Here is a 1,151,783-nt window from a genome sequence, read left to right as displayed (position 1 = left end):
GTTCATAGGGAAGAAGATAAACTAATCTACTTAGAATTGAAGATATGTTTTGGGATCTTTTAGGTTTAAATTTCTTAGGAGAAAACATTTAAATACTGTTAACATTAGGCCAGTGTTACATCTGATACGCTGGCAAATGGAGATATATACAAGGACTTCATTGTTTTCATCTCCTGTGTTCTGAATGGTCAAAACCAGTGGTTGTTTTTCCTCCCACCTTTAGCAGGTGGTTAGGGATGCATCTATAAAATACCCTTCTAAATAAATGGGGCGAAGGGGATGCGAGGAAAGAATATAAAAAGGTACGTCCTTAAAATTTATTTCAAACAGTATGCATGGTGGTTAAGAAACAAGCTTGGGAGAACAAGACTACCTGAGTTCAACTTTTGGCTCTACCACCTAGAACTCTGCTATCTTGGGTAAACCACTTGCCCATTCAGTGCCGCAGTTGGACGAATTGAGATTCACTCATTCATTAAATACTTACTGAATGCTTATTTTATATCAGGCATTGTTTTAGGAGCCCACCGAACAACTCTGAATACAGCAGACAAAAATGTCTGCTTCTACAGAACTTGTTTCTAGCAGGAAGGAGACAAAGTATAGTACGTTAAGAGGAACTAATGGTTACAGAAAGAAAAGAAAGCAAAGGATATGGGCAGGGTTGCCAGATTCAGCGAATAAAAATGTAGAATACCCAGTTGAATTTGAATTTTAGATAAATGACAATTTTTTTTAGCATAAGCATGTCTCATGTATTGCATGGGACATAGTTATGTTAAAAACTGACCATCCTGGGTTTAAACATCTTGCAACTCTAAATGTGGGGAATGTGGTGGTGGTGGCGGTGATAGAATTTCAAATGGGAGGGCTTGTGTGATGGGGCTCACTGAGGACTTGAGGCAAACGAGCTAGCAGCCACACAGGTATCAGAGGGGAAGAGCTCCAGGTCTGGAAGTGTGCCAGGAGTATTTGAGGAGTGGCAAGAAGGCCACATGGCTAGGTCCCAGTGAGTCAGAAATAAAGACAGATAATGAGGGTAGTGTCTTGTAGATAATTTTAAGACCATTTTGGCTTTTGCTCCCAGTGAAAGGGGAAGCCCCAGGATGATTTGGAGCAGAATTTGATAGAACATTAAAAAGGATCACTTTGACTTCTTGTTTGGAAGCTGTTGTTGTATTTTGAGTGAAAGATGGTGGGGATTTGGACTAGGGAGACAGCAGTAGAGGTGATGTGAAGTGAATGGAATCTGAATATATTTTAAAAGTAGAGCCCACTGGATATCCTGATTTATTGGATGTGGAGGAAGAAAGGAAGAGGGAGGTCACAATGACTTAATATTGGTCCTCTACTGATAGGATGGAGGATTGTCCTGAATTGGAAGAGACTGTTGTAGGAACAGAGGACTTTGGGGATGGGGGGTGGGGAGAATGGGGAACTGAGGAAAGACTGTTGGGAGTTTGGTCTGGGGCCTGTTAAGTTTGAAATGTTTAGTATGCATTTGTTCTGGTTTGGTAATAAGCAACTCCAAACAACCATTTTATTATCCTGAGGGATTCTGTGGGTCAGCAATCTGGGCAGGGCACAGCTGGATGGCTTCTCTATTTTATTATATTTGGGGCCTCAGCTGGGAAAATTCTAGTGGCTGGAGGCTGAAATCATCTCATCTAGCACCTGAACTGAATGACTTGAAGGCCCGGCCCAGCTGACCCAGGTGCTTCAGTGGAAGAACCTACTATGGCCTCTTCATATGGCTTAGGCTCATCCATGTGTGGTGACTGGGTCTCTAGTGGGAAGTCTTGGAGAAGAGTATACCAAGAGGCTGTAGAAAATGCATGATTTTTCTTCAATCCTCACCCAAGGACATGCTTATTGATTTTAGAGAGAGGGGAAGGAAGAAAGAGAGGGAGAGAAACATTGCTAGGTTGCCTCTTGTATGCGCCCTGACCAGGACTGAACCAGCAACCTACATATGTGCCCTGACTGGGAATTGAACCCTCAGCCTTTTGGTTTATAGGACGATGCCCCTACCAACTGACCCGCACTGTGCAGGGTGCATGAATCTTTTTTTTTTTTTTTTTTCAACCTGGCTTCAGACTCATGTAGTGTCACTTCTGCCACATGCTGTTGATTACAAGTGAGTCACAAGTGAAGTGGCAAGTGTTCATTGCCAAAGTTCATGTGGGATTTAGGAGATGTTGTTGCAGCTACCTTTGGAAAAACAAGCCTGACACAGCATTCAGAGGAGATGTCAATTTAGCAATTGCATACACATGATTTTGGAGTTTAAAGCAGAAATCTACCTCAAACAGGTAACTTACAAGTCATTGCCATACAGTTGTCACGTACAGTCCTGAAACTGGTTGAGATGATGGGAGTTAGTGTAGACTGAGAAAAGGTCCAAGGGCAGAGTTCTGGGGTAACTGGAACAATGTTCAAAGGTCAGAGAAGAAAACCAGTAAGACAGACATCAATGGCCAGTGATGGGGGAAAAAAGGTGTGATGTCCTGGGATCAGAGTAAAAAGGTGTCAGGTTGAGGGGTCAAAAAAGATTGTGACTGAAAATGGGTCATTGGGTTGAGCAATATGGAGGTCACTGGTACCCTGGTCAAGAGTAGTTTCAGTGAGTTTGACAGTGAACACTGGTCTCAAGGAGGTTTAAAGTGCCCGGAGGGGAGGAATTAGAAACAAGGAGTATAACCAATTCTTTCAAGGAATATTGCTGTAAAGAGGAATAGAGAAATGGGGTGAGAGCTGGAGGGGAAAGTATGGATGTCTTTCTGTTTTGTAAAATAAGAGATGATCCAGGGGGAAAGGGAACCATTGATGGGGGTAAGGGAGTGGTGAGTTGCTGCAGCAGTGCCCTTGTGTAGATGAAAGTAAGAGATCAGGTGCCCCAGTATGTGTTTTGAGTTGGCCATCCAAGAAGGAAGGCAGAGTATGAGCACAGATGCTGTAGGAGGGTAGATGTTTTGGTGGGATTTTGAAGTTCTCTTGATTACTTCAATTTTCCCATTGACATGAAGGGTTTAGTAATAGGAAGGGGGACCCCCAAAATGGGATTTATTTATAAAAAATTGTGTATTCTTACATGTTTAAACTTAAGTAACCTTCAAAGTACTCTCCATTTGATGCATTACACCTGTCAAGACATTTTTTTCCACTGCTCAAAACAATTTTTGAGCTCATAGATTTTGACACCTTTTAGTGCTTCTGCCATTTTTGTTTCACCTCTTCCACACTGGCAAAACATTTCCCTGTGAGGACTTTTTTAATTTGGGGAAACAAAACTAAGTCTTAGGGCGAGAGCCGGTGAATAAGGAGGGTGTGGCACAGGGGTTATGCCATTTTTGGTCAAAAACTGCTGAACACTCAGTTCGATGCGGGCAGGTGTGCTCATAAATTACCCATCATGAAATGGGCAAATACATTGAGAGAGTCTTTAAAAAGTTCACTAAGGTTGAACGCAGCCTCTCACACCACCACCAGCTGGTACACTGATACAGATGGGTTCCTAGACACCTAGCAGAAGAAGCCTGTACTACAAGGTGCATGCCCTCCAGAAGATAATTCTGGTTTTTTTGGGAGGTCTCCCCCCTCGTGGTATCTATTACATTGCATGTCTTTGAGAATTAAATGAGTTTTTTTCTTCTAAAGCACTTAAAATAGTTGCTGGCATATACAGTTAATATTTAGTCTGAAGTTAAGCCCCTACTCCTTCTAAATTGGGATTTTTAAGATAATCTTTTATTAAGGAATAGCATATATAAATTTGCAAATAAGCCTATATCTCAATGAATTATCAGAAAGTGAACACACCTATGTACCATACCCAGGTCAAGAAATAGAACGTTTGTGACATCTAATTGGTGTTTGATTTGTTTTGCTTTTTTCTTTCTTAAATGTCTTCAGCTCAAAAAAAAAAAAAAAAAAAAAAAAAAGAAAGAAAGCTAGTCATCCTTGTGTTGGGACCAAAGATATTTTTGAAAAATTTCCTGGCCTGTGAAATCTAAAAGCCTGGGACTCCAATAAACCTTACTGGGCCATCCTTGAGGAAATAAAAAAAAAAAAAATTAATTCCCAAATGAACTGTTAAGTTTCCAGAGTCCTGAGAAAATTTCTGAACTATGACATGAGACCAATTCCTTGAGCATTCTTCAGATCATTTGCCTAGATGTGTGACTTTACTCTTATGTTATGAACACCAATATTTTTAAAGACTTAGATTTCTGAAGATAAAATGCCTCTTGCCCTCTGTAATTAACCACATATTTACTGAGATTAGCCATTTATCCCTTTTAGTTTTTACTTTTTTACTTTGTCCCAAAGAAAGCAGGTTCTGTTTTCCCTTACAATGTCTCTCCAGTCCAGTTTCCTATGATATTAGAAAGGTGATGGTATGATCACTTCTTAAGACAATGTGTTGGTCATCTTGCCTGTGTTGATAATAATTGTCTAAATTGTTCATTTCTCTTACTAGGATTTAATCCACAAAACAAAATTGAAGTAAGCTAGTGTACTTGCCTAATTATTTTGTATGGTTTCTGTACACAACCTCTACTGCACAACACACACACCCCCTGTAATTATGGTAATTGTTTATTTGTTGAAAATTGGCGTTTCGAAAGCCTGCCTCTTTTTAAATTGAGTGCACTTTTATCTGCAACCAGCACTCAGTCTGTACATTTTACTTGTGATCTTACTCATTTTAATGTTTAGTTTTCTGGGCAGTCTACCTAGTTTGATTTTATTTTATTGTTTGGAGCAGCCATTTTGCAGTGTTGAGAGAAGGCTCTTTACCCTCTCTAGCAGTGCTTGCTCTGCCTTTCTTGTGCTGTTTAATGATTGGTAGTTAAAGAGATCTGCCAGAGCACCAGTTCCCCACCCCTAGGGAAACCTATGACTCCTGTTCTCATTTATAAGCAAACCAGGAAGAAAATACTTAGATGTTTTTAGAACTTTATTTTATGAAGATAGTATACAAAATACATTCATAGTGACTAGAGATGTAGGACCAAATTATGTCTTACTTATATCTGCAGCATACATTCTTGGTTTGTATAAAAGTAACTTTAAAATTCCAGTTTTCTTAAATAGTTCTGCACAAAACATACACACACATATACATACATACAGTTCCTACCATGTCAGTCAAAGATGCATTTCTCCTTTAATCAACCAAAAGGGGCTGGCAAATGTCGGTTTTATATTTGACATTCTTATGGGCTGGGAAACAAGGCACAGCTCGAAGACCTAAGTGACATTTTTCAGGATTTGGACAAATGTGTTGCATGCGCTCAAACTAATGTCTTGAGCGTCATGCTTAGACTGACTAGATCTACATTCCCATGTGGTTTGTCCCCTTCCACCTGTGCTGTCACACACATGTTATTTCACGAATCCTGAAAGAAGTGCTGCTGCTTTCCTGTCAGTGCCAACCATTTTTGTCATAAGTGACAAATGACTTTCATAACACCGCCAGTTAAGTGTTTTAATTTCCAGTGCTGTTTTACTGAACTGGTCTGTGGTGAGCCACTTGCAGCTACATACAGTCCTCATTGCTGCAAGCTGCCATTCTCCTTCCTTTGTCAAGACTCCAGATGGGAACCATTTTTGACGGGTGGACTCATAGACTACAAACCTGAGTCTTTCAAGAAACTGAATTAACATAGTTCTGATAAATTGTTTTGGTAAGATGGTACTACTATGGTTTCAATGATTAAAAATGAGATTATTGAAATCAGGACCTTATATATAGCTAAGGTTTTTCATGGTTTTCACTAATTGCTGGATCCTTATCTGATCTGATAAAACTAGTGTACTGATTGAGGTCTTCTTTTATTTTCCCTGTGTTTAACCTCTTGGTTTCCTGGTTTGCTCCATCACAAATTGTCACAGGTGCTGTTGTGCAGGTGAAGAAGAGGAAGACCAAAGCTTCCCCTCTCTGGCTCTAGCCTGATGTTGTTTGCACTTGGCTCTAGGTGGAGAGGCCTGACTCACTGCTCTGCTGGCCGGAGGCTCCTCCAGCAGAGCTACCTTGGAGCAGCCACCATCTTACTGGGGATGTGACGAATCCCCATCTCTTCCTACAAAGAACCTTGAAATAAAGACGACACAGGGAAGGACTCTTCCGTTACTTATATTTCGGGATCAAGGGAACCATTTCTTCTCTACTGGAAGCAGCAATTCACTGTTGCCTGTCCAGCTCTGACTGGCTCCAAACATCCTAAATGCTGAGCATCAAACAACCAACCGGGAGACCCAGGGCCCTCAGTCCCTCGAAGAGCAGGCACCTTGTGTACCCTGTGCCCTATTTCCATCGTCCTCAGACCAAGGCAAGGTACAAAGCAGATGAAAAGAGGCTTTTCTCCTATTAATGGCTGATTAATATCCTGAGTCCCAATTGTAGAAATATATATCACCTCTTTTCTCAAGGAGCATAAAGTGCTTAATAAACCTTAGTTAATGCTCTAACACACCTTCCCAGGAGACGAACTGGACAGTGACGTCCCTGTTAAATTTAAAAAACAAAACCATGATGGACTCCTATCCTTTGGGTCCCAACCGCTCCAGTGAGATGGTTTGGTTGCTATAAAGGGCTTTCACTCTGTCTTATCTTTTTTATTCTTTCTACCCTACTTTTGATACAGAGAAAGCCTACAAGACTGCATTTTCATTCTCCTCAGTTTCCTTTTATACTAACTGTACAACACAGGTTAATACAAAACACTGAGGTAAGTGTCTTGACTATTAACACTTGAAGTAGAATCTGATGATATTCTTTAAAATGGGGCCTTACACTCAACAGATAGCCCTAAGAGACCAGAGTCATTCCAGTTAGGTTACTATGAGCATTATGCTATATGCCCTGAACTAACCGTCCAACTTAGCTCGGTGAGTTTTCAGTGTATCTTGCTAGAGGAGCCAGCAGTATGGGCTCGGCTTGAGCACCACCCTCAGTGCTAGAAATAAAAAATGGGCCATATATAGGAATGGATAAAGGACCAGTTCTCTAGCTAATGTTATCAAATTTGCTTTGTTGTTCCAAAAAATGTTTGTCCTTTCCTTGCCTCACAGGATCAGAAAAGGCCGCCTCATCGTTCTATTCTGTCGGCTTCTCAAATGGAGATCAGGTCAGGGTTTGGGAAGCCACCGGGGTGGCCTTGTGGGAAGTCCTCTCCGACTGTATGGTCCAGCTCAGTCTCCTTTCTCATGGCCTATCCTCTTTTTCTTCTTCATTTCTCCCTTTGTTCTCCTTGCATGTCATGTCTGCTGGGGGACCCTGAGGCATTGCTGCAGCCAGCCTGGTCCCGGGGCTGTGGCAGCCTCCTCCTGGGGCCAGTGTCCCCTGAATCACCCATTCCCTGAGGCCCGGGGTGAAGGAGCAGAATGTCTATGGGCTTGAACGGTTTTCTCTAACACACTGAGGAATGTGAGGATTTAGCAGTAGTGACCTTCACTGCTCTATTCACCTGGGGTTACATTCTTGTTAGTCAATAGAAAAGAGCACTATTAAAAATCACAAAAAGCATGTGGCCCTGTGGAAAGGCAGAGGTGTAAATGTAATATATATAATACTGGCAAAAGCTCATTTTCTCAGGGTATAAATACACATGCGGTTGTAGAAATCAGGCTGTGTGTCACACTTTAGACAGGTGGGGTGGAGTATAAGACCACCGAGTTGTAGTCTGGGGGAGGAGAGCAGCATGAGACGTCGTCCAGCTGGGAGTCGTCAGAGGTAAATCTATGTGAGCCTCTGTTGATGTGCCCCCAGCCCTCTTGGCAGAAAGTAGGCCTGGTGAGGTCAGAAAGCCCCGACTCCTTACTGGTTGCTCTCAAGCTAAAGAGAAAAGAAAAACATCAAATGTACACATTTAGTTTCTTGAAATCACACAAAAGTCTACTCTTACTGTGTCATTTGCTCAGACTGTCCTAGAGTTGATGGCTGTTGAATCCCATCTTGGACTCGGGTCAGACTGTTGTTCTGCAGGGGCACACTGCCCCATTACCACCAGCTGCGTGTCACCAGGCAGAAGGATACGTTCCACTGCTTAGGGGTGGTTCTGTGTGGTGAGATAATATAAATCTATAATTCCAGGAGGAAAGTAACTCCCAAGAGTTGGGGATAGCTTTCCTCCACTCTTGGTTCAATTAGCTACTGTGGTAGACTGGAAAATACTCCTCAAAGTATTAATGCCAAATCCCTGGGATCAGTGAATAGCACCTTAAATGGTAAGAGAAGTGATTAAGCTGAGGATCTTCAGAGGAGGAGCTTATCCTGAATTATCCAGGCTGGTCCTAAATACAATCACCTGTATCCCTATAAAAGAGGAAGAGGGAGATTTACTACCAGAGACGGGAGGACGTGATTGGAAGGTGGAGCAGAGAAACGTGGCCACAAGCCAAGGAATGCCTGGGGGCCACCAGAAGCTGGGAGAGTCAAGGAATGAATTCTCCCTCGGGGCCCCGAACGCTTTGATCTGCAAGAGAATAAATTTCTCATCTTAAACCACCAGGTTTGTGGTAATTTGTTGCAGTGGTCTCAAGAAACTAATAGAGCTTCCTACAAAAAGGTTAGTACAGTTGTCTCCCCATCAGGTTTGCATTCTAGAAGAGAAAACTGTAAATTATGGGACCGTATCACTGACAAGGCTCGAAGGTGAAAAACTCGCTTCTGGGTTCTACACATTACGCCCAGCCCAAGCAGACACACAGGAAGAAAAGCTTTGCTTTCTTTTGGTATTTGTTTAACTGTTTTGTTTAATGGCTGCAATGAAGGTGAAAGGACCTGTGCATCACCACCTCTTGGCTGGGTGGGTTCTGCACTAGCATGTCAGTGTTCGCCTGGTGTTCTGTGTTTTTAGTCTTAGAGTAGAGGGCATTCCTTCCTTTACAAAGATCTAGATAAATGTGGCCACACATTTTCTAGTGTTCCAAAGTAGAAAACAACAGACCATAGTATCCTAAACACACACCCACTTCTCATTGGTGTCCTCCAGTTTGCTGTGATCTGAGTACACTGAGGGTACTCAACTCTGGTACCATTACTGTGCTCATGGGAAAAGCAAACAGATGTGCTGACATGTGCCTGGGCCTCTTCCTCTCCAGCGAAGTTACTGTGGTTGATGAACTCTTAACTATGTCACCTAGAGGCATTAGGTGCCCTCCTTTGATTTAGATCAGGGCCAGCAAACAGCCTGTGGGCTGGTCACCTGTTTGTTTTTGCTTTTGTTTTAAATGGCAGCTTTGTTGAGAAAGGACTGACATACTCTACAATTCACCTAAATAAAGTGTACAGTGTTTTTTAATATATTCACAGATGGCAGAACCATAACCACACTCAATTTTAAAGATTTTCATCAGCACCCCCAAACCCATACATACCCATTAGTATAACCTGCCAGTCCTCTTCCCCACACCTCCCACCCCAGCCTAGACAACCTCTGATCTACTTTCCATCTCTATAGCTTTGCCTGTCCTAGGCACTTCATATAAATGGACTCATACAATATGTGGTATTCTATGACTGGTTTCTTTTAACAGTGTTTTCGGGGTTCATCCATGTTGTAGCATGTATCAGTACTCCATACTTTTTTATTGTTTGCACTATCACAGTTGTCTCAATTTTTCCTCCTTGTTCCCCTTCACTCAACCCCGCCCCCAAGTACTTCATACTTTTTATTGTCAAATAATATTCCGTTGTATGGATATGCTGCATTTTATTTATCCATTCATCAATTGGTGGACATCTGGGTTGTTTCTACTTCTGTTTATTATGAATAGTATTGCTATGAACATTTGTGTACAAGTTTTTGTGTGAACACAGTTTTCATTTCTGTTGGGTATATATTAAGGAATGAAATGTCTGGGTTACAGACTGACTCTTAATTAACATTTTGAGGAACTGCTCAACTTTCCACATGGCTGCACCATTTTACACTCCCACCAGCAGTGTTCAAGGGTTCTAATTTCTCCACATCCTCCCCAAGAGACTTTTTGATTCTAGCCATACTAGTGGTGCAAAGTGGTATCTCATTGTGGTTTTGATTTGCATGTCCCTGATGACTAATGATGCTAAGCATCTTTTCATGTGCTCATTGGCCAAGGCTACCTGTTTTTGAAGTTTATTGGAACACAGCCACACCTTGCTTATATACTGTGGGGCTGCTTTCATACTGCAGTGGCAGAGTGGGGTGTTTGTTTACTCTCTGGCCCTTGAGAAAGATGAAAGAGGAACAGGTTCGCCTGTGGGTAAGATCGGCAGGCACTAGAATCAGAAAGTGAAGGAATGCCTAAGAGGCCCAGCCTTTCCCTGCCAAGTGTTCCCAGGTAGAGACTAGCACGGAGAAGCTGAAGTGACCCAGGGCCAGTGGAGTACAAAGCAAGGGTTGAAGCAATTCTGACAATAGTTGTCTCTGGCCACTGTATCTAAGGAGGAGTGCCAGGATCAAACAGGAAGCAAGCCCTCCTTTGAAGAGTTTGGGTTCTCAGGATGGCTTGTCTTAGGACTGGGAAACAGCAGTGACCCTTCTTGTACAGATACCTCCAGCCCCAGGTTTAATTATGGGTGTGACTTCTCTCCTGCCCCACAGCTTGTCTGATGTTTGCTCTGTTCACACTTGGGCAGATCAGGCTCCTTTTACCTGAGCTGTATTTCATGTGTTTGGACTGCCTGTCTTTGCTGGAATTTTCTGCATATTTTCTCTTCTTAAGTCCCAGTTTTTCCTTCCAGAGCTTAGTGCTCTTATCTCTGATTTTATGTCCTCCTTGCTCTTCTGAGAGAGAAGAAATGTTCTGTAATGCCTGAACACTATAGTGCAGATGAGCAAGTAGCTCTCGAATATCCCCATTTAACCATCTTCTCAGCCTTTCTTCATCTCCCCATCAACTGATCATAGGAAAGGTACCCAGCTTCCTTACTCAGTCTTCAGTGAGGCCTTGGGTTTGCTCTCAGTCCAGGTGAAGCGCTTCAGCAAAGGGGGAGCCAGCAGAGTGCTACTGTCCACCTGGTAATCCTGGCAGGAAGAGGGACAGAGGTTACACTTCTTGTTTGGCTCAGGAGATCCACACCAAATCTGGGGGAGCATAGGAAAATGCACATCTAAAGTCACTCCAGCCTGTGTTCTCATCTTCCATAATCCCTGCCCATTAAAATAAAACATTCTCTCTATATTGGTAAGTCTAAACTTTGTCAGTTGCAAGAAATGCCTGTTCCGAGTGGCTTTGAGGCCCTTCTTCCTAAAGGTGGAGAAAATAAAAGGGGAAACTGCAGGTAACAGAAGAGCATGTTTTCATAGTAAACTTCTAAGCATATTATCACATAAATATATGAGGTCTGTCCGGAAGAAGTCCAACCATTGTTGTTATAACAAGAATGGTTTGCACCGCATTGATGTAACCTGGCAGCCAAGGAGAGTGGACTGGAATATGCATGCGTGAACAATGACGACTTTACTGTACTAGTCAGTGAGGGCCGTAGATACCATTTAGTAGGCATGTGTACTGTATGGCCATCACATTCAAATTGACTAAGCCAAGAGAGCAACGAATCTGCATCTAATTTTGTGTAAGCTTGAACATTTCTCCACAGAAACTATTCAGATGATTCAGAAGGCCACAGCTATGGGCAACTGGTAATTGGCAGTTTCATCATGACAACATGCCCACTCATGCATCACGTCTCGTGCAGTTTTTTAGCAAAACATCAAATCACCCAAGTGACTTAAAGGCTCCCCCACAGCTCAGATGTGGCACCTTGCAACTTCTGGCTTTCACCCAAACTAAACTCACCTTTGAAAGGGAAGAGATTTCAGATGGTCAGTGAGATTCAGGAAAACACAACGGGGCATCTGATAGCGATTGGGAGAACTGTGTGAGGTCCCAAGGTGCCTACTTTGAAGGGGGCTGAGGTGTCACTGTCTTATGTACAATGTTTCTTATATCTTGTATCTTGTTCAATGTGTGTGTGTGTTTAATAGTGCATGGCTGGGTACTTTCTGGACAGACCCATATTAAAACTAATTCTGGCAGATGACTATTGGCTATGAGAATGCTGTTATTTGGTGGCCATGATATACAAAAATTCTTAGAAATTATAAGGACATGACTTATTTGTTTTCTTGAAGATTCTGTGGAACTTTCAGGCCTTTCTTAGTTTCCAACAGTTATATTTTCTTGTTCGTTCATCTTTAGCATAGAGTTTGTACAGACTTCTCATTTCTCTGTTAATACACCATTTCCAGTCAGTAGATTCTATACTTTTTCCTGCCACCCTTTGAACCTGTTGCCGGGCTGTGTTCATGTCCTTAATTATTAGTTATAGGCCTGAGCCAGCACAGAAGCTGCTGTAGTTCTCCACTGGATGAGGGCAGGAAGAGTAGGACTGAGACAAATCTCCCATGTTTGCTCAGTATCATTTCCCTGGACCTAAAGCCTATGTACTAAGAAGCAAAACAAGATTTCCAGCTACTTTACCTTTGTATTCTGGGCTTATTTGTAATGTTTTTAAATGTTTAAGTCATCTTTTCCTCTTTACCTGGTTTGTCTGGAGAGGTTTTGCTGGGCTTTTGCTTGCTTGTTTTTTTTTTTTATAGTGACTGCTGTGTCTCAAGGCCACACTGTTTGTGGTCATTACCTGCCCACTATGGGACATGGTCATCACCAGCACTTCTCGAACTTTAATGTGCATATGAGTCCCCTGGGGACCTTGTGACAGTGCAGAGGCTGACTCAGTAAGTGTGGCTGGTCCTGACAGCCAGCATTTGTAGCCCACTTAGAGGCAGCAGTGTGTTCCTAGAGATCACACTGTGCGTGTAAGGGTCTGTGATGCCACAGGGGCTTGCTTGCCCAGCACTCGCCCTCTTCCCCTACTTTCTCAACCCCAGGACCCAGAGCTTTAGAGACAAGTTGGTTGAGCCATCCTGTGTGGCAGGTGGCATGGATTGCTCCTCCCAGTGTGTCTGGTTAGGAACATGGCTGTTCAGCCTCTGGAACCTTAGTGGGAAGGAGCATAGGCCCAGAGAGACTTCTTCCAGGGTCTCAGGCTACTCTCAGAGTTCTGTGTCACATCACAAAGGCCAAGCCACTCCCTGTTTTGAGTGCCTCTGTTCCCTGAAAGTAGGGTTCTGTCACTGGTAGCCAAGAAGCTTACAAACACACAATGAAGTTTCCCAAGGGACTAAATTATGACCAGGCAAGGACTTGGATCCTGGAGTGAATTCTGGGTCATCTTCAAACTATGGAGTTACCTGCTTTCAAATGAGTTCTGTATAACTAACTGTGTGGTTGTCAGTCCCCCTGGAACTGCCGTTTCAGCCACCACTCATTACTGGGCCGCACTGACTGAGAGCCACCAGACAGACTATTGGAGTTGGTGTTTGGATGGAGTCTGACTAGGTTAATTCTATTACTTACATCAAGCATAGAGATGACATTTGGTGAAAGTTCTTCAAAGGTTTTGATTCTTTCCATGCTTATGAAATTGAAAGCATTTACGTATCTAATGAAGAAACAGAACAATTAAGACAGGAAAATGCATGCAGCTTTGATTAGTCAGGAGACCATGGGTACCATATCGCAGCAGAGATTAACCAAAATACCAGAGGGAATCACCTTACTCCTTAAACCGAAGTTCCCCTAGAGGTCCTGAAAGTGCTGCTACTTTCTCCCAGTAGTGGGTGGGCCTCTGGCCCCTTGTAGAATCAGAAAATGGGAGCCCTAAAAGAGACCTGAGTCATCATCTAGTATAAACACCCCACATTACAAAGGAGAGAAAATAATGCCCACAGAAGTGATGTGACTTTTATCATATAGCTGCCTACTTCTAAAAGAACGTGAGCAAATAAATGAAATGACCTGCTAAGGTCACACAGCTGATTTAATGGCACAATTGAATACTAGAGCTAGTCTTGTATATTCTATGTTACAGATTGGGACAAATGGGTAATATTTGTGTGATTTGCCCATAACTACCTCCTGACCTTCTGTTGGTGATTCATTAGGAAGGGCCGTCAGCTATCCACCATATGGTTATCCATAAGACAAGTTTCAGTCTGATACCCTGTCACCATCTGCAAAGCCCAGTTTCTTAAGACAAGCTCTCTAGTGGGCCTAAGGCCAAGCAACATACTGGAAGGGCCCAAATAACATTGACACTCCCCTCCCCCATCTCTGACCCAATCAGACCCTGCCAATTTATTTAATCCAAGCTAGTTATCTCATCTTCAGAAAACAGATGACTCGTCTGTCTCAGCTTCTTGGGCTGGTTGTGAAATACGAGCAGTGCCATTTACCCATTATCACAAATCTGGGCTGGCCTCTGGGCTTCTAGGCTGTCAGTCTTTTCAGACTGTGCAGCTCTTCCCAGCACCCTCCCTGGCCCCCTGCCAAGTTTGAACTGAGGGCAGAGTCTCAGGGTTTTGTCTATTGCAGAGAAAGATGCTAGAAAGATGCAAAATAGTCAAAGTCCTAAAAGTCCTGACTGCATGGAAACAGGGAGGGAATGTCAGAACACCTGGATTAGAAACTCTCCTGGCCCTTCTAGGCACACAATTTTGGCAAGTTATTCTCCATGGAGCCTTAATGTCCCCAAGTGTATAACATGTGAATAAGAATATTTCCTTCACAGGATTATTTTGAGCATTAAAGGAGTTGATATATGCAAAAAGCCCAGTGTCGTTCCACACATAGCATGTGTCTGTGTGACCATTAGTACTAACTGTGCAGGATACACATGTACCCATTAAAATGGAGGTGTCATACATGTGTAATCAGTACTAATGTGTGATACATGTATAACAGTAACATGTATGACATTTGTAACTATTAGTATGGAACATGTGTGATACACATGAAAAAAGTCAATGTCATTGAAAAAAGATAAAAGAATTATTCTAGAATAAGAGACTAAAGAAACTGAAGAAAATAAAAGATTTTAAAGACATTTGGGGAAATCTGAATATTTAACAATATTGAAGTATTATCGATTTCTTTGGTGTGATAATTTTAGTGTGGTTACACAGGAGAATATCCTTCTTATAAGATGCATACCAAACTATTTAGGGGGAAAGTGTCACAATGGCTTAAGCTTTCTTTCAAATGCTTCAGCAAAAAGAAAAATACAGAGTCTGTGTATAGAGATATATCGATATAGATATAGAGAAAATAGGGCTGTTAACTATGGTTGAATTTAGGAGGTACAATTTTTGTATGTTTGAAAATATTATAAAGTTGGGGGGGATCTTACCTGACATTATCAGAACTTCCTGAATTGAACCTTGGAGCTGAAATATCCTCCTTGAAGAAGTCCTCAGGGAAGGCAGGAGTTGAGTATGAGAACCCACTATTTCCGGTCAGTATGGCATTTAGTGGGATATAGTCTTTACCATCCTAAAGTACCAAAGATCAGGCTCTTAAGTACAGAAATTTCTACTTCAACCTATTTCTGTGAAACATTGTGTCAGCTTCAACTATGTCATTTCCACAATCTTAGTTGTGTTTTGGAAAGATAATTCTGTGAAAGATAATTGTGTGTGTGTGTTCATGCACACATACACACACTTTTTTTTTTTCTTTTACTGCTGATCTCAGCTATTAAAACACCGCCTTGACTTACACTCAAATATACCTGGCTTCTGATAGTCTAGATAAATTTAGTTTTACCTGCTGTACATTTGCTTGAAGCAGATCACCAAGTTTTTCCACAAGTTCTGCAAACCTTGGCCTTTCTCTGGGGTCTCTGTGCCAGCAGTCCAGCATGATCTGATAGCTGCGAGGTGGGAACACAACAGAAATGACTGGAACGCAGAGTAATTACATAGATCACCATCCATGTCATGTAAGCAAAGTGATGGGTGTTGTCATGCATATAAAGATTATGTTTGTTGCATGGTATCTGCCTGTATGCAGCCCCAAAAGTGGCTGTCTGGGTCTGGTCCTACTGGTAGTGGAAAATATGTCTACAAGGGCAGACTAATGAACCACCCTCCAGAGCTATTTGGAAAGGAAAAATCATTGTTCACTTGCAGTTAGATCTGAAGTGTACTTCTCCCCTCACGGCCAAAAGCAAGACAGTGTCCTTAAAGGTAAAAAGTTAACATAGACACAAGTATCAGTGGGTGCATGGTTTGCAGTACTCAGTACATTCTTGGGCTATAACAGAGGTTGGCATTTGGCATTTCCAAGTCCTTACAGTTCCACTACAGAGCTCAACTGTGGAGATTAATGGCTAAGCTCTATGTACAGGACTCACATAACCTTGAGTGTGAGCATTTCCCTGAGCTATGTTCAAGGTCCTTCCATGTAGCTGATTCCCCCCTACCCCCAGCATTTCAAAGCTGCCATTACAAACTGGCTTCCTACCACTTAAGGCAAAACGTATGTGCTGGGCTTCTGGACATGAAAATGTCTAAATATTACAGAAGCTGAGTCTTGTCCTGGGATTTCAATGTCAACAGGTTGCTCTGTGATTCTTTACTCCCTTGGTTGTCTGCAGGGAGTATAGGTGTCTACCTGCACCTCTCAGCAAAACACATGCCAGCAGTTTGCAAACACACTGGCTTAAGAATTTATCCTCTTTGGGCTCTTTGCTCTGCTCATGAGATGCTTATTGTAAGTCATCTCTTCTCTCAGAAGATCCTCTGGACTAGAGAGGACTCTGAGTAGGATCAAAAGCTGAATGGGGAGACTTCTGGTCAAGATGGAGGCACAGGGAAACATAGCTCACCTCCTTGCACAACCACAGCAAAAATTACAACTAGACTACAAAGCAAATATCACCAAAAATCATCAGAAAATTGAATTGTATGGCAGTCCCACAAGCAAGGAATTAAAGAAGTCACCTTCATCTAGAAGGGTGGAGAGGTGGAGACCTGGAGATGCTCGGAGAAGTGTGGAAATGCAGAGATGCAGAATAGGTGGTCCCACACCCCATGTGGTGGATAAAAATCAGGAGGGATACTTCAGGAGTGAGAGACCCCAGCCCCACACCAGACTACCAAGACCCAGGTTCCAGTGTCAGGAAGATAAGCCCCCATAACTTCCAGCTGTAAAAATCAGTGGGGGTTGAGACAGAACTTTAGAGGCCAGGCAGCAGTACTGTCACCTTTCTGAGCTGTCGCTCACACAGAGCCACAGAGCAGCAACACCATATCAGAGACTCCATCAACCTGGTCACACGGGTTGCCTTGCTCTGGTGATTACTTAAGGCTCTGCTCCATCCAACTTAATGAGTGTGCTTTTCTACCACAGACCACGCTACTAAGATGGGGAGTCAAAGCAACTCTGCCTAATACACAGAAACAAACCCAGGGAGGCTGCCAGAATGAGGAGACAGAGAAGTGTGGCCCAAATAAAAGAACAGAACAAAACTCCAGAAAAAAGACTAAGCAAAATGGAGATAAGCAGTCTGTCAGATGCAGAGTTCAAAACACTGGTTATTAGGATGCTCTAGAAACTCACTGGGTACTTTAACAGCATAAAAAAGACCCAGGCAGAAATGAAGTTTACACTAAGTGAAATAAAGAAAAATGTACAGGGAACCAACAGTGGAGTGGATGAAGCTGAAAATCAAATCAATGGTCTGGAACATAAAAAGAAATTCACTCAAAACAGCAAGAAGAAAAAATTTCAAAAAACAACAACAAGGATAGGCTAAGGAATTTCTGGGAGAACTTCAAACCTACCAACATTCAAATCATAGGGTGCTGGAAGGAGAAGAGAAAGAACAAGAAATTGAAAACTTATATGAAAAAATAATGAAAGAAAACATCCATAATTTGGTGAAGGAAATAGACATATAAGTCCAGGAAGCACAGAGAGTCCCTAACAAGATGGACCCTAAGAGGACCACACCAAGACACATCATAATGAAAATGTCAAAGGTTAAAAATAAAGAGAGAATCTTAAAAGCAGCAAAGGAAAAGCAGAGAGTTACCTACAAAGGAGTTCCCATAAGACTGTCAGCCGATTTCTCAAAAGAAACTTTGCAGGTAAGAAAAGATTAGCAAGAAGTGTTCTAGGTGATGAAAAGCAAGGACCTACAACCAAGATTATCCATCAAAGCTATCATTTAGAATGGAAGGGCAGATAAAGGGCAGACAAGGTAAAGCTAAAGGAGTTCATCATCACCAAGTCATTACTATATGAAATGTTAAAGGACTTATTTAAGAAAAAAAAGATGATCAAAACTATGGACATTAAAATCATAATAAGTTCACAACTAGTAACAATTCTAAAAAAACAAAGTAAGCAAACAAGCAGAACAGAAACAGAATCATAGATATGGAGATCATATGGAGGGTTATCAATTGGGAAGAGGATGGGGGAGAAATGGGAAAAGGTGCAGGGATTAAGAAGCATAAATTGGTAGATACAGAATGGATAGGGGGTATTAAGAACCATATAGGAGATGGAGAAGCCAAAAAATTTATATGTATGACCCATGGACATGAATGAACTAAGGTGGGGGATTGCCAGAGGGAAGGGGGGTACTGGGTGGAGGAGAGCAAAGAGGGAAAAATTGGGAGAACTATAGCAGCATAATCAATAAAATATATTTTTTAAAAATATGAATGGGCTCAGAGTTTGGAACTTCATGGCCAGCACAGGGCCTGGCACATAAGCTGAAGGAGGTCAGACTGTTCTCGGGGAGGGGAGGGCACCTGAGGAACCCAGTGCCCTCTGGCCTCTGCCATTTCCCTGCTGCATGCTTTCAGGGTGTCTCCTAAGGATAATACCCCTATTTGTTTTCAAAGCACATGAAGTGGTTGGTAAAGACAGTAATAGTATAGGAAGATTTAAAAAACAGAAAAGGAGAGTATCAGGAGGAAGGTAAAATAGAGATTAAAAGGGTGGAACTACAAAGTTAATATGCAAAGTTTATATCACGATCCCCTGGCAGCTGGCAAAAAGAGGGCACAATCAGTTACATGACACACATGAGCCAGAAGTTCAAAACAAATCAGCTACTTGGAAGAAGCATGGCCATTCCTAGAATTGAAATCTGAAAGGAGGTCCTCTTACATGCCTCTCAACATCATTACTACCTAGGTAGTAATGATTTCGGGGGACTGTCTCATACATTGTCTTTTAATGTTGCCCAAAACCTTCACAGCAAAAAATACCATTTAGTAAAAACAATTCTGAGAAGCAAAACAGTGAGGTTCTGGTGATATATCCTAAGGTTCTGAATTAACCCAGGGATACACTGCTAGGTGCCTAGGGGAGTGGGGCACCATGTGGCCTTGAGACATCCTCCCTGGGCACTAGTCTTTAAAAGCCAGCTTTCCTTAGAGTTTGGTATTGAGGTTCTGCTTTCTGACAAGTACCCAGTAAGCAGATGTCTAAAGCCTCTGGGTGAGAACAGGAGCTCATGAAAATCACTCATCTGAATCACAAATTCTCCTGCATTTGTCTAAACCGTATGGGTCAAGAATTTTCTCAGAAGGTGACTGTGGTTTCCTCCCACCCCTGTGTTTCACACTGTACCTATTCTGCTTAATTCCAAGGGGGTGTGGAGTGGGTACACTGGTTCCGAGAGCTGTGAGGGCCCTTTGGGGAGTGTGATGTGGGGGCCAGTGTTGGGACCACTGCACTGGGACTCAATTGAGGAGACTGGGAATGAGGACGGGAACTCTAACTCTGGGCCATTGTCTATTTCTCTGGGAAACTCAGGACAGGGCTGCAGTGCCCAAGGTCCCTAACTGTCCCTGACCTGCAATGCCTCAGTGTGAGGGCTTCAGGCACTCATTCAGATCACCTGAGTCAGCCTGCTGTGACCAAAGGTCTGAACTGCCATTAAGACAGGCAGTGTACACAATTCTATGTGAATCTCATTTTAAGGTAAATTTACACATTTACCAATTTAAGATAAGTGCAAAAAGGTATATACCACAGAGGCAGGTGGTCACTGGAGAAAAGTCAGCTCCCTCACCTCAAGGTGCATGGGCTGTAGCAGAGGCGGGCCTGCTCCCACCTGGCCACATTCAAGCCTAATTGTTCAAGCATCCCATATCTCTAGCAGGAAGCAGGTTCTTAGAGGCCATTGGAAGAATATTAAACATAGACCTAGCCAACCTATAAAAGGAAGTCAAAGCAAGAAAGATTTGAGCTGGGAAGACAAAAAGGGGCCCTGAGGCAGGAGCACTGGTAAGAGGTCCCAGCTTATCTCAAGCCTGCATCATTTCACACTGAACAAGCCCCTGTGGGGATGCTGTGGGGATGCGGCTGTGGGTGGGGCTCTTCTGGCTTCTGGGTGCTGAAACTAGCAAAAGAGACCACCTACAACCATTGGTGTTCTGTATTTTGATTCTTGGTTTCTGATTTCTAGTTTCTACTTCTCTTGCCTAAAATTCAATGAAAATTATCTCAGCAAACACCAAAGGAAAAGGAAAAAACATTAACTGCTTATTACCATATTGAAAGACATCTGATTAAACAGGTTCTGGGCAGAAAACCAACAACTGAGTGTTCAACAGTTTCACATCGCTAAGTAAACAGTAAAAGGACACCAGCTGTACCCAACCCCACAGTCCTCCTTGCAACAAGCCAGGGTCGAGGGGCCTATAGGAAGAGCTTCCTGTTTGACCTGTCACCCAAGCTCCCAAGTGTATGCCACTTTAGGCCAAGTTCAAGTCACAGAATTCCAGTTCTCTGAGCTGTACTTCATCCTCACCCCAGCAGCTTTCAAATGCTTGAGAATGGCTTAAGGTTTGAATTCTGGCCTTTGAACCAACATTCTATGAAGCTGCTTCTTACTTTTTAGCATTTCTGAAACAAACCCCTAAATTAAGAAACAATCCTTCCTAATGACTGCATGGTGTACCAGGGCTACCTTGGAGAGGTTTATGTGAAGATGTGGTTTGGTAAGGTCCAAGGGAGCTTTTAGTCCAAAGTTGATATGACTTTGTAGCTCTGTAGTAATTTTGGACCAGGAGCTGGGTAAGAATTGGAAATATACCTTGCAGGTATGTAGCATAGTGTTGTGGACTTTGGACTCAGACTGGGTTTGCTTAATTACTAGCAATGTGGCAAATCACTTAGATGTTCTATGCCTTGGTTTTCTCATCTGTAAAAGGATACAATAATAGCACCTACTTTGTAAGGTTGTTATGAGCATTAGGAAAATTAATATATGTTAAAAGTGCTAAAAACAGTGCCTGGCACTTTATAAGCACTAAATAACTATTAAACATTGTTTAATAATAACTACAATTATTGCTATTACTGTTAGTAATAAAGAACTCACTCTTGTGATTTTCACATTATGTGTAAAGTGGAAGGAACTATTTAATTCAGAGCATGAGTGAACATATTAGAGAAACATTTCTTCTCAGGCATGTGGGATGTACTCCTAATTTAATAGTCCTGGGATCTAGGGAGACCAGCCCAAGGGACTAGCTTCTAAATTTGTCTCCTCTACTACTTAGCTGATGGCAGACAAATCACTTCACTTCTCAGAGGCTTAGTTTCATTACTTATCAAAGCCAGATTATATATCTGCCTGCCTGCTCCTCAAGCTTGCTGGGAACTTCAAATGAGACGGTATTGGGGGAAACACTTAGAAAACCTAAGTGTAAAGTAATCTCATTTTAAACCAGATCTCTCAGTGTTTGCATCTCTCTACCAAGTAAAAGGAAGCAAGTACCATAATTAAAAACTCTGTTCCTTCAACACTACAACCTCAATGCTGTTCAAGGGCCAATTTATCTGTCCCCAAGCTCTCAGAAAGGGGCCCTTCCTCAAGCTCCTTGAATGTTCCTGCTGAGGACACCATCATGTAAAGCCAACCAGAACAGGTCTCCTCTGTCCCCTCTTTCCTCTCTGCACTAGGGCTGCTCCCTAATTCTGCCTTCAGGGCCTGAATCCCCTGTCCTCGTCCTGCATCTGACCTGGCCTTCTCTCCAGACATGAAAAAAAGACAGCAACCTTGCACTCTGGCCAAGCCCACACTTCTTTCGTGCTCTCTAACTCCTTCTCAAAGGCCAGTCCAGGGCTTCTGACAGGACCCCATTGTGTGGGTGGGATGGGGAGGGCCGCCTGTCAGTTCAGGAAAGGTGGTGCCGCCTGGGGAGCCCATGTCCTTGTCAGCAGCTCTACAAAACTGCAAGTGTCATCACATTCCTGCTCAGGACTCAAAGTACAAAACATCCAGAGAGCTTCAGGAAAAAAAAAAAAAAAAAAAGAGTATCCCAGAGAGGCAAGCAAGCACTGAACAATGGAGAAACCTTCACGAAGAGCCTGACATCTTCCTGGAGTCACAGGGCTGCACAGCAGGAAGCCACCTCAAGAAGAAGCTCCAGACAGCTGCCCAGCTGATTCCTAAACTGAGTCTAAAGCAGTCTTATTGCCCAAGTAGCGTCTCTGGAGTATAATTACTAATCCCATTAGGAAATCCCCCTCTTCCTCTCCTGCATTTCTTCTGCTGCATTCTAAACCAAACCCCGTCACTAGTCTTTAGTGAGCATAAAGGATGGGTTGTAGTGGCTTCTAGCCTTTCATACTTGCAGCTGCTTAGCACATTTGGTTTCCACTTTGTGCATGAGGATGAGTTCTTAATTCAGTTCCTGAGTGGTCTGTTAGTTTTGTCTGGATTCGTACCTAGTGTTGAGTTTCTGACTTCGGTTCCCAGCCAGAGGTCTTGAAAAGCCATGCCAGTGATCAAGAGAGGAAACAGGTAAGGATGGAGCAAGGATAATGTGCCTCATTTCTGGAAAATACTCCTAGACTAGCTGGACCTGATTTGAGGCTAAAGCTCAACAGAACATCCCCTTTCTGAGGTTCCTGCTGGGACAAGAGCTGTCAGCTGGGGAATGGATTTCACCTGGGGCTCACATTTCAGGAGTTGTGTATTCAGGAGCCCTCATCCTCATGCCTTCCTTCAGGCGACTGCAGAAGTCCTCATCCATTTGCACTCCTGGATATGGGGACCCACCTGCACCAGACAATGGGGAAAGCACAGGGCATGTTATGGCTTCAGGGTACAAAAGACCATGAGGGGTAACTCAGTGTCTGTTTCCTCCCTTTAAAGTGATGGTTTAGTAATAAATTCCCAGTGATTGGAATGAATCTCCACATACAGTACAACATAACACTGAAACTCAGCAAATCCTTGCTAGTGACACATGTGTGGTTGGTTGGTCCTGCGGTGCTGAGTGTCTGATGACCCCTGGTCATTCCTGTGGTCAGGAAAGAGGGTGTCATTTGAAGGGTTTCTTCCTTTTCCCCATGAAGAACTCTAAAGAAATCTTATCAGTGAAGAGGTGAGGGATTTAAGAAGTACAGATCAGTAGTTACAGAATAGCCAAGGGGAATGTAAAGTACAGCATAGGAAACGGAGTAGCCAAAGAACCTACCCATGGACCCATGGACATGAACAATGAGGAAGTGGGGTGGGGGGCAGTGCTGGGTGAGGGAGGCAAAGGGGGAAAAATCAGGACACTGAAATAGCATAATCAATAAAATATAATTTAAAAACAACCCCATCATGAGAGACTCATTCCCTGGGTTAATGACCTTTTTAAAAGACCGAGGAACTTGGAATAGGTCACTTGTGGATTATGCAAACCTCAGTGAGAAAAATTTCACTTCAGTACTTTCTTGTAAACTTGGGATCTAGGGAGCTTAGTTGCTATGATAGGCCTGAGGGAACAGGGGCTTTGAGCTCTAGGAGTAGGCTGAATATAGGGGTTGCCTGTGGACAGGGGTTTATAGACCAGAGGGTCCCAAAGGGCCCAGACTTTGCATTTTGCTAGTTTTACTGTTCAGCATGCCTGCATAACCTTTCCTTTTAGGGGTATTCTTGGCTGGGGTAGTGACGAACCAGGCCTCCTCCTAGTCTGCTCTGTTCCAGACCGTGAACCTCATCTATCTCAGCATTTGTTTGTCTGCACTTTCTAGTGATTACTGCTGGTAGGAAGCAGCTGGGAGGCGTGCTGTGCTGGCACTGTATCACTGCGGGGCCATTGTGGCCGCCAAACTGCTTTCAAAGACTGGAAGCAACAGGTGCCTGTCATCGAAAGCAGGGGAATGATTTTCACACATTACAGGAAACCAGGGATGTTACTGGGTGACTTTTATTTGCTCTGAAAGGCAAATTTTTGGCAAAGTCCAAAAGACTCTTGGCTAGACACCACATCTGGGAGGCCTCAGAGCATCACTGTGTGTCTGCAAGCAGATGTGGGCTCTGTGCACATCTCTGCTCGGGGCCTTGAACATGGTTTCTAGCCACCCGCAGTGGATGTTACTGGAAGCAGAATCAATACAATCAGTGTTCCCATTTTTTCATCCTGCAGAAACCAGTGTCCAGGACTAGCTGTGTTAATATTAGCGGCACTAGAAAGGCCTCCTCTTCCTAACACTGTTTGGCCTATGCTTGTTGGAGCCTTTCCTAGAAAATTCTAAGAGGCATGATGCAGAGAGGGAGGAAGGAAGGACATCAGAAATCAGGGTGTTTGAAGGATTAGGAGAAGTGGGCAAAGGACAGAAAAAGGAGTAGCCAGATTGGCTGAATGTACACCTGCTTCAGATTTTATACTGTCTGATCTTGTTTGTGCTTGTATAAAGCACTTTACTGCTCAGGGTACATATTCATGCACCATTCTCATCTAAGGCTCTGCATGAACGCATGCCTCTGAGGGATTTCAGTTCTTTCACATGTTGACCTAAAGGTTGTATCTATCCAAAGGACACTCAGCAGACATTTGGTTTGGGTCTATTTGATCTCTTCCTTCCCTGAAATTTACCTAAGGAGAAGATTTCCCACAGCAGTACTCCGTAAGACCACACGTCACTCTTGGTGCTGTAGATTTTGTCAAAGATAGATTCAGGAGCCATCCATTTTAGAGGAAGTCGAGTCTAGAAAAGGGCAAGGAAACCTTGAGCAGAAGTACATGCAAACAAAGCACATTCAGCCCAAATGCCTGTAGGGTCACCTCCCCCATAACACTTGGCCCAGAAATCATTTCCTAGAGCAGTTATGGTTTTCTAACACGGAGAAAGCTCTTATAACATGCAGTGTTATATGAAAAGAGAGAGCTGTGTGCTTTACTGATTTCTACAAAGATATTAAATGTGTAGTAAGTCCCTCCTACATGTCCACTATGTCCTAACTCTATGACTGTAAAAATCATTCTTCCCCCAAAATTTGCACTCCACAGCAACCTGGAAAAGAGTGATCTGAATTAGAGGACATCCTGAAAATCCATAAATTCCAGGAGTTTTTCTTAAGAAGGAGGATTCTGAAAGGCATTCTTATGCAAAAATACAGAATTTTAAAAGTCATTGAATGTGGGGAGTGGACAAAGGCATTGGAAAGAAAGAAGGTGATAGACAGCATTTAGGAGATGGTGTGGCTGGCTGTCAAGTATGCAAATTTTTGTTCTCTTCTAGGTAGCAGGATCCCAGTGAGTTAGGCCTTTAGATGGATGGGAATTGACCGGAAGTATGAAACAATGAAAGCACCAAAAGAAAAATGCAAGGGGGAGAGGCTGAAAGAGATATAGATGAACAGAAGAGAAGGACAGACAGACACGTAGATGCCATCTCTGTGAATCAGGGCTCCCCAGGAAAGTCTGTTAATTTTTTTTTTTAATAAAAAGAGACTGCAGACCAGTGGTTCTCAAAGTAGAGTCCTGGGACCAGCTGCGTCAAGAGCATTTAAAAATTTTTTAGAAAGGCAGATTCTCAGGCCCCACCCAAGACCTTACTAAATCAGAATTTCTGGGGGTGGGGCCCAGCAAACTAGTTTAATAAGCCCTTCAGGTGACTTGTATGCTTACTAAAGTCCGAGAACCACTACTATCGAGTAATCAGCAGAATCCAGACACAAGCTTAAGCTCTCACGGTACAGGCGGGAGGAGAGAGGACACAAGAGGTCACCTATAAAAGTAAAACATAACACTATGTCCACAAACAAGCAGGGAAGAGAAGTCAGTGTGAGCCAGCAGGGGGATGCTAGGCATGGAAGGTGGAGAGGGGGGTGGGGGTGGGGGTGGGGTCAGGCAGCTTCCTCAATAGCAAGATAATACCAGTACCCTCCCCCACCCTTTCCTGAGATGTATACACCTGCTGAATCAATCATCCGGGTTTATCTGAGGGAAAGAGTCCAGGCTGTTCCTTCCAGTGGTTCTGAAAACTCCCACAGGAGTCAAAGGGAGGTGCCCAGGGCCCTGCTAAACACTTCTCAGGTTAGCAAGCCCAGAGGACAGGGACCAAGCCAGAAGTGAGGGACAACAGAATCGGAGATGGTGGTCTCTCTGGAACACAGCCCAACTGGACTGCCTGTCTCCCCAGAAAACACGATAGTTTTCAGGGACCACTGTTGAGGAAGTGTAAATATTTACCAAGGGTTTGGGTCTGTGGTTTAAAAATGATAGGGTATAAAGGAGTCAAACAACAAACTGACTTACATCTCCTTTTCTCACATAATCGGGGTTCTTATAAATATCACGGGCAAGGCCAAAATCACAAATCTTCACCACGTTGTTCTCAGATAAAAGAATATTTCGTGCTGCTAGGTCCCGATGAATGCACTATAATAAAACATTTGCATAATCAATGCATTTCCTCAGTCTAACTGACTAATTTCCTGCAGCTTCTCAGTGTCCTTATTATTCTTATTTCGAGGACCTGTTACATGATGGAAGCAACCCCCGGTGCACAGGGAGATACCATAAAACGTGGAGTGCCTCTTTACAAACAGAGGCCCCTGGAGAACCCAAAGTCAAGGCAGGGCCTGAATCTGCTTTGCTACTGTTTAGCATCACTGCAGTCTGGTCAATGAAGTTGCAACCGAATTCTCCCAGTGAGCAAAATATTCCCCCAACCTTTGATTCTAAGCTGCAGAAATCAGATAGTGATCAAGTGGCAGTGCCAGACGGACTCACAGAGCCCTCCTGGGAAGTAGTGTACGCCGAACCTCTGGCAGGTGTTGCAAACACACTGGAAGGCAATGTGGAGAACGGGGCCAGTGTTATCGGGTGTGAGTTTCCCCTTGAATTAAGTTCTTCCCCCTGGTATTGAAGACTCAGTGTTCTCAAAATTCCTCACTCCTATCAGGACAAACTCAGGCATTTGTCATGATGTTTACTTTACATTTAAGGACATAAGCATAAGCAAGTACTAAGAAAAGTGGATTTATAGCCAATGTGTGTTCATCTGTGTGTGTCCACATACCCAGGCCTGGCAAAGAACAACAGTGAAGAGCAAGGCTGACCTTTCTTGAAGACAAAAACTCCATGCCTCTGGCCACTTGAAAACTGTAAGAAATCAGGTCTTCCATAGTTATGGGCTGCTTGTAGAAATCATCAGAATCTGGAAAGCATTAAAATCATGGCTGTCTATAATGGCGCTTATTAGAACAATGTTAGTAAAACATAAAACAAACCAATAAGTGCATCAGAGTTCATTTTCAAGAGCATTTGAGTTTCAGTACAAATATCAGAGATTTTTCCAGGCCTCCAGCCCATTTTACCCAAGCACAGGGGTCCATTAAGACAGAAAGGCTTGAGAGGAGACAACTGTACAGAGTTCCCTGTCAAAATTAGTAACTCTGTAAATAACCTTAATTCAAATCTTATCTCCTCAGGACGTTACCCTTCAAGTCTCCCACGGATGTTTATTAGGGTGATAAATAAGAAAAAATTTTCAGAGATGCACGGTAGGTTGTAAAAATACCTCAGACTGTAGGACAGGAAGGAATTAATACCTACCATCCTCTTCCTCAGCATCACTTAGACTTTTATCTTCCTGAAACCCGGAGCTTGCGAAGCTCTCGCTGCTGGTGACACTATCTAGTCTTTGTTTCTTGCCTTGCTCCAAGTCTGGCTCCAATTTTTCTTTTTTAGGTTCCACATGTAATGCTGAGTCCTTTGAACAGAACAAGAAGGACACAGATGAAAGGGAGATCCAGACTGAAATAGGGAAGATAGTTTCTCAAGTTGGCTACTGCCTGAGTTGGGAGAATTGTCATTCCACAAAGCAGAGAGTAAGTAAGCAGCAAGGGCCCTATGGTGACCAGGCACCTGCCTACTCCTGGGGCTGTGGAGTCTGTGCTGCTCTTGATTGGGCTTCTAGACAGCTTCTTAGGTAGGATAAAGGAGTATTAACATCAGCTGGAATTCACTGAGAGGTTGGTCTGTGTGATCCAGAATATTAAGAATTTTAGGTGCACTTTCTCATTTAATCTTTCCAACAATTCTGTGAAATAGTTTTTGTTTGTACATGAAAAAATGGGTTCAGAGAAGTCAAGTAATCAAAGTCATATTCAGCTAGTAAGTGGCAAAGCCTGACCTCAGGTTTACCCACCTTTAGTCTGTACTTTTAACCCTGTTCCATACTACGCACCATCCTGTGAAAGATGATACGGATGATAGAAAAGGATCCCCAGTGAATCTGGGGCTTCAGTTGTAATCCCTATGAGGAGTAATAGGAGAAGGCTGTAGTTATCAATTTCTCTGGTTTCCCTAGGATGAGGGAACATGAACTTTTTTTTCCCTCCAAGGAAAACAAAGACATGGTTTGATCCCAGCAGGGGTAGAAAAGACTTTTCATCCTGGACTAAGCATCCAAGCCCTGGTGTGTAACCTTGCTCTTCCATTAAATATGTGATCTTGGGCAAATCACCTTACTTTTCTGGGTTTCATTTTCCTCATTTGAAATGCTCTATCATCCTATTATGTTCTGACTCATAGAAAAGGAATTGTTCACGTGGAACCAGAAAAGATTTTTATCACAGTTAGTAATTCATCTAACAACTGTGACAGCAGAAAGTTAGCACTCCCAGTGGCGGGACCATGTACCTAGGCTCAATTCTGCTAGATGGCAAAACTGAAGTAGGGGCCTAGAGGGACTGGGGTTCAATAGTGTCCCTTGATCCACCAGCATGGTGTGGCCATGCTAGGATTAACCAGAGTTCCCATCCTTCCTTGACGTTTCCTCGAAATATTACAAAGTAGGAGTGATGCCCCCACTAGAGGGCACAGTGGGAGCAAGCAGAGGACAGAGGAGGGAGCTTCAGGAGGGACAATCGGACAAACTCTGAAAGTGTGGAGGGGTACCAGCCTCCTGCCCCCTGAAAAGAACCTTCCTGTGCTGCAGAAGGGAAGGCAGGCCTTGAGTGAACACCCACTGTGGCCCCAGGTGACCCACCTGAGAGCTGATAAAGAATATAACCCTTTGATATTGTCATCTCCCTGAGGCAATTAGATTTGATTCTGCTCAGTTGCGGACTGGAATTTTATTTTATTTTATTTTAATTTTTTAATTTATTTTTTAAAACAAGTTTACTTTATTTTATTTTATTTATCTGTTTTTAGAGAGAGGGGAAAGGAGAAAGAGAGGGAGAGAAACATCACTGTGCAGTTGCCTCTCATGCACCCCCAACTGGGGACCTGGCGTGCAACCTAGTCATGTGCCCTGACTGGGAATCGAACCAGCGACACTTGGTTCGCAGGCTGATGCTCAATCCACTGAGCCACAGCAGCCAGGGCCTTGGAATTATATTTTTTACAAGACCTCCTCCAGGACAGAAAGCAACAGAGGAAGAGTGCGGGCAAGGGTGTGGGGGACGAAAGTGCTCGACAGGCCCACTCATGGCTCAGGTCTGTGACAAAGCTCTCTGGGCAGCCTTCTTCCTCACTTTCCCAGAAGTCTCAGCCTGGGGCATGTCTCCAAGGACCATATAACTTAAGCTCCCTCACCCTCTTCCTGACTCTCAGTCAACGGTATATTCAGTTTTGCTTATTGGTAACCATTTATGTTAAAAAAGGTTAATTTATTGAAATTTTGGTACTCTGTCAGAATACAGTGATTTATTTGGAAAATAAAATATCCCATTCTATTTTGCCTTTTGGTTTTTCCTTCACTTTCTCTTCCTATTCCTTTAGGTTCCAAATATGAAATACAGCCATGTGTTTTCCATGAAAACACTCGGCTCCACCAACAGGGTGGTGAAACATTAAATATAGCCAGAGAAGGAAGCAAACTCTTCAAAACAAAGGACGCACGAACCTAAAAGTTCCATCCTGCCCTGACCCCTGGGGTATTCTGCTGGCTTAGTTCTTCTGGAAGTCAGTCCAGGATTTCAGGACTGAAGGAGTTTGCACTGCTCTCAGCCAAGGGAACCACTATCCACTTCTTCTTCTGTTTTCCCTCCTTATCCAGTGTAATGCACAGAAAAAGCATTGGAAGGGGAGAAAAGAGAGCTGGGTCCTTTCTCCCTGACTTCATCTCTTGTGTGTTCTTAAGTCAATCAGTTGACTTTTCTGAGCACATCTATAATGTAAGAGTGTGAACTAGCTAATCACAAAGATCACTTTCAGCTTTAAAATTCTAATTATGAGGGGGCATCGTTTAAGATTGGGGAAAATGTGTTCTTGCATATATGCTATCAGTCAAATAGAACACCTGTATCTTTGGCTGAATCAAAGTTTACTAGATGAGAGACTGGGCTAGCTGTCAAGTGGTTATTATTTTTGTGCCACATGATGCCTCTTGCCCATGTGACAGGGATGGGCATCATTCATGGATGTTGGACACTTAATCTATAATACAGACCATATAGCGGTGGAAAGTTGGACTCACCCAATCTTTCCATTTCATGGGTCAATAATGATGATGATGAGAGTTAACATTCACTGAGTGCTTAGCTGTATTTAATTCTCTCAACAATCCCACGACTTGGGTTCTGTCATTACTTCCATTTAATAAGTGAGAAACTGAAACTTAGACTGAGTAACTTGCTCAAGGTCCCAGACCTCATGAATGGTAGAAACAGGATTTAAATACAGGCAGTCTGATTCTAGAGTCTGAGTGCTTAACCACCACACTATGTGAATTCATCACCTATATTGCTAATTATCAGTTAATAATGTTGAATCATTGTCTTCCAAACTTCTCCAGACCAGAGAAGGACATAACATTGGTGGAATGGGTTGCACTGGCAAAGTTTCATTAAACTCTCTTTTCTGCTCCACTCAATAATCTCTTTTAAATTTGGTTTGCCTTTAGGACTTGGATCCATGTGTTCCTTTTATTACATAGCTTTGTTTTAGTGGATAAGGCTGGTTCAGCGTGTGTGTAGGTATGACAGGGGTGGTGAGGGTGCGAGGAAGTGTGAGAAAGGGGAGGAAGAAGGAAAGAACATAAGTTTTCTCAGGGCTCATCATTGGTCTATTGTAGACTGTAAGGTCACTAAGCTGACTGAATCCTTAATTTCTTTAATATAATAAATGAAGACAATTACACTTGCTATCATGCTTTAAAAAACAAGTGACTGATTTGTGTGTGTCTGTATATCTGGGGAGAGAAAGGAATAGGGAGAAGAAGAGAGAGAGAGAAAGTTATCAAGATGATTTTATAGGTATTTAGATAGATAGTGAGTAAATTTTAACCCCCATTTATTACTGCATACACTGGGATCAAATATTCTCTGTGCTGTCCACAAAAAGTGTGATGTATTAGCATGGAAGGAATATTTTTTAAAGGAGGGAAAACAGACATTGAATTTTAAGCTTAGTCATTAATGGAAAAATATAATTTTCTCTTGCTTTATGCTCTTATGCCTAAATGGAAAGTCATTGCTGACTTAACGTCCAACCCCTAAATTCCTTACCTTGTTGAGGAAGAATAAGTCTCGTTTGCTCTTGAGGTAGTTGGATAGATTTCCATATTTGCAATATTCAACAATCACCATCAGAGGCCCTGCAGCCAAAACAACATATGCTCAGCCACAGCAAGCCAGTCAGCCATTTGCCAGTCTTCAGTGGGCCTGAGAAATCTCAAACCAGCTTGCCTTTATATTAGTGGGGTCTAGTGATGCAACTTAGAGTGGGAAATTATTTTCAATTAAAAAATACAAAAGCAATAGGAGACAATTGGGGGTTAGGGTGGGGAGAAGCAGAAATTAAAAAAAAAAAAGATAAAAGAACTTTGAGGAGGGGAGGATCCAAAACCAGGGTTCTGCCGGTAACTGCCAGTCACCTTGTATGCTTGTTTGCCAGACCCTAGTGAGTAGAAGGGCTTCGGGATATTGTCACACCAACCCCAGGATAGCCAAGCAGCTCCTCCCTTCCACTGCTGAAAACAGACTGGTTCTGCCTGGCCTGTCTCTCCCAGTTGCATGGCCCCCATGGTATCTGCACAGCGCTCTCCTTGGGCCTTGCAAGAAGAGGTGAAGCAAAGGGCTGGCAAATGTTTTTGTAAAGGACCAAACAGTAAATATTTTAGGCTTTGTAGGCCATAGAGTGACTTGATTATGCCTTTGTAGTGTAAAACTTGATGAGCACATAAATCTAAGCTTCATATAACTCTCACATCACAAAATATTCTTTTGAGTTTTTCCTTCAACCATGTAAAACGGTCAAATTAAGCTCACAGGCTGGATCCATGGTTTGCCGACTCCTGGTTAAAAGGAAGCAAGACAGCTGGCAAGGAGAAAACCCGAGCTGCAATGTGGGTCCCAAGTATGCGGTGCCCTGAGGGCTGCTTCTGCCTCATCTGGCCCAGCATTTCCCAGTACACCCACCACAGGCCCCTGGCAAGGCACAAAACCTGCGGCAAGCACAACTTCCGGTTCCGGTCAAAGCTGGCGGAATCCCGGAGCTGCTCCGGCGGATGCCTGCCTTAGGGCATGCTGGGAGCAGCGGCTGCCTGGACTCCTTGAGCCTAAGAGCGCAGGCTCCCTAGTGCTTCCGGGTACACAGAGGGCAGGCCCTACTCCGGAGCATGGGTGTTCCGTTTCATCAGGACTTTGCTGTTTTAAAAGTGTACCTGAGAAATCCTGACAGCACCTCCTCTTCCCTCCCGTTACAGAAGAGGAAGTTGCTTCCACAGGTTGTATGTCTCCCCACCAGCTGGGAGAATTCCCCGCATCTCAGCTACCTGGCTGGGGTCCAGCAATCCTTGCCCTCTGGAGGGGCTTCAATCCTGAAGCCAGCTCCACAAAGCTCAGAGACACAGATGGAGGTGGGTTCTCTGATTCGCTCTGCTCAGTTTTGATGGTGACTCGGAAGGAGTGTGACCAGAGCCAGGGTAAGTGCGTAGAAAGAGCTATAACTTGTCAATACTCAAGGATGACAGAGAAGCAAGTGCATTGTGCTTGCTTCCCTAGGACTCTAGTTCTGGCCTCCCCGCCCTCCGCTTCTTTCTCTGCCCGCTTCCACTTCTAGCAGGTCGGTCTTTCCCAGCTATCCTTCATCTCTGCTACCTTTGCTGAGCTTGGAAAACATTTATATGCACAGGTACCTTACACCTTTCCTTCTGGCTCAAGCAGTGATGACGCAGCTCCAGCCAAGCACTAACCTTACCATAGGGGAAGACAGAAAGGTGTTCAAGAACATTCATTCCTTTAGGTGAAGCTTCAAGGAATGCGCAACCATCTATGTATTTACCTTAGCTGTGGTCACACTCCTTCAGAGTCACCATCAAATTAGAAGTGCCCTCCACTTGACCTAGAGCCTGTGGAAGGAGATCTACACGACAGTCCTTCTCTTCAGAACTTTTAAAGTAACTGTAAAGGGAAGGCATTTCTAGGATGGGAGTCCCCTTTTATAAATGGACAAAATTTTTCCCCTGGACCTATTGAAAGGCCATTTTTCAGGAGGTGAGGAGGAATGGGTGGGTAGGAAGAGCTGCATGTTGGAGAACTCTGCTCTTAGTGTGTGAACCAGGAGATGAAGCATTTACCTCCTTGCTTGGTACAGGCTCCCAGCAGGTTGACTACATTCAGGTGGTGGCCGATATGAGTCAATATCTTGAGCTCAGTCATCAGAGCTTTGTACTCGCTGGCTGTGGCCCCCTCTGTGTGGGAAGCAAGGAAGAATCAAGGCAACAGGACAATGGGATGCTTTCCGCCAGAGGCAGCATTCCTGCCCTCCCTGTTTGTCAGTGCTCAGACTGTTGCTTCATTAACTTCCTCACATTCTGCAGAAAAGCCAAGTCCCCAGACTGTTTTCATTACTCCCACCCTCCTGAGCCAACATCCTTTTGATTGCAGTAAGACCCAGTGTGATGGTGGGGTTAGTCACTGCACATTTCCTCTTTGTGGACCCAGTCCGGTTCAGCAACGCACTGACTCAGAGCAGGGTACCTTGTGAAAGCCTCTTCCAGGCTTCTGTCCATCAGAACCTTTCAGGAAGGGATGTGGCCACAGCTCACCGCTTTTTCTCAGTTTTCCCCTCTTTGAGGAATTATAAAGAAAAAGCGAAGAATCTGCAAGAGTGGAATGGCCATTTCTGTAAACATCTTTTCAATGTGTTATTTTCTCCCTATAACCTTTTACTCTCTGGAGTCCACAGGGTTATCTCAAGTTGTGAGAACCCGTAAGCATCTGACTTTCATTTCATTCTCAGAGAGAAACAGCATCAGTCTAAGAATCAGTGGAGTCTAAAGCCTAAATTAAGTTTGTTCTGTCTGTTTTTATTGGTTAATTTTGAAGGCATTTAAGTATTTTAAGTTATTTTTAGAAATGAAAAAGTCATATAATCTTGCTGTAAACTATTTCAACAGTATGGTGTATAATAGAGTAAAAAGTGAAAGCCACTCCAGCACACTTAACTTTTTAGAAGTTAATCTATTAGAATTTCAGAACTTTTGTGTGCTTTTATAAATATATATATATACCCAATCAAAGGTCTTTTTTTTAATTTACATAAATGGGATGATATATATGTATTTAAAATTTGCCTTTCCTCCTTCTTAATATGTCAGAAGCGCTCTCCATTCTTTTAAATTGGTTTATGGCATTCCTAACATTTAGACTATCTACAGTTTTCTGTTTGTTTGTTTTTATTTTTGCCATTACAAATAATGCTGTAATAGACAGCCTGTGTGTAATCTTTGTACGCATGTGCAAGTATTTTGGTAAAGTGGTCCTGGAATGGGTCAAAGGGTATGCATTTAACATTGTGGTAGATACTTACATGGTATTTCATAAACACAGATCATTTTTTAATAATAGTTAGATAAACCTTGGAAGCCTCCCAGTGAAGTTAGGATTGGCTCACAGAAAAAACTCAACAAATATTTGTTAGATAAATAAACAACATGATTACTCTTCTCATTTCAGACATGGGCATAATGCCCCAAAAGGCCAAAGGTTTTGCTCAAGGGCACTTTGAAAGAGCTTCTGACTCATGGCCTTTGTTTGACATTCTGCCTCTTCAGTTTCTCTTAGAAACAGATGGCCAACCAATTTAAAAACAAGAAAGCTGAATGAAAATAGTTTTTAGAAATTTTGTATAGTGGGTGATTTGGCAATCTTTTTCAACCAAAGCTGATGGCTTAAGAAAGATAAGCATTTATAAAGATATTACACATACTATTTCTGTGTTATATAGAGTAGATTCTCTGGGGCTTTAAAAAGATCTCAAGTCAGAATTTCCCTCCTCAAAGTCATTGGTCCCTCCATGCACTTATTTATACCCCTTTAGCACAGCCGACTTGCCTTCCTCAGAGACAGAGTGTGGTAGTAAGCAGAGAAATGGGACCAGCTGAGGAAGCAGATGCTTCCAGATTTAGTTTCAGTGTATTTCAGGGTTGGATAAACTCGATTGCCTCCAGAACTCAGGCCAGGATCATTTTCAGGGTTTTGGAGCGATGGGCATTTCCAGGAAGCACTGCCCTCAAACTAAAAGACTTGCACTCAAACCCTTACTTTTACACTGGGGAGCTGTGTGGCCTTGCAGAGGCTATTTAGCCTGCTTGGGCCATATTTCTTCATCTGCAAACTGGGGTAATAATATCTACCTCACAAGGCTGTAGAGAGAAAAACAAGAAAAATGGCCATTTCAAGTGGTTCAGCCTAATATACTGACGTACCTAGTCTGGTGCTTTCTCACATAGAAGACATGTTGATGCCTCTTCAATCTCGGGTGGGGGTGTACAGGGAAGAGTTCTATAATGCAGGTATTCTCACAGAAATCCTCCTATCGTCTGGGTTGTCCACCTCAAACAAAAGTCCTGACTTGTGGATGCAAAACTCCTTTCCTGGCTACTTTTAGAGTAGAACTGTCAGGTTCTTTGTAGAGTTTTATCAAAGCTTTCCTTTGAAAAGGATAGCCTTTCGAGGTGGAAAATATCATTACATGATATTTTGGTGGTGCTGGTGTCAGGGCAGGAAGAAGATGGAGAGTTTTGAAGTCTCCCTAAGCAAATGGCCCTTTTTCTCCTGGAGTCTTTGCTAGGTACCAGCTCAGCTGGGTGCATAGCTTCCAGTGCCTCAGAATCCCTTGGCAGTATCTTGGAGACTTTGGAAAGCTGAAAACTGCCCTTTGGGTTTTCAGTCCTGTTTCTTTTGGTTTGGGGACCTTAAAATGCATTGACGTAACATGGAAATTCCTTTATAAATGAGGAAATGAACTCTTTTCTAAACTTTAAAGGACTCATGAGTCTGATTTGTTTGGTTTACATAATTTTCAGTTTTGCTGTCTTATGGTGGTGGTCATATATATCCCTATGTGATTTGGCTCCACCTCCCAGCACTTCACAGAGTGGTAGTATCTCTCAACACTAGAAAGATAATTTGTTGTTGTTGTTGTTAATTTCTAAAGAGAAGATGTTTTATGGTTGGGACTTGACAGTATAAAATAATTTAGGGTTTTGATCATTTCAGTTGTTTTAGTTTCATAGTTTTACTTTATAGTTAGGCCAAGCCCCAGCTAAGCCTTTGGGGTTTATGGTGTACAGTTAAGTTTTCATTATAATGTCATAGTGGATCACTTCAAAAGTTTGAACCTGTTGTTACCATGGGCTTAAGTCCCTGATAGTCTAGAGTCTGAGATGTGTTAGAAGAACTGTCATTGAGGTGACAGAAATCATTTTCCCATGGATGATACTGATTGTTACATTAACAAGGTTTATTCTGAACACTTGCTGGCCTAATCTTAAACACCTGAAGTAATGGGGTGCCCAGTAGTAGAAGAAAGTTCTGTGCCCAGAGCAGAAATAGCTTGAATCTGTTCCTAGGCCACATCCAACTTATATCAACATGTAGGGAATGTAATGGGTCAGTTGAAAGCCAAACTACAGGTTCCATACCTTTCAGCATTTTTACAGCCACAGTCCGGCATGTGGGTGATTTCTTAATGCCAAATGCGGATGCTTGCACCACTTTTCCAAAAGCCCCTCTTCCAAGTGATTTGCCTACAATGGAAAGAATACACTGATTTGTTTGCCAAGCCAGTAGGGTGAGTTTAAGTCTTTTTCAGGAAGAAAGTGCCGTTTTTCCTATGTGTGTATGTGAGGCATGTAGCTTTGAATGGGATCTCCAATGAACTGACCCCAAAAGAGTCAAAGTAAGGGACACATTTTCTGGAGTATCTTCTTTCCAACTCATTATTGTGCATCTATGGTGCCCTCATTCTTCACAGACTTGCTGGACCCCGAGAAGGCCTATGGTGCAAGTGGATGGCCAGTTTTCTTTTTAGAAAATCTTCTTGGAAGGGGGAGATCACAAAATTCTGGGTAGTCTCTTCTGTTGCTTAATAACATTATTAACAAGAATATTTCCCTGTGTTTAATGTAGGCCCATTTTATTGCCACTTAAGGTAATTTCTTTTGATCTGTCTTCAGCAGAGTGAGAATTTGAGAATGGTAGTTATTGCTATTGGTTATAATAATGCTTCATAGATTAAAAAAATAAAAATAACCACTAAGTCATTTCTCTTCCTTGTCAGGCAAAATAGTCCCAGTATTTCTACATGTCTTCCCATGATTATTATAAATCTCCATGGTTCAGCACACGAGTCTGTGAACCACTGGTAGTAACTTGTTTCAGCAACAGAAAGGTGAGAGCGAAATGCAATAACAAGGCAAGATATCTTTCATGGTCCCTGTAATGTAATGCTACAACAACTATTCACATGTTTCTCTCCTCACCCTTTCATGAGACAACTTGACTGAGAGGAGCAATGACCATATCTGAATCTTCCTAGAACCTAGCCCAGTACCTGGTACATAGAAGGGCCCATGTGATAGAGACCTTGAGAGTGATGCTCTGTGAGGAGGGCATCCCCTGGAAAATCTTAGCTACCTTTTACAAGGAAATCCCCTGGGACTTCCTTTTGGATCATCAGGAAATAGGGAGCTAAGCAGAACTTAGAGAAATAGTTCACCTCAAGCATGATATGGCAAAAGGAGTGAGCCAAAAAAGTCACTCTTTTTTGTTCTTCTGCGGGGAAAAAGCCAACAAAATGCCTCTAATCAAAAGTTAAGTCCCAGTAGTTGTGAGAGTTGATTTAACACAATGCCTGCTCTCTCATCCAAGTCCTCTTTCTCAAACTGTCCTGATAACACAGGGGAACAATTTTTTTAAAAAATATTTTATTTATTTATTTTTAGAAAGAGGGGAAGGGAGAGAGAAAGAGAGAGAGAGAGAGAAACATGAATATGTGGTTGCCTCTCACACACCCCCAATGGGGAACTAGGCCTGCAACCGAGGCATGTGCCCTGACTGGGAATTGAACCAGTGACACTTTGATTTGCAGGCCGGTACTCAATCCACTGAGCAACACCAGCCAGGACTAGGGGAACAATTTTTAACATAATTCCTGTTGAGTTTGATTTTTCAACTGTTTTGGACTTAAATAGGCATGCTGATTTCAAAACTGCAGTTAGTTTTCCTCTATCATATCAAGGTTTCCCTTACAGCTTATCTTAATACAACCACTCTAGGCTGGATCGAGCCTGGATGGAGGGAAGCACTAGTGCTCTCCTATTGGCTGAGACCAAACCTTCCTCAAGTAGGGGATGACCTTGGAGACTAGCAACAGGTTTATACTTGTCTAGGCTACTCAGTTACACATGAGACAGTGTGGTGAGAGGTTGTGTGCTCTATATAGTGAATTGTATTCCAAAGTGTAGTCCGAGTTCTTGTCTGTATACAAGGAGTTAGCAGAATTTATTTTTTTAATTTACATACGTACTTATTTCCTTTCCTTTAGATCATGTGTGCCTCTGCTGTTTCTCGTTGTAAGTGCCTAAACAACCCTGATTTGTTTTGTTATATCTGTGTTGGTTTCACCATTCCCAGAGGACAAACATCAGCACATTTGTCAGGCAAGCCTATTTTGCCTATTTTAAAGTAAAACTTGTTGATCAAGGTAAGTCTTGGGCCCCTCACAAAGTGTGCAACCAGTGTGTCGAGAGTTTACGGATGTGGATGAAGGGAACACGTGATAAATTGCCATTTGGTATACCTATGGTTTGGTGAGAGCCCAGAGATCATTCAAGGGACTGTTACTTTTGTATAGTGAAAACGTCAGGGTGTAACAAGAAAAATAAATGTAAAATAGAGTATCCTAATCTACCATCAGTTATATGCCCAGTGCCTCGTTCAGCTGAAATCCCAGGGCCAGTTTTCAATGAACTACCCTTTTTCAAAAAACAGGAGTATGGTGAAGAACTAAGTGACAGCCAATGATGAAGATTTTGAAATTGAAGATGACTCAGTTCATAAGGAATTTGATGATCATGAGTTGAATGATTTGGCATGAGATCTGGGACTATCCAAAAAGGCTTCGGAACTCCTAGCATCATGACTGCATGAGAAAAACTTGCTTGAAAAAGGAGTGAAGGTATCCTACTTTTGATCAAGAGAAAGTGCATTTCTGTGATGGTGGCTTTGTGTATTGCCATAACATATATTGTTTAATGAAGGAATTGGGAATTCCAATCCAGAATGCAACTGAATGGTGACTGTTCATCAATAGCTCAAAGCAGAGCTTGAAATGTGTCCTCCTCCACAATGGCAATTTATCTGGTGCAGTCCTAATTGGCCATTCAGTTTGTTTTTGTGAAGAATATGAAGACATAAAGAGAGTCATTGATCTGTTGCAATAACACAAACACAATTGAATCATCTGTGTTGACCTTAAAATGGTCTGCTTCCTTCTTGGTCAGCAACGCAGATATACCAGGTACCCCTGTTTTATGTGTATGTGGGACAGCAGAGCTCGTGAGAAGCATTGGGTGGAGTCGAATTGGCCTCCAAGATCTGACCTCAAACCTGGTGATCCAAACATTCTGCATGAGCCACTTGTTGACAGAAGGAACATTATATTCCCACCTCTGCACATAAAACTGGGTCTCATGAAGAAATTTGTTAAAGCTTTGCCAACTGAAGGAGATTGTTTCAAGTATCTCATTTTGGCATTTCCTAGCCTGTCGTTTGAAAAGATAAAATACCCTAATATGTATATTTGGTAGCAGAACTTTACTACTTGTACACAATTTGACTTACCATAACAATATATAGCCTTTATATGAATAAAATAACTCTAAGTCAGCGGTTCTCAACCTATGGGTCGCGACCCCTTTGGGGGTCAAACGACTCTTTCACAGGGGTTGCCTAAGGCCATTGGAAAACACATATATAATTACATATTGTTTTTGTGATTAATCACTATGCTTTAATTATGTTCAGTTTGTAACAATGAAAATACATCCTGCAAATTAGATATTTACATTACGATTCATAACAGTAGCAAAATTACAGTTATGAAGTAGCAACGAAAATACTTTTATGGTTGGGGGTCACCACAACATGAGGAACTGTATTAAAGGGTCACGGCATTAGGAAGGTTGAGAACCACAGCTCTAAGTAAATAGTATATTCAGGTAATTTTTTCTTTATTTTCCTTTGTATGTACATTTTGTATGATTTTGGGGACAAAGGGTGGGTAACTTATACCTTAAAAAGCTGATGTGATAGAGAAAAACTGGGGTCATTTTTGGATTCAGATGCCAAAAGTTAGTCAAAAACAAGTGTCAGATCTAACTCAACAAAAATTGTATTCCCCAGTATAATAAGCCCTCAGTTATTAGCCAACCTCCCTCCCCTCCTTCTTTCCTTTCCTTCCTTCCTCCTTCTTTCCCTCCTTCCCTCCCTCCCTCTTGCTTCAATGCCTTTCCCCAAAGAACATAGTGTTTTGTTTGTTCGTTTTTTAAGATTTCTGTAAAGTTTTTAATGAAGCTTTTCTGCTTCATCATATTAGAATCTTTATACTTTTGTTGCACAATTACTCAATCACAAAGATGTCTTCACCCAGCCTCTGCTTAGTATCTTCCATTACCAACTAGCATAGGCATCCAGATAGACATGGCAAGAGTTCAGTTACCAAGGTAATCATACAAGCCTCTTCATAGCAGTCTCTGCATCTACCTTATAGGGACGCACTCTGCCTTAGGAAGGGAACACTGGTGAGATCACATGCACCTGTAGTGACCAACAAAGATTGTTCATCCTGAGCACATGCCATGGGCTGGGATGTAGTCAATACTTCCTTCTTCAGATAAAATTATCCAAGATATAGACCAACATGGGGACCGTTAGTTTCAATAGAAGAGCCTCTAGAGGAGGAGATCATGTATGGGAAGCGCACTGGCAGATTCCTTCTCCAGGCCTGTAAAAATTGCTGCAAGGCTTCTTCCTTGCTCTTTTAGGGTAAAAGAACAACATTTTTCTTTTGAAGTGCTTTCCTTCTACCATCTAATATGAAAAGTGTCCTGAGTCCGAGAAATAATAAGACAATCTCTGTCTCAGGACACCTCCCCACACATTGCAAAGACTCTTGCTTGTTTGGGGCGGACAGAATCCTTTTCTTTCCACACTTCAGTCCCCATACATTCCCTTTGTAGCCATCACAACACTCTTTGTTTTAACCAATATTTGGGGACTTTGTTTTTATAAGTGAGAATTAATTCATTTTCACTTGGCTTCCTTCAGTCTTTCCCTTTATTCTCTTGGAAGCTGATTGCTGCCTCACAGAACAGCATGAAGCTATTATGGGCTCCTGAACCATCTGATGCACTGGAATCCTTCGGCAGACCCACAGTTCCAGTTTCAATGGAGCCCAGTCACAATGGACATGACTTTGCCGGGTCCTCTTTTTCACTTAGTCTTCACTGGTGTTACCCAAATACCACTAACTAGCTTAGAAAAGTGCTACGTCATTTTAATACAACAAAGGGATATTGGAATTTCTTCCAAGAATAACTGGCCAGTGTCCCTGGGATGCTCTGCAGACAGGGCATGGCAGCATGGGCTGAGCTCCTTTCTGGCATTCAGGGCTGGTCTTACGAGAGGCAGCATGGGCCCAGGCACCATCCACCTTCCAGATTCAACAATCCCTGTGTTGTTTCCCATATTTGCTAATTGTGACTTTATTTTCCACTAAAAAGGTGCAGTGTCAGACATTTATAAATATATAGAAATGGAATTCTCTCTGAGGTTTAGTGAGGAATCACTAACAAAATAGATTTCTTTTGTTACTAGACATCAGGAATTTCAATGGTAGCAACACCTTTTACCCAAACTCCAACTCTATCTATCAGGTACTATAAATTCCAACTTCTCTCACCAGGGCTGATAGTAGCCAGAGTGCAGACAGCTGAGATCAGAAGCAGCTTGGTTCGTGCATTTCTCTACATTTATAACCCCATTGTACTCTGTCCATCGAACCTGTCTTTTCTCCCCATCCTTCCAAAAATAATCTTGGTTACTTTCACTTGCCAGATACTGCTTCAGATTTGTCATTTACTTGTATTAAAAAAACAAACAAATCTTGGGCCTCTTTGCTCTTTAGTTAGAAGAGCGTTTCTCTGGCCCTTGCAGCCACACTCTGCATTGAAAGACTGTTAGCTGACTTGCTACACTTTCTCTCGCCCATCAAAGACACTCACATGTACATTAGCCAAATCATAGCATCTGACAACTCTGGGAAGGAAAAGGACCATGAGAAAGCTCTTCAACAAGAAGAATCTCCTAAAATGGGATTATCTAAACCCACAGAGCCCCAGGGGAATTCTGGTAGAAAGATTAGCAATCTCCCTGGATGTGTTGTGGATCATAATGACACTAGGCCAAAGAATGAAGAAATGGGACAGAAAGCTCATCATGTGTCCTGTACTGGAAGGAGTATATTTGATTGTGACTAATAACTCTGGAAAGCAACGTGGCCTGAGAATGGCTTATGGTTGTGGGAAAATTATCCCATGTTCTGTGCCAAGGTCACTGGAGGGGCTTGGCTAGCTGCCATACAATTTAGACTTGGAGAAGGAGCTCATTTAGTGTGCCACCTGTCCTTAACTACTCTAAATTTGGTTGATTTTTTTCCCCTGGCGCAATCATTAATGGCTTTTGCCTGTCTCTCCAGCTTTTTACTGATTTCTAATTTTCTTCTCCAAGCCAAACAGAACAGTACTTGGGGCCAAGTGCTCTTTCTCATGTAGGAAGAAACGTAAGTGGAATCATTTCAAGGCCCAAGAGAACGAGAAAAGCCACTTCTTCTTCTCTGTCACCTCACACCTCCGTCTCCATATAGTCCACATGTGGGAGGAGGGGAGGAAGAGGAGGCCGTTACACCAAGTGACAAGCTCTGGGAACACTAGATTCATGATCTCTTTTCTTAGATCCAGATACTAATGACTCTGGCATGCACAGGAGTGAGTGGGAAACTTTCAGAAGCCACAATCCAAATATTTTAAGTGGGAGTAATTGAAGCTCCCGTTGTTTCATAGCAACTGGGCTGGAGATTAATTTGCACTGTGATGTCCAAGATGGAGGAACTTAGGGGTAAGTTGAGGGAAAGCACATTTGCCTAGTGTTTACAGCATCTGTGTTACCTGGTAAACAACATTCCTTGCTCTTCAAAAGTGAAACTTAGTTCTGGCCTGGTGGCTCAGTGGGTTGGAGTGTTGTCCCATACACCAAAAGGTTGCAGTTTTGATTCCCAGTCAGTGCACGTACCTAGATGGTAGGTTCATTCCCTGGTTGGGGCGCATGGGGGAGGCAACTTATCGATGTTTCTCTCTCACATTGCTGTTTCTCTTTCTCTCACTTCCTCTCTCTCTCAAATCACTAAACATATCCTTGGATGAGAATTAAAAAAAAGAAAAAGTGGCCTCAATACATACTCAAATTGGGGGCCAAGGAGGGTGTTTTTTGTTTGTTTGTTTTTGTTTTTTAAAAGACACTTTAATGACCACCTAGGACTTTTAAAGTATGTAACTTGTGGCTTTGTGGCAGAGCAGTTTTTGATCCACAGCCTTGAAGAGTATTAACTCTTTCACCAAATGTTTGATTTTATTGTTCCTCGTCATCCTGAATTGTGTTCCAGGCCTTAAGTTTATAACTCCTCAAAAAGGTCATTATTTAAGAGTGCCTGTACTTGTAAGGCTCCTGATGGAACTAACCTCTCCTCCTTTCCTTTCACTTACCTATTTTTATAGTGATCTCCTTTGAAAGAAGAGTCTCAAACACCTTTGTGTCTGCTGCTCAGAGAAGGGGCTTGGTAACTGTTGAAAGAACTCACATGTGCTCTTGGTCCCCTGAACTGTTCTCTGAGCATTCTCATAGAATCACATGCCTCTGTGTCCATCTCCCTTGCTAGGTTGTGAACAGCCAAGGGGACAATCCTGAGTCTAGTCTACTTTTGCATCCCTCAACACAGTCTTTTGCATGTAGTAGGTGCTCAGTATGGTTTTAGGAATCTGTTGAACAAATACATTACCCAGCTTAAGTCTCTCCCGGGCAAACTCCCACTTGCTGGCATCATATGGGAGCCGCTCACACTGCTCATCCAGGGGAACTTCATCTGGGTCCATTATAATTGACAAGTAGTCAGTCTTTATTTCAGAAGAAGACTGAGAAATGAAAATATCTCAAGGTCATCAACAAGGAGACAACTTAAAAAAAACTCTGATATCCAATTTAAAATAATACTTGGCAATATTTGCTGCTATTTTGGTTCATTTAGTTAAAACCATATGGTCAGGTACAGAAAGTACCCCTCAGCATACATGTATCCACATCACACCTGAGCATATGATGTCTATTAAACAATCCTTACTGTTCCTACCCTGCATTTCTGTAGTACTAGCTCAAATAAAATGCACTCAGCTTCTCCAGCAACCTTATTGCTTGTTCTTAAACAATTACCATATGATAGCCCTCTAAAAAATGCAAAGCATTTTTATAAGCTCATTCCAAACAATGACTTAAAATGACTTTCCATGGCATTCTGTGTAAGCAGGAATATACAGTACAGCTGGGCTGACAGTGGTGTTCATGACTGTGGCTTTTCTACATTTGTAAGAAAGGCTGAAGGTGGCAAAGTAAGCCCAGGGTCCCTCCCTGGGACAGTCTAGAGGCACATTTCATATTAAGTATTTAAATATACTCAGAAGGCCTGGCCACTTAAGTTACTGCAGCTGCCTATAAAGACTATCAGCTCCATTGGTAAAATTAGAAAAAGATTTACCTATAGTAAGAAGTTGATTATTTCAAATACAAGGAGTCAGACTTACCCACAGCAACATTTGTTCCAAGTTCCTTTGACTATTGGTAGGACGTTGAGTGAGTAAGGCAGACGGACACCTGACTTCAGGTGCTTGTTTTGTCTTGGTAATGCAAATCAAACCCAGAAAATACCCTTTGTTTCAGATCATAAATAACTGGATTTACAGTTAGTATCTTATATTCATATCCATGGGTGTGTATTTCCTTTTAGTTAATTGTAGAATTGACTGCATTTCTGTGGGCAGTACAGAAAGGAAGTATGCTTACCCGTATAAAGTGGGTTTTGATAACTCTTTCCAGAGTTATGTAAACGTCATTTAAAGGAGCTTTAGGGCCCTTCCTTTCAGGGCCTCTCCCTCAACCAGCTCAGAGTTCAGTGGAGAAGACAACCTCTCCACACACACCATTTCCCACCCACCCGCCCACATTCTTCAGCCCTCACCCTGTTCTGGGCTGTCACAGCTCACCTCATCCATCACTTGCAATCAGTCTCTTTCTCACAGAAATTATCACTAAAATGTGTGACAAGTAACTCAAGGCAGAAAGATTTACCTGGCCTCCACAGAGAAAGGATAACAGAGAAAGATCTGGAGCACGTTTGTCACAAACTGCATTTGCCACTGGGGTTCGACTGCACGGGCTCAGCCTGTCGAACCCAGTAAGCGTCTGTAAGACTGTAGAGGGTATAAATCCCTATGCCAGGGTGCAGGTGTTCCTTAGACAAGCTGCGGGAGTAGGGTTAGGACTGAACTTTTCAATGTCCAATATAGCCAAGGCTATGAGAGGCAATCTCCAGGCTTCAGAGAGCAGAGGATTGCTGAGCCTGGCAGGGACACCTTGGGTTCTACAGGACACTAGGGGAGGTTGGCAGTAGTGTTTAGAGAGGCCAGAGAGCAGGCGATGGAAGACAATCTCCCCGTGTGGCACCTATGGAATTCTATGGTTTATCTCAAGGCAGATGAGAGGAAACGACCCCTCCCCCCCCAAAAAAAACACTTAGGGTTTTGAGGAGAGTGTGATAGTAGAATCTTAGTTGACACATATTTACTCTTTTAATTGACATTAACACTGAGCAGCCACTAGGTGCTCGGCATGAAAATTGCACAGCCCAGCTCATTAGAGCCCAGGCCTTGAGGCTGATTGCCTGGATTTGAATCACAGCTCAGTTTCTGATCAGCACATAACAATAGGCAAATTGCTTAACCTTTCTAAGCCTAGTTTCCTTATCTGTAAAATAGTGATAATGATGGTGTTTACAAGGTTGTTGTGAATATCAAATGAAATAATTCATGTAAAGCTGTTGAGCATCAATAAATGTTGGCTATAATTCTAACACTGGCTTATGCAGGGTAGGGATAAAAAGATAAAGTAGTCTTTATCAGTGAGGAATTTACATTGTGGTTAGAGAAACCACATGGAGATAGTTTTTGAGGCCTTTTTCCTCTTTGCCTCCCACACCAATCACTTGTCAGATTTTATATGCATTCTGTTACTTGCTCTCATCCTTTCTTATTGATATCAAAATTGCATAGATTTTTAGAAATATAAGAGACCCACTTAATTTTGTCCCAGTTTGCCTTTCCAGTTTTATTTCCACTCTGCTCCTATAGGCAAAGTAACCAGACTCTCTCCCTAATCTGGGGAGGGGGAAGAAGAAGGGAACTGTGTTTTTCTGCTACTTTCTTTCCAGCCATAACCTTCAAAGTCTGTCTCTAAACTTTGCTTTCTCTGAAGTTTTTTCTCCCACTCTCGTCCTTTGAACTCCTATAGTCTCTGTATCTCCCCTACAGATTTGGCAAGTTTTTCTTTTGTTAGATCTCTTTCCCTATATGATGCATCTCCCATTTCAAATGCTATTGTTTGACCTGTTTCCTTCTAAAGTAGTGGCCTGAATTACCCCTGTCTCAAAACCAGTCACTCCACATAGCAAAAGCCTAACATTATGTATTCCACGTAGAGGAAGGCTGCTAGCCCTGCTTCTCAAACTAACACTATGAAGTACACAGTACTGTATTGGTTTTGAATATCCAGTCTGAGGTCAAACAACTTGGCTTCAAAACTCAGCTCCAACTCTAATTAGCGGTGTGACTTTGGACAAGTTACTTTAATCCCCTGAGCCTTGGTTTCCCTCTCTATAAAGTGGTAATAATAATAAATCTACCTCTGCATTTTTTGAATGATTAACTGAGATACTACATAAAGAGCTTCCCAGAGGCTTATACATTAATACGGGCTGACAAATTTCTAGACATCTAGTAGGCCTCTTTCACACTTCAAATTTTCTTGACTTTACCTCCTAAATATCACCGAACTCTAATCATTTAGATTAACCTGCCATCATTTCTTGCATGGACTACTGTAAAGTCTTCCACTCGGTGCCTCTCCAGTCACTCTCACCCATCTGGTCCATTATCCTCACAGCAGCCAGAACTATCATTGTAGACACACATTTCTCACACTTATAATCCCCTACCTTTCCCTCACAGCCCCCCTCCCAGCTCAAAGGCTTCCTATTACTTCTAGAATATAGATTAAATTCTTTACTATAGCCTGAAGCCCTGCCTGGTTAGGCATTGCAGCCTTTACTCTCTCTCCTGCTGCACACACTTAATGCCTTGTTTCCACCACTGTCACCACTGTGACCACACTGGCCTTCTGTCAGCCACTCATTGTCATGGTGTCCCTCGGCCCTGCCCCTGCCTCATACATGCTCTTCTCTGCCTGCAACACTTTCCCTCCTTTTGTGCCTGACAACTTCCACCCATGCATCTTCTAGTCACTCCCTCCATTACACTGTGCATTTGTCTGTGTACTTGATTAAAACCCCAGACTACACACTGTAGCATTTGCTCTCCACTGTCACCAGAGAGCCTCACGGGGCCTGGCACTCTGCATAGAGCAGGCACACAGTTCATATCTGAGGCGTAAATGAATGAACTAGGGTTGGCTCTTTCTCCACTGAACTTCTGAGGAGCAAGTGATGCTATAGGCCAAATTACAGAAATCTGATGTCCTGAATTCCAACCTGAGGAACTCTATAAAGAACTGGATTTTATCATAGCAGTGCATGTCTTTGTGTTTCTGTATTATGAGAGACAAGTCAGAAGTGGGTCTTTGTTTTTCTTTTTTCTTTTTGTTTGTTAGTAGAGAATAAGGTTAAGAAAATTAAGGCTTCATAGGTCTCATGCTGAATTTAATTTAAATTCTTTATTACATATTTTTATATCAGAAATAACCGTTCTGTCTCTGAGAAATATTCACCTGTTCATTACTCTAACTTTTTCTTTTGAATACTCCATTTTATGGTTGAAAGACATTTTAATGATTCGTTTTCCAGTGTTCACCAGGTCGGAGGTAAAGAGAAAAAAAGGGTCTAACATTTATTCAGTGCCTGTCCCAGGCATCAGGTGAGCATTTTAGAATACTATGTAAAGAAGAGCACAGAACTTATCTGAAATGCCTTACCCTTTTCAGTTTTCGGATAAAGAGAGTTAATAGGAGCCAGAAGAGGGTTGCAGCCACACAAGTGCATGTCAGAGTGATGAGCTCCAGATTTGACTTGTCTGAGGTTCCTGAAAAGACAAAAACACCAAGATGGTGCTAAACAGCAACTCTCAAGCTCAGGGTCTTTGTGATTTTATATAAGAGGTCTAGTGCCCCTAAAAGTTTGTCATGGTGAACGCAGTCTACTGGCACAAGAATTAGTGTTTGGGATAGGTCTTCTCTTTCCTTCTGGTTCAGGCAGGGTCCACAATGTTATCATAATAAACTCACAAATCAATTAAAAGTCTTTCCAGAAATTTTACTCTTGAGTTTGTAAACCTCATAATCCCAGAAATAGCTAATTAAAAATCGGAGGAGAAATTAAAAATGGGGACAAATTATGGCAGGAACAAAAGCCTATTAAAGTGCTAAATCTGGAATATGTTAAATCTCCCTAATGAGTTTTAGAGGAAATTCTAAAGAAAAAGAAAAAGAAAAATATTACATAAAAGGGCTCCTTTGGGACTCACAAAACTCTTCAAAGAAGATTTAAAAATAAAAATAAAACTCAAGGCCTGTCACAGTTGCCTGCTTACTCATTTTGGAACAGCTAGGCCAACTCACTCACCTCACCCTCACTCTGCACGGCCCACTGGCGGGCTCTGTTTCTGACCTTTTCAGCAGCCGGCCTGCAGGGGCTGAGGTGAGAGGAGGTAACTGCCTGAGTGGGATTCTTCCCAATCACCTCATTTCCCAGAATCAAAGAGATCAAAATCTGAGCACTGTTCTCCCATGATGACAAAAGAAAAGACCCAAAGTATTCACCAGAAGTCTCCAGAGAGGAAATTCTTGGATTTGCAAAGGAAGGCCTGGGGGGCCAAAATAGTGGTTCCCTACTTACTGCCTCCAGTGGACACTTGCCCAGGAAGTTCTAAAGTTAATACCTGTATCCTTCAACTTCATTAACAGGAGACAGAGGCTTAGTATTAAGTTAGGACAAGAATACGCAAAACTTAGTCTTTTTAGAAATGATGGTGTAGATGATAGCATATATTGAGTACTTATGTGCCAACCTCCATAACCACCCTATGAAGCAGGTGGCAATAATATCCCCATTTCCTAGATGAGTATGTCATTTTATTGGCTCTTTGTTTCAATTCAACAAGGTTCCAAGACTTCCAGCCAAGATGGAGGCATAGACAGACACACTGCATCTCCCTCCACAACTAAGAAGGAATACAGCTACCTCAAAACTAGAAACAACCAGAAGTTCTAGAAAATCAAACTGCATGAAAATTCAGCAAAGATATAAAGAAGAAATACTCATCCAGACAGGTAGGAGGGGCGGAGCCAGGACGGAGAGGATGTGGTGTGGTGGTGACAGTGGCAGGCTGGCAGGAAGCGTAGTCACACGTTTTAAAAAGTCGGGAGGGACACATGGGGAGCGTTCCCAGATCCTCACCAGACCTCACAGCTCACAGTCCCAGCACCGGGGACAATCAAGCCTCATTGCTCCTAACTGTGCAGACCAGTAGGGGTTGAGGCGAAGGCAGAAACTGCTGGTCTCTCAGCAGAGTCCACTTGTTTAAAGGGCCCCCATGGTCCTAGAACGTCTGCAGACCCACCCACTCTGGGAACGACAACCATGGCAGCAGTTAGAGGGGCACCAGTCTGGTGCAGAAGTGGGAGAGCTGCCTGGAAAAGAGGCGAGTGCTTGGCAGGCGGCATTGTTCCCTCTCGGACCCCTCCCCCACATACAGCGCCACAACATGGTGAAACAGGTCGCCCTGTACTGACAAATCCCTAAGACTCCACCCCCTACAACGTAAAAGGAGTGACAGCTCTACCTGGGATGTGGAAGCAAACAAACACAGGAGCCTGTCAGAATGAGGAGACAGAGAAGTATGACCCAAAAGAGTGAATGGATCAGGGTTCCAGTGGGAGAACTAAGCGACGAGGAGATAACCAACCTCACAGATGAGGAAGTAGACAACCTAACAGACACAGAATTCAAAACACTGGTGATAAGATATATACTCACAGGCTTGAAAGATATGCTTGAGTACAGCAAATGCATAAGAGAAGAAGTGAAGGCTATGCTAAGTGAAATGAAGGGAAATCCACACAAAACCAATAGTGAAGGGAAGGAAACTAGGGTTCAAATCAATGATTGGGAACATAAGGAAGAAAAAAACAGTCAACCTGTGCAAAATGAGGAAGCAAGAATTGAAAAAAAATGAGCAAAACTTCCCAAATTTTGTGAAGGAGATGGACATACAGGTCCGGGAAGCACAGAGGGTCTCGGACGAGCTGGACCCAGAGGGGACCACACCAGGACGCATCATGATTGAGATGCCAAAGGTGAAAGAAAGAGAGAGTCCTGGGGGCAGCAAGAGAGAGGCAGAGAATTGCCTATAGGGTGGCGCCTATAGGGCTATCAGCTGGTTTCTCAGAGGACACTTTGTAGGCAGGAAGGGACTGGCAAGCAGTATTCAATGTGATGAAAAGCAACCTGCAACCAGGACTATTCTGTCCAGCAAGACTATCATTTGGAATGGAAGGGTAGATGAAGTGCTTCTCAGACAAGGTAAAGCTAAAGGAGTTCATCATCACCATGCTGTTATTATATGAAATGTCAAAAAGATTTACTTAAGAAAAAGAAGATCAAAACTATGAACACTAAAATGACAACAAACTCACAACTATCAACTGAATATAAAAAAATAGGAGCAAAATTCAATTAAGCAAACCAGAATAGGAACAGAATCATAGGTATGGGGATCATTTGGAGGGTTATCAGCTGGCAGGGAGGAAGGGGAGAAATGGGGAGATGGTGCAGGGATTAAGAAGCATAATCGGTTGGTACAAAATAGACAGGCGGAAGTTAAGAATAATATAGGAAAGGGTGAAGCCAAAGAACTTATATGCACAACCCATGGACATGAACTAAGGGGGCTGGGATTGCTGGAGGGAAGGGGGGCACTGGGCAGAGGGGAGCAAAGGGGAAAAAATTGGAACTACTGTAACAGCATAATCAATAAAATATACTTAAAAAACAAACAAACAAACAAAAAACCAAGGTTCCAGACTGGAGGAGACAGGAAGATGAAGGGAAATCTGTCCCTCTCAAGTTACTCTCTCACAAACTGAACCCAGAGACTTAAGGGAAATGCATAGGAATTAAAGGGTATCTGAGGTTGAAGGAATCTGACACTGCTTGATAGAGGTGACATTTGAAATGGACTTGACCTAAGGAGATGAAGACAGGACGGGGCATTATAAGGCAGAAAGAACAGTATGAGTTAGGACCCAGAATTGGGAAATGATAGGGGATTGATGGCAGTGTAATGTAAGACCTAGGACAGGAGCAGACCACAGATAATCTGGGCATCTGTGTGAAGGTTCTCTGCCTTGAATAATTTGAAGACACAAGCTAGAAACCTGAGCGTCTTCTTTCTTCTCTCTTATACATTCAGCCACCAAAATATCTGCTTCCTGTAGGCCATAGTCCCTGCAGTGTATCTTTTAGGCTACAGGGGAAACTGATATTTTCTCTCCATCCAGCCCATCACAGGGTTCTAAGCGCATTCTACTTCCATTGCTCATGAAGTCATCACCCCCTGTACTCCCTCACAATCAGTGCCTAAATCGAGGCCTCAGTGGCTCTCACTTAGACACTTGCATTAGCTTCCTAACAAGCCTTGAGTCCTCCCAGTCTTTCCTCCACTCCTTAGCCAGAGAAATCTTCCCAAATCACAGTTTAATCCTATTATTTCTCTGCCTAAATTCCATCTTTGCAATTCCATCTATCCCCTGTCACTGTCAGGATAAAAAAAGTCTTTCAATCCTCTATGCCCAACCTATCACTTCAGCTTCATCTGCTATCCTCCCATTTGCTCCAGTCACATCAAAATACTTGTAGCCTTTAAAATATGCCAGCCCTTCTGCACCTCTATGTTTTGGCCTCTGCTGTTTCTGAATGAGAACGTAAGCTTCCCAGAGGCTGAGGCCATATCTTATTCATCTTTACATCCCTGCTCATCAGATTGGGTGAACTAGTGGACATATGTTTTTGCTTTGTCTCCAAAGAGTTTCATGAAGCTTTCAAAGCATTCAGAATAAAATTCCTGTTCATGTCTATTAATCCGGTAAACAAAGGAAAGCGACCTATATCCCTGGTTCTGTTCTGGGTGCTGGTATTCAGTGGTAAATGAAAGGGCATGGTCTGGAGCTCACAGTCTGGTATTTAAATCTGAACCAATGACTATGTTCAGAGCTTAGGGTGAAGCAGCAGACTGTAGGACTGCGGTTCTCTAATTCACTGCTACCTCCCTGTGTTAAGGAGAGTACCTGGCACATAGTAGGCATCCCGCAAATATCGGTTGAGTGAATAATGAATTTGGCTCCATTTGCTGCTTAGTCAGCTTGGGGTTAAGTTTCCCTGCACCTCATGAAATTGATTGAGAACAACCTCCTTGAAGAAATTTCAAAGTATGATCACCTTTTTTTCTCAGTATGCATCCTCTCCATGGGAATATAGTAAGCTCAAGTTTATAATGTAAGTCTAGATTTCAGCCTCAACAGTGAGAGGTCTGATGCTGCCTTGCTGTACACACACACATACACACACATGCAGACAAACACACACACATACTTCTTTGCTTATGATGCAAATAAGTTTTGTGGAATCTGATTGGGACCTGCTGAGGGCACAGTGGTCTTTGGCTATTGGAGATGTGTTGGAGATGCTGATAACATCTCGAGCCTGGCATGTCTGCATAAAACCTCTGCAGATGCCTCCTGCATGGAGTGCTCTGGGAGAGGCTCCCTCCTGTTGTGGGAACATTCCTGCTGCATTCCACGGAGCAGGAAGTTGACCCCCAAAGTAATTCCATAGTTCTTACTCAGGCAAAATTCCTTATGTGTTTTTGTGCACTTGTGCATTAAAGAATCAACTAATTAAAAACATCTCCAAGATGAACATTTATTAGAAGGGAAAGATCTATTTAATCTATTCCTGCTTAGTGAATACAAAAATAAGAATTTTATAAGAGGTAATGTAGTATATATGCTCTTTCTTATTTGATAGCTCGATCTCTGTCTTTATTTGGAAAGTAACCATTAGGGTGACCTTAGGCTGGGTAGACTGACTAAATCAGCAATATCTCTTCCAATACAGCTCTTGGATGTTTGCTTAGAGGTCAAACATCCACACACTAGCCTGACTAGAAGAGTACCTGGCACTCTACTTGCTGGTGACAGCTGATGAGTTCAGTGCATGAAATAGCCCAGCTACACATGGTAGGGGGATGGGGCCAGTGGAAACGTGGGTGGAATTTAACAGTGACTAGAGTTAGCACAGGGTCTCAGGGATGTAACTCCCATATGGTGTGTGGTTCCAAATTGGTGTAATTTTTCTAAGGCTTATTGGAATATTAAAACTGGTCTTCACGCAAAACCAGAAATAACCAGACGTTCCAGAAAATAAAGTTACATGGAAGTCCAACATATGAAGTTATAAATAAGTGGTGCTCGTCTGGACCGGTAGGAGTGGCGAAGCCAGGTTGGAGAGGTCAAGCTGTGCTGGCAGTGGCAGCAGTGGCGATGGCGGCGGGATGGCGGTAAGCACAGACACCCATATTTAAGGGGAGGTGAGAAGCGCCTGGAGAGCACCACAGGCTGCAGACCAGACCCATCAGTTTGCAATTCCAACACTGGGGAAGGCAGACCCTCATTGCCTTGGACTGTGAGGCCCGGAGGGGGTGGGGACAGAAGAGGAGGCTCCCGGTCTCTCAGCAGAGAGTGAATGGCAGAAATCCATCTTGGATCCCCACCCCACAGAAAACGCCACAGTGTGGTGAGAAGGGTCACCCGGTTGTGACGAGTGCACAGGGCTCCGCCCCCTATAGCGTAGGAGGTGTGACAGCCCCACCCAGGAAGCAAAGGTAAACACAAAACTGTCAGGATGGCACAGATCATGATAGAGATCCTGGTGACGCAGCTGACCAGAGAGCAAATATCTAATCTAAGGAAGCAGCAGATAAGGAATCTTTCTGAGCCACAGTTCAGAGCTTTGGTTATACGAATGGTTACAGACCTGGCAGCAGATCTTAAACAAGATGGGGAAGAAATGAAGGTTAGTCCTGCTGAAATGAACAAAAACACATACGAAACTAGTGGTGAGGGAAAGAAAACCAGGGGTCAAATCAACAAATCGGAACATAGGGAAGAACAGTCAACCAGCGTAGAAAGAGGAAACAAAAAGTGAGGAAAATGAGGAGAGGCTCAAAAATCTATGGGACAGCTATAAGCGGGCCAACATCTGAATCATAGGGTTGCCAGAAGGTGAAGAAGAAGAACTAGAAATTGAAAAATTATGTGAAAAAATAATGAAGCAGAACTTCCTGAACCTGGGGAAGGAAACAGACTTAAGGTCCAGGAAGCACAGAGAGTTCCAAAAAAACTGGACCCAGGGAGAACACCAAGACACATTATAATCAGAATGTCAAAAACTAAGGATAAAGAGAGAATCTTAAAAGCAGCGAGAGAGAAGAAGAGAATTACATACAAAGGGGTCCCAATAAGACTATCAGCTGACTTCTCAAAAGAAACTCTGCAGGCAAGGGACTGGCAAGAAATATTCAAAGGAATGAAAAGCAAAAACCTACAACCACGATTACTCTATCCAGTGAAGCTGTCATTCAGAATAGAAGGGCAGAGAAAGTGCTTCCAGGACAAAGTAAAACTGAAGGAGTTCATCAGATCCAAACCACTGTTATATGAAATGTTAAAGGGACTCGTGTAGGAGAAAGAGGATCAAAACTATGAACATTAAAGTGAAAACTGTATCACAACAACCAACAACAGAAGCTAGGGAATCTAAACAAAGGCCAACTAAGTAGGCAACGAGAATGGGAAAAGAATTATAGGTATCAGGAACATTTTGGGGGGAGGTCAGCGGGAAGGGGGAAGGTGGAAAGAGAGGGAGGTGGTACAGGAATGAAGAAGCATAGTAGGAGGGAGTGGAGTAGATAGGAAGATGTTGAGAAGAACTATATTCACAACCAATGAGCATGGACTATGGGGGAGGGCAACTGGAGGGAGGGGTGTCAGTGGATGGAGGGGAACAAAGGGAAAAGAAATTGGGACAACTGCAACAGCATAATCAATAAAGCATATTAAAAAAATTGGCCTTCATACTATTTTTGAAGCTTTATAGGAATCTATGTACACGAATTTGGAACCCTGCTTAAGGAGAGTGCTATATGGAGATAATGTATTAAGATTAAATTTGAAGTATATTTTCAGGAGTAATTTTTGGTAAAGATATTTAAAATTGCTCTTATGTGCCATCAGTTCTATAACACTTTTATTGCAGCAAGTCAAATAGGAATTTTGTGATTTGGAACACCATTTTGGTAACTTACTGGTTAAGTCTAGGAAAACTATAAGATAGGTTTTATTGAAGTGGGATTTGGCTTATCATATTAACTAATAATGATGTTAACTAATATTTCAAAAGTTTCTATTATATGCTAGGTGCTGTTTTAAATGTGCTAATCCTTAACACAGCCCTGTAAGGTTGGACTGCCATTATTAGCATCCGTTTTGTAGATGAGCAAACTGAAGTACCAGGAAGGTAAGTAATTTGCCCAAGGTTACACCCCTTGCTTTAGAGTGGGTCTGCTTCCCCATGAGGCTCTGCTGCCTTAGAGCTGAGAGGCCATAGCACAGAGTGGTTAAACATGGATCCAGTTCTCAGCTCTGCCACTTCCTAGCTTAGTAACTCCGGACAAAATTCTAAACCCCTCTGAGCCTCAGATTCTCACTTGCAAATAGGAAAAAAATCCTCATTGGATTATTGCAAAAGTTAAAAGAGGTTAATGTACATCATGTGCTTTAAAAAGTGCACTGCATGTACCATAAGCATAAGGTATTATAGCTGAAATAATTCCATGACCATTTTTTGAATTCTTGTTCAAGGCCAGCTCTATGTCATTGTAGATTAGCAATCCAAAGGCAGCTATATCCTGTCCCCTGACCCCCTTTTGTAAAATTAGTGGGCAGCCAATTCAGCTCTCTGTTTTGAGCACTATTCTCTCATTGGGAAACCCTTTTTAATTGCCAATACCCACGAGAGGAGTAATGTCAGTCACCAACATCATCATGTGAATTAGTTTATCACACCCTTCCTAGTGCCAAGAGAGCCATGGGAGTGAATTGGGGGGCAGGATTCATGAAGAGAGGAGCTAAAGTGGAGGGCAGTCAGGCATCAGAGGAGAAATGAAAACTGAAAGCTGGCCAACGGTGAGATAAAGGAGTGGCTGCATATCTAAGACAGTATTGCTTTGATCTTTTCCCATTTTTAACTCTTGCTCTTTTATTGAAGAACATAGTGTGTATTTGCTGCTGTATGAGTCCTTTTCTGAAATGTGTTAATGTGCAGTTGTGGCACAAAATTTATAAATCACACCTTTACTGCCATTTCTAGTGAGACCTGCAGGACCCTGACACAGTCCTTCTGTGCTTGCCATGACTTTTGTGTCCATCAGTCATCCTCAAAAAAAATGTTTAAAATGGTAGTTATTCTTCAAGTTGTTTTTTCCTGTGTAATTATAAATGCTATTTCAATAACATTTCAATAGGAAGGCCTAAATCTGTTATAGGAATGTATTTATACATATTGTGATTATTACTTCCCATAATAATTATAAAATATAGTTTTATCTTAAGTCCTTGCATGAAAATGAGCCACGCTTTCATTGTAACAGTCCACTGAATTCCACAGGGTATTGAATGCTGTGTTAGTTTCAGAAATTATTTTGGTTACTAACAGTTTTGTTGTTGTTGTTTTAATATTAGAACTTCCTCCGTGACAGCTCCACATGTGCTGTGAGCGGTGTGCCGTCCAAACCAAACAAGACCCAAGGTTATTTAAAGAAGCTACTTTGACTCTACAGTCCACTCATCCTTTTCAAATACAAAAATAACACATTGTTTTATCTATGAATATAAGAATCATTTTTCAAAGGAAATAAAAAGAGCAGACAGTTTCCTTCCTGGCTAATTCATGAACATCTTTAAATCTGTTAAACATAGCCACAGACAACATATTCACCCGGTTTCATTTCCTAAATTCAACCTGACAAGATAGGTCAGTGGGAAGGGTCAATTTGCATATATTAGGAAACCAGTCTAAAGCCCAGGAACATTTCACAGCCACTGGAGTGGGAAGAATAGTGCTTTAGACTCTAGGGCAGGAATCTAATTTCAGTGATAAAATTAGTAAGCAAGTACTGTATCCTACTGTTCTGAACAGCATCCAAGGATCAAATTTTTATTCAGTGAACCCAAAGTACTTTCATCCAAGACTGCATCTAACTCATAAGATTCACATAATGTCAACTTTCAAAAAGTTTTCCTACTGAAAATGATAGATATCCTTAAATGAAGCTGAAACCTGACTCCTTGACACTTCACCACCATCTCCCTTCCTTGGTTCTCTCCTTCTCTGTGTCAAAAAATGAATTAAATGTCTCCTCAGTCTGAAAGCCCCTTAAATATTTGAAGAAAACTATCATACCAGCCCAAGTTGTCTCTTTTTTAGACAAAATATCCTCATTTCCTTGTACTGTTTTGTCATTACCCTATTAGGGCTACGGTACCGCCTATTTATGCTTCTCTTATAGATGAATGTAATGTTTCAGGTGTGGTTTGATGATTGCTGATCAGGTAATCTGTTTTCTCAGCTAACCACAATTGTTAAACAGAAGTTTGCATATAGCCATCACTCTCAAAGCAGAAAAAAATTACAAGAGAGAAGGCAGAAACACTATGTAAAGCAGATACAAGACCTAAAGAGCATGGAAGCTGGGGCAGTAACCAGTAAAAAGAAGGGTATATATAGTTTGCATACTGCAAACTATAGCATTTCTCTAAGTGACAGTAAAAATTATGCCACATAAGGGAAAAGAGATCATGAAGCAAAAATACAGATTCCTCATAAAATTCAATGGACTAGACAATAGGAAATATTTAGAATTACTTAGGGTGTGTTATTACCAAAGAAGTTATTATTGTAGAAGGTCCAAAGTTGCTTCATAACTTGCTGTCTTCTTCCTGCTTCATTCACGTTGCCAATCCAACATCCTACAAGGCCTCCTTCAGAGATCAAGTCACCATATCCTTTTTTGCCTCTATGAACTTCTTGAGCCCTTATTAGCAGTGTTGTGTAGTCTTGTTTTATACAAACTGGTATTTCTACTTTACCCTTAGGAGGCACTCAAAATGTTTATTGACTTGGTTCTAATTGTTTCATGTACACCTTACTCTCCTTCCAACTAGGTCTTCAAAGCCCATTGAAGTTAGTTGATCATGGCTTACACTTCCATATCCTGCATAATCCTGAGCAAATAAGTAACTTGTTGAGTTAACAACAAACTGAATCTGGCGTATTTCTATTGCCCTAAACAATACATCAGTGTATTTCTTTTTTCAGATATTCAGTGGTGGTTTTCTAAATAGAGAAATCCAACAAACATTTATCAAATGCTCTGGGATAGAAAAGTGAATAATAGGCAATGATAAGCATTGCGTTATAGGTACATGTCAAATGCTATGGGAGCACAGAAGGGCAAATGATGGTGGGACAGGTAATCAGGTGTAGAGAAAGTGAATTTTAAAGATGAGTGGGATTGTCTAGTTGGAAGAACAAGATGGAAAGGAAGCCTGTTCAGACAAAAAACAAATGATGGGTAAAGACAGAAGACCAGGAGGAGCACAGTGTGTGCACTGAATCCCAAGTAGTGCAGTGCTGGGCGCGGGAAGGATATGGGATGAGGGTGGAGAGAAGCCTATGGAGGACCTGTGTGCCTGGGTGAGGGGAACAGGTGATCAGGAACCTTGCCAGTTTTGAAGCAGGAAAGTAACATGTTATAAATTATTCATTTAAAAGATCTCTCTAGATTTGGGAGTGCATTGGAGGGTGAGAGGAGTAGTTAGGCTGTTTGGGAGGCTAAGAGATGATGTCAAGAGATGAGAGGGATCAGAACATCAGCAATGGCAGCTGATATTGGCAATGCAGGTGACAGTTATTTGCCCTTTCCTCATGAGCAAATGATACAGGCTGATAGAAACTTTCAGAACTTATCAGTGACAGCAGTATTCCTTTCTGACTTTTCAGGAAAGAATAACATTAGTGGGAAAAGGAATCAGTGTAGGAAATCTAAAAGCAGCTAGAGAGAAAACCAAGTAATAGGCTAAGTGAGTCTAAAAGCTCAATTTTATGCTCAGGCCTTGCAGACAAGTTCCCAAGTCACCTCAGGAATGAGAAGAATGGAGGAAGGATAGAAATAAGAGTTTCCAAAGGCATGGGCTCAGGTTTCAGCCTCACTACCTATTCTTTGTGTGGCTTTGGACAAGTAATTTAACCTTTTTGAGTTTCTACCTTCCTATCTGTAGGCTGAAGATAATACCATAATACTGTACTTCTTTGGGCTAAATAAATATTAGTCTCTTGCTACGTGCCGGGTATGGGATACAAAGATATGTCAGACAGTTTATGATTCAGTAGGGAAGAAATGCCCATCAATGACTAAATGATAACAAAATGCAGAATAAAAGAGTCTGACAAGAGCCCTAGGAACCGTGGTGTGAAGTCGAGCAGAGAAGAGAATGAGAAGAGAACATCAGACTCTGCTGTTTATCCTGGAGGACATCACTGGGTAGAATGCATCTAAACTGGCCTGGAGGGTAAGGAAGATTTTGATGAAACAGGGAGGGGCCTGGACAAAAGAACTCCCAGGCTGCGTTCACAGCCATTTTTGACCCACATTCAGACAGAGGAGGGTACAGACACCTTGCAAGGGAGGGCAGCTATGTGGTGGGTTGGAGTAAGTTACGACCAATCTGCCATTTTCTGGCTATAGGATTAGGTTAGTCATTTCATTCCGCTTTGGGTTTTATAAGAATTGCTCTATATATCTTGCAGGGTTGTTGTGAGGTTAGAGGGAAAAATGCCTTCTGGACTGAGCATTAGGAGTCTCCCTTGCTCTCTGGCCTGATGCAGCTCCTCCCTGAGAGTCACATGTGGGGTCCTTGTTAAGAGATAAATTTACAGTCCTTTGAAGAAGGCAGCGTTAAAGAGACAGTCGCACTTAATAAATTATTTTCTCCCTGTGTAAGCATAAAAGTTGAAACTACTTAAAACAAGGATTATTAGGGAGACAAATGGGACCATTACTAAAAGTACTTGGGAATGCTACATTAGCTTTTTCTGAAAGCATAAATTTGTGGGAGAGTACTTTCAGATTTTTCAGGTGACTCTCTAAAATCATTTCCTTGTAAAAGTGTAGGGATGCTATTCTCTTTTAAAGGAGTCTGGATGATCAGTTACAATCTTTAAGCAATTCAAGTTTCTAGGGCAGAAAACGGGTGTATACTGCCTTCTTACATATTCTGAAGTCAACTGAGGGGCATTTGGAAATAGGCTACTTATCGAATTCCATCTTTTCATGTAAAACCTCAGTGTTTACATTTAAGAAGTGCAGATTTGATATTTTATGATGCTGTAACTGTTATGTTTTGGGTGATTCTTGGCACTGGAGAATTGAAATTGACATCTAAACTATCTTCTAAATGGAAGCCACATGACCATAACCCAGGTGGGATGAGGCCTTTTGGATTTTGCTACTAAACAAATTATCTGAAGCCCATAAAGAAGAAGCACTTGGAATATTTTTCTGAAACATAGTCTGTTTGCTGTGTTGTTTCTCTCTGATAATATATTGCCGCCTACTTCATGTTAAAAACCAGCTTATGAAAAATTTGGAAGATAGGTCTAACTCGTGGGAATTAGAAATGGAAAAAAAAAAATGAACAATTTCCAGTGTGTGTTTTTTCTTTCCCCAGTGTGTGTTTTTTCCTTCCCCATGTACACTGTCCTCCTTGGATTTCTTTCTCACAGGTGTGGCCACTCAGTCATTCTCTGTGGGTCATTGTCATCACACTGGCAGCAGCTGGCTCTCTTCCAGGAACTGCTCCCCCAACAGAAACTGTGTTCAGATGGGGGCTCTCAAAGGTGGCCAGCCAGTGTCTTCACCTTCTGCCTTGCCAAGTGGAACCAGACAGGCTCTTCCCAGAGGGGCAGAGGGAAGGGGCAAGAGGTCAGGGAAAGGCACAGACAGGAGGGGCAGCAGGAGACTGGGAGGTGAAAAGTTAAACAAACAGGGAAATAGATGTCTGAACAGTTTCTGGTTGCTTTCTGAAGCAGCTGTTTACCTTGAACAGTGAGGTATGCTGAACTTTCCACCGACCCCCTCTGGTTGGTGGCTTTGCAGTGATAAACGCCTTCATCCTCTTCTGTGACTCTTTCAATAAACAGCGTGCTACTTCCTGGTCCCAAAATAATTCCTGAGGAGTGAGAGATGTTTAGATTAGTGGACCTGGGTGACAAACATAAACAGCTCCTTTTGTAACACAACCTCCTTCCTATCATTATGCATTCAGACAAGAAAATCTGAGCTTGGGCTAACCTAGGGCAGGGCTGCTTACTTGTTTTCTCTGGTCCAGGCTTTTTAACAGCACCTTCACCACCCCAGCAGCACTCTGATCCCCAACTTTGGGGATGTGTCTGACCAAGGCCATTCACTGTGTGAAAGAAATGAGCTGGGTTGCCATTCCCAGCTTTGAAGAGCAAATATCAAGGGGGTAGCGTATCTCATAATGATAACTACCATTCACTCAGTGCCTGCTATGTGCTGGGCATTATGCGAGACACTATCTTGGGTTTAGAACCATCTGTGAGGTACAATCTCCATTTTATTAACGTGGAAACTGAGTTTTGGTGAGTTAAGCAACTTGATTAAGAGCATGAAGCTGCACTGAAAGCACATTTGTGGCACTTGGGTCGAAGGAAATCAGGTTTCATTTGTCCTAGTGATAGAGAGCTTGGGCTCTGTTTAATCTAGGCCTTACTGCTTCAAGCTTTGTCACTTCTGGCAAGTTACTTAACCTTTCTAGATTTCAGTTTCCTCAGTCTTAAGATGAGTATAAAAGCAGTTCCTCCTTGATAAATGGAAAAATGAAGGCAAGTGCATGAAACACAGTGTGTAGTAAATATAAGCGTAAGTATCACTACAGAGCATGGCGTCATGAAAAGAGTACCAGGAATCTTCAGACCCAGCTTGAGACCCAGTAGCTTCAACACCAAGTGCCATCACCAAGTATTTATTTATTTATTTATTTAAAAAAAGATTTTAGTTATATTTAGAGAGAGGGGAAAGGAGGGAGAAAGAGAGGGAGAGAAACATCAGTATGTGAGAAATACATTGGGTGCCTCTTGCACCCCCAGCTAGGGACCTGGCCCACAACCCAGGCATGTGCCCTGACTAGGAATCGAACTAGTGACCTTTCAGTTCACAGGCTGGCACTCAATCCACTGAGCCACACCAGCCAGCATAGCCAAGCATTTATTGAGTGCTTACTCCGCCATCAGTTCATGCTAGAGACTGGAGGTCGGAGGCGGGAGGGGAAGAGAGGCAGGCTAAGACAGTACCTGCTGAGGAAGGAAAATTAACTCATACCAAACACACATATATACATTCTCATTCTCTCTCTCTCTCTCTCTCTCTCTCTCTCTCTCTCTCTCTCTCTCTCTCTCTCTGACAGATACCTATACCAGCAAACAAAAGATGTTTAATGAATGAGAATGAATAAATGTAGTATAGGATACACAACTAAATGCAAAGTGTGGGGAGGAGGGGAGATTGGTAAGGATAGGAATACTCAGGGAAGGTGGCATGGAGAAATGGAGGAGGTGGACCTTGAACTGAGATTGGAAAGGTTGGCAGAGGTAAAAGGAGAAAGAAAGGCTGGAGATAAGGCATGACACTTTTATATTTTTTAAATTTTAAGCGGACTTAAAAAAAAAAAACAGTTTGTCTATTCATATAAGAAACATTTTTGAGCTCCTACCATTACTAGACACTATTCTAGATGCCGATGATACAATAATAAGCAAGGCAAGTAAGTCCTTGCCTACAAAGGGCTTACATTATCGTTTAGAGAATTATAAATAGCTAAAAAGTCTGAGAAGAAAATAAACCTGGTTAAGGGGATTGTGGGTGAAGGAGGGTGAGGAAACTATTTTATATGGGGTGTTTCAGGAAGGCTCTCGGAGGAAGTGACGTTTGAGCAGATACCTGAAACATGGGAAAGAGTAAGCCATTTAAAGATCTGGAAAAGGGCATTTTAGGTATAAAGTCCCTGGGGTAAGAATGAATTTAAGGAAAAATGAAAAGGCCATTGTGCCTAGAGTAGAGTGAGCACCAGGAGAATATGAGAAGGAAAGAGAGGGTCACAAAGATTTTTGAGAAGGGAAATAACATATGAAAGGAATATTTAAGGACGTTTAATCTAGAAAGAGAATGCAGGAGGGACAGAAATGAGGAAACCGTGGCACGGGGAAGGCCAGCTCACCAATTGTAATTCAGGCAGGGGATGGTGAGGATCCAAACCTGGAGGGTGGGAAAGGAAGTGGAGAAGAGAAAAGGAAGCACTTTGTAGGAACAATCTTCAGGAATTAGCGCTTCACTGGATATAAGAACAGACTGAAATGAGTCTTGCAGGGTTTCAGTTCCCTAAACCCAGATGACAAGGAGAAAGCAAGAGTTAAATGCTAACCCAGTTAATCTCTTTGAGGCTGTTTCCCCATCTACAAAGTGAGAATGATACCTGCTTTGCCTATTTCATGGTATTGTTATGAGGTCAGTTAAGATCATTTAAGTGAAACTTAGAAGCTTTGAAAAGATTAAAATATGATATAAGTGGCAATCACAGAAAGTAAAAGTATGGCTGGATGGTAGGTAGTCAGGGGCAATGAGTGTTTATAGTAGCAGCTATCTTGTTACACATAATCATCTCTTGCAGCAGACCTGAGTCTCAACCAGTTTTTTATCACTCAAATCCCAATTTAAGGCCAACACCATGAACAAATACAGCCAAAGGATTCGGATTTCAGCCAAGGAGGCAGATGTGTGATTGCAAAGGTGAGAAGATGGTGCCAAGGATGCTGATAAGCTAATATCACCTGGCAGTTTCCTCTTTCCATCACGTGGAGGAGAGGAGATGGGGTGAGGGCGTGTCCAAAATCAACAAGCAAAGCTCTTCTTTCTGACTTGCTCTTGCATTGCACCGTATCAAATGGCACAGACATTGATGGCCACCATCAGATACACCACTCAAAATCTCATTCTCTACTCTTGTTATTTATTTCCCGTCCCACAAAAATAGGCCAGTTACTGCCCTTATTTTTCTCATAATACAAATTTTTCCATATTTATTCATAGTTGTCTCCTTTTTTAATGCCTTAACCTATTGCTACTCGCTTTCTATTATTACCCAATTCCTGTGATACAGCTCTGTTCTGCTGAGGAACTCACCTTTTAAAAAGGGCTCTCTTTTTAGTTCAATTTTTTTCATTGTGATTAATTTTAAACATTTAAAAATTACAAAAAAATATGACCCGTGTACCCCCTTTAAGATAATCAGATGTCAACATTTTTGCCATATTTGCTCTAGACACCCATCTCTCTTTCATATGCATAAAATGTACTTCTTATCCTTCATGCTCCCTCTTTTTCCAGAGGCACCACTATACTGAAGTTGGTGTGTGTCATTCTCATGAATGTTCTTGTGCCTTTTCTACATAGGTATGTATCTCTATAGACTATATAAATGATGTTTTGTGGGTTTAAAAATTCTAAATAAGTAACATTACACAGCATATGTAATTTTTCAACTTGTTTTTGTTTATTCAACGTTTTAATATCTATCCTTGTTGACACATATAGATGGAGTTCATTTTTAATTGTGTTATATTCCATTGTATAAAAAAGCTACGTATTTTTTAAAATCCACTTACTATAGGATAGATAGATAGTTTTGACTGCGTTTGCTACCACAAAGAAGGCGACAGTGAACATCTGACACAGCTCTGTGTACATAGCTATGCACATCTCTTTTTGCTGGGTTATAAGGTAATCCCAATTTCAACTCTACTAAGTATTGCAAAATTGTTTTCCAAAAGATACCAGTTTACACTTTAGCAATGAGTAAGAGCTCCGTTTCCCCACGTACTTACCAATACTTGACATGATAAAATTAAAAAAACACAAATATTTACATGAATAACATATTTTCATAACTGTACAGGATATCTGTAAATAAATTATAATTAATTTCTTTTTAATTAACAATATATCTTGAGTTATTTCTTATATGTTTATTTTTTATTTATTTTAATTTTATATTTCAGTTACAGTTGACATTCAATATTGTTCTCCATTAGTTTCAGGTGTATAGCATAGTGGTTAGACAATGATATAATTTACGAAGAGATACTGCCAATAATTCTAATACATACCTGCACCATACATAGTTATTATATTATTGACTATATTCTCTGTGCTGTACTTTACATCTCCGTGACTATTTTGTAACTACCAATCTGTACTTCTTAATCCCTTTACCTTTTTCACGCATTCCCCTAACCATTCCCATCTGGCAATCCTCAGTTTGTTCTCTGTATCTATGAGTTTGTTTCTGTTTTGTTTGTTCATTTACTTTGTTCTTTAGATTTCACATATAAGTGCAATCATATGATATTTGTTTTTCTCTGCCTGACTTAATTCACTTAGCATAATATCCTCTAGGTCCATCCTTGTTGCTACAAATGATAAGATTTTATTATTTTTGAATAGACTGTCATTATCCTATTATAGATTCTTGCCTCCTTTGTCATATGTAATTGATAATATAGATATTGATTTATTTCTGGGCTCTCTATTCTGTTCCATTGATCTGTGTGTCTGATTTGTGCCAATACAATGCTGTTTTGATTACCATGGCCTTATATTATAGGTTGAGATCAGGTAGTGTGATATGTCCAACTTTGTTGTTCTTCCTCGAGATTGCTGTGGGTATTCAAGGTCTTTTTAGTTCCATGTAAACTTTATTGTTATTTGTTCTAGCTCTATGAAAACACCATTGGTATTTTGATAAGATATTTCATTGGATCTATAGATTGCTTAGGATAGTATGGACATTTTAATGATGTTAATTCTTCCTATCCATGAGCTCAGTATATGCTTCCACTTATTTGTATTTTGTTCAGTGTCTTATAATTTTCCAAATACAGATCTTTTACCTCCTTTGTTACATTTTTCCTAGGTATTTTTCTGATACAATTGTAAATGAAATTGTTTTTTTAATTTTTCTTCCTGATAGTTCAGTATTGGTATGTGAAAATGCCACCAATTTATGAATATTAATTTTGTATCCCACTACTTTACATTTATCAGTTCTAGTAGTTTTTGGATGGAATTTTTAGGATTCTCTGTTACAGTATCATGTCATCTGCGAAAAATGACAGTTTTACCTCTTCATTTCCAATTTGGATGCCTTTTATTTTTTTCTTGTCTAATTGCTGTAGCTAAGACTTCTAATACTTGTTGAATAAAAGTGGTGAAAGTGGATAATCTTGTCTTATTTCCTATCTTAAGGAAAACACTTTTAGCTTCTTCCCATTAAGTATGATGTTAGTGTGGATTTGTCACATGTAGCTTTAATTATGTTGAGGTATGTTTCCTCTGTTCCCACTTTGCTGAGAATTTTTATCATAAATAGATGTTAGGTTTTGTCAAATGCTTTTCCTGAACCTTTGATGCAATATGATTTTTATTCTTCATTTTATTTATGTGATGTATCATGTTAAGTGATTTGCAGACATTGAACCAACCTTGCATCCCAGGAATAAATCCCACATAATGGTGGCCTTGTCAAATGAGCTTGGGAGGCTTAACTCCTTTTGAATTTTTTAGAATAGTTAGAGAAGAATAGGCATTAATTCTGCTTTAAATGTTTGGTAAAATTCTGCAAAGCCATTTGGTCCCGGGTATTTTTGTTTGAAGGTTTTTTTTTCCCCCCACAGGTGTATAAACTATTTATTAACAGACGAGGCCTACAGATTTATTTCTTCTTGGACACACCCACAGTGCGACCGAGGCAGCCAGTGGTCTTGGTGTGCTGGCCTTGGACACAAAGACCCCAGAAGTGGCACAGCCCTCTGTGGGCCCAAATTTTCTTCAGCCACTCCAGGTCTTCACGAAGCTTGTTATCCAGAACATTGGCCAGAACCTGGCTGTATTTTCCATCCTTCACATCCTTCTGTCTGTTCAAGAACCAGTCTGGAATCTTGTACTGGCGTGGGTTCTGCATAATGGTAATCACACATTCCACCTCATCCTCTGTGAGCTCTCCTGCCCTCTTGGTGAGGTCGATGTCTGCTTTCCTCAACACCACATGAGCGTATCTTCACCCCACACCCTTAATTGCAGTGATGGCAAAGGCTATTTTCCATCGCCCATCAATATTGGTGTTGAGTACTCACAATATGTGCTGGAACTTCTCAGGAATCACTAGAGACATGGCTGCAGCAGTGTGTACTGATTTTATTTTGTTTGTAGTCATCCATATAGATTTCCTGTTTCTTCTTGAGTCAGTCTTAGAAGACTGTATGTCTTTAGAAATTTATCCATTTCTTCAAGGTTGTCTAATTTACTGGCATACAATTATTTGTAGCATTTTAAAACAAACCTTTGAAAAACTAGAGATGGCAGCGGAGTAGGCAGCAGTGTTGTCTGCTTGCTCCTATTGTGTGGAAGGACTTGGGGTACAAACATGGAGTAGAGTGAGTGAGTGCAGATTTCAGATAGGGTGAACAGGGAAGGGAGTGTGGGAACAGCATGAAAAAGGGCAGAAAGCTCAGCCAGAGCTCTCCAAATGGAGTTGCTGGGCTTCCCAGCCCGGCACCTCTGCTGCACTGCACCTAAAAGGGGCAGCTGCTGACAAGCTCATTAGCTGGGATCTGCTTGGAAACTTACCCCTGTCATAGGCACCCCAATCAGCAAAGTCCCAGAGGGAGTCAGAGAGAAGGTTTGGTTGATACAGCCAGAGGTGTGGGAAGACAGTAAACAGCCCGGACTGTGAGAAGCTGTATGAACTGAGTCTAGGTGGGGACTCCCTTGGCTGGCAACCTGTGCCCCGGATGCTCACACCAAGACTTCACCAAACAAAAAAGCAGAACTGAGCAAGGGAGAGGGGCCCATACAGGAAAGCTGCAGTGGAACCACAGACTCAGTAGGGACTCTAGGCAGGCAAGTGGCACATGCAGGCATACAGCAAGGATCCACCAGACCAGTGCTGCAGCTTGGAGGCAACACAGAGACTTTTTTCGAGGAGGTGCAGAGACAGAACTTGAAGCTAGGCAGGGACTATTGGCACGCACACTGGCCCTCCAGCAGAACAGCGTTGCTAGACAAGCCTGAGGAGGGCTGGAGGGCGCCACAGGACCAGGGGAGAGGGGACTCAACTAAGTGCGGCTCACAGTAGAAAGCTGCGGCAGGCCCATAAGTGAGAGAACAGCAGCCTCAGAATCCAGCTAGACCTCCTCACAGCCAGAGAGAAAAGATTTGAAATCCATGGAATTTTGACCAGGGGAGGATCCAGAAAAAGAAGACAGCCCCCAAAGGTTGTACTGGGGAAAAGCTCTTTCTTTAATCTGTTTCCTACCTTCTCTCCCTCCTATTCTTCTTTGATTTTTGTTTGTTTGTCTGTTTTCTTTATCCTCCCTCTCACACTAAATATATAGCACATAACTGCTATATAAACCTAATAGTACACATTTCCACTTTCTCACTTCATTCTGCATTCTTCCCTCCCTTTTTCAACATACAATGTAAACATTACTTACTGCCTCACATAGCCTTGACCCTACTTGCTACTATTATTATTCTACCAGCTTCCCTCTCAAAAATCATCTTTATTTCATTTAAAATAACTCTTATCTGTTTTTCCTATAGTATAAAAGTCTTAACCTCTTTGCATTTATATTAATACTGGCTCATTTGGTGCTGATAGTGGGATTGTGGGTGGGGGATATTTTGGAGGGTGTGGGTTTCTTGCCTGGGTTGTGTCTTTATGTCTTAACAGCGTCTCCACAAAACAACTCAAGACAAGGTGGGCAGAGTGACTCTCAATCAACTGGCAAGAGGGAAGTATCCATCAAAGAGTAACTGAAATACAACCAGACAGCTTAAACAAACATCATAAAGGGCATCCCAAGAGCATCAAGCTAGGAGATCAAAGAGACTGCACCATTGAATACCCCAGGTCTCCTATACAGAATCTCACACCACGAAGGTGGGAAATCAAAGCAGACAAATTTAAGAAACAAAAATAAACAAGAAGAATCCAAGATGGGGAGACACTGAAACAACCTCCCAATGAAAGGAAAAGGGGAATCCCCAGAAAGAGAGCTAGACAAAACAGAGGCAAGCAAACTATCAGAAATGGAATTCAAAAGAGTGGTTATAAGGAAGCTCAATGAACTTGACAAACTCAGAGAAAACTACAACGAACTCCAAGGGAATTACAAAGAACTTCAGAGAAACTACGAAGAACTCCAGGGAAGCTACAAGGAACATATGGAGAACTACACCAGCATAAAAAAGGACATAGAAACTATCAATAAGAACCAGGAAGAAATGAAGAATACAAGGTCTGAACTGAAGAACACAGTACAAGCAATCAAAAGCAGGCTAAATGAAGCAGAGGATTGGATCAGTGAATTAGAAGACAATGCAGAAAAAAAACCCAGACAATACAACAAAACGAAAAAAGACTGAAAAAAGAATGAAGAGGGTGTAAGAGAAATGCTGGGCAACATGAAACAAAAAAAAAATATTTGTATCATAGTGATATAAGAAGAAGAGGAGCATGGGTTAGAAAACCTGATTGAAAAAGTAATGACAGAAAAATTTCCTAACTTGATGAAAGAAAAAGTTATGCAAGTCCAGAAAGCACAGATGAACCACAAAAAGCCCAGTCCAAGGCACATCATAATTAAAATGGCAAAATTCAAAGACAAAGAGGGAATCCTAAAAGCAGCATGAGAAAAAAAGCAAGTAACATACAAGGGAGCTCCGATAAGGCTATCAACTGATTTCTCAACAGAAACACTACAAGCCAGAAGGGAATGGCAAAAAATATCTCAAGCAATGAAAAACAAAGGCCTACAACCAAAGGCCACTCTACCCAGCAAGGCTCTCAATCAAAATGAAAGATGAAATAAGGACTTTCCCAGACAAAAGAAGGCTAAGAGAATACATCTCCAACAAACCAGCATTGCAAGAGATGCTAAAGGGTCTGCTTTCAGAAGAAGAAGAAACAGAGAGAGAGACAGAGAGGAACACAGGTACAAAGGGAAATGAATAAATACCTGTCAATAATAACCTTAAATGTAAATGGATTAAATGCTCCAATCAAAAGACATAGGGTAACGGAGTGGATACAAAAACATTATCCACATATATGCTGTCTACAAGAGACACACCTCAAAACAAAAGGTATACACAGACTCAAAGTGAAGGGATGGAAAAAAACATTTAAAGCAAATGGACATGAAAAAATGCTGGGATAGCAATACTTATATCAGACAAAATTTCACAGCAAAGGCCATAAAAAAAAACAAAGAAGGGCATTTCATAATACTTAAGGGAACAATCCATCAAGAAGGTATAACCCTTGTAAACATATATGCACCCAACATAGGAGCACCCAAATATATAAGGAAAATTCTAGAAGACTACAAGAAGGATATCAACAGCAACATACTCATAGTAGGGGACTTTAACACCCCATTATCAACAACAGACAGATCTTTGAAGCAAAGAAGCACCAAGGATATCGAGGCATTGAAGAACACACTATATCAAATAGACTTAATTGATATATATAGGACTTTTCACCCCAAAGAAGCAAAATATACATTCTTTTCAAATGCACATGGGATATTTTCAAAGATAGACCACATGGTAGGACACAAAACAAGCCTCAACAAATTCAAGAAAATTGAAATCATATCAAGCATCTTCTCAGACCATAATGCCTTGAACCTAAAAATAAGCCTCAAGGAAAAAACTCAAAGACATTCAAACTCATGGAGAATGAATAACATGCTGTTAAATAATAAACAGGTTAACAATGACATCAAGGAAGAAATCAAGAAGTTTCTGGAAACTAATGATAATGAGCACACAACAGCCAAAAACCTATGGGAAACAGCAAAAGCAGTCTTGAGAGGAAAGTTTATAGCAATACAGGCCTACCTGAAAAGGATAGAAGAATCTCAAATAAAAAAATCTAACCCTATAGCTACTAGAACAACAACAACAAACAAAGCCCAGGGTGAGTAGAAGGAAGGAAATCATCAAGATCAGAGCAGAATTAAATGACATAGAGACTAAACGAACAACTCAAAAGATCAATATAACCAGGAGCTGGTTGTTTGAAAAGATAAACAAAATTGACAATCCTTTAGCCACGCTCATCAAGAAAAAAAAAGAGAAAGGACCCAAACAAACAAAATCAAAAATGGAAGAGGAGAAATCACTACTGATAATGAAGAAATACAAAGGATTGTAAGAAATCACCACAAATAACTGTATGGCAAGAAACTTGACAACCTAGATGAAATGGAGAAATTTCTAGAAACATATAACCTTCCAAAATTGAATGAAGAAGAAGTAGAAAGCCTAAACAGACTGATAACAAAGAGTGAAATTAAAACTGCAATCAAAAAGCTCCTGGCACACAAAAGCCCTGGACTGGATGGCTTCACAGGCAAATTTTACAAAACATTTAGGGAAGAACTAATTCCTATCCTTCTCAAACTATTCCAAAAAATCCAAGAAGAGGGAAGACTCCCAAACTCTTTCTGTGAAGCCAGTATTACCCCAAATTCAAAACCAGGTCAAGACTAAACAAAGAAAGAAAACTACAGGCCAATATCGCTGATGAATATAGATGCTAAAATCCTCAACAAAATATTGGCAAACAGGATCCAGCAACATATTAAAAAGGTCATACACCACGATCAAGTGGAATTCATCCCAGGGATGCAAGGATGGTTTAATATTTGAAAATCAATAAATGTAATACACTACATAAACAAAATGAAAGACAAAAATCACATGATCATATGAATAGATGAAGAAAAAGCATGTGATAAAGTACAACACCCATTTATGATGAAAACACTCAGCAAAATGGGAATAGAGGGAGCATACGTCAACATAATAAAGGCTATATTTGAGAAACCTGAAACCAACATCATACTCAATGGACAGAAACTGAAAGTATTCCCTATTAGATAAGGAACAAGACAAGGATGTCCACTCTCTCCACTCCTATTCTACATAGTGTTGGAGGTTCTAGCCACAGCAATCAGACAAGAAAAAGAAATAAAAGGTATCCAAATTGAGAAAGAGGAAGTAAAACTGTCATTATTTGCAGATGACATAATAGTATACATAGAAAACCCTATAGACTCCACTAAAAAACTACTCAATATTCAGAAAGCAAAGGCATTTCTGTACACTAACAATAAAATATCAGAGATAGAAATGAGAGAAAAAAAATCCCATTTACTAGATCAACAAGAAAAATAAAGTACCTAGGAATAAACTTAACCAAAGAGATAAAAGACCTATACTCAGAAAACTATATAACATTGAAGAAAGAAATTAAGGAAGATAAAAATAAATGGAAGCAAATACCATGTTTATGGATGGGAAGAATCAACATCATTAAAATGTCCATACTACCCAAAGCAATTTATATATTCAACACAATCCCTATTAAAATACCAGTGACTTATTTCACAGACCTAGAAAAAATACTTCAAAAATTTATATGGAACCAAAAAATACCCCAAATAACCAAAGCAATCTTGATGCAGAAGAACACAGCAGGAGGAATCACAATAGAAGACATCAAACTATACTACAAAGCCACTGTGATCAAGACAGTCTGGTACTGGCATAAGAACAGACATAGATCAATGGAACAGAATAGAGAGCCCAGAAATAAACCCAGGTCTATATGGTCAACTAATATTTGACAAAGGGGGAAGGAACATAAAATGGAGTGAAAAGAGCCTCTTCAACAAATGGTGTTGGGAGAACTGGACAGGGACATGCAAAAAAAAAATGAAACTAGACCACCAATTTACACCACACCCCAGAATGAACTCAAGATGGATCAAAGGCTTAACTGTAAGCTGCGACACCATAAAAGTCCTAGAGGAAAACACAGGCAGGAAAATTTCAGCTATTCCACGTAGCAATATTTTCACTGATACATCTCCTAAGGCAGGGGAAATAAAGGAAAGAATAAACAAATGGGACTACATCAACCTAAAGAGTTTCTGCTCAGCAAAACATCAGCAAGATGAAAAGGGAACCAACCATGTAGGAAAACATATTTTCCAATAATACCTCAGACAAGGGATTAATCTCCAAAATATATAAAGAACTTACACATCTCAACACCATGAAGACAGACAGACATCCCAATTGAAAAATGGGCAAAGGACCTGAACAAACAATTCTTCAAGGAGGATACACGAGGGTCCATAGACACATGAAAGAATGCTCAACATCACTAGCCATCAGAGAGATGCAAATAAAAACCACAATGAGATACCACTTCACACCAGTCAGAATGGCCATCATCAACAAATCAACAAACAAGAAGTGCTGGTGAGGATGTGGAGAAATGGGAACCCTAGTACACTGTGGGTGGGAATGCAGACTGGTGCCGCCACTATGGAAAACAGTATGGAAGTACCTCAAAAAACTAAAAATGGAACTGCCTTTTGAACCAGTGATTCCACTGCTAGGGTTATACCCAAAGAATCCTAAAACCCTAATTAAAAAGAACTTATGCACCCCTATGTAGCGCTGTTTACAATATCCAAGTGCTAGAAACAGCCTAAGTGCCCATCTGTAGATGAGTGCATCAAAAAACTGTGGTACATTTACACAATGGAGTACTGTGCAGCAGAAAGAAAGAAGGAACTACTGCCATTTGCAACAATATGGATGGAACTAGAGAGAATTATGGTTAGCGAAATAAGACAGGCAATGAAAGAAAAATACCATATGATATCACCTGATACAGGAGACTAATGAACAACACAAACAAATGAACAAAATTGAACAAGGAACAGAATAACAGTTATCAGGGGGGAGGGGGGAGGAAGAGAAGGGGGGTAAGTAGGGGAAGAGTCTAATCAAAGAACATGTATAAATGACACATGGACATGGACAACAGGGTGGGGAATGACTGTGGGAGAAGGGATGGGCTGGGTTGGGGGAGCAATGGGGGAAAAATGGGACAACCTTAATAGAAAAACAAGAAAATGATCCTTTGTATTTCTGTGGTTTCATTTGTTACTTATCTTTCATTTCTGATTTTATTCACTTGGGCCCTCTCTCTCTCTCTCTCTCTCTCTCTCTCTCTCTCTCTCTCTCTCTCTCTCTCTCTCTCTTATTTTTTCTTGATGAGTCTGTTAAAGGTGTACAATCTTGTTTATCTTTTCAAAGAACCAGCTTTTGACCCTGGCCAGTGTGGCTCAGTTGGTTGGAGAATCATCCTGTAAATCAGAAGCTATGGGTTTGAATCCTGGTCAGGGCACAAGTCTAGGTTGTGGGTTCCATCCCAGTCAGGGTATGTACAAGAAGCAACCATTTGATGTCTCTCTCTCTCTCTCTCTCTCTCTCTCTCTCTCTCTCTCTCCCCCTCCCTCCCTCCCTCCCTTCCCCTCTCTCTTAAATCAAAAAGCATGTCCTCAGGTGAGAATTAAAAATATAAAACCAGCTCTTGGTTTTATTAATCTTTTGTATTTTTTTAGACTCTGTTTTGTTTATTTCTGCTCTGATCTTTATTATTTCCTTCTTTCTCCTTTGGGTTTTGTTTTTCTTTTTCTAGTTTCTTTAGGTGTATGGTTAGATTGTTTACTTGAGACTTTTCTTGTTTCTTGAGGTAGGCTTGTATTACTATGAATTTTCCTCTTTGGACTGATTTTGCTGTGTCCCATAGATTTTAGGCCATTGTGTTTTCATTTGCATTTGATTTCTTCCTTGATTTCACTGTTTGTGTGTTTTTCAGTTTTTTTTTCCCTTGTAATTGATCTTTTAGTTTTATATCATTGTGGTAGGAGAATATGCTTGAGATGAGTTCAATATTCTTAAACTCACTGAGACTTGTTTTGTGGAATAACATGTGATCTATCTCAGAAAATGTTCCATGTGCACTTGAAAAGAATGTATATTCTAATGCTTTGGGGCGAAATGCTCTGAAAATATTAATTAAATCCAACTGGTTTAATGTGTCATCGAAGGTCACTGTTTCTTTGTTGATTTTCTGTTTGTAAGATCAATCCATTGATGTCAATGGGGTGTTAAGAGTCCCCTACTGTGATTATGTAACTATTGATCTTTCCTTTTATGTCCATCAAGATTTGCTTTATATACATAGGAGTATGCTGGGTGCATAAATATTTACAAATGTTATATCCTCTTGTTCGATTGATCCCTTTACTATTATGTAATGTCCTTCTTTTTACCCTGGCTGGTTTGGCTCAGTGGATTGAGCGTCGGCCTGCGAGCTAAGTGTCGCTGGTTCGATCTTCCAGTCAGGGCACATCAGAGAAGGAAAACTCTGATTCCAAAAAACCTCCGCTGCCTTGCGGCATACCTCTTCAGGGGAAAGGCTAAGGGAGTAAACCCCGACAGAAAATCCGGAGCCGGAGTCCCTAAGGCGGTTTGACATTGTAGTCAACACCGGCAATGTCAAACCTGCGGCGCACCTGAAGCCAAGCTGTATTGACTCCGTCTTTCCCTTGGATCCTTCAGCTGCGAAGAGAGGGGGGGTCTGCTGCATGGGCAACAGCAGACCCTCCATATCACCCTGCCCAGGCTCTGTAGCTTCATCGCAAGATGTCGATTCAACACGGGAGGAGACAGATACCGTGTCACTCCTGAGTCGGACTGCACAGCCATTCTCAGCGGTGCAGATAGACTCTTAAGAAGCTACACCATCGTCTCTCGAGACGGACGGCTGCTGACGAATGTCCTTCTTTATCTTTGTTTTAAAGTTTATTTTTGTCTGTTGTATAAGTATTGCTACCTCAGCTTATTTTTCATTTCCATTTTAATGAAATATGTTTTTCCATCCCTTTACTTTTAGTCTGCATGAGTCTTTTAATCTGAAGTGGGTCTCTTGTAGACAGCATATGTATGGGTTTTGTTTTCTTATCATTCAGATACCCTGAGAGGAGCATTTAATTCATTCACATATTGATAGGTATGTAGTTATTGCCATTTTATTATTCATATTTATGTTCCTTTTTCCTTCCTCTTAAAGAAGTCCCTTTAACATTCCTTGTAATACTAGTTTGGTGATGATGAATTCCTTCATCATCCTTTTTGCTGGCTGGGAAGCTTTTTAGCTCTCCTTCGATTTTAAATGAATAACATTGGTGCATGGAATAGTCTTGGTTTTAGGTGCTTGCTTGTCATCACTTTGAGTATTTTGTGCCAGTCCCTTCTGACCTGCAAAGTTTCTGTTGAGAAATTAGCTGATAGTCTTATGGGAGCTCCTTTGTAGGAACTTTTTCCTTGCTACTTTTAAGATTCTCTCTTTGTCTTTCACCTTTGTGATTTTAATTGTGATGTGTCTTTGTGTGGGTATCTTTGGGTTTATCTTTTTTGGGACTCTGTGCTTCTTGGACTTGTATGTCTTTATCCTTTTCTAGGTTAAGGAAGTTTTTGGTCATTATTTCTTAAAATAACTTCTTAATCCCTTGCTGTCTGTCGTCTCCTTCTGGTATCCATATGGTGCCAATGTTGTTACACTTGATGATGTCCCAGAGGTCCCTTACACTGACCTTATTTAAGAAAATTCTTTTTTCTTTTGGCTATTCTGATTGGGTGTTTTCTGCTACCTTGTCTTACAAATCACTGATTTGATCCTCTGCTTCATCTAATGTGCTGTTGATTCCTTCTAGTGTAGTCCTCATTTCAGTTATTTTATTCTTCATTTCTGACTCATTTTTTTCTTATGGTATACCCTTTTGATGCTTACTATCTCTTTTTTGAAGTTCTCACTGAGTTTATTTTTCTTCTAAGTTCCTTGAGCATCTTTTTAACCAGTGCTTCAAACCCTGTGCCTGGTTGATTACTTGCTTCTATGTCATTTAATTTTTTTCCTGGAAAATTTTCCTGGTCTTTTATATTGGACATGTTTCTTTATTTCTCCATTTTATCTGCCTCCCTGTGTTTGTTTCTATATATTAGGTAGACCCACTATATCTCCTAGTCTTGGCAGGGTGGTCTTATATAATAGGTGTCCTGTGGGGCCCAGTGGGACAGTCTCTGTGAGCCTAAACTGGGTGTTCCAGGAGGTTTCTTGTGTGGGTTGTGTGTGTCCTCCTGTTGTAGTTGAGCCTGATCTCTGTTGGCACATCAGTGGGTGAAACTGACCCTCAGGCTGGCTGGTTGTGAGGATCGGCCATTACAATAGTGTACGAGCTGCTCTCTTAGGTTGAATCCACCAAGAGGGATTCACCCCAGCAAGGCCTGGTGCCTGCTGAGACCCCCCTTTGGGTGTGCTGCTTGCTCTATTTTGGCCTAAAGTTGGCAACTGCGTATGTTGGATCTAGGGTCTCTTGTATGGGACTTTGGGGCAGATCCATGTCAGATGCTACCTGTGACAGGCCTAGGGCTATCTGTTAGGAGCTACAAACTGGTCCAGAGTTGACAGCTACCTGTGCTGGGCCTGGAAGTGTGTGGGAAAGGCCATGCTGTGATTTGACACTGGCTGCCACCGGAACTGGGCCTGGGGCAGGTCAACAAAAGATCCAAGTCAAACTGAGACCTGTCACTGCCTGCTGACTGTCCAGAAGGCTCTGTTGCTGAAAAAGCCTCAGGCTAGTTGAGGCAGGGTCTTGGAATCCCCAAGGTGGGGTGAATGGCACTTACCAATAACCAGGTTCAGATTTGGCACTAGTGCTGGGCCAGCAAAAGTCTCAGGGAACATCAAGACAAGCTGCCACTGCCTAGGGCCTGCAGATCTTTGTAGCAGGATTGGGGTCTCAGGGAGTCGTCAGGGTAAAGATAGTGGAGATTACTAGGCAAATGCAGATTCAGATTTGGTCAGCTGGAGGGAGGGATCAACACAGGGACAATGGCAGCCATCCCTCCAGCCATTGCCCCAATGCCACACAATTTAGTTTTTCTCTGTTTCTAGCACCCTTCAAGCTGCTGTCCCTCTGCCAGAGCTTGTGTGCTGGCTTTTTAAAAGGATGCCTGGGTTTCCAGCAGTCTTTTGTCTCAATCCCCACTGATTTTCACAGCCAAATGTTAGGTGGGCTCCTCTTCCCAACACTGGTGTTTCAGCTAGGAGGCTTGGCATGGGGCTGTGACCCTCACTCCTCAGAGGGAATCTCTGCAGCTGAGATATCCCTTAGGATTCTAAACACATGGGTGTGGGGTCAGCTCATTTTGCATCTCCTCCGCTCTTTCTGTTCTCGACATTTCTTCTCCTTTATATCTTTAATTATAAGACTTCTGTTCAGCTAGTCTTCAGATGGTTGTCCAGGTTGATTGTTCTATAATTTAGTTGTAATTTTGATGATGTGGTCATGGGAGGAGGTAAGTGCAGTGCCCATCTACTCCATTTTGACCAGAGATGCTTTGATTGATGGCAAAATTATGGGTGTGAAATGGCATCTTGCTGTGGGTTTAATCTATGTTTCTCTGATTACTCATTAGGTAGAATATCTTTTTCTATTTTTGTTGGCCATTCAGACTTCTTTTCCTGTGATTTGCTTATTCATGTCTGTTGCCCATTTTTCTATTAGCCTATTTGTCTTTTTCTCAATTATTTTAGTTTTTTAAAAATATGCTTTGGATACTTATGTTTATTGATTAAATATGTTACAAGTCTTCCCCCATTCCATGAATAGTTTTAAACTTTGTTTATGCTGATTTTTTTAAAGACAAAAGCCTTTAAAATTATAATGTAGTCAAATTTATCAATATTTTCCATTATCTTTTGTGCTTTTTGTTATTTTTTTTTTTAAATGCTCCTGCCCTAGCCAGTATGGCTCAGTTGGTTGGAGTACTGTCCTGTGACCAAAGGGTTATGGGTTTGATTCTCAGTCAGGGCACATACCTATGTTGTGGGTTTGATCCCTGGTCCAGGTGTGTGTGATCCCCTGTCCTGGAATGTATGGGGGTCAACCAATCAATGTTTCTATCTCGCATAGAAGTTTCTCCCTCTCCCTTCCTTTCTCTCTAAAAGTGATGAAAAAATGTCCTTGGGTAAGGATAAAATAAAAAACAAAACAACTTTTCCTACTTTGATATAAAATATTCCCCTTATATACTATCTTCTAAAAAAAACTGTTCAAAATATTTATTGAAATTTTTGTTTTTTCTCATTTAGGTCTTTAATTCATCTGGATTTGGGGGGGGGATGGTCTGATGTATGAATCTGATTTTTATGATATAAATAGCCAATTATCCCAGCACCATTTACTCAATAATCTATTCTGTTCCCACCGAGTTGTGGTGTCAGTTCTGTCAGATGGTACGTTTCCATATATTTGTGTGGTTCTGATTTTAGATTCTCTGTTTGTTCACAACAACCTATTTACTTATCCAACACAAGGTATGATTGCTTGATAATACATTTTGATATTTCTCTTGGACCTTTATAACTCCAATATGAATTTCAGGTTTGGCTTGTTTAATTCTATAAAAACACTGTTCAGATGTTGATGGGAATTTCATGGAACTTATGTAAAAATTGGGGGAAACTTTCATATTTATCTTTAGGTTGGAACAAATGGAATTGCCAATATTTTGACCTAAAAATGGGTCAACTTAAATAATTATTCCCATTCAAGAATATCAAATACTGTTGAGTTGTTTAAGTTTTCATTTATATCATTAAAAGTTTCATGATTTTCTCTTTAAATATTGTGCTTTTCAGTTATACAGTATTCCCTCACTTATCATGCTTATTACATTCTAGACCCTTCTCCCCCGCGATAGGTGAAAATCCATGAAATAGGGACCTTACATTTATTTTAGTATTTATATATATTTTAAGGCTTTATAAACCCTTCCTACACACTTATAAACCATTCCCAGTCCCTTATTAACCTCTCCCACTCCCTTATTAACTTTTCCCACACTTTTATAAATACTACTTATGTTCTTACACATATTCTACACTCTTAAAACTATGTGACTTTAACAACATACATACACAGTACCGCAAAATCCTGCGATATAGTGAAAAATCCGCGATAAATAATTAAATATAATAATTTTTAAAATCCTGCAATACAGTGAGGCTATGATATAGAGATGGACTACTGTATTTATTCCTAAACATGTTGTAATTTTTGTTGTTATACAAAATGGTATTGAGTTCTTTAAAGTGTTACTCTATCTGGATTTTCTTTTTCCCCTTTGGGTATTAGTCATCAGATCTAACAAGTAGAATTCACTTAGAAACAAGATGCTCTGCTTTATGTGGCTGACATAATTTAATTGTAAGCCTGCTTGCTTCTAGAGGGATTCCTTAAGTAATTTCCAACCACTAAAAACATAACAATTCCCATAGAAACTTACAATTAATTTCCTTTTGCTATGAGAAGCTGTATCAGATTGTATTAACAGGACAAAGAGCAGGATCTGTACATGTGGATGTCTTCAGGGGCCAGTCACATAGCATCAAAGAGTAGAGGATGAGAGCATGGGAGAGGCACCATGTCTATGGAGCATAGAAGGCCTATCTCCCATCTAAAGGCAGAAGCATTAGCTCTAATCAATTGGAATTTAGAAAGTTGAGTCCAGAATTATCTTCTGAGTTTTAAAGAAAAGACAGAAATCTGGATTTTTTTACATTAAAGCTCATGATTTTTAAATGTTGGCAACCAAATTAACTTACTTCAATTTGCTCTGAGGACCAATACAACTTGTATGCTGGGTAGATTAGACACAACTTTCACCTAGAGGATGTATATAGAAATACACTGTTATATTTTTATTAAACAAAGACCTCTATGATCAGGCTGTCTGCCTAGCTTTCCAGTTTCTGTCCCTGCTATATCCCTAAATGTATCCCTGGTGTGAACCATACTGATCTAGTGACAGTTCCTGATAAACTGCAGCAACTTTGCACATATTATTTTCTTAATCTGGCCACTTGATTGGCATTTGCTTGTTATTAACATTTAGTTTAACGATTAGCTGCTCCGGAAAGCACCTTCTGATGCTCTTGAACGTCTTCTCTATTACTCTTGTACTACCTTGTGCATGACTCTGCTCTGGCACTTTCCATTTTGTAGTGAATTTGCCGATTTTCTTACTTGCTCCTAAAGAGCAGTAACTCTCCCTTACCCATCATTACTAAGTCCTCAGTGTCTACAGCTGTGCCAACGGACAGGACACTCAGTAATTAAGCAAATGTCCAAATGTCCAAATAAACCAAGAAAATGGTAAAGGGAATTTAGGGGTGAGGAAAGGAGTGAACTTTGCAATGTTTGTGAATTTATGAAGCTAAGGTGGCAGACAATGCTGACTCCCTTTGTAGTATTGACTTATGACTTACAGAATGCCCAGCTCTCCTCAGTCTATAAAATTGTATGTCAGTTAATATTTTTATCTTATGATTGATACAAAGAGCTCCAGTCTCCAGAGCTTAGAAATGCAAACTCAGGTAGTTTCATAGTTTTGCTAGAACATTAGCCCTAAAGGGTCAACTAAAACTTCACACTGAGTTATTTTTTGCAGGAATTTGCAATGTGCTCCAAGAAATTAGACGATGAAACTCAGTGTCAGGACTTGCTTTATCTCTTGTGTTGGTTGCTGATGGGGTTGTGGAGCAGTTTGTGATGATGTTGGTCTATATATTTATTCATGGCATACAGCCTAAATTTTTTTAAACAATTTATTTATTTGTTTGTTTATTTATTTATTTTTAGAGAGAGGGGAAAGGAGAAAGAAAGGGAGAGAAACATCACTGTGTGGTTGCCTCTCACTCACGCCCCCAACTGGGGACCTGATGTGTAACCTAGTCACGTGCCCTGACTGGGAATCAAACCAGCGACACTTGGCTCGCAGGCCGATGCTCAATCCACTGAGCCACAGCAGGCAGGGCTCTAGTCTAAATTTTATACACATGTCCAACTCCTTCAGTTTTTAGTATTTTCAAGGGATCTGCAATGTTGCCATTTATATAGAAGCAACATACTGTCCAGGGAAGAGCATGGAATAGAACTTTAATCCACTTCACCATTCAGTAAATAAAACTGTAGCTTTTGGATTCACCCTTTTGATGAAATAAAGGCACACCATTTGTTTGCTTTCTGTTTCTTACACAAAAATCTGACTTGCTGCTTTCCGAAATTGGCTACTAGACTGACCAGTGGCTTCTGTTTTGTTGTTCTGTTGAGTGCCTGTACTTCTGACTTAAAGAACATTATGTTCATCCAATGTGGCCGAATTGCCATCATCAAAACTCTCTTCATCTGTCAAAGTCCAATTCAAATGACATCTACTTCATGAAGCCTACCCTGAACAATTCAATCAGAGGTGCTAATTTATATTTAGTAGCATTCATACCATTCAAGTTGCATATTTATGAATCACCTTTGTACTTATCATGTGTACATTTTTCAAAGGTAAGGACTAAGTTCTGCTCATTTTCTCTAGAATATGACAAACTGTCTGGTTCATGGTAGGTAATTAATTTATGTTTGTTGTTTTAATGAAGTAAAAAAGTAAAGTTTGTTTTGTTATTGTTATGACAGTCTTGGCTCTCCAACTAAATGATGAATTCTCTGAAGTTCTCACATGATATATTTTCAATAAATAGAAGCTATCACGATGATGATGTATACAGTTCCAGGTACATAGTAAATAATCGTACCTTTAGATTGATAGCTCTTTTTTATATATGATTGGTTTAATTTTTTTTCCGCAGGAGAAAAAAGAATAAAGCTACAAGATTCTTTTAATATTTTTACAGCGTTAAAATTAAAACTGAGCTCTAGGCTATGTGTGTAAACAAGTAAATCTAGAACACAAAAGGGTTAAATAAGTTTTTCTCTTTTAAAGATACAAAAAATTTAAGCTTTCCTTACATTACTAAACTTCACAGAACAGATACTGCAGGGAACAAGTCTCCCCCCCACCCCAAGCTCTACCTCAGGAAGTAAGCATGGGCAGCAGCCCTTTATACAGGGCTCCCCATGGAGCCTGCTTCCCATTGTTGCCTCCAAGCAGCAGCTGGCTGGTAGCTCTTAAAGGCATTGATTAGCTAAGAGCTGTATTTGAACTAAAAACCAAAGAAACAAAAACAGATTCAGGATGGCTAAAGGTAACCCAAGAAAATTAGAGACAGGATGTCTGATTGACTTCCCACAAAGAATACAAAGGCGATTTCACATATCCAGTCAAACTTTGGAGGTTTGGAAAACTATGTCTGGGGAAGAGAAATTCAAGCTTAGTAAACTATATAGGCTGACAACATTGGGAAATGAGGAGTGATGGACTCATTAAATGACCCTAAAGAGATAAATGACTCCAGTGTTTTCAAATGGCTACTGTGTGGATTCTTCCTTCTCTACGAAGAATTTTACTCTAAGATCAAGCTTCATGGCAAAGCCTTTATAGATACAAGAAAAAAATAGTGAAAGGTGAACTAATCTGAGACATAGTGAAAGGCAGCCTTACGATAATGTTAAGTAGGAAGAGAATTATGAGATGTTAAAAACATATGGTCGAAAGGAAATCTGATGGGCAATGTGATCACTGATGAGACAACTTTTTAGCCACAGAAAAAAAACAGGGAAAAAGAGGAGCTCTTAGATAAGAATGAGATTGATGACAGTGATGAGAAAAGCTATATTTAATATTCTTCTTCATGTAATAAAGAAAAAGTCATAAACCACAGTGCTTTCATTTAGGATCATGTCTAGGTCTTTGCTAGTTTAACTTAGAAAATTAGGTTATGATAAAAGAAAACTTTCCAAAAAGCTTTCAAGAAATTATAAACTGGTTGACTTGAAGGGGTTATGGTTGAAGTGAACACCTTGAAATTGTGCCAAAAACACACGTATTTTTAACATTTAAAATTGAAAAGCACTTTTGTGCCTATTCACTGTGAACTTGGCTGTTGTTCTAATGAAGTATCTCAAAATGATTCAGGCACGTCAAATGGTCTTGAAAATGTGTCAAGTGGTGCTAACTCTATGGTTATTAGCTATAAAGCCTTAGTTATCAACCATGCATACCTACAAATTGTGAAACGCACAGACGCACTCATCCCTGCCCCAATAAGTTCTTGTGGTATGTTCAGATTTGCCACAGCTCCTCCATGAGATTGGATGCATTTATACTGCAGGATTTAGCCATTCGCCTAAAGGCCTTTCTGTGTGTAGTGAAGTGGTGTTTTTATGACTGGTTTAAAACAGGGAAATAGTGTTGCATTGCATAAGAGGCTAAAGTTAAGGATGTATTTTTCCATCAGTAGAAGAATAGCTAAATAAATTATGGGAATATATAGTATATTATAGTGTATGGCTGCTAAAGTGAATGAGCTATAATAATATGTCCTGACATAGAAAGACTTCCAAGATATATTGTGATAAAAGCCAGTCATAAAACAAAACAGCATGATCTCAGCTCTAATTTATCTTACAGATGCTGGCTTTCCTATATAACCTCAATGCTGTCACTCACTGTAATCCATTATCTTGTTCTGTTCATCATAGCAGTTATTACTATCTCATTGTATGCTATATGCTTATAGTTTTGTTTGTTTACAAAACTTATTACCTATAATTTTCCATTAGAATGTAAATTCAAGTTTCCTGTCTTGTCCCCAGCACCTAGTGTATTTCTGGTACAGAGTTGGCTCTCAGTGAAGAGCTGTTGAAGGAATGAATGACTTAATCCCATTCATTATTTGCCCCATTCTTGCCTCACATTTGTATATATATGCACATATATAGGTAAAAAACAAAAATCATTGACAAAATAACATTACAAAGTTACCATGTATTAATTCTCCATAAGGGAAATTTTAGTAATTTTTTTTCTATTTCAGTACTATGTAATCTTTTACCATGAAAATGTATTCATGTATTGCCTATTTAATTAAAATAAATAATGGCAGTTTTAAAAATGAAATCATAGGCATCTTTATCAAGCAAAGAGCCATTGAATTAAAGTTTAAAAGCTATATAGATCCAAATACTTAAACATTTGTGAAACTTTATAATACTGACTATACAGAGAATGATGGAATATTTTTGAAGCAAGAAAAATAGATTTATACTTCACAACAATTTACAACTTTGGATTAAAGCAATAAAAGGACAAATCAAAACCCATTCCATCAACTGGCCCCCTATAAAGTGTGTAAGGGGGGACATGACATATGTATGTTTTCTGTTTTATTTCTTAGTAATGTTCAGTTTAATTATGACCGAGTGAAATGAGATGGGTACATAAGCTAATATACAAATTTATTGTTTAGGACTCCTTAGTAGTTTCAGTTGCGATTCAGAGTAATGTGAGTGATGGGCTGAGTTCATTGAATACATTATCTGAGAATATATTTGTGTGCATAGTTTCCTTAATTGAATCGAGCATTGTGGTGACTCCCAGCTACCTTGCTGTGTGTCACTTTCAGTTCTGGTTAAACTGTTTCAAGTTTGTATTTGAGTAGAGGAGGGGCTTCCATGAAAATTCTAGACATATGAAGTAGAAAACCTCATCTAATTCTTTTGCTAAGAGATAGAGAACACTTATCTAAAGTACTGTGTGAAGTTTCTTTCTTTAGTCACCCAGTCTTCAGTACAGAGTGTGCATTGAGACCCCTTCTACTCTAAGAGCCCAAATAGACTTTAGTTTGGGGGTTAGGGACTTTGGATGGGGTACAGTCCCTGAAATCTCTGAGTTGACTGCTGGGTGTCTACTCTTCCTTGTCCCTCATCATATTTCTATATTTCTTCATTTCTCTCCTTTTTGTTTTCTTCATTCCCCATTTCTTTTTCTCTGCTACTGGTCACTCATGCATTGACTGTTCTGACAAAACAAGTTGCTGATCCTGGCCTTGTCAAACTACAGTTCCATATGTTGTATAAGAGGTCACAGAAAGAATTAAAAGAGGAGGCTAATTCACAGTCCAAAGGAAGAAGCTTTAATGGGTATGATGTTCCCGTTTGAGGTGATGAAAAAGTCCTGAAACTAAATAGTGATGATGGTGCACAACATTGTAGATACATTTACTGTCACTGAATTGTATGCTTCCAAGTGGTTAGAACGGTAAAACTTACGTTATGTGTATTTTGCCACAACAAAAGAAAGGAAGTGGTTTTTCCCAAAGTGATGGCCACATTTGTAAGTTCTCTCCCATTTCTCATATCCTAAATTTTTCATTTGAAAACTCCAGGACTTTAAAAAAGGCACACAAGCACTTAAAACAGCTGGCAGGGGTTCCTGCTATGGATGTGAATGGATTTGTGCCACCTGATGTGTGATCCCTCTAGTGGGTCTTGCTGTGAGGTGTTTTTGGGCTGAATGGGGATGAGGATGCTATGCTAGAAAATGCATCTGAAAAATCTGGTGTGGGGGGGCAAAGCATTATGCTATGATATGATGCTGTGTATGTATGTGCGAGACCTAAATAAGATGGAACTTTATTAAGAGGTATATTGGGGGACAGGGTCAAGATAGATTCTCCATAAATAACTTCTGATTTCCAATACAAAATGGGACTTTCCTCATGGGTTACTTTACTAGATATAAATCACTGAACTCTACAGCTGTTCCTGTCAGTCTCCCTGAATTAGCCAGACATTAACAAGTCATTGCAGAATTTCTAGAAGTGAATAAAGTAATAGTCTCAATTTTTTACCATGTTAGGGCTGTGATTCAAGTTAGGATTCCTTTTTTCCCCCTTTCTTGTAGCCAACCAACTGAATGTCTTCCCTGCTATTACTCCACTCCACTCTTTAATTTCACTGCTTTCTCTTCACCTTCTAAATGGAGGTTTATCCTTAGGAAAGAACTAAGCCTTGGTTCTGCAACATGTTCAGAATGTCTCTCACGCTTATGTTTTTGTCAGAGGTACAATTAAACTTTAAGAACTTGTTTGAAGATTCTGGCAGGGGAGAAGAGCTACTGGTGTATCTCCTAGAAAAGCTGGGCCCTTCGTGGTCTGGGTACACAACCCACTGAAGAGAAAGGAGTGGTGAGAACAGCTGCTTAGCCAAGCACATCAACAGCCCGGCTGGCTCAGTGGGAGGTGATGAACGGAGCAGCCAGCTCCCCTTCGGATGCACTGCCCTACGAGTACCTGGGAATCTTGTACACGTTTCTTTTCTGCAATATTTCTTAATTCACTGTGCTCTATAAGAGTGGATTTCATGAGTAAGGAAAGGGCAATTATGACTTAAGTTTTGCAAAAGATGATAGACATTTCTGAATTTTATTTTTACTAAGAAATTAAGCAAAGCTGCTAATTCTAATAGCTTGAGGGCGACCGTTGGTTATCCCCAGGCATTAATATTCTTGTTCACCTCTTTCTTCTCCTTTTCCTTAAGACCTCTCCTAGATCTATGAAAACCACTTTAAACTTCAGATATAATTCTGTTTCCCCAGATACTAGGACAGTAGGTCTCCATGATCTGAATATGTATTTACAGGTGCAGATATTTGGTGTCATTGATATAGTGGTGACAGGAAAGATGCCCCTTGTAAGTCACTAGATAAATAGTCCCAGTGACCAAGGTTCCTAGGTCACTAATTAATAATGAATATCCTTAATCAGTGGGTTAGAGTGACTCTCTCCTCTTCCAGCTTCAGTCTACTTAAGACAGAACTTATTCTTTCTAAACTCTTTCTTGTTCTAATCTTACTGCTTGAAACCTTAAAGTATTCTGAAAATATTTTGCTGTCACAGAAATTTAGTTTAAGTAATAATTTGATGATTTTGGGGGGTTCAGGCAGGCTTGACTAAAATATGTCAAGTCAATATTACCTTCTTTTCTCTTAAATATTTTCAGAGAAGGAGAGTCTGTTACTTTGTTCAGCATTTTAATGACTTTTTCAGAAACCCCAATTTTCTCTGCACAGTTGTTCATGCGATGATTCATTCCTGGGTCAGTGTACAACCAGGCTAGATAGGCCTTTTGCCATATCTGCTTTGCAATTATATCTTGACTCCTCACAGTGCCACCTCTAAAGGAAGTTGCTAACCCCCACCCCCACCCCCCCTTGTTCACACAATATGTCCTTTAAACATATTTAGGGCCTCTTTGGAGAACTGTGAAATGTGAGGTAGAAACGTGGCTGCTGATCATTTCGAAGAGCTGCTGGACCCTTGGGTATGTGGCTGGAGAAGTAATGAAGACACTCAGGGGAGTCATATATTTTCCAAAGTGACCTCATTCCATTATGCCAAGTCTGGGTGCAAACCTTTTACATTTTTAGTCCAACAGAAATGAATGTTTCATAAAAGAGCTTTGATGTCTCTCTATCTCTAAGAATTGAAGTGTACTCAAAACAGCCACTGTCACACAGAGTTTGTCTCCAATTAGAACTCTTGCATGGTGTTTTTGGTATGGGTCCTTTCACCTTATGTTTTTCTTGTATATCCAGTCCATTCTCTGTTCACTTGCCTCTTCAAAGTAAATGTGTATCAAATTACCTCCCTCTTTCAACTCTTTGCACCCTATCAATCCCTCCTAAGAGTTACCAGTTGCTTCTTTACTCAGTTCTAATTTGGAGGTTCTTCTACCTTTATTACATCTCACATATTTTCTCTTACTTGTTCTTGATCTCTTATCCATTCTCTGTATTTTAATCCTGTGATTGAGACCTAATATTTTCTACTTGTCCCATTTATTAATTCAACTTATTCCATTTTTAAAATTTATTTATTTGTTTATTTATTTATTTGTAGAGAGAGGGGAAAGGAGAAAGAGAGGGAAAGAAACATCACTGTGTGGTTGCCTCTCACTTGTGCCCTCAACTGGGGACCTGGCGTGCAACCTAGTCATGTGCCCTGACTGGGAATTGAACCAGCAACACTTGGCTCGCAGGCCGACGCTCAATCCACTGAGCCACAGCAGCCAGAGGCCAAGTTATTCCATTTTTAAACTCATTATATCTGGTTCCTAATAAACATGATGATAGTGAATAAGTTAGGACACATGGTCGCTGCTTGAAGGAGCTGTATTCATATAAACACATGAATTAATTACTTTAGATATTTGGTTATTCCAATTTTGGTTTTCTTGTTTACTACTGTATTCGCCAAGCCAAGAATAGCACCAAACACAAAGTTGTGTCTTAGTAATGTTTGTTGAGTGAGTAAGAGTATTGGGCTGATATGCAGTGCATTCTAGACCTTTAAAAACAGAAAAGTAACTTGATTTGACTTCAAAATGATTTTTATCTTTATATATGGCATGTCTACTCCTTAAAAGTGATTTAAGTGATTATATTATGCTTTAAATTTTTTAATGAATAAGTTAAAAATAAACTGTAGTCTTTAGGAGGCTTACTCTTTAAGGGTTAGAAACGACAAAATATTCATTGTTTAAATACATGCTTGTTAATGGCCATGAGGTCATTTAAAACTAGTAACTCTTTGTTCTTTTGTGAGTGACACGAACTAATGCACAGGCCCACCACCACAGGTGCAGAGCACAAGCCACACAGTCGCTTCCGGTCTGAACCTTGGTCACCTCCCCACTAATTCTATGACTTGGACCCAGTTATAGCTCCTCTCTGCCTCCACTTCCTCATCCTTTGGTCTGTAAACCAGGCATAACAGTTTAGCAAACTTCATAGACTTGTTTTGAGGGGCAAAGAAGTTAATGTTAATAAAGTGCTTAGAACAGTACCAGGTACCCAACAAGTGCTTGTTAAAAGAGACTGTGAAATGCATCTAACAGTATTACCTACCTCAGAGTACAGCTGGGAAAAGTAAAGGAGATATTTGTACTCCTAACACAGTGCCTTGGTACTTGGAGAATGCTCAATCAATCTTTATTACTTTTTAATAAAGAAGACATATTAAGATTTTATCTATTACAAAGGTTTTAAAAATAAGCATGCTGGGAGTGCTGGGAGTGAGTCATGATTAGTAGTGTGGGCTGTGCAATGGAGACCCTGGAAAGCCTGAACTTGTGCTGGAGTTGGTATCATTTACTAAATAAGTTGTGACTACATGCCAACTGAGTTATATTAACTCATTTAAACCTCACCACATGCCTGTGTACTCATTATGATCCCAATTTTATAAATAAGGAAATTGAGGCTCAGAGAGTAAGGGTTGAGTTGCCCAGGAGGGCAATGCTAGGACTCAAACCCTCCCTAGCACCTCCTAATCTTTTTCCATTTGTAGTAACTACCTTGGGACATTCTTTTGCCTGTGTATCCTCTAGTCCCAAAATGCTTTTGAGCTTTTAAAATTGGTTCAATTCTAATTCTTTAACCTACATCCAAAGTATTAAAACTGAACTTAAGCCAACTTTACTTTTTCAAAGAAGCACCCAACATCTTACATTAACGTTTCATAAAAAGTATTTTGTGACCAAGAAAGTTGAGGGAATACAGAACTTGCAATCATAGTTTGCCTGATTTCTTTAGTACAGGACTTCTTTGGGTGCTTAATATACTGGTGTGAACTCTGAACCTCTAAGCAGAGGACATTATACTCATAGGTATGGTTTCACAAGCTGTATATTCATCCTTTTATTTTGGTAGAATACCTCAAGTGATTAATTTTCAATGAAACTACATGTCTTTTTTAGAAATATATTTTTATTTTTTTATTGTATTTCTATTACAGTTGTCCCATTTTTTTCCCCCATTGCTCACCCCTGCCCAGTCCACCTCCCCCCTCTCCCACAGTCGATGCCCACCATGTTGTCCACATCCATGGGTCATTTATACTACTTCTTTGACTAGACAATTCCCCTTCTTACCCCTCTTCCCTCCCTGCCTCCTCCCCTCTGGTCACTGTCAGTCTGTTCCTTCTATATATGCCTCTGGTTCTATTTTGCTTGTTTGTTTGTTTTGTTCATTAGTTTCCTGTATTAGGTGAGATCATATGGTATTTGTCTTTCGCCGCCTGACTTATTTCACCAAGCTTAATACTCTTCAGTTCCATCCATGCTGCCACAAAAGGTAGAAGATCCTTCATTCTTTGTGCTGCATAATATTTCATTGTGTAAATGTACCACAGTTTTTTGATCCACTCATCTACAGATGGGCACTTAGGCTGTTTCCAGCACTTCGATATTGTAAACAGTGCTGCTATGAACATAGGGGGGGCATAGGTTCTTTTGAATTGGTGTTTCAGGATTCTTGGGGTATAATCCTAGCAGTGGAATTGCTGGATCAAAAGGCAGTTCCATTTTTAGTTTTCTGAGGAAATTCCACAGTGGTTTCCATAGTGGCTGCACCAGTCTGCGTTCCCACCAACAGTGCACCAGGGTTCCCTTTTCTTCACATCCTCGCCAGCACTTGTTGTTTGTTGATTTGTTGATGATGGCCATTCTGACTGGTGTCAGGTGGTATCTCATTGTGCTTTTAATCTGCATCTCTCTGATGGCTAGTGAGGTTGAGCATTCTTTCACATGCCTATGGGCCCTCTGTATGTCCTCCTTGGAGAAGTGTCTGTTCAGGTCCTTTGCCCATTCTTTAATTGGATTGTCTGTCTTCTTGATGTTGAGTCATATAAGTTCTTTATATGTTTTGGAGCTCAAACTCTTGTCTGAGGTATCATTGACAAATATGGTTTCTCGTACAGTTGGTTCCCTTTTCATCTTGCTGATGTTTTCTTTAACTGAGCAGAAAATTTTTACTGTGATATAGTCCCATTTGTTTATTCTTTCCTTTATTTCCCTTGCCCTAGGAGATATATTGGCAAAAATATTGCTATGTGGGATATCTGAAATTTTACTGCCTGTGTTTTCCTCTATGACTTTTATGGTGTCATGGCTTACATTAAAGTAATTTATCAATCTTGAGTTTATTCTGGTGTATGGTGTAAGCTGGTGTTCTAGTTTCATTTTTTTGCATGTCCCTGTCCAGTTCTCCCAACACCATTTGTTGAAGAGGTTATTTTCACTCCATTTATGCTCCTTCCCCCTTTGTCAAATATTAGTTGACCATAGAGATCTGGGTTGATTTCTGGGCTCTCTATTCTGTTCCATTGATCTATATGTCTGGTCCTATGGCAATACCAGACTGTTTTGAGTACAGTAGCCTTGTAATATAGCTTGAAATCAGGTATTGTGATTCCTCCTACTTTGTTGTTCTTTCTCAAGATTACTGAGGCTATTCAGGGTCTTTTTTTTTTTTTTTTTTTTTGGTTCCATATAAGTTTTTGAAGTATTTGTTCTCAGCCTGTGAAATATATCACTGGTATTTTAATAGGGATTGCACAAATCTATAAATTGCTTTTGGTAACACGGACATTTTAATGATGTTGATTCTTCCAATCCATGAACATAGTATATGCTTCCATTTATTTGTATCTTCATTAATTTCCTTCTTCAGGGTTCTTTAGTTTCCCAGGTACAGGTCTTTTACCTCCTTGGTTATGTTTATTCCAAAGTACTTTATTCTTCTTGTTGCTATAGTAAATGGGATTTTTTTTTCTAGTTTCTATCTGATATTTCATTGTTGGTATACAGAAATGCCTTCAATTGCTGCATATTGACTTTGCACCCTGCTACTTTGCCAAATTCACTTATTAGGTTGAGTAGTTTTTTGGTGGAGTCTTTGGGGTTTTCTAAGTACACTGTCATATCATCTGCAGATAATGACAGTTTTACTTCCTCCTTTCCAATTTGGATGCTTTTTATTTCTTTTTTTTGTCTGATTGCTGTGGCTAGAACTTCCAAAATTATGTGAATAGACGTGGAGAGAGTAGACATCCTTGTCTTGTCCCTAATTTCAGGGGGAAAGATTTTAATTTTTGCCCATTGAGTATGATGTTGGCTGCAGGTTTCTCATATATGGCCTTTATTATGTTGAGGTATGCTCCCTCTATTCCCACTTTGCTGGTGTTTTTATCATAAATGGGTGTTGTACTTTATCAAATGCTTTTCGGCATCCATAAATATGATCATGTGATTTTTGTCTTTCATTTTATTTATGTGTTGTATTATGTTTATTAATTTGCAAAAATTAAACCATCCTTGCATCCCTGGGATGAATCCCACTTGATCTTTTTAATGTGTTGCTGGATCCAGTTTGCCAAAATCTTGTTGAGGATTTTAGTATCTATGTTCATCAGCAATATTGGCCTGTGGTTCTCTTTCTTTGTTGTGTCTTGACATGGTTTTAGAATTAGGATAATACTGGGCCTCATAGAAAGGGTCTGGGAGTCTTCCCTCTTCTTGGAGTTTTGGAATAGTTTGAGAAGGATAGGAATTAGATCTTCCCTAAATGTTTGGTAAAATTCTCCTGTGAAGCCCTCCAGTCCAGGGCTTTTGTGTGCCAGGAGTTTTTTGATTACTGCTTCAATTACTGGTTGTTATTTGTCTATTCAGGATTTCTGCTTCTTTTTTTTCAGTTTTGGAGAATTATACATTTCCAGAAATTTGTCCATTTCACTCAGGTTGTCAAATTTATTGTCATACAGTTATTCATAGTAATTTCTTATAAGCTGTTGTATTTCTGTGGTATCAGTTGTGATATTTCCTCTTTTGTTTCTTAATTTATTTATTTGGGTCCTCTCTTTTTCTTGATGTGTCTTGTTAAAGGCTTGTCAATTTTATTTATTTATTTATTCAAAGAACCAATTCCTGGTTTTATTGATCCTTTAAATTGTTCATTTAGTCTCTATGTCATTTAATTCTGCTCTGATCTCAATTATTTTCTTTTTTCTACTCGCTCTGGTCTTTGTTGTTGTTCCTCTAGTTCTTGTAGCTGAAGATTTAGATGGTTTATTTGAGATCCTTATATCCTTTTTTAGGTAGGCCTGTATTGTTATTTACTTCCTTCTCAGGACTGCCTTCACTGTGTCCCATAGATTTTGGGCTGTTGTGTACTCATTATCATTTGTTTCCAGAAACTTCTTGATTTCTTTCACTGTTAACCCATTCATTATTTAATAGAATGTTATTCATTCTCTATGAATTTGAACGTGTTTGAGTTTTTTCCTTGAGGTTGGTTTCCAGTTTTAAGTCATTGTGATCTGAGAAGATGCTTGATATAATTTCAATTTTGTTGAATTTGTTGAGGCTTGTTTTGTGCCTTACCATGTGGTCTATCTTTGAAAATGTCCCATGCGCATTTGAAAAGAATGTATATTTTGTTTTTTTGGGTTGAAAGGTTCTGTGTATATCAATTAAATCCATTTGATCTAGAGTGTTGTTCAATGCCTCAATATCCTTGGTGATTCTTTGCTTGGAAGATCTGTCCATTGTTGATAATGGGGTGTTAAAGTCCCCTACTATGAGTGTGTTGCTGTCTACATCCTTCCTGAAGTCTTTCAAAATTTTTGTTACATATTTGGGTGCTCCTATGTTGGGTGCATCTATGTTTACAAGGGTTATATCTTCTTGATGGATTGATTGTTCCCTTAAGTATTATGAAATGCCCTTCTTTGTCTTTTTTTATGGCCTTTGTTGTGAAAGTTTTTTTTATGATATAAGTATTGCTATCCCAGCTTTTTTTCATGTCCATTTGCTTGATATGATTTTTTCCATCCCTTCACTTTCAGTCTGTTTAGATCTTTTGTTCTGACGTGTGTCTTTTGTAGACAGCATATATGTGGGTCATGTTTTCTTATCCATTCTGTTACCCTATTTCTTTTGATTGGAGCATTTAATCTATCTACATTAAGGTTATTATTGATAGGTATTTATTCATTGTGGCTTTTCCCCTTTGTACCTGTGTTCCTCTCTGTCTCTCTCTGTTTCTTCTTCTTCTGAAAGCAGACCCCTTAGCATCTCTTGCAATGCTGGTTTGGTGGAGGTGTATTCTCTTAACCTTCTTTTGTCTGGGAAACTCCTTATTTCACCTTTCATTTTGATTGAGAGTCTTACTGGGTAGAGTGGTCTTTGGTTGTAGGCCTTAGTTTTTCATTGCTTGAGATATTTTTTGCCGTTCCTTTCTGGCTTGTAGTGTTTCTGTTGAGAAATCAGCTGGTAGCCATATCGGAGCTCTCTTGTATTATTAGCTGTTTGTCTCTTGCTGTTTTTAGGATTCTCTCTTTGTCTTTGAATTTTGCCATTTTAATTATGATGTGTCTTGGACTGGGCCTCTTTGGGTTCATTTTCACTGGGACCCTCTGTGCTTCCTGTACTTGCATAACTTTTTCTCTCATCGAGTTAGAAAAGTTTTCTGTCATTACTTTTTCAAACAGGTTTTCTATCCCTTGCTCCTCTTCTTCTGGTATCCCTATGATACATATATTTATACATTTCATGTTGTCCTGCAGCTCTCTTAAAACCTCTTCATTCTTTTTCAGTCTTTTTTCATTTTGTTGCACTGTCTGAGAATTTTTTTCTACATTGTCCTCCAGTTCACTGTTCCAACCCTCTGCTTCATGTAGCCTGCTTTTGACTCCTTCTACTGTGTTCTTCAGTTCAGACCTTGTATTCTTCATTTCTTCCTGGTTCTTATTGATAGTTTCTATGTCCTTTTTAATGCTGGTGTAGTTCTCAGTAAGTTCCTTGTAGCTTCCCTGGAGTTCTTCATAGTTTCCCTGGAGTTCCTTGTAGTTTTCTTTGAGCTCACTGAGTTTATTAAGCTTCCTTATAACCATTGTTTTGAATTCCATGTCTGATAGTTTGCTTGCCTCTATTTCATTTAGCCCTATTTCTGGGGATTCCTCATTTCCTTTCAATGGGGGGTTGTTTCTTTGGGCCCCCCATTTTAGGTGACTCTTCTTGTTTGTTTCTGCTTCTTGGATTGATCTGCTTTGACTCCCTGTGTTTGTGGTGTGACCTTCTGTGGTAGGAGACCTGTGGGATTCAGTGTTGCAGCCTCCTTGATTTCCTGATGTTGATGCTCTTGGGATGTCCTTTATGCCATTTATATGGGCTGTCTGTTTGTACTTGGGTTTTAATTGTCATTGTGTTGTTCTTTGGTGGGTCCTTCCCTCAGGCTAGCTGACTGAGTGTCATTCTGCTCTACATCTTGTATACTGCGTAGAGGTGCACTTTCTTTACTTCCGGGATCTGCCCCTGGTGACATCAGATGATGTCCCATTCTGGGCCTAGGCAGCCTGTTCGAGACTACCAGGGACCCACTGTCTTTGTCTGTCTAATTCAGTTGTTGATCTATTCAACCTGTCATCAGCCATCTGGTTTAACCACCAAGGGTGGGGCAGATTAATTCCTGTGGGTGGGGCTATTGCTTCCCCTCAGGCTGACATCACTTGGAGGGGAGGTCTGCCTGCAGTATGGGGGATGAGTCAGCACTGGGATTCCGTCTGCTGCTCCCTCAGTTCGCTCCTCAAAGCCACTGCCCAAAACTCTCTGAAGCATCTCTAGTCCACTCTGCCATCCCTTCGCTGAGGCCCAGGGTAAGTGGGTGCCAATGTATTTTCGTGAGTGGTCCCTTTAAGTATCTGGGGCTGGCAAAAAACCCCAAGGCTTTTCACTTCTCAGGAGTGGATGCTGTTTTACTCTCGGCTCTGTTGCTGTAGCCTGGGAAGCCAGCTGGGGGTTTACACCCAAGCCTCTCAGGGGGAACCCCCTGCTGCTGAGATGTTTCTCCATCCCTTCGGCTGCCACCTGTGGGAGCCCAACCAGCCCACTTGCATTTCCACACTTCATACCAGTCATATTGTGATGAAGCAGCCTGTCCTGTTTCTACATGTCTTAATTATGTGTCATCTTGAGCAAGTTACATCATTTTTTTGGACCTAAATTGGGGCTAAAGATTTTCCAAAGGTCCCTTTAACTTTAGAAGTTCTCTGATATACGCTCCTTCCCCCACCAAGTTTAAGCTTTTGTGCTACCAAGTGAACTTGCTAAGGCTAGAATAAGATTTTCATTCATTCCTTCATAAAATCTTTATTGATTGCCAAGCACTATGCCAGGTTCTGAGGATAAAAAGACAAATAAAATGCAAATATGACAATGTTCCACTGTCTGCCCTCAGGGTATGGGCATGATAGGATGATGCACAGATAGTAAGAGAGGATGTACATGAAAGATGGTACCACATAGTAAGAGGGCAATATGAACTGATGATATTAAAACTCAGGAAGAGAGAATAGAAACATTCATACATAATAAAGACTCATGGAGGACCCACTTCCTCTTTGGAGGAGTTCAGTAAGGCTCTCTTTGGGTTAAACCCCCAATCTGGGTCTTAAGAAATGGGTAGGTTTTAGGTGAAGGGAAGGTAGGTACTCCAGGTAGAAGGGCCATGGAAACAGAAAAAGCAGAGGGGATGGAAGCAGCATAACATGTGTATAGTGTGCAGTGGTCTCTGAGAGTTTGGCAATAGCTAGAATACAAAGTGTAAGGGGGAGTACAGAGTTACAGAACTAGGCAAGGCCAGTTGTTGAGGGCCTGCTTGTCAGATGCTTGAAGTTGGTCCTGTGATGAAGAGTCAATGGAACACTTGAAACAGGGAAGTGACATGCTCCCAGTTACATTTTATATAGCTGTGTGGAAAATAGGTATAAAGAGAGAGAAGAGAGCTAGGGAGACCAGGTAGGACACTACTACAAATGTTCAGGGGACAGATAATGGGCACCTGAACCAAGAGAGTAACAGTAGGAGAGCAGAAGAAAGAATAGATTTGAGGAATATTTAGTATTTAGTAGGTTTAACCTGCTCAGCCTATGATTAATTAGGGGAATGGGGTGAAGGAGAGATCATTATACCACAACCCTTTCTGTGCATTAAATTCAAATGGAGACTTTGAGTAGAGGACACACATTTAGAGACCACTTCACATTGCCAGTTATTTGATTTGGATTGTTGGGATATTGCAAGTAAATGGCAATTTTATTTTAATATAAATGTAATTATTAATCAAAATTATAAACACGTTTATTTTAAACTTATTTAACTATAGAATTACAAGACAAGCAATAGATAATGTTTATACTTATGATTTAAATCTAGTTGTTTTTAATTATACTTTTTTGTTGAAGGAAAATAAACACATGATCATTAGTTTAGATTTTATTTACCAGTATATAAAATGTCAATTAAAATATTCTTTTTACCACACCATTAAAATTGGTATAGATGAATTTAAAAGTTTATAAATCTACTCTGAACTTCATCTATGCCAAGTGTTCAAAGCTCTGCTATCCCTCAAGCCAAGGAATTAATCCTGGCAGCTCTCTCCTTGCTGTCAAGGTGAACCGAAACCTTTTCTGAGTGGTTCTTGCCATTTCTTTCTGAATGCACTGTTTAAAGCAGATGCTGCAGGGTTAGAAACATGGTCTGTGTAAGACCTGGCTGAAATACTCTTCATTTGAAGTTGATGTATGAACCAGAGCCCAACTTTTTGCAGCTCTGTCAGCAAGTGGTTCTAGATGTACTGGCTGGAGGTGGTAGGAATGTTAAGGGAAGAAGGGGACAATGAAGAAGAGTAAACACAAAGAAAACATCTCTTACCGGGTTCTTGTTGTATTTTGCGGTTGTTTTTAAACCAGGTGATCTGAGGCTCAGGGACACCGTCGGCATGACAGTCCAGAGTAGTGGAGCTGCTGACAGGCACTGTGTGATCACTGAGGTTTCGCAGGAGGTGTGGTGCTTCCTGATCTAATGAATGAAGAGAGAGAATTGTTATCACTTGTCAGTTTCCTTTTTGTATATGCATCTTGACATTCAAAATATTAAGAGCAAAACTCAACTGTAAGGTTTCATTTGTATTTTGTTCCCTAAATTTCTCTATTATTAACCTACTCCTTCCTCTTTATTAAGTTGGTACAGTACACTGAAACTCATTTGAACACAGAGTATAATCAAGAACTAAATTCTTTATTTTTAGATTTCAATATCAAGATTTTTTGCCTGGCCAACTACTCTTCTTTTCTTTTTCTTTCTTTCTTTCTTTTTCTTTTTTTGAGAGAAGCTTTTCTACAACCTAAGGATTTTGCATCATATTTTAGGAACAAGAAAGGAAAAACATAATTTTGAATATAGGTTTGTAATGACTTTTTACATAAGTATATATAGCATGGTGGTGATGAGCTGATATAATTTGTATGCACTTGTATTGCTGTGTTTGTGAGGGGATGTCTGTGTTACTCAGCTGTCAGTAACCTGAGTTGCAAGGCAGCAGACCAAACAGCAGAATTTCTTGAACTTTGAAAGCTTTATTGATTATTTTTTTCCTCCATTCCCTTCCCAAATGCAAGCCACCAAAGGATTCATTCAAGAGGCAGAGGCACAGATTTGTGGTTTTTGCACTATATAATAGTACAATATTGTATTTTATATTATTTTCTCTTAAAACATACAAATATGATACAATACAATTTATTTTAATAAAATGCCGACCAATATAATACAACAAAATGAACTTAATACATTAGGATGCTATACATTACAACATTAAAATCCCACATAGGAACAGCAGTACCCCCAAAGGCCCCAATGAGTACAGTATCTATTTAATGAAGTAGTCAGTCAGTCCTGCTGATGTGTATACATTATAGTTAGGCGGATGCTCAAGCTTCCACAGTAAAAGGATAAAGACAACTCCTGATATCTTCCCCACCCTCCCAAATCATCCATTTCCCCTTTGTAGCAAATTCTGGAACAGAAATCAAAAATTTTGGCATAACTTACACATTCTGCGTCACTGGTTTCAATTACACAGTATGAGCTTTCTCTGACCATTTCTGATTTTCCCATCTTATTGTACTAAACTGTGAAAGCAGCTTAGGAGGGACTGCAATGCTATGAGAGATGACACATTGCCATGGCTTTGGTTCCATGTCCCTGTGGTTCTGCCGAGGCCCCAAACCTTTCTCTTATTCCTGCAGGGAAACTCTCAGGATTAGCATTCATTGAAGCAGTTTAGAAATCTCATGTTAAAAAGTGTATTAGCATATAACTTTTAAACATGTTGACATAGTAGAACATGGCAGGGTTACTATATTAGAAGAAACAGATTTCCAATTAAATTTTGATTTCCATAGCTTATATTAGCCTTTTCTCATTTTATACAAGATGAAATTTGAAGGCAAATAAGAATGCTGAAGGAAATGTTCTGATTTATAAATGCTTCCCACAATCCTTTTGCCTGTTTCTGTGTGTCTTTCCTCGTTATCTTGCCCCCAAGCAGAACCATTTGAATATTTCTGTGTCTGCGGTCTGTGCAATCTGTCCAACAGCTTTTACTAAGTGAAAATGCAGCCATCTATCAAAATCTATAGTTTCGGTAACTCTTACATTCTTATCACAACTAATTTGACAGTTTTACATGAGAAAGACCCCAGACATGCCAGTGAAAATGGAAAATAATAAAGAACAGTGTCATTTACTATTTAGTGTCTTTTATAGTGAAGCTAACTTTGATGTATTTCATTAAAACTCAGACCCAGTTCACTAAGTCATACTTTTAACAGCTTCTCTGAGCACATTTGCTCTTTCCCATGTACTAAAAATGTTAAGATAGTCTATTACTGCCCATAGGCCTTATTATAAAGAGAAAGTCTGAACACAGGGCCTATAGCACCCAGATAATTTTCATAGCTACAAACTGTAACATCATCAACACAGACAGGATTTGGTTTTCCTGGCAGGTGTACTGGAAAGCAATGCTTATGTAGACAAGAACATTTGCTTTTAACAAAAATGTCATGAAGAAATCCCAAAGGCCATATCTGCCCTACATAAACCTCAGGGGAGAAACAGAAGAGAGGCTACAGAATAAACAAAGGACTTTCGATTAAATACAAAGGTTACATAAACATGTCTGAAACTTACAGTATTATGATTTTTTTCTCTGTACCCATTCTGAAAAAAAATTCTCCTATGAGAACATTCTCATTTTGGGCTAGTTTCTAATTGACCAATCAATCAAGAAATCGTTTTACCAATTCTCACCTTATACTTTATAGTTATCCTCTTTTTTACATTTTGAATAAGAAAAATACGTCAAACCCATATGTTTAAACCTAAGTTATTAGATGGAAATATGCAGCTGCTTTCCAAAAGTTAACAAAATGGAGCTGATCCCTTCAAATTGAGAAAATCAGAAGTAACAGAATATTTCTGCTGGTTATCAATAGCCAAAGAGAGCTCCCACCAGCCCTTCTCTTATGTTCCAGTGTTACTGCCTCAGAGATCCACTAGGCCCCATGACTACAGAGTGTCCATTTGGCACTGGATGGGGACTGAGGAGCCAGCCTCTCGCCCTCCATTCCATCTCTCTCATTTTCCACACTGGGTCTTTTTTTCTTTCTTTTTTTCTCTTACCCTCTGCTTACTCCATACTCAAAAGAGTAACTAATTAAAAAAATAGTTTTTCTTTTTAAAACTCTCTGGAAGGATTAATTACACAGTGAACAATTAATTACAGAATTCTTAAAATCATCTCTTGGAAGTACTTAAAATCTCCTGTGTATACAAAGAACCCTTCCCTTCCCCACAAAAAATTGCAATTGCAATTTTAAGGGAAGGAAGTGATAGATTCTGCATGTCCAATTCACCAGGCTTTCAAAAACACTCCCCCCACCATTCCATTTGCTGTAAAAATCAGCCTCACAAGCTCTGTGGGCCTAAGACATTGTTTCCTGAAGAAACACACTGGCTTATAATGAACAAAGAGGCCAGGCACAAGAGCCACAGGTAAAATTTCAAGATACAATTGATTATTCTTTGCTTTGGGCTGACAACTTCCAGGTTACTAATTGTTTTCAGAGCATGCGGGGCTCCATAAAACTGGCATTCTGGGGAAATAGTATTGTTTACTTTTTCACACTTGACAAAAGCAATTCCCATGTGAAAGACAAGTTTAGCCGTGGGACAGAGTCTATTACCTAAAGTAGGAAACACTCCAGAGAGTTCCCAAGCCTGAAAAGTTGTCATATTGTCAGCTCTTGTTGGACTGCCCAGCCACTGTGTTCTCAGCCCTGGCTATTTTGGTCATTATGGTTCATTTTCCAGTAGTGCATGCATGTCACATATAATGATCAATCATAAGTGAAAACATCGGAACAGTTGCATACTAAACTAGTGAAAAAAGTCACTTCCCCCTCAAATGCAAGCTTAAAACAAGACATTATTATCTCTCTTGATTTAAAAATAATGTGTATTTTTCAATAACTGATTTCTGCTTCTGTAGTTTTGCCATTTCTTAATCCCCATAAAAATACCTATAAACATAGGTATAGGGTAAGTAGACTTCTTTTAGTAGACAAATTTTAGATTTACATTTAGAAGAATACATTAAACCTCTGGTCACAATGGCCTTTATTTGCCTAATAATTGATTGTGGTACACCTTTGAATGCCATCAATTAAACAGGACAAGGTTCTTTAAAAGAATAACGAGGGGACAAAATATTTAAAACGAAGGTGTGATTCCACTTTCCTTCAGGTGTTGTCAGTAGCTGTCAGTCTGATCAGAAGCAGTAAGGAGACACTGGCCACTGGGCTGGTTTATCAGCTACTCAGAATTGCACAAGACAGGAGTAGCCTTGATTTGGGTGAATTTTCCTGAATCCTGCTGTGATAAACCTTCAATACATCTGAATTATACCAACACTTGCACCCATGGGACCCATTTTAGAAGCTCCAGTTTAAGATTAATGTGCTTAATATATATATATATATAAAACAGCATTTTCAAATAAATAAGCATTATAACTTGCTATGTAGGTTCTATTTACAAATGAAGAACAGATGAAATAATACAAAATAAAACCAGGCAGAGGTCCGACGGAATCTCAATTCAACTGTACTCATTCACAGCCAGAAAATTAACTTAGTTGTCCATCTTTGGCAGAAACCAGCATTTCAGTTTGCGCAGCTTTGAAACTTAAAAATGAAAAAAGGCTGGCATCGAAGTGGAAGGAAAGGATCAGCTCCCAGTTGTTGTTTATCAGGCAGGAGAAAACAGCAAAGAGCAAAAACACAAAGTGTGCCTGCAGGGATCCTCCAAATCCAAACGCGCACCAGGTCACTGGGTTGGCCCCAGGGAGACCCTCAGCCTGATGGGGAGCCCAGTGCATGCCTGGGGGCTCATTATTACTCCCATCATCTCCAAACTCATTTTGGGAGGAGCATCTCCTCTGAGCCAGAAAGTTAGCAACAGTGACAATAAATCAAGATGATAAGAGACAACTGTTACTTTTGAATGAGTCCTTTAATGTTTTACATTACTTTGTGTGGTACAATCATTCCTTGTGCTTTTAAATTTGGAGATCTGAGAGAAAACAGCCTTTTTGTTGCAGTGCTCACCTCTAATTATAACTTCTTTCTTCTGAAGGATGTCTTCCCCTGTGTATATGTTCCTGGCTCTGCAGGCATAGGTGCCTGAATCTTCCAGGGAAACATTCTTGATGACAAGGTGAAGCGTGATGGAGTGCTCCTTAGTGATGCTTGTTTTTTGCCTGCTAATACTGTGGTGCATGGTTCGGTTATTTGCTGTCCGCAGCAGAATCCAAGTAATGTCTCTGTATAAGAACTTGCTAACTGTGCAAGACAGTTTCAGGTCTTCTCCTTCAGTAGGCATTTTTTCCAAGTTAACATGGAATCCATTCGGCACATCTATAAAATAAGAATAAATAACTTTTGGTTCAAGAAAAACCAATGTGTCATACAGAGGCAGTACCTCATCAGGAGATATTCAAAGATCTGAAGAATTGTTCCTACGGATTCTCTCAGCATCAGCATTAAAAGGATGACTATTTTGGAGATCCACGCAGTTTGCAAGGAGGTAGAAGGAGGAGAAGAGAACTCTACACGTTCGCAGGGATAGAAGAAAGATCCATGCAGCTTTGAAAGAGCAGAGAGAGAACCATGCGTGATCCAGTGCAACACGGCACATGTTTTCCTGGACTGTTATACGGAGGCTGGTGACATCGTAACCCCAGATTCGGAAGGAGAGGGCTGACAGATAAGGGGTGGAGAACTTCTGTTTCTGACTTCTAGCCTTTGGGGGAGCAAGGGAAGTGCTGGGTCCCGTGGGAGAACAGTGCTCTGAGCTGAAGTGCTCACTGCCTTTCCCAGGTCGGAATATTGTAAATAAAGGCCTGTTTTCCTCAAAAACAAACAAATAAACAAATAAATAAAAGGATGACTATTTCTCTGTTTCTTTTAGAGGAACTGATCAAACATAGCAGATGGGAGCCAACTCGGTTCATTCCATCAGAACCAGGAAATGCCTAACAGGACAATTAGTATGATGGGACATTTTCCTTATTTGCCCAAAAATGCTTTTCAAAGTGGAATTTTTTTTTTCACCACTTGGTATGATAACCACGTTTCCCATTTCTCTGTCACAGTCAGAACTACTGGTAAATGGACAAAACAGTAAAGTAATAATAGCAATTTGTACTAAAAACCAAAGGTGCTTTTTTAGTCAAACTTATCCAGAATAAGTTGTGAAAAGTGAGGCTAGAGTTCCAGGTACATGGTAGAAGAAAGACCCAGTCATGCCAGTCAACACCACTTCAATCCTCAACGTTAAGACCCGTTTCCTGTGAGTGGGTCACTGACACCCTGCCCTCTGCTGTCCACCACTCTGCCTGCTCTTTGCTGGCGCAGTGGGCACCGTGGGGGGAGAAGAGCCCACTTACCTGCTCTGGTCTCTAACAGTGATCGTTCCCCTCAGACATAAAAGAGCAAAGATTTCTTCTGAAAATGTAGGCAACTTATCTGGAAGAGTTGCCGGATAATTCTGAAAATCAAATTTACTCTCAACAGCTTATTAAACATTTTCCGAAAGCGACTGTGTCATTAAAAACCATTTTCTCCCATGCCCATTCCTAGCTAAGTTTCACCTCCATCTTCTAATTGCCTCTGGCGATACCTCACGAGCTCTCCTCCTCAGCTTTCTGAGCCTGGGCCATCATTAACTTTTGCACTGAGAGTTCTCCAGTCTCATTTTGGACCATTTCACTCTAGGATTTTAAAAAAACATTGGCTACAGGCCCTGAACTGATCTGCTCTCAAAATCCTTGCATTGCTTGTTACTAGTGGCATATCTGTATTTGAGCAAAGAATTTGGGCCAACATTTTACAAAGTACTTTGAAGATGAAAAGCTCTATGTTATGCTATTATTATTATTATCCTTTGCACACAAAGCTATAAAGAAACCTTTAAACCTTAAAGAGACAATAGTCCAAAATTAGATATCATATCAACTCTTTCCTAAATCTCACTTTGCTTGTTTTTGGTTTTTCTGGGCTTTGGCTTTATTATCAAGTGTCACGTCTGAAGAAATGCCAAAGTATTCATCTGAAATCTGGAAATGGGAGTAACAGTGGCTTATGAGGCTGTCAGTGGTTGGAGAGAGAGGAGACCAGGGGAGGTTTTCCTGCTTTGAAAATGAAAATCTAAGAATGTGCCAGAAGATGCAGAAGCAGCTGACAATAATTTCTAACACAATAATAAGATGTCCGAAATTGCCCCTGTAATTCAGCATCTTTTTATATTTGGAACATTTCCCAAGCATAAGAATCAAAACACCAGCCATCAACTTTTACACATATACTAGAACAGAAGTCTTGTACACTGGTTACAGTCAAATCATTTCTCTAAAGACCACAGACTCCATTTCTGAGGTTTCATCTAGTACTAGAACCTAAGTGAGCCCAAGTAACACCACTGAGATCAAGTAGAGAGTTTCTATTTACTTCAGTGATTTGAAACTTCCTGTGGAAACTAGCTCACAGGTTTCCTGATGGAAGATTTTGTTTATCTTTGCCAAGCACCACCAGGAATCTCAAAATAAAATGCATTTAGTGACATTGGGAAACCAGGGAGATAAGGCAGTGCTGTTCCTGTTTCACACCCAGTCATTGCTAACACACCCACAGTCATGCTGAGTGCCAGCAAACCGGCAAGCACACACACTCACAGGAAAAGAAAAGACCCCGTCAGGTTCTGAAGTCCATTTTTCACATGGGGGACACTCACTGAAGCTGATTTAGTGTACGTTATCAGACAGCCTCTTAGAAATGATTATCTAGGTCACAGTATCACCCCTTTGGTATTCTCTTTTGATCCATGGAAGATGATAAATAAAATGTCCTAAAACTAGTTAATGAATGCAGAGGGATTTTTTCTCCTGAATTCACGTAGTTATTTTTCTTTTTGCCTAAGTACAAAAACGGGCCCAAGAAAGAATTGCCTTCTAACTCTCAGAGTGAAAACAAGAAATCTTCCCACACTTAAGTATCTGTTGAAGATTCAGCACAAGCATCATCAGCACCCACTATCACTCATCTAGCTAACATGCATCACACCCATGGCAGGTTATGAGGTGTCAAGAAGAATCAACACTTGTTCAGGAGAGACATTCAGCCTAGGGTTAGGTGAAAGAGCCATCTATGCACAAAGGTGGTAGACATTTTGGCCTGATTGGTCAAACATGTGAATTGAGTTCATGAAAGAGATAATTAAAAGGATGAAAGAAATTAAAAGGATGGAAGGTGTCTCATCTGTCAGGTGGGAATAAAGAAGGCTTCTCTTCTACTGAAGAATAGAAATAACATTCTCTAAAAAGAAAGTGAGTGGTTACTAGAAAGTTTAGCTTTTTCAAGTAGCTGCTACATACACGCCAGTTTGGAGTCAAACCAGTGGAGGGTTCTAATGGCCGCAGGTGATCACTTTTCATTGGCCTGGGAGGCAACTTTAAGTTACCATATTGTAAAGAAGGAACAATGTGACTGAAATGAGGCTCAGTAAAGCTCCAAGTCCAGATCTATATTTAAAGCAGTGAAATTTTAGACAGATTTTTGAAAGCATTATCTGTACTAGATCCAAGCATTAACACACAAAATAAACATGGAAGGTGCAATATTCCTAAGAGTATTCAGTGTCCTCTCTAGTGAGAGTAAGTCCCATGACAAAGATTTGAGTAAGAAAAAGAAAATAATTAGTTTGATGAGTGTAAGTAAATGACTCAATTAGCACCAATCAAAACTATAACTTTTCAGGACTGGTAGAAAAGAGTTCAGAAAAATTATATTTCAGGCAATAAGGGCTTGACTGGCTGAATTTGCGTTCGTTTTAAGATTAAGGTTCTTGAATTTCTAGAGGAAAAATGGTGAGAGCTTCAAGTAGGTATGTTTGAATTGAATTCTCATTGCTCTTTTTTGTGGACAAGGCTTGGAATTAGGAAAGGTCTCAACCACTCCACGGTTATTAATTGTATAAAATGGTGGGAGGTGAGAGGGAATTTCTTTCTGAATAAAGCTGATCATCTTGATCAGCTTCACCAGCTGGGGCCCTATCAGCAATAATACCATATGTGAATTTATGATGCAGCAAGGAAGAACTCAGTGGGATGGAAGGCGAGGTGTAGATGCTGCAATTCCTGCTGGGTATCAGTGGACTTTTCCTGGGGATGCTGAACAATAAGGAAATGAGCATGTCATTCCCCTCCACTCTGTGTACGTCCTCTTCCAACACTGCTTCAGACTCAGGCAAGTGGGGGGCCCTGTCCTGGACCTTTGGGTGGCTCTGTCTGGCTGTCCCTCTTCACAATTTAAAGAGTCGGTGGGCAAAGTGGGCATGCCCACTCAGAGCCTGTGCTACCCCCACTTCTAGATCTTTCTTGGGAGGGGGGCTGGTCCCTGGAATCCCAGAATTCCCTGTAAAGATGATCTCAAGTCTGTTTCCAGACTGTCTCAGGTCTCTTTCCTCTTTACTAGGTCTGTACTCCTGAGTTCAGACTGCTTATCACTGAGCACACTTCAAGGTCCCGGGGAAGACTGTTCATCAGGGGTATGGACAGAGTTTGCATCTGTGGGCTGGGGAGCCCGTACTCATGAGTGCATGGCCCCTCGCCATGTGGGACAGAGGCAGGAGTGGAAAGAGAAGACAGGTGATCCAGGAGCAGCTCCCTCCTGCACCTCCAGGCACTGCCACATCTGCTTTTGAACTCTGAGTGGTCCCAGAATTCAAAATTTGGATCTGATCTTTCAGGTCATCATGATGGCATGTTCATCCCCAGAGGCTGAAACATATTTAATAGCTGTTTGCTTGATTTATAACTTGTATATGGTTAGATGTATTGTTTGTGGTAGTCCTGCCTTGACTCTGAAAATGCCGGGCAGGCCTGTCCTCTTCTTTCTACATATTCGGATTCTAATTCCCCCAGTACCACCTCAAATCCAGAACTCTCTCAAGTCCTGACCCCTTCTATGAGGCTTAAAGTTACAGTGTACCATACAGAACCCGTGAGCCATGTGTGGCTATTGAGCATTTACAATGTGACCAGTGTGACTAAAGAACTGAGTTTTATTCTTTGTTTCAATTAATTTAAAATTTAAAAACTGAAGTAGTGTATATTTTTAAAAACATCAAGGACAGGTTGATAATATTTTGGGTATATTGGGTTAAATAAAATTCATTTTTTTTCTTTTTACTGTTTACATATCTGGATGCTAGGAAATTTTAAATTACACATGTGGCTTATAATTCTGTTGGACAGAGTTGGCTTAACATTGGTAAATTCATCTGTCACATTACTTCTGCAAATACCTTTTGATACTAGGATATATATAATTCAACATTTCTTCTTTGCTTCCTTGGTGTTAAAGCTGTCTTCCTGGAAACACAGGGTGTCACTGGTATCTCTTCAAGTGCTCAGTGTAAGTTGAACTGTACTAGCTAATAGCCCGTGCTATCAACTTATACAAACTTGCTGACTGTTCTAAACAGAACAGGAGTTGCTTACTCTTTTGTACTCTAAATCACACGTATAGTGGCTATAGATTTTGATGGTAACTTGTTTCCAACCAAATACATGGGACAATATAAATCTTTGTACTTAATTAGCCCAAATCATCTGAGATTGGATCTGTGTGAAATTGCTATCTGAATCCTTCTTGAAATAAAGGATTTTTCTACTTGGAATGGATGCAAAGATGATTATCTTTCCACTTCTCAAATCTGAGAGGGCAGGGACCAGTCCAGTCTAGAGCGGCTCTGCTGTGTGCCTCCTCCCACTTCCAGGCCCCATTTCTGCAGGCCCCGCACTTGGGGCCCGAAGGTCTCCTCCAGCTCTGACACTCTGTGGCAACCTGCTCAGGGTGTCTCCAAGGGCAGCTTCTCGGAGTGTGGGCTTCCTGGTCAGAAGGCTCCCTATGATCTGACGCATATGTGTCAGAAAACTGGACCTACCTCTTTCTTTCTGGAGAACTCTAGGCAACTCTGCAGCCTGCCTCACACAGTGTGAAGTTTCCAAAGAGTTGGCAAACTGCCCAGGTTTCCTCAGAAATTGGGGGAGCATGGAGCCAGGCAATTGTTTTTATACTTTGAGCTACTTCTTCCTTCCTGTACCCAAGGAGGGACACAGGGAGTGCCAGTTGTGTACCTTGGAAGTTTTAAGATGTGTAGAGACAGTCTTATTTAAGGCCAAAAATTCTTAAATGCTACCAAAAAATAGTACGCTAATTATTGTCACGAAGCTCAGTTTTAGATTTCTTTCTATAGAAGAACCTCATTTCTCAAAACATTGAAATTAAGTTGTGAAACAATTAGCTTTTTGGTTAAAAAAAAAAAGTCACCCCATGTATTATAACTAGTTTCCTTGATTATTCCTGAACAATTGTTGTGTGCCAGACCCTGTGCTAGGTACTGAAAAGAGTTAACGAATCAACAGGACAAGATCCCAAATTCACAGTCCAGCCTGGGAGCCAGACATACATAAATAGCTCTAAAAGAGAATTCAGGGAAATTACTCTTTAGAAGATTCAATGATGTTGTAGAATACTATTCCTAAGAGCAAGGATGAAGGTACTCAAACTTCAACAATTCTATGGAATGTTTTCTTTAAATAAAAATCACTGAATCTGGGAGTGCATTAAAAGCAAACAAAATCTGAAGAACAACTGAGGTCACCAGGCTTTCTTTTGAGTATAGAATGCGGGGCTCACCTGTGATATAAAAGGTTATGTTTCTCTCCACAGTCCCTGCTTTATTAAAAGCCATGCAGCTGTAGATTCCAGAAATTCTAGAGTCAGCCACAACCAGGGTGCTAGCAGTCTGCAAAAGAAAAGGAAATTTTAGCTTCTTATAGGACAAAGAACCATTTGAGCATCTGTCAGCTACTTCTGAGGGTTGAAATGATTTCAGTTATTTCATTCATTCAACGAAGACAGTAATTGCATGAGCGGTGGTTACCAGAAGGCTCTCCCCTTTCCGAGCCCCAGCAAGAATGGAAAAATAACAGGAAAGCAAGTCCTCAGTAGACCGGAGCCTATGACGTCTGAAGCGTATGAGGGTTTCAGGGTTATTTATCTCATGCTGCTGGTGCAACAATTACAGACCTAAAGCTGAGATGCGGGACTGCACGTCCTATTCTCTGAGGTGGTCAGTTACACATCAATGAGAGCAACAGGTGAGCCCAAGGTCTTCTTTCATTCGGGAACAGGAACCTTAGCGTGTTAAGTGAGCAGGGACAAAGGAGAAAGGTTGGTTGAACCATTTCCTTTATGTGCTCAAAGACTGTGGCAGTGTAGCCCAACGGTGCTGGAGGAGAGGCAGGAGAGCTCGTTGAGATTATCGCATGTGTTTGTAAATTACTCAATTTCTTGGTCTGTCAATTCCTAATCTAGAAAATATAAGTTATGAATTAATGCAATATTGTTTCATTTGACTTTAGTGTTGCTTTTTGACAGATTAGTTCCTAAAAAAGGACTAGGAGTCAAATTTGTATAAACTTGAGAGCACTTTAGAAAATGTATTTCTCAAAAAGTACTGAAGCACAAATTTATACAGTTTAAAGACTTGCATTGCTATCTTCTTTTAAAGATAAAAATCAGTAACATGGAAAAATTGTTGAGTTTTAAAATCCAACCCAATCTTGCAAAAAAGTAAAGCTTATATATGAAAAAAATGAAAAAGCAAATCTTTCATATTTAAAATTATTTTTAAAATGTTGATCCAGTTACTTATAAATTGTTGCAGCCTCTCTCCTAGGACACACATAACTGGCTTTGAAATTGTATAGACTGTGCTGATGCTTCCAGAATAATGAAGTATCCTAGCTGAAGAATAATGGTTGAGTGGTTTACAGGCTAAAGTAATACATAGGCTGAAAGGTGACCATGGACTTTCTAAAGTGGTGAACACAAATTCTATAAGAAGTCTTACATCTTTCTAAGTTGCCAAGTAATGTGCTAGGCACTTTACATGTTCTCATATCCCACTCTGTCTTTATTCTACAGATCAGAAAGACTAAAAACATACTCTTATTTTTAGTCAGGTTCATTGCTCCAAATTCCCTGTAATTTTCACTGTGGTAGAGTGAGTATTACATGATGGTTCCTCTTCTCTTTATTTATTTATTTAATTACATATACCCATATATCCTTTGTGTATCATTGAAATTATTGGAACCAAAAGTGTCTACAATATGTGGCATTTTTGATTCAAGTTAGCAAACACTTACTGAGCATTTGCTGGGTGTTGCCCAGATGTTTTAAGGGAGACAGAGATAATATGACACAATCCCTATTCTTCATCTTGAAGGATTATTTTAAGGTTATAAAGAAGAATGTCCCCATTTCAAGATCAAATATATATTACTCTCTTTTGCAGAGGAACCCTCACACGAAGACAGGTAAGCAGGGAAGAGTACTGAAGAGAGCTCAGGTGTCTCCCTTTGGATTATTACTCTTTAAGAGGTGGAAAATTAAAAAAAAAATTCTGGATAGCCATTTCCTTGGAATGATTGCAACCACCACTTAAGAGACATGGAAGAAAATGAAAGTAGTTAGGAAAGAGGGTTGCAGGTGACAATATGAAATTAAGTGTTAGCTGGTGGCAGCTGGAAGGACAAAGTAAAACTCTGACTCCTTTATTTTGCCTCAGGAAACCCGGACTCAGATGCTGGAAGCGGTGTGCACAGGTGCAGACGCAAGGAGCGCCGATGGTGCCGGCCTCACGGCCCCTCCCTCAGTGCTTGCCCTCAGCTGGACACTGCTTTCTTATGAAATTAGCTCTCCAGTGTTTTTCCTAATGGGCCTCAGCAGGACCTTTATGTAGAGTATCAGATTTATTATTTCTCAATAAATAGGTGAAAAACTCATTTCTATTTGGCTTGAAAATATCTGATATTATGGACAGCAATGACCTGAATCTGAAAGTTATATTTGGGTTTCTATTAAAATTATTATGATTTCACTGAACTCAGAGCAACTAAGAATAAGAACTAGGTTCCACAGCAAGGGAAAATCACCAGATATACAAATTTGCCATATTTAAGACCTGTGCAGGCACTCTGGGGATGGTTATGGCTGTTTTATAAGACTCCAACACACAGTCAGATAGCTCAGAAGTTTTGTATAATCAATGAAATTGAGATACCTAGAAGTGAAATGAATCCAGGTCTCATGATGAACCATGGAGATACAAATGCATCTGAGTCTCTCTTATTTTGCCTGAAGGACCCCTTCTAAAACAGACATCTTCCTCATAGTGAAGCCTGCCACAGAACTAAACTAAACTAAGTGCTACTATGTTCAGAAATACTAGTTTCTTTCTTCGTATTTTACATAAGCTACAAGCTATTTTTCAATGGATATGGTGTCACATGGTTTGACAATATGATTGATGAATGAAAAAGTTATAATTCAAGAAGAAAATTTAAAAATAAGATGAAACGTGTATTCTATGATCAACTGATTAAAAACTATCTGATTTTTAGAGTAATTCTCTTTTTTCAGATAATACAAATTATAAATTAAAACATTTTCATGAAAAACTAAATCTTTTTGACAACTGAAGTGTAAACATTATAGGGTCAGGAAAAAAAAGCTCAAGTGTGAATTGTAAGTGAGTATCAATTGTCTGGACAGAAGGCAGATGCAGGAGTCTTCTGTGTTAAAGGGACAAATTCATTCCTTGGTGCTCATAACCAAATGCTATTGTTTCAAGGGGAAAAGTTAAAAATAGTGTAATGGTTGGAACCCAGATACCAACTCAGTACTTTAAAAGAGAAAGTACTGAGAATCTGAGTTTAACATGTGTTTGAAATAGTAATAATTTATTCTACAAGGCACACCAAAAGAAATTCCCCAAGATTTATGCTTGTATTATTACTATAATTAGTTTTCTTTTGCCACAATATATTTTAGCTCTAAACCCTTATTTGGGGGTGCCTCTACTTGCTCTGCCAGGGCCTCAAAAATTTAAATATTAGAAACAGATCCTTCAAGGCCATTCTCTGGTTCCTTTGTATGACTCAGGAACACTGATGAAAACTGTCGTCAGGTACTGTAAGTCTGGAAGTTATTCATACTTCCTCCTTCCCTTTCACTAAGTATTAGTAATTCACCACTACAATATGGGTTGAACCTCATGGAATAGAATGGATGGGATGATGTGTAATTCAGCCTAATCTCCAGCATTATTTAAAAACAAAACAAAACTCTGTATATGAAACAGTGATTTTAATCTCGGGATGTTCCTAATATAGTTTCCTTTTAAGTGTCTCAGGGAGACATAAAAGTAGACAGGGAGAAAGGTCATGGAAGAATCTAAAATTAACCCAGGCTGGCACATTTGAGCCAAGTGATGGAAGAATAGAGCATGAAATTAGAAAAATCGGGGAGTGTGTGGGAGACACAACATAAGCTGTGATTCTGCGATTAGGCACTGACGCTCCCTTCTGTCATGGATTGTCTCATGTCATGCACTTCTCATTCTCACCTCAAACCACTTTCAGTGGAAATGGCTCTAAAACCTAAATGTTGTCACAATTCTCCATCCTCACAGAATTAATGCTGATACATATTTCCGGTGTGTTTTTTCTACCACAGGGCTTTCTACTTCCTACTCAATATCTACAGACCTCGTAGTCTGGCTGCCCCATTTAAACAATACAAAAACTCCACATTTGCTATTAGCAACTCCATTGATGACTCACTTTTCACAAATCTAGGCCAAAACTTGCCAGTAAGGAACTGAATTTTATTGTCCCCTGCACCCTTACTTGAATTACATGAGAAAAGCAAAACAAAACAGAAAAAAAATGCAAGTCCCTGAAATCCAACAGGTGCCCCAGGGGGCCCCTGTCCCCTGATCTGTGGGGGCGGGGTTGCTGGGCATGCCAGCACTATGCTACAGGGAGGAGGACAATTATAGTCCAAGTTGGGACTTTACTTTCTTAAAATGTACAGTAAATAAAAGCAGCTTTAATTGTAAAGGAATGACCAAAACAGATAATTCTGAAATAGCAAAACTTCCATTTGTTATCATATGAAAAATAATTTTTCATACAAAAAGATATATTAATAGTAAAAGTAAGAAAATCTTTAAAATTTAGAACATGAAATTAATAACTTATTTAAAGTCTAATTGTTATAATTACAGCTACTAATAGGATATTAGAGAGATATATACATATATATCAACTTTGTTTAGAAAGAGGACTAAGTATTATTTTCATTGCAAAATATTGTCTAACAAATAGTCTTCATTATATATGTTCCCAATCAGTTTGGGAATTGCATTAAGGTCTATTTGACAATTGCCTTTAAAAAAAAAAAAAAAACTTCCCTGGAGGACAAGCTTATTGATTTTTAGAGAAAGGGGAAGAGAGGGAGAGAAAGTGGGAGAGCAACATCAATGTAAGAGAAACATTGATCAGCTGCCTCCTGTACGCACCCTAACTGAGTACCGAACCTGCAACCCTTTGGACTATGGGACAATGCTCCAACCAACTGAGCCAAACTGGCCAGGGATATGACAATCAGCTTTAGAACAAAAGGCAAATTAGGTAGGGCAGATATTACTAGTTCCATTTTTGGAGGCGAGAACTCAGGTTCAGAGATTTGCACATGGTAATACAAGACAGAAAGTGGCAAGAGACTGACTGCACGTGGGAAAGCACAGGTGCCCGCTGGGTCGGGAGATCTATGTTTAGAGCCACTGCATCACTACAAAATTACACGCAAATCACGGAAGTTCCTTTTTCTAACGCTCACTGCTTTTTACTCCATGCTCACCGTTTCTCAAAGGTACAGTATTCCCTCACTTATCGCGGGTATTACGTCTAGACCCCCCCATGATAGGTGAAAATCCGCGAAGTAGGAATCTTACATTTATTTTGTATTTATATATATATTAAGGCTTTATAAACCCTTCCCACACACTTATAAACTGTTCCCAGTCCCTTATTAACCTTCCCCACTCCCTTATTAACTATTTCCACACTTTTATAAACACTAACTTATGTTTTTAAACATATTCTACACTCTTAAACCTACATAACTTTAACAACATATGTATACAGTACCACGAAATCCTGTGATATAGCAAAAAGTCCGTGATAAATAATTAAATATAGTATTTTTAAAAATCCCGCAACACAGTAAGGCCGCGATAAGTGAACCATGATATAGTGAGGGACTACTGTATTCTCTATGGAGGCAAGTAGCCACTTCGTGGTTCAGGCTACTCAGAAACTTCACCTACCTTTCTCATTTTCCATTTTATTTTCTATTGCAGATTTTTGTGGATAGGGTACCAAAATAGAGCTAGAAGTTACCACAGAAATTAAGTTCCTAAGTTCCTGTTTTAATATCCAGCAGTTAAGAGTACATCCACCTGATATGGTCAGGAAAAGGCAAAGTGAATTGGCACAATCAATGGCATCTTGAAATTTTCTGGTAGCTTTGTGACAACTAACACGAGTTCTTCCCTGAGGCAATTTCTTTCTTCCTTACTTCTTTCCTTCCTTCCTTCCTTCCTTCCTTCTTTCTTTAATGTAGTGTCACACAAATTTAACTTTCAAGTTTATAGAATTTCCTCTTCTTTACTAAGTATTTCATTAAACTGCTCTCTCATCAACAGCTACATGTCATGGAGTGTTTTAAACTACTCTTCATTTGTATCAGAGAGAAAAACTGTAAACCATCTACAACTACTGCTAGTTACAAAAAGGTTTCCTAAATCTTCGACAAGTGATTGCTGATAGTATCATGCCAATCATCACCATTTTAACTAATTTCTATAATAGCTTAAGTTGGCAGAACACTGGGTTTTAGAACAGGAAAACTTTGGTTTGAGCTTTTCATTTGCCACTTTTAAGCTGCATGGCTTTGAGGTAATTATCTTATCACCCCAGTTTTGACATTAGCATATGTCAAAAAAGTTTCACACAGTGAAGAATTCAGATGTTATTTGTTGTTACTGTTATTGTTAAATCCTACACAGTCAATGATGCCATCTATTTTGTCACCTTCAAATGCAAAGAATATAGCTAAATAAATAGGCAATGTAGGCATTATCACACTCAAGCACATGGCACCCAGATTAACAGATATCTGACTCCACATCAAGACACGTAAGCAAAAACAGACATTTCAGCAAGGGATTATTTGATATATATTTTTCCTTTTTAAAGCATCACTACCCCATGCCTTTAATAGCAGATTTTTATGTGTACTTTTCACTAATTCAACAGAAAAAAAAAAAAAAAAAGCCATCAGGACTGCGATCCACTGAGATTTGCCTGGTTCACAAGGTGTCAGCTTTGCTGAGGCTCAGTGGTGGTTAGGGGAGTCCACAATGAATAGCACAGGAGTGGCAGAAAAAAATGCCTGCTAGACCCCGATGAGGTCGCAGATTTTTTTAGGGGGAGGGGGAGAAGTCCCTCTCTTTTTAAATGAGATTTAATTAACATATAACACCATATTAGTTTCAGATGCACAGTATAATGATTTGATATTTGTATATATTGCAAAACAATCACCATAATAACCATAGTTAACATCTGTTATCATATGTAGTTACAATTTTTTTCTTGTGATGAGAACTTTTAAGATTTATTCTCTTAGCAACTTTAGAAAAAAGATTTTATTTATTTATTCCTAGAGAGAGGGGAAGGGAGGCAAAAAGAGAGGGAGAGAAACATCAATGTGTGAGAGAAAAATCGATTGGTTGCCTCTCACACACCCACTAGCTGGGGACTGGGTCCACAACCCAGGCGTGTGCCCTGACAGGGAATCAAACTGGTAACCTTTTGCTTTGTGGGTCAATGTGCAACCAACTGAGCCATACCACCAGGGCTCTTAGCAACTTTAAAATATGCAATATAGTATTACTGCTATAGTTACCATGCTATACATTACCTTCTCATGACTTACTTATTTTTAACTGGAAGTTTGTAGCTTTCGACCCCCTTTATCCATTTTGCCCGCCCCACCCTCTGCCACTAATCTGTTCTCTGTATCTATGAGCTTGTTTGTTTGTTTTATTTTGGATTCCACATAAAATGAGGTATTTGTTCTTCTCTGTCTTATTTTGCTTAGCATAAAGTCCTCAAGGTCCATCCATGTTGTCACAAATGGCAAGATTTCATTCTTTATTACAGCTGAATAATATCCTGTTGTGTTTTCTTTATTCACTCACCCATTGATGAACACCTAGGTTGTTATTGTATCTTGGCTATTTTGAGTAATGCTGTAATGAACATGGAGGTGCATATATCTCATTGAATTAGTATTTTCATTTTCTTCAGTTATATACCTATAACTGGGATTGCTGGATCATATGATAGTTCCTTTCTTTCTTTCTTTCTTTTTTTTTTTTTTTAGGAAATACCATACTGTTTTCCACAGTGGCTGCACCAATTTACATTTCCACCAACAGTACACAAGGGATCCCTTTTCTCCCTCCACATCCTGGCCAACACTTGTTATTTCTTGTCTTTTTGATGATGGCCATTCTAATAGGTATGATATAGTATCACATTGTGGTTTTGATTTGCATATCTTAAGTCAGAGCACCTTGATACTGTGTGTTTGTATAACTTAATGTAGCTAGGCTTTGCCCTTGCAAAGACAAAGGGAAGAACAAGATATTTTGTGAAATGGGAGCATTACATTTTAGCTTTTGCTTATCACCACCCCACTTTATGTATGGCAGCGATTCTCAGTCCTGGTTACATTCTAGAATCTCCTGGGAGCTTTTATGAACCCTGGGCTCCACTCCAGAGATTCAAATGTAATAATTGGGAGAGTATTCTAATATGCCCCCAGGAGTGAGAAGCACAGTTGTGGACAAGTCTGATGCTGAAGAGGCAGTTGCACCTCTTCTGTTAGGACTGAGTACTCACTGCTTTGGACCTGGCGGTGAGCGGGAGGTCACCGCTGTGTGAGCAGTCTCATCACATCTCTTATGAAGACATAGCTTAATCCTTTCTTCTTTCTGCATTTTTGTTGAACATTTTAATTACTTCTGGACCTAATAAACCCAGAACTGGGAACTGAGTGTATGTTTTTAGAATAAACATCCCAATGCTTATTTTTACAAAAAATACCTTATTCTTTCCTTCTACTACTGCCGTGCGCTGAGTGATGCTTTCGATTCTGTTTCCTATGTTGCTGTCAGGATCCAGGATAAAGGACTCTTCGTTACTGGAGCAAAAGTCATACCTATTTTTTAAAAAAGTAAGTTGTTACTAAGTTGCTTTGCAGCATGGTCAAGCCCAAGGCTTTAGGTGAAGTGAAAATTATTGGGTAACAACAAAAATTAATAAACAAACAAACAAACAAACAAATAAATAAATAAATAAAATCATTGGATAAATGCCTGAATTAAAAAAACAAAACACTTCTTTTCCTTAGATTTCTACCAATATCCATCCTCAAAACTAAAAAATAGCAAATATAGTTTGCCTGCACTGAAAAACCCACACCAATACATCTCCATACATCCTTCTTGTTCTAAATGTTAATTCCAAAATAAAAATGCATAAATTAGAAAATTTTAATATCTAGATTTTAATTAGTTCCTAGTGGAGGAAACATGCAAACATAGGGAAAAAAAATGCAGTTATGTTAATGAATGGAAATCTCAGATAACAGCATTTCACATCTATAAAAGGTTGGCTTTTAATCAGAATATTCCATTATGCAATTTTTTCCAGGGCTAATTAGGTGTATATGAAAACACATTATGGAGTAGTTATTAAGTTCAGTGTATTTCTCTTCAAGTTTGGGGGTTTCATGACAAGCTTTTCAGCTTCTCAGGCCTCAAGTGTTTAATTATAAAATAAGGATGTTGAAGTTGTTTAGCTTCAAGATCTTTTTTGATTCTGAAAGTCCATGAAATCTCTCTTATTATCTCAAACTACAGTAGTTATTGTATCTGGAAGTTAACATGTTCTATGAGACACATTATTATCAATAAGCTTCTGTTTTCATATGGTTTACTATGAAAATGACATGACAAGTTTTCTCTTCTAAAAAATAAGAATAAAAATATACCTGCCTTCCTAATCTCACAGGGTTATATAAGCATCAAATGACTTAATTTACCTGCAGAGGTTTTGTAAATTAAAGACGCCATAGAAAAGTAAGGAATTATTTTTACTGTATCACGGGTGCTCCATATGCACTCTGACCCCTCCACCTTCACTCACGCAGCTACCTGGACACCCTCACCTCCCACAGCCTGATCCTGTCTAACAGCTTATTCTGACCACTGTGACTCCTCGCTGCTCTCATGACTGGAACCACTCACTGAACCTCTTGCAAGTTCACCTTAAAAAATTCCTTGAGATTTAAATATGGATTTATTTGAGACACAATACAAATAGAGATATTTCCGGCACCTCAAAACTGTATCTGCGGGCTCCCAAGGTTTGCATTTCTTGCCAGCCTGGGCAGGGAAGGAGAGACAGGTGCTCGCGGGAGCCTGGGTCGAGTACCTGCAGTTGCCCCCAGCCATGTCCTTGGCTTCCCCATTAATATAAGTGTTGATTTTTCTGTTTTCTTGTACTGTGACCATCTCATCGAAGCATTTTGTATCACTATGTTTTAGACTAGAATTTGTGATGAGCAGAAAGTTTGCTGGACTTTACATGCCTTGGGCAGAGTTTAGAGATTTTCAAACCAGGGGGAACTTTTGGAGCTCAATTTCCAGAAAGAATTGAGTGGATGATCTTAAGAAGCCAAGGGCAGCTGTGACTTATGTGAGATGAAGGTGAGAGGATAAAATAAGTGAGAAAAAGGGGAGACAGAAGGGATGGCAATGACTAGTAGAAAGGCCTGTGATATTCCTCTCTGGTCCTGGAGCTGAGGAAGGCTCTAGGATGTGAAGCTATCCAGTCTTCCAGCGGGTCTCCCCTCCTGGGCATGCTGCCCTGTGAGGTCCTGCCCCAGAGGACCCACACTTCCTAAGTTTCCCTTTAATGCTTCCCAGAATCCACCTGGCCAACAGCTACAGGAGGACAGGGGCCATATCTACTTCTTCACTCTGTCCTCATTGTTAAGCAAGGGACTAGCAGGTAACTGGCATTCCACAAACACATGTAAACATACAAACAGGCATGAGGTACTGATATGTTGTTTCTAGTAAGACTTTTCATTCGATTTAGTTGTTTATTATTTTCAAACATACTGAAGTAGACATAGTGTAATAGATCTTCATATATCCAGCACCCAACTGTAACAACTAAGATTTTACTACACTTGTTTCATCTATCCTTTATTAGTTTTTATTTTCTACAGGTATTTTAAAGTAAATCCCAGACATCATGTCACTTTTCCCTAGTTTTCATTATTAGTATTCTTCACTTTTTAGACTATAACATCCATACTTTGAACTGGTATTTGACCTCACATCTTTCACAGATGCTCAGTACATATATCAATATATATAATGCATATGTACATTACAGGTATATGGAGCTTATGACGTGTACATCTCTTTAAATACATGTACACCTATATTAGACATGTATGTATACACTGGGTATTACAACATCAAACCACTGAAGTTCTATTGTATCTGGAAGAGAAGAATTTAATTTCATTCTTTTCCCCCCAAAGAAGTGAAAAAGATAAGGGAGGCCTTAGACAAAGATCCTAGTTTCATACTCTTGGTCTTCAGGAAATACAAAGAAATATGTGAGAGTAAAGCATGTCTGGGCCCTTCCGGAGGGAAATGCAGTCTGCTGTCGGAATTCACTAGGGGCTGCCAACCTCTGACTCCCCCAGGGCAGCTACTGATGGCACAAGCCCCAGCATGGAAACTATAGGCGAGACTACTGCAAGGCCCTCCAAACAAAAAGGACAGATTTTGTGGCTGTTTTCTAATTTGGGGGCTATTATTTTTCCCTCTTTGTAATTGGAACCATAAAAATAGAATGTCATTTGGGGCCTGGCTATATAACAGCACTTGAAAAGAGATTTAGGGGGAGGGGAGTTTGCCTAAGCCTTAAGAATACATCAAGCTCTTAAGGAAGTAGATTGTGCCATGTTTGAAGATGCAAAGATAATCACTGTGCTGGGAACCGTCTTGAGGGGGGAGGAAGCCGAACAACAAGAGGAAAGCAGCGCTCACTCCTGATTTCGCACAGGAAGCCCACAGCACCTCCTGCCAAGGGGAGATAAGAAAGCTCCCAGGCACTATTCTGGACAAGGCCACTGTTATCAGCGTCAGCTCCATGCTGTCCTCTCTCTGCTCCAAGCCTCTGTCCCTTTCCTAATGAGCTTTAGGACTCTGACCTCCATTTGCATGCAGCATGCCAAGTACAATAGCATGGAGGTATTTATAACCATCGAGAGGGAAAAAAAAATTTCCGGGGTAAGAGTGTAGTCCATGTCATCTACTGCCCCAGAGCTGAAACAAATTAGTTTCAGACTAGAGATTGATATGAATAAGTTTTAAAAAGCAGTCAATTTCGTATCCAACACACGGAGCTGGGACCCTACAGGTGACGTGTCAGTCTGCTTAACCCTGAGCAGGAGCCATCCGTGGGGCTCTCCCATCTGGTGTAGGTTACCAGTCTTCTCTTGACACATATTAGGGAAACACCACCCTCCCGAGATGTAGATGACATTACTGATCTACACATTCTGGGTTGATTTCCCTGTAGTGGTGAGGAATTTGCCCTGTTCCCTTCATACTCGTAAGCATTTGGCTCCTCTGTGACCACAGACAGATAAAGGCAGCTTGGGGCCACAAATAAAGGCAAAGCCAACACTGGTCCCAACAGACAAGTTAACTAGCCATAGGTTAGAATAATTATAATATATACCACGCATATTACTCTCTACTACAATAAGGATTATATTTTCTATGCACTTGGTGATTCATATACACTATCTCACTAACTTGTACAATATCCTAAAAAGTAGGTACTCTCATCTCCCATTTAATGGATAAGAAAATTGAGGATTAGAGAGGTTAAGTAATTACACAATGTTAAACAACTAGTAAATGGCAGAGGCAGAATTTATAATCAGTTCTGGCTCGTTCCAGAATCTGTGCACGTAACCGTTAATCCATATGTAATATACTATCCATGGACAATCATCACGTAACAAGAAGGTGCTGTACCTCAGTGCCTCTTTGTATATAGGAAGACAAGGCTTGTCAAATATTCACTGCACAAATACCATTAACACAGTAGGGACTTAATTCTTGTTTAGCCCTTTTTGTACAACATGGTCAGCTTTTTTCCAAAGTTTGGCAAACAATTCTCATCATACACAACCAAAATACGTTGACTGTCCAAAGTGCATGCAGTCTACAATTAGTTTATAGTAGAGCTCACTTTGCCATCCCACAGTTCTGAACTTAATTACTAGTCACCTTTGCAAATCCAGCACAGGAAGTACAATGCACAGTGTGCACCCAGAGGGGCCCTTTTGTGTTCCCCTGTGCTTTTCCTTAGGTGCTGGCTTTGAACAGTTTCGACTTGCAAACTTCCTTCATTCTTTCTGCCTCTCACTCTCCTCCCCCTACTTAAGTGCAGAGCTGGTGCTTTTCTTTCTTTAGAGGATAGATTGTTGCATCTGGTGGAATCAGAAGGGACAGTCCAGCTGGCTGAGTTTTAGCCACTGATGGTTAGTATCTGCATTTTCTTTGAAGTGACTCTTCTCCTGTGAGAAAATGATGGACGCTGAAGAATGAGGTGAGATGGTTCAGCCCTTCATTTCCCCTTTCTACAGACTGCCCGTCTGTTTAGTGCCCGTTGCGTTAACCAAGACTCTAGTCGTTACAAATTCTCATTTCATAAATGATTTCTAGCAAGTTTCATTCTAGAAAGTGTACTCTTTCTTTCTTTCTTTCGGCAGCCGTCCGTCTCGAGAGACAATGGTGTAGCTTCTTAAGAGTCTATCTGCACCGCCAAGAATGGCTGTGCAGTCCGACTCGGGAGTGACACGGTATCTGTCTCCTCCCGTGTTGAATCGACATCTTGCGATGACGCTGGAGTGTCCTCTCCAGTGAAGCTGAAGCTACAGAGCCTGGGCAGGGTGATATGGAGGGTCTGCTGTTGCCCATGCAGCAGACCCCCCCTCTCTTCGCAGCTGAAGGGTCCAAGGGAAAGACGGAGTCAATACAGCTTGGGTTCAGGTGCGCCGCAGGAGTTGCCGGTGTTGACTACAACGTCAAACCGCCTTAGGGACTCCGGCTCCGGATTTTCTGTCGGGGTTTACTCCCTTAGCCTTTCCCCTGAAGAGGTATGCCGCAAGGCAGCGGAGGTTTTTTGGAGTCAGAGTTTTCCTTCTCTGATGTGCCCTGACTGGAAGATCGAACCAACGACACTTAGCTCGCAGGCCGACGCTCAATCCACTGAGCCAAACCAGCCAGGGTACTCTACAGCCTGAATATTAAGATAAAGAGGGTTATTTATTTATTATTTTGTAGGATCTCCTTTCTCCCTATTATAAATGATATGAAGCTAACCTTTCTTTCAAAATCTGTTTTCCTGAATTCTGACTCTTGGTTGGCTAAAGTGAAACTAATACCAGGCCCAGGCTAGGAGCTATATATACATATTTAAGATCAACAAATTCTCATTCACCCGGTGAAACAGGTATTATGATCCCCATTTCACAAATCCTTTCACCAGAAAGGAAACTGAGACTTCGAAAAATCGAATGCCTTGCTCAGATTCACAGAGAAAGTCGCAGCCCCAACATTAGAACCCAGATCTTCCTAACTCTTTCTATCATGCCAGTACTCAATCCATCACACAGGATGAATTCTGTTCCCAAGTAACCTCCTCAACTTTTACCACCACACACTGCAGGTGAATCTGGCTCAGAATTATTTGCTGGAGGGAAAGCTCAGCGGATCCTCTGAGTCCCACTGGTACAAAGTCAGGCACCAAGAGAAATGAAGTATTAGCTTTCCAAACGGAGGAGAGGCACCCAGTCCTCTGGTGTAGGGGGCAGGTGGGGAGGAATACTTTATTATTACACTTGGACACAAATTTAGGTTAGTTTTGGTCACAAAAATGTTTTGAGGTTAAAATTATAGAAACCCTTGGCTTTCTACCAGCTGATAAATTTTATCTTTTACATTTTTTTGCAACAAAATATAAAATCTAACTTTTATAACAATCTTTTTCTTTCCCTGTTAACTTACTTGGTCTGCATGATTCCTGAACATGTTCTGAGATAAAGCTAGCCTTTTTTATTATGAACTCTAATACATTTATAGCAGGCAGCTGGCTTCAAAGAGGGCCTCTGGGGTGGGAGTGGGGGTGTGCAGTGGTGAGCTGAGCACCCCAATACCCAACGGCTGCCTATTTGAGCCTGAACCATTGCCTAGGAGTGACTGTATACATTAATTTAAAGTATAGCACATTTATTGGGGGTGGAAAGAGGCTCTAGAAATCTCTACAGAGTCCAGAAGAATGATTTCCCTCTTTCTTTTATGGATAAGGAAATCTGGGGACTCTTTGTGTGGACTCTGCTTATCTGCTTAATGAGATTGGACTGCACGTGCTAACTGTGATTAGAATCTACTTGTAAAGAATATTGAATCACGTCAAGTTAGGGAACAAAGGGGAAGAGCAGCAATAAAGAACAAATCAAAGCTGTAAAATGTCTCTCAAAAAATAGAAAGGAAAGAAAAGACCACCTGGCAGTCTGCCAGAGGGCGCGCCAGGGCCGGTTCCCCACGCGGCAGCCCCCCTGCCGAGGGCCTGATGTAAACTTTCTCTGCCACTGAGGGTGTTGTGTCAAAACATTAGCGATAGTGTGTCTGAGCCATCAGATTAATAGGAGCTGCAAACACTATCTTTTCCCCTCCTCTCACATTCTCTTAAAACAAATAAAACAATATAGGGGAAAGGATGCTGGTAGAAAAAGGCATAGAGTTGGAAAGAGTGTTTAGACAGAATGGTTCCTGCTCCTCCAGCTCCAGGAAAAGGGCCTGGGCCTTCGGGGTGGCCTCAGGGTCAGGCTGCGGGGATTCTGGGGGAGTGGCTTTCTTGTGCAGTGAGAGACCTTGTGACGCCTCGGCGCCCATACTGAAAATTACCTCTTGTCTGAATGGAGAGGGGAGAATGGAGAAGACTTTGCAGGGATTGAAGGCTTTGGGTCAGCTTCTCGGACAATGGTGGAGGTGATCCAGCGTCCTGGCCACCTCTGTTTAGATAAGAGCTTTTCCGTGAGTGTCTTGGCCTGCACTACTTCCTGCTCTCAAGGGCCCCATGATCCATTCACACTCAGGACAAGGCCCGTCTTCCCAGTCTCTGCTCTCCTTCCTCTTCTCTCCTGTTTGCTTCCACCAAGAGCTCCAGCAATCCCCGAGCTCCGCCTCTGAGTCTCTCTTACAGAATCTGGGCCAGGACCACCGCAGCATTTCAGTCCTATACCACAGTGACTGGGAGGCTAAAAAGGTGGATACTTACTTGGTTACACCCAGATATGGGCCTCAAAGAGCACACCTATTCTGTTCATTCATTTTTCTTCTCAGTGAAAGACTGTGATCAGCTAAGGAATAGTGACTTGATAAAAAAGAAACCTTTAGGGAAATGTTAGGAGTGGCTACAAATATCTTTTATTCTGACGCATGCAAGGAGTCTTAAATTAACTCCACTCACTCAGGGAAGAATATTTAAATATTTTAATATTGTTAACAGTTTGTTCTCATGAAAAGGAATAGAACAATTGACTGTTTAATAGCAGTCAATGCTGAAACGTTCAGAAAGTGTCGAGGTGGAGTGAGATTGGAAAATCACAATTTACCCTAAGGACCACAGATTCTAGAGCTAGCCAGACCTGAATTCAAATAATGATTTTATAACTTTCTAGTTATGTAACCCTGGCTAGCAAAAGCCCGACTCTGAAAATCAGAGTCATAGAAACCTGCTCACAAATTTCAATCTTCGATAGTTATAAAATTGTTGGATCCTATCAACCCACAAAATCACTTTGAATAAGTTCTGCTTTGGTGTTATGCACTGGTCACCACGGAGGGGCATTATCTTTCCTAGTCCTGCAACAGTCCCTCTGGTAGAAACATGGTTGAGGAGTTCGGCAGATACACCCCACACAGCAGGAGATAGGAAATCATTTTTCTCAGCTCTCAGTTCCCTGAAAGGTTGTATTTCTCTTGGTTTGTTTTTCACTCATGGGCCTCTTAATCTTGTAAATGTCTATTTCATTTCTCTTTTTCTCTGGCCAACTAGAAAGTAAAGCTTCTGGGCCATATCTCCATACTAATCTTAACCCCATTTTCTCCTTTCATCCAGGTTTGCTCAATTATTTATCGTACCTTTTTGTGAATCATCTCAAATCCTTTGGGAATGGATGTGCTCTTAACATGGTGAACTCAAAAGAAGCTAACCCATGTTACCTTGTCTTACTAGTTTTATTATGAAGTTAAAAAACAAACACAAGGACCCTGTTGGGTGTGGCTCAGTAGATTGAGCACCAGCCTGCGAACCAAAGGGTTGCTGGTTTGATTCCCAGTCAGGGCACATGCCTGGGTTGCAGGCCAGGTCCACAGTTGAGGGTGCTCAAGAGACAAGCACACATTGACATTTCTCTCCCTCTCTTTTGCCCTCCCTTCCCCTCTCTCTGAAAGTAAATAAATAAAATCTTAAAAAAAATAAAAAACAGAAGGGAACTAACTTAAAGAAGACCCTTTTGCATCAGCACACATTAGAGTGATACTAAATGAGTTAATTTTTGTAACATGCTTAGCACAGTGCCTGGTACACAGCAGACAGGTCATTAACAGTAGCTGTGGTTTTATTGTCTGACCAGAGAAGAGCTACTGAAGAGCAGGGGTAATGTCTTGCTCATCTTTATGACCTCAGGGCCCAGCCAACCAACGGTGAGCAGTACAAGAGCACACATCTCTTGCTCAGGTGACTGCCTGAGAAGGGTAAATCTTGAAAATGGCCTGACTAGATGTGAACTCAACTTCACGTCAGGTGTCATTCCTGCCAGCCATCACTTACCTCAAATGTGCTGGAAAAAAGGGCACTACTGGCCCTCAAATGATGTCATATATACCCCACAAACTAAGCATGATGTCATCCCTATCAGTTCCTTCCCATCACAATGAGGAGTATTAATGAAGGCAGGGGATCTGACTGGGACTGGATAAGCTTGTCACAGTAGTATCAACATCCAACATTACAGCTTAGGCAGTGATGCTGACACATGGAGAAGCATCTTCTGGCCTAACAGAACATTAACAAGCAATGGTCGTCTCCTTTCAGCAAGAATATTGGCTCGTAATGACTACACCATGTTAGTCAAATACTTTATTCATATATATTCCATTTAAGAAGTAAAATCATGTCCTCTAAGAGAAGTACAAGATTTATTGACAGTTCCTTCTGTTATAAGGAAACATATACATTTATTGAAGAGACAAGTCAAATATATGGAAAAAGTATCAGAATACAATTGAGCACAAACAAGTGAGCATCTAGAGCCCACAAGCTGGACAAGACTTGGGTCAATGAGCATTTGGAGAGCTGAGGTAGAATTCACAAATGTGAGTTGGTCCAGGATACTGTAACTGTTCTAACTTCTTAAATAACCTGAAAATTTTACCATTGCTGGTCCCATCTTAATTTCTTTGGAGTAAATCACCACAGTCAGAAGACCAGTCCAGGAATGGAAGCCTGTTTCTTGGGCAAACATTAACCTAACAGCATGGCTCATTTGGTCAGATCATCATCAGATTTCACAGGATACTTAGTGCGTGTGATACCACCTTAGAGGGAAGTAGCTTTTTAGTGGGCAGCTCCAGAACAACCTAAAAACACTGAACAACTTACAGCAAACAAACTTAGCACTTGCAATGCACCAGCCACTAGGCTAAGGACTTCATATAATATCTCATTTAATTCCCCCAACCAATCTTACAATGTCAACGTCACTGTTATCGCTGTTATTCAGATCAGAAAACTCAGACCCCGAATCACACAGCTGGTAGATGGTAGTAGGTGCCAGAGCCAGAATTCAGGCCCTGGAACCCATGTTATTGAACTCTAGACTCTATTGCCTTCCTTCATCCTAACACTTTTAAAATTGGCTCTTGATGTCATAACATAGACATCTCAAAACATATTTGCCTCCTGGATCATGAGCTTTTGACCAAAAATTACTCATTTTAATGTCTTAAGTAGTTGTTATAGAACCAATCCTACTAACAAGGAATGAAGTGCCTGGCTGATGATATGCTAGAAGGCCACTCACAGTCTCCAGGAACTCTCTGTTCCTCACCTACAAGATGGTAATAATCATAGTATCTGCCTCACAGAAGCCCTGTGTTAATTCAGAGAGATAATCCATACAAAGCACATATTCGTTGGCAGCCGTTCGTCTCGAGAGACGATGGTGTAGCTTCTTAAGAGTCTATCTGCACCGCCGAGAATGGCTGTGCAGTCCGACTCGGGAGTGACACGGTATCTGTCTCCTCCCGTGTTGAATCGACATCTTGCGATGACGCTGGAGTGTCCTCTCCCGTGAAGCTGAAGCTACAGAGCCTGGGCAGGGTAATACGGAGGGTCTGCTGTTGCCCATGCAGCAGACCCCCCCTCTCTTCGCAGCTGAAGGGTCCAAGGGAAAGACGGAGTCAATACAGCTTGGGTTCAGGTGCGCCGCAGGAGTTGCCGGTGTTGACTACAACGTCAAACCGCCTTAGGGACTCCGGCTCCGGATTTTCTGTCGGGGTTTACTCCCTTAGCCTTTCCCCTGAAGAGGTATGCCGCAAGGCAGCGGAGGTTTTTTGGTGTCAGAGTTTTCCTTCTCTGATGTGCCCTGACTGGAAGATCGAACCAGCGACACTTAGCTCGCAGGCCGACGCTCCATCCACTGAGCTAAACCAGCCAGGGCAAAAAGCACATATTAAGCACTTAAGATCCTGCAAGTAAGTGCTTAATAACTTTCAACTATAAAGAAAATAAAAATAGAAATCCTAAGACAGATAGTCTCCTTTGAGCCACAATCTTCCATTTGGCTCTATGCTGTCTCTAAGTACACATTTTTGTCTTCCTCACCTTACTTATCCGAAGACTTTTTCACACACAAGAGGATTTCTCAAGAGGGTGGCAATGAGCGATTATCTTACATAATTTTCAATGATGAGGACAAGGCAGATGGAACATTAAAGGCCAGGGAAAGTGGAAAAATATGCACCCACATAACTTTTTTTAAAAGATTGAGTGAGAATTCAAGTTCTTGGATTCCAAGGTCTTGATCTCCAGGCGTGAAAGGCAGAGGTTCAGGGATACAATACACATCACATGCTGACGATGTTCCTATGGAACAAGACCACCACCGAGTCTGTAAAAGCGCATCACCCTCTGAGGATGACCGGGCGGGCCTGCGGTAAATAGGCATCAGCCGGGGAAGACGGCCTGAGGAGAATGACTGACGGCTCTACTATTTAGCCCCCGATTCAAGAAATCCACGTCAGGTCCAAACTAACATTTCCAATTTTTTTTCTCTCAACCCAAATCCAAGGAGCCAGCCAAATTCTTCTCCAAGCAACGTCTTCTTCAAGTCCTCAACCCATTCCTAGCCCCGTGCCACTCTGTCACATGTGTTTCCCTCCCCCTTTCCACTTAACACTTCAGTGTGCACCCACCATTTTTGGACCCAGATCTTACTTCCTCCATGGTGCTTCCTCTGAATGGCAGCACTCACCACCCACCACCCACTGAAACCAGGCTATCAGCACCTCCCATGGAGAGTCAGTACAGAGTTATTGTGGAAATAAGAAGAAAGAAGAAAAAACAGGGAATTAGAAACTTGGGTCTAGTCCTCGGCTTGCTCTTAACTAGGTGAGAGGTGAGGGGTAATTGTTTATATTTGAGCCCCAGTTTCTCATCTATAAAACAAACTTTTTTCCAAAAAATCTTGAAAATTCATTAATTCTGAGTGGAGTAGTCATCTAAGTGACTAGACAAGGCACACCGGGGCTGAAATCTGCAGACGCCTCACCGTACACTCGCTAACTGGAAACCCTATGTTTCCTTCTTCATTTTCTTTTACTTTTCCGTCTTCATCTTCTTTAATTATCTCCCACATCTCTTGCCTAAACATCCACTGACAGCTGAGTGCTTGCTGAATGTTGATCCCCAAAATTAATCCTGAACAACAGATGGGGAAATGGAACTTCACTGCAAAAGATCAAATACCCCCACATGGTGAGGTCACAAAGAGGGAGAGTACTGTAAGGTGAAAGTGCCACAGTAAAAGTGCCAGATTAACTGTTTCACTTGCTACCCTCCCGAGGTTGGCCTTTTTCAGACCTGCTCATTCCACTGGGGTTTATACCCGCTCAAAAGGGTCTACTCCCACCTGCAGGCTTGGTGCTCGAACCAGCTGCCGGTCATTAGTGGTTTCCAAAGAAATTGAGAAATTTGAGTCAAATTCTCTCAATTGCTGCAAGCTTTTCTCCTTTCCTCTCCCACCCTCAGTTCAGCTTTAACTCAACAGATGGATTCTGTGGTATCACTGGTGACAAGACTAAATCCAATAGTTTAGGCCAGTGCTCCCCCAAACCTGTGCCCTCAAGGATTTCTGCTCCTTCTTGTGGCAACTCCCAGGGATTATATTTGAAGGGTCCTATGGAATACCAATGAAAAGTAATCTAAAATGCCAACCTACTTAGTTTCTTTTATTCTATGATCTGAAAACAACTGAGAAATAATTTTCTGACCTTCAGTTTCCTTATGGGGAAATTATGTCCATTATGTAAAACTGCTGTACAGATTAGGGATAAATGTATGTAAAAGGACAAACACTGCTTTGACATTAATAAAGGCTCATTGATTAAATTTATTACAGCTACTATCATTAAACAGACACTTGCATTTAAGGTAGTAAAACATCTTATGAGGTTTTTAGAGAAAGTATGAAGAAACAGGGTCTAGTGATTTGAATCTCATTTAAAAGGCACTACATGGGCCATAGTCTAAATCCACAACATCCCTTCCACCTTCTCAATCCACCAGATTCTGGCTAAAAGGGCAGTGAAGTTCCATGAAAACTACAGACTACAAACAGTCTACCAAGTTAATGGAGTTAGACCAAAATGTAGATATCCAAGAATAAGTGCATGTTTTATAAGTGATTTGTCCTCTTTTATCTACTACCTAAGGATCTCATTATCAGGATGTTAGTTTCTAGATTCAGTAATGAAAGTGCTTATTCAATCTGTAAATATGACCAAAGAAAATTCAAGACATTCTGCCAGTCTTCTTAAGGAATCTTCCCAAATTGTGTGTCACTACCTTCTGGTACTCCTAATCCTGGGAATTTACACTGAATTTTGCTCGCAACTTCCTTATAAAAACGACCCAGTGCAGCCTTCCTATGACTCAGCCTTTTGGTTTAATTTAAACACATAATGAAATGTTTGATAGCAATTATGGGAGACAGATAATTCATAAGAAACAATTACTCATCAGACTCACTGTATAGCTGTGAAGAGTGGGAAAAATGAAAATCTGAAGAAGCATAGAAAAGTGGTAGAGGCATTTGGCAAATGAACTGCTGCTCAGTTCTCATGACTTTGTATGAAATAGTAATAAGGGCTGTTGTCTGAACGCTCACACTGGGCAGCAGGCACCTCCTCAACCAGTAATTATATAACAGAAATCAAGAATTTCCTCATTAGTAAGTGAACATTCACTTTTTGCTTGTAATGAAAGCCTCTGTACAAGATGGCCAGATTTATTTGGTTCTTTGTTCAAGCTCGAAGTCCTGCCAAAGTGGCCTTTGGTCAAGTGGTCTTTAAAGTCTCCATTCTGATTCAAGGTTGTGTGTGTGGCAGATTAAAATGATCTGTAGCACACCTGGTTTGAGCCTGCCTGCCCATATACATGGAGCGCAGAATATATGTCAAGAGACACCTGGATACCGATTGTGTGTATAGTTAATAGGAGTGTAATAAAGATTAAACCATGGCATATGTAACTGTATTTCCAAAAGAAGAGGTCTTCTCAAATTACAGCTTCCCTCAGATATCTGACCCACAATTAGTCCCCAGGAAATGTTGACTTTCTCATGTTTAAATGGTTAAAACTTATATTTTGTAGATGAAAAATAGAATATGGGACATAAAACTGTTTCAGCATAAAAATAATAGCCATTCATGCTGGCAGTCAATTAAATTTGGGTCCTTAAGTACACTTCTAATTAACTACCACAAACAACTGTTTTGTTTTCATCCTGTTAATTTTACATCCCCCACTGATGCACAATACTGTGCTGCTCCCAAATGATCTACCCCAACACATCCCTAATGATTCAGGCCTTCCTTTCTTTGCCAATTTGTAAACAATAGAGAAATGCAATTAGGGAAGCCCATCTCATAGCTTCTAGATGCCTCTGCCTTCCCTTATTTTGTAGGCCACCCTTGACCCCTACCCAACCCCCCAAAACTCCAGCAAACCACACTTAGTCCTGGAGTGGTCAGCTTTCTCTAGACTCCCCCACAGGGCTCTACTGCTGGGGCAGATGAAGAGCATTTCAGAAATGAGACATCAAATTGTGTGGCAGGGAATATTATGTTGTTAGACTTGTAAAGTATGCAATTATTTGAGACTCTAGGTATGGCCTACATTAGAGTTTTGGAAGCAGTTCCTTGAGATTCCATGGGTGTCTGCTAGATTTTCCTAAAAAAATCCATCATTTTAGATAAGAAAGTCAAGAAAGAATACTCTATCCCTTCACCACATCCCTTGAATTGAGAATGCAATGACATTTTTCACATTCAGAAGGGGTTCTTTGACAAAAGACCAAATAAAGCAAGCAAGGTCTGGGGGCTAACTGGGAAAAGAATGGTGATGTCTTCATCCATGTGGCAAAGGTAGGCCAGGTTGGCCCTGAAGAAAATATGGGTTGACGTTAATGGTTCAGGAGTGGCTGCATTTTTTTCTCAATGGGTAATTATTGACATTATAATTACAGAGTCAATTCTGTACCCCAGAATACAGACTTCCATGTAAGACTCATAACCACTCTATGAGGGGGAACCCCAAAAAACCCAGAATTATCTTCTGGAGGATGGGCCCCTTGTAGTATAGGCTTCTCCCTCTAGGTGAGTGTTCTAGGAACCCATCTGTATCAGTATACCAGTTGTCATTGTTATGAGAGGCTGTATTTGGCTTCAGTGAATTTTGTTTTAACTCTTCAACATGTTTGCCCATTTCATGATGGGTGATTTACAAGCATACCTGCCCACACTGTACTGAGTGTTCAGCAGTTTTTGGCCAAAAATGGCACAACCCCTGTGCCCCATCCTCCCTATTCACCCAATCTCACCCTGACTGACATTTTTTTGTTTTCCCTATGAAAAAAGTCCTCAAAGGGAAACATTTTGCAGATGTGGAAGAGGTGAAGCAAAAAGACAGCAGAAGCACTGGAAGCCATCAAAATCAATGAGTTCAAAACTGTTAATTCTACAACCCAGATCTACTAAATTTCTATTTCTAAAGCACAACAAAATTACACTTTACATTCCGCAGTCTGTGTTCAATTTTCAGAAATGTTAGGTAAAAATTCTCACTGTGAGAATTTTTGTGAAATTAGCCCTAAAATTCTTTCAAAGTTTCTTAAAAGTTTTGTGGCCTTAATTAATTCCAATGTTAGCAGTAATTACAACCTTACATTTCTTTGACCCTCTCTACCTTTCCCAAATACATTATTTCATTTGACACGCATATTCTCCCTATGAAGTGTGCATAATTATCTTTATTTTACATGAACAGAAGCTGTAAACTACATACATGTGAAAGGTACTACAGGCTTTCTGCATGCCACCGAGGTTCATGTGCACACTGACATGAAACAAGATTAGGGATATCTGTTTGGAAGTCTCTGCTGGTGGCTGAAGGTGAAAAAACCCAAAACCCACCACATTCAGTGTTAGTAACACCTATTCATGTTATTAAAAACTCAAAAGAAATAATCTAGTTCTACTACTTTACCACTCAAATATGCAGAAAAGTAAAAGGGGAAAGATTCTGCTCTATTTCTTCTCAGCTCATTAGGTGTACGAGTTTAAGAAAGAACAACCCTTTCCTCCTTTCTTAATTTCTAATGTTTTATAAGAACATATTCTAGGTGAATCCCTAAACAAAATGTTAGTCAGTTAAAGCACAGCTCAGCAGTTTGGCAATTTTTTTTAAAGGAGTACATTTCTATTAGATTTACTTATAGTTCTTAGTATCCATGAAGATGGACTAGTTGAGCAGTAGTTTGCATAATTTAAAAATATATTTATATGTTTATTGGACTTCAGAAAACTATATAATTTGAATTAAGTCTGAACTTCTTTAACTTAGGCGCATTAAGCAGTTGGCCAGATTAGATACATAAACCAGATGGTCATATTAACTTAGATACATTACCTAATTATAATTTTGAACTACTTAAACACATTCTAACCTGAAAACTAATGTGTTAGTTGTATTTGTATATAGACATGTCCTATAACTAGAGCCTAAAATTTAAGTACCAAGAATCAGTCTACATATTCAAGAGTAATGTGTATACAGTATGTCTTTACTTAATGTTGGTAGGTTCTTGGAAACTGTGACTTGAAGTGAAACAACATATAAAGAAACCAGTTTCACCCTAGGCTGATGGTTATAAACAAGAGTTTAGTTCCTACAGCATATGTCTGGTCACAAAAAAAAAAAAAAGAAAAAAAAAGAAAATCACCAAACTTCTAAATAAAGACCCCAAATACTTCTAGTATTAAACATTGAAATCAGTGTGAGCTCTACATAAATTTAAGAAAAATTAAGAGAAACAAGTAAGATAATGATTTTCTAACCCACTGATTCCACTCCCGGCAGCTCGGGGTACTAGGCAGGACCCACCTGGGACAGGACTCCTTTCTGTCCCTGGGCCACATGCCCACACCCACACTCACTCTGACTTGCACTTACTCAGACTGGGGCAGTGGAGACGTGGCAATTCACCACCCGTGCACATCTCTGGGAGGTGGGAGGCAGCTGGAGGACCTAGAGAAAATCCCCCAGGTGTGGGGAGAACGGCCAACGGCACACAGACAGTGGCCTTGGCTGGGACAGAATTTTTTTTCCTCATCACTGTTATGATGAAATGACATTGAATAAAAAAACAATTGGAGGGCCTGCTGTACATGAACCACCAAAATCGCTTTTGATGATCACCCACAGATTCCACTATGCAAATATGTTACTATGTAACTCAAAATAAATAATATTTTTAAAAATTATACAATAAAATATTCCTTTATCCAAATGTTACTAACTAAAATTGTTGTCTACAACAGAATCTAAGTGTTAATATAAGTATATAAAATGTGTTTATGTAAAGACATATTTTAAAACTTTTAATAATTAAAGAAGGCTTCATTGATCTGTCAATTTTAGCTTTTCTCTCTCTGACAGGTTGAAATAGAGTTATTCTATTATATATTTGCTTTCTAGTGCACGAATGTCCCATATATCTTTCTGAAATGCTTCTGAGTTCAATGCACTACTTAGCCATCACATTGGAGCCTGAGACAGATAAGCTACTCAATCAGTCTACTGACTAAAAGAAAACTTTGTATGAATGTGCACATTTTCAACAGATAAATTCAAGCAACAACATATTCTTTTAAATGAAGCATCAGTGAAACAGTTATTTCTGATATGTCTTGTGATTGGTTAAAAAAAAAAAAAGGATGCCTTTAACAAAGGATAAATTAAATGGTTAACAAACATTGAAGATTTAAGGCACTGCTCTGAGCCTTGAGAGAATTCCAAGAGGAATAAGACACCTTTTGGGGCCTTGGCAACATTACTCATAACATGGGAGAAGGATCCCATATATCAAAAAGAAATTGGAAAAGAGACTAATGTTTCCAAAGTTTCATTTTACTGGACCTCATTCCCCAAACTATATTTTATAGCATTATTCAAACCTAACTTTGTATTATTATGTTCTATCACCAATAATTGTTATTTTCTAACATAATTATTAGTTCTAGTCCTAAATAGAACAGAATTTTTAGATTTTCTATTACCAAAACAAAACTTAAAAATATCTGTAGAAGGCTAAGTTATTCCATAAAAATTCAACTCTAAATTTTAATCCAAATTTAATAGCTTAAATTATTTAGTTATTTTCATTTACATTTTAGGTTAGCACAGGTATCTAGGCTTTAAAGAGATGAGTCCATCAATATGGATGACCACCCCCAAATTAGCAAAATAATACAAAATCTGAGTACATCTCACTTTCTTTTGAGTTAAATATCTGGTACACTAGATATTCAAGATTTGTAAGTTCTCCATATTTCAGTGAGAAATCAGACATGTATGAAAACAGCTACTTCTCAGGAATTCCATAACTCATCAGTAACTTTCAATGTCAAAACAATATGCTTTAAACAAGAGATTAAAACACAAAATAAGGAAAAGCTGAAATTGCAGGAAGAATCTAGAAAACCAAGCAGCCACTTCTATCTGTTTATACTTTTTATCAAGCTGAAATTTTTAATAGCAATTCTCCTAGACACTCTGCAAGTGGAGTTAAAAGCAATAAAGCAAATATTTGGCATAATGACAATTCTTGGGCAACTCAATAATACCTTATTGTTTTACCTACCAATTCTATTTGTATTTGTCAAATTAGCTTCCATGAACTATAATTTGTACCATTTCCTTAAACTAAACAAAAAGCAAACAAGACTTAGTCATCAACAGGATACAAGGAAACACTGCACAGTTAGCAGAGCGTCGGGATGTATTCACTCTGCAAATATACAGTGAGCATCTGCTGTGTGCCAGACACCATGCTGGACCCTAAAGACAGAAGTGCTTTCCCTCAGCTCAGAGCTGGAGAGCAGACACATGTATATGCACCTGGTGCCGTAACAATGGAGTACAGAGAGTGCTGTTCATACTGGGGAGGGAGAGGAGTCAGAGAAGAGGCAGGCAGGAGGCCCTAGAGAAGGTGACAGAAGAGCTGAGTCTTGGAGGATAAAGAACTTCTCAGGAAATAGAAAGTAGGTAGAAGCACCTTTCTGACAGACTGAAGAGTATGAACAAAGCCCCTGAAAGGTAGTGATCATCTGTGCTGGGAAGATCTCATGTCATATCTTATGTTTAAAAAGATGAGAAAGGGGGGACTTTCAGCCAAGATGGCGGCCTAGACAGACATGCTGTGTCTTCCTCCACAACTAAAAAGGAATACAGATACCTCAAAACTAGAGACAACCAGAAGTTCCAGAAAATAGAGCTGCATGGAAGCCCAACAAAGATACAAAGGAGAAAATTCATCCAGACAGGTAGGAGGGGCAGAGCCAGGGCAGGGAGGAAGCAGTGTGGCAGCAGTGGCAGTGGCAGGCTGACAGAAAGCACAGTAACACATTTAAAAAAGCAGGAAGGGACACCTGGGGAGTGCTCCCAGCACCAGACCAGACTGCACAGCTCATGGTTCCAGCGCTGGGGAAAATAAAGCCTCATTGCTTTTGACAATGCAAACCAGTGGGGGTTGAGGCAGAGGAAGAAACTGCTGGTTTCTCAGCAGAGTCTACTTGTTTAAAGAACTCCCACGGTCCTAGAACATCCATAGACCTACCCACTCTGGGAACGACGGCCAGGGAAACAGCTAGAGAGGTGCCAGTCCCATATAGAAGCGGGAGAAGTGCCTGGAAAGGGGGCGAGTGTGTTCCCTCTCAGGCCCCTCCCCCACATACAGTGCCACAATGTGGTGAAATGGGTTGCCTGTACTGCCAAATACTTAAGGCTCCACCCCTTGCTATGTAACAGGTATGACAGTTCTACCTAAGACACAGAGGCAAACAAACATAGGAGCCTGTCAAGATGAGGAGACAGAGAAGTATGGCCCAAAAAAGAGAACAGCTCAAGGTTCCAGTGGGAGAACTAAGTGACAAGGAGATAGCCAACCTAACAAATGAGGAGATAGCCAACCTAACAGACACAGAGTTCAAAACACTGGTGATTAAGATGCTCACAGGCTTGACAGATATGCTTAAGTATGGCAAACACAGAAGAGAAGAAGCGAAGGCTACGCTAAATGAAATCAAGAAAAATCCACACAAAACCAATGGTGAAGGGAAGGAAACCATGGTTCATATCAATAATTTGGAACATAAGGAAGAAAAAAACGTCAACCAGTACAGAATGAGGACACAAGAACTGAAAAACATGATGAGGCATAGGAACTTCTGGGACAGCTTTAAACATGCCAACATCAAAATCATAGGGGTGCCAGAAGGAAAAGAGGAAGAGCAAGAACTTGAAAGCTTATGTGAAAAAAATAGTGAAGGAATACTTCCCAAATTTCGTGAAGGAAATAGACATACAAGTCCAGGAAGCACAGGGAGTCCAAAACAAGCTAGATTCAAAGAGGACCACACCAAGACACATTATAATTAAAATGCCAAAGGTGAAAAATAGAAAGGGAATCTTAAAAGCAGCAAGAGAAAAGAAGAGAGTTACCTACAAAAGAGTGCCTATAAGACTCTCAGCTGATTTCTCAAAAGAAACTTTGCAGGCAAGAAGGGACTGGCAAGAAGTATTCAATGTGATGAAAAGCAAGGAACTACAACCAAGATTACTCTATCCAGCAAAGCTATCATTTAGAATGGAAAGGCAGATAAAGTGCTTCCCAGACAAAGTAAAGCTAAAGGAGTTCATCATCACCCAACCCTTATTATATGAAATGTTAAAGGGACTTATTTAAGAAAAAGAAAATCAAAACTATGAACATTAAAATGACAACAAACTCACAACTATCAACAACTGAATCTAAAAAATAAAAATAAAATGCAATTAAGCAAACCAGAATAGGACCAGAATCATAGGTATAGGGATCATTTTGAGGGATATCAGCTGTGAGGGGGAAGGGGTAGAAATGGGGAAATGGTGCAGGGACTAAGAAGCATAATTAGTTGGTACAAAATAGACAGGGGGAAGTTAAGAGTAATATAGGAAAGGGTGAAGCCAAAGAATTTACATGCACGACACATGGACATGAACTAAGGGGGCTGGGATTGCTGGAGGGAAGAGGGGTACTGGGAAGAGGGAGCAAATGGGGAAAAATGGGATTACTGTAACAACATAATCAATAAAATATACTTAAAAAAGAAAAGATGAGAAAGGAGGTCAATGGTAGAGCCAAAGTCTGGGGGTGCTCAACTGGAAAATAAAGAGACTGGTGTTCAGACTGAGTTCTAAATAATGGCTCACAGGGTGACCTTATTTCTGTTCCTGTGCTCTTAAAACTTTCAGCTTGAGAGGAAAATTAGAAATGGGTAAGGAAGAAGAACAGATATTGCCTACTTTTTTTTCCCAAGGCAGGCAAAGTCTTTGACCCCAACACTGTACAGCCCATCTGCAAACTCCCATCACTGTTCAGTAAAGAATCTTGAGTCCAGGTGACAAAAGTTAGTCAAGAAACTAACATGTCCCTACCTTGCTTTTGAATGATTATCGTTACAGGGATGCCAGAACCACTTGATTGTAGGTTGAGGGATACCGTAAATGGTACAAGTCAGGATTTGTCTGCTGCCCAGTGGGTAGAGAATTGGTTCTGGAAATGATGACACAGCCTTCTCGTAAATCTGGGGTTTCACTGGAAAGAAGATGAAGAACAGGACAGAAGTCAAGAGCTGTTCTAATGACTTGCTCCTGGGCCACAACAGTAAGTACCACATCATCACTGGTTTTGATGTTAGGGAAACAAGCACATGAACAAAAATACAAATAAACCCTCACACCTGTCATTACAACAATTTTTTAAAAAGCAGAAGTGTCTTGAGAACAGTAAAAAATTGATCCCATAATAGGTATGATTATAATGATAAAAAGCCATATTACTTATAGAAGATAACAAGCAGACATGAAATAGCATAAGTAGTTTTTAAAATAATTATTTACAAATTTGTTTGCTTTGATACTGTTATACTGATTTTGATGTACACATTTTCATTATTTTGACCCATACCGGAATCAGGAGAAAGTCTGAACAGTAAACCTACCGTTTACAAGCAGAGTGGCCGTGAGGTTTTTAACCACATTTGACTGCTTTATGCTCAGCAAGATTGTGTAATTCCCTGCATCTTCAGCAGCTACATCTTTAATAATTAACGAATAGCCATGAAACAAATAGCGAGCAGACTTCTCCGTCACAGGAAACCCGTCTTTTAGCCTGTGGTTAAATGCATGATCAGTAAGTCATTTCACAATGCCTCTCAGATATCACTTTAACACTGTCATTTACATTGGTGAACTCAAATGTATGCGTTTCAAGTCTTTGATCCTCAGCATTCATTAAAAACACTTAGACACTAACTTTTTAGTAAAGCCAAGTGTGATGGTCAGACTGGGGTATGCTTTATATTTCTTGGCAAAGAGGAAGAAGTAAGCTGGAGGAAGACAGAGAGGTGATGGTCCAATGTACCCTTATGGGTTCTGGTCGCCACTGTGACTTAAGCAGTAACCCAGAAGCACTGGCTGATTCCCACCGAGATGTTTTCCAGAGTTTTCCATGAGGCTCCACCAGCAATACAAGTGCCATTGTAAGTCAGATCAACTAGATCACTTCTCCAGATAAAAATAAAAATAGACTCTCCTATTGTGACCTCATGTGGAGTTCTTATTAGCTATATAAATGGCCACAGCAGTTGTCCCTTTCAAAAACTAGAGTGAAATCAAGATTATCAAGATTTTTCCCCTGAGGAGGAACAGTTAAGGCACAAACCTCACAAACAAAGGGTATAAACTTAAAAAACATGTTAAACTTTAAATGTAGAAGTGATGCCCAGATATCATGCAGCTGCTTACAGTACTGAGAATCAGGAGGCCGCGCGCTGGGCCTGCCACAGCCACTGCACGCTGCACACCTGACTTGTCCATGTGAGCCTCGGCTTCTCCAAGTTTTCTACAGTTTCTCAAAGACCTCTTCTAACCTTAAAATTGTATAATTTCATTAAACTGCACAGTTCTTGAATGAGCAATTTCTACTCTGTTAGGAGTTTACTGTGTTCTATATAAACATATATAACATCGAAAGTGGTATTACTTCCTATCCATGCATGTATTACACAGTCCTGCAAACAAATTCCCGTTACTGATGTGTCTCAGTTCCAAAGCATTAAATGACAAGTCAGTATTTTTGAGAATGGATTTGTTTTTGTTTTGTTTTAGTAACTGGAGAAATTAGCACTGTTTAATGGATGGGAATACTCTCAGACTTGGAAAGAAGGAATGTACCTCCTGGAGAGATTAAATTCCTATTAATGAATAGTGTACACTAAGAGGAAATTCACTATTAAACTTCCTAGATATCATGAAATCCCCTGAAAATCTCTCTTCTACTGCAACAGCATGAAGGGGCATAGCGCAAATTAAAATTTCTCTTTAATTACCTATTAACTATTTGAGGAAACTGAAAGCAAACACAATGCCCATATGACAATGAAAGCAAAGTAAGCTCTGGTTGAGGAGATTCTAAAATGGCACCACTACTATATTGTATGGGTTGTTTTCCTAAGCAGCTTTGTAGTAAACTCTTCGTTGAAAACATAATAGTTAGAACCAAAGATACTGGCATTCAAAAGTGCTTTAAAAATGACTGCAGATTATAAACGGATTACATTGTTTCACATCAGGTGTTGTGCAAGCATAAAAAAACTGCTTAAGGAGTTTCTGAACATGTAAACTTTGAGCCAAAGAAAACATAATTAGTTCAAGTAGGTGCATTTGTCCACCTCTGCACCTGAATTAAGTCTTGTCTCTATTAATGTTTGTTTAATTTTAAAACAAGATTGGAACTTTCATCCCAGCTATATATAAAAGAATTACTTTCAGATAATAAAAGAATTATTATCCTCGTTACAAGGGCCACTTCTTCAGGGTTAATAGAGCATGTTATTTATTCAAGAGGTTTCCTAGTCATTGCCCAACATGTTCCATTCAGAGGATGTTGACATCATAGGAAGGTTTAGAGATGCAGAAATTTAGTCAGAGTGAATGACCGACAAAACTGCAATGAGCGCTCAAAAAACCCTACAGCTGACACAGTGTTGCGTCTCCCTGCAGCCCTTCCTGCTTCCTCCATTCCCAGCCCAGACTCAAAACCGTTCTTGGCTCTCCACTGTTATTTGATTATTTTTAGAAATCCAAGCCAGTGAGCTCCTGCATCTTTAGACTTACAAAGCTTATCGTGAACTGATAGGAAAATAATTTTGATCCTACCATGCCACTTCCGGTGAGGGAAATGCCTTCACTTTCATCGACAGCCGGTAAGACTTCTTGCCAGCTACAGTTTCAAGCACCTGCTGTTTTCGATGACTCACAGTGATGAATGCTTCATCTTTGAAAGGAGAAGTGATCAATATATTAAAACAAAAACAAAAAACCCAACTCACTCTAACATTAAAGGAGAGTGCAACCAATGAAAAAATAAACAGCTGAATTATCAATGAGCCCAAATAGTGATGAATGAGTAAAATAATTTAAAAGTATCCTAACTGGTGAAAAACTTTCAAATCAAATGGTTGCAAGTCCCAGAGGCATAAAAGCAGTGTTGAGCCAACAGAAAGTGGAACACCTTAAGTGTCTATATCACAATAACAAAAAAGTAGAAAGATACTTTTAACAACCGCCCCCCAAGGCCAAATGAGTATGATGAGAGAAAATTGCTCCAGGCACCCTAAAACAACTAATCTGATATAAAAATCAACTGGAGAATGTCAAAAGAGTATCAAAGACATTGACAGAATTGTTCCCTGGTTTTTGCTCCTCACCCTGTTTTCTTTTTCAATAGTGAGAAGGAGTAAGTAAGGTTTTTAAGGGTTCTAAAGAGGGTTAAGTATTTTCTTAACAGAATTTGCCTTTTGGAATTAAGCAACAATACTAGGATTTCATGAGAGTAAGAGCAGTGATAAAAGAGCATCAGTTCTAAATAATGTATCACAGCATATTTTTATTTCTCTAAATCATAGTAATACCTTAGCAAGTTTCCCTTGAAAATAAGGGTAAAAATAATCCTATTTTTCCATTTTGTTTTATAAGGAACACTAAATAAAGGATTTCATATAGATTTTAATATGACCTGAGTTATTATTAACCACAATAAATTTGTAAGGAAGAGATTCTCTATTCGGTTCAGAAGTATTAAATTTAAAGAGCACTTAATGTGATTTGCTTTTTGGCAGGGGGTGGAAGGGGACAACATCGCCTTCATTTGTAACAGTGTTCCCCTTGGCCAGAAGAAAATATACTTGTTTTTGAATCCCCCGAAGACAATAATGACTAGAAAACAGAGCTTGAGTTGCTTACCATATACACGCACTGAGGTGTTAACAGATTTGAAGGCTGGGCCACTCTTCACATGACAGGTGTAAAGGCCTTTGTCTTTGCTCTGCACTTTGTTAATAATAAGAACACTGTAGAATATATTGGCATGGGAATTGCCTTGGTCAAATCGTTGCCTTATAGAGGCACTCTTATTTTTCTAGAAAAAAAATGTATAATAAATGTAGAAGTAGTCATTGTTCACACTTAAAGTGATAACATTTCTTGGATTATTACTGAGATCAACATTTGATGCGAGAAGCAAACCCATCTGGAGCAAGAGGTTTAGAAATTACGTCCCTGTCTGGATATTTCAAATGTGCGCTGCGGTGGCATTTTTTGAACACTTCCTCTTTTTCAGATGGACTTTCACATATATTTTCTCAATCATTTCTCACCACTACCCAGTCAGATTGGCAGGATTTTTGTTCTTTTACAGATAGACACTGAAGTGTCAGACACTGGCCAAAGTAGGCAAGAACTAGTCTTTGGAGTAGACATCTAGAGTCCTTCCTCCAGCACACACACTTCTCTAAACAGTAACATGTTCTCTAGGCACAGACCTCACGCACAAATGCAGGCAGCAATAATCTTTAGCATCTGGCTTAATGATGGTATTTCTCTTAATAAATCAGCATGTGAGTTTTCTTCTGCTTCCTTACTTGAATTGAAGGAAAAAGTAAGTCCTGGCCACACCTGCTAAGGTATAACACTCCCAGCTTCATTATTTCCCCATTTGAGCCATGCTTGCTAATTTCTGCTAAATCACACTAACAGGATCTGGGGCCATGCAAAGCCATTGCCAAGGTTAGCTACCACTTGGGGGGTGCTGCCTTATGTTCGTGTCAGAGAAGACCTGGAGCAGGCCTCGTGTCTGCCCTGTAAGCTGGCCACAGTGACCGCTCCTGATTTTGAGACGGTGAGGTCGCATTGCTTTTTCCTTTCATTGTTCCTCCTCCTTCTTCTCCTTCTTCTTCTTCTTCTCCTTCTTTTTTTCGGCATTACCTTTTATAGCACATAACATGTTATTTCCTTCTCTCAATTCTTCCTCATGCAGGGGCATGGAAAAAGACTTTGGAAATTGTCCAGAACTGATCTTTGGGTCTTAAACATTTCTCCACTACACCCCGTTTAATAACTTCTACTCATCTGTCCTATTATTGCCTTGTTGGAACAGATACACATTTTGGCCACTTTCTTCCTTTGCAGCAGTAACCAGGGAGGAAATGTCAATCTCCACCATCAAAAATCAGACACTCAGTCCCATAAAATAACAGAGTGAGGGACTTTCTGCAACTTCAGCTAGAGAGGTATTACTCCCCCTTCTCCCTTTGAGAATGCTTTCCTTTCCAAGTTTGAGTAACACTGATATCATTTCTGCCTTGGAGAACAACTGATCCTGTGTTTTAGAACTGAGTTGTCCAGTGCTGTCGCCACCAGGCACATGTGGCTATTTAAGTTAAAAGTAAACAAAGTTAAAAATTCACTTCCTCAGTCACACTAGCCACATTCCAGTGCTCATTAGCTGAATGTGGCTAGTGGTTACTGTATTGATGGCAGCAATCTAGACTATCTCCATCACAGAAAGTTCTATTGGACAGTGCCCTGTTAGAAGGTTATTGGTTTTCAGTAGATGTATTACCATACTCTTACTGAGAGTAGCAACACTAACAGGATGAAAGTTTCTTCCCTCTCGGCATTTATTGAGTATATTTAATTGACTGAGAATATTTGATTTCTATCAAAACCCAGAAAATATTGCCACAAGTTGTAGTATTTCTATCTAAATGAAACAATACCACTTTCTAGAAAATACTTTGACTAATGAGTCCTTAATGTGTCCCTACAGGGCACTCGTTACACCTTTTCATTGCCAAGTTATTCAATTTTAATGGCAAGAAATGCTGATGAAAAACAATAGCTTGGGGCTGATGCATTAAACTTTTGTACATAATTTAATTGTAAGTGAACTTGGTGATTGGGCAATTTGAACAACAGAACAGATGACCATACTTGGGATGTGCCACATAAATCATACTGACACACAAGAAATGGGGCTGGAGCTACTGTCAAACATTTCCGAACAGTTTATCACAGGTCCCCCATCTATGCATTTTTAAAATAATTATTGTTTGCAAGGATGTTTAATTTGTATAAGGGAACCCAGTTCAGTCCTCATTCTTATTTTTTCTGAAGGACAGAACTGCTCCTTTGTCACTTAATAAATGACACACTGGATGTCTGGGTTGTATTATCTTTTGCAAACATGCACCAGTCAGGTGTCCAACTGTCTGCCAGTATCTCAAATTAATGTGCTGACAACAACTTTTTGTTGTTGCTGTTACAAAAGGTAGTCCCTGCCGGGATTAGTGATAAATTTCTCTCTTCTAAATCCTAGAGAATGGTTTACAAGGATGAAACAATCCCCTTTTCCACCCAGAATAATTCAATAGAAATACTAGTCTATACACTTCAAAATGAAACCTCTGGACATCAAAAGACCATATCTATGCATATCAGACTCATGAAATGCTAAGCAAGGAAAGCATCCAAACCAAACCGTAAGCTTCTTTACTCACTCAAACTGCCAAAGAAGTCAGAACATTCTGATTTTTCCCACTGCAACAACACAGTGGCACTTCACTACTAAATACAAATACTATCTTATAGAAGAAATAGAAAACTTGGTCACTCACTTTACCAGGGTAACTCCAGGTCATTTGAACTCTTGTATTCAAGGCAGTGGTGGCAGTACAGTTGAGGGTAAGAGCGTGGCCTCTAAGTAACTTGACGGGGCTTGGTGTGCTCATTTGGACATCAAAGATTACATTGGCTACAAGCATAAGAAATAGTTTTTTTTTTTTTAAATCAAGATTTCATTAAGCAGATTAAATCCTTGAGCATTTTGTTTTATGTTCACACCTTTGGAATATCACTTACTTCGTCGATATGTGAGATAGTTTGTCTTGTACAAATGTCCGCTGACTGTTGTTTCACAGGTCAGAAGCCCTATTTCTTTGTATGTTGCATTTGAAATTATAAAGCCCTTTCTACTGTCCCAGATTATTCTCTTTCCATCAGGGATCAGAGTATCAAATGGAAACTGAAAAGCAAGAAACATACTTTAACAAAATTATATTAACACTGTGGCAATTAGTTTCACTAGTAGTTTGTGAAAACATAATTTTCATCTAGAATAAAAATAGCACAGGGAAAAAAATCTAATTTGTTATGAGTGGCTCTTTAGTTTCCTTTGCATGTAGCAAGGTACACATTATGATAAATCAGAGTAATTATGATAACGGATTATCAGCCTTAACAACAATCTGCCCCCACCTAGGATGGACCTAGTCATCACATGAGGCTTTTAGTGGGACCCTGTGTCTTTTTGGCCTCTGGAAACCTTTATAATAAACTGGTCTGATGGCCTGATACTAAATAGAGAAATCAATTAGTATTTTTTCCCAAGGGGCTGCCAGGTTATCCTCATGAATGTCTTTATCTGGAGCTGTTAATGCACTGTTACTTGTCCTCCTATTTTGCATGATTCACACACAAAAAGATGACAGTCTTAAAAGAATTAGAAATCATTCCAGATCCTCCAAGAGTCAGAGTATTCTCTGGGTTGATTCTGAGAAGGCTGAGGACACCAACCACCTCTGGAGGGGAAACCCCCTCACTGAAGCTGAGGCTGCCAACAGTGAAGACAACTGCCAACAGATGCGGAGGCCAGAGGCGTTGGAATGGATGGAGTGCTGCTCTCCAACTCTCCGAAGTATTGCCAAGCACAAGTGAGTCCAAACAGAAGAAGAGAATCCAGGATCTGACTCTCCCCTTATGTCTTCTTCTAGACCCCAAGGACTTCATTTTTGATGACTACAATATAAACTGGCCACCCTGAGAATGGACATTATAAAGGGTCATTGCTGCACAGAGCAGCCCAGCCAAATACCCCAGATGCCAGCTTGCCAGCCCAGTTCAGAGGCAGTACCTACCCACTGACTGCCACTAGTGTTTGTTCCAGCTTGGAAGAGTAAAAAAAGAATCAGATTACCTTACCAGCAGAGATCACAAAGGAAAGGTCAAGCCACATGACGAAGTTTAAAATCTTTTCTATCTTTTTTAAAAAGGTACACCTTACATCACTTTATCCATTTATCATTTGTTTATACTGCTTGTTGAAGAAGCTAATTTGGCTGGCATTTGTGGTCCTGGGGCCAAATTTCTATTCCAAAAGTCACCAGTGCCTCTCTGCCAGTGACTATGTGTAAATGGATATGTGACTGTGTTATCTAAGTATTACCCAAGTTGGAATGAATTATATCCTGTTTACGTAAAACTGAAAGAGCCTGAAGGGTGTACTTCATGTTTTAGAAAATCAGGATTCTACCTGAAAAGTTAGGAATGCTTTGCATTCAGTGGGGAAAAATAACTTTCTCTGCTAACTTAGTGCAACCTATTAAGGGGAAAACCTCAGAAAAATTTAAGTCAGGGATTGAAATCACAGTGCTTTAAAAATATGTGAGAACAAGCATGTGCTGAACCTGAAGGACAGGTGTGCTGACAGACTTCCTCAGCACAGCTTAGAAACAGTAAGATTTCCTCCAGAGTGTTTTTATCTTATTCTAATCTATCCATTACTGTTCTGAGTAGGATTTCATTGACAAGTAGCTTTATTTCTGGCTGACAGGAGCTCAGACAGTGAAAGGCTACATAGCTCGCCAGCTGGGGCAGTGGCCGCCTGCGCCACAAACAGGTGGGTGGTGGGCACCTTGGAAGAAGTGCCAACAGGGAGGGCCTGTCTTGCAGCTGACAATGGCTCCAGAGCAGCAGGCATTGGAAAAGAAGAGGGACAGGCTGGCAAATGGGAAGACAAGGCTCAATAATAGAAATGGAAGGGACAGGCCTTTTATTAATATCAAATCAACATACATATGTAATAGGTTAGAGAATTTTCAATATATATTGCGCCACGCCAGAATCCCTGTTACAACTTGGTGCTCTCACATTCTTTCTCTCTCTGTTATAGATTTAAAAAATTTTTTTTACATGTGGGAATTTGGGAATGTTCCTTGCAACAGATCCGCATTAGGGGCAAAAAAGCAAGGGGTGTGTCTAAAACAGAGAGGTTTCATATCCCCATGGTTTGTTTCATATCAATCATATAGCAATTCACATATTAGACTAAGAGAAGCAACGCCATGTTATTGAATACATGACTTGATAATAACCAAGTGTGAGTATTAAACTGCTAGATTAAGTAATAAAAGCACTGACCCTTGATTAGGGCTTACTTTGCACCAGGCACTGTTCTAAGTGCTCTCCACAGGCCACCTCGCTCAGCCTTCCTAACAACCGTGGGAGCTGGGCACTGCTGCAATTGCTCCCATCTCCAAAACGAGGAAAAGGACGGAACTTGTCAGTTGGTCCAGCAGGTAAGTGCCGGGTGGTGAGAAGCCACGCAGGGAGGCCTGGGCCTCTGCCCGCAACCACACTGGGCTTCCTCCGGTGCAAACTGGGCAATTACAGGAGGGTGGTGGGAGCACCGCAGGAGCAGTCAGGATAGGGGCCCTTCCTCCCCGAGCCTCAGGTTTTTCTTCCACTAGTGGAGTTAGACTTCTCTGCTGTTTCCACTCTGACATACAAGGGTTTTCTATTTCCTGGCAATGCACACAGATGGAATAGAAGCCCAAACCTGTCTCGAATGGACTGTATGCAGGGCTTAAGTTAACATCGTAAGAGAGTGAATGCAAAGGAAGAAGACAGGGAGACACCCCCATCACAGTTCAGTATTTAGGGTCCATAGGTGTTACTGAAAGTCATGGTAAACTTCTCCTACTGACCACCACCACCGAGGCTGCCACGCCGCCGCCGCCGCCGCCACTGCCACCGCTGTCATACATGTCCCATCCCGAGTAGCTGCTGTGTGGTGGGACAGCCTTCACTTTGCCTCTGAAAGCTCTAAGCTCTCAGAATTCAGCAGTTTTTCACTTTAGGAGCTTTTATCCAATTCTTAGTCTCAGGGTACTCCTAAACTCCAACTGCTGATGAATTAGTGGGACTGTCACAGTTTAGCTTTTGCTTTTACTAAATTCTACCCTAAAGCTTTTCCTTCTCCTCATGCACCATTTACAACATAATAGGAAGAAAAACTTCATTTATAATATTCTTTCCCCCTTTTCCCCCATAAAAGGCTAAGTTTGGATGCCCAGCAGGAGATAAACATTTTGTTACCAGGAACTTTCCGACACCACCAAAGGTGGGAGCTCTGAAGAATCATCGGCCTGACAGTTCTGTCTTTAGCAGAAATCTGATTAAGCACTCTGCCAGGTAATTAATTTGGGTAAACAACAGAATTGCTTTTTCTCACACCTGCAGATACTTGGATATGTGGCAAATACAAAAATTTTCATTATTTTAGTTCTTCTATTATTCACATAGATTTATGCTTAAGACATTATCATTTAATTCATTTAAATACATACACGGGTATAACTTCTAGCAGTTATGCTTTATAATAAAGGATGTTATTAAAAGCCCACTGAGGAGCCCAAATGTAAGAAAATTATTCCACAGATATAAAATATCAAAAAATTCATTATGCTGATTTGCAGTAAAAATATTCTGAGAATAGCATCATTCAACTTTACCTTTTTTAAAGTAACAGTGATGTTAGGTGATGTAACCCGGCAGGGAATGACGAGCTCCCTTCCTTCAGTCATATATATCATTTTAGGTATTTCACTGTGCGTCTCTAAGAAAGGTCTACCTGTATCTGAATGAGAAGAAAATGGAGAAATATATGCATATGTAAGTGATTATTCTGCAAACATCTAGAGCCTGTAGCTGGTGAGGCAATATGGGCACTGCCATGGTACATCATCCCCCTAATGTAACCTGTAAATTCACATCTTTGTCCCTGAAGCTGGCACTCTGTGGTTCTGCCCAGAAAAAAAAAAATCCTTCTCTAATAAACCAAATTGCTTATTCAGGTCTTGGCCTTAGAGTGCCCTGACAGTCTAGTATGCAATTGCGATATGAGGAGAAAGGAGGTTGTTTAGATCACTATGAGGAAAAGCCATAAAAATGCAAGTGAGAGAAAAAGGACACTATTCTGCATAAACTTCTCACCACAACTATGTTAAGTGCCTCAGGAAGCCCCTCCAGGGCCTTTGTAAGAAGTCAAAGGAAGGCGCAATGATCAGAAGTCTTTGGAGCACAGATGACACAGATAGAGGTAACGGGAAGGTGTCAAGTTGAAAAGGGGATTAGCATTTGAATGACCAAAGCATGACTTAAAGGTTTTCTAAACCTTTCCCTGCAAACTAATAATGAATTTGCAGGTCTGAGTTACTTAGGGGGTGGGGAGAGGCTGGTAAGCAGTGGGGAATACTGCATTTATTCCATATATGTAGTAGGTCTTTTTCTTTCGTAAACATCACTTCTCTACTAACAGAAAATATGAGCAAGTGTATGCAAAGATGTCAGGAAAAGCCTTTAAATGGTCACCAAGATACCATCCTTTAAAGGATGCATTTGGCCGGCTTCAGAGGCCATTAGGAGCCAAGCCACCTGTTTAGCTTCCTTGTAGTTCCTCTGGGGGACAAGGATGAGCATCAGATCCTATCAGAAACATTGTCGCATATACCATGACCTTGCCCTTGGTAATCCATTGACAGCGCTCTCTCAGGTGTTACTGTGTTACCATCTTCTCCCTTTGGTTTCAGCCTGAGATACCCAGATGGAAAGAAGTCCTATGTTAACTCTCTCCATCTGGACCTGAAAGAACCAATTAGACCCTCACTTGCTAGCTGGAGTGGAAGAATGAACATTCTGGATGCTGAGTGGAGAATGAATTGGAGAAACAAGAACCGTGAGTAGACAATGGCTGCCTACACTCAGCGGTAGCTCAAGAGATTGTTATCGGTTGACCTGCATGCGTTGCCTCTCAAAATGATATGTTCAAGTCCTAACCCCCAGGATATGACCTCTTTTTGGGACAAATAGGGTTATTGCCAATGTAATGATTTCAGTTAGGTAACGTGGGCCCCTGGTCCAATATGACTGGTGCCCTAATAAGAAGTTTGCTGTTTGAAGACAGACATGCAGGGGAGAATGCCATGTGGAGCTTGAGGTCCAGAGACACCAAGTACAGCCAGAACCCACCAGAAGTTCTGAAGAGGCAGGAAGGATGCTCTCCTTCATGTTGCAGGGGAACATGGCCCTGCTGGCACCTTATTTTCAGATCTCTAGTTCCTAGAATGTGAAACAATGAATTCCTGTAGTTTTAAGCCAAAAAGAAAAAAAAAAGTGCCATTGTTGACACTGTTGTAGCCTGCCGAGGGTAGGATGGTTCGAAACACACTAGAGAAGGCCCTCGAGAGACCCTTTCACCAGCCCATCTCGTCTGCCCCTAGATGCCTAAATCACTCCTACTTGTCCTCTGGGAAACCTCGCAGGCCAGCCCCTTCCTTATATTCTCTCTGCCCCAGCCCCACTTGGGGGCTATCATGACATCCCCAGCATTTCCCCATCACAACACACTGGCACAACTGGCAGTTAGTTCACTTCTGTGGCTACACATTGGATAATGAATTCCTAGAGCTGAGGAAATGGAGAAAAAAACTGCCCAATGTGTATTAAATGAATGAATGAATCAGCCAATAAATTAATGAAGGGCTGTCCAAAGCCATGGCTTTACAGATGAGAAAACAGAGGTGTAAACAGATGAAATGAGGTGTGAGCAGAGCCAGACCTAGAGGCCAGTTTCTCCTTCAGCAGGAATCTCCAGACTTCTCTTGAGGGAGGGCTCCCTCGCAGGAAGGGCTACAGGTGGTGACTGTTTTTCAGAGATGGGGCTGACTTTCACACGTTCAGGGGAAAGTATATGGCATGTCCTACTATCTAGAGCTCAAGGAATTCCGAGAAGAGGACGATCACCAGGAGGCAGGGCTGGACTGCAGCTTTGGGACAGGGCCATTCAGAGGCAGGCAGTCAGAGGGAGGCAACAGACACACACTTTACAACCTGGCGTGAACCCTGGCTCAGCCCCGTACTAGTTGTGAGACCTCAGCAAATCATTCCACCCTCTGTGCCTCGCTCATAAAATCTTCTTCAAAGGGTTATAATGAGGCTTACGTGAGTTAATATATGCAAAGTGCTTAGCATGGTGCCTGGCAGATAATTAGTGCTATATATGTGTTACCTGTTTCTTTTTTTCTTACTATTATGAGAAATTTGAACTATGGACAGAGGGGGTTAGAATATATGAAAATCACAAATTATACTCATGATCTTAACTATTAAAAGTATAAATATATATTCATATAATGGCACAAAAAAACAAAATGTATACACTAAAATGTTAATGATTATCTTTGGCTTCCTGGGTTATTTTCTCACTTATCTTCTTCTCTATTTGTCGTATTTTTTAGAAATTGTGTATTATTTTATAAAGCATTTTTAATTATTAAATTTAAGTTTCAAATTATAAAGCACCATCCATTTTTACATGAGGAACATTATAAAATTTGTATTTGATTTACTTTAGTTTTGTCATAATAGAATGAGACATTCAAGTGTCAGGGTTAACAGATACATGCCTGTTAGGAAAGCTTAATGTGTGTAGTAGCATATGCAGAGAGGAAAAGTTAATTATACAGGAACAAAGATTCATTATCAACACAAAATTCCTCCCCTAAATAAAGTTGCTTCGCTAGACATTTGGGCAGACACTATTGGGATTTGATCATTCCTTTTCTTCCTCCTGGGAGTCTGTATTTTTGTCTCCTTTGTTAGTCTCAAGGTAAACACAAACATTAGGAAATGCCTTAATTCATGTTACGAAACTGTAAATCATTCCCATTTAATTTACTGCCTCCTTAAGCAACCAGTTTTCAACGAGGACACTGGCAAGAAATAGTAAACATCAGTGTAGTCATTTCTAGGCTAATGAATGCCAATCCCATTGTGACTTGGGATTTCCTCTTTCCCTTCACCACTTTGGATCCCCCAAACTCTTCAATTTTATTACAGCTCTTGGCCTTTAAGAACCAATACCAGTTTCAGCACTGGGCCCACTGCAATTCTGTTCAAAGATGTCAGAACTCCAACAAGCTGTGTACATCCTAACATAATTCAAAGCACAGCATTCGTATCACACTTAAAATGGCATTATAAATTGTTTGCGAATGAACTCATGTCTATAGACACACATATATACACAATCATAAACAATATTCTCTGGGCTTATTAATAGTGTATTTCCTCTGCAGTTTGCTTCAAGGAAGGGCTAAGAATGAACTTGCCTGACGTATTAGAATACAAACATTTTTTGTTTTGCAGGGCCATAGAAACAGAAGGGGTCACAGTTCCATTAATATCAACAGAAAAACGACTTTTTACATCCATAGGACACATTTGTCTTTGTCACAAAATTAAAAATGACTACCAAACCCAGCCACTACTGCAGAGTGGTTTCTGACAGCAGATTGGCTAGTTGTTGAAAGAGTGAAGAACAGCTTCCCCAAAGACTGCCATTGCCCCAGCGGTGCAGACACCCTGTCACCAGGAACTCATGCCAATACGGAGCTAGGTAGAGGCCATGCCGCCCTCCCCTCTCTGAACTCTTGGAGCTTAAATCAGGGACAGGACGCTGGCACAGAATATGAGGTTTTCTCATTCAACAGGAGCATCTGGGCCTCAAAACAAGTAAAAAGATCCAACAGGGACCCTCGCTCAGAATGACACTACATCTATTTTGGGGGGGGTGTTTTTCTTTCTTCTTTTTGAAATCTATAATCACTGTGGCACACCAGGGCATACAGACAGAGCCCCAATGTGCCATCCTCACTTTACTCAGTTTTCCACTGGCATCACCTGGCAGTTTTTAACTGGGCTCAGAGCAAGTGATAATCCAAAGAACTCAGGGACCTTTTCTGACCTGAGGGGTTCAAGAGTAAATATCGTTTCCTAGCACTTGTTTATTCCTATGATTTTTATTAACATTTCCTGATTTCCCTTTAATTTCATTTTCCTTACCTTTAAGTTATTGTCATGAAGACTCCTAGTTATTTTAAAAGAGGATGCGATTTAAACTTATTGAGGATGAAGTGAAGAAGACAAGGAACTAATTCAACCCCATGAACAGGGTTCTATCTAGACACAGAGTTTTCACATCACGGAGGTCCTTGTGTTGTGGACCACACCCAGTGTCCAAGGAGAGTGTGTTGACTGGTGAAGTATTTCATTTGAAATATGAGCCAAAAAGGAGGAAAAGAGGCAATTTCTTCACTGACTTACCCTGTCCATCAAAACCTTTGAGAACTCAAAACAGAGCTTTGGAGCACACACAAGAAAGCTGAAGTAGGTATATTAATATTAGATAAGGTAAACTTTAAAAGTAGAAATGTTACTAGATGTAAAGAGGGACATTTAATAATAATAATAGGATCAATCTACCAGGAAGATATAATTATAAACATATATGCAGCTAACAACAGAGCACCAAAATACATGAAACAAAACTGACAGAAATAAGGAAAGAAATAGACAGTTTAACAATAATAGAAGATTTGAGTATCTTACTTTCAAAAATGTATAGGACAACTATACAGAAGACCAAAATGGAAGTAGAGGACTTGAACAACACTAATAACCACCTAGACCTAACTGACATCTATAGAATGCTCCACCCATCACAGCAGGATATACAGTCTTCAAATGTGCACACGGAACATTCTCTAGGATAAACTATATGCTAGGCTGTTAACAAACCTCAATAAATATAAAGGGATAGAAATAGTACAAAATATGTTCTCCAACTACAGTGAAATAAAATTAGAAATCAATAACAGAAAGAAACTTGGGAAACCACAATATGTGGAAATTAAACAACATATTCCTAAATAACTAATGAATCAAAAAAGAAATCAAAAGGGAAATTAAAATACTTTGAGATGAATGAAAATGAAGACAGAACACTCCAAAACTTATGGGATAGAGCTAAAACAATGCTTAGAGGGGAACTTATAGCTGTATACCTAGATTGATAGATGAGAAAGATCTCAATCAGTATCCTAATCTTTCACCCTAGAACTCTATGTAAAGCCCTGGCTGGTGTGGCTCAGTGGGTTGGGTGTCATCCACAAACTGAAGGGTTGCCAGTTTGATTCCTGGTCAGGGCACATGCCTGGGTTGCTGGCCAGGTTCCTGGTTGCGGGTGTGCGAGAAGCAACCGATCAATGTCTCTTTTGCACATCGATGTTTTTCTTGCTCTCTTCCTCCCCTACCCTCTCTCTAAAAATAAATAAATAAATAATTTTAAAAATTCTATGTAAAGAACAACAAATTAAAACTAAAAAAAACAGAAGGGAGAAAATAAAAGGTAAGAGTGAAAATTAACGAAATAGAGAACAGAAAAACAATAGAGAAAAATCCATGAAACCAAAAGCTAGTTCTTTAAAAAGACAGACACAATTGACAAACCTGTAGCCAGGCAACACAAGGTAAAAAGAAATGAAACAGACATCGCTACTAACATTATCAAAATAAAAAATAATATAAAGGAGTATTCTAATTGTATACCTTCAGATTAGATAACAAGTGAAACAGGCACGTTTATAGAGAGACATAACATTAACTCAACAAGAAACAGACAACCCAACTAGACCTGTAAGTAAAAAGACTGAATTAGTAATTAAACAGCCCACCAAGAAAAGCCCAGGCTTACATGCAAGTGAATTCTATCAAACAAACTAATACCAATTCTTCACAAACTTTTCTAAAAAATAGAAAGGAAGGGAAAACTTCCCAATTCTTTCTGAGGTCATTATTACCCTGAGACCCAAAGGAAACTATAGATCAATATCTTTTATGAATGTGGATGCAAAAAACTCAACAAAATACTAGCAACCTGAATATATAAAAATAAGGATATGCCACAACCAAGTGGAATTTGTTCCAGGAATGCAACAATTGGTTTATCACCCCAAAATTAACCAATGTCACTAATATGCCATGTCAACAGAATAAAAACAAAACACCACATGATTATTTTATTGGATGCAGAAGTGTTTGATAACATTAAAACACCTTTCATGATTAAAAACAAAAAACCACTCAACAAACCAGGAGTAAAAGAGAACATCCTCAATCTGATAAAGGGCATCTACAGTTAACATCATACCTAATGGTAAAATACTAGATACTTTCCCCTAAAATTAGGAACAAGATAAGATTGTCCACTCTTGCCACTTCTATTCAACATTGTACTAGAGGTTCAATAACTATTATAAATGACATTGTGATAAATATTTTAGCAGTGCAGTTAAGCAAGAAAAAGAAATAAAAGGAATCCAGATTTGAAATAATAAATAAAATTTTCTCTATTTTCAGATGACACAATCTTGCATATAGAAAATCCTAAGGAATCCACTAAGAAACTATTAGAACTACTAACTTAGTTCAGCAAAATTGCAGGATCCAAGATCAATGTACAAAATTGAATTCTATTTCTATATATTTGTAATGAATAATCTGAAAATAAAATTAAGAGAACAATTCCATTTACAACAGCATCAAAAAGGATAAAATATTTAGGAATACACTTAACAAAAGAAGTGTAAAAATTATAATTTGAAAACTAAAAAAAAAAAGCTGTATAAAGAAACTAAAGATATAAATAAATGAAAAAAAAAAAGTTCACAGATTGAAAGACTTTCTGATGTTAAGATGATCTATAAATTCCATGCAACTTGATCTATAAATTTTATGCCATTCTTACCAGAATCCCAGCTGACTTTTTTGTAGAAACTGACAAGCTGATTCTAAAATTCGGAATTGCAAGGAGCCAGAATAGCTAAAACAATCTTGAAATAGGAAAACATAGTCGGAGGGCTTACATTTCTCAATGTCAAAAGTTACTACTAAAACCAGAAACAACAATGATTAATTAAGACAGTGTGGTATTGGCATAAGGACAGACATAATCAAACTATGAGTTCAGAAATAAGCCCATGAGTCTATGGTCAACTGACTTTCAATAAGGGTGCCAAGACCATTCAATGGGGAAAGAATAGTCTTTTCAAGAAATTGTGTTGGAGCAACACCACAAAACAATGGAGTTGGACTTCTGCATCACACACCAGTATTAACTCAAAACAGATCAAAGACTTCTAAGTGCTAAAACTGTAAAACTCTTAAAAGACACCAAAAAAGTAAATCTTCAGTTCTCAGATTTGGCATTAGATTCTTGTATATGATACAAGCAAAAGAAAAAAATAGGTCAGTTAGACTTCATCAACATTTAAAACTTTTGTTCTTTGAAAAATGTTAAGAAAATGAAAACTCACAGAATGGAAGAAAATGTTTGCAAATTATATATCTGGTAAGGGACTTGTATCTAGAATATACAAAATATATTTATATATAGAATATATTTAAAGATATACACATTGTATGTGTATATAGTGTATCTATAATATATATTGCATATACCAATATATTTATAATACGATTATATGAAATTTATTAATATTTAATAGATGATACTGCTTCACACTCATCAGGATGGCTAGAACAAAAAAAGACACAATAACAAGTGTTGATGAGAATGTGCAGGAATCAGAACCGTCATACATTGCTGGTTTGTATAAAATGGTGCAGCCACTTTTGAAAGAGTCTGGTAGTTCTCCAAATGTATAAGCAGATGACCTAGCAATTCGTTTCCTAGGTATTTACCCAAGAGGATGAAAACTTATGGCATGATCATCCATAATAGTCAAAAGTTGGAAACTACTTGAATGTTCATGTACTGATAAATAGATAGCTGAACTGTAGATCCACAATGGAATATTATTCAGCCATAAAAAATGAACTACTCATCATGTATAACATAGATGAATCTCAAAACATTATGCTGAATGAAAGAAGCTAACACATATTTATATATCTTATTATTTTATTGACATGAAAAAATCCAGAACAGGCCAATCTATAAGGACAGAAAGTAGATTGGTGGTGGCTTTGGCTGGGAGCTATGCAGTGGGTGAGGGTACAGGTGATAGCTAAAGGGTAAGGGCACTTGGAGATAATGAAATGTTCTAAGACTGACTGTGGTGATGGTTGCATATGTATGTCAATATGCTACAAACAATTATACTGTACACTTCAAGTAAATTGTATGGTTTGTGAATTATATCTCAGAAATCTTATATTGAAGAAAACAGAACTTTAGGCTCTTTCTTAGAAGTGGTGACCCACTGTTTTCTGAGCTGCAGTATTTCCTGGAGACCATCAGTGCAGACTCCTTACCGTATAGGTCTTTGCAACCTTCCTCTCCCACTCCCCTCTGCATCTGGGTGGGCCACTCATAAAAAATGGAATCTTCCTCTGTGACTAAGTCATCCTTATTGCAAATATGTCCTTCAGTTCCCCTTGGCAGCCCCAGGTCAGCAGAGAATATAATGAAGTATCTGTCTTCATTTAAATGGGAAGTTACTTGACTGATGTGTCTGAGTATTACAGTCCACACCGAGTATACAATTAAGTATTTCCTAGTGAGTTATCATGATTATACAAATGAATATCATAACACTTCAGCTGTAATTTATCACTAACCCTAAAAATGCAGGCACTGTCCCCATGAGTAGTGAATTACTATCATGATTCAAAAATGAATAATCATATTACAGCTGATGGCTTCTGCCCTCTGGACAGATAGCTTACACAATATTTCTATTAGAGCAAGGTAAACAGAGAAAGCTCATTATGTTTCAAACTCAAGATGCCATCCTAAACTTAAAAAAGATTTTTTTTAAATGTATTATTTGTGTGGTCTAAAATAAGGAATTCCTCCTTCTAAAAAAGTTGTTTCCTGCCTACCTACCTATCTTCAAAAGAAAAACATGTAGTTTTACCTCATCTCACTTGAAGGCCCATTGGGATACTTATAACAGCAGATGGGATAGCAAGGGAAAAGGACCAGAGTTAGAAAGGAGAGAAGAGAACAGAGACAATGGGCCACCCTCTCCCTTTCTTCTGGTGTCTTCCACTCCTTGAAATGTGTGTGGCTAGCAGCAGGTGACCAGGTGATCAATCATTTCAACCCAGTGTCCAGGGTAGGCTGGATACATGGCATATAGTCAACTGATGTTTACGGAAGAAGATATCAGATGAGGCAAAAAAAATTAAAAAGGTGAAATTAAGACATATCATGCACCCAGCACTGAGCCTAAAGCACAGTCCACTAACTCAAAGTCCTTACAGTCTAGCCGCGTGGCTAACACACGTACCTCCCACACATGTTGACAAGAGGAAGAAGTAATGCCCTGGCTGGTGTGGCTGAGTGGATTGAGTGCCTGCCTGCAAATCGAAAGGTTGTGGGTTTGATTCCCAGTTGGGGCACATGCCTGGGTTGTGGGCCAGGTCCTCAGTTGGGGTGTATGCGAGAGGCAATCAATTTTTTTCCCTTCCTCTTTCTCCCTTTTTTCCCCTCTCTCTAAAAATAAATGAAGTCTTTTAAAAATAAAGAAGTACTAAGTTCTGCCTTGAAGGAGAAGAGGGACAGCATTCTTACAAACTTACAGCTAAGCTCTGAAGAAGTTAGTTGAAGATCTAAATGACAGTAGAGTGCTGGGTAGACAGTAAGCTTGACTAGGCTAGAAGATCAGGGGAGGCAAAGAAGGTCTCAGATTTTCCATGCTTCCTAGAACTTTTTTCCATGGGTATTCACATAAATCTGCTCCCTGGATTTCTGTGTTCACCAAGTGAATGACCTCAATTATATCCATCTTGATTAAGTAAAGCATCTTAAAGGAAAAAGAAAAAGAAAAAGACAGGAAGGATGGTAGGAAGAAGGAGAGGGAGGAAGAGATGGATGGAAGGAAGGAAGGAAGGAAAGAAAGGAGGGAAGGCGGATGGAAATGAAAGAGAAAGGAAAGGAAAAAGCAAGGAACTCTGGTGATAAACTACTATAACTTTGTCCTTCTACTGCCAAGGTTTTTGGCCATGTCCCAAGTCCTATTATTCCCAGTTCTACCTCTGAATCATGAAATTGTTAAGGGATTTTAAGATACGTAACACTGCAGTACACTATTGCAGAAGAGGAAACTGAGGCCCAGAGAGGCGGAGAGACCTTTCTATAAGCACAGGAATGATTTTAATGGCTCAGCCAAAACTGAATTCTGGTTCCCTGATCCTAGACCATTTCTCTCTCCACCGCACCAAAATCCGGTCTAATCCCCCTTAGATTTGTGAGTGACAACTTCATCTTCAAATATCCACACCAAAGGGAGAACTCGCAGCACAAAGACATGGTGAATATGGGCTCTTCTGACAGAACTTAGAAATATGAAACAATAGACCGATAAGTAATTCTCATTATTAAAATCAAGCTTGAGTCACTGGGCCCTCTGCTTAGGTCTCTAGCTATAAGGTGCTGGGGACTCCTGGGGAGGGGGGTGTCTCTGAAAACAGTTGAGAACCAAGAGCACTCAAACCAGAGAAATGCCCATTTTATGGGTACTAGAGATAAAATGACTTCCAAGAGTGTGGGGGCTTGGTCAGACTCCTCTCCAGCCAGGACACAGGTTCTCTTTGAAAGCAGCCTCCACGCTTTTCATCAGGAGAACATTTTCTCCCAAGTGTGCAGTGGGGAGGTGGAGCCAGGGTTCTGCTGAGGTCAGGATGTGTGGCACTGATGCCCTGTGCCACCATGGGACTCTGACTGGGGCTCAACCTTCCTGTCTAGAACATGCTACGGGAACTTTCCTACTTTTGAACATTCACTAAAATGTTCACATGGGTGTAGCACAATGCCATTCCTCTGGAGGCCCAGCAAGGAAGGCAAACAAGTGGAGCAGAGGACGCCAGGCAGTAAGAGTGGTGGCCATTGAGAATGTGGGGGCCGTGACAAAGGGGCAATCCCTGCATGCTGCAGCCAGTTGTTGCCAAGTGGGAATTTGGGCCAATGTGACTAGAGTTTCCAGACGTTAAGACAATTGTTAAATACTGGCAGCCAGAAGCACTATGCCTGCCAACCAAAACGTATATTAGCTGAATCTGGCCCAAACACTTTCAGTTTGTAGCCATGCACCGTGCCCCACCTCCCCCAACTCTATTTTATTCTGCACACAAAGCTCAGATGGAGTTGCGCTGGAAGTCCAGGCAAGGCTATGTTGGAAAGAACAAAAGCTTTGGAGTCAACCTGGGTTCAAAGTTTGACTTGCTAATTTACAAGCACACAACCTCGAACACAGTATGGAATTTTTCCAACTTTTCTGTAAAAGAAGACTGATAATAGAATTCATCCCATTGGGTTGTTGGAATAAAATTAGATGATATATGTAATGAACCTGAGCCAGGCATTAATAAATGATAGTGACACACACAGGCTCACATCGAATCTCAACAGTGGAAGGGCCTGACCTTGCCCAATCGCACCAAGTGTGCACCTGTCCTGCGCTGGCCTACCTACACACAAGGAACTCGCCATCTCCCAGGACAGTTCATTCCACTGTTGGGCAGCTTTACACATTAGAAAGCGTTTCCTATGTCAAGCTGAAATCTGCCTGTCTTGACTTCTTTCATTCTTAGATAGTAGGTCTGCCATCTGAGACTACAAAGATGGGGCTTAACCTCTTTCTCACCTAAGAAAAATTTGAAGACCATCACAGTCGTGTTTCCTATTTTCCCACTCAATTCTTTCCTATTTTAGATTCAACATTTCATTTTCTTCCATTCTTCCTTGCCAATGAAAATAATAAATCATCAAATTATTTTATGATCACAAGCCCTTGAGGCAGGTACCCATTTTACAGATGATGAAAATGAAGTTGAGAGGGGTTAATTTGCTTGGAACTCCTGTTTCCAGTGCCCCTCTTGAAGTGTGAGTTGTACAGTGAGACTGGCACCCCCCCCTCACAGAACACTATATATAATGCAGTCCAAGACTGTATTCACTGTCTTGGTAAATGTATAGTCTACTAAAACCTGAAACTGTCCTTATAAGGGCGGTCTCAGCCACAGCTTCCCCATTACAGTGACAGTAAACATTAACACACTGCATACTGCAGGCCAAACACTGAAACTAAGGGTTTTACATATAAAACTCCTGACTATGAGAGGAAGCTAAGGCAAGTACTTCATTGCCTTCTCTACCATGTACTAGTTATATGACCTATATGTACTAGTTATATGACTAGTTCTACAGGCAAGTTACTTAGCTGTTGCGCAAAAAGGAGATGAAAATGATAATATTACTTCAAAGAGTTGTTGTGAAAATGAAACCATTAACAAATGCAAAGTGCTTAGAACAATGTCCAGCCCAGAGCAAGATCTGGGTGTTAACCGTTATTCTTAGGAAGAAATTTGCACCAACACCTCACACATTTCAGAACAGGGATTTGAACTCAATTTGAACCCCAGATCACGTTGTTTTGAGTATAGCTTATTAATTGATATTTGATGAAGGAAGGAAGGGAGGAGTGTTTCTGCCTTAGTCGTCACTGATTTTGAATAGCACAATGAGTGTGCCAAGAGGACTGCCAAGGCAACCCAGCAAAAGTGCATCAGACGGCAAAACAACGAACATTTTAAATAGTAAAGGAAAACATATGAGTATCTGAACTGTAAGGACCATGAGGACGGAAACAAACCACCTGCTCCTCTACCCACAGGCCAGGCACTTGTTTATCATTGTTAAAGAAAGTTATAAAATGTCGGAAACAGAAAGCCTTTTCAGCTCAAGGGGATTTTTCCTGAAAAAGTCCCTTGTTCATTTAAAAAGATTACTTGAAGATTTTAAAAATTCCTTTAAGACATAACATTTTGATATATTATTTTTCACACTTTTTGCTTGCAGGGGATATGAGAGGATATGATCAATTTTATTGCCTTTAGACTTCACTGCCATCTTGAGATTTTGTAATTCTATTGCAATCATTAACTTTTCAAAGTCTAAGGTTTTATCCAAATGGCTCATTCAAGACTATGCTCATTCTGATTATTTTTGAGTATTTGTGTAGTTGTACTCAATGCCTGGTTATATACAATTGGATTTTTGCTAGCAAAACTTAGAATGTGGATGCAGGGAAATGGCATGCCAAAATTCTCCGGGATGGAGCCTAGCAAGTGTCAGGAAATGCTCTCTCTTGGAGGAATGGCCTGGATGTTTGGCAGGTACCTTCAAGTGCTAAGGATGAAATTCCTAGGAACATGCTAGGTGAACACAAGATCAGGGACAGGGGCTAAGGAAAGAAGATGCAACATTCCCAACTGCCAACAAAGCCACCAACACAAGTGGCTTCTGTCCCAATCACCTGTGAGTGTTTTCTATAGTCAAAGTCCCTGGTGTCTAATGACAAAAATGTTTCTAGAAGGGAAATGTGAAGTGGCAGGGTTTAAAGATATCAAGAATGTCTTCCATCAAACTTTCATGTGTCTGGAAAGGAGAATGGATAAGAGTTAAGTTACTTTTGTCTAAACTCTAGCCATGTGGTCCTAATCAGCTGTCCTCCAGTGATGGATAGAATGGATAATCTCCTTCATGCTTCAGCTCTAGAGGGAACACAGAGCCAGGTTGTACAGCCGTCTGCGATCCCAGTCAACAGTGCTGTCAGTGTATATTCTAAATCCTAGAAATATTTGTTTCCCCTTTTACACAACTGCATCAAAATAAAAGACATTCCAACAAAACCTGACCTTGCGCTAGATTTTTGATGAAGCTGTAGGCAAAGACAGGCCAGAAAATTCCTAGGAATTCTTACAAAGATCATCTTAAGTAGAATTCTGCAAACACAAGTCAGCCTTGGACTGCTGCCATTTTAGGAAACCCACCTGGATTTCAGACGTGTCTCAGTCCAGAGGCTGAGTCCAAACTTCCCACCTTTGTGCACCCCAATGTGTTCATCTGCTTCCTGAGCAAATAATCAGGCAATGATGTGAGAAGAAAAACATGATCACCCAGCCTATCTGCATTCACTGTTTCCGGTGGTGCAAGGTGACTGCTAAGTTTTCTCCTCAACAGCTATGGGCTCAGGTGGTTACTAGGGTAGGAATCTTAGACAATCCCTGAGACCAGAACTTTGGAAACCCATTCTTACTGAAAGATTCATGCCAGATTAAACACAAGTTATAAAAAATCAGTGGAAGGAGTCAGGCATTAGAGACAGCGGTGATGTGAGTAAGGAAGGTGTGGGGAGCTCTGTGGACGGGCAGAGAAAGGGTAAATGAGCACATTGTGAAAACTGACCTTTAAATCTGGAGAAGGGAGGGTGAGGGGAAGTAGGAGAGGGTAAAGGGGGATAAATAGTGATGAAAGGAGACTTGATTTGGGGTGGTGAACACACAATGCAATGCACAGGTGATGTATTATAGAATTATACAACTGAGACCTATATAGTTTTATTAACCAATGTCACTCCAAAAAATTCAACTAAAAAAAAGAGTAAGTTTAAAAATAAAAAATAAGTAAATAAAATAAACAAGCAATAGTAGATTATGTCATACATTTGCTAAGAAATCCAGGCCAAAAGAACTCAGTCAATTTTGATGAGTAGAACCAATACTTTCTTTTTAAAGTTTCCCTCACAAAAGTATGACTGTGATTCCACTGAAGTGTTTTCAGAGGCTTGGCAAGTACATTCAGCCTTGCAATGCTGTCTGTGCCGACCCCAGATCTGACCTACCCAGTGATGCAGTGTGTGACAGTCGGAAGCAGCAAGACCTGGCAGTTCAGGTGGGAGGGCTGACATCCTTTGTGCAGCCTCACCTCACAAATGCAGTTTCTACCCCAGGGAAACCAGTGGCAGTTGAGAGGCTCTGTGAGTAAAGCCACAGGTTGCAACTCTTCACCCACGTCCCCGCTTGTTCTAGTGGTGGTGCTGGTGGGACTTGCCACACCAATGTGGCACATCGGTCAACACACACCAGCTGCCAGCCAGTCCTCAGCTAAGCAACGTTGACCAAGCACGACATGTGTGCCCCCAGCGCATCAGATCTGGTGGGAACCTAGGAGAAGGCCGTGTTGGAACAGAACATCTGGGCACATGGAACGCCGATGGGGACCTCATTCAGGACTACTGGAGTCCTCCTCCCTCCTGGGAAAGACCCACTTTTGAACAATAGTTATTCTTTACAAAGTTAAACTTATGCCTTTAAAAAAATCTATTATAAGTCATGGTCCTAGAAATTGACCAGGGGACTCCAAAATGATAAGATCCTGTATCTTTGCTCTTGTGCCTCCCACAGGACAAACATCAGGGCCTTGTGTGTAGCAGGTGTGCAATCCACACCAAAGGCAGACTCCATTGCTGATGCACCTCCTGGGTCAGACCCAGCAGTGGGAAAGTCTGGTTCAGGAACGGGACAAGTATACGCATAGAACCACACCTGGTGGAGAGGGGGCACTTCCACAGCCTGCTCTCTCCAGCCTTTGTTCCAGCAGTGGTGTGCAAAAAACACCATGCTACTTACCACTGGTACTGTTTGTCCAAATAGAAACGAATAGAGATGACCTACCCTGTCTAAGCCTGTTAAAATTTTAATGTTTACCTGTTTAAGCTTTTAAAAAGTGGAAAACTTTAAAACTTATTATACCAAGTTCAACAATAAAAAATAACATTTTACATCAAACTCATGAAACACACACATTCATATGTATTTTACATATATGTGGGTATAATGTATAGGTGTGAAAGTATGTGTATAAAATGGAAACAAGTTTTATATAAAAAAGAATTTTCACTAAACAATACTTACTTTTACCTTTTACAATATACCTCGATCTTTTCTATTCTATTCTGCCTTTTTTGAAAAATGCTGATCACAACCTACTATTTGGATTTCACAGCTCATTTAATGGGGTGGGAGGCACGTTTTTTTAAAGCCCTGTCAACTGTCTTGGCCAGTGTGGCTCTGTTGGCTGGAGCATTGTCCTGCAGACTGAAAGGTTGCGGGTTCAATTCCTGGTCAGGGTTAGGGGTGTGTAAGAGAAGGCAACCAGTCGATGTTTCTCTCTCACACTGATGTCTCTCTCTCTCTCTCTCTCTGCCTTCCTCTCTCTCTAAAAGCAATGAGAAAATGCCCTCCGGTGAGGATAAATTAATAAATAAATAAAGCCCTGCTCAACTTAGTAAAACAGCTTGGTGCCTCTTGCTTATTCTGTGTGAGCTACAATGCAGCAGTGACACTGTGTGTGTACAGACAGCACCAGAACAAGCTCTGTCCCCATGAGGAGACAATACAAAGCGTTTTGGGATCAGGATTTGTTTCTTTAAGGTCTATCATTCAGAAAAATACTCTGAAACTAGCTTAATGTATTCTTCAAAAGATAAAAATTGAATTTTAAATTTTAAAAAACTTTATTATATCATTAATAATGATATAATCTATATTCTTAAAGATTAAAAAACAACTAGTTCCTAGTTTGAAGTCAACGGCAGAAACTCCACAGTGTTCTGGAAACAGCCCTGACCCAGGGACCTGACCACTTTATTAGCTCTCCCTATCACGTGCAGGGCACCGAGGCTGTTTTCTCATATATAAAATGGAAGAAATAATTTAGTTTACCTCAGAGATAATTATAGGAAAGCTCTCGGAAAAATCTGAGGTACCGTACAAACAAGTACATTGAATTCTCAGAACATCTGTGCTGTTATTATTTTTACTTATTTGAGGCCCCATGGCCAGGTAGGACATTTTCCTAACAAGTTTATTTATGTGAAAGCATAATGACTATTCTCTCCCAGAATATCTAGGTGGTTAGAACTTCCGCTACTTTTCAATTACGTACCCAGTGCATCTGATAATTTTCCAATTAGGCTGCTATGCAAATCTCATCAGTTTTATACATGTGGGTGAACCAATGGAGGAAAAATCTGTTATGATAATGCTCCAACCTATTTGCTTAAATAGACTCAGAGAGAAAAACAATCAAGTGAAGAGAAGCAGAAGAAAAGAGATGAGTTTCATTAACAGGGAAGAAGTAGAATATATCCACTCAACTACAGCATTCACACCCCATTTTTTCCCTTTCCAATTATAATTTTCAAAAGAAGATATTACATTTAAATAGCCTTGAAAGGCTGACTTATGGTGTGGGAAACTCAACACGCCAAATTCAAGGACTTGGGAACACTGACGAAGTATTAAAAACTTTGGAGATGCCACTAAAAACTTTTCTGGTCAGTTTTCTTACTTTATAGTCAAAACTCGTACGGTACAATAATAATTTCAATGAAATCTTCTAACATTTAGAAAAGACTGGGCTGGAGCCAATTTCTCGTGTATACCACAGGGGCAGAGAAGAAGTGCAAAAATGGTCCTTTTTCTCAACAAAGGGGATGAATTTTAGTTTTGTAATTAGCAAAGCACTAAGAAGTGCTTTACAACTTATTTTTCTTTATGACTCAGACTTTTGTAGCTATAGCTCCTGGGGGATTCCATTTATTTTTTAGCTATTCTCACTCAAGAGCCATTTGTGGAGCCCATGCCAAGGGTGTATCAGCAGAGGAGGATGGTTGTCTTTGCATTATGTAATTTAGTGAAACAAAGCTCTGCCTGGCTAGGGGACCTACAGAAGTTGCCCAGTTGCCCCCCATCAGAATTTGGAGTGTCACTCTGACTCCTCCCTCTCCTCACCCACCCTGTCTCACCCTCTCACCAAGGTTGATGGAATCCCTCCAGTCTATCACCTCTCCTTCATCACAGTTACTGTGGTGACCTTGGCCCATTTGCTCTTCTGCCTCACTTACAGGAGCCCCTACCTGGTCTGCCTGCCTCAGTCTTGGCCCCTCCAATCTTCTCTCACCACTGAGACTCTGAAGAGAAGACCCTGACCGCTCACTCTGCAGCTAACACTCTCCTGTTACTCACGTAGCCTGGACGTGAAGAGTGGATCTTAGGTTCTTCACATGTAAGATGAAGAGAAGACAGCTTCATGGATTACTGTGTGATTTAACTAGCACAATGTAAATAAAACTATTTGTTTAAATGAAAAGAAACTACAAATGTAAGAAGTTATTACAGGAAATTTTAACTTATCAGACAATTCATTAATTAAGTAGTCAAATATAATTACTTGAGTAATTAAATTAATGAATTATGTCAGAGGTTTTGTAGGTTTATACAAATTGTAAAGGTAAAGTGGTGATATTGACTTTTCTGTACACTACATAGCAAAGGTTATGTTCAAATTAGTGCTCAGATGGGAAATGTGCCTATTACACAGCAGGCAATCACTAATATCTAAGTAATGGTGCGTTTATCATCTACACACTGAATTTGGCTTTTTGTAGACAAAGCTATGCAGTCCTGATTTCTTTTTTCTTGGAACCCTATCAGACTACAAATCTATGCCTTTTCAAAAGATGTATCTAATAAGAGTTTTTCATCTTTAGAGAAAACTAAAATGAAATGCTAACACATCTGCAGGTGCTTATCAGGGGCAGAAATCCCCCAAGCAGAAAAATGTGTTCTAAGTAAGGACTTGACAATAATGAATAAGTGATAATGAGTTCATAATTAGTGAGTAATCACAGCTGTGTATTAGAAATTGGTTGGAGTTTTATTAATCCCAGAGACAATCCTGAGTCATCAGAGGTGAGTTATATGCTTCTAAATGAAATGAAACCTGCAATGTAGTAAGGATTCAATAGAAAAAGAAGCCTAGGACCAAATTTTCTCAGAAAGAAAATTAATAAAACAATGAAAATATGAAATGCATAAAATATTAGGATATTTGGAAGAGTTACTACTGCTTAATGCATTATATCACAGCTGCATCAGACTTCAGTAAAGTGTGATTATGAGACCAGGAAAAAGATAGTACGGTCAATGTTATGATTCACATTTAGTACAATAACAGACACGTAGCAAGTGTTACCTAAATATCTGCTGATTAAATTAATTAACAAAGAAGATTTTGGTGCTATTCTATGGCTACTATTATTAATTTGAAATCTTTTTGTATAGTGCTATTACAAATAACCAGTCTCATAATTTTTTCCCAATGAACTCATATAATAGTCAGAGTACTTATACATGTTCCATAGTAATGTCCATGGTACACAATAAATGCATTTCACAATCCTTCCTTCTCCAAGAACATGGTCTTTGACAAAGACCATTTCCTAGTGTCTAACCAGACTGTGCAGGAGTTTTGAGACACCTGGACCTGTAACTTTATGCTAATGTTTGTGGACTACTACAAGCAAGCAGACCTGATAAATACATGATCCAATGGTCACTATTCTCCCTCCCAATCTCACAACAGACATCAATAATTAGTTATGGCACTTTCTCCTTACCCTGCAATTTATCCTCAATTTCAATTTCAATAGAGTGTTATACACAGCCCTGTTAATCCCTTCCTCTATTTGTTTAATGAATATTACTGAATTCTTACTATATGCCAGGCACTGTACCAGGGAGGCACATTGCAGATTAAAGTAATTTAAACAGACATGGGCCTGGCCTCCACTGGGCTTAGGCTAACAATTGATTTGACACCCAGAGTAGTGGTTGCTTTGTTGTATAGCTGAAATGGAAATAATTCTAAGTAGCTAAGTTTCTCCTCTATTATCAAAGGGGATTGAAGATGGTTGCTACCCAACCTGCCTCCTTGCTCCAGAAACCCATGTAGTCTGCTGAACAATATAGTAGTTAAAGACCAAAAGAGCTGAATGTTATTTTTGAGAGAGACAGAGACAGAGAGAGAAAAGATGGCCTTCTTTTATTTATTTAAGTATTTGACTGCAAGCCAGATTCTGATACACCCATAGGAGATAATTTTATGAAAATTTTAGCATGAAGGAATTTTACACACTCCTCTAGAAAGACAGGGATTAAGTGTTTTGTCCTCCACAAGTGCCAGAAAGAGCATAAGGACTGTGGAACTAGAGAAAGAGAACAGATAACTTTTACCACCACTTTGTGTCTGCTTTCTCCTGGAGCTATAAAAGTAAATCTCTGAAAGTCTCTCCTTTATTCTGCACCTTCTCCACCCTGCCTGGCTGCCTGGCTGCCTAGATGCCTAGCTTCCCACTCTCCTGCCTGCCACCTGCCCCTCCCTCCTGTAGAAGTGGGCTCACTTCCCTCAGCAAAGATCCCTGGCCTACTTCTTCCTGTTTTTAAGTGGGATGATTGCATTCCTATCTACATTGACAAACTACTAGGAAGATGGTGTCTCCTCCAGTTACCTATGCCCCTGGAAATTGCAAAATGTTAAAATAGGAGTTTGGAGGAGCAGGGACAGAATAGTGGCTCGGTCTAAATCAGGCTGATAAGAGGTAAAAGGATATTACTGTTCATATCACACAACTGTTCCATTGCCTCCTAAGGCTAATCCTGAACCTGTTAATTACATATTATGTTCCATTAAAAATTATCTAGTTGCCTTATTTCAAAAAGTCAAAAGATTTCCACCAAAACGCAATTCTATGGTACTGTCTCCAATGCAAGGATCCAGTTCTTTAGCTCACCTGGATGTATACACAATGTGTATTTAGGCGACTGATAGGTATGTTTGATTGTTTTGTTTTGTTTTGTTTTATAATTCGCTTTTGTGTCTAAGGTGCCTACTAATTTTGCTTTATGTTCTCCAGAACCTCAATTTAAAAAAAATCCCTTCCAAGAAAGAGTGAAATAACAGGCCTTCTTCCTTATTCTTCTTCAGGGATCCATTTCTGTTGTCAATTTACATTTAAGAATTTTGCACTTCTTCCCTCTAAATATTAATTTATTTTTCATTCTCTAAGAAAAAATAGTATCATAAAAATTATAACCAAAAAATGATTCATTTGTACATTTTTCTCTTTTTCCTATATAAAGGCACATGCCAGCTCTTATATCATTATAAAACTTGCTTAAGGAACATGAAATCATACAACGTCACCAACTGAAACCAATTTTGTAGCATTCAAGAAAAATTAGGAATGTTACATTTATGAACTTAGTAGAAAGAACAATATTTTACAACTCTAATGTATGAAAGAATGCAGTTGTGTTAAAGGACAAAAAAATCTTGTACTCTGTTTTGAGCTTCTCAGTAATTAAGAGATAGAACTAAATTCTTTCCATTTATTTATTCTATGTGCCAGACACGATTCTATTTTCTGAACAAATTAGACAAGAATCTCTTCTTTCAGGGAGCATACAATTGACCAACTGGCCCATGAAAATTCTAGTTGAAATGGACACTCAAGAAATGCATTAAAAATGCATTCTAAAAATTTCTACAACTAGGCTAAAACCTCTTCCCTGGCCCCTTTCATTCCCATTCTCTGGGATAGCCCCCTTTCCAAGGGATCAGGGTAAGTTTATGACCCTCTAAGAAGCTATAAAAAAACAGAATGTAGAAAATATAAGTCTTACCATTAATAAATATATAGATTTTAGATTCTGTTTGCTTGTTCTTTGAAGCAGGTATAGATAGGTATTTGCAGCTATAGAAGCCAGTGTGGTTTGCCTGGGCCGTGGTCAGGGTCAAAGTGCTGCAGAACTGTTTGCCGTTCCTTCCACAGGCAGATTTCGTTATGCTCAGCCTTTTGCTATCCTTACTCACTGTTTCAGGCAAAGACCACGAATGGTCTGCTTTTCCCCTGCAATCACAGGAAAGAAAACAAAACACAGTTAGGGATGGCGCCAGCTCCTAGGCACTCATCTCATTGGGAAGCACTGTTCTGAGGTCCTTTCTGAAGCCTAGTCAGTCATTTTCTTTACAGAAAAGCAATGCTAAATTTACAACAGCTTTTAAACAGCTCAGAATAAAGGTGCAAAAATGTTCAGGGCTTCCTTCCCCTGTTTACCCTCGAGTGAGTGAGTCTCTTCAGGAGGTGAATTACCTCCACGTAAAGCAAGACACATGTAGTTTGCACTGTATGAATCACAAGAGACCACTGAAATCTCTACCTTTCCCCTGTGAGAGGTGACCTTTCTACTCCACCTTAGGAAGGGCAGCAGATCATCGCCAAGCTAACAGTCACTTACCTGCATTTGATGTACAGTGTCTTGCCTGCTTGCATGACGTGCTGGATGCCTTTCAAACTCAGTTCAGGGCCTTTAAATTTTGAACCTGAACTAGATCCTGGAAAATAAATTTTTGAAATGTATTATTTACAAATTGCCCTCTCATGTGTTTTTTAAAGTTATATCTTTCCATAAAGGTGACTTTTCATCTTTAACTTACTTTCATATGCAGAAAGGTTCAGCTAAAACAAATTTTTCTCAATTCACTATTTTTTTTCTAGTCCAAGTCTTACCCATGAATATTATATATCCTTTTATGCTAAATATAAATAATATCCAAAGCCCATTAATTTAGAACATTAATAGATTCATACATGGTTCAATATGCAACTACATTAAAACTACGGAGTGTGGATGAAAAAGGGGGTCACATACTAACCCCGACAAGTTCAGGGAGGGGCTTGCATAGTGGCCTTACAAACTCAGACACTGAAAGTGACCACATAGATGGTCTGAACATCATAATTCCTAACTAAAAGTGGGTCATGGCAGGTAGTCACGTCCCAGGTTGGTATCTTCCTTGACAAACATCATTCTTAACTGTAAGTGAGCCCGTCTATTGTCTTTTTGCAATTAACATCGCATACCTTTGAAAGGTCAGAGTAGTCTCCCATTCCAAACCCCTCAGGGCACTAACCACACTAAAGCAGAAACCACTGAACCCCCACCCCCTTATCTTATTCACCACATACCATCTCTCTGTGCTGTAAATGTTAACTATTAACCTTCCTGCACCCACCAATGTGAAAGAGGTATGTGTCTGTTTTACTTTTCATCCAATCCCAGAGAATTCCCCGTTTTGCTTTCTCCTACCCCTTAATCTACCACCAATGGATTTCATGTAATCCCTTTTACATCTCTTCCTTTGATTCTAATGTATAAATACACCAAAAAAACCTGCCATTCTCTGGAGCATTTTCTCATTCCATTGAGGTTTTGCTTCATGGAAGTTGTTGTCAGTTTGGCTCAAATAAACTCATAAAAATTCTCTGTAGGTCTGGATGTTTCTTATATTGACAGTAGTAACTTATTAAAAACTCTCAGGATAAAATGTCAGTGTCACCCAAAATATAGTTCTGACACCAGTGTAGGTCATCTGTATAAACAGCATGTGTGATTTTTTTTCTGAATACAAAACAGAAATTTTCCTGGGTTCTAGACATAGCTCAGTCATTAGTTAAACCATAATATTTTGGGCAAGTCATTTTCTTTCTGAACTAGTATCCTCATTTGGAAAACTAATTCTAGAACCAAAATCAGTTTTGGAAGCCATTTGGTTTGTCTTACATAATCTCCAAGTTCCTTCTGTCGTTGAACAGAAAAATGGGAACTGCCCGCACTTATGTGATATTTGACAAGCATATTTCATGACTGGTTTAAGACAATAAAATAAGCTCTGCAAAAGTGCCTTAAAATCTACCCATCTCTATACTACACAGTAATAACACCCATCCTATTGACTGGCTGTGTAAGCCTAGACAACTCACTCCTGTCTCCACTGCTCAGTTCTCTTCTCCGGAAAATCAGACACTGGACTGGATAACCTTGGATCTCTGACTTTCCATTACCAGTCCCAGTTTCACAGCTATTTGAGCCACTGGTACGACAGAGGTTGATTCTTCCCTGAAGCTCACTGACTAACCAGGATGGATCTCAATAAAGACCTCTCCACCTCCTTCTTCTCTGCTTTCCCACACCCTCCTCCTCTTATGTTCCTCCTCCTCTTCCAGCTGAGGCAGCTGCAAGGCTGAGTAAAAGCCCCAAGATTGGCAAGGATAATGGTTGGGGGAGGGAGGAAAGATATTCTGGGAGGGAGGAAACTTAAGGATTTAGAGCCAATCTTAGGGAACATTTTTTACTTAAAAATTGGTTTATGCATGGATTTCAAAGTGGGAGATTGAGCTGGACAGTCCTCCAGGTTTTACAGTAATATTGGATCAGACTTGAGAGATGAAATACACATGTCTATTTCCACAGTTAAGTCTAGCAGTGCTCTCTAGTGTTTCTCTTGCATCCTAATATCTAAATAAATAAATAAAAACTAGACTCAGTTAAAGATCTGCACTTGAAGCTTAGTTTCTCCATTTACTCACAGTGTGGCTTTTGGCATTATTTATTTGTAAAACTGGGAAACCCACAATCTCTCTCACAGGTACTGTGTGTGGATTCAGTGCTGTGTCATCTAGGTGGTGGTCATGCTGCCTGGAATGTAGCAGACACCCACTGTCACTGACATCTAGAGGAATTTCTCCCCTCCCACGTCTGTCTGAGAATATTTTGTGTGGCATGTAATTGCAAAGATATTAAATGAACATTTTCTGCTTTTCTAGTGTTGTTGGTGATATAAATTAATATTTTAAAAGTGACTTTTTTATATAATAGGTCCTGGTACCAAATTACTACTAGAAAAAATGATTCAATATGAACTAATTTAAATCAAAATCACTGTTTCATATGGATACAACTGTTCTACTGCATAACCTCATAGAACAGGTCAACCCATTCAGGCACCTAGGAAGGCCTTTTATACTTCTCTCATATTTTTGGCTTCCCTGAGGCAACATCAGGCTCCAAACCAGTGACCCATGGGAACACTAGGTTTCTCTAAAGCCACAGCCAGCAATTGATAACACTTGCCCTGAGCAATGTCCAGGCCAAATGATTTCTGCCCTTCTTTATGGCACAGAACTTTGGGGATTTAGCTGAACAATTGTTCGTGTTTGGAAAAGATCCAGCACAGCTTCCTGAGGAAAATTCTAGCATTACTGGCAGGTAATCTGTGGGTTTTTGTGAAGACTTTCTCATCTAGGAGCGGCCGTGGGGAAGAGGCCTCCCTTTCTATGGCATGGGTCATTCCCACTGCCTGCTGCTTTGGTTTCCCAGTCATATGAATCTTTCTTTATCAGCAGTCTAGAACACCAGTAATCCTAACCCTAATGAGAGAGAAATTTTGACCTTAAAGGACCACCCAAATGCCAGTAGAGAGAAGATCCCTTGAAGAATATGCCATCTGCACCTTCCTTTCTTCACTCCCGTTCCAGCCTCCGACCAAGGGAAGATGACACAGCTGAGTGACTAAATAAGACACCGAGACAAAAATAGGGTAGTTGGAAAGTTTAGGGGGGAAAGGCTACGAAAAATTTTTTGCTATGTAATTTATCTCCACTGACATCAATTAATTTTGCACTTGGAATAAGGAAGCTAGATAAAAGTAATTGATTAAAACCAAGAAAAGGAGAAGCAGGAGGAAACTGCATTTCCAAGAAACTGGACCCTGAGTACATCACCATTCCTCAGTTAATAGGAAACTAGTGTCTCGTAAAGATTAATGGAGGTGGCAAGACACAGTTTAACAGGAAAACTAATAAGGAAGAAGGAAAGTGAAATATTTATTCTTCAAATGCTTTGAAATGACATTAGGCCTTAAAACATTTATTTGAGGCATTTTAATGTCCACAAACCTGCTTCAGTAATGAAGACTTAACATGTTTTGAGTACCTACAGCATGTCAGATACGTTCTCCGTCTCAGGAGTGATATACTCGTATATAAAGACATAATTATGTACATGTCCATGTACGCATTCACCTTCACACCACATATAACTCAGTTTGCGCTTCTCAGTAAGTAGCTTGGAGTCACACTGCCCATTCAGAAACAAATCCACAGACTACCTCATTTCCAAGGGTGGAGTGCTACAATTTTACAATGACTCCCCTATTGTGAAGCTCAGATAGAAATCAAAACTGTCCTGTTTGCCATGGTAGCCTAGAAGTCTGATTTAAAAGAATTGTTGTCCTCTCAGTGAACTAGGTGGTCTGTGAACTATTGTTTTCATCCAAGTCAACTACAATATAATTTTTAGGGGCAAAGAGATTTCCTTATATCGGGATATTGAGGCTCATTCTTCAAAGTTATTGTGCAGGTTCCGAAAAGAGTGAACTCCCCCTATAGGTCATGAGGAACCACACACAGCTCACCATTTTAAGGCTGAGAGAAGACTCTTATGTAAAGTCTGACTGAAAGTACACAAAGAGCCCTGATTGGTGTGGCTCAGTTGGTTGGGCATCACCTCGCAAAGCGAAAGGTTGCCACTTTGATTCCTTGTTAGGGCACATGGGGCGCACAGGGAGGCAACCAATCATTGTTGCCCTCTTACATCAATGTTTTTAGTTGAATGCCACTTCAAGACACGTACCTTAGTTCCACTTCATCCAGATGCTACCCCTTTGTCTCTACTGCATTGACAGAGGCCTTATTCAAATACAAATCAAGAAAAGTCCGTGTTTCCATTTTTTATTTAGTCATTAACCTCCCCAGCTCTGCTGCTAACTAGCTCTGTTGTGACCATGGACACATCATTTTAAGCCTAAGATTCTTCATCTGTCAACAGTGGGGGATGGACTTAGATTCTTACAATCCCTTCCAGCCTAAAAATTCTGATTCTGAAATCACAGGAATTGATACCAAATGTACAAGTTAGAAATCACATTCTAAAGGTACTTATGATCGATAAAAAGACAAATAACTCAATTTCAAAAATGGGCAAAGGATCTCAATAGACATTTTCCCAATGAAGATATATAAATGGCCAATAAGCACATGCTTATTGTAGTCATCGGGAAGATGCAAATCAAAACCACAGTGAGATACTACTTCACTCCCACTAAGACAGCTTAAATAAAAGAGACAGACAATAACAAGTGTTAGTGAGGATGTGGAGAAGTCAGAGCCCTCATACATTACTGGTGGGATTATAAAATAGTGCAATCACTTTGGAAAACAGTACAGCAGTTCCTCAGATGGTAAAACGTAGGTTAAACGTGTGACCCAGGAACTCTGCTCCTAAGCATCTACCGAAGAGAACTAAATACATATGTCTGCATAGAAACCTGTCCATCACAACGTCACTCATAATAGCCAAAGAGGGGAAACAACCCAAATGTCCACTGATGAGAAATGGATAAACAAAAGGTAGAACAGTCACACAATGGAACACTGTTTGGCAGTAAAGGGAATGTAGTGCTGACACATGCTACAGCCTGGATGGCTGCTGAAAACGTTCTTCTAGTGCACTCGGAAGAAAGGCCACAGGAGGGCACAGTGAGAAGGCAGCCATCCACAAGCCGAAGAGAGAGGGACCCAGAGAAATCACACTTCCTTACACCTTGGATGTCCAGTTTCTGGCACTGTGAGAAAATAAATCTTTCTTGCTGGAAAAAGGAAAACATTATGCTAAGTAAAAGAAGCCAGTCACAAAAGGATACTGATTTTATGCTTCCATTATATTAAATGTTCGGAATAGGCAAATCTGCAGGGACAGAAAGCAGACTGGTGCTGGGGAAAGAGGGAACTGAATGGAAAGTGACTAATAGTAGGCATGGGGTTTCTTTTCAAGGTGATGAAAATGTTTTAAATCAGACACTGGTGAGGGATGCATAAGTCAGTGAATATATTAAAAACCACCAAATTATACTATTTAAAACAGTGAGTTTTATGGTATGTAAGTTTTATCTCAAAAAAGCCATTAATAAAAACAAAACAGAAAACCTCATGACTTAAAGGAATCACAGAGTTAAAGTGAAGGCTTAGACTATCAAGCTGTTTTGAAGTTTGTTGTCACATATGACTCCATCAGGGTTAGATTTCATGCTAGTTGTTTTTCCAGCTCAAAGCTTTACAAGGCTGATTTTAGAGAAATAATTTTTCCTTCATGATCAATAACATTACTATTTACGTATTATGGACTTTACAAACATACTGCAAAAAACTCACTGTTCCCCCACGAATCACAATGTTTTTATAAATTTAGTTTAGTGTTAATTTTAAATCACTTCTAATTGTATATTTTGAATTTTAACAGAGTCACATTGAAAATTATGTTGTGAGAGCTCTCTGAAGAAACTGCCTGTGTTCCTTTTATATTAAAATAACTGATTTCTAATTTATTTGTTTTTAACACAAAGCTTTGTGTATTAAATTTATTTCTAATGAGATGCATCTGTCTTTGATTTAACATACCATGTTTCCAATAGTGCATAATCCTATGTGATAAATGACCTCTTTATCTAAACATAAATTCCCAAGTATCATGTTTCTAAAATTTGATTTTAAGATCATGAGCCTCTACCAAGGTTGTGTGAGGTTAATTAGATGTAATTCATAATAAAAGATATTCTTTCCCCAAGATGTAGCTTATTAAAAGGTTAAGTCTCAGACTAAATCTCGTATAATTTTTTTGGTTGGTGACAAGGGGGGAAGAAAGGTTAAGAATGCAATTGCAGGTAAACCAAATATCCAGAAACTATCAAAATTTTTGTTTGAGATGCTGATTCCAGTAGGCCTCCAGCACTTAATAAAAAGTTACATCTTGGCCTTAATCTCTGTATTGCACCTCTATTGAAGTATTTATCAGATATTATGAAATATACATGATAACTGAATGCACTAATGAACAACAGGGCCGTAAGTAAAGGAGGACTTTATATGTGTGTTTTTCTTTCACTAATGGGATGATGGAGAAAGACCGCAGGGCTCATTATTCCATATACCAACAGACTAAATCAAAGATGGGACAGGCATGGGAACCTGCACAGCAGCATCACAGCTTGAATGCCACAATTAACCATGACATCAGTTTACAAAATGTTATTTTTTCCCCCTAATCATATGGCCTGAAATCAAGGAAGCACCTAGAGAAAGGAAAGAATGTTTACACAGATACATGCACACATATGTACCTACCTAACAATATGCACACTTTTCTCTTTGTGAAAACATCAAGTTTGTTTTGGGTGTAGTGAGGAGGTGGGTGTAGAAATGAAAGAGGTTTTTTGGGTGTGTGTGTGTGTGTGTGTGTGTGTGTGTGTGTATTAATCATATTCTTTCTTCTTTTAGGCCTAGAAAAAGCGTATAGGCTGGGATTTAGAAGTGGACTTTTATTGGACAATAGCAGAAAGCTCGGACTTACTGCCGAGTGATCCCTTATGTCGGTAAGATTATTTTTTACTTTTAAATGAACAAATAAGACATTTTAGGTGAGAGAAACTGTGTTACTGATCTTCAGGGCCGCCGGAGCACTGAGTGTCCAGGTGGCTGCTGCCCAGCAACAACACAGGGTGGGGCAAAAGTCTGTTTACAGTTGTTCGTATAAAAAAATAATATAATAATAAATAATAATACAAGAGTAAACTATTTGCGTACTCAGAAGTGTAAACCTAGTTTTGCCCCACCCTGTACATTTTATTTGTAGAAAGTTGCTAATGCCAGGGATTTGCTATTTTCCTTGACATCTTTACATTATGTTAAACTCACTATTTTACCACATGGACCCACACAAAAGAATTCACTGGCTTCTTGCTTTAGAGTTGTTGCTATTTTAGGTGATCCCACAAATCTTCAGATTTGAAAGGTGAAGTGTCTTGTCTCCATGCCTTAGTAGAAAATCTAAAGTAATCATGTATATAACATTTATTTCTTAAATTCAAGTGTAAAAAAAATAAAAGTTAAAAATTATTTTAAATGTTTAATTTCAGCAGTTAGCATTGCTACCACTCTATAGATATGTTCATTTAAATAATTCTGCTGCAGTTTGTTCTAAAGCTGTTTTACAACTCATGTTTTAATCGTTGGGCACAAAATCCACGAATAGCTTTTGCCACACATGGCACAAAGGACATGGCACAATGAGCTTCTAAAATGAGCAACGTCTAAAATAATCAGAATTTGGACAGTATTCATTCCATCCAGGCATGGGTTATTGACTTTACTCATTTTTCCTTAAACTTTATAAAAGTTATTTAAAAGAAAAAAATCTGTGTGGTTTGAGATGTTTACCAAGAAAAAAATACTCTAATAACATCGACATTCCTACTGTCACTGTTTACAAGGAGGCTCATCTTCAGTATACCTCTCTGAGCTTTTTACTTGACACTGGCTTCTCAGAGGGTCATGGTTTAAAAGAGCACATTCATTTATCATTAGGCCTGTCACCAGGCTACCATCAGGAACCTACCCTCCCAATGACCTGTACCCATGCACAGCTCCTTTTCATGTGACATCAGAGTTAATTAAGGTCAGTCAGTGAGAAATCTCCTGCCAGCCAAGGAGTTACCTTTTCCCTGAAAATGCTCTCCTCCTACACTATGCTCTCCTATTGAATAGGTTCAAAAACCACCTCTGCAGAGCTGTCTAACAACATGTCACTTCAGTTTACCAGACGACCTCATGGACATTATCTGAGCTGCCTGGAGCAAGGGTCAAGATCTGGTTGACGGTGCATGAGACATAGCTTGGAAAGTATTTCAGGAGAGAAGTCTGGTAGACCTTCATTTAGTTACGCAAAGGGAGATGAACAGAACAAACGGTCTTTGTACCCTAAGAATGCTGGGAGGATGGTTTTGTCTGTTAGGCAGGGCTTAGACACAACTTCATTTCTCTATCAATAGCAGGAAATGCATTACACTTCAAGCATACTCCCCACTGGCCTGCTTTCTTATCCAATGTCACCATTCAGAGGACTATGGGGAGGCTGGGCCTGATGTCATCTCATATTGAATGGATCGTATTCACCAGTAGTATTATGCTACTTATTATTCATATTGATTTCAGGCCAGTATATATTAACTTTCAGGTTATGAACACCAGAAAAAGAGGTTGTTCAGTAGAGGTGCCATTTCAATAAACACATGCAATACATGCACAACTAAATATATAACACTTGGCTCAATGGAAGTAACTGGTGTTTTTGTTGTTGTTAGTCTTTCTTCAATTGGTACATTCTCTTTAGAATCATAGCACTATAAAACAATTCAGCATCAAGTCAGTGACAAAGTGCTTATCGCTGAAACAGCATTCAGAGAGAGGTGCATTAGGAACAGTAGTAATATTAACAAAATGCTTGAACTTAAACAATTACTCATTTGGAGGCATCATACTGTATGCATGGAGGCAAGAATTTGAAATTGAAAGTTTTCCTTATTTTACATGACACTGGGATTACAGTTTGGTCTATTACCCAATATTTTACCAATTATTCTGTGTCCATTACTGTTCAATGCCAAAGTTTCAGGCATCTGTGGAGACAATGACAGCAGGCTTTTGAATTTCATGGACATGTTACTTGCAAGGATGGGCCTTGGTGGGTTCCCTAGGAAGGAAAGCATCAGAGAAGATTGGGGAAATATTTTATCAACTCAATGTAGGAGCTTGTCGTATAATGGTTAAAGCATATGAACTAGAATTGGAACTTCTACATTTTAGTTTAGCTACTGCCTATAACCTGTTGTGTAACACAGATAACCTTCAGATTCACATAATTCCTTCCAGGAGGTGGGGGGGAATGTATATATATATCATGGAGCTGTATGTTGTGATGCTATTAACCAGAAAAAAATGCATCATGCTAAAGTTTTCATTTTGAACCTAAAATAATGCCTTCAAAATTGTATATAATAATTTTTTTATCTTTTCTTCTTCTTCTTCTTCTTCTTAAAGAAGACCCTTTAGCATTTTATGTAATACTGGTTTAATGGTGATAAACTCATTTAATTTTTTCTTCTTTAAGAAGACATAAAAAACATGAAGAATAAAGTGGCAATAAATATATTTCTATAAAAATTGAATCTTTTAGATTAAAAACAAAATAAACAAATAAGCAGAACAGAAGTAGACATATAGATACATAGAACATTTTGACAATCGCCAAATGGGAGGGGGATTAAAGGGATAGATGAAAAAGGTGAAGGGATTAAGAGGTACAATACAAATTGGTTGTTACAGAACAGTCATGGGGCTGTAAAACACAGCCCAAGGAATATAGTCAATAATATTCTAATAACTGTGAGCGGTGTCAGATGGGTGCAACATTTATCAGGATGATCATTTAGTAAGTTACATAATGTCTAATTGCTAGAGTGTACACTTGAAACTAATATAATAATGTATTTCAACTGTAATTGAAAATAAAAATGATTTTTAAAAGTTTGTATAATAAAACAAAGAAGAAAGGCTAGCATGCAGGCAGGCAGGCTACTTATTTACGCAAGAAAAAGCAGAAAACATTATTATAGCTAACCCAATGATTGGTCTAGTTTTCATATAGTCTTTACCTTTATAATCTATTACAAATAATGAGAGACTACCAATTGTTTTGCACATAAAAATAGAGGAGAATAAAAAGGAAATTGGAAGGCCGAGTGTGATAAAGTTCTGACATTAATTTTAAGCTTATTAGAACAGTTTATAAAGTACTAATATATAGAAAACATTTTTCTGGAGTACTTTAGACTGTCTATAAAGAAGGTGCTTTATAAATTCACTCACTAAAAGGAAAGTTGAGATATCTCTGTCTTTATAACCAATAATATACACAGAACCCTTTCACCCTTGAGATTTAAATGGCCAACAGTGTGCAATAAAGTGATCCATCACAGGAGGATTGAATTTTTGAAAGCAATATTAGCATACTTTCTAAGGCTCATTAAACACTCTCCTTGACCATTGTGTTTCTATTGTCAAAATTTGAAATATAATTGCTTTTCACTGGGCACATTTTGGAGACTAATTCTGCTTATACATGGGGGTGGACATGTTGACTTAACTATTCTTTTTTAAAGTTCTGGGTTCCTTTAATTTTCATGTTTTCTTACTCCTTACTAAATTTACATAGCAAATATTTGTAATAGCTGTGCCTTTTTAAGATTTTACAAACTTAAAAAAAAATCTCATCTCTGATGGAATTAGTAAAAGCAGTATGCTTCCACCAGCTGTATCTCAACAACAACAAAAATAATTAAATTTTTTTCACTCGTTTCAGTATGGTATGAAGGCCCTCCTGACAAATATCCATAGGACACTTTAAAGTCATTTGTACCCGAAACCTGGAGAATATTGTTTTTAATTCTTGGGACACTTTTATGTTTTCATTAATCTATATAGTACTTTGTGTCTAGAATTGGTCTTTATTTTTTTATATATCATCCAAGATATCACATCTCTGCTAAAAAGCAAAACAAAACACCAATTTCTGTTACCAGTTGGCCATCAACCTTACAGGCTTTAAAATAACTTATGCATCAGCTCATTCTGGAGGACAAGACCAGAACCAGTAAGTAGAAGTTACATAAAGCCAGAAGGAAGAACTCTGTGAAGAGGTACTAAGGTCCCTAATACCAGCACTGTTCCCACAAACTTAAACCACCCAACCCCCAGAAAGAGACCCATGATTCTAGGAATCATGGAACACCTCCCTCATTTGTCTATTACATTCCCATATGACCCCTCCTCTCACCCCCTCCCCTTGTTGATTTCTCCAATCTTTAGCCTCAGTATTTATTCTTCCATTTACTATTTTAAGCATATACTAAGAGAAGGATATAATAATAAGACAAGGTTGCTTTTTTAAGTTTCCAACTTAGGCTGGATAACATATAAATATACAAGTAAATACAGATGTATGTAATTTCATATTTATAAACTCCCTTTTATATGAATATAAAATTACATTATATTTGTATGTTATCACAGGGAACTACCAGCTGTGGAGGTAGCTAACCCAGCCCAGGGAGTGAGAAACTTCTCTCAGAAGAATGATACTGAAGGTAATGCCTGAAGATTTGAGTCTGTGCATGTTTACTAAAGGAAACATCAGTGAGTCTTTCTCCTTCAAAAACGTCCCAATTTTCAAACCCTCTAAGCTCATCTTAACTTTTTAAGCAGTTGTTACCAACTGCCTTTCAAAGTCTCTGGCTTCTACAACTCTGCTTTCCTTGCCTCTCTGCTGAGAGAAGAAAGGCCTATTGTCTTCTTTATAGATAGATAGACAGACGGACAAGACAGTCTAGGTCTACCTGATTTTACTTGCCACTAGAAAAAAAGCCAAAGTTAACATTTGCTAGAATATATAGAACATATGCCCAGGTCACATTGTACTTTTTGAAATCATGAAAGAGGTCTGGGATGGAGATGCAGCAGTAAGGTCATGAAAGAAAAACGACGAGATGTGATATATTAGCCAGGACTTAACTTGTCCCGCCTTTTCACTCCTCTTCCTAGTTTATACCAAAGCTGGTCCAGTGCCAAGAGGAACTAGTTTTTCACCCCAATGTTCTTATGCAAGATAGAAAAACAATGGCAACAACAGTAACATTATCTAGTATATTTAGGCTGTGTTGGTATACCTAGAAATTAAAGTTCCCCATGCTGTTTGGAAACCTTGCTCAGCTAAGAGCATCCCAGCAGAAGGATTCATGAAAGGAAGTATCTCCTGGGAACCATTTCTCCAGTGTCTGGGCGGCTTAGCTCCTCACTCTAAATCCTAAGTCTAGATTCAATTCAGGAGAACGTGGCAAGCTCGGCCAAGGACAAGAAAGGGGTCACTGGAACCAGCTGGTGGTCCAAACAGAAGACACAGAATGTTTCAGATATGTGGGGGGAATTATCATCAGCCCTTGGACAAATGTCTGCCAACCCCTTCCACCTGCATGTACACTCACACACAGATTCTTAGACGGAGAACTAACGTGGAACTATGACTCCTCCAAAGGCCTCTAAGACCCAGTAGAATGGTTAAGGTACAGTTTCAGTCAGTTCACCCAGTGTTTATTGGGTGGCTACTATGTACCTGGTACTATAGTAGATACATAGCTGGAGGATGAATCAGAAACAAGCCCTTCTTCTTGAAGGACTTTCAGCCCTGATCAGTATCTTAGTACATAAGTAACCTAGACATAGATTAGATGAATTCTAAGAAATGTAGAAGACTAAGTCAACAAATAGAGATTACCTCAAAGCTATGTATGCTGTTTTTGAGAATCAGGAGTCACAACTTCTTTGCTAACCTAAAAGACTCATTTTGGTAAAGTTCAAGTTAATATTGCACAATAGGACAATGGTAAACATAGTACAAGAAATACAACCACGTTTATATCTTGAAATAAAATATAATGTGTTAATTGATGATTGCTTAAGTACCTTTTAAGTGAATGTTAAAATATTCTAAAATAAGTCTTCTATCCCTACCTGAACTCACACTGGAAGTTAGACATAAACCTAGAATGATGACTGCTTATGAGATTGGCATCAGGACAATCATAGTTGATACAATCCACAATTTTCCTCATGAAATCATACAAGAAAATATAGCACTCTAAAACATTGTAAGAAAATATATTTCTTGTAAGACATACCCCCCCAGGTCTGTACTTCACATTCTTCCACAACAGTGAATGAATTATCCCAGGGAAGCAATCCCACGCCCATCTACACATTTAAAATAAAAACAACAACTCTATTTCTACATTTTAGAATTTTACTGCTTCTAAAAAGAGATGTATCTGGATATAAAATCACTAAGTTTAATGTCCAGTCTAAAAAGGCTAAAGTGAAATAGAAATTCTTGAAAATTAGCATTCATGTTAATTTCCTGAATGCTAAATGACTTTGTGTGGCAAAACTTGTATACGGTATTTTTCATTTATGAGTGTTCAGGGCAGGAAATGGGAGTGAGTGGCAGAAACACTTTTCATCCATGCATCAACAATGTGTGTCAAATATCCCTTAAGACTCAAGAAGTTATAGGTACACAAAGTTAATTTTAGGGCAATAAGAAGGAATAATAATAAATTCATAATAAATAGGGAATTACTTAATCCCCATGGGTTTTCTCCCTCTAGTTTTAGCAGAATTCTCTATGGAGAAGATTTCAAAGCTATAAACATTTTCAAATAACAACAGAGAACAAAAGTCCAACCCAGCAATAGACATTAAGTGGAAAAGAGAGCTAAACAGTATTTTCCAAAAAGAAAACAATACCATTAATCATAGTCGAAATGCTGTAACAAGGGTTTACATAGCCTTTTAACATTGTTTGTTTGCAATCCCCTCTAATAGATCCCTGCCTTTCCATCTGTTTACATATATTTTTGGTTTCTCTAATGCCAACTTAGAAAAAGAAAACAAACATTAAAGTCAAACAGTATATATCTCACTCTTTTATAATTTTCATCCAAAGCATATTATCTATTTGATCACTCTTCCACTGTTCCCTTAGAACAAAAGAAGAAAACAAAAAGAAAAACTCCTTAATAGGTGGCAGGATAGGATTTTTTGCAGATTGGATAAACATGGCCATATTCTGGTATCAAAAAATGTCCTTCTCCAAGTAATAGATCAAGAAAGAAACAAAACGCTTTTTTCTCTTGACTTCTTACAGGTTTGAATACCTGAAAGGAATAATCTGAGGGACAGTAAGAAACCCAAGGAGAAACAGCAGGGCTGGAAGAATTGTTTCTATTTCTGACAATAGTACAAAGGCTGCCAATCAAAAGGAGAGATCGGGCCTGTGGCTGTGAACATCCCAGACAGACAGGAACACCTCCAGGCAAGTGCTGGGACAGTTTGTTGTCTTTTTCTCAGACACAACAGCTTGTTATTCTAAACTCTGAAAACCAAAGTGATTTTCTTTAATTTATAGATTTTAACATTCAAGGTATGTTGGGATAAATGTTGGTGGAAAGGGCATTGATTTTAAAATCAGAAAGATCTAGGTTTGAATCCTAGTCTGGTCACTCCATGAGATTGTGACCACCCACAAATCACCGATATTCCCTAGCTTCCAGGTTTCAGTGTTGGGAAAGCAAAGTTAAAAGTGCACATGCTCATGCCCTGGGTGGTGGGACTCGGTTGGACCATCATCCTGTAAACCAAAAGGTCAAAGGTTAGATTCCAGTCAAGGCACATGCCTGGGTTGCAGGTTCAGTTCCCAGTCAGGGCCCATGCAATGTTACTCTCTCACATGATGCTTCTCTCCTTCTCTCCCCCTTCTCCTCTCTCTAATATAAATGAGCATGTCCTCAGGTGAGGATTAAAGAAAAAGTGCTCATGCCCAGGAGATGTTTGTTCAGTTCATTCCTCCACCTTCCCCTGGAGTCATGTTTAGTCTGCCCCTGCCCCAATCCAGGTGGTGACTGCCTTTAGGGGCAAATGCACATTAGGGTCCTTCTCTGTACTCTAGTCCATTGAGGAAAAGCTCCAAGTCTTTGAGGTTTCTGGGACCTGAAAGGTGCAGTAGACACTAGATTCCTGGAAGCAGTCTGGCAGCAGGCAGCCCAGCTTTTTCAGAGGAACTGCATGATGAGACCTTTTTCAGAATCAAAGTGCTGGCTAGTAGCCTGTCCCTCTGCTTGAGTTTAAAGTCACTTATAGGAGAGCAGTCTGGAAGGCCATACCAAATTACGTTCTTAATGCCTTTGGAGATCCATTTTGACTTGAGTTTATGGGGTGGTCCTTGAATGCCCCTGATAAGAAAACCTGCATGGTGGTGTCTGCCACATGCAGTAGTGGAATCTCCCAAGGCTACTGACTTCAGCTTCAGTTTCTTCATATTGAAGAGTACTGTGTTTCCTCTTGGGATTGAGTAAAACAACAAATGTAAATCAAAGTACCTGACAATCCATAGAGGTTGGTTTCCTCCTTTTTCTCTCTCCCAAAGCATGCAGCCTCACCACATTCTCCAGGAGAAGGTGCTCAACCAGAGGTGCTATGATATAAACCCAAGAAGCTGCAGAGCTGTCTACACTCAGAATCTGAGGGTCAGCTGTCCTCCCCTGCTGATGTCATGGTATTAATAAGAGGTTAGCAGCTCCAACCTGGCATACACCATAATCAAAAGATCTCTGAATAGGAAGCTTTTCCAAAAGACCAGTTGTCTCCCTCACAGGTTCTGTGTAGAGTGGCCAAGGTATTATTCACTATTAATATCTTGACCAAACTTCAACCTAATATCTAGACTGCAAAGAAAAGCCGGAAGAGAGACTTCCAGCCAAGATGGAGGCCTAGACAGACACACTGGGTCTCCTTCCACAACTAAGAAGGAATACAACTACCTCAAAACTAGAGACAACCCAAAGTTCCAGAAAATCAAGCTGCATGGAAGTCCAACAAACAAAGATATAAAGAAGAAATACTCATCCAGACAGGTGGGAGGGATGGAGCTGGGTAGAGAAGACGCAGTGTGGATGCAGCGGCGGTGGCGGCAGGCCAGTAGAAAGCGCAGGCACACATTTTAAACAGTAGGAAGGGACACCTGAGGAGCGTTCCCAGCTCCTGACCAGACCACACAGCTCATGGTCCCAGCCCCAGGGGAAAATCAAGCCTCATTGCTTCTGAATGTGCAAACCAATGGGGGTTGGGGCAGAGGAAGAAACTGCTGGTCTCTCAGCAGAGTCCGCTTATTTAAAGGGCCCCCACAGACCTAGAACATCCGCAGACCCACCCACTCTGGGAACAATGGCCAGGGCAGCAGCTAGAGAGGTGCCAGTCCCATAAAAAAGTGGGAGAAGTGTCTGGAAAAGGGGCAAGTGCTGAGCAAGCGGCATTGTTCCCTCCTGGACCCCTCCCCCACACACACAGTGCCACAACGTTGTGAAACGGGTTGCCCTGTATTGAAGAATCCCTAAGGCTCCGCCCGTTACAACATAACAGGAGTGACAGCTCTGCCTAAGAAAAAGAGGCAAACAAACACAGGAGGAGAAGGAGAAAGAGAAATATGGCCCAAAAGGGGGAACGGATCAAGGTTCCAGTGGGAAAACTAAGCGACGAGGGGATAACCAACCTAACAGATGAGGAGATAGCCAACCGAACAGATGCAGAATTCAAAAACACTGGTGATAAAGATGCTCACAGGCTTGACAGATGTGCTTGAGTACAGCAGATGCATAAGGGAAGAAGTGAAGGCTAGGCTAAGTGAAACGAAGGAAAATCCACACAAAACCAAAGCTGAAGAGAAGGAAACCATGGTTCAAATCAATGATGGAACATAAGGAAGAAAAAAAGTCAACCAATACAGAATGAGGAAACAAGAATTGAAAAAAATGAGGAGAGGCTTAGGAACCTCTGGGACAACTTTAAACGTGCCAACATCCAAATCATAGGGGTGCCAGAAGAAGAGTAAGAGTAAGAAATTGAAAGCCTATGTGAAAAAATAATGAAGGAAAACTTCCCAAATTTGGCGAAGGAAATAGACATACAAGCCCAGGAAGCACAGAGTCCCAAACAAGCTAGACCTAAGGAAGACCACAGCAAGACACATCATAATTAAAATGCCAAAAGTGAAAAATAAAGAGAGAATCTTAAAAGCAGCAAGAGAAAAGCAGAGAGTTACCTACAAAGGGGTGCCTATAAGACTATCAGCTGATTTCTCAAAAGAAACTTTGCAGGCAAGAAGGGACTGGCAAGAAGCATTCAAGGTGATGAAAAGCAAGGACCTACAACCAAGATTACTCTATTCAGCAAAGCTATCATTTAGAATGGAAGGGCAGGTAAAGTGCTTCTCAGACAAGGTAGAGCTAAAAGAGTTCATTATCACCAAGTCACTATATGAAATGTTAAAGGGACTTATTTAAGAAAAATAAAATAAAAACTATGAACACTAAAATGACAACAAACTCACAACTATAAACAACTGAATCTAAAAAATAAAAACAAAATCCAACTAAGCAAACCAGAATAGAAACAGAATCATAGGTATGGGGATCATTTGGAGGGTTATCAGCTGTGAGAGGGAAGGGGGAGAAATGGGGAAATGGTGCAGGGACCAAGAAGCATAATTGCTAGATGCAAAATGGACAGGGGGAAGTTAAGAATAATATAGGAAAGGGTGAAGCCAAAGAACCTATATGCATGAGATATGGACATGAACTAAGGGGCGTGGGGTTGCTGGAGGGAGGGGGGTACTGGGCTGAAGGGAGCACATGGGGTAAAAATGGGACTACTGTAACAACATAATCAACAAAATACACTTAAAAAAATAAAGAAAAGAAAAGAAAAGCCTAAGTACTAAACAGTAGTGTACTAAACATGGCCACAATATTGTCAGCTCCTCCCTTCAAGAGAGGAGTCTGTTTCCCCAATCCTTAACTCCGGGTTGGGACCAATCAAATGTGGCAGGAGGGGTGTGGCAGTAGTTCCAAAGGCCAGGTCTCAAGAGGCCATGCAGCTTCCACCATCGCCCTCTTGGACTGTCCCTGCCTCCACGTAGGCAAAAGACTGCAGGCAGAGGGTGGTCCAGTGACAGCACACATCAAGGTCCCAGTTGAAATGCCAGGTGACCACAGCTGCATGAGTGACTTAGGTGAGACTGGAAGAAAAACCACCTAGCTGAGCCCAGCCCAAAATTTCTAACCCACGGACTCATTAGACAGCGTAAATTCTTCTTTTAGGCTCCCGAGTTTGGGGACAGCCTGTTGGGTAGCAATAGATGACAGATACAAATGCTGCCCTGACTGAGCCCTGCAGAAACATTGACTCAGTAGTGCATAATGCATATGTCTTTTCTATATCTGAAAATATAAGTGTCCACATGGAGCTCACACAATATGAGGCCTTCAATATCCTACAGTTTCCCCAGATGCTCTGAGGGAAGGAGAAGCAGCTTGAAGACTCCATGATTCACAAATTGTCCCAGCACCATGGTTCTGCACAGTGGGAGGCTAGCTCTGTCTCCAGACAGTGACTTTTCTCACCAATGGGGACAGACCTCAGGTAGAATTCAGTCACCCAAGTTGAGGGACACATCCCAGCAAAGGAAATATGGATACAGAGGCTCAGTTAGAGAGGCAAAGCCCCATGAGGCTTCAGACAGCACTCTGCTGTGGAGGGCGACAGGGCTGGACAAAGGCATGTGGGTGCCTGGGACAGGTCAATATATGGCACCTTTCAAACAATTTTATAGATGTTTTCCAATATTTATAAAGAGGGAAGGCTGAAAGCTCTGTGGTGTAAAAGCAGAGGAGGACTATTTTCTAGACCAGCAATTTGGTTCTGATTCCTAACTCACAAATCCCACTGGGCAATACAGACCCACTTTCCTCGGAAGGCAATTCTACCACATCTATTGATGGCATGCCCCAAGCACTTTACCCTCGTATCCCTTATGTACACCACTAACACATACTCTTCCTGGCAGGAATTCCTATAAATACAGTTTCCTCCACCTTGTTATATACTAGCAGCCATTCAGTGCACTTAACAGATTGGCATAGGGCAGGCAACTCCCAGGTGGCCAGGCCCCTCAAAGCAGCCCCAGGGGAGGGGATTTTAAAATGTGGTCTCTGGAGCAGGTGCATCGGTGCATAAGCATTACTTGGGAAGTTGTTAGAAAGGCTAATCCTTGGCCCTACCCCAGACCTACTGAATCAGAAATTCTGTAGTTGGGGTCCAGCACTCCAGTGTAGCAAAGTAATCAGATGTTTGAAAAATAGGAGTTTCTTAATTTCAGTCATCCACTGAAATCACCTGGGAGCTTTAAAATTACTGATGTTTGTGTCCCACTTGACCAGTTGTGATTAAATTGGTCAGGAGTGCAGTAGGACAAGAAGAGCTTTAAAAAAAACCTCTTCAGATGGCCGTAACATAGGGCCAGGCTGGAGACATGGACCTAGATGAGAAGCAAAGGGTTTCATAGAACCTAATGGGCAGACTAGTTACTAATCACGATTTTGTTAAAGGTGGCCTTGAGTATAAGTGGTTTCATATTTTTATATAGTGAAAGCCAAGGTTTTTCATTTATACAAGATTCACTTCAGGCCTCTTTTAAAAAAAGAATCTGATCATTATTATAGCTTGGCTTGTGTAAATCACATGATGGGTGGTTTGAAAGGAAATCTACGTACCCTTTACCCGTTAAATAGAAATATTGAAGACTAAGCTGAGAAAAATACCTGTGAGCACTGTGATAATCTGTGAAAAGACAAAAGCATTTCCCAAGATTTGTAATAATGAGACAAGGAAGAATGCAAGTGAAAAACTCATTAAATTTCGAGCCAGTAAGAAGCACGAAAAATTTGTTATCAACTATAGCCTAACAGTGAGATAGAGATGCCTCCTTGACAACAAAGATTCTGGAGGAGACACCTTGGCTGGTTTTCACTACCAAGTAATTTTGTTTTGGAAGCAAATGTCTTATAAAACTTTTATTTATGGTTAAAACTTATCTATTTAATTCCATTTTTACTTTTTCCCACCAAGTCCATATTTTCTAAAACCTTAATCTGGCACCCAGGATTTGGTTAACCATGGTATCTTCAAGACCACACCTTTCTGCTTTGATGACGGGTCCAAGCTAAGTCTTGGTTTTGTAAAAAGAGTCCAGAAGTAGGACACAGGTGCCCTAGCAGAAGACAGGGCACAAGAACAACGTGGGAGCTAGAAGAGGTTCCTGGCTGACCCAGGTCTAGTCCCTTGGTCACATGGGTCGAAGGTCATCAAGGGGTATTGGTGAAGGGGATTTAGACCCTGACATCTGAGCTAAGACTTCCTTAGTGCTTCTCAATTATAAAAAATATATTAAATTTTTTGTGGTGACATCCATTAGTAAAATTACATCGGTTTCAAGTGTACAATTTTATAATAATTATCTCTATATTGCATTGTGTGTTCACCACAAAAGCCAAGTCTCTTTCTGTTACCATATATTTGACCCCCCTTTTACCTTTTTCTATCCCCCTCCCCTCTTCCTCTCTGATAACCACCATACTGTTGTCTGTGTCTATGAGTTTTTGTTTGTTTTTCTTGTTTGTTCATTTGTTGCTTTCTGTTTTATATCCTACACACATGAGGGAAGTCATATGGTTGGCAATACTTCATCTTTTCTTAAGGCTGAGTAGTATTCCATTGTGTATATGGACCATATCTTCTTTATCCAATCATCTGTCAAAGGTCACTAAGGTTGTCCTCATGTCTTGACCAAGTGCTTCTCAATTTTTAAACATCTGGGACTTTATTAAAATATAGGCTCTGATTCAACTTCTCAGTGGGTGCTGGACCATAGACCACACTTTGAGAAGCATGTTTTAGAGTCGTCGTCGTCGGCAGCCGTCCGTCTCGAGAGACGATGGCGTAGCTTCTTGAGAGTCTATCTGCACCGCCGAGAATGACTGTGCAGTCCGATTCGGGAGTGACAATCCCTGCCACACATGTTACAGGTGAAGGCAGATGGCTGTTGTTGCTGCTGCTGACGCTGCTTCCGCCTCGATCTTTTCTGGACCGCCTCCTCGTTGCGCGCAGCCTCCGCGCGTGACGTACCTTGCCTGACCGCGAGCCTCCAGGCTAGGCGGTCGTCTGCTTGTACTTCCCATGTGTTGAGATTGATGGAGCATTGTGTCATGTCCTTTTTGCAGATGTCTTTGAACCGCAGTTTTGGGCGCCCTGTCATCCTCTTGCCTTCTGCTAGCTCGCCGTAGAGGAGGTCTTTGGGGATACGGCCTGCATCCATTCTTTTGACATGGCCGAGCCACCTGAGGCGTCTCTCGCTAAGAACTGCATGCAAACTGCACATATTGGCTCGCTTCAGCACCTCGGTGTTGGGGACCTTATCCTGCCAGGCGACATGCAGGACGCGTCGCAGGCACCTCATGTGGAAGCTGTTGAGTTTCCTTTCGTGCCTTGCGTAGGTGGTCCACGTCTCGCTGCCATAGAGGAGAGTGCTGAGTACGCAGGCTTGGTAGATGCGCAGTCTGGTTTTCTCAGTGAGGCTGGAATTGTTCCACGCTCGCCGGTTCAGTCTGGCCATAACTGTGGCTGCCCTGGCGATTCTCCGGTTGACCTCCAAGTCGACTGACAGAGAGCTCGAGATGGTGGACCCGAGGTAAGTGAAGTCGTTGACAACCTCCAGGGTGTATCCGTCGATGGTGATGCATGGGGGAGTCCCCGTGCCTTGAGCCATAAATGTTTTAGAGTATGTTGTGGACATATGCCAAGAGTGGGGCTTGGGGTGGGAGAGGGGGACGGGAGGCACTGATCTGAGCCCCAGCCATGGAATTCAGATTTTTCAGATCCATGTTTCACACCTACCTAGTAGGATGATCCTTTCCATCCTAAAGAAAGAGAAAATCAGGCAGACTAGCCTGGTCTAGTGACTTGAAATCAAAGGTTTCTATTAAAGCAGAACATTGATGCTAAGTGTGGACAGGTCTCTGTTCTTCAGGTTTGCATCATAGCCTAGCACCCAAGAACTCAGGGTTGAGTCTATCATAGGATGAGTAAGTCAAAGGATAAAATCTAAGAGCACTGTTATCTCTAAAAATTGGGTAAGACACTGCAGAGTGAAACTGAGTGCTTGGCATCTCACCAAAAGAGGCTAAGACAGAACTTCTGCACAGACTGAAACCCAGCTTTGGGGGCTCAAGAGGTCCCAGTGAAGCATCATGACAAAAAAGAAGGGATTATAGAAGATAAATATCTCAAAGAGTTGAAGTTCATAGCTGATTTCCTACATCTTAGTCACTCACTGTGGAGGATAAACTTTGTCTATTAAGAACAGTCTCTCTAAAGGATCCACTGTACCTGAGGCCAAATGGACAGGCAGGAGCACATTCATATGCTGAAATAAATTCATATCTGGCCCTGAGAAATTTCTTCTTTGACATGATAGTATGGCTACATCATTCATTCACTCATTCATTCATTCATTCATTCCAACACTTCCTGAGAACCTCTATGCCAGGCATCACACTAGGTGCCTGGGATATAAGGACAGTTAAGACAGGGGCTCTCCTCCTCAAAGGGTGAGGGCACAGACACATAACTAGAATACTAACAATGCCAGTTGAGAACTGAAAGAGGGGCACACAGAGGAGCTACATATAGGATGATACATATAGAAGCAGGAGAAACCATTCATTCTGACTGGGGTTATAATGAGGTGCCCATGAGCTGGATTTTGAAGGCAGGGGGAGGAGGAGATGTACAGGGAGTAAAGGGGTCTAGCAGGCCAACAGCATGAACATGGAGCAATGAGTGTGCAAGGTCCATCTGCAAAAGGATGATTCCTTTGACTGGGGTAGAGTTTGTGTAGCACTGCCCACAAGGAAAGTTCATCTTCAGACCGCATTTCTCAGTGTACTATTGAGCGGCCATAATTCAGACACTCTTAATTCAAACCTCTAAGGACTTTAAAAAAAATAGATGAAAATTTCATATTAAAAAAAACAATACCAGGGTTTAAAAAGAAATTTTAGTGCTGTAATAATTTCACTCAATAAATGTTTGAATACCTCTACTCTGCCTGGGGTAGAGAAAATATAAAAATGAAGCAGAAATGTTATCTGTAGTATGAACATTGGGTTCTGTTCCTGCATCTGCCATTAGCCAGCTGTTGACCTTGTTTAACGCTGTAATAATTTCATTCAACAAATATTTGAATACCTCTACTCTGCCTGGCGTAGAGGAAAAACAAAAACGAAGAAGAAATGTTATCTGTAGTATGAACATTGGGTTCTGTTCCTGCATATGCCATTAGCCAGCTGTTGAAAAAAAATCACTTAACTGCTCTGGGTGGATTTTATTATCTCTGAAGTGAGTAGATTCCATCTATGAGGTTCTATCTATCTTACTCTCCCAATGTATATGTTTATGAACCAAGATCAAATCTCTCAAAAACATCAAGGAGAGGAGCAATAGTTAGAAATGGCTTCACCAAGACTGATGGGAAATCCCCAGGAATTCGTGACATCCCCCCATATCCGCCCCAGCAGCAATGCAGGAAATCTAGTCCACTATCTCCAGCAGACTCAATGGAACCATTTCCTTAATGAAACCCCCCTGCAGTCCCAGATGCTAAGCCAGAGACTTTCCTTTCAAGTCCTCCCTCGATTACCCCATTCCTCCCATTTCCTTCCCCTCCCTCAATCGGGTATAAAAACCAGTAATTTAATCAGCAGCATGCGCTTTCCAAGCACCCAAGTGTGTGAGGAACCACCGGTAATCCTGAAAAGCATGTGGCAGGATGTCTCTCCGAACCAGCTCACCATTATGCTAGGGCCAATGGAACAGAATGGATTCTTCTGTTCTAGTAAATTGGTTAAACCCAATGCAACAGATGCTTCTAATACTTGGGACCATTCCTAATATATTTTACTTAAAAAATATATATATATATATATGAGGCATAGTGTTATTTCAAATGTCCTTTCTCCCCTAACCACAGTGACAAATACTCTGAAAAATTATGGTATGTAGTTAATAGCTAAGGAATTCCTGACCCAACTGAACCAAGAACCTGACTAACACCAGCAAGCTTTGCATTTCATACCCAAATGCCAAGAGAGCTTCCCTCACTTTCTCTCCATTCTTGTGCCCATTCACATTCACATCTCAGTTTAAAAGCACTACAGAAGCCCCTGCTCCGTTATTTGTCTTTGCTTTGCAGCACTTTCCAAGGCAGAGTAAATACCAGCCATAATTTTGCAATAGGCTGAATAACCTTCCTCAAAGACATGCCATTTTTTTTTTCGTCTATAGAAACCCCCCCCCCCATGTACCATTTTCAGCTTATATAGTCTATATATTCAAAGTAGGTTTAAAATGTCTCAGTGGTTTTTGGTAAGGAGAACAAAGTGATTACTTGGTTTGTTCTAAAAAGTCATATAAAATAGACTTAGTATCTTCATTGAACTCTAAATTTCTTTTAGAATAAAGTGAGCATTAACAGTAATAATAAAAAGAAATTCATATGGGTTTAAAACGACTAGTTTACTCTCTAGAGTTAAACACTCTGCTAGGGAAAAGAAAAAAAGCCCAAGATAACGACTACTACTGACTTGGGCATATTCTAACAGTTTAGCTCTTGCAACCCACTAACAACGAAGGTGACTGGTTGATCAGGTGCATTCTACTAGTGAAAAAGAAAATATAGTGTGATTATCGATAGCAGGGAAAACCCTATTCATCCTTCCAGCCTCGGCTCTTGCATCATAGGGTTTACTATCCATCTTGTATGCAAATGTAGGTAAGGGAAGGAGAAAAAGACAAACTGTGTTCAGCTTATTTCTTGGAATCATTCATTGGATTTTAGAGTTGAGAAAGGGTATTAGAAATAATAATCTATTCTAACTTCCAAATTTTACATATGAAAACAAAACAAAACAACAACAACAAAAAGCTACAGGTTTCAGTACAAAAGAAACGGGATATTCTTTTATAGACTTTTCAACAGGGAAAGAAAAACTTCAAATAATAAGAAACAAATAAGGTAAAAATATTGAAGAACTAAGGTGGGTGACTATCTACAGTTCAACTGCAACATGATCCATCAGTTGGGAAAGTAAGTGAATTGCCAAAGGTGCTATAAATAATTAACGTTTTCAATATGCAATTCAGAAAAACACAACCAGAAAGGTGTGGCTGCATAAACCCTGGAGAAAACAACAAAATTGTTATGTAAAATTAGCTTTATTATGAGATTTATTTAATTTGGAAATGGGTATTATTTTCATGTACCTTTTGATTTTTTACTTTATGTTATTAATTTACACTTCCCTCACAAAATTCACAAGTGGAGAATGTCCAGTTAGTTACAGCAGATTGTAAATGTTAGCTGCTCAAAAACTCAAGAAAAATGGGGCCAGAAAAAAAGGGTCTGTGGCTTTAGTCAGGGTGTGGTGACTTAAAAGTAGAAAAATGAGACTTTGAGTAGAGTAAAAGAGGACTGGTATTCTTTTTAAGAAAAAGACATTGCAATGCCGAGGACTTGAAAATATCTGAATTACTGGCATCTTTTCATTTCCCAGGGTATTTGAAAGAAGGTAAATGCACACTTTGGGAGGAAACGCATTCTCTTTTTGTATCATTGAACCTCTGGTTATTTTATCCCTCAAGGCGAATGTGCCCGTCGCCCACCAACAGTAATAATAACTGTTGAAAATACAAAGGATCTAGAGCACTTGAAGGTGAGCGGACCAGGCCCATGATGGGTGCAAGCGAACTCCTGATCAATCCACCGGCAAAAGCTTGGTCCCTTTCACCACTCTCTACCCAGAGCTGCAGCCCCTTGGTTCAGTTTTGAAAGTCCTGATTTGGTTTAGAAAGCATGTAGCCACTGTTTTGCTGTGAGATGTCTGTCTGTTAACCGGAGAGAGAAGCCTGTGGTCTAGGAAGACAGGCTTCACAATTACAAATCCCAAAGGCTGATAGAACATTTCTTCAACCAGCAGGTAAAAGGGGGTCTCACCTCTTTACATATGTAAATTTTTTACAAAATCACAAAGGACTTCCAAGATTCTTGCCTCATTTAAGTAAAATAAAACCTAAGAGAAATCACAAGAGGATCTCACAGGTTTCTAAAAACCTTTCACCGATTAAGTGGCCCCTAATCAGGAGGAGAACTATACTTCACTAGTCAACCACAGTTTTGAAACAAAAGTAAAGATACATCTGTGCGAAGCAGAAAATCCAACACAGCATACATTGTTCCCTCCATTATTTGGACTAAAACTAATTTACCTAGATTTACCTTTACATAATAGATGGATTTCGGCAAGTTATTTAGATGCTCTAAACAATTGTTTCAAAATAAATGATTTTCAAAACTAAAAAAAATTATTTTTGAATTACAACAGCAATATTTCATTTCATATAGTTATTTTAGCAACGTTTTCCAACTTACAGCGCCGTTCTCAGACATGAAGACTGCGCCTTGTCTCTCGGGTCACTGGTTTCACCAATCTAATTGGAACTATTTCTTGTTAGTTAAAAACTGACGGTCTAATTAGTCTTCCGACTGAGAAAGAATATTTAACTGTTATAGCCTTTGGGGGTTAACAAGCATTTTTTTAAAATAAGCGCAACTCTTCTGACTTTACCTGAATCTTTGCAAATGACTTATTTTATGTGACTGTCTTTTGCCTGGAGGGACTGGACCAAGGGCTTGGCTACTCAGCCCCGCTGGGCAGAGACGCAATCCAAGCCCCTAAATCCACCCCGAGATTTGACGCCTGGCTGGGGCGGCCTCCACCCTAACCGCGGTGCGACCTCCTGGCCCCAACAGTTCGGCCACCTGTTACCCTAACACCCAGCAAAGGGGTGGATCTCATCGACTGCTCAAATTGCATCTTTTGGTCAAAATCATCAGACCTTTCTTCTCTCGGAATTTAAAAGCTAGGCTTATAATTCCGAAACTTAACGGTATTTGGGTTCTGGACTGCTCTCATAGGTCAGGTTCACACAGGTCGGCGACCTGAGCTGACCTGGGCTCGACTGGTGGAAGGGGCCCCACCCGGGTGGCCGCCCTCAGCACGCTCCAGCCCTGCCGGCCGGCAACCGGCTGGAGGAGTGGAGGCTCGTAAAATGTTCGTGCTCCGGGGTACCAAGTGGGTTAAAGGATACAAGCTCTTGCCATCTCCGGGGATCTGTCTGCTCCCGGCAAGCACACTACCCCCTCCTTCCCTGTCGAGGTGCGACGCTGTAGCAAGTGCCCAACATCACCACCTCCGGGCTTCAGCTCAGCTCCCGGGTGGCCTCGAGGGCGCTCTGGGAGCCTCGGCGCCGGGCTCCGGAGGGTCCTGCGGATCGGCTGCCTGGGAGGTCTGGGTGCGCGGCGCTCCCAGAGCCCGGAACCAGGCAGAGAGGATGAGCCACTCCAGCGGCCAAAGGGCAGCCCCAGTGCCATCCAGGGCGGCCATACCCTCGGGCCCCGCCAGTTGCTTTCTGAGGCTCGCGCCCTGACCCTCCCGAAGAGATGAAAGGCACGACGACCCCAGGCGTGCACAGTGAGGCTCAGGTCCCAGGTTCCCAGAGAAGCTCGCCTCCCCGCGTGCTCCCGGCCCCCAGGGTGCCCCACCTGCCTCCCTATCGCGGCAGCAGCTGCGCCTCACCTGTGAGAAGCAGACCGCCGAGCAGCGCGCACAGCAGGACCCCGGTGTCCCAGCAGTTGACCATGGTGAGCGCGACGCGGCCTGCTTGCCTGGTGCCCGCGCTCCTGGCGGGCGACCGACCCAGCCACCCGAGCTTGTCTTCTAGCGCGTCGCCGCCGCCGCCGCCGCCGACCCCGCACTCCGGCACCGCGTCTCGAGCGCCCCTCTCCGCGGCTCCAGCCAGCGAGACAGCCACTTGTCGGGTAATCCTCGCAGCCCGGCGTCCTTGGCCGCTGCGCTCCAGTCCCGGAGCCCGCTCCTAGACGCTGCCGCCGCTGCTGCCGCCGGGGAAGAGTCGCGAGAAGTGCCTGTCCGGCGCGCTCCAAGCCTCTAGCGGACCTCAAAGAAGAGGAGCGGAGGGCGAGGGCCATTTATAACCTTTCCCCAGCCCACTTCCTACCCCGGCACCTCCTTCCAGTGACGTCAGGGGGTCCCCCACCCCTCATCCGCCTCCCCACCTACCCTCTTCCTCCGGGGCCTGATTCCCTACGGCTGCCGAGGGAGGCGGGGGCCGCCGGGGGTGGAGGAATGGGGCCGAGGCGCGCGCACCGGGAGGCGCTGATGGCTTGGCGCAAGAGCACAGCCGGGGCAGGTCCTGGGTCCTCGTTCCTGGCCCCCTAGTCAGCGTGCCCTATTAACTTGAGCGCTCTCAGGAAATTTTGGCAGGCTCCTTCCTCCCGGCTTACTCAGCCCTGGGGGCCGCCAGAAGCCTGTAAGGGCACAGGACTGGAGCTCCACCGCCCACTCCCAGGGCGGGAAGTCCGACGCGGGGGAAGCTGGCCGCGGTGTCCTTGGCACCAAGGAGTGAGGAGCAGTCCGGCGCCCTCCCCTTCCTTGCTCTTCCAGCCTCGTCCAGCTGCACCCCGACCCCGGAGTCCCCTGACTGTCCCCAGACGTCGGAAGGTGCCGGAAACCTTCGGCACCAGGGACTGGACCGGGAGAACCCGAGAGCACCGGGCGCTTGCCTGGCACCCGTCGGGAAGACAGTGGACCCGCTCCGGTCCCTAGAGAGTGCAGTGCGTCTGTGTCTTTTTTGACCGCAGATGCACCCGCCAAAGTCAAGTCCTAAACCTTTCGTTTCCTAGAAGCAAAACAAGAAGTAGTATCAGATACCTTTTCCAAAGCTGAAGAATGAAACTGCTCCTGCGGCTTGTAAGGGCCGGGCACGTGAACTTTATTTCCTGAATGCTGGGGGGGGGGGGGGGGGGGGCGGGGCGGGGGTCCTTCTGATGGCAGTGACTCTACTGCTCTTCGAACAAAACCCGGTGAAATTAACTGGAGGCTCTAGGTCATTTGCGATGGCCCTAATTCCACGTTGTTGCTCAATTTTGTCTCCATTGCCTCAAAGGCTGGAAACGTCTTAGGCTGAATGGAGCAGTGCAGCCTTGTCCCTTAAATACCGCCGCTCTGGAAAATAGTTCTTTTGGAACCTGCTAGATGGCCCTGATAGAAGGAACCGGGAAGGCTCCTGAACGGGGCCAGCGACACCTCCTAAAGGACCGGACTGCCGCCCCGCCTGGGAAAGTTGGGCAACCCGAACTTGCCACACCTCTGGGCGATGGATCAAGGGCAGATCTCCGCCACCAACCGATCGACGCAGGAAACGCGTGTCGGAGCACCTGGCGCCCGGGCTTCTGAGCCACAGTCATTCTTGGTTCAAAAGGATGCAAGACAAGGCGCTATTGCTCGTCCGCCGGCTTCGCCATCCTTTTCCGTTTTCCCAGTGCTCCTCACCACACTCGCCCAAGCCTGATTCCTCCCAAAACCACAAGCTCATTCAGTGAACAGTTAGTAAACACGGATCACTGGGCTGGAAGCTGACAGCAGATCCTTCTCGCAGCTGGTCCCCCAGCCCAGGTCGCAGTCTGGAACACACCTGGAGAACCGAACTTTAGAGCTGTTTGTCACTTTCTGCTTTCTCCCAAGGACAGGCCATCAGCATTGCCCTTTTGCCACTTCACAGGGACCAGGCATTGTGTTAGAGCCAAAAAGGCTGTGATGGGACGATCACAGGACCGGGACGACACAGTGCGAAGATCGAAGGGCTGGGCTGGCTTGGGTTATCTTGGACACAGAGAAAAGGTGGTCTGTCCCGAGGACTCGGGAGAGACACTTAGCTGACTCTGGGGAACAGTAGTCCATAGTACGACCCACCAAAGTTTAATACACCCTTTCAAATGCGATTGATTTTTTTAAAAACACAAGAAGACAACGCTCCAAATACCTGCTGTCAGAAATGAATCTGCATGGACTTTCTTTTTAAAGCCAGAGCAGCTGAAACAGTCTTCCTAATCTAAGATGTCAGTGGGTCAGCAATGCTCAATTATTTAGGGTTAAGAGTCATGGTTGAATCTCACTTAATTTACACATAAATCATTCTGCATTGAGTGGTCCTCCACAAATTCCCCAACTAGTCTGTGGAAAAGTTGCAGGTTTTTAATAATAGCCAGCAATTTCTTTACTATTTCTTCTTTTGTTAGTCACATTAGCTTCCTCACAAAGAATTCAAGATGCTGCAAGTTGTCACAAGGCTTTGTTCATGATTCCTTTTTAGCTTAGATAAATTTCAGCATTGAGATAAATAAATAACTAAGCTAAAATGATGAGAAATAAAGGTATGGCTCTCAGCTCCTCTCCCCAAAAGAGATAATATTTGAATGAGAATGGGCTACAGAGCTCCCCAACTAAATCTCTAAGGAAGAGGTTTTATAGATAATAGTGATGGAAAAGATCAATTTCAACATGCCTGGTGGGTATAAAAAGCTATTGAAGTGGACTATCTGCTTACTTCCTGCACACATACAAAAGAACATTTCATCTCCTGCAAAACCAGACACTCTCTCTTGTTATCAGGTATAAACATTCTCTTGAGGATTCATTCTAGTGCCTATTCAAAGGCACACCAACAGCTTTAATGTCTAGGACTGAAAAATAGTGTGAAAGTATCGGGGTGGGAGACAGGAGGAAACCCAGGCCCTCATCTTCCTGCAGCCCACCAAGGGTGGAGTGGGCTCAGCTTGCAGTTGCTGAGGGACTCAATAAGGAATCTCATCCCCACATGGGCTAGGTAGCTTCAGACTAAAGAAAAAATACGCTCTATGGCTATACACTACATAACATAAATATGTATAGTTGGGCACAGGAACCAAATGATCTTATAAAACCCTGCCTTGTTATGAAAAAACACCTTCACAGTACATATTCACTTGACAGTTCAGGTTCCTTGGTCTAAGAAGCACATACTCACAAACCTCAGGTTGCTAGTTCTACTGACAGAGTTCCTTATGGGCCATCTCCTTTCCCCTCCACAAGCCCAACTCTGTTTCTGACTACCTGCTCTTCACACAGATTAGTGCTGCTGTTACTTATCTCATTTTGATTTATGCAGGGTTTCAGCTTCTTTTAGAGGCTGTGTGTCCCAGCGCTGGACTCATAGTTATCCCTGTATCTCCTGCTACTCCCCAGGGGCTCTGACATAGATATAATACTTCTGTTACTGCAACCTAAGCTCCAAGGTGCCTTTTCTGTCGGCTACTTCATTCCCTGCACTCTTAAGAGAACTTACTCTGGGTTAACACCCCAGAGGCTTTTTCACAAGGGCTGCGATCTGGCTATGCTTGCACAGCCCTAGCTTTGACAACTCAAACTGCAGACCCTATACATACTCTTATTAAACTCGTTTGACTTAGTCCATCTTGCTGGCCTGTTGGATTATTTCTGCTCTCCAATTCTGCCATTCAGTGCATTTCCTGTATCTCCTGCTTCAAATCATCCACAAATAGGATAAGTTGAGCCTCCGGATCATCACCAAAATCCTTAATGAGGACAGAGCTGAATGAATGGAGGAAGGCATGAACTTGAAGAGGTTGAGTAAACCAAAGTATTTGTGTCATTATCTCTAGATGTATGTTCATCAAGGGAGGCTGCATGTTAACTCGTTAACATTTCCCACGTCATTATTAAGGAATAATTGATGATCGGAGCAAGAGGTAATAAGACAGATAAGTTTTATTCAAGTTGTCCTAAGAAAGTTTTTTAAAAGTCCACAATTAAATCATTAGAGAAGATTGGGGCACGTGAAAAGCAAAACAGAGAGGGTACTAGTACCCAAAGGAAAAGTAGTCAGCTAAGGAAATATGTATATGGGTCACTTAATCATTAAAATTAATATTTTTGACAAAAGTTAATTTTATCTTAACATATAACTATTAGCTATTGACTTTTTAGCTTATTAAAAATATTATATTATTTTTAATATACTCTTTTAGTTAGAAAATATTTAGACAGATGAAAAGGTAGGGACATGGCTGGAGGGTGAGTCATAATTGGATCATTCTGATATAATCACCATGATCATTTTGGTACGTTTCATGCTAGTCTTTTTTACACAGAGTGCTCTTATTTTTCTATGCTTCTACATAGCCTCCATAATTATTATATTTAATAGCTGCAAAATATTAACCTACTGCTGAACATTTCAATTTTATTATTATAAATAATTCCAAAATAAATTTAATTTGATGCTCGAATGTTTTTTAGTCACTTAGGTACACACACTGTACCCATACCTCTCCCTCCTCCAAGCCCCTTTCATCCATACACACATGTACACACGTATACACACACACACACGCACACACGCACATACACACACACACAATGTTCTTGCTTCACTTGAAACTTGCACCTTTTTTGTCAAACAGTAACCTGGCTAAACAATCAGAAGGAAAAGGGTTCTGTATAATGGTATTACTAAGAAGCTTATTAAAAGTTGTGAATTCAATTTCCATGTCTGAGTGAGTAGGAGTGCCCAGTGAGTTCTTCATCTTCAGCCTTTCTTCAGAATTTCCCCTGACTGTAGACACAGCCCCAGGGCAGGTCTCCTGGCAGTATCAGTGGAAGACCATCCCTTTCCTTCCTGCAGCTCTTCCAGGCTCCTCCCAGATGTACTTTTCAAGTGTATCAGCAGCAGCAGAAATTGAAGAAGGCCAGCCACTGCTTGTCCCCAACTGAGGGCCTGTCTCAATCAGAGTGCAGATGTGTGGGCCTGGAGATTTCTAAGCCATCATCAGATGCAGAATCTGACAAATCTGGCATTTGTAAGAAAGTTAGGTCCCCAAGCTCACCTCACCTTATCATGGATGGAAGAACTGAGTAGCAGTGGCCTTAGGTTTATTCTGTTGAAAAAATAATCCATAAAATCAAGTTCTAGCTAAACTGAGAACATTGCTTACAATTATGACTTGAAAGGCACAACATCATAAGCTGCTTTCTCCTCATTTTTAGACTACTAAGTCATTTTGTTCTTATAATTTTATAATTAAAATTTTCATCAGAACACCTGTGTAAAAAATCAGAATCACTATTTCAGTATTTTGGAGTACAACAGTTAGTCCACATTAAAGAAAACAAGGTAATGTCAAGATATGATAAATAAATCTTATTTTTAGACATAAAACATGTCAATGTGTGAAGCACCAAGTCAAACATTACTGTGGTTTTTCTTGCTAAAATTTAAAATCCAGTCAAATAATAGTTTATTATTTTAATAAAATTCCGTTCACATCCTGAAGGAATCACAGATGAAGTGATAAAATGCCTGAGATTTGCTTCAAAATTATTCAAAAGGAGTAAAGTTGAAACAAGATAGGGTCATATGTTGACATGTTGTAAATATATGTATATAATTCTTCTTATGTATATGCTTAAAATGTTTCCTTACTAAAACACATTTTTCTTTCCTAATCTGAAATTAGAAATGTAAAACTATCAGTCCAAAGTAAATTTAGGAACTGAGCCTAGGAAAAAAGTAAATCTAGAGAGAAAAGGGGGACAGTGATTATACCTGGTGACCACACTTGGTGACCACCCCTTTGGCTCCAATGATGGTCATGAGGACACATGTCCTTCCCACAAGTTTTCAGCAAATCCACAGTGTATTGATGAAGAAGTATGAATAGGCATTAAAGCAACTGCACAAGGAAGCAACTTATAGTTTGAAAATCCCACTTCATTTTACAAGTACCTCCATGTTAAGATGTAACACATCTTAGCAGAGATAAGATCAGGAGAAAAAAGAAGAAAGAAAATAGGAAAGTTAAAAGGAGAATCAAGAAAAACACTATCTTTGTGGAGAGGAGGGAAGTGTACAAGCTTTGAAAGTCATTTTTCTTCTCCATCATATTTATTTAAAAATTGTGGGTGGTGATCATTAAGTAAAGAAAATAAAACAGGTAAAAGAATAGAAACCTATGCTTAATTATCTAATGATATGATTTTACAAGGACTTTAAAAACTATATTCGTAAAAAAAACAAAAACAAAAACAAAAAAACAAACAAACAACAACAACAAAAATACCACCAAGATTTGTTGGCAAGCATCCTAGGCAATTTTAAGAACAGGAAGAGGATATTGCAAGACAATTGGCCATTTTTTCCTACAACTCATGAAGAAAAGTCCAAATGGTTGGAAAAAGAAAGATTCCAGAAGACTGGTGAACATAAAACATAAAACCATAAAATATGAATTACAAATGAACCTCATAGAAAATCTAGTCTGGCCACCTGATCTTACTGTAAGGAAACAGGCAGAGAGATGATGTGTTCTGCCAGCAGTGAATCTATATCTAAATGGCCTCATTGGTGGTATAGCTTGGACTCTGCTGGGTAGTCCCCCAGGCCTTTGGGTCTCTTAATACTAAGCCTATTAGCTTGTTCCTAAAGACCCATTGCTTCCTTCATTGAATCAGTGGGGGATGATTGATAAGTCTGTAGAAGGAAGGAATGATGTGCATACAAATCAGGTCAGATCTCATTCAGGTCAAGATCACTGCCTTTGGGCAGAGTCACCCGCACCCTGAAACCAGCATAAAACAAAGCAGAGAACAAAGAACTTCTGCTAGTAAGCTGGGTAGTGCACAGCTTCTAGGATCAGCCTGCCAGGGGTTTTCAGTGTCTTGCTAGTAATCAATGTTACCCTAATAAGTTTAGTTTAAAAAATTTTTTAAGTGGTGTTGAAGGAGCAAAAAGTAGGACCCTATGATTTCAGTGTCTAGAAAGAGCAGCAATTATGAAAAACCATAGAATTTCAGTTTAGAAAAGCCCCACTGACTCATCCCTTATAAATGAAGAAAATGAAGTTCCCAAATATTAAATGGTGTATTATTAAACCAGGGCCACAAATTTAGTGCCAATTCAGCTGATCTTACAAAACTGGATCTGCCTTAACTTGGTGCAAATTATTTAACCTTTCTGAGCTTCAGTCTACTGCTCTGTAAAATGGGGATAATCACAGTATACTATATTACCTCCGTGTGAGAATTATATGTGGCTATCTGCAAAGTGAGTAGCACAATCAGTGACACTTGGTAAGTACTCAATAAATGTTAACTATTATTATGACCACCGTCTTCATTGTTGATCTTATTGTTTTAATTGTAGCATGTGATTCATGTTCTTCCCCAAGGAACTCCATAAAGATCTTGAGCTCCACCATCTCTACATACCTGAGACCACCTGGTTAAAGGGTTCAGCTCCCTGGAGAAAGAGGCTCTGGACTCCTTGGGAGAGTTACTCCTGAATTATGAATTTTTAAGATAAGCTGGGGTAATGGCTGTTAGTTATTGTGGTGGATAATTAATTTGAATATTTGAGGTCAAGATCTAAAAAAATAAAAATTTTGCAGTAGTATTCCTTTGGGTATAATAGCCTTAATAAAATATTTTCTAACTACATGAATCTAGAGAACAAAGGTAGTGTTTTTCAACACAGGCTCTTTTGCATATTACATGGAACTTTTTTTTGTAAGATATTTATCATTCTTAAATGGCAAGATTGTGTTTTATTTAAAATGTTCCATTGTTCTTTAATAATGAAAGAAATAAAGTGGTGTCATTTCAGTGCTCTTGAGCTAAGGCTCCAGGGACATCCTGAGTGATGGGGTGCATGTGTCCAGCCATCAGAGGGCAGAAGAAAGCAATCAGATCAAGCTTTAAAGACAATGTACAAAGACAGGAGCTTGATATGAAGAGACTCCTTTACTCGTTTAAGAAGTCAGTCTTTACTAAGTGAAAGAAGTCAACCTGAAAAGGTTGTACTATGCTGTATAGTTCCAACTATATGCCATTCTGGAAAAGGTGAAACTATGGAGACAGTAAGAAGGTCAGTGGTTATTAGGAATTCTTAGGAGAGGGAGGAATGAATGCCAGAGCACAGAGGATTTTCAGGGCAGTGAAAATACTCTGTTTGACACTCGTCGTCGGCAGCCGTCCGTCTCGAGAGACGATGGTGTAGCTTCTTAAGAGTCTATCTGCACCGCCGAGAATGGCTGTGCAGTCCGACTCGGGAGTGACATGGTATCTGTCTCCTCCCGTGTTGAATCGACATCTTGCGATGACGCTGGGGTGTCCTCTCCAGTGAAGCTGAAGCTACAGAGCCTGGGCAGGGTGATATGGAGGGTCTGCTGCTGCCCATGCAGCAGACCCCCCCTCTCTTCGCAGCTGAAGGGTCCAAGGGAAAGACAGAGTCAATACAGCTTGGCTTCAGGTGCGCCGCAGGAGTTGCCGGTGTTGACTACAACGTCAAACCGCCTTAGGGACTCCGGCTCCAGATTTTCTGTCGGGGTTTACTCCCTTAGCCTTTCCCCTGAAGAGGTATGCCGCAAGGCAGCGGAGGTTTTTTGGAGTCAGAGTTTTCCTTCTCTGATGTGCCCTGACTGGAAGATCGAACCAGCGACACTTAGCTCGCAGGCCGACGCTCAATCCACTGAGCCAAACCAGCCAGGGTATCTGTTTGACACTATAATGATAGATACATATAATTCTATAGTTGTCCAAACCATAGAATGTACAACACCAATAGTAAACCCTAATGTAAACTATGGACTTTGGGTGATTAAGATATGTAAGTTCACTGAGTAACAAGTGTGCCACTCTCGTAGGGGATATTGATAGTGTGTGTGTGTGTGTGTGTGTTAGGGGAGGGTAAATGGGAACTCTATAATTTCTGCTCAATTTGGCTGTGAACATTAAACTGACCTAAAATAAAAAGTGTATTTAAAAATTTTTAAACCTATTAAAAAAGAGTGAAACTTCAGTTTCTTGACTGACTACTGTGTAAGTATTGCAAGCTTGTCTCTTCACTATTTTTAGCATTCACAGAAATGTAAGGCCTAATTTTGTTTAATATTTCCCAGTGTTTGCCAAAGAGGAACAACTAAATATTACTGCTATAAAATGAAGTTTCAAAATGTCACTACGTGTAAAAATAGGAAAATTAGAGGGCATATATGGGAAATCACAGAAGTGAAAAGAGGAAGACATTAACCTAAAAGAGGTGAGTAATCTCGCAATTAAAGGAAAATAACTACTCCATAGTTAAGTGTCACTATTTCTGGACTACACTTACTGTAACATTGAAGTAATCCTGATTCACAATCTTTTCATACCAACTCCATTGTGTTAGCAACAGTTACTCATTTCATTCATCCTAAGGATTTTCTCTGCTGAGCTTACTTTATTTCCTAAGCTTGCCTTCATGTTTTCATCAATAAACTAGGAGAAGGTAAAAGAATATTTAGTTCCTCAGACACAGAGTAGGTCTCAGATACCCCACAATAGCTCTGAAGGGCTCTTAGAACCAATGGGAAACCCAAACAATTTGGTCAGCCTAAGAAACTGGCAGAGAACTAGGGTGGTAGGGATTTGGATCTCAGGGGATCCAAGAGAAGCTGAACCCTTGGTTTCAGACAGGGTGGCTTGGAACTTCCCTCCCTTGCCCATCAGGAAATAAGGACACTCTGAACTGATCAGCAAGTGGCCTAACTGCTCTGAGCCTCAGTGTTCTCATTTGTGAGACAGGGAGAAAACCAGCGCACACCTCGTGAGGCTACATGAAGGAAGAGGCACTGCACACCCTCAGCCCACTGTAAGTACTCAGTAAGCTTCCCCATTAATGTGACTCATTTGTCAATTTCTTCATGATTTACATTTTCAAGAGCTTGAGTCTTGTTGGCTCAGTCAAGCCTGTGGATTGGTTTGTCCTAGAGGAGGGTGGTGACAGGTGTGTGTTCATATGTGTGCCTGTGTGTGGGTGCATATGTGTGTGTGCATGCACACGAGTGGAGAGGTATGCCAGCATATCTGATGCCCCAACATGAACTCTATGGCAAAGGGCCTAGTTAGGAAAGGTGGTCAAATGTAAAATCTTCTGGTGAGAAAAACAACCTTGGTGCTCCTGTTGCTGGCCACAGTGTCACTGTTCCTTTCATTCAGGCCAGTGGGAGGGAAACAGACGGCAAGAGAGGCAGGGGAGGCATTTTTATTTTTAAAAAAAGCTCCATATACATTGGTGAGAGACAGCCTTCCTGTTAGTATGAACCCAGAGTTAAAACAGGAAAGAGGCTTGTGGGAGTGGTGGATATAGGGCCAAAAGGGCTGAGATGCATTAAATAGAGGTGTTGTCAACTCAAACACATACATTGGACCAGAGACTGAACAGAGCTGAAGATGGGTAATGAAGTCACTGAATTTTATTTATAACCATCTTTTATCCATACATTTCATTTAATTAAATCATGCTTTAAGTAATAAAATAAGTTTAAATTTATGTACTTATCCTAAAGTATTTAGAATCATTTAGAAATTAAATCTTAATATGTTATAAGCCATTGCCAATAGAGATTCAACATATTATTCTTTAATATTCATGTTTAAGATTTTTGAAGAATGCTTCCTATACCAATAGTCTCTGAAATGAAGGCTTCTTCTTTTTATGTGTGCAATTTGTTAAAGCCATGCTATACTCTAGGACTCAGTGATTCTCACTTGTGGAAGAATCCAGCCGTTTGCAAATCTGAGGCACCACTGCTCACTAGGTAGCAGCTTATTCAAAATGTGAGCAAAAATACCCAGAAGGAAATACAGAGACTTGGAGTTTACCTAGCCTTGCTGACCAAAACCCACAAGGTGATTACAAACCTCACTGGGCATTTCAAATCTTGTTGTGAGTCACATGTTTATTTTTTTGCAGATGCCACAACTATGTCTCTCTGTTGATTAAAAAAAAAAAAAAAAAGAACCTGCCTCTTTTCAGAAAGGTTTTGAGCAGTCATTGGACATAGCTGGGGGGAATGATCAGGCAATAAGCTGAAGCAGAAGAAGAGTAAGGCCCTTGAAAGGAGAGGAACAGAGTCTGGGGGAGTTGACCTTGCTGAGGATGTTCATGTCTACAGATTATAATAATCTTTAGTCCAAGTCCAGGATGTTAATCAGCAATATGGAAAGAAGCCTAAGATGAAGCAAAGTGATACCTGAAAATGTAGACAGAGCATGACAGTAAGAAATCAGGGTGGACATATTTCCTAGGAAGGTAGTAGGCAAGGGGTGTATGAGAGGGCTCTCGTGTAGGCCCCAGCCTCAGGACCAGAGTTCTGAAGAAGAGACCTGGCCACAGTCCTAGAAGGAGAAGATGAGACAGGTGATAAGGGTAGGAACTTAGGAGGGCGGGAAGGATGAGATCAGAAGCCCAGGAATAGAGCAGGGAATGGAGGGCAGAGGGTGGTTATGACTGAAGTAGTAAGAAAGGGCTTGTTGTTAAGTCCCTGAACTCATTTCTTTCCTATAGACTTCTACTTAATGGAGTCAAGAAACAACTGAACTGATACGTTTTGGCAATCCATGGAGAACATAAAAGATTCATTTGTAGTAACCTATGAAAATGAAGCCAACGTGAATATAGTCCACGAAAGGCAGGCTAAAATGCAACCATTCTGCATCTGCTGGCCCTGACATCATGCTAGCTGAAGGTCATCCAAGAAGCTACGTAATTCAATAAGCCCTTGACTTGTTCAGCTTAAATTTGGGCTAATCTTTTTGAGAGAAGACGGGGAACAAGCTCCCTCTCTGCTATCAGCAATAAAGTCAGGTGGACACACAGAGCCTTAGGAATCTGGAGCTGCGGCTATAGACAACTACTTTTATGGAAGAGGACAGAGCATTAAAACCTTCCATCATTTTTCCCTAGTCCTGAGCATTTTTAGGAAAAGTTTTCTTTTCCTTCTAGTTCATAGAGTATAGAGCATATTCAGAAAGTTTTTTTAAAGGGTTAATAATGGGGAAAGTTCAATTTTGAATATCTTTTCTATTAATAGGCTTGGGATAACAATCTGCCCTTGCCTGTTGTTGTCATTCTTCTGAGATGAAGGTTTGCAAAATTGTCCTGAGCAGCAGGACTTCAATTATAAAATCTCTAATAGAAGAACCTTCTCCAAGGATCCCTTGACACACATCCATAATGCTATTGGAAAACTGCCACTGGAGGGCATTGGCAGCATTTAATGTGCTAAGTGATGACTTTTGACTCCTGCATTCATTTCACATAGGTCATCCATTATCATCATCAGATATTTATTTATCTATTTCTAGTTGTAGGAAACAGTGAGAGGTCTGAAGATTCAAGATGATTCTCAAAGGGACTCACACATATGTAAACAAATAAATAACTACAGTAGGTTCGAATCAGAGTTGCACATTCTAGAAAGACCATTGCAAGAAGGCTCTCAGTAAGTATTTTGCAAAAGCAACAAAGACCCTCCTAATAAGTAAACCTCACAGTACCTTAGGGTTTTGCACACTTTGCTGCCACAAGTTTCCCTCATCTTTTCTTTTAAATTCTCACCTGAGGATATGTTTATTGATCTGAGGTGTGGAGGAAGCAATGAACCATGAAGCCAGGGCAAGTCTCACCTCTTCTTGCTATGAACCATAGCAGCGAGCCAACTTTTTCATTGCTGAAAAAGTATTTGTTGAGCAATTAGGATGCACCCAATATATACCACTAGGGACTATGTCACCTCTTTCACCTCAAATTTATTCCTACAGACCACAAGCTATGATCTGTTTTGTAAGATTATAAGTAAAATATCATGTAAACAAAAATAGAATATAATTGATCATTCATTCATTCAAGACTATTAAGCAGCCTTGGCTCTTACCCTTGGTTCCACTCAACTCAGTTGGGCAGATAGTCTTAAAGACGGGAGTAACTGGGACCAAAGCAATTAGGGGATTATTTTCACATTACAAAGAGTCCCAAAGCTTTCCTTTTAGCATTTCCCTAGAGGGTTTAAATATTTGAGTGTTTTTTTACAGACCATTAACTCTTGCAACTGGAGGAGAAGGAAGGGGTGGATGTGGGTAGTCAGAAAAAGCAGATTTCAACTTAAAGTGTTAGAAGCCAGAGCCAACAATATATTAATAATTCTAATAATCCTCATTTGTATCCTACTCATAAAGGGTAGAAAGCCCTCAAAGCACTATCTCAACATTCTCTATTTTGATCTTAACATTAATTAGGCATAATGATAAACTCAAAAATTGAGGGCTTAGAGGAATGAATTGATGAGTCAGAGGATTTTTAGGGCTCCTACTCTGTATGATACTATAACGATGGATGTGTTGGTGGCAGCAAATATGACACCGGGTGTTAGATCAGTGGAGTTAGGCTGGTGCAGTAATACCAGACTTCCATTCAGCAACCCTGGTACTTGAGTTCTGGCTGAGAAAGAATAAAGAACCAAGACTCAAACTATAAGAGAAAGTTTGTTTAGAAAGTCACAGAGGTAAAAGAAGTGAACTGTAGAAAAAAATAGACTCAGGAAAAAAGTTACAGAGGCAAAAGAAGGGCCCTTGGAGCTTAGAAGAGAGAGAGAGGGGCAGGAAAATATGGCTGGGGGAGTGAGTGAGGGTAGGTGTGGGTGTGCTCCAGACAAAGTGGCACTCAGTCTTCTGTCTTGAGTATATTTCTCTGGAGGTCTCAGGAGAGGATTCCAATAAAATATTCATTAGCTTTCCAGGTGTGTCCTTTCAGGGTCATGGTCTTCACCAAGTGGTCAGCACCAGGGTAGGGGTATGTGAGCCAATGCAGCTGGTCCTGATGTCAGCCATAGCATTGCTTGTCTGGTTTTGCTGCTTTTCTGCACCTGGAGCTGAAACACAACTGAAGCATACATGTATTTGATGCGGGTCAGAACCTCATTGTCCTGGGGGCTTAAGGTCAAGGGCTATTGTCCAGCCCCATGTTGCTTAGGGGATCTAACATGCATGACCAGCCACATGCCAGGGGAAGGTCTGAATCATATGACCAGCAATATGAAAAGTCATGGCTTCTAAACCATATGACCAGCAATATGCTAAGGGAGGAAATGTTACCCTTGGGTTGAAGACCTTGTTTTTCAGTTTTACCTGTTGCTGGGCACCCAGGGCTCTCTGCCCTGGTGATCTTCTATACCTAGTCCATCATCCTTGTTCTGCTCATGCCTGTCTAACTGCTTACCATATTCCCTTCTCAAGAATTCTTGTCTCTGGATTCTTTAAGGGAAAAGGGGCTCAGTGTCTCTTCTGTAGTTGCTTCTTGCTGAAGAGTGATGATGTTTTCCTTGAGAGCCAAGAGATCCTTGCTCTCTGTCAGAGGGATGATGAGGCTTGGCATGGAAGGTGGTTGTGATGGTGTGTAGGGGTGGTATTCCCTGAGTATGAGCATGGCTTGTAACCTGGTGGAGGCAAATTGTGTTAGAAATCTCAGTATTATTGGGGCAAAAGCTAGAATCACAAGAAATATGACAAATAGTAAGATGGAAGGGAAAAAGTTTTAGTTCTCAATATCTTCAAGTCAAAGGATGGGAGAAAAATGAAACATTAGTTTAGAGGGTTGTAGCCCAATATTTAAGAAAACTAGAAAAATTCAGTATCTGGCTCAGTTTATAGGCAGATAATAAAACTTTGAAGACAATTTAACTAGAGTCTAATATCCACAATGGTGTAATATAGAGCCTATTGAAACACATTTCTTCCCTAAAAATCATTCTCATTTTACCATAGAGCCAAATTAAGACCGACTTATTTACTTCATTAAGTCCAATTTCAACTTGGCGTATTTGCATAAACACAACAAGAAAAGCAATTACTCATATAGGCTCTCTTAAATCTGCTTTGCTAAAATCATATAAGGAATCTCCTGACTGAGCTTAAGACAAAGAAGCCAAGCCACACATTTGCCATCAGGCCTTGCCTGCAACACCTATAGGTTTGAGTGAATTGTTCAAGTTCTTAAGGTCCCCAAAATGTCCTGAGGTTCTTTTTTGACATCTCCCAGGAAAGTAACCTTCATTCCTGATCTGGAAAGACTGCCATAAACCATGTGAATAAACAAAGTACGAGGCCATTTCTCCAAGGGGCTTTTATCAGCTTTCAAAGTCAATCTTTATTCCTTAAAACTTTCTGGTGACATCCAGACTCCAGGCATGTCTCTCTCAAACATGACATTCCAGTTGAGGTCCTGATTAATAAAACTACAATTGGAAACTGATTTCATGTATTCTATTATAAAGAAATCAGATTCTTATTGGATTCATACAAACAAACATATTGCCATGAAAATAATAATACTCACTTAGGGATCAGATAGTGAGAAAAATATATATAATTTACCAAATTGCTTTAAAAAATACATCTCCTTATATTTGGAAAGTAAGAGGAAAATCTTTCTGTTTGTTTTGTTTTGTTGTTTTGTATTTTTTTTGTTTTTGTTTTTACAGAATGGAAAAGAACCAAACTCCAACTCTGTACTAGCTTACTTTTGATATTTAAATACATTTACTTAATTAAATTTATTATTCAGTTTTCACAAACCTTCTACAACTTTCCTAGTCTCTTTTAGTTTACCTCTTCCTAACTCATTCAGAAATAACCAACTTTAGAACAACTCACTTTCTTCCTTTTCTTTCAGAAAGTATTTCTACACCTTATATCATTTATTACCAAAACCATGTAGTTTATTTCCAACTTAATTAGAATTCTTTTTCTGGTTTTAAAAGTATATATAATCTTTGTAGAAAGTTTGGAAAATTAAGTATATAAAATTTAAAATCACCCATACTCCTACCCCAATAAATACTTGTTAATATTTTGGTGTAATTTTTTCCAGTCTACTTATTTTTACATAGTAAAAATTACTATGCATAACATTTTGTGTTCTCCTTTTTTCACTAAATATTGTATCATATGTCATTAGTTATAAGACACTTCATAAATATAATTTTAAATGTCTTTTTCCTTTTTAAGTATTTTATTGTTTATTCTATTATAGTTGTCCCAATTTTTCTCTCTTTGCCCCTCTCCACCCAGCCTGCTCCCTATTCCCACAGTCAGTTCCCACACCAATGTCCATGTCCATGGGTCATATATATATGTTCTTTGACTTACCCATTCACCTTCTTTCAACCAGTTCTCACCTTGTCCCTCTTCTAAGTATGACACTTTGCTATAGACTGAATGTTTGTGTGTCCCCCCCCCCAAATTTATATTTTAAAGTCCTAACTCCTAATGTGATGGTATATGGAGGAGGGATATTTGGGAGGTGATTAGGTCATGATAGTGCGACCTAAATAAATGGGATTAGCTCCTTTAAAAAAGAGATCCCACAAATCTCCCCTAACTGCTTCCACCATGGGAAAATACAAGAAGTCTATGAGTTGCCTGATCTATGCCTGATTTTGGGCTTTCAGCCTCTAATACTGTAAGAAATAAATTTCTATATAGGTTATTTAAGAAAATTAACTCGTAGAAACCTTAAGTTTTAGTGACAACTAAAAAGTAAGCAGTTAGAATTCTTTAGATTGGCAAATACATTTTATAACTTCTAGAAACATAGACTCCTCCAATGGCAAATATACTCACACTTTTAAGAGACATCATCTAATAAAGTATAAGACACCTTAACAGCTCCAAATGTATTTTCTAGCTTTTCTGTAATAAAAAGCCAAAAGTATGTGAACTTAAGACATGTCTAGAAATAAATGTATTTCATGTTATTTTGAAATATCTAGATTAATACTTTCTATCAAAACATTAATTTAGAAAAGAACAGCTGAAATAAGTTAAATTGATCTGCTCAGATGGCTAAAGTTTTTTGTTTTTTTTTCTTTGAATTAAAATACCTTCCAGAAACTTGCATTTTAAAAGATGGTCTAGATGGGAGTTCTTGAAAAAGACCAGGTATTTGCATCTCAAAAGTGCAGGGGAAAAAATGTAAGTTACTCTTAGAAAGACTTGGTTTTCTTTAAGTCAGCTATTTATGACTTTTGAGACGAATAGTGAAGGTGTGGGGAAGGTAGTAGGAATTGGTGGGCATTAAGTTGTTTCTGAAGCCACACCTCTGGCCCAATAAAGACTTATTTGTAAAACAAGGACAGTTGTTTTTAATACCTCAAGAACTGTGTTGCCACTCAAATGTTGGCAAAGTACTGACAAATTCATTCACCATTTGAAATTTTTTTTCCATCTGCGTATATTTTTTTCTTTCAGACTCTGTAGCAATTACAGAGCAGCTAGTTTAAAGGTAGTACATAGCTTAAGGTCATCTTTGAGAATCATAAAGGCTTGGATATGTGGAACCTCCATTATTATCCTGGGACTGGAATAAAAGGTCTAGATGCAGGATAGTACTGAAATTAATGGTGCTACTAAGTGGCCAAACCTCTCCATTGCACACTTTGTATTGGGGCCAGATTATGTTGCAAATGAAGATTTGCCTTTTTCTTGAGGGACTCAGGGTCAAATCTCTCCCAGTTGGCAAGTATGTACCCCCAAAGAAGTATCTTGAGGCATTGTGGACTGGTTCCACATCACAGAGAGACAGATAAGTGCTGAGCTGAGAGTTAGAGGCATCCCTGCTAGTCTAGTCTCTGGGCTGATTTGGGCTATCTTACAGTCTAAGAGCCACAGTGGAGGAGGCACCCTGTCCGCTCCACTCAGGATGAGGAGTGCATACCCTATGCCCTGAGGGTAGACTTACCACAATCACTGTGATAGCCAGCCACAGGAAAAATGGACTTACTCCACTCAGGTAGGTGGACTCCACTCCACAGGGATACCCTGGCATTTGGGTGCCACATGGAGTGTAGAATGCTACCCTGTGCTCTGAGGGCAGACTTACCAGTGGTCACAGTGATGACTGGGCACTGCTTAGCTGAACTTATTTCACTTCGACAGGTGGACTCAACTCTACATGAAACCCATCCCAAGCAAGGTGTGCCTGCTTGCTGGGCTCCAGCCTTAGCTAGCCTTACTGGAGGTCCCTCCATCATGCCTGTTTGTAAAAGCATTGTTTAATATCTCCATCATTTTGGATGAAAAACTCTGGTCTCTGGTCATTGAGCTAGAGACTTGTTGCCCTGCCCTTCATGTCCCAAGAGCCCTGGCCCTTTAGGAGGCCTAGGAGAGAGAGCACTCACTCCTCAAAAGGAAGGGAGAATCCCTGTTAGGCTATCCCTGAGGAAGTTAATAATGAAGAAAAGATGGTTAGCAAATGTTTAGTCGGTTTTAAGATTAGTTTCCTCTGGTTCATTTAGTTTAAATACATTCCACACGGGGTTGGGGCGGAGGAAGAAACTGCCAGTCTCCCAGTAGAGTCTGTTTATTTAGGGGGCCCCGCCATAGTCCTAAAACATACACAAACCCACCTGCTATGGGAACCACCACCAGGGCAGCAGCTAGAGGGGCACAGGTTGCATATGGGAAGTGAGTGAAGTAATAGGATAAGGGGTGAGTGCTGAGCAAGCAGCATTATTCCCTCTCTGACCCCTCCCGCACATACAGAGCCACAAAGTGGTGAAAGGGGTTGCCGGCACTGACAAATACCTAAGGCTCCGGCCCTTATAACATAACAGGTCTGCCAAGATAGGGAGTCAGAGCAACTCTACCCAATACACATAAACAAACACAGAAAGGCTGCCAAATTGAGGAGACAAGGATATGGCCCAAACAAAAGAACAGATTAAAACTCCAGAAAAAGCACTAAGCAAAATGGAGAGAGCCGATTTATCAGATGAAGAATTCAAAACACTGGTTATCAGGATGCTCAGAGAACTCATTGAGTATGGCAAATGCATAGGGAGGAGAAGAAGGCTACACCAAGTGACAAAGAAAAATCCACAGGGAACCAACAGTGAAGAGAAGGAAGCCATGGTTCAAGTCAATGAATTGGAACATAAGGAAGAAATAAATAGTCAACCAGTACAGAATGAAGAGACAAGAATTCAAAAACATGAGAAGAGTTTAAGAAGACTCTGGGACATCTCCGAAAGTGCCAACATCCGAATAATAAGGGTGCCAGAAGGAGAAGAGGAAGAGCAAGAAATTGAAAACTTATTTGAAAAAATAACGAAAGAAAACTTCCATAATTTGGCAAAGGAAATATACAAGTCCAGGAAGCACAGAGAATCCCAAATAAGCTAGACTCAAAGAGGACCACACCAAGACACATCATAATTAAAATGCCAAAAGTGAAAGATAAAGAGAGAATCTTAAAAACAGCAGGAGAAAAGAAGAGTTACCTACAAAGGGGCTCCTATAAGACTATCAGCTGATTTCCCAAAAGAAACTTTGCAGGCAAGAAGGGACTGGCAAGAAGTATTTAAAGTGACGGAAAACAAGGACCTACAACCAAGATTACTCTATCCAGCGAAGCTGTCATTTAGAATGGAAGGGCAGGTAAGGTGCTTCCTGGACAAGGTAAAGCTAAAGGAGTTCTTCATCACCATGCCCTTATTATACAAAATGTTTAAGGGACTTATTTAAGAAAAAGAAGATCAAAACTATGAACAGTAAAATGACAATGAACTCACAACTATCAACAACTGAATCTAAAAAACAAACAAACTAAGCAAATAACTAGAACAGGATCAGGATCATAGATATGAAGATTATATGGAGGGTTATCAGCTTAGAGTGGTAAGAGGGATAATGGGAGGAAGGTGCAGGGATTAAGAGGCATAATTGGTGGGTACAAAATGGACAGGAAGATGCTAAGAATAGGAAAGGAAATGGAGAGGCCAAAGAACTTATATGCACGACCCACGGACATGAACTAAGGTGGGGGATTGCTGGACCTTGAACATGAACCACAGTGACATCGTTTCCCACCCTGTTTCCAAATGCCTTTTGGAAAATGTAAGGAATCGATGTTAACATTAGTATGTGTAAGTTTAATTTTGGATATATATATATATATATATATATATATATATATATATATATATATACAAGTTTAAAAAAACCTGAAACTCAGTGAATGAGAAATAATACAAAAAAGCTTTAAAGTTAACTAATGTTACCGTTTTTGATTAACACTTCCACATAGCGATTAGTTTCTCCTCTCTGTTCCTGTATTCGGTAGGTCTCTATTTTAGCACCTGTCAATAACAGTAGCAGCAGGAGCAAAGGTAACAGCTAACATTGTATAAATGCACTTACAATGTATAAAGCATTAGGCTAAGTACTTTCTCTCACTTAACCATAACAATATTCCTATGATGGAGCTGGTATTATCATCCTGTTCATTTTAGAAATAGGACATTGAATTTCTCTAAGTTAGTATAAAGTCTATCATGTTTCTCTCTTCTTCTCCTTCCTCTCGTCCCCCCATAACACGAGCTCTTCACAGGAGAGATCTCGACTTATTTGTCTTGGTATCTCAGACATATAGCATGTAGCAAGGACCCATTAGTAGGAAGCTTTACTCTGAGGAAGAAGACAACTTAGTTGGGTGTGGCTAAGAACAGATAGAGTAGCTTCAGTATCTGTAAGAGCCTTTGTGACTTCTGCTGTTATGATGATCTCAGTAGCTCCTGAACTATTAATGAAGAGTAAAGGAAATGCACCCTCGGAGCAACCCTATGCTTGTTTCTGTTTCTTTTCTCCTTCTGAATTCCATTCTGGTGTTCTACAACCCTCCTTAAGATGACCTGGCTTTATACAATAAAAACAGATTCCTCTACAGGAGTTTTCCAGCAGACCCTATTTAGTAATTTCGATATTTTGCTCTGAGAAACCAGTAGGTATGTTAATTGGAATAGGTCAGAATAGCCAGGATAACCTGTTCTAACAGTTAAATTAATTTTTCTGTGTGTGTGAACCCAGCAACGTTCTGGAGAAAGTCAGGGAAATCTTTATGTAGATTCTGGAATTCTGTTTTAGTCCAAGAAATGTATACAATCGCTGTTTCCCCTGTGCCTGAGACAGCTTTACTTTTTTCTATTCCCAGTGTAATTTACCTGTGCTCCTCCTAGGAGCTTCTAATTTCCAATCAAGATAAGCTTCCCATTCATTCAGTTTAATTTTAGAGCCCGCTTTTTCTAATTTTGCATGCAAAAATTGATTTAGGCATCAAAAGAGCTACATTTTGACCATGTTAAGTTACTATCGCTCCTATTTCATTCTTCCCATTTCTGTAAGGACTTGCAAATAAAGACTTCCTATTAATTGTATATCTGCAGGAGCATTAATAGGAATTGGGGTTTGGGAGTTTCCAGCCTTAGAGTCATGATTTCCCATGTTAATTTTAGTTTTATTTTGAGATCTGTAGTCTGAACAATTTCTAGGGACATTGTGTAGTGGGTTGAAGTATGCTGCTTGCTTGTGAGTTGAGCTTCAAGGGGCTGTCACTTCTTGAGTCATCGCAAACTCTCTTACGCGTCTTGATTTCTTGCCCCAGCTGTCTAACACAGCTGTGAGGACTTGAAGCTCTACATAACCAGCCTTTGTGTGCATGCCTGCAGAAGAGTCAGTTATGTAATTACAGTTGAGTTTGAATTCCCTATTGGGTTCCTGCATGTCGTGAGAGATACCTCTGACATCTCCACAGAGATTCTTAGTCACTTATAAATACCTGAGATTCAAACTGGAGGGAGGAAGTACCCCTTATCTTTGGAACTGAATGAGTTCAGACTCTCATTTACTTAGCAAAAGGTTTTGTTCAGATCCTCAGAAAGCAATTCCAACTGAAACGCCAAAGTTAAAAACCAGTCACCCATTTTTTTTCCTCCACTTGTCCTGAATTATCTCAATCCTTAATCTTTAGCTCCATCTCAAGGACTAAAAAAACAAGCAAAAAAAACCAAACCCCACCTCAAAGAAAGTCAGGGCCCCTTACCTTAAAACGGGGAAATCCAGAATTCCAAAGAAAATGCACCCAAGTCCACCCAATGCAAAGAGAGGAGCTAGTGGGGCAGAATTGGCCCTCGTTGGTACCTAGCATGGGTCCAAGTCTGCAGGGTGGTCCCGGGTGGGCTTCTCCCAATATCTGCCACACTATGCCACAATAAGACCATCCGAGTCACAGCACCGTATGTTGGCAGTGGCAAAAATGGCACCAGGCATTTGACCAGCGGAGTCAGACTGGACCTTAGTTCAGCAGCCCTGGTACTGGAGTTCTGGCTAAGAAAGAATTCAGGGCAAAAACTCAAACTATAAGAGAAAGTTTATTTAGAAAGTCACAGAGGAAGAAGTGAGTCATAGACGAAATGAGCTCAGAAAAAAGGTTACAGAGGCAAAAGAAGGGCCCTTGGAGCTTAGGAAAGAGAGCGACAAAGAAAACATGCCTGGGCGAGGGAGGGTAGGCACAAGCGAACTCGGGAGAGAAAGCCACACTGGTCCTCTGTCTTGAGAGTACTTAGCTAGACATCTCAGGGGGAGGATCTCAATGAATATTCACCGGCATTCCAGGTGTGTCCTTTCAGGGTTGTGGTCTCGACTGATTGGTCAGCACCAGGGCAGGGGATCATTAGTCAGTGCTGCTGGTCCTGCTGTCAGCCATGGCATGTTTGTCTGGTTTTGCTGCTTTTGGAGGCCTATAGCTGAAAGATGTTATCCCTAGGGGTTAATGCTTGAGGGAGTGGTCATGCAGGGCCTGCATGGGAGTCACCTGAGGCCACTCTTTGGCTCCTTGGTCCCGTGTTCCTCCTCCAAGGGGGTCTACCACAGTACTAGCAACGTGCCAGGGAAGGAATGGCCAGAGAGTGTCTGAACTGCATGAGCAGTGTTATGAAAGGTCAGGAGGTTTAAACTGCATGATCTGTGATATGCTAGGAGAGGAATGAGGTCCTGGGGGTGAGGTCCTTGTTTTCCCAGTTTTGCCTGTTGCTAGGCACCTGGGGCTTTCCACCCTGGTGACCTTCTGTACCTGGCCCATCATCCTTGCTCTGCTCATGTCTGTCCAACTGCCTACCACAGATGCATGTCATATGCATTTATCCAACACATAGAATGTACAATACTATCAGTGAACCCTAATGTAAACTATGGATTTTGGGTAATTAAGATGAATCAATTATACCAAATGTACCACTCTGGGGAGGGTTTTGATAAATGGAAGAGGTTACGCATGTGTGGGGGTTGGGGGTATATGGGAAATCTCTGTACCTTCCACTTAGTTTAGCTGTGAACCTCAAACTGTTCTAAAATAATAAGGTCTATAAAAAATTGAGAGTTTAAAATTTCACAGGAAGTGACATTTTCAAAAATTAAATTTACATAAAATGTTTGAACAGCAGGTTGCAAAAGAAAGTTCATGAAGAGAGGTACACCTATAATAGATTCAAAATGGAGTTTCCACTTTTTTCTCTCCAGATGGTCATCACCGGCAGGAAATGAGAGCGGGATGGTAATGGTATTGCAGCTACCAAACACATATTGTAGAAACGTGTGTGAGTGTGAGTACACATGTGCAATGTATAGAAAAGAGGATGTATATTATATACACATATAAAGTCTATGGGTAGGGTCAGTAGTCAGCTGTTTGTATTCCTAGCCCACAAATGCGAACAACAGGAGATGGTGGTAGGGGTAGCTAGGAGAGGCTCACATATCTATATATTTAATGAACATTTGTAGTGATGAATGCAGAGAAGACCCTTCCCTGACTCCAGGATTTTGCAATCCAGTGCTATTTCAAAAGACAGGCCACACTACATAGTTAGGGCCAAATAAGATGAGTACCCCAGTAGAAGTACTCAGTGGAAAAGGGTAATGTGAACTAGTAATTTGTGAACCTAAGAATTGTTTCAAATTCTGAAATTCTAAGTTTTGGGACTACCTAAGCACCTGTCCCATTGCCTAAGCTTGGTCATCTTGGAGCAGACCGCTGGTACCTCTAGAGGTGGGGGTCCCTTGGCAGTGGGGAGCCCCTTCTGCCAAGTTCCCCTTCCAACTAGGGCTGACAGCAGGAGGGCTCTGAGGCTTGGCACCCGCAGTGTGACAGCCCCAGTGGGAGGGTCACTGCTGAGACACCAGGTCATCTCATTGTTTAGCACTGTGAGTTTCCTCCTTTGGCAGGAGGGAGCCGGAGCCGAGCGGGAAGGGGATGGCCAGGACAGGACGCTGGGATGTCTATTGCGGCTGCTCCTTCCCCTCTCTGGGAGCTTGGGTTTCCCGGGGTGTGTGCTGATGCTTAATAAAAGGGAAAAGCACGATCCAAGTTAATTTTCCAGCACCGAGAGGAAATGCTGTTTCCTGCATCGTACAAAACTGGTGCCAACAAGACCGACACAGGAGCCCATTGTCCTGCTAACAATGTGGTGATGGGGAACGGGCGGACGCCTGAGAAAACAGATCTCAGGCAGTCGAGAGCTTTTGATCTTCCTCATAAGTGTGAGTGTGTGTGCGCGCGCGTGTGTGCCTGAGGTATAAGCTAGTCAGGCTGGCAGAGACGGGGCACCGCCCCTTTCCGTCCTGCGCCAGGCGCGCCCCTAAGGGTGACTTGAGAGACCTCACCCTCTGAAACTTCCAATGGCAAAAAAAAAAAGGAAGGACAGAAAAAAAGGATAGAAAGGTAAAGAAAGAAAAGGAGAGGAAAAGGGGGAAAAAAAAAAAAAGACTTACCCCGAAGTCACCCAATGGGCTAATTTCAAGTCCCTCACTGCCAGGGTCATGCTCAGAATGGAAAGCCTTCCGCGCTCCTGTGCACCCCGTGCCAGACCCGCTCCCCGATGAACCCGAGCGAGGGTGACTCCAGGCGATTCCAATGCGCTGGTCTCTGGCTGGACTCGTGGGAGCGAACCCCGCGTGTCGGGTCGAAGGCCGACGGCCGACGGCCAGCCACTCGGGTAGGGTCTCCTGCGGGTGACTGGGCACAACGAGCGCTATGCGCCGGTCCGCGCCTGACCTTGTTGGCGTCGGGCCGGGGTGGGTCCTGTGGGGGGCACTATGACTCGGGGTCACCCCCTCCCCTCTGCCGGGAAGATCGTGGGAGCTGGTGGCTCTTGAAGGTGACTTCCCGGAGCAGGCTAATGTCACCTGGGCGCTCCGGGTCAGAGCCTCTGCCTGAGAACACGCCGCCCAGGCTCCAGGGGACTCGAGTTCATCCCAGCGCCAGAGTGACCTCCCGCCCCTCGCTCGCTCACGTAGTTGGTTTTCGGAACGTGAAGTGCCGGCAAGGAGGCTGCTCCGGCCACTGCGGGTGCTGGGTGATAAACAATCTCACAGGATACACAACACCCAGAGCTGTCTCACAAGTCCCTCGCAGGAAAAGATAAATAACATGCGAGGAGCCGCGGCGCAGCTTGCCCGGCTGAACAAAAACTCGGGAGGGGTAAGTAAACAACAGAACCCCAAGGCACTCACGCAGCCCCTGCCACAGGGCAAGTCAGAGGCAGTGCTTTCTCTCACTGGTAGGGGGTGGGGGACGACCTTCTAGGGGAAATGAGAAATTTAAAAAAAAGTCACACACGCTGTTCAAACTTTGTCCTTTACACCGGATTGGCAACTGTCACATTCTGGGTAAGAAGCCTGCTTCCGGGGCAATGCAGGAAACCTTTCTGGAGCAGGGGTTGAGATGAGGGGTTTTCTGGAAGAGGAGGCTGAGAAAGAATTTCCTGAGGAAACAACTCTTTTCCAAAGGTTTGCTCCTTGGGATCCTATCTGTCAGCAACCCAACCCTCCTTCTCTTCTGTCGCTACATCCTAATTTCCTAACATAAAGGAGTTAAAACCTTCACTACCACCTATGTGAACACTTTGCCAGATCAGAGGGGAACAACATTCCAAGCAGTGAACTACAAGTGCTGTGGATACAATAAAGCACCTGTTAAGAACGCACACCTAAGGGCTGTGCCTTTCTCCTACCTGGACTTTGAGACCGCAAGCAGTCTTTTGCCTTCCGTGAGGGAGCTAGGCCCAGGAGTCAGTGCTGAGGACCGATCTAGGCCTCTTCTCCTCTCCCTCTGCAAAACTCGGCTGACACCTGCACTGCCAGTCTCCACAGCTTAAGAGGACCTTGTAAAGTTCAGCTGCAGGCCTGTATTTCCAGCAGCCTCTTAAGACACTGTCCAAAGTGCACTGCACGAGATTTATTACTTTGGAATAAGTCTTAGACCCTAAAATACTATTTCCCTCATAAGGTGTTCATTCATTACTTATGCACTTATTATTTACCTGTTCATATTAGCTAGGCCACTCCAAGAGCTCATTATCAACATCATTCTATTTGATCTTTTCAGTCATCTTTACATCCATGCAAATAAGTTCATGTAATATTTTGAGATTAGGGAACATGGGACAAGGACAGTGGGGATATGGTCAGAGTGTGGGCTGGCCACTTACTAATGTCCTTATTCCTCTCAATCCTCTGACACCTAGCTCAGCAGTGATGAAGGTGTAGCATATATATAGATTTATAGATGTTCTTCAAGCTTTCTCATGCAAGCCATGTGAGCAAAATGGAGACATCCTGGTTGGAAGCTGGTGCAGGTAGATGGGTTAGTGACAGGTTAGACGATAGAACTCAAAGGGTTCTGATGTCTATGCTGATGGAATTCTGTGGGAAGCTTTCGTTGGAGTAAACCACAGTAAACCACTGTAGACAGTGAGTTCCTCTAGGGACTGGCCTCATCTGATTAATCTTTGTATTATTCCCAGCTCCTGATCAAGTGCATAGAACATAGAACATTGCTGAACAAAGATATTGTAGACCTGTTTATCAGTTTTGATGGTGATGCAAAGTTGAGATAGTAAACATAATTGATTATAAAATCAGAGTCAGCCAAAGTCCTAGCAAATAGGAGCAGCAGTTAAATCTGTATAGAATATTTAAGGTCTTTCTCTTGAGTCACCCAACATGTGATTCTGCAAATACAGATTGGGGAAGATATGACTAAGTAGCCAGCCTCACAGGTCATAGCTGATGGTAAATTGAGTGTGAGGCACCAGAGACCTCTGCCCAAAAATGAATGTGACCTTAGAGTGCATTAAAAAAAGTAGAGGCCCTGGATGAGAATCTGTTCCAGGTCTGGACTCAGCCCTGAGGTCTCCATTTTGGGGATATTAGATATAGTCATATCCTTTGAGAGGAGAGGGGAAGGCTGGAGAAGAACCTGTCAATCATATTTAAGAATGATCAAAAGAACTGGAGATGTTTGGTCTGGAAGAGAGAAGATACTTTACAAGACATGAGAGCTGTTTTCAAATATCTGAAGAGATGTCAGATAAAAAGAGCGTTCGGAATCATGCCAGCTTCCATAACCAAAGTGAAAACCAATGAGCCGGAGAAGCCTGAGGCGAGTGACTGTCCACAGCTGACATAATTTCTGGTGACTGGATCATTTGGTAACAGACAGACTCCTGATTAACAAAGTGCCCCAGGAGGAAGTGAGATTCCCCAATGGAGGTCTGATTGCAGCAGAACCTGGATGACCTCTTGCCAGAATCAGAGTAAGACAGGATTCAAGTATCTCATCATGGGGAGGGGGTGGAGAGAAGGCCTTTAAACATCCCTTCTGACACTGAACATGTACTATCTTGTTATATGTCTACTCCCATTTGTCAAAGGGCTAACTCTGTCTTACCATAATTCCTTGGACCCAATGAGATCATGAAGGCACTTTTATATGACTATTTTATAAAGAAAAGTATGCACTGTGGAAAGAACCAGGCAGTGCATATTTCTGAGCCCCAGCTTATAGAGTAGGAAATTTAAAGATGTGGCCACACATTGCTGAAAGTGTAACAATCATGATTATTGCAGGTTTGAAATAATTAAGATGCTGCTGTTTGCAAAAAGCGTTGGCTGGCAAGGATATCTAACAGAATACCCGGGATTTTCATATATGACTGGTAGGAATGTAAAGGGTACAGCCATTTTAGAAGGCAGTTGGACTGTTTCTTATTAACATAAACACACTTTCTAGATGACTCAACAATCCCCCTCCTAAGTATTAATCCAGGAGAAGTGAAAACATATCCACACAAAGACCCATATGCAAATGTTTGTAACAGCTTTATGCATAATGCTGAAAATTGGAAACAACCCAAATATTGATCAATTGATAAGTAAATTGTAGTATATCTACACAATGGGATACTAGTCAGTAATAAAAAGGAATAGATTACTGATATATGCGATGATGTGGCTGAATCTCCAAAGCCAGACAAAAAAGCTACATTCTGTATGACTTCATTTATTTGACATTTGGCAAAAGCAGAACGATTGGGACAGAAATCAGATTAGTGGTTGCTGGGGGGATGGGGGAGAGCTTGACTACAAAGGGACACAAGAGAACTTTTGGGGGTGATAGAAATAGTCTATATCTTGATTGTGATGGTGGTCATAGGATATACATTTGTCAACATCATAGAACTGCACACTTAAAAGGGTGAATTTTATTGTGTATAAGTTATACCTTAATAAAATGGACTTAGAAAAAGCTCTGTCCCAGTTTTAACGATTATGTTCTGTTGACTTCCATAAAAAGCTAGTATTCAGTAAGTATTTGTTGAGTGAATGAAGACATCTGTACGGAAGTTTTGCTTTTCAATGTCATCAAATCAGACAGACATGAAACTGGGAAAAAGTAAGCACTCTGGTCCACTGGGGTGTGCTCTGGCTCTCCATCTGAGGAACTGCCCCTCCATGAGCCCTCATTCCAGAGGTGGCTCATCGGTAGGAGAAAGCCATGCTCCCGGGACATCTAGAGTCAGATTTTCTGAGGAAGTCTTTTTCATCTGGAAGTGGGAACTTTATTCAGGAAACATCCTCTCACCAACTCAATATTGAAACAAGCAAACATTGTCTAGAGGGTCTGCATGGCAAGGCCTGCTAGGACCACCACACGAAGGAGAAATGACCCTCTCAGGACAGCAGAGGATTCTGGAAATGAAAGTGCCACCCCAAAGGATCAATATTTTTGTCTAAGTTTCTAGTCTAGCATTTGTCTTTTAAAATGTATTATAAAACAAATAGATCTTAAAATGAAACTCCCCAATTTAAATAATATACTACTACTAGTTAATATAACAGTATATCTGGCTTTAGGAAAATAAGCCAGTTTGTGTCTTTATAGACCAGCTACTTTTATTCATAGGATTTTTAAATAATTTAAACCATTTTAAGTGTACAGTTCAACAGTGTTAAATACATTCACATTGTTATACAACCAATCTCCAGAACTCTATTCATTTTTCAAAACTGAAACTTTGTCTCCATTAAGCAACTCCCTATTCTTCTCTGCCCCCAGTTCCTGGTAACTGTGACTCTACCTTCTATTTCTATGAATTTGACTACTCTACTGTAAATATCACATATACATGAAATGATACAATATTTGTCGTTTAGTGGCTGGCTTGTTTCACTGAGCATAATGTCCTCAAGATTCATGCACATGAGCTATCTAGAATAGTCAGATTCATAGGAACAGAAAGTAGAAATGTCCTCGAGGTTTATCCATGTTCTGTACATCAGAAACTAATATAATATTGTGTGTCAACTGTAATTAAAAAATAAAAATAAATAGATAAATTAATTTCAAAAAGATTCATCCATGTCATAATGTGTCAGAACTCCTTTCCCCTTTAAGGCTTAATAATAATTAATTCTATGTTTATATCACATTTTCTTTATCCACCCATCCTTTGATGGACACTTGAGTTTTTTACACCCTTAGATTATTGTGAAGAATGCTGCTATGAATGTGGATGTACAAATATTACTCTGAGATCCTGTTTCCAATTCTATTGAAGATATCTATCTTATCTCATCTTATCTTATCTTACCTATCTATCCATCCATTCATAAGTGGAATTACTGGGTCATATGGTAATACTATTACTAATTTTTTTAGGAAACATCTGGTTTTCCACAGTGGCTGCACCATTTTACAATGCTACCAACAGTTCATAAGGGGTTTCAATTTCTACATCCTTGCCAATATATTATTTTTTGTTTGTTTGTTTTTTATATTAGCCATCATAATGAGTGTGAGTTGGTATCTTATTGTGGTTTTGATTTGCATTTCCCTAATGATTAGTGATGTTGAGCATCTTTTCATGTGCTTATTGGCCATTTGTATATCTCCTTTGGAGAAATGTCTATTCAAGTCCTTTGTTCATTTAAAAATCAGGTTCTTTTACATTATGATGTATCTTGGTGTCGGGTTCTGGGTTCATCTGGGTTGATACTCTCTGCACTTCCTGGACTTGCATGTTTATTTCCTTCACCAGGTTAGGGAAATTTTTTGTCATTTTTTCAAATAGGTTTCTAATTTCTTGCTCTCCTTTTTCCTTCTGGTACCCCCATGATGCAAATATTAGTATGCTTGAAGTTGTCACAGAGGCTCCTTACACTATTCTCATTTTTCTTCTTCTTGCTGTTGTCATTGGCTCTTTTTTGCTTTCTTATATTCTAAATCACTGCTTTTATTCTCAGCTTTATTGATTCTACTGTTGATTCTCTATAAATTGTTCTTTTTTTTTTTCAGATTTAATGTGTTTTATTGATTAAAATATTACATTTGTGCCAATTTTCCTTCCCTCAGCTCCCCTCCACCCGGTGGCCCCCGTCCCTCCAGTTGTCCCCCCCTTTTAGATTATGTCCATTAGTTGTGCATACCGTTCCTCCCAACCTCTCTCCGTCTATTCCATTCCCTCCTACCATGATCCCCAATTCCTATATCATCTCCCTCCCTCTCCCCACTCCCCCTCCCTGTTGACCTCCCCCCAATATGCTTCCCGTACCCACAGTTCCTTTTCCACTCTCGTTGCCTGTTTAGTTTGCCTTTGTTTCATCTCCCTAGCTTCTGTTTTTTAAACCAGTCCCTTTAACATCTCATATAACAGTGGTTTGGATCTAATGAACTCTTTCAGTTTTATTTTGTCCTGGAAACACTTTCTCTGTCCTTCTATTCTGAATGACAATTTCGCTGGATAGAGTATTCGTGGTTGTAGGTTTTGGATTTTCATTACTTTGAATATTTCTTGCCAGTCCCTTCTTGCCTGCAGGGTCTCCCTTGAGAAGTCAGCTGATAGTCTAATTGGGACCCCTTTGTACATAATTCTTTTCTTCTCTCTTGCTGCTTTTAAGATTCTCTCTTTATCTTTAATTTTTGACATTTTGATTATAATGTGTCTTGGAGTGGTTCTCCCTGGGTCCAGTCTCTTGGGAACTCTCCTTGCTTCCTGGACCTGCAAGTCTATTCCCTTCCCCAAGTCTGGGAAGTTCTCCTTTATTATATTTTCACTCAATTTTTCAAGTTCTAGTTCATCTTCCTCACTCTCTGGCAAACCAATGATTCTTATGTTGGGCCTTTTATAGCTGTCCCAGAGGTTTCTGATCCTCTGATTGTTGCTTCCCATTTCCTCTCTCTGCATTGGTTGACTGCTTGTTCCTTCTCCATATTCCAGTTTGTTGAAATGAACTCTGAATTTTTTTTCCTCACCATCTGTCTCGTATGCGGTTTTGTTCCTTTCATTATGAATGTTTTTCGCTTCTTTCTTATCTTTTTCCTGCTCTTTTGTGAATTCTGTAAGCCACCTGATAACAATGGCCCAGAACTGAGCCTCTGACAGGTTTCTTATCTGTTCATCTGTCAGGTTCTCTATCTGTTGCCTGGTGAGCTGTGCCACCGGGACTTCTATAGTTGTCTGCCTCATTTTGACAGATGCGTTTTGTTTTCTTGGGCCGGCTGTCGGGGGCAGTGCCTGTGTACGCGTCACAAGTCAGCGACCGGCGCCTGTCTGCGACCTATTTCGCAGCCCTGTGGTGCTTTCTTTGGGGGCGGGGGTCCAAGATGGATTCACACAGTTATTCAGCTAGGAGACCGGGATCCGTCCTCCCGCCCCCCTGGGCCTCACTGTTCAAGGCGATGCGGTGGCTGCCCTCCCCAGCGCCGGGGTCGCGCACCGCCAGGGGCTTGACTGCCGCCGGGATTTTTCGCCGCCCTGCCGCTGTCCCAGGTGCGACCGCAAACAGCGCTGCCCTCTTTAACTCTTACCTGCCCAAATGGCACTGCTGGTTTATAACTTCATATGTTGGGCTTCCGTGTAGTTTTATTTTCTGGAATTTCTAGTTATCCTTTGTTTTGAAGTAGTTGTATTCCTCTCTAGTTGTAGAGGGAGACCTAGCGTGTCCGTCTAAGCCTCCATCTTGGCCGGAAGTATATAAATTGTTCTTTATTTCTATTAGTATATCATTTGCTTCTGACTGGATTTTTTAAATGCTATTGAGTTCCTCACTAAGTTCCTTGCACATTCTTATAACCAGTGTTTTGAACTCTGTATCTAGTAGACTACTTATCTCCATTTTGTTTACTTCTTTTTCTGAAGTTCTGTTCTTTCATTTGGGCCATCATAATTAAAACACCAAAGGTTAAAGACAAAGAGAGAATCTTAAAAGTAGCAAGAGAAAATTAGTTAGTTAACTACAAGGGAGCTCCCAAAAAATTGTCAGCTTATTTCTCAACAGAAACTTTGCAGGCCGCAAAGGTTTGGCATGAAATATTCAAAGAGATGAAAAGCAAGAACCTCCAACCCAGCAAAACTGTAATTTAGAATTGAAAGATAGATAAAGACCTTCCCAGACAAGAAAAAGCTAAGGAAGTTCATCACCACCAAATAAGTACTATATAAGATGTTAAAAGGTCTTCTTTAAGAAGAAGAAGATAAAAAATATGAACCAATAAAATGGCAATAAATACATATCTATCAACAATTGGATATAAAAAAAATAAACAAGCAGAACAGAAACAGAATCACAGATACAGAGAATGTTTTAATTGTTGCCAAATGAGAGAGATGTCAGGAGGATGGGCAAAAAAGGTGGATAGATTAAAAAGCACTAATTGGTTGTTACAGAATAGTCATGGGGATATAAAGTACAGCATAGGGAATAGAGTAACCAAAGAACATATATACATGACCCATGGACATGGAAAATGGTGTGGGATTGCCTGAGGAAGTGGGGGGCTAGGTAGAAGGAGGCAAAGAGGAAAAAACTGGGACAACTGTAATAGCATAAACAATAAATGTAATTCAACAGATAACATAAAAATCAGGTTCTTTAGGGGTTTTGGTGTTGTTTTTGAGTTGTGGAAGTTCTTTATATATTCTGGACATTAAACCCTTATCTGAATATGTTTTATAAATATTTTATCTCAATCTGTAGACTGCATTGTAGGATTCTTCTAAGCAACAGTATCCTCTGTGTGAAAGCAGCCACAGTACATCAACAACATGGCCAAATTTTACCTGGTTCTTCCTCCTCCAAAGTTGTTCTCCTTGTCCTATCCTTGCACTTGCCAAAGCCAGAAACCTGGCAGTCAGTCTCTCCTTTAACCCCAACATTCACTCAGTCATTTAACTCTGTTAATGTTCTTTGTTTAATAGCTATCAGATTAAGTGATACTTTTTTCATTCTGGTTTGACCCAGTCTTAGTTTAGCAAGTCATATTGCAAGAAGCTTAAGCTCCCTGCTGCACACATGTGCACACTCTCACACACTTTTAAACACAATGAAATGTGTGTATAGGGTGCTACACAACCTTGTGAATAAGCTGGGAGCTTCCTCTCTGGATTGGCTGAAGACACCATGGAATAGTGAAATGGCTGGGGAGGGGAGGACAATTTTGTGTCCTAGGAGATATTTGGCAATGTCTAGAGATGGGGGTGGGGGTGCACCATTGGCATCCAATAGGTGAGACCAGGGATTCTGGTAAGCATTCTACAATGCACAAGATGGCCCCCACAACAAAGAATTATCCAGCTTCAAATGTGAATGGTGTCAAGGCTGAGAAATCCTGCCCTAAGATGATCCTGAGATTTTGGCTTCCCACCCAGATCCCTTTTCCCTAGAGGATGCATCAGACTGTAGAGACAAGAGCTACCTCATGTCTGTGAGGTTATCTGTACAACGACCACCAAGGTGCCCTCAGCTAAGGACCAACTGATAGAGAGAAACAAAAGCCCAGAGTCTGTGCTTTAAAGAGGGTCAGCTCTGTTGTGCCATTCATGTTCCAGATGTCACGTTCAGGCTGAGGTTAGACTTTAGCAGAAATCTCATCGTTTCTTAGCTGCTCCCCTCTTCTTCCCTGATTCCCTCACCTCCCTCTAGATTCCTTCTCTTAGCCTTCACCCACTTGTACAAGTGTCCCCATCTCAGCTCTGCCTCTGGGAATCCTGATATAAAACACAGGGCATGACTAATATTTGTCAGTAGAAGAAGGGAAAACATGAGCAGACCAGCCAAATACCATGAAAGCCCTGGCAGCTGAAGGACCTGGGTGGACTCCATAGAGTTTCTCTGCCAATTATCGTTGGCCCCAGTGTGCTCAGCCCAGCACTGGCTAATGAAAGTCACCTCTCAAGGAGTTGATGAATACATAACAAATACTAACCAGACAGTAAATTTAAGATATTTGTTTACTTACATTAAAGAAAGATGATTTACTGACTGTCTAATCTGACCATATTCCTCCACCAGACCCTCTGCTTACTGGGCTTCTCTTAGGAGGCATTATTTGAGATAAGTCCTGAAAGGCGAGATGAAACTAGCAGAAAGTGGGAAGGTAAGTGCCCCTGGAAGGAGGGGAGAGCTTGTGCAAAGGCTAAGAGGCAAACAACAACAACAACAACAACAACCCTTCCCACCTCCCCAACTGGAAAAGTAGAGAGCCTCTCAGGAACCCAGAGGAAGCCAGTGTACCTGGTGCTGTGGAGCCAGAGAAACAGGAGGGCTGGCTAAGTTTGAGAGAAAAGTAAAGCCCAGCTATGCAGGGCCTTGTAGAAAAGGCATGTGGATCTTATCTGAGATGTGATGGGAAGGCTTTAGGCAGCGTGATAAAACAAATTGTATGTTTTAAAAAGATTATATGACTCTGGAGTCTTTCATGTTATTAGGGAAACTTCTGTAAGTTGTTCAAAAGAAAAATTATTGACAGTTTCAAGGGTAAGATAATTACTTTTCTATGCATCCTTGAAACTGTTAAAAGCCACTTCAATTTCTAGGGTAGTACAGAAAGGGTTTAGGATTAAGAATTTGTTTTAAAAAGTAAATTGACAAAATAAAGAGGCTTCTGGCCAAGATGGAGGTGCAGGTGGACACACTTTGCCTCCTCGTACAAACATAAGGATTACAACGACCTCAAAACAAAGAAAACAACAAGAACTGCCAGAAAATCGAACTGTATGGAAGTCCAACAACCAAAGATTTAAAGGGGAAGTGTTCATCTAAATGGGTAGGAAGGGTGGAGGTGGGGAGCTAGGGTAGAGAGAGTGCAGTGTTGTGGTTGTGGGGGTGGTGGTGGCAGAGGCAAGGCAAGGCAGTTCTGTGGCCGGCTGGCAGAACAAGAGGTCCCACATTATAAAAGCCAGGAGGGACAGCTGGGGAGAAATCCCAGTTCCAGGCTAGACCATGCAGCTCATGGTTCTAGCACCAGGAAAATAAAGCTTCATTGTTTCTGGCTATGAAAACCAGTGGGGGTTGGGGTGGTCGAAGAAACTGCCCATTTCTCAGGAGAGTCCTTTTAGAGGGTCTCCATGGTCCTAGAACTTATGTAAAACTACCCACTCTGGGAACCATCACCAGGGCAACGGCTAGAGGTGCAGCAGTGACTTATGGGAAGCCAGTGAAGTGACTGGAAATAGGACCCCTCCCCACATACAACACCACAAAGGGTGCTGGGACTAGAGAGTGGCAACAGAAGTGATGAGAAACAGGTTGCCCTGTACAGACAAATACCTAAGACTCCGCCCTTTACAATGTAACATGTTCAACAGCTCTACCTAATACACAGAGGCAAACACAGGGAGGCTGTCAAGTTGAGGAGACTGGAAAGTATGGCCCAAATGAAAGAACAGATTAAAACTCCAGAAAAATAACTGAATGGAAAGGAGATAGCCAACCTATCAGATGTAGAGTTCAAAACACTGGTAATAAGGATGCTCAGAGAAATGCTTGAGTACAGCCACAAAATAAAGAAGTGAAGGTTATACAAAGTGAAATAAAAGAAATATATACAGTATTCCCTCACTTATCATGGGTATTACATTCTAGACCACCACACCCCCCCCTGCACGAAGTAGGAACCCTACATTTATTCTACACTCTTAAACCTACGTAACTTAACAACATGCATATACAGTACCACAAAATCCTGTGATATAGGGAAAACTTCACGATAAATAATTAAATATAATATTTCAAAAAATCCTGCAATACAGTGAGGCCGCGATAAGTGAACCGAAATATAGAGAGGAACTACTGGGTACCAACAGTGAGGGGAAGGAAGCTGGGATTCAGATCAACCATTTAGAACAAAGGGAAGAAATAAACATTCAACCAGAACAAAATGAAGAAAGAAGAATTCAAAAAAATGAGGAGAGCTTAAGAAGACTCTGGGATATCTCCAAAAGTGCCTACATCCAAATCATAGGGGGGCCAGGAGAAGATGAAGAGCAAGAACTTGAAAACTTATTCGAAAAAGTAATGAAAGAAAACTCCATAATTTGGCAAAGGAAATGGACATACAAGTCCAGGAAACACAGAGAGTCCCTAGCAAGTTGGATTCAAAGAAGACCACACCAACACATATCATAATTAAAATGCCAAAGGCTAAAGATAAAGAGACAATCTTAAAAGCAGCAAGAGTAAAGAAGAGAGTTACTTACAAAGGAGTTCCCATAAAATTATCAGCTGGTTTCTCAAAAGAAACTTACAGGTAAAAGGGACTGGCAAGAAGTACTTAAAGTAATGAAAAGCAGGGACCTACAACCAGGATTACTCTATCCAGCAAAGCTATCATTTAGGATGGAAGGGCAGATAAAGTGCTTCCCAGACAAGGTAAAGCTAAAGGAGTTCATCATCACCATGCCCTTATTATACAAAATGTTAAAGGGACTTACTTAAGAAAAAGAAGATCGAAACTATGAACATTAAAATGACAACAAACTCACAACTATCAACAATTGAATCTAAAAAACAAAAATAAACTAAGCAAACAACTAGAACAGGATCAGAATCATAGATGTGGAGATCATATGGAGGGTTATCACATGGGAGGGGGAAGAGTGATAATAGGGGGAAAGGTACAGAAATCACGAAGCATAATTGGTGGGTACAAAATAGACAGGGGGATGCTAAGAATAGTAAAGGAAATGGAGAAGCCAAAGAACTTATATGCACAACCATAAACATGAACTAAGGTGGGGATTGTTGGAGGGAAGGGGCGAACCGGGTGGAGAGGGGCAAAGAGGGGAAGAATTGGGACAACTGAAATAGCATAATCAATAAAATATACCTAAAAGAAAAAAAATGAATTGACAAAGTCCATAGGTATATGAAACCTTCATAATATTTTAATTTTCTATACCATAGCAAAGGATGAACATTAGTTGAGTAATTTCTATTTGCTTAAATCATTCCAGGAAGCTCTTATAGTCAGAAGTTTTATTTTGATAGCATATATGCAAAAGCTTTGGTGACCATTTGTGAGGATATTGTTAAGCCTTGAATTTTAAAATTCTGCTTTTAAAATGAAAGCTACTATTTCAAAACCTAAATTAAAGTAACGGAAGTAATTTCTTTAAAGTAAAGGGGAAAATTATGCCTATGCAAATTCTGTCAATCTAAAAGATGAATAATTTCTATTCAACTGATTCATCAAAAGATGAATAATTTCCATCATACTAATTTCCATCATATTTTTCTGTTATACTTTATCTCTTGAAAGCTTATATAAATGCATTAATTTTTATGCAATTAAAATATTAATGGTAGTTTATTTCATACATGTTCTTGTAATTGGACATTTTAATAATGAAGTAATTATTTTTCTGTGTATCCTTAAAGTTAAAAGCCATTTTAATGTCCTAGATTTTTTTCTTAAATGTTGAGTTTGGCTCTTTGATAGAGTATATGCTAAGCCGGGGCAGCAGTGGAAATGAGACAGTCCATAAGGAGGTCACTGGGAGAGCACATGCATGAGGTGAGGGTGGCTTTGAAGATAGTTTGGTACTAGCCTGGAGGCTGGGGCATTGAGATATGTGTGTATGCTGGAGGTATAAATGATAGGCCTTGGAAGTGGGGGTTAAAGATGAGGAGGAATCCTGGATGGTGGCCACATTTTCAGCTTAAGCAAATGGCTGAACCAGTTTCTGAGATGGGGAAACTGGGAAGAGGAACTGGTTTTCTGGGTGATGAAAAAAATCAAGAGTTCCACATAGGACATGTTACTGTGAAAGCAAAGCATGCCTCCAAGTGAGTTGTCAGCTAAGCAGTTAGATGGAGAACTGGGAGACTAGAGAGGTTGGAGATGCCTTTTTGGAATCCTTAGCATGTAAAGTTCTGAGATGAGATGAGGTCACCTGGGGAGGAAGTATGGAGAAACCTAGGACTGCACCCCAGGAAGACAATGTTTAGACGTTGTGTGTGTGTGTGTGTGTGCGTGTGTGTGTGTGTGTGTGTGGGAGGGAGGCAGAGAGAAACCTGCAATAACTCCTTAAAAAGAATAGAAAGAGAAGCAGGAGAAACACTAGGGAAAGTGTAGTATCTGAGGAATTAGGAGAAGAATGTTTTAAGAATGAGAAGTGGGTAAGTTGAATGCAAAGGTCAGGTAAGATAAAAACAGAAATGGTGTTAATGGGATTTGCAATATGGACATGTTAAGTGGCTTTGACAAGGATATAAGCTAGATTGGAATGGGTCTAAGGAGTAAATGGGTCTGAGGAAGTCCACAATGCGGACTGCTCTTGAGAAGTTTTGCTTGAACAGGGGCAAAGGTAGGAGAAATCACAGGGAAACGCACCTTAGCCGCAGGAGGATAGTGAATAAGACAGTGATATGCTAGTAAATGTCTACTAGCCTCCCTTTGGGAAACCAAGGCCTTCCTTTCTAGTGGTATACATTCTCCAAGTGTGACCAATTTCAAGTTACCAATGTCATGTCATATAGCTTGTAAAATACCTGAAAATTTTACAATTGGCCCTTAGGAGCCAGTGTGACCAGCTCTAGCATGTCACTGCATCAGGGAAAAGTTCTTTCTCAGAAGGGTAGATACTAAGACATGTTGGTAAGCTGTTGGAACAGTCCCAAAGAGAAAGAGAGAGAAGGTTTTAGGAGAGCAAAGGCATAAACAAGGGAGGTGACACCGGAGGGAACAGGTGCAAGGTGCTATAGGTTTGCCAGTATGGGGGTGGGAAGAGAAGGGAGGCCCTTTCCCAGACTTCTATTCTCTCAATGAAGTAGGAGACAAGGCCATCAGCAGAGAATAAATGGCGAGGGGACCATGGTGCTGGCGGAGTTGAAGATTGTGTGGAGGAAGTATTTGAACAGGAGTAGAAGGATAGGAAGGTGTGTGTGGTGGGCGAGAGAGATGTCGGGATTAGAGACGGCATAATATGATGATCTAAGCCAGGGTGCAACCTGCTTGTGAGTGACTGGTCTAGAGACTACTTAATCGCCAAGGGCCTCAGAGGTCAGTGTGGTGGATATATCATCTCCATGTACATTGAAGTGGCCAAAAATGCTGTAGGAATTGGGTTGGAAAGGATGAGAGGCAGCCAGGAGCTAAAGTTTCCGGTGTATGAGGGATGTGTGTGGGGTTGGGGTGGGGGACGTTCTGGGAGACCATGCACGACAGCTATCAAGAGTAAGAGGCATGTGAGTGGAGTGTCTCAAAAAGCAGGGGTTTGTGCAGGGAGACGAAAAGACATGGTCTGGATGTGGCAATGGTGACCTCAGGATAACATGACTTGCCTCGAGTCCTGAGATCCAAGGCATGAATGAGAGAGAAACAGCCCTAACTGCTCCCATCTCAGTGGAACTGAGGAGCCAGGTGCTCCTGCAGAAATGAAGGGGGAGCTGGAGAGGTTTGCTGATTGCAAAGTGCAGGTTCTTTAGCGGGCAGTAGAAGGTTGAAGAGGAGGTTGGGCTGGGGGTTGTATCTGGTAGGAGATGAATGAAGCAGTATGAGATGAGCAGAGAGGGTTGGATTTCTGGCAGTGACTGTGATCAGAATGGGTTTGAGCATGTAACCTTGTTTGGATACAACACACTCCACACCGATATGCCTCCAAAATTATCAACAAGATGCCAAACTTAAGATCCTATGAGATGTTACCTGAAATTCTATCAAGCATCATTTGCTATCCTGCTATCCCTGAGCCCTTCCTGCCTTCAATTAGTACCTCCTGGGTTCTCACTCAGATTTCTGGCCTTCTATTTAGATTGCAGGCCTATGACATTTCTGCCTTGGAGAATTTCTCTCTACAAAATATAATTACAATATCTTTTGTGCCCTCTTTTGTTTTCTTCTCCTAAAACTGGTAATTTGTGATCTATAAAACTGTTTCTTTAATAGGATTTGGTTTCTCTTAGTTGTTACATTAACTCAAAACAAATACTTCTGAGGGCGTGTTCTGTGATTATTCAAACTTCTCTCCTGAACAAAAGGGAGGTTAAAAAGCATTGAGCATAGACCAATCTAACCTCCTTGACTCATGTATTGATAGCAGTGTTAGTAGGAGTAGTGCTTCCCTCTGTAGTTTTGTTCCAGAGGGAATACAATGACCAAAAGTATTTTTCCGCAGAACTCTAGAAGATTCTTAACCATCGGCCAAATATGATAGTGCAGTCTGTTTGTTGCATTATACTGGCAATATAAAAGCTGCTCAATCCTGTTTCAGAAAAAAATAAAACAAAACAAAACAAAAAACTCACACCACAGTATACAGAAGACAGGATTTCAAATGCTTAACTTTATAACTTGGAATTTTCCATCTTTAGAACTTAACCTCTGCAAACAAGAGAAATGCTGTCTTGGGTTTCTGTTTTTCAGGATGGTGGCTTTCAGTGTAGTAATAGCAGAAATGAGAAATTCAGCAAGGTTACAGGAAATGCTGATAGAAAATATGAGTCACAGTCAATTTGGTGTGGGTGTCATTAGCATTAACTTTTAGTTCTATATTCCTTAAACAAAGCCAGTCTCTGATGACATTCTGCATGTGCTTTATAATTATTATTTTTTTAAATCAGGCCCCCAGTCATTTAATAATCATTTAAATAAGGTGTCCATGGACATGGCTGCTGCCTGACCCCCCTTACTATATTCAGAGTAGTGAACAAAGATTCCCACATTTTGATACTGTTTGAGGTCCTCAATCTAAGCTTGTTTTGATGATCCATCTTTCTACCACATATATGAGTATCTCCTACAAGCAAGGCACCATCAAGCTTTTAAGGGAAGTGTTAATCCACATAAATAAATAGTTATAATGCAAAGCACATGTTATAAGAGATATAAGAAGCCCCAACCACTCTGGGAGCTTAAAAAAAAGAATTATTTCTTGCCAGGGAATGGGAGGAGGAACCTCTGAGGAAGTGGGGTTTGAGTAGTGTGTCCAAAGAATAGTAAGTTTGGGACAGAAGGAAGAAGTAATGAGAACAGCAGCCAAGGCAGGGGAGTTAGTGAGAGCAAAGTAGGGTTGTATGTTTGGGAAATGACAGTAGACTGATTTGGGGAGAACACAGGATGCAAAAAGAATAGAAAATTAGTCTACAGGCAGACTTATATGGATACTAAGCTAAGAAATATGGTCTCTGTGGAAAAGGCTATTGAAGTTGAGATCACATACTCTGGGAAGTTAAACCTCTTGCACATGTAGAATGGTTTGGAGAAGGAGCCATTACACATGTCCCATTTTCAAGATCCTTTAATGTTATCAGTTCATTATCATCATTATTATTACTACCTTTCATAACTACTTATTAGATGACTACCACATGCCAGCCACTAGTTGAGCCTTGAGGATACACAAGTGGTTAAGACAGAATGTAATGGAGGGTATATTTTCAGAGTGGTGAGATAATAAGCAAGAATAATGAGGAAATTTTAACTTATTGGCATTTGATAGAACTACACATCACAAATATTACACTATTTTCTTAACTTAGCCTTTCCAATTTGTGAATACATAAAAGGATTTAAAAAATAAAAGCCAAACCCTGGCTAGAACATCTGCTGATATACAGTGGACATATGGTAAATGAGAAATAAACTTTTGTTTCTGAAAAAATAAAAATAAATAAGTAATCAATTTTTAAAAACCTGGCTCTTAAATAATAGTTCAAATGCTTGGCACTTGTCAGATATTTTACATTTACTAAGTTTTATCAAAAAAAAAAAAAAAAAAAACCTGCAGGGAAATATCATCATGCCTCAGTGAGAAGGTGGGCTCCATGTGATCCTGGCAGAGCACTCTACCCTCCTCACAGCACCCTCAGCATCCTCTGTTAAAACTGGGTTAAGGTCTGTGTACTCCTGAGCTGTGAGCTCTTTGAGTTCAGGAGCCACATCAGACTCATTCACATCTGCATATGGAGAGCCAAACAAGAAGGTATTTATCAGGCATTCAATAAACATTGATTGAGTAAAAGAAATAATGAAAAGAGAAATGAAAAAAAAGGAAACTGGAACAACATTTGTAAATACATAAATGTGATATACCACATAAACAAGATGGACAAAAACCATATGATCATATCAAAAGATGGCAAAAAGGCATTTGATAAAATCTAACATCCATTTATGATAAAAACTCTCAGCAAAGTAGGAACAGAAGGAACATACCTAAACATAATAAAGGCCATATATGACAAACCCACTGCCAGCATCATACTCAACAGACAAAAATTACAGGCGTTCCTCTTAAGATCAGGAATAGGACAAGGATATCCACATTTACCTCTCTTATTCAACATAGTACTGGAAGTCCTAGCCACAGCAATAGAATAAGAAGAAGAAATAAAAGGCATTCAAACTGGAAAAGAAGTAGAACTGTCTTTATTTGCAGATGACATGATACTGTACATAGAGAACCCCAAGATTCCACTAAGAAACTACTAGAACCAATAAATGGATTAGCAAAGTAGCAAGATACAAAATTAATATCCAGAAATCAGTTGCATTTTTATATACCAATAATGAACCATCAGAGAAGGAAATTAAGAAAACAATCCCATTCACATTGCTTCAAAAAGAATAACTACCTAGGAATAAATCTAACCAAGGATGTAAAAGCCCTGTACTGGGAAAATTATAAGACACTGAAAAAAGAAACTGAGGAAGATACAAATAAGGGGAAAGCAGATACCATGTTCATGGATAGAAAGAATTAACATCATTAAAGTGTCCATGCTACCCAAAGCTATCTATAGATTCAATGCAATTCTTATCAAGATTCCAATGACATATTTCACAGAACTAGTACAAATATTCCAAAAACTTATATAGAACCACAAAAGGCCCTGCATAGCCACAGTGATCCTGAGAAAGAAGAACAAAGCTGGAAAACCCTGCTACTTAATATTAGACTAGATTATAAAGCCATAGTAATCAAAACAGCATGATACCAGCATAAAAACAGACACATAGATCAATGGAACAGAATAGAGAGCCCAGAATTAAACCCAAACCTTATAGCCAATTAATATTCAACAGAGGAAGCAAGCACAAGATAAATGGTGTTGGGAAAATTGGACAGATACATGGAGAAAAAATGAAACTAGGCCACCTTCTTTCACCACACAGAAGAATAAATTCAAAATGGATTAAAGACTTAAATATTAAACCTGAAACCATAAAAATCCTAGAGAAAACACAGGCAGTAAAATCTCAGACAGTGCTAGTAGCAATATTTTTTCTGATATATCTCCTCAGGCAAGGGAAACAGAAGAAAAAAATAAGCAAATGGGAGTACATCAAACTAAAAAGTTTTTGTACAGTGAAGGAATCATCGACAAAATAAAAGGCAACTCACAGGACAGGAGAGCATATTTGTCAATACATCTGATAAGGGGTTAATGTTGAAAACTTATAATGAACTTATAAAACTCAACACCAAAACAAAAAACAAACAAACAAACAAACAAACAAAAAAGCCCAAAAAACAATCCAGTTAAAAACTGGGCAAAAGACCTGAATAGACACTTCTCTAAAGAGGACATACAGATAACTATAGACATATGAAAAAATGCTCAATGTCACTAATCAAAGAAATGTGAATAAAACCCACAGTGAGCTATTAACCTCATACCAGTAAGAAAGGTTACCATCAATAAATCGACAAACAACAAGTATTAGCAAGGATGTGGAGAAAGGGGAACTCTTTTGCACTGTTGGTGGGAATGCAGGTTGGTGCAGTCTCTGTGGAAAGCAGTATAGAGATACCACAAAAAATTAAAAATGGATCTGACTTTTGACCCTGTGATCCCACTTCTGGGAATTATTCCAAAGAAATCCAAAACACCCCTGTGTTCATTGCAGCATTATTTATAATCACCGAGATATGGAAGCAGCCCAAGTGTCTGTCAGTAGATGAGTGGGTAAAACAACTATGGGACATTTACACAGTGGAATACTACTCAGCCACAAAAAAGAAGAAAATCTTACCATTGGCTACAGCATGGATGGACCTGGAGAACATGAAATAAGCCAGTCAGAGAAAGACAAAAACCATATGAATTCACTCATATGTGGAATCTAATGAACAAGCTGAACTAATAAGCAGAACAGAGACAAACGCATAGACAGAGAGCAGGTTGACAGGTATGGGGGATTGGTTAGGGGGTGGAGAGAATGAGCAAAAAGGAAAAAGCACTCATGGACATGGACAACAGGGTGGTGATTGCAGTAGGGAGGGAGATAAATAGTAATGGAAAAAATACAATAAAGAAAAGGAAATTGAGTCAAAGGAAACAAGTTTGTTTGGGGCATAAATAGTTTGGTAAAGTCCTTATTTGGGGAAAAACATCCTGGCTTGATCCCTACTATTCTTAAATTAGCAAATTCAGGAAGTTGTAAATGGTTGATAATGGAGGCAAATCTAAAATTCAGTAAGAGCGGCAGGTTACACTAACTCACAAGTTCATAGAACAAAATTTGCTTTGAGATAGAAACCCTCCTGGAGGCCACCTTCTTTGTCTTCCAGTTCCAGGCACTTTGGGTGCAGACAGGCCTAAGATCAAGAACCACATCATGCCAAAAATGGCACAGAAACAGCATCAAGAAGTCCCTTTGATCACAAAGACACAAATCTCTTAAGAAGTGGATCCTACATTCCTAAGGGACATGTCCTTGCCAAGAAGCAGAGCAAGGGCTGGAAAAAGACACAGGCTAGCAATGCCAAGGTTGTGAGTGCATGTGCGAGGCTATCAAGGCCTCATAAAACCCGAGGAGGTGAAGCCCAAGATCCCACAGGCCATCAGCTACGAGGTCAATAGACTTGCACGCATTGCCCACCCCGAGCTTGGGAACAGGCTCATGCCCACATCCTCACAGGTCTCAGGTTCTGCTGGCAAATTCTATAACCACAGCTCAAAACAAGTCTGACTTCAGGTCTAGCTCCAGTTCAGGCTATTTTCTTTTAGCCAAACAGCCAATTTTGCCTCTGGCATTGAAAGGGATCACCATGTCTTCAATGACACCAGAAGTAGTTGCCTTGTGTCTGGGGCTCATAATGTAGAATCATGCACAAGAAAGACGCTTTCATCTTTAGATGCCCACAGCAAATGAGAACCAACAGTGCCTGGTCTTTGTCTCTTACTCATCCCAGAGGGGTCACTCTTTAAAGGCAAAAGCACCAGGACTCCATGTATTCTCTCTCCATCTCTTAAGGGCCAGTCACTGTGTTGGGCCCAGAGGACACAAAGAAAAGGCACTGTCCTCACCCTTGAAGAGTCCACAGCCTAGTGAGGTTCACAGTCATGAACCAAAAATTACGTGACAACAAGATAAAATGTAAAGAGAGACATCAAAATGGTATGGGAACATGGAGGCGGCCCCGACTGGCTGAGCGGGAGTGGGAAGGTGGTCCTGAAGAGATGACGGTTCACTAGAGGACAAGGAAAGCTTAGAGGGAGGCCTGAAGGGCACAGCATGTCCCAGGAACTGCAAGAGGCTGCAGGGTGGGGTGTTGAGGAAGCAAGGCAGAAGATAAAGTGGAAAATAAGTTGGAGCAAAACTTTACTTTGTTCATCATTTTCTGTGAGAAAAATAGTGCAAGACTTAAACAGTTCACTCCACTTTTGTACACCAGATAAGGAAATAGTCTAGTCTCCTGTACTCTGTCTACACAGGAGGCTCCTATGAGGAAAAGGAAAAGACCCAATTAAAAGTGATTTTCCCAAATCTGTATCATCTTAAAGTCACCTCTGGGTAGTTACCTGGCCAGCCAAAGCCAGTCCCATGGTATTCCCATCCCTTTGCCTGGTCAATTCTCCTTTTTGGTGTTCTTGTTTGGGGATAAGAAACACAGCAGTGGTCTCGATCTTTGAAAACTCAGGAAGCCTTTCTTTCTATTCCTTCTACCTTAGCTGGACACACTTAACACACAGACCCCAGCAGCTGTGCCCATGAAGGGTGAGAATCTCATGATCAATACAGTTCAAGATGTGGAAACTTGATCTGTGCTAATATGTGAGTTCCAACCAGTAGTGACTTGGCCAGATCCCAGGAGGAAAGAAATGTGTATTCTAAGTTAAGGTTAATTGTTCCCTTATTATTTTGCACTTCCTACTACATGAGCAGTGAGCCTGCTGGAGGCAAGATACAGTATGAATTAAAGTGAGTGTTAAAACAAAGCAGGCTTATTCCACTTATAAGATGAAAATCAACCATTGACAGAGAGAAAGGAGAAATAAGCCATGCAACTACTCTCCAATCCTAAGAATGTTACAGAAACTCTTGGTAAGACCATTACCTGCAAAATTAACACTTCTGTCTTCTTAATACTCACAGCGAAGCCTTATGAAAAGTCAATTGACCCAAATAAGTTTCTTTTAGAGGCAAATCTGTAAATTCCCAGGAAAAATATTTGAGAGTGTTAAATCTTTGAGAAATAGACAGAAAGAGTAAGGGAAGAGTGAGCCAAACCACCCTCCTTCCCAATAGTTTTTAAACAAGATTCAGAAAGCAGTTTTGAAGTTAAGTGTTCAGAACATCTGGTTCTAATTTTAAATATAATTAGAAATGTATCTTAAAATATAAGGAATTTTAAAAGCTGAGAGGAAGTACATTTCTGGGTGACCACATGTTTTGGATGATGTCACAGTCATGGCATGGAGAGGAATACCAAAGAGCCTTCAGCAATATTTTGAGAGATTTTTCTCCTTAAGTTGTGTTATTGTTTTTATGAAAAGTTACTTAGACATAAAATAAGAGGGGAGAGAATGAGACTTTGTCAAACATAATTAGGAATCAAGGGGTTTTTAAACCTAAATGGTGTAAAGAGAAAATGTGGTTGATGAAATATAGTTTCAAATGCTTATCAGTGATAAAACAAAGGTTTTGCTACTTTTTCTTTCCATTCTCTGCCCTTTTCAACTCCTATTTGTTTTCACTTAGTTCATTTTACACTCTGGGAATAATAATAATAATAAAAGAAACATGTACTCGATTGTTGTTACATGCCGTTGACTCCTGGTGACTATGAATAAGTGACAACCATCATGCCCTGTTCACAGCACTGCTCAGCTCCTGTAGATTCATGGCTATGCTTTCTTTTATGGAGTCAGTTCATCTCTTGTTTGGTCTTTTTCTTTTCCCTCTGCCTCCTATTTTTCCCGGCATTGTTGTCTTTTCCAAAGAACCAGGCCTTTTCATGATGTGTTCAAAGTAGGATAACTTTGGTTTTGTCTTTTTTGCCTCCAGTGACTTCTCAGGCTTCATTTGCTCTAGAACCCACTGGTTCCTCTTTCTGGTGGCCCAGGGTATCCGTAGAGCTGTCCTCCAATGCATGTTTCCAATGTCTTTGATTAGATAACCAGAAGAAGAAGTAAATGACCACTATCTGTCTCCTTGTCACAGCTCACTCACCTGCCTCTCCTTGACCAACTTTTAAAGTTCTGACATCCAGACCTATTGCATTAGAGTCCCCAGGAGTCAGACATCAGGCATCAGTTTGTTTTGTTTGCTTTTTATAAACTCCCCAGGTAATGTTAATGTGCAGTCAAGGCTGAGAAAACTCATCTTCAACTGTATGACTTTGTAAGTGAAAAACTCCCTGGAGACATTCAGGCCAACAACTAAGTGCTTTCCAGGCTCTTGAATTCACAGATCAGGAACATTTCTAAAAGCACTTGTGAGAGCAAAGTATACATCGGTTTGCAAAGATAGTAAAGACAACAATTACCATTTACAACCATGACCATTGCAAGAAATAAAGGACATTTTAATATCAAAACAGAAGAAAGTATATCATCTTCAAATATTAAAAATCTGATTACATATGTATATACATATATCTATATATGTGTACATTTACATGCTTATATACATATACACATGTATTTAATCATACTTATTTTTCCCTTTTACTAAGAAAAATTCTTGGACTGCCTGGCTTTGTGAATGACTTGGATCCTATCTGCAATGATCCTTCCAAGAAACTGATACTAATTGAGACTTTACTATATGCCAAACACTTATCTAACTGGTTTACAAATATTAAATCATTTAATTCTCTAAACCTAAAAACTAGGTACTGCTATTCTCTATATTTTTCAGGTAAAGAATGACATCATAGGAAAGCTAAGCAATTTGTTCCAGGCCACACAGTAAGTGATGGAGCTTGACTCTGAACCCAGATTATCTGATTTCAGAACCTCACATTCTTATCACTTTATTGTACACATATCTGTGTAGTCATGCATTATGTTAGTCAGCAAACATTTATTAAGCTACTACTATTTGCTGGGCATTGTGATAAACCCCAGGGATACAGAGATAAAGGGAGGCCATTGGTACACATTTATTTCTCACTCTTCATGTTTCCACAGAAGAGAGGACTTCCCATTCCACTTCCTAGGAAGGAAATAAAGGAAGAGCCTGTCCAGCTTCTCTCTGTTCTCTACTCACTTCTGGGAGCACCTTGCAAAATTCATCAGATGATCAGTGATTTGGAAGAAGAAACCTGGTAGGCCAAGCAAGGAGCATCTTGGGACAGGTTATTTTCCTGGGGAGGCAGTTGTTGGCAGGAGTCAAAGATTGCCAGGGGACCATGGGAGAAGTCTGTCTAATTCACTGCTGTCCTAGAAACCCTGTTGGTCACTCAGCTACCAAGGAGGCCAGACAAAAGCCCAATACCTACCACAGCTGAGTTTGTCAGTGGCAGCAACACCTGGTACTGAGAAAGGATTTGTCTGTCTTTGAAAAATGGTCATTAAGTAAAAGTTAGTTTGTACTGTGGGTACCTGCACTAAAAAAAAAAACATGGCTTTGGAAAAGCTGGGCATCTGTGCTAACATTCTAACAACTACAAAGGTTGCTTAAATGTGTATGATTGGCAAGCACCCATAGAGGTAAACCGTGAGGTTCAGGAGCCCAGAGCAGGAGTTCCCAACCCAGATCGGGGCTGGGGATATAGGAACAAAGTCCTGGAGGATCATAGGCATTTTAGCCTCCGGAGAGAGGGGTGGGAGTGGTAAGAGATGTCAGGCAGGGGTGAAAGCAAAGGTAGAGGCAGGAGAAGATATGGCATGCTGTTGAGAATGACTGCAGGACACAGTCTATAGACTGCTATTGCAGAGGGATAAGAAGTGAGGCTGGAGGGACAGGCAGGGATGGAGTCATGCAGAACCTGAATGCCATGCCAAAGCTTTGCATTTTACCCTGAAGGACACAGGTAGTTCCTAAAAGGGATTTAAGCAAAGAATGACATGACCACTTTTACATCTCAGCAAGCTTTCTTCAGCAATCTTGTGGAAAATTGGGTTGGGCGGGGTGGGGAAGACAAGAGGACCTGCTGGGAGGAGGCTGGGATAGGGGTTATGTTACCTAACAAAGGGGGGCTCATTCACATGACACATTGGTGTAAGACCCAACAACTAGTGTTGAGAAAAACAGGTCTTTATTTACAATATTCCATCCCGGGAGAGGCTGGGAGCACTCCTGCTCAGACCCCTGTTCTCCTGTGACACCCAGCACTTCCCTTGCTCCCCAAAAGACTATAAACCAAGACTAAACCCAATAGTCCGCCATTCTTTATCTGCCAGCTCTCTCCTTCAGGATCTGGCATACGCTGTCATCCTGTATAATAGTCCAGGAAAGTGTGTGCTGTGCTGCAATGGATCATGGTAAAGTCCAGGAAAGGCACAAGTCCTAATAGAGTGTCCTCTCCATATGTCCCGAGTTCCAAGAATCCAGACAGAGTCCTTGGTGGCTTCAAAGGCAGCTGGAGCAGGCACGGTCAAAGCAGCAGCATGTCTGCTTTCGTACTAGCCTAGGCCGCATGGCCAAATCATCCCTATGAACTGCATAGCTGGTTGTTGCTTCTTCCTTCTCACCATGGACCAGCTTTACTACGAACTACATAGCTGCTACATCATGGCTCTCTCTTTTACACACTAGACCTTATGGCGGATGGGAGCCCTTCTTCCCATCGGACTTCGTGGAGGACTGGTGGGGTCCCTCTTCAGTCTTTTAAACTTCGTGGCCCAGCGCGCCAAATGGCTGCTGCTTTTTGTTTAAATCCTAACCTCGTCCTCTGACACAGTGGGTAGGGTGGCCAGTTGTGACCACCCACAGAAATCTCACGCAGGCTCTGTGAGCTCTCCGTCATCACTCTATGGTCAAAGTTCTTCCTGTCTCCCTGAGCCAGGCAGTGGCCACAACTATCTGCATAAATAATAAAGTAGCTACCAGCCATAGATATGCAAAGTACCTTAAAAGCTGTATTATCTCCTTGCCCCATCCCCAAAACCATGGACTCTGGGGACTTTGGGGATTCCTTCCCTACCCTGTTACAGTTAGGCCAAGTGGGAGGAGGTCTTGAAATAAGGAAATGGCTGTGGGGATGAAGAGAAGAGAGATTAAAGAGACATCAATAGGCTGACCAGCTTTGGAGCCCCGGGAAAACAAGTATTATTTCTGACTTAGTACTGCATATATGTTGGTGATATTCCCAAAGTGGGAAATATAAGGAGATCAGGGGGACAATGATAGTTCAACTGTGGTTAGGTGCATTTTGAAGTGCCCATGCTGGGAGCTCTTGTCATGCTTTATTGAAGTGGACACCAATTGTGCCAGCATACCAGGAGATTCTCCTAGAGTGGCCAGCGACACCCATGAGAGTGCAGTGGCCATCTTGCATTAAGGTCCAAAATCTATTTTGTTTCTCTTGCTCTGGTCACTGTCCAAGTATCAGCTGAGGCTCTAAGGCCTGGCTCTGATTCCCTTCCCCTGGGAGCCACCGGGCCCCTCATGCACACTCATTTTCCTTCTCATGCAGCACTGCACAGAAACTGGTTCTGCCAGTTTTCTTCGCATTCTTCTTCCTCCACTCCAGCTGAAATCATCCTTGATCAAATCACACAGCCTCCAGGCAAACACATTCTTCTCCTTCCTCTCCTTGAGCAAAGCCCCTCATTCTAGCCAAGAAGCTACCATCTTCCTGTCTTAAATCATGCTCCCAGCTGGTTTATCTGCCTCATGTGGGTCAGTTCTGCCTGGAGCTGGCAGATTTAAATTAAAGGTCTCAGTGGACCTGTTCTATTCTGAGGTCTGTCCCAGCAGAAGGCACACTCTGGTCTTTTTAAGGAATCTAAGGCTATGAAGGCTATCTTGAGGTGAGCAGAGATCTTGGGGTTACATGAGCACAAGCTCAGAGCTAAAGCAACTCTAAGCCTCTCCCCTTGGGTCGCCCTGGCTCAAACTCAAGTTTGACCACGAGAGACTTTTCTGTATTGTCCATCTCCCCTCTCTACCCTCTGAGACTGGACCAGGCTTGTGAGAAAATGGCTGGATTCTGGGCCAGTCTGAAGCTCACAGAAGCAGCTAATTTTAACACAATCAGAGAAGCTAAGTTTTGGACCAATTAGATCTCCAATTTTCTTCTGGACCCTGCATGTAAGAAGACTTACGTACCACACATGGTTGATTGGGGTTGTCTGGGGCCAGCATGAAGGAGGTTGGCAGCTCCAGAATTGTCTTCTGAGAGTCTGGCTACCCATCTCATCCAGCTTTAACATCATACATTCCCATCCAAGAGGCTTCATTGTTTTGTTTTGTTTTTTGATCCTCACCTCATGATATGTTTTTATTGATTTTAAAGAGAGAGAAAGAAAAACATTGATGTGAGAGAGAAACATTGATTAGTTACCTCCCGTACATGCCCTAACTGAGGATTGAACCTGCTACCTAGGTATATGCCCTGACTGGGAGTAAAACCAGCAACATTTTGGTGTACAAGATGATGCTCCAACCAACTGAGCCACCCAGCCAGAGCTAAGAGGTTTCATTTTGATATGAATTGGAGTTCAAACATGGTTCAGTTACAGACTGAGCTCTGTTCATAAAATGGCCTACACGAAGACTGTCATCACAAAGAACCCAGACAAATCCAAGTGGTGCTACTGCCAAAATACAAAAATATCACTCCATCGAACTGCTTCTCTGATGCAACAGGGCAGCTCAGCCAAGAGAACATCCCCAGTATAACAACTTTTGACTCCAACTCATCTTTCCTTCTGCTCCTCTCCAGTTTTGTAATGTCGTGGAAAGAGTTCTGGATTGGGAGCCAGTAAACCTGGGGACTTGTTGTCATTCTGCCCTTTAGCAGGACAACTTCTTTGGGCTTCAGTTTCCTCCTCTAAAAATATCAGATTAAAAAAGAGATTAAGGAAGAAAACATATATGGAAACTCTTACATTCAATATAAAGCAGTAAAATTTGAATTTTCTGTAAAAGTTTCTTCAAAGCACTGCTGATCATTCATATACTAATTAAAATTTTTGTTTGTCTGTTGTTGTTCCTTTTGTTTTTGATTAGTATTCACTATATATTTATTCAGCAAGCAATTATCAACACCATGATAGTGAGGAGGTGTCATCTTAAATGGGTTTGTCTGTATTTTTCTCTCTCTGGTATTTTCTGTGGGCACCAATCCAACTAGACAACAGTAAGAGGCTCTTTTCACTGCCTTCAGGGTCAAGAGGTTAGAGCAGAAATACGTGATTCAGTCTTTGGATTTCAAAATAGACCTTGAGTCTCATAGCAAAGATAAGATAGAAATAGTGTTTGAATTTCATGAAACAAGGTCTTAAAAGACTTAGGGCATAGAATTTGTGCTATAAGTGATGTAGTTAGGAGAATAAATGATCAGATGAGAATGAGTTTTGCATTCCAAAAAAGTCATCCAGACAAGAGTCAACCAAAAGAAGACATCAGGAGAGGCAGGAAATGAAAGAGCCCTGAGGTAAGTCAGGGGATTGTAGAGGCAAGCTCTGATTCTATCTCAGGGAAGCCTGGTTTGGTGGGAAGGCTTTCTCATCCTGGTGGGACAGAGTATCAGTAAGGTAAAAATAGCAGCAAGGTCAATCTAAGAACATTTAAGACAACTCTACCAAGTTTCCTCTGTCCCCAGTGTGAAGCTCCCCCAAGTTAGCATTCTGTCTTTCCTGGAGAGAGACAGGGATATAACAAGAGAGAGTCAGTACAGTGGCAGAAGAGGGCTAGCTTGTCTGGTCTGGACACCCCACCAGAGACCAGAAGAAATGCAATCATTTCAACCAATGCCCATATTGGGAGAAGACGACAAATAGGGACCTGGTGGAAGAGGAAGCATCTTGGCAGTCGCCACCATGGGTAGATAATGATAACAGTAATCTGATCCCTTGAAGGTATGGCACTATGTTAGCTCCTAGAACTTAGACCTACCCCCAGGTACATACATGGACAGGGCAGGAAAACTCTGAATCAATCTAGAAAGTCCTGACTGGGTTTACTCTGAAAGGACTGTTTTTACCACTAACAGAATGGCTCAAGAAATAAAATTAATTCAGTTTATTTTTTAAATGTTGTACAGTTTTTGCTTCTCTGGGCTTTGTGGATTGAGATTTTAGGACCACAGAAACACATTGTTTTATCAGGGATTGATGGTTGAAAGCACTTTCACACATCATTTAGTTCAGACCTGATACCTCCTTGGAACACACAGGGAGAGCCACAGCAGGATTGGTTCTGGATGGTTGATGATTTTACCATTCTGATAATTAAATATTTTGAAGTCTCCCTGAAATTGAAAGCCTCCTAATGTGCATGGCTATTGTGTGCTTCAATTAGACTATAAATATCTTCATTTATTTATTCATTCAATAAATATTTAAATTCCTTCCACATGCCAGGAGCTATGTTAGCAAATTTATAGAGAAAGAAAAGAAAAAACAGTTTCTGCTATCATGGGCCTTACAACCTAATGGGAGAAACAGACAGAATTTAATAATCACAAAAACAAATGTTAAATTACAACTGTTACGTCTGATACCTGAGAGAGGTACCTGGTGCTATAACCATAGCCAGGGAGGTCACTTAAGGAGGTTAAGAATGGGCTGAGACTGAAGAAAGACAAGGTGTTACCTAGGTAAGATGGAGGGAGAGCAGGGCATTTCAGGAAACACACACACACACACACACACACACACACACACACACACACACATTCAAAAGTACCAGGGTCTGAAGCAGCCTGGTACATTTGAAGGACTAAAAGGGGCCAGAGTGGCTGTCATGCTGCGAGTAATGGGGAGTGTGGCACAAGATGAGGCTGAAGCTGGTAGGTCACGATAGGGATTAGAATTATATCCTTCTAGCAAAAAAGATTTTAAGCAGGATAGTAGGTTACAAGGGGACTATGCTACCCCTGGAATTGATTTTTAGCATATGCCTACAAATCATTCTGGGAAGCTTTATGGCTTTGGAATAGAATAGACTTGAAGTTTCTTCTGAATTCTGTCTCTAATTACTTTCATCACTTTCACCCCCATCCTCGCCTTTTTTCCTTTTGCTTCACATGGAAAGTTGTGGGTTCATAATGGGTCATCTATCTCTACAATGTGGATATTTAGCCAGTGACTACATCAAGTTCTTTACTTTGGTAGGAATTTCCAGGTGTCTGCTACATGCAAGTAAAGCTAGTTATGGGTACATATTGGGTCAGGGGACATCTCTTGCTTTGCCTGCCCATCACCCAACTTCACCTTCTGATAACAGCTTCATGGTTGTCCTTTAGGGGACCACATTTTAGCATTCTCATCCCACCTAAGAATGGATGAGGTCCATTCTATCTCCCCTGTGCTGCCTCCTGCCCACAACCCCAAGGCTGAGTACGATCACTCAGCCTAATGAACATATTCCGTCCCATCATGATTGGCTCAAGGGTAGCACCAGAGTCAACCTGGTCTACTGAGTCTCATTCCTAGAGCATCTCCTGAAACAACAGGGAAGAGAAGCCCTTTCCCTGGGATTGACCTGCTGAAGAATGTGGTCCTGAGGCGGCCCCAGGCCACTGTGCAGAGAGGGCTAGGCTGAGAGTGAAGCAATGCATAAAGAACTTGTGCCGAGAGAGAGAGAGAGAGAGAGAGACAGACAGACAGACAGACAGACAGACAGACAGATTAGAGGGCCAAGGTCCAACAGCAGTGCTTGGAGTCTAAAGCTTGCTCTCAGGAGCCAGCTACTTAGCTGCTTCAGCAAATGCAAGCTGGCCCAGAGCATGCATGGCAGCCTAACTCAGGCCTTGCTCACAAGAGTCATCCTCTTACTGTCACCACTGTGTCTTCTCCATCTGGCGGTTGAGTCTTGGCTGACACTCTCCCCAGGTTGTACCTTGCTGTTATGCCAAGTCCAAACTAGAACCTTATCTCAGATCTGCCCACACTAAGGAAGCAAAGTCCTCTCTGTTTTGTTCCCTGGTTTGGCTTGACCCTCACTCCTTGGTGCCCTCAACTCACATTCTCTCTTTTTCCAGACACCAAGTTATGAGACATGTCAGAACCACTCAGCCTTGGTCTTCTTATCACGTTCTCAAGCCACAGTCTTTATTGCATGTGGTTCTTTCCCCTTCTCATGTTTGGTTTCTGGCCAGCTCTCACAGGCTGATGTTTTCCCCTCTGTGTTCCTCATTTGCCCTCTTCTCCATCTGCTTCTCCTCTTCACCGATGATTATCTTAAATTCCTCCACATTCTGAGTTCCATCTTTTTCCATATTTTAGGTGCTGAATCTCTCTTGCTATCTTTAATATTTCTCTCAAGTATTGTCGTTGTCTTTAAAATCATGGCTCCCAAACGGTACATGCCCTCACCTCTGGCTGATAGCAGAACAAACTGTCTGTGCCATGGAAAAAAAGATAAGCATTTTGAGAGCTGGCAGGGAAGACAGACAGAATGAATGTATTTTACCCTCTCACACAGTAGGCAAAAAAATTGGAGACCAGAGAGGTTGATATTTGTCCAAAATACACAATAGTTTCTTGACAATTGATTAATTTTGCAGAAAGATGAAAGAGTGTTAGCTACTCATGTTGTTTGGCATTTGTGAAATATTGAAACCCATGGTCCTGCTTGTGAAACAGTAACACAAAAGAGAAGGGCTTGCCCCCATCACTTAACTCTGCTCTTCCAAGTTAATTTAAGGAAATGCAGTGACTTGTTTAAATTTGGAAAAGGGAAACCTTGGAGCAGTGGAAACCTTTAGTACCTGAGATTAAGTTGAGAGAGTAATATAGAGGAACAGAAGCCTTCTTTATTGCTGAATGCATCTTAGAGATGCATGTCTGCTATGTGTGCACGTACAACTTCTTTGATCTAATTGAAACCCCATTCAATGGCCACTTGATGTCCCCAAGATGACCAATGACCTTAAGAGAACAAAAGCTTAAATGAGCCCTATGGCTGATGGCAACACAGCCACTGAGACGACTGAACCAGCAGGTCCCACCACCAAGTCACAAAGCCAGAATTTAGGTCCATCTTTCCAAAGCATCCCTGTTCCCCAGGTCCCAACCCCAGCCCCACACACATAATTTCAACTTCCTTATTATAAATCCAGATAAAAGATCTGAATAGAAAAAGGAGATTCAGATGAGACGGGGGAAAGTATAGAATATGAGAAGAGAGAGGATGGAGGGCTACAGATAGAAACAGGAAGAGAAAGAAAACAGAGGGATGCCATTTAAGCTCTACATAGATACTGCTGCCAATGATTTTAATTCAGCTTTGACCTTTTACTAAGCAGAGGTCATTCTCCTCTTGGTGAAAAAGGATGAAAATATAAAGTAATATAAATGGTGGTTGTCTTGATGAATAACTGCCCTGCACTGTGTGAGTATATACATATGTAGAGAATGAAAAGAATGTAGATGATGTATGAACTATAAAGTTCGATGATTATGAAGTAAAGATTTTTAATGTCTTAAGAGACAATATCAGCAAAAAAAAATTCTCCATGGGATAAAGTGGTATTTTCTCATAGGTGTGTGTGTATAGCACACACAAAATGAGCATCATGTTAAATTGTGTATTAAAGTGACTTACCCATTTGGATAATTTGAAAGTAAATTGTGGTAACATGCAAGATCTGAGTTGAGGATGAGGGGAAATCTGGAACCATTTTTCTTTAGCTATTTAGCACAGCCTCTGGCACAGTATAATTCTTTGCTGTCTAAAGATAGTAACAGTAATGAGATATTTTCCTCCATGGGGGCTGCTCCTCTTTGTTAGCTACCTGCACGTCCCCTGTCTTCATTCCCCAATTGGGTCACACGTGCCTTTTCCTTACCTTTGCACAACTTGCAGGCTCTATTCCAGGATCTTGGGTAGAGGAAAGGCTCGATAAATACTGCTTGGTTCATTGATTGCTCTCTGGGCCAAGCATTTTCCTTCAGAACCAAGAGGGTGACTTGACTCAGCAGCTTCTACCTTGAGACTAAAAGACAAGCCAAGGATTGATTTAAAGTATGGGTCTGGCTGTCTGAGCAGCCAAGGGGTGGGTAATGTGCTGAGCCTGGCCCCAGACAGTCCAATCCTGTGATGGTCAGACAGCCTCAGGGGCCTCTTCCCCCCTCATCATGCAGGCCTGGCTTCCCCTCCTTTGAAAAGAGAGCAAAGCGCCCCCCTGAGGGTCTGAGATTCGGACAGGGTTTAAAAATTGGATTAGTGACCTCAGAGTCCCATACTATTTGCTTCTCTCTCTGTGGCTCATGTTCTTGGTGTCTCTTTTTGTCCTCACCTCTGTCTTATCTCTCTCCTTCAAAGACATTGAGCTTGTTTAGGGCATGTAATAGGATAGAAAAAATACGGGTGTTCCTATACAATAGCCCTCACGTGAGCAGTTACTCTCCTCCGAAGAGGAAAAATTCTTGCTTTTTAAGCAGGGTCATTTCCACCTGAAGTGTCTCTTCTCCCCACCCCCAGCATATATCTCTCTGGCATTCCTTAATTCTGTGTCCCAGCCCTTTATCCTCTATTAAAATATAAATACACTTTATTCAGAGAGCTCATTCAAAAAATGGAAGCAGCTGTTCAGACTTTAGTGTGAGTGAGTTTATCAGCTACTCTGCCATTCCTGGATTTCACTGGAAAAGAAGTGAACAAAAAGCACGGGCCCTCGGAAATGGGAGGATGGAGAGAGATGTGTCATTAGGGAGGAGAGTTGGGGAAAAAATAAAGCAAAATATGAACCTGAAGATACCAAAAATAAAATTTCCTTTTTGTTATTTTTCCCAATGTGTCCTCCCTGCTCATCTCTCTCTCTCTCTCTCTCTCTCTCTCTCTCTCTCTCTCTCTCTCTCTCTCTCTCTCTCTCTCTCTTTCTCCCTCCCTCCCTCCCTCCCTCTCTCTCTCTCTCTCTCTCTCTCTCTCTCTCTCTCTCTCTCTCTCTCTCTGATATTACTTCATTTCTTTGTGTGAGCAGATAGGGTATTCCTAAGTATACCCCTAGGCATTTTGAAATCACTTTAACATTTGGCATTGAAACCATGGATAACCTACTATTCTTTCAGTCACAGATCTTCCATTCCTTAATTCAGTGAATATGATTTAATACTGCATTCGGCATTGGGGATATAAATATGAACAACATAGATAATTGTTTTTATCTGTATAGTGAGAATATTTGTGCCATTGTCTAATTAAACAGTGTTTTGGAAGAAAAAAGAAACATACCTGTTTTGCTTAGATTAGTGGGGAGGGTAAGCCCTGGCTGGTTTGGCTCAGTGGATTGAGCGTCGGCATGCGAGCTAAGTGTCGCCGGTTCGATCTTCCAGTCAGGGCACATCAGAGAAGGAAAACTCTGACTCCAAAAAACCTCCACTGCCTTGTGGCATACCTCTTCAGGGGAAAGGCTAAGGGAGTAAACCCCGACAGAAAATCCGGAGCCAGAGTCCCTAAGGCGGTTTGACGTTGTAGTCAACACTGGCAACTCCTGCGGCGCACCTGAAGCCAAGCTGTATTGACTCCGTCTTTCCCTTGGACCCTTCAGCTGCAAAGAGAGGGGGGGTCTGCTGCATGGGCAGCAGCAGACCCTCCATATCACCCTGCCCAGGCTCTGTAGCTTCAGCTTCACTGGAGAGGACACTCCAGCGTCATCGCAAGATGTCGATTCAACACGGGAGGAGACAGATACCGTGTCACTCCCGAGTTGGACTGCACAGCCATTCCCGGCGGTGCAGATAGACTCTTAAGAAGCTACACCATCGTCTCTCGAGACGAATGGCTGCCGCCGCCGAGTGGGGAGGGGTGTGTGTGTGTGTGTGTTTGCAGTGTAAGACATTGAAGGTATGAGGAAATCAGTAAGTCTCTGGAAATTTTTCCATATTTATTGTTAATTATTTTGAAAATTTAACTTACCTTGAATGAATGCCTTAATTGCTCACGCTGCAATTCAAGCCATTATATCCTCATTTCCTATGGTCATAAAGTTATAAATAGAGAATAAAGTCCTGGAAAGCCATTTTATACCATAAAGCCACCCAAATTTAATAACAAAAAGCAAGGAAAATAGAGCACAAATATGTGATTTTATATTTATTTATTAAGTATATAAAACCAAACACTTAAAAGCAACCTTATTAGTATTTCTTTGGAGGTTTTTCTGCAAAGGATGTGCTTACTGAGAATTCTTTAAAATGGACATGTTTAAATCTAGGCTAAAGATGGCCATCTAGGCTAAAGATGCCGGAAGGCCCTTGACATGGTATGAAACTTCACAGGCATCTTTCTCAAGCATCTTTTTCCTGATTGAAGGTATATGGGCACCTTTGAAATTGCTTTAACACTAACAGCTGAGGAACAGATCTTTCCTTGCTCACTAGATAGCTGGGAAGTTACTCTATCATGAGTCGAGGGCTGTTTGTTCCAGCATGTGCAGACAGAATCCTCAATGCCCCCACCCAGGATGGATACATTATTTGTGGGACCTGGTGCCAAACGAAAACAACAAGCTTCTTGCTAAAAATTATTAAGAATTTCAAGAAGGTGACAGCAGAGCATTAAACCAAGTGCAGACCCTTCTGAGTGCAGGGCTCTGGGAAGGGGTCGTGTGCTATCCTGTGAAGCCGGCCCTGTGCCCAACTGGATAGACAAACAGCTTCGCAAGACATTGGTGTCATTCTCTTCCTCATTTTGCCCGGAGACCTCCAGAACTTCTCCTCTTCTCCTGCGCTCTGCTTCAATTGTCCCTAGTTTCCTTTCTCCCTTTCTGCATTTTGACTCTTCTAGATATGGCCTATTGAATCTCCGAATGCAAATCCAAGGTCTGTTCTAAGATTAGTTCTAGTCCCAGATGTATATGGGCCTTTCAACATGTCCTCGCTCTCTCCAGGTCCTACTCTTTTTGGTGATGAAATGTATTTAATTGCAAGTCCTAACTGTCCTGCAAGTGTGAAGAAGTGAGCACACGAGAGGTAAGATGCAAAGGGATAATCAGGGCCTTCTCAGAGGGCCAAGAAAGAGTCAAAGAATGGAATGATGCTCTCAACCATCACCTCCACTTCACCTCTTTGTTACTGTCCTTTTTGATATTTTGTTGTCATTGCATTCCTCAATTCTCTACATGTCTAGCCTCAGGTCATTTCTACTGGTCTTATTGTTCTAATCTGCTTGGAGCAGGACCCAATGCTGCCTGAAGACGTTGCTAAGGGGACCTTGGACCCACAACAACATAGGAAAGCCAAAAATGAAGATGCAACAACGGGCCCAGGAGCAAATGTTCAACCACAGTGTCGTGTATTCCAGGGCCATGAACTTCCTCTAATGCAAGCTCCAAAGGAAGAGGAAATGTTTGACAAGTCTCTCAGATTGCCTATGTGGAAGCTGCTTTTAGATGTCTCTTGTCCAGAACATAACAAGGTGACTCATAAAAGTCTTTATTCATTGACCCTTTCTTTAGAGGCCTCAATGAAATGACTCACACATCTATTTACTAGATTTTATTGGCAATGTTTGATGAAATCCTTTCCTTTGGGAACAGGAAATACTTGGTGTTACTTAGATGAACTGCCATTGATGAACTGACTTTCTCTATCAGGATGCTCAGCAGGGGCTGGTTCAGTGACATTTGTGGAGGTGTACATATCAGTTTTTTAAAAACATACTGGTTATCAGTACTGTTTTAATAATCCAAATTCACGAAATGTAAGGCTGGACAAAATGTTTTCTGCAAGACTGACTGTGAGTAAGAGGTATTTTGGGGAGCATTAACAAAAAGTTCAGTAACTCAGTCTTGCAAATGGCAGTCATTGAGTTTTCCTAGGGAGGTTACTAAGATACCTGCAGTCAATGGGACGTAAGACAGGTAGAATTACTGGGGACACCGCTAGAATCACTGACTTCCCACAGCAAAAGGGCAGACAGTAAATTCGCTGGTGCCACTTCAGACTCAGGGGTAAACAAGGCAGGCAACAACCAGGCCAACGAGGGACTTTACACCAAAGGCCAGTGGACATAGAGTGTACACCCTACTATCTACGGAAGTTCAGGGGGCCTGTTTTTCCCTGCTACCAAAGGACAAATAAGCCACATATTCCTCCCCCAAACATCACGTACTATCTTGGAGAAAGGAGCAAGGGGAGACTAGCAAAAGGCTGAGAAATTATACAAGAGAAAGAAAACATCACCTGAAGAAAGAATTTAAATTATTAGATGGACTAAGGTTTAACTCAGATCAGACATTTCATTAAAATTTTCCCAATAGCCATTCGATGGGGGGATGATAAATGATAAGGTTATTTATAAATCAAAGTCATTATATTTTTTATGCATTAAATTGTGCCTGCATAACATGAGTTAGCAACTCTGCTACATGGTTGATTATTTAACACCTATTATATGCCAGACACTATACTTGGATGGAGAGACAAACTATAGTTCAATTAGTCTACAGTACTTTTGGTAAGCTCCATGAGGAATACCTCAGCGACATAGGGGTCCAGAAGAGAGGCATTTCATTCAGAATAAGGACGCAGAGAAGGCTGCTGAGGCATTGAGACTTGAGTTGAATTTGAAAAACAAGCAGGTGTTAACTAGAATTTAGGTCTAGAAAGGAAAACTCTTGCCTGTTACTAAGATCCCTCACTCTGCTATCCTGCACATGCTGGAGGGCCATGGTTCTGTGAGGTTACAGGCGGTCCAATGTCCTAAGCCAGCAAGGAGGGGAGCAGGGGGAGCCAGAGCTCTTTCCCCAAAGGTGCAGCGAGCAGGATGGGGCAACCCGGCCTCTCCCTCGCAGTCCCTGTCCACGTGGCACAGCGTGGTTGGATGTGTGTGCATGATTATCATCTGTGATCCTCAGGCCTGTGTCAGCACTTGTCGTGCCATAAAATTAATCCCTCATTTTATGTATGATTACTCAGCAAAAGGCATTTTGTTTACTAGGTTTTTATGTGGCCTCAAGTCAGTGTCTATTTTTGTTTTGATAGTTTCAGTCTCAAGAAGCAAGCAAATTGGAGAAAGGTCAAGAGGCCACTTGTTAAAGAGCAGAGATAAGCAGCAGGATATGCAGAAGGAGAGGCCCCTGGGGCTGGGAAGTAGAGGGAAGGTAGGGAAGGTGCTAGCCCTGTGGGGAGGGACCAGCTGGGGCTGACAAACAGCCCCCAAGCAGAGACATTTGCGTTGACAATGAAAAGAAAGTGTTAGACATGAGAGCAGAGGATGTAACACCCCCAAGAACGTTTGAAGTCCTGTCTCTTTCCTGAGCTGAAATACGTCAGAGTTTCCCCAGCAGCCCACAGGGATGGGCAGATGAGGAGTATGAAACACCACAGGCAGGGCTGCACTTAGAGCTTAAAATGAAGAGGCTGATGCAGCCCTTTGAAGACCCACATAGCAGACTTCATGTCCAAGTGACCCTGGGTAATGGTTTCATATCTCTGAGAACAAATATCTTTGTCCAAACACCTCACCTCATTGTTAGGACAAGGGCATGAAGTGACGCAGAAGGGTCTGCAGGGGAATAAGGACTCGTGAGTATCAGCTCCTTGATCTTTCCTCTTCTTCACACTGTTGAGTAACATCGATTCAAGTTCTTCTCTATTTCTAGGTCTGAGTGCAGCTGGGACCATCAGATATCTAGAAAACACAGCGTTTCCTTGCACTGCAGCTGTCATGACAGCTACCTGACAGCCTCTGAATCTAAACAGTCAGAAATGTTTACATGTATGCTTCTCCCCCAGTGTCCTGAGATGTCCTGCTCTTGCTTAATCACATGCTTTCCTTCAGTGGTGCGGATATTCTCTCAATGTTTGTTTGCAAATTTCCACCAGGGACAGGTAGATGTGAAGCCATCATAGCCTGACACAGCCTGGGAGGCCCACCTGGAGGAGAAGACATTCACCAGGGCAGAGCTGGCAAGAGCTGTGGCTTTCTCCAAGATCTAGCCCTCATGAAATTGTAAAATTCTCTGAGAAATCCAGGGCACCTCCAGGCCTCACACACTTACCTGGGAACAGAAGGCAAGTCTGAGGAAGGCTTCATAAGCTGACGTGGCCCAGGGGTTGCCAGTGTGCATGCACAGGACACGACGGGGCCCGGCACTGCGGGTTGGCAAACATGGCCTCAGGGTCCAGCGGTGGGGGCGAGTCCTGTCCTGCCACTGGGCCACACAGCGCAGGCACACTGAAGAAACCAAATTACTGATGAGAATTGGTAAAAGGACTAGACATGTAAATAAACAGATACGACACCATGGCAGTGCTCTAAAAACAGTGCCTTTTTCTGAGTCTTCTCATAGTCACGGGTAACTTGATTTAGTGAAGAAAACATGGCCTCAGGAGGTCAGACAAGCTGGGTAAGTCCTAGCTCTGACTTGTAACAACGGGTAACTTAGACCTCAAAGTCCTCATCTGTAAATGGGGGAGGGGAGTAAGTGGAGAGGAGGATTTACTTAGAATTCATGTGTGCCTGGTAACTATTAAATGTTCGATAAATGGTCATTGTTATGATTATTATGACTGAGAGTCGAGCCTCCTCACTCTGAATCACATCACCAGCCAGTCCTTCCTCCCCGTGTCCTTCCCTGTCAGGTCCTTCTCTGTGGCCTTACTACTGGAGTCTGGCCATGGTGGCTGTGGGCCTCCTCATCTTTCCCATCCCTGTCTGCATGGATAACATGCCCCCTTGTTTGCAGAGCTGGCCCTCCTCACACCAGCCGATGGGGCCTGTCCCACCCCTGAGCCCCCGCCCCATGTCCTTTACACATTTCTTGTGACACTTGCCACATTCTGCCTGGTGCTGGGGTGTCCGAACACCTATCTTTGACTCACATGGAGCCAGGTGCCCTGAGTGCAGAATCCAGGCCATTTCCACTGGTTCAGGTTCAGCACCTGGCAGATCACCCCGTGTATCTAAGTGTTCATTATGGATTGACTGTAACTACAAAAAACAGTCAAACACCTATTGAATGAAAGTACATTTCCCTTCAGTTCCTTCTGCTAACTTACCAAGAGGCCAGTGAAAAGGTTATTTAAGCCAACTTCCCAAGGGCCGTACCCTTAAACAGCATATATTTAGTACCTGAGTGCATGTGTCACTCAAAGCAGCACACCAAAACCACGTACTGTTCTGGAATTTACAATATAAAATGGAAGCTGATGCCACATTTCAGGGCCATTAAAAGTCAAATCCCAATACTACAAACTCTGAAAGATCATAAAATAGACCATAACAAAAGTTACTCCCAATAAGAGAGTCTGTCAGGCTTGTCAGGTTTTGTCAAGGAGACACTCTGTTATAATCTAATTTTGCTTGTGGTGTTACCAGCAAACTTTGTATATATTAAGGATGTTGTTGGCAGGGAAGATGGACAGAATCTTTGAAAATGCTGTAAGATGAAAAACATACCACAGATTAAGAAAAAATGTACAAAGGAAATGAGGAAAGGATGGGCAAAATGGGGACTTGGAAGAATTTTTGGCGGAACGGAACTTTATTCTGTTCATGAGATCCTTCTTCCTCTCACTGTCTTTCTTTACCCAGGCTGTGACAGACCCTAAAGATGGCAGAGTAACCTGAGAAATCTGGGAAGCGAGCAGGTGGCTCAGGGAGACATTGGTGACCTGCCCCTTTATGAGGTTATTTCTAGTCTAACAAACTTGAAAAAGGTAAGGTCTGCTTATTCGAAGGAGTAACATCAGAAAACGGTTTGCCTTTCCTGCCAGTTTCTATGAATTTCAATCTCTATTAAACTCATTCCTCCAATTCTCAAGTAATGATAGAAACTTACTAGTTTCATAACAAAATACTTTTGAACTGATGAAAATCATGTATCATTGCTTGTAGCTTTGGTTCCACATTAAGTTGTATTTTATACAGTTAAGAGTAAGTTTTGTTTTACTTTCAATATTGTTATGTGCTGTGACATGAGGGTTGGCTCTGTGGGTCTGAATGGCTTTATGTTGGAGGACTTCCAGCAGTTCATGTGTGTCTCTTCCAGGAATCCTGCTAGATATCTGCTAAAGAGAAATACGAGCCCACAGAACATTGCTCATTTTACCTTAAGGAAAAAAAAAAAAGCCACCATGCTGCAGGACACAAGTGACAGATGATAAAATAGCAAATGTCTGTGAGCTGTTGGGATTGGGGTTTTGCCAGGGCACAGATGGAAACACATTTACACCTAATAAACAGGAGCTGATGGACTAGATTCTGCAAAGAATGCAAAGAAAGGGAGGGAATGGAATAGGAATAGTGAAAATATCTGCTTTTTAAATAACAAATGATTAAAGAAAAGTAGATTAGTTACAAGGTCTAGCTTTCTGAAGCTCTGTTAAAGCTTTGTGGGTACACACACACACACACACACATACACGTCCTACAACAAGCCTCAACGAGTTGGATGCATAACCGAATAGTGAGGGAGGGGGATTGATGTAGGAATATTGGGCACATATTAAACTCCAGCCTCTGTGTAAACACATGCTCTTATTAAAAGGTTCTTATCAAGTACTTATGTCACTCCATGTTGATGATGTCCCTTGACTATTCTTGTTACCTAGTTTATGACGGGAACCCAATTCAGCACAGGGGCTGCCCTTGAGGTGTTTTCATACTGCTGGAAATGCCACAGCCACTGCACTGGGTTTCACATGGCTGGGGGTCACCGGGTTTTCTGACCACAGGAAAGCCTCTGCTGAGCACCTGGTGATTCCTGGGAATGTTGCAGGGAACAAACGCAAATTAGAAACTGACCCAGGCAAATAGTCACTGCTGGGCCTGTAGCTGTTTATGTTTGCACATTCCTCCTGCCCACCACCTTATAACTCATCTTTGTCCCCCTCCTCTGACACTTTTGACACAAAGCAGAACAAGCAGAAAAGAATAGAAGGTTACAAGTGAAATGACCCAAGAGAGGTGGGAAGTACCAGCGAGGAGGGAAGGTCAGAGGTGGGGTGGCTGAGAGGGGCAGAATAACAGTTCCCAAAACAGGCAGAGTGAGTGTTGTCCACATGCATGGGACTGAGAGAGGCAGGTTTACCTTCTCAGAGGAGTTATATTAGGGGAAAGAAAGGCTCACCAAGCTTCCTGAAGTCTCTGACAGAAGATGGGCAGTGGGCTCTGGTCATGATGCTACACTGAGAGGCAGCCTCACCTGGGAGAGAACACTGCTGTGTATTTATTTGAAAAGCACTCTATCAAAAATGATCATTTGAAGATGAAAGGTAATATGACATACTCCCCTCCCTCCTTATTCACATACACTCTCTTTCATACATACTCTCTCTCTTTCATACACACACCCTCACAATATACACACACTCTTACACACACATACACTCTTTCACACAATCTCATATACACACACTCTCTCTTTCACATGCACACATACTCTCATACACACACACACACACACACACACACACACACACACACACACTGAGTATTCCTCACTGGGAACCTCTCTCCACAGGTCTGGCCACTATGGTACACTGGCCTTCTGAGAGAACAGAGAAAGACTGCTTTACGGAAAAGGTTAAATAAAATGGTTTAATATTAAACAAATTTCTAATGCCTGTTATTTCACCATTTTAGCTTCATTCCTTTGGATCTTTAAAGTTCCTATTTGAAATGTAAACACCCTTTGGGTTAGAGATAGAGTATACTCCATGAGCTCATCAGTAAGTAAACAGTAATCAGTTGTCCTAGAAGTTGTCCTGGGAATCTTTAGTTCTGAATTATTTTGACATCTATGGACACTCTGGCCAGGACTCATGTTGTCCAGGGTCCCAAGCCTGCTGTGCTGGGCCTGAGATTTCACTGAGGTGAACCTTCTCTTCTGGGTTGCTTAGATGCCAGGACATGAGGTCCAAAAACAAAATTAAAAGGCAAACATCTTATTGGGAAAATATGTGCCATTAACCCTTGTCATAAAGATTAATTGCCTCAATATAAAGAGTTTTGCAAATCAATAAAAGCTGAGTACTACAACAGAAAATCAGCAACAATGACAACAAACAAAAATATGCAACAAAAAATAAAGACACAATTCAAAAGGAAAGAAATACAACATGATTTGAAAGCAAATAAAAACAATTTAGGGAGGGGAGAGGGAGAGAAGGGGGATAAGTAAGGGAAGGGCTTAATTAAAGAGCCTGTATAAAAGACTCATGGACATAGACAACGGGGAGGGATATGATTGCGGGAGAGGGGGTGGGCTGGGTGGGGGAGAGAAATTGGGGGAAAAGGGGATAACTGTAATTGAAAAACCAAAATTAAAAAAAAAAAAAATTGTAAGTCCAAGAAAGTTAAAAAAAAAAAAAAAAAAAACAATTTAAACTCACAATTAATTAAAGAAAAGTAAAATAAAGCGATGATGAGATACCATTTCACATACTAAATCTAAGCAAATATTTTGTTTTATTTTATTAATGATAAAATTCAATAATGGCAGAAGTTATGGAAAATCCATCTCTTTTATACTGTTATTAAGAGTGTAAATTGGTACAGCCTTTCTGGAGGGACATTTGGGATATTTATCAGTGGCCCTTTAACCTAGTATTCCTCAGTATGTGCATCACAGGGAACTGGTTAAATATACTATGGCACATCCACATGTCACTATTAAAAATTATGTTGTAGAAGAAACATTCTGTGTTAGTGATTAAAAAGTAGATTACAGAATAACCTGTTAAATACAAATATGTTTCGATTAAAAAATATAAAGGCCCGAAGAACCAGATTCATTGTGATATAAAATTACTAAATTTGAAATTTATTTTGTGTCCATAAACATGGCTACTTAAAAAAAATCTAACATAAAGAATTTTCCACCCTGGCTGGTGTGTTTCAGGGGATTGAGCTATGGTCTGTGAACCAAAGGTCTCTGATTCAATTCCCAGTCAGGGCGCATGCCTATGTTGCAGGCCAGGTCCCCAGATGGGGTCATCTGAAAAGCAACTGATTGATGTTTCTCTCCCTTTCTTTCTCTCTCCTTTCCCCTCTCTCTAAAAATAAATAAAATTTTTTAAAAACAGAATTTTCCTAGTAGTAATTTAGTTTATTCTATGTATGTGTATTGGGTTGGCCAAAAATCCATATTTTTTTTTCTGAAAAGTAAAAGACACATTTTTCATTTTCACCAATAACTTTATTGATTTGGATAGTTTGAGTATGTCACCTATCTCCTGCGAAGTATAATGTTGATTGTTCTCAACTAATGTCTCATTTGATTGTTATCAACTTCAACTAGTCTACCCAATTATGGAGCATCATCCAGTGAGAAATCTCCAGCACAAAACTTTGCACACCACTTTTGACATGTTCAGTCAGTCACAGTACCTTCTCCATGCACTGCTCAGAACTCTTTTTATTTTTTTGCATTTTTACCTTTCTTGAAATAATGAAACATAATATGCCAAAAATATTGTGCATTTTCTTTCATCCTCAGTATTAAAATGGCTGCAGAAAAATTCACCAGTTTTGATAAGTTTTTCTTTTAATGCATGCTGATATGACAGCTGTCACAATACAATCTAACAAAATCGTTTTAAATAAAGTTAAAGACAACGCTACTAGAGCCATTTACGGAAAAAACTAAACAAACTTTTTGGCCAACCCAATATTAAACTCCTCTTATGAGCCAAGCATTATTCTAGGTGAGAATACAGAGTGTCTAAGACAAATTGTATTCTTTACGTCCTTTTTGGTAAGGAACCTAGACAGCAAATCAATAAAACTTACATAAATAAGAAAGTGATAATTTCATAAAGAAAATAAAATCAGTTACAGTGATAGAGACTGCCAACAAGTCAGAGAACAACACAAGATGTGATGACTGATCTGATAAAATTGTATTTGAGTTGAGACCAGAATGTGTGGAAGGATGGAGCCACATGAGAAGCATTCCAGGCAGGAGGAAGAGTAAGTGCAAAGTCCCTGAGGTGAGAACAGTACTGGAATGCATAAGAAACAGAAATAAGCTCAGTGTGATGAGAATCTGTCTATGAAAGAAAGCAAGAAGGAGGTAGGAAACAAGGTCAGAAAACTAGGCAGGGGCCAAATTACATAGACTCTTGTGCCAGGTAAGAAGGTTGAAGTCCTCCAGCCATTGGAGAACTTTACTGATAATTTGATAAAGTAGATTTTTTTTAAGGATAAAAACATAAAATCTAAACTTTTAACAATATGTGATTAATAATTTAACCTCACTTATGTGATTTTATTTAATAAAACAATTCTTCGGAGTAGGTTTTATTGATTCTCATCATAGATCTACTACAGATGCTCAGAGAAGCTGAGTGACTTGACCACTGTCATCCAGCTGGTGGGTGGCATGAATGAGACAAGAACCTGAGGCTTCAGTGTCCCAGATAAATTACTAGGAATAAAAAATTAAAAATAATCTACAATGCTGAATGTTGGTTAGTGGGTACAGTGGCTAAAACTGGTATACTGCCATTACCCTCTGAGTCAACTGAATGAAGATATGAACTTTCCTGTCATCACTTCCCCCTAACACAGACTTTTAAGGAAGTAACTAAGGATCTCGGTCTATGCCAACTCCATGTGATTGCACCAGGATTGGAAAATCTGAGATTTTGGTTGCAACTCTTGGCACCTTCACTTCAGATGATCTTTTGAAAGATTGGCCTAAGTGTGCTGCAGATGCAGCTTCTCTTTTGAAAGGGCCACCCAGCCCACCTCCTTGGGCACACCACTGTAGGAGGACTGCATACTCATTTCCAAACAAGAATGGCTGCCTCAAGTCCAGCATTTGGACCCCAGCAACATCCTTCTTCACGGCAGCATTGGCGGAAACGTTTGTTTTGGACTCCATCTGCTCTTTCACCATTCAGTCTTTGCTTAGTTAAGCTGAGTCCTCTCAGCTGAGCCTTTTCCAGCTGCTGCTGAAGCCACCTTGCACCTCTCTGCTTCCTAACAAGGTCACAAGCTGGTGCTTGTCTCTGCGTGGGGCACCGGAACCTTATTTCTCTCCAAGTCCATTCTCGGCTTTCCCTGGCTCAATCCTTGGACAGCTGCAAGCTGGGGAAGCAGCTCGTTCACTCAGTGGTCCCCAAATGCAGCTTTTGGGTGGCTGGACTTTCCCTTGCCAGCCTGCACTTGCATATTCTTCATGCAGTCGGATAGTTTTCTGTAGGGTCTTTCATACACATAGCTCTCAGGGATCTGAGTTCAGCCTCCTTAAATAAGTAGGAAACTGAGATGAGGTCCCTAGAGAGTCAAATTCATAGAGCTAGAGAGTAGAATGGTGACTCTGGGGGCTGGGAGGAGGGGAAAGCAGAATTGCTTTTTAATGGGGACATAGTTTTGCTTTTGCAAGATAAAAATTCTTGAGGTCTGTTGCACAACAATGTGACTATACTTAGCACTGCTGAACTGTATGTTTAAAAATATCTAAGATAGTAACTTTTATACTGTGTGTTTTTACCACAATTTAAAAGAAATAAGCAGAGCCCTGGTCAGTGTGGCTCAGTGCATTGAGAACCGGCCTGCGAACCAAAAGGTTGTCGGTTTGATTCCCAGTCAGGACACACGCCTGTGCTGTGGGCCAGGTCCCCAGATGGGGGTGTGCAAGAGGCAACTACACATTGATGTTTCTCTCCCTTTCTTTCTCCATCCCTTCCCCTCTCTCTAAAAATAAATTTTAAAAATCTTTTAAAAAATAAGCAGATAAGTGGTGAGCCTGATTTGCCCACAGTCTGCCACTCACTTCTCCTCCAGGCTACCCACTCAAACACAGAGCTCTGCTTCTGGTGCGGAGTCCAGCTTTTGGTAATGAGACTCGTTGTCCTCTCCTTTGGTGTCATGGGCAAACTGAGAACCCACTACTCTGCAGTCTTTGCAAGGACGCAGGCCATCTCCTCAACTCATTCCATTGATGCCCCCACCCCCACTAACTCTGAGCAACCCTTCTTGTCAAAGTTCCAAGACTTCCACTTTGCCAAATCTAAGGGTCACGTTTTTGTCTTTCTCTCCCTCAACCTCTCTCTTTGACATAATTGACCTTTTACTTAAAATACACTCTTACTTGACTTGGGGTGGTGGACACACAATACAGTATACAAATGATGTGTTGTAGAATTGTATAATTATGTTAATGAGTGTCACCCCAATAAATTTAATAAAAAATACACTCTTCACTTGGTTCCAAGATCACCTTAATATCCTGGTTTCCTCCTAATTCACCGAACAGTTAGATCCTTTTGTTTGGCTATGCGTCTTCTAAATGGTTAACTGTCAGTGTACCCATTGGCTACCCTTGGTTTTCGCTTTTCTCAGCATTTTCTCCCTAGATTATCTCACCTATCTCTTAGATTTACACACAGGTCTATCGGGATAACTCTACAATTTGTACCTTTAGCCAGGACCTTCCACTAAACTCTAATATTATGCCTCCGACTGCCTCCTCAACCTCTCCACTTGGATATCTACTATGAGTTTATTGAGACTTTTCAATTTATTAGAGGTATGTAAACATGAAATCATTTCATTGTTTCCTATGGCTGCCCAGTTATGCTGTCTGGATAGTAAAGAATCTTGGGATACTTTAGTCCAACTGCACAATGTTCAGATAATTAAAACAGTCTCATTCTAGATTTCAAAGTCTTAGTACTGTTTGTATTTAAATATTATCTCAATGGCCAATTCTCTGTCTGGGGCAGGAAATGTGTAAGATAGGTCTAAAGCTTCTTAAAATCCCAGAAAATGAGGAATTAAAGACTGAGAGCCATGCCAAAAGAATTCAGGAGCCAATTTAAAGAATCTTCCTCTGTCTAAGCATAGAAACATATGAACGGCAGTAAAAAATAATAACTTCAGTGGAATAAACATCAAAATCATTAAATCTATAGGTTCAAATGAGACAAAAAAATCTCCACTCATTTTTTGAGGATGCTAGGGAAACAACACATTATTTTGACAACTTGTAAATAAATAATAATTTTTCCATGTTTAAAATGAGCCTCAGGGTAACAAGTAGTTGATGAAAAGAAATTTCTCTTCATAGATGTATTCTAGCTAATAAATGAAGGACTAAACTGAAATATTGGAACCTCTGATGAAATAACCATTGTTGGCAATGAGCACCAATGCTGACTAGAATAGAGACACCTACAGAAGAAAAGATAGGAGAAAAGTTTCATGACATTGCATTTGGAAGGCATTTTTTTGGATAAAACAAAATGCATAGGTAGCAAAGGTAAAAATATACAAATTGGATTATATCAAAATAAAATACTTCTGTGCATCAAAGGAAAATAAACTCAGTGAAAAGACAACCTATGGAATAGGAGAAAATATTTGCAAATGATACATCTGATAAGGTTTGAAATAGTATGTCTGATAAGACATTGAAAGATGACACATGAATGAGCAGTAAGCACATGAAAATGTGTTCAACAATATTCACCATCAGGGAAATGCAAATCAAAACCACAGTGGGATAACTGTTATAAAAAACAAAAATATGCCCTGGCTGGTGTGGCACAGTGGATTGAGAGCCAGCCTGTAAACCAAAAGGTCACTGCTTCGATTCCCAGTCAGGGCACATGCCTGGGTTGTGGGCCAGGTCCCCAGTTGGGGGCTTGTGAGAGGCAATCAATTGATGTTTTTCTCACACATCAATGCTTCTCTCTTTCTCTTTCTCCCTTCCTTCCCCTCTCTCTAATAATAAAAAAATAAAATCTTAAAAAAAAAATCACCAGAAAATAACAAGTATTGGCAAGGATGTGGAGAGATTGGAACCCTGTATACTGTTGGTGGGAATATAAAATAGTGCAGACACTATGAAAAGAAGTATGGCAGTTCTCTAAAAAAAATAAAAATATAATTCCCATATGATACAATAATTCCACTTGTAGATATTTTTTTGTTGTTGGCAGCCGTCCGTCTCGAGAGACGATGGTGTAGCTTCTTAAGAGTCTATCTGCACCGCCGAGAATGGCTGTGCAGTCCGACTCGGGAGTGACACGGTATCTGTCTCCTCCCGTGTTGAATCGACATCTTGCGATGACGCTGGAGTGTCCTCTCCAGTGAAGCTGAAGCTACAGAGCCTGGGCGGGGTGATATGGAGGGTCTGCTGTTGCCCATGCAGCAGACCCCCCCTCTCTTCGCAGCTGAAGGATCCAAGGGAAAGACGGAGTCAATACAGCTTGGCTTCAGGTGCGCCGCAGGAGTTGCCAGTGTTGACTACAACGTCAAACCGCCTTAGGGACTCCGGCTCCGGATTTTCTGTCGGGGTTTACTCCCTTAGCCTTTCCCCTGAAGAGGTATGCCGCAAGGCAGCGGAGGTTTTTTGGAGTCAGAGTTTTCCTTCTCTGACTTGTAGATATATAGTTAAAATAACTAAAAGCAAGGTCTCAAAATGATATTTGTATACCCATGTTTTTATAATAGCGTTATTTAAAAGTTGGAAGTAACCATTGACCAATGAATAGATAAAATGTGGTATGTACATGCAATGGAATATTAGTTAGCCTAGAAAATGAAGAAAATTCTGACACACGTTACAATATGGATGAACCTTGAAGACATTATGCTAAATGAAATAATGCAGTCACAAAAAGACAAATAGTATATAATCTCACTTATATCATGGACCTAGAGGAGTCAAATTCATAGAGACAGATAGTAGAATGGTGATTGTGAGGGCCGGAGGGGAGGGGAAATGGGGAATTGCTGTTTAACGGTCACAGAATTTCAAGATGAAAAAGTTTTGGAGATTGTTTACACAATGCTGTTATTGTATCTAACAATGCTAAGCTGTACACGTAAAAATAGTTAAAAAGAGAGAGAGGGAAGAGAATTCATTTTGAAGCGTAACATGCCGTCACCAATAAAATAGTTTTGCTAATTTAAATTAAACCAATTTAAATCTGATCAAGCCTCTGGATCAAAATACCAATTTAGAGAAAATGCAGGACAGAGGAACATGTTAAACAATATCACATGGAAGCAATCAGCAAAATCCAAACTGTGGGAAACTCTACAGGAAAAGCAACCAAGTTTCTTCAACAAATAAATTATAAGAAAAAGAGGTAGTTGTAGGAGGAAACCGTAGATTAAAAGTCTTGATAGACATAAAACCCAATAACAATGTAAGGAATTATTTGGGTCCTGATTTATATAAACTATTAAAAAAACCATGACACAATCAGGGGATATTTGATATTACTCAGGAGTCTAATGATTATTTTTTTAAGCCTTTATCTTCTGGATATATATACTAAAATATTTATGGGTGAAATAGTGTAACATCTGACACTTGCTTCAAAATAATTTGAGATGGGAAAGTTGGAGCGTGTAGGTGAAATGAGCAAGATTGACTGTGAGCCCATAATTATTGAAGCCACTGCACTGTTCTTTCTACTTTTATGCTAGACATTTTCCACAATGAAAAGTTTTCTTTTTAAAACATGAACCTTATATTCTACTCAAAGCCATTGTCTTCTTCCCCAAGCAATTTAGCGTAGAGTATGGGGCATGGTCTGCAAACTTTCACTCTCCCTCTTCTGCGCCTGGCCTCCTAAGTCGGTGCAGGACCAGAAGCAGGGCAGGGAACACATCCTTGCTGAGATGCCCTGGGGGAGAGGCAATTTCCTCTTTCTGGATTACTGTAGCCTCTTCATACAATCTGACCATTTCTGTCAGGACCTACATGCCAAACACATCCGTGGGTTGTACAGATGAGACTTCAGATGCACTTCCCAGGCACGGAGGTCAGTCACCACCACAGCTCCTAGAGTTGCCCCTGCCTGGAAGACAACAACTTGGGTAGAGGACCTGAAGATAGCTTAAGTGTATCCACCTACTGTGTTGTCTACAAACCCACAGGAAATTCATGTGTCCTTTCCATGTCAAATAGAAGAATCATAGGCTATCCTAGTGTCACGTCCTCTCTTGGCTGCCTCTCACACCCTTTTGTCCACATCAGGGCAGCATCAGACTAAGTCTGGGCAACTTATAGGTGAAAGATAGAACTGGGGCTGGGGTCAGAGATGGATTGAGCACATCCACTGTTTACAGTTGACTTTCTTGGAGTCTCTCTCTTTCATTTATTGAGTGAATGAATGAATGAATGAATGACAAAAAAGGTCCATATAAAATATGGCCATGCCAAGCCTGCATTAAGTTATATGAGCCCAAGTACACCAAATAGGAAATCTGGATTTCATATGATATATAGAATTGGCAACTGGAGTAAGCTTGTTTGCTTATTTTTTTAATGATTCTGTGTTTCATGAAAGACTGTAAAAATTAAATATCTCAACTTCTACTGGGTTTATTTCACAGACAGAAAGAGCTGTGATCATGCCTAGGAGCACAAATTTAATGTTAGACCATCAGTGCAACACCTGAATAAATTTTTCACTCTGAAAGTGTTTTCCTTAGCAGAAAAGAAACACATAGCATGGAAAAGTCAAGAAACACATATAGCATAGTCTAATTAAGAAGATAATGGCAGATACCACTGACTGCTACAGGTGTAATGCTAAGTACTTAATATTTGGTACCTCATATAATCCCCACAGTAATCCCATGTGGCATGCATTATTATCTCCATTGAGAGATGAGACAACCAAAGCTCAGAGACACTACTTTAGTAAATGACGGAGCGAGGATTCTACACCAGCTCCATTTGACTCCAAAAGTTGAGTTCTTAATCTCCATGTGCTACCTATTATATAATACTAAAAATATTTACCTGGTTAGGAGATAATAATATAATATAGATAGATATAGATTATATATTTAATATTTAAGTTAAAATTTATTGATCTTCTAACACATAGGATTGTTGAAACTTTAGTCTTTATAGTTATTAACTTCTTAAATATATAACACTGCTTCTAATTAATCATAGGAACTGCTTTCCAAAAAATGTTAATCCCAGCTGGATTGAAGATAATTTAGAAAGTGTGGCAGTGTTGTTTATGTAAGTATTATAATATTATAAATCTATGGAAGAGTGAGTGGGGTTCACCTTTGTGGAATGCGGAATAAGAGAATGCACCAAAAGCTATAGAGTAAGCATAGATTAAAAAAGAAAGAAAGAAAGAAAGAAAGGAAAAAGGAAGAAAGAAAGAAAGAAAGAAAGAAAGAAAGAAAGAAAGAAAGAAAGAAAGAAAGAAAGAAAAGAAAAGAAAATTCAGCAAGTATTATAAATGGCAATAAACTTTTGGCATCCATTTCAGCTTCTTAACATCCATCAGAAGAAGCACCAGGAAAACCTGGTATATTCCCTAAGACAGTAAAAATAAATCCATTCCCGCCCTAAGAGTAGCTGGTGAGTTATTTATTTCATATTTAAGCAGATGTCACTGAAATAAAATGAAACTCATGATAGCATCTAAGAAGAAAGGAAAAAGAAAAATAAGAACTAAAGAAAGAGGAGAATGTCAGGGCTGAAGAGGAATACAGGCACAAACACTGAGAGCACCTGTGAAACAAAAAGGTCCAAGACCAACCTGATGGCTCTGAAGTAGAAATTGCTGAACCCCAGAAGCCATTCTCAAAGAAAAAGAAAACAAAAACGGGAAAGAGTTGCAGTATCCAGCTTACCTAAAGTCAGAATGGGGAAAGAGGAAGAGAAATAGCTCAGAAGATGAAGCATGCCTAGTTTTCGACCAAAAGTAAATGGTTCAGAAAAACAACACCTGAAAAGAGCTTCTGAAGTTTCCAAAGTAAACAAAGATATGACTACTTTAAGGTTAGGATTAAATAAATAAGATTACATCTCCTTTGTTATATAGCTACAAATGCTTAACTGGATTTAAATTTTTTTTTAATTTATTGATTTTAGGAAGAGAGGAATGAGGAAGAAAGGCAGGGAGGGAGAGAGAGACATTAATTCATTGTTCCACTTATTCATGCATTCATTGGTTGACTCTTGTATGTGCCTTGACTGGGATTGAACCCACAACCTTGTCATATTAGGATGATGCTTTAACCAACTGAGCTTTCTGACCAGGGTCTTAACTAGATTTTTAAGTTTTTCAGATTTAGAAGTCTCTACTAAAGAGGAAATAGGATACTGGAGATATAAAAGGTGGATTCCTCTTAAAAGCAAAAGGTATCATAAGAAAAACCACAAAAAAAGACAAAATGGGAGAAGAAGTTATAGCATTAGGAGGACTATCAAAGTAAGTCTATGGTACAAACTCTACTGTTGGCAATTGAAATACACTCCAAGTTAGGCTGTATTTTAATACAATAGCTATGACAGTACTTGAAGGGAAGGGTTAAGGTGAATTACAACTTATTGTAGGTAAAGAAGATTAAACTACATGATTTCAGATATTTGAAAGCCTGACATTATAAAAAGTGGAGAATGGAGATTGAAGAAAAGCAGCCCAGCCCATATTGCCTAAATCTTGAATGACTCGATCCTGTTTACTGAAAGCACGTCATGTACCAAGCAGGAAAGTAGAATTTAGGGGAATCCCCAAGGGAATCTCCACAAGCAATTTTTAGATCTAGAAGTTGTTTGAAGAAAATTTAGAAATCCCCATAGAGATGCAGTTCAGCCAAATTCCTTAGCTTCCTATATTTTAAAAATATTTTAAACTATATCTCTTTCACATAAAATCCAAAGTAAAGAATTGTTATTTTCATTTGTTAGAGGGAACTATACATCTCATAATGCTATATATTTTTGGCACAATATGTAACATTTGGTGACATTTATTCTTAATTTTAAATATTCTTTATACAAAAGACAAATTATATTTCACCTTTAGGGAAAATATTTAGATTTGATATCTAAGACAAATAAATTTAATTTTTCTATATAATCAAAATATGATGGAGATTAATTCAGACCTTTTATCTCTTTCCTATATAAAGCTAATTGTATTAGGTACTTGTATTAGTTACCTATTGCTACATTACAAATTATCCTAAAGCTTAATGGCTTAAAGCAACAATAGCATTTATTATCTCAAACTTACCATGGTCAGGAATTTAGGAATGGCTCAGGATCTCTCGTAAAGTCACAGTCAAGGTCTTGGTAGGGGCTGAAGTCGCACTTTCAGTCTTGAGTGGGGGCTGGAGGATCTGCCTCTTAGGTGACCACACATGTGACTGGCAAGACAGTATTGGCTATTGATAGGAAGCCTCAATTCCTACTCATGTGGACCTCTTTCTATGGCTTATTGAGTGTTCTCACAACACAGTAGCCTCACGCTCAGTTGATAATAAAAAGACCTTTCATTGTGGTCATAACAGAATCTTTCCTAAAGCCCTTTCCACACACCTGTACATCACCTGGGTTCACTGTTGTGGGGTGCAAAAGGATTTTACAAGCCCAACAATGTGCAGAGAAAGGGACCCTTTCAAGGTTTCTTAGTCCACACACAGTAGCCTATTATCTTTCCCCAAGCAATCTATTCTTACCACCATATAAAATACAATTGGGTCCCAAATTTGTTCCTATGATCCATGTGGTTTTTCCTCTTTGAAAACACTACATAGAACCATTTTGGCAGGGGGGTGGGGAGAAAAGGATGTCTACACACATTAGATAGACATTTAATTGTCTGTAAATTGAAATGTGCATAGACACTCCAATGCATTTCTATCTTTCTTGTACCTAAATGATACTACTCACCTATCATCAGTAGGGTATATATATATATATATATATATATATATATATATATATATATATATATATATAATTAATTTTCTAGCAGGAGAGATGGATTTTCACCACCATCCTTCCTCCTTTGTGATCCACATATGCATTTTTTAAATTCAATATTATTTTTTAAAATTAAATGTATGGGGGTGACAAGGGTTAATAAGATTTCTGTAAGTGTACAGTTCTATAATACATGATCTGTATATTGCATTGTGTGCCCACTACCCAAAGTCAAATTATTTTCCATCACAATTTTTCTCCCTTTTACCCTTTACTATCCCCCCATCCCCTTCCTTCTGGTAACCACCATACTGCTGTCTATGTCCGTGAGTCTCAGTTTTATTTTCCACAAATGAGTGAAATGATGTGGCTCTTGGCTTTTTCTGACTGAATGATTTTGCTTAGCATAAAATTTTCAAGGTCCATCCATGTCATCGCAAATGGCAGCATTTCACCTTTCCTTATGGCTGAGTAGTGTTCCATTGTATGCATGACATCTTCTATATCCAAGGATAAAGGACACTTAATCAAAGGACACTTTGGTTGCTTCAACATAGGCATTTAAATAAAGCTCTGAGGCCCTTCTATTATAAACAACTATAGTGAATAAATAACACCAGCCATGCATGCTGAGGGAGGCCACAAGGAACACAGACATTCAGACAGACATTGATTTGCATATTGGTTCCAGAACCAGTGCTTTGACTTTAGGTAAACTACTTAGTTTCTCTGAACCTCCGGAAAATGAAGACAGTAATACTTTCTTTATTGGATTCAAGTGAGAATCCCTAAGATGCCATGTATAGAGTACCAAACACAGGGCAGGTCACATGAGAAAGGGTCTTTATAAATGCTGGTTCACTCAGCTTTCCTTCCCCTTCTTTTACTTCACATATGTGTTATGGGAGCTAAAGGCATCACTTGAGTTCTGATGTTTCCTGGGCCTATAGACCCCAAGCCAAATATCTTTGCTCTGAAAGCAGAACAGCTATTTTGTGTAGCTATAATCAAGGGTAAAAAGGTCTCTTCTCCGAGTTTGCAGTGGAAGCGGGAACTCACTGATTCAGACTAACAGCCTCAACTGGGCAAACCAACCTGAGACAAATAACAAATGTGTTCATTAATGAAATGAATGAAAAAATGGTGCAAGAGTTTTTGGTGTGGTTATATGAATGGCAAGTCCAGACAATATGGGTTTTGGTGGTGGGTGAGTGGGGCATGATTTTAAAATTATTTGAATATTGGTAAGAAGGGGTTTTGAGCTGGGCATGAAAGGGTGTTTTAGGTACAGGGTGTGGCCCAAGAGAGAGTTCAAAAAACAGACAGTGAGGATGTTGCTGGAGAGGAGAGGAGACACCCAACCACAGCCAACATTATTGAAAGGGAGTAAATCTCTGACCTACAAAGACAGATGGGACCAGTGGGTGAGGCTTCTAGAAAGTTGATGGCAAAGTGAATCTTTCAGAAATGCTCACATTCCCTGGCCAGTGTGGCTTAGTTTGTTGGAGCATCATCCCATGGACCAAAAGGTCATGGGTTTGATTCCCATCAGGGCACATAGGCAGGTTGCGGGCTCAATCCTTGGTTGGGGCATGTACAAGAAGGCAACCAATCCATGTTTCTCTCTCACATCAATGTTTCTCTCTCTTTCTCCTTACCTTCCTCTCTCTCTAAAAAGTGATGAAAAAAATGTCCTTAGGGGAGGATAAAAAAAAAGAAAAGAAAAGAAATGCACACAAATATTTCTTCTAACATGAGTATTAGTTTAATTTAGCACACAAAGTAAGAGAGAGGTACAGGGGACTTGAAACCATTCCAAAGGGAAGTAGCTATTGCCACTCCCTGAAGAAAAGCCAGAAGCATTAGGACTAGTCAGCTTGGACAGCAAATTGTTGGGAGGAGACTTCAAGAGTCTTCATTTTCTCAGAATGCTTTGGGAGCAGCATGGCCACCTCTCCTGTATTCCCATTTAATGGCAAGTAGAACGTAGTAAGGAAAATAAGGGATTCACATGGTTATGAGACAAAAGAAGAGTTTGATCAGAGGGCTATAAGATTTAATTCCCAGGAGTTCTTTCTGAAGGGGTGAAACCTCCTTTGTCTTCATGCTACATTTGTTCATGATCCCTCAACTTATGACATTTGCTAGATCCAAATTCATAATGAAGAATAGAATCTTAGCATAACTTACCCAAGGATTTAGCATTATGCAGGTTTCAGAACCCCCTTTCCTCAGGATTCAGAAAATCCATTCACTCTCCCTTGATTGGTGTGTCCTCCAGCATTTCCCATGGACTTTGCAGCACTTCTACTCCTCTCCTGCACTCAGACAGAACTCCACCTTTTTTCAAACCAACAACTCCCTTCCACATTGGCTCACAAATGGAGAACAAGTTACTGGAGAGGAGAAGTGTCCCCTATCATAGAATGTAGAGCAAGATGGTTGGAAGTGGAGGGTTCTGTGCAGGAGTTAGAAGTACACTCACACATGTAGGCACACACTTACGCACACACTTTCAGGCACATTTCTTAAAACAGATGCTATGGCAGAGGCTGCTGTGAGTTCACCAAATTCTGTCTCCTTTTCCTCCCAGCAAAAGTATGTCTAATTTCTGTTTGTTTTGCAGCCATTTAGGCTGTGACCAAGTTTAGGGGAATGAACAGTGAGCAGGAGTGATGTGTGTCACTTTCAGGCCTGGCCCTTAAAATTTCCAACATGCTCCTTGCTCTTCTCTCTCTTGCAGAGATTTGGGAAAGGATTAAGATGCCCCAATGGGCCCAGAGCCACTGGATAGAAAGAGCCTGGGTCCTGAGTGACTGTGTGCAATGCCCCCTCTCCCCATCACCTCACGTTGGACTGTATGAGAGAGAGAGGAGGAAACCTTTACTGTATTGGGACACTGGGATTTGGAGGTTGTTTGTTACAGTATGTAGTCTATCTTGACTAATACAGCTAGGCATCAGAGAGGGCTCCTCTCTGGGTTACAGACATGCTGGTGTGTATGTTAAGATGGGTCACCTGTGGAAGGGCTCTGCCATGGAGCCTAAGTTGTTGGGCCAGAATCAATGTAAGAAAACAGACAGATGTTTTAAAAAATTTGGGTAGCATCAAGTAAAATTTGTAAGATAATATCTAAAAATCTATTGTACACCAAGACAATTTAATTCAGAAAGAATACTCTTTTCAACAAATGGTGCTAAGGCATCTGGATATCCACATGCAGAAGAATGAAGCTGGACTCCTTCCACATACCACACACAAAATTAACTCCAAATATATCAAAGATCTCAACGTAAAAGCAAAACCTATAAAACTCAGAAGAAAACATACAAGTAAGTCTTCATGGACTTGGGTTAGACAAAGCTTTCTTATATATGGCATCAAAAGCAAAGCAATAAAAGGAAAAATAAGTAATTGAACTTCATCAAGTTTTTAAAACTTTTGTGATTCACAGGACACACCATCAAGAAAGTGAAAAGACAACTGACACAATGGGAGAAAATGTTTGCAAATCTTGTATCTCTTATGGGACTTGTACCCAGAAATCTTACAACTCAATAACAAAAAGACAACTCAATTTAAACAAGCAAAGGATCTGAATAGAAATGTCCCCCAAAAGATATACAAATGGCCAATAAGCCACAAAAATATGTTAAAAAACACTCATCATTAAGGAAATGCAAACCAAAACCACAACAAGATACCATTTTACATCAACTAGAATGACTTAAAAAAAAGACAGACAGTAATACATTAGCAAGTATGTGGAGAGATTGGAATCTCAGACACTGCTGGTGGGAATGTAACATGGTGCCACTACGTTGGAAAATAGTTTGGCACTTCCTCAAATTGTTAAGGACAGAGTTAGCATATGACCCATCAATTCCAGGTATGCATACTCCCAGAAATAAAAAAGTTACATCCACACAAAGTCCTGTCCATGAATGCTCATAGTAGTATTATTTATGATAGCCAAAACATGGAAACAACCCAAATATCTATCAACTAATGAAAGAATAAATAAATGTGGTACAGCCACACAATGGAATGTTACTCAGTAATAAAGAGGAATGAGGTGCTGATACATGGCACAACAAAGCTAAACTTTGAAAACATTATGTTATGTGGAAGTGGTCAGTCACAAAAGGCCACCTATTGGATGGTGCCATTTATATGAAATGTCCAGTTAGACAAATCCATAGAGACAGAAAGTAAATTAGAGGTTGCCTGGGGCTTGAAGGGGAAAGAGAAGATTGGGGTAAAATGGAGAATGACTTCTAATGGGTACAGGGTTTCTTTTTGGGGTGATGACCATGTTTTAAAATTGATTGTTGTGATGGTTGCAAATATACTAAGTATCATTGAATGGTACAGTTTAAATGGGTGAATTGTATGGCTTGTGAATTATATCACAATCAACTTATTAAAAATCTATCCTGAATTATATTCTATATGATGATATAATTATATTTCCAACTACCAAGTGATATTATGCCCAGCACAGAACAATTGGGCTGCAGGAGATAGACTCAGTGTTATGGTTTGCAAACATTACTCGGGATACCTGTCCTATCCTCAGAGATCACTGAGTTAGGTGATCCATAGTACCCCAAGACCTACAGAAACTTAAATCTATTCCTAAGAAATTTCAGAGGGTCCCTTGCAACTGGGTGCTAGTAAATGTTTAATAACTGACACTCTGGTGGGGAAAAAAAAGCTCTGATTTGTAGCACTTGCTACTTTTCCTGGTATAAATATGCCCACAATGGATAATTTCAAGTTATCATGGTATCTCTGAACAAGGAGTTGAAGAAGAGACAGGTAATACTATATCATGATATAGTATTTCCACCATACACATATAATAGATGTAAATAACCACAAAAACATAAATAGCAAAATGTAATTAAATTAGAAAGTTATGAGTTTTGAACATTTAACACCTTTGTTTTTAATATAACCTAGTTAACTATAAGTTTGTATAGTTAATTTTTAATAATTGATGTGTTTATTGGCCTATTTACAAAATTACTGAAAATTTAACAATTGGCCCCGGAGAACTGATATAAGCTGGCTCCAGCAACCACTAGTCCCTTAATTTATGTCAGGCTGTGGCTGGTTAGAGGAAGAGAAGAGATAAATGAACAAAGTTTTTACCACTGCCATCCCCACCCTGCCCCTGCAATAACTAATAGAGCACCCTGCCTTCCTAATCCAGAATCAGGCATTCCTGGAAAACTGTAAAGCAATTAGGCATTTTCTTTTTCTTCCTATTTCAATAATTTGCCTGGCTTTCTGATTCTAGTCACCATATTCACCTACATCCCCTAATATCTGCCTAATCCCCAGCCAATACCCAAGAGGAAGGAACAAGGGAAGAGGAAGGGGTTGGGCTGGGATGGCAGCGGGGTTAATACCTTCTCCACACTCTTCAGGAAGGTGATAGGTCCCTTCAGCTCACAATGAGTGAATTGGGAAAAAATTTGGCTTGAGTTTACCAGCCACTTTGGAGACAAGGGAAACATATCAAAGAGTGGAATTCACACAGAGCAAGTCTACAGACATTTTCAGGATGTTAGCTCTGACAGCCTGAGGTACTATAATTAGAACAGAATCCAGGCTTGTTTGGTTTGTCTCTTTTGTGTGTTTGTTAAAACAAATAGAATCCCTTTAAAAATGGAGTGTGTGCTACTCTTGGGCCTTCCAGGAAGGCAGGGGTGAGAGTGTTCTGTTCCCTTCTTCTCCTAATGAGCTGGTGCTCCCCCTGGACTCCAGCAGGACTAATGAGGCCCTCCCCCAAGCTTCCACAGTTCTTTGTGTATTTTTCTAGTGCTGTACCCAATTAGCAAATCTTTATGGAGCACCCAGTATGTGCTAGGCAACTGGAGAGACAGTCACGAGATGACCACCTCAGTCTCTGCCCTGGGGCCTTGGAAGTCTCCTGGGAGAACTCATCTCCTTGTATGACAGCTCCACACACTCACGTCTGTCTGCTGCCCCAGGAGCCCACAGCTCACCAAGTCAGGTTTTCAGACACTGTAGATGCTTAATGAAGTTTGTCAAGTGAATGAAACCAGTCTGTAGAGGCAGAGTATTCCTTGGACCCAGGTCTCTGAAAGCTCGTAATGAAAAGCTACCATAAAGAAACTTGAAAATCTCTACCTCTCAGAACAGGGACACAACTTTTCCAGCTTCTGTCTTCACCATGACTTCCTGGTGTACCCTTCAGCCATGGCTTGACTTCCCAGCCACACATGGGTGTACAAATGCCTAAGTCAATAGCTTAAGAGCAAGTTAAATTTCTGGGTCAGAGATGCCCTGAAGAGGAAGCAATATAGTTGCTCAAAAGATGCTCTCAGATTCCTGGAAGTTGTAGTTGTATGACTGTTGTGAGGGAGTCTATTTTTAACCAGCCATTGTCTAAAAATGTAAGATATATATATTTTTTAATTGAAGATAAAAGGAGAACCAAGGAGCAGATGAGAATTTTCCAAACCCTGCCAGCCACGTCTGTATATCATCTGTAGCATCATAAATACACAGGACACACAAACAAATACCACAAAGAGATGCATAGATGTTTTGTGCACATTCGTGTGCTCACATGTATGCACTGCCACCAACAAACTGGAGAATAACTGGTGTCTTTTGATTTTAGCAAGTGAGCTCTTGAAAAGAGAAAAGCACTGCCTCAGTTACACAAAATAGTAATTCTATAGGCATTAGTGTAAACCCACCAGGCTTTTCTTAATTAGGTGTACTCTCCTGTAATATTTAAAATGATCTCCCAGATGTCTAATTTTACATAAATCAAAGGGACATAGTTTATTTAAGGTAGCGAATGCCTCCTTTCATCTATAGAGAAATAATGTGGAAAAGTCAACTGTTTATGTTCTTTCCCATTTGGGAAACAGGAAAAACAATTAGAAAACATACATAAAATTCCTTTTGCATAACTCACAGCACAATTCAATGAACTGCGTCTACCACCAGCCAGTCTACGACAGGAACTGCTTCACCTAAGAAGTGTAATCTCTGTGATCACTCAAAGACCACAGCTTTAGATGCTGCAGCCTGGGGTCCACAGGACCACAGAATGAGCCGGAAGGGTTCTAACAGATCTCTCTCATTTTATAGGCAGGGAAACTGAGGCCTGCAAAGGTTGTAACACTAATATGAGGTCCAACAACACCTTTTATTAGATTAAACAGTTGGTTTGCCTTTCCAGATCTACTTTCCATCTGTTCTCCTCTCTTTGTTCTAGGGGGCTGGCCTTTATGGGCTACCTCTCAAAATGTGGTCTCTAGACCAGCAGCATTGGCATCCCCTGGGAACTTGTTATAAGTAAAAATTCTCAGATCTACCTTGACCTACTAAATCAGAAAGGTTAGGGTAGCATCTAGCACTCTGTGTTTTACTAAGCCTCCTGGTAATACTGGTGTTTGTTCAAGTTAGAGATGCAGGGTAATGTCAGACGGGTCCCCAAGCCAATGGGAAATGCTGCAGGGGATCCCAGACAGTGATTTGAGGGTATTTTTTTTCTTAGATTCACATGGGATTGCCTAAGACCAGCTGCATCTATGCACCAAAAGTCACCATGCCTCTCAAGGCAGCCACTGGGTCACATAATTCATTCTTTCCTGAGCCAGTAATTGATCCTGCCCCTTACCCTACAGGCCTAGGGATGGTAACAGTCCCTTTTACTGGCTCCAAAATACTTCTCTATCCCTTAGGCTTCTCCTATACTCTAACCAAATCTTTGTGAAGGGTCCCTTTATTCAGTCATCCTCTAATTAGCCTAATTTAGATGTGCTTCCTGGGATACTCACTTGATTCACATCCACATGTACACCTGCTTGTCCGGATGATGGGGTAAGGAGCACAACATGGATCTATGGGACTTTCTAACATGAGATAAGAAGCTATCTGCTCTCCAACTGCGTTAGCAGGAATGACTCTGAGATAGTTGCAAATACCCTACTTGTAGCAAATGAGCATAAACTTTATTTATGCCAAACACAATCATGAAGTTTATTGTGTAATTTTCAAAACAAAATTTACTTTTCCCTATAGATTTCCTAGTTTGAATTTCTTCTTTTCATTTTCTCCCCTCTCATTGTCATATAGCAAATTGCTATATTGTCATAGAGCTAAAGATTTGGCTTGGGCTGACTCAGAACTGATCTGTAGTTATTGGCTAATGCATCTCCCGAGCTCTTTGCTCACAGACCCTTATCTTCAAACAACCCTGCCTCTTCTTGTTTTTGTGGTAAAACACTCATAATATGAAACTGACCATCTTATAACCTTTTAAGTATACAGTTCAGTGGCATTAAGTACATTCACACTGTTGTGCAACCATCACCCCCATCTACCCACAGAATTCTTTTTATCTTGCAAAACTGAAATTATTTCCTCACTAAACACTAACTCTCCATCCCTGTCCACTAGTCCCTGGCAATTACTATTACAGTAGTCCTCCTCTATATCGCGGTTCACTTATCACGGCCTCCCTATATCGTGGGATTTTTTAAAATATTATATTTAATTATTTATCACAGATTTTTTGCTATATTGTGAGATTTTGCGGTACTGTATATGTATGTTGTTAAAGTTATGTAGGTTTAAGAGTGTAGAATATGTTTAAGAACATAAGTGGTGTTTATAAAAGTATGGAAAAGGTTAATAAGGGAGTGGGAAAGGTTAATAAAGGCCCAGGAACAATTTATAAGTGCACGGGAAGGGTTTATAAAGCCTTAAATATATATATATATATGCATATATATATATATATATATATATATATATAAATACTAAAATAAATGTAAGGTTCCTACTTTGTGGATTTTCACCTATCACGGGGGGTCTAGAACGTAATACCCGCGATAAGTGAGGGAATACTGTATATTTTATGTATCTATGAATCTGCCTACGCTAATTATCTCATATAACTAAAATCATACAGTATTTGTCTTCTTCTGACTGACATATTGTACTCAAGGTTCATCCATGTTGTAGCATGTGTCATCATTTCCTTCCTTTTTTAGGCTAAATAAAATTCCATTGTATGGATAGATCATATTTTGTTTATCCGTTCATCAGTGGACACTTGGGATGCTGCTACCTTTTAACTATTGGTAATAATGATACTGTAAACAAGGATGTGCAAATATCTGTTTGAGTCCCTGTTTTCAGTTTTTGGGGGTATATATCCAGAAGTGGAATTGCTGGATCACATGGTAGTTATATATTTTTAATTTTTTGAGGAATCTGCATACTGTTTTCCACAGTGGCTGCACCAGCCTGCATTACACAAAGACTCCAATTTCTTCACATCCTCACCAAATACTGGCTATTTTCTGTTTTTTTGTTTGTTTGTTTTTAACCATAGTAACCACCCTGATGGGTATGAGGTGGTATCTCATTGTGCTTTTTATGCCATTTTCTCCTCTAGAATGCCCTCCCTATATGCCTATGAAATATCTTGCTCAGTTGAAATTAATTTCCTCTTCCTTGGTAGTCTGTTAACACTCTGTACTTTTATTTCAGCATATATCATCCCATCATCCCCCTGCTTATGTTCTTGGAGGTTTTATCTGCCTGTCTCCTCCATTTAGATGAAAGTTGCTTGAGAGCCAATGCCTTGGATTTTTCATCTTTGTGTCTCCCATTGTTTTTAGCTTAAGACATTGCATTATAGGCTCTAAAATCTTGAATGACTTGAAATGCTAGAGGTCATCCAGTTAGTGGCAAAACCAAAACCAGACCCAGGTTTCCTAACTCTTTCTGCTGCTGAGGGACACTGGAACCCTTAAAACATACGCACACAACGAAAAACATTGTGTTACGTTTAGAAATGAGATCTGGTTTCTTGACATTAACTACTGCCTCTCAATTTCTTACTTAACATATTCACAATAGAAAATCAACATTGTGCTTTCAGAGTTCACACTGTGGTTCATAAAAACCAGTGAGAGGATTTCTGGGAATGAACTTGAGCATCCCCAAAAGGAGTCACTCACACACATTTGTGTCTTTCCACAATGCCAGGTTTATTAGGTGAGCACTCCCCAATAACCCAATAAAGACATACACAGGATACAAGCAGAGTAGGGAGCTGACATGATAGAAGTATGCAGAATTGAGTGTCCAGGGCAAAGTCCCAGTCATTGGTGACATCTGTAGGTGGAGAGGCCAGTGTTGGTCATGGCCAGGTGGCTCCAATTTCTCACATGTCTGGTGGAGTGGAAGTCTGGCAGGGCTCCAAGCATGACACATGGTACAGCCAGGCTTGTGTGTTGGGTGGTCAGAGCTCTGAATGCTTATAGCCCCCAATGGGTGGCAGTCATAGTCATATCAGTGTCCAGATGGAGTCCTTATTCATGTCCAGACTTGTGATTTTGGACATTCTGGGCCCCTCCTAAGGGTGTTCCCATTATACCCCATTACCTCAGTCTTGACAAAGCAATTGACATAACTGTCATGGCTGACAGTGACTCCATATTGCATTGTCAAAGGTGTCCGGACATCTACTCTGTTCTTCTCTATACAGAGGTCTAATTGTGGTGCCATGTGCTGCTGTAACTGCTCTGCCTTTAGACCAGTTATGGGCAGTCTTGTCAGTTCCGCATTCTAGCTCATCCTGATGTGTTCTGTTTTCACCCTGATTTGCTTCTATGGGGAATCCCTCTTTCCTGTGAAGATGTCAGTGTTCTCACAGAAAACCCAAAAAGTGAGTTAAATGGCAGTAACAATATCTAATCTGGTGTGCAAATCTTTCATGATGCTGTAAGGGACTGACCTGAGCATCTCTCATGCTTCTGCTCATCATCCCCCAAACTGAGGGATGGGTTCATCAATTGTTTTGCCCTCGTGTCACCTTTTCACAGTTAGCCACAGGAGTCTCCTAGGGATTATGACTTAGGCCCCTGATCAATCAGCCAAAGCTCTACTGAAAAGACTGTCCTAAGTTTCAATGACCACTGAGATCTTCAAGAAAGTGACCATTCTTACCAACTTCAGGAAAGAGGTTTCCCCTCAGGTACTAAAGCACCAAGTGCAATGTAATGAGATCACAGGATAAAGTCCACATCCTGCCTTATGTCTTTGATTTCTTCCTTAGAAAAGCTCAAGAAGGAAGTAGATAGAGATAGGAAAGCCCACATCACTCCTTTAAAGGTCTTCTTATTTCCGGACAGGAGCCTGGCCCTGAGCAGATCTGCCTAGGGCCAGCTGTACTGTTTGCGTTCTTGACTTTGTGTAAGGAAGATTTCACAACCTAGTTCAGGTGACTATGAGGACATATTTATTAAAGCTGGGGACAGTGAAACGAGGAAGGGCTTAGCATAGAAGAAGCAACAGGAGAGCTTAGGCTGGGCTGTATTAGATCACTGGAAAGTCAGAGAAATGTGAGCTTTGAGGACAGGTCAAGGGATTAGCCTGGGACAAGCTGCCAGTGAACCATTGCCTTAGAGTTTAGGAGATGTTCGCCTGTGAAGAAAAAAGTAGGGGGATGAAGAAGGGAATGGGAATGGGGAGGGCTGCTCCCCAGAGGGAGAAGACATGCTCCCTGGGTCCTTGTCTTGAGGCTTTTATTGTTCTCTTGCAGGCAAGAATTTTAGGGGGTCTTTAGTCATTGCAAAGGTTCTGGCCATGTCTGCTTTTCTGGGCCTGGAGCTGAAATACAGCTGAGGCCTAGAAGTTATCTCCAGGGAGGAAAAACCAGAGGAGAAGAGGTTACCCTGGGGGTGAACTTATATTCCCAGTTTTGCCTCTTGTCAGGCACTCAGGACCCTTCCCTCTGGTGACCATCTACACCTGGATATAAATTGTTCAGCGTTGTGTTCAACTATCTGTCTCAGTTTCCCTATTCCACTTGCCAAGGAATTTTCCTAGCTTCTCACTATCCTGTCTCATTCTCAAGGAACTTGCCACTCTGAGCAGAGTTTGAGTTAGTCATTATAAGAAGTTCCATATACACTTTGAATAGCATTATGCTTGTGTTAAAGGTCATGTAGAGCAATCTAATGAACTTCCACTTGACCATTTCCTTCCTAATTAACACTGTAGGACTTGGGCAGTGACCCCATATGTTTGCAGCCAAAACATCTCCACTGTGTGCTTTACATTGTAAGTGAATGAATCATCAGCTGTTGTTTTGGGAGGCATATCTTGATCCCTATGGTGGGTGCTGCTGTCTTCCCTATCACCAGAATTCCTGTCAGTACTTGTCCCAGTGGGAGCCCCACACATCTCGTCTGTGTTTTGGTGAGATAGAGCATGACAAGGTTTTTCCAGGACTGTTCTGCCATTTTTCATGAAAAACTCTACGTGTTCCCTTCTTAGGCACAACTTCCTTTCATCACCAGACTTCCTCTTAGTGTGGCATAGTGTCCTCAGTCAATTTCAAGCCTCAAGTTCATGTATTCCTTGTCAAAGACTTCTCACTGTAGTTGATTCTAGCGCTCATTTCTGTAGTCTTGACACCAAATCCAGAAGAAAAACACAGAGTTCTTGCTGTCATTTGATTTCAAAATATACTGATCTAGGGTCAAATCTAACTCAAATCCCTTCATTCAGTTGCAAGCCTATACCACAATAACAAGGTCATTCCACCATGAGAACGTAGAACCTTGGACAGAAAGGCTTTTACAGACAAGATTTAAGAGCAAAATCTTCAGAATCCTACTGCTTGGGTTGACCACTTGTCTCTACCACTAATCGTGTGATCTTGGGTAAGTTACTTGACCTCTCAGAATGTCAGTTTGCTCATTTGTAAAGATACTATCACATTCCTCAACCATCGTGGCAAGCTAAGTCATGTAAAACATTTGATGCAGTGTCAAACATGGAGAACAAACAATAAGAAGAGGATATTGAATTTATCTGGTATGAAGTCACTGGTGACTTAAAGGGTGCAACTTTAATAATGTGATATGGTTAAGAGACATCATTTCCAGAGCCCTCCCCATCATCAGCTATAGTTATTGGAGCATCAAGCAGGATCCCTCAGATTTATTCTCAGTCCCTCAACCCTTTGCTCTTTCGTTGTATTTACCCAGTTCATATATTTTCCAGACCTGCCCTTGGACAAGGGCTCAGTGTCTTCCTTCCTGTCTATCCCCTTCAGGACCTGATGGGTCAAACTAGATAAATGGTGAAGCTGTTCCAAGATGTAAGTTCATTCAGTACCTTTAAAGCATGTGCCATCCCCAGTGCTAAAAACTGGGTAACATGGTCTTGAGCTAGGTAGACAAGATCTCTAAACTCATGGAGCTTCCAGCTTGGATTAGAGGGTGGCAGAGTCACTTTGCTCTAGCCATAGCAGCTGATTCTTCAATGTCCTGAATATGTCAAGCACATTCTTGCCTTAGGGCCTTTGCACTGACAGTTTCTGCCACTTAGAATATGATGTCCCTGGATGTCTTTATGCCTCATTCCTCCAATTCCTTTGAGCAGGTGATAAAATATTCCCATTATCAGGATGCTTCTCCAGACCACTTTATAAACCTAACGTATCCTCCATACTCTTATTCTTCTCCATCTGCCTTCCCTGTTTCATTTTTATTTATAGCACTTATGAATGTACATTATACAGCCGTGTCTCTATTTGTCAATTGCTCATGTCTTTCCTTGAAATGTAAGCTCCAGATGACAAGGGATTTTGCCTAATTTTTTTCACCTCTGTGTCCCCAGTACCTATAGCAATGCCAAAGGCCTCATGAATGTTCAATATTGATGAGTAAATGAAAACAAATATTTAACCACTTGATTACCAGCTAATGAGCTCAGCATGAAATTGGATATTATAGGAAACCCGTGAAAGGTGCTTACCTCAGATGTGAGGTCAAAGCAGAACCAGGAAGGAAGACAGAAGAAACCTATGTGCAAAGACCTGGTGCGAAAGAGTACAGTGCACTCAAGAATCTGAGAGATCTTCAGGTTGGCTGGGACATATTACAAAGGGACAGGAGATGAAGCCAGGGGGACCAGCTCATGCAGAGATAATGGGGCAAGCTTCCTAGTACTCGGGTCTTCCCTTCTCTCTTGGGTAAGTCAAGTAGTGACCTGAAGTGCTAGGATTAGAGTAGAAGTCACGGACTTCCGGCCAAGATGGAGGTGTAGACAGACACACTGCACCTCCCTCCACAACTAAGAGGGAATACAACTACCTCAAAATTAGAAACAACCAGAAGTTCCAGAAAATCAAACTGCATGGAAGTCCAGCAAACAAAGATATAAAGAAGACATACTCATCCAGACAGGTAGGAGAGGTGGAGCCAGGGAAGAGAGGGCAAGGTGTGGTGGCAGCAGCAGCAACGGCAGCAGTGGCAGTCCAGCAGAAAGTGCAGTCACACATTTTAAAAAGTTAGGGGGACACCTGGGGAGCATTCCCAGATCCTCACCAGACCTTGTAGCACTGGGGAAAATCAAGCCTCATTGCTTCTGACTCTGCAGACCAGTGGGGGTTGGGGCGGAGGCAGAAACTGCTGGTCTCAGCAGAGTCCACTTGTTTAAAGGGACCCCATGGTCCTAGAACATACTCAGACCTACCCACTCTGGGAATGATGGCCAGGGCAGCAGCTAGAGGGGCACCAGTCTGGTCTGGAAGTGGGAGAGGTGCATGGAAAAGGGGCGAGTGCTGGGCAGGTGGCATTGCTCCCTGTTGGACCCCTCCCCCACATACAGTGCCACAATGTGGTGAAACATGTTGCCCTGTACTGACGAATCCCTAAGGCTCTGCTTCTACAACATAACAGGAGTGACAGCTCCACCTGGGACGTGAAGGCAAACAAACACTAGCGCCTGTCAGAATGAGGAGACAGAGAAGTATGGCCCTAAAGGGGGAATGGATCAAGTTTCCAGTGGGAGAACTAAGCAACGAGGAGATAGCCAACCTAACAGATGAGGAGATAGACAACCTAACAGATGCAGAATTCAAAACACTGGTGATAAAGATGCTCACAGGCTTGACAGATATGCTTGAGTACGGCAAACGCAGAAGAGAAGAATTGAAGGCTATGCTAAGTGAAATGAAGGAAAATCCACACAAAACCAACAGTGAAGGAAAGGAAACCGGGGTTCGAATCAATGATTTGGAACATAAGGAAGAAAAAAATAGTCAACCAGTGCAGAATGAGGAAGCAAGAATTGAAAAAAAATGAGGAAAACTTCTCAAATTTTGTGAAGGAGATGGACATACAGGTCCAAGAAGCACAGAGGGTTTGGGGCGAGCTGAACCCAGAGACGACCACACCAGGACGCATCATAATTGAGATGCCAAAGGTGAAAGATAAAGACAGAGTCCTGGGGACAGCAAGAGAGAGGTAGAAAGTTGTCTACAGGAGGGTGCGTATCAGCTAATTTCTCAGTGGACACTTTGCAGGCAGGAAGGGACTGGCAAACAGTATTCAATGTGATGAAAAGCAACCTACATCCAAGATTATTCTATCCAACAAAGCTATCATTTAGAATGGAAGGGCAGATGAAGTGCTTTCCAGACAAGGTGAAGCTAAGGGAGCTCATCATCACGAAGCCATTATTATATGAAATGTTAAAGGGACTTACTTAAGAAAAAGAAGATCAAAACTATGAACACTAAAACAACAACAAACTCACAACTATCAACAACTGAATCTAAAAAATAAAAAAAAAATCCAACTAAGCAAACCAGACTAGAAACAGAATCATAGGTATGGGGATCATTTGGAGGGTTATCAGCTGGGACAGGGGAGGGGGAGAAATGGGGAAATGGTGCAGAGACTGAGAAGCATAATTGGTTGGTACAAAATAGACAGCGGGATGTTAAGAATAATATAGGAAAGGGTGAAGCCAAAGAACTTATATGCAAGACCCATGGACATGAACTAAGGGGAGTGGGATTGCTGGAGGGAAGGAGGTACTGGGCAGAGGGGAGCAAAGGAAGAAAAGTTGGAACTATTGTAACAACATAATCAATAAAATATACTTAAAAAAATAGAGTAGAAGTCACGGGTTGAGGCTAGAGTGGAGTGAAACAGGAAAAGACAAGAAAATAATTAGTAGTTTAATCTTGTGTTAAACTAAGTTAAGAAATTCCATTTCTTTCTTTCTTATTTAATATTTTTTAATTTGTTATTTTAATCTAGCAGATATGTACCAGCGACCTACTATGTGCTAGGCACTATGTAGTCACAGGGTGATTAACCCTGGAAGTAAGTAAGAATCAAAATGGAGGGTACTTACCTGCAGCAAAATGGCATGAGTCCTGTGAGAAGCTGACTTAGTCAAAGATGACAGGGTATACCTTCCAAAAAAACAGAATTATCTTCTGGAGGATGGACCTATTGCAGTACAGGCTTCCCTCACTAGGTGAGTGTTCTAGGAACCCATCTGTATCAGTGTACCAGCTGGTGCTGTCATGAGAGGCTATATTCAGCTTTGGTGAATTTTTTTTGAAGATTCAACGTGTTTTCCCATTTCATGATGGGTGATTTACAAGAGCACCTGCCCACACTATGCTGAGTGTTCAGCAGTTTTTGACCAAAAATGGCATGACCCCTGTGCCCTACCCTCCCTATTCACCTGATTTTGCTGGAGTGACTATTTTTTTGCTTCCCTGGATGAAGAAAGTCCTCAAAGGGAAATGTTTTGCCAATGTGGAAGAAGCAAAACAAAAAAGGGCAGAAGCACTAAAAGGCATCAAAATCAACGAGTTCAAATACTGTTCTGAGCAGTGGAAAGAAACGCCTAAATAGGTGTATTGCATCAAATGGAGAGTACATTGAAGGTGACTGAAGTTTAAACATGTAAGAATAAATACACAATTTTTATGAATAAATTTGATTTTGGAGGGGTCCCCCCTCTTATAGTGAGGGTTATTGAAGGGCCATGAAAATAGTTAAGGTTGTGCTTCCTAACTTCATTCCTCCTGCTGACGACACTTACCTAGAAATCGTTCAGTGATGACCTGACCAGAGATTCCTCCCTGTTGTGTTATTTTGGGGACATCCACTTTATTCTAAAACCTCTCCTTTCTCACTAATCACTGCCCATTTCTCCTTCCTAGAGCTTTCCCCCTGTCTCCAGGCCCTGCGCTTCACAGTTCTGGGTTGCCTTACCTGTCCCAACCTACTTTTCAATGTCACCTCTCTGTTCCTTCTCCTTCAGTTCACTTAGACAGTAGGTATAAATATCTTCATAGATTGTGCCATACAAGATAGAGGATCCTTGAAAATGAAAGGGCTCCCCTCCTGCTGAAGTCAGATACATGCATCCAGTTAGCACATGTTGTCTGAGGGTCTACCACCGCTGACACAGCTCCAAACTCATCCTACAGTTCCCGTGGGCCTCACTATCCATTCTGGAGATCTCTGTCAGGGGCCCCCAAGTAAATAGTCCCCTCATTGGCCTGGTGAAGGCACCTCTGAGGCTGTATCTGTATCTGGAATGTGCTTCCTCCCCCACATAGCACAAATGTCTCTCCTGCCAGGGAAGTAACCCTTAAACTCTTTCCTTCCTAGGAATCTCTGCTGTAAGAGAGGTTCTTTCCTTCCCACTCCGCTCTGTCTAAGTACGTTCCTCCCATGACCTGTTTCCACCCGTTCATCCACCTGGTGGCTGACATAGAGCAAGTCGTTTGCTGTTTGCCCTTGTGTTCCTCTATATACCTGTGGGCAGATTTATCATAAGCTTCCAGATCTCAAGAATTATCTGTTTATTTGCACAGTTATTGTTACAAGGTTAATCTGTGACTAAAGCATTCGAGAAGACACATATCAACACACCCAGCACAGCACCTGCTCCAGAGAAGAGACAGTAGAAAGTAGTGATGAGTACTGAAGAATAGGTGTTTTAAACTCTGCATTTACTACTTTGGAGCAGTACTACTTGTCCAAAGGGCATAGGGCAAATCCTGTCCCCCAGCCACAGGCAGTCATTGTGGCTTGGGCTGTGTTTATCTTCCACAGGGTTGGTTGAGAGCTTGGTAAGTGAGGCTTTCACTCTGGAGAACAAATTACTATAATCTGACGTCAGAGTTATATGTGAACAGACTGTCTTTCCTTCACTCCAGAGTTCAGCCAATCGATGTCATCAATCAACATCCCCATTGGCTAATTCCAATCTGAAAGAGAAAATGATTCCACATAACAAAAAGGGTTTGAATGAATGGACAATGTTATAAGGAACCATACTTGGCCTGGAGGAGGAGGCAGGGCCCTTCTGCTGCCATGCTCTGAGCTTGAAACCAACTTCTCTATAACACAATTGTTCACTATAATTGCTCACTAATGAAAAAGCCTACAACATTATATTATTTGACATGATGATTATATATTTTAGAGCATGTTTATTGAAAAATAAGTACATCAATGCTAGTATACCAGCAGAGATTTATATATATATAAAGGTGGTGGGACTACTCATGAATTTTCTTTCTTTTTTTTATTTTCTAAATATTCTTTAATGTGCTTTCATTATAAAAATATATATGTAACAATTTTAAAAACATGATTTACAATTTACAGTGCTTCATTTGATTAAAACTTATTAATCTAGCATTCACTCCACATGCATATTTAAATATTCATTATACTGCATTAAAATAAGAAAGGTAATAAACTCTTCCATGACTACAAATACACTGAAAGAATGAAATCTACTCCACTGGCTATATGTTTATTTCTTGAGAGAACACAAAGTGTCACATAAAGTGATGATCCTCTGCCTTGCCTGAATGTTGGGATCACGTGGGGATCTTTAGAAACATACTGATACTTAGGTCCTGACCACCCAGATTCTGATGGAGTAGTTGGGCTGAGGTATGGCCTGGTTTGGGATTTCTACAAGCTTTCCAAATAATCCAAATGTGTATCCAAGGTTGAAAATCACCAATTTTCAACAGGAATGTACCCCATTGAGCATTTATCAAAATAAAGACAGTGTCTTTATAAACTACAACCAATCTTATTCAAATCAAGAGGAAAATACAGTATTTTGGCAGTTCAATAATGAAAACTATGCTAGAATTTAAATTGTGTATTAGAAATAATGATCCCCACTACTTAGGCGTGCCTGGCATTTTACATATGCCACCACTAATCTTCATAAAACCTCTAAAAGATAAATAGTGTGCTATCTATTTTAAAGGTGAAACCCAAAGAAGTTATTTGTCCAAAAACACAGAGCCAGCAGTGCAAAGGGCTGGAGCCCTGAACATAGCTCTGCTGCTGAGGCCTTCACTGTCTACTATGTCCACTCAGAAATAAGAACAACATAAGGAGTGTCATCTAACTGTTCTTAAAACAGTCCTCAGCGTGCATACTTGGAAAAAGGTCTGAAGGGACATTCATCAAACTTGAATTGTATTTGTAATTTATAATTCATACAAGCCAATACTGAGGTAATCATCACCAGTAGGGTGGTGGTTTGGACCAGGGGACAGCGTTCCCATGCTCCCTCTGACTTCACTTCCCCAAACTTTCTCTCCCTTTTCTGCCAACCGGGGGTAATAATATTACCCCTGGGGTTTTGTAAGGATTCTCGCTAAAGGCATATTACCTATAATCATTATCATCACAATAATCTCTGTTGTCCTTTACACTGAAATACCTTTTCTTAAAAAGATTTCATTCATTTGTTTTAAGAGAGAGGAGAAGGAAGGAGAAAGTAAGGGAAAGAAACATTGATGTGAGAGAGAAACATAGATCTGTTTCCTCTCATACATGCTCCAACCAGGGGACCTGAACCCGCAACCTAGGAATGTGCCCTGAACTAATGGGAATTGAACCGGCAACCTTTTGCTTTGTGGTATAATGCCCAACCAACTGAGCCACGCTGGTCAGGGATGAAATATCTTTATATTTATTCCTTACTTAAGCCTGGTGGCCAACATATGGTCATTCCCATTTTTGCAGATGGGGAACCGGGTTCAAATTACAGGATACTTGAGTGGCTATTCAACACCCTTTGGCAGGTTCCAAATTCCGCATCTTTCCTGGCACCAGCCCTGCTCCGACTCTGTGCTCCTTGGGAGCTCATGATGTCCCATGAAGTAACAGTGGACAAAAATTAGGTCATTTTTAAAGCTTGTTTTTCTTTTAAGCATTAGGGCATTTAAAAAATCAAAATTAGTCAAAACAAAAACAGTGACCATATGTGTCCAGAGATGTCTGTGGAGAAACTAAAGATAAACAAGCTGCCTTTCCTGTATATCTAACAGCAGTTTGCCTCAACTCACTCTTTAAAAGCTGCGGGGTGCCCAGCCCCAGGTTTTATCAAATCTCATTTCTAAAAGCCTCCTCCATCTATCCCCTTGGCTCTACTACAGCTCATTGCAGGGGACCCACAGCCCATCCTGTGGTTTCTCAATGTCAGGGCAGGCCACAGTCAAAAACAGTTACATGTTTTTGTTTTTAGCACGAAAAAGAGAACAAGTAAGCTTTGCAGACTGCTTTGTCTTCAATGGAGTGGATGAAGGGGGGAAATTGCAAACTTCAGTGACATGTTTTAAGTTAACAGGACCTGACATAATTTTATGGGCATAATTATAAAGGGAAAAGAACCCGCTTTTGAACGTGTGCTGAAACCCTTCAACTTCTCCAATAAAGAATGCAACATTTAACTGAACTGGTGCCTCTGACATGTTAGAAAATAAAGAACACCCACTTCCCTGGAGGAAGTTGGCTGCACGTTACAGAGAAAGGACAGACTGACCTTCTTTCTGCAGGAAGCAGAGGACCCTCAGGCTCTCAACAGCCCTTTCATTTGAACACGTAGCTGTGGCTGTGGGGTTGATTCGGAGTTAATTAGCAGTCCTGTGCAGGAGAAAGTTCCCAAGCAGGATACCGAAGTGGAAGGAGAGGCTCGCCAGAGTGCACGTAGGGGCTGAACTGTCCTGCTGGGCCTCTGATGACAAATAGGATACAGGTCCAGATTAAAAAGTGGTACTGGTATTTAAGAGGGAAAAACAGGCACGTTTCAGAAAATACACGTGCTTTCCTTCTCACACACACAAGGGAAGGGAACATTCAGTGAAAAAGATCTCTGTCCCAATAGGAGCAAGATTAGAAAATGTTAGAATATTAACAACCAACTGCATTTGGACACTTCAGTTATTTGGGCCCATCAGTGTTCTTTTAAAGGGAGAAAACGGATGAAAATTTCATGCACACAAGAGAGTCTGTGAGTGTGTGTGAGAGAATGGGAGTGTCCACAATGAAAGTGCTCATCACAGAAATGGGTCAAGACCTGTGTAAGTTCCAGGGATTAGAAAGAAAGAAGCAAGAATCGAATTAAGGGAAATGAAAGGGTGACCTAGGGAAGGGGAGGGGCAGCAACTAATATTTAGGGAACAGTTCCTGTGGACCAGGCCATTTACGGACCCTTCAGCTACGTCATCTCTATTTTCTCCATAAACTTGAGTTCACTTCTAGGACTCCCTCTATGGATGAGGAATTCTAAGACTCAGAAAGGTTTAGTAATATGACCAGCTTGCATAGCATTAAAGGAGGTTGAGATGAGATTTCAACTCAATTCTGCCTGGTGCCAAAGCCCCTTGCACCATCCCCTCTACCACATTGTCACTCAGACCATGAGACACCTTTAAAAAAACATCTGAAGAAAGTTGAGAGCAATATGAACATATCAAATTAGTCTGATTGACTCTCTCAAGGGTCCTTACATCCTAAGAGGAGCTGACTTGTGCTGGGCCATGCATGTTCTACGTGACATAGTGCTTGAATAGGATATTTTAATATTTTGGCATATTGTCTTTCTGGGTGTGGTGCACTATTGTTATAGGCAGAATACCAAGACAATATTGTATGAGGGTTGCTGCTTACCTGGAAACTCCAGGCACCAGGATTTTAACTGCAAGAGTCAGAAAGGGTCCACCCTATGCAGAGAACTTACTGCAATAATAGCCGGTGATAGTCAGTAGCCTAGGACTCTATGAAGGTAACAACAGAAAGTATTGAGGGTGCTGGAACCCATGCTATGGAATCAGACTGATCCAGTTACTATGAGCTGACTTATAATTTTATGCAACAAACCATGCATGATATAGAAAGGCATTTTGGCATAAACTCCCAAATTTTTGTCACTAAGAAGTAAGGAAAGCTCTTGGCCAGAGATGTCTGAGAGAATGTTTTGGTCTGGTCTGAATCCCTCTATATCTTGGATTTTCAAGTTCAAGTGACTCTCCTAAGCATAGTCCACATTAACCTTGTCATATACCTCCAGTAAGGTCAGTGTCTCTATATTGGTCCTTGTTCAAATTTCACTTTACACACCAAATCTTCAGTACTAATATTCCTCAGGTGGCTTGCAGTCTCTCATGGGCCCCCCGAAGGACTGCAGCTCATGACTTCTACTTTGCAAAGGGCTCCTCTCTGGTTTTGAGGTTGTGCAAATCTGAAAGCCCAGCATTCTGTCCAGTTGCTTTTGAATTCTGCCCAGTGTCAGTTTTTCTTTTCATGGGAAGAGGGACTTCTTTATTTGGGATCCTCCTCCAATTAAAACGAGGGATGCTGGAACACTTCTTGATAGTCCTATTACAAATTGTTTGGGTATAGTGGCTAAGTGTGTGACTGTTAACTATCTCAGCCTTGGTATTGTGTGAGCTGCACCATGAAATGCTGTCAAAGGCTCAAATAAGTCTAGGTCTTCAAAAGAAAACCATTCAGGTTTTGTTGATGAAAGAACTAACTTTAGTGCATTTAATGAAAATGCGAATGCTCATGGATGCCTTCATTTAATCCTCAGAGTATCCTTATAAGGTGAGTGCTCTATGCCCATCTTACAGATGAGGAAACTGAGACTGTAAGAAAATAGTTGGTTTGTACAAGGTCAAGGTTACACAGCCACTAGAACCAGATCTAGGATTTTATTTTTGGTGGTGATGGTGATGGTTAAAACAAACAATACAACATTTACCGTCTTAACCATTTTTCAGTGTACAGTTCAGGACTGTTAACCATAATCACACATTGTGCAACAGATCTCTAGAATTTTGTCACCTTACAAAATTGAAACTCTACACCCATTGAACAACAACTCCCCATTCCCTTCCGCCAGCCTCTGACAACCACCATTCTACTTTTCTCTCTCTATCAATTTGTCTATTCTAGGTACCTCATGTAAGTGAAATCATACATTACTTGTATTTTTGTGACTGGCTTATTTCACTTGGCATACTGTCCTCAAGTTTTATCCATATTGTAGCATGTCTCAGACTTTCCTTCCTTTTTAAGACTCAGTAACATTCTATTGTATATATCACATTTTTCTTACAGATCTAAAATTTCAATTCAAGCTTTTAAGGCTCCAAATCCCATGCTCCTTTCCCATCAGTAAACCATGTCACTTTGTCAGTGCTTTAAATTAAGGAGAATGATATACTTCATGTTACACAGAAATGAATGTGAAGTGACATAGTTGTGTCCTGAGACGGAGTGACAGAGAGCTCACAAGACCCTTTGCTGACTTTCTAAGTGCAGCGCTCTGTCTTTCTCTTCAGACAGAGAGCCCAGCTCTCCATTCCTCCGTTCCCCTACACACCCATTGCCACCTCCCACCTCCCTCCTCCCCCAGTACACACCCTGGCTTTTCCTCCTCTGTAAGTCACGTACCAAGGGCTCCAGAACATCTCCAGCTGAATATAAATAGCCCTGAGATTTCAAACTCCCCACACTTCCTCAACCAGCCTTCTCTGTTGCCCAACTTCTCTGTCCTCATGGGCTGGGCCAGTGTCCTATTGAGTCTGGAAGTCTGAAGCCTCAGTAATCTTTGCTGCCTCTCTGGCTTTCATCACTTGCCATCAGCTGCCAAGAACAGCAGCTTCCTTCTCTACAGCCGGTCTCACATCTGCTCATATCCTCCCCTTTACCAGGATCCCATCCAAGTTCCTTGACCAGGCCTCATGGCTTTGCAAATGCAGTAATGCTCTTCATCCCACCCCCACCACACTTGCAACCTCCCACCCCACCCCCCACAACTCCCCTGAAGAGTGGTCTTGAACTATCCATAACCACTGTTCCTGCTGGGCCAGTTACACTACCTCATGTGCTCCCCTAGGATCATCAAAAACCAGACTCAACACTGTCCTGCTCAAATCTTTCCCAAGCTGGTTACCCACTCCCTGCATCTTCACTCACACAGTCCTTGGGTAGCTTTGTTCTGATCCAGAGTATTTTCTGTCTTCACCCCCACCCCCAATCCATGTATGTCACAGTCACTTCCAACCTGTGGACATTCACCTAAACCACCTCCAGGCCTGGGGTTCCTTTGGCTCCACTGCTGAGGTGAACCCCACTCTGTTCTCCCTCCCTCTCTTTGGATGGCAACTTACAGTCAGTCCAGATGAATTCCAGCCCATTGTGTTGTCATTTCTGAACTTTCTCAGACTATAATATAATTAATTTGATTCCTTATAAATACCTTTGTAAAGTATATATTGACTTATCTTTCCTTTTACATAAGTTTCTTTGAGAATAAACTAGGTCTGCCCTGGATGGTGTTGCTCAGTTGGTTGGTCAGCGTCCCACAAACCAAAAGGTCATGGGTTTGATTCCCAGTCAGGGCACATGCCTGGGTTGTGGGTTTGATCCCCATTCAGGGTGTGTACAGGAGGCAATCGATTGATGTTTCTCTCTCACACTGATGTTTTTATCCATCTCTTTCTCTCTCCTTTCCCCTCTCTCCAGAATCAATAAAAGAAATTTAAAAATATTTTAAAAGACAGAATGAACTAGGCTTGCTCTTCATATTCCCAAATGGTTCCATTGGTTTCCTCACTCTCACAGCATATATTATGCCATAAATAAATCATGCCATATAGAAATCATGGGAGAGGGTATTCAAGAGAATAAAAGATCTGCTTTTCCATCTAAGATGAGTTTAGTGGGGTCAATGATGTCCAAGGAGAATTGGAGGAAATGGGGCTAGGTTGTCCCAACACTGAGGAGCTCCTGAAAAGGGTGCATTGTTTTTAAGCAAAACAAGCTCTGACAAAGATCACTGATAAGTTCGAGGGATATTGTGTTTGATAGCTGCATTTAGGTTTGGAACCCAAGCCAAGGGGCTCCTGCACAAGGCCCCAGGACAGTCTGGTAGAGCCCCACATTTCAGCATGATGTCAAGAGAACACCCTCACAGTCCCCCAGAGCCATCGCCCCCCAGCTCAGGACATACAGAAGGGCCACAGGAAAGGGTTGCCAAGCGCAGGACACCACAACCAGAGAAGGTGTCCCCATCAGCAGGCCCAAGGGCAACACTCTGAACCCAAGGGGCCAGTCCCAGCTCATTGGAAGCCAAAGAAAACCATAAAATAGACACAACTTGCCCTTGTGCCCAGCCCTGTAACAGACATAGCAAAACACAAATAAGCGTCCCATAATCCAGATCCTATCCTGAAAGGAAAGAGAGGGAACGAAAGATCCTGAATAGACTGAGGGTGGGGGTCACCCCAAAGCAACAGAGTTTAATCTGGAAATGACTGAGTTACTTTAATTGGCAAGATCCATGCTTCTACCACTGAGAGGAAATGGGCTCTGAGCTGAGCTGGCTTCATTGCCAAGTCTGTGGACTTCCTCTCCTCTGTGTAAATTATACACCTAGCAAACAGTCTGCAGAAAGTATGACTTGTAAATTAGAGGTTGGCAGGGGCTTCGGAGGTGGCTTAGGTGGAAGCTGTCACTTTCATGACAAAGACCTAGGACCCAAGGAGGAGCTAGGATGTAGCCAGCTGTTGGGGACCCAGCACTAGCACCCACACCGCCACCATTGGGTCAGCTCTGTTCTCCCAATACACAAGACTCCATACTGAGGGTAATGAGGAAAGATGGTCAGGTTTAACATGACAACATAGGTGTTAGTGAAAAAATTCAATAAATCCAAATATATTGTCGTGTATAGAGTAGGGGTGTGAGGATAATAGGGGGATGTGGTGGGCGAGGACAAAATTTTTTTAACATCAGAGTGAAGGGGCAGAATAGGGTTTGAAGAGCTGGAAAGCAAAGGCAGCTTCCCATCCTTGCCAGACCCTGGCCTGGGTGACATGGGGTGGAGGTGGGGCACCTGGAGTCACCATCCTGACAGGTGTGAAGTGGCAGGTCTCTCGCTGGACCTGTCTGCTCTGTAGCTGGAGAGTTAAACTTTAATCATTCCTCACTCAAAGAACACTTGCTTTACCTTTTATAGGAAGGGTGCTTTCAAAAAACAGAGAGGCATTTCCACAACTATCTAACGCTGTTTCACAGTTACAGAGGAGCAGTAAACTCTCCTTGTTCTTAACTTGTGTAGGACAGTGTTGTTCCACCTCCCTCTCAGCTTCTAAGCTGAGAATAAAATACCTGAATGTTGAATTAAGGAGTCACAGATCACCATTCTGCAGTGATTAAGAATTCATCTTCTATATTTTAATGCCTCATTTTCCCCACAGAATCAACCATGTGGCACAGAAACAGACAAGCGTGTTTGAAAGCTTATTATGAGTAATCTCATAAGCTTATTACAAGTATTTATCCCAAGTGGTTAGAGAAAGCAAATACCTCTTTATACCATGTTTAGATAAGCACCACGTTGTTTAAGAAGCACTTATTAAATGAAAAGTATCTTAGTGATTATAGCTAAATGTCTCTGTTAATCTCATTGGTTGGACTAACTCGAAGCTTATTATGTTATTATGTTAATCATATCTGTCATTTACATCTAATGCATTACTCTTCTTATATTATAAGGCAACAGTTATCAAGTTTGTGAACCCAGCCTTTTAGGGGTGGCAATGGGGGAGGGAAGAGAAAAGGAGAGATGAAGACTCTTGGAGTCTTGGGCTATGTGTCGTCCTCTGCTTGTTCTTATGTCCACAATAAAGAGCCAAAACTTAATCTTGAATCACCAGGTCCTGGGAGCTAGGAAGGAGGGGTCTGTGCTCAGTCTATGGACTCATGCATGAAACTGAGGGTGAGAGAGCCAAGGGGGAGGTTTACTGTACTCTGCATACATATCCCCCAGGTGATGTGACCTTTATACACGTGAGGGCACCCAGAACCATTTCCTTGCGTTGCATCATTTAGTAACCAGTTAGCGGTTCTCACCAGACACCAAATGGGCTGGCGCTGTGATCCTGAACTTCCCAGACTCCAGAACTGTGAGAAATAAATTTCAGGTGTTTATAAGTCATCCAACCTGAATGGATAAGAGGTGTCTGTGTGTGACATATGAAAATGAAAGTGAGTAGGAACTTCCAGCTAAGATGGAGGCTTAGACAGACAAACTGCATCTCCCTCCACAACTCAGAAGGAATACAACTACCTCAAAACTAGAAATAACCAGAAGTTCCAGAAAATCACCTGCATGGAAGTACAGCAAACAAAGATATAAAGATGAAATACTTGTCCAGACAGGTAGGAGAGGCGGAGCCAGGGCAAAGAGGATGCAGTGTGGTAGCAGCAGCAGCAGTGGCAGCGGCAGCAGCAGCAGCGGCAGGTTGGCAGAAAGCGCAGTCACACGTTTTAAAAAGTCAGGGGGGGACAACTGGGGAACATTCCCGACTCCTCACCAGACTACACAGCTCATGGTCCCAGCACCAGGGAAAATCAAGCCTCATTGCTTCTGACTGTGCAGACCAGTGGGGGTTGGGGCGGAGGCAGAAACTGCTGGTCTCAGCAGAGTCCACTTGTTTAAAGGGACCCCATGGTCCTAGAACATCTGCAGACCCACCCACTCTGGGAACAATGGCCAGGACAGCAGCTAGAGGGACGCCAATCCAATGCAGAAGTGGGAGAGGTGCCAGAAAAGGGGCGCATGCTGGGCAGGTGGCATTGTTCCCTGTCGGACCCCTCCCCCCACATACAGTGCCACAACGTGGTGAAACAGGTCTCCCTGTACTGACAAATCCCCAAGGCTCTGCTCCTACAACGTAACAGGAGTGACAGCTCTACCTGGGACGTGGAGGCAAACAAACCCAGGAGCCTGTCAGAATAAGGAGACAAAGAAGTATGGCCCTAAAGGGGGAACAGATCAAGGTTCCAGTGGGAGAACTAAGCAACGAGGAGATAGCCAACCTAACAGATGAGGAGATAGACAACCTAACAGATGCAGAATTCAAAACACTGGTGATAAAGATGCTCACAGGCTTGACAGATATGCTTGAGTACGGCAAACGCAGAAGAGAAGAAGTGAAGGCTATGCTAAGTGAAAAGAAGGAAAATCCACACAAAACCAATCGTGAAGGGAAGGAAACCGGGGTTCAAATCAATGATTTAGAACATAAGGGAAAAAAAACAGTCAATCAGTGCAGAATGAGAAAGCAAGAATTGAAAAAAATCGGGAAAACTTCCCAATTTTGTGAAGAAGATGGACATACAGGTCCAGGAAGCACAGAGGGTCCCAGGCGAGCTGGACCTAGAGGGGACCACACCAGGACACATCATGACTGAGATGCCAAAGGTGAAAGATAAAGACAGAGTCCTGGGGGCAGCAAGATAGAGGCAGAGAGTTGCCTACAGTGGGGTGCCTATAAGACTATCAGCTGATTTCTCAGTGGACACTTTGCAGTCAGGAAGGGGCTGGCAAGCAATATTCAATGTGATGAAAAGCAACCAACAACCAAGATTACTCTATCCAGCAAAGCTATCATTTAGAATGGAAGGGCAGATGAAGTGCTTCCCAGACGAGATAAAGCTAAAGGAATTCATCATTACCATGTCATTATTATATGAAATGTCAAAGGCACATACTTAATAAAAAGAAGATCACAACAATGATCACTAAAATGACAACAAACTCACAACTATCAACAACTGAATCTAAAAAATAAAAACAAAATCCAACTGAGCAAACCAGACTAGTAACAGAATCATAGGTATGGGGATCATTTGGAGGGTTATCAGCTGGGAGCGGGGAGGGGAGAAAAGGGGAAATGGTGCAGTGACTAAGAAGCATAATTGCTTGGTACAATATAGACAGGGGTATATTAAGAATAATATAGGAAAGGGTGAAGCCAAAGAACTTATATGCATGACCCATGGACATGAACTAAGGGGTGTGGGATTGCTGGAGGGAAGGGGGTTACTGGGCAGAGGGGAGCAAAGGGGAAACAAACTGGAACTACTGTAACAACATAATCAATAAAATATACTTAAAAAAATGCATGATTTTCTAAGCAGTATATTAAGTCCTTAATATACTTGTTTTAAAATTTAATTCTTGTAACAACTCTATGAAGTGGGTACTAGTTTGTCTATTTCTTTCTTTTTTTTCAATTTCAGATGCACTAACATAACATTGGGTTAATCACAGTCCTTGGTTCAGGGCACACTGTCATTGTTCCAGGCACAGCCCCCTTTTGTTCATCTTTTATTCATTTATTTTTAAATAACAAAACAAACTTGCCAATGAACTTACCACCCAACCCAAAACTAGAACGTTAACAATAACTTATATCCTTCTATGCACTCCTCCCATCCCATTCTCTTGCTCTCCCCACATGCAATCACTATGCAGAATTCTGCATATCCTGTTTTTTCCTATTATATGCCTAAATGCTTTATTGCCTAGTTTTAGTTATTTTTGAACTTTATAAAAAGAGCAGCACTTATGTTCATTTGGCATCATATTCCTTATGTTCATTCATATGGTTGTACAAGTGGCCACAGTCCATTCATTTTCTCTGCTGTGTAATTTTTCCATACATTCTTCTGTTGATGGGCATTTCAATTGCTTTCCATTTTTTGTTATTACAGTCATTTCTCTTAGGTTTGATCCTGAGTTTATAGAGGAAAAAACTGAGGCACAAAGAAGTTAAGTAACCCGCCCAAGATCCCCCAGCCAAAAAATAGCTGAACCAGGACTTGAACTTAGTTCTCTTTAGCTATGAAGCATGTTTCTCTTTCATTGGTAGACTGTGTAGTCTCTATCAATCTTTCTATGAAGGAAGCAGCGTGTTTTCCTTTCTCATTTTACTGGTACAAAGTTACCCCACCCTCTCTTTGTCTATAGGAGAAGAAAACTTGTAAGTTGAATTAATTAGCCTTTCAAATAAAATCACTTACCCTTTTGGATGCCATAGCTATTCACTCCTCTCCACTCCAGAAAGTGACATCGCTGGATACAATAGTTATCTCAGAGACCACATGCCCAAATAGTTTGACTATACACCTATAATCTGTTTAGCTCTTGGTTTGGTGCATAAATTCTCTTTGAAGTAGAATCAAGTGTGTGCACATGTGTGTGTTTTGTTAAATCAAAAGTTCTAAAGAAGAAAATGATGGAAAAATAAAATATGCAGCTTGCTATAATGTTCTAGAAGCAAGATAACTAAACTCACCTCAGATTAAAAAATAGGTTTTACATGTAAAATAGCTCAGTAAAATAAAGTAAGCTCTGGTCATATAAACTGTAAGTCACAATGTTAAAACAGAAATGATTTCACTTATCTGTGAAGGAATTTTCCCCCAACATGCTAGTTATCTGAAATTTGGAAAAAATAGAACATAATGTTTACAAGTATGAAGTCTGATCTTTGAAAAAACAGATATTGCTGTATTTGGGGGCACTAAATAATGTAAACTTTAAATTTACATAGATTTTGGATGTGGACCAGATTGCGGTCTGGTTCTGCAAGGTTATGTCCTCTCGGCCCTGACGGGCTTCGGAAAGCTCACCACTCCCTGTGCTCTCATCCCTGTTTTCCTTATAACAGACCATTCTGGGGGCAACCCATTTCTTCAACAGCTATTTCTCAATTTTGTTTCCAACCTTTTCGGCATGTGTACTTGGAGCATTCAGATGTTCTTGTTGTTGTCTAAAATATAAAACAAAATATTAAAAACTCATATAACAACTTTACAGAAAGTTCAGAAAATAGAGGGGAAAATGTCTAACATACTCTCTCTCATCCACATTCAATTCTTACCTTTGTTGTGTATTTCCTTTTCATCCTGACCTATGTGTAGACACATCATTTATAGTAGCAAAGAGGGATATGTCTACATTTCTCTGTCCTGCAATGTCTTTTCTTGGATTTTCCCAGAAGAAGACCCTGAGACAAAGGCTCACACAAAGGTATTGATTTGGGAAGTGCAGGCAACCTTTAGGGTCTTGGGGAAACAATACAAGGATGGGAAAGCAGTCAATTAAAAACATGCTTATTAAGCGACAGAAGCTTATCCCCATGGTGCAAAACACACACCTCAAAACGATGACCCTACTGAAGGGGAGCTGCTTGTGACCATTGTTTGAGCACTGCCAAGGGGAAGGAGAGCTGCTTCCTCAGCTGTGTGCATGTCCACAGGTGCGGGCAGTCGGAAAGGAGCATCCGGTTTAGAGATGCAGCTGGCATTTGGCTGGAACAACTGAGAGACCTCAGTGATGAGGGCAGACCTGGAGCGTCTTCTATATGGCTTTGTTCACCTAACACTTGTTACAACACCAACACTTACTTGTCACTACACAGTATTTATACTTATGAGAGTAATTTCCACATAATATTTCATAATGAAACCATAATTTAACCATCCCTCGAATATTGGGTATCTACATTGCTTCAAAATGGAATGAGTGGGTTGGCAACAAATAGCTAATTCATTTATGTCCGAACTCTAAAAGCAGGAACTGGATAGTTAAAGATACTTAAATGTAAGTTCTCCATTTAAACAAGCCAAGCAGAGCACCTAGGATGAAGGCAACCCTGAGGATTATGACCAAGAAGTCCATGCAGAACAGACTCTGAGTCAGCTGTTATTTAGTGCCACTTGAATTGTTGGCATGCAATTGCTGGCATGAGACAGCTGTATCTTGTTCTTCAGAATTTCTAAGGTCTATAGATTTTGTGTATCAAAACCAGAGCCATGGTAGTGAGGAAGCACAAAATAATCAAATCATCTTGTACCAAAAAGGAGTATTAAGACCAGAGACCTAGCTTTTGCAATGGTCAGCCACCAAGTAGATGTGTCAGCTTGGGGAGTCCTCATGCACCTCTGTCTTTCCCCTGTAAATCAAGGTGTGTGGCAGACACAGTCTGCAGCTTTTCGAACAATCACGACCACCCTCCCCACGCTTCTTTGCTAAAACAGATCTGACTTAATGAAGACTCCAGGTGAAGAGTCTCTGTTCTCAGGAAAATCAGTCCTGAGACAACTCCAGGGGAGAACCATAATTGATTTGAGTCACTAGCAGTCATTCCTGTCTCCTCAGCCACACATTCATTTTCTCAGCTTCCTTTGAAGTTAGGGAAGGCCAAGTAAAAACAATAGTTCTTATGCAACTCAATACTTTCCACGGACCACTCTTTTGGTACTTAAGTGTGTATTAACTCATTTAATTTTCAGAAAAGCCATAGGAACTGTGTACTTTGTTATCATTCTACATTATTGAGGAAGAAACCATGCAATAGAAAAGTTAAGTAAATTTCCTAAAATCACATGGCTGGTAAGTGTTGGAGCACAGACTCTTACCCAGGTTTATGTGTCACCAAGATCTGTGTTTCTTTGTCATAAGCAGAATATCCAGGCCCATTTTTATATAACCAGAAGTATATCTGAGCATTATGCCTAAATCAGCAAAGGTTGGCCTGGAAGATATTGGCTTTCCTATACTACCTTACTCATCAGCACTGACTTCCATAGGAGTTACTGCCTTGTTTTGAATTATCAAAATTTGTAGTTTCTCTTAAGGGCCTCATATTTAATTATAAACATGAATCACAATTACATTACAGAAAGGTGGCAGGTAAGAATGCTTAATTTACTCTTTTTTCTACCCTTTTAAGGTTAGGTTGTGTAGGTTAGATGGCTTGCAAGACTGCCTTCCCTGCACTTCTACTCTGCCACACACACACACACACACACACACACACACACACTCACACACACATACACTAACTGGGCAGCCATATAAATGGTGCTTCTGGACAGGTTCTCCTTCCCTATGCTTATTCCTCAACTTCCTACTTAAAGAAAATTTTCCTCAAACCTCATCGCAACCATCACTCAACTCTTTAAGTCACTGGCTTCTATTTTGTCTTTAGTTTTTCTGTTGACTCACTTTTTGGCCTAAGACATTGTAATCTCTTATGCTAGAAAAATGGGCTCTTTTCACAAAGTCCTTTTTTCTGTCATAGTAACTGACTATTACCTCTCCCAATTCCTCAGGGCCTTTAGGTTATGCCTATTTTGTTCCCAACCCAACCCCCAAAGTAGCAACTTCTACCAGAACTTCAAAGCTTCTAGGCATTAACTTCCCAACTCTTGGTTTTCAACATATTAATACTCCTCAGCAGGCAGGGCTCATCCTCCATTCTAGGCCCAGGTAACTGTAACTATTGTGCTGGGAAAAAATAACTTGAGATTTTTACTGAAGAACAGCTCTCAGTTCTCACTGAGAAATCATACAGAAAGACAGACTTTCCAGAACACTGGTTGTAGGAAAGTATTTTTCTGGTTTTCAAATGGGAGAAGGCTATAGTATTACAGAAACGATAACCCTTCAGCTTAATCCACGCTGGGCATGACCTTGAGCATTCAGAGAAGAAATCCAAGAACTCCTAAGAGTCATCATGAATTCACTAAGAACAAATCAGGCCAGGATGACTTTGTTTTTATTTGGCAGGAGCTGGTAAATTAGGGCAGCAAATCTCAGCTCCACTCTTAATTCCCTGATGTGCCACAACGGTTTAAGAGGGTGAGTAGAGTTATAACTTGCCCTCCAGGAATTAGAGATACATTCAGTCTATACTAATCTGTTTCAAACTCTTAAAATATAAAAGAGAAAGCTTCAAACTGAGCAACTGTTACATGCAAAAACTTAGAGAGTTGTTGCATAGAAGAATTAGATTTCACAGGGCAGAGCCAGGATAAGTGTGCACATCACAGGGAGGCACTTCGGCGCTCCACGTAGGGTAAAACTACCTAATGTTTAGAACAGGGTTTCTTAAACCTGAATCAGGTACAGATCCCTGACAGACAAAAACTATTCCTGCAACTCCCCAGGATTTACAAATATTTTTCTATAATGTTTCCTAATTATGAGCTTACAATTAGGTATAAAGTCCTCGTGCTTAAAGTTATACAAATTTACAAACTACAATTACAAATGTATAAACTAAATGGGAGCAAATCTCCAATGTAAACAATATTTAAATAACCTAATTTTAATAAAGATGATGTTGTTTTCCTAAAACAAAAGCACCGTTCAGAGCATAATACAGTACTGACGGTTTTTATCTTGGTCAGGCACAGACTGCCGCATAAGTTGTGATAACCCAAACCAAACTCTTTTCTTTTTCTGAACCATATGAAACCTTCCTGTATGAGGCAGACTGTGATGTCATGTTCCTTCACTAAAACTGATAATCACTAAAATCTTCTTACCTATTTAGTCCAGCTCTGTTCTATTATTATTATCCCAAACATTTAAAATAGAACTACTCTCATAATACATAAACAAAAACAAGCACTGAAAAATGTCTTCTGGTGGTCCTCACATAAAAAGTTGTCACTACATTTGTCAAAACTCAGAGACATTGTACAACATAAAGAGTGAAAGCTAATATAAAGTATGGACTTTAATTAATAATACTGTATTGATATCAGTCTATCAATTGTAGCAAACACACTACAGTAAGGTAAGATGTTGTAATGAGGGAAATAGGAGGTAGAGCGGTCAGGGGATATAAGGGCACTCTGTATTTTTCACTCAACTTCTCTGTAAACCTAAAACTGCTCAAAAATTAAAAGTCTACTAATTTTCAAAAAGTGGGCACTATAACATGCTTACCTATTAGTTCTTTTTAGATTTTCATCCAAATGAAAAGAAAAATTTAGTGTTTTTGTATAGAGGTCTTAAACCTCCAAGAAAATACCTGTATATTTCAGGTTCCCCACCATTGTTTAAGAAATGCTGAAATCAGGGGTTCAAGAATGAAATGAGGTATTCTGAAAAGTCGTAAGAGCCTCATTCTTCAAAGTGTTCCAGAAAATGCCTGGAAGGTCATTTCTCAAAGGTAGAGATGTTTTACTTTTGGAGAGAGGTCAGAACACATGATCTCTAATTCCAAGGTTATATAATTCCAGTTTTTATGAATTTAACCCTAAATTAATTTGCTTTTAGTCCTACTTTTCATAGACTGTGCAGTGGCCTGATGCCAGAACCATAATGTGCTTAAAATTGTAGCTTTCTAAACTCTTTATTCTTATTTCCACAGCCTTGTCCAAACAGCAACAATCTCACTTAGGCCAACCAATTGTCAATTTTTTGATCCTGGGAAAGAATAATGAATAAACCTCACTTCACTCCAGGGAACCAAGACGGCATTCCTTTGTGATGGCCTACCACATTCCACTCCAAGCCAAGTACTGTAGTGACCGCTTCATTTTGCATCTTTGGGCAACCCGTTTTTTAATTGTTCTCTTAGCAAAACCCTAGAAAACCTTTCTATTTCATTATTCCCTATGGAAAATATTTTCTTCTAGGAATCTGGGGCTAGGCTAGATCTGTAAAAGGCCTTTTGTAATTGTAAACTAAAAAAAAAAAGTCACTTTTTATACTTTATTGAATTCACATGTGTACAACACTGCTTAGTTTCAGCAAATGACCCTGGCAAATGAGAAGTTGTAACATCATTGGCATTAAGTATGTAAAATCCTTCTGTAAAGTGTCAATTGGGTCTAAATTTCTTTAATTGGGGTAAAATTCCTAAATTGGGATAGAATAGTCTGCCATTTGAAAGTAAGGAAGTTGGGTCCTAGTCGTAAACACGGTGTCTGGCAGGGGATGGGGGAGGAATAGACACCCATGTTCTCTGGTTCTTTCATGCAGGCAGCATTCTCTCCCCTACCTATCCCATTACATGAGACTTCTCACACGTCTGACTTGAAACTTGTAGAAATGAGGGTTGGCTAAGAGGCATGGTTTTTCAACTCCACCTACTGTCTGCTTCAAGAACTGTATTAATACTGACATCCTACTCCCAAATCTATGACTCTTCCCGAGAAGAAACTTATTGAAATGGAAAGAAAGAATAAAATGGAAGGATGGACATTCACAGATTCTGGGGAATAGTCTAAAAATGAGTTACCAAGGGAAACTTGTTTCTATTTCTATTTTGATATTTCCAAAAATGGAGGCCCTGTTCATAAAAGATTACAACCGAAGTCAAAAGGTTCAAGTAAGATGATGTTTTCCATGCAGTAAGATCTACTAATCATTCTCATGTTGAATTAAAGCAGTCATTTGATAATATATCTACTGGGAGATGTAAATATATTTGTTTTTATAATTACTATCTCAGTGTGTTCCCTGTTTGAAAGCAGTTATGAGGTTTGCATCTGATTTTTTGGAACACAGTCTAAAAAAAGACAGAACATGTTTCCCTGATGTGTTGAGCTTCTTCTTCTTTTACTTCAGTGGTCATTTTTTTCCCATACTTTCCTCAGTTTCAGGAAAGGGTGGGTTAAAGTCAGGGGCTTCCTGAAAGTTTCAGAACAAAAATTCGAATGAAGCTGTGTGTTTAGACGGGCCCCCTGAGAATTGTGTTTGGGAACATACCGACCCCATGTGGTATTATCTGTGCCACATTTTAGTTTTCTGTGAAATTTATTTTTAATCTTTAACAAAGTATGTCAATGTTTATCTTAAGTTATGAAAAAATGTAATCGTTCAAAACAAAACTTTAAAAAATAATTAAATATACAATGAATGCTGAAACATGAAAGTCAGAATGTTACTTAACAAGAAAGAGCTTCCTAAAGATCAAGGGGTTGTTGTTTGTTTGACTTGCTGAAGACAAATAACAAGTACTTTCACTCTGAGGGATTCTGATGGTGATTTAAGGAGGCCCCACCCCACCAAGATGAAGGCTGCCTACCCTTCTTATTCACGGAGCTGGAAAATTTACTTATTGACACTAAAAAGATACAGTGTGTGTAGAAGAATGAAATGCTGAGACGTGTTTGAAGACAGCACATGAATCAAGCAAACAGCTTTTTTGAGCATGTCTTTCAATCTTATTTAAAATTATGGAGGAAAGAGACAATATGTTGGGCTTTTATTTATTTGGTGCATGGGCAGAAAGTATGTAGTACAGCACCAAGCAGGAATGAATTGTGTGTATTCAAATGAATGCTAATGCTTCCGAATTCCAACCACCTCTGATTTTAATGATATCTTTGATAAAGAAAGGAAGAAATGGGCTTTAGGGAATGAAAGCCCTTATCTCATGAGTACCTACAGATTCTGGGTTTTCTTTAAATCAGTTATGGAATGAGAGGTCAGAATAAAACAAGATGGGAATATAGTCTCAGTTCAATTTGTGGGGACTTATAAGAAGTGGGTTTGTATAATGACAGTCACTTTCATCGTGGGGTCACTATTGTCAGCCAAAGCAACTCTGGATGAGGTAATACCTGGTTATTTCGAACCAGCAGCTACCAAATGGGCCCAATCAAGTCCTTCAGAAATACTATTGAAAGAGAAACAACAGTTATTTTTATTTATCTTGTATAGGCCCCTCCAAACAGCTTCAAACTTTGTGTCCTATTTTTTATGAAAGCTTCCAACAGCTCATGCTGTGAGGGATGAAAAAACAAGGAAGATCATGAAGCAATGCGTGACCCTGATAAATATAGACATGACACAGTGTTCATACTGAAGAGGGTTTTGTTGAACCAATTATTCTTTAACACTCCCCATGGGACTGAACTTAATTGCAGTGTGTAATAAATTATATTCATAACTTCAGGAAATCTTACAGAAAACAAACAAACAACAACAATGACAACAAAACCTTTCATGTTTGGGAAAGCAGTAACGCAAATATTCCAAACACCAGATACTCCCCAAATCATGGCTTTGGAACAAACTTAGTCAGCAAATTATTTTGTTTTGCTTAGTTTAATTTAATGGGAGGAAGTATGGCAGAGATGAAATGAGGTACCTCAATTGTTATTAATTTTAAAAAAATCATTTCAGAATATTGTTATCAATAATTGCTTGTGGTTTTTCATTGACATTGTATAATGACATACCCATCAGAACAGCAGGAAAGATAATTCATAGATAGGAATAGAGATAACTAAAAGTAGTTTTTAAAGTATTGAAGACAGGCTGGGAGACTACTTTTATAAGGAAGGATTCAGGAAATAGAACTAGTTATTTTGGTTAGGCTAATCCTGTTATATTAGACTTCTAAGAGAATTGTTTTGATCTGCAGGAAGACTTGAATTTGGATATCTATTCAATATGGTTTATACACAGGTTTTTATTTAGTTTCCAATTGCATCAAAAGGTGACTTTTTCAAAACTCTTCATATCATTCACTGGACGATTAATATTACTATTTGGAATGAGTCTACAAGGGTTTTCCCAGTGTTAATTTTATTGTTTCTTTCAGTGCTGAGCATGGCAAACCTTTGACCTGAGTGTGGCTGATCCTAATGAGGGTAGACTGTTATGAAATGGTCCTACCATATCTCTGTTGGAAAATCATATCCTGATCTGCCCAATTACTAGTGAGTAGACAGTTGTAGCTCTAATCCCAAATTCTACCACCAGAACAGAATTTTTGATACCTATAATAAAAATATTACCTGGATAAAACTATATCTAGGTCTTCCCTGACAAGTTCTATGACTCAGTGTTTGCTTCTATAAACAAAAATTAGAAACCCAGAGTGACTCACTTTTCTTTTTTGTATGTATCTAAGTGTACAAGGAAGTCAGCGTCTGGTGTTGCTTTCTTTAAAAGAAAAAAAAGAACATGCTCCTTCTCAAGTATCCTTTTTAGGTCAGCAATTTTGAAGTGCAAGACTGATTGGTACCCCAGCGGAAAAGGCTGATGCTCTGATTTGTCACGACTCCTGTGAGTGGAGCTCTTCCATGGCTAGAGAAAGGAAAACACTTGTTGTACTAATACTGAATGTGCTTCCTGTGTAAAATAACCTTTAACTCTGTGGAGATCCCCCATTCTAATGACCAGGGACATAGTGAAAACAGAAGGAAATCCAAACACCCTACTGGCAGCCACTCTCCTCACCAACTGGTCAAGCTACACCCCTCTTTGATGACAGAAATGGCTGCTAGAAGCATGCTCCGCTGGGCTCCTGTTTCTCTTATTTTAAGATATGACCACTTTCATTGTTTAAAAATGTGGTGCCATTTGGACCCAGTAAGAAGTCTGAGCTCTGTCAACCGAGGAGCATGAGGTAGATGGACCAGGAGTTCTCTTACTCACAGGTCTGTTGTGGGGACTGTGAGATGTGGTCAACTGCAGGACCAGCTCTCAAACCCCAGGTCAGGCTACAGGCTTCTGTATTTCCATGTCTTCATTATAGAAACACATTGTTGAGTCTACAGTGACTACCCTGGCCATTAGAACCTCTCTTCCTATGCGAAACGTGAAATGAGATTCCCTAAACTGAATGAGGGGGAAAACCCTGCAGTGCTCACAGAGAAACACGTTTCAAGCATATCTGAGCTTTTCCAAGCCCCTGCAAAAGTCCAGCTCTTTAAGTTCTGTGGAAAGTGTGTCTGTGTAATGGGGAAAGAAAGAGGTTGTAATATGCTTTCAAGCTTCCCTGGCAAGCTGGCACTCGTGTCCTTCTGCAAGACACCATCACATCCTGTCTCTGCAAACTACACCTTAAAAATGCAATGCTACTCCCAGAATACAGCTTGACACAGGTGGGTGAATGGCATATCTGCCACTAAGCCAGCATACAGCCTGCTCCTTCTTAAAAGACATGTCTACTTCTTAAGAGACAGCTGAGCTGGTTGGGAGAAATAAAAGTAACAATTTCTTTAATCTCTTTCCCACTTTGTATTGTCTCTCTCTCCCTCCCATTTCTTCTTTTTCCTCCTCCCCACTTACATCTGCAACTCCCCCATCTGCAAGCCAGATCATCCAATTAATCCTGATTTACCTCTGTTAAGCCTCCTTCTCCTAAGAATGAATGATTTGTGTCAATGAGTGCAGACCAAACCTAATGACAAAGAGCTATTTAGTCACATCTTAAAGTGCATTACTAGGTCCTAAAACTCCAGCTAAGTCTGACACACATATGGTATAGTGGGAAGGATACTACCTGGTACCCTAGTAGGTATTTGATAAATATTTATCAACATTCTACTAAACTGATGTGCAACATTTGACAGTCTCCTGGCCTTTCTGGATTTATAATTTTCTGGCTTTTAAAAAAGAAATTGTACTTTCATAATTCTTGAAATAGGGTATTCATCACCCTAGATAGAAGAGTTCAGGACTGTATCAGAGTATGTACACAGCCAGAAGAGAAATATCTTCATAGAATACACTGGAAACACAATTCTCATTGAGTTAGATATGACACTTGTTTTTGACTAACTTTTGGCATTTGAATCCAAAAATGATTCAGTTTTTCTCTATCATGTCAAGTTTTTAAGGTGCAGGATACCCTCCTTTTGTTCCAGAAATCATACAAAATGTACATACAAAGGAAAATAAAGCAAAAATTACCTGAATATACTGTTTATTTAGAGTTATTTTATTCATATAAAGGCTATATATTGTTACTGTAAGTCAAATTGTATACAAGTAGTAAAGTTCTGCTACCAAACATACATATTAAGGTATTTTATCTTTTCAAATGACAGGCTAGGAAATGCCAAAATGAGATACTTGAAACAGTCTCTGTCAGTTGGCAACGCTTTAACAAATTACTTCATGAGACCCAGTTTTATGTGCAGAGGTGGGAATATATTGTTCTTTCTGTCAACAAGTGGCTCATGTAGAATGTTTGGATCACCAGGTTTGAGGTCAGATCTTGGAAGCCAACTTGACTCCACCCAATGCTTCTCACGAGCTCTCTGTCCCACATACACAGAAAACAGGGATACTTGATGTATCTGCATTGCTGACCAAGAAGGAAGCAGACCATTTTAAGGTCAACGCAGATGATCCAGTTGTGCCTGTGATATTGCAACAGATCAATAACTCTCTTTATGTCTTCATATTCTTCATAAAAACAAACTGAATGGCCAATTGGGACTGCACCTAATAAATTGCCATTGTGGAGGAGGACACACTTCAAGCTCTGCTTTGAGCTATCGATGAACAGTCACCATTCAGTTGCATTCTGGATTGGAATTCCCAATTCCTCCATTAAACCATGTATGTTATGGCAATACACAAAGCCACCATCACTTTGAAAGTACTGCAGAAATGCACTTTCTCTTGATCGAAAGTAGGGTGCCTTCACTCCTTTTTCAAGCAAGTTTTTCTCATGGAATCTTGATGCTAGGAGTTCTGAAGCCTTTTTGGACAGTCCCATATCTCATGCCAAATCATTGAACTCATGATGATCAAATCCCTTATGAACTGAGTCATCTTCAATTTCAAAATCTTCATCGTTGCTGTCACTTAGTTCTTCACCATACTCCTGGTTTTCAAAAGAGGGTAGTTCAATGAAAACTGGCACTGGGATTTCAGCTGAATGAGGCACTGGGCACAGCTGATGGTAGACTAGGATGCTCTATTTTACATTTATTTTTCTTGTTATATCCTGATGTTTTCACTATACAAAATTAACAGTCACTTGAATGATCTCTGGGCTCTCACCAAACCATAGGTATACCAAATGGCAACTTATTACGTGTTCCCTTCATCCACATCTGTAAATTCTCGACGCACTGGTTGCACACTTTGTGAGGGGCCCAAGACTTATCTTGATCACCAAGTTTTACTTTAAAATATGCAAAATAGGCTTGCCTGACAAATGCGCTGGTGTTTGTCCTTTGGGAATGGTGAAACTGTCACAAATAAAGCAAAATGAATCAGGATTGTTTAGGCACTTACGATGAGAAATAGCAGAGGCAGACATGATCTGAAGGAAAGGAAATAAGTACGTATGTAAATAAAAAATAAATTCTGCTAACTCTGTATACAGACAAGAACTTGGAATACACTTCGGAATACGATTCACTATATAGAGTGGCACACAACCTTTCACCACACTGTCTCATGTGTAACAGAATAGCCTAGACAAGTATGAACCTGTTGCTGGTCTCCAAGGTCATCCCCCACCCCTTCCCACTTGAGGGAGCTTTGCTCTCAGCCAATAGGAGACCACTAGTGCTTCCCCTTGATTCAGGCTCAATCCAGCCTAAAGTGGTTGCATTAAGATAAGTTGTAGAGAAATACTTGACGTGATAGAAGAAAACTAACTGCAGTTTTGAAATCAGCATGCCTATTTAAGTCTAAAACAGCTGAAAAATGGAACTCAACAGGAATTACGTATAAAATTGTTCCCCAGTGATATCAATTTCACGGAAGGTTAAATGACCTGAGAGTTTTGCTTTCTGTTGTTATGTAAAATTAAACAAAAATATATTAGGTACTCCTGCTATGTAAAGTGTGCATGAATTTTATGACTGCAGCCAAGTTTTGAATTGTGAGCACAGATTGCCCTTCTACCCTCACTTCCTGTTCATGTTCACTTTCCTCTGCTTTTTGAAGTTTCAGGGGAGAACTGTAAGAACTACTGGTAGGTGCTAGGTACTCTACCTTTTGGCTTCTGTTTCTTTCCTATTCTTAAAGTGCTATTTCTGAGGGATCTCCCCCACTGTCCAGACATCTGTATGCAGATGTCTAACATATTTATATACTTCCTCTGGACACCAAAACCTTACTATCGAGCTTGCTTACTTGGGATTTCCTTTTGGATATCTCAGAGATGCAAACTCTACATGTCAAAAGCAAGACTCATGATTTCCTCCCCAAACCTAGTATCTTTCCAATGTTCCATATCTGAGTAAATGTCACTATATCCATTAAGTTGCACACGTTATAAACTTGAGCTATCCTTGACATTTTTCTTTACCATACTCCCTATAGCCAAAACATCACTAGAACTTGTGACTACTGACTTCTAAGTAGCTCTTAAATCCACCTTCTCTCCATCTTCAAGCTAATTTCAACCCTTGTTTTAGCCTCTTTACTATTCTATGCTAAGTTCTATTATGACTCCTCTACCTATAAGTACCTGCATATTCTTGCCCTATATCTACCTTGAACAGCCTCATCTCTCTGCTCCAGCCCTACTAGCCTTCTTCCAGTCCTTCACATTCACCAGGATTCATCTTACCACAGGACCTTTGTCATGCCTACTTTCTCTTCCTTCTTCACTCAGTTAACATCTACTCATCTTACAGCCCTCAGTTAACTTCTACTTATCAGATCAGAGAATTCTTTTCTGACTTCAATTACTTATTCCACTCTCCTTTTTTAGGACCGGTTATTTCTCTTTTGTGACACTTGCTGGAGCTGCACTTTTTTGTTTATTTTATTGATGTGTACTCTCCCTTCCCCCAAGGCTAAAACTCCATGAGAACAGGATATTAGGCAGTCATTAGGACCCCAGAAGCTAGTACAGTAGGCACTTTAATCATAATTATTTTGTGACCCAACAAATAGTTATTCACTAGCAAAGGAATGAAAACTATTGATAAATGCTATCAATAATAAAGAGAAAATACAGAGGAGACTTTTGTGACTCCAAATTGCTGTTCAATTATTATGTTCTGTTTGGAGTGATAGATGAAATGTTATTTTTCAAACATCAAATACAGGTCACTTGAATATAGGACACAGATTTATGGAGACAAAATGCAATGAGAATTTGGAGTCAAGCATTCAGATCCTCTAACAGAACTGCCAGTCTTTTAATGGTTGCTATGCCAGGGCATTAACACAAAAGAGGAGTTTTTATACACATACATAAAGTAGATTCTTCATATATCTTAACCAATAAAGTTAAATATCTTACTGTACATGACTTTTGTTCTAACAAGATAAATACATTTTCATGGATTCCCGCTTACAACAAATCTCCTTAGAGTGGCCTAACATGGGAATGCCAGCAACAACAATTTTTAAATAATTTTACTTTTAAGCCCTGGTTGGTTGGTGTGGCTCAGTGGATTAAGTGCTGGCCTGCAGACTGAAAGATCACTGGTTTGGTTTCCAGTCAGAGCACATGCCTCAGTTATGGGCCTGTTCCCGGTTGGGGGGTATGTGAGAGGCAGCCGATCGATGCTTCTCTCATACACATCAATGTTTCTCTTCCTCTCTTTTTCCCTCTTTTCCCCTCTCTCTAAATAAAAATAAGTAAAATTTTTAAAAGAAAGTCTTACTTTTAACTGCAAGACTGTTTAAGTGACAATATGAGTCACAACACTGAGTTTTAAAGGTAACTCCAATATTTTATATGTATATATATTTTCAAATACATTTTCAGTTGAAGGGAAAAATCTTACAAATTGTCTCTAATCAATGATTAACTTACTAGTTGTGAAGTAAGGCATATGCTAAAAGACAAAATACATTTGCCATGTATATGATACAAAATGATATAGTAGTCAATTGAAAAACATTATTGTGTACTTACTTTGTTACAATGTTCTGTTGCACTTCACAAGGCAAATAAAGTATCGTATTTTAAGATTATGTTTGGATGCACTAGAATACCTGACTAAAGAATATACATTAAACAAAAAAGGCAATTCTTATTCTCCTATAGCATGAGGTCTAGTGGTAGGCAACTCAGTGCTCATTGAAGTTATATTAAGGACATGAGTTTTTTCTCTCCTATTTCTCTATTCTTGTGTTTGTCACTTTGTGATCTCAAAACTCTGGATCTCATAACTGTATTCGAAGGAAGAGGTTGTGGTGGGGGTGGGGGTGGAGGACAGGCAAGGGTGAAATGTGACTTTTTTAGGGTGATTCTCATTTTATCATGGAAGTTTCCATATGCTCCCCAAACTCAAGGCAGGATAAATAAAAAGGCATTCACACCAAGACACCTTGTGGTCAAATGCAGACAAAGAGAAAAACCTTAAAGTAGTCAGAGAGAAAAATACAGATTATGCACAAGGGAACAACATTTGTTTGGCATACCTATCAATAGCAAAAATGGATGCCAGAAGAGGGTGGAATAATATCTTCAAAATGGAGAGGGAAAATAACTGATGACTTAGATTTATATACCCAGTAAAACTATCTTTCAAGAATGTAGGCAAAATAAAAATATTTCTAACAAATCCCAAGTGAGAGTTTACTGGTATTTACTAGAGAAGCTTCTATAGGATGTACATAAGGATGAAGAAAACTCATCCCAAACAGAAGGGCTGAGATCCAAATCAGATAGAAAAAAAAGTCATAAATACATGGATAAATCTAAACAATCATTGACTGTGTTAAAAAACAATAATGTCTTAATTATGGGGTTAAAAATAATATAGAAATAAAATATTGGTAACAGTGCATAAAAGATGGAAGGAGGTCATCAGGAATAAGGCCTGCAAAGGTCTGTACTTTGTTCAAAAGGGTAAAACACTAACCAACTTAATAGTTATCAAATTACACAATTCACTATATTACATATATGTATATTATGTTAAAAAGCCTAGGACACCCCATAAAATATTTGAAATAACAACAAACAAACAAAAACACCCAAAACATGTAAGCTCCAAATTAATAAAGGGAAACAACAGACTAAAAAAAAATAAAAGATAAAACTTAATCCAGAAAAAGTCAAGAAGATAAAAAAGAACATAGAAATGGCAGAAAAATAGAATGCATAAAATAAGATGGTAGCAATGGATCCAAATGTATTAGGATAACAATAAGGTAAGAGACTATATTCTTTATCAGATTGTATAAAAAGCAAAGTCTTGCTACATGTTGTTTAGAAGAGACACATGTAAAACAAATAAGTTCATAGAAGAGTTGAAAGTATAAAAATAAAAGGCATTTAATAAATATTAACTGAAAGAAATATATTATCAGAGAAATAAAAAATATTAGGTTGGCCAAAAAGTGCATTTATTTTATTCCATAAAATAAAAAACACATTTTTCATTTTTACCAATAACTTTATTGATTTTGATATTTTGAGTATGATGGCTATCTCCTCCTACTGGCTTTTAGTGGACAGAGGCCAGGGGTGCTGCTCACCATCTTCCAATGTATAAGACAGCCCCACAGCAATGAATTATTTGGCCAAAATATCAGTGGTACCAGGACACTTCACAAACCACTTTTGACACATTTGATCAGTCACAGTGCCTTCTCCATACACTGCACAACCCTTTGTGTGTGTGTGTGTGTGTGTGTGTGTGTGTTTCAGTTACATTTTTACCTTTCTTGAAACAATAAAGCATAATGCACTGAAAAAGATGCACATTTTCTTCCATCTTTGATATTAAAATGTTTGCACAAAAATTCACCGATTTCTATAAGTATTTTTTCAAATGTACACTGATATGACAGCTGTCACAATATAATTTAATAAAATTGTTTTGAATGAAGTTAAAACAACTAAGCAAACTTTTTGGCCAACCCAATACTTTAAGGCAAAAGCATACTAGAGATGGAGATTCAATAAAGGCAAGTTACACAAATGCTGTTAGTTTGGGTGTGGCAATTATAAAAGATAAGGGGGAAGTTGTAAGATTCTGAATTTATATTTTTCTCCAGGTATTTTTAAGTTTTTGGCCCATGGTAAAGAAATCCAAACTAGAAATTGTAAAGGATGCATTATGAATGTGATCTATGCAAGGAAGCTATCATGGCACTCCAAATCAGGACTTTGCCCTGCATATCAATATCAATATATATATATTGAATATACATATTAAATATTTTATTTATTTTAGAGAGAGGGGAAGGAAGGGAGAAAAAGAGGGAAAGAAACATTGATTGTGAGAAACATTGATCAGTTGTGCTCATATGTGCCCTGATGGGGGATCGAGCCCGCAACCCAGGCATGTGTCCTGATTGGGAATCAAACTAGTGACCTTTCGCTTTGTGGGACAAAGCCCAATAAACTGAGCCACACTAGTCAGGGACACACACACATTTTTACATATATGTGCTATACTCATTAGGACAGGCTAAGTTATGCTACAGTAAATAAAACAATCTTAAACCTCAGTAACTTAAAACCATGAAGACTCTTCACCTGGGTGGCAGCCAGGGCAACTGTCTTATTTCTACATGATGGCTCTTCATTCTAGCTACTTTGGTCATCAATTCTAGCTACTTATGGTACTTCCACATCAACACGTACTTCCATAATCACTACTGCAGGATATCTATCATGGAGAATCATGTTCTGGCTCCTTAATGCTTCTGTCAGAAATGAAATACATCACTTCCACTCACACTTTCATTGGCCAGGATTATTTACATGTCTAATTTTAAGAGACAAGAAAGTATAATTCTTGGAAGTAGAGACGAACTGGATATTGTTAAAGTGAAATGTATACCATACATGCATCATCTTCTAGGGTTTCTCAGTCTTGCCAACTTAAAAACAAAACACTGTGGAAGATTGTATTACTGATCAAAATATTTGCTGCCCTTCTTGTTGGAACATTACTCATCACCACCTCATTGATGCCAGGCTTGGCATGGTGACACAAAGTGCTTTTCCTTTGGGAGGATATGCATCCCTGACACTTCAGTGTCAGATACAGGCATGTGTCTTGCTTTGGCTAACAATATGTGAGGGGGGCTAATATGTGCCACTTCTTTGTAGAAGCTTTAGGAACCACGAGATGCTGTACGTGTTTCCTTTCCCTCTACTATAAGGCTGCAATGTGCCTGATAGCAGTGATTGTTAGCCTGGGTCCCAAAGTGATGACGTGAATCAGAGCTGTTGGCAATTTGTGATGGACATGTAGTATGAGCAGGAAATGATAGACTACTGAGAATTTCAGGTTGCCACCTCAACATAACTTAACTCTAGGATGATTAATATGCATATACTACCTTAAATGTATCAGTAAGAATGCTTATAGGAATATCCAGATGAAAATGGAAAAAAATATATATTCTACTTGGATTAGTAATAAAAATATACTAGAAGTACAGTATACAGAATACTTATGGTTAAATTTGTTAAGACAGGTTTAAAACATATGAAGAAAATTATAAAATGGTATTGAGGGATATAAAACATGTTTATTCTACCAAAATCAATGTATAAATTTAATGTAATTCCAATCATAATCCCAATGGTTTCTTTTTAATTTGATAAAAGCATTTTAATGTTTATATGGACTAATAGAATTAACCTATAATGTTGCTGCCAAGATTAAATGAGCTAAAATATGTAGTGCTTAGGACAGTATTTGGCACATATATGCATGATAGGTAGTTCTGCTATTTGGAAAAACAATTAGATCATTTTAATGGAGAGTCCCAAAATGTATCTTAGTATAAATGGGATTTTAATATAACCATTGAGAGGAAAATAAAATTAGATTATCTTAATCCATGTTAAAAATAAATTCCATATGAATTAAAAATAAATGTGTGGAAAATAAGAATATTTTATAACAAAATTTAAGAGGATAAATTTATATATACACTAGGGCCTAGAAAAAAATTTTCAACTAAGAGTAAACTAGGGAGTTGTGAAGAAAAAAAAGAGTCTTGAGGTTGGAATCCTATAAATAAAAACTTGCCTCCTTTGAAACAAAAGAGATAGTTATAAAAATATGTAGGTCAAAGAAAGATACCATAAACAAAAATATTACAATAGATTGTGGGCAACATCTGTAATGAGTAAGGCAAAGGTTAACATCTACAGTACATGATGTTTGCCATCAAATTTATAGGAAGATGAAAAACTGCACAGGAAAACGAGCAAGGAATGTGTGAACAGGCATTTACAGAAAAGCAAATCTAAATGGTAAATCACATGAAAAAGTTTAATCTTATTAGCAATCAGGAAGATGCAAATTAAAGTAACAATGAGCTATCACTTCTCAACTATCAGATCAACAAAATGTTAATTGTTGACATTTCTGAATCACCTCTCACATTTGTTTTAAAAAAGGATGTCTCAAAACAATTCTTTCATAAATATATTGGTAAAGAACTTATTTCGTATTGCAATTAATTATATACAAGTTATGTTATTTTGAAATTTCAGATTCTCATGGAACATATTTTGACAAACGTGACTACTGTTGCACTTTTTATCTCCTACACTATATGTCCCTCTCAGCTACTTATGGTCACTAGGCAGTGTTTTTGGGGTTTTTTCTCATCATTATCACTGACCAAGGACCACAAGGAAGCCCTGGTAACACATCTCTGAGCACTCACCCATGCAAGTTGTGGCAGCCCTGGTTGAACTACAGCTAAGTATATACACACCTTTTGTATATATATTTCTATGGCTGTCCACACCTGACTCTTTACCTAGTTTCTCACAGCCCCTTCTTTTTCTACTTAACTCCTCATGCCTTCCTTACTCCCCACCCATTTCTGGAATCTCTCAGCAGGGCACTAGGGTCAAGGCCTTGTTGATATTTACTGTAGGAAATAAATTATACCCAGTACTAATTGTGCCCTGGAGCCAATTTCACCCAGTCACTATCACCAGACCTTTGAACATACAGCCATTGTCTATTGAGCCTTCTCAAACTTGAGATGTGCAGAATGAATCAGGGAGTTGAGTGAGAATGAAGGCAGGCAGGCTAGCTGAAAGGCTACTGCAATGTTCCTAATGAAAGATAAGAGCTATGAAAGGATACAATTATCTCCAAAAAGATGGTGAATGGGATTTACATGTGAAAACAAGATCTGCAGCAACGTGTTACAGGTGCTGATACAATTATGTACGTATGTATATACAATGGGGCACAAAGGTCTATTCTTCATGAAAGAGGGGCCAAGCAGGGCTGTGCAACCAGTCAGGAAAGGCTTCATAGAGGAAGTGACGCTTAACCTGAGTTGGTACAACAGAACAGTCCAGAAGAGGGGAAAATAGAAATAAAAGTACAGGGACATGAAATCAAAGACATTTTCAAATAATTTGAAGTAATATAATATGACAAGAGTAAAGGAATTAAGAATGAGGTTGGCAGTTGGATGCCACAAGACCTGTTTGCCAATTTTAAAGAGACTGGAATTAATCCTATAGGGCAGACAAGAAGATGTTTAAGGGCTTTAAGGAAGGGAGTAATAGGTTTGAATTTTAAGGGACAAAACATCTTTGGTAGCAGTATGGAAGATGGTTTGGAATAAGGCAAGGTTTTCTTGTGGCTCAGGCATCAGGTGATTCCATCAACTGCAATATGGGTTTTTCAATCAGGTGATTACTTCACTGAGGTGAATTAGAAATTACACTTTCCTTTCCCAGTCATGTAAGGCACCTAACTAGAATGATAATCAACCAAGCATTCTCCCCCTTTTAAACTCTGTTGTGTAAATTTAGTCGTACACTCTAATTTAATAAAAGGAATGGGGCTGAATAGCCTTTGGCATCAATCCCAGATATGAAAACAGTGAGAGAACAAAACATGGAACTTAATATCTATCCATAAATCTAATTGTATGGTTAGGGTTATGGAGCATTTTAAGAGTTATGACTTCCCTGGCAAATTGTCAAAAAAAAAAAAAAAAAAAACCTTTGAAAATTATTCAAAACAGCCATTTGGCATTCAACCATGTTGACAGAATGAAAAATGTTGAGTAAATGGCCTACGTGAAATTCACCATTCTTGAAGAAGTAAAGGATGTTTTCTAAGGCTTCAGAATACCATTTTGTATTAAATAATACTACAGTCATGAAAAAACCAAGAGACAACTTTCCAGCTCACTCAGAAAATGGAGTCAATCTATTTTTTTTTAAAGACAGATATATTCTATTACATGAAAGAATGTCTGTAAGCCAACACATTCAGTGCTGATTTCTGCTTTCTATGCCCTTCCTTCTGCCTTTTGGTGTTTTCTAATTTTCTACAAGTGAATGCATGGCTTCTTGAAGGAAAAACAAAGATGTCTATAGAGCGATTGCACAACCAGATGACTTAGGCTGTCTTTTTCAGTTTTTAGATTCTAAACCAGCCTTCTGATTCTCAATAAATATTACTGTAACCTGCTTTTGAGTGTGCTTGGAATAAAGGCAAATTTTTCTCTCCTCACGTTTTCTGGGAATAAATTTTTGAATTTTGAGAAATAAAAACACTTCCCCTCATTTATTCATGACAGCATAGGGGAATACTGACTCGTATCTGAAAACAGAAGGGAACTGAAGATGTCAGGCATACATGTATATTACGCTGGGCACTATACAATGTTTTCGGCAGATACACTATCTGAATAAAATTTTTCTTTAGTTAACATTAAAATGACTCTATGCTCCTATATGTGGGCTCACCAATGAATGTTATGGTAAAAGAATCAAGACTATAATTTAAAATTCATTGCATATAATCTACAAATTGTATCTTCCACAGGCAAATGGGCAAAGACTCTCCATGCTGAAAAGAGAAACCACTTTAAAAAACAGATAGACCTGAAGTAGGGTAATGAGGGTAATGAAAGCATAGAAACCAAATGCTAACCTTTCTGTATCTGTTCAATGAAGATGTAAAAATAATAAAACAAAACACATGGATCAAGAGTCCACTCCAGTTACTCTGAAAATCCAGACTTGCTTAATCAGAGGACACTCTTTTAAAAGCAGCTCCATCTGAAATCACAGTCAGCAAAGAATTTCAAAAGAAATACAAAACACTCATCTCTTAGGGTTAAAGAAAGGGGTCTGTCAAATAAACTTGATGTAAAGTACTTCTCCATCCCTTAACACTTATGATGGTACTTGCAAAGAAAGATGTGTAAGTATAATTTGTCTTAAATTAATCATACTGAACCTTTCCCAGCATTACAAGAATTTAGATTGTTTAAAGAAGAGTTGGATGTATTATTCATAATTTTTAGATTCTTTTCAGGTTCTCTGAAACAGTTACTTTCTTACTAGTTAAGACTTGTTCCACCCCCTCACATGAACTCCTTTCTCCAATCTTACAGGTGAGCACCATTTCTGGAACTTATATTGCCATACAACACTCTAATTATTAGGCACCTTGAGAACAAGTTTTACAAATTTTTACACTAATTACATTTTTTTTTCCCTCTCATGTCTCTCAGACAATGAGGATGTCATGCTTCTCCTGCCCTAACCTCTGAAGGAAAACCGTTGCCATCAAGCCTTGCCACCAGTCCCTCTCCAAATCCTCCCACCCTGCTTTCAAAGCTCAAACGAATCCATCTGGCTGAGACCTGTCCTCAGACCAGGAGGAAAAACGACCACGTAGGCCTAGCCAGAATTTGTAGTTGGCAGTCGGGGAAGGGAAGGCTGGGCACATCACACACACTCACACACCCCTGTGACTCTTGATGTTAATGGATGTCAGAATTGTAGACATCGGGGTGGGATGCCAGTTTTTGTTGTCTAGCCATGGAGGAAAGAGATCACTGGAACCAGACAAGAAATTAGGGCCTTGGCTTATACTACTGAGCTTTAGGGTTGGGATCCAGACTCAGGAGGGTACTTTTGAAACTTCTCCAGTAAGTTGCCTTGGACTGCCCAGATCTACCTCTATCCTATTTTTCAACCATATGAGTCGATCTTGCCTCTTAGGCACAACTATCCACTCACCCATTCTTTCCCATACTTCTCTGCTACTGTTACCTTCTCTGTCTGCTCAGTCCCTGAACCCGCTACTCAGTTGTCTTCCCTTCAGAAACCCCTACCACTACGTCCAGAGGAACACTCAATTAAACTTCCCTAGTCTACTGCAATGAGCCCTCCCAGGGAGGATTTCTTACTTTGCCACAAGTTGTTTCCACACCTCAGCCATAACTGAAACCTAGCTCTCTCATAAATGTATCACTTCCCTTGAAAGCTTGTGGTGTCCATTCTTTTTCCCACCTTCCCTGACTCACAAGACAATGCCAGCACAGCCTCTTGCTACCCGCTATTACAACACTACCACCTCTTGGAAATGCATGCATCTGCTTTACACCATCCTGTCTCTTTTGGAGGGATGAGGCCTTAACCAAAGCCATGAGAATTTCAGCTCAGCAAGCTTTTACATCTCCTAATGACCAACCTCAGCTACTGCCTGGCTGAGGTCATTCACCTACTCTCACCCACGTTTCATCAGCAGCCTGCACCTAGATAGGCATTTCTTCTGTGTTCAACTATATGCATTCAATAGGTGTTTGTGCCGGAGGCTTAAAGAGTAAAGTTTAGGAAGACAACCAAAAGTAAAAAGTACTTGTTTCCCTACAATGACACATAACAGGCCTGTTTCTTAAATAAAATGTGGATAGCCCTGGCTGGTGAGGCTTGGTGGATCGAGGGCTAGCCTGCAAACCGAAAGGGTCCCAGTTCAATTCTCCATCAGGGTGCATGCCTGGGCTGCTGGCCAGGTCCCCAGTTGGGGGTGTGCAAGAGGCAACCGATGGATGTTTCTCACGTTGATGTTTCTCTCTCCTTTCCTCTTTCTCTAAAAATAAATAAAATCTTTAAAAAATATATAAAATGTGGATAATAGTAATGCCTACCTCATGAGTAACTGTAATTGAGGAGTAACTGTAACAGTGTATCAATGCATGCAAATAACTAAGAACAGAGCTTGACACATAGAAGAGATGAACTATTATTAATAATATTCTGTTCTCCAAAGTATGTAACAGATACACACTATACAGCTTATACAAACACATTTAACCATTCTAGTATCAAATCTAATTTTTAAACTATTCTGGCATACTCAACACTGCCTTGTATTAGTACTGAAACAACCCCTTCTAAAATATAAATATGGGTGTGTGTACTGTCCCAAATAAGGTATATTTTGCTGCACTAAAACTGCCTTCATGTTGGTCACCAAAGACCTATTTTCAAGACTTCATGATATTTTTAAAACTACTTTCTAACCTCTCTTTTGAACTACTTGTCAACCTCTCAACACTTTCTTCTTCCTTTGCATTCTAACAGAACACTTCGATTTGTTTTTCATACTGTCTCTCTGACCATTTCTTTTTTGTTTCCATGGCAGGCTGCCCTTCTGGCTGATTCTTGAATTCTAGTATTTCTCAGGTTCAAGTCTGCTTTTTACTGCTTCTCAAAGTCTTTCCAATATGCTGTGCTACCTTAATTTACAACTTCATCATCTCTGGCTTGGACCATTGCAACATCTGAATGGTATCCTGGCTCCTAGTTTCTCTTAATTTTGGTGTATCCCTCATGCTGTCTCCAGAATAATTTTTTTTTTAAGGTCATTTGTGAAAATACTTCCATTATCTCGTTTCCTACAAAACCTCACAATCTCAGCACACCACACAAGGACCCTTCATTGTTCAGATTACAACATGGCCTTTTCACATTTCTGCTTTTCCACATTTCCTCTTCCTCAAATGCCATTTTTCCCATTCCCAACCATTTCCTGGCCCAGCTCCTTTCTCTATTAAGTATTTACCATACTGCATTTTAAATGTCTGTTTCCATGTCTATTCTCCTGGGAGCATCTCAAGGATAGGAAAATGTCTTTCTTGCCTGTAGTTCCAGATTCTAGTACCAAGAAAATGCTCAACAAGTATTTAATGACCGAACTGTAAGCAACCAACAAACATTTAAATATATTTTAAGTTGCAGTTTTAAAATTTCTCCTTAGATGGAAGTGAAAGGAAAAAGATGCAACTAAAATACTCAAATTCAAATCTCAAGGTAAACATGGATATTCTGAACAGCCGGAAGACATGTAAGGACAGTGGTGTACAATACTTAAAATCTGGACTAACCCCAGAACTTCAAGGTTGTAGGACCATAGCAGTGGGTATACATAAATATGAAACTGTATCACCTTTCTCCTTAAAATCCTTCAATGGCTTTTTAAAAAAGATTTTATTTTCAGAAAGAGGGGGAGGGAAGGAGAAAGAGGGAATCACCCACGTGTGAGAATTGCAATCAGTCACCTCTCACGTGCCTTCAACTGGGGACCTGGTGCGCAAACCAGGCAGGTGCCCTGACCAGGAATTGAACCGGTTTGCGCGCCAGCCCTCAATCCACTGAGCCACACCAGCCAGGGCCCTTCAATGGCTTTTTAAAGGTAAAGCTTCATCTTTAATCTGGTGTACAAGGTCCTCCACAATAACGTTGCCTCGATCTCCTTACAGTCTCATATCACACTACTCTCTCCTTTGCTTCAGCCACATAGACGTTTCCAATTTCAGTTTTTGCACAAGCAAATCTGCCTGTAATATCCTTTCATATACTCTGCTGCTTCAAATCAGTTCACTCTTATCCTTTGGCTATCAGCCCAAGGATTCCTTCCTTAAGTTAGCTCCATTATAGGCTACAGAGCATGAGTCCATCTTATCACATCATAGCTGTTAGGCAGTACAGTACGGTAGTATGGAAATGGATTATGGGTCCTTTCCTTACCTGTAAAACTGAGGTTATAGTAGTACCTACTTCATAAGGTTATTTAAAGAATTAAAGGAAATTATCCATGTAAAACACCTACAACTGTGTTACTATATAGTAAGAGCCCAATATATGCCAGTAATTATCATACTTCCCACCCCCAACAGTTCCTCTGCTCCTCTAGCCCAGGAACCTTAAAAGCCCGGCTCGTTTGTTTTCTTAGCCTCAGCACAGGGTCCAGTCATAGGCCTTAAACATATGATTTAAAAAAATAAAACACTTAAAAAACCTCGTGTTCCAGTTTTGCCTCACTGGCTGAACGATTGCAGGCCAACTTCGCACCCTATCTGTGCCTCGTTTACCCTTATGAAAAATACAGTATCTACCCAAAAGAGGTCTTGTATTAAATAAAGACGATGCATCCACCGAAACACATAGCATATCTTCAGGTAAACGAACTGTGGATGTTTATTACTACCAGAGCGGAGGTTCGCGTCTCCCCTCTCCGGAGCACATCTCGTCCCGACTCACCCTCCTCCCAGTCCACACCCTTACGGCGCCCTCGGCCCCCTGTCCCTCAAGACAGCAGGCGTGGGAGCCCCGGCCCCGCGCCTATCCCACCCGTGACCCCGCGCCTTCCTTCCTTCCTTCCTCCCTCCCCAGGACGGACGCACTTCCGGCGGATGTGGGGGGGAAACCCCGGAAACGGAAGTGAGTGGCGGGGCTGGCTGACGGTAACAGTGCTGAGAGGCTGTTCGCAGAGCAGGCAGAAAATGGTGAGTGAACCCCTGGCGACCCGAGTTCCCGGCGTGCTCGAGACCGTGGCCCGGCAGAACCAGGCCGCCGCCTCCAAGCCGGTCTCCCGTGACGGCGGCGGTGGCGGGAGGATGAGGCCGGCCTCAGGCGCCAGGATGTGTCGAGTCACGGGGTTGGGAGCTCGCGACTGTCGCGCGCACGGTGCTGCGGGGAAGGCCCCGCGTCAGCGCTTCGGTTTCATCCTGTTGCCTGTACTTCTGTTATTTCGGCTTGTGCCCTCCCGTCCCCAAGTTCCCCATCAGACCCCGACTCCTTCCTTAGAGTTGGCGCGGAGCTGGGAAGGACATAGCGAAAGTGCAGCCTTCTGTGGTGCGGCGTTGCTGACTTGACTTCTCCTGACAGGGAGAATCTTGGGGAGCCCAGAGGCCCCAGACTCGCCCACCCCTGACCCTCGGAACTGACCTCTTAGCAAACCCACTCTAGGTCGCAGTATTATCACTTAGCTTTACTCTGCAAACGTTTCTGGGAGCTTGTCTTATGCCAGATGTTGGAGGGGAGAAAAGACCACAATCGTTGCTTCCCTTTTGTCAGCATTGTTAGTGCATCTCTTAGAGCTCCTCTACCCCTTTCTGTTTCTCTCTCTTTAACTTAAGAGTTTTGATGTTTGGTAAAGACTGCTGAATCACCATCCTGATTCCAGTACTGCTGCTAAGCTATCCAGATCTAGAAAGCTTCATTTGGTAAACACTGCTGATCATTGTAAAGAGTGTTTATAAACATTCTCAAGTGTAATTAATGATAATTAACTTCTAATAGATTTGTTTACCTCTGCTGCTTTACGTATTACAAACATTAGGTACTAATCCTGATATTTTACAGAAGGTAATTGGGAAGATGATCGCAGTAGAACACATTAGAATTCCCTGTTTCTTTGTGCATAGAAGAAACGTTTGTTTCTGTCACTTTACAATGAAGCAATCTCCAAGGAGGAGAATGTTCATGCAGGAAAGCAACAAGGTATACATTTGGGAAGATGAGCAAACAGGGCCAGAGAGATTGTATGTGTTGATTACAGTCACATAGTGGGTTAGTGACAGACCACACTAGATTCCAGATCCTTTTCCCGATTGGCCATGATTTCTGTGTGTGCGCGTGGGGGTTGAAACCTCTTTTGTAGGTTCTTGAGTTCCAGACTAAAGACCTTGGACTTTATTCTGCAGACCAGACATTGATGAATCAGTGAAAGTTTTTTTTTTAAACAGTATTCGTGGGGGAGATTCTATATTTTTAGGAAAACTTCGATATGCAGAATTTGAAAATGGGAGAGTGTATAGGCATAAAACCTAGTAGAGTGCTATGGAAATTATCCAGGTGTGAGAGCCTGGACTAGGGTGGCAGGTTGAAGAAACCCTGGACAAGATAAAGTACCTGACCAAATAAAATATACAAATAATTTTAAAAATCAGTAAAAAAGCTAGTTTCTCATAATAGTTTCTCCTAGAGCAGAATAAGACTGATATCGAACTACCTGTAGCTGTTCTACATCTTTCTGAGGAATTGCCCACATACTGAACTTGAACACTAGTGATTTCAAGTCAGCATCTTGTGTTTCACCTGTTGTAACACTTACTACATTTTATTTGCTTGTCTAATCTATCTTCATCAGACTAAGCCCTGGACAGTAGACATGTGTCTTTGGCATCTAGCAGAGTATCTGCCATATAGTCGATGCTTAATAAGTATTTGAGGATTAAGTGTTTTATTGTACAATGCATAGGGTGACACTTTACCAGTACCAAGTGCACTGTGTCTGTTTTTGTTGGACACTATCCTGATTAGATAGTTATTTTTGTAAGCAGTACCCTTTTGTAAGAAAGTTTCTGAAATTCCTTCCTCTTTTAGCTTCTATGATCACTCTCTTCTAGCTATTCTTTATTAATCCCATTTCCTTGTGCTTCTTCCTTGTCCTGAAGGAATGATATTCCCCAAAAATCTGCCCTCACTTTTTTCATTCTGTGCTAATCATTCTGGTTTAGCTCAGTGGATTGAGCGTCGGCCTGCGAGCTAAGTGTCGCTGGTTCGATCTTCCAGTCAGGGTACATCAGAGAAGGAAAACTCTGACTCCAAAAAACCTCCGCTGCCTTGCGGCATACCTCTTCAGGGGAAAGGCTAAGGGAGTAAACCCCGACAGAAAATCCGGAGCCGGAGTCCCTAAGGCGGTTTGACGTCGTAGTCAACACCGGCAACTCCTGCGGCGCACCTGAAGCCAAGCTGTATCGACTCCGTCTTTCCCTTGGACCCTTCAGCTGCGAAGAGAGGGGGGGTCTGCTGCATGGGCAACAGCAGACCCTTCATATCACCCTGCCCAGGCTCTGTAGCTTCAGCTTCACTGGAGAGGACACCCCAGCGTCATCGCAAGATGTCGATTCAACACGGGAGGAGACAGATACCGTGTCACTCCCGAGTCGGACTGCACAGCCATTCTCGGCGGTGCAGATAGACTCTTAAGAAGCTACACCATCGTCTCTCGAGACGGACGGCTGCCGACGACGACGACGCTAATCATTCCAGCCTAAGGGAGGGATCTTTCCAGTGAAAGTAAATCTGATCATGTCATAACCCTTCAGAGGCTCTTTATCAATCTCAGAATAAAACTGAATTTCTTTGCATATTTAAGCCTTTTCATTTTGCCAGCCTTTCCTTCTGCCTTACTCACTTGATCATTTATATTTTTATACTGTTACTCATGTTTTTTTTTTCCCCTGGAATGCCTTTTAATCTAACAGCGTTCAGAAATGACTCAGGAATCCTTTCTACCCCAAGATTTGATGATATTCATTGTACCATGTGTGTCCCTCTAGGATAATGCTAAGTAAGGCTCATTGTGATTGTCTAGACTGGGCTCTTTGAGGGCAGAGACCTTAATATTTTTTCTCTAGTTCTTAAACTGTGACTTTTACATAGATGTTCAGTATGGTTGTTTGTTCGTTTTGTATTTAGTAGTATTCTTTATTTGTGTTGTAGAATACCAGAGGACTTGGATCTCAGCTAAAGGACAGCATTCCAGTTACTGAACTTTCAGCAAGTGGACCTTTTGAAAGTCATGATCTTCTTCGAAAAGGGTATATGGGAGTTTGTGATTTTGACTTTGTTATAATAAACTGTTTCTGGGAATTATTTTTCACGATATTCTTTATAAATATTTTGCTGGGCCCTAAATATATATATTTAAGTTGTGAGTTAGCAAGTAATATACCTTTGACTGGGAAAAGAGATGAGCAGAGGCTTCAATATTTTCTATACAAAAAAAGTGTCTTATCAGAGTAGGAGGTTCCCGTGACAGGGCATCCTCCCAGGAGATGTTACATAGTAGCATGATTTGGTAGGATTCTTCATTTTGCTATTGATAACTTGAAGAGCCATTTTATTTATTTATTTATTTATTTATTATTTTTGTGTGTTTTATTGATTATGCTGTTATAGTTGTCCCAATTTCTTTTCCCCTAGCAACCCCCCTCCCACCAGCAGTCCTCCACCCTTAGTCCATGTGTTGTGTATAAAGCTCTTCTCAACATCCCCCTGTCTATTCCCCACCCTCCTACCTTGATTCATAATTCCTGTACCATTTCCCTCCCTCTCCCCCTTTCTCCTCCCAGCTGCCCTCCCCCCACATGCTCCCCATTCCGATGATTCTGTTCCCACTCTAGTTATCTGCATAGTTTACCTTTATTTCATTCCCTAGCTTCTGTTGTTGATAGTTGTGATACTGTTTTCATTTTAATGTTCATAGTTTTTATATCCTTTTTCTTAAATAAGTCCCTTTAATATTTCATATAATAATGTCTTGGTGATGATGAACTCCTTCAGCTTTACTTTGGGAAGCATTTTATCTGCCCCTGCATTCTGAATGATAGCTTTGTTGGGTAGAGTAGTCTCAGTTGTAGGGCCTTGTGTTTCATCACTTTGAATATTTCCTACCAGTCCCTTCTTGCTGCAAAGTTTCTTTTGAGAAATCAGCTGACAGTCTTATAGGTATTCCTTTGTAAGTAATTCTCCTCTTCTCTCTTGCTGCTTTTGATTCTCTCTTTATCCTTAACCTTTGCCATTTTGATTATGATGTGTCTTGGTGTGGTCCTCCCTGGGTCTAGTTTGTTTGGGACTCTGCTTCCTGGAACCATAGTCCATATCCTTCCCCAAATTAGGGAAGTTTTCCTTCATTATTTTTTCACATAATTTTTCAATTTCTTGCTCTCCCTCTTCACCTTCCGGCAACCCTATGATTCAGATGTTGGCACGTTTATAGCTGTCCCAGAGGTTTCTAAGCTTCCTCATTTTTTCTAATTCTGATATCCTCTTTCTGTACTGGTTGACTGTTTGTTTCTTCATTATGTTCCAATTTGTTGATTTGAACCCTGGTTTCCTTTCCTTCACCACTTGTTTCATATAGATTTTCCTTCATTTTAGCCAGGATAGCCTTCATTCTCTGTGAGCATCTTAATCACCAATGCCTTAAACTATGCATCTGTTAAGTTGTCTATCTTCTCATCTGTTAAGCGTGCTATCTGCTTATTGCTTAGTTGTGCCACTGGGACCTTGATCTGCCCCCGCTTCTGGGTTGTACTTCTCTGTCTCCTCATCTTTCTGTGTTTGCCTCTGTGATTTGGGCAAGGGCTGTCGCACCTCTTACGTTGCAAGGGGCGGAGCCTTAGGGATTTGTCAGTATAGGGCGACTCGTTTCACCAGGCTGTGGCACTGTATGTGGGGGAGGGGTCAGAGAGGGAACAATGCCGCTTGCTCAGCCCTTGTGCCTTTTCCAGGCACCTCTCCCACAGCCTCTCTAGCTGTCGCCCTGCCTGTTGTTCCCAGAGTGGGTGGGTCTGTGGACATTCTAGGACCGTGGGGACCCTTTAAACAAGCAGACTCTGCTGAGAGAGTGGCAGTTTCTTACTCTGTCCCAACCCCCACTGGTTTGTACATTCAGAAGCAATGAGTCTTGATTTTCCCCGGTGCTGGGACCGTGATCTGCGGGGTCTGGCCAGGAGCTGGGAATGCCCCCCAGGTGTCCCTCCCGTCTTTTTAAAACATGTAACTGTGTTTTCTGCTGGACTGCCTTTGTAGCCGCCACCATGCCGCCCCGGCTTCACCCCGCCTCCCTGTCTGGATGAGTATTTCTTCTTTATATCTTTTGATGTTGGACTTCCATGCAGTTTGATTTTCTGGAACTGCTGGTTGTCTCTAGCTTTGAGGTAGTTGTATTCCTCCTCAGTTGTGGAGGGAGACCCAGCCTGTCTGTCTAGGCCTCCATCTTGGCCGGAAGTCAAGAGCCATTTTATTAACTCATTAACTATTGGGAGTGATTTAGTTTATTGGACTCTGGACTCACGCTGTCATTTTGACCCTGGTTGTTCTGAAATAAGGCTATTAATAGTATATATGTTTTGAGAAATAAATGAGTTAGTAGTATATGGAAAATACTTAGAGCAGTACGTGACATGAGTAAGCACTCAGTAGGTGTTAGCTGCTATTATCTTTTCTTTTCTAGCTTTAGCACACAGTTATAGTCCTTCCCTCATTTTCCTTTGTTTCTATATGTTCAGGTTTCGAGTTCTGGTACTAGTTCTTTTTCTTGGCAGGTGGCTTTTCTGCTTAATCAAATGACGATAAAGCCTTCCCCACCATGAATATTCTGTGTTTTAAATTTTTGAATTTTATATCTAATTTTAAGGTATTCAGATTGTACTCTAATAGAAACCATTCTGTTATAGACATAATGCCTCATTATTGTCTTTCCACTTAAAGATGCAATATATAGCTTTGGAATTAGAGATACTATTTGATTTATCATATAATCAAATTTATAAGGTAGCCAGTAACTAAGTCCTAATAATTTGTTATTTATTTATTTTCTCACTTCCTGGTTAGTCTGTAAGATTACCATGAACAGGACCATTTTAACATTTTACTTTTAGGATAATATTGTATGCAAAGAAATTACTCAGTAGATTATTATTGCATGATTACTAAGGTGTCTTTCAGCCCTCAAATCCTGTTTTGGATGATAAGATATTCATCTTTATATATCTAGTGTAATAAAGAGCAGTGGCCTGGTTTTGTGTATCATCTAACAGGACTTTTTATGTAGTACTTGTGTTCAGTAAATGTCAGACATCGTTCCACATGTGTTTATTAAAGGTACATTAAATATTGAATACACATTAGACCTGACCAGAAGAGGCTTAGATATTTTATATAATAAAAAGCATGTCATCAGAATAATAGTAATAAACATACTTTATTATATTTTTTTTAGGTATCAGGCATTATTTAACACTGAATTGAAGTCTTGGCCACCAGTATTTGTAATAAGTAAAATTACTATTTAGCATGTAGTAAATTTGACTTTTTAAAATTTGGCTGGGTAGTTACCTGAATTTTAATACATGTATCATTTCCTATCAGGATATAGTAGTTTCATCATCCCCCCAGAACTCCCTTGTGCCATTCCATTGTAGTTATACCTTTGATAGATGTAATTTTGAGCTTTAAGTATTGTGATATATAACCTCTTTTAAATGTTTATTTTCAGTTTTACTTGTGTGAAAAATGAACTTTTGCCTAGTCATCCTCTTGAATTATCAGAAAAAAATGTAAGTATCTTAACAATTTATTTTTGTCTGCTAGTAGAAAAATACTATTAATAAGACATTTGTGATTCATTTATTAAGACAATTCTGGCCCTGACTAGTGTGGCTCAGTGGGTCAGGTGTCATTCTGCAAACTGAAGAAACGATGGGTCGCCAGTTCGATTCCTCGTGGGGCTGTGTGCCTGGGTTACAGGTTCCCAGTTGGGAGTCAGCAAAAGGCAAATGATTGACCAGAAGCAAGGTCCCTGGTTGAGGATGAGCAAGAGGCAACTGATAGATATTCTTCTTGCTCATCGATGTTTCTGTCCCTCTCCTCTTCCCTCCCTTCCCCTCTCTAAAAAATAAATGAATAATATGTATATTTTTAAGACAGTTTTGGTGTAGAACATTTGACCATAAAGAATATGAGGCCTTATTTTCAATATCCTTGTAGAGTAGTTTTGAATTACCATACTGCTTCACTAAACTTCCCTCTCTACACATTCTTCACTGTCTTTTTAATGGGTATTTCTAAAGGTCAGTCCACCTCTCTGTTTCTCTCATAATATTGTTTTGTTTTATGACCACTTTTTATTTTATATTTTTCTCCTGCCATTTTTTTGTTGTTGTAGATCTCTTAAGTCCCTATCTTTAGCCTTGACCTCTTTCTCAAGTCTTGTTTCTCCAAGTTACAGAGGGACATATCAACTTACTAGGCACAGTAGGTACACAGATGAATATGGCATAATTCCCAACCTTAAGGGGCTGAAAATTTAAGAGGAGGAGAAGCAGTGGATAGGGGCTTCATAATATGCTTAGAGGGCCAGAGATGGACCAGCCACCTGTGCTAAGGGATTGTAGAAGGCTTCATAAAGGGGGTATTTGAATAGCTTTAGACCAGTGTTCTCTAGGTAAATAGATGGGGAAAGGTCATTACTAAAGAGTGTATAGCCTGTACAGATGTTCTTTAGACAATATAGAGGGTTTTAAAATTCACTTCTAGAGCAAGAAGATTTATTACTTGGGGAAGATGGTGCACTGAGCTGACCTATTCCATTTTCTTTTCCCTTTCTTCCTCTTTAGCGAGGGGAAAGATCTTCATAAGAAAGAACAGAACAAATAATGTGATGGTGAAATTGAAGTTCAAATGAGATGAGAAAATAAAAGGGCTCCTAGTTAAATTAAGGTGCATTCTGGTTTCATGCTAAGAAGTTGACTTAGGGAGGTTAAATATTTTTCAAAGATGAGGTTTACCATAGAAGGCATATAAGTTAGGTTTATGGAAGAAAAAACTGTTAAGGATAGCTCATTTTAATGAATAAGTAAAGTACATCACAGATGACAAAATAGGTCAAAGGACTAGGCCAGAATTAAAAAAACCACTTACACTGGAGAATATGAATCTTGAACTTTATTAATAATGAGATGTGGCTCAAGTCAAGGGAGAGTATACCTTTCATTTTCCTGAGTATTAATTTAGTCATTAGATATGGCGTATTGGTTTAGTTCTGAGCAATACATATTAAGAGAAACTTTTACAAATCTGAGTGAGACTGTCCAAAATGGTGAAGAGTGAAAATTTCGTAATCTTTTGAGACTCAGCTTACATCTACTGTCTCTATATTGTCTTGATCACTTACCCAGCTCATGGCAGTCTCTCCCTTGAAATTCTGTGGCACTTATTATCTATTATAGGTCTTTTAGCATGGGCTCTATAATTGAGCTACAGTATTTGTAGGTTTAAAGTCTTAGTGCTGTACTACTTACCAGCTAAGTAAACTTGGACAAGTGGCTTAATCTCTCTTTAAATCTTGGTTTTCTCATCAATAAAGTGGAGTTAGTAATAGCTCATCCCTCAGCATGCTGGCTTACAGTAGCTCTCTATGCTTGGAACTGCAGTGGTGATAGTGAAGATGACCATCATCTATTCCAGTGCTTCTCAAACTAGGGATGATTTTGCCTCCCCCCCCCCCCCCCCTCCCGGGGATGTTTAGTAATATCCAGTTGTCACAAGTGGGGAAAATTCTTTGGTACTGGCATTTGTTGGGTAGAGGCCAAGCATGCTCCTAAACATCCTACAATGCACAGGATGTTTTACACCCAACTGCAATGAATAATCGAAGAATTATTTGGCCCAAGATGTCATTAGTGCCAAGGATTGAGAAGCCCTGATCTATGTGTAATGTCTTCCCAACTACCTGTATAACATATGTACGGTCTATCTTCAGGGTAAACTTTCTTCTTTTTTGCTGTTTATCTCCATAGAGCCTAATTCTAATTTTGCATTTTACCAATAATTAGGCATATGTTGATTGGTAATTGCAGTTTGATATCACATTGCAAGGTGGATGTATTTATCAAAGTTTATAAATTGAATCTTTTTGCATAAAATTTTATTTAGTTATCATGAGGGTAACTCAATTAAAAAGAAACCCTTTAATTAGCACTTCATGTCGTATACTCATAATAAAATACTGCCAATTTTCCCTAAATGTGGACCAAAATTTGGACCATCTGTGAGAATCTTGCTGTTAAGCTAAAGTAATTAAAAACCATATCACTAGATATCTTACATTCATTCTTATGTATGTGTGGCCCCCAGGTCATGCCCTAAGTGGGTACTAATCTCTCATAGATTTTGATCAGTTACCCTTTTTATGGATGACTTAAAGAAAATCTTATGAAGAGTGTAATAAAAAAGTACAGAAGTTACTTTACCTCAGTAGATCAGACAGATCTATGTAGCCATCTGTTTGCTATCCTATTCTTAAGAGCCATTTTGGGAAGCTATATGTTTTCTAATCCATCAGTCAAGTTGATTCATTTTGCCTGAAATACATTAAATTGTGATAAAGGTTTTTTAGAAGTAATAAAAGTATGATTTCAGAAAAAAATATAGATTGTTCAGAGTTTTGGAGCTTAAACATTGTAGTTTAAGAAGGAGGTATAATGGATCTGATTCTTTATGCAATCTTTTGAGATATACACTTTTATACTTAAAAATTCACTATTTTTGTCACTGTAATGTTTTTGGATCTCATGTTATTTATACCTTTACTTTGCTCTACCAGTTTTGCAGTAATTACAATCATCAGTGCTGAAATGTGACTATGCTTTGTGAATATACTTTTGCAATGCGAAAAATACTCCTTAATTTATTAGTTTCATAAATCCAAAAATTTGTTAAAATTAGTAAAAGTACTTTGTTTTTATTTCAGTTATGGATATTAAAATTCTTCATCTAAATATTGTATTACATGTGTATTAGTGCTAACTGTTCTGAATGCAGAATGTTGAGTGTAGCATTTAAAATTACTGTTTTGTAGTTCCAGCTTAACCAAGATAAAATGAATTTTTCCACGCTGAGAAACATCCAGGGTCTGTTTGCTCCACTAAAATTGCAAATGGAATTGAAGGCAGTGCAACAGGTGAGTATAGTATGTCAGGTATGTATGCATCCCGTGTGTGTGTTGATACCAATTGAAAATATTCTTCTATTTAATAATAGCTGTACAAACCTGATGTTATCCCTTACAACCTATTCTACTTTCCCCCTTTAGGATATGACCTCGATTCCCATTTTATAGGGTTGGCAAAAAAGTCCATTTAGTTTTCTCCATAAAATAAAAGACATATTTTTCATTTTCACCAATAACTATTGATCTAGATATTTTGAGTATGTCAGCTATCTCCTGCTGTTGGCTTCTAGTGGGTAGAGGCCAGGGGTGCTGCTAATCATCTCCCCTCCCCTCTCCTCCCCTCCCCTCCCTTCTACTCCTCTCTTCTTTAATACCAGATACCAGATACCAGGTTTGTTAGTAAGCACCCATTTCTGATCTCTCCTCGTCCTCTTTACTTCCTATCTCTATTCCTATGACTTTAGTTATCATTGAGCTATAAACCTATAGGCTTCTCCAACTGGGAGTTCTGCAAGCACGTTTTACCCAAGTACAGAATAACTAGTTGTTTTTCACATACTCCTTATCATGTATAAACGGAGTTTTTTCTAAGGTAGAAATTGGAACATTAGCCTTGGTTATCTCATCTAGCATCTCATCCCCCACCCACACCCTCCAACATCCAGCCAGTTTTGACTTTTTTTTACCATTGTGACTACATGGGTTCTGACCCCAACTGCACATCATCTAGATTACTGCAACACCCACCCCTGCTGCCTGCCACTCTATGAACACACTCTAGCCACATAATTTCGTAAAATGCAAATTTGATCATGTCACTCCCCCCATTTTGCCCTCAAAGTAAAACTTACCTCCTTAACATGGCTCTGGTCATAAATTGCCTTCTTGCTCTTCACCGTGCTCCATTGCTTCCTCAGCTACTTGTAGTGTCCTGACTAATTTTATTCTCTCCTTTTGGCTTTTGTACATGTTCTTCTTACTACTGTGAATTCTTTCTCTCACTTGGCTAAAATTGTGGTTTTTTTCAGTAAATTCTATTAAGGTCATCACTGAGTCATTCTGGAAGCTGTCTTAGAACTTTTTTCCAAGGATAAAGCCTTAAAAGAGCATGCATGGCTTTACATCAGAATAACCTGAATATGATTCTTAGCTCCACCATCTACTAGTCTTAACTTAAATACATTAGAGACCTTTCTGAGCCTCAGATCGTTTGATTGTAATGTGAAATGGAGGTAGCAGTGAGAATGCTGTGGGGTTATTAGGATTATTCTGCAGACTAAATGAAATACATACTTTTGTACAAAATTGTTAGCTTCCTTTTTTATGCTCCTACTATTTAAGATTCCAGCTGTACATTGTTCATATCTTGGGCCTAAGCTTTTGCTCCCATGTAATCCAAAAATTTTTGTCTAGAATTGTGGCCCTTTTCTTCTGATTCTTGTATTGCAGTTCTTGCTCATCGGAATATATAACCACTGCCTCCTCATTCCTGCTTCTGAGGCTTCCTCAGGGCTATATCTTGGTCATACTGTACCTACCATCCCTCTTACTGTCTGGTTTAGTGTACAGGCAGCTTTCTGTTTCTATACCACCTCGTGCCCACTTTTCAGTTTCAGTTTTGACAACCTAGAGAAATGTTTTTCATGCCACAAAGATTTAGGTAACTCTATAGGCCATTAGTAATTAAAAATACTTCTAGTATATTCATTTATTTGGTGGGGAAAAAATAACTGCTCCCTTTGATTCTAAAGTTATTATTACTTTAATAATAGTATCATTTAGTTATTGATCACTTATTACCCTTGGTATTTTTTTGGCAATATCCAAATTGTCTGCATTGATTGAAATTATAACTGCCAGACAAATAACAAAGAGCAGAAAAAGTGCATTGAGAGCCAACTATGTGCCAGTAACTATACTATATACATACCTTACACCACACTATACTACAGGTTTGAGAGGGAGGTGGTATACTCCTGTTTCACAGATGAGAAAACTGAGGATGAGACAGATGAGGTAACTTATGCAAAGCCCTAGGGATTGGTGAGTAGTAGAATCAGAATTGGAATCCAGATCTCTCTGACTCCATGCCCTTGCCTTCTCAACTATACGTAGGTACCAGTCTGTTGATATACTTACTTAATACTTGAAAAAAGTAGACAACACTCATTCAAAATGGTATTGTGTTTTCTAAAGGCCCTGCAAATGAGTTTGATCTTAGTTCCGGTTACCATTACTGTTTGAAAGTGTCGTAACTTACTTTGGTACTGTGAGCAATACAAAACAACATACAAAATGAAGTAATCAGTTTACTAAGGAGAATAATGGTCTCACTGCGTTGGAATTTCTTCAGGAATTTGATCATCCCACATTTATTAGAAACTAGGCATAGTGTTAAGCTCTGGGATTTTGTGTTTTTTATCAGATGGTATGTGCTGTGGTTTTCCTGGATGGAAGCAAAGCCTCCAAATATGTGTAAACCTGATAGGATTATTAAGTGTTAATAAAAGTACAATTTCAGTGTCTTCACATACTTTAAGTAAAGTTCTGAGGAATTTTTAAAAACTTGATTTGGGTCTAAAATATAAACTTTTTTTTCTCCCCACTGGTTAAATTGAACATTTTATTTAGTTTTGGGGATTTTACAAATAAAGAGTGAAGAACACGAAGTTAGATTATACATCTTTTCCCCTTCGTTTTTTCTAATCTTACCCTTTCATACTTTTTCCAAAGGTTCAGCGTCTTCCATTTCTTCCAAGCTCAAATCTTTCCCTGGATATTTTGAGGGGTAATGACGAGACTATTGGATTTGAAGATATTCTTAATGGTAAGTGTCAGCACCTTTTTCTGGAACTCTTAATAGTGTACAAGGCAACAGCAGCAAATAAAACCCACAGCATTCTTGTCCTCATGAGGCTGACTGCTGAATGGCTTCATTTGTTTTACTCACTGCAGTGAGATAAAATTTAATGGTAATAACTTTTTTAACTGGTTATAAAAGCAAAACTTCTTTTGTGGAGTTCTGAGGTTATAGCCACATTTATCTCATGTCCAGAGGATAAAGTCTGATATGTGAGTCTAATATAATATGCTTAAGGTCATTTAAACAATGATTGTTGTTTCAGTATTTACAACATTTATGGGCTATGACTAGTTTTTAAAACAACTACAAAAAATAAGATAAAAGTTTTCTTTAAAAAAAAATCTGCCTCCCCCAAATAATTTTTGTGCTTCTATAGATGGTGAGTAGGGAAGAAGAATCTGTCATCCTTAACAGAACTCCTTGAGTAATTGTATTATGTATGAGATAACATGACTTAAGTAAGAACAGTACATGCACCCTCTATTAATAATAATAGCATCTTATTTTTTTCTGGTTCTGAGGAAGATAAACAAATATAATTCTGTTCAGTATTGTCTCTGCTCATTATGCCCCAGCAATTCAGGAGAAACATAAAACCCAACAGGACTAAATTATATTAATTTGCTTGGCTACTCATGTCTGGTAAGGAAATGCTGTGGCCACAACAGAAGTCTAGTGAGCCTCCTCTTTGAAAATCTTCCCTGGGGGAGCTTTTTCAATGCAGGAAAACCTGGAATTCCTAAGCTTTGACATTGAACTTAGACCTCATTTAGAATTAGTAAGGTGATAGTTCTTATCTTTTAATTAGTTTTAAAAATGCATTCATTTAAAAATCAGCTTCTGCGATTCTGTGTAAAGAAAGGGAGTGGAACTTATTGAGCATTTATTCAGTCAGTCAAATATTTATTATGTGTCCTGCTCTAGGCTAGGCTCTGAATATACAGTTGTGAGAAACATTGCTTTCTAATGGGGTAGGTAAACATTAAACAGATAAAACACAAAAATTATACATTTCGATTACGTTCTAGGAATAAAAAGGATAGGGATAGAGTTTGTTATTAGGTAGAAGAGGCAGGCATCTCTGGATCTATGACACATAGTTAATCCTTAAAAGATATTTGAGTTAGTTGACGTAGAAGAGAGAAGAATATGTCAGGCAGAAGAAGCAGTATGTTCAGGGTCTCCTACCTGAGAAGAGCTGAAGTACTCTTGAAGGGCTTAAGATGCTTATCCTACTATAAGCTAACAAGTTATCCTGACGTGGTGTCATGGATATTGGCAGAAGACACGACTCCTAGAGACAAAGAACAGTTTATTACAGCAATAGCAGTAGCCAGAGTATCAGCTTTTCTGTTGGTTTCCTGAGTCCCAGGTCCCACAAGGCAGCAAGAAGAGGGTGAGGTGCCTGCATATATCCTGTATTCTGTTACAGGAAGAACCCCAGCCCAGGTTAGGGCACCTGAATCTTTATTATAGGCAATCAGCCTGCCTGGTCTCTGTTTCAGGGGAGACACAGTCTCTGTCTTCTGAGGCTATTTACTTTAGAAATGGCATTGGAAAGAGTCTAGAACAAAGGCAAGCAGTACATCTGCATCTAAGACTTACAAATCATGAGAGACCCATAGAGAACTGTCTCCCAACACATATGAATGTGTTAAGAAGGCCCATGTGGCTGGTGTGTTTTGAAAAAAGTGGAGAGTGGAATAAGATGAGGCAAAGCTAGGAGGAGCCAGAGCTTTGTAGTAGTTCATTCAGAATGCATTGGAAAGCCATTGAATGGATTTAAGCAATGACATAATATAATTTCACTTTTAAAAAGTTCACTATCTTGTGGACATCTTTTTATATTCATTTCTTGCATCTCTCTAAGGTAATTATGAGCTGGAAAAATCCCAATTAGGTAGGTGATTTTTGTCAGGATGAGACCGCTGCATGGCACTTGGGTAATTTCCCTTGTCACTGCGTAATATATGGGCAGTTTATGGCTTTACCCAAGGGCCTTGCCTTACCTATTCCTTCTGCTTGGAATATTTCTCAGATCCCAGTTTAATGTCACTGCTTTGGAGAGGTGTTCCTTTACTACCCAGTCTAAAGTAGTCCTCATTCACTGTCACCTCGCTTTAATTCTTTGCATAGCCATTATGTGGTATTTTTCTTCTTTTTTTCTTGTTTCAACTTAAATACAAACTTTGTGAGGTCTTGAGCCTTTGTCTCTTGGCTCTTGCGTCCTCAGTGCCTCATGGAGTGCCTGATCCCTAGTGAGTGTTGGAAGCTCTTGCTCATCACATTCTCCTCATCATCTTTGGCCCATGAGGAATTTTTATGTCTATTATGAGGGAGTTGTTTGTTAATTTGAACTCTATATGAGGAATGTTAAACTTTGATGGAAATCTGTAAATTTCTTCAGTTTATGTTTTGTAACTTGTTGGAGGGGGATGAGGGTTCTGTTCACACGTCTGTGAAGTGCTTGGCCTTGGCCAAGAACAATCTACATTTTACAAGGAAGGGGAAGGGAAGGGCATGTGAAGAGGGCACTAGTAAAGTAAAAAATGAACTCTTTCTTAATACTGAAAGGGTCCTTCTGTTCGCTGCATGCAGTCCTCACTTTAAGAAGAGTAACTGAGACTGAGCCAGGGGCTGGGGCCTTCCCGGGAGACTCACAGTGGGTTCGTGACAGAGCAGGTGCTAGGACTGTGGACCAGTGCCTTGCCTATGTAGTATGTTGTCTTCTGGGGCAAGTGATTTATTTAACAAGTACATATTTTATTAAAGTCAAAAGCTTGAAAACAGCAGAATTTAAAAGAAATTGTTATCTAAAAGAATATATTCTTTTTTTAAAAACTTAAAATATAGCCCAAACTCAAGTCCTCCATGATTACCCTAGACCCATTTCTTACCCTCATTTCCTGGTTACCTGCTGTTAGTGTATGTCTTCCTGTGTGTCTTCAAATGAACATAAATAGTCAGAAAATATTTGGCATTGTTTAATGTTTATTTTTTAACACATTGGTATCATACTGTGTATCTTACAGTAAGCATGATATATCAGTATATTTATTGATGGATGCTTGTATTTTTCTCACTTATTAACACAAAACAGGGCTGTAGCAATCATCTTTGCCTGTTCTGTCTACTCATGTTCAGACATTTAAGTGTAGATTTTGAATGTCTGTTCTATACATAGCAGTTTACTAGTAACTGTAGCAGTATCAGTTGTTGCTGAGGCTTTGTTGTGTGACAAAGTGTGGAGAGTATAGTATCAACGGTAATCTCCATTCTCTTAGGAGATTCAGTGAGGAACATCCGGATTGATCAGTTACTCTTAGTAATCATTTTAATGTGAATGGATATATGTTTTTAAATTGTTTCTAGTCCTATGTTGAATAGGAGGAAAAACAAAAAGTTTGTCTCTAGGAAGCTTACCCTTGGTATTAATATTAAAAGCTCTTTTAGGTGTATTATCATAGTTAAAATTTTTGTCTGACTCATCCATAAAAACAACAAGAGTGAAGATTGTTAAGGCATTCTTACTCTATAATTCTGATTTATGCTTGTATGTATGTTTGTGTATGTAACAGAACACAAAACAATAGATATTCTAAAGCTACTTTAGAATTATGTTTAGATATGAAACGTTTTTGCTATTTAGATTAAGGTTTGCCTCATCTCTTAGAGCTTGTTCCTAGAGTCATTGGAAGCTCCTTATTTCACCCTCCATTTTGAATGAGAGCTTTGCTGGGTATAGTATTCTAGGTTGTAGGCCTTTGTTTTTCATTGCTTGGAATACTTTTTGCCATTCCCTTCTGGCTTGTAGTGTTTCTGCTGAGAAATCTGATGATAGCCTTATTGGAGTACCCTTGTATGTTATTAGTTGTTTTTCTCTTGCTGCTTTTAGGATCCTCTCTTTGTCTTTGAATGTTGCCATTTTAATTATGATGTGTCTTGAGGTGGGCCTGTTGGGGTTCATCTTCATTGGGACCCTCTGTGCTTCCTGGACTTGCGTGACTCTTTCTCTCGTCATGTTAGGAAAGTTTTCTGTCATTAGTTTTTCAAAGAGGTTTTCTATCCCTTGCTCTTCTTCTTCTCCTTCTGGAATTCCTATGATACGGATATTATTACGTTTCATGTTGTCCTGCAGCTGTCTTAGAACCTCTTCAGTCTTGTTCAGTCTTTTTTCATTTTGTTGCATTGTCTGGGAGTTTTTGTGTAGGTTGTCCTCCAGCTCGCTGATCCGATCTTCTGCTTCCTCTAGCCTGCTTTTAATTCCTTCTACTGTGTTCTTCAATTCAGAGATCGTATTTTTCATTTCCTCCTGGCTCTTATTGATAGCTTCTATGTCCTTTTTCATGCTCACGTAATTTTCTGTGAGTTCCTTGTAGTTTTTCTGGAGTTCTTTGAAGTTTCCGCTGAGCTCATTCAGCTTCTCCATAATCCATGTTTTGAATTCCATATCTGATAGTTCGCTCCCCTCTATTTCATTTAGCACTCTTTCTGGGGATTCTACCTTTCCTTTTGATGGGAGGTTGTTTCTCTGTCTCCCCATTTTTTTGACTCCTATTGTTTGTTGGTGCTTCTTGGAATGATCTGCACTTCCTGGATCTGCCTCTGGTGGCGTCAGATCATGTACCAGTCTGGCCCTAGGCAGCCTGTTGGAGACTTCCAGGGATCTACTGTTGTTGTCTGTCTTCTTTGATTGTTAATCTATTCAATCTGTGATTAGCTGTCAGGCTTAAGGACTGTGGGTGTGGCAGCTTAATTCCTGCAGGCAGGGCTTTTGCTTCCCCTCAGGCTGACGCCACTTGGAGGGGAATGGTCTACCCGCAGTACTGGGGATGAGTCAGCACTGGGACCCAGTCAGCTGCTCCTCCAGTTCTCCCCTCAAAGCCACCGTGCCAAATTCTCCCCAAGTGTCTCCAGTCCTCTCTGCCTTCCCTCTGCTTGAGCCCAGGGTAAGTGGTGGCCAAAATATTTTCGTATGTGATCCACTTAAGAGCTCTTTTTCTCCTGCTGTTTCTCTCCGGCTAGCAAGAAAGCCTGTGGCTTTTCGCTTTTCACAGCTGATACTATTTTACTTTCCACTCTGTCGCTGTAGGCTGGGAAGCCCAGCTGGGGGTTTAGACCCTGCCCTTCTCAGGGGGAATCCCCGGCTGCTGAGCTGTTTCTCAGTCCCTTCAGCAGCCACCCGTGTGAGCCCAGCCAGCCCTTCCGCGTCTCCGCACTCCCTACTGGTCACGTTGTGATGTAGCGGCCTTTTCTGTCTCTCCATGGTTATAAGACTTCTTTCCAGCTAGTGTTCCGTTGGTTATTCCAGATGATTTCTCCAAAATTAAGTTGTAAATCCAGACTGGTCCTGGGAGGAGGTTAGTGTAGCTTCCACTTACTCCTCCGCCATCTTGGATCCTCCCTAGAGTCATTGGGAAGTCAAAAAGATTCCTTGGCCCCTTTGTAGTCAGTTCCCCTACCCTTGGCCCCAGGCAACACTACTGTTTTCTGTCACTTGAGATTAGTTTTGCTTATTCTAGATTTTCATGTGAGTGGAATCATTGAATTTATCTTGTTTTGAGAATCTTTAATATGTGTTTCTGTTTGTTTTCAGACCCATCACAAAGTGAACTAATGGGAGAACCACACTTGATGGTGGAATATAAACTTGGTTTACTGTAATGCAGTGTGGTGATCATGGAAATGGAGGGGCTGCATCTTGTCTGTAGTCATCTTTTTATTATAATTGTATGTATACAATATTAAAAGTACTGACACATGAGAATAGTTGCCTAAATAGTATCTCATTATTTGAAATTGTTTGAGTCTTTGGTTCATGGCTACGTGACAGTCGAAAGCACTAGAAATGATTTTAAAACTCCTGATTTATATTAAAAGAGTAGCCTTCCATGTCTTTAAAAAGTTGTTGCTAATGAATAGTATGCTAGTGGATTCTAGTTCAACCTATATTCTAGGTATTCTATAAATTGAATATTGAATAACCATTATCAGTATTTGAGTCTGCAATCTTCATAGTAGCCTCAAATCTTTCAGAGTACATCTGTAAATGATTTCTGTGGTAACACTTCAAATTAAGCACAAAATCAAATATTTATATTTAACCTTGTTTCAGTATAGTCCATTAGTACTCATAAGAATAATATTTGCTTTATTGAAGCTACTTTAGAATTACAGCTGTTTTTGTCTTTCAGGTTGCAAAGTGTAAATTCAGTGGATTTGATTTTAGTCTTGTCTTTAAAGTGAAAAATAAAATAAAGCAACCAATAGATTGGTGTTGTAATGCATAGATTTATATATCACAAAATGCTTAAATAAAAAACAGAACATTCATGTATATACACACTGTTTCCATGAACAGATTACATTGCTATTTATTTAAAAGTAAATCTTCATTATGGTTCTTTGTTATAAGGTGTGTAAAATTTAAAGATTTTTAGATTTAATTAGAGAATGGGTCATCTCTCACTAGTTAAAAAACATTTTAGCTCTGGCTGGTGTGGCTCTGTTGGAGTGTTGTCCTAAAAGGTTGAGGGTTTGATCCCCAGTCTGGTCACATACCCAGGTTACAGGTTTGATTCCCAGTTGGGGCAAGTATGGCAGGGAACCGTTGATGTTTCCCTCTCACATCTATATTTTTTTCTCTCTCTCTTTCTCTCTCTCTGACCCCCTTCCTCTTTCTCTAAAAAAGAAAATCAAGAAAGCATTAAATTTTTTCTTAATTTTTATTATTAATTTTTAAATATATTTTTGATAGGGGTTAATATCCAAAGTATATAAATTACTAATACAATTCAACAACAACAGCAAAATGACCCAACTGAAAAATGGGCAGAGGATCTGGATATTTTTCCACAGAAGACATATAGATGACCAGCAGACACATGAAAAGATGTTCAATATCACAAATTATTAGGGAAATGTAAATCAAAACCACAATGAGGTGTTACCTACCTCACATTCTTGTGCATTCATATGTCCCCAGAAACATCTTTATTGAGTAAGTCACTGATTTTTGCAACTGAAGGCAGTATTGCCCTACCCCTCTGGGGATGTGGGGACATTTGACAATGTTTTGAAGATATTTCTGGTTGTCACAGTTAGGGAGGACTGCTACTGACATATAGTGGGTAGGAGCCAGGGATGCTACTAAACATCCTACATCATATAGGACGTGGATTTACGGTCATGTAAAGAATTGAAAGGACTAAAGGAAAATGATGTAAAATACTCCTAATTTATATTAAAACAATAGCCTTCTGTGTCCTAAAAAAGGTTACCACTGAATATTACGTAACTGTTTGCACCCAAGAATCATTTGGTTCAAAATGTCAGTAGTGCCAGGGTTGACAAGACTTGAGATAAACTACTGACACATTTTAACTGTTCCTGACTGTTGAGATTAAGTGTAAACCTGTATTTGCCAACACAATATTTGTCAACCCATTTTACACTTATGAGGAAATAGAGAAATAATGAAGATACAAATTGTTTCTAGACAACTAATGAAGTTGGAAATGCCCTCTTATTTCTAGGAATAGTAGGTACCCTTCTTGACCAGGAGAGGGTGCTATGAAATTATGACATAGTTTAAATGGAAAAGCTGATGCTTTTAAACAGAAATTAGTAATCATGATTAGCTTTTACTTGCTGAAGGTCTTTTTGCTTCCTATTGCTCTCCTTTTTTCACCTTCTTTCTATTCTTACCAGTGATCCCCATCCTGGAAGAATGTAAAATCACCTGGGAATCTTGTGAAGAAACTGGTGTCGTGGTCTGAGGGGATAATTTTTAAAAATTTTCAATAGGACTACTGTGAAATTAGTCCCAGTAAGTGTACTTTTGAAAAGCTCTCCAGGGTCAAGAACCTTTGATTTACATGCTACTTTCTTTTTGTCTTTATATTAGTGACATTCTTTAACATCAGTTAATTTTTCTGGTATATATACCTCAGTGCCGAAAAGTTTACTGATGGTTCTTAACGTCTGCAATCTGCAGTGTTTGTCTTGGGTTATTGGAAGGCTTACTTTTGGAGAGATGGATTGATTTTAACTCAAGACTTAGATTACCTTTTTTTTAAAGATTTTATTCACTTATTTTCAGAGAGAGGGGAAAGGAAGGAGAAAGAGGAAGAGAAACATCAATGTGTGGTTGCCTCATGCACGCCCCCAACTGAGGACTTGGCCCACAACCCAGGCATATGCCCTGATGGGAATCAAACTGGCCACCCTTTGGTTCACAGGTCAGCCCTCAATCCACTGAGCCACACCAGCCGGGGCTCACCTACTTTTTATTTTGAAAAAATTCAAATCTACAGGATTTGAGGAATTACTCAGGTTTCTTCGAAAAAGTTGCAAGTCTCTGAGTTACTTGCATAGGTGACAAATATTCAATTAGGCATTTTTTTCTTTTAGATTCTATGATTTTATTGAAGAATTAGTTTAGTATTTTCTTTGTCTCTGTTTTGCTTGTAAAATATCTTTGGATTCAAGAGGAATTTATAGGTTGGTGGCTGATTAAAGTCATTTTATTAACACCAAGATGATAAAATTTACAGTAAGAGACATATATAACCAGTTAGGGTGCCAACCTAATTCTATATCAAATGAGCCTTTTAATCTGGAAATGTTTGGAGTGTGGCAAAAAATTTAGCACTAGTTGGCACACCATGTGGTTCTTCCACTAAACACATCTTTACTCCTACCCTCTGCAAAATATAAATATAGCCTTATCATTTTTCATTAGTTTTGCCCTTTGCAGTAGATGTTATCTTCTTTCAGGAGTACACTTAAGTATGATCCAGTGTTCTTGCATTTGTTATTGCTTTGAATGCAGACATTCAAGAATGTGAAAAATGACCTGAACAAGTAGATTACTTCGAAAAGTGGAAAGACCTTATAGTGTATAATCGTACACTGAAATGTACAATTGGTTTAAGAAATTTTTTTTCAAACACATGAAATCTAAGTATAAATTTTGACTTACTCTTTCATTAGAGCAAAACAAAAAATACTATGACCCTTCATTGGATGTATTTAGCTCATGATCTCAAAATTGAAATCCAGGTTCCTCCATGTACAACAAATGCTTAATTAAGAATCTGTAATTTTAGTTTGTCTTATTACAGATCCTTAAATTATATTAAAGAATGAGAACAGCCTTGACCAGTGTGTGCTCAGTTGTTTGGGCTTTGTTTTGCAAACTGAAAAGTTGCTGGTTCAATTCCCGGTCAGGGCACATGTCTGGGTTGCAGGTTTGGTCCCTGTTCAGGGCACATGAGGGAGGCAACTGATCAGTGCTTCTCTTGCACATTGATGTTTCTCTCCCTCTCTCCCTACCCCTCTCTCTAAAAATAAATGAATAAAATCTTTAAAATAAAAAGAATGAGAACATGCTGTTAGTTGTTTTTTTTCCCCCCCTATAATGTTAGTGGGATTTTTTTTTTTTTCCCAATTGAAAAAAATGGAAAGGTTCTTAAAATGTGTTTTCTTTTAAAGATAAAAAATCCGGTTTTAAAAATTTACAGGTTGCTTATAGATCTTGAATTTTATTTCTGGAGCCAGTAGATGTGCTTTGTCAGTTGTACTCTGTCTTTTTAATGTCTTGACCTCGTGGAGACAGGAAAAGCTATGTAGTTCATCGCTGTGATGATGTAGTGGGTCACTGAAGGAACAGGTGGAATTCTGCTTTAACTTTGGCTAGGCTTAAGTTTGGACACATAGGTTGATTTTCATTCAAGACTTAACTCACCCTTTTTCTTTTTTGTATTACGTAGAAATCTTGTAAAACGTAAGCCATATTATATTTTCACCTTTTATTTTGTAAAATTTTAAACTTACAGAAAAACTGAAAAGACCAATACAAAGAACACCCAAAATAACCATGTAGTCTCATCAATTATCAACATCTTGTCTAATTTCCTCCTGAGTTGATTCAGATCATATTTTAGCAAGAAGTCTACAGAGGTGATGACATGGACTTCTTGCTACAACACATCAGGAGTCACAGGTGTGTCCCATTTATTGGTGTTGCTAAGTGTGGTCACTGGGTTAACAGGTGGTGGTCGCCAGAGCTTTCCATTGTAAGGTACAGTTGCCCTTTTGTAATTAGTATTTAATTTGTGAAGTAATAATTTGAGACCTTGTGTATGTCCTGTCCCCTAAGAACCTTGCACCCAGAGGTTTTAGGATCCATAAAAAATGTTCACCTCAATCATTTATAACATGGTTGTTGAGAACAGGGGAGGGCTGACAAAATGTGTTATTTCTTTATTTCTTCTACGTTTATTGGGTGACAAGTTTTTGTAAAGCCAGGTTTCCCCCCATTTCTCTTTTTTGAAGGTATCCTATGGGTTCATAGATTCTTAATCTTTTATAATGCATTTTTGTCATTGCTCTTTTCGATGCCCTAATACCTAGCTATTTTAATGAATACATAGCCCTTCAATTTGAAAATTAAATTACATTGGGGTTAAAGTGCTTTATTTAACTTTTGGCATTAATGGTATTCATGCTAAAAGTTAATGGTGTTTCACAGAATACTGAATATACTTATGATACTTTAGTTATCATAGTTACCATAATTATAGTTACCAGAGATATTATCACCAAAGAAATACTATTAGCTGTAGGGGAAATACTACTGACCTTAATACTACTGATGTTGTTTTGCCCAATAGCGTGAGAAGTCAGACATCAGGACAAGCAAGGGCAAGGGCAGCCCTAGCCTTACTACATTTCTCACCATGGTTTATTGTGAAAATTTAAGAGAAGACAAAGGGAACTGAAAAGGCATAAGAAGTGGCACATTGTTCTGTTTAAACTTATTACAGAAAATTTCAAACATCTAAAACGAGAAAAATTCAATATAATCTCATGTTTCTATCATCTGGCTCTCAGAATTTACTCATGGCCAATCTTATTTCATCTTCATTTTCACCCACTTTCCCTTCAATATCATTTTGAAAGGAATTCCAGACATTATTTCTGTGTGTAAATATTTCGTTTTATAAAGAAAGCTAACATAATCACAGTAATATCATGTCTAACTTAATAATTCCTTATTATTAAATGTCAGTATTCAGATTTCTGATGGTCCAATAAATGTCTTTTTTTTTCCCCAAGCTGTTTTGTTTTAATTGGTGCTTGCAGTGAGGATCTCTGAATGACACAGTAATTGGCTTCTGACAGTTGGTGTTAGGGGGAACATGTTCCTAGAGAATTGTGGGAATCCACAATTAGTTATCTGACTGAGGTAGGCTAGGCAGTGAAACCAGGTGGGAAAGCTAGTTGTCTTTGCAGCTGTCAAACAGCTCTCCCACCTGGTCATGTGAAATCACATGCCCAGTTCACAGCAAGGTTCTGAGCAACCAGAATATGAAAAAGTCGGAATGATGGGGCAGCTGCTTCTGCCTTAAGGCAAGTAAATAATGAGTTCAAATCTTCAAATCAATCTACAGAAGCCTAAAGACTGTCATTTCTTACAGATAATAGTATTCTACAAAAACAGAAAATCTGAGTCTTCAGAATTAGTACAGCTCTTGAAGTCCTTGCCCTACCAGATCCAATGTATGGAAATTGGACAGTGATTAGGACCCTGAGAATTGAATAAAGTGGGAATATGATTGCAAAAGGAAGAAGTTTCTTTACCTGGGGGAGGCAGTTGTTTGTTTTTTTTTCCCTAAAGACTTTTTTCACCTTAGAGGGTGTAGTTTACCAGAGAAAGCCAATTCCCCTCTTGCCACTTGCACTTTTATTTCCAAACCCAGTTAGTGTGAAGAGCCCGGCATGTTTCCCCTGAAGACCAAATCTGAAGAAATCTAACATGTAGAAAAAATTTGGGAACTTTGCCAATTTATATCCAAGAACTTCTGGAACATGTGAAGGAATAGATTTTGAATGTGCTTTTAGGATATGATGCCCTTTCACAAGATAATTCTAGATTTGTTGAATTCAAGAAGCTGAACGTGGTTTTAATAGTTTGCAAAATTAAATTCAACACAGGCCCACGTAAGTGAAGCCAAGGTGCCAAGGTCTTTAATATAGTGTAGAGTAGTGGTTCTCAGACTTTCTTGTGTGTTGGAATCGTAGGAGAGCTTTAAAAGACAGATTGCAGAGCCCCATCCCCAAACTTGAAAATTTGCATTTCTAACAAGTCCTCACTCATGGCGATGTGGCTAATCCAAAGGCCACACAGAACCCCTTGGTGTAAAGGGAGGAGAAGAAGACCTTCAAACACTGGAACTTTGGATTGGGGGGCTTGCCTATGTAAATTTCTATTAACTGGCCACCTGTCTTTCCCAAGACGAGCTAGGTAACTACACCTTTATCAAGGGTCTTAAACATGTATTAGTGCTGGCTTCAAAGCACTAATATAGTCTTCTAAATTTAAGGCTATTGATGTATAATTTACATATAATCAGTAAATATCCTGATTTATTCTCAATTTTACAGAAAAAGCATTTAGTCTTTTTACCATTAAATACTGTGTTAGCATGGGTTTTGGGTCATTTTGTTGTTTTTATAGATGTTTTTTATCAGGTTGATCTTACTTTCTTGAGAATTTTTATCATGAGTGAATGTTGAATTTTGTTAAATATTTATTTCTGCACCTGTTGATATAATCATGTGGGATTTTTTTTCCTTTGGTCTGCAGTTGCTTTGTGCTATGATGGCAGTTAAGTAGTTGTGCCAGACTGTGTGACCTGACCCACAAAGCCTAAAATATTTACTCTCGTCTAAAATAGTGATTCTCAACCCTGGCTACATACTGGAATCACCTGGAGAACATTTGGGAAAAAAAAATATCTGCCTCCTCTTCCCAGAAATTCTTACCTAGTTGGCCTGGACTGGGACCTAGGAGCCGAGACTGAGAACCACTGACTTCGTATATCTCTTTGTTTTACTTCACTCTAATGTGCATTTAGGGCTGACAAGCACTCGTCTAGGGCAGTAATTTCCACATCTGGATGTGTATCTGTTCATCACCTGGGGAGGTTTTTAAACAATCTAAAACCCCATTCCAGACTGACTGAATTAGAATCTCCAGAAACTTTTTTAAGTTCTTCAGGTGGTTCTGATATGAAGGCATTTTTAAAAAAGAAGACTGAACCTAGGGCACCCTATTCTTATTAGCAAGAGTTTTGGATAATGATTGAGTAACCAGAGGATTATTTAGTGAGCATAGGAAAGGAGAAAAGGTATTTCTTGAGGCAGTGCAGTGCAGGCTACAGTGATCCTTTGAATAGTGCAGTCATATAGAAATATAGCGTCTAGCAATGACAATATTCATTTCTATTAGATATGGTGTATATAACCCCCCTGTACAGTGCTGCATAGAAAGGAACATGTTTTTCCTTTTTATGGACTTCATAAGAACAAGTCATTAATATTCTTCTGATAATCAAATAAGCAGGTTACATCACTGGAGATTAGATAACTCCTCCTCCCCCCAGCTCTATCTTGACTGTATACCCCCATCAGCTAGTGTGTTTCTCTCATCTCTTCAATACCATATTCACCTCTGGGTAGTCACTTTGGAGATGGCTAAGCTCCTGCGGACTCTATTTCTACCTCAGGCCACCTCGGTCCAGTCCCCGGATAGACTTTACTACATCTCAGTTTTTGCTGAACTGAGAGTCATTTGTCAGTCCTTCAATGTATTAACAATATCAATTGTGCCCTCTTCAGTTCAGAAATGTACAAAATCATGGAAGGCTGAGCTAGAAGAGAGTTTATTACAGACCATCTTGTCTTACCTCAAAAGGGCAATATTGTCTGCAATTTAGTTGAGTGTAGATCATGCTAGTGGGTATTTTTTTAGGGGGTACCTCATACTCTACGTGACACAATTCTTGATAGTGGGTTTATAACCTATCAGATGTCCACCTAGTCATGAAAAACCTCAGCAGGGCCAAGTCCATCCCTGCGCAGTGCTACTACTTAGTGGTCAAGTCACGTCTCAGACTTACCCTACTTGTCTGTAAAATGAGGGAAATGCAGCTCTATGCTGCAGGGTTATTAAGGGGATGAAATTAGTTGATACAGAATATGCTTTGTAAACAGGAAAGTACTTGTTCTTTTGGTTTGGGAAGAGCATTGCACAGGAAGGAAAACAAAAATAAATAAACCTGAACATTACTCAGTTCTTACATAGGCTCCCAAACCTGAAAGGAATGGTCTGGGAAATAAGAACTCCTAGTATTTTAAATGAGTGCTGTTTGCTAGTTTAGCAATCACTGATTTCCCTATAGGAAAAAGCCATCAGCTATCCAACATAAGACTACCTGCTTTCAAAAAATTACAAGTAAGTTAATGAGCTAGTGTACTTCAAGTCATTTGTGCTATTACATATGGTGATTTACAAAATGGGAGATATTGAAGGACCTGTAAAAATACTATCAACCAACTTAAAAAGCATATGTTTTCAATTTATTTGCAAGGCTGGCTTAACAAGTATAGCATATCAGCGGTTACTCTCCTGATGCAGTAAATATATAGCTTTAAATTATTTTTACAAGTAAAAAATTTTTGTATTTGGTCCAACAAACATATATTGATGATATAATGAGGAGTCAGATTGTCTCTCTCTTTAAGATGCCCCTTGTCCAGTAGGGGAAACATTACAGAGCCATAGGAAATGCTACGGTGGAAGGAGACAGAGCTGTGGGGGTTCTGAAGGGATGGGGGCAGGGGCGGGGGGCAGGATAGGAGCAGAGACAAATGTCAAGGCTACACGGAGGAAGCAACATTTTGGTTGAGACTTAGAAGTTTCAACTTTGCCAGGGAGGAAGGGCAAATGGGACAGTTGTAAAAAGATGAAAGAATGTGGTGTTTTTAGGGATCAGAGTAGAACCCAGGATGGGTGTAAGGCAGTAAGAAATAGATACTCCTTGACAGAAATAAGAAGCGAATATTGGTGCCATAATCTTACTTTACTTCCCAATTGGCTGTTTACTCCATTTTTACATTTCTTTAGAAACAATTTTATTTATAATCTGATTTTTTTTCATTTACCCCTATGTTACATGTAGAAATATTATGCCTCTCACTGAGGAGAGACATTAGGAAAACTGAAAATATGTCTTTAATGTGCTTCAGTTTTAAGGATCTTGCATCTATTAAAAGCTTTCACTATCAATAGCACCTATGGGTTCTATAAAACAGCATTATCTAAGAAGAGGTAAAATAAACATTTGAAACTTATCATTTTCTATTGGTGAATGGTTCATCATAATCGGCAGTTCTTCGAAATTTTGGAGAGAGGTCAAGAAACCTGCTTTACAGAAGGAACTGAGGTAAAGCGTTCTCCTTGGTCTCATCGTGAGAGGCTGGAGTATGCCAGGGAAGTTACAATACTTGATTGTATCAAGTGTCTTAATCTCTCCTGATACCGTTACGTGTCAGGGGTTTTCTTGTAAATCCAAAAGGGGGAAGCATTTTGAGATTTGCTCTTGGTACTGGAAACACATCTCGTGGCATTCACAGTGCTCTCGGTGCACATCCTGCAGGGGCTGGGCCGGCTCCTTCCCGCACTGCTCAGTCTAGAAGAAAGGACATGTGACACCGATTGTTCCTGAAGTTTTGATCGTGGAGCTAGGCTGTATGTCTCAGAAGTCAGTACCTGGTGTGTGCATTGTTCTATCATTACAATCATGGATCTGAAGTCTCTTCACTGGCTTCTTCTTGGATAAGAAGTACGTTGCTTCTCTTGTCCCAGCTGCTGCACTTGACAACACTATGTGAGCAAACAGGACATTTTAAAATTGTGACTAAAGCAACACATCAAAAGCAGTCTGTATTCCACCTTTTTCTAGGTACATGGTTTCTGATAAATTATTCAGATTATACATAGAAGAAACATACTGATGTTTTGAGTCCAACAGGACCATTAGCCATAGCATTCTGAAAATAATTTAAAAACTACATGAGTTCTTTTTCTTCCAGATTTCTAAAATGTCTGCCTGGCCCACTGTCTACTCTGTGTGGCCCACAAAAAATATTTATGACTAAAGCTCTGACTGAAGTTCATGTTCAACAGCTATAATGGAATCTAGTACGTAAAGCCATCTGGAAATGATTAAATAGCATGTAATTTTACTTTTAAAAATATTGAATATTTCAGGGTTAAAAAAATCTCAAGACCAACTACATTTAAAATATTAGAAACATAATTAAAAGGATAACTACCTTTTATCCAGCTGCACTAATTTTTCCAGTTATAAAAGTAATTATTCATAAGACTAAAAGTACCCATTATTCTACTCCCCAGATTGGCAATTCTTACTCAAGTCGTTTTTCATTATATGGATGCACCATTTTATTTAACCATTGTTGGACATTTTGGTCGTTTAAAACATTTTTACCATAATTAACTTCTTTATATATAAATATTGACATTACTGATCATTTCTGTAGGTTTCTAAAAGGAATCATTAGGTCAAATACTATGAACTTTTTAAAAGCCTTACATACACGTTTATGAATTGTTTTCTGAAAATGAGTGCCAAATAACATTACTACCAGCAGTATATGAGGTTGATTGCCTGATCATGTGTTCACTTGCAGAGCAGGTACTTTTAATTTTGCCAATTCAATAGATGAATACCCTCTTTTATAAAAAGATGCCTGATAAAAACCACTTTCCATAAAAATTACAGGGGCACTGTAAATACTATTGCACTCTGTCTTACACAGACTGAGGCATCAGAACTCAACTGAGATTGTATGTACTGAGGTCCCATTGTAAATGAGACATGAGCTGACCCTCTAGGGAGGTCACAGTCCTGGGAGAGTGCCTACAGCCTGTGCATGTAGGCACTGTCCTCCTGAATCCACAGCCACGTCCCACAGTGCTGAGGAGAAGGCAGCCTGAAGACTGTGCCCACCTTCTTCTGAGGTATTGGGGCTGAGGCCAGCGGGGAGAGGGGAATGAGTTCTCAGCTCAAGCATTTGGCCCCAACAATGTGCCAAATATATCTGCTTGGGCACATTAGCAACCACTTATCTCTAATAAGTTATGCTTTTTGTAAATTGAAAGGCAAAGAGAGAAATAAACATTTATGCTTCTGCTCTTTTCATTCTATGTACTACTCATCAAAAGTGTTTTGTACTTTGTACTTATTTGGATATTGACAATTAAAAAGGGAGTACTAAATAAGCTTAACTCTCTGGAAAGAGAATTCCTAATAGTCACTGCCTGCTACATGCTCTTGTTCATCCAGGAATCCATATTAAAGTATATCTTCTTATAACAGTCTTTGACCATCAGGGGATAGTACACTATAGGAAACCATAGTTTGAATATATATATATTCTAGATTCTAATTTTATTAAATTTTTAAAAATCCTCACCAGAGGAAATATTTATTGATTTTAGAGAGAGAGGGAAGGGGAGAGAGAGAAAGAGATGTGAGAGAGATATATTGATTGGTTGCCTTCTGTATGTACCCTGACTGGTGATCAAACCCACAACCCTTTGGTGCACCGGATGATGCTCCAGTCAGCTGAGCCACTGGTCCAGGGCTTTTGATGCTAAGCTAATCAATTGTTCATATTTAAAGAGACAGGGGCACCTTCTCAGAGTCTGTATCTGACCTAATCTTTCACCTAGTTCTGGTCAGCCATGTCACTGCCTCTTTTTTCCTAAGTTTACAAAGTTATTGAAATGTCTTCATGTCCAAATTTCTTGAGAAAAGTACATTCTGAGGTCAAACTTCAACAGATCTATGCAATTTTATTGGTGAGGTTAGGGAATTCATTTAATTTAGCTACTCTTTGACAATATGATTAAAACTAAGTACATACCATAGACTGATGACTGGAATTAGTAACAGACCCGCAGACAGCAGAAAAGTGAAGCCTGGGTACCATGCAACAGTTGCTGAATAAATTCCATTAAAAGTAGAAACTGCAGTGACTCCGCCAAGTGTTTCTAAGAAAGCAATACAAGCAAACAGCGTCCCTATTTGGGGTTGGGGTTTACAGGGAGAAAAAGAAAAGGCTGAGTTACATAACAACAAACAAAAACGAACAGAGAAAGCTGTTCTTCATTGAAAAGAACAATCATAGGGGCACTGCTTGGTGAGTGAAAGCTATTGCCTCGAAATCCCTGAGAAGTCAGTTTCCCATTTTGTGAATGAAGAAACTGAGGTCAAGAGTTGTCCTTGGACTTGACGTGAGAGATGCTGAAAACACAATACAGTTGACCTTGAACAACCTGGGTATTAAGGGCACTGGCCTCTCCTCCCCCTAAAGTAAAAAACTACTGGACCATTGGGTCCAGGGCCCTGCAGATGCTCAGGTCCTTTATATACAGTGGCCTAGAACAATGCATAGTAGTTCCAATGACAATAGGATAAAGCTAAAACTTAACCGTAGTTCAGAATAGGAAATTCCAAAACATAAACTAAACATTTTTAAATGTCACTACATTTAACATTATGAAATGACTCTTTAAAAGCCTTTTTGAATAAATTGAATAAAATATGAACAAAAATAAACTATGCATCCTGACAAGTCTATAAGCTCTAAGTTAAACAGGTAGATTTTTCTTTTTTCCTCGACCATTTTGAAATATAATTCCCGTACCATAAAACTCACCCTTTCAAACTGTACAGTTCAGTGGCTCTTAGTATGTTCATAGAGTTGGGCAACTATCACTACTTGTAGAACATTTTCATGACCCCAAAAAGAAACTGTACCCATTAGCAATCATGTCCTTTCTCCCCAGCCCCTGGAAAACATTAATCTAATTTCTGTCTCTATTGGTTTGCTTTGTTTGAACATTTCATATAAATGGAATCATAGTTATATGGTAATATGTGCCCTTCGGTGACTAGCTTCTTTCATTTAGCACAATGATTTCAAGGTTCATTTATGTTGTAGCATGTGTCAGTACTTTATTTTTTTATTGCCAAATAATATTCTACTGGCCATATAGACCACATTTTATTAATTCATCAGTTCATGAACACTTGAATTAGTTTAACTTTTTGGCTACTATAAATAATGCTGCTGTGAACATCTATGTACCCAATTTTGTGTGGACATGTGTTTTCATTTCTCTTGGGTACATACCTAGGAATGGAATTGCTAAGTCATGAGGTAACTGTTTAACTTTCTGAGGAGGTACCAAATTTTTGTGAAATGGCTGTATCATTTTACACCCCCACCATGCATATATGAGTGTTCCAATTTCTCCATATCCTCACCACACCATCTTTTTCATTTTAGCCATCTACTGGTTTTGATTTCCATTTCCTTGATGCCTAATGATGTTGAGCATTTTTTTCATGTGTTTTTTTGGCCATTTGTATATCTTCTTTGGAGAAATGTCTATTCAAATACTTTGCCCATTTTTCAGTTGTCTTTTTGCTGTTGAGTTTTATGCATTCTTACATATTTTGGATATGAGTTCCTTATCAAAACATATGATTTGCAAATACATTCTTCCATTCTGTGGGTTGTCCTTTCACTTTCTTGATGGTGGACAAGTTTTTAATTTGAATAAAGTCTAATTTAACTTTTTTCTTTTTTTGTTGTGCTTTTGTCATAACCACTGCATAATTCAAGGAAGCAAGTAAATTTTTACATGCTATACTTATAAATTTTTATATTCCTAAGTGGCTTTCCACTTACCATCACATGATTTATAAACAATTGTATGAATATACAACTACATCTTAGGAGTGGACGAGAATCAAGAAATATATATTTTAATTTATTTTGAATTATGCAGTCTTCCCCAGTGTTGAGTAAACTGCCATAAATAGAATAGCATAACTATGAATTACTCATAAACAATTATATGAACATTTGCACCAGGCTGAGACATGAAAGAGAAGCTCCAAAGTCCAAAAATATTCAGATGATACAAAGGGGAATGAGGACAACTCCATATGTCTGATATTTAACTAGTCACTAGTTCTACTAGAAATTTAATTTTTGTTTTCCTTTTGTACTGGTTATTCACTGTCCTCCCCTTCAACTGTATTCTCTTCTTGCCCTGCTCTGTGCTTGGGAGGTTAATCTCACAAATTATATGATTGGGCTTCCTTGACAGCCTGACTTCCTTCCTGTTGCACTTGATCAATGGGATGAAAAAGGAGAGAAAGGTTATGGTGTTTCTTCTCGGCTCTCTCCTTATTTGGGCCACCCTGCGTAGGTGCCTCCACACTGCACACCCCTCTCTGATTCTTTCATTAACATCTCTTTACTGAACCATCTGAGCAGGGTCCTGTTTTTGCCAGGACTCTGAATCAGACCGAGCATAAGAAAATAATTAGAGGTCTACATATTATATTCCAAGTATTTAAAAGTTATAATTCTGACTAACAAAGTTATGTTCTGTCTCCCTACTCTGAGAAATATACCTTTGTAATTACTTGGAAGGTCAGACATGAATTTAAAATTCTCAGACTTTTTAGAATTCCATGTAGGAACCTGACAACACTGGCCCTCCGTCCCCAGCTGCAGGCTGTAACCCACCACTTGCTCCACCCTGCTCGGAAAGGACCCTTCACACATGGCTGCAGACACCCCGCTCTGCAATTCCAAGGCTGGGCCAGGTCTCCTATGAAGAGTCACTGTTTGGCTTTCCCTTTGGTGTAGAGGTGAGCACACTGGGGTCATAGCCCTCCTTGAGGAGAAAGGGTCTCAGGAAGACGATCATGCAGGCATCACTGGGCATGAGCTCAGGGCTGTCTGGCTGGGACTTATGGGGACCCAGGTATCCAGAGTGTAGTCTAGAAAGGGAGAGGTGTTGTGGGTTGCCCTGAGGTCTCTCCTCTTGGGGCAGGGCCTGGCCAGAGCAAGCCTCTGAAGCATGAAGCCCTGCGCAGGGGCTCCCTTGTCTGAATAGAAGCCTCTCCCTAGCGAAGAGCTGATCACTTAATTCAAAAAGAGTCCTTGCAGAAAAAGGGCTATAGAATACTCTGAAGAAGCAAATAGTGATCGTACATAGATTTGAGTTGGTATAGGTTGTAGATTCATTAAATTCCGTAAGCAAATTAAACTCACCTTGCTCAGTAGAACGAACCGCTTTTGACATCATAGACCGCAGAACAGAGAGCGGCACAATGGTGAAGAGGAAGGGCAGCCTCACTGTGGGCGAGATGGTTGGAAATCAGAAAACTAATGGGCTTTCTCTCTAAATATTTTATTTCTATACACATCCTAAGTCGTGGCATCTAAAGACTGAATGAATTGTAGAATTCTATTTGATGAATTAAGATAGCCTATAGATAGGTCAGTTTAAGGTTAGTTACTCTCGTATTCTTAACTCCAGTACTAAGAACAAGAGTTAATGGAAGTCCTAGGTCCAGATCTGCCAATTGGGATTGATCTGCTATTTCCCTAATTATTGTAATAACCCCTTGTGTAGTTTTTTGTTTGTTTTTGATTTTTCAGACTTAGCATTTTTAGTGTTAGCATGCTTTCATTATATTATTTCTTTTATTGATAAATTCGTTCTTTATCTTCTTGCTTATTTATCGTTGTGGCTGAATAACTTCATGAAAACAAATTGCATGTGGATAAATTAAGACCCTTAATAGTCAGTAGTATTTTTAGGAATATGATAAAATAGTAATATATTACAAGTTTTCAACATGTTTCCATATAGATTAACTTACTTGGCAACTCTAAGGAAGAACTAGTATTTATTGTGCTAAGTGCTTTACAGTAATCTCTCCTAATATTCATCATAATCCTTTGAATTAGGTAGTACTGGGCCAGTTTTACAGATGAAAAAACAAGGGTGCAGAGTATTTAATTAACCTGCCCAAAATCACCTCATGCTGGAGGTGGAAATTAAGCCCCATTATGTTTGGTCACCCAGCTTTCCTACAAGATGTCAAGGTGTTGACACTGTCTTTGTAGAGAAAGACTAAATTGGACCTTCCCTAAAATCCCAATTTGCAGGTGCTTTAGCCCTTTCAAATCCAGTATCTCACTCAAGCCCTACAAAAACCACTTACAAGGTAGGTAGTTAAGGAAGCAGTCCAATTGGCCAAAAAGTGATCTTTTAAAAGCTAATTTATGAAATGACCAATTTGCCATATTTTTCTCAAATACATTCAATGAGTATGAATTTTTCTTTTGAATTTGTACAGTATACTTTATATAATTATCTTAAAAATGTTTTTATGGGAAGTAGCCTTAGCAGCATTTCACTCAATTTGGTGAAAGCTATATTGAAGAACTGATTCAAAAGAAGAATGTTCCTCAGAATAATTTTTGGAAAATATGTAAATTTGGAAAACTGTGGTTATTATGTGAATTGCTTTTTAAGGCAAACTGGACTCAGCTTCTGGCAAACTAGCTGTTAACAGATTACCTTTAATTGAACTACAGTGCATTAAACAGAGAATTTTATATTAAAGTTTCTCACCCAACAGATTAAATTCATTTTTATATAAACCTCATACACAGTTAGTTCTAAGGCTGCATTTGTAACTCACCTAAAAGCATCATCAACGTTGTTTTGGCAAAAGCAGTCATAGCCATTCCCACCATGGTGGTAAAAATTCCAACAAAGGCCATGTAGATATCTTCCATGCAGTAAGAAAAAAGCCATATTCCCAGGAAACTACTCAAAAAAGAGATACTACTCAAAGCTGACCCATAACCTATAAGAACTTCATTCCAGCAAAGCGGTGAATCCAATTCATAGAGGATAAAAATGGGGGAAACGCCAATTATCACAAAAAAGTAAGTGATCATTGTGAAAAGTAACAAAAACAATAAAGACCGTTGCTCACTGGAAGCATTTTTAAAAAGCATGTGAGTCTGGTAAACTAGGTTTTTAAAGCCTTCACGACATGATAAGGGAGCAAGCTGAGACAAAGATTCCTCCATTGGATCACCAAGAAGAAATAAAATATAAATCAAGTTAACAGTAAGAACCATAGTAATAATGAAAAAGGACCACTCAAAACCTAGTTCTCTAATGAAATAGCCAGAAGATAGTCCTGTTAATCCAGTAATAAGTCCAAGTATGAAGTCAATGATTGCTATTCGAATTGTTCTTTGTTTCTCTTCTTTACATTGGTCAACTATGTAGGCAAAACAGGCACCCAAAAATGTGGTAGAATTGCCACAAAGGGCTCCAATGAAGGTAGACGCAATCAAAAGATGGTATGGAAAGGCAAAATAGGAAAGCAAACACAGCCAAACGCTGGTTGCAAGAGCACCAGCAGAAGTCAAAATTAAAGGGAATTTTCGTCCATGGTGATCGCTGTGGGACAGAAGTATGAACGTGGACAGTAAACCAGGAATTAACCCACTTAAGTCCACTTGCAGATTAAAAAGAGACACTTTTTTCTGAACTTCCTGCAAAGAAATAAAAAGAAGGCAATGTGTTTACAAAGGTATGTACAATGCAGATAAAAATAGTGTGGTGTGTACTATACATTGCCAGAAGGTCAGGGATGGGAAATCTGGTGTGTGGGTTCATACAGCTTAAATATTTATCCAGTTCATAAAGCAAATGTCAAAAGGTGATCCTATCAGCAATGCTCAGTCATAGAATTCAAGTTCCATGGTGGGCACTTTAACTCATAAAAATAAAAATACGTGTATCAATATATGTCTATCTCACATAGGAGATCCAAATACCTCAAGGCCTCGGGGACCAGCCATGTAATGACTTTTCTTTCTTGTATGAACAGTTACCCCTGAGAGAGCAGATTGCTGTTCTAACACCAGAGCTATACCCTTCCCCATGATATGTCTTTCCCTCCACTCTAACGGGGAATGAATATCATGTGTAAATGTCATATTTGATAGACGTTACTTAGGAAGAGCTCTGATGTCCTTTTTACAAGTAGTTCCATAAATAGACTAGGGAGAAGCATTCCTTTATTTACTAAAAATTAAGATAAAACTCAAATAGCAGCTCTGCACTGACAAAAAATGGAAGTGTGAGGTAAACTAAGGAGTGAGATCAACTCAGCTCCCCAGAGGACCAAAACAGCTCTGTACACACACAGACTGGCAGTGTAACACCTGCCACACCAGTTAGTTGATGGAAAGAATTTGGGGTTATTTTAAAAGCATTTCCTGCTTGCTATTTCTCTCTGTTCTCCAAATTTTATATAAAGAGTATGTACCATTTTTATAATGGGGATTACTAAACTCATTAGAAAAAGATTTATCCATGCAATATTTAGAAAGCACCCTGAACAACTGATGAACTACAGAATTATCAAATACTGAATTAATGTGTTTTTTTTTTTTTAAACAGTGAGCCTATTTCTATTTTTACACATTCATGTAATTCAAACAATTCCTTGTGACCAGGAAATGTTCTAGTCACTCAGACTCAAAACTTAATATCTTGGGTCTGGCCTTTTTCTCACCTGTGCCCCACTGACACAATCTATTCTGCTGCTCCATGTTTCTCAGGACCTTTTCCTTCTTTATAGTCCCATGATGCAACAATGGAGTGACAAGTGTCATTAATTTTCACCTGGACCACTCTGGCATCTGACTGGTCTCTTTATTCAATCCAGTAAGTAATGCCAGTCCTTTCATCTTGCAGACTGTGGACACACTATCAGCACGTCTTTCACGCTCCTCGAAGCTTCAGTGTCTCCCCACTGCCTGCTAGGGAAAGTTGACACCCCTTAGTCTGAAAAGAAGGCCACCAAGATGTGGTCCCCACTCACTCCAGAAATACTCTCTAAGTTCCAGGCACAGCCTAACTTGGATTTCCCTGAAAAGTCCAAACAGCCGTAGCTTCTCTTTCCTCTGAACCTTCCCTTGTGACAATTGCCATTCCCCAGCTGTACTTCTTGGTATAATGATTAAGATTGACCTCTGGTGTCAGGTGAATCTGATTCAAATCTGACCAGTCAGAATGATCTTCAAAGCAATTAGAATATCTTTACAAACACACATCAGTTCCTGTTACTCCTTTGTCCAAAACCCCCTAATGGCTGTTCTTACACCAGAATCAGTCCCATTCCTTGTGGTGGTGTGGGTGGCCCGAAACCAGGACTTCTCTGATTTCATCTTCACTTCCTCACTCCTCTCACTCCTCAAACACTCCGTGCTCATTTGTTTTTGCACTTGCTGTTCCCTCCCCCTGCCTGTCACTCAGCTCACTTCCTCAATTCAAATGTAACCTCCTTCAAGGGCCTTCTATGACCAATCACTTAATTCAAAGCAATCCCACTAATTCCACCCAGTGCTCTCTCCCCTATCCTGCCAGGACCCATTTTAATTGATCTACTCGTTGTGTGCCTCCTCCACTATAACCTATGCCCTAAGAGGGCTGGAACCTTATCTTCTTCACCACAGTGTTGCTGGCTTCTAGAACAGTGATTGGCACAGAGTAGATATTTAATATTGATTGAATAATCAAGAAAAATATGACTCTGAAACTTGCTAGCTATGTGTGATTCTGACCAAATTATTTCTTTCTATAGCTTCTTCATCCATCAAGAGGATAACAGCAGCCCCTACCTTGCACGCCGTTGTGAGAATTTAACGCACATATAATGTGCTGCGCACAAGGTCCAAGTATATGTTCGGTGCTCACTCAGTTTTAGCCATTTTATTTTTATAAGATCAGATTTCTTGAGCACGTCCTTGTTTCTCCTACAGCTATAGTAGCCATCACATAAATATTTGTTGAATAAATAAATGAAACAGTGATCTTTTAATCAACTTGTCAAAAGATGTTCTAGTTTGGGGTTCCTCCTTCCACTTGCCCCTCCACCTGAGTCCTGTCTTCTCCTTTCTGTCTGCTGTCATTCCTAACCCATCTTTCACAGGCTACACTCCTTATCTCCAGCCTATGTTTTAAAATACAGATTTTTAACAAACTCAAAGCATATTTCAATAACGAGTCAAAGTTAAGACAATAAGTTGTGTGTGTACCTTTTAAGCTCTGGAGAATTACAATTATATAAGGGTAAATGGGAGAAATCAAAGTAAAAAAAGTACTATTTTCTATCTAACACTGGACAAAATGACAATGCATTGAGACAGGGAAAAAGCAAGGAAAGTAAAAGCAATTTTAAAGCAGTTACAATTTCACAGGCCAACATACATGTATTAATTCCAATTAAGTAGAAAATATTCCTTTTCTGCTGCTAAGAAGAGATTGTGTTACTTATTAAAAGTTTAGATATAAATTATTGAGCAAGAACAACTTTGTAATCTGTTGGTAACCCTCCAATAGCAAAGTCCCTGTCTTGAAACTTGTCTGAATAGACCCCAATGGCCAATTGAACACTTCAAAATGAACCATTTAGCCAAGGAAGGAGTGGTAAAGGGATTAAAAATTCCTTTCTCCACAAAAGTCAACAAACACGCCTAGAATTACCTACCTGTTTACCCTTAGCCCAGAGTTTCCTTCCCACAGCCTCCCCATTTCATTAAGAGATCCTTTAGAGACTAATCTCATGGCCAGAGAGAAATGTGTAGGTGTACCTCATTGTCACAGGGCTCAGAGAAGTTGAAGATTTGAAAAATCTAATATATATATTAGATATCAACCCTAAATGGGTTGAAAATAAGACTTTAATCTATACAGATTTTTAAGTGTTAAATATAAGTGAAATAGCTCAGTTTACTCTTATAGCTGTACCTTGAAGTTCATAATATTTTTCATTCCAATACATGTACATGTATGCATATTTGTTTTGTAGGAATGATAAAGAAATATGCTATAACAAGAATTTCAATGCTTTATCATATTATGCACTTTTTTTTTTTTTACATAAAATTGAACTTTTGGGGGAGTAGCAGGAAAAACCTGAACTGTAAAAATTGTTTATTCGTTTATTCATTCATTCATTCATTTAGGGACTGACCCTGTGCTAGGACAGCTCTTCTTCTTAGGGTTACAGGAACAGTCAGTAACCTGCTACACTTCTTTTAGAGAGCAAGTGGCCAGAACCCACCCAGCAGAGCTGGGCGTTGAGACCAGAAGCTCAGGAAACAGGGACATTTGTCTTTCAGATTTGAAAAGAAGAAAATATCCTCTGACAAGCTGAGCAGGGACAGTACCCAGAAAAGTGGCTAGCAGGAAGTGCTACAGGTGATGGTGGTGGTTCCTGAGAAACAAAAATGTTCCTCTGTCCTAAGGAGCAAAAGTTTAGAGGGCTGCCATGGTCTGTCCCACTAGGGATGGGGGCAGGTCTGGTTTCTAGTTCTCCAATCTGAGAAGAAGCACCTGTGGCTCTAGAGCACCCACTTCAAGGGAAGGGATCTAGGGCAGTGTGTTCTCTTGAATATTAATCCAAGAGAAAAACAATAAATAAAACAACAGTCAATTAATTTTAAAAATTGGCAAAAATCTTCAAAATGAGACCACTGCTCCAGGCAGCAGGGGGCTTTCAGCAGCTGGGTCAGGCCAGAGGTGAAGCCAATGCTCACCACTTGCACAAGTCCCAGAGGCCACCAAGGTGGCTAGACCAAGGCCTGTCTCTTCTCACTCCTAACAGGGAAGGGCAGCCAACATTTCTAATATCCCAGGCCTCTCCTCCTCCTTTCCTCCACTACTCCCAGGGGTCAGGTGAGCTACTGAACCTTCTCAGTCCCTGGGAATGACATAGAGATCACAGGAAACATTCTTGAAGGGAGACAAACCATGAGGTGAGACCTTGGCCTTTCTCTTTTTATGACCTCACTCTAGGCTAGAACCTTGATGTCTATATGGCTGCTCAGAAATGATCAGTTCCAAGAAAATCTCTCCCATGGAAATGAAGAAATGAGCTAACAGCAGGGCCTGTGCCGGACAGGCAGGCCTCACTCAGGCGGGCGGGCAAGGGCATGCTGGGCCCCCGTGTGTGGGGGGGCACCTCGGAAAGGGTGAGAGCCTTCCTTCAGCTGCACTTTGCCATTTCCTCCGAGCTCAGACTCCTTTCCCAGTCACACCTGAATTCTCTTCCTCTGAGAAGACAATCTTAGAGCCAGCAGGCAGCTGACACAGATTCCTGTAAACTCTTCTTGTCTGTGACTGGGGAAGCAGCACCACCCTTTGCCATCACCAAATATTCCCAAGAGGAAGAGTTTAAAGTTTGTAAATGTGGTTTGTTTATGAGGCATTGTGGGGGGAAAAAGCCAAGCCTGGATGCTATCTCCTTTGCATTTGGACGTTGGTAGACTTTGTTAAAAACTGCCTCAGGGGACAGGAGAATGGTGATGGACCTCTGCTTTTAAATGTATAAAAAAGGAAGAAGGAAAGACTTTGTAATATCTGGCTAAATATTTCCAGTGTCCTCTGAGCAAAATGACTGCTTTCCACCCCAGGTGTCCCCATATACGGTATGGGAATCAAAGCTGACTTGATATACCCAAATGATGAATGACCAAGCTGCCCCCCCACCCCCACCCCATGACGGAAGCTGGCCCCACAGTCTTTGGTGATGGATCCTGCATGTACCATGGAGTGGTGGGGGTGGGAGGAAGAGAACAAAGGAAAGACAGACGTGTCAGGCTTTGCCCCAGCCCTGTCCACAGAACACTCATTTGTGCTGGCCTTGGTTCACTCTCCTGCTTTTTGTGGGGTGGGAGGGGGATGGAGGAAGGCGAGAGCCACAGAGGAAATGAGACTGCTCGGACATTTTCTGAGAGGAAGAGCCAGGAAAAGGGGATTTCAAGTGGCAGAGGCAGGTGAAAGGTGTCAGGACACTTCAAATAGGATAAGAACTGAAGACAGGCACTTTAGTTTAGGGTTTAGAAGCTTCATGGTTACCCTTGAGAGATCCATGTATGATGAGTGACATGCCCTCTTTCATTTAAAACCCTGTTACAGTTTCCTCTTTATTATGTTTTAGGGGTATTTTAATTTCTTACCTCCTGGAATGCAAAAATTGGGCTGCTTTTGTTTTTTTCACACTCAGAAATATTGTTCTCCGGTGCAATACTGTAGTTGCCTGTTTCTTCCCATATTCTCCTGTACACGTACTGTGTTGTCAGTGGGGTGGTCAAAGTCATGGCAAATGCACTGAGGCAAATGGCAGGTTCTACAAGAAAAATCCTCATGGTTCTTGGGTAGGTAGCTGAGTTCTATAAAAAAGAAAAAAGAACAATGAGTTGCATTCTTCTCCTGGAGGCTAGATTTTCACTGAAGGGAAAGTTAGAGGAATTTTGTGGCGGAAACAAGCAAACCCCCAGGGGAAAGAAAGCAGTAAGCACTTTCAAAGAGTTAACTTTTACGCCTGAACAAGGTGCTCAGTAAACCTGAGACTGTCATACTCCCCAATTTAAAGAGTAGAACTTTGTAGGGGTTACACCGCCTTTAAGATAACTCTATAAACTACTACGTTGTTACTCATCTTGATGACTCAGGGGTCACACTACTGTTCCCATCTGGCACGCTGCCAGCGCGTTTTCCTAAGCGGGACGGTGGTTGCTCTGCGATGAGAAAGTTGCGCCACTGTTTGTTATTGTCATCTGGCTGCTTGTTAACAGCGGACAGGATGGGGGCCTTTTAGAAAGCAGCTCCCAACCTGAAAGGGTTATTTTTTGACTCACCCCAGTCTTAGTCTTCCTGCACCCGGGGTCCCTCGGTTTTACTCGGCGCTTGGCCGCGCCTCCCGAGCAGCTGGTACCCCCGGAGGCGGGGTCCCCGGGATGGGAGGGCAGTCTCGGTGGTATTCACCCCAATGCACCTGCCTGGACACTGCAGCCCTTATTTGAAAGCAAAGCAAGGGAAGCGCACTTCTGCGTCCAGAGTGAACACGGCGACGGTCCCCTGGCTCAGCTCCTCCGCGGCCCCGCGGCCCCAGCCCCAGCCAGGCGAACTCGGGGAGGCGCCGCCGACGAGCAGCGGAACCTGCGCCGGGAGCAGAGGACGCGGCCCAGCATAGCCGCGAGCTCATTCAGTCCCCGCCCGCCAAGGAGGCGGGGCCGCCAGGGTGCAGGTCGGGCCACCGGAGCAGTCACAGTCGCGCCGGGCTCTCCGGAGACGGGGCCCCGTGATTGGTCCACCCCAACGTCGCTCTCGCGCGCTAGCCCTTGGAGGCCCGGGCCTGGGGCTGGGGAGAGCCCAGGGCGCAAGAACCGGCTCTGATGATCCCGAGCGTGTCTGAATCCGGTGTTGTTTTTCACAGAAGCACACGGGGGATTTGCTGCAAAAGTAATATATTTGCCCTGCGCCTCCCTGTAGCAGCCCGGGGGTGGGGGGGTGGCGGGGAGCGGACAAGGGCCCTAAGAAGAAACGCAGAGGAGGGGTATGAGGTAGGGGACACGGGGCGCTCCTTCCTGGCAGAGTTGTTCCCTGGCTCTTCCTGGTGGTATATACTTGGCCAAATTATTTAATCTCTGTGAACCTCCACAGGATTGTTGTAAAGAAACCCTGCAGCCCTGAAGCACTGGAGGGACTGTATATGGGCTCCAGTAACCCCACGAGGAGCATAGCCTGACTGTGACCGAATTGGGTGTGTTGTGTCTTATAGCTTGTAGCGAAGAGGAATGCGTACATGGGGAACCATGGAGTATCGCAGTAGAAAGCATTTAGAATCTATTATGGGATTTGGGCTTATGGTCTGTGATTCTGAGAAGGGTTCAAGAAAGCGAAACCTGCCCTGGCTCGGATGCTATTAGGAGGTGGGGTAATTGCGTGTCCATATTATTTAGAAGGAGTGAAGACGAGACGGAGACTAAAGCCATCATTGATAAGAAGCAGCAGTCCTAGCCATTTTTTTGTCATTTTTGTGGTTTAGATAATGTTTGTGTTCTGTCTGTGTTCGGACAAGATTATGGAGTGGTCTTGTTTTTGTCTTGGTCATGGTCACAGAATGTACTTGTCTGAGTTGGTGTTCTATCAAATTATTTTTATTCCCCAGAACACCATGGTAGTCCAGCAGAACTCACAGCACAATACCAAGGCCAGCACTTGAATGTCAGAGCTGCTTCCTCTTCCTCAGCACTCAGTAAATGACACTTGTCACAGAATGAATGAAAAGTCTTAGATTTGAATCTTGGTTACTACTTATCAGCTTGTAACCTTGGAATTGCCACTGAACTTCTCAGTTTCTTCAGATGAGCATTTGTAAATCATTTACTGTGAGTCTGAAACCGGGGTGTGGATGCTGGAAAGAAAGTATACAATTTTGAAGAAGGTGCAGTTTCCTAGGAAAACAGATAATGTTTTTAAATTGCAGCACATATTTAAATTAGGATGGGACAATGAGAGAATCTGACTCTGGCCAGGAAGAGTTGGTCTGGAAGGAAGAGGTAGAGGTCTGACTACCCCTGTGAGTACAAGGAAGAATAAATGAAATAATCTATGCATATTAAATAATTCTATGAGAATTGTAAGGTCCTGTATAATCATGATTACAATCACTATGATAACCTGGGTTTGTGCTAGCTGAATCCACTTTCCAAATGTCTTGCCTGGCTTAGACCATCTTGTTGACTCTCTTCACTCTCAGGAGTACAATGACCACTTCAGGTGCTTGACCCCTGAAAAGTCAAGAATATCAGCATCATGCCCCAAAATTCAATACCTTAAAACAGCAGAGTTTATCTTTCGAGGTACCTGACCATCTACAGTCATCGGAGGGCTTTATTCCCTATCACTTTCACTCATAGACACAGATTAATGGAGTCATCGTCTGAATATTAATGCTGGCATTGGAGTAGAGAGAGGAGAATGTGGTGGATCTGATAACAGCTTTTCAATGTTTTCCCCAGAAATGATATGTCCACTTCTGCTCACATTTGATTGGCCACAGCAAGTCAAAGGACCACGTGGAGAGGCTCAATCCTATCAGGTGCTCAGGAGAAGGAAATATCAGTAAATAGCTTTAAAGACCTCCTTGTCCCCAGGCCAGGACTTCTCATGAAAGTCCATAGAAAGAAAAGGGCTTTGGAAGATGTTCTTTCTTACGAGCAGTAAGAATCAGTATCTGAAATATTTCCAGGCTTTGCTTTCCCTGATCTTTCACAGGAATAAGAAAACCTGGCGTTCTCGATTTATTTCAAAGCGTATCTCCATGATGATAATAATCTTTATGCAAGCCTTTTTCTTTTTTTCCTCAAATCATATGAGTCTCTCCAGAAAAAGTGCAACCATTGTTAATATAATGAGAACAGTTTGCATGACATCAATGTGACCTGGCAACCAAGGAGAGTGGACTGGAATGAGCATGTGTGAATAATGATGACTTCACTATACTAGTCAGTGACACCATTGAGTGAGCATGTGTATTATGTGGCCAAAATAACTGAGCAAGTAGGGCAATGAATCTGCATCAAATTTTGCATTAAGCTTGAATATTTCTCCACATACAGTATTTGGATGGTTCAGAAGACTGCAGCTATGGGCAACTGGTGATTGGCAGCTTCATCACGACAATAATGCCCACTCATGCATCATGTCTCATGCAGAGTTTTTTGGCAAAACATCAAATCACCCAGGTAACTCAGCCCCCTAAAGCCCAGATTTGGTGCCCTTTGACTTCTGGCTTTTCCCAAAACTAAAATCGCCTTTGAATGGGAAGAGATTTCAGACCATCAATGAGATTCAGGAAAATACAATGGAGCAACTGATGACAATTAGGAGAAACTGTGTGAAGTCCCAAGGTGCTTACTTTGAAAGGGATTGAGGCATCATTGTCCTGTGTACAATGTTTCTTGTATCTTCTTAAATAAATGTCTCTATTTTTCTTATTACATGGCTGGATACTTTCTGGACAGACCTTGTATTAACTGCTTTAGTATCTATTAAATAAAAAAAGCCTTAACCAACTTCAGTTGGAATCTGTCACTGTATAGGGCACTGTAGATGAAATAAAAGTTAACACTCCATAGTTAATTATCAAAAAAGTTTCCATTTATATGGTAAGAAAGATGGAAACATATGAAAGGAGGTAAAATCATTTTAAAACCCTCTATAGAAGTCATCACAGACCATTAACTACCACTGTCTATTGTTGCTCCTTGAAGACTACCGCACAAGCCTTCTTCCCTCAAAGACTCTGAAATGGAAAATAAAATCTAGGCATGAAAGGAGGAGTGGCCATTCACTAGGCATAGTCTTCCCAGCAGTGTTTTTGAAATGTAGGTCAACAAGGTGTACAGAATTCCCTCACTTATCACGGGTACTACATTCCAGACCCCCTGCGATAGGTGAAAATCTGCAAAGTAGGAACCTTACATTTATCTTAGTATTATATATATTTTAAGGCTTTATAAACCCTTCCCACATGCTTATAAACTGTTTCCAGTCCCTTATTAACCTTTTCCACACTTTTATAAACATTACTTATGTTCTTAAACATATTCTACACTCTTAAACCTATGTAACTTTAACAACATATGCATACAGTACTGCAAAATCTCATGATATAGCAAAAAATCCGTGATAAATAATTAAATGTAATATTTTTTAAAATCCCGCGATACAGTGAGGCCGTGATAAATGAACCGTGATATAGAGAGGGACTACTGTATACTCAAGGGCAAGCCCTCCAGGAGGATTGTGACATTTTATATTTTCAGTTCAGTAACCTAGAAGTGTTAACATAAGCATATTCTAAACTGTCTTTTAATCAAGTACTGACACTTGATTTTAGTGCCTGTATTTGCATTTCTGTGTATGATCCCATTGGCTCCAACTAGAAATACTTTAATAATGTCAGAAAAGAGAAAAGAAGTGGACTAAATATATAAACAATATGCTCCAGTCAAATGGGACCAAACAATGTCATAACATTGTTCAAAATAAGAGTTTCTTGTATTCCAATAAAAAGAGTGGGAGAATCGAGCCATTACCTGACACATGGATAAACATGCTGAACTCAAAAGAACTCTCGCTGTACTGGGCAATGTCATAGTCAAGTGGCAAAGCCAAAACAGACTATAGTAGCTATAGTAGCTACTAGATTTTGTTTGTATCAATAAGAAAGTTACTTTTTTGGTTTCTGATAAAATCAACAAAGTAAGATGTGATGAAAAGACCTGAGTTACACCAATTACTGCTTAGAAGGTAATTGTCAATACTGTGCTGATGAGAGTGTAATGATACAACTCCAAGTACAAACTGCTGAAAGGAAATGTAATCAGCCTGCATGACCTTAGTCAATAATATGCCAAACAGACCTGAATAGGTCTTATCTAGATGAGAAATTCATAGCCTGTTTTCAGTCCTCCCGTTTCTTGTCTTCTGTTGCCTTGGACACTTTTGAACAAATTCCTTCTTGAAATATTCTCTCCCTCAGGGTTCTGTGACAGGACTATGTCTTTCTATTCCCCTGAGAGCTCTTTCTCAGTTTCCTTGGAGGGCTTGCTTCTCAAATTGTCCTGTCTCTCAGGTTCCATCTCAGCTGCCTTCTTCTCCTCAATCACATCACACTTCTGACTCAACTACCATAAATAGACCAATCATTTCCAAATCTCAAGCTTCTCTTGAATTTGACACCTAAAGCTTCCACCTATTTTTAAAAACCACTGCATACTTTTAAATATCCAAAACCAGATATCTTTCTTGTAGATCAGATTTTCCCCAGAAATCCTTGTTTCAGTCAATTTGCATCACCCTTCCAGTCAGCAAAGGCAGAGATCTGGGAATCATACCTGGCATTTTGGTCACCAAATACTGTAGCTTTTACATCATAAATATAACTGGTATTACTTATACCTCTTTTAGATGTGTGGATGTAAAACAGGTGGGCCCCTGAATCTGGAGCAGTTGGGCTAAATAGCCCTTTTTTAGCTTCACTAAGGCAAGGGGCTCTTTGTCATCATCAGCAAACTGGGGAATGGAATGAATGTGAAGGTTGCTGGAAAGGAGGTGGGCAACTATGCAAAGAGACTAAAGATTTCCCTGGTAAATCAGAAATCCTGACTCCTTCCCCTCAGGATTCAAGTTATTATAACTTCTGATGTGCTGGGATGGTCCTAACTAAGCTGAGTGGTCATAAATGGACACCAAAGGCCCTCAAGAAGAAATTCACCAGCATGGTAGTGATGGCGATGAAGTGAGAGCACTGAGATGGTAAGCCAGGCCCAAGACCGGGGCTGATCTTGTCTTAGGGAAAGGCCAGGTAGGAACAGAGCCATGAAGTTTCGCTCTGTCCTGACCCACCATCATGAGGTTCCTTAATAGAAACAGGTAATTAACTGTAAATGGAAATACCTGTCACTAGACTTATGACTGAAACCCAGTCTCCTTTAGTGTGGAGTGACCAGTGCTAACTAGGTTCCACCAACCTCCCTCCAGTCTGCGCTGCTGTTATAATTGGTGGGCCTTCAACCCTTTGACCTGATAACAGAACCTCCTCTTTTCTGTACCATTCTCACCAGAGTAGAAGTTGAAACCTTAGGCAGTCAAATCAGACTTCTTGATCTCTTTTCTGCACAACAGAAGTAAACAGTACTGACACCTGGATGAAGTAAACACCTGAAGGGGTCTACTTTTCAAGGAAAGAAGTGCGCAGAGGATGATGAATGGACTTTTCACAATCAGGATGAAAGCTCAAATTTGATTCATTGGTGTAATACCTGAAATATGGCTTTATTTGCTACCACAGCAAATGAAGCAGGATATATGTAAAAGCCCCTAGAACAGGCTCTGACACTTGGTAGAAATTCCACAGGGGAACAATTTCTAACATAATTCTGGTTGAGTTCGAGTTTTAGCTGTTTTAGACTTAAATAGGCATGCTGATTTCAAAACTGCAGTTAGTTTTCTTCCATCACGTTGTTTTTTCTGTACAGCTTATCTTAATGAGACCACTCTAGGCTGAATCAAGCCTGGATCAAGGGAAGCACTAGTGCTCTCCTATTGCCTGAGAGCAAAGCTCCCTCAAGTGGGGTGGGGTGGGGGATAACCTTGGAGACCAGCAACAGATTCATACTTCTCTAGGCTATTCAGTTACACGTGAGACGGTGTGGTGAGAAGTTGTGTGCCTCTCTATATAGTGAATCGTATTCCGAAGTGTAGTTTGAGTTCTTATCTGTATACAAGGAGTTAGCAAAATTTATTTTTTTTATTTACATATGTACTTATTTCTTTTCCTTCAGATTATGTGTGCCTCTGCTATTTCTCATTGCAAGTGCCTAAACAACCCTGATTCGTTTTGTTATATCTGTGACAGTTTCACCATTCCCAGTCAAAGGACCAACATCAGTGCATTTGTCAGGCAAGCCTATTTTGTATATTTTAAAATAAAACTTGGCAATAAAGATAAGTCTTGGGCCCCTCACAAGATGAGCAACCAGTGTGTTGAGAGTTTACAAATATGGGCGAAGGGAACACATGATAAATTGCCATTTGGTATACCTATGGTTTGGCGAGAGCCCAAGAGATCATTCAAATGACTGTTAATTTTGTATAGTGAAAATGTCAGGATATGACAAGAAAAATAAATGTAAAATAGAGCATCCTAGTTTACCATCAGTTATACGCCCAGTGCCTCATTCAGCTGAAATCCCAGTGCCAGTTTTCATTGAACTACCTACCCTCTTTCGAAAAACAGGAGTATGGTGAAGAACTAAGTGACAGCAACGATGAAGATTTTGAAATTGAAGATGACTCAGTTCATAAGGGATTTGATCATCATGAGTTGAATGATTTGGCATGAGATTTGGGACTGTCCAAAAAGGCTTCAGAACTCCTAGCATCAAGATTCCATGAGAAAAACTTGCTTGAAAAAGGAGCGAAGGTATCCTACTTTCGATCAAGAGAAAGTGCATTTCTGCAGTACTTTTGAAGTGACGGTGGCTTTGTGTATTGCCATAACATACATGGTTTAATGGAGGAATTGGGAATTCCAATCCAGAATGCAACTGAATGGCGACTGTTCATCGATAGCTCAAAGCAGAGCTTGAAGTGTGTCCTTCTCCACAATGGCAATTTATTCAGTGCAGTCCCAGTTGGCCATTTAGTTTGTTTTCATGAAGAATATGAAGACATAAAGAGATTCATTGATCTGTTGCAATATCACAGGCACAACTGGATCATCTGTGTTGACCTTCAAATGATCTGCTTCCTTCTTGGTCAGCAATACAGATACACCAAGTATCCCTGTTTTCTGTGTATGTGGGACAGCAGAGCTCATGAGAGGCATTGGGTGGAGTCGTATTGGCCTCCAAGATCTGACCTCAAACCTGGTGATCCAAACATTCTACATGAGCCACTTGTTGACAGAAAGAGCATTATATTCCCACCTCTGCACATAAAACTGGGTCTCATGAAGAAATTTGTTAAAGCTTTGCCAACTGAAGGAGACTGTTTCAAGTATCTCATTTTGGCATTTCCTAGCCTGTTGTTTAAAAGATAAAATACCTTAATATGTGTGTTTGGTAGCAGAACTTTACTACTTGTACACATTTTGACTTAGAGTAACAATATGTAGCCTTTATATGAATAAAATAACTCTAAATAAACAGTATATTCAGGTAATTTTTGCTTTATTTTCCTTTGTATGTACATTTTGTATGATTTCTGGAACAAAGGGAGGGTATCCTGTACCTTAAAAAGTTGACGTGATAGACAAAAACTGGGGTTATTTTTGGATTCCAATGCCAAAAGTTAGTGAAAAACAAGTGTCATACCTAACTCAACGAAAATTGTGTTCTCCAATGTAATGCTGGGATTGGATCCAAATCTTGCTTGATCAGACACAAATGCATACCAAAGTGTTAGAGAAATTATAGAGTCTGGCCACTGCTTTAAATTGTCATTTCCTTTTGTGACCCCGTAGAGCAACTGTCCTCTCTTAAAAGGAGTCAGTCCCATTTTTAATGGGGTTGAATGTGTGAGTAGGGAGGGGCTTAAAGTCAGCCGAATTAGTTCAATTCATGTGCATGTGACTCCACTATGTGGATCATGTTTAAAGGGTCATCCCTCTTTCCAGCTTCAGCTTCTTACCCCAGACCACCATTGTCTCTCATCTGTAGATTTTCGCCTGGGCAACAAAGCATGATTTTCTTTACATAGACACATCATTCTATTCCCTGAAACACTTCAATGGCTTCCCCACTGAATTCTGAATAAAAAGCAACCTTCTTGCCATGGCCTGAAAGGCCTCACTGACCTGACTACTACCCATCTCCGCAACCCTGAATTCCCTCCCACTATTTGGGTCACCACACTTCTTTTTTTTTTTTTTTTTTTTTTTAATATTCAGAAATCAGTGGCATGTTTTTATTATAACAGTTGTCCCAATTTTCCCCACTCTGCCCCTCTCCAACAAGCACTGCCACTCCCTCCAGCAATGCCCCCTCCTTTGTTCATGTCCATAGGTCATGCACATACGTTCTTTGGCAACTTCATTTCCTATTCTAGCTCTTAACATCCTTCTGCCTATACTGTAACTACCAATTTGTACTTCTTTTTTTTTTTTTTTTCAGATTTAATGTGTTTTATTGATTAAATTATTACATTTGTGCCAATTTCCCTTCCCTCTGCTCCCCTCCACCCGGTGGCCCCCCTCCCTCCAGTTGTCCCCCCCTTTTAGATTATGTCCATTAGTTGTGCATACAGTTCCTCCCGACCTCTCTCTGTCTATTCCATTCCCTCCTACCTTGATCCCCAATTCCTATATCCTCTCCCTCCCTTTCCCCATTCCCCCTCCCTGTTGACCTCCCCCCAGTATGCTTCCCGTACCCACAGTTCCTCTTCCACTCTCGTTGCCTATTTAGTTTGCCTTTGTTTCATCTCCCTAGCTTCTGTTTTTTTTTTAAACCAGTCCCTTTAACATCTCATATAACAGTGGTTTGGATCTAATGAACTCTTTCAGTTTTATTTTGTCCTGGAAACACTTTCTCTGTCCTTCTATTCTGAATGACAATTTCGCTGGATAGAGTATTCGTGGTTGTAGGTTTTGGATTTTCATTACTTTGAATATTTCTTGCCAGTCTCTTCTTGCCTGTAGGGTTTCCCTTGAGAAGTCAGCTGATAGTCTAATTGGGACCCCTTTGTACATAATTCTTTTCTTCTCTCTTGCTGCTTTTAAGATTCTCTCTTTATCTTTAATTTTTTTTCAGATTTAATGTGTTTTATTGATTAAATTATTACATTTGTGCCAATTTCCCTTCCCTCTGCTCCCCTCCACCCGGTGGCCCCCCTCCCTCCAGTTGTCCCCCCCTTTTAGATTATGTCCATTAGTTGTGCATACAGTTCCTCCCAACCTCTCTCCGTCTATTCCATTCCCTCCTACCTTGATCCCCAATTCCTATATCATCTCCCTCCCTTTCCCCATTCCACCTCCCTGTTGACCTCCCCCCAATATGCTTCCCGTACCCACAGTTCCTCTTCCACTCTCGTTGCCTATTTAGTTTGCCTTTGTTTCATCTCCCTAGCTTCTGTTTTTTTTTAAACCAGTCCCTTTAACATCTCATATAACAGTGGTTTGGATCTAATGAACTCTTTCAGTTTTATTTTGTCCTGGAAACACTTTCTCTGTCCTTCTATTCTGAATGACAGTTTCGCTGGATAGAGTATTCGTGGTTGTAGGTTTTGGATTTTCATTTGAATATTTCTTGCCAGTCTCTTCTTGCCTGTAGGGTTTCCCTTGAGAAGTCAGCTGATAGTCTAATTGGGACCCCTTTGTACATAATTCTTTTCTTCTCTCTTGCTGCTTTTAAGATTCTCTCTTTATCTTTAATTTTTGACATTTTGATTATAATGTGTCTTGGAGTGGTTCTCCCTGGGTCCAGTCTCTTGGGAACTCTCCTTGCTTCCTGGACCTGCAGGTCTATTCCCTTCCCCAAGTCTGGGAAGTTCTCCTTTATTATATTTTCACTCAATTTTTCAAGTTCTAGTTCATCTTCCTCATTCTCTGGCAAACCAATGATTCTTATGTTGGGCCTTTTATAGCTGTCCCAGAGGTTTCTGATCCTTTCATTGTTGCTTCCCATTTCCTCTCGCTGCATTGGTTGACTGCTTGTTCCTTCTCCATATTCCAGTTTGTTGAAATGAACTCTGGATTTTATTTCCTTTCCTTCTGTCTCGTATGCGGTTTTGTTCCTTTCGTTATGAAAGTTTTTCGCTTCTTTCATATCTTTTTCCTGCTCTTTTGTGAATTCTGTAAGCCACCTGATAACAATGGCCCAGAACTGAGCCTCTGACAGGTTTCTTATCTGTTCATCTGTCAGGTTCTCTATCTGCTGCCTGGTGAGTTGTGTTACCGGTATTTCTATAGTTGCCTGCCTCATTTTGACAGATGCGTTTTGTTTTCTTGGGCTGGCTGTCGGGGGCAGTGCCTGTGTACGCGTCACAAATTAGCGACTGGCACCTGCCTGTCCGCGACCTATTTCGCAGCCCTGTGGTGCTTTCTTTGGGGGCGGAGGTCCAAGATGGATTCACACAGTTATTCAGCTAGGAGACCGGGATCCGTCCTCCCGCCCCCCTGGGCCTCACTGTTCAAGGCGATGCAGCGGCCGCTCTCACCAGCGCCGGAGTCGCGCACCGCCAGGGGCTTGGCCTCCGGGACTCCTCGCCGGGGTCACGCACTGCCAGGGGCTTGCGCAGCCGGGATTCCTCGCCGCCTGCGGCTCCGGGTGCGACCGCAAACAGCACTGCCCTCTTTAACTCTTACCTGCCCAAATGGCACTGCTGGTTTATAACTTCATATGTTGGACTTCCGTGTAGTTTTATTTTCTGGAATTTCTAGTTATCCTTTGTTTTGAAGTAGTTGTATTCCTCTATAGTTGTAGAGGGAGACCTAGCGTGTCCGTCTAAGCCTCCATCTTGGCCGGAAGTCACCACACTTCTTTATTTTTAATTTTTTAAAATTGATTTGAGAGAGATAGAGAGAGTGAGACAGAGAGAAACATCAATTTGTTGTTCCACCCATTCATGCATTCATTGGTTCATTCTTGTATGTGCTCTGACCGGGGATCAAACCTGAAGCTTTGGCATATCAAGAACTGAGCTACCCAGCCAAGGCACACCACACTTCTTTAGGTGCTGGCTTCCTTTAGGTGTTGACTTAAATGTCACCTTAGAGAAGCATCCTGTGAGCATCATACCAAACTTGGAAAGTGGGTTCTCTTCTGCTACTCTCCAGCTCAACAGCTTCTCATTTGATTTCTGTTAACATTTCACATTCTATATGGTTTTATTTATTTGTAGTTTACTTTCTTAAATCTTCTGTTTCCTGGGCTAGAATTGTAAGCCCCATGCACACAGGACCGTGGCTGACTCATTCAAGACTATGTCCAAATCTATAGCTGTGGCTGGAACATAGTTAATCTCTGTCAAAGGAATAAAATGAGGTCCTTTTGTTCAGTGCTCCCAAATTATAGAATTAGTGTACAATTCTATAATTTGGGAACCACAGAGAATAATTATATGATGTATTTATTTTTTTAAGAGGCTGAGTTTATGAATACATGTATTGTCATGGGGTACTCATAAATCACTTAAAAGAAATATGTAACAGAATAGTCAGCAAATTATGGCTGCAAATAATATTCAAATATAATATGTATTAATAATAATTACCAAAATGAAAAGTGCTTTTTATTAAAATAGAGTTGATTAGCTTTTCTTTATTTTTCTTTATTTTTTTCTTTTTTCTTTTTTCTTTTTCTTTTTATTATTGATTATGCCATTACAGTTGTCCCAATTTCTTTCCCCCCTGCACCCCCTCCCTCCAGTTGTCCCCCGCTTTAGTCCATGCCCATTGGTTGTGCATATAGTTCTTCTCAACATCTTCCTGTCTATTCCATTCCCTCCTATTATGCTTCTTAATTTCTGCATCATCTCCCTCCCTTTTCCCCCTTCCCCCTCCCCACTGACCTCCCCCCAATATATTCCCCATACCTATAATTCTTTTTCCCCTCTCATTGCCTACTTAATTTGCCTTTGTTTTGATTGCCTAGCTTCTGATGTTGGTTGTTGTAATACAGTTTTCATTTTAATGTTCATAGTTTTGATCCTCTTTCTCCTAAACAAGTCCCTTTAACATTTCATATAACAGTGGTTTGGATCTGATGAACACCTTCAGTTTTACTTTGTCCTGGAAGCACTTTCTCCGCCCTTCTATTCTGAATGACAGCTTCACTGGATAGAGTAATTGTGGTTGTAGGTTTTTGCTTTTCATTACTTTGAATATTTCTTGCCAGTCCCCTCTTGCCTGTAAAGTTGCCTTTGAGAAATCCGCTGATAGTCTAATTGGGGCCCCTTTGTACATAATACTTCTCTTCTCTCTTGCTGCTTTTAAGATTTTCTCTTTATCTTTAATTTTTGACATTTTGATGATAATGTGTCTTAGTATGGTTCTCCCTGGGTCCAGCCTATCTGGAACTCTGTGATTCCTGGACCTGTAAGTTCATTTCCTTCCCCAAGTTAGAGAAGTTCTGCTTCATTATTTTTTCACATAATATTTCAATTTCTAGTTATTCTTCTTCACCCTTTGGCAATCCGAAAATTCAAATGTTCGATTGCTTATAGCTGTCTCAGAGGTTTCTGAGCCTCTCATCATATGTCTCACTTTTTGTTTCCTCTTTCTGCACTGGTTGACTGTTTGTTCCTTCCCTATGTTCCGATTTGTTGATTTGATCCATGGCTTTCCCTTCCTCACCACTTGTCTTGTATGTATTTTTGTTCATTTCAGCAGGACTAGCCTTCATTCCTTCCCTGTCATGATTCAGCCCTGCTGTTAGGTCTGTAAGCTGCCTTATAACTATAGCTCTGAACTCAGCCTTGAAAAGATTCACTGTTTGTTCACCAGTCAGGGCTTTTATTTGTTTTTTCGTTAGCTGTGTGATTGGTATTTCAATCATTAATTCTGCCATTCTGACCATTTTGTTTATCTTTCCTTCTTGGGCGGGGCGCTGTCGCACCTCCTACGCTATATTGGGTGGAGCCCAGTGTGCTCGTCACAACCTGGTGACCTTTCTCACCACCCTGTGGCGCTTTGAGTGGGGGCAGGGGTCCAAGATGGATTCCTGCTGTTACTCTCTGCTGAGGAACAGAGCTGCCTCCCAATGGGGTCTGCCTTCCCAAGCGTTGGAATCTCGAGCTGACGAATCTGGTCTGCAGCCAAGGCTGGTTCCTAGGCACTTCTCTCCTCCCCACAAACACGGACGTCTGCTTACCGGGCCTTGCTGTTCACTGCTGTGGCTGCCGCCTCCAGCACAGTTCCATCTTTCTCAGCTGCGGGTTCGCCCTTCCTACCCATCCGTATAAGTACCAGTTGTTTATGACTTCATACGTTGGACTTCCATGTAGCTTTATTTTCAGGAACTTCTTATTATTTTTAGTTTTGCCGTAGTTGTAATCCTTCTTAGTTGTAGAGGGAGACAGAGCGTGTCAGTATATGCCTCCATCTTGGCCGAAAGTCCTATTTTTTTTAAATATGTTTTATTGATTATGCTGTTACAGTTGTCCCAATATTTTTTCCCTTTGTTTCCTTCCACCCAGTGACGCCCCTCCCTCCAGTTGTACCCCGCTTTAGTTCATGCCTATTGGTTGTGCACATAGTTCTTCTCAACATCTTCCTGTCTACTCCACTCCCTCTTACACTGCTTCTTAATTCCTGTATCATCTCCCTTCCTTTCCTCCCTCCCCCTCCCCACTGACCTCCCTCCAAAATGTTCCCTATACCTATAATTCTTTTCAAACTCTCATTGCCTACTTAGTTTGCCTTTGTTTCGATTCCCTAGTTTCTGATGTTGGCTGTTGTGATACAGTTTTCATTTTAATGCTCGTAGTTTTGATCATCTTTCTCCTAAACAAGTCACTTTAACATTTCATATAACAGTGATTTGGATCTGATGCACTTCTTCAGTTTTACTTTGTCCTGGAAGCATGTTCTCTGCCCTTCTATTCTGAATGACAGCTTCACTGGATAGAGTAATCGTGGTTGTAGGTTTTTGCTTTTCATTACTTTGAATATTTCTTGCCAGTCCCTTCTTGCCTATAAAGTCTCCTTTGAGAATCAGCTGATAGCCTTATTGGGACCCCTTTGTACATAATTCTCTTCTGTCTTGCTGCTTTTAAGATTCTCTCTTTATCCTTAATCTTTGACATTTTGATTATAATGTGTCCTGGTGTGGTTCTCCCTGGGTGCAGTTTTTTTTTTTTTTTAAGCTCTCTATGCTTCCTGGACCTGTAAGTCTATTTCCTTCCCCAAGTTAGGGAAGTCCTGCTTCATTATTTTTTCACATAAATTTTCAATTTCTTGTTCTTCTTCACCTTCTGGCATCCCTATGATTCGGGTGTTGGCCCACTTATAGCTGTCTTATAGGTTTCTGAGCCTCTCCTCATTTTCCTCACTTTTTGTTTCCTTTTTCTGCACTGGTTGACTATTTTTTCCTTCCCTATGTTCCGATTTGTTGATTTGCCCCCTGGTTTTCTTTGCCTCTCCACTAGTTTTGTATGTGTTTTTGTTCATTTCAGCATGACTAGCCTTCATTCTTTCCCCATCTTGTTTAAGATCTGCTGTTAGGTCTGTAAGCATTTTTATAACCAAAGCTCTGAACTGTGCCTCAGAAAGATTTCCTATCTGATACTTCATTAGATTAGATATTTGCTCTCTGGTCAGCTACATCACCAGGATCTCTATCATGATCTGTGCCATCCTGATAGTTTTGTGTTTACCTTTGCTTCCTGGGTGGGGTTGTCACACCTTCTATGCTATAGGGGGAAGAGCCCTGTGCACTCGTCACTACCGGGTGACCCTTATCACCACACTATGGTGCTTTGTGTGGGACAGGGGTCCAAGATGGATTCCTGGCATTCATTCTCCAGAGAGACCAGGAGCATCCTCCATTCACACCCCCTCCAGCCCTCACAGTCCGAGGCAATGGGGGTCTGCCTTCCCCAGTGTTGGAATCACAAGCTGACAGGTTTGGTCTGCAGCTGGGGGGTGCTCCCCAGGCACTTCTTGCCTCCCATTAAATACGGGTATCTGTGTTTACCACCGTTCTGCTGCCGTCGCCACAGCTGCTGCTACCAGCACAGCTTGACGTCTCTGCCCCAGCTTTGTCCCTCCTATTCATCTGGGTGAGCACCACTTCTTTATAACTTCATGCATTGAACTTCCATGTAGCTTTATTTTCTGAAACTTCTGGTTATTTATAGTTTTGTGGTAGTTGCAGTCCTTCTTAGTTGTGGAGGGAGAAGAAGTGTATCAGTCTAGGCCTCCATCTTGGCCAGAAATCAGCTTTTCTTTTAATATAAACACGAGGAAGAAAAACCACATAAGTTGTAGCATTCTTTTCAAAATGAAACTAACCAATATTTGAATCTCCAAGCTCTAAACTCCATAAACAATGTTTTTTGTTTTCTTTTTTTAAAAGGTTTAGAAAACCCTCACCCAAATCTTTTTTTTAAGGACTTTATTTATTTATTTTCAGAGAGAGGGGAAAGGAGAGAGAAAGAGAGGGAGTGAAACTTGAGTTGGTTTCGCTTACATTCCCCTGCTGGGGGCCTGGCCCACAACACGTGCATGTATCCTGACAGGGAATCAAACTGACAACGTCTTGGTTCGAAGGCTGCCACTCAATCTACTGAGCTGCACCAGCCAGGGCTACAGTGTTTTTTGTTTTTTATTTTTTTTGAAGTGGTAGATTATAATACTTTATACACCATTATTTATTGTTTATGTTTCTGTCCTTTATAAGTGGTGGAACCTGCAGCACTTAGTACAACGTGAAGCCTTGCTGTATTGAGAGAAAGTATTCCTGGGCCCTGAAATGCTTTATTGATCCAACAAAATTTCTAGAAATACATTTGAGAAGGTAGGAGAGATATTTCATGTAGTTGAGAAAATTAATTTTTAAAAGACATGTCAAGTTTAAGTGACATTTTACCAATTTCCTACAAAATTGATTATTTCACTTTTTGCCTGTTAAAGCCTGAGGTAAGGGTTCCTAAGATTTATGTTTTCTCTTAAATAGCAATACTGAAGTGGGACACCAAAAGCAAACAAGGAAAAAAAGTGGGATAGAAAAGCTGGTTCATTCACCTACTTTCATTATCTACTATTGCAGTCCAATTCCTTTTAATTTATTACACGTGATTAACACTTCTCCTTATAATCTTCCTTTACCAAATCTAGAAAAAAAGAAACTGTTGATCCAAGCAGGTATACAGCACAGTCCTACAAAAAATATTTCTTAAGAGAGGAGGGCATTTCTAAGAAGATACAAGGTATCCCCCTCAAGTCTTAGTGCAACTTAAGCTTTGGCATTTGTAAAGTTATAAATGCTATAGACTCATGAAACACCATTTGAAGTTCAAATTTCTCTTAAGCTTATTCAGTCTAGCAAATTTCAAATATTAAGCTTTTAATTTTAATTTCTTGCCTCTGCACCCACTTGAAGATGGTGGAGATTGACTAAAACAAAAAAGTTAAGTATTTAAAATTTAATTTTTTGTTTCAGCCAATATCTGCCATCTTTAAAGGGCTGAGCTAAAAAACTAAGATCAAAAGCCCAGTGTCCAAAATCTACAAAATGAAATAAGTTCGGAGAAATTTAATTAAACTTTCATATGATGCTCTGCAAGTCTACAGCAATGCACTTCTGCAGCGGTGTCCTGGATGACATCAAAACTTAAAATTGCACCAAGACTCACAGGTCACCTTCTATTCCATTACCTGCTTGTTATCACTGGACCACCATGTTGGTTGGAATTATGAAAATATCTTTTGATACATTCACTTAACAAAGGAAAATCATCAGAAAATGAGAAGCGCTACTATAGTTCTTAAGATATGCAGCATGGACTCAATAGAAGTAGATAATCAATGACTGATACTTTCTCTTATCCCAAACATGCTAATATGCTAATGAGTAGTACTTGCAAAGAAGTTGATTAACAAGTGCTTTTCAGCAGCTTTTTGGTTTACATGTTTGCCAGTGATGAATAGCAGAGCCAATGGTGTAGTAGAAAGAATCCTTCAATACCTAACTATGTTACAGTCTGTTCCTAAGTGGCTTTCTGAGTTGTTTGGAGCCCCATGTTTTAATGGTAATACTGTACTTATTCCTAAGGAATATGCAGCAATGTTGGGAAGGAGGCTTCAGAAAAATAGAAAAGATATAAAAGTTATGTAGTGTTTCTAAAGTCTAAAAATTTAAGTTTCAATTAAAAAAAAAAAACTCACATAGTGGACATCTATCAGCCTACAATCATGATCAGATATCTGCATGTGGGTTGTGAGCTTTCTCTGTGGGGCCATGTTTGTTTGTGTTAAAAAGGACAAGGAGTGTATTGCATTGACAAGGTCTCATTCTTTACTGTGAGCATAGTCCTGGTCATCCCTGAGTCTGCTGAATTTGATATCTGTCTTTTAGATGCAAATACTAACTTTGCTGGTTTTTGAGCTGGAGAGGTGATATTTCTCCAGTTCCCATAGATAAGAGGCTCATGATGTTACAGCCCTCTTTTCTCCCTCAAGAGAGGATGGCATTAGAGTGCTGAATACCAAGGAAACTATCAGCGCTGAGAGACCTCTCACAGCAGCTCTGCACAGGTCTTTGAATATGTCTTCACATAGCATAGAAATGGCCACCAGATTCTGTGCTTTTTCTTTGCTAAGAAGAGCAAATAGAAAATTCAGGTTGTTGTCATCTGCTAGGGAGGAAAGGTTGAAGTACTCTTTGACATGAACATTGGCAAGAATATTAATATTAAACTGAAATAGTTGCAACAGTGGGAAATTGTAACCCACGCCACCATTCTTTTGACACTGTTTCTGCATGTGCTGACTCTAATACATAGGCTGTATATGAAGAGCATGCTTGTATAAGAATCCTAAGAACTAACTTCAAAAGATACAGACCCTAACCTTCAAGTATCCTAGTTCCATGGAGCCAGGATGACATGAAACTGGGATGACATGAAGCCAGGTGACTAAACCAGGATGATGCACAGTGGATCATCACTTTCCTTATTGGAATGGACTGTTCTGATCAGTACAGAGAGAAGTTTGCAGCTCCCTCACTTGATCTCTTTGTTCTGTTCCCCTCTCCTTTCTTATAAAAATCTCTGCTTCCACTGAGAGGTGGAGATGGGCTTTGTGACATGAGTCCCTCGTCTTCCAGGAGATGGGCTTTGAGATCTAAGTCCCCCATCTTTCAGATGTCCAACATCTGCAAATAAAACACTTTCCTTTACATCAGCACCTGCTTCTTGAGTATTGGCTGTTGTAGGGGCAGGAAGCTGGACCTGCATTCGGTGACAGTGGTTCCACAAACTGCCTTTCCATCTCATTCATGAGGAGCTGGCAGCAGTCCGTCTTTCATTAGCCTGACTGTCCCAAACGTTGGAGGCAAAAGAATGGCTTCCAAACCTACTCTTTTCCAGTTAGAGGGACAAATGTTGATGTGAGCATAAGTTAAAAGCCTTTTTACATACACCAAAGTCACTATCACACAGTCAGCTGTTAGCTGTGGGCTCTAAAAAGAGTATGAATAAATCTGTAAATAAATTTGTGTTTGGGATCATGCTTAATGTATTCCTCTGGAGGATTTACTCCTATGAGTGGATGTGATCTCTCATCAAAAATATCCAAGGATCTCTTTGCCTCTCTGTTCTTTATGTGGTAATATTTTGCTAGGGTCATACCTTTTACTGTGATTTTAAGATTAAGGTGGCTGTCTGTGTTGTGATCTAGAAATATTGTTGAGCATGAGCTATACTTTTTAGTAAGTGACCCTGAAGATACATAGTTTAAATGGGTACTCTTCCTCTTTTCTCACACATCTGTTTGAGATTTGCTCAGGAAAACTGTGCTTGCCTTGGATGGTCAGAAGGGTCTGATTCCCAAACTATGTCTTAGGGCATCTCCCAGTCACTGATGTGCTTCAGGTGATGACCCTCACCATCTCCAAAACCCAACTTGCAGGCTCCAGGGTGGTGGGCGGTGGGTGCTGGCACTACTGCCACCGTGTAGGTGGCCATCCTTCTTAGACCTCAGACTCCGAGCTGACTAGGAAATGAAAAGTTCGTATTCATAAAGCCAGTCTAAAATGTATAACTACTTCTATCTGAAATATTATTCTGTCCCAATAAAAAGAGGGAAAATTACCAAATCCACTAGTGATGAAATAAACTCACATTAGGGTAACTATTAAAGTATCACTTTCCACATTCAAAATGAGCCAGGATTTTGTTTTTAAGATAAAATCCATTTGGACAGCCTGAGGCGAAATGAGCAAACTGGCATAGACTGCTGGTAAAAAGTCAATTGGTAAAATATTTTTCAGAATAATAATTTATTATGTATAAAGTCATTAACAGATAGGGCACATTTTGTCTACCCAGAAAGTCACACTGATAAAATAATAATAAATGATATAGAAATTTAGCTACTTAAATTTACACAAGGTTGTTTATTATTTGAATATATAACACTAAATATGTAACACTATGTAACTACATAATCATATGTATAAAACAAGAGAGGATGTCTAGAAAGGTCACTGTATTATATTTTCACAGAATATTTAATACATGAAAAAGTTTTCATGCTATGACATAAGTGGAAAAAAGGAAATAAAAAGTATATAGTATAGTAGTTCCTCTCTATATTGCAGTTCACTTGTCGCGGTCTCACTGTATCGCAGGATTTAAAAAAATATTATATTTAATTATTTATCATGGATTTTTCACTATATCGCGGGATTTTGTGGTACTGTATACGTATGTTGTTAAAGTTATGTATGTTTAAGAGTGTAGACTATGTGTAAGAACATAAGTAGTGTTTATAAAAGTGTGGAAAAGGTTAATAAGGAAGTGGGAAAGTTTAATAAGGGACCAGAAACGGTTTATAAGTGTGTGGGAAGGGTTTATAAAGCCTTAAAATCTATGTAAATATTAAAATAAATGTAAGGTTCCTACTTCGCGATTTTCACCTATCGCGGGGGGTGGGTGTGTCTAGAATGTAATACCCGTGATAAGTGAGGGAATACTGTATATCCCAACTTCATTAAAAAATAAATATATGCATTAATGCATAGAAAAAAGCCCATAAAGTAATATATCAACTGTTAATAACAATTATGTCTTAGTGGTGGGAGTACTAACAATTTTTATTTATCTATGAAATACCATTGTATCATTTTCTGTATTCTCCACATTTTCAAAAATAAACATGCATTTATTTTTAATCAGAAAATTATTTAGAAAGAAATGAGAGAGGAAATTGATAGAATGATTATATGCAAAATTATTCATATTTGTTACAAAGCATTAGGGGAAAACTCCTCAGAATTCTCAAGGGTTGATTTTTTTCCAAGTGGTTCCATAAGCTTTACATTTGAATCAGCAACCACATGGCAGACTGACATTCTTGAATGTCACAGGTGGCCCGAGATAAACAGGATGGAAGCCAACTACTGATAGGCAGTCAAGAGCCCTTTACCTAGAAATGTTGCTTAAGAATGGGGAAATAGCTGTTCTGAAATGAAAGAAGAACCTGGGCAAAATTTTGGGCTTCTGGAACCAACCTATTTAAAACCAGACTCACAAAACAGTGGAGACTCACAGACCCTAGAAATCCTCTTGTCTACTTGAATTTACACAAGGCTGTTTATAATTCGAATATATAACACTATGTAACTACATAATATGTATAAAACAAGAGAAGATGTCTAGAAATGTCACTATTATATTTTCACAGAATATGAAAATATATTAGTCTAACGCCCTTACTTTAACTACAAGAAAACTGTAACCAAACTGAATAAGTGTGTTTTTCTTCACAAAACATATTGGTCACGTTACAGTCCTGTGGTCACAGAGACATGGAAGGACCTTCCTTGGAATCCAGGCCCTGCTACTGTTACTGGAGAAACCCTGGTTCCTCTCACTGATGATGCAGCAAAGAATTACAGATCAGCGAGCCCTTCAGCGTGCATGACAAGTTTATTAGCGAATGGGAGAGCAGAAGCAAGGGTGGCTAGAGCAAGGGTGGCCAAAGGCTGGGTGACCAGCACCCGTGTGGTCAGAGCCCAGGTGGCCAGAGGGCCAAGAGAAGAGAAGACAGCGAGTCCTTTATTCTGAGGACTTATGTAGCTTTCCTGGGGAGATGTGACTGCCCAACGTAGGTATGTGTGGGGGTCTGTTAGCCTGAATCCTTATCTTGCTCCAGACTTTATTTGCTCATTTGAACATGTGACAGAAGACAGGCCAAATTGTTTTATGGGCTGTTTCTTTGTGCACTGTAGACCCCCTCCCCTTTCCAGGCCTTGAAATGAATACACCATCTCAAGGTTTTTCCTTTTCCCAGCTAGTGGAGATGATACACAAACTTTCAAGGGCTCTGCTCTATCATAGTTTACTTGTGTTGTGCAGAATGCCTGGCAGCCTTATCAGACCAGGCTCAGGATTACTGGGTCAGTGGGTGAGACATGTCTCTCTCTGCTTCTAGCCTCCTCTATTAAGTTCTTTGTTAGATTACAATGGTGAGGGTCCTGCCTTTGATCAGCATGAGAGTTTTGACCTGCTCTGTTTCCATCCTGGGCTGGTTTCTCCCTCCTTAGGCAACCTGGTGGCCCCCCACTCCCAGGAGGTCACCATACTGATGCCGAACTTAGTGCAGATACCCGATCAGCATAGCGCACTATGGCCCTAAACTCCTGGACTCAAGTGATCCTCCTGCCTCGGCCTCTCAGGTAGCCAGGACTACAGGCGCACACCACCACACCCAGCAAGGGTCCTGCCTTTGTTTCCCCTCTGCTACTCATTATACTGTAACATTCTCCCTCAAGTAATAGGACCCAAATCTTTGGGGACTTTGGGCTCAGGATCAACAGGTGAGAGGGGTCTCCCTTTGCTTTTAGCCTCCCGTAGTAAGTTCTTTGTTAGATTGTAATGTGAGGGCCTTGCCTTTGTTTCTCCTCTGCCACTCATTCTACTGTAACAGTGTCGCCCAACTTTACTCCTTGATTTTCCCAAGAGGGAGTTTAAGAAGGCAGCTGGTAAGTTTAAGAAGGAATTTTTAAGGAGCTCTGATGTATGAGCATGCTCCCAGAAAGTAAAATGTTCCCTCAGATCTTCTCACTCCTACATTCTCCCACCATTATTCAGTTTTTACTACTGCATCCTGCAGGCCACTGTGTCCCCAGGATTACACACACAGTGCAGTCATGCCACCTGGGATTTGACACTGATGGGGAGCTGTGCCCTTGGGTATCTGTGTTGTCGGCATTTGTAACTGGGTACAGAGTGAGGGTCCCCTGAAATTAGGAGAAAACCCCCACAATCCATGACTGAGTGAAGGGAAGAGTAGAAGGTGCAGTCTTTAAGATACATTGCCTAACAATGGCAAGTTAATAGCCGTGCCTTCCTGAAGGGAAGAGCACTGCCATCAAGGAAAAATTGTGTAGTGACTCTGAGAACATTCAGGGACTTGTGACATAGCCGGGATATAGCACCTCTGCAAGAAACAGGAGGCAGATGCCCACCCTGGAAGTTGCTAAGAAGTTTTGCCCTGACTAAAGATGGTGGCCAAAAGAAGGTAAAAGATATGGGGAAACCTGCAAAAATGACAGACACGCATCATAGGAGGGGCTGGATATGAGGTCACCAGGAAGTTCCAGGTCAAGCATTTAAATGAGGGTGGGCTAAAAGAGGAGGGGGGAGGCCATGCAGTCTGTAGTGAAACAGGACATAACTTCTGTTTCTCTGAAAGATATGTGGAGTAGCCACTCTCTTGGGACGTGTGCCTCCCTAAACTCCACCATGATCTAGTGCAACATGACACATGTTTTCCTGAACCACTACATGGAGGCTGAGGACAGATCCTGAAAGAGAGAGCTGCTGCAAGAGGATGGCAACTCTGAAATCCACAAGTGCACATGCCAGAGGGAATGGAGACCTGTTTGTGTGACTGGCTTAAGGACAGATAAGGATATGGGGAACTTCTGGGCATGGTTTGGCTTGTAGCCTTTTGGGAAGCAAGGGAGGCTCTGGATCTCAGGGGAAAGGAGGGCTCTGAGCAGGAGTGCTGTCAGCCCACCCCTCACCCCTGAAGTTGGAATCCTGTTAATAAAAACCTGTTTCCTTTAACACTAATTGTTGGGTCATATGTCAAGGCACCAGGTGGCAAAGCACCAGCTTACTCGGTTACACATTCACACAAATCCTGACCACCTGGACTATACTTTCGTATCTGTCCCCTGTTGCTCTGGTAATACATAGATTTGTAATATGTACAAAACCTGCAGGTAATCTCAACCTAATCTGCAAGTACTCAGAACATTATTAAGCAGACTCTCTATTAATGAGATTAAAATGTTTTTCCCTTCCCCATTATCTGCTCCCCCACTGTGTTCCCTATCTAGTGTTCTACTTCTCACCCAGCCAGACCAGCTCCATCCACAACTCTTCCCTCTGGTGCACTCCCTTCACAAGTGTTCATTTAGTTCATTTAGTTCCTGTTTTAGCTCCAATGAGTAAAGAGCTTGGGAGTCATAACTCCTATCCTCAGAGCAAAACAAGCTGACTGAGCTGAAAATTAGTGCCTTATTATGAAACCATCACAGACTAAGGTCAGAGGGCACATGATTGGGACACAGGCAAATGCAGGATCTCCTGATCTGCAAAGAAGAAACTGAACCATGTGCTGGCAGGAACAGTGAGATGGCACTTTTGATAAATTGCTGGAGGCAGCTGTGAACTAGCAGGAACATGAAAAACTCCTGGGTTCTGCTGCCTCAGGGAGATCTACAATTTTTGGTTTTGCCTGCAGGAACCTCTCTAGGTTCTCACAATGAAGAACCAAGAATGATCTTCCTTTGGCTTAGGCAGAGAGAGGGAGATGTTTACTATTTTCAAGTAAGGCTAGTGCATTCCCATAACAAAGGTCTCCTCTCTGAGGAAAAAAGACTTAGCCCACCTGGCTCCAGCCCTGTCTAGCCTTTCTCTCTCACCTGAGGGAAAAAAGAAAGCTAATAAATACTTGTGAAGGTCACAGCTCAGAGACACAGGTCCACTAAAAGACTGATATTTAAGATTATATAAGAATGCTTCTCATCCACCACACAGGACCATCGCCTACAGAGCTCCAGGGAAATAACAGTTGATCATCCCAGAAGAATCTGTGAGTCACAGGCTCTATGTACACTTTGCAGCCTCTGGTACCTACAGCTACAACAAAGATAAATACAATCTAAACTTCTCACCAGATTAACAGAAAACTTACACTAAAGGCCTGTTGTCCTCAGCTCCCATTACCTGTCATGTTCAGCTTTCAACAAAAAATTGCAAAGGACGCTAAAAGGCTGGCAAAAACACAATGGGAAGGACATCAAGGTCAGATGCAGATATGGCAGAGATTTCCGAATTATTGGGCAAGCACTTTAAAATATCTATGATTAATATTTTAAGAGCTCTTTTGGAAAAAGGCAGCTTGCAAGAATAGATGGGTAATATAAGTGGCGAGATGAAAACACTAAGAAAGCATCAAAATGAAATGCTAGATGTTAGAAACATTGTAACAAAAATGAAGAATGCCTGTGATGGGCTCCACAGTAGATTGGACAAGGCTGAGAAGAGAACCAGTGCCATTTAAGACAGAGCAAAATGTATCAAGTGCTACTGTCTGGCAGACATCATGTGGGGCGCTAGTGAACAAGACAGGCTGGTCTCTTTCCTCCCAGAATTGCCTCACTCCATCAATTCATCTCAAGTTTGCTTCTGTCCTGTCCCTCCCATCGTGTCTGTCCACCACCATCCCACTCCTGGCCTTGGCCTATTTGAAATCTCCCAATTATTCTAACATGTTCATGTAGGGTCTTCTTACCTTTCAATCATGCCCCATGCCCATGGATTCTTTGTGTTGCTGTCAAATAAAAAACAAACAAACAAACAAAAAACACCTCAAATATAAAAGTGGCTGCTTTCTTTCTGCTTTAGTGGGTACATGTTGCTGTGGGATAAATTTCAAATTTTTAAGCAAGACATGTAGCATTGACCTCTACCTACTTGTATACTTGCAACTTTTACAACTCCCTGGAACTTTACATACAGACATACTGAACTCAGGTTCAGAAACTTAATGTTCTGATCTGAGTTCCCTCCTCTTAATGAAATGTCCTTCCCCTTCCCTTTTCAGCCTTACCTAGCCCTCCAATTCATCCTTCAAGACACACTCCAGGGATCAGTGGTCATAAGAAGCCTTCCCTTTTCTCCCAGCACATCAGTTATGCTTTCTCTATTAGAGCAGTTACCATTTTGTGTTATAATCATCTGTATTCTTGACCATTCTGCCCTGGACTAGGCTGTGGGCTCTCTAAGGGTGGGACCATGTCTTCATACACCATTCATATCACTCTACATCTTCCCATATATATTTTCATTCTGTTTTGTGGTATACCTCACATGCAGATAACATGGGGCATATTGTCAGTGAAGCATGAAAAGACATAATAAAAATCTCCTAAAGATAACTGCTTTTTACCATCAATTTTCTTCATCATGGCTCTTTGTGATGTTGTTACTGGCCAGAGACTAGCCCAGAGCAGGTCTGCCTCAGGCCAGCCTGTATTGAGTGGGCTCTTGACTTGTCCAGAAAAGATTCCAGAGCACAGTCCAGGTGACTTTAAGAGCATGTTTATTAAAGTTGGGGACAGTGAAACAAAAGAAGAATTTAGGGTAGAAGAAGCAGCAGGAGAGAGCCTAAGTTCTGCTCTGCTTTGGCTCTCTAGAAACATTATAGGAAAGAACTGAGCCAGGTCGGGGCTGCTGTTGGTTCACTGGGAAGTCAGAGAAAGGGGGCCTTGGAGACTGGGTCAGGGGGTTAGCCCCAAACGAGATGCTGCGGCTTGCTTCTCCCCTGGTTGCAAGTCTCATGGGGGTCCATAGACTTTAAGAGGAAGTTTTATAAAAAGTTTATGTCCAAGAAGGGGCTTGGGCATGCTCTAGAGTGAGCCGGCACCCGGCCTTTGTCTTGAGGGCTTTTTATCTCTCTTCTGTGGGTAAAAATCATAAGGAAGGGTTTCAGCAAAATATTAATTAGCTTTCCAAGTGCGTTTTTAATATGCTGATGTATCAAAATGGACATATAGGGGATTTGGGATGTTTCTTTAGATTGCTGTTTCACTTTTATCTTAGGTCTGTCTGGCTTTAATGGGGTTTTTGCTATTTGTTCTCATGACTTCATCTATCCTTGGGTTTTGCTGGTACAAATGGCATTAATTGAGTCTCTGTCCTTTATCTCCCCAACCAGGGTGATTTAAGCTATGTATTCTCTGGTTAGGGAGGAGAGATATAAACCATTTGTTCTCAAGAATCCTTGGTTAGGGGAGATAAGTTCTTGCAATTCACTAACTGGCTTTAAGTTGTTCAAATTGTTTGGCCTTGTTTAATTTTCTCATCTCAGTTTCCCTATTCCACTTGTCCAGGACTTTTTCTAGTTTTTTACTATCCTGTCACATACCTATCATGAAGGAAGAGAAGCAAGGAGGCCCCAGTGAGCAGAGAGGAGAGAAGGGGAGAAGCTTCTCCAGGGAGAGGGGATAAGCTTGGGTGAGGCAGCTCTTCCAAAGAAGGAAGCCCAAAGGACAAGTCAGCTAAGACCCTGAAGCTGCCAACGCTGCCAGAAGCTCATCAATGAGTGCTTCAGCCCTGAAGGGGGTCTGGGCAGGGCTCCCAGCAGCCCCCACAGAGCTGGATTTACAGGGCTTGAGTCATTTCATTTGGATAAGAAATTAAAGAGATGAGGACGTTCACGTTATCCCCAATGCTGTTAGCTGACTAACAGCTACAGAATGCAAGATGTAAATCTTACATACAAGAAAGTTTTGCATATAGAGAACCAGAATGGGGAATAAAGATTTCTTTAAAGAACATTAAAGTCATTCAGCAAGGAAACCATTGAAAGTCAAAAACATTCCCTGGACTTCCGGCCAAGATGGAGGCGTAGACAGACACCCTACATCTCCCTCCACAACTAAAAAGGAATACGATTACCTAAAAACTAGAGACAACCAGAAGTTCCAGAAAATCAAACTGCATGGCAGTTCAACAAACAAAGATATAAAGAAGAAGTACTCATCCAGACAGAAGAAATACAACTATTGCAAAACCAGAAATAACCAGAAGGTCCAGAAAATAAACAGAAGTCCAATGTATGAAGTTATAAAGAAGTGGTACTCATCCAGATGGGTAGGAGGGGTGAAGCCAGGGTGGAGAGGTCAAGCTGTGCTGGCGGTGGCGGTAGCGGCGATGGCAGTGGGATGACAGTAAGCACAGACACCCGTAGTTAAGGGGAGGCGAGAAGCGCCTGGGGAGCACCCCCAGCTGCAGACCAGCTTGTGATTCCAAAGCCAGGAAAGGCAGACCCCCATTGCCTTGAACTGTGAAGCCCTGAGGGAATGGGGATGGAGGAGGCTCCTGGTCTCTCAGCGAAGAGAGAATGGCAGGAATCCATCTTGGACCCCCCAACCCCACAGAAAACACCACAGCGTGGTGAGAAGGGTCAGCCGGTAGTGACGAGTGCATGGGGCTCTGCCCCCTATAGTGTAGGGGATGTGACAGCCCTGCCCAGGAAGCAAAGGTAAACACAGAACTGTCAGGATGGCACAGATCATGATAGAGATCCTCGTGACACAGCTGACCAGACAGCAAATATCTAATCTAATGAAGCATCAGATAGGAAGTCTTTCTGAGGCACAGTTCAGAGCTTTGGTTATAAAAATGCTTACAGACCTAACAACAGATCTTAAACAAGACAGGGAAGGAATGAAAGCTAGTTCTGTTGAAATGAACAAAAACACATACAAAACTAGTGGAGAGGCAAAGAAAACCAGGGGGCAAATCAACAAATCGGAACATAGGGAAGGAAGAAATAGTCAACCAGTGCAGAAAAAGGAAACGAAAGGTGAGGAAAATGAGGAGAGGTTCAGAAACCTATGGGACAGCTATAAGTGGGCCAACACCTGAATCATATGGATGCCAGAAGGTGAAGAAGAAGAATGAGAAATTGAAAAATTATGTGAAAAAATAATGAAACAGGACTTCCCTAACTTGGGGAAGGAAATAGACTTACAGGTCCAGGAAGCACAGAGAGTTCCAAAAACACTGGACCCAGGGAGAACCACACCAAGACACATTGTAATCAAAATGTAAAAGATTAAGGATAAAGAGAGAATCTTAAAAGCAGCAAGAGAGAAGAAGAGAATTATATACAAAGGGGTCCCAATAAGACTATCAGCTGATTTCTCAAAAGAAACTCTGCAGGCAAGAAGGGACTGGCAAGAAATATTCAAAGTAATGAAAAGTAAAAACCTACAACCATGATTACTCTATCCAGTGAAACTATCATTCAGAATAGAAGGGCAGAGAAAGTGCTTCTAGAACAAAGTAAAACTGGAGGAGTGCATCAGATCCAAATCACTGTTATATGAAATGTTAAAGGGACTTATTTAGGAGAAAGATGATCAAAACTACGAACATTAAAATGAAAAGTGTATCACAACAACCAAAAACAGAAGCTAGGGAATCAAAACAAAGGCAAACTAAGTAGGCAACGGGAGTGGGAAAAGAATTATAGGTATGGGGAACATTATGGGGAGAGGTCAGCGGGGAGGGGGAAGGGGGAAAAGGGAGGAAGATGGTACAGGAATTAAGAAGCATAGTAGGAGGGAATGGAGGAAACAGGAAGATGTTGAGAAGAACTATATGCACAACCAATGGGCATGGGCTAAGGGGGGTACAACTGGAGGAAGGGGTGGTCACTGGGTGGAGGGAAACAAAGGGAAAAGAAATTGGGACAACTAACAGCATAATCAATAAAACATATTAAAAACAAACAAACAAACATTTTCTGGATATCTTTCTTCCCTTGTGTCTAAGATGCGTGATTGGAGGCTTAAAGTCAAAGATCAAGGTGTCAGCAGCACTGGTTTCTCTTAAGGCCTCTCTTTTTGGCTTGCATGTACCGTCTTCTCATTGTGTCCTCACCTGGCCTTTCCTCTGAATGACAATATCCCTGCTGTGTTTTCCTCCTGTTTTAAGGGCCCAGCCATACTGGATTAGGATCCCACCCTTATGACCTCATTCAACCTTAATTATCCCCTTAAAAGCTCTATCTCCAAATTCGGTCACATTGGGAGTTAAGACTTTAACGTAAGAATTTGGGGGGGGATGCAACTCAATTTATAATTGCCCCTTATTTCCTTGAATCATTTCAGCCATGAAGTTTTGGAGTTGGGTGGGTTATTAGAAGTGTTTAAATTTAATTTTCCCTCAAAGCCAGAAAACCCAGCAAATTTCCATTAGTTCACTGAAGAACTGAACTTTTCTAGTTGGCAAAGCTGGTATCCAGGATTAATAATATATACCAGGTAAAAGTAAAGGGAGTAGTGCAGAGGACGGGGTGTATTCAGGCAAGAATAGTGGATTCCAAAGTAAAGTATACTTGTAATAAAAGGAATGTATAGGAGGAAGCAATGATAATAAAAGTAGAAACAACAACATATTAAATTCAGGGTCAAGAATGGTAAGCGTAGTCCTGAAAAAGGATCCCAGGGACTGTCAAGCCCGTATCCAGTACTCTGGCTTCCCCAGGAAGGTACCTACTATCCCCAGGAAGGCTGTGGGAAAATTCAGTAGTCGAGATGAAGATAAAGGATAGAGAGTGAAGCAGTTACAGGATGTAGAAAATGTTATAATTCTGAGGAGGATGCCCATATAATTTCTCTCCTAAACCTAGACACTTCTTAGAGTGAAAGGGATGCTATTGGTAATTATAACAAGACAACAGGTGCACACCAGGAAACTGGGACATGTGGTCACTCTAATACTGCAGGGCTATTGCCGTGGAAGGTTCAGTGGATAAGCAGGGCAGGGATGGTGGGGGTGGGGAGCATTGGGGACTTATAATTGTCCCTGACCTTTGAGTAGTGACAGTCTATATGGAATTCCACAACCCTCTTTGGTCAAGCTGGGCCAAAGGGGGAGAAAGTTAATGAGATACACCTTTAAAATGGCAGTCTCTGTAGTATCCTGGCTGCCCTGGAAAGGCCACCACTACCTGTTCCTCTCCTTTTTCATTCTCTTCTCCAAGCTTTCAGGTTTTAGCCTTTCAATAATCAAAAGACAGTACTTGACAATATATTCTTGTTACTGATACATGCAGAACTGAACCTTATCACCAAGTTCAATGTCTTGGCAGCAGATTATGCAAAGTGGCATTTCCTCATTAGACATAGCATGGAATCTGAAAAATACAACCAGTGGAGTATCCTGTCAAACAGGAATAATCAGCACAAGGACAACAAGAGGCAGGCACTTATTCTACATGTGCCTAAATATCCTCCTTGGTAGGGCAAACAGAGCAACTGTCAGATGACTGGAGGCCAAAAGTCATAGAAAATGCTATCAGCAAAGGGCACAGATCAAGGTGTCAGCAGAGTTGGTTTCTCCCAAGGCCTCTCTCCTTGGCTGCTGCAGATATAAAGTAATCCTGACCCAGGAAGTATGCAGAGAAGCCTGCTGGGAGGCTCCACTTTTACAAGGGACTTCACAGAAACACACCTCCCTTTTTTGCCTCTGGAAACAGTGTGGTTGTGAAACCTGGAGCTTCTGCAGCCATCCTGTGACCCAGAGGAGAGCTGGTAGGGGAAAGACAAGTTCCTGAGGATCAGGGAAGAATTCAGATTCCTGAATGGATTGTTGAGTTGCTGAACTGTGCAATGGTGGGGCAACCTTGCCTCTGGACATTTTGATTATTTCTTGAAATATAGCAGCATAGTTTGTTTACAGTTTACATCTGATAAACTTTTTAGTTTGTGTAAGTCTATTTCTGCTGTTTCTTGTTTCCATTGGCTTCTTTCCTGATTTGACATTTATCTTTGTGCAGAGGACTTTGCTCCAGAAAAATGATATGTGGCGTTTCCCAGAGGGCTGTGTAAGAGGAGCTTCCTCCACAGAAGATTTGCTTTTGCTTCTGACAGGTGTCTGGGGGCCCTACTGGTCAAGGACACCGAAAAGCCCAAACCTGGCTTGCGATTCCAGAACAGAACCTGACCTGTAAATCTTCTCAAGACAATGAGGGTGGAGCTGTAGTTAAGACATGTCCAGGACAGTCTTTTCTTTCTGCTTTTTTATTTCAGCTGTACTCAGCAACCTCCTTCAAGGTCCCCTAGTGCCATGGGGGAGGGCAGGTTTATTTCTGGTTCACTCTTTTCTTGACAGGGAGATCCTTTGGAGTATCAGCCTACAGGAGGGACTCCAGTAAGCCCCTACCTGGGCACTGACTTCTCCCTCTTTCCTGGGAGGCCAATGACTTGAGCCCAAGAATCATGTGCTGGTTGCAGCAGAGGCCCTGGAGCAAAGAGGCTGAGCAGCCACCCCCTAACATTTCTGGGTTCAGACTCTCCCTTAGCTTTGGGCATTTGCTACCAGCTTATCAGTTCTTTGATTTTAAAGATGATGCTCTTGGTGTTTCACCTGGGAATTGCTATTTTCATGGGGAGAGGTTACTTTCCCTCTGGAGTTGTTGTGTGAGAAAAGACACTCATTTCTATTTCCCTCAAGTCAGGGTTTTCTGCTTCCTTCAGCCACTGGGTCTGCTCTTGCTAATACTAATATCCTTCCTGGGGAGAGGGGGAAGCCAGGGCCAAAGGAGGGTCCAAAAACCACCCAAAGCAGTACTGTTCAAGCCATGTTGCCCAGTAACCAAGGTAGTGCCTTGTGTATGCTCCTCAGGCCACCCCCCATGTATCCCCACCCCCAAGCAAGACTCGGCAGGAAGAAGTCTTGCACTGAGCATGCACAAGGCTAGCAAAGGGAAAAGCCGTCTACCCCATTTCAGTCCCTGATGGGGGGTGGGGACCAGGGGAAGGCCAGCCACATGTGACCTTAGAAGTCAAAATGGTAAAAAAAAAAAAAGTCAAAATGGTGGCACGGGGAGGTGCTGTGTTGGAAAAGTCCTGTCAGTCTAACCTGGGGAAAAGATGAGATTTGTTGGAAGTCTGAACCCTCCCAGAGTGCAAAGATGTTTGAACATTTGGGCCAGCCTACACAGATAATTTATATGAGGTCTGTCCAGAAAGTATTCAGCCATAATATGAAAAACAGACATTTATGGAAGAGGATACAAGATAGAAGATAGATTGTACATAGGACAATGATGCCTCAGTCCCCTTCAAAGTACCTTGGGGCCTCACACAGTTCTTCCGATCTCCATCAGCTGCCTTATTGTATTGTCCTTAATCTCACTGATGGTCTGAAATTTCTTCCCTTTCAAAGGTGATTTTAGTTTGGGGAAAAGCCAGAAGTCTCAGGGTGCCAAATCTGGCCTGTAGGGGGCTGAGTCACTTGGGTGATTTAATGTTTTGCCAAAAACCTCTGCATGAGATGTGATGCATGATCAGACATGTCGTCGTGTTGAAGCTGCCAATCACCAGTTCCCCATAGCTGTGGCCTTCTGAATTATCTACATAGTTTCCATGGAGGAATGGTCAAGCTTGATGCAAAATTCTATGTAGATTAGTTGCTCTCCTTGCTCAGTCATTTTGAATGTGACGGCCACACAGTACACATGCTCACTCAGTGGTGTCTACTACCCCCACTGACTAGTACAGTGAAGTCCTCATTGTTCATGCATGTGCATTCCAGCCCACTATCCTTGGCTGCCAGGTTACATCGATGTTGTGAAAACTGTTCTTGTTATATTAACAATGGCTGCATTTTTTCTGGACAGACCTTATAAACCAAGGGGAAGGGGGAAACACAATTTTCTGCCTACCTCATGAATAAGTTGGCCAGTGCTTTTGTGGGACTTTATGGTCCTGGAAGCCACGTGACCAATGGTAGTGCCCAGAAGGAGCCTAAAGCCAGAATGCAACCAGGAACAAACCAAGCCACCTGCACGATGGTGCAGCAGCCATCTATGGTTCCCAAGCGATGGTATTTTAAATGGAAGAAGAAACTCTGGTCACAGCCTTAGACTAGTCTGGCAAAGGGTTATTGGGTTTTCTTTGGGTTTCTGAAGGGGATGACCTTTTGCGTGTGTATTATTAGTCTTCTGGGGCTACCATAACAAAGTACCACAGGCTGGGCAGCTTAAACAACAGACATTTATTGTCTCACAGTTTGGAGGCTAGAAGTCCAAGATTAAGGTGCCAGTAGGGTTGATTTCTTTTGAGACCTATCCCTTTGGCTTATAGATGAAAATGCCTTCTCACTGTGTCCTCAGATGGCATTTTCTCTAATTGCCCATCCCTGGTGTCTCTTCCTCTTTTTATAAGGACACCAGTCATATTGGATTAGTGATCTTATCTCCAAATATAGTCTCATATGTATTCTGAGGTACTGGATGTTAGGGCTTCAACATAAGAATTTGAAGAGGGCACACCCCAGACCCCCTGCCTCAAGGCAGAACAGCTCTAAAGGGCCATCCTGGCTCAAGAACTCCTTGGAAATAAAACAAGGCTTTTGCTGCTACCGATTTTCCCTCTGCCAGTCCTGCTGCCTTCACTCCCTACTCAGGTGTCCACCCCAGAGCACTCCTCAGTCAACTTCCTGTGTCCAAATCTCTGTCGCAGAGTCTGCTTCACAGGGAACCAGACCTAAGACTAAGACATGTGCTCTCCATCTGACCTTTATTTCTCTTCTGGGGAAGATAACTTTGGTAGCATATCTAGAAGGCTATCCTTATAAATACAGATTCTTCAAAATGCATAGTTTCCCACAATAAAAGGTGACCATCATTGGAGGGTGTTGTGGAGGTAAATGATCCGATCAGGTGGTATCCAAGGTCCCTTTCATAGGAGTTCCTTGTTCTAACTCATTGTCACCTCATAGCTCTCCTTAAATAGTCAAAGGACACAGAGGCCCAAATAAAAGTGAAAGTTACATATTCTCTGGATTTCCAGCCAAGATGTAGGCCTAGACAGACATGCTGTGTCTCTCTCCACAACTAAGAAGGAATACAACTACCTCATAACTAGAGAAACCGGAAGTTTCAGTAAATCGAGCTGCATAGAAGTCCAACAAACAAAGATATAAAGAAGGGGCAGAGCCGGGGTGGAGATGCATGGTGCGTTGGTGGCAGCAGCAGCAGCAGCAGTGGCAGGCCAGCAGAAAGCACAGTCACAGACCAGACTGCACAGCTCATGGTCCAAGCACTGAAAATAAAACCTCACTGCTTCTGACTGTGAAAACCAGTGGGGGTTGGGGCTGAGGCAGAAACTGCCAGTCTCTCAGCAGAATCTGCTTGTTTAAAGGGTCCCCACAGTCTTAGAACATCCGCAGACCCACCCACTCTGGGAACAACGGCCATGGCAACAGCTAGAGAGGCACCAGTTCCATACAGAAGTGGAAGAAGTACCTGGAAAGGGGGCAAGTACTGAGCAAGTGGCCTTGTTTCCACTTAGACCCCCCTCCCCCACATACAGCACCACAATGTGGTGAAACAGGTCACACGTACTGATGAATACCTAAGGCTCCACCCCTTACAATGTAACCGGTGCGACAGCTCTACCTAAGACACAGAGGCAAACAAACACAGGAGCCTGTCAAGATGAGGAGACAGAGAAGTATGGCCCAAAAAAGAGAACAGATCAAGGTTCCAGTGGGAGAACTAAGTGATGAGGAGATAGCCAACCTAACAGATGTTGAGTTCAAAACACTGGTGATAAAGATGCTCACAGGCTTGACAGATATGCTTAAGTGTGGCAAACACATAAGGGAAGAAGTGAAGGCTATACTAAATGAAATGAAGAAACACCCACACAAAACCAGTGGTGAAGGGAAGGAAACTGAGGGTTAAATAAATTATTTGAAACATAAGGATGAAAATTCCAGTACAGAACGAGGAAACAAGAATTGAAAAAAAAATGATGAGAGGTTTAGGAACCTCTGGGACAACTTTAAATGTGCCAACATCCGAATCATAAGGGTGCCAGAAGGAGAAGAAGAAGAGCAAGAAATTGAAAGCTTATGTGAAAAAAAATAATAAAAGAAAATGTCCCAAATTTGGTGAAGGAAATAGACATACAAGTCCAGGAACCACAGAAGGTCCCAAACAAGCTAGACACCAAGACACATCATAATTAAAATGCCAAAGTTTCAAGATAAAGAGAGAATCTTAAAAGCAGTAAGAGAAAAGCAGAGTTACCTACAAAGGGGTGCCTATAGGACTAACAGCTGATTTCTCAAAAGAAACTTTGCAGGAAAGAAGGGACTGGCAAGAAGTATTTAAAATGATGAAAAGCAGGGTCCTACAACCAAGACTACTCTATCCAGCAAAGCTATCATTTAGAATGGAAGGGCAGATAAAGTACTTCCCACATAAGGTAAAGCTAAAGGAGTTCATCATCAGCAAGCCATTATTATATGAAATGTTAAATGGACTTATTTAAGAAAAAGAAGATCAACACTATGAACATTAAAATGACAACAAACTCACAACTATCAACAACTGAATCTAAGAAATAAAAACAAAAACAAACTAAGCAAACAACAAGAGCAGGAAGAGAATCATAGGTGTGGGGATCATTTGCAGGGTTATCAGCTGGGAGGGGGGAGGGGGAGATAGGGGGAAATGGTGTAGGGACTAGGTAGCATAATTGGTAGATGCAAAATAGACAGGGGAAAGTTAAGAATAATATAGGAAAGGGTGAAACCAAAGAACTCATATGCACGACCCATGAACATGAACTAAGGGGGGTGGGATTGCTGGAGGGAAGGGGGATACTGGGAAGAGGGGAGCAAAGGAAAAAGAAACTGGCACTATTGTAACAACATAATCAATAAAATATACTTTAAAATAAAGTTACATATTCTGCTGTTCTTAGACCAAATATAGCTATCTGTCCAAGTTCCCAGTGGCCCCAAACAGTTTCACTTTTCCCCTGTCTACCCTTCTTGTAAAGACTAAGAGAATTGCAGGTCATAGAACTAGCAGAAATGACCATTACAATAGAAGGAATTTAATTGAGCTTTACTTTTTATTGAGCATCTATTTTGTGAGGAGCACTCTACCATGGGGAACAGAGAACACCCTTGTTCTAAAGTCATTACAAAACAGATGGAGAGGTGAAGTACATTCAGTATGAAACTTGTCATTGTTATGGGAGATGTGCCCCCAAACGAGGCCATTAGCCAGTTTAGGGAGGACCAGATGATAGAGGCCCTGCTTCTGGAAATCCAAGTGAAATCTAGAGCCAGTGACCAAGGATAATTCTAGCCATGGGGATCTCTCTGTCCCTCTTTAACTGGTTAAGGATATATGGTAATTTTTTCTGATTTTGCAAGATGTGACATTGGGGGAGATGTAAGACTGGAGCTCCCTCCAGCTTACCTTAGATCAAGCTTTCTCACACTGATCTTGGTGAAGCCAGTGGTACAAATTATCTGAAAAGTCTTTGAGCCTTTAGAAACAGATACAGAGTAAACCATGAGGATCATTTGCAACATTAATCCAAAAAGCATAACACATTTCTCAGTTGTTCTCTTCATCCCAGCAACTGCTATTGTTCACAGAACCCATAGCCTCAACAAAAAGTTAGTATATTTATGTCTGTACTGCTTCCTCTAGGAGTCCTCTATATTTCCCTAAGGAAAAAAAAAATCACATTGAACCAAATATGAAACCTACATAATGAGCACAGGAAACAAAAAAATATAGAAGGAAGCCTTCTCAGAATCAGCTAGGGAGAAAGCAGGAGGATTTAGCTGTTGAGTCCATTCCCTCCCTCTGTTGCCTCTCAGTGGAGCCACAGCAGAGCAGTGTGCATCTGTCTCCACTTCTCCGAGTGCTGTGAAAAGTTGCAGAAGAATTAACCATCCTGTAGAACTTGGTGCTAAGTTCTAATGAAAGACCACAGGAAGCCTTGGCACAAATTCTGAGACAGATCTGAATTCCGAATTCTGGAGCTGTCACTGGGCAAGATCAGCCTTCATGGACCACTTTCATTTTCTCTGGGTTTGGTCAAGGTTCAAGGCTTTGGGGAATGGGAAGCTTCTAGAAGTCCACCAGGGACTTCATATAGGGGCCAGGAGAGATTTAGGCTGAGTTGGGCTCCTATGCTCTGAAATCAGTTTAAAACTTAGAGATTTCACAGAGACTATAAACTGCCTTTTCTCCAGGATTCTCTAAAGCAACTCCAATCCTGGCCTAGAACCCAAGATCTGACCTAGATTTTTACTGCAAACTCAGGACTGGCTGATTGGTCAAGTATTGGCAGGTTCAGGACCCTCCTTGGTCACATAGAGCTGATTGAGATCCTTTCAGTTTATATGCACTTGTCTAGAATGTTCCCCAGGTAGTCACTAGGTGGTGTTAGGATCTTTGCTTAAAATACCTAACCCCTGACCTTTGACCATTTAATACTCAATGGGAGATAATGTCAAAATGCCTCCAGTTCTTTTTTATGACTACATTAGTCTGTATGTCCTCTATTGTCAGGAGTTATTTCCTTTTATTTATTTTTGGAAAGTGGGCCCCTTTTAACATCTAGGGGAAAGTGGACTCTTTTTTGCTATTTGCAGTAAATTCTATGAGAACTGAGTGCAGTCCATTCAACCAATGATGCATAATGAAAATACACTGCATTCATAGGTCAGAATGTTCTTCCAAAGATCACTCCCAGTCATCATCTGTTTGATTTCATAGATATAAATGGATAAATACATAGGTATATATATGAAACCAGGTTAATATGCATATACAAAGATGTAGATATTAAATATAGATATGTATATATTTGAAAGCTGTATTATTAATATTCTGTATGTGGCTATATATGAACATTTATGAGTTAATATGAGGGTGTGTTTGTGTGTGTTATATGCCATTGTAAAGCTTAAGAAAATATAGTAGTATAGGAACATTAATGTCAAGTGTATCCAAGAGCAAAAAATGTGTTTGTGATAGAATATGGAGCTCTTTTAATACTGAATTTAAACCTATCAACTTCTCCAATTGTTATTTTAAGCTGTATTTGAGGAAATGAACTACTATTTGCATGAGATCCCTGGGACAAAAGCTTCTTTCTCTGAGATCCTCATCTTCCCCTAGACGTTTAACCACCCCAGAATACAGGTCTCTAGCCCGTTTGAGAAGAGAAGCTGTTGTGCACTTCCCAGAGCCTGCGCATGCTGCTCTGGAGGTAAAAGGGTAGAGGTGATAGAGACAATCCTGCAGTGCCTGGGAGCCCTGACAGCTATGTGACCTGCATCCTTGCTGGGGATCTCTGCAAACAGAGCGGAGGAGTAGAGGGGGAGGGGCTGGAGCCAGATGGCGTCCAGCCTTTCACTTGCGCATGGGGGCGGGGTGCTCAGCGGAGGGTTATGATCTATCTAGGGCAGTGCCATGGTGAACCTAGGGTATTTGGAACTAAGATTGGTACTCAGTAAGACAAAATTATTTCCACTACTGATCACTGATCAGAAGTAACAGTTATTCTTTCTCTTAAAAAGAAAACCTTTTCATTTTAAAGATATTATCGAGTTCAGTAAATTATTTCAGGTGTGAACTAAAACTTGGACTTACCAGACAAAAATATAACAGTTCTCTGTTGGCACCGTTTCGCTTTCTTACATTTTAAACACAAAGAAAAAATTCCAAGTGGTCATATAAAATGACAAAATTGAAGTAACACAAGTTCTGTTTCTTCATCTTGGGCATCACTGTGTTATTGTGGTTTATTTTGAATCTTCTCTTGAAACACAATAACATGTCGTACCATAGGGTTGGAGGAAAGAAATAGGCCCAAAGTGAACTTGAGCGAGCCCACGGTGTTATCAATTCATTTCCCACATATCTGCATGTACATGAGTTCATGTAAGTCAGGATAACTGGGGATGAGCAATTCAAGTGTGCTCATTTGACACTTACACGTATACATTAGTAAAGCTCACCTACAATTACAGCAATAGTTGAGAACCTAGACTCCTAGATTTTTCAGGCAAGTGCATTTTGTTTAAAATGGTTGGTGCGCACTGATTTAAAAAGCAGATTGACTTTTAGTTGGTTTTATTATTAACTTTTTTGTCCTACCAACGATGCTGTCTTTATTGCTGGCAGTGCCTGTCACTCCCTCCTCCCCTTCATAAGGAAAGAAAAGGGAATCTAAACTAAGGAGATTTTAACCTTGAGAAATTAACCAAAATTGTTGTGGCTCACTTTGCTTATCTATAAAATGAAAATAACAGCACTGCTCTACTGACCTCAAATTGTTGTTATGAAGACTCTATGAATGTAGAGCCTGTGATGTCCACACAAATACTAATTTGCACGATTAGCTCCTGAGCTCCTGGTTTGCCAGGCCAGAGACTCTGCCTCAGGCTGTCACGGCTGACTCTCCTCCTCTAGCTGTCACAGGCCCCCTCCTTCGTCTGCTTTTTAAATTCAGTGCAGGCATTTTTCCAGGTTCTGGCTTTGACTCTTGGCTTCTCTCATTCTCTGCATTCTGCCTTTTTCTTCTCTCTCTCTCTCTCTCTCTCTCTCTCTCTCTCTCTCTCTCTCGAGCTTATCTGATTTCTTCCTTTACTAATTAGCTCAACAATAGTTGCCAGAAATCCATCCTCCCCAATGCTAGGCTAGCATTTCCCACAGCCTGCTGCTTTCTGACTGCTCAGAAGTGACTAATTCTAAACGGAACCCTTTATCTTTCTCCTTTCCCTCTCCAATAGCATCCTCCTCTGGACTTCCCACTTTTGCAACCTCTGCTACATTCTTCAGTAACCCAAACTTGAAGCTCAGAGGCATCTTGACTCTCTTCTTACCCAAAGAAATGAGCTGGAGGGGGCAAAGAGGCTGGGCATGACCTTGAGCAAGTTTCTTCACCATCTGTAAATGCTGGATTCCTTAGGTGGGTTTTGACCCATGTTCTTCCATCCCCTACCTGAAATACAAACTCATAGAACCAATTATTTATTATTTGCATAATGTCCTCTTCCTTTCAGGAGTGTTGAAATTTTTAATTATAATTTTTGTTTGTGGTAAATTACACACAACCAAGATTTTACCATCTTAACCATTTTAAGTGTATAGTTCTATGTTAATAAGGGCATTCACATTATTATGCAACCATCACCACCATCAATCTTTAGAACTTTTTCATCTTGCAAAACTAAAACTCTGTCCCCATAAAACAGAAACTCTCCATTGCCCCCTCCCCTCAGTCCCTGGCAACCAGTATTCTACTTTGTGTCTCTGTGAATTTGACAAGTCTAAGTACCTCATACAGGTGGAATCTTATATTTGTTCTTCAATTTCTGGCTTATTTCGCTTAGAATAATCTCCTCAAGGTTTATGCATGTTGTAGCATGTGTTAGAATTTCCTTCCTTTTCAAGGTGGAATAATATTCCATCATATGTATATATCACATTTTGCTTATTCATTCATTCATCAATGGACACTTGGGTTGCTTCCACCCTTGGCTATTGTGAATAATGATGCTATGAACATGGGTGCACAAATATCTCTTTGAAACCCAGCTTTCAGTTCTTTGGGGATATACCTAGAAGTGGGATTGCTGGATCCTGTGGTAATTTTACATTTCACTTTTTGAGGAAGTACCATACTGTTTTCCACAGCCACTGTACAATCTTACATTACCACCAACAGTGCACAAGGGTTCCAATTTTCTACATCCTTGCAAACACTTGTTATTTTCTGGTTTGTTTGTTTGTTTTGCTATGAGTTTCTTTTAAAAGCTGAGGAATTTACTAGGTTTTAGTCAGTGTTTCTCTAAACTTATTCTGAAGATCATCTCCTCAGGGTCATCTGAATTGCTTGTAAAACTGCAGACTCCTAATCCTACTGTTATCAGAGAAACTGTGGCGATGCAGTAAAGATTACAGATCAGTGAGCCTATTAGCATGCAAGCAAAATTTATTAGTGAATGGGAGAGCAAAAGCAAGGGCAGCCAAAGGTCGGGTGGCAAGCTCACCCTAGGGTGGCCAGAGGCCCTGTGGCCAGAAGGCGAAGAGCACTGAAAGAGTGCCATGGGAACCATGAGAGCCATGAGAGCCAAGGGCATGGCCAGAGGCCCCCTGGCTAGAAGCCAGGAGGCCATGGGCCCCGTGTGAGGCAAAAGCACCAACAGAGTGAGTCCTTTGTTCTGAGGACTTATATAGCTGGCAGGGTGAGGGTGAAGAAGTTACATATTGATTGATGGAGAAGGTGGTGCTAACTTTGCTCAGGGAACAATGACAACCCAAATATAGGTATAGTGTGGGGGTCTGTTGGCCCAAATCCTTAATTTGCTCCAGACTCCATTTGTTCATTTTGCATGCATGACGGGAGGCAGGCTAAAGTTAATTAAAGTGACTTTATGGGCTCTTCCTTTGGGCACTATGAATCCTCTCTCCTGCCTTTCCGGCATTGGGATGAAAATACAGTTTCAAAGGCTTCCCTTCCCAGATAGTGGAAAAGATACATAGAATTTCAAGGATACATAGTGTATCCTTTGATGTTGTTACACCTGGCAATATTATCAGAACATGTCCAGAACCGCTGAGTTAGCGGGTGAGCCATGTCTCTCTCCGCTACTCTTTCAAGGGGCTTCTGAGTGTGAGATTTTAAGGAAGCTCCTGTGCAACTGCCACCTACACTCACTGGACTGCCTCGCCTCGTGCAGCGGGGGTTTCAGGCCTGCTGACGAGCCATGGGGAAGGAGAAGTGAGAGGGTGAGGGTCTTCCCTGCCTCTTATAAACCACAGCTTTGAGGGGAACTCAAGCCACACCCATCACAATAATCTCATTCTGTGGATTCAAATGACAATATGAATTAAATAACTACAATTGCTCTCATTGTTTTTTTGAAGTTTTCAGTCTTTCAATCACAATCTAATAAAAATCAATTCAAGGTCTGGAAACATGATATTTTTAGCTAAGAAAATGCTCTTGATCAAAAACCAGATATTCACTGGTGATTCTTGAGAATGAAATACCCTATTATCAGCTTCCTACAGATCCCCTCGGGGCCGTTCTCAGGCACTAGGAAAGCAATCTTCACAAGGGCCACTTCCCTGCATATAACGCCTGCTGCGATATGAGTCATGCCTTTTGTTTTGTGCCTGGAATTTGGGGATGTTTATGAAAAGTTTCTGTAAATACTAGTCATAATTCCTCTTTTCACAAGGTTCTTTATTTCAGAAAAAAATGAGGATCCATCACGTACAAACGTCATATCACTTCCAGCTCCATTGTCACCTGGAAATATTCCCTTACCATTTTACTAGAGATGATTTAAAGGCTTTTGAGAACAGTGTGTCACAGAAACCCTCCAGATAGCAGTTTCTGGTTGCCACCAATAATGTTAAATTACACATTTGCATTAACTGTACAAACTTCATCTTTTGTGGGAAGAAAGTAGAGTCTTGTGATAAGAAGTAAATGCTCATAAAAAGCCAAATATCTTTTCCAATGCAAGCAGGCACCTCAAGTCTGAGCACAGCATCTATTTACTTGCTTCATTTAAATTCCCAAAGCAAGTGGAGATGTAATGAATACTTAATGTCCTGATGGTATTTTCCTTAGCACAAAGAAACCTTAGTTTCAAATTAAGCTGCTTAGACATTGAACATTGATATTTTAAGGTAAAGTGTGACAGTTGATAACTTTTAAAAATATAAAGAATAGGTCACTGGAGCTTTCTCCCCAGTGGCATCTCTTGGAATTCTACTTAAGCCCTTTAACACAGATATTAGACGAGACTACATGAATGTATAGAAAGCAGGACACAGCCCAGACTGCCCAGCTAGTCTCAAGCAAAACAAACAAAGCAAAACAAAAAAGCCAACATCCCATCAAATCCCTATGTTACAGTCAAATGAATAGCAGAGGGAGACATGTCTCACCCGCTAACCAGCAGTCCTGGGCCTGGTCTGATAATATTGCCAGGTGTTCCAACATCACAAGAAACACTATGTTAGCACAGAAGGAGAAAAGTCCTTGGAATTCTGTGTGACCTTTCCAGTACCTGGGAAGGAAAGCCTTTGAAACTGTTTACATCCCAAGGCCCAAAAGAAGGGAAAGGGCCCATAGTGTTACAGAACCCCTGGGCTGCTCCAGTTGAAAACAAACCCACGGGCTCTTTAGTTAGGGGCCTGATTGCCCACCGCCAAAATTATAACTCTCAATACCAGAGTTTAGTGAAAAGAAAAAGAATTGTTTATTTAACAGTTATATAGATTTAGTTATTTGCGGATTTCTGTTGTTAAGTCTTATGTTCTTTAAAACACCCATAAACACATATCCTTGCCTCCCCTCTACCAAACCAGGCTAGTTTTAGAAAAGTCAGAGAAACCCTTTCCCTACTTTCCAAACACAGTTCAGCTTTACCAGTAGCTGCCAATCATTCAATTCTGATTGGGGAGACCTTGTCTGTGTTATGGGGTCCACCATCTTTTAATCCAGAACCTCGTGGATTCTCTGCCTCCTTGTAAACTGCATAGTTAGTCCTTTTGTAATCCACATGGTCAGTCTGTTCCTTTTCAAAGCAGCAAGGTACGTCCCTTCCTTAAAACTGCATCGTCAGTCCCAGTTAAATTCACATAGTCAGCCTCAGCCTCAGTCAAATCCGCACAGTCGGCCTGCCTAAAATGTCTGCCGCTTATTTTTAAATCCCTGACTACGTCCTCTGATGCAGTGGGTGCGGTAACCAGTTCTGACCATTCACGGAACCTCACGCAGGCTCCGTGTGCTTTCTCCATACCATCCCCTGGTCCAAGTCCCCTCCCATCTACCTGAGGCTTTGGATGAATTAAAGCCATTTTGCATAAAAAAGACACTAGCCACCAGCCTCAGGCATGTGGAGGCATTCTAAAAGCTGCTTCCTTTTCCCTATCCCCCAGCCGCAAACTCTGGGGTTTTTTGGAACACCCCTGTTTCTGTAACAATAGTACCCAAAGGAAGAAGCCCACTAACACCTTTGGGTACTCAAGCCCCAGTCCTGGAAAACTGGCACCACCTTTACCTGTCAATCAAAATGTAACTTCCTCACCCTCATGCTGCCAACTGTATAAATCCTCAGAACAAAAGACTCACTCTCTTGGTGCTCTTGACCTTCTGGCTGCAGGGCCTCTGGCCACCCTAGGGTGAGCTTGCAACCCGGCCTTTGGCCTCCCTTGTTTTTGCTCTCCCACTCACTAAAAAATGTTACATGCATGCTAATAAGCTCGCTAATCTGTAATTCTTTCATCGGCAAGAAGAGCCAGGGTTTCTCTGATAACATCTGTAACTAGAAATGCATGCTATGTAAGCTCACTTATTTGTCCCTTTGTGCTTGGCCAATGGTGACGGAGGGCGGGGGTGAGGGGGCGAGAAGAAAGTTAGAAATAAAGCACTCAGATGTGTGTGACTGAGAAGTAGTCTGAGAGAAATAAGTTTACTGTTTATAGAAGCAAGTATTTAAACTGGTTTTTAGAGCCCTAGCTGCTGTGGCTCAGTGGATTGAGCATTGGCCTGTGAACCAAGTGTCACTGGTTTGATTCCCAGTCAGGGCACATTACTAGGTTGCATGTCAGGTCCCCATTTGGAGGCATGTGAAAGGCAACCATACAGTGATGTTTCTCTCCCTCTCCTTCTCCTTTCCCCTCTCTCTAAAAAAACCAGATAAATAAATAAATAAATGCATAAATAAACAAATAAATAAATAAAATGAAAATAAGTTGTTTCTGAAAAAAAAATTAAACTGGTTTTTAAATGTTTTAATTTGAATTTGTTATGGTGATACTAGTTAATAAAATTATACAGGTTTCAAAACTGATTTTTTAAGAAAAAATAAATTATACTTTTATTTTCTTCAGTGGCATACTGAGATGGAGTTGCCCATAGTAAGTGCAGTTCTGTTTATACAAACACTGGCTTTGTTTTGAGGACTCTGAGGCAGGTAGGGAAAGTTGGCCTCTCTTTCCTTCTGTTCAATAGAGAACAGTAGGGAAGGCCTCTTTTACTGGTGGTTACGAGAATGGAGCTTCTCGGACTTTGATGTGCACATGTGACCTGAGAACTTCATTGGAATGTAGGTTGTGGTTTAGCAGGTCTGGAGTGGACCTGAGATTCTGAGATTGGAGCACTTGGTTGTGCTCTCTCTGGTTGTCCTCTCTCTTGGTAGTTGTGGAGCAGGTTGAATTTGCACCCCATTAACATGGCAACCTGAGGAGCTTTACATTCTTTTACAGCTGCAGAGCAGCAGGCCCTGAACTACAGAAAGGACCCCAAGCTAGTAACAGTAGCTCTGTCTGCTGTCAACCTCTTTGGCTCTATTATTATTATTATTATTATTTAATAGAATTTATTGAAGTGACATTGGTTTGCAAAACCATACAGGTTTCAAGTGTACAACTCTATAAAACTTCATTTGCACACTGCATTGTACACCTATCACCCTAAGCAAAATCTCTTCCTGTCTCCATTCCCTCCCCACCCCACCCTCGCCACCTTTGTCTCCCTCCGCCTACCCCCACCCCCTTGCCCTTTGGCTAGCACCAGACTGTTGTTGGTGTCTCTGTGTTAACATTTCTTCATCTTCTTTCATCCAGAGCCCCCAGATCTATCCATCTGTTCCATGCATCCATGCCTCTGTTTCTATTTTGTTCCTCAGTTTATTTTGTTCATTATATGGTATTTGTCTTTTGCTGGCTGGCTTATTTCACTTAGCATAATCATCTCCAGGTCCATCTGTCACAAAAGGTTAGATTTCCATTTATTTATTTGTTTATTTATTTATTTATTTAAGGCCGAGTAGTATGCATTCCACTGTGTAAATGTATCCACTCATCTACTGACAGGCACTTGGCTGTTTCCAGACCTTGGCTATTGTAAATAACACTTCAGTGAGCATAGGGGCGCATGTATTCTTTTGAATTAGTGTTTCGGGATTCATAGGATATTAATCAAACTGAGTCCTTGTTTTGAGATTTAAAAGTGTGCTTTATACTTTCTGGTGGGGTTATAGAGTGCAAATGAGATTGGTATAAATGGTGGATGATTGATTTAATAGCTTCAGCAAAGAAAAGAGACATCCAGGCCTTACAGAGACCCCCCCCCTTTTTTTTTGTTGGGGGTTGCGGGGGACAAGTCCTGGAGGGAGCGGAGTGGTGCTGGTGCCATGAACATTTTATTTCCATGATGAGCTCTCATTTTTCTTCCTATATTTCTGATCTTGCCTGTAGTTTTACTTTACACAAAGCACTAGTTAAATCTGATCAGAAATGGAAGGTCATTTTGCACCAGTGATCTGGCAGAGAGAACATCAGGAATATTTGGAAATTCACTGAGTCAAAAATCAAGACCAAAGTCATAAAGTCCTGAATGGAGAGGTTGTAGCCAAATTCTGAAGTCGCCCAAGGTTGTTTTTACCTTTTATACAAGTGCTTTCATTAAGAATAAGGTTTTATTAAGAGTTACAGGGTTGTGGGCAAAAGAGTTTCAAATTTCTCCTCTTCCTAAAATCTACCTGTGCTACTCAATATGAGACCTCAAGCTTGCATGCACCTGTCAACCTCAGGATTCAGTCGCAAGTTATTAAACTGATAATTGAACAGTTGGTTTTTGTTGTCCTTGTCTCCACTCTACATTCACTGGCCACCACCAGCTCCATCAGACTGTCCCCTGTGTACACAGTGACCTACTGAAACACGACTTATCATCACTCTTTAAAAAATAAATTATTTATTTGTTTCTTTATTTAATTTAATTTAATTTTATTTTATTTGAGAGAGGGGAAAGGAGAAAGAGAGGGAGAGAAACATCGCTGTGTGGTTGCCTCTCGCTCGCGCCGCCAACTGAGGACCTGACATGCAACCTAGTCATGTGCCCTGACTGGGAATCGAACCAGCAACACTTGGCTTGCAGGCCAACGCTCAATACATTGAACCACAGCAGCCAGGGCTATCATCACTCTTGAATAACAATTCATGCAAGTCTTAACTTGAGATCCACAGAGTTAATGGGGAACTTTTTGTTTATCCCAACTTCCTGATTCTGACAACAAATTTCCCTTATTCAACATCATACTCACTAGGGCTATACCTAAATAAACAGTCCCTTTGTCCTCCTTTCTGGGCCCATGCTAAGTTTGTATTTTCTTGTCTCTTTTAAAGTTAGGTATATCATGTGACTTGTATTGGTCAATGAAATGTGAGTAGAAGTCATATGTTGCATCCAGGAGGCACCATTAAGGGCTGTGCACCGTCTGTTCCCATTCTTCCACTATCGGGGAAACATTTCTCTAGAAATATTCCTGGCAGTCCGGGCCCCTAGATGTTTACAACAAGATGAGCACCCCTATCACCACATCCTGCAATCCACAGTACACATGGAATATAAGCTGCAAATAAACTTTTGTTTTCCTAAGTTCCTAAGATGTGCGTGTGTTGAGGAAGTGTTTGTTACAGCAGCCTAACCTATTCTGTCCTGACTGATGCACTGACATTCAGCTGGTGGTGTTATTCATCATTTGTAAGAACAGAACTGCTAAGAGACAACCATTTGGTATAGTCCTCATTGTGTATTATAGGGTGGGGAGTGAGAAGGAGAGGCAAGTTCTTTCAAGTTTAGGGAAACAGTTATCACAACCACCAAGAGGAATCACTTCCTCATTTTGTCAAACAGATGCCTAATAGTTCAGTTAAGAGCTGAAATTGGCCCTGCATGGCTCAGTGGATTGGGCATCTTTCCGAAAACCAATACATTGCTGGTTCAATTCCTGATCAGGGCACATGCCTGGGTTGCAGGCCAGGTACCAGGTTGAAGCATGCAAGAGGCAACCAATTGATGTTTCTCTTCTATTTCTCCCTCCCTTCCCCTCTCTCTGAAAATAAATAAATAAAATCTTTTTTACAAAAAGCTGAAATTATTGTTTATACATTGTAAGGATTTCATATATATTTATTCACTTAAAAAATGAAAGCTTAAGTGCCTACAATGCATTTCTGTCCATTCTTCCGACACCTCTCTGAGCGACACATCAACACTGGATACAGATATATCCAATCTTCAATGAAAGCCGGTAAAGGCAGGCACATGTAGTAAACCAGAGCCAGAAAACACTCTTCTCTAGAAAGAGGATGAACTCAAGTGCAGTGTGGTCATTTTTTGTGTGGGAGGAATTAGGTACTACTACCCCTTGGTTAGTTTACCATTTCTGATCCAGTTAGTAATTAATTCTGGAGCCTTGTGAACCCTGAAGCTCAGGTCCTGCTTTGCTTCTTTCTTTCCACAGTTCCCACTTCTTTGACTTCATGACCAAATCCCCTTCCTCCCCCAATCTTCCACTCACCATGTCTCAGTTCTGCTGACATTACCAGTATTTACTAATGAAAAACTGAGTTATCTTGTGGACATTCCCTGCCATGTTTTTCTTCAGTCCTTACTGGGTTTGAAATTAATGTGAATAAAGAAAATATTCATCTTCCCTGTAGTTTCAACTTATTTGTGTAGGGGACAATTTCAGAAACCAAAGATGTAAGATTGAACTTATTTTTTTGCTACATGAGCTTCAGTATTGTGAAAGCATTAAGATTTTGGCTTCTGAGCTCAGACTGCCTGGGGCTGAACTCCACTGTGGCTGAACTCCACTGTGGCACTCGCTAGCTGGGTGGTGTTGGGCAGCTTACTCAGCTTCTCTGGGCCCTCATTTCCTCATCTGTAAAATGGGGTTATAATAGTGTATCTTTCATCTGGGATTGTGGTGAGCATTAAGTGAATTAACATCTGTAAAATACTTAGAAGAGTGCATGGGAAAACAGCAAGCACTTAGGAAGTATTAGCAGCCTAAAAAGCCCAGAAAACAGGCAATGGAGCTCAGCTGAGACTACACGCCTCTGTGGCCTTAGGCGAGTTAATGACCTCCCTATCCTTCGGTTTCCTATCTGTCAAAGGGGGAAAATAATAGTACCTACCTCATAGGAGTTTTGTGAGGCCAAAATGAAAAATTGTGGGACATATAAAATGCTCAATAAATGTTATTTTACTTCTACTATTATTATCTTAAAAATTATCAGCAGTTAAAAAAATCTACCCCCCCCAAACATCTATGCTTTCCTCTTCTTTTGGTTACATTTGTCTAACAGTTTGCAATACAGAATTTCTGGTGTTTTGCTTTGTTTTTCTTTGATGGGGTAGTGTCTTTGCTCCAGGGGGTGCGGTGTTTATATTGACTGTTGACAGGGCAACGCCCAGGAATTATTTTTTCAACCATCTAATGTAGTTTCCCAGCAATTCTCCAAAAAAAAAAAAAAACAAGTGTTTTTTAGGGGCTAAATAATTTTGAGGCTTCACTGGGCCTTAACACCCTTAGATCCCACCTGCCAGATGCCGGCATTTTCTTGCACACCTGACCCTATGCCAGAAACTGCATGGCTCTGACAGCTAAAAGGGGAATTGTTTGGGATAATTCAGTATATCCTTTTTGGCTTGAGGTATATTTTATACAGGAAGTTTAAAAGACTTGCCTTATGTCATATATTTAGACCACAGCGACTTATCTTTCTATACTATGTATTTATTTAGGTCTGTTTCTTGATTTTACAGTTATCAAAAGAGCATTACAAGATTTCTTTTGTGAAATCTCCACAAATTTCAGAATTAGGCAGATGTTATTAGTTGTTCCATCATACTTCTGAGAAACTCCACATTTATCTCAGTTCCTGTATGGAAAAGTCCTCTCAAAATATCTGTAGGTATGGAAATAAATTCATTACGAAAACAGCAGCTCCTTTGACCCCTTAACTATTACAAACATAGAATCAAACTTCTTGGTTCAAGGCAAGTACTAATTTTACTCCTCTCAAAATATTGGCAGCAACTGTTCTCATTGAGGAGCAAACACTCCTAGTGGGACCCATTGGCTGCGTGTTCTCTGCAGCATTTTCCATGTTTGGGAAGTGCTGATCCACTGCCCATGTGCACAGACATGAGTGCAGCACAGCCACATGCTGGCCACGGGTTGGCGTGGCCGCTCTGTCCAGCCACAACTTCACTGAGACCAGGCAGGGCCCCTTTGCAAGGCCAACAATGTCTGGTCCAAAGAGGGTTTGGAGCTGTTGATGAGGAAAAGAATCACTGAGTGTTTGGTGGGGTCCCCATACCACAGGGCCTCTGTGGCAGGCCTGGCAGGCTTCATCGGACAGAAAGAAGTTGCAGGGAAGCTGGGTTAATTTGGATCAGAAAAAAGAGGTGTGCTGGGGATTCCAAGGGAAAGAAGAAGCTGGGGAAGGATTGTCTAACTAAGGAGCAAATGTGTGAAATATGAAAAAAGAAGGACGTTTGAGTGATCTGGATCCAGGGCAGGCTGCATGAGACAGGAAGTCTACTTTGGCTGAATGTGGTAGGTAGGTAGTAATCTTAAAATGGAAGCATCGTGCTTCATAGCTGCAACTAGCATTTGTTAACTAAACAGTGTAATATTTGGGAAGATGGAGAAATTTTATGTGTAAAGGAAGCCACAGCTCTTCGCCACAGCTTTGGAGGTGATTCCCCTTTGTGCAGCCCCACACCCACCGAGTGGGTCGTGATTTGAGCACACGTCCACCAGGGGACACTGTGGCCCACACAATATCAGACCATTGTGGCCATGCTGCCTCTGGTGGAGCTGTGTACAAAGTGGAACAAAATGTGAGAGAGGCTTAATGTCACGGTCTCAGTTCCACAGTCTCAGAACTAGTAACTGGCTGTCCTTGCCTGTGCTCCCATCTCCTGCAAGGTGTGCAGCGCCCAGTTAGGACAGTGAAGCGGCCTCACAGCACACACACTGAGTAAAGCACTCAGCCACCTGCCTCCTAGCCTGCCCACTGCCTCTGTGGCCAGCTGAAGTCTCCAAATGGCCAGCCTGCACTCCAACCCTCCCCATGTGACCCTTCTGTCCCCAGGCCCTGTTTTCAAAGTTGGCCCCTCTTCCTCTACTGATATCACTGAGGGGACAAACTCAATTTCTCCAGCTTTTAATAAGTGATCCTGTACACTGTGACAGGGAGAGGTTATTTATTTTTCTCAGGAAACATCAACATCTAGGTGGGAAAGGGCTGGTTTCCTGGAAGAATGCTTCTAGAAGGACAACTCCCCCTCCCCCCTAGGAAATGAAACCAACTTTTTATCTAGGTACTTCCTGTTTCCTCAGTTTAAAGTACCCTTTGCCCTGGTAAAAGAACTTCAAAGGCCCGAACCTCCCAAGTTTAGGTTCATAAGTTTTTTTTGTTTGCTTGTTTTAAGTCTTTATGCATTTACTCTAATTCGGCATTGAATTATCCTACAGAATGTTTTGTGGGTACATAAAGAACGTGATCACTTATTTCTATTCAGCTAATTTCTGCTAATACTCTTGTGTGTATTCAGTTGGAACACATGTTCTACATTATTCCTGTGGTTTGGGGTCTCAGAGGAGGATGGGAGGCTTGTTCAGATGTCACGTGAGATGAAAGGCACACAGTGAATGGTACTGTCGTTTCTAAATGTAAATATTTAGACTTATTTATTATAACCAGCAAAAATGTATACCCGTACTTCACTTGTAAAATTATGACAATTTATATTTCTCCATGGCAAAGCTTTCATTTTGCACGTGGTTAGTCTCCCGGAGAGGCACACGTGATCATGATGTAAGAGTGTCAAGATTAGGGAGTCATTTCTGAGATTGTGTTGCTTTTTAAAAAAACAACAACTCCTTTTTATAAAGCTAACAGTTGTTGAAAGGAGCATGTAAAAGAGCTAACCATTATTTAAGCATCCTTATAAATTAGTCTATTAGAGACTGAAAATATCTTAAGGAAAGGAGACACAAGAAAGGTAAGGTACAAGAACTTGGGCAAATTCCCACCTCTCAGAGTTTCATTTTCCTTGTGGGAAGTACGAATGAAAAATTGTTTCCCAAAGTAGTTTGAAGATCAAAATCCAAAGGAGATGGTAAATGGAAAAGTGCTTTATGGACCACTATTATTATGGTTTTGAGGAAAGGAGGATGCAGGGGAGGACAGTGAAGATGGGCAGACACAGTGAGCCCCTGGAAGACTGAGCAGTGTCAAGAGAGGTGGAAAAGGAACTGACACAGGGCTTGCTTCATGGCTTGCATGGAGTGGCTCTGGGAGTAAGGTCAATCTGAGGTGGGGGTGGCTGCCTCCTGATGAGAACAGCATGGACGTCTACGTCAGAAGAGTTGGCACTGCCGACCGATAACCTTGAAGCTTTTGGGGGTGTTTTCAAGCTCTCTATCTCCCAGTTTCTGGTCTGTAAGTGGGAGATGATGATAAATGTTATTGTCAGCATAATGGGAATAATAGAAGAATCGTCATTGTAAACTATAAAGGGCTATGACTACGCTATTGTAGAACAGCAGTGTTTCACCAGCTTACTCTCTGACGTGAGACATCAGCACTGAACGAGCTGGTTGCTGTCGTGTTCCTCACCCCCATGTACGCCCAGGACACAAAATGCCAGCATTACTTAAGAATGCCCTTGACGAAGCAGTAAAAATTAAGTTGATTAGGTATTAGCCCTTGAGTACTTTGTCTTTTTTTTCTTTTCTGTGCAGAAATAGAAATGCATTTAAAGCACTTGAGAAGCACTTGTCCAATTGTTTGAGATGTGAGCTCAACTAGTCACTTTAAAAAAGTTTTTTTGTTGATTTTAGAGAGAGAGGAAGGGAGGGAGAAAGAAAGGGAGTGAAACATCAATGTGAGAAACATTGATCAGTCAGTCACCTCTTGTATGCACCCGACCAGGGACCGAACCTGCAACACAGGTACAAATATGCACCCTGACTAAGAATTGAACCAGTGATCTTTTGCTCCACTGGTTGGGGTCACTTTTTTTTTTTTTTTAAATGAGATGCCAGTTTTACCTAAAGAATGATTAATAGTTGAATTATTGTTACTCAGACCTTGTATTTGAATATCAGAATACTTCATATACTTGAAAAGGAATGAAGTCAGCCTGTCATTTCAAAGCAAACAACAGTTTTTATTGCTATGGTAAAATGAAAGCTTCCCAGATGAATTTAGAATTTTGTTTGCCACCATGAAATTGACAGTTGCCCAATATTTAAAATTTGTCTGAAGAGATCAATAACATTAACCAATGTGATTTGCATTTTTTATTCGAGACAAAAATCTTTCAGTTAGAATTTTGGGCTCTACCGCAAAATGATGAATAATTTGAAGTCATGACATTTGGAGGGTGCATTTTCAAATTTTCTGGGTGAAAAGTAGAACAAACGTATGAGCAGGCATCAGACACAGTCCTCGACTCAGTCTGGTGCAATTCCTCTGAGGGTATTTCTGGTTGTTGGTATTCAATGCATTAGTTTGATGCACTAAGGAAAGCTGTCACTTGGAACTAATACTTGTCCAGGGAACACTGCTCAGACACCTAGAACACAGGCACAACAGAGAAGGCTTTGGCAGGATAGGCAGAGTCTGGATGGATTGAGTCACTAAACTCTTCTGATATCCCGGAAGGTCCCCTTCAGGGCAGCACCAGCTGCTTGTGGCCTCCCAGTTAGTGATGTTGTAAATCATGCAGGTCTAGGAGGAGCTGGGATAGAAGCAGGTCAGTGGTCAGCATAGGGCTGTCAGAGGCACACTGAGAAGTCAGAGAGCTTCTCTCAGTGGCAGCGCTCACAGACTCTCATGCTGGCCCTAAATGCCTCGGCCCTCTATGGGGCAATGTCTCAGGTTCTAGGACCCAAAGAGTTGCAGCCTGGGGCCCAAAGCGTCCGCTCACAGAGCTGGAGGGCCTGATGTGTGTATGTGTGTGCCGGGTGTGCTCCCAGGCACCAGGAATCTGGTGAGGACACCAGGCATTGGCTGAGAGAGCTCAGAGCAGGCACAGTGTGTCCACCATGCCTGAGCCAGGCAGAGGGTCACAGCTGCCTGGCAGCAGCCTGAAACCTGGCAACAGGTCCTGGCAGGGAATTTGCAGCCAGATGTAGCTCCTGGATGGGCCTTGGGGCTGAGAGGGGAGAGTGTGGCTTTCTATTTGAGATCATTCAAATCAATCAAGTTTCCAAGCCGCTGATCACATGTATTGCTCCAGCTGAGTTGTCCATGTCTCCTGAAGGTGGGGAGGCAGTGTCCTTAAAGGACAGTTCCCACATGCAAATGCCTGAAGCAATGACTATCCTTGATGAAAATGTAGATTTGGATTGGTGAGGATGGGGTGGGGCTCAGGCAGGTGCATCTTAAACAAGGAGTCCAAAAACTTCTTATTGCATATAGACACCTCGCACCCTGCACATGGATATCCTGTATGTCAAGACAGGTGGGAGGGCAAGTAGTTTTGGACAGCCAGCTTTATAGTACCCCTCAAATTCTACTGTCCTCGTTGTTGTTCATGCCATCAAACCTTGAGAGAAAAATGTGTTTGGGCGTTTGGGGTGGTAGAGCATTGTGTAATATTTCTCATCCCCCCTTTTCTTCTCAGGCTTAGCATAACTCCTGAGTTTCCAGTGAGCATTCCCAGCTTGGAGTCAATGGATGTCACTGGCCCCCTTCCCCCTCCCAGGAGGTAGACAGCTCATCATCAGGCATATATTCCTTTTCTATGCTGTGTAACCAGTTACCACAGACATGGCACTTAAAACAGCACCTACTTCTTCTTCATTGTTTCCGCGGGTCAGGGGCTCAGGCATGGCCTAGTAGGCTCTTTTGCTTCACATGGCTGTGTTCTCATCTGGACCTCCAAGTCCTCTTCCATGCTTCCACAGTTGTTGGTAAAATTCATTTCCTTACTGCATAAATTGAGGGTACTGGCTTCACACTGGCTTCTGGCTGGAGGGCACCTGCGGTTCCTGGAGGTGTCTGCAGTGAGTGCCCTGCCATGTGGCCGTCTCCTCAGGCCACCCTCAATAGGGCTGTTTGCCATCCAGTTGAAATCTCACTAGCTGCGTGGCCTTGACCAAGTGAACTAACCTCTCTCAACCTCACTTTCCTAATCTGTAAAATGGGAGATTATGGAAGTATCTCCCTCAGAAGACAGTGCCATCGCATCAGAAAATGCATGCAAATCACTTAGCACAGTCAGTGTCTGCTGCACAACAGACATTCACATCACCTTAGCCATTATCCATGAGCTTCTCTGATGAGGCCTCGTGAGGTTAAGAACCAATGCACACTTCCGTAATGTAGGGCTTCTTCTCCATATCCTCTCTCTACATTTTTAAAGGCTCCCAAAACACTAATAATTCAAGTTTTGTTTATATCTACTTGGGGGTGGGATGTCCGTGAACACCTTCTCATTGTGCCTATGTCTTCAGTATTCATCCAGTTCTCTGTCAACAAACATTTGCTACAAGAATCCTACCAGCATAACTCTCCCTTTCTTGCTGTCATTCCTCATTCTTTTAAAATCCAGATGAGTCTTGGGCCCACATTACATTGACTACGCATTACACAGCAAGCACGGAAATGCAAAGCCACTTCCATAAGGATCACTCCCAGTCACCTGCCGCTCTCCCTGCTGCTGGGTTGGAGAGGGGACAGTGTGACTGTGGCCACCACAGCTGCAGTTCCTCCCAGGGCTCAGTTTCTCTGGGGCAGAGCGAGTTGAACCATTCACTCTGTCACAAGTCCCTCTCTCTCCTTGGCCCCGCTACTCAATTTTGAGGCTAATTTGGCAGAAAACAGGACTTGCATTTAGTGAGTGAGAATCAGATCTTAAATACTCTCTTACAGACCATTTCTCTTTTCTTTCCTGAGTTCATGTTTACAAAGGAATAAACTAACAAAAATATCTCATTTCTTCAGTTTATCATCACAAGGTACTTGGATTTGACAAGTGGATTATTTAGGGAATTGTGTATCACTCATTAATCCAACACAGATTTCTTGAGAGCCTCCTATATATGGACAGTTCTTGCTTCTGGAGCTCCACCAATGAACAGGGCAGACAAGGTCCCTTCTCTGATGGAAGAGAACAAAGGGCAGGAAGCACATAAGGGAACAAACAAACAGGAAAATAGACTGGAGGCCAGGTGTGCCAGGTAGAGAGTTTGGTTAACAGCAACAGAAACTGACTTTAACAAAACGCAAAAGAAAGATTTTACTGGGAAGATATAGGTGTATCACAGAATCGAAGGAAAGGCTGAAGAACCAAGATTTGGAAACTCTAAAACCAGAATCACTTTGAGGATCTAGGAAACTAGAAGTGACTGACAGCATCCCTGAAAAGTATTTTCACTGGAATCAGTCAGCTCCTGCTGATACCTTCTTCAGGGTCAGCATGTCAGAGAGAGGGCAGCTGGTTGCTAGAGATTCAGTCACATGCTTGGTCACCTCTTGGCCAGGGGAAGACAGGATCTCTGGATTGACAGTCCTTCCAGGCTTCTCTCCAATAGACAGTGGTAACTCCCCAAAGCAAAATCGGGGTGCTGTTACAGAAGTAGGAAAAACAGATACTGAGCAGACAAAAAGAACAAATGTCCCTGGTTTTAAAGCAATTTACATAGGAGAGGCCTAGGGGTTTTGGCTTATGCAGGTGGGTTGGGTTAATTAGATCCACCTGGTTTTGTTGTTGTTGTTATTGTTTTTAATAAATTTAATATAACTGCCACCTGGGTTTTAAGGTGGCTACAACCCCATAGTTGCCTATAGTGGTGAGAATAGGATTTTAGATTTAAGTGTAGTCCTCTTGAGAAAAACACTGACAATTTAAAATTTATTGAGGGAAGTCAGGATGGTGAAGGGTCTGGAAAGCCTGACTTATGAGGAATAGTTACAGAGGCTGCTGTGAACAAGCTAGAGCCCCTAAAAGAGGTGTGAGTTGTCTCACTGTTACGCTGTCTTCAAAATGAGCTAAATAGTAAATTTCATTCCCTCTTTAAACATAATTTATTATAATGTTAGTCTATCAAACAAAAACTTTAGCATAGTTATCTCAAACGTGGATAATTTGCCATTCTTGCATTTTTATTTATCCCTCTGTAAAATGAATTTGAGCCAAATCACCTTTGTGGTCTCTTAATTAAAAAAAAAAAAATCTGTTCTGCAAATCTCATCATCTTTACCAATCTGTTGTGAGATAGCTATGTTATGTCAAAAAAAAAAAAAAAAGACCCCAAATGGAGACACTTGTGCTAAACCCCACCAAGACTTAATACCAGACCTAATTTTTGTAGGAGTGGAATTTTAAACCAATCAGTCTGGAATTTCCTGGTCAGCACTAGTCTGATAAACTCTTCTTCCCTCAACAAAGGGAAAGTGACCTTGCCTGAAATAACCTACGCTTTTACCTTTCTTGTTCTGTCCTATTTCTGCCCATAAAAGCCTTCCTTTTTTTTTTTTTTTTTTTAATTCATTTTAGAGAGAATGAGGAAAGGAGAGAGAGTGAAAGCGAGAGAGAGAGAGAGAGAGAGAGAGAGAGAGAGAGAGAGAGAGAGAGAGAAACATCGATTTGTTGTCTCACTTATTATGCCTATGTCTTCAGTATTCATTTAATGCATTCATTGGTTGATTCTCGTATGTGCCCGGACAGGGGATCAAACCCAAAACCTTGGCATGTTGAGATGACGCTCTAACCAGCTGAGCCACATGGCTGGGCAAAGCCTTCCATTTTGTATAGCTCCTCAGAACACCGTTCTGTTTGCTAGATGCGAAGCTACCTGATTCATGAATACTTCGACTAGATTTTTAAATTTCCTTGGTTGAATTTTTGTTGTTTTGACAGTTGTAAATAATATTATTATTAACATGGTACCCTTTTTGCCAAAATTTATTCTATAGTATTTTTCCCAAGTGTTAATCTGCATAATCTTCCTTTAAGTAGAGTCAGATAAAAATTTCTTCCATTTTAAAGCTTAGGAAATGAGAAACATAATGGTTCATAGAAAAGGTGACAATATATTTCATTTCATCTTACATTTCATTTCATCTTACAGTTCAGTTACACTGAAGTGTGTTATCCTTATCCCTTTTATAATAAGTATACATCAGATACTATTGATATCAAGCTTGCGAGGATTATTTTCAAATATATCATTTTGTGTATCGAAATGTTATCAATGGCATAAGGTCTATTCGGTTAGTTGTGTGAAGTTTTTAAAAATATTAAGATAAAATGTGAGCATAAGAACTCAACGATGAAATCTAAGATTTTCCTTTCTAGAGTAAAAAGCAATTAGAACTTGCAATTTAATTAGGGAAACACAATTAAAGGAATCAAGAGTGTCTCTTCTCCTCCTGAATATTAAAGTTCACCACAAAGGAGACCCTCATGTGAAATGTGGTTGTGGCTAATTAGCTATAGTCTATGGGCTGGAACAAGTGCTTTGCTCAGGGCTAGACAATGAACTCAGGGGCCAGAGATCAATGATCATTCGAGAAGCAAATCCTTAGAACCACATAACTTAGAATATGCCTATCTACTGCAATATTTTACAACATGTAATGTACTCCTCTATATTTTTTCTTGCCATTCAATATGCAATGGCTTAGAAATATCACATACTTGAGTTTATTAATAAATTATTGATATATGGACCCTGATCTGAATCTAAGGCAAAACTGACTGGTCTCTGAAAATAAGCTGAGTAAATTCCCAAGGTGCTAGGCCACTGAGTACATAAAGGCAATGGGCAGGGGCAGTAGATCTAACCTCTGAATTTGGTATAAGATGAAAAGCTCAGCTTGTCAACCGCATGTTCAGAATAGCATGATCACGGAAAAGGGCAAAAGGAGAAAAATCATGTTGCGTGCTGGTCTTCTAGATCTGGCTCTGCCACTGAAAGCTGTGTGACTTTAAATAAGATTCCTTACTTATTTCTCCTGTAAAAGTAATGAGGCAGTCATGTGTTGTGAAAAAAAAACCAAAAAATTAGGCAATGGGAAAACAAAAAGGCGTGCCCTGGCTGCTGTGGCTCAGTGGATAGAGCATCGGCCTGCGAGCCAAGTGTCAGTAGTTCGATTCCCAGTCAGGGCACATGACTAGGTTGCACGTCAGGTCCCCAGCTGGGGGCACAAGTGAGAGGCAACCACACAGTGATGTTTCTCTCCCTCTCTTTCTCCTTTCCCCTCTCTCTAAAAATAAAATGAACAAACAAATAAATAAATTATTTTTAAAAAAAACATAAAGGAGCAGTGCAAAGTCAGCGTTCGTCTTTTAGAGCAAAGTGCATAAAGGTAAAGGGAACTTCTTTCCCTCCCTTGGCTGATCCAACAGGTGTGCCTTGCAGACCTTGCCCTGGTTGTTCCTTGGTCATTTTTGTCTTACCAGTGGGCACTACACCATCTGACAGTGGGCTCCAAGATATTCATACTTATTTCAACATTCCAGTGTGTACACCTGCTAGGCACTGGTCTAGGAGCTGGAGATACTGTCATGGACCAGAAAACCCACAAATCCTGCTCCCATGGACATTCTAGCCAGTGTGTACCCACAAAAGAAGGCAAATCAACATATGATACATATATCAGCTGTTGGTGATAAGTACTTTGAAGAAAACAAAGCTGGTTGGGGGGTCAGGCCCCATTGGAGATGGCTGCCATGTTAGCTGGGTAAGTCTTCCCTGCTAAGGTGACATGGAGCAGAGTCTGAATGAAGGGAAAGTGGGCATCCCCGCAGTCCCTAGGTAAGAGCAGAGAGTGGGCAGTTAGGGCAAAGGTCCTGAGGGTAGTGTAACTTCAGGTGTTCAAGGAATATCAAGACCAATGTGGCTGGAGTCAGGAGGGAAAGAGGAGACTGGGCAGTGTTGCTGTTCTCTGTTCTGACAGTAGAAGGGCCACAGGGAGTGGTTACCTCTTTGCTTCCAGAGCCTGGAAAGCAGGCAGATGACAGCACAGTCACCTCACAAATTTAGGGGTAACTATGTTGTTAGTGTTGGCTGGACTCAGAAAAACAGTGCTCTAGACAGGTGTGTGACCAGTGCCGTCCCACAGGTCCCCATGCTCAGGAGCAGGGCCCCATTTGGCTTTAAGGCTCTGTAGCAGCCACCTTGAAATTCTGGAAGTTTATTTTTGCATTTGTGGTCTGTAAGTGAAATCCGACAGGCCCATGGAGCTGTGCCAGGGGCTTGAAACCTGGGTTCAGGCCCAACCCTGTCTCCTGCTGCCCTTGCACTGGGTTCTGGGTCATCAGCTCCCACCCCTGCCTAGGACTGCTGCTGCCCGCACCTGGGGTGGCCTGAGCCTGGGGCAGGAGGGCCAGTGGAGGCTTGGCTGTGCCCTCTGCACACCCAGTCACAGGGTGAGTCCCTGAGGGTCTGCATCCACCCTGCTAGTATCCCTGTGCCTGAGGGAGCTGATATGAAATAGCAAATAAAACAATGTAGGTCAAGGCAGACTGCAGAAGAAAGGAAAAGTTTTTCTTTCTTTTTGAACAAGGGACCTGTATTTTGATTTTGCAGTGGCCCCTGGTGCTCCTTGGGGCCTGGAATGGAGTGCCGCATCTTCTCCTGTGGAGCCCTATTTAAAACCCCGACACTCTTGGTGCTTTCTCCTGGATGCTGCTGCCCTCTGCTGGGAAGTTCAGGCTTTAGTTCCACATCAAGGCTTGTGCTGAAAATGCTCCCAAATACAGAATATCAAACCCAATGTCGGTCAATAGTTTCATCCTTGATTCTCCCTCTGGGATTCTGAAGGCTGTTTGGAGGTTTGAATAGCAAATTCCAAAGTGAATTGCATTGTATATAGGTGAGTTTTGTTTCAAAACAAAACCTTAGTATCCAGATCTAAGGTCTACATTTTGAATAGTCCGTGATACTGGTTGATTTGCCATTATATAATATTGCTTACTATGTATGAAATATGCTTTATAATTTAAAAAATTATTTGAGTTAATGGTAACTTTGTCCAGGATTTAAATAATGTAATCATTCCAATTTTCCAGTTCTATATATCTGGTGATTTTTCTTTTCATTGAACATAGGGAAAATGGTCTAGGGAACATTTCTTTAATGACCGTAAGACATTGAGCATTTAATATTTAATCATTTAACCACTGTCTCCAAGAGAGCCTCTTTTTGCAAGGATGGTACCAAAACCATAAGAAAAACTGCTATTAAAATTTGTCGACTTCTGTTGTCTTTACCTATTCTTTGCATGTAAGCTGAGCTTCCTCTTTGTGTAAGGGCGGGGGTGTGATTAACACAATGGAAGTCCCTGTCTAGACTCTGCTGTGTGCTAAGCATGGGGGCAGGTACCTCATCTTCCTTGTCTCATTTAAATTTCACAGCAACTTTACAAGAGCGATATTATATTTCCCACAGAAAACTGAACAGCAATGAAGTTAAGTAGCTTTCCCAAGGTTGGTCTGGTTAACTGGCAGTTTGCACTCCATGCCAGATCTGCCTGAACTCCAAAGCCCTATGTCCTTGCATATGCTGTGTAGCCGACTGCCAAAGACCTGACTGTAATCCTGATTAATTTTGTAGAGAACTGAAGTTGTAAGGATATAACAGATTCTGTAATGCAGTGACATATTACAATTTACAGATGGCAAAATTGCATCCCTAAGGGCTGACGTGATCTGCTCTAAGCTGAGTATTGAGGGGAGAACTGGATTTAGACCCCAAGTCTCCTTACCCCTAATTCAGGGCTCTTTCCAATAGATCACATTCATAGAATAAATCCATTTTAGACACTGGGGATCATATTTTTTATTGCCTCTTTTCTATCTCCTATATGGTGTTTGGGCCCTCCAGTAATCACCTAGAGTGAGTCATGTAAAAAATGACCTGGTATAATAGTTTAAATGAATTACATACTGAGAAAGGAAATAGAAAGGAAGCTAAACACATAGGCTGCTCACTGTCACTTTAATATCACCCAGTGCAAACTTTCAATCAGTTGCTCAATCAGCCAACATTCATTGAGCATCTTCTACGAGCCAGGTACCAAGATAGGGGCTAGACAACCAGAAATAAGTAACTGCCAATAGGGAACTCACAGGCAAACAAAATGAACAAACATGTAAACAAAAGTACATCGCAATGCAAGCCCTATAAAAACACTGTTATGGGTCTACAGAAAGAATTCCATGAGGGACAACCTGGGGAGGCCCCATGGAGGGACAGATGCTCACACCCACCAGGCCTTCAATACGAAATGATGCTCACACTGTTTTCTAGTGCTTTTTACAATGAAATATGCATTCTTAAATTCCAACCTGTACACTCAAGAGAATCATAAGATAATCCAGAAACCAGAAATAGTAAAATTCTTTGGATAATAAAGAACAGAGATATGGATTACTAGAAGATTGCAGTGAATTTAAATTCTCTAGAGGAACTGAGCAGCAAATGAAAGCTTTATTTTAGCTTGGTTAAACACAAAGTAATTGGAATAGTTAAATTAGTATGCTAATTTAATTAAAAATTTAAAGCAAAAGCAAACATGTTAGCTAAAAGAGGGACAATTATATATGATCTTAAAGAGATTTCAATTTAAACATTTTTCCACTTAAAAATAGGATAACTTTAGGGTCACAGATATATTACACTGAACCTAGGAAAAAAATTAAGATCTGGAAATTATTAAAATTCGTTATTCCAGACAGATTACAGAATTACATATTTTTAAAGTTTTAGAGCCCTGGCTGGCGTGGCTCAGTGGACTGGGTACCGGCCTGCAAACCAAAGGGTAGCCGGTTTGATTCCCAGTCAGGGAACAGGCCTGGGTTGCGAGCCAGGTACCTCCCTTCCCCTCTCTCTAAAAATAAATAAATAAAATCTTTAAAAAAAGTTTTAGAAAAACAGAAAATGGAATTGATTGTTTATTAAATCTCAGAATTGGGAAAGACTGTTTAAGTTCAAAAGTAGTACAAGATAAAGAGAGGAAAAATATTACATATTTAACTAAAAATGAGAGTTTCCTTATGTAAAATTTAGAAACACCATGAAAGTACAAGACAAACTCTAGTACAGGGGGAAATAATTGTAGCAAATAAGCTAATAATTATATAAAATTCATTATAGTTATGTATAAAATTGTATAGCTTAATAATCAGAAAAACTGATTTAAAATTCTCTAACACCCTGATAGATAAATAAATGTGTTAGTCAGATGTCACTACAATAATACTGCATAACAAATCCCCTGAAACTTGGTGGTTTCCAAAAAAAGCATTTATTTGCACACATCTGCTGGTCAACTCTGATTTGACTGATGTAGGTAGAACTGGGCCGGGTGATTGCTTCAGGTTGCCAGTTCACTGGGCTTGGCCCCAGGATGTGGTTTGGGTACAGATCTATTCTGAGTGTCCCTTGGCACTCTAAGGTCAATGATCACTCAGGGCTGGTTCTCATGGTGATGGCAAAAGTGCAAGAGATAAGCCAATCTGAGCAAACACAGTTGAAGCCTTTTATTTACGTCGTGTCTGTTAACATTGTTGGCCAAAGCCTGTCATATGGCCTAGCCAACCTCACCAGAGTAGAGAACAGTATTCCACGAACAGTGGGTGGGAAAGTGAAATTAATCTAAGTGGTCACAATGGGAAAAGGAAATTAACTGGCAACCCACAAAATTGGAAAGCCACAATTAATAGACATATGGAAAGATGATCAAACTCTTAAGTAATACAATAAAGGAAAACTAAAAATGAATTGAGTTCGCACTTATTACTAATCACAAAGAAAGTGTTGAAGAAATCAAATTACTCAATAGCAAAAATTCTCCCCAACAAGAACAACATGAGATTCAGATGGTTTTACATATGAGTTCAACTACATTTTCTAGAAACAGATCATTTCATCTTATATAAATTCTTCCAGAAGACTGAAAGAGTGAGAATTTTTTAAATGCATTTTATGGCATCAAAACAAAAAAAGAGCACTAAAATAAAGAAAAATTACAGTTCAATCTCACTCTTAAGCATATCTATAAAAATCCTAAATTAAATGTTACTAGATAGAATCTAACAGTGTATAAAAAAAGATAGAACAGCATAAAAGATACCCTGAGCAGCATGTTTTCAATAAAGAGACATTGTTAGCTTGTCTTGTCTAGGCCGGAAGAACAGCTCTGCTTTAACAAATCATGTAGAGACCTGGTTCCTTCCACTTCGTGCCAAAGTCATTCTCTAGACTACTGTACTCACCTGAATGATCAAAGCTGGGCAACTCCCATGTCAATGTTGTGATCAATGCAACATGAAGAAAAGTCCAGGGAAAGCATGTTTTAGTAGGAGCTACCTAGAAACTGTACCATCACTACTGGGGGCTCTCTGCCAAGGAAGAGAAGGATGGAATTTTTGGAGATAATCAGCAACCTGCCACACTATGAATAATTCTAACAGAAGATGTGAAAGATCTGTGTACAGACTATCATAAGATTATCAGAGGATAGTTAAAAAACACCCAAGAAAATGGAATGATATTTATGTTTTCTGAGAGGACTACTCAGTATTATGAAGTTGTTTATTCTCTCCAAATTCCAAATAAAAACCAAATAGGATTTTTATTGAAACTGATAGGTTGGTTGTAAAATGCACATGGAAGAGGAAAGAGTAAAAAATTGTCAAAAAACATAAGGTAGATGGACTTGTTCTGACTGTTATAACGACTTACTATAAATGTATAGCTTTTATGCATTGGATATTGGCATAGGGACAGATAAATAGACTAGTAGGACAAAAGGATTTAGAAAGAAGCCCACATTCTTACGAAATTTTGACATATAACAGAAGTGCATTGCAGATAATTGGTGGGGGGAGGAACTATTTAAGATATGGTTCTGGAATATCTGAGTATCTACATGCATAAAGTTGAAATAGATTTCCTGTCTCCTACAAAACACAAAAGTCAATTCCAGTTGATTAAGTATGTAAAATGTGAAAGGCAGACCTTTAATACTTTTGGAACCAAATATAAGAGATTATCTTTCTAACTTTGTAATTTCTTTAAAAAAAGATTTTATTTATTTTTAGAGATAGGGGAAGGGAGGGAAAAAGAGAGGAAGAAAAATATCTATGTGAGAGAGGAACATTGGTTGCCTCTTACGTGCATATCAACCAGGGACCAAATCTACAATCCAGGCACTTGCCTTGACCAGGAATTGAACCAGTGACCTTTTGCTTTGTAGGATGGCACCCAACTGAGCCACACGGGTCAGAGATAACCTTGGAATTTCTTAAACAAGAAACTGAAACTCATGAAAGAAAGAGTTGATCAATTTGACTACTTTAAAATTAAGACTTCTTAAAAAATTACCATAAAGCAAATGAAAATAAAGTCATTCATTGGGAGAACATATCTGTAATGTATATAATCAACAGTGGCTTAGTACTTACAATATAGAACGAATGTCTACAAATCTATAAGAGAGATAACTAAATACAATTGAAAAATGGGCAAAAGATGTGAACTGGTATTTCACAGAAGATAGAAGAGATGCTTCATTTCACTAGTAATCAGGGAACTACTAAATAGGGCCACAGTTATATATTATTTTATATGCACTAGTTTTCCAACAATGAAAGTCTGACCATATCAAGTGTTGGAGAGAATGAGGATAAATGGGATAGCTTGTATAATGCTGGTGGAAATGTACATTGGTATAGCCAATGTTTCCACTGGTACATTGGAAAGATATTTGTCATTTATCTTGAATGCTTTTTGATATATAAGGTGATTTTTATGAGATGTTCACATAGAGTCACAATAACAAAAGCTGAAAACAACCCAACAGGAAAGTGATAGACTATACAGCAGTAAAAATGGATGAACTTCAATTATGTGCCATAATGTAGATGAATCTTAGAAACATAATGTTGAGTGAATAGCAAGTTGTGGAACTCTGCAACATATCATTGTTATAAAGCTAAAAACCAAACTTGCTAATACAGTATTGTTATATATACATATATGATTACGCTATTTTAAAAGAAAGACAAGAGAATAATTGACATAAAACTCAGGATCCAGGTTACTGTGGGAGTGGTGTGAGGAGGAAGGAAGGGGAGTGGGGCAGAGGAGTTGCTTATCAATGGACACAAGTTACCAGCTGGGTTATGGGTTCACATGAATTATTTTATTTAATAACATACATCTTACAAATATACTTTTGTGTTTTTCAGTGTTACATGTAACAATATGATAAAGAAAAAGGAAAGAAATTGGGTATTATATATATGTATCAAATATGCAAACCATATAAAAGTTAAAAGAAAGGTGAAATAGCTTTCCTTGTATGTTAATGATAGGCGTATAAATTGGTGCAGCCTTTTTAGTTCAATCTCTCTGTCTCTGACTCTGTCTCTGTATATCAATACACACACAAACACAAATATATATGCCACAACATATATATGATTTTTTACACATACATATACATGTTATACATATATAACTACATATGTATATATAGTCATTAACTTATCAATATTCTCTAACCCAATAATTCAGTTTTGGGGAAATAAAGGCTTAAAAAACCCTGAAATTAGAGACATTTAATTAACCACTTGAAATAAAACCCTGAAATTAGAAAAATGTTACAGACACAGAGATACAGTTAGCAAGTTCTTTTTCACCTGAGGACTTGCCACTTTCCCTTCCCTCTGACACCTGCAACCCGAGGCAGGGCCAGGCATCAGAAGTGCCCAGGAAGGACACTGACCTCCAAGGTGAGCCCCCGCTGACCTCTGGTCTTCTGGTTCTATTATATCAGTCCCTCCATTTCTCATGCAATCTGCCATTACCTGGAATGTAAATTTTTGGAGAGGAGGGACCCTGTCATCATGGCCATCACACTGAGCTGGGCAAAGGCAGGTGTTGGAGAAATGAATGCTGAGTAACAAAAGAAAAGGTCTTTCTTGGACCAAACTGGTCAAGGTCTGGGAGGCCTGAAGGAATATAAGTAATTTGTACACCAGCATTGTGCATATTTTATAATCATGTTTGACTTTTTTGGTCAATATGCATGTTCACTGCTCTCCAGAGAAACGCCTTTCTGAGATCCTAGGAAATCCTCATTCTCCCAAAAAAGCCTTTACAGAATCTTCTGGAGTGGGTTTTTAGGCACTATAGCATAAAGTAACAGTTAGGGAATCTGAGACATTTAGGCAAATCTGATATATTCAGATTTCCTGAGAAGGACTGTTTGTATGCTATAGATTACGTTAAAACTGATGTTTACATTTTTCAATAGGCTTTGCCATAATAACTGAAGTTTATGTCACCATAAGCATATAAAACCAGCAAAGAGAAGCAAAGAACTTGTCTTGTGATATATACTATTTTTTATAGCCCTAAATTAACTTCACATTCTTAAGAGACTCATAATGCATTAGAAATTCAAATAGCACTAACAGGATTGCAGTCATGCTAAATATAATTGCCTGGGTAAGTTGTCTTAGGTCGAGGGACAGAAATTATGATTTTTGCACTACAGGTAAGCCCCATATAATACGGTTTTTAGACTCCTAACAAATGCTGTGTTATGCGAATCTGTGTTATATGAAACAAAGAACTAGTACAAAAAGGGGGGTTAGGTTCCAAAAATTAAAAAAAAATACTATTATACTTTTATAATTAAGAGAAATAGCTTTATTAAAGCAATTTTCATCAAAAGTATTACATATTAATATGAATTAAGTAATGTTTTCTTCGTCATTACTAAGCTCCATTAACCGAATGCATTTTATTTTTGACAAGATATCCTCATCCTCTGAACTTTCTTCAGCATTACTTTGATTTCTAAGCTCTACTTTTTGCAAAAATCTGTTATTTTAAATTGTTTGCTCTTAGCTGAGAGATCTTTATAAATTTCATTATACAGTGCTAAGCACTTTTGAAGTTCTCTCTTAAAACTCTGCTCCTTTCAGTGCAAGGATCTTCATTTAAGAAACATGACTCTAACTGTTTGGCTAAGTCTAGGCCTTCCTGTATGCTTTTTAGAAGTAAACAGTTTAACTTCTTCATTTTCATCAGTGCTATCATCCCCTAAGTTATCTTGGAACATTCCAGATGCCATTTCCACCAAAATTGTGTCATCAGTTTCTTCTTCTACCAGCAATTCTTGGATATCTTCTACAGTCATATTGTGTTAGAGCGAAACCGTGTTATAGAAGTACCGTGTTATATGGGGGATACTTGTATTTGTACCATTTGAGCAGTCTCAGATTGGAGGAAAAATGGACCTTCAAGGCAAACACAAAAGTTGAGGCAAAACTCATCTATCCAGTTTGCACCAGGATCTTTTAGGATGTTAACTACAGTATTCTAAATTGTAGTAAAATTTCAGGAAAAAAATGGCCTTTAAACTCTTGGACATTAGATCCAAGTGTAAATCAGAGGCAGGTTTCAGGAACATAGCCCGCTATGTAATCTACACGGGGTGGGGTGTATGGAGATGGTGTTGACAGTATCTAATGACAGCAGCGACATTCAGTGACCCATGGTACTGAGAGAAAGACAGACAGTGAAGGCCAGCCCCAGCCTCAGGTGACATGAGGGTTCCAGTTTTTGCCCATCCTTGCCCCTGGCTACATTTTATGTAAAAAGCATACCACTGAAATATATTTGCTTCATTTTAAAGAATACCACCATAGCTGGTTTATTCTTTTCTCTTTCCTTCTCTCAAGCATTTCTTTTATGTTATTTTTTTTCTTATCAAAATCCCAGGGCTCGGTATAATTTTAGTTTTGGGGATGGGGTGCAGAGAGCAGCCAGGCCACCAACCATAAGCCTTAATGTTTAAAATCATCATAAATTATACCATCATGGCATTTTGTAGCTTATAAAATCATTTTATATTCATTCTCTCTTTGATTTCTATCCTATAAGGTAGGTAATGCACTTGTTACTATAGATGGAGAAATTGGGGCTCGTAGAAGGTAAGTTACTTGCTTAGGTTATGTGGCAAATGTGAGACTGGAAACACCTGATTTTGGACACATGCTGTGCTTTTCCAATCATAATGGAGACTTTGTCTGTCCACTTCCCCCATAGGCACATTCCAGTGTAATTCTTCTTCTTCTAGATATATGCGGGGGCAGAGGGAACTGTGTATTCTGGGATTAAAATAACTCTTGGTTCAAATGCTTAAAACTTCTGTAAAATATACAATTAATACAAGTACTGGACACAGATGTGGACCTCTGCAGTTCCTCCTGGCCCTAGTGTGCGCTCCAACTGCTGCTGAGGCAAATCTCAGGAGGCTTAGACCAGCTTCCCTTCAGGATCAGCAGACAGCACCTCTCCTGGTCTCTGCCCTGCGTGCCCAGTTTTTCTCCCTGAGGAAACACATGGCACGATGGCACGCAGTACAATTAGGGACCACTCATCACTCACACATGCAAGCTCTGGAAGGGTGGGTGAGTTAACACTCATGGGACTACCTGTGACCAATAGGAAGGGGAAGCCAGTGGATAAAGAAATTCTCTCTTTTCTCTCCCAGGAGGACATTTCTGAGCTGCGTTCATTCTGTAGACGAACCAGTAGCATTCACTCTTGGCAGTGCCAGCTCAGCGATGCATCTATTCTTAATTTTTCCTCCTTTCATATCCTACAACTCCTTTCCATATAACTGCTTCTTGAGATCACTCACCCAATAACCTACTTTCTTTTTTGTTGTTTCTTTGTTTTGTTTTTCTTCCCAGGTTTTCTTTCAGGGGCTCCATGCTAAGACAGTTCTAGAAGTGAACACATCCTCAAGGTGTGATGTTTGTTGGCTGACCACTTTTCAGTTAGACCAATAAGGACTCCATTGCTAGCAGAAGTGGAGAGTGATACTCCTGGTCTGCAGCAGCATCCAAATTCCTGGGCTTCTCACTTGCAGTGGGTAAGCACTGAGAGAGGTCAGGTTTAGCACTTACCAGTTTGGGACCAACATAATTATAAGGATTGTGGAAGAGCTACATAGGAGACTGGAAGCACAGCATTAACTGGTTTCCCATGTCAAAGGCATGATGAAATGAATAGATTCCAGAAAGCTAGAAGATTCTGATAGTCAATGACTTTTCAGGAAACAGGTGCAACAGGAGAGACTGTGGCTTGTTCCACTAGCCCACCTTATTAAGTCTTCATTGAGATTTCTGCTTGTCACCACCACAAAGGGAACTCTGTGATGGACTGGAGTCAATGAAAAGCATAAGAGCGTTGAGCGATTCAATGAGACATACTCAGATGCAGTTTATAAAAAATAGAAGGACTGAGCCTAAGTCCTTTGGAACAGTGTCTAACTCTACAAGTTATTTAAAAAATTAAATATTTGTATATTTTGCAAATGATCACCACAATAAGTCTAATTATTATCCATTACCTCACATAGTTACAATATTTTTCTTGTTATGAGAACTTTTAAGATCTACTCTCTTAGCTACTTTCAAATATGTAATACAATATTATTAACTACAGTCACCCTGCCTTACATTATATTCATAACTTATTTATTTTATAACTGGAAGTTTGTCTATCTTGACCCCTTTCACCGTTTTGCCAACCCCCCATCTCTGGCAACCATTAACCAGTTCTTTGTATCTATGGATTCATTTTTTAAGAATAATGAATTTTAATGTTGGTTTTCTCTCCTTCCTTGGTCCATTTTTGCTGTCCTTCAGATCACTTCCCAAATAGACAACGTGCACATGAGATTTTCATGTCCTGCATTTAGAAGAACTCAGGCCATAACAACACCAATTTAATGCACAGCTAAGCTTCCAAGAGAGTAAGAGGGATTGATCAGGGACTCAGGGAAAAAGAGAGATGGAAAAAAGATAAGAATGGTTAGATCAGGAAGCACAACAAATCACAAACAGGAGGAATAAAATGAAATCCACATCTTAGGCATGAAGCAAACTTCAAAGCAACAAAGACAATGAGAAGATAGGTCTTCAATGCGGAGGGAGAGGAGACAGACCACCCACACAGGATAATAGTTGGACAGGACAGTAGCTGCAACGGAAGCCCGAAGAGAAAGTAATTGTTAACCCAGAATTGCAGACATGGATAACTGTTGTGTGAAGATGGAAAGGAAACAAAGAATGGTTAAGGAAACCAAAATGGATAGTGTTTAGCTCCAACAAGCATTCAAAAAGGAAGTTTTGATGATGTACTCCAGAAAGAAAGAAACTGGTTCCAGAAAGATGTGAGATTCCAGAAGAAATGGGGAACAAACACTGACTATAATATAATAATGCTGTCTAATTTGCAAAGTAAAAAGCCCCATTGAAATACTATATGGTATCATATAAGACGGCCAGGGAATAATTGAAGTTTAAGTATTCTAAGGTACTTTATTGTTCAGGAGAAGCACAAGGGTATAAAAATGAGAATTTTCAGTTACTGGTGCATGTTACAAGTTTAAGGATAACAACTGGAAAAAAATAGAGTATATAACTTTTATAATGGGCAATATAAAATGATAGAAAATCTCCCCCAGTCAAAGGGAGGCAGAAAAGAAGACACAAATAAAAATGCAGACCAAAAGAAAGTATACAATTATATGGCAGAAGTAGATTCAATTATATAATTGATATAATTACATAATCATACAAGTAATTAAATGAGGTATATTTACAAATGAAATGATGTTGTCAGATTGAATAAAAATAAGCAGATATTGCAAAATTTATGGGGAACACACACACACCCAAGACAACAGAGAAAGGTTAAAAGGTAGAAAAGAGTATGTGGCTATTACTAACTGAAAGGAAGCTTCTGTAGAAATATTTATATCAGAAGAAAAATATTTTAACATACAAAGTATTAGGCCCTGGCTGATGTGGCTCAATGGATTGAGTGCAGGCTTGTGAATCGAAGGGTCCCCAGATCAATTCCTGGTCAGGGCACATGCCTGGGTTGCGGGCTAGATCCCTGGTTGTGGCATGCGAGAGGCAACAGATCCCTGTATCTCTTGCATATTGCTGTTTCTCTCCCTCTCTTTCTCCCTCTCTTACCCTCTCTCTAAAAGTAAATAAATAAAATCTTAAAAAAAAAGTATTAGTAAGTCACTATATAACAAAGAAATATATAACAAAAAATATAACATTTCAAAACTTGTTTGCCCCTGATAACATAGCTTCAGTATATATGAGGTCTGTCCAGAATGTATCCAGCCATGTAATGTGAAAAACAGACATTTATTGAGGAAGATACATAATACAAGAAACGTTGTACCTAGGACAATGATGCCTCAGGCCCCTTCTAAGCAGGCACCTTGGGATCTCATACAGTTCTCCCAATCGCCATCAGCTGCCCAATAGTATTTTCCTGAATCTCATTGATAGTCTGAAATCTCTTCCCTTTCAAAAGGGATTATAGTTTTTGGAAAAGCCAGGAGTTGCAGGGCACCAAATCTGGGCTGTAGGGGGGATGAGTCACCTGGGTGATTTGATGTTTTGCCAAAAAACTGTGCGAGACAGGGTGCATTAGTGGGCATATTGTCATGATGAAGCTGCCAGTCATCAGTTGTGCATAGCTGAGGCCTTCTGAATTATCTGAATAGTTTCTGCGGAGGAATGTTCAAGCTTAACACAAAATCTGATGCAGATTTGCTGCTCTACTCGCTCAGTCATTTTGAATGTGACAGCCGCACAGTACACGTGCTCACTCACTGGTGTCCACCACTCCCACTGACTAGTACAGTGATGTCATCATTGTTCACACATGTGCATTCCAGTCCACTCTCCTTGGCTGCCAGGTTACACTGATGTCGCACAACCCATTCTTGTTATATTAACAATGGCTGGACTTCTCGGGACAGATCTTGTATAAGCAGCTGCTGACAGGACTGTAAAGAGAAATGGACAAATCCAGCATCACAATGGGAGATTTTGATACTCCTCTCTCAGTAATTGATAGTTCATGGAGACACATATTAGAAAAGACATATAATATTTGGATCAAAATTTTTTTAAAAAGCTTGACCTAATGAACACACATAGAACCCAACACTTAAAAATTAGAAGACATACATTCTTCTCAGGAACATGGAATATTTTTGAAGAAAGAGGCCACAGAGCCAGTATGTACCAAAAGAGTCTGAATCAAACAGGCCATGTCTCCCTGCCACACTGCAAGTAAATTAGAAATGAATAGCAAAAAGATATCTCAAAAAGCTCGTACATTTAGAAATTAAAATGACACTTGTAAATAACTCATGGATCAAAAAGTAATTGTAATGAAAATTTATAATCCAATGATATTGGAAGCACCACATAGAAAAATGTATGGGAAACTTATTTGAAAAAAGAAAGATGGAAAATTGATGAGCTAAGCTTTCAACTTGAGAAGTTTGAAACAGAGCAAGAGAATAAACCCAAACAACACAGAAGAGAGGAAATAACAATAATCAGAGCACAAATTAGTAAAATTGTAAATAAAATACAATAGACTCAACAAATTCAAACGATGGTTCTTTAAAAAAGGCAAAATAGAGACAAACCTTAGGAAGAATGAATTAAGAAAAAATATTAATTAAGAAAAAATGGCACACCTAAACATCATTAGAAACAATACGAATGTAACCACAGAAGTAGCAAGTATTTGAAATTGATAAGAAAATACTATAGCCCTGGCCAAGTGGCTCAATTGGTTAGAGTGTCGTCCTGATACCGTCCCTGGCTGGTTTGGTTTGGCTCAGTGGATTGAGCGTCGGCCTGCGAGCTAAGTGTCGCTGGTTCGATCTTCCAGTCAGGGCACATCAGAGAAGGAAAACTCTGATTCCAAAAAACCTCCGCTGCCTTGCAGTATACCTCTTCAGGGGAAAGGCTAAGGGAGTAAACCCCGACAGAAAATCCGGAGCCGGAGTCCCTAAGGCGGTTTGACGTTGTAGTCAACACCGGCAACTCCTGCGGCGCACCTGAAGCCAAGCTGTATTGACTCCGTCTTTCCCTTGGATCCTTCAGCTGCGAAGAGAGGGGGGGTCTGCTGCATGGGCAACAGCAGACCCTCCATATCACCCTGCCCAGGCTCTGTAGCTTCAGCTTCACTGGAGAGGACACTCCAGCGTCATCGCAAGATGTCGATTTAACACGGGAGGAGACAGATACCGTGTCACTCCCATTCTCGGCGGTGCAGATAGACTCTTAAGAAGCTACACCATCGTCTCTCGAGACGGACGGCTGCCGACGATGTCCTGATACACCAAGGTTGTGGGTTTGATCCCCATCCAGGCACATACAAAAATCAACCAATGACTGCATAAATAAATGGAACAACAAATCGATGTCTCTCTCTCCCTTTCTCCCTCCCTCTCTCTCTCCCCTTCTCTCCCTTCCTCTCTCTTTCTTCGATCAATGAATCAATCAGTAAATAAATAAGGAAAATACTGTAATTGACTTTATGCCAGCAGTGGAGGCTTCAGAGATACGTAGCCCAGACCCCCTTCAAGGAGGGCCTTGTTGCCTCAGCTGGGGGAGTACTATGAGCCTCACCTGCAGAAAGCCCCCTCCCCCAAGGGTATACCTTCCCCGGAGAGTTCACATCCAGTGATCAATGTGGGTGGGGAAATAATGATCTATCTATTTTGCCCACCTTGGAACAGCTCTGAGCATGTCATATATGCAGTGTGTGCTTGTAAATGTTTAACATCTGGTTCCTTGGAGGGGAAGACCCTGGTTTGTAGTGTTTGCTGATTTCTGTCTCGTAAATACACTCTCCGTGGGTGACTTCAAGCTATCAAACTGATACCATGAACATGGAGTTGGATAGAGATGTCCAATAGGACATTATCTTATACAGGATGGGGCAAAAGTATGTTTGCAGTTGTGAGTATGTAAAACTAAGTTTATTCTTGCATTATTACTTACTAATTATTGTATTATTTTCTATATGAACAACTATAATCCTACTTTTGCCCCATCCTATAGTATTGCCACCACACAGACATGCTAGCTATAAATAAACTCAAGAGCATACATAAATGTAGTAAAGTAATGGAAGTGATTGTTAACTTTGTTTTTAATATAATATATATAAAATTGTAAGTTTATATAATCTTCAATCATGGCTGTACTTAACAAGTGGCTCAAAAAATTGACAGAAATTGAACAACTGGCCCTCCCAAGCCAGCACAAGCTGGCTCCAGCACACCACTCTGCACGTGCTCTAGAGCAACCCAGGGCTGTCTGGAGCTTTGTTGGCCTTGAGTCACAGTCCAGTTACTTTCTCGATCCAGTCCTGCTCTCCTTCCCTTCCCATAGGTACTCACTCTTTATAACATCCTGCTGTGTCCCCCCAAATTCAGGTGTTGAAACCTACCCCCAGTGTGGTGGTAGGTATCAGGAGCTGGGGCCTTTGGGAGATGTTTAGGTTCTGAGGGTGGAGCCCTCACGAATGAGATTGGTGCCCCAGAGAGCTCTTACCCTTTCTGTCCTGTGAGGTTATAGTGAAAGGACAGCTGTGTCCGAAGAGGGTATACAGGTAATACAGGAGGGAGAAGGGGGTTGGCATGTGGGTGAGGAGAGCCTCCTGACTGCCATGCCAGGCTGACACCTGTGAAAGGAGAGGGAAGGGAGGGAGGTGGGGTAGAAAGAGCCTCAGACTGCAGGGCAGTGCTAAGAGAGCCTCAGCAGGGCTATGGGGAGTTGTGGAACAAACGCTGCCCATTAGAGGGGTCCTGCATCAGGCAGAAATGGCCCAGCTCTGACACTCCCACCATGCTTAGCCTTGGGCTGGGAACGGCAGAAGGATGTGTGACTGGTGTGAGTGCCTGCCATCACAGGTCCAAAGGTATGACAGCTGGAGGCTGTCAGTTCTACTCTCGAGAGTCGAGTGGCATGCCTCGGTGGCTGCCACAGAGACCTGTGTCTCCATATTTTGAAAAGAGGCACTGGACTATCTTTGTGCTGTGTGCTTTCTAAGAGTTCCGCAACTTTCCACCCAGATTTAAGGAAAGGGTAGAGGGATCAAGGAGAAGGCTGTAGTGAGAATTGAAAGGTGCTGTGAGGAAGAGGAGGGAGTACCCAGCCACATCATGCAAAGAAAGGGGTGGTCTGGAAAACTCCTTGGGGAGTTTGGCGTGTATCACCTGGGGTTGGGGACAGACATAAGAACCTTCAAGAAGAGAGGCTGGACAGAGCTGTCTGTGACCAGAAAATGAGGAGGGTGTACTTCTGTGGCGGTGACCTGCATGGATATGGTGGAAGGCAGCAGCGTCTGCCTGCCAGGACATGGTGACTGTGCTGAGGGTCTGTGTGAGGTAGGCCACCAGGGAAGCTGACCTGGGATTGAGAACCAGTGCCTGGTGCAGAGAACATTTCCCATGCCATCACCCTGCCTTCACAGAACTAGCTGGGAGAATACAAAACAAAGAAGAAAAAGTGGACATTTCTCTTCCCCATGCAGGTTCTGAGCTTGAGTCAGGCTGGGAGCTGGCAGGGGTGGGAGCTGGGTGGGGAAGACCTAAAAAATGGGACTGATTTGGATTGGACTGGACTTTTTAATACCAGAGAATCAGACTGTTGATTAACACCTGAAAGTGACAGGAAAAGCTATGAAATCTGCCCGAGATTCATCCAGTGGAGAAGAGAGATCTGATTGAATAATTTTAAAAGACAGGGATTGGGCAAGAAAGGTGCTGTTCCATGACTTCCCTTCACCATGTAGTCCAGTTTGTTTAAAAAATCAACTAGTATAAGATATTGCTGATGCTGAGACTTCCAGCCAACATGGAGGCCTAGACAGACATGCTGTGTCTCCCTCCACAACTAAGAAGGAATACAACTACCTCAAAACTAGAAACAAACAGGAGTTCCAGAAAATCAAACTGCATGGAAGTCTAGCAAACAAAGATATAAAGAAGAATTCTCATCCAGACAGGCAGGCGGGGCGGAGCCTGGACGGAGAGGACTTGGTGTGGTGGCAGCAGCAGCGGCAGCAGCTGCAGGCTGGCAGAAACTGCAGTGACACATTTTAAAAAGTCAGGAGTGACACCTGGCGAGTGTTCCCAGCTCCTCACTGGACCTCGAAGCCCATGGTCCTGGCACCAGGGAAAATCAAGCCTCATTGTTCTGACTGTGCAGACCAGTGGGGGTTGGGGTGGAGGCAGAAACTGCTGGTCTCAGCAGAGTCCACTAGTTTAAAGGGCCCCCATAGTCCTAGAACGTCTGCAGACCCACCCACTCTGGGAACAACAGCCGGGGCAGCAGCTAGAGGGGCGCCAGTCTGGTGCAGTAGTGGGAGAGGTGCCTGGAAAAGGGGCAAGTACTGGGCAGGAGGCATTTTTCCTTCTCAGACCCCTCCCCCACATACATCGCCACAACGTGGTGAAACAGGTCGCCCTGCACTGACAAATCCTAAGGCGCCACCCCTTACAACATAACAGGAGTGACAGCTTTACCTGGAATGCAGAGGCAAACAAACACAGGAGCCTGTCAGAATGAGGAGACAGAGAAGTAGGGCCCAAAAGGGGAAACAGGTCAAGATTCCAGTGGGAGAACTAAGCGATGAGGAGATAGACAACCTAACAGGAGCAGAATTCAAAACACTGGTGATGAAGATGCTCACAGGCTTGACAGATATGCTCGAGTACTGCAAACGCGTAAGAGAAGAAGTGAAGGCTATGCTAAGTGAAATGAAGGAAAATCCACACAAAACCAATGGTGAAGGGAAGGAAACTGGGGTTCAAATCAATGATTTGGAACATAAGGAAGAAAAAAACAGTCAACCAGTGCAAAATGAGGAAGCAAGAATTGAAAAAAATGAGGAAAACTTTCCAAATTTTGCAAAGGACATGGACATACAAGTCTGGGAAGCACGGAGGGTCCCGGTCGAGCTGGACCCAGAGGGGCCCACACCAGGACGCATCATGAGTGAGATGCCAAAAATGAAAGATAAAGACAGAGTCCTGGGGGCAGCAAGAGAGAGGGGGAGAGTTGCCTACGGGGGGGGGGGGGAGGTGCCTATAAGACTGATTTCTCAGCTGATTTCTCAGAGGACACTTTGTAGGCAGGAAGGGACTGGCAAGCAGTATTCAATGTGATGAAAAGCAACTTACAACCAAGATTACTCTATCCAGGAAAGCTATCATTTGGAATGGAAGGGCAGATGAAGTGCTTCCCAGACGAGGTGAAGCTAAAAGTTCATCATCACCAAGCCATTATTATATGAAATGTCAAAGGGACTTACTTAAGAAAAGGAAGATCAAAACTATGAACATTAAAATGACAACAAACTCAAAACTATCAACCACTGAATCTAAAAAATAAAAACAAAATCCAACTAAGCAAACCAGACTAGTAACAGAATGATAGGTATGGGGCTCATTTGGAGGGTTATCAGCTGGGAGCGGGGAGGGGGAGACATGGGGAAATGGTGCAGGGACTAAGAAGCATAATTGGTTGGTACAAAATAGACAGGGGGATGTTAAGAATAATATAGGAAAGGGTGAAGCCAAAGAACATATGCAAAACCCGTGGACATGAACTAAGGGGTGTGGGATTGCTGGAGGGAAGGGGGGTACTGGGCAGAGGAGAGCAAAGGGGGAAAAATTGGAACTACTGTAACAACATAATCAATAAAATATACTTAAAACAATATTTCTTAACATGGTAGTTTGGAAGAGGACACCCTCCCCTTAAAAGCAACAGCACCTAACAGTGCAAAGGACCAGCTCCCCGCCCCGCCCCCCCGCCCCCTTTCATTTTTATAATGACAAATATTTATTTCACTATCTGGGAACTAGAGGCAGCAGAAACTCTCTGAACTCGCTCTCCTTTTCAACCCTCCTAGGAGCATTGCTTAGGGGAGCCAGAAAGGTGCTTCAGAAATCATGAATATATTTATTAATCAGAGCAGTCAAGGTTATCTAGAACCAACCCCTCGAACAGTGCCAGGCACAGTTGGTACTCATTGAACACAGACATAAACCTGATTCTCGGAAGAAATGCCTGCTTTTTTCGCAAACATTTCCAGAGATCAATTTTGGGCTCCTTGTGAAACCGGAATCTTCCTGCCCTCCAAATTCTTCCCACGAATGAACCACAGTTCCTCCTGCAACTCCTAATTCGCAGCTGCTTCCTCTTCTGCTCGAAGAGGAAAACAGCAGATACACTCCTCGCATACCCCTACGCTGTGGCTTCTGCTGTTTTCCTCCTTCCTTCCCCTGGGGTCGCGGGGACGATAGGGGACCGCGGTGGCGCAGCCGGGCCAGCCCCGCGTGGCTCCCGTGGGCCCATCCTGAGTTGCAGCAGCCTGAGCGCTCACCGCGGCTCCGTGGGCAGCAGCGGGCGCTGCGCATCCCGGCGACGGTGCTGCGGCCCACCCATCCGGGAGGAGGCGCCCGGGCCCCGGGGTGTGCATCTCCCGGCGGCCGCGAGGGGCGCGCGCCACTGCCACCCGCGCCACCGTCCCGCGGGGACCCGCTCGCCACCCAGTGGCTGTCACCGCGGACCGCACCTCACGGGCTGCTTGGGCTGCGCGGCGCGCTCCGTGATCCGGCTTCGGCCCAGCGTCTTCCCTTTGTCCGGGAAAGGCGGCCGGAAGGGCAGTGCGGCAGCAACGGGCGGACAGAGCCCAGGGGTGCAGTCCGCTCCCCGCACGCGTTCCCCACCGCCTCAGCGCTGGAGCGGGGCGGCGGCCTGGGCGGGGCTTGAACGGGGAGTGCGGGCGGCGTGGAGAGCGGGCGCGGGGCGTGCGTGCGCCAGGGACAGCGGAGGAGAGCCAGCCCCAGGTGCGGGGGCGTCCCTTGCGCCTCCACCTGCGCCACCTCGGCCGGCTTCTCTTGGCAACTTTATCGCCCCCCCCCCTTTGCGAACATCTCGGCTGGTCAGCGGAGTCCAGACCTGTCGTTAAATAGAAAACTCGAGCTGGACGAGGAGGCGGAGAAGGAGGGAGCGTGTCGGAGCCCGGTCCGGGGTGAGAATCTCATTGCGACAGTGGTGGCTTCTTGGACTGTTTTCGTGGCTCTTCCCCACCCAGGTGAGAGCATCCTTCTGCACAGTCCGACAGGGCCGGGCCGGGCTGGGCTCTGGTCCTGCCTCCTAGAACCTGCGGCAGGACAGGTGCCGGAGTTGGGGAGTGATTGCAGCAGATTCTGGCAGGTTGGCGTTTATTTGGCTTTCCTGTCACCGTGATACTTACTCTGGCCTGCCACATCCCCTGCCGGGCTGAGGTTTGTAGCTCACTTGGCACCTTGCGTGCTGCCAGGTTAAACATCCTCCGTCTTGAAAAGGATGGTAGGTTAGTTAAACCGAGTCACTGCCTGCCCCAGCTTGGATAAATTGTTACGTATCTTCATCTTAATTTAGTCTGAATATGTTATATCCTTTGAGCTTTATGATGGTAAAGCAGCGAAGCGGGTTGCTATATGCATTTTTTTTTTTTCCATTCGGAGGCTGTGCGCAGAAGGAATTTCAGGAACACAAGTGATGTTACTACCAGTCTATTTTAAATACAAACACGGAAAGAAGTGCTCTTGGCAGGATACCAAAGGCGCCTGTACTCCCTGTTATGTAAGGGCTTAAAAAAAATATTTGCTCATTGGTAAAGTTGTAGACGTTATCATCAGACATTTGAGAGACTGGAGATAAGTGAGAACCCTCATTTCTGCTCTAAACCAAAACTTTACTTGAGTATGTATAAGCAGGGTCTTAGCATGAGATACCCTTTAAGAAAATATAGGGGTCTTGCCTTGAACTAATTAGGTGGAATTGTATAACATTAAACAATAAAGTAGGTTTTGTAAAGGCTATTATGGTGAAAATTCTTTGATTATGATAGTAATAAAAAGGATCCCACAGATATTTGTGATGGCTTTCAAATTATAGAATAATTTCATTTTTATATCTGATGGAAACTTAATAATTATGAGCTGCCGGTATTAAAGCTCTCCCCCCACAAAAACCCTCTTCTCATATTTGTGGTTATTTTTTATTTAGGTAAGAAGGAAAAGTAGAAAGCATCAGATATACTAATGTCCAGGTACCTCCTTTTTTGTCTCATCCCAATATTTTGTTCTGATTGGTTTTGGGTAATTCTGTGGCATTTGTAATGTTAAAAGCTCTGTTGGTGATTCTAATGCGCAGCTGGGGTGAGACCCATTGGATAGCGCGGTGTTTTAAAATTTGTTGCTTTGTAGCCCCAGCTGTGGTTACAGTGGTTTTGGGTAAGTAAAAGAATAGGTGGTTAGAAATATGGGGAGAGAAAAATGCTATTGGAAGGGAGAGATGTCAAAGAATTATATCATGTGCACTTTTATATTTTGTCTAAGTATCTTTCTTGATTTTTTTAAACTTGCAAAGAATAGTTGATGTTTATCAGGGACCTGTAATTTCACGTAGAATACGGAGGGGCATCCTGAGTGGGACATTGCTTTGTGCAGTGGTGACAGAGATGTTGGGAAGCAGTGTCAGGAGATTCCTTTATGCTTACATGAAAAGATAAGCAAGTCTTATTAAACACTAGTAAATTAAATGCAAAACACTTTGACTGTTTTTGAGATGGGAAATAAACCTGGCCACTGCACCAGTGTTTTCCATGTACTTACGTAATTCCGTGTACCCCAATCTGGGAGCAGAATTTATGTATGGCTTATGAAGTCTTATGTAAGAACTCCGACTGTGCTTTTTGCACTCCATTAAACTCTCTGTTTTGGCTATTACATAATTGACAGTACTAGATAGTGAAAGCCCAGATAGGGGAGGGGGGCACAACCCCAGTCCAGCCCACGCATTTTATAATGAATTGCTGCCATCAAATTAGAGGGAACAGCAGGGATGGAGGTTTGTGAAAGAGAGATAAGAATAGTATCTAGAGGACTGATGTAATATAAGACTGTTACGCTTAGCGGGTTTCTACAGATTTTAGTGTTGTGGTATAAACCTCTCTACTCTTTTATATCTCCCAGCAGAGGTGAATTGACTGGAAAGCTAATGAATCTTAAGCTTCAGGGTTCCTCACCCAGACTACTTCCAAGCCGCCTGGAGAGCCATTAGCAATGTGTCCACATGGTCACACCTAAGTTTGAATTTGTAATTTTGGATTCTTTTTAAATGAGGACACTCTCCCCACCCTGCCCACCTCCCATTATATAAACATAGCTTTCTGGAACCCTTAATCAGGCCTGTCTTCAAACTACATTCAAATGGTAGCTTATAAAAATGCTTTTTCATATTTTAATGTCTGTAGTCTTAGGGAAAGACAAAAATAAATTGGGCCAATATTGTACCTGACCTGCTGAGAATATGCAGATTGCTATCACCTAGGGCTGTGTTGAGCTACTGAGACCAGGTATTTACCCGGAGAACCACCTTTGCAGAAATAGGACTTTTTTTTATCTGAGTGTAAGCTGGAGGCAGAGAGCTGAGCCAGGAATGCGGAAGGGAGGAAAGTGTGTTAAAGCTATTCCACATCTCAGAGGTGCGCTGCCAAGGGGAGAGGAAGAGAAAATAACCCAAAGATGCTTCATTAATAAAGAGTTAATAGGAACAGGTAGCAGCAGCTCCATAGGAGGTCTTCTTGTATACCTCCTTAATATCTGTCTCTAATATGAATTTTAAACAGTGAGCAAATTCAGGTCTGGAAAATATCCCGCAGGAAACAAATGCAGGTTGAACATTGGACTTGTTCCCATTAGCAGCTTTTATGAGTAAATGAGAGCCATATTATGTTCACCACAGGAATCTCTGAGGGAGTTGTTGAAGAATGGAGGATCTTCTCTTTTTCTCTGAAATGATTTCTACTTACCCTTGAATTTGGATGTCTTCAAAACTTATTATTTTGACCCCTTTCCCACCAACCCTTATATCCCATCTATTCATCCATCCATCCATCCATTCATCCACAGAGACTCTCCTTGATCAAATTTTAGTCAGGTTCCTCTGAGCCTCTTCTTGACTGGGTCTCAATGTTGGCCTATGACAGCCCCCTACACCCCCACATTTAGAGACTGAAAAAACTCCAACATGGCTTCCAGCAGCCTAAGGCCTTGTCCCTAAAATGACCCAGCCCCCCTCGAGTTCCTGTTTGAAAACTCTCAAAGCTGCCAAAAGAATTTATCCTTTGTTCCAGCCAACTCCTGATGATAGGATCTTCCCACCCCCTCCTTTATTAGAAAAACTTTGAATTATAATCCTTTCTCTGTCCCTTTGAAATGTATATGTGTCTCCTACAACCCAGGAATGTCTTTTTCAAGGACCTGATAGCCATTCCTTTGAAATGCAATCATTAGGAAGGAAAGGGTCTGTCTTCTAGTCTCTCTTGGAGAATAGGAGACTAACTTTGACAAGTGCCAGTTAGACACAGATGGCCTAATCCCATTGACAGTGACTAGCCACCCTACCTGTCTTTTGTAATTTTCCATTTTTGGGGGGTCTGCTTGAGCCTCACTTATCCGCCCTCCTCCTAATTCCTTCATTTTTCCTTTAAGATGCCTGTTTGCCTCTACAAGGATTGAAGTTTAGCTCAGTTCTATACTTTAGTTTCTTTCCCCACTGCACTAAATACTGAATACCATCTGTCTTACTGCCTTTAGTTAGTATCCAGTTTTGTCTTTATTATTATTGTTTTTAATCCTCACCCAAAGATATGTTTAGAGAGGAAGGGGTGGGGAGAGAAGGGAAGGGAAGGGAAGAGGAGAGAAGAGAGATGAGAAGAGAGAGAAACATCAACATGAGAGAGAAACATCTATCGGTTGCCTCCTATATGTGCCCCGACCAGGGATTGAACCCACAATCTAGGTATGTGTCCTGACCAGGAATCAAACCTGCAACATTTTGGTGCACAGGACAACGTTCCAACCAACCAAGCTGCTCAGCTAGGGTCAGCTTTATTTTTAACAACATCCAACAAATACTTTTGAATGTGTGTGCCAGGCGCTGTTCTAGGCATTAGATATTATAGAGCAGTGAACAAAACAGATAAAAACTGTGCCTGGGAACTTACAGTGTAATGGATAAATGGAAGTATTTAATATAACAGGTAGGGATAGTGCTATAGAGAAGAGTGAATCAGAAGGGGTGGGGGAAGGAGTGTAGGATGGGTGCTTACGGAAGGCCTCCCTGAGAGGGGATGCTGAGCAGAGCCCAGGGGGGGACTGTGAGGGAGCCTGTGGATTCCTGGGGGAGACCTTTGGGAGACAGGCTATGCAGGGCATTTCAGACCAGACCAGGCCAGAGCATGCTGGCACTTAAGAGGAGAACATGGCGGCCTGGTGCTGCAGGCAGTTGTGGGGGATTTGCATGCTAATGGCCAGTGCTTCCCACAACAGCCCACTGCTGTAATTCTCTTAGGTGGTTTCCTGAATCTGCCCGGGGGACCCTGCTCTTCAGCAGCCTGAGGCTGGGTCAGAGAATGGTGCTGTTGCTCCTGGCGCCATAGGAGACCTTATATTGCTACTTGGGACCAGATACAACCGAGGGCCTTTCAGGGTGGCTGAAATTCAGTCTAGACCATTACATAAACTAGGAGTAGGAAGGAGGTTGTGTGTCTTCATTGATGATCCCTGTTGGCTTGTAGGAAAGGGGTTACCAGTAAAGTTCCATTTCAGCTTGGACCCTGAAAGTCCCCTAGGAACAAATAGAAACTGAAGAATAAAGGACGCTGACAGCAGAACCACACTATTTCCTGGGGAATGTCATAATGTTGAGAATCCAGAACAACTTAGGTGAAACTAAGGCAGAGAGAACCCCATGGCCTGAGGCATCTGGGGTTAGTTAGGGTTTGAGGAAGGGAAATTGCTCATTGGCTCCTGGATGCCCAGATGGCTGCTGTACATCTAAACAACCAGAAAACACATGTGTGGACCTGGCAGCAGGAGTCATGGATCCCTTAGGGGAAAGGTGAGAAACCAGTGGGAGCAGCCTCCAGGACCTGTCTGCTGGTAGAAAGGCCTAGCTTCTGGACTCTTTGGGGCCAGGCATGTGGAATAAAATGGATAGCTGTTTACTTTTCAAGCTGTTAGCTTATAACCATGTTTACTCCTCACACAGTCAAAGAAGAAATCTCCCACATAGACAAAGGTTTGCTGGCAGGCAGGAGCATGAGAACAGTCGAGTGAGCTCACAAGCAGGTGGCATTAGGAAGGTGGCATACTAGGAGATTGGCATTCTTGCCTCTTCTCTGTGCCTGTCATTGCTTTGTGTGGTCTCTCATTTGGCAGGCTTCTCTCACATGCCCTACCATGTGTAGGGAATGGGGGATTTAAGGTTATTCCTGGGTTTTAGGCACTTTAGCTTTTGTGAATGGGCCCTCTTCTAATTGGTTATTGTTATATATATTATATATATTGGTTATATTATATTGTTTTAGTCCTTGGTTATTGTTATATAATCAGTTATCTGTATTATGCATATTGGTTATGTTATTTAGGTTTAGTCTGTTTAGGCTGCTATAACAGAATATGACAGACTGGGTGGTTTACAAACAACAGACAATTACTCCCACAGTTCTGGAGTCTGAGAAGGATCACAGCACCAGCAGATTTGATTTTTGGTGAGGGCCTGCTTTCTGGTTCATAGATGATGTCTTCTTGCTTTGTCTTCACTGGTGGAAGAGACAAGCAAGCTGTTTGGGGCCTCATATAAAGGTAGTAATCCTATTCATGAGGGTTCTGACTTCCCAAAGGCCCCACCTCCTCATATCATCACCTTGGGCATTAGGTTTTCAACACATGAATTTAGGTGGGACACAGACATTCAGACTATAGCATATACATAACTCATAAATAATATATAGGAAGCTATTGATTTTAAAATATATTCATAATTGTGTAACCAGGCACTTCTCAAGATCTTATCAATTCTAACTTCTTTATTGTTGTTATTTCCCTTCTAATTACTTATGTTTCTTTTCTTATTTCTATTTCATGTTTTATTACCAGTGTGTAGACCAGGTAGAAGAAGAGATTGTTAACTCAGTCTGTTGAGGGACTCTTTAAAAATATGCTTGATTATGGTCTTTCAGGCAGATGTACTTCCCTGGTCCCAGAGAGGGTAAACTGACCCCTCAAGACTTCTTTTATTAGTTTTGGCACCCTTTGTTCACCTACAGACCCATTGAACCAGTAGGTTCAGTTCCCTTAGAAAAACAAGTCAGTGTGTACACAGGCATTGAAGGTAAGTTAGCACTGTATGTGATTAGGGCTAAGTTGGTATTAATGACAGATTGATACTGACTTTGGGAACTTTGACTCACCTACAGAAATGAAAAGCCAACATAGTGCTTTAGCTTCTATAAAGACTATGGTAAGGCAAGTAAATTTGTTTGGAAATAGGCTAACATTGATATAGTGATTTTTAAATGCTTTTCAAAGTGTAGCAGAAAAGAGTGTGGGATATAGAGCCATGGATTATAAGAAGAGGCAATAAAACAGCAGAAGCAAATAAGGAACACCTAATAGGGAAGTTAAATTTCCACACTTCACCAGACTGTTATTGCAAAGTACTAATCTAAAAACTTAATATGAACACTCTCTCTCTTAAATGACAGTATTGGGGAAGTAATCTCAAATCATCTAGAATTAATTGTCTTTGTACTAAGCTGTTTGAAATTACTCAAAATAACTTTCAAGACAGGCAGTTTTTCTCTATACACAGTGTGTTCTCGGGTTGAAAATTTTGCCACACATTATGCCAAACAATTTTGTCTATAATTCTTTTTTTCTATCAGATTATTTTTAAAGGAAGCCAATTTGATAACTGAAATCATGCAACAGAATAATTTTGGTTGAAATTGTTATTTCTAAGCATTTCTATTAGTGTTGCATAATATGCCTTAGAAAGTTTGTATGCCATACATGCCAAACATTACATTTAATTTTCTAAAAACCCTAGCATATATTTCTGTTTTAAAAACCTCATATTATGTTAGTTTAACTGGCTGCTAGTAATGAGTTTTATATTGAGTGAGCTAATTTGCTTCAACTAGCAGTTTTAAGAGGTTAGTTTAATATGACTACTTAGTCCTCTACTCCCAAACTTCACACTGATTTTTTTCCCCTCACCCAAGAACATTTCTACATTGCTTTTAGAAAGAGGAAGGGAGAGAAAAAAAAAAATCGATGTGAGAGAGAAACATCAATTGGTTGCCTCCTGTATGCGCCCAGACCAGGGGTCGTACATGCTTGGACTGATGATCAAACCTACAACCCAGGTATATGCCCTGATTCGAATCAAACCTACAACCCTTCAGTGATGGGATGATGCTCCAACCAACTGAGCCACACTGTCCAGGGACACACTGATATTTTTCTGCTAGGTTTTAAGATGATCATTTTGGTAACCCAAAATACTGTAGTGGAATATAAATGTGAGTTAGATCTAAAATGTCAGTTTGGAGAGTTAAAAAAAAAGCAGAGATATGGTCTGAAATTACCCTCCTCCAGGGTTAAGACTAGAGAGAGGCTTGTCAGGCACTTGCCTCATGCAAAAAATTTAAGGGGATACCAAAAAATTGAACAATAAAAGTAAATATTATGATGAGGTTTAATAAATAAAAATTAGTGTGAACACCATGATGAACAAACTATCAAATTTTAAAAAGCAGCATCAGTATTTGATTTTTCCTCTTGTGTCATATTCCCATATAGAATAGTATGACACTTACTGATTATATCTTCATTTAAAATTTTGATATTTTGTTCATCGTAGATTTTTGAATTAATTTTTATTTTTTAAAATACCACTTATCTTGGAACCACATCTGGAATGTTGGAGTGAGGACATTCTCTAAATCCTCTTCTCCAAAAGAGCAGTAAGAACAAAAAAATTACAGAATGAAGCAAAAATTATCCAGATATTTTAGAAATATGGAAATTAGCCACTTATTAACAATCCAAGGAGTGCTTATTCAGGACAAAAGATTAAATCTTGTTAAGAATGGTGCACTTTGTGGCCTTTAAACTTTTTCCCACTGCCTCTTCTAGCACCACAGGAGTTCTGAAAACTACAAACTACTGGAGGGGACAGACAGGTTCAGAGCTCTTTAATTACCCTATTCTCAGAAAATTGTTACTATGTGACCTGTCTGGTAGCTCTCAGTAAAGCTCCATTCTCAGAGCTTGTTTTTATTTCACTTCGTGAATTCTAATCATTCAGAATTCATTTGTGTGAAGAGGCATTAAAAAAAGTCACTGGTAATTGTTTAATATCATAGTTGCCCAGAGATATACATGAGTTGGGATTAATAAGAGATTGACCAAAAACTTGAATAATCAGGAAAGGAGCCATCCATAGGGGGCTTTGAAAAGCTTTGACATATTCCTTAGTGCCTAGGAAGCCCATGCCCAGGAAGGACTTGAGAAGACCCTACTCTTCACCTCTGACTGACATTGGGACTTCACACAAGCAGGAAGAAAAGGCCAAGGCAGAGTTGTAAACTACCTATCAGAGCATAGAAAACCTGTGTCAATATACACAGAAAGCCTTTCAGCAAAGGCTGTGAGGTATATTGTTTCAAAGCATTTAAGGAAATCTGTTCCACCATTAGCTGACTAGCAAAGCAAACTGAGCTGAGACTTAACGGGAAGCACATCATAAAGAAAATGGACTTTACAGAATTAGTTTAGGAAATAAACAAACAGCATTAGGAGCAGCAAAAAGAAACAGCAACAACAATAAACCTTTGGTGGCAGGTGGTGGAATCTGATTTCTGGAGTTGTCACATTATTTAACATCCAGTTTTCAACACACAATTAGAATATACATAAAGAAAGTATGACACATTAACAGAGGGAAAAAAAAAACACTATAAAATATGTCCCTGAGAAAGTCAAGATATAGGACCTATTAGACACATGTTTTAAGTCAGCAATTATGAATATGTTCAGAATGAAAGAAAATTGTGTCTAAAAAATTAAAGGGAAGTATGAGAATGGTGTTTCACCAAATAGAGCATATCTATAGAGATAGAGATTATAAAAAAGAACGAAATAGAAATTCTGGAGTTGAAAAGTATAATAATGTAAATGAAAAAATAACTAGGGGGAACTCCACAGCAGAATTTGAATTGACAAAAGAAAGAATCAGATAACTTTAAAATAGATCAATTGAAATGATACAATTTGAGGAACAGGATGCCAGAAGGATAAAGAAAAATGAGGAGAACCTCATAATATTTATCACGAGTAGCAAAATATGCATAATAGAATTCCCAAAAGGAGAAGAGAGAGAAAGGGACAGAAAGAATACTTGAAGAAACAACAAAAACCATGAAAATTTTTACTTAAAACATTAATCTGCATATTAAAGAAGTTCAATGTATTCCACGCCAGATAAACACAGAAAGCTACACCAACACACACAACAGTCAATTTGTTGAAAGCCAAAACAAAGATAGTAGTAAGGGAGAAGTGAATCATTATGTGCAAGGGTTATTTAGTAAGATTAACATATGATTTCTCATCAGGGATCATGGAGACCAGAAGGCAGCAGAATGACATACTCACAGTGCTGGGGGAATGGCATTCAATCAAGAGTTCTGTATCCAGCAAGACTATACTTCAAAATCAGAATAAAAATTAAAATGTATTAATTAACAAAACAAAAGAATTTGTTAAAAATTCTTAAAAACCAGGGAATTTGTCACTAGCAGACCTACCCTGTAAGAAATATGAAAGGGAATGTTTTAGGTTGCAAAAAAGGATACTAGACAATAACTCAAGTCCACAGAAGGAATAGAGTACCCATAATGGTAACTACATTGGTAAACATAAAAGATTATAAACTACTAAGAAAATAACCAAAAATGTAATAAAAGAAACAACAAGGAAAATAAAATGGTATTCAAAACTATCTATTTTCTCTGGCTGCATGGCTCAGTTGGTTGGAGTGTCGTCCCATGCACCTAAAAGGTTGCTGGTTTAATTTCTGGTCAGGGCACATACCTAGGTTGCGGGTTCAATCCCAGGTCTGTGTGCTTATGGGAGGCAACTGGTCAGATAAAAGAAGTAATTATATATTGATAAAAGGGTCAGTCCATCAGGAAAACGTAACTATTACAAACATGTTAATCTAACAACAAATCTCCAAAACATGAAGTACAGTGACAATTTGAAGGGAGAAATAAAATGTTGAATAATAATAGTTGGAGAGTTCAATATCCTGCTTTCAATAATGGGCTGAAACTAAGCAGAAGTTTAACTAGGCCCCTAGGCAGAAGGTCAACAAGGAGATAAGGTACCTGAATAACACTATAAACCAACTACATACAACTAACAGACGGTTACACACAGCCAAATACACATTGTTCTCAAGTGCACATAGAAAATTATTCTGAAGAGAATATATCAGGCTATTGAACATATATTAGGCCACAGAAAAAACCTCAGTGAATTTAAAAGCATTGAAATCATATAAAGTATGTTTTCTGACCACAATGGACTATTAGAAATTAATAGAGGAAATTTCAGAATTTCACAAAATGTGGAAATTAAACAACACACTCTTAATTATCAGTGGGTCAAAAAAAAACTCACAAGGGAACTTCGAAAATACTTTTAGGTGAGTAAAAACAAAAACATACTAAAACTTATGGAATGCTAGTAAATCAGTGCTTAAAGGGAAATTTATAGCTGTGAATGTCTATATTGACAAAAGAAGAAAGATGACACATCAATAATCTAACTTTTTTACCTTAAGATAGGAGAAAAGAGCAAACTGAACCCGAAATAAGAAGAATAAAGGAAATAATAAAGACTAGGGCAGAAGAAAATGAAATAGAGAATAGAAAAAAAAAATAAAAGAGAGGAAAACCAATGAAACAAAATATTGGTCCTTTGAAAAGATCAACAAAATTGACAAATAGTTGACTGGCCAATAGAAAAAAGAGAAAGGGCTCAAGTACTGATAATCAGGAATGAAAGAGGGAGCATCACTACTTGCCTTAGAGAAATAGAAAGGATCGTAAAGGAATATTATGAATAATTTTATATCAACAAATTAGATAACCTAGATGAAATGGACAAATTCCTAAGAAGACACAGACTATTCAAATAACAGAATGAAATAGAAAATCTGAAATGATCTATTACAAGTAATTGAAATAAAGAAGATTCCATTTACAATAGCATCAAAAAGAATAAAATACGCAGGAATAAATTTAACAGAAGACATGCAAGACTTGTACACTAAAAACTACAAAACATTGAAGGAAATTAAAGATAACCTAAATAAATGGAAAGCCAGCCCCAATTCATGGATTGAGAGATCTAATACTATTCAGACAGCAGTGCTCCCCAAATTGACTTACAGACTTGATGCAATTCCTATCAAAATTCCAGCTGAATTTTTGCAGAAACTAAAAAGCTGATCCTCAAGTTCATATGAAAATACAAGGGACCCAGAATAGCCAAAACAATTCTGAAAAAGCAGAACAAAATTCGACTTGCACTTCCTGATTTTAAACTACAAAGCTACAGTGCTAGAGTGTGGTACTGGCATAATTATAGCCTATAAGTCAAGAGCATAAAGTTGAGATTCCAGAAATTAATCCTTATATTTACAATCATTGATTTTCATTAAGGATGACAAGACAACTTAATAGAGAAAGAATAGTTTTCTTTTTTCTTAACAAATGCCACTGGAACTCCTGGATATCCACATGCAAAGAATAAAGTTGGACCCTACTTCACACTATATACAAAAGTGAACTCAAAATGGAACATTGACTTAAATGTAAGAGCTAAAACAAGAAGACTTTTAGAAGAAAACAAAAGTAAATATATCTTGGATTAGGCAATAGTTTCTTAGAGATGATATCAAAAGTGCAAGTAAAAAATATGTATATATGGTTTCATAAAAATTTAAAACTTTTCTTTAGAGATAAATCAACCAATGGAAGGGGAGAAAATTTTCGGAAATTATATATCTAATCAGGAACTTGCACCCAAAATATGTTAAGAATGGTTGTAACTCAATAATATAAAGACAGATAACCCAAGTTAAAAATTGGGCGAAGTATTTGAGTTGACGTTTCTCCAAATAAGATATACTAATGACCAATAAGTTTATGACAAGCTGGTCAACATACTTAGTTATTAGGGAGATAGAAGTCAAAATCACAATGAGATATTACTACACACCTGCTAAGATGGCTGACATAAAAAATACAATAACAAGTCTTGGTGAGGATATGGAGACATTGGAACACTGATACATTGCTGGTGGGACTGAAATGGTGCTGCCACTTTGCAACAACAGTTGTTTGTTATTCAAATTATAAACAAAGAGTTGCCATATGACCAGCAATTTTTTCTTTTTTTAAAGTAATTTTGTATTTATTGAAATCCATGACAGAGAAGCACCTCCAAATAAAGATTACCAAAAGAAACTAGAAAAGTATTTCCAAAATAAAGATGACAAAAGTTGCCCTGGCCAGGTGGCTCAGTTGGTGGAGCACTGTCCTGTACTCCAAAAGGTTGCAAGTTCTGTTTTTGGTCAGGGTGCAAACAGGATGGCAGCCAATTGATATTTCTCTCCCACATCAATGTTTCTCTCCACCCATTCCTCTCTCTCTCAAATCAATATATATATATATCCTTGGATGAGGATTAAAAAAATTAGTTTGCCTGGGCATTGTCTATTGTTTCTTTCTGTAACACATTACCACAAATTTAGTGATTTAACACATTTATTATTTTACAGTTCTGGAGGTCAGAGGTCTCACTGGGCTAAAAATCAAGGCATTGGCAGGGCTGTGTTCCTTTGTGGAGGTTCCAGGGGAGAATCTGTTCCCCTGCCTTTTTCAGCTTCTGAAGGCTGCCTGCACTCGTTGGTTCATGGCATCCCCCTCCATCCTCAACAGCATGTTGCATCTCTCTCTACTGTTCTTCTGGATTTCTCATTTCCTTTTGACTATGACACTCTTCCAGTTCCTTCTTCCATTTAAGGACCCTTGTGATTTTATTGCATTCACCTGGAGAACCCAGAAAACTCACCCTGTACTCTCCCTGATTAGTACCTTAATTCCACCTGCAACTTTATTTTCCTTTGCCATTTAACCCAACATATTCACAGGTTCTGGGAAATAGGATGCAACACCTTTTTGTGAAATTGGTATGTGTAGTATTAGGATGTAACATCTTTCTGGGAAAGAAGAGCATGATTCTACCTAGCACACTTTTAAAAAAGTATATTTTGATTATGCTGTTACAGTTGTCCCAATTTCTTTTCCCTTTGCTCTCTTCCACCCAGTACCCTGCTTCCCTCCAGCAATCCCATCTCCCTTAGTTCATGTCCATGGGTTGTGTGTGTAAGTTTTTTGGCTTCACCCTTTCCTATATTATTCTTAGCTTCCTCCTGTCTATCTGTACCTACCACTTATGCTTCTTAATCCCTGCACTATTTCCCCATTTTCCCCCCTTCCCCCTCCCAGCAGATAACCCTCCAAATGATCCCCATACCTATGATTCTGTTTCTATTCTGATTGTTTGCTTAATTTGTTTTTTTTTTAAGGTTCTGTTGTTGATAGTTGTGAGTTTGTTGACATTTTAATGTTCATAGTTTTGATCATCTTTTTCTTAAAAAAGTCCCTTTAACATTTCATATAATAAGGGCTCAGTGATGATGATTTCCTTTAACTACCTTGTCTGGGAAGCACATTATCTGCCCTTCTATTCTAAATGATAGCTTTGCTGAATAGAGTAATCTTGATTGTAGGTCCTTGCTTTTCATCACTTTGAAAACTTCTTGCCAGCCCCTTCTTGCTCGCAAAGTTTCTTTTGAGAAATCAGCTGATAGTCTAATAGAAATCCCTCTGTAGGTAACTCTTCTTTTGCTGCTTTTAAAATTCTCTCTTTATTTTTAGCCTTTGGCATTTTAATTATGATATGTCTTGGTGTCTAGCTTGTTTGGGACCCTCTGTGCTTCCTGGACTTGTATATCTGTTTCCTTTGACAAATTTGGGAAGTTTTCCTTCATTATTTTTTTACATAAACTGTCAATTTCTTGCTCTTCCTCTTCTCCTTCTGGCACCCCTATGATTCGGATGTTGGCATGTTTAAAGTTGTCCCATAGGTTCCTAAGCCTCTCCTCATTTTTTAAAATTCTTGTTTCCTCATTCTGTACTGGAATTTTCTCCCTTATGTTCCAAATCATTGATTTAAACCCTGGTTTCCTTCCCCTCACCATTGTTTTTGTGTGGATGTTCCTCCGTTTCATTCAGCATAGCCTTCACTTCTTCCCTTATGCGTTTGCCATACTTAAGTATATCTGTCAAGCCTGTGGGCATCTTTATCACCAGTGTTTTGAACTCTTCACCTGTTAGGTTGGCTATTTCCTTGTCACTTAGTTCTCCCACTGGAACCTTGCTCTCTTCCCTCTTTTGGGCCATACTTCTCTGTCTCATCTTGACAGGCTCCTGTGTTTGTTTGCCTCTGTGTCTTAGGTAGAGCTGTCGCACCTGTTACGTTGTAAGCGGTGGAGCCTTAGGTATTCGTCAGTACGGGGTGACCCATTTCACCATATTGTAGCTCTATATGTTTGGGAGGTGTCTCAGAGGGAACAATGCCTTTTACTCAGCACTCGCCCCTTTTCCAGGCACTTCTCCCACTTCCCATGTGGTACTGGCACCTCTCTAGCTGTTGCCCTGGCTGTAGTTCCCAGAATAGGTGAGTGGGTGGGTTTGCAGATGTTCTAGGACTTTGGGGATCCTTTAAACAAGCGTACTGTGCTGAGAGACGGGCAGTTTCTTCCTCCACCCCAGTCCCCACTGGTTTTCACAGTCAGAAGCAATGTGACTTTATTTTCCCCAGCACTGGAATTGTGAGCTGCAAGGTCTGATCTGGTGCTGGGAGTGTTCCTCAGGTGTCCTCACTCCCTCCCTTTTCTTTCTTTTTTTTTTTTTTTTCAGAGATTTTATTTATTTATTTATTTTTAGAGAGAGGAGAAGGGAGGGAGAAAGGAAGAGAAGCATCAATATGTGGTTGCCTCTGACATGCTTCCAACTGGGGACCTGGCCTGCAACCCAGGCATGTGCCCTGACTGGGAATTGAGCCAGTGACCCTTTGGTTCACAGGCTGGTACTCAATCCACTGAGCCACACCAGCCAGGGCCTCCCTACTGTTTTTAATGTGTGACTGTGCTTTCCGCCAGCCAGCCAAAGCTGCTGTTGCTATCGCTGCTGCTGCAGCCTCTACACCACATCTGCTCTGCCCCAACTCCACCCCTCTTACCTGTCCAGTTGAGTATTTTTTCTTTATATCTTTGTTTGTTGGACTGCCATACAGATCAATTTTCTAGAACTTCTGGTTTTCTCCAGTTTTGATGGAGCTGTATTCCTGTGTAGCTGTGGAGGGAGATGCAGCGTATCTACCTATGCTCCCATCTTGACCAGAAGTCCCTATCTACCACACTTTAGATGCGCAAGTCAATAAAACGGAGTTTAATATTTTCATGACAGTTCAAGAATTGCCACTTAGTTGCTTTAATATACAGAATTTACTTTTTAGCTATTGAAAATGAATTAAACTGGCCAGATGCAACAGTAACAGAAAATGTAAAGAGATATAAAACAAATTGTACAGCATAACAAAGTAGCGGTTATTTGGGTGTATGTTTTATATATGTATATATAAAACTATACACGTTTACGTATGGGTATGCCTGTTTGTGTATGTACACATATATGTACACATATATACATAACTTCACAGTTAATCAAGTGGTTCTAGAAAATCATTAGAGATTCCTGGAAAGGTAATGCTTATAAAATAAGGCCATGTTTATGAGGATGCAAAATCCACCAAAGATTCTTAATAAGAATGTAAAAGAGACAAAGAAATTTTATTCTTTCTGGGTTAATCTTTTTCCTACTCATTTTCTTCTCTACTTTTCCTGTTGTTCTTCTTGTGCAAATTAAATATTCTCATGCTCTTAAGGGCCTCCCATGTAGCAAGTGACCACAGCCCTCATGAACAAGGTTAAATTACTAACCTACAAATATGTTAGCGCAGCTCCTTTGGAGGAAATCACTGAAAAGCAAAGCCAAGCCATCTGTGTACTGTTGCATCCAGTGTTCCTGTAATTCCATAGAAGGCCCTGATTCCTTCAGTGGCTGCAACACTAGCTCTGGTTTTCCAGAAGCACTTTCCTTGCAAGTGTGACCACTGTCATTGGCGGGTGTCTGGTCCACACTAGACTTAAAAGACAGAAACTTGGTAGTAATGGTCATTCTCAGTAAGCAGGGAGATCTCTGGCCACTGCCTGAGTGGCTCCTGTGGGTAGTAGATTTCAAATTTCCTCGAGTTAAACTTGAACAGTCTGAACATTTTTATCTTGACTTCAAGGGCATGTCTAAGTATAAATATCAATCTGCACTAGTCCACATGTGTCATCTACAGAATTTAGGTGATTCATTATGAAGCTTGAAGAGATCAAATTATGTTTTCGGGGAAAATGATTGTAAAAAGACTGGGAATGACCTTTTTCATTTTCATTTGTTCATAAACTTTGGTGACTTGATATAGCATGATGAACTTGAATGCTTCATACAGTTTATATTCCAGAATGGCGTCAGAAACATGGATGTTGCACATACTTCCTCTTGTGATAATCTCTAATGCCATTGAATTCAGTCCACTGTATTTTTTTCAATAATTCCACACATTTACATAAATTTTCAAACACATCTGAACCTGTGTGTTTCTCAGGACCAAAACTGTATTGTTGGGTCCAATGACAACCTTGTGAAAAGAGCAGTTTTTCAGGAAGCTTGACAATGTCTTTTTCTTTCATCCAGGTTGGAAAAGGGAGCCAATCTTAGCCCATTGCAGTCACCTCTCTTTTCTTGTGTGGCACATTTACTGTGATGCTGCCAAAGGGACCCCTCATCAGCCTTCCTCATCGGTGATGGTGTGGGCATCACCCCTTCCCATTCTCTTGCACAATAACTGAGTAAATCAACTTCCACCGCTACTCTGATTTTCCTTTTGAATTATCTTGGCAGATATCAAATCCATCATCAGCTGGTGCCCTAAATATAGAGGCAACCTTCTGAAGTAGCAGAGTGTGGCCACCAGAAAGGAAACTGCCAACATGATGGAGCCCTTTGCTATTCTCCATACAGTGTCTAGGGCTGGACTGTGACAAGTGTGCAAGAGTGAACTGAGCCATTCTTGTGGACTCCCAGAGCCTCAGCCATGGGTGTGGTAGCTGCATATTTGGCCTCAGGTTAGGCTGCTTCTGGGCAATTCCATTCTCAAGTACATGCCAAACAGAATTAAAAGCATATCCACATAAAACCTTGTACACCAATGTGTACATAACAACCCCAAACTGGAAACAATTCAAATGTCCATCAATTTGACATATTCTACAATAGAATATTATTTGTTCATAAAAAGGAATAAAGTACTGATTTGTGGCACAACATGGTTGCCAAAGGAGTATCTGCTAATGCAGCTGGGTTTCTTTGGGAGGATAATGAAAATATTTTGGAATTTGATAGTGGGGCAATGGTTCCATGACCTTGTGAATATATTAAAACTACTGAATTGTACCCTTTAAAATGTTGGATTTTATGGTGTGTGAATTACATATCAGTGTTATTTAAATACGTCTTCATCTTGATTACTTAGTTTTTTGGTTCCTCTTAAATTTTGTTTCTGAGGCAAATGTGTTGCCTCGGGTAGGAAGGTTGCTAGTTAGGTGTGAAATACTGACAACTGATAGTAGAGAAGGAGAACTCCAGTGAGTTGGTAGAACTCAAAGCAAAAGTCTTGAGTGTTCAACATAGGAGCAGATTCTGTATGTCCAGAAGGGCCATCCTGTATAATACTGCCCAGTCTTTGATGTCTGTGATTCTGTAATCATCAGGAAAAGTTAACATCATCTTAGCAGATTTATTAATAAAGGCTATACTTGATGAAGTAGCATAGTCCAATAGAACTATATTGTAAGTCATGATGTAATTTTAAATATTTTAATAGCCACATTAAAAAGGCAAAAAGAAACAGATGGAATTACTTTTAGTGTATTTTATTTAACTTAATATAGCCAAAGTACCATTTATTTTATTTTTTTAATGTTTTTTATTGATTATATTGTTACAACAGTTTCAATTTTCTCCCCCTTGCTCCCCTCCACCCAGCACCCCCCTCCCCTAGCAATCCCCCCCAAGTCCATACCCCTGGTTCGTAAATATTAACTATCCCCCCCTCTCAAATATTAGGACCCTTTGTAATCTTGTAAAGGACAATGGGCGAAGGTCTCAAGCTCCTCTAGCTGCTTCAAGCTGGACATGGTCGTCGTCCTACCTACCCTTGGGTCCAGAAAACCCTAATAAGAGTGGGGGTGTGGAGGGGAGGGTGGCCTTCCCACATCGGGAAGGATTGTGCAGACTCCAGGTCAGTTGGCTGTCCCCGGACAATGGCATGCTTGGTTTAACAGGCTGGTGTCCTTGTTGTGTTCTGGGGGCAACAGATTTGGTGAAAAGGGTTAAAAGACATCATTCGTTCCATAACTACTAGATGACAAAAGGCAGGGATTAATTTTTCAATGTTCCATATTAGGAAAAAGTACCATTTAATGTGTTGAATTATTTTACATTCTTTTTTCATACTGAATCTTCAAAATCAGGTGTGTATTTTACACACAGCACATTTCAGTTTGGACGAGCTACATCAAGTGTTCAGTCATCATATGAGGCTACTGTATGATAGTTATGGAGTAATTTTTATAAAACCAGACTCAAGGCCTCTAGAGACACAGTGTGCTGGTTTTGACTTGAATACAGATTCAGATTTTGGCTTTGGCTCTAGCACTGTATTGTTGAAATGTCTACTGACATCTAATCTCAAAAATTATGTCTTCTGTTTTTTATGATCAGACATGTAATATTGGAGAGAAGTAAAGTGTCATTTTATTGTTCTAATTACTGCAGGACCCACTGAAGAAAGTGGTCAGTTCTACTTGGATAAGGTTCAGTGGTGGTTGGTGTTTTCATGAAGGGGCGTGGGGCTTAAGCTCCATCTTGGAACATGAGGTGGATGAAGGACAGAGGCAACATCAAAGAGGCTTGAAATAGTACTGCTCAGGAAATGGCTTAGAAATTTGGTTTGCCTAGAGTGTGGATGTGGGTGGCTAAAGGAGCAGTGTGGCTGAATTAGAGTTGGGGGCTATGACTTTGCAGGATACCTACAAAGGAGTTAAGATTATATTCCATATTAGGCAGTGAGCACCCACTAAAGAGCTTTAAGAAGGAAGTTACAAGGTGAGATTGTTCTTTTTTACTTTAACATCTTGGGCAAGTCACTTGACCTTTCAGATATGCCCCTCAGTTTCTTCTTCTGCAAAAGCAATGTATTGAAATCTACTCTGAGTTGCTCTGGAGATTAAGTGAACTTGTCTAGTGACCCAGCTCAAGCTCCTGGTGAATTGAGAGACTGCTTCTCTGGTAGTTTCCTTGTTTTGCCATAGCACCGGTTCTTCAATGTGGCTGTGTTCCACTAGCACCCAGTGGAAGCTTTTGAAAATATAAATTCTTTAGATTCAAGAATAAATTTTAGGGTAGTGCCCATAGTCTCTGTGCTGAGCAAGCTCCCTCAGTGATTCCTGTGTAGCCACCTGTTTCAGGTTCGCACACAGAGGGTAGTGCAGAGCTCACTTTCTCAGCTCTTTTATTATAGGGTTTGGGGGCGTTAGGTAAAACCTGTACTTCCTCCCTCTGGGTCAGCTTCAGTGTCCTTTTGCCTGGTTGATGTTTTTTAGGCCCTGCTGTAATCACAATGATAATTATCAGTGGTCTAGGGCTCCTCTGTATGAGATTGACCAAATGGTTCTTAAGTAGCCTGTGGCTCTTCACAGAGTGGTCTCAGTTGGTACCTGGCAGCTTCCATACATGTATGTGTAGTCTTCACATCCCTTCGCCAGCACTCCTTAACTGTGCTTACTCTTATTTAGTTCATTTATTAACATGAAGTCCTTTTTCAGTCTTTCACAAAGAGCAGTGCAGTCCGAACTGGTGGTTATTTTGCAGTAGCTCTTTATTCTGATGATACTTATTATAATAATAATAATTCCCTTTTACTGTTATCACAGTTACTATTAGTGCTGTCAACTGAAAATTAATATTGACAGTGGGTTTTGCCACCAAAAAGGATTTATTTGGGAAGCAGAAAGGGTTACAACCCAGTGCATGCAGGCATGGCAAGCCATGCACACTCTGGGAGGAGGAAGTTAAGGGAAGGAAAAGTTAAGGGAAGGGGAAGTTAGAACCACAGAGCTTTATTATGAGCACAGAGTTCTTCCTGTAGAGCTCTGGCATCTCTCATGATTGCACATGACTTCCTTAAGCCTTAGCTCCTCCCACTGACCCTCCAGACTGACTGTGTTTTTCTTAAATTTCCAGTTAGTCTTTTTTTTTTTTTTTTGCATTCCTTTCTGTTTTCTTTTCTTTCTTTTTTTTTTAATGTGTTTTATTGATTATAATATTACATTTGTGCCAATTTCCCTTCCCTCTGCTCCCCTCCACCCGGTGGCCCCCCTCCCTCCAGTTGTCCCCCACTTTTAGATCATGTCCATTAGTTGTGCATACAGTTCTTCTCAACCTCTCTCTGTCTATTCCATTCCCTCCTACCATGATCCTTAATGCCTATATCATCTCCCTCCCTCTTCCCATTCCCCCTCCCTGTTGACCTCCCCCCAATATGTTCCCCGTATCTATAGTTCTTTTTCCAGTCTCGTTGCCTGTTTAGTTTGCCTTTGTTTCAATTCCCTAGCTTCTGTTGTTTCTTGTGATGCAGTTTTCATTTTAGATTTCATTGTCTTGATCCTCCTTTTTCTAAACCAGTCCCTTTAACATCTCATATAACAGTGGTTTGGATCTAATGAACTCTTTCAGTTTTATTTTGTCCTGGAAACACTTTCTCTGTCCTTCTATTCTGAATGACAATTTCGCTGGATAGAGTATTCGTGGTTGTAGGTTTTGGATTTTCATTACTTTGAATATTTCTTGCCAGTCCCTTCTTGCCTGCAGGGTCTCCCTTGAGAAGTCAGCTGATAGTCTAATTGGGACCCCTTTGTACATAATTCTTTTCTTCTCTCTTGCTGCTTTTAAGATTCTCTCTTTATCTTTAATTTTTGACATTTTGATTATAATGTGTCTTGGAGTGGTTCTCCCTGGGTCCAGTTTTTTTGGAACTCTCTGTGCTTCCTGGACCTGTAAGTCCACTTCCTTCCCCAAGTCTGGGAAGTTCTCCTTTATTATATTTTCACTCAATTTTTCAAGTTCTAGTTCGTCTTCCTCGCTCTCTGGCAAACCAATGATTCTTATGTTGGGCCTTTTATAGCTGTTCCAGAGGTTTCTGATCCTCTCATCGTTGCTTCCCATTTCCTCTCGCTGCATTGTTTGACTGCTTGTTCCTTCTCCATATTCCGGTTTGTTGAAATGAACTCTGGATTTTATTTCCTCACCATCTGTCCCGTATGTGGTTTTGTTCCTTTCGTTATGAGTGTTTTTCGCTTCTTTCTCATCTTTTTCCTGCTCTTTTGTGAATTCTGTAAGCCACCTGATAACAATGGCCCAGAACTGAGCCTCTGACAGGTTTCTTATCTGTTCATCTGTCAGGTTCTCCATCTGTTGCGTGGTGAGCTGTGCCACTGGGATTTCTATAGTTGTCTGCCTCATTTTGACAGATGCGTTTTGTTTTCTTGGGCCGGCTGTGGGGGGCAGTGCCTGTGTACGTGTCACAATCCAGCGACCGGCGCCTGCCTGTCCGCGACCTATTTCGCAGCCCTGTGGTGCTTTCTTTGGGGGCGGGGGTCCAAGATGGATTCACACAGTTATTCAGCTAGGAGACCGGGATCCGTCCTCCCGCCCCCCTGGGCCTCACTGTTCAAGGCGATGTGGTGGCTGCTTTCCCCAGCGCCGGGGTCGCGAGCTGCCGGGGGTTCGACTGCAGCTGGGATTGTCCTCCCCGCTGCTGTCCCAGGTGCGACCGCAAACAGCTCCGCCCCCTTTCTCTCGTCCTATCTGCCCAAAGAGCGCCGCTGGTTTATAACTTCATATGTTGGGCTTCCGTGTAGTTTTATTTTCTGGAATTTCTAGTTATCCTTTGTTTTGAAGTAGTTGTAATCCTCTCTAGTTGTAGAGGGAGACCTAGCGCGTCCGTCTAAGCCTCCATCTTGGCCGGAAGTCTCCAGTTAGTCTTTATCAGAGCAGTCATTCAGCTATTGCCATCATTAATGCATTTACCTTCAACATTATACTGGTCCATGTGAGATCACAATAGTTCTTTTAAGGGGAAAGTAACTGCTATAACAATGAAGAGTGCCTCTGAATGTCAAATTTTCCCTCATTGATTTCTTCTCGTGGTTTTATTTTGTTCAGGTGCGGCGCACCTGAAGCCAAGCTGTATTGACTCCGTCTTTCCCTTGGATCCTTCAGCTGCGAAGAGAGGGGGGTCTGCTGCATGGGCAACAGCAGACCCTCCATATCACCCTGCCCAGGCTCTGTAGCTTCATCGCAAGATGTCGATTCAACACGGGAGGAGACAGATACCGTGTCACTCCCGAGTCGGACTGCACAGCCATTCTCGGCGGTGCAGATAGACTCTTAAGCTACACCATCGTCTCTCGAGACGGACGGCTGCCGACGACGATTTTGTTCTAGAATTCTGATTGGATACAAACAAAACTAAATGCTTCACCTAGCTTATCACCTTGGTTTTTGCCACTACCTGCTATGGTCAGAAAGCTGATTTTGACTTTATGTCTATCTTAAAATAATTAATTTTAAAAATAGGGAGTGAGAAATAGAAGCATGGTACTATAGAGAGATCAAAAAGTTTGTTTTGAGCCCTGGCTGGGTGGCTTAGTTAGCTGAAGCCATCCTCCAGTACACGAAAAGGTTGTGGGTTCAATTCCTGGTCAGGGCACATAACCAGGTTGTGGGTTCAATCTCCAGTTAAGGTGTGTGTGGGAGGCAATAGATTGATGTTTATCTTTCTCTCCCCACTTTCTCTGTCTAAAAAACGAAAATCAATAAACATGTTCTTGGGTGAGGATTTAAAAAATTATTTTAAAAAAATTTATCTTGCACCTGGCTGCTTGTTCACATGAAAACACAACAAAACAATTTATGGTAGGCTGCTCACTTAATGGATTTCCTGATAGCAGGGGATATTATTTAAGTCCTTCCTACTCCATCCCAGAAGAAAGCACATTTTGTAAACATGTGCATTTTTATACCTAGGGTACTCACATGACCTCTGATCTGTTGGTTTTTAGTTCCAGTGGTGTTACCCATGCACATGGATTGTGTTCATAGCAGTGGTGGGATGGCGTGGGAGTGGTGGGATGGTAGGTGCTATGATAGATGGATTATTCTTAGGCAGAAGTAGATGTTCCCTTTATTCCATCTGGACTGGGACCTGTTCAATTTACTCAAAGCGCTGTGTTGCTCCCCACCATATGAGTACTGGCAGCCCTTCTGCTTTTTTGTCTAACATCTTTTTTCTTCATCTGCAGCCCCCTACCCATTGTGTTCCTCATTTACTTTGATGTGCTTTCCCTTTAGCCTTCTCTTCTTGAAGATCTGCATTCTTTTCTCTCACCCATATGACTTCCAGCCCTCAGCTTTTCTCTCTGCCACGCTGTGCTCTTGGAAGAGACTCTTAATGTTGCAGGGAGGAAGCTGAGAGGGAGTTGGCAGTAGAGTTTGGGTGGGAAGAAAGAATTGAAAAGAAATTCAAGCACTCCCAAAGGCTGGAGGTAATTTATTTAATATCTTGCAGGTGCCATGAAGGTATGTTGGGTTGGAATGGAGACAATTAATACCCAAATAACTGATGCTGCTCAGAAAAATGATTTGTGCTGAGTAACTGGTAGTTTTGAAGAATTTTTAAATGATCACTGGGTTTTTTAAATTGAGTCTGTTTTCTTGTTTGAAACTGATGAAATTTTCATTTTTGTAGGTAAAAAAATGGTTGGATGCCAGCAATTTTATATGATGCAACCTAATAATATCAGGCATTCTGTGGTGTCTGCTGCAGTAGCATTTGGGAGAAAGATTTGTGTCTTTTCTACCATCTAACAAGTAGTTTTCTTTTTTTTAAGTATATTTTATTGGTTATTCTATTACAGTTGTCCCAATTTTCCTCTCTTACCCCCCTCTGCCTGATACCCCTTCCCTCCAACAATCTCTGCCTTAGTTCATGTCCATGGGTCATATGAGTAAGTTATTTGGCTTCTCCCTTTCCTATACTATTCTTAACATCCCCCTATTTTGTACCTATCATTTATGCTTCTTAGTCCCTGCACCATTTCCCCCATTACCCCCCTTCCTCCTCCTAGCTGATAATCCTCCAAATGATCCCCCTATCTACGATTCTGTTCCTGTTCTGGTTGTTTCCTTAGATTTTTTTGTTTGGTTGGTTTTTTTTTAGTTTCAGTTGTTGATAGTTGTGAGTTTGTTGTCATTGAGTGTTCATAGTTTTGATCTTCTTTTTCTTAAATAGGTCCCTTTAACATTTTATGTAATAATGGCTTGGTGATGATGAGCTCCTTCAGCTTTACCTTGTCTGGGAAGCACTTCATCTGCCTTTCCATTCTAAATGATAGCTTTGCTGGATAGAGCAATTTTGGTTGTAGGTCCTTGTTTTTCATAACTTAGAAAACTTATTGCTAGCCCCTTCTTGCCTGTAAAGTTTCTTTTGAGAAATCAGCTGACAGCCTAATGGGATTTCCTTTGTTTGTAACTGTTTGCTTTTCTCTTGCTGCTTTTAAGATTCTCTCTTTATCTCTAATGTTTGGCATTTTAATTATAATTGTGTTGGTGTGGTCTTTTTGGGTCCAACTTGTTTGGAATGTTCTGGGCTTCCTGGACTTGTATGTCTATTTCCTTCATTATTTTTCCAAATAAGTTTTCAATTTCTTGCTCTTCCTCTTCTTCTTATGGCACTCCTATGATTCAGATGTTTGCACTTTTGGAGATGTCCCAGGGTCTTCTTATTCTCTCCTCTTTTTTTTGAATTCTTCTTTCTTCTTTTGCTTCTGGTTGAATGTTTATTTCTTCCTTGGCTTGAATCCTGGCTTCCTTCTCTTCACTGTTGGGTCCCTGTGGATTTTTTTTATTTCACTTAGTGTAGCCTTCATTTCTTCCTTTATGTTTTTTCCATACACAATGAGTTATCTGAGCATTCTGATCACAGGTGTTTTGTATTCTGCATCTCTGTTTTAATTAGTTTTTTTTTTTTTTTTTTTTAGGTTTTGTTCTATTCTTTCATTTAGGCCATATTTCTTTGTCTCATCAATTTGGTAGCCTCCCTGCCTTTGTTTCTGTGTATTAGGTAGAGCTGCTTTGACTCCCTGTCTTAATGCACCTGTTAAGTTGTATGGGGCAGAGCCTTAGATATATGCCAGGGTGGAGCAACCCACTTTACCACTTTGTGGCTCTGTGTGTGGGGTAGGGGCCAGAGAGGGACTGCTCCCTGGCTTCTGGAGGTTTACCCAGCACTTGCCCTATTCCCACTTACTTAACCTACTTCCTGTATGCATGTGTATGGTGCCCTTCTAGCTACTGCCCTGGTGGTGAAACCCAGAGTGCGTGAGTTTGCGTACATTCTAAGTCTGTGTGGGCCCTTTAAACAGACTCTCCTGAGAGACCAGCAGTTTCTTCTGCGCCCCAACCCCCACTGGTTTTTATAGCCAGAAGTTATGTGGCTTTATGTTTCCAGAACTGGATTCCTGGGCTATGTGGTCTTGCCTGGGGCTGGGATCACTTGCTCCTAAGGTATCCATCACACTTTTTATCCACCACACATGAAAGTGGGACCGCCTGCTCCACCGCTGCCACTGCTGCCTCTCTGCATCATACCGCATCCTCTCTGCCCCAACTCTGGGTCTCTGCCCCTCCTGCCCATCTGGATGAATGTAGCTTTTTTAAATCCTTGGTTGTCAGACTGCCATACAGTTCAATTTTCTGGCAATTTTGGATGTTTTTGTTTTGAGGTTAGTTGTAATTCTTATTGCGATTGTGTGAGAAGGTGAAGCATGTCTACCTACGCCTCCATCTTGACCAGTAGTCCTGAAATACAATTTTATTAAGGATTTAATTAATATTAATATTGTCATTATTGTAGGATTTATGGGTCCTCTGGCTTTTAATTTCTTCTGAATTAGAAGGAAGTAAGAAACATAACAGTATATATTTGGTGTAATTTAGGAAAATTAAGATCTGCAAAATGGACATGAGTATTCACATATCAGAGGTATTCTTCCCTTGGTAAAAGCCAAGTCTGAAGTCCTTAAGATACTTCATTTATATGGTGTATTTAAGAATCAGTTTTTATATCATTAATGGCTTGAGGGATTAAGATAGAAAGAAAATTTAAGTCATGTAATCCTTTGAGGATTAATCATGAAATAAGATTTAAGTATCTAAAATTCTAGACACAGCCAATGGAAAAATGGTAAGTTTATGACACAATGCCAATTTTGAAGAATTTATTTGTGGTACAATTAGTGTTTAGATTTAATAACTCCTGAACTAACTATTTTTCAGTGAGAAGTAGTATTGTAATGAAGTTACTTTTTATGCTTTCCTGAATCTTCCTCCGTTCTTCTAACTTCTCCCGTATCTTTTTTTTTTTTTTTTTGAGGTTTCCATACCTGGATTGTCAACGAGGGCAAGGGGCTTAAGGTGAGTGTATGTGGATTTCTATTTGATTTATTATTCTATTTGACTTGGGTCCATAATTGCCTCTTAAATGTTGTATAAAACTTTGTGGTACTCCAAGTAAATAACTGGTGGTAATATTTTGTAAATATTAATAACAAAACAAGCAGATTGAAACAAATTCTCATATGAAAGCCTAATTTTATTTTGCTTTTTTTAAACGTGAGGAATATATTCAGACATTGACTGAAATTCAAGTTCAAACACCACGTTTTGTTAAGGATTTTAAATTGGTGGAGTGTGTCTGAAGTGGACATTTCTCTCCTAGTGGTAATTAATCTTCTACTGCAACAAAAGGTTATTGTGTTCTTGTTAACATGTGTTTAGTAATATCAACTGACAGAAATGGGACAAGGGGATCAGTAGCATTTAGGGACTTGCTTTGAGTGGAGGATGTGCTTCATAACTGAACTTACTGAGAAAAAGACCAGGTTTTTTGGGGGTTTGGGGAGGAGTTAACACAGTACAAACATGAGTTTATTAAATTAGGAGTAGAAGCTCTAGTGAATGGCCAAGACCCCAGAAAGCTGAAAGCATTTGAGAGAAGTTTTTCTGAGGGCTGCTGTGAGCCCATCTGGCATTCTGTGCAAATCACACAGTCACCCCTTCCACAACATTCTACTTCTATCTGATGGAAAATTGTTGGACTATACTGACTTTCAGAATAGGACACTTTATTGCTACGTGCAGGAAAATTGCAATAGAAATAAATAACCCATCTTTAAATTGTCAAAGTTGTGACAAAAATACAATTTGAAAGTTAATGGAGATGCTAATGATGTGATTGGTGCCCCCTTCAATGTGGTGGCCTTGCATGTTCACACCCTGAACAACTGCTAGGCTGGCTTTGTTTTGTTGGGGTTCAACTCAGGACAGGCTCTCAGGAAGAGAGACTTTTAAGTTCTGGTCACTGAGGACAGAAGCTAGAAATGCTAGTTTGGGGTCTGGCTTTGCTTAGACACTTGAGTTGCATGAAAGAGACTTAACAGAGAGGCAGCAGTGTCTGTAGGTTGGAGACCAGAAGGTGTAGCCTGAGCTTTTTAGGGCTAAAACTAGCAAAGAAGAACTTAAACTAAGTTTTAAACCAAATCTATGACCAAGTTCATGCAAGTTAGTAGTACAGAGTGTGTCCTTTCAGATTCCCAAGACTAATGAAGTGGCTCTGTTTTCTACATTACCACCTCTGTGATGTTCTTGTTCTCAAAGACTATTTAAACCTGAGGGAGGTGGTTTCCATTAAAAGAAAGTTGTTTTCAAAATGTTGGTGTGTTTATAATGGATGGCTCTTCCCTACCTGTGAATTTTTGTAATTAATCTTCTGATGAGACAACAGGTATTATGTGGTTGTTAATGGGGAGATATTGATTGACAAATATAGGGTAAGAGAGGTGAAGCAATATTTTGGGGCCAAGGGTAGGGCTGTGGGTGGAGAATGCGATATGATTGATGTGTCACTGAGGAAAAAGAGAACAATTATGGGAAGAAACAGTGTAGTGGGGCTAGGTGGTGGTGGCGGGCATAGTTGGTGGGGTCATGGGTGGAGGTGGTGGTGGTGGTGGCTGTAGTGGTGGTTGGGATGGTGGTGGCAGCTGGGGTAGCCATGGTGGAGGGGTGGCAGCAGCTTCCATGAAGCTGAGGACTCATATTAAGGGAGGAAATAGGAGGTGGAAAGATGCCAGGCCATCGACACAGAATATATGGCCCGGGAAAAAGCGTTTGCTCCCTTAGGTGCTGATGACAGAATTGATTAGAGGGAAATTAAAGGGACTCCTCTTTGTGGAACACTAAGCTGGTTTTCTTATTGTATCATTTATCCGTTCCTTCATCCCAGGAGGACATCACCTAACCTTAGGAGTAACAAAAACAAGACCACGGAGAGGAGTTATAATTCCACTGAATGCTAATGTGTATATCCCATGTTCCTGCTGGAGGCCCATGTTTCCTTTGCCTGTGTGTGTGCACATGCAGACATGTATTGTGGGGGGTGTGATACTCTAAATACAGAAGTAGAGGAACATATGATCAGTTCAGGGAACTATTTATGTGACCGAGGAACAGGTCCTGGTGCTATTACATCTGAAACTTCTCTAGCCACCTCCACCATATATGTGATCTATATTTTGAAGAAAGAAATGATGTGCATTTTTAAAAAATGAGTTAAAGGGACAGAAGGAAAAGAGGAAAGAGGATTAGGGAGGCTTATATGACTGTTTCTGCCCTGGATAATTGCTTAACTGTCTGTTTCACTTTGTATATTATTTCTGGCTTTTTTTCTTTGCCTTTGGAATACCAAGGAATGTATGAAAATATGAACACATCTGGGTCTAATTTTTGGCACCTGTGATATTGAGCTAATAATTTTGTGTTCTATTTTTCCTTACTTTTCAGTAGAGAGTAATATACTTGCTACTAGAAAATATTTGGGAAAACACAGCTTAATAAATGTTAAACTGAAACAATGATATTTCACAACAATCAGACATTCTCATCATCATTAATTGTCGTGATTTTTGGGTTGACATATTTTATTACTATATGACTCAAATAATTGTCCTCATTATTTCTAACAAGATCCTTCATGCTGATTATGTAAAGATTTACATACTCTGCAGCAGGAGAGATTTAGTCATACAGAGTAGCTTTAAAAAGGGAAGTTAGTGGGTTATCATCTGGTGGAGGTTCTTAGGTACACAGTCGTCGGCAGCCGTCCGTCTCGAGAGACGATGGTGTAGCTTCTTAAGTGTCTATCTGCACCGCCGAGAATGGCTGTGCAGTCCGACTCGGGAGTGACACGGCATCTGTCTCCTCCCGTGTTGAATTGACATCTTGCGATGACGCTGGAGTGTCCTCTCCAGTGGAGCTGAAGCTACAGAGCCTGGGCAGGGTGATATGGAGGGTCTGCTGTTGCCCATGCAGCAGACCCCCCCTCTCTTCGCAGCTGAAGGGTCCAAGGGAAAGACGGAGTCGATACAGCTTGGCTTCAGGTGCGCCGCAGGAGTTGCCGGTGTTGACTACAACGTCAAACCGCCTTAGGGACTCCGGCTCCGGATTTTCTGTCGGGGTTTACTCCCTTAGCCTTTCCCCAGAAGAGGTATGCCGCAAGGCAGCGGAGGTTTTTTGGAGTCAGAGTACCGTGTACTTAAAGCCTACATAATGGGATGGAATGGCTTGCAGCGTGTCAGTGTGAATAATATCTACCAAGTAGTGAGTGCTCACTTCAGTGCTGTGCTGAGCCCACCATTGCTCCCTAAACACCCTATGAGGTGGGCGCTGCCACCTCCTTCATTTTCCAGCCATAAGTGGGGAGGGGTAGAGCTGGTGCTTACAGCCAGCTGTGCCCTTAACTACTTGGCTTTAATGTCCCTTTGGAGAGTGGACTTGATGCACCCCCTAGAAGTCTCTTTTGTTTCTTGAATTCTGTGAGTTTCAGACTAGCCTATCCCATCCTCAATAATATGATGGCTTCATAGAAAAAAATGCTTTAAAATTCAACAGGTAATTCTATCATTAGAGGGCACCAGCTGAACAAGGCTGGGGGAATCCTAGAAATAAATTTGTACCACATGATGAAATGTGTGGGAATTGTTGGTTACAACTGGTTTCTCAGAGACCTTTGAGACTTTTAAAAGAGTATATGGGTTTGTTTCTTTTTCACCAGAGAAGGACCCATATCAAAATGCCGAATAGGACTGAAATATCCTCAGGTTTTGAGTACGTGAAGAGACTCAGCATTTCCCCTGTCTTATTTTCTGCTTTAAAGTTATCCTCAGCAGTAGATTAGAAGCACCAGAGTCTCCGAGTCCATTCTTCCAGGAAGGGTGAGGTTAATCTTTTTCCTGATCCATCTTGGGCAAAAAACACAGGAGAAAAAGATGCCAAACATATTTTAATTTTTAACTTTATAGATCCACAGCCCAGAATTTTAGGAAATTGGTTGCTGGGGGTGGGTGGAGGCAGTCAGTAAATGTCACAGGGACAGCCTGGTCAAGATGATAGGAACCAGAGAAGCTTCTTTGTTATCTGTTTTTAAATGGTGCACAAGGCGGCACAATTTTCCACGCATTGCTCCCTCATCCTGTTGGCTACACACTGTGACCTTGCCTCTCTAGCTAGGAATTAAACCTGGGTTCTGTTTGATGCGAGGCCAGATTTTATTAAACTAGGTCATCAGGGCACACACACAGGGGCCTGGATCACACTGGTGCTGTGTCATCTTTGCTGATTAAATGGCCAAGCACACCAGTCGGCCGACGGAGCGGTTTCACTCCTGCTTTTAGAAGCAGATAGCAGGAAGCGGTGCAGTATTTGAACATGCCTCTAGTGAATGCTCATTTACAGTGGGGACTCTGGAAAAGTACCTGTCATCCTCTATGTCAGAGGAGTTCATTGTCTTTCAAATTATCAACAAAATTACAGCAGAATTAAAAATGAATGGGTTATTCAAACGTTTTATGAGTTATTTCTTTGACTTGCACGTTCATAGTACAATATGGATTTCCACCCCCCTCTCCTTTTAGAAGCACCAAGAACCTGAGCTGACATCAGTCATTTGGCAGTGATTTCCTGGGGCAGAAGCTTGGGACTTTGTATAGGGAGATTGGTTGGAGATTCATTTCTAGTTCTTTTTTTGAAGGTTGGCTTTGGTTCTGTCCCATGATAGGAGAATGAATTAAATGACTTTTTCCAAAGTGGCTTTTTAAGATTTGCTTTGGCCTACAAGGATTTCATCATATTTTTATAGTTATTATTCATTGTACATAGCATCCTGATTTGTAAAAAATGTGCTGTGTGTGTATTTAATGCTCAGCTGCTGAGATGGAGATAGTCCCCTGAGATGCCTGGAGAGTCAGAATGGCCTTTTCAGCAGTGGTTGCTGCTGTGTGGCTTTGGGGAGCCGCCTGGCACGTGGTGGAAAGTGAAGAGTCGGCAGAAGGTTGTCATATTGCTCCTGTTGGTCCAGCTCATGGCCAGAATGTAGGCCTAGGAGAGCTCGCGTTTTGTCTGTTTGTTCTCTGCTGTCTTCCTGGTACCTCAGCCGACAAATGCCTGACATGTGGTGAGTGATTTGTGAATGTTCCTAGAACGATGGAGGCAAGATTCACATTGCCCTTTTTTTCTGCACAGACGCATATTGATAGATCAAGGCAAGACTGACTTAAGTGGAGAAGTGGGAAAGAAAAAATCTTTTATTCATAGACAGAACTTATGAGTGGAAGCACTGGCTCAGCAGTAGTGTCCTTCATAAGTTAGGTGCCTCTTTATGCCTTGTTACATTGACAACTGCTATCCTTGTCACTCAGGATGAGACAGGTCATTGTCATGCCATGAGGAGGGATGATGTGGAATTTGGGGACAGTCTGGGGCATGTCTCAGCTCTGCCTTTTTGCAGTCTGTGGCCTGACTTGCATTAGTTTCCTTACCTTAAAATGGGGTAGCCCCTGTCCTGTGTTCTGTAAGGACCCAATGAGATGACGTTGGAGGACACCCAATAACATTACAGCACCTGGCGCTGAGGAAAGTTGCCTCTCTCATCAAATAAGGCCACATTTAAAGTGTCCTTTCAGAAGCTGATATTTCTAGACTTGTTAATGTATTATTTTTTTATAACATAGATGCAATTTTTAAATTTCTCCCTCAAAATAGGGCACATTAAAAAGAGTCCTATATGGGAGTAGGGCTGCTGGGATTATGATTTGGCCCCAAGGAGCAAGTCTAGGCATTTACATAACTGCACTGATTGCAACTAGTTTGTTAATGAACCAACATTCTTAAATATAGAGTCACGTGAGAGAGGCCATGGGGAATCAACCTTCATGGTCTGCCAATCTAGGGCAGCTTTCCCTTCAGAATTTAATTAAAAAAATAGTAGTCTTCTAATAGCTAAAATGCATGAAAGAATTAGATTGGAAACACTTGGCTAATTATAAATTCTAAGATGTGTTTCAGTTCACTGGAGCATTATAACATCAGCCAAAATGGACAGATGCATTTCTGAGTCCATCAAGCCTGTGTCTGTCCTTTAAATATTTGAGTTGTATTTTTTCTCTTTAGAAGAAATTAAATTATCTGGACAGGGTAATCTCCACAGACTAGTATAAGTGTGCAAATAATATGCCACTTACAGTGGATTTTTAATAGACTGCTTGTCAGAACTCAGATTTTCTTCGCTTCTTGCAGAATCAGTTCTTGTTATGCATTCCAAAAACAAAGCACCTCTGATTTATTAAGAAAATGCACACTTAACAAAAGAGGATCAGGACTCATTATCCTCTTGAAAGGCAGACATAACAAAAATAGTAGTCTCTGAAGCTCCTAGCTCTATAGCACTTTAACAATACCCTGTGTAGAATACCTTCTCCTATCTTATACTGTAGTTTTTTCAAACACATGTTATCTTTAACTGGACACTATCCCTCTTCGGTGGTGTGATCCGTGTCTCATTCACCTCCAGTGTTATTTGACAAAATGCCTTACATATAATGGGGCTCAATCAATATTTGGCAAATGAAAACACTGAGGAAACACAGAGGGCTGGAATCATTGAGGTTCTTATCATTTAAGGTGGGGATGGTGTGGAAGGGTTAAAGTCCTTCTCAGGTCCAAGTTGAGCACTGCACTGTACTGTGTTTGGGATGGCAAGAGAAGGCTGCCAGGAAAGTGGGAATTACTGAAATAGGCATGAACAGTCTGGAGTTTCCATAAACAAAGTCAGTATCACCTGAATTTTTTGGTAGCACTTTGGTTCTCCTTGTTGGATCAAGTGCAAAGGAGAAGGTGAGGATGAGGGTGGACTCTGCAGTTTTGCTTCCCAGAGGGAAGGGATAGGAGCACAGGAGCCCCTGGAAGGGACAGAGGACAGTAGTGGTCCAAAAGGGAAGGCAAGAGGCTCCACGGCCCCAAAGGAGAGGAGAGGTGCTCAGGGGGATATTAGGCCTAGAGTAGATTCTAGAGGACATTAAGGATGACTTTTGAGACTCTTAAGATTTCTTTTGATCCTGTTGCTCTCTTCCTTCTTTATTGTCTGCACTGTCTTGTCTTACCATTGCTTTGGCAAATGATAAGGAGTTGATAAGGAGTGGTTTTTCAGGGAAGTCCTCGTTTCCTTCCCTACATGATCTAATTCCTCCATCTGCACTGTTGCACTGTCCAAGGAGACCAGGCAGCAGCCCTGGAGATTGATGCCATTTTGGCGTTCCTCTTTCTAATGCCAGTTGGGACTGATCTGGCTGCAGCATCCGGGTGTCCATCGTCTATAAGCTCGGCCTCATGGTGGGAGTGGAAGGGTGCAGGGTAGCTAGACCTGCTCACATGACAGAGCCTGACAGTCACCTGGGCCCCTACCTCTGGCAGACTTAGCCCTCGTGGTTTCTGACTGCTCTATATATTTACCTACAGGATAATGCCCAGGTTCCTTAGCAGAAACACAGGGCCCTTCACACACTCCATGTTTTACCTGCATTTCTGGCTACATACTCCTCTTTTTTTAGTTTATGTATATAAGTACTTATTGAATGTCTGCTTTGTGATCTTACTATGTTAGGTGCTTAGAACACAAAAGTAATAACATTTGAATTTTTTAAAAGAATTTACAATCTTATGGGATAGTGGAATATGTAAACAGTGGTTTATGGGAATGTTACAGGGAAGCATGAAGCGGGGAGGCATAGGCGCCTCTTCTCCAACCTTGCCAGTCCACTCACAGTCAGTATGTTTGAGGGTCAGTCAGTATTGGTTTGATATTGCTGTTTTATATGTGTGGTATTGTATGACAACAATTTCTGTACTGGAAAACTACTTCAGCTACTGTAAGAAGCATAATAGTCAAAAGAATTAAGTCATATTTCATTAATGGGCTCTACTCTGACAGGACAAGGGACTAATATTTTGAAAATATTTCCAATAAAAGGGGGGTGTGATTGCTGAGGTTAAAGGGAAATTAAATTAGAAGAGTCTTCCAGTCGTCGTCGTCGTCGGCAGCCGTCCGTCTCGAGAGACGATGGTGTAGCTTCTCAAGAGTCTATCTGCACCGCCGAGAATGGCTGTGCAGTCCGACTCAGGAGTGACACGGTATCTGTCTCCTCCTGTGTTGAATCGACATCTTGTGATGACGCTGGAGTGTTCTCTCCAGTGAAGCTGAAGCTACAGAGCCTGGGCAGGGTGATACAGGTCTTCCAGTAAGCTTTCCTATTAATTGCCATTTTACAATATCCTCACCCTTTCTTCCTCATCAATTCCTCTACTATTGATGAAAGAATATTTTTGGCCTGAATGGTCTAGATCTCAATGGGGGTGAGTCTTCTGTTTTTCCCAGTGGCCATTTTTCAATACGGAGACACTTCTGGTTGTCACAACTGGGAAGATGCTATTAATACCAATTGGTAGAGGCTAGGAATACTGCCTATTATTGTATAATGCACAGGACAGCCCTCCCCGCCAAACAATTTTCTGACCCAAAATGTGAGGTGTGCCGAGGTGGAGAAACCCTGGTCTGAATGAATAGCCTGTATTGCTCATATTCACTAGAACGTTTTACAAGATCCAAAATCAAGTGTAACCATAGATATTTAAAAAGACGATGTTCAACAGAAGAGGGTTGGAAAATTAGGTGGGAGGTGGGATAATTAGTAGTGATTTTTCACTGTTGACCTCTTTTATTTTATTTTGGCTTTTGCTGCATGCCTTTAAAAAAATAACAAGCTTGTATTTGCAAATTGATGAATCCATAAGATAAATTGTTTTATTTTATTATTGTTCAGGACGTTTGGGAGAACATGACTAATATATCTCTGGTGTCTCACACAGACCCTGTAACACAGTGCACAATTAATGTACACTTGTTGGATAAAGGCATGAATGCATAAATGCATATGATCCCAGAGATGGTAGAATTTATTTGTTTCCAAACAGTCCTTTTGTATTTTCATGGTTAGCTAAGAGGATAGTGTGACATCAGAGTTTATGAAAGTCATTTCAAAGATTCAAAGAGTGTTAGGTCAGGAAAAGTAAAACACCTGGCTCTCTAAAAGAGAGAAGCTAGAAGGTCATGGACTTGAACATCAGCTTGTTTGGAAAGCTGAACAGGCAAAAACACAGCAGAAGTTCACTTGGTCTAGAGCCACAGAGGAATATGGTACAAGCAAACAGCTGTACCAAAAAGCAATTCAACACAAACCCATTATAGGAAACAAGGGGGCTTAACACAGAATCCTTGGAGGAGAGAAAAACAGCATAACTTGGGGCACAGGCTGATAGAATTAGAGCAAGCTCAGCCAGCCCTGCCTCCTGGACACCATCTGGGCTGCTTCTGCTGGGAAAAGCTCTGCCCCAGCTCTTTACTCTTTTCCCCTGTGAACCCTTTGCTGCAGCCAGATTTCCCTGCTTATTCTCCCAACATCCTCGTACTGCCTCTGCCCCTTTGCTCCCCATGTTCTCCTCTCCAGAAAGCCCTCCTCTCTCTCCTTTCTACATTTGAGTATTCTTTTACAAGATTCAGCTCAAGTTCTATGCCCTTTGTGAAACCCTTCCTAAGTTTTTCTGTGTCAGAAATCTTTAATCCTCTGAGTCTTCCCTCCTCTCATTCCTCCAAATTCAGGAAACAACTTGCAGTCATGGTTTATCACTGGGGCTTCAAGGGGACAGCCATAAGCACATGGCATCTGGAATGTGAGTCCCAGAGGGAGGAGAGGGAGAGATGAGGACAGCACCAGGAAGACTTCGCTCTATAGAAACCTCCAAAGTTTAAAAAAAATTCACTGGGAAAAGTTAATCGTTTTATGACCCTTGGAGCAGACAATAAGGATAGGAAAGCATCTCCCTTCTGTCCAGCAAGTGCCTGTTGGACAAATGCCTGCCAGGCAAGGGGGTTTTGGCCAGGGTCTGCACACAGCATCCTGCATGCTGGCTTGATATTTGCTGGCTTAAGATTTGAGTGCCAGTCCCTATCTGGACAAAGAAGGGATGTGCAGGAGTGCTTATAACTTTTCTGCAAACTAGAGGCAGACAGGATTGTAAATGCTGTCCTAACATTAGGCAGAAGTAAGTTCTTTTCTGTACAGTTTGGGATACAGCCAGTCTTTGTTTTCACAGGGTCCAGATACAACATGGAAGGTGTGTGTCTCTCTTTCTGTGCCTGGTCTTGGCTGCAAGCTCAGGAGAGAGGATGTGCTTTGCTAATTGGCCAGAGCCAACACTTCTGGGCTAGGCATCCCTGTCAGTGTCAACAGGGACAATCTTCCCAGATTCATCTTGGAACTTTATAATATTGTGTGAAATTCCCAGCAGCAGAGGATTTTAATCAGCTGTGTTTAGAAGAGAAATATTAAAAACATAAATTGCCTAGAAGCTGTGCTTAATAGTGAAGTGTCAAATCATTGAAAGGAGAAATGAAGTTTAATTTTGGTACAGAGAACTTTCATTCTTTGTGCAGCATTTCTTAAAGATGTTCCTAAACCACCCAGGAGGTCAGTCTCTAGAGAGTTGATTCATTTTATAGCAAAAACTCAGATACAGTAAAATTAAAACTTCATGTTGATGTTAAAATTTTACTATCATGCTTGTCCTTATTATAAGTACAGCAGTACCTCAGTACTCATTGTTAATTTGTTCCGGAACTCTTGATGAGTGCCGAAACCAATGAGTACCAAATGATGAAGCATTTTCTCTTGCAGGGTGGCATTGTGATTCATGGAAATTATTGCAAGTGTGCAGAGTCCCAAGCAAGCGCCGAGTACTGAAACATTCTTTTCTCATCAAAATGCACTGAGTACAGGGTTTGACAAGTACTGAAGCTGATGAGTCCTGAAGTATGACTGTACTTGTTTTCTATTCATATGAAACCATTGGGTAGAGAAAGTTGCCTTGATTTTTGTGTTCAGAATATTCAGTTGCCTGTTTACCATTTTCCATTTATTTCTGGGTAAAAATTTCCCTTTTCTGTGTGTGTGTGCAGCTAAGTGTAGCTCTCAGTTGCCAAAGAGGAGAGCAATATCACTATTAAATGAGAATGATCCTTTATTTGCAAGTTAAAATGTCTTCTGAAAAGGATGAGAGCTTATTCTTTCCTGAAGCTTGTTTATTCTGTGAGGGCTGTATGGTGTCTCTGAAGGTTGTTTCTATGCCCTGTTTTTTTCTGGGTCTTAGCAATAAGGTGTATTCTTGTTTTAGCCAAAGCCTTGACTTATGTTGGTATAGGAAGTAGGAAAGGGTGAGGCAGTATATCTGGCATGGACCTATGAGATATAAGAAACATTTAACATTTGCACAATTTAAATGCAGAGCTAGTGGATTTTGAAAGATTCTAAATTGTATTCTTAAATACTACTATGCAAGCACATGTATTTAGACAATGACATTGATGGAATTCATCTTAAATGAACAAGTGTACTTGAAGCCTTGTGGGTAGTCATCTACAGAGATAGAAAATAAATATACTTGTTTCAAAAACATAATTTTTGTATGTATATGTGTATACATACATTCAAAAAGTATTTATTCAGTGACTGTTATGTATTGGGTACTATGCAGATGTCATGGATACAAGGGTAAATATGATATGATTCTTGGTCTTCAGGAACTTAGAGTTGAGTAAGAGGTCTAGACAAGTAAACAAGCAGTTATGGTGCAGGTAAAAAGGGCTCTGACCAGAGGCCTGAAGGATATGCAATTCTGAAAGCCCTTCTTTTAAAAAAATTATATTTTATTGATTATGTTATTACAGCTGTGCCAATTTTCCCCCCTTGTACCCCCTCCACCTAGCAGCCCATACTCCCTCAGGTAATCCCCATACCATGTGTAGGTTCTGTGGCTACTCCATTTCCTATACTGTACTTTACATTTCCAAAGCTATTCTGTAATTTCTTAATGCTCTCACCTCTTTACCCATTCTCTCACAGCCCCCCTTCCCTTTCGCAGTCATCAAAATGTTCTCTGTATTTATGATTCTGTCTCTGTTATTCTTGTTTGCTAAATTGTTTTTTAGATTGAACTATTGATAGAAATGTATTTTTGCCATTTTATTTTTCATAGTTTTGATCTTCTTCTTCTTAAATAAGTCCCATTAACATTTCATGTAATAATGGCTTGGTGATGATGAACTCCTTTAGTTTCTTCTTGTCTGGGAAGCTCTATCGGCCATTCGATTCTATATGATAGCTTTGCTGGGTAGAACAATCTTGGGGAGGTCTCTGTTTTTCATGACTTCGGATCTTTCTTGCCAGTCCCTTCTAGCCTGCAGGTTCTTTTGAGAAATCAGCTGACAGTCTTATGGGAACTCTCCTGTAGTTAACTAACCTCTTTTCTCTTGTTGCTTTTAAGATTCTCTCTTTATCTTTAACCTTTGGCATTTTAATTATAATGTGTCTTGGAGTGGGCCTCTTTAGATCTGTCTTGTTTGGGACTCTCTGTGCTTCATGGACTTGCATGTCTTTTTTCTTCACCAAATTAAAGAAGTTTTCTTTCTTATTTTTTTTTCCATATAGATTTCCAATTTCTTGCTCTTTCTCTTCTCCTTCTGGCACTCCTGTGATGTGAATGTTGGAATGCTTGAAGTTATGCCAGAGGCTGCTTGCACTATTCTCGTTGTTTTGAATTCTTTTTTCTTCTTCTTGTCCTGATTGGTTGTTTTTTGCTTCCTTATGTTCCAAATCATTGATTTGATTCTCAGCTTCATCCACTCTACTGTTGTTTCTCTGCAAATTGTTCTTTATTTCAATTAGTGAATCTTTCATTTCTGATTGGGTCTTTTTTATGCTCTTGAGGTTCTCACTAAGTTCATTGAGCATCTTTATAACAAGTGTTTTGAACTCTGCATCTGGTAGATTGCTAATCTCCATTTTGTTTAAGCTATTTTTCTGGCATTTTGATCTGTTCTTTCATTTGGTCCATATTTCTTTGTCTCCTCATTTTGGCAGTCTCCCTGTGTTTGTTTCTATGTACCAGGTAGAGCTGCTATGACTTCCTGTTCTGGTAGCATGGCCTAATGTAGTAGGTGTCCTGCAGGGTTCCAGTGGCACAGCCTCCTTATCACCCAAGCTGTGTACTCGAGGTGTGCCTTTCATGTTGGCTGAGTACATCCTCCTCTTGTAGTTGAGTCTTGGTTGCTATTGGAAGATCAATGGGAGGGATTTACCCAGACTGGTCAGCTCCAAAGACTGGTTGTGATCACTGACCACCAACCTCTACCCTCCATGGAGGATCTGCTGTGCAGGGTCAGGGTGATGGTGCTCCAAAGTGGTCTGTAGCTGTCCACTGGATGTGCAGATTCCGGGGTTTCCCAATGGTGTAGTCCAATGTCAGCCCTGACCTGTGTTCTGCGTGGGGCCAACCTGCGTGAGCAATAAAGCAATCTATGATGGCTGCTACTTGTGCTGGGTTTGGAGATTCCCATCAAAGCCAGGCTATGACTGCCAACTTACACCATGCACCAGAAAAAACTTAAGATGGCTCAAAGATTTAAATGTAAGCCGTGACACCATAAAAGTCCTAGAGGAAAACATAGGCAGGAAAATCTCAGATCTCCCTCATAGAATATTCTCACCAATACATCTCCTAGAGCAAAGGAAATAAAGGAAAGAATAAACAAATGGCACAACATCAAACTGAAGAGTTTCTGCTCAGCAAAAGAAAACATCAGCAAGGTGAAAAGGGAACCAACTGTATGGGAAAACATATTTGCCAATGATACCTCAGACAAGGAATTGATCTCCAAAATATATAAAGCACTTGTAAGACTGAACACCAAGAAGACAGAGAATCCAATTAAAAAATGGGCAAAGGACCTGAACAAACACCTCACCAAAGAGGACGTACAGAGGGCCCATAGGCATATGAAAGAATGCTCAAGACCACTAGCCATCATAGAGATGGAAATTAAGGTCCCAATGAGATACCACCTCACACCGGTCAGAATGGCCACAAGTCAACAAACAGAAATTGCTGGTGAGGAAGCGGAGAAAAGGGAACCTTAGTACACTGTTGGTGGGAATGCAGACTGTTGCAGCCACTATGAAAAATAGTATGGCATTTACTCAAAAAACTAAAAATGGAACTGCCTTTTGATCCAGTAATTCCATTGCTAGCATTATACCAAAAGAATCCTGAAACACCAATTCAAAAGAAGCTGTGCACCCCTATGTTCATAGCAGCACTGATTACAATAGCCAAGTACTGGAAACAGCCTAAGTGTCCATCTGTAGGTGAATGGATTAAAAAACTCTGGTACACAATGGAATACTATGCAGCAGAAAGAAAGAACGCCTACCAAAATGGATAGAACTGGAGAGTATTATGCTTAGCGAAATAAGCTAGGCAATGAAAGCCCAATACCATATGATATCACCTAACACAGGATACTAATGAACAACACAAACAAATGAGCCAAATAGAACTAGAGACAAGTAAGCAAGGAGTAGACTAACAATGATCAGGAGGGTGGGAGGAGGAGAGAAGGAGGGATAAAATGAGAAGTGTCTATTCAGGGAACTAGTATAAATGACCATGGGGTAATAGAGTGGGGATGGACTGTGGAAGAAGGGGTGGGGGTGGGTGGTGGAGGAGCAGTGGGGGAAAAAGTGGGACAACTGTAATAGCAAAAAACAATAAATGGCAAAAAAAAAAAAAAAAAAAAAAAAAAGCCACGCTATGAATCTAGGCTGGCTGCTGCTAGTGCCAGGCCTGGGGCCATGTAGTAAGAGGTATGGGGGCTGGGGGCTTACTGAGGCTGGGTATTGCTTGTTTGATATGATTTAGGAAGTTGTGAAACATGAGCCAAGACCAGCCATTCATATGGAAGAGTCATGGTTAACAGTTTGGGTGGGCCTGTAAGTTGGGTGGGATGAAGTCTCAGGGGATCTCCAGGGTGGGGCAAACAGTGTTAGCCAGGTTGATGGAGTCTCAGATATAGCACCTGCCTACTGGCTCAGTGGCTCTGTCAGGGGAGGGCTCAGAAAAGGGCCAATGACCTCTGCCCATTTTTTTTTGTGCTGCGTTCATTGCACTGTTCCCAGAAGTCTTCTGAATCATCCAAATAGTTTCTGTGGAGGAATGTTCAAGCTTAATGCAAAATTTGCTGCAGATTTGTTGCTCTACTGGCTCAGTCATTTTGAATGCGACGGCCACACAGTGCGCATGCTCTCTCAGCAATGTCTTCTACCCCCACTGACTAGTACAGTGAAGTCATCATTGTTCACGCATGCACATTCCAGTCCACTCTCCTTGACTGCCAGGTCACATCAATGTTGTGCAAACTGTCCTTGTTATATTAAGATTGGCTGCACTTTTCCTGGGAAGACCTCATATGTCTAATATTGTACTATCATTAACACCCATATTAAATGTTTTATTGTTTCAATTCTTTATTTGGATTTGGTTGGAAGACATCTTAAGTTTGAGAAGTAGGAAAAGGGAAAAGTTTGAAGTGTGTGGTGGGGGGGTATAAATTCAAAGAGGTTAAAAATCTCATATACGATTTTTTCTTCTGTTATGCATGTGTTAAACTATTTGAAAATGTATTTGATCATGAAAGCAGCATATTGACTGTGAAAGTGACTTCTTAAGTGTTTCTTATGTTCTCGCAGCCTCTTCTCTAGGATGTGTTTTCTAAAGTGGGTGCCATGGGGAGGGAGGCTCATTTGATTCCTCTAGGGATTCAGGATGAGACAGAAACTAAGCTTATTATATATTTTTATGAGGACAGACACAGGCAGCTTCACTTGTTCACCTGACATTCTGACATGGGGTGCCCTGAGGAAGCAGTGTGAAGTCCCATCTGGATGGGAAACAGTGACACCTGCCATCACCCTTATTCTCCCCCCAGTCTCTTTATCAGGATGTGTATACAGGGTCAAGTCGATGTACAAATTATATGATCTGGTTTTAACTAAATTAACCTCCACAAAATAGATATGTGGCTTAAAAACCAGAAACTGACCATCATACTAGTGCATGAAAGTGCAAATGAGCATCATGAAAATGGCAGATTTGATATTGTTCCTGCTACTCATTGTATGAGAATTTGTTTAGCCAAGTAAAAGAGAATGATCACCAAATCCTGTTGGACAGGAAGGTGGCCAGAAATTCAAAATCACCAAGAAGATTATTTGAGGATTTGTAGCTGTTTTTGCAATAATGTACCTTGTTTTAACTGGATAGTGTTCTTTTATTCTTACTGGTCAGAATACAGGTATATACAATTTATAAATAAACAAGTATACATGTGCCAGGAGTTGCATCCTCAAAATGCCTTATAGTTAAGGAGTGTCCAGTCAAGAAACTTTAGTTCCCACTGCTTGAGGGTCTTGCTATTAGAAGTGTCGTCCCCAGCTGTGGGAACCTGTTAGAAATGCAGAATTTCAGGCTCCCACATTAGACCTCCAGAATTAGAATCTGCATCCCAACAAGATTCGTAGTGATTTGTAGGCACATTACAGTTTGGAAAATGCTGCATTAGGACATATCCGATAACATACTCTTTCTGTGCTTTTGAAATCAGGGAGCGGTTCCACACACAAGAAATTGTGGAATTAAATGAGCCTTAAAAAAGAATTGAGCATGGTGGAGTGTTCCCCGGCCTGCCCACACGCTGGAGTGGGGGGATTGCTGCTGAACTGCATGCACACCAGTCAGCATGGTGCAACACCCCTGGGCCAACCACCTACTGGAACATGGAATAGTTACCCGCCCAGGCCCACATCAGGTAGTGAGAGGGAATGCCCTCACCTGCCAGCGTGGGAGAATGCTCCTGGCATGCCCTCCAGCTCCCACCTGCCTGATGCCGTAGACCACCTGCCGCTGGCAGAAAAAAGCACACTTCCCTTGCTCAACATGGGATGCGGCTGAAAGAAGGTGAAATGAACTAGAGGAGCTTTGGAAAACTTTGGACACTGGTTCTGGAGAGAAAACTGGAGGAGCAGCAGACCAGACCCCAGGGCAGACTCAACCTTAGTGCTACGGGAGAAATTTCATAAGCGGACTACTCCCCTCCAAGAGGCATCAGCCAGAGGCAGCTCAACAACTGTCAGAAGTGGGCAGTGATTCTTAGTCAGCTAATTTAAAGGAAGGACCCACCAAAGAGCAAGACAACAAACAAAACCAAACTACTACTAGAGAGTCCAAATAAAAGGCATAAAGGGCACCCCAAGAGCATCAAGTTAAAGAGATCAAGGAGTCTGCATGACTGAATAACACAGATTCCTACCACAGAAGGTCACACCTCAAAGGCAGAAAATAAAAGCAGATCAATCTAAGAAGTAGACACAAGACTAGCACCCAAAATGGGGAGGCGGAATAACACCCCACCAAACAGAAACAACATCCCACCAAAAGGAAAGGAGGAATTCCTAGAAGCAGGGATAGATGAAATAAAAGTAAGCAAACTACCAGACATGGAATTCAAAACAATAGTAATGAAGAAGCTCAATGAACTCAACAAACAAAGAAAAGTACAGCGAAATCCAGGGGAACTACAAAGAACTCCAGAGAAACTACAAAGAACTCTAGCAAAGCTACAAGAAACTTACTGAGAACTACACCAGCATAAAAAAGGACATAGAAACTATCAATAAGATCCAGGAAGAAATGAAGAATACAATTTCTGAACGGAAGAACACAGTAGAATCAATCAAAAGTAGGTTAAATGAAGCAGAAGATTGGATCAGTGAGTTAGAGGACAACGTAGAAAAAATTTCCCAGACAATGCAATAAAATGAAAAAAGACTGAAAAAGAATAAAGAGGGATTAACCCTTTGACTGCCATGCACAATTTGAAATTTGGATCAACATGAGAAAAATTATATCATTATATAACCTGAGGTACAAAAAAGAACAAAACATAAAATACAAATCACTCCATTATTATTTACACTTATAGCCATCGAAAAAAGAGTTGCTGGGAACAACACTGGTACTTTTGGGAAAATTTGTCAGCATTGCTCACAGCAGCATTGGCACTCAAAGGGTTAAGAGAACTGCAGGATAACATGAAATGTAATAATATCTGTATCACAGGGATAAAAGAAGGAGGAGAAGTGGAGAATGGGATAGAAAACCACACCAAAAAAGTAATGACAGAAAGTTTTCCTAACTTGATGAGAGAAAAAGTCATGCAAGTCCAGGAAGCATAGAGGATCCCAATGAAGATGAACCCATACAGACCCACTACAAGACACATCATAATTAAAATGACAACATTCAAAGAAAAAGAGAGTATCCTAAAGGCAGCAAGAGAGAAAAGCTAATGACATACAAGGGAGCTCCGTTAAGGGTATCATCAGATTTCTCAACAGAAACACTACAAACCAGAAGGGAATGGCAAAAAATATTCCAAGCAATGAAAAACAAAGGCCTACAACCAAAACTATTTTACCCAGCAAGGCTCTCATTCAAAATGGAAGATGAAAAAAGGAGTTTCCCAAACAAAGGAAGACTAAAAGAATACATTGCCACCAAAACAGCATTGCAAGAGGTGCTAAAGGGAATGCTTTAAGAAAAAGAAGAAAAACAGAGAGGGAGAAGAACACAGGTACAAAAGGAAATGAATAAATACCAGTCAATGATAACCTCAAATGTAAATAGATTACATGCTCCATACGAAAGACATAGGGTAGCAGAATGGATATGAAAACATGATCCACATATATGCTGTCTACAAGAGACACACTTCAAAACAAAATATTAACACAGACTGAAAGTGAAGGATGGAAAAAAGTATTCTAAGCAAAAGGACATGAAAAAAAAAAAACCTGGATAGCAATATTTATATCAGGCGAAACAGATTTCACAGCTAAGGCCAAAAAAGAGACAAAGAAGGACATTTCATAATACTTAAGGGAACAATCCATCAAGAAGATATAACTTGGTAAACATATATGCGCCCAACATAGGAGCACCCAATATATAAGGAAAATCTCGGAAGACTACAAGAAGGGTATCAACAGCAACACACTCATAGTAGGGGACTTTAACACCCCATTGTCAACAATGGACAGATGTTTGAAGAAAAGAAAAACCAAGGATATTGTGGCATTTAACAACACTCTAGATCAAATGGACTTAGTTAATATATATAGAACTTTTCAACCCCCAAAAGCAAAATGTACATTCTTTTCAAGTGCACATGGAACATTTTCACAGACCACATGGAAGGACACAAAACAAGTCTCAACTAAATCAAGAAAATTGAAATTATATCAAACATATTCTCAGACCACAATGCCTTGAAACTAGAAATCAACCTCAAGGAAAAAACTCAAAGACATTCGAATTCATGGAGGATGAATAACATGATATTAAATAATTAATGGCTTAAAAATGACATCGAGGAAAAAATCAAGAAGTTTCTGCAAGCAAATGATAATGAGCAAACAACAGCCCAAAACTTACGGGACACAGCAAAAGCAGTCCTGAGAGGAAAGTTCATAGAAATACAGGCCTACCTGAAAAGGATAAAAGAATCTCAAATAAAAAATCTAACCCTACAGCTACAAGAACTAGAACAAAAACAACAAATAAAGCCCAGGGCGAGTAGAAGGAAGGAAATTATCAAGACCAGAACAGAATTAAAAGACATAGAGACTAAACAAACAATTCAAAAGATCAACAAAAGTAGAGCTGGTTCCTTGAAAAGATAAACAAAATCAACAAGCCTTTAATCAGGCTCATCAAGAAAAAAAGAAAGAAGACACAAATAAATAAAATCAGAAATGAAAAAGAAGAAATCCCAACTGATACCACAGAAAAAGAAAGGATTGTAAGAAATTATTACGAACAACTGTGTCACAAGAAATTTGACAACCTAGATGAAATGGACAAATTTATGGAAACATATAATCTTCCAAAACTGAATCAAGAAGAAGCAGAAAGCCTAAACGGATGAATAACAACTAGTGAAATTGAAGCAGTAATAAAAAAACTCTAGGCATACAAAAGCTCTGGACCGGGTGGCTTCAGAGGTGAATTTTACAAAACATTTAGGAAAGAACTAACTCCTATCCTTCTCAGACTATTCCAAAAAGTCCAAGAAGAGGGAAGACTCCCAAACTCTTTCTATGAAGCCAGTATTACCCTAATTCCAAAACCAGGTCGACACAACAAAGAAAGAAAACTACTGGCCAATATCTCTGATGAACATAGATGCTAAAATCCTCAACAAAATATTGGCAAACAGGATCCAGCAACACATTAGAAAGATAATACACTACAATCAAGTGGGATTCATCCCAGGGATGCTAGGATGGTTTAATATTCACAAATCAATAAATGTAATACACCACATAAACAAAATGAAAGACAAAAACCACATGATCATATCAATGGATGCTGAAAAAGCTTTTGATACAGTACAACACTCATTTATGATGAAAACTCTCAGCAAAATGGGAATAGAGGGGACATACCTCAACATAAAGGCCATATATGAGAAACCTGAAGCCAACATCATATTCAATGGGCAAAAACCTAAAGCATTCCCCCTGAGGTCAGGAACAAGACAAGGATGTCCACTCTCTTCAGTCCTATTCAAAATAGTCTTGGAAGTTCTAGCCACAGCAATCAGACAAGAAAGAGAAATAAAAGGCGTCCAAATTGGAAAAGAGGAAGTAAAACTGTCATTATTTGTAGACGATATGATAGTATACATAGAAAACCCTATAGACTCCACACAAAAAAGCTACTCGATCTAATAAGTGAATTTGGCAAAATAGCAGGGTACAAAGTCAATATTCAGAAATCAAAGGCATTTCTGTACACAAACAATAAAATATCAGAGATAGAAACTAGGAGAAAAATCCCATTTACCATAGCAACAAGAAAAATAAAGTACCTAGGAATAAACTTAACCAAGGAGGTAAAAGACCTATATACTCAGAAAACTACATAACATTGAAGAAAGAAATTAAGGAAGATACAAATAAATGAAAGCATATACCATGTTCATGGATGGGAAGAATCCACATCATTAAAATATCCATACTACTCAAAGCAATTTATAGATTCAATGCAATCCCTATTAAATACCAATGACATATTTCACAGACCTAGAAAAAATACTTCAAAAATTTATATGGAACCGAAAAAGACACTGAATAGATACAGCAAACTTGAGGAAGAAGAACACAGTAGGCGGAATCACAATACCTGATATCAAACTATACTACAAGGCCATGGTAATCAAAACAGTCTGGTACTGGCATAAGAACAGACATATAAATCAATGCAACAGAATAGAGAGCCCAGAAATAAACCCAGTTCTATATGGTCAACTAGTATTTGACAAAGGGGGAAGGAACATAAAATGGAGTGAGAAGAGCCTCTTCAACAAATGGTGTTGGGAGAACTGGACAGGGACATGCAAAAAAATGAAACTAGACCATCAACTTACACCAAATACCAAAATAAATTCAAGATGGATCAAAGACTTAAATGTAAGGTGTGACACCATAGAAGTCCTAGAGGAAAACATAGGCAGGAATTTTTCAGATATCCCAAGTAGCAACATTTTCACTGACATATCTCCTAGGGCAAGGGAAATAAAGGAAAGAATGAACAAATGGGACTACATCAAACTAGAGTTTCTGCTCAGCAAAAGAAAACATCAGCAAGATGAAAAGGGAACTAACCATATGGGAAAATATATTTGCCAATGATACCTCAGACCAGGGATTGATCTCCAAAATACATAAGGAACTTCCACATCTCAACATCATGAAGACAGACAGCCCAATTAAAAAATGGTCAGAGGACCTGAACAAACACTTCTCCAGGGAGGATATACAGAGGGCCCATAGGCATATGAAAGAATGCTCAACATCACTAGCCATCAGAGAGATGCAAATAAACACCACAATGAGATACCCCTTTACACCTGTCAGAATGGCCATCATCAACAAATCAGTAAACACCAAGTGCTGGCGAGGATGTGGAGAAAAGGCAGCCCTAGTGCATTGTTGGTGGGAATGCAGACTGGTGGCAGCCACTATGGAAAACAGTATGGAATTTCGTCAAAAAACTAAAAATGGAACTGTCTTTTGAACCAGTGATTCCACTGCTAGGATTATACCCGAAGAGTCCTAAAACACCAATTCAAAAGAACCTATGAAGACTTCTGGCCAAGATGGAGGTGTAGACAGACACGGTGCGTCTCCCTCCACAACTAAGAAGAAATACAACTACCTCCAAACTAGAAACAACCAGAAGTTCTAGAAAATCAAAGTGCATGGAAGTCCAGCAAACAAGGGTATAAAGAAGAAATACTCATCCAGACAGGTAGGAGGGGCAGAACCCAGGCGGAGAGGACATGGTGTGGTGGTGGCAGCAGTGGCAACAGCAGCAGGCTGGTGGAAAGTGCAGTTACACACTTAAAAAAGTCAGGGGAGACACCTGGGGAGCGTTCCCAGCTCCGCACTAGAGCAGCTCACTGTCCCAGCTCCGGGGAAAATCAAGCCTCATTGCTTTTGACTGTGCAAACCAATGGGGGTTGAGATGAAGGCAGAAATTGCCAGTCTCAGACCCACCCACTCTGGGAATGACAGCCAGGGTAGCAGCTAGAGGTGCACCAGTTCGATGCGGAAGTGGGAGAGGTGCCTGGAAAAGGGGCGAGTGCTGGGCAAGTGGCATTGTTCCTTCTCAGACCCCTCCTCCGCATACAGCACCACAATGTGGTGAAACAGGTTGCCTGTTACTGACGAATACCTAAGGCTCTGCCCCTTAGAACGTAGTAGGAACGACAGCTCTCCCTGGGACACGGGAGCAAACAAACACAGGAGACTTCCGGCCAACGTGGAGGTCTAGATTGACACACCCCGTCTCCCTCCACAACTAAGAAGGAATACAACTACTGCAAAACCAGAAATAACCAGAAGTTCCAGAAAATAAATGGAAGTCCAACATATGAAGTTATAAAGAAGAGGTGCTCGTCCAGACAGGTAGGTGGGGCGAATCCAGGGAGGAGAGTTCAAGCTGTGCTGTCCGCGGCAGGACAGTGGTAAGCATAGACATCTGTATTTAAGGGGAGGTGAGAAGTGCCTGGGGAGCACCCCAGCTGCAGACCAGACCCATCAGCTTGTGATTCCAAAGCCAGGGAAGGCAGACTCCCATTGCCTTGCACTGTGAGACCTGGTGGGGGTGGGGACAAAGGAGGAGGCTCCCAGTCTCTCAGTGGAGATTGAATGGCAGGAATTCATCTTGGACCCCCATCCCCGCAGAAAATGCCCAGTTGTGACGAGTGCACAGGGCTCCCCTCCCCATCCCCTCCATAGCGTAAGAGGTGTGACAGCCCTGCTCAGGAAGCAAAGGTAAACACAAAACTGTTCAGGATGGCACAGATCATGATAGAGATCCCAGTGACGCAGCTGACCAGACAGCAAATTTCTAATCTAACGGAGCAGCAGATAGAAAATCTTTCTGAGGCACAGTTCAGAGCTTTGCTTATAAAAGCACTTACAGACCTAACAGCAGATCTTAAAGAAGATAGGGAAGGAATTAAGGCTAGTCTTGCTGAAATGTACAAAAACACATGCGAAAGTAGTGGTGAGGACAAGAAAACCAGAGATCAAATCAACAAATCAGAACATAGGGAAGGAACAAATAGTCCACCAGTGCAGAAAGAGGAAACGAGAAATGAGGAAAATGAGGAGAGGCTCAGAAACTTACCGGACAGCTATAGGCGGGCCAACATCCGAATCATAGGGTTGCCAGAAGATGAAGAAGAAGAACTAGAAATGGAAAAATTATGTGAAAAAATAATGAAGCAGGACTTCCCTAACTTGGGGAAGGAAATAGACTTACAGGTCCAGGAAGCACAGAGAGTTCCAAAACAACTGGACCCAGGGAGAACCACACCAAGACACATTATAATCAAAATGTCAAAAATTAAGGCTAAAGAGAGAATCTTAAAAGCAGCAAGAGAGAAGAGAATTACATACAAATGTGTTCCAATAAGAATCTCAGGTGATTTCTCAAAAGAAACTCTGCAGGCAAGAAGGGACTGGCAAGAAATATTCAAAGTAATGCAAAGCAAAAACCTACAACCACGAATACCAGCGAAGCTGTCATTCAGAATAGAAGGGCAGAGAAAGTTCTTCCAGGACAAAGTAAAACTGAAGGAGTTCATCAGATCCAAACCACTGTTATATGAAATGTTAAAGGGACTTATTTAGAAGAAAGGATCAAAACTATGAACATTAAAATGAAAGCTGTATCACAAAAACCAACAACAGAAGCTAGGGAACTGAAACAAAGGCAAACTAAGTAGGCAACAAGAGTGGGAAAAGAACTATAGGTATGGGGAACATTTTGGGGGGAGGTCTGCAGGGAGGGGGAAGAGGGGAAAGGGAGGGAGATGGTGCAGAAATTAGGAAGCATAGTAGGAGGGAGTGGAGTAGATAGGAAGATGTTGAGAGGAACTATATGCACAACCAATGGGCATGGACTAAGGGGGGGCAGACACCTGGAGGGAGGGGTGTCACTGGGTGGAGGGGAACAAAGGGAAAAGAAATTGGGACAACTGTAACAGCGTTATCAATAAGGCATATTTAAAAAAAGAAAACCTATGCACCCCTATGTTCATAGCAGCACTATTTACAGTAGCCAAGTGCTGGAAATGATCTAAGTGCCCATCTGTAGATGAGTGGATTGGAATACTATGCAGCAGAAAGAAAGGAGGAACTCCTGCCATTTGCAACAACGTGGATGGAACTAGAGAGAATTATGCTTAGCAAAATAAGCCAGGTAACAAAAGAAAAATACCCTATGATATCACCTATACAGGAAACTAATAAACAACACAAACAAATGAACAAAATTGAACAAGGAACAGAGTAACAGTTATCAGGGGGGCGTGGGGGAGGGAGAGAAGGGCGGTAAGTATGGGAGGGGTTTAGTAAAGGAACTAGTATAAATAACCCATGGAAATGGACAACGGGGTGAGTAATGACTGTGGAAGAAGGGGTGGGCTGGGTAGGGGGGAACAAGGAGGGAAAAAGTGGGACAACTGTTATAGAAAAACAATAAAAATAAAATAAAATAAAAAAGTAAAAAAAAAAAATCTAGATTGCAGTAAAGGTTGCAGTACTGAAAAGGCATTTCCCCGTTTCATCCTTCTAAATTCTTCACTTCCTAAAAGAAACAAAAAGAAACAAACAAACAAAATTGAAGTATCATTGACATAGAGCATTAACTTAGTTTTGGATGTATAACATCGTCGTCGTCGTCGGCAGCCGTCCGTCTCGAGAGACGATGGTGTAGCTTCTTAAGAGTCTATCTGCACCGCCGAGAATGGCTGTGCAGTCCGACTCGGGAGTGACACGGTACCTGTCTCCTCCCGTGCTGAATCGACATCTTGCGATGACGCTGGAGTGTCCTCTCCAGTGAAGCTGAAGCTACAGAGCCTGGGCAGGGTGATATGGAGGGTCTGCTGTTGCCCATGCAGCAGACCCCCCCTCTCTTCGCAGCTGAAGGGTCCGAGGGAAAGACGGAGTCAATACAGCTTGGCTTCAGGTGCACCGCAGGAGTTGCCGGTGTTGACTACAACGTCAAACCGCCTTAGGGACTCCGGCTCCGGATTTTCTGTCGGGGTTTACTCCCTTAGCCTTTCCCCTGAAGAGGTATGCCGCAAGGCAGCGGAGGTTTTTTGGAGTCAGAGTTTTCCTTCTCTGATGTATAACATAATGATTTTATATTTGTATATATTGTGAAATGGTCATCACAGTACGTCTGTTTAACATCTGTCAGCACACACATACAGATTTTTTTTCTTGTGATGAGAACTTTTAAGATTTAGTTTCTTAGCAACTTTCAAATATGCAATATAGTATTATTAATTATAGTCACCATGCTGTACATTACATCCCTGGGACTTAGGTATTTTTAACTGGAAGTTTGTACTTTTGACCCCCCGTCACCCATTTGCCCATCCCCAGACCCCACTTCTGGCAATTGTTCCCTTTATCTATGAACTCAGTATTTTCCCCCCCACATATAAGTAAGTTCATATGGATTTGTATTTCTCTGTCTGACTTAATTCACTGAGCATAATGCACTCAAGAGTGACCCATGTGGACTTAGGGCCAAGATGGAGGCTTAGACGGACATGCTCGGTCTCCTTCTACAACTAGAGAGGAATACAACTACTTCAAAACAAAAGATAACTAGAAATTCCAGAAAATAAAGCTACATGGAAGCCCAACGTATGAAGTTATAAACCAGCGGTGCCCTTTGGGCAGGTAAGAAGAGCGAAAGGGGGCGGAGCTGTTTGCAGTAGCACCAGGGACAGCGACAGGGAGAACAATCTCAGCTGCAGTCTAACCCTGGCAGCTTGCGATCCCAACGCTGGGAAAAGCAACCACCGCATCACCTCGAACGGTGAGACCCAGAGGGCGGGAGGACGGATCCTGGTCTCCTAGCAGAATAACTGCAGGAATCCATCTTGGACCCCTGCCCACACACAAAGCGCCACAGCGCTGCGAAATAGGTTGTGGATCGCCACTGGTTGCTGGGCAGTGACGACAAAGTGCCACAGCGCGGCGAGAAAGGTTGCGGATCGCTGCCAGTCGCTGGGTTGTGACGAGTACACAGGCACCGCCCCCTATAGCCGGCCCAAGAAAACAAAACGCATCTGTCAAAATGAGGCAGACAACTATAGAAATCCCGGTGGCGCAGCTCACCAGGCAACAGATGAAGAACCTGACAGATGAACAAATAAGAAACCTGTCAGAGGCTCAGTTCAGGGCCATTGTTATCAGGTGGCTTACAGAATTAACAAAAGATCTGGAAAAAGACGAGAAAGAATTGAAAAACACTCATACTGAAAGGAACAAAACCACATACAAGACAGATGGTGAGGAAATAAAATCCAGAGTTCAAATCAACAAACCAGAACATAGAGAAGGAACAGTCAACCAGTGCAGAGAGAGGAAACGGGAAGCAAGGAAAATGATGAGAGGATCAGAAACCTCTGGGACAGCTATAAGAGATCCAACATACGGGTGATCGGATTGCCAGAGGGCGAAGAAGAAGAACTAGAAATTGAAAAATTAAGTGAAAATATAATAAAGCAGAACTTCCCAAACTTGGGGAAGGAAATAGACTTACAGGTCCAGGAAGCACAGAGAGTTCCAAAACAACTGGACCCAGGGAGAACCACTCCAAGACACATTATAATCAAAATGTCAAAAGTTAAAGCTAAAGAGAGAATCTTAAAAGCAGCAAGAGAGAAGAAAAGAATCATGTACAAAGGGGTCCCAATTAGACTATCAGCTGACTTCTCAAGGGAGACCCTGCAGGCAAGAAGGGACTGGCAAGAAATATTCAAAGTAATGAAAATCCAAAACCTACAACCATGAATACTTTATCCAGCGAAGCTGTCATTCAGAATAGAAGGGCAGAGAAAGTGTTTCCAGGACAAAATAAACCTGAAAGAGTTCATTAGATCCAAACCACTGTTATATGAGATGTTAAAAAGACTGGTTTAGAAAAAGGAGGATCAAAACTATCAACATTAAAATGAAAACTGCACCACAAGAAACAACAACAGAAGCTAGGGAATTGAAACAAAGGCAAACTAAATAGGCAATGAGAGTGGAAAAAGAACTATAGGTATGGGGAGCATATTGGGGGGAAGTCAGCAGGGAAGGGGAAGGGGGAGAGGAAGAGAGATGGTATAGGAATTAAGAAACATCATAGGAGGGAATGGAATAGACAGGTTGAGAAGAACTATATGCACAACCAATGGACATGGACTAAAAGGGGGGGGACAAGGGGAGGGAGGGGGGCCACCGGGTTGAGGGGAGCAGAGGGAAGGGAAATTGGAACAAATGTAACACTGTAATCAATAAAACACATTAAAAAAAAAAGTGACCCATGTTATAGCAGATGGCAAAATTTCCTTTTTTTGTATGGGTGAATAGCATTCCTTTGTGTATATGCACCACATCTTTATCCATTCATCCATCAAAGGACAGTTAGGTTGTTTTCATTGGAGTGCAGATAACAGTAGTCCCCACTTATCTGTGGTTTTGCTTTCCATGGTTTCAGTTACCCATGGTCAACCATGGTCCAAAAATATTAAATGGAAAATTTCAGAAGTAAATTCATAATTTAAAATTGCTAACTGTTCTGAGTAATGTGATGAAATCTTGCTTGGTCCTGCTCTGTCTGTCCCAGGACATGAATCATCCCTTCTTCTAGGTCTCCACACTGTAAATGTTCCCACCTGTTAGTCACTTAGTAGCCCTCTCGGTCATCAGATCAACTGTTGGGTATCACAGTGCTTGTGTTCAATTAACCCTTATTTTATATTACCCCAAAGTGCAAGAATAGTGAAGCTGACAATTCCAATATGCCACAGAGAAGTTAAGTGTTCCTTTGAGTGAAAAAGGTGTGTATGCATAGGAGAAACATAGCATTTAAAGGGTCAGTACTGTTTCCAGTTTCGGGCATCTCTTGGGGGTCTTGGCGACATCTCCTCTGTGGATAAGGAGGAGATACTGTATATTTATGAGAGAGGGATTTTATTTCCTTGGGATAAATACCCAGAAGTGGAAATGCTGGATCATATGGCAGTTCTATTTTTTAATTTTTGATGAGTCTGCACACTTTTCCACGTGGATGCACCAGTTTACAATCTCACCAACAGTGCACGAGGGTGTCCTTTTCTCCACATCCTTGCCAACACTTGTTATTTCTTGTTTTTATGACAATAGCCATGCTAACAGGTGTGAGCTGATATCTCATTGTGGTTTGACTTGGATTTCTCTGACAATTAGTGATGTTGAGCCCCACAAGTCTGGTTTTGAATCTTGTTCTGTCACTTACCAACTTGACCTAGGCAGCTCACTGAACCTTGTTTCTACATCTGTGAAACAGAGGTGACAACACCTCCTAGGTGTTTTTAGGGTGGCATGTATGTAAAGCACAAAGTGGGGAACCCAGTAGCAGTTGGTTCAGTGCCTCCCCCCATGTTAGTCTGTAAACCCATGGGGGTGGGTAGCTTATCTATATCTCCCTGCACAGAAGTCTTATACTTTTTACTAATGTAATTCCTAAAATAATTTTGAAAAATCATATATACATTTCCAAAAGTTAACATTGAAGTTTCATCATAGTTTAAAATGTTGCAAAGTGATCCCTAGGTTACTGTAAATATTCATATTTTAAAATAAAACAGGTTATATGAGTCTTCATTTGGCCAATGGGATAAAAATCTCATGTGATTTGATAGTCTCTCAGTGGGAGGTTTTTGAGTGGGAGGGGCCAGAGCTCACCCCCATCCCCCTTGTGCTTTGGTGGCATCTCTAACAGCAGCTGAGCCCTGGGCTGGGTTCAGCTCTCACTAGATGGGCTCATGGTGGTTTTGGCTTCCTTCTGGGGATGCTGGTTCTGCAGTCTGGTCATACCACCTCTCCCTTTGTTCCTTCAGTGAAGAGCAGGTGGTGGCTTCCAATAATTGCTCTTATCTGTCCTGTTTCATGGTTCCTGGTCAATTTCCCAGTTTTTCTTTCATGTGTGTGACGAGTTCCCTTCCCTACTTCCCTCTGTGGCAAATACTTAACATGGATTGTGTTTTCCAGGTGAGATTCTGACTGACATTTCAGTTTTTATTGAAATGCCAATATTTGGAATTGTCCCATTGTCACCGGAAGCTTTTAAAGCCTGAATCAGCATGCCATAGAAAGAGTCGGGATGTGTGAGGGCTGTGCTTTTCTTTAAAAGATGGAAGAAGGGCAGATCTGAGGAGGAAAGACATTGCTAGGGAGAACAATTTGGGAAAAGTACAAAAAAAAGATAAGAGTATATCAACTGATTCCCTTAAAGTGTGTGCCCCAGTTTGAAGATTGCTGCCTTGAAGTGTCAGGCAGGCATATTACATGAAGTTGGCTCATGAAACGTATAAGTGTATGACTGTCAATATAGCCAAATCGCTGGTGTCCAGGAAATCTGCTACAGCTGTTAGAAGGGGCTCAAACTCAGGTCAGCTAAGGGAATGCATGTTGGGTCTGCACCTGCTGAGGGTGCAGCTCATGCCTGGCTGGACAGGGCATCTCAAAGGCAGGCACCTGGCTGAGCCCCAGGAGGAGCAGGCGGTATGTAGGAAGCGCTGGAGTATTGGCCATCAGCTGGACATGAGGCTGCTATTCTCTCTCTGCCAGCAGCCGCAGCAGTGGTGCTGATGTTTGCACTTGTGTGCATCTGCTGCTGGCTTGGAACTCTGCCATCCATCTGGGGAAATCTCTTTGACAAACTTGTTTACAGAACATCAACTTGTGCATTTATTGGCTAGCCAACTAATCTGAAAATAGACTGAAAATTTATAAGACGATGACTTTCATTGGTCATTGAACAGAATCCTTCCCCAAAAGAGAACTATATAGCATCTGTGCTTGCTTTTTGCTGTGATTTTAAGTTGCAGATATATCCTCCACTTCAATTCATGTTAAAGTGGAATGGCAGTAGAGTTTAAAACACCATCCCCTCAAAACCAAAACCAAAACAGGCACTTATGCAGAGACAGACCCTGCCATTTACAAGATTCCCACAGGGCTGGGATGGGTATTGTGCCCAGTGCTCATGTTCACCACCATATGAACTTCACAGGTACATATTGTTATCAAGCCCATTTTATTAATGGGCTGAATGGAACCAGGCATTCTGACTCCAGAACACAACTGCTTAGCCACCAAATCAAAAACAGTGAGCAGCGGAGTGCTAACTCTCTAAGGTGTCATGTTTCCCAAGGAGTCTGGCTTGCCTGGGAGGGGAGTACTTTGGTGTTGAGTGTGTTGATACAAGGCTAAATTTAATTTGTAGCAATGAATGCTGTTTCACAGAGCACTCCCTGGGTATAGAACTGGTGGTTTCTTCCAGGGAATGTTATACCAACTGAGCATATTTGGGAAGGTAACTGAAAGATGAAGGCAAGCCTTCTTAAACTTAGAAATTTGAACTTGCAACTAATAATTCCTTTAAAAAAAGATTTTACTTAATTATTTTTAGAGAAAGGGGAAGGGAGGGAGAGAAGGAGGGAAACAAACTTCAATGTGAGGGAGAAACATTGATTGGTTGCCTCTCACATGCCCTGACTTGGGACTGAACCCACAACCCAGGCATGTGCCTGACCAGGATTTGAACCAGAAACCTTTGCCTTTGCGAGATGAGGCCCAACCAGCTGAGCCACACTGGTCAGGGCCCAACTAATAATTCTTTTTAAATAATTTAAAGGTTAATATCATACAGTCTGTGAGGTTTCTGGAGGGCGGATTAAAGATCAGAGATCGGTTTTTAGGAGGATATCAAATGGGAAATGGGGGAGCCGCTGAGACAAGAACAAAATTGGCTCCCGAAAAAGAAGGGAAAGATATCACATGTATGGAGTTGGGTACTCAGGGTGAAAGTGAGATTTAAACTACTACCAGGGGGCAGCAAGGACCAGGGAACAGGCTATCTTTTGGGGAAAAGGGGACATAGTAATTGTTTGGAAAGTCAAACTACAGAACTGCCCTTTTCAAGTTTTAAAGTATATTTTATTGATTCTGCTATTACAGATGTCCCAACAGATGTCCCAATTTCCCCCCCTTTTCTCTCCTGGTACCCTTTTTCTTCCAACAGTCCCCGCCTTCGTTCATGTCTATGTGTTATGGGTGTAAGTTCTTTGGTTTCTCCCTTTCCTATACTATTCTTAACTTCCCCCTGTCTATTTTGTTCCTGCCAGTTATGCTTCTTAATCCTGGCACCTTTTCCTCCATTATCCGCCCCCCCCCCCTTCCTGCTGATAACCCTCCAAATGATCTCCGTATCTGATTCTGTTCCTGTTCTGGCTGTTTGCTTAGTTTGTTTTGTTTTTTAAATTCAATTGTTGATAATTGTGAATTTGTTGCCTTTTTTAATGTTTATGATTTTGATCTTCTTTTTCTTAAATAAGTCCCTTTAACATTTCATTTAATAATGTCTTGGTGATGACAAACTCCTTTTAGATTTACCTTGTCTGGGAAGCACTTTATCTTCCCTTCCATTCTAAATGATAGCTTTGCTGGATAGAGTAATCTTGGTTGTAGGTCCTTGCTTTCCATCACTTTGAATACTTCTTGCCAGTCCCTTCTTGACTGCAAAGTTTTTTTTGAAAGTCAGTTCATAGTCTTATGGGAACTTCTTTGTAGGTAACTCTCTGTTTTTCTCCTGCTGCTTTTAAAATTCTCTCTTTATCTTTCACCTACGGCATTTTCATTATAATGTGCCTTGGTGTGGTCCTCTTTGGGTCTATCTTGTTTGGGACTCTCTGTGCTTCCTGGACTTGTATGTCTATTTCCTTTGTCAACTTAGGGAAATTTTCTTTCATTATTTTTTTCAAATAAGTTTTCCATTTCTTGCTCTTCCTCTTCTCCTTCTGGCACCCCTATGATTCAGATGTTGGTGTATTTTAAGTTGTTCCATAGGTTTCTAAGCCTATACTTGTTTGTTTTTTAAAAATTATTGTTTCTTCTTTTTCTTCTAGTTGAATTTTTATTTCTTCCTTATGTTTCAAATTGTTGACTTGAATCCTAGCTTCCTTCCTTTCACTGTTGGTTCCCTGTGGATTTTTCTTTATTTCACTTGGTATAACCTTCATTTCTTCCTTTATGTTGTTACCATACTAAATGAGTCCTCTGAACATCTTGATCACCAGTGTTTTAAACTCTGCATCTGATAGGTTGGCTATATCTGTTTTGTTTAGTTCTTTTTCTGAGGTTTTGTTCTGTTCTTTCATTTAGGCCGTATTTATTTGCCTCCTCAATTTGGCAGCCTCCCTGTGTTTGTTTCTGTGTATTAGGTAGAGCTGCTTTGACTCCCTGTCTTAGTGCATCTGTTAAGTTGTATGAGCAGAGCCTTAGGTAGTTTCCAGGGTGGGGCGATTGCTTTACCACTTTGTGGATCTGTGTAGGGGGGTCTTAGAGAGGGGAAAATGCCACTTACTTGCTTCTGGAGGTTTGCCTGGCACTTTCCCTGTTTCCAGTCACTTCACCCACTTCCCACATGCCACTAGTGCCCTTCCAGCTGCTGTCCTGGTGGGGAAACCCAGAGTCGGTAAGTTTGTATATGTTCTAATTCTGTGTGGACCCTTTAAGTGACCAAAATCCAGCAGTTTCTTTTGCTGCCCTAACCCCTACTGGTTTTTACAGCCAGTGGTAATGGGTATTTATCTTGTTGGTGCTGGAAACTTGGGCTGTTTGATTTGGCCTGGGGCTGGGATTGCTCACTCCCAAGGTATGCCTCCTGATTGTTATCCACAATATATAAATGTGGGAATCTCTGTTCCACAGCTGCCGTTTCCCCACACCACACTGTGACTACTCCCCTCCTACCCATCTGGATGAATGTTGCTTCTTTAAATCCTTGGTTGTTTGACTTTCATACATCTTGGTTTTCTGATGTTTCTAGGTGTTATTTGTTTTAAGATCTGGTTGTAATTCTTTCTGTGGTTGCGCAGGGAGGCAAAGTGTGCCTACCTACACCTCTGTCTTGACTGGAAGTCTCAAGTCTTTAATAAATAAAGAACAAATAAAAATACATTAGATGTTCTACATTTCCTCTATCCAATCATTTTTCAATGGACACTTAGATTGCTTCCATACCTTGGCTGTTGTAAACATGGTATTATGGTAAGTGAAATAAGTTAGAGAAAGACAAATACCATTGCCAGAGGGGAGGGGGCTGGGGGGCTGGGTGAAAAAGCTGAGGGGATTAAGAAGTACAGATTGGCAGTTACAAAATAATCATGAGGATGTGAAGTACAGCATAGGGAATACAGTCAATAATATAATAACTATGTATAGTGCCAGGTGGGTACTAGACCTATCAGGGGGATCACTTCATAAGTCATATACCATATTTTTCACACTATAAGACACATCTGACCATAAGACACACCTAGGTTTAGAGGAGGAAAACAAGAAAAAAATATTCTGAACCAAATTGTGTACTAAAATATTTAATAAAATATAACAGAATAATATTTCAACCATGTAAAGTGAACAGCAGTCAACAGCTGTATTAAGAACCTTATCACTGTCATTAACAAATGAGGAGAGACTTTAAGGTTCAAGTACTCTTCTAGTTTTCTGGGAACCCCAAGAACTCATCATTGCTAGTGTTAGCATTTATGAAGCTCAGTTGCTCACAATCACTGATATCACTTTCTTCGCTATCTTCATACTGACCATGCACCCTGAGATTCAGCAGTAAAGAGGGACATTTAAGCATCCCCAGGGGTTTTGTGTGGGCCTACCGCTTCCTCTTCTAGCAACTGTCGCCACCGCTGACAGGTCAGGTAATACACATCACAGTCTGTGATGCAATATTTGCTCCATAAGATGCACAGACATCTCCCTCACCCTTTTGGGGGGAAAAAAAAGTGCATATGGAGCAAAAACTATGGTAAGTGTCTAATTATATAGACATGCTTATTGATTTTTTAGAGAGAGGGGAAAGGAGGCAGAGAAGCATTGATGTGAGAGAGAAACATCTACTGGCTACTTCTCATACATGCCCAGACTGGGGACTGAATTTGCAACCTAAGCATGTGCTCTGTCCAGAAGTCGAACCCGCAAACTTTTGGCTTATGGGACAATGCTCTAATCAGTTAAGCCGCACCAACCAGCCAGGGCTAACCATATATATTATATATGAAACTAATATAATATTGAATGTCAACTGTGATTGAAAAGTTTTAAACAACTAAAAAGATAAAATACATTAAGTGTAGTTATCTGAAAGCAACACACAATGGACTTGTTAACAGAATTTTGATGAAGCGTTTGTGAGAAAGTACTTAGGGAATGTGAATATAAAGAAATCAAGGTTATGGGAGATGCCTGATAGAGCTCAGGTTTGCTCCAGGGTTGTGCACCTTATTGTTTCACTCTGGTATTTTCAGTTTTTTCATAGTTTGAGGACAGGGTGGGTGTGGCAAGCTCAGACAGATGGTGCACTTTGCTGGGTGAGGAGGTGGGAAAGCGAGAGTTGAAGCTAGATCTTCAGATTCCATCTCCAGTGCTTATTCCCCGACTGAGCTCTGTTCCGGTGGGGGAGGTGGTGGGAAAAGGGGAGAAGGTAAAGACAGCCACATATGGAGGGCAGTAACCAGGAAGCAAAGGGCTCTAAAGTTATATCAAGAGGCAGCAAGTACAAGGGACCAAGCTGCCTTTTAGAGAAGAGGAAAATGTAGATAATTATATGTGAATTTTTAAAAGACATCTTTCACAGGCCTTCATCAGACCCCGATGCCTCTAGCTTATAGAAGGAAAAGCTGAGGCCCAGTGGGGCTGGCCCCCAGGTTGGACTTGACCCTGCATTCTCCTGAGGTGATTGTCAGTGCTGCAGGAGTTGGGACTGAGCCCTGCTGGTGGCATTGTCCCAGGTTAGGTGTCTGTAGACAGTCCCCATAATTGTCTGACATGACTGGATTTTTCAGAAGTGTAATGCACAAAAGGACTTCAGGGACTGCTTGGGGACCTCATCCCTCCAGTATAGTCATTTCTATGGGAAAAACATGTTTATAGCCTCAATTGTAAGACAGTCCTGTCTGGGTGATGCTTTGCTTTCTAGGACTGGGAATTCTTTGGAACATGCTGGCTTCATGAGGACCCATGCCTGTGGACAATTGCCAGGTTTATAAGCTATAGAAATTAAGGTATATTATGAGTTAGTGGCCCTCAATGTAACGTGAAGTACAAGTAGCTACTATTAAACCTAACTACTGTGGTAAAATTTGATTTTCACAAAATGTAATGAATTTTTAAAGGCATGGGGTAAATTGTTCTGTAACTGATGTTAAGAAACACTGTTTAAGAAGCTTCATGGCAAAGCATCACACATAGAGAAAAGATGTAGCATGAGAAATACGTATGTTGCTTCTAGAAAAATGCTCTGTGGGATGATCAGGATCTGAGGAAACCAGCCACTGGTCCTGTGGGTGGAGGGGTGCAAGCCTTTCTGGGAACATGATAGGTGAAAATCTGCAAAGTTGGAACCTTACATTTATTTTAGTATTTATATATATTTTAAGGCTTTATAAACCCTTCCCACACACTTATAAACCTTTCCCACTCCCTTATTAACCTTCTCCACACTTTTATAAACACTACTTATGTTCTTAAACATATTCTACACTCTTAAACCTATGTAACTTTAACAATATATGTATACAGTACCGCAAAATCCCACAATACAATGAAAAATCCACGATAAATAATTAAATATAATATTTAAAAAAATCCCGCGATACAGTGAGGCCGTGATAAGTGAACCGCAATACAGAGAGAGGGACTACTGTATATAATACATGTGACATACAAAATATATGTGAATCAACTGATTATGTTAATCAGTAAGGTTTCTGGTCAACAGTAGGCCATTAGTAGTTAAGTTTTTGGGGAATCAGAACTTATATGCAGATTTCCTACTGTGTGAGGAAGGGGGAGGTAGTAAGGGTCAGCGCCCCTAACTGCCATGTTTTTCAAAGGTCAACTGTATAATCAAAATATTTCTAGATTTTATTAAGGGTCCTTCTACCTCGTACAAATACTCATGTTCTTTTTCCAGGTAACTTCATTTTCTGTAAACAAGCAAATGCCTTGTTTGTTAGAAGAGAAATGAGTCAGCAGTCTTCCTAGTGACCCCTTTGCTGGCTTTTTGCAGGATTCAGGAAATTTGATTTTCTTCCTCCTGGAAGGACAGTGTATGAAGAGATGTGAGCAGAGAACACCTGGTGATTCCTGTACCATCACTTAATGTGAGAGGCTAGAGCGAGAGATTTGGAACCAGGACCTAGGTCTTGACCTTTTCACACCCAGTGTGAAACCAGTGGAGAAATGCAGTGTAATTATGAGAGCATGGAAATCTGACCAGGGAAGACTGTCTTCCCTCAGGCCTAACGAGAAGCAAGCAGCGGAGTGCGTCTTGACAGCACGCTGCCATGTGCTGCCCACTGCAGCTTAAATGGGCACGTGTACTATGCTTCTCCCCTTGGCTCTGTGTCAATGCTTGGAGTCTGACTGCTGCCCCCTTGCTCACTCTCCTCTGTGTGCTGGATCCTGGAGAAATCTGGATGAGTCATTCTCTTACTGCTTTAAGAGAATTACTAAACATACATGTGAAACCTCATCCTGTGTACACTCAGTCTTCGCAAATATTGTTGTTGCATGTGGGGAGGTGTCTCAGTGATCTGGTGTGTGCATCTTGCATCTTGTATTGTGCCCGTTATAGTTGTATGTGATAACAGGAGTCCTCCTTAGCAGCAGCAGGCAGATGGTTCCTTGCTAGTTCAGTCAATAACAAATGATGTTCTTATCAGGTAATCAGTCTGTTAGTTAGGGAATCTTATCCCAGTCTCAGAGGACTAGCTGATAGAGATGGTGGAAACTTTGTCACTCAGGGTCAGAGCCAGTTAGGGGCGGTGCCCTTGCTGAGTGTCAGCCCTTGCAGGGGGAATTTCCCCAGTGTCATGGCATAAACAGAGAAAGTGGTCCACTGACTTTAGGCTGGTATATAAAACAAGAAGAAATATGTGGTGGAGTGGAGTGCCTTTGTGCTTTTAAAATGTGCGCGGAAGATCATGTAGTTGAATTGCCTATTTAGTAAGCGATTGCTGTAATTGTGTTAGAGAATCAATTGCAGGTAGCCTGCACATTCACATAAGGCTGTACAAAATATTGTTCTGCGTGTATTTGGGAGGCTGTGAGGCCTGACAGGCCTGATGTGGACACAGTCTGCCGTTTACTAGCTTTGCGCAAACCTGGCTTTTCTGAGCCTGTTTCTGTTACTCTAAAATGGCGACAACAGCCAGCCCAAGGGTTGCCTTGAAATTAAATAGAATGAGTGTGTGTGTTTGTTAATAAATGTTAAAATGCCTGACACTTAGTAAGCAATCAGTAGGCAATAGTTGCTATTCTATTAAAATAAAATCTTTGGGAATAATCTTCACAACTCAGGAGTCCAGGATCTTGCTTCTGTGCTGCATTTGCTGGGCTGGGAGCAGTTCTTGGCATCTTGTGGGCACTGTCAGTTCAGAGAAAGTCAGTAGGCCAGTGTTCTCCAAGCTCAGTGGCCTGAGCAAAGCGTGTATGCGGGGCAATGGCTGTAGAGGTCTGAATGGAGATGTGATCACTGGGAACACCGCAGTGAGAAGAGGTGCCCATACCTGGTTTTCCATGCTCCTCTTCCCAGAGATTCCCAGACAACTCCCCACAGGTTCCCCCCTTAGATTTTTGCAGCCCACCTCTTTCCCATATACCCCAGCTCCTAAAAGTATATGGGAAAGAAAAACCCTTCTCATTTTCATTCTTAACCTAGAAAAGAGAGGCTAACATTTTACAGATACCTTCATCAGAAATAGATCCAGGGTGACAGAGCTGGGAACAGACAGGGGTGAAATTCCAACGCAGGCCGGTTGAAAGCCAGGCGCCAGTCCATCCCGCCATGCAACACCAGCTCTCGGCACTGTCTCCTTACCAGGAGGCACTCAAGCCAGTCTGACAATGCCGCCCACTGACAGACAAGGCTGAAGAAGACAGAGTTGAGAAGTTTAGAATGTTCACTCTTACAAAAATTAGCATGTCAAAAATTTTTCTTGCCTGTGATAACTCTGGTCTCCGGGGAAACAGGGTTATAATGCAATGCCAGAAGCAGCAGACAAAACCCACATGTGGGTGGGTTGCTAAATTTAATGTGATATCAACTGAGAAGTAGGAATAAAAATTTTGTATAGAAAATGACTTCAGCTAAACATGTTCTGAGTAATGAAGAAATATGTACTAATAGATACGTCCTATGAGAGTGATGGTGCTAACCCGTTATTTGTTTTATAATTTCAAACAAAATATATTTAAGGGATTATCATCACTAAAGCTGATTAAAAAGAAGACAGGAGAGAAAATGCAAATGTGTACAAGTCATTAGCGTGCAGTCTTGTCTTCTGTTCCCAAACATGCCAGAAATGTAGAGGACAGAGCTCTGATAATAAACCTGCATCTCTGTCTACAACAGTTAAATCAGAGCCCCAAGCTCATCAAATTCAACATCTTTTCTGCTTTTCCCCCTCTTCCAGCTCTCCTGTCATCTAAGCAGTTGGCTTCTTTGACTTGCAAGAGCTGCTGTCCAGGCTCTGTTGTCCCACAGACACATACATAATTCCTTAACCAAATTCACTCCTTTTCTGATGCACAAGTTTCAGGTCATCCAAACCCTCCCACTCAGTTACAATCTGTTGGTCTGAGGAACACACCTTGCCACTGGAAAACTGGGGAGATGGACACAGATCACGATGTAGCCCAGCAGTCTTCTCCCTGAGTTATGCAGAAACTTACAGTGTCATTTAGGTGGTTTTGTGCCAAGCCTGGCAAACATCTAACATAGCCCGGAGGTTCAGGGACTTTGACCTCAGGCAGGAGAGGTTAGTACTAACAGGAGGCCACATCTGCTACTGAGCTGTGGGCACTTTATAAGCCTTGTGCACCTGAATCCCCGTGTTCTTGGAGTAGGCCGTCCAGGGAGGAAAAGAGAACTTGTTATAGCAGAAGAAGGTTTCACAGGTGCCACAAGCAGTTTTAGGTTCTGCTGAAAACAAATGTGTTTTAATATAAAGTTGATTTCCAGCCTCTGGCCTCCAGACAGTTCCCTCTCTGCAGTTCAGAAGTTAGGAATCACTAATTACACCCCCATGATTCAGGTTTTTGTCTCCTGCCACTTTGCCCACTTCTGAGAAGCTATGAAGGTGGACCTGTTTAGGTGAATTTCTAACTATCCTCATCTCACCCTATTGCATATTCATAAATGCAGGAATCTCTCCTACAAACTGATGCCAATTATGAGTTCACAGGTGTTAACCACATAGTAAACCATAACCAGCTTAAAAGGCAAATGGGATTGTTTTCCAGACTTATGGGGAAGGCAAGGTTCACCGGATTTTAAGTTATCAGATTAATTCATATAGATGAAAATTTGAGCTGTGATCATGTCTAGATGGGAGAGCGCTCTGCTTCATGAGTGTCTTGTGACAAGTGCTTGGCACCTGTAGCAATTGAACTGCCCAGGTTTCCTGGTTCATCACAGGCTGTTCAGGTTGGTGAGGCAAGGTGCATCTGCTGTAACTTACCAGGTTCTGCTGCCACTCTTGTCATTGCTATGGGTCCCACTCAGCATCTGGGTGGTTCAGGTGTCTGAGATACTGACTTCATTTATTCAGTGTGTATTTATTGAGTTCCTATTATTTGTCATTGCTGACCTTGTGTTTCTTTCCCAATATCTTGGATCTAGCTATAAGCAGGCCAACCAAATTAGTTAGAGAGGAGTTTAAGCTTTGGAACTATATTCAGTACTCATGTGGCCTGTTTTAAAGCCACTGTGTTGTGTTTCAGGCAGTACCCTTGACTCCAGCTGGATGTCTTGTTAGTGAATACTGTTGGTTACCAAGAAACCCATTAGATTGTGGATGGCTTATTTCAGTTAATCACCATCTCTGGAAAGCACATTTGAAGTTTCTGTTGCTTTTTAATTTTTTGTCAAGAAGGCTAAACATTTGATTTGGTGTTCCACTTCAGAATAGTATAATGGAATAAGGGCTTAATGTTCTGTTTGGTTCATTTCTATGAGAATTTATCCTCTGAATGAGTAAAAGCCAAACTGCCTGATGGAGTGTTCTATGAAAACATTGAAAGAAATAAGTGGGCCTTTTTTGTGTTCTCAGAACTAAACAGTGATGAAAGAGTGCCAACCATCAACACAGCAGAGACTTCAGTACAGAAAAGGATACCGGAGTTGGGGGTGGAGGGGGGAGGTATTCATTTCTCTTTAAAATAGCTTCTAAAAATAAAGTTCTTTTTCCTGCAATGATGTGTGTAGGAGAATAGGAATTGGAGTGAACAGAATATTCTAGGAGCTCAGTAAAATATTGTAAGCCAAAAAACCTGAGAGCTTTGGGCGTTATTTTAGCTTATTGTCTGTTTGAGGTGACAGTGTTGATAATGACCTGTGTGAGCTGCCTCAGTCCCTTTCTTGGGGTGAGATAGATAAAAATGAATAAACATCAAAGAGGGCAATTCCAGTGTGGAGACATGTCAAAATGAGCATACCATGTCCTGTAGATTCCTTGGAGGAGTTTGTGGTGATAGAAGAGGGAGGTGAGATTTTGTGGGGGATTCTACTCATGTTTTGGGATCTGCTGTATGGAATCCTGAATCCAGTTTCTTCGAATGAAGCTTAGACTGTTCTATAATTCATAATCCAGCTTTTGGGTTACCTGTGAAGAATTAGGGACTTTCATTCTCAGTCTTATGTAAAAAGCATAAAAACAAGTGGTGGAGCAAAAAACAAACAACAAAAACAACAAACTACCCCCTCTCTCCAAGAAACATTTAAAACGGTTTTTCTGGTGTTTTTCTCATCATTTAATTTTAAATGGTTTGAAGTTTCAAACGAGTCATAATTGGTAAAACATAAGGTAACAGTCATTAAATTAATAGCTAAGATTATGAATTTTAAAGCCTTATGATGGTCCTTTAACAACGACCAAACTAAAAGATTTTGTTAAAACGTGTCGGGCTGAACTTGTGCTTGATCAAGCAGTCGTAGGGTTTTAAACTCACTGAACAAAAATACTCCACTTGGATTCTTCACATCTAAGGTGCCAGCCACTTACCTTAGTACTCCGGGGGCATTTCCCTTCAGTGTCCTCCTGGGGAAATCGGGTGACTCCCAGACAGGGAGATGTGTCAGTTACTGATGGACAAATGTGAAGCATCGCTGTAAGTCTATGATTATTGGTTTATTTTCATTGTATTGTTCTTTTTACAGTTTGTTTTTGCCTCCATGTATCTAGTTGACAGTTGCCAGTAATTGAATTTTTGGTTAGTATGGACACAGCAACTCTTGAAGATTATGAAGTCATACTTGTGCTCTTGACTTCAAGTTTGCAACAAAATGTGAAATCCTTTCAGGTGAATACAACTGTAAAGAGCGTAAAGGGTTTGCTGCTTGGGGTGTTGTATTTAGGAAAGAGATGTGGTACACACTTTCATTTGCTTGCAACAAGTAAAGGAGGCAAGATTCATAAACTCTGGCTCAGGAAGGGAGGCTTAGCCATTGCTTATATATACTATTTCATTAATTACATGTTGATTTCTCCTTTGCAGTTGGCTATACGTACCCTGTTGAGTTCTTGTCAAGCTCATCCTGTTTACAGCTGAGTCTGTAAAATATTGTGCTACATTTTAACATTTAGCAAGAATAGCATTTAGTAAGATGGCAGAGACCTGGAGACCCGTACCCTAGTTAACACAACTGCAAAGGTACATGTGTGTGTGTGTGTGTGTGTATGTTACATGTGTGTCTGTTCAGCAGCTCCACCTGTCTGTGAAGCAGTTGGTGGCTCATGGAGCATATTTTCATGTGCACGAGAATTACAGGTACAGATTCCAGGGTTTGTCCTCTGAGACTCTGGTTGAGAATCTCTGGGTTGGGGTTCAGGAATCTGTATTTTTAATAAGTATTATTAAAGACTGGGCTGCTGGTGAAACACAGGCCCATGAGTTCAAAACAAAACAAAATAAAACATTGCTTTAGAGGTGTGAACATGGAGCTAATGGAGTCCCCTTTGTTTTCATTCTGGTTCTAGCTCTTTCTCCAGGCCTCTAGGTTAGACCCACACTTATGCGTCAGAGTCAAAGTGATGAAACACCCGCAAATATGAAATCTTTATATTAAGTTGGCAAAGTACTGTTCTCAACCATTTGCGCTTTCAAGTAACTTTATGATTCCTGTGTTAGTGCTCAATAATGAGAGGCTGAGTTTGGTTATGTGATTTGTTTTAGCACCAGGAATCCACCGTGGGCTGCACATTTTAAATGGGAGAAAATACAACTTGGGTAACATGCAGGGTTTTGGCTGATGGTGGACTCTCTTGTGCCATGGGATTGGTTGTGGTATTTCTAGGGAATTCCACTTAAATTAGCCCACTGATTGGGCTGACATGGACAGTGCAGTGTCATTGGGAATAGTCGGTTCTCCCCACAGTGACATTAGAGGGAGGAGGGGATGCACTGGAGTGACCGTCTCCTGGATGCTCAGCTGCTGCTGCATTTTGTAATTGCTTTCTCTCTGATTTCCTTGATGAAGGAGCCAAACTGTTTTCTTGAAAAGAAAACTGGAAACAAACTGTCTGAGGCTATTGGAAAACTCTGCTTAGAATTTGTATTCCTACTTATGTCCATTTCAAAAGCTAATAAAATATTTTAGGGTTTCTTCTTGTCTTTAAAAGGCCAAGCGTAAACATGAGAGGAGGGGCGTCCATGGTGGTGTTTAATTTTTCATGAGGAGTGCATTTCAGTGCTTCCCCGGCTGGGTGGTTCTGTTGCTAATTAGTGAGACATTTGCTATCTGCACGGAGCACATGTGTGCACTGTGTTTGTGTCCGTGCCCGAGGCAGTGGCTGTTACTGGTGCTGTTTACTGCACTATCTCCTTGTTGTGACCCTGTTGGAACTTAAATGTTAATTTGACCGTAGCTCACCTGAAGCCATGTGACATCTTTTTCTTCTGATGAAATTCAGGTGGTGGGAGCATCATTTTCCTGAACTTCAAATAGTTGGTAAGCATGGATGATTATAGATGTATACAGGGAAGGGCCTGGTAGGAACAAAGGGGTGTGTGTGTGTGTGTGTGTTGCCTCCTGCTTTCTGGCTTGTGGGGTTTTATGGGCTTTATTCTTGATCCCTTGATCCCTGTGGCATCTGTACTTCTTGATGCTGACACTATGGGTTAGAGACAGTCTGTGTTAAAGTACCAAAATGACTGATGCTTGGTTTTCAGTTAGGTTTCAAAATTGAATTTTAAATGGTTTGAAGTGAATATATACTTAGATTTATTATAATGGTTTTAGAACATTTTATCTTCTCATTCCTTTTTTAAGATTTTATTTATTTATTTTTAGAGAGGGGGGAAGGGAGGGATAAAGAGAGGGAGAGAAACATCGATGTGCAAGAGAAGCATCTATTGGTTGCCTCTCACATGCCCCCAACTAGGGACCCAGCCTGCAACCCAGGCATGTGCCGTGATTGGGAATTGAACCAGTGACCTTTTGGTTTGCAGGCCGACACTCAATCCACTGAGCCATGCCAGCCAGGGTAGATTTATTACGAACTCATAATTATCCTATTTAAAGATGATTTGAGATAAGATTCAGAAACTGCTTGCAAAGAATGGTTTTTAGAGAAAGTATAAGTAATTTTCATTTTCACTTATAATACGTAGTTTTAATTTAGCTTTTATTTTTAGTTGACAACTGGACAAGTTTCTCTGTTAGGTAGCAATTGATACAAGGATCAATAGGATTATTGGATATTCCTCTGTATGTGACTTCAACGCCTGCATGGTAAACTTGCTCCATCCTCCTAAAATATATTAATAATTGAAGATTTATTGAAATTGTGAAATGAATTTTACAGTGAAAGTAAAGTTTTTAAGGCAAGTAATAGACCATGAAGGAATCAAAATTCATCTTACACCTGCTACTGAAGCATATGTTGAAGCTCCATAAATAATCCCTAAGTCCCTGCAAACTCATGAAAACATGAAGTCCTGTCATACCTGCTGTACTTCACTGGTAGGTGGTAGATGGAGGAGGGCAGAATGATGGTGAAGGAATGTGAGCTGCTCTACTCTTGGGCAAGACAAGCTGCCAAGACATTTGCTCTTTATATTAAGCAAATACAACTGGTTCGTGGCTCAACTTTTTGGGGTTTGTAACCAAAGCTCTTTTTCTTTTCTTCCCACTTCCCCCTTATATTTGATTTAATATAAATTTTAAAATTTAAGAAAAAATTATAAGAAAAAAATGGAGAAAAAGTATATTAACCAACAATGCAGAGTGAAAGTTCTGGACCTGCTAATACAGCCAGATGATTCTGGAGAAGGAGAAATGTGATTCAAGATTTCACCACTGATTTTGTCTTTTCTGCTAAACATCACTTTGTTTTGCTTACAAAATGCCTAGTGGGAGGAAATTTAAAGCTCTCTGTACCAGAAGACACACATTGTATTTAAATTGTGTTGTTACTCCTCATCAGTGTGTATGGGTTTCCTTCAATAATAGGATGAATCCTGGACGTTCCTGTATCAGGTAGAGTGTGGTGTCTTCTTGTAAAGCGGCTGTAATCCCAGCAGTGTGACTGTTCAGCCGTCATTAGGAGCAGTAGGCAGTTTTCTCACCTGCGCCCCATGCTTACTGTTTTATCACAGTGACTGTTGCAGCTTCTTTTCTTTTTGCTGAAATGCTGGTGCAAGGACTCAGGGGAGTGATTGCAAGTGCTGGGCCTTTTCTGCACATCTGTCATCCTCCAGACGTGAATTGTTTGCTCAGGCTCCTGGGCCCCTGTGGTTTGAAGTCCTTGGACAGTTATGATCTGTTGAAAGAAATCTGTAAAAGATTAATACAAATAATTAGGCAACTGGATAATTTTTGCCCCTGATTCTAAGAAATTCAAAGCACATTTTGTTCATATTACTGATTTTTATCTGCCTAAACAGTAATGAAGGGATGACAGGAAGGCTTTAAGGAAAAAATAGCAGAAAACGGATGTCTGGAAAACAGCATTTTCTTCCCTGTTAACACCTATGAGTTTTGGATAGGCTATAATAATGCGTAGTTTATTACCTTGTCCTAAGTCATCTATCCATTTTTTGCCTTGCAACTTACATTTCTCACCCAGAATCATCAGAGGTATGACACTGGTGGTTTTCTGTTCATTTAAGCTCATCTCTCATCTTTCCTTTCAGGCTGGACCTATAGGGGGAGGGATGGGTGACTCATCACAGTGTCACACTGCTGGTCCTGGGTCCCCTCTCCCCAGGTCTTCCTTCGGTTCCGTTTGCTACTACTCATATTTCTCCTGTTGAACTTTCATCCATCAGCAGGACTCAGGTCTTATAAAGAGAAGACTTGGTATAGATCAGTGCAGCCTTAGCTTTTTGGATTTTAGGGATTGGGTAGTCCTGGGAAAAATAGTCCAAATTTTAATTTTGCCAATTAAGTAAGTTATAAAGAAATCCTCAGTCATTGCCCACCACCATACTGTCACTCTCTCTTTGCTTTTGTTACCTATACAGAGTTAATAAAAGAAGGACATTTTAACTCCATAGAGTAGGAAAGCTGTAATCTCAGACTATCAGCCCTTTAGAGATGAAACAAATTCAGCGTTATATAAAAGAGTTCACTATATACTATTAAAAAATCACTATGGACTGATCAATAACTTCATTTCAGACCAGCGTGTGGGAGGCATTGGGCTGGGTGATCTCCAGGACATATCCCAGCACCCCGACTCCACGGCATGTGTGTGTGGGATGCTCTTGGTTTCCCATGAGCTCTTGGGTGCAAACAGAAAGGAGAAGGCTGGTGAACATAACAGTATCCAGGAAAATTGCCAGACACTTCTCTTTCAAAGCCACCCAATTGTAATGTTTATACAGGATTGATTTGATTATCTGCAAATCAGCTGAAAACTCTTCTCAAAGGGAAGGAACATGTAGAGCTATTGAAGGGCTCTTTAGAATCTTGACTCTGATTTCAACTTCTGCCCTAGTTGGACTTAACTCTCTTAATTTGCTCTGGGTTTCTATGTTCTCAAGCTAAACAATTAAAGCCAACTTCCAATGGGTTTAACTAGATATCTCATTGTTCAAATGACTTCACATTGGCCTTGATCACAGAGCCCTTTCAAAGCTATTAAATTCTATTTCATATTAACTAGTTGTTAAAGTAATGTGACAATGGCTGGACTTTCATTGGTCCATTTATAAGTCAATTTTCATTGAGAAGAAAGACTTTTTTCATTTCAATAATATTGATGGGGTTTTGTTAAAAAGAAGTAGCAGAACAAAAAACCAAGGAAGCAGATTTTTTTCTGCACAATACAGAAATGGTTTGGTTATCATCAAATATTTGAATTACTTTAAAATGTTCACTCTTGGGCTGATGTAAACTGATTTCTTTATACACAGTAGAAAAAGATATGAGGAATATTATTAGATTGAACTTTTGACTTTTTAAAGAAACTTAGATCTGAAAGAGGAATCCAAATGAAATATCTCTTATTGTTCGAGTAGTAAAACAACAATCTTAATATTGTTCCCATTATCTGAATAATTGGACAAACAACCTTCCCTGGAGAAGCAGATGGGTGACAGAATGTGGGAAGGAGAGCTCTCTGGAGTGGAATTCCACATCACAGCTTCTCTCACCTCTGCTGCAGTGGAGTTCTTTGCTGGGCCATTCACCATCACCTCACATTGATTGCCGTGGTCATCAGTGCCCATGCCTCTGGTAATGATTAAGCTTGCCAGTTAGTTTGTATTTATAAAGTTTGGCTAGATTTGCAATTGGTCAAGAATGGCAGTTAGGAAGATATGGGAGTTTTTAGGAGCAGCTCACAAGAAAGATAGTAGGGTGATAAGACATTGGAGATTTTTAGGAAGGGAGGGAAGCATGTGACCTGATTCATGTTTTAAAATGATGATATGGTTATGCATGGAAAGTAGACTGCGGAGAGTCCAGTCAGGAGAGATCTGTACAAGGAGGCGAGTGGTGTGGATGCAGGTTATGGTGGGCAGCTGAGGGAGTGAGTGGGTGAGTTTAGGATATATTTCAAAAGATATATTGACTCTTTGAGGTGGGTGTGAAGGAAAGAGAGGAATTGAGGAGCATTCTTAGTTTTTTGTCCTGAGGAATTGGGTAGATATGATGCTTTTTACTTAGTTGGGGAGACTTGGAGAACAACAGATTTTGGAGAGAAAAACTCAACATTTTGTTTTGGATATAGTAAATTTGAGATCCATCAAGGGGAGATTTGCAGGGCACAGGCAATATTTGAAGGGATAATGGGTATGAATTTTTCAAATCTAATGAAAGACATTGTAGATTCAGACAATTCCACAAACCCAAATACACTATAACTTCAACAGACTAGCAGTAAAACTGACTACTGACTTTTAAAAATAAAATCAACAAATGCCAGAAGACAATGAAATGATGTGTTAAAAAAAGAGGAAAATAACTGCCAACCTAAAATTCTGTATCTAGTGAAAATATCCTTCAAAGACAAAGGCAAAACAAAGACATTTTTAGATAAATGAACCCCCCCCCCAAATATATTGCCAGCATACCAAAATGGAAGTATGGAGGTACAGTGAGGAATAATATATTTTAATAACACATCTTTCAGACTCTTGAACATGCTATGAGGAAGCGTTTTCTCCCTTCAAAAAATCTTTAGGCACATCCTGTTTTCTCTGCCTGTGTTATTCTCATCTCTTTTTGTTGGGTTAATCCTCTTTGGTCATCTAGGTAGAAGCACAAATGCCACTTCTCTGGAAGCCTTCTGTGATACCCCATCTAGTTTGGAATAAGGCCAAGTCCTCCTTTAAGAGCTGTCATATGTTTCCAAATATTAATTATTATAGTCTTCTACAGCATTGAGTAGGAAAATTATTATCATTATAATATAAAAACATTTGTGAACTGATGACATATAAAATTAGTTTTCACTTAAAGAAACCTCTTGCCTTAACATTACCCTCTATCTCCATTCATCCTTTCAGTGTCTTGTATTATTTACTCTCTAGTTGGTAGTTGGATGTTTAGAACAATGTAGTGCTAATTGGCTCCAAAGAAAAACTGCACATATTGCCAGCTATGCAGAATTTCATGAATTTGATGATAGTGATGTTGACGTACTACAACCATGTACAATGGTGACTAATAAAGAGCCAGCAGAGTTATATGAGTTTATTATCTGACATTCAACAGATAATAATTTGGAAATCAAAGAGCTACTATTTATTAGCTTTTACAGAAACCACCCTCTTTATTATTGTCCTATAGAAGTTCAGAGTGAAAATAAAGGTTTTGTATTTTGCTGTTGTACAGTATTTTGGGGGGTTTGTTTTCCATCTCTCTAATCAACACATGATTCATACTTTTGTTTTAAGTATGATTAAAAAATACTCTTAAATATTAGATATAATAAATTTCTCTTTAAAACCATTTTCAAGATAAAGTATTCAGTTTGTTTTGTGTAAGGAATCACACAAAACTTAAAACAAGTGACATTTAATTATCTCTCATGGTTTCTATTAGGAATTCAGGAAGGATTGGCTAGCTAGTTCTTTTGCGGGGTATCTCTGCTGGTTGCAGTCATATATTAGCTGAGGCCGCAGTCATCTATAGGCTTGACCAGGATGGAATGGCTCGTGCATATGACTGGCTGTTGGCCTGGGGCCCCATTTTTTTCAATTGTTGGTCTTCCTGTGAGGGTGCTTGAGTGTCCTCATGGCACAGTGGCTAGCTTCCTCAAGAGCAAGTGATTCAAGAGGCCAAAGTAGAGGCCTCAATGCCTGTTATGATTTTGCATCAGAAGTCACGTACTGTCACTTTTACCAGCTATTAGTAACACAGGGCCAACTCTGGTTCACTGGGGGATGAACATGAGGACAAGAATACCAGGAGTCATGGATCGCTGTAGGCCATCTTGGGGGTTGGCTGCCACATAAATTATTATTTCTCTTCCACAATTTATTACAAAAATCTTATTTTGTTGTAGATTCATTCGAAGGGGCCTTGATTTGGTATCAATTGTCCTGAGATAAGTACAACCTCCCAAACCATTGTTTTGTTCTTACCATGAGGTTATTTGTTGTCTCTGCTCAACAATGTTTTATGAAGGAAGGATCCAATAGACCCCTACCAACTAGCACAGCACCTGGCACATTAGTAGGTGCTCAGTAAAAATGCATTAAGTGGATGAATAAATGAATCCAGTAGAGGTTATTCGCTCTTGGTTAGAGAAACTCCAAAATAAGATTAAGTAGATTTATTTATTTTTCTTCTGTTTTATTTTCCTGGGTATGCCTTTATGTTGCTGCTGTAATAAACCTATGCATTGTGTTCTGTGTTCATTTTAATGTTTAATTTTTAAAGGATTAACTTAGCCTGTGCTATTGTGGAAGAAAAACAGCCATAAGTAAAAATAGCCATCTCTCAGAGAATTGGTTCCAGGACCCCTCTCCCCCACAATGTATAATAAAGTCTGTAGATGCTCAAATCTCTTCCATAAAATGGTGTAGTATTTGAATAGAACCTACCCAATCCTCTCATACACTTGAAATAATCTCTAGCTTAATTATAATACCTAATACAATGTAAGTGCTGTGTAAATAGTGGTTTTATTGTATTGTTTAGGGATAATGACAAGAAAAAAGTCTGTACAAGTTTAGTACACAAGCAACCATTATGGGCCTAACTATATAGTGTATTTCAGCAACAATGTAACATTTTTTTTGAAATATTTTAAATCAGTGGGTGCAGAACCTGCATATGCTGAAGGCTGACTGTATATGCTATTGGATTGATACAGATTTAGCTTCTTCCCAGGGAGAAAATTATTCAGCTAAATTCTATAATTGATCACTTGGCGTCATTCAAGAATATTGATGGCCATCTCAACAATGTGGGATTAGTAAGAATTATAAAACTGTATTTTTAAGTGAAAAATTGTTTTTCTTCATTGATGTTAATAATGTATCAGTAAGTTAGAATTATTCTCATTGAAGGATTTACTGCAATTAAGTGATTATTTTGTAACTTTGTGATTTGTAATGTTCTAGACATTGTTTTATTCATGACTTGTTTTGCCTACTACAACCTGTTTAAAATGTTTTTAATTTAAAAACTCATGAGACTTGTATGGGTGGCAGAATGAGAGAAGGGACTCAATTCCTACAGCTGCCTGAATACTATTATTCTGAAATGTTGTTATTTAAAAGGTTCAGTTAACAACTGGAACATGACTCTGTGAGGATGGTTTGGCCCTTCTAATCTGCCCAATCTCTGCCTTCCTTCAAAATTAAGGAGCCTAATTTTCGACAATGAATTGGTGTCTGTGACCCCCCTGCCCAGATTATAAATGTTGAGTAAAGAGACTGTGTGTAGCCGGCCTTGAAGAGAGTTGCCTTTAGACGCTGACACAGAACATCCAGTTACTGAGATTTACTAGCACATACAGATACAGAGCTGAGAGATTCAGTGTGACATCACCTAGGGGCTCCAGCTTCATTTCCATATGGGCCTTTTGGCTCTGCACTCCCCCCTGTCCTCAATCCATTCTAGATGTGGCCATGGCACGTCCAAGCCTCTCATCTCAATGCTGTCTAGAGGAAGAGAGCTACTTTTTATAAGTCCCAGAAGATTAAGGAAGATTTGTTCCAAGGGTCCCCAGGAAAAGCACTGTTTGTGAATCTTTGGCCCAAGATTGAGTCTCAGCTCCACTTCTGAATCCATCTCTGGTGATGGGAGTGGGATTTCCCTTGGATCAGTCAGGCCCACCCATGGAGCTAGGGGTAGGACCAGCTTCTGTGGGAATGCACTGGAAGAGAGGTGAACACATGAAAAAAAAATCAGGGTTTTATTAGGAAGGAGGAAACATACGCTGGCTGGACGACCAACACAATATCCCCTACATTCCCTGTTTCGCTGCCAGGAGCTACAACAATGCATGGCATGTAATAGGTTGTCAATAAATATTTATTAAATTAATTTTCTCTTTTATTTCTGGGTTTATTTCCAAAATTCTGTGATTGTTTTTGTTTCCTGGGAGGTAAATGTTTATACATTGCTTATTATTATTTTACATTTAAGTGCTATTTTTATTTTTATTTTATTTTTTTGAGAGAGAGGGGAAGGGATAGAGAGGGAGAGAAACATTGATGTGTGAGAGAAACATCAATTAGTTAGTTGCCTTTTGTATACACCCTGACCCAGGACTGAACCTGAACCCAGGCCTATGCCCTGACTGGGAACTGAACCGGTGACCTTTTGCTTGCAAGACAATGCCCAGCCAGGACTTAAGTGCTATTTAAAAAAAGTTCTTATTTAAATAGCCTGTTGTCATTTCATAATTAATAGAATTATTAAAAACAATTATAATTAATTATAATAATTATAATAATTAATTATAAAATAATTATAATTAATAGAATTATAAATTATAAAAATAATTTATAATTCAAATAATTGATAGATACATGTTTAGTCAACTTTGCTAGTGTATCCCTATCTAAAAGCTCATTTTTAGTAAAATTAAGAAAGCAAATCTGATCCATTATTTATAACTTTAAGCCAATACAAGTATAACAGAGAATGTCATATTATAAAAATGACATATTGTAGGGACCATAAAATCTCACATCACTCATCGACACTTGTTCAGTTAAGAGAAGCAAATTTAGTGTGAGATTACTATAAATCCTGTAACTAATGTAGTGGTGATGATGCTTTGATAAATGAATCTCTAAGAAGATATTCAGAAGCTTCCCACTGATCTGTAGTAATATGGGTATATGTATATTTTATCTCTTGATGTTATAAACTGTAATTAAATTCTGTATTGCTGGGGCCATTGTTGGTTTATTTAGAATGAAGGTAACATTCAGATGACAGATTCTGATTCTCTGCCCTGGTGCTTGTCCCCCTACAGGCAACACAGGTCTCAGAGGTGCTGGCTGGCTTCTCTGTTTCATCACATCCTCAAATATGCAAGGTTGGCACTTGGTCATTTGAGTAATGGCTGGTGGATTAGGATGCACACATTGTGGCTCTAAAAGATTTTAATTGATGTATATGAGGATCAAACCTATTTTTTGGTTGGCCTTTAGGCCAATGGCCCAGAATACTTTCAAACACTGAGCTTTGTGGCTTAAAAAATATTGGTTTCTAAAACCAGTGGGGAATAAAGTTTAATTACTGTTTAAGACCCTATTTTCTTCCCCCCACTGTCATGTTCCTCTATGTTGTTAATCCCAACCTGGAAGTTCAAATTTTAAACCTGAGTGTAGGGTCGTAGTGTTGAGGGTAGGGGAGAGTCTGTGCAATACTGTTGTACCCCTGACCTGTTATTTCATGTACCAGTGATCAGAGAATGCTGATATTCAGAACTTGACCTGCGGGCTCCCTTTGTTTGAAAATGTTCCTGCAACATCATTGCTGCAAATTTGAGAAACTGAGTATCTCCTGAACAGAGTATATTTAGTGTGCTTTAAGAGAGAGTGTTGAATTATTTTCATTGAGTAACAGAGTCCCTTGATGATCTAGTGGAGGTTGAAAATTGATGGGAGTAAGAAGAGAACTCTCTAAAGTGAGGTGAAAGACTTTCCTTTTAGTATTGAGTGTCCAGTTGACATTGACACTCGGCATGGGTGCTATCACCATTGGTCTCATTATATGGTTTTCAGAGTCAGTGCTCACCAACCCATGAGAGGAAAACAGAGCGGGTAGAAGTAGATGAACTGATTCAGGTCAGGGAGACAAGGGACAAGAAGTTGAAGGTATAATATTTGTGCTAATACCAGAAGTGATAGCATGGGGTTGAGACAAAGAATTGAAGCCAGGAACAATTCGATACATTGAAGGAAGACAGAGATTCAGCTACTGAAATACGACATCCACCACTTCATTAAGCATTTAGACACATTTTCTGAAACTTTATTTCACCAATATTTGATCTTTTTTTGTTCAACACATTTTGGTTAATAATATGATTTAAAGAAGAAATTTAAGTTTATTGCGCTGAATTCTCACCAACTCTGAAAACTATGAAAAAAGCGTTTACTATTGGTGAAATCAAAATGTCATTTCCCTCCTGTCTGCTCATTATTGCTTCCTATTTGCATATTACTTAGGCTAATGAGAGACAATAAAACATGTTTTAAGATCAAAATAAATCTAATAAGGTTGATTCCTGAATTTTTATATAGCATAGCAGTAAATGAATAAAGTAAAGAATTAATAAACTTTATTGTTCTATCTTTGATTTTGTGAAATGGAAAAACAAAGGTCTAGGAATCAGGTATAAACTGATGTATTCATGCCAACAACTTAGATGATAACACTGTATTTATTTATCAACCAGAAAGCAGAGGTGGAAAGAAAAGGAAAAGTAAGTATTAAAGATCTATGTATTTTATAATAGGAAAAATAAACTTTAATGTAACATATGCATGTTTAGGAAAATAAAAGAAAAACTAGTTACCATCAGTTATGCTACTCTACAATAATCACAGGTAACATTTTCAGTATTTTATTTTAGATATTATTTTCTGTGTAGAGATTATTCCCTTTTATTATGGCTGGGGTTATTTTTAGTATGTTTCAAACATTTATGTTACTTGAAAAGATTAAGTGGATAGTTGGATAAAAAAATGACAGTTTCACACATGGTTGACAGTACAGTATGTTCTCTTGTTGAGACAAATTTTACAAAAGGTGGAGTTCTACAATAGATTATAGTTCCATACTTTTTTATAATTAAATATTTTTACTAGAGCTATGGTTGTAAAATTTAACTGCTTATGGAAATCAAGACCTAGAATAACCAAGACAATTTTGAAATAGAATATAATTGGAGGATTTATACTACCAAATTTGGCTTTGGCCTAAGGATAGACATAGAGATCAATGGAACAGAATAAAAAGTTCAGTGATAAACCCCCACATTTATGATAATTTATTTTGACAAAGGTACCAAAGTATTTCAATGTGGAAAGGAAAATCTCTTAAACAAATGTTGCCAACACAATTGCCTATACATATGCAGAATGGTGAACTTAGATTCTTCCTTTGCACCAAATATGAAAATGATCTCAAAGTCAATCATGGACCTAAATTTAAGATTTTAAACTAAAACTCCCAGAAGTTTGTTTTTATATGTGTTACCTTGAGTCAGAAAATATTTTTTAAACAAAGTTACTTTATTTTATTTTTATTTTTATTTTATTTATCTGTTTTTAGAGAGAGGGGAAAGGAGAAAGAGAGGGAAACATCAATGTGCATCATGCCTCTCACGTGCCCCCAACTGGGGACCTGGTGTGCAAGCTAGTCATGTGCCCTGAGTGGGAATCGAACCAGGAGTTAGAAAATACTTTTTAGATATCATATCCAAAGCATGACCCTAAAAGAAAACATTAATAAGTTAGACTTCACTAAAATTAAAATCTTCTGCTTTTCAAAAGACACCATAAGAAAATGAAAAGACAAGCAATTTTTTCTCTGCAAAATATTATTTTAAAAGGATGAAAAGATAAACTATAGATGGGGAGAAAATATTTCTAAACCATGTATCTTAAAATGGACAATATCTAGTATATATAAAGAACTCTCAAGCATAAGACAATTCGCTTTGAAAAGGGCAGAGGACAAAGATATGAAAAGACTTCACAGACATTTCAGTGTAGAGCAGATACAGATGGAAGATGAGCATATGAAAAAGTGTTTAAGTCATTAACCATCAGGAAAATGCACATTAAGACTGTCAGGAGATATCATTACACACCTATCAGAATGGGTAAGATAAAAATAGTGACAATAGAAAATGCAGGAAAACTGGACTACTGACATATTGCCGGTGGGAATGTCAAATGGTACAGTCACTCTAGAATTCACCTCAGCAGTTTCCCTAAACTAAACATGTCTTTACCACATGCTACACCAATTGCACTATTGGGCATTTATCTAAGAGAAATGAAAACTTATGTTCACACATAAACCTGTACCCACATGTTCATAGCAGCTTTATTCAGAATTGCAAAAAAATGAAAACTACTCAGATGTCTTTTACTGGGTGAATGGTCCAACAGTTGTGGAATAGCCATGTCATGGAATACTTCGCAGCAATGTAAAGAAACAAATGATGCCTGCAGCAACTTAGATAGATCTCCAGGGAGTTGTGTTGAGTGAAAAAAGCCAGTATCAAAAGATGGAATATTTTATTAATAAGACATACTTAAAATAACCAAAGTATGGAGATGGGGAACAGATTAGTGGTTGGCCAGGGTTCAGACTGGAGAAGGTGTGGCAGTGCAGGGTGGCATGAAGGAGCGAGCAGTTCTGTATCTTGAGTGTGGTCAATGTTGCATGAACTGAACATGTTATAAAATTGCATCAAACTGATGCTCACATTACTAGTCATTTAGAAAAGCAAATCAAAATCACCCATTAGGACTTCATACCCATTAGGATGGCTATTATTTTAAAAAAAGAAGAAGGAAATAAGTGTTGTTGAGCATGTGGAGGAATTGGAACCTTGTACATTGCTGGTGGGAATGCAAATTGGTAGGGCCTTTATGAAAAACAGCATAAAGTTTTCTCAAAAAGTTAAAAATGGAATTACCATAGGATCCAGCAATTTCACTTCTGGGCATAAAGCCAAAAGAATTGAAGTCAGAGACTCAGATACTTGTGCACCCAAGTTCCTAGCAGCATTACTCACAATAGGCGGAGGTGGAAACAATCCAGATTTTCATTGATGAGTGGATGAATAAACAAAATGTAGTATATACAGACAATAGAGTATTATTTAGCTAAAAAAGGCAGGAAATTCTGACATGTGCTACAACATGGAGGAGCCTTGAGAACATTGTGCTAAGTGAAATAATCCAGGTGCAAAAGGACAAATATTCTATGTTCTACTTATAGGAGGTACCTAGAGGAGGGAAATTCATAGAAAATGGTGGTTTCTAGAGCCAGGAAGGGGAGTACAGGAGAATGGGGTGTTAAGGTTTCATGAGGACAGAGTTTCAGCTTTGCAAGGTGAGAAGAGTTCTGTGGATGGATGGATGCCAATGGTTGCATAATTTAATACTGTTTACTTAAAATTGGTTAAGATGGTAAAATTTATATTATGTGGAGCATTTTACCACAATAAAAATGCATAGAACAGCACACATGTACACACATACACATACACAGAAATGAATGTATTTAAAACGGGTTAAAGCTTTATAGAATCTGTAGATTTCACCAATGTCAATTTTCTGGTTTGATATTTGACTGTAGTTAATTTAAGCAAGATGTTCTGTTGAGGGAAACTAGGTGAAGAATATGGGGACTTCCCTCTATTTTTTATTGCTACTTCTTTTGAATTTATAATTATTGCAAAATGAAATGTATTTTAAAGACAAGCCACAGATTTTCTTGGTGTATAGGAAATAGACAAAACTATCTGTAGTTATTATGAGAGCTTGCCATTTTGTTAGATTTTTCACCCATCTATATATAGTAATTAAAATTCTAAGGTTTAGTAGAGTTTTGGATTTGTATCTTTTTCTTCTTTCCACTCCAAATAACTGTGCTGAAATTTATCATCAATGGTAAGAGTTCGAGTTCAGGAAATTATATTTTGCAAATGAATGAATGAACAAATCTGTATAGTAGGCTTTAGCCTACAGATTTGATTTGGGTGTTTTAAGAAAAGCATCATTCATATTTTTCTTTTTATCTTGCTTTGCAGTAATTCTATTTTTAAAATATGTCATCTGGTAAACATTAGTGAGAAAATTTGGCAAGAATATAGACTTATGTATTCAACTAGATTGAAAAATGTTCTTGGCAACTGAATTATGTCAGGAGGCCAACAAGGAGATGAGCATTAGTAGTGTTTATTCTGTGGATAAAGGGGGAAAAAAGGAGACGACATTGATTGTCAGCATTTATTGAAGCCTGGGCTCTAACTACTTTGCTAGATACATTTATCCTGATTTTTTTTACCTTATTTTATGTCCTATGTTGGAGGGTTAAGTGTTCTCCAGAAGAGGAAATTGAAACCCAGAAACATTCAGTGTCTTTCCCAAGGTTAGAGGGCTGATAAGTCCCTGAACCAGGATCCAGACTTGTTTGGGAGAGGCAGCAAAGGGTGCAACTTGGGGCAGGTTTGGGGTGAAATATAGGAGTATGCAGGTCTTTATCTCCTTTATTCATCTTTGACTTTGGATAGCCCTGGTTTATAAGCAGAAGTATTTATAGCACAGACACATGGATCAATCTTAAAGAAGAATATTAAATACTATATTTCAGAGAGTAGATAATTATCTGATGATTAGCTTACATTCAGTCAATATATATTGAGTCCTTGATTGGTCCCAGGCAATATTTTGGGCACTCAGGATATAGCAGTGGACAAACCAGACCAAAATAAAAGAAAATAAGTAAAATATATGCATGTTAGATAGTGTTGAGGATTAGAACGGAAGATAGGATGTGATGGGACAGGTTGATATTTTGAATAAGGTCATTAGGGAGAGCCTCACGGGGCCACCTGAAGGTGGTGAGGAGTAAGGCTTGCAGATCTGTTGCGGAAAGCATTCCAGACACAGGGAATGGCAAGTCTAGCAGCCTGAGATGGGAATGGAACACAGAGGCTGATGCGTGCAAAGCACAGTGACTGTGTTGGGTGTGGTGTGGTTGGAAAGGGCCTTTGAGGCCATTGTTAGGACTGTGGCTTTACTGTAGGAGATGGGAGGAGGTTGGAGGGTTTTGAGCAAAGGTGTTATCATCCAACTTAATGTTGAAAGGATCACTAATGGGGCTTTGTGGACAAGAGACACTGTAGGAATCCCAGGGAGGAAGCAGGGATACCAGTTAGAAGGTGGTTGCAGTAATGCAGGTAGGAGATCAGAGAGGCTTGGGTTGGATTGGTGGTGGTGGTGGTGAGAAGTGGTTGGATTCTGGTTATGCTTTTCTGGTTGTGCCCACAGGACTTGCTGATGGATTAGATATATGAGATATGAGAGATGAAGGGACCTTGAAGTTCTTTGGCCGAAGCAGAGTGTAGACGCCATTTGGCTGAGATGGGTCAGGGCATGGGAGGGGCAGATCAGGAGTTTAGATTTGGATAAGTATGAGAATTCTGAAGACAGATGAGTGTTGCCTATCTGTAAATCATTACTGCAGCACCTTTGAGTAGACAGAAGTAAGTTTACAGTGTGGTTTTACTGCTCTCAAGGAACTTGATGATAAATTAAAGGAGCAAATTAAAGTGCACACATTTTTAAAAATATGTGAAGTTTGTAAGTGATATGGGCCAAAACTGCTTGAGCACTTCAAATGAGTGGTCACCATGGTGAGGAACTAGCTTCTTCCCTTGGCTTTGACATGTATATAGGTTTGGCAGGTTATAGGGCTGGGAAGGTGCAGAAGTCAGAGTGCCCAGTGGCAGGTGTTAGTCTGTGATGGCCAACATGTAGGTTTGAGAGGGAGATCAGATGGGGTTAAGGTTTAAGACAGCCCTGGGGTCCTGTTGAGGAGTTTGGCTTTAATTGGGTGGGCAATAAGCTGTAATGAAGGGGGTTGATTTATGTAGTCGACTTGATGGAATTACTGCCTTAGGAAGTTTAATCATCCCCATTAGGATTCTTGGAAGTAGACCTCTTTTGTGTTTTAACTGTGCTGCTTCTCTGGGTGGCTTCCTCATTGTTGACTACAGTTTTCCTGATACACGCACTCCTTTCGTCCCTCTGGATGCTACCGATTCCTGATTCATCTACAGTCTCTGACAACAGCTCCTTCATCACATACTCAGGACATATTTATTGAGAGTGCTTTGTGGCAGACCTTGTGCTGGAGCTGGAGGACAAAGCAGCAGGTCTAGTGGGGAACAGGCATTAAATAAATTACCCACACCACCGTATAATTTCAGTTTTCTTATGCCTCATGAAGTAAAACTATAGAACACAGAGGAAGGGAGTTCAGGGTGGACCCCTTGAGGAAGAGGCTTTTAAACAGGTATCTGAAGCCTGAATAATGTTGAACGATAGGAAGGGGAGGAGCATTCTAGCTCAAGGGCCACATGCGAAGCCCTGCGATGGGACTCAGCCCAGGAAGGAAAACTAAGGTGGCGCAACTGCTGTGTGTGAGGGAGGTCCCTGAGGTCTGTGCTGAGGCCTCTTCTCTCATCCTGCTCCCTCTCTGGCAGTCTCATTTCTTTGTTTGGCCTTAGCTATCATCTGGGCAGTAATTTCTCCCTCTTACCTCTCTTCTGACATTCAAACTTCCTCCTCATCAGGCTTCCCCACCGCATGTCCTAAAGGTACCATGGACTTAGCGTGTCCTAAACTCTATGATGTATATTCTCACTTTGCCATTTCTCAAGAGAATATCAGATATTTAACTTGGGCCTCTACTTTTCTTCATGCCTTTCTCCTTGTTCCAAAGACTGTTTCTACCTCTCTTCCCTATCAAATACAGCTCAAATGTTGCTCTTTTGCAAAAGCTTTTTGTTACCCATTTATCACTCCTATCTGTCTTCCATGGCAGAAGGAATTAATCCTGTGATCCTATCAAATACTGTCCATTGCGCTATTGATATTATTGATTTGTGCTATTGACCATTGTATATTTGTCTGCATTCTTAATGGATTGAATCCTTCTAGACCCTTTTCCATAGTACTTTGCATGATATTTGAAACTTAGAGTTTTAGTAAATAACTGTTTTGTAAGTAGATTAAAAATAAATATTGAAACACTGATGAAAATGTTTTAAATAAGACAGTGAAAGTAGAGAGAAAGGAATAGTCATGTCTAATACAGAATGAGAATATATCAGATGAAGAAAACTAGTTTATCTGATTTTCCCCCTTGGCATCCTATCTGGGGAGTCTGGCCCTTTGGGAGAAAATTGGTCCCTTGAGATATTATAATCAACCTTTGGGTTTCATCCTTTACATTTAAAATTGTACTGTCAATGTCTAGGGCAAAGGGTAAGGGATAAATCACATCATTTGGGAAGATTAATTAAAGAGAAAGAAATAGGGACTTCTGGCCAAGACGGTGGCCTAGACTGACACTCTCCATCTCCCTCCACAACTAAGAAGGACTACAACTAATGCAAAACCATAAATAACCAGAAGTTCCAGAAAATAAAGCTACATATAAGTCCAACATATGAAGTGATAAACAAGTGGTGCTTGTCCGGACGGGTAGGAGGGGCGAAGCTGGAGCAGAGAGATCAAGCTGTGCTGGCGGCGGCAGCTGTAGCGATGGGCGGCAGGACTGCAGTAAGCACAGACACCTGTATTTAATGGGAGATGAGAAGCACCTGGGAGCAACCCTAGCTGCAGACCAAACCCGTTAGCTCGAGATTCCAACGCCGGGGAAGGCAGACCCCCATCGCCTTGGACTGTGAGGCCCGGAGGGTGTGGGGATGGAGGAGAAGGTTCCTGGTCTCTCAGTGGAGAAAGAACGGCAGGAATCTATCTTGGACCCCCGCCCCCACACAAAACACCAGTGTGGTGAGAAGGGTTGCCCAGTAGTGATGAGTGCACGGGGCTCTGCCCCCTATAGTGTATGAGGTATGAAAGCCCCCCCCAGGAAGCAAAAAACTGTCAGGATGGCACAGATCATGATAGAGATCCTGGTGATGCAGCTGACCAGACAGCAATTATCTAATCTAACGAAGCAGCAGATAGGAAATCTTTCTGAGGCACAGTTCAGAGCTTTGGTTATACAAATGCTTATAGATCTAACAGCAGATCTTAAACAAGATGGGGAAGGAATGAAAGCTAGTCCTACTGAAATGAATGAAAACATATATGAAACAAGTAAAACACATACGAAACAAGTAGTGAGGAAAGGAAAACCAGGGATCAAATCAACAAATTGGAACATGGGGAAGGAACAAACAGTCAACCAGTGCAGAAAGAGGAAACAAAAAGTGAGGAAAATGAGGAGAAGCTCAGAAACCACTGGGACAACTATAAGAGAGTGAACATCCAAATAATAGGGTTGCCAGAAGATGAAGAAGAAGAACTAGAAATTGAAAAATTATGTGAAAAAATAATGAAGCAGAACTTCCCTAACTTGGGTAAGGAAATAGACTTACAGGTCCAGGAAGCACAGAGAGTTTCAAAACAACTGGACCCAGGGAGAACCACACCAAGACACATTATAATCAAAATGTCAAAAATTAAGGCTAAAGAAAGAATCTTAAAAGCAGCAAGAGAGAAGAAGAGAATTATGTACAAAGGGTTCCCAATTAGACTCTCAGCTGACTTCTCAAAAGAAACTTTGCAGGCAAGAAGGGACTGGCAAGAAATATTCAAAGTAATGAAAAGCAGAAACCTATAGCCAGGGACTTGTTTAGGAGAAAGAGGTTCAAAACTACGAACATTAAAATGAAAGCTGTATCACAACAACCAACAACAGAAGCTCGGGAATCGAAGCAAAGGCAAACTATAGGTATGGGGAACATATAGGGAGGAGGTCAGTGGGGAGGGGGAAGGGAGGGAAGGGAGGGAGATGATGCAGGAATTAAGAAGCATAATAGGAGGGAATGGAGTAGACAGGAAGATGTTGAGAAGAACTATATGCACAACCAATGGACATAGACTAAAAGGGGGGACAACTGGAGGGAGGGGCGGCACTGGGTGGAGGAGAGCAGAGGGAAAAGAAATCGGGACAAGTGTAACAGCATAATCAATAAAACATTAAAAAAAATCCTCAATGGTAAAAAGAAAAAATAAAGAAATAAAATTGTATGTTAACTCATTCCCTCCCTAAGAAAAAATGTAATTATTAGTGAATTCTGATAACCAAGAATCTAGTTGGAAGTAATTGGCATTTACCAAGGGTGCTTCCTATAATCCTTTTCTTTTAATTTATTTTTAATTCTTTGTGATTATGGAGGTAACAAGCTCATTTTTTCCTTGTTCTCAACTCTTCCCAGGAGGGATAGCTCTTCATAGGCCTCCTGTTCTGTGTGGCAGGCTTCAGAACAGAAAGAAAGGGTCTCATGCTGGTGGCATTTCATTCAAGGTTTTCTTTTTTTTTTTTTTTTTTTTGTTTTGTTTTTTAAGTCAGCATCAGTTAGGGGTTCACATGACTTGCAAGGATGATTGAATTAAGACAAGCATTGTGTACCCCAGAGTACTTAAGCTCCTTTGCACAGTAGCATTTTCTCTTCAGTGCCAGCACTAGGCTTGTAGGTACGTGTTCATTATTTCTGATTTTCTAATTATAGCAAAGTCATCATAGATTTGGGTGAGCTGCCTAGTTATTAGATAATTACTCTGTTGCAGGGCATCTGGAATTGCAATGAAGCTGATGTGCGCACTGAGCATGGGTGTCTTTTGTGTTTGAGGCTTCTGTGTTTTCCCTCAGTTTATGTACAGTATTTATTACAATTTTTTTATATTAAACATAGAGCAGTGCTTTATGCTGCATACTGGGGTTTGCATTTCAAAAGAAAGGGTAAGTAACTTTTTCTCTTGGAGAGAGGGTAGTTGTTGTTGAGGAGACATGGGAAAAACATTATACTCTAAGATGCTCTAACTTGTGGTTCTAGGTGTTTCCATAATAAACAATTAACAGTAAGGATGAGCCTCAAGGAATAGCAAATAGAAACGCAGCATGACCTCACTAAAGCCCTCCCTTTTGTGTATGTTTGTGTTTTCTGCTCTTATGTGGGGTTTGAGTGTGAAAAGGCATATACAGTCCATTGAAGTGGGGGTGGGAGAGGTTGGGGGAAGGGATGCAGGATGCCAGGGGTCCTCCAATAATTCTCAATTAAGGTCTAGGCTATATTTGTCCATATCTGCATTCCAGTATCTGTTTTGAAGAACTCAGCAGGAAAGTTTCTATGTGATGTAGCAGCTTTTTATGGCACTATAAATCATAGTATCGTTCCTGAAACATCCTTTATTTTGGCCATGTAGCTTCATGTCTAATGATTTGTACTCTGTAACCACAGAATGGCCTACATTATAGGCGCTCCTGCTGGTTAAAGCATAATCCTAGAAGATGGCTTGAAAGGGACCGCATTAAAACATCTGAACAGGTGTATTTCAAACATAGTGATTTGAGTGCTATATTCAGGATTTTTTGCCATATCTGAGAACTACTTGCACTCTTAATTTAATTACGTAATACTTTTTGTCTAGATTAGATCCTCTGTTGGGTTTACCCTCATCCTAAACATAATATCTAGATTTTATAATGTTGCAGCTTGGGCTCTGGAGCCAGACTGTCTGGGTTCAAAGCCTGGCTCCACCTCTAACTGGTATAGTAACCTAGAGCAAGTCACTCCATCTCGCTGTGTCTCTTTCTTCAAATGCAAAATGGGGATAATTGTAGTATCTGTCTCATAGATTTTTGTGAGGATTATGTGAAAAGAAAGAATGAAAAACAGTTATAATAGTAAGTGCTCACAAAATGCTAGCTATTGTTATTGGTTTTATATTTTTCTAATAAACACGAAACTATTTAACCATTTAAAAACTCACTTTTATGCCAGCTAAAATCAGATTTATGGGATCTGTATCTTGCTTTAAGAAGTATTGATCCTGTCATTTAGGCTATACCTTCTTTGTGCTTGTCCTTTTCCAAATTACCATGGACTCAGGCCACCATGGATTCCATTTCTTAGGCAGCTCTGACAGAACAACCTACCTTCATGAGGCCCCATCTCTTCCTCCCATCCGCTCAGATTTCCCCTTTGACAGCATGGGGACCAACGCTAATCTCTTTTCTCCATTGGAGTCTTTTGCATAATTGAAGAAAGCCACTGTGTCTCGTGTCTCCGGTTCAGCTTTTCCTCTGAACCAGCCTCAGCCTGTCTGATGTTAGCTTTTTACATGGAAAGAAGCTATGGGAGAAGAGATTTGTCCTAGGGCACCTGGGATACATTTTGCTGGTACTAATTAGTGTTTAGAAACCCTGTGAGCACCTGGAGCCTGGAAGCATCCAACGTCTTTTCAGATGCATAAGTTGCAGGTGGAAAGTGAATACTTTATTAAGAACCAGAAATGTTAATCTGAAGAAGTCTTGGAAAACTAGTACCTGTGGTTGCCTCCCTGAAAGGGAATTTTTCACTGTATACTCTTTTATCTTTCAATTTTTATGTTGTACAACATGTTACCTATTAAAAAGACTTCACACGCACATACAAAAAAGCAGAATCAGTTTATTGGAACTGGAACATATCTTTAAAAATAATATGAAGGAGTTTCATCAATGGTCAGTTCCTAAATGAATGAAAAGATAATACATAGGTGTAGTGCTCTGAAAGGAGAATATAAAATAAATAAAAATAACAACAAAATCTCATATCTAGCCTATATTCTCTCTTTTTCCACGCACATATCCCATTTTGTGTGGCTAATTCCTCCTTCTCCTTTAAGATCAACTCAGGTGTTATTTCCCTGGGGGAAGTCTTCCTTTCACACCCTAACCAGCTCCACCTGGCTGTGGCCAGGGTCTCCCTTCCTGTTTCCTGAACATCCTGTGCAGTCTTCCAGAATTGTATGATTCTACTTACCATAGCTATTTTTTTTCATACTGAGATATAATTAACATACACTATTATATTAATTTTAGGTGTACTACATGATTCAATATTTGTATGTGTTGTGAAATGATCACCACAGTAGTCTAGTTAACAGTCATCACAATATATAGTTACAAATTTGTGTCTATAATAAGAACTTTTAAGATCTGTTCTTTTAACAGCTTTTAAATATACAATTCAGTATTATTAACTGTAGTCACTGTGCTGTACATCACACCCCCAGGACTTACTTATTTTATCATTGGAAGTTTGTACCTTTTAGCCCCTTTCACCCATTTCACCCACCTCCAACCCACACCTCTGGCAACCATCAATCTGTTCTCTGTAGCTATGAACTCTTCTGTTATTTTAGAGTCCACATATAAGTGAAATCATACAGTGTTTGTCTTTCTCTGACTTATTTCACTTAGCATAATGCCCACAAGGTCCATTTGTGTTGTCATAAATGGCAACATTTCCTTCGTTTGTTATGGCTGAATAATAATTCATTGTATAATTCCACTGTATGTGTGTGTATGTGTATATACACATATACATATATACACCTCACATTTTCTTTATCCATTAATTCATTGATGGCCACTAAGATTGCTTCCATATCTTGGCTGTTGTAAACAGCTGCAGTGAACTTGGGGGGGTGCATATATCTTTTTGAGTTAGTGTTTTATTTTTGGAGGGTAAATACCCAGAAGTGGAAATGCTGGATCATATTATAGTTTTATTATTTTTTTATTTCTAATTTTTGAGGGATCTCCATACTGTTTTCCATAGAGGCTGCACCAATTTACATTCCCACCAACAGTGCACGAGGGTTTCCTTTTCTCCACATCCTCGCCAGCACTTGTTTTTTTGTCTTTTTGATGACAGCCATTCTAAGTGGCGTGAGGTGATAGCTCATTGTGGTTTTGATTTGCATTTCCCTGATGACTAGTGATATTGAGCACATTTTCATTATCTGTTGGTCATCTGTATGTCTTTGGAAAAATGTCTATTCAGATTATCTCACCATTTTTAAATTGGATAGGTTGTTTTACTGTTATTGAGTTGTATGAGTTCTTTATAAACTTTGAATATTAACCCCTTAACAGATACATGATTTGCAAGTATTTTCTCCCATTCCATAGGTTGCCTTTTTATTCAGTTGGTGATTTTTTTTTCTTTTTGCTGTGCAGCTTTTTGGTGTGATATAGTATCACTTGTTTATTTTTTGCTTTTGGTGTGAAATAAAGAAAATCACCAAGACTGATGTCAAGGAGTTTACCTCTTATGTTTTCTCCTAGGAGTTTTATGGTTTCAGGTCTTATGTTCAAGTCTTCAATCCATTTTAAGTTAATTTTTTTGCATGGTGTAAGATAATGGTCCAGGTTCATTCTTTTGCATGTAGCAGTCCAGTTTAATTTATTGATGAGACACCCCATTTTATAATCTTGGCTCCTTTGTTGCAATTAATTGACCATATATATGTGGTTTTATTTGTGGACTCTCTATGCTGTTGACCTTTGTGTCTGTTTTTATGGCCAAACCATATTGTTTTGATTACCATAGCTTTGTCGTCGTCGGCAGCCGTCCGTCTCAAGAGACGATGGTGTAGCTTCTTAAGAGTCTATCTGCACCGCCGAGAATGGCTGTGCAGTCCAACTCGGGAGTGACACGGTATCTGTCTCCTCCCGTGTTGAATCGACATCTTGCGATGACGCTGGAGTGTCCTCTCCAGTGAAGCTGAAGCTACAGAGCCTGGGCAGGGTGATATGGAGGGTCTGCTGTTGCCCATGCAGCAGACCCCCCCTCTCTTCGCAGCTGAAGGGTCCAAGGGAAAGACGGAGTCAATACAGCTTGGCTTCAGGTGCGCCGCAGGAGTTGCCGTTGTTGACTACAATGTCAAACCGCCTTAGGGACTCCGGCTCCGGATTTTCTGTCGGGGTTTACTCCCTTAGCCTTTCCCCTGAAGAGGTATGCCGCAAGGCAGCGGAGGTTTTTTGGAGTCAGAGTTTTCCTTCTCTGCATAGCTTTGTAATATAGTTTGAAACCAGGGCGTGAGATGCTTCTAGCATTGTTTTTCTTCTTCAAGAATTCTTTGGCTATTTGGGTCTTTTGTGGTTACATATAAATTTTAGTTCTTAAAATATTTTGTGAAAAATGCCATTGGAATTTTAATAGGGGTTGCATTGGATATGTAGATTGCCAACAATACAATTTATTCCAATTCTTGAGCACAGGATATCTTTCCAGTTATTTGTGTCTTCTTCAATTTCCTTTATCAGTGACTCATAGTTTTTGGTGTACAGGTCTTTTGCTTCCTTGGTAAAATTCATTCCTAGGTATTTTATTCTTTCGATGCAATTGTAATTGGGTATGTTTTCTTAATTTCTCTTTCTGTTAGTTTGTTATTTGTATATAAAAATACAACATATTTTTGTATATTGATTTTGTTTTCTACAACTTTACTGAGTTTGTTGATTAGTTATAATAGTTCTTTGATAGTCTTTAGGGTTTTCTAGATATAATATCATGTCATCTGCCAATATTGACACTTTTACTTTTTCTTTTCCAATTTTATTTATTTTCTTTGCCTAATTGGTATGGATAGATTTCCAATACCATGTTGAATAAAAGTGGTAAGAATGGACATCCTTGTTGTTGGCCTTACAGGAAAAACTTGCAGCTTTTTATTATGACTATGATGTTTAACTCTGGGATTGTCATATATAGCCTTTATTATGTTGAGGTGTGTTTCCTCTATACCCACTTTGGTGAGCATTTTTATCATTAATCGGTGTTGAATTTTGTCACATGCTATTGAAATGATAATCTGATTTTTATCCTTCCTTTTGTTAATATGGTGTATGACATCGATTTATGGATATTGAACTATCCTTGCATGCCTTGAGTAAATCCCACTTGACCGTGATATATGATCCTTTTAATGTGCTGTTGAGTTTGCTTTGTTAATAGTTTGTTGAGGATTTTTGCATGTATGTTAATCAGGGATAATGTCCTGTAATTTTCTCTTCTTGTGGCATCTTTGTCTGGTTTTGGTATAAAGGTAATGCTGGTTGCATGAAATGAATTTGGAAGTGTTCTCTCCTTTTTTTTTTTTTAACTTTTGCAAGAGTTTGAGAATTGCTGTTAATTCTCTTTAAATGTCTGTTAGAATGAACCAGTGAAGCCATCTGGTCCTGGATTTTCTTTGTTGTGATGTTTTGGATTTCTGAATTCAATTTCCTTATTATTACTTGGTCTCTTCAGATTTTTTATTTCTTTATGATTCAATCTTGGTAGTTGTATGATTCTTGAAATTTATCTGTTTCTTTCAAGTTGTCCAATCTGTTGGTGCATAATTGTTCATAGTACTGTCTTATGATTCTTTGCATTTCTGTGGTATTGGTTGTAACATCTCTTTCATTTCTAATTTTATATGTTTTACTTCTCTCTTGGTGAGTGTAGCTAAAAGTTTGTCAATTTTATCTTTTCAAACAACCAGCTCTTAGTTTCATTGATCTTTTCTATTATTTCTTAGTCTCGATTTTACTTATTCCTGTTCTGATCTTTGTTATTTTCTTCCTTCGCCTAACTTTTGGTTTTGTTTGTTCTTTTTCTAATTCCTTGAGGGGTAAAAGTTACATTGTTTATTTGAGCCAAGGAAACAGTAAGAATGATAATCTCTTACTGAGAGCCAAAGGCAAAAACATTTCTCAATTAATCTAATTTGTGGTTAGAAGAGTTCTGGAACTGCTAGGTGTGGGCTGCATTATGAGTTCATTATGTATATTTCTATTAACTTTGGTAGGCCAGTAATTTTTCTGTGTTTTGATGGTAAGTGATTTTGAAACTTTTTCTGAAATATGAAAGCAGAAGTGACTCATGAAGCACAGGGCTTCCTGACATGCTGTGCTTTGCTGGTTCCCTGGAGCAGCTCATGCTTCAGAGATGTCAGAAAGACTGTATGAGTTTTGAGATACCCTGTCAATGGGTTTTTAATTTTTTAAAATGGGTTTTAAAGCTACAGCTGCCTAAACAAGAAGACAGACTTTCAATGTGAATAGAACATGATTATAATAACTTATATCTTTGAGTTGTGAGGCTTAGTTTCTGCCTGTGCAAATTTGCAAATTTTTATGAGTCAAAAAAATATATTGTAAAACTAGGATCCAGAGAGGCATCCTTTTGCCTTAACTAATGACTTGGGATTTTGCAATTACAGCAAATAAGTCACTTTGTTTTTTTAGTGACAGGAAAAGACACATAGATTAAGATGTTGTTAAGAGCTTTGAGGATTGGACTTTTTTGGCTCATTAAGACCTGCCAGGCCACTCCTCCCCATTTAGCTTTGCTTTTCATCATGGTCCCTTCTGTGGACTGACTCCCCTCCCTCATTCATATGTTAAAGCCATACCCCCAATATGATGATATTTGGAAATGGGGTCTTTGGGAGGTGATTAGCATTAGATGTGGTCATGAAGGTAGGGCCTTCATGGTTGGATTCATGCCCTTGTAAGAAAGAGGCACCAGAGAGCTTGCTCATGTTCTCTCTCTGCAACACGAGGACATGGTGACAGGGAGGCTGTCTGTGAGTCAGGATGAGAGAGGTCAGAAACCAAATTGATGGCACCTTGGTCTTGGACTTCCCAGTCCCTAGAACTGTGAGAAAATGCATTTGTGTTGTTTAAGCCACCTAGTCTACGGTATTTTGCTGTGGCAGCCTAGGCTGATTAATACAGTCCCGACGCAAGCAAAACATACAAAAATACCACCGAGGGCTCCAGACCACGTGTTTACTGCCCAGAAATGCTGCACCATCCCTTTCTGAGATTGTGTTATGTGATGCATTTTTGACATATAAATGTCTGATAGAGACAGGTAGAAGTGAAAAACGGAGTTCACTTGTGGGACACATTCTGGAAAAGAGGAGGGTGTAGAATCAATAAAATCCTTGGAGCCTGGGACATTTTATGCTGTGAGTAGGGAAACTTGTAGCCATTTGGGTATTTAACTAGCTTAATGTTTTATTATAAATGTTCTTGGCTGTACAGTAAAATTAACAAATTGGTTAAATTATGATTAATATTAATTTTGGATGCCACAGACCTATAACAATAAAAGAAGGACCTAGCACAAATTAGTTTAAAAGAGAGAAAAGGCCAAGAGAAGTATGAAAGCATTTGAAAGAGCTCAAAGTCTGTCAGTTTTAGTTCCCCTAAAAATCATTCATTTACAGCAGTTGAAGGCCAGCCTCATGTACACCAAATTATGTTTAGAAAATGAGAGGCTGAATCCATATGAGGGAATGGTCCCATCTATGCTGTGGATCTCCCAGATTTAAGATACAGTGGGACTCCCCCAGCATGTGGTTTCATGGTCTTTGAGGCTGCATCCTGGTCTGAAGAGACCAACATATTACATCAGCCTTTTACTGAATTAGGCCAGCAATTTTCAACTGGTGTTGCTGCAGCAAGAACTTCTAAAATATGCACTACCCGACTCTTTAGTCAGGGGCACTGACCTCTTTTCCCTTACATTGTCAAATAACAAAATGACAACAGCTAACACAACAATAGCTGTTTGGTATGAATGAATCAAAATTATATCTATTTTTGTCAGATCAGCAAAAAATGTAATCCATTTTTGGTGTGCTGCAGAATTTGAGTAATTAGTTTATGTGTGCCATGAGATGAAAAAGGTTGAAAATTGCTGAACTAGGCTGATACAGTAGTAGGCAATTTCAGGGGGATTACTTGAGTTGTTTTTTCTTTTTTCTTTTATTTGTGCAATAATGAACTGTGCTTCTATTGGAATTTTAGGATCTAGAAAGATTTTGAGGAATTTTGTAATTAAAATAAAGTTATAACTAGATATCTTAAAGTCAGAGCCACATATTCACTAGGGTAGTTAGAAAGTTACATTCATTCTTTTAGGTCAACTAATATTAATAGACAGTGTTTATCTACCAGTAATAGTTTAAGCAGTAGGGAGATTCAGTATATAACTTAGTAAAAGCTTGTGCCCTTCAATAGGACCATGAAGTTGAGTGTGTTAAATTCTTGAGAAATCAAATCAAAACAACTGTGCACAGATCTCCGCACCAGGCCGTATGGACATATTAGTTCTGTGTTGTCCAAGACATTAGCCAGTAGTTCATGTTGAAATTTAAATTTTAACTAAAGTTAAGTACAATAAGAGAATTTAGTGAATTAATTGCACCAGACACATTCTCAGTGCTCATTAGCCACCATGGCCAGTAGCTACTCCCTGAGACTCCACAGATACAGAATATCTCTAACCCTTGCATACGTTCTGTCATACAGTGCTGTGTGAGACCATTTTCTCTGCCCTCACTGAATTTTAATCCATCTGAGATCCAGTACCAAAGTATGTGGAAAAGGAGATGACAAAATAAAATGTTATGAATGTTTTATCAGCAGAGTCTCCATACAGCATATGATTAATTACTGGAGTATTTTTATAGGTAATAAATGATCAAAGATGTTAGGTTGAGCAGGTTAGGGAAGAGTTGTGACATTTATTGGATGTTAAAATAACTGGTAGGATTCTGAGAGGCAGTGATGAAGTGGGGGACATTCAGTAGGAATGGATTGAGAGCTTTGCTGGGGAGGGAGTGAGAGGACAGTTAAGATCCATTTGAGGCAGGCACGGCTGTATAATCTTCAGGACCCAGGGCAAACCAAACATGTGGGGTCTCTTGTTAAAAAGTATTAGAAATTTGCAGACCATGACGGCAGAGGATGAAACCAAGCATGGGGCCCTTGCACAGACTGCATGCCCACAAAGCTGGCCCTGCTCTGAGGGACAGTGAATAAGTCAAATAAATGGGGCTCTTACGAGTTCTAAAGGTCAAGAGTGAGATGTATGGCCAGAAACACTGTCAAATTTAAAAGCATTTCTTTGACTCAGCTTTGGCATCTCAGAGCATGGTACATTCATCAGGGGTTGTTGTCTGGGGCTGGAGCTCCTCATCTTCCCATCTGGAGCATGACACTGAAGATAGGGTTATTTTCCTGGGGACACAAAGAAAATCACAGTGTGTGTCCAACTTCTTCATCTGTACTCAACTATCTAGTGCAACCATTATGTCTTCAAGGAAAATGAATGTTTGTGTTTAGAAAGTACTAGCTGAGGGCCTTTGGTATATTAGCCGACAGTTGCACTAAAACTTCCTCTTTCAGTTTAATTAAATGCCTCAAAGGGATTTATTATGCCAAATTAAAAAACAAAATAGAAATTACCATGGAGGTATTATATTTTTATTTTAGATATACTAAAAAGGTCCTATATAACATACTAAAAATTTTGGGCATTTGAGTTCTGACTTCACATGAGTGACAGTGTGTGGTTCTCTTTGGTTAAGTGCCATCAATCTGCAAAGCCTTTTCTTCTGTGAGCATATTTGCCTACTACATGAGGAGTTAAGGAGAATAATATTAAAATAATAAAACTTGACGAAGATGCATATCTTTTATTTAGCAAATCAAATTCCCTTTATTCCTAACTTTTCTTCAGTCTCTACCACAATCACCCTGGCCCAGCAGGGTGATGTCTGTTTTATTGGGTTGGCCAAAAAGTCTGTTGAGTTTTTTCTGTAAAATAAGAGACACATTTTTCATTTTCACCAATAACTTTATTGATCTGGATATTTTGAGTATGTTGGCTGTCTCCCTTGTGGTATAATGATTGTTAATGTCTTGATTTGATTGCTATGAACTTCAGCTGATCTACCCAACTGTGGAGTATTCTCCAGTGAGAAATCTTCAGCACAAAACTTCACAAAGCACTTTTGACATGTTCAATCAGCCAGAGTGCCTTCGTACAATGCACGAATCTGTTTTCTGTTTCAGTTGCATTTTTTACCTTTCTTGAAATTATAAAAGATAATGTGCTGAAAATTTTGTATATTTTCTTCCATCTTCAATATTAAAATCCTTCACAAAAATTCACCAATTTTGATGTGTTTTTCAGAATGTATGCTGATATGATAGCTGTCACAATACAATCTAACAAAATTGTTTTGAATGAAGTTAGACAACTTAAGTGAAACTGGAGTCATCTTACAGAAAAAAACAAATGAACTTTTTGGCCAACCCAATACTTCTCCAGGGAATAAATACATTTCCCCTTGTCATTATTTAGTTTTTTTATTTTGAGCTAATTATAGATTAACATACACTTGTAATAAATAATGGAGCTCTTATGTGTCCTTTACCCAGTTTTCCTCAATAATAACATATTTCAAAAATGATAGTACAGTATTGCAACCAGGATAATGGCATTGATATAATCCACCAATCTGTTTTACCTGTATTTCTTTGTGTGTTTTTAATTCTGTGCAGTTTTATCAAATGTCTAGATTCATGTATCACCACCACAGTCAAGATTCTGAAGTTCCATCACCACAAGGATCCCTCGATTACCCTTTCATTGCCACACCCACTGCCCACCCCACCAACTCCTGGCAACCACTGACCTCTTCTCCAATTCCATACTTTTGTTATTTCAAGACGACCCATAGGATTAGTTTTTTTCACTTGCCATAATTCCCTGATTATTAGCCCAAACTGCTGGGTGTATCAGCATATATGTATTTTACTGCTGAGTAGCAGTCTAGGGTATAGATGTACCACAGTTTGTTTAAAGATGCCTAGGAAGTTTCTGTTTTGGGAACTTCATTCTTCTTTTTCAAGATTGCTGAGGCTATTTGGGGTCATTTTTGGTTCCATATAAATTTTTGAAATATTTGTTCTAGCTCTGTGAAGTATGTCACCATGATCAAGTGGGATTCATCCCAGAGATGCAAGGATGGTATAATATTTGCAAATCAATAAACAATATACCACACAAACAAAATGAAAGACAAAAATCATATGATCTATCAATAGATGCTGAAAAAGCATTTGATAAAGTATAGCACCCAGTTACAAATCAGGCTGCTACAAGCATTCAGTGTTTTAGTTTGTTAGTTTGCCAAAACAAAGTACCACAGACTTGGTGGCTTAAACAACAGATTATTTTTTACAGGTCTGTAGGCTAGAAGTCTGAGATCAAGGTATTGCCAGAGATGGTTTCTTCTGAGACCTCTCTGCATGGTTTGTAGATGGTCTTCTCCCTATATTATTACATGGTCTTCCATTTGTATGTTATCTGTGTCCAAATTTCTCTTATAAAGTCATCAGTCATTTTGGAATTGGGCTCAGCCCAATGACCTCATTTAACTTTAACTACCTCTTTAAAGAAACTATTTCCAAAAAGAGATATTAGGGCTTTCAGGCCAAGGTGGAGGCCTAGACAAACACACTGTGGTCTCCCTTCACAACTAAGAAGGAATACAGCTACCTCAAAACTAGAGACAACCAGAAGTTTCAGAAAATAGAGCTGCAGGGAAGTCCAACAAACAAAGATATAAAGAATAAATACTCATTCAGACATCTAGGAGGGGCGGAGAGGATGCTCTGTGGTGGCGACAGCAGCAGTGACAGCGGGTGGGCTAGCAAGAAGCACAGTCACATGCAGAGGCAGATTTAATGGCAGGCACACCGGGTGCGCGCCCTGGGCCCTGACTTCTAAAGGGCCCTGCAAAACCCCAACTTTACACATTTTTTCTAATGACACCAAGTTTGGTTTCATATGTGCAATTTAATTATGTACAAGTTTACAATCGGCGGTAAAACCTGATAGTATGTTTATATCTGCTTATTTTCATTATTTCATTGCTACGCTGCATACTATACACATATGCTGCATAGGCCCCACACGGCTGCGTGACTGCTCATTGGAGCAATAGAATCATATTTGCTACTTTGTACTTACAAAGGTTCTCCTGCAGTGTGGACTTATGATATACGCAAATACTTAGGGATGTAAATTAGTTTGTGGATATGTACTTGTTTCATTTACAAAATAGTTTTATTGTAAAAATAGTTTTCTGAGCGTATATTCAAGTAAGTTGAAATTATATTAAAATAAATTAATTCCTATTGTTGAAATTATATTAAGATAAAATTAATTCCTGTTACATCAGTGCCTGGATTTTCATAGTTTATGAATAATTTTTGAATTTTAATTAATCATTAATTTATTACACAGTAATGAAAAATCTCTTCTCTAGTATTCTAATCATTCAGACTACTAAATTTTATATTTTTCTTTTCATTGGTAGCTAGAAAAATGAAACATCAAAACTTCGTGATTATTATTATGCTATTATGCATTATACATATAGCATATTCAAATTTTATTGGAAATAAAACATTAATAGTACATAATATTTTTTACTTATTTAAAAATATGGTTAACATGTATTTTTATTTTCCCTGTCTCTCTCTCTCTTTTTTTATGGGGCCCAATATTTTCTTCTGTGCCCAGGGCCTGAACCGACCTTAATCTGCCTCTAGTCACATGTTTTAAAAAGTATGGAGGGATACCTGAGGAGCGCTCCCAGCACGAGACCAGACTGCACAGCTCACAGTTCCAGCACTGGGGAAAATAAAGCCTCATTTCTTCTGACTGTGAAAACCAGTGGGGGTTGGGGTAGAGGAATAAACTGCTTGTCTCTCAGTAAAGTCCGCTGGTTTAAAGGGCCCCCCACAGTCCTAGAATGTCCACAGACCCAGCCACTCTGGGAACAATGGTCAGAGAAACAGCTAGAGAGGCCCCAGGCCCATAAGGAAGTGGGAGAAGTGCCTGGAAAAGGGGTGAGTGCTGAGCAAGAGGCATTGTTCCCTCTCATACCCCTCCCCCACATACAGTGCCACAACGTGGTTAAATGGGTGGCCCTGTACTGACAAACACCTAACGTTCTGCTTCTTAGAATGTAACAGATGTGATAGCTCTACCTAAGTTGGCACAGAGGCAAACAAACAGCCTGTCAAGATGAGGAGACAGAGAAGTATGGCCAAAAAAAGGGAACAGATCAAGGTTCCAGTGGGAGAATTAAGCAATGGAGAAATAGCCAAGCTAACAGATGCAGAGTTCAAAACACTGGTGATAGAGATGCTCACAGGCTTGACAGATATGTTTGACTATGGCAAACACATAAGGGAAGAAGTGAAGGCTATGCTAAGTGAAACAAAGGAAAATCCACACAAAACCAATGGTGAAAGGAAGGAAACTGGGATTCAAATCAATGATTTGGAACATAAGGAAGAAAAAAAGTCAACCAGTACAGAATGAGGAAATAAGAATTGAAAAAATGAGGAGAGGCTTAGGAACCTCTGGGACAGCTTTAAAGGTGCCAACATCCAAATCAGGGGTGCCAGAAGGAGAAGAGGAAGAGCATGAAATTGAAAGCTTATGTGAAAAAATAATGAAGGAAAAGTTCCCAAATTTGGTGAAGGAAATAGACATACAAGCCCAGGAAGCACAGAGAGTCCCAAAGAGCTAGACCCAAAGAGGACCACTGCAAGGCAAATCATAATTAAAATGCCATAGATTAAAGATAAAGAGACAATCTTAAAAGCAACAAAAGAAAAAAAGAGAGTTACCTACAAAAGGGTTTCTGTAAGACTATCAGCTGATTTCTCAAAAGAAACTTTGCAGACAAGAAGGGACTGGCAAGAAGGATTCAAGGTGATGAAAAGCAAGGACCTACAACCAAGATTACTCTATCCAGCAAAACTATCATTTATAATGGAAGGGCAGATAAAGTGCTTCCCAGACAAGGTAAAGCTAAAGGAGTTCATCATCACCAAGCCATTATTATATGAAATGCTAAAGGGACTTATTTAATAAAAAGAAGATCAAAACTATGAACATTAAAATGACAACAAACTCACAACTATCAACAACTGAATCTAAAAAATAAAAACAAAATCCAACTAAGCAAACCAGAATAGGAACAGAATTATAGGTACAAACTCAGTATTCAGAAATCGAAGGCATTTCTGTACAACAACAATAAAATATCAGAAATAGAAACTAGAAAAGAATCCCATTTACTATAGCAACAAGAAAACTAAAGTACCTAGGAATAAACCTAACCAAGGAGGTAAAAGACCTGTACTTGGAAAACTACAGAGCACCGAAGAAAGAAATTAAGGAAGATACAAATGAATGGAAGCATATACCATGTTCATAGATGGCAAGAATTAACATCATTAAAATGGCCATACTACCCAAAGCAATTTATAGATTCAACGTTTTTAATTTTGATGAAGTGTAATTTATTAACTTTTTCTTATATGTGATTATGTTTTTGGTGTCAAGTCTAAGATATTTTTGCTTAACCCTAGATCCAAAAGATTTTCTCTTATATTAAAAAAATAAAACCTTTATATTTTTATGTTTTACACTTTATGTGCTCCATTTTGAGTTAATTTTTGCTATAAGATGTGGGGTTATGGTGAGGTTCATTTTTCTATGTATGGATGTCCATTTGGTCTAGCACCACTTGTTGAATGGGCTAGCCTTCCTCCATCAAATTGCTTTTACACCTTTGTCAAATATCTGTTGGGCATATTTTTGTAAGTCTGTTTCTGGATTCTCTAATTTGTTTCATTGACCAGTGTGTCTATTTGTCTACCAATATCATACTTTCTAGTAATAGTAATCTTTAATAAGGGCTAGAGTAATTCCTCCTATTATATATATTTTTTCAAAATTATTTTAGCTATGGTGGAGCCTGTGTCCTTTCATATACATTTTACAATAAGAATTTTTTTTTTATGTTGGCATCTGAAACTCTGGACATTTTGTTGGTAATAGTGTTAGATAAATTTTGGGAGATTGACATCTTTACTGTGTTGAGTCTTCCAGTCCTTGAAAATGATGTCTCTCTATTTACGTAGATCTTCTTTGTTTTTTTTTATCACCATTTTATAATTTTCAGCATAAAGATCCTACATGTTTTGTTAAGTGCATATCTAAATATTTAATTTGCTCTGAAGAGATTATAAATCGTTTTAAAATTGGTCACTGTGTGTTCTTTGTTAGCATATAGAAATTCAGTAGATATTTGCATATTGGTCTTGTATTTGCAACTTTGTTTAATTCCTTCATTATTTCTAAGAGAATTCTTTTTGTAGTTTCCTTGTGAATTTCTACATAGTAAATCATGTTGTATGCAAATCAGGATAGTTTTATTTTTCCTTTCTTATTTAAATTTATTTCCTTTTCTTGCCATGTTGTGCTGTCCAGAACTTTGAGTACTACATTGAATAAAAGTGGTGAGAGAAATTGTTCTTGACCTTAGGGGGAAAGCATCCAGACTTTCACCATTAAGCATAATATTTACCGTAGGTTCTTTTGTAGGTACACTTTATCATGTCAAGGAAGTTCCTCTCTTCTTCTAACTTGCTGAGGGTTTGTTATGAATGGGTGTTGGATTTTGTCAAATGCTTTTTGTGTGTGTGCATCAATTGATATGGTTTTTCTTCCTTAGCTGTATGTTGCATTAATTGACTATTCAAATATTAAACCAACTCTGTATACCTGGAATACTATACTTTGTCATGGCATATAATTCCTTTTATACACTGTTGGGTTCAATTTACTAATATATTTTTGAGAATATTTGTGACTAAATTCATGAGAGGTATTTGCCTGTAGTATTTTTTTTTTTTTCCTGTCTTTGTCTGATTTTGGTATCAGTAATACATACCTCTTAAAATTAGTTGGGAAGTGGTCCCTCATTTTCTGTTTTCTGGAAGAGATTGTGTAAAATTCATGTTAGTTCTTTAAATATTTGGTAGAATACTTATGTGATACCATCTGGGCCTGGTAATTCCTTTTTGGGGGCATTTTTACTGTATGAATTAACTTTTTCAGTAGTTATAAGGCTATTCAAATAATCTCTTTTATATTGGGTGAGTTGTGGTGGTTTATAGTTTTTGAGAAGTAGGTCAATTTCTTCTAAGATTCCTCCTTTTATAACTTTATGATTTCTTTTCTATTTGAAGAACTTTCTTTAGCCATTTTTTAAGCGTAGGTTTTTAAAAAATAACAATTTTTTTAAGTTTTCTCTCATGTGAGAATGTCTTTATTTATCCTCATTCCTGAAGGATAGCTTTTCTAGATAAAGAATTTGCAACTGAGAGAGTTCTGATCAAGATGGTGGCACAGGCAGAGACGGCTTGTATCTTCTTCACACAAGCACATCAGAATTACGACTAAAATATAAAACAACCATCAGGCAGAACCATCAGAAATCAAGTTGAATGGAAGTCTGACGACTATGGAATTAAAGAAACCACACCCATTCAGACTGGTAGGATGGGGCAAATATGTGGAACAGGCTTGTCCCACAATCCCATGTGGTGGATAAAAATTCAGGAGGGATACCTTGGGAGTGAGGAGTCCCAGCCCCACACCAAGCACCCCAGCCTAAGGTTTCAATGCCAGGAAAATAAGTCCCTACAACTTTTGACTGTAAAAACCAGTGGAAATTGAGTCAATGGAAGAAACTTCTGGATCCCCAAGCAGTTCCTCTTAAAGAATCCACACACAGACTCATTTATTCAAACTCACTCCTGCTGAGCTCCAGCACTGGGGTAGCAGCTTGAAAGGCACCAGTGGTATATAGGGAGAACTGAAGTGTCTGGCATCAAGGTGAGCAGAGGCCATTGTCCCTTTCTTAAACCCTCCCCCTACAGAGCCAGCAAGCTGGTGCCATATCTGAGACTTCTTCAACCTGGCTAGTACTGTTTGGACTGCCTTGGAGATCCAGAGACTTCACCCCTCCCAACTGATGGGCCCACCCAAGCTGCTTTTCCATATGAATGACTGGTCGTGCCTCACAACTTCCTAAATCCTATCAAGCAAGAAGCAGCTGGCTTCAGGGAGTCCCCACCTGAGCACTAGCAGCAGCCAGCTTAAACTCACAGCTTGACTTTGCTTGGGAATCTCTAAACTCAGCACAAGTAGCAGCCATCTCAGATTGCTATATAGCTCAGGCAGGGTGCCTCAGGCAAAACATAAGTAGGGGTGGACCTTGGCCTATACCATGTGGGAAACCCCAGGGCCAGTGTACCCAGTGGACAGCTACAAACCACATCAGAGCATAACCATGCTCTCCCTGCATTGCTAATCCTCCATGGAGGGCAGAGGTTGGTGGTCAGTAGTCACAGCCTGTCCTTGCAGCTGACCAGCCTGGGTAAATCCCTCTCATTGATCTGCCAATGGCAACCAAGGCTCCACTGCAAGAGGAAAGTGTACTCAGCCCACATGAAAGGCATACCTTGAGTACCCATCTTGGGTGATAGGGGTGGCTGTGCCACTGGACCCTACAGGACACCTTCTACATTAGGCCACACCACCAAGACAGGAAGTCATAGCAGCTCTACATAATACATAGAAACAAACACAGGGAGGCTGCCAAAATGAGGAGACACAGAACCGTGGCCCAAATGAAAGAACAGATCAAAACTCCAGAAAAAGAGGTAAATGAAATGGAGATAAGCAGTCTATCAGATGTAGAGTTCAAAACAGTTGTTATAAAGATGCTAAGGAATTTACTGAGTACCTCAATAGCATAAAAAAGATCCAGTCAGAATCGAAGGATACACTAATTGAAGTAAAGAACAATTTACAGGGAAACAACAGTAGAGTGGATGAAGCCAAGAATCAAATCAATGATTTGGAACATAAAGAAGCAAAAAAACCAATTAGTACAACAAGAAGAAAAAAGAATTAAAAAAAATGAGGGTAGTATAAACAACTTCCGGGATAACTTCAAGAGGTCCAACATTCACATCATAGAGGTGCCAGCAGGAGAAGAGAAAGAGCAAGAAACTGGAAATCTACTTGAAAAAAACAATGAAAGAAAACTTCCCTAACTTGGTGAAGGAAACAGGCATGCAAGTCCAGGAAGCACAGAGAGTCCTAAACAAGATGGATGCACAGAGGCCCACTCTAAGACACATCATAATTAAAATGCCAAAGGTTAAAGATAAAGAGAGAATCTTAAAAGCAGCAAGAGAAAAGCAGTTACTTACTTGTAGGTGGGTTTCCATAAGGCTGCCAGCTATTTTCTGAAAAGAAACTGCAGGCTAGAAGGAACTGACAAGAAATATTCAAAGTCATGAAAAGCAGGTACCTACAGCGAAGATTGCTCTACCCAGAAAAGCTGTAATTTAGAATTGAAGGGCAGATAAAGAGTTCCCTGGACAAGAAAAACTAAAGGAGTTCATTGTCACCAAACCATTATTATATGAAATATTAACAGGACTTATTTAAGAAAAAGAAGATAAAAACTATGAACAATAAAATATCAAAAATACCTATCAACAATAGAATCTAAAACAACGTAGCAAACAAGGACAGACAGAATCATGCATACAGAGAATGTTTTGATGGTTACCAAATGGGATGGGGTGAGGGAAAATGAGTGAAGAGGTGAGGGGATTAAGTACAAATAGACAGTGACAGAAATCCCATGTGGCTGTAAAGTACAGTATAAGAAATAGAGTAGCCAAAAAACTTACATGCATGACCCATGGACATGAATAATGTTAGAGGGATTGCCTGAGGTAGTAGGGGGTGCTGGGTGAGGGGACAAAGGGAGGAATATCAGGGCAACTGTAATAGCATAATCCATAAAATACTATTTAAAAAATAAAAATAAACTATTAAAAAATAATTTGCAATTGACAGTTATTTCTCTTGGCACCTGAAAACATGTGGCACTTTCTCCTGGCTTCCATGGTTTCAGATGAGTAATCTGAATTGGTCTTACCCTATAGGTAATCTATTGTTTCTCTCTGGAAGCTTTTAGGATTTTTTTTTGTATTTAGTTTTGACAAGTTTTTTGTTTTTTGTTTTAAGTATATTTTATTGATTATGTTGTTACAGTAGTTCCAATTTTTTCCCCTTTGCTCCCCTCTGTCCAGTACCCCCCTTCCCTCCAGCAATTGCACCCCTCTTAGTTCATGTCCATGGGTTGTGCATGTAAGTTCTTTGTCTTCACCCTTCCCTATATAATTCTTAACTTCCTCCTGTCTATTTTGAACCAACCAATTTTGCTTCTTAGTCCCTGCACCATATCCTTATTTATCCCCCTCCCCCTCCCAGCTGATAACCCTCCAAATGATCCCCATACCTATGATTCTGTTCCTATTCTGGTTTGCTTAGTTGGATTTTGTTTTTATTTTTTAGGTTCAGTTGTTGATAGTTCTGAATTTGTTGTCATTTTAGTGCTCATACTCCCTTTGACATTTCATATAATAATGGCTTGGTGATGATGAACTCCTTTAGCTTTACCTTGTCTGGGAAGCACTTCATCTGCCCTTCCATTCCAAATGATAGCCTTGCTGGATAGAGTAATCCTGGTTGCAGGTTGCCTTTCATGACATTGAATACTTCTTGCCAGTCCCTTCCTGCCTGCAAAGTGTCCTCTGAGAAATCAGCTGATAGTCCTATAGGCACCCCCCTGTAGGCAACTCTCTGCCTTTCTCTTGCTGCCCCCAGGATTCTCTCTTTATCTTTCACCTTTTGCATCTCAATCATTATGCATCCTGGTGTGGTCCCCTCTGGGTCCAGCTTGCCTGGGACCTTCTGTGCTTCCTGGACCAGTATGTCCATCTCTTTTGCAAAATTTGGGGAGTTTTCCACATTTTTTTCAATTCTTGCTTCCTCATTCTGCACTGGTTGGCTATTTTTTTCTTCCTTATGTTCCAAACCATTGATCTGAACCTCGATTTCCTTCTCTTCACCAATGGTTTTGTGTATATTTTCCTTTGTTTCACTTAGCATAGCCTTCACTTCTTCTCTTATGTGTTTGCCATACTCAAGCATATCTGTCAAGCCTGTGAGCACCTTTATCACCAGTGTTTTGAATTCTGAGTCTGTTAGGTTGTCTATCTCCTCATTTGTGAGATTGCCTGTCTCCTCGTGGCTTAGTTCTCCCACTGGAACCTTGATCCATTCCACCTTTTGGGCCATACTTCTCTGTCTCCTCATTCTGACAGAATCCTGTGTTTGTTTGCCTCCGCGTCTCAGGTAGAGCTGTCACTCCTGTTATGTTGTAAGGGGCGGAGCCTTATGGATTCGTCAGTGCAAGGCAACCTGTTTCACCATTCTGTGGTGCTGTATGTGGGGGAGGGGTCCAAGAGGGAACAATGCCGCCTGCCCAGCACTTGCCCCTTTTCCAGGTACCTCTCCCACTTCTGCACTGGACCGGTGCCTCTCTAACTGCTGCCCTGGCCATTGTTCCCAGAGTGAGTGAGTGTGCGGACATTTTAGGACTGTGGGGGCCCTTTAAACAAGCAGACTCTGCTGAGAGACTGGCAGTTTCTGTCTCTGCTGCAACCCCTACTGGTCTGCACAGTCAGAAGCAATGAGGCTTGATTTTCCCTGGTGCTGGGACCGTGAGCTGCGAGGTCCGGTGAGGAGCTGGAAACAGTCTCCAGGTGTGCCTCCTGACTTTTTAAAACGTGTGACTGTGCTTTCTGCTGGCTTGCTGCTGCCACCGCCTCTGCTGCTGCTGCCGCCACCACACTGCGTCCTCTCTGCCCCTCCTACCTGTCTGGATGAGTATTTCTTCTTTATATCTTTGTTTGCTGGACTTCCATGTACTTTGATTTTCTGGAACTTCTGGTTGTTTCTAGTTTTGAGGTAGTTGTATTCCTTCTTATTGTGGAAGGAGATGCAGCGTGTCTGTCTACGACTCCATCTTGGCTGTAAGTCTCTTGAGAAGTTTATGATGTGTTTTGGTGTGGATTTCTTTAAATTTATCCTATTTAGATTCCTTTAGCTTCTTGATTCTGTAGATTTGTGTCATTCACCAAATTTGGAATGTTTTCTGCTATTATTTCTTGACATACTCCTTTAGCCCATTCTCTTTCTCCTTTTCTAGGACTCATAAAGATACAATTGTTGGGCTTTTTAAAAATTGTCCCACATATTCCTGAGTCTCTGTTATTTATTATTATCTTTTAGTCTATTTCTCTGTGTTGTAAAGTTTTGGTAAAAATTTTAAATTAAGTTTATTGGCATGGCATTAGTTAAAAAAATTATATAGGTTTCAAGTGTATAATTCCCTGATACATCACCTATACATTACATTGTTTTCTCACCACCCAAAGTCAGATCGTCTTTTATAATCTTATATTTGACTCATCGTCGGCAGCCGTCCGTCTTGAGAGACGATGGCGTAGCTTCTTGAGAGTCTATCTGCACCGCCGAGAATGGCTGTGCAGTCCGATTCGGGAGTGACAATCCCTGCCGCACTTGGTACAGGTGAAGGCAGATGGCTGTTGTTGCTGCTGCTGATGCTGCTTCCGCCTCGATCTTTTCTGGACCGCCTCCTCGTTGCGCGCAGCCTCCGCGCGTGACGTACCTTGCCTGACCGCGAGCCTCCAGGCTAGGCGGTCGTCTGCTTGAACTTCCCATGTGTTGAGATTGATGGAGCATTGTGTCATGTCCTTTTTGCAGATGTCTTTGAACCGCAGTTTTGGGCGCCCTGTCATCCTCTTGCCTTCTGCTAGCTCGCCGTAGAGGAGGTCTTTGGGGATACGGCCTGCATCCATTCTTTTGACATGGCCGAGCCACCTGAGGCATCTCTCGCTAAGAACTGCATGCAAACTGCTCATATTGGCTCGCTTCAGCACCTCGGTGTTGGGGACCTTATCCTGCCAGGTGACATGCAGGACGCGTCGCAGGCACCTCATGTGGAAGCTGTTGAGTTTCCTTTCGTGCCTTGCGTAGGTGGTCCACGTCTTGCTGCCATAGAGGAGAGTGCTGAGTACGCAGGCTTGGTAGATGCGCAGTCTGGTTTTCTCAGTGAGGCTGGAATTGTTCCACGCTCGCCGGTTCAGTCTGGCCATAACTGTGGCTGCCCTGGCGATTCTCCGGTTGACCTCCAAGTCGACTGACAGAGAGCTCGAGATGGTGGACCCGAGGTAAGTGAAGTCGTTGACAACCTCCAGGGTGTATCCGTCGATGGTGATGCATGGGGGAGTCCCCGTGCCTTGAGCCATAACATTCGTCTTCGTCAGGCTGATGGCTAGTCTGAACTCCTTGCATGTGTGGGAAAGGCAAGTGACTAGCTCCTGGAGTCCCTCTTCGGAGTGTGATGTCAAAGCTGCGTCGTCGGCGAAGAGTATCTCACGGATGAGCACCTCTTTGACTTTGGTCTTGGCTCGTAGACGGGCCAGGTTGTAGAGCTTGCCATCGGATCTGGTGTGAATGAAGACACCCTCGCTGCAGTCCTTAAAGGCGTATTGGAGGAGCATGGAGAAGAAGATTCCGAACAGCGTAGGCGCGAGGACGCAGCCCTGCTTTACTCCGCTGCTGACTGGGAAGGCCTCAGAGGTTGTGCCGTTGTAGGACACCGTGCTGTGCATGTTGTCGTGAAAGGACATGACCACAGCAAGCAGATGTGGTGGACAGCCAATCTTCCGTAGCAAGCTGAAGAGTCCGCTTCGACTGACCAGATCAAACGCCTTCGTGAGGTCAATAAAGGCGAGGTAGAGTGGTTTATGCTGCTCGTGACACTTCTCCTGCAGCTGGCGTAGGGAGAAGATCATGTCCACTGTTGATCGGCCAGTTCTGAAGCCACACTGGGACTCTGGGTAGACGCGGGAAGCAAGGGTCTGCAGGCGGGCAAGAGCGACCCGGGCGAATACTTTGCCGACGACGCTGAGGAGAGAGATGCCCCGGTAGTTGTTGCAGTCGCTGTGGTCTCCTTTGTTCTTGTACATGGTGATAATGTTGGCGTCTCTCATATCCTGGGGGATGTAACCCTCCTTCCAGCAGAGACAGAGTAGATGGTGGAGCGGCTGTAGCAGGACTGGTTTCCCGCTCTTTAGGATTTCTGGAGGGATTCCGTCGCTTCCTGGTGCTTTCCTGCAAGCGAGGCGGTCGATGGCTTTGCCGAGCTCTGCCGCAGTAGGTGGGGTGTCTAGCTCCTCCATGACTGGTAGGTCTGGGATGGCTTTAAGAGCAGTGTCTGTTACGGTGTTCTTCGTTGCGTACAGCTCGAGGTAGTGCTCGGTCCACCGCCGCATTTGCTGTTCCTGGTCAGTGATGACCTCACCTGTCTTGGACTTAAGGGGGGCGATCTTGGAGGGGATTGGGCCTGTTGCCTTCTTGATATCCTCATACATTCCTCGTGCGTTGCCTATATCGGCGGCTTCCTGGATGCTTCTGCACAGGTTTAGCCAATAGGTGTTGGCACAGTGGCGGGCGGTCTTCTGGACTTTGTTCCTGGCAGCCCGTAGAGCTTGAAGTGTACTGGGAGTGGGCGTGACCTTGTAAGCCAGTAGGGCCTTCCTCTTAGCCTCGATCACGGGTTCCATTTCTTCCCAGTGAGCCTCGTACCAGTCAGCGTTCTTCCGCTCTTTCTTCCCGTAAGCAATAATGGCAGAGTTGTATATGGCGTCGCGGAGACGTGGCCAATTGGATTCGATAATGTCATCTGCCGCCACTCCCTCGCCGAGTGCATCTTCCATCTTGTTGATGAATTGCTGGGTCTTAACTGGGTTGCTGGCACAACTGGTGTTGATGCGTGGGCGACCCTTCATCTTGGAGTGGTGCAACCTCTTCGGCATTATGCGCACCTTGCTTACCACGAGGGCATGGTCCGTGTCGCAGTCTGCACTGTGGTAGCTGCGGGTGAGGAGGGTGCTGCCAATATCCGTTCTTCTGGTGATGACGAGGTCAAGCTGGTGCCAATGACGGGAGCGGGGGTGCCTCCATGACACCTGGTGGATCTCTTTGCACTTGAAGAATGTGTTTGTCACACACAGGCCGTGGTGACACAAGAGCTCAAGCAGTCGCTGACCATTCTCATTGATCTTTCCTCTCCCAAAGTTTCCAAGGCAGGTGGGCCAGGCCATGTGGTCGGCTCCTACTTTATTTGACTCCACTTTATTCTTTACTACCCACCTTACTCCTTCCCTCTAGTAACCACCATAAGGTTGTCTGTGTCTATGCATTTTTGTTTATTTTTCTTGTTTGTTCAATTGTTGCTTTCAGTTTACTATCCCACATATGAGTAAAATCATATGGTTCTTGACTTTTTCTGACTTATTTTGTTTAGCATGATAGTCTAAAGATCTATCCATGTTATTACAAATGACAGTATTTCATCTTTTCTTATGGCTGAGTAGCATTTTATTGTATATATGTACCATATTTTCTTTATCCAATCACCTATCTAAGGATACTTGGATTGTTTCCATGTCTTGACCACCATGAATAATGCTGCAGTAAACATAGGGGTGCATAGAGTTTTGCAAATAAATGTTTTCAGTTTTTTGGGTTGATACCCAAAAGAAGGTTGCTGGGTCATATGGTAACTGTATTCTTAATTTTTTGAGGAATCATCATATTTTCCATAGTGGCTGTAACCAGTTAACCTTCCACCAGCAGTGAATAAGTGTCCCTTTTTCTCCTTAACCTGTCAAACTCTTCTTATGACTTGTCTTGTTAATAATAGCCATTCTAACATGTGTGAGGTGGTATCTCATGGTAGTTTTGATTTGCATTTCTCTAATAGCTAGTGAAGTTGAGCATCTTTTTATATATTTATTTGCCATTTGTGTATATTCTTGGAAGAAGTGTATGTTCAGCTTTTCTACCTATTTTTTCGCCTTTTTTTATTGCTGTTCTTTTATAGTTGTCCCAATTTTTTCCGCATTGCTCTCCCCTACCCTGCCCACTCCCACTCCCAGAGTCAATCTTCACTCTGTTGTTCATGTTCATAGATCATTTATACATGTCTCGTGACTAGACTCTTCTTCCTTTACCCTTTCCCCCCTCCCTCCTCCCCTCTGGGTCTGCCTATTTTTTAATTGGCATATTTTGGATATCAACCCCTTTTTGAAGCTCTTGTTTGCAAGTGTCTTTTCCCATTTAATTGGTTGCCTTTTTGTTTTGTCGGCAATTTCTTTTGCTGTGCAGAAGCTTTTTAGTTTCATAGAGTATCATTTATTTATTTCTGCCTTTACTCCCCTTGCCTTTGGGGTCAAATTCATAAAATCCTCTCTGTGACTAAGGTCCATTTGTTTAGTACCTATATTTTTCCTATGTAATTTATTGTTTCAAGCCTTATATTTAGGCCTTTGATCCATTTTGAATTAACTTTTTGCATGGGGACAAACAGTAGTTTAGTTTTATTTTGCATATGGCTTTCCAATTTTAAGATTGAGTGAATTTTCTTGTTCTGTCCTTAAGTTCACTGATTCTCCATTCTGTTATTCCCACTTTATTACTAAGCCCATCTATTGAGTTTTAAATTTTTTATTGTATTTTTTATTTCTGTTTTTATTCATTTTATGAAAATGTGTATATGGTGGTTAAAACTTTTTTATCATGCCAGCTTTAAGTCCCTTATCAGATATTTCCAGCATCTTATCTAGTTCAGTGTTGGTGCCACTTGATTATGTCTTTGTTTATTTTCTCACTCAAGTAGTGTTTCTCCTGGTTCTTCATTTGATTAATGATTTTTATTGTATTCTGCACATTTTGGCTATATTAGGAGTCTCTGAATCCTATGTAAGGTTTTTATTTTGGAAGGCAGTTACATTATTTAGGATTAGTACACAGATCCTAGCCTACTTTTATGGACTATGGTTGCAAATAGTAATTTAATTTTCAAGCCTGCTTGATGTATCTGTGCCATTGGCTTTCCCACTGGAACCTGCTGGTGTTGTCCAAGGGGGTGGAAATAGCTTATCCAGGTTAGACCTTGCACCTCCAGAAGGGGGAAGAGTGTCTCTGGTTCATGGGTACAGTGAGGTTTTCTGAGCCTGGCTGTTTGTGTTTAGGTCTCTTTTAGTGGGGCTGCCCAAAGGCTTAGTGTCTCTTGATCAGGGAGGGGAGTCTCCAGACCACGGGAACAAAGCAACTTTCCACAGCAAGTCACTTATTGTGGTGAGATCCCCTGTCTGTGGGAATGTAGAAATGTAGAACACTTCTCAGGCTTGGTTTTGGGGTCTGTATGTGTGTGTATTTATCTGTGTTATGTGTGTGTGTGAAGGGGTTGTCTTTCTTGCCTGCATGCTGTCTGGCTCCCTGGTGTCTCTAGGTAGAGAAGGGGATCTTAGGCTCTTGGGGACAAAGAGACTTCCCAGTCACTTTTTGTGGTGGAATTCTTCTTGGTGGAGCCTCCTCCCCCTTCCTCTCTTATTTCTCAGTAAAGATTACTATTCTTGCTTAGTGGAGGGAAGGTGCCTCCTCTGGCCACTTGTCAGAATGGCTTCTGATCAGTTCCCCTTGCTTGGCTTACCTGATATTGTCAACAGGACTTTTGATTCAGGAGGAATGAACCTGCTTGGGCCCCCTTCTGGTGCTAAGTTGAGAGTAAGGAAATGCCAGACTTAGGTTGTCTTCTACCAAAGCACCCTGTTGCTCTGTTGTTCTTTCAGCCCAACGGTCCCTAACATATTGCCATCCTTTGTGTACACCTTTCAGAAATCTTGTTTGGTTGACATCTGCTTTATTTCCAGGGTTTGTAGTTGTATTTAGAGGGGAGGGTCAGGAGAAATGCATCTATGTCATCTTGTTCCGACTCATATATTTTTGTTAGCTTTCATTTTTTTCTGGATTTGTTCTTCCCTTCCTTTGCTTGCGAAGCTTTGAGGATGATCCTGTAACCAAGCGGTGTCTTCTCACTCTTGGGCACAGAGGCTGGGAGCTCTGCTGTATCTGACAAAGGTGAAAATCCAGTAGGCTGAATTTATTTTGCTGGTGTGGAGTCATGTCGTTCTATTAATATAAAGACAGAAGTTTAAGTCCACATGTGTAGGGCATTAAGGAGAAGGAGCTGTTGCTGTCCCTCTGTGAAGATTACATGCTAGGTTAGCACTTCCCCTTCTTCTCTGGCACCATGTTTGCAGTTGGTACTTGTCTTGGCTGGAGGGGAGGGTGTGGACATCTAGTCTTCAGCTTCAGTTACTTGAAGTAGTGCCCAGTAGCCCTCAGTTAGGAGGCTGTCTTTGGTTTATCTCAAGGCAATTCTGGTACTTTGGGCACTGAAAAGGAATGGGAAAAGTGTGGAAATTACTTTAAAGTTAATAGCAATTAGTAGAGAGGCTGATGAGAGCTCTACCTGACAGCTGTTCTTCCTTAGAAAAGGACACATACATAGACTTCTGCTTGGAAAGATAAACTGGCATTGAATTTGTCATGTCAGTCAAGATGCGTTCCATCAGTAAGACTGATTTCATTATACACTGAATTACAAAGGAAATATTATTCCTGCTTCTTAGATATTTTTTTCTAATGCTTAGAGGGCAGTGAGATGAGAGATGCCATGATTTCCTTTGGATCACAGGATGGTTTGGGACAAGCAATGCAATTTTGGATCATTTTTGCATTTTACTCACAAATGGACTGTTGTGTTTAATTAATCTGACATGGGCTGTTGACCATATCTAGCTTTGCAAGAGTCAATGGGATTAAAGGTTCTTGAAGAAAAATTTGAGATATATTGATTCTGGATCCTTATCTGATGAGTAAACAATTAATGAATTCCTGGTTAAGTTCCTGTATTTAATGTTTTATATAAGACTAATATTTTTATTGAATATGAGTTTGCTACTAATACATACACATATGTGAGCACAGTCAATATTTTACAAAGTAATGTTTGCTTGTCTCTTATCAATAAATACTAATCATTAACTACTTTAAAACTATTTAAACTTTTACTAAGTGACTAGTACTATATTTTCAAAATTCTAACTGGTGAGAGTGACTTCTTGGGGCTCACATTTCTCTTGGGCAGGTCTTCGGCTCTTGTTCTCCCCACACTGAGAATCTCTCCCACTGTGAGGCCCTGGGACTGAGTCCATGGCTATGATTTGAATCCTAGTTCCACCTGTTTAAAAACTTCAGGCCTTGGGCAAGTTGCCTTACCCTGGTTCCTCAGTTTTCTTATATATACCCCTGGGAAATATAGTACTACTCTATAGAGTACAAATTGGAACAATATATGTAAAGCACTTAGAATACTACCTTGATTCTTTTTTTAAGTATATTTTATTGATTATATTGTTACAATAGTTTCAATTTTTTCCCCTTTGCTCCCCTCTGCTCAGCACCTCCCCTCCCCCAATACCCCCCCCCTCAAGTCCATGCCCATGGGTCGTGCATACAAGTTCTCTGGCTTCATTTTTTTCCTATATTCTTCTTCTTTTTTTTTTTTTTTCACCTTGATTCTTGATGATAGCAAATGCATAATAGGTGTTAGCTTTTCTTGTGGTAAGTGGTTACTGTTCTCATGAACCCAAAAGAAAGTAGGTAGGACTGTGGGAATCAAATGCTTAAAGATAAAACCACCTTGGCATTGTTACTCTGGATGAATAATAAAAATACTGCATACTAATATTTAGTTTGATGCCATGTTGCTGTCTTTCACCACATCTGATGCCCCTCTTCCTCCTTCCCTCCTGAGGGTGAGAAGTCCCCACAGCTTCTCATTATTATGTTCTTCATAGCAATCAAATTGGAGACAAGCTATCAAACACACAAAATTCCCATCTGGTCTGTTTCTAAAAGGTATGGTTTTAAAATAGTTGGAATTTATGACAGTTCATTTTGTTGTACTTTGTTATTAAGAGAAGATGATGTTATTACCAAGTGAGAAATTAAAAATCAATTAAATTCGTTTAGGGAAATTAAAATGTTGACAAGTTCATAATGGCTTTTCTGACTGTTAAATGAGATTGACATGGATTAACAATTGGTGGCATACAGAAATTTGCAGAATTTACTGAAGTATATTTTTATTAAAATGATAGCTGTGTATAAGAGCCATCACCAGGGCCATTAGTTATGGGGCTCATGAGTGTGAAGGAGAGAGCTAATCAAATAAACTAACTCATACTTAATTTTAATCAGGTAAATTCCCCTTCACGTTTTAATCACATAAACTTAGTCATGGATGGTGTAGAAGCAAATGGGCAGCCATATTATTGTTTAACTCTGGTCTCGTTTTCTAAGTTATCTTTTAAAAATAAACTTAGTTGTAGACTCAACTTTTGTACTTGATTTGGACTTAACCTTTTTCATTAAAATTGTCAGCCATCATTTCAGCATTTGAAATTTAATGAATTTGGAATCTGATGTAAGGGACCTAGATCAGTGAAATTGTTTAGTTGTTGAAATAACAATACTGTGTTCTAGAGTATGACCTCTGAAGACCATTAAAGCCTTTTCAGTTTTGTGTGTGTTGTTTATTGTGCATTCATTTATTTTTGCAACATGGGTGTAAATGGGGCTCTGATCTGTGTTAGTTCATTAGATTTTTATTTTACTAGGATACTGGGGGCAGGAAGGTGCCAGATAATCAAGATTTTATGATACTTGTGAGATATAACTAGGTGTTATACTGTTTATAGTCATGCAATTTTCTTCTTAAATGTACAGCATGTATACATAAAAATTTAATTTTTGATTGATGTAAATAGAAGTGTAATTTGTGATTGGATTTAATAGACACTTTTTATGTATTACTGTCTGCAAAATACTGTGGTAAGCACAAGCAAGATACAAAGATGTATTTTTTTCAAGGCCCTGGTTTTAAGTTCTTTAAATTGGGAGAGACAGATGGATAAACAACAGCACAAAGCACTAGGAAATTAGGTCTAGACAGAGATGAAACGGATTTCAATGGAAAATATCTAAGAAGTCCTGAAACTTGACATTTGAGCTCGGCCTGAAATAAGGATTTTGATGCATAAAAAATGCGTGGAAATGTAATCCAGGTGAGCAAAGGTAGGGAGCAGAGTCCATGCTGTGTTCAGGGAGTGGCCACAGAGCTATGGTACCATAGATGGTGAGGGAGGGAGAGCTGTATGTAGTCGGAAATGGGTCAAAAGCAGGGTATTCACTCCATAACCAACACCTCTCAGCACCTGCTGGGAGTGAGGTGTGTGTTGGCTGCTTGAGCCACCCAGGTAGTCATGGTGGCCATGGCCCTGCTCTCATGGGGACAGGTGTCTGGCCTCTAAGGGAAGTGAGGCTGAGAGCCTTCCCTGGAAGCCAGGTGGTCCACTGGATTGGCATGGGGACATGGAGAATTGTGAGGTGGGTGGGGTCCTGCTTGCCTTGCTTTTCCCTTGGGACAGCGAATGGGAGCTAGGCATGATCTTCCCTGGCACTTCTGTTTCCTTGCTGGGCAGGTTTAGAACTTAGGGTCCCTCTGTTTTAGTTTGAACCAAAGGTAGAGTGGAAGTGTGTAGAAGAATTTGACAATATACAGGGAAATGGTTGGCAATTTCCCTAAGAGGAAAATCTTTCATATCTATGTTTTTTTTTATCCTTATCCTTACCTGATGACGTTTTTTCATTGCTTTTAGAGAGAGAGGAAGGGAGAGCCAGACACGCCCCCCACACACATACACACACACAGAAAGATAGATAGATAGAGAGAGAGAGAGAGAGAGAAACATTGATGTGAGAGAGAAACATCGATTGGTTGCTTTCTTGCACACACCCTGACTGGAGATCAAACATGAAACCTGAGTGTGAACCCTAACAGGGAATCAAACCTGTGACCTTTCAGTCTATGGGCTGACACTCCAACCAACCTAGCCACACTGTCCAGAGCTCTAAGATTTTTAAAAAGCCCTTCTGGCACTAATAGATTTTAATAAGACTAGTGATTTTTAGTTTAGTTAAGTTACTGGATTTTGAGGACCTATGTGGTTTCCCTCATAGAATTTCACCTAGAACATCAACTATAGTAGAGTAGAATCTGGAACATTTTAAATTGGTTGGACACAGGTAATGGTGGTGAGTATTAGTTCAAGCACACCTGAGGGGTGGTATTCCTGTTAGTAACCACAGATACCTATGGATTGGAGTTGTGGCATGTGGCTGATGTACTTTAGCTGGCTGAGAAAACTGTACAGGTAATTGCAGTAACTGCTGCTAGTGAAGTTGAGAATCGTTACCTTTTTATAGCTGTTTGATTTAGAAGAATTAGGACAGTCAAGTAGGCAGACCTGGAGTTGAGTGATCTGGGTCCTTGTTTTCACTGGCTGCTCTGTGACTTTGGACCAGGTACTTGGGGTGGATTGAATCACTGAGCCCACCTGGTCACCCTCTGTTATAGTATTGTCCTTCCACATCCTGGCTGTGGCCACATGGTTGTGGGAGTATCCTCGTCAGAGTATTGACATTAAGCGTGGCCATGTGGCTGGCTTCGGCTAGTGAAATATTGGTGAGTGGAATGCAGGAGGAGGCATGATCGTGCTTGTGTGTCCAAGGGATTTGTGCTGAGAACAGGCCCCAGAGTGAGAAACAGAACAGACCTAATCCCACCTCAGGCCTGTGGGATCATTGGGGTCTCAACTGACGTGCACAGGCTGTTGTGAGAAAATAAATGTTTGTGGTCACGAGCCCTTGACATTTGGGGTTTTGGTCTGTAGTATTACTATGGCAGTAGAGAACACACACTCTGTGCTTCTGAAAATGGGAATATTATCTCCTGTCTTTCACACTGTTGTTTTGTGCTTAAAATAAAACAGTGCTCCCGTCATAGTAAGCAGGCAATAAAAAATGCACTATTTTAATAATTAAAATATGGAATATACACACAAAATAAGAACATAGTTTCTGCAGAGTGGGAAATTAGCCAAGTGAAGAAGAAGAGGGAGGCTCTTACATAATGTTGTGCATTATGGTAAACTTATTATGGCTGTTGGTGCTTTATGTTTATTCATTCAATGTGTGTATTAGGGCTCTCCAGAGAGACAGGGCCAACGTGAAATATATACAGAGTGGGGAAAAGGTAGGTTTACAGTTGTGAGTGTGCAAAACACAGAGTTTATTCTTATATTATTATTTGTTAATTATTTATTATTTTCCACATGAACAACTGTAAACCTACTTTAGCCCAACTCTGTGTGTATGTATATGTATGTATGTGTGTATATATATATATATGGCCTCTTTCTCTTTCTCTAAAGAGAAATTGATTGATTGACTTATTTTATGGAGTTGGCTGAAGATAGTGTATAGAGGCAAGTCTGAAATCTGATGGGTAGGCTTGCAGGCTGGAAACTCAGGCAAGGTCTTGAGGCAGGATATTTTCCTTGTCAGGCAACCACAGTCTTTCCTCTCATGGCTTCAACTGATTGAAAGAGGCCCACTCACATTCTGGAAGGTATTTTGCTTTATTTAAGGTCAGCTGATTATTAATGTTAATGACATCTAAAAAATCCCTTTACAATAACATCCAGACTGGCATTTGACCAAACATCATGGGGTGTCACAGCCTATCCAAGGTGACATATAAAATTAACCACCACAGCATGTATGAATGGGATTTCTGCCTGCATGGGGCTTAGGTCCAGTGACTATTTTTTTGTTTTGTCTTTACAGTAACTCTGTAAAGATGTGCCTAGTTTATCACCATTTAGCAAATGAGGAAACCAAGATTCCAGGAAATAAGTCCTTCAACTAACGTTACATGTTTGTCTGATCCAGGGACCTCACCCTTTTGGTTCCCTGTGCTGCTTTACCAGGAGGACATTTCGCAGATGGTGGGGACCACCATTCTGTGAGATGCAGCTTATGTGAACTCTGTGGCAGAAACTGACTCATGCTTCTTTGACTTCAAGCCTGGATGGCTGTTAGACAATTGGACTTATGAAATGGGAATTTACTGATATAAATTTTAAATGCAACAATTGCTGAAGGCTTTTATATATACACATTTTATAATATCAGATAACATGTCCCAGGAGTGGAGTTAGAGCTAGACATCAGTCTCCTTCCAAATCCATAATTAAGTTAAGAAAATGAAATAAGTATATTCCACATGCCTGTAAATAAGAGATTCATTATGCACTGTAGCACAAAAGTCAGCCCAGTGCTGTATGTGGCAGAGATAATGATTGTTGAAGTTTATTTCATGTGTTCTCACCATCTCATCCTGTTTTCTGGTGTTCCCTCCCTCTTGTGAAGTCATTAATTGGTTTTACATGTTAGTATTCTCACATCGTTTTCCACTTTATACTTCTGGAGAGATGGGCCCTTTTTGATTCATGCACCATTATGCAGTATACAAGGATATACAGGTACTGTTTAATGCTAACGACAGCTGGCCTCCTTTGTGGTGAATATTTTGTGTTTTTCTCTGTTTGAAGTTTACTTTTGTCTTGGGTTATAACTCGTCGGCAGCCGTCCGTCTCGAGAGACGATGGTGTAGCTTCTTAAGAGTCTATCTGCACCGCCGAGAATGGCTGTGCAGTCCGACTCGGGAGTGACATGGTATCTGTCTCCTCCCGTGTTGAATCGACATCTTGCGATGACACTGAAGCTACAGAGCCTGGGCAGGGTGATATGGAGGGTCTGCTGTTGCCCATGCAGCAGACCCCCCCTCTCTTCGCAGCTGAAGGGTCCAAGGGAAAGACGGAGTCGATACAGCTTGGCTTCAGGTGCGCCGCAGGAGTTGCCGGTGTTGACTACAACGTCAAACCGCCTTAGGGACTCCGGCTCCGGATTTTCTGTCGGGGTTTACTCCCTTAGCCTTTCCCCTGAAGAGGTATGCCGCAAGGCAGCGGAGGTTTTTTATAACTAACATACAATAAAGGCACAGACCTTAAATGTATGGCCTGTTGAATTTTTACATGTGTATAAATCTGTGTCACTACCATGCACATCAAGATCCAGAACATTTCCAGCACTCCAGCCATCTCCTTTATGCCCTGCCTATCCTTTTCCCACTTCAGGATGACCACTGTTCTGTTACCATAGAATTGTCTTGCCTGGGCCTGAACTTCATGTGAATGGAATCATAGAATAGGTCCTCTTGTGTGTCTGGCTGTTTTTTTTTTTTTTTTTTTTTTTTTTGCTGCACTGTATATCAGCAGCATATGGCACTTGTAGTTTTTTCTTTATTGCTCTGAAGTATTCTGTTGTAATAGTATTCCACACTTTCTCTCTCTTACTCTTTTTGGGACATTTGGATTATTTCCAGTTTTCTGGCAATTATACATAATACTGTTATGAACGTTTTTGTACATATATTTCTTGTGATCATAAGAACTAATTTCTCTTTGTATATACTCAGGAATGCAAGTGTCCAGTCCTGGGTTGTGCATATATTTAGTTTTAGGAGATGCTGCCGAACAAGTTTTATGAGTAGTTATACTAATTCATGCTCCTGTCAGCAGTTCCAGTGGCTCTATATCCTTACAAACACTTGTTTTTCATTTAGTTTTAAATGATTGTAGACAAGTTCTCTTAAAGATATTTATGGAGTTGCATAAGTGACTCTATTGACAACAATAATTATCACATCCTGTTCTCTTATGATTAGGTTCTTGAATTTATGTTGTCCCTGGCATGCCCTTTCCTTTAATTTCCACAAATTATTCTCTGATGGTTTTTCCCTTGGAATGTTACAGATGTTTGCATACTGAAGCTGAGTTAATGGTTTATAATTGTATTTGCTTTCCTTCTGGGCCATGCCTCAAGACCAGATATGATTCTTGAGGCCAGATTTGGGCATTAGAGAAATTTGAAAAAAACCTTCAGATTTGGCGTAACTTCTCACTGTATCCTTTATAGCCCCTCTGGGAAACTTGGTTAGATGCCGTGAGAGTTTCATGATTCTGTGATGTTAGCGGGAAAGCGGGTGGGGTCCACAGGCACTCTGGCATCTTTATCAGCTCCAGCACTTCCAACAAGCCTGGAATTCAACTTGATTTATAACTTTCCCCCCTTACAATTATTAAGTGGGTTTCTCTTGGCTATGTGTTTTACTTAGAGGTAAAAATGATTTCTCCAACTTTTGTCCTGACCTAGTTTTTGCCTCCAATTGTATCTGCTATCTCCAGAGGCCTTAAAGGATGTCTGTGGCTCACAGCCAACAGAGTGCTGGTGTGGCCTTTACCCTTCCTCACGTGCCTGTGCCTTGTGCTGAGCTCATTTGCAGGAGGCCTGGTGTGCCCAGCAGGGTCTGTGGCGAGAGTGCAAGCTCACCTTCCTCAAGAACCAGAGGACCTACTCACTCCTGGCCTCCCCTTAGACTCTCTCAGTGCAGAGAACCTGTTCTGTCCTGTTGTGTTGGTGGAGGGGTGTGTGGGTGGTAAGCTAGCCTCTTCCTCATCGGGCATCCTCCTGTGGTTTTGGAAACCTTAGGCTGAGAATTGACTCAGCTGTCTTCTTTTCTTCTGAGATATTGATCCTGAGGAAATGATGTGGAATGCTTGGCCACCTGAGTGGAGACTCTGTGCCAATGAAGTGTGAAGGGGAAAGAAGGGGGCCTGGCTGCTAATATTTCAAAATGTTATGTGACATCACCTTCTTGATTATTCCAGTTTATTCCTTTGTGCTATATGAATATGACGTGCTTTCTATATGGAATGCATTTTTCTCTGAAGGGAAGCTGTTAGGGTAAGTCAGGGAAGTAGCATAAAGTTCGAGTTGAAGGGGAATTGAGGGAAGCAGATTCTTGTGACTTTAGATCAAAAACAAAGTTTGTGCCTAGAAGGAGGAAGGCAACCTAAGCCACCTGATAGAATCCGTAGCTCTCCTCAGCAACATCATCATGGCACCAAGCAAGGTTTTCCAGCTGTGTTGGGGTCAGTGATGGTGGACTGCTTTGTGTTCTGGGGGTGCAGCCCAGAGTGAGCCTGGGCACAGGAGGTACTTGCATTCTTCATGGCTGCGGGGCCATGGTTTCTGATAGAAGGGCAGTGGAAGTGCCTATGGCCTGGGACGCCAGTACTTGGGTCTGCTGATCTCTGCAACTGAAGGTAGGGACTTGAAATGTTTTGGGGAGAAGACGACACCACATCACGATGGGCCCAGGATCTTAGCCACCTTACTGCTTCAAAAAAAGAGCAACTTTCATAGAGTTTAACCACTGATCCACACCTTCCTGTTTATCCAATGATCCTGCATGCCCAGGAATCAGTATGTCTCCCAAATTCAACGCTTAATGCATGCAGACCACTGAGAATATGAACTTAAAGTTTAATTTACTGTTAAACATGACTGACCTCATTAAATCATATTTATGTTTTTTTAAACATTTAATAAAAGAAGAATGTCTCTCCTTCTGATTATTTTGATATTAGAATGATAGGAGTGTTTTCTTGCTCTCTTTAAAATCAGTAGTTGGGGTATCACAAAGTATGTTAGAAGAATCTTTAGGGCATGTAGTCTGGAGAAAACAAAAAAATTAAATTTCATATGAAAAATAATTTGACCTCATTTCTCCTTTTTTTCTAGCATATGTAGTTTGAAGGGGGGAAATTGGGGCAACTGTAATAGCATAAACAATAAACATAAGAAATTTGTTATTGGAGAAGTTAAGGCACAGAGAGCCACAAGAAGGCCAAGTGTTTTGCAATCATCTTGTTCATTAGATACTAAACAAGCCAGTGGGCTAAGTGCTTTGAGCTACTAAAACTTTCAAGTTAAGGCATTGAAAAGCATCTGAGATAATTTTATTGACTTTAAAATGGGAATCCATAAAAGTGATCCTTGTTTCAAACTGTGCTTTTTAAATGAACTCTGCCATTATTTCAGTAGTGCAGGTATATAGTAATAAGAGACAAACTGTGAAATCAATTTCTGCACTTGTAATTCATTCTACTTCACATTTCTAGACTTTTCGGGAATTAACCAGAGTAATCTGCCCGAGCTCCATAGCCATCTTTTGAGGCCACAGCAAAGGTGCTCCATGCCCATTTGAACCAGCTCCATTAAAAGGAACATGTGATTTCACGCTGCTCACTTTCCCTTCTTTTGTTTAGAAAATGTCAGTCTGCTATCACTTATATTACCACTTTTTGCCAAATTCCTCCGTGCCAAAGGGGCTGCATTACCATGTGCCTCCCATGACTGACTTTTCCCCGTTGTACTGGAATGTTCACTTTGATACTCTTGTACTGAGTAATTACGGAATTTGTTTATGGATGTCAGGAAGTGGGTCTCAAGATAAATGAACATATTCCAAAGCCCATGAATATGGACCTGTTCCTTTCACATCTTGTGTAAACATTGATCTTCATAGTTTAGATAATGTTTAAAGTCGTTGCCTCTGAAAACACCGTCACACACCTGCAACAACATTGATGGAAAAGTGTGGCAAGTGAGGGGCGAATGAAAAACAAGGTAAAATTTCTCATAGAAGGAAACCCTCATTTTCTTACCAGCAGCTTCTGGTCTGAGTAAGATGGTTTAGTCAACAAAGAGGCCTAATGAATGCATAGCACATGACTCCTCAGTGTGGCCAAACTGCTGCGCACGTGACTGTGACAGGCAGTGTATCCCAGTTATGACATTTCTTGGGTGAAAATCTCCTGGCACTCAAGCCTATTATTTTACCCTTAGCCCAAGTTAAACTTTTTCTTTTTTCCCAAACAGGACAAAGGAAATATTTCTGCCTTACCAAATAATGGCTCCTTCACACCAGCAGGAATAACTGATCTAACTACTGTGATTTTTGTGGTTTTACTTTTTGCTTTTTGTACCTTACTGATATTTCATTCCATCACTGCATTCTGAGATAATGACAAGTCTTTTAAAAAATCAATGCTCATTTGGACTATTTAGCTGATGGAAGTAGTTGCGTGTTTGTGTCCCTCATCCATGGGGCCCCAATATTAGCTTGAGTTGGGGTGATAGATAGGTAAGCATTCAGTTAACTCAAATTTTCAGAAAGGATTTGTGGAGTAAGATAATCTCTAAAAGCCACTGCATCAAGGAATTATTTACCTACGTTTTTCATTTAATGGCTGTGGCAAATTCTTACTAAGATTCCTCATCCTTTCCTGAGCCAAAAAATCCAAACCAAACCAAACCAAACCAAAACAAAACCCCAAACAAAACAAACCAGAACATATGAGGGAGCTGTGGGCCTGTGAAGTTATATCCCCCACTAGTCCCTAGCTGAGGCTGAAGATGCTCATCTGGGGACATACTGCACCTTGAGAACCTCTGAACTGGACAGTGCTGTCACTCTGCCCGCTGGGCAGACGAATTCCACCCTGAAAGGAAGTTTTGTGATAAGGTTGAAGGGAACTTAAAGTGTTAGGCTTTGGGAAGCAATAGTGGTAGCTACTGCTGCTGTTGTTTCTAAAATGATTTTTACATTATTTTCACTAAATATAAATCATTTCAGAAAATATACAAGTAACTGCTATGTCCCTCTGCTAGGGGGCTGAATGTGCTCAATAAAATATAAGGTGAGTAAGATATTCCTATCCTCAAGGAGCTTATAATTTAGTGAAGGATATTAAAACATCGACAACCAGCACAGAATATGTAATCAGGACGATAGGAAGATGGGATCCATTAAGTTAGGTGGCACCTGAGCTTGCATGTTTAACAGGCTCTGGATAAAGGTGTGCATCAAGGATTCAAAACTGATACCCTTGGGCAGGTGTGGCTAATCTGGTCCTTTTTGCCTGAGATGTTGATACAGCCAAGGGACTAGACTTCTTTTGCAATGGAGAAAAATTTATGTGTGTAGGCTGTGAGCAGTTATTTGGAGAAAGACAATTAATTGGAGGCTATAGGATGGTAAGGCAAAGAAATACACTGTGACTCTTCACAGTTAATTTTCAGTTTATGGGGATATTGAATCGCCTCTGCCATTTATATACCTCTCTAAATAGCAATAATGAAAATCTTTTTACTTAACTAAATATCTTTCTTTATTGTGATTAAGTTCAGTCTCATTACCTCGGCTTATATAAGGTTTTATATTACTTTATATGAGCATCCTAATTTGAGCCTTGAATTTGTTAATTAACATTTCCCTGGAGTTTTGTGTTTGGGTATGAAGGAATGTGGCTGGAAGCAGGGGGTTCCTTCAAGGGCCTGGGCTTGTGGGTGCTTAGTGACACTTATGCCACCTGGGACGTCATTGAAGACCAGGGGCTGCACTATTGCCTTGGGATGTGCAAGCCAGTGTTGATTTTATAGAAGAAAACTGCGTGAGTAAAAAATTTGTAAATGTGATTTTATGATTTTATTATTTTATGTTGATGAAGTACCAAAAAAGTTAACTTTACACAACATGTTTGTGAGAAAAAGAGTCTGCAAAGCAGCTACCAAAGTTACTTGAGGTCTTTTGGTTTTTACAAAAACAAACAAACAAACAAAAACTGTGACTGTTACTGGAAGCAAACTATGAGTGAGCTCTTACTGTGGACTCAATGCAGCCTCCTGGTGAAAGTCCCTTTTTACATGCTTCATGTGTAAGGGAACCAGAGTTATAATTCCCCTCAGGCTTTGCCAGAGCTGCTTAATTCACATTTAAAACATTATATTTAAGGAACAGATAAGAAGTCAATTTAATTATACTTTTTATATCTTTCATCAGAGAAAGGAAAATAATACATAATTGTAAGTATGCCATTCTTTCTCCCGGGAAGTAGTTGAGGGGACTTTTAGAAATAGAACCCATTAACTTTTCTTTTTTTTTTTTAAAGGGATGTACTGGCCATGTGGTCAAATTTTTACCCAGAATTTAAAGACAACTTTCTAGTATTTGTTCAGGAAAATGGGAGAAAGGAATAACTTATCACTTTTGGCAACTGGAAATTCTAGTGGGTTGGTTGAGACTGTAATTAATTATGCCTTGAGGGATATTTTCTTTAGAAATTCAAACAGAATTCACAAGCCATCTATTTCTTCTTCAAAGATGACAGTTCATTTTCACAACTAGTATATTTATGCAGGCAATTTATTGATCATGATGCTAACTGTTTTTCACTAGGAAAATAATTTTACTGTTATTCTGACCTCCAGAATCAAACTCCTTCAGAGCAGGAACTTTGTACCCAAGTGCAGACTGAAAGTCTGTCTACTGACTTGCGTGGCATGCATATACCTCCAAGCAAATAATATATTACATCATGGTCGATAGGAGTGTTTTCAAATAATCCTAAAATGCCTAAATAACTTAAAATAATCTCTCTGAGATAAGACTCAGGACAAGAAGCAGAAATTATAAGGAGGCAGTCTTTGGTTCTGTGTAGGAAGAAACTTTATAACTATAGGGCTGGTCAAAACAAAATGGGCTGTCTCCTCAGGTATTGGCATTGCCTACAATTAGAAGTGTTCATGCAGGCGGCAGAGATTCTGTGGGTGGGATTTCTCTATTAGGGAGGAAATTAGTCTGTTGGCTTCTGAGATTTTCCCCCCTCATTTTAATATTGCTTTTTCCTATAATCTCATAAAAATATTGCTTCTAATCTGCTTAAATGTCAGAGAAGGTGTAACTTTGTTGGCGACCTATTTTGGAGCACCATGGTGGACCATGTGACATGTAGCTCTCATTATGCTAATGTCAGCCGTTGCTGGTTTCACAGGTGTGGGGGAAGGAGAGGAACCTACTTTTCCTGGGCCCACATATGTCTCTCTGTATTATAACAGATGTCTACTCTCCACTGCCCAAGTGGGAGCTTTTGCGTCATAAGCTCAGCACAGGTTGGGGGTCTCTTCCTCACAACCCTGCTGGGTTACCAACTTTTAAATCATGGGAGTTGCTTCATTTTTCTTTTACATTATAGAGTATAGTATATTTTATAGGATATAAAAGGGAACACTAATAGGTAGTAGGATATATATGTTCAAGCTTTTAAAAAAATATAAAGAATACACCTTGTTTTTCAATCTTTGCTGGGACTCTTCCTCATTTTATGGGAAGGCTGACCTTCTCCAGGATGGCAGATTAACATCTCTCCCCCAGCTGAGTGCTGCCAGGTTTTTGACTTTGAGCAGCTGGAATCATTTTTTCTGATATGATTTGGATCTATTTTAATGGGCAATTGGATTGTTCCAGATGAAAACTTTTCTCCTGCACTGGAGCCCCAGATTTTATTGTGCTTTTGGGTTTTCTCACTTTTCCCAGCATTTCTCAGTTTTCAGCCTAACCACTACCCCATCCACCTTGTTATATTTTTGTGTTTTCAAAATCTTTTATTGTGGTGAAATAAATGTTCATATCATAAAACTCACCATCAAAACCATTTTTGTGTCAGTTCAGTACCGTATAAAATACATTGACGTTGTTGTGTAACCAATCCTAGAACTCTTTCATCTTGCAAAACTGAAACTCCATGCCCATTAAACACCAGCCCTTCATTTCCTTCTTCCCAGTCCCTGGCAACCAGCGTTCTACATCCTGTGTCTATGAATTTGACTCCTCTAGATGTCTCATATAAGTGGAATCATATGGAATTTATCTGTGGGTGACTAGCTTATTTCAAGGTTCATCCACATTGCAGCATATGTCAAAATTCTCTTTTTTTTGAGATTGAATGATATTCCATTGTATGTAAACACCATATTTTCTTTATCCATTCATCCATCGATGGACACTTGGGTAGCTTCCCCTTTTGGCTATTGAGAGTAATGCTGCTATGAACGTAGGTGTGTGAATAATTCTTCAAGACCTTGCTTCCAATTCCTTTAGATAAGTGCTCAGTAGTGGAATCAATGGATCATATGGTAATTATATTTTTAATTTCTTGAGGAACAGCTGTACTATTTTCTACGCAGTTGCACCATTTTATATTTCCACCAACAGTGCCTAAGGTTTCCAGTCTTTCTACATTGTTGGGTGTGAGATGATAACTTACTGTGGTTTTGATTTGCATTTCTCTAATGAGTAGTGATGTGCGGCATCTTTTTGTATGCTTGTTGGCCATTCGTATATTTTCTTTGGAGAAATATCTATCTAAATCCTTTGCCCATCTTTAACTGGATTGTTTGTGTTTTTGTTGTTGCTTACTTGTGGGAGTGCACCCTGGCTGGTTTGGCTCAGTGGATTGAGCGTCGGCCTGCGAGCTAAGTGTCGCTGGTTCGATCTTCCAGTCAGGGCACATCAGAGAAGGAAAACTCTGATTCCAAAAAACCTCCGCTGCCTTGCGGCATACCTCTTCAGGGGAAAGCCTAAGGGAGTAAACCCCGACAGAAAATCCGGAGCCGGAGTCCCTAAGGCGGTTTGACGTTGTAGTCAACACCGGCAACTCCTGCGGCGCACCTGAAGCCAAGCTGTATTGACTCCGTCTTTCCCTTGGACCCTTCAGCTGCGAAGAGAGGGGGGGTCTGCTGCATGGGCAACAGCAGACCCTCCATATCACCCTGCCCAGGCTCTGTAGCTTCAGGTTCACTGGAGAGCACACTCCAGCGCCATCGCAAGATGTCGATTCAACACGGGAGGAGACAGATACCGTGTCACTCCCGAGTCGGACTGCACAGCCATTCTCGGCGGTGCAGATAGACTCTTAAGAAGCTACACCATCGTCTCTCGAGACGGACGGCTGCCGACGACGATGACGACGACGACGACTTGTGGGAGTTCTGTATATATTCTGGATATTAACCCCCTTAATGGATATGTCATTTGCAAATATTTTCTCCCATTTCATAGGTTGCTTCTTTGCTGTTAATTGTATCCTTTGACTCACAGAAGTTTTTACTTTTACTGTGATCCAATTAATCTATTTTACTTTTTGTTGCCTTGCTTTTGCTGTCATTTCTAAGAAATGATTACTAAAGTCCAAAGTCATGAAGCTATTCTCCTGTTCTTTTTTTTTTTTTTTTTTTGAACTTTATAGTTTTAGGTCTTATGTTTATGACTTTATTCTATTCCAAATTAATATTTGTTTGTGCTTTAAGATAATGGTCCAACTTTATTCTTTTATATATGGATATGCAATTTTCCCAGCACAGTTTTATGAAGAGACAGTCCTTTCCCCCATTGAATGGTCTTGCTACTCTTGTAGAAAGTCATTTAACATATATGTGAGAGTTTATTGGTTGCTCTCTATTCTATTCCATTGGTACATATGATCTTTATGCCAGCATTAGACTCTTTTGATTACTGTAGCTTTGTAACAAGTTTTGAAATCAGGGAGTATGACACCTACAACTTTGTTCTTTTTTTTGATGATTATTTTGGCTGTTTGGCATCCTTCAGATTTCATATGAATTTTAGAATGAGTTTTTCTATTTCTGTAAAAAGTGCCACTGGAATTTTGTAAAAAAATATTGTATTTATTAATTTTTAGAAAAGGGGAAGGGAAGGAGAATGAGAGGGAGAGAAGCATCGATGTGGGAGAGAAACATCAATTGGTTGCCTCTTGTATGTGCCCTGACCAAACCCAGAACCCAGGCATGTGCTCTCATGAGAAATTGAACTGGGGATCTTTTACTTTGTGGGATGCCATCCAACCAGCTGAGCCACACCAGTAAGAGCAGAAATTTTTAAATCCTCATCCAAGAATATGTTCATTGATTTGGGGGAGGAGGGAAAAGGAAGAGAGAAATATTGATTTGAAAGAGAAACAATGATTGGTACCCCCCCCATATTGATTGGTTGCCCTGACTGAGGACAACCCAGGTATGTGCCCTGAATAGGGATCAAACCCACAACCTTTTGGTGTATGAGACAATGCTTCAACTAACTGTGCCACTTGGGCAGGGCTAAAATGCCATTGGAAGTTTGAAAAGGATTGATTAAATCTGTAGATTTTTTTGAGTAGTATTGGCTTCTTAAAAATATTAAGTCTTGCAGTCATGCCCATGGGATGTCTTTCCATTTATTTGTGACTTCTTTAACTTCTTTCATCAACATTTGGTAGTTTTAACTGTACAGATCTTTCACCTACTTAATTAAGTATGTTATTCTTTTTGATGCTATTGACAATGGAAATAAATTTTTTATATTGTTCATTGTAAGTGTATAGAAATACAACTGATTTAAACAATTTTTAAATTGTTTTTCTATTACAGTTGTCCCACTCGCCCCCCCACCCCATTGCTTCCCCTCACCGCAACCACCTATTCTTCCACAGTCAGTCCCCACCCTGTTGTCCATGACCATGGATCATTTATACTAGTCCCTTGACTAGACCCTTTCCCTTCTTACTCTTCTCTCCCTCCGCCCTCCCCCATTGTCACTGTTAGTCTGCTCCTTATTTGTATGACTGGTTAAATTTTGCTCGTTTGTTTGTGTTGTTCATTAGTTTCCTGTATTAGTTGTTATCATACGGTATTTGTCTTTTGTTGCCTGGCTTATTTCAATAGCAAAATTCTCTCTAGTTCTGTCCATGTCACAAATGGTAGGCGTTCCTTCCTTCTTTCTGCTGCATAGTATTCCATTGCGTAAATGTATCATATCACATACTTTTGATCCACTCATCTACAGATGGGCACTTAAGCTATTCCCAGCACTTGGATATTGTAAATAGAGCTGCTACGAACATAGGGGTGCATAGGTTTTTTTGAATTGGTGTTTCAGATTCTTCAGGTATAATCCTAGCAATGGAATTGCTGGATCAAAAGGAAATTCCATTTTTAGTTTTTTGAGGAAATTCCATGCTGTTTTCCATAGTGGCTGTACCAGTCTGCACTCCCACCAACACTGCACTAGGGTTCCCTTTTCTCCACATCCTCACCAGCAATTGTTGTTTGTTGATTTGTTGGTGATGGCCATTCTGACTGGTGTGAAGTGGTATCTCATTGTTGTTTTTATTTGCATCTCTCTGATGGCTAGTGATGTTGAGCATTCTTTCATATGTCTATGAACCCTCTGTATGTCCTCTTTGGAGAAGTGTTTGTTCAGGTCCTTTGCCTATTTTTTAATTGAGTTGTCTGTCTTCTTGGTGTTGAGTTGTATAAGTTCTTTATATATTTTGGAGATCAATCCCTTGTCTGAGGAATCATTAGCAAATATGTTTTCGCATAAGGTTGGTTCCCTTTTCATCTTGCTGATGTTTTCTTTTGCTGAGCAGAAACTAGTTTTATGTAGTTTCATTTGTTTGTTCTTTCTTTTATTTCCCTTGCCTTAGGAGATATACTGGTGAAAATATTGCTACATGGGATATCTGAAATTTTCCTGCCTATGTTTTCCTCTAGGATTTTTATGATGTCACATCTTACATTTAAGTCTTTTATCCATCTTGAATTTATTTTGGTGAATGGTGTAAATTGGTGATTTAGTTTCATTTTTTTGCATGTCCCCATCCAGTTCTCCTAGCAGCATTTGTTGAAGAGGCTCTTTTCACTCCATTTTATGTTCCTTCCCCCTTTGTCAAATATTAGATGACCATATGAACCAGGGTTTATTTCTGGGCTCCCTGTTGTGTTCCATTGATCTATATGTCATTTCTTATGCCAGTACCAGACTGTTTTGATTACCATGGCCTTGTAGTATAGTTTGTTATCAGATATTGTGATTGCTCCTACTGTGTTCTTGTGTCTCAAAATTGCTGTAGCTCTTTGGGGTCATTTTTGGTTCCATATAAATTTTTGAAGTATTTGTTCTAGGTCTGTGAAATACGTCATTGGTATTTTAACAGGGATTGCATTAAATCTATAAATTGCTTTGGGTAACATGGACATTTTAATGATGCTGATTCTTCCCATCCATGAACATGGTATATGCTTCCATTTATTTTTATCTTCCTTAATTTCTTTCTGCAGTGTTCTGTAATGTTCTGAGTACAGGTCTTTTTCCTCCTTGGTTAAGTTTATTCCTAGGTCCTTTACTTTTTTTGTTGTTATAGTAAATGGAATTTTTCTTCTAGTTTCTGTCTCTGATATTTTATTGTGGGTGTACAGAAATGCCTTCGACTTCTGAATATTGACTTTATACCATGCTCTTTTGCCAAATTTACTTATTAGGTCGAATAGTTTTTTGGTAGAGTCTATAGGGTTTTTTATGTACACTCTCAAATCATCTGCAAATAATGACAATTTTACTTCCTCCTTTCCAATCTGGATGCCTTTTATTTCTTTTCTTCTCTGATTGCGGTGGCTAGAACTTCCAAGACTATGTTGAATAGGAATGGAGAAGGTGGACATCCTTGTCTTGTTCCTGATCTTAGGAGAAATACTTTCAGTTTTTGCCCATTGAGTATGATGTTGGCTTCGTATATGGCCTTAGTTATGTTGAGGTATGCTCCCTCTCTTCTCATTTTGCTGAGTATTTTCATCATAAATGGATGTTGTACTTTATCAAATGCTTTTTCAGCATCTATGGATATGATCATGTGATTTTTGTCTTTCATTTTGTTTATGTGGTGTATTACACTTATTGATTTGTGAATATTAAGCCATCCTTGCATCCCTGGGATGAATCCCACTTGATCATGGTATATGATTTTTTTAATGTGTTGCTGGATCCAGTTTGTTAATATTTTGTTGAGGATTGTAGCATCTATGTACATTAGTGATATTGGCCTGTAGTTTTCTTTTTTTGTTGTTTCTTGACCTGGTTTTGGAGTTAGGGTGATACTGGCTTCATAGAAGGACTTTGGGAGTCTTCTGTCTTCTTGAATTTTTTGGAATAGTTTAAGAAGGATAGTAGTCAGTTCTTCTCTAAATATAGTATTTTGTAAAATTCAGCTGTGAAGCCATCTGGTCCAGGGCTTTTGTGTGCCTGTAGTTTTTTAAATTACTGATTAAATTTCACTAGTTGTTATTGGTCTGTTTAGGCTTTCTGCTTCTTCTTGATTCAGTTTTGGAAGATTATATGTTTCCATAAATTTGTCCATTTCATTTATGTTGTCAAATTTCTTATCATACAGTTGTCTGTAGTAATTTCTTACAATCCTTTGTATTTCTGTGGTATCGGTTGTCATGTCTCCTCTTTCATTTCTGATTTTGTTTATTTGGGTTCTCTCTCTTTTTTTCTTAAGCGTGGCTAAAGGCTTGTTGATTTTGTTTATCTTTTCAAAGAACCACCTCATAGTTATACTGATATTTTGAGTTGTTTATTTAGTCTATGTCATTTAATTCTGCTCTGATCTTGATGATTTTCTTCCTTCTACCCGATCTGGGCTTTGTTTGTTGTTGGTCCTCTAGTACTTGTAGCTGTAGGGTTAGATTTTTTATTTGAGATTCTTCTGTCCTTTTTAGGTAGGCCTGTATTACTATGAACTTCCTTCTCAGGGCTGCTTTTGCTGTGTCCCATAAGTTTTAGGTTGTTGTGTATTCATTATTGTTTGCTTCCATAAACTTTTTGATTTCTTCCTCCATGTCATTGTTAACCCATTTATTATTTAATAGCATGTTATTTGTTCTCCAAGACATTGAATGTTTTTATTTTTTTCCTTGAAGTTAATATCCAGTTTTAAGCCATTGTGATCTGAGAAGATGCTTGATATAATTTCAATCTTTTTGACTTTGTGAAGGGTTGTTTTGTGTCCTACCATGTGGTCTATCTTTGCAAATGTTCCATGTGCACTTTAAAAGAATGTATATTTTGCTTCTTTTGGGTGAAAAGTTCTATATATATTAATTAAGTCCATTTGATCTAGAGTGTTGTTCAATGCCTCAATATCCTTGGTGTTTCTTTGCTTTGAAGATCTGTCCATTGTTGACAATGGGGTGTTAAAATCCCCTACTATGAGTGTGTTGCTGTCAATATCCTTCTTGAAGTCCTTCAAGATTTTCCTAATGTATTTAGGTGCTCCTATGTTGGGTGCATATATGTTTACTAGGGTTATATCTTCTTGATGGATTGTTCCCTTAAGTATTATGAAATGTCCTTCTTTGTCTCTTTTTATGGCCTTTGCTGTGAAATCTGTTTTGTCTGATATAAATATTACTATCCTGCATTTTTTATGTCCATTTGCTTGGAATACTTTTTTTTATCCCTTCACTTTCAGTCTGTGTAGATCTTTTGTTTTGAGGTGTGTCTCTTATAGACAGCATATATGTGGGTCATGTTTTTGTATCCATTCTGCTACCCTGTGTCTTTTGATTGGAGCATGTAACCCATTTACATTTAAGGTTATTATTGACAGGTATTTATTCATTTCCTTTCATACCTGTGTTCCTCTCCCTCTCTTTTTTTATTCTTTTTCTTAAAGCATTCCCTTTAGCATCTCTTGCAATGCTGTTTTGGTGGAGATGTAATCTTTTAGTCTTCCTTTGTCTGAGAAACTTCTTATTTCACCTCCCATTTTGAATGAGAGCCTTGCTGGGTAGAGTATTCTTGGTTGTAGGCCTTTGGTTTTCACTGCTTGGAATATTTTTTGCCATTCCCTTCTGGTTTGTAGTGTTTCTGTTGAGAAATCTGATGATAGCCTTATTGGAGCTCCCTTGTATGTCATTAGCTTTTCTCTCTTGCTGCCTTTAGGATTCTCTCTTTGTCTTTGAATGTTGCCATTTTAATTATGATGTGTCTTGTAGTGGGCCTGTATGGGTTCATCTTCATTGGGACCCTCTGTGCTTCCTGAACTTGAGTGACTTTTTCTCTCATTAAGTTAGGGAACTTTTCTATCATTACTTTTTCAATCAGGTTTTTTATCCCTTGCTCCTCTTCTTCTCCTTTTGGTAGTTCTATGATATGGATATTAGTACATTTCATGTTGTTCTAGAGCTCTCTTAAAACCTCTTCATTCTGTTTTAGTCTTTTAAATTTTGTTTTGTTGTACTCTCTGGGAATTTTTTTTTTTTTTTCATCCTCTTTTGTAGACTCTACCTTCTTTGCTTTTATTTTTTATTTTTATTTTTTTTCAGATTTAATGTGTTTTATTGATTAAAATATTACATTTGTGCCAATTTCCCTTCCCTCTGCTCCCCTCCACCCGGTGGCCCCCCTCCCTCCAGTTGTCCCCCCCTTTTAGATTATGTCCATTAGTTGTGCATACAGTTCCTCCCAACCTCTCTCCGTCTATTCCATTCTCTCCTACCATGATCCCCAATTCCTATATCATCTCCCTCCCTCTCCCCACTCCCCCTCCCTGTTGACCTCCCCCCAATATGCTTCCCGTACCCACAGTTCCTTTTCCACTCTCGTTGCCTGTTTAGTTTGCCTTTGTTTCATCTCCCTAGCTTCTGTTTTTTAAACCAGTCCCTTTAACATCTCATATAACAGTGGTTTGGATCTAATGAACTCTTTCAGTTTTATTTTGTCCTGGAAACACTTTCTCTGTCCTTCTATTCTGAATGACAATTTCGCTGGATAGAGTATTCATGGTTGTAGGTTTTGGATTTTCATTACTTTGAATATTTCTTGTCAGTCCCTTCTTGCCTGTAGGGTCTCCCTTGAGAAGTCAGCTGATAGTCTAATTGGGACCCCTTTGTACATAATTCTTTTCTTCTCTCTTGCTGCTTTTAAGATTCTCTCTTTATCTTTAATTTTTGACATTTTGATTATAATGTGTCTTGGAGTGGTTCTCCCTGGGTCCAGTCTCTTGGGAACTCTCCTTGCTTCCTGGACCTGCAAGTCTATTCCCTTCCCCAAGTCTGGGAAGTTCTCCTTTATTATATTTTCACTCAATTTTTCAAGTTCTAGTTCATTTTCCTCACTCTCTGGCAAACCAATGATTCTTATGTTGGGCCTTTTATAGCTGTCCCAGAGGTTTCTGATCCTCTGATTGTTGCTTCCCATTTCCTCTCTCTGCATTGGTTGACTGCTTGTTCCTTTTCCATATTCCAGTTTGTTGAAATGAACTCTGGATTTTTTTTCCTCACCATCTGTCTCGTATGTGGTTTTGTTCCTTTCGTTATGAATGTTTTTCGCTTCTTTCTTATCTTTTTCCTGCTCTTTTGTGAATTCTGTAAGCCACCTGATAACAATGGCCCAGAACTGAGCCTCTGACAGGTTTCTTATCTGTTCATCTGTCAGGTTCTCTATCTGTTGCCTGGTGAGCTGTGCCACCGGGATTTCTATAGTTGTCTGTCTCATTTTGACAGATGCGCTTTGTTTTCTTGGGCCGGCTGTGGGGGGCAGTGCCTGTGTACGCGTCACAATTCAGCGACCGGCGCCTGTCTGCGACCTATTTCGCAGCCCTGTGGTGCTTTCTTTGGGGGCGGGGGTCCAAGATGGATTCACACAGTTATTCAGCTAGGAGACCGGGATCCGTCCTCCCACCCCCCTGGGCCTCACTGTTCAAGGCGATGCGGTGGCTGCTTTCCCCAGTGCTGGGGTCGCGCACTGCCAGGCGCTTGACTGCCGCCGGGATTTTTTGCCGCCCCACCGCTGTCCCAGGTGCGACCGCAAACAGCACTGCCCTCTTTAACTCTTACCTGCCCAAATGGCACCGCTGGTTTATAACTTCATATGTTGGGCTTCCGTGTAGTTTTATTTTCTGGAATTTCTAGTTATCCTTTGTTTTGAAGTAGTTGTATTCCTCTCTAGTTGTAGAGGGAGACCTAGCGTGTCCGTCTAAGCCTCCATCTTGGCCCTCTCTGGGAATTTTTTTCTGTGTTGTCTTCCAGTTCACTGATCTGATTTTCAGCTTCCTCTAGCATGCTTTTGATTCCTTCTACTGTGTTCTTCAATTCATAAATTGTATTCTTCCTTTCCTCCTGGCTCTTATTAATAGCTTCTATGTCCTTTTAAATGCTGATGTAGTTCTCAGTAAATTTCTTATAGTTTTTCTGGAGTTGTTTGTAGTTTTCTTTGAGGTCGCTGAGCTCATTGAGCTTCCCTATAATCCATATTTTTATTCCATGTCTGATAGTTTGCTTTCCTCTATTTCATTTAGCACTCTTTCTGGGGATTCCTTCTTTCCTTTTGATGGGTGGTTGTTTCTCTGTTTCTCCATTTTTGTAACTCTTTTTGTTTGGTTCTTCTTCTTAGATTGATCTGCACTTCCTGGATCTGCCCCTGGCGGCATCAGATCATGTCCCAGTCTGGGCCTAGGCAGTCTGTTGGAGACTTCCAGAGATCTACTGTCTTTGTCTGTCTCCTTTAGTTGTTTATCTGTTCAATCTGTGATGAACTGTCAGGCTTAAGCACTGAGGGTGGGGCGTATTAATTCCTGCGGTGGGGCTAATGCTTCCCCTTAGGCTGACGCCACTTGGAGAGGTGTGGTCTGCCTGCAGTATGGGGAATTAGTCAACTCTGGGACCCAGTTGGCTGCTCCCTCAGTTCTCTTCTCAAAGCCACCACCCCAAATTCTCCTTAAGCAACTCTAGTCCTCTCTGCCCTCCCTCTACTGGAGCCCATGGTAAGTGGGTGTCAATATATTTTTGTATATGATCCCTTAAAGAGCTCTTTGTCTTCAGCTGTTTCTTTCAGGCCAACAACAACAACAACAAAAAAAAAACCCTGCAGCTTTTCACTTTTTAAAGCTGGATGCTATCTTACTTTCTGCTCTGTTGCTGTAGGCTGAGAAGCCCAGCTGCAGGTTTAGACCCCACACTTCTCAGAAGGAACCCCTGGCTGCTGAGTTGTTTCTCAGTCCCTTCAGCTGCCACCTGTGGGAGACCAGCCAGCATTTTTGAGGCTCTGTACTTCCTACCAGTCATGTTGTGATGCAGCAGACTTTTCTGTCTGTCCATGGTTATAAGGCTTCTCTCAGCTAGTGTTCAGTTGGTGATTGCAGATGGTTTCTCTACAATTAAGTTTTAATTCCAGATTGTTCCTGGGAGGAGGTTAGTGTAGCTTTCACTTGCTCCTCCTCCATCTTGGATCTCCACAACTGATTTTTGTGTGTTGATTTTGTATCCTGCAACTTTGTAACTTTGTTCATTTTAACAGGGGCGTGTGTGTGTGTGTAATCTTTAGGGCTTTCTACCTGTAAGATTATGTCATTTGTAAACAGAGATAGTTTTACTTCCTCCCTTCTGATTTGGATGCCTGTTATTTCTTTTTATTGCCTAAGTGTTTTGTCCAGGACTTCTCATAGTATGTTGAATAGAATTGGTGAAAGTAAGCATCCTGTATCATTTCTGATCTTAGAGGAAATTTTTCAGTCTTAAACCACTGAGTGTAATGTTAACTGTGAGCTTTTCATATATGGTCTTCATTGTGTTGGGATAGTTTCCTTTTATTCCTAGTTTTGCACTGTTGAGTACATTCTCTTAATTTTTAAAAAAAAATTAAAGCCATTGCAATTTCCCAAGCACCATGATTAGGAAACCAAGATGGAGATAATATCTTCAGGCACATGACAGTTCATTGAACCCTCACTACTAGCCAGGGTGGAGGGATGTTTACTGAGGGCCAGGGCCTAAGGACAAAATGTGTATGTGCAGGATACCTATATGGGGGTGTACCTATGCTAAATGCTAGGATGTAAATTTGAAAAAAATGTCATGAAGAATTTCATATTCCCTGTCACTGTTATATGCTTGTTTTTCCTTTTCTAGGAGAGAAAATTTCTGTATATGATATTTTTAGTTATAGAAGTAATATGTATTTGCTTTAATAACTGAAGTGACTGTGTACAAAGGTCATATATGGGCAAAGTTATTGATTTAATGCTCTTTCCCAACCAACTCCTCCTCCCTGAGATAATCAGTGTTAATGGCCTGGTGTGTAGCTTTCCAAGTCTTTCTCCTTTCTTCAAAAAATATATAAGCTTATTTATAAATATAGGGATTCTTTGTCTTTATCTAAACAGATTAACTTTATACATTATTATGCAATTTGCTTTTCCAGTTTAGCAATAGTTTATGTATATTCCTGCAAAGTGCTAGTACATATCTAACCCTTTCCCCCCCTAATTTCTTTATCCATGTCCTTTGTTGTTGTTTTTTTCCCTCACTGTTTTCGCTTTCTCTCCCTCCATCACCATAGGTAACTCATGTAAATTACCTGATGACTATCCCTCTGTACTTTCTTCTGTGCCCAGATAACCATATATGAACATATAAGCATATAAGTATATAAGGATTGGAGGATAATTGTTTACTTTATTAGCTGGTACTATAGTAAAAACACTTTCCTGTTCCTTAATTTTCTTATTTAACAGAACCTCACAGAAGTACTTCGACTAGGATTGCTTTAATTATTTATTTTATGGCTGTATAATATTCCATAGTATTGACCCAGTATTATTTAACTGTTACCTTATTAATAAACATTCATTTTGTTTCCTTTTTTGGCATTAGGACTAGTGGTGCAATAAACATATTTGTACATCTATTCTTTTGAACTTTATTTTAAGAAAATATTATAGTAGTTGGAATCTCATCAAAGTGTATTTTTGAAGTAGATGTTACCAGATTGCTTCCAAAGTTTCTGTAACAGTTTACACTGCCACCAGCAATTTATGAAAGTTTTTTTCCTTGACATTTCTGTTGGTAATAAGTGTTAATCTTCATGATAATTTTTGCTAGTCTGGATGAAAAGAGTGAGTTTGAGTAGTTTTCTCTATATTTGATATCTAAAATCTTGACTTTTCTGCAAATTGCCTATTCATATCTTTTACACATTTTCCTATTGGATTATTTTTTATTTTTATATCAATCGTAAGTGGTCTCTATATATTGATATTAGCATTTTATTTAAACATTTTTATTGCAAATATTTTTTCCAAATATATTGTTTGTATCTCAAATTTGCTTATGATAGCTTTTGCTCTATAAGAGTTTTAAATTTTCCCATAGCAAAATATATCTTTTGTTTTAGGTTTCTTTGTTTTCTTGAATAAGAAGGTCTCCACTCATCTTTAGGTAATATGCATAGTCCCCTGGGTTTTCTCTTAGAAGTTTATTAGTTTATTTTGGGGATCTAACCTTTCCTCTATCTGTAATTTTGTTTCAAACAGGCAGCTGAAAGTGCCAGCACCACTTATTAAGGCCCCTCCCCCAAAAAATATTGAAAGGAAAGTTGAGACATCCTCATCAGACATTAAAACATACTATCAAGGCTACTATAATAAAATAAGTATGACAAACAAACATACAGTGGGTCTGAATGGAAACTCCAGACATATCCCAGTATAAGTAAAATTTAAATACAGTATATGAGAAAGTGATATTTAAATTCTATTAGTAGACAGTGGTATTTTTATGTTACCTAATTTCTTAAAATTTCAGGGGGAACAAGTTAGAATTTTAGAGCACATTTATTTTTACTAACACTGTGGATAAATGTTTATGCCATTTGCCAATAAGTTCCATGGAAAAATATAGAATCTTTACTCAAGAAATTTTCAGTGGCTTGTCTTAAGTGTAGTCAGTGAATGTGATAGAGAAAGTCAGCACGTTTTCTGGCTTCACCCATGAATACTGGCATGTCTGAGTTAAGATCCCAGTGTGTCACTTAAAAAAAAAATCCTTACCTGAGGATATGTTTATTGGTTTTTAGAAAAAGGGGAGGGGGCTCGAGAGAACATCGGTGTGAGAGAGAAACATGAGTTGGTTGACTCCTTTATGTGCCTTCACTGGGGATCGAACCTGCAACCTAGGTATGTGACCTGACTGGGAGTCAAACCCGCAACCTTTTGGTGTATGGGATGATGCTCCAAGCAACTGTACCACTAAGCCAGGGTCCCAATGTGTCACTTCTTAATTTCAAAGCATTGCAAATGACACAGACTGCTCAAGTTTTCTGTCCTAAAAGCAGAAGAAAATTGTTGCTTTTCACCAATTTCTCCACCTGTTCCATGTACCCAGAGCCTTGGCAGCACATTTTAAATGAACACAACTGAATTGGGTTAGGAGAGAGGATATATTCATTTATTTATTAATGTTCTCATAATGTGGGGATGTGGCCAGTGCTGAAATAAGAGGTTCTGGAGGTCATGGTGGTGGGACTGTCCTTGAAGACCTCAGGTCTCATTTGAGTGGGGCCCTGAAGCCTATGTATGATTTGGAGCAGGTTGATACTTGCAGCATGGGGAGGCCGGCTTTCCAAGAGCATGAGCAGCATAAGCAGATGTGTTTGGTGATCATTAGGTGAAGCAGATGTGTGAGAAGAGGGAAGAAGTGATCAGAGTTGGGGGTCCTAGCATGGGCACTTACACAGGGTCTGGGTTTGTGTCTGAAAGTTCCCCTCAAGAATGGTTGCTGGAGTGGAGTGGTACATATAGAAGTCTCTTCATAATCCTGACTTCATTGTCCTGTGCTCTGTGTACTGTCATAAGGCACTGTATATATAAAAGCATTTTTGAGTCAGTTGATAGGTCCTGGTTTTACAGGTAAGAAAACAGCCTTGAGAGACTGACTTTTCCGGTGTGCTATTTATTTGTGGAGCAGTGACTCAGACTCTGGTCTGCTTGGGTTCAAAGGCTGTGTCCTCTGTTCCCTGCCACACTGTCTCCTACCACATGTGCTCTATCAACATGCTGGCCACCTACTAGCATTGAACAATTTTTGTGGTTTCCCATAATGATGGCCCCATCATGGATAATGCATCCCATGAATAATTAAATTGACTTTAAAAAGTAAAATGTAAATACAAAGTCAAGGCAGGTTTTTAAGTTTCTAGAGAAGGCTTTTGCATCACATGGCACTTAAGGAAAGCCTTTATCTTGTCACTAGCGTTACACCACCCTAGCCAGAGCCACCAGATAGGAATGTACAGGCCCACTTAGGCTATCTTTAATTGTTCACTATAAATAGCTTAATGATGCTGCCATAAAAAGTCTGATATAGCTGAGGAGCTCAGAGTGACCCATATAGATGATGTTTTCCTAGGCGACTGTGTCCAGGGAGATTGACACTCATCTATTGAGATGGTTTTCACTGCTGAAATAATGGCTTCATTTCTAAGCCAGTTGCTTCTTATCTCCACTTCACTTCAGATTCCATTGTCTCCATTGTTCTTTTCTGCCCTCTTCTGTGGGGGAGTTTGTAGCTGATATTCTGTCACCCTCACATTCCAGCCCCAGTCCCACTGCCCACTTAATGTGGCCCTGAAAGAGAAGGGCCTTAAGAGGAGACATGCGGTCCTTGAAGGCATGCTTCCTTCCTGCTCTGGCTGTCATGGGAAGCTAGACACCTTGCTTTGCTCTGGACATCATTGAATTTTCTTGACTCCATCATTAGATCTTCTCACCAGCCTTTGTCCACCACTCCCCTACCCCAGGTTGGGCAAAAATTTCCTCTGGGTTCTTTCACACTACAGGCTGTCGGTCCTTCCACATCAGTTCAGTGTGGTTGCAGCAGCCCAGCTGCTCTGGTTCTCTCTCTACTCCCCTCACCCTCATGCTGTGTGCTGGTTTCCCTCCTGGGTGTGGAGCCTTCCACCAAGACTTTTAGATTTCGCAACACTAGTCTCTTTTCAAAGGAAGGGGGATCCAGTAGAATAGGAGATTTGAAGACCATTGGGATTGCACTTAAAGGGGTGTGACTTGTAGGCGGGAAGCATACAGGACAGAGAGTCAAACTCTAGGGGAGTGTGCATGGCTAGGAAAGAAAAACCCAAAAAACCAGGTGCAATAACTTGGAAGATGAAAGGGAGAAAGAGGGAGTGAGCAAGGGAGTGTGGGAGGCAGTCATGGGGAGACTTGGAGGTGGGTAAGCATGTGCCACCCCTTAGGAGACATGATGCTTATGATCTGGGGCTTTGCATCTGCCCTGCATTTGTGCTGAGACATACCACACTGCACCGAGAGCTCTGCATTCAGAGAACTGAGTGGATTCTAACCAGACCCAAAGTGAACTCAGTACTTGGGTCCATTGGTTGGGGGTATTATCTGGTATCTTTTCTCTTCATAGGAAGGCAGAGTTTTCCTTATGCATAAAAATCAGTAACAGTAATGTTATTTGCCATTTATTGAATATTCATATTTTTTTGCACTGTGTTTTTTTCTCTCCGAAATTCATCAGAACTCAGGAAACATGGGGTATTTCCTTAAATTAGATGAGAAAATGTTCAGGTCACTTGCCGAATCCCCACAGGTAAATTTAGAACTCTCTGACTTTAAATTCACACTCTTGCTTAGGGACCACGTATTCTCTCTCAAGAGCAGAGATGGGCACAAGGTCTCCAGTTTGATGTCAGGACCTGATTCTGAATGTCATGGAATTCAGGAACACAGAGTTCTCTATTTTGTGACATGCATGTGGTAAAAGGCATGAGACTAAGCCCTAACTTCTGCTTTCAACCAATTATTAACCTGGGCATCTTGAAAAAATATGCCTCTGGGACATCTGGGACATGTATTCAGAGGTCAGCACATTTCCCCAAACTAGGAGGTGCTACAGCTCTTTGTGCAAGATTTGCCTGATATGGTTATGCTCTAACAGTAATAAAGTGAGAAAAAAATATCCAAGTGCTTATTAGGGGTCCTCATTTAGCATGGTCTCTTACTTAATTAGCACAGTCGTTTGGAAGCTCTAGTGTCCAGCTTGTCTGTGATCTCAGGCCTGCCCCCGGGCAGTGAATGTGTAGAAACACCAGGAGGACATTTCCCCAGTGGTCTGTGGTTGGCATGGGTCTCCTGTGTGCCCACAGACTGAATGCCACAGAAGTTCGGAGCAGTGTTCTGTTGTATATTTTGTGACATGCATGAGGTAGAAGGCATGAGATGAAGTCTTAGGCCTGCCTTTAACCAATTATTATTAGCCTAGGCATCTTGGAAAAATATGTCTCTGGGACATGCTTGCTTGATATGATCTCCATGAAGGTGAAATGTATCTATAAATGCAATGGCACATCGTGGTATTTGAGGACACTTATGTCCAACGTAATGAACTGGAATATAATGAGGAAAGTGTAAATAAGCCGAATGGACATTGGAGTAGCACAAATAGATGTTGGAAAATTTGTGTATAAAGTGGAGAGTCTTAGTCTCTTTACTATTGTTTAAAAATATCTCTAAAACGTTTGACTGTCTGGTTTCTCAGCTTGCTGTCTGTTACAAATAGCAGATTAAAAAGGTGTGGGGACTCTCTGGAGGCAATCACATTGATAAGTGCGAGAAATATAAAAAGGAACAGGCGGTCACAGGAACATGCAAAACTGGGTCAGCGGGTGCCATTTAATGTGAGGGCACAGTTCTAATCACATAGAAACTCGAACTTATGAAATAAATAAATACACAGCCATGGATGTTTGAGTTATTGAACTTCATAAAAAAGATGAAGTTAATTTTAGTGGCCCGTGTTTCAGAAGGACAAGGAAATGCATATTTATCTGAAAGTTATTTCTCTGTTTAAGATTTAACCAGAAAAATTGTTTTTAAAATTTTCTATTTTAAAAGACAGTTGCAATTTTAAAAAGACTTCTTCCTCTACAAAGATGGCATAGGCATATTTTTCCCCATTTTCTCCTCCAAACAACTAAAAGGTCTGTACTTTATAGATAAAACCCACATGAGAAGGTCTCACAGAGGTGGAGAGAAGGCTGGCCAGCTAGGGACCTTGTGGATGACACAGAGATGAATTCCTCAGGTTTTCTTCTGGTGGTGTGTGTCCCAGACCTGGAGCAGAAAAGGCCAGTGACGCAGACAACTGATGGGCAAATTAAAAAGCCCCAACAAAAACTCACTTTCTCCAGCCAAAGGGCCAGGAAAGGAGCAGGCCAGTAGGACATAAAACTCCTAGGCGGTAACCACTGCACTCCCATCAAACACCATAGAAAAAAGTATAGCTTCACTCCTGCCCATGCGAGCAAAGACCAAATGGGGAGACTCCATCCCGACACCTCTGCCAGCTGGTGACAGAGAAGACTGAGTGAGGAGCCTGGACTTCTACCTCACCCAGCAGTAGCAAGGTCAGGACTTTGACCACCCCCAGTGGTAATGATGCCACACACACCCCTCCCATAGTTCACTGGAGGCCATGTAGGGAACCTGTACGTAGCCCAACCTGTCAGTAAAGTAATGAGGCCATGTCCCCATCCTCATCCTTCTCTGTCAGAGCAATGTCAGAGGTTTAAATCAGAGTTGGGTGCTTGTAACATCATAACATGATACCCAAAATGTCCAGGTTTCAATAAAAAAGCATTGGTCTTACCAAGAACCAAGAAGATCCTCAACTGAAAGAAAAAAAAAAAACCCATAAAACATCAACAGAACCCAACACTGAGGTGACAGAGATGTTAGAATTACCTGAAGATTTTAGAGCTGCCTTCATAAATATTCTTCAACAACACATGAAGGGATGTTCAATGTAACTGGGGAAATACAAATCAAAACCACAATGAAATCCCACTTCACACCCACTTGGATGGCTGGCATGAAAAAAACAGGCAGAAATTGAGTCCTCAGACACTACTTGTGGGAATGTAAAGTGGTGCAGCCACTTTGGAAAATAGTTTGGCAGTTCCTCAAAAAGTTAAACATAGACCATATGACCCAGTACTTCTACTCCTAAGTATGTACCCCAGGGAACTGAGAATGTAAGTCCACATAGAAACTTGTACATGGATGTTCATAGAATTATTCATAATAGTCAAAAAGTGGCAACAATATGAATGAACAAAATACTTTATGTCCATATAATGAAATATTATTCATCTAAAAAAGGAATGAAGTACTGATTCATACTACAAATGGATGAACTTTGAAAACACATTAAGCGAAAGAAATTGGTCACAAAAGGCCACATAGTTTTTGGTTCTATTTACATTGAAATGTATAGGATAGTTAGGCAAATCTATTGAGACTGAAAATAGCTAAGTAGCTAAGAGGGACTGTGGAGAGAGGGAAATGAATGATTGCTAACGGATATGGAGTTTTATTTTGGAGTGATACAAATGTTCTGAATTAGGCAGTGGTGATGGTTGCAGAACTTTGTGACTATACTAAAACCACTTATTTGTACACTTTAACGGGGTGAATTTTATGGTACATAAATTATATCTCAAGAAACATATGATGTTTCAAAGAACAATTATGAACACACTTAAATTAAAAAATAAAAGAGTCTCAACAAAGAAGTGGACGATATAAAGAAAAACCAAATGGAGATTTTTATTGTTCTTTTTTCAGCATGTTATATTTAAAAAAAATTTTATTGTATTTTTTTCATTACCATTCAGTCCCCTCAAACCCCCTTTCCCCACTGCAGTCACCACACTGTTGTCCATGCCCATGAGGTATTTTAGAAATGGAAAATATAACTGAAGTGAAAAACTGAATGGATAGGCTCAATGAAAAAATGGAGCTGACAAAAGAAAAAAGTGAACTGAATCAGTGAACAGGAATTATTAAGATAGAACAATTGAAATTATTTAATCTGAACAACATAGAGAAAACAAAGAAATTAGTAGATTGTCCTGGATTGTACATTTCTATGATGATTAGTAATCTTGAGGCTCTTTTCATGTATCTGGTGCCCTTTTGTATGTCTTTGGAGAAATGTTTCTCGAACCTGCCAGTATTGTCTTAGTCACTGCTGTTGCCACAATCCCTAGGCAGTACCTGGTGCCTAGGAAATACATAAAGAGTTTGCGACTAAATGTCAAAGGGCAGTAATTTCAGGCATGTCTACAGAGTTACTATTGCTGTTTGAGATAAATAATTCTGGTGCCACTTTCTGTGCACTGCTGTGGGGGCCTCAAGTGAACAGGGTCACTATGCCAGTCTATTTGAGCCTTAGTCATGTACAGGAAGCTTTTCCGTGTTTTTAACACCTAGTTTGGGGTTAAAAGAATCCAAAGGTCTAAGGTCCCCAACCTCTTGGTAATGGCTGGCCTTTCTTGATTGTACATTTCTGAACAGAATCACTGCATCCTGAGCTCAAACCCACTTCATGTTGGCAGGGCCCCATGCTGTGTGTGTATATCCGATAGCTCCATATGTTCTCTCAGTTTTGATGTGGCTCCCATTTTAGAAACATGCAGGTTGTGTGCAATTGCTCCTTTTAGCTGATGAGCAGCACAGCAACTGCCATCACCCTATGACACATGTGAGTCTCTTGCAATAACCATGTCGTCACAATGAGGATCATCAGCAGGTGGTTGTGATTTACTGTCTGCACCCCTCTAGCCCTTCTTGTCCATGTTACATTTTTTTAGAGTTCACAGAGTTTTTAATGTAAACCTAATCTTTAGGGCCTCCAGAGTTAGCAGGGACCATCCAGTGCACAGGCCAACTGCAGTGTGGCAGTTCGATCACTGGCTCAGGTTCCGTTTGTACTCAGTGGGCTTTCTGGCACATTTTTCACTCCTGTCCATGTGTTGATAGGTTGGAGACCCGGAAAAAAGTTGATATTGCTGCTTGAGTCTGAAAGCTGACTGGAGGCGGAATTCCATCTTCCATGGGGGAGCCTCAGTCTTTTCCCTTAAGGCTATCAACTGATTGGAAGAGGTCCACCCATCTTATGGAGGGTAATCTGCTTTACTCAGAGTCTGCTGATTTAAATGTTAATCACATCTACCAAATAGATTCATAGCAACATGTTGCCTAGTGTTTGACCAAAAAGTGGGCACCATAGCCCAACCACATCGACACATAAAGTTAACCATTATGTTGGGTAACTAGACGGTGCTTGAAATTGCCATCATTACAAAGAGAATTCTAGTATGTTTGCTAAAAACAAATTTACTCTTGCATTGTTAACCAAGTAATAATAATAAAGAACTAAATTAATAATTAGAAGCAAGAGCCTTTCATGATACAGTTATTTTAATGATGCCTTACAAACAGTAAATTAGAGGGATGATCTCACTCTTTTTTGTGTCAGTACCAAAATAGCAAAAAAACTATTAATTCCTAGAAAACTCTATAGCTGATTACAGGAATGGATTTTATTGATCACAACCTTTTACTTTATAGATTTGCTCAAAGACATTCAGTTTATATGCCCATCGTTGATTTGGAAATTATAAGATTTTTAAATAGTTCTTAGGTAATTTGATTTTGGTATTTTAATTAACTTTTAAAAAAATAATTAATGTTTAATTTCAAAACTTTGAAAGTTAATATTATACACATTTAAATATTAGCCGCTTACAAATTTGTTGAATTAAAAAAATATTAGAGTTAAAATTTAAAAAAATGAAAATAATGTGTTAGCAAGGATGTAGAGTAAAGGGGAACCCTTGTAACACTGTAAAGGAGAATGCAACTTGGTACAGACACTACAGAAAACATTATGGAGGTTCTTCAAAAAATTAAAAGTGGAACTATCATACAATCCAGCCATTTCACTTCTGGGTATTTAGCTGAAGAAAATGAAAAAAACACACACCCTAATTTGAAGAGTTTAATGCACCCCTATGTTAACTGCAGCATTATTTACAATAACTAAGATATGGATGCAAAGTAAGTGTCTATAGATAGGTGAATGGATAAAGATTTGGTACAAATATACAGTGGAATATTACTCAGCCACAAAAAGAATGAAATCTTGCCATTTGCAACAACATGTTTGGACCTGGGGGGTATTATGCTAAGTGAAATAAATAAGACAAAGACAAATACCATATGATTTTACTTATATGTAGACTCTAAAACACAAAATGAACATCAACAAAACAGAAGCAGATTTATAGATATAGGAAAGAATATGGTGGTTACCAGAGGGTTTGGGTTTGAGTAAAATAGGTGAAGTGGATTAAGAGTTACAAACTTCCATTGCAAAATAAGTAAGTCATGGGGATGTAATGTCAGCATAAAGAATATTCAATAATATTGTAATTAACTTTTAATTCAAGAGTTGATCATCCTCTTTTGAACATTTCTCAGACTTAGAAGTTATTTAATACTTTCATCACAAACATGGGCTTATACCCCAGGGAAAAATGCTAATTCTGAAATATTTAGTAGGTTTACAAATTATTCAGTATTTCTTGACTTGGGAAATAACCTTAGAGAAAGTTTATACAAGTTGAATGTATTGAGAATAGTAACAAAATTCTCCTTAATGAGATGTGGTAAATGTGGGTAAATCCTGAACACCGTTGCCATGGTCTGGAGTAATAGCTGTGCAGTAGCAGTTCCTCCAACTAGACATCATGCCCTTTGTCATGAAACCCCCTACAAGGTATTCCAGGCACTGTTCTTACAATGTGTGGATAATGTAGTTCAAATAAGTTGTTACGGCCATAATCTCATCACAGGCAGGAGTCAGCAGCACCTTTGGTTATCAAAATGAGTATTATACGAACTAAATTTATCTTCTTTTACTTTTTGCGTATAACCCACCTTGAGCCTGTTCAACGTGCTCTTGTTTATATAAGGAAGAGAGGCACTTGTTAATATTGTGTCCTTATCAGTCAGGAACTTTCCAGGAAGGTTTAAAGTAACAAAGTTTAATTATGGTTTATTGAATAAAGCATAATATGTATTCTACTTCCCTTTTATACTCATAGCCTGTAAGAAGGAAAAGAAAAACTAGTCTATTAAGAATCTCTTGATTCACCCAATGAAGACATGCTGGGAGGAGTAGCGTATCACTGTCTATGTCATCCTTATCATCATCATCATCATCATCATCATCATCATCATCATCATCATGAAAAAGCCTCTATTGTATTTTGAGTGACAGTCTGTATGTTCTTCACCAAAAACACTGCCATGTCTTGTTAGAAATTGGTATGAATAGAGGCAGGATCTTGAGTTGGAGCCCTGTGGCTATTCCCATTTCCCTTTCCAAGCTGCCCACTTCACTCACATTTGCTCTTGCCACCAGATGATATGATCTGTCCAAAAATTTCAACATCACTGGAAAAATAGCCCAGCATAGGCTCCAGGAATCATGAGTCTGGATATACAGAGAGAACAGTTTGTTCCAAAGGAAGCATATGGCCATGGTTCCATATATTACAAACATTATATTTAAAAACATACATGAACATGAAAAGTTTGGAGACATGGAAAGAACTATACTCTTATTTTAATAACATTCATTGCTTTTTTATTATCTAAATAATGGCTTATTGTTTCCAAAAATGGAAAATGCTGTAAATAAGAATGATCCATGATGCCCATTCAACTACTCCCCAACTATACCTTCAAGTCTCTTTACATCTCCTTTCGCTGCATAGTTATATATAAAGTATTACAGCCCTAGCTGGTGTAGCTCAGCTGGTTGGAGCTGAGAGGTTGTAGGTGTGATTTCTAGTGAGGGCACATACCTAGGTTGTGAGTTCTGTCCCCTGTCTGGGCGTGTATGGGAGGCAACCAGTCAAATCAATGTTTCTCTCTTGATTAGATGTTTCTCTTTCTCCCCTTTCCTTTCTCCCTATAAAGCAATGAAAAAATGACGTTGGGTGAGGATTTAAAAACGTATCTTCAATAGTAATTCTTATGTTATAAGCTAATATTGCATCCTGAATATATTATTCAACAAAAATATTTAAAAATTAATGTTTAATGTTTGCATATTTTTAATTATTTGGATAAACCAAAGTATATTCTATATCATGAGGCTGGGCAGGATACAAATGGAAGCCTCATAATGTATTTTTACATATTTGAAAGTTATGAATTGAGATGACAACCTGTTAAATAAAATATAATCTATTCCCCTACCTTGACAAATACATTGTTGCAATGGTAAAATAAAAACATGTAATGTTGTGATTTTTATATATGTGAATATCAGAAAAATATCAAATTTGATTGAAATTATTATTTTATATCATTATTATTACATATAGTATAATGAACCAGTGATATTAAATCTCGATTTACTAAAGAATATGAGTTCCTGAGATTTAATTTTACCAATGCAGAACTTGGACTTGATGTGGATACTTCTCTTGCTCATTTTTAGTGCTTTGATCAGAAATTGAATCTTCATTAAATAAAGAATTTGTAATCTTCTGTTCTTGAATTTTATGTGGGTTTTGCTCTCCGGAAGCCTACTCTCTTTCAGTTTTAACACTTAAAAATTTTAAGCAGATTGCTTCTTTGAAGATTTTAAAAATTTTAACCTTTTTCTTTTCTGAATTCTACTTTAATAGTTTTTTTATTTTGAAAACAATCTCCACTTATACTCATTCTCTAAAGGATTAAAAAATAAAATGTAATTGTATCCAGAGTATGTAAAATGTAAATATACTTTTATCGAATGTAAAAAAAAATGTAAAAATCTAAATTTAATTAAAAATAATTTTCTAAAATATTCATTATGCAGTAAAATTTAAAAAGTACAAGCAACAGAAACAAAAATAAACAAGTAGGACTACATCAAACTAAAAACCTCTGCACAGCAAAAGAAACCATCAACAAAATGAAAAAGCAAACTGGAATGGTGATTGGTGGCTTCATCATGACAACGCACCCACTCATGCATCACATCTCATGCAGAGTTCTTTGGTGAAACATCGAATAACCCAGGTGACTCAGCTCCGCTACAGCCCAGATTTGGAACCCTGGAACATCTGGCTCTTTCTAAAACTAAAATAACCTTTGAAAGGGAAGAGATTTCAGACTGTCAACAAGGTTCAAGAAAATACGATGGGGCAGCTGATGGCAATTGGGAGAACTGAATGAGGTCCCAAGGTGCCTACTTTGAAGGGGACTGAGGTGTCATTGTTCTATGTATAATGTTTCTTGTATCTTACATATTTTTCAATAAATGTGTCTATTTTTCATATTACATGGCTGGATACCTTCTGTTCAGACCTTGTATATCTGAAAGAAATGAAATCAGTATATCAGAGAGGTCTCTGTACCCCTGTGTTCATTGTAACACACTTTTTTGGAACTCTCTGTGCTTCCTGAACCTGTAAGTCTATTTCCTCCCCCAAATTAGGGAAGTTCTGCTTCATTATTTTTTTCACATAATTTTTCAGTTTCTAGTTGTTCTTCTTTACCTTCTGGCAACCCTATGATTTGGATGTTTGCCTGCTTGTAGCTATTCCATAGGTTTCTGAGCCTCTCCTCATTTTCCTCACTTTTCGTTTCCTCTTTCTTCACTGGTCGACTGTTTGTTCCTTCCCTATGTTCCGATTTGTTGATTTGATCCCTGGTTTTCCTTCCCTCACCACTTGTTTCGTATGTGTTTTCATTCCTTTCAGCAGGACTAGCCTTCATTCCTTCCCCATCTTGATTAAGTCCCGCTGTTATTTCTGTAAGCTCCCTGTCTTATAATTATAGCTTTGAACTGAGCCTCAGAAAGGTTATCTATCTGTTCGTCAGTTAATTCATGTATTTGCTTTCTGGTTAGCTGCATGATTGGGATCTCTATCATTAACCCTGCCATCCTGGCAGTTTTTTGCTTCCTGTGCGGGGCTGTCACACCTCCTATGCTATAGGGGGCAGAGCCCTGTGCACTCATCACTACCGGGCGACCCTTCTCACCACACTGTGGTACTTTCTGTGGGGGTGGTGGTCCAAGATAGATTCCTGCCGTTCTCTCTCCGCTGAGATACCGGGAGCCTCCTCCTCTCTCCCCATGCCCTCTGGGCCTCACAGTTTGAGGCAAATGGGGTCTGCCTTCCCCAGCGTTGGAATCGTGAGGTGATGTGTTTGGTCTGCAGTTAGGGGTCCTCCCAAGTGCTTCTCGCCTCCCCTTAAATATGGGTGTCTGTGCTTACTGCAGTCCTGTAGCCTGTTGCTGCCACTGCCAGCACCTCTCAAACTTCTCTGACCTGACTTCACCCCTCTTACCCGTCCGGATGAGCACAACTTGTTTATAACTTCATATGCTAGACTTCCATGTAGCTTTATTTTCTGGAACTTCTGGTTATTTCTGGTTTTGCAGTAGTTGTAGTCCTTCTTAGTTGTGGAGGGAGATGGATCATGCCAGTCTAGGCCTCCATCTTGGGCTGGAAGTTGTAAGCTAATTCTTGAGTAATATAAATCCTGTGATTTTGGCCTGGAACTCCACGTACCATCTCTGGTTTACCAGGGACTTAGGAAACTTCCAAAGGATATTCCAGGTTTTCCTTTTAAGATTAAAAAATGAGTGACTATTCTCTCAAGATGAAAAGGAAATTGTAATAAAAAGTTCAAGTTAATAGTAGAAATAAATGTTAAATCCATTAGAACTTTAGCCAAGAGAGCTATAAAAAATTGTCTGGGCCATAATTTACAAATGTGAAAATAGCAATCTCCTTTGTTTATTTGTGTATAAAAGGGGGCACAATATTACATTTATTGCTGTTACCGCTAATAACATCACCCCCTTGTACCTTCATAAAGCTTTCTGTTTACACAGAACCTCCCACTCAGTTGGGCTTATTTAGTTCTCATATAACCCTTTGAGTGCCAATGTTGCTGTGAGCAACACTGACAAATTTTCCCAAAAATGCCAGCATCGCTCCCAGCGACTCTTTTTTCGATGGCTATAAATGTAAATAACAATGGAATAATTCGTATTTTGTGTTTTGTTCTCTTTTTTTGTAGTTCAGGTTATATATTGATATAACTTTTTGTCATGTTGATCCAAATTTCGAATTATGCATGGCACTCAGAGGGTTAAACATGGGAGAAAGGTGGACAATGCAACTGAGGTCCTAAACAGTGAAGAGACATGGCCAAGGTCAGGGTGCTTTCACGTGGCCAGAACGAGACTCACATTTTTGTGTTTTTATCCCACTTGTCATGCTCTTTCTTTGATAGCAAAGTTTCCTTTGTAAGTAGTAATTAATGAAATTTATGTCTGGCACACAAATAGCTGTGCTGGACAGTTCATGGATGCCAAGTGTTGATAACTAAGGGGAAGTTCAACATATGCATCATGACAGTATTAACAAGAACTTCCACATTTCACAAGATAGAGACAGGGTTGAGGCTGGGGATCTTAAAACTAGGCATATAGACTGACTATTAGGAGAAAAAATATTTGCTTAAATCAAACCCATTTTGAATAGTGCTCAGCATCTTAGATCTGTGCAAACAAAGCTGCCTCTGGAGGGTGTGAGTGTATTGTGTGCAGACAGAGGTGTGCAGGGGTGGTGCCAGCACCTGGGGTCACAGCAATCCCGGGTACAGTAATGAATGGCTTCTATGATCAACTGACTTTCCTATTCTTCCAGGACTCTCTACCACAGAAAATAGTCAGCATTATTAATCTGCAAAGTAATTGGTCTTGCCAAGTCCTTCTACATTATTTTAGCAGGTGGCCTTGTGAGGAGTCAGCTAAAATCATGCCTTTTCAGCACCAAGCGGCATTTCAACCACCAAAGCTTCAGAATAAGCAATAAGCATTTGGGAGTAGAATATTTTAATGTTCAAAAATCCCAAATGAGTTTTTTTTTTTTCAAAAGGTTCAGTTGGTAAGTCATTTGAAAAGCACAAGCGCTTAGGTTAGTTTTGCCTTCTGGGCGGCAGTGCAGTAAGACCTAAATTCTCAAGTCCAAGCCTCCTGTTGACACCCACATTCTGAGAGTGGCAGGGTGGTAGTGGATGATGACCTTTGCATCCTTTGAGGTTTGCTTCCTGTCTCATGGGAGAAATGTGTACTTTGAGAAGGTAATTTTTAAAAAATTATTTAAAATTTAATTTGTGGATTTAAAAATATGAAGTGCAGAAAATAATTCATCTTCATGCCTTTTTATTTTATTTTTGTGCATTTTTGCATTTGCATTTTGCAGTTGTTTGTTTGTTTTAAAGAAACCATTTCAGGTAGAGCTATAGCCTCAAACCCCTATCTTAATTCCTCCCGTGTGTCCCTCTCCCAAGAAAACTGTCATTCAGAAGTGGGTATGAATTTTTCCTGCATGGTTTTATCCTTTCTCTGCACATATATGCATGCAAAGAAATATATAGTTCTAATTCTTGTGTTTAAAGTTTAGATACACTCTGCACATGCAACTCGCTTTTTTAAAAGAAGAAAACAATTTTAAGGCTTACCAAATACATGAATTTAGTTTAATCATTTTTACTATTTTATGATAAGAGCATGATATGAATATGAAATGTTGTTTTTCCTGTCTTCTTTGATGGACATAAGGTTATTTTAAAATTTTCACTCTTAGGAAAACTAATGCAACAAGATTCCTCATGGGTAACTCCATGGACCCATGGGGAGATATGCTAGAGGCCACTTTTTTAAGCTGTCATACATTAATGGGTCGTGATATCAATTTACTGTATTGCAACCTATATTAAAAAATAGTAGTAAAGATTAATTATAAACTGCATATTATAAAAACAATATCAAAATTTATCGTACATTATAAGGGTAGGTTTTGTTAATGTTATCTTTTAGATTGATGTGTATGTATGTAGGTGCACTGGGTTATGATGTGAAATGTATTTCTTACTGAGGGCCATAGTAAAATAAGGTTGAAAGCCACCACTCTAAGGCATGTCCCACTGCTGGACCACCAGGTGTATGCATCTTCAACTTTACTGATTGTTGCCCAATTGCTCTTGAAGGTGACTGTATCTTATTTGCAGTGTTCTTGCCTGTTTCATCACATTCCAGCCCTGGGCTTTTACAAGAGTTACTAAATGTACTCTTAGTTTGCTTTTCCTGATATGTGGTGAGACTGAGAACAAGTCATTTCTAAGTATTGGAAATGAATGGGAAGGTTTATATATTTAAAATTAAAAAAAATTTTTTAAATATTTTATTGATGTTCTATTACAGTTGTCCCAATTTTTCCCCCTTGGCCCTCCTATGCCTAGTCCAGCCAAATGAAGAGCAGAAGCTGGGGTCTTTACTGGTTTCATAGAGAAGAAGGAAGGTGAAAAATATCTAATATTTTCATATCTAATGTTAAGGACTTAGCCTCAGAAAGGGACTAGAATTATGGTGCTCTCTGCTGTCTCTCATGTGATGGGAATGACATCGGTCAGTGGAGCAAGTGGTCACACACGGGCACAGGGTGAAGGCACATGCCTCCAGCAGCCTGGGTTTTATTTGTGAGTACAGTGTGCTGCGCATAACGTATTTGTATGTTTAACATGTAGGACAGTGTTTTACTCACTCAAAGAATTCTTCTTCTTCCAAGTTTTCTAGAGTCAACTGCCTGCTTTGTCTTTTATTTCCTCCTTTGATACCTGTGTGGATGCAGAGAACTAATGGGACTGGTTCACTGCTGGCAGACGGTGGGTTTCCAGGTTGAGAGGTGAGGAGCAGTGCTGATCCTGGAGAGGGTGCGGCTGATTTAAAGGGACAGCTGTGACTCTGCTCTGGGGAGTTTCGTTTTGTGGGATGTGAGTCTGAAGTTGGTAGATATTTTCCTGTGTTTTCCAAGAGCAAGTGAAAATACTTTTCAAAATTAGTTTAATTTTTTGAAGTCTCTTGACTTTGTTTTTAAAATGCAAAGCCATGTTTTTTAAAAACACAGTTTTGGGGAAACAAAACATATCTTTTTTTTTAAGTATATTTTATTGATTATGTTGTTACAGTAGTTCCAACTTTTTTTCCCCTTTGCTCCCCTCAGCCCAGTATCCCCATTCCCTCCAGCAATCCCACCCCCTTTAGTTCATGTCCATGGGTCATGCATATAAGTTCTTTGGCTTCACTCTTTCTTATATTATTCTTAACATTCCCCTGTCTATTTTGTACCAGCCAATTATGCTTCTTAATCCCTGCACCATTTCCCCATTTCTCCCCCTCTCACCTCCCAGCTGATAACCCTCCAAATGATCCCCATACCTGTGATTCTCTTCCTATTCTGGTTTGCTTAGTTGGATTTTGTTTTTATTTTTTAGATCCAGTTGTTGATATTGTGAGTTTGTTGTCATTTTAGTGTTCACAGTTTTGATCTTCTTTTTCTTAAGTAAGTCCCTTTGACATTTCGTATAATAATGGCTTGGTGATGATGAATTCCTTTAGCTATTCCTTGTCTGGAAAGCACTTCATTTGCCCTTCCATTCCAAATGATAGCCTTGCTGGATAGAGTAGTCCTGGTTGAAGGTTGCCTTTCATCACATTGAATACTGCTTTCCAGTCCCTTCCTGCCTACAAAGTGTCCTCTGAGAAATCAGCTGATAGTCCTATAGGTATCCCCCTGAAGGCAACTCTCTGCCTCTCTCTTACTGCCCCCAGAACTCTCTCTTTATCTTTCACCTTTGACATCTCAATCATGATGCATCCTGGTGTGGTCCCCTCTGGGTCCAGCTCACGTGGGACACTCCGTCCTTCCCAAACCTGTACGTCCATTTCCTTCACAAAATTTGGGAAGTTTTCCACATTTTTTTCAATTCTTGCTTCCTCATTCTGCACTGGTTGACTGTTTTTTTTTTCTTCCTTATGTTCCAAATCATTGATTTGAACCCCGGTTTCCTTCCCTTCACAATTAGTTTTGTGTGGATTTTCCTTCGTTTCACTTAACATAGCCTTCACTTCTTCTCTTATGTGTTTGCTATACTCAAGCATATCTGTCAAGCCTGTGAGCATCTTTATCACCAGTGTTTTGAATTCTGCATCTGTTAGGTTGTCTATCTCCTCATCTGTTAGGTTGGCTATCTCCTCGTCACTTAGTTCTCCCACTGGAACCTTGATCTGTTCCCCCTTTTGAGCCATATTTCTTTGTCTCCTCATTCTGACACGCTCCTGTGTTTGTTTGCCTCTGTGTCTTAGGTAGAGCTGTTGCTTCTGTTATGTTGTAAGGGGCGGAGCCTTAGGGGTTTGTCAGTACAGGTCGACCTGTTTCACCACCTTGTGGTTCTGTATGTGGGGGAGGGGTCCAACAGGGAACAATGCCGCCTTCCCAGCATTCTCCCCTTTTCCAGGCACCTCTCCCACTTCCGCACCAGACTGGCACCGCTCTAGCTGCTTCCCTGGCCGTCGTTTCCAGAGTGGGTGGGTGTGCAGACATTCTAGGACTGTGGGGGCCCTTTAAATAAGTGGACTCTGCTGAGAGACTGGCAGTTTCTGCCTCCACCTCAACCCCCATTGCTCTGCACAATCAGAAGCAATGAGGCTTGATTTTCCCTGGTGCTGAGACCGTGAGCTGCTAGGTCCAGTGAGGAGCTGGGAATGCTTCCCAGGTGTCCCTCTTGACTTTAAAATGTGTGACTGCGCTTTCTGCCAGCCTGCCACTGCCACTGCTTCTGCTTCCACGATGTCCTCTCCACCTCGGCTCCACCCCTCCTACCTGTCTGAATGAGTATTTCTTCTTTATATCTTTGTTTGCTGAACTTCCATGCAGTTTGATTTTCTGGAACTTCTGGTTGTTTCTAGTTTTGAGGTAGTTGTATTCCTTCTTAGTTGTGAAGGGAGATGCAGTGTGTCTGTCTACGCCTCTCCATCTTGGCCGGAAGTACAAAACATATCTTAATTTAGTCTAAGGGACACTTGTAATTTTTGTATTAGGAGAGCAAAATTGTGTAATGGCTTAAATTTTAAAAGTCACAAAACTAAGGTTGATGCCTTATGACCTAATTTGTCATTTTACTTGTTTCCTCCTAGGCATATAAATGGGTGTGAGGGGCTGTGAAACACTGAATTACATTCATTTTCTCTGTTCCTTAGCAGCGAACACAGTGCTTATTACATAGTGGGTTCATTATAAATGTTTGTTGAATGAATGAATACAGGAATGATGAAAACATACAGCTCCTATATTCCATTAGAACTGGAAGCCTTAAAATTAAAAATGTAGTTACTGTTTGTTCAGTTTGTGATTTCTTAGGACTACTAGCAGAAGGAAAATTCTGCTGCACAAGACTCTCCACGTGTCACATCCAGACAGTTTTACTATTCACCAAAAGCCACAGCTAATTCATGCTTTATAAAGACAGTTCAGTGCATTAATGGATCAGGTAGTCACGAGAATGAATAATAAATGGCATAGCTATGTATACAAAGAAAATATGCATAGCTCTTGGAAAATCACATAATGGGGGTTGGTCAATTTGGAACCTCTGCTTTTCTAGGGGAAATGAGAGGGCTGAGTGATAATCCTCCAGCCATAAAAGCAGAAAATGAAATTCCATATAGGGCATTTGCTCAAGCCCAGGAAATTGCAGTGCTGAGGAAAGTCTGCACTTAACTCAGTAGGCAGCCTGATTGGATGGATGGCAGCAGGACGTTATTGAAATTGTTAGTGTTGAGTGGGTTGGAATTTTAGCCATAGCCCTTTCCAACCCTAGTCATCAGCGGTCAGAGCTATTAATGCATAACATTTATTTGAAATATTTTGATTCTAAGAAGTAATTCAAAGCCCTCCTTAGGTGGGCACTCTCTGACCACTCTTCCCTCCTGGACTGGGCCACAGAAGCTCACGCATGGACAGTAGGACCCTTGTTGTGGTCCACAGTCCTTTGCATTCTCCTGGCTTCTTCCCTGACATAGCACAATAGCTTCTTGAGGCAGTTTTCCCAGTGGGGGTTCCCAGCCCCATGTTTGGAGTCATGGCCTCCATCCCCTCCAGCTGCCTTTACACTGCAGGAGGACTTAAGAAGACTGCAGCGACACGTCAATCCACCTAGCGATCTTTCCTTAACTCTTTTTTTTTTAAATACATAATTTAAAAAAATTAAATAGTTTTTTTTTTATTGTTGACAGTATTACTGATGTCCCCATTTTCTATCCCTATGCCCACCTCCACCCAGCCCCCACCCCCACTTCCCATGGCCTTCAACACACTGTTGTCTATGCCCACTGGCCATGTATGTATGTTCTTTGGCTAATCTCTCCACCTTATTTTATCCAATTTTCTCTACCCCCTCTTCTCTGAGATATGTCAGTACTCAATTCTTATGTTGCTTCCTGACACCATAATAACATCTATTGGGTGCTTTTCATATGCCAGGTACTGTTCCATGTATTTGATGTGTATTATCTCATTAAATCCTTACCACAACCATGTGGGGAAAATACTATTTTCTTCAATTTTTGTGATCAGAAAACTAAGGCACATCTCAATCACCTCTTCTATTCTGAATCTCATCTTCTCTTTTCTTTCTATAGCAGTTCATCACAATGAACATTTCAGTGCCTGCTGTATATCATTATAAAGGTGCAGGATCCTTCCCTCCTGTGGCATAGAATGGAAGGGAAGAGAATTGGGTAATGATTTCACTGTGATGTTGCACAGAGAAGACTGAAGCATGCACAGGTGTCTGTGGAAGCTCCGTGTCCCTTCTGAGATTCAGAGCCATCTTCCTGGAGAGGTGGTGGTAGATCTGTTTTGAAGGCTTATGATGTAAGATGGGAGGGTGGTCCACACCCAGAATAGACAAAGAGAGGTACAAAGTGGCCTGATGTTTTCAGAGTACTACAGCAGTTTGACAGTCCTAAGTTGATATGACTGCAATGGGTGGGACATTGGAAGAGGTCTTTTGTAGTGTGCGATGACTTGGCCTTCATTGAGTACATTGGTGGCTTTTGAAGAATTTTGCCTTGGGTTAGATATGGACAGAATTCTAATTCAGTAGACTGTCATGCATTTGGAGGATGAATGGTGGGGAGAGGGTAAGAATCAACTGGAATCAATTACATGGCTATTATGATAGTCTGGGGGAGGGATGACAGGGCACAAATAAAGTCAGTGGAAGTATGTATAGAGTAGGATGATACATGAGAGAGTGGGTATGAGAAACAATTAGAAGTTAAAATCAGCCAGGCATTTTAATAAGGGCAAAAGATTGGAAGTAATCTGAATGACTATAGATGAAGTAATGATTACATTGTGCTACATATGTACAGTGGCATATGATCAGCTGTTACACAGAAAAAGCAGCTTTATGTGGACTGGCATGGCCAGCTTCCAAGACTGTGGGAGGAGAAAGGTACAGAAACTATTTGCATACTATTCTAATCCTGATTGTAGAAAAGAGTGTACATAGACTATTCTAGAAGGAAGTGTGGTTGCTTCTGCTAGTTGGGGGACTTGGATTTCATGAATGCCAGATGGGTCCTTCCATCTTTTAAACTTTGTGCCATGGGTATAGATGACCTATTCTTGGCAAAGCTCTGGTTATGAATTGGGTATGAGGAGTAAGGGAGAGGAGAGTCACGGCTTCAGGCGAGGAAGCAAGTTTATCAGGTGGTGTTATGGGTACAGGAGGGGAGAGGGGATGATGAGTCTGCTGTACATTTTTCTCATAGTAGCTTAAAAAAATTTATGATTGAGCCCTGACCAGTCTGTCTCAGTTGGTTGGAGCATCATCCAGTAACCAAAAGATTTCTGGTTTGACTCCTGGTCAGGGCTCATGCCTGCATTGTAGGTTTGGTCCCCAGTGCGGGCACCAACAATCCCTGGACTGTGTGTATGGGAGGCAACCAATTGGTGCTTCTCTCTTGCATCAATGTTTCTCTCTTTCCTTTCCTCTCTGTAAAAAACAATGAAAAAAATGTTCTCGGTGAGGATAGGAAAAAAAAAAGAAATTTATGATTGAAAAATCTCATTACTGTCTCTTTTTTAAATTTAAAATTGCTCAAAGTGTTTTAAGATATTTCAACTTAGTTGGCCTTTATTTAGACCATTTTGAAGAAAGTAGGAATTTTAGGTTAGTGAGTTCCTTTCTCTGCCAGAGAGAAGACAGTTACTTGATCTGCTCTTTTAGTTACAATAACAGTACCAGCACACCCCACCCCTTACCTCCTCTTAAACTCCAGAATTAAATGCAGGAGGCTGCCTTGTCCACCACCTCTCTGCTTGGCTTATCCTCTCAGAGGGTCTTGGAAGGCTGTTGTGAACCCCGTGAAAAAACTTGTAGCTGCTCTGTAAGTTTACAAGAGGAGGAGGACAGAAGCTGTGGAAAGCTGTGCTGGCTTAGAAGGGTTGATCCTGGGGGCAGACCTAAGAGGTGGTAGCCTGCTGTTGTGGAGGTCCTGGGTTCAAAATATTTTCTTGTTGATGGCTTAGATGTTTTCATTTGTATTGCATACACTTCCTGGAATTCTACAAATTACAGGGTCCTTTGTGTTACTTTGTGTTAAGTTTAACTAATGCAATTGTCTTTGTATAGATTATGAATCGGTTAGGCATTCGTAACTGGTATTGATTAGTTTCAAGGGAGTAAGGTTGAGCGGGGACTGGGTCAGAGGGTCTCTAAGTCCAAGTTCTGTGACACAGGTTCCTGACATTGGGATTAAGAAGTTTCAGAGATGGGTCATTGGGGATACAGAGCACTTTGGGGAAGTGGGCAGATCTGGTGGGAGGGCTGTGCGGGCAGGTGCAAAACAGCTGTAGGCGTGGAGAGCTGGGAGGCAGACTTAAAGTGAGTAGAGAGAAAAGCAAAGAAGCCATGCATTTTCTAAAAATTTTGTCCAAGACTAACACTCTTCATAGGAGAAGGAAAATAAAATGTTTTCTTAATGACCAGAATTCAAGCAGTTATAATCAACCATTAATGAGTTACATTGACTCTGGGATATTAACCTGTAAGCTTGAACATTGTTTTATTTTTGAATTACAATGTAAAATTATACACTATTATAATTTAAACATTTTTACTTTAAAATTTGTTAAACTTTATTTTACTGTTTATGAGAGAATGTTTTCTTAGTTCCTAACAAATCACTTATGCCTAAATTTTTAGAAAATAACCTATTTGGGTAGAGGGGAACTATCTTTACTTGTTTTCTCTTAAGTAGTTACTGCTAGAACAGAATTTTTTGAAAAACAGACATTTATAGAATGTTAGTAGCTTCACATTAGTCATCGTAATGTTGTTTTGCTATATTATCAGGTGGAGATGAAAGCCTTTATTATATCAAAATGATAAATAAATGTTTATTTCCCTTCACTGGGATGCAGGCAGAGAAAAAGATATTAAGAAAAACAGTACAGTATTAATTCAGTTTTTGAGCTGGTGGAGTTCAGGATTTATTTATTTTATTAATGGGAAATTCAAACATTCTACATTTAGAAAGTTATCATTTTTGCCGGTTTACTGTTTTCAGTTTAAAAATACTAATTAACAAATCTGCCCTCTCTGAGTGTCTCACTTTAGTGCTGGCTATAGTGTATTTGCCCTTTTCTTTCACACCACCACAGCCCCCTCCTTGAAAGAGGTTCATTGCCAAGCAATAGTCAGGAAGGTAGGAAAATGACCTCTATATCACACTTTGTGTGAAGTGTGGTGACATTGCTCCATGAGATAGAATTTCTCTGCCAAATTTAAGAGCTATATTTTCCCTCCTGTATTTATCTTGTCACGTGAGCTCTTCCTTTCTTTAAACCTTCTTATTGCACTTGACATTCATTAAAGTTTATTAAAAACATAGAAAACTTAGTGAAATAGTCAAATGTCTTAGCTACCTACTGGTGAAAACTTTTCCTACAGTTGAAAGATCTTACATCAGAAGGACTTTCCTGGTTCTACTAGACAGTTCAGACACCAATGAAGTATACTGAGCCCTGACCGCTCATGTTGTAGACACAATTTTGATTGATAACAGAATATCAGAGGAAGTAGACTCAAGAATATAAATTTTGACTATTAGACTTAGCAACAAAATGAAGAATTTAATTAACATAATTTGTAGGAAGAATGGGATGCAAGACATAAATTTATACCATTATTTTGTCCTTAAGATGTAGAAATAGTACACCAGCTTGTGTGAATTCTTTTGGCATTCTTGTCCACTTAGCGGGCATGTCTTTCTCATTTGGAACTTAATTGAAAGTTATCCTCTTGTCTGTTGGAAATGACTATGGTATAAAAGTCATGTTTATAGTTGGTTTTAAAACAGAGACTCAGATTGTAGGATAGGAATATATGTCCTGTGGAGTGTAATTGCTAATGATCATATTCTTCTGTTGTAAGACAGCAGCACATCCTTTAACCCCAGTGACTGCATGAACTCATTCCTGGCTCTCTAGCCTGTTACTGCCTCTCTCATGAAGGGCCATGTGGACCCTGCACCATCTGCCCAGATATTTCCCAGGGATGTTAGCAACAGCCGTTAGGCTCTGACAGCTGAGATCACTGGAGGACAGCCATCCAGGGTGGCACCATTCCTGGGGTCTACTACTTCATTTTACTCTACTTAATATGACCTTTCCAAAAGGACCACTTTTCTTTTGGACTGTGGAAAGCAACTCCCTCATTTGTCCATGAGTCATTGAGAAGATGGCAAATCTCTCCTTCCCCCACTGCCCAAAGCTTCTGTAGACTCTGGACTCAGACATTGCCCGGAGCACCAGTGGGCATTTAAATGACTTCAGATCCCAGGAACTGAAGGTTAGAAGGAATCCTAATTGAGAGAGACTTTTTTTGAGGTAGGTAACACAACCAACTATAATTGAGGACTTAAATAAAATCTTTGGTTAAGTACTCTCAATTGAGAAGTGAGACTTCCATGGCCAAGTTGGTATATATATGTACACACCGACACACACACATACATATATATACACATATACATATATGTGTATATATCTTATTTATTTATATTTATATTTATAAATTCAACCAGACTTCTGCCTAATTAGAGCTGCTCTATCCTTAAAAAAAATCATTGTTATAAACAAGACTTATCATAGGAAATTAATAGTGTCTTTTCATCCTGAAAATCATGATCTGGGCCCTTTCTGTTTTAAAAAAAAATTATGAAAATCAAAGAATACACTGGATTTTTTTAAAGGTAGATTGTTTTATTTTTTCTAAGCTGAAAACAATCCTTTCTATTTTTAAAAGAGATTTAATTCTCTTGAGGATAAGGTTTAAAAATAAAATGTTGGAAGTTAATAGAAAAGTTAATGGTAAAACATGTAGTCACCATCAATTTAGGTGTTTGTGTGTGTGTGTGTGTGTGTGTCTTAAGGTTCGTCCTTTTATGCCCAATGTGGTTTCAGGATTCAAAATGGAAAAAGAATCTGGAAGAGTAGGAGGCTTGGACAAGGCTCTGAATTTAGTTCCTCAGAAGACATCCAGTGTCCCAAGGTATCCTGTAACTAAGAATATGGACCTTAAATTAGGGAGATTATTCAGGTGGGTCTAATGTAGTCACGTAAATCCTTACACGCAGAGAACTTTCTCTGGGTGGAGTCAGAGGTATAGCAGCAGGAGGGGTCAGAGAGGTTTAAAGCACAAGAAGGACTCGGGGTGCCACATGGGAGATTGGAAAGGAACAGAGCAGCCTCCAGGAGCAGAGGCCACACCTGCTGACACCTGGCGAGAGGAGACCTCAATCCTACAACTGCAAGGAATTGAATTTGGCCAATAATCAAGCTTTGTGAGCTTGGAAGCTGATCCTTCTTCAGGGCTTCCAGAAAGGGCCTTAGCCCTTCAAAGGCCGTGGGATTGTCCAGACAGAGGACTCAGCAGGGCCACGCTGCACCGGAACTGTAGCCAGTACACAGCACAGTCCTGCAGAACTGTGAGATACTGTTTGTGGGATTTTGTAACAGTAGCCATAGAAAATTAATACACTTACCTTTTGCATCCAAACATACTTAAAATTTTATTTAGATCTTACCAAATACCAAGGGATCTGTTGTGTTCATCACTTCATAGAACATTCATGATTATTGATTATTTCCATGCTAACGTTTAATGCACAAAATCAAACAAATTAAGCAACTGTTTTAAATTTGGAGAAAAAATTTGGGGGAGCTTTAAAATGAGCCTACTTTTCAAGAGACGTTGTTGCCTCAAAAGAACTGAACATGGTGTCCAGATGAGAATTAGAGAGGGAGGCATGCCTTTTCTTTTGTGGAGACGTGTATATATTTAAAGCACATTATCAGGAGGAACTTGGTCATACCTAGTCAAACCACATGATGAATTTCCAAAAGGAAGTCACTTTCTAGATATTTGAGGGCTTTTGGGAATATTCAGTGTTTGAAAGGTAAATTTATTGATTTTTTTTGTAAATATTGGAAATAAATTGATTGTAATGAAGAGTCCATGGCATTAAACTTAGCAGTTGTTTTCCCAAGCAACATCTCTCCTGATTTCTTTTCTTAAATTTAATTCTGTTTAAGCAAGTCATACATTTACACTGTTGAAAAATTAAAATGACATTAGAAGCCTTCCTACCCACTTCCATACTTGCCCTACTGTATTCACCTTCAGCATCTGTGGGGGGGTTTCTTTATGCACATGCCAGCAAATGCAAATTCATGTTGCCCCGCACCCCTTCTCACACAACAGGCAGCAAACTCATGCAGTCTTCCTTGTTTTCCTCACTTAAGGTGTATGCTCTAGGACATCCTTATTGCTGCTGGTTGTTTATTATGGAAACACTTAGAACCGCAAGTGAGAGCATCTTAGGCAGGAGTTCCCAACGCCCAGGCCACTGACTAATTGATCGCTGTCTGTGGCCTGTGAGGAACTAGGCCTCACAGCAGGCATGAGCGGTGGGCTAAAGGCAAGCATTACCACCTGAGCTTTGCCTACTGCCCCTCCCCTTCCACCCCCAACCCCCTAACCCCTGGCTCCATGGAAAAATTGTTTTCCCTGAAACTGGTCTCTGGTGCCAAAAAAGTTGGAGGCTGCTCTAGGACCTAGAGCTCTTTCCATATGGGACACAGAGAGCCTCTCCACCCTTCTTACAGCTGAATTGCATAGTCATTCTTTTGAAGGGAGTATCTATACCACAGTTTATGTAACCGGATTTCTGTGGGTGCCTACTTGGATTGTTGGCTAATTTTTTCTTTTACAAACATTGCTGTAACATTGTACAGGCTCCTGCAGATATATAGGTAAGATAAAACTCTCAGAAATGGAATTGTCGTGTCCAAGGTAAATGTGTTTGTAATTTTGACAGACATCTATAATTTGATAGACCATAGGAATTTTTTTAAATGTTGGTCTCCTACTAGGAAGGTCTGAGAGAAACTATTTCCCTGTGGCCAAGTAGTTTATAGTTCAAACCAGCATACTTTTGAGAAACAAATGTGACCCTATTAATAATCATACTAGGGCAACAGGCATGAGCTAGGACTTTGATGGCCTTCTGGGACATATCTTGACTTACTCATAGTCTTGCTAACAAAATATGTTGTCAAACTTCCACATTTTTCTCAAGGGACTTTGAATGGAATTAAAATTCAAAAATAATAATTTAATGAGGCCTGCATTTAAAAATAAAGTTACCAATGGTGGTTGCAAAACAATGTGAATGTTCTTAATGCCACTGAACTGTACACTGGTTAAAATGGTAAATTTTATGTCCTGTGTATTTTACCACAATCAGAAAACAAAAACAAAAACAAAAAAAGAGAAAGAGAGAGAAAAAGAAAAAAAGAAGAAACAGACTATTGGTACATGGAACCACAAAGATGAATCTCAAATTTTGCAGAATAAAAGAAGACAGTCTGAAAAGGCCACATATGATATGATTCTATCCGTATGCTATTCTGGAAAAGGTGAAAGTATAAAAACAGAAACTAAATGAGTTGTGTCCAGGAGCTGGGGCTGTAGGAAGGGCTGACTGGAAGGAGCAGGGGGAGATCTTGGAGTGTGATGGGGCTGTTCTCTCCCCTGCCTGTGGTAGCAGTTACATATATGCTGTATGTGTTTTCAAAACTGACAGAGCTGTACACTAAAAGGTGTGCATTTTCCTGTATGTAAATGAACCTTAATTAAAAAAAAGAAATAAGGAAAAAAGTAAATCCACACAGTATTGCTTCCTCCGAGCTTGGGAACAATAGCACACCTGACCCTGGCACTCCTTCCTGGGCGTGCCTGCGTGGCACTTGCCAGTGGGACTCCTGCCCATGGCCACCTGTGCTAGTTGCATTTTTCTAGGCTGTCTCAAGAAACACACTGTGAGGTTTGTTGGGCCTGCCTTAGGCTCTTGCAGATGTCAGCATCGGAGTCTTGGCTAGTCTGGCTCACTGGTATGTCACTTCAAGGCTTGAGTACGTACTCATAGCTCCAGTTCTTTGTCCTGTCTGTAGGGCTGAGGAAGCTGGCTGCTTCCTGGGCTTCACTGGCACAGCTAGGCAGTCTCCTTGGTGGCTATGAAAGGGGCACCACTGCTTCTCGGTGCTTGGCCCTTTTCTGCACGCCCTAATGATTCAATCTCCTTTCTTCTTGGGGTAGGGAAAGAATTCTTATGCAGTGAATCAATCTTGGCTGTGACAGAGGGTGCCAGTTGATGGCCAAGATGAATATCTGCTGCATCTGGACCAAGTAATTAGAACATTTAGATGGGCAAGAACAAAAGGTCCCAATAGGTAAGTCAAGTCCAGGGTCATGAAGGCAGGGAACATGGATAGAGAAAGGCCCAGGCTAGAGAGCAGATGCTAAAGTCGGAAGCAGTCAAGAGTAAAAATCAGGAATGCTCAACATCCTAACTGTTAGGGAAATGCAGATCACATCACAATGAGATACTATTCCACACCCATTAGGATGGTGATTATAAAACAAATACAAACAAACAAACAAAATAAGTGTTGACAAGGATGTGGAGAAATTGGAAATTTATGCATTCTTGGTGAGAATATCAAATGGTACAACTGCTAGGGAAAACAGGATGGAAGTTTCTCAAAACAGTAAAAATAGAACTATCATATATGATCATGCAGTAAATGAAAACAGGGACTCAAACAGATATTTGTACACCATGTTCATAGCATTGTTATTCATAAAAGCTAAAGATGGAAGCAATCCCGGTGTACACTGATGCATGAATGAATAAGCAGAAAGTGGTCTATACATACAATGGAGCATTATTCATCCTCGAAAAGGAAGGAAATCCTGTCACATGCTTCAACATGGATAAACCTTGAGGATATTATATTTAAATAAAATTAGCCAGTCACAAAAAACCCAACAGTGTATGATTCCACTTACTTGAGGTACCTAGAGGAGTCAAATTCGTAGACGCAGAAAATGGGATGGTGGGTGCCAGGGGCCGGAGTGCAGGGGAGGGAGTGGGAAGTTGCTGTCGAATGAGGACAGTTTCAACTTGGAGAGATGAAAGGATCTGGATGTGGATGGTGGTGATGGTTACACAGAAGTGTGAGTATACTTGATGTCACTGAGCTGTGCTTTTAAAATTATTAAAATGATTTTATGTATATTTTATCATTAAAAAAAGTAACCTTAAAAACAACCCTCCAAAAGCAATAAGTTGAAGCAAGTGGGCTTCACCAGCAAAGTGAGGGCAGGGTGACCTGCCGTCTCCCTCAGGTGGTGTGAAGAGGGCACTGATGCAGCAGCTAGGGCAGGGTCCACATCTGTGCACACTGTCTTTCCCTTCTTGTTCGCACAGAGTCACAGTCACCATAAGCAAATGTGCTTTAGCGCTGTGTGCTTTCCTGGGAGTGACAGTCATGCTGGTTTTCTTCCTCTCATTGACTAGTCTTTGTGCTGAGAGACCTGGGGTCTGAGAATGGACCCAGAAATCAGTGCCTGCTGGTAGACTGTTCTTCTCCATTCTCTAAAGCACCACAGGCTGTCATCTGGTCTCCCTCAAACCCCCTCCACCCCTGCCTCCCTTGCAGGGAGGGTTTCAGCAACTGCAGATAGTTCTGGGGCCTCTCCTGCTCCTGCACCGGACCTGGTGCTGATGGCTGCTGTGATGGATCCTGACACTGAGGCACTGAGTCTGGTCTGAGGCTAGACCTGCTGGTGAGGAGTCCTGTGCCCACCCTGCAGATGCCCAGCTCAGGATGTCCCTCTTAATTTTCTCTTCACTGGGATCTGGGGGAGGAGATGGCAAGTGAGTTGGGCCTCTCTTGGCTACACGGGTTACCTAGTGGGGCTTCCTTGAGCTCCTGGTGCTCTGTTTCACAAAGTCCTTGTTTTAGAGTTCACTTGCTTGATAGCATAATAATCCTTTACTGAGTACCTGGGCAGAGGCCATGGGCCAGACCAAACAACGCTCTTGAGTTTTAGACTTCACGAGGACCCAGGGGTCCCCTCCTGTCTCATACAGAATGAGCGTGCAGGTCTCCACTCTCATGTCCTTTGGGGTTTGTTTTCTGAGGAGATCCTGTGATCTCTCATACAGAGGTCCCTGGCAGATCCACCACTCCAGCCCTCCACAGATGCCTAACTTCTCTCATTATTGGGTGACTGTCACTGGACTCAAAATAATCCCTCTGCTACGTACATTGTTATCTCCATCCAGTGGTCCCCTTCTATGACAGTAGCCAGAAACCACGTGTGACTATTAAGTACTTTAAGAGTGGCTCATCCAAATTGAGATTTGTTGTAAATGTAAAAAGCGTGCCAAATTTTGTGAATAGGTATGAAAAACATAAAATACCTCATTAGTTATTTTACATTGACATGTTGAAATAACATTTTGGATATATTGAGTGAAATAAAATACAGTGTTAAAATTATTTTCACTTGTTGCATTTTACCTTTTGAAAAGGTAGGTACTAGAAAATCTACAATTACAGGTATAGCTCATGTAATTCTGTTGGTCAGCATTTTTCTAGAACAGCTTGTTAGAAATGCAGACTCTAGCCGCAGCCCAGGACCAGCAAATCAGAAATTCGGGGCGGGGGGGAGGGCGTAATGTGTGATTTAACAAGCCTGTGCATGATTATGGTGCCTGCTCAAGTTTGACAGTGGGGGCTCTAGGGCCCCTGGACTCAGTCAGCTTCTGTTACTAGTTACTTTATTGGAAGAATTTATCATGAGAGAAAACGATTAAGTAGGGAAGAGCCCCCTGGAACCAGTGAGTGATGCTACAGTAGTAGTATAACAGCTACCACGACAGAAAGACTGCTTCCTCAGTGCTGCTCGACACGTTGTTCTGGAATCACAGCTCATTGCGGGGTGGGATCCTTAAAATGTCAGCAGTTGTTGCACTCTCTGGCTTTGCTCAGGGTTCTCGTCTCCTCTCTCCACTCTCTTGCCTGTCTGTCCCCTGACCCACTTTGTGACTTTTCCCGTGGCCAGCCCCAGGTTCAGGGGGCCTGATGGAAGGGTTCAGCTTTCCTTTCCACTGCTCATGGGACAAGGGCTAGCACTCACCTGGGCTCTTTCTGCCCCCAGAAGCACCTGAGTTGATGACAGCTGCCGAGTAATCATGTTAACTTTGCTGCATTCTGAATGGCATCTTCATTCTGGTTAGAGAGACAGGAGAGAAAGATCTTCAGAAGAATCTCAGGGGAAGGGTGCCGAATTGGCAGTGGTTTTTGAAATGTCATGTATTCAGAAGCTCTTGGGAGAAAATGAGACTCAAAATATGTTCCTCTCTCCCTCCCTCTCTTCATTTCTTTTGGGGGAAATTTTGTTTTTTCCCCAGTGTCAATAAAACAGTCTTTACCAACATTCTGCATCTGTTATTGATGAGACCACATGTATTGAGCAAATCATTTGTCTTTGCAGTGCTACTAACTGCTAGTCCACGAAACATATGCAGTGGTTTCCAGTGCTAAGTGGGGTTTGCAGTTCACTTTCTGTGATTACATGTGGGAGAGGCAGATAGAGCCCGGTGGTTAGAAACCACTGTTCTGGCTTTGACATCTGATGAGCTTTATTTGGGTTCTTTTTGAATCTTGGTGAACTCATTTGTGAAGTGGGGATAATTTAGGTCCTTAATACTTTCTATAAAACCCTTGGGGCCAAATATGTGCAGGAATTTACATTTTTTAGATTTCTGGATTGTGTGTATACCCTATAACATTCCTAGTAGGCCTGGGGCAGCATCCTGCAATATTTCTGAGGTAAAACGTGTGGATATTCTCACTAAGTGGGTTTTCTTAAAAAAAAAAAAAAACTGTATCTAACTTCATATCAGTTTAGGTAATGTACTGTGTTAAATGAATTATAAAAACAACCTTTCAACTTTCAGACCTTTTGGTATCATAATTGTGGATAAGGGCTGTGGACTTTGGTAGTGACCATGTTGTCTAAAATAATGGAATAAACTCAGATTAGAAAATATGTAGCTTTAGTTTATTTTGGAATGGCTGAGGAATGTCCTAGAGTGGGAGACGATTCCAAAGAGCAGATGCCTGTGTATACCTTTTATAGTTGATATTGATGTCAGTAACCTCAGAATGATATACGGACATTCCTGGATATTGGTACCTAATGTTGTTATTTTGATTTTTAAATATTAAAAAAAAAAAAAAAAAAACCCAACCCAAATACATCCTTGACTCTGGCTATATGTCCGTGCTATGCAAAGTTTTATTTTTATGAAAATATAACCAAAAGTAGTCAGAATAATACACAATGTCATGGGTTTTCTGTGGTAATTGAATATGATACTATATGTAAAGCAGTTAGCACAGAGTGTAATCCTTAATATCTCAGTAAATGTTAACTTCATATTATATTGTTATAATTATAGATGCTAATAATAGGAAGCACTGCCTATCCTTATGCCAGATAAAAGGCTTTTATCAAAATTTGCTACTTATGTTTTAAAATACTTTTTGCAATGGAGGAAATTATATTCTATTTTAAAATCTTACTGTGGATTTTTTTCCCTCAGTTCATCTAGGTGATAATGGTAAAGTCACTTATCCACCGTGATGGTTAACATTTTGCGTCAGCTTTACTGGGCCATAGTGCTCAAATACTTTTACATTATTTATGGATATTTCTGTAAAGGTATTTTTGATTGAGATTAACAATTAAATTGGTGGAATTTGAGTGAAGCAGATCGCCTGCTCTTATGTGAGTAGGCCTCATCCAATCAGTTGCAGCCTGGATGGAATAAAAGATTGCCCTCCCCCATTTATTTAATTAGTATTAAATAAAATTTGTAATTTAATTCTTTAGTCTCACTAATGACATTTCAACTGCTTAGCAGCCACAGGTAGCTAGTGGCTTCCATATTGGGCAGCACAGATCTAGAACGTTCCATCATCACAGAAGTTCTGTTGGACAGTATGCTCTAGTCTAGAGTTCTGTAAACATTCTCTCATGCAATAATATAGTGTTTTGGACTGTGAATTACTATTCCCATCTTTCAGATGAAGATATTGGAGCTTAGGCTAAATAACTGGCCCCAGATCACAGCTCATTAAGTGACAGAACTAGGAATGCAAAACTGGTCTCTCAGTCTCTCCTAGAGACCCTCCATAAACCCTCCGTGTTTGGACTTGTCAGCCTGTAGGAGGTTGTGACATGACACCCAGGGAGTCTTACCTCATTGTGGGTTAAGGATGGAACCCTGGGTGATTACTAAGAGAAGAGGGCAGAATGAGGAGGGAGACACATGGAGTCCCAGAAGGATGCAGTATCTGAGACTAGTGCAGTCCAAGGAGTTAGGGCCAACCGCATGGTGTCTTGGGGATTGGTGGGCTGAGGTTGTTGATCTTTGTCAGGAAGATTCAATGCAGTGGGAGGGAAAACAGATGGATGTCAGGGCTTTGAGGAGTGAATGGGAGATGAGGGAGGGGAGGAAAGGGAGATAGACAGTGGGGGTAGCTAGAAATAGACTGAAAAACACAGGATTGCGGAGGCTTGATCCTGTTGATAGACTAAGGTAAAGACTCTCTATGGGAACCAGGCTGGGAGCAGTAGGGACGCTGGCAGCTCTGACACACGTGCCTGACGGGGCAGCTGTCATGCTACCCAGCTGACTGTTGCTGGCAGGCCATATTAACTATCTGTTCCAAACATCTAGATTTTTATGTGAAGTGTCGCTAATTATAAACATTTTTTATATAATGTAAGCACTCTTTCCATAAAAAGCATATATTCCGTTGTAGAAAAATTATGTCACTTATAAATGGTAAATTTTATGTTCTATGTGTTTTAACCCCCATCCACCAACACACACGTGTGCACATACACATCCCAGAGCCATTTTGGCACACAGGCCATTTGAAATGGCCAGGTGATTCCAGCACATGACCAATGTCGAGAGCCTCTGGTGTAGAAGAGGAACTGCTTGGAGGTTAAGGACCTGGCAGACACAGGAAGGAAGAGGATAAGGACCATCTATCTGTAGGAAAGCCTCTGCCTTTGGAAGGACAGAGTGAGCATGTATGCAGGTTATGTTTAAGATCAGGACATAAAGCAACTGCAAATCACTTTCTGTTGGGGTGGCAGTGTGAGGGGTGTGGATGCGGTGAACTGAGGAGCGAGTACTATTCCTAAAAAAGGGCTGCTGGGCCATTGATGCCAGGTTGTCTCATTTTCCAACTTAAGTCAGGGTCTGGATAATGGAAGCAGAATTTCCTGACTTGTTGATAATGAGATAAAGCATTACATCATGAGGGTCAAATAAAACACCTTGGCAGGACAGAACTGGCCCATGCATCTCTGTCCTCTGGCCCCACCCTCTGTCTTATCTAGAGGCTTGTGTGGAAGGAGAACACCAGAACCTTCTGCCTAGGAGGCATGGAGAACGCACTGGGAGGTGTCCGGTGGTTTGAGGCTTCAGTGAACGTCCCATTCACTTGGCATGTGTTGCCTAACCACTCTGTGCCAGGCACAAGGCAGGCTTGGGGCATGGGGAATTCCAGGCAGGGGGCAGGTCAGAGGCCTAGGGCTTTGAAAAGAGCTAGTATATGCATGGAATGTGTTAGAGAGGCTCCATCTGGGAGAATGGGGTGGTGGTGTGATCTTGGTCAGTGAAACCGTGGCTCCTGAAGGGCTTTAAGGTTACTTCAGAGTGCTGTGTGGGCAAAGATGAGCCCTTTTCAGAGAAGAGACATGATCACATTTGCATATTTAAAAAGGTGATTCTGGCCGCTGGTGGGCAGAGGAGCAGGTGGGCTGGTGCATATTTAATTTAAGGGGCTTGATTTTGAAAAATTAGTTTTTGGTTCATTTAAGACCTGAGCTGTGCTAACTGTGCATTTTGGTTCTGTGCTGCTGTTGGTCGTGTCGAGAAGACGTACGATGCACCATGGAGCCGCATGTGTGAGTTACACTTGCCTGTGTTGTCCAGCACGAGATGGACACACGCTTTACTTGATTAACAAGCTTGTTGTCTCTGTTTCTGTTGAGGTGGTGTACCAGTTATGAAACTCAGGTATGCCTCATTATTTTCTATAACTTAATTTAATTTGACTCTGAGACCTTTTCCTGCTCTGGGTTGGCAGGAAATTCAATCTTAGCTTTTTTTTTTTTTTTTTTTACAGCTCTTCCCTCTTTCCCCTTTGTGCAAAGGTCCTGGGATTGGAGGCAACACCTGGGCATCCCTCCAAGACAGCACAGAGTCTCTTCAGGTTAGCCATCAACTCTCTCTTCTGCACTGAGAAACTGTGCGACAAGGGGTCCCGCCCAGGCCCTGGCCCCAGGCTCTGCTGGCTGTGGCGTGGCCAGTGTAGAGCCCGACAGCCTCCAGGAACCAGGCCCTCACTCCTTTCGGGGCCCGGAGATGTACCTTGAGGGAATCTTTCAACTTCCCCCTTCTCTGTAGTTTTCACAGGGGCTCCTCCTCTCTCCTGAAACCCCCTTTTTTTGTCCATGGGTCTAAGGATTTGAAAACAAAAGCAGGAAGGGAAGTGTCTGCAGGCAGTGCCCACTCTCCTCAGAGTCACAGACCTCATCTGAAACCGGGGAGCACAGAGCCAGCTACATGCATGGGGGAGGCAGGCAGAGAAAGAGAGGAAAGAAATACATTAATATTTCCACACATGTTTTTGACAGTGGCATATTGACGTAGCTGTTTGGTTTCAGAGCCGAAAGGGAACAGATATGAGGACTGGCAAAGGAGAGGGAATCAGGACCTTTGCAGTGGGCGAGAGGGATGGGGAGCAGGCAGGGGTTTGGGGGGCGGGTACATGGTTTCTGCCACTGTGCATGGAGCAGAAATGGGAGAAGGTCTGCATTGGGAGCAATTGGCTATCAGGAACAGGCCGGTGTCCTGGGCTTCCTGGCCCCAGCAAGATTTCTCCACCACTCAGCACTGGGGCTTCCTGGAGGTGGATGCCCAGCTCTGGATGATGGTGTTTGTAGCTTTAGTTAAGAAAAGAAGCAGCTCTGTCATCTCAGGGTGTGCTCCCCGGCTCTTTCCCCGAGTGAGCAGTGCAGGTAGGAGCCGCTACTGTAGGTGAATGACCCCAAGGGAGCTGGGAGAGGAGGCGGGGCCTCCTCTGGACACATGGAGTGGTTACAGCTGGATGCTGAGGGCAGCAGCATTGAAAACTGCAGACAGATTCTATACCTGGCACATTTCCAGGAAGATGCTAAAAACATGTTTGTCATTGTGTTTTCGGTAGTTCATAGCCATACCCATAGCTTGCCTCATGCCTGAACATGTCTAGTGCTCCATTTGGCTGTCCCCTGGTGTTGCCTGAGCCTTTGGAAGACTCTTATCCTGGCTACTTTCATTAGCACCCCACGCTGCCCCAGCAGAGCACAGACTACAGGGTACCTACGACATAAGGGTCCTTGGTGAGTTGCCTCCACTCCCCCTAATAGCTGGAGCTCCTTGAGGGCAGGAGTGCCATCTTATTTTCTGTTTTATTCCCAGTGCTTTGTATAGAGATCGTGAAGTATTTTACAGCATCAGGGAATGGCTTTCTGACAAGGTGACACTTGAGTGGAGACCCAAAGGTGACTTTGTCCACCTGTGTTCTGGTCCCCATATTCTCTGCCCTTCTCAGAGACCTCCCATATCGACAGTCTCCTGTTTTTCTTATTGATAGCTCTTCCCTCTGAATTTTATAGATGTAGCTTTGACACCTTAGAAGCAAGTAAGGAAGAAATGAGGAAATAAGACTAAGGAAGCAAAAACCTCCCTGGATCCTCTTCTTTCCCTGACACTGCCTGATGGCCCTCTGTCCCTACCCAGCCCACTTTGTGAATGCATCCTTCTCTCTTGCCGCCCTCCCTTTCCATAGTCCACTGCTGTCTGACTTGAATTCCACCTGCTCATTAGGTCTCTAACAACTTACTTGACACAGAACCCAGTGGAACATTTCCAGCCTGGTGTGCGTAGCTCATCAGCAGCATCTGACATGCTGGACATACCTCTTACACATGTGGGGTTCTTTCACATTCTGTCCACAACACCAGATTCTACTGGTTTTTCCCTAACCAGCAGTGGTTCACATTCTCCTCTGAAGACTTCTCTTCCCCTTTAAGGGTTTAATCTTGAGTTCTCTTCTTTTTTTCTTTTATATGCTCAGCCTGGATGCTTTTTATTTTAAATCATTTTCATGGTTTAAATAATCATTTGTAACCCAAAGATTTCCATATACACATTTCCATCCAGTGTCCCTTGTCACCAGATCCCATGTGGCCAGTCACTGTCCAGCATTGTGACTTGAATGTATCCCACACATAGTCCCAGTATGCCCCCCAAGTCATTCCTCCTGCTGAGTTCCTGCTATCTCTAATATTCATTCTCTCAAGTCAGGACCCAGGGATCTTCCTTGACTGCAAATCTGAGCTATCACCAAGTTTTTGAACTTGACCTCCTAAATGTCCAGGAATCCGCCCACTCCCTGTCTTCTCTGCTGCCACTGTCCTCTCCCTGCTGTGCTCCTTCAATAGCCCTGTCCCATTGTGCCATCGCAGGCTGCAGCTGGAGCTGCCTTCCTGAAGTGCAGGCCTGTGTGCACGACTCCACTGAACACCCACCAACAACTTCCCATGGCCCTTTGGATGGGGTCAGGCCATTCACCATGGGGACCAGGCCCTTGACCTCATTCCCTTTCACAGTCTTTGCTTAGGCCACATGGAATGGCTTCCAATTCTGGAAAACTGCACTTTCTCACTTCTGATCTTTGCCTGTGCTTTTCTTCCTTCCTGGGATACCTGTCCTGAAGATCTTGGCTTTTACGCTGGGTGAAATGGAGAGCCTCTGGAGGGGTTTAAAGAGAGGGGTGACATGAGCTAATTTGTATTTTAAGTCTTCTCCTGGCATCCGGGTTGAGAATAAAAAGTAGGGTGGGATCTCGGGGACCATATAAGCCATCCAGGGATCCCTCTGAAAGAGGAAGGGCTTGGACTGGTGGCAGCTGTGGAGGTGGGGAGAGGTTGTCAGATGATGGACTTGTTTTTGAAGGGATACCTAACAAAACTTGACAACAGAGGTGACTGCAAGTTTCTTGCCCTGAGTGACTGGAAGGATAGGCTCTCTGCTGGCTGGAATGTGGGTGGAATGACTTTGGACAGAGGTGAAGGGACTGGGTGGGAAGACCAGAAGCTCAGTTTTGTGCCTGTTAAATTTGAAATCTGTCCAACATCTCTATGGGTGTAGTTGGCAGGATAATGGCCCCAAAGACATGCATGTCCTAATCCCAAGAACCTGTGAGTAGGTTACCTCACATGGCAAAAGGGACTTTACAGATGTGATGAAGTTAAGGCTGTTGGCATGGGGAGATTGTTACGGATTATCCAGGTGGGCCAGTGTAGTCATGAGGGTCCCTGCAAGAGGGAGGCAGGCAAGTCAAAGTCAGAGAGGTCTGTGATGCTGCAGCAGTGGTCAGTGTGCTGTGCTTTGAAGATGGAGGATGGCCACCAGCCTAGCAGTACAGGTGACCTCAGTACATTTTCTGAAATCTATTTTCCACCTTCTCACTGTAAAAGGCAAGTTAATACACCTCCCTTAGTTCCCCAGAAGGAAAGCAGCTTTGCCAACACTTTAATTTTAGCCCATAAAACCCAGTTTGGACTTCTGACCTCCAGAACTGCAAGATAATAAACTTGTGTTGTTTTAAGCCATTAAGTTGTGGTATTGGTCTTTTGTTACACAAGCAAAATGAAACTAATACAGTGGAGATGTGGAGCCACCTGGGGACATGTACTGCCCTTGCTGTCACAAATCTCTCATCAAACTGACAGTGCTCTTGACATCCTCGACTGTCCCTAACAGTGCAAACCTGGGACCGGTTTCTAGAGAGTGGGCTCCATGGATTCCACATTGTGCACCGTGTAAGTTTCCTGCCCTTTGTTGGAGTCTCATGCCCACCCCACAACTGATAGACTGTGTACCCATTTACTTGCATGCTTTTTTATTTCCATGTAATTTTAATATATATTGCAATGTGGTTTCAGATTATAACAAAACTGGAAAGCAGAAATAGTGATAGCTGTGAGATTTACTATTTCACTAAGAGCAGGAAAGATGCAGGAAAATTAAAGTAAAAGGGAGATACCAGGACTCCAGTATAGTCGCATTTGAGCCAATACTTTAGCAAACAGATCTGTAAATACTATTAATCCTTAAGACCTTGACTATATTATAGCATTAGTTCAATGACTAATGGTTACTCAAAATGATGAACATGACTCAACATGGAAATACTGTATTAAATTATTTATGATGTGCTGTTTAAGAAAGTTGGAAATTATTATACAATGTTTTGCAAGCTGTCTGTTAACATAATTCAAACTTTTATTGTAGTGGCTCTTAGACATGCTTCAGGTGCTAGGAAATTAACTTACGTGGAACACTTAGTTCCCCAATGAGACCACGTGATATGTGTCACTGATCTTTAGTTGTGGATAAATCTACAAACTGTCATGCGAGTCAGTGAGATATTTAAAGATAAGGCTCTAATGTGCGTAGACCCTGTTGTAAGCCTTTCCATGCAAAATTATAAATAATTAAAAGTAGCCCAAGAAGATCAATACACTGGAATTTTACTCACCAAACTCAAAGCAACAGCTTTGCTATAGCAATTGAGATGGAGAGAGTTTTTTTCCTTTTCATTTCTTTTTTTTTTAAATTAATTAATTTGTTTATTTATTTATTTGTAGAGAGAGGGGAAAGGAGAAAGAGAGGGAGAGAAACATCACTGTGTGGTTGCCTCTCACTCACACCCTCAACCGGGGACCTGACGTGCAACCTAGTAATGTGCTCCGACTGGGAATCGAACCAGCGACACTTGGCTCGCAGGTCGACGCTCAATCCACTGACCCACAGCAGCCAGGTGCTCCTTACATTTCTTTAATTTAATAAACAGCCACACTCTGCTGACTCGGTGTGTGATACTCTTCTAAAGCCTTCATATATATTAACTAGTTTAATTCTCATAGCCATAATTCTGTGAGTTAGGTACTATTATTGTTCCCATTTTACAAATGACAGAACTGAGGCACAGAGAGGTTAAGTAACTCAAGTTCACCCAGTTGGTCAGATTCAAGTGCAGGGAGTCTGGCTCCAGAGTCCACACTCCTAACAGTGCTCTGCACTGACCTCATTGTCTTCCCAGCTCCGCTTTTGGATGGCCTCTCCAATAGAGTTCATGCAGGAGGTGCTAATGAGATTTCTCTTTTAACACTTTTTCTCCTAATTTAACATCTTTTGGCTGGTCTGGGTCAACTGTTATTCTGCCCCATTGTTTCTGATATCCAGTCCATTTTTTTTATAGGATTGCCTAACCTGATGTCATTCTCCTTGTTTAAAATTGTGCAAGGTTCCCCATTTCCTACAGAGCAGAGGCTAACTGCCTATCATGACATTTGTATCATTTATGATTCTTGGTTATGAGCAAGAGAAACCCACTCTGGTGACTTTGTGCAGATGCCTGAGCAATGGGTAAGAGCTGGAAGCACAAACAGCAGGAACAGGGAGGGAGGGGCCCCATTACGGGCCCCCCACTGGTCCCTGGTGGCCCCAAGCACAGGCTGAGCTACTGGCTACAGCTGCTTCTCTCAGGGGCTGTCTCACATCTCAGGTCACTATCATCTCATCTCCCTACAATCTCGGTCTGTGTCAGGTGCTGAAGATCAAGACCCAAATGAGAGCACCTGTTTGACCAAGCGTAGCTCTCTTCCCTAGGAGAAGGGAGGACGGGACCTTCCTCTGTTTTGTTTCTTTACCGGGATGGAGAATACCTGGTCCCCCAAGACAGCATTGGAAATTACCCAAGTTAGGAAGTAGGTTTGTTTCCTGGCAGCCAGAAACAATGATAGGCATCCCTGTAACAGTGGTGCCCAAACATTTTTGTCTGTAGCCCAGGAAAGAAATACATGCCTGCCCATGCCTGTGCATGCCTGTGCGCACACACACACACAATCCTTTAACTAAAAAAGATGTCAGGAAACAGTACTTATCCATGGAAATGTGATAAACTGATCTTTTCTAGTCTCATTTTAAAAACTGCAGGTTATGAATTACTAAATTGATTTCCGTTTGAAAGTCTTTCCCTGCAGCAATCTCTGCTGCACATTCCCAACATTTCCAGTGAGTGATTTTAATGCATGAAATGCTTATTTACATATATTTATATACTAGGCAAACCATTTTTTAAATTCTTGCCATTAGGTGAATGTTTGTAAAGTAGATCCTTGAAGAATGGCAGTTATTATCTTGATAATAAAGTAGACAGAAAAGAAGAAAATATGAAACTGTTGTGTAATGAAAATCAACTTTGTAATTTCCAAACAGAATATCCAATTGTATCACTAGAAAGTACCTAATACAATAATTCACATGTTTGCTTATATATATAGCTTTCCAGGAAAATTTAAATCAATGACAGTTACAAGTCAGTGACAGGTTTTTTTCTAACAGGCATATTTCTTCCAACAGTGACAAACTGAGAACCTGCCCTGGGCATTATGAAGGACATGCAGGTGAGCTGGGCTGGGATCCTGGTCTCAAGTAGATGCACATCTAGTAGAGAAGGAAAGACAGGAGGTAGAAAATAGTTGAACCAGGTACAAGTTGACAATGCTCTGAGAGAGAAATACAGAAAATGCACAGGAATTCAGAGAATGTGGTTGGTGCCCAGTTCCTGATGAGCAGGTACTGTGGAATGAGGAGGACCTCAGGGAGTGAAGAGGGGATGTCCCATCACCTGGCGTCCACCCTGGTGCAGCTGGTGAGGCCATAGGCATGGCTCAGGCTTGCAGGCCATAGGGCACTGCTGCAGTGAGGATTCCCTTCTCAGTTCCTCTGTTCCCAGCACTGCGCCACTTTTGGCGTAAAATGGGCGCTCTGTACATATGTGGTGAATGGACTCCCCTAGCCTTGACAGTGGTGCTCCTGGGGCCTATGGTGAGCGCTCAGCCATGAACACACTGCCAGAAGGGCCCCTCGCAGCCTTCCATGGGGCTGAGAGGGTGTGGAAGATCTGGGGAGGCACGGGGCAGGCTGGGGCTGATGGTGCCAAGCACAGCAGCCAGAATGGGCTCAGATTAACAAATGTGGCTTATGGCAGTGCTTGCCCAGCACCTGGTCAGCAATCACAAATTTTATCTGTGATTCATTGAAGTGCTATTGAGTGCCTGTTATGCAGATGTCTGGCAAAAGGATCTACAGATCCTAAAGGGCAGAGACCTGCCCTAAAGAGCAGCCAGTCTGGTGAACAAAGCAGGGATGAGGGCTGGGACATTTATAGAAATAACTATGATCACTAGGACAGAAGGGATAAGTGTGGGAGTGAGGCACAGGCAGAGAAAGTGGAGGCCAGTGGTCTCTGGGCCACAGCTAACTAGGAAACTGGACTTTAGTAGCAGTGAACTGAGTATGTTATGGTCTATGTGCTACAGATCTCTAGTGTCTTGTAACCCTGCTTCTTTCTAACAAAAGTTCACTTAGTACTCTTAATTGGTACCTAGCACACATCAAAATGCTTCTGTGTACTATTGAGACTCTGTGAAGCCCAGAATCTGCTCTCTAGGAATAATCACCATGGAAATTATGTTGAAAAGGAATAGCATTATGTCATCTATTCTTTCAAAATGAAACTATTTCTGTGTCCTGACAGATGGCCCACAATAACTATTCTAATCTGATTACAGCCAGTTCTTTTAAAGATGAAGTTCTGCATAAAGGATGCTTTCACCAGTCTCTTACTGTATAGGAAGTCAGACTTCGGAGAAAAGGCTTATATTTATTCTGTGTTGGTGGGCTGTGCAAATTCTAGAATGGAGAGAAGGGTGACAACATAGCTGAAGTGTAGGTTGGAGTGGGAGCAGCTCTGGAGCTGAGGTTGGCAGTGGGTAGAGTTAAGAACGAAGTGAAAGTGGAGGATGCTCAACGCTCCTGCAAATGATAGGAGCTGCTGGTAGAAGAAACTGATGAAGCAGTTTTGGTGGAAATAACAGCTGGAATGTGCCAAGATAACTTAGGGGACAATAGCACTGATGAAAACGAAGAAGTTAAACAGTTTACTGTAGAAAGGGTAAAGAAAGGCTGAGACTTAGCCGAACAGTTAAGAGTCATATTTTTTTTTATGTATATTTTATTGATTATATTGTTACAATAGTTCCAATTTTTTCCCCTTTGCTCCCCTCCGCCCAGCACCCCCCTTCCCTGACAATCCCCTCCCCAAGTCCATGCCCATGGCTCACCCTTTCATATATTATTCTTCTTTTTTTTAAAATAATTAATTAATTAGTTAAATATTTTAACAATAAAAAATAACAATCCCTCCCTCTCAGACTTAAGACCCTTTACAATCTTATAAAGGACAATGGACGAAGGTCTCGAGCTCCTCTAGCTGCTTCAAGCTGGACGTGGTCGTTGTCCTACCTACCCTTGGGTCAAGAAATCCCTAATAAGAGTGGGGATGTGGAGGGGAGGGTGGCCTTCCTACAAGGGGAAGGATCGTGCAGACTCCATGTTGGTTGGCTGTCTCTGGACAATGGCATTCTTGGTTTAACAGGCTGGCATCCTTGTTGGATTCTGGGGCAACAGGGTTAAAGGACATCATTCAATCCGTAACCACTAGATGACAAAAGACAGGTATTAATTTTTCAATGTCCCACATTAGGGAAAAGAAGGGCTTCTTTGGAGGAAGGTATGCCAGGTACATCTCACCTGTCCAAAACCCTTTTGCCCATTATACTTAGTTTGGACTGAGGGAAATATTTTAGGTTTCCCCCCCTCTCAGGCCTCTGGGCTCTTTCTGTCCAAGCCATTAGGATAGAAAAGAGAAACCAGTTTTAAAGTGAAGCCCACAGACCACCCCGTTCTTCACCAACCCAGCCACTTAGTTCAGCCAAACCGTTGAGTCTCAGGAGGCAGCAATGCAGACAGGATTAAGTGAGGCCTATATGTACAGACAATCACTCAAGTAATGAGATCGTAGGCTTATGCCCTTTGAAAACAGAAAACACATGTTAATTTATGTAACATAACCCACACACAAGTTTATAGATCTGTAGGACTGTCTTATCGGAAAGACATCCAGTTGCAAGGCATTTGACATTCTTCTTGCCTGTAAATTAAACATCTTTGATAATGCCACAGACATAGTTTAACTTTCAAATGAAAACAAATTTTAAATGAAAAGAAACTTTAAAGACGGTTAGCTGCACTACTTTATAATCTACCACTGGGCATTGTGATCTTCCTTGAATCTTGATTTTTCTCCCTAAGATTACCCTCCTTGTCGTAAAAGGGACTGCATTAAGTTCATTTTTAATTTATCCTGTTCATTTGCATAAACACAACAAGAGCAGCAAATGATCACTTATGATCTTTAGTTCTGCTTTGCTGGAACTTATGCAAGGAACATTTAGGGTGACCTTCAGTCTGCCCTTCAGGGCACAGAAGCTGAGCCACATACCTGGCATTCAGCCTTGCCTGTAAACACCTGTCTTTTCCAGGTCCTCCTGGTTTTCCATTGTGCCTTAAGGTCCCTTCTAGCCATCTTTCAGGAAAACAACCTTCGTTCCTTCCCTGGAAAGATTGCTATGGACCGCTCATCCATCCAAGGTACCAGGCCTTTTATCTCGTGGACTTTTATTACCTTTGAAAGTCAGTCCCAGTTGCTCAGGGATTTTTGGTAACAACCAAAGCCAAAGCATGTCTCCTTTAGGCATGACATTCCAGTCAAAGTCTTAGTAAAAAAAAAATCGTTATTAACAACTGGTCTTATTAGTTTTATGCAAAGAAACTTAGGTCATTACTTCTTTAGAATGCCAAATTCTGGAGGAATCAGATAGGGAGAAAATATATACAGTGTGAAGGAAAAGCCTTGTCCTTCTAATATTCACTGAACTTGCATTTCTATTCTTTATATTTTTATTTTTTCCCCCCACTAAAAATTTTTCTGTTTGTTTTTCCATTACAGTTGTCTCACTTTTTTCCCCCTCTTGCTTCTCTGCACCCTGTCCCTCCCTTCTCCCACATTCAGTCCCCACCCAGTTGTCCATGTCCATGGGTCATTTATACATGCTCTCTGACTAGACCCTTCCCCTTCTTACCCCTTCTCTCCCTCCCATCTCCCCCTTTGTTACTGTTAGTTTATTCCTCGTTTACATACCTCTGGTTCAATTTTGCTCATTTGTTTGTGTTGTTCATTAGTTTCCTGTAACAGGTGATAGCATAAGGTAATTTTATTTTGTTGCCTGGCTTATTTCGCTAAGCATAATTCTCTCTAGTTCCAATCATGTTGCAAATGGTAGAAGTTCCTTCTTTCTTTCAGTACTTATTCATTGTCATTTTCCCCCTTTGTACTCGTGTTCCTCTCTGTCTCTCTCTGTTTCTTCATCTTCTTAAAGCAGACCCTTTAGCATCTCTTGCAATACTGGTTTGGTGGAGATGTATTCTTTTAACCTTCTTTTGTCTTGGAAACTCCTTATTTCACCTTCCATTTTGAATGAGAGCCTTGCTGGGTAGAGTATTCTTGGTTGTAGGCCTTTGTTTTTCATTACTTGGAATATATTTTGCCATTCCCTTCTGGCTTGTAGTGTTTCTGCTGAGAAATCTGATGATAACCTTATTGGAGCTCCCTTGTATGTTATTAGTTGTTTCTCTCTTGCTGCTTTTAGGATTCTCTCTTTGTCTTTGAATGTTGGCATTTTAATTATGATGTGTCTTGAAGTGGGCCTGTTGGGGTTCATCTTCATTGGGACCCTCAGTGCTTCCTGGACTTGCATGATTCTTTCTCTCTTCATGTTAGGGAAGTTTTCTGTCATTAGTTTTTCAAAGAGGTTTTCTATCCCTTGCTCTTCTTCTTCTCCTTCTGGAATTCCTATGATACGGATATTATTACGTTTCATGTTGTCCTGCAGCTGTCTTAGAGCCTCTTCAGTCTTGTTCAGCCTTTTTTCATTTTGTTGCACTGTCTGTGAGTTTTTGTCTATGTTGTCCTTCAGCTTGCTGATCCGATTTTCTGCTTCCTCTAGCCTGTTTTTAATTCCTTCTACTGTGTTCTTCAATTCAGAGATCGTATTCTTCATTTCCTCCTGGCTCTTATTGATAGCTTCCATGTCCTTTTTGATGCTGGTATAATTCTCAGTAAGTTCCTTATAGTTCTTCTGGAGTTCCTTGTAGTTTTTCTGGAGTTCTTTGTAGCTTCCGCTGAGCTCATTGAGCTTCTCCATAATACATGCTTTCAATTCCATATCTGATAGTTGGCTCCCCTCTATTTCATTTAGCACTCTTTCTGGGGACTCTACCTTTCCTTTCGATGGGGGGTTGTTTCTCTGTCTCCCCATTTTTGTGACTCCTATTGTTTGTTGGTGCTTCTTAGAATGATCTCAAGAGTCATATTTCTTAAATGAAGATCCTTGCACTGAAAGGAGCACAAAGTTTAAGAGAGAATTTCAAACGTGCTTAGCACCGTATAACGAAATTTATAAAGATCTCTCAGCTAAAAGCAAGCAAGCTAAAGTAACAGACTTTTTGCAAAAAGGAGAGCATAGAAATCAAGATAATGCTGAAGAAAGTTCAGAGGATTATCTTGTCAAGAAGAAAACGCATTCAGTTAATGGAACTTAGTAGTGATGAAGAAGAAAACATCACTTAATTTATATTAATATGTAATACTTTTGATGAAAATTGATTTAATAAAGATATTTCTCTTAATTATAAAAATAAAATCGTTTTTTTTAAATTTTTTGAACCTAACACCCCTTTTTGTACTAGTTGTTTCATATAACATGGGTTTGCATGACATGGCATTTGTTACGAGCCTAACGACCGTGTTATATGGGGGTTACCTGTACGTCTAGTCCTCACAGCCACCCTACAAGCTACTGTTTTCAGCTGTATTAAAATGCAGAGAGGAAACAGGATGTGATCAGGCAGTGACTACATAGCTGGGGTGACCAAACCGGGACTCAGAGCAGAGGATGCCATACTCTCTGCTTATTCCAGGGGACCTGCTTTACATTTTTGGTGATCAGGTAACATTCTGAGGGACATCACAATGAGTAAGAACTTCTCTTTCCAGGCAGTGACACAGGGGACTGTGTCTTCTAGCTGTATGCATCTGACAGAACTCGTTGGATAATTCAGAAACATCTCAGGCACTGGAAAAATTTGAAAATTTGCTTCATATATATCAAAATTGATGACATCTTCCTCAAATTTTGACTTGATTTTCATTAAGCAAGGTCAACATTCCTTCAAAGTCCCCCTCCTGTTGAGCTCAGGGACAGGAGTGTCCTCTCGAGTCACCTGTTCAGACCACCAGTGAACCTGGTGTCTGCTTTCTCTGAAGGAGCCAGAAATACTAGTATGTTCTTCCTGCAGACTCAGCGTCAGATGCCCCATCATTTCAGTAAGAACGGCCAATCTGTCAAGTCTCCAGGCATCCAGTCCAGTGATTGCCTCAGATCTCTTACATTTTAAATTTAAATTTAAACTGAGAAGTCACTCTGTAGTTCTTTTTAATGAGCGTGTGTGTATCTTCAGATTTTCATTAAAATGATCTAAATCTTCACACTTTACTTCAGCTTTTGAAAATGTTCCAGAAGAAAACAGTGGCTTAAAAGTGTTGACTTTTAAAATTGAATTTATTGTGGTGACATTGGTTCACAAAACCATGCAGTTTTCAAGTGAACAAATCAATAGAACATCATCTGCGCACTGCGTCATGCACCCATCACCCCAAGCAAAGCCTCTTTTCGTCCCCATTTTTCTCCCCTTTGCCCGCCTCCACTTACCTGGCTCCCGCCTCCATCTGGCCATCAGCACCACACTGTTGCCTGGGCCTGTGCCAGCCGCCCCCCACCCCCCCGACAGTTGTTAGTCTGTTCCATGTATCCATGCCTCTGTTTCTATGTTGTTCACCGGTTTATTTTGGTCATTAGTGGTGACTTTTTTTATAGTGATGAAAGTTATGACAAGACATTACAGTCCTCTGCCCACCTTCCTCGTCCCAGCCCGGCTCCTCAGAGGCAGCATATTTCAGATCATTCTGCCATTCCTTCCATTGTCTAGCTCCCCCATTCTAACGATGTTCTCTGCTCCTGCTTCTTTTTGGGACGTCATCACAGCAGCAGCTGTGATGCCCATGTTTCAGCGCATGCGCCCATGTTTCCCTTCCCAGCCACCCAAAATGTGGGTGAATCAGCAGTGACTAGTTACATAGTTACATTGCATGTCATTTACTGATGATCCCGTAGTGAACAATGATGATTCATTTTTTTTCCATGCAACTTTTCCCCCTAAGTCAACGACTGCCATGTGGGGCATTGCCAGTTTCACTCTGATGTCCATCCCATTGCCACTTGACTCACCAGGGCCCTTATTAACCTGCCCTGAGGGGCAGCCTGCAGGGGCTGCTTCTGGGGAAAGGTTCTTTGTTCTTAGACAAACAAGGAAAGAACTGCCTCCCCTATCACTTGGAGAAAGAGTCCCAAGAACCTGCAGAACACTCACTGAACAAATCTCCAAACACAACAGAGCCATCCATTGCATTGTCTCACCGGATCTGCCTCACACCACTTTCTGTTCTTTGGCTCAGTCTGAGATGATGCATCTCTGGGCTTGAGCACTCTTGTTTCCTTGGGGGTTTTCTTTTGGTCTCTCTGTCCCTGATCCCCTGTTTTATTTGTTTATATATCATTTTGCAGAAGCATATTCTGTAGAGGTTTGGGAAGTATATATATTTGAACTATTGAGTGTTTGAAATGAATTCATTCTGTATCCACACTTGATTTTATAGTTTAGCAACATGTAAAATTCTAGATGAAATCATTATGTCTTGGAGTACTACCATTGCTCTCTCGACTTCCAATATTTGTTACTACTGTTCAGAAATCTGTTGCAAGCTCTTCCTTTTATTGTAATCTCTTTTATCTCTCTGGAGCTTCTCTTTATTCCTGGGGCACTGAAATGAGGTGATGCTGTGGCAAGTTTTATTTTCCAGGCACTCCTTGGTGGTCTTTCTAATCTGGACACTTATATTTGTCAGGGCTAAGAATTTTCTTGTATTGTTTCCTTGGTAATTTTCTCCTCTTGTTTTCTTTGTTCTTGTACCCCTGAATTCCTATAGAATTTAGAGCTCCTGCATTGTTACACTAATTATCCTACCTTTGTTAATTTCTCTTTTGTGGGGGTTCTAATTTTGGGTTCTGATGAGACATTTCCTAGATTTTTATCCTCAAAGCCTTCTTTGCTATTTACATTTTGTCATATTTTTTATTTCTTTGAACTCATTTATTCTCTGGCTGTTCTTTCTGTAGCACAGTATTTTTGTTTTATGGAAACTCTTCTGTTTCTAAGGGAATTAATTAGATTTTTAAAAATGTTTTCTTCTGTCCTTCAGCTGGTGAATGGAGAAACAAACTGTGGTGCAGACATAAAATGGAATGCTACTCAGCAATAAAAAGGAATGAACTATTAATACCTGCAATAAGATGGGTGAATCTAGGATGTAATATATATTCTACATTAATATTAATCATTAAAATGATATTAATAAAATGACATTATCACAATTGTATTTATCTAGTTTCATCCAGTGGAAGAAGTCAAAGGAGCCATATTTAAAAGGTCATATGCATATGATTGTATTTATATACCATTTTGGAAAAGGCCAACCATAGGAATGGAGAATAGATCAATATTTGCTGGTGGTTTGGAGGGGGATTTGCTGGTGCTTGGAGGAGGGCTGATGTGAGAGAAGTTTTGGGGGTGATGCAACTGTTTTGTATCTTGATTGTGTTGGTGATTATTCTATACACTTGTCAAAACTCATAGACCTGTATACCCGACAGAGTGAATTTTATTGTATTAAAAGAATATAAATTTAAAAGGTTTTTTTCTGTTTTCTGTATTTTTTTAATGACTTGTCTTTTTTTCATTTGAAGGCCTGTTTACATATTTGGTAATTCTTAGCTGTTCATGTTTAAGAGTGAGTTTGGATTCTGGAGCCATGTGGTATGTGTTGTATGCCTTTGCTCTTTTGAGGTGTTGAGAGTATAGGTCATAAAAAGTTATGAAATATTTATACACATGCACTCTCACACATGCTCATACACACTCATATACACATACACTCACACTGATGCATACACTTGCACATGTGCACCCACACACTGCACACATGCACACACACATGTCCTCACATGGCTATTTATACATTTGTGTGCACACATACACACACATGCACTCACATGCACACACTCGTAGATACACTCACACATGGAATTACAAGTAAAAAGTGGTAAATCATTGCTGATCATTCTCCTCTTTCCAAAATGCATTATCTTTTCTTACTTTAGTGCCCTTGAGTTTTCCTTCTTCCCCTGCCTTTTCTCCTGTAGCCTCCTAGCTTTTGGTGGAGAATGGAGAATTTGCATAACTTCCCAGTGTTCTTTTATTCTTTCCAAACTAATCAGAGGACCTGTGGTAAGGGTAAAGACTACCACTTTCCTCCCCTCTTGTCTGACAAGTTCTCAGGCTGTGCTTGGGCCTCTTGGGGCCACTGCCATGGCCACTGCCCTCAGGACCCTGTGCTCAGCTTGTCTGCCTAGTGGGGAAGTTCTGCCCAACTTCTGGGAAGAGGATTTCCTCTGATTTCCTCCTGTTGACACTGGAGAGTGCTTCCACTGAGAGCTGTGTCACCTGCACTCCTTGGTGGCTCCTCCCCTCAGAGCTGTTCTCATACTTCAGTTAGAAAGAGCTCCAAATGGTAAACCTGGAACAGATTTCTCTGGTTGGAGAAGGGTAGTCAGTGTGTGAAATGCTGATTTCAGAAATCGGATGGAGGACAGTGTTGGACAGCTGCCCTCTCAGAGGAGCAGCCCCAGAGGACAGGATGTGTGTTCAGATGCTTCCTGGAGGCTTGTCAGGACCATACCTTAGGGAGGAAATTCATGTCATTGCTCCCGTTTCCATGCCTAAAACATATGCACGTATCACACATAAAAGGATGTGATTGTGAATCACTAAATGAAATCCACTAACTAGCTTTTTGGCGGTTTTGTTTAAAAGATAAGAAGCCCGAGATGGCATTTCTTTGAGAGTCTTTGATTAAGATGGTTGCTTGAATATCTTATGTTATTTTCAGTGAGTTTCTGAACTATGATTCTAAATATTTAAAACATGATCATTAAAATTTATACTTATTCAGGTTTGTGCTTTTGCGGAATGTTTGATTTTTGGTATTTAGGATGTATGAATTCTATGGCCTATCTCAGAAATGCTAGCAAGCCAATTTTTCCCTCTGGGATTACAGGTTGGGTTTTTATTCATATACACATCAACACAAGAATGCTTTTTAATAAAGCATTCTTGAATTTTGTTAGGAATATAAGTGTTTTTCCTTTTTCCCCTAAGTTTTGATGAAATGTTGGAGGATTCAGTCCTACAAGTTAACTATAGCGAGTTTATCTGAGATGTATTGAAAAACCAATAATTCACCTCAGCATATATGATTTATCATGTTTATAGGTCAAACCTGACTGGTTTGGCTCAGTGGATTGAGCGTCGGCCTGCGAGCTAAGTGTCGCTGGTTCGATCTTCCAGTCAGGGCACATCAGAGAAGGAAAACTCTGACTCCAAAAAACCTCCGCTGCCTTGCGGCATACCTCTTCAGGGGAAAGGCTAAGGGAGTAAACCCCGACAGAAAATCCGGAGCCGGAGTCCCTAAGGCGGTTTGACGTTGTAGTCAACACCGGCAACTCCTGCGGCGCACCTGAAGCCAAGCTGTATTGACTCCGTCTTTCCCTTGGACCCTTCAGCTGCGAAGAGAGGGGGGGTCTGCTGCATGGGCAACAGCAGACCCTCCATATCACCCTGCCCAGGCTCTGTAGCTTCAGCTTCACTGGAGAGGACACTCCAGCGTCATCACAAGATGTCGATTCAACACGGGAGGAGACAGATACCATGTCACTCCCGAGTCGGACTGCACAGCCATTCTCGGCGGTGCAGATGGACTCTTAAGAAGGACGGCTGCCGACGACGACGATCCCTTTTCCCTCAGGAGATTTTAATTTTTCCAAGGATTAGGACCTTTTGTTTCCTATTGTTCTTGGTACTGTGTTTTTAAAATCAGTTGATGCTCACTAAATTGGATCAATTTCAGAGCCCTCTTGAGTCCTCATCACCTTGTTTCTCTTACCTACCAGGTTCAGGAGCCTTGTTCTGGGGAGGCTACAGTTCACAAAGGGTGATGGTCCCCAGACAAGGGCACAAGGAGCCTGGCCCTCCATGCTGTGACAGATCTTCGTTGTGGAGCTTTGAGTCACAGCCTCTCTAAGCTGTAGTTTCACATATAAAACAAGAGGGTTGAACTAATTAATATCTCACGTCCTTTTCACCTCTAACACTCAGTGGTTCTGTGATTAATATATGCTCAGCAGGACATCACCCAGAGAGCTAAATAAATTAGGGAAGTTCAATTATGCCACCATATTAATTAATTTAACCAATATTTATCGAGTGCCTACAATGTATTGGACACTCTGTCACTGGGGGCCCACGGTGAGCAGAATTGACACGATCCATATCCTCCTGGAGCTGATGCTCTGGTGGGAGATGAACTGGGAAAGGCTGTGCAGGAGACAAGTGCTGTGACTGAGGCTGGCCGTCAGAGAAGCCTCTATGATGAGGGCATGTTGAAGCCGAAGCCTGAAGTGTGAGAAGGGTCCAGGCCTGTGAGGAGCCAGACCAGAGTGTGTAGAGCAGTGGTGACGTGGCGTGGAGCCAGCATGCAGCTCCAGGAGAGGCCACTGGAGGAGAGCAAAGAGGGAGGGGAGAGCTGTTTCACCAACCTTGTTTCAGAGCAAGGAAGCCCTGGGAGGGCTCGTGGCAGGGAAATGACCTTATCCGAGTAATCAATCCAGATATTACTCTGGCTGCCATGTAAAGGGAGAATTGCTCTCTCCTGAAGCGAGAGTGGAAGCCAGTATGCCTGCTCAGAGATTCATAAGTGGCTTACATGGGAGATGGTGGTGGCTATAGAGATGGACAAGAGTGGATAGGCTAGGCATGGACTTCGGAAGTCCATCTGATTGGTGTGAGTTAAAGGAGACAGGATCCAGGAAGCATTCAAGAGTTCTGGCTTGGGTGATAAGGTGGATGATGGCACGAACATGCAAGGCAGGGGAAACCTGGGGCCTGGCAGTGTTAGATGGGCTGCATACTGCAGAGCAGTTCCATGGTCCATGAGCTCCGGAAATTCCCCAAGTCCTTCTGTAATCAACCCTTCCCCAATTCCCAGCCCCTGGCAACCAATGATGTGACTTCTGTTCTTACTATTTTGCCTTTTCCAGAATGACATTTAAGTGTGCAGAAAGCAGTATGCAGCCTTGGTGTCCAGCTTCTTTCCCCTAGCACAGCAATTCTCAACTGGTATGCCATGGCAACTTTTAAAACATGGAATATTGTTCTGCATCTTGCTTGTGGTGGTAGTGGTCACAAGACTGTATACATTTGCCAAAACTTGCAAAACTGTCCAGCAAAAGGGGCGTATTTTAAATTATACTTTAATAAAAATTTTGAAAAATTTTCAATGCAAGAAAAATATGTCCCTACTTGAATGGTAAATGATCTGGTCATTCTGGTTCAGAAGAGTTTTGAGAGGGAGGAGCTAGAGCAGGAAATTGGGGAACAGAAGGATAAAATGAAGAGTGACACTTTTTTTCTAGAAGACACATTTTTATTCAACAAATGATTATGGGACATCCATTAGATGCGAGGCCCTAGCATACAGTCCAGGCACAGGGGATTCGCCTGTAAACAACAACAAAAAATACCACTCAGGGAGCTTAGTGTTTTGTAAAAATGCAGATGTGCATACCTGATTCCATGTGAGTCTAGCTTTAGGAATGTAGCTTAAGGAAATATGGGGTTCAATAAAGATATGCAATCAGCAATTCTCTGACAGTAAGGTGGGTAAATTATGGTAAAAGTGACCATTAAAAATTTTAAATTATTTATCACATGTATTTATGTGGGGAGGTGTCCCTGACATGCAAATTAAGAAATTGGTGTTATAGGAAGCCATCCCCTGATTATAAAAAAAAAATTTGGGATATTACATATCAAACTCTATTTCTTCAGGTGGGAGTAAAGGACTTTGATATTTTTACTTTTTAAAAAAATACAGTGAGGATCCATTTCTTTTATATTGGCAATCTTGAAAAAGAAAACATTCAAGAAAGAAACAAAACAAATTAATATTAAGCACAACAGGCAAGGAACTAATACCCTGTATTTTCAGCGTGAAATTTTGTTCTGGAAGGATTTGTTGTTTAAAGGGGAAAACAAATGCTTTTTGTTGGCAAATATGAATGAGTCTTCTTTTGGAGAAACATGCAACACTCTTTTTTTAAATTGGTGTGAATTTAAATATTAATTAATGTAGTATTTTGTTTAAATGTCAAATTGATCTATCCTGTGAAAAGTCAAGTTACCTCTTCTTCTGGCCCTCTACAAAGGGGAAATAGCAGTATTTCATTTATGTCCATATTCTTTACTCTTCAAGGTAAAATAGCCTCTGCTAACACTCCCCCCACCAACCTTCTTTCTGAACACAGTCCTGTTTTAGATAGTAGAATAAAATGTGACATACTTGTGTCTGTGCATGGATGAGGAGGATAAAGCAAGACCCAGAGAGCTGTAAATGTTTTTACATTATTTGGCATGCTTTCACAGAATTCAGCACCATAGATAGCTACAGTGCCTTTGATTATGTATTTACCATACCCCAACTAGCAAGTTAATTTTTACTTACATTGTGGTGAAGCTGAACTCATGAAATTCATTTATTCTGCAGTGCACCACATTTTAGGTTACCTGTAGTTACACCTGTTGAGAATAAACTTACACAACATTATGAAATAGAACCGATAACCTGGCTATTCTTAAGTAATTACAATGGCAAAAAACAGAGAAATTATAACCATGAAATTTTCTAAAGTGGGTAAATGCATTGACTTGTATGTAAATATTTGCAAGTAATTTAATAGAAAATTATCCTATTAAGTGTGGTGGAACATTATAGACTCCAAATATATACCCAGAAAAAAATGTCAACTAAAATTTGAAGTTGGATTTTGACTTTTTTGCAATGTACTTATTATTAAATTTTGGACTCATATTCTATGCATTTTTTTCTGCATCCAAAGTTCTTCTGAAGGATAATTCGTTGCATGGTAGGAAATTCCCTTGTAAGCTTCTTTGACAAATAAGTTTTGTTAAGTTGGATGGAATTGCATTTGTGTTCCAGGGCACCGGGCTGGAATATTTATATGAAAACCTTCAACAGCTAAGGCATTACACAGCAGACCTGGCAACTGCAGAAGGCTGTACAAGAATATTTTTCAAATTTTAAAACCCATGCCCCCTTTTAACGACATAAAAATCCCCCAAGCTTGCTTTAGTTTGCTTATTTTCTAAATAAATTAAATAAATATCATGGCAAGTATAGTAAATCAAACAATGATGATCAGAACGTATTTTTACATATTTCCTCTGGACATTCTGGGGCAGCCATTCTGGGGTGAGGGGAGACTGTACTTCACCAGTTACCCAGTTGGGAAGGGTGACTTAATAATCTGCATCTAGAAGACTGAAAAGTAAATAGGGCTTGTGTTGTATTGAAAGTGGTGTCTACATTTGCCATTTTGAGCTCCATTTTGGAGAAGATGACTTCATCCTAAGTGCCTACTATGTGCAGACAGCTGTCCCAGACATCGTGTGGGAAACAGAAATATCTGATCTATTACCCGCCAGCCTAGTGAGCATATGATTTAATAAAGGAAATGCGATGCATGTAGCTATAATAAAAGTAGGACACATGTATCTGTAATAAAAAGACACTCTTTAACAACATAATCAATAAAATATACTTAAAAAAAAAGACACTCTTAACTATAATAAAACAAGATGCACATCACTATCATTAAAAAACATAGTATGACAGTGCCAAAGGAAATATTTGGAGATTCAGGATAGGAAGAGACAATATCCAGCTCCTTCTGCATCAGGGCAGGGAGGGAATAGAAAAATTAGGGAAGTCTTCATGGAGGAGTTGGCCTTTGAGCTCAGAAAGTGGAGCTCTCTATTGGATAGGGATGCATATTTTAAGTAGAAGAGTCAAGGGGATTCAATCTGGGCCCAGTGTTCACTGGACCTTGAATGTCAAGCTGATAAGTTGGGTGTTCATCTGTCACTCAACCGGGTTCACTCTCAGTCATGTTAGTGGATGGCATGGGGATGGTAGACCTGCTGAGTTCCTCTTTATCCGAGAATGCCTTCCACGCTGTACTGGACAGAACAGACATGGTAACAGGAAATTGAAGTGCAAGATGAGTGAAGAAATTGTGTCTGAGCATATAGATGCTATCGGTCTGCTTAATGATTCAGAAATGTTTATGCATTCAGCTGAAAAGTTTTAGATGAGATGGCCAAACCATTACCAGAGATTGTGAGCTGGGGAGAACTAAAGACATGCATGATTGTTAAAGGTGGGCAAAGACAATTTTGTTTGTTAGCAAGGAGAGGTTCCAGTGCCCCAACTACATGCCAATAAGCTTAATGTGGAGCCCACATTGGATTTTAAGAAATATTTGTAATTGTGAGTTATGAGTACTGAGAAAAATAAACAATGATTCTTAGGAGAATGGTGGGTAGCATGGAAAATATGTCATGGTAGATCAGCCTAATTTTCATTTCTTTTTTCACTTTCATTTTCTCTTTCTCTTCTGGATGAGAGGTGATGTTATAATCTTTTCAGGAACACATTTGACAACATTTTTTTCCCAATTTTTCAATTATATATTTTTATATTTTAGATTTTTATTCTTATCCTTCCACACCCTCCCCTTTGGCAGTTACCAGGTTGTTCTCTACATCTAAGGGTCTGTTTCTATTTGTTTGTTTGTTTATAGATTCCACATATGAAATATCATATGATATTTTTCTTTCTGTGTCCAACTTCTTTCTTTGTCTTTTTTAATTTTATTTTTTGATTTTTCAATTACAGTTGTCCCGTTTTTCCCCCATTGCTCCCCGCACCCAGCCCACCCCTTCTCTCGCAATCATATCCCTCCCTGTTGTCCATGTCCATGAGTCATTTATACACGTTCCTTGACTAAACCCTTCCCTTACTTATCCCCCTTCTCTCCCTCCTCCCTCCCCCCTATTGACTGTTATTCTGCTCCTTGTCCTACTTAGTTCATTTGTTTATGTTGTTCTTTAGTTTCCTGTATTAGGTGATATCATATGGTATTTTTCTTTCTTTGCTTGGCTTATTTCACTAAGCATAATTCTCTCTAGTTCCATCCATGTTGTTGCAAATGGCAGGAGTCCCTTCTTTCTCTCTGCTGCATAGTATTCCATTGTGAAAATGTACCACAGTTTTTTGATCCATTCATCTATAGATGGCACTTAGGCTATTTCCGACACTTGGCTATTGTAAACAGTGCTGCTATGAACACAGGGGTGCATAAGTTGTTCTGAATTAGGGTTTTAGGATTTTTCGGGTATAATCCTAACAGTGGAATTGCTGGTTCAAAAGGCAGTTCCATTTTTAGTTTCTTGAGGTAATTCCATACTTGAGGTAATTCCATAGTGGCTGCACCAGTCTGCATTCCCACCAGCAGTGCAATAGGGTCCCCGTTTCTCCACATCCTCACCAGCACTTGTTGTTTGTTGGTTTGTTGATGATGGCCATTCTCACTGGTGAGAGGTGGTACCTCATTGTGGTTTTTATTTGCATCTCTCTGATGGCTAGTGATGTTGAGCATTCTTTCACGTGTCTATGGATCTTCTGTATGTCCTCTTCGGAGAAGTGTTTGTTCAGTTTCTTTGCCCATTTTCTAATTGGGTTGTCTGTTTTCTTGATGTTGAGTTGTATAAGCTCTTTATATATTTTGGAGATCAGTCCCCTGTCTGAGATGTCATTGGCAAATATGTTTTCCCATATGGTTGGTTTCCTTTTCATCTTGCTGATGTTTTCTTTTGCTGAGCAGAAACTCTTTAGTTTGATGTAGTCCCATTTGTTTATTTTCTCCTTTGTTTCTCTTGCCTTAGGAGATGTATCCGTGAAAGTATTGTTACATGGGATATCTGAAATTTTCCTGCCTATGTTTTCCTCTAGGACTTTTATGGTGTCACGGCTTACATTTAAGTCTTTGATCCATCCTGAGTTTATTCTCGTGTGTGGTGTAAGTTCGTGGTCTAGTTTCATTTTTTTCATTTCCCTGTCCTGTTCTCTCAGCACCATTTGTTAAAGACACTCTTTTCACTCCATTTTATGTTCCTTCCTCCTTTATCAAATATTAGCTGACAGTATAGTCCTGGATTTATTTCTGGACTTTCTATTCTGTTCCATTGTGCTATATGTCTGTTCTTATGCCAGTACCAGACTGTTTTGATCACAGTGGCTTTGTAGTATTGTTTGATGTCTGGTATTGTGATTCCTCCTGCTGTGTTCTTCTGTCTCAAGATTGCTTTTGCTATTTGGGGTCTTTTTTGGTTCCATATGAATTTATGGAGTATTTGTTCTATGTCTGTGAAATATGTCATTGGTATTTTAATAGGGGTTGCATTGAATCTGTAAATTGCTTTGGATAGTACGTCCATTTTGATGATGTTGATTCTTCCCATCCAAGAACATGGTATTTGCTTCCCTTTATTTGTATGTTCCTTAATTTCTTACTTCAATGTTATGTAATTTTCAGAATACAGGTCTTTTATCTCTTTGGTTAAGTTTATTCCGAGGTATTTTTTTTCTTGTTGCTATAGTAAATGGTATTTTCTTTTTTGTTTCTGTCTCTGATATTTTATTGTTGGTATACAGAAATGCCTTAGATTTCTGTATATTTATCTTGTACCCTGCTATTTTGCCAAATTCACTTATTAGGTCAAGTAGTCTTTTGGTGGAGTTTATAGAGTTTTCTATGTATACTATCATGTCATCTGCATATAATGATAGTTTTACTTCTTCTTTCCCTATTTGAATGCCTTTTATTTCTTTTTCTTGTCTGATTGCTGTGGCTAGGACTTCCAACACTATGTTGAATATGAGTGGAGAGAGTGGACATCCTTGTCTTGTTCCTGGTTTCAGGGGGAGTGCTTTCAGTTTTTGTCCATTGAGTATGATGTTGGCTTCAGGCCTCTCATATATAGCCTTAATGATGTTAAGGTATGCTCCCTCTATTCTCATTTTATTGAGTGTTTTCATCATAAATGGGTGTTGTATTTTATCAAATGCTTTCTCAGCATCTATTGATATGATCATTTGATTTTTGTCTTTCATTCTGTTTAGGTGATGTATTATATTTATTGATTTGCAAAATTTAAACCATCCTTGCATCCCTGGGATGAATCCCACTTGATCGTGGTGTATGATCTTTTTGATGTATTGCTGGATCCTGTTTGTCAATATTTTGTAGAGAATTTTAGCATCTATGTTCATCAGTGATATTGGCCTGTAGTTTTCTTTCTTTGTTGTGTCTTGACCTGGTTTTGGAATTAGGGTAATACTGGCTTCATAGAAAGAGTTTGGGATTTTTCCCTCTTCTTGGATTTTTTGGAATAGTTTGAGGAGGGTAGGAGTTAGTTCTTCCCTAAATGTTTTGTAAAATTCGCCAGTGAAGCCATCTGGTCCAGGCCTTTTGTGTGCTGGGAGATTTTTTATTACTGTTTCAATTTCATTCTTTGTTATTGGTCTCTTCATGCTTTCTAGTTCTTCTTGATTCAGTTTTGGAAGATTATATGTTTCTAGAAATTTATGCATTTCTTCTAGGTTGTCAAGTTTCTTGCCATACAGTTGTTTGTAGTAATTTCTTACAATCCTTTGTATTTCTGTGGTATCAGTCGTGATTTCTCCTTTTTCATTTCCGATTTTCTTTATTTGGGTCTTCTCTCTTTTTTCTTGATGAGCCAGATTAAAGATTTGTCGATTTTGTTTATTTTTTCAAAGAACCAGCTCCTAGTTTAGTTGATCTTTTGAATTGTTTGTTTGGTCTCTATGTTATTTAATTCTGCTCTGATCTTGATGATTTCCTTTCTTCTTCTTGCCCTAGGCTTTGTTTGTTGTTTTTGTTCTAGTTCTTGTAGCTGTAGGGTTAAATTTTTTATTTGAGATTCTTCTGTCCTTTTCAGATATTCCTGTATTGCTATGAACTTCCCTCTTAGAACTGCTTTTGCTGTGTCCCATAGGTTTTGGGCTGTTGTTTGTTCATTATCATTAGTTTCCAGAAATTTCTGGATTTCTTCTTTGATGTCATTGTTAATCCATTCATTATTTAATATCATGTTATTCATTCTCAATGTGTTTGGATATCTTTGAATATTTTCTCTGAGGTTGATTTTTAGTTTCAAGGCATTGTGGTCTCAGATGATGCTTGAAATAATTTCAATTTTCTTGAATTTGTTGAGGCTTATTTTGTGTCCTATCATGTGGTATATCCTTGAAAATCTTCCATGTGCATTTGAAAAGAATGTATATTTTGCTTCTTTGGGGTGAAAAGTTCTATATATATCAGTTAAGTCCATGTGGTTTAGTGTGTTGTTCAGTGCCTCAATATCCTTGGTGTTTCTTTGCTTCGAAGATTTGTCTATTGTTGATAATGGAGTGTTAAAGTCCCCTACTATGATTGTGTTGGTGTGAATATCTTTCTTGTGGTCTTCTAGTATTTTCTTTATGTATTTGGGTGCTCCTATGTTGGGTGCATATGTTTATCTGTGTTATATCTTCTTGATGGATTGTTCTCCTAAGTATTATGAAATATACTTCTTTATCTCTTTTTATTGCCCTTGCTTTAAAATTCGTTTTGTCTGATATGAGTACTGCTACCCCAGCTTTTTTTCATGTCTGTTTGCTTGAAATTCTTTTTTATATCCCTTTACTTTCAGTCTGTGTAAATCTTTTGTTTTGAGGTGTGTTTCTTGTAGACAGCAAATATGTGGGTCCTGTTTCCTTATCCATTCCGCTACCCTATGTCTTTTAATTGGAGCAGTTAATCCATTTACATTTAAGGTTATTATTGACATGTATTTATTCATTTCCATTTGTACCTGTGTTCCTCTCCTCTTTTTTTCTTCTTTTTCTTAAAACATTCCCTTTAGCATCTCTTGCAATGCTGGTTTGGTGGAGATGTATTCTTTTAGTCTTCCTTTGTCTGGGAAACTCCTTATTTCACCTTCCATTTTGAATAAGAGCCTTGCTGGGTAGAGTATTCTTGGTTGTAGGCCTTTGTTTTTCATTGCTTGAAATATTTTTGACCATTCCCTTCTGGTTTGTAGTGTTTCTGTTGAGAAATCGTCAATAGCCTTATCGGAGCTCCCTTGTATGTTATTTGCTGTTTTTCTCTTGCTGCTTTTAGGATTCTCCCTTTGTCTTGAATGTTGCCATTTTAATTATGATGTACCTTTGAGTGGGTTTTTTTGGGTTCCTCTTCATTGGGACTCTCTGTGCTTCTTGAACTTGCATAACTTTTTCTCTCATCAAGTTGGGAAGAATTTCTGTCATTACTTTTCCTATCAGCTTTTCTATTCCTCATTTCTCTTCTTCTCCCTCTTTTATTTCGATGATCCTGATATTTTTTTTCTCATGGTATCCTGTAATTACCTTACATCTTCTTCATACTTTTTCAATCTTTTTTCATTTTGTTGTATTGTCTGGGAATTTTTTTCTACATTGTCCTCTAACTCACTGATCCGACCCTCTGCTTTGTTTAGCCTGCTTTTGATTGATTCTACCGTGTTTTCAGTTCAGAGATTGTATTCTTTATTTATTCCTGGTTCTTGTTAATAGTTTCTATGTCCTTTTTTATGCTGCTGTTGTTCTCCGTAATTTCCCTGTAATTTTCTTGGAGCTGCTGGTAACTTCCTTGAAGGTTGTCATAGTTGTTTTTGAGGTTGTTGAGTATATTGAGCTTCTTCACCACCATTGTTTTGCATTCTGTGTCTGACATTTGGGCTATGTCTATTCCATCTACCTCTCTTTCTGGGGATTCCTCTTTTCTTTTCACTGGGACGTTGTTTCTGCGTCTTACCATGTTGCATTCTTCTTGTTTGTTTTTGATTTTTGGATTTGTCTGCTTTGACTTCCCACCTTTGTGGTATGAGATTCTTTATAGGAGATCTGGGGGTTTCAGTGGCGCAGTCTCTTTGATCTCCTGAGCCTGATGTCCTTAGGGTACCGTTTATGTCATTTGTTTATGCTGCCTGGTTATATTTCAGATGCTCTTTGGTGGGATCTTCCCTCTGGCTAGTTGATTGAGAGTCACTCTGTCCACTGTGTCTTGAGTTCTATTGTGGAGATGCTGTTAAAAACATGAACACACAGCTCTGGCAGGAAATCCACACCCTCAAAAATATCCCCCACCCTCTCTCTCTCTCTATCATCAGCAAATGAGCTAGTATTAATATAAATGTAGAGAGATTAGGGCTTTTATACTATAGGAAGAATAGATAAGAGTAGTTTTTAAAGATGAAAAATATGATTTTTGAGAGAGGGGATGATAGATTAATAATAGTAGCAAGTAGTGTCAAGACTATGCAAGACAGTAGGTAATATTTACATTGTATGTTAATAATAATAAAAGAAAAAGAGGGAAAAATGCAGAATATAGTAGGAAAGTCGAATTGTATAGTATTAGCTTTATATAGTAGTTATATTCTATTTATTTAGAGTGAAAAGGAGGCTAAACTAGACAAACAAAGAATAAAGAGGAAGGATAAGAAGGAGAGATGGTATGAAACAAATTAAAGAGTATTAGAAAATATTTTTAAATAAAAGTAAAAATTAAAATAAAAAATAAGAAATTTAAAAAAATTAAAATAAAATACAAATAAAAGAACTAAAATAGAAACAAAAATTAAAAATAAATACAAAAGGAAAGTTTTTACTCAGTTCAGCCTTTGTGTGTCGTCTTCTTTTTCTGGATCCACAGCTGTTTTAATGAGGTGGGCCAGAGGTTCCTGATCCTTGCAGCAGCAGTGTGTACCTGTGTGCGGTGTTGGTCACGTGCCCAGATTACTCCCACGTACCCGCAGTGGCACGTGTATTGTTTTGGCACCTGTTGGAGCCAGCCCAGGTGCTTGTGCGTGTGCACGTGCAAATGCAAGGTGGCCTGCGTGCTAACCTCAGGTCTGCCGAGCCGCGCCCTGGGAGTTGGTCTTTTGCCCCTTGGGGTGGGGCCCCAGACACTTGTGCAAGTGAGTGTTTGTGAGTCGCAGCTGCCCGCTGTTCCCGCACCAACCTGGGCGGCATGAGCAGAGCCCGCACAAGTGGGCTGTGCTCCGGCCTGGCCCCCACTGTGGCTGGCCAGGGGTGTCTGTGCATAGTCTTCTGAGTGCCCAGCGGACTCTCCCTGCACCCATTGGGGCATTGATCTTATGTTTGTTGGGGTGTGTCCAAGGGGCACCTGGATGCGTGGCCAGCGACCTGTCTATGCGCCTGGGGCAGTAGATGAAGGCACTTCCCTGTGTGTGCCCGTGCGACCCAAGAGGAGGGTTGGGGAGTGGGCAAGTGCGCTTCTGCGCCTGCGCTCCTCAAGAATGTCCTACCACCCCCAACCTTTCCTCCCCTCTCCGCAGCACACAAGAGAAAAATATAAAGGAAAATTACATTCTCACATGCACAGCAGTACGCTGTTTCTTGTCTTTCAGTGCCAATGGCACCTGGCACAGTCCTGGCTCTGCCAGCGGGCAGAGATCCGCTCTCCTCCCGATTCCTCTCTGGGGAAGCCTGTGGTCACCAAAAAGCCTTTGTGTACTTCTAGCCGCAGCTCAGGGAGCCAACCCAGTCAGAAATCCCTTCTCATCCCTTTTTCTTCTGCTATCCTCGCCAAACAGGTCATTCCCAGATGGTTTTTCTCTAATCCAGCAGTGCCAAGGCTTGACTCCTGCCAGTGTCCAGCTGCTCACTGAGATGTTCTGCCTGTCATTAGTCCAAACTACAGATGGGTCTCAGGAGCCTGAAAGCGCAGCCTCCCCTCACTCCTCCGCCATCTTCTCCTTTCTGTGTCTGACTTATTTCACTTAGCATAAAACCATCTCAGTCCATCCCTGTTGTTAAAAATGGCAAGATTTCATTCTCTTTTATTGTTGAATAATATTCCACTGCTATCTGTATATCTATATATCTATCTATATTATAAAAGAAACTTTGAGTAATAGCCAAGGTATGGAAGCAACCTAGATGCCATCAATAGATATATGAATATTACATACATCACAGATACAATATTTCACATCTTCATTATTCATTCATCTATTGATGAACATCTATGTTGCTTCCATATCTTGGCTATTACTCAAAGTTTCTTATGACGTTCTTGTGGACAAGATTGGACACGTGCAGTGGCTGCAGGCCTGGTGGGTGAGGAGTGCCTGTGTGAACTTGCTCAATGAAGGCTGATAAGCAGATGAGGAGCATCATGGAGTTAATTCTCCTACCACCAATGCTGTCACTTCATCCCCTGCCCTTTTCTGCTGACTTTGGTATTAGTGACATGAAGGATAATATGGAAGGTGCACTTACCTCTTTGTAGATAGTATGAAAACAAAATGGACTGCATATATTTAGGATGAAAAATGAATAAGATAGGACAATGGGCCTAGACCAGCAAGATGAAGTTCAAGGAGTGTATTTCTTATTGTCCTACCAATGGGTGCTAAAAGCCCATTATGTGTACTTTAGGAATAACTCATATAGTACTTGGTATTTTATTTGATGATATGGAATTAACAGGGTGATATACATGCTCATGAAGAGGTCACTCTCTTAGATTGTGTGGTGTGTGTAGTTTTGCTCATGACTACTGAGAAGAATTCATTTGTTTCTTTCTTCCAGCCTTGACAATTCAAACCAAAAAGGGCTCTTAGTTTCATGTTTCTAATTCTGCCCCCAGAGACTTAGAGATGCCTATTTCTGTAAATGGCACATGTCTATGAAAATGCTTGCTGTCCCTGACTTTCTGGGACACCTGTTTTCTGACCCAGGGAGCACAATGTTTTTGTAAAGTGCTGTCTTATTGATTTACCTGCATACTTTCTGTATTTGTGCCTATAGGACATGTGTATCTTCAAGAAAAACAATTAAAATTGAATAAGGAAAGAATATAAATACAGAGGGGGTGTTTCTTGAGAATTTGCTTTGTAGTCAAGGAACCAAGGCTGGGATCAAAATAACAGCACCTTGGTTAGGCTTAATATTGGGCTCAGGCCTGGTCCTGGGGTACCACTGGCTTGATGAAGTCAGGCCCGGAAGGAAACATAGAAGGCGAAGAAAATCATTGAGACAGGGATGAAGGACGTAGGGAGGATAAGGGCCATGAGTGCAACATGGGAAGAACAGAAAAGCAGTATGGCAGGGAAGCAAGTGCACACGTGTGCAGGCATGTATATGTGGATAGATTTATGTGAACATGGGAATGACCTAAATCAGTATGTTAATGTGTCTTGTGGAGAGGAAGAGAAGGGTCAAATAAAAGGAAATTGAATTTAAATTTGCTTTTCCTGTTTTATGAGAGCTTTCTCTCCTTTTTTGATTTCTGACAAGAAATCAGCTTATAGGAAATGATCTCATTTATGTGAATAGTACATGCTTATGTTTAGGTGCAAAAGTAATGAGAGGAAAAGAGAGCTCTATCAGCTGAGCATTTAGGGATGCCTGTGGCAGATTGTCAAGCAAAAAATTAAGTTGGGAAGGTGGGGGAGGGAGGGAGAGGAGCATGGGGGTAGCTGCAAGGTATTGGTGATTTTTCCATCCTTTGTGTTTCTGGTTCATTATTTTATAACATATATAGTATATGTACATATTGTTATGTATGAATATATGAAAAAACATATTACACAATGATGAAGGGAAGACAAGTGGGTTGCCATGTAACCTATTTTAGTAGAAACATCACAAAAGTCTCCCAATTAATGTGTACATATGTATGTATGCATGTTCACATGTGCACATGAACAAGTTCACATATGTTTGCAGAAATGAGGAGGAAGCTATAGAAGGCTATTCACTTTGAATCCCCATTTGGGAAATTAGGGGTGAGGCAGGACCTTGTTACTTTTAACTCTCTCATCCAGGGCTGAGTAGAATGCGTTGATAGTGTGGTAAAACAATTTTAGCATTGAATCAAATGGTTTACAGATGATCTATGAGTCCACTTTGATAGAAATTTAAATACTGTGTTGGATTTCAAGCTCTATAAGGACCGAAATAACACTGATCTTCATAACCCATTCAATCATTTTTTTCATTCATATTAAGGGCCTGATGCATATGCTAAGTATTAAAAATCTTTTATTTAGTGTCTTGCACATTTGAAGGTTTTTTAAAAATAAAACTATAAGATATTATGAAAGTTTGTCATAGAAGGACCTAATCTATTCTAGTGGATCAGGAAGGCTTCCTGGAGGAAGTACTTTTTTTTTTTTTTTACTGCAAACTAATACTTGGGTGGGGCTGGGGAAGAGTTCACATTCCATTTGGATGGAAGAGTCTGTACAAAGGCCCTGAAGCAGGGAGAAAGGGACATGGTACAGTGAAGACTGAGGACAGTGTGGCTGTAGCCTAGAGTGAGAGGGCGACTAGTGAGGAGGAGGCCAGAAATGGATGTAGGACTGGATCATGTAGACCTTGCAGGTTGTAATAGAATCCTCCAACTTTTTATTTTGAAAAATATCAAACCTGTACAAAAGTTGTGGGCACAGTAGAGTAGATCACCTAGGTTTTGAAGTTAATTTTGCTATAGCTGCATGCCCTCTCTCTCTTTCACACACACATGTGCACACATATTTTTCTCTGCTGAACCATTTGATAGTAAGATACAGACAACATCATGTAAAGAAGCACACCAGGTTCAAAAACGTATTTCAAAACCAAAGGTTATCTCTGATATGATCCCCATCCTATTATATACCCAAGAAAGTTAACACTGATAAAACACCTTTACCTAATATACAGTCTATATTTAAACCTCTAATTGTCCCAATAATGTACTCTGCTAACTTAAAACAAAAATAACAACAACAACAACAACAACAAAACAAGGTCCAGTCGAGGATCATGCACTGCATTTAGATATCTGTTGGCATTTTGGGCCAAGGTTAGGCCAGGTATTTTGTAAAACGTGCTTCAATTTGAATTTGTCTGATTATTTCCTCATCGTGAAATTCAGGTTGAACATTTATAGCAAGAATACTACTGGGTGATATGAAGCATGGAGAACTACCTAACCTCAGGAACACTGATGTCAGTTCACAGTATTGATGTTAAAGTCGATCATTTAATTAGGGAGGTGGCCACAAGTTTTCTGCATTGTAAAGATAGCATTTTTCTTTTTAAGAAATAAAGTTATCTGGAGGGTGGTACCTTGAGATTCTGTAAATATTCTGTTTCCCAACAATCTTTCACTCACTGTTTTTAGCAACTGTTGATGTCCCTCACACAAGATAATTAATTATAACTCTGGTTGAAATGGTGATTTTTCTAACTGTATAATTCTTCCTGTATTAGCTGGTAGTCTTCTGTGAAGAAGAGCCTAATTTTCTCCTCCATGCTTTTTAATCAGTATCAGTATGGACTTGTGGATTTTTAATAGTAAATTTAAAATGTAATGTGTTTATCATCCATTTCTAATGTTAATGAATTTCCCCATATTTGACCAGCAGGAGCCCCTATCTGAAAGGTTTTTGAGAAACTTATGGATTAAGTGAGTGAAATAATAGTATGAAAGTGATGAGTAAATTTGTGTTTACCAGACCTTTTTCTTCTGAGAGTCTCTCTTTGTCAATCTAACATGATTTATTTGTTTCTCTCTAGGTCTCATGGACTAATTGGCTCTTGTTCAGCAGGCTCCCACCGGAGAAATCATCCTGCTGTATAACTGCTCTGAAAGTGATTAAAAGCAGTATCTCAATGTGACATAGTCAGGGGGCAACGTGCAACTTAAGAGTTTCCTGTTAATCCCATAGCAGCTTAGAGGAAGCCACTTTCATGCAGGAGGGCTGCATGGCGAGCAGCCCCCATTGACAGTAGAAAAATGAGTATCCCATTGGCTCCTAAGAAATCATGTTACACTCAATTGCAGGACAACAGAAAGGGGGCAAAAAATAATAATGAGAGTGTCCTAAGTCTGGGTGATACAAACGCCAACCAAATCATGGTGGAAGTCAGTCCCTCTCATGACGAGTTTCAGGCATGTGACCTGACAGATGGAACTGGAAATGCAAATTCACATGTGCCAGAAAACAGTACCCATCTCCATAAGGAATTTTACCCACTTCAGGGTCTTGGGAAGGGGTTACAGGCTGACCCCAACAGCATGAAAGATTTTAAATTCTCTTCCACTATTCATGGGGAATTAAATGAAGAGCACACAGTGCAGAGAGGCACAGCTCTCCTGCAGACCTCGGGGAGTGTCCAGGGACCAAGTCTGGCATGCTGGAGGAATTCTATGGGTGAGGCCAGTCCAGATGTTTTGACTCCAAGGGATGCTGAAATTCTCCGGCATGCTCCCAAGGATAAATTGGCAAAGACCCTTGACAATGAGGAACTGAGAAGACATGCTTTGGAAAGGGCAAGCAGCTCTATTGTTGCAGTGGACAAGTTCATGAAGGAGCATGCTGGGAGCCTGATTATGCAGTCCCCACAGCCTGCCCCATTGGACTCCCCTGAAACCTTGGGTCATGAGCAGCCCAAGGGTGGTGAGGGGCTACAGAAGACAGTGACAGCCCACCTTGAAGAGACAGCTTTTCCTCCAGTGGACGTCATCTCACAGGGAAAGAGTGTACATCATCCTAAACCATCTACCTCAGAGACCAAGGAGACCACCTGCTTAGAGCCCCAGTCGGAGGGGGCACATGCACCAGGAGTTAGTGATGAGAGCACCCCACGTCCTGTCTATCCACAGTGTGCTCTGTCTTCAACATCCAAAGAAGTCCCAAGTAAGCCAGAAACACACCTGGGTGAGGAAAGGGGAGAGCCCAGGCTGGAGCTGGAATTTGTCCAGCCCTGGGTCGTGCAGGAATTAATGTCAGCCAGGACCAAGTGTCTGAGATGTCCCACAGAAGACAGTGTGTTACTCCAAGAGAGAAAGGAGGCAGGTGGGAAAGCACAGCAAGAAGCCACCACCAGGACAACCAGCAGTCTGCCCCACTGCAGTGTCCACCTGCTCGGTGTAGCAGGAGGCAGGAGTGTGCAGGACAAGAGTACTGTCCACCTGGGTGAGCAGGGTTCTCTTCAGAGCACTCCCAGATCTGGCCCTGCTTCCTCGCGAGCTGCTGATAATCAGCCCCCTGGCAAAATCTCACCAAGCGCAGCTAGGAAACTGGGTGAAACTTCACCCAGCAGCATTTCACCAGGTGATGGACAAGTCATTTTTGTTCCCAATGCCCCACCTGACAGCAGGCCCCCAGATGTTAGTGAGGAGAAAGTGGTGCGGAGCAGTGTGAGCAGGGACAGTGCTACAGTTTTTACTTCAGATCCTCCTGTTAGAGAGAATAAAACTGGGGTCCCCGAGCCCCTTAACCCTCAAAGCAGCAGCTCAGAAACAGGGGAAAGCAAAGAGGTCACTACATGTGTTGCTGAAAATAGGAACTTTCTAGAAAACGCAGTTAAGACTGAAAGTTACCCAGCAAGAACAGATTGTTTTCTCAGTATCCCAACGCCTGTACACACAGAGACAACTCTGAATGTGACCCACCAGCCAGCACTACCCAGTACCAGTTTTCAGGACTTGAGTATGTTAGGTGCAGATGCGGGGTCACCCTCAGCTGCCCCACCTCCCACTGACAGCTTGTGGTTGTTGAACACCTCCCTGAAAGTGCCTGACAAGAACACCTGCCCCAGTGTGATCCCCAAGTCTGTCTCCACACATTCTGAGGATTCACCTTCTGCACAGGAGGGACTGGAGAACCACCAGGTTGAAAGAACAGAAGAAAGGACAGAACCCAAGCCCATCATTTTGCCCAAGCCCAAGCATGTGAGGCCGAAGATCATCACCTACATCAGGAGGAGTCCACAGGCCCTTGGCCAGGTGGACACTTCTCTGGTTCCAGTGGGGCTTCCTTACACTCCGCCCACATGTATCACGCCTCTTCCCAAAGAGGAGAAGGTCACAGGGGGTGACCTGAAGCCAGCTGCCAGCCTCTATGAGAAGTTCAGGCCAGACTTGCAGAAGCCACGTGTCTTCAGTCCTGGATTGATGGTATCTGGGATCAAACCCCCAGGACACCACTTCAGTCAAATCAGTGAAAAGTTTTTGCAGGAGGTAAGAGAATGTCACTGTGATACGATCTATAAGTTGAATACCCTAAACTTTGTCACATATTTTCAATTAATTATGAAAATAGAATATTCTTCCTTGCAGATTTTGATGGGTACACTTGTACAGAAATGAATGTTTTTAATAGAATAAATGGAAAAGTTTGATAATCATAATGAGTTGGATCTACCATGTGAGGTGACTCATTTAAATTCCATGTGATATAATACACATGAAGTTAGATAAGCATGCATTTAAATTGGTTTCCATGTTTAAATAAGTAAGCATAATTCTTCTATCAGCCAGGTCAGTGGTAAAAAAAATCAGAAATACATTGTCCAAATTGGTCAAACTTCATCCTCTGAGGGTAATATTTCCTTTATGGGACAATCTCATATTCACTCATGTAAAAAACGCAGTGAGTTGAAAATAATGTGTTAGGCTTGGGCTCTTTGTTTTAAGTCATAATAATAATTACTACTAGCATTTAGATGAGCACTATGCCTTGGGCTCACGTAACATATTTAATCTTTGTCAATCTTTAACAATCCTTACTGTAATTCCCTGGAGGTTGGGACTTCTGTTTTTATCATTGTATAGATGAAGAAACAGATGTGGAGAGACCTGAATAACTCACCTATGGCCACAGAACAAGGGCAGCCCTGAAATGCTCCCCTAGGCCTCACTGTTTCCTCATGGTACTCCCCTCTCTCTTAGTACCTTGGTGCTATGGCAAATCATCCTCCCAGAACTCATGAAGAAGATCAGTCTCCTGAAGCAGTCTCCTGGCAGGCAGAGTGATCAGTTAGAAGGAAAGTTGGCTCAGATCACTCCTCTCCCTAACACCCTTCAGGTCTGCCCAGGTCACTCAGACACAGGCTGGAGCCTGTAGGATGGCTCTTCACCTCCCAACTGCTGCTGCTTCCTCCACTCTTCCTCTCTTACCCCGCTGCTTCAGCCTTTTGCACTTCCCTCTGCTTGGAGTGCTCTTCCCCCAGATATCTGAATGACTGTCTCCTTCACTTTCCTTAGGTCTCTTTTCAAATGTCACTTCATTAGAGGCCACCTTTCCTCTGAAACCCTTTCTCCAGTTTCTTTCTTCTTAGCACTTATCTCCCCTGACTGCATTAACTAGAAAGTGAAGTCCATGAGAGTAGGGACTTTTTCTGTCTTTTGTTCCCTACCATGACTCCAGAGTTCATAACAGTGCTTGGCATAAATATGTGCTCAAGAATGTTGAATGGTAACTGGGCTATGAATTCACATATGCTGAATCCAAACAGAAGTCAACCAATGCTCCCTAGAGATAGAATAATTGAGTCCAAAGTTGAACTCTAGCTTGATTGACTGTATCAACATTTTTACAAACTGTATTGATCATAGCAGGTGTCATCTCTGATATAGAGCAAGCAGTCAATCCATTCTCAGCAGCAGATCTTGACTGAGGCTAGCACTGACTAGTTGCCCCAGCAAGTTGACCGTGTGGCCTGTTGCGGTGCCAGCTGTCAGCACCAAGTCACACTGCTCGCTCCTGTCTCTGACTGGACCTGCTGGAAAGGCTTCCCCGTCATATCTCCAGAGAGGGGATACTGGTCTTAGATTTCAGGAGTCCAGTATCTTTTTAGGGACTTTCATGCCTGTGTGGGGCTGCATTGTGTCCTGTTCTAAGTGCAGTGAGAGCATGCCCTGGCCAGAGAACCTTAGAGTCTGTCCTTAGGCAATTTGCCACTCTGGTTTATAGATCGGTCTCTTAGCTTTGTTAATCAAGCCTTTCTCAAATTTCCAAAAATGTATCCCCCTGGGCCTCTGAGGCTCAGGGTCAGGCTCTGACCCTGGGCCCTTGTCTAAGGCCCCTGGGAGGCAGCCACATGCCCTCCCCAGAGCTTTGGGTACCAGAGCTGGTTAAATGAATGAACCTTTGTCTTATCAAATTATCACTGCAGAAGTAACCAAGTCATGCAAGATAGAGCCCCCAACTCTGGCACAGTGGAGTATCTCTTTGACATGCACACCCTGGAAAGTAATGATAGTGAGGGCTCAGCCTGTAGCCCCTGGGGACTTATTTATCTGGTCACCAAGGCAGTGTGTACACATTGGGATGTCCCTTACCTTTTCTATATGTTGTTAATAAAGAAACTGGATACCTCTTTCTCTCACACAAAGTAAAGATGATCCTAGATTTTTCTCTACAAAAAAAAAGAAAGAAAGAAAGAAAGAAAACATTCATGAGAGAACCTTTATTTGGAGATGTTGGCAAAAACTTAGTGACTGCAAGTCTTTGCAATCTTTCCTAATTTTTCTTTTGTGTATTTCTTTTCTGTATTGCTTTAGCTCTTTCCATAAAATATAGAGTAATTTCTATATTATATACACACTTTCCTCCCCCCGAATATTTTCTATATTTAATCCTCTAGAAACCACCCCAAGTGTCAAGGAGATGGGGTAGTAGAGGTATTAGTGTGGCTTTAGTAGTTCAGAGGGGTTTGGAGAGACCCTGTTGGCATGGGAACGGCACCGCTGCCCTGTGCCAGCCACTCTCTCTGGGGACCACTTTCTGCCGTGATGAGAGCTTCTGAGACCCAAGGCCTATTCTCAGGCTACAAGATAGAGCAGAGTTGCCCCAGCATGCTCACTGCCTGTTCCACAGCATGAATATAGAATGGGGAACCAAGAGTTGGGTGCTCCTTGGAAAGGGGACAGCACAGAGGTTAGAGCTTCCAGAAGCGGCCTGAAAGATAATCTTGGGTCCAATCATGCCAGGACAGTAAAATCTGCCAACTCATTTTGCTACTTCCTGCTTTCAGCTCTCCCAAGGTCTCAGGGACACTCCCTTGTGTGAAGTCTTTCCATTTTGGTGTAAAGAAGGGAGCAGGGGTGAGAGGACAGAGGTTAGGTAGTGTGCTTGCCATAGGCAGATGTGATTTGGACTATTCTTCCTTCTTGCTCCTTAGTACCACCTCATCTCTGAAGGACACTGTGTTTTCAGGGTTCTTCAGAGAACCACAACATACATAAAGGGGTGTGTGTGTGTGTATGCATGTATGTATGCACGTATGTATCTGTCTGCTATTTTTCTAACAAAACTTTAAGGGATTGGCTTATGCAATTATAGAGATTGGCAAGTTCACAATCTGCCGGCTGCCAGGCCAGAGACTTAGGGAAGAACTGATGCTTCAGTTCAAATCCAAAAGCTGTCTGCTAGCAGAATCTTTAAGGGAAATTAGACTTTTTTCTAAGGCCTTCAACTGGTTGTATGATGCCCACACACATTATGGAGGGTAGTCTTCTTTATTCAAGATCTCTTGATTTAAACATTGATCTCATCTAAAAAAATACCTTCACAGTAATATGTAGAATAATCTTTGACCAAATATCTGAGTCTGGTAGCTCAGCCAAGTTGACACTATTAGCCAGCACAAGCCCTTTCCCTGCAGGCATCCCAATGGCTTCTCACTGAAGCCTCCAAATCTACCCCACATCTTCCCAGCCAGGATCCCACAGAAAACAGGACAGGGCATATATGAAGAGGGACACTCCAGTAAGAATAGATTTGCTTTGTGTTGTGGTTGATCTTAGGAGCTTGTTTGAAATGACAAGAATCCTTTGATTTGCTTTCAAAATTATTTCTTTAAAAATACACCATTAAACAAAGAAGAAAATACTGTTTGGGGTGGATCTCTATGTGTTTATGACTGTGCAGTGATTCCTGTAATACTCTGTCATTAAAGATGAAAGAAAAGTGTGTTGAGCTGTTTGTAGATTCCCAAATTTTATTAAAAATGCATAGAATAGGCATCTGAGTTGTACTTTTCACCTTTGTAAAGAATTTGTTATCTTACCAGAGACAAATTACCCAACAAAATGACAGGCATTGAAATTACTGAAATTGTGACGATCATTTTCCAGTGACAGCATCGTGGGTTTTGACCCCTGAAAACTAACCAGTTTTAAAGATGAGTAATTACCAAGCTCGGCATATTGCAAGTCTAAAATCTTGATAGATGTAGGTTAGAAATGGTTATAATTTCCTCATGTGAGCACCTGCTAAATAACAATATGCAATGGCACCAAAAATGTACAAACAAAAATAAAAATAGAGGAAATATGAGTATAATATAAAAGTCAAAGATTGATAGTTAGAGAATAAGTAGAGAATGGTAAAAAGGTTTTATCAGAGAACAAATGTGGAATGTTCTTTTAAAGGAATGTAATTTGCTGTGGCCTGAATTGAGCCTATCTACAAGAGCAGTCATGCATATTTTAGAAAGTTATTATGATAAAACTTTAAAGGCCTAATCTTTTGTTACAATAATGTCAATTTAAGAAGATCGTTGTATCTATTTCAACATTAAAAGAGTGTCAAATGAAGGGTTTATCCCTTCCAACAGCTTGGACCAAAGCGTTGTAGCCCCTATAAAAAACATTGTTAAATGCTGTGATTCCTGAATATGTATGACACATAAAGTATATTGTGATTTAGAGCAGAATTAATTAACAGATGTATTTTTTATGCATAGCCTCTAGTACCATTTTTTTTTAACCAAGAGGAAATAGATTATTGAGTTGTCTTATTTTTTCATTTTTAATATAAAGAAACACTGATACTTTGAACAGGCTTTGTGAATCTGGAATTGCATGTATGAAAGGTAGCCATAGTTGTATTCTAGTCTAAGCTGTTAAGTATAGGGAAAAGTAACAAGAATGTTATGTTACTAAACTTAGAAAATAATGGAAACATGGTTTTTCTTATTTATTAAATACTTATTGATATCAGCCATGTGTAGATACTGTTCTAGGTACCATGAATTCAGCAGCCAACAAGACTCTGCCCTAGAACTTCCATTCTGGTGAGACTTTCTCAGATATTCCTGGCAACACCACCTTACTGGGGAAGACAATTAGAGGAGGTAAATCAGTCTCTCATTTTTAATGTTGCAAATAAATTATAGAGGCCTGAAAACACATTTTTCCCCATTAACTTTTCTATTCTTTCAAATAGCATTTTCCCTCTCATTAACAGTAATTTTTTTTATTTCCTAAGTAGTCTAGAAAAGACTTAACATAAATTGGTAAAGTTCATTTATTTATTATATGACTATATTACCATAAAAATGTGCCCTCCCTACTTGGGAATAATGAAATTTTCATAATTCTATCAACAGTTGCAAATTCTTTCCTTGCTTCATTGATATTATTTATTTATAGGTTGACTACTTGCACAAATCCCAATGATTTTGTAGCAATCAAATTAAAAAATCTTACCAAGGGAGTTTTTCTTTTTTTCTCCCAGTGAAGTGTAGATTTGTAAAGTATTAGAACTGGAGGAGACCTGAAAGGTCATCCAGGTGTGTTGTCAACTCAGAGATGAAGACACCAGGGCCCCAAGAAGGTAACTGGTCAGGAATGGAGCAACTCAGAGCACCAGAGGGGCCATTGCTGGTGCCTTTGTCTCCTGAGCAGGTGCAGTACTCATCCTGGGATGTGAAGTCCTCTGACTGAGCTTCTGCTCATTTATCATAGGTCACAGAATGCCCTGGAAAAGAAGAATTTTGTTCTCCTTCCTATGCGCACTACGAAGTTCCTCCCACTTTCTACCGCTCAGCCATGCTCCTTAAGCCCCAGCTGGGATTGGGTGCGATGTCCCGTTTACCGTCTGCAAAGAGCAGGATTCTGATTTCGAGTCAGAGGTCTTCAGCAAGCGCCATCCACACACCAGGACCCACAGCAACAGCTGCCAGTCTCTACAATTCCGATCCTGCAGGTAACCAATCCGTCAGTGACTGCTTTTTCCTGTTGCACTTTTAAATAGCAGTCATATAAAATGTGATAGCTGTCTGAAATATGAGTGCCTCTCACCTCTTAAGAGCCTTTTTCTCTTCCTCCATCTGATGTTTCCCAAGACTGATCTATCTGTAATGGGCACCCTTCATGTCACCTTTAAAATTGTTGCTGGTGGAAGTGGGGTTCTTGCAGTGTTGTGAGAAAAAGTATTTTGGGGGACCTACAAGGGAAGGTGTGGTGTGGTGGTAAAATTTATTTGGCAAGCGAAATCAAAAGAATGTCCCTTCAGTGCCCCATCTCTATCCATCCCACCATGGAAAATCAGGGCCAGAAATAGAGTCAATGTCCAGAGATCCTGTGCCATGCCAAGGCTAGTTCAGTCCAGTCTTTCTCATCATCTGGCTAGTTTAGCTTGCATCCCCAGCTTCAGTCCTGGGTATTTGCGGAGGTATTCAGGCTTCCACCTGAAGCTTGTGTGTGGAGTCCATGTGGCCACTGGCCACACAGCTGCTAAGGCCACATGGCTATGGAGAGAGGATGTGTTGGTGCTTGGAAAGAGTGCTGATCAAGAGCAAAGAAGAGAGGGTGGGAGAGCACTCTTTGTTCCCCTGGGATTGTATTAGCTTGGGTTTGGGATGGACTAGGTGCATTTTCAGAGTAACAGAGCTTCTGTGGGCATTTTGATAGATCCACCCTCTAGTTAGACTGACAGGCCTCTATGGTCAAGCACCTCCCCCTGGATGCCCCAACAATCTGGTACTGGGGGGTGGGAAGGAGGAGTGTTAATCCCCTTGGTGGAGAAATGATGTAATCCCCTGGAGTGTGAAAAGGCTGTAGCTTCCTGATGAAGCAAACAAGACTATGCTCCCCAGTTTATTAAGCTCAATGTCTAATTCCCCTTCCTCTCTTTGTTAATATCTAGTTAACTACCTATGGTAACAAAATGATGGCTCATGCAACCATCTCCTCACTTCTTGTAGTTTCTCCCCCTTCTCTAGTATATCCCGGAGACCAAGATTCAGAGACATTTATCTTAAAGGTCCAGACAGTCAATATTTTAGGCTTTCTGGTGCATGACAGTCTGTGTTGTAACTACTTAGCATGGAAGCAGCCACAGGCAGGATGTGAGTGGATGGTGCAGCTGTGTACCAATACAGCTCAATGTACAAAAACAGTGGGCTAGATGTGGCCTGCAGGCTGGAGTTTGTCAGAGAGCTCTTCCTATAGGACGGCATTGATCATATCATTCTTTTTTTCATCTGTTCTCAAATCTTGGACATGAAATGGCCCTGCCACCTCTCCTAGCCCTGTCACTCTGCTCTGCAGTGGTTGGTCAGTCTCACCTCATGATGTTTTCTGCACCTCTTTGTTTTTCTCTCCATTCTTTTGCTCATGTGTCTCCTCTAGGTCTGATATTTTATTATAGAAAGAGTACATACCTATTCAAAAAAATTTGAATATAGAAAAATAGTAAGAAGAAATTAATATTACTTATATTTTAGCACCCAGCCAGAGTTAATATTATGGAATTTTTTCTTTTAATGTGTTTTTTTTTCATTGCATTTTTCAGTAGCTGAAATATCACTAATGTGAATTTTATTTTTTCCTATGAATATCATATTGTAGGCATTTTCTATGTTATCAGTGTTTCATAAGTACTTAATGGCAGCATAATATTGTTTGTTCATTTATTCAAAAATTTTTGATACTCACTTTTTGCCAAAAGTTGTAAATTGAGGATTGTAGCAGTGAACAAAACAGAGACTCCTTCCTTCATGGAGCTTCTTATAGTCTAATGAATGAAATTGATAATAAAAATAAGTGCAAAAATATCACTGATGTGTACCTTGAAACTAATGTAATAATATATGTCAATTGTAATTGAAAAATAAAAACAATGACTTAAAAGAAAAATTTAAAAACCGATGGAAATTAGGAAACACCAATACCTAAGGCATGAGCAAAGGAAGAGTGCACGCAAAAATGTTTGAAAAGGAATAACCAAAGGAGTAGGAAGAACACTAGAAAAGGAGAAAAAAAAGAGAATTTCAAGATGTTGAATGGTATCAAATGTAATAGAAACTAAAGTAAAGGAAGAGAATGACCCATAGAATTTCATAAATTAGATCACTGTTGACTTTAGGCAATATAGAGTTAAAGGAGCACAAAGTTATCACAAGGATAAGCACCACGTACTGAACACCTACTTATATTCCATGCAAGGTATGTTTGGTGATTAAATTATACTATGTCTCTAAACCTCTCAACCACACTGCCAAGTAGCTATTCTATGATCTAAATGTTATGAAAGAAACTTAGGTTCAGAGAAGTTGAGTGGCTTATGGCTACGTAGATGAATAACAAGCAAAGAAGCTAAGGTTTGAGTCATAATAAAAATATACTTAAAAAGGACAAAAGTAAATACACAATTATAAATTGTAATAAATGTTGCCAAAGCAAGGCACATAGTGTTTGAGGAATTGTAACCTGAAGAATTATGTGGATGGGACAAGTGCTTCAGTGGCAGTGTCTCTGAAGTGGGGATAATGGGGGACTGTGGGAATAATAGCAGAATTGATGTGACCATTGACCAACTACTGGGAGTTGGGTTCAGTTCTGTACTATTTTAAAAATTTTATTTATTTATTATTTTTAGAGAGAGGAGAAGGTAGGAAGAAAGAGAGAGAGAGAAACATTGATGTGAGAGAGAAACATCAATTGGTTGCCCCTTGAACGCGCTCCAACCAGGGACCAAACCCACAACCCAGGCATTTGCCCTGACTGGGAATTGAACTGGTAACCTTTTGCTTTGTGGGACAATGCCCAACAAACTGAGCCACACTGGTCAAGGCCCTCTGTACTATTTTTAATAACATTGCAACTTGAATCTTTGTGTATACTTATTTATCTTTTTTCATAGTTTTCTTAGGATAGATTATTTCAAATGTAATTAATTATTATATAAAGCATATCCAAACTTTACACAGGCTAATTAAAAAATCTTTATTGTATTTTTTATTACCATTTAGTCCCCTTATACCCTCCTCCCCCCAGCAATCACCACACTGTTGTCCCTGCCCATGAGTCCTTTTTCCTTTTTTCTTAATTCCTCCACCTCTTCACCTCCCTCCACCACTAGCTGTCGTCCTGCTCTCCATCCATGAGCCTGTCCTCATTGTCCTTGTTAGATCAGTTTGTTAATTAGATTCCACATATGAGTGAAATCATACAGTATTTATCTTTCTTTGACTGGCTTATTTCACTTAGCATAATGTTTTTCAGGTCTATCCATACTGTTGCAAAGGGTAAAATTTTCTTCTTTTTTACAGCGGAGTAGTATTCCGTTGTGTAAACGTCCAATAGTTGTTTTATCCATTTACCCACTGATGGGCACTTGGGCTGCTTCCATATCTTGGTGATTGTATATAATGCTTCAATGAACATAGAGGTGCTTATGTTCTTTCGAATTAGTGTTTTAGCCTCCTTCAGATATATTCCCAAAAGTAGCATCGCTGGGTGAAAAGGAAAATCCATTTTTAATTTTTTGAGGAATCTCCATACTGTTTTCCATAGTGGCTGCACCAGTCTGCATTCCCACCAACAGAGCAAAAAGGTTCCTCTTTCTCCACATCCTCATCAGCACTAGTCATTTGTTCATTTATTGATGATAGCCATTCTGACAGGTGTGAGATGGTATCTCATTGTGGATTTAATTTGCATTTCTCTGATGATTAGTGACATAGAGCATCTTTTCATATGTCTGTTGGCTATCTGTCCATTTTGGAGAAGTATCTGTTCAGGTCTTTGCCCTTTTGTAATTGGTTTTTCTTTTTTTTTTTTTTTTTTTGGTGTTCAGTTTTGTAAGCTCTTTATAAATTTTGGATATTAACTATCAGATGTATCAACAATCATGGTCTCCCATTCTGTGGGCTGTCTTTTTATTTTGTTGATGGTTTTCTTTGCTGTGAAAAAACTTTCTGATTTGATGTAGTCCCATTTGTTTATTTTTTTCTTTTGTTTCCCTTGCCTGGTGAGATATATCTGATAAAATATTGCTACAAGCAGTGTCTGAGATTTTGCTGCCTATGTTTTCTTCTATGATTTTTGTGGTTTTGGTTCTAACATTTAAGTCTTTGATCCATTTTGAATTTATTCTTGTATATAGTGTAAGAAGTTGGACATATCTGTCCAATTTTCCCAACACCATTTATTGAATAAACTATATTTAGCCCATTGCATGTGCTTACTTCCTTTGTCAAATATCAATTGACTATAAAGTTGTGAGTTTAGTTCTGAGCTCTCTATTCTATTCCATTGATATATATGCCACTATCATGCTGTCACGATTACTCTGGCCTTCTAGTATAGTTTCATATTAGGTAGCATGATTTCTCCATTTTTGTTCCTTTTTCTCAGGATCGCTGTTGCTGTGTAGGGCCTTTTGTGGTTCCATATAAATTTTTAAAATATATGTTCTAGTTCTGTGAAATATATCATTAGAACTTTGATAGGAATTGCATTGAATTTGTAGATTGCTTTGTATCATACAGACATTTTAGTGATGTTAACTCTTCCTATTTTTCCATGAACACAGTATGTGCTTCCACTTATTTATACCTTCTTCAATTTCCTTCTTTAGTGTTGTATAATTTTCCTAAACAAGGATAAGCACCTTGTTTATATCTTTTGTATCCTTGGTTATGTTTATTCCTGGGTATTTTACTCTTTTTGAAACAATTGACAGTGGGATTATTTTCTTAATTTCTCTTTCTGTTAGTTCATTATTGGCATATAAAAATGCAACTGATTTCTGGATATTAATTTTTTATCCTCCAAATTTGCTGAATTTATTTATCAGTTCTAGTAGTTTCTTGTTGCAATTTTTTTGGTTCTCTATGTACAGTATCATGTTATCTGCAAATAATGACAGTTTAACTTCTCCTTTTCCAATTTGGATGCCTTTTATTTCTTCTTCTCTGATTGCTGTGGCTAGAACTTCTAGTACTACGTTGAATAAGAGAGGTAAAAGCAGAATCCCTGTCTTGTTTCTGATCTTAAGAAGAATGCTTGTAGTTTTTGCCTGTTGAATATGATGTTGGCAGTGGATCTGTCATATTTAGGTCTGTTTCCTCTAATCCCACTTTGCTGAGAGTTTTTATCATAAATGGGTCTGGATTTTATCAACTTTTTCTATTGATATAATCATGTGGTTTTTATCCTTCATTTTGTTTATGTGGTGAGTCACATTTATTAATTTGCAAATGTTGTACAAACCTTGCATTCCCAGAATAAATCAGACTTGATCATGGTGTATCATCATTTTTCTGATGTATTGCTATATTTGGTTTGAGAGTTTTAGCATCTATCTTTATCAGGAATATTGGTCTATAATTTTCTTTCTATGCAGCGTCTTTATCTGGTTTTGAAATTTATATAATGTTGGCCTTATAAAGTGAGTGTGGGATGCTTCTTCCATCCTCTTGAATTTTATGAAACAGTTTGAGAAGGAGAGGTGTTAATTCTTAGAATGTTTGGTAAAATTCACCTGTGAAGCCATCTGCTCCAGGGCCTTTGTTTGTTGAGAGTTTTTTGATTACTTGTTCAATTTCACTAGGTGTAATATGTCCATTCAGATTCTCTGATTCTTCCTGATTCATTTTTGGAAGACTGTATGTTTTTATGAATGTATCCATTTCATCCAGTTGTCTAGTTTGTTGGCATATAGTTGTTCATAACATTTTCTTACAATCCTTTGTATTTCTTTGTTGTCAGTTGTTATTTCTTCTCTTTTATCTCTGATTTTATTTATTTGAGTCCTTCCTATTTTTTTCTTCATCAGTGTGGGTAAAGGTTCTTCAATCTTGTTTATCATTTCAAAAAAACAGGTCTTGGTTTCATTGATCTTTTGAATAATTTTTTAGACTCTATTTTGTTTAGTTCTGCTCTGATCTTTATTACTTCTTTCTACTCACTTTGGGCTTTGTTGTTCTTTTTCAAATTCCTTTAAGTGTGAAGTTAGATTGTTTATTTGAACTTTTTCTTGTGAGTTTTTTATTGTTGTTTTTTAGATGGACCTCTATTGCTATGAATTTCCCTCTTAGGATTGCTTTCCCAGTGTCCCACAGATTTTGGGTCTTGTGTCCTCATTTTCATTTGTTTTAAGGTATCTTTTGATTTTTCCCTTGATCTTATTGCTGACCCATTAATTGTTTAATAACATGTTATTTAGCTTCCATGTCTTTGCATGTTTTTCAGTCTTTTTGTGATTGATTTCTACTTCCATAGCATTGTGGTCAAAGAAGATACTTCATATGATTTCAAACTTCTTAAATTTATTGAGACCTGTTTTGTGTGCTAGCATGTGGTCTGTCCTAGAAAACGTTCCATGTGCACTTGAAAAGTATGTATATTCTGCTGCTTTGGGGGTGAAATACTCTGAAGATATCAATTAAATCCATTTGATCTAGTGTGTCATTTAAGGCTGCTGTCTCCTAGTTGATTTTCTGCCTGGAAGACCTATTCATTGCAATCAATGGGGTGTTGAAATCCCCAAATATGACAGTATTTCTGTTGATCTCTTCCTTTATGTCCATCAAGATTTGCTTTACATATTTAGGTTCTCCTATATTGGGTGTGTAAATGTTTGCTAGGGTTATATCCTCTTGTTGGACTTTTCCCTTTATCATGATGTAGAGTCCTTTGTCTCTTACTATAGCCTTGGTTTTAAAGTCTATTTAGATGGATATTAAGTATTGCTACCTCAGCTATTCTTTCCTTTCCATTTGCATGAAATTCCTTTTTCTATCCCTTTAATTTTAGTCTGAGTGTATCTTTTGATCTGAGATAGGTCTTTTGGAGGCAGCATATATATGGGTTTTATTTTCTTATCCATTCAGCTACCCAATGTCTTTTTGTCAGAGCAGTTAAGCCACTTCCATTTAAGGTGATTATTGATAGATACATATGTAGTACCATTTTGTTAGACTGTTTTCCTCTTTTTTTTCTTTCTCTTTCTCTTATCCTTCTCCTCTTTCTCCTTCTCCTCCTTCTCCTTCTCCTTCCTTCTTCTTCTTAAAGCAAGCCCTTTAACATATGTTGCATTACTGATTTGGTGTTAACAAAGACCTTTAGCTTTTTCTTGTCTGGGAAGTTCCTTATTTCTCCTTTGATTTTAAATGATAGCCTTGCTGGGTAAAGTAGCCTTGGCTGAAGGTCTTTGCTTTTATCACCTTGAACATTTTCCACCACTCTTTTCTGGCCTGAAATGTTTCTGTTGAGTAATGAGATGCCAGTGTAATTGGTGCTCCCTTTTATGTAACTACCTGTTTATCTCTTGTGGCTTTTAGTATTCTCTCCTTATTTTTCAGCCTAGTCATTTTCATTATGATGTGTCTCTATATAGACCTCTTTGGGTCCAACTTTTTTTGGACTCTCTGAGCTTCCTGAACTTGTATGTCCTATTCCTTCAACAGAGCAGTGAAATTGTTGGTCATTATTTCTTCAAATAGATTCTCAATCCCTTGCTTGCTTTCTTCTGCTTCTGGTTCTTCTATGATGTGGATATTGTTATGCTTCTTGTTGCTCAGAATGTGTTTTTTTTTCCATCAAAAAAATTGTTGTTCTATAAGAATTGTCCCATTTTTCCCTTATTGCTCTCCCCTGCCATGTCCTACCCACCTCCCTCTCCTACAGTCAATCCCCACCTTTTCCATGTCCATGAGTCATTTGGACCTGTTCCTTGACTAGAACCTTCCCCTTCTTGCCCACCTTTTCCCTCCTGCCCCCCTTCCCCGCTGATCGCTGTCAGTCTGTTCCATGTTTCCAGGCCTCTGGTTCTATTTCATTCATTTGTTTGTTTTGTTCATTAGGTCCCTCTTATCGGTAAGATGACATGATATTTGTCTTTTGCTGCCTGGCTTATTTCACTTAGCATGATACTCTCCAGTTCTATCCATGCTGTTGCAAGAAGAAGGAGTTCTTTCTTTCTCCTGCATGGTATTCCATTGTGTAAATGTACCACAGTTTTTTGATCCAGCGCTTGGCTATTGTACATAATGCTGCTATGAATGTAGGGGTGCATAGGTTCTTTTGAATTGGTGTTTCAGGATTCGTAGGGTGTAATCCAAGCAGTGAAATAGCTGGATCAAAAGGCAGTTCCATTTTTAGTTTTTTGAGGAAATTCCATACTGTTTTCCACAGTGGCTGCACTAGTCTGCATTCCCACCAGCAGTGCATTAGGGTTCCCTTTGCTCCACATCCTCACCAGCACTTGTTTGTTGATTTGCTGATGATGGCCATTCTGTCTGGTGTGAGGTGGTATCTCATTGAGGTTTTTATTTGCATCTCTCCGATGGCTAGTGATGTTGAGCATCCTTTCATATGCCTATGGGCTCTCTGTATGTCCTCCTTGGAGAAGTGTCTGTTCAGGTCTTTTGCACATTTTTTAATTGGATTTTTTGTCTTTCTGGTGTTGAGTCATATGAGTTCTTTATATATTTTGGATATCAAATCCTTGTTCAAGATATCATTGGCAAATATGTTTTCCCATATGGTTGGTTCCCTTTTCATTTTGATGATGTTTTCTTTAGCCATGCAGAAGTTTTTAATTTGATATAGTCCCATTTGTTTATTCTTTCCTTTGTTTCCTTTGCTCTAGGTGTTATGTTGTCAAAGATATTGCTGTCTGGGACATCTGAAATTATACTGCCTGTTTTACTCTAGGAATTTTATGGTGTCACAGCTTATGTTTAAGTCTTTTATCCATTTTGAGTTTTATACTGGAGTATGGTGTAAATTGGTGGTCTAGTTTGTTTTTTTTTCATGTGCCATTCCAGTTCTCCCAACACCATACATTGAAGAGACTGTTTTTACTCCATTTTATGCTCCTGTCCCCTTTGTCAAATATTAATTGACCATAGAGACCTAGGTTTCTTTCTGGGCTTTCTATTCTGTTCCATTGATCTATGTGTCTGTTCTTATACCAATTCCAGTCTGTTTTGGTTAGAGTGGCTTTGTAATAGTTTGATATCAGGTGTTGTGATCCCTCCTAATTTGTTTTTCTTTCTCAGGATTGCTGAGGCTATTCAGAGTTGTTTTTAGTTCCATATAAATTTTTGAACTATTTGTTCTAGATCTGTGAAATATGTCATTGGTATTTTAATAGGGACTGTGTTGAATCTATAGATTGCTTTGGGGAGTATGGACATTTTAATGATGTTACTTTTTCCCATCCATGAACACAGTATATGTTTCCATTTATTTGTATTTTCCTTAATTTCTTTCTTCAGTCTTCTGTGGTTTTCTGAGTACAGGTATTTTACTTCCTTGGTTAAGTTTTCTTGTTGCTATAGTAAAAGGGATACCCCCCCGATTTTGTTTCTGATATTTCATTGCTGATGTACAAGATGCCTTCAATTTCTGAATATTGACTGTATCCTGCTATTTTGCCAAATTCACTTATTAGTTCGCATAGTTTTTTGGTGGAACCTGTAAGGATTACTATGTACACTATCATGTTATCTACAAATAATGACAGTTTAACTTTTGCCTTTCCAATTTGGATGCCTTTTATTTCTGTTTCTTGTCTGATCGCTGTGGCTAGAATTTCTAATACTATGTTGAATAAAGGGATGACAGTGGACAACCTTGTCTTGTTCCTGATCTTAGGGGGGAAGCTTTTAATTTTTTCTCATTGAGTATGATGTTGGCTGTGGGTTTCTCATATATGGCCTTTATTATGTTGAGGTGTGCTCCCTCTAGTCTCACTTTGCTGACCTTTTTAAGTCATAAATGGGTGCTGTACTTTATCAAATGCTTTTCAGCATCTGTTGATATGATTATATGATTTTTGTCTTTCATTATGTTTATGTGTTGTATTACATTTATTGATTTGTGAATATTATGCCATCCTTGCATCCCTGGGGTGAATCCTACTTGATCATATGTAGGCTCTCTTTAACCTATTGCTGAATCTGGTTTGCCAATATTTTGTTGAGGATTTTAGCATCTATGTTCATTAGTGATATTGGCCTGTAGTGTTTTTTCCTTGTGTCTTTACATGGTTTTGGAATTAGGATGCTTTTCACAGCTAGATGTTATCTGAGTTCTTTTCTAGCCCTGGTGCTATAGCCAAGCTTGGGGTTTAGACCACACAGTTCTTAGGGGGAACCCCCCAGCTGCTGAAATATCCCTCTGGAATTTCAGCTGCCACCTGTGGAAGCCCAGCTAGCCTTGTTGTGTCTCCTCTGCATTGCCTCCATTCTTGTTGTAGTGAAGTGGTTTCTTCTGACTCTCCTTGGTTATAAGGGTTTTCTTCAGCTAGTGTTCAGTTAGTTATTCTGGATGATTTCTCTAAAATTTAGTTGTAATTCCAGATTTCTTCTGGGAGGATGTTAGTGTATATTCCACATACTTCTCCGCCATCTTGGATCCCTCCTCAGAATGTCTGTTAGTGTGCATTAAAATAATAATAATAATAAGGCTTTCAGCCAAGATGGATGCCTAGATTGACACTGTCCATCTCCCTCCACAACTAAGAAAAAATACAACTACTGCAAAACCAGAAATAACCAGAAGTTCCAGAAAATAAAGCTACATGGAAGTCCAACGTATAAAGTTATAAAAAAGTGGTGCTTGTCTGAATGGGTAGGAGGGGCGAAACCAGGGCGGAGAGGTTAAGCTGTGCTGGCGGTGACAGCTGCAGCGCATGCGGTGGGATGGCAGTAAGCACAGACACCTGTATTTAAAGGGAGGTGAGAAGTGCCTGGGGAGTACCCCCAGCTGCAGACCAAACCCATCAGCTCACGATTCCAACACTGGGGAAGGTAGACCCCCATTGCCTCAGACTGTGAGGGCCGGAGGGGTTGGGGACAGAGGAGGAGGCTCCCAGTTTCTCAGCGGAGAGTGAGTGGCAGGAATCCACTTTGGACCCCCACCCCCACACGAAACACCACAGCGTGTTGAGAAGGGTCACCTGGTAGTGACGAGTGCACAGGGCTCTGCCCCCTATAGTGTAAGAGGTGTGAGAGTCCCGCACAGGAAGCAAAGGTAAACACAAAATGGCCAGGATGGCACAGATCATGATAGAAATCCCAATGACTCAGCTGACTAGCCAGCAAATATCTAATTAAAGGATCAGCAGATAGGAAATCTTTCTAAGACACAGTTCAGAGCTTTGTTTATATGAATGCTTCCAGACCTAACAGCAGATCTTAAACAAGACAGGGAAGGAATGAAGGCTAGTCCTGCTGAAATGAATGAAAACACACAAAACTAGTGGTGAGGGAAAGAAAACCAGGGATCAAATCAACAAATCAGAACATAGGGAAGGAACAAATATTCAACCAGTGCAGAAAGAGGAAATGAAAAGTGAGGAAAATGAGGAGAGGCTCAGAAACCTATGGGACAGCTATAAGTGGGCCAACATCCGAATCATAGGGTTGCCAGAAGGTGAAGAAGAACTAGAAATTGAAAAATTATGTGAAAAAATAATGAAGCAGAACTTCCCTAACTTGGGGAAGGAAATAGACTTACAGGTCCAGGAAGCACAGAGAGTTCCAAAAAAACTGGACTCAGGGAGAACCACACCAATATACATTATAATCAAAATGTTAAAAATTAAGGATAGGAGAAGGGGAAAGATGGCAGCGGAGCAGGTAGTGGTGTTGTCTGCTTGCTTCCGTTGTGGAAGGACTTGGAGGGCAAACACAGAGAGGAGTGAGTTTGTGCAAATTTCAGACAGCGTGAACAGGGAAGGGAGTGTGGGAGCAGCATGAAGGAGGGCAGAAAGTTTGGCTGCGCTCTGCAGGCTGAGTCGCTGGGCCTCCCAGACCAGGGCCTCTGCTGTACTGCACCTGGAAAGGGCAGCTGCTGACCAGCTCATTAGCCGGGATCTGCTTGGAGGCTTCCCTCTGCCAAGGGTGCACAGACCAGCAAAGTCCTGGAAGGAGACAGTGAGAAGGTTTGGTTGAAACAGCTGGAGGCATGGGAAGACAGCGAACAGCCCAGACTGTGAAAAACTGTCTAGGTGGGGACTCCCTTGGCTGGCAACCCTGGGCTGACAACTTTGGGCTCCAGGCGCTTGCACCAGGGCTCCACCAAACAAAGGGGAAGAACTAAGCCAGGGAGTGGGGCCCATATGGGAAAGCTGTGGCAGAACTGCAGACTCGGTAAGGACCCCAGGCGGGCAGGTGGTGCAGACAGGTGTACAGGCAGGGATGTGAGCTGGTGCTGCAGTTTGGAGGCAATACAGAGACTTTTTTGGAGGAACAGAGACAGGACCCCAGGCTGGGCAGGGACTATTGGCATGCGCACTGGCCTACCAGCAGAAGTGTTGCTAGACAAGCCTGAGGAGGGCTGAGGGCGCCACAGGACCAGGGAGTTGGGACTCAACTAAGTGCGGCTCACAGCAGAGTGGCAGCAGGCTCATGAGTGAGAATAGCAACCCCAGAATCAATCTAGATCTCCTCACAGCGAGACAGACAGAAAAGAATTGAAACCCATGGAATGTTGACCAGGGGCAGATCCAGAAAAAGAAGACAGCGCCCAAAGGTTGTACTGGATTAAAACTCTTTCTTTAATCAGTTTCCTACATTTTCTCCCTCCTATTCTTCTTCTTTAATTTTTGTTTGTTTGTTTTGTTTATCCTCCCTCTCACACTAAATATATAGCATATAACTTCTATATAAACCTAATACAGTATTCCCCCACTTACCATGGGCATTACGTTCTAGACACCCCTGCGATAGGTGAAAATCCATGAAATAGGAACCTTACATTTATTTTAGTATTTATATATATTTTAAGGCTTTATAAGCACTTCCCAGACACTTATAAACTGTTCCCAGTCCCTTATTAACCTTTCCCACTCCCTTATTAACCTTTTCCACACTTTTATAAACACTACTTATGTTCTTAAACATATTCTACATTCTTAAACTTACATAACTTTAACAACGTATGTATATAGTACTGTAAAATTTTATATGGGTACTCACCAGTGAAGTATACTACAACTTGAATGATGAAGATGATGAATTCGCTGTGTAGTACTGATGACGATGAAAGGGATGAAGATGAGATGAATGTACTGCACAGTAAAGAAGAGCATTACAGCTCTTCTAAAGGCACCACTTCATCAGGCACTTCTTCAGGTGGTGCAGTAGTATCTCCGGTCTCGTCCATAACTTCTACTTCCGCTAAAGGCGTAGACGTAACCAACCTCTTAGTTGGAGTGATGAACATAGTTATGGGGAGTTGCTGACACTGCTTCTTCTTCTGATTGAGAATGTTTTTGTAAACTGACATGGCACTGTTGATTGAATTTGCAAACTGCAACAAACGAACCATATCGGGGTCCCATTCTTCAGCCACTTGTTGAAGTTCTTTGGCCATTCTGACCATGGTTGCAAGACAATCAAGTGTTAGGCCAACCTCCTCCTCCTCTTCAACCCTTTGTTCATCTTGTTCCTCATCCTCTTCTTCTCTTGCTGACTTAGCCAGCTCCTCTAGGTCTTTGTCTGTCAATGGTTGAGAGTGCAAATCGATCAGAATATTTACATTTTCAGTAGTCATGTCACTGAAGCCTTCTCCTCCAAGTATTTTTGCAAACTTCACAGCCTTATCTACCACAAAGTGATCGATTTCATCAGGAGAGAATCCCTTGTAATCATGGATCACTTCTGGCCACAGTTTTTTCCAGCTGGCATTCAAAGTCTCACTCTTCACCTTCTTTATGGCCTTTTGAATATTTTGGAGACACAGTGCAATTATGTACTCATGCCAGTATGCCTTTAGCAAGAAGTCTTTATCCAAGTCCATAGATTCAATGAGGTTTTGCAGGGCGTTTCAGGTGTAGAGCTCCTTAAAAGCGTGACTAACACCTTGATCCATTGGCTGAATGAGCAATGTGGTGTTCAGCAGCAAGAAGTCTATCTGAATACCATCGTATGTCAGGTTGACAACATGGCCTCCAGCATTGCCTATTATCAGAAGCACTTCGAAATCAAGGCCTTTCTCTGCTGGATAAACCTTAACCTCTGGATAAAACATTGATGAAACCAATAAGTTGTGAGGAGTTTCATGATCTAAGCCTTAGGGTTGTGCATCCAGTATACAAGCAACACATTCTTATTTTTGTTTTTTAAGAGCCATTGGGTTCTTGGACTTATAAATAAGCCCTGGCTTTATCATAAAGCTTGCAGCATTCCACATATGATTAAAGTTACCCTATCTTTTTGGGCCTTGAAACCAGGGGCTTTTGCTTCTTCCTTCATAATGAAAGTGCAAGACAGCATCCATTTCCAGAATAAGCCCGTTTCATCCATGTTGAAAACTTGTTCAGCCTTATAGCCTCCTTCCTCGATGATGTCTTTGAACGTGTTGTTCACATACTCCTCAGCTCTGGCTTTATCCACAGAGGCAGCCTCTCCATACAGAGAAATGCTCTTGAGTCCAAAGCATTTCTGAAATGTGTCAAATCAGCCCTTGCTGGCACTGAATAGTTTGGTGTGGTTGGAGGAGCACTCGAAGGTCCTGCTTCAGTGTCGTCATCCTCTTTTTCATTCTCATCACCGTCATGATCATCCCTTTTGCTGCTAAATGATCATACAGTTGCTTGGCCTTAATCCAGATGGTGTCTATATCCAGCAAGATATTCTTTTTTCTGCAATCATTTATCCACACAGCTAATGCAGACTCCATCTTCACAATGATCTTATTGCAGAAAGTAACCACCCTCTTTGCTGTTTTGTTGAAAGCCACTGATGCCATACACCTGATATTCTTCTCATCCTTCTTTATATAGCGAACTGTAGACTCATTGATCCCGCAATGGCGGCCAACAGACGCATAGGTTCTCCCTTCCTTCAATATGTCAAGAAGTTTTACCTTCTCTTTTATGGTAAGCAACTTCTTCTGGCACTTGGGTTCACTGCCAGAATCCTTAGAAGATGCAGAATGTTTGGGTGGCATCGCAGGGCTTGCAATAAATTCAGTCTTTAAGGAAAATTTCACAAAACACAACACTGCAGAGCAAAACTATGCACAGCAATTAAGAGGTAGGACTGAAGTGGACAAGGCGAGATGCTGAAGGTATGCGCACAGTGCGGGAGAGCAGACAGACTGATGCTATGGTTACTGAGCCAATCAGCGCCCAGGATACACAAGACAATGCTCTGGTTGGTGGCCATCCATCAATCAGCGAATCATGTGGCATGTACAATCTCACGTAGGCAAATGAGCTTAAGAGTACATCCCATTTTCAGCATAATGTATGTGTTCGTTCACAGAAAAAATACATAGTGTAAAGAGTGTGCAGTATTTTATTTTGATTTAATATACTTGTAATCTTAGAATTATTATATTTTTAAATATATTTTTTGAAAAGTTTTAAGCAAACATCATTAAAATCATAAATACTACACATATAAATACATATACGGTACCACAAAATCCTGTGATATAGCAAAAAATCCATGGTAAATAATTAATATAATACTTTTAAAAATCCCACGACACAGCGAGGCCGCGATAAGTACTGTACTATACACTTCCACTTTCTCACTTCATTTTGCATTCTTCCCTCCCTTTTTCAACATACAATGTAAATATTACTGTCCTGCATAGCCTTGACCCTACTTGCTATTATTATTATTCTATCATCGTCCCTCTCAAAAATCATATTTCTTTCATTTAAAACAACTCTTATCTGTTTCTCCTGTAATATAATAATCTTAACCTCTACACATTTATATTAATACTGGCTCATTTTCTGCTGCTAATAGGATTGTGGGTGGAGGATATTTTGGAGGGTGTGGGTTTCTTGCCTGGGTTGTGTGTTTTAGGTTTTAACAGCATCTCCATAAAAGAACTCAAGACAAAGTGGGAAGAGTGACTCTCAATCAACGAGCCAGAGGGAAGAATCCACCAAAGAGTAACTGAAATACCACCAGACAACTTACACAAAAGGCATAAAGGGCATCCCAAGAGCATCAGGCTTAGGAGATCAAAGAGATCGCACCACTGAATCCCCCAGGTCTCCTACACAGAATCTCATGCCACAAAGATGGGAAGTCAAAGCAGACAAATCTAATAAACAAAAACAAGCAAGAATCATCCAACATGGGGAGACACAGAAACAACCTCCCAATTAAAGAAAAAGAGGAATCCCCAGAAAGAGAGATAGATGAAATAAACATAAGCCAACTATCAGACATGGAATTCAAAAAAAAAATGGTTATAAAGAAGCTCGATGAACTTGACAAACTCAAAGAAAACTACAACGAACTACAGGGGAATTATAAGGAACTAAAAAGAACTGCAGGGAAACTACAAGGAACTTATGGAGAACTACACCAGCATAAAAAAGAACATAGAAATTATCAATAAGAATCAGGAAGAAATTAAGAATACAACTTCTGAACTGAAGAACACAGTAGAATCAATAAAAAGTAGGCTAAACGAAGCAGAGGATCAGATCAGTGAGTTAGAGGACAATGTAGAAAAAAATTCCCAGATAATACAACAAAATGAAAAAAGATTTTAAAAGAATGAACAGGTTTTAAGAGAAATGCAGGACTACATGTGACTAAACAACATTAGAATCATAGAGATACAAGAAGGAGAAGAAGAGGAGCAAGGGATAGAAAACCTGACTAACAAAGTAACGACAGAAAATTTTTCTAACTTGATGAGAGAAAAAGTCATGCAAGTCCAGGAAGCACAGAGGGTTCCAATGAAGATGAACCCAAAAAGGCTCACTGCAAGGCACATCATAATTAAAATGGCAACATTCAAAGACAAAGTGAGAATCCTAAAAGCAGCAAGAGAAAAACAGCAAATAACATACAAGGGAGCTCCAATAAGGCTATCAGCTGATTTCTCAACAGAAACACTACAAGTCAGAAGGGAATAGAAAAAATATTCCAAGCAATGAAAAACAAAGGCCTACAACCAAGAATACTCTACCCAGCAAGGCTCTCTTTCAAAATGAAAGGTGAAATAAAGAGTTTCTAATACCAAGGAAAACTAAAAGAATACATCTCCACCAAACCAGCACTGCAAGAGATGCTAAAGGGAATGCTTTAAGAAAAAGAAAAAGAAAGAGAGAGGGAGAGGAACACAGGTACAAAGGGAAATGAATAATTACCTGTCAATAATAACCTTAAATGTAAATGGATTATGTGCTCCAATCAAAAGACATAGGGTAGCAGAATGAATATAAAAACATGACCCACATATATGCTGTGTACAAGAGACACACCTTAAAACAAAAGATTTACACAGACTAAAAGTGAAGGGATGGAAAAAAGTATTCCAAGCAAACAGACATGGAAAAAAAAGCTGGGGTAGCAATACATATATCAGACAAAACGGATTTCATAGCAAAGGCCATAAAAATAGACAAAGAAGGGCATTTCATAATACTTAAGGGAAAAATTCATCAAGAAGATATATCCCTGGTAAACATATATGCACCCAACATAGGAGCACCCAAATATATAAGGAAAATACTAGAAGACTACAAGAAGGATATCAACATCAACACACTCATAGTAGGGGACATTAACACCCCATTATCAACAATGGACAGATCTTCGAAGCAAAGAAACAGCAAGGATATTGAGGAATTGAACAACATACTAGATCAAATGGACTTAACTGATATATATATAGAACTTTTCACCCCAAAGAAGCAAAATGTACATTCTTTTCAAATGCACATGGGACATTTTTCAATGATAGACCACATGATAGGACACAAAACAAGCCTCAACAAATTCAAGAAAATTGAAATTATATCAAGCATCTTCTCTGACCACAATGCCTTGAAACTAGAAATCAAACCTCAAGGAAAAAAATCAAAGACATCCAAACTCATGGAGAATGAATAACATGCTATTAAATAATGAATGGGTTAACAATGACATCAAGGAAGAAATCAAGAAGTTTCTGGAAACTAATGATAATGAACACACAACAACCCAAAACCTATGGGACACAGCAAAAGCAGGCCTAAGAAGGAAGTTCATAGCAATACAAGCCTACCTGAAAAAGATAAAAGAATCTCAAATTAAAAAATCTAACCCTACAGCTACAAGAACTAGAACAACAACAACAAACAAAGCCCAGGGTGAGTAGAAGAAAGGAAATCATCAAGATCAGAGCAGAATTAAATGACATAGAGACTAAATAAACAATTCAAAAGATCAGCAAAAGTAGGAGCTGGTTCTTTGAAAGAACAAACAAAATTGACAAGCATTTATCCAGGCTCATCAAGAAAAAAAGAGAGAAGACCCAAATAAAGAAAATCAGAAATGAAAGAGAAATCAGAACTAATATCACATAAATATGAAGGATTGTAAGAAATTACTACAAACAACTGTATGTCAAGAAACTTGACAACCTAGAAGAAATGGGCAAATTTCTAGAAAGATATAATCTTCCAAAACTGAATCAAGAAGAACTAGAAAGCATGAAGAGACCAATAACAAAGAATGAAATTGAAACAGTAATCAAAAATCTCCTGGCACACAAAAGCCCTGGACCAGATGGCTTCACGGGCGAATTTTACAAAACATTTAGGGAAGAACTTACTCCTACCCTTCTCAAACTATTCCAAAAAAATTAAGAAGAGGGAAAAGTCCCAAACTCTTTCTATGAAGCCAGTATTACCCTAATTCCAAAACCAGGTCAAAACAACAAAGAAAGAAAACTACAGGCCAATAAAAACTGATGAACATAGATGCTAAAATTCTCAACAGAATATTGGCAAATCGGATCCAGCAACACATTAAAAAGATCACACACCATGATCAAGTGGGATTCATCCCAGGGCTGCAAGGATGGTTTAATATTTGAAAATCAATAAATATAGTACATCACCTAAACAAAATAAAAGACAAAAATCACATGATCATACCAATAGATGCAGAAAAAACATTTGATAAAATACAACACCCATTTATGATGAAAACACTCAATAAAATGAGAATAGAGGGAGGATACCTCGACATAATAAAGGCCATATATGAAAAACCTGAAGTCAACATCATACTCAGTGGACAAAAACTGAAAGCATTCCCCTTGAGATCAGGAACAAAGCAAGTATGTCTACTCTTTCCACGCCTATTCAACAAGTGTTGGAAGTTCTAGCCACAGCAATCAGAAAAGTAAGAGAAATAAAAGGCATCCAAATTGGAAAAGAGGAACTAAATTTGTCATTATTTGCAGATGAGATGGTAATATACATAGAAAACAATATAGACTCCACTAAAAAACTACTCAACAAAATAAGTGAATTTGGCAAAATAGCAGTACAAAGGAAATATACAGAAATCTAAGGCATTTTTGTACACCAACAATAAAATATCAGATATAGAAACTAAAAAAAAAAAAAAAAAAAATCCTATTTACCATAGCAACAAGAGAAATAAAGTACCTAGGAATAAACTTAACCAAAGAGATAGAAGATCTGCACTTGGAAACTGCATAACACTGAAGAAAGAAATTAAGGAAGATACAAATAAATGGAAGCAAATACCATGTTCATGGATGGGAAGAATCAACATCATTAAAATGCCCATATTACCCAAAGGAATTTACAGATTAAATACAATCCATATTAAAAAAGCAAATACCATGTTCATGGATGGGAAGAATCAACATCATTAAAATGCCCATATTACCCAAAGGAATTTACAGATTAAATACAATCCATATTAAAATATCAATGACATATTTCACAGACCTAGAACAAATACTTCAAAAATTTATGTGGAAACAAAAAAGACCCCAAATAACTAAAGCAATCTTGAGACAGAAGAATCTCAATACCAGGAGGAATCACAATACTAGACATCAAACTATACCATAAAGCCACTGTGATCAGAACAGTCTGATACTGGAATAAGAACAGACATATAGATCAGTGGAACAGAATAGAGAGCCCAGAAATAAATCCAGGTCTATATGGTCAACTAATATTTGACAAAGTGGGAAGGAACATAAAATGGAATGAGAAGAGCCTCTTCAACAAATGGTGCTGGGAAAACTGGACTGGGATGTACAAAAAAAATGAAACTAGACCACCAACTTACACCACACATCAGAGTAAACTCAAGATGGATCAAAGATTTAAATGTAAGCCATGGCACCATAAAAGTCCTAGAGGAAAACATAGGCAAGAAAATTTCAAATATCCAATGTAGCAATATTTTCACCAGAACATCTTCTCGGGCAAGGGAAATAAAGGAAAAAATAAACAAATGGGACTACATCAACCTAAAGAGTTTCTGCTCAGCAAAAGAAAACATTAGCAAGATGAAGAGGAAACCAACCACATGGGAAAACATATTAGCCAGTGATACCTCAGACAAGGGATTGATCTCCAGAATACATAAAGAACTTACACGACTCAACAGCAAGACAGACAACCCAATTAAAAAATGGGCAAAGGACCTGAACAAACACTTCTCTAAGGAAGGTACACAGAGGGTCCATAGAAACATGAAAGAATGCTCAACATCACTAGCCATCAGAGAGATGCAAATAAAAACCACAATGAGATATCACTTTACACCTGTCAGGATGGCTATCATCAACAAATCAATAAACAAGTGGTGGTGAGGATGTGGAGAAATGGGACCCCTAGTGCACTGCTGGTGGGAATGCAGACTGGTGCAGCCACTATGGAAGACAGTATGGAATTTCCTCAAAAAACTAAAAATGGAATTGCCTTTTGAACCAGTGATTCCATTGCTAGAATTATAACCGAAGAATCCTGAAACACCAATTCGAAAGAACTTATGCACCCCTATGTTCATAGCAGCGCTGTTTACAATAGCCAAGTACTGGAAACAGCCTAAGTGCCCATCTGTAGATGAGTGGATTAAAAAACTGTGGTACATTTACACAATGGAGTACTATGCAGCAGAAAGAAAGAAGGAATTCCTGCTGTTTGCGACAACATGAGGGAACTAGAGAGAATTATGCTTAATTAAATAAGCCAGGCAATGAAAGAAAAATACCATATGATATCATCTAATAGAGGAGACTAATGAACAACACAAACAAATGAACAAAATTGAACAAGGAACAGAATAACAATTATTGGGTGGGGGGAGAGAAGGGATGTAAATAGGGGAAGGGTCTAGTCAAGGAACATGTATAAATGGCACATGGACATGGACAACAGGGTGGGGTATGACTGTGGGAGAAGGGGTGGGCAGTGTTGGGGGGAGCAATGAGGGGAAATGGGACAACTGTAATTGAAAAACAGTAATAAAATAAATAAATAAAAATTACTGATAAAGAAAGAATCTTAAAAGCAGCAAGAGAGAAGAAGAGAATTATGTACAAAGGGGTCCCGATAAGACTATCAGCTGTTTTCTCAAAAGAAACTCTGCAGCCAAGAAGGGACTGGAAAGAAATATTCAAAGTAATGAAAAGCAAAAACCTACAACCACGATTACTCTATCCAGCGAAGCTGTCATTCAGAATAGGAGGGCAGAGAAAGTGCTTGCAGGACAAAGTAAAACTGAGGAGTTCATCAGATCCAAACCACTGTTAATATGAAATGTTAAAGGGACTTGTTTAGGAGAAAGACGATCAAAACTACGAACATTAAAATGAAAACGTATCACAACAACCAACAACAGAAGCTAGGGAATTGAAACAAAGGCAAACTAAGTAGGCAACAAGATTGGGAAAAGAATTATAAGTATGGGGAACATTTTGGGGGGATGTCAGCAGGGAGGGGAAAGGGCGGAAAGGGATGGAGACGGTACAGGAATTAAGAAGCACAGTAAGAGGGAGTGGAGTAGATAGGACGATATTGAGAAAAACTATGTTCGCAACCAATGGGCATGGACTAAGGGGGATACAACTGGAGGGAGTGGCATCACTGGGTGGAGGGGAACAAAGGGAAAAGAAATTGGGACAACTGTAACAGCATAGTCAATAAAGTATATAAAAAATCAAAATTGGTGAATTTTTGTGTAGCCATTTTAATATTGACTGTGAGAAAATATATAACATTTTCAGTATATTATGCTTTATTTCAAGAAAGGTATAAACACAACCGAAATACACAAAACAAAATTTGTGCAGTGTTTGAGAAGGTGCTATGACTGATCAAATGTGTCAAAAGTGGTTTGTGAATTTCATTTTAGCGAGTTCTTGCTGGATGATGATCCGTGGTCGGGTAGACCAGTTGAATTTGGTAGTGATAAAATTAAGACATTTATTGAGAACAATCAATGTTCTACCATGTAGGAAATAGTTGACATACTCAGAATATCCAGATCAGTGAAGTTATTGGTGAAAATGAAAAATGTGTCCTTTCTTTTATGGAGAAAACCATGAAGACTTTTTGGCCAACCCAATATTTAGCTCTTGTTCTAAGGATTTCACCTGTTCTCTCATTTGGGGCATGTTTCTTTGTCTCTCCATTTGGCTACCTCTTTTTGTTTGTTTCTATGTATTAGGTAGACCTACTATGTCTCCCAGTCTTGGTAGGGTGGTCTTATGTTGTAGGTGTCCTATGGAATCCAGTGGCACAGTATTGTTGATCACTTGAGCTGATTGGTCCAGGAATGTCCCTGATGTTGGTTATACGGGTCTTCCTGTCATAACTGAGTCTTGATTTCTGTTGGCCTTTTAGTGTGTGGAGTCAGCCCTCAGGTTGGGTGACTGAAAGGATCAACTTATATCTCAGTGTACAAGCTGTTGTGAAAGTACTGACCACACAAAAAAGAATTTGCCTCAGCAGGGCCTGGTGCCTGCTGAGATCTCCCTTTGTATATGCTGCTTATGAAGTTAATTGGCTCTTCTCTGATGTTGTCTGAAGCTGGCCACTAGGTTTTTCCTGTTTGGGGCCTCTTGGGAAGGACGCAGGAGTAGTGGTGCAGATCAATGTCAGACATTTTCTGTTACTGTCCCTGGGAAACCTTTTGAGCTACAAAGTGACCCCCAGTTCATGGCCACCTCTGCTGGGCCTGTGTGTGTGTGCACCAAGGCCAGATTTCACCAGGGACAGGTGAGCAATAAAACCCAAGGTATCTCTGAATCTGCTTCCACCTGCCTCTGTCTGCTAGCTTCCTGTTAGGTGCAGCCACTGAAAGAGCCTCTGCTGGTAAACAAAGTTGCATGAAGAAGGTTCTCAGTGAGTCACCAGGTTGGGGTGAGTGATGTTCACCAGATTGATACAGGTTCAATCTCTCTGACAGGGCTTGGTGTGAGGCCACTCAGCAAAAGTTCTAGTGCGTACCAAATCTAATGCCTCCTGATGGGTGCCCTTAGTACTTTCAGGTGGGGCAGGGCCTCACGAAATCATTAAGGTGAAGCCAGCAAGTTTATCAAGCCCAAAGAGACCAAGATTTGGTCATATAAAGGGAGGGCTTTGTACAGGTCTGGCATGCAAGGGCAGAATGGCTTCCATCCGAGAGCCATACAACTTAACATGTCCCAGATTCTTCCTGGAATCCCAGCTCAGTAGAGCGGGGCCACCTGGTGGAGTTAGTGGATATCTGGTGAGTTGGAGTGCCAGTGAGTCTTGGGGAAGTGAAAGAGTGGCCCTCACCCTAGAGCCACACAACTCTGTCACTAACCCCTTTGAGTCTGCCTGGACCTCTACACCCCTGCGTCTCTACACTCCTGCCTCACTACACCCCTGCCTGGGCAGCTGAGTCCTCAGCAGGGTGTGGACTCTGCAGGGTGAGGACCCTGTAAGAGACAGAGCACTATAAGGTGGGCAAGAGGGGGCCCCAGGAAAATGTAGTGTTTTGAGTATAAGGAAGAGGGAGTTAAAAAATTAGAATATGGTCCAAACTGCCTCACAGAAGAAGGGACAAGTGAAAATGCAAAGAGACTGTTGGGATTGGAAATTAGGAAGCAGTTGGTGACCTAGTTTTGAAAGAACAATTTTAGTAAAATGTGGGGGTGGAAGTCACATATTAGTATATTGAGAAGTGAATGAAAACTGTGGACGTGGAAGCAGTGAGAATAGACTGCTGTTTCTAAAAATGTGCAGATGGAGAGAGCAGCCATCAATGCCAGCTGGAGGGGAGGCAGGGTTGAGTTCTGCTTTGTTTTTTAGAGTGCAATGGGAGAGACTGGGACTAGTTGGAAATGTGAGAGGGAGTGTCCTGTGAAGAGAAGTTGGGTGGTGGTTACTGTTAGAACAAGATCCCCAGGAGGGTGGTAAATAATGACATCAAGATCACACATGGAAAGGTGAACCTTGGAATAGAATTTGAATACTGATTCTTCTAAAACCCAGGAAGAGAGGCATAGATGGAAAACAGGGTGGTTAAAGTGTTGATTCATATGTTAAGAATGAGGACAGTTTGTTGACATTACCTAAGTGTCATTTCACTATTTTCATCACTGTTTTGCTCAGTTTTATGAGAACTATAGCATCAACCAAGGAAGATTTCAGGCAGATGGGAAAACATCCCTGTAAGACAAACAGGTGAATTATTGAGATGGTGAGAGAAAATGTGGCCTAACTGCAGTTCCTTAATGACACTGGATGACCTTGGGGCCTATCTTGGAGGCTGCAGAAGCACCGTTTAATTTGTTTTATAATACTGTTGAAATGGACATTGGCAATGCCTGTATTTTCACTGTGCATTTAGCAAACAAAGCTGTTCTATTTTTGGCTTCCTTTCAATTGCAACTGAGCATGCCTAATAATGCCCTGGAGAAATTTATTTAAAAATGCAACTTCCTCAGCCTAGACTCAGAGATCAGCTTCAGTGGCTCTGGGGTGGAGCATAGGCATAACAACTGTTCTTTTCTTTATTTGGACAAAGACTGTATATTAATAAATATTTATTGAGCACCTACAATGGGTTAAGTTGTTCTAGGCACTAAGGGCACAGCCATGAACAAGATAGAGGAGATCCCAAAGACAGTTATGATACAGTGTGATTGAAGGCTGTGATGGCAAAGGCTTCTGAGCTCAGGAGAACATAGGAGGGGACTCTCACCCCAAGTAGGGGTCCAGGAAGGTTTCTCAGATGTAGTATGGTATGAAGGGCTAAAAATTTAAGGTGTGGGGTGAGGGATGAGGAAATGGTTGGAGTGGAGGAAAGGATATTCCAGGCAGAGGCAAAAGTACAGGTGAAGGTTAGTGTGACTGGAATGCAGAGTACCAAGAAAGGAGGAGAACAAGACAGAAGACTGTGATGACATGGCACAATGTGTTAAAGAATTGGAAAATGGTGCCATTAAAGGGTATTAAGTAAGGGATTGATGTGATCATATTTCATTTTTTAAAATATCAGTTGGACTAAAGTTTGGAGAATGGATTGAGGGACAGGAATGGAGTCTGTGTAGAGGAGGGGTAGAAAGATTGGAGAAAGAGACCCTTGAGGAGGCTGTTGCAGTAAACCAGAAATGATAGCCCATCTGTGGTGGTGATAGTGGTGTGAGTGTGTGTGTGTGTGTGTGTGTGTTGGGGGGGTTAGTGGAGAGAAGTAGATGGGTTATAGAAGGTGGGTTTGACCAACTCCAGAATAGATCGGAAGGGAAAACAAAGAATAAAAAGCAAGAAATAGTAATGTCAGCCTTAGGTCAACCCTACAGGCAAAAATCCCACTGCTAATTCTAATGCGACTCAGCTGAATAATATGGCCCTTGTGATTTGCTGACTCATATATTTGCTTTTTCAAATGATGGTAAAGATGAGGATGTTACCGTTCACATTGGTGATTGTGTAATCTCAAGACATTCGTCTGATTTACCATTGTGTCTGAGTACCCAGAACAAATCTTGTCTTCCTGGATTTATACAGTATGGAAAGGGGCTATATCCTTATCTATGCATTTTTCTCCTTCCTAATCCAAAACTATATAAAAACATAACTTCAAAGCATAGGTTCAGAAGTTGGGGAGCATTGAGTGTCTTGGATAGGTGGAGTCTCAAGTTGGAATGGGGAAAGGAACCATACAATGAGTATTTTCTGTTTACTGTGCCTGTCTTTGACTTTCTATTTCAAGAGTCCTTCTGTTGGCCTTCTTGACTACATGTTGTTCTTCTAGAACCACTTCATTTTCCTCCTGGGGTGCATCCATGAATTCTGCCCCTTTGGTTTCCTTTTTCGTTTTGCTGGTACATCCCCAGTAATTTCCTAAAACAGAGTTCAAGGAATGCAAATTAGCAGTTTTGGCATTTTTGCAACTGTCTTTAGTCTGCATTTACTAGATTAAATATAATTTTCTAGCTTGAAAATGAGTTTCTTTCTAAACATAAAGATTTCCAGTGTTGCTCAAAAGAAACCTGCTGCCAGTCTGAGAAATATATTTTTGTAGGAGACCAGATTTTTTTCCTCTCTAAAAGATTTAGAATCTTTTCTTGTCCTTGGTGTTTTAAAAATTCCCAGTATGACCCTGGCTGGTTAGGTCAGTCGGTTGTGAGTTCAATCCCTGGTCAGGACACATAGGAGAGCAACCAACTAATGCAAAAGTGGAACAACGAATCAATGTTTTTCTCTCTCTCTTCCTCCTCTTCTTTCTCCTTCTCTTCCTCTCTCTCCTCTCTTCTTTCCCCCTCCCTCCATCTCTCTCTTTTACTCTAAAAGAAAATCAATAAATAAAAATTCCCACAAGTACGTGTTTGTGTGTGTGTGTGGTGTTTGCATATATGCGTGTGACAGGAAAAAAAGGAAAGGGAAGAGAGAGACAGAGAGATGAGAGAGAGAGTGGGTGGAAGACAGAAATAGAGAGAGACTCAGGGAGAGGGGAAGGGATTGATTGATCTTGCTGAGCAGTTGTGAAACTCTCAGCTTCAAGACTTGTGTCTTCTTTCAGTTTTGGGCAATAAATCATCTTGTGTTCTTACTTGTCAATTTCTACTTCTCTGTTTTCTCTTTCTCCCTAGAAATTCTACTGTTTGGTTGTTGGACCTCCCAAAGTGACTTATTTTCTAACACGTCTGTTGAATTGTTGTTTTGGTATTTTTAATTTCAAGAGTGCTTTCATGGTTTCTGACTGCTTTTTCGTAGCATATTGTTCTTTATTTTATTGTTGCAATTTCTCCCTAAATTTCTCTGAGGATACTAATTAGATTTTTTTAAATATATATTTTGTTACTTGAATTCTGTCTGTATCCTCAGGGACAGCTTTTCTCTTTGTGTTTCAAAATTTTTTGTTGTTTATTTTATGCTGGACGATTTTCTCAAATTCTTTGTGATCATTTGCTTTTATTATTAAGTTGGATGAACTTGGAGTTCATTTGCTGAAATTCTTTTTAAATTAAATTTATTGAGGTGACATTGGTTTCAAGGGTACAATTCTGTTATATGTCGTTTATATATGGCATTGTGAGCCTACCACCCAAAGCCAAATCTCCTTCTGTCACCATGTATTTGAACTCCCTTCCCTCTGATGACTGCCATACTGTTATATCTGTGCCTACGAAATTTTATTTTCTTGTTTGTTCATTTGTTTATTTCAGTTTTTATAGCCCACATATAAGTGAAATCATATGGTTCTTAACTTTTTCTCTGACTTACTTAGCTTAGTGTGATATTCTCAAGGTCCCTCCATGTTGTCTCAATGGCAGTATTACACTCAAATTCTTTAGAAGTCTATTTCCTCCCCCTAGGGCTTGGCAGGAGGTGGGGAAGTGGGAGGTAAATACCTTGGTACTGGACACTGCATTTCTCAGCCCACTCTCCCTGCTCCTTCCCTCGGGTCTGCACCATGCACCCTAACTGTCCAGGCCGAGAGGTCAGCGGGCTGCTTGCTGCCTCACACCTGCTGTGGGCGGCACTCCTCCTCTGCCCATCACCAGGGGCCGCCATCTGTATTCCGTGTTCCAGAAACTGCTGCAATAGCTGGCTCAGCATGTATCTGTCTCTGTTGTCCTAGGCTCAAATATGTAAAGTGCTTCACAGAGAGAACTCAATAAATGTTTAGCTATTATTATTATCAGTTGTATCTCTTAACATTGAATTATTCACATTGTAAGGAATTTTGATTAGAGATGTGTTCTGTCTCCTGCCTTGAGCTGCAGTCTCCTTACATCGAGTCAATGTTGCTTGCCAGCACCTCTCTGGGGCTGTTTGGCATTGTAAAAGCATGGAAAAGGTGTGTTATGTCATCATGCAACTTTCTGGGTTGTTTCCTTAACAAATAGAGCAAGTCCTTTACTTTTTCTTCTAGTTTGTAATGCTAAAGCTACTCATCAGAAAACATATAATTGAACTGCATCGGCTCATAAAAATGTTCCTTTTGATTAGTTTTGAGCCTCTGATGATTTCCCTGAGAATCACTAATGTAAACAAGATCCCGGTCTTTATCAATCCACATTTATGACACAGCAGATCAGCAGCGTCAGTAGATTTATGATCAGTTCAAAATAACAGACCAATCCTTCTAATTCTATCAGAAGTGCTAGGGCAGGGTCACCTGGACTTGACATATTTTTTTAAACAGCTTCTATTTATAAGTAGATCTGTCCAGCAACAAAAATATGACATGGGCAGTACTTACATTATTGTACCTTCTGCTCATTTCTTTCTCTTTGTAGCACTCCTCCAGACCCTCTCATCTCCCATTCATTGACACATTGACCAAATACATACAATTCAGCTCTCCCTAGTGACTGTTTTATTCTGATACCATGGAAAACAAGTCACTGCTTATTATGAATCTCTGGATTAAATGCAGTCACTGTAGATGATAAAGAAAATCTAAACAAAAATGTAAATGAAGGTCCTCAGATCTTTGTTATTCTAATAATCTAGTTCTGAGCTCACTTTTTAAGATTCTTCTAAGAAAGTAAAACTCAAGATTTGGGCCTCAAAGATTCTGCATAAATAGGTTTATTTGGTTTTGCAGATTATGTGTTGCTCATTTAGCACAGGGTTCTGTATTTACCTTGAATCAATCTCTTTATAACTCAAAAAATTAACAAAACAAAACAACCTTCACTAGCTTCCCTTTCTGGCCTGGATATTAAATAATGCCAGGGAGTTACTACTCTCAGTAAGTTTTTCTTCTGCTCATCATTCCTAATTTATGACATCTCTAATGAGGTTAGCAATAGCTTATTTTGATATGCTTTTGCCCTCTACCTCTGGCTAGTGAGTTTTTACCAAAAGCATGGAATCTAAGCCTCCCCTCCATCCATTCACACTCTGTTCTGTTCAGGCATCGTGGGTCCACTCTGTTCTTCTTTCTTCGGTGCCTTTCTGGGGTTTGCTTTGCTGATAGCAGGGTGTGACCCACAGGCTGTTCATCTGCTGTGTGGGATAGTCTTCCATGGGTTCTCTGACCAAAGCTTCTGGTTCTTCTCTGTGAAGTGAGAAGGATTTTCCTAAAGTTTCTACAAGTTGTGCTATTTTCAGGTGTGCGTGATCTCAGTGGAGCATGGCTTAACTGCAGTGGTTTCCTCTGAGATTGTTCAGGTATGTATGCCTTTTCTCGTCCTGATAACAAAGGATTACTCTTTACTCTCTCCCACCACTGCCCCACCCCACCCCAATCTGTCAGCAAGGCCTGCTGATTTAGTAACTTGAATCCCTTGACGCCACTCCATTCTTGCTCTCAGACACGGACTTCTCTCCTTCCCTGCTAGAGCCTAGCTGGTCTCCCTGCCTCCAGTCTCACCCTTCTTAGACCTCCACACAGCAAATCGACCCCTTATCTCCTGCCTTTACCATTTGTTAGTGGCTTTACATTGCTGTCAGGAGAGAAGACGAAGCACCTTAATGTTGGTCAAGTTCTTCCAGCCTACCTGTCAACTTCCAGGCCTGGCTTCTCCTGCCTTCCTCCAGCAGCTCCCTCCCTGAAACACCCTCCTCCCTTTTCTATTTCTAGTTTTTCTTGCTCTGTTTCTCCTTTATGACCCAGCTCGGTGTACCCCTTCCAATAGCTCGTTCCTTGATCAGCCCAGTCTAGGTTGGGGCTTCCCCTCTTTAGCTCCCACAGCTCTGGTTCTTGCCTTGTCACATCACTGAGCACATTTAATAGTGATTTTCTGCATGTGCATCTGGTGTATGTTCATTCAGTGTTTCTTGAACTCAGCTGAACTGAGTTAAACTAGAGGTTCTGCAGTTCCAGTCTCCCCTTCTTCCCCCATTTTACTCTCCTTGAGGCAGGTTCACTGTCTAACCCTTTTGCTAGTCTCCAGTGGCTGTGCTACTTGCTGACACTACAAAGGCCTCTATGTTACTCATCTCTCTTTGGGTCGAGAAGGGCTGATCTCGTCACCCATCTTCTGCCTCATTTTTGTATCTTCTGTCTTGTCTCTTTTATTTTTTCTTTCTGGGAGCTAGGTAACTCCTATGCTTTCTGTCTGTGTCTCTCAAATAATAGCTTTACTGTGATATAATTCATATACCATGTAATTCACCCATTTAAAGTTTAAGTTAAGTGGTTTTGAGCCTGTTCGCAGAGTTGTGCAGCCATCACCAAAAGTGATTTTAGAACATTTTCATGACTTTAAAAAGAAAAACCCTGCACTCATTATCGGGCACTCATTTTTCCCAGAGCTCAGCCCCTGGCAACCATTAATCTGCTATTTGTCTTTATAGATTTGCCTATTCTGGACATTTCATATAATGGAGTTATTTAATATATGGTCTTTTGTGTCTTGCTCTTCTCTCTTGCCATAATGTTTTTAAAGGTCATCCAATATGTAGCATGTGTCTGTACTTCATTCCTGTATTAGTCGGCTCAGGTCATCATAGTAGAATACCACGGACTGGGGGCTTAAACAACAGAAATTAATTTTCTCTCAGTTTTGCAGACTGAAAATCCAAGGATAAGGTGCCAGTAGGATTACTGTCTGGAGGGGAGAGAGAGAGAGAGAGAGATCACTAATTTCTCTTCCTCTTCTTATAAGGACACCAGTCCTATTGGTTTAAGGTCCTACCCTTATGACCTCATAACCTTAATTACTTCCTTAAAGTTCTATCTCCAATTACAGTCATACTGAGGATTAGGGATTCAACATATTTATTTTGGGGAACACAATTCATTCCATAACAAATTCTTTTTTATTGCTGAATAATATTCCATTTCATGGCTATATCACTATTTATAATTTCACTAGTTCATGAACATTTGGGTTACTTAGTCATGTTTTGGATATTTATTATTAATTATATCACTATGAACATTTGTATTCAAGTTTTTTGTATAGATATATATTTTTTTCTTTTGGATATATCCCTAAGAGTGGGATTGCTGGGTCACATGGTAGATAATTCTATATTTTATTTTTAAAAGATTTTATGTATTTACTTTTAAAGAGAGGGAAGGGAAGGAGAAAGAGAGGGAGAGAAACATTGATACAAAAGAAACATTTATTGGTTGCCTCTCAAATGTGCCCTGACCAGGACTCAAACTGGTAACCCTTTGCTCTGTGGGACAACACCCAACCAACTGAGCCACACTGGTCAGGGAGATAATTCTATATTTAATCTCTTAAAGAACTGTCCATCTCTTTTCTAAAGTAGTCATACCATTTTATATTCCCACCATCAGTGCTTGAATGTTCTCATTTCTTTATAATCTTGCCAACATTTATTATCTGCTTTTTTTATTCTAGCCATCCTCATGATGTGAAAATGGTATCTCATTGTGGTTTTGACTTACATTTCTTAATGACTGATTATATGTGCTTATTGAAAAATTCATGTGCTTGTTGGACATTTTTCTGTCTTCTTTGGAGAAGTGTATATTCAGATCCTTTGCCCATGTGTAAACTGGCTTGTCATTTTATTGCTGAGTTTCAAGAGTGTTTTGTATACTTTCAATACAAATTCCTTATTACATATATGATTTACCTTTTTTTTTTTTTTTTACCATTTGTGGCTGTCTTTTCACTTTCATTGAGTCCTTTGAAATAAAAAGATTTTTGATTTTGATAATGCTCAGTTTACTGATTTTTTCCCTTTTTATGCCTATGCCTTTGTTATTGTACCTGAGAGCCTTACCCCAACTCAAGTTCATGAACATTTATATCTGTGTTTCCTTAAGAGTTTATAATTTTATCTCTTAAATTTAGATCTGTCATCCATTTTGAGTTAAGTATCACATATGATGTGAGGTACGGGTCCAACTACATTTCTTTGTATGTGGCTATTCATTTATCCCAGAACCAGAGCTTCCCTTTTAAATGTTAATAATAAGGTTTTGCTGAAATATTGAAATTAGCACCAGTTTTTAAGAGAATTTGCTCTACCCTCTGGTTGGCAGCTCATTCCATATTATTCTCTTGGCACATCTCTCATTTTCATCACTCTTCATGCTGAGGTACTTTCCCACCCATATCCAGATTTACAGTAAGAAGGTGCTAGATAAGCCTGGGAGCCATATAACTCTTGTGTGGTCAGCCATCTTGTTAGTCTGGTTAGGTGAAGAGGGGTTTCCCAGGAAAGATATAGGACTTCAGAGCTCAATCTAGAATAGTTCCTGTGCAAAGATGAGACATCACTGTGCTGGGGGAGAGAATGCCCATTGACTTGAGCCTTGTTTACAAATCCTGAAAGTCAAATGTCAGCTGAGCATCTGTCATGTGAAAGCTGGTGGCTAGAGGACCAATTCCCAAGGTAGTTCACTCACACAGCTAATGAGTTGTTGCTACTAGCTGTTGGCAGGAAGCCTCAGTTCCCTCCATGTGGGTCTCTCGTTACACAAAGCTTATGGTGGTTGGTTTTCCCCAAAATGAGCAATCCAATATAACCTAAGAAGCTTCACATCCTCAGTATTCCACTAGTCACAGAAGTCTGCCCTGTCTCACTGTGTGAGGGAATCACACAAGGGTGTGAATATTGAATACTAGGAGGTGAAGATCATTGCAGGGGGAGGGCATCCTGGAAGCTGGTTATCACAGTCTGCTTTTTGGCTTCCAGTGATTTATGCCACTTCCACATGCAAAAAACACCCCATTATGGTCCCCCAAAGTCTAATCCTTTACAATATCAGCTCAACACCCACAAGGTCATAATCTGAATCATGTCCAGAATTGAATGAAAATACTTACATATAGTTGAGCACAGCTCCTTGAGTATAGTTCCTCTTGAACTAAGAACCTGTGATCTAAAGAGATAAATTTTCCCCTCCAGCCACCCAGTAGACAGTGGTGGGAGAAGCATAGGATAACTTCAACAGGTTCCTCCGATTAAAAAGGGGGCATAACATGAGGCACACAGTGACAGGAGTCATTGGCCCATAGCAATTCTAAAACACAGCACAGTGTATCTCGGTGGTTCTTTGATTCGGACTAAATTGTACTGCTGTCCGGTAATGATTTTTTGTGGCTGTTGGCCTCACCCTCCGGCTCTTGGTTCTCTCTTTGCCTTCCTTTTCAATAAAAGATTTGCATTTTAGGGTATTTTTCAGCCTGCTTCCTGCATGTGGAAGTTTGGATGTCTAAAGACATCCTTTTATTTAGTATTGTCTCTTGACTATTTCAGTGTAAGCTGGCAGTGTTTCTGTTAATATCATTCTCTTAAATATTTTGTAGGTCTTTTATGAATATTATTGATTTCACTTTATTTGACAAAAGCCACAGCCAAAATTCATTTGAAAATAAGCCTTTTTCTACATTGGGCTTCTTCTGAGACAACTGACGGATGATAACTTGTAGCTTCTTTGAGGCCTTATTATTTAACAATTATTTAAGGTACTTCCGTAGAGTTTTCTAAAGTATTATCAAAGTATTGTACAGTTATATCTTTGGCTTCATCACTAGACCATGGTTTCCTGACAGTAGCTTAGATATGATCTTTGCTGGGAAGCCATTTCTTATTTTGGTATCATTTACCACCTAGAGAGGCTGGGAATTTTCAACAAGTCCTAGCTCCTTTATGTTTAACAGCTTCTTTGTGTTAACATTTCAGTGAATCCCTCTACTCTTCCATTTTACAGAAGAGTACAAAGAAGCTGGTTAGCACATTCAGTACTCTACCCGGAAATCTCAGTAGCTAAATTACTAAATTCATTAGATATGATTTCTACATTTCATAATAGAGTGAGTTAGCTGCTAAACTTTCTGCAGTTGATTAACAGAAATTCAATTCCCGTCTTTTTTTCATTTTCCTTTAATCCTTCCCTGACAGCTTTTTCAAGGGCCCTAGGCTTATGCCGAAAGTTTCTCAGAAGCTCTTTAGGCTTTCACTAATGCTCTCTTCAGGTTCCTTACAGCTTCTACTCTCTGCCTGGTTCCAAAACCACTCCTGCACGATTATAGTTTTGTTATGGTAGCACCCTTCTTCCAAGTACCCATATCTGTATCAGTTACAGTTGCTGAATAACAAATCACCCCAAAACTTACTGCCTTGAAATTGCAATAATCATTTATCATCTAATGATTTCTGTGGGTCAGGAATTTGGAAACAGCTTGGCTCGATGGTCCTGGCTTGGAGTTTCTCATGAGGCTGCAGTCATATTTGGTTAGGTCCGTCATCTGGAGGCTTGACTGAGGATGGAGGACCCACTGTCAAGATGAAGTCATTACTCGCATGGTTAATGAATTGGTGCTGGCTGTTGGCATGAGACCCCCAGTTTTTCACCAGGCTCCTTAAATATCCTGATGGCATGGCTGGCTTCTTCCTGAGAGAGCAATCCAAGAGCCCACAGAAGCATCTGCAATATATATTTTTTTGACCTTGACCCAGAAATCACAGTCTATTACTTCCACTGTATTTTATTATCACACAGGTTAGCTCTAATTCACAGGTAAGCATCATGGGAGAGCCATCCTGAAAGTTAGTTAGCATGTATTTTGATTTGTTCTTTTTTTTTTCTTTTGGTGGGGAAATGCTTTCTTCAATTGTAACAACAGCAGCACTAATGATAGCAACAATACAATTCCTATCATTTATTGGGTGTTTACCATGCACATTTGATACAATTTCTCTTCTGTCACAAAAATGGGTAGATGGTTTTATCCTAATTTTTCAGGTGAGAAAACTTAGGTTCAGAGAGTTTGAGTCTGGCATGAGATTACACACTTGGTGGTACTTATTTCAAACCCAGAGCTTCAGTGCAATCCTGAAAGGTGCCACTCTCCTTGCTTTGTTTGTGTCCTTATTTTCTCATGTGGGAGAGTTGTAGTCTTTAAACTAAAAAATTTTGGTTACTGTTTCCCAGAATGAATGAAACTGGGTAAAAATAGCTGCTGTGTATTCATATTCCTGAGCAAGGCGAGAGAGGAATGGTTTGAACAAAGCACACTGCCTCTCTACAAAACGTCTGTGAAAGAAGCAACTGTATTTAAAAGCAACTAGGAAGATAATTGGTTCAAATAATGTATTGCCCTATGTGTAAATACACCAGAAAAAAAAACTCATCTTAATTATAAAATTGTTAGAATAAAAATTCTGAATTAGTCTAATTGATAACTTTGTGTTTATTTAGTTCTTTTCTTCTCATAAATGTAGATGTGATCTCTGTCCTGGCCTTGCTGTCCCCTTTCTCTTTGGCTGGTGCTTCTACTCCAGCAGGTTGGAAGCCCTATTTGGGGACCACTCCATCTTTGTTTCTGAATTTCCCACAATACATTGTGATGAGACTTGCCAATAGTAGGTTCTGGGAATGTATGTTGAATTGGGTTAATATGTACTTACTTTCTAAAAGTCTTTATTTTTACTGCTTGGGATGTCAATAATGTTGGACAATGATGGATGGATCTTTTATCAATATAATATTGAACATTAAAAGTGCTGTAATCTACTTCTAGTTGACTGAGATATTTCTAGCATTATAGAGTTATATTTAATGGACAGTCCTACGAAAGGGAAATACCAGAACAAATAAAATCCTTCAGATTTTATTGAAATGTGAAGATCTTCATTCTTCAAAGGATTTATCTTTCAAAAGAAAATTAGTTCTATTTCAAAAGAGCAACATTTAGTAGCAGCAAAAATCTCTTTTGTAGTTCAAACAGGAATTTTTATCTCTCTTTGTGTGTGTGTGTGTGTGAAATATTGCCAGACTATAAAGCCTTGATAAAAATAGAAGAAGTGAGTTCACTTCAGCTTCTTTCTGTGGGCTTGAATATTTGATCCTAGAGGGTTTTTAAAAATGTTTATTAATCTTTGAAGTCATTTTAATTATTTTCACCATTATGGTTTATATATGTTTGGGAGGGTCTTTGATGTGCTGTATGAAACAGTTCTTTCACCTGCCTGTTAGAAGGGGTTTTTGTGGAGGGCTCACAATGACACATTTCTCTGTTTGACATGGGCCCCTTCAAAGTGAAGATACTGATGGAGGGTGGGAGAACAGCCATTGCTCTAGCTTCATGTAAGCCTGTAACTGAACTGCAGACAAGAATTGTTTTTTTCTTTTAAACTTTTGTTTTAATATAACAGCTTCATTGAAACATAATTCATATGCTACATATCATTCACCTTTTTAGAGGAGATAGTTCAGTAGTTTTTAGTATATTTACAGAATTGTGCAACCATCACCAGAGTAATTTTTAGAACATTTTCATGACTTAATGAAGAAAGACACCCTGGGCTTATTGTCAAGCACTCTTCATTTCCCCCAAATGCCAGCTCCTGGCAACCGCTAATTTGCATTCTGTCTCTATAGATTTGCCTATTTGGGACATTTCATATAATAGAGCCATACAATATGTGACCTTTTGTGTCTGGTCTCTTTCACACATCTTAATGTTTACAAGGTTCACCCACATTGTAGCATGTGTCCGTACTCCATTTCTTGTGACATGGTGTTCCACATTTTGTTTATCCACTCACTAGTTGATAGGCATTCACATTGTTTCCATCTTTTCTCTGTTATGAATAATGCCACTAGGAGTAGAGAAATGCTTTCATTTCATACCTGGAAGTAAAATGGTTCTGTCATGTGGCACCTCTCTATTGAACCTTTTGAGGAAAAGCTAGACTGTTTGCCAAAGTGGCTGCATTTTGCATTCCCACCCAGCAGTGTATGAGGGCTCCAGTCTCTCCATATCCTCACTCCCGCTTGTTAATGTCCATCTTTTTTATTATAGCTACTCTAGTGACTGTTAAGTAGTATCTCATTGTGAATTTGATTTGTGTTTTTCTGATGGCTAAAGATGTTACGCATCTTGTCATATGCTCATGGCAACCAATATATTTTCTTTGGAAAAATGTCTATTCAAATCCTTTGTCCATTTAAAAATTCAGTTATTTTTTTTTTCCATTGCTGAGTTGTGCAGTTATTTATACATTTTGGATATTAAAAAGTCATCAGATAAATAATTTGAAAATATTTCCTCTAATTCTTAGATTGTTCTTTCCCCACTTTCTTGTTGGTGTCCTTTGAAGCATAAAAGCTTTCAATTTTGATGAAATTCAATTTACCTAATTTTTCTTTTGTTACTTATGCTTTTTGTGTCATATATAAGAAATCATTGCCTAATCTGAGGTTGTGAAAATTTATACTTATGTTTCCTTCTAAGGGTTTTATAGTTTTTGCACCTACACTGAGGTCTTTTATTTATTCTGAGTTCTTTTTAAATGATGTGAGATAGTAGTGTAACATCCTTCTTATGCATACATGTACCCAGTTGTCCCAGCACCATTTGTGGAAAAGACTGCTCTTCCCTCACTGAATGGTCTTGGCAACCTTGTTGAAATTCAACTGACTGTAAATTTTGGGTTTATTTCTGGAATCTCAATTCTATTATGCTAAGCTACATGTCTATCCTTATGTTAATACTACACTATTTTGATTACTGTAGTTTTAAACTAAGTTTTGAAATTGGAAAGTGTGAGCCCTCCAACTTTGTTCTTGTTTTTCAAGATTATTTTGACTAGTCCGTGTCCTGGGAAATTAATATCAGCTTGTCTTTTTCTGCAAAAATACCAGCTAGGATTTTGATAAGGATTGCATTGCCTCTGTCAATCAATTCGGGGAGTATTGCCATCTTATCAATATCAGGTGATTGCATGGCTACCTTCAATGAGAGAATGGAAACCCCTGACTTGCCTCACTTTCCTACTAGAGGTTGATGGTGCCACACATACCTCAGAAAAGCTTTATTACTTGCATAATTGAAGTCTCTGAGGAGAGCAAAATCGCTTGAAAGAGTGCAAGGAAAAGAGAGTCACGTGGAGCTTTATTGTGATTAGGGTGTGGGGCAGGGCAAGCATTCCAGACCCAAGTAGGTGTTGACTTTCCCATAGGCTCCGAAGGAAGGACCACTGGCTTTTATCAAGAGCTTTCCTAGATCTTGGAAGAGGGAGACCCTGAAGTTTGACTAATGGCTAAAATGTACTCTAGTTCATTCAATTGAATTTGAACTTGTTTAGTAAGCCATTATGGTGCCTTATGAGGCCTGCAGCCTGAGGCTAGTAAAAGGAAGGTGAAAGTGCCATTGAACACCTTGTTCAAGAACCCAGGGCTCTGTGCTCTGAGAAGCAAAATGATTGCCTTGTTCACTGTCAGAAATGGTTGTAACAGTAGAAGTGGATAAGGTCTAGGTGAGGCTGTGTGTTGTGGCTGTAGTAGGTGTGGAGACATGTGTGACCTTGGTTTGTATTTTGGGTATCTGTGACACAGAAAATTCCTGGAATTTTTTTCTGTTTTGTTTTTTACCCCAAAAGGGGCAACCTTGAACAGGGAATGGACCAGACAGACAGGCAATGGCTCAGAGAGCAGAAATGTGCAGGTGAAACAAACTTTTGACCAGAGCATCCAGTGTCAGATGACTTTCTGAAGTTTGCCTAATTGTGCTGACCCTTGGGCTCCATCTTCTATCAGGGACATCTTGGTTCAGGGATGAAAAGCAGCAGCTCTCCAACAGACTCTGTCCTTTGTGATTGTGATGGTTTCACCTGTAAAAAGTCCCACTGCTGTTCATCAGTTGATCCCAAGGGACTTCCCAGGTAGCCGAGGGGCCTGGGAGAGGAGGGGTTTTTAGCACTATGACATCAGAGGAAGGACTGAGGACAGAAAGGCCAGCCACTCCTGCATGTAGGATGTGCCAGGGGGCCCTGGCTTGGCTTCATCCTATGGCAAGAAGACCTCACTTGCTGCTCTGGGGGGGGTCACAGTTTCAGGGCAGATGAGAGCTTCATTTTTCAGGAGAGAACAGCATGTGGCCAGCAATTGCTGCTCTAATATTCTACATGCAGGGCCAAGGAGGGCAGTTCTTGCATCAGAAGCCCATGGGCCACTTACAGCCATTGTGGGTGGTCTAGGAACTCCAGGAGGCATGAGAGGAGGTTGCTCAGGCCTCTACAGTGAAGGAGTCTCTGAGGGCTCTAATGGAAGTATATGTTCATTGTAATTTGGACAGATTTTAGAGCCTTAAAAAAAGATGTTATTTATTTGTATTTAGAGTGAGGGGAAGGGAGGGAGAAAGAGAGGGAGAAATGCATGATAGAAGCATTTATTGGTTGCCTCTCACACACCTCTAACTGGGTACCTGGCCCACAATGCAGGCATGTGCCCTGACTGGCAATCAAGCTGGTTACCTTTAGGTGTGTAGGATGATGCTCCACCCACTGAGCCACACTATTTGGTCAGATTTTAGAGCCTTCTGTTAGAGGGGACCCCAATAAAGGTGGGCTGAATTGCAAGTAACAGCATAAATGGACAGGTAAAATTTGCAAATGAAGAATATTTTACCTTCTGAACTCAAAAGAGCCTAAAAGATCTTGGGCTTCTTTTAATATTATGGATGCTGATAGGATCATTAACTGTTTCTTGGAAGTGTCAGGGGTAGAGTACCCCACAATTTATCAAATAATTTTTGGGAATTTAACTAAGGTGGCAGAGTCTTGCACTGTGTACTTTTATGTCCTGGATGAGTGTGTCAAATGAATGTCCCCAGAGGAGGATGTCATCAATGTCATGGTAGACCTGAGCTCTTGGAGAAAGTTGGATCCAGCTAAGATCTAGGCTGCAAAGGTTGTGTGTGTCGGCAAGGTTGTGAGGTGCCCCATGGTAGCCACCATTAAAGTTGTATTGAGTCCCTTTGGAAGTAAAAGAACTGTAATTGAGAGACTATTGAAGTAAGAACTGGACAGAACATGTTATCCAGGTCTATAATATGAAAAATACTCCCAATTTTTCATTGGATAGAGTCTGGAGGCCTTAATGAGTAGCATCATAACCTTAAGGTTGCATAATCCACTGTGACGTGTCATTCATTTCAAGTTTAAGAACAGGTCAAATGAATTCATAAATGGGGAAGCAGTTGTCTTGTATAATGTGTTTCAATCCTTGCAGGCTCTGTTTTAATTTACATTGGGCCATATCAACTACTTTAACTGGAGGTATGGTCCATGGGGTCCCATTTTGTCAAGCCAATTTGTATGTGTTACAAAATTTTGTTTACATTTATTCATCATTGAGTGTCCATGCTCACTGTGGGACATTTTAGGGCCATGGATGTCATGTGCTATGATGAGGAATTTATGCAAGATGATAATTTTTGTGGTTAAAGTGAAGTATACCTGTGTCCTCTCTTTTTTGTTTAGTATTCCCCTAAGATTACAGAATATTATGGAAGATTTCTTGTTTAAATTTAATGAGATCCCCACGTATAACTGTAGTTTGAACCACTGTATTGATTAAGGCCATGAAGCTTTGTCAATTTGTACATTTAAACAGATGTAAACATTAATTCCGAAGGTGGTGTAGAGGTACAAAACTCAGTCGGTGACCTTTTTTCTTTTGTTGTATAAATAATTTTTAAGGTTTGGATTTCTAGTTAGAAAATTGGGTCCAACTATGAACATCTGTTTTAGTTTTATTTACTCTGCTATATCCAGGTTTCTTTCTCCCTCTCTCTCCCCTCTCCTTGTTACCCCCTTTCTTTTTCAGCCTTTGTTTGTATGTATTGGGGTTTCTCTCTACTCTGCTTATACAGGATTTATAAATTTTCTCCAGAGAGCTGCACATCAGTATCCATCAAAGTTGGGGGTCTCCCCCATGGCCCTGGTTGCTTTATAGGATTTAAGGACCCTGGGCTCAAGTAGGTTTGAATTAACCCCTTTGCTGTGCACAGAGATGCCATGAGAGTTCTCTATAACCCTGAGGATCAGTATTTTTGATGACAGAGATGTAGATAGCAGCAACAACAGAGGAATCTAGGGTCGTACTGAGACATCTGCTCTTCGGAGTACAGGTCTCAGCACTTCACACGATGGCGTTTTTCTTTTTTCTTTCTTTTTTCTCTCTTTTCCCCTAATGACTGCCTTTTCATGAGTGACCACTCAGTGAGCCTGTGTATAACAACACGAAGTAGTCTCTCTCTTGAGCTCAGCATTAGTCACAACTCCTCTTTCTAAGATACACAGCCTAGGTCCAGTGTATAAAATACATGACCCAAGACCACTCTAAAAAGGACCCCATCTGAATCCCATACTCCTGTTCTTAAAATCCAATTAATTATTGAAACTTCCAACTTAGGTCAGGCAAAGCCATAACAGACTCTGCAGGACTCACTCACTGATGCTGCAGAGGGCAGCACAGCTGAGAGCTTGCCAACAAGTAGCAGCTCAGCGAGGACATAATTGCTCTGACACAGTAGAGCCTGTTAACAAGAAAAGCAAAATGAAGGACTCCCTCCCTGGCCAGTGTGGCTCAGTTGGTTGGAGCATTTTCTGTAAACCAAAAGGTCACGAGCTTAATTCCCAGTCAGTGCACATGCCTGGGTTGAGGGTTTAGTCCCCAAACGGGGCATGTACAAGAGGCAACAGATTGATGTTTCTCTCCCTCCATTCCCCTCGCTCTAAATCAATAAGCATGTCCTCAGGCAAAGATTAAAAGAAAAGAAGAAAGATTTCCCATGGTGGTGGTCTCTGTCTCAGTATTCTGATCACAACATTTGTTGTTTGGACCCCACCCAAAATTCCATTTGTAAAGACTGATGAAGCCATGCACAAAGCAAGAGGACATTTATTACTTACATAATTGAGTTCTCTCTGACATGTCTGAAATGGCCTAAGAGAGGAAGGACAGGACACTGGCTCAGCATTTTTTTTTTTTTTTTTTTTTTGTCATTGAGGAGTGGGGCCAGGGAAGGGCTCCCGTGGAAGTGGGCAGTGGCTTGTTAGTTTGAACCTCCTGGAGGGCCAAAGGAGGAACACTAGGCTTTCTCAACAACTTTCCTAGAGGTGGGGCACAAAGGAGTAGGGGGTGAAGAAGAGGGTTTGAGACTCGATAGCTTAATAGTCAAATGTAAAAAAGTGGAATCTAGCCCTTGACTATAGTTCCTAATTATTTTATTCTTTTTGATGCTGTTGGGTCCAGTTATTGTATTATTCATAGTAAGTGGGTTCAAATACAATTGATTTTTGTATGTTGAACTTTCTGCTGTAACCTTGTGGAATTCATTTATTAGTTCTAATTGTTTTTTGTATTTCGTATTATTTTCTACATATGAGCAATGCCATTGACAAACAGAGAAAGTCTTGCTTTTGTCTCCAACACGAATACCTTTTATTTTATTTTCTTGCCTCATTGCCTGGGCTGGAAACTTCCATAAATATTGAATAGAAGTGGTAAGAGCAGACACCCTTGTCTTGTTGCCAGTCTTTAGGGAAGCATTTCGTGTTTTTTCATTAGAAGGATTTTAGCTATGGTTCTTTTTCTAGTTGTGCTTATCAGGTTGGTGGCATTTTCTATTATTCTTGCTCTTTTAAGTGTTTATTATGAAGTGCTATTGGAATTTGTCAAGTGATTTTTCTGCATCTATTGAGATGATCATGTGTTTTTTTATTCCATTATTATGATATAGCACACTGACTGTTCCCATGTTAAACAAGTCTTTCATTTCTGGGATAAATCTCACCTTTGTCCCTCCCACCGTCCTCCCCACCCCGCCCCTCGCTCCCATATATACATAATCCTTTTTGTATGTGACTGGTTTCAGTTTGCAATATTTTGGTGAGAAATTTGTATCTGTAGCAGATATTGTTCTGTAATTTTATGTTTTCATAATATTTTGTCTGGTTCTGGTATCAAGGTAACAGTGACCCCATAGAATGGAAGTACTCTCTTATTTTAAATACTTTGTGAATAATTATTATTCTTTAAATCTTTGACAGAGTTTGCTAGTGACACTTGGGACTGAACTTTTCTTTGTGGGAAGTTTGTAGATTACTAATTCAGTCTCTCTGTTATAAGTATATTCATATTTACTTTTTCTTCATGAGTCAATTTTCATAGTTTATGTTTTTCTAGAAGTTGTCCATTTCACTAGATTATCTAATTTGTTGAGATATAGTTGTTTATAATATTTCCTTACAATTCTTTTTATTTCTGCAAAGTCAGTAGTGATGCCCCTTCTTTCATTCCTGACTTGACTAATTGAGTCTTTTCTCTCTTTTTCTGGTCACTAGCTAAAGTTTTGTCAAATTTGTTGATCCTTCTAAGAACCAACTTTTTTTCATTGATTTTTCTTTTTTGTTGTTTCATTCTGTTTCATTTATTTCTGTTTTAATTCTTTATTAGTTCCTTCTTTCTGCTTGGTTTAGGTTTAGCTTGTTCTTCTTTATTGTCTTCATGTGGAAGTTTACTTTATTGACTTGACATCCTTCTTCTTTCTTAATGGAGGCATTTATAGATATAACTTTCCTTATAAGTACTGCTTTAGTTGATATCCATAAGTTTTGCTACAGCATGTATTCATTTTCATTCATTTAAAGTATTTTCTAATTGTCCTATAATTTCTTTTTTGACCCTTTATTTATTTAGTAGTGTGTTTCTTAATTTACACATATTTGTGAACTTCCCAAATTTCCTCCTGTTTGATTTTTAATTTCATTCCATTATGATCACAGAACATACTTGTATCATTTCAACTCTTCTAAATTTATTAATGCTTGTTTTATAGCCTCCTGGAGAATGTTGTATGTGCACCTGAGAAGCATGTACAGGATGGGGCAAACGTAGGTTTACAGTTGTGAGTATACAAAACAGTTTATTCTTGTATTATTACTTATTTATTGTATTATATTCCATGCAAACAACTGTAAACCTACGTTTGCCCCACTCTGTATATCCTGCTGATATTGGACGGAGGGTTTTATAAATGTTTGTTAGGTTTAGTTGGTTTGTGGTAGTCAAGTCTTCTATTTTCCTGCTGATTTTCTGCCTAGTTGTTCCATTATTGAAATTGGGGATTGAAGTCTCCATCTATTATTTTGAATTGTTTATTTCTCCAGTTAATACTGTAAGAATTTGCTTTATGTATTTTGGGGCTCTGTTGTTAGGAGTGTATATACATTTATAATTGCTATACCTGCCTGTTGGATTGCCTTTTTCTTTTTTTTTTTCTTTTTCTTTTTTTTTCTTTTGGTTTTTAATGGATTGCCTTTTTATCATCATAAAAATCTCTCTCTTTGTCTCTTTATTGTTTTAAAAGATATTTTGTCTGATGTAAATATAGCCTCTCCAGCTTTCTGATGATTGTTCTTTCTGTGATATTTTTTCCATCCTTTCACTTTTAAATTAATTGTAAATTTGAATCTAATGTGTCTTTCCTGCAAACAACATATATTTTGATCTTGCTTTTCACCTAGTCTGACAATCTCTGCATGATGATTGAATTGTTTAATACATTTGCATTTAATATTATTATTGATAGAATTAGATTTACATGTGCCACTTTACTTTTTTTCTGTCTGCTCATGTCTTTTTTGTTTCTCCTCATTACTGCATTCTTTTGCATTAAGTGAATATTTTCTAGTGTAGCATTTTAATTCCTTGAGTGATTTCTAATCTATGTTTTTGGAGTTATTTTCTTTTTAATTGCTCTAGGGTTTACCAGATACATATTAACTTACCAGAATCTACTTAATATTTATGCTACTTTTAGTGAGCTATAGACATGTTACTACTATGTAGCTCTATTTTCTCTTCCTTCTTTTTGTGCTGTTGTTCTTATATAGTACATCTATGTCTGTTACAAACCCAATAATAAATATTTTTGGTTATTACTTCATACAATTTTAGGTCTTTTAAATAAGCAGAGAATGAGTAAAGGAGAGCAAATATATATTTTTACAATTTCTTGTATTAACCTTTTATTACCATTTTTGGTTTTCTTCATTTCTTCTTATGTAATGAAGTTACCATATGTTGTCATTTCCCTGCTCTCATACAGCTTTGCTTCCACCTACCACCTTTGTGCTATTATTGTGAAATGCATTATATTTCTCTATTATAGGCCTAATTATACAGTTTTATATCTACTGTTTTATGTAACTACAGTTTAAATTATGAGACAAGAAGAAATATGTATTTATACTGCCTTTTATAATTGTATAATTACCTTTACCAGTGTTCTTTGTTGTGTGTGTGTGTCTTTGTACTTGAATTATTATTTGAGACCACGTGCTTTCAGTCTGAAGGACTTTCTTTCATATTTCTCATAAATTGAATCTGTGAGCAGTAAGTCAATCACGTTTTGTTAATTTGGGAATATATTTTGGCTAGGTTTTTAAAAGATAGTTTGATATAAAGTTCTGGGTTGACAGTTTTGTTCTTTCAACAAACAGAATATGTCATCCCATTGTCTTTTGCCCTCCATGGTTTCTGATGAAAAGTCAGATGTTAATCTGTGGGTATTTCCTCATACATAGTCATTTTTCTCTTCCTGCTTTCAAGATTTTCTCTTTTTGACTATCAAGGTTTTTACCATAATATGTGGAGCTCTTTGCATGTATTTTATTTGGGTTTTGTTGAGCATTTTGGAAGTAGAGATTAATGTTTTTCATATATTTTGGGAATTTTTAGCTATTATTTCTCCAAATATATATTCTGTTCCTTTCACGTCTCTGCATCTGATACACTCATTATTTGTAAGTCATTACACATTTCAATGGTGTCCCACATTTTTCTTAGGCTTTGTTAATTTCTTTCTTTCTTTCTTTCTTTCTTTCTTTCTTTCTTTCTTTCTTCTTTCTTTCTTTCGTCTTTTGAGAAGAAACAGAAGGAAGAGAGAGAGAAACATCGATTTGTTGTTTCACCTATTCATGCATTCTTTGGTTGATTCTTGTAAGTGCCCTGGCCATGGATCAGACCTACAACCTTGGCATATTGGGATGATGCTCTAACCACCTGAGCTACCTGGCCAGGGATCCTTTTTGTTTGTTTCTTGAATTACATGATATTTATTAATCTATTATAAGTTTACAAATTCCTTATTTCACCACTTTAAAGCTATTGTAGAACCCCTGCAGTTAACTTTTCGTTTTAGTTATTTTACTTTTCAACACCAGAATTTCTATTGGATTCTTTTTTGTTCTTTTTTCTTTTTAAAATAATTGTTATCTCTTTATTGTTGTTTTCTACTTAATGAGACATTTTCATCATATCTCATTTACTTCTTTAACCATGGTTTCCTTTAGTTCTCTGAATATATTTATAACAGCTATTTTGAAGTCTTTATTTGCTAAGACATACATTTGACCTCTCTCACGGGCACTTTCTATTGCCTGCTTATTTTCCCCTATGAATGAACCATAGTTTTCTGTTTTTTGGTATGTCTCAAATTTTTTTGTTGTACACTGTACATTTAAATAATATATTGTCACATCTGAGGATACTAGTTACCTAACTTCCTATCTGGGATTGTTGTTTATTTATTTGTTCAGTAACATGGTTGGTTTCTTTTATTGAAGCCTATTTCCCCTGCAACACGAAAGCACTAATGTTACTCCATAGAGAGCACAACCTTGGGAATGCACAGAATCACTCTGATAGTATTTTATTTGTGTGTGTGTGTGTGTGTGTGTGTGTGTGTGTGTTTTCCTTCTTGTAGCACTCTGACAGTATTTTAACAGAGCTTCTTTGTCTTTCTCCCTGATTTCTGTAAAGCTGTCTTCCTCCCTTTGATAACACACCCAGCTATTAGACTCCACTAATTACAGTGCCCTGAGGCATAAATTTACTACACAGACTAATCCAATTAAATTCAGGACCATTTTCAGGGATAGTTTTTGAAGGCTCTTCTTAGCTTTTTTCTGGTTCTCTTCGGTAACCTGGCCTACCTATAGTTTATCTTCTTGCTCTTGTAGAGCTACTAGCCTCTTCCTTATTGCTTACCATAAAAATCTACATTGTGGTTTTCTTTTAATGAATTTTTTTAAACAAGGTTACTTTATTTTATTTTATTTTTATTTTATTTTATTTATCTGTTTTTAGAGAGAGGGGAAAGGAGAAAGAGAGGGAGAGAAACATCAATGTGCGGTTGCCTCTCACGCGCCCCCAACTGGGGACCTGGCGTGCAACCTAGTCCTGTGCCCTGACTGGGAATCAAACCAGTGACACGGTTCACAGGCCACAGGCTGACGCTCAATCCACTGAGCCATAGCAGCCAGGGCTTACATTGCTTTTAAGAGTACCCTTAGGCTTGAAATTCTCCCACAGTCTTCCAAGTAAAGTCAGTTTCTTTGCACAGTACTTGAGCCATTTTTGTTCTTCTGGCCTCTCTCAACCCTTGGACAAAATCTCTTAGTCATGATTCTTCTAAGGGGTGGGAATTGGATGTGGATGGGAACTGGTGGTGGCCTAATTCTCCCACTATATCCCATGCTCTAACAGGGAGAGGAAACTTATCATCTTAGCCATACCCACCCAGAGTAGACTTTTTACCATGCTGAGATGGATGTGGTACAGGGGAGGAAGGGAGTGGGTCCTGGCTCAAGTGCCATCCCCTATCACTATTCTTACTGAGATCTAATAGATTTTCTTATATAAGTGTTTCTTTATTTTCTGTATGTTCTTAGAACAATTTCCAGAGACTTTAAATTTTTGTTTGTTTGTTTTTTTAAATAATTTTCAGCAATTTTGTTTATTTTACTAGAGAAAGTATCCATGGGGTTTCTCATGCTACCATTGTGGAAGTTGTCTCTCTTAATGTGCTCCTCAGTTTTATTATAATATAAATCACTACCATTATTTATTGAGCTTACTATAAACCTTGATACATTATTTCTGTCAAAGTCTATATTCTTGAATAGTCCAAGGATAAAAAATACTTGAAAAAATATGGTTCTCTGACATGCTGGACTGGTTTGAAAAAGAGTAAGGACTGCATATTTTTTAATAATGAAGTCCATTTTTATAAGAAACTAAGGTTAAATCGAGGCATATTCAATTAGTACATCTGAATATGATTATTTCACAGATGAGTTGGCATCTTCTGTTGAAGTCTTCGAAGTGTGGTCCAGGAAACTACCTGAATAAGAATCACTGAGGTGCTTGTTTAACAAACAAATAAGCAAAATAGAACCAGAGGCATGGAAACAAGAAACAGACTGACAGTGACTAGAAGGGATGAGGGGAATGAAGGGAAGGGTCTAGTCAAGGAACTAATATAAATGACTCATGGACATGGACAACAGGGTAGGGATTGACTCTGGGAGGGGTGGGGGAGCAGGGGAGAGCAAAGGGGGGAAAATTGGTACAACTGTAAAAGAACAATTAAAAAAGACAAAAAAAAAGAAAGAAAGAAAGAGAGAGGGAGAAAGAAAGAAAAGAAAAAAGAAAGAAAGAGAGAGGGAGAAAGAAAGAAAAGAAAAGAAAGAAAGGAAGGAAGAAAGGAAGGAAGGGAGGAAGGAAGGAAGGAAGGAAGGAAGGAAGAAAGGAAGGAAGGAAGGAAGGAAGGAAGGAAGAAAAAGAAAGAAAGAAAGAAAGAAAGAAAGAAAGAGAAAAGAAAAGAAAAGAAAAGAAAAGAAAAGAAAAGAAGAAAGAAAGAAAGAAAAAGACTTTTGAAGTTCACTCCAGACTAGATCTCATATAGTGAGACTAGTGGAAGTATTCAACTCACGCTGCGGTCTAAATTAATGTAGTAGAAGCTTGGCTAATGCAAACTTCAGGTAAACTTTATTGAATAATAACTTGTCAAAAGCAAGTGGCATAGGTTTTACTTTCTCCTCTAAATCCTGAAGTATACTGTTTGTCAGGAGAGACCATCATATAGCGACTTGATATATAATCTAAGTTATATTAAATTTAGAAAAATTATATATATACAGAGAATTGGGACAGGCATACATCCACAAATAGCCCCCATCACCCCACATGTGCCTTTATTAAAAGGAAGGTCTGAACTAGGGGAATGTGAAAACCAGGAAGTCATTTAGAGGCCTGCCTCCTGTGTACTTGGAATCCTGTGTTGTCAAGTTGTCCTCTTCTCTGAACATGTGCCACTGCTGCCTTTCTGATGATTGAATATAGGTAAAAGAAGAATAGAATAGATTTGTCTTTGAACATTTTCAGTGGCTTAATTGCTTAATATTATGATTTAATAGATGTAGTTTTCATTCTGAAATAAATATTAAACAAGTATTTACCACATGCCAAAGTGCTCTGTTAGAAATTCTAACTTCTCCTTCATTTCCAAATATGGATTTGTTTTCCATCCAGAAATATTTTATTCATATTTTTTCTCACTTGATCTTGTGTAATCTTGTCAATTATTGAGTAACTTGGTTAAGAAAGAGATTATCTATAACTGAAAATAGTATCAAAAAGTGATGAGTTTAGTGTATACATATTGTTAAAATTATATTTGATTTTTAGCAACTCTTTTACTGTTTTACAGACATCATCCAAAATTGATTTGGTATAAACTTATTGTAAAAATGTTATCTGATACACGGGGACACTTTTATTGCTTTGGGGATATCGTCTAAAATTAAGTGACATTGGAAATGGCATTTAATTGCTAATGCCAAAGGGTCATTACTACTTATTAAACAGTGATTATTTCTTCATTGTCATAGTTCAGCATTTTTTCCAAGCATCAGGACAGACCTGAGGTAGGAATGTTTGCAGCCCCAGGTCCCAGTTCTGTCTTCCCACTGCACTCATCTGATTCCTCCCAATCCTACTCCTGACCCAGGATCAGGAAACTACAGATGTGCAGATTACACCGTCACCAGATATTCAACTGTCCATGCCTCACTCCTATGGGGAGCTGCTTGTAGAGGAAGGGGCACCATTAATCCATCCTGGCATCTCTTGGTTCTTTCTATATTTCCACCCATAGAAACTTTCTAATATGTAGACTCTTCATTGATTTCTTATACATTGAATATTTTTTCACAAAAAGGCCATTTTAAAAATTTTGTTTAATCTGCATCCTGAGTAATCTTTCACTGGATAATAAGTTGACCAACTATAGCATGGGAACATCACTGAGGGATAGGGACATAAGTACTTAGGGTAAATGTGGCTGCAGGAAAAAGTTGTTAAGTGGCTTGGCTAGGACAGTTATACAGAATACTAGGGGGCTTGGCCCTTTTTTCTTTTAAATTTTGTTTCATAGAGCATTTGTATCTTGATAACATTCTGTTTCTATCTGCTATTGAGAGACTTCTCATAGTGTGATGATCATGGGAGCCCCGCTCAGACATAGTGATACTAAGATGATGGATTTATAGTATGATGTTTTATTATTTTGATAGCTAGATTTGCATATATCTGGGAATTAATTTTGAAGTATGCACCAACATAAAAATAAGCAATGGAACAAGGAGAAAAGAAACCTAGCATTCATTTGAGTGCCTACTAAGTTATGTATTATAAGAAGGAATACTTATCCTAAACATGCAAGACCAGTTTTATGACCCCCAGTTCCTTATGGGGGAGGAAACGGTGGTTCTGAGTGTTACGTCAAGGGCCTAAAATCACACTGCTAGTAACTCTTATAGCCTAGATTTCACCATGGCCAGCTCCTCAGTCTGTGCCCTTTCCCCTAATTCCTGCAACCAACAAAAGCTTAGTAAAATAATTCTCTGTACCTGCTTCATGACTTACTGTATGCTGGTTATAATTGCTAGTAAATAGTTGCCTCAAGGGTCCTTTGCCCATCCTATGTTAGATGTTAAGATGTATTTCAATTTCAGAATTCTAGGGTAACTTGCAACAGTATTATCATTCCACTCAGCTTCCTAAGCACTTTGTGTCTTTCTTTATGACCCTACAATGCGTTAGTTGTCTGTTCTGATATATCCACCTCTGCCTCTCCTTCTCTTTGAATTCTCTGAAGCACCTGGCTTCAGAGTAAGGGAGCTTTCTGGTAAAGGTGTGTTTGTGAATGTGCTGAATTGGACCCTCAAGATTACTCATGGTCTCTTTATGCTAGAACTGAATTAGTACTCACACTCCGTGTATTCTCTACCTTGCTGTCAACTGAGTATTGTTTTGTTTTGTTTTGGGTTCATTTTAACAGATTTAAAGAAAAACTCCAGTTCAAATGCTGCCAAATCCAGTCTACAGAAATCTGGACTTCGACCTCCTGGGTACTCACGTCTTCCAGCAGCCAAACTGGCAGCATTTGGCTTCATGCGGAGCTCCAGCGTGTCTTCGGTCTCCAGCACCCAGTCCGTGGACAGCGTGCAGCCTGAGCAGAGCCGGCTGGCCAACCGTAAGTGGGGTGGCCCCTCGAGCAGTATGCATCTGCAGGGTTCTCCTGCAGGAACATGTGCATCACTCCAGATAGGAGTAGGTGAATCGGCACGTGGGTGTAACAGTGTTTCATTTTATTTATGTGATAAACTAAGAATTTGGGTTGACAACTTTAATCTACCATTATTGGGATTTAAGGAAATACTCTACTGAAGAAAAAGTAGCCTATTTCACACTATCATTTGTGCTGGAAAAGGACTTTTAAATTCCTCTTAAATCTGGAAAATAATTATCCAGGTACTGATTCCAGCAGCCTCAGGAGCTCTTGGCTTTGTGAATTCTAAGTAAGAAGCCTAAGACTCGTATAGGTGTTACCATGTTGTGTTGCCATGATACATATTAGATACTAAATATTAGTGGAAAAAATCATTTTAGTCACTTGTGATTACCTAGCATGCCTTCATATTCAGTACAGGTGAGCTTCTACAAGTCTATGCAGGGAAGAAGTCCCCATTAGCTAATAAGATTGCCTGGTTGCTGAGACTTTCATTGTAAGCTATATTTTAAAGCATGAATTAATAGCCTCAGAGCAAGTCACAACAGCCACTGTCCCTAAAGAAGATCCAGGAGCTCTCCTATTTGGCTAAGCCTTTGATGACCAAACCCCATCTCAGCCTCAAAAACTTCAAAGTTATTTTTATTAGATCTGAAGTCATGACATCTCAGATGTTTGTTAGCAAGAATCTGCCATGGCCAGGAAAGTTTTAGAGGTTTATACGTGGAGAGCTGTTTTGAAGGGATTATAGTAATTGAGTCAAATTGGAGTAGAGAGAGGGAGAGGGAGAGGGATATCAAGCTGGGGAAGTGTGATTGAGAATGAAGTCAATTTTATGATATTTTTTTCAATTTCCTTTCTCCAAGATTGTTCTTTCTCTATCTTGGGTTTACAGAGGTGATGTGTGGAACATTTATACACTTACAGTTCTAAATTTTCATATACCTAGTTGTTCCTAGAAGTAATGCATTACTTTTCCTTTATCTTGAAATGTTTGTAAGTAGTTTCTAAGAGGTTCTTTGCTCACTTGGTTTCTTGAAGGTGCTGGAGCTCAGACCTGCTTTCCCACTGGATTCATGTTAGGAATGCCATTGTAATTAGGGTTACCTCATAGCACAGTAGGTGTCTCAAGATCTGAAACGTGAATATAATAAGGAACTATTTGCAAATGTGTAACTCGTATCTTTAGATATGAATGTTCATAATGGTCTAAAGATTTTAAAATACAGAAGCAACTCTTTGTCATAATTTTAGTAGTAAAATTTCCAGTGGCATATTTCTCTTTTAGAGGGAGCATGAAGGCAAAATATCTCATATTGTATATATCTTTCTAAGGAAAAAGTGAAGGTTTTGATTCCTTAAAAAAAAAATTAATGTCAAGGTGAATCGAGCTGTGTCCCTATGGTGGCAACTTTTGCTAAAAGAGAGCTGACAGGTGTGGACAGAATAATTCCAGATGTGCTTAGAGCATTTCTAATCATCCCTTCTTCAAAGGATACTTGACAGGCACTGCTCAGCACCCAAGGGTTATGTGCCAGAGAAAATAGCTCCTAGAGTAAAGGCTTCATATTAAAAGCAATACTGAATATTGCTACTCAGAATTTTACATTTTTATAAAATAGTATGTTGGAATTTATTTTTAATTGTCATCTAACTATACTAAATTTGTACTTCATCAGTAAATCACAGAAAACTTGACATGTGTTTTAATTGATATCTTAGTACCATTAACCTTTATTCATGTAGTTGTTATTAGATTTAATGTAAAAAATAATTGCATCTGTTCTTGAGTGGAGAAATGGCAAGGATTAAGTAAAATATGAAGCTCTCAAAAGACTGGAAGTGCTTCTGTCATATCCTAGGAGCACAGCTTTGTTGGTTTAGCTCATAGGAGCAGTGAATATCATATCGGAGTCGGTTCCTTTTTTCTTCTTGGAATGTTGTTCTTTTTTCAGACACTACCATTGGATTTACTTTAGGAATACCATTGTACTTAGAAATTATAGTGGCCCAGTAGGTCTCTCAAAATCTGAAATGTAACTATAAAAAGGAACTATTTGTAAATGTGCAACTCATATTTGTAGATATTCATGTGCCTATAAACAGTTGGAACAGTGTCCACAGTGACTGTGGAATGATATATTCAGGGTGCTGTTAAGTGATTATTGTGAAGCCCTTAGTGTTTTCTTGGCTAACTTGGCTTAGCTGCTCCTCTTCTGTGCTATATTTCTGGGTTCTGGGGCAAGTGATGATGAGTGTGGAGAGGAAGGCCCATGAACACTGGATGTGGGTCTCAGTAGCTCTGTGCGAAATCTACCCTCCACCTGAGCTCAAGAGGCCAAACCCACCTGACCTACCATTTCCAGTGTCATCAGCCAGGGAGCCCTAAGAGTGAGTGTGAGCTCTGCAAGTGATGGGAAGAAGCCAGCTCTGAGGCTGGGCCACTTGCTGTGTGGGTTCAGGCTGCCTCTCTGTAGCTCCCAACTAGCAGCCCAGCTCCTCTGATGAACACAGAACCTTTATCTTCATTGTGCTGCAGGAGACAGGCCTCAACACCTCCCTTCCCTGCTTCACAGGGTCACCATGTGAAGGTTCTGAAGGTGGCCCATTTAGAACCTTAAATAGAACTTCAAATTATACTAGTTAGTGACCCCCAGCTTTGTTAAAATTGAAATTGAACAGGAAAAAAAGTAATGCTCTAACTTGAAACTTAAATTTAAAGTTAAAATCATAGTATCTGAGCAGGTCTGACCCTGGATGTAGCTCATAATTTTTTTATAGTTTTCAGAGAAGGAAAAGAAAAATCTCCAGTATATCCTTTAGGCAATAGATACTCAGAGAAAAACAGTTACTGTAGAATTTAGTGTTGTTAACATACTATACACTAAAGCATAGTTTGCTATCAAATTAATCAGCAGTTAGATGTAGACTTGATTTTCTCAGTGGGTAAGTAGGTGTAATTTAAAGTTAAAATCTTTGAGGGCATGTGTGTTGGGGTGTGGAGGGGAAGAGGAAGACTTAGGGTTTCATGAATTAATAATTAATGAAACTAGATCATATCATCCAAGGAGGGAATAATTTACTTAGGGAATCATATCTCTTTGTGTATTCTGAACAGCACCTAACCTACAGGGTGCTCAGAAACAGAAAATATCAGAAAAGAATATGAAGAAGGTGACATTTGCCACCTTGTCCTTTCCAATTTCTCCTCAACTTCATCTCTTTTCAGATTCCATCATGTTTTCATTAAGGAGTGAACTAAGACCAGAAATCAGGAGAAAATAATTTGAAAAGAGCCCGGATTGCTATGGCTCAATAGGTTGGGTGTCGACCAGCAAACTGAAAGGTTTCTGTTCAGGGAACGTGCCTGGGTTGTGGGCCAGGTCCCTGGTTGGGGGTATGTGAGAGGCAACGGATGGATGTTTCTCTTGAACACTGATGTTTCTTTCCCTCTCTTGAAAAAAAAATCTCTAAAAATTATATTAAAATATATAAATATTTTTAGAAAATAATTTGAAAACAGAAATTTGTCCCTCCTCCCCTCCAAATAAGTTTTTTTTTCCCCTTGTATCTTTTTTTGGTGAAGGAAATAGCAGAATGTTTTGGAAAGTAGGGGTATAGCTGAGCAGTTGGACAGGGAGGCTGATATTTATATGAATAACCATGACACAAAAATGTATGTGCCCATAGCCTGAAAAATGATGCAAGGCTGGGCAGAAGTTCATGAGCTAGGTGGAGGGTTGGTTTCTGATTAGGATGATCAGGAAATTTCTCAGAGGTCTTGTCAGCTGGACAGTATTTTAAGAGGTGGAGATGGGCTCTAGGATGTCTTTTGGGGGGGTGCATCCAGAAAACCCCCTGAATCTAAGAGATTGACATCTCTGGTTCATCAGAGCCTCATCTGTCTCCTGGCCACTGGACCATGTGTTGGAGCTCCTGAGGTTTGTTCTTCAAATGCATCTATTTCAATCCTTTGATCCTCTCATCCACAGCATCAGCTCTTAGAACTTAGGATATGATGTGAATCCATATTTCTAGCCCCAGCCTCTCTCTAGAGCTACTCACCTACCTCCCAAATGGCAAATGGCCTTCCAAATATCTGGGTGACTCAAGTTACCTCAAATTGAACATTTCCCCCTAAATGAATCTTTTATTATATTTTACAAACCAGTGCCTGCTCTCAAAGCCTCTCTTTTAGTGATATCTATGATCTTCTGGCTGCTGAGGCTGGAAATTTTAGAATCAGTATTGTCTGTTGTCTTCCTTTGCTTTCTTTTGTATTCAGTGAATGAATCTGATCAGTTCCTTCTCTTTCCTCCATCTTAGTACAGTATTCCCTCACTTATTGCGGGTATTACGTTCTAGACTCCTCCCCTCCACCCCCCGTGACAGGAGAAAATCTGTGAAGTAGGAACCTTACATTCATTTTAGTATTTATGTATATTTTAAGACTTTATAAACCCTTCCCACACACTTATAAACCGTTCCCAGTCCCGTATTAACCTTTCCCACTCCCTTATTAACCTTTGCCACACTTTTATAAACACTACTTATTCTTAAATATATTCTACACTCTTAAACCTATGTAACTTTAACAACATACGTATACAGTACCGCAAAATCCCATGATATAGCAAAAAATCTGCGATAAATAATTAAATATAATATTTTTTAAAAATCCCGTGATACAGTGAGGCTGCGATAAGTGAACTGTGATATAGAGAGGGACTACTGTACCTCTCACCTAAACTATTCCCAGTATCTTCTCACTCTAATCCATAAGGCTCTTGATCCTAGACAATTTTCTCTTTTACCCGTTTTGCTCCATGCAGTCCTTGTAGTTGCTTCTGCTCCTTGCTGGGTGTTCCCCTTCTCACCTTCCCTACACACCAACCCCTGACATATACACTTAGCTAGCCAACCAGAATTATTCATGTCCTTCTTTGAGGGATTTATGCTTTCCTACCTTTGGGTCTTGGTGTGAATGATTAATCTCTGCAGTGCTCTCCCCTCCCCCCAATTCTCTCTGTAGATGATGTAATTTTCAAGTGCAGTTTAGACACCACTTCCTCTAACCTTCCTTTATCTGTGAACCCAAAATGATCTTTTCTCCTTGAAATTTCTATGGCCCCTTGCTTTTAGCACTTTTTTGAATTTTCACATACCATCTCATTGTAGTTATTTGTTCCTATGTCCTGTCTCTATTATGGATTGTAAGCTCTTGAGGATTGGGGTTATATCTCAATTTTAGTGTCTCTCACATTACCTCACATTGCCTTTACAGTAATAGAATTTCAAGAGAGATTCTCTCCTAATAGAAACATTTTCTCTTAGGTGAGTGTGGAACAAGAGAGACCCTTGAGAGTAACTTGGACAGCTTTTGTAAGTATTTTGTACTGGGAACATATTTTCACTTTATCAAGACTTTGGCAAATCTTGATAGTTGAAGTTTATCATTGTGGTATTCACAATTTTCTAGAATCTCTAAAATACTGCTGCCATTGACTGTGGTATACCAACAGATGATTTATACAACTCAAGGCATAGTAAAGATAATAGGTCATTTAAAGTATAATTAAATTCAAAGATAAATTATCATGTAGATTGACTTCATAGTCTCACAAACACCTAATAACCTATATATTTCCTAGCAATGCATATAATTAGCCACTTTTAAAGACTGGGCTAACACCCTACTGTTGAGGTTTTTCATAAGAGTATTTAAAGTTTCTAAAATTAGATATCTCAACTTGGAGAGATTAAGTATTCTCATTAAATTCTAGAGTTTTTACTCCTTGTTTTAATACTTAAATAAGTAGATATTTTTTAAATTTTTGAATAGAGTTTAGATTCTGGAGATATAATCTGAACTGAAAAATCACTAGCCTTTTTGGAAGGTTAGTCAGTGAAAATTAGGATTAATACAAAAGCCTTTTGAAATGTTAACTTCATCGTTTACACTCATGAATATTATAAAATACATTTACATACATAACACATTTGATTTTCTGTATTGGACATGCATTCTAAATAAGATCAGAGTTGACAAGCAGTATTATTAATAACTCCTACTGAAACTGCCATTAAGCTATCTCATGTTCCAGTGGCAACAAGGGAGTCATTTTTTATTCATGGAAAAAGGAGCTGGAAAGGACCTACGAGATTAGAATTCAGAGAAACTACCGCCTATTTGAGATAAAATCTTACTGACATCTTTGTACATTCTGTTATGATCAGGTCCATCCAGGGATAAGATTAAAGTATAAATATATTTTGTTCTGTTTTTAAGAAAGTTGGCCATTTATGGTTGTAAGTAAGATCAACTGTAATTTGGGGATAATATTTTTATTTAAAGTAAAAATAATGTCTAGTTGAACTGCCTCATTTTTCTTGGCTGTCTTGTTTTATGAAGATCAGATGCCCATTTTGCCTTACCCTGCTCTACACACTTCAACATCTGTTATTGGGTAAGAACAGAGCTCGGTGTTGACAGCTATTGTGACCAGGATGCTATGATCCTCACCCATGTGAAATTAGAATCCAGTGGGGTGGTGGGAGTATGCAGGTGTGCAAGGGGCTGTTAGTGTGACTATGGCTGAAGATGGCACAGCATTTGGTGGGTGGGTAGGGGAGGAGGTACATGAAGGAGGAAGCAGCTAATCTTACTGAGTGGGGGTGAGGAAAGACCACATGACCCTCTGGTCCTCTCCTGGCTGTCTCAGCACAACTGCATTATATTTTTGGATCTAATTATTCTTCATTGGTTTTAGGTAATGACAGTATTCTGGATTTGCTGTAAAATAATGCAGCCAAGAGATGAACAACAATAACAAAAAAAAAAAAAAAAAACTAATAACAAAACAAAAACAACAATGAAAAAAAAAAATACCGTGATTCCAGATAGCTAAGTTTTGGATAATCCTTGAAGCTCAATGATGGAACTGTAAGAGTTCATTATACCTTTTACTTCACTTTTTTTTGTATGTTTGCAAATTTCTGAAACAATAAAAGGTTAAAATCCCATCTTTCTTTGTATTGGTTTTCATTTCTTAAGAGATGACATAGCATAGTAATGAAGGCCATGGTCTCTACCAATAGACTCCCTGGGTTGTGTCCTGCCTCTGCTGTTTACTGCCTCTGCTGTCTGTGCCTCTGCTTTCTTATTGTAAAATAATAATTAGATAATAATAAATAAACTGCAAAACCACCATAGGATTAATGGGAACATTAGGTGGAAGTAATAAATGCAAAATGCTTCGAACAGAGCCTTGCACAATAGTAATCATAATGTTTCCATGTCTTCTTCCAACTTCATGTGCATGAAGTTCTCTGTTAAGAAAGATTTAAAAGCTCAGTTGGAAAAATGGCTGTGAGGGATTAACTGTGTCTGGCACGAGGCAAGGAAGGTGATAGTTATAATACACATCTAAGTCAAGGAGATGATAGCCATTCCATGCCTAAGTTTTTACAATCACCTCTCTTGTGTGTGGTAAGTAACTTTTTCAGGATTAGAGGAAAACCTGTGTCATTTGTGAAACCTTAAGGCACGTAGCTCTGGAAGTTGATCAGTTGATTTTCATGGGAATCTCTTACTTTTGAACTATAAGCTTGTGGTTGTTCAGATATTTATAAAATATAGGTGAGAAAAGTCTTGTTTTGACTTTATCTAAAAGGGCTCTGCCATGTTGTTAACATATTATCATTTAAGAAAATGTTCACACACATTTACATTCAGTTGGGTTCCTTTTAAATAAAAGATATTTATACAAGGTGACTAATACATACCACATTAATCTAAGCTGATGGCATCTCAAACCTCTGCCCAAAATAGAAATTGAGAGTTGGATCTAATTTTATTTCTGTGCCTTTCTAATGTCTAAAGAATGGGAACATTTGATTTTGTAGTGTATAAAGGGCTTCACATAGCTTCTTGTTTTGCTAGAGTCTAATTACATTGAACTAGGATTTTACTTTGTCAAGTATCTCAATCATACTTGGGTAAGTGGGGGAAAGAGAATAATGAGAACAAAAGCCAAAAATAAGCTCTGATTCTCTCTGGAAATGAGGAAGTCAAACACACATCACTGATGAATTTAAATATCTATTTTCCTGGAATCAGTAATTATGTAATTTAAATTATTCTCTATAAGGAAAAAATAGAATCATTTTCACTGAATCATGCTGTGAATTTTTCCAGTTATTTCCATACATTCAATTCTTATTTTTACTCCTCTCTTTGCTTCCTTCACACACATTTATAAAAGAGAACATGGTCCTTCCAAGTATTAGTCATTGCCTGTAAGTGAAAATGTTCTTTATTGCTTAAGTAACAGCTAGTTTATCCACCTTGACTCAAATAATGTGGGTAAAACTGTTAAAAATTACAGTGTCCTTCTCCCTGGCTGGGTGGCTCAGTTCATTGGAGCATTGTCTGATGCACCAAAAAGTTGCAGTTCAATTCCTGGTCAGAGCACATTCCTAGGTTAAGGCTTCAGTCCTCAGTTGGGGTTCTTATAGGAGGCAATTGATTGATGTTTCTCACATCATTCTCTCTCTCTCTCTCTCTCTCTCTCCTCTCTTCCCCCACTCTAAAATCAATAAAAACATATCCTCAGGTGAGGAAGTGAAATGTAGATTTTTATCAGCTAGTGAGTTCCACCAGCTGAAATGAAATATTAGAGTTTATGATTAGGTATGTGTAGATTGCATTAATGCTATAACTGCTATTAATATGGGTCTATTAGACCAATAGCCATAAAAAATTATGTCTGATGAACATGGTAACTTTTGGACACTAAACTCACATTTCATTGAATGTTCTTACACAGTTGAATGCGTGCAGGTTGTATATGAGCTTGGTGATTTTGGTAAAATAGATTCAACACTGGGGTTTGAATACCATTGATCAGTGGAGTATGTACTTGTGAGCTTGGCACTGGGGTCTGGAAGTTCCTCTGTGGCTATGTTATTATGTAAGGATGATTTTGACCATGCTGCATGTTCATCAGCCACATACTTTGGGTAACCAAAAACCAGAGTCACTAAAAACTAGGTGTTGTTCTTTTATTTCCTTTTAGTTGGTCTTGTCAAAAAACCCAGAAATTTAAATGTTGGAATAATTGTATACACTGAAGATAATGTATCTTTTGTATCTTTATATAAAATATATTTCATAATAATATATGAAAATTTATTTTATTGGTTCCCTCTAAATTATCAAGGTGAAATGTAAGGAGAGCTGGACTGGTAGCCAGGAATAAGGCCCCCAACCTCAGCTCTCTTACTGACTAACAGTGTGGCCTCAGGCAATTTCTGTTTTACTTGTCTGGGCCTCAGTTCTTAATCGGTGAAATGAGGCTTTCAGATTTGGTGATCTTCAACACTGCCTCCAAATGATTCTTTTTAAAAAGTCTCATAATTTCAAGCTGAATGATAGAATGTGTGTGTTTATTCTAGTTAATGGTTGTAGGGCCAAAACAAAGTATGATATTAACTGGACCAACCAGGCATTATAGAGTTGTTACTCCAGCGTCATCGCAAGATGTCGATTCAACACGGGAGGAGACAGATACCGTGTCACTCCCGAGTCGGACTGCACAGCCATTCTCGGCGGTGCAGATAGACTCTTAAGAAGCTACACCATCGTCTCTCGAGACGGACGTCTGCCGACGACGACGACGACGACGACGACTCTTGAGTGTCAATGCGTAGACATCTGTGAACAATGTTCTGCTTTAACTTGGAGCACACCCAGATGTAAAGAAAGCCCTTACTCTGTCTTCACATCTGACCCAGCCAGCATCTCTGCTGTGTCAGGGCTGTGTGGGGTTCAGTTCAGATCTACTTGCCACGCAATTTAAACTTGTGAAGACAACAGGGATACACTGAGAATAATTAAATCCATAACATAGAATTTGATACATTTACTATGTATTTATGTATTATTTTTACCCTAAATATATACAATAAATTCCTATTACATGTGATAGGTTTTGCAATAAATGTCTAGTTCTTCCCCCCTAAGGAGCTGGTGAGAACTTCTGCCAGTTCAGGTATGACATTGGGACTTAGATTTCTTATATTAAGACCTTTAGTCTTTGGCTCCATTTATGTCAAGTCAACACTGACCCTAAGTAAAGTGTGTTACTGCAGTGTTGTTGCTAAGGATGCTTACTTCTTCCAATAAATTCCGAAAAGTTTCCTCACTTCTTTTTATTCTACATGATAGCATTCTTCACTGTCCGTGCTGTTTTCTCTACTTTAGCGTTTTGTTCTCTTTCTGTTCCCTGGGATTTCTGTGGGCAAAGAATGACATATTTTACAATTATTTTCTCTGTAATTTCTTAGTAAGGGCTGGAGGTAAACATGGATGGATTTCATTGACAGAACTGTGGATGCCATGGCCTCAGCATTTTTTTTATCTCCTACTGCCACTCGGGGGGACTTCGGGTTAAATGCACTCTCCCTGACCTGAGCAGACACAGGGCTGTATCATTCTTAACACCAGCGTGTGGCCATGGTGACCAGCTGCTCCCCCCATGGCCATGGCCAACTGTTGCCCTGCTCTTCCACATCTGTAGGTGACTGTCCTGGGCCTGTGCTGAAGACACATGGAGCTAAATATTCACAGATGCTGGTGACCCTCCCCGGCTCATTATCCTTGGTTGGCTACTAAAAATGTGACAGTAGTTATGCAGGGATCCTTCTCACATCCTTGTATGTGAGTGTGTGTGTTCACATGTAGACATAGGTGTGCAGGTATACACCCTTACCACAGGTTTGCTAAGAGCCACCACCTTTTGCCCTTGCCACAGATAAGTGCAACAGAATAGCAGTCACCGAAGAGTCTCCCACTGAGGCCACTGTGACAGAAATCTGAGGCTTGAATCTGTTTCCTCACACTCTTGATTTGAAACTGCATGGCAGGAAGTTGACACAATAGACAGCCTCAGCTGTCAGCTGTCAACACACATTTACTCTGACCCCTTTGATTAGAAAATGAAAAATGCCAGCACACCGTGGTCACTGTCAACCCCAAGGTGTGCCTTAAAAATTGGTGCTGTCAGAGGGAACTTCTGTTGACACCAGTCAGGTTTGTTAATGAAGGTAAGTGAGCCTGGACAGACCCTGTTAAAATGGTTTCACTGAATAAACATGCTAATTAAGCTGGAGGCTAAGGAGTGGGTGTTGTTACAAGCAGGTGCTATTACTTTGCTCCCCTCCGCCCAATAGTGGCTCTGAAAGTACATAAAAAATAGTCTGTGTCTTCCTAGTTTTTAATACAGCTGAGGAAAGCTTTGCTCACAGACTACAGACTGGTTGCTTGTCCAGGAAATATAAGTTCCCTTTGGATACTTCTTTGTTTTTTTTCTTAAGTATATTTTATTAATTATATTGTTACAGTATCACAATTTTCCCTCTTTGCTCCCCTTTGCCCAGTACCCCCCCTTCTCTCCAGCAATCCCAGCCCCCTAAGTTCATGTCCATGGGTTGTGCATATAAGTTCTTTGGCTTCACTCTTTCCTATATTATTCTTTTTTTTCTTTTTTTTAAGTATATTTTATTGATTATATTGTTACAATAGTTCCAATTTTTTCCCCTTTGCTCCCCTCCGCCCAGCACCCCCCCTTCCCCAACAATCCCCTCTCCAAGTCCATGCCCATGGGTCGTACATACAAGCTCTCCCGCCTCACCCTTTCATATATTCTTCTTCTTTTTTAAAAATAATTAATTAATTAGTTAAATATTTTAACAATAAAAAATAACAATCCCTCCCTCTCAGACTTAAGACCCTTTACAATCTTATAAAGGACAATGGACGAAGGTCTCGAGCTCCTCTAGCTGCTTCAAGCTGGACATGGTCATCGTCCTACCTACCCTTGGGTCCAGAAATCCCTAATAAGAGTGGGGGTGTGGAGGGGAGGGTGGCCTTCCCACATGGGGAAGGATCGTGCAGACTCCAGGTTGGTTGGCTGTCTCTGGACAACAGCATGCTTGGTTTAACAGGCTGGCATCCTTGTTGTATTGTGGGGGCAACAGGGTTAAAGAATATCATTCAATCCGTAACCACTAGATGACAAAAGACAGGTATTAATTTTTCAATGTCCCACATTAGGGAAAATAAGGGCTTCTTTGGAGGAAGGTATGCCAGGTACATCTCACCTGTCCAAAACCCTTTTGCCCATTATACTTAGTTTGGACTGAGGGAAATATTTTAGGTTTCCCCCCTCTCAGGCCTCTGGGCTCTTTCTGTCCAAGCCATTAGGATAGAAAAGAGAAACCAGTTTTAAAGTGAAGCCCACAGACCACCCCGTTCTTCACCAACCCAGCCACTTAGTTCAGCCAAACCGTTGAGTCTCAGGAGGCAGCAATGCAGACAGGATTAAGTGAGGCCTATACGTACAGACAATCACTCAGATAATGAGATCGCAGGCTTATGCCCTTTGAAAACAGAAAATACATGTTAATTTATGTAACATAACCCACATACAAGTCTCTAAATCTGTAGGATTGTCTTATCGGAAGGAAAATCCTTGTCCTTCTAATATTCACTGAACTTGCATTTCCGTTCTTTATATTTTCATTTTTTCCCCCCACTAAAAAATTTTCTGTTTGTTTTTCCATTACAGTTGTCTCACTTTTTATTTTCCCTCCTGCTTCCCTGCACCCTGCCCACCCCCCACATCCAGTCTCCACCCAGCTGTCCATGTCTATAGGTCATCCACACATGTTCTTTGACTAGACTCTTCCCCTTCCTACTCCTTCTCTCCCTCCCATCTCCCCCCACCCCCCCGTCACCATTAGTCTACTCCTTGTTCACATACCTCTGGTTCAATTTCGCTCATTTGTTTGTGTTGTTCATCAGTTTCCTGCAACAGGTGATAGCATAAGGTAATTTTCTTTTGTTGCCTGGCTCATTTCGCCAAGCACAATTCTCTCCAGTTCCAATCATGTTGTTGCAAATGGTAGAAGTTCCTTCTTTCTTTCAGTACTTATTCATTGTCATTTTCCCCCTTTGTACTCGTGTTCCTCTCTGTCTCTCTCTGTTTCTTCATCTTCTTAAAGCAGACCCTTTAGCATCTCTTGCAATGCTGGTTTGGTGGAGATGTATTCTTTTAGCCTTCTTTTGTCTTGGAAACTCCTTATTTCACCTTCCATTTTGAATGAGAGCCTTGCTGGGTAGAGTATTCTTGGTTGTAGGCCTTTGTTTTTCATTGCTTGGAATATTTTTTGCCATTTCCTTCTGGCTTGTAGTGTTTCTGCTGAGAAATCTGATGATAGCCTTATTGGAGCTCCCTTGTATGTTATTAGTTGTTTCTCTCTTGCTGCTTTTATGATTCTCTCTTTGTCTTTGAATGTTGCCATTTTAATTATGATGTGTCTTGAAGTGGGCCTGTTGGGGTTCATCTTCATTGGGACCCTCTGTGCTTCCTGGATTTGCATGATTCTTTCTCTCCTCATGTTAGGGAAGTTTTCTGTCATTAGTTTTTCAAAGAGGTTTTCTATCCCTTTCTCTTCTTCTTCTCCTTCTGGAATTCCTATGATACGGATATTATTACATTTCATGTTGTCCTGCAGCTGTCTTAGAGCCTCTTCAGTCTTGTTCAGTCTTTTTTCATTTTGTTGCACTGTCTGTGAGTTTTTGTCTACATTGTCCTCCAGCTCGCTGATCCGATCTTCTGCTTCCTCTAGCCTGTTCTTAATTCTTTCTACTGTGTTCTTCAATTCAGAGATCATATTCTTCATTTCCTCCTGCCTCTTATTGATTGCTTCCATGTCCTTTTTGATGCTGGTATAATTCTCAGTAAGTTCCTTATAGTTCTTCTGGAGTTCACTGTAGTTTTTCTGGAGTTCTCTGTAGTTTCCGCTGAGCTCATTGAGCTTCTCCATAATCCGTGCTTTCAATTCCATATCTGATAGTTGGCTCCCCTCTATTTCATTTAGCACACTTTCTGGGGACTCTACCTTTCCTTTCGATGGGGGGTTGTTTCTCTGTCTCCCCATTTTTGTGACTCCTATTGTTTGTTGCCGCTTCTTAGATTGATCTGCACTTCCTGGATCTGCCTCTGGTGGCATCAGATCCTGTACCAGTCTGGGCCTAGGCAGCCTGTTGGAGACTTCCAGGGATCTACTGCCTTTGTCTGTCTGCTTTAGTTGTTAATCTATTCAATCTGTGATTAGCCGTCAGGCTTAAGGACTGTGGGTGTGGCAGCTTAATTCCTGTAGGCAAGGCTTTTGCTTCCCCTCAGGCTGACACCACTTGGCCGGGAATGGTCTGCCTGCAGTGTGGGGATGAGTCAGCACTGGGACCCAGCCGGCCGCTTCCCCAGCTCTCCCCTCAAAGCCACCACACCAGACTCTCCCCAAGTGTCTCCAGTCCTCTCTGCCTTCCCCTCTGCTTGAGACCAGGGTAAGTGGGGGCAAAATATTTTTGAATGTGATTCACTTAAGAGCTCTTTTTCTCCGGCTGTTTCTCTCCGGCTAGCAAGAAACCCTGTGGCTTTTCGCTTTTCTCAGCTGGATACTATTTTACTTTCCACTCTGTTGCTGTAAGCTGGGAAACTCAGATGGGGGTTTAGACCCTGCCCTTCTCAGGGGGAACCCCTGGATGATGAGTTGTTTCTCAGTGCCTTCAGCTGCCACCCGTGTGTGCCCATCCAGCCCTTCTGCATCTCCGCACTCCCTACTGGTCACGTTGTGATGTAGTGGCCTTTCCTGTCTCTCCGTGGTTATAAGACCTCTCTCCAGCTAGTGTTTGGTTGGTTATTCCAGATGATTTCTCCAAAATTAAGTTGTAAATCCAGACTAGTTCTGGGAGGAGGTTAGTGTAACTTCCACTTACTCCTCCGCCATCTTGTTTCCCTATTTGAAAATCTTAAAAGCATTTGTTCACTTATATTTTCTAAACATGAGAAGGGAAATGAGAAGAAGAAAAGAGAAGGAGAAAAGATAAGGAAGAAAAGATAAGATGGAAATATCACATCTTTGAAAATTGAGAAGAAAGGGGGGAAGTAGTGGTTAATTAACCTGTTATTCCCTGGGACCTAAGAAGGAGTTGAAGTTTTGGTGTGAAATGAGGGGAATTCTCCACCTAAGGATGCCTCTGGGGTCCAGTGTAATTACAGTTCCCTCTGCTACCGAATTCAGATACTTCTGGCAATGGAGATCAAAGTGGGGCAGAACTGATCTCTACAACATCCTGACAAAAATTAAAACATGAAAGAAGGCTGTATAAAATAACTAGCATAGCAAGAAAAAACAGATTCTGCTTGTGTTCAAAAAAGACTTTGTTAAAAGCCTCTGTTATAAGTGTTGTCATGTTATTGAATAGACAAAGTGTGGAACAAAATGGCAGAACACATTTCTAACAGTGTAAGAGCATTCAAAAGTTTCCCACTCTCTCTGTTTCTCGAGAGAGTATTATTTCAGTGATCATAAAATTGCCCATCATTCCTTATTGCTTTTAAAAAGGTAATAATATAGATGTTTTATGAGACATCTATAAGAAATTATTCACTTATCCTTAAGAAATCTGCCTCAGCATGAGTCTGACAGATGTTGTCAGGCATGGATCCCCCAAAATGTTTTGATCACTCTTATATTCAATAAAAAAACTTCAGAAACATTGAGAAGAGCCCATTGTTTTTTGACTCTGTACTGGGTACTTGAGTATCAAGGTAGAAATATATGTGGATGGTGAGGGTCTGGGCATTAAAGAGCTTATATTTATGTTGTTTTATAAAAAAGACTATATAAAATTAATTATACAAGGAATTCCATATACAGTAGTCTCTCTCTATATCACGGTTCACTTATTGCCACCTCACTGTATTGTGGGACTTTTAAAAATATTATATTATTTATCACAGATTTTTTGCTATATCGCGGGATTTTGCAGTACTGTATACATATGTTGTTAAAGTTAGTAGGTTTAAGAGTGCAGAATATGTTTAAGAACATAAATAGTGTTTATAAAAGTGTGGAAAAGGTTAACAAGGGAGTGAGAAAGGTTAATAAGGGACTGGGAATGGTTTATATGTGTGTGGAAAGGGTTTATAAAGCCTTAAAATATTTTTAAATACTAAAATAAATGTAAGATTCCTACTTCGTGGATTTTCACCTATCACGGGGTGTCTAGAATGTAATACCCATCATAAGTGAGGGATACTGTATTATACAGATAAAATATGGGGGTAAATTCCATTTATCATACAGATAAATATGGGGAATTTCTAAAGAACTATATTAATAAAGTTAAGTTCCATCCAGGGTGTATTTGGGACTAATGCAGGTGCATGGAAGAGCACAGGACTCCCGCTAGGAAGACTGTAGTTCAAGTTCCCACTCTGCAACTTACTCACTGTTTCATTTCTCCAAATCTCATTCTCCACTGTGCCATGAGAATGAGATCATGTAACTGAGGCTCCTTTAGGCTAAAGGATATGAAATGTAATGTAAATAGGGATACCTATTATAAAACTGAATCCTGAGCAGAAAGTTGCACTCTACTGATGCCAGAAAAAGCCCCTGAATTGAGCCCCTAATCCCTGAGTGTTTGTGGGGCAGTCATCCCAGGTTAGCAGTTGAGGCTTTCTAGAGGAAGAAGAAGACACTGAGCTGCACTAGGTCTTAAAGGACCATAGGCTTTTGGTTGATGAAAGTGTCAGTGAGAACATTTCCACTAGGAATGCGTAATTAATGAGGAGGGCTGTCTAGGTCAGTCCTCACCCTTGTGGGTTTTATCACTAGCTATGGCTGCATTTTCTTCTCACTAGGCACACTGACTTTTTGCTTATGACTAAATTAAGAGTATGTTTCTTACTATTTAATGCAAGACACTCTTTCCCACTCTTATTCACAGTTACTTTGGGAAGATACAGGTTGCTTTTATTTCCCTCCTCAGTGGCATTTGTTAATAGAGAGACAAGACAACATGTTTTTGCAATGTTGTCTAGAATCAGCTTCATGTATTTTTACTTCTGTTAAGTCTAGCTAAGGAAGGGAGATGGGTAGGTTAGTAAAGAATCAGGTCACAAAAGAGATCTGTTTGGTTAGCTCTTGAAGGAATTGAAACCATCAGAAACAGAGAAAAGAAACTAAATGATATGCTTCTCTCAACAAATCCACACCCCAACACATCACTCTTTCTTTCTTTCAATCCCTTTAAACCCTGTCAAAGGGATTTATCATATGGAGAAGGAACAAACCATATGTTTGCAATGACCCCTGCCTAGTTCTGTGCCTGCTCTGTTCTAGGTGCTAAGTAAATGGTTAAAAATTGGAAATAGAGGTAAGATGGCGGAGGAGTGAGGAGAGGTTGCGGTTTTAGGCTCCGGAGACCCGTCTACAGTTTGGTCTAATTGCAGACAGAACATCTCAGTGAGCAGCTGGACATTGGCGGGAGTTGAGCCAAGGCACTGCTGGATTAGAGAAAATCCATCTGGGAACAACCTGTTTAGTGAGGATAGCGGAGAAAAAGGGGACGAAACGGGATTCCTGACTGGGGCGGCTGCCCGAGCTGTGGCGGGAAGCACACAAAGGATTTTTGGCGACCACAGGCTACCCCAGAGAGGAGTCAGGCGGAGAGCGGATCTCTGCCCGCTGGCAGAGACGGGACTCGACCAAGTGGCATTGGCGCTGAAGGACAGGAGACAGCGTGCTGCCGGGCAAGTGAGAACATAATTCTCCTTTATATTTTTCTCTAGTGGATGGTGGAGACGGGAGGAAAGTTTGGGTGTGGTAGGCCGTTCTGGAGGAGCCCAGGCGCAGGGGCGCGCTAATCCACTCCTCAACCCTACCATTGGGTCACGGGGGCGCACATAGGGAAGTGCTCTCATTCACTGGCCCAGGTGCGCGGGGCCGTGAGTCCAGGCGTCCCTTGGACATTCCCCAACGGACATAAGATCAGTGCCCCAACGGGCACAGGGAGGGCCCACTGAACACGCAGAGGACTGTGCACAGACACCCCTAGACAGCTCCCGTGGGCACAGGGCCCCAGGCCGGAAAGCAGACCACTAGCGCAGGCTCTGTTTGTGCCCGCCCAGATGGGTGAGGGAAGGCGGGCGGCTGCAGCACGGGAACAGCGAGAGGCGGCGACCCACGGACGCTCGATTCCACTGAGCGCAAGTGTCCCTGGCCCTGCCCTAAGAGGCGAGAGACCAACTCCCGGAGCTCGGCTCAGCGGGACTGAGGGCACGGGGCAGCGTGCGAGCGTGAAAGCACCTCAGCCCGGGGTCAGTGGGAGCTCTCGGGCCGCCTGTGCGGGCAGGGTCACCTTGGCGCAAACGGGGAACCACCGCGGCCCAGCGAAAGAAGGAGCCAATCCCGGGGAAAGCGCTCGGGCCGTCCGCGCGGGCAGGGTCACCTCGGCGCGAACGGGGAACTGCCGCGCCCCAGCGAAAGAAGGAGCCAATCCCGGGGAAAGCGCTCGGGCCGCCCGCGCGGACAGAGACACCTTGGCACGAACGGGGAACCACCGCGGCCCGGCAGCAGTGGGCTCCAACCGCGGGGCAAACTCTCGGGCCGTCAGAGCGCGCAGGGGCTTGCGCGCAAGGGCACCTCAACTGGCTACAGCGGGCAGCAAGGTAGCGCGCCGTGCCGGCAACCGCGGGCGCGCACCATAGCGGCAACCGGGTGCGCACACCAGTCCGGCAAAAGAACAAGAACCTCTGACCTGCCACACTAGACCAGCTGCGGACCCAGAAAAAGAAGGCAACACACCAAGGCTAAAACGGAGTAAAAACATCGTTTTTTTTTTTTTTTTTTTTTTTTCTCCAAATTTTTTCTCCCAAATTTTTTCTCCCTTGTTCTTTCTTTCTTCTTAATAATTTCTTTTCTTTCCTTCTTTCTTTATTCTTTTCCTGGGGTTTTTTTTTGGGGGGGTTTTGGGGGGTATATATATATATATATATATATATATATATATATTTTTTTTGGTTCAATTTTTTTTTTCTCTCTCTTTTTTCTTCTGTATTCTTTCTTTTCTATCTTTCTTTGTTCCTTTCTTGCTAACCTTTTGGGGTTTTTTGGGGGGGGTTGTGGTAAATTTTTTATTTTCTTCTCTTTCTCTCTTTCTTCTTTTCTTTCTTCTATTTTCTTGGGGATTTTTTGGGGGAGTGTTTTTCCTCCACCTCTTCCAATAATAACAAACTTTATCTCTAACGTGTTGCATATAACCTCTCCTTCTCATCCTTTCTCTTTAATAGTGGTTTATTCGTTTGTGTGTCTAGCTTAGCCCCCCTATTACTTTAAATAATACAATATAATTACTATATAAACCCAAATACAATACAATCCCACTTTCTTACTATACTAAGTATTTTTCTATCCTTTTCTTCTATTTTTCTTAACATACAATGTAAATATTACTAACTGGCTTGCACAGTCTCAACTATTATTAATCTATCAACCCCTCTATCAAAAATTATATTTTTCCTCCCCAAAAACAACTCGTATCTATTCTTCTTATAGTATAAAAGCTCAAATCTCTTTACATTTATATTAATACGGGCTAGTTGGCTAACGATAGCAGGATAGAGTGGGAGATACTTTCTGAGGGTGTGGGTCTCCTGCCTGGGCTGTGTGTTTATGTCTTTAACAGCATATCCACAAAAGAACTCAAGACAAAGCAGATAGAGTGACTCTCAACCAAGTAGCCAGAAGGAAGATCCTATCAAAGAACATCTGAAATATAACCGAACAGCATAAACAAACGACATAAAGGGTAACTCAAGACCATCAGGCTCAGGATATCAAAGAAACTGCACCACTGAAACTCCCAGACCTTCGATAAAGAATATTACACCACAAAGGAGGGAAGTCAAAGCAGACTACCCCCCCAATAAATAAATAAATAAATAAATAAATAAAAACAAAAAGAATCCAACATGGTAAGACGCAAAAATAACCCCTCAATGAAAAGAAAAGAGGAATCCTCAGAAAGAGAGATAGACGAAATAGACATAGCCCAAATGTCAGACATGGAATTCAAAACAATGGTGGTAAAGAAGCTCAATATACTCGACATCCTTAAAATCAACTATGACAACCTTCAAGGAAGTTACCAGCAGCTCCAAGAAAATTACAGGGAACTGGCAGAGAACTACACCAGCATAAAAAAACACATAGAAACTGTTAACAAGAACCAGGAAGAACTTAAGAATACAATCTCTGAACTGAAAAACACAGTAGAATCAGTCAAAAGCAGACTAAACGAAGCAGAAGATCGGATTAGTGAGTTAGAAGATAATGTAGAGAAAAACTCCCAGACAATACAGCAAAATGAAAAACGATTGAAAAAATATGAACAAGATGTAAGGGAATTACAGGATAGCATTAGGAAAAATAATTTAAGGATCATCGGAATACGAGAGGAAGAAGAAAAGGAACATGGAATTGAAAATCTGATAGGAGAAATAGTGACAGAAAATTTTCCGAACCTGATGAGAGGAAAAGCTATGCAAGTCCAAGAAGCACTGAGAGTTCCAATCAAGAGGAACCCCCAAAAACCCACTCCAAGGCACATCATAGTTAAAATGGCAACATTCCAAGACAAAGAGAGAATCCTAAAAGCAGCAAGAGAAAAGCAGCAAATAACATACAAGGGAGCTCCGATAAGGCTATCAACTGATTTCTCAACAGAAACATTACAAGCCAGAAGGGAATGGTCAAAAATATTTCAAGCAATGAAAAACAAAGGCCTACAACCAAGAATACTCTACCCAGCAAGGCTCTCATTCAAAATAGAAGGTGAAATAAGGAGTTTCTCAGACAAAGGAAGACTGAAAGAATACATCTCCACCAAACCAGCATTGCAAGAGATGCTAAAGGGACTGTTCTAGGAAAAAACAAGAGAGGAGAGGAACAGAGGTACAAAGGGAAATGAATAAATACACGTCAATAATAACCTTAAATGTAAATGGATTAAATGCTCCAATTAAAAGACATAGGGTAACGGAATGGATAAGAAAACAGGACCCACATATTTGCTGTCTACAAGAAACACACCTCAAAACAAAAGATTTACACAGACTGAAAGTAAAGGGATATAAAAAAATATTCCAAGCAAACGGACCGGAAAAAAAAGACGGGGTAGCAGTTCTCATATCAGACAAAATGGATTTCAAAGCAAGGACAATAAAAAGAGACAAAGAAGGACATTTCATAATACTTAAAGGAACAATCCATCAAGAAGATATGACTTTGATAAACATATATGCACCCAACATAGGAGCACCCAAATACATAAAGCAAATACTAGAAGACCACAAAAAGGATATCAACAACAACACACTCATAGTAGGGGACTTCAACACTCCATTATCAACAATAGACAGATCATCAAAGCAAAGAAACACCAAGGATATACAGGCATTGAACAACACACTAAACCACATGGATCTAACTGATATATATAGAACTTTTCACCCCAAAGAAGCAAAATATACATTCTTTTCAAGTGCACATGGGACATTTTCAAAGATAGACCACATGATAGGTCACAAAACAAGCCTCAACAAATTCAAGAAAATTGAAATCATATCAAGCATCTTTTCAGATCACAATGCCTTGAAACTAGAAATCAACCTCAGAGGAAAAAATCAAAGACACCCAAACTCATGGAGATTGAATAACATGCTATTAAATAATGAATGGGTTAACAATGACATCAAAGAAGCAATCAAGAAATTTCTAGAAACTAATGATAATGAGCACACAACAACCCAAAACCTGTGGGACACAGCAAAAGCAGTCCTGAGAGGGAAGTTTATAGCAATACAGGCATATCTGAAAAGGCTAGAAGAATCTCAAATAAAAAACCTAACCACAATGCTACAAGAACTAGAACAACAACAACAAACAAAGCCTAGGGCAAGAAGAAGGAATGAAATCATCAAGATCAGAGCAGAACTAAATGACATAGAGACTAAACAAACAATCCAAAAGATCAACGAAACTAGGAGCTGGTTCTTCGAAAAAATCAACAAAATTGACAAGCCTCTAGCCAGTCTAATCAAGAAAAAAAGAGAGAAGACACAAATAAACAAAATCAGAAATGAAAGAGGAGAAATCACGACTGATACCTCAGAAATACAAATGATAGTTAGAAATTACTTCAGACAACTGTATGACAAGAAATTTGACAATCTAGAAGAAATGGACAAATTTCTAGAAACATACAACCTTCCAAAACTGAATCAAGAAGAAGTGGAAAGTCTCAACAGACCAATAACAAAGAAGGAAATTGAAACAGTAATCCAAAATCTCCCGGCACACAAAAGCCCTGGACCGGATGGCTTCACAGGCGAATTCTACAAAACATTCAGGGAAGAACTAACTCCTATCCTCCTCAAACTGTTCCAAAAAATCCAAGAAGAAGGGAAAATCCCAAACTCTTTCTATGAAGCCAGTATTATCCTAATCCCCAAACCAGGTCAAGACACAACAAAGAAAGAAAACTACAGGCCAATATCACTGATGAACATCGATGCTAAAATCCTCAATAAAATATTGGCAAACAGGATCCAGCAACACATCAAAAAGATCATACATCATGATCAAGTGGGCTTCATTCCAGGGATGCAAGGATGGTTTAATATTCGCAAATCAATAAATATAATACATCACCTAAACAGAATGAAAGACAAAAATCACATGATCATATCAATAGATGCAGAAAAAGCATTTGATAAAGTTCAACACCCATTTATGATGAAAACACTCAGCAAAATGGGAATAAAGGGAGCATATCTTAACATAATTAAGGCTATATATGAGAAGCCTGAGGCCAACATCATACTCAATGGACAAAAACTGAAAGCATTCCCCCTGAACTCAGGAACGAGACAAGGTTGTCCACTCTCTCCACTCCTTTTCAACATAGTGTTGGAAGTCCTAGCCACAGCAATCAGACAAGAAAAAGAAATAAAAGGAATCCAAATTGGGAAAGAGGAAGTGAAACTTTCATTATATGCAGATGATATGATAGTATACCTAGAAAATCCTATAAACTCCACTAAAAGACTACTCAATATAATAAGTGAATTTGGCAAAATCGCAGGGTACAAAATAAATATACAGAAATCCAAGGCATTTCTGTACACCAACAATAAAATAGCAGAGACAGAGACAAAAAAGAAAATACCATTTACTATAGCAACAAGAAAAATAAAGTACCTAGGAGTAAACTTAACCAAAGAGATAAAAGACCTGTACTCTGAAAATTACATAACATTGAAGAAAGAAATTAAGGAAGAAACAAATAAATGGAAGCAAATACCATGTTCTTGGATGGGAAGAATCAACATCATCGAAATGGCCATACTACCCAAAGCAATTTACAAATTCAATGCAATCCCTATTAAAATACCAATGACATATTTCACAGACCTAGAACAAATACTCCATAAATTCATATGGAACCAAAAAAGACCCCGAATAGCAAAAGCAATCTTGAGACAGAAGAACACAGCAGGAGGAATCACAACACCAGATATCAAACAATACTACAAAGCCACTGTAATCAAAACAGTATGGTACTGGCATAAGAACAGACATATAGATCAGTGGAACAGAATAGAGAGTCCAGAAATAAACCCAGGCCTCTATGGTCAACTAATCTTTGATAAAGGAGGAAGGAACATAAAATGGAGTGAGAAGAGCCTCTTTAACAAATGGTGCTGGGAGAACTGGATAGGGACCTGCAAAAAAATGAAACTAGACCACCAACTTACACCACACACGAGAATAAACTCAAGATGGATCAAAGACTTAAATGTAAGCCGTGACACCATAAAAGTCCTAGAGGAAAACATAGGCAAGAAAATATCAGATATCTCACGTAACAATCTCTTCACGGATACATCTCCTAAAGCAAGAGAAATAAAGGAAAAAATAAATAAATGGGATTACATCAAACTGAAGAGTTTCTGCTCAGCAAAAGAAAACAACAGCAAATTGAAAAGGAAACCAACCATATGGGAAAACATATTTGCCAATGACATCACAGACAGGGGACTGATTTCCAAAATATATAAAGAGCTGATACGACTCAACATCAAGAAAACAAACAACCCAATTAAAAAATGGGCAAGGGACCTGAACAAACACTTCTCCGAAGAGGACATACAGAAGGTCCATAGACACATGAAAAAATGCTCAACATCACTAGCCATCAGGGAGATGCAAATAAAAACCACAATGAGATACCACCTTACACCAGTCAGAATGGCCATCGTCAACAAATCAACAAGCAACAAGTGCTGGCGAGGATGTGGAGAAACGGGAACCCTACTGCACTGTTGGTGGGAATGCAGACTGGTGCAGCCACTGTGGAGAACAGTATGGAATTACCTCAAAAGATTAAAAATGGAACTGCCTTTTGAACCAGCGACTCCACTACTAGGATTATACCCGAAGAATCTTGAAACACCAATTCAAAAGAACTTATGCACCCCTATGTTCATAGCAGCACTGTTTACAATAGCTAAGTGCTGGAAACAACCTAAGTGCCCATCTGTAGATGAGTGGATCAAAAAACTGTGGTACATTTACACAATGGAATACTATGTAGCAGAAAGAAAGAAGGAACTCCTACCATTTGCAACAACATGGATGGAACTAGAGAGAATTATGCTTAGTGAAATAAGCCAGGCAAAGAAAGAAAAATACCATATGATATCACCTAATACAGGAAACTAAAGAACAACACAAACAAAGGAACTAAATAGAACAAAGAGCAGAATAGCAGTCAATAGGGGGGAGGGGAGAGGGAGAGAAGGGGGATAAGTAAGGGAAGGGTTTAATTAAAGAGCCTGTATAAAAGACTCATGGACATAGACAACAGGGAGGGATATGATTGCGGGAGAGGGGGTGGGCTGGGTGGGGGAGAGAAATTGGGGGAAAAGGGGACAACTGTAATTGAAAAACCAAAATAAAAAAAAAATTGGAAATAATTTTAAAACTATGGTAAAGATAAAATTATCATAATTTCTAAAATATTTCCTTTTCTTAATTCTTTTTATTTCTAAATTTAGCTTTTATTATAGTAATACATGTATATAATACATAAAAAATAATAAAGTGCCAAAGTCTTACACAAAACTATCAGTGTCTTCATGGCATTGCCTACTCCCACCCCAAAGGAAACCATTTTTAATTCTTTTACTTTCTCAGTAATGAAAGTATGCTTCTTTATTTTGTTGATTTTAAATGTTTTCCTTTTCTATTCTGACAAAGAATTTTAGCTCTCATGCCCCCTTTTTCCTATTCTTTCAGTCTTCCTAATATTAGACCAAGAGGGGAAGATTCCCCTGTGTAGAACAAACAGTTCTCCACACACAACATAGTTGTAGCGGGCAGTGAATGGTTAAATTTAGTCATATGTCAAGTATTTTTAAAGCAACTCCGTAAGTTCATTAGATATTTGGCTAAATATTTTATGATAATATGTGTGTGCTTCTAATTTCTGTCTCCTTGTTTGGGAAACACAAATAGGTAGAATCTAGAAGAATTCTGTAGAAATTGCAGCAATCACATTTGAAAAGCTGAGGAACATGCAGGTTCCCACATTTTCAATGAGAATTTAATGTTAGGAAAAGTCTCTTTTTCGATTTTTGTCAACTAATCTACCCTGTTTTATTTCTCTTTGTCCCATATTCTCATTCATATTTTTTCTGCTGTTACATTTGTATATATTTTTGTAGGGTGCCATAAATCCTTTTAAAACAAGGTGTTATATATACATAAATAGAGGATACTCAAATATATCTTTATGAATGAGTGAATAAACAAATGTCTGTTCTCAGTCTTCCTTCCTTCCTTCCTTTCTTTCTTCCATCTCTCCTTTACTTCCTTCTTTCCTTTCTTTTTTTTTTTTATTTTTTTAATGTTTTTTATTGATTATATTGTTACAACAGTTCCAATTTTCTCCCCCTTGTTCCCCTCCCCCCAGCACCCCCCTCCCCCAGCGATCCCCCCCAAGTCCATACCCCTGGTTCGTAAAAATTAACTATCCCCCCCCTCTCAAATATTAGGACCCTTTGTAATCTTGTAAAGGACAATGGGCGAAGGTCTCAAGCTCCTCTAGCTGCTTCAAGCTGGACATGGTCGTCGTCCTACCTACCCTTGGGTCCAGAAAACCCTAATATGAGTGGGGGTGTGGAGGGGAGGGTGGCCTTCCCACATGGGGAAGGATCGTGCAGACTCCAGGTCAGTTGGCTGCCTCCGGTCAACGGCGTGCTTGGTTCAACAGGCTGGTGTCCTTGTTGTGTTCTGAGGGCAACAGATTTGGCGAAAAGGGTTAAAAGACATCATTCAATCCATAACTACTAGATGACAAAAGGCAGGGATTAATTTTTCAATGTTCCATATTAGGGAAAAAAAAAGTTTCTTTGTAAGAAGGTGTGCTAGGCACATCTCGCCTGTCCAAAACCCTTTTGCCCATTATACTTAGTTTGGGCTGAGGTAAATAGTTTAGGTTTTTCCCCCTCTCAGACCTCTGGGCCCTTTCTGTCCAAGCCATTAGGATAGAAAAGAGAAACCCGTTTTAAAGTGAAGCCCACAGACCACCCCATTCTTCCCCAACCCAGCCATTTAGTTCAGCCAAACCGTTGAGTCTCAGGAGGCAGCGCTGCAGAGAGGATTAAGTGAGGCTTATGCGTACAGATAATCACTCAGGTAATGCGATTATAGGCTTATGTCCTTTGAAAACAAAAAACACGTGTTAATTTATGTAACATAACCTGCAAACAAGTCTCTAAATCTGGAGAAGAAACTTTTAAGACGGTTAGTTGCCCTGTTTTATACTCTACTACTGATCATTGTGATTTTCCTTGAATAATAATTTTTCTCCCTAAGGTTACCCTCCTTGTCTTTAAAGGGACTACATTAAGTCCATTTTTAATTTATCCTGTTCGTTTGCATAAACATAACAAGAGCAGCAAATGATCACTTATGATCTTTAGTTCTGCTTTGCTGGAACTTACCCAAGGAATATTTGGGGTGACCTTCAGTCTGTTCTTCAGGGCACAGAAGCTGTGCCACATATCTGGTATTCATCCTTGCCTGTACACACCTGTTTTTTCCAAGTCTTTCTGGTCTTTCCTTGTGCCTTAAGGTCTCTTCTAGCCATCTTTCAGGAAAACAACCTTCGTTCCTTCCCTGGAAAGATTGCTGTGGACCGCACAACCAACCATGGTACCAGGCCTTTTATCTCACGGGCTTTTATTACCTTTGAAAGTCATTCCCAGTTCCTCAGGGCTTTCTGGTAACAATCTGAGCCCAAGTATGTTTCCTTTAGGCTTGACATTCCAGTCAAAGACTTGGTCAAAAAAAAAAAAAAAAAAAAAAAGAACCTCTGTTGACAACTGGTCTTATTAGTTCTATGCAAAGGAACTTATGTCATTACTTACTTGTTTAGAATGCCAAACTCTGGAGGGATCAAATAGGGAGAAAAATATACAACGTGAAGGAAAATCTTTGTCCTAATATTCACTGAACTGGCATTTCCATTCTTCATATTTTCATTTTTCCCCCACTAAAAAATTTTGATTTGTTTTTCCATTACAGTTGTCTCACTTTTTTAGCCCTCTTGTTTCCCTGCACCCTGTCCCTCCCCTCCCCCACATTTAGTCCCCATTCAGTTGCACCTGTCTGTGGGTCATTCATATATATATATATTTTTTAACTTGACCCATCCCCTTACACCTTTCTTTTCCTCCCCCCCCGCCCCCCTTGTTACTGTTAGTCTACTTCTTGTTTACATACCTCTGGTTCAATTTTGCTCATTTGTTTGTGTTGTTCATTAGTTTCCTGTAATAGGTGACAGCATAAGGTATTTTTCTTTTGTTGCCTGGCTTATTTCACTAAGCATAATTTTCTCTAGTTCCATCCATGTTGTTGCAAATGGTAGAAGTTCCTTCTTTCTTTCTGCTACATAGAATTCCATTGTGTAAATGTACCACAGTTTTTTGATCCACTCATCTACAGATGGGCACTTAGGTTGTTTCCAGCACTTGGCTATTGTAAATAGTGCTGCTATGAACATTGGAGTGCATAGGTTCTTTTGAATTGGTGTTTCGGGATTTTTTGGATATAATCCTAGCAATGGAATTGCTGGTTCAAAAGGCAGTTCCATTTTTAGTTTTTTAAGGAAATTCCAAACTGTTTTCCACAGTGGCTGCACCAATCTGCATTCCCACCAACAATGCACCAGGGTTCCCGTTTCTCCGCATCCTCTCCAGCACAAGTTGTTTGTTGATTTGTTGATGATTGCCATTTTGACTGGTGTGAGGTGGTATCTCATTGTGGTTTTAATTTGCATCTCTCTGATGGCTAGTGATGTTGAGCATACTTTCATATGTCTATGGGCCCTCTGTATGTCTTCTTTGGAGAAGTGTTTGTTCAGGTCCTTTGCCCATTTTTTAATTGGGTTGTCTGTCTTCTTGGTGTTGAGTCGTATGAGTTCTTTATATATTTTGGAGATCAATCCTTTGTCTGAGATGTCATTGGCGAATATATTTTCCCATATGGTTGGTTTCCTTTGCATCTTGCTGATGTTTTCTTTAGCTGAGCAGAAACTTTTCAGTTTGATGTAGTCCCATTTGTTTATTCTTTCCTTTATTTCCCTTGCCTTAGGAGATATATCAGTGAAAATGTTGCTACGTGGGATATCTGAAATTTTCCTGCCTATTTTTTCCTCTAGGATTTTTATGGTGTCACGGCTTACATTTAAGTCTTTGATCCATTTTGAGTTTATTCTGGTGTATGGTGTGAGCTGGTGGTCTAGTTTCATTTTTTTGCATGTCCCTGTCCAGTTCTCCCAACACCATTTGTTGAAGAGGCTCTTTTCATTCCATTTGATGTTCTTTCCCCCTTTGTCAAATATTAGTTGACCATATGAACCTGGGCTTATTTCTGGGCTCTCTATTCTGTTCCATTGATCTATATGTCTGTTTTTATGCCAGTACCAGACTGTTTTGATTACCGTGGCCTTGTAGTATAGTTTGATATCAGGTATTGTGATTCCTCCTACTGTGTTCTGCCTCAAAATTGTTGTGGTTATTCGGGCTCTTTTTTGGTTCCATATAAATTTTTGAAGTATTTGTTCTAGGTCTGCGAGATATGTTGCTGGTATTTTAATAGGGATTGCATTGAATCTATAAATTGCTTTGGGTAGTATGGACATTTTAATGATGTTGATTCTTCCCATCCATGAGCATGGTATACGCTTCCATTTATTTGTATCTTCTTTAATTTCTTTCTTCAGTGTTATGTAGTTTTCTGTGTACAGGTCTTTTACCTCTTTGGTTAAGTTTATTCCTAGGTATTTTATTTTTCTTGTTGCTATGGTAAATGGGATTTTTCTTTCAGTTTCTATCTCTGAGTTTTTATTGTTGGTGTATAAAAATGCCTTCGATTTCTTAATATTGACTTTGTATCCTGCTATTTTGCCGAATTCACTTATTAGATTGAGTATTTTTTTTGTGGAGTCTAAAGGATTTTCTATGTACACTATCATGTCATCTGCAAATAATGACAGTTTTACTTCCTCTTTTCCAATTTGGATGCCTTTTATTTCTCTTTCTTGTCTGATTGCTGTGGCTAGAACTTCCAAGACTATGTTGAATAGGAGTGGAGAGAGCGGACATCCTTGTCTTGTTCCTGATTTCAGGGGGAATGCTCTCAGTTTTTGCCCATTGAGTATGATGTTGGCTTCAGGTTTCTCATATATGGCCTTTATTATGTTGAGATATGCTCCCTCTATTCCCATTTTGCTGAGAGTTTTTATCATAAATGGGTGTTGTACTTTATCAAATGCTTTTTCCGCATCTATTGATATGATCATGTGGTTTTTGTCTTTCATTTTGTTTATGTGGTGTATCACGTTTATTGATTTGCGAATATTAAACCATCCTTGCATCCCTGGGATGAATCCTACTTGATCATGGTGTATGATCTTTCTAATGTGTTGCTGGATCCGGTTTGCCAATATTTTGTTGAGGATTTTAGCATCTATGTTCATCAGCGATATTGGTCTGTAGTTTTCTTTCTTTGTTGTGTCTTGACCTGGTTTTGGAATTAGGGTTATACTGGCTTCATAGAACGAGTTTGGGAGTCTTCCCTCTTTTTGTATCTTTTGGAATAGTCTGAGGAGGATAGGAGTTAGTTCTTTCCTAAATGTTTTGTAGAATTCACTTGTGAAGCCATCTGGTCCTGGGCTTTTGTGTGCTGGGAGTTTTTTGATTACTGCTTCAATTTCACTAGCTGTTATTGGTCTATTCAGACTTTCTGCTTCTTCTTGATTCAGTTTGGGCAGACTATAGTTTTCCAGGAATCTGTCCATTTCCTCTAGGTTGTCAAATTTCTTGCCATACAGTTGTTCGTAATAATTTCTTATAATTCTTTGTATTTCTGTGGTATCAGTTGTGATTTCTCCTCTTTCATTTCTGATTTTATTTATTTGGGTTCTCTCTCTTTTTTTCTTGATGAGCCTGGCTAAAGGCTTGTCAATTTTGTTTATCTTTTCAAAGAACCAGCTCCTACTCTTGTTGATCTTTTGAATTGTTACTTTAGACTCTATGTCATTTAATTCTGCTCTGATCTTGATGATTTCCTTCCTTCTACTTGATCTGGGTTTTGCTTGTTGTTCTTCCTCTAGTTCTTGTAGCTGTAGGGTTAAATTTTTTATTAGAGATTCTTCTAGCTTTTTTAGGTAGGCTTGTATTGCTATGAACTTTCCTCTTAAGACTGCTTTCGCTGTATCCCATAGGTTTTGGGTTGTTGTGTGTTCATTATCATTGGTTTCCAGGAACTTTTTGATTTCTTCCTTGATGTCATTGTTAACCCATTCATTATTTAATAGCATGTTATTCATTCTCCATGAGTTTGAATGTTTTTGAGTTTTTTCCTTGAGGTTGATTTCCAATTTTAAGGCATTGTGATCTGAGAAGATGCTTGATATAATTTCAATTTTCTTGAATTTATTGAGGCTTGTTTTGTGTCCTACCATGTGGTCTATCTTTGAAAATGTTCCATGTGCACTTGAGAAATATGTATATTTTGCTTCTTTGGGGTGTAAACTTCTATATATATCAACTAAGTCCATTTGATCTAAAGTGTTGTTCAGTGCCTCAATATCTTTGGTGTTTCTTTGCTTTGAAGATCTGTCCATTGTTGACAATGGGGTGTTAAAGTCCCCTACGATGAGTGTGTTGCTGCCTATATCTTTCTTGGAGTCTTTCAAAATTTTCCTTACATATTTGGGTGCTCCTAAGTTGGGTGCATATATATTTATAAGGGTTATATCTTCTTGATGGATTTTTCCCTTAAGTATTATGAAATGCCCTTCTTTGTCTCTTTTTATGGACTTTGCTGTGAAATCTGTTTTGTCTGATATAAGTATTGCTACCCCAGCTTTTTTTTCATGTCCATTTGCTTGGAATACATTTTTCCATCCCTTTACTTTCAGTCTGTGTAGATCTTTTGTTCTAAGGTGGGTCTCTTGTAGACAGCATATATGTGGGTCATTCTTTCTAATCCATTCAGCTACCCTATGTCTTTTAATTGGAGCGTTTAATCCATTTACGTTTAAGGTTATTACTGATAAGTACTTATTCATTGTCATTTTCCCCCTTTGTACTCGTGTTCTTCTCTGTTTCTCTCTGTTTCTTTATCTTTTTAGAGCAGACCCTTTAGCATCTCTTGCATTGCTGGTTTGGTGGAGATGTATTCTTTTAGTCTTCCTTTGTCTGAGAAACTCCTTATTTCGCCTTCCATTTTGAATGAGAGCCTTGCTGGGTAGAGTATTCTTGGTTGTAGGCCTTTGTTTTTCATTGCTTGGAATATTTTTTGCCATTCCCTTCTTGCTTGTAGTGTTTCTGCTGAGAAATCTGAGGATAGCCTTATTGGAGCTCCCTTGTATGTTATTAGTTGTTTCTCTCTTGCTGCTTTTAGGATTCTCTCTTTGTCTTTGGATGTTGCCATTTTAATTATGATGTGTCTTGAGGTGGGCCTGTTGGGGTTCATCTTCATTGGGACCCTCTGTGCCTCCTGGATTTGCGTGACTCTTTCTCTCCTCATGTGAGGGAAGTTTTCTGTCATTAGTTTTTCAAAGAGGTTTTCTATCCCTTGCTCTTCTTCTTCTCCTTCTGGAATTCCAATGATACGGATATTGTTACATTTCATGTTGTCCTGCAGCTGTCTTAGGACCTCTTCAGTCTTGTTCAGTCTTTTTTCATTTTGTTGCATTGTCTGGGAGTTTTTGTGTACGTTGTCCTCCAGCTCGCTGATCCGATCTTCTGCTTCCTCTAGCCTGCTTTTAATTCCTTCTACTGTGTTCTTCAATTCAGAGATCGTATTCTTCATTTCCTCCTGGCTCTTATTGATAGCTTCCATGTCCTTTTTGATGCTGGTATAATTCTCAGTAAGTTCCTTATAGTTCTTCTGGAGTTCACTGTAGTTTTTCTGGAGTTCTTTGTAGTTTCCGCTGAGCTCATTTAGCTTCTCCATAATCCATGTTTTAAATTCTGTATCTGATATGTTGCTCCCCTCTATTTCATTTAGCACTCTTTCTGGGGATTCTACCTTTCCTTTTGATGGGGGGTTGTTTCTCTGTCTCCCCATTTTTGTGATTCCTTTTATTTGTTGGTGCTTCTTAGAATGATCAGTTCTTCCTGGATCTGCCTCTGGTAGCGTCAGATCATGTACCAGACTGGCCCTAGGCAGCCTGTTGGAGACTTGCAGGGATCTACTGCCTTTGTCTCTCTTCTTTAGTTGTTACTATACTCAATCTGTGATCAGCCATCAGGCTTAAGGACCGTGGGTGTGGCAACTTAATTCCTGTAGGCAGGGCTTTTATTTCCCCTTAGTATGACACCACTTGGAGGGGGATGGTCTGCTGCTGTATTGGGGCTGAGTCAGCACTGGCTGGTCCCTGGAGGAGGTTAGTGTAGCTTCCACTTACTCCTCCACTCTCCTGGATCTCCGTCTGTGTTGTCCTTGATGATATTTCTTTAATCTGTCTGGTTGTATTTCAGCTACTTTTTGGTGGATCTTTTTCTCTGGTTAGTTGATTGAGAGTCACTCTGCCCACCTTGTCTTGAGATCTTTTGTGAAGGTGCTGCTAAAACATAATTACACAACCCAGGCAAGAAACCCACACCCTCCAATGTCTCCCCCAAATACAATCCCACTATAGGCTGCAAATGAGCCCGTGTTAATATACTTGTGGAGATACTGGGACTCTTATTTCATAGGAGAAACAGAAAGGAGTTGTTTTAAATGAAGGAAGGGTAATTTTTGAGCTGGAAGTTGATAGAGTATTAATATTAGCAATTGGGATCAAGGTTATGTAAGAGAGCAATTAACACTTACACTGTCTGTTTGAAAAGGAGGGGAGGGTTACAGTGTGGAGAGAGAAAGTGGAAGTGTATAGTATTAGGATTATATAATCGGTATATACTATATGATTAGCATGGGAGGTAGGGTAGACACAACAGACATCCAGGTAGACAGACAGCCAGAAATTGAAAGAGAGGGCTGGGGAGGTTAGAAGGTAGGAAATAGATTGAGAGAGAATTTTTTAGGGATAAAAATACAGAGTAGAAAATAGCAAGACAGGAAGGGAGAGAGGAAAGAGAGAGAGAAAGTAGAGAAGAGAAGGGTAGGAGAGAGAACAGAAGAAGAAGGGGAGGTAGAAGAGAGGGGACTGGATTAAAATTCTTTTTTAAATTATATGTTATAAAAAAGATTAGGAGATTAAAACATGATATAAAGTTGCAAGATAGAGAGAAAAGGTGAATATAGAGAGAGAGAGGAATAGGAGATAGGAAAGCAAGAGGATTTGGGAGGAAAAGAGCTCAGAGGAGGGAAGGAAATCAGGAGGAAGAGGAGATATTAGGGAGGGGAGGATTGAAATTGAAGAGTTGGCAAAAGATAGGATGAAGGAGAGAAATACAAGAGGTAGGGAAAGAAGTGGGGGGGGTCGGGTAGAAAAAGAGAAGGGGTAAGAATAGGAGAGTAAAGGGAGAGGGGGATAGATTAGAATTATAATTTGAATATTAAGAGATTAGAATATAAAGTGTAATAGGGAGAGAGAGAGATTATGTATAGGGAGAGAAGGAAAATAAGGACAAGAGATGAAAGGAAAATGAATGTAGACTGAAGGGGGACAAAATAAAGAAAGAAATTTAATAAAGTTGAAGGTGAGTAGCGCAGAGAAAGGAGAGGGTGAGAAAGGGAGAGAACTTAAAATTATAAAATTAACTGAGAATAGGATGCAGGGGAGAATGCTAAGGGGAGAGAAGGGGGGAAGGGGAGGGGAGAAAAGGAGCGAGAATAAGAAGGGACTGACGGTAGGGGTAGTTAGAGAGAGAGTGAGAGATAAAAGAATGAGGATTTTAACTCAATTCAACTTTTATGCACAGTCTCTGGGTGTTTTTGGTTTGTTTGTTTTTTGGTTTTTCCTTGCTTCCTTCCTGAGTCTGCTCCTATTCAAAATTCCATGAGTTTCAAATCTTTTCTGGTTGGTTGGCTGGCTGTGGGAGGGTTCTGCTTGATTCTGGGGTTGCTAGTCTTTTTTTCGTGGGCCTACCACCGCTCTGCTGTGAGCTGCCTTTAGTAGTCCCCTCCTGAGGCAGCCTCAGCCCTCCTCAGGCTTGTCCAGCTACTCCTTCCCCCTGTTGGTCCAGCCTGTGCCTGCCAGCACTCCCCGCCCTGCCTCCGGTCCTGTCTCTATTCCCAGGCTACAGCTTCTGCTCTCTTCCCTGTCTATATGCCTGCGCACCCTACCTCTCTCCCTGTCTCAAGATCGTCCTTTTGTTCTGCAGGACTCTGGCACAGTCGGTCAAAGTGCCGGGCCCAGTGGCCCTTTCCTGCCCAGGGCCTCTCCCCTAGTCTGGAGCTTTGCAGTGGCTTTCCTGCCTGTGCTCTTCTCCTTGCCCCAAAACTTTCTCTATTCCGAGCTACCGCTTCCGCTGGCTTCCGTCTATCGGCCTGCGCGCTCTATCTTTCTTCCCGCCACAGCACCGTCCCTTTGTTCTGTGGGACTCTAGTGTGGTCGGTCAGCGCAGCACTCTCCTTCCCCGGAGCTCTCTGCCGGTCTGGAGCTCCGCAGCAGCCCTTCCCTGCGGGCCCTTCTCCCTGCCCTAAAACAGTCTCCCCTCCAGGACCTCTGCCTCCGCCCTCTTCCCTACCTACACACCCTGCGCGTCCCACCTCTCTCTTAGCCCCAAACCTGCCCTTTGTTCTGTGGGATTCTAGCGCGACTAAAGAGCAAACACTGATTTCAAGACCACAGTTCTCCCCCGGTCCGGAGTTCCGAAACAGCTTTTCTGTGCGGCCCGTCCCCTAGCCCCAAAACTGCTCCTTTGTTCTGTAGGGCCCTAGCGCAAGTGCTGGGCGCGCCCGGGATGCCGAGCTTTCCGTCGGAGGTTGCAGCTGAGGATGTTTCTCTCTAGACTCAGGTCACACAGTTTCTCCCAGTCCTGGTTGTTCACTGTTCTCTCACTCCTCTGGCTTTTTCGGCCAAATCCTCTCCCTAACTCCCTACAAGAACCCACTCCCGGCTAGTGAGCTCTCCGGCTTGATACTGCAAACGCACGGAGCCTCAGAATGACTCAGCCTGCAGTTTGTGACAAACGCCTCCACCCCCCTCCACGCTGCTCCCACGATCTCCTCCCCGTTCACGTTATCAGATATTCCCACTCACTCAGTCATTCCTCCCCGAGTTTGTTCCTCCTGGATTGTCTCCTTAACAGGAGCGAGCTGAGAACACTGTTCCTACTCCGCGGCCATCTTGGTCCCCCCCCTTTCTTTTGTACTAAGGATAGTGAGGAGATCTTAAGGATACTCATTGTTTAAGGTAAGAGAAACATAAATAGAGAAGTATAAAACAGTCATAACAGTATGCAAGTGTTAATATCTTCCTTTTCTTTATTCTTGATATGGTTTGTTTTCTTTTAAAGCCTCTTATTTTATATTAATATTCTTTTACCAATACTTGAAATATTATATTCAAGTTAAAAATCAGTATTCATTGATTTAGCCTCTTAAATAAGTATCTCTTTAAGTTATTTCTCTGTACTTATATTTAATGATTATTATTTCTTGTTTATGTCATTTACTCATTTCATGTTTTCACTTTTCATGGATAGTTTAACTACTTTATGATGCATTGTATTCTTAATTTTTATTTCCATATATATTTTTCTTCTTTCTATTGTCATTTTTTTAACATAACATTTCTGCTTTTAATATTCAGAACATACAAATTTCAGAAGAATACTTTCCTAAACCATGTATTGAGACCCTCTGTATGAAGCTGGGAGTTTCCCCAGAGAATAAAACCATAGTGTTCTCAGAGCACAGCCACAGTCCTGCCCTGGACCCTTCTGCTTCATTCCCTAGGCTGCCATCCTCATCCAGACACGTATAGTCTACACCCCAGATATGCTGTGTAGCCAGGAAATTGGACGTCATGACTCCAGGTGCTCCAGTCACCACACCATCACCAAAGAGTGATGATTATAGCATCTTCTTATAGAAATAATAAGTATTTGCTCTCCTTTGTTGATAGGATCAATATCTTAGCCTGGCATTCCAGGGCTTCCTCCATCTACTGTGAACTTATTACTCAAAGTCATGTTATCCATTGTATGAGGAAGGGGCAGATACTCAGGAAACATATTCAGTTCCAGCCATGTTACTGGCTTTCTGTCTTGATGAAGGGGTATTTAGGATGAAGAGAACTTTGTTCCTGTCATTAAGGTAGCTGGTCATAGATGAGTGGGAAAAAAGACAGGTATTCTATTTAATCTGGATTATTACAATACAGTATAATACATGCAGAAGTAGAGGTATGAAAAAAATAAAGCACATATACAATCTGGTGGTTATTTTATACCCATTAGGATGGCAATTATTTTTTAAAAAAGAAAATAAAAAGTGTAGGTGAAAATGTGGAAAAATTGGAACCCTCATGCATTGCTCGTGGGAATGTCACTTGGTACAGCCACTGTGGAATACAGTATGGCTATTTCTCAAAAATTTAAAATATAATTACCATGTGATTCAGGAAATCTGCTTCTGGGTATATACCCCAAAGAATTGAAAACATGGCCTTAAAGAGATGTTATGTATACCCATATTCATAGCAGCATTATTCACAATAGCCAAAAGGTAGAAATAACCAAAATGGATAAGCAAAATGTGGCGTATAGATATAATGGAAAATTATTTAGCCTTAAAAGGAGGGAACGTCTGCAATATCCTATAACATGGATGAACCTTGAGAACATTACACTAAATGAAATAAGTCAGACAAAAAAAGGACAAATACTGTGATTCTACATATCTGAGGTACCTTGAGTAAATAGTATCATAGAGACAGGAAGTAGAATGAAGGGGTTGGCCGGGGCTGGGGAGGGAAAATGGGGAGTTACAGTCAATGTCTAATGGAAACAGAGTTTTTCAAGAAGAGAAGAGTTCTGTGGATAGATGGTGGTGATGGTTGCACAACAGTGTGGATGTACTAAATGCCCTGGAATTGTAGAGTTAACAGTGGTTCAGATGGAAAACTATGTTATTCATATTTTACCACAATCAAAAAATAAGTTAAAACAAATCTGGTGATAGCCCGTGATGTAATAACTTTAAGGAAATAGAAAACTAGATCCAGTGGGCCAGGATGTCACTTTGATGACTCACGACAGCTTGTAGGGCTGATGGGGCATCCAGTGTAACATCCAATAGTGGGTGCATCTTATGCATAAATATCCTGTAGAAGCGTGAGATCTCGAGTGTGATAGACATCACATTCAGCTTCTTGAGCAGCATTGTTGGTTTAAAAATGGGTAGGTGCTCCTGTGATTTGCAGTTCAACTCAAGAAACACTGGGGATTGCCAAGTGGCACATGACTGCTATCAACAGGAGCAAATTTAACATTAATTTTGTATCTCCTAAAGTGATAGAAGAACTGTTGAATCTAAATGTTTTCCTTTCTACCTACTCTCCTGAAAAACATAAACACTTAAATATCAAGTGCTGTTTCTACAAGAACAATGTGTCCTGAGGCAGCTCTCTCCCATGCCGTTTTCTCTGCTAGAGCACACTGAGTCCTTCAGGAGACCAGAGGCAATATGTGGGTATCTGCTACCACATTTACACTGTGAGGACTAATGGCTTAATAGGAGACCATCTAAGGTCACTTAGCAAAATAAAGCCATCAAATGGCAAACTTTTTTTCTTTAATTATTATTATTTTTTAATCCAGAAGACTCATTTTTTGGTTCAGCTTAGGGAGAAAAAAAAAAAGATTACTAATTGCACTTCCACCCAGAATAACAGAACAGAGTTAAGGGGGATATAGCTTTGTGTTTGAAGCATTCCCTTACTGATGTCTGTGATTCACAAACAGGGAGCCAGTAGGAAATACACAAAATTAAAGTGATTCAGCTTAACTGGCCAAAGTATACCCACAGAAGAAAGGTGATTCTTTTACTTCTAAAGCAAGGTCTGTATGTTCTACTCCAACCATGACCTTCCTTGTATTTGACTACATTTGGAGCAGATCGATGAGGAATATAGTTAAACATGTGAATTATTTTGACATTCACTTTCTTCAGATGCCAGGTTGGTGGGAAGTCCTATCACCTGAACTTCTTCACTTTAACTCTGCTCTTTCCTCGGAGCTCACATGGCTGACCCATTGGCACCCGGTCTTGGTTCCTTGCCTCTTCAATTCCATGCAAACAGCTCCCACCTGAGGTCACACCAGGCCAGCTGGGGTCAGCCTCCAAAATCTTTGCTGTCTATGCTAATCTGTGCCATACTTTCCATCCTTTCTTCTCTTGCCCTATTTTCCTCAGGGACTACTCCAAACCCGAGCACTCTCTGGAATTCCTATTTAACTACTATCCACCCCTCTTTCTACATTCATCTTTAGCACTTTCTTTCCTGTTTCTGCCCAAAACTAAAGTGATTTCTCCATCTGTGCCCTTGACTCTAGCTCCCTCCACACCCTGAACCCTTTCTGTAGTTAGAAGAGTTGGGTGAGGTTTCTGCCTGTATACTTAGGAGCTGTGTGACATTAGGAAGTTTGTTGCCCTCTCTGTATGCCAGCTTCTCAGCAGCAAAATGTGGTCAGTGGTACCTACATCATAGGGTAATTGTGAGGATTATAACACCATGAATGTGCCTGGCCTATAGTTACTGAGGTCAGGATTCAATGCTGTGATCCCAGCATCAGCATCTTCACTTCCCTGCCTCTATGCTGGCCATGGGCCCCTCTCCCTGCATACCTGGGATCCCATTCGTGTATGCCCTTGCTTTCTGCCTACCCTTCCCATGACCCTAGGTTATCCCCATCCTCCTCAGCTTCCTGGGCTTCCCCTCTGTGATGGGCAGTTTTATGAGTCAACATGGCTAGGCTGTAGCACCCAGTTATTCACTTGGACATTAATCCAGGTGTTTCTGGGGAGACATTTTGTAGATATGATTAACACCTGTGGTCAGTGGATTTTAAGTAAAGGGAGTTATCCTGTATGATCTGGGTGGGCCTTCTTTAATCATTTTGAAGGCATTAGAGCAAAACCAAGGCTTCCCTGAGGAAGAGGAAATTCTTCCCTAAGACAACATGAGTACACAACTGAGAGTCTCCACTCTATAGGCTTGCACTGTGGGTTTGGGATTTGCCAGCCCCCATCATGGCATAAGTCTTTGTGCATATGTGAATGCATATATGTGACTACACACATGAGTCTAAATATGTTGATATTCTACTGGTTCTGTTTCCCTGGAGAAACTGGCTGATGATGTAGGCTCTCAGAGCACACATATGCTGCCTCGCACCCTATTCACTTTCTAAACCTCCTCTGTTCTGACAGGTGCGTGCAAGTGTGAGCGGCCTTTTCCATGTGCCTGTCCCCCACTCCATTTATACTGAATGAATGAATACTGCAGAAAGTCAGGATGTAATATAATGCCACATCCTTGAGCATAATAAAGATGATTCTCTAAAGAAGAATAACCCCCTACTTGGTGGGTGATTCCTCATCACCCCTGTAGATAGAATCCACACAGTTGTGTCTTTTTCATTCTTGTCTTCTTGCTAGGCAATTAAAGGTCACTGTCATTGCCATCATCTTCCAGCTTGCCCACTGGCTTCACAGATAGACTCAGCCATTGATTTGAGGTCATGATTAATCCTTTTCATTTGTATGACCCACTTTGGGCCTTAGCTCTAATTTTTCTACACATGCATCATTTTGATGAGAATGATTTATAAACAGCTGTTCAGAACTAAGTGACTTTTTCTCTCTACTTCATCCTTCATTAGAATTTTTCTCTTCCTATAATAGTATTCTTTAACAGTCCTGGCCACAGGTTTGTTTTGAAACCCAGGATGAAGCCAGATATGCTCCCAAAGATGCTGGTGTGTATTTGTGATGTGTATTTACTTTGAAGTCCAGATTTCTCTTTAATGTTGTCATAGGAGATTTTTCTTTTCGGTGTAGAAGTGCATTGCACTGATAATTGTTTCTACTATTTTCTAGTTGGTGGATCTTGTCTAGCACAAACCTAAGACCTGATTTTTTTGTGATACTTACTGCTGAGGGGGTCACCAGTACTCAGAAATCATCTCTAGACACTGACAGCACTGATAAAGATTCTATTTCTGAGCTGGCGTTGTGGGTCCACAGGGCAATTAGGACTGGTTGGATATCTCCCCACATGACATAATGTATTTTGTCAAAGTTGGAACACATTGAAACTATGAACTCAGGCAGTTCCTTGAATTGTTTAGATTCAGAGACACTTGAAGGAACTAAAAATAGCTTCTCAGAGAGAGAAATATACTGGCATTTTTCCTTTTGGAGGAGCTCTAATTCATTCTGTCTCTTGATTCTTGGGAAACAGTGTTTCTGCTTCTGGTCCCATGGGAGCCACAGTGTGCTCAGACAGTGTAGGACAATGTGTGTCCTCTGAACATCCTGTTCAGTCTTTGCCTCCTTGGCCCTAATTGAGAAGGACTCAGTGCCAGAAAATGGAGTGCAGGGCTGAACTGCAGGGTTCATTACGGCTTTGGAGGAATATAAGCCCAGGATGAGCGAGCAGGAGGCAAGGTTGCTGCTATAAGGACAAGGGCAAAAATAGGCTCAGTATGAGGAGATGGCCCAAGTTTTGTACTTAAGTCATTGACCAGAACATTAAACAATGTTATCCCCACTAGAATGTGAGTTTTGTGCACTAATCCCCCCACACAAGTTGACAAGGGATAGCTATTGTGATTTCTATCATTTTAGTTATCAACTGTTAAAAGAATACTGTAACTTACTCTAAAGCCACACAGAGCCCATTAGACAGCCAGCATATTAAGCTAAATTCCCCTATCCAGGCAGCAGCTTAGACTGGCTTTGCTCTCAAAGAAATAATGTGGACTTGGAGCTAGACGATGTGGATGTGAATATCAACAATGTCACTCAAGAGTTGTGGAATTACCCGTGTGTAAAATGGGACTATGAATAATTCCATCCTTCCTACTACATGGTGTAGTTTTAAAGATGGGCAATACAAGAAGAGAAAATACAAGCCATTATTCCTGATGAACATAGATGCCAAAATCCTTAACAAAATACCAGCAAACTGAATGTAAGGGCACATTGAAAGGATCATACACTATGATCAAGTGGGATTCATCTCTGAAATGCAAGGATGATTTAACTTATGGAAATCAATAAATGTAATGTATCACATTAACAGAATGAAGGATAAAAATTCTCTCATTTTAATAGATGCAGAAAAAGCATTTAAAAAAATTTAACATGCCCTCATGATAAAAACAAACAAACTCTCAACAAATTATTATGTTGTACCTCAATATAATAAAGGCCATATATGAGAAGCCCACAGTTAGCATTGTACTTGATGGTGAAAACTTAAAAGCCATTCTCTAAGAACAAGACAAGGATTCTCACTCTTACCATTTCTATTTAACATAGTCCTGGAAGTCCTAGCCATAGTAATTATGCAATTAACAACAACAACAAAAAAAAAAACAAGTAAAAGGCATCCAAATCAGAAAGGAAAAAGTAAAATAATCTATATTTTCAGATGACATGATCTTACATAGTATATAGAAAACCATAAACACACTTCCAAAAATCTGTTAGAACTAATAAATGAATGCAGTTAAGTTGAAGGATACAAAACCAACATACAAAAATTAGTTGTTTCTTGATACACTAACAATGAACCATCTGAAAGAGAAGTTAAGGAATCAGTTCCATTTACAATATCATAAAAACAAAGCTACTCATCAGGGAAACGCAAATGAAACCGTGAGCTATCGCCTGTCATCTGGTTTTAAAGTACTCTGTTACCACGAGTTTGCTTAGCTATTTCTTGGAGAGTCAGTTTAGAATCTCAATCATGATAAGGAGGGCAAAAATGCTATCCAAGGAGAGAGCAGGATTTGGCCATTTCTCAGGAGCCCCTAGGTAGGGTGCAGGACCATGACTAGGTTTTGAGTATGTAGTTAATTCCTCCAGGATCTGTCATCATACAGTAACTGTGGTTGGCAGACAGATTATACATCACTGCTTGGGAGGACAGTGCAGTTTTGTTTTTCAATAGGAAGGCAGATGTAAATCTCTTGGTTGAGGAACATAGCAGCCTAAGTGATCATTTTAACACAATGAAGTCAGATCAAGTTATCCTTCACTCCAATGTCTCCAAATTTTCTTTCATTCTGAGAAAAGCCTAAGACTTTTTAAATGGCCACCATGGCCCTTGTTATCTGGTCCTTAGTCTTCTCTGGCTGTCTCCCCTGTCATCACTGGGCACCAGCCCCTGCCGCCTCCTGCTGTTCATCCCATCCACACACCAGGCTCACTCTTGCTTGAAGCCTCCAGGGCTCTTACCCTAGACCTTCAGCTCCTCTTTGCAGTCTTTGCTTAACTTCCCCCTTCCCAGTGAGGCCTGCCTGATCTCACCACACCAGTGACGACTTTCACCCACCCAGCACTCCCAAACCTTGTATGTTTGTTTAGCTCTAACATTTTCATCTAGCACACGTACCAATTATATGTACTTAATATAAACATACTTCACTGATATTTGTATGTGTTCATTTATTATCCATGTCTCCCTGTTTCAAGAATGGAATGATCCCGGGCCTGCTTCTGTTGTAGCTGCTGCCACCGCTACACCGAGTCCTCTCTGCCCCAGCTCCCGCCCCTCCTACCTACAAGACCTCCTTACATGTTGATTCCCTAAATAGCCCTAGGCTTCAGGCTCCCAGCTCTGCTACAGCAGAGAATTATCCTATCTTCCAAACACTTCCAGTAAAACTTTAAGGATTTCTATTTTGGCTAGACTAGGGTATATTACAACCCCACCTAAAGACTCAGTATTTCTCTAAGAACAATTAAAGTGCTGTAATCAGGTCAAAAATAACAGGTCTCCGTTACCCACTGTAACATTTATATTGAAGTATTTACTTTTATTGATGTTCCTAAAATTCCTGGAACCATACTCGTTTGTGGATGAGATGGGCTGCCTATAACTCAACCCTCCAAAAGTCAGCTCTGCACACGAGCCCCAGGCTGTGGCGGTCCCTGCTGGAAGAGGTTGGAATTCGTTGTACCAATATAGTAGTACTTGGGGTGGAAAAAAAAATCTGTTGCCAAGCTTCAAGATGAAAGAACTGTGAGGAAAATTTGTGCCCTTGATGACCATGTCTGCATGGCTTTTGCAGGACTGACTGCTGATGCTAGAGTAGTAATAAACAGAGCCCGTGTGGAGTGCCAGAGCCATAAGCTTACAGTTGAGGACCCAGTCACTGTGGAATACATAACGCGCTTCATAGCAACCTTAAAACAGAAATACACTCAAAGCAATGGACAAAGACCTTTTGGTATTTCTGCCTTAATTGTAGGTTTTGATGATGGTGGTATCCCAAGATTATATCAGACTGACCTCTCTGGTACTTATCATGCTTGGAAGGTTGTCCAGTCTGGTGGAAAAAATATTGAACTTGCTATAATAAGAAGAAACCAACCTCTGAAAATGTTCAGTGCCAAAGAAATTGAACTACAAGTTACTGCTATAGAAAAGGAAAAGGAAGAAGCAGAGAAGAAAAAATCAAAGAAGACTACCTAATTCTTAGTGTGAAGGCTGGGAGCTTTTAATGTTTTGTTTTACTTCTTGGAATTATTAAGTGAAGTTTTAAAGGAAATAAGTTGATTTATTGCATTACATTAGTAGTTAGGTACTGTTTTGGGAATGCCAGATTTGTGGCTCTCTTTAGTCTATTACATGGACAGACATACATTAGTATGAAGATTTTCTTTGAAAATATTTTAGTAATTGTTGAAAGCAGTCATAATTCCACATAAGCCTGAGATGATACCTATAACTTGTCCAGTATGTTACATTTTTTCATATAACATGTTCCATCAAATATATGAGTGCTTACTACATTGTGCTAGGGTATTGAGTGGAATAAAAGAAACATAAGATGATCCCTCCCTACAGAGGGAGTTTAACTGGCCCATAAAAAGAATGTGCTAAAGCCTGTAATGAAGTTATATTTTTGAAAGCAAAAGATATTAACAGGTATAAAAGCAAAACCTCATCTGCCTTATTATTTCAGAGCTTCGTCTCTTTTTTAATGCTCTTTTTGAAAATGAAGGAGAGAGGTTGAATTTTTGCAAAGGAATGAAAAACTCAAAGGAGATGGTAAAGAAAAGAATCAGTTTGAAAACAAGCAGTTATGATAAGATCTAACCCATTTGTGGTGGTGCTCTGAAGCGAGGGCAAAGGAAAGAGCAGAATCAGAATTTTAAGAGACATAAGGCCACCTCACTGGTTTTCGTTGCAGACCAAATTCCTGTGACCTCCTGGTGCTGCACTTCACTTACTCTGACATGAAGACTGTAGGCTTTTTCTAGAGCGGAACATGCAATCTGTATTCCACTCTGCTAATTTCATTGAACCCTGTAATTTCGTGGCTCTCTATACCTCTCCTCTTTAAAGCTTAGAATTAAAGCTGAATACTTGTTTCCTGTCACCTCCTGGCCCTGCTTAGCTGTCCAGAAGCAAAGGTGCTTCCCAAGCAGAAGGCTCACTAAACAAAATTTTGGCACTTCAGGGAAAAAACAAAACAAAACAACTTTTGACAATCAGATCAGCTCCCATTGAAGATATGTCTCAATATGATGTGCATCCAACACTCAGGAGGGGCAGGGTGTTCATATTATGCTTCTGTACTCCAATGAGCCCATTGTAAATCCTTGGTACTCTGCGTACTGTATTGAAATTATCTGTTTTATCAACTTTTTCTAATAAATATTGAATCTTAAGTGACAAAAAAAAAAAAAAAAGAATGGAATGATCCCTGTCTTTTTTATTCCCTGATATATTTCAAGTACCTGAAACAGCACACGGCACATAGTAGGTCCTGAAATGGATGTGGACTGGAATTGACTACACTCAGTCCATTAGTTACCCCATCTACCTAAAATGGTGTTCCTTGTGTGTGTCATGGGGCTACATGAACAGAAAAGCATGGACATGTTTCAAAGTCCTTGAGTCCACAAGTTATATTTCTCTAGATTAAGTAATAGTAACAAAACCAGCACAATTAATAGTAATATTGGCCTCTTATGACATGCCAGGCATTGAGCTAATCACTATACAGTTATGGAGGAACCGGTGTCATCCTTATTGTATAGTTAAAGGAAGTTGAGGCCTGTAGGGTTTAGAAAGCAACAGAGCATGGGTTTGAACCAGGCCCTACTGACTCAAGAGCCCATAGTCTCAGGGACTATGATATATGCCATCAGGATTGGGGTGATGTCACACCTGAGACAGTGGGCAGAGCTGCGGGCAGAGCTGCTGGCAGAGCTCAAACCACAGGCTCAGAGCTTAGATGCACAGGTCAATCCAACCTGATGTGTCAGCCAGCTGCCTCCATGGCCATGGCAGTGGCAGGGCAGGGGGCATTTTTCTCTTTTAAAAGGATACAGACCACCTGGGGACATCTGTGACATAGCATCAGGGCTGGGACCAAGATCATTGGGAGCTCCTGGGGGTAATTGCCCTGCAAAATACTGGACTGTGCCTTTAGCTAGAGAAGCTGTGCCCCTGCTTACTTCCAAATTGCCTGACCATCACTCTGACTTGAAACAATGTTTATTTTTCTTATTAATTACCAAAAGAATACGGTAATAAATAAAAGTCATGCATAATTCTAACACCCAGAGATGTTGATGATGACAAAATGATGATAGCTAATATTTATTGAGTGCTGACTATGCTCTAGGTACTGCACTAAGCACTTCGTGTGAATTCTCTCACTAAAGACATTCTCACCACAAGCCTGTGAGGTAGGCATCATTTTCTCCATTTTCCTGATGAGGAAGTGAGGCACAGAGCAAAATAACTTCTTAAGACTACCTTATTGGCTAGTGCACCCAGGTTTCAACCCAAATGTTACAGTTACTCTAGAACATGTACTTTATATGTATGCGTTTTAAAGTATACATCTATAAATATAAACTATAACTCAAGCACAGGTCTAGAATGACAGTACCCAAAATTAATTGGTGTAGGATTGTGGGCAGTGACTAATGACTGTGAGGTCTCTTTTAGGGATGATGAATATGCTCTAAAATTAATTTATGGTGATGATAGCACAACTCTATAAGTATACTAAAAATAATTGAAATATACTCTGTAAATGGGTGAAGTTCATAGTATATAAATTATATCTCAATAAAACTGTTAAAAATCTCAGTCAAAGTCAACACAAATCCCTTAAAAATGCAAATGAGTAGGCAGTTTTGCTGGAAATAAGCCATAGTTATATGAATAATATTTTGAAATAAATAGAATGAAAAATTAATTTAAGAAATCAATGTGGTATTATAATAAGTCTCTGAGTCATTTTAATTTTTAAAAAAAGGATTGCCCAATTGATTTGGAAAACTGTGATAAGGAGTAAATACCAAGCCATGTTAATAAATATATATACACCACACAATGTTTAACAGAGGCATAATATTTACTAAATTGATGAAGTCACATTCCAGTTGTGGACCTTTAGGCCATGTCTAATTTATCCTTGTCTCTCTTTTTTGCTAATATTTGAGTGCCACCCATGCTGGTCTTATGCTAGGTGCCTTGTATGTATTGTCTGATGTAGGCTCTATACATACATGCATTCACACACAGACAACCCTAATGAGAGAGGTTCTTTTATTAGCCCAGCTTACAGATGAGAACACTCAAGCACAAGGAGGTTAACTCTGCCCATGACCACACGTTAACATTTTTTCCTCCTTGGATGTTGTGTTGGATGACGCTCAGAAAGCTCTTCTCTGCATCCTGCTCCTCTGTTTTCTTCTAGCACATCACATTCTTTATATTTTAATCTTTGAGGCATCTGGAATTAATTGGGGGGCACAATTAGACAAAACTCTAATTCTAATTTATAATAAATGATTGACTAGTGGTTCTAAAACAGTATGTTAAATGATCCATTTCCTACTCTACTGATTTCAGGTGTTTTCTGTCATACCAAATTCTTACGTAATTTCATATATCTTTATTAACTCTTCATTTTAGTTAGTTCTACTTGAGACAAGGGTTTTTGTACCCTTTTATTTTTTTGTTCTTTTCACTCCACTTTTTGGTTTTTTTGGTTTCAGATTTAGGTAATCATTACATTTTCTTATAGGAAAAAGAGCTCCATTTTGCAAATATGTACAACAGTTATTTAGACTCATGTGTGTTTTTGTTGGTTTTGACACTTAGCTCTAGTCTGTTTGTGTTATGACTTACTCATTCCTGTGCTCTTAAATGTCAGGCTAGTGCAGGTCTGGGGTCTCTGGAACAGGGGGTGGTAGGGGGCAGAGTAAGGCTCCCCTCCCCTTCCTCTGCCTGCACTCCACCAGCAGCATTTCTCAGGTTGGATTTTCTCTCAAGCACCACCTGCCCTCTAATTAGCAACTGTTTTTGCAAATATTTGGTTGAAGTGTTAGGTTGTCCTACAGTCAGATTGTCAGTGTAGAGGGGTTTTCTTGTCCTCGGAGTTTTCACAGAGGAGAAACTGCCCTGAGGCTGCTGACCAGATGCCATTTTAAATATTCTTTTAACTTTTCTCCGTCAAAACAGAGATTTAATTTATTTATGCATACATGCATAAAATCTTTACTGATTTCATCAAAATAAGCAGTGTCTTAAAGGAGGGGTATATCCTCACTCAAAATAAATGAGGGAAGATGTTAAATTTAGAATCTTCAGACTTTCGGGACTTAGCTTGGAAGAGACTGCTGCTCACGGTGCGAAGGCAATCTTCTCGCAGGAATGGTGGCTCCTAAAGAATCCTGTACTGTTCGAGGTGCCACTGTGTTTTCTGGCATCGCTTGCAAATGGATGACCAGTGCACAAGTGGTTTTGCCATGACCTTGGCCTCTGCGGGGCCATGTCCTACTGGACAGCATGCCAGAACTAGTGAAGGAGAACAGGAATTAGCCCAAAATTCTTTAAGCCAGTTTTGGAATGGCTTCCTTTGGTAGGAAAACATGTAACTAGTGCTTGGTGCTGTTCAGCAAAAATTTTTATCTGTCCTAAGTAATCAGATGAGGGCTACCTGGCCTGGAAGATTACCACCCAAAAGTATTTGTTTATTTGTTCTTTCCCCTCTGCCTGTCCCAACCTGTTAGGTGACTAGGCAGCACCAATCACTAGAAAATGCCCTTTGCCTCTGCTGAGAATGATGATGCATGACTGGCACCCCATTCATGGAGCCCACGTGGGGCACAGTCAGGGAGGCTTTCCTCATTGGAAGCAGCATGTACAGACTTCCCCATGGGAGGTTGTGTTCATGCATATCCTATATCTGGCATTGTGCTTCTGGACTGCTGGTATACTTGCTGAAGAAAAGCAGTGCCAGTGTGTACTAGATACCAGGAGGGGAACAGAAGGGGCCTCTCATACCCTCTGTCTGCTTCAAGAACCAGCAGAGATGAATTTTACCTAATTCTAAACTAAATTTGTTGTTAGCATAAAATACATTCATGATTGGTTGTTGAGGAAATTAAAGCATAGAAAGCATAATTACACACAGTGTTAAATCTTACCCAGTTATTTTTATTTTTTTAAATTTTTTTACTTTTTTTAAATTTTTAATGTATTTTATTGATTATATTGTTACAAAAGTTCCAATTTTCTCCCCTTTACTCCCCTCCACCCAACATCTCCCTCCCCCAGCAATCCCCCCCCCAAGTCCATACCCATGGTTTGTAAAAAATAACTATCCCTCCCTCTCAGACACTAAGACCCTTTGTAATCTTGTAGAGGACAATGGGAGAAGGTCTCAAGCTCCTCTAGCTGCTTCAAGCTGGACATGGTCGTCATCCTACCTACCCTTGGGTCCAGAAATCCCTAATAAGAGTGGGGGTGTGGAAGGGAGGGTGGCCTTCCCACACGGGGAAGGATCATGCAGACTCCAGGTCAGTTGGCTGTCTCCGGACAACGGCGTGCTTGGTTTAACAGGCTGGCATCCTTGTTGTGTTCTGGGGGCAACAGATTTGGCAAAAGGGTTAAAAGACATCATTCAATCCATAACTACTAGATGACTAAAGGCAGGGATTAATTTTTCAATGTTCCACATTAGGGGAAAAAAAAAGAAAAAAAGGGTTTCTTTGGAGGAAGGTGTGCCAGGCACATCTCACCTGTCCAAAACACTTTTGCCCATTAAACTTAGTTTGGGCTGAGGGAAATAGTTTAGGTTTCCCCCCTCTCAGACCTCTGGGTCCTTTGTGTCCAAGCCATTAGGATAGAAAAGATAAATCTGTTTTAAAGTGAAGCCCACAGACCACCCCATTCTTCCCCAACCCAGCCATTTAGTTCAGCCAAACCATTGAGTCTCAGGAGGCAGCGCTGCAGAGATTACCCAGTTATTTTTAGCCAATCAACAAATGTCGAGCACCAGTTATATGACAAGCACTGGAACACAACTATGAGAAACTGGCTGTCAGGTGCCTACAGTGTAGTGTAGTGAGGCAGACAGGTGAAAATACTTTTCAAAAGACAGTCTGGACAATGCCAGGATAGAGATAAATAGAGGGAAACCAGGAGCAAAGGGATGGGTGTCTAACTCCAATGGAACGGGGATCAAGGAAGCTTCCTCCAAATGGGACTTGGAGTCTGACACAGAGGAGTTACCCAGTCAGGCAAGAGATGAGAAAGACTTTTGAGGTGGACGTTACTACCTAGAGATACTGTTGGGGAGTGGCATGTAGTGTGTAGGACTGTAGGCTTGGGAGGAAGACACAGTTATAGAAGTATTAATACATAAGAGTGCCATGGCGAAGAGCTTTGTATGCAGAATGAATTTTGGTCTTCTCAGTCTTAATCAGAGCTGCAGATACATACCTAATTGAAATAATGTGCTTCATGTATTTTCTTTCTTTTGTATCCTTTTACTCAAAGGTGATTGAACATTATTGAACCAAGATGATATCAAGAGGCAAGTGGTATTTAGCCAAACATGTGTGCCAAATACTGTTTTAGGTGCTATGGGTATTAGAAAAATAATAATAATACAGTTAATATTTTACCATATGCCTCCTACCATCTGAAACAGCTTATAATATAAATAGGGATCTAACTAATTTTTATTTTATTCTTCACCTGAGGACATTTTTAAATGTTTTCAGAAAGAGAGGAAGGAGGAGAGAGAAATATTGATGAGAAAGAAGCATCGATTAGTTGCTCCTCATATGTGCTCAGACTGGGGCTTTTAGGAGCCCAGACCTGGGATCCAATGCAGCCCTGAACCAGGGATTAGACATGCAACCTAGGAATGTGCCCTGACTGGAAGTCACACCCACAACCCTTTTGTTATGGGACGACACTCCAACAAACTGAACCACACCAGCCAGGGCCTAATGTTTTAAAATGACATACTATTTTGGAAGATGTGTACATATGTGTATATACATATGTTTACTTGTATATTTACACATATCATTCAGTGGTTCTCAGATTTCAGAGGGCATCAGAATCATGTGGAAGGCTTGTCAAAACAATTTGCTGGGACCTACCCTTAGTGTTTCTGATTCATTGTATTTGAGGTGGAGCCCAAGAATTTTTGTTTCTTATAGGTTCTTAGTGACGTTGATGCTTCTGGTGCAGGATGCTGATCTGTGCTGATACAAATATAGGCAAACTAATGAAATCCAGGTGTTTGAGGGGCAAAGTGTTAAGACCTAATCAGAGTAGGATGAGGTGAATCACAAGGTCAATGTTGTACCTGCTTTTAAAGGAGGGGAGAAAATTTGGGCCATTGAACATGTGCCAGGAAGGCATGTTGTCTTGAAGAGCTGGCATATAAAAAAGCAAGTAGAGAAAAAAATGTTGCTTACAGGGGCAATAGCTAGCTATCTTGGCCGGTATAGAGAATTTCTGGTTATTAAATAATGAAAACATTAACAGAGCATATTAAATTGGGAAGGAAGGGTAAGTGAAGTGTGTAAAAAGGTGTTTAACAAAGCCAAAATGTTTATATCTTAAATAACAGGCATGAGAAAGTAACTGTAGGATACTCAAAAGCAGTAAGATAGAGCTTAGCAAGACATTCTCTATGTCCTGAGCTGGATCAGAACAAAGGCTGTTGTACTTTTCTAGGTGATATAGGGTTATCCCCAGCTTTTGTATGTGGAAATATTAGTAGGAAAAAATTGAAAACAACAGATAAAACTATGGAGAACATAATTTAAAAGTTAGACAAGAAAGATGTCTGCCTTTGTTCCTTTCATTTTTTTCTAAATACAATTCTCCATGTATTTTCAATACTTAATGAATTGTTCACTGAGCAAGTAACTTATAGATTAACTCCAAAAAACATTTTCTTATGTAAAAAATGGGGATTTTACATAACAAGGCTAGCTCTGGGTATTGCGTGGATAAACAAAATAATTTCTGTAAAGTACTCTCATCATTCAAAAGTCTAATGTGATTAATGTTGCTAATGACAGAATGAGAAATCAAGTGCTCATGTGGATTTAAATTGGTTCCAAGAAAGGAAATTTGTGCTAATTCCTTTCATAAAAAGGAGTTAATGGGGTGCCTCAGGAATTGGTGCCTAGCATTTGAAATAATTAGTTGGAGAAAAGTAACTGGCTTGTTGGAGTAGCTGATGTCACAAAAATTATGTAGGTTAGTAAGAACCACAGAGAATTCTACAAAATATTCCAGAAGGAACTAATCAAACAGTATGACCAAAAAATAGGACAGCAGCGCCATTTTAACAAAGATAAATGACTTGTTTAGAAAGGAAATAGTTTCCATTTTCTCAGCATGTTGATTAACCAAGAGATCTTGGAAAAGCAATGTATCACAGTAGTTAATATATGCCCTGGAATACTAAAGAGCCATATTCATTCATTCATTCATTCACTCACTAGATTGTTAATTCAGCACATGTTTACTGATCTTCAGTGTGTCAGGCAAAGCTGCTAAACAAAAGTGGATCAAGACAGTCCCTATCTTTAAACTCGCTCAGGGTCCAGTGAAAGGGATAAAAAGGCATGTGTCTATAGAACTACTAAAAAAGTAAATGTATCAGTTTTACTTTATTGCCATGTAACAAATTACAGAACTTAATGGCTTACAACAACACACTTGATCTGTTTCCATGGGTCAAGAGTCAGGTACAACTTAACTGGTCCTCTCTTCCGCGTCTCAGAGGCTATATAATCCAGGTGTTCGCTGGTCTCATCCTCATTGGAGGCTCAATTGGGGAAGAATCCACCTTCAGCTCACTGAGGTTGTTGGCAGAATTTACTTCCTTGTGGCAATATGACTGAGGGTCCCAGCTTTTTGTTTGCTGTTGTCTAGAGGTCACCTTCAGCTCCTAGAGATCCCTGCAGTACCTACTGATCACCTAAAGTTTTAGAAGTCACCTGCAGTTTCTAGTGGTCACCTGCAGTTCCTTGCCACGTGGGCTTGCTCAGCATGACCCCTTGCTTCCTCAAACTTCTTGCTCCAGTCTAAGGTAGAGACTTATGTGACATAACCTAATTTTAAGAGTGATATGCCATCACCTTAGCCTTATGGTTATGAGCCAGTCACAGGTCCCAGATGCACTCAGAGTGAAGGGATTACACAGGGCAATAAACAATAGGAGGTGGAAAATACAGGGGTGAGGTCACACCTTAGAGTCTGTCTGCCTGAGTAATGTGCTATAGACTTCCTAGCGAAGAACACATTTGAGACAAATTTGGAAGGTTATGAGAAGTTACTCATCTACTTCTTATTTATTTGTTTGTTTATTTATTTATTGTTTTTCTATTACGTTGTCCCATTTTTTCCCCCACTGCTTTCCCCTACCCCGCCCCCCAACCCCCACCACAGTCAATCCCTACCCTGTTGTACATGTCCATGGGTCTTTTATACTAGTTCCTTGACTATACCCTTCCCCTCATCTACTTCTCTTGATCCTTTTGTTTACAGCCTTGGAACATTTAAGGTTAATGTTTCGCTTTATTATTAGACCTGGTAGGACTTTATTCATTAAATTATACTTTGTTATACTATTAACTTTTATCAAAATTCACCTATAATAGCAATAAGAATAATTACTATTGTGATTATTGGTCAAGAAGGATGTAATTTACATATTTTTGTAATTATTGGACAAAAACTACCAGATAAAAAGGACAAAATATCTTTATTTAAAATTCAGAAATGAATATGTTAACCTTATAAGACCAAGGCCATTTCCAATTTCCAGTCTAGTTTTCTTTTCAGCTGAGCAATCTCTTAAAGATATGCTTGAAGTAGACCAAATGAGAACTAATTCTGTCCCTACCCTGTTACCATAGTCTCTAAGACTCTAAGAACATTTTTATGGAACTTGCCACTATCATTTTTATTAAAGCCTCCAACCTTTTCTTCACAGAAATACCTCTCTTTGTGCATTTGTATTTCAGTTGTGGTATATTTTAGTTAAGTTATATAAGTATAATAGCAAGTATGATTAGCATAAATAGTGTCAGAAGGAAGAAGAACCAGTTCATGGTAGCATGCATGCACCGCCCCTCTCCCTGCCCTCCCCACACACAACATGCCTTCAACTGATTCAGACACCGGGGCAGGAGTTATGTTCTTAAGTGCCAACCTGGATCCTCCTGACTCAAGCGGGTGTTGCTCTTACCCACTGTGCCTTCCACTGTCATATGAAATGTGGCTTATGCATTTGTTGTAAAACTTGATTGTTGGTGGTAGTTTTTTATGCCTCTCAGTTTCTTATGTAAAGCTTTTAATAAAAATTTATGGCAGAATAAAGTATCAAATAAACCTTTATCCTCCCCAAAGAATACCAGCCCCTTTGTAATAAAGGGACAGTCTCTCCTTTGCCCTGGCCTTGTGTGCAGCCACAACACAAGTTGCAATTATGCTGGACATCTCAGAACTTTAGAAATGGGGACAGCAGGCATTTACTCTTTCATATTGATATCTATACATGGCCTGCTTGTACAATTTAACACAAGATAATTTTAAGAAAAATAATTGAGAATTAAATCTTTGAGAAGCAGTCCATATGTAAAATAGATTTACACTCCCATTTCTTAATCTAAAGATTTCAGCTTTTTACACAGATGTTTTAAAATAAAAATGGCCAAACCGTTCATCATGCACCCCACATTAGAAGCTGTCATCACTATTTTAGAGTCGTACAGTGTTGGCCATTTCTGAAGCTCACATCAGATCCCCTGTTAATCTTTGGTAACCATGCCAGGAGAAAACTGTTCACTTGTCAAGTGAGATAAATAAATTATCCAACGAGAAAGGCTACTTACTACCTATGCAAATGTGACTGAAGGCCAGTATGGAGACTAACGCTACTTGGCTTGTCCTGTTCACATTTCTCAGACAAGCAGACTGAGTGCAGCAATGCTGCACAGTCCTGAGTTCATTGCTCTCCTGCCTGGAACATGGGAAGCACAATAGTCTCTATATTACAGGATTGTTTTGAGGATGAAAGATAATTTATGCAGAGTGCCTAGTGCACTATAGGATATACTAAAGTAGTAATACGTGTTTGTTGAATGAATGAATGAATGAATGAATGAATGAACAAGTAAACTGATGAATAATTATTGTGTGGCAGTTTTCAATCAGGATAGAAAAAACAATGAGCTGTCAAACCAAGGACGAGCAGGTTACAACAGTGGTTGCAAACACTCATGTTAACTTTTGCAAGGTGGCTATAATATCCATTGTATGCAGAAGAAATTCAGATAAAGCTTATGTGTTACGAGGTCAAAGCTTAATCTATTACCCAGCTTATTCTAAGCCACATTCATTAACCACCAATGCAGTACATTTAAGAGAAAGTAATATTTATCTAACAGGTTTATGACATAATTTAGGTTGAATTCGTGGTTGGCACCTTGTAATATTCACATATTAACTCCTCTCCTTGGATAGTTCCTATGGCTGATACAATGGAAAACACCAGTTAACTGATTGTCTATGATTTCTGCAGTCACAAGTATCTATCAGAGCCACACTCTGAAATCAGACACTTCTTGTAATCCTGACCATATTGTATGTGAAAGGAGAATTTTATATGCATAGTGCTAACATTAACTAGGCCCCAATTAATTGTTTCCAATGAATGTTTCTTAAAGAATAGTGCTAAATCACCATAAGAAATCTCTTCTGAGGCATTAGGATAGGGAGCAGTTTCCTAAAAGTGTGACTGAGATGCTTTCATTTTTCTCATCTGGGAGGCTTAATGTGTGAAGAAGGGAAAGTACTTGATGGACTTAAAAGGTGCTGATCATTTGTGTGACCTTGAGAGACTCCCCTAACCCTCTGACTTTCAAGTTCATGTACAGAATCTGTAAATTGTACGAAATGACCTCTATAATGCCTTCCACTTAAATAGTCTGGAAGTCTTTTTGTGTAATTTGGTCAAATCAGCAATTCTGGTGGATCTTGACCCTCCAGGCCCGTGCGGTGGTGCTGTCCCAGTTGAAACTAAGCTCTCTGCTTGAATAGGACAGGACAACTGCCATGTCACTGTCACAACCTACTAACAGCCTGAAGACATCTCAGTAGTTTAAAAACTCACACTTCCAGTTTTGCATGATAGAATTTAACTCAGAATTTTAAACTAATTGCCCTCAAATGTGCAATGGCTTATTTCCTCTTCCTTCTTCTCTCTTCCCCTTCTTCCTTTTTGGTTGTATTTAAGTGTTTCACCTCGGCTGGAAAGAATCGAGTGACACTGTGTTTTTTACCACTTTAAAGTCCCTGAGTTTTACTTGTGGAAAAAATTGAAGGATACAGCTGTGTAATCCCCACCTGTATTCTCTGTTACTCAGTCAAGAAGTTTTAAGACTACAGAGGGTATCAAGGTGGCTGGAAACAAAAACAGTGATGGGCACTTCAAAGGACCTAACCTGTTCGAAAGGAGTTGAAGAGTGGCAAGTAGATGTTGGAGACCAGTTTATCATTTCTGTGCTATTCCAGCTCTGCCTTTGCCATCACATTGCTCGCTGGTGCTGACAACCAAATTTTGGGAGAAAAAAAAATGGTTCTATCTTTTGCAGACCAGCTTAAAAGAAAATAAATTCTTAGTTCAGAACTTTTAATACTTATGGGGAAATCTCAGTTTTAAACTATGGCTTCCCTTCGCGAACTACATCATTGTTAAATATCTGAACTCATTTGTTTGGTTACTCTTCAGGTTGCAAATGCTTTTCAAATGCTTAAAAGCAACAGGATCTAATGCATACAATCATTTTATGTATTTTTCCTATAATATTGCAGAAGTTTATAGTCTTCCTGGAAAAATAAGTGAATTAAAAGGCCATCATCTCATGCATTATTAAGCATAAATATTGCCACTGGATAAATCAATTAACTATTAACGTTCTCACAGCACAATGTGTCAGGAATCAACTTCATAAATAATACACTTTTGAAATGATAGTGCAAAATGGGGTTGATTTTTGCACAGCTAATATTAGAATACCAAACAAAAAACCGAATGCTGGAGATGTTACTAGATACTTCTGCAGGAAAAGCAATGATGAAAAGAATTCAAATTTTCTGTCGTTGTGCCATATGCTACAACTCTTGCTTACATAATATTATTTAATTGACAGATTTACACACTGGAAATTTTTTAATATGGCTGAGCTGGATTGGATTTTATGTATTAACTTTTACCTATAGTGAAATATTCCATTGTTTTGGTGCTTCTGCTTCTCAGTTCATAACCTCATTGCTTTCCCTTATATTTTGAGTTTATAGTGTTTTTTTTTTAACTGATCACTTCAAAAGAAAAAGTAGCTACAGGTACAACCACGTAAGTCACATTATAAGAGTCCCTTTCAATAAGGTCAGGAGAAAGGAAGGGACATTAACCCATGCCAGTGCCTGTTGGGATAAAATGCCATGAGCAAGCATCCTGAACACTCATGGATCTGTAATGCGAAAGCCTGGCCAATTTTCACAGTTCCAGTTTCATTTCTTTGAATTGTAAAGAAGAATGTTCATGGTTAGAAAGGTTGATAAAAATCAAATATAATAGCATCACAAGGCTTTATGAGATTTGAAAGGTTTGCCTGTATTTGATGAAGCTATACTTCATCTGATAGCACTAAGCATGCTTTTTCAGCCTTGAAGAATGTGTGGATTTATGTCACATCTCAATAGGTACAATAGGACTTGAATGAACTGGGGGTTTAAGAGGATCAGAATTTCATTAAAAGGGGCAGATAACATATGGTTATTCTTTATCTCTATATAATTTGTAGTGCCCTTAGCAAAATAGAAACATAAAATCAGTCCAGTGCATTTGATCCTATCACTGAAAACGAAGTGAAGCTATTGTCTGCCCTCTTTCAGCAATCATGACACTTCCCTGCCCCAACACATGAGCAGTGCCCTCGGGGAACAGCAGAATGATGTGAAGGTATAGGATAGCATCATACAGTGGCAGACTCAGGATGGATGTACTGTAGGAAAATATTCCAATGCTTAATTCTGAAATTATAAAACTAGTATAAGACTGTGGAAAATTTGTGATGTAGAGGGGAAATCACTAGTAATTCTAACACCCTAACTATATGTGAGTGTGTACATATATTTTATATGTGTACATATCCATGATTTAATCATAGTGCAATATAATTTGATTTCTGCTGTTCACTTAATGTTGCATCTTAAGAAGGGTGATTTTAACACATTTAACAACTGGTATAGCACTGATATTGACACATGAGGCATGGGCACTAGCTATTCAGAATGAACACTGACCATAAAGAGCCATTTACCCAGACCCACATACACTGGCTAAATACTGTTCTTAGCCATTGCTACAGAGTGTCCATGACTAAAAAATTAATTACTGAATAAACCACAATTATCTAGCCCTTGCTGGTAGTAATTTAGGGTGATATCATTTTAAGTTATCATGCAATAAAAATTACATTAACATATTTGTAAGAATTGGATTATAAACAGGTATAAATTTGATTTTCAGTTGTAAAAACTGGAGGGTTGGCAGGGTCTAAAAAGCATGAATCACAAATGAGTCAAGAGGTTCTGGGTTACACATAGGTCTCAACACTACTTTACTATGGCACCTTAAGTCACTTGACTACACCAGTATATCATAAGATAGCTTCCTATATTGTTTTTTCAATATGCCAAAGAAAATTACACCCATCATTGACAAAAGGCTCTCAGCGCTATGCAGGTAAAGGCACAGAAATGCTCGTTGGAAACAAAATCTCTAAAATAATTTTGGATGATGGGGAGAAAGACCACCAGATTTTGAACCTGGGTCTGATCCTGGCTTTACTTTGTGCTGGCTATATGATCTTGAGTGAACACTGTCCTCTCTGAACTCCCCTTTTCTCCAACAGAGGAAGCATTTTTCATGACTGCTTCCAGTTTGCTCTGAGGATACACACGAAGTCTCATCAACTCCAAAACATTTTGGGATGGGAAGAATTGTTACTTAGCTCTTGCAAAATATCTGTGTTGATCTCTTTTAAAAATCCATGTAATCAGCACTTAAAGTTAGTTAATGTAACTTTTTGCCAAATTTGTTTCAACTCTTTTGAAATAAAGAGGAAGCTCCTTTGTATCCCCAGAGGCACCTTCGTGTCTGACACTGATTAATGGGCTCCCTGTGCACACTCTAAACTTTTTACCATTAAAGTAATGTGTAGCCATGAATAAATATTGTTTCAAGTGTCTTTCAATGCTAGAGAAAGATTAAAAAGTCTCCGTATTCTGTAACTTGTTCACCATTTGTGAGATTTGTTCATGTTCACACACACAGCTTTAATTCATTCATTTTCATCAGTCTGTGAATACTGTTGTATGTATTCCATCCCATCGCTCATAGCATTGAGGTTTTTTCCCAGTGTGGGGCTGTTGTAAACTGTGCTGTGATGAGTGTGCCTGCACATGCCTCCTTGTGCACAGCTGTGAACATTTCTGTGGGTCTAGAAGGGGAATTGTTGGGTCATATCCATATCTGTACATCTCCACCGTTCCTAGATACAGCAAAATATTTCAAAGTAGTCCCTCCATCACTTTCTATTTCCACATACTCACCAGCATTAGGTGTTTTGACTTTTTAATTGTAATAACATCTTTAAGTAAAAAATGGGCCCACAAATAAATGTTAGAATTTGATTTGATATAGAAAATGGTAATATTTTTGTTTCAACATTGAACTATGTTATCCAAACTAAACACCTAACATGAAGAAATAGAAAGTACCCATGACCTTGATTGAAGCCCACGTCTGACCGTGCTCAGCCATGACCAATGTAGGCTTTCAGACATCTCTTTCTGTAAACCAGGAGGAATACATGAAGCACGATAAGTGACTGCTGGTTAGAATCACCAAAGTTAGGGCCAGGAGTCTGCATTTCCAGGACACTCCCCGGGATGAATCTTCCATTCAGCTTAATGTAGATGAACCCGAACTCCTCAAACAAGAGAGCAATGTTAGACATAATGTCAATCACATTAATTCAAAACATTTGTTAAAGGGGGTTCAAGAGACAAAATATAAACAGAAAGAAGTCGAATCACTGTGTCGTATACCTGAAACTAATATAATATTTTATGTCAACAACAATTGAAAAATAAACTTAAAAAATAAATTATCCAAGACTTGGAAGCAACCTAGGTGTCCACTGATAGATGAATGAATAAAGAAGCTGTGATATATTTATACACACACACACACATGCACAATGGAATGTTATTCAAAAAATAAAAAAGAATGAAATGTTACTATTTACAACAACATGCATGGACTTAGAGCGTAATTTGCTAAGTGAAATAAGTCAGAGAAAGACAAATACTGTAGGATCTCACTTATACGTGAAATCTAACAAAATAAATGAACTAGCAAACCAAAATAGAAACAGTCCCATAGATACCAAGAACAAGCTGATGATTGCCAAAGGCCAGGGGGCATTGAGATGGGGATAATAAAAAATATATAAAAAGTAAAACAACAAGAAAGGAAGGAGGGAAAGAAGGAAGAAGGGAAGGGAGGGAGGGAGAGAAAGAAAAGCTTGGTGGTGGGTTTATGAAAATTTTAGTATTATCTGTACATTTTTCTGTATGCTTGAAATATTTTATTAAATATAGAAATGAGGGAAAAAGGTACAAATTTTTAGTTATAAAATAAATAAATAATAGGGATTAAACAAATAACCAACTCAACACGAACTCATGGCATGACTGCCTCCTCGTGGGAGGTTTTAATATCACAGCCTTACAGACCCCCAATACCCTCATACAGGCACAATCAAAGTGCTTCCTTTAAGGCGCCTGGCCCTCCAGGGCTCCCTCACACATCCTGCTTCTGGGAAGCTGAACACTTTGATCCCTGGGAGGAATCCCCCTGCAGAATGGATCAAAAGATGATCCATTCTGAAGGACCTACTAAATGCCAAAGCACTGAGTGCTTTCCACATACTTTCTCATTTAATCATCAGGATGATTCCATGAGTTAGGTTCCATTTTTGCCAGTTGGGAAGCAGGAAGACAGAGCAAGAGCTGAGCCCAATTCAGGCTGGGAAGACTGAACTCACTGCTGTCTCTTCAACCTCAAAGCATCAGGACTGCAGAGGGGGTTATGCTAGGAAAGCAAAGTCTGTAGCAACTCAAGCAAGAAAGGCCCAGAGGAAGAAATACCTCCTTGGCTCTGTCACACTCAGGGAGCCTGGAAGAAATAAAGGGTGTGCATGCTTCTGTCTCTCCTACCTCTGTCCACTGGTTCACCTCCACTCTGTGCTCACCTCTCAGGAAGGGATGATGCGTGGGACAAGAGAAAAGAAGCTCCTTCCAGGTGGGTGGTTCTCAAATTTGTCACAAAGTCCATATCCCCAGTCCTCCTCCTTTCCCCTCTAGCTATTTACCAAAGGGGTTTTGAATTCTTTAAATTTAAAAAAGCTTCAAGAACCCTCTGTCCAAGGATGGCAATATGACAAGGAAGGATGGGGACCAGGGTCTGTTCTTCAGCACATCCAGCCTGTCCTTCAAGCCACCACCTCCAGAGAAGGCACATCAGCCAGAGGACGCTGGCAGAAATCACCAAAGCCCAGAAGCTGTGGAACAGCAACTTAGAAACAACCTATGACTGCTAATAGGAGATCTTTAAACAGAGTGTAATGGTTGTATGATGCATACTGTATAGCTTTAAAAATGTTGTTACAGAGTATTACCATGGAGAATGTTCATGATTATGATTGAAAAATACAGGTAAGATCATCTAATTTTGTGTTTTAAAAGGTGATGTATACATATGTTATATATGTATGTGTATGTAAACTTTTAAAATCTATGAATATAAACCTTAGAACACATATGCAAGACTGGAAGGACATATACAAAAGTTAATAGGTAGTTTTATAAATTTTGGAGCCATTTTACTGTTCTACATATACATATGTATCTGTATGCACACACACATATACACATATATACATACTCCCAACTTGAATGTAAAATACAAAGCTATAAAACTTTTAGAAAAAACTTTTAGGACCTAGGACTTAGCAAAAAACCTTAGATTGGACATCAGAAGCATGATCCATAAAAGGAAAAATTGATAAATTGTACCTCACCAAAATGTAAAGTTCTTTACAAAAGACCCTGTTAAAAGGATGAAAAGACAAGCTAAAGACTAGTAGAAGATATTTTCAAACCACATATTCAACAAAGAACTAGTATATAAAAGAACTCTTAAAACTCAACAGTAAAAAAACACAAACAATTAGATAGGCAAAAGATATGAACAGCCACCCACTGAAGAATATAGTATATACAGATGACATGGAAGCATATGAAAAGACATTCAACATCATTAGCCATTAGGGAAATGCACAGTAAAACAACAATGTGATGTCATTTTACACACCTATCATAATGACTCAAACAAAAAATAATAACACCACCAAATGTTGATGAATTCAGAAAAATTGGGTAACTCATACATTGCTGGAGGGAATGTAAAATGGTACAACCATTTTGGAAAACAGTTTGGGAGTTTCATGTAAAACTAAATGTTTGATTATCATGCAACCCAGAAATTATACTCCTGGGCATTTGCCCCACTACAATGATAATTATGTTCACATAAAAATCTGACATGGATGCTCATGGCATCTTTATTTATAATAACCAAAAACTAGAAACAAACCAGAAGTCCTTTGATAGATAAATGATTAAATAACTGTAGCATATTCATACTAAGCAGTAGTATTCCATAACCTTCTTGAAATGACAAAATTATAGACACAGAGACTAGATTAGTAAGCAGCTCAAGGGGTTATGGATGGGAGATGGGGTGGTGGAGCACAGGTGGGTATGGTTATAAAGGGCCATCATGAGGGATTCTTGTGGTGATGAGATTGTTCTATATGTGGATTGTGGTGGTGATAAAATTGTATAGAAACACACACACACACACACACACAAACAAACACGCATGAGTATGGGTACAGTGAGGGCCATCCGAGTAAGATCATTGGATTGTATCGAAGTGCATATCCTGGTTGTGATACCACAGCTGTGTACCACAGTTATCCAAGACATTACAATTGAGGAAAACTGAGTATAGGATATACATAATCTCTCTGTATTATTTCTACTAATATCTCAAAGATTTGATTTTTAAAAGTTAAGTAATTTTTAATTAAAACTATATAGCACATATTTATGTAATTATATACTATGTATTATTTACGTATAACATACTACTATAGTACACTAGTCTCCCCTTATCCATGGTTTAGCTTTCTGTGGTTTCAGTTACCCAGTCAACTGTGGTCTGAAACTATTAAATAGAAAATTTCAGAAATAAACAGTTCGTAAGTTCTAAATTATGTACATTTCTGAGTAGCATGATGAAATCTCATACCATCCCACTCCCTCAGCCTGGGATGTGAATCATCCCTTTGTCCAGCGTCTCCATGCTGTATCCGCTCCCTGCCTATTAGTCACTCAGTAGCCACTGAGGTATCACAGTGCTTGTGCTCAAGTGATTTACTAATGGCCCCAAAGTCAAGAGAGGTCGTATTAGCAATTCAGATATGCGATAGGGTAGCCATAAGGTGTTTCCTGTAAGTGAAAGGTGTGTATGTACAGCAGGTCCTCAAATAATGTTCCACTTATCATCATTTCATTATAACATCTGGTAGGATGGGTGGGGTACTGGACCAGGGCTACTGTATGGAGTTTTCCCATTCTCCCCCTGCTTCTTGGGTTTCCTCTGGGTCCTTCAGCTGCCTACCACCCCCTAAAGGTGTGCACATGAGGTGAACTGGCAGGTCTCCATTGTCCCAGTCTGAGTGAGTATGGGTATGGGTGGCCCTGCGATGGAAGGATGCCCTGTCCAGGGTAAGTCCCACCTGGTGCCCTGAGTTGCCCACACGGGGTCCAGCCACCTGTGACCTGAATGGGAAAAAGCAGTTTGGAAAAGAACGATCTTCCTTATTTTTCTTAATTTTTCCTAACTGTATGTAGTGCTCATATTTATGTCAGTGTTTAACGTTAGAAGTGTTTGAGGTCTTTATTTAGAGGTTTAGTGATGTTTTGTGACCAGACATATGCCATAGGAACTTAACTCCTGCCTGTATCAATTAACCTGTGCTAAAACTGGTTTCATTATATGTTGTTTCACTGAAATTTGCAATTTCTAAGAACCTATCCAAGATGCTAAGTGAGGACTTACTGTATAGGGAAGAAACAGTACAGTATTTCCTCACCATGGGTATTACATTCTAGACCACCCGCCCCCCCCATGAAGTAGAAACCTTACATTTATTCTACACTCTTAAACCTGCGTAACTTGTATATGTAGGGTTTGGGATTGTGTATGGTTTCAGGCATCCACTGGGGGGGGGGGATGTTGGAATATATCCATTGTGGATATATTACACTATGGGTTGGTATTTAAAAGAAATATATTAATTATTAATACAATAATTTGACCAATATGAAATATTCAAGAATTCTTGGCACTTCCGGCCAAGATGGAGGCCTAAATAGACATGCTGGGTCTCCCTCCACAATTAAGAAGGAATACAACTACCTCAAAACTAGAGACAACCAGAAGTTCCAGAAAATCAAGCTGCACAGAAGTCCAACAAACAAAGAAATAAAGAAGAAATACTCATCCAGACAGGTAGAAGGGGCGGAAAGGACGACGTGTGGTGGTGGCAGCAGCAGGGGCAGCAGCAAGCCAGCAGAAAGTGCAATCACGTATTTTAAAGTGGGGAGGACACATAGGGAGCATTCCCAACTCCTCACCAGACCACAAAGCTCATGGTCCCAGCACTAGGGAAAATAAAGCCTCATTGCTTTTGACTGTGAAAACCAGTGGGAGTTGGGGCAGAGGAAGAAACTGCCAGTCTCTCAGCAGAGTCCACTTATTTAAAGGGCCCCCATGGTCTTAGAACATCCACAGACCCACCCATTCTGGGAACAATGGCCAGGGCAACAACTAGAGAGGTGCCAGTCCCATATGAAAGTGGGAGAAGTGCCTAGAAAAGAAATGAGTGGTGAGCAAGCAGCATTGTTCCTTCTCAGACCCCTCCCCCGCATACAGTGCCACAACGTGGTGAAACAGGTCACCCTGTACTGACAAATACCTAGGGCTCCGCCCCTTACAATGTAACAGGAGTGACAGCTCTACCTAAGACACAGAGGCAAAAAAAACACAGGAGCCTGTCAAGATGAGGAGATAGAGAAGTATGGCCCAAAAGGGGGAATGGATCAAGGCTCCAGTGGGAGAACTACGTGATGAGGAGATAGCCAACCTAACAAATGAAGAGATAACCAACCTAACAGATGCAGAATTTAAAACTGGTGATAAAGATGTTCACATGCTTGACAGATATGCTTGAGTATGGCAGACGCATGAGGGAAGAAGTAAAGGCTATGCTAAGTGAAACAAAAGAAAATCCACACAAAACCAATGGTGAAGAGAAGGAAACTGAGGTTCAAATCAATGATTTGGAACATAAGGAAGAAAAAAAGTCAACCAGTACAGAATGAGGAAACAAGAATCGAAAAACATGAGGAGAGGCTTAGGAACCTCTGGGACAACTTTAAACATGCCAACATCTGAATCATAGAGTTGCCAGAAGGAGGAGCAAAAGAGCAAGAAGTTGAAGCCTTATGTGAAAAAATAATGAAGGAAAACTTTCCAAATTTAGTGAAAGAAAGAGACGTACAAGTCCAGGAAGCACAGAGAGTTCCAAACAAGCTAGACCCAAAGAGGACCACACCAAGATACATCATAATTAAAATGCCAAAGGTTCAAGATAAAGAGAGAATCTTAAAAGCAGCAAGAGAAAAGCAGAGAGTTACCTACAAAGGGGTGCCTATAAGACTATCAGTTGATTTCTCAAAACACACTTTGCAGGCAAGAAGGGACTAGCAAGAAGTATTCAATGTGATGAAAAGCAAGGACCTACAACCAAGATTACTCTATCCAGCAAAGCTATCATTTAGAATGGAAGGGCAGATGAAGTGCTTCCCAGACAAGGTAAGGCTAAAAGAGTTCATTATCACCAAGCCATTATAATATGAAATGTCAGAGGGACTTATTTAAGAAAATGAAGATCAAAACTATGAACACTAAAATGACAACAAACTCACAACTATCAACAACCAAATCTGAAAAATAAAAACAAAGTCCAACTAAGCAAACCAGAATAGGAACAGAATCATAGATAGGGGGATCATTTGGAGGGTTATCAGCTGGGAGGGGGCAGGGGGAGAAATGGTGCAGGGATTAAGAAGTATAATAGGTTGGTACAAAATAGGGGAAAGTTAAGAATAATATAGGAAAGGGTGAAGTCAAAGAATTTACATGCACAACCCATGGACATGAACTAAGGGGGGTGGGTTTGCTGGGGGCATGGGGGTACTGGGCAGGTGGGAGCAAAGGGGGAAATAATTGGGACTACTGTAACAACATAATCAATAAAATATACTTAAAAAATAATTTTGTTGCAAGATACAATTAATAATTTACTTTTTTTTTTTTTTTTTAGCAAAGCTCTATGAAAGATCTGTTCTCATTTTACCCAATTCTTCTTCTGTTCTCTCTCTAATCCACTTTTATTAGGATTTCATCTACACAGTTTTACCACAAGGTACTGAAAGCACCAGTGAGCTTCGCAGCGTTAACTTCAGGCCACTTCTCAGGCCCACCCCTCTGACCAGCAGCATCACAGGTCGGGTTGGGTGACATTCCTTGTTCTTTGAGGTGAATACCCCTGATCAGTGGCTGGTCGTCTTCCCTTCTTTGTTTGCATGTCTGTCTGATCTCACCCAGTTTACAGCTTTAAATTTCAATCATGTGCCAATGACTCAATTTTGGTTTCAAGCTCACTCCTTTCTCTTGAACTGCAGACTCACATGTCCAGCTGCACAGCTGACACCGCCACCTGTACATCTGTTAGACGTCTTAAAATGTAGCAGCCCCAACAAAACCTCTGAATTCCCACATCATTACCCACCCCAAAATACAAAGCTTTCTCCATCCACAGCCTCTCCCTCTCAGTTGATGGCATTTTCATATTTCCAGTTTCTCAGACCAAAATCCTTAATGTCTTGAGGTTGTTTCTGACTCCTCTCTTTCTCACACCCCAAACATTTAGTCTGTCAGCAAATCCTGGTGATTGTACCTTAGAAATATATTCAGGATTAAACTACTTTTTCCACTCAGATCTCTCCCTGTGTGGTCCAAGCTATCACTATCTCTGAATGGGTTCCCACAGTAGCCTCTACCCCTGTTCCCAAAGTCAACAAAGCTTCCACACTCATCCTTTAGAACCCAGATCAGATGTCAGTCCTCTGCTCAAAATGGTACAATTAGCCACTGAAAGGTGCAGTCAACCAACCTGGTGTCCCTGTTCACCTCTGCACCATTTCTCCTCCCCCTGTCCCTGGGCTCCTTCACTCCAGTGGCACCAGCCTTCCTGCTGTTCGCCAGGTGTGCTGGGCTCACTCCCACGTCTGCCTGGAAGGCCTCTCGCCCACATAGCAACATTACTCATTCTCCCAACTCCTTCAAATCTTCACTCATCTCATCTTCCCAATGAAGCCTACTTTGACTGCCTCACTTAAGAGTGAAAACCCTCTCCCATTTAGCACTCCCTATTTCTTACCGAAGTACTTTCCCTAGTATTGTACTTGTCCCCTTTTAACATACTGCCCTGGTTTCTATGGACTGCTATAACAAGTACCACAAATGAGGTGGCTTACACAACAGAAATGTATTCTCTCACAGTTTTGGCTACTAAAAGTCCAAAACCAAGGTATCAGCAGGGCAGTGCTCTCTCCGAAGGCTCTAGGAAAGAATTTTTCCTCAATTTTCCCAGCCTCTGGTGGTTGCCAGCAATCCTGGGCATTCTTTGCTTTGTGGCTGCATCTCTCCAATCTCTGTCTACATGTGCCCATCTCCCCTCTGTGTGTCTCTGTGTACAAATTTCCCTCTTTGTATAAGGATCATATTGGATTTAGGGTCCAAGTAATCCAATATGACCTCACTTGAACTTGATGACATCTGCAAAGACTCTATATCCAATTAAGGTCACATTCATATAAATCTGGGGAGGACACTATTTAACCAATACACATAAAATATAATTATGTTACTGATTTTTTGTTATTGTTTGGCTCCCTGTTCTACAAAGTAATTTTTTTAGAGGCAGGAATTTTTGTCTTATTTGGTTCTGAGTCCCAAGTTCCTAGTACATTGCCTAGCAAGCATGCAATCTAAATAAATTAAACAGAACACTTCTAAATCAAATAATGATTTGAGGGGTTTGTTGATACCCGTTAGTGGTGTACTACATGGACAGAGTCAGTCATCTTCTTGACAATGTTTACTGACCAAACGGACAGATACAAACTACCAAGTATTGAAGTTAGAACAGACCTTATTTCGCCATTGAAAACAACTCATGTTTTCTAAATCAAATTATTCTGGTTCATTTTTAGTGAAAATTTTACCCTACTTGAAAAGATTCTTAGAGATAAGGGATTGTGTCAGTCTCATTCACAGTATGTATGCACTTGTTAACAAAGTGTTGTACATGATAGATGCTTTATTTCTTGCTTTCTGGTGGACTGTGGGGTTACTGGAGCCAGAGCCAACCCCCAGGGATCTAAATAAACTTCTGTGTGCTTGAGGCTTGCTGCCGTTCCTTGGTGTACCTGGAGGTTTGATCTGAGCCTGGTGGGGGCTATGAAATGAGCAGGAGGGCCAAGTGGATTTTGAGGGCCATAAAGAAAGCACTCTGTGTCTATCTAGTCTCTGACTCCCTAACAGTTAGGCCTTATCTAGTCTAAACTTTGTGTATGTGGTATGTGTGTGTTTGTGCATGTGGGTGTGGGTGTGGTGTGCATGTCACAGGGCCAGAGTGAAGCCTTCACCTTAGGCACCAAACACCTTAGTAATCCAGTAAATAATTTAATGTAATGTTTTTAAAAATAAAAAGTAATGTAAAAAATAGCCACACACACACACACAAAAACAACTTTACATTAAAACAGGCTGTTGAGTGTTTGTTTATGGGAGCATGCCTTGATAAGTGTCTGTAGGAACACATTTTTCCTTTTACCTCTCACTCCAGTATGGGTCAGCACAACAGTGTGCATGTGTGTTCATGAGTATGTATGTTTGTATACTCATTTCCTATTCTAGAGTTTCGCTCTGGAGCATCTCTGGATGGTTTTGTGGTGGTTGGTTAGATTCGTTTAAGAGGATCCCTTAGGCTTTTACTTCATTTCAGCGCCACTAGAAGGGCAGGCCCATCCTGGCCGACCTCAAGGTGCCCTGGATGTCATTGAGCATGCCCACATCCAGACATGCAGCCCAGTCTCTCTAGGCTAGCATAATTGACATTACAATCCATACATGGGACACTTTTAGACTCTTCAAGAAATGCAGTCATCAATAAATCAACAAACAACAAGTGTTGACATGGGATTATAAATTGGTGTAGCCACTATGGAAAAAACAGTATGGATGGTCCTCAAAACATTAAAAATAGAACTATCATATGACCCAGCAATTTTATTTTTGGGTATTTATCCAAAGAAATTCAAAATGCTAATTCAAAAAGATATATGCACCCCTATGTTCACTGCAGCATTATTAACAATAGCCAAGATATGGAAGCAACTTAAACACCCATCGATAGACAATTGGATAAAGAAGAAGTGATGGTATGTGTATACCCAGTCATATAATACGAAAAATAGAGACAGTCATTGAAGAAGAAAAAAGATACAAGAAACATTGTACATAGGACAATGACACCTCAGCCCTCTTCAAAGTAGGCACCTTGGGACCTCATTCAGTTCTCTCAATCGCCATCAGCTGTCCTATTGTATTTTCCTGAACTACATCGATAGTCTGAAATCTCTTCCCTTTCAAAGGTGATTTTAGTTTTGGGAAAAGCCAGAAGTCGCAGGGTGCCACATCTGGGCTGTAGGGGAGCTAAGCCACCTGGATGATTTGATGTTTTGCAAAAAAACTGCATGAGATGTGGTGCATGAGCAGGAGTGTTGTGGTGATGAAGCTGCCAATCACCAGCTGCCCATAGCTGCGGCCTTCTGAGTCATTCGAATAGTTTCTGTGGAGGAATGTTCAAGATTTACACAAGTTTCATGCAGATTCATTGCTCTTCTTGCTCAGTAATTTTGAATGTGATGTCCACACAGAACACATGCTCACTCACTGGTGTCTATCACCCCTACTGACTTGTACAGTGGATTCATTATTATTCACACATGCATATTCCAGTTCACTCTCCTTGGCTGTCAGGTTATATTGATATCACACAAGCTATTCTTGTTATATTAATGGTTGGACTTTTTCCAGACAGACTATATATGTACACAATGAAATATTACTCATTCATGAAGAGAATGACATCTTGTCATTTGTGACAACATGAATGGACCTAGAAAGTATTATGCTAAGTGAAATAAGTCAGACAAAGACAAATATCGTGTGATCTCAGTTATGTGTGGTGTCTAAAGTACAAGCAACTGAACAAAACAGAAACAAACCTGTGGGCACAGAGAACAGACTGCCAGATGGGAGGACACTAAGGGGTGGTGGGTGCAAAAGATGAAGGGATTAAGAAGTACAAATTGGCAGTTACAAAACAGCTGTGGGGATATAAAGTATAAATACAACACAGGGAATATAGTCAATAATATTGTAATAACTGTGTGGTGCCAGATGGGTACTAGATTTATTGGGGTCATTGCTTCCTAAGTTATTGTATGTAAATATCTAACCACTATGCTGTATACTTGAAACTAATACAATATTATATGTCAACTATAATTGAAAAATTAAAAAACTGAGAAATACAGTCATACACATTAGGGAAAAATAATCTCCATGATCTTTCTTTCCATGCCAAGCATCTTGAATCCCGAATCCTTAAATAGTTGAGGACAGCTTTGTCTTGAGCATGTGTGCCGACAGCTCAAACGCCCTTCAACTGAATGTTGCTGAAAACTCCAGTTTCACCCTTTCTTAATGGTCCTAAAAGTGGCTCAGAAGCAAGAGCAAATCCATAGGGCCAGCCCCAGTGTCCCTGAGAGGATAGAGAATCCACGAAAAAGAATCATTATTCAGAATTTCCCCTTCTCAACACCATAAAATCTATTTTATCTGCTGTGAATGGTCAGGCCAGATGAGTGGACGAGAAAGCGGAGAGCAGGCTTTACCAGCATGCAGACACGCTGCTCTATGAATCCACATCTCTTCCTTTGCCTTCCAGGTTCCATTCAGTACTGTGTTACTTGGTGGCATTTTTCTGTCTGCTCATTTTTGCATCATTATTTCTGTACTAAATTTAGCACTACTGTGCAGTGAGCTTACATTTGACAACAAGTCTGGCTAATGCACACTGTGGTGGGAAGACAGGTGCCCTACACAAACCTTAATGATTTCAATGATCATAATCTACCAGAGTAGATCTCTTTAAAATTGGTTATTGACAGGGTTCTTGGAGAAAAGCCTTTCTAGTATCAGTCTGTCATGTAATATATTTTGAGGTATTCTCATCCTTTGTCTAGGGATAACATATGTGTGAATTTAATTCACAGCATTTTTGCACTGAAGTGGGAACCCACAAAGGGAAGATGACTGAAGATATTTAAAATAAAGAGTACTTTTTATGAAAAAATTTCTCTGAGAAATTCTGACACTACAAATAATTATGTATTGGTCTTATGAAATAATTCCAAGTAGGAAATAATTTTTTTCACCTCAAGTAAAAATAATTTTAAAGCAGGTACTTTACTAAATGATAAATAAAAAATTAAGATAATTATACAGATATTTTCTACTTAGTACTGAAATTATGGAAAAGGAATTTTATTTAAAGTAGAAATAGATCATAAAATTTTGAAAAAATTTAGGGTTTACTTTAAAACTAGGGATGAAGCCCTGGCTGGTATGGCTTGGTTAGTAGGAGTGTCGTCCCATAATCAAAAGGTTTTAGATTTCATTTCCCATCAGGGCACATAACTGAATTGCAGGTTTGATCCCTGGTCAGGGTGCATACAAGAAGTTACCAATCAGTGTTTCTCTCTCACATCAATGTTTCTCAGTCTCTCCCTCTGTTCCTCCTTTCTCTCTAAAGCAATGAAAATATGCCCTCTGGTAAGGATTTTTTTAAAAGAATAGAATGAATATTTCTCTGTAATCAGGAAGATATTGAGAAGCATGAATGTAGATGGCTTGCCATGGTTTTTAGAATAAAAACTACACTGGTTGACAGGAGCTATTAGTTACAGTGAGTTCTACTTCCCCTCCGCTCTCTGTTTTCATTAACACACCAGGCCGCCTCACTCTCTGCTGGCACAGCCCTCACCATCCTTCAGGTGCTTGCATGCTTCGCCCTGCTCCAGGGCCTTGCATATTTGGCTCCCACTCCAGGCCTATCCTTCCCTTCATTCTTCACACTAGTGAAGAGCTCAGCTAAAGCATCCCTTCTCCAGGGAAACCTGTCCTGACCATCTTGACTAGATCAGCCCTCACTCCCCAACCCCTACCACATCAGCCACACACACAGTGACCCCTTCACATTCTCCCCCTTCACAACTCTTATCAGAGTTGCACTTTTATTGTTACATTTAAGAATGTTTAATAATCCCTCTCAACCTCTATATACTTCATGAGTTGCTTAAGAGGTGGGATTTCAGTCCGGCTTCACTTATCATGACATTCCTTGTGTCTATCGAGATGCCTTAATAAAAATTTTAGAAAAAAGTGGAAACAATCACTGTGAAAACAGTCCTTTTCTAATGGCTAATTTATTTAATATAAAGAAATTTCTTAAAAAATGAATTTAAAAATCTTTTAAGAAAGTGAAAGGGAGGGAGAAAGAGGGAGAGAAACATTGATGTGAGAGAGAAACATCAATCAGTTGCCTCTCATACATTCCTAGAGTGGGGACTGAACACACAACCTAGGCATGTTCCCTGACTGGAAATTGAACTGGCAGCCTTTCACTTTGCAGGATGATACCCAACCAACTGAACCACATCAGTTAGGGCTAAAGAATTTTTTTTTAAACCCTGGGTATATTTCAGATAAGTTTTTGTGTTTTGATGAGTAGACAATGTTGCAGAGAAATGTTTGAGATATAATTGACATATAACATTGTGTATGTTTAAGGTGTTGATTTGATACAGCTAACAACTTCATCATGTCACATAATTGTCATTTCTTTTTTGTAGTGAGAACATTTAAGATCTAGTCTCTTAGCAATTCCAAGTATATAGTACAGTATTGTTGACCATAATCACCATGCTGTGAATTAGATCTCCAGAACTTATTCACCTTTTCATTGCAAATGATTTTCATCTTTTGGCTCTCACTACATTTCTGCTATCAAAGCAACATTAACATCCTGTCCACTGTGATCTAGATGGAAGCAAAATGTTTGAAATACAGTTTCTACTGCTCTGAAGTTCCCCCCAACACACACACTGAGTATAGGTGGGAATAGTAAATAGCCTGAGAAATTGAATTTCTACAAAATTGATGCAGTGATAATTCATGTTTTTTACCCAAACACTCATGGGTACAGGTACTGGGGAAAACAGAATTCTGCTCTTATTGTTGAAAGAATAGCCCAGCCACTCATTCTAATTAGAACAAAGACAGAGGATTTTAAGTTTCACACAATGGCTATTGCTCTAGGACTAGAATTATGTGTAAATATCAATTCTTCTGCATTTGAAACATATGTTATAGGAACTTTGAAACAAAATTTTGTTTGTTTTTTTAATTAACTAATTTTTTATAACAAAAAATAACAATCCCTCCCTCTCAGACTTAAGACTCTTTATAATCTTATAAAGGACAATGGGCAAAGGTCTTGTGCTCCTCTTGCTTCAAGCTGGACATGGTCGCTGTCCTATCTACCGTTGGGTCCAGTAATCCCTAGTAAGAGTGGGGGTGTGGAGGGGAGGGTGGCCTTCCCACATGGGGAAGGATCTTGCAGACTCCAGGTCAGTAGGCTGTCCCCAGACAAAAGCATGCTTGGTTTAACAGGCTGGCATCTTCGTTGTATTCTAGGGGCAACAGATTAGGCAACACAGTTAAAAGGCATCATTCAATCCATAACCACTAGATGACAAGAGGCAGGGATTAATTTTTCAATGTCCCACATTAGGGGAAAAAAAAGGCTTCTTTGGAGGAAGGTGTGCAAGGCATGTCACACTTGTCCAAAACCCTTTAGCTCACTATATTTAGTTTGGGCTGAGTGAACTATTTTAGGTTTCCCCTCTCTCAGACCTCTGGGCCCTTTCTTCCCAATCCATTAGGATAGAAAAGAGAAACCAGCTTTAAAGTGAAGCCCACAGACCACCCCATTCTTCACCAACCCAGCCACTTAATTCAGCCAAACCGTTGAGTCTCAGGAGGCAGCACTGCAGACAGGATTAAGTGAGGCCTATATGTACAATCACTCAGGTAATGAGATCATAGGCTTATGCTCTTTGAAAACAGAAAACACATGTTAATGTATGCAGCATAACTCACAAACCAGTCTCTATATCTGTAAGACTTTCTTATTGGAAAAACATCCAGTTGCAAGGCATTTGACATTCTTCTTGCATGTAAATTAAGCATCTTTGATGATGCCACAGACCTAGTTTAACTTTTGAATAAAAACAAACTTTAAATGAGAAGGAACTTTAAAAACAGCTGCACTACTTTGTAGTCTACCACTGAGCATTGTGATTTTCCTTGAATCATGATTTTTCTCCTTAAGATTACCCTCTTTGTCATTAAATGGACTGCATTAAGTCCATTTTTCATTTATCCTGTTCATTTGCATAAACACAACAAGAGCAGCAAATGATCACATATGATCTTTAAGTCTGCTTTGCTGGAACTTACACAAGGAACCTTTAGGGTGACCTTCAGTCTGCCCTTCAAGGCACAGAAGCTGAGCCACATACCTGTCATTCAGCCTTGCCTGTAAACACCTGTCTTTTCCAAGTCCTTCAGGTTTTCCATTATGCCTTAAGGTCCCTTCTAGCCATCTTTCAGGAAAGCAACCTTTGTTTCTTCCCTGGAGAGATTGCCATGGACTGCACAACCAACCAAGGTACCAGGAATTTTTTATCGTGGGCTTTTATTACCTTTGAAAGTCAATCCTAGTTCCTCGGGGCTTTTTGGTAACAACCAGAGCCCAAGCACATCTCCTTTAGGCAGGACATTCTAGTTAAAGTCTTGGTCGACAAAATCTCTATTAATAACTGGTCTTATTAGTTTTATGCAAAGAACCTTATGTCATTACTTACTTCTTCAGAATGCCAAATTCTAGAGGGATTGGGTAGGGAGAAAAATATAAAGTGTGAAGGAAAATCCTTGTCCTTCTAATATTCACTAAAATTGCATTTCCATTCTTTATATTTTCTTTTTTCCCCAATTAAAAATGTTGGTTTATTTGTTTTTCTATTACAGTTGTCCCACTTTTTTCCCTACTGATTCCCCACACCCTGCCCACCTCTTCTCCCACAGTCAGTCCCCACCCAGTTGTCCATGTCCATGGGTCATTTATACATGTTCTTTGACTAGACTCTTCCCCTTCTTACCCACTTCTCACTCTCTCCTCACTCCCTTCTCGCTGTTAGTCTACTCCTTCTTTACATAACTCTGGTTCAATTTTGCTCATTTGTTTGTGTTGTTCATTCATCTCCTGTAATAAGGTGACAGCATAAGGTATTTTTCTTTTGTTGTCTGGCTTATTTCGCTAAGCATAATTCTCTCTAGTTCCATCCATGTTGTCACAAATGGCAGGAGTTCCTTCTTTCTTTCTGCTACATAGTATTCTATTGTGTAAATGTACCACAATTTTTTGATCCACTCATCTACAGATGGGCACTTAGGTTGTTTCCAGCACTTAACTATTGTACATAGTGCAGCTATGAACATAGAGTGCAGAGGTTCTTTTGAATTTGTGTTTCAGGATTCTTCAGATATAATCCTAGCAATGGAATTGCTGGTTCAAAAGGCAGTTACATTTTTAGTGTACTGCATTCCCACCAGCAGTGCACCAGGGTTCCCTTTTCTCCACATCCTTGACAGCACCATTTGTTTGTTGATTTGTTGATGATGTCCATTCTGACTGGTGTGAGGGGGTATCTCATTGTGGTTTTTATTTGCATCTCTCTGATGGCTAGTGATGTTAAGCATTTTTTCATGTCTCTATGGACCCTCTGTATGTCCTCTTTGGAGAAGTGTTAGTTCAGGTCCTTTGCCCATTTTTAAATTGGGTTGTCTGTCCTTTTGGTGTTGAGTCATATAAGTTCTGTATATATTTTGGAGATCAATCCCTTATCTGAGGTATCATTGGCAAATATGTTTTCCCATATGGCCGGTGCCCTTTTTATCTTGCTGATGTTTTTTATTGCTGAGCAAAAACTCTTTAGTTTGATGTAGCCCCATTTGTTTATTCTTTCCTTTATTTCTCTTGCCTTAGGAGATGTATCAGTGAAAATGTTGCTACGTGGGATATCTGAAATTTTCCTGCCTATGTTTTCCTCTAGGACTTTTATGGTGCCACAGCTTACATTTAAGTCTTTGATCCATCTTGAGTTTATTCTGGTGTACATTGTAAGATGGTGGTCTATTTTCATTTTTTTGCATGTCCCTGTCCAGTTCTCCCAACACCAGTTTTGAAGAGGCTCTTTTTACTTCACTTTATGTTCTGTCCCCTTTTGTCAAATATTAGTTGACTATATAGAAATGGGTTTATTTCTGGTCTCTCTATTCTCTATTCTGTTCCATTGATCTATATGTCTGTTCTTATGCCAGTACCAGACTGTTTTGATTACCGTGGCCTTGTAGTATAGTTTGATATCGGGTATTGTGATTCCTCTTACTGTGTTCTTCTGTCTCAAGATTGCTGTGGCTATTCGGGCTCTTTTTGGATCCATATTAATTTTTGAAGTATTTGTTCTAGGTCTGTGAAATATGTCATTGGTATTTTAATAGGGATTGCATTGAATCTATACATTGCTTTGGGTAGTATGGACATTTAATTGACGTTGATTCTTTCCATCCATGAACATGGTATATGCTTTCATTTATTTGTATCTTCCTTAATTTCTTTCTTCAGTGTTATGTAGTTTTCTGAATACAGGTCTTTTACCTCCTTGGTTAAGTTTATTCCTAGGTACTTTATTTTTCCTGTTGCTATGGTATATGGGATTTTTCTTCTAGTTTTTATCTCTAATATTTTATTGTTGGTGTACAGAAATGCCTTCGATTTCTGAATATTAACTTTGTACCCTGCTATTTTGCCAAATTCACTTATTAGGTCGAGTAGTTATTTGGTGGAGTCTATAGCGTTTTCTATGTACACTATCATGTCATCTGCAAATAGTGACAGTTTTACTTCCTCTTTTCCAATTTGGATGCCTTTTATTTCTCTTTCTTGTCTGATTGCTGTGGCTAGAACTTCCAAGACTGTGTTGAATAGGAATGGAGAGAGTGGACATCCTTGTCTTGTTCCTGACCTCAGGGGAAATGTTCTCAGTTTTTGTCCATTGAGTATGATGTTGGCTTCAGGTTTCTCATATATGGCCTTTATTATGTTGAGGTATCCTCCCTCTATTCTCATTTTGCTGAGAGTTTTCATCATAAATGGGTGTTGTACTTTATCGAATGCTTTTTCTGCATCTATTGATATGATCATGTGGTTTTTCCATTTCATTTTGTTTATGTGGTATGTTACGTTTATTGATTTGCGATTATTAAACCATCCTTGCATCCCTGGGATGAATCCCACTTGATTGTGGTGTATGATCTTTCTAATGTGTTGCTGGATCTGGTTTGCTAATATTTTGTTAAGGATTTTAGCATCTATGTTCATCAGCGATATTGGCTGGTACTTTTCTTTGTTGTGTCTTGACCTCGTTTTGGAATTAGGGTAATACTGGTTTCATAGAACAAGTTTGGGATTTTTCCCTCTTCTTGGATTTTTTTGAATAGTCTAGGAAGAATAGGAGTTAGTTCTTTCCTAAATGTTTTGTAAAATTCACCTGTGAAGCCCTCCAGTCCAGGGCTTTTGTGTGCCGGGAGTTTTTTTATTACTGCTTCAATTTCACTAGTTGTTATTGGTCTGTTCAGGTTTTCTGCTTCTTCTTGATGCAGTTTTGGAAGGTTATATGTTTCCAGAAATTTGACCATTTCATCTGGGTTGTCAAATTTTTTGCCATGCAGTTTTTCATAATAATTTCTTACAATATTTTGTATTTCTGTGGTATTGGTTGTGATTTCTCCTCTTTCATTTCTGATTTTGCTTATTTGGGTCCTCTCTATTTTTTTCTTGATGAGCCTGGTTAAAGGCTTGTCGATTTTGTTTACCTTTTCAAAGAACCAGCTCCTACTTTTGTTGATCTTTTAAATTGTTTGTTTAGTCTCTATGTTATTTAATACTGCTCCAATCTTGATGATTTCCTTCCTTCTACTCGCTCTGGGCTTTGTTTGTTGTTCTTCCTCTAGTTCTTGTCGCTGTAGGGTTAGATTTTTATTAGAGATTCTTCTCTTTTTAGGTAGGCCTGTATTGCTTTGAACTTTCCTCTAAAGGCTGCTTTTGCTTGTGTCCCATAGGTTTTGGGTTGTTGTGTGTTCATTATCATTTCTTTCCAGAAAGTTCTTGATTTCTTCCTTGATGTCATTGTTAACCCATTCACTATTTAATAGCATATTATTTATTCTCCATGAGTTTGAATATTTTTGAGTTCTTTTCTTGAGGTTGATTTCCAGTTTTAAGCCATTGTGATCTGAGAAGATGCTTGATGTAATTTCAATTTTCTTGAATTGGTTGAGGCTTGTTTTGTGTCCTGTCATGTGGTCTACCTTTGAAAATGTCCCATGTGCACTTGAAAGGATGTATATTTTGCTTCTTTGGGGTGAAAAGTTCTATATATATCAACTAAGTCCATTTGATTTAGAGTGTTGTTCAATGCCTCAATACCTTTGGTGTTTCTTTGCTTCAAAGATCTGTCCATTGTTGATAATGGGGTGTTAAAGTCCCCTACTATGAGTGTATTGCTGTCTACATCCTTCCTGAAGTCTTTCAAAATTTTACTTACATATTTGGCTGCTCCTGTGTTGAGTGCATATAAGTTTACAAGGGTTATATCTTCTTGATGGATTTTTCCCTTAAGTATTATGAAATATCCTTCTTTGTCTCTTTTTATGGCCTTTGCTGTGAAATGTTTTGTCTGATATAAGTATTGCTATCCCAGCTTTTTTTTCATGCCCATTTGCTTGAATTACTCTTTTCCATCCCTTCACTTTCAGTCTGTATAGATCGTTTGTTTTAAGGCGTGTCTTTTGTAGACAGCCTATATGTGGGTCATGCTTTCTAATCCATTCCACTACCCTATGTCTTTGGATTGGTGCGTTTAATCCATTTACATTTAAGGTTATTATCGATAGGTATTTATTCATTGTCATTTTTATCCTTTGTACTTTTGTTTTTCTCTGTATCTCTCTCTGTTTCTTCATTTTCTTAAAGCAGACCCTTTAGCATCTCTTGCAATGCTGGTTTGGTGGAGATGTATTCTTTTAGCCTTCTTTTGTCTTGGAAACTCCTTATTTCACCTTCCATTTTGAATAAGAACCTTGCTGGGTAGAGTATTCTAGGTTGTAGACCTTTGTTTTTCATTGCTTGGAATATTTTTTGCCATTCCCTTCTGGCTTGAGTTTTTATGCTGAGAAATATGATGATAGTTTTATTGGAGCTCCCTTGTATGTTATTAGCTGTTTCTCTTTCGCTGCTTTTAAGATTCTCTCTTTGTCTTTGAATGTCGCCATTTTAATTATGATATGTCTTGAAATGGGCCTGTTGGGATTCATCTTCATTGGGACCCTCTGTGCTTCCTGGACTTGCATGACTCTTTCTCTCATCAAGTTAAGGAAGTTTTCTGTCATTAGTTTTTCAAACAGATTTTCTATCCCTTGCTACTCTTCTTCTCCTTCTGGTATTTCTATGATACGGATATTATTATGTTTCATATTGTCCTGCAGCTCTCTTAGAACCTCTTCATTCTTGTTCAGTCTTTTTTCATTTTGTTGCACTATCTGGGAATTTTTTTCTACATTGTCCTACAGCTCACTGATCCAATCTTCTACTTCCTCTAGCCTGCTTTTAAATCCTTCTACTGTGTTCTTCAATTCAGAAATTGTATTCTTCATTTCCTCCTGGCTCTTATTGATAGCTTCTACGTCCTTTTTCATGCTGATGTAATTCTCAGTAAGTTCCTTGTAGTTTTCCTGGGTTCTTTGTAGTTTTTTTTGAGCTCACTGATCTCACTGAGCTTTCCTATAATCTATCTTTTGAATTTCATGTCTGATAGTTTGCTTCCATCTATTTCATTTAGCACTCTTTCTGAGAATTCTTCCTTTCCTTTCCATGGTTGGTTGTTTCTCTGTCACCCCATTTTTGTGACTCTTCTATTTTGTTGCTGCTTCTTAGATTCATCTGCACTTCTTAGATCTGCCCCTGGTAGCGTCAGATCATGTACCAGTCTGGGCCTAGACAGCCTATTGGAGACTACCAGAGATCTACTGCCTTTCTCTGTCTCCTTTAGTCATGAATCTATTTAATTGGTGGTCAGCCATCAGGCTTAAGGATCGAGGGTGTGGTAGCTTAATTCTTGTAGGCGGGGCTTTTGCTTCCCCTCAGGCTGATGCCACTTGGAGGGGAATGGTCTTCCTGCATCACAGGGAATGAGTCAGCACTGGAACCTGGTTGGCTGCTCCCCCAGTTCTCCCCTCAAAGTCACTGCCTCAAATTCTCCCCAAGCATCTGTGGTCCTCTCTGCCTTCCCTCTGCTTGAGCCCAGGGTAAGTGGGTGACAAAATATTTTCATATGGGATCCACTTAAGAGCTTTTTTTCTCCAGCTGTTTCTCTCAAGCTAGCAAGAATCTCTTGTAGGCTGAAACTTCTTCCCGGAGACTGAGTCCAAAAGGAAGCACCGATTTCTTTAAGCAGGAGCACAGCAAGAGGGCAGGCAGGCAGACAGACTGAAACACAATTTTGTTAATCCATAAAATTAAAGAGGAGAAATAGTCTGACACAGAAGATCAATAGAAGGTTGGAGTAGAATTCCATATAAGAATTTTCCAGCAAATGAACCCTTCAACAAACCTTCTTGAGATGTCATTTATTACTGAAAATAATATGGCCTTCCTTGCTCCTACAGCTCTAGACATGGAATGACCCCTGAGTCTTGCTGTTGATGGGTATCTGCTCCAGGCCCATTGTTCACCTCTACCTGTCTGAAACTTTCTTCTTCCTCCAGTAATTCTCAGCAATAAATTGTCAGGTTTAAATGTATATAATTTCTTCTATGTTTATAACATACCTAAATAGACAGTTTATATAGGTAGCTATTTGCAGTGATGGTTTTTATAAGTATTTATATATAGATTTCTAAAAGAAATAGATTTTATACAAACAGACTTTTAGACTTTAACTTCTGTAAAAAGTTGCTTGAGGATTTGGCATTTAAATACTTACCAGGTCAGTAGCCTACCATTTGACCATAAAACTTAATTTAGTTTTTAAAAATTTCAGCTCGACTGATGATAAAACAGTAAATGAATTTTAATTGCCTTTCAGTATATTCTATGTGGTTAATTCAGTTTTTCCAAGAATGTAGTATGTGTGACTTGGTGGAAGAACAGGAGCATCTATCAAACCATGTGTTTTACATTTAATATCACAGATGGTTCTTATGTTCTTAAGATTTAATTTTTAAGTATTCTCTAAACTGATTAATAGGATCTTAAAACATAATGTATGTCTAATAACCTAATCACTTTTTTAAAAAGAAACTACTTTCTAAAAAAAACCAACTTAGTACTTTATGTAATTTGAATTGTAATGCAGTCTCTCCTAATACTGATAACTAAGATTATCTGCATGGCTTCTAAATTTTACCATTAGAAAAAAATCCGTTTTTAAAATTGTCTTATTTAACTAGAAAAGTTAAAATCAGAATCCATATTTAGGAATAAACCACATATTTGCCCCTTCAAGTTCATGTGTAATACTGAAAGAAATAGAAGGGGTACGTGAGCAGGGGGATGAGAGCAGAGCAAAGCCAGTGCTTTATGTTCTTTTTACCAAAGTAGAAAGCGACACAGTGATATGTATCATTTTGTTGAGCTAAGGTCATTTTAAGTTATACCAGCTGCATTTAGTGTATCTATTATGACACATTTATTTCATGTTTACATTAATGAGCAAACTTTGAAACAAGCCAAAACAAGAGATGAAATCCCAGAAAATGTAGAGGAGGGTTTATTCTGAACATTATCTGAATGTTTTTTTATGTTACCCAAATGACCGCTCTTCATTTTAGGTCAATAAGTATGAAGTTGTTGACTTTCCAACTCCACTGTAGCCCTTGGGGATGACTTCTGCTTGTTATGGACATTGATGGTATTTCAGATTTCAGCTGAGCTCCACATGTTGGGCACTCAGAAAAGCACCTTGTTCCTCAATAAATAATATTAAACGATCACTTCATTCTTGTGAAAAGCTTTGGATCTGACAGTCTAGCAGTTGGTGTTCTTTTGTGAATTCTCTCTCTCTCAGCACTCTTGTAAGGCAGGTAATTGCTCTTCATCTCATTTTATAGTTGAACAGATGAAATAACCTACTAATGCATAGGCAGTGCCAGAGCAAAGGTCACAATTCACAATTCAGAAATCTCTGTCTGAGCCTTTGCTTATTTAATTTTTCTGCGAATTTCCAGAACAAACAAGGAGACCTCATTTTCAGGCAGGAAGATGGACTAGACATAAAATTTGTTACTACTGACAGCCAAATATTTTATTTCCAGCCTTGTGAACAAATTGCCCCTTCTTTATTCCTTCCTGAATCTTCATTACCATTATTCCAAGATCACTATATTACAGTTCAAGGCAGGAGGAAGAATTCAAGCTGGGAAATCCTGATTCTGCAATTTAAGCGTGCCTTAGGGGGAGAATGCTAATGTTTTGTAGACACCCTCACACACATTTGGCTCCTTTCACTCTGTCAATCCAAGTGTACTTGTGAAAAGAATATGTTCTGTTGTCAGTATCATTTCCAGGTCATGTGCATGTTAATGCTGCCCTGATACCAGCAGCTGAAGCTGGTATACAGAACTCGCCGATGAGGTGACTTTCCTTTTAGGTTTGTGACCTGCCTGAAGTTTTCAATAGGATAACTACCTCGGTTTTCTGCACACCAAGCTTGTTAGGGTTAAAAAGCACATGAATTCCAAATTAGACCTCACCGATTCTCATGAAATTGCATAGACACTAAAAGAGTATAAAGGGTAATGCTTGGCAGTTTATTTAGGTAGGATTTAATAGTAAAGTAGAATTTAGCTCAAGGATGGAGTGCTCTAAAGGTCCTTTGGTGAAATGTCCTCTTTTATAGAAAAAAATGGGAAGTATGTACTATATGTCTAGGTAACATGGTGTCTTAGCATTTAAAAATGAACTAAAAATAGTTTGTAAAAATAAATGGCTTTGAGTGTATGACTCATCCTTTTGAACTTAACATAAGAGGTGGCACTTGCAGCAGTGAGCTTTTATCAGAATAAGGCAGCTCAATTTATAGGTGTACAGAGCACTGATCAAGTGTCTGCACTTTGTGTGGGAGGCTCTGCTGGGAATGGGGCAGCCCAGACAGTAGGCAGGTAGGTGGATAATTATATGTGTGTATGTATATTTTATACTTATAAATATAGTTGCATACTCCAGTCTCAATTTTGAGATGGCCTCATTTTATCTACCTCGTTGCTCTACACATATTTAATTTTCTGTTGTCCCATTGAATTTGCGTAATCAGGTGAGGACATTTTTAGCCTGCTCTCCCATTGGCTTGTGTCACAAGGACAGTCTCATCAAATCTGCAGGAAGTGAAGGAGATGTCGAGAGAGCTGCAAACAGACCTGGAACCAGGATTTGACACTTGGCATCAGCCTTTCCCAATGCCTTATTTTCAGTCAAATCCCCTACTCCTGTCTACATGAGCGTCACCTTGAGAAACCCCTGGACCCTTTTCTGTGAGGAGCACATTGATATATTAGAAAAGGTTCAAGTTAGAGCCACAGCAGTGACTCATAACATGGGGAAATCAACAAAGGCTTCCTAGGAGATGCCTGTAGAAAAGAGAATGGAGAAACAGGGACAGATAACCTAGGGAAGGGAAACACTCAAATGTAAGGGGACCAACTAATTTAGGAAGGGGAGAGGAAAATGTACATGAATGCTATGAATCTGAGAAAAGGGAAACTTAAGATAAGTGCAGAAAGAGTTTTCTGAATGAGAACTAAAATGCAAGGGTGCTTGCCTGATTACCCTGTTGCTATTGATCTCTTACTATTGCTCTATTAACTCCACTGACAACCTGAAGCAAAACTGGGCACTGATGAATTACCACTCAATTCCCACTGGAGGTTCATCAACCACACACTCCTAGTAACATGCCACTTTTTATCATCATCTACTTCTAAGAAACTTGTGAAGAAAAGGACACTCTGGGGTTGAATTTTAAAAGTCAAATACATAATGTATATAAATATGCCTTGTGCACTGTAACATGAAATATAAATGTTGGTAATTGAAGTGAATTTCTGATGGAGCCCACCTATCTTATTTTCCTTAGTGCCCCTCCACAGCAAGTTCTCCCAGCGGGGGCCGGGTTGTCATGACCTTACGTTCATGATGTAGTCTTTCCTATAAGTCATCCAGGCAACTGTTTGGATAGCTGCCTACTGAGCAGCTCAGCACTAAGCACTAAGGAACAGACAAGAGTCACACACAGTAACTATTCTATGCACTCAGCTTTTATTACATGCAGGTTCACTCAAAGTAGAACATCAACATGCATTAATATCCTACTCACACTCTAACAATTTAAGAGAATTATAACACTCATACACAGCAATCAATGGAAGATAACAAAGCCAAGTCCCAGAGTCTCAGTCAGTAGGTCTTGGAGACAGCACGGTGGGCAAGGGAGTAGTCAGCATCTTGCAAGGAAGGATCTCCAGAGCCTACTGGACAAAGTCCTCAGTCCAGAAGGGCAGAGCTTCTGGCAGCTGATGCCATGAGAGATCAGTGTAGCATATAGCAGCACTCCAGTGTGTGGAGTGTGGCTGTCTCAGCAGTGGTCTGGAACCTGCCTTAGTTGTACCTTGAAAATGGTGTACTCTACCCTTCTGGGTCTTTTTGATAAATGTCTTGGCACCCCTAATACCAAGTGTGGAATTTCCCCATGAACCTATGGGTGGTACATGGCTGTTCTGCTTGACACCCCTGCTGGCAAGTGAGGAATTTCCCCAGCAGACTATCTCTGGGTGGTCCTACTTTAGACATGGCTATTCTGATCACATGTGCAGATAGCTGTGTCTCCTTGCCAGATGTGTCTCCTCTGAACATGTGGGCAGATATCTTAAGTGTGTCTCCTTGCCATATGTGTCTAGAGTGACTTAGGTAGTTTCTCTCTTGAACCGAAGTGTCATGGCTGACTGACAGCCATTTTGGTTTACATGAGTGACTCCATTTTGTTTTTATATTTTATATTATCTTGATTGGACCAATGCCATTTTATTGGTCCTGCTCCCCATAGCCAGTCACTCTCAGGGCCTGAGGGAACCTCACACCTCCTGTTAGAGCTGATCAGCAATTTGGAGAAGTGCTATAGACCCCAGTTTGTCCTCCCAGGATAGTGATGGATGATCTCCCTCTAGTAAACGTGTGTCTTTTGTTGTTGTTGTTATTCTGTAATGGAATTCTTTGAAACTTCTTTCTATATTTAGAGACCATTGATTAAAAAAGAATCTTTCTAATATGTGGCTGTTGTCTCAGGCTAGAATTTCAGGGAAGCAAGGCTCACTCTTTCACCATCTTTGCATCAGGTAATAAGATGTTCACTGACTGCTGGTTTGACTTTTAGAAATCTGCTGTACCTTCTCCAATTTCCTCTTCTCCATCTATAAACTGTGGATTGCTGTGCATATCTTACAGGGAAATTTGGAAACACATAATCTTCATTTCGCTGCAAGGTTTGGTGACTGAGGAGGGAGGATTCTAATGAATAAAATTTTCTGGTTAATGTAGAGTTAACAAGAATCTTTTTTTTTTCAGGTTCTAGTCAAAAGCCTTTTTTAATGTCCCATTGTAGTCTTTTGCCTTATAAATATAGAATGTTGAGTACAATCAAATTCTGATTTGGTGAATAAGAAGTTTTCAGGATCTCAGGGTGCTTGTTCTCAATATTGGTGGACTTTGCATACTCTTGACACAGAAAGCACAGGGGATCAGGCTGAAGTACTGTCTGTATGAGAACTGCCTCTTCTAAGTGAACAGAGATAAGACTTGTGGGATCAGATGGGGCAGATATGGAGTTGTTCTGAGTCCTGAGGAAGATAAAGTAAACTTAGTATTAGTAGTGCTGGGGGTGAGATCTATGAGTGAAAGAAGACAAATGGAGGAAATGTTAAGGCATATGAATCAGGATTAGATTTGATCACCACAGAGAATCCAAAATAATTATGTCTTAAACAAGATAGAAGTAATCGTTCTCTCATGTAAAAGGAATCTGAATAAATCTGTAGGCTTGTATGACTTGATGTTGGGAACCCACACTCCTTCTATTGTATTTCTCTGTCAACTTCAGTTCACAGCTTCTTCCCCATGGTTCGAAGGCTCTTTGAAATCCAGCCACTAAGCCAACATTACAGTCAATAGGAAGTAAGAGCAGCAAAATATAGGCTACTTCTTTTAGTTCAAAGCAGTTTCCAAAAGATGCACATTATAGTTCTACCTACATTTTAGGGATCGAAACTTAGACACTTGGTCCTGCCTAGCTGCAAAGGAGGCTGGGCCATGTCCTCTTTCTTCCAGGTGGCCACATGCTTCACTAAATTGTGAGGTAACAGTACTAAGATGGAAGGAGAGAGTGCACATTGGGAAACAGCCAGCAGCCTCTGCCATGCAGTTTGGACACCAAGGATGGTTGCTGTGTCATGGAAATGATATCCTTTAGTAGGAATCAATGTCTGAAAACTCATGTCACTTTATTTCACTGAGCCTCAGTCCTGTCGTTCATACAGTGCAGGGGCAGAACCTGCTCATCTCTAAGATCACTTTCCTCTCAAATATGCTGTGCCTTTTGTCCTCCTGAATGTGATTGGTCAAAACAAAAGCAGCCTGATTATGACCAATTATTTAGCATTTAATACCTCAAGGATTTACTGTGTGAATGCTCTTTGGCCTGTGAAAAGAAAAGTCACTCAGCAAATTGAAGCATTTAATAAATTGAATAAAATGGCATAATGAATTAAATATTAGTCAGACCTGATATTTCACAGAAAATTAAATGTTGTCAGTGTTCAGTTCAGTCTGTTCTTCAATTTAGCATTCTTGACTCCATCAGAAATTAGCATGGAAATTTATTATAATAAGATTCAATTGCACACTCAAGCTTGAAATCGGTCAAGGAGATAAAATTACAAAAAGAGCCCTAGGCAGGATTGTTTATCTCAACAAAAATTTGAGTATCTATTAATTGCCAAATACTGCATTATAGACAAAGACATTTCCAAGTAAGTGTGGGTCACAGACAAGCAAAGAGAATCATGGTAAGGTGCTATCCATGCAGTGATTGAAATGTACAAAGGAGAGAAGAAAAATGAAGGAGAGAACAAAGGGCACTTGACCCTTTAATAACATGGCTCTAAACTGTGCCGGTCCATCTATATGCAGATTTTTTTTCAATAAATACCTGTGAAGTTTTTGATTTAGGTTGGGACTCTGCAGACATGGAGGGCTGACTGAATACATTAATCTACACCATTTATAGAGTGGACTTGATCATCTGGCGATTTGGATCTCCAGTGGTCCTGGAGCCAATATCCCACAGATATGGAAACACAACTGTAGCCAAGTTTTACAAGAGTCAAAAGTTATAGTCCTTTTTAAAATTGGATTGTTTGTCTTCTTGGTGTTAAGTTATCTAAGTTCTTTATATATTTTGGAAATTAACCCCTTATCAGATGTATCATTGGCAAATAGGTTCACCTATACAGTGGGTTCCCTTTTCATTTTGTTGATGGTTTCTTTTACTGTGCAGAAGCTTTATAGTTTAATGTAGTTCCATTTATTTCTTTTTTTCCTTTGTTTCCCTTGCCTGAGGAGATATATTGGCAAAAATATTGCTATAGGGGATATCTGAAATTTTTCTGCCTATGTTTTTTTCTAGGATTATTATGGTTTTGTGACTTACATTTAAGTATTTTACCCATTTTGAGTTTATTCTTGTGTATGGTGTAAGTTAGTGGCCTAGTTTCATTTTTTTTTTTTAAATCTATCTTTCCAATTTCTCCACACCATTTATTGAAGAGACTATCTTTGCTCCATTGTATATGCTCTTGCCTCCTTAGTCAAATCTTAATTCATCATATAAGCATGAGTTTATTTCTGGGCTCTCTGTTCTGTTCCATTGATCTATATGTCTGTTATGTCAGTTCCAGGTTGTTTTGATTATAAGAGCATTAAAAAATATTTTGATAAGGACCTGGATGGACACTTCTCCAAAGCAGACATACAGATGGCCAATAGACATATGAAAAAAGGTTCAACATCACTAATCATCAGAAAGATGCAAATTAAAACCGCAATGAGATATCACCTCACCCCTGTCAGAATGGCTATCATCAATAAATTAAAGAGCTTATATGACTCAACATCAAGAAAACAGACAACCCAATTAAAAAATGGGCAAAGGACCTGAACAAACACTTCTCCAAAGAGGATACACAGAAGGTCCATAGACACATGAAAAAATGCTCAACATCACTAGCCATCAGAGAGATGCAAATAAAAAACACAATGAGATACCACTTTACACCAATTAGAATGGCCATCATCAACAGATCAACAAACAACAAATGCTGGTGAGGATGCGGAGAAACAGGAACCCTACTGCACTGTTGGTGGGAATGCAGACTGGTGCAGCCACTATGGAGAACAGTATGGAATTACCTCAAAAAACTAAAAATGGAACTGCCTTTTGAACCAGCAATTCCACTGCTGGGATTATACCCCCAAAATCCTAAAACCCTAATTCAAAAGAACTTATGCACCCCTATGTTCATAGCAGCCCTGTTTACAATAGCTAAGTGCTGGAAACAGCCTAAGTGCCCATCAGTAGATGAGTGGATTAAAAAACTGTGGGGTACATTTACACAATGGAATACTACCTGGCCATAAAATAGAAGGAAATTTTACCCTTTTCAATAACAGGGATGGACCTGGAGATTATTATGCAAAGTGAAATAAGCCAGGCAGAGAAAGACAATTACCATAGGATCTCACTTATATGTGGAATCTAAGGAACAAAATAAACTGACAAAAAATAGAAACAGGCATGAAAACATGGGACAGACTGACGATTGTCAGAAGGGAGAGGGAGGGGGACTAGATGAAAGAAGGTGAAGGGATTGGTAAAAAACCTGTATACGTAACACAAAGGCACAGACAACAGTGTGATGATAGCCAGAGGGAAAAGGGGGTGGGGAGTAGTCAGAGATGGACAAGAGGTGGGTAATGGGGACAGAAAGAGACTTTGTTTGGGGCAATTGGTGCATAATGCAGTGTACAGATGATATTTTATTGAGTTGTAGACTTGCAATCTGTATGTTTTTGTGAACCAGTGTCACCCCCAATAAATTCAAATAAAAATAAAAGAATTAACAACCTTGTCTTACCACATGAACCAGAAAAAAAATTATAGTCTTTGTTGGGGTCAGAGCCCCTAACCTCCCTCCATTGTTCAAGAGTCAAGACTGGGGACAGCCGTGGCTGCTGTGGCTCAGTGGATTGAGCGTCAACCTGCAAGCCAAGTGTTCGATTCCCAGTCAGGGCACATAACTAGATTCAGGTCAGGTCCCCAGTTGGGGGCGCAAGTGAGAGGCAACCACACAGTGATGTTTCTCTCCCTCTCTTTCTCTTTTCCCCTCTCTCTAAAAATAAAATAAACAAACAAATAAATAAATGATTTAAAAAAAAAGACTGGGGACAGGCTCTGTCTGGGATGCATGTGCGCCATCTAGTGAAAATATGAAGCAGGCAGGTTGATGTGCAGAGTAAATGTGTAGGTTTAGGAATCATCGCTGTACGAATGCTGGACAGAATCATGGTACGGTCAGGACCCACATGGGAAGTGGGCCTAGATTGAAAGCTCAGGACAGCAGCAACAGTTACGGTAGAGAAAAATCAGTGAAGAAAGTCAGGGAGGAGCTGGGAGCTGAGCTGACGGGAAGGAGGAAACTCAGATTGGGGCTTCACAGAAGTCAAGGTGAAGTCGCTCCATGAGAAGCAGGCTGTGTGTGTGTTGGAGGGGCGGGATGCTGTTGACCATAGTAAACACTGAAAGGTGTTCAACAATATCTGGATTACAGCAGCCCTTGTAAAGTATATGTTAAATAGAGGAGTGAATGTATGGTGAACAAATGAGTGCGTATACTGGATTTAGAAAGCGAAGGGTACTGAAGCTGCACAGGTGGGCAGACACCACACTGGAGAATGTGAGAAATGAAGAGGATGTGGGAGTGGAGATACTGTAATGACACTATGGTGGGACAAAGAGGAAGGAGAGAGATTTAAGGCGCATCAGAAAGGCGCACAGGAGGGAGTGCAGCCCTGTGTGTGTCTGGAGCCTGAAGGAAAGGAGTGCTGTGGGTATGAGCCAGGCCAACTTAGTGGGTGCACGGCCTGTGCCGCTAACAGTTCTGCACTCAGAGTGCCCCACATTTGCTTTATTGTTCTGTTGTCAGCATTTTGAAATTTTTAATAATTTTAAAACAAGAGGCCTTGCATTTTCATGTTGCGCTGCGCCTGCAAATTATGTCGCAGGTCTGGTTAAGAGCATATAAATCACTGAATCACATTTTTGTGGTTACAGCATTCTGTCATTCATATTCCATCATACACACACACACACACACAAACACACACATGCACGCATGCACGTGCGTGCCTGTGCCCGGCATCCTTGTCTGGGACTTGTTAGTAAAAATAATTACCCCTGGGTTTTTTTTTTCTTTTTGGTTGTTATAAAATTTTTTAATAACTTGTTTTTTCTTTATTGATACTTAGTATAATGCATTGAAATCATTATTTGTACCCTCAATCTTTACTTGTTGGAGTCAGCCATTCTACTCATAAGGATTAGTCTGTTTGCAAGTAGAAATTGGGGAAGGATGCCGTTACCTGCAATTTCAAGCTCCAAGATATGTAACTAAGGCTAAAGTGCTTCTTAGCTTGAATTCTCCAGTAACTTGCTTAATTGTAAAGATCATTGAGTTTTCTTTAGGTCTAAATGTTAATGGTCTTAGGAAAATGAACTAAAATTCAGGAGTATGGGTGACAGTAAATATTTAAGTATTGGTTTTGCCCTCACACTACCATTTATGTTTTTGCTTATAAAGCATAGGTTTTGATCTCTTGCCCAGCTATCTGTAATTTTCACATGTGAGTAAAAGGGTTTAGTAGTCTGAATATCAGGGCCTTTAGTACTGTGTCAAATGTTTTTCATTTCCTTAGCGAAAAAAAATATAGTTCAGAGTGAATGATTAGAATGGATATATCATATTGATTATCTTGCAGAGAAGGTCAAGATGATAAATTACCCAAACCTTTCTGAGAATATTATGACTGGGTTGGTATTACATTCAAATAAATTATATTGTTCTTCTCACTTTTATTTTGTGGCTCAAATGAACTTACATTTTTTAAAACTCCCATTTGTCTATTTTTTGAAATTAAAATTGCAAAAACATATTTTTTGTATGTGCTACCTTATGATAGCCTGTTAGACCTAACCCGAGATTTTAATTGAGATGTTTTTATCTCTCCTCCCTGTATGAATATTTAGGAGGGTATTTTCTTGGAATACAGATTTCTATACCTCCTCTCCCTCTAAGGGATGCTGCAAACTGTGACATCACACTTGCAAAGGCAGTCTGATTTCATTGGATTTTATATTAATTTGAAACAACATGCCTACAAGTTATCTGTTGTTTCGCTCTCATTTTCTCCTTAAGTCAGCTTTTTTTTTTATTTTTTATTTTTACTCTATTTGAAAATGTGCTTCATTGATTCCAGAAGTTTTCATGCTACCTGGGAACATAGAGATATGCCTACACCATTTATTTTGTGTAATGTGACATATTGCATATTTGGGTGCCCTCCTAATGTATTTTGTTTACCTCTGAGATAACCAAGAAACCAATTTCCTGACGACAAAAGGAGGGTCCCATGGTAGTTTACACATTTGTATTTACTGTTTTACCCTTGAGAAATCCTTCACACTGGTTAAGCCTTGACATTTAAGAAAACCAGTGAGCCATCAGAACCAGAACAGTAGCTGCATGCTCTCATCATTAGTGTTTGTCATGGTTGTCCATATTCAATTAAGGAATCTGAAAGTATTTTATTCCATGGAAACAAGGTTGGATTTGGACTGTAAAAATGAGTGATGAATGAATAGAAGGTTAGCCAAGCATTATTCTGTTTTGCATTCTAAAATTACCCTCAGTTTGCCTGCAAGTATATTGTGTCCCTCATCGATTAGGGACTTATGTTTAATTTGTTTTACAGCAAATTATAGTTTTCTGCTAACACCCGCATGGTCATGTGGACCTATTTCTCTTCTTCATAGTATTGCAGAACTTGTGTGGAATAAACCGATGGGCTTGTTCCTTTGTCCAAGTAGGGTAAATAATGATTACTTATGGTCAGCATGTTATGAAAATTAAATTTTGTGAGATTTCTGTTGTATAAAGTATTTACAGAGTAAATGTAAAATGCTGGCCAACTCCTTTCCAGCCCCTAAATTGAAGCAGCCCACTATTCCTTTTGCTGATAATTATTCAGCTTCTTTATCCCTCAATTATATTTTCAGCCAATAACATGTTCATAAATCAAATGGGTAGTTTGAATCTGAGTGGAATATTTGTGGAATATATATATATATCCAGGACCTAAGAATCTTATTCTGAAGCTCTTAACATATCACCATTTAATTCTGTTTTTAGAAAATTTACATTCTTTTATTACAAGCTGAAAATAATTTAAAACAGAAAAACTGATGCTTATGTCCAATATTATTCATACACTGTAAACACAAAGCCTAAATTCTTTCTTTGGATAATAAAAGATGTATTATAAGGATATACGTATTATTTCTGGAATGCAAAGACTAATGGACAATAAAGCATACATATTTATAGATGATTATTAAGGAAAGGGCTTTGATTCCCCTTACCCTCAGGGAGGTGGATTTGCTGTCCTTCCCTTCAAAATTACAGTCATTTTCATTTGAAATGTCTATAGGTGATAACAGTGGAGAAAATGACAATACTCCATTGCAATAGCCATTAGGCAATGTATGTTCCCCACTTGATATGTGTGCTGGAAAACACTGCTTTGGGATGGTAACAAAGAAAGCAGCTTGTGTGGATATCTGTCATTACTGCTTTGTGCAGACTGTCGATGACTTTGGGAAGCATTGCGGCAATACAACATTACAGCATTTCTACTATTGTGTTAGATTGTGGGATATATTGAACTCACTAATGATTGCCTTTGAGCAAGACAATAAGGTGTTGCTAATAGAAATAAACGTATGGCTTTATGAGCAGAGGCCAGCAAACACTTCTGGCTGTACAGAGCTCAATTATGCAGGTCTCAACAACATGCTTGCTTTGTTTATTTACTTACTCATTCACTCATTCATTCATTGAAACTTCCATCAGAGACTTGCTTGCATCCTGCTGTGGCTGCTGAACATTTTTTTAAAATATCACATGTATTTTAATTTATAATTTATGTAAAAATTAAAGTATAACTGTACTAGAGATAGGTTGACTTTTTCACTCAACAGCCACATGTATTTATATGTTCTCTTTATATACTTAATGGGTTTGAATTTTTCAGTCCCAGATTGGTCATAAAAAGCCATATTTTTCTTCATTTTTTTCAACTTAGTCACGAACCACCATTTCTACAGATAATAGAAATGGAAACTGATAGCTCAGTTTCTATAGGGTTGAAAATGTTTTCTGAATAATACACGGTTAGTTCAAAAAATTCCCCCCATTTTATTGTAGTGAAGATTTAAAACCCTCTCACATTACTCATCTTTCATCTAACAGACCATCCAGTAGCTGCATGTGGCTTTGGTTACAGCGAACAGGTATCCTGGCACGAGTGTCTGGTCTACCTTCAGTCCTCCAAGCCTTCTGTCCTCTGAGCTGTCTTGTCCTGCTTAGTGCTTAATACCAGCATTTATTGCCACGGCGCCTGTGGTGGCATCATGGTGTGTACTCTTGGTGCAGGAGGTACCAGTCCTGCACCAGGGCTCAGCCTGGCCATCTCCAGATCTCAGCTCTCACCAGCACCACTGCTTCCCTGAGGCCGTCCTTTCTTCTCTGTGTACTTCACTGCTGTCCGCAGGCACAGGGGCCCTTCCTCTCTGCCATCCTCTGTTCGCCTCTGAGACATTGTGAGAAGATTTTAAGATCTCTTCCATGCCCAGAGTTGTGGACAGGGAGCAGTGGGTCATCTTACCCCATGATTTGCCCAGATATCATCCTTACTGTCCTGTGGTCACTGTGCTGGACAGGAAACATGTTCTTGGGAAAAATCAAACATTTGCTTTTAAAAATCTTGCATTTGGGATGCCTAAGAGACATAGAAGTGGAGTGAGCAGTTGAATATAAAAGTCTAAAGTTTAGGAGAAATTTCTGGGTTGGAGATAAGAATTTGGAAGTCATTAACCTTTAGGTCATACCTATAGCCACAAGACTGGATATGATCACAAAGAGAGTCAATGTAGGTAGAAGAGTGAAGAGAGAAAATGGTTTCATTTAAAGGAGGAAAAAGTGAAAAAGAAGCTACTGTAAATAATTATAATTTTAAGAAAACCATTATAGATTCTAAGGCTGGATGGTATGTTAAGTTCTTATTCATGGAACTTGTAGGGAGTAGATCTATTAGCCATTACTCTTATTCCAACTCTTCATTAATTGATTCAGAACCCTTTCGCTCAGGGCCTGGAACCCTCCACTACTCTACACAATGCTTTACCAATAGATTGAAAGTGGCACATATAATGAAACTTGCCAACTCTGAAACAGATTTCAGACTGGGAGGAGCAGCAATTGGTTTAAAGAAAAATACATAAATTTTCTTCCTGAAATTTTCTGGTCCTAAAATACTTTAAAATATCTAACTGTGACACACAGGCTGGACTGGGTCCCTGTTAGTCCAAGACCAGACCAATGTAACTGCTGTCACAAGACTGCCTACAGCAAAGTAGAACCCCCCCCCCCCAACATATGCTCAGAAGAAGACGCTTAGGTACATTTTCTGTGGAGGAATCTAGAAACAAGGAAACCTTCAACCATGGTCTCCTAGAATCTCTTGAATCCCCTTATACAATGCTTTTTTCCCTTTCCTTCTAGAAATAAAAAAGATCCAAAACCTTGAATATGATGACAGTGGAACCTCTAGGATTCAGGAGTGTTAGCAGTAAATTAAAGGTCATAGTCCTAGAGCTGTAACCTCATTTGGAGAGGCCAGATGCTGGGCTGTAGGCCTTCACAAGGGCTCATTCTAACCACCTGGTTGGTTCATATTTATAGAATTTACAGTGAACTTTTGGATGTTTAGCTTACAGGTCAAATCACATTGAATGCTGAGAAACATAAATCCTATAAAATTATAAACTGATTGGCTAAAGCATTAATATCCATGAAACGTAAATTTGTTAAATTTTATTGCCTTGACAACTGTTGTTTGATTACCCTCCCTGACAAATGGCCATATTGCTTATATATTTTCCAGATTTAAAATAAATGGTAATAAATTTTTAAAAAATTTTTAAAATTTTTAACATCTAAGAGATACTCAAAAAAATTTCAAAACTGGAGTTAGGAGTAACTATGTAAAGCAAGGTTTCTGAACCTTGGCTCTATTGACATTGTCGTGGGGTGCTGTCCTACATTCCATTGTAGGGTGGTTAGCAGCCTCACTGGCCTGTAATCTCTAGATGCCAATAGCACCCTTAGCCTAGATGTGACAATAAAAAAATTTCTCCAGACTTTGCCCTGTGGGGCAAAACCATTCCTGGTTGAGAATCTTTGGTCTAAAGGAATAAAAGGGCTTCATATTGCTATAGGACAGAGATTTCCAACCGGTATGCGACAAGAATTTTTAAAATATGCATTACTTGACTATTTAGTCAGGGGCACTGACCTCTTTTCCTTTAGTTGTCAAACAGAAAAATGACAACAGTCAACACAACAATAGCTGTCTGGTTTGAGTGAATCAAAATTGTACCCTTTTTTTGGGGGGGGGGTTAGATTGTAAAAAGAATTTTTTTTGGTGTGCTGCAGAATTTTAAGAATTAGTTTATGTGTGCCATGTGATGAAAAAGTTTGAAAATTGCTGCTATATGAGATATATTTAAGATATTCTAATTTATATGTATAGATTTTAAGTCCCCCAACACCTTATCTCTTCCCTTCTGAGTGGAAAGTGCCATGGACTGGAGGGTTTAATTGACCAAATCACACTTTATGTGATAATATAGGAAAATCTGGTAGCCTCATAGGACTGTGTGGCAGTGGGTGATACTCTGGAAATAAGATTCAGTTAGATTAGGTAATTAGAGAGGAGCACTAAAATCTAAAAAAATTAGATCTTAGCCACAGAAGTTGATTCTGAGACAGATGTAATAATTCTAGCAGATATGTAAACTTGCCAAGTCTACCTAGATTACTGTTTAATTATAGAAAACTGTGCTGTTGATTGAGACTCTTTACCCAAACATTTTGAAATTCCTGCAGTGCACTTTGTATTCGACAGTTTAATATAACATAGGCTAAAGCTCAAAATTTAAAATAACAGATGGGTAGTGATCACTGATTCATGAAGAGGCAGTCAATTCAGTTTTATCCCACCTGAAGGAAAAGATAAGACCCAACATGAAGAAAGAATATGCCTTTGATTACACTCCAAAAATTGTCTTCACATTAACCACATGCAAGGGATTTCTTAACAGGGTTTAGTGTAGTAACACATAAAGTAATTATATGAAATGGGAAATAAATTATCAAAATTAAATGTCAAAGGAGTTAAGATTTTAGAAGATCAATCACTGGTCTACATTTTGTCAAAAGATGTTGTATGGGGCAATGCTATTAGAAATATTTAGTAGCAGCTGTGGTAATAACCTCGGAGAGGTTCCTCCTTAGAGGACAGAAAGGGAGGCATCCATCTGGATGACTGAGAAGGGTTTTTCAATTGAGTCTTCTAAAATTCTTACACCTGTTTAAGCAAAGTAAATATAGTACAAGGATGCTACATGCCCTCAACCTATTAAATTTTCTAGAACAAAAAGCATAAAATATCTTTCTTTTTTTATTTGATTTTTTTAGCTTTATTGAGCTATAATTGACAAGTAAAATCCACATGGTAATTTTATTTTTAAAATTTTTATTGTTATTATAATGCAGTTGTCCAAATTTTTCTCCCTTTGCCCTCTTCTGCCAAACCCACTCCCCACTTCCACAGTCAATCTCCACACCATTGTCTGTGTCCATAGGTCATTCATACATGCTCTTAGACTAGTTTCTTCCCCGTTTCCCCACTGTTAACCTCCTCCCTCTCCCTCTCTGGTCACTGTCAGTCTGTTCCTTGTTTCCATGCCTCTGGTTCTATTTTGCTCATTAGTTTATTTTGTTCATTAGATTCCTATTATCATTAGGTGAGATCATATGGTATTTGTCTTTTACCACTTGGCTTATTTCACTTAGCATGATGTTCTCCATTTCCATCCATGCTGTCACAAAGGTAGGAGTTCCTTCTTTCTGCTGCATAGTATTGCATTGTGTTAATGTACCACAGTTGTTTTTTTTTTTTTTTCATGTTTCCTCTTCTTTATTGCAAATGGTAAAAAAATTACTATTTTTTTAATGTGTTTTATTGATTACAGTGTTACATTTGTTCCAATTTCCCTTCCCTCTGCTCCCCTCCACCCGGTGGCCCCCCTCCCTCCCCTTGTCCCCCCCTTTTAGTCCATGTCCATTGGTTGTGCATATAGTTCTTCTCAACCTCTCTCTGTCTATTCCATTCCCTCCTACGATGTTTCTTAATTCCTATACCATCTCCCTCCCTCTCCCCCTTCTCCCTCCCTGCTGACCTCCCCCCAATATGTTCCCCATACCTATAGTTCTTTTTCCACTCTCATTGCCTATTTAGTTTGCCTTTGTTTCAATTCCCTAGCTTCTGTTGTTGTTTCTTGTGATGCAGTTTTCATTTTAGTGTTCATAGTTTTGATCCTCCTTTTTCTAAACCAGTCCTTTTAACACCTCATATAACAGTGGTTTGGATCTAATGAACTCTTTCAGTTTTATTTTGTCCTGGAAACAGTTTTTTGATCCACTCCTTTACTGATAGGCATTTAGGCTGTTTTGGCCCTGGCTGGTTTGGCTCAGTGGATTGAGCGTCGGCCTGCGAGCTAAGTGTCGCTGGTTCGATCTTCCAGTCAGGGCACATCAGAGAAGGAAAACTCTGACTCCAAAAAACCTCCGCTGCCTTGCGGCATACCTCTTCAGGGGAAAGGCTAAGGGAGTAAACCCCGACAGAAAATCCGGAGCCGGAGTCCCTAAGGCGGTTTGACGTTGTAGTCAACACTGGCAACTCCTGCGGCGCACCTGAAGCCAAGCCGTATTGACTCCGTCTTTCCCTTGGACCCTTCAGCTGCGAAGAGAGGGGGAGTCTGCTGCATGGGCAACAGCAGACCCTCCATATCACCCTGCCCAGGCTCTGTGGCTTCAGCTTCACTGGAGAGGACACTCCAGCGTCATCGCAAGATGTCGATTCAACACGGGAGGAGACAGATACCGTGTCACTCCCGAGTCGGACTGCACAGCCATTCTCGGCGGTGCAGATAGACTTTTAAGAAGCTACACCATCGTCTCTCGAGACGGACGGCTGCCGACGACGATTTAGGCTGTTTCCAGCACTTGACTATTGTAAATAGAGCTGCTGTGAACATAGGGGTACTTATGTTTTTTTGAATTGGTAATTTGGTATTCTTAGGGTATATTCCCAGCAGTGGAATTAGTGGATCAAAAGGCAGTTCCATTTTTAATTTTTTGAGGAAAGTTCCATACTGTTTTCCCAGTGGCTGCACCAGTCTGCATTCCCATGAACAGTCCACCAGGATTCCCTTTTCTCCACAACCTCACCAGCATTTCTTGTTTGTTGATTTATTAATGATAGCCCTTCTGGCAGGTGTGAGGTGATATCTCATTGTGGTTTTAATTTGCATCTCTTTGTTGGCTAGTAATGTTGAGTATTTTTTCATATGTCTATGGGCCATCTGCATATCCTCCTTGGAGAAGTGTCTATTCAGGTCCTTTGCCCATTTTACAATTGGGTTGTTTGTCTTCCTGGTGTTGAGTCATATGAGTTCTTTATATATTTTGGGAGATTAAATTCTTGCCTGATGTTCATTGGCAAATATATTCTCCCATATAGTTGGCTTTCTTTTCATTTTGATAATGGTGTCTTTTTAATTTGATGTAGTCCCATTTGTTTATTTTTTCCTTTATTCCTCTTACCTTAGGAAGTTTTGCTACATGGGATGTCTAAAATTTCACCGTCTATGTTTTCCATTAGGACTTTTATGGTGTCATGACTTATATTAAGTCCTTTATCCATTTTGAGTTTATTCTGGTGTGTAGTATAAATTGGTAGTAGAGTTTCATTTTTTTGGATGTACCAGTCCAGTTCTCCCAATACCATTTATTGAACAGACTGTTTTTACTCCATTGTATGCTCCTGCTCCCTTTGTCAAATATTGACCATAGAGACCTGGGTTTATTTCTGGGCTCGCTATTCTGTTCCATTGATTTATATGTCTGTTCTTATGCCAGGACCAGACTGTCTTGATTACAGTGGACTTGTAGTATACTTTAATATCAGCGATTGTGATCCCTCCAACTTTGTTCTTTCTTAGGATTGCTGAGGCTATTCGGAGACTTTTTTGGTTCCATATTTTTTCTAGATCTTTGAAGTAAATATCTTTCTTAAACAATTAGAAACAACTTAAAATTTTGGTGATTTTTTTTTGTCCTCGTTTGGAAAATCTGAAAATACATTTGATTTGCACAACAGTTCCTGTAGGTAAGCTGTTGCTTAAAATTGTATCCATGATTTTTGACCAGGTCATTTAGGTTTCCATATGTCCTGGTTTCTCACTTGGTATAGAAAAAGTTGTTAGGTCCTTTCATTTTAAAATATCTGTAGAAAATTTTCCTTATACTAAGGATAAATTTTATGGGTGGGTTATAAATAAACTCTTTAAAAACTAGTAGCAGTTGCTGTGTTCTTAGGCATAAATATCATATAGGCATTCAAGGTGGACAACTTTATCTAAAAATAAGAACATAATATGTGTTTAGAGACAAGATAGCTTTTTTGGTCCTAAGTTTGATCGATTAACTAATTTGTCTTTGGTTCGTTTCCAAAGGAAGTTTTCTTCAAAAAAGAAAAATGATTTCTAATGACTTTGAATACTTCTCTGTAAAACCCTTTTATAAAGGGGTTGAATAATTTATGCATATTTAATATTGGAGAAGGAAGTTATTTCTTGAAGCCTAGCTTTTCATAACCACTTTGCCATGGCTGATTGATCTCTCCACTCACAGGGATATGCACCCTGGAGTGTATGACCCAGTGCGTCAGTTAACCCCAGTACCTCTAAGCACATAAGAAGTGGGTCACATGAAAACTGACATATTTACAATTTCATTTTAATTGTCAAATACAAGTACTGGAAAGAAACAAACATCCCTAAGGTAAAGAAATAAAGTGGGATATAAGGCAAAGATGGAAGTTGTATTTCACTAAAAGCAAATTTAGTTGCAGCCCTACATTGGCAAGTCTTAAGGTGTTAAGGTCACTCATTTCAGCAAGAAAGTACCTGAATTTTCTCCTGAAAGACTGGACTTTTATGGTCATCCATGGATATATATCTGTAGCTTCATATAAACTTGCAGCATTTGACACAGTGTTTCATCTATTTTCTTTATTCCTTAGATTCCAGTTATCCCCAATCATGGTTTTGCTCTAGGTTACAGGTCATTGGCCAGCCTATTCAAAGGCTTGTCTTTAGTCCAGAGGCTACCTCAGGTCCTCTTTGTTACAAACAGGGGGACAGGGTTAGTCATATGATGTCAGACTTAGGATGTCTCAGGTGGGCCTTTTCACCTCATTAGTGCACCCATGCCCCTGTCTTCTGATGAGAGTATAATTTTCCATAAATCATGTTCTCCTCATTATATAGATATCCATAACAGGACTTAAGAGCCTAGTTGAAAAAAAAACTTTATTTATATCCACTTAATTTTAAGTCTACATACTTTAAGTCTATGTCAAAAAAAAAGTCCTGACTCCTTTGATAGACTCTCTCCTCTGTTTTATAGGCCAGATATGGAGGGTGTTAAAATCTTCCAGAAAAAAAAAAAAAAAAAAACATATGATGATTCTGCCTCTTTTTACCATTTCAAAAACCTTAAAGACCAAGTGTCAGAGCTGAGCCATGAATGAGGCCGTGACAGCCTTGCTGTCCTCACCAGCTCAGTAGTCACAGTATCACACTGGGACTTTGGTTTCCTCGGCTCTCACTGCATATCCCTCAACTATGGGGAGCAGAGGGAGTCCACTGGTGTGTCCTTATCTCCACAGTGACAGGAGTAAGTGATCTTCCTCAGGAACTCACCAAATGGCCAGAGTGGTGTGAGGGGCTGGGTTCCTGGGGACCGCTGAGCCTACCCATTACCACACAGGACCCTGCCTGAATGGGAGGAGACTGCTACTGTAGAAAGCTAGCTTCTTAACACCAATGCTTCCGAGCTCTTCCAGGCAAAGTGTTCCTTTTTGTAATCCCCAGACGATGACTCATGGGCTAGAGGTTCTCAGTTCTCTTGCCTTCAGGGATTAGAATTTATTGGTTTTGAGAAGCTTTGTTTAATATGTATGATTAAGGGATCAAAACAGAATATTATTCAGTTGGTGGGGATGTTTAGTCTAACAACAAAATCCATATAAGTAATTTTAATAGATTTTCTTTTTTAAATATTTTAAAATTTATTTTTAATTACAGTTGATCTTTTTATTTTCTGCCTTCAATTGAAGTGTTCACTTTTTTCCTTTTTTTTAAACAAAATTATACAAGTTTCAGGTGCACAATTCTATAACACATCACCTGTACACTTTATTGTGTGTCCACACCCCAAGTCAAGTCTCTGTTCATCACCATTTATCCTCGCCTTTATAGACTTTCTAGTAAAGGACTTTAAAAGACATTTTAAGATTTCTGTAATATGTGGAACTTTTTCAGAAAACAGGGAGGGAGGGTTCATCATATGATGTCAGACTGTATGTGTGTGTACATATGTGTATATGTGTCTGTTGAAGTTTGTGGTTGGGGAATTTTTAATAAACATTTTTGTTTCTTGCTGGTAATAGAAAGTAATTGTTATAGGCATACTTGCTTTGTGGCTAAGTACTCCTAAGAAAGTGCTCTCTATTGTACACATTTTTATTATAATGAAATGTGTCAAGAAGTATTACATGACTTATTCTATTTTTTTCTCAGCCTTCCCTTGCCCCTGCTTAAGTTCGTTAATTGATGTGCCTACTACATTCTCCTTCGGGCTCTTCTTCCTGATGGCTAACAGTAGGGATGCTTGTCATCATTCTAATATCTCTGAAGAGGGAAGTTCAGATCTCTGCAGTTTGGAATCAGCTGAGCCTGAAACTAAATCCTGCTAACACAAAAACCTTAGAATCATCCTTGGCACTCTTTCCTCATATCTTAAATCCAGTCCATGGAGATATGTGGTCACTAACATCAAAACTGAGCCAGAAAATGGCTGTTTGTCACTAGTAATGCTGAAGCTTTAATATCTTCAACTACCCAGTCCCACTGATGACTAGTTCTTCTCTTTGAGAAAGTAGGTGGTACTGTTTTCTCTAGCAGGAGGAGACAGTAATAAATGTAATAAGAATATGTTAGTAGGTAATAATTATGAAAGGAATACACTGAGGACAAGGGCTCGGGAATACAGAAGTTAGAATTGTAAATTAGGTGACAATGTTGAATTAAGCAAAGATTTGTAAAATAGAAGGAATTAGTCAAGCAGATATCTGGGAATAACTGTGTAAAGATCCTAAGGCAGGAGCAGCTTGATGAGACACTAAGGAGGAGCAATAAGGCCAGTGTGGCTGTGGGACAGTGAACCAGGGGAAGAGTGGCAGGAGATGGAGTGGAAGATGAGGAGAGGAACAGTCTAGGACCTGGGCACCTTAAGAATAACTTTGGCCCCACTTCTGGTCAAGATCACAGCATATGCAAGCATGGCTCATCTCATCACACAACAATATCAAAATTACAATTAAATTGTGGAATAGCCATCATTCAAAAATGCCAGAAATCCAGTTGAATGAAAGTCTCACAACTACAGAATTAAAGACAAACTACATCATGACTGGTAAGAGCAACAGAAAGGGACTTCTGGCCAAGACAGAGGCCTAGACAGACACGCTGGCTCTACCTCCACAACTAAGAAGGAATACTGTACAACTGCCTCAAAACTAGAGACAACCAGAAGTTCCAGAAGGTCAACCTGCATGGAAGTCCCACAAACAAAGACATAAAGAAGAAATACTCATCCAGACAGGTAGGAGGAGCGGAGCTTGAGGGGAGTGGACGCGGTGTGGTGGCGAAGGCAGTGGCAGTGGCAGGCTGACAGAAAGCACAGTTCCACACTTTAAAAAGTGGGGAGGGACATTTGGGGAGCATTCCAAGCTCCTGACCAGACCTCGCAGCTCACGGTCTCAGCCCCAGGGAAAATCAAGCCTCATTGCTTCTTACTATGAAAACCTGTGAGGGTTGGGGCAAAAGAAGAAACTGCCAATCTCTCAGAAGAATCTGCTTGTTTGAAGGGCCCCCACAGTCCTAGAATGCCCGTATACCCACCCAGTCTGAGAACGATGTCCAGGGCAACAGTTAGAGAGGTACCAGTCCCATACGGAAGTGGGGCAAGTGCCTGGAAAAGGGGTAAGTGCTGAGCTAGTGGCATTGTTCCCTCTCTGACACCTCCCCCACACACAGCGCCACAACGTGGTGAAATGGGTCACCCTGTACTGACAAATACCTAAGGCTCCTCCCCTTACAATGTAACAGGAGCGACAGCTCTACCTAAGACACAGAGGCAAACACAGGAGTCTGTCAAGATGAGACAGAGTATGGCCCAAAAGGGGAAATGGATCAAGGTTCCAGTGAGAGAACCAAATGACAAGGAGATAGCCAACCTAACAGATGAAGAATTCAAAACATTGGTGATAAAAATGCTCACAGGCTTGACAGATATGATTGAGTAGGGCAAACACATGAGGGAATAAGTGAAGGTTATGCTAAGTGAAATGAAGGAAAATACACACAAAACCAATGGTGAAGGGAAGGAAATGGGTTCAAATCAATGATTTGGAATATAAGGAAGAAAAAAACAGTCAACCAGTACAGAATGAGGAAACAAAAATTGAAAAAAATGAGGGGAGGCTTAGGAACCTCTGGGACAACTTAAAATGTGCCAATATCTGAATCATAGGAGTGCCAGAAGGAGAAGAGGAAGAGCAAGAAAATGAAAGCTTATGTGAAAAAATAATGAAGGGAAACTTCCCAAATTTGGTGAAGGAAATAGACATACAAGTCCAGGAAGCGCAGAGAGTCCAAAACAAACTGGACCCAAAAAGAACCACACCAAGACATATCATAATTAAAATGCCAAAGGTTCAAGATAAAGAGAGGATCTTAAAAGCAGCAAGAGAAAAGCAGAGAGTTACCTACAAAGGGGTACCTATAAGACTATCAGTTGATTTCTTAAAAGACACTTTGCAGGCAAGAAGGGACTAGCAAGAAGTATTTAATGTGATGAAAAACAAGGACCTACAACCAAGATTACTCTATCCAGCAAAGCTATCATTTAGAATGGAAGGGCAAATGAAGTGCTTCCCAGACAAGGTAAAGACAAAGTAGTTTATTATCACCAAGCCATTATTATATGAAATGTTAAAGGGACTTATTTAAGAAAACGAAGATCAAAACTATGAACACTAAAATGACAACAAACCTCAACTATCAACAACTGAATCTAAAAAATAAAAACAAAATCCAACTTACCAAACCAGTATAGGAACAGAATCATAGGTATAGGGATCATTTGGAGGGTTATCAGCTGGGAGGGGGAAGGGGGAGAAATGGGGAAATGGTGCAGGGATTAAAAAGTGTAATTGGTTGGTACAAAATAGATAGGGGGGTGTTAAGAATAATATAGGAAAGAGTGAAGCCAAAGAACTTATATGCATGACCCATAGACACGAACTAAGGGGGGTGGGGTTGTTGGGGGTGGGATTGCTGGGGGAAGTGAGGTACTGAGCAGAGGGGAGCAAAGGGGAAAAAAATTTGGACTACTGTAACAACATAATCAATAAAATATACTTAAAAAAAAAGAGCAGCAGAAAGGCAGAATGGGCTGGTCCCACACCCACATATGGCAGATAAAAATCAGGAGGGATATCTAAGGAATGAGGGGTCCCAGCCACACACCAGGCCCCCAGTCCATTGTTTCAGTGCCAGGAAGAGAAGTCACAATAGCTTCTGGCTGAAAAAACCAGCAGAGATTGAGGGTATAGAAGACAGAAACTGCTGGACTCCCTGGAAGTTTCTCTCTCTTTTTTTTTAAGTATATTTTATTGATTATATTGTTACAATACTTCCAATTTTTCCCCTTATATAATAAAATATAAAATATAATTTAACAACAACAGCAGCAGCAGCAGAAACTGAACTTTGGCCTTGAAGTGAGAAGGGAAGGCAGTGAGATGTTTGAGCAGAGAAATAACATAATCAGGATTACCTGTTAATAAGATCTCTGGCTGCTTTTGTTGAGAATAGACTCAGCAAGGCTAATGCAGTAAATCGGGCAAGAGGTGCTGGCACATTGGATCAGGGTGGGTAGAGTGGAGATAAGAAACAGCCAGGTTCTGGTTACAGTTTTGAAATCAGTGCCTGAAAGGATTACCTGATGGATTGGAGTTGAAGTGTAAAAGGAGAGTCAAGGATAATTTCCAGGTATTTTAACTGAACACCTGGGAGGATGGAGTTGCCATCAACTGAGACAGGAAAACTGGAGGTAGAGCAGGTTAGCAAATGTGTTTAGGGGAGGGAGGATTAAGAGCTTCATTTTGGATTTGTTAATTTGGAATTATCTATAGACTTCCAAATAGAGATATCAACTAAGGAATCTGAAACTCAGAAGGAGACACTTGGGGCTAGAGATATAAAGCTGGGCGTTGTGAGAAAATAGATATTTTAACACAGTGAAAATGGAAGACAGAAGTGAGAGAATGAGTGTAGGAAAGATTTTCAAGATCCAAATCTTGGGAACATTCTAATGTTAAGAGGTTGAGGAGAAGAGGAGGAAGCAGTAAAGGACCCCCAGAAGAATCACACAGTGAAAATGGAGAAACCAACAGAATATGGGATTTTGGAAGTTAAATGAAAGAAACCATTGAGAAAGTGATTTTTTGGGGTCAAACGATGTTCATAGATTGACCTTAAAAATAATTTTCTTTAACTCTTCTGCATCCTTATTTTTTCCACATTATTGGACTTCTAATTTTATTACAAATTAAATATCCAAGCTCTGTTTCTTCTGTATAATTTCAAGGAGAAGGGGAAATATGCTAATTTACATAACTATATTTGTAGTGGAATGATTTTACTGCTCTCCTTTTCTCTAATATTTTATTTTTAAAATGTTTAAGCATTTAAAAGTTGAAGTAATTCTACAGTTTTTACCTATCAATCTTCCATCAGATTCACTAATTAACATTTTATTACATTTGCTTCATCATATATCTCTCCATTATCTATCAATCTTGTTTTTATTTTGCACATTTCAAAGCAAGGTGTAATCATCAGTACATTTCTCCTTTAAACATTTTAGCATGCATATCATTATATAAATTCCAGTATTTATTCACAGGTCCTTTCTTTTCTTTAGATGAAATGTGCTTGTGGTGAAATGAACAAATCTCAAGTGTTCCATTAAGTTAGTTTAGACAGATACACACCTAATGTAATCCAAATCCCATTAAGTATAAAACAATGCTATCACACTAGAGAGCTCCCATGTGCACCTCCCAGTAAATCTCCAACTGTCCCACCCTCCAGAGGCTATCACCCTCCTAAAAATTTTCACCAGAAAGTAGTGTAACTTGTTCTTGAACTACATGTAAATGGGATCATACAACATGCACCTTTGTGTCTGACTTGTTTTACTCAGTATGTTTTTCAGATTTATCTATGTTGTTGAATTTGAAACAGTAATTTGTCCTTTTGATTATTGAGTGCTATTTCTTTTTTTAAATTTATTGTTTTTCTATTAGTTGTTCCACATTTTTGCCCATCGCTCCCCCCACACAGCTGACCCCTTCTCTCACAATCAATCCCCACCTCGTTGTCCATGTCCATGAGTCATTTATACTAGTTCCTTGACTAGACCCTTCCCCTTCTTACCCCACTTCTCTCCCTCCCCCCTTCCCCCCCTTGTCACTTTTAGTCTGCTCCTTGTTTACCTACCTCTGGTTCAATTTTTCTCATTTGTTTGTGTCGTTCATCAGTTTCCTGTATTAGGTGATATCATATGGTATTGGTTTTCTGTTGCCTGGCTTATTTCGCTAAGCATAATTCTCTCTAGTTCCATCCATGTTGTTGCAAATGGTAGGAGTTCCTTCTTTCTTTCTGCTGCATTGTATTCCGTTGTGTAAATGTACCACAGTTTTTTGACCCACTGAAGGGCACTTAGGCTGTTTCCAGCACTTGGCTATTGTAAATAGCGCTACTATGAACATAGGAGTGCATAGGTTCTTTTGAATTGCTGTATCAGGATTCTTCAGGTATAATCCTAACAGTGAAATTGCTGGTTCAAAAGGCAGTTCTATTTTTAGTTTCTTTGAGGAAAATCCATATTGTTTTCCATAGTAGCTGCACCAGAAAGCCTTCCCACCAACAGTGCAGTAGGGTTCCTGTTTCTCCGCATCCTCACCAGCACTTGCTGTTTGTTGATTTTTTGATGATGACCATTCTGACTGGTGTGAAGTGGTATCTCACTGTGGTTTTTATTTGCATCTCTCTGATGGCTAGTGATGTTGAGCATTCTTTTATATGCCTTTGGACCCTCTGTATGTCCTCTTTGGAGACGTGTTTGTTCAGGTCCTTTGCCCATTTTTTAATTTGGTTGTGTCGTATAAGTTCTTTACATATTTTGGAGATCAATCCCTTCTCTGAGGTATCATTGGCAAATATGTTTTCCCATATGGTTGTTTCCCTTTCCATCTTGCTGATGTTTTCTTTTGCTGAGCAGAACTCTTTAGTTTGATGTAGTCCCATTTGTTTATTCTTCCCTTTACTTCCTATGCCTTAGGAGATATATCAGCAAAAATATTGCTATGTGGGATATCTGAAATTTTCCTGTCTATGTTTTCCTCTCGGACTTTTATGGTATCACAGCTTACATTTATGTCTTTGATCCATCTTTAATTTATTCTGGTGTAAGGGTATAAGTTGGTGGTCTAGTTTCATGTTTTTGCACGTCCCTGTCAAGTTCTCCCAACACCATTTGTTGAAGAGGCTCTTTTCATTCCATTTTATGTTCCTTCCCCCTTTGTCAAATATTAGTTGACCATATAGACCTGGGTTTATTTATGGGCTCTCTATTCTGTTCCATTGATTTATATGTCTGTTCTTATGCCAGTACCAGATTGGTTTGATTACAGTGGCTTTTAAGTATAGTTTGATATCAGGTATCATGATTCCTTTTACCGTGTTCTTCCATCTCAAGATTGCTGTGGCTATTCGGGGTCTTTTTTGATTCTATGTAAATTTTTAAAGTGTTTGTTCTAAGTCTGTGAAATATGTCACTGGTATTTTAATATGGATTGCGTTGAATCTATAAATTGCATTGGGTAGTATGGATGTTTCAATGATGTCAATTCTTCCCATCCATGAACATGGTACATGCTTCCATTTATTTATATCTTCATTAATTTCTTCAGTGTTATGTAGTTTTCTGAGTACAGTTTTGTTACCTCCTTGGTTAAGTTTATTCCTAGGTACTTTATTTTTCTTGTTGCTATGGTAAATGGGATTTTTTTTCTAGTTTCTATCTGATATTTTATTGTTGGTGTACAGAAATGCCTTCGATTTCTGAATATTGCCTTTGTACCCTACTATTTTCCCAAATTCACTTGTTAGGTCAGGTAGTTTTTCATGGAGTCTATAGTGTATTCTATGTACACTATCATGTTATTTGCAAGTAATGACAGTTTCACTTCCTCCTTTCCAATTTGGATGCCTCTTATTTCTTTTTCTTTTCTGACTGCTGTGGTTAGTTTATTTATCTATCCTCCCACCGATGGATACCAGTATTGCTTCCAGTTTTGGGCTATGAAGTATAAAACTGATATAAGCATTCTTGTACGGGACTTTTGATACACATTTGCTTTTATTTCTTCTAAGTAAATCCATAGGAGTGGAATTGCTAGGTCCTAGAATGATCTAATTTAGTTTTAGAAAAAACTTCCAGACTTTTTGCAAAGTCATTGTATTATTCTACATTCACAACGACAATATATAAGAATTCTAGTAACTCCAAACCATCACCAACATTGGTTGTTTTCAGTCTTTTTATTATTGACCATTTTGGTGAAATAATAGTAATATTTTGTGGCTTTAATTTGCATTTCCATGGTGGCTAATGTTGTTCAGAACGTTTTCCTGTGTATATTGGCTTTTCATATATCTTTGTTTGTAAAGTATGTGTTCAAAACATTTTTCTATTGTTATTTGGTTGTCCTTATATTGAGTTGTAAGAGTTCTTTATATATACTAAATACAAATTCTTTGTCAGATAAATGTTTTACAAATATTTTCTGTTACTCTGTGGTTTACCTCTTCACTTTCTCACCTGTGTCTTTGATGACAGAATTTAAAATTTTTGAGGAAATATAACTTTTTATGGTTGTTTTCTGCATCCAGGTAAGAAAGCATTGTTATCTCCAGTTGCAAATATATTCTCTAGTGTCTTTTTTGGTAAACTTTATATTTTAAAATATTCAGTTAGTTAATTTTTGTTTATGGTAAATACTAGAGTTTAAGGTTCTTTTTTTCCATAAGAATATCCAGTTGATTTAGCATTATTTTTGGAAACTCTTTATTTTTCCCTTTGGATGATGCTTTGGTATCTTTGTGCACAATTGACTGAGCAATGCCAGCAAAAATGGTGGAGACGAGATCACTGAAAATCGTCGTCGGCAGCCGTCCGTCTCGAGAGACGATGGTGTAGCTTCTTAAGAGTCTATCTGCACCGCCGAGAATGGCTGTGCAGTCCGACTCGGGAGTGACACGGTATCTGTCTCCTCCCGTGTTGAATCGACATCTTGCGATGACGCTGGAGTGTCCTCTCCAGTGAAGCTGAAGCTACAGAGCCTGGGCAGGGTGATATGGAGGGTCTGCTGTTGCCCATGCAGCAGACCCCCCCTCTCTTCGCAGCTGAAGGGTCCAAGGGAAAGACGGAGTCAATACAGCTTGGCTTCAGGTGCGCCGCAGGAGTTGCCAGTGTTGACTACAACGTTAAACTGCCTTAGGGACTCCGGCTCCGGATTTTCTGTCGGGGTTTACTCCCTTAGCCTTTCCCCAGAAGAGGTATGCCGCAAGGCAGCGGAGGTTTTTTGGAGTCAGAGTTTTCCTTCTCTGATGTGTCCTGACTGGAAGATCGAACCAGCGACACTTAGCTCGCAGGCCGACGCTCAATCCACTGAGCCAAACCAGCCAGGGGCGTCACTGAAAATACTCATCTCCATAAATGCAATGAAAACTAGCAAAAGTGATCAGAATCAACTTTTTCCAAATTCTGTAAATTGACCAGTCCTACAACTATTTGAGGAGTATTTATTCAAGAAAAATAGCTGTATCTCAGTAAGAACAGTGAGTTTTGTGACATTTTTACTTGCCCTATTTTGATCTCCTCCTCCCCAGCTGTTTGGTACAGTTGAAATCAACATGTGCGGCCTTGATAAAACTCAACAGCCTGGCAGCCATTGGAGGGAGAAAAACAAGGTTGGTATTCCTTAAAAGTCACATTCTCAGAGACCTTTTATTATTTAACCCATCTGGCTATTCTTTGAAATACCCTACTCACAAATCTGTCTTTAATGGACCTTACTCAGAAATTGTCCAATACAAACAGACTTTTTTTTTCCTGGGGACATTTATCGAAAACAATCAGAGGATAACAGCTGGACAAATGATGAACTAACCCAAAAGCTTAGGAAGGAAAAGTTGAGCAATGAGGTATCCATAGGGGCTTTGAAAATCTCTATTTTTCTGGTACTCTAGAAGGTCATGCTCATATTTAGAGCAGAGCATATTCCCAGGGCTGTGAGAATTCTTAGGGAAAATCTGAGGATGCCCTAAGCTCTCACCTCTGGCTAAACTAGAGGCATTGGAAAAGTAGAAAGTAAAGGCTAAGTTAGAGCTGTAAGCTGCTGGACTGAGTTTGAAGGCATGTATCAACAACACACAGAGCCACTCAGCAAAGACTTATTTTCTGAAGTTTAAGGTAATCTCTGCTTAATCATTAGCTATTCACTAAGCTGTCAGACAAGAAACTTGATGGCTCCACATGAAAAAGAATATATATTTTACAGAATTTATTGAGAAAAGTCACTAAACGTTAGGAAAAAATAACCTCGGGGAAAGAGGAAAGTCTTATTTCCCAAAATCACCAAATTATATCATTTAAAATGTTTCATTTTTATTAAAAAATAATGAGGGAGCATGAAGGCAGAGACAGTTAATAAACAGTGGATGTACTAGGCAAAGATTTTAAAGTAGATGTTTTAAATATGTTCAAAGAATGAAAAGAAATCATCTAAATAAAGAGAAAAGCAAATATAAAATATCAAAACAAGATAGCAATTATAAAAACTAGAATTACATAGAAATTCTTGAGTTCAAAAGTAACTGAAATGGAATTTTCACTAAAGGGACTCAACAGCAGAATTGAGCAAGCAGAAGAATGACCTATCTTGAAGACAGATGAAATGAGATAGTCCAGTGGGAGGAACATGAAGAAAAAGAATGAAGAAAAATGAAAAGTCTCAAGGACCTGTGGGACATCATTAAGCATAACAAAATATGCATAATGGAAGTCTGATAAAGAGAGACAAAAAGAAAATTTATAAAGTCAGAAAGACCTGATAAAATATTGGTGGAAAATTTCCAAAACTTGATTAAAAACATTAAGTTGCACACCAAGGAAACCCAACAAAATCCATGTAGGGTAAACTTAGAAAGAATTATCCTAGGCACATTATAATTAAACTGTCAAAATTCAAAAAGAAAGGGAATATCTTGAAGATATAAGCAACTCATCATGAGTTCAAGGGAGTTTTGTAAATATTAACACCTTTTTTTAAAAAATAAAAAACTATGGAGGCCAGCAGGCAGTGGGTGATACAAAGTGCTCTAAGAAAAAAACTAAGTCAAAAATTCTATATCCATAAAACCTTTTTTAATAATGAAGAAGAAATTAAACAGTACTACATTGACAAAAGCTGAGAGAGTTTGTCATTCTCAGACCTTTCTTATGAGAAATGCTAGAGAACCCTTTAGTAAAAGAAATGACAAGTGAATTAATATGGTAAACTAGAAAATACCTATTTAACACAAAAGAAAGCAGTCAGTAATGGAGGAAAAAAAGAATAAAAAATATGTAAGAAATATAGAAAACAAATAGGAAAGTGACACATAGATCCCACTCTGTCAATAATTATATTAAATGTAAATAATCACTTAAAATAATTGAACACCAGATTTTTTAAGTGATTTAATTATATGCTATCTATAAGTGACACATTTCTGATTTAATTTAGACCCACACAGGTGAAAATAAAAGGATGAAAAATGACATACTCTACAAAATAGTACCCAAGAGAACTGGAGCATCTATATTAATATCAGACAAAATAGACTTTAAGATAAAAATTGTTACTAGAGACAAAGAAAAATAAAATGATTAAAAGGTCAATTTATTGGGAATATATAAAATTATAATCATATATGCACCAAACAACTGAGCCCCAAAATAAATGAAGTGAAAACTGACAGAATTAAAGAGAGAAATAGAGAACTCAACAGTAATAGTTGGAAATTTTCAACTATTACTAGAACACTTAGAAGATCAACAAGGAAATGGAAACTTTAACAATTAAATCACTGGGACACCTTACTAAAAAGTAGTAAAACACACATTTTTTTGCAAAGTGCACATGAACATTCTCCATAACAGACCATAAAACAAGCCTCAGTAATTTCAAAATGACTGAAATTATACAAAGTATGTTATTCAATTACAATAAAAAATAGGAATAAACAAGTGAAAGAAACTTGGGCAATTAAAAATGCACTTTTAAATAAATAATGAGTCAAAGAATAATCACAAGGGGAAATTATAAAATATTTTGAGATGAATTAAAATGAAAACACAACATGCCAAAACTTATAGGACACAGCTAATGATTGCTTAATGGGAAATTTATAGCTGTGGATGCCTATATGAAAATGTAAAAGAGATCTCAATACTTAGAAGTTAGAAGAAGAGCAGACAAAACTCAAAACAAACATAAGGAGGGAAAAAAGATTAGAGAGGAAATGAAATAGAGTACAGAAAAACAATGGAGAACATCAGTGTAGCCAAAAGTTGATTCCTAGAAAGAACACTGCTTTGAGCATTAAATGAGATTTTTGTAAAGCTAGAATTATAGGTATGGCCCATAAATAGATGTTAGTCACTATTATACTTTGGTTTATTCATTTCTAACCATCCTCATGTCACAAAGTCAAAAACATGTTTCCATAGAAATACCTAAGTTGTCATTGCAGAGTATTTTACCTGTCATCAAAATTAACTTAATTTAGTTTAATTTCTGGACCTGTTTATATAAAGGTTAAAAGTCTATGTTTAAACTCTATTGCTCTAAAATCTTCAATGATAAGCTTATGAATATTTAAAAGAAACTAGATCATCTGCCTCCTTCTACACATTCCAAGGTTACATTTGGTCAAGTTCCCAGTTCTACAGCCACACCTCTGAAAGATTGACAACCCCTCCAAGGTTTATTATGCATTTTGTTTGTTTGTTATGCTTTTCCACATAACCATTGAATCATAGAATGAATAATCTCACTGTTATTCCTCAAGTAAAGGCTTTTAAAACCCTAAATGCATACATAGATTCATTTCCAAATCAGTTCATTTCTATCTTGTAGTTTTGATTACTTTCCTTTGTGTCATTGTACCTAAAACAGTTGATACAGTTCTTGAATGTGCTCAGTTTCATTGCAGTGAAAACAGCACTAGGTACCGAGAACTGAGTTGATATCTGTAATTTCTTACTTCCTCACTATTATGCAGCTGCTGACAAGTTACTTAGCCATCTGAGACTCTGTACCATCAACTAGAAATTAACAATTTCACCTGTCTCAAAGCTGTTGAAATTAGATATGATTAAATAAAATAATTTTCTGAAAGTGCTTAATCCACATTCTTATTAAGAGCTTCCACAAGTGTTCATTTCCTTCCTTTCCTCAAGCAGTTCAGTGACTGCTTCATCAATAAAATAGATTATAAATCTCACAGGGTTAAAAGAGATGAAATATTAAAAGTAATTAAAAAGTAGTTGATTACTCTGCCAGTATATCATTATTATTTGTTGCTAAGTGTCTTATTTGTTGATACCTGCATATAATACTGCATATTTTAGTTTATTCAGAGAGATTTAGATATCTATTACATGTAAGTATCTGAAATAATACCTGACTTCAGCCCATGCTACTCATCCAACCTCAATTCCTCATTACCTTTCAACATACACCTTTGCTAGAGCTCATGGCATTTTCCTCTTTGCCCTGCAGACACTGTGCTTAGCTGTCCTGGGGCTTCATTCATGATTTTCTGTTGCCTGAACTTCTGTCTCTCTCCCTTTTGTTCCTAAAGTGCATTTGTTTTGTTTCAATGACACAACAAGGAAACTTCTTGAGAGCAGAGATCACACCTTGCAACTCCCCACAAAAACTTCCAGAATCTTGGCTCACAGACTGGTTGTCCATCATCTGGGGAGCTTTTTGAAAAATTACAGATTACTGATTTTTACCCCTCAGCAAAACAGGTTTTGTGGGGCAGATGCGTTATCAAGTATCTCAGATGTTTCCTTTGTGTCTTCTCCAGGGCTTAGTTCAATGTCAAGGTGTCAAGAAGTGCAGTAAACACTACTAGGTGGTCGACTTTTCAGACACGGGAACTAGGTTCGGAAAAATGAAGTGATTAAGTAGCATTAGAATCAGAAATTACCAATAGGTTCCCAGGTTAAGTGATTTAACCATTTACCATAAATTATGCTGTCAGGAAGATGTATGTCTTAGATTTTATTCTGCCTGACAGGCATGTTATATGAATGAGCCAAAAAGTTTGAGACTGACTAGCTCAAAAGCCCACAAGCACCTAATTCAAATGTTTATATGTCCAATTGTTTTAATACATTTAATAACCAAATAAACAGAGTTTTAGCCATTTAGAGCCTGCCTGCTTTGCAGACCCTGTGAAACTATGCAATAGCCTCAGGACCATCTTATGCTGTGAGACTTCTCTGCATGCTAGCCTGTCAAAAAGTGTTGTCCTATAACACTGTGTGTGTGTGACTGTCACTGTGTGGTTCTACCTTGTCTTTACTTGGTCATGAAATTCCTCGAACCCCCTACACATCCACCTTAGTGTAAATGTACAACAGTAGATTCTGGAACTCAGAAAACATTAGAATGGGAAGTACCAGTGGCCAGATAAGATTCCAGTCAGCTCTGCCCCCAGGGAAGCACCTCTGCATCCAGCAGGCCAGAGTTCAGGACCCATCGGAATTGGGGTGGTACAGAGGTGTGGGAATCCCCAGGGGTCCCCACACAACCTGGGCTGCCAGGCTGCATTTGTCAACTACATGTTTATCTTATGCCCAGAAAGCTGTAGCGCACAGGATGATGGGAAGGAATGTTCGGGACTTTCACAAATATTAGGTGCAAGAATTCATTGTTGGAAACTTCTTGAAATTTCCTCAGAGGATAGAAAACTGAAAGTAATTTTTTTCGTCGTGGAGATCTTTTCTGTTCCTAAGGAAGAGACTATTGCAATTGTTAATATTGATCTCACACCATGGAGAGACATGCTCCCACACGTTCAACTCTCATAACCATTCTTCATGTTACTCGCACAATATTAAGGCTATAAAGCTATATTTGTTTTAGCTATGCCATTAAAACTATGCAAATAATTTTCTCTAGCCCAGTCAAGGGGACTGTTAAAAAGTAAATTCACTGGAGAAGAGATTTGTCACTTCTAATTACTTAACCTGACAATTTACTTGACTAACTTTCTGCTCTTTTATGTTGCTCAAACACATGCCTTTTGTTTGATGTATTTTATTTCACTTGAACTATAATTGATTGCCCACTGAGTTAAGCTGAGAAGCTCCATCTCATAGCTGAGGTGGACCCTAAGCAGTTGTCCTGATGGAGTGAAAACCCTCAGAGGGGGTACCTATTTTTTCTTCTCCCATATGTTCTAGTAATAGCAAAAGCAACATCATGATACCTGACACCTACATGGCACTTATAATACCAGGTGCTTTTCACATGTTAACTCGGCCCTTATACTACCCATGAGGTAAATACTATTTTAACCCCATTATTCAGGTGGGAAAACCAAGCAAAGAAAGCTGAAGTAAGCAGGCCATATTTATGAACTAGCAAGTGGTGGAGCTGGGACTGAAACCCAGGTCATCTAGCTCCAGAGCCCATGGTCCACATGCTCTGCCATGTCTGCCATGCCCTGTGCTGTGGAGGCGATTGGGAAACTGGCCTGGCTTGGCATTGATTTGGCCTCTCTGGCTTTGGCCGTGACTCACAGAGGAGCTGAGGGACCTGTGGGTGGCAGGCACAGTGAGCACAGAGATCCACGCTGGGTTAGCTTGTGGTGCATGGACTGGACACAGCAGTTCTGTGCTGCTGAGTGGAGATGTGCTCCCTTGACGTTTTTCCTAATACCCTGCTTGTCGTTCTGAAGCTGGAATAATTCATGTCTGTAAATTAGTTTGTTGTCAGTCCAGCCCCTTTGGAGTGTATCAGAGTGAGAGTGTGGTGGCGCTCTGTCAGTAAGGGGCTGCTTTCCAGCCATTTCTGGACAGAGAACTTTGACCACCAGAAGATCTGGGGGAATTCACCGTGGCCTACATCATCACCATAGTGGCCTTTGGTAGCTATCTGTTCTTCCATTTTAATCCAAACAACTAGATTCAAGGATACCATACCCCAGCTTGTGATCTAGGCATGCTCATTAAAGGAGAGCTCTTTGAAATCCTGTGAGGAGAAGCAGGCAGCACCACCTTACAGCTGCCATGTGGCAGATGTGGGGAAGCCCAGGAAATGCTGGTCATGGGCATTCTCAGAGAGACCTTCCTCCAGAACCTCAGAGTGCTGCATTCATCCAGTTGTGTTCACTGACAGTCATGCTGTAGTTGGGGAGTCAGAAACCCAGTCTGAGTGTGAGGGTGTTTTTTTAGACCACTTACAAGCAGGAGGAAATGGAGAAATGCCAGGAAAACGTCTGTCTCTTGGTGGGCTTCAGCATTCCATAGCTGGCACTACAATGTCTAATATGTAAATGTGTTGTTTTGTTTTTGTCTTCTACATATAATTAGCTCACAGGAAGTGTGATTTAGGAGCAGAATTACAGGTGTAAAAGCAGGGATAAGAAGCACTGTTAGGCAAAAGGGTGGTAAATAAAGCTTGTCTCCCTGGATACTAGTACAACTGAGGTTGTGATATCCTGGGAGCTAGGATATGTGTCTTGTTCTCTTTGCTTCTGGAAGCTCTTGTGCTGTTTGTGAGGGTCATCTAAAGTGAAGATGCTGACTGGGACAATGGGGTGACTGGGCTGTTGTGCCCAAAAGACCACAGCTGGATTGAGATAGTGCTGAACCTCCAGGCTTCTCACCCAATGATCCCAGGCAGTCCTGGGGTGGAGCTCATTGTTAACCCACCATTCCCTGCCCATGAGAACTGTCATATTCAAGCCTAGAAAGAAAGATAAAAAGCTCATGGTACACTTCTCTGAATGTCTCTTTGATCTTTTTGAATATGTGTGTTTGTGTGGTAGCTGGTAATGACTGGGAAATGATGTAATCAACCATTTTTATACCTTTCCCTTTACTCTAGCAAAGTCTCCAGTGCCATGTAGAATGGGGCTTTGTGTGGCACCTACAAAAAATATCTGTCAGTGATGTGGTCAAGATAATGCAGTGAGTTATTTCCCAAATGGTAAATAATGCTGGGAAGAGGTACTGACAGCACAGAAGTCCACAAGGCTGTCATAAATATCCAAATTCACTTTGTGGCAAATATCTTATTACAGTAATGATTGTACATACTTGGAAAAAATTACTGAGTAGTAAATCAGTCAGATTAAGTAATTACAGTTTGTTATCATTTATTTTTAAACCCAATCTGGTACATTATCTCTGAGGTCCTAGACAAGCAGTCTACACTATATCTAGGACACCATTGTGCAGTTTAAATCTATTGATGTATGCCCAGAGAGGAAGAAAAGCAGAGATGGTAAATTCACATGTAAGGGATGACAGTAGGACACACTGGGCAGAGGGGGAAGGGCTGGGGAGGAGGGTACAGTGAGAAAGTACTAGGAGAGAGAACACAATAAAAAAATGATTACTGTATTTTCATTGTTTCCAATACTTGATATGTACGGAGATAAAACATTACATTTAAGGTGAATTTTCCTGTGAACCTCCCCTCAACCCCAGTCTCCTCTCCTAGTATAAATTTGCATCTTAGCCATCCCTTGCATGTGCTTTGTATTTTTTTACACATATCTGTACCTACACTTAAAGTATAGTATTGTTTTTTATATATCTTAAACTTTTACACCCATAATATCAGACTATGTAATATTCTGCAACTTTTTTCATTCTTCATTATTTTTGAGATGTAGCTATATCGATCTACATCACATAGCTGAAGTTTTTTCTGATAACATACAGTATTCTGGTATATACTACAACATATATATCCCTTCTCCTGTTGATGGACACATAGTTTAATCTCAGTTTAGACTATTTCCAGCAATGGGGCTGTGAGTGGCCCCACTCAGGGTCCCCTGGAGAATGAAGCCATAATGCCCCACATCACCATTGTGTGCATTAATTAGCTTCTCACCTGTGCACCTAGAACAGTGCTGGTTATGCACCGTCTTTGGGATGGTTGAGAACATAATCCTACAAATTGTTTTCTGTTTTATGGTTCCAATGAGAAACACTCACTGAGAAAGTCTCTGTGTCAAATTGCTCGGTCATGGGGTTGTGCATTGTTCTTTCTTTAACCAGGTCTGGCCAAAAGCCATTCAAAATGATGTTCCAATTCACATTCCCTAGCTCTGTGTGGGCGGTTTGTTCCTGTCCTTGTAGATTTTTCTGTTTTTGCCAACTAAAGGGTGTAAATAGTATCTCATTGTTTTAATTTTCATTTTCCTGATTATGAGTCTGTGTGAGAACCTTTTTCATATATACATATATATATATATATATATATATATATACTCGTGTATATATGTGTGTGTGTGTGATTAGGATTTGTTATAAATTCATAATTTATATACTTCCCATCTTTCTATTCATTTTTCCTTTTTCTTATTTATATATTTTGGTTACTAATTCATTGTTAGTTATATGGAAATAATAAATATTTTATTTATGTTGGGTTTTTTTTTAAAACGATTTTTGGTTTAATTTAGTTTTAACCAAATTTGATCTTTTCTGTTATGGTTTGTGCTCTTTTGCATTTCTTTAGGAATTCTTGCCAGCCTGTGTTTTATCCCCAATATATTTTTATAAGCTTTGAATTTTCATTTTTCTTACATAGTTTTTATTTCTACTGCAAATTATCAATGAATTCTGAGGTCTAGCATGAGGTAGACTTTTATTTCTTTTTTTGTCTTTAGAGATAGCTATTTATTAAATTGTCTGTACGTGCCAAGGTTCACTACCACCTCATTGCTTTCTACATGTGCATAGGAGTTTTCTGAGCTCTCTACTCTGCCACATTCTGTTTTTCTTTAGGTCAATACTGCACGTAATTACTATAGTTTACACTAACTTTGAGATCTGGCAGAGAAACTCTTACTCTTTTTCCTTTATTATTATCTCACCTATTTTTGGATCTTTGTTCTCACATATGAATTTTAGGATCATACTTATTTTTTAGGTTAATAGAATGATTTGGGAAGAACTAATATTAATGATATTGTTTTCTTTTCCATAAATATGCTATATCTTTGCATATACTCAAGTATCTTTTTATGCTTCTCTGTAACATTTTGTAACTTACTTCAAAAAGGTCCTTCACATCCTTTGTATGATTTAGTCCTAGGTACCTTATAATTGTTCACCTATTATCTTTTCAAATATTTCTATAACTCTTCATCTATCTTCCAGGTTCCTTAACTATTCTATTTTCCTTTTTGTAGTTCTGCACTGCGTTGTGGTAAATTCCTCAAAACTCTTCCCGTTCACTAAATCTCACTTCTACTGTGCAGTCTAGAGTAATCCCATCTGGAGTGTTTTTATTTAAGTGGCCAAATTTCCATTTCCAAAGTTTTTTTTATTACAATTAATTTTCTTCTGAATCCATGTGTTTCATATCTGCTTGTTTTCATTCCATAATGTCTTAGGCTGTTTTATTTAATGGGTATGCTTCAATTTATTTCTCTGAGTATCCTAAACATACTTACTGTAAAATCTTTGTCAGACTAGTCCATGAGATTAATTCATTCACAGTAAATTCATGCCGATTTTGTATGTTTTGCAGATTTGGTGTATAGGCTCAAATTGTCATTACTGCTATTTCTCTTTTTCCTGCCATGTTCACTTTCCCTCTTTAGTGGTTGTGTCTGCCAAGTTCTGGATAGTCCAACCTAGAACAAGGTCTTCACAGGTGATTTGAGCTCCTGTGCCATGATGACATTAACTTGAATCCAATCACAAACTAGATGTAGTGAATCACCAAGTAAAGGTGACTATCTTTCCTTTTAATTTTAATTTTCCTGATTATTAGTGGAAGGAGACCAGACTGTGTCTGCTTCCTCCAACCTCCCAAGGTGTGCAGTGAGCAGCAGGTTTATCCAGTGCTCTTGACAAGGCTCCTCTTTCTCTAATGGTTGCCCTGGGCAGTGGAGTGCAGCGTGTTCTTGTCCCCACAGGAGCCTGCCTCCAGACAAAAAGCCCGTGGGTCCTTCCCACAGCTTCATGTTCTGTTCCCGTTCTGACTCACAACACTGTCTTCATTTGGAAGGTGACCATGGTTACTTGTATATGTATTTTAAATCTGTAATTGGTATATGTTGCAGCAGGTGATATATTTTGCCATCGTGACTAGTCCCCAAACCTGACTTAAAAAATAATAATTTTCAAAGTTGTTTCTCACAACAGTGCAGTACTGCACGCTTTGAATCTCCACTCCTATCTGTTTTTATGATCTTAGAACTGAGGGCGATATTCTTTCAGTGAATCATACCATGATCCACCAGCTGAAAGATTAATTCAGTAAACATGATTGGAAAGAGACATCTGAACAGTTTTTCCAAGACATAAGGCATGAACATCAGTGACAGGATTTAAATAACTGAAATGAATTCTTTTTAGTTTTCTTGTCTTACCAAAGTAGCATCAAAATGTTTTTACCAGTATTGGTTAGATGATGTCACAAAGTCTAACTGCTTTGTTGGTTACAAATTATCACTGTTCATGTGATGACTAAAAGAATACTTTCTGTTGCTAAAATACCTAGTTTCACTTTTGAAATAAGAATGATAATATGGTGTAAATTAAGAATAATTATTACCTGGGATATACCATATTCTGTGTGATTTTTTAAAAGTATATTTTATTAATTATATTGTTAAATAGTTCCAATTTTTTCTGCTTTGCTCCCTTCTGCCCAGCATTACCCCCTCCCCCAGCAATCCCACCCCCACTCCCGACTCCATGCCAAAGGGTCGTGCATACAAGTTCTCTGGCTTCACCCTTTCCTATACTATTCCTGTTTTTAAAAACTAATTAATTAACTTTTTATAACAATAAAAAATAACAATCCCTTCCTCTCAGACTTAAGACCCTTTATAGTCTTATAAAAGACAATGGGTGAAGGTCTCATGCTCCTTTAGCTGCTTCAAGCTGGGCATGGTCATCGTCCTACCTACACTTTGGTCCAGAAATCCCTAATAAGAGTGGAGTTGTGGAGAGGAGGGTGGCCTTCCCTCATGGGGAAGGATCTTGCAGACTCCAGGTCAGTTGGCTGTCCCTGGACAACAGAGTGCTTGATTTAACAGGCTGGCATCCTTGTTGTATTCTGAGGGCAGCAGATTTGGCAACAAGGTTAAAAGACATCATTTAATCCATAACCACTAGATGACAAAAGGCAGGGATTAATTTTTTAATGTCCCACATTAGGGAGAAAAAGGGCTTCTTTGGAGGAAGGTGTGCCAGGCATGTCTCACCTGTCTAAAACCTTTTTCCCACTATTCTAAGTTTAGGCTGAGGAAAATATTTTAGGTTTCCCCCCTCTCAGACCTCTGGGCCCTTTCTTCCCAACACATTAGGATAGAAAAGAGAAACCAGTTTTAATGTGAATCCCACAGGCCACCCCATTCTTCACCAACCCAGCCATTTCGTTCAAGCAAACCTTTGAGTCTCAGGAGGCAGTGGTGCACACAGGATTAAGTGAGGGCTATACATACAGACAATCACTCAGTTAATGAAATCATAGACTTATGTCCTTTGAAAACAAAAAACACATGTTAATTTATGCAACACAACCCACAAACCAATCTCTAGATCTGTAAGACTGTCTTCTTGGAAAAACATCCAGTTGCAAGGCATTTGACATTCTTCTTGCATGCAAATTAAGCATCTTTGATGATGTCACAGACCTAGTTTAACTTTCAAATGAAAACAAACTTTAAATGAAAAGAAACTTTAAAAACAGCTGTACTACTTTGTAGTATACAACTGAGCACTGTGATTTTCCTTGAATCATGATTTTTCTCCTTAAGATTACCCTCCTTGTCATTAAAGGGACTGCATTAAATCCATTTTTAATTTATCCTGTTCATTTGCATAAACACAACAAGAGCAGCAAATGATCACATATGATCTTTAAGTCCGCTTTGCTGGAATTTACACAAGGAAACTTTAGGGTGACCTTCAGTCTGCCCTTCAAGGCACAAAAGCTGAGCCACATACCTGTCATTCAGCCTTGCCTGTAAACACCTGTCTTTTCCAAATTCTCAGGTCTTCCATTGTTCCTTAAGGTTCCTTCTAGCCATCTTTCAGGAAAGCAACCTTTGTTCCTTCCCTGGAGAGATTGCCATGGACCGCACAACCAACCAAGGTACCAGAAATTTTTTCTCATGGGCTTTTATTACCTTTGAAAGTCAATCCTAGTTCCTCAGGGCTTTTTGGTAACAACCAGAGCCCAAGCATGTCTCCTTTAGGCATGACAATCCAGTCAGAATCTTGGTCAACAAAACCTCTATTAACAACTGGTCATATTAGTTTTATGCAAAGAACCTTATGTCATTACTTATTTCTTCAGAATGCCAAATTCTGGAGGGATCGGGTAGGGAGAAAAATATAAAGTGTGAAGGAAAATCCTTGTCCTTCTAATATTCACTAAAATTGCATTTCCATTTTTTATGTTTTCTTTTTTTCCCCCACTAAAAATGTTTATGTATTTGTTTTTCTACTGTGGTTGTCCCACTTTTTTTCCTATTGCTTCCTCGCACCCTTCCCACACCTTCTCCCACAGTCAGTCCCCACCCAGTTGTCCATGTCCATGGGTCATTATACACATTCCTTGACTAGACCCTTCCCCTTCTTACACCCTTCTCTCCCTCCCGCCTCCCCCCTTGTTACTGTTAGTCTACTCCTTATTTACATACCTCTGGTTCAATTTTGCTCATTTGTTTGTGTTGTTCATTAGTCTCCTGTAACAGGTGATAGCATAAGGTATTTTTCTTTCATTGTCTGGCTTATTTCGCTAAGCATAATTCTCTCTAGTTCCATCCATGTTGTCGCAAATGGCAGGAGTTCCTTCTTTCTTTCTGCTACATAGTACTCCATTGTGTAAATGTACCACAGTTTTTTGATCCACTCATCTACAGATGGGCACTTAGGTTGTTTCCAGCATGTGGCTGTTGTAAATAGTGCTGCTATGAACATAGGGTGCATAGGTTCTTTTGAATTGGTGTTTCAGGAATTTTCAGATATAATCCTAGCAATGGAATTGCTGGTTAAAAAGACAGTTCCACTTTTAGTTTTTTTTTTTTTTTAATGTTTTTAATTGATTATATTGTTACAACAGTTCCAATTTTCTCCCCCTTGTTCCCCTCCACCCAGCACCCCCCTCCCCCAGCAGTCCTCCCCAAGTCCATACCCCTGGTTCGTAAAAATTAACTATCCCCCCCCTCTCAAATATTAGGACCCTTTGTAATCTTGTAAAGGACAATGGGCGAAGGTCTCAAGCTCCTCTAGCTGCTTCAAGCTGGACATGGTCGTCGTCCTACCTACCCTTGGGTCCAGAAAACCCTAATAAGAGTGGGGGTGTGGAGGGGAGGGTGGCCTTCCCACATGGGGAAGGATCGTGCAGACTCCAGGTCAGTTGGCTGTCTCCGGTCAACGGCGTGCTTGGTTTAACAGGCTGGTGTCCTTGTTGTGTTCTGGGGGCAACAGATTTGGCGAAAAGGGTTAAAAGACATCATTCAATCCATAACTACTAGATGACAAAAGGCAGGGATTAATTTTTCAATGTTCCATGTTAGGGAAAAAAAAAAAAAAAAAAAGGCATTCTTTGTAAGAAGGTGTGCTAGGCACATCTCGGCTGTCCAAAACCCTTTTGCCCATTATACTTAGTTTGGGCTGAGGTAAATAGTTTAGGTTTTTCCCCCTCTCAGACCTCTGGGCCTTTTCTGTCCAAGCCATTAGGATAGAAAAGAGAAACCCATTTTAAAGTGAAGCCCACAGACCACCCCATTCTTCCCCAACCCAGCCATTTAGTTCAGCCAAACCGTTGAGTCTCAGGAGGCAGCGCTGCAGAGAGGATTAAGTGAGGCTTATGCGTACAGATAATCACTCAGGTAATGCGATCATTGGCTTATGTCCTTTGAAAACAAAAAACACGTGTTAATTTATGTAACATAACCCGCAAACAAGTCTCTAAATCTGGAGAAGAAACTTTTAAGACGGTTAGTTGCCCTGTTTTATACTCTACTACTGATCATTGTGATTTTCCTTGAATAATAATTTTTCTCCCTAAGGTTACCCTCCTTGTCTTTAAAGGGACTACATTAAGTCCATTTTTAATTTATCCTGTTCGTTTGCATAAACATAACAAGAGCAGCAAATGATCACTTATGATCTTTAGTTCTGCTTTGCTGGAACTTACCCAAGGAATATTTGGGGTGACCTTCAGTCTGTTCTTCAGGGCACAGAAGCTGTGCCACATATCTGGCATTCATCCTTGCCTGTACTCACCTGTTTTTCCAAGTCTTTCTGGTCTTTCCTTGTGCCTTAAGGTCCCTTCTAGCCATCTTTCAGGAAAACAACCTTCGTTCCTTCCCTGGAAAGATTGCTGTGGACCGCACAACCAACCATGGTACCAGGCCTTTTATCTCACGGGCTTTTATTACCTTTGAAAGTCATTCCCAGTTCCTCAGGGCTTTCTGGTAACAATCTGAGCCCAAGTATGTTTCCTTTAGGCTTGACATTCCAGTCAAAGACTTGGTCAAAAAAAAAAAAAGAACCTCTGTTGACAACTGGTCTTATTAGTTCTATGCAAAGGAACTTATGTCATTACTTACTTGTTTAGAATGCCAAACTCTGGAGGGATCAAATAGGGAGAAAAATATACAACGTGAAGGAAAATCTTTGTCCTAATATTCACTGAACTGGCATTTCCATTCTTCATATTTTCATTTTTCCCCCACTAAAAAATTTTGATTTGTTTTTCCATTACAGTTGTCTCACTTTTTTAGCCCTCTTGTTTCCCGGTACCCTGTCCCTCCCCTCCCCCACATTTAGTCCCCACTCAGTTGCACCTGTCTGTGGGTCATTCATATATATATATATTTTTTTTTTAACTTGACCCATCCCCTTACACCTTTCTTTTCCTCCCCCCCACCCCCCTTGTTACTGTTAGTCTACTTCTTGTTTACATATCTCTGGTTCAATTTTGCTCATTTGTTCGTGTTGTTCATTAGTTTCCTGTAATAGGGGACAGCATAAGGTATTTTTCTTTTGTTGCCTGGCTTATTTCACTAAGCATAATTTTCTCTAGTTCCATCCATGTTGTTGCAAATGGTAGAAGTTCCTTCTTTCTTTCTGCTACATAGAATTCCATTGTGTAAATGTACCACAGTTTTTTGATCCACTCATCTACAGATGGGCATTTAGGTTGTTTCCAGCACTTGGCTATTGTAAATAGTGCTGCTATGAACATTGGAGTGCATAGGTTCTTTTGAATTGGTGTTTCGGGATTTTTTGGATATAATCCTAGCAATGGAATTGCTGGTTCAAAAGGCAGTTTCATTTTTAGTTTTTTGAGGAAATTCCAAACTGTTTTCCATAAGACGGCACCAGTCTGCATTCCTACCAGCAATGCACCAGGGTTCCTTTTTCTCCGCATCCTCGCCAGCACAAGTTGTTTGTTGATTTGTTGATGATGGCCATTCTGACTGGTGTGAGGGGGTATCTCATTGTGGTTTTTATTTGCATCTCTCTAATGGCTAATGATGTTGAGCATTCTTTCATATGTCTATGGACCCTCTGTATGTCCTCTTTGGAGAAGTGTTTGTTCAGGTCCTTTGCTCATTTTTTAATTGGGTTGTGTAGTATGAGTTCTTTATATATTTTGGAGATCAATCCCTTGTCTGAGGTATCATTGGCAAATATATTTTCCCATATGATTGTTTCCCTTTTCATCTTGCTGATGTTTTCTTTTGCTGAGCAGAAAATCTTTAGTTTGATGTAGTCCCGTTTGTTTATTTTTTCTTTTATTTCTCTTGCCTTAGGAGATGTATCAGTGAAAATGTTGCTACGTGGGATATCTGAAATTTTCCTGCCTATGTTTTCCTCTAGGACTTTTATGGTGCCACGGATTACCATTTATCTTGAGTTTATTCTGGTGTGTGGTGTAAGTTGGTGGTCTAGTTTCATTTTTTGCATGTCCCTGTTCAGTACTCCCAACACCATTTTTTGAAGAGGCTCTTTTCACTCCATTTTATGTCCTGTTCCCCTTTGTCAAATATTAGTTGACCATATAGAACTGGCTTTATTTCTGGGCTCTCTGTTCTGTTCCATTGATTTACATGTCTATTCTTATGCCAGTACCAGACTGTTTTGATTACGTGGCCTTGTAGTGTAATTTGATGTCAGGTATTGTGATTCCTCCTACTGTGTTCTTCTTCCTCAAGATTGCTCTTAATATTCAAGCTCTTTTTTAGTCACATATTAATTTTTGAAATATTTGTTCTAGGTCTGTGAAATATGTCTTTGGTAATTTAATAGGGATTGCATTGAATCTATAAATTGCTTTGAGTGGTATGGACATTTTAATGATGTTGATTCTTCCCATCCATGAACATAGTATATGCTTTCATTTATTTGTATCTTCATTAATTTCTTTCTTCAGTGTTCTGTAGTTATCTGAGTACAGGCTTTTACCTCCTTGGTTAAGTTTATTCCTAGGTACTTTATTTTTCTTGTTGATATGGTAAATGGGATTTTTTTTTTTAGTTTCTATCTCTGATATTTTATTGTTTGTGTACAGAAATGCCTTCGATTTCTGAATATTGACTCTGTACCCTGCTATTTTTCCAAATTCACTTATTAGGTCAAGTAGATTTTTCATAGAGTCTATAGGATTTTCTATGTACCCTATCATGTTGTCTGCAAATAATGACAGTTTTATTTCCTCTTTTCCAATTTGGGTGCCTTTTATTTCTCTTGTCTGATTGCTGTGGCTAGAACTTCAAAGACTGTGTTGAATAGGAATAAAGAGAGTGGACATCCTTGTCTTGTTCCTGACCTCAGGGGGGATGCTCTCAGTTTCTGCCCGTTGAGTATGATGTTGGCTTCAGGTTTCTCATATATGGCCTTTATTATGTTGAGGTATGCTCCCTCTATTCCCATTTTGCTTAGTGTTTTCATCATAAATGGGTGTCGTACATTATCAAATGCTTTTTCTGCATCTATTAGTATGATCATGTAGTTTTGTCTCTCATTTTGTTTATGTGGTGTACTACGTTCATTGACTTGTCAATATTAAACCATCCTTGCATCCCTGGGATGAATCCCACTTGATTGTGGTGTATGATCTTTCTAATGTGTTGCTGGATCCGGTTTGCCAATATTTTGTTAAGGTTTTTAGCATCTATGTTCATCAGTGATACTGACCTGCAGTTTCTTTTTTGTTATTGTTGTGTCTTGACCTGGTTTTGGGATTAGGGTAATACTGGCTTCATAGAACAAGTTTGGGAGTCTTCCCTCTTCTTGGGTTTTTTTGAATAGTCTGAAAAGGATAGGAGTTAATTCTCTTCTAAATGTTTTGTAAATTTCACCTGTGAAGCCCTCCAGTCCAGGGCTTTTGTGTGCCAGGAGTTTTTTGATTACTGCTTCAATTTCACTAGTTGTTATTGGTCTGTTCAGGCTTTCTGCTTCTTCTTGATTCAGTTTTGGAAGATTATATATTTCCAGAAATGTGTCCATTTCATCTGGATTGTCAAATTTCTTGTGATACAGTTCTTCGTAATAATTTCTTACAATACTTTGTATTTCTGTGGTATCGGTTGTGATTTCTCCTCTTCTGTCTGATTTTATTTGGGTCCTCTCTATTTTTTTCTTGATGATCCTGGTTAAAGGCTTGTCAATTTTGTTTACCTTTTCAAAGACCAGCTTCTACTTTTGTTTATCTTTTGAACTGTTTGTTTCTCTATGTCATTTAATTCTGCTCTGATCTTGATGATTTCCTTCCTTCTACTCACTCTGGGCTTTGTTTGTTGTTCTTCCTCTAGTTCTTGTAGCTGTAGGGTTAGATTTTTATTTATTAGAGATTCTTCTATCCTTTTCAGGTAGGCCTGTATTGCTATGAACTTTCCTGTCAGGACTGCTTTCACTGTATCCCATAGGTTTTGGGTTGTTGTGTATTCATTATCATTTGCTTCCAGAAACTTTTTGATTTCTTCCTTGATGTCATTGTTAACCCAGTCATTATTTAATATCATGTTACTTATTTTCCATTTGTTTGAATGTTTTTGAGTTTCTTCCTTGAGGTTAATTTCCAGTTTTAAGCCATTGTTGTCTGAGAAGATGCTTGATATAATTTCAATTTTCTTGAATTTGTTGAGGCTTGTTTGTGTCCTACCATGTGGTCTATCTTTGAAAATGTTCCATGTGCACTTGAAAAGAAGGTATATTTTGCTTCTTTGGGGTGAAAAGTTCTAAATATATCAACTAAGTCCATTTGATCTAGAGTGTTGTTCAATGCCTCAATGCCTTTGGTGTTTTTTTTTTGCTTCAAAGATCTGTCCATTGTTGATAACGGGGTGTTAAATTCCCCTACTATGTATGTGTTGCTGTCTATATTCTTCCTGAAGTCTTTCAAAGTTTTCCTTACATATTTGGGTGCTCCTATGTTGAGTGCATATATGTTTACAAGAGTTATATCTTCTTGATGGATTGTTGCCTTTAGTATTATGAAATATCCTTCTTTGTCTCTTTTTATGGCCTTTGCTCTGAAATCTCTTTTGTCTGATATAAGTATTGCTACCCCAGCTTTTTTTTCATGCCCATTTGCTTGAAATACTTTTTTTTATCCCTTCTCTTTCAGTCTGTGTAGATTTTTTGTTTTAAGGTGTGTCTCTTGTAGACAGCATATATGTGGGTCATTGTTTTTTAATGCATTGAGCTACCCTATGTCTTTGGATTGGAGTTTTAAACTTATTTACATTTAAGGTTATTACCGATAGGTGTTTTATTTATTGTCATTTTTCCCCTATGTACCTATATTCCTCTCTGTCTCTCTGTTTTTTTATTTTCTTAAAGCAGACCCTTTAGCATCTCTTGCAATGCTGGTTTGGTGGAGATGTATTTTTTTTAGCCTTCTTTTGTCTTGGAAACTCCTATTTCACCTTCCTTTTTGAATGAGAGCCTTGCTGGGTAGAGCATTCTTGGTTGTAGGCCTTTGTTTTTCATTGCTTGGAATATTTTTTGCCATTCCCTTCTGACTTGTAGTGTTTCTGCTGAGAAATCTGATGATAGCCTTATTGGAGCTCCCTTGTATGTTATTAGTTGTTTCTCTCTTTTTGCTTTTAGGATTCTCTCTTTGTCTTTGAATGTTGCCATTTTAATTATGATGTGTCTTGAAGTGGGCCTGTTGGGGTTCATCTTCATTGGGACCCTCTGTGCTTCCTGGACTTGCGTGACTCTTTCTCTCAGTTTTCTGTCATTAGTTTTTCAAACAGGTTTTCTATCCCTTGCTCCTCTTCTTCTCCTAGAATTCCTATGATACGGATATTATTACGTTTCATATTGTCCTGCAGCTCTCTTAAAACCTCTTCATTCTTTTTCAGTCTTTTTTCATTTTCTTGCACTGTTTGGGAATTTTTTCTACATTTTCCTCCAGTTCCCTGATCTGATCTTCTGCTTCGTCTAGCCTGCTTTTAATTCCTTCTACTTTGTTCTTCAATTCAGAAATTGTATTCTTCATTTCCCTTTGGCTCTTATTGATAGCTTCTATGTCCTTTTCATGCTGGTGTAATTCTCAGTGAGTTCCTTGTAGTTTCCCTGGGTTCTTTGTAGTTTTCTTTGAGCTTGCTGATCTCATTGAGCTGCCCTATAATCCATCTTTTGAATTCCATATGTGATAGTTTGCTCCCCTTTATTTCATTTAGCACTCTTTCTGGGGACTCTTTCTTTCCTTTCGATGGTTGGTTGTTTCTCTGTCTTCCCATTTTTGTGACTCTTCTTGTTTGTTGCTGCTTCTTAGATTGATCTGCAGTTCCTGGATCTGCCCCTGGTGGCGTCAGATTGTTTATCAGTCTGGGCCTAGACAGCCTGTTGGAGACTTCCATGGATCTACTGCTTTTGTCTGTCTCCTTTAGTTGTTAATCTTTTCAATCTGTGATCGGTCATCAGGCTTAAGGACCGAGGGTGGGGCCAATTAATTCCTGTAGGCAGGGATTTTGCTTCCCCTCAGGCTGAGGCCACTTGAAGAGGAATGGTCTGCCTGTAATATGGGGAATGAGTCAGCACTGGGACCTGGTTGGCTGCTCCCCCAGTTCTCCTCTCAAAACCCACTGCCCCAAATTCTCCCCAAGCGTCTCTAGTCCTCTCTGCTCTTCCTCTGCTTGAACCCAGATTAAGTGGGTGCCAAAATATTTTTGTATGTGGTTTACTTAAGAGCTCTTTTTCTCCAGCTGCTTCTCTCAGGCTAGCAAGAAACCTTGTGACTTTTTGCTTTTGATAGCTGGATACTATTTCACTTTATGCTCTGTTGCTGTAGCCTGGGAAGCCCAGCTGGGGGGTTAGACCCTGCCCTTCTCAGGGGGAACTCCCAGCTGCTGAGCTGTTTCTCAGCCCCTTCAGCTGCCACCTGTGGGATCCCAGCCAGCCCTTTCACGTCTCCGCACTTCCTACTGGTCACATTGTGATGAAGTGGCCTTTTCTGTCTCTCCATGTTTATAAGACTTCTCTCCAGCTAGTGTTCAGTTGGTTATTCCAGATGATTTCTGCACAATTAAGTTGTAAGTCCAGACTGGTCCTGTGAGGAGGCTAGTGTCACTTCCACTTACTCCTCTGCCATCTTGGATCTCTGATTTTTTTTTCCAGCAATTTGTCCACAATCTAAGTAAGTAAGAAATTTCACCTTCTCTTTAATAACTTTTGTGTTCATTACATCATGCCTCTAGTGTAACAATGGAATCCATCTGGAATTGATATGTCCTTTAGAATTAGGGCTGTTTCTTCCAAAATGACATATTAGATTGAGGTTAGTGTTGGCTATACTTTCCCAGTGTTCCACCTAGTTAATATTAGCCCATGTCTCATCATCATCATGCTGTCTGATTTTAGAACATGCTAATGAAACAGCGTCTCTCAGGTTAAAAAATAACATTAAAGATTCTTCATGGAACTTTCAGATTTATGTTCATTTTTAGCTTAAATAACAAGTTGTGCATTTAGGAGATCTTGTCAAGATAGTGGCATAGGAAGATGTGGCTTGTATCTTCACACAACCCCATCAAAATTACAACTAGAATATAGAACAGCTATCAGCCACAACAGTCATAAATCGAGTTGAATGGAAATCTGACAACTACGAAATTAAGGAAACCACATCCATCAAGACAGGTAGGAGGGGCACAGATGAGGAATGAGCTAGTCTCTCACACATGTGTGGCAGATAAAAGTTCAGGAGGGATATCTTGCGAGCCAAGAGTCCCAACCCCACACCAGGCCCCTCAGCCCAGGGTTCCAGTGCCAGGAAGGTAAGACCCCACAACTTCTGGCTGAAAAAAATAGCGGGGATTAGGTCAGTGGAAGAAACTTCTGGAGCCCCAAGCAATTCCTCCTAAAGAACCCACACATAGACTCACCTACTCAGACTCACTCCTTCTGAGCTCCAGCACCAGGGTAGCAGCTTGAAAGGCTCCAGTGATGTATAGGGAGAAACTGAAGTGTCTGGCATCAAGGTGAGCAGAGGCCATTGTCGCTTCTTTAAACCCTCCCTCCACAGAGCCAGCAAGCTAGTGCCATGTCTGAGACTCCATCAACCTGGCTAACACTGTTTGTCCTGCCTTGGAGAACCCATAGGCTCCACCCCACCTAATTTTCGGGCCCACTGAAGCTGCTTTTTCATATGAATGGCAGTCTTGGCTCATGCTTCACAACTTCCTAAATCCTTATCAAACAACAGCAGGTCTCAGTGAGCTCCAGGCCCAGCATTACCAGCAGACAGCTCAGATTCATGGCTTGGCTTTGCGTGGGAATCTCCAAGCCCAGCACAAGTAGCAGCCATATCAGATTGCTTTATAGCTCAGGCAGGGGTCGCCAGGAAGACCCCAGGTCAGGGCTGACCTTGGCCTGCAGCACCTGGGAAACCCCAGGGCCAGCATATACAGTGGACAGCTATAGACCATGTTATAGCGCCATCACCCTGTCCCTGCACAGCTGGTCCTCCACAGAGGGCAGAGGTTGGTGGTCAGTGGTCACAGCCAGTCCTTGCATCTGACTGGCCTGGGTAAATCTCTCCCATTGACCTGCTAACAGCAATCAAGGCTCAACTATAAGAGACCAGTGTACTCAGCCCACACAAAAGGTGCACCTTCAGTACCCAACTTGGATAATAGGAGAGGTTGTGCTACTGGACCCTACAGGACACCTACTACATTAGGTCATACTACCAAGAAACGGAGTCAAAGCACCTCTACCTAATACACAGAAACAAACCCGGGGAGGCTGCCAAATTGAGGAGGCAAAGAAATATGGCCCAAATGAAAGAACAAAACAAGAACTAAATTAAACAGAAATAGCCAACCTATCATATGAAGAGTTCAAAATACTGGTGATCAGGGTGCTTAGAGAAATGATTGAGTATAGCCACAAAATAGAGGAAGAAGTGATGGTTATACAAAGTGAAATGAAAAATATACAGGGAACCAACAGTTCTGGGAAGGAAGCTGGGATTCAGATCAACAATTTGGAACAAAAGAAAGAAATAAACATTCACCAAGAACAGAAAGAAGAAACAAGAATTCAAAAAAATGAGGAGAGTCTTAGGAACCTCTGGGACAACTTTAAACATACCAACATCTAAATTATAGGGGTGCCAGAAGGAGAAGAAGAAGAGCAAAAAATCAAAAGCTTATGTGAAAAAATAATGAAGGAAAACTTCTCTAATTTGACAAAGGAAATAGACATATGAGTCCAGGAAGCAGAGAGAGTCCCAAACAAGTTGGACCCAAAGAGGATCATGCCAAGACACATCATAATTAAAATGCCAAAGGTTAAATAAAGATAGAGAATCTTAAAAGCAACAAGAGAAAAGAAGAAAGTTACCTACAAAGGAGTACCCATAAGACTATCAGCTGATTTCTCAAAAGAAACTTTGCAGGCAAGAAGGGACTGGCAAGAAGTATTCAAAGTGTTGAAAAGCAAGGACCTACAACCAGGGCTACTCTATCCAGCAAAGCTATCATTTACAATTGAAGGGCAGATAAAGTGCTTCCCAGATAAGGTGAAACTAAAGGAATTCATCATCACCAAGCCATTATTATATTAAATGCTAAAGGAAATTATATGAGAAAAAGAAGATAAAAACAAACAACCAGAACAGGAACAGAATCATAGATATGGAGATCATTTGGAGGGTTATGAAAATAGGGGAAGAGGTACAGAAATCCAGAAGCATGATTGGTAGGAACAAAAGAAACAGGAAGGTGTTAAGAATAGTAAAGGAAATGGAGAAGCCAAAGAACTTACATGCATGACCCTTGGACATGAACTAAAGTGGGGTGGGAATTGCTGGAGGGAAGAGGGGTATTGGGTGGAGGGGACCAAAAGGAAACAAATTGGAACAACTGTAACAGCATAATCGATAAAATATACTTTTGAAAGATTTGCATTTAAAAATGAAAAGGGTATAAAATACTTTTGGATAGTTTATTTTAGGTTCTGCCCAATAACATTTGACGTTGTAGCCAAACTTAAGTGCTAAACCTTTTAAGTGGCTTTTCATGTTTGTATTTATACTATCAAGAGAAGAAGACAGCTTTGGATTTTAAATATTATAACATCAAAGCTTTTTATATGAAGAATTCAGAGTTAGACATGCTCTGTCTGAGGCCCCATCAGCTGATACTTCAAGAAAACTCCATTTGAATTCCCAAAACAGAATCTAGGTTTATTTTTTTATGCTTTAAAATTTTAAACATGAGGTAAACATTAATCTTTTTCCTTCCAAAGCTTTCAAGAATATAAGATTCAGTGGGAATCATCAGAATTCATAGAAGGTGGAAATAAATTCTTAAAAACTTGAATTGCTTTTATTTATACTTGAAGCCTCTTTAATATTAAAATCTTTGCTGAGTAAAAGGCATTTCTCTAGCCTTTGAATAGGCAAAGAACATAATTTAAATAAATAGATATAATCACAGAGATAAGCTTTTTTAAAATGTCAATTAACTGCCAAAGTTAAGTCATTGTGAAGATGATGTTTGATGTTAGGATCTTTCAAGAAGAGCAGTTACGGGTTTTAGAATGAGAGCAGGATTCCTGAGTGCTGTTTTTCTCCTCCCGTGTGCCTGGAACCCTAATCTGGATGTCATAGGGATGGCGCTATTCCAAACAGAAAAATCCCCTTTATGTCATGAAAGACTGAGAGAGAGCTACCTCTGGCTGGGGGTGTCAGCCTTCAATGATGGTCTCCTTGCCACATGCATGTAACTGTAACCTGAGGGCATGTGACCCAAGGCCCCTGCTTTCTGGAGCTGCAGTGAGAGACCTGAACCTTCTGGAGGCTTCTCTTCCAGACAAGGAGGAGTTAAGAATTCCATCTGATCAACCTCTTGAAGTTGTCCCTAGAATGCTGAGGATAATCTGAGCACCCTTTAGTGCTACTTGGGCTAGGATTTTTTCTTCTATGAAAAATAGGATATAATTATAGACAGGGCTAACTCACTCCAGCCTCAGGGAGCAAGCAAGCTTCCTTTCTCCTTGGAATGGGCTGCTGTCAGGCCTAGCTTTGTCCACTCCACCAAAGAAGTTACATACTGTTCCTACAGGTTCTGTACTGTGTCTTCATGTAATCTAGGCCTTCCCAAACTCTACTGGGAAGAGAAAACTCACTCCCTAGAGAATATTAGGATATGGATAACTGAAAGGCCACATCTCATTGAAGGCTTATAAGTTTTCCAAACAATTATGCAAATTTTGTATTATATTCCAAAATAAATTCAGTTTTATATTAATAGACTTATAGTGTTATATTTGTGAATTATTACAACATTTTTGGAAAGCAATTTGGCAGTATCTGTTAACTTTAAAAATACAATTTTTGTACCCTTCACCCAGCCATCTTACTCTGGGGAATTTGTCTTATAGAAATACCTGCATCAGTATATAAATATATATCTATATTTATAACCACATGTCATGGCAAAAATTGTAATAAAATGAATGGCATTCAACAAAAAAGTGGTTAAATACATTACATACAAATCATGGAGCCAACATGTCATGGAATTGTGCAGCCCTTAAAGACACTGCATTGGAACTTGGCCAGACCTGAAGGGTTTTCTATGAATAAAGTGAAATGCAAGAAAATGCATATAGGACCCCTTTTATAAAACAAAAAAAACAATGACAGAATAACCCTGTATGTGTCTATTTATATGCCTTATAAATAATGATATTAATATGAGGTACTAGATAGCTCACCAGGTTAAGAATAAGGAATACAGGGAAAAAGAGGATGAGGTAAGCAAAAATGAGAGAGAAAGAACAAGAGACACAGAGAGATATTATATTGCATTAATATAATCATGTGACATTAAATATGTATATGTGATATATTAACATAAATTTTAAATAAACAAATTGCCTTCCTTCTTGTAAATATCGAAAGTGCACACTCTTATGCTAAGTGGCTTTCCATTCTCCTGTCCCATAGCAGCATAGCCCTGGGAGCAGTTGTACATTGGCTTAAAAAACATGGACATGACAGCATCCTTACTACAAAGATCTGATGAGGTATAAGCCACCACGCTGCCTCTAGCTGCTAGAGTGCCTAAAGTTGGAATGTTCTGTTGGTTTTGCCATGATGTAAACACAAAGGGCTTCTTGAGTGAGGCAGGCTGTGGTCATTTCTAAAATTCCCTTAGAGTTTGGTACCTTGATTCTAAGTCTTGATTTCTTCTGGCTCTCTAATCTTTGATGCACTGCTTGATTTGACCTCTAGCTTCCAGCAGTGATTCCTTGTTCTTTCTGTGGTTCCTCCAGTAGTTATTGGCTTTAATCTTGTATTGACCTCTAGTTTTCATGCAGTTTCTACATCTGAACCACTCTTTTTGTTGTAAGGTACTTTATTCCTCAATTTTTTTCTTCATTCTCTTCTTGGCCTTTACTTAGAACAGCTTGTCTTTTGATCCTCTTTCCCAGGATCAAGGATAATTTTAATAAGAACTCTATTAAATGTATTTTTCTTTCCCATTGACTTTTCATGGAACATTCTGAAACTGCTATGTTATTGATAACAATAGAGATTCAGATGGATCTGTAATCTCATGTTTCTTTAGAAGGCTGAATTCTATATTGGGTGAATTTGGATGTTTGGTTTGGACCCTGTCCCCTTTAGCATAGTAGTTTCTTTGCCTTAAAAATCACCCACAAAGTCTGTTTTAGAAGGGAATCTCAAAGGTTATCTAATCCAACCAACTTCACATACAATAATCCTTTCTGAAACACTTCCACAGAGTGGTTGGCCAAGTTTCTTAACATTTTCCTGTCACTATAGGAAACTCCCTGTTTCCAGAAGTGAATCATTTTCATCTGTACACATTTCTTTCATATTGATATTTGGTTAAATCTGCTCATACTCTTAATTGGTACCTAGAGGGAAAAAAACTGATAATATCATTTTGTGAGACATCTGCAAGCTTAAGTTGCTGATTTCTACTCTGCCCCAGTGCTCTGTGTTGCAAATCAGCAAGGCTCCAAAGAGAGGAGGTAGCTCACATCTTAATATCTTTTGTTTCAGGCTGGTATGTTGGCTGCTCAGGGAGCTCTCCAATGCTTTCAAGCAGCTACTTTGTGTGTGTGTGTGTGTGTGTGTGTGTGTGTGTGTGTGTGTGGTGTTTGTTTTTTTGTTTTTGTTTTTGTAGTTGTTGCTATTTTCAGTGGGAAGTTTGGTCTCACACAAGATACTCCTTCATAATCAGAAGCAGTCTGAACACCCATGATAATGAGAAATGGCAATGAAACAATGATAATTTATTTTCATAAACTGAAATCAGATATCAGTTTGGAGGACCTCAGAATTCAGAGGAATTAAGGCTTTACAATTTCGGGAATAAAGTTCAGGCCCTCATTTTCATTTCTGAAGACTGATTTCAGTGTAGGAAAGTGAGCTGAAATATTCTCGCCAGATGACTTTACTAACCAGTTCCTGTATTTGTATACCACTTGGAAGTACCAAAACAGAAGAGAATTCAAAGTATTTACATAGGTTGCAGCATAATCCAAGTCTCTGAAACAGTTTTTCACCATCAGGATTTTGTTTGCTTGATGAGATCAATTTTTTTCTTTTTAACACTTAAAAAAATATCTCCAGCACCACCACCTGACATTAAATAGTATAGCTAAATACCATATAGTACATCCAGTTTTTATCCAGCCAAACATTGAACTGGCATGGTTTAAGCCATAGGATTTTATCTAATTCATAATTTCATTACGTTGTATTTTTAAATTTTTAGTGCAAAGCTTTTCTTGGTGAATGAACTGACTTAAATTACCCTTGTAAGTGTTATTTGATGTTATATAACATGTGTGAGATCACCACCAAAGGAGAACTACCTTTAGACATGCTTGTTACATTAAAGGTTCTAAAAAAGAAACCTTAAAAATATTGATATTTCCCAATCCACCAAAATAAATAATTTCCTGCTGCTGTCTATTTAATGGGCACATTGTCCAACAGTTCTTCAATCATATGGAAGTTCTCTTTCCTCACTGGTAAATATGGCTTACATTCTCTCATCAACTATAATAGAAAATATCACAATTTATCTTTTCCATGCAGCTCATCCTGTAGGTTTTCCACCAATTCTTCAACACCCCGAGCCACCATTTTTCAGATTACAGTTATATTTACAAAGGGCTATTTCTGTCTGTTCAGGATACATAATTATAACTACATTCAGTAAATAGCTTTATAAACTTATCATTTCTAAAAGGTTGAATGCTGATCAGTTTTTCACTTAGTTCATTATTCACAGTTGCAACAGCTATTTCATTCACGTTCAGAAACAGATCTGATAGTTTCTAAGAGAAACAAAATAGTTTTTCTCATTTGATTAAGTGTTCATTCCCAATCTCTCCTTTTGCCAGCATTTATTGTGGTTTATTTCAAAACGACATCCTATGTTGTATGCTTTCAGTGCAGACATGCTCATTTGCATATTAAATACCTAGCATATTTTCATGCAGAAATGAAAAATATTACTTTCTCACAATTTTTATGGCACATTTAGCTTTCTGGATCTGCCTTTCTTTCTTTCTTTTTGCTTTTACTATGGATACAATGAATATTTCACTTTCCTTTCAATCAAATGTAAGAGAACCAATGACACAGCTTGATGACTGATGGCAACTGACATTTGACCTTAAAGCTATACAGACATTAGAGAACACTGGAGACTGTGGCAAGCTGAAGAGTCAATGCTCTGTCTAAAGATGGAAGCCACTTACCCAACCAGGTGTTCCTTAGTATTTCCAGATCTTCTGATTTCTTTTTTAATAAAAGCAAGAAATTCATATTTTTGTTAAAATCCCTGTTTTAAATATTGTTAATTAATTACATGAGTACTGAAAATGCTTCAGACAAACAGTATATGTCTGTTAGGCTGTTTTGACTTGCAGGTGTTAGTTTGGAACCTAGTTTTATGTGATTATAGACTCCAAGAATGTTAGCTCTGGAAGGAATCTTAGGGCCTATCATAAATAAACAGCTGTTGAGACTTCAGACCAGAACTCAGACTTCCAACTCCCATTTCAGGATGCTACAGGTTTCTAATGTGTTTAGTAGAATTTTTTTTTTTTTTTAAGCAGCAGTATCAATACAAAATCCAGCTCTAACCAGATAGTCAACGCAGGAGGAATTCAAAGAATGGTGGTTGGTTGGGGGCTATTGGCCTTTTTCTTCCCCCTGAATTAACTAAGCAGTTCTATCCCCATTTTTCTCCTTTCAACCTCAGTAGATATAACTATAGGGGTTAAGAGGGTGGGTGGGCGTTAGTACTGTTTGGGTTTCCCCACATTACCTAGAATTAATTACTGTTTGCTTTCTGCTTTCTTTCAAGTATGTAGACAATTGTTTTTTCACAACATGGGACATTCACTGTTCCAGGAAAAATGTCCATAGTAAATGTGGGGAGAAAACATTCCTCATGAGAGTTTAAGTGTTTGGATTTAGAATTGCTTTTTAAAAAACACAGAATTAGAAGGGATTTGACAGTGAATGTCCCTAAACGTTCTGAGTCTGCTGGCCAGAGAGGACAGGAGGGAACATGGACATGAAGAAAAAGAACATCAATGTGATTGAGGTTGGTTCACAGTAGAGCTGACGAGTATCATGAAATGGTGCTCAGTCCCTCAGCCTTGCTGTTGCCTTTGTAGAAATTAGGTTAACAAGGTAACCTTTCTTTCTACTATTTCTTCTAATTACAATATGGTTCAACTATTGCCTAGGGCCACTTATCAAGGCTTTTGGTGTTTGTATGTTTTTTTAAAATGATTTTGGTGACATGGAAGCACCCTGAGCCTGGTATGGTAGGGGGTAGGTGACAAAGATGTGGACTTGGCTCAGGCACCTGAGAAGAGGACAGACAAGTGATGCCGCCAACAGGGACAGTGATGCAGACCCCACTGGCTGTTTTTAGTGTGACCAATGTAAACTTACCCCAAAGTAAAATAGGTAAAATGGGAGCCAACTTTGATAGCTTTTAAATTTCTTTTTATATAAATTTGATCATCTGAAGCAGAAAACTAAACAATTTTGTTACCACAGATGGTTACCAGCACTCAGCTGGAGAGGCCGTGACAAGCTGTAATTCAGGGTGTGTGCTGGGAGAAGTGACACCCTGTGTTTTCAGTCAGCCACAGGCATTCTGTATTAGTGGTGATACAATCTCTGCTTTTTAATTCTGTTTAAGAACTTGCTATTTCCAAGGAAGCATTCCCACCATCATTCAGAGAGGGAGAGGTAAATCTATCATATGGCCTCGAGGGTGACAGGAAAAGAAGGAAATCAGATCCTTTGAGTGCTTTTGGAAGGAAAAAAAATGAGCCATTTTAGCCATTCCCATTTCAAAGGTTGCTCTCATCTGAAAAAGACATTTCAGAGGTTGAAGTGGAATATGGCCACCGCTGTCCTTCGCATGGTGGAGAGAAATAATAGGCAATTATTTTTATAGGTGCAACTCAGAGGAAAAGCTGTGTAGGATGGGCCCACTGTCATCAGATAAAATGGGGAACTGAATGGTTATTCAGTGAATTTCAAACTATGCCAAGAACCAGTCACGGTTTTTGCCCTGAAGTATGTGAGTGGACTTTTTTAGAGTGGAAATAGCTTCCAGTCCCTGTCCCATTATAAGGATAATATGGTTTCTTTCTTTTTTTTTTTTTTTTTAAGTCAAACAATACAGAAAACCACACAAGAGAATTGACTTCAATTTTTCAGAAGTATCTGTTGAAAGGATACTGTATGCAGGTTGTATGCTGGGACTCAGCACATTTAGCTTTTTGGATCTGCCTTTCTTTTTTGTTCTTTTCTTTCTCTCTCTCTCTTTCTCTCTCTCTCTCTCTCTTTTTTCTTTTACTATGGATACAAGGAATATTTCGCTTTCCTCTCAATCAAGTGTGAGAGAACCAATGACACCGCTGGATGACTGATGGCAACTGACATTTTATAGACAGACATGGCTCACGCCCTCTCTCACCACTATCCTCCAGTTCCAGTGCAGGTCCTGGCAGACAGCACTCTGTATAAATGAGCAGAGGTTGATGGATAACTGTGAGAGGTCAGCTCATATTATGTGAGCAGTTCTGCCATATATGATTAGCCAGTAGATGATTATTCACTGATGAATATAACCTCTTTAATAACTGCATAGTGTTTACTTGTGCGATTCCACCATTATTTAGGTAAAACAGTCCCTACTGAAAATATTTAGGTTGTGTCCAGAGTTATTATCTTATTTATGTAATTTGTTTTGCTCTTTTAAAAAATTAACAGACTCTCATATTTTGAACAAATTGAAGTTTATAGAAGAATGAACAGAAAGTACAGAGTTCCCATGTAACCCTTTATCCTCATCCTCATTTACTCTGTTAACCAAAGGGTAAAATGCCTTGCATGAGTGTGGTACATTTATTAAAACTAATGAGCCAATATTGACAGAGTATTAACTTAATTTAATAGTTTACATCATGATTCCCTTTGTATTATACATTCTATGGATATAACATATATGTAATGATAGTCTTCCACCATTATAATTTCATACAGAATAGTTTCACTGCTCTAAAAACAAACAAACAAAAAACGCTGTTCCCCACCTGTTCATTCCTTTCTCCTCCAAAACACCCAAACAGCTGGAAACCACTGAACTTTTTACTGTCTCCATAGTTGTGCCTTTTTCAGTAGGCCATATACTTGGAATCATAAAGTATGTAGTCTTTTCAGATTGGCTTTTATTGACTCAGCAATGCATTTAAGGTTCCTCCATGTGTTTTGTGGCTTAATAGCTCATTTATTTTTATTGTTCCATAATATTCCATTGTAACTATGTACCACAGCTAAATTATCTATTCATCCATTGAAGGACAGCTTGGTTGCTTCTAATTTTTAACAACTATGAATAAAGCTGCTATAAATATTTTATGATGGTTTTTATGTAGACATAAGTTTTCCACTCATTCGGGTAAATGCAAAGGAGCACAATTGCTGGATCTAGGGTAACAGTATGCCTAATTTTGCAAGAAAATGCCAGACTGTCTCCAAAGTGGCCCCTCCGCTTGCATTCTCACCAGCAATGAGTGAGGGTTTCTGTGGCTCCACGTCCTCACTAGAATTTGTGTTGAAAGTATTTTGGACTTTTTCCATTCTAAAAGCCATGTAGCAGTATTTCATCGTTTTAGTTTGCTATTTTCTAACAACGTACAATGCTGAATATCTTTTCATATGCTTATTTGCCATCTGTATATCTTCTTTATTAAGGTGGGTTGTTTGTTCTCTTACTGTTAACTTCTAAGAGTTCTTGTGATAGTTTGGATACCAGTACTTTATGAAATAGGTGTTTTCAAATATATTCTCCTAAAACTTACCAATATTCTCTTCTATCTTAATTTTGGTGTTGTATCTAAAATATCATTGCCCAATGCACAGTCACCTAGTTATTATCTTTATCCTATATTACCTTTTAGGAGTTTTATAGTTTTCCACTTTGCATTAGGTTTATGATCCATTGTAGATTAATTTTTGTGAAAGGTGTATAAATGACTCATGGACATGGACAATGGGGAGGGATATGATTGTGGGAGAAGGGGTGGGCTGGGTGGGGGAGAGAAAGGGGGGGAAAATGGGACAACTGTAATTGAAAAACCAAAAAATAAATAAATAAATAGATAGATAAATAAATAAAACCTATCTTGGTAATTTTAAAAAAAAAAAAGTTTTTGTGAAAGGTGGAAGATCTGTGTCTAGATTCATTTCTTTGCATGTGGAGATCCTCTTGTTCCAGTGCCATTTTCTGAAAAGATAATTCCTTTTTTGTAAACTAACTGTCCTTGCTCTTTTGTCAAAGATTAGTTGATTATATTTATGTGGGTCTCTTTCTGGACTCTATTCTATTCCAATGATTAATTTATCTATTCTTTCTCCGATACCATATGGTCTTGCTTACTCTAGCTTTATAGTATCTTTTAGAGTAGAGTAATGCCAGTACTTGGCTTTTCTCCTTTAATACTGTTGACCATTCTAAATCTTTTGCCACTTTGTATTAGCTTTAAAATCAGTTTGTAAATACCCACAAAATTACTTTCTGGGATTTTTATTGGTACTGCATTGAATCTACAGATCAAGTTGAGAAGGACTAATATTTTGACAATATTGAATCTTCCTATTTATAGAATATCTCTCCACTTTTTAAATATCTTTGATTTCTTTCATCAGTGTTTTATAGTTTTCCTCATATAGATCTTGTACATATTTTTTAGATTTATACCTAATATAAATGGCATTGTGTTTTTAATTTCAAATTCCAATTATTCATTGGTGGTATTGAAAGCAATTGACTTTGTATATTAAGATTGTATCCTGCAACTTGGCTATAATCACTTATTAATTTGAGAAGTTTTATTGATTCTTTGAGGTTTTCCATATCACCTGTGAACAAAAACAATTTTACTTCTTCCTTCCCCATCTATATATCTTTTATGTATATTCCTGTCTTACTGCATTAGCTAGGACTCCCAGTGCAGTGCTGAGTAGTAGTGATGAGAGTCAACAACCTTACCATGTACCTGATCTTAGCAGGAGAATACCTATTTTCTCTCCATTAAGTATAATGTTAGCTGTAGGTTTTTTGTAGATGTTTTTTATCAGATTAAGGAAATTCCTCTTTATTTTTAGTTTGCTGAGGGTTTTTATCATGAATGGTTGTTAAATTTTATCAAATGCTTCTTTTCATGTATTGATATTATTTTTCTTCTTAAGCCTGTTGATGTGCTAAATTATGTTCATTGATTGATTTTTCTAATGTTGGACAAGCCTCATATATCTTGAATAAATCCCACTTGATCATCATATTAGTTTTCTAGAGTTGCCATAGTAAAGTAACACAAACTGAGAGGCTTAATTTTAATTTATTGTTTCACAGGTCTAGAGGCTAGAAGTCTGAGATCCAGGCAGTCAGCAGTCCTGGATCCTTCTCAGAGCTCTGAGGGAGACTGTTCCATGCCTTTGTCCTAGCTTCTGGTGATTTGCTGACAATCTTTGGTGTTCTTTGTTTTGTCGATGCATCATTGCTAGCTCTATCTTCATCTTCACATGGTATTATTCTTACTATGCACATGTCTGTGTACAAATGTCCTCTTTTTATAAGGACACCAGGCATAGTGGGTTAGATGCACACCCTACTTTAGTATGATCTCATCCTAATTAATTATATCTGCAATGACCCTATTTCCAAATAGTCACATTCTGAGGTACTTCAAACATATGAATTTTGGGAGGACAAAATTTAAATCATAACAATCCATCCTTTGGCCCCTGAAACTCATGTTCTTCTCATATGTAAAATACTCTCACCCCTCCATCTTTCAATCCCCCCAAATTTTAACCCATTTGAGCATCAACTTTAAGTCCAAACACTCATTTAAATATCATCTAAACCCTATATGAGTGAGACTCAAGGTATGATTCATGCTGAGGCAAAATTCAGTCACATCCGTGATTGTATGAAACCATATAATACATTGTATTCTTCCAAAACACAATGGTGGGACAGGTAGAGTATAGACATTTCCACTTTCAAGAGAAAAAAATCAGAAGGAAAAAAAGGGGTCACATGTACCAAGCAAGACTGAAACCTAGTAGGGTAAAAAGTCTAGGGGGCCCAGTTTTAGGGAGAACCCACATTTTGTGAGTTTTGCCTCCAGGATCCCTACTGTGGATGAGTTTGCCTCTTTCCACATACCCTCACCAGCACTACTAGAGTTTAAGGCTTGAGAAAAATCCTCTGGTTCATGCTCTGGGCTCACTGGGGTAGCAGCCTCACCCTCCACACCCACTTGGGTGGCAGCCCCACTCTCTGAAACCAGAGTTGTCTCTACCTTCTGGAATCAAGGAGGAGCCAGCTCCTGAATTGCCTTTGGGGTCATTCTTCCTTTCTTTTTTGTAGGATAGCACATGTTCACAGCTGAATAACTCTATCTGTCCATTTCCTGCCTGTAGAATCCCAGAAATCCAGTAATCTTCCTTCATTTCCTTCTTTTCTCTGCCCTTCCATCCAAGCTGGGAGTATTTCTGCTGAGATGGTTAATTGGACCTACAAGTTGCATACTTAATCTCTTTAGCCAGCAGCTCCTAAATTGCAGTATAGGTTTTCCTACCCCAATACTGGTCTCTACAGAGGTTTCTGCTTAGAGCTTCTGCTCAAAGCTTCTGCTCCAGCACACTGTGATTCTTGGTCAGCTGGTCTGTTTCTCCAATTTGGAGGGTAGCAGTTTGCCCTGTGACTTCAGTTTTCTGAAGGATCTAAGAAGAGTTGCCGATTTTAAGTTTGTTCAGCTTTTTTCTTGTTGCATTGATGGAAGTGATGACTTCCAAGTTCCTTACATCCTGGACTGGAAACTGAAAGTTTCTGTTCATGGGGGTGGGGGGTTGTGTGTGTGTTCATGTGTGTATCAGGAGGGGTGTTTTGACTATTATTAGCAATACTGTGACATTCCATATATGACTAATTGTCTTTTGCAGATTGATTCCTCAAAGTGGATCAAAGATTATACAAAATGCTAATTGATATATTGGGCAAATGTCCTTATTGTAAGGTCACTATACTCCCACCAGCATGGCCAAGTTTGCCTCTTTCACACACTCACCAACACTGACTATTGTCAGACTTCTGTATCTTCGCCAGTCAGACAAGCAGAAAGTGATATCTCTTCGTTTCACCTGCATTTCTTTGAGTAATCACTAGTCTCTTTTTTCAGATTTATTATCTCTTATATATCTTCTATTAATTACCTGTGTATATTTTTCTTATATTTCTCTATTTGGCTGTTTATCTTTTTCCTATTAACTTATAAAAAGTTTATTTTAGGGTTAGTAAATGTTTGTGTATCTTATATTTTGCAACTGTTTTTTCCAAATGCATGTTGTTGTTTTTTAAATAAATATTTTATTGTTGTTCTATTATGCTTGTCCCAATTTTCCCCTTTTGTCTTCCTCCACCTAGCTCATCCCCCGACTCCCACAGTCAATCCCCCATCCTGTTGTCTGTGTCCATGGATCATTTATACATGTTCCTTGACTAGTCCCATGCATGTTGTACATATTGACTTCATTTACACTAGGATTTTTGTTAATCTTTTTACGTTTTAGAGTAAAGTGTATATACATATATCATTAATTATTGTTTTTATTTTGTTTTGTTTTTTAAATGTTGCTAACAAAGATTTTTTTCCTCATTTCTGATGTATTCAGTTGTTTATTTTGATTTTGGTCTTGGTTTTTGCTCAGTCACATTTTATTTTCCTCTAGTCTTTAAAATATAAATCTTTGCTTCACCTGGGATTTATTTTGATGGAAAGCCTGAGAATGAAGTCAAGCTTGATTAGGAGACAGCTCTTTATGTCACTGATTTGTAATGCCATCTTTATCACTTGCTGGGCTCTTCTACTGGACTGTCTACACTATGGATTTGTCTACTTTGTGCTGTATAATACATACCATTTACTGCTGATATTTATATAGCATTTATCTCTGGTGATGGTACACCACTTTTACCTCTTCTTCTTCTTCATGTCATGCTCCCTGATAATCTTACAGAGTTATTTTTAAGAACATTTTTCAAAATCACTCTTTCAAGGTCACCTCCCCACAATATAGGAGTTAGTACTTCTTTCTGTTATTAGTCTCACACAATTTTAGTTAAATTTGTATGTTTTTTATTTACTTGTAAATAATTTGAATGAGATTTTTTTATTCTTTCTTAAACTAATAAAGCTATTATTACTTATATTTTTATCTGACCACTTAATTGAATGCTTATTGATTATAATATTGTCAGTTTATTTTTTAGGTATGTTATTAATAATATACTAACAAATAATGCAAATAATCATTTTTTATTTTTAATATTTAAAATTGCCTTTATTGTCTTATTTTACCTGCAGTTTTAAAATAATTTAAATAATAATGGCATCAATGAATACTTGTATCTCATCTTGGGCTTTTCTGGAAATGCTTCCTAGTCATTGTTAATCTTAATATAGTTTAGCTGGTGGTATGAAGTAGATGCTTTTATCATTTTAAGAAATTATCTCTATTCCATTTTTATTTAGTCTTTATTTTCAATCAGGAATAAAGGTTGACTTTTGTCAAATGTTTGTTTAAACCCTTAATCAACAGATTCCTGTAATTTTTCTCATTGATTTGCTGGTACAGTAAATTAAATAGATTTTCTAATATTTTTCTCTGTTTTCTGGAAATAATTACATGACCACCAGCACTATGAGGAAAAGAAACAGAGACAGGTATTGTTGAGCAAGACAAGGCACATTGGCACAAATTTCTGGTGCTGGGCTGCTTTGGGCCATGGCAGTGTCTGTGATGGAGGAGGAGAGAAGAGAGGTAAAAAACTGTATGTCCCTGCCTTTTTCCAGGCAGGAATTGTACCCTAGCTTTCTGAAAGAGAGGTACAGAACCATCAGACCTGTGGATCTGTTTCTGATGTTGGTCAGTCACAGATGTGTCCCAGAGTCTTTGAACGTGACCAGCTGTTGAGTCTTGCTCTCTGTTGGGAAGAGCAGGAGAAAAAGAAAATACAAAAAAATAAGCTTATTCCTGGAAGCCAACTGTTTTAATTTGTATCCTTTAAATTTTTACTTTTTTTGGTGGTTTTGATAGTCTATTTAATCCAAGAGTTATTTGGAAAACCATTTTTTACATTTGCAATGGATCTGGTTTGGTTTAATTTTAAGCATTTATATCTAATTACGTAAAACAGTGAGCACCGAAGTGATTTAAAAGGAATTGACTGACTTTGCACTCATGTTCCAGGATGGTCCTGTGTGCTCTGGGTCAAAGAAGCATCCTTCCTTGTAGATGATTTCTTCTTTCTAAGAGGCCCCCATGGGCTTTCACTTGTTCTGGATTCATTTTATGATCATTTTTCAGTCTTGGTTTCCTGTGCCCTAATATCCACACTGTAATAGGCCAAGGGGGCTCCCATTTCTTCAGGTGACCCTGCTGCCCAGGACTCAGGCAGATTGGCAAGCATCTGCACTGCTTCTCCTGGCCAAGGGTGGAATTCTCTGATCCCTCCAGGTCTTGATTTTAGGCGAGTAGATCAGTTTCCAGCTCCCTGTGGTCTCTAGCCTGCACTTGGCGCCCACAAGACTATCAGAACCCCAGACATCAAGGGCATGTCCAGTGCATTGGTTGGCTCCCACGCCTCACTTCTGTGACTTTGCTTCCTTCTTGACTTCTTATAGCTGGAAATGTTTATTTCTTGGTTTCAGCTCAACTGTGTAATTGAAAACTGTTTTGCTGTACTTTATCCAGAATTTTCACGTGGAGAAACAAAGGGGAGAGGATCCCTGGATGCCAGTCTGTCCATATCCTTACCTTGGAGTCTGGGATGATCATTAATTACACTCATTCCAGGTCAGTAGTTCAGTTCAGGGCTTCAATTTATATCTAATTATATACTCTCTATATAACAAATTAATAATTCACTTCAATTGATTCAGCAAATACTTACTGAAAATCTAATATAGGGGAGTTACTGAGTTGAGTGCTCTATGAGAAATGGCCTTGGTGGCCAGTGAGAGGCCATCATCATCTAGTGAGGGGGACAGCCAGTCAGAGCCCAGATTGGATAGTGCATGTATTTTCTCTGTGGTGCTTGGGGTAACTCAGGGATCAGGCCACTTTTTGGATTCTGGAGGCAGAACTAACCAGAATAGATAGATGTGGGTGCAGCCCAAGAGTTTCTCAAATTTGGGGGATCCCTAGGCTCCTTGGAAAATATGGAGAAATGCCTATGGCCCTTGGTCTCAGAAACATACTCATTTTGCATGCAGTTTCTGAATTTTTGAAGCCCTCTTTAGACCTCCCGGGATTTGAAACTGCTAAAGTCAATGTAAGTTAACACTGTTCAGGTTTCTATTGCAAATCTTTCTGGAAAGAGAAGTAAATTTGCTGCAACCATACAATCAGGAAACAGACACCATAGGTGCCATTGTTACCAGACAGGGGCCTGGCCCTGAGCAAATCTGCCTAGGGCCAGCTGTAGTGTGTGGGCTCCTGACTTCCTGTAGGAAAGATTTCACAGCCTCATCCACATGACTATAAGGACACATTTACTAAAGCTGGGGATAGTGAAATGAGGAAGGGCTTAGTGTATTAGAAGCAACAGGAGAACCTAGGCTGGGCTGCCTGAGGTTACTAGGAAGTCATAGAAAAGGGGGCTTTGGGACAGACAGGTCAGGGGATTAGCCTGGGACAAGCTGCCAATTGCCTGTTACCTGAGAGTGTAGGAGATGTGGATCTGTGAAGAGAGAAGTGGAGGGGTGGGGGAAGAGGAATAGGACAACGTCACCGCTGCTGCTCCCCTGAGGGAGAACACAAGCACCCTGGGTCCTTTGTCTTGAGGCTTTTATCTCTTTCTTGCTGGTGGGAATCCTAAGGAAGGTCTAGGGGTGGTGTCTCAGTAGACTATTCATCAGTTCTGCAGGTGTGCCCTTTTAGGGTCATGGTCTCTTCTGATTGGTCAGTGGCAGTGCAGGGGTCTTTAGTCATTGCAGTCTGTCATGGCATTGCCCTCCTGGTTTTGCTGCTTTTCTGGGCCTGGAGCTAAAATATAACTGAGGCCTGGATGTTACCTTCAGAGAGGAAAGGCCTGGGAAGGTAAGGTTACCCTGGGTCCTTGTTTTCCAGTTTTGCCCCTGCTAGGCTTCCCCTCGTGACCATCTGCACTTGGTTGTGAATTGCTTGGCCATTGTTTTCAGCTGTCTGTCTCAGTTTCCCTATTCCACTTACCAAGGAATTTTCCTAGCTTCTCACTGTCCTTTCTCACCAGAGAATTGCAGTTAGCATGGTCAGTGTTTCGTCAGGATGCATGTTATTATTTCTAGTGTTACAGCTACATAGGCAAGATTGAACACTCTGAAGCGGTGTATAAAATAAGCAAAGGATTTTAATGGTTGCCGGAAAGTTGGGCAGACCCTGAGCTGGTCTATAACAAGCTCCGACCTCCTGGGATTTTTTAGGCAGGGGCTTATATACTGGTAACGCCCCTTTGTTTCTTCTTTGGTGGGAAACAGCCTTAGGAAGAGGGGACCTGGGCAGGACTGTAGGAATGTCTTGGCAGTAACAGGAACAGAAATTCGCAAGGCTATAAGGTTATCTCCAGGAGCAGCATAGCTCTCCAGCCAGGGACGAATTCTTGGTGAAGCAATTTATCTTCAAAGGGCCAGATATTCTGTAAAGTATAACTTTCACAAATGTTACAAACAAGACACAAGCAAATGGAAGGTGATAGAGGCTGAGGTGCTTTTAGCTTGTATATCACCAATTGCTATAACACTTCTCCTTATATTCCTCATTCCAAGGCTTTTTAGCAAGTCCTTGCTACTTCTTACAAAGAACATTTGAAACCCCTACACTAGTACTATGTCAATATGGTCACCAGCAATATTACTGAAAAATCACAGAGGTGTTTATAAATTCAGTCCACACATGGTAGAGGATGCCAACAACTCTGGTCTAATTAGTGATCTTTCTCAAAGGTAAGAATTTTAGCACAGAAAGCCCCAGCTGTCTGATGTGACCCAGTGGACAACTTCTGCAAATTTAATGTTGTTGTAATGATGATGGACAGACTTAGCATGACATCACAGATCCAAGCTTTGCTTACAAAGTCTAGAACATTTACTCCCACTTCTGCTATTTTTCAGTAGCATTTGCACTGCATGAGTCACAGCTGTAATACTAAAAAAGAAGAAGAAGCTTTTGCCAGTGTAAGGTCAAAATAAATAAAATATTAATTTCAATTGGATTCTTAATTCAATATAAAAATTCTGGTACATTACCATCACTAGGTGATTTAGTTCTAAGAGATCTTTTTTCTTTTTAAGTATATTTTATTGATTATGTTGTTAAAGTAGTTCCAATTTTTTTCCCCTTTGCTCCCCTCTGTCCAGTACTCCTCTTCCCTCCAGCAATTCCATCCCCTTAGTTCATGTCCATGAGTCATACATATAAGTTCTTTGGCTTCACCCTTTCCTATATTATTCTTAATGTCTCCCTGCCTATTTTGTACCAACGGATTATGCTTCTTAGTCCCTGCACCATATCGCCATTTCTCCCCCACCCCACTCCCAGCTGATAACCCTGCAAATGATCCCTATACCTATGATTCTGTTCCTATTCTGGTTTGCTTAGTTGGATTTTGTTTTTATTTTTTAGATTTAGTTGTTGATAGTTGCGGTTTGTTGTCATTTTAGTGTTCATAGTTTTGATCTTCTTTTTCTTAAGTAAGTCCCTTTGACATTTCATATAATAACAGCTTGGTTATGATGAACTCCTTTAGCTTCACTTTGTCTGGGAAGCACTTCATCTGCCCTTCCATTCCAAATGATAGCTTTGCTGGATAGAGTAATCTTGGTTGTAGGTTGCTTTTCATCACATTGAATACTGCTTGCCAGTCCCTTCCTGCCTGCAAAGTGTCCTCTGAGAAATCAGCTGAGTACCCCCCTGTAGCAACTCTCCACCTCTCTCTTGCTGCCACCAGGACTCTGTCTTTATCTTTCACCTTTGTCATCTCAATCATGATGCATCCTGGTGCGGTCCCCTCTGGGTCCAGCTCGCCTGGGACCCTTTGTACTCCCCAGACCTGTATGTTCATCTCCTTTGCAAAATTTTGGAAGTTTTCCTCATTTTTTTCAAATCTTGCTTCCTCATTCTGTACTGACTGACTGTTTTTTTCTTCTTTATGTTCCAAATCATTCTTTTGAACCCTGGTTTTCTTCCCTTCACATTGGTTTTGTGTGGGTTTTCCTTCATTTCACTTAGCATAGCCTTCACTTCTTCTCTTATGTGTTTGCCGTACTCAAGCATATCTGTCAAGCCTGTGAGCATCTTTATCACCAGTGTTTTGAATTCTGCATCTGTTAGGTTGTCTAGCTCCTCATCTGTGAGGTTGGCTATCTCCTCATCACTTAGTTCTCCCACTGGAATCTTGATCTGTTTCTCCTTTTAGGCCATACTTCTCTGTTTCCTCATTCTGAAAGACTCCTGTGTTTGTTTGTCTCTGTGTCTTAGGTAGAGCTGTTGTACCTGTTATGCTGTAAGGGGCAGAGCCTTAGGGATTCATCAGTACAGGGCAACCTGTTTCACCACGTTGTGGCGCTGTATGTGGGGGAGGGGTCAGAGAGGGAACAATGCCACCTGCCCAGCACTTGTCCCTCTTCCAGGCACCTCTCCCACTTCCGTATGGGACTGGTGCCTCTCCAGCTGCTGCCCTGGCCATCGTTCCCAGAGTGGGTGAGTCTGCGGACATTCTAGGACCGTGGGGGCCCTCCAAACAAGCTTCTGCCTCCACCCCAATCCCCACTGGTCTGCACAGTCAGAAGCAATGAAGCTTGATTTTCCCTGGTGCTGGCACTGTGAGCTGCGAGGTTGGGGAGGAGCTGGGAACACTCCCCAGGTGTCCCTCCTGACTTTTTAAAATGTGTGACTGTGCTTTCTGACAGCCTGCTGCTGCCACCGCTGCCACCACCACCACACCGCGTCCTCTCCACCCTGGCTCCACCCCTGCTACCTGTCTGAATCAGTATTTCTTCTTTATATCTTTGTTTGCTGGACTTCCGTGCAGTTTGATTTTCTGGAACTTCTGGTTATTTCTAGTTTTGAGGTAGTTGCATTTCTTCTTAGTTGTAGAGGGGGATGCAGCGTATCTGTCTACACCTCCATCTTGGCCGGAAGTCAGTTCTAAGAGATCTTGAAACAGAACCCATGGGCTATTCAGTTATGAGGGGCTCGATTGCCCGCTGCCAAAAAGCATAACTTTCAATACCAGAGTTTGGTGAAAAGAAAAGGAATTGCTTATTTGAAGTTTATACAGATTTAGATTAATGGTGGATTTCTGCTATTGTCTTTTTTTTTTTTTTCAAACACCTTCAAACACAGAGTTCTGCCTTCCCCTGCCAAACCAGGCTAGTTTTAGAATAGAAAAGTCAGAGGTACATTTTCCATCTAGGAAAATAGAAGTCTGTAGCTTTGTATTTCCCAGACACCATTCAGCTTTACCAGCAGCTGCCAATCATCCGTACCTGATTGGGGAGGTTTGCCTGTGTCATGGTGTTTTTCAGCTCTGAATCCAGAACCACGTGGCAACTTCTTACCCACCTGACCTTAAGGCTGACTGGTGAGGTGCTTTTTCTCTTTTTCAACCCATGTGGCTTTTTCTTTTTTACCTTCTTGCAAACCTCATGGAGTTTCCCTTGCTTAATGGCTGCTGCCTTATTTTTAAGTGTCTGACTGCAGCCTGTGACACAGTATGGTGGCCAGTTGCGGCCACTTGTAGAATTCTGCGCAGGCCCCATAAGCTTCTCGTCACCATGCTGTGGTCAAAGCCCCTCTCACTTCCTTGGCACTTGGAATGACCATAGCTGTTTACATATTAAGAAACTAGGTATCTCTCAGGAAAATGGTTGTGTTCCACTGAGTCCCATCCCCCATCCCCAAACCGCGGACTCTGGGTAATTTTGGGGGATCCTGCTCTGTAACAATCTCATATGATTAAAATTACAAGTGGTGAGGTTCTGGCTGCAGGATGAGCATTCTCAGCAAAAATGCAATTTTTACATTTTGGGGGATTTTACTGTATGATGAGAATTTTCCATCAACTGTTTTTTTCTTTTGTTATGTCAATTATATCCTTTTAATTTGCTTTTTTTGTTGTTGTTGAGTCAATAGGTATGGCAGTTTTATGGAAACTTGAACTACGTAAAATTGAATCTTACCGAAAAGAAAGATTATAATTCTTTTAAGTCACAGCAGACACCTTATTCCTCTTTTCTCTCTTCATCAGCTTCTTGAAAGACATACATTATATATTTGTTTTGATATTACAATTACTGACAAAGAAGAGAAGAAAAACTTAGAATATATTTTGAATTTAAAATAAATCAAATGCAGGTTGCCTGAATCTGAAATTCTGAAACAGAGAAGATCTTTCAGCATAGCGGAGAGAGACCCAGACCTGGACTGACAAGATGTTATTCTGGTCTCTGGGCCTTATCACCATCGCTCTGTGACCTCCAGTTTCTCTTTTGTCTAGAAAATTAACATTTTTGTAGTAACTTTAAATGAAAATTCAATGCCCAACACAGTAGAGCATCCCCCCAATTCCTAAATCTTTTCCTTCCTCTGCAATTATCTCATTGTAAAGATGTTTTAATGTGTTGTTTACTTGTGTATTGCCTTTTAACTTGATGAGGTTGGGATTACATGCATATGCTGGCCCACCCTGTTATCCTTCTTGGGTCACATCCCCGTCAAAGCTTTTTATTACCTGCCTCTCTCCTGCTAGATAGAAGAGATATCTCAGTCTCTCTAAGTACAGACTTCTAAAAAAGCACGTGCTACATTTAACTGTTTTTGTTCTAAGTGTCTTTCTTTCTGCAAGTCATTAAGCCTCCCTAGGGCAAGGACTCTCTAGGGCAAGGACCCTGTCTTACTCATGTCCACATCCCTAGCATCTAGGATGGTGTCTCATATATAATAAATGCTTAATTTTTAAACAGATGAAAAACATTAAAATTATGGGTGTGTTAGGCTAGCCCAGTAAGTCAAGTGACTTATTCTCTGGAACTCTGTCCTGGTCTGAGAGGTGTGCTGTGGTTAGGGTTATTGTCTCTGCCTCTTCGCCCGAGCAGTTTCATTTCATGTCTGCTCATGCCCATGTGCCATTTGGTTTAGTAGTCACCCCAGATATATGTGATTTTCATATTTAAGATGCAGTTTGGGTTTTGAAGGTAGTTTTCCACAAAACTGTATTATTTATTTTTTATAAATATGAACTTTTTTATATTTGTATAATTTTAACAGCTTTATTAAGGTATGTTTTACCTACCATAAATTCTCCCATTTAAGGTGTATATAATTCAATATTTTAGTAAATTTACTGAGGGGTTCAACCACCACCATATCTAGTTTTAGGACAGTTTCATTTCCCCGATAAGATTTCTCATGTCCATTTTACCCCCAGCTAGTAATTTACTTCCTGTCTCTATAAATTTTTCTTTATCATCCAAGCCAGTGTGGCACAGCTAGTTGGGTATCATCCCACAAACTGACAGGTCGCCTGGGTTGCAGGTTCAGTCCCCAGTCGAGGCACATACAGAAGGCAGCCAATCAATGTTTCTCTCTCACATCAATGTTTTTCTCCCTCCCTTCCTCTTCCTTTTCCCCTGTCTCCAAAATCAAAAATCAAATTAAAATTAAAAATTTTTCTTTCTCAAAATTTTACATAAATGAAACCATACAACCCGTGGTCTCTTGTGACTGACTTTTATCAGTAAGGGTCGTGTTTTTGAGATTCATCTATGTCATCTCATGTATTGGTAGTTCGTTCATTTTTTGCTGGCTAGTATTCAAACTTATGGATATACCACATTTTATCCAGTTAAGAGAATTATGTTATTATTTAAAACTAATAATTACATGATAAATATTTCAAAAACATTTTATAATTTGTTTTAGTGCCCCCTTTCTCTCTGAATTATCTGTTTGGGTGATATTATCACCCTGGCTATAGTTGGAGTTGTCTGTGGGTGGTTTGCAGTGTAGAAAACCCTTAGGAAGATACACTGGTTCACCTTCTTCTGTTCATATCAGACAACATTTGTGGAGTACCTTTGCTTTATGCCCTGAAGATGCAAAAATTAATAAGATATTATCCCTACCTTTGAAGAACTTACCATTTATTGAGTACCTAACATTGCCAGGAATGGTTCTAAGTACATTACATGTGTTGTCTCATTAAATCATTGCCATCGCACATGAGGGAGACAGTATCATTATCACCTTCCTTTTATAGATAAAGCTGTCCCAAAGAGGTTAAGTAATTTGCCCTAATAACTTTCTCTGGCTTAGAAGACTGGGATAGAAGTGCCAGTAACTGAGATAGGAAATGCAGAAAGAACAATTCTTAGTGGGCAAGAATGGAAAAGATACAAAGAAAGTTTGAGAGTTTAAATTTGAGATGCCATAGGAAACTCAAGGAGAGATGTTGGACAACTATTTGTATGTACTTTCACCATTTAAAAGTGCTCGTGTAAAATTGTGGTATGAAATCAAGGCTAGAGATATAAACTGAGTATCATCAGCATGTGAGAGGAAGTGAAATCATGAGAGGGGATGAGGTCATCCTGAGACTGTGTTGTGTGAAAAAAGCCTGAAGCTGAGCACCTGAAATATTTATGGAGCTGGAGGAGGACTGGAAGAGAGTGGGGCAACACAAGCTAATGCACAGACTGTCAAGGCAGCAAATGCAGCATCAAGCCCCAGAAAGTGTTACTGAAACCAGCCAGTGAGGGTCTTACCACTCACCACCAAACAAGCAAAACTCTGGAGACAGATTTCAGTGGAAAGGAAAGGAACCTTCTATTTAACAACCTTACAGTTTGAAATAAAAGCAGGTTTCTGCTTTAAGGCCCTAAAATATCCAAAGAAAAATAACCCTGCCACCCAGTGCCAGTCCAGACCAGTCCTGTCTGGAATTCCTTTCCCCATTTAAAAGTACCATCCTTGGGAAAGTGGAGGCAGCATCCTTGGGAAAATGCAGGAAGCTGCAGCATGCTTCTGGTCACAGTGTGCGCCAGGCATCCTTGGAGTCTGTGCACAGTCGCTGAAGTCCCACTGCTGGCACTTCACTCCTTCCTTGGCTTATGCCTGCCGGTCTACTACTTGCTCCCCATCTCCTCAGGGTTGGCTTGTTGGTGCAGATGTGTTACATGCTCATTCATGGTACTGTCCCTGGAGCACTCGCTTGAGTTCCCAGCACCACTGTAGCTTCCCTACCAAGGATAGGCACAGGGCTCGCCACCTGGCCACACAGCCTCCATGGCCTGCCAGCCCAGGCCTCCTCCTCTTCTGCCTTGCTGGCCCACCACCTGCTGTACTCCTGGCCATACAGGCCCCAGAGTGCTCAGGGAGGGGTGCTGGGAATGCTCTTGGACCACACAGTCCCCAAGGCCCACCAGCCCAGGAATCTGAGCCCCCCGGCGGCCAACCAGATCAGTGAGGGAAGGGGAAAGCAAAGAGCTGGCATTTTCATGTGCTCCACTTTTAAAGGGGCTGCCAGAGTCCCCTGCACACCGAAGTAGACAGGAGGGTATGTCCTTCCATCCAATCACCTTCCTAGCCTGACACATGCACCCTACACTCCTCATTCTGCTGAATCATGGTATGTTGCCCTGTGCACACATGCACAGTCCTTGGTGCCTCCAACTTCTCCACCATTTCCAAGGAGATCCCCTTGTTATAGAAGGTGATACCAAAGTATCTCCCAAGTATGGGAAAGTGGAGGATATTGATTACATCTGGTCTCTGATCATTGGAGAGATTGGAAGCCAGTTTGTAGTGTGTTGTGAGCGTGTGTTTCATGATATAGTCTTTCCTATAAACCAGCTTTTGGTCCCTGCTTGGGTCGTGTGACCTGGGCTTTAAGAACCACTAGTCCTACATGTGACACCAGCACTAAGGAGTAACAATGACCCATTACAGGTCACTCTGCTATTCACTCAGCTTTTATTAATGCAGATTCAATCCAAATCCATACTAACCTAATAACAATAATAATCACTCAGAAACAATCAGCAATAACATCACACAAGTGAATTGGGGGATACTGAACCCGAGTTCCAAGAGTCCAGATCAGGTATGGGTTCAGGCCTGGGAGGCAGCCAGGTTGGATGGTAGGCATCTTGCAAGGAAGAGTCAGAAGGATGGAAGAGCAGTGTAGCTCTCTCCCAAGGCACAACGTGCAGGATGCCTCAAAATGACTCACTCTCCAGATGCATCATCTATGGTCTGAAATACTCTGCTTTTATGCTTCTTTTGGTTGAAAAGTTATTTGATTTTGCACAATTTCTTGTAAACATGTTTTTGTTCATTTGGCTAAACACATGTTGTTTTCCTCAGTCCTGATAGGCTCACGTTGTATACATCAGTTCTGATAGACATGTTGTTATGTGCAACCTTGATAGGCACATATGGTTTATGTTGCTCTACTGCACATGCTCTGAAAGGGTGGTGTTACCCTTCAGATAAGCACATGTTGTCCGTCACACTGTGCATGCTGAGGGGTTACATCATTTCTCTGAGTCATTGTTGTACTGCACATGCTCTAAACATGGCTTCAGGTCCTGCTCTCCACATTGTGGCTTTAGAAGTTAATGGACAATGATCTGTAGGGGTCACAAGTGGGAGCTACTCTTTCAAGAGATTCAAGAACTAAACCTTCAAAGACTCAGAGCATCAGGGGATGATTTTCTGTTCAGGACAACAACCTTGAGTATATAAGTGTGAGGCTAAGAACCAGAAAAGAAAGAGTGTTGAAGGTACAACAGTGGTAATTCCATGGGTCTCAACCCTGGCTGCATGTTAGAACCAACAGGGTTGGGGGAATAAAGGCAATGCTGCTTAAGAAAAACAGAAACTCTCATTTAGTTGGTCTGATAGTGGGGCTCAGACATCCATACATTTTTTAGAGCTCCCTCGGTGACCCTAATTTATAGCCGTGTTTGAAAAAGCACTGGGATAATTGACAGAATGCTATTCCAGAGGAGATGGGATTAATAACAAAGAAGAGAGCTTGGCTTTTACTGAGAGGTGAGGGTGTGTGAATCTCTGAGACCAGGAGTGAGGATGGGTATATTTGTAGATAGGTTTACTGTTGTAGAAGCAAGAAGTTGAATTAGTATCCGCCTGTTAACCTCAACTTATTCAACAAAAGGCTGAGGCTATAGAAGGGTGGGGGGAGTTGAGGCTAGATGGCTTGTGAAAAGAAGTAAAACTTCAGCATGCATGCTGAAGGGAGGGGCAGGTGACCAGGGGCCAGGTGACAGCCCATCTACTGTTGGAGACACAGTTTTACTGCAGGTATAAACAGGGAAGGGCCATTCCTTCTGGCAGCAGAGAGAAAATCATATTCATGGTTCAGACTAGCATTCTGCCAAAGAGGGTCTTGGTAAGGACAAGGTCATGGATGTGGAAGACCCTACTGATACACTAGTTCAGGTTTTCAGACATGGATTTCAGGGTAAGCAGAGAAGCAAATGAAAGCAGTAGGAGGCTGATTAGGAGAAAATGAAGGCTGAATAGTCCCCTGAGATGCAAATAATATGCTGATCAGCTTAGGGGCAAGAAAAAATGGGAAGAGAACTTACACATGGTGTACATAATTGGAATTTATGGCGTGTAATGTGGATCAGCTCCAGGGTGCAGCACAGGACTGTGGTTGAAGTTGAATGAGGTAGATTAAAAGTAAAAGTTGGTTGAATTAAACAGGTAAAGAAATGATTAAGCTTGAGTATTGGATGTATCATCCATTTAGATATTGAAAACATTCTATTTGAAGGCTTAATTTGGGATGTTCAAAGATGAACCAGATGTCATTGTTTTGATGAATAAGAAGGAATGATTATGGAAGTAGGACAAGGTTCCTGGGACTGAAGAGATAGAGCCTTAGTCATGAGTCTCAAGTGACAGAAAGATTTCACAGGAAGGTGGTGACTAATTAATAGTTTGGAGTGGAATGAGTGGAGATGGCAAAACTGTCTTCCAACTGAACTCCATAGTATTGGGGCCATGGAGGCATACACGTTGAAATAGGCAGGAGAAGGCTGTAGGGAAAAGAGGAATCCTTAGGGGAGACCAGTTTAGGGGGAGCCAGGAAGCCCAGTTCCAGGCAGAGGCTGATGTGGAAGGGAAGTATTTCTCAAAGCTTGGCACTGAGTAAACAGCAACTGCATTAGGTCACAGGGACTCTCAACATGACAAATTGATTCCTGCTTCAGTTTGCCTTCCATCCTTACATGAATCAAGGAGAAAGTCTATTTCTGCTGCCATTCTCTACAGACCCCACTAACACTTGCTAATCTTTCTTTTCTTTGTGCCTCCTGGTTATTTTAAATTAATAGACCAGTATTTAGAAGCACTTTAAATTGATGTAAAAAATGAGCAGATAATAAAGTTCTCATATATATCCTCTCCTTCTCAGTTTTCCCTATTATTGACATCTGTTATTAGTGTGATACATTTGTTACTATTAGTGAACCATTATTGATCCATACTTAACATTAAGTTTTATTTTTGTGTGTTGTACATTTTTTATTGAATTTATTGAGGTAACATTGGTTTGCAATGTTACAGGTTTCAAATGTACGACTTGATAAAACATCACCTGCATCGTGCACTCATCACCCCAACCTCAGAATTAGAGGTAGAATTTAATATGGATTTGTTAGCTTTTCATTTAATAGTCACCCTGTATTTATGGAAAACAGTACTGATATGTTTATGTTGCAATATAAAATCCATTCTAAAAATGTGTTTAAGGTTTTTAAAAGTGAGCTTATGTTTTAAATATTGAGGGAATAATAGCAGAGTGGCAAGCCAATGTGGTAAAATTAGCACAGGTGGGACAAGAGTGATTGAGGTTTTAGAAGGTTTTACAAAGGATGCAGGGGGAAATAGTGGCAGGCAGGAAACTGATAATGTACCCGACTTAGCCCCAGACCATTCAGATCCTCCAGACTTCCCCAAAAGAGAGTTTCCAGAACCAGAGAGAGGCCCCTGGAGCTGCTCCAGCCCGATCTCACTCTGCTGCATGTTTTGGAACTCAGAGACCTGGCAGAGGGCTGGCTAATCCAGACATCCTTATCCAAACTGTGTTCACTAACACTCTTGATGAAGACAGGGACACAGCCACAGACATGACCAAGCTGAAGAGGACACTGGCTGTGGCTTCCTTCCCTCCCTACCATTGTTTCATTAGGAACAAGTTTCTGAGTAAGTGTAGCTGAAGGGCCCTTGGGTTTTTAAGCAATGAAATCAAGCAAAGGCAATATTGAAAGGTTTATATAGAAAGGCACATAGGTGACAAAAGAGTACTCCAAACATGAAAAGGGAGGGAAAAAATCTTTAAGTCGAAATATTTGGATCATGCCTGGGTGACGTTTTGTTTTTCAGTTCTTCTCTGACTGAGGGAACGTCTTGTTCTGTTACCCAAATCCTTCAGTTAGGTTGTATGACTTCGAATAGGAAAATAAATAACAACAATATCAGCATACCTTTTTAGTGCCTCAGAACAGGGCTATTGATGACAACTATTCAGAATAATTTGCTTCTCATTTACTTGAAAAAAATGGAGAGTTGCCTCATTGTCTTCAATCCATCTCTGGACATAACTCAGTTACTTAATTTCTCCTGCATGGCTGAATTTTCCCTCCAAGATCATCTCTGAGAATCTCACTTGAGTTCACTCCCCAGGGAAGCACTGAACATAAAGGGAGGGAAGGAAGGCATTTGTGTCACTGACAAAAAGGTCCTCTCCTTTCTCTCATCTCTGTTGTTTTCACAGGGAGGAGACAATGCTTTTGATACTAGACTCTCAAACATTTTGGTTGAAATATGTCTTCTCAATTGCAAAAATTTTGATCCGTGTGTCATCTTTAGTCTTTTCTTCACAGAAACTATAAGTTTAATAAACGTTGTAAAGTTTCTTGGTAAAGTACAAAGAATTATTAGTTTTTTCTTGCCCAGAAATTTCAGCTTAACACCCACCTGTGGGGTAAAAAAACCTTCCAGTGCTCAGATGTGAGATTTCCACAGATCTGTGCAAATTGTCCATACTGACAAGACAGACACCAGGGCAGCTCAGAGGATGCCATCATGTCTCCTAGAGGGCGTTCTAGCATAATCTGGACACCAGTGCTCTTGAATTCTGTGAAATGTTCCCTCTCTTCACTGACAACTTAAAGTGCAGAAAAAGAAGAAGAGGACTAATGGTGACTTATAACAAAGTTGTGAGTGAAGTTGTGATGGAAATTATAGAGGGAATAGATCTTCTGGCCAGGTTAGTATGAACATTGTTTGGCATAAAATTAAGACCCAAAATGTGCACTTACTCAGTGAGTCTTTTGTATCATTCAGCCTCAGCTTTCTCAGCTGTGACATTGGGATAATAATGATAATGCCTACTATTTAGGGTGTTAGAAGGTTTTTGGGTTTGTTTGCTTAATTGTTCGCTCACTCATTTTAAAACTTACCATTTTAGCAATTTTTAAGTGTACAGTTTGGTAGCATTAAGTACATTCCCATGTTGTGCAACCATCACCACTACCATCTCCAGAATTTTTTATCTTTTCAAACTAAAACTCTGTCCTATTAATCAACAACTCCCCATTTCCCCCCACCCCAGCCCCTGGCAACCACTGTACTACTTTCTGTCTATATGCATTTGACTACTCTAAGGGCTTCATGTAAATGGAATCAAATGTATTTTTTTAAATCTGGCATTCAATGGGCGTAATGTCTTCAAGATTCATTCATGTTGTATCAGAATTTCATTCCTTTTTAAGGCTGAATAGTAATAGTCCATTGTGTGGATGGACCACATTTTGTTTTTCATTCCAAAGTGGAATTACTGGCTCATGTGGTAATTCTGTGTATAATCTTCTGAGGAACCACCATGTCGTTTTGAGGTTTTAATGAGAAATTAGAACAAAGCTTTTGGAACCCTTTTGAATATAGCACTCCAAGCTTGGCATGGAAATCAGATTGATTTATTCTCTAGTCTTTAGGGTCTCACCTCTGATCCAAACTGGCATTACAGGTGTGACAATCCTTTTTGGTGGATTCCAAAAGAGTAGAGAGGTCCTTCTCATGGACATGCATTCTCTGACTGAGCTCTTAAACTAGGTCTAGTAACAAATAATAATAATTTAATAAATACATTTTAAAATGTTATTAATATAATAACAATAATAATAGTAATAATAATACATAAGCATGGACCTTTGGGAGTCAGCCTTTTCCAGGAGCAGAAGCTGGGCCACCAGAGTGAGGGATGCTCTAGGAAATTGTATGTTGAGAAAAGATGAGTGGGCGGGAAGGGCACATTGGTTTGAGATGAAAGTAAGATTTTAGATGTTGCAAGAAAATTTCTTGATGAGTTAAGCTGGGAAGATTATTCTGCCCAAAGGGTAACCTGGAAAGAGAATTGGAAATTTATACAAAACAGGCCTCTTTGGAACTTTCCTGGCATTTTACATTTTGGAGGGTCCCCCCCATCCCCCTTTCTTTTAAGGATTTTATCCTGGGTCCTTTTCTGTTCTCCTTCCAACAAGGTTATCAGCTCAGTGGCTCCACATGCTATCTCTGTTCCGTGTCCACTCCCAGTGTTCTACCTCCAGGCCTGAGCTCCTTAATTTACTCAACAATTTTTATCAAGTCCTCACTGTGTTCCAGGCAACTGTCCCAATGCTGGGAATGTGAGAGTCAACAGGCAGAGTCATCCTTGTCCTCCGGGGCTGGTGTGGTGTGGAGGCTGCAGACTGGTGGGGAGGGTACTTCAGTAGGATGGTCCGGGGGCTTCCCTGAGAGCAGAAAATCCCAGCAGACATCTAAGGTTTCTCTCAAAATCTCTTTCTGTGGCACCATGCCTCTGAAACTCAGTCTGCCCAAAGCTAAATTCATGATCTGCCCTCTTTCCCTGTCATCTCTTTCTGCTCTGGGATTCTATCCAAGCAAGTGGTGGTACCAGCCTCCAGGTTGCTTAAGGCAAACACTTGGGAGCCACCTGCAAGAGCTTCCTCTACCACATCAAATCAACCACAAACTCCTATCAATTTTACCCACTGTGTACTCCCTGAATCTATCTTATTGTCTGTCTCTACCACCATCATCTCAGGCCTGAACTACCACAAAAATGAGCCCCTCTGTCCATAATCACTCTTGCTGTCTCCTCATTGCAGCCAGAGTGATCTTCGAAAAATACACATCAGATCATGTCACTCCCCTGTGCCTTCCCATAGCTCTTAGCTTAAAGCCAGCTATGTTACCATGATCTACAAGCCTATGTGATCTAGGCCCAGTCTCCTTATCAGGTTCACATTCACTCATCGGCAACCCCTCTCCTTGCCCCTGTTTCCTGATTTTGCCAGCCTTCAGACCTCTTAGGTCCACCTCAGGGCCTCTACACATACTGTTCCATCCCCTGAGCACTCCAAACTATTCATGTAGCTGACCTCATTCTTCAGGTCACAGTGAAATGTGACTGTTTTGTGTTAGTCTCAGCCTATCAATAACCAATGTTGTGGATGGCCCAGCTCTTGTGGTTCTTATGATTGCAAGATGCCCTTAGCTATAACCATCAGGAAACTTAGAAAAGGTATTGGTTTATTTCCTACAAGATCTAGAAATTACACAGCACATCTGGGGTCACAGAATGAGGTGGAGGGCAGAAAGGGAGTGCACAGAGGCCTGGGGTTCTGCTTTTATTGGAGTCAAGGGTGGGGGCCTTGGATTTTTGTGGGATCATCTTTTGTTGGTGAATTTAAAACATAAAAGCAGGAATATAAAACTTGGGACAAGAAAACAAACAAGTAACCCAAAGGTCAGTTATTGAAATCGAGATCTCTAAAACAAAGGTGCCTCTTGAGTGGTTCTTGATTTAGTCTCTGGGCTGGACTGGTGTATTAGAGATAGCTGTCTATGAAGTAGTTGCCTCTTCAATGAATGCCTCAGCAACCAAAGCTTAATAAGATAGGCACTTGCATTACAAAAAGAAAAAACAAATGTCAATGCTAACTCTACAGTGACTTTTAAAAAGTCTTCACAGACCTTCCCCGCCCTAGATTAGGTTTGAATTTATAGTTATTCTTTCCCAAAGTTTCTTGTACTTTTCCTGCATAGGCTCTGTCGCATTCATTCATTCATTCAAGAGCTTGAATAGATGTCTTCTATGACAGACACCATTCTAGGGGCTTGGGATATGTCAGTGAACAGAACAGACAAAATTCCTGTAAACTTACATTATAATAGGGTGGGGCCAAATAAATAAATAAATAAATAAACACAATAACTCAGAAATGTTCTAGTATGTTAGAAGGTGAACCTGCTCTGGGGTAGAGAAATAGAGCATGTAGGGGACCTGGGAAATGATAAGGTTGGGAGGTTGAGTTGCAATGACAATAGTCACCCGCCCACTCCACTGTTCCCCTTTCTGTGGTTTTAGATACCTGATGTAACCCAAACTCAGAAAATATTAAATGGAAAATTCCAGAAACAAACAAATCGTAAGTTTTAAATTGTATGCCATTATGAGTAGCAAGATTAAATCTCAGGCCATAAGTCATCTTTTGTCCAGCATCTCCACTGTACATAAGCTCCCCACCCATTAGTCACTCAGTAGCTGTATAGGTTATCAGATAGACTGTTGTGTCCCAGTGCTTGTGTTCAAGTCACCCTTATTTTTCTTAACAATGGCCCTCAGGTGCAAGAGTAGTGATGCTGGCAGTTCAGATACACCACACAGAAGGCTTGAAGTGCTTCCTTTATGTGAAAAAGTATGGTAGGATAAAACATAGGTTACATAGGGTTCAATACAATCTGTGGTTTCAGACATCCACTGGGGCCTTGAAATGTATCCCCTGTGGATAAGGGAGGCACTGCTGTAGGTCTAATTGTGAATCATTTTAAATGTTGTTATATGTTTAATATCTTCCTTGCTAAATGTTTAGTTCCACTAGGGCTTCCATAGTGTGGTCTTCCCCAGACCCAGAGGAGGTCATCTGTTGAATGAGATGAATATGAGTATGTAAATGAGTAAATAAACCAATAAGCAAACATAAAGACAGAGGTAGGAAGGCATGGACCTAGAACCAGGCTGTGGGATGGAATGGAAGAGTGGATATAGGAAATACTTTATGCAGGAACAGGCAGCTGTGTTTGGCCATGGGGCTGACGTGATGTACCGGAGTGCAATGAAGAAGTACACCTTTATTTTCTTATGTGTTATTAATTTATTTTTCCAATTACATTCAACATATAATATGACATTAGTTTCAGCTGTATGCCACAGTGATTACACATTTATATGTCTTAATGGCACTGAGGTTCCTTTTTGGGAAGATTGGTGCCACGTGACCACTGACAGATGCTTTGAGGAAGCCGGACATGTCAGAAGCACTCAGCCTTCTCTGTATTTCATCTGCACAGGCAGTGGGATTTCCACCCAGAGAAACATACCATTAGGTTACTCAAGGAATAATTTTCCATTCCCACCCCAGTTTATAAGTAAGTGCCTCTTCCATCTCCTCACCCGGTGATCCATTTAGCTTTGTTTGCACCAATGATTCCTTCCTTGTGACAAGAAAATTGAGTGGCACTTACTAGGAATATGAAAATACTGCCAGCTCAGATTACCTCCACACCACCTCGTTCTGCACGTTTTCAGCTTTTCATGCTGTTGATCCAGAAATATAAAACTGCCAGCTGAGCTAGTAATCAAACTGTACAACCATGGGTTACTCGCTTCCTTGCTTTCTCTTTCTCTTCCATTCAGTACTTTTAAAGCTATAATACCCAGGCCACCACTTAAAAATTGTTTTACAAAAAAAATTGCTTACTTCAATTAAATGTGCCCTGATTTTTTCCTGAAAGATGCCAAGTTCTGAGTTTGCCCTAGCTTATAAGCAAAATGGTTCTTGCCCCCAGTGCCCACTTGCATCAGGATTAAGTAGCTCCCTGGTGAATATTTTCCAAATGCAGCTACTGTAATTGCACCCCACATAGCCAGAGGCAGAAGTAAGCAGACCTGGCTGCAGATGGGGAGGGTGAGAAAAACCTCAGCCTTTGTTTTTAAGATTAATCCTGTGGCTTTTCCACTTCATATGAGAATAAATGAGGATTTCATCCTCTGTTAGATGGTTTCTATTGCAATTGCATGCAGCCCCCTCTTGTCCATCTGTCCAACTGTCATCCCAGAATAGAAATTCCAACTATTTATACACTATGGTAAAAGAGCTCACCCATGTTTGACACTGGTTCTTAACTGCTTTGGGGTCATTTGGTGGGATTGATCTATGATGGTTTTACATTTGTCTAGAACATAAAATCAAGGACTAAATAACACTGTGAGAAATATATCAGAGTAAAGGCATCTCTAAGGATTGAACTTTGGAAATCTCAGTATTTACTGTTGGGGTTTGAAGAAAACACAATTATGTGGTTTGTGGACTTGTAACTCCTGTCAGGTGGCAAAGCTGACAGTTGTCAGCCAGAGTCAGGGGAGAGCTAGAAGGTGTGAGAGCTACAGGTGAGGGGAGAATGATATTTAGATGGTAAATCCATAGCTACTGGTTCCAGCCACACAGATTGCTGGGATTCAGGAGCAGCCTTCCATTTCCTAGCAGTCTGTGTTGAATTGTTGAAAAAACTTGAACTTTGGAGTTAGACAGACTTGAATTTGAATGCTGATTCTGCAGTTACTGCCTTTGTAACGTGGCCTGACTCAAATTAGCCTTAGTTTCTGCTTTTGCAAAATGAGCAGAAGATTGCACAGATTACAAGATTTCATCTGTGTAGCTACTTCATAAAAGTATTTGACAGGCATTAGTTCTTCGGTCAATGTTAGTTCCTGTTTCTTCAGTCCTGGGCAACAGAACAGTGACAGGGGGCTACTCCTGAAGGGGGCTGGTGTATTAGCATAAGATCAAGCAATAAATCAGAAACAGAAGGTACTTGTTGGATACTCCAGCTGTGAAACTGTGGTCTAGGGTTTATCAAAACGGCAGTAAACCAAGGGGAACCTGGTGACTGGCATGTGTGTGTCACTGTGTCTGCCAGACAACAACTTGGGGGCAGGAATCTGGTGTCTCACCTTGGGACATTTGTCCTAGGCCAGCTCCTGCCCGGGGGAAGTGGTGAAGCCTGAGCCCAGTGCTAACTGCTCAGGGCAGGAGGCCTGAGCAGGGGTGAGGAGGGCTGAGGGCCAGCAGGGGAAGAGGGCAGTGCCTTTTATTGTCATCCTTATATACTCATGTCCTAGATCTCTTCATATGTATCTGTGTGTTTGGCTCTGAGAATAATCGTGAACAGAATAGACTGGTATTTGCTAAAAACAGAGAGTGAAAGAAATAGAAGATTTAATTCTGGTGTTTCACAAAAGCAACCAGCATCTCCACTACTAAGGGACAGTTAATTTGAAGTTCCATGATTTGTTCCACTCCTAATTGGTCCTAAATGAGCTCTCTCTACATTGAAGTGAACTCTCCTCAAACTTCAGTCAGAATCCTACCACAACTTAAAGTTGGTCCATATCTGGGTTCATCAGCATGTCTTAGCCCAAGGAAGACTTATCCAGCAGATATTCTCAAACCCGTGATGACCCCTCAACAATAATGTGAGCACCTCTTACCTGCTCCTAAATATTTTCTCTTTGAAGTTGCCTTCTTCTGGTCAGGACTTCATTGTGGCAAAATGGTTGATGTAGCCGGTGCTGTTGACAATAGATATTACTTAGCTGGACCCCTTACTTTTTCTTACTGATATACTGACTCAGCCTCAGTTTATTTCCTTGCCTTCAGCCTTGCCCCATTCTAATCCTTCTTCCCACTTCATGACCTTGGTGATTGTGCGTACACCCACATCACTCCTTCATTGAACCCTGCAGTTGCTTTCTGGTGTCTTCAGGATCAATTCCCAAGTCCTTATCACTACCATATGGCAAGGGAAATGTAAATATAGGTCTAGGATGCCAGTACATCAGAGTGAGATGGTATTACCATTGTCTCCACCTTTCCCAGAATAGTTTACTGTGGTTGCAACATCTGAGCCAGGTTTTAAAGAATGAAGTAGACTCACCTGGCAGGAAGGGAATGGGAATGCCATTCCAAAAAGAAAGAACCACATCTGTAAAGGCAGCAAAGCCAAGACCCAGCACAGCATAATTCACAGCACGATCAATAGTCAAGTATTGCTGGACCTTTAGATGCAAGGAGGGGGTGACCTTGATCTCCAAGGGACTTGAGTTTTACTTTATAAGATATGAAGAATCACTGAAAGGTTGTCAGCTGAGCAGAGAATCATTTTGTATTTCCAGGGGAGGAGAATGGCAAAGAGACTGGAAGGGAGAGGAAAGTAATGTTTATTGAGTATCTCCCAGGTGCCATGAGCTCTGCTGGATGCTTTATCTGAGTTATTTCTTTAAATTTGCACCAGGACCCACTTTACAGATGAAGGAAGTTAGATTCAGGAAATTGAGACATTTCTCTGAGATGGCCTGACATATGAGACCTGTCCCCCCAAATCCAGCTATTATTAATATAACAAGAATGGTTCGTGCAATATCAATGTAACCTGGCAGCCAAGGAGAGTGGACTGGAATGCGCATGCATGAACAATGATGACTTCACTGTACTAGTCACTGGGGGTGGTAGATGCCATTGAATGAGCATGTGTACTGTGTGGCCGTTGCATTCAAAATGACCGAGTACAGCAATAGATATGCATCCAATTTTGCATTGAGCTTGAACATTCCTCCATAGAAACTATTTAGATAATTCAGAAGGCTGCAGCTATGGGCAACTGGTGATTGGCAACTTCATCATGACAACACACCTGCTCATGCATCATGTCTCATGCAGAGATTTTTTGCAAAACATCGAATCACCCAGGTGACTCAGTCCTCTTGTAGCCCAGATTTGGTGCCCTGAAACTTCTGGCTTTTCCCAAAATGGAAATGACTTTTGAAAGGGGAGATATTTCAGACCATTGATGAGACCCAGGAGAATATGACAGGGAAGTTGATGATGTTTGGCAGAAGTGTGTGAGGTCCCAAGGTGCCTGCTTTGAAGGGGACTGAGGCATCATTGTCCTATGTAGTTTCTTGTATCTTGTACCTTCAATAAATATCTCTATTTTTCACATTACATGGCTGCAAACCTTCTGGGCAGGTCATGTATATATGGTGGAATGACATGCTTCCTACTGGGGGAGCCAGTCTCAGAGGGTCAGCGCAGCCTCCATGAGTCCATGGGGTACTGTGGCTAGGTGTCCGGGCCTGGCCTCGCCCTGATGCAGCCTCCCTTTCCCTGAGGCCCACTTCCCCTCACCACTAAATTGAACCAGCTCTACTCACATTCCCTGTGCTAAAGAACCACCATTAGTCTGTAGGAGTTCCCAATTGCCTCCTAACAAATTACCACTAATTTAGCGATTTAAGACACCTGCTTATTAGCTCATCTACAGCAGAGCTGAATTCTATGCTCAGGGTCTCAGAGGCTGACTTCAAGGTATTGGTCGGGCTGAGTTCCATCTTCAGGCTCTGGAGAATATACTTCCCAGTTCAGTTGCTGGCAGAATTCCCTTCCTTGAGATTGTAGGACTAAGATACCCTTTTCTTGCCAGTTGTCAGTCGGGAACTATCCTCAGCAGACAGAGGCTGCCAGCATCCTTGCTGCTGGGCTCCCCACCTTCAGGGTGAGACAATCGTTTGAACCTTTCCAGTGCTTTGAAACTCTGACTTCCTCTACTGCCTCCAACATGAGTGATTAGGGCAGGGGCATGCAGATAATATCCCTCTCCCAAAGTTGTGTGCCTTCACATGACCTAATCACCGGAGGCAAATCTTTCACATTCTTCCTCCTCGGAACAGTGCAGGGGGTGTGCCCCAGTGATCCAGACCCTTGGGAGACATGTTAGAATCCTGCTTCGCACCACACCTTGATTAAATTTATGTTCAGAATTTGCCATTACTTAAAATAGAAATTTTCCTCCTGGAGTAGCCCAGAGTTTTGTTCCTATCTGCTGCCAATTTTTTTTACCAGAAGTATCCTTAGGCAAGAATATCTTAGCAGATATTGCATTTAATAAATATTTTAGGAAACAATATATTCCACTTGAGCTCAAGCCCCAAGGCAGCAGCCTGGCCCATTCTTCCCTTTCTGTGCATACAGCCTTTGGCCTCCTACTATTTGCCATAGAAAACAAAGAAGGTTTCAGTCATCGTTTGTTGTATCCACCTGGCCCAAAACTGCTACTGCCACCTAGTTAGGGAGATGCTCTAAGAATTCTGTACCCTTAAGTCACAGGTTCTGACCAATGAAGAATCCAGATTTTGCTTATTTGATTAAAATGCTTCTGCTTATAAACCTTAAGTTATGAATTTTAAGCTCTATGAATAATAGATACGTATATTTATAATACTTTATACTTATACAAGCATTCTTCAACTTTATGGATTTTTAAAAACATAACAACAGCAACAAAGTGAAAAAACTCATTAGCTGGCCTTGCTCAGGCTGAGGGCTGAGAATGGAGAGAAGACACACATGTGCTGCTGTTTCAGAGCAGGGTCCACAAAGTCCCCACAGCCCATGGTTTTGGGGGTGGGGGAAGGAAATAATACAGCTTTTAAGGTACTTAGCACATCTACCAGCAGGCTGGTAGCTAGGGCAGGTAAAAGGGCAGATGATACTGTTTAAGACACTTTGCATATCAATGACAAGGAGATAGCCAAGCCTCTCCTGAAAAAGAGAGCCATAAGGAAAGGGGCCAGACATGAGGAAGGGGATGCTATTTGAAAGGATGTAGAGGGGCTATGCTGTCTGTGTAGGATGAAGAGGAGCCACGTGGTCTGAAAGGGTGTAGATGGGAATCTGCTACAAGGTCTGGTGTGTAGGAAGGGAGCCATGATGTAGCAGCTAGGCAGCTTTGTAGGAGAGCTGGTCTGCCATGGGAGAGGGCCATGTGGCCTGAGCTAGTAAGAAAGCAGGCATGCTGCTGCTTTGATCGTACCTGACCCAGCTGACTCCGAAGGCACCAAGGACTCTTGGAACTCGGGATGTGGGGAGAGGACACTCTCTTAGGACTTGTGCCTTTCTTGGACTTCACCATGATCCAATGTAACACAGCACATGCTTTTCTGGACTATTATATGGAGGCTGCTGACATTGTTCTCCAGATCCTGAAGGAGAGAGCTGACAGATAAGGAATAGGGAGCTATTGGATTTGGGGTTGGCTTATAGCCTTTGGGGGAGCAAGGGAAGTGCTGCATCCAGTGGGAGAACAGGGATCTGAGCTGAAGTGCTCACTGCCCTCCCCAGGTTGGAATACTATAAATAAAGACCTGTTTTTCTCAACACTAATTGTTGGGTATCACACCAACAGGTGTTAATCTGTATTGGCTTCAAGGGGGAGCCGTATGGATAGAATTCTGGTGGACTGGAACAGGCGCAGCCATTCTCCAATGGATAAGGAGGAATTGGATTTTTACTGCAACACTGTTTGGCCTATGTATGCTTTGGTCTGTAGGGAAAGATGGCCCATGTATGTTTCTCTAGTTTGCAAAACCATCACAGAATTGGAACTGTATCGCCTGTGGTTTGGAAAGTGGAGTGAGATCATGTATGTCCAGGCATTCAGGTCATTGCATGACAGGGTGTTTGCAAAGTCTAGGTTGCAGAAAGCTGCGAGATGTCCCTGCAAATCGAGGGACTTTTAGTGGAAAATCAACACCTATGGGAAAGGGAAAGCTGGACCTGCACTCTGGAAGGAGATTTGAAATTCCTCTTCCAGAAAATTACACTGAACCCCGACGCAGGGTGACAATGTTTCTGTTACTTTATGCCTGTGCTTGTAAATCTAAGGACTTTTAGCTGCCAGATACTGAGTTTGAGTGTGGTCCTTCCTAGTGTGAAAAAGAACAAGGATGGAAAGTGTATTCTGATTAAATCGAAATGGGTAAATACATGGAAAGGTTGTGAAAGTTTTTAAACCTGAAAAAAGGAAACCTCAGCTACTTGTGTCCTGATTTTATGGGAATATAATGTGCTTTGAATTTTATTGTTCTGAATTTTGCTCTGTTCTGTTCTGGAATTCTCTGTATCTGTTTTTGGCTAGTAAAGCCTAGGAAAGGTCACCTGTAACCAGTTGGGGTGAATGCCTTTGCCACTTGGGACTCAGGAAGAGTCATACAGGGCTGATGAGCATTCCAGCCTGGGCAAGCGAGTATGTCTCTGCCAAGAGACTGGGACTGAAAGGGCATGTCTCTGTAGGAGGCCAGTGGATGTACTGGTGAGAAAGTGCCTAGTTCCGTTTGTGTTTTGAATTATTGCTCTGTTTATGCTCTGAAAAGAAAATTGAGGTTTCCAAGAGAAAGTTAAAACTTCACATGTAGAGAAGTGAACAAGAGAAAGTATAAGGCATGGATTTGCAATTTTAGTGAATATTAGACGGACAAGGATTTTGCTTCATGCTTTACATTTTTCTCCCTACCTGATTCCTCCAGAATATGGCATTCTGAAGGAGTGAATGATGACATAGGTTTTTTTGCATAAAACCAGTAAAACCAGTTGCTTATGGTGGTTTTGTCAACCAAGGCTTTGAATAGAATGTCATGCCTGAAGGAGGCATGCCTGGGCTCTGGTTGTTACCAGAAAGCCCTGGGAAACTGAGATTGACTTTTGAAGTTAATGAAAGCCCACAAGAGAAAGCCTGGTACCTTGGTTGGTTGTGCGGTTCGTGGCAATCTTTCCAGGGGAGAAACAAAGGTTGCTTTCCTGAAAGATGACTAGGAGGAACCTTAAGGCACAATAAAAAACCTTGAGGACTCGAGAAAAACAGTTGTTTATTTACAATATTCAAAGCTGGGGGTGGGGGCTGGGAGCACTCTTGCTCAGAGTCCTGTTCTCCTACAAGACCCAGCACTTCCCTTGCTCCCTCGAAGGCTATAAGCCAACCCCAAATCCAATAGCTCCCTATTCCTTATCTGTCAGCTCTCTCCTTCAGGATCTGGAGAACAATGTCAGCAGCCTCCATATAATAGTCCAGAAAAGCATGTGCTGTGTTACATTGGATCATGGTGAAGTCCAAGAAAGGCACAAGTCCTAAGAGAGTGTCCTCTCCCCACATCCCGAGTTCCAAGAGTCCTTGGTGCCTTCGGAGTCAGCTGGGTCAGGTACGATCAAAGCAGCAGCATGCCTGCTTTCTTACTAGCTCAGGCCACATGGCCCTCTCCCATGGCGGACCAGCTCTCCTACAAAGCTGCCTAGCTGCTACATCATGGCTCCCTTCCTACACACCAAACCTTGTAGCAGATTCCCATCTACACCCTTTCAGACCACGTGGCTTCTCTTCATCCTACACAGACAGCATAGCCCCTCTACATCCTTTCAAATAGCATCCCCTTCCTCATGTCTGGCCCCTTTCCTTATGGCTCTCTTTTTCAGGAGAGGCTTGGCTATTGTTAAAGGGTATTTCTTAGATGTCCAGCCAGTAGCGTAATCAGCTGAACTTGGGTCCCGGGAACCAGACCTTCGCGGTTGCATGCTCCAACCAAGCAGAACAAGAAACTTAACCTAACTGTTATTTCTTTGAGCAGTGACCTATTCCTTTGAGCAATGACTTGGGGAATAGCAGTGACCTATTGCTTTGAGCAATGACCTGGGGAATAGGGGAAAATTTTTGTCTATACAAGCTGTATTTCTGTCCAAGTTCCTGCACCTGAAATGCTTTATAAACCCCCAATCCCTAAGGTCGGGGCCGTCCACCTAAGTCCGACTTGTGGACGGGTGGGCAGTCGCTGGCCAGCTAATAAAGGCTCTTTCAATTCTAATTTGATTGTTTCCGACTGTTTGGTTCTCGCACTTACTCCACAACATTTGGAGACCCCAGCAAGATACCCAGCCTTGGCTGGGCGTGGGTCGTGAGAGAGGCCCGCTGCCAGACCCATCTCAGGGGAAGATCTCTGAGAGACGTTCCTCAGCCCCGAGTGGGACACTGGCGGACAGGTACCCTTCCTATCCTGATCGACTACATAGAGCTGTTCGGATTCTTACCGGTAAGGACTTGGATTCCGAGGGAAAGGAATCCTTGGGTTGGAACAGGGGTGCACCAGGGGGGTCTCAAGGGAGGGCCGGACGCGGCATTACCTCCAAGACCCGGTCCCAGACCACGGCGGTGGCCGGTGACCACAGGTTTATCTGTCTAAAGTGTCGTCTTGTCTGTTCCGTATAACATGGGTCAAGCTGCACCAAAACCCCACTGGCTTCTTTGTTAGAATCTACCTTCTTCACCCACCGTGATGCCTCTGTAAAGCAGTGCCGCCTTCAGTGAGCCCCCGGGGCTTCGTGCGGTCCCGTGTGTCTAGCTGACATGTGTCAGGACAGTGGCCACAAGCTCCAATTCAGAGCAATTCCCTGCGCCTTCAGCGGACACTCGGGGAGCTGCTGGAAGCCCTGACGGCCCAGTCTCACAGGCCTAGGCGGGGTTTGGGTAGAACTGTTTAACCTCTGCGTGAATGTGTGAGTGAATGTTATTTCCTCCTTTTGTGTGACTCCATGGACTTCGGTCTCTGGAGTCTGAGTGGGCTTAGCCTCGCAAGAGGAAAGGCCCAGCAAGCATTTGTTTGGCCTCCTTTGCGAGCTCCCAGACCCTGTTTGTCTGCGCTGTAAGGGGAACATTGCTCCCATGCCTTGTGTTCCCACCCCTGATTGTAATCCAAATTATGTGCATGTTTGTAGCAATCACCTGCACCCACAGTTCTTGACGGTATGCTCCAGAATTTCCGGAATTTCCCCAAGTTCTTGGGACAAAACCCCTTCATGAACTCTGGCACCCCAGAAACATTCTATAGGTCAGAGTAGCCTGCTTTTGGGGGTACTTTAAATCTAAATATTATAAGTGTAAAATAGTGTCGCTCAGGGAGCAAAAATACAACAAGCAGAAGGAAGAGGGTTATTAGGGGAAGTAGCGAGGCAGGAGGGAGCGGTGCTATGAAAAAGTAGCTCCAGCTCCGCACTTCTATCTCCCAAGCAGCTGCTGCAAGCACAGGAAGGGTGGGGTGGGAGAACGTGAAAACCAAGGCTGCCAATATAGGCAGTACACTTCATTGTCACAGAAAAGCCTAGGACCCTCTGTACTGTCTCCCGCCGCCTTGTAGCTCTGGCCAGCCGGCGACCAACTGGGCAGAGGCACTGGGAACAGACAGTACAGAGTGATCAGACCCCTTAAAACTTTCCCCAGAGAAATTGCTTGCAGCATTTCTTTCCACCCCAGGTAACTTCTAGCAATTAATTTGCATCTGAATACTCCCTGCTGGAGCCGCAAGGAGGGGCAATGTTAAATTTGCTAGCCAGGTGGTCATCTAATCCCCTTGCTACTGGTTACAGAAACAGCAGGATGTCTGTCTCTCCAACAGGGAGAGGAAAAAAAAATTGACACTTTTAAAACTCAGGCTGCTTTTCTTCAAAATGGTGCAAGCGGCAGCAGTGGCAGCTTGGCTGCCAATCAACAATACCTCTAAAGCTGTAACTAAAGGGTCCTCAATCTCCTCGCTGCTTCGGCAAGGGGGAACATGGCTATATCTTAAGGAAAAGTGTTGTTACACATGAATAAAACGAATGTCCATTCTAAACATTCTTTTCAATAGGAAAGGAAAAGAAATAATCAGGTAGGCTGCTATAAAAATATGAAAAAGCAAACATCCTCTCTGTCAGGGAATTGTCCTGGCCTAACAAAAGTTTCCCAGTATAGACCCTGAGTAGAATAAGAGGCCGAAGAATAGGGGCCCAAATAAGAAACCTTAAAAGCCTCATCATCAGGGGAACCAAGGAGTCTGTTCCCCAAGCACAGAATGTCTCCAAAGCATTCAAAATACAGCTCCATCAACATTCCTACAGAAGCTCAGGGGCCAAATAAGAAAGTATTGTGGTCTAAATCCAAAGAACACTGTAGGACAGGAGTCACCGTTGTAACAGAAAACGGCCAGATATTTGTAAGAAATTGCAAAAGGTAAATAAATGGGCCAAATAGAATAATTGAAAAACTCCTCAGGAAAGTTCAAAAGTGTAAGTTAAAAAAGAAGCAGGTACTTCAAAAAGCTGCAAAATATGTCTGCAAATCTAGGAACTTTTAGCTGCCAAATACTAAGTTTAAGTATAGTCCTTCACCGTATAGAAAAGAACAAATATTAAAAGCATGTTATAGTTAAATCTAAAACAGTAAAGGGTATATAAAAAGTTTATAAATGTTGCAGAAGGTCTATGAAAAGTCATAATAATAAAAAGGAAAGTTATGGAAGTTTTAAACCTGGGAAAAGGAAACCTCAGCTGCGTGTGTTATGATTTTATAAAAGCGTACCTTCGTCTGTTCTGCTGTGGAATTCTCTGTATCTGTTTTTTACCAATAAGACCTAGAAAAGGTTGTCTGTAAACCAGCTGGCAAAAATTCCTTTTGCCACACAGGACCCAGGAAGTGTCATTCAGGGCTGCTAAGTGCTCCAGCCTGGGCAAGTGAACATGTCTCTGCCAAGGGCATGTCTCTCTAGGAGGCCAGTGGACATACTGGAAAGAGAGGGCCTAGCTGCCTTTGTTTTGAATTATTGCTCTGTTTATGCTCTGAAAAAAAAAAAAAAACTGAGGTTTCCCAGGGAAATTTAAAACTTCACATGAATAAAAGGGAACCAGAAAAAATGGAAAACATAAAATAAAGGTTTATGAAAACTATATACAAAGTTTGTTAAAAGTTTGTAGAAGTTCTAAAAAATTGAATAGTTTTAGTAACAGAAAGTATAATGAATAAAAATACAATTTTAAAAGACAAGGATTTTCCATCACACTTTTATATTTTTCTCCTTACCTGAACTCTCCAGTATTTATCATTCTAAAGGAGTAAAAAGTGACATAAGGTTCCTTTGCATAAAACTAATAAGACCAGTTGCTAATGGTGGTTTTGTCAGCAGAGGCTTTGACTAGAATGTCATGCCTGAAGAAGGTTGTTACCAGAAAGCCCTAAGGAACTAAACTTGACTTTTAAAGCTAAGAAAAGCCAAGAAGGAAAAAGCCTGGCACCTTGGTTAGTTGTGCGGTTCATGGCAATCTTTCCAGGGAAGGAACGAAGGTTGCTGTCCTAAAAAATGCCTAGAAGAAAACTTAAGGCACGATGAAAAACCCAAAGGGCTTGGAAAAAAGCAGGTGATTACAGGCAAGGCTAAATAGCAGGTGCGTGGCTCAGCTTCCGTGCCCTGATGGGCAAACTAGAGGTCAACATAAAAGTTCCCTAAGTAAATGCCAGCAAAATAAACTTAAAAACCATATGTAATCAATCATTGCTCTTGTTGTGTTTATGCAAATAAACAGGCTAAATTAAAACTGGACTTACTGCAGTCCCTTTACTAACAAGGAGGGTAATCTTAAGGAGAAAAATCATGACTCAAGGAAAATCACAATGCTCAGTAATAAATTATAAACTAGTACAGCTGTCTATAAACTTTGTTTTCATTTAAAAGTTAAACCAGGTCTGTGACATCAGAAATGCTTAATTTACAGGCAAGAAGAATGTCAAGTGCCTTACAACTAAATGTCATCCCAATAAGACAGCATCTTAAATTTAGAGACTGGTTTGTGAATTGTGTTGTGTAAATTAACATGTGTGTTCTTTCTTTTTTCATAGGGCATAAGCCTATAATCTCATTACCTAAGTAATTGTCTGTACAGATAGGCCTCACTCAAGAAGCCCATCTGCAATGCCACCTCCTAAGACTCAACGGTTTGGCTGAACTAAGTGGTTAGGTTGGTAAAGTATAGGGTAGTCTATAGGCTTTATTTTGAAACCGATTTCTCTTTTTTACCCTAATGGCTTGGACAAAAAGGCCCAAAGGTCTAAGAGGGGGGAAATCCTAAAATATTCCCCTCAGCCCAAGCTAAGTATGGTGGGTAAAAGGGTTTTAGACAGGTGTGACATGCCCTGCACACCTTCTTCCAAAAAGCCATTTCTTTTCCTAATGTGGGACATTGAAAATTTATTTCTGCCTTTTGTCATATAGTAGTTGTAGGTTGAATTATGTCTTTTAACCCTGTTGCCAAATCTGTTGCCTCCAGAACACGACAAGGATGCCAGCTTCTCCAACAGTGCCAGCCCTTGGAAACCAAGCATGCCACTGCCTGGGACAGCTAACTGACCTGGACCCTGCAAAATCTTTCCCCATGTGGGAAGGCCACCCTCCCCTCCACCCCCACTCTTATTAGAAATCCCTAGACCCAAGGGTAGGTAGGACGACGACCATGTTCAGCTTGAAGCAGCTAGAAAAGCATGAGACCTTCGCCCATTGTCCTCTATAAAATAAAGGGTCTTAAGTCTAAGAAGGGGAATTATACAGGGGCTTCATTCCATAAGGGCCTAAAAGAGTTTTGGTCCTAAGGTCACAATATTGCCCTTTAAACACCTAGGACTCAAGGATTTGAATCCCCAAATAAAACCAGTGGGTAATGTTAAAGGGTATTTCTTAGATGTCCAGCCAGTAGGATAATCAGCTGAACTTGGGTCCCGGGAACCAGACCCCCATGGTTGCATGCTCCAACCAAGCAGTGACCTATTCCTTTGAGCAATGACCTGGGGAATAGTGGAAAATTTTTGTCTATACAAGCTGTATTTCTGTCCAAGTTCCTGCACCTGAAATGCTTTATAAACCCCCCAATCCCTAAGGTCGGGGCTGTCCACCTAAGTCCGACTTGTGGACGGGTGGGCAGTCGCTGGCCAGCTAATAAAGGCTCTTTCAATTCTAATTTGATTGTCTCTGACCGTTTGGTTCTCGAACTTACTCCACAACAGCTATCTCCTTGTCATTGATATGCAAAGTGTCTTAAACAGTATCATCTGCCCTTTTACCTGCCCTAGCTACCAGCCTGCCGGTAGATGTGCTAAGTACCTTAAAAGCTGTATTATTTCCTTCCCCCACCCCCAAAACTATGGGTCGTGGGGACTTTGTAGATCCCACTCTGTAACTCTACAAGTATGGCAGGACGGTGGCAGTAGGGGATGCACCCTGCCCTGGCCAGGCAGAAGCCCGGGCATTGGGCTGTGCCTGCTTTGTGCCCTCCCCATTGTTACACACAAGGCCTTGCCTTTGTCAGAGGGCCTCCAGGGGAGAGCACCAGAGAGGGAGAGGGGCATGCAGATGAGCTGAAGCTCGTGAAGGGTTGAGCTGGTATCAGATTCTGAAATTCCAAAGCCAAGACACAGGCCTGGCTTACCTGCATTAGGCTGGGTATAGAGGCTGCTGCCATCTTCCCCAAGTGGTTTCCCTAAGGCAGTGATCAACTTAAGCATCTGCTTCCCTCACAAAAAATAGTAAACTTCATTTATTAGGCCATTTATGATTGTTCACAAAAAACAGTTTGAATAACATTTGTTTGACCAAATTTATGATAGGTTTTTAAATTTCTGTGATTTTATCTGGTATGGGTGATGGTTGGCACATCAGGTACCAGCCACAGAGATAAAAATGAATGAAAATAGGGCTTTCAATTTTGAAATTTTGTTTTAGAAGGGACTTGGTAAAAATTGTTATATTTATAAACTAAGGAATAAGCAAGTGGTTTTCAGAGGCCAGGAGAGGGGGACCTACCATTTATTTAGTGCTTAGAATATATCACATACTATGTGGTGATTTTTCAGTCCTTGTGGGGCTTGGTTTCTGATGTTACAAATGAGTACATGGATAAAGAAAAGTTAATGACTGTCCCCGGGCAGCCCTGGTCTCAGCACTATAGCAGCGCCTACCACAGGGCTCAGCAACCATGGCTCCCTTTCATTGGAGCTAATAACCAGAAAGGCATGTTACCAGACAGGGGACCAAGCCCTGAGCAGGCCTGCCTAGGGCCAGCTGGTAGTGTGTGGGTTCTTGACTTTGTGCAATAAAAATTTCACAATAGACGTCCAGGTGCCTATCAGAGTACATTTATTAAAGCTGGGGACAATGAAACAAGGAAGGGCTTAGCACAGAAGAAGCAACAGGAGAGCCTAGGCTGGGCTGCCTCAGCTCACCGGGAAGTCAGAGAAAAGGGTCCTTGTGGACAGGTTCGGAGGTTTAGCCTGGGACAAACTGCCACTGCCCATTACTCCCCTAATTGCAAGTCTCAGGGTCCCTTAGAGTTTAGGAGATGTGCACCTGTTGGAGAAGAAGGGGTAAAGGGAAAAGTGCAGGCCTGCTCTGGGGAGCGGAAGGGAGGGAGTGCAAATGCTATGGGTCCTTTGTTTTAAGGGCTTTATCTCTCTTATGGTGAAAATCTTAGGGGAGGTCTCAGGGAAGGGTTTCAGCAGAATAGTCATCGGTATTCCAGGTGTGCTCTTTCAGGGTCATGGTCTTTATTGATTGGTCAGCCCCAGGGCAGGGGGTCATTAGTCATTGCAGCTGGTCCTGCTGTTACTCACCTGTTTTTGCTGTTTTTCTGGGCTTGGAGCTGAAATATAGCTGAGGCCTAGATGATATCTTTAGGGAGGTGACCCTCTGCATCTGGCTATAAACTGCTTAGCCAGTTTGTTCAGCTATCTACCTCAGTTTCCCTATTCCACTTGCCCTGGCTTACTGGCTCTGGCTAAAGCAAAGAACTTGTTTTTATTGGTTTTTACCTATGAGTCCACTAACTTTAGAGCTTTAAGACTTTATTTTTCTACATAATCCTAGGTTTTTCCGATGGAATGACACACTGTCTACAAAACGATAATGGAAACTGCTTGCGAGTATCACCATCAACTTCTCATTGGGGTTCCCCCGTACATATTCAATTGAAATCAGTTGCTATTTAGGGTAACCAGATACTTTTATTTGGACTTTAGTGCAGCTCCTGGAGGTTAGGAGTTTTGGATGAAAGCTGTCAGAATCAGTAAAGCCAGCTTCCCAGGTTCTGACTGAGATTGATCAGGGTAATGCATATGGAAAGCAGGGGAGGTTCCATTACTGAACAGTCATTGAAACATTGCTCAATATGGCAGATAGAATGTTTATACAGTCCTAGTTTATCTAAAGGATTGATCAGAAAGTTAGCTATCAGGCATTGTTAAAGTATTAGCTATTAAACTAAACCAGCAGGATTTTAAATGTTACCAGTCTCACTTGTCATGGAAACAAGTATTGTGTTTTTATTAAAGTCTTTTGTTCATCTACAGCAGTGGTTCTCAGCTGGGGGTGGTTTTTCCCCTAGAGGGCCTGTGTTAATGTCTAGGAACATTTTTTGATGGTCACAACCTGGCAGTGGTCTGGGAGGGAGAGTGCTGATGCTTTGAGACCAGGGACACTGCCAGCTGTCCTGCGATGCACAGGCAGCCCACCCCAGCAAGGCTGATCTGGTCCACCATGTCGGTACTGCCCTGTTGAAAACCTCTGGGATAAAGGAAAAGAGTCCTGAAGGTGCTCTTTAGAAGCAAAATCCATGTGGTGAAAAAGACAAAAGGGAAGATAACTATTCTCTTGGACTCTGAAGAAAGAGAGGAAATGTTCTGGCTCCCAGGAAGGAAGCTAAAATTCTTAGAGTTCAAGTGATGAATATTATTTTGATTTACAAGTTGACACACCTCCTTAAAGGCAATATGCTATTCGTTTCCTTTTTTTTTTTTTTTTTAAGATTTTATTCTTTATTGGGGTTGAGTAATATTCCATTGTATTATTGTATACCACTACATTTTTATCCACTACTCTGTGATGGGCACTCAAGTTCCTTCTGCCCCTTGGCTATTGTAAATAATGTTGCAATGAACATAGGAGTGTGTATGTTTTGGGTTTTTTTAGATATATACCCAGAAGTGGAATTACTGGGTCATAAGGCAGTTCCATTTTTAATTTTCTGAGGAACCACTATACTGTGTTTTGTAGTGGCTGCACCAATTTTTATCCCTACCAACAGTGCACAAGGGTTTCATTTTCTCCACATCCTTGCCAACACTTGTTTGTTGATTTATTGATGACAGCCATTCTGACAGGTGTGAGGTGATATCTCATTGTGGTTTTAATGTGTATTTGTTTGATAATCGGGTGGCCTTGAGCATCTTTTCATATGTCTATTGGACATCTGTATGTCCTCTGAAGAAATGCCTATATAGGGTCTCTGTTCTTTTTTTTTTAACCCTCACCTGAGGACATTTTTTCATTGCTTTATTTGGAGAGAGAGGAAGGGAGGGAGAGAGAGAAAATCATCAATGCAAGAGAGAAGCATTGATTGGTTGCCTGCTGTATGGACACATACTGGTGATCTTCCTCATGTGGTTGGGGATCCCATGCTCCCAGACCCAGGATTGCACGCTTTGAGACCCAGGATTGAACTCACAACATAGGTATGTGCCCTGCCCGGGAATCAAACCCACAATCTTTTGATTACAGGAAAACGCTCCAACCAACCCTGGCCAGGGCTCTGCTTTCTTTCTTTCTTTCTTTTTTTTTTTAAATTAAGTTGTTTGTGTTTTTGGTGTTAAGTTGTGTAAGTTCTTTATAAATTTTGTTCATTGGCAAATATCTTCTTCCATTCAGTGGGTTGTCTTTTTGTTTTGTTGATGTGCAAAAACATTTTAGTTTGATGTATTCCCATTTATTTATTTTGTTTTGTTGCCCTTGTCCAAAGATACATATCAGGAAAGGGTTACACAGAGAAATGTCAGGGATTTTAGTGCCTATGTTTTCTTCTAAGAGTTTTGTGATTTCTGTCTCACATTTAAGTCTTTCATCTGTTTTGAATTGTTTTTTGTATATTGTGTAAGTTAGTTTCATTTTTTTGCATATATCTGTCCAATTCACCCAACATTCTTTATTGAATAGGCCATCTTTACCCCATTGAGTGTTCTTGCCTCTTCCTCATATATTAATTGACTATATGGGCATGGATTTATTTCTGGGCTCTCCATTCTATTCCATTGATTCATGTGTCAATTTTTATGACAGTACCATGGTGTTTTTATGACAGTACCATAGCCTTGCTGTGGTCTGTACTTTCACTGCGTAAGAGTGGTGAAAGTGGATATTCCAGTCATGTTCCTGATCTTAAGGAAAATGCTTTCAGTTTTTCTCCGTTGAGTAAGATGTTAGCTGTGGGTTTGTCATAAATGTCCTTTATTATGTTGGCTATTCATTTCCTAAAAGGCTGTTTGGCTTCTTCTCCCCTAAACGTTCCATGTTCCCCAGAAGTTACTGAGTAGAAGGGGTTCTTTTCAAGAGTGCAAGAAATGCCAGCTGGGTGGTACCATTGGATTCCCTCCAGCAGGCTGCAGTGGTGATCATTATACAGGAAGGAGTTCTGGGCTCAGTTGCAATGATGCGTTTTTTGACATTTGACTTGGTTTCTTAGGGTCTGAACCAGGCTTGCTGCTAAACTGTGGCTCATTAAAGCCACATTTAACACAGAATAATCCATGCGTCCCTCAGATGCCTCAAAACAACTAATTAAATGGATCTGTAACACAAAAAGGAGACTAGATTAGACCACCAAATCTAAGCTATAAAAATGAAACATCTATAGTTTTTTGTTGCTCTATTACTAAAAGGTGATAAGTAAGCCCTTGATCATTTCTCTCATTTCTTATACCATATTAATAATTCCAGAAGAATTTAAATTGAGTTCAAATCAGATGCTCTTATCTTTTAACAACTCCCATATTAAGCATGCCCCAGTTTAAATATTTCCCCCAAGGTGACAACTACTAAAAGATTCACACACCCATGAACCAGAGTTTTCTGGATAGGGAGAAGGGATTTATTACAGCTGGTCTCATTGATATACAAGAGAAATGGTAAAAAGTTGCTTTAATTACTCACCTGTCTGTTGTTTTATCTTATTAGTCCTTAGTCTTTTAAGGAACTAACCTCCATCAATATTTGACCATGTCCTCTCCTTTGGAAGTGACTTGCTAAATATTAAAGAGAATTTCTCAAATCAAAAGGAAGCTTTGAGTTATTTATGTGGTGAGGGGTCAAAAGTCTGGGCTGGGTGAGGCTGGCTTTCATGTCTTGTGGTTACTTCTGTGACTTTGGCATGATTGCCCCTGCTCTTTGCTTTCTTTGTTAACCAGTGGTCCTTCTTTAAGCAGTTCTGTACCTAAAAGGGATTTGAGATAAGGTAATGTAGAGAATATGGCTTTTGACCAGGCTTTGAGGGACTGGGAAACTTGTCCATGTCACAGAATATCACGCTCTCAGATGAAGGAGGGCACCATTCACATAGGCCTAATTTCCCTTTCACATTTGTGTCCCTGGTTATAACTTTAACTTTATCAGTTAACTTGCACCCATACCCCCTATTTCTTGAGCAGAAATAAGAATGAGGACCCTCTTTGCTCTATCTTAGAATAGACTCTAAGAGGAGTGTCCAGGGAGTGGGGCAGGACAGAAAGTAGGAGGACAAAGATTTCTTTCTCTCCTATGATAATTTAGTTGTGATCATTGTCAAAAAAGCTGAAGCTACAGAGCCTGGGAAGGGTGATATGGAGGGTCTGCTGTTGCCCATGCAGCAGACCCCCCCTCTCTTCGCAGCTGAAGGGTCCAAGGGAAAGACGGAGTCAATACAGCTTGGCTTCAGGTGCGCCGCAGGAGTTGCCGGTGATGACTACAAGGTCAAACCGCCTTAGGGACTCCGGCTCCGGATTTTCTGTCGGGGTTTACTCCCTTAGCCTTTCCCCTGAAGAGGTATGCCGCAAGGCAGCAGAGGTTTTTTGGAGTCTGAGTTTTCCTTCTCTGATGTGCCCTGACTGGAAGATCGAACCAGCGATTCTCAGCGGTGCAGATAGACTTTTAAGAAGCTACACCATCGTCTCTCGAGACGGACGGCTGCCGACGACATTGTCAAAAGAAAGACATTTTGGGGAGTGATGCCCACCCTTGGGGCACTGGGAAGACCACCATTGAGGCAGCAGGACCTTCTGAAGGCAGAAGCAACTGTCAGTGTCAGTATCAGCTATTTGCAGAAATCATCTGCATTCTGTCACTGATTTGGTGGCCTTGGGGATGTTTTGAGGATGTTTCCATGGAAGCAGATCTCAACGTGTGGTGCCATTGGGCTTATGTGGGAGAGAGGGGGAGCTTGCAGAGATGACAGCAGCTTCTGCTGATGCCAATGCCCGTACTGGTGATGGCCACGAACGTTTACTGAGCAATGGGCACTTTGCAAAGTGCTTTATGTCATTTCTTATTTAATTATCAGATTAGCCTAATGACAGAAGGTAAATGCATAAATAATGAGGTATTTCATCAGAGGCTTAATAAACTTTTTAAAGAGAATAGTACTAATAAGTTTCAAATCTGGTGTTGGGTTTGGGCAGAACCTGTGATATCCATGACTCTCCTCTGTGTACTTGTATTATTACTATTAAGACCTTGCTGTCCTGCCCAGTGGGAAGAGCGCAGGGCCAGAGGCCTCACAGCAGGAATCCAGTAAGTTCCTGTGGACCTAGAGCAGTGGTTCTCAATCTGTGGGTTCTGACCTCTTTGGGGGTCGAACGACCTTTCATAGGGGTCACCTAAGACCATTGGAAAACACATATATAATCACATATTGTTTTTGTGATTAATCACTGTGCTTTAGTTATGGTTGGGGTCACCACAACATGAGGAATTGTATTAAAGGGTCGCGGCATTAGGAAGATTGAGAACCACTGACCTAGAGGAACACATCTTCCACCTACAGAAGTGTGTCCTGTCCTCTGATGAGGATGCTGAGTACAGAGGAGGACATGGCCCCTGGTCTAGGGCTGGAGTCATTTATGGATCTCCTCGAGTCCTGCATTCAGAAGAATTTGTAGGCCACCAAAATTTTGTGAGAAGTTACCATTTGTTCTGGGTGAAGTGGGAGTAGTGAAATGCATGCCACATGTTTTTCCATTAGGACCTAGGTTACCAGGGAAAAATGAGTAAAGAACTACAGATCTCTCCAGTTGCCTCTTTTGAAATCTTGGGAAAATGGAGGCACACTGACTTGCATTGGTTGATATAAAGGAAAGAGAGATGCAAAGATGGTTCTGATGCTTTAATTCTAATTTTCTAGAACAACGATACCATTAATAATACAGGATAAAGGAGGTTGGAGGCCAAGGTGCAGCTGAGAGAATGTTTACTTCAGTGTTTCCTTTTTCAAGAGGTCTTCCCAGCCACTCTACGTAAAGTAGATTTTCCATCCACTCTTGAGTTTTTCTTCTAGCTCTGCCCCAGTGTTTCTTTCTTAACTAATCACATTTTGTGAAGAATTATTTGGCTATGTTTATGTTTGTGGTCTGTGTGTGACCCCCACTGGAATGTAAGCTGTGTGACAACAGGCCATATCTGTCCTGTGCCCCTGCCTAGTATAGGTAGGCTCTGGCATACAGAAGTCTTAGTCTGTTTCACTGTGACAGGAAAGAGCTTTGCTGAAATGTAAGACAGCAGGTTTACTTCAGCTTTTTTATGTAAGAAGTAAAACACACACCTGAATTAAAATATGCAGAAGGTGGGAAATAAAAGTTCATACATTAATAATTAAACTGAATTTTGGCACCAAGTAATGAATGCTGCCAAATCAATGAAATATGCATCAATTAAGCAATCATGTAGCCAGAACATTATACAACTTGATTGTCTGGGATTGTTTTTTTAAAAAATCAGTAAAGAGAGCAGTAGTCATTATAACATGGATACATATTAAAAATCAGTGACATATGATTTTTAAAATTTGGCTGTAATGCCTCATATTATTAATACTTGCTTTTCTTTTCTCCTCTAGCCATCCCCTTAGGAACTTCATTGCAGCCTGGTTGGTATTGGTCCTCATTGACATTCTTTCTTCTTTTTAAAATCCAGGATCAGTGATTGGCATTCTCAATAAATGAAGTCATGGAAAGAGCATGGGGATTTGGATCAGAAACCCTAACTTTTCATCCCAACTTCAGCTATAGTCAGAATTATCCTATTGAGAAGGTTGAGTAGGCACCACCCACAACTTTGTGTAGGGAGATCAGGTATAAACTTCCTCTGCCCAATGCCTAACTTTAGTGCAGCCGTTTCTCGCCTGAACTTGAATGTGTCTTTCTCTCTCTGTAGAATATGAGCAGAACAGCTCAGATTCACACCTAATTTGGTGAGAGTAGATGAGAAAGGTGAAGGGCTTGGGGATGTATTGACTATCATTGTCCTCACATAGGAGCTTGGTCATTCTGCTGTAATGAATGGGATGCAGTGAGTTTGAGGAATATTCCTTTTTGTGTTATACAAGAGTATGCCACGGAGACAGAACAACCCTGAGATATGCTGGTTGGGACAGGCTGGTTGGGGTCAGATGTAGCTCCAATGCAGGGGTGTGGGACAGAAAACAGGAACAATAACTTCCTGAGAAAAGAATATCAGGAACCCCTCAAAGGAGAGGGGAGAACTGAATCACAGTTCAAGAAACTTGTTCCAGCCAGGGGATCCAGGAAAGAAAACTTACAGAGGAGATTTTTCTGTACTAAGATGTAATTCAGATACCATAAAGTTCACCCTTTTAAAGTGCACAATCCAGTAGTTTTTGTATATTCACAAGGTTATGCGCCTTCACTTCTAATGAGTTCCAGAATGTTTTCCTAACCCCAGAAAGAAACCCCTTACCTGTTAGCAGTCACTCCCCATTCCTCTTCCTCCAGCCCCTGACAGCCACTAATCTACTTTTTGACTCGATCGATTTACCTATTCTGGACATTTCATAATGGAATCATCCAAGATGTGTCCTTTTGTACCGGTCTTTTTTTTTGTTTGGCATAGTGTTTTTAAGATTTGTTCATATTGTAGCTTATAGACCCCATTTGGCTGTCCATTCATCAGCTGATGGACATTTGGGTTGTTCCCACTTTTTGACAATTATGAATGATGCTGTTATGAACATTCATGTAGAAGTTTCTGTGTGGACATATGTTTTTAGTTCTCTTGGGCACATACCTAAAAGTGGAACTGCTGGGTCATACAGTAACTATGTTTAAGATTTTAGGAACTTCCAAACTGTTTTCCAAAGCAGCTGCACCACATTACAATCCCACCAAATTTTCCATATCTTCACCAATATTATAGCCATCCTAGTGGATTTAAAGTGGTACTGCATGATTCTGATTCGTATTTCTCTAATGACTAATGACTTTGGGCATCTTTTTATATGCTTATTGACTACCTACATATCTTCTTTGGAGACATGTTTATTCAAATTCTATGCTCATTTTTAACGGGGTTATTTGTCTTTTTACTGTTGAGTTGTAAAAGCTCTATATATTCTGGATACTGGAGTCTTATCAGGTATGTGATTTGCAGCTATTTTCTGCAATTCTCTGGGTTGTCCTTTTACTTTATTAGTAGTGCCATCTGAAGCACAAACAATTTTATTTTGATGAAATCTAACTTATATGTTTTTTCTTCAGTAACTTGTGTTTTAGGTGTCATATGTAAGAAACCATTTCCTGGGTCCCTGAGTTCCATCCTGCAGTAGAGCTCTCCACAATAGCAGGCCATCCAGAGCACTTGTGTTAGATGATTCATTATCAACAAATAACTCTTGCTCTAAGTTACTGAAATATGGGGGTAGTTAGCTTACCTGAGTAATCATGCCTGTGAACTTGACATACAACAGCTGGGAATGCAGATGTGGCAGAGAAAACAGACTATCCAGTACACAGGGCTGGGACAATTGGCTATCTGTGTAGAAAATAACAATAACAAATCCAACTGCTGCTCTGTGCCCCATTCCAGATGAACTAATGATCTAAATGTGAAAAAAAATAACTTTATAACTTGTAGAATACATAGGTGAACATCTTTATAATATCAGATAGGGAATGAAAGGCTAGGGCACACAAAGTACAAATCAAGTGAGAAAAGACTGAGAAAGTCAACTGCATTGAAATGGAAGACTTATAAATAAAGGCACCATAAGTGTGAAAACAAGCAAAAGACCAGGAGAACATCTGAAATATATACCAATAAAGCATCAGTATACAGAATATTCAAAGAGCTCCTACACATCAGTTAGAAAGGCAATATGCTTCAGTAGAAAAATGGGCAAAAGTTATGAAGGGGTATCTCATGGAAAGAAAAACTTGAATGGCACATACCTATCAAAAAAATGCTCAACCTCACTACCTATTAGAGACTTATAAATTAAAATCAATTTAATTACTAATTAATTAAAGTCTGACAGTTACTGCCTATGGTTGGTGTGAATTGCAACTAGCAGTTTGGAAAACAATTGTGAATCTCTAGCGAAGTCGAATCCACTCAGGGCCTCTGTCATGGGGGTTTCCCTGCTCAAGGAGCTGGCTATGTGTTGTGCTTCTGAAGCTTGGTGCTTCATTCTATTATCATTCTCACCTTCCCCTTTTTCTGAAGTAGTTCATCATTCTTTTCAAAGACAGCATACTGCTCTTCTCTTTAGTCTTTCATGCTGCAGTTATTATCAGATCTACTTCAGCCTTTCTACTCACTGAGAGCAGTTCTTCTGATACTAATCCTTGAACTCTTTCCAACTGCCTACGAAATCTGATTTGCTGTGGTGACTAGCCACTGAATTTAAAAGGAACCCATAAGTTAATAACTAACACTTCAAAGTGCCCCCTGCATCAGATAGTACTCTGAGCATACTCTAACTCCTGTGACAGCTTTTCAAAAATTCACTTGCATTAGCTCTTGTAATTTTTGCAACAGCTCCGTGAGTTTAATTGCCATTATCCTCATTTACAAATGAAAGAATGAAGATGCAGAGAGGTGGGAGGCAGAGGCTGTGGGTTCCACAGCCTGGTCAGCTCTATCTCGAGTCTCCACCATTTACTACTCAGCTCATCCAGGCAAGGGTAGGTTCAGCATGGTTCGGGATGAGATGACTGAGTTAGACACGTGAACCACTTCCACTGGCTAAATTCTCCAGAAAAACATTTTCCTCACTCATACAAGCACAGTTTATTTCCAGTTCTGTTCTTCCTCTTATCAAATAATGGTTTCCTATTGTCTGCATTGTTGTGAAGTATCCAGAGCATTTATAGAACTCAGTACCACTTCCAAATATATTTTTATTTTTTTTTAATTTTTAAAAAGTATTTTGAATCACACTCAACATTTTTTGAGGTGCCCAGTTCTATTTTATTTTTTAAATGTATTTTATTGATTTTGCTATTACAGTTGTCCCAATTTTTCTCCCTTGCCACTTCGACCAGTACCCTCATTCCTTCCAGAAATCCCCCCTTTAGTTCATGTCCATGGTTCATGCATATAAGTTCTTGGGCTATTCCATTACCGATACTGTTCTTATCATTCCCCTGTCTTTTTTGTACCTACCAATTTGTGCTTCTTAATCCCTGTATCTTTCCCCTCATTTTCACCCTTCCCCCTCCCAACAGATAACCCTCCAAATGATCTCTATATGATTCTGTTCCTGTTCTACTTGTTGCTTAGTTTGTTATTTGGATTTAATTATTGATAGTTGTGAATTTATTACCATTTTAATGTTCATTGTTTTGATCTTCCTCCTTTTCCTCTATACTGGTAAGTCCCTTTATCATTTCATATAATAATTGCTTGGTGATGATGAACTCCTTCAGTTTTACCTTGCCTGGGAAGCACTTTACCTGCCCTTCCATTCTAAATGATAACTTTGCTAGATAGAGTGATCTAGGTTGTAGGCCCTTGTTTTCATCACTTGGAATACTTCTTGCCAGCTCCTTCTTGCCTGCAAAGTTTCTCTTGGGAAATCAGCTGACAGTTTTATGGGAACTCCTTTGTAGGTAACTCTCTGCTTTTCTCTTGTTGCTTTTAAGATTCTCTCTTTATCTTTAACCTTTGGCATTTTAATTATGATGCGTCTTGGTGTGGTCCTCTTTGGGTCCATCTTGTTTGGGATTCTCTGTGCTTCCTGGACTTGTGTATTTATTTCCTTCACCAAATTAAGAAGGTTTTCTTTCATTATTTTTTCAAATACATTTTCAATTTCTTACTCTTCCTCTTCTCCTCCTGGCACCCCTATGATTCAGATATTTGTATGTTTAAAGTTGTCCCAGAAGTTCCTAAGGCTCTCCTTGTTTTTTGAATTCTTTTTTTCTTCCTGCTGTTATGATTGAATGCTTTTTCCTTTCTTGTGTTCCAAATCATTGATTTGATTCTCAAGTTCATCCCCTCCACTGTCAGTTTCCTGTAGATTTTTCTTTATTTCACTTAGTGTAACCTTCCTTTCTGCCAGGATCGTTTTTATGCCATTGAAGTAACCAATGAGTTCCTGGAGTATCCTGATGACCACTGTTGTGAACTGTGCATCTTCTAGGTTGCTTATCTTCATTTTGTTTAGTTATTTTTCTGGGGTTTTGTTCTGTTCTTTCATTGCACCGTATTTCTTTGTCTTCTCATTTTGGCAACCTCTCTGTGTTTGTTTCTGTGTATTAGGTAGAGCTGCTTTGACTCCCTGCCTTGGCACACCTCTTAAGTTGTATGGGGCAGAGCCTTCGGTAATCACCAGGACAGGGCAACCAGTGTGACCTCACTGTTGCTCTGTGTTGGGGAGAGCTCAGAGAGGGGCAATGCTGCTACCTGGCCTCTGGAGTTTAGCTCAGGAAGAAACTATTTCCCCATTCACACTTCACTTTCTCCCCATATGCTACTGGTGCCCTTGCAGTTGTTGCCCTGATGCTGAGCCCCAGAGGGGTGGGTCTGTGTGATTCCTAAGACTATTGTGGGCCCTTTAAGAGGACACAGTTTCTTCCACTGCCCCAACCCCCTCCCCCACTTATTTTATAGCCAGAAGTTCTGGGGACTTCTCTTCCTGGCACTGGGACCCTGGGCTGGGTAGTCTGGACTGGGGCTGGAATCCCTCACTCCTGAGTTATTCCTTCCATTTTTTATCTACCACATGTAGATGTGGGGCTGCCCATTCCCATTTCCATGCCTCCTGGCACTACTCTTGAGTCTCCACACCTGTCAGTGTCTCTCTGTGTCTCCACCCCTCCTACCGATTTCAATGAATGTGACTTCTTTAAATCTTTTGTTATAGGAGTTCCACACAGCTCTATTTTCTGACAATTCTGGGTGAAATTTGTTTTGTAGTCTAGTTGTATTTTCTTATGTAGTTGTGCATGGAGGTGAGGAGTGTTTACTACACCTCCATCTTCACTGGAAGTCTCAATTCTTGCAGTTGACTTTTAATATTCAATCCCAATGTGGCTTCTTCTTTGTATCCTTCATTACAGAAGTTCAGTTCAGCTAGTCTTCAGGTGGTTCTCTAGGGTGGTGGATCTATAATTTAGTTGTAATTTTGATGCGGTCATGGGACGATGTGCGCACAGCATTTACCTACTCTGTCATCTTGACCAGAAGTCTCTGGAATACTTTTCATTTGCCCAGTGAACTTGTTTTCATCGCTAGGTCACTTCAGCTTGTTTTTAAAGAGTGGTATGCCTTATTGCCAGCTGTATCTCACAACAATGGATAGGAATAGTTTTATTTTATGGTGTTATTTTATTTTACTTTATTTTACTTTTAGTAATTCAAAACCTCTCTTAGAAGGGAGTACATAGCTTCCTTAACACTTTGTGCTTCAAACAAACAGATTACTTCCAGGGAAAGTGGCCAAATCTCTAAATTGACATGTTCACTGGGTAATACATTTTATGTAAGAGGAGGATGCAAGGTGCAAGATTTAATAAAAGAGCATTTGAATTCTACAAATGATACATAATATTTTCCATCTTAAGAAATTTTAATGAATTATTAGATAAAAGACTCTGTGTGAAAGGTTTTGTGTGCAATTCAGCTTCTACTACCCGTTTTGGTGAATAGATTATTCTAGCAGTATTGTCTGCAGTAGGTTAAACATGAGATAATTCCATGTGAAATATTTAGAGTGGCTGAGTTCCACAGCCCCATCTGAAACGTCCTACAAACCTCCAGAGATTCTCTGAGTTTCAAATTGGACTGGTGAGTGTGCTCTACGAGTCGGAAGCTAACACTCACTGTTGTACAGGTGTGTGGTGCCCCCTTTCCCGACAAGGTTTGGATCAAACATGTGCTTGCTTTTTGACCTGACATCTAACACAGAACGCAGACCCTGTATGTGGAGTTTCAGTGTGTCTGTTCAGATCGTGTAGATCAAACGCAGTCTCCTAGCACTCTTCAGAGCTATTTAAATCTTTGCGCAACAGCTTAAAAGAGATATAGGGCATAGGTTCTGTGCTAGGAAATGGCACATTCTTTATTTTTCCTCTCTAAATACACTTTTGTTTAGAAGCAAAACAAATTTCACAAATTTTTAACAGATTTTCTGGTCTTCAGAAGGGGAAAAGTGGTTGAATCTCTTACTCTAAATGTTTGAATAAAACTGGATGGTTTGAATGTTAAAGCCATTTTAATAATGTTGTCATTTTCATGTAGGCTCTATTCTAAATAGAATGTTTATGACTATCCTTTTAAAATTATGAAAACAAAAAGAAATATAATCTTTCACTAAAATTCCGTATACCTCTCCCAGCAGCTATTGCTTATTTTCCACAGTAGATAGTCATGTTTTTATGACTGGATGGTTTTATCCCAAACAAACAGTGATCTTACTACTTTAAGGTTCTCTATTTCATTTAGTAAATTAGGTCTTGCAGCTCTACTCAGAGGAGTATTTAGGAGATTTATCCTTTAACAGGAAATAGATGGTGGTGTTACTATCTGTAGGTTTGGAAAGATCTAGAAGAAAAGTTTGGGCCACTTTGTGCATTTAAACCTGACACATATCCCAGTTTGCCACACCTTCAGAGTATCAGAGTAGTCGATTATAAACACATTGTCCTATAAACAAAAAGTTGGTTTCTGTGTTGAATGTACACTGAATTTACCCATTGATATCTTCTGCCTCTGAAATAAACTAGGCTGTAATTCAGAATCCTCTAAGTTTGCTGAGGCCTCAGCTTTTGAACTAAAACTTCATGAGTTTCAAACAGATTCTCTATGTCCATGTTTCCCAGCCATCTCCCTTCATCCCAGGCTTCTTAATCTGAAGGCAGAATCAGCTGGGTCCCGGGGAGCTTGGAATAAACTGCATGTGTGCATTCATAGTCTCACCTCTCTCATCACTGACACTGATTTCCAAAAGAGAGTTGCTCATCTTCTCTGAGTTATCAAATAAATGTGTGTGACTGAGTGGCTAGTGTGTGCATGTTTCATAAGGAAGTTGGGTGTGTGGGGAATGGAATGGCTTATGTGTACATGTGTGAAATCTTTCATAAGGAAAATGGGTGTGTGGGAGTGGGGTGCATGTGTGCACATGTGAGTGTATGCGTATAGAGCATGAGTGTGAAGTCTCTGGACTGAAGCTACTGACTTTTGCGTGGCCCCCTGCAGAAGAGATTTAAATGACAGACTTTTATGGGGTGTCTGAAGGGAGCTCCTTGCCCCATCTGGCCCCAGAAAAATGCTTTTCAAGGCTACTCACTGAGAGTCAGGGTGAGTTCTAAAGCAGGATTGGTTGGCGACTGCAATGGCAAGGGCATCCATCTATTTTTCATGAAGTTATAATTAACCTACTTTCTGCCTCCCACAGGTTCAACCTTTGGAAATGAAGACCAGCCGGCCCTGAAGGCAGCTCTGCCTTCCAAAGATGCACCCAAGGGAGCTGGCCGCATGGCCCCGCCAGCGTCCTCCAGTGTGACAGCACCCCGCAGGAGTTTGCTTCCAGCACCAAAATCCATGTCCGCAACCGCTGGTAAGACTTTCTGCCTTGGAGTGTCCTCTCTGCATTAAAATGTTTTTTGAAAGTCCTTGTGTACATCACTTATTTAGATGGAATCATAGGTTAGTTTCAAATGGCAAAGTTAATAATAATAATAGCATTGTTTTTAAGACATGTTCATTTTTCATATGTTTAAATGACCACAACTGCCTCTTGCTCTTCACCTGAATAGTAACCTGTTGAATCACATAGTTTTGATTGGAAAAAAAGCAAGAATCAAGCTATTTTAGGCCAGTTTTGCATTCATCTCAGGGAAGGGGGGCAGGGGTTGATGAAATCACTGGAAGGACTGTAGGAGCAAGCCGCAAGGGGATCTGCTGACTCTCCAGGGACCTGGAAACACGGTTCCCCTGCTGGCTTCAGGCTTGAGCCACCAAAGCTGGGATCTTGGAATCCGTGGCTACACGGAAGGGCTGACCCAGAGCCACACTTTGCCTGCTGGATCCAGATGAGCAAAAGAGATGACCCTTCCCCTTCTCCCACGAAGCTGGTGACCCGATGAGGGAAACAGCTGATGCAGACCTGGGACAGTGCAGATGCTTGTCAGCAGAAACTGCTAAAGCAGCCCAAGTGTGGCCCTGCCCCACTTGCTCCTCCCGATCTCACACGCAGGTGTCTGCTCACCTGCAGATGTGCACAAGCATGTAGTTCTTAGCTTTTCATCCTCCTCACCATAGGGAGGCACACTAACAGGAAGGGAGAAGGGATGTGGAGCCCTACCGAACCCAGTGCAGAACAAGATCAGTGAAGGCGAGCCCATCATTCATTTGGTGGTTCCCTGCCTAGATAAGGAGGCCACACACACTGCATGAAAACCCAGAGGGAGTAGAATTGTGTTATCAGGTGTGAACTGGAAAACAAAGCAGAAAGCTCATTTTAAAGATTTCAGGACTTTCTCTTTTATCTAACTCCAACACCCAAGGCTTCCTTGTATTTTAGGACTATCATTGTTAAAAGATAAATTTTATTACTGAATTTTAGCTTTTCATTTATTGCAGTGGTTTGAATTTCTAATTTAGATGAAATCTAGTTTCTAAAACAAAGTCAACTTCCACATTGCCTCATTTGTTCATCATCAAGCTAGTTAGAAAGTAGAAGGTAGGCATACAGTTAAATCCAAAATAATTGAATTTCTTGGGACTATGACATGTTTGAGTTATTTTAATTACTTAGATCATGCCAATATTGTTTTAACCCTGGCCATTGGAAACATTTATCAACTGTGATGCTTTGCTTTCTTCCCTTGGTGATTCTAGTCTGGTGATGGTAAACTCTTGCACTTCGGGTCACCCAGGATTGTAGATGCCACATGTACCCATAATCGAACATACCCTGAAAGTTGGTGCTGCCTCCCTAAACTAGATTCCTGATGTGAGCTTTCTGTGAGTGACTTTTTTCTCGTTCATTTATTCAGCAAATACCTCGCTGCTCATTTTAAGCCACAGGTGATTTGGTTTGAGGATAATTAGAACCATCCTTACCCTGGAGGGTCTCACAATGAGTTGAACAGATCTGTAAATGAATAATTAGAGTGAGCAAGATATTTGGGATCTTACCTGCTGGGTCCCAGTTCATTCTAGAAGACCAAGAATTCATAGTAAAATGGATTAAGAAAGGAGTGACTGAAAGAGCTTAAATTAAATATAAATAGGTTTTGTTTTTTACTTACTTAATCCCTTCTGTTTTTATTTATTTATTTTCTAATTTATTTTTTATTTAATGACGTTCAGATTTCCAGAGAAGATCCAAGGTAGCATTCAGTAAAGGGCCCAGAATAACACAGGTACAAAGATTAAAATGCAAGTAACACAAAAGAGAAAATCCTGACAGAACTGGGCTCGGAGCTTCCTGGCTACAAGGGCAAAGTAAGCAATACAATCAGGGGAAGAAGAGTGTGTCACTTTATTGGAAGACAGAAGTTTATTTTCTAACACAAATATTTTAAGATTTTAAATGTATGACTGTAAAAAAATTATGTTGAACAGCATAATAGACAATAACTTTAATCGTATGTTTTTAAAACATCTTTTCTGATACTGAAATAATTAGAAATGAACTTAAAATTTTGGAATAGAAAAAGACTTTTTCAACATGCCATGAAACCTGAAAACATTTTTTTTTTAAATAGAAACTTTTTTATTATTTATTTATTTATTTTATTTTTTTGGTTTTTCAATTACAGTTGTCCCATTTTTCCCCCATTGCTCTCCTCCACCCAGCCCACCCCTTCTCCCACAATCATATTCCTCCCCATTGTCCATGTCCATGAGTCATTTATACACGTTCCTTGACTAAACGCTTACTTTACTTATCCCCCGTTCTCTCCCTGCCCCCTCCCCCCTATTGACTGATATTCTGCTCCTTGTCCTGTTTAGTTAGCTTGTTTATGTTGTTCTTTAGTTTCCTGTATTAGGTGATATCATATGGTATTTTTCTTTCTTTGCCTGGCTTATTTCACTACGCATAACTCTCTCTAGTTCCATCCATGTTGTTGCAAATGGAGGGGTTCCTTCTTTCTTTCTGCTACATAGTATTCCATTGTATAAATTCACCACAGTTTTGTGATCCACTCATCTACAGATGGGCACTTAGGCTGTTTTCAGCATTTGACTGTTGTAAACAGTGCTACTATGAACATAGGGGTGCATAAGTTCTTTTGAATTAGGGTTTTAGGATTTTTCAGGTATAATCCTAGCAGTGGAATCGCTGGTTCAAAAGGCAGTTCCATTTTTAGTTTTTTCAGGTACTTCCATACTGTTTTCCATAGTGGCGGCACCAGTCTGCATTCCCACCAGCAATGCACCAGGGTTCCCATTTCTCCACATCCTCGCCAGCACTTGTTTGTTGATTTGTTGATGATGGCCGTTCTGACTGGTGTAAAGTGGTATCTCATTGTGGTTTTTATTTGCATCTCTCTGATGACTAGTGATGTTGAGCATTTTTTCATGTGTCTATGGACCTTCTGTATGTTTTCTTCGAAGAAGTGTTTGTTCAGGTCCTTTGACAATTTTTTAATTGGGTTGTTTTCTTGAGGTTGAGTCGTATAAGCTCTTTATATATTTTGGAGATCAGTCCCCTGTCTGAGATATCATTGGCAAATATGTTTTCTCATGTGGTTGGTTTTCTTTTCATCTCGCTGATGTTTTCTTTTGCTGAGCAGAAACTCTTTAGTTTGAAATAGTCCCATCTGTTTATTTTTTTCTTTATTTCTCTTGCCTAAGGAGATGTATCCGTGAAGATATTGTTACGTGGGATATCTGAAAGTTTCCTGCCTATGTTTTCCTCTAGGATTTTTACGGTGTCACGGCTTACATTTAAGTCTTTGATCCATCTTGAGTTTATTCTCATGTGTGGTGTAAGTTGGTGGTCTAGTTTTATTTATTTTTTTTTTGCACGTCCCTGTCCAGTTCTCCCAGCACCATTTGTTAAAGAGGCTCTTCTCACTCCATTTTATGTTCCTTCCTTCTTTATCAAATATTAGTTGACCATATAGTCCTGGATTTATATCTGGACTTTCTATTCTGTTCCACTGATCTATATGTCTGTTCTTATGCCAGTACCAGACTGTTTTGATCACAGTAGCTTTGTAATATTGTTTGATGTCTGGTATTGTGATTCCTCCTGCTGTGTTCGTCTGTCTCAAGATTGCTTTGGCTATTTGGGGTCTTTTTTGGTTCCATATGAATTTTTGGAGTATTTGTTCTAGGTCTGTAAAATATGTCATTGATATTTTAATAGGGATTGAATTGAATCCGTAAATTGCTTTGCGTAATATGGCCATTTTGATGATGTTGATTCTTCCCATCCAACAACATGGTATTTGCTTCCATTTATTTGTATCTTCCTTCATTTCTTTCTTCAATGTTACATAATTTTCAGAGTACAGGTCTTTTATCTCTTTGGATAAGTTTATTCCTAGGTGCTTTATTTTTCTTGTTGCTATAGTAAATGGTATTTTCTTTTTTGTCTCTGTCTCTGATATTTTATTGTTGGTATACAGAAATGCCTTAGATTTCTGTATATTTATCTTGTACCCTGCTATTTTGCCAAATTCACTTATTAGGTCAAGTAGTCTTTTAGTGGAGTTTATAGGGTTTTCTAGGTATACTATCATGTCATCTGCATATAATGATAGTTTTTTTTCTGCTTTCCCAATTTAGATGCCTTTTATTTCTTTTTCTTGTCTGATTGCTGTGGGTAAGACTTCTAACACTATGTTGAATACGAGTGGAAAGAGTGGACAGCCTTGTCTAGTTCCTGATTTCAGGTGGAATGCTTTTAGTTTTTGTCCATTGAGTATGATGTTGGCTTCAGGCTTCTCATATATAGCCTTAATTATGTTAATGTATGCTCCCTCTATTCCCATTTTGCTGAGTGTTTTCATCATAAATGGGTTTTGTACTTTATCAAATGCTTTTTCTACATCTATTGATATGATCGTGTGATTTTTGTCTTTCATTTTGTTTAGGTGATGTATTATATTTATTGATTTGCGAGTATTAAACCATCCTTGCATCCCTGGGATGAATCCCACTTGATCGTGGTGTATGATCTTTTTGATGTATTGCTGGATCCGATTTGCCAATATTTTGTTGAGGATTTTAGCATCTATGTTCATCAGTGATATTGGCCTGTAGTTTTCTTTCTTTGTTGTGTCTATACCTGGTTTTGGAATAAGGGTAATACTGGCTTCATAGAAAGGGTTTGGGATTTTTCCCTCTTCTTGCATTTTTTGGAATAGTTTGAGGAGGGTAGGAGTTAGTTCTTCCCTAAATGTTTTGTAAAATTTGCCTGTGAAGCCAACCGGTCCAGGGCTTTTGTGTGCAGGGAGATTTTTGATTAGTGTTTCAATTTCATTCTTTGTTATTGGTCTGTTGAGACTTTCTACTTCTTCTTGATTCCGTTTTAGAAGATTATGTTTCTAGAAATTTGTCCATTTCTCTAGGTTGTCAAATTTCTTGCCATAGAGTTGTTTGTAGTAATTTCTTACAATCGTTTGTATTTCTGTGGTATCAGTCGTGATTTCTCCTTTTTCATTTCTGATTTTGTTCATTTGGGTCTTTTCTCTTTTCTTTTTGATGAGCCTGGCTAGAGGCTTGTCGATTTTGCTTATTTTTTCAAAGAACCAGCTCCTAGTTTCATTGGTCTTTTGAATTGTTTGTTTGGTCTCTATGTCATTTAATTCTGCTCTGATCTTGATGATTTCCTTCCTTCTTCTTGCCCTAGGCTTTGTTTGTTGTTGTTGTACTAGTTCTTGTAGCTGTAGGGTTAGATTTTTTATTTGAGATTCTTCTATCCTTTTCAGAGATGCCTGTATTGCTATGAACTTCCCTCTTAGGACTGCTTTTGCTGTGTCCCAGAGGTTTGGGGCTGTTGTGTGTTCATTAACATTAGTTTCCAGAAATTTTTTGATTTCTTCTTTGATGTCATTGTTAACCCATTCATTATTTAATAGCATGTTATTCATTCTCCATGAGTTTGGGTTTCTTAGATTTATTTCTCTGGGGTTGATTTTTAGTTTCAAGGCATTGTGGTCTGAAAAGGTGCTTGATATCATTTCAATTTTCTTGAATTTGTTGAGGCTTGTTTTGTGTCCTATCATGAGGTCTATCTTTGAAAATATCCCATGTGCATTTGAAAAGAATGTATATTTTGCTTCTTTTGGATGAAAAGTTATATATATATCAGTTAAGTCCATGTGGTTTAGTGTGTTGTTCAATGCCTGTATATCCTTGGTGTTTCTTTGTTTTGAAGATCTGTCTATTGTTGATAATGGAGTGTTAAAGTCCCCTACTATGAGTGTGTTGTTGTTGATATCCTTCTTGTGGTCTTCTAGTATTTTCTTTATGTATTTGAATGCTCCCACTTTGGGTGCATATATGTTTATCAGTGTTATATCTTCTTAATGGATTGTTCCCTTAACTATTATGAAATGTTCTTCTTTGTCTCTTTTTATTGCCCTTGCTTTGAAATCCGTTTTGTCTGATATGAGTACTGCTACCCCAGCATATTTTTCATGTCCGTTTGCTTGGAATACTTTTTTGTATCCCTTTACTTTCAGTCTATGTAAATCTTTTGTTTTGAGGTGTGTTTCTTGTAGACAGCAAATATGTGGGTCCTGTTTCTTTATCCATTCTGTTACCCTATGTCTTTTAATTGGAGCATTTAATACATTTACATTTAAGATCATTATTGACATGTATTTATTCATTTCCCTTTGTACCTGTGTTCCTCTCCTCTTTTTTTCTTCTTTTTTATTAAAACATTCCCTTTAGCATCTCTTGCAATGCTGGTTTGGTGGAGATGTATTCTTTTAGTCTTTCTTTGTCTGGGAAACTCTTTATTTCACGTTCCATTTTGAATGAGAGCCTTGCTGGGTAGAGTATTCTTGGTTGTAGGCCTTTGTTTTTCATTGCTTGAAATATTTTTGACCATTCCCTTCTGGCTTGTAGTTTTTCTGTTGAGAAATCGTCAATAGCCTTATCGGAGCTCCCTTGTATGTTATTTGCTGTTTTTTTTTCTTGCTGCTTTTAGGATTCTCTTTGTCTTTGAATGTTGCCATTTTAATTATGATGTGCCTTAGAGTGGGTTTTTGGGGGTTCCTCTTCATTGGAACTCTCTGTGCTTCCTGAACTTGCATAACATTTTCTCTCATCAGGTTGGGAAAATTTTCTGTCATTATTTCTCTTATCAGCTTTTCTATTCCTCATTCCTCTTCTTCTCCCTCTTTAATTCCGATGACTCTGATGTTGTTTCTCCTCATGCTATCCTGTAATTCCCTTACGTCTTCTTCATACTTTTTCAATCTTTTTTCATTTTATTGTATTGTCTGGGAATTTTTTTCTACATTGTCCTCTCTCTCACTGATCCGATCTTCTGCTTTGTTTAGCCTGCTTTTGATTGATTCTACTGTGTTTTTCAGTTCAGAGATTGTATTCTTCATTTCTTCCTGGTTCTTGTTAATAGTTTCTATGTTTTTTGTTTTTATGCTGGTGTAGTTCTCTGCAAGTTCCCTGTAATTTTCTTGGAGCTGTTGGTAATGTCCTTGGAGGTTGTCATAGTTTTTTTTTTTGAGGTTGTCGAGTATATTGAGCTTCTTCACCACCATTGTTTTGAATTCCATGTCTGACATTTGGGCTATGTATTCCATCTACCTCTCTTTCTGGGGATTCCTCTTTTGTTTTCATTGAGAGGTTGTTTCTGCATCTTACCATGTTGGATTTTTCTTGTTTATGTTTGGTTTTGGGGTTTGTCTGCTTTCACTTCCCATCTTTGTGGTATGAGATTCTTTATAGGAGATCTGAGGGTTTCAGTGGTGCAGTCTCTTTGATCTCCTGAGCTTGATATTTTTGGGGTACCCTTTATGTCATTTGTTTATGCTGTCTGGTTATATTTCAGATGCTCTTTGGTAGGATCTTCCCTCTGGCTAGTTGATTGAGAGTCACTCTATCCACTTTGTCTTGAGTTCTTTTGCGGAGATGCTGTTAAAAACATAAACAGACAGCCCAGGCAGGAGACCCACACCCTCAAAAATATCCCCCACCCTCTATCCCGCTAGCGTCAGCCAATGAGCCAGTATTAATATAAATGTAGAGAGATTAGAGCTCTTATAGTATAGGAAGAATAGATAAGAGTTGTTTTTATGGGGAAAAATATGATTTTTGAGAGAGGGGATGATAGATTAATAATAGTAGCAAGTCGTGTTGAGACTCTGCAAGACAGTAGGTAATATTTACATTGTATGTTAATAACAATAAAAGAAAAGGAGGGAAGAATGCAGAATATAGTAAGAAAGTGGGATTGTATAGTATTAGATTTATATAGTAGTTATGTTCTATTTATTTAGTGTGAAAGGAAGGCTAAAGTAGACACATAAATAAACAAAAATTGAAGAGGAAGGATGAGAAGGAGAGATTGTATGAAACAAATTAAAGATATAGTTTTTTAGGGAAAAAATTTTTTTAAAAAGTAAAAAGTAAAAGTAAAATTAAATTTAAAGTTAAAAATAAATTTAAAAAAATTAAAATAAAAAACATACAAATAAAAAAATCTAAAATAGAAATAAAAATTTAAAAAATATATTAAAGGAATGGTTTTACTCAGTTCAGCCTTTGTGTGTCATCTTCTTTTTCTGGATCCACAGCTGGTCTAATGAGGCAGGCCAGAGGTTCCTGTTCCTTGCAGCAGCGGTGTGTGCCCGCAGTGGCCGATGTGGCACATTCCTTTGGTGCCTGTTGGAGCCGGCCAAGGTGCTTTTTCAGGCGCGCAAGGCAGCCTCAGCACTAGCTTCAGGCCTGCGAGCCGTGGTCCGGTCCGGTCCGGTCCGGTCCAGGAGTTGGTCTCTTAACTCTTGGGGCAGGGCTCCAGACACTTGTACATAGTGGAAGTGAGCATCTGTGAGTCGCTGCCTCTCGCCGTTCCTGCACCTGCCTGGGCGGCACGAGCAGAGCCTGAGCAAGTGGTCTGTGCTCTGGCCTGGTGCCCACTGGAGCTGGCCAAGGTGTCTGCGCACGGTCTTCTGCAGGCCCTCCCTGCGCCCATTGGGGCACTGATCTTAGGTCTGTTGGGGTGTGTCTGAGGGGCACCTCGACGCGGAGCCCTGCGCACCTGGGCCAGTGAATAAGGGCACTTCCCTATGCGTACCCGCGCGGCCCAAGCGAGGGTTGGGGAGTGGGCGAGCGCACTTTTGCACCTGCATTCCTCAAGAATGTCATATCGCCCCCAAACTCCCCCCCCCCGCAGTTCACAAGAGAAAAATATAAAGAAAATCACATTCTCACATCCATAGCAGTACGCTGTTTCTTGTCTTTCAGTGCCAATGCTACCTGGTTGAGTCCTGTCTCTGCCAGCGGGCAGAGATACACTCTCCTCCCTCTTCCTCTCTGGGGAAGCCTGTGGTTGCCAAAAAGCCTTCGTGTACCTCCAGCCACAGCTCGGGGAGCCACCCCAGTCAGAAATCCAGTCTTGTCCCTTTTTCATCCGCTATCCTCACCAAACAGGTCGTTCCCAGATGGTTTTCTCTAATCCAGCAGTACCATGGCTTGACTCCTGCCAGTGTCCAGCTGCTCACCGAGATGTTCTGTCTGCAATTAGCCCAAACTGCAGACGGGTCTCAGGAGCCAGAAAGCGCAGCCTCCCCTCACTCCTCCGCCATCTTCCAGTCACCTCACCAGAAACTTTTTTTAAATGATAGATTTAACTACACAAAAATCTGAAATTTTTATGAAAGACATAAAAAGATAATAAAAGAAAACTTGAGGTAAAAAGGATGATAAATTGACAGAAGATGCTGTAACAAAGTGTTAATACGCAAACAATTGGAAGAACTTCTGGAAGTCAATAGGACAAAATATAACTTAATTTGAAAAACAGGTCAAAGATATGAATGGGTACTTCACACAGTAGAAGTGCAAAGTGGTCAATGGTCATAAACATCTGAGGATTCTCTGTGTATCATTCAATATGCTTAGGGATTTGTGTACTGTACCTCATTTAATTCTGGAAGAAAGCAGGGTTTAGAGAAATTAAGTAAACCTCCCACCAAGGGTCATATAGCTTCTGTGTGGCAGAGTAGGCATCCCTCTAGGTCTGTCTGACTTTAAACCTGTATACCTGCCCTCTGCTAGCACTATGCTGCTTAAACGTTTACTCAGATGGAGGCCAGTTAATTATTTTCTTGACATAACTACCATTGGAAATACTTCTTAGAGATTGAGTTCTTCTTTCTAGGACAATGCATATGGTTTCTCAGATACCCTAAAATAATCCCATGGTCTGTGCACGTCTCTCCTTCCCTGGATTTTCATACACAGGTTGAGAACTGTGTTTAAACATGTTTGGAGGTATAAAATATGACCCAGTCCCATAATATTATTTTCCTAAAAATTAATAATGATTATTGCCTCATTGACATCAATGTGATGACAGTGGAAAGTGTTGTGGGTTTAATGCTAATGGTAAAAATATTAAACATCCTACTCATGGCTGTGTAAAGGGAAGCTTCCAAAGAATTTTAGAAACTCAGCCTTGGTTTCTCAATGATCCTTTTTTTTTTTTTTTTTTTTTCTTAATTTTCATGAAAAGCTCTCCTGGTGTTCACATGTCAAACACAAACTCTCCCCAGTGCCTTGATCCATATACGTCTACATGAATAGTCAGGCTTTACCTCAAACTGGTTTGTAGTTGTAGCAAATAGAAAAATATTTTCAGATGAAAATATTGATCTGAAGATAGATCACTTCTTGGTCAATATGCCCTCTGGTTCTGTCATGTTGACATGATGGATTATAAAAAATAAAATTTCTTTATTCAGCCTAAGGCATAGAAGGATTTCCTGTGGTTATACAGAAAATGAACAGCTGGTGTCTTATAGTTTCGGTTCCTCTCTACCTAGGGGAAAAGATATCCCTGGGAATAGGGTGGCTCTTATGCTACAGACTGCAGAAGCTCCACTGTATCATAGAAATTAATTTTACTACTTTTAAAGCAGGTTTTTATTTCTGCATTAAGTTCCACAGATTTTGGTATTTGAGGGAATATTATAATTTTAAAATACAAGTAACTCGTCCACGTCATCACATGTGTTTACTGAGCACTTTGATGTACATGTGGGCCAGAAAGAGCTGCTCTGACAGCTCCCCCTGCTCTCCCTCCAGTCTGGCCATGCATCATCTCCCCTGTGTGAGCACATCTTAAATGAAGAAATTGAGGGAGAGCTTGCTGATCTAAAATATTCTGCTTTAGAAAAACACAAGACAAGTAAAAGGAGCACTTTAACTGCCACTGGAATCTAGGGTCTAGATGATCTGAGGTGATTCTTACCGTAGCATGTGATATATGCACCTTTAACATTAATGGCTCTAAGAGCATGTTGTTTTCCTGCTAATAAAACCATTGTAGCACCTACAGTGTGGAAGCCCATGTGGATTCAGGAGTGTGCAGATACCTCCCAGGAGTGGGACCTGCGTGAGGCAAGTTCAAAGCAATCAGGATGCTCTGGACTGTTGACTATGGTCTCCCCGAGGCTGAGTCTCAATTGCAGTCACAGCTTCAACTTATTTGGCGTTGTGAAGCCAACAGAGGAAATAGGAATATGTTGGGATGAAGGAGGTTATAGGAGAGTAGATGTTTAGAAAGAATCTTTGGGGGAGAAAAGTTAAAGCAATCTATTTGAGACCCATTCCTCTGCATGAGGTCAAGAGACAAAAGAATATAGTGGGGCTGGTATTCAGGGTGTCTGGTAAGAGGAGCCTTGCATTTTATTATTCTGAGAGTCACGTTCCTATTTGCTGTTCTGTCTGGCCAGCAGTGGGGAGGTTCCTAGATCCTCGCAGCTGACCGGGAAGCACTGTGAATGATACGCTGTGACACCAAAGTCAACTCTCAGTCATCCCAGGCAGTGAGGACAGATGAAATTTGTATGGGCATCCACTCATTCACCAGATGTTTACTGAGCACTTTCTTTAAGTTGAGTACTCTGCTGGATACCTGGGGAAATCAAGATGAATGGAGCCAATGGGAAAACAGGAAAGAAACATAGAAGTCATATATTCAATGATTTATTTAGAGTTATGCTAAGAGCTGTGAAAGGAAAATGAGTGTACAATAAGGCATATTGTGTAGACCCAACATAGCATGCAGAAAACACACAGGCAGAGAGACCTGAAGGTCAACAGAAGTTGCCAGATAGCAGTGGTGAAGCCAGCATTCCACACAAGCTGTTAAGTGATCAAAAGACAGCATGGAAAAATCACACAGAATCACAGCTGCTTCATCAGTCTCTAGTTTTACTGGTGAATCCTCCCTAGTTCCAATCACTACACAAAACTTGCCCCTTAAGCAGTTCACGGAGACAGTTTGAGTTTTTTTGGAGCGGGTGGCACTTGAGTTTAAAACTCTAGTCAGCTCTGTTTCCAGTGTCTTGATCTAGGGTGCTATTTAGCAATTACAATAGAAATGCTGCAGAATGATCTAAATAAGGGAAAAAAACATTTATCTTTCTCTGCTCTGCCTGTCAAATTCTTTCATTGAAAAAACGGCAAGGATAATGATATTTTAGATAATTTTGGGAAGCAGTATAAGACACACCTGGAGTACCAGAGAATTCCTAAAATGTTGTGACTCACCTTGCTGTGTGCCACCTGCAGGCTGTGTGAGATGATTCCTTTGGTGGGGGCTCCTAACTCTCCCCTGTGAGTATGTACACATAGTGTATCTTAAAGGTTACACCCCTGGTATTTTGCCCACTCGACCTGTCAGCCTGGAAAAGTGGTGGGAGCTAGTCCAGCAGTAATTAATGCAACTGGCCTTTTAAAGCTGTGTTTTCCATCGTGATTTCCGTTGTTTTGGTGTCTTAGAACTCTGCCTACTGTACTAAATGTGTTGTTATGCAAATTTATACCATGATGTTGCCCAGTTTCTTAACATGATGAGGCTGAAACTTTTAATTACATATCACCATTTAAACGTTTTATTTCCAGACTTCTTATATATCCTACTGGGTATCTTACACTGATGGAATACCAGTGTATTTCATCATGGGGGGTGGTGAAGTGGGTACAAGAAATATAATAGGAAGAGATTAATGCTAGTCATCTATTTTCTAAGATAACTGGAAAATAAGGACACATGTCATGATCTCTGCAAAGTCTTCATAATATTTCATCTCTAATCCACCCATCAGCATATTTGTATTGATAACCACTTTGGGCCCCAGATTTTGCTTATCAATAGTCACCCAAGCAGCCTCCCTGAGATGCTAAGTCCTTCCAGCCCACCCTCCCCCAGTGCTGGTAGTGGCCTTTCACCACCTTTCTACATGGAAACCCAGTCCCGTTACTCCTCTGCTTAGGAACTTTCAGCGGCTCTCCACAGACCCAGGCTCCCTGCCTGGCACACAAGGGCCTTTCTGAGCTGTGCCTGTCTACCACTTCAGCCTTCTCTGGCTCCACCACCATCTGCACCTGCACTTTCCTGAAAAAGCCAAGGCTCTTTATGTCCCTGGGCCTTCCTCACTCATTGTTCCCTGTGTCACACCTTTCTCCTTGCCCTGATACTTCCAACCGCTTGCCAAACATCTGATTCTCATGCAGGATCGTTATTGTTGCACAGCTGCGAAGAGTCCTGCACTAGCCCAGGCGCTGACCATTGCAGAGGCCACCACCGTCATCGTGAGCACGGTCTCACCATTTATTGCCCAGTATTATGTGTCAGAGTCTGCCCTAAGTCCTTTAAACTCACTGCGTTCTTCCTAACCCCAGAGTAGCACTGTGGAGTACCAATTCTGCCACTTCAAAAGATGAGCTAACTGACTTTTCCTGCATCACAGTTATTACGTAGCTGACCCAAGATTTGGGTTGAGGTCTGTCTTTCAATAAAGCCTTTTCTTTTTCTAATATCCTGCATTTGTTGATCAATTGGGAGGTTAGCTGAATAAATATGACATTGATTGTGACTTAAGAAAGACTGCTGAAAGTGATGTTGACTTAAGATTCCAGAACGTATCATATCATGAGAAAATCAAGCAGGATTCCTCTGAGAGCAGCTGTATATGTTTTGTGAAGTGCGTGAAGTAGAAGATCAGACCCTGGAGGGGCATGAATGTGACTTGAACTCTCCTGTATCAGATAAAGAAAAACAATTTGCCTGCAACCATGTGTTATCTTGTTTCTCTATGGCTCCACCATGGTCACCTGGACTGCATACTGAACAGTCAGAAGCCAGCATGTGACTGCCAGAGACAGGATCCTGAAATACTGAATCCTCTGGCCTAGAAGGAACTCTGATATTGAACACTTTACAGGGTGGGGGAGAGATGGGGGACAAATAATAGAATGCCTAGTTATTTAGTATATACAAATTAAAGTGATATGACAACATCATGCTGTGTATCTGCGTGGGGACAATGGGATAAATATTAAACAGGCCAAACTGAGGGGCTGGCTCATGGATGAGCAACTATGACAATTATAGCCAGCATTTGTTGAATACTTACTGCATGCCTAGCCTTACCCATCGTCTCATTTCATCCTCACTTTTAAACCTATGATACACAGGTACTATTCTAAACCTTATTTTATAAATTAGGAAACTGGGTTGGAGAGATCAAGTCATTTGCCCAAGGTAACAAAGCCAGGAGATTTAAGGGTTAGACATTGAAGCCTGGGCACCTGCCTGCTGAGCTTGTACTTGCACCCAGTGCCCTTCTTGTAGCCCTGGAACCAGGTGATTCTGACAGCGATGGCCCTCTTCACACGGCTGCGGTGACTGACCTCACCTGGCAGAGGACCAGCCTGCTGCAGCTGCTATGTGCAATGCTTCCTTGCCCACGGCATGGGAAAAATAACAAGTTATAGGAGCCTTTTTTTTTTTTAATTGGCTACATCATTTTAGGTTTTAAAAAAAGGCACCATGGACATATTTCTAAACACATGATGGTTTTGTCCTTAATGAGTGCAACAACTATATTAATAAAGCCACAGGGAACTGTTACTCTGTCACACAGAATTTGGATGGCTGAGGAAATAGGAAAGAGCTCTGAAGTTAGACCTAGTTCCAGTCATGGTCACAGTGCTAGTAGCTATGTGATCTTGATTCAATTACTAACCTCTTTGACCCTAGATTCCTCACTGGAAAAAAAGAATGACACCCACCTCATCCAGTAATGATTTAATACACTAGCACAGTGTTTATAATCCATAGGTTCTAAACAAAAATTTATAATAACTGGGTTAATATTGTTAATGAGGACCTTTTTCTTTTATGCTCATGCTCAGTAAGTGCCTAGCATTATGCTAAGCACTTTTATTTACTACACAACAGTTTTATCCTCACCACAACCCATGGGGTGGCTATTGCTGTTATCACCCATTTTACACAGGAGGGAAAAAAAAGTTCAGAGTTTAACCTGCCTGAGGTCACACGACTAAGGACACAGTAGAGCTGGTGTCTGAGCCCTTAATCAATATGCAGCTATAATCCAAACAACCTCTCTATTATGTCTTTTACCTACTTCCGCCTCCAACTTAAAAATAGTTGGTATTTGTAACCACAGCTTCTATTTTATCACAGCTACTGTCTCAATTGTAAGTTATCATTTAAACTCCCAAGTTAGTAACTGGTTTATATTTGAAAAAATATTGTAGAGGAATATTATCATGGAATATCATAACATTAAGTTTTTTTAAAGGTTACAAAATTATAATATTTATAAGTCATTGCCAGAAGAAAAAAAGGCAGACAAACAAGGGAAAAAAGGCTTGGGCTACACTCCACAAGAGAAAAACCAATCAAACATCCAGTACACATGTGAAAAGGGTGCTAGCCTTTGTCACTAACCAGGAGAATGCAGTTCTGATTACAGTGAGGTGTGTGCCCATCCAAATGGCGATGCAGCAAAACCTGTCCCTCCTGCATTGCAGCGAAGGTGTGGTGCATGAGGCACTCATGCAGTCCTGGCAGGCAGGAGGGCAGCGAGCACAGCCAGCTCAGAGCAAGCAGCACGGCCTTGGTTTGTACACTTGTGTTTTAACTTAAGCATTCTGCTTGTAGGTATGTGAGAAACACACATGCACACATGTTACATTTGTACAAGTACGTTCAAAGCATCATTGCTTATAATTGCTAAAAACTAGAAGTGGAAGCAATTCATATTTCCATTGGTGGTAGAATAAATGGATACATTCTGGTATATGTATAGGGTGGGTTTCTATTTGGCAATGAGAGTGACCTAGGGCTACAGGCTGCCCTAATATAGGTCAATATTACAGATGCAATTTCATAAAAATTGCAAGACAAAAATACACACGGTATGATTTCACTAACATAAAATTTACAAACAGACTTCAGGATGTTGTCTAGGGGTGCCTGTGGAGTAGCAGAACTGTGAAGAAAAGCAAGAAATGACCAAATCTTAGTGACAGTGGTTTCTTTGAATGGGAAAGAAGAGGCTCGAGACTCAACAAGTTTCTGAGTGCCAGTGATGTTCAAACTCTTAGCTAATTTGAATGCTCTAATTCTTGACCTGGGTAGCAATTCATGGGCATTTGATAAACTACAAATAAGTTTGAAGCATTATATTTCACAATAAAAAGTGTTTAAAACTGTATTATAATAGTTTATTAAGATAATATCTAAATATACATAATATGATCTGAAATAATGCATTTCAATGGATTCATGTGGTTATTGTTGGGTGAGAATATGGTGAAATTAAGAAAAATATTTTCTCATTTTCTTAACCCTTGCTGGTTTGGCTCAGTGGATTGAGCGTCGGCCTGCAAGCTAAGTGTCGCTGGTTCGATCTTCCAGTCAGGGCACATCAGAGAAGGAAAACTCTGATTCCAAAAAACCTCCGCTGCCTTGCAGCATACCTCTTCAGGGGAAAGGCTAAGGGAGTAAAACCCGACAGAAAATCCGGAGCCGGAGTCCCTAAGGCGGTTTGACGTTGTAGTCAACACCGGCAACTCCTGCGGCGCACCTGAAGCCAAACTGTATTGACTCTGTCTTTCCCCTTGGATCCTTCAGCTGCGAAGAGAGGGGGGGTCTGCTGCATGGGCAACAGCTGGCCCTCCATATCACCCTGCCCAGGCTTTGTAGCTTCACTGGAGAGGACACTCCAGCGTCATCGCAAGATGTCGACTCAACACGGGAGGAGACAGATACCGGTTATAAGCTCATCCAATTGGCGAAGGAAACGAGCGCCAGGGGTCTCCTCTGATGGTGGGAGAGGTCATCGCACCTCACTGGACAGCTACCGCCTGCCTCAAGGTGGGCAGCCCCGAGCCAATTAGGTGCCGTCTCGCCATGGCTCGCCTGCCCCACTGGGTGCGTGGGGATCAGAGAGGCGTCTCTCGAAAAGTGGGCCACAAAACACTCGCACCAGGCAATTCCAAGCAAAAAACAAGAAAGAAGCCTCCAGCTCTTCGCCTCGCTAGCTGGAACATCAGGACCATGTGTCCCGGACTTACTGCAGACCTTCCGTGGATCAATGATGCCAGGAAAACCGCCGTCATCGACAGGGAACTGGCACAACTAAACATCGACATTGCGGCTCTACAGGAGACCCGGTTGGCCGACAACGGAACTATCAGAGAAACCAACTACACCTTCTACTGGCAAGGGAAGTCTCCGGACCAACCAAGACAGCACGGTGTTGGGTTCGCTGTGAAGAACACGCTTGTTAACTCCATAGAGCCACCCACAGGAGGCACAGAGAGATTACTTACCCTCCGATTGTCAACAACTTTCGGCCCAGTCAGCATTCTTAGCGCGTACGCCCCAACCCTCTGCACCACCATCGAAGAGAAAGAACAGTTCTACCATGCACTGGATGAAGCGTTATCCAAGATCCCCAGAAGTAACGCTCTTTATCTCCCTGGAGACTTCAACGCAAGAGTAGGAGCCGACCACATGGCCTGGCCCACCTGCCTCGGAAACTTTGGGAGAGGAAAGATCAATGAGAATGGTCAGCGACTGCTTGAGCTTTCGTGTCACCACGGCCTGTGCGTGACAAACACATTCTTCAAGTGCAAAGAGATCCACCAGGTGTCATGGAGGCACCCCCGCTCCCGCCACTGGCACCAGCTTGACCTCGTCATCACCAGAAGAACGGATATTGGCAGCACCCTCCTCACCCGCAGCTACCACAGTGCAGACTGCGACACGGACCATGCCCTCGTGGTAAGCAAGGTGCGCATAACGTCGAAGAGGTTGCACCACTCCAAGATGAAGGGTCGCCCACGCATCAACACCAGTTGTGCCAGCAACCCAGTTAAGACCCAGCAATTCATCAACAGGATGGAAGATGCACTCGGCGAGGGAATGGCGGCAGATGACATTATCGAATCCAATTGGTCACGTCTCCGCGACGCCATATACAACTCCGCCATTATTGCTTACGGGAAGAAAGAGCGGAAGAACGCTGACTGGTACGAGGCTCACTGGGAAGAAATGGAACCCGTGATTGAGGCTAAGAGGAAGGCCCTACTGGCTTACAAGGCCACGCCCACTCCCAGTACACTTCAAGCTCTACGGGCTGCCAGGAACAAAGTCCAGAAGACCGCCCGCCACTGTGCCAACACCTATTGGCTAAACCTGTGCAGAACCATCCAGGAAGCCGCCGATATAGGCAACGCACGAGGAATGTATGAGGGTATCAAGAAGGCAACAGGCCCAATCCCCTCCAAGATCGCCCCCCTTAAGTCCAAGACAGGTGAGGTCATCACTGACCAGGAACAGCAAATGCGGCGGTGGACCAAGCACTACCTCGAGCTGTACGCAACGAGGAACACCGTAACAGACACTGCTCTTAACGCCATCCCAGACCTACCAGTCATGGAGGAGCTAGACACCCCACCTACTACGGCAGAGCTCGGCAAAGCCATCGACCGCCTCGCTTGCGGGAAAGCACCAGGAAGCGACGGAATCCCTCCAGAAATCCTAAAGAGCGGGAAACCAGTCCTGCTACAGCCGCTCCACCATCTACTCTGTCTCTGCTGGAAGGAGGGTTACATCCCCCAGGATATGAGAGACGCCAACATTATCACCATGTACAAGAACAAAGGAGACCGCAGCGACTGCAACAACTACCGGGGCATCTCTCTCCTCAGCGTCGTCGGCAAAGTATTCGCCCGGGTCGCTCTTGCCCGCCTGCAGACCCTTGCTTCCTGCGTCTACCCAGAGTCCCAGTGTGGCTTCAGAGCTGGCCGATCAACAGTGGACATGACCTTCTCCCTACGCCAGCTGCAGGAGAAGTGTCACGAGCAGTATAAACCACTCTACCTTGCCTTTATCGACCTCACGAAGGCGTTTGATCTGGTCAGTCAAAGCGGACTCTTCAGCTTGCTACGGAAGATTGGCTGTCCACCACATTTGCTTGCTGTGGTCATGTCCTTTCACGACAACATGCACAGCACGGTGTCCTACAACAGCGCAACCTCTGAGGCCTTCCCAGTCAGCAGCGGAGTAAAGCAGGGCTGCGTCCTCATGCCTACGCTGTTCGGAATCTTCTTCTCCATGCTCCTCCAATACGCCTTTAAGGACTGCAGCGAGGGTGTCTTCATTCACACCAGATCCGATGGCAAGCTCTACAACCTGGCCCGTCTACGAGCCAAGACCAAAGTCAAAGAGGTGCTCATCCGTGAGATGCTCTTCGCCGACGACGCAGCCTTGACATCACACTCCGAAGAGGGACTCCAGCAGTTAGTCACTTGCCTTTCCCACGCATGCAAGGAGTTCGGACTAGCCATCAGCCTGACGAAGACGAACGTTATGGCTCAAGGCACGGGGACTCCCCCATGCATCACCATCGACGGATACACCCTGGAGGTTGTCAACGACTTCACTTACCTCGGGTCCACCATCTCGAGCTCTCTGTCAGTCGACTTGGAGGTCAATCGGAGAATCGCCAGGGCAGCCACAGTTATGGCCAGACTGAACCCGCGAGCGTGGAACAATTCCAGCCTCACTGAGAAAACCAGACTGCGCATCTACCAAGCCTGCGTACTCAGCACTCTCCTCTATGGCAGCGAGACGTGGACCACCTATGCAAGGCACGAAAGGAAACTCAACAGCTTCCACATGAGGTGCCTGCGACGCGTCCTGCATGTCCCCTGGCAGGATAAGGTTCCCAACACCGAGGTGCTGAAGCGAGCCAACATGAGCAGTTTGCATGCAGTTCTTAGCGAGAGACGCCTCAGGTGGCTCGGCCATGTCAGAAGAATGGATGCAGGCCGTATTCCCAAAGACCTTCTCTACGGCGTGCTAGCAGAAGGCCAGAGGATGACAGGGTGCCCAAAACTGCGGTTCAAAGACATCTGCAAAAAGGACATGACACAATGCTCCATCAATCTCAACACATGGGAAGTTCAAGCAGACGACCGCCTAGCCTGGAGGCTCGCGGTCAGGCAAGGTACGTCACGCGCAGAGGCTGCGCCCAACGAGGAGGCGGTCCAGAAAAGATCGAGGCGGAAGCAGCGTCAACAGCAGCAACAACGGCCATCTGCCTTCACCTGTAACAAGTGTGGCAGGGATTGTCACTCCCGAGTCGGACTGCACAGCCATTCTCGGCGGTGCAGATAGACTCTCAAGAAGCTACGCCATCGTCTCTCGAGACGGACGGCTGCCGACGACGATTTTCTCATTTTCTACAGTATATGTCCTTTTATTAAAAAGGAAATAACTTATTTAAGTATTTGTTTCCATTTGATGACTGGGTCTTGATCTGTCATTTTAGCCAAATACCTTAGTTTGAACTATAAGCAAGAGTAGCCCAAAACAGGCTAAATTTCTGGTTACTTTCTGTTTTTTCATTAATCAGAATTTTCACTCATTGGCAACCTCAATTGCTGTTTTGCACTTATAAAAAAGAAATATATATATATATATATATATATATATATATATATATATATTACAATAATTGAACCGTAGTCTTATTTAGCCTTAAATTGGATTTTCTGGGGAATTCAGATATATTAGAGGGAAACTGAGTAAGAAATTGGCTTTGCTCTGATGAAGTTCGACATCGTAGAGGGCTAGAGTTAAGGCAGGCTGGGCTCAAGACGAAAACCCTCTGGTCTTGAAAACCCTCCTCCGGTCTTGTAAACCCCCTCCTGTTCTGAACATGCTGTCCCTTTATACCTGTTTCTTTGCATGTGACCCCCCTCCCTGTTATGCCCTTTTCTTCTTGATGATTCTTCTGCATATTTCACATCTAAGTTCAGATATAACCTTCAGTGAAGCCCTGCCTGGATCCTCTGAGTTTCCTGAGAGAAATCCTTATCCAGACCCCTGGACTGGCACTTGCTACGTTATCCTGTCATTTCTTATTTACACATCCCACTAATTGTTGAATTTCTGCAGATAAGGATTTTGTCTTTTCACCTTGGACTCTCCAACAGATAATACCTTATCAAGTACAATGGAACCACCCAATAAATATAAAATGAATGAATGAATAATAAAAGGATGGTTAGGATCTTTTAAAAAGTGAATAGTTCAGAAAATGAAAGGGATGACATAGCTTTTGGAGTAAAACTGCAGGATACTAACATGATGGCACTTATTTAATACTAAATATACTATTTTAGGGATTTTTTTATTTATATGGGTAAAATATTAGCTCTGAAAAGCACAGTTTTACTGTGCTCTCGAACTAATATGAAAGTAAATTATTGGGTAGAATGAGACAAATCACACAGACCACTTCTGTCATCGTGGCTTCCTGAACTAAAACTGCTCCAGCAAGTGACACTCCAATGTCTATTTGTGTAGTTTCAAGTATACAAAGTACTGGTCCCACCATGACTTACTTACTTACGTTTTCTCAGGATGTAATAGATCATGCAGAGTCTTGACTCCCCTGGAGAATTTGATTATTTTCTTTCTACAGACCCATCGTATCTGGGACTTTACTCATTTTGTTGCTAACAGTGTGTAACATGGTTTCTCATTACTCACTTACGACATGCCTGTTTATTACATGGGGGAGAGAGGTGCTAAGGAGAAATGAGAGGGAGAAAATAATAGGTTTCAAAATGTCAGGAATTCCCCTCATTTGAAGATTGGTTTCATTTTCCAGCAAGGAAGAACATGATTAGTTAGTAATAATAACTAACTTGTTTATTTACTAACATTTACTGAGTCCGCAATTCTCATGTAATATATTATTTAATGAGGAATATGGGCAGATAAAAGGCATTCACCTGATAGTATAATAAAGTCTTAGCCACAGATCTTACTAACAGCATCCAGAGACCTCAGGGTTGAGGTTTGAAGGATGAGACCAGGCAGAGTTAACTGGAGAAAAGAAGAAACAGGAGCTGCTACAAAGTTCTACAAGAGAAGTGACACTGGTCTGCATTAACAAGTTGAAATGACTATCAAGAAAGAAGTGGACTAAAGAACATATATGCATGACCCATAAATATGAACAACAGTGTGGGGATTGCTAGAGGGAGGTGGGGGACTGGGTAGAGGTGGGCAAAGAGAGAAAAGGTGGTGATAACTGTAACAGCATTAACAATAAAATGTAATTTAAAAAAAGAAGTGAACTAAATTTAGGAGAGATACAAGATGCATATTTCACTACACTTGGCATTTTATTACATGTAAAGAAGTGAGAAAGGGAGGTGACAAGGATGAGGTCAACATTTATGGTTTTGTGAAAAGACACACTTTAGTGAGATATGGAAGATGGAACTGAGAAGAAATTTTGTTAGGCAACCCTTAAGGCATTTAATCTTGGGCATATTGAGTGCCATGTGCATGGGAAATATCCAAGAGGAGACATGAGGTATAGGTTGGAGATAGATATAGATACAGATACAGATACAGATACAGATACAGATACAGATATAGATATAGATACTTATAGATATAGATATAGATACATGGCACAAATAATAGGAGTTCATAAAAAGAAAACAAAGAAATCAGAGGGGAGGAAATTATCAATGCAACATTTCAAGAAAATTTCCAGAATGGTAGGATGAGGGTTTGCAGACTGAAAGAGCTTACCAAGTGCCCAGACTAATAAATGAAACAAGACCCAGAGAAGGCACACCAGCCTGACATTTCACAACATTGGGGAAAATGGGAGATACCAAGAGCTTCCCAAGAGAGCAAACAAATCACATACCAACAGTTGAAATTTAGAATGATATTGAACTTCTCAATAGCAACCCTGGAAGCTAAAAGAAGCTAAATGTCTTCATAGTTCTGGGGAAAACCAATGTCACATTTGAATTCTGGATTAAGCCAAACAATTGTATGAAGATGTCAGCCATGGAAGATGTTAGATAATTTACTTCACATACACTTTTCTCTGTAAATGTAAAAAAACAAACAAACAAAAAACGCTCTACCAAAATAAAGAAGCAGATCAACAACGAGGAAGACATGAAGAGTCCAGCAAAAGCGACCCAACATAGGAGAGAGGCAAAGGAGTTTCTCAGAATGGTGATGAAGGAACGTATTCCAAAACAACAGCCCTCAACAGTCCTAGAAATTACCAGTCCAGAATGAGATGGAGAATGAGGGTGCCAAGAAAACAAACCTTTTACATAACCATGAGAAGAGAGCTGTGCCCCGATGGAGAGTTTTGAGGAAAATTAGCAAAATTTATATAGAAATCTAAGCAAACAAAAATCAAGGAAGCTAGTAAGTGAAGGGAAGACAAAAAGTCATACAAGGAAGTTATTCAACTGTGAATAATATTTATGTAGGTGTAACAAGATAAACAATAATTTTGACTCAATGATTTTGACTTAACCAAAAATTATGGTACAACTGTATTGATGAGAGAGACTGTAGAGAGCACATTTGTCATTTTTCATAGTAGGAAGCTACTAAAATAGGTCTAAAATGTAATATCAAGAAATAGCAGTATAGACATGTTACTTAGATATATGGAGATAGATACTAGGGAAAACACTCAAAATGTTTTAAATGATGAGTTTGAATTGAACATATGGAAGATGAGACAAGATACTGTTTTTGTTTAAAGCCTATTACAGAATAAGCTAGATTGCTGGGTGGTAGGTAGTGTGGCTGTAGTTACAGCTGGCAACTGACTGTAAATTTGGCGACCCCATCTATGTCATGTGCTCAGCTGGATTAGAAGAAGGAACAGCTGGATTAAGCTGGGGTTGGCTTCTGCAGACTGGATAACCATGGTGGTTTCTGCTGCCTCTGTGATATTAGAGCAAGAGTGTTGGCAAGAGGATAGCAGAGGAGGAGGATGTTGAAATCAGTCTTAGGTTGGATAAGAAAGGAGGTGAAGACAGAGGCCTGGTAGTGAGGCTGTAAAGGGATTTACAGTCTAAATTAGAAAAATAAACTGATGGAGCAGCAATAACATGGTGAGACAGCTGGAGGATGGACAGTTGTGTTCTAAAGTGTGGTGTGTAGATTTCAGAGGTGAAGTTCAGGTGATGACAAGGTTTGGGGTGATGCCCAGGGGTCCCTATTAAAAATTCCTGGCAGAAGTAGCAGATATCAGAGGGCTGAAAGGATGGAATATCAGATAAGTTGTGCATGGGGTCATTGACATTTACGAGGATGATGGCAGGATCTGCGGGAACAGGAGGGTCACATGCTTGGTGATGGCAAGCAGCACTGCCATAACTTTGGAACCCCAATGGAAAAGCAGTTTAAAATTTTTTTTTTCTATTGATTTTGGAGAGAGAAAGAAAGGGTAAGAGAGAGAGAGAGGTCAATTTGTTGTTCCAATTATTAATGCATTCATTGGTTGATTCTTGTATGTGCCTTGACCAGGGATCAAACTCACATCCTTGGTGTATTGGGACAATGCTCTAACCAACAGAGCTACCCAGCCAGGTGGAAAAGCAGTTTTACACAAGAATGGAAGCTTCAGGTTCTGCTGGGGTATTAGATAGTTTGCAGGGGACTTCCTGACTTGAAGGTAAGTTGAATGAGGAGGATAAGGACAAGTGGCAGCCATGTTCTGAGAAAGGTTGAGAATGAAAGTGGGAGAGGGAGTAGGGAATCCAGTGTGGACCAAGAGTTGAAGAGGCAAAGGTTGGGACCAGAGACGGAAAGGATTTAGGGACTCAGTGGACTCCAGCTTTAGACAACAAATGGCTTGAGCCATTTTCTGGTCTCTTGGTCACATCGCTAAATAAAAGCATCTCTGTTCACCTGTCCTCTCTTCCAACTCTGCCCGGATCATTCTCACCCCATCCCACTCACCTGAATTCATCATGCTTCCAAATATATTGTGCAGGCAGGCAACAGAACTCTACTTCTCAGGACTTGCTGAGGCCATTTCGGTGGCAGGCAGTCACAGGTTCAGATCTTGGCTCAGCCACATTACTAGTAAACATGGCTATTGCTACAACCTCCACACTTCCAGTTTCTTCATTTGGAAAGTAACAATACCAGTAATAATAGCAACAGTGTTTGGAGCGGGATAAAGTAAGATAATACAGGAGTACACAGAAGCAACTACAAGCTGGCACCTGGCGATTATACATGCTTATGATAAATACACTCCACAAAAACATAACCTTCATGACAGCTCACACATCTCTCTTTCACTGGAATAGCACCTGATGCGTACTTGGAGCTTAAAAATGAATGAATAAGAAGATATTTGTAAAGGTTATGTATGTAAAAATAAAAATTTTTTAAAACCCCCTTCTTCATTCTTCTGTCCTTACCTTTTTATAACAATTTTCAGAATTAAATTATTCCTCAGTATTATGCCAGGGAACAATTAGGTCTGTATTATAAGTCTAATTTTTGTAGGCCTCTTTGAAAACAACCTTCTTTATTCTCCTTTATATTCCCAGCTACAGAGTCTACCCTCAAGCATGCAATAAATGGTTAGTGAAATGGAGTGAACCTTAAATAGGTTAAAATGCAGTTTCTCCTCAAGTATAGCCTGATACTCAGATTCCCCTCATTGACTCCATTCTCCCCTAATATCTATCAGATATTCCTTTTGGTTTCTTAAAATTACTACTGGCAACTAAAAACTGTTTTCTTCTCCTCTTATCCCTCAACTCCTTTGGAGTATCTGCTTTCTTTCTCTCCTCTCTCTCTCCTCCCTCCCTCCTCCCTCCCTCTCTCCCCTTGTCCCCCGCTCAGTTCATCAACGTTCCTCTTTTATTTGAAATAGTCATATCTAGATAACATTTTCTATGTTCATTCTATTCATTCCCTATAAATCTTTCCTTGAAATGGTCCCCATTCTATTTGTCTTATCAGTGACATCAGAATCCTGATTTCTTGATTACAGCATTCATTTTTTTCTATTCACCTCCTTTCAGCTACATTGGCACAATCACTCGAATTGTTGCCATATTTGCATTTTGCTTTTCTGCTTGTTCCTCTTCATCTTCCTCCTGTGGTTTTTCATCTTCCCACCTGGGAGTGGGCCTGTGGGGCAGGGGAGAGTCACGTTACCTGTGCTTCCACAGCTGTGTGGAGTGAGAATGTGCTATGGGTAAGGGATAAAATCTGTTGTCGTGTATGTTCCTTTATCCTTTTTTGTTTCTTATCTTATCTTACTTGTACTAGATTTACTTGCAGGAATTTGTGGCCTATTGTATGTGGAGTTAAGAGCCTGTAAAAATTCCCTTTGATCTTTTTTTGATGTGCCTATTTCTTTTTATGAAACAAGTATATAGCATTCTTCTAACTATTATCTTAAATCTAACTTTTTCCCCCATTTGATGTGCTCAGTAAGGATCTGGCATTAGCCTTTGTCATTTGTCATTACCTTTTTTCTTAGATGACAGCCTCATCCTTGGAGCGAACCCATGATCCTTAGACAGACAGCTTCAGTCATTCTCACGGCACTTGTGCAGCTGGTCTCTGCTTAAGCATCCACGAGGAACAGATTGTTAGTCACTTTTATGATGTCCAGTTCAGGAACAAAACACAAAAACAGGCTTCTCGCAGACGTTGTCAAAGTCACTCATGTCACTGAAAGACCCTTGTCCATGTGAGAAACTAAGCTTGCACATTTTGTTTTCTTTTCTCTTCATTACTCTTTTCTTTCCTGAGGAACTGTGTATGGATTTCCAGGTAGTACCTTTCACCTGTTAGGCCTTTGGGGTGCTTCTTGCTACTCTACTGATGATGAAACATTTTAGGACCATTTGGATTTTTAGTATATGGAATTGGGTGAATGTTATCAGTGACGGTGTTTCAAATGAAACTCTCTGAATGTCTTCTCTGAGACCAGAGTGAGGCAGGCATTTCTTTCCCCTTCTACTACCTTCTTCCACCGACCCCCAGAGCTACAATGGTGGGGCTCTAGGTTTTGTATGTTTACATTCTTTTACATAGTTCCTAATCTCCATGTAAGTAAGAGACACTGACTAGTGTTGACCCATTACAGCCACATGAGACAGGAGCATGGACGTGTATTTATTAAGGAGTTATTTCCTCTGGATAGCATTGTATAATTCAGGTCATGTTTGGTTGAAAGTTAGGGAACCTAATTCAGACTGCCTTAGGCAAAAAATAAAGTGAAAAAGTCAGAAAGATCTTGGTGCACATAACTGAAAAGTTCAGGTGATAATGCTAAAGTGGGATATGCTTGAACCCAGGTACTCAAATAGCGTCATTGTGAGTGCTTTTCCAGCTCCTGGTCAACAGCAATTCAGACCTCACATCCCACCAACTTAGTCATCTCTCATAAAGAGAATTCTCTTTCAATAGTTCCAGCAAAATTCCCAAGGTAGGTCTCTTATTATCCCAACTTAGATCTTGCTTCATTCTCAAACCAGGATCGCTGTGATGCAGAGGTCTGATAGGGCAAGCCTGGGTCACATGTCCATCTGCAGATCCAGGTGGGTTGGCAACCACATGGACCAAGAGGAGGAAAGGTGTAGGTTCTCCAAAGATCAGCATGAGTACCATTAAAAGAAGCTAGTTCAGCTAAACAAGAGATGCTCACTAGAGGCATATAATCTGCACTGGAGGAAGAAGATAGGATAATTAAGCAGGATCTGAGGAAAGACTGCTATTCAAGAGGAGTTGGAAAATTTAGGAAAAGCTACATAAGTAAATGATGGGGACTAATATAGGCCAAGCACTTGGTGCCTTTTTGGTGAGTAAGAAGGTTTTTCTCGTTTGTTCAGTTAGTGAAGGTGTGAAAGGCTGAATAATGGCCCCTGAATACATCCATGCTTTAATCACTAGAACCCTTGAATGTCTCCTTACGTGACTAAGGGGCTTAGTAGATGTAATTAAATTAAGAGTCTTGAGATGGGGAGATTATCCTGAATTATCTAAATAGACCCAGTGTAATTACAAGAGTCCTTATAAGAGGAGGTGGGAAGAGTGTGAGGAGAAGATGTGGTCACACAAACAGAAGCTGGAGTCATGTGCTTCAAAGATGGAGGAAGGCGCCACAAGCCAGAGAACACTGGACACTGGGAAGGCAAGGAAACAGTTCACGCCTGGAACCTAGTTAGTCCATGAGACTGAGTTCATGTGTCTGACCCCCAGAACTGTCAGGGAATTAAGTTGCATTGTTTTAAACCACTAAGTTAGTGGTAATTTGTTCCAGCAGCAACAGAAAACTAATTCAGAATTTCAGAGATGAGAAATGAGCTACATTTGAGGATGGTCAGGAGTGGGCCAAACAGATAAGGGAGAGTTGAGCTGTCTAGCCTAAAGGAACAGCATAGGCCAAGACACAGAGTGTCAACTGGAAACTGTGGTTTCACAACAGGATCAAGTGGGAGAGGAAATGAAATCCTGGAGGTGGCTTATACCCTGTCCAGGATTGGCTCTTCCTTCTTTTTTTTTTTTTTTAAGTATATTTTATTGAGTATGTTGTTAAAAAAACTCCCAATTCTTTTTTCCCCTTGCTCCCCTCTGTCCAACACCTCCCTTCCCCTCTGCCCAGTACCCCCTTCCCTCCAACAATCCCCCCCCCCTTAATTCATGTCCATGGGTGGTACATATAAGTTCTTTGGCTTCACCCTTTCCTATATTATTCTTAATTTCCCCCTGTCTACTTTGTACCTACCAATTATGCTTCTTAATCCCTGCACCATTTCCCCATTTCTCCCCCTTCCCCCTCCCAGCAGATAGCCCTCCAAATGATCCCCATACCTATGATTCTGCTCCTATTCTGGTTTGCTTAGTTGGATTTTTTTTTTTTTTTTTTAGATTCAGTTGTTGATAGCTGTGAGTTTGTTGTCATTTTAATGTTCATAATTTTGACCTTCTTTTTCTTAAGTAAGTCCCTTTGACATTTCATATAAAAACAGCTTGGCAATGATTAACTTTTTTAGCTTTACCTTGTCTGGGAAGCACTTCATCTGCCCTTCCATTCCAAATGATAGCTCTCCTGGATAGAGTAGTCTTGGTTGTAGCATCTTGCTTTTCATCATATTGAATACATTTTGCCAGTCCCTTCTTGCCTGCGAAGTTTCTTCTGAGAAGTCAGCTGATAATCTTTTAGGCACCCCTTTGTAGGTAACTCTCTGCTTTTCTCTTGTTGCTTTTAAGATTCTCTCTTTATCTTTAACCTTTCTCATTTTAATTATGATGTATCTTGGTGTGGTCCTCCTTGGGTCTAGCTTGTCTGGGACTCTCTTTGCTTCCTGGACTTGTATGTCTATTTTCTTCACCAAATTTTGAGAGTTTTCCTTCATTATTTTTTCACATAAGCTTTCAATTCCTTGCTCTTCCTCTTCTCCTCTGGCACCCCTATGGTTCAGGTGTGGGCACATTTAAAGTTCTCCCAGAGGTTCCTAAGCCTCTCCTCATTTTTTTCAGTTCTTTTTTCCTCATTCTGTACTGGTTGACTGTTTTTTTCTTATGTTCCAAATCATTGATTTGAACCCCAGTTTCCTTCCCTGCACCATTGGTTTTGTGTGGATTTTCCTTCGTTTTATTTAGCATAGCCTTCACTTCTTCCTTTATGCATTTGCCGTACTTAGCATATCTGTCAAGTGTATGAGCATCTTTATCACTAGTGTTTTGAACTCTACATCTGTTAGATTGGCTACCTCCTCATCTGTTAGGTTGGCTATTTCCTTGTCGCTTAGTTCTCCCACTGGAACCTTGATCCATTCCCTCTTTGAGGCCATACTTCTCTGTCTTCTCATCTTGACAGGCTCCTGTGTTTGTTTGCCTCTGTGTCTTAGGTAGAGCTGTTGCACCTGTTACATTGTAAGGGGCAAAGCCTTAGGTATTCGTCAGTATGGGGCGACCCATTTCACCACGTTGTGGCACTGCATGTGGAGGAGGGGTCTGAGAGGGAACAATGACGCTTGTTCAGCACTTTTCCCTTTTCCAGGCATTTCTCCCACTTTCCTATGGGACTTGTGCCTCTCTAGCTGTTGCCCTGGCCATCATTCACGGAGTGAGTGCATCTGTGGGTATTCTAGGACTGTGGGGGCCCTTTAAACAAGTGAACTCTACTAGGAGGCCGACAGTTTCTTCCTCTGCCCCAACCCCCAATGGTTTGCACAGTCAGAAGCAATGAGGCTTGATTTTCCCTGACACTGGGACAGTGAGCTGTGCAGTCTGGTCTGGTGCTGGGAGTGCTCCCCGGGTGTCCTTCCCTAATTTTCAAAACTTGTGACTGCACTTTCCGCCTGCCTGCCGCTGCCACCACCACACTGCATCCTCTCCACCCCGGCTCCACCCCTCCTACCTATCTGGATGAGTATTTCTCCTTTATATCTTTGTTTGTTGGACTTCCATGCAGCTTGATCTCCTAGAACTTCTGGTAGTCTCTAGGTTTGAGGTAGTTGTATTCCTTCTTAGTTGTGGAGGGAGATGCAGTGTGTCTGTCTAAGCCTCCATCTTGGCTGGAAGTCTGGGTCTTACTTATGAAGATCATAGCAGGCTTTATAAAAGCTCTTTGAAGGACAGTCATGTGACCTGGTTAATGATTAAGAAAGGTCATTTGGGGCAGTGGAAAGGGGGATGGGTTAGGTAAAGATATGGAAGATAAGGCACGAGACAGAGAAATCACTCAGGAGATGTTTCTAGTTTCCCCAGCAAGAAATGATAGGGACTGAGCTCAGATAAAAAGTGAGAATGGATGAAGGGCCAGATTCAGGAGCCATATATGAGGCAGAATCAGGAAGCCTTGGTGACTAATTAGACATGGGAGGATAAGGAAGAGAACCTGCTGGCTTCTGGTTTCAGTGACTAGGGGAACAATTGACTAGGAAATAAAATATAGGAAAGGACGTGGATTTGAGAAGAAGATCATTAGTCCCATTTGGGGCATGATGACTTGGTCGTCCAGTAGGTAAGTGGTAATGTCTAGTCAGCAGCCACGAATAGGTGTGGCTCTCAGGAGAGATGTCTGGGCTCAGTTGGACTAGAAATATCAGATCATATAGTCATCAGTGTGTACAGCTCAATGCTGCAAGCCTACTGAGAAGACAAGCTCATCCAGGAGAGTAGATGAGAGAAGACCATGGCAGAAGAACCCTGGGACCATTTCACTCCGGGAGAAGGAGGGAGGGAGCAGGCACTAGAGAGACTGAGGGACAGTGGCCAGAGTGCCACAGGAGAACTGTGAGACCAAAACTGTGTTGGCACTTGTGGCAACTCAAGAGGCCTTAAATGAAAGCTGGTGGTTACTTAAAACACTTGGGCTGAGTAAATCACAAGAAAACTTCAAAAAGAACTGAAAGTCTGGACTGATTGCTATAATTTTCCATCAAGAATTCCCAGAACGACACAGGAATCTCCCAGGTAGAGTGTGTTCCTTGGAAAAGGGAGCTGGTTAAACTTTTGATAGTAGTAATTTCTGCAGAATTGGTTGTACTATGCTGGTTTCTCTCCTTCTCCTTTCATGGATCAGACGAACTATTTTCATGTTTGTTTGGTTTCTCTCCCTTTATTGTTTATTTCTTATTATAGAAGTAATGTGTGATTTATCATAAAAATGGAAATAATGCAGAAGCCTATTAAAATAAAAAGTAAAAGTCCCACAATCCTATCGCTCAGAAGTCACCTTTATTAAAAATTTGGTGCCTTTCTTTCAGATCCTTTCACATATTTGTAACCACAGTACAGATAACATTTTGTGTAATAAAAATGGGATAGAAATATATACTTGCTTTGTTATCATTGGCAGTTCTCATGTGAGTACAATATAGAGCTACCTCGTTCTTTTTAAAGGCTGCATAGTACTTTGCAGTATGGATGTACTGTGATTTATTTACCCTTTCCCAAATCTGCATTTAGTTATTTATATTTCTTTATTTTTGGGCATAGTGCATTAAGTATCTTTTAACATACATTTTTCACACTTATGCAAGTGTTCCAAAGAGAGATTTGTAGAAGTGGAATTGCCAAGGCAAGTCTATCAATATTTAAATATTAGCTAGAAGTTGCTGAATTGCACTCCACGAAGGCTTTATGGAAAATATCGAAACTTTGGATAAATATGGATACTTGGTTTTCTCTTAAACTACTGTGTTGAATGCAGACTTTTGTCCTTTAACATTTCCCTTCTTACCTTCCAGGAGTCTTGGTGCTTTTTCATACTTGTTGATACCTAAAATCAAAGCAGAGGAAAGGAATGAAAGAGTGAGGTTAGCCCTTGGTACAAACTGGTACTCTGAAGGGTGGGTATACCGTCAGTGGCATGGAGTGCTGGCTGGGCTTTCAGGACCCCAAGCTGTAGCCTCTGTGAGCGTGCTTGCACAGGACCTGTCTTGAAAGGATCCCGGTGGGAGGGAGAGGTGCAGGAGTGGTACTGACTGGACTACCACTTTGTGTAGGAAAGGGTATGTATGGCCCACCGGTTGAATTTGTGTTCTAGTGAGGAAGGTAGAAAATAAACAGACAGATGAATATGTAATATATTGGGGGTAATGAGAAATTCTGTGGAGAAGAACAAAACAAGTGAAAGGGAGAGTAGGAGCGGGCAGGAGGACTATTTCACCTAGAGGGTCAAACACGGCTTCTCTGAAGATAATCATTTGTGCAGAGATCTGAATGTGTGGATGAGGGAACCATGTCCAGAAGGAATTCAGGCTAAAGTTCCCAGAATAGGAGGAACTGTGCCATGTTTAAGCTCCAGCAAGGCTGGCAGTAAGCTGGAGGGTGCGATCAGGGGACAGAGTGATGTCAGCATTTGTATTAGTCAGGGTTCTTCAGAGAAGCACAACCAAGAAGATATATGTGCATATATAGTGTAACACACACACACACACACACACACATATGAGGGGGACCCCAAAAAAACTGGAATTTGTTAATAAATATTGTGTACTTATTCTTACATGTTTAAACTTTAGTCACCTTCGAAGTCCTCTCCATTTGATGCAATACACCTATAGAGACTTTTTCTCCAGATCTCAAAACAGTTTTTAAACTCATCAGTTTTGATGCCTTTTAGTTTTTCTGCCGTTTTTTGTTTCATCTCCTCCACATGGCAAAATGTTTTCTTTGAGGCCTTTTTTAATCTGGGTAAACAAACAAAAAAAGTTGCTAGGGGTGAGATCGGGTAAATAGGAGGGTAGGGCACAGGGGTCATGCTGTTTTTGGTCCAAAACTACTGAACAGTCACTGCTTAGTGTGGTGCTATAAAATTGGCAAACACGTTGAAAGAGTCTTTAAAAAAATTCACTGAAGCTGAACACAGCCTCTCAGAGCAATGCCAGCTGGTACACTGATACAGATGGGTTCCTAGAGCACTCACTTAGCAGAGGAAGCCTGTACTATAAGGGGCCTGCCCTCCAGAAGATAATTCTGGAGTTTTTTTTTGGAGGGGGGTCCCCTTTTTATGTGAAGAACATGAATTCTTTATATAACTTATATATTATATGATCTATTATTTTATATATATACATGCGTGTGTGTGTGTGTGTGTAATTAAGGAGGCAGAGAAATCCTAAGGTCTGCAGGACAGTCAATGATGCAAGTCCAGGTCCAAGGGCAGAAGGAAACTGATGTTCCAGCCCAACCAGTCAGGCAGGCAAAGTCCCTTCCTTCTCAATCTTTTGTTCTTCTCAGGCCTTCAACAGACTGATGAGGACCATTCACATTAAGTAGGGCCATCTGCTTTACTCTGTCTACCAATTCAGATGGTAATCTCATCTGGAAACATCTGGAATACAGATACACCCAGAATAATGTTTGACCAAATGTCTGGGGACCTCATCACCCGGTCAGGTCAACCTACAAAGTGAACCATCACAGTGTGCCTGTGAAGAAGCTGGGGGACGAGGTCTCCTGGGGCTGTGCTACCCACTCTGGTGGTGACCGGCCCATGTGCAGTTCTTGAGCACTTGAAAGGTGACCTGTACCATGTTGAATTGATATGGAATATGTTGTGTCAAATAACATACATTATCACAATTAATTTCACTACACTTTTTACTTTTGAAATGTGTTACTAGAAAATTTAAAATTGCATGGGGGCCCCATTACATTTCTGTGGGAGAGCCGGTCCACAGGGCCGTGCATGTGGTACAGAGTTCACATTTCACTCTGAGTGTCCTGGGAGGCGGTTGGGGGTTGAAGTTGGGAATGACTTGCTCAACTTCCATGTTAAGCAGTTCAGCTGCTGCTGTGAGGGGACGTGCTGCAGGGGGCAGGAGTGGAGCAGCAGATCAGGAGGCTGCAGAAGGAGGCAGAAGAGTGCTGGTGACATGGGCTCTGCAGAGCAGTGCAGGGCAGGGCTGTGGCCAGGCCTGGGGGTTATTCCCAGCAGAGAGTCAGCAAGCTTCACTGATAGGCTGAATGGGGGCAGGGAGCAAAGAAACAAATCAAGGGGACTCCAGGTGTTTCTGACCTGAGCACAGCAAGAGAATGCACCATTCACTGAGATACGGAAGACTCGGGTATGTTATCTAAATGCCACAAAGCATATTGAGGGTGGGAAGAAAAATGGAGACATACCCAAGAGAATTCAGGCCTGCCTTAGGAGATTCAAACAAGACTAAAACAGGTTGTCCAAAGGCAGTAAAACAAAGGAGATGAAGACAAGTCTGTGATGGAAAAGCTGAAGGCACGTGGCCTAGGACGGAGAGGTGCTGAGGGGGGCAGTGGCCCAGTCAGGCCAGAGAAGTACGAGAGAGAAGAAGGTGGATCCAAATACCTGCCTCCCTCCCCAAACTCTGGAGACAATCCCTGCCCCCAGTCATATAGATACACACACGTACCTTGCATGTACACAGATGTATAGATAACCTACAATAGTGCTCTTAAAGCTGACAGGGGAAAGTTAACATATTTGAACACATTAAAACTGCATAAAACCACAGTATAATGAAAGATACAATAAACAACTTTTAAAAAGTAAAAGGCTGGATAATGTAATTTGTGTAGTAGGCAAAGGATTAATGTCCACAATAAATGAAGAGTCTTTACACATCAATAAGAAAAACAGGCAATGGATTTAATTAGGGAATTTTCAAATGAAAAGAAATGAACATGGCCAATATGAAAAGACTCTTAAGTATCTGGCAAAATTTAAAATGATTGAAACTTCAACATCAGTAGGACATGGGGCATGAGGAAAGAGTTGTTCTCACACACTCTTGGTAGGGAGTACAAATTAGTAGCTCCTTTGGAGGACAATTGACTGTGTTTAGCAATATTGCAAATGAGCAAAAGCACTACTATGCATATGCCCTGTAAAGATACTGGTACATGTATGTAAAGAAACAAATAGAAGAATGGTTATTGTGGCACATTTATTCATTTTAACAGCCCAAACTTGCCAACAATCTACATGCTCATCAATAAGAGATGGGTAAATGAATTATGGTACATCTTTGTCCATTAATACAATGTGGCATTTTTAAAATATCTCTGAATACATGTAAAAAAGATCTTTTAAAAATGTGAGTGGGTAAAAAGAAATTGCAGTATGTGATTTATTCAGTTAATTAATAGTTGTATTTGTAAGGGTGTAGATTTATTTATAAATATCTAATAAAGGTCTGAAAGAATAATTGCCAAATTGCCAGCAGCGGTTGCCTCTGGACGAGGATGAGGGTGCAGGGTTTGGGGGGAAGCTGAAGGTTCATGCTCCACATCTAAGGAACAGTCACCAAGGTTTGTTTTTGAAATGACATAATAAACTGTGCTGAAGTAGAGGCAGGCCTAGGTTCACCCAGGTCAGTGTTATTTCTCTAATCTTCCACCCATTCTTCTTTGAGTTTCTGATGAAAGTGTTGTGAAGGCGAGTGTCTGTGCCCAGCACACGGGATAAACAACTCCATGTGCCCCTATCACCCACACTCAGCTTACCCCACTCTGCTGAGACCAACTCTGGGTCCACAAAGCCCAACAGTGGGAGCACAAAGGCTTCATAGGTCACCTGTGCGCACCAACTGCATGCAGATTAATTAGACTCAGATCACATCCCCCATGGCTCAGCCCTCAGTGCTGAAGTCATTAGAAGTTACGTTCAATGACAACTTCCTTCCATGTCTTCTGAAAATTAGTTTCTGCAGGAAGAAGCAGGTAGGTTATGTTGGTGGCTAAGGACAAGACAATTTTAATTCCCAGATAGTTTGTCAGGGTCATTAGGGTGCTGTGACCTCAGACATGGGGGTGTTTTTCATCAAATTAGAGGCAGCAGCATTCCCCTCATCACTACAACACAATTCTCTTTGCCATAAGCAAGTGTGTCATTCCTCAAGCACAGGGGGTGGTGACCATAGCAACAAGTCATCCAAATAGGACTTGGTTCTGTTTGCCTTTTGTTAAACCTCCCTTTCCACAAACAGCTTGTGTTAATGTTTCAGTTGTAACTAGTTTGCTTTCCTTCTGTTTCTCTTTTTTAATTACATATAGGAACAAAGAAAGAACTACAAAAAGATCAAGATGCTCATAAGCCTACTGTTTCATCTCCGAAGAGAGTGGCAGCTTCAACCACCAAGCTTCACTCACCAGGTATTTGGGAAATGTGATCTGTGTTATTTGGGGAGAAGACATGAACCTGAAATTTATTTGTTCTGGTGTTATTAATGGAGCAATGCCAGCACATGTGATATGCAGAATTGTTCAGGCCTGACATGCATATACTAGTGTGTTCTGACTCTAGATGAAATGAACCAGCTGTTGGCATCATTTTCTCCAAAATGTTATCATGCTGCATTTAAGTGGTAGAATCTTTTCTGTGTAGGAGTATCTGCTATTCCAACAGCATGTAGAAATAATTTATAATTGTAAAACAAACTTTGAAAGTCTAACCTCAAGAGATAAAATTTTCTAAAAGGAAGAAAAACAAAGCAACAATGCATATCAAATGCTTGTTATTTTGTCAGTGTAGAAGCCATTTCTTTACATTCAGACATAAATGAACTACCTAATGTCACTTGAAAGTTGAAAATTATTTATTATGGAAGTTCATATTGTAAGGCAGTAGCCCCTTTGTAGAATAGAATACAATATAACCTCAGCACATTTTCTTTAAGCACAAAAATAGTAATTTAACAGTAAATTAACAGTTCATGTCTGAGTTCTCACTGTATGCTAGACACTGTCCTAAGCTCTTTAACTGGATTGATGTATTTATTTCATGCCCATAGTAACCTGTGAGGCAGTGCCCTTTCCTTTACATGTAATGAAATCAAGGTACACAGATGTTCATTAATTTGCCCAAAGCCAAAGGAGGTAAGTAGTAGAGTCTTGGCTTGAGCCCCAAACACTCAGAATCCCAGAACTGCATTCTTAGTTGCTCTGCTATTAATTAGAAAGCTTGGAGAATAGAAAACATTAATATTTATGGGTAATTAATAATGTATAGGAAATAAGTCAAAGCCCCAACAAAGCTGGGCACCTAACAGGGTGGGAGATCAGATGGAGGACCATGGGTCAGTCTGGAACTTATGATGGGCAGCACCCTCCTGGATGAAGTAGAAAGAGAAAGAAAGCTCACCCTGCAGGAAGGGCCTGACTGGTTGCAGCTTTGGCTCCTGAGAAAGGGTGAAGAGCAACCAGCCCTCCCTGAGGAATTCCTTATCCCATATATATGTGCCCTGCCACAATTTGAGAACTGGTGTCCATGCTACGCCTGTGGTCTGAAAATTCCATTCAAAATGCTATAAAACTTGTGTCCACTTAGAAAAATATAAGTGAAACTCTTGCAGACACAAGGAAATAAGCCACCATGTGTAAGGTCCTTATATTCTAGGAGAAGTAAAGGTATTGTGTACTTTTAGACTTTAAGTTAAAACTTCTAGGATAACCAATAAAATGGAGTATATCGTTCTAAAACAGAAAGAGTGGGAAAAGTTGGAATGAGGAGTAAAAGTATTTTCCATCACTGCAAATGAAGGCAAAAAGGGGAAGAAAGGAAAAACAGAGGAAAACAGGGAAGTTAGAAAGGGAGGCGGGGAGGGAGATGGGAGAAAGGGAAAAATAAAATATTAGAAATGAACTAAAAGATATCATAATGACTGTGCATGAACAAAGCCCTGCATGATGCCATCCCGGCCCTCACCCAGGCTCAGGGCTGGCTGGGGGCACGTCTCACCCTGCCACCTTCTCTTTCCCTTCCCACCACTTCCCACCCCAGGCAAACAGTGCCAGTCCTAAGCAGGAGAAGAATGTTCAACCAGACACAATATTCTGAAACAAATTTAGATCAGTTTAAGAAACATGACGCCTGTCCAAGACCACACAGGAACAGGCGCATGTGCCCCCGGGGCTGTCCTGCGGGTGCCAGTCTGCAAGAAACAGGTTTTCTTCCTGTTAGGGTGCTGACCAAACTCATGAAACACTTCCCTAAGGCCATCAAAGTTGTGTCCTATGAGACTTTTCTTTCTTATTTACAAGTATTAAGGTCATGAGCCCTTTCTGGTGCTGCATTTTGTTTGTTATCATGTCAGTTAAGCTTCCAGCTTTAAGATTAAACCAAGCTTTTACATCTATTAGAATCCTCTGGATAGTGCCAGATGGCTGCAAATGAATTTTTAATATTCTCTTCTGCAACCAGAGCTGTTCTTCTCCCCAGTGCTCAGTCTTTACATGCACATGACTTGTATTTAGCCTTACAAGACTATAAAGTTACTGGCATTTTCCTCTGAGTTGCCGGTTGTCACTGAGGTCATCATAAAGTCTACCTGTCCCTGACCAGCATTATGGAGCCAGCAGGATGGCTAAAGAGAAATTGTGGTTGGGCCAAGATGGAGGTAATAGGAGGATGCTCTAGATTCAGCACGTGTTCCCAAACCCATGAGGTCCATTGGAGATGCTGTAGAGGGGATCAGCAATGGGCTTACGTGGGCTTCAGTGCTAAGAGCCCTGGGAGTAGAGGAGGTGCTCGGTAAAAGCTGTCAAGTATTTTGGTCCCATCCAAAGCCCACAACATGAAGCATGCATATGAAATCAGCTGTCTGTTGGTCATGGAAAGATGCTGGTCTGGGTATTTCTGCTCCTACATTTCATATCCAAGAGATACACTGGGGATGTTTCATCAACAACTGGAAGGTTTACAATAGGCAAACAGTAATAACAAGCTGGTATTTCTACTGTCTTTTTTCATTTCAATTAAAAACTCTAAAACCATTGATAAGCCCTGTTTTAAAGATCTTTATTCATTATTGTCAGTGTCCTAATTAAACTGGGAGGAAATTAGGATAGTGGAGGAGGCCAGAGCTTTGATGTTTTGAAAAGAGACTGAATCCATGTAAGTAGGGTCTGCCAGACTGCCGGGAGAGGTCACTGACATGCTTACCTGCTTGGAACCATCAGGCACCTCAGAAGCAATGTAAATACTGCAAGAGACAAGGAAGAAAGTGATAATAAAACCTTTAAGCACCTAGAAGTGTCTTCAGGAGACATGGCGTGCCCTGCATTAAAGTGTGCATGGTAGCTCTTCCAGAGAAATCCGAAGTGAGACATTGTCACCACACCCACCCAGTGCTGACCACATGCTCTACGCATTCCATGTGGTCCTGCCATGGAGAGTGTTTCATCTCATGGTTCCATCGGTCTCTTACTTCCTAAGCAGATTTTTATTTAGCTTCATTATAGCTGGTTCTTAAGAGAAGACAGCAGAGGCACACAAAATCCTCCTTAAATTTTAATGAAACAGGTGAAAGTTGGCTGTGTGTCAGTCATCTTTCAAAATAAGCTCTCCATCCCCAAGAGAGTAGGTGAACCCGGGCCGCTGTCCTTATGCGCTATCCTGGGGATGGTCTCACATCGGGCAGACAGGAAAGTAAGTGGAGTTAACTAAAGAAGTACTTAACAAACATTGACAGCACAAGAAAGAATGCTGTTTTTAGTGAGGACCAAAACTGTGCTACTGACTGTAAAATGATTATTAGTCCTAGGCGAAAATTTGATATATTCAGAAAATGGCAGAACCCTTTTTATCTAAAAGCAGTAGTTCCTCTGTATTTCCTTCCTATGGTCTTAGCACTGGGTCCAGAACTTTAGTCTATGCTGGGACATCGGTTGGGTGCCACATGTGCAGCCAGCCAGGAGTCCCAAACAAGCATTGGCTTCTAAGGTAGTCTGGTGCCGCAGATGAGCTAAACTGTTGCTTGCTGTGTTGATCCCAAAAGCTGATGTTCTCAGGGAACCCTCTGTCTTAGATCAAACATGTGTTTTTGGCCCCAGGAATAGAAATGAGGACTGAGTGTAATGATGTTCAATAGAACACTGAAATTGCATATGTCAATGAAAGCAATGTTACATTCAGGAGTGCCATGAGATATGAGACCCAAAGAGGCATTGCACAGTTGAGACTTAAATATCATCTTGAACTAAAGAGAAAGTGGGGAGGGTTGTGGTTTGGGACTTCAAAGGGCAGGAGGACCACTCACACAGAGATGGAAAGCAAATGTTTGGTAGACAAATGTTTGATGAGCCATCTTTAACAATGGGACATAGAGAGGACTTTGATCAAAGGGGTCTTGTGCTAGGTCCCTCCCTGTCCCTCACACCTGGTTCAGATTAAACTGCAGTTATCTAGGATGATGGCTCCCTTCCTGGACCAGATCCTCTATCTAAATTCCTTTAGACAGGTAAAAGGGGAAGTCAAAGATTCTTTCTGAGTCTTTTGTTTCTTAATAACCAGCTCAAGATAATCAATATCCAAAGGTCTATTTTAGAGGTGTCAGACTTTGTTTCCCTTCAGCACCAAGAATAGGATTTTGCCAAACCCTTTTTATTGTCTATTTACCATTGACTGTAATTGCTAACCTAATAATGATGATGATAGTGATATTGACAATAATAATAATGATAACAGGGACTAAATCTGACAGCCAAAAGTACATGACAACATGAATGCTTACTAATACCAACAAGCTCAGACATGACTCCATGTGCCCTAGATTGCAATTAACTAATTCACTGAGCTAGAGGTATGTTTATTATTTCCTTCAGATTTCTAAAAGAAGTATCTTCTTTTATATCAGTGTCAATACATTAATTAAAATACTGGCATGTTTTATAAAATCACCAGCCACAGCAATAAAAGAGCAAACAGTAATCATGAAAAAATCCCTTAGGTCTTAGGCTGTGCCTTAGAGTTTAATGAGTGCAGTAAATCTTGCATATTTTGTTGGTAGTTATTTTTATTTTGTGTTCAGTATTGAGGATGTTGGGATTAAGTACATATTAAGATTGATTTGCCTACAATGTGCAAGTGAATTTTCTGGAACATTGTGTACTCTGTTGTCATAAAGACAGTTTTAAAGAAGCAATAAGTTTATATTCTACCATACTATTAAGTCATGCAGTTTAAGGTATGTCCTATTGGAGATCACATTGCAATCTCTGATGATTTCTTAACAGGTAGGAGATTTAATTAAAATTTTCATGGTTGCCATTCAATTAACAACCAGAAGTAGTTAGGGCAATTAACCATCTTTTTCCCTTAAAAGATGATGTTGCAGAACAGCAATTGGGGTCCTGCTGCCCACTGCCACCATCTAGGCAAAATTCCAGAGGCAAAGGTTTGGTGATAAAAAGAAGGCATCTCTATTCAAAAGCTATCACTTAAGCCTATCAATAATACCTTAGTTCTCCTATCTTTCCCCCTGTTAGTTTTTAGAGGGTTGGTTTACAGACTAAGACAACATAATACATGAAAGCTTCACAATTCTGGAAGAATGGCAGGCTGCCTCAGAACCTGTTCCCTCTAAGACACCCAAAGAATAAAGCTACCACTCTCTGCCAGACCAGCCCAACCCTAGACTGCATTCCTTCCCATCCAAAATATAGGCAGCTGAAGCATGTTCATCAGCATCCTCAAGGAAGAAGAGCCCAAGAGCCATAGAGAGCTAACCCAGGAGTCAGAAAGCCAGAGCCAGAGCCAGAGCCAGAAACAGAGTCAGAGCCTGAGAGCAAGCTAGCCCAGGAGCCAGAAAAGCTCATGAGCCAAAGAGCCAGCCCTCTTTTTACTTCCATTGGTTCTGGAGGCATTCAGCTCCTGAACCAATCCCATCCTAGACTGCTTTCCATTGCCTCAGCAAACTCCTCCTATGTCCCCTCCTACTTCTCCTCAGTGATCTTAATCAGATCTCTCTGTATCAATGAGACCACTTGTGTGTTCCAAGCCCATTACTCTTCTTTGTCTGTACAACAGGTACTAGAGAGGCTATCTTTTCTGGACAGGCAGAGTCATAAGAATGTTTGAAATATTAAAGTTTATTCATGACTGTGTGGTCAGTGTCTATGTCATGTCCTCCAGGATCTTCTTGGGCAAAGGAAAGAATGTGCTTCTGGAATGTAAGTTCATCATGCACCACAGAGGTTCTCTGGGTGTCAGGTCTGCCCGAATTCCCACAAGAAGGACAGCAATTCCAAGGAAGAGCCTTGCATGCCCATGGGTCTTAGACCATGATACAGTGCTTGTCTCTGTGCTCTTTCCTGGGCCTTGCCTTTACACCATCACTTCTCAAAGCCTCCCCCACTCTGCCCCCAACCTCAGGCAGAGTTTCTGATTCTTTCCCCTGCATCCCCCACAACCCTGGATGACACGTGCACACCTAACATTTGCCTGGCAGGAACCAGATCTCAGAGGCTTTGTGGCCGTGGAAAAGAATGAGCCGTTTCTTCTTACTACAGTGGAGCAAGGCTGAAGATAGAGCCATCTACACAGGTCATGGGCTGTTTTATATTTATAAAGATCACTCTGGCTGCTGTGCAGTGAAAAATGAGAAGAATCAGGGCTTCCCATGAGAAGGTGAGAGGTCATGGTGGCTTGGACAGGACCTTGAGCCATGGAGGTGCTCTGAGTGGTCGCATGGGGAAAGATTTTGGAGGACATTGATGCTGTAGAAATTCAAAGCCAGAAAACCCTGGAGCAGAGATCATCAGAGGTGTGGCTTAAACCTGACATTAAAGAAAGGGTAACTAGAAGGGTAACTAGAGGGAAGAGCATGGGGGCAGTACTCCCTGATGCTCAGTTAAAAGTTTGCTAGGTTACAACTGTGACTTTGACCTGAACTGATTGATTTATTTGCCATTAGCCATTTTCAAAGAGTAATTCCCTTGAAGGTAAAACATCTGCTCCAATCTCTCTAAGCAGATTTGGAAGAAATGGAGGAAGCTGAAAGAAGTTTGGTAATTTGGTCTGTTATTCTTCTTCCAAGCATGAAACCTTGCACTTAGAACCACATAAGCAGAGCAAATATTTTAAGTCCCTGTATTTTTTCTTTCTAATACCTGCAATGATCAATCATGGCAATTTCTTTTTGGCTGCTTGCTCTTGATAAAATCCTGTAATAAGAAGCTGTTGTCCCATTTGGGCTGGATGTTATTTCGCAAGTGACTTTTCCTTTTTTTTTTTTTTTTCTAAATAGGACACCCGAAGCAGAGGAGCACAGTTCCCCGGAATGGGTTTTCCCCCAAGCCGGACCTGCAGGCCCGCGAGGCTGAGCGGCAGCTGGTTCAGCGGCTCAAGGAGAGGAGTGAGCAGCAGGCCAGGCAGCTGGGCCTCATGCAGGCGGAGCTGAAACGGGCCATCCGGGGCTTCCAGGTGCTTGCAGTGTCCACTCAGCACTTCTTTGGAAAGGTGAGACCACATTCTGTGAATGTTGAAGGGCTCTCTTTGTTTGGGCAGAGGGCAATTATGGTGATGGATATTTATGTGTGTGTGCATGTGTGCGGTGTGTTAATGTGGGTTAGAGATTTGAATTTCAGGAGGTTATAAAATATCCAGCAACATGTTTGGGAGCCAAGTTTATAGTTACGTGTGAAAGAAATTAGTTTGGAAAGGATGATTTACTAACCTGATTCCAAAAGGGAAAATTGTGTCAAAAAGAAAAGGACAGAAATGAACATTTCAAAGATGACATCTTTGAAGAAAATGGAGCATGTGATTGTTTGCCCTGCAGAGAAGAGATGGCCAGATTCTAAAATTTCTGCCAATTTCAGGTCACAGGGAGGCAGGGCTGGCTGCTGGTGGGATGGACTATGCCTGGAGCATCTCCTCAATGCTTGTTCAGTGTTCCCAGGGCCACATGGGGCTGAGTGAGACCTCCTTGCTCCCTGGGTTGTTTCTGGAAATGCAGACAGGGCTGGCTTCTTCTTAGCAAGTAAGTGTCCAGAAGCCCTGGAGCCACCCAGATGCAGAGTGTGTTATTAACCATGAAGTGGTTGAGCTTCCCGTTGACATAGATTGGAGGCTAGGGGAAGCCTAGGGTCTGAGTGAGAGTATTAGTGACCCACTGTGAGGCAGTCAAGGCATGTTTGGGGGAGAATGTGAACATTTACCCATGAGGTTTAAATGTTATGAATTAGTGTATTAAAAACCAATTGGGCATTTTCAGTTTCACATATGGACCTTCTGGTATCTATAAATGGGAAGAAGTAAAATGCAATATAAATGCTCTCCAAAAAAGAAAATGGACTAACAAAATTCCTGGCTAATTTAAAGAAGAAAATCAAAAATGTTAAGCAGCACCATGTCCACTGGTTTTATTTGTCATCTGAATCTTGACGTGTGGGGGACTCTTTGACCTTTTATGATACCTTCTGCCTTCCTTCGTCCCCATTGCAGAAGTACTAGCTAAATTTTGTTGCTTCTGTGTTCTTTTTTCCTTAAAGCTTTCAGCAGAAAGAGCCAATTACCAATTTGTTGTAACCTAGGGCAAGATGAACATATTTTATTTTACCAAAATTTAGCCAAAATTTTACCACCAGCAGTAACATGCTAGGTTGAATTTCATATCTTCCTTTCTGGCCTAGTATTGTTGGTGTCATCCTTGAACAGCTGAAGTGGCTGTATACCCCACCCCTGTAAGATTTAAAATTACGAACACATTTTTGAGATGCTGAAGAGGCCTGGTCTGCCATGGTAAACAGTGAGCATTTTTCTTACTAGAGAAAGAGTGGCATGTTTTTTGTTCTTCAGCTGGATGTGTATTTTCCGTTGACTGTCTGCCAAGTCTTTAGTATAGAGAGGAAAACAGGGTTGTTCGCTGTAGCTCAATGATAACATTTACATTGTTATTCCTTTCATTCTTCTTTCACAGAGTCATAGCAAATCCTTGATCAAGTCTTTATATGGGTAGACATTGATATAACATATTAGTAATACAAGCTGTGTTTTCCAGTGGGAACTTTTGGACCCCATATATTGCATCATGGCAGAGAAGAAAGTTTCTGTGCTGAAATTGAGTCAGCTTCCTGTAGTTGTGTATTTCTATATCCCAGGAAAATTCCTTATTGGCCCATGGACCATGAGTTTTATTTCTGTGCAGCACACACATGGCTCTTAAATCAGGGACCAAAAGGGCTGGTGGGTGGTTTGCAGGGATCTCCATTGGCCCTCCTACTATTAGAGCTGTGCATGTCCTGACGTTTCAGCAAGATGGATGGCAGACATGAATTTCATTTTCTTTTCAGTAAATCACAACCAGCAACTTCAGACAGGCCTCCCAAATGACTATGACATTTCACCTCCCACACGGTGTGTTCTTTTCAACTCTCTCTCCAGATAAACCCCAGAAGAAAAAATGGACAAGTTAAAAAAAAAAAAGTTTGTAATTGAACGTAAGTGGCCTCCACACAGGCTGTCATAGATCCGATGTGATTTAAGACAATTAACTTGAGAGGTTGCCAGTAATACCGGATGAGACCGGGAGGTATGAGGTGGGGTGAAACACCTGGAAGCCTCAAATGACGGAGCCTCTGTGACAAGGGCCAGTGATCCTTAGATGCTCAGAGCAACTCCTGTGGGAAGCCAATGCATTGTTATTATGTATGAGAAATGGTCACAGCCCTGCATGCCCACTATGAAAAGCATGACCTCTCTACCCAGCCTAAAAAGACAGCATCTTTCTTACTCCTCTGGTAGAAGACCCTGCTGGAACTTAACACACCCATCTTTTCTATCTATTCATCTGCAAAGCATAGCACAGTGGAGAAAGGGTGCAGTGCCACCCAGGAGTTGGTCCTATCTCCACCTCCTTCTACCTATGGATCTCCAGCAAATTACTGGCCCTTTTTAAGCCTTGTCATCATCACCAAAGGTAATAATATTCTGGCCTTTGTTTGGACCCCTGCTAACTCAGTCACTTCTGTGTGAGTCTTAGTCTCCTCAATTTCAAATAGGACCAATAACTCTTCACAAGGCTATTGTGATAATGTTGTGAATTAATGAGTGAAGGAACTTTGAACAAATATTCGATAAAACATTCTTTTAGAGTACAAGGAAATCTGACAAAGCCCTACCTTCAAATATTTCACTCTCAAGCAGGATGAATAAGACATAGATGAGATATAAAACATACATTTAAAACAGTACAAATCTCTCTTATTTCATTCTATATGTATGTGAAGGTTTTTGCCTGAGAGTGTACTTTAAGAAAGGAGTAATTTTTCTAACTGAGCTATTTAACTGCTGCTTTATACTTTTTCCAGAATATGCTGATGCTGTTAAGTATATATTGGAAGTCAGTCTCAATGTATGTGAAGTCACTAGAAAAAAGGACTTAGAAGCTGGATAAGAATCTTCCATTCCTGCCCCATGCTTTACAGCTCCTGGCAGAGTGGCTGTGAATGTTGCCAGCTGTGACACAGCCTAAGCCCAGTGTCCAGAAATTCTAAGATGCCACATTTAGGTGCCAACACCAGCCTCTTGCTTGTGCTGCTTCGAGGCAGCTCTGCACCTGCAGTAAGGCATGATCCTTACCACCCACCAAATGAGTCTGTTGCAGTACATTCGCCAGACCTCCAGGTAGTGTAGTAATGAGTGTGACTCTCAGGGACTTGCACTTCTGAGGGTCAAGTGAAATGATGTGAATTTTTCTGTTGCTGCCTGATTCATGAAAAGTCCACTCTTTTTGGTTTCTTAATTTCTATTATATCTATTGAGGTGACATTGGTTAATAAAATTTTATAGGTTTCAGGTGTACAATTCTATAATACCTTATATGTATATGTTTTGTGTGTTCACCACTCAAAGTCAAGTCTCCTTCCAACACCATTTATCCCCCTTTACCCTCTTCTACCTTCCCCACCCTCCTTTCCCTCTGGTAATCACGGTGTTGTTGTCTGTGTCTATGAGTTTTGTTTTCCTTGCTGAATCCCTTCACCTTTTTCACCCAGCCCCACAACTTCCCTCTCCTCTGACAGTTGTCATTCTGATACCTGTATCTATGAGTCTGTTTCTATTTTGTTTGTTATTTTGTTCATTAGATTCCAAATATAAGTGAAATCATGTGGTGCTTGTCTTTCTCTGATGGACTTATTTCAGTTAGCACCACACTCCCCAGGTCCATCCATACTGTCACAAAGGTAAGATTTCCTTCTTTTTTATGGCTGAGTAGTATTCTATTGTGTAAATGTACCACATATTTTTTATTCATTCATCTACTGTTGGGCACTTGGTTGCTTCCATATCTTAGCTATTGTAAATAACACTGCAGTGAACATAGGTATGCATATATTCTTTCAAATCAGTGTTCCATGTTTCTTCAAATATATTCTCAGAAGTGGAATTGCTGGGTCATAAGGCAGTTACATTTTTAATTTTTGAGGAACCTCCATAATGCCTGCCACGGTGGCTGCACCTATCTCCATTTCTACCAACAGTGTGTGAGGGTTCCCTTTTCCCCACATCCTCGCCAGCACTTGTTGTTTGTTGATCTATTGATGATAGCCATTCTGATAGGTGTGAGATAATATCTCATTGTTGCTTTAATTTGCACATCTATGATAATTAGTGATGTTGAGCATTTTTTCATGTCTATTGGCTATCTGTATTTCCTCTTTGGAGAAGTGTCTATCAGACTCTTTGCCCATTTTTTAATTGAATTGTTTGTTTTATTGGTGCTGAGTTGTATAAGTTCCTTATAAATTTTGGATATTAGCCCCTTATCAGATGTATCATTGACAAATATGTTTCCCCATTCAGTGGGTTGTTTTTTCATTTTGTTGCTTTCCTTTGCTATGCAAAAACTTTTTACTTTGATATAGTCCCATTTTTTTTTCTCTTGTTTCCCTTGCCTGAGGCAATATATCGGGAGGGGGGGGGGGAATATTGCTATGAGAACTGTCCAAGATTTTACTACTTAAGTGTTTTGTGGGGATTTTTATAGTTTTGAGTCTAACATTTAAGTCTTTTATCCATTTTCAGTTTATTCTTGTGTAGGGTGTAAGAAGGTGGTCTAGTTTCTTTTTATAGAATGTATCTGTCCAAGTTTTCCAATATCATTTATTGAATAGACTAGCTTAATCCTATTGTATGTTTTTGCCTCCTTTGTCAAATATTAATTGACCATAAAGTCATGGATTTATTTCTAGGCTCTCTAGTCTGTTCTATTGATCTATATGTCTGTTTTTATGCCAGTACCATGCTTTTTTTTTATTACTGTGGCCAGTAACATAGTTTGATATCAGGTAGTGTGATTCTTTCTATTTTGTTCTTTCTCAAGATATCTGTGGCTATTTGGGTCTTTTTTGTGATTCCATGTAAATTTTTGGAATATTTGTTCTAGTTCTGAGAAATATGCCATTGGTATCTTTATAGGAGTTGCGTTGAATCTATAGATTGCTTTAGGTAGTATGGACATTTTAATGATGTTCATTTTTCCAGTCCATGAATGTGGTGTATGCTTCCACTTTTTTGTATTTTTTTCAATTTCTTTCTTCAGTGTCATAATTTTCTGGATATAGGTCTTCTACATCCTTGGTTAAATTTATTCCTTGGTATTTTATGTTTTTGGATGCAATTATAAATGAGATTATTTTCTTAGTTTCCCTTTCTGGTAGTTCATTATTGATGTATAAAAATGCAACTGATTTCTGGATATTTCTTTTATATCCTGGTAGTGTACTGAATGTATTCATCAGTTTTAGTAGTTTTGTTGGTGGAATCTTTAGGGTTCTCTATATACAATATTATGTCAGCTACAAATAATGACAATTTTACTTCTTCCTTTCAAATTTGGGTGCTTTTTATTTCTCCTTATTGTCTGATTGCTGTGTCTTGAATTTCTAGTAGTATGTTGAATAAGAGTGGTGAAAGTGGACATCCCTATCTTGTTCCTGACCTTAAGGGAAATGCTTTTAGTTGTTGTTTATTAAATATGATGTTGGCTGTGGTTTTGTCATATATGGTCTTTATTATATTCCTGAGTCTTTATCATAACTGGGTACTGGATTTTATCAAATGCTTTTTCTGTACCTATTGATAAGATAATGTGATTTTTATTCTTTATTTTATGTGGTGAATCATGTTTATTGATTTGCAAATATTGTACCAATTTGTATCTTCAGAATAAATTCCACTTGATCATGATGTATGATCTTTTTAATGTATTACTGAATTCAGTTTGCTGACATTTTGTTGAGAATTTTAGCATCTGTGTTCATCAGGGATATTGGGCTATAGTTTTCATTTTTTGTAGTGTCTTTATCTGGTTTTGAAATTACAGTATTCCCTCACTTATTGCAGGTATTACTTTCCAGACACACACACACACACACACACACCCATGAAGTAGGAACCTTACATTTATTCTATATTGTTAAACCTATGTAACTTTAGCAACATACACATGTAGTACTGCAAAATCCTGCAATATAGTGAAAAATCCATGATAAATAATTAAATATAATATTTTTTTAAATCCCGCGATACAGTGAGGTCGTGATAAGTGAACCATGACATAGAGAGGGACTGCTGTAGGATAATGCTGACCTTGTAAAATGAGCTTGGAAGTCATCTCCTCTTGATTTTGGGGGGAACAATTTGAGAAGGATAAGTGTTATTTCTTTGAATGTTTGATAAAATTCCCCTGTGAAGCCATCCATTCCAGGATTTCTTTTGTTGTGAGTTGTTTTTTTGTTTTTTGTTTTTTTTTACTTCAATTTCATTAGTTGTAATCAGTCTACTCAGATTTTCTGATTCTTTGTGATTCTGGTTTAGGTGTTTGTATATTTCTAGGAATTCATCCATTTCATCCAGTTTGTCCAATTTCTTGGCATATAGTTGTAATATTTTCTTACAATCCTTTGTATTTCTTTGCTGTCAGTTGTTACTTCTCTTTTTTCATTTCTGATTGTATTTATTTGGGTCCTGTCTCTCTTTTTTTTTTTTATTGATGCACCTGGTTAAAGGTTTGTCAGTCTTATTTATCTTTTCAAAGAACCAGCTCTTGATTTCATAAATCTTTTGTATTTTTTTTTTTAGACTCTATTTTATTTCTGCTCTGATCTTATTATTTGCTTCCTTCTACTCACGTTGGACTTTGATTTTTTTTTTTCACAGTTTTTAAGTGTAAAAATAAATTGCTTATTTGAGATTTTTCTTTTTTCTTGAGATAGGCCTATAATGCTATGAATTTCCCTTTTAGGTTGACTTTTGCTTTGTCTCATAGATTTTGGGTTGTTGTAGTCTCATTTTCATTTGTTTCAAAGTATCTTTTGATTTCTTCTTTGATCTCATTATTAACCCATTCACTGTTTTGTAACATGTTATTTAGCCTTCATGTCTTTGTGTGTTTTTTGGGTTTTCTGTGTAATTGATTTCTAGTTTCATACCATTGTGGTTAATGAAGATGCTTCGTATGATTTCAGTCTTCTTAAATTTATTGAGACTTGCTTTGTGGCCTCACATGGGGTCTAGTCCTAGAAAATGTCCTATGTGCATTTGAAAAGATGGTATATTATTGCTGCTTTAGGGTGAAACACTCTAAAGATACCAATTAAATTCCATCTTGTCTTGTTTGTTATTTAAGACTGCTGTTTCCTTGTTGATTTTCTTTCTGGAAAATGTATCCATTGGTGTAACTATGGTGTTAAAATCCCTTCCTATGAATGAATTACTGTAAATCTCTCTCTTTATGACCATCAAGATTTTCTTTATATATTTAGGTGCTTCTATGTTTGGTACTTAAATGTTTACAAAGCTTATATCTTCCTGTTTGATTGCTCTCTTTATCATTATGTATGTCCTTCTTTGTCTCTTACTATAGCCTTTAAAGTCTGTTTTATCAGATTAAGTATTGCTACCCCAGCTTTTTCTTCACTTCCACTTGCATGAAATACCTTTTGCCATCCCTTTTAATCTGTGTGCATCTTTTGTTTTGAGGAGGGTCTCTTGTATACAGCATACATATGGGTCTTGTTTTCTTATCCACTTAACTACCCCATGTATTTTGATTGGAGCATTTTAATTCATTTACACTTAAAATGATTATTTAGCCATGTCCAGTGTGGCTCCATTGGTTGGAGCCTTGTCTCATAACTGAAAGACTGCAGGTTTGATTTCTGGTTGGGGCACATACCTAGGTTGCCAGTTCAATCCCCTGTCTAGGTGCATGTAATCCCTGATCTGGACATGTGCAATCCCCAGTCTGTGCATGTATGATTCTTGGTCTGGGTATGTACGATCCCTGGTCCATGTGAGTACATCCTCAGTCCACAGGTGTATGGAAGGCAACAATTGATGCTTCTCTCCAGAGTCAGTTTTTCTCTCCCTTCATCTCTTAAAAGCAATGAAAATTTTCCTCAGGTAAGGATAAATTTTTTTTTAATTAAATGATTATTTACAGTATGTATTTATTGCTATTTTATTCTTTATAATTATGTTCCTCTGTTGTTTTCTTCTTCTCCTTCTTTTCTTCTCTTTCTCCTCCTCCTCCTCCTTCTTCTTTTATTTCTCCTTTTTTTCCCCTTTCCTCCTCTTCTTAAAGAAGACCTTTTAACATTTCCTGTAATATTAATTTGGTGGTAATCAACTCCTTTAGCTTTTTCTTCTCTGGGAAGCTCTTAATTTCTCCTTCGATTCTAAATCGTAGCTTTCCTAGGTAAAGTAATTTTGGTTGTAGGTCCTTGCTTTTCATCATTTTGAATATTTTATGTCAATTCCTTCTGGCCTGAAATGTTTGTTGAGAAATCAGCTGACAGCCTTATGAGAACTCCCTTGTAGGTAACTAATTGTTTTTCCCTTGCTGCTTTTGACATTCTGTCTTTGTTTTTAAACTTTGCCATTTTAATTATGTGTCCTGGTGTGGGTCTCCTTGAGTTCATCTTGTTTGGGACTCTGCACTTTCTGAAATTGTGTCTTTTTCCTTCACCAGGTTAGGAAAATTTCTAGTCATTTCTTCAAATAGGTTCTTGATTTTTTGTTCTCTCTCTTCTTCTTCTGGTACCCCTATGATGCAGATGTTGTTATGCTTCATGCTGTCCCAAAGGTCTCTTAAACCATCCTCATTTTAAAAATTCTTTTATCTTTTTGCTGCTCTGATTGGGGGTTTTCTGCCACATTGTCTTCCAAATCACTGATTCAGTCCTCTGCTTCATGCAACTTACTATTTATTTCTTCTAGTATATTCTTCATTTTAGATATCGTATGCTTAATTTGTGACTATTTATTTTTTATGGTTTCTATGTTCTTTTTATACTTGCTATCTCTTTGTTGAAGTTCTCACTTAGTTTCTTGAGCATCCTTATAACCATTTTTAAAACTCCATACCTGGTAAATTGCTTGTTTTTATTTCATTTAGCTGTTTTTCTGGAGAGTTCTCCTGTTCTTTCACTTTGTGCTGCTATGACCCTCACTCTTTGTGGGGTGGTCTTATATAATAGGTGTCCTATGGGACCCAGTGGCAGAGTTCCCTTGATTACTTGAGATGGATGCTCCAGGCATGTCCCTATGTAGGTTATGTTGGCTCCCTTGTGGTAATTGAATGTTGTTTCCTATCGGCCTGTTTGTGCATGAATGTGGGCTGACAGCGAAGATCAACCCATATCTCAGTGTATGAGTTGCTGTGCAGGTGCTGACCACATGAAGTGGAATTTACCTCAGCAGGGTCTGGTACCTGCCAGGATCTCCCTTTGTATATGCCTCTTAAGAAGCTAACTGGATCTTGCTCTGATGTTGTCTGAAGTTGGCCACTGATTGAGTAGGTTCTGGGGTGCCTTGAGAGGGACTCTGGTGTAGTCTAATGTCAAGTACTGCCTGTGACTGGCCCAGGGCAACCTTTTGGAGCTACGAAGTCACCTACAGTTTGTGTCTGCCTCTGCTAGGCCTGCGTGTATGCAGGAAGTATCAAGCTGTACACCAAGGCCAGCTTTTACCAGCACCAGTCCTAGAGGCAGTTCAGCAAAAGTCCCAAGGCACCCCAAGATCTGCCTCTTCCTGTCTCCACCTGTTGGCTGCCTGTTAGGCTCAGTCACTAAAAAAGCCTCTGGCAGACTTGAGTTACATGAGATAAGTTCTTAGTGGGTCACCAGGTAGGGGTGAGTGTGTTCACCAGATCAATACAGGTTCAAACTTGGTGCCAATGCTGGGCCTGAGGGCCACTCAGCAAATGTCCCAGGGTATACCAAGTCTAGTTGCTATTTTCTGGGTGCCCTCAGACCTTTGTGGTGGGGCAGGGTCTCAGGGAGTCATCAGGGTGAGGCCAGCAGAGTTTATCAGGCCCAAACAGACAAAGATTTGGCCATATGAAGGAAGAGCTCTACACTGCTCAGGCATGCAAGGGGGAAATGGCCTCTGTCCTAGAGCTACATAATTTGGTCTGTCTCAGATTCTGCCTGGAGTTTGATCTCAGTAGGGTGGGATAGCCGGGAGTTGATAGAATGGGGCTAGTGGATTTCCCTTGAAGGGGTGGTGTTTTTCAGGCTTGGGGAAAGGTGGAGAAAGTGAGCCCTGCCTCATAGCCACATAGCTCAGTCTGTCCCAGATTCTGTCCAGACATTGGCAGGGCAGAGCCACCAAGAGTTGGGAGGGTGAGACTGCTTGGAGCCAAGAGTTTGGGGCTAGCAGATCTCCCATGAGGCAGAGTACCAGTCAAGTTCATGGGAAAATGAGAGGAATGGCCCCCACCCCAAAGCCACACAACTCAGTCACTGATACCCACTGAGTCTGCCCAGATTTCTACACCCCGGCCCAGGCAGCTGACTCCTCAGCATGGCACACGCTCTGTAATGTGGGGCTACTAGGAGTCCAGAGGTTGTGACTATTGCTTTCCCCCAGGCTGATGTCATATGGAAGGGTGTGATCTACCCAAGAAAGATGGCATCTGCCGTGTGGAAGAGGGACTCAGCACAAGGATCCTGGCAGCTGTCCCTTCAGCTTTCTCCCCAGAGCCACAAATACCAGCCTCTCTTCATGTGACTCTAGTCCATTCCATCTTCTCTCCACTGTAGCCCAGGGTGCTTGGCTGCAAATGAGATTTTGTGTGTTGGCCCTTTAAGAGGGTGCTTGTGTCACTAGCAGACAGACTACTGTCTGCCCCTGGCAGACAGAATCCTTGCAAATTTTCACAGCCAGATGTTATGCGAGCACCTCTCCCCACCTCTGGTGCTCTGCACTGAGGAGTCTGACTTGGATTCTCACACTTGTCAGGGGGAACCTTTGCAGCTGAGACATTTCCCCGGAATTTCAATCACTGCCTATGGGAGTGAAGCCAGCCCTTTTCGCACTCCGCCCTTCCTACCAGTCTCATGGCTTCTTCTGTAAATCCTTGATTATAAGGCTTCTCTTCATCTAGTCTTCAGTTGGTTATTCAGGTTGGTTGCTCTATATTTTAGTTGTAATTTCACTTTGGTTGTGGGAGGAGGTGAGTGTTACATCCACTTACTCCACAGACATCTTGGATCTTTCTCCTGAGAATGATACTCTTTAGCAGCCCCTGCTGGCCAATCCAGGAAACAATCCAGCCAGTAGTCCTGTAGCATCAATGTTTATCTAAGTTATTTTCATTTCATTTTTAATAAAATGTATTATATTTATTAACCATTTTTATAATAATGTGTCATTTTTATCAGTAACTTTATGAATGTGATAACAGATGGTGGTATTTAATTGTTCTTATTTATTATTAAATAGTTTGGGCATAAAAGGCATGAAAATTGAAGTCAAGAATTTATATACTTTCTAAGTTTAATAAAAATTAATGCATCAGCGTCCTTCTTCCCAAAGTGTGTGTGTGTGCATACGTGTGTGCCTTTATTTACTATTTGATACTCATAATCTGTACTTAATACTTATGAACATTTTGCCTTATATATTCACTTTATCCATGCTTTTATTGTTAAATAGGGGTACATATTTTTTAATATATTTTCTATATTTCAACTTCAACTATCCAGTTCACTTGTGTTAGTAGAAGCTTTTTATCACCCCTGCCTCTACCATATGAAAGGTTTTATTGCCCTGGTTGGTTTGGCTCAGTTGGTTGGAGTGTTATTCCATATGCCAAAGGTTGTGGGTTTTATTCCCAGTCAGGGCACATACCTAGGCTGTGGGTTCTATCGCCGGACCAGGCACGTATGAGAGTTAGCCTATCGATGTGTCTCTCTCACATCAATGTTTCTCTCTCTCCTTCTGTCTCCCTTTCTCTCTCTCTCAAATCAATAAACATATTTTTTTAAAGAAAGGTTCTATAGAGGGTTCAAAAAAGTGGACAGTAGAGCTCTTTAATGATATCACTCCTGATTATTGACCATCTCCTATGCCCTATGCACTTTACATATATTTTTTAACCCTCTCAACAACCCTACTTGGTGTAGATATTATTCTCATGTGACAATTGAGGAAACTGAGGCTCAGGGAGATTGTGTAGCCTTTCAAATAAAGCATAATTAGAAAGTGACAGAACCACAACATAGATGCAGGTCAGTTCATATCTAATACCTGTGTTTTTCCACACTATTATGATGCTACTTCCTCCTTCCCACCAACCTTCAAGGTGCTCTTGATGTAGTTAAGGGGAAGAAACATGACTGGAAAAATCAAAAAGTGAAACAATGATCCAGAAGTTAAACACACGGGATGTGAACATAAAATGACCTAAGATGAAATTTCACCTGTTGCTATATGTGGTATGTGCTCAGGTGAACACCCAGGTTTTGTGGGTGGGGTTGGGGTGGCCTGGAAAGGAGAGCTGGGAGAGCTGGGATGCAGAGGTGGGCAGGATTTGGGATGAGTAACAAGGGAGGAAGAGCATGTGTGGGAAGAGGATGCCCAGAACTGGTTGTCTGCAAAGTGTTGTCCCCTTCCTGTCTTTGAGCTTTTGATGAATCAGTGCTTGATGAGTAGAGATCTAAAGACATGAGAACTGTTTCTAAAAGTGCAATGATTTCGCTATGCAGATTGCAGGCTCCTGGTTGTGAAGGTAGCCCTACTTTGTTGTCCTTGCTCAATAGCCCTGGGACCAGTTCTTTGATCAGAGCAGTCTGTGTGTGTAAAGGGGAAGAGAGAGGAGACAGGGGTAAAATCCAGTTGTAAAATAAATGCTTGCTTGCCTTAGTCATTTAATACATTCAGATTTTAAACTTGGAGATTCACCAGCATGAATGTCTGCCCTGAGCTCCAAAAGCAACAGAGAAACTGTTACATCCACCAGCCAAAGGACATGGTGCTTCATACTTTCCCACTGAATGCAGCTCTGAGAGCCGTAATTACACCTGATCAAAATGGAAAACAGGAAGCTTTTCCTTGCTCCCTAAATCCTAAAAATGACCATTTAAATACAGTGCATTGTATCCCTCCCCCTTATAAGCAGTGCCCTGTGATAATCTTCTCTTCCTTTAATTTTACTTTGAATAACTAAAGGCTTAGAGAAAATGTGAGCACCTTGGTTGGCATTTCAGACAGTCTTTCAGCATAGAACCTGGTGGGAAATGTTAGTGAAGTAAATTGTTTCAGTGATTGTTGTTCTGAAAGAATATTATGTTCACAGAAGTAAATGCCACCCACTACCTGGCTGGGGGAACCATGAATATTTGCTTTTACTCTTAGGACTCTAGCTTAAGGAAATTTTTAGCATTATCCCCCAAATACCATAATATTCCCAATGTAAATGAATAGAAACCACCTATCTATGCCAAGTAGGGCTTTGAATTAAAAAGAACCCCTGGCCTCGGATGTCAAAAATGGAAAACATTGTAGTAGGTAGAAAATAAAACTCAAACCTGCAATGTCTTCTCAACTTTTTTGGAAGACCCCTAATATTGGGGCCTGATAAGACCCAAGTTCATTGATGACAATATAAATTTCACAGTGAGATAATAAGCTAAGAATAGATATTTGACTAAGGCAGGAACAAGTTGCCCCCATTCAGTTCATCTCTCTTACACTTTATCATAATTTTTTTTTAATTAAATGACATACCTTTTGAATACATTCATGCATGCACTGCCTAACAGCATTTTGGTCAAAGATGGACCACATATATGATGGTGGTCCCATAAAATTATAATGGAGCTACTAAAAAGATTCCTATCAGCTAGTGACTTCATAGCCATTGTAAGTCATAGTGTGGCACATTAGGGCATAACCATTGTAACTCATAGTGTAACAAGTTAGGGTTTTTTGCCCCTTGTTCTAGCCATAGCAATGTTATAATCTAGAATTGCCTGGAGGCATTCACCTGGGCCTGTGAGCGTCTCACAGATATTGCTCCTTTCTAAATTAATGTTACAACTATACCAACTTGTGTTTCTTATCATTGCAAGAGGCCCTTCAGGGATAACCATTAGGAAACTTTGTAGAAAAAAAAAAAACATTACTTGCAGGTCCTGGGGTGTATGAGGGTGAAGTCGCTGGTAGAGGGATGAGGAGAGAGAGAGGGATATACCTGGAGTTCTGCTTATATTGGCATCAAGGGTGTGCCTAGGGTTTCCTCTGCCTCACTCTTCATTGGTGAATTTAAACATAAGAGTGAGAATTTAAAGTGTGGGAAGAGAAAAACACAAGTAACTTAAATGTTCAGCCATTGAAATCAATCAAGATCTAAAACAAAGAGCTCCTCGGTAAGTGGAGGCAGCCTGGCTCTTTATCTAGCTGTGAGACCTGCAGGGTGTTTTTTCAGATAACCTCCCTTGAAACGGATGCTTCAGCAATCTAAGCTTAAGTCAAGCATTTGTATTACAAAACAAAAACAAAAACACAAGTGTCAGGCCTAACATTACAATTATACAAACTTACGTGGTGATGTTGGTGTAGCTGCGCTGCTGGCTGTATAAAGTATAGTGCATACAATTACAGCAGCGGGCTGCAGCACCTCGGTGTGTGTTAAGTGCACTCTGTGATGTTCATACAACCACAAAATCACCTAACAACACACTTCTCAGAACCTGTCCCCTTCCTTAGCCAGTGTGACTGTGTAGAGTGACACCATGGGAAAAGAAAGACCAGTTCCATCTACTCCTTTCTGAAGGAGACTTGCAGGCTTTCCCGAGACCTGGGTTGGCAGTTGGGTGAAAGCAGTCTATGGTAAAAGTACATGCCTTTAAAATACTCTGTGATGTGGAAGCCAGTGTGATTGCCCTGTGGCCCACGGAGGCAGCAGCACGTAGGGGGAAGGGTACCTCACAAGGCCAGGCCGTTCAACCCATCCAGACCCCTGCCCTCTGACAAATACCAACGTCTCTACTTCACTGGAAATTTATTTTAAAATAAATTCAATGCTGTAAACTTTTCTTAAAATAAAAAACGTTTGAAGGAGAGATAACTCAAAAATAATTACTGCCTGAGGAGATAGGTAATATGGTTGCCTCAGCTTCAAATCCTTTTTCCTGTGAGAGATGAATTTTTTAACTTTTCTGGGCCTCAGTTTTTCTATTGTCAAAGGAACTCAGAGAGTCCGGAGGCTTTGTTAGGAATAAGTGATAGAGATTTATTCATGGGTCTTAGATTTGCAAACTGGAAACACTGGTAGGCAAAAACCTAGAAGTGTTCCAAAGAAAAGAAAAGTTCAAAGTTCTTATAGTTAAAAGTGCATTCTTGAGAATTATCAGTCCTGCATTCTTAGTCCTAGGATGGTCCAGGATGGTTATCAATCAGATGTCAGGCAGTCGGGATGAAGGATGTCAGATGGTCTGGTCACGTCCAGTGGCAGAGTAATGGATGTCAGGTGGATGTAGATTTGAGTCCGTCAGTGGGCAATCAGGTGATCTGGATACATGAGTCCTTCAAGAATAATTAGAGGGCTGTGTGTTGGTCCAGAGGTAGATACAGGCATTGATGCAGGACTGGAAAGTTCAAGAAAGTTTAAGTTCCCAGTCTAGTTAGAACAAGAATGGAGTCTTTCTTCATGCCTCAACCTTCATAATGCTAATAATAATTTTAACAGCTTGGTTAAAGTGACTCCATTTTATATATTCCTTATCTTCACCCTTTTCTCACTATAAAATGGGGTGACTGAAGGTCCAACTTCAGGGACAAGACTAGAGTGAAGGGACTCTTATGCTCTGACATCTCTGATTTAATTCACTTCCTTCAACTGTGGCAATGCTGTGACTTAAATACCAAAGTGCCTAGCTCCTCCTCAGGTGATGGAGGATGTCTGTTAATTGCTGTAGCCCACTTTCAATGTACCTGCTATGACCATCACAGTTTAGAAAATATGTTAGATTTTTCTCTTTCAGAAAACCATTTTTAAGCAGCAACTTCCATGGAGCATTTAAAACACGAATGAATTTCTAAGGATATCATCATCTCTGGTGGCTTCTCAGGGACACAGCCAGCACAGAGAGGGAGGGAGAGAGCTGTGAAGTAGTGTCCTGATAAGGCCAAGCCCTCTCCTCACCCACTTTTTCATTTGCTTTCTGAGAGGTGTACATGGTGGGTTGTGCTGTACTTTTTCATCCAGGTTAGAACTGGGAACTTGGGTCCCTTCGTGTAAGGAACCTGGTTGCCCATAGTGAACTATGCTGAGAACCTCCCTCCACCCCTCCCACCCCTCCTGTGTCTCAGTATCCTACACTCATTTATCTCTGATCCACAGACACGTCACCGTAGCCATCCTGTGTAATTCAGCACCCATTTGTTAACAGAAGATCTGAAAACTAGGGCTCAGACCCTGACTTCCAAGTCTGGAGGACAGATATTTCTTTAGATCATTACAGAAAGGAGGGATTCCTCCAGCCAGAGTCCCTGGGAGTCCTTCAGAGAGGACAGATGCTGCTGATCTGGCCCTCAAGATTAAGTATGACTTCAGTGGTCACAGGAGGAGGAATCTAGCCCTGCAAGGAGCACAGCCCTTGGAAAGGACAGGACAGAACAGCTGTAGGAAGAGTCTAACTTGCCTAAAGGTTGGTGTGTGAGACTGACAGTAACTGGAAATGAGGCAGAAGGGTTTGGGGACTTGCATAGAAAAGTAAAGAGAAGGGACCCTGAGGCAGTCAGGAGGCGCAGAGAGTTTTGGACAGAGCATGGAAATGTTTGAAGCATTTGAGGAAGATGAATATGGTAGCAGGTGAGGTGGATGGAAGGAAGAAAACTGCCGGCAGAAAAACAATTATGAGGTTTTGATAGAGTAACTAACAATCAAGGAGAGAGGTGAGAAGGGTCAAAAGGAGGATAAAGGGTCTTGGTTGAAAGGAGAGGGCAGGTATAGACCGTGAGGCTCCAGATTGTGAACTGATTACGGGACTCGATGGAGCTTTAATAGCTCCAAGGTGCTCCAGATGGTAAGTGACAAACTCTCACACCAACAACTCCAGAGCAAAACCATAAAACTGTGGAATGGTAAGTGTTAAGAACTTAGGACTTGTGTGTGTTTATAGCTCAGAAATATTTAAAGGCGTCATGAGTACTCTTGTCAAATATCTTCCATGGAACCTCATACCTTGTGCGTCCGCAAACTCTTAACGTCCAGGGCCAGTGGACCTGTAGAAATGGGCACATTTTCAAAAAAGTATATATATATACTTTTAAGTCAAATATCACCTATCCCTTTGAAATTGAGAAGAAATTGTCTAGAATCTCATCCCACATTTCAGGGGGATCCTATGTCCCACTCTCCCAGGAATTTCAGGTGGGAGGACCTTCTGTTTTTTAGAGTTACCTGTGGCTCTGAAATTCTGCTTCTCCTGAATTAATTTAATTTATGGTTCTTACCATCTTGCTTGTGCTGGTGTGCTCCAGCAGCATCGCTCCACACCTGATATAGCCTCCTCGCCCTCCCCGCTCATGTTGATTTCCAAGATTCTTTCTGCTTTATGATGCTGAGGAGTTATGATTACAAAGCTAAATATGGGGTTTGATGTCACGAAAGAAAGAGGAAGCTTTGGAAAAATCAGTGTGAGGACTATTTATACAGAATTGACATAAAAGGGGTTGAGATTGACAGGATAGTGTGTACAGAGGAGTGAGGAAGACCCAGGACACACCTCTGTAGGAGCCAGAGGAAAAGGAAAGGAGAAGGAACCGGAGCTGGTGAGAAAAGGTGTTGTTGAAATTGGGAGAATCCCACCTCAAAGAAGCTAGGGAGACAGGGAGAGAGGGATTTTCAAAAGGTGAGGGTGCTTTGCTACACCAGGTACCAGATAGTGGATGAACATGAGAAAGAATGAGGATAAACCCTAGAACTTGGCAATTTCAGATTTAAACAAGTAAGGATAACCTGATTTTCCTGATCTCATGACAATCAAGTGGTTTAGAAAGTCTGGTCTCCCTTCTACCCACTGTGAAGGCAGCACTTTACCCTGTGAGAAGTGGCGATGCTGACATCTGCAGGGCATTGTCTGGAAGTGACAATCTGCGCCCAGTGAGAATACATACCAAGCATTACCTTCAGTTCCAGGGAATATGCGTAGAGCAGGCGCTCATCCCCTCCCCCTTGTTCACTAAAATGTGAGCTACAGATCTGCCCATGCCACAAATGTAATTCAGACTAGTTCTGAAATTAAAAACACACAACTACTTTCATTTTTCATTCTATGTCTGACAATCAAATTACTAAGACAGCAAGAATAAGATTTATGTCATGCACTACAAGCAGTTTGCTTATGAGATAATTCACAAAAGCAATTATGTGCCGCACAGACCTAAAGGTCAAACAATTTATGTCTGTAATTCAGCTCCTGGAGAGAGTAAAAGCCCATTACTTCGACCCTACCAGGAACAGAAAGAGAAACATTTAAAATTTAAAAAGTATTGAGACTGTGTTATATGACAGTATTTTATCCTAAGGCAAAGGCTATCCTAACTACTGTGCTGACAAAATAGTCAGGAGGTGATATCATTTCTCAAATTTTCTTTAGTAGTATTTCTCCATCTTTGTTTCAGTTTGAAAGAAACACAGAGCCAGACAACTATACATATATTACAAGCATAGAGGAGGCAGAAGAAGAGGGAGGAAAAAGAAACAAGAAAAGTTACAAAGATGGTGGAAATTAACACAACTATATTAATAATCACACTGAATGTGAGTGGTTCAAACATACTAGTTTAAAGATAGCGATAGTCATAAATGACTTTTTAAAAACCTAACTATATGTTGTTGACAGGAAACCCAATTTAAATATAAAAATACAAATTAAAAATAAAGTAATGGAGAAAGATACAGCATGCTAACACTTATCAATAGAAAGGTGGAATAGCTATAATAATTTGACAAGGTGACTTCAGAACAAGTAAGAGTATCAGGCAAAGAGGGGCATTACATAATGATAAAGGGCTCAGTTCTCCAGAAGACATAGAAAGCTTGAAGGCAGTTGATATTTTAGGCTGAGTCTGTAAAAGTCAAGTAATATTCACTTGGTGCAGTTCTAAGAACTCTGTTGGTTTAATCTCAAAAATCTGCTGAAAAGTCTACAAATTTAGAAGGAAAGTAATTGTGAACTTGTATATGTCCTGGACACTTCTATGCCTGTTATATTATTTTGTTTAATCCTTTCATTAAGCTCTTGAGGCAGGTGTTTTGTGCCCATCTTATTCATAACTCAGGTTGCTTTGATCAAATAACATTTCATTGATTATTTCATTCATCAAATACAGGGTGGGGCAAAATTAGGTTTACAGTTGTGACTATGCAAAACAGTTTATTGTTTTATTATTATTTATTAATTATTGTATTATTTTTATATGAACAATTGTAAACCTGCTTTTGCCCCACCCTGTTTAGCAAGCACCTGAAAAATCTCAAAATAATAAAATGGATACGATGCAGGGTCTTCCTTCGAGAAGATCCCAGTCAAATGTCCCATCCAATAGCTGTAAAGCTATTTGCTCCTCTTAGTATTGCCAAAGACAGGCAGAAAAGCTCTTAGTAATCCCATTTTCCAGATAAAGAAACAGAACAAGAGGCATTGTTCCTGACCTAAAATCTCATGGCTAGTAAGCAGTAGAACCAAGACTTCAGGTAGGTCTCTTGACTCCAATCAAGTGCTCCTTGCTCTATTCCAACCATGATATTTCATTGACAAAGACATGAAACTGATTTATTGTGATTAGAATGATGCAGAAGTGGGTTTAGCCTATCAACATTGTAGCTGGATGAAGTCATGTGACATTTATTGCAGGCCCTGTTTCTGACCAGGGCTGCATGGAAAGTGACAGTGCTCCAAAATACCACTGGAGCATTAACGCAGGACCCTTTGTCATGCAGTAGTGAGAGTGTTTCAGCTTTGATTTTCTGTATTCCTGTATCAATCTACCAAAATCTCTATGCAAAATGGCATCTGGACTGCATGCAGAGATGTCACACTTTTGACATTCAATGGAAAACAGTAGGGAAAAGCCATGCTTCACTCAATAATGTGACACCATGAACCACGGAGTACAAATACCATAATGGTTTTGTATTGGCCTGAACTGCCAAATCCTAAGTAACAACTGTAGCTCTGTGGAGATTAACTATAAGGTTGGCCAAAAGCTCAGTGTTTTGCTCCACTCCTGGGACAAATACCCATCCATAGAAAACCATACTCCATGCCCACGGCAAGTTATGAAACAGATTCAGGTGGCTATTGAGTAAGAGCCTCAAGAGGCTAAGTTTTTCCCAAAAGTAAAAGCCTGGGCGAGTTTTCAGACCTCAGGTATTCAAAATGTTTTTCTTCTTTATATGGTCAGAAAGCTTTTCTTCTTCAAATCTTAATGTATACTATTGCCAATGAGCAGCTCCTCACAATACCATTTCTTGTATGAAAGTCCAACACACAACCAAGTAGGTGATCCAGTAGATCCCAGTTGAGTTCTGGTCCTGGGTATGATGGAGGTAGCACAGTTCACCCTGTCTCCCGCACTGAACACAGCCATGCACTGGGGCACAATGCATGGAGCAGTAATTTGAGAATTCTGGAAAGTAGCAGGGAGTAGGCAGACTAGAATGAAGACCAGAATTTGAAGTATCACAGAACTCATGGTAAATTTACAAGTTTTTCTCCCCCATATTTTGTTGCCTGAACTCAGTGCAGTTTGAAACCTGGAAGTGGGCACCTGGACATGGCAGAGGGAGTTCCATGAGAAGCCCTCTGTTTCTGGCTGCGGAAGTAGGAGAGGGCTGTGCTATCACTCAGAGAGAGCCAAGTAAATCTCCCCTTTTTTCTCCATTTTCTCATACCACCAACCTACAAGTGGCCTGCTGATCATGGCCACAGCAGTGGTAGACACAGGAACCTACCAAATTCAAACCCCAAGGGAGGGGAACCTTCCTCTTGGCTTAGAACTGTGTCCCATGAGGGAGGGCAACTTCATTGCTTTTATTCTCTTACTGCTCTTCTACCATTTAGCCACAGATGTGAGTAGTTGTAAGAAGTGCACAAAAGGTGGGGAACTAAAGTCCCAGCCTTCTGACTGGAGGACTAAAAAGGGGAGCCCCAGGAAAGTTGAAAGGACTGCAGAGATTGGGGAAAGGGAGGAACTTGGGAAAGTGAATCTTTAAAAGTGCTTATGAGCCCCTTGGCTCACCCCTGAGCTCCGCATGTGTGAGTCTCACCCTAGCAGCATACACAGGCTCTGAGAACTGAACTACAGGATAAGTCATTGCCCAATGCCATTGTTTGCTGCACACATGGTCAGATCCTAAGAGCACTTCAAAAGGCTTTTAAAACTGACCTAACACCAGAAGTACAGCCCATAGAAGGTTGAATGGAACTAGTAGCCTGCACTCCACCTGATCAATTACCCACTATCAATTTTCCATAGGATTTAAACAAGACCCAGACTCACATAACATAATCTTCAAGATATCCAGGAGACAATCTAAAATTACTCAGCATGTAAAGAACTAGGAAAATCTCAACCTGTATGGGAAAAGGCAGCAAATGGATATTAAAGTCAGGATGACACAGATGTTGAATTTATTTAACAAAAATATTAAATGCAAGAAATAAAGTCAAGAAGTAAATACTCCAATAAGTAAAGTCAAGTACTCTTAAAATGAATGGAAAGATGGAACATACTATCAAAGAAATTGAAGATATAAAGAAGAGTTAAATGGAGAACATAGAACTGAAAAATATAATAACTAAAATGGGAAATTCACTGTATGGAGATGACAAAGAGTCAGTAAAACTGGGGATTCATCAATAGAAATTAGAAATTGTCCGATCTGAACAGCCAAAAGAAAATAGATTTTAAAAGAAGAAAGGAACAGAAACAGAGAAGGCCCAGGGACCTCAGAGAAAATATATTAAAAAAAAAAAAAAAAAAAAAAGACTGGGTGCTGTAAAATATTTTTGAAGAAATAATGACTTAAAAATTTCCAAATTTGGTGAAAGGCATAAACCTACAGATTCAAGAAGCTCAGTGAACCTCAAACAGGATAAGCTTAAAGAAAGCCATGCCCAGACATACCACAGTCAGACTGCTGAAAACTAAAAACAAAAGAAGAAAATGTTGTCAGAGCAAAATGACACATTACTTATATGGGAATAATTCTGCAGACAGAACTTCGTTTGAAAGTTATCCGGTAATGGTACCAGGAGGAAACTTGGAACAGAGAAATGAAGGGCAAACAGCATTAGTAAATGCCTGGATGTATAATAAACTATTCTTTTGCTATTGAGTTCTTTAAAATTTAATTAAGGGCTGGAGGCCAACATAATAGCATTGTCTGGTAGGGTGTTCAGTACACACAAAGGAGAGTGCAGGGGTCCGTATGGCAGTCAGGTTTCTGCATTTCACTTGGGTAATAAAATATTGATTTTAATTAACCTGTGTAAAGTTAAATTTGTATATTGTAATTCCCAAACCAACAACTAAAAAGTTATACAAAAAGATGTGGTCCAAATGCAATAAATTAAAATGGCATACTGAAAAATGTTCAAATAACCCCCCAAAAAAGCAGGAAGAGGAAAATAGGAAATAAAGAAAAAACAACAAAATGGTAGGTCTGAGTTCAAATATTTACATTTTTTGAGTTCAACAATTACATTAAACATAATATACTGATTTTACCAAGCCATAGCCCATGAGCCAAATCTATTTTTATAAGTAAGGTTTTATTGGAAAACTTGTATCCGCGCCTCTGACTGCTTTCATACTATAATAGCAGAACTGAGCAGTGCAGCAGACTATATGGGCCACAAAATCCAAAATATATATTCAATATTATTTTTAAAAGTCTGCCAACCTGTGGCCTGAACACACCAATTAAAAAATCAAGATTGTCAGAGTATTTATGGAAAGCAGATTTAAAAAATCATGACCCAACTCTACACTGTCAACAAGAAACTTGCTGAAAATAGAATGATATATGTTGGTTAAAAATAAGAGGTTAGGAAATGATAAAGCATGGAAGTGCAAGTCAAAAGGAAGGTGCAGCAGCTGTATTGATATCAGATAATGTAGACTTCCGAGCAGAGGTTGTTATTTAATAATAAAAGGGTCAATCACCAAGAAGACATAACAATTCTAAATGTGTTTGCATCTAACAATAGACTTTTAACATACATCAAGCAAAAACTGAGAGCTGAGAAGAGAAAAAGACAAATTCAAAATTATACTTGGAGAATTCAATACCCTCCCCCTCCCAACATCCACCCCCCACCCCAAAAAGAAGCAGCAGGCAGAATCAGCAAGGATGTAGAAGAACTGAATAACATCATCAACCAGCAGGATCTTCAAGGTGTTTTTGAAATGGTCCATCCAACAACAGCAGAACACATATTCTTTTCAAGTGCATGTGGAACATTGGCCAATGTAGACCATATTCTGGGTCATAAAACAAATTTAGAATAATTAGAATCAAATAAATTATGTTGTCTGACCTTGATGAAATTGAACAAAAATCAATAAGGAAAAGATAATGGGAAACTCTGAACATTTGGAAATTAAACAGCACATTTTTCAATAATCCATAGGTCAAAAAGAAGACTCAAGGGAAATTAGGAAATATTTTAAACTGAAGAAAAATAAAAATAAAACATTTAGAAATTTGTGGAACATGGCTAATGTGATGTTTATAGTATTAAATACTCAGAAAAGGAGAGGTGTCAAATCAGTGATCTGAGCTTCTACTCCAAGATACTCGAAAAATAATGCAGTCAGTCTTCTGTATCCATGGGTTCTACATCTGGGAATTCAACCAACTTCAGATTGAAAATACTCAGGAAAAAGTTACATTATTGCTGATGTAGTAAGGCCTACCAAGAATCCATCTGTACTGAACATGTACAGACTTTTTTTTCTTATCATCATTCCCTAAACAACACAATATAACAGCAATTTATATAACATTTCCATTATATTAGGTATTAAAAGTTGTGGAGATGACTTAAAGTATACAGGACAATGTGTGTAGGTTATATGCAAATACTATTCCATTTATATAAGGGACTTGAGCATCCTTAGATTTTGTTATCCTCAGAGTCCTTGAACCATTCCCCTGTGGACACAGAGGGATGGCAGTATATGCTTATAGCATATAGCATGATTACACTATAGCACAAAAATAACCCCACAGCAAGCAAAGGAAAGGAAATAATAAAGATAAGAGGAGAAATCAATGACATTGGGACAGAAAAACAATAGAGCAAATCAATGAAACCAAAAGATGGTTCTTTGAAATGGTCAATAAAATTGACAAACCTATTGTAAGAACAAAAAAAGAGAAAAGACAAACTTAATAGGAATGAAAGAGGGGATAGCTCCACAGACCCCATATATATTACAAAGGAATGAGCTATTGACACACATAATAGCTTGGATGATTCTCAGCAGCATTGTGCTGAGTGAAAGAAGCTAGGCTCAGAAGTTGACACACTCTGATTCCACCTATACGAGATTGTCCAAAAGACAAAATATAGTGATGGAGAACAGATTAGCTGTTATCAGGGGTCATGGATGGGAGGGGAATGTGCAGAGGAATTTGGGGGAGTGATGCAACTGTTGTATATCCTGGTTGCAATTATAGTTATATAAATCTGTGTCTTTTATAAAATTCATAGAACTATGCACAAAATGTCACACACACAACACAGTGTCACTGTATGTTCATTTTTAGAATAAATTTTGCAAAAAGTCACAATTCATGTGGTCATTTCCTTATTTTCCTTTGGGTCTTATTCATTGGAAATTTATAAGAAATACAAACATATATTTAGGGTTGGGTGGGGTAGGTTCTCAGTTCTTCATGGCAGTAGCATGCCTCTGTGTAGGACACTGTGCAGTGTTAATAAATGGTGAGTAGAATTCAGAGTAGCTGTGGGTATGATCTTGCCCGGCCTCTGATGCAGAGAGCCAGCTCCGTGGTCATCCTCGCCATATGACCACAGAGCTCAACAAGGTGAAGTTTCCACTCTCACTCTGAGAAGCCTGAGAGAGACTGAAAAAGATTTGAGAAGTACAGTTAATCTGGGTAGAAATTAATCTCTAGCCTCCATTACCCCACAATTAGAGGGAAATTATCCAAGCTGGGAAGGGGGAAGAATATTCCAAAAGATTCTCAAGATTTCAGCCTTAGTCTGTTTGTACCTACTTCAGGCTGGGTCCTAGAGGAGGGACTCAAACCTAGTGGAACCTCCATAATTTGGTAGATCCCTAGAGTGGTGGGGATCCTTGCCTTGCCCATCCCACTTACATCCCTTGAACTGCAGTGGATTGAAAGTGGTAGAGCAGAGGATGCTGCAGAGTGGCGAGGGCAGAACAAGTGTCCTGAAAGCTTCAGAGGATGGAGAACAACACCGATAGGAGATGGCACAGGGGCCTGCGTGGACCTGACAACCAGAGGCCACAGTTTTCGGAGGACTTGGTGAGAACACAGCCAGGGCCTGCAGTCCTGAAGGCATGCTTGGACACAGCAGTGGCAGAGCTTGAGGGCCAAACCCCAGGACTCTTCCAGATGACCCACAGCTCACAGGCTGCAGCCAGGAGCAGGATGGAAGGGTAGCCAGAATCCAACAAAGCCCCGCTCTCACTGTGACCAGTGACGTAAGTGCCCTGGGACTTGGAATCCACCTAGGGTGGAGTCAGAGAGAATTAAACCCAGCAGGGAATTTTTAAATGAGAAACTGGCTGATTTATATAATCCTAAACTGAGAAATTACAGGATTTAACTCTACCTAAAAGCAACTGGGTAACATTTCCCACTATTGAGAAAAATAGAGGCTCAAGGTTAGAGATAAGGACACTCAGTAAATAACAAAATTATACTTTTGAAATTTTGTAGTTCATATCTGTAACATACCTTTTAAAAAGCCTGTTATAACTGGACATAGGAAGGAATGAGGGTATTCATGTTTCTGAGCTTGTAACATATTCTAGTCTCCAGATGAGGCTCCACCCTGGACCCGAGACGGTCTCTTTTTGCAATTGGAAAACGAGCTCAGAGAGGCTAAGTAGATGAGGCTGCACAACAGAGCTGCGGTTTGAAGGCATCTGACTTTCAGCTGCATGTTTCCCACTGTTTCCACACCACCTATCAGGAAAGGAGAAACACAAGTTCACAGGGTGCCCCTGTCCCATGGCCGGACAGGTAGAGAACCTGAGAGGGACACAGAAATGCTGCATCACAGTGGTCAACATCAGCCCTGACACTGGGCAACTGTGGACCTCAATTGACACTAGAGAATAGTCTCAGACTGTGAACACACTTGTTCCAGTGAGTTTGTATTGCTATATTGTTTGTATCTTGAAAGACAACTATATGAGTTTAAAGTAGGGAGTTGCCAGGAGGAAGGGGTTCTCTAACCCCACTCTTTTCTATGTGGATTGGATTTGGCCTCTCCAGTGACTTGTGCTGTGCTGGTGGCCTCTTTAACCTCTGTTTGTAATCAAATGTTGTTCTGCTAGAAGGAGGAATACACCTGAGATGGGCTCATGGGTACTCTGCCTTTTTTAGCAAAGAAGCAGAGGTCAGCTCAGGCTGGTACAGATAAGCTCCCAGGCTGGGGACCACTGTGACTGCCTAAGAAAATCTACATTGATTTTGGGAGGATTGTGCACAGGAGAGAATAAAGAAATGGAACAACCCAAACTGCAATCTGCAGCTAACTAGAATCCTTTATGCTGCTGGAAATCTATATCTGGGTCCCAAAGGGGCAGGTTTCCAGGCTTCTGCCCAGGTACAGATGGTGCTGGAATTGAGGAAGAGAGAGGGAACTTTGTGCCAGGAACAAAACCATGGCCATTTAAAGTAGACTAGACAGAGCTAGGAGAAAGTTTGCAACTGTACTAATAAGCAGGGGAGAATGGCTAGAATTCCTAACACAATGAAGCAAAGGGTTTTATGCTACATAGTTAGAAGCTACAGTGCTACAGCATAGAGCATAGTTACAGTATACACCATCTGTCCATCATTTATATTAGCTAACATTTTTGTGTGTTTACCATGTGCTGAACACTTGGAGAGGGGCTCATTGCACCTGTCCTGTTTAATTTTCACCACTGCCCCATGGGTGGGCACTGTCATTAGAGAGATGAATTGTTTTGCCTAAAGTCACACAAATAGGTCACAGCAGGACTGAAATCTGAGGTAAGCTCTCTCTACCATTCAAACCTGTGTTCATCACTATGTTACTTAGTACAATAATGTGAAAAAACACAGTGTAGAGAAAGCACAGAACTGGGGTTCGGAAAACCCAACTCAACTCTGATCCTCATCAGCTGTGACCGGGAAAGTGCACAGAATCCATGTTTCCATTTCCTCATCTATATAACGAGACTGTTTGTGTGTGGTTTGAGCACATTACCACTTTGTAATAATGACTGTTCAAGTGCCTACTCTGGACCAGAAACTGCTCAGGACTAGCAATGTCAGAGAGCAGAACAGAAATGGTCTGAGTGTTCATGGAGCCCAGACTGAAGGAGGGATTGATCAAGTCACCACAAAAATAAATAGAAAAAGCAGTATTGGAGGATGCAATTTAGTCCAGGGGATTAGGAATTTGTGCTCTGAGCTAGATGAAAGAAGTCAGGGAACAATATTGCTAGTAGATTGGGGGTAGGAGAGGGTAGCTGCATATAAAACTCATGGTGATGGGGAGGAGACACGCAAGCCCATGGAACTGAAGGAGGCCAGGGGAGGCCAATAGAACCTTAGGCTGGGGAGGGGCTGTGATTGATCGATGGGCCAGACCTTACAGAGACCCCTAAGCAGTGATGGGGATCATAGTTCTTATCTAAGAGCAAAAATAAGACTTTGTGTGGAGGATGATCTGAGTAGACTCATGCTTCGGAAACTGAAGGGCAGGGAGACAAAATAGGAGGCTGTGGTCATAGTTCACAGGGAGCAGGTGGTGGTGCCTTAGACCAGTATGGCAGGTGTGGAGATGGAGGGAAGTCCGTGGGTGGTCAGAGAGATGTTTAGAAGGTAACTTGGGTAGGCAGTGGTGATGTTTTGGAATATGGGGTAAAGAAAAGGCAGCTGCAAAGGATAAGGTCTGGGTCTTTGGCTGAGGAACCAGATGAACAGGGGTACCGCTCACTGAGATCAAGGTGGTGGGACAAGTGGGCTCCATGGAGCTTCATGAATTGGAATCTCAGACATGTAGAGTTTGAGGTGCCCTTGAGACATCAAGTGAAGATGTCAGGTAGGCTAAACAGACTTGGCACTCTTAAAACCATTAGCTAGCACATTTTGTGTGACATTGCTATAAGTTCAAAAACAGTTTTCTTTTGTATAAGACATAGTGCCTTCTCTTAATGAGTAAGCCTCATTTGTGAGAGTAGATGAACACATGACACCAAGAGAAAGCCTCAGTCAGTGTGTAACTGATTATCAAAGATTGGGGTGTGCTGGAAATGAGTGGAGAAGCTTCTTGGATGAAAGGGAAGCTCACCTTGGAGACACCTGGCCAGCTGAAGGACAGCTGGTAAGGAAGACAACCACACAACCCTGAGCAGGAGAAGAGAGTAAACACAGTGCTGCATTGGAGGCGGTGAGGTGGGAGCCTGACTGCAGAGTGCAGTGCACATATTAGATGACACTGGGTCACAGAGTTCAGCCACTTAGCACAGAGATATATATGAAGATAAGACAGGTATTCTTTGAGTTGTCATATTTCTATTTTATTGGATTCTGGTCTTGCTAAAGCACAGATCAGTCATGGCAAATGGCAAACGCAAGTTCAAATAACGTGAAAATTGAGGTGTGTACATATGCATTATATTTTTCTCATGCAAGGCTTTAGGCAGTGTAGTACCTAATAGCCATTTTAATAAAAATGATATTTTAAGAGAGATGTGAAGACCCTAAAAAGAAATGATGTCTATTTCCACTCCTGTATAGTCTCAGCTGTTGAGAGCAGCTGGGGTGACCCTGTTATCTAACCTGAAGGCCTGGCAATGAGAGAGAGTGGATAACATACAGAGCTACAGGAGATTGCTTAAATGACCTCTCGTATTTTGCTTCACATGGAAAAATGTCTTCTGATTTCAATAAAAAGTGTGTCTGTATAAGGAAGATGACTCATCCTGGGCTTTTTGCTCTCCATTCTTGCTGTGTCAGGCCTGCTGTCTTTTCCCACCTCCTTCAGGGTCAGGACCAGCACTTGTCCTTGCAGAGCCTGTCAGAAGGTCAGGTGCACACATGAGAGCACAGGGAGAGGGTGGCTGCTGGGCTGGACTGCGCTCGGCTGAGGGAGGGCTTGCCTTCTGAATCTGCTGGAAAGAAGACCCAGCACCCAGAGAATCAGCATCTTCCAGTTCCATCTGCTTATTATGTCCAGGAAGATCATCCACAGGTGACTTGTGCAGAGGCAGCATTTATCTTTAACTTGTAACCATCCCCTTCTCTCAGTAATAAGGAAACTTTCTTTTGCAGAATCTACAAAGTCTTGTAGTTCAGGGACAGCCACTTTGGGGCCCATTAAAAATAAGTTGACCTATATTTATATAATTAAACCTGGAGTGGGGCTGCATTTTGAAAATTCCTTTAAGCTAACAAATGCTTTTTCAATGTGCCATAGCAAAATCCCCAAAGAAAAGGAGAAAAAAAAAATCTGTGTGTATTCATAAAAATCCTCTTTGTATGATCATCTTTGTGAGAGGTAGACAGCAAGGGGAAATTTTACAGCCAAAACAGTAATTCTCTTTTCCACTAGAAGAGAATTTTTCTCAGGCCCTGGAGAGCTTGTGCTCATCAGACTCCTGACTTTATCTGCATTTTCTATATAATCATGATTTATGCTCTCATTCAATAAAAATATCAGCTTTGTTTTTTTTTTAACTTTCTATTGATTTTTAGAGAGAAAGAAACATCGATTTGTTGTTCCACTTATCTATCCATTCATTGGTTAATTCTTGTATGTGCCCTAACCAGGAATCAAACCCACAATCTTGGTGTACTGGGGTGATGATCTAACCAACTGAGCAAATATCAGCTCTTTGTAACCCAGGGTCTGACCTGTTGCATTCTGTCCAGAAGAAGATAGCTTCAGATGCAGAACTTTGCATGCACATTCTCGTTCTGGACACTCTTTCAGCCTGCAGGGAATGACCCCAGACAGGGAATGACAGCAGCTTAATCCAAACTGAATTCTGAATCCCTATATCCATTAACAGACTGGATAAAATAAAGTGGTGTGATTTCCTGAGATAAGAATGGTGTTCAGTCCTGACAGCAGCTTGGGTACACAAGACCTGTCTAGCCACAGCTGGTGACATCACTCTGGGCCACATACCACAAACAGCCAAGGGTCTCCACAAGGCACAGTTTCATCTGCTCAGCCCAAAAATTATTCAAACATGACAGCTGTGAGCCTTGGACCTCTGCCAATGCCCCTAGCCTTGCTCCTGTGTCCAGCCTGTCTTAATTCAAACCACTTAACCTTAGACCGTTATTTCCATCAGAAAACAGACCACAAGTCCTGCTAAAGTACTGCTGGCAGCCTAATAATATCTAGCTATAGTTTTAAAAATATGAGTGGGGTGGAGACTACTATATATATCAGTTTGTAACACTAGTATTGCGACCAAATTTTAATGCTAGTCTCAGACTTATCTATTCATTTCATTTTTCTTCTGGGTCCACAGTATGCCAGACATGATGCTGGAGAGCCAGCATCCAGGAGGACACAAGACCAACACACGATCACAGGCTATATTTTGTCAGTAAGAGACTTCAAAATGCAGCCAGCATTTTAAAATTCTACTAGTATCCCTGACTGGTGTGGCTTAGTGGATTGAGCGCTGGCCTGTGAACCAAAGGGTCGCTGGTTCAATTCCCGTCAGGGCATATACCTGGGTTGCAGGCCACCTGGGTTGTAGGCCAGGTCCCCAGTTGGGAACACCTTATGTTTCTTTCTCTTTCTCCCTCCCTTCCCCGTCCCTAAAAAATAAATAAAATCTTTTTTAAAAAATCCTGCTAGCGATATTTGTGGCTATACATACAAAAACTAGTAACTTCCTTAGCCTGTCACCACGAGAAATACAGCACATACCAGTTGCGACGGTGTTGCTGCCTTACTCAGAACATGTATTGACTGGAGCAGAGAATGTTGTAGGGCTGCCTTGCGAAGACTCCACACAGTCCCTATCCCGAGAGCCCAAGGTGGATTGTTCCTCAACATTACCAACCTGTGTGGAATTAACCCAGTGGTTGGGGAGACAACCAGATGGCAAGGTTATAATTCATTCCAGGTCTGTCCTCAACCGCGGTGTGTTTCCCTTGGTTGCCATTAGTTTAGCACTGTGACAGGCTACTGTGAGTTGTTAGTGTCATCAGTGAAAAAATTAAGATGAGATCAGGAAGGCTGGCTTTGTTCTCATTATCTTTTATAGTTTACCTAATTAATTTTGTGGGTAAAATGAAGTACCACTTAATCAAATGCAGCATGTCTAAATGCCCTCTAAACAGAGGAGTTCAGCAAAGTAGCGTCTGGTTTCTTCCTTTGTAATCTTCTCAAGCAGGAAGATTACTGAGACCAAATTTTGTTCTTCAGGGCCAGAGTCTGTCCACACACCCAGAGCTTGGATCCAATGCTTATTTATTTTGACTATGTAGTTATAAAAACTGTTAAAAGCTAAGTTCATTTTTTGTAATTATCAAAGTCAATTTTGATTTTACTATTGGGAATCATTTTCTTTTAAAACTGAAAAGTAATTAAACCACCTTTGCAGGCATTACTAATTGGGCTAAAAACTAGGGAACTGTCTTACAACCCATGGTCCATGAATGACTTATGTTGTATTATCACCTCTGAGCAGAATTTGAGTTCGGTTTCATTGGTACATGATTTTTCTTGGGCACATTTTCAGCTTTGTATCCATCTGAACTGAAAAATATAGGTTTGTATTTTGTCTCACTCTCTATAGTTTGTCCATGGCTCTTGTCTTGCCCCTGGCAGTATTTCCTCATGGAACTGTCATAAAAGGGCCACCTGCATCCATCCACACCCTTGCTTTTTTTCATAGTAACAGTGTTAATCTATAAATTAAGGCCAATAACATCTTTTTTTCTTAAATTTCTTTTAAAGATGTTATTTATTTATTTTTAGAGAAGGGGAAGGGAGGGAGAAAGAGAGGGAGAGAAACATCAACGTGTAGTTACCTCTTGCACACCCACAACTGCGAACCTGACCTGCAATGTAGGCATGTGCCCTGACTGGAAATCGAACTGGTGACCCTTTCATTAATAGGCCAGTGCTCAATCCACTGAGCCACACCAGCCAGGGCACACTAATTCATTCTTGATGCCTTTGTTCCCATTAAAGCTAATCTGGGTTGCTTTATTCTTTTTAACTTAAAAACTTTTAATTAATCTATTGGGGTAATACTGGTTAGCAATGTCATATAAATTTCAGGTATACAACTTTATAATATGATATCTGTATACTGTATTGTGTGCTCACCACCCAAAGCCTAGTCTACTTTTGTCATCTTGTATTTGACCTCCTTTACCCTCTTCATCCTCTCCCACCCCTCATCCCCTCTGGTAACCACCATTCAGTTGTCTATATCTATGAGTTTGTCTTTTTGTTTTGTTTCCTTATTTGATACTTGTTTTATATCCCACATATGAGTGAAATCATACAGTTCTTGTCCTTTTCCACCTGACTTATTTCACTTAGCATGATAGATCCACCCATGTTGTCACAAGTGGCAATATTTCATCTTTTTTATGGCTGGGTAATATTCTGTTGTATATATGCACCACACCTTCTTTATCCACTCATCCATTGAAGGACACTTGGGTTGTTTTCATGTCTTAGCTATTGTGCATAATGTTGTAATGAAATCTGTGTTGTTATAATCATAGTGTCCTTTTAGTGACAGAAAGAAGAAACCAAAGGTTGTTTTGACAATAATCTTTTTAAAAATATATATATAATGATAAGCTGCTGGAAGGAAAGAAGAGGAAGGAATCATGAGGCCTCAAATATTTGTATGGTCAAGGGTATATAAGAGGGTCAATTGTAGCTTATGGACAAGTCATGGGTGTGTATGAGGTATTTGCATTGAGCCTGAAAAGGTGTTTGAGGTCCCTGTTGGGTTGAAGTAGGTGTTGGCTAGGAACAGAGCCACTGCACATTGCTCCACTGTATTACTTTTGAACTTTCTGATGAGCTGTCTATAGTTACAGTTGGCCTCAGATTCCATGGAAGCCCAAAGGCTCTGGTTACACCTGAGTGGGTATTCACAATACAGGTTCTCCCACATTCCCCAGCCCTTTGCTGTGATAATAGTGACAACAATTCTACTTTAGTGAGGCACCATGTGTAGTATACAGAGGAGAGTAGAGTTAGATAGGTCTTCTTCTTTATTCCAAATGACTTCATGGGAAATGTCTCAGAACGAGAGTGCCCTTGAGAGGTTAGGGACTTTTCTTCACATTCTCTGTCTTTCTGAGTGTGTGTGTGTGTGTGTGTGTGTGTGTGTGTGTGTGTGTATGTTGAGATTTAATTCCAATTTTTATGGTGGTAGAATATAAATGTAATAAATCAATAAAATGTAAAACAAAATAACCATTTTTTAGGTGTACCAATCAGTTGTATTAAAAACATTCACATTGATGCGCAGCTATCACCACCATCTGTTTCTAGAACTTTTTCATCTTCCCAAACTGAAACCCTATCCCCATTAAACAACAACTTCCTATTTCCCTGTCCCCCAGCCCTGGCTCCCACCATTCTACTTTCTGTCCCTATAAATTTGACAATTCTGGGTACCTCCTATGTGTGGAACCACACTGTGTGTCCTTTTGTAGCTGGTTGGTTTCGCTCAGCATGATACCCCAGGTTCATCCATGCTGCATCAGTCTGAGATCTGCACAGAGGGCTGGGAAAATCAAACTGAATCCCAACACTGCACAGACACATAGCTGACATGAGTCCTCAATTCCCCCACATCCTCTCTGGACTACCCTGGCCCTGGAGAAATGAAGCAGTAATTTTTGTCAGGTATACTGAAGAATCCTTTACATACAGTAAAATTCACCCTTTTTGGTTCATTTATTAATATATACGTTTTGAGGCACTGATGTTTTGAAGTGTTCCTAGCTGAGCAACTGATAAGTGGATATATGAGATTCCTAGACTAGTCACATTCATAAAGACAGAAAGTAGAATGGTGGCTTCCAGGGGAGAAGGGACAGAATTAATGTTTAATGGGGACAGAGTTTCAGCCTGGGGAGATAAAAAAGTTCTGGAGATGATGGTGGTTGTACAACAATCTGAATATGCTTAATGCCACTGAACTGTCGTCGTCGGCAGCCGTCCGTCTCGAGAGACGATGGTGTAGCTTCTTAAGAGTCTATCTACACCGCCGAGAATGGCTGTGCAGTCCGACTCGGGAGTGACAGTGTCTCTTCCAGTGTTGAATCGACATCTTGTGATGACGCTGAAGCTACAGAGCCTGGGCAGGGTGATATGGAGGGTCTGCTGTTGCCCATGCAGCAGACCCCCCCTCTCTTCGCAGCTGAAGGGTCCAAGGGAAAGACGGAGCCAATACAGCTTGGCTTCAGGTGCGCCGCAGGAGTTGCCGGTGTTGACTACAACGTCAAACCGCCTTAGGGACTCCTGCTCCGGATTTTCTGTCGGGGTTTACTCCCTTAGCCTTTCCCCTGAAGAGGTATGCCGCAAGGCAGCGGAGGTTTTTTGGAGTCAGAGTTTTCCTTCTCTGCACTGAACTGTACACTTACAAATTTAAGTGTAATATCTGTGCAATGGTATGCGATAGTTGGGAATCTGGATAGTTTTACTTACAAGGAGAAAAGAAACCTGTTCCTTTTCCTGAGCTGAACTTGAGAACTCCATGCATAAGAAAGAGTCACAGAAGCCCTCAAAGAAGTGCAAATGCCGGGAGCATGACTGCACCAGTTCGACCCACGGGGTGAAGAAGGCAGGCTGACACGCTCATACTCTACCCAAACCTCCCAATGCTTTTACTATCACTTTGGTATGTTGCAGATTCTACTGATTATGAGGGTTTCCCAGAATACTCTTAGCAAACTTCTATATGGAAAATATTATAGAGTCCAAAGGCCACATGCCCTTGTTTTTTCCTTCTCTGAAAGTAATCTCTGGACTGACCTCCAGCAAATCTTATCACTCAAGTTTCCTGCATACCAAGTGGAACTGTCCCTTTGACAACTTTTATGTTAGCTTCCGCGCCCAAATGAACACTCACCCACCCTATAGGTTCCTAATTAATATCAATGGGCCAGCCATTCTCCCATCAGCTATGCTTAGAGTCTCCATGAGATGTTGAGTTCTTCCCTCCTTTCTCTTGTAGCCAACCAGTCACCAAGACCCAGGAGACACCTGGGGTAGAGAACCCAGTTCTTGGATGACTCTTAAAATGGACTCAGGATGTATTCCCTTTTGATTTTTCCCCTACAAGGCCAAAGCCACAGTGAGCACATTTAGATACACAATAAATCCTTCCTGAACTTAATTTCATTAAAAAAGTAGAGCTATATAAAGCACTGTGATAGTCATTGCCTTAATTCCTATTATTAAGTTTTTAAATGTATGTTACAAATTTTCTGACACTATGTAATAATTCATTTCATGTCATTAATTCATTCAAGATATACTATTGAATGTCTAATATATATATATAAGTAATATATATATTAGTAATGTATATGTATACATATATATACATGGTACTATTCTAGGCTCTGGACATCCAAGGTAGAGTTCCTGTTTTCATCAACTTATATCCTAGTGGAGAAGATATAAACACATGCACAATATCATATAATTTTGTATAACATAATTTCTTTTTTGTCTTTAGTTCTGCTTTGCTGGAACTTACACAAGGAACATTTAGGGTGACTTTCAGTCTGCCCTCAGGGCACAGAAGCTGAGCCACATACCTGCCATTCAACATTGCCTGTAAACACCTGTCTTTTCCAAGTCCTTCCGGTTTTCCTTTGTGCCTTAAGGTTCCTTCTAGCCATCTTTCAGGAAAACAACCCTTCTCTCTCTCCCACTCCCACCTTGTTACTGTTAGTCTATTCCTTATTTACATACCTCTGGTTCAATTTTGCTCATTTGTTTGTGTTGTTCATTAGTCTCCTGTAACAGGTGATAGCATAAGGTATTTTTTTTTTATTGCCTGGCTTATTTCGCTAAGCACAATTCTCTCTAGTTCCATCCATGTTGTTGCAAATAGTAGAAGTTCCTTCTTTCTTTCTGCTACATAGTACTCCATTGTGTAAATGTACCACAGTTTTTTGATCCATTCATCTACAGATGGGCACTTAGGTTGTTTCCAGCACTTGGCTATTATAAATAGTGCTGCTGTGAACATAGGGGTGCATAGGTTCTTTTGAATTGGTGTTTCAGGATTTTTCAGATATAATCCTAGCACTGGAATCGCTGGTTCAAAAGGCAGTTGCATTTTTAGTTTTTTGAGGAAATTCCAAACTGTTTTCCATAGTGGCTGCACCAGTCTGCATTCCCACCAGCAGTGCACCAGGGTTCCCTTTTCTCCGTAACCTCGCCAGAATAAGTTGTTTGTTGATTTGTTGATAATGGCCATTCTGACTGGTGTGAGGTGGTATCTCATTGTGGTTTTTATTTGCATCTCTCTGATGGCTAGTGATGTTAAGTATTTTTTCATGTCTCTATGGACCCTCTGTATGTCCTCTTCGGAGAAGTGTTTGTTTAGGTCCTTTGTTCACTTTTAATTGGGTTGTCTGTCTTCTTGGTGTTGAATTGTATAAGCTCTTTCTATATTTTGGAGATCAATCCCTTGTCTGAGGTATCATTGGCAAATATAGTTTCCCATATGGTTGGTTTCCTTTACATTTTGCTGACGTTTTCTTTTGCTGAGCAGAAACTCTTTAGTTTGATGTAGTCCCATTTGTTTATTCTTTCCCTTATTTCCCTTGCCTTAGGAGATATATCAGTGAAAATGTTGCTACATGAGGTATCTGAAAGTTTCCTGCCTATGTTTTCCTCTAGGACTTTTATGGTGCCATGGCTTACATTTAAATATTTGATTATAATTTCTTTTTTAAAATATGTATTTTTAATCATAGCTATAAGTCACATACCATAAAATTCACCCTTTTAAAGTGTACCATTCAATACTTATTAGGATATTCAAACTGTACAACCATTAGCGCTATCTAATTCTAGAACATTTTATCACCTCCAAAAGAAAGCCAGCAGTCACTCTACATTTCCCCTTCCCTTTAGCCCCTGGCAAACACTTATCTTCTGTCTCTATATATTTCCCTATAGTGGATATTTCATATGAGGAATCATGTAACATATAGCCTTTGTGACTGGCTTCTTTCATTTAGCATAATGTTTTCAAGGTTCATTGATATTGCAGTGTATGTCAGTACATCATTCTTTTTATGGTCAAATAGTATTCTGTTGCTTGGATAGAACACATTTTCTTTATCCATTCAACAGCTAATGGGCATTTCAGTTGTTTGCATTTTTTTGAACATTTATGTACAAATTTTTGTATGAACATATATTTTCATTTCTTTGGGGTCTATACCTAAGAGTAGAATTACTGGGCCATATGATAACTTCATGTTTAACATTTTGGGAGGCTTCCAAACTTCCAAAGTGGCCACACCATTTTACAATCACACCCACAATGACAGGGTTCCAGTTTCTCTACATTCTTACCAACACTTGGTACTGTTTGTCGTTTTTTATTTTGGCATCCTAATGAATATGAAGTAGTATCTCATTGTTTTTTGATTTCCCTAATGGCTAATGATATTGAGCATCTTTTCATGTGCTTCTTGACCATTTATATAACTTCTTTGGAGAAATGTCTATTAATATCCTTAGTCCATTTCTTTCATTGGTTATTTGTCTTTTTATTAAGTTGTAAAAGTTCTTCACATATTGCAGATATGAGTCCCTTATTAGATATGATTTGCAAAAATTACTCCCATCCATGGGTTGTGGGTTGTAGTCACTGTTTTTATTTTTATTTTGTTTTGTTTTGCTTTTACTTTTTAAATCGAATTTGTTGGAGTAACATTGGTTAATAATATTATATAGATTTTGGGTATACAATTCTATAATAACACAGTTTCATATAACTATAAATACTGTGAAAAAATAAAGCCAGAGTAATGGCGTAAAGAATATTTAGGGGATAGCTACTTTGGGGTAATCAGGGAAGGCTCATCTGAAGAGATGATTTGAATAATAGGAAGGAACCTGCCTTGTGAAGATATGGAGGGAAGAATGTTCCAGACACAGAGAACTTGAAAAGTACAGGTTCTGAGACAGCAGTGGGAGTTTGATGTGTTCAAAAAATTGCAAGAAAATGTGACTGAAATACCAGTAATAAGGAAAATAGAAGAAAATAAAGACAGAGAGTTGGGCAGGACTCAGATAACCCACATAGTGGCTTATTTGCTAAGTGCCATTGAAAAGTTTTAATGTAGATAATGCATGGACTGATGTACATGTTTAAAAGACCTCCCTTGCTGCTCTGAGGAAAACAGGTTGTGGGCAGTAAGGTGGACATAGGAGGGGAATTCAGTAGGTAAACATGGTACTCAGAACCTCCTACAACCACATCAAAATTACAAGTCAACTGCCGAACAGCCATCATTCAGAACCACCTGAAATCTAGCTGAACGGAAGTCCTATGACTAAGGATTTGAAGAAGTCACACTGGACCAGTAGGAGGGGTGGAGGTGTGGAAGTGGTGGCCCCACACCCAATTGTGATGAAAAAAACTCTGAAGGGATATCTCGGTTGCAGAGGTCCTCTCTGAGGAGCGAGGGGTCCTAGCAGCACATCAGAACACTCAGCCCAGGTTTCCAGTGCTGGGAACAAACAAGCAGAACAGAAACAGACTCATAGGTACAGAAAATAATTTGATGGTTGCCAAATGGGAGAGGGATTGGGGGTATGAGTGAAAAAGGCAAAGGGATTTAGAACTACAAATTGGTAGCTACAGAATAATCCCAGGATATAAAGTACAGTATAAGGGATATAGTCAATGATATTATAAATATTATAATAACTCTATATGATGTCAGCTAGATACTAGATTTCTTAGGGTGATTACTTCATAAGTTATATAAATGTTTAATCATAGGGTTGTACACCTGAGACTAATATAATATTGTAATTTAAAAATTAAAATATGTCAAACAAAAGAAAAGAAAGAAAATCAACAGAACAAAACATCAAAAAAAGAGTGGGCGCGGGAGGTCAGTTATGTTCATTACCCAAGTGAAAGAGCTCTGAGGACTTGGATCAGCGTGATGGTGAAGGACGTGGCAAAAGGTGGAGTGGGAGTATATCTTGAAAGTGGAGCAAATAGTGTTGATGGATCAGATTGCAGGAGGCAGTAAAGGGAAAGAGAGGAATTGTAAATGCCTCCTTCATTCTTGGTCTGGACAATGAGTAAAATCATGGTACTATTAACAGAGATGAGGAAAACTGGGGGGAGGTACCAGTTGAAAAAGTGAGCTCTCTTCACTCTAGGGGCACATATAGAGTCACAGCTGAATTTTTGCTTTATCAAGAAAATCCAGCCAAAGAAAATGAGAAAGAAGTACATAACTGGAGATATCACATTGTATTTCAAACTATATTACAAAACTATAGTAATCAGAACAGTACAGTATTGGCATAAAAACAGACACTGCACAGCAAAGGAAATCATCAACAAATGAAAAGGCAACCTACTGAGTGGGAAAAAATATTTGCAAATCATATATCTTATAAGGGGTTAACATCCAAAATATATAAAGAACCCATACAACTCAACAGCAAAAAAAAAAAAAAAAATCTGATTAAAAACTGGGCAGATACAAATAGACATTTTTCCACTTAGACATTTTTCCACTGAAGATATACAGATGGTCAACAGGTACATGAAAAGATGCTTAATATCACAATCAGGGAAATATAAATCAAAACTACAATGAGATATAACCTCACACTAGACACAATGGCTATTATCAATAAATCAACAAACAAGTGCTGGTGAGGATGTGGAGAAAAGGGAACACTCAGGCACTCTTGGTGGGATTGCAAATTGGTGCAGCCACTATGGGAAACAAAAAAGTAAAAATAGAACTACCCTAAGATCCAGCAATCCCATTTCTGAGTATTTATCCAAAGAAAAGGAAAATACTATCTCAAAAAGATATATGCACCCCCATGTTCATTACAACAGTATTTATAATAGCCAAGCTATGGAAACAACCTTAGTGTTCACCAATGGATGAATGGGTAAAGAAAAGATGATACACAAGATGGGACAAAAGTAGGTTTACAGTTGGGAGTATACAAAACACAGTTTATTCTTATATTATTATTTATTAATTACATTATTTTTCATATGAACAACTCTAAATCTACTTTTGCCCCACTCTGTATATATGATATATACAAGTTTCTTAGTCTCTGTATCATATATATATATATATATATATATATATATATATATATATATATATATTAGAATACTACGTTGCCCTGGCTGGTTTAGCTCAGTGGATTGAGCGTCGGCCTGCGAGCGAAGTGTCGCTGGTTCGATCTTCCAGTCAGGGTACATCAGAGAAGGAAAACTCTGACTCCAAAAAACCTCCACTGCCTTGCGGCATACCTCTTCAGGGGAAAGGCTAAGGGAGTAAACCCCGACAGAAAATCCGGAGCCGGAGACCCTAAGGCGGTTTGACGTTGTAGTCAACACCGGCAACTCCTGCGGCGCACCTGAAGCCAAGCTGTATTGACTCCGTCTTTCCCTTGGACCCTTCAGCTGCGAAGAGAGGGGGGGTCTGCTGCATGGGCAACAGCAGACCCTCCATATCACCCTGCCCAGGCTCTGTAGCTTCAGCTTCACTGGAGAGGACACTCCAGCGTCATCGCAAGATGTCGATTCAACACGGGAGGAGACAGATACCGTGTCACTCCTGAGTCGGACTGCACAACCATTCTCGGCGGTGCAGATAGACTCTTAAGAAGCTACACCATCGTCTCTCGAGACGGACGGCTGCCGACGACGATTAGAATACTACTACTACTATTCATATATATATATGAATACTACTTAGCCATGGAAAGAATGAAATCTTGATATTTGTGACAACATGGATCAACCTTGAGAGCCTTATGCTAAATTAAATAAATCAGACAAAGACAAATACAGTATGATCTTACTTATACATGAAATCCAAAAAATAATAACAAAAAGAAAACATAAAAAAAAAACTAGCTAATAGATACAGAGAACAGATTGGTGGTTGCCAGACAGAGGCAGAAAATGGAGGGTGGTGGTGAAATAGGTGAAAGGGGTCAAAAGATACAAACTTTTAAGTTATAAAATAAATAAGTCATGGATATTTAGTATATAGCATGGCGACTATAATTAATACTGTATTGCATATTTGGAAGTTGTTGAGAGAGTAGATCTTAAAAGTCCTCATTACAAGAAAGAAAATTGTAACCATGAATAGTGATGTCAACTAGATTTACTCTGGTTATCCTTTCACAGTATATACAGATATCAAATCATTATGTTGGACACCTAAAACTAATATAATCTTATATGCCAATTATACCTCAATAAAAAATATTCAAGAAAAGAAGAAAAAAGAAAATTGGTAGCATTTATGCTTGGCAGGGCAGGCTCATTAATCAGGATGGAGATCCATACTTGCCATTGGCCTATTTGGCTAGGCTGAACTGCAGCTTAGCAAACCCTTCTGGGATCCCACTGGTTTTGCTTAAAAGGCAATTTTAAGAAGACAAGAATATAACTCTTTTTGTCAGAATTAATTAATAGATTTATTATGTAGGGGAAACATTGTCATGCTTCAAAATATGATGTCTTTCAGATCTTTTAAAATTAGTGCCCTACAAAATGTATCACCAGTACACAGAAAAGGAGAAAAAAAAAAGTCCTTGTCCCTCTCTCATGCAGTCAAATTTGAAAGGAAATAACACCCAGCTGGGACTCCTACACTGAGACAGTTTTGGGGTCTGGCTTCACAAGCTTCATGAAACTGACTACAGTTGTTTGTGGACTAAGGAACTTGTATGCTTGTGTGCTTGTGCTCAGCTGTGATTAAGATGTCACTAGTCACCCATTGGGGGCAGAACACTGCTAGATATGATTAAAAGACTTTTTAAAAGAATAGTCACAGGGTTTACATCATCTTGAAGCTCATAGTCAAAGGAGAGAAAAGGGCCATTTCCCAGGACACTCAAAAACACACAGGGGACACACACTCAATATGTACTAACTCCTGGTATATATGTTTTTGTCTTTGGCATTTAAATCTGCATGGGTTAACACTGTGTTGAAAAAAATCCCAAAGTCACTATTCGCTTAACCTAGAATAGTGCCTGGTTTCTAACAGACACTCAACAATTTTTGTTGAATGAATTCACGGCATGAAAAGAATTATTACAAGTGTCATACGTTTTGTAACAGACACTTAAAAATCTGATATTAAGACAAGGTTGACTGCCAGCCAAGATGGAGGCATAGGTAGACATGCTGCATCTCCCTCCACAACTAAGAAGGAATACAACTACCTCAAAATTGTAGAAACTGGAAATTCCAGAAAATCAAGAAGCATAGAAGTCAAAAAAACAAAGATATAAAGAAGAAATACTTATTCAAACAGGTAAGGGAGGTGGAGATGGGGTAGAGAGGATGTGGTATTATAGCAGTGGCTGTGGCCAGCTGGCAGAAAGCACATTCACACATTTAAAAAAGTAGGGAGGGACACCTGGGGAGCACTCCCAGCACCACACCAGACCGCACAGCTCTTGGCTCCAGTGCCAGGGAAAATGAAGCCTCATTGCTTCTGACTATCGAAACCACTGGGGGTTGAAGGAGGAAGAAACTACCAGTCTCTCAGCAGATTTAGTTTGTTTAGAGGGCCCCCACAGTCCTAGAATGTCTGCAGACCCACCCACTCAGGGAACCAGGACCAGAGCAATAGCTAGAGAGGTACCAGTTCCATACAGGAAGTGGGAGAAGTGCCTGGAAAAGAGGCAATTGCTGAGCAAGTGGCATTGTTCCCTCTCAGACCCCTGCCCCACATACAGTGCTACAAAGTTGTGAAACGGGTTGCCCCATACTGATGAATACCTAAGGCTTCACCCCTTACAATGTAACAGGTGCAACAGCTCTACCTAAGACACAGAGGTAAACACAGGAGCCTGTCAAGATGAGGAGACAGAGAAGTATGGCCTAAAAGAGGGAATGGATCAGGGTTGCAGTGGGAGAATTAAACAATAAGGAGATAGCCAACCTAACAGACACAGAGTTCAAAACACTGGGGATAAAGATACAGACTTGAGAGATATGCTTGTGTATGGAAACCACAGAAGGGAATAAGTGAAAGCTATGCTGATTGAAACAAAGGAAAATCTACACAAAACCAGTGATGAGGGAAAGGAAACTGGGGTTCAAATCAATGATTTGGAACATAAAGAAGGAATAACAGGCAACCGGTACAGAATGAGGAAACAAGAATTGAAAAAAACGAGGAAAGTCTTAGGAACCTCTGGGAGAACTTTAAAGGTGCCAACATCTGAATCATAGGAGTGCCAGAAGGGGAAGAGGAAGAGCAAGAAATTGAAAATTTATGTGAAAAAATAATGAAGGAAAACTTTCCAAATTTGGTGAAATAAAGAGACATACAAGTCCAGGAAGCACAGAGAGTCCCAAACAAGCTAGACCCAAAGAGGACCACACTAAGATACATCATAATTAAAATGTTAAAGATTAAGGATAAAGAGAGAATCTTAAAAGCAGCAAGAGAAAAGAAGAGTTATCTGCAAAAAGGTTCCTGTAAGACTCTCATCTGATTTCTCAAAAGAAACTTTGCAGGCAAGAAGGGACTGGCAAGAAGTATTCAAAATGTGAAAAGTAAGGACCTACAACCAAGATTACTCTATCCACCAAAGCTATCATTTAGGATGGAAAGGCAGATAAAGTGTTTTCCAGACAAGGCGAAGCTAAAGGAGTTCATCATCACCAAGCCCTTGTTATATGAAATGTTAAAGGAACTTATTTAAGAAAAGGAGGATCAAAACTATAAACATTAAAATGGCAACAGGAGATCCAAGATGGCGGAGAAGTAAGTGGAAGCTACATGTACTAACCTCCTCTCAGGACCAGTCTGGAATTACAAATTAATTGTGAAGAAACTATCTGCAATAAGCAACTGAACACTAGCTGGAAAGAAGCCTTCTAACCATGGAGAGACAGAAAAGTCTGCTTCATCACAATGTAACTGGTAGGAAGTACAAAGAAGCAAAAGTGCTGGCTGGGCTCCCACAGGTGGCAGCTCTAGGGACAAAGAAATATCTCAGCAGTTGGGGGTTCCCCCTGAGAAAGGTGGGGTTTAAATCCCCAACTTGGCTACCCAGCCTACAGCAACAGAGCAGAAAGTAAAATAGCATCCAGCTGGGAAAAGCAAAAAGCCGCAGGGTTCTCTGCTGACCTGAGAGAAGTGGCTGGAGACAAAGAGCTCTTAAGGGGACCACATAGAAAAATATATTGGCACCTGTGTACCCTGGGCTCCAGCAGAGGGAGGGTAAACTAGACTAGAGACACTTAAGGAGAATTTGGGGCAGTGGCTTTGGGTCCCAGTGCTGACTTATTCCCCATATTGCAGGCAGACCAGTCTCCTCCAAGTGACATCAGCCTGAGGGAAAGAAATAGCCCTGCCCACAGGAATTAATCTGCCCCACCCTCAGTGCTTAATCCTGATGGCTGACAAGGATTGAATAAATTAACAAAAGGACACAGACAAAGGCAGTAGATCTCTGGTAGCCTCCAACAGGCTGCCTAGGCCCAGACTGGGACACGATCTGATGCCACCAGGGGAAGATCCAGGAAGTAAAGGAAGTGTACCTCTACAACACTATACAAGATGTGATGGGAGGAGTCACTCTCAGTTGGCTAGCTAGAGGAAAGGACCCACCAAAGAGCAACACAGCAACAACCAAAATCTAAGTACAACCAGACAGCCCAAATAAACAGCATAAAGGGCATCCCAAGGGCATCAAGTTCAGGAGATCAAGGAGACTGCACCAATGAATCCCACGGTTCTCCTACCACAGAGTGTCACAACACGAACACAGGAAGTCAAAGCAGACCAATCTAAGAAGCAGAAACAAACAAGAAGAGTCACAAAAATGGGGGAACAAAGAAACAACACCCCCATCGAAAGGAAAAGAGGAATCTCCAGAAACACTGCTAAATAAAATAGAGGTAAGCAAACTATCAGACATAGAATTCAAAATAATGATTATAGGGAATCTCAGTGACCTCAGCCAGCTCAAAGAGAACCACAAAGAACTCCAGGGAAACTACAAGGAACTTACTGAAAATTACATCGGTATTAAAAAGGACATAGAAACTATCAATAAGAGCCAGGAGGAAATGAAGAATACGATTTCAGAATTGAAAAACATGGTAGAAGGAATCAAAAGCAGGCTAGATGAAACAGAAGATTGGAGCAGTGAGCTAGAGGACAATGTAGAAAAAAATTCCCAGACAGGGCAATGAAATGAAAAAAGACTGAAAAAAAAAATGAAGAGGTTTTAAGAGAGCTGAAGGACAACATTAAACATAATATCCATATCACAGGAATACCACAAAAAGAAGAGGAGCAAGGAATAGGAAACCTGTTTGAAAAAGTAATGACAGAAACTTCCCTAACTTAATAAGAGAAAAAGTCATGCAAGTTCAGGAAGCACGGAGGATCTCAAAGAAGATGAACCCAAACAGGCCCACTCCAAGATATATCATAATTAAAATGGCAAAACTCAAAGACAAAGAGAGAATCCTAAGAGCAGCAAGAGAGAAACAGCAAATAACATAAAGGGAGCTCCAATAAGGGTATCAGCAGATTTCTCAGCAGAAACACTACAAGCCAGAAGGGAATGGCAAAAAATATCTCAAACAATGAAAAACAAAGGCCTACAACCAAGAATACTCTACCCAGCAAGGCACTCATTCAAAATGGAGGTGAAATAAGGAGTTTCCCAGAAAAAGACTAAAAGAATACATCTCCACCAAACCAGCATTGCAAGAGATGCTAAGGGTCTGCTTTAAGAAAATAAAAAAAAAAACAGAGAGACAGAGAGGAATATAGGTACACAGGGGGAAAATGACAATGAATAAAATACCTATCGATAATAACCTTAAATGTAAATGGATTAAATACACCAATCAAAAGACATAGGGTAGCGGAATGGACTAGAAAGCATGACCCACATATATGCTGTCTACAAGAGACCCACCTGAGAACAAAATATCTACACAGACTGAAAGTGAAGAGATGGAAAAAAATATTTCAAGCAAATGGACATGAAAAGAAAGCTGGGGTAGCAATACTTATATCAGACAGAACAAATTTCACAGCAAAGGCCATAAAAAGAGACAAAGAACATTTCATAATACTTAAGGGAACAATCCATCAAGAAGATATAACCCTTTAAACATGTATGCACACAACATAGAAGCACCCAAATATATAAGGAAAATTTTGAAAGACTTCAGTAAGGATATAGACAGCAACACACACATAGTAGGGGACCTTAATGCCCCGTTGACAACAATGGACAGATCTTCGAAAAAGAAACACCAAAGACATTGAGGCATTGAACAACACTCTAGATCAAATGGACTTAACTGATATATATAGAACTTTTTATGCCAAAGAAGCAAAGTATGCATTCTATTCAAGTGCCTATGGAAAATTTGCAAAGATAGACCACATGATAGGACACAAACCAAACCTCAACAAATTCAAGAAAATTGAAATTATATGAAGCATCTTCTCAGATCACAATGGCTTAAAACTGGAAATGAACCTCAAGGAAAAAACTCAAAAACATTCAAACTCATGGAGAAGGAATAGCATGCTATTAAATAATGAATGGGTTAACAATGACATCAAGGAAGAAATCAAGAAGTTTCTGGAAGCAAATGATAATGAACACACAACAATCCAAAACCTATGGGTTACAGTGAAAGCAGTCCTGAGAGGAAAGTTCATAGCAATACAGGCCTACTTGAAAAAGATAGAAGAATCTCTAATAAAAAATCTAACCCTACAGCTACAAAAACTAGAACAACGACAACAAACAAAGCCCAGAGCGAGTAGAAAAAAGGAAATCATCAAGATCAGAGCAAAATTAAATGACATAGAGACTAAACAAACAATTCAAAAGATCAACAAAGTAGAAGGTGGTTCTTTGAAAAGATAAACAAAATTGACAAGCCTTTAGCCAGGCTCATCAAGAAAAAGAGGGAGAGGACCGAAATAAATCAAAACAGAAATGAAAGAGGAGAAATCACAACTGATACCACAGAAATACAAAGGATCATAAGAAATTATTACAAATAACTATCACAAGATATTTGACAACCCAGATGAAATGGACAAATTTCTGGAAACATATAATCTTCCAAAAGTAAATCAAGGAGAAGCAGAAAGCCTGAATGACCAATAACTAGTGAAATTGAAGCAGTAATCAGAAAACTCCCAGCACACAAAAGCCCTGGACTGGATGGCTTCACAGGCGAATTTTATAAAACATATAGGAAAGAATTAACTCCTATCATTCTCAGACTACTTCAAAAAATTCAAGAAGAGGGAAGACTCCCAAACTCATTCTATGAAACCAGTATTACCCTAATTCCAGAACCAGGTCAAGACACAACAAAGAAAAAAACTACAGGTCAATATCACTGATGAACATAGATGCTAAAATCCTCAACAAAATATTGGCAACCCAGATCCAGCAATATATTAGAAAGATCATACACCACTATCAAGTGGGATTCATCCCAAGGATGCAAGGATGATTTAATATTCACAAATCAATTAACATAATACACCACATAAACAAAATGAAAGACAAAAATCACATGATCATATCAATAGATGCAGAAAAAGCATTTGATAAAGTACAACATCCATTTATGATGAAAACTCTCAGCAAAATGGGAACAGAGGGAGCACACCTCAACATAATAAAGGCCATATATAAGAAACCTGAAGCCAACATCATATTCAATGGGCAAAAACTGAAATCATTCCCCCTGAAGTCAGGAACAAGACAAGGATGTCTACTCTCTCCACTCCTATTCAACATAGCCTTGGGAGTTCTAGTAACAGAAATGAGACAAGAAAGAAATAAAAGGCATCCAAATTGGAAAAGAGGAAGTAAAACTGTCATTATTTGCAGATGACATTATAGTGTACATAGAAAATCCTACAGACTCCATGAAAAAACTACTCAACCTAATAGGTGAATTTGGCAAAATAGCAGGGCACAAACTCAATACTCAGAAATCGAAGGCATTTCTGTACACCAACAATAAAATATCAGAGATAGAAACTAGGAGAAAAATCCCATTTACCATAGCAACAAGAAAAATAAAGTACCTAGGAATAAACTTAACCAAGGAGGTAAAAGACCTATATACTCAGAAAACTACATAACATTGAAGAAAGAAATTAAGGAAGATACAAATAAATGAAAGCATATACCATGTTCATGGATGGGAAGAATCCACATCATTAAAATGTCCATACTACTCAAAGCAATTTATAGATTCAATGCAATCCCTATTAAATACCAATGACATATTTCACAGACCTAGAAAAAATACTTCAAAAATTTATATGGAAGCGAAAAAGACACTGAATATAGATACAGCAAACTTGAGGAAGAAGAACACAGTAGGAGGAATCACAATACCTGATATCAAACTATACTACAAGGCCATGGTAATCAAAACAGTCTGGTACTGGCATAAGAACAGACATATAAATCAATGCAACAGAATAGAGAGCCCAGAAATAAACCCAGTTCTATATGGTCAACTAATATTTGACAAAGGGGAAAGGAACATAAAATGAGTGAAAAGAGCCTCTTCAACAAGTGGTGTTGGGAGAACTGGACAGGGACGTGCAATAAAATGAAACTAGGCCACCAACTTACACCGTACACCAGAATAAACTCAAGATGGATCAAAGACTTAAATGTAAGCCGTGGCACCATAAAAGTCCTAGAGGAAAAACTAGGCAGGAAAATTTCAGATATCCCGCATAGCACCATTTGCACTGATATATCTCCTAAGGCAAGGGAAATAAAGGAAAGAATAAACTAATGGGACTACATTAAACTGAAGAGTTCCTGCTCAGCAAAAGAAAACAGCAGCAAAATGAAAATGGAACCAACCGTATGGGAATATTTGCCATTGATACCTCAGACAAAGGATTGATCTCCAAAATATATAAAGAACTTATACAACTCAACAGCAAGAAGATGGACAACCCGATTAAAAAATGGGCAAAGGACCTGAACAAACACTTCTCCAAAGAGGATATACAGAGTCCATAGACATATGAAAGAATGCTCAACATCACTAGCCAACATAGAGATGCAAATAAAAACCACAATGAGATACCACTTCACACCAGTCAGAATGGCCATAATCAACAAATCAATAAACAGCAAGGGCTGGCAAGGATATGGAGAAAAGGGAACCCTAGTTTACTGTTGGTTGGAATGCAGACTGGTGCAGCCACTATGGAAAACAGTATGGAATTTCCTCAAGAAACTAAAAATGGAACTGCCTTTTGAACCAGCAATTCCAGTACTAGTATTATACCCAAAGAATTCTGAGACACTAATTCAATAGAACCTATGCACCCCTATGTTCACAGCAGCACTATTACAATAGCCAAGTGCTGGAAACCGCCTAAGTGCCCATCTGAGTGGTTCAGAAAACTGTGGTACATTTACACAATGGAGTCTATGTAGCAGAAAGGAAGAAGGAGTTCTACCATTTGCTACAACATGGATAGAACTAAAGAGAATTATGCTTAGCGAAATAAGCCAGGCAAAGAAATACAAATACCATATGATATCACCTGTTACAGGAAACTAATGAACAACACAAACAAATGAGCAAAATTGAACTAGATGCATGTAAACAAGGAGCAGACTAACAGTGACAAGGGGGGATGGGGGGAGAGAAGAGGGGTAAAAAAGACAAGGATCTAGTCAAGGAACATGTATAAATGACCCAATGACATGGACAACAGGGTGGGGACTGACTGTGAGAGAAGGGGTAGGCAGGGTGAGGTGAAGCAATGGGGGGGGGGGGGAATGGGACAAGTATAACAGAAAAACCATTTTAAAAAATTTTAGGGAAAAAAAAAAACACCGTATAGTGACTTGTGGCATAGCCAGGGGAGGCAGATGTTCCTGTGTCAAGGTAACTCTTGCTCTGACTGAAGATGGCAGCTGAAAGAAGTTAAAAGATATGGGAGAACTGGCAAAAGTAGCACATTATAGGTGGGGCCAGATATGCGATCACATAGGAAGTTCTGGGCAGAGCATTTAAATGAGGGCAGGCTGAAAGATAAGGGGACTCTGCCATGTGGCCTGGTATAATAAAGAAGAAGCAGCCATGCAGTTTGGAAGGGTGTAGAAAGTCCCCTGTTTGCCATGAGGGCTGAAGTCTAGGGAGATGCCATGTGGTTTGGAGTAGGAGATGCCACCTGGTTTGGAGTAAGAGCTGGAGTAACAAGAGGAGATCTTCTGGGAAACTTACCTGGAGAAGACACTGGCAGAGCTGATGGAGCTGTGCAGGAACCTGCCTAACCAAGCTCAGATTTGTGGCAGATGCCTGGAATGCTGAACTGTGACCAGGAATGCTGAGCTACAGACTTCTGCTTTTCGGAAAGATGGTACCACTGACTGGTATATTCTGAAACTGGCCTGGTTGGACAAAGAAGGGCAGGATTATGTGTTTTGGGGTGTTGTAAAGGGAGTGGGACTTAATGGCAGAAATCTGCCATTATTCTGAATCTGTGTAACCTTTAAATAACCCCTTTCCTTTAAAAAAAAAATTATATGAAACCAAAAATGACCCCAAATGCCTCATCAATCTTGAAAAAGAACAAAGTAGGAGGAACCACAATACCTGATATCAAACTATATTATAAGGCCACAGTAATCAAAACAGTCTGGTACTGGCATAAGAACAGACATATAGATCAATGGAACAGAATTGAAAGTCCAGAAAAAAAAACCAGGTCTGTATGGTCAATTAATATTTGACAAAGGGGGAAGGAGCATAAAATGGAGTGAAAAGAGCCTCTTCAACAAATGGTGTTGGGAGAACTGTACAGGGATATGCAAAATAAAAAAAAGAAAGAAAGAAAGAAACTAGAACAGCCACTTACACCATACACCAGAATAAACTCAAGATGGAGAGAAGACTTAAATGTAAGCCGTGATACCATAAAAGTTATAGAGGAAAACATAGGCAGTAAAATCTCAGGTGTCCCACGCAGCAATATTTTTGCCAATGTATCTCCCAGGACAAGAGAAATAAAGGAAAGAATAAACCAATAGGAATACATCAAACTAAAAATTTTCTGCTCTGCTAAAGAAAACATCAGCAAGATGAAAAGGAACCAACTGTTGGGGAAATATATTTGCCAATGATACCTCAGACAATGGGTTGATCTCCAAAATATATAAAGAACTTATAGGACTTAACACCAAGAAGACAGACAATCCAATTAAAAAAATGGGCTAAGGACCTAAACAGACACTTTTCCAAGGAGGATATACAGAGGGCCCATAGGCATAGGAAAGAATGCTCAACATCACTATCAGAGAGATGCAGATTAAAACCACAATGAAATACCACCTCACACGGGTCAGAATGACCATCATTAACCAATCAACAAAGAACAAGTGCTGGTGAGAATGTGGAGAAAAGGAAACCATAGTGCACTGTTGGTGGAAATGCAGACTGGTCCAGCCATTATGGAAAACAGTATGGGAAACAGTATGAAATTTCCTCAAAAAACTAAAAATGGAACTGCCTTTTGAACCTGCATCCATTGCTAGGATTTACCTGAAGAATCCTGAATCATGAATTCAGAAGGACATATGCTCCCCTATGTTCATAGCAGCGCAATATACAATAGGCAAGTGCTGGAAACAGCCTAAGTGCCCATCAGTGGACAAGTGGATCAAAAAACTGTCAACAAGTGAATTTTAAAAATAAAAATAAACTAAGCAAATGACCGGAACAGCTACAGAATCATAGGTAAGGGGATCATTTGGAGGGTTATCAGCTGGGAGGGGGGAGTGGGAGAATGGAGAAAATGATGCAAGGATTAAGAAGCATAATTGGTAGGTACAAAATAGATGGGGGGAAGTTAAGAATAGTATAGGAAAGGGTGAAGTCAAAGAACTTATATGCACAACCATGGACATGAACTAGGGGAAGTGGGATTGATGGAGGGAAGTGGCGTACTGGGCGGAGGAGAGCAAAGAGAAAAAAAATTGGGACAACTGTAACAGCATAGTCAATAAAATATACTTAAATAAAAAAAAGACTTAAGATTGTGACTACTTTTTATTTCATTTATTTTTAATTTTTTTAAAATTACAGTTTGACAATCAATATTATTTTATATTAGTTTCAGGTGTATGGCATACTGGTTAGACATTTATATAATTTAGGAAGTGATCCCCCAGATAAGTCTAATATCCACCTGACACCAAACATAGTTATAACAATATTGACTATATTCCCTAAGCTGTACTTTACGTCCCATGACTATTTTCTAACCACCAATTATATCTCTTACTGCTTTCATCTTTTTCACCCAGCTCCCCACCCCTCCCACATCTAGAAACCATCAGTTTGTCTCTGTATCTATGAGTCTATTTCTTTTTTGTTTGTTCATTTATCTTATTCTTTAGATTCTACATATAAATGAGATCATATTTATCTTTGACTGACTTATTTCACTTAGGATGATACCCTCCAGGTCTGTTCATGTTGTCACAAATGGTATGATTTCATTATTTTATGGCCAAATAATATTCCATTGTATATATGTACCACATTTTTTTATTTTTTGATGAACCTCCCTGCTGTTTTCCATAGTGGCTGCACTAGTTTGCAATCCCACAAACAACAGAGATCTACTTTATAATAAAATTAAATTTAGGAAGAGTTTATTGTGTAGCTCCCATGAGCCTGTGTGGAATCCAAGGAGGGAACTCCAGTCAGGATGATTGTTATATAGTGTGGTTTTGATGGCTTGCAGTGTCTCTGGTCAGAAATATTTTCTCCAAATCTGTGTAGCACATGTCTGTAACTCCCCAGATGAAACACTTCTGGGGAGACAAAGAGCCCATGACTCGTGAGTGCAACAAGGTTTTTTGGTCCTTGGTCAGCTCCCTCTGAGGCAGCTCTTGCCCAGGCCCACTGGGAAGCCTCTCTCTAGGACCCTCATCCAGTCAGGATACATGAGGCCATTCCCATTTAACCATGCTTTGTTTTCATTCCTAAAATCCCTGGCCATCAAAGACAAGCCACACACACACACCATCCCCCCCCCCCCATCCACACACACACACCTTGACTACCTGTTCCCTTTTGTGAACATGTATTAGGTTGAGTTTCTTAGAAGCAGAGTCTGAGACAGGGATCTCAGAGCACATAAATTACTGGGGAATTGTGCTCCAAGAAAACCCATAAGGGAGTAATGGAAGCAGATAGGGAGATGGCAGGGCTTCTGGGGCCATAGCCAAGACTTACTAGAGAGCTCTTCCCCATCACCTGACAAATGGGCCACAGTCTTATTCTCAGGTGAGGAATATACTGTCTCCAAAATGCAAAGCTGCCCACCAAAGATTATAGCTCTTTCCTAGTGTTAGGACCTGCAAGGTACAACAATTTGTTCTTTACCTTGGAGGAAGTGTTCTGCTTTGCCTCAGACCACCAGACCCCTGAAAATGTGATTGATGAGTCATTGAAGAGTTTCTCTCTCACCTCTGGAACACATGTCTTACCAAGGCCTTTCAGGTCACTAGCCAGCTTTTTGCTCATCCAGTGAATTAACATGATTTCAGCAATGTGGAGAACCAGTACGATACTCTGCAAATGTTCATGTGGCCTGTGTTCCTTCAGACTTGACTATGACAGAAAGCAGAAGAGTTAGTGTGGCACTGGGACAAGGTTCAATGAATAATATTCATCCCATGTGGGGTTGACTGCTTAGCCTCCACTGTGCTTTGTATGGAGAAGAATCCATTTGCCAACTTAATAGCACATAGCACAGACCAGAGTGTGTTCAGCGGCTCTAGTAGAGGGCACCGCATTAGGCACCTTGAGCCTGCTGTTTGGTCACATCTGTGGTGAAGCAGTGTCGTTTCCTATGATCCATTTGGTTTTTTCAGGGGCCAGATGGAAAATTAATGGGGGTAGGGTGAGGACCACCAGCCCTGCAACCTTTAAGTCCTTGAGAGTGGCTCTAACCTCTGCCGTTCCTTCTAGGATACATTAACTATCTTACCTGGGGTAGAAGGGACAGTTTCATGGGCTGCTACTTGACGTTCCTATTATTGATACAATCGTTATTACTCTACAGGTGAAAGAACCAATGTGAGGGTTCTGCCAATGGTCAAGTACATTCATTCTGATAAGACTTTTATGAACTAAGGAAATAATGACAGGTTTGTGGACTCTGTGGACCCACTTTAATTTGAACTTGGGCCAGGACTCCATTTATTACTGATGTCCATGTGCTTCTGCTCTAACAGGTGTGCATGATAGTATTTAGTACCAGATACTGGGTGTTGGTGTCTGCTGCAGCCCTGCATTCTATATCTCTCAGAAGTATGTTCATGCTTTATTTTGATTAATGTTTGATTGCCCTGAACTGCCATTATCTCTTCAAAGTAAAACTGCTGCTCTATAACACAGGATAACTCTGTGGTATGATTTATGTTCTAATCACCCCACAGAGTTGCCCTGTCTCAAGGTAAAGAGCTATGGTGCCCCCACAGCAGTCGGTGACAGGCCCTTGTAGGGGATATGGAGTGTCAGTCTCTTGCCTCATCAGCATTTCTAAACCACCTGTAAAATTTAAACCTAGATTTTAAAGAGAATGAGGAAAGGATAAGGATTGGGTAGAAAAAAAGATGTACTTTATCCTTTTCCCCTTAGAGCTGTGCTAATGACAAAACAGAATAGGCAAGGCAAAAAGGCTGGTAAGTCACCAAAAATAAGAAGATATGCTCAAAGTAGCATTTTAAGCTAAATGTCTATAATCAACAGAAGGTTTCCTTCTGTCTTCCCAAAAGCTCCTTCTGGAGTCCCTACTCAACCCCAAATTGAGAAATTACTGCAGATATGCTCAGTAATGATAATTTCTTTTTTTTAAATTAAGTATTGTTATTAAGCCTCAAGAAGCTTTTCTTTCTTTTTTTATTTATTTGTTTGTTTGTTTTTATTTTTCAAGAGAGGGGAAAGGAGAGAGGGAAAGAAACATCACTGTGTGGTTGCCTTTCACACCCCCAACTGGGGACCTGACCTGCAACCTAGTGATGTGCCCTGATTGGGAATCGAACCATCGACACTTGGCTTGCAGGCTGACACTCAATCCACTGAGCCACAGCAGCCAGGGGAAGAAGCTTTTCTTATTGTTCACTATTCCTTGTAAAATTATAGGCTACCTGATCTTCTTTAGACACTGACCAATAAATCTTCAATTGCTTTCCGTATTTCCAGGAAAATAAAATAATGCAGCGTATATTGAATGAAAGAGCAAAATCACCCATTTTTCTAGCACTGGGGAATAATTTGATGTTCTGGGGGAATTTGTGGCTCATTTTATTTGAATAATCAGCACTTATAATCATGTTAAGTAACTATGGCTTAAGCATTTTAGTTTGCTTCTTAATGAAATAATTTTACCAGAACCTATGCAGCACTAAGTCATATTGACAACCTGTTCTTGACATCTTTATTATCCAAATATGAAGGCTTTTAGACCCTTTATAAGCATCACAAGTTTTAAAGCGAAAATGATATGTTCAATACTATTTCTTGTTTATCAAAACAGAAACCCAAATTATATAGCACAACCCACCCAAAAGAGTTAGCTTCTGAAGTTCTGTATTTTAATCCTGCAGACTGTAAGTGACTTACTGATGCTTTCAGAAAAATCCTGGTTTGTTTAGTAGCAGGAGAGCAGAACGATCACCCACACAGGTTTGCCCTGGCGGTGGACAGTGGCCTGCTACAGTGAGATACAACGCTGAGAGCACTGTCCTTCTGCACGTGAGATACTCCAAATATACCTAAAAGTACAAAAAAAGTATATTCTGGTAACCATGCACTAATTATCTAAGTTTAATAAACCTTAATATCTTGCCACATTTCTTTAGATATTTTATTACAAAAATAAGATATTTCAGGTAAGGCAAAGCCCCCTGTGTACCCCCCCCCCATGATCTTAGGGCCACAGCTCCCAAGAGGAAACCTACTCTACGTAAGTTATCTTTTGTTGTATAACAAGTTACCACAAAATATAGCAGCTAAAAACTACAGACCATTATTATCTCACATAGCTTCTGATGATCAGTAGCCAGGAGTGACCCAGCTGGTAGAAGCTGGTGGCTTTGGCTTTGTCATGAGGCTGCAGTCAAGCTATTGTCTGAACTGCCATCACCTCAAGATTGGCGTGGGGCTGTGGAGCCTCCTCCAATCTTACTCATGCTGGCGACTCAGCGCCTGCTGCCTGCGGCTGCAGTCCTCACCTCCGACACCTTTGCCTAGGGCTGCACACAAGAAGGCAACTTGCTTCCCCCAATAGCAGCATATCAGAGATTGAAGATGAATGCTAGGACTGCACAGCAATGTGAATACCAAGGGGTGGGAACTATTGACTGCCATCTTGAAGGCTCATTATTGCAACTCTAAATTTTTTTTTATATTTTGACCTCATAAATAAATATTTATAACATAAACTACAAAACATTGCTTTTTGCAAGGTTTTTGATCTATGTAAATAATGATACTATATATATCATCCTACATACAAACTTATGTTTTGAGATATTTCCATGTTAATTCACATAAATCTCACTCATCCATTTTCTCTGCTGTTGGGATCTCATTGTAGAACTATATCATAATTTAGATATCCAGATTTAATTAAAAGACGTTGTTTTTATTTTTTGCTATTAAAAATGAGCCAAATATTCTCTAACATATCAACTTGTGTAGATGTACACACGTTATTCTCTAAGGTATATATTCAGAAGTGGAGTTACTGAGTCAAAGTATGTATATGTTTCCAATTTTGTTATACTGCCACATAGTTCTCCAGAGTGGGTGCACTAATTGATACTTCTACCTGCCATGCTAGTTGCACCCTTTACGCCACCCCTGACCAACAGAGATGCAGATTCTAATTTTTGCCAACCTGCTGATATATCTCACTGTGGCTTTTATTCACATTTTACTAATTAATATTTAAGAATTGACTATATTTTATATGTTTCTGGACCAGTTGAGTTTTCTCTTCTGAAAAACACTTCTTAATATCCTTTGTTCTTTTATCTATTCTGTTCTTTGTCTTTTTCTTAACAATTGGAGTAATTTTTACATATTCTGGATACTAATCATTTATGACTTAAATGTATTACAGTCATTTTCTTCCAGTTTGTGACTTGACTTTTACTTTATTTTTAGGGTCTTTTGATAAGCCTAATTTCTAAGTTTAAAGGGAGTCAATTTTATTATTACTTTTTCACTTTTTTTATTGTACATTACTTTTTGTGTCTTGATAGAAAGAAACTCTCTCCATAAATTGCTAAATTTTTAAACAATGTTTAACTCTCTTGTTAAATTTTTTCCAGTGTTTTAACATTTTTAATTTCGTATTTAAGTTGTTAGTACAATTGGAATTGGTTTTTGTTGGGCCATCACTTTTGTTTGTTTTCATATGGATCATTTGTCTCAGCCCCCTTTTATTGAATAGTCCATTCTTTTCTCACTGAGTACAGTGAAATCTGTGTCATTTATCAAGTTTCTACACATCTGTACCGTCTATTTGTATATACATTAAACTCCTGAGCCCTTACGTTCAACCAGCACCATAGGGTTTACTTCAGGCTGCCCACTTAGCTTATGGTGTAACTTCTTTCTCCAACAGCAAGAAACATGACTCTCGTGATCTATAATATACTTACTTTTTTGTTTTCTCCTAAAATAAACAAAAAGTAGTTTCAATTGTTCACCCATTTGTGTATAGTTCTTTTTGTCTTTAGCCTTATAATATAGAGTCAATGTAATGTTTTTCAAAGTTACTTGATTTTTTTCTTCCTCATTTGTTTCAGTGTGGGGGTGTTATTCTTTTTTGTTTGTTTGTTTTGTTTTTCAATTACAGATGTCCCATTTTGCCCCCATTTCTCTCACCCACCCAGCTGACCCCTTCTCCCACAATCATATCTCTCCCTGTTGTCCATGTCCATGAGTCATTTATACACGTTCCTTGACTAAACCCTTCCCTTACTTATCCCCCTTTTCTCCCTCCCCCTCCCCCTATTGACTGCTATTCTGCTCTTTATTCTATTTAGTTCGTTTGTTTATGTTGTTCTTTAGTTTCCTGTATTAGGTGATATCATATGGTATTTTTCTTTCTTTGCCTGGCTTATTTCACTAAGCATAATTCTCTCTAGTTCCATCCATGTTGTCGCAAATGGCAGAAGTCCCTTCTTTCTCTCTGCTACATAGTATTCCATTGTGTAAATGTACCACAGTTTTGTGATCCACTCATCTACAGATCTGGCTGGTTTGGCTCAGTGGATTGAGCGTCGGCCTGCGAGCTAAGTGTCGCTGGTTCGATCTTCCAGTCAGGGCACATCAGAGAAGGAAAACTCTGATTCCAAAAAACCTCCGCTGCCTTGCGGCATACCTCTTCAGGGGAAAGGCTAAGGGAGTAAACCCCGACAGAAAATCCGGAGCCGGAGTCCCTAAGGCGGTTTGACGTTGTAGTCAACACCGGCAACTCCTGCGGCGCACCTGAAGCCAAGCTGTATTGACTCTGTCTTTCCCTTGGATCCTTCAGCTGCGAAGAGAGGGGGGGTCTGCTGCGTGGGCAACAGCAGACCCTCCATATCACCCTGCCCAGGCTCTGTAGCTTCAGCTTCACTGGAGAGGACACTCCAGTGTCATCGCAAGATGTCGATTCAACACGGGAGGAGACAGATACCGTGTCACTCCCGAGTCGGACTGCACAACCATTCTCGACGGTGCAGATAGACTCTTAAGGAGCTACACCATCATCTCTCGAGATGGACGGCTGCCGACTGACCGACCATCTACAGATGGGCTCTTAGGCTGTTTTCAGCACTTAGCTATTGTAAACAGTGCTGCTATGAACACAGGGGTGCATAACTTCTTTTGAATTAGTGTTTTAGGATTTTTCGGATATAATCCTAGCAGTGGAATCTCTGGTTCAAAAGGCAGTTCCAGTTTTAGTTTTTTGAGGTACTTCCATACTGTTTTCCATAGTGGCTGCACCAGTCTGCATTCCCACCAACAGTGCAGTAGGGTTCCCATTTCTCCACATCCTCGCCAGCACTTGTTGTTTGTTGATTTGTTGATGATGGCCGTTCTGACTGGTGTAAAGTGGTATCTCATTGTGGTTTTTATTTGCATCTCTCTGATGGCTAGTGATGCTGAGCATTTTTTCGTGTGTCTATGGATATTCTGTATTTCCTCTTTGGAGAAGTGTTCGTTCAGGTCCTTTGACCATTTTTTAATTGGGTTGTTTGTTTTCTTGATGTTGAGTCATATAAGCTCTTTATATATTTTGGAGATCAGTTCCCTGTCTGTGATGTCATTGGCAAATATGTTTTCCCATATGGTTGGTTTTCTTTTCATCTTGCTGATGTTTTCTTTAGCTGAGCAGAAACTCTTTAGATTGATGTAGCCCCATTTGTTTATTTTTTTCTTTATTTCTCTTGCCTTAGGAGATATATTCGTGAAGATATTGTTACGTGGGATATCTGAAATTTTCCTGCCTATGTTTTCCTCTAGGACTTTTATGATGTCATGGCTCACATTTAAGTCTTTAATCCATCTTGAGTTTATTCTCATGTGTGGTGTAAGTTGGTGGTTTAGTTTCATTTTTTTGCAAGTCCCTGTCCAGTTCTCCCAGCACCATTTGTTAAAGAGGCTCTTCTCACTCCATTTTATGTTCCTTCCTCCTTTATCAAATATTAGTTGACCATAGAGGCCTGGGTTTATTTCTGGGCTTTCAATTCTGTTCCACTGATCTATATGTCTGTTCTTATGCCAGTACCAGACTGTTTTGATCACAGTGGCTTTGTAGTATTGTTTGATGTCTGATATTGTGATTCCTCCTGCTGTGTTCTTCTGTCTCAAGATTGCTTTTGCTATTCGGGGTCTTTTTTGGTTCCATATGAATATTTGGAATATTTGTTCTAGGTCTGTGAAATATGTCATTGGTATTTTAATAGGGATTGCATTAAATCTGTAAATTTCTTTGGGTAGTATGGCCATTTTGATGATTTTGATTCTTCCCATCCAAGAACATGGTATTTGCTTCCACTTATTTGTATCTTCCTTAATTTCTTTCTTCAATGTTATGTAATTTTCAGAGTACAGGTCTGTTATCTCTTTGGTTAAGTTTACTCCTAGGTACTTTATTTTCCTTGTTGCTTTAGTAAATGGTATTTTCTTTTTTGTCTCTGTCTCTGATATTTTATTGTTGGTGTACAGAAATGCCTTAGATTTCTGTATATTTATTTTGTACCCCGCTATTTTGCCAAATTCACTTATTATATTGAGTAGTCTTTTAGTGGAGTTTATAGGGTTTCCTAGGTATACTATCATGTCATCTGCACATAATGATAGTTTTACTTCTTCTTTCCCAATTTGGATGCCTTTTATTTCTTTTTCGTGTCTGATTGCTGTGGGTAGGACTTCCAACACTATGTTGAATGTGAGTGGAGAGAGTGGACAACCTTGTCTAGTTCCTAATTTCAGGAGGAATGCTTTCAGTTTTTGTCCATTGAGTATGATGTTGGCTTCAGGCTTCTCATATATAGCCTTAATTATGTTAAGGTATGCTCCCTCTATTCCCATTTTGCTGAGTGTTTTCATCATAAATCGGTGTCATGCTTTATCAAATGCTTTTTTTGCATCTATAGATATGATCATGTGATTTTTGTCTTTCATTTTGTTTAGGTGATGTATTATATTTATTGATTTGTGAATATTAAACCATCCTTGCATCCCTAGGATGAATCCCACTTGATCGTGGTGTATGATCTTTTTGATGTATTGCTGGATCCTGTTTGCCAATATTTTGTTGAGGATTTTAGCATCTATGTTCATCAGTGACATTGGCCTGTAGTTTTCTTTCTTTGTTGTGTCTTGACCTGGTTTTGGGATTAGGGTAATACTGGCTTCATAGAAAGAGTTTGGGATTTTTCCCTCTTCTTGGGTTTTTTGGAATAGTTTGAGGAGGGTAGGAGTTAGTTCTTCCCTAAATGTTTTGTAAAATTCGCCTGTGAAGCCATCCGGTCCAGGGCTTTTGTGTGCCTGGAGATTTTTGATTAGTGTTTCAATTTCCTTCTTTGTTATTGGTCTGTTTAGACTTTCTACTTCTTCTTGATTCAGTTTTGGAAGGTTATATGTTTCTAGAAATTTGTCCATTTCTTCTAGGTTGTCAAATTTCTTGCCATACAGTTGTTTGTAGTAATTTCTTACAATCGTTTGTATTTCTGTGGTATCAGTTGTGATTTCTCCTCTTTCATTTCTGATTTTGTTTATTTGGGTCTTCTCTCTTTTTTTCTTGATGAGCCTGGCTAGAGGCTTGTCAATTTTGTTTACACATTAAGTAAAAGAATGACTTTAGTACTAATTATTTTATCATGTTAAGGTGTTTTACAGTGTTAAAAAAAAAAGTGCCCTTCAATTTCTGTTGTCTTGAGTGTTGTTAACAGGAATGGGTATTGAATTTTTATCAAAGGCTTTTTCAGTATCTGTGGAGATGATAACATATTTTCCCTTCAAAATATCAGTATTGAATTCCTAATGTTGAAACAATCTTAAATTGCTAGGGTAAATCCTAACTGGTTGTGGTGTATTATTTTCTTTATGTGGTGTTGGACTCTGCTAATATTTTTAGTCCTTTTGCATCAGCATTCATGAGTGGCAGTGGTCTACAGTTTTCTTTTTTCTTTTACTTTTTTTGGGAGAGTCTTTATCAGGTTTAGATATCAAAATTAGGTCATATTCAATTTATGAAAATAATTAGGAAGTTTTTCTTTAATTTTGTATTAGTATTTTGTATTAGTTTTCTATTTGCTGCTGTAACACATCACTACAACCTTAATGGCTAAACACAAACAATATTATTATTTAATAGTTGTGGAAGTCAGAAGTCCACAGTGGGTCTCACTAAGCTAAAATCAAGATACTGACATTTCTGGAGACTCTAAGGGGAAATCCATTTTTGCAGGGGCGAGTTTTGTTTGTTTGTTTGTTTTTGTTTTTATTAAAAGGAAGCCAGAGAATGTCTCTCCTCTAACCTCTGTCCTCCAGTGACTTCTCTTCTTACTCAGAATGAAAGCCAAAGTCCTTTCAATGGCCCTTCATGAATTGGTCTTCCTTGACCTCTCTGATCTCATTATCCAGTACTCTCCAACTTCTAGATGCCACCTATATTCCTTGGTTTAAGGCTTCCTACCATCTTTAAAGCCATCAATGGCCCAGTTTGTCTTTTATAAGATCCTTTTTTTAAAGATTTTATTTATTTATTTTTAGAGAGAGGGAAAGGGAGGGAGGAAAAAAAGGGAGAGAAACATCATGTGCTTTAGTCGGTTGCCTCTCACACTCCCCAACCAGGGACCTCGCCTGCAACCCAGGCATGTGCCCTGATGGGAAATCGAACTGGCAACCTTTTGGTTCACATGCTGGGGCTCAATTCACTAAGCCACCAGCCAGGGCTCTTTTACCACACCTTTCTGACATCAACTCTTCTGCATTTCTCTTGTACATTTAAACACATTGGACCCTCCCAGATAATGCAGGGTCTTCTCCCCATCTCAAGATCAGGTGATTAGCAGCCTTAATTCTACCTGCAACCTTCATTCCTCTTTGCCACATAACCTAACATAGCCATAGGTTCTGGGGATTCAAACATAGATACTTTTCAGGGAAATGGAGGCATTTTTCTTCTACTTGCCACAGTCTTCAGTGTCCCAGAACAATTTATACAACACTGGAACTATCTGATCTTCAAAGATTTAGTAGAAGAGACCATGATGAAAATATCTGAGCCTGATGCTTTTTCTGGGTGGTGGTTGTTTAATAGTTGTCTCAATATCTTCCTTTGAAATTTTGTCTGTTTAAACTTCCTCTCTCTGATGGGCTTAATTTAGGTAATATTTTTAAAGAAAATTATCCGTTTAATATAAGATTTTTAAATGTATTTGTATAGAGCTCTGCAATGTAGTCTCTTATGATTTTTAATTCTTTTTTATGTTTCCCCCTTGTCGTTTCTTTTTGTTTTGTTTTGTTTTCTTTCTCTCTTTTTTCTTGTTCAAATTAGTTACTGGTTTTTTATTTTTTTGGTTACGTTTTTTGTTGTTGTTTTTTTAGTTAAGATATGTTTGGAGATACAGAGATAGGTAGATTCTATTGTCTTCCTTCTCTTTTTTAAAACCTCTATAGCCTTCCTTTTCCTTTAAGACATTTGTAGGCTTTCAGTCATTTTTCCATTAACCCAGTGAATATGTATCCAGTTCTGCTCTGTGCTGGACATTGTGCCAAGTAGAGACTGAAGCAGGGAGAGAACTGTCAAAATCCCATCCTGCTGCGAGTACATTCTAGTAGAAGGAGATGAACAACAAAAAGGCAAGTTATGGCAAGTAACTTAGAGAAGAAAAAATCAGGAAAAAAGGTATAGAGATATTGGAGTAGGTGAGGGTGTGTTGTAAATTTACATAGAGTAGTTACAGAATGGTTCCTGATGAGGTGACAGTGGTTAGGGAATAAGCTCTCTGGAAAAAGCCTATTCCAGGCACAAGGACCAGCAAAAACAAAATGCCTCAGGTGGGAAGACACACATGATGTTGAAACGAGGCATGGCTAGATGTGGTCAGTGAGGGGGAGACTACTGGATAATGAGATTGGAGAGGTCAAGGAAGACCAATTCATGAAGAGCCATTGAAAGGACTTTGGCTTTCATTCTGAGTAAGAAGAGAAGTCACTGGAGGATAGAGGTTAGAGGAGAGACATACTCTGGCTTTCTTTTAATAAATTTCTCCCAGTCTAATTTATTGAGAATAGACTGGATGGAGGGGCAAGGGTAGATATAGGGACATCAATGGGGAGGCTATTGCCATAATCCAAGCAAAAAATGATGGCAGCTTAGACCAGGATACTTACAGCAGAGGTGTAAGAAGTGGTCAAATCTATTTTTAAGGTGGAACTGACAGGATTCGCTGCTGGACTGTGTGTAAGATTATAGTTCAAAATATTATTTTCCAAGAACTATGGACACCTTCACTGTAAGTGTGGACTTTTTGCAAACATCAGATGTACTCAGTAGTTGTAGGACACCTACCATTTCCTTCCCTGAAGTGCTAGCATATTTGGGGATTTGGGCATGTGGTGTAGAATGAAAGCTGGGTGGAATTGTTGGTTGGAGGCCATGTGGTAATCTACAGAGAGCATTGCTAGCAACTGATAGACCCACACAGGTAAACATCCAGGCTCTTCCCATCAGTAGAAAAAAGAGAAAGGGAGAAATGGTAGAGTCGGCTTTCTTTCACTCACAAAAATAACGATGGAAAGTGCCCCCATTAAAATTTTATACTTTTTCAGAGCTCCCAATCAAAAGAAAAGTTCAGGTGAGTGTCAGAGCAGTTTCTCCATCTTGCTGGGCAATGTCTATGCATTCAGGCCTAAAGATTTCTGTCCCTCAAGGGTTTTAAACACTCTAAATGTTAGAATGACCACTGTGTTGTTGCATATAAGCAGGGTCTCTATTTCCCGAATTTCTTCAACTTTAACTAGGGTAAGTGCACTTCCCACAAATGTATTTATTCAACATTTACTGGTACTGTGTGCCTAGCACTGTGCTAAGTCATAAGGATATAGGCAGATATGGTAACTGCTCTCATGGAAGATGAACATTATACAAACAAATCACATGACAGCCCTGGCTGGTGAAGCTCAGTTGGTTGGGCATTGTCTCACAAAGCAAACAGCCACTGGTTCAATTCCCACTAAGGGCACATGCTCAGGGTTATGGTTTGGTCCCTGATTGGGGCACATACCAGAGGCAATGGATCGATGTTTCGCTCTCACACCAATGTTTCACTACCTCTCTTTCTCTTTCCCTTCCCTTCTCTGTAAAAGTAAACAAAGTCTTTTTTAAAAAATCACACAACTATTTAATTGCCATGGTAAGAAACACTGCAGAAGAGGAGTAGGGGTTTCTAAGAGAACCTTAACCTGTTGAAGTGTTGGGAACTGGACTTACCATGTGCTGAGATCAGTGACCTGGTTCTCCCATTTCTGCTATGACCCAGTCTGTTCTTGAGGAGACCGCTGCTTCACCATGGGATAGTAAGGAGGATTAGGGCACTGGAAAGAATACTTAGTTGGGCATAGACACCATGCCACTGTCCTTATCCTTTCTTCCTTTCTTTATAATGGCAGTTACTCTGTTGATTGATATTCAGCTATGGCCCATGTGATTATCCTTCTCATCTAATATATGTCAGATAGACAGATGCACCTTGGAGCTTTGCCAAATGCTTCCCATCCCTGTGTCTGAGTCCACCTGCCAGTTATCCAATCTTGTCCAATCTATTTACCCAGCTAGTAAAAATCATTGTGAATTTCACTTCTCTTATGAGAGTAGTCAACTCTTCTGAATAGGACACAGAGACTTAAAGATGATACCTGCCTGCAATCATCCTAGTCACTGACATAAAATGAAAAAAAAAAATAAAAGCACTATCAAAGACTAACAGACTACAGAAAAAGTTTGTCCTACTTAAGTAGCAACCTTTTACTTGGGTATTAGAGAAAAGTGATGTTTTTATGGTTCTCTTATGGCAAGTATCTAAGAACAAAACAGTACGTATGTCTTCTGTTTTATTCCCTTAATATTTTAAATCTTGTTGATCACATCAAAGATGTTTTAGAACACCTATTGTCTCTATGCAGTTGACTGTAGACACCAATAATTTCCAGTGTAGACTTCTGTTTTGTATTTTCCCCTTCCATCCCATTTCCATCTCATTAAAATTTCTAGGTAGATCCTATTTGGTAAAAGCTACACATATTTTCCTGGTGATCCCCTTTGCTGAAGTCCAGTGCAAGACCTCCAACTCCTATTTCAGGTGCATGGGTAAAGGAGGGCCTTAGGTGGGACCCACATTAAACCCGTGGTTTCCCTGACAGTTATTACACGGAGCAGAAGAATGTCAATAGCAAGAACAATTATACAGATAACAGGAAATCACAGAAAAAGGAGAAAACTCGCTCCAAATGGGAAGATCAGGCCAAGGAGGTGAAGTGATGCTGACAGAAACTGAAAGGTGCAGTCTGAGCAGGAGGAGTCTTGAGTCTGACTGGGCCGATTGGGGTGGGGGATGGGTAAGGAATTCCAAGTTGGAGGAAGACAAGCAGAATAAAACTGAACATTTTAACATTGGCTTATGCACATGGTTTCTACTATGTCAGTTTAAAGGTATTTGTACATTGGTTTATAAATGTATAGTAAAAACAAACAAGCAGACAGTCAAGGCTCTTATTCCAAGATCTAAAATGTAGGGCAATTTCATTTATATGTTTGAATTTCCTTTTACATTTTCATATGTTGAGCTTCCTCATCCAGATTATAAACTTATAAATTTACGATTATGTAAGCCTTACCAATTTAAAAAAAAAAAAAAAGCTCAATGATTATAATGTAAATAGTAAGGACACTAGCTCCTGAGTCAGATCTGAGTTCAAGACCCCTCTCAATCATTTCCTAGCTTTGTGTGCACAAGTTATGTAACCTTCAAGCCTCAGTTTTCTCATCTGCAAAATGGGGTGGTAATAGGGCTTATTTCACATTGTTTTGTGAGAGTTACAGTGCCTGGCATCTGTTAATGATCAATTAACATTCAGTATTAGTCATTGCTCCCAAACATGCAATGTTTATAATACTTTTTCTGAAGAAATATACCAATAGAGCTTCACATAACTTCTAAATGCTCATTTCTCTTCCAATGCAATAAAATGTGCCAGGAATAAAAACTGTCTCAACCTTTTAAAAATATTATGAACCAGAATATCCCACATTTCATCAGCTTGTGAGGTCACAGCTTCCTTTTATGCCAAGTCACAATAGTCTAAACCCCACCCTATATGCCATCAAGAAGTTCAGGTTTGTTTTGTTTTGTTTTGTTTTTTCAGATAGCAAGCACTTTGGGGACTGTTTAGAAAATGTTATGTCAGAAGATACCTTCCACATAAGCCTTGGCTTGCTACCATATTATATAATCCAGTTTATGTCCCTCAAAATGAGCTTCACTGAGCATTTTTTCATCTCTAAAGGCCCCAGAAAAGGAGCTGCTATTTTCTCACTCCATCCCAAGGCCCCATCCTGACTTTTTCAGTGGCCTCTTCCAAAGATGTTTTGTCTGTGAGAAGGATCACGTCCTTCAAGGGACCTCTTACCCTTATCAAGTGTCCCTCAAAAGGCAGCAAACAGCCCTGGTTTGTCATATCTAATTTCCATTCTCAACTAAAAGAAACCAAGGCTCCTATAGGGGAAGGCTAGTCCTAGATCTATAGCAAAAAATATTCAAGATGAGCCCAAATTACTGTGTTCTGTCAGAAGGCACAGAAGGTGGGCTAATGAGTTGTGTCTAAAGGACAAAGGGATCAACAAGAAGGTACTGTCATTGACCAAAGAAGAAATAAACTGATCATCTAAAAATAATAATAAATACAATTGATTAAAACACATTGTGTGTATTAACATGAAAACATGAGCTCATGATGATGTTTTGAACAAGTAAGAGAAGGCAAACAACCTTGGTGGATACCATTGCAACACCAAGCCTTTTATTCAGAAAACTGGCACTTAAAAGGAAAGGACTAAGCATTTATCCTGTCTATCCTGTATAAACTATATTGCAGGGAACTGACATCACCATAGTTTATAACAAAAAATTCCTTCTTATGTAAAAATTCTTATAAATGTGAAAGGATGATGGAATCAGAACATCATGTTGTAACTCCCAATGAAGTAATTGATTCAGGTAATAAACATTCACAAATGAAATCATTATTTGAAAGGTTGATGGAGAAATTTTGCTGCAGGAGATGAGGCTATCACATCTTATCCACTGCAGCATCACTAGCAACAGGACACCCAGAGATTGCACGTGTCCTGCTGTGATGTAATATGATGCCCACACAGTACATCTGAGGTATTGTCACCCACATTAATTGAGCCTGAGTCTCATCTAGCCTCAAAAACTAAATTTCACTTTTAGGAGTTTGGGAAAAAGTGAAATTACATTACAAGGAAGCAAAAACGCAAATCCAGAGTGAGTGAGAGACATTCTCCAGGCAAGCCCACTCAGTTTCTGAACAAGTCAGTGACTGGGGAGGGCAGGAAGAGGGGCAGATTGCTGTTAATAAAAGAGGCTGAAGAGACTTAACATCGGATGTGATGTGTGGACCTAGTTTGAGTGCTGATTCAAGAAAACCAGCAATATCATAGGAATGCAGACTGGTGTAGTCACTGTGCAAAATAGCATGGACATTCCTCAAAAAATTAAAAATGGAACTGCCTTATGATCCATCAATTCCATTTCTGGGTATATAGCCAAAGAAACCCAAAACACTAATTCAAAAGAATATGTGCACCCCTATGTTCATTGCAGTTATGGAAGCAACCCAAGTGCCCATAAATAGACAAGTGGATACCACTCAGCCATAAAAATCAATGAAATCTTACTATTTGTGACAGTGTGGATGGCTCTAGGGGATATTATTCTAACTGAGAAAGTTAAAGACAATACCATATATTTGACTTATATGTGGAATTTAAAGAACAAAATAGACAAACAAACAAAATTGAAATAGACTCATGAATACAGAGATCAGTTGAATGGTTACTAGAGGGGACAGAGGTTAGGGGCTAGGCCAAAAAGCTGAAGGGATTAAGAAATACAAACTGAAGACTTCCAGCCAAGATGGAGACGTAGACAGACATGCTGCATCTCCCTCCACAACTAAGAAGGAATACAACTACCTCAAAACTAGAAACAACCAGAAGTTCCAGAAAATCAAAATACATGGATATAAAGAAGAAATACTCATCCAGACAGGTAGGAGGAGCAGAGCCGGGGCGGAGAGGATGCGGTGTGGTGGCAGTAGCAGCAGCAGCAGAAGGCCAGCGGAAGACATAGTTCCATGTTTTGGGAAGTCAGGAGGGACACCTGGGGAGCATTCCCAGCTCCTCACCAGACTGCACAGCTCGCTGTCCCAGCACCGGGGAAGGTCAAGCCTCATTGCTTTTGACAGTGCAAACCAGTGGGGGTTGGGATGGAGGCAGAGGCTGCCAGTCTCTCAGCAGAGTCTGCTTGTTTGAAGGGCCCGCATGGACCTGGGGCATCTGCAGACCCACCCACTCTGGTAACGCCAGCCAGGGCAGCAGCTAGAGGGGTGCCGGTTCAGAGCAAAAGTGGGAGAGGTGCCTGGAAAGGGGGCGAGTGCTGGGCAGGCAGCATTGTCCCCTCTTGGACCTCTCCCCCGCATACAGCGCCACAACGTGGTGAAACAGGTCGCCTGTTACTGATGAATACCTAAGGCTCTGTCCCTTACAACATAATAGGAGCGACAGCTCTCCCTGGGACATGGAAGCAAACAAACACAGGAGACTTCTGGCCAAGATGGAGGCTTAGACTGACATGCTCCATCTCCCTCCACAACTAAGAAGGAATACAACTACCACAAAATCAGAAATAACCAGAAGTACCAGAAAATAAATGGAAGTCCAACGAATGAAGTTATAAAGAAGTGGTGCTCATCCGGACAGGTAGGAGGGGCAAAGCCGGGGAGGCGAGTTCAAGCTATGCTGTCCACGGTAGCAGCAGCGACTGAAGCAGGACAGTGGTAAGCACAGACACCCATATTTAAGGGGAGGCGAGAAGTGCCTGGGCAGCACCCTCAGCTGCAGATCAGAACCATCAGCTTGCAATTCCAAAGCCAGGGAAGGCAGACCTCCATTTCCTTGGACTGTGAGGACCGGAGGGGAGGGGAACAAAGGAGGAGGCTCCCGGTCTCTCAGCGGAGAGTGAACGGCAGAAATCCATCTTGGACCCCAAACCCCCGCAGAAAACGCCACAGCATGGTGAGACGGGTGGCCCAGTTGTGACAAGTGCACAGAGCTCCGCCCCCTATAGCGTAGGAGGTGTGACAGCCCTGCCCAGGGAGCAAAGGTAAACACGAAACTGTCAAGATGGCACAGATCATGATAGAGATCCTGGTGATGCAGCTGACCGGACAGCAAATATCTAATCTAATGGCTCAGCAGATAGGAAATCTTTCTGAGGCTCAGTTCAGAGCTTTGGTTATAAAATGCTTACAGACCTAACAGCAGATCTTAAACAAGATGAGGAAGGAATGAAGGCTAGTCCTGCTGAAATGAACAAAAACACATATGAAACTAGTGGTGAGGGAAAGAAAACCAGGGATCAAATCAACAAATCAGAACATAGGGAAAGAACAAACAGTCAACCAGTGCAGGAAGAGGAAACGAGAAGTGAGGAAAATGAGGAGAGGCTCAGAAACTTATTGGACAGCTATAAGTGGGCCAACATCTGAATCATAGGGCTGCCAGAATGTGAAGAAGAAGAACTAAAAATTGAAAAATTATGTGAAAAAATAATGAAGCAGAACTTCCCTGAGTTGGAGAAGGAAATAGACTTACAGGTCCAGGAAGCACAGGGAGTTCCAAGGCAACTGGACCCAGGGAGAACCACACCAAGACACATTATAATCAAAATGTCAAAAATTAAGGATAAAAAGAGAATCTTAAAAGCAGCAAGACAGAAGAGAATTATGTACAAAGGGATCCCAATAAGACTACCAGCTGATTTCTCAAAAGAAAGTCTGCAGGCAAGAAGGGACTGGCAAGATATATTCAAAGTAATGAAAAGCAAAAACCTACAGCCACGATTACTCTATCCAGCAAAGCTGTCATTCAGAATAGAAGGGCAGAGAAAGTGTTTCCAGGACAAAGTAAAACTGAAGGAGTTCATCAGACCCAAACCACTGTTATATGAAATGTTAAAGGGACTTGTTTAGGAGAAGGAGGATCAAAACTATGAACATTAAAATGAAAACTGTATCACAACAACCAACAACAGAAGCTAGGGAATTGAAACAAAGGCAGACTAAGTAGGCAACGAGAGTGGGAAAATAATTATAGGTATGGGGAACATTTTGGGGAGAGGTCAGTGGGGAGGGGGAAAGGGGGGGAGATGGTACAGGAATTAAGAAGCATAGTAGGAGGGAGTGGAGTAGATAGGAAGATGTTGAGAAGAACTATATGTACAACTAATGGGCATGGACTAAGGGGGGGACAACTGGAGGTGGGTCACTGGGTGGAGGGGAACAAAGTGAAAAGAAATTGGGACAACTCTGATAGCATAAACAATAAAGCATATTTTTTTAAAAAAAGAAATACACACTAGTAGTTACCTATTAGTCATGGATGTAAAGTACAGTACAGGGAATATAGTTACTAATATTGTAATATCTATGCCTGGTGTCACATGGATACTGGAAGTATCAAGGGGAACACTTTGTAAGTTAACTGATTATCAAACCATTATGCTATATACCTGAAACTAATACAAAAATCATGTTGAATTGAAGCTGTAATTGAAAAAAATATATGTGTGTTCTAAAAAAAGTAATTTCTAAAAAATGTGAATGCTTTCAAACCTTGAAATTTAATACAATCCTTTACATCATTTGCTCTACATGCAATGAAATGAACTCTTTCCAAGCAGTCTTATTTCTGAGCACTATTTATGCTTTATATTTTAAGTTAACTTTGGTCTTACCAAATGAAAAATATTTTACATTAATAAAATCATCATATAGAAATATGAAAAATTAATTAAAATAATTTTCTTTCAGAAACCAGGAAAATCTCACTTGGGACTAGGTATTAGGTGCCAAGGTAATATTGTCATTTTGTTCAAAGTTTAAATAGCATTGTGGTTATATAAAAATGTTCATGCCTTGGCCAGGTGGCTCAGTAGGTTGGAGTGTTGTACTGTACACCAAAAGGTTGTGGGTTCACTTCCTGGTGAGGACACATACCTAGGTTTTGGGATCCATCTCCAGTCAGAACACATATGAGAGGCAACCAATCAATGTTTCTCTCTCACGTCGATCTCTCTCTCTCTCTCTCTCTCTCTCTGTGTCTCTCTCTGTCTCTCCCTCTCTCTCTCCTTTTCTCTCTAAAATCAATGAGCACATGAGGTCTTTCCAGAGCTTGTCCAGCCATGTAATATGAAAAATAGAGATATAAAATACAAGAAACATTGGACATAGGACAATGACACCTCAGTCACTTTCAAAGTAGGCACCTTGGGACCTCACACAGTTCTCTCAATCACCATCAGCTGCCCTGTCATATTTTCCTGAATCTCATCGATGGACTGAAATCTTTCCCCTTTCAAAGGTGATTTTAGTTTTGGGAAAAGCCAGAAGTCACAGGATGACAAATTTGGGCTGTAGGGAGGCTGAGTCACCTGGGTGATTTGACATTTTGCCAAAAAACTCTTCCTGAGATGTGATGCATGAGTGGGCATTATTGTCGTGATGAAGCTGCCAATCACCAGCTGCCCATAGCTGTGGCCTTCTGAATCATCCAAATAGTTTCTGTGGAGAAATGTTCAAGCTTAATGCAAAATTTGATGCGGATTCGTTAGTCTACTTGCTCAGTCATTTTGAATGTGATGGCCACACAGTACACATGCTCACTCAATGGTATCTACTGCCCCTACTGACTAGAATAGTGAAGTTGTCATTGTTCATGCATGCACACTCCAGTCTGTCCTCCTTGGCTGCCAGGTTACATTGATATCATGCAAACCACTATCGTTATATTAACAATGGCTGGGCTATTTCTAGACAGACCTTGTCTCCTTGGGTGAGGATTTAAAAAATGTTCATAATTTTCAGCAATTCATACTAAAGTATATAGTGCTTTGCTTTCAGATACTTTAACAAATTAAAAAAGAAAAGTGACAACCAAAAATAAAGTGACAAAACCTTGATAATTATTGAATCTGGGTGACAAGTGTATGAAAAAAAGAGTAAAAAGGGGACAGGTGAAACACATGTGCCAAATCTTGATAACTGTTGAAACTGGAAATGTGTCTACAAAGGTCCTTTGTATTTATCCCTCTATTTTTCAGTATGTTTAACATTGTTTTAAAATATAAAGGAAACAAACATGGTACAACCTTAGGACACTGGTACATTTCTCAAAATCTGGGTAATTTGCACTGAAGCCTATGTACTGTGTGTGCCAAGATTTCAGCAATGCTGTCTAGGATGGACTGAGCCAACTCTGGTCCCACACCCCATAGTTAGTTCCATCTGTGCACAGGCAGAAAGGCTGAATGTCATCTTTCTCTGGGCAGCCTCCCCAGTCTCACCCTAATCTGTGGAGAACTGCATGAGCAAGCACTCTCATACATCATCCAAGAACAAGCAGCAGTTTTCTAATACAGGGCAATCTAAATCCTAATTTATAAACTGTTTCCTATTATATTACTATGGGGCCTTCCCACTCTGCTGACTCCTTCCACCATGGGGGCTTGGCTTTATCTTAATGTAGTCTACTCTGCATGGACTGTCAGCCTCCAGAGAAATGCAAGCCATCACATTTTTTATTTTTAATTATGATGAAATACACATGACAAAAAAAGTACCAATGTAATCATTCAAGTGTCTAGTTCAGTAGCAGTCAGTACATTCACATTATTGTGTAACCAATTTCTAGACTTCTTTTTAACTTGCAAAACAGAAACTGACACCATTAAATAACAGCTCTCCATTCCCACTCCCCCCACCCCAACCCCAGGCAATCACCATACTACTGTCTGTCTCTATAAATTTGATTACTTTAGGTACCTCATGTGAGTGGAATCACACTGTTTATCTTTCTATAACTGGCTTATTTTACTCAGCATTATGTCCTAAGTTTATCCATGTTGTAGCATGTGTCGGCATTTCTTTTTAAGGCTGAACGCCATTCCATTGTATGGAACGACCACATTTTGTCTATCCATTCTCTGTTGATGGACACTTTGGTTGCTTCTACCTTTTGTCTATTGTGAGTAATGCTGCTGTGAACATGGGTGTACCAGGGCACTGCTTCTTGCAATACTTTTTTTTTTTTTATCCCAGTGTTTCAAAAGTGTTAGGAACAGTTCTCAGACCAGATTCAAGCTCCAGGTATTGTGAGCTTCCTGCCCTTAGGGAGGGCTGCCCAAGCTCATGACTTGGTATGCTTTAATTTAAAACAATAAAAATAATAAATGCTGGCAAGAGGGTAAAAATTGGAAATTCACTCCCTCGCCCCTATTTCTCATTCCCTGAGCAGTGGTTTCTGTTACATGGAAGGTGTGTATCTTCCCAAAAACTTTATCTAGACACATACAAATGTATATATGAACACAGTTTTGCTTTATGCTTTATAACAGTTTATTTTCTCTCAACAATGTGTCACCTTTCCATGAAGTGGGAAGGTGCTGCGTATCTAGAGTATTTTCCACTCCTGTGCTGTTACAAATGATGCTAAGTTGAATATCCTCATGCATACACCCTTGCATATTTTTGTGATTATGGTAGGATAGAAGTGAAAATGATGGCTCAAAGTGCATGTAAGGTTAAAATGTTGACAGGGACAGCCATGCAGCTCTCCTAATGGACTATGATAATTTACCTGTTAGTTTAAAAGAAAGATTTGAGTTTATTCTTTCAGATTTAAGGCAAATATCCCTGTCTGTTCTTATTTGATCACCAAACATCCTTGCCCTCTCTACAAGCAAATCTAAAGAGCCTGTGCTACTTAATTAAAATCTGCCTGGAAAATCTCAGGTTAATAAAACTAGATAATTTTAACAACTTCTGTCTGTTTATAATTTTAGGCAAATTTAATGGGCAAAAATGTAATTGTATATTTATGTAGATAATACATTTCAGGATTTCTCCTTTGAAGTATCAACAAATACAAAGTTAATCTTGTAAACATTCACATCTTTTACTTTCAGGATTACACAAATGTATCTTTGAAATGCCATGTGTCTTTAAATAAAAAAAAAAAACTTTGCTCCCTACACCTTCCCTTTTTTATTGTTAACTGTTTTAAAGATTACAAATTGCCCCAAAAATCAAGTCCTCTAAGGCTTTTTTGTTGATATGCCCAGGGGGATATCTGCCCCCAACCCCATTTAATTACTTAAGCCACTAGAAAGGTTTGTGAATGTCTGCCTAGGCAAGCGATTTCACAATTATATTTCAAATATAAAGGTTTCATCAAATAAGGCAAAAATTGCTCAGGGCACATAAATTTGAAAACAAGCAATTGGTGGTCCCCAGAGACACCCAATACACTGAGAGGAGTTGTTACAGGAGAGGAAAAGCCAGATACATCACGTTTATAAATGTGTTTACTTCTCAGAAAAATAGAAAGACAGCGTCTGAACAGAGCCAAGCCTGTTAGCCCTCCCCGCAGTCCTCGGCGCACAACATCCGTGGACGCCAGGCTCTTCTTTTGTGTCCCCGCGTGCTCTCCAGGCGCGTCTGCGTGATGCACGGGCGCGTCCGCACACAGGCAGGGCTGGGAGCCGCCGCCGCCGGCCGCCCCCCACCCCTGCGCGCACGGGCACGCTGGCTGTCCTCCAGGAGATGGCAATTGGTATATGCTCGATTGTTCTGCGACTCTTGATTCACCTCACTCTGAGGATTCCAGTGGCAAAGTGATCCTTCCTCCCCGTCTCCTCCCTTCCTGGCCCCCGCCCTCCCTCTTCCCGCAGCAGGATCCCCACGCCCCCGCTCGGCGCCCCTCCTCCTCCTGTTCCTCTGGCTCCGGGATTCCTGAAGTTATTAGGAGAAATAAGGTAGCCGAGGGGACCACATGGAAGTTGTGACAGCTCCCAGCGGCGCGCCCCTTTGGTCTGAGCCAGTACCTCGCCTTAGGAATTACCGCTGAATGAAGGAGGGCCCCGTGCCAGCCAACCTGCCGGGATGGGCCACTGCTGCTGCAAGCCTTATATCTGCCTTCAGTGCCTGGACAAGACGGTACTTTGCTTTCCCTCTCTCTTCTTCCCTCTCCTCCTTTGAAACGGCAGAGAGAAAGCCAGAGCCGCCTGCCACCTCTGTCCCTCTCCCCTGGCCTGTGTGCACGCTTTGTTGATGGGCAGGAGGCTGCCCTGCCGGTTCCAGTGTGTTGGTCTCACCCACTTTGCAGAGCCTTACATAATTCTGGTTCCTGCAGCCTCAAATGTTAACTGTTGCATTTTCCTGAAACAGTCGGGCTCTGCTTGAACAGCTTGAAATTCAAGCTGCCAAGAAATCCCTGGAATGTTCTCAATGCATTTTAATGTACGTATGAATCCTAAGATGTTCTAGTGGGAAATTTAGATTAGTTAGACACGTTTTTCTCTGCCAACTGCTAACTTTGAAAGTTTACCACTCTTTTTTACAAACAGCATCCATCCTTTAATTTGTATTCTTAGGGGCAGAGAGGAAAGCACCAGTACAGTTATTCTCTCTGTGCTTCCTTGAATTACATGGGATGAATAGCACAGAGGTGAAAACTAAGAGCCAGGCTCTATGGGTGTGTTCAGGTCTTCAGTGGCAGGAAATTCACAGCCAAGGAACTGGAAATACCGTACAAGCTAGAACTGTATGACAGTTCCAACAAAAGCTGTTCTTTACTTTTGACATGTGCCTGTGAGCTTGCAGATGGATTAGGATATACTTTTAATTTTACTACTAGAAATATGTTGGCCAGAAACTTTGTCTCTGTGATACAGTATATTTTATTCTCATGCTCATTGGGATTTCTCAAAGATACATGAAATGGGATTTAACAAGGGGTTGAAATAGCCTCTTTTCTCCCCATGTGGACATCAGCTACAGAGATAGCTTGAGGTATAGTATGTGACCAGGTGAAGGAAGTATATGGCTTAATATAAAACTCATTACAAGGAGGTCACTTGGGAACATCTTAGTTATCAGTCTCTTTATAAACTGTGACCTAAAGTCAGATTATGTACCACCTAGGAAATTTAAGCTGTTATTGTAAAAGTCACCTAGTACTTTTGTTCCAATAGAAATAACTGTTTCAGCAGGCTTGGCTTTTGCTACCATGAGTACGGACTAAAATATTTATGTACGCATATATGTGCTTTTAACAACAAAAAGAAATTTAAGACATTTTTACTCAGTTGTTTGCAAATCCAACATTAAAGTAATTAAGCCCCTTTTCCAAAGCAGTGGTCACAAAAAGGCATTGAAGAAACTTCAGAACAATAATTATAATAACAGGGAAGGATTTGCTACATGTACAATATTATGTTCATATTCCTAAACCCTGATACAGATTTTTTAGAAGTAGAAGCCATAATACACAGACCATTTTTTGAGAAAAATATATTTTAAAGTGAAACCATCCTTTTTTGTTTCAAATCAAGTTCTTGAAAATAATTATCCCTGTGTCAGTCTTCTTAGTTTGGGCATTTGGGAAGGTAATTAAAAGTTCATCTCTTTAGCAGTGTGATATTTAAGTAACTTTCAAACCTTCTAGCTTTGAAACCTCCAGTTTAATCAAATTATTTTTTTTTACTGATGAAAACTTAGCAGCTTACTCTGTATCTGTCAGCTTTCTCATTATGTTTACACCCAGATTTCTTGACTTCTCTTTGCTATATTTTAGAATAGTATTCCTGATGGTTTTGTAGATATGTATTTGTGGGTTCTTATTTTAGGAATTGAGGGCTTTCTTTTGTTAAATATTTTTTAAGTATTATTGTTTTATTTAATCCCCCACTTTTCAGGATAACTTCACTGGCAATATGTCAAAATTGTCTGTTTATTCAATCATTAACTCTTGAACCAGGTATTGTATACTAGGAGTATTATGGGATTCCACTCCAATCTCCAACTCAGGAAATCAGTACTCCTTTAAATCTCACAATTAAATCCTTTAGTTCACCAATCAACTCTAAGAATCCCAGCATCACCATCAAAAGAGGCTTGATAAAATTGTTGGTAAAGTTGTTTCTAGTTACTTTAGCCCAGCTTAATAATCCTTTAAAAAAAAAGAAACAAGAAACATTTTCTCAGAACTTTATATGGATACTAAATAAAAAACTTAATTTTGAAAAATAAAACATAACTTTTAACAGTTTGGTTGAACAGAAAGATTTTAAAAGCTGATTGTGCTTATGTTTTTAACTTTTTAAAAAATCCATTGACTATATTTATTGCTGGTTTACTGTGTGCCTACATATTATAGGAACTATCACAAATTATTAGAAGATACATTTTTCCCAGTGGAGTTTACTTGTTACTTGTTCAGTTGTACTTCTACCTTTTCCAGAGAAATTACAAGTGGAGTAGGCGACAATAACATGTATAGAGCAATTAAAACCTTAGTACAGTAGAGTATTGTATAATTGAGATTCTGTGGTCTTAACTTTATGTGTTCCTGGAATCTTAGTGAAAAGAGAAGTTAGTGCTGGAATTGTAGGCAAGGTTTCTTGGAAAAAGTGGAACATGAATTTCACTTGAAAGAATGTGGGGGAGTTCTCATAAACTAGTGAGGAGAAGCAGTGGCATCCTAAGCAAGCAGTGCCTATGTGAAGCTGTGTTAGCCCAGTGTGTTGAAGGCTAAGTGGAAACACAGAGGAACCTGAGCACATCAGGAATGCAGAGAAGTACTTTCCAGGCTAAAAGCCAGGCTCAGGTTTTTTAACTTGAGTTAATAAGAAGTAGGGGTCCATCTTGGGAGTCTGAGCTGTTAAGAAACATTCAAACCTGTAGAGAATTTTTATAACAATTTATTTGAGCCAAACTGAAGACACTGCCAAGAAACAAGATCTCAAAGTCTCCAAAGAATGACAGTTTTGCAGTGTTTCTTATGCACTTGGATTTAAGGAGGGACTGTAAGGAAGATTACATAAAAGTCAGAGGAAGCAAGGTACAGGATAGTGACCAAGAATATGTGTTTCCATGAGGGTGGTTATACCTCCAAGGGGTCTAAAAAAGAGGATTACTCTGGCATCTCAAAGCTGTGTTAATGTAGATGCACAAGAGCAATGGACAGTGCTTGTTTAAGAAACAGATAAACCTTCTATAGGCCTGGAGAGTGACTCCCACCATGACCTGCACAATTAGGAACTTATGGTCAGTTCACCCGGTCTGATTTATTACAGAGCCCTTTTTCATCCATAAAGCAGAGCAGCAATCTGTAGAAAGACTTATTCTGCAGGTATTTTGAAAGGAAAGTTGTGAACCAGTGTAAGAAACAAGGACATAGTGACTCCCAAACCAGTTGAAAGTCATTAGTAACAAAGGGCAAATGTAATTAAAGGGTCTTAAGGGCAAATGTAATTAGAGGATCTCTGAGAAGGGAGTTGACAGCATTAGCATATTTACAAATCACAATAGGGGCATTTAGATGAACACATTAGATTGTAACTCCGGAGTGACCAGTAATGGAGAAACGGGGAAGGAGGAGAAGGGAGGGGGAGCTAATTGCGTTAGGGCTGGGAAGCTGATCGCTCTCACTTTAGGGCGAGGAAGCTAATCAATTTCACTTTAGGGTGGCAATTTCAGGGTGGGGAAGGTAAGACTATAAAACCAGCCATCTTTGTCTACTTGGCTGTGAGGGTGCGCCCGGCTCTGCAGACTCGTGAATAAAGGCCTCGCTTTACTGCTCAAGTCCTGTGTCCCGGTTTTTATTGTGAGCGTTTCTCACACCAGGAAGAACTTGGGACACCTAGGTGGATTCCAAAGACTCCTGGGTGAAGCCAGCATCTCTGCATGTTCAGAAGCTGCTTACCTTTAGCCTGCCAGAGCAGATCATTTTGGGGATATTGAGTTATTAAGATAAATAAACTAGATGTATAAACCAGAATGCCACCTTGTTTTTTAACAATAAAAACAAAAGGCAAATGAATGATAACCAAATGAAGAGTGAATGATAATCAGCCTGAAAAACATATTATTTCTTTTTAGAGTCAAGGTCTAGCTTCATAAGAAACTTTGATAAGAATAGAATCTGAGACACATAATTTAGGCATGTAGTGGCCTCAGAGCCTGGTGTGTCTGTGTCCTGTCACCCCTCTAGCCTGAAAATGCAGTCGAGGGGACCATGTGATTAGTACTACCTTGGTGACTGCTTTCTCTAAGCTCCCTTTGCTTTGCTCCTTTCACTACAATTGACCTAGCAGGTTTAGTTACTGCCCTGTCCCTTTGGGGTTAATTTGCATATCTCTACCCTAACCTTTTCTGTGTTGGTTATAACGGCAGAGGCTAATCTTATATACCTTTTCTCTAAATCCTTGGTAATGGTGGGAGCTGGGAGAAAGTGCCTCACTGTTCCTCTCAGGTATGTGGGGGAGATCTTACAGCAATGAATTTGGGAAGGTGATCAGAGGAAGCTTGAATTCAGAAAGGTAAAGAAACTTCTTAAGTGATACATAAATGGGTTAAAAATCATGGTATTGGCTGTTTCCTTTCTCATGCTTACTCAGAGATCCAAAATTTCCCAGCATTACTCCTTTGAATTCACATTCCTTCTCATTGGGCTCCATAAGTCTCTGTCCTCTCTAATTGTTCACTAGTAATCCAGGTGTGGCATGACATCCCCTGATTGATTAACTACAGTGTCTTGGGGAAGCAAGTCATTTTCTAACCACAAACAGTCCCCAGCATGCACAAGGGCAAAGGCTGGAATGAACCACCTTTAAGTTTAGTCATTGTGATTTTTACAAGACAGTTTTGCTCATTTTTCACACAAGTAGACATTGTCATGTATTTGAAAACATTAACTATGAATGAAACCTTCCCTTTTACCAGTCTATATTAAATTTTATTTCAGCATAGAGGGGCAGATACAAAATATGGTGGCCTGGGTTAATTATATGTGAAAGAAATAATACTCATTGATTAAGTCAAAGCATGGCATCAGTACTGCCTTACAGCATAATAACTGAATGAAAAACAAAAGGTCAGTGCACCTCCCAGAGGAATTTTCCACAGAGTTATGTATGCATTTGGCCAATCTTCACAATGCTGATATTGTTCAGGAATGCAGCATTCACAAAGGTGTTGTAAAAACAAGTCTGAAAACGTAGAAGTTCTGTTGATGTCACCTTGTGGCTGCTTCATTTTGAAACACAAAGGCAATGTTTCCCTGTATGACCCAGTTTTACCGTGTAGAATTAAAAGCCTAACCTGAACTCCTGGAACCCACAATGAAAAGCAACATTGTTTCTGGGAAGAATGAAAAATTTCTTAACTTCTTTGTAATTTCACGTGTATGTATGTCCCTTTGAATTTCAAAAATTCACAACAAAAAGGATTGGGATGTTTCCTCAAAAACCAGAATTTTATAGATTTCTTATTCAGCTCTCTATTGTGGGTCTTTTATTTAGCCTGGAAAACATGGCCCAGTGTATGGAGTTGAGTTTTCCTGATCTGCTTTTAGAGCAGGCTAAAAAGATAGTTGAAATTAGTTGGCAGTCTTTGGGCTTACATATTTTTTTAAATTTACATATATATGCCCACCTTTCAAAAAAATATCAGGTGGGGAAGAGGGAGCTGATAAAAACACCCAGAACAACAGTGAATTTTATGAAACTGTCATCAGTATTCCTTGTAGTCGGTCAAGAATTTTTGAGGGAGCTCTGGCCAGCATGGCTCATTTGAGCATCAACTCACAAAGGAAAAGGTCGCGGGTTTAATTCCTGGTCAAAACAGTCACCCGTTGAGGCAACTAATGGATGTTTCTCTCTCGTGTTGATATTTCTCTTCATCTTTTTCTCCCTTCCTTTCCCTTTCCCTAAAAATAAATAATTTTTTTTTTTAAAAAGGAGAAGAATTTTTTGAGGGAGAATCAGACCAGAGAGGGAGACATGGTGAGGAAAAGAGAAGAGTCCATCTGATGAAGGTTCCCAGAAATAACCCCAGGTGCTGTTTTGGTCATGAGTTACCCTGGCCTTTGCCTGGGATGCTCCCTTCATATCCTCCTGCTTATTCATCCTCTGGTCCCCAGAGATCTTCATGCCAGCCCTACCCCATCAATTATATCACTTTTTTAAAATAATTACTCATTCGTTCACTGACTCTGGCACATAGTGGTCACTCAGTAAATATGTGTTGTTTTGTATAAATTTTCAATTTATGGATTAGTTGTGGTGAAAGCACCTCAGATTCACCCAACATTCAGTTTTAATGATAAATAAGCCCTTCTGTTGGTTTCTGATCCAAGGAGGGGCTTAGATGGCTGATGCCCACTGAGGATCACATGGCTAATGCTAACAAGGAGAGGCGTTTGCACATCCTCTTACCACCAAGTTCACATGGGTGGCATCAACCACTTGACAGATAACTCCCATTGACCAGGCATATTAAAATAACAGAGTGGGGCAGGTTTGCCTGGCCCTTGGCCACACATCCAGTTGCTTGAAGTTAATGGAATGATTGCAGGTGGTATGCTTTGCCAGGCTTCTGTAGCTAAGGAAGATTGAAAGCAGCATTCCCAGAGTCTGTGAGCAGCCCCAGCACGGCAGCTGTATCTCAGAACCATGGGCTTCACTGTAGCAGATGTGCAGGGGTCTCCTGAGGGCTAGACAAGGGGAGAGCTTGAGGTTTCATGGGCATGGCTGATTGTGAACTCCTCTGTGACTGCAATGTACCCCACTGGGGCGAACAGAGAAGTCAAAACAGAAGTACAAAACAGAGGTACGTGACCAAAATAAAGAGGTGGCTAAGAAGACACAGCTGCTGGTATGGGGTTCAGATGAGTGTTCTCCAAGGGTCCATTTCCAACTAAGCCTGTCGCAGAGTTAACAGTAATATTAGAAGGGTGGCCTTCCTAGACAAGTGATTTCTGGATTGTATCACTAGGATGGTTTGGATGGTTAATCCTAAATTCTATTTTTAGCCCTTTGGAGTAAAAGTAGGAGCTCATGTGCTTGGCACTAGTTAGGAATTTTCCACTCATCCCCCATGTAGGGAGGCACTGAACTAACGCCGGGCCAGCAGAGGAGGCCTGGCTCATGTTTCAGTCATCTCACCATGTCCTCAGCCTGGAACTAGCTTAGGTTAGGGGGCAAAGGGGAACAGTGGCACAAGGTTCTTTCCAAGGGAGTCTTCGGGACGACATCACTCCTGGGTGTTCAACAGAACATGAGGGCCTTGGCCGGCAGCTGCTGGGGTCTGTTGCCAGCAGTGGATGGAAGACAGCTTTCCGAGGCAAGGTGTGGAGAGTGAACGTCCGTTTCGGTTCACATCTTGCCTGGGGAACAGCATCCCTGCAGTCACTGCAGGTGACTCATTCCACGCAGGGCTGCGCCCATCACTCTGGTTTGGCCAGCATAAAACAAATTGATGCAGAGCATTCATAAATTAGAAATGCTGATATTTCAAGAACAAGCACTTAAGGAAGGTCTGTGGCTCAACCGCACAGGCTGGCCTTTGCAAGCAGAGCTCAGTTGTGCCAGACCCAGCAGTATTCATGCAGAGACCACCCCAGAGGGCTGGGGGCAGCCAGTAGGGAAATAGCCACCCTACCAGAAGTTACATCCCCACGCAGGCCATGTTGGAAATGTCCTGACACAGAACACGCAGATCAAACCATACGCGTCGTTCAGGTGGTGGGTGGGGTGTGAATACAGCCAAGGGAAGTTTTTCGTTGAAACAGAGTGGTCAGAACTGACTCTGCCTCTCTGCCATCATACATGAACGTCTTCGTGGTAAGAAGTGCTCACATCCAATCTGAGGAGAAATGCAGTTTGAACCGTGATGTTACGTCTGTATGAGCATGGGTAGGAGAGAAGAACTTGGTATGTTAGTGTTTGATGAAAAGTATGAATTCTGGGTTAAAACTCCTGCATTTGCCATTTCCTGGCTGGCTCTATAACCTACAGCCTGTTTTGTCCTCCTTAAAGGCAAATGGAAACCCCGGACCCAGTGACAGAACTGGGAAGAGTCGTGTGGTCAAGAGCTCTCCTGGGCTGTACCTGGCACGTATGCTATGTTGGCATTTGAGCAGTAGGGCTTGTTGCTCACCTTGGGCTGCTGACCCTTCCTTGCTAAGCCATGTGATGACTGGAGTTTGAAACTGGTTGGTTGTATAGCTGCACTTGTAAAAGGGTGGGGATGAGGGTGGGATAGGGATGAGGGGGGATTAGTATCCCTGGCTTCCAAAGGCGGATTTAACAGCAGGCTTGGCAGGTGCGCACCCTGGGCCCCGACTTCCGAAGGGCCCCGCAAAACTCCTTTTACACTTTTTTCTTTACATTTTTTTTCTAATGACACCAAGTTTGGTTTCATATGCGCCATCTTAATTATGTACAAGTTTACAGTTGGTGGTAAAACCTGATAGTATGTTTATATTCGCTTATTTTCATTATTTCATTACTATGCTGCATACTATACACATACTATGCTGCATAGGCCCCGCATGGCTGCGCTACTGCTCATGGGAGCAATAGAATCATATTTGCTACTTTGTACTCACAAAGGTTCTCCTGCAGTACAGACTTGCAAATACACAAATACGCAAATATGTAGGGATGTAAATTAGTTTGTGGATATGTACTTGTTTCATTTACGGTTTTAAAAATAGTTTTCTGTGCATATAAATACATATTTTTCTTTTCCCTGTCTTGCTCTTTTTTTTAAGGGGCCCAATATTTTCTTCTGCACCCAGGGCCTCAACCGACCTTAAGCTGCCTCTGCAGATCACCAAAGCGATCAAGTCCCATAGTCTTCCTTGGTAATCCCCATTATAGTCAGCACTGTCCCCAGCTGCAGCCAGTCCTCTTCCCTGCTGAGGACCCTTTGGCCTCCTCTCTCCAAAATGCCTGATTTTCCGGTGGCTAAAAAGTGTCCAGGGGTTTGTTAGGATAGGGGAGATCACTCAGGCAAGTTAACATCCCCCTCGGGGCTTCTTTTCCAAGAACTCCTACCTGGAGCAGAGGGAATACTGGCTTTGGATTAGAAATTCAAGTTTGTTTGTTGTTTTTATTAAGTTCTGGTTGCTCACTGCCTAACCTCCTTTCAATCTCCACACCTCTCTACACCTCTCCTCAATTCCGAGAGTGGATACTTTAGTGCTGCTATTTCTGGTCTGATGAGTACAGTATTCTGATCTGCTAGCTCTGCTGAGGGACTAAGGATAGGAGTGTTCAAAATTATTCTTGATAGTAGAAATGAGTTAGTTTTTTTCATTAGATAAAAATTACTGTAGGGTAAATACTGAAATTTACCCTCTCCAGAATACCAGATTTTCTTAACTTGTATTGTAGTAATAAGATGAATATCAGCTGGCCATATTATATAGAACAAGCATATAATCCAGGTGATCAGTCTAATTAGAATACGTTTCTTATTCTGGTTTCTCCGGTCTTTGAACTTAGAGTAGAATCAGGGCAGAATCAGGAAGGTGCTTTAAAATAAATTAAAAACAGAGTATAAGATTGGTATAACAATTATAAACACATTTTGATACTTAATATGAAAAGCACCTATTATCTATCGGATGTTATCCAGTTACAAATAAAATTAAAGGAAACAATGGAGTTTAAATAACACCTGTATAGAGCTTGCTAAGAACCAGACGCCATTTTAACTACTTCACATATATTAATTTATTTAACCTTCATGACAACCCTGAACAGTGGGCATGGCATAAAGGCAGCATCGCTTAGTGATTATGAAAATATACACTCTGAGGTGGACTCCCTAGCCTTCAAATTCAGGGAAGGAAAGGATGCTCTGGGCTGGGATGGAAGGAGAGAGCTTCATGAATGAGATGGGGTCCATTGTCCCTCAAAGGATGTATCATTGCTACATTGTTCTTAAGGGAACCATGAGCTAGTAACTGTTGATGCCTGGGACTAAAATAGCTATCAGCTTATTCTGCAAATATGAGTTTTATTTTGTCATAATGAAATTATGACTTTGCCTAGCAAATGCGTCTTGGATATCCTGAGACCCTCCCCTTAACCCAAAGTGATACACGTGCTACCCAAGTCTAAGCGCAGCAGACACAGAAACAAGATTGTGACAACTGTCTATTCAGATTTTGCGCAGGTTCTTCAAAGGCGCTGAAATCAAAGTCAAGGGGGTTAATAAAGAAAGAACATTCACAAGGTCTTGATGATATTCACACTAGATATTTGGTACACATTTTAGCTAATATTCCCTCTTTAGAAATGTTTGCTTCGGGAGTACCTTCTGCAGAATGACAGAGACTTTATATGTTTGGGATCTCTAACTTGAAGAGAATTTATATGGCACATGTTTCTTAGTTATAGTATAATAAAATCATAAGAAAGGTAAATATTTACGGTGACTCAGTAACAAAGATTATATATTCAGCATCACTTCAATGACTTTTATGTCACAGGAGATATTGGTTTGAAACCAACTTAGCAGTTACTTAGTTACAAATGACATTTTTTGCACTAAATGACACTTCAAGTATAAGATATCCTACTTATTTCTTCTATTGATACAGAATTGAACACAAAAAACTCTGAAGTCCTTCATTTTGTTATTGGTCTTATTACAAAGAGAAATGTGTTATGTTACGTTGTGCTCATTATTCATTAGGGAGCTGGCAACGCGAGTACGGACAAAAGGGTAAGTTCAAGAGTTCAGTTGGTAAAATTTGCACCTTAGAGCAATATGATGTGGACATTTTCATGGTCAAAAATCTCATAATAGGGATAACAATTAACAATGTATAATAATACATAACAGTAGATTAATGGGAAGGACATAGAAATGCAAAAAAAAAAAGTACTGAAGGATGATCTATACAAGAGCAATATAGAGAAAAGCACAGCCACGGATATTATTAATATTATATTGCAAGCTTTGTGCTTTGAATGTGATCCAAATGAATGAGTCAGATTTGGCTTTGTAAGTTTTTATATGCTTATATAATGAGAAAATTATCTCCTTAAGGGTTAGGTTTATAAATATTTGCTTAATATGATTTATTAATTAAACATGTGAAAATGCTTATCAAGCATAAAACTAGGGGACTCTCGGTATCCATTTTGTTTTTTCAGAGTGAAAGTGCCCTTGTGAAAGAAAAAGAGCTGTCAATCGAACTTGCAAACATCAGGGATGAAGTTGGTAAGTAGGGCATTGAAAACGAAGAATGTACAGAATGTCTTTTCCTGATACCTGTGAATGTGTAACAAAAGCAATTATGTCTCATGTAATAAGCCAGAGCAAACCTTCCCAGACAAATGAAGTGTCTTACCCAGCACAGCAGGGGGCTATTGCAGCCTTGCAGGGAGCCATAATTTTTACGTGTCTATGGTCACAAAGACAGCTTCGTAACAGTTCACAGTGGAACTAATCAGGCCCTGACTCTGCTCCTCACAGATGGCAGCCCATCCATCCGTCTATGTTTGTGCTGTGGCAAGCAACTGCTGTTTAGGCACCCCCTGGCAGGCAGAGCTCCAAGAGAAGCAGCCCAGCTCCAAGAGGCACTCTGAAACACACAAGTGTTCTGCAGCTGCCTGCCACCGTTGTTCCCTGCCACAAAATATTCTGTGACATAGCACAAGGTCAACAACACAAGTATGAGTGGATTAAAATGTTGAGGTTTGTGTTGACACTCCTGGTCTTCTGATGATTGGATGGTGCTGTTCAGTCTTAACCCTAAGGGACCTTACAGACGACAGGACAATCCCCAGACTCTGGGGCTTTCTCTTGAAGCCAAAGATCAGACCAAGTGTTTGCCATCTTCCCATTCTTGATCCCATTTCTCTCTCAAGGCCCTGTTATTCTCGCTCCCCAAGAAGCAATCAGCAAAGGTGAAATAAACATAGCCTGTTCCCCTTGGCCTGCTGCTCTTCTCTTCCCCGTGAGCATTTGTCCTGTATCCAGTGTCCTGGGGACAACCTTCTGTGTGCAGATGTTGGTTCCCTCCAGGGGCAGAGGAAGTGGGACAGTCCCAGCCACCCTAAGGCCTTTTCCTCCAGGCCAGCCATGCTTGTGGGATTGAGTCAGAAAGACAGATGTTTCTGGGGAAACCGACTCCGAGGATGTGCAGCAGACAGGGCAGTAATGGCCAAACAGCTTTCCCACCCTTTTTTTAACCTTAAAATTTTTTTCTTCACTGTGATTTTTGTGACTTCTTTTATCATTGAGAGGGGTCAGCAATGGCCTCTAATCCCCTCTAAGGAGAGCGGGGTGGGCCCCTGTGGGAAAGCATGAAATAACAGTTCTCCTTCCCAGCCTCAGCTGCAGAGCACCTCCAGCTGGGCCACACTGGTTGGGGGGCCCTGGGGATGAGCCCCATGGGTTTTCTGGGTGAGGCCTGACAGGAATGGCCAAGGCAGAGCTTGTGCAGAAGCTTCTAGGAGCCGAGATCCGCAGGGTATGTACTTCTCCATGAAGTGGAGGAGTGCTTAGGTGGTTCTAAGCATGGGCTTTACGGGCACATGACCCACCTGTGTAAGTAGGGAGGTTGCCTAACCTCTCCATCCCTCATTCCCCTTCATAAAGAGGAAAGTCAGATAAAGAAGATACTGGTGATAAAGCAGTGTGTGAAGGTGACTCCCATAACTATTAAGTTTATAGCACCTTGCATCTGAAAACAGAGGAAGAAATCTTCCACTCTAGGGTGAATCCCTCCCTAGAGAGATGTCTACACCCCTGTGGCCAAGCTTTGGATCTGGGCGTGTGCACCCTGACCCACCTGGGTATGGTGGGCTGAATCCAGTAAAGCTTCTCTCTGTCCTTTCCAGAAGCTTCTGAATGCAGAAGGAACTACACAAAGATTACATTGAAGTGAGTGTGTGTATGTGTGTGTGTGTTTAAGTCTTATTTCATTTTTGCATTAGTGCTAAGAATAGAAGCAGAAATCTCCTGACAAATGAAAAAGCCATGGGGTAAGAGTGGGAGGCAAATGGCCTTGGCAGTCTCGCGGCCCCATCCACTCAGTCCCGCATCCAGCCCCAGTAGATACTTCAGCAGTGAGCACCTGAGCCACTGTAGAGACTGCATTTGGAACAGGAGAAAGATAGGATAATATGAGCTCAATGTTAACTGAAAATCCATAAATCCCAGTGTCTTGACCAGCGCAGTATTCCCTTGAGAGGAAAACAGAATTAAGCTTATAAATCTGACTTACAAATGATCATAGATAAAGAGAGATGGTCAAGCCAAATAGAAATTAGGAATTTCCAAAGGTTGTGAATTCAGACATGGAAGAGGGGAAGAATAGGAGAGGGGAAGAAGCTGCAAAAAGTAGGTTGTAGCCTGCAATAGGGCAGCCCTCTGCATGGGGGCTAAACTGCAGCCCTATTGTGCCCCATGGTGCCCTGGCTGGCGTGGGGCTGTTGCCACCCAGACTCAGGACTGCTTTTTTTTTCTATTTGCCGAAGGGTACCATGTGGGCCAGCTGTGACCCAGTGCTATATACCGTTAATGGTGACTGACTCAACTCATGTCCTCCAACTTATAACCAAAGGCTTCGTGGAGGAGCAGCTGTCTGAGAAGGGCCTTGTTGGCTGACTAAGATTTGGGTAGACACATGTAGGCAGGGAAAGAACACATTATTGAGCATGTACTGAAGCCTGCTACCCCAGTGAATGGTCCCTGGGCCAGTGGGTGCCACAATAATTTTTCAGATACTACTCATCGTGCACACCTACAGAAAGGAAGACTATTTGTTTCCCCATTCCTCTTCCTGTGTATCAGAAAAGCTTTTCATGCCTGACGTTTAATAGTTACAAAACATTCTATCACACCGATAAACTAGGATACACTGCTCTTTCCCTTTGAGTATTTGGGTTTTTACCATTATCTGCTATTGTGCAACAACAAATGTACTACTTGCAAATTACTTTTTTTCTCATATTATTTTCCTGAAATATATTCTCAAAAGTATGGACCAATAGTTTTGATAGCATTTGACATTTGTTCTAAACTCATTTGTATGTCCTTAGTATTGAATATTTATTCTGTAAATCAAAGTAAAAGATTATAGTGGATTTAATCTCATTGTATCTAGCATTACCATATAAAGAGGAAATTAAGTCAGTCTCTCTCGCTCTCAGTCCCTCCCCCTGCCACTCCACCCTCCCTCCACATACATCTGAAAAGAGACAGATAATATCCAAATGTGTGCCAGGGTGTAGTTTGGGATGGAGCTTTTTGTGGTCCAAGAGTAGAGTCCTTGTAGAGTGGCTGAAAATTGTTGTCAGTTGTGTTATATTGTAATCCCTATAGAGACAGGGATCTCTGGTCATCCTCTTGAAAGCATCTCATCTGCAAGTCATCCTCCAGGCATGATGGCTCTTGCCTTATCTTTGGAGTTTGCCTTAATTGGGTTCATCCTTGGAAAAGCCAAAAGGCATAATGCTTCTCTAGGAAACCAGAATCCAGCACCACATCCAGGAAAGAAGGAGCAAAAATGCTAGTAATAGGTTTAATATTTGACTTTTATCACGTTAGAATTTCTCAGAAAATGTAATTTTTAAAGTATGAGATTTGAATTTTGGATAGAGTGTCATTCTCAAGATTTGGAAGTCAAACATTGAATAAGTGAAGGGTCACCCTCACATGTGTAAATGCTGAAATAAATTTATACGAGTTCTTCCTAGGGGCATTCCTTTTGAGACCTTAGGCTTCAAGTTATTAATTGCTATCAGGTGGATGTTTATGATCCTCTCTCCAGAAAAGCTGCTTTATTAGCAAACCTGAGCCTTAAATAATATGCATTAGATGAACTCCACCAGACAGAAAAACATAAGCAGTGCATAGCTAGGTTCAGATGGAGCCTCTGGCTTACTCTCCTCGTTGGCTCTGATGTTTTCCTGGCCAGATGGAAGTCCTGTTGAGATGTACACATGGACTTGAGTTGGACCAACACTAACTCCATACCCACCTCTGGGCTACTCACAGCTGTGATTACCTGAATTTAGTGTGAAATGGCCTCTCATCTTAGAGGTCTGCAGTCACCCCAGCTGGCCTCCTTCTAGTCTTATTTACCTTCCACTGTCCCCCAGTCCCCAAGGCTGAGGGACAAACATGTGGCTTCCATTGCCCTCTCTTAGCCACCTTCCTCTCTTGAACTTGTTACAGCCTGTACTCTGGCTGTTCCTGCCTCAAGCCGGATTCATTCGGTTTTTATCTTTCTGCCATCCTCAGACTTAAGATGGACTTCTATTTTTCATCTCTACTGAATACTTTAAAAACACTTAGCATGAAATATAGTTTTAAAACAGAAAGCAATATTGAACAAAGCAATCATTCTGGCAGAGTGTCTCGGGTATTATACAAAAAACTGAAAGGTTAAATCCACATTTTGATTAAAGTCAGCCTATTGAAACACAGTAAAAAAAAAAAACCCTGGATGTTCTATAACATAAAAAAAAAGATATTAAAGAATTCTGACAGTTTTGATATGAATGTATGCTAGGAATCTATGTTTGTGTCAATATACCACAAGTTATTGTATATTTGCTTTTAAGTTACTAACTAGAACGGATTTTTCAATTTATCCTTATTTATAACTAGCAACCCACACATAAATACAGACGCTGAGATGGTTTTATCTGTCAGGGTTATACATAAAATTTATCTTCCAATTTTATTATCATAACCCTCTATATTTATATAGTGCTTAGTACTTACCAAGCTCTGTCACAAATATTTTATTTATTTATTCCAACAACTCAGTGAAGTAGGTGTTGGTGTCCTTGTTTTCTAGGAAATTGAGGCTCAAATCGATTAAGTAACTTCTGTAAGCACAGAGCTGGTAAGGGGCAAAGGCAGATCTAGACCCAAGTCTACATCTTCTACACATAGTGTGTAAGATATCCATGGCACCCCAGTCCTATCACCAAATTATTTTTTGTAATTTTTAATTTAGCAAATTGAAAAAAACCAGATAAACAAAATAAAATAGCCCTTCCCACAAATTCTATATGTCTTTGACACTAAACCATAAAAGATGCTGGTATGAATCTGTCCAAACATGTAGTAGAGTATGATTCTATAACAGAGTATGGTGTTAATTGATCCTAGACTAATCCATTAGTGTTCGGTTTAGGAGCAAAAAAAACAAACTCCCCGAAGAGCAGTAGCTAATCAAGGTAGATTTTTATTTCTCTCTTATGTAAAAGTCAGGAGGAACACCCAGGGGCACGTGTGGTTCTGCTCCACAGAGTTCACAGGGGCCAGGCTTCTTACAGCTCACTGTTCTATGCCCCAAGGTTATGGTCCTTCCCCTCATTGTCCAGTGTGGCAGTGGTGCTACAGACATGGCATCTGCATTCTGGAGTGTAGGGTGGAGGAAGGCATGAGCAAAGAAACAGAAAGTGGGTCAGCTCTCTCTGGAGGAAGGTTTCCGGGAACTACACTTCAGCTTAGATCTCATTGGCCAGAACTAAGTCACAAGGCAAATTTCATCAAAAGGGAGACTTGGAAATGTGCTCTAATACTTTGCCCAGGTATTATTTTATTACTATGGAAGAAGGGGAGAGTGAAAATGGTGTGGGGGGGTTACTAGGAGCCTGTGCTATGGGGCCAGAATTTCCTCTGTCAGTAGGTTGGGGAAAATAGTCCTGTAACACTAAACGATTTGAGAGCAAAGGATCTACAGAGTACTTAGCAGAATAGAGAAGGCTTAGTATGTGCTAATTCCCTTAAGTTTCAAATTAGATTCTTCTATCTACCTTCCTCACATAGCTTTGAAAAAGCTGGGTAAAAACACAAAAACTAAGACAATACCCGAGAAAAAAATAGCTCCTCTTGGGATCACAAAAATAATGGACATTTTCTGATTTATAAAAAATACCTCTTCTAAGTACACCAGTTAAGCCCACTTCACATATAAAGACAGAAAACTTTAAAGGGTTAGAAAAAAAGACGCACTATGCTAATACCAATCAAAAGAAAAGTTGGAATATCTGTGTTAATATCACACAAAATAAACTTCAGACATGTAATATTACTAGGGATGAAGATGGCCGTTACATAATGATAAAGTAGTCATTATCATAATACTAAATATCTATGTACATAATAATAGAGCTTCAAAGCACATGAAAGCAATAGCTGATATAACGAAAATAAGCAATAGACAAACCTGCAATTATGATTGGAGACTCTAGGATTCCTCTTTCAGTATCGATAGAACAGGCAGGCAGAAAGTCAAGAGAAAGATAAAAGACCTGAACAGTGCCCTGGCTGATGTGGCTCAATTGGTTGGAACATCATCCGGTCACTGAAAGGTTGCAGCTTCTATTACTGGTCAGAGCACATACCTGGGTTGCAGGTTCAATCCCTGGTCTGGACATGTATGATCCCCAATCCAGGCCTATATGGGAAGCAACCAATCAAAGTTTCTCTCTAACATTGATGTTTCTGTCTCTTCCTTCCTCTCCCTCTAAAAGCAATGGGGTGGGGTGGGGGGGTAGGTTCCTCAGGTGAGGATTTAAAAAAAAACAACAAAAAACCGAACAGTTTTATCAACCAACTTGACCTCATCGACATTAAGAATATCCATCCGGATTTCAGGGAAGATGGAGGCATAGGCAGACATGCTACATCTCCCTCCACAACTAAGAAGGAATGCAACTACCTCAAAACTGGAAACAACCAGAAGTTCTAGAAAAATCAAACTGCATGGAAGTCCAGCAAACAAAGATATAAAGAAAAAATATTCAGACAGGTAGGATGGGCGGAGAGGACGCTGTGTGGTGGCAGCAGCAGCATTGGCAGTGGCAGGCTGGCAGAAAGCGCAGTCACACTTTTTAAAAAGTCAGGAGGGACACCTGGGGAGTGTTCCCAGCTCCTCACCGGACCTCGAAGCTCATGGTCCCAGCACCAGGGAAAATCAAGCCTCATTGCTTCTGACTGCAGATCAGAGAGGGTTGGGGTAGAGGAAGAAACTGCCTGTTTCTCAGCAGAGTCCACTTATTTAAAGGGCCCCCACAGTCCTAGAATGTCCGCATACCCACCCACTCTGGGAACGATGGCCAGGGCAGCAGCTAGAGGGGCACCAGTCTGGTGCAGAAGTGGGAGGAGTGCCTGGAAAAGGGGCGAGTGCTGGGCAGGTGGCGTTCTTCCCTCTCGGACCCCTCCCCCACAAACAGCGCCACAATGTGGTGAAACAGGTCGCCCTGTACTGATGAATCCCTAGTGCTCCACCCCTTACAACATAACAGGAGCAACAGCTCTATCTGGGGCATGGAGGCAAACAAACACAGGAGCCTATCAGAATGAGGAGACAGAGAAGTGTGGCCCAAAAGGGGGAAAGGATCAAGGTTCCAGTGGGAGAACTAAGCGATGAAAAGATAGCCAACCTAAAAGATGAGGAGATAGACAACCTAACAGATGTAGAGTTCAAAACACTGGTGATAAAGATGCCCACAGGCTTGACAGATATGCTCGAGTATGGCAAGCACGTAAGAGAAGAAGTGAAGGCTATGCTAAGTGAAACGAAGGAAAATCTACACAAAACCAATGGTGAGGGGAAGGAAACCGGGGTTCAAATCAATGATTTGGAAGATAAGGAAGAAAAAACAGTCAACCAATGCAGAATGAGGAAGCAAGAATTGAAAAGAATGAGGAAAACTTCCCAAATTTTGTGAAAGGGATGGGCATACAGGTCCGGGAAATACAGAGGGTCCTGAGCGAGCATCATGATTGGGATGCCAAAGGTGAAAGATAAAGACAGAGTCCTGGGAGCAGCAAGAGAGAGGCGGAGAATTGCCTACAGGGGGTTGCGTATAGGACTATCAGCTGATTTCTCAGAGGACTCTGCAGGCAGGAAGGAACTGGCAAGCAGTATTCAATGTGATGAAAAGCAACCTACAACCAAGGTTACTCTATCCAGCAAAGCTATCATTTGGAATGGAAGGACAGATGAAGTGCTTCCCAGACAAGATGAAGCTAAAGGAGTTCATCATCACCAAGCCATTATTATACAAAATGTTAAAGGGGCTTATTTAAGAAAAAGAAGAAGATCAAAACTATGAACATTAAAATGAAAACAAACTCACAACTATCAACAACCGAATCTAAAAAATAAAAGCAAAATCCAACTAAGCAAACCAGAATAGGAACAGAAGCATAGGTATTGGGATCATTTGCAGGGTTATCAACTGGGAAGGGGGAGGGGGAGAAATGGGGAAATGGTGCAGGGACTAAGAAGCATAATCTCTCGGTACCAAATAGACAGGGGGATGTTAAGAATAAGACAGGAAAGGGTTAAGCCAAAGAACTTTTATGCACAACCCATGGACATGAACTAAGGGGGGTGGGATTGCTGATCCCTTTCAAGTGTACCCAGAACATTGAGCAACAAAGACCATATTTTGAGCCATAAAACAAAACTCAGGTAATATAGAAGAACTGAAATCATACAAAATATTTTAGACTATAACAGAATTAGATTATATATCAATAATATGAAAATACATGGAAGACTCCAAACATTTGGACATTAAACAACATACTTTTAAACAATACATGGGTCAAAGAGGAAACCTAAGAAAAGTAGAAAATATGTTGACGAGTGAAAATAAAAACACAACATAAAATTTATGGAATGCAAAATTGTCTTTGATCAGCTGAGTTGAATCTTCTCATTCAGTTGTACAACAACATTGGTGGCGGGGGTGGGGGAGATCCAATACATGCCGTTGCTATACTAGCCTCTTATGAGGGAAGGCAGGGAGTGCTGTTTAAAAGAAGGTGTGACTAGTAGATTTAGTGTGTTATCAGAAATCTGAGTGTGACGATATAGCTTGAAACAAAGGGCTTTCTTTGCAAGATTGACCATTCAGCATGACTAGGTTTGGGAATTGTCTGTCCCTCCTTTAGGGAAATGATATTCGTTCTGAGCTGGGAAAAACTCAAACAAGTGATGTCAGCTGCCATGCTTAGATTTATTTCAACAAATGTAATTTTTTGAAGTCATTTTAGTTTCTATCCCAAACAGGTGCCTACCCATGCGCAGTAACATCAAAACTGCAATCTCCCTTATAAATGTACCAGAGACTGGATTGGTTGCCATGGTAAATACATTATCAGCTGCAAGTCTATAAAACTGCTACTCTCTTTGAGACAATGATTTATTCCACTTGGCAGCAACACATTTTTTGATATTTATAAAATTATTTGACATCTCTACACATAGCACATTTTAGTTATTTTATTTGGAGATGTCTGTTTTGTCATCCTCTAAAATATCCATTCCTTTATGAATAAAGATAATTCTGCTTTCTGATATATGTTAATGTTGATATTTTAAATCTGTGGGTTTAATCTTTAACCTGAACTGACTGACTAGAATTACTTAGGATACCAAGAGCTGCCCCTAACTTGCCATGAGGACAAGCAGCTTCTTGAAATTTTGAGCCAGCTGCCTCAAAATTGGTTACCATTTATGAAATAGTAACTTCATAAATCTAATATTTACAGTGGCATACAGTTTACAAGGCCCTTTCACGTATTATTTTATTTGATCCTGACAATAACTCTAGAAGAAAGGCAAGCTAGGTAAGACTACCACCATTTTAATGATGAATAAATCATGTTTATAGAGAGTAAGAGCAAAACCCACATCATATAACTGTGAGAAATAACAGAGTGGGTCCTTATCTCATTCCACCACAACCACATGTTGCCTTTCTGTTTTAACATCTCAACTGGTGTCTCAGGAAGATAATAAAAAGCAAGAGAAAGACATGACATGCTATATACATCTAACTCGAAAATTGCTGAAGAGGATCTTGCTAAGTATGTATTTTTAATGAAAATTACATACAAATTAAGCAGGTACAGATACAATCACCTCCCCTTGTGAGTTTCTGATGCACATGGATCCCCTTTTATTTTTCTTTGTATCTTGAGCCCAGCCCAGGACTGAGCTCATGGACTGTGAAGCATTTCTGCTTCATTTTATAAACTTGACTGAACCCAGGACACATTCCCATTAGGGTGCCAGGAGTAACAGAGGGATGCTTCACAGTCTCTGACCTCAGGGAATCTCTGTGTATTGGAGAGATGGACACACAACCAGATAATTTAGATCTAGTGTACTGAGTAAGGTGCTAGAGGTGGGTTTGCAACTCAGTCAGGGTTAGCATTTGATTTCTCTTGTCTTGTCTAATGCCATTATGAATTATTCGTTCAGATAACCACAGATACCACCAGCGCCATATACAGGTGTTTACAAATACTAACAATCTGTTTGCTTAATTTGGCAGTTTATTTAAACAGAATAATATATTAATTGCAATACATACTTATGTAATACGCAGGTAATTTTTTTTTTTATCAAAATTGCAGGTTTTCAGCCGAATGTCAAATCTTTGGGAAGTTAATTCTGATGAAGAAGATGATAATTAGACCAATTCTGCATTGCAAGTAACTGTAAAGACTTCCTATGTTTCAGTGATGATGAATCTGGTCCTTAACACACTGTTTTCTTGTTTAAAAAAAAATCTGGTAATGAAGCATATGATCAGAGTTTAGCTGGTCAGATAATGGTTCCAGAGATAGAGACCAGCCTGGCAGCAAAATGTGGGCATTGACCTTAATGGAGTCACATCCACATTCCTTTGTTTTCTTCATTAGTACATCAAGAATGGTTCTGACAGTCAAGGAGACATCTTTTAATTATGTATACTACAGGCTGATCTATAAAATGAAAATACAAATTTGTTAATTTATAATGAGAAATATATCTTCTTATAGGCAGATCTACCTAGAAAGCTAAAATTGTCATCAGAAGACTGCTGAGTGGCCCAAAATCAATCATGTGCTGAAAATAATAATGGCATTTTATTGAGATAGTGCTGGGCAGCCATCTGCATGATTCTTGCTTACTTACTAAGGACCTTAATTCTTTGTCAGGGATTCCTGTGGGAGGGGATGTAAGCTTGTTAGTCACCTGAGAGCTTTTATCAGCTACCCATGCCCAGACTTCTGCTTCCACTCAGGATAGAGGAACTAAGACTGGACTTAACCTTGTACTCTACACAACTATAAAATAGACAAAATAGATGAGGCAGCTGTTTTCCATTCTGGGCACTGGACACCACAGGCCTGTCATTCTTAAAAAAAGGGAAACACACTCAGTCCCATGTTATACCCAGCTCTCTGCCTGGGACCACTTCGGACCACAGCACAGAGAGGTGCCCTAGGAAATGGTCACCATCTTGCTGACCAGAAGAAGCAGATACCAGAGTGCAAGATGATTAAAGTAGCTAGAAACTGTGGGGCCAGACACTGAAGAGGAAGGAGTAAACTGAGCAGAGCAGGGCCCAGGAATTTGCATGGGGTGGGTTCTTCCGTGTTCTTAGATGAAGGCAGGCTGTGGGTGCACAGAGAGGCCTGGCAGAGGGTGGCGGCTGCAGGACTGTGAGCAGATTGGACCTTCCAGAGGTCGTGTAGTGCCAGGGGATGGAATTCCAGCCCAGCCAAGGTGAAGAGATCTCTGTGAGCACCTTGAGCAATCAGTCAAGGCCTGAGAAAGGCCATGCATAACAAGGAAAGATCATGACCTAGAATAAGGGTCTCTGCAGGACTAAAAAAAAAACAAGTTGACAGACCTTAACAAAGAATAAAATAAAATCATACCTGACAGAATCAAAGGAGTCTAATAATTTACTTACCTGTCAACAGATTCAATACCGGTTAAAGAAAGACATTGTAATACAAACTCCCTACAATATATAATTCACAGTGTTGAATATACAATTTTTAAAAATTAGAGCTTGAGTGGCTGGACCTGGCGGAGGGCGGTGAGGGGCAGATGGCAGCTGCCAAACCGAGCTGAGTGCAGCCTGCGGCAGGCTCTCAGCGTGCGGAGGACGTTCGCGCTGCCGTCTGCGGTCCCCCTTAGGGGCCTGCGCGGGTCGGCGTTGCCGCGGTCAGCGGACGAGAGCGAGAGGACCTTCGACCTGGCGCTTCTGGAGTTCTTGGTGTGCCCTCTCTCCAAGATGCCGCTCAAATATGAAGCATCAACAAATAAATTGATTAATGAAGCGTTGGGAATAGCCTATCCAAGTATTTATGGGATTCCTAATATGATACCACGGGCAGCTAGGATGATGACACATCAAAATAAGAAGCAAGAGGATATGAATCAACACTCAATCATAATTAGAAACAACAAAAACAACTAAATTTTCTTAATATTATCTACCTTTTAAAAAGTCAGGGTGGCAGTTAAAAAGTGGGAGAGAAGAATGTTTCTTTCTCTTCCTACGTTGACTGTCCTTATTCCATTGGTCTCTCTAGCAGGACTGTTCTACTCGGTCTCTGTGGAAGAAGACTTCCCACAGGGCTGCACTAGGACAGCCAGCCTGTGCTTTTACAGCCTGCTCTTGCCCGTTACCATATCAGTGTATGTGTTCTTCCACCTTTGGACTCGGATGGGCATTAAACTCTTCAGACATAATTAATGCAACCAGAGCCAAGACGGTATATTCATTAATGATAAGTCTTGAGCATCTATCTCTGAAAGCTCAGCTGCATGGAAATACTGGAAACCCATTTAATTTTCAGAAAAGATGTTTTACCTTGCTTCTGTCAGAGGTTTAGGACTATAGGAAGCTGCAGAAGCTTCCTTTATTATACTTTGGTTCTGCCCTTGTTTTTTTTTTTTTAATTAATTTATTTGTTTATTTGTTTTATTTTTAGAGAGAGGGGAAAGGAGAAAGAGAGGGAGAGAAGCATCACTGTATGGTTGCCTCTCACTCGCACCCCCAACTAGGGGCCGGACGTGCAACCTAGTCATGTGCCCTGACTGGGAATCAAACCAGCGACACTTGGCTCGCAAGCTGATGCTTAACCCACTGAGCCACAGCAGCCAGGTGCCCTTGTTTTCTGAAGGCTCCAATTTATAACTGCTGTATCAGAAGCAACATTACAACACATTGGCTTGCTGGAAATGAACAACCCAACCATTATTTAATGACTATCTCTTATCTCTTTCATCTAAAAGTTAATAATTTGAAATCTTATCTTTGTCTTAGAAAGTCTTTGGTGAAGTCACATGTTACAGATAACTGAAATAATTCCAAAGGACCTATGTTGGAGTAGTTGTAGAGAAATGCGTTTGAACTAGTGTGACATAAAACTATAATGAAATGGAAATTTACTGGGAGGGGGGAGCAATGGGGGAAAAATGGGACAACTGTAATTGAATAACCAAAAAATAAAAATTAAAAAAAAAAAAAAAGAAATGGAAATTTCATGGAAAAAAATTAGAGCGAGAGAGGCAGGATCCGTTATCAAGGAAAAAAAGTCAATCAAAACAGGTATTTCAATAACCCAGATATTGCAACTAGTAGATAAGATATTTAAAAAGCTGTTATAAACATGTTCAACCACTTCTAGAAAAGAGGAACATTATAAGTAAACGAGTAGAGAAGCTCAACAGAAATTAGGACTTTAAAAAAGAACCAAATGGAAATGTTATAACCCAAAAGTAGAATCTCTGAAATGAAAAATCACTGGATGGGCATTACAGTAAATTGGAGACTGCAGAGGGAAAGGTCAATGAGCTGAAGACCATCAACAGACATCTAATCAAAAGAACAGAGCGGGGAAAAGATTTTTTTTTTTAAATGAACAGAGCATCAGTGACCTGTAAGACTATATTATGCAGTCTAATAGATGCATAATTAGATTGGCAGAAGGAGAAGAGAGATTGCGGATAGAAAGTATTGGGAAAAAAACTGATGGCGAAAACGTTGCAAATTTAGTTTTAAAAGAGCAGACCCAAGAAACTCAGTGAACCCCAAACTGAATAAATATAAATAGACAAGTCACTCCTGTGTACATTAGAGTCAAACTTATGAAAGCAAAAATACAGACAAAATATTAAAAACAACTAGATAAAGACACATGTCACATACAGGGGCAAGGATGTGAATGGTAGTTAATGCCATCAAAAACAGACCAGAGGCAGTGGAATGATGTTTTGAAAGTGGGGAAACTGTCAATCTAGAACTCTATATCCAAAGAAAATAGCCTTTAAAAATAATAGATCTATAGGATAGAATTAAGATGATCAAAATGACAAGTATGTGGATAAATAATATAAAAGACTATTTTATCATTTACAAATTTTGGTTTTAAATGTTCGGCTTGATGCTCTTCGGCTATGAATACATTCATACACCCAAAGAAAATATCAGATATTTACATCACACCACAAAGTTCCTTCATACCCTTTTCCAGGCATTTACCTCTAAAGTGACCACTTTCTTATTTCTCGCACCATAGGTTAGTTTTGCCTGTTTTTGAGTTCATATAAATGAGATTAGACAGTATAGAGTGTTTTGTGTCTAGATGCTTTTGTTCCACATAAGAGATTCATCCATGTTGTTGAATATATCAGCAATCTGTTCCTTTTCATCTTTGAGTAGTGTTCTATCTGCATGAATATGCCAAAATTAATTTGTCTGCTGATGGATATTTAGTTTGTCTCCACTTTTTTTTGCTGTTATGAATATTTTTGCACAAGTCTTTCTGTGTACAGAGATGTTTTCATTTCTCTAAGGGAAATTCCTACATGAGAAATTACTGAGTCATAGGACAGATGTGAGTTTAGTATTAGGAGACACTGCCAAACAATTCTCGAAATGGCTGTACCATTTTGCACTGTCCCCAACAATGTTTGAGAGTTCTAGTTCCTCCACATTCTTGCCATCTTTTGGTATTGTCAATAATACTTGGTTGTTGTTGTTTTAGCCATTCTTTTAGGTCTGAGGAGTATTTCATTATGGTTTTAATTTGCATTTCTCTGATCACTGGTGATGCTAAGCACTTTTTATGTCCTGTCTACTTGGTTGTCTTCTTTTGTGAAGTGTCTTTTTGCCCACTTTTATTGTGTTGTTTTTCTTTTGACTGAATGGCAACTGCCTCTTCACCTGGGCACACAGGCTGTCTCAAGTTTGCCACAGTCTCCCTGCCCTCCCACCCACCTGTGCTTGTGATCCTCCCCTTAAATCTCAGCACCTAAAGACAGAGTCAGGATGGTCTGAGTCTACAGTCATGAGCAGGAAAATTAAAAGCACATTTATTGCTAAAATTTTTCAAGAGTACTGTTCTGAAGAGAATTTTGAATGTTTGTTTTGCATAAATAAAGTATTCCAGGTACATTGTTCAGGTATGAGACAGCTGTAATCCATGAATTCAAAGATTATAACCAGTTAGGAAAACAGGTGTGTGAGCAAATAATTGTAACATAAAAATGAAGTCTCTCTCTCTTTCAAGTATCTGTCCTAGATGCTGTTCTAGGCCTTTTCCCTCTCATTTTCCATGATCTCTGTTGATCTCATCTACCACTATGGCTTTAACTATAGCCTAAGCAACTCCCCCCAAGTCCATGTCCCTAGCCCTGGTCTCTCTTGAGGTCAGCTCTTGGTGAACCATAGGCAATACAACTTTTCATGATCTAACACTTTTATCTCCACCCACCCCACACTCCCCAACTCAAGGAAAAACAAAACAAAATCTCTACCTCTCCTATATACCTAAATTAGTTCAAGTGCAAGCTGAACTGCTATAACTAAGAGTTTTTCAATATATGGAATTTATACGTGGGGGGTACCCAAAGAAACTGGAATTATCTTCTAGAGGGCAGGCCCTTTGTAGTACAGGCTTTCCCCTACTAGGTGAGTGTTCTAGGAACCCATCTGTATGAGTGTACCAGCTGGTATTGTTGTGAGAGGATGCATTCAGCTTCAGTGAATTTTTTTTGAAGACTCTTTCAACGCATTTGCCCATTTCATGATGGGTTGTTTACAAGCACATCTGCCCATACTGCGCTGAGTGTTCAGCAGTTTTTGATCAAAAATAACATGATCCCTGTGCCCCACCCTCCCTATTTACCCAATATCACCCCAAGTTCCTTTTTTTTGTTTTGTTTTGTTTTCCTGGGTGAAAAATTCTTCAAAGGGAAATATTTTGCTGATGTGGAAGATGTGAAACAAAAACTATCAGAAAGAATAAAAGGCATTGAAATCAACAAGTTCTAAAACTGTTTTGAGCAGTGGAAGAAAATGTCTTGATAGGTGTATTGCATCAAATGGAGATTACTCTGGAGGTGACCAAAGTTTAAACATGTAAGAATAAATACACATGTTTTTATAAATAAATTCCTCTTATGGAATATGGAATAAATTACATAGAGGGATATTTTTCTTTCGTGTGAAAGTTCAAAAATCAGAGGCCCAGGGGTGGTCATGCATCTCTGTTCCACTGTTCCCAAAGCCTTTGTCCTTGCCTGTGTGGTTGAGGCTAATGTAGGCAGGAGCACATTTCAGCCTGAGGGAACAAGGAGGGAAAGTAGAGGGCGTGCAGCTTCCTTACAGAATATGACTCAGATGTTGCCATGTCACTTTTTCATGTCCCTTTGACCCAAGCAGAGCCATGGGCCATAGGGAACTACTAGGGAGGCTAGAAGATGGAGCCTCCAGCAGGACAGCCATGTGAGTTAAGACTTGAAGGGAATATCAATAAAAGACAGACACGGAGATGGGACGCAGATAGCAGGCTCAACCACAATCTTCAGCTCAGAGTAAACTGATCCAGAAAGCTGGGGGTCATCATCAACTCTACCTCTCCCTCTTCTTCATATTTGATGTCCAGTGAGTCACCAGGTCCTGTTGAACAGTAATTTGGAGGTCTGTTCTAATTCTGTTCTCTCCTCCTCGTTTGTGTAATGACTTAGTTTCTCCATTCGCAAAAACCTCTTCACTTGTCCCCTTACCTCTCTTCTTGCCCATTGGTCCATCCTCTGTCACTTCCATGATTAAAATCCATTAGTAACCAGAAACATGTCTGCCTGTGACAAGAATAGCAGTTGTCCCTAGCTAGGGGGCCTTAGGTGGGAGGGGAAATTACTGTTCACCACATTTCTTTCCATGTTGCTTAAATATTTTGTTACATGCAAAAAATAAAATTCAAAACACTATGATAAAGAAAGATCCTCCAGTGGCTTTATACCATTCATAAAATAAGTAGGATTCAAACGTTTTAGCATGCTGTCTGCCCTGCCATACACTCCCCTGCTGCTCCCCTTCCACATTCTCCACAGTTTTGCCCACTTCATTGTCTCCTCCTGAACTGGCCTCTCCCTCTCCCAACCCCACCAACCTCCCCAGGCTTCCTGGAAAATGAAAGTCTGTCATCACCTCCTTGATGCTGTGTAGCAGGGTTATTCCTCTTTAGAGGAATGCCTGCTTCATAGCACTTCTCTGCTTCTCTGCTTGCATATACACAATGTCGTAGCAGTTGTCACATTGCTGTCATTGTTCATTTATCCATGTGATTCTCCCTTTCTTCCACTAGACAAAGGCCTCTTAAGGTGTTGAGCTATGCTTATAGTCAATGTTAGCTTCCTAAATACCTTGTGTGAGAGATTGTAGCCCAGGAACTTAAGGCCACAGGGGAAGAATTATTGGGGGATCAGAGCTTACAAGAAAAACTCTTTAAAATAGTTTTGTGCTTACTAAAATAATACAGCAGACTAAATAAAAATAACATTATGCCATTGTGTGCATTTAAATTAATTTCTTTTTCCACCCCTTACTCATTGGAGGCACTCCAGGCTCTCCTTCCTGGGATTTTCACAAGGTGCTTGAGGACTACACATATATCATTCACAATCAAAACCTGCCATTTGTCACATGCCTACGAGATGTCCAGGAGTATAAATACGTTTCTAATTCTTCCAATAACTCTGCAAGTTAGCTGGTATTGTGCCTATTTTACAGATGGGAATGTAGAGGCTCAGAAAAAGTCATGGACTCACCCAGGGTTATGAGCTGTCCAGCAGGGGTTTGAATGGAGGTCTGTCAGGTCCCAGGACCCTGTCTGTTTTCCCTGTAAGCACTTGGCCTCTCATGCCTGCTCAGAGACAGTGTTTCGGTTTTGTTCTGTTTTAATGTCTGCCTCTCCGTCCAGAAGGTAATGGTTCCTGCATTATGACTAGACCTGTTGGTGGCCCCTTCCTCCCAAGACAGCCCAACCTCTCGGCCATCAGCTTCTCACTCCTGTTCCTCATCTCTCTGCCCCCAAAGGGCTTAGCATTTAGGTCCGAATTTACTTTTCTTCAGTTTATTCTTCCCACCAAAACTTCAGTGCAAATGCTTCTATTCCTGCTCTGCCACCCATTCTATTTCCCCTTTCTATCCCCAAACCTGTTTCATCTTGCTCAGTTATCCCAGCAGGGGGAGCTCACAAGGGGCGTCGTCTTTCATGGTGATGTGAATTCACGATGGACGTGGGCAGGAGAAAATGCTGTGAGTAGTGCCAGTCTCCTTACTGCCTGCAAGCTTGGGGGGACTGGGGCAGGGGCACAGGGGTTATGACTCCAACGAAAAGGTGAGGAGGCTGGGAAGCCCCACGCAGGAACCTTGAAGGAAATGCAGTGTCCTTGGACTGGACCTCTCCAGGAAGGCACATCCTCAGAGCTAACTGAACATGCAGGCTCAGGGTCATACTGGGTGCTCAAGCCCTCTGAGAATGAAGAGGTAGGCCTAGAATTCAAAGTGGTGGCAATCGACAGGTCCTGTGGACAATAGCGGGCGCTGTCTGCCCTCTGATGCTTCGCTGCAGGTGGTGAAGGCTGCTGATCTGCACAGCAAGGAGGCAGGGCTCTGAACCTGAGCCCTAAGAACCAGCTGGGGCTTGTTCTAAATGCACACGCTCAGCCACCACCCACCACCCCCATCTCTGAGCCAGTGCTAGCCCCGTAACAGGATCTTCAGATAATCTGTCTTTGCTCACAGGAGCGGTTCTCAGTGTGGGGTCCCTGGGCCACCAGCAGCAGCAGCACCTGGGAACTTGTTGGAAATGCAGATGCTTAGACTGCACCGCCGGTGCCAACGCAAACCCACTAAACCAGAAGCTCTGGGGTGGGCCCAGCAGTCTGCATTTTAACATGCCTACATGTGTTTCTGATGCCTACTTAGGACCGGATCATGTGGTCATTGTGAGCATGACCTTGAGAAAGCCACAGATCTGGACTGCCTTGGTTCTGCTGTTCAGGCTCCTCTTAGAGACAATGGGAACATTAAGTAGGAACCGCACCAACTTCATGGAGTTTATGTGACGTTCGGTGGTCTCTGTGTGGCGTGCTCGGTAGAGTGTCCAGCACACAGAAGGTTTCAGACCCTGTGCAGTGTAGCTGCTGTCCTTCTTCCCTGCCCAACGCCTTTTCCAGAAAACTGAAGAGAAAGAAATGTTTGCGCCTTCTGGTACCGAGCTTGATATGAAGGTCCCTTTGCTTCTCTGTGATTATATTTTAGAAAACAAACATGTACTATTCTAACCATCCAGTAACTAAATGGAGAACTAGTCCTTGTAGGGATTCTAATGAAGATCATTGTCACACAGGCCTTTGCTGGCAAGGAGTACCTTTGGCCATGCTTGTGCCAGGGGCACAGGGTTATTTCAGGCTTTGGGTTAGACACAGACAGTCATTCCCCGATCTCTGAGACTCAGGGCAGTGGTCACAGGACTGTTTCCTCAGACAACAGACATGTGCTTGGAGGTGCAGCAGGCTGAAGCATAAACTACATGGAAGCAATGCTGAGCGAGAGCAGCGATGTCTTCTTCACAGCACTGAGTACTGGCACTGCACCACATGTGTGTTGCTCATGCTTGGTCCTACTTTAGCATTCAGGAAGGGTGGGAAATAGTTCCATTTGTAAAACTGCAGTGATTCTATTGACCCCCTTGAAAACAGTCAATAGCTAATGCTTACTGATTAACCCATTGAAAACAGTCAATAGCTAATGCTTACTGATTAACTGAGGGCAGACATGATGCTCTGAATTATCCTGTTAAACCTCCTAGCCTTAGGAGGTAAGTCCTGGTGCCATCCCGTTTTACAAATGAGGAAACTGAGGCTAACAGGGCATTAATCCCCTGCACAGGAGCTCAAGCCCATGTCTGTCCCACACTACAACCCATGTTCTTGCCACAGCACTTGGAGGAGCTCTAACACACTGTGTGTGAAGTCAGCAGGAATGACTCGACCTCTTCTCCCAAATGACATGGTGTCCTATTGCAGATATGGTGTAACTTATCTTAACAGCTGTGAGGTGGTATTCTGGCAATTCTCTGGGTGTCCCCAATTGAGGACACCCACAGTCTTGTTGGGCCAGCCAGACTGGCCCCCGAGCATAGCTCTGATCCTGCAGAACCAGTGCTCAGTCCCCTGAGCCGTCCTGGTGCTGATGGGTGCTCAGACTCTTTTCCTTACAGGCTCCATTCAGCACTGTCTGGGTCAGAATTTGCTCAAAGTCACTTTAAAAACCACTTACATCTGGCACATACCTTTCACAGAAGCCTGTGCTAGACAACAAGTGCTGTGTAACCCCTATGTTTCTGTCACCAGGGAGCCTTCTGTCTCTAACTGAAGGAACTGTGCCCATGAACATGCATTTCACAATCTCAAAGCAGTGTGGGGAGGCAGGGCCACAAACCAAAACAAGAATCCATCCCTTCATATTACATTGCCCAGCAACACAGCTGTCTTGGTATTTTCTGCATAGTGCTAAGAAATGCAAGTGGTGCAAGTGTTCCTGCATATGTTTCATGCCTGCTGACCAGGTAGGCTACCCCGAGAAGCTTTTACACTATTGTTCCGGCTCTGTGTGGGATTGTATGTCTGGCCCCTCTTTCCTGCCCTGAGGAGGGGTAAGCATGACTCCTCATCTGGTCTCAGCTGGCTTACATTTTATTTCTTCTTACATGCCATTCTTTCTGTTCTCACATTCTTAAACTCCTCAGTCACTACTCCTTTCTCTTGACCATCTCAGAAGCCAGATCCACCTCCACACCTCCGCACTGATCCTGAGCCCACCTCACAGCCTTCAACCTGGTCCAGGTGTCTTGGACCAGGCTGCTCCAACAGCATACATCTTTACTGAATGCTCACTGGGGACAAAGGACATCCTTACAGGTTTAAATACCAAGAATTTTTACTTTATTAGTGATTTTGAAACCAGGGCCTCACCCACCTAAAGGTGCATGTTTAGAGAGAGGGAGTCACTCCAGGATGAGTATCACCTTCATGCACCATCAGCACACCCTGTGTCTCTCAGAACAGTGCTTCTTATACAAGTCTTCTCATATAGGGATCTTGTTAATATGCAGGTTCTGATTCAGGGAGTCCAGGGTGGACCTGAGATTCTGCATTGCTAACAAGCTCCCAGGCTGGTGCTGCCCAGTGCAGGTCAGCTTTGAGCCAGCCAGAGGCTGTGAACTCATTCAGTCCTGGTTGCTGTCTGTGAGGAAGAGTTGTCTTCACTTTTCAGTTCAAGGTCACCTCTCTAAATGTTCACTTGGTTTTAGTGACTATATACATTAGAACAGTCTGCTTGTTGGCAGGAAGACAGGCTCCACAGAGAAACTGCCACCTCAGATGGGGTGGCAGTGGGGACCAAAACCCATCAGCCAGAAGCTCCAGGTTCTCTGGAAGGGGTGTGCTTCCCCGTACTGCAGTCCCAGTGGCCTCCTCCTCAAAGACTGAAAATGACAGCTTGGCTTTGTCCCCATTAGTACATCTTTGTGGAAATTGTCCTGGCCTTGTGCTAAGGGACAAGATTCCATAGACGAAGGCAGCATGGGGTTTGTCCAGGGCATCTGACAAATATCTTTGCTAATCATAAACATACTTGGGCTATTGCAGATGCCTATCAACTTTGCCTCTTCTGAGTCTGCCTAAAAGTTAGTTTGGAGAAACCATTTGACGTGGTCTGTTTTGTTCCTTGGTATCAATTGGATGTACTTAGAAGTTATGGGGTGAGGCTGAGGTGTGTTCGTGGGAAAATGCACACCTTTAAAAAATGAGGTTTTATAGATTGAAAACATTAATTCTTCATTGCCGTGTAAAATTAAAAGCATTAAACACTTGTACAAAAACCGAGCACAGGCCTGGGAAGACCTCCATCTGTGGAAAGCACCAAAACCTCATGCCACACCTTTGACATCCTGAAAGAAGGAATGACAGCATTTAAGCCCACGGCTCTCAAATGCCTTAACATTTATTATTGAGCAGCCCCTTGGTCTCCATATCCAAATAGCAAAGTGTGGAACTGAGGACTGAGGTCAGCAGTGTGCTGTGGAATGGGACCCCGGGCTGTGAGCTTGTTCAGTGAAAGGGTCAAGAGAGTTCAGTGTTTAGAACTCTGTAGTACCAACTTCACCATGAAAAGGGGTCCAGAATCGCCACTTAGGTTTGTGTTTAAACATTTTAGAGGAAGTTATTAAACACTCTTTTGAAAAGGGATATTCAACACGGGGATGATGTCACTAATACAATTTCTGTAACAAATAGGGTCACCTTTTTGATGCCGTTTTCACAGGAGAAAAATGTATAAGAGCAATAAATATTAAGTGCACCCACATGGAGCCATTACCTGGTCTTCAGAGTGCCCCAGGGCAGTGTATTGAATGAGCTGGTGTGTGAAGATGCTTTTAAAACTCTGTAAGGCCAAATTAATGTAGAGGAAAGGAAGCAACAAGCTCATGCAAAACCATTTCCCCAGAAAGCCATTTCCTTTTTATGGACAGTTGTTATTCTCATGTACATTATTTTCTATTCTTTTCAAAACATATAATTATAACAACCCTCTTAAATCCATTTCCTCTTTCCTCCTTTGACCCCATAAATCATCCTTGTATTTTTCTCCTCCCAAACCAAGAAGGGAGTTACTCGGAAGCATTACAATTATATTTACACATGGGATCATTCATTCTCCATTTCTTGAAATATTCATCCTTTGTCTTAAAGAACACATAAAAATGGCATAAAGTATTTATTATGAAAATGGAACTTAAGCTAACTGGGATTTTTGTATCTGATTTTCCTTATATTTCTTTTGGCAGAATAGAGTCACATTATTCAAAAGAGCTCTACCGAGTTTCAGAATGCCTGGACGGGAGTCCTGGCTCTCACCTTCTAGCTGTGTCTCCTCACACAAGTTACTAGCCCCTATGAGCCTCCATTGCCTATTTTATAAAATCAGAACAAAGATGTCTGCTTTACCCAACTTTGAGATTTCCTGGGAAGATTTTAAAAAGTAATATTGTTTGTTGAAGAGCATTCTAAACCAAACACATACAAATGCCAAGCATTGATAATATTGTTTATGTTTCACATCACTAGGGAATGAGTGATTTTACAAAAAGCACATTTTCTCTGTAGGTGAAGCTTGTCTCTTGAGGGGTCCATTTGGGGAAGAAATTATAGTGAAAAATGGGTTGCCCCTCCCTGTCTTCTTTAAGAGAAGACTGTCGACATGACAGAAACTCTTCTTAATGAGCTGGGTCACCATTACAGCGTCCATAGCATCCTGGGACATGGCAGAGAGGCGGCGTGAGCTCACAGTGCCTGCATCAGTCTGCTGGGGCTGCCATAACACGCCGCAGACTGGAGGCTTTACCAGCAGAAACTTGTTCTCACAGTTCTGGAGATGGGAAGTTCAGGTCAGGGTGTTGGCAGGAGGGCTTCTACTGAGACTTCTCTCCTCGGCTTGCAGAGGCCCTTCTTTTCCCTGTGTCCTCACACAGCCTCTGATCACACACATCCCTGCTGTCTCTTCTTTGTCTTATAAGGACACAGTCATATTGGATTAGGGTCCCACCTGAAAGGCCTCATTTTAACTTAATCACCTCTTCAAAGACCTCATCTCAAAATATGGTTACATTCTGAGGTGCTGGGGAATAGGATGCAACATATGGATTTGGAGTGGACACATTTTAGCCCGCAGACGTGACCCCAGCCTCCTCCTTCCACAGGTGAGAAAATGCCCACAGTGCGCCAGCGAGCCTGGAACAGAGGCCAGGCCCAGGGACTCGTACTGCAACCACCTCTGTGCCCTTCTTGGCTCTGCCTTTGTCCCCTCTCCTTTCCAGGTGTCACCTGACCATGTCCCTGAGCTTTCACTCCTCTTTCCCCTTCACCCTTTCTAATCTCCATGATCTGCAAATGCTGACATTCATGATTCAGTGTTCAGTGAGTTATTTAATGTCACTCTTACGTGAAATGTTCAGTAGTTGTGGTTGGGCCTTCAGTGCCGCACATTATGACACATATTTGGGGGTCTTGAAACCTCCTGTGTATAGCCACACAGTTTAGGAGCTGTGTTTCCAAAGTTTGACCCACAGGTAAGTAAAATGACCATGATAAGAAACCTTTCTGTTTTGTGGCGTACCATTCAGAACTCTTGGTGGCTAAAAAAGGCTCTTTATCTTCCCTCAGCCACATCTTGTGTCCCTGCACGAGCCATTTACACACCTGCAGGGAGCGAAAGACACCTGTCAGTCACTGTGTGCAATTTAATAGTTAGTCTCTTCCGAGGTCTTATGCTTTTAAGACTTCGACACTTATAAAAGATTACAGCATATGGACCATGGGAAGTGGAATCCCATCATTAATCGCTCAAGTGTCAAAATGCAGCTGTCCTGGATTTCCTATTTTTCATACTAATTGACAGCATCCAGAAAGGCCCTCCCTGGGTACCATGGGCCAGAGAAGTATTCCACAGTAACATCCATGGAGGACGGGGAGAAGCCTGGGCCTGGGCACTAGCCCCTACTCTGTAGGGCCGGGGCCTCTTCTTGGTTGCCTTGTATCAGTTAGTTACCCTTTCTCAACCCCTGTCTGATCCTTGCAAATGGAGACTAGGCTACCTACTGGACACCTAGGAGGGTGGTGACAGTGGGTGACAGTGGGTGACAGTACCTGTCTAGGTGGGGCAGATACTTGGTGCCCAGGAAGCACTATAAATGCAAGCTGTTGCTTTTGCAGTGCAAGCTCCCATCTGGTCACAGGGCCCTGGAGGTGCTGTGTGGACCTGCAGAGATGGTTCTTTCATTCCCATTTCTACTCTTGGTCCATGCTCCTTTCATAGTCTATTTTTAGCCCCTCCTTCTTGACATTTTCAGAAGAGTCTTAAGGAAAGAAGAAGAAAGAATAGGGCTGCAGAGGGCAGTGTGGCCTGGATCCCAGGTAGCATGCTTCATGAGACTGACCCTGTTCACCTCCTGCATGTCACTGAGCTCTGACAAGTGTGGACAAAGGCATTGCCACTAGAGGGCATTTTCAAGCAACATAGGTCCCCCTTGTGAGCAGTGCCATAAAAAAACAAAGGGGGGAAAAAATCCCACAGCATAAAGATGCTAATAATCTTTAACACCTAGGAATATAGCTTAATAAAAAAAGCAAACAAACAAACAAAACAATTTATGACTAACACAAACTAAATGTCCAGTACAAAGGCATATAAATTATAGTAATCAACATGACAGTATAAGGTAGCCATCAAAATGTTAGGTAGGAAGACATGGAAAATTCCTCAAAGAGTATAAGAATTCACAAAACTTCAACATCTAAGAAGGGAATATGCAATTGGAAATTCAATTTCCTTCTTTGTTCAGTGAGAGAATGGGTAATTTTTAAGTTAATTTCTTTTTCCTTCAAAGTATTGTCCTTTTATTTACCTCCATCTCCCAAAGAAATAATTTAATCTTTTTCCTAACTGTGAGATCTTCTGCCATCAATATGTAACAATAGTGACCAGACCACAGGCTGGGAGGCTCAAACAGCACAAATGTATTTTCTCAATATCCCAGAGACTAGAAATCTGAGATCAAATTGTGAGCTGGGTTGGTTTCTTCTGATGCCACTCTCCTTGGTGTAGAGGTGGCTGTCTTCTCCCAGTGTCCTCACGTCCTCTTCTGTCTCTAGTTATTCCTGTCCTAATCTCTTCTTACTAAAATGCCAGTCACACTGGATTAGGATCCACCCTAACAGCTTCATTTTACCTTAATTACCTCTGTAAAACTTCTCTCCAAAGGTTGTCATGTTTTGAAGTCCTGGGGTTAGCACTTCAGCATAGACATTCCAGAGGGAGGGGGCACCATTCAGCTCTTCACAATGACTATTATAATAGTACCACGAAGTTATGTCATCATATTTAACTTATTTGTTTTATAATTGTTATATCTAGATAAGCAACATAATATCATTTCTTACACTTTTATCATGACCTGTATGTAGGGTCAGATCCTTCTCTCTAGATTAAGTCTAGTGCTATTAATCACCAAATTTGGTACTTCATTAGTAAACTGATAAAAAGTTGTAATTATTCGCCAGACAGTCAGAGCATCTATTTAAAGAAACTTGATCTTATTCACTGAATTTTTTCCCTCTCACTTGATTTATGAACTGTTGTTGAAACTAAGCCTGTTTTATAAATGGCTCCGCAGCGATTATCATCCGCCATTGCGCCGAGGGCCAGAATCCATCCTCGTGCTTTATGCTCAGAGGCTGGCAGTTTGGGAGCTTTGTGTTATGTACAATATATCTGAGGACATTCTAAATGCAGCTGTAATAACATTTTAGGTATTTCAACATCATGCACACACACTGAATATTCTTACACACATAAATATATGCTCAATTATCTAATGTATACAACAGATTCTAATTCTGCTTTTGCTTTCCAAACTCATGTTCATGAATTAGAAGTGTTGTATTTCCTTGGTCAATCACAGTCCTGTTACTTTAGAAATTATTTTCTTGGCATTTTGGGTTCTAGGGATTTATTACTGTGGTATTGACCTCTCATGGTAAAGTACCAAATGTTTTCACATGAATAGAAATAAAGAAAAAATGAAAGACTCCAGGTGTTGTTTAATATTGTTACATTAGCCTCCATTAATCTCTGTCTGCCAAATACCTGAATAGATACATTTTTGAAGATTTACCAGAGGCAAGAGGATATTTATCTCTTTAGGGACCCCATTATTGGAGCCCTTCCCTTTGGGTTCCCAGCTGCTCTTCTTGTTCAGTATTTTCTGCAGGCCTGGGACTTACAACGTGGACTCATTGGATGAAGATAAGCATGAGAGCAGTTGGGAATTTGGAGACTGAAGCTCTGTGTGAGAAAAGGGATTACTTAGCCACTTTATAGACAGCAAAACTGAGGTCTGCACAGCTCCTGACTTATTGAAGGCAGCAGTGTGTTCAAGGGCAGTTCCAGGATGAAAACCTCTGGTTTCTGAGCACCCCAATAGAGTGCCAGGCCCAGGAACCATCCTGCTACTCACATGAATAGAACCACCGGTAAGGTAGAAGAGTCATGGCATCTCTGACCACCCGACACCGTAACTTTTCCAAGCCCTGCCTTCTCCTTAATTAAGGTAGTAATTCACAAATGTCTTTACACATAAAGCATGCAAACCAACAGTAGAGTTTTGTTAAAAACATGTATTTGCAGGTGTTCGCTGGACAGTGAGTGAGTCCTGTAACTTAAGCACACCAGCCTCAGAGGGCAGAGAGACAGAAATATAGATATATTTACATTACAAATAGAACTATGTAAGCATACTATTTCTGCATCTTGCCTTTTTTGTTTAACAATATATTACAGCTATCATTCCATAATAGCACAAAAAGATTGACCTTTTATTTATTTTTTAATATTTGCCTATAGCCCATTATATATAGGACTTATCCTATATATGCAGGATGAGCGAAGTGAGTACATGAAACACAGTTTATTCTTGTATTCGTTTATTTGTATTGCAACTGTAAAACTACTTGGCCCATCCCTGTGTATTAGATTTATTATAATCTATTTAACGAGCTCCCCAATATTTCCCTAAAGCAAATCACACTGTAGTAATCTGTGACCAAATATTTGTGTGCCCTTGTGAAATTGATGGGTCAAAACTTGTGTGTCATTTAACTTGTTTCTTCAGTGTAACTGATTTGTTTTTATTCATTTTTTAACCTTTTTATCTGTTTTATTCCATCTTAGGTTCCATAAGATGTGTGTGTTTAGGGTTTTCATTTTCGTGTTATTTTGCCATCATATATTTTCACCATTGTTATGCAGTTTCAAATCATAATATGAGCTCTCCTTCTATAGTACCATCTAAATTTATCCTTTAAGGCATTTTTTCCTATTATGTTATTTTTTTAAATTTCTTTTCTCTTTTTGTAAAGACTAAAACATAATTCATATACTATATACGATTTACCCACTTAAAGTGTACAACTCAGTTATTCTTAGTATAGCCACAGAGTTGTGCAACTGTCATTACAGTTTATTCTAGAACATTTCATCACTCGCCAAAAGAAACCCCATACTATTTAGTTGTCACTCCCTAATGCCACCATCCCTATCACTTAAATTTTTTAAAATTTTATTGTATTTTTTCCATTACCATTTAATCCATATATGCCCCCTCCCAACCCCAGCACTCAACACGTTGCTGTCTATGAGTCCTTTTTCCATTTTGCTCAGTCCCTCCATCCCTTACCTCCCTCCCCACATCATTTAAAGTTTTGAAGACATTCTGCCCTTCAAAGCAGCTTGTGGTTCATTGAATGGTTCATTGAATGGTTCATTGAATGTCAGTTCCCTGATACCCTTGTGTATTATCAGAATATTTCATTTTTATCAGTCTTTATGATAAAAATATATCTTGCTTCAGTTTACATGTATTTGATCATGAATGCTGCCGACCATCTGTTCTCACGTGTCTTGGCCATTCATGTCTCCTTTCTGGGCACCACATTGCAGACCTATTTTAAATACAAGCAAACACATTGCTGTCATTACTTTATTTTGATCACATCTACCAGTGCATGATACACAGGGTGAGGTCACTGTGAAGTTAGTTAACTCGAATTACAAAACCAGAAGTGCCCTCCAAAAAAAAACCCTGTACACCCAGAAACCTACCCCAGGGTTCATTACCTGGGGCTCCCCGGTCAGTACCTGATGTTGCCCCTATCTGTTGGGATGATTCTGCGTTCCCCCAATTAAGTGAAATTATTACTCCTCCACTTGCCTCAATTTGACTTTGTCTATCAATCACTATTTTTAATGGACATTTCATTGTCTTTATTCTATGTATTAAAATCTAGTCATAGCAGGATAAGCCTGTACAAATATGAGGGAGGATGCCCCCCCAAAATGGAATTTATTTATTAGAAACTTGTGTATTATTCTTACATGTTTAAACTTCAGTCACCTTCCAAGTACTCACCATTTGATGCAATACACCTATTGAGACATTTTTTCCACTGTTCAAAACAGTTTTTGAACTCACTGATTTTTTTAAAGATTTTATTTATTTATTTTTAGAGAGAGGGGAAGGGAGGGAGAAAGAGAAGAAGAAAAACATCAGCGTGTGTCTGCCTCTCATGTGCCCCCAATTGGGGACCTGACCTGCGACCCAGGCATGTGCCCTGGCTGGGAATCGAACCACAGCCTTTTGGTTCACAGACCAGTGCACAGTTCACTGAGCCACACCAGCCAGGGTAAAATTGATTTTGATGCCTTTTAGTGCTTCGGTGTTTTTTTTTTGTTTGTTTTTTGTGTTTTTTTTTTTTTTGTTTCATCTCTTCCACATCAGAAAAAGATTTCCCTTTAAGGACTTTTTTCATCCAGCGAATCAAAAAAAAAGTCATTCAGGCTGAGATCGGGTGAATATGGAGGGTGGAACATTGGGATCATGCCATTTTATATGTGTGTGTGTGTGTGTGTGTGTGTGTGTGTGTGTGTACCAATATATGTATCTATATATATTATACATAGTATAATCTAGTCTATAGTATAATATAGTCTATATATAGTAATACACACACACACACACACACACACATACACACACACACATCTATGGATCCTTAGCTCAAGTCCCTGGAGAATTCCCTAGTTGGATAGTCTTTGAGAAAAGCTAGAACTTCTTAAGGCTCATGAGTCAGAACTCCTGGGAAAGGCATACCACACCCCTGCCACCAGGCCTGAGCCACTCTGGCCATTAGTTACTGTTGGGTTCCTTTTGTAGGGACTGTAGCCTCCAGTGGCCAGAGGTAGGGGATGATGCTGAGCTCCCCCACCATGAACTTCCTAGCAGGTACAGAGAGCCTCAGCCTGACTCTGCTAGTCACGTTTGTATTTATTAGCAAGCCAGCAAAATGCTGTTACGCTACCTGTAGTGGGAAACCCAGTGCAGTCCAGCAATCTGTTCCTCACCTAAAAGATGGGACAATAATGTTCACACTGTCCCAAACACTTTTGATACCCAAGCCAGACCATTTGTAACACTCCCTCCTCTGTACCACAAAGTCATTTCCAGTATAATCTTGCAAAAATGATGATTATTTAAGCATGATTTTCCTGACTCACTGCATAAACAATTAAAAAGAAGAAATTTCCATTTTAAAGATTACTCACATTTATTAATATTCAAATGAGAAGAGCACACACAACATCACTTCTTCGACATTTCTGCCAAACATGCATGATCTGAATCTAATAATGAGGAAACATCAGACACACCAAATTGAGAGGCATTCTAATAAAACAGGGGTTCCCAACCTCCCTGCCAGGGACTGGTGCCAAGGCCGCACAGCAGGAGCTGAGCTTGAATGTGATATGCTTGAATCATCCTGAAACCCACTGGTCCATGGAAACATTGTCTCCTACAAAACTGGTTTCTGGTGCCCAAAATGCTGGGGACTACTGCTAAAAAATAACTGGCCTGTTGTCTTTAAAAACGTCTAGGACCTTAAATTCAAGGAAAGGCTAAGGAACAGTACTAGATAAAAGGAGAATAAAGAGACAGGAGAGCTAAATGCTACTGGTAATTCAGAACTGGGTCCTTTTTCTGGAAAGGACATTATTGGGACAATTGGTGAGACTTAACCAGGTCTGAGCATTGGGTGGCACTGTTGGGTCGAGGCTGACTCAGACATTGATGACTCTATTGTGATTACGTAGGAAAAGGTCCCTGTTGGTAGGGAGTACATACTAGGGAATTTGGTATTGTTCGGACAATGGATGAGCATCTTACTATCAAATGGTTCAGGGGTTAAAACTCATTTGTACAATAATGTCCTTGTACGATACTTCCAACTTTTCTATGTAGTTTTTTTTTTTTTTAATACAAAAATTGTTAAAAACCTCGACAGTAATTGTAGCAATTGTTTAGAACTTAGACCAAAAAACAACAATTTTGAGAAGTATTTTTCACTAACATTCTTTAGAATTGCTGGCACAGGGGGCAATAAAAAGCAGAGGGCTTTTCAAGTCATTGTGGTTATGGCTTTGAAATTCTCAGCAGACAGTGCCTCTTCTTATTGCCTACCCTTGGTGCACCCAGCCGCTCGGTTCACCCTGATTACAGTGGCAGGTCCTGCTAACAACTTTGCCGGACTGTGTACTAGAATCACTCACGCTAGGTTGGGATATGGAACACCGGGACATTGCCAAAAAGGCCACTAGGGACAGTGCTAGGTTGTTACACTGTCCACACAGACAGAGTGTCTATCCATCCAACCCACAACTCATTTCACCAGGGGAAAAGTAATTTGAAACATCCCTCATGCTAATTAACTAACTCTTTTAGAGCCAAGTGTGGCAAAGAAGCCCTTGAAATTGTTCCTCATTAGGGCGGGATGTCTGATCGAGGTGTTCCAGAGGCTGTCCAACTGCCTTGGAAGTATATTTCTAATCATAACCAAGCACCCCTAGGGTGTACATTATCATGGACCAGACCATATACGTGTGCACTCTGTTTTAAAGTCAACGACGAGGTCTCCCAGCGTGTGCACAGAGCAGAGAGCAGGGCAGCACCAGTCCTCGGGGACCATCGATGATGTGTGCTTGTACTTGACGTGCACAATCAGCATCATTTGACCTAAACATAGTAGATTGTCAAGATACTTTTTGCCTTCATAGAAGCAGTTGAGAAAGAGATCTTGCAAACAAAAGCAGTCCGCTCCTGCCCACAACCTAGGGGAGGGAGGCACAGACAGGGAGGTGAATCAGTGGGCTGCTGTCATTGACTCGTCCCCTTCTGGTGGCCTGGGAAGCAAACCAGGGCAGGGACAGGGTGGCATGCCCATGCAAGGGGGTATTTCGTGGTTGCTGTGCAGCCTTGGGCCCTGACTGGAAACCCTCACTTTCTCTGCGATTGTTCAGTTAGAACAGCCTTTGGCCTGGGCTTCCCCTGTCCCATCTCAGCTCCCTGACAGGCAGAGGAGTCGCAGAAGACCTCGTGAAAAGTTTACATCCTGGGCTGCTGCCCCAGGGGCTCCACCCACCCAGGATGAGACTGGAAGAGTGCCTGCTGAGCAAACGCCCAATATTTTTGATGCTTGTGGTCCCCGGGCCCTCAGAGGAGCTCTGCTCTCATGGCAGGACCATGGGGCTGGCAGTCAGAAAGCTCAAATTTGCCTTCATAGCTCTTTGCGCACCAGGTGACCTTAGGCCTCCCCTCGATGCTCAGTGTGGTAGAAGGGGAGACTCTTTACAAACTGTGAGGCTCTTCCAATGCAAAAGGGTCTTGCCCCAGTTATGACAATAACCTCGATGCCCTTCCTGTGGGTGTTGAGGCCTTTTGGTGCCTCCTCCCCAGTTTTTACAAAGATGCTGTTCTGTCTTCAGCCTTCAACACAGCCAGGTGTGAGAAACTACAGAAGGAGAAGGAGGAGCTGGAGAGGCGGTTTGAAGATGAGGTGAAGAAACTGGGCTGGCAGCAGCAGGCTGAGCTCCAGGACCTGCAGGGCCGGCTGCAGCTGCAGTTCCAGGCAGAGCTGACTCGGCTTCAGGAGGAGCACAGCGCCCAGCTGCTTCGGATCCAGCGACAGCATCAGGAGCAGGTCAGTGTGTGCTCTGCGCTCTGCCTCTGTTGTTGGGGCAGGTGTGCAGAGGCAGGTGGCAGGGAGCAGCGCTACTTGAGCCGGAAGTCCTGTTCCTAGGTGAGTGAGCTTCTTGTAAAGTTCCCTCTCCAACCTCATTTGTTTCTTCTGTTGCCTCCTTTCCTCCCCCCACCACCCGCCCAGCCTCTCTGGCCTCCCTCTCCTTGTCCTCCCAAGCAAGCTCCCACTTCCTGCCTGGAATGCTCTCCCCTCTATACACTCCATGGCTCCGTCTCCCTTCACTCCAGACTTTCCTCAACAGTCATTTTCTCAGTGAGGCTTTTTCTCATCTCAGGTTACAGCTCTTCCCTCCTATCACATCCATCCTCTTCCTGTCCCCCTTCCTGCTGTGTTTTTTCCTCCACACTTACCACTATCTAACATATTATAAATTTTACTTTTGTGTCCTATTTGTCATTTACATATTTCATGAGGGGAGCAGTGATTAGGCAAACGTTTTTAGCCCTTGCATGACAGACACTACTGTTAACCCTGTACTTGTACTAACTCATTTCGTTAGTACAGTCACCCTGCAAGGTACACATCATTATTATCCCCAGTTAGAGGTGACAAAACTGAAACCCGAAGGTTAAGTAACTTGTGAGAATTCCCAGAGCTGCTCATGGGAAACCCAGGGTTGAACGCAGTCTGCCGCAGAGCCATGTTGTCTCCAGGCTTACTGCTAGAATTTTGGTACCTGGCTGTGCCTGCACCGAGCACTCTGTCAGTCTGTCCTTGCAGAATGAAAGCATGAATGCTGCTAGCTAGCCCAGCAGTCTTACTAGAGAGGGAATTTATCTGCAATAAATTGAGAATAATCCCCAGGGAGCCTGTCAGGTGACAGCAAGTGAGAGTCAGAGGCGACTTTGCTTTCGTGAGAACTACTTCTGTTCCTTTCTTTTCTCCTCTTTCTAAGTCCCCAAGGTCAGTTGCCTTAGTACCCAACTTCTAAAGTCATATTGTTTCTCATGGTCTGCTCGTGATGTTCCTAAGGGAAACTGGCATTTGCAAAGAGCCCTCTAAGTCTGAAACTAGTGCTGGGTGGCCCTTCACAGTCATGCACATTGGGCTGCCCTCCTCGGACTGCTTCCAAACAGATACCCTGGACAGTGACACTCCCCAGGCACTTTTGAATCCTAGGGGCACAAGAAGAATTTCAGAGTAATAATAAGAACTGTTGTGGTAATTAAACTTCTCTTATCTGATGCATTTTATTCTATTCAGCATCTCCTTTTCTAGAGGCCCTGGAAACCAGATATACTGGCCTGCTTGAGGTTGTTTAGACTTAGAGAACAGGAAACAGAAGAAGTTACAGCTAAAGTTACCACGGGTGCTAACGCCAGAAAATGAACCTGTAGCACCTTGCCCCCTAAGCTCCAGGAGCAAGACTACTGTGCTCAGATGTTAGCATGGCCCCTGCTACATCCCTGACCTGGTGCCAGTCGGTATCAGCCTGCTGTGTGCCTGCACCGCTGGGTCATTTGCTCCTGGTTTTACACAGAGAATGTGCTTATGCCTTTATTCACTGAAGGACTTCTGGTCCGAAATTCTGGGCTGGTTGAGAAGGTGCCAGGAGATAAGGAGGGGGGGTAGGAGGGAGATGCCAGGCAGGAGAACGTGCTTTGGGGGGCCCTCTGAATGAAGGCTCCTGTGCAGGTGCCAGGTATGGAAACCACGGAGCTAAGGCCACCACCAGGCCGAGCCTTCCACCAGTGGTATGCGGCTGGGGCAAGACGCCTCCCTCAGCGTCGGTGCAGAAGCACAGCAGGGGGATGAGCTCTCGCCTACCATTAAGCTGGGACACAGCAGCTTGAAGGAAAGAAGGCCCTGATATTGAGAATGAGTTACAGGAGCTACCTATGCATTCTTAGAAAAGGGCTGTGTCTTGTGAGGGTTCTGAGTTCTATTCTTCTCGGTCCTTGATGACACCTAAAGCAATTCATGTATTTATCCATTCACCTACACCAAGAACATTTAGGGAATGTCACTGTACAGAAGGCACCATGTCAGGGCCCTTTCAGAAACACCAAGATTTATAAACCGTGGGCTTGCTTGGTCCATGCCTAAGGTGATAGCCTGGGGAGGCTCTGAGAAAGAGCCCAATAAACTGAAATACTGGGTGAGACGCACAGACGATGTGTTTAGGAATTGAGAGTTTACGTCTGCCTGTGAGGATAGGGAACACTCTGTGTTAGAAATAACATCTGAGTGCTTTGGGTCTGAGTAAACCTTGCCTATAGACATCCACTGGTTTGGGGGGATGGATGATTTAAATCTGTGAATTATGCAGGCCCCTGATTTTGCCCCTTCTGCTGAACGTTGGCTGATGGCCTGGCCGTCAGCTTCTCCTGCAGAGGGCATGAGGCAGTGAGGGAGAAAAGGCAGGGCACAGCAGCCGTGCTTTAATTTCCAGTAGAATCAATGCTCACCTGCTTAGTGCAGGATGAGACTCAAGTGTATGGCAGCGATGGAGATTTGTGTGGTCTGCGGGCTCTCCACACTTGGGTTTCCTTATCAGGGACAATTGCACTTGGCGATGCTGACTTTATGGATAGTGACAGCTCTGTCAGAAGTTATGTTCCATGAACTTAAAAGTCAAGTTAACCAACCTGGCCTCTCCTCCCCGCAAGGGTCCCACACCTGCAGTGCAGGCTTGACTCAAATTGGGAGCTCACGCATTTCGGGCTGACCTGACTATGGTGTAGGGTCTCCCTCGTGACAGATCTGGCTGTTCGCTCACCTGGAGGGACAAAGACTGTCTCCCTCTGCCCACACATGGGAATCACTGGGGGCAAAACACCACTCCTCATCTTCACCCCACACTAATTGAATCAGAATTGCTGATGGGACCAAGCCCGGGCCTGGAACTGCAGTGTTTCAGAGACAGAGCCTTGCTCTTCAGTCCTGGGGAATGAACAGGGGGCGTGGCCTGGCCTCCTGGCTTCCGTACGTGCCTTTAAAGATAGAGTCTGGCTTTTATTTCAAGAATATAGCTATAAAATGTTTAATCAGAATCAGTGTTCATGCCATAGTTAACTGCATTAATAGAAGCCAATTTGCCAGAGCTTCCCTATTTCAAAGCACACACAAGAGATTTTCACTGTAAATGCACAGGCTTTTCCCTCTTTGCCCAAACAGAGTGCCTTCCAGTTTTCCTCTCTGGGCTGCCTTTGGCTGCTCCCCAGAGATACGCAGCCACAGAGCCTGACATTCAGTGATCAGACTTGTGACCTTTGACCCCATTCCTCCAAGACCCTGTGGCCTTGTCTTCCCAGCCCTGAAGTCATTGCAGATCCTGCTCAATAAAGTCTGAGCAGAGGCGCCTTCCCCTCCAGGGGCGGTGCTGCTCCTCCTTGGGCATTTACGTTTGCTTTGTCTCATATTCAGAACATCTTTCTCCCCCTTCTGAAGGAAATCACCCTTTCAGACTTACTGGCAGGCTCCACATCCCCACACTTCACCAGAACCTACAGAGGTCACGTTGTTCATCATCTTGCATTATATCTCCTTAGTCCTTCTGCACAACCGCCGCACAGCTGCCACCAACAGAAACCACACTCTCTCTAATCAAACAGAATGAGGTCCTGGGGGTCCTCAGTCTTCCAGCGCCAGGTCCCACCCAGCACAGCCCACAGTCTCAGGCCCTTGGGAGGAGGAGCTGTGGGAAGGTGGGGGGCCTCTGTGAACACCTGCCTGCCCTGTGTGGTGGGCTGTGGAAGGGGCAGAAGTTACATCCTGGAACGCAACAAAGGGGCACTGGGTGCTCTGGGATGCCTGGCTGCCCACTCTGAGTAGATAGACACCCAGGGCATTATAAGCAGGCATGGAAGGGAAGGGAAGGATAGTCAGTAATAGAGCCCTGGAGAGAGTAAACACAGGCAGTTCCCTCTGTGCCACCAGATAGGAATATGTGTCTCGGATGGGGGTCAGTGGGAGTTTAACCTGGTTTGGGTTTAATGAATAAAGCTGAGACTAGATAAAGCACATGCATCTTCATTCTAAATGTAAGTTGTTTCTCGGTGATATTGCCAGAGCCTCAGATAATTGCATTTTGCTCAGTGAAGGAAGCCCACAGCTGTACCTTACCCATTTGCAAGGGTGGCTTTCCAACCTTTTGCTCTTCTGTTGCTGAGACGAGCTGAACCAAAAGGCCCTGCAGGAATGGAGCCTGCTTTGGAAACAGCTGCTTCTCCACATGGCGGGAGGCTATTGGACGGGCACAGTGACAGGCTCCTCCATGGCTCAGCCCACAGCTCTGTCTTCCTGAGGAGGAACGAGGGTGGCTCAGCAGTGGGGGAAAGGGGTCCCAAGAGAAGGGTGCTTCACCCAGCCTAAGTTTGCCGTGGCCTGACAATGAATCAAATGATCTGGTGTTTCCCTTCGGTCAGCATGTTTGAGTCCCTTCAAATGCCTGCAGAAGGTTTCAAGGTCTCCTCAGGCTGAGATTTCTCACTGGCTGCTTCAGAGTGTGAGGCCGTGCTCTGGAAAGCAGCCAAGCCGTGGGAGGAATAGTCATGGGGATTGATACTATGTATGACAAGAAAGAGGGTGGCTAAGAGTAGACGGCCCCTTTTCCATAGAGGGAACACTCTTTAAAAACCATAAAGATGTATAGAAACTTTAATTACTGAAGAGTAAGGATTCTTGTGCCCAAATCATGGCTCATCAGCTCACATTAGTTTTCTCTTATTGCATATGGCCTTTCAGAGTTAGGGGATCAGTATTTCACTCATAGAACACCTCTGAGGGGCTGTAACAGATAGATCATATCCTTCCATCATGCTTAATATATTGGGCATGGTATTATGTCACCACTAAATCAAAGACCTGCCTCCCAACAAACCAGAAAGGCGTACGTTCAGCTGCAGGCATAATGTAGTGCTGCCAGTCAGAGCATCTTCACCACCAGGGACACAGGACACTCTTCTGGTACATGGCAATTTGTGTAAGAGCCCAATAAATTAGAATCACACCAAGGACTGACCAAAGACTTTTCTTTAGACTGAACTGGGTAACAACATCCAAAGACTGTGTGGGTACCTGTGTCTACAGACAGTGTGCGTGCGCTCAGCTCAACTGGTGTTAGTAATGAAGCAGAAAGAAAATACAGTTTCATTTTTTTAAACCAGTGATTTATTTTTTAAGAGACTGAAATGCTTCAGACAAAGATTCTATAAAAACCTCATATAAACAGGAATTGGACAATTACATACTGTGGTAATCAGGCTTTCTGCTGAATGGAGTCATAGTTCTGAGCCTTAAGTAAAACATTGTTTAATCAAGAATGGCCAGTAAATAAAAGTGAATCATTGCATATCACATTGATTTAAAAACCGTGATGCAGCCCTGGCTGGTGTGGCTCAGTGGATTGAGTGCCGGCTTGTGAACCAGAGGGTCACTGGTTCAATTCTCAGTCAGGGCACATGCCTCGGTCATGGGCCAGGCCCCCAGTTGGGGGTATATGAGAGGCAACCACATACTGATGTTTCTCTCCCTATCTTTCTCTCTCCCTTCTCCTCTCTAAAAATAAATAAATAAAATCTTTGTTTTAGAAAATGTGATACAGCTTTCCTAACACTGTAGAGTTAGTTCATTGTTGGTTTTGCCAGTGATATTTCTGTTTTCATGGATGAAGTTCTCATTTACCTTAGGAGAGAAAAGTTAGGCAAATTCTGCATGCAATTATAGTATCCAGAATGAAAATCTATCCCATTTTAAAATAAAAATACTCGCATGGATCCACTCCTTTCCTGTGGAGAGCCCTTCCTCTTCAGCTGAAAGGTCAGCCCATGAAGTATCCTCCTGAAAACAAAGGACCCTAAGCAGCAGCTGAATATTACCAGCTGGAAGCAGTGTGTTTAACTGGTCCACCAAGCAGCCTCCGGACCTGGACACATTTCCTGCTACCCTGTTTTTCAAATGCCAGGTTTTGACTCATTTGTAAGCCTACCAGCATTTTGAAATAAACAAAGTAAAATGGAATAAAAAATTAAACAGAATATTGCAACTAGGAGGGAAAGGTATTGTTTTGCAACTTTGGTTTTGTGTGTGTGCTGTATTACAATATATAATAGTATTTTTTTTTGCAATGGTCACTGACAAAGATTTTGGAAAAACACTGTTCTGGTTTGCCAGTGCAGGGAGAGGTCATTTTATGCAATTACTCCTTTAAGTCATACAGTTGAAGTTAAAGCAGTTAGCCACAACAAACAAAAAAACAAAAGCAGTACACATGGTGGGGGCTGGGGCAGAGATGAGGAAGAATGAAAATAAAAAATCCTAGGCTGGCTGTGCTACTTGTGGTTAAGCTACTGGAAATGACCCGTGGCCAGACCACGAGCAGCCCTAGCCAGGACCACACTCACATTGCTGGACAGGAAGCCCAGATTGCAAGCTGATGGCTAGGAAGCAGGTGCCGTGAGCACACCAGTCTGCAGCTGCCTTGACCTTGGTGAGAGGCTCCTAAGGCACTTAGGTGTAGTCTGGCTGGGAAGGCAGCAGGGCTGTGTTTGAGGGAGCTTCGTCTTTGAGATGGCTGCTGGCTCTGCCCCTTACCAAGCCTTGGGCAAAATGTTTCAAACCTCGACAAGCCTCAGCTTCCTATAAGATGGGCAGTGTTGCTGGGAGGGTTCAAGGGAGTAGCTGATAGCAAGGAGCTTAGTAGGTGTTAGTTCCCTCCACTTATCGTGTGCAGTGTGCTCCCACCTGCCACTGAGAAACAGACAGACCACCTAGAAAGGGTGTCCCTCCCCCTTTCCTTATCACCTATCACCCCACAGAGTGATTGGTATGAGGAGGAGGAGTGGGAATGTGGAGCAGATGGTCCAAAGCAAGGCCTTGGATGGTAAAGAGGGGGTTCTGGCAGCTACCCCCCACTGGGGGCTGCCATCCTCCTGCAGATAACCTGACTCCAGGAGCTGCCACATCAGCACCAGACCCAGGCTCTCCTGCCTTAGCAAAAGGATGAGGGCAGCTGTCATCTCAGTAGAATGGCTTGTCCTTGAATTTTGGACCACTGACCCTTCTACTCATTGAATTCCATCTCTGTGCTCCAAGCAGTGAGGATATCACTGCCACCCATCCCAGCTCTGCGTAACCTTAACTGTGACTCTTCTGCAGGTAGACGATATCACCGCCAGTCATGAGGCTGCTCTCCTAGAGATGGAAAATAACCACACGCTGGCCATTGCGATCCTGCAGGATGACCACGAGCACAAAGTCCAAGGTAGATACCATCCTAGGTGTGTGCCGCCAGCAGGGGTGAGCCGTGTGAGCCCAAGACATAGGAGCACCTCCTGCTCTCTGTCCCACTTTCCTTTCTTCCTTCCTTTCCTTCCTGGCGTGTCCTTTGTGTTGCTTGCTGTGGAAAGGAAAGATGGAAAGCCAGGATCCCAGTAGCATTTCTTTCTTCTGAGGCAGTTACTCTCAACCTTGCCTGGATGTTGGAATCCGTGGTGCTGTAACAGGAGACTGGTGCCAGCCCAGGGCCCACTGCAAGGCTCCCATGCAGCTGGGCTGGGGTGCAGCCTGGGCATCAAGATTTTATAAAGCTCCGGAGCTGAGTCTGATGGGTAGCCATGCTTGAGAGCCACTATGCTAAAGACAGCCTGGAAATCTGGGCTTTGTCTTGGCCTTACGAAATCAAATGTTAGTCCCCGTGTGGACACACCCTTCCCATACTCGGGTGCCTTCGGGAGCTCAGCAGCATCACACTGGATCTGGGTCCACACCTTGAGCTCACAGACCACATTCACCAAGGGCTTAAATGGTCTCTGGTCACTTTAAATTTCCTTTGGGTACTCTAGGTTATGGCAACAACAGCAACATGTACTAAATACTACTAAGATTTTGACTTCGTGAAAGAAGCTTTTTACAGCATTAACATGCATTTCTACGAAATATACAACTTATTTTTCATTTTTCTCTCCTCCCACTTTTCCCCCAGCCAGAAATTTAACAATGGACTCATAAACTTAAAATTAATAAATTTAAAATTTTTAAGAATTAAAGTCAGTCTTTTATTATTTTTAAATGTTCTTTGTGGACACCAAGCCCCTTGTGCAGTAACCAGCACTCACATCAGTGCCTCCCTGAAGCACCAATACCGCCCTCGGGGAGCAGTTAGTGCAGGAAAAAGCCCAAGCGGTGGGCACACCAGGGAGGGCATTTCCTGAGAACCTGTTCAAGGTACCACGGGTGTCCTGAGAACGCATCTCACACGGAGAGTGCCAGTTTCCTGTTGTAGGCATTTTTGCACCTTTGCCATAAGCATTCTTGCCACACACACACATTTTCACATATAATTGTCTGTAAGGTAATTTTGCTGTAAAAAGAAGATAAAGTCACAACAAATGGAGGCACGTTTAAAAAGACATAATGAGACAAGAAGAAAAGGAATAACAAAATTAAGACTTTATTTAAAATGTGTATAGATTCACGGTAATGCTGCTCAAATAACTGACTTCATTTTGTACGTTGTACCTAAGCAGTTGTCTTCCTTCTGTGGGAGTTGTGGGTTCACCTCTGCACCCTCAGAGGGGGCCCTTGGCCTCCCTTTCTACAGGGTTCCAACATAAGAAACCAGCTCTTGGGACAAATCATCTCATTGGGAATAAATGCTAACTGTTTTGAGACCAGCATCACATGTCTATTCATCCCAGAATAGAACATTAGGAGGGCTTGCTAGCATTTACATAGAATATAAAAATGGGACTAACCATGAGAATCATCAATGGAGAAATGAAACTGAACAACAATCCCAAAACCCTAAACTGTCAACCAGTTATTTTATCTTGTTTACAGAAAAATAGCCTTACAGCCAGTTAGTTAGCTATACAGAAAAAACGTCCACAAAGACGTCTGGGGCAGAAACAGCATTATATGCCAGTTCCCATGCTGGGCCACACTTTGGGACCTCCTGGGAAATTTTTAAAAAAACACTGATGAGTAAATCCTACCTCAGAGATTCCAATTTAGTTGCTCTGAGGTACAAATCAGGCATCAGGATTTTTTTTTTTTTTAAGCTCCCCGGGCAATTCTAATATGCAGCAAAATTTGAGAACCATTGTCTTAGAGCACAGTATTAAGTATGGGACAGAGTGTCATGACTTTAAAATAATTAAGTACATTATGGGTACATAGATATTAGCCATGGCCAGGATAGATACTGACTGCCTTTTTTAGGGGATATTCGGATCACCTGTAAGCACCCCAAAGCCCATCACTGCGCTGTAGAAAGGACTTTGAAAGCGAATGTGAAGGGAAATGGTGCAGGGAGCCACAGTGTTGCCTTTGGTGCTGGATTTTCATGTAAACAGACCTAGTAGATTTTTCTCACCAGCAAAGCTTTGTTTAGACACCACATCCTAGGGGGCCTTTGAATTATATAGTATAGTTAACAGTGGCAAAAATCTCAAAATTATGGTCAGGACAATGTTCTCAATGGCTATTAAAACTAATCATTTAGACAGAGGCAGGTAGACAAAAAGACTACATGGTTTTATGTTAATGAAATCAGCACAAATCTTTTTCTTTTTTTTTTTTCAAATGTAAATTTCAGTTGTAACAACTGGATTTCTTAGGCACTGTTACCATCATTAGTTCAAAGGCTTGGATCAAAGGAAACCGCCAAGTTTCTCTGAATTGCAGCTCTGGCCAGCCAGAATGATACTTGTCGGTCTCCAGTATCTCCTGTCTGAAGCATGTGTGAACCAGGCTGATTAATGAGACCTTTTCTCCCTCCATTTATAACAGGCAAACAAAGTGTTTTTGTAGCCAGAATGAGATGGGCTTTACCCAGCTAATAAGACTGTACCCATCTGGAGGAAAATTGAATCTACTTGCTTACTAAGTCTTACATGACATCTCTTTCTACCCACCTTGCAAATTATTACTGGAATGCCACTTTGTACAGAACAGAATGGTTCCAGACTCTCCAAGAGGAACCAACCCCATTAGTTCTCTCTTCTGTCTAGTGTCTTCACATTGCCCTTTGCTCAAGCAAAGCCTAGAGATCTGTGGTTTTCAGAGTGTGGCTCAGAGGCCTGGCACACACAGCACTGGCCGTTGTCTCTGGCAAGCCAGGCACCACAGGGGCTGCTCTCGGCTCCCTCTCCCTGAAAGCTCTCTCCTTTAGCCCAGAGGGCTGCTTCGTGGTGGAAAGAAAGAGTGACCCTGGGAGGGGAAGAAGAAAGAGAAATAACATTGATCACCGAGTTGTTTTACCATTGGGAAAACTTGGAGAATCAATGAGGACTGTGGGTGGAGACTCTGACTTCGCCAGGATGTTGGGAAAGCAAGGTATAGAAATGAGTGTGTGTGTGTGTGTGTGTGTGTGTGTGCCCTTACTTGCTTCTCCCTCACTTTTTCCTCTTTCCCTCTTTTTCTCTCCCTTTCTCCTATTCCCTTCCTTTTTCTTTCTCTTCTAAATAACACCACATACAATTCCAAAGTACGGGAGCAGCCTCTTTAGGCTCCAGTGTGCCATATAGTAGTGTTCCTCATTCACCCAAGTCTCTCATTTAGTCTGGCAAAAGTCTTGTTTGATCCTTTTCAGAAAAAATACCAACTTAACAATTTAATGTCTTTTCTCCAGAACTGATGTCTACCCACGAGCTTGAAAAGAAAGACTTGGAAGACAATTTTGAAAAACTGCGGCTGTCCTTACAGGTCAATATCTCCTTACTGCTGATGTCAAGCTAATGACAGCATCATTAGTTTCTGCCCACAAACATTTATCCAGCACCTTCTATGTACTGGGCCCTGTGCTGAGCATTGGGATATAGAGGGAGATGGGACATTCTCCTTGTCCTCAGGAATTTACTGTCTACTCAGGAAGTTGTGACACAGACAGTGACAGACAACCACAAAAGGTAATGCGTGCTTGCACCAAATGAGTACTAGCACTAGTGAGTGCCGCAGGAGCTTTGAGAGGTTGTACCACCCTTGCTGTGGTCAGAAGAGTCACTGAGCTGTATGTAAGGAAGGGGGAGGACTTGGGAGAAGAGCATTCTAGGCTGGGGAATCGTGTGAGGAGTATTGTGAAGGGCAGAAGCCATAGGACATGTCTGGGAATTAGAAAAAGGACTATAATCACAGGGAGGTGGGGGGACAAAAAGAACCTTCTCTGCCTCCCACTGCCAAGCTACAGGAAGTGTGGGTCTCAGATGCCAGGGCACAGCCTGGCTTCCTTCTGACCTCTTAACAGGAGAATGAATAGTCCCTCAGAACACCGGCACCTCCCTCCTCCCTGGGAAGCTAGGGTGAGGTTGGTGGCCCTGCTTCCATTCCCACCTATGAACATCTGATCAAAATTATTTTTTAAATACTAGGGACACTCACACCTGGACGATAACAATGAATGTCCACTGATGACCATAACTAATACAAAGCCAGGGATTTTTGCTTCTCCTGTGGCCCACTTTCCCCTGGCAATGTTCACTGCACAAAACCCAGGACTGTGCAGATACCAATGTCACAGCTACTGAGTGTCCTATTCAAAAATTTTCAATGGGAAACAGCCTGCAGTGAGCCCACCACTGACCAATCGATGGGCCTGCAATATGCAGCCCTCATGTGGCTCATCCTTGTCAAATTTACCCCAAATTGCCACTGGGGAGACCCAAGTGAGCTCTTGTCTTGTTCATAAGAGATGAATTCAAGCGAGAGACAGCACGTATAGTGGACATGAGATAACAAGTTTATTTTTAAAATATATGGAGAAAATAAGCTATTAGTAGGTTTGTAAGTAAGTTTGTTCTATACACTTGAGCACCTGGCTACAAGTGGGCACCCAGCTAATCTGTGTGCCCTGACTATTAGGGCTCAGGGATTGTATACCTTAGTCAGTGTCTAGGTTCCCCCTCCTGCTCCCCCTTCTAAACCTTGGGAATAATGTACAGCCACAAAAGCTTCCTTTCTCAGTTAGTAAAGTTAATGAAATTGCCACAGAGGCTTCCTTTCCCAGTACATAGAGTCTCAAGGACTCCCCTTCTCCTGCACTACCTTTGCTTGTGATGTCTGGAACGTCCGGCAATCTTACCAGACTGGGCTCAGGGCTGCTGAATGAGTGGGTGAGACATGCCTTCCTCCTCCTCCCTGCTTTAGTTTCCACCTATCCTACCTAACATTCCCCCCCACCCCAAGCATTCAGAACCCAAATATTTGGGGACTTTGGGGCCACAAAACTCCAGCTAGTTCCTGCTATGAAAAGGACATTGATACTTCTTTGGGTTTTGTCCACTTTCTAACTATTATTAGTCAGAGGAGGTGGATGGAAGTGCTTGTCCATTGGTCCATGATGAATGTCCAGAGCTGGGGTCCCAGGAGTTGACAGTAATTGTTGTATTCTGGAGGCCACAAAGTTGATAAAAGGGTTAGTAGAGGACTTGGGACTTTATTTGATAAAGGCTAACTCTAACAAGGACAAAAACATTCCTTTCTCGGGGAAGAGATGAGCATATTGACAGGCTGGTAGAAAGACTATCAGAAATATGAGAAAGGCGATTATATTGAGGCCTAGTTGTTGTGTTACTTGGAACAGGATTTTTATTCTTGAAGAGGAATTTGAGGTCCTCTAATAGCTCACCAGAGTAGGTAGTAATGTCCTGCTGTTTTGGAGGCTCCTTCTGAGTAGAAAGGTCAGACACTCTGGGACTATGAGAAAAGAATGTGTCAAGAAATACTGGTCTCAGAGGGAGCCCAAAGGAGGAGTGAAAGTTTTGGTTGTTGGCTTTCCTGCTACTCACACGACAGTGCAGGACTCTGGGGAGCGGGGTCCAGAGAAGGAAGTAAGGACAGAGTAGGTGGCTCCACTATTCAATAAGAAAATTACTGTCCTACCTACCCTAGGCTCCAGTCCAGTAACGGTAACCTCTTGAGGTGAGGCTGACTGGGGCGGGCAGCTTCAGTCCCAAGTTACTATCTGCAAGGCGTTCGTGGCCTCAGGTCACGGGGCTCTTCAGCCCAAGGATAGAGTGCTGCCAGTGGCCTGCCTCCCTGCACTTACGGCATGATGTCTGAGGTGGCTTGTCATGGTTTGGACATTCTTTGGCCCAGTGCCCCATCTCTTGACATATAAAACACATAGTGTCTTTGGTAGTGGACCTGAAAGGGCCAGTGGGATGTGGCTGTCCCACAAGGGTGGCTAGAATTTGGACATGCCTAATCTTCTTTTTCTCCTTCCCTTGAGCCCTGGCACCTTTCTCTTGATGCCAGTTGTAGAAGACTGTATTGGCTGTAGTTAACACATTATTCAAGGAGACTCCATGTTCCTGAATAAGCTTCTGGAGTTTTTTTCTAATATCGAAGGCAAATTGGATTAGAAACTTATCTTTTAGTGCGAGGCCTGTCCAGAAAGTATCCATCCATGTTCAATGAAAAATAGACATTTATTGAAGAAGATACAAGATACAAGAAACATCGTACATAGGACAATGACACCTCAGTCCCCTTCAAAGTAGGCACCTTGAGACTTTACACAGTTCTCCCAGTCTCCATCAGCTGCCTCATTGTATTCCCTTGAATCTCATCGAGGGTCTCAAATCTCTTCCCTTTCAAAGGTGACTTTAGTTTGGGGAAAAGCCAGAAGTCACAGGGCACCCAATCTAGGCTGTCGGGGGACTGAGTCACCTGGCTGATTTGATATTTTGCAAAAAAACTCTGCACGAGACAGGATGCATGAGTGGGTGTGCTGTCGTGATGAAGCTGCCAATCACCAATTGCCCATAGCTGCAGCCTTCTGAATCACCCAAGTAATTTCCATGGAGGAATGTTCAAACTTAATGCAAAATTGGATGCAGACTGGTTGCTGTACTCTCTCAGTCATTTTGAATGTGATGGCCACACAGTACACATGCTCACTCAACAGTGTCTACCACCCCCACTGACTAGTACAGTGAAGTCATCATTGTTCACGCACGCACGATGCAGTAGTCCACTCTCCTTGGCTGCCAGGTTATATTGATGTCACGCAAACTGTTCTCATTATGTTAAAAATGGCTGGACTTTTTCTGGACAGACCTCGGTATAATCCGGCCTTCATATAATTCTAAATCCAGATTGGTGTGTTTGACAAGTGGCTCTCTTAGCCTTCCTAAAAATATAGTGGGATTCTCATTTGGGCCTTAGCTGACAGTGGAGACCTTGACATAATTAGTGGCCTTTTGTCAGCCTGCCTTGAGGCCCACTTTAACACAAATTAGAAAGTGATATCTTTCCCAGTTTTGATAAGAGTTATTGTAGTTCCATTCAGGTTTTGCTGATGGAACTGCTATGTCTCCTGTGGGGTATTTGCTATCAGATAGGTGTAAGTTAGCAAACTTTCTGGCTTCCTTTATTACCTTTTCCTACTCAAGATCTGATATGGTCTGCCCCAAGACAACTGTAGTGTCCTTCCAAGTTAACTCCTAGGCTAGGATAAGTTCTTGGAAGGCATCTATGTTACCTGGGTTGTCGGAGTAGAATCCCAAGTTTGCCTTAAACTGTTTAAGTTCTACGAGAGAGAATGGCTTACGTACTAGCTGAGGGCCACTTTCTACTGCAGACTTGATCAATGGTAAAAGCTTGGTCAGTGGAGAAGACCTGTTGCTGGAAGGCGTGAGGATTGCTAATTGAGTTGGAGGTCCTGGTTATGGCAGTAGTGATAAAGATGTTGAGAGCGCCTCTTCTAAAGGGGCTTTTCCCAAAGGTGCAGGTATGGACAGGGAGGTGCCCATGCAATGACCAGTAGATGGCACTGTGCTAAGAATTAGCTTATATTTGTAGCACAGGTCCCCTCTACCCCTCATACATAGGGGATTTCTGGTCACCTGCCTAGGCATTTGCAAAAGAGATCAAGTTGGAACATAGTATTGTGATTGAAGCTTCTCTGTAGTGGCCAGGATTTCCCATCAGCTAACTGATATTGAGGCCAAACAGTATTGGGAAAGAATACTAGTCTTTTCTTCTTTAGAGTTTGGGTATCAAACTGTGGCCAGTTGGAAAGGATACAGGCCAGTGGGGTCCTGCCTGGAATGGACTCCTGATTTCCCATATGGAAGGAAGAAATACCAGAAGGCTAGATAACACAGTGTCCTGGAGTCGTGACCTGAGGGCTCGGCATCCCAGGACCCAAGACCCTGAGTATTCAGAACAGACATTTCCGTGATGGACCCAATCCTTCCAGAGGATGAGAGTGTTTTTTTCTCTGCCTTCCTTCAGCCAGTGAAGCCAGTTAGGGAGTAGCTTACCAGTTGGCAGGATCTTGGAAAAGTGTGTAGGAGGCCCCGCTCTTTTGAGGGGAACCCCCCTCAGATACTGGGTTTCCAGAATGTCTGGAATTTTATAAGGAACCTTCAGAGCGAGCTTCAGTCAGTCCTTCAGGGCACAGGAACTAAGCCACACAGTGGTCTTCTGGCTTTGCCTCTTAGAGGAGTACCAGCAGAAACGGACTTTTGATTCACCATTCAGAAAAAGAAAAAACATAAGATATGGGAGGTGGCAAGGCTGTCTCATGGCCGATGGGCAGTGCAGGACTGCCCCTCGAGATAATGGCAAGACTGTCTCATCCTTTTCTGGATTTCTGAGGGCTGGGTGACCCTGAAATGGCATAGGACTTAAAGCTACAGCTGGCAAGTGACCTTTTGTTTCCATCGGGAGGTGGCTTTCTGCTCTTCCTCTGCCCTGTCTCAAGTGTTAAAAACACTGCGAGTTATCTCTTCCAGTTGCTCAGTGGGGGTCTGGGGTTCTAAGGCTAGCTTTTGTAACTTCCTTTTGATGTCTGGGGGTAAAATGTATCCCCAGAAGTATTCCGCCCTCGGCAGACTTAGGGTTGATATTTGTGTACTTTTGTAAAGCTTCAGTTAATAATAAAGGCAGAACTTGTATTCCCTCTTGTCCTTGTCTGTCCCAGTTTGATAGATCCAGTTAGGCTCCGGATCTGGGATTGCACTTCCGCCTGGTTGATATGCACTGTTGAGTATGATGGCCAGCTAGTTGATCAGCCTAAGCCCTAGCAGGTCATCCTGGTGCTGCTTTTCATCTACAGTGCGGCGTGGGAGAGAACAACCTGTGAGTCAGTCTAAGCTAGGTCATAAGTCAGTGATTACAGTTGACAAAGGAATTGGCTTTTTGTAACAATATTTTGAATTAACTAATTTGCCTTCCACTGTTTGATTATACCTCGGGTTTCTGTTGGGAAATAACAATTGGTTTTGGAAAATCAAACAGAGCTTTTGACTTTTTTATTTGTCATTAAAATTGTCTTTACTATTTATTTATGTGCCTTTCCTTTTCTTTTGTATTTCTAGTTTTCCTCATTTCTATTTCCCTTCTTGAGTTTCCTACTCCAATGTTCTTTCTTCCTGTATGTCTCATTCCCTTTTTTCCCACTTCTTCAATTTCTTCTCTTTTTGCTCTTTCCCTTTACACAATCCTTTTTCAACAGACCTTCTGCTGTGTACACAATCCTTCTGCAACTTACACAGACCCTCTGAAACTTTCCTAGTCGCTTTTAGGTTATCTAGACATTAATAACCAGTTTTAGTTCTATATATTACCTTTTATTACTAAAACTCTATGTTCTTTCTCAACTTTATTAGAATTGTAATTAGAATAAGTAATTAGCATTCTTTAGATTAATACATTTCTGGATATATTTTATAACTTTTAGAAATAGTTCTTTTCCTCATTGGCAGATACAGTGCTCAAAAGTGAGCTGTTTTACTATCTAGTGACCTTGACAACTGCAAGGAGGCTAGAGAAGAAGGGGGAGATATCAAGATAGGGCGACCTTTAGCCACTTCAGTTTTAGAAGTACCAATTTTTCTCTTTTATATTGAGGGAGGGGAAGCCATTGCTTCTGGAAACAGTGAAACAAAGGAAAGACTTAGGGTGGAGGATGTAACAGGATACAGCCTAGGAAGCTACTTTGGCTCCTTAGAAAAGTGATAGGAAAGGAGCGAGCTAAGGCAAGGCTTCCTTGGTCACCTGGAAGCCGGAGGAAAAGGCGGCCCTGAGGACAGGATCAAGGGATAAGCCTAGGTCGAGCTTCTGCTGCCCACTGTTCACCTGGCTGCAAGTTTCCTTGGTACCCTTAAGATTTAGGAGAACATAAAAGGTTTATGCCCAAGAAGGGGCACCACTATTTCTTGAGAGGGAGAGAGAGCAAGACACTCCCTTGGCAAATAAAACACTGTACCTTGGGGGAGAGAGGCAGCAGGCTTACGATAGGTCAATATTTCAAACATATTTGTTCCCTGGTCTTGGTTTAGAGGTAGAAAAAACTAGGGACTTGTGTAGTGGGTACATTACAGTGATAGGGGTTTCCTAAAAGGCCCCTTCAGGTCTTAGGGATTATTAACCCCAGACACCTCCACGAGGCCCCCACTCACAGAGGGATACCCAAGAACTTGGACCGGAGGGACGATGTGCCTCTTCGGTCTTCAGAGCCTAGGAAAACCCAAGCACTCATTTTAGGTCCTATGCTTGTTTCTGCCTCCAAGCACAAGCCCAGCATGTCTTAATATCCCTCCTCCACAGCACTGCTGTGTCTCCTTTAACCCCAAAGGTGTAATAGGCAATACAACATTGTTAGTGAGACCATCCATACTCACTGTGCTCCAGGCAACTGGAGACCAAGGGTGGATGGAATCCAAGTCACAGCACCAAAAGATGTTACCGGGTGGCCCTAGTCAGGGGACTCCTGCCTCAGTTCTTTTCTTGCTTGCGAGAGATGAATTCAAGCGAGGGACAACACATATAGTGGACATGAGATAACAAGTTTATTTAAGAAATATATAGAGAAAATAAGCTATTAGTAGGTTTGTTAGTAAGTTTGTTCTACACACTTGAGTACCTGGCTATAAGTGGGCACTCGGGGGTTATATTCCTTAGTCAGTTTATAGGTTCCCCTTCCTTCTCCCACTTCTAAACCTACAATGGCTTTCTTTCTCAGCTCTTTTGAGTAAAGGCTCTTTTGTCTTAGTTAATGGAATTGCTGCAGCAGTTAGTGAAATTGCTACAGAGGCTCCTTTTCCCAGGACACAGAGTCTCAAGGACTCCCCTCCTCCTGCACTATCTCTGCTTGTGATGTTCGTAATACTCCGCAATCTTACCAGACTGGGCTCAGGGCTGCTGAATCAATGGGTGAGGCATGCCTTCCTCCTTCTCCCTGCCTTAGTTTACTACCTATCCTGCCTACACACCACCTCTCATACCATCGGATGTGCTATCCTCAAGGAATGCACACTAGGGAAGTGAAAACCCAACTGTGATGTCAGAGAAACCCCACCCAGCCCAAAACCACAAAGAAGCAAGAGCTTTGTTTCATCGTTGAGTAAATCTTCATTCTGCGCCTGTCATCTCAGGGTCATGCATTGTACATATTTTAGCTGTGACATCCCATGGGCAGAATCCATTTGGGCTGGAGGTTATTTGGTGCAAGGAAGATGAAGTTGCTCAAGCCAACTTCTTTGAGCAACTGGCAACTAGAGAAACAGGCTTGGTGGTAAGAGATTTGAGCTCCTGGGTTTATTTCCCACAGAACCCCCTCTTACTAGTTTTGAAACCTTGGACGATACGCAAGCTCTGCGAACCTTCGTTTACTCATCTGTGAAATGGTGGTGATAACAGTACCTTCCTTGATTAAAGAAAGTAATGTGTGTGCAGCATTAGGCTGGCTCATGAAAAATGCTAATAAGTAGCAGCTATTGCTATTTTAATAGTTACATATATTATTATTTGCTATTTTTTATCATCATCACTAGTATTATCATGCCATTAATTAGCTCCTAAGTGGCCAGTGCTGGGTCAGGTCACCAGCTGGGTCTTTGTACCTCTCACTTGAGATACAGGAGCCAACCCAGGTTGGAAAACAGTCTGTGCTGGCTGACTGCTGCACACCTGTGTGTGCCTGTAGGTCAGTTTTGAATCATAGTGAGTAAGGCAGAAAAGCCACAGTTTGATACTTGAGACCCATCCTAGGTGGTATTTGCCTGATGAGTTCTTTGCTGTTCTGTTTTTAATGGAGGAGGAGAGGCTTGGAAGAAATGCTGCCTCTGACAGTGCCGACAGACATGGGGTAGGAGCCCCATAGTGAGGTAGGCAATTTGAGAGTCATGTTCTGGAAAGCGGCTGCCCCAGTGCTGTGGATGAGTGCTGCTGCTCCGCCCGGCCTGCCCAGTGCTCTGACCTACGTTTGCCAGGCCCTGTGGTACAAACTCCCACTGACAACTCCATTGCCTGAACACACCAGCCTTTGCATTTAATGGTTCTGGGGTGAAGTAGGGGGGTGCTTTTGTTTCTCAAAAATGAAATGGAAGGAACTGGAAACAAACAAACAAACAAAAGAGGACGAGCCTTGACTGGTGTGGATCACTGGGTTAGGCATTGTCCCGTGGACTGAAAGGTCACCAGTTTGATTCCAAGTCAGGGCACATGCCTCAGTTATGGGCCAGGTCCCCCACTGGGTGCATGCAAGAGGCAACCAATCAATGTTTCTCTCATGCATTGATGTTTCTCTCCCTCTCTTTCTCCCTCCTTTCCCCTCTCTCTAAATTAAATAAATAAATTTTTTTTAATAAAATGGGACAAGAAACCTGCCAAGGGTTGTCTGCCATGATAAAGAAATGAGTCAAGCCAAGCGCTGCATACATTACAGTGTGATTATATAGAATTACATAATTTACAATACCAGCAACAACAGCCATCCACCTTCACCTGTAACAAGTGCGGCAGGGATTGTCACTCCCGAGTCGGACTGCACAGCCATTCTCGGCGGTGCAGATAGACTCTCAAGAAGCTATGCCATCGTCTCTCGAGACGGATGGCTTCCAACGACGACGACGACCTCCTCATACTGGGTGGAAAGGCCATTTCTCTTCTGAGAAGAGTTCATCAGAAGACCCTGGGTTCTAATCTTACAGAAATGGTGTCATTGGGCAGAGAACATTGACGATCAGTCATTGCTGGAGTTGCCAGGGCGGGGTGAGCCAGGGAAGGGGTGCAGTGGCTCCTCAGACATGAACTCACTCCGCCTGCACACAGGGGCCTGCCCTGAGGCTGGTGTGTGCCAGGGGCCAGGAGCACGATCTAAACAAGGGTTCTAAATTGAGGGGACAGGTGGTCCAAAAAGGGAGAACAGACTCAGCTAACCTCAGGGACCTGTGCCCAGCTCTGAGGCCCAGGGAGGCCGAGTGGAGGCTAGAGGCAACCCTGGAATGACAGGGAGCTGGCTGGTGAAGCCAGGGAGAGCTGGGGTGTGAAACGGGGATGGGGGCAGCAAGAACCAAGGCTAGGAGACAGGCAAGGTTGATGTGGGTGGTCACACTGCGGGGAATGCGTGCCTCAGCTTGATGTCCGTGGCGTTTTACACAGGGGCCGACTCACCGCGCTCCCCAGGCTGCAGCGTCCACAGTGGACTGAAATGGACTTCGTGTGTCATTACTTGCAGGACCAGGTGGACACACTGACCTTCCAGAGCCAGTCTCTGCGGGACCGAGCCAGACGCTTTGAGGAAGCTTTGAGGAAAAACACTGAAGAGCAGCTGGAGGTAGTCGAGCTCCCAGGCTCCGGCACCTGCGGGGCCTCACCAGGGGTCTCTGGAACCCCACCCCAGGAAGACACGTGGCTTCCTCAGCAGTCTCCCCAGGGACAGGGCCTCTGTGCTAATCCATTGCCGAAGTGAGAGCTGGTCAGGGCCTCCCTGGGATTGCAAACATGTTCCCGTCAGCACTCCCGACACAGGGTGGCTGTGGGTTTCTCCATCTAAATGTGAATCCTGCCCCATTGCACCCCACTCTCCAGCCGCTGTCCCTGAGCGCCTGTGACAAGCTCGGCCTGGAACTCGTGCCCTGGCCGAGACCACCTGTGCACCTGTCCTCTCCCAGCTTCCGTGACGCACTGACTCCCGGGTTAGCAGGCAGAGGGCTTTCTCCCAAAAGCTGGCAAAATTCCTTCTCTCTTCTGTAGGGTTGCCACGTAAAACACATCACACTAGTTAAATCTGACTTACGGAGAAGTGGATTCTTTTAGTACAAGTACATGCCTGTTGATACTTATATTTTTTAAAAAAAGTTGTTCATCTGAAATTCAGACAACATAATTTCATATGTATACGGTTACACCTGGCAACCTCACTCTAACCTTTCTTTTCCTGAAGTGCCTTTTCTGCTCTTTAACCCACTTTGCTCATTTCCTGTACTGGGGTGGGGCCCTCCATGGGCACAAGTGGGATGTGGAAATCCCTACCCATCTGCTGAATCAAGTGGTCTGTGTGACCGTCAGGAGCCAACGTTGAAGTTACTCCTTTTACTCCACGAGTTTGCTTTTGGGGATGGGCGTGTGGTTTCCAGCCATTCCAGCATCCAGACTCTTTAGGGGTGAAAGCTTTCTCTCTTCTTTTCCCCAGGGAGTGGGATTTTTAGTACTTACCAGGGAAGATGTGTGAGCTAATGTTGTCTCTCTCTCTGGGCTGCTTGTTAAAGAAGGCTAGCTTCAGTGGAATCCATGACCTTGGTGAGCAGTGGCCTTTGCTGAGACCCTGTAACTAGCTTGTTGCTCTCTGCCACTGTAGGTCGCACTGGCTCCCTATCAACACTTGGAAGAGGACATGAAGAGTCTGAAGCAGGTCTTAGAGATGAAGAATCAGCAAATACACCAGCAGGAAAAGAAAATCATTGAGCTGGAAAAGTTGGTGAGTCCATGTGTTTCCTGGAAAGAGCCCCATAACCCACTGCCATCACTGATGTCCACAGTGATGCCTTTCAGGACGTGGGCCCTTCCCCTTAGTGCAAGGTCCCATCTTAGGAAGCCAGGAGTTCCAGTGAGGACTCTCAGAGGTGACTCCATTTTGTACAACTGGAGCCCTCTGGATTGCCTGCCTCCGTCCCTGACCCATCACGCCCTCACTCCCCCCTGGGGGGGATGTGTGATGAGGCAGCATAGATGAGCATCACCAGCGAGTGCCAGACATCCCGCAGAGCACTTTCGGTGCATTTGTTCACTAACTCTGACAGCAGTGCCGTGAAGGAGGTGCCACCAGGAACCTCCTTTTACAGGTTGGCAGTGGAGGCCTGGGGACAGGGCATCTCACCCAGAGCCAATCAGTGGCCAAGCCGAGGTGGGAGCCCCCACCCAGCATTTTCTCGACACTCTGCCTCACCTTTCAGCCTGGATCCCACAGAACCAGCAAAGGGTGCCCCTTTGGTGGAACAGAGCACCCCAAAGTTCACTCCCCTACCTGCAGGCACAAGGGCCATGCCAGGGCTGGAGGTGAAGATAGTTGTCCAAAGTTAGTAGCAGAGAAGCCTGTTTCCAAGGTGATACCATCCTGATGTGGAATTTGGCCCAAGGCTCTCAGACAGTGTCTTACAGGTTTTTCTCCTTTTTTTTTTTTTTTATTGTTACATGTAAAACAAACTTTTAATAACATAAAAGGAAAATGTGTGAATTATAGGAGATGATAAGATAAATGAAAATAAGAAAATTAAAATATATTTCTACTGCTGTTAACAATTTCCAGAACTTTTTCTCTGTACACGTGTGCATACCCCAGACACCCCTTACACACATACAAGTATTTTGTGTTCCATTTCCTTTCAGTTAGGAACTCATTAACTTAGCATCTCAGTAATTTTTTTAATCCTCACTCTAGGATATGTACACTGATTTTAGAGATAGAGGAAGGAAGAATGAGAAAGAGAGAGAGAGAGAAACATTGATGTGAGAGAGAAACATCAGTTGGTTGCCTCCTGTATGAACCATCTCAATAACTGATCATCTGGTCTAACTTTTAAAGTTCTCCATTTGTCTCAGAAATGTCCTTAAAGCTGGTTTACGCAAACCAGGAGCTGATGGAGCACCATGAGTTGCATTCAGTTGTCTAGTCCCTTTCTGCAGACATGTCTTGCTGCTCTGGTGCTTATCAGTTAGGAGAGGGCAGAGCTGGGTGTGAGTGTCTGCTACCGGCATCCTGGCTAACGTTGGCTGCCTGGCAGCATTCAGCAGCCCGAGCTTCCCAAAAAGACCACACCTGAGACCAGTGCAAGGCTCATGGACAAAGCCCTGCCTTCCTGGCCCTGCTTGTAGTCAGGCCAACATGGGGACCGCAACCCTTCTCCTCCAGGCTAGGCCATCCGCATCTAGTTGTTTGATCACCCACAAGCCTTGGGTTTGGTGTGGCTGTTTTTAGCTAGGCTCCAGGCATTCTGTAGGCATGCATGACTTATTCCAGAAACTCTTCCCAGCAAAAAAAAAAAAAAAAAAAAGCCTATTTAATTGCTTTCTACTTCTGGAAGTAAAGAGGAGGGCTGGGGTGAAGGTGCCTTGCTGCAGAGCAGGGACAGAGGCCAGTCCTTTGGCTCTGATTCCTCACCCTTATCCCTGGAGAGGTAAGTTTTCTTTGAAGATTAACTACTCTAATAGTGAATTTGTCACATTCTTTTCAAAAAATAATTTATTTTTAACTTCCTCTGAGAATGGAACTGTACTTCAGCCAGATCTCGGGCCCTGCGGGACCCTCTGACAGAGAGAATGGCATAAATTATAGGGCACTAACAGCCTGGATGATGTGACTTTCTGATAGTGTGCCAAGCTGGTCTTGTGCTTTGTGTTCCTGCTGCCCAGAACCTTGAAGTAAAAATGTGTGCACATTATATTTCCATCTCTCCACGAATTTAGAATGTCATAGGGTGCATGCCTGCCCAGCCAGGGAGGGTGATACAGCACAGGTTACCCCTTGGGAAGGACCATGGGACCCATCAGCCAAACTAGGTCCTGGTGCTGATCATGGCTTATCTCTGACAGTGGCAAGGGCTTGGGGGCACTTCCTATAAAAAATACATCCCACACAGGATTCCAGTATATACATAGGCACACGTGAAATAACACTGTTTATCTAAAATATGTATAACAATACTTACTTTTACTATGTGTAGTACATGCTGGTATTCTCTTTTGCTTTATTTTGATTGGGTTTTTTTTTAATGCTGGCCACACCCCTCTAACCTGATTTTACAACCCACCAATGCACTGCGCACTGTAGTTTGCAGAAACAACTCTTCTTGATAATCTTCCAAAGGCAATGGTCTCCTTCCTGTCAGATGGCCCTACTGAGGGCCTCTGTTAACACTGCACCCTTTACAGGCAGAAAAGAACATTCTCCTGGAGGAGAAGATCCAAGTACTCCAGCAGCAGAATGAAGATCTCAAAGCAAGGATTGACCAGAATACTGTGGTCACAAGGTAGGCGGACCTGAGTGTCTAAACTTACAAATCATGTGTCACCCACAAAGTGGCTTTGCTCTTGAGCTTGAGGACTCTGCATTTGTCCCAACATCCAATTTACCTCATTCCTCTGAGCTGTGCCACTTCCCTGACAATCCAAAAACATGTGGCAGGAGCCCCTGACACTGCTTGTTGCTGAATGGCTTTGTTCTTGAAGAATATCTTGGAGAGGGGTGTCAGCTGGGTGATACCAAGCAAAAGAGAACCACCATGTGAGCGCCCCTGTGTTCTATTAGCTCAGCAGTGCAGACCCATGTCTTCCTGGGGTGCTGAGCTGTTGTCCTGGGCCTGGGCCAGCCTGGCCCAGGCAATGAAGGGCTAGCCCTATGCAAAGGACAGCAAGGATGGAACGAGTCAGAGAGAAGTCGTGTGGCCAAATGCAGCTGTTTCTGAGTATCATTGTTTTCATCTTGGTCCCCTGCACTGAGGTCCCCCAACTTTCAAGGAAGGATGTGGGGATACCTCCTTCTGCTGTCAGTCAGTGGTAAAACAGGGTTTGGAGCTTCAAGAGCCAGCTAGAGGTTATGTATTTCCATGAGGGCTGAGTCGTCTCTGGGATACCCGTGCCAGGCCCCAGGTTGGATGCCGCCAATTCAAAGAAGCAACCTCTGGCCCTTGTCTTTTAGGGCTGACAGCCTCCATGCCTGTGCCATCATTACTGTCAACATCACTATCCCCAGGCTTCCTGGGCAGCCCTCCTGCGCCAGCTCCCTCTCTCCTCCCCTCTTCTCCCCTGGCTTCTGCTCTGCCTACTGCACAGCAGCACTTCCCAGATGAGAGCAGAGGAATGCAAGCAGATCCACTGTTGGCAGGGAGGCTCTGGGAAGGGATGCGTTGGCAGGACAAGTGGCAATCATGATTCAGCCAAGGTTCTGGGTGACAGTGGCCCAGCTGATCCCCATTGTTCCCGCAGGTGTCAGTCATATCCTCCTTTTACCCTGCGTCCTTGGCCTGGCAAATCTCAAGCTCAGGCCTTCTGGCATGAAGGCTGCTTGATGGTGTCTTCTTCTCCCCATGCAGACAGCTGTCAGAGGAAAACGCTAATCTCCAGGAGTATGTGGAGAAAGAGACCCAGGAGAAGAAGAGGTTGAGCCGGACCAATGAAGAGCTGCTCTGGAAGCTCCAAACTGGGGACCCAACCAGCCCAATTAAACTCTCCCCCACATCCCCTGTTTACCGCAGCTCCTCCTCCGGGCCCCCATCACCTGCCAGAGTCAGCACAACGCCCAGATGATGCCACCATGCAGCCCTCCAGAGCTGTGCCTCCTCGTGCACCCTACGCTTCCACCTGAAGGGAGTCTTGACCGGCACGCATGCTCAGTAGCTGCAGAGCGGCACCCTCACGGAGTGCCTCCTGATCCTGGTGTGAGACTGTCCTGGTATTGACACTTAGGAAAGTGTTCACAGTAGCGTCTGATGTACAAATGTTTGACCATAGTTAGAGCCAAAAGAAAGAAATGCCAATTGTTCTTGAATGATGAATTTCACTGCAGAATTTCAGGTTAGTGACAAATAGCTCAGTTTGAAATCTACACTGAATAATCATTGTGTACTGCACCAATGTGTATATATATTTAGATGTACGTATTTGCACATGCAGTGGTCCTGAATTTCATTTTTTATAACAATGAAATGCTGACATATTTTGGTGAAGGTCAGCAGTTTTCTAACTTGTGCCTAAGAATAATTGGGAAATGAAAATGCGTTTCTATCTAGCTTCCCAAGAATATTTCTACCCAAAATAGCAAAGGGAAAAAAAAAAAAAGATACAGAGAAGAAGCGCCTTTTGACCTGCCACCAAGTGGTACTGTATTTAACACAAACACCAGCGACTTGTGAACGGTAACTGCCTTTGGAACAATCACAATCAGCTTCTCAGTCAACATGATGTGAAGTCACTATTATTCCATTCGCAGGTTTTAATTATTAATGCTCCTGTCATGAGTGGATAAGGGAGAGCAATGGGAAACCCTGCGGGGTTTAACAGCTTTCCAGACATTACTCATAACAGTGAATCATCTATAGTCTTGTAAACACAAGTTTTGCCTTTTTTCCCAAATGGAATTTTGGAATCTGTCATCCAGCTGTGGTACTCTTGGGAAAACATGGAAGAGCATGCCCTTCTGGAGTGAGAGTGAGGATGACCTTGGAGTTGACAAAGACCATTTGCCCTCTGGTCTCAAGAAAGACTGACAGGGCCTGTGCTTTGACTGAGCACAGAGTAGGGAAGCTCTGGCATTCTATGTGATTTGCTCCAATCTGATGCTCCAAATGGTCCACCCACCAATATGACCCTCAGCCTCCCATTTAATAGCCTCGTCCCCTTCAGTTTGGTTCAATAATTCAGTCCCATTACTGTACCTTGAGATGGCTCAGGGGTTCTAGCAGGGGCTTCCAGAGAGCCAATTCTCCTGTCCTGGGAGACCAGTTCCACACTGTGCTGGACCATCACATGACCTCCCAGGAACCCAGGTATATTTTCTGCAGGATCATCGAGCAGTGCCACAGCTGGCCATGGTCCAGTCTTAGACCCAGGAGGTTCTTCCACAGAGAGGAGCCCACTGAAGCAGCTAGCCAGCAGTCACTGGCTACTGGACTGGCATCTGTCTCTGAAAAGATAGAATTAGAATGTGAATGGCATTCCTGTAGTACTGTGGAAGGTTAGGAGCATGACACCCCGAAAGAGAAGTAGTTTTAACAGCTGATATGGTGATGATAACGATGCCTTTGTTTCCTGTTTGTGACAGAGACCCTGCACTTTCCTCCCTGAGGCCTCCGGAAATTGGCCTGAGTGCAGGGCTGTCTTTGAGCATGACCAAAGCAAGTAGACTCATGCAGGGACATCTGTGATGGGGAAGAGACCGTGCCCGAAAGGAAAGGGTTGGCTTAACCGGAGGCCCTCCTGCTTGGCTGGCGTGAAGACAGACCTGGCCTGTGTTCCCTGCATGAGTCAAGACTGGGCTTCCTGGCCTCAAGTCCATCTCGTTTCTAGGAAACATCAAAGGCTCTTACCATCCTCGGGGCATGCACAGTAGATAGCCATCAAATAAACATTTCTTTTTGCCTTTTGTTCTCTGCATGCTGCTGTGATATTGAGTTGGGCATTCCATTAGAGTAGATCACGCCACATTGACAAAGTACCCAGTTACGTCTTCTTTTAGTGGCACCACCTGCAAACATGGGTTCAGTGGTAGCTCAGCTCTCCAAATTAGGAACTGCGTCCATAGGGGCACCTGCTAAATGCAGTTATATAGCAATACAGATTTCAGTCTTCTGTTAGGATGTGCTACAGTGTGTTAGCCTAGTGTGGTCAAAGGTGTAGCGAAGTTGGCACTGAGTAATCCCTCACCAGGTGGACTGGAACTCTGCCGTGACCAGCTCTCACCTTGGGCACTTGAACTTATTCCTAGATTGCCATGGCTTCATCTGTTTGTCATGGACACCCATCACGTCTGGCTCTTATCCTGGAACATGAGAGGTGGCAGCTGTTGTGCCGTTTTGCCACTCTACCTGCACGCCTTTAGGACTTGGACCCCTCTCGACATGGAAGTCCTGTCATCCACCTCCCAGGCTGGAGCTGTTTCCACATACAGATGCTGCAGCCCCCCACCTGCCTCAGACAAACCCACCAAACCTCACCAACCTTTTCTTGGCATTTGAGAGCTGAGTCAGTGCTCTTCCCCACCTGTAGTCCCCAAAGCTGGGGCAGGATTCTGGTTGGGTGTCAGAATGGGAGAAGGCTGGTCGGCTGACACATTGGGTGTGATTGTTTGAATGGGATCACACATTTCTTACCCGGCCCCCACACTTTCTATGTTGCATTTTTGTGTTTGAAGCATATTAAAATTAATTTAAAGGAGCTTCTGTGACATGAATTTCATGTAACTTAGCCTGGCTGGCTCCAGCTTCAGGAAATTTAGGCTGGAACCTGAGGCAGGGCAGCCAGGGAGGTGTTTGGCAGGCTTGGTTTATTTCTGTGTTTGCCAGAGTCAGCCATGAGTCTCCAGAACCCCTGGCCCTGACTCAGCAGGTCCGAGGTCCCCACACCCATATTTGCAGCCTGGGATCCTCAGCATCCAGTCCTGACTTTGGGGAGCTCAGTGACTACTCTGCTCGGCTGTCTTCAGTAGGTTGGGTGGGCTGGAGTCCATGGGAAAAAGGACACAAAAGATTGAAAACAATCCTTTCACCATCGAGTTATAATTCAGACCTAGATGAGGGTCTGTTTCTACCCCCGACGAAAGCTTGATGTGTCCTAAGTCTTGCCTCATGGGAGGCAAGAGAGGAGCCCGGGTGTGGTGGCCTTGGTCACAGCAGTTCCTTACCATGCTTGGACAACCTGTCAGGTTTTCTCACACCAACAGGACAACACAGGACCCTGGACAGCTCTACGGTTCTTACCACAAGACTCCTCATGCAGGCAGCACACTTGTTCAAACTGAAAGCACTTGCTCCACCCATCCTGGCCTCAAGCTGGGTTGTAGCCAGTTTGGCCAGCCTGCCCTAGCTGGGTCACAAGGAAGATCCATAGCTGTCCAGTTCCCTGTGGTGGTTTTGCTGGGCATACAGGGGTGGCAGTGACTTTAGGGAGACTGCAGTAAGTCTGTCCTGCTGAACAACCGCTGAACAAATCACCTCAAGTCACTTCCAGACCTGCAAGGACCACGGAATCCCCTCTGAGACACCCATGCTTCCAGATTACTGATGGCGCCTACTTATTTATTAATGATTCACTTGTCAACTTGTCCCAGCCTGTTAGTGTTTTTCAGGGTGCCTTGTGCCTTCCACTTTTATAATAACCTTCCGTTTCCTTTCCCCTACACATGAGGTCTCAGCTTCACTGAACAGAGGAGCAGATGGGAGACTCAACCTCTGGCATGTGTAACAAACAGCATTAGAGCCACTTCCTCCTCTTTGCAGAGAACCGTCTGCTCCCACAGCTGATTGGCAGCAGGCAGAGGAGACTTCTGAAGTCAACCACTCCATCACCTCCTCTATGCCAAGGAGCCTTGCACAGCCCACTCTCCCTGGATGGGGGACTTGGGTCATCTCAGCAGGAAGGAGTGATGCTCAGGTAGAAACCCAGAAGTGGGTACCTCAGAGATACTGCGGGTTCAGTTCCAGACCACAATAAAGCAAATATTGCAGTAAAGCAAGTTGTGATCTTTTAACTGGTGGAAGGTCTTACCTTCAATTTGTTAAAAAACACACACACACACAAAAACAAAAAGACGACATCTGTAAGACACAATCAATCAAAGCACATGGAAACGAGGTGTGCCTGCACTTCTCACAGCCAGTTTGCACAGCCAGTGCTACCTTAGACCACAGGCATCAAGCCAGATCTCCGGGACTGCGTCCTGTTAGCAAGAGTCACAGTTCTGCTCACTAGAGAGTTTGGGTTAAATGCTTAAATACACACACACAAAAAAAACACTCCAAAAGGCTGGTATTCTGTCCTAGTTGGTAAGACAAGGGGAAATAAATCACTGAAGTTTGCTTCTCTTAAACCTCTTTTTAAAAAAATTGAATTTGTTGGTATGACATTGGTTCACAAAACCATACAGGTTTCAAGTGTACAACTCAACATCATCAGCACACCACACTGCCTTATGAGCCCATCACCCCAATAAAGTCTCTTTCTGCCCCATCCTCCCCACCTTTGTCCCTTTCCACCCACACCCCTCCCCTTTCTTTCTGGCTATCACCACACTGCATCTGTATCTGTGTGTTATGGAGGTCTGTCCAGAAAGTATCCAGCCATGTACTATGAAAAACAGAGATGTTTATTGAAGAAGATACAAGAAACATTGTACACAGGACAATGGTGCCTCAGTCCCCTTTAAAGTAGGCACCTTGGCACCTCACACAGTTCTCCCAATAACCATCAGCTTCCCCGTTGTATTTTCTTGAATCCCATCGATGGCCTGAAATCTCTTCCTTTTCAAAGGTGATTTTAGTTTGGGGAAAAGTCAGAAGTCACAGGGCACCAAATCTGGGCTGTAGGGGGGCTGACTCATTTGCTGCTTTGCTCACTCAGTCATTTTGAATGTGACAGCCACACAGTTCATGTGCTCACTCACTGGTGTCTACCACCCCCACTGATTACATTGTTTTAAGGCGTAAACATTTTTTAAATTATGTATTTATTTTTAGAGAGAGGAGAAAGGAGTGGGAAAGAGGGAGAGCAACATCTATGTGAGAAAGAAACATCAATCGCTTGCCCCTTGAATGCCCTTCCCCACCACCACCCCAGGAACTGAACCTGTGGCCCAGACATGTGCCCTGACTGGGAAGCAGCTGGCTACCTTTCGCTTATTGAGGCGACACCAACCGAGCCACACAGGTCAGGGCAGGAGTAAAATTTTAAAGCATCCAGGGGAAAGTATACCCTGCCCAGCTTCTCCCGTCCCCAACTCAGCCAGATTCCCCTAGGATTAGGTGCTGACCATGCTGAGCAGCAAGCTGATAGGGCTCCCCTCATTAGCAAAGAACTGCCTGTTTTGGTCCCTGAGCCTTTTCTCACAGTGCCTTTTTTTGCACTGTATATCGATAGGTTGGTGGACAGGTTTGATATGCTCAAATGAATCTGTTACCTTCGAAGAGGGATCCCCAGTAGGTCTTCCGACCCTGCCCAGCTCTGGAGGCTGAGCCAAGCTGGGCTGGAATGGTGGGTTTGCAAGGTGGCAGCAGTTCCCCTCTGTTGCCTGGTGAAGAGCCTACATGGGATTCCTCATTAATGCAAATGCCAAGGTGTTGGCGCAGTCCTGGGTTTACCACAAGTGTATTATGACCAAACTGTGCTAGGAGAAGGTGCTCCATGTGGCCCCCCCCCCCCGCACCCCCTCAGGCCTGCAGACTGGATCGTTTCTGGGGCTCACGGCGTCTTTCCTAAGAAAGGGTTGAAACCCTGCCAAGTAACTCGGCCGGCTGCCTTCTTGTCACCAGGTGGCAGTGTGGCGCTGTGGAATCAGGCTCTGCTTCCCGCGTGGCCCAGGCTGGTACTTAGTGGGCGGCGTGCGCACCCCCTGCCCCAGTCCTGGGCTCTCTGGAACAGTCTGATGCCGGCGGCTTTTGAAAGTCAGTGGCCGGGCTCACTGGCGACCTCTAACCGAGAAGTCGCCCTGGAGGAGCCGGCTGGGGGACACAATGAACCCCTTTCTGCCCGTGTCCCCAGACACTGCACACCCTGGGAGCGTGTTGGGGACACTCACACTTTCAGGGTCTGTGGTCTAGTTTACCATTTTGGTGGATGACCAGGTCGACACTACTCTTCCCCAGGACAAGCCCGCAACGCCATTCCCAGGAGCAGCTCCCTGCCCTTCTCTGGTGCCCTGGGTGTCCCCTCCAGCACTGTCTTTAGCTGAGAGTACACAGAGGTTAGGCCTTTTCAGGAAACAGATCTTTCCCCTCGATCACTGAATCTTCATGTCAGTGTCTGAGAGCTAAGGCCTATCTGACTGAATTTGCCTCTTGCAAGAAAATGTTCCTTTCCCTAGGGGGGATGGGGACAGAAGATCAAGAACAGCTACAATCTTCCCTGAGCTGCAGACACCCATCCTCCCTAAGGAATGGTGGGTGGAGGGATGTTCTGGTGTGATGGGTTCTACTGCACCCCACCCAAGTCCTTCAGCAAATGAGACCTTCCGGGCCCCAACCCAAGCCAAGTCAGCAAAGTGGGAGGTGGGAGACAGCAGCAGAGGATCCTAAATGAGGGCTCAAGGGATTCCTTGGTTGTGAGTTTTCCAGTTAATTTGTTAGAATAAGGATTTCCACCAATTAGCTGAAGAGGGAATACAGCACATGCCTTTGGGGAGGCAGGAAGACCCTAAAGAAGCCAAGAGTGGGATTGGGGACTTTCCATGGGGCACTGTCACTTCTGGGGAGCTGGCCAAGAGCTGCAAGAATTCTTGAGATGAACACTACACAATGAAGCCACAGAAAGAATTTATTAGAATTTGCAGGAAGCGTGAGATTATGTACCACAAAATAGTTTGGTTGTACAACATAAAGTATGGTAGGAAGCTGTTGATGTACAGTGTTGTCAGCAAAAATGGGATACAGAGCAGTTTCACATTTTTTAAAGACGATGGATAACATCTATGCTTTTCCTTAAAATAAAATAAGAACAGGAGGGAATAGCAGAGGCCAACTTGATTTGCAGTTAGTGTCAAAATCTAAATCTAGTATCACAATTTTAAGAAGCTATAAGAAAACTATTAGAAAAATAGAGCATCAAACAAGCAAAAAATATTTTACAATTTACATAATAAAAAACAATTCGTTTAACAATGGCTCTATGTTCAGTAGAAGAAAAAGTTTACCCGAGAAACTACAGCTCTTCAGGTTTGGTAATAAACCAACCCACATGGGGATCATCCCCCTTGGTGCTCCTCACACCCACTGATGCTGAAAGGCACAACTGAAGCAGGAAACATTTTAAATATGTAACTTTTCAAATGGGAAAATAAGTCCCCAAATTAAAATTTGTCATCAAGAAACACAAGATCATATACCTTGTTAATAAACTAACAAAGTCTGAGCGCACCTTCTGAACCCTGCTTCCTGAGCCAGCTGGACACTCTCACACCGTGAGAAAATGCCCTGGACTTTACGGCCAAAGTTGTCCAACTCACGTAGGTCTTCCAGACGGGAGTTCAACATCTAGAGCATGATTCAGGATGGCTCCTTGATAACTGTGCCCTGAGACCCTTCTTGGCCCATCTGCATCCCATTGAAAGAGAGCGCAACCTCAACAAAGCAACGGGCACAAAGGCTCTGGATTATAGTAAGGAAGATGAAAGTCAGTCAACATCTTTTTTTTTTTTCACCTAAAAACCCCATCAGGCACCATGACAACAACAATGGAATAGAGTGTAGCTTCTTATACCATTGGATCAACATAGCATTTCATTATTAAAAAAAAAAAAAAAAAATCCATGAGTCTGACAAAATGTACCTCTCACTCTCCCCAAGGAGCCTTACATACAATACTCTCATGATGGCAAACAGATATATTTTAAATTATATATAAAAATTATACATAATATATAATCAGTTCCACACACACACTTCAAACACCTATGCCCAGCAGTGTGGACTTCCCACAAACACACCTCTCCATCCACCCCAGAACACACCAGTCATGAGGCCTATCATCATGATAGCTCTTATTAGGTGTGTAATAGTGGGGCATTCAAATTAGAAAAGATGGGTCCTGGGACAAAGCCAGACACTGGTACCCAAAATGCCAGTGAACTCACCCACCCTCTGGTTAGGGCCCCTGGAAGGCATGTCCACACTCACCCAAGGAACCCAGCCTCCCACCTTGACCTCACAGTTCTATCTCCAATGCTAGGCTGTCCTATTTGGGATAGCAAAATGCAGTCAATTCAGAATGCCTACTTAGTGCTGGGGTGGAGGGGAGAAGACCTGGCAGAATCAGGTGCCTCATCCAGATGTGAACCTGTGCTATGCCACAGGTGCAGAAGAGTGTCAGACCTTGGGAGCTGGGGCCGGGCACACACAACAGGAGGCAGGCCTGTGTTGTCCAAAACATACACCAGCACATGGGACCAGGTGGCTGATTGCCTGATAAGACTCAATGGAACAAAACCAGGGATTGGGGAGATGTGAGGAGTTCTGATAACCACCTAAATTTAGCAGTCCTTCCAAAACAGCCTGGAAAAGATGACTCATCACTACTCCCTCTTGGTTTGGAAAAACAAATTCAGCCCAAAGTCCGGCTGAGGGGGTTGTGAGCAGGGCACGTGCAGCAGCCAAGGGTACCCCTCTTGGAAGATCCCCGGAGGCCTGGCTATTTCCTTAGAAACCCCCCTTTACTCTCCCTCTTCAGCAGAGGTCCTGGGGCTCCAATTTGCTCTGTGAGTTTTGAAGAGTGAGGTCATAAAAACATGCCAGCAGAAATTTCGAGGCAGGAAGGTATGTTTACTCACCACAATGGGTCTTTCCATCCTGAGCATTTGGGGCTGGGGCACAGATGAGTAGGCACAATATCCCAAAGACTCTGTCTCTAGATGTGTGAAACTTCTATGTGGAAAATACTGGCTGAGCCACAAACCTGACAATCCTGTCCTTGTTTGGTAGAGGGTAGGGGCACTTTTGGTGGGTTTTCTTTTTGCCTGTGTGTGTAATTCCGGGACAGGAATGAGGGGTGTGATAAGAAGTGTATACACAGTGAGAGGTGAGCCCCAACACCTCCCCTACAACACAGCCCCCATACACACAGAACAAACTCCTCTCAACAAGAGCACAGGGACATGAGCACTGTGTCCGAGTCACCCTCAGGGGTCCTTGCTCTGACAGGAGAGTGCAGGGATTTTTCCTTAGACTGAGCCTTCTGTGAGCACCTTTGGCTCTTGGCTGAGAAAGAGGGGATGCACCTATCGGGAAGGTCTCAGCCATGAGACAGTGCAGGGGAAACGCACCTTTGTCGGTGTGCAGAACAATGGACTTTGTTAGTGAAAAGGTAAACTATAATCACAGTCTTCTGAGCACTGTCTTGCATGGAAATTTCAGCCAGAAGGGAAATTAAAAGAAAAATTCTTAGACACACTCTCTCCCTCCAGTTTTTTGCTTATGTGGGAAATATCAGACAAATTAAGCAAACAGCTACCAGGCCCCAAGAAGATAGCATAGCAGACAACCCAAACCCAAACAAAGTAAGTTAATATCAAAATAGTTCATCACACCAATCTACATAAATTGAAATACCTTTGGAAAACCAAGCTTTGAACTCTTGGGATCCTCCACCTGTGGTCTGAATGATGGTTCAGCCTTGGGTGCCTGCAGCCCGCCCTCCACTGGCCAACCCAGCCATTTGGCTATTTTACAAATAGTTAAAGTTTCTCCAAGAACCTTCCAGGGCAGAGTAAAGAAGAGTGCTGTCAATTTACCTACCAGGCTTCTTTCTACCAGATTTGTGCAAAGGCTGGTGGAGGGGAGGGATGGGAAACTAAGCTTTGAAAGCAGCATTTCCATTTTCTGTGGTATCCAAAATGCCTGTCTCTCTCAGCTCCCATCAACGTGGGCCCTTCTGTCTCCTGAATTACACCAGCTGGAGGAAGACTCGACTAGCATTCCTGTTTCTTCTGGCTTCTCTATCTGGGAGTTCCACAGGGGCAGGGGGTAGGGAGGGGTATGTGCTGTGTAGACAGACTTATGGAGGCATGGGGTCAGAGCAGGGTTACAAACCCATATACAAACCCATGCGTTTGGACAATGAGTGACACCAGAGGGACAGCAATGCAACCTCAACTGTCTCATGTGTGGGCCCCACACTCTGAACAACACTCCAATGGCACAGAGTAATTATTTGGCCATTTTCCAAGTTGATGTTAAGCACCAACATATTTGCTGGAGTGACTCACAGAAACTAACAGGACTCAATTTGATAACACTTAAGAGAAGGGTCAAACAGATCATGGTGGGGGCCCCAAGTGGCTGGGAGGACCGGTCACCATCACCTCAGAACAAGCAGACACCTCTCCTGGGAACCTCATAGGACCCCAGGCACTGACCTGAAAGCATCAAAGGGCAGGATTTAGTGAATGGCAGAGACCCATAGAAAAGGGTGTCTGGAGCTCTGCTAACTTGAGGCCAGTCCTACATAAACACAGTGTCACGTTCCAGTTACTCAGGACACACAGCCAGGGTGAGAGATGCCAGAGCAGCACGAGCAGGCCAGACCTGGAGGGAATGTGGCTGAAGGAGGCCCTCTGTGCACACGCATCCTGGAGTGGAGACAGCACCCCCCAGCCTCATTCCCACAGTGGTGACCCTGTGGTGGAGTAGGCTGGGGTCTATCAAGGCAGCAGAGCAGAGTCCCTGCATGGAGGGGAAGTGAAGAAGGGTTCACAGTCCTAAGGCCCCTTCTGGAAGCCACTTGGAGGGCAGAGAAGGGAGAAGGAAACCAGTCTTGTTTTTCCTTTTTGAGTAAACTGCTATCCTCTGGCTCCGGGGAGAACCTGTGGGGACATACTGCATTGTGATACTCATCTTGCATCTATGGCTGGCTGTTTTGGGCTGACCAGGGAGATGGCTACTATGAGTCTGGAGTAGGTGCATGTTCACCCCCAGAATAGTGCCTGGGGACAGAGTCCTGGTGACCTTCATTCTGCCTGGGGCCACAGCAGCACAGAAAGAGAAGAGTTGCTTTCTTCAGGCAAAATGAATTTAGGAGGCGCAATGGCCAGCCACAGCCAAGGGGCCCTGGCCAGCGAGCTGTAAGAGGTAACCAGGGCCTACTGAGCCTGCCACAGAGCAAGACAGGGCAGGTCCTGTGCACTGTGGGCTGAGGCTGCAGTCCAGGTAGTGCGCCTTCTGCTGCTCGGGGGCCTGGTGGTCATGGGAGGGTTCTGCTGCATTGGCGGAGACAGCGAGGTGCTTCTGGGTCCTCCGTGGGCATTCCTCAGGGCTGCTGTCACCTCCAGGGGAAAGGGCTGTTCGTCACTTGCAGTGGTCCAAATTGCCTTCAGGAGTCCTTGCTTGGCCAGTGGCCAGGGATGCCTCTTCACTGTGCCACAGCCCGTAGCCGAAGTAGATGGTGAAGCCTGCAGGCCAAGGGCAGAGTGCAGTGAGCAGAGCGGTGGGGGGTTGGGGTCCAGGGAAGCAGACAGAGCAGCCCCGGGCAGAGCAAACCTCACCACACTGTCTGCACCGAGCCTTTCTGTACTTGGAGAAACAACACGACTCTTCAAACAGGGCCAGCAGAGGTGACCACTGGAAAGCCTCACACCAGGGAAGCCCCTGAGCAGTGGGAGCTCAGCTGGGGGTCCCTGGGAGGGGCATTAGTCCCTCAGCTTCATCCACTGACCACCTGGTTGGAGGGGCCTACGGCCGCTGGGGGGCGAGGGGTGCAGGACAGACCGTGGAAGCTGCGCAGCTGTACTGTCCCCTGCCAGGGTGGGATTCCAGTGGACACTGGCTTGCCCTGGGTTTCCGTGCTGTCTACACGGTCCCCACTGCCCGTTTTCTCTGCGTAGGTGGCTGCCGCACTACAGTAGGCATTCAGGTCACCTGGGAATATAGGCACCATAGGAATCGAGTCCAGTCCAGTGCTAGGCACTCCAAAGGTCTGTGGTTGGCTCCAGACCCATCCAGCAACTGTGACCCATGTGGCCCCAGGGCCACCCTTACCTTATGCTGGTGACATAAGGAGAGCAGGCATTAAAGGAAGGACTCAGCTACCAGAAGTGCAGGAAGCAGCTAATGCCCAGAAGCCAGCTTACACCAAGGATGCTCAGAAGCAGGCGCCCTGTATCTCTGGCAGGAAGTGAGCAGCTAGCCCTGCAGTCTTAGGAGTAGGCCCAGTGGGCTGAATGCAGACTGAGCCAGGTCTCTCACAGAAAGGCTCTACAGGAGGAGCCTGTCTGGCTAGACACAGGCTAGCCTTTGAGGGAAATGAGGGATCTGCAAAGAATGGGGCAGCAAAATACCCCCTAGAGATGGTGCAAGCAGCAGCCAACTACCTCAAAGTGTGGCAACCCAGCACTGAAAGGTTTGGAAGAACCATGGGCCCGAGATTACTGCTCTTGTCAGGGATACTGAGGGACAGAGGTCCAGGCCAGTCCCCCAGAATCAGCACTCAGCCTAGACATGGAGGGAGAAAACTGTATCCGTCTCCTGCAGCCCCCAGAGATAGAATCCCAGAGAGAGGCCGGGCCACGGTCGGTCCCAGACAGGACCATCACCCACATGGTAACACCCACGTCTCTGCAGGCCCACTAGTACCCACAGCCCATGTGGAGAGGTGAGGCCCCCACTTTCCCACTGGGGATTAGACAGACTGATGCTTTATTGAAGGCAGACTTATAGTCTTGTTCTGATTAACCTCAAGCTCTTGCTCAATGACACAACTAGTTCAGGTAAGAGGCTATTAAAACAAAAAGTACCTGAAAGGGAGGAAAGGACCCATAATCTACCAGGAGCTCCTTGTTGTTTGTGAGAAAACCGCTGACTACCTGTGTTCCCACTGTGTTTTGAAATCTGAACTGAGGGAGGCTCGATGACATTAGCCATCCAGCCATGTAGCAGGGACATGAGTGAGCAGCAGGGGTGGGAGGCCACAGGTGACACTTGAGTATGGGACATGCTGGTCACAGCAGAACCAGTGAACTGACCTACCTATCAGCATCCACACTGCAAACCGGACCCACGTGCCTTGGTCCAGCTGCATCATGAGATAGACATTCACAAAGATGCTCAGGACAGGAAGAACCGGTAGGAAGGGCACCTGCAAAATACAAGGCAGCAGCGTCAGTTCTGACAGTGAAGAGCATGGAGCTGGTGCCTATTTGAAACATTTAGCAAAACTACCTAGAAAACACCATGCGCCTGACATTCATGTGGATCGCTGAGATTTGTATGGACTACCATCTTCAGATGGGAAAGAGGAAATGAATGCCAAGCTCATTCTTGTACCTCCCAACACCCTCCAACACAAATATACCCACATGCGAGCAAATCCTAACAGGTGGGAGTTTGGGTCTAATCAACTAATTGCCAAAGTAAGCTCTATTCCTATTTTCCACTCCTGCTATTTTCCCACTAAAGGGGAGGCCAGAATCAGAATTGCACTTTATCTCTAAGGTTGAACTATTTTATTATTTGTATAATCTAAAAGTGCAAAAGCCTGCTCTGGCTGCTGTGGCTCAGTGGATTGAGCATTGGCCTGCGAGCCAAGTGTCACTAGTTCGATTCCCAGTCAGGGCACATAACTAGGTTGCACGTCAGGACCTCAGCTGGAGGCGCGAGTGAGAGGCAACCACACAGTGATGTTTCTCTCCCTCTCTTTCTCCTTAACCCTCTCTCTAAAAATAAAATAAGCAAATAAATAAATTATTTAAAAAAAACAAAACTGGTTTCTCTTTTATAAATAAATAAATAAATATGCAAAAGCCTTAGTAACCTCCAAGGCTTGCTGATGATATGTGATCCACCCGAACAGCATTTGTGAGAAGCCCCTGGGGATGAGGTGTGCTATGCCACCTGAGAGCCAGGGGCAGGGAGGAGTGTCTTCCTCTAGAGCAGTGGTTCTCCACCTGTGGGTCGGGACCCCTTTGGGGGTTGAACGACCCTTTCACAGGGGTCGCCTAAGACCATCAGAAAACACATATATAATTACATATTGTTTTTGTGATTAATCACTATGCTTTAGTTATGGTTGGGGGTCACCACAACATGAGGACCTGTATTAAAGGGTCGCGGCATTAGGAAGGTTGAGAACCACTGCTCTAGAGCCAGGTCCTCATCAGGCACTGTTTGCACCCCTGGGCCCATATTCTCCTGAGGCTGGCTGGCAAGCACCTCCCACCAGACACCCAGGCTTACGGGAGCCCATGCAGGGTCTGTCCCACTAGGCAGGCCTATTGGACAGAGCCGCTCACCTTAAATGAAAGCTTGGTCTTGCTCTCAGGCTGTCTCCAGATGACAACCGTGACCAATGAGCAGAGGATGGCAGAACCAATGAGTATAAGGATTGCCCACAACTCCCCGTTTGTCAGAGCCTTCTTTCCAAGCACAGCCATTATGCAGAAGACGATGATAAGAATTGCTGAGAGAGACAGAGAGAGTGGGAAAGAGAGATGCATCTCAGCCCTTTCTCAAGTTCCCACAGATATCCTCAGCTCTCCCCAAAACCTACAGAGAGAGAGAGGCTCTGTATTTGTAGTCGTCACCTACAATGAGGACAGAATAACTGACAGCACAGTCCAGCAGCAAGACACCCACCCATACCCATACCCAGTGACAAGATACCATGTAGTACCAACAAGCAGGACCCCAGATACATTACAGGGAAGGGGAGGCTCTTACCTATGAGGCTGGTTGAAATGTTCACAATTAGCCCAGAGAATTTGGAGGGCTCCATGTTTTTGGGTGAAAGTACAGTTTTCAAAGAAAACCTTTCTGCTTCTGGTAAAAAGCCTGTCTGGGAATCGCTGGTGCTCACCAATTCATTCTGGTCTACTTGGTCCAGCTCCTCAGTAGTCCTGGCCATCTGGTATACCATGTTAGGTTGCTCTGGCTGATACCTGCACATAAGGTGTCCATCATGATATGCAAAACAATACACAATAATTCAAGTTCTTCGTAAGCCTTCAAAGGTAAATTGCCCAAGACATAAGGTATCATATGGAAAGTTTGCGGTTAGAATGACATGTTCTTTGGCAAAGTGGAAACAGAGAAGGAGACCTGGGTCCTTAGCTTCTGCTCCTGCTTCTGGCAACACCCTCCTTGGTGTCTGTTTTGAGACAACTTGACCTACACCATAAACCAGCTCAGAGAAATGTCCTGCAATAGTTTCTCTGGCTCTGAGAGTAGCACTGGCCCTTGGAAGCTTAAGATATTAGGCCACTTCCAACAAAACTAGGCTGCAGGAAGCTAAATGCGCAGACAGAAATAGAAAGCAATAACAGCAGGATCCTATTTGGTGCAGATAACTGGAGAAATGTGTCTGCAGGCTGATGATGCTTTGAGATATTCTACTTGTGAGACTTAATTGGATCAATTTATTTGAAAACTCCAAGTGCCTTGGTATAAATAAATCTACAGAACTGGATAGAAAGATCCAGCCGGTGGCATGGTTTCCAAGAAATAAACTACCTGCAAATGCAACAGTCATTTTAAATGAGGCTCCTTATCTTCTCACTCAAAATGAACAGAGCTCAAATCTTTTCCACCAGCCTTGAAAAATAGACTGCCTTATGTATTATTTTGCATATAGTCTAAGAGTAAGCAAAAAGGCATTCACCATATTTTCACTGATTCACTTATATAATACCGTTTGGTCAATTAAGAAAGCGGTGGGACCTTGGTAAAGATTCTAGCATTGAGCCCTTGGGAAAGGATAAGTGGTAAGGAGGCTAGCCAGCTAGTTTTAGCTGATTTCACACAGTCATTACCAAGGCTCGACTCAGGTTTTATATACATTAGCTGCTGAGCACATTAAAAATGGGATCAATGGCCTTGCAAGTAGAAATACCTGAAAAGAAATAAAGAGGCTCTTGTCAGGTGACAACACTAAGAGTTTCCATGACTACAAGTTCTCATGATGAATGCTACCTTAGGCCATTTCTGGGACTTGGGAAGCAGAGCCCTGTCTTTCCAGAGCAAAGTAAAATTGGCACCTGGAGGTATGCTTTGGAGGTAGCTGAGACACCAAGCTTAAGCCTAGAGCTGCTTTATTATCTCTACCCTGGGGCTAGCCTGGATACTCATGCTAGAACAGGCAGAGCCTGGGAAGTCTTCCTGAATGTCAACTTCAGCCATCGCAACCATATACTGGGACTCCTTCCTCCAGCAGCAGTACAGTGAAGCATCACAGGGACCTAAGTTTCATTGGATTCTCCCAATTTGTACCCGGGCCAGTCCCCAGACCCCTCTGTCCCAAGAACCTAGACCACATTAAAAACATTATGCAAGCCTTCAAAAAATCTGATCCCAGGATTCAGGCTCAGAAGTTGATCTGAGAACATGTCTTTATTCTCCCAACACCCAGCCAGAAAAATGAGGGTGGAAGACTTTGCAAGGATGTTCTCTATCACTAGGTTCTCAATCGCTAGATTCTACCCTCTCCTGAGCAGCTCCCAAGGGAGCTATCAACAACCTAAAATTTACACTGTCTAACCATTAATCTGAACTGCTAAGAGGCTAGCAGGCTTCATGTGCATTTCTGTCATGGGACCCAGAAAAGCCATACATACCGTAAGACCAATACACAGGCAGCCACCAAAGAGTAAGCCAGGAGAGTGCCAATGGACATGAGGTCCACCAAGTCCTTCAGGTCAAACAGAAAGGCCATCACAGCTGGGGAGAAAAACATCAGAATCCATGGATTGTCCTCTACACGTACTGACATCAAGGACCACCACCTACCTTTGATCAAGAGCAAATGAGAGGTGCTGCTTTTTCTTGCTCCCCACACTTATAGCCCTTTCCATGGGAAGATGCTTAAAGGGAAAAAATCTCAGGATTAAATCATACGTAGTCCTCAATAGATGTAACTTTGCAAGCTATCCCAACACTAAAAACAGAAACTGAAGTTCAGATAGGCTGGGAGAGTTACCTAAGGTCACACGGCTAGTAGGTGGAAAAGTCAGAATTTGAACTAGGTTCTTATGACTCCAAGTCCAGTGTTTCTTCCTCTCCATTATGCTGGCTCACAGGCAAATCAGGTACATCTGTACATCTATCCATCTATCCATCTATTCATCCATCCATCCATCATCCACCTGGCATTCATTAAGAGCATGGTCTACACCACTGAAGAGGTAAGAACAATATCTGGCATATCATCCAAGATATATGCATCGGTCAGCAACAGTAATAAGGAGGTGGATGAGGGCAGATGAGGCTCCTGACTCAGACAGTCGAGAATAGGAAGTAGTGTGACTCTCAAACAATCTCAATCCCTTCATCATGACCACACTTAAAAAATAAAATAAGACATGCATGCTCATTTTAAAATCCTTTATACTTTTTGAGGGTGTGTATGTGGGTATATAGATCATCTCTCATTAAAACAATAACTTAGCTAGGTCTATTTTGGGGTATTTTCAAATCATTCACATCGAGACAAGTTAAAATATAAACACAAAACCACTGCTTTTCCACAAATACTTTTCTAGCCCCTGTAAATCACTGCAGCTAAAACAAATGTAAATTGTGAATAAATAATAAGATTTAAAAGCAGAGAAGGCCTTCTGGATAATTAGAACAGTGTCCAACTACCCATGCCACAAATGCCTATGTTCCCACTCACAGAAACACTCAAGACAAATTTCTTCAATGTGAGGTGATTTTAGAAAATCTAATACTTTTTTACACTCCCACCAAATAAAGAGAAAATCCTCGGTTTGGTGGATGTACTTTGTAGTCACTTTAATGATTATAGTTTCATTTCCCTTCATCAGCACAGAAAGGAAATTAAGGCCAATCTTTAATATGATCAAATTACATGTAAATACTGAAAAAATCTTCACTGTTTCCAATGCCTTAATCCCTTAAATATATTGGTCATATTCTGACACATAGTGTCCCTTAACCTGACCATTGCGATCACCTCAAGAGTGTAGAATTGCAGGACAAATTTGGTAAATAATAAAAACTAGGTTTCTTTCATTATATTAATCCACAAAATAAAACACACGTTGCTAAAGGCATAAATACTACTAATAACAACTCATTTATTTAAAATAGTCAAATGTCTTATCAATGGCCATTTGACAAGTCCCTGTGGTCCAAACTGTGACTGGTGTCACGTGTCCTAATTTACTAAAAGACCCACTGCTTTACTCACACCCTGGAAGGAGCCAGCCTCTTTAGCATAAAAACAAACCAGGAACAAAGCAAGAGCCAGCTCTACACCATGGCTATGCTTCTTGCCTTCACCTCTCAGTGCCTCCACTTCCACATCTGCACAATGAGATCACGTTGCCTCTTGAGCTATGAAATGCAGTCATTAAAGGAGGAAACGTAGACAACAAAGAGCATGCAGTGCATGTGCCAATAAGTTCTGGCCCTCCTTCATAATCCAGGAACCCTGGAACATCACATAGACCAGGGGTCCCCAACCCCTGGGCCATGGACTGATATTGGTCTGTGGCCTGTTAGGAACCAAGCCACACAGTAGGAGGTGAGCTGTGGGCTAGTGTGAAGCTTCTTCGGTATTTACATCCGCTCCCCACTGCTCACATTGCTGCCTGAGCTCCACCTCCTGTCAGTTCAGCACTGGCATTAGATTCTCACAGGAGCGCGAACCCTACTGTGAACTGCGCGTGCGAGGGATCTAGGTTGCGTGCTCCTTATGAGAATCTAGTGCCTGATGCCCTGAGGGGGAGCTGAGGCGGTGATGCTAGCTCTGGGGAGCCGCTGCAAATACGGATTATCATTAGCAGAGAGGTTTGGCTGCACAGAGGCCAAAATAAGTCAATTGCTTGCAGACTCCTATCAAAACCCTATCAGTGAGTGGCAAGTGACAATTAAGCTGCGTCTGGTGGCAGGCTATAAAGCCATCCCTCCCCCGCAATCCATGGAAAAACTGTTTTCCATAAAATCGGTCCCTGGTGCCAAAAAGGTTGGGGACTGCTGACACAGACTCAAAGCGTTCTTCAGTACACTGATGCCATCTGTCAAAATCATCCTCTTGGTGAAGAACCTCATATTTGGTAAGATAAACCTCCTCTGGGCCTGCCATTATTTATACACTTAAGGCAAATAGCTTCACCAGCAACACTCTCAATATCCCCTGGGGAAGAGGTGGTACATTTTATACCACACTCATCATAAGGGACCCTCGTTTCCCAGAGACTTCACAAGCTAAGATACAGGACATTAAATTTCCAGTAATAACAGGAAGTCTCACTTGGCTTGTAAATGCAAGACGTCATCTTACCACTCAGGGACCCTTAAGTAGAAGGCCAATGGCTCTGAGGGACCATGTGTGTCCTAAGCTCTGGCCACTTAGAGGATAATAATAATAACAGAATTCAAACTTTTTGGAAATTCTATCACCTCTCTGTAGCACTGGCCTCTGCCTTTTGTCAAAAGGGCAGTAACCTTGCAATAAACCAGGTTCTAAGGTTAAAATCCAAATGTTAAAAAAAACTAGTTAAAATTTCTTGTGGGCCACAGTGTCATTCAGGCCACTTCCCTAGGGAGTAATAATAGCCCAACTGCTGAAATGTTTGCACGCGGAATTAGTCCCAGTCCTTACCCGCGATGGCACCTGAGGTTAACGTGGCGATTACTGGTGTTTTGGTCCTATCGTTGATTTTGGCCAAAAATTTAAATAGCAGTCCATCTTCAGCCATGGCGTAGATAACTCGAGGCATGGGAAACATGGAACCTAGAAGGCTGGATGGAAGGAGAAGACAAAGCACGTCAGTAAGAAGAGCTTACCAGGACTCAAGGCACCAGGGTCCGGCCAGGCCCAGCTGACCTCTGGGAGCAGGTGCCCTGAGCTCTTCCCAAGGACTCATGCTAAAGACTCAGAATTCCATACACCAACCCCCCCCCCCCCCAAAAAAAGCACTTTCTCTGAGTATGTGTTAGAATAAGAATGGGAAAGGCCTAACAAACCAGCACAAACCTAGTTATTGTTTTTCTGGAAGAAAAACAGTGGCCCTAAAGCCAGTCCCTTGCTGAGCAGATGACAGCTTTGTGTTCTTCTAGAAGATCAATAACATAATTGACTTGGGTGATTAATAGCAACAACAAGGGAGGAACTACAGAATCAGGGTTTGGGTACTGGCTCCATTTCCAGAGAAAAGAGTAATTTTAACAGCAAATCTGCATGTCCAGCTTTACTTAGCCCTCCACATCTGACATCTGAGAATCCTCACCTGGTAGAGAGAGCACAGAGGGAGCCGACGGCCACCGCATATTTGGCGCCTTCCCAGCCCACGTGCTTGAAGGCATCAGGCAGGGGGCTGTCCTTGTCCAGGCATAAGTATGGCATCATGAGTGTGAGGGCAGCTGACACCCCAAAGTAGGCGATGAAGCAAATCAGGAGGGAGGCGACAATGCCCACAGGGATGGCCTTCTGGGGGTTCTTGACTTCTTCACCTAGAAGCAGCCAAGAGTAAGCCCCAGAGGGCGTGGTGAGAGACACCCCACAAATCACGAGACCCCAGGCCTTTCAGTGTCCAGGGAGTCTGTGCCATCACAAATGACTCCCACAGAACTCAGCCCTGTGGGGACCAGGGTCTCCTGGGCTCTGGAAACACAGGGTGACCCTCAGCAACACAGACCAGGTGACCCCTAGGCCCCAGACAGTGTCCTTGGCCATTACATCATGGTTCTGTCAAAGGAAAAACTTGTTTCCTTTGGCAGGGAGATTTGACAGGCCCAACGGAGCCTAGACTATTCAATTCACCAGGATGACAGTATTTTTAATGGCCTCGTGTCTTCAGATGATGCACAGATAATGAAGTCAGGCTGTGGCCTCAGCTGTCATTATCCCACTCTAGCAGGACGGGGTTAGTCACACTCATGATGCAGTTTCCTGTTAGGAACTGCCCCTTGAGGAAGTGATAAGGGCAGGGAAGATTAGCAGGAAGCTGCAATCTACATGTTACTCATGTGTGAAAGCTCAGCAACGAGCACATACCCACAGGAAGGAAGACAGAGGTGGGCGGACCTACCTGTGGTGGCAATGCAGTCAAAGCCCACAAAGGCGTAGAAGCAGGTCGCTGCTCCTGATAGGACACCGGAGAACCCAAAGGGTGTGAAGCCACCGACACCAGGGTTCCCTGCCTTTGTGTCACTAAAAAAATAAATAAAAGAGCCACAGCAAAGATCACGACACCAGCTTCATGGTTCCCAACAGTCTCATCCTGACTTATGCTCACTGCTCCAACCCTCAGTACATGATCCCTGACAGCTGTCACCAGTCACCGCCTCCCAACTCTGTGGACAACAGGCCCCTCGATTTCCGAGGCCCAGAGTCACAATGGTGTGTACTAAGCCCTTTCCAGAAGCATCTTCTAAATATTGACTTGGAGTGGGGGTGGAACGTAGGAACTGTGACGGGCTGTCTAGCAGGAAAGAGGGAGAAACTAACAATTGCAGCCTCTCCCCCAGAACTCTAGAGAAAGGAATGAAACCAGGCAGCACAGGGCCCCAGAGCTAGGGACGAAATGCAAGAATTCTCTGTATTTATCAGTAACTCAGGTCTCAAAACAAGCATTTCCAAAGATACTGAGGTTTGAAGAGTGATTTGTTTCAGTCAACAAAAATGCTTCCAAAGCACCCATGTGCACACCGTAAACAGCTGGGATGCTTCATGGGTGGGGACTGGTGCCCAGCATAGCTGGGCTCACAGGTGGGACTTAGTAGTATTTGCTAAAGTAATAAATGCAATTAAGCACATTCTGTGAACCCCAAAGTCCCTGAAAATCCAGAAAACAGTCCTAATGGATTGGAAGCTATCACTCTAGACGCTGTGCCTAAGCTTCAACATGAGGCACTTCACCCTGCCAGGCCCCATCTGGGTGGCCATCTGTGACATCAGTCCACCTCGGGCCCTGCTTGTTGCCAAGTAATCTTAAGCCCCAGCCACCTGAAGAGCAGTCCAACTCCTTCCAGTGTGAGAAGCTTCAGCTCCTCCCTTAACACAGAGCTCCAGAGGACGCTCAGCCCTCCCCCTCAGCCCTCCCCACTGGACTGGCTGCCCGTTTATATAGATCTCTTCACCTCCAGACCTGAGAACAAGAATGAGATAGAATATTTCCATCCTATAAACACTGATGAACTGAGGCTGGGTTAGCAACTTATTCTGGCAGATTTGCTTTCAGTTAGACTTATCCACTGGCTAACGGAACAGACAAATAATTTGGGCCCAATTATTTTCTAATGGGGATTAAACCTTTTCCTAATTCCTTGGGAACAATTGCATTTCTCAGTTCAAGAAGATGCCATGGAGCTACTGGGACTTACTGGGGTTCAGTAGCAACATGAGGGAAACTCCAAGAAACACACAAGTGATAGATGTGGGGAAAACTGTCACCAGACTCAAATGGAAGCTTGTCATCTTAAAGTATGACTGAAATAAACCACCAACCCAGGTATAAAAAAAGGCAGTCCAAGATAAGTAAGTCAGCAAGGTGCAGTCCACAGTCCACATCATCTCCCAGGTGTCTGGCTAGTAGCCATTCCCAGGTCCAGGAACCACAAAGAAAGTGGACACCTGGTAAGCTGTCTTCTACAATCCCAGCATAGGGTGATGGGAACTGCCTCCGAACCCAGGCAGGATGAAGACCCTCCATGCTGTATGGTCTCACTGGGAAATGCATTAGACTTCAGAGGGACAATTTCATGTAAGACTATGTGACCATTGTTAGAAACACAAGTCTAGGGCTGGTAAAAAAAAAAAAAAAAGGAAAAATCTTACAGGTTTTAATAAAATGAACAAGCAAGCTATGTCCCCATCCCAATGCACTCTACCTCCTCAAGTGGCTGTGTCCCCATGGACAGGCAACAAATGCCACTTTGTCTGGGAGGTCAATATAGTTCATGATTCAGTCCCCAAAAGTAAGGCTCTTTTTATTTGAACTGTTAACCATATAATATTAGAGTTAGTGAAATTTCATGCATTTAATTCAATAGTTTCCTGTTTGTGTTCTGGTCATGAACTAGTCACACATCAATGTCTGCCCATTAATCAGACCACTCACGGGCACCTGGTCTGTAACAAGCAGCAACCAAATTGGCATGTGACCACTCAGACCTCAGTGTCTCAGCCTCCCTTGCAGCTAGATATGGTTTCCTACTGGATTCTGGTCAGAAGAATGTGGGCAGAAGGGACATGTATCTCGAAGATCTGTCCTAAAAAGCGCTGGGAACACTCTGCTCCACGCTCGCTCCCTTTCTGGGACAGCTGGATCATGCCAGTGCCCGCGGCCCAGCTCTGACCAGGCAGAGGAGGACAACATCCTCAGAGATGACAGTATAAACAGATGCACAATCTGGGCCCCTGAAAGCCTACGTACAGCTACACTAGCCAACCAAATGAACTACTCATTTCAGGACCTGAGACATCATTTTAAAGCCATCACATTTTAGAAGAGTCTCTTTATCTGAGCAGTTTAACCTTTAGCCATAATTAAAATAGATGCATAGTAAAATCAAACTCTGTTCTCCATCCCAGGACCCTAAGTTTCACCTAAAAATCTGACAAAAGAATAAAAGAGATACATTATAATTATTTGGCTTTGTGTCCTAGATGAGTTTGTCGGTGAGGGTTCACCACAAGGCGTGAAAAGGCAGGGGGCTGAGGACAGTCCTGTCACCTGCCTCTAACCCTAGAGGTCTTGAGCCAGAGACACGTCAGGGGGGTGGGGCCACTGCCTTTCAGGGCTGATGGAGCCCAAGTCAAGTGTGGGAGAGATTATTATAATCACATTTTGATACTTTAGCAATTCTGAAAACCTCCGTAAAAGCCTGTGATAAAAGTTCCACGTGTTTCTTTTTCCATGTTATTAAATATTTGAAAATAAAGTGGTACCGCCATGTATTACAGAGAAAAATCTTTCTGATCACTCAGAAGGTGGTCATGAAACAGAATGCGAGAAAAAAGGGATTACTTCGTGAGTCTGACAGTGATTCTCAACTGTGTACATTTTGGAATTAGAATGAAGATTTTGTTTTCCCCAGTAGCACCCTGTCATACAATGTACTATATAGTAGAACATAAATTTCAAACCAATAAAACACCCCTCAGCTACTTCACTACAAAAAAATTAACAAAATATTCAAATTAAAATCACATTATTAAAAGAAAAACTTGTATAGTTCTAGTCAATTACATCCCCCAATACAAAAACTGTCAATGCCAAGGTATGAGCAGAAAAAACAACTCACTTGCCACACAAGTGACCAGTCGTGTTCTGGAAATCCTTCTCCGTGAGCTGCCAGTTTTTAAGCGATCCTTTCACAAATCCTGACACCATGATGAAGCCCAGGACCAGAACATTGACACAAGTGAAAATTTTGTTGACCATGGCTGATTCTTTCACACCAAGAGTTAAAAGTCCTGAAAACATGCATATATAGGAAACTTTGAGCGTTAACCTCATACCAGGCAAATCCTTCCTAGGATGGGGAACAGGGACAAGGACAATGACTGAAGACAAATCCATTTCTGTGAGCCTCTGAGGATGGGGCTTAATTCATCATTTTTTTTAAAAAGATTTATTTATTTATTTTTAGAGATGGGGGAGGGGCAAGGAGAAAGAGAAGGAGAGAAACATCAATGTGTCGTTGCCTCTTGCACATCCCCAACTGGGGACCTGGACCATAACCCAGGCATGTGCCCTGACTGGGAATCGAACCGGTGACCCTTTGGTTGGCAGGCTGGCACTCAATCCACTGAGCCACACCAGCCAGGGCTGAATTCATGATCTTGCTAGATGCAGTGATCAAAACAACCAAAGTCCTGGGGTATTTACTAATGCTAGGAGGATGCCATCCAGGGGGCACCAGGGGACTGCAGAGTAGGGGACATCAAGGCCCCTAGGGGATGAAGTGAGCACTTCTCCCTGTACCCTCCCCCTCACTAAAGCATGTTACTGAGAACTGCTCTCAGGAGCAGGATTTTATTTTCTCCAAGAATGAAATGCTTTGCTCAGTTTCTTGGTAGAATGAGTTTTTCAGATGAGGAAATTATTCAGATTGACTTGGGGATGTTAGCAATAAAAACAATGACAAGTGTCTGTAGTTGCAGAGCCACCACCACATATGGTCCCCTTGAACTCGGTGCATGACAAACACTAAGCCAGACTAGCTCTAGCTTGTAAACTCACATAGAAAAAAACACCAAGAGAAAAACACCCAGGAACCACATGGCAACACAGGACCACCTTCGGGTAAATAGGCCATCTGGGTAGTTCTGTGGCAAACTCACGGCTGGGTAAGAAAAGAGTCATGAAAAGGTGCCTGGGGGACACATGACCACAATTTATGATTAGAGATCACTGCAGTGCTGTGTATGTCTTCTATACATATTAAAATAAAAATGCTAACTTAATAGATTGAATTCTGAAATGCAGGCATAAGAAGAGAATGGAGCAATTCATCAGAGAATAGGACACCGCACTCCTCTGTTTTCCTTTTGCATCCCTCCCTCTAGTGTTTATGAAAATGTGAGCAGTGCAAACTTAATTTCCAATATATATTCCTGGCAACTGGACCAGAAATACTGCTGAGGCTGGCCAGTGCAAAATAACTTCAATTACACAGTGGGCAAAATTACACAGGTTGTTTTTAAAACCCATGCAAGGTTTTCTAACCTCAAAAGAGAAGTTACCACACTTCAGTTTAATGCTTATGTCAACAAAATCCCACCCTAGTAGGTGAGATGCAGATAAATGTCAGTAAGAAGATGCTGCCATCAGCTGTGGGCAAGCACTATCTGAAAACTTTCAATTCGGTACCCACAACTTTGTCATGAAATTTATTTACTTAAAAGGGTGTTCTGATGACCAGTGGGTGTGAAACCATCAGAGACATCTCAGAACCCCAGACACCCAACTGCTCCAGACAGACCTCCTTCTTCCACATGCACCTGGCAGATGAACAGCTACTTCCTTTCCCAGTGGTCATCACAGCATCAACAGAGTGTACAGCAGTCCCTCTCTATATTGCGGTTCACTTATCGCAGCCTCATTGTATCGCAGGATTTTTTAAAATACCATATTTATTTATCGCACATTTTTTGCTATATCGCAAGATTTTGCGGTACTGTATACGTACATTGTTAAAGTTACGTAGGTTTAAGAGTGCAGAATAAATGTAAGGTTCCTTCTTCGCGGGGGGGTCTGGAACGTAATACCCACGATAAGCGAGGGAATACTATATTCCTGGGTCACCTGCATAAAAAGTCTGCAGTACTAACAAAGCTTACTCCATAGTCACATAAACACCTGAGGGTTCTCTTTTAGCTAAATGATATACAACCCTTATGTGAAGCTATCAGAAGCCATTAAGGCAAAAAAGAGGTCTGCATTAATTACAAAAAAAAAAGGAAGAAGAAGAAATGGGGGCAGGGAGAAAAAGAAAAGGAAGAAAACTTAATGGGAGTCTGTCTTATACCTTAGATGCCCCCCTCCACCCTAATGATTCTCTCACTGTGTGGCTGTACCTGTTAAGATGAGAATTATAACCACAGAAAAGATATCTGGGTTTTCAGCCAGCACTCCAGGGACGTTCAGAGCCATGTGTGTCCGAGAGAACTCCCCAATGGGTTTGCCAATCAGCTCATCAAATGTTGCACTCCAGGCTCTCGCCACGCTTGAAGTGCCTGTCACAAAACACACACACCAGAGGAAAGTGCAAGAAAGCAATTACTAAAGCATTTGTCACAGAGCTGGACATTTACAGCATCCAGGTGTGATCACAGACAGTGCACGGGATTCTGTAGCAGCAGCCAGGCCTCAGCACGAATGAACTCAGAAGTTCACAGTGAAGTGGAAAGTTCAAGAAAGCTTCTAGGGCCTGGAATACTGATATCATTTATTGCATTTTCCACCAGGACCCAATATACACATGTATACATGTGTTTCAAATATTTAACTGAGTTATTAATAAAAGTTTTATAAAACATGCTGTCCTTGCACCTGGGAGGCACTCAGATAGTGTTTATTCAATTCTACCTATTTTATTTCATTACAAAAAGAAACATTGACATTCACATGAAATTGATGGCACGATGCACTCACAGCTAGCTGCAGTACGCAGTGTGCACATTGCTCAGAAGCTCCTTTTCCAAGACCCTCCAGGTGAATACTGCTCTCCCAGCAAAGAAGACCAGGGACATGGCTCATGGCTGACCCTCATCTCTGCCACCTGCCACTCTGTGCCTGACCGTAAGCTGACACCCACAGGTCCCCAAGCGCCCGCCAGCAGACAAAGCACTCTATACCTTCCCATGCCCCAGCCACGAGGAACGCAAACGGAGGCAGCACTCCCAATATCAACAACAGCTGACTATGTGCCCCCCTCACCCCAACCTTTCTATCTCAATCTGAATAAAGTCACTGCTTTTCCAGTGCTGTTCCTCAGGAAATGTTGCTAAAATTCCAATATTCACATATAGCATTTTCCTTTACTTTCTCAAAGTAGCTTTGCCGGTAACTGCAGTCTGGATCACTCCAGGAGTTCACCAGAGTGATCTATTGGGATTCAATTTTGCTATTTGGTCTCATGATATTTTTCCAACAAGTCAAAAATTTAACCACATTTCTTCATTATGAGCAGCCTGCCTATTATGAGGCCACACTCAGTTAAGAAACATGGTCTCCCATCTGGCCCAGAGGACGGCTCACTGCTGACCAGGTTCCCGAATTCCACCCTGAGAGCAGCTGCCTGGCCTCCCCAACCCTCAACTCTGAGTCAGGGCTTTAAAGCCCCATGTTGGCTGACAAAACTGCCCTCCCCAACAGCTAAGGCTAAGAAGTTCCTACAGTGACATGTGACACATGCATGATCGACACCAGAAAGTGGCGCTCTATATGGTCCAGAAGTATTAGGCCTCACACCCTCTCATGTCTCATGCCCAGATAAATCCTCTGGAAACACAACAGCCCATTTAAAGTAGCTGCATTCCCACTGAGAGACCCTAGCTTGTGTGAGTGTCTGCACTTATGTTTCATTGTTGGGCTGAGAAAACCATGGTTGTGAATTTTATTTTGGAAGTTAGAAGAGTAAGCCAGGTTGGCTCTGAGCAGACAGCACAGACTGAAAGGGAAGGTGGCCTCTCGTGTGGCAGTGGGCTCCCCACACAGAGGTGCAGGCCTGCGGTCCTGGTGGACTGCACACAACACTGCACCTGACACTCCCAGGGCCCACATGGCTCAACTTACCACATCTTACTGTCTTTTTATAATATTACAAAAAACCTGTTAAATATAAATGGAATGTTCAATGGCTATTTGTATTTCTACTTTTGAGAATTGGCTGTTCAAATTCTTTGGCTATTCTTTTATCCATGTGTTTGTTTCAATAGAATGGCAAACAACCATTAGGAATATTATTACAGAAAAACAGTTAATGCTGTGAAAAATGTTTACTATGTATTGTTTTATAAATAAAGAAACATACTATGCAAAAATATATATCTCATTAACAGAGATTATCTTTTTCCTCTACTTTGTCCCTAATACCTAGCAAAATGCCTTGCACAGAGCAAGCACTCAAGTAAATATTTGTTGACAATGAATAAATGAAAGGATGAATGAGACATTAATGTCTCCCAGTTCTCAGATTTCTTCTTTCTTTTTCGTGCTTTTCAATATTCCCCTCACCTTTCTGTGCTCATAATGAATTTACTCTAGTAGCCAAAAAAATCTACCTAAAAGAGGCTAAATCTTTTTTAACTAGTTAGAAACATCCCGTTGGTTCTACATCTCTCATGTTAACAGGAATGACCTCCGTGTTGGCCTGGCTTGTCCCCACTAAGCCCTGGCACACTTGAATATAAGAACTAAGAGCAAAGACCAGAGGGACAGTGGTGCCCACAAGGCTGCCTCCACCTTTTGTAAAAGGAAAGGGGAATATGGACAACAGTCAGGCAAGGAGGGAGCTAGACTTGGGAAGAAGCTAGACTTGGTCTATTTGAGAGCAAAGTAAGGCACCCACCCAAGACTCGGAAGTGGGAACGACAGAAGAGTGGGACTCACCAATGATGTAGGAGAGAATGAGGTTCCACCCTGTGATGAAGGCCCACAGCTCCCCGACAGTGACATAGCTGTAAAGGTAGGCTGAGCCAGTCTTGGGGACACGAGCACCAAACTCGCCATAACAAAGGCCAGCCAGCACTGAGGCCAGCGCAGCGATCAGGAAGGAGATAACGATGGCAGGGCCCGCGTTCTCACGTGCCACAGCTCCAGCCAGGACATACACACCAGCACCCAGCGTGCTGCCCACTCCCAGTGCCACCAGGTCAAAAGTGTTCAGGCAGCGGGACAGCCGGCTCTCCTCGTGGCTGCAGTCCACCACCTTCCGTCTCAGCATCTGCTGACCCAGGCTGAGCAGTACCTTGCACCCCATCCTGCTGACCAAATCTATAGAAGAAGAAGGACAGGGTGTGTCATTATGGCCATTCCTTTCACCCTTTCACACCTCTAATCACAACACATAGAGCAACCAAGTCCCTATTGTCATTTATTGCTAAAATGTTTTCAATCTCAGAATTCCCCAATCAGAACACCCACGTAGGACCTCTCCAGCCTGAGGCTTGCTTGCCAGAGTACACAGAAACACCCAGGGGCCAGGACACCAGCTGACTTTACCCTGAGGTCTCTGAGTATCCACATTTCTTTCATTTCCTACCTGAAATCTTGTATGGGCACAAACTACGAAGTATGGGAAACACACATTAGTGACATTGTTCCTGCCCACAACCACCATGCAATTTACCAGAAAAAAACAAGTTATCATTCTAAATGTACGGTTAGGGGAGGCAAACCAAACCATGTTTTAATTTATTATTAAAACCCAGAGGCCTCAAGTAACAATGGCAATGTTTTATAGACCTTTATGGAATCCTCTAGGGGCAAGGACCAAGATGTTTTCTCTTTTAAGTTAATACAGAGTCAGGTCCAGAGCAGAAAAATATTGAATTATTAGATGTTTAGGTTTTTTGTAATTGCTACTACTCCAGGAATCATTTTTCTTTGAACCCAAGTGCTAGCCTGAGCACATATTGAGAGTACATGTTCATGTAGGTCTTATGTCACACATCCCTCACATGGGACACTCCCATGAAGGCCCCAAAATGCCAGGTCAGTGTTTAAATGGCTCTCCTGTAATGCAGGGGCCAACCCTGCCTACTTGGTTGGGCCGGCTCCCACCTTCAAGGAGGTGGGACTAAACTTCTTACCCTGAAGTATGGGCTCCCCACAGTAACTTCCTTCCAAAGAGGATGATCTGGAAAGGGAAGAAAGAGTCACTTTATGGTGGAGAAACTAATGGCCAACATCAACAGTAACAGTCACATTAATGGTATGATGTGACAAGAAGGATACCTCACCTTGGTGATCTTCATACCCCAAACCAGAGCTCCAGTCTCATCATGAGAAAAATAGCAGACAAATCACAAATGAGGAGCATACTAAAAAACACCTGACCAACACTCCTCAAAATGGTCAAAGTCAACAAAAATAAGAAAAGTCCAAGAAATTGTCAAAGGCAAGAGGGGCCTGAGGAGGCATGATAACTAAGTGTCATGTAGGATCCTGGATAGGAAAACAGACATTAGGGAAAACCTAAGAAAGTCTGAATAAAGCATGGCCTTTATTTGTATCAGTATCAGTTCATGCTAACATACGATAATAATGTAGAATGTTAATAACAGGAAACTGGGTATGGGATGCATGGAAACTCTCTGTAATATATCCACAATTTCTCTATATAACTGTAAGTGTTCTAAAATTGTTTATTTAAAAAAAACAGCAAGTGCAGAGATAAGCTACCATCATTATTTTTGGCTGGAGGCTTCTTTCTTGTTTTTTGCTTGGAATTGCCTGGTGCGAGTGTTTTGTGGCCCACTTTTCGAGAGACGCCTCTCTGATCCCCACGCACCCAGTGGGGCAGGCGAGCCATGGCGAGACGGCACCTAATTGGCTGGGGGCTGCCCAGCTTGAGGCGGGCGGTAGCTGTCCAGTGAGGTGCGATGACCTCTCCCACCGTCAGAGGAGACCCCTGGCGCTCGTTTCCTTCGCCAATCGGATGAGCTTATAACCGGTATCTGTCTCCTCCCGTGTTGAGTCGACATTTTGCGATGACGCTGGAGTGTCCTCTCCAGTGAAGCTACAAAGCCTGGGCAGGGTGATATGGAGGGCCAGCTGTTGCCCATGCAGCAGACCCCCCCTCTCTTCGCAGCTGAAGGATCCAAGGGGAAAGACGGAGTCAATACAGCTTGGCTTCAGGTGCGCCGCAGGAGTTGCCGGTGTTGACTACAACGTCAAACCGCCTTAGGGACTCCGGCTCCGGATTTTCTGTCGGGGTTTACTCCCTTAGCCTTTCCCCTGAAGAGGTATGCCGCAAGGCAGCGGAGGTTTTTTGGAATCAGAGTTTTCCTTCTCTGATGTGCCCTGACTGGAAGATCGAACCAGCGACACTTAGCTCGCAGGCCGACGCTCAATCCACTGAGCCAAACCAGCCAGGACTTACTGCAGACCTTCCGTGGATCAATGATGCCAGGAAAACCGCCATCATCGACAGGGAACTGGCACGACTAAACATCGACATTGCGGCTCTACAGGAGACCCGGTTGGCCGACAACGGAACTATCAGAGAAACCAACTACACCTTCTACTGGCAAGGGAAGTCTCCGGACCAACCAAGACAGCACGGTGTTGGGTTCGCTGTGAAGAACACGCTTGTTAACTCCATAGAGCCACCCACAGGAGGCACAGAGAGATTACTTACCCTCCGATTGTCAACAACTTTCGGCCCAGTCAGCATTCTTAGCGCATATGCCCCAACCCTCTGCGCCACCACCGAAGAGAAAGAACAGTTCTACCATGCACTGGATGAAGCGTTATCCAAGATCCCCAGATGTAATGCTCTTTATCTCCTTGGAGACTTCAACGCAAGAGTAGGAGCCGACCACATGGCCTGGCCCACCTGCCTCGGAAACTTTGGGAGAGGAAAGATCAATGAGAATGGTCAGCGACTGCTTGAGCTTTCGTGTCACCACGGCCTGTGCGTGACAAACACATTCTTCAGGTGCAAAGAGATCCACCAGGTGTCATGGAGGCACCCCCGCTCCCGCCACTGGCACCAGCTTGACCTCGTCATCACCAGAAGAACGGATATTGGCAGCACCCTCCTCACCCGCAGCTACCACAGTGCAGACTGCGACACGGACCATGCCCTCGTGGTAAGCAAGGTGCGCATAACGTCGAAGAGGTTGCACCACTCCAAGATGAAGGGTCGCCCACGCATCAACACCAGTTGTGCCAGCAACCCAGTTAAGACCCAGCAATTCATCAACAGGATGGAAGATGCACTCGGCGAGGGAATGGCGGCAGATGACATTATCGAATCCAATTGGCCACGTCTCCACGACGCCATATACAACTCCGCCATTATTGCTTACGGGAAGAAAGAGCGGAAGAACGCTGACTGGTACGAGGCCCACTGGGAAGAAATGGAACCCGTGATTGAGGCTAAGAGGAAGGCCCTACTGGCTTACAAGGTCACGCCCACTCCCAGTACACTTCAAGCTCTACGGGCTGCCAGGAACAAAGTCCAGAAGACCGCCCGCCACTGTGCCAACACCTATTGGCTAAACCTGTGCAGAACCATCCAGGAAGCCGCCAATATAGGCAACGCACGAGGAATGTATGAGGGTATCAAGAAGGCAACAGGCCCAATCCCCTCCAAGATCGCCCCCCTTAAGTCCAAGACAGGTGAGGTCATCACTGACCAGGAACAGCAAATGCGGCGGTGGACCGAGCACTACCTCGAGCTGTACGCGACGAGGAACACCGTAACAGACACTGCTCTTAACGCCATCCCAGACCTACCAGTCATGGAGGAGCTAGACACCCCACCTACTGCGGCAGAGCTCGGCAAAGCCATCGACCGCCTCGCTTGCAGGAAAGCACCAGGAAGCGACGGAATCCCTCCAGAAATCCTAAAGAGCGGGAAACCAGTCCTGCTACAGCCGCTCCACCATCTACTCTGTCTCTGCTGGAAGGAGGGTTACATCCCCCAGGATATGAGAGACGCCAACATTATCACCATGTACAAGAACAAAGGAGACCGCAGCGACTGCAACAACTACCGGGGCATCTCTCTCCTCAGCGTCGTCGGCAAAGTATTCGCCCGGGTCGCTCTTGCCCGCCTGCAGACCCTTGCTTCCCGCATCTACCCAGAGTCCCAGTGTGGCTTCAGAGCTGGCCGATCAACAGTGGACATGATCTTCTCCCTACGCCAGCTGCAGGAGAAGTGTCACGAGCAGCATAAACCACTCTACCTCGCCTTTATCGACCTCACGAAGGCGTTTGATCTGGTCAGTCGAAGCGGACTCTTCAGCTTGCTACGGAAGATTGGCTGTCCACCACATCTGCTTGCTGTGGTCATGTCCTTTCACGACAACATGCACAGCACGGTGTCCTACAACGGCGCAACCTCTGAGGCCTTCCCAGTCAGCAGCGGAGTAAAGCAGGGCTGCGTCCTCGCGTCTACGCTGTTCGGAATCTTCTTCTCCATGCTCCTCCAATACGCCTTTAAGGACTGCAGCGAGGGTGTCTTCATTCACACCAGATCCGATGGCAAACTCTACAACCTGGCCCGTCTACAAGCCAAGACCAAAGTCAAAGAGGTGCTCATCCGTGAGATGCTCTTCGCCGACGACGCAGCCTTGACATCACACTCCGAAGAGGGACTCCAGCAGCTAGTCACTTGCCTTTCCCACGCATGCAAGGAGTTCGGACTAGCCAACAGCCTGACGAAGACGAACGTTATGGCTCAAGGCACGGGGACTCCCCCATGCATCACCATCGACGGATACACCCTGGAGGTTTTCAACGATTTCACTTACCTCGGGTCCACCATTTCGAGCTCTCTGTCAGTAGACTTGGAGGTCAATCGGAGAATCGCCAGGGCAGCCACAGTTATGGCCAAACTGAACCGGCGAGCGTGGAACAATTCCAGCCTCACTGAGAAAACCAGACTGTGCATCTACCAAGCCTGCGTACTCAGCACTCTCCTCTATGGCAGCGAGACATGGACCACCTACGCAAGGCACGAAAGGAAACTCAACAGCTTCCACATGAGGTGCCTGCGACGCGTCCTGCATGTCGCATGGCAGGATAAGGTCCCCAACACCGAGGTGCTGAAGCGAGCCAATATGAGCAGTTTGCATGCAGTTCTTAGTGAGAGACGCCTCAGGTGGCTCGGCCATGTCAAAAGAATGGATGCAGGCCGTATTCCCAAAGACCTCCTCTACAGCGAGCTAGCAGAAGGCCAGAGGATGACAGGGCGCCCAAAACTGCGGTTCAGAGACATCTGCAAAAAGGGCATGACACAATGCGCCATCAACCTCAACACATGGGAAGTTCAAGCAGATGACCGCCTAGCCTGGAGGTTCGCGGTCAGACAAGGTACATCACGCGCAGAGGCTGCACGCAACGAGGAGGCGGTCCAGAAAAGATCGAGGCGGAAGCAGCGTCAACAGCAGCAACAACAGCCATCTGCCTTCACCTGTACCAAGTGCGGCAGGGATTGTCACTCCCGAGTCGGACTGCACAGCCATTCTCGGCGGTGCAGATAGACTCTCAAGAAGCTACGCCATCGTCTCTCGAGACGGACGGCTGCCGCCGCCGCCGACGATTATTTTTGGCTACTGAGATACAAAAAAAATCACTGATTTTTCATCTTTATCATCAGTTGATACCTACTGACCTAACTGCTGCAATAAAGCCACTGAAAAACAAAACAGTCTAAATGGAGATCGCAGCTCATCAAAGCCCATGCCTAACCACCCAGAGCACTCGACTGCCTGCTGTACTCTCCTGGCCCCAGAACAGGGTCCCTCTGCGTGGCTCATGTCACTGGCCAGGTCCAGGTCCAGGTCCTGGAGAAATGGGGGGGAAGTCCTTTCTGCATTTTATCTGTTTTTAGCTAGAACAGAAAAGAAAAATCATCCAATCTGGTCTCTTTGTTACACAAATGAGAAAAATTACCTACAGGAGCCAAGTGTAACACAAGATCCCAGAGCTCTGCTGGCGCAGTGGCCCAAGTCCTCACCTAGGGCTCAGCTTTACAGGTGGGAAGGAAATGATCTCACTGTGCGTTAAGGTGGGAAGAAATGAAAAGAGATGATTAATTTGTGGAGCAGGAAAATCAGACCAAAGGCTTGATAAGAGCGAAAGAGGGCAGGTGACGGAAGGAGAGAGGGACAAGAACAGAGGTCAACGTCTTCCCCGTCTGTCTTCAGCAGCACACCAGTGTGTTCTGAAAGCTCTCAGGTCAGGAGCAGATTCGGGGGAAGCAGGTTTCCCAGACAAGAGTGACTTGAGGGGATGCAGATAGGTATGTGAGGACCTGCATGGGACACCACGGGTGGGGTGGGGTGGGTGGGGAGTCCCCAGCACTGTCCCAGGAAGCCCAGGGAGTCATTCTTCCTGCGACTGCCTTTCCTATTCTTCCTTAGAGGATTTAACTGGATTTATTCCAAGAAATTGTAAATGACAACAATGTCATTAGCAAACGATTGCTTGAATAACAAGTTAAAAGGGAAGGTGCACATTTCACCACAACCCTTGGCTCTGCTAGGGCATGTGTAAAAAATCATGGTAAAAGAACTTCTCAACCTCATTTTTGGTGGGGAAGGGAGTATTTTTAAGTAGACAGGAATTTTAAAGGGAACTGAGATGTGAAAGTTTCTTATTATTTGCATTGTTTTTAAGTTGATTGGTAGATATGGTGATACTTAGAGAGCCTGCCTGCTCCCATCCTCTCCTAGATGTGGTTTCCGGGTAATAAGCAGATTCTCTTCCCAAAACAACAAAAGCCAAGTGCAAGGCAAAGACAATGCAATTAAATAGCATTATCCTTGCTAGGCCTCACAGAGTAAATAAAGTAAGCTATGGGCCCAGACGGCTAGATGAGCCATCTGTCTTCCTCTGAAAGACAAAACTTCTGTCCCTTCTCAAAAGTGTGCTGTTGTCTGAAGTAGGAGAGTGATCACATTGGGATTCTTGGCAAAAGGCACACGGGAACCCAAATAGGCCAGGAACAGATTTCCGAGCCTTCTTAGGATAAAAGGCAAATAGGAGCACAGTGACCTCACATTCGGCAGAAGTGACCCACCTGGACAGCCACATGTTCCTGTGTGTCATCAGCCCAGGGAGGGCTCCCAACAGCGGAAACCCACTCATAGAACCCACTTACTAATACTGGGGGTGCTCAGTAGCATTTTCAAAATAAACTGGGCAGGTTACTGAATTCTATAAATTAGATACAGATACTAGTTTTCAAACATCACATGAAAGGGGAATTCTTTGAGATTACAAACCGTGACTGCACAGAGACAGCCCACTGAGGACAGAGGCCCAGCCTCTTCAGGGACAGTGTCTGGCCCACTGCTCCCCACAGAAGCCCTGGGGCACTAAAGGGAGGAGGCAGAGCAGGACCCTCATACGAGATCAAGTGCCCATTATCCTGATCTTGGTTCCTCCACAAGTACTGCTTGCTATCTGCGCAACGGGCACTCACTTCCTTTGGAAGACACTGGAACAAA

General features: G+C 40.7%; 6 protein-coding genes, 1 non-coding gene and 5 pseudogenes across 11 annotated transcripts; 5 read left to right on the top strand and 7 right to left on the bottom strand.

Annotated features, from left to right (window-relative positions):
• Positions 1–7,191: 7,191 nt before the first annotated feature.
• Positions 7,192–201,551, bottom strand: FLT1 (fms related receptor tyrosine kinase 1). Of its 2 annotated transcripts, none has more exons than XM_090273753.1 (30): positions 201,161–201,551; positions 173,476–173,572; positions 172,861–173,087; positions 151,140–151,264; positions 147,430–147,592; positions 147,186–147,322; positions 144,475–144,649; positions 143,389–143,506; positions 141,171–141,340; positions 140,605–140,764; positions 119,224–119,338; positions 110,831–110,939; positions 104,180–104,488; positions 99,381–99,527; positions 62,054–62,185; positions 48,758–48,864; positions 44,505–44,637; positions 37,033–37,137; positions 33,682–33,795; positions 31,610–31,698; positions 27,708–27,864; positions 27,212–27,309; positions 26,406–26,528; positions 24,741–24,852; positions 22,831–22,930; positions 15,661–15,766; positions 15,245–15,387; positions 13,414–13,498; positions 10,921–11,015; positions 7,192–7,840 (listed from the first exon to the last, which is right to left on the bottom strand). In XM_090273753.1, the coding sequence occupies exons 1-30, from the start codon at positions 201,222–201,224 to the stop codon at positions 7,648–7,650; spliced, it is 4,008 nt and encodes a 1,335-aa protein (XP_090129879.1). In that variant the 5' UTR covers positions 201,225–201,551; the 3' UTR covers positions 7,192–7,647. The 2 variants fall into 2 exon arrangements, with proteins under 2 accessions (XP_090129879.1, XP_090129880.1); XM_090273754.1 differs by having other exon boundaries at positions 10,921–11,075; positions 201,161–201,312.
• On the bottom strand, positions 67,765–68,271 carry LOC150012411 (small ribosomal subunit protein uS13 pseudogene; annotated as a pseudogene).
• A 135,085-nt stretch (positions 201,552–336,636) lies between the features above and the next one.
• Positions 336,637–355,381, top strand: POMP (proteasome maturation protein). Its single transcript, XM_090273752.1, has 6 exons — positions 336,637–336,729; positions 339,734–339,831; positions 343,296–343,356; positions 346,659–346,760; positions 349,485–349,578; positions 355,211–355,381. The coding sequence occupies exons 1-6, from the start codon at positions 336,637–336,639 to the stop codon at positions 355,276–355,278; spliced, it is 516 nt and encodes a 171-aa protein (XP_090129878.1). The 3' UTR covers positions 355,279–355,381.
• An 8,638-nt stretch (positions 355,382–364,019) lies between these two features.
• SLC46A3 (solute carrier family 46 member 3) lies at positions 364,020–379,451 on the bottom strand. Of its 2 annotated transcripts, XM_090273751.1 has the most exons (7): positions 379,102–379,451; positions 378,421–378,633; positions 372,072–372,942; positions 370,630–370,713; positions 367,417–367,573; positions 365,234–365,347; positions 364,020–365,153 (listed from the first exon to the last, which is right to left on the bottom strand). In XM_090273751.1, exons 2-6 carry the CDS (start codon positions 378,607–378,609, stop codon positions 365,263–365,265), a joined length of 1,386 nt encoding a protein of 461 aa, XP_090129877.1. In that variant the 5' UTR covers positions 378,610–378,633; positions 379,102–379,451; the 3' UTR covers positions 364,020–365,153; positions 365,234–365,262. The 2 variants fall into 2 exon arrangements, with proteins under 2 accessions (XP_090129877.1, XP_090129876.1); XM_090273750.1 differs by having other exon boundaries at positions 364,020–365,347.
• A 17,479-nt stretch (positions 379,452–396,930) lies between these two features.
• On the bottom strand, positions 396,931–398,374 carry LOC150012407 (cyclin-Y-like protein 1; annotated as a pseudogene).
• Positions 398,375–400,883: 2,509 nt separating this feature from the next.
• Positions 400,884–401,191, bottom strand: LOC150012406 (signal recognition particle RNA). Its single transcript, XR_016510961.1, has one exon.
• Positions 401,192–475,379: 74,188 nt separating this feature from the next.
• Positions 475,380–476,803, bottom strand: LOC150012405 (inactive ubiquitin thioesterase OTULINL pseudogene; annotated as a pseudogene).
• A 193,495-nt stretch (positions 476,804–670,298) lies between these two features.
• On the top strand, positions 670,299–1,117,871 carry MTUS2 (microtubule associated scaffold protein 2). Of its 3 annotated transcripts, XM_090273746.1 has the most exons (14): positions 670,299–672,541; positions 678,056–678,296; positions 729,470–729,664; positions 926,167–926,328; positions 962,626–962,724; positions 969,597–969,808; positions 1,057,093–1,057,159; positions 1,089,499–1,089,713; positions 1,096,872–1,096,977; positions 1,100,347–1,100,420; positions 1,110,181–1,110,279; positions 1,111,303–1,111,422; positions 1,113,873–1,113,970; positions 1,115,033–1,117,871. In XM_090273746.1, exons 1-14 carry the CDS (start codon positions 670,313–670,315, stop codon positions 1,115,244–1,115,246), a joined length of 4,131 nt encoding a protein of 1,376 aa, XP_090129872.1. In that variant the 5' UTR covers positions 670,299–670,312; the 3' UTR covers positions 1,115,247–1,117,871. The 3 variants fall into 3 exon arrangements, with proteins under 3 accessions (XP_090129872.1, XP_090129873.1, XP_090129875.1); XM_090273749.1 differs by lacking the exons at positions 670,299–672,541; positions 678,056–678,296; positions 729,470–729,664; ... (1 more) ...; positions 962,626–962,724; positions 969,597–969,808 and adding an exon at positions 1,045,833–1,046,074; XM_090273747.1 differs by lacking the exons at positions 1,089,499–1,089,713; positions 1,096,872–1,096,977; positions 1,100,347–1,100,420; ... (2 more) ...; positions 1,113,873–1,113,970; positions 1,115,033–1,117,871 and adding an exon at positions 1,057,415–1,057,830.
• Positions 773,243–773,858, top strand: LOC150012404 (proteasome subunit alpha type-7-like pseudogene; annotated as a pseudogene).
• Positions 1,064,646–1,069,185, top strand: LOC150012403 (protein preY, mitochondrial pseudogene; annotated as a pseudogene).
• On the top strand, positions 1,069,249–1,069,464 carry LOC150012402 (phosphatidylinositol N-acetylglucosaminyltransferase subunit Y-like). The gene has a single exon (XM_090275695.1). The coding sequence runs from the start codon at positions 1,069,249–1,069,251 to the stop codon at positions 1,069,462–1,069,464; it is 216 nt and encodes a 71-aa protein (XP_090131821.1).
• A 5,203-nt stretch (positions 1,117,872–1,123,074) lies between the features above and the next one.
• On the bottom strand, positions 1,123,075–1,145,465 carry SLC7A1 (solute carrier family 7 member 1). The gene is made up of 12 exons (XM_090273745.1): positions 1,145,409–1,145,465; positions 1,144,207–1,144,590; positions 1,141,671–1,141,829; positions 1,139,393–1,139,564; positions 1,136,176–1,136,297; positions 1,135,375–1,135,597; positions 1,134,747–1,134,886; positions 1,131,736–1,131,838; positions 1,129,847–1,130,064; positions 1,129,420–1,129,586; positions 1,128,158–1,128,266; positions 1,123,075–1,126,584 (listed from the first exon to the last, which is right to left on the bottom strand). The coding sequence occupies exons 2-12, from the start codon at positions 1,144,574–1,144,576 to the stop codon at positions 1,126,481–1,126,483; spliced, it is 1,887 nt and encodes a 628-aa protein (XP_090129871.1). The 5' UTR covers positions 1,144,577–1,144,590; positions 1,145,409–1,145,465; the 3' UTR covers positions 1,123,075–1,126,480.
• Between the last annotated feature and the right edge of the window lie 6,318 nt (positions 1,145,466–1,151,783).

The sequence above is a fragment of the Furipterus horrens genome, unplaced genomic scaffold (assembly GCF_987537825.1).
Source record: "Furipterus horrens unplaced genomic scaffold, mFurHor1.1.pri manual_scaffold_4, whole genome shotgun sequence".
NCBI lineage: Eukaryota > Metazoa > Chordata > Mammalia > Chiroptera > Furipteridae > Furipterus > Furipterus horrens.
Note: the sequence above shows the minus strand (reverse complement) of the source record. Positions and strands in the feature narration are given on the sequence as shown.

Bases quoted from the DNA above. Each gene is read 5' to 3' on its own strand.
- FLT1 (XM_090273754.1), bottom strand. From the start codon at position 201,224: ATGGTCAACTGCTGGGACACCGGGGTCCTGCTGTGCGCGCTGCTCGGC. The intron at 173,573-201,160 runs GTGAGGCGCAGC...TTTATTTTCCAG, and splicing joins CGGCGGTCTGCTTCTCACAG to GATCTAGTTCAGGTTCAAAA. The intron at 140,765-141,170 runs GTAGGTTTACTG...TCTTCTTTCCAG, and splicing joins GGCCACTCTGCTTGTAAACG to TGAAACCCCAGATTTACGAG.
- POMP (XM_090273752.1), top strand. From the start codon at position 336,637: ATGTGGGGGGGAAACCCCGGAAACGGAAGTGAGTGGCGGGGCTGGCTG. The intron at 336,730-339,733 runs GTGAGTGAACCC...TTTGTGTTGTAG, and splicing joins CGCAGAGCAGGCAGAAAATG to AATACCAGAGGACTTGGATC. The intron at 339,832-343,295 runs GTATATGGGAGT...GTTTATTTTCAG, and splicing joins CATGATCTTCTTCGAAAAGG to TTTTACTTGTGTGAAAAATG.
- SLC46A3 (XM_090273750.1), bottom strand. From the start codon at position 378,609: ATGAGGATTTTTCTTGTAGAACCTGCCATTTGCCTCAGTGCATTTGCC. The intron at 370,714-372,071 runs GTGAGTTACAAA...TCTCGCCCACAG, and splicing joins AACGTTGATGATGCTTTTAG to TGAGGCTGCCCTTCCTCTTC. The intron at 367,574-370,629 runs GTGAGTTTAATT...AACCCCAAATAG, and splicing joins GGTTCGTTCTACTGAGCAAG to GGACGCTGTTTGCTTGTATT.
- MTUS2 (XM_090273746.1), top strand. From the start codon at position 670,313: ATGAGTATCCCATTGGCTCCTAAGAAATCATGTTACACTCAATTGCAG. The intron at 926,329-962,625 runs GTAAGACTTTCT...AATTACATATAG, and splicing joins ATCCATGTCCGCAACCGCTG to GAACAAAGAAAGAACTACAA. The intron at 962,725-969,596 runs GTATTTGGGAAA...TTTTCTAAATAG, and splicing joins CACCAAGCTTCACTCACCAG to GACACCCGAAGCAGAGGAGC.
- LOC150012402 (XM_090275695.1), top strand. From the start codon at position 1,069,249: ATGTTTCTTTCTCTTCCTACGTTGACTGTCCTTATTCCATTGGTCTCT.
- SLC7A1 (XM_090273745.1), bottom strand. From the start codon at position 1,144,576: ATGGGGTGCAAGGTACTGCTCAGCCTGGGTCAGCAGATGCTGAGACGG. The intron at 1,135,598-1,136,175 runs GTAGGTCCGCCC...GGCTGCTTCTAG, and splicing joins TGACTGCATTGCCACCACAG to GTGAAGAAGTCAAGAACCCC. The intron at 1,131,839-1,134,746 runs GTAAGGACTGGG...TTTTCTCCCCAG, and splicing joins AACCTCAGGTGCCATCGCGG to CTGTGATGGCCTTTCTGTTT.